Source organism: Lissotriton vulgaris, unplaced genomic scaffold, assembly GCF_964263255.1.
Source record: "Lissotriton vulgaris unplaced genomic scaffold, aLisVul1.2 SCAFFOLD_271, whole genome shotgun sequence".
NCBI lineage: Eukaryota > Metazoa > Chordata > Amphibia > Caudata > Salamandridae > Lissotriton > Lissotriton vulgaris.
The window spans coordinates 166,352-1,319,784 of NW_028242776.1; the positions used below are offsets into that span (position 1 = coordinate 166,352).

At 44.7% G+C, this 1,153,433-nt stretch overlaps 4 protein-coding genes and 1 pseudogene across 6 annotated transcripts; 3 read left to right on the forward strand and 2 right to left on the reverse strand.

Annotated features, from left to right (window-relative positions):
* Positions 1–136,559: 136,559 nt before the first annotated feature.
* LOC147668844 (ras-related protein Rab-22A-like) lies at positions 136,560–292,895 on the reverse strand. The gene is made up of 7 exons (XM_086948399.1): positions 292,760–292,895; positions 246,927–247,006; positions 190,868–190,949; positions 159,075–159,146; positions 158,869–158,975; positions 158,340–158,449; positions 136,560–137,139 (listed from the first exon to the last, which is right to left on the reverse strand). The coding sequence occupies exons 1-7, from the start codon at positions 292,823–292,825 to the stop codon at positions 137,045–137,047; spliced, it is 612 nt and encodes a 203-aa protein (XP_086804525.1). The 5' UTR covers positions 292,826–292,895; the 3' UTR covers positions 136,560–137,044.
* An 805-nt stretch (positions 292,896–293,700) lies between these two features.
* Positions 293,701–659,536, forward strand: LOC147668845 (serine/threonine-protein phosphatase 4 regulatory subunit 1-like). 2 transcript variants are annotated; one of them, XM_086948404.1, is made up of 20 exons: positions 293,733–293,760; positions 297,418–297,462; positions 353,749–354,125; positions 374,081–374,213; positions 431,284–431,390; positions 450,330–450,472; positions 480,386–480,532; positions 506,273–506,380; positions 516,447–516,512; positions 588,161–588,319; positions 600,062–600,228; positions 601,390–601,844; positions 602,674–602,879; positions 606,607–606,696; positions 624,760–624,945; positions 625,580–625,842; positions 631,265–631,385; positions 643,926–644,060; positions 656,316–656,457; positions 657,272–659,536. In XM_086948404.1, exons 3-20 carry the CDS (start codon positions 353,984–353,986, stop codon positions 657,415–657,417), a joined length of 2,916 nt encoding a protein of 971 aa, XP_086804530.1. In that variant the 5' UTR covers positions 293,733–293,760; positions 297,418–297,462; positions 353,749–353,983; the 3' UTR covers positions 657,418–659,536. The 2 variants fall into 2 exon arrangements, with proteins under 2 accessions (XP_086804532.1, XP_086804530.1); XM_086948406.1 differs by lacking the exon at positions 353,749–354,125 and having other exon boundaries at positions 293,701–293,760.
* LOC147668846 (nuclear factor 1-like) lies at positions 395,617–400,668 on the reverse strand (annotated as a pseudogene).
* A 66,293-nt stretch (positions 659,537–725,829) lies between the features above and the next one.
* Positions 725,830–765,122, forward strand: LOC147668847 (ankyrin repeat domain-containing protein 60-like). The gene is made up of 4 exons (XM_086948403.1): positions 725,830–726,088; positions 735,666–735,796; positions 758,211–758,376; positions 764,656–765,122. The coding sequence occupies exons 1-4, from the start codon at positions 725,830–725,832 to the stop codon at positions 765,120–765,122; spliced, it is 1,023 nt and encodes a 340-aa protein (XP_086804529.1).
* A 259,948-nt stretch (positions 765,123–1,025,070) lies between these two features.
* On the forward strand, positions 1,025,071–1,133,646 carry LOC147668848 (ciliary microtubule inner protein 1-like). Of its 2 annotated transcripts, XM_086948401.1 has the most exons (5): positions 1,025,071–1,025,262; positions 1,057,524–1,057,605; positions 1,063,730–1,063,831; positions 1,066,945–1,066,988; positions 1,132,960–1,133,517. In XM_086948401.1, exons 1-5 carry the CDS (start codon positions 1,025,186–1,025,188, stop codon positions 1,133,000–1,133,002), a joined length of 348 nt encoding a protein of 115 aa, XP_086804527.1. In that variant the 5' UTR covers positions 1,025,071–1,025,185; the 3' UTR covers positions 1,133,003–1,133,517. The 2 variants fall into 2 exon arrangements, with proteins under 2 accessions (XP_086804527.1, XP_086804526.1); XM_086948400.1 differs by lacking the exon at positions 1,066,945–1,066,988 and having other exon boundaries at positions 1,025,126–1,025,262; positions 1,132,960–1,133,646.
* The last annotated feature ends 19,787 nt before the right edge of the window (positions 1,133,647–1,153,433 follow it).

Genomic DNA, 1,153,433 nt, shown 5'->3' on the forward strand with positions numbered 1-1,153,433 from the left:
AAGGAGACCATGTCTCCCTCCTCCTGAGGCCAATAATGGTCCCTGAGACCCCATCCCCCGGGGCATTGCCTCTTTTTTCTTCATATTTTATGAGTATGGTGGGGGGCAGCGTGGCCCCCCTTCCCTTGGCCACTTCTGGTCCGAAAACCCCATCCCAACGGGCCTGGCCAGCCTGGATTTTTTGGGGGTAGGTGGACTCGTGGTTCCCGTCCTCAGGCCAATTATGGCCCCGGGGACCCCATCCCCCGGGGCCGGCCTTCCTTCTTGTTTTTCAAATAAATAAAATAAAGGGAGAGGGGCGGAGTGGCCCTCCTCCAGGGCGACTTCTAGCCCCGGAGACCCCTTCCCCCATGGCCGGCCCTCAAGCTGGGGACCTTGGGGGACGCCCCAATGTCCCCACGGTCCTAGCCGGCTCCCAACCTTCTGCGGGAGCCAGCATTGCTTTCGGGCAAGGTGTTAGGTTTGAAATCCCCATTCCCACAATGCACTTGTTTCATGCTATATTAGGTTAACAGTGCGTGGCTAAATAGACGACATTTGCATTCACGTTATGCAACCCACTGAGTTATCCCCGTAATGTGTAGGCTTCAGTTAGCAAGTGTGACTCCATTTTGCATTTCGTAACCCGCCATTAGGCTGCTTAGACTCTACCCGAATTATGGCTCACTGTCATGTTGCTTGCCTAAGCAGAACACTGTATTTCATTATTATTTTCTTTCTAGTCCAAGGCTGTTTTCTCGACTGGCTAATGAATAGGCCATTCTGCCCTTGCATGCCTATCTGAATGTGTAGCTTCTGCTCCCACGTTAGGAGATGCTAAGACCCAGTACCATGGCCTTGAGGCAGTGATAACATGTACCCATCTGGCAGGTGTTAACTCATCCTACTGTGCCTCTTTGTTCATGTTCGTCCCAGGCCAGTATTTTTCCATTGTGGGCGTGGTTGGGGGGCTTCATGAGAGGAATGATTATCCACTGTAGACTGTTGTAGGCCAGTCCCTCGGCAGACATCTTAGGATTTGGATCTGATGAATTCCTCTGCCGAGTATTGCTAATAATCTAACTTCTTGTATTCTCTACTGTCTGAATGACTCTTCATTCTTGGGAAGGCATAGCAGGTGGTTGTAAGTAACCCGCGTGGCCCCTAAGGCCTATGTCCTTCAGTAGACACCCAAACAGGGATCCCGCAAGGTGATTCACAGGGTCGGGGTACCCCACACGACCGAGCTTGGTTCTCACAGCTGCCCTGCCTGGCTGATTGGGCGTTTCCTCATCTTGTGGTCACCGGCTGGGGTCCTGAGAAGGTGAAACCATGGAGTTGACCGTTTTGTCTGAAGAGTCGGCAGTGGAGAATAGTTTGACTCGACCTGAGTGCACCAGGTGAGTGATTTGATTTTTGGGCAAATGGCACCATTCTTGGACGGCACAAGCCTGCGGGATGTGTCTTAATACAGTCTCTTGACTGTCTTTTCTTGAACGGCACAAGCTGATGGGCTGTGTCTTGGTCTATCCTGGTTTGAACTTGGTGGGTTTGCGGACCCTTTTCAAAAGACACAGAGTGTTGGCAAACACTCTGCCAGACCAACTGGTAATTTGATTTATTTTTCTCATAAAAGGTCTGGGGCTAGAGCCTGTTTTCTCGAACTTGGTACAGTCTCCGGACTGCAGTGAGCGGTTTGCCGACCTTTTTTTTTTGTTCTTGAACAATTGTTCTCTTGTTTATTTTCTTTCTTTATTTTCATTGGTGTTATATTTGTCCGTTGGGGACAGCGTATGTGTCTTATATTAAGATGCCTTGTTTAAGTAAGTTCGGATGTTTTGGATGTCGATATTCTACTGATGCTGGATTGCAAGAGAGTCAGCCTGCGCCTCAGGTGGGTTCTCCAAATTTTGACGTGTACGTCGATCACGGTATTGGCCCTATTATGTTTAGCACGTTGTGGCATAACTATACGAGGGATAATGCTGCGTTACAGTGGCCACTTACAGTCTCGTTTGATTAACAGAAATTGAATTTCGCAAAAAAGAGCAGGCTGTCGATGTTTGATTCTCTAAGAGTATGGCAGAAAGAAGCAAAGCAGCACCGTATGAGAGCAGACAAAAAGGCCCAAAGGAGACAGACACAAACTGTAAAACAGAAAGCAGTGGCCTATGAGAGGGAAAGGGTAGAGAAAGGTTTGGTATGTGCAGATAGAAAGTTCCGATTATAGACTGATACATTTTATGTTACTAGAGAGGAAGGTGATGATTTTTTTGAAGAGCTATTGGATTCTCGTCCTCCTCCTCCTTATGACCCTGAACGGATATAACTAACAATCCCGCCATCTAAATCTTCATCCCCTAGTGCCGCTATCTCTAGTGTTTCCGTTTCTGGCACTATTGCTTCAGCCCTGGCCCCACTTGTTTCCCCTCTGCCCGTACCAGTCACTGGGACCGGAGCCGTAAACTCCCCTGTCCTGTCTATCAGTCTCGGTTCGACTGCTATGCCCCTTTTCACCCCCCCAACCCTGTCTCCCTATATGACGGTACCTGTCTCTACCTCTGCGCTTTCCCCTTTCGGATATGACCCCCCCAAGTAAAGTGCACTACTACCCGTGAGGGTCTCAAGGCGCTAAGGGGTGGTGGAATTCTGCTACTGTTCGAAGAGCCAGGTCTTGAGGAGTCTTCTGAAGGTCAGTACTAGTCTCGGGTCTGCCGGAGGTGGAGGGGGAGGGTGTTCCATGTCTTGGCGGCGAGGTGCGAGAATGATCTGCCGCCGGCTGTCACTCCTCGGATGCGGGGGACAGTGGCGAGGGAGTGGTCACGGAGTGGAGCTAGTGGGCGGGGGTGTAGAAGCTGAGTAGCTTGTTGAGGTATGCTGGTCCGGTGTTGTGGAGTGCCTTGTGTGCGTGGGTGAGGAGCTTGAAGGTTATCCTTTTGTTGACTGGGAGCCAGTGCAGGTCTCTCAAGTGGGGTGTGAGGTGGCTGCGGTGAGGGATGTTGAGGATGAGGCGTGCAGAGGCGTTCTGGATGCGATGGAGCCGTTTCAGGAGTTTGGCCGAGATCCTGCGTAGAGGGCGTTTCTGTAGTCCAGTCTGCTGCTGACGGGAGCCTGGGTGACCGTCCTTCTTGTTTCGGTGGGGATCCACTTGTAGATCCTGCGGAGCATGAGGAGGGTGTTGAAGCAGGAGTAAGAGACGGCATTGACTTGTTTTATCATGGAGAGGGTGGAGTCGAGGATGACCCCCTAGGTTGCGTGCGTGGTCTGTGAGCATTGGAGCTGTTCCTAGTGCGGTCGGCCACCAAGAGTCGTCCCAGGCAGAGGGGGTGGATCCAAGGACGAGTACCTCCATCTTGTCCAAGTTCAGTTTCAGTCAGCTGTTTCTCATCCAGTCGAGGGACGGCTTCATTCCCTCATGGAGGTTGGTTTTGGCCGTGTGGGGGTCTTTGGTGAGGGAGAGGTTCAGCTGGGTGTCATCAGCGCAGGAGATGATATTGAGGTCCTGCAGTCGGGCGGTGCCATGTAGATGTTGAACAGCGTTGGGCTGAGGGATGAGCCCTGGGGTATGCCGCAGATGATCTCGGGGGCTTCGAAGCGGAAGGGGGCGAGGCGGACGCTCTGTGTTCTGCCAGCGAGGAAGGGGTGGTCCAGTCCAGGGCCTTCTTTTGCCTCCCGCAGTTTGTTCGTAGTGTGCGGTGGCAGACCGTGTCGAAGGTGGCTGACAGGTTCAGGAGGATGAGGGTCGCGGTTTCTCCGTTGTCTAGCAGGGTCCTGATGTCGGCAATGGCGGCCATGAGGGCAGTTTAGCTGCTGTGGTTGCTGCGGAACCCAGACTGGGACGGGTCCAGGATGCTGTTCTCCTCGGCGAATCTGGTCAGTTATTTGTTGACGGCCTTCTTGATGACCTTCGCCAGGAACGGGAGCAGGGAGATGGGTCCGAAGTTCTTGAGGTCCTTGGGGCCCGCCTTGGGTTTCTTGAGTAAGGCGTTGATCTCGGCGTGCTTCCAGCTTTCCGGGAAGGTAGCGGTCTCAAAGGACATGTTGATGGATTTCCAGGGATGAGGTGCGATGGTGGTGCTGGCTTTTTTGAAGATGTGGTGTGGGCATGGGTCTGATGGGGATCCGGAGTAGGCGGAATTCCTGATCATGAGGGAGTCCTCGTCGTTGATGCTCGTTTTTAGGAACAGTGGATCTATACTTCCTGGAAGAGGAGTGAGGTCCTATCCCTAAAGAGTCTACTGCCAGACCCCCGGAAAAATCCCACTGCATATTATAAGTAACTGACGGAGGCGGCCTCCTCCACCGTAATGATGATAGCTGATATAGAGTTGTTTTTCGGTCTGCTGGTACTGGTGTTCATATGGAGGCAGGTACATACACAGGATCATGCATTGGAGTTGGGTGGCACATGGGATGAAATAAAGGCATGAGAAATGGAGCGTAAGCCCGGTGATAAGCCGAAAGCAGAGCTACTAGGTTAACCGGGGTGTATTATCACTAACCATGGGCGTAGTTCGCGTAGAAGCGCTATGCATAGCTATGCAAAGTGCACTTCGCATACGCGAACTACGTAGTGCACTGTGCAAAATGCTGTTCGCACTGATTGCACAGTGCCGAATGCTTTTCCGCACTGTGCAATCAGTGAAAACCGCATCTTGCACAGTACAAGCGGTCATTTTCTGCCACTCGAGTAGATTTTTACTCTAGCAGCAGCTTTCTCAACGCGGACTGGTAGCTTCTCATCGCGAGCGGTCGCGAGCATACGTGACCACTCGCAATGAGAAACCTGACCTCTCCGCTTTTTGAATCTCGCTGGGAGGTTTATTTTCCACGCTTGCGATCGCCAACTTGATGTTGCTGATCGCGAACGAGGGGAAAGTCTCGCCGGGCTGTTATTTTGCTCGCTGGCGGTGGCCAACTTGAGGTTGAGGACTGCAAACAAGCAAAAAATGCCAGCTACGCTACGCGTTTTTGCACTGTGCTACGTGCAATCCGAATAGCGCGTAGTTGCGCAACTTACGCAAACTACGCGAGCTTAGCGTATTTACTACACCCAGGCCTAATTATCACTTACAGGCCCTCCCTCATCCCGCCAAAATGAGTGGATTGGGATAAATTGACTGCGTGTCGCCAGAAGAAGGATGAAAGTGTGTTGGATTTCTTTACTAGATTGAAAGGGGTGTTTCTGGATTTTAGTGGTCAGGACTTGTCACAGGAGGGTGGTGTTCGGTTGTTTGTTAACAGACTCATCACTAATCTGCTTCCCGAGATTGCAGCAAGGTTGCAGGCTTCGGAAAGTACTTGGACGACATCATCCCCGTCCATGACTTTGAGTATAGCACAGTACTACGAGCATAGAAAAAATGAGGACAGAGAGAAGATGGAGAAAAAGTCAAAGGATTTGAAGATGAGGGTGTTGATGCAGCAGGTTGCGAGGAGAAGAGGCAGAGGTTCTGGTTTGGCTCAGCGGTTACCCTGGTCCAATAGGGGTGGTGCTTCAAGTGTACCCCTTGGGCTTAACCAATGTGTGTATTGTAAGAAGGAGGGACATTGGCAGAATGAGTGTCCGGAGTTGTTGCAGAGAGGGGAGGCTCCAAGAGGTCAAGGGTTTAGAGGATGTGGAAGAGGAGGAGGAGGCTGAGGAGGGATGCAGTCAGAGGAGGCATCGTACAATAGGCAGAGCAGGAACTATTTTGATGACCCCCGAAGCCAACAGTGCTTCCACGATGACTATGACATGGACGAGGTGACTGGGTTGCCTTATAGCTAGGACAGCCAGGGACAGGGCGAGGGACCAGTTCCGGTCCCTATAGGTCAGCGCAGATCTTACGTCGCTGCTGATTTACAGGCACCACAGAAAAATTTCTAGTTGACACAGGGGCTATGAATAGCTCTGTTTCCCATTCACTGGTCCGGCGGTAGCTCTGTCTGGCCAAAACAATGTTTCGGTTGGTTTCTCAGGTGTGCTGGTTGTTAGCCTAATTTCTAAACCCCTTGCTTTGACTATTGGCCCCTTCATGGTTGATTCACCATTTTATTGATGTCCAATTGTGGGGGAAAATTGTTGGGGTCTGATTTGCTAAAAAGGTTACATGCAACCATATTTTGTTCTCCTGATGGTGTACAAATGACTATTGGACCGCAGGTGGCCTGGCCAAAACAATACTTTGCAAAAGATGCCCCCCTCCCTACAGAGTTCAAAGACGTGCCGCTCACATTGTGGGCTACAGGGGACATGGATGTGGGGTTGCTTCAAATCCCACCGGTCTCTATTCAGATAAAGGGCAATGCCAAATTGCCACGCATTTCCCAGTACAAGATCTCGCAGGCAGGAGAAAAAGCCTTATTACAAATAATTTAGGATTTGATTAAGTCTAGTGTGGTTGAAGAGACAAAGGCAAATTTGTGTAATAGCCCTATTCTTCCTATTCTTAAAAAGACACCCTTGGACTCTTCTGATACCCACCCTGACGTTTACTGTTTTGTGATAGACCTCAGAGAGGTCAATAAAATAGTGATTCCCCAGTACCCTGTGGTCCCAGACATTACCAAGATCCTGACAATGATTCCCCCATCCGCCAGATTCTTTTCTGTGATTGCCCTAAAAAATGCTTTCTTCAGCATACCGATCCACACAGATAGCTGCTAGCTGTTCGGTTTTGCAATAGCTGGTCGGAGCTTTAGATTTTGCCATGCTCCACAAGGATATACAGAAAGTCCTAGTATTTATAGCCAAGCTTTGAAGGCTCAATTGGACTCCTTGGAGCTTTCCCCCCCGTAATGTGCTGTTGCAGTAAGGTGACAAACTCCTTGTGGCTTCAGGCACTGAAGATGGTTGCAGAGCAGCCACAGTTAAATTATTATTGCATTTGGCCCATCATGGACACAAGGTGTTGCTTTCTAAATTTCAATATTGTCGACAGGAGGTAACCTACTTAGGTCACCTACTGTCGAAGGAGGGTCACAGACTAATGCCTGAACACATAGCTGCTATTACTAACATGCCTGTTCCTAAGACCCAACGCGAGGTACACGCGTTTATTGGGATAGCTTCGTATTGTCGGCATTGGATCCCTAACTACTCCTTACTAACAAAACCCCTTCTTTACCTGACCACCAAAGATGTGCATGAACCCCTGCCTTAGATACCTGCATTCCAGCAAGCTTTTGAGCAATTAAAGCTTGCGCTTTGCTCTGCTCCTGTGCTTGGTACTCCTGATTACCAGACGCCTTTTGTTCTCTATGTGCATGAGGCGGACGGTTGCGCGCTTTTTGTTCTAACACAGGGTTTCTGTGATAAGCAGAGACCCTGCACCTACTTCTCTGCCATGCTTTATAATCTCGCCAGAGCTCTCCCGAGCTGCGGCAGTTTCTATCAGGCAATTGACAGCGTTCGTCCTTGATACTGACCTCACGGTAATGGTACCTCATGCTGTGGTTACGCTTGTGAACAAGACAAAGACACAGCACCTTACTAGTGCACGTCTTAATGGATATGAGCTGACTTTGTTTGCTCCACATATTACTATCAAACGATGTGCCACTCTGAACCCAGCCACGTTACTACCCCTCCCTTCGGAAGAAAAGGACAATGATGTCCATGATTGTTTATTTCGGACTGAGGTACAAACAAAAGGATGGGTAGAACTGACTGATGTTCCCTTATCTGACTCCCCAAGGGGAAATATATGTCGATGGCTCTTGTTTCAAGCTACCAGATGGCACCACCACTGCAGCCTATGCAATTACAACATTACACACTGTAGTTGAGGCATCCCATATCCCATACCAATCGGCCCAAGCTGCAGAATTGGTTGCTCTCCTCAGCGTTTGTGAGTTGAGTGAGGGACTAGCTGTTAATATCTACATCGACAGCCAGACCTTTGGGGTGGCCCACAATTTTGGGTGCCTCTGGGTGGAGAGAGGGTTCTTAACTTTGCACGGACTGCGAATACAGAACGCCCATTGATACACAGATTGCTGTCCACATTGACACTTCCTGATAAGTTGGCAATAGTAAAATGTAGCGCTCATAAAGCCTTCACAGATGATGCTGGGAGGGGGAATGCTTTTGCGGACCAGACAGCCAAGGAGACAGCTCGATCGAAGATGAAAAAGATGTTTGTGGCAGGTCCCGCTAAGTGGGTCCCAGACAATAGAATGTTCGAGGACACATAGGAAAATGTCAGGGAAAATCCGGCTGAGGCAACTCTAGATGAATTGGCAATGTGGGAGGAGAGAACAGGTTGTTTCGACGAGGATGGGTGTTGGACTGATTTGTCAGGAAAACGGCGATGGTTACTGCCTAATGCCTACGTACTGTCTGTTGTCTGTTCTGGCTGTAACACCTGACTAGAAGGAAAGGTTACCTGTGCTTTAAGAACAATAGACACACACTGTATGCAAGAGTAAAAACGATCTCTATCATAAGAACAACACATGCACACTAGTTCACTAAGAACTGGGGTATCTTTATTACAATAACAATAGAATACACATACACAGATCTGCGGGGTCTCTATAACTAACAGGAACTTTAACACACCGCTGAAAGAAAAGGATTAGACATACAATATAACAGGGACAATGTTATCTGCGGGGTCTCTGTGACTAACAGGAACTTTTAACACACCACTGAAAGAAAAGGATTAGACATACAATAGCCTAGGGAATAAAGACAAGATTAAGGTGTAAGTGTAAAGCGGACTAGTTTAGACTACCTCACCTATTAGAAGGAAGATTTCTCTCTGTCTCTGGTGGGATCAGGGCTCTCTGTCTCTCCCTCCGTCACCACAGCTCCACGCCTCTGGCTCAACTGCTTCAGCTGACAGCCTCAACTCCTCCATCTGCTTTAATGCTCTCTTCAGCTTCAGCAATCATCTGCCTTCTTTCTTCATTCCAGAAAACCAATAGAGCTGCACTGCACTCTGCAGCTCCAGCAGACATCCTACTCTCCACTCTTCAAGAACCAAACTGACCACTCCTCCTCTCCTGCAATTCGCTAATATAGAATCCTCTCCCCTCATGGAAATTTCCAACAGAGGGCTGCCTCCCACCGAATTCCTGTGCTAGCTCCAGGGCCCTCCACGCAACCGCAGTGCGCATCTGCATGTTACGTCTGAACCCAAGAGACAAACACATTCCTCGGATAAGAACCAGTCCTGGCTGGTTTTCCCCTAGCACACAACAGGCTTAACTATAAACATTACCTTTCCCCTTCAAGCATCTCAGCTCTGCAGGGATAGAAAGCAAAATGGAGTCTCTCTAGTTCTGGGCCTTGTAGGCCTGACAAGGATGAAATAACCCTTAGCTCTGTCAGAGTATCTACACAACCACAGGATCCACCCTCTACTATAGGCAAAATAATGAAAGAACACATAACTATGCTACAGCCAATAGGCAATAGATGGATTAGAGTCAAGAATAAGGGATCTATCATCATATAAAGCAGCTATCCTCTTCTAGGTCTCGAAAAAAGTGCTTAAAAGGGCCAACACAAGGTAAGAATACAGATCCTAGATGTGAGCAAGCTTAAAGTCTTTATCACTCCGAAATAGAGCCAAAAAGCCTGTCAAGACATTCCACCCTAGACTTTATCTTGCGAACATCTATAAACAACAACAAACTAATAAACAAACATCAACACAATCTATCAACAAAACCAAAAACCAAAAGAACTCTCTAAAGTAAATGACAACTTAAGGAAATTCCACCTGAAACTTGATGTAGGAAATACAAATCTAACAACCAACTGAAAACAAATCAAAGCAACCTTGACCTGAATGCTGAAACATAACTAAGATTGATCTGATAACAACAGAAACCAACCAAAGCACTCTCGAACTAAATGTGCCTCAACTTCTAATGATAACTGATGAAATCTATTGATATAGGCAGTGCTTAATTTGTAAAATATGAAGTGCAGGTGCTCAAATGTTTGTCAGATGCCACACCCACTTTTCTCCGGCTCCACCCACTACCTCAACTGGCTCCTCCCACGTACTCTTTCAGATGCCTTTTTTTCTGTTGTTTATGTTGGTGCCATTGTGTGTTGTGTTTGCAACTCTGACACTATCTTTTTTCAGCCTGTGTTGTGCGTGGTTGGCCTGCGACCAGCCTTCAAAGTGGAAACTCAGTTTCTGTGCAAGGCAAACAGTGCTAGGCACATGCCTCACTCATCACAGCAAATCATGAGGCAAGGACGAGAACAGGACATGCTTGTTAGACTGTGGCTCTATCAGCTTATGTAATTGATACTCTGGGTGTGAAAGTGCATTGTGTGCACTGCAGACTGCAGAGGCCTGCTGCCAGCCCTCTGTGTGCACATATAGTGCCAGGCTCAAGCCTAACCAGTGATCACTCCACAGTGCTGCTCATATTGATCTTATCCTCCCCCAGTGGTGCTTCATATTGAGTAGGTACCAAAGTGCTGATCCATATTGGTCACAGCCACAGAGCGTTGCTCTGTTAAACCAGAGACCTCAAGCCAGCGAGAATGATGCAATTTTAGCTGTCCTATCGAGACAGCCTCTTTTTAGGCATAGTGGCCATTTTTGGAAACCGAGCAATGATAGGTGTCAGAATTGCGGACAAGACATAGCCAGGGGGCTGCATTGTAATGTACATGCCCCACCGTCATCAATCATCCTAACCAACGTGTTCACAAGTGTATGTTGGCCAGGCCTCAGCAGCAACGGCGCTGTGGTGTGCCGGCCGGGCTATGTCACTCGGTAAGGTGTAGGTGGCTTCAGCAGCCCATGTGTGACTTCACTTAGGCGCAGCAGCACAAGAGCCGCTGTGTAAGGGAAGTGAGTCACACGTGGTCGCAATGTCGTCATCTAGTGCGCAGAGAGGAGCTCGGGATTGATTGTGGCACTGCTTTGTGTGGTGGTCTGATCAAGGTCGGGCCAGTCTATTTGAGCATTTTAATCTGCCATCCGACTCCGGACCTCTTTATGATGAAAGTATATACATGGCACCTGCATGCATCATGTATGCTATACAAATGCTACACTGTCACAAACATACTGTTGAGACAGGATGTGAGTGGAAAATTAGCTTCAGCGTGAGAGATGATTATGCATCTGACAATCACGCAGTTCTTGAAAAACGCATATTAATGCTTACATTTCATGAAATTGTTTATCCCTTTTGAAAACGTAGGAGACGTAATGCTGCCCTGGTATATATATCTTTTTGTAAACACTGCCATTCCCTACACAAGAAAACCTGCCCAAAACACCAGGGGGGAAGGGGGTCAAGGGGGTTGACAGGGGGCGGGGGTGTGTGGGAGAGAATGTGCGTATGTGAAAAAGAATGTGCGACAAAGTGTGCGTGTATGTGAGAATGAGGGCATGGGAGAGTGAGGGTGTGTGACAGTGAGTGTGCGTGAGTGTGTGTGCGAGAGTGTATGTGAGAGAGAAATGTCGTCTAAATAATACACTTGCAGGCCATCCCTCTTCAACATAATATAGCCTTTGCATCAACTGAAGAGTAATTATCGAATCAGTAGAGAAGGCGAGGGGGGGTGCAGCAACCAGGTAATATGTGGGGGATGGCACAATTTTACCCCGAGCAGTTTAAAAGTGACAGAACCGTCAAGCTTCTCAAATTAACCATACAAATGTAAACCATTTTGCTAACTGAATCAATTCGCTTGGATTCCCTGTCAGATGGCATGGGACATTGAGCAAAGCATTCAAATTTAACTTGCTGGCCGCCGCGCACTGGCAACATGGACTGAGTGCACAGGCAAGAGGTGCCGTTTGTGAGTTCCTGTGCACAGACAACGCAGCTCCTGCTATGGCCTGTGCGTGTTTTTTTCTGTTTTTTGGGGGGGGGCGGAGGGGGGGGAGGTAGGTGGGTGGGGGGAAGACCAGGAAGGAGATTAGCAAATAACTTGGTAGTGGCAGCTGAAAGTAAATGTTGGCCTAAGGGCTAGGTCGTCAAGCCTAGGGGTTGGTAATTGGAAACGCTGCTGGTAAAGGCAACAGCTGGATGTTTAAGAAGTAAAGACATAGGTGCAGAAAAGGGAGAGCTGAACGTGAAGGGAGACAGGGAAAGGGGCGGCTAAGAGTTGATATCCAGTGGAGGTGTTCAGTTTTATAGGGGCCTAGGGCTTCACTCCCGATGCCAACTCAACCTGATCTTTTCATTTCAAGTGACGGAGCCTGTCTGAGGCAGTGCGGGTATTCTGGGGTGTGCTGGCAAAGCAGTGAATGCGCGCGCATTGCTGCTTGCTGCGCAGCCCCAACCCCCACTGCCCCTGCCCTGAACCGAAACGGAATCCATTCCCAGGGCCAGAACTACTGATCCATCCATCCATCCAGGCAGCCCGGGTCGGCCCGCAACAATAGCCTAAAGCCACTGCACTACTGGCTAACATGATCATGATCAAAGTAAACGGGGGATCAAATCCTCATCATCATGATCAGAGTGACCAATGACATCAACATAAGCTATAACGATCAAAAGTAAACTAATCACGGTGCCTGCGGCCTGCAGTGCCAGGCCCTGCCTTACCTGCGCAGCTTTAATTATATTTTAAATCATGATTTGGCCGCCGGCCTACGCCGCCTACCCCAGGCCATCATGACCAGACTAATCAACATAAATCAACATAAAGATTAAAACAACAGTATTCACGGCGGGGCCGCCTGCGGCCTGCCAGCCCCTGCCCTGCCTGCAGCTTGACCTGCGCAACTTTATTTATTTTTAAATCCTGATTTGGCCGCCGGCCTACGCCACATACCCCAGGCCTGGCCATCATGACCGTCACCACCAGACCAGACCAATCAACATAATAAATAATGAATAAAAAAATAGGAATTACCGTCACGCTGCCAGGCCCTGCCCTGCCTCACCTGCGCAGCTTTATTTATATGCCGCCGGCCTACCCAGGCCATGTCTCGCTCGTCCTCACCTGGTGAGCAGTAATGCAGCAGTGGTCTGTCTAGCCAACCTCAACGTCGTCGGTCTTACCAGGTCCCGACTCCCGCTACTTTGAATGGCGGGCGGCGGCGTTGAAGTACTTCACCAACCACCAGATACTGCTCGGTGAGGTGCAGCCGTGCGGGTATGCTGGGGCGGGTGTGCTGTGGCAAAATTAAAGCAGGCTTCAGCAGCGAATGCGCGCGCATTCAAAATCTGCACATGCTTGTCTGCTTCTGCCGCGCACAGCTCCAACCCCCGCAGAAGAGAAGACCAGCCCAGGCAAAGGCGCCCTGCCCAACTCAGTGTCCCGCCTACTGGGGGCCGGTGATCTGCAGCCGGAAGTTGAAGAAGTGTAAGAGAGTGAGGACGGAGAAAATACATTGAGAATCTGTCAGTCAGTCACAAGACGTCGTCAATGTGGACACACAGTAAGTGTTTTGTTGTCAACACGACTCGGTAACTTAAGCTAATGACAGCAGCAGCACTTACATACTACAGCAGCACAGCACTCGCTCTCTGTGCCAGTGCCACCATTCATTATCAATTACTGACGGTGCACTTAATGAGCGTGACTGACTGTAGACCCGGCCCTGATAATTAGGTGCCGGTGCTAAGCACCGGCAAGCTCCGGCTCAAATTAAGCACTGGATATAGGGACATGTTTGTAGAATGAAAACAGCAAGGGGCCTAAATGGGGCCTACGTACTTCGGTCAACTTAAGAACTAAATGTGCTTCAACTTCTAATGGTAACTCATGAAATCTATTGGTGAAGGGCCATGTGTGTGGAATAAAAATAACAATGGGCCTAAATGAGGCCTACCTACTTTGGTCAACTTAAGAAAGAATTTGGTGAAATCTGACAAATAAACATGACAAAGGGTCCTCAAGGTCTGGGCAAACATTACTAATAAATGTAGGACATAACCTGACTAAAAGACACACCTCCCAGGACAACTTAAAGTGTAGGGTAACCACCCCTGGAACTAATCCCACCGTTCTAATTAAGAGTTGATGAATCAAAGTGAAAGTGTAATAACAGGAAAAAAAGAATAACCCCATTCCTACAAAATAGCTGGTGTACCACTATGCATATCAAGCAACAAGTCAAAGAAAATTATCTAAGTGTGGTGCATATCTAAAAGATAAATTTGAACCATGCCAAAGGCAATAGGTAAGGGACACAATATCACAAAACAGTTAGCACCTAGTTCCTCACTGTATCACACTGTGGCACACATGTGTGCACCATCATTTTTTTTTTATCCTTCCATTGGCAAGACTGTTTTGCAGAAAACAGGAAAACTATGGAATAGGTAAAAGATAAACAAGTGTATCAATAATGAAATGGCATAGCATACTAAAGGCAAAATATATCACTGCATAAACATCAAAACCATGAACAGGACTGTGAAACTCTTTTGTAAGTGGGGCATGTATATGGTAACTGCAAAAGTGGCATAATGTCCATCTGAAATAAAAACACGGGAAAAATGCAAGGCTCAATAATGCAGCCAAGTAATTACTTTTCCGCATTTCATCATTAGGGATCATAGCACATGACTCGTGCAAAATTGTAAATTAGGGTTCAAAAATATATATAACTTTTGGCAAGGCAGTCAATTGTGGAAAGACAGTCTGTTGATTCATCAGTGTGGGTCACCACCCTTCATCTTCATCTGTATCCGGTGCCAAGGAAGCACTTCCTCCGATCTGGTCATTAGTCACCAGCTTCCGCCGTTCATCTGCCACCAATCCGGTCTGGTCTGGTTCCATCTTCCAAAAACAACAAACTAACATAAAAAATGAAAACAATAAAGTAAAATAACAAAGGGAGTGGGAGGGGGGTGGGCCGACGCACACACCAAACACCACAACCCAACAACCTGAAACGAAAAAACAAGTATCATTAATCTAGCAAAAATAAATTTTCCATTTAAAAAGCACCCCAAGTGCTTTTTATTGTCGAAAGAAACCTCCTGATTTATAAAAGCAATTATTCTAAATTCAAGGAATGATTTAAATCATATTCTTTTAAATTTGTTTGGGCAAAATCTAATTTAGTCATACACAGCCAGAAGGGCTGGGGCCTAGCTACTCCTAACTCATCTGAGAAACAGCCCCTCCCTTCAGAAAGATATTCGCGCTCAGAGTACTGAATCCGATCCAATCAAAATAAGCAGAAGCCAGGCTACAGTGCGATGTAATTTTGAATCACTGCCAAATGCTGATCTCATTGCAGGAGCAAGGCTACTGCCAACCATTCTATCGAAGCATCTCTAATCTCTAGTCAGGGAAGCTCACTTAGGCCTACTGTATTTATCTAACTCCAAGGGCAAAGCGTCTGCCATTTATTCTGCATGTGCAAGGATCCCTTATCTGAAGTCCATGAAGCTGTCTGCGCCGACAGCAAGGAAGAGCGACTTGACCCCCCCTTACATAAACATTTCTCCGCGGAAAGAAATTGGAATATAGCCAAGAATAACAAGCTGGCTCTCTCTGCTCTCAGAAGTTACCCATTTTCCACCCTTTCAAAAAGTCAGAGCGTGAACAGATGCAGGGCTCATATCAGTCAAGGTCAAAATAGATGCCTTGAAACTGAAAACATTACAGCTTTTCCCAGGCCAGAAGCACTGAATATTATTTTCTAACTAAGTGAAGCAGATTGAAACGTGGTAAAAAGCAAATTAATACAGACATATTTTTTATAACTAAGTGACATGCTAGCATTTTAAAATAAATCTATCATAAAAACAGCTACTGGCTGAAAGGGAAACATATTAGAACAACATTGCATGCAAACACATTTCATTCTTCTTTTTGAAAATAACATGAGAAATTAGAAAGGGGCAACATGTAATTTTGCATTGCATAACCAAGAATTCATAATGTAGTGTGCAAGCATTTCTACACTACCTATTAAAAAGGGCCAGATTCAACATCATTTATTCTCAAATAGCCAGTTTTTCAAACTGAGTGGGTTAACTTTCACACGCTATTCTAAGGGGCAGCTTGCATTGGAAAAAAAAAATAATACTCATGTATATTTTCTAGAACACATTTTTTATAAAAGGCACACAGTTGCATTTCACTAATTAAAAGCACATTCTATGATGGGTCTGTTTTTATATTTTCGTTCTTCACAACCGCGAAAGCATCAATTAAAACACTGGTTCGTGTGCCATCCACAGCTGAAAACCCTTATCTCAATCCGACTGGTTGATTTATAACTTTCCGACCTCTGAGTCAGACACATTAAATCATGTGTTCCAAGGCAAACCCACACAAATTCGTGGACGCATTTCAAATAGAATGTTAAATGAACACAGCTTTTCTCTCTACGCAAGATTTTACCATTCTGTCAGCAAGCTGACAAAGCACATAGGCAGAACCCAGCAACCAATGAAAGTCAAATCAAACCACCATTCATCTAAACACTCACTGACTTTTAGTGTCAGCTCACATAACCATGCATGTTAAACAGCATGTTAAAATAAATACTGCCGTCTCAATTCAAGAAATTAACCCTTTGGCAGCTCAAACACAATCATTCCCCAATGTCCGCAGTACATGGGAAATTCAAGAACTTATCACTCCACGTTTTCAAATAACACGCGCGGACATCTACAAAAACAATTTCTCCAAGCAGTTGAAAGAGATCCAGGTCTCTCCTGCCTAACGCAACAATAACATGCTCTGTACAAGCCATATCCACATGGCGCTATTCACAAGCCATATTTACAAGAAAGTCAACAAGTCAAAAAAATGACACGCTCATCACAAGGAATATATTCAAGGCGCAATTCACAAGGAACACAGCAAGTGAAAATGAGAACATGCTCCTCACAAGCCACATTTACATGGCGCTATTTACAAGCCATATTTACAAGAAAGTCAAAAAGTCCAAAAAATGACACGCTCATCACAAGGAATATATTCAAGACGCAATTCACAAAGAACACAGCAAGTGAAAACGAGAACATGCTCCTCACAAGCCACATTTACATGGCGCTATTTACAAGCCATATTTACAAGAGTGTCAACAAGTGACAATAATGACATGCTCTTCACAAGGCATATATACAAGGCGCAATTTACAAGAAACACAGCAAGGCAAAATGAGAACATGCACTTCACAAGCCACATTTACATGGCGCTATTTACAAGGAACTCCACAAGTCATATTACATTGAACACATTTCACATTGCACAACAGAAGCAAACGCAGCAAGCAATTTAACGGACAATTTAAAAGCATTTTTTCACACACATTTGTACAATTGGACCATCACAAAGATGTAATTGGCTCCCTCATGTAATGTCACCCTTCAAGCCTGACAGTTCAAACACCAAGATGAAAAGCATTTCTTCCACCCTGCCTAAGTCAAATGCCATGATGTACTGCAATCTCCTTACACTCCAATTGTTCAAGCCCATAGGCCAATTTTCGTGCCAAGTGCAAACCATCAAGATAAAAACCAATACAGCGCACACAGGCTTCGTAAACGGTTCGTTGACGCCAGATGTAACGACCGGGTTCTCAGACCAGATGGGATCAGCTCCTTGGAGCACCTCCAACCCAGCCGGAACGTAACCACCTCCCTCCTCAGGACCTATCTATCCAGGCACCTGGGTACCTACCTGAGGATGGGGAACTCACAATATACAAGCTCATATCATCAGAAACACCACTAAATCTATAGGGATTACTAGGAATACTCACTGATTACTAAGGACTTCCATGCCCTACACCACACTCATACCTCATAGTCTCGCGACCACATGGGTCCAGACTAATCTACCCTGGGGCAGTTCTGATTATTTACCATTACACACTGATCACCCTTAGTGCTCACTCAACACGCAATCCGGCGTGCCATACACACTGATCACCCTCAGTGCTCACTCAACACGCAATCCGGCATGCCATACACACTGATCACCCTCAGTGCTCACTCAACACGCAATCCGCGTGTCATACACACTGATCACCCTCAGTGCTCACTCAACACGCAATCCGTCGTGCCATACACACTGATCACCCTCAGTGCTCACTCAACATGCAATCCGGCGTGCCATACACACTGATCACCCTCAGTGCTCACTCAACACGCAATCCGGCGTGCCATACACACTGATCACCCTCAGTGCTCACTCAACACGCAATCCGGCTTGCCATACACACTGATTACCCTCAGTGCTCACTCAAGCCGCAATCTTGCGGGTATACACACTGACCACCCTCAGTGCTCACTCAACACGCAATCCGGCGTGCCATACACACTGATTACCCTCAGTGCTCACTCAAGCCGCAATCTTGCGGGTATACATACTGACCACAATCAGTGCTCTCACTAACGCCGCTACACAACGACGACCACTTTCCTATGAATACCTTCAACTCTCTCTCTATGTTGGGAAGTCTCTCTCACTATTCACTAAGGGTTCGCTACTACAATAATATTATGGGATGGCCGAATCACTTAGTGTCAATAATTCCCTAGCTCAAGGGCTCCTCTCTCTCCCTAATTATTCAGTGGCTACTTACCGGATCAGGGGCAGCATCTGTTCTGGCTGTAACACCTGACTAGAAGGAAAGGTTACCTGTGCTTTAAGAACAATAGACACACACTGTATGCAAGAGTAAAAACGCTCTCTATCATAAGAACAACACATGCACACTAGTTCACTAAGAACTGGGGTATCTTTATTACAATAACAATAGAATACACATACACAGATCTGCGGGGTCTCTATAACTAACAGGAACTTTAACACACCGCTGAAAGAAAAGGATTAGACATACAATATAACAGGGACAATGTTATCTGCGGGGTCTCTGTGACTAACAGGAACTTTTAACACACCACTGAAAGAAAAGGATTAGACATACAATAGCCTAGGGAATAAAGACAAGATTAAGGTGTAAGTGTAAAGCGGACTAGTTTAGACTACCTCACCTATTAGAAGGAAGATTTCTCTCTGTCTCTGGTGGGATCAGGGCTCTCTGTCTCTCCCTCCGTCACCACAGCTCCACGCCTCTGGCTCAACTGCTTCAGCTGACAGCCTCAACTCCTCCATCTGCTTTAATGCTCTCTTCAGCTTCAGCAATCATCTGCCTTCTTTCTTCATTCCAGAAAACCAATAGAACTGCACTGCACTCTGCAGCTCCAGCAGACATCCTACTCTCCACTCTTCAAGAACCAAACTGACCACTCCTTCTCTCCTGCAATTCGCTAATATAGAATCCTCTCCCCTCATGGAAATTTCCAACAGAGGGCTGCCTCCCACCGAAATCCTGTGCTAGCTCCAGGGCCCTCCACGCAACCGCAGTGCGCATCTGCATGTTACGTCTGAACCCAGGAGACAAACACATTCCTCGGATAAGAACCAGTCCTGACTGGTTTTCCCCTAGCACACAACAGGCTTAAGTATAAACATTACCTTTCCCCTTCAAGCATCTCAGCTCTGCAGGGATAGAAAGCAAAATGGAGTCTCTCTAGTTCTGGGCCTTGTAGGCCTGACAAGGATGAAATAACCCTTAGCTCTGTCAGAGTACCTACACAACCACAGGATCCACCCTCTACTATAGGCAAAATAATGAAAGAACACATAACTATGCTAAAGCCAATAGGCAATAGATGGATTAGAGTCAAGAATAAGGGATCTATCATCATATAAAGCAGCTATCCTCTTCTAGGTCTGGAAAAAAGTGCTTAAAAGGGCCAACACAAGGTAAGAATACAGATCCTAGATGTGAGCAAGCTTAAAGTCTTTATCACTCCGAAATAGAGCCAAAAAGCCTGTCAAGACAGGGAGACATAGAGGTGGGGGACAGTAGATGCAACACCACTTCTATGTTGAGAATGCCCAAAAGTCTGCCCCTGATCCCACCACCTAAAGTTTATTTTGTTTGTGGTGATTGTGGTTATGTATGGCTCCCTGAAGGATGGTCTGGAAGGTGCTACCTTTCCTACCTCCTTCCCCCAGTCTATATATCCCCTACCAACTACCACAAGACTCACTGCCTACAGCGCAGAAGTGCCCTGGCTGCCTGGTTCAAGAGATATTGATCAGACAGATACCTCTCTACAGCAATTCACTGACATAATGATGGGAATTCTGCCATTCTAGGGTCCCATGTTCAATAGTCATATTATTCGGCGCTTGGCCAAAGTAGTTAGTCATTAATGCTACTGCTGGTATACTAACCAATATTACATTCGAGCTTCAGGCTACAAGGCTCGTTGCTCTTCAAAATCGGATGGTTTTAGACGTCATTCTGGCTGATAGGGGTGGAGCCTGCTGCATCATCTGCAGTAGTTGTTGTGCATACATCCCTGATAGCGCCCCTACTGTACACTCTGCAATACAGAAATTACACAGACTTGCTTCAGAAATCCACCAGAATAATGGTTCATGGTCCCTCTCGGGCTGGCTCTGGGGTCCATTGACATCTTGGGGTTGGAAGATACTAATGATTCTAATAGCTATCGCAGGTGTTATCTTTACATGTTGTTTGTGTATTAATTGCCTTCCAGCATGTTGCACTTATTGTGTGCACAAGCTGAACCCTACTCTTAGGCTCCCAAAGCGTGATAATTAAGTCTCTACTATGATGATGCAGGGTATCCAGGACCTCATGCTCATAGATGAAGGAATTTTTGAATATTAGTTGAAACCTCATAATAAGTGTGTTGCCTTCTTTCCTATCGTTATATGATTGCTACATGGGTACCTATGTATTTGCTTTCCCCTTAGAATTGTAAAGACCCTACCGGATAGCCAAATAAAGCTTCCCTTGGCCACTTCTGGCCCGGGAAACCCCATCCCCAGGGGCCTGGCCAGCCTGGATCTTTTGGGAGTAGGGGGCTGCGTGACCCCCCTCCTAAGGTTAATTATGGCCCGGGGACCCCCATCCCCCGGGGCCGGCCTTCCTTCTTTTTTTCAAATAAATAAAATAAAGGGAGGGGGGCCGAGTGGCCCTCCTCCAGGGTCATTTCTGGCCCCGGGGGCCCCATCCCCCAAGGCCGACCCTCAAGCTGGGGACCATGGGGGGAGCCCAATGCTCTCACTGTCCCAGCCGGCTCCCCACCTCTTGCAGGAGCTAGCATTGCTTGCAGGCAAGGTGTTAGGTTTGAAATCCCCATTCCCACAAGCACTTGTTTCATGCTAAATTAGGTTAGCAGTGCGTGGCTAAATAGATGACATTTGCATTCACGTTATGCAATCCACTGAGTTATCCCCATAATGTATAGGCTTCAGTTAGCAAGTGGGACTCAATTTTTCACTTCGTAACCTCTTTTAGACTGCTTAGACTGTGCCAGAGTTAGGCCTCACTGTTGCCTGCCTCAGAAGAACACTGTATTTCATTATTATTTTCTCTCTAGTCCAAGGCTGTTTTCTTGACTTGCTGATGAATAGGCCATTCTGCCCTTGCATGCCTATCTAAATGTGTAGCTTCTGCTCCCACGTTAGGAGATGCTGAGGCCCAGTACCGTGGCCTTGAGGCCGAGGCTGTGATAATGTGTACCCATCTGGCAGGTGTTACCCAATCCTACTGTGCCTCTTTGTTCATGTTTGGCCCAGGCCAGTATTTTTCCATTGTGGGCGTGGTTGGGGGACTTCAGGAGAGGAATGATTATCCACTGTAGACTATTGGGGGGCCAGTCCCTCTGCAGACATCTTAGGGGGCTGGTCATGCTGGACTCCTCTGCAGAGTATTGCTAATAAACTAACTGCTTGTATTCTCTACTGTCTGACCGACTCTTCATTCTTGTGAAGGCATAGCAGGTGGTTGTAAGTAATCCACATCTTTCAAAGGCGAGCTGCTAACATGCAGCTCCCCTTTCCCAAAAGCAATTCTGCTTTGCTTCTCGGAAGTGAGAGCAGATTTCCTGCTCTCGCTTCCAAGAAGCAAAGCAGTGTTTGCTATCACAGGGCGGGAGCGGGGCTCCCGCCCTGCCCTAGCAAACGGCAATGTCAAGACAGACAATGGGCCAGGAGGCTAGGATTATTGTCGGATTCCTTCCAGCTGCCAGGGAGCTCGCTCAAAGTGTGTCCACCATCTTGCACATTTGGCCTCGCCCCTGTCAAGCTTTTCATTTTGATTATAAATAGAATGAAGTCTCTTGACAAAACGTGTTTTGCTTGAGGAGACAAAGCCAGAAAAAAAGATTAGTGAATAGAAGTAACTTTTGTATAGTTTTTAGTGGGGAATGTATGCATACTTTTAGTACAGAGTCTTTTTTTAATGAAGAAAGCTATCTCCAAGATAATAGATTAGTTCATGCTATTGATTACAGAGGACGATGTTGTGAAATGATATAAATGGCACTTCTATAGCGAAAGAGGTGATGGTACCTACAAATGTAGAACAAGTTATAGGAGAATAGGTACAAGGAAGGCAGAGTCAGGCACCTGTATACAAATGGAAGTGTAAACGTGTTTGTAGTATTTGACAGCAATCCATTCTTTCATTAACACCTTGGCTGCTTAAGATATTCCCCTGCTGTGCTGGACCATAATAGAAATGGGTGTGGTCATGACGAGCTCAGCATGTCATGAGCACACGAGCACTGTGCCTCATCAGGAGCTGAGCTCGTCATGAGCACCAAATGGGTTAAGGGAATTCCTACGTATCTTTCCAAAGCAAAGTTTAAAACCCATAATAAGTACTTTACAAGGATTGGATCCTTGCAAGATTAGAAAGCAATCAAATTTGCAAGGACACTCACTAGCTTGTTTATCAAAGAAGGTGTGCCAAAGCACCTTTCATCATTTCAGTATGTTAGCTGTACATCACTCCACAAAACTTTAGTTAGAAGGGTGTACTGTGTAAAAATGCCTGCTTTATGTTGAGGAGAAATAAATAGATCACTTTTGCATGGTACTGTGGCAGACATAGATGTGATGATGTGCAGTTTTGTTTCTTTGTTCCTGAGCAGGATTCTCGGAAAAGTAAAGAGTTGTTAAGAGGAGTGGTTGCAGAACAGGACACAGATATTAGTTAACATTTAACAAAGTGTGGTCTCAAAAACCAGAGTATGTTTGTATATGTTGTCAATGCACTCAATAGAAGATTCAAACCCAGAGTAATGATTTGTATTTAAAAACTGAAAAAGTAAATAATGATAACTGGCAAAAGTTAGCTGTGTATTTATTTGTAGAGGAATGCTTTGACTTGTTCATAGGGCAAGTTATATGTAAGTAGTGCTACAATAAATTAGAAGATAATAAAATAAACACCTCAAAGGTATTAGATACCCATTTTAAGAGAATATAATGCCTGCTAATGCAGAAAAACTATGAGGGGCCAATTTTATTTTTAAATATCAACATTTAGGATTCTTTGCAGCATTGAAAAAAGGCTGTTATGGACTGCTCTGCAGCAGTCAGTACAACTCTAATATCCATGCAGTGTATGATCCCATCCGGGAAACCTGTGGAGCCAAATATTGAAGTGGAGATTGGACCTCTGAAGGGACTCCCTGCCCCGGTGTAGTTGCGTTGCTATTAAAGTTGAGCGTTGTTCAGGCTTGCGTTGCCTTCTTGCTGCTTTTACACTATTGCTATGCTTTGTGTTAAGATGGTAAAGCATGGACGTAGTCCCACAAGAATATTTTTTATATTTACCCCTTTACAACGTCTTGTGACATATTGTGCATTGTGCAAATCTGCTCACTATGAACTCCTCTTAAAGAATGCTCAAGCTAGATAAATGGGCATGTCCTTCTTATTTTTTTATTTGAAAACTGTGTTTTCCAATGATATTCCTTTATTTCTCAGTGACATAATTTTCTGTTTTGTTTTGGATTTTTTTTTGTGCTTTTGTAAAGTTTTTTTCAAATGTGTTCTTGTCTATGGTAACAAACATGGCAACTGGGACAAGAGGAATTTGAAAAATGTGCACTCAGAAATGTGTAAAAAATTTAAAAGGAGAGAAAAAAATTAGCATGCATGATTTGTTTTGCAGCGTTATGAATCGCTGTAACACAATGCTCACCAGCACTTATACCAATTCTACCGTCCATGCAATACATGGCCATTCTTGAAAACTCTGGAGCCATATCTGTTATAGTAGAGTGCACCTCTGAAGGAACTTTCTGGCCAGGTATTGCTGCTTCTGTCACTAATGTAGATGGTCCACCAGCTTCCCTCTTGTAGATCGGCAGTTGAAGACATTTTCTATGATAGGTTTTAAGATAGACGTCATCTCACATGAATATTTTTTGTTCATCCCTCTAGAGAGGACCTTGTCATACATTGTGCATTGCACTAGTTTTGCAGCAGTTTTTGATGCCCCATGAGTTTGGATAACAATGGATAGTTTGATGTTTGTTTGGTAGTTATGTTGTATTCGTAAGTTCAGATGTTGAAAGTTATTTTTTGAAACTGCTGTTTTTTAGAAATTTGATGTTAAATAAGTTTAAACCGATGTGTTACTAAACAGCTAAACTCAAACTTTGTGTAAAATATGTCTATATATCTGTTTTGCACTTTAACATATGTGTGCGAGATGTCATTTGAGATGTTATCAGTGATGTCGCTGACCATGTCATAAGTGATGTAATATGTGAGGTCATAAGCAGTGCATTGCGGATGCGCAAGTTATAGTAAGCTCAGCTATCTGTAACTGCTGAATTTCATTGGATTTGTACGAGTGAAACTTGAGCCTAACTATAACGTCTCTGTAACCTTTGTTTTTTTCAGTGAATTTAAATAAACATACATATACACACACACACATATATATAAATACACACACACACACATAAATATATATATATATATATATATATATATATATATATATATATATATATATATATGCAGCAAAAACTCGAACCGACAACTCCAGCAATCCACCCTCAAAAAGGACTCCACCAGAGAAGGAAACGAGAGCCGACCCAAGCTTAAGGTGAATATTTTATTCGTTTTTTTTTTTCGCCACCAGCATAACGTTTCGGCCTACCCAGAGGCCTTGGTCACATGACGCTAAGTAAGGAGCAGTTTATTTTTAAAGTGCAAGTGCGCGTCACCATGTTACATGATTGGTAGTTGTAAACCAGCTTAACTAGACATGGAAAAAATACTGGGTAAATGTTATACAACGCAATAATTTATACAACATTGAATACCTTAATCCATGATAAGACTTTGACATAATAATACATGTTTTCTTACAGATTGCATAGCGGCATGATATAGCAAAATGCAATGCTAATTATAAACATAAGTAAAAAGATGCTCGATAATATTGTGTCATTATTAAAAAACACCCTCATTTTATCAAAAGTCTATTGAAATTGATTGATTCTTTAAGCTCAAATCCGATAAACGAGGCTTTAGGATGATAAGACCCAAGTGGGTAAAATCAATATCCTGTGAGGAATTTGTATCCCCAGAATTTCCAAAGGCAGGTTGCCAGTAAAGTGCAATGTGCAAATTTTTGGAATAAAACCAGAACAGTAGGGTTTCTTTGCAGATATAACCCAAGTGGGTAAAATCAACATCATAGAAAACATCCACGAACCTCCCTGGATAAACTACCAATAAAGTGCAATCATATAGTGTAACATTTGTGAACAAGAAAAAGTTCTGTAACCTGTGCAAACAAAACATACAAAAGAACCAATTCTTTTCTTTTCAACAAACACTATTAAAATCCAAAGTGACATGTTTGCTGAGCCCACTGAACTATACATAGGATCAACAAGAGAGCATGTACCTTTCCCTTACTCCCCACACCAGGATAGTTATAAACACATCAATTACCCCGATGAGATGGAAAGTGGCGGAACCACTGGTCTAAGCCAGAGAGAAATATAATCAAAGCAGCATTAAATGGGAGACTACAAACACGTATAGAAGTCCACACTTGTGTTAAGGCCTGAGGGGAACTTACAGTCCAGGTCAATTATGTACCTGGTCTTAAGATCGCCTAACGGTTCCCTCCCCTGCGAAGGGGTGGAACCGCGTCGATTACGAAGTATCTCACCAACTGGCTTTGATTATCATGATGATCCTTGAAGTGACGTGCAACTGGGTACGTGGAGTCACTGGTGTTAATGGACCTTATGTGCTGGAGTATCCGCTTGTGAACCTGCAGCTTAGTGCTTCCCAAATAGCGCAGGCCACAAGGACACTCCAGCACATAAACCGCGAACTATGTCTTGCATGTGAGCTGTTTTTGGATCACCCGGGGGACATTAGAAAAAGGTGTACTGTATTCTGTTCTACTCACCCCGTGTTTGCAAGCCTTGCACATAGAACATTTTCTGAAACCTTTGCTGGCTTGAAGCCAAGAGGTATTAATTAATACTTCCGGGCTAGATTTTACCAACGCATCACTTAATGAGCGTGCCTTTCTACATGAGATTTCAGGTCTAGATGGCATGAGGTTGCCAATCACCGGATCATTGCAGACCAAGTTCCAATTTTTTGTGACAATTTTACGGAGAGCTTGGTACTGGCGATTATATTTCAGAACAAGTCTGACCGGTTGTTTGGCACTTTCAGGTTCTGCTGGTTGGGATTGTTTATGCAGCAGAACCTCGTTTCTCAGAATAGCATTAGCCTTCCGAATTGCTGTATCTATGACAGTCCCAGTGTAGCATCTAGCTAAAAACCGTGCTTTGCTGTCCTCCTGTTCTATATATATATACACACCCACCCGACATTGTTGGTTTGAATCCATGCAGGACCAAGGCCCAACTCCTCCGAAACTTTCCATAAATAAACTAGTAAAAAAGAAGCACTTTTTTGGGAAAATGTTGTAGAGATTTGTCAAACGATGCCAACGTTATTAGCAACATTAAAAAGGCATTTCTTATAGAAACGCTGACCTAACTAACTACACAGTGGCGACTGCCCCTGATTGGACAGATATATGTATAGATATATGTATGTATGTATATATTCACTGAAAAAACCATAGGTTTCACACCGGTTATAGTTAGGAATTAGCATTTAAAAAACCTATTAAATTCACTGAAAAAACCATAGGTTTCACACCAGTTATAGTTAGCTGGAAATTTTACTGATATAAAACCAATGAAATTCCCACGTTATAGTTAGTCGGACTCACTATAACTTGCGTGTGTAATGCCCTGCTGATGACATTACATATTACATCACTCATGACATGGTCAGTGACATCACTTATGACACCATCCAGTGAATGTGTGTCTTTCTAAAAAATAAATATGTTTTATATATGTATATGTAAAGGTCGAGGGAAGAATAAATGTTTAAATTATTGTCTTAATGAATGTTTTTTTCAAAAAGAAATGATTGGATAACTGGCTTATTAAGTGTACCTTAGTGAATACATATATTAGCGAGTAATGTTTAAATATTTAAATATATGTATCAGTGTTTCACTTTGTGAATAACTGGCTGCATGGGTTGATGAGTACCTACATGTGTAGGTATTTGGGTTCTTAGATGTTTTTTTAGTATCAGTATGAGTGTTTGTATGGTTTTATGGGGGTATTACTAATCACATAGATGCATGAATGACTAACTCTCTCTTTGTATGTGTTTAGAAGACACCATATGTGCAGGACTGTATGGGTGGTTGAGTGTGTATAGTTTTATATGCAAATAAATGGATGTTCAATAGTTTATTTGCATGTGTGAGTATGTGTGTGAGTAACTTTTGGATGATTGTCGATGTGTAACAGGATGTATAGGTGTATCACTACATATGATGAGTGAGTATATGTATGAGTGACTATATAGAACTGTTGGTGAATGAGAGAATGTGTATATAGATGGTGGAATTACTGAATTGGTTGTTGTAACTGGTATGGGTATCTCCATTTTTTTGAAAATGTTAATTTCTATTTTCCAATATGTGTTTTAAGGGTTACATTACACTTAAAGGAGGTTTGTCATCAGTGATGTCATAAGTGATGTCACTGACCATGTCATGAGTGATGTAATATGTAATGACATCAGCAGGGCATTACACGCGCAAGTTATAGTGAGTCCGACTAACTATAACGTGGGAATTTCATTGGTTTTATATCAGTAAAATTTCCAGCTAACTATAACTGGTGTGAAACCTATGGTTTTTTCAGTGAATTTAATAGGTTTTTTAAATGCTAATTCCTAACTATAACCGGTGTGAAACCTATGGTTTTTTCAGTGAATTTCATAGGTTTTTTAAATGCTAATTCCTAACTATAACTGGTGTGAAACCTATGGTTTTTTCAGTGAATTTCATAGGTTTTTTTAATGCTAATTCCTAACTATAAGTTTCACTTTATAAATAAGACTGTTAGCACTCTAGTTGTTCTTTTTAACACTCTGGTACATTCTGTCATTGGGCTACAGTTGGGCTACATCTAGTTGAAATTTGGGCTACATTTACAATTTTTGGTCTCTGGTGGCCATCTTTGGGCTACATTGGGCTACTTTGGGCTACATTTGGGCTACATTTTGGCTCTAACATATATTAAGCCCAATGTAGCACAATACATATTTTTCTAAAGTTAATTTTTTTACAAACCACTTCAGAATAGGGCTACCTGTCCCTACAATCATCCCTTTTTTTTTTTTTTAATTTTTTGGGGGAGCGCTCCCGGAGCGCGCCCCGGAGAGCCCCCCGAAAAGCGTATTTCTGAAAAGCGTCCCGTGAGCGCCAATATCGCAAACGAAAACATGATCGTGACGTATCGCGTAGCCGCGACCGCGTGATACGCACGGCGTAAGCGCACCCGGAAGTACTCGAGCGAATACGATCGCACAACGTAAACTTCCGACGCGCTTACGCTGCGCGCCCCCGGGCGCGCCCCGGGCGCGTAGCGTAAGCGCGTCGGGTCATGTGAGCAGAAAATAACACTTTTCATTGGTTCATAACAGTTTTAGTTTCATAATGATGAAGCCCCTGGTCTTGTGACCTGAAAATAACACTTCTCATTGGTTCAGGACAGTTTTTTTTTCTAAATGATGAAAGACCCCACCTTTTTTCCTTATTCTGACTTTGTCCTTTGACTGAGGAAGACCTGTTTGTTGCTCTCTCTACTTTTTTGCTCCAAATAATGGCTTCAGTAGTAGCATCAGCTGGTGCATCTGCCCCACCACCACCACCACAACCACCAAGAGGACCAGCTCCAAATTATATTGGTGGTCAAGAACAGGAGGAGGAGGAAGAGGAAGAGGAGGAGGGGAGAAGAAGATGGCTGCCAGAAGAAAATACCCCATACAAACCCAAACCACACATTGTATGGGAGTTTTTTTCAATCCCAGAGGGGAAAAAAAAGGTGAATGCGCCCAAGGTGACTTGCCTCATCTGCAATGATGAACTTTCACGGGGCAACCCAAACAAAAAATATTCTTTTGGTAACTATACCATGATTCGGCACATGACCAGAAAGCACCCAATCAACTACTCTCGTGCAGAGTTCAGGGAACTGGCCAGTAACCTCCCCCAGTCATCAAGGACCCCCTCCCAAAGAAACCAACCAACTTCATCAGAACCAGAAACATCCGAGGTGATGCCTTGCATTCAGCCGAGATTTGCTGATTTTAAAATCACTTGTTCTGCATGTGGCAAGCTTATCGCCTATGGCGAAAAAAGCGTTAAGCTCATCGTCCTTGCAGGTGATAATCACAAGTGCCCCAAAAAGAAGTAATTTTTTGGGTTTTTTGTTTTTTTGCTCCAGTTGAGCCAGTTTCAATTCCCTTTTTTTGTTTCTCCCCCTAAAAAAATACCAAAAAAAATATAAAACTGTTTTGAAAAGCCAAAAAAAGTTCAAAAAGTTCAAAAAACACAAAAAAAATATAAAACAACAAAAAGAAGAAAAAAAAAAGTTCTTTTTAGAACTACCTCCAATTTCTAAATCAAAACTTCATTTTTTAAAAACTCTGTCACCTTTTTTCATCATAGTACGCTCCCAGGGCCGCTACCTGGTGCGCGCACCGGGCGCTTCCCCCGCGCAAAACGAACAAAAAAACATATTTTAAATGCCCCGCGGGGCCCTTTTATAGCCCCCACATCAAACCTAGGGGGTCAAAGGGGTCTATCCCTGACGCGTTATGGTCAGTTCCCCCTTTGTTTTAGCCACCTCTTATGTCTCGATTTTACCGAGACACAAGATGGCGGCCGCTCTGGACTGTTTCGAATGTTTACAGACACCCGAGAGCCAATCAGCTTTCCATGCGCACCTCGCGTCACGCGCCCGGAGCGCTCCCTGGTGCGCGCACCGGTGCGCTGCTATAGATATATATATTTTTTTTAACCTAAATTACTCAAAATCCACTGCAGCACATATCTTGAGACATAGCAAAGGCACATCGGGCTACCAATCCCTACAATTTTGCCAAATTTGGTGGAAATCCATTCAGCCGTTCGGGTTAAAAGTGAAATCGACCGCCCTATGGAAATTAACATGGGGAAAACGCGTTTTGGGACCCCCCTTTTATCTCGGCCCCCGCTTGACGTATCCCCCCCAAACTTTCAAGGAAGGACCGGAGCTCGACGAGGCCATTTTCAGGAAATTTTCAGGCAGATTCGTCAACCGGTGCCAAAGTTATTCCAAATAGAATTTTGAGATTTAACATTGAAAAAAATCCTAACTATAACTACCTACTGGCGACCGCCAGTAGGTAATATATATATATATATATATATATATATATATATATATATATATATATATATATATATATTACCTACTGGCGGTCGCCAGTAGGTATATATAGTTAGGATTTTTTCCCTATGGCATTTTTGAAAATTCTATGTCTAATAACTTTGGCGTTTGTGGACGGAATCGGCTGAAATTTTCAGGAAAATGGCACATTTTGTTTCTGAGCAGCTCCTGGAAATTTGGGGGGGGGTCGTCAAGGGGGGGCCGAGAAAAAAGGGGGGTCCCAAAACGCGTTTTTCCCATGTTAATTTCCATAGGGCGGTTGGACTCACTTTTAGCCCGAACGGCTGAATGGATTTTCACGAAACTTGGCAAAATTGTAGGGACTGTTAGCCCGATGTGCCTTTGCTAGGTCTCAATATATGTGCTCCAGTAGTTTTTGAGAAATTAACGTTCAAAACAAGATATATATCTGTAACAGCGCTCCGGGCAGCGATCCGGTCCGCTTACTTTTCGCGAAACGGAACTTTGCGCGCAGAAAGCTGATTGGCTCTCCGGTGTCTGTCAACATTCTAAACAGTCTGGAGCGGCCGCCATCTTATCTCTCGGTAGGATCGAGAGAGAAGAAGAGGTGAAAAACGAAGGGGGAATTTAATGAAAGGGGGCAAGGTATACCCCTCTTGACCCCCTAGGATTGTTGTTGGGGTTATTAAAGGGTCCCGTGGGGAAAATAAAAAAAAAATGATTTTTCACGGTAGAAGCGCTTCACGGGCCGCGAACTGGGCCGCAAACTGGTAGCGAAACGGGAATTCGCCATTTTGTGCTTCGTTTTAATTGTTTAGAGACAAAAATTATCGCCGCACATTGGCCACAATGCATGAATATCGCTGAAAAGTCAGCGATATTCATGCATTATCCAGCAAATGCTCTTAGCCATGTTATCCACCTTCCATTGGATAACAGAAAGCTGATTGGCTCTCCGGTGTCTGTCAACATTCTAAACAGTCCGGAGCGGCCGCCATCTTATCTCTCGGTAGGATCGAGAGAGAAGAAGAGGTGAAAAACGAAGGGGGAATTTATTGAAAGGGGGCAAGGTATACCCCTCTTGACCCCCTAGGAATGTTGTTGGGGTTATTAAAGGGTCCCGTGGGGAAAATAAAAAATAAATGATTTTTCACGGTAGAAGCGCTTCACGGGCCGCAAACTGGGCCGCAAACTGGTAGCGAAACGGGAATTCGCCATTTTGTGCTTCGTTTTAATTGTTTAGAGACAAAAATTATCGCCGCACATCGGCCACAATGCATGAATATCGCTGAAAAGTCAGCGATATTCATGCATTATCCAGCAAATGCTCTTAGCCATGTTATCCACCTTCCATTGGATAACATGGCTAAAAACTGCTCTGTGCGTGAGCTTTTTTTTTTTTTTTGCTACGTGACGTTTGTTAACGTTCGATTCGATGGAAATCAGGAAGTGTTGACCACCATTTTGTCACTGCGAGTAAATATTTTGTTATAAATGAATCCTTATTGATAAACATTGTCTGCGCCATCTTGCGTTTTTGTCCAATGCCACAATTTTGTCGTGCACGGCAGCCATTTTAGATGCCTTGACCAGGGCCACTCTCTGCACGCCGCCGATCCTCAGCATGGCTCCCCACCCTCGCAAGCATCTCCCCCACGCACTGGTCACCCCCGCTCTCTCTCTCATGCATGGGCCATATACTTCCCCCCATCTGCGCTGCTCTTCTCTGAGAATCACACCCTGTGCCCGCCCGACACCTCCCTTTCACCCTATTCACTACCGCACCCTCTGACACTCCTCTTCCTCTGTGTCCGATTGTCCAGGCCGGACCTAGGCTATCACCTAGCCCTGCGGATGTAGTTTATGGCCCCATCTGTAGAGTATCCAGACATGCCAACCCTCCCGATTCAGGCGTGAGACTACTGATTTCAGTGCTAGTCTTTCGCTTCCCGATTCCTGCAAGGAAAAACCCGGGGGCATATTACCAACAACTAGCGATAATTTTTGTCTCTAACTTGTTTAGAGACAAAAATTATCGCCGCACATCGGCGAATTTTATCGCACATAAACCTTGCTATTAGCAAGGTTTATCGCAAATGCGATAAAAAACGGCCGCAATGCATGAATATCGTTGAAAAGTCCGCGATATTCATGCATTATCCAGCAAATGCTCTTAGCCATGTTATCCACTTCCCATTGGATAACATGGCTAAAACTGCTCAGGGCAGGTGTTAGGTTTTGGAGATATTCGCGCTTAGCGCGAATATCTCCAAAAGTTGGTAATAGGAGATAGCGATGGTTAGGGACTGTTTCCAGTCGCTAAAATCTTGGCACGCCCACTTTGCATGTCATTAGTGATAAATATCACTGATATGCAAAGCGGGGCCCAAGATGGTCGCTATCTCCTTTTAGCTGTCACTAACTGGTGTTAGCAACAGCTTGGTAATAGGGAGATAATTTTATCTCTTTTTTTTTTGGCTTTTAAAGCCAAAAAAGCGGAAATAAACCCCCTTGATAATATGCCCCATGATTTCTCGGGGGTTTCAGCTGACAGGGCTTGGTATTGTGTTACGTGCTAATTCTTCCAGGAAACGTCAGAGGGTCGATGCAGGGGTTCTAGAAGGGGTGATAAACCATTTAAGCCTCATGAACAAGCGCATGGTCTTTTAAAGATTTGTGAAGTACTCGGGGCGGCGGTGTGTGTGTGCCCTCTTTCAGGAGCGGGCGGGGGGGCACTGCCAGCAACTTGCCAGGCCAGGCAGTGTTCAACACGTGCATCACCCTTTCTCTGCCTGCTATTGCGCTCCATGCTTCGGAAAGGTAAGAAAAAGAACGTGCATTTGAGTTTGAAATGTCCGATCTTGTAGCAGTACACTTGCAAAGCCCACACATGACAATAACCCGATTCAAGGCCCCATTCACCCGATTTTTTAAACATATATAGCACTCCAACAAAGTTAGATTTTAAAACTTTATTAACTTTTAAATATAATGAACGCAACAAAAACTGTAAATATATTTAACCATTTTTTTAAATTAACCAGAACTGTAACGATAACAACAACAACAACAATAATATAACTTTTATGCCTAAATTACGCAAACATTTAGCTAATCTGCTAAAGGGGGGAGTCGCCATTTCTTTACAATAATCAATAATGAAAAATCCACATCAATAGGGTTGTCCGTTTTCTCGATGCAGCACTATAGTGCAACATACACAGCACCTGGGGTGTCAAGAGTGAACAGGTCTTTCTTTGTTCCTTAAGATGTTATCTGTGTCAACCTCTTCCGAGAATGCTGATGCGTTAGGATTTCCTTGTGTTTCTTAATAGCATTGGTGTCTGTACACTTCTTTGTCAATTCTGTCAAGATGATAACTGCTTCATAAACAGACGATATCTTTGTTTAGTCATTAGTGTTAAGTGTGTCTGAAACTACAGTGCCCTTCTGTTTTTTTTTCTTCAGGCTCTACAGACTTTTGTGTGTTGTTCTTTTGAGCGACAATTATTCCAGAGGTTTCAGGTTTACTTGTTTTGTCCTGCAGTGAGTTAACAGCTTTAGAGAGTTCATGTTTATTTGCTATGTCCTGCTGTTCGTCAACTGCTTCAGAGACGTCAGCCTCATTTGTTATGTTTCAGTAGATCCTGGACCTGCCCGGCCGCGCCCAAAATGGCGCCGGTGTAAATGGGACTCGTAACTGCTTGTTGTGTACTGGTTGCCCAACCTTGATATCACGAGATACATATGCAGTTTTGAAGCACATGGCGGAGGCTTGTCTGCTGTAGTGGGGCGCCCCTTTATCGTTTCAGTCGCCATTCCGCCCGCTTTTGCTACACTGTGCCTTTTCCGCCATTCAGCTGTTTAGCGCCCGCTCTTACGGCTACAGCGTCTCGCTCACCATGTAGTTGAGTTGCTCCCACTCTTGCGGTGCAGCGATAGGCGGCTTCCACAGGACTCTTAAAATGGCGGCCGGCTCTTCGGATTTGGGCCTGGTCCAGTAAAATGGCCCTGGGACACCTTGGAACTCGGACGCTTGTCTGCCAGGGCTTGGGTTCCATTCTCGAAAGCGTCCCCTCAGCCTTGAAGATTGTACAAAAGTCTTGGGGGCCGTCGTCTCCCGCAGGCTTCCGGTGGGGAGCGGCTGCCATGATTGCTTGCGGAATGGCCACGACGGAGCTACGAGATGGTGGTGCTCTCATGGTGACGCCAGCTTCAGTCTGAAACATCCAGAAACAAGGTGGGGCTTTCATCGTTTGGGAAAATTTTTTTTTTAATCCAATGAAAAGTGTTATTTTTAGGTCACATGACCTAGTCTTACATAATTAGGAAAAGAAAAGTAAAATGAACCAATGAAAAGTTTTATTAACAAGTCACATGACCTGTTATGCTTACGTTACGCGCTGCGCGGCGCGCTCTGGATCGTTTCCGGGAAGCTGCGCCTTGCGCACCGGAGCACTTCCGGACGCGCTAACGCGTCGCGTCATATGACGCATTACGCGACAATGCAGGTCCAGAATATAGTCAAAATGTCTCCACCAACCAGCGGTCGGAATACAACCGCTTTCAGCAGTCCAAAAAGTTTGGTTAAATCTTAAGAGCGGGAGCAACTCAACTACATGGTGAGCGAGACGTTGTAGTCGCAAGAGCGGGCGGTAAACAGCTGAATGGCGGAAGAGGCACAGAGTACCAAAAGCGGGCGGAATGGCAACTAAAACGGTAAAGGGGCGCCCCACGACAGCGTGTCTTCAGGTCAAACGGATTGTGGGACAAGGTCCAGAATGGAAGATTCTTCAAAAGGGAAAAAATTCCGCCGGACCCCGGGAGCCGGCCGCCTATGCCGGGGGCGATCTCAGGCCTCACCAGGGCAACACGACTTGGGGAGGGGGCAGGAGCCAAGCGCCCCCTCTCAGTCCGCGCCATCTCACCGCCCCTCGGGGGCCTCCGTCAAGCGGTTTAGGGAGGCACCGTATCACATTGTTTTCCAATGCAGTCAGGTCCACAAATGGACCCCACTTACTTTGAATAGTGAAGCTGCAGCAGGTGCAAATAAGGTTTAAACAGTGTTACAAGAGCTGCTTAGAACTCTGAAGTATGGCACTCAACAACCAGGACTTATGCCATTTGTGTAAGGCAGTGACATGGAAGCAACTCAGGGACAAAAAGCATGAACGAACATTCACGTATGAAAATCTTATTTGGGGAAGGGGTAGAATCCAAACGCCCCCTGCCAGTTCGCGCCACTACACCGTATGTGGAAAATCTGAAGCCATCGTTCTACAAACTCTCAACGCTTGCTATCAGTGCATGAGTTTCATGCTCGATCGATTGAGCTAGCCGGATCGGGCAATAAAAAGTATAAAATAGTTATGTAAATAGTTATTTAATAAAATGTTTTACTCTGTTTCTTTGCTGGTGTGTTGTGTATATTTATAATATTTGCATAGGGTTTGTCGTTATTTTGGGCGGTGTGGGTGGCGGAGTCGAGCTGTCTTGCAGCCCTCATGGTGTGGAGCTCAGTTCATTTCACTATTTTCGTATTTCTCATGAAGGGTTGTTCCTAATGTTTGTATTTTACCGAGGTCAAAAAAAGATCGAATTAGTGGTCTACTGATTTTGCTCGATTACTTTTATTTTTTTACACGATTTTTCACTATCTGCAAAGACTAAACAGAGTATTGCGACTTTGTGCTTGTTTGTAAATAGAGAATGATCCAAAGAGAACCAATTGTAAAACAGTAAATGCTTGGATAATAATCAATCAAACGGAGAGACAAGCAGGTACGACGGATTACAACAGGGGTAAAGGTCTGCGTTAACTACCGTTCACTATCTGCAAAGAGAGAGTACTACTAAGAGAAAAGAGGGGAGTGGGGGGGGGGGCAGCGTTCAAAGCACATCAGCGTGCATAAACATGAAAACGTTTTTACCTATCACGTACTTGACATTTGACAGCTTTTGATATTTGCTATAAAAAACAATTGAAATTCACAGAAAAAAACATAGGTTATAGTCCATATATAGTTAGGAATTTGCATTTACAAAACCTTGAAAATTCAATGAAAAAACCATTGGTTTTAGGCCATATATAGTTAGGGATTTGCATTTAGAAAACCTTATTTTACTCGCATAAAACCATTGAAATTCCGTATATAGTTATAAGCGCTAACTATATATCGCGCACCCGCAATCCACTGCTGATGATGTCACATATTACATCATTCATGACATGGTTAGTGACATCACTGATGACATCACTGATGACATCTCAAATGACATCACTGATGACATCACTGATAACATCTCATTTGACATGACTGATCACATCACTGATGATATCATTCATGTGATAATACCATGAACCTCTTCAGACTCTAATATAACCTTAGATACAATCAGTGTAAACAGACAGTCACAGACTGTCACTCATCCATGGAGTTACTCACACACCTAGTCAGTTATGCCAAAAATCAATCACACCTCCATTTTCTCAACTATACAGTTATACACACCTTACTTATTCAAACATATACTAACACATATTTACTTTACTCTCTTATACAATCTCTGATACATGTTCACAATGATCCATACAGCCACTCACACATTCACTGGCTCTTATGCACAGTTATTTATAGATGTCAACTCTCACATGTACTGTGTTTTACATATGTACTTAATTTGACATGTAGCACTGAGATATCCATTCACTCACTAATACACTCATGCACAGTCAACCGCCCATACAGCTGTTTCCACATGCACTTTTGAATCTATACATATAGTGAATCAACTACTCACACATCTATGTACAGAGTCACACACCTCCCAGCCACCCATACACACACACTCAGTTTCCCATACAAATACTTGGACAACAAATCAATAACTCATACAGTTACTCATATAGCTACTGATCAACATATGCAGCAGTTTGTAGAACAACAGATATAATGATGCACAAATTAAAACAGTTTAGTCACTAACCCATGCACTCAGTGAGACACATTTAATCACTCACTCAATCAGTCAGTCATGCACCTAGTAAATCCTTCATCCAGACACTTATATATCCACTCATTCTTCAATATGTAAAACATATTTTAACTTTACAGAAACATACAGTCACTGGATGTTGTAATCAGTGATGTCATCAGTGATGTCATTTGAGATGTCATCAGTGATGTCATCAGTGATGTCACTAACCATGTCATGAATGATGTAATATGTGACATCATCAGCAGTGGATTGCGGGTGCGCGATATATAGTTAGCGCTTATAACTATATATGGAATTTCAATGGTTTTATGCGAGTAAAATAAGGTTTTCTAAATGCAAATCCCTAACTATATATGGCCTAAAACCAATGGTTTTTTCATTGAATTTTCAAGGTTTTGTAAATGCAAATTCCTAACTATATATGGACTATAACCTATGGTTTTTTCTGTGAATATATATATATATATACCCATAGGATATATACATACACACAAACAACAAGGCGCCAGTTTGAATCCATACAGGAATCAAATCAGCTTTGACCAATTTAAAGACTGATAAACATCAGAGATTTTGATCCAACAGTAGCAACTGCTAAACTAACTGGAAGATAGGACTCTGTAGTCTAGGCACCTTTTATTCTTAACTTAATTTGATAATAAATACAAATTCTCTTCTTCACACTATACCAAAACAAAAAGTACAATAATTGTTTCCATCTATTTTGTGGTGTATTTGAACATGATGTTTGTGAGCCACCAACAGATTGACCACATCAAAAACTAATCAAAACAACTTCTCCTAGGACAGAAAACAACAGAGCGCTGCTCATCAAAGATACCACCTTCCCCCCACCAATTCCGAATCTCGTAACTAAACAGAAATCCACTACAGTGTATAGTAACCTGGTTATCCCTGTCCTGCTGGATCCAATCATCACAAAACGCATCAGGTCCCCAACGTAGCTGCCAATCCACACCAATTGTCCTACCTTACAGATACACATTTGTGACCAGCGTCCAACCCATTCTCAGTTGGGCCCACCTACTCCATAAAGATGTGCTTTTCGAGGCCTCCATTGACCACCTTCACGCAGTAGTTATATAGGCTTTGAATGAGAGCCTGAAGCAAAACAGCCAGGGGGGTATGTTACCTTTAATTCACACGCACTAAATCTGGAATCATTATATTGCAGGAGTTACGTTGTGCGTTTGGCGTCATGGCACCTTACCCCTTAAGGCCGTCACAAGTAGCTGGACGACCTCTGCTAATAAGTCTTGCCTAAGGACGCTGTTGATGTCTTTAGTGACAGGATCATTACAGAATTAAAAATACTCAATAAGAGGGTACTTGAGAAGAAAAAACAATGTGATTTTAACAATGTGCAATATACTAAACTTGTTAAAAAAATCCAGGGTAACAACCAGGTGGTAGTGAAGAGTGCGGACAAGGGGGGTAACACGGTGCTGTGGGCCAAAAATGATTATGTGTCTGAGGCAGCCCGCCAATTAGGTGACCCCCTTTGTTACTCTAAAACGTCCAAATTTGTGATGCTTAATAGCCACGAGAAAACCAGAAAAGACATAAATAGCTGGTATCGACGTGGCTTACTCACTAAAGATGAAACAAAATTTCTCAATGTTTCACATCCCATCACACCTTTGTTTTATCTTTTACCCAAGATTCACAAGTGCACTGTCCCAGTCCCTGGTCGCCCTATTATTTCAGCTCAAGGCGGTATGAATGAAAATATATCGAAATATGTGGATCTTTCTTACAGCCCCATATCATTTCTCTCCCTTCTTTTGTTAGACACCACTGATTTTTTGGTTAAGATTAGTAACATCACGTGGGGTTCTGATTTGAATTTGAATTTAAAATATTTATATAGCGCAACGTACACCAACCGGTTTCTTGGCGCTTAAGAGACATGGGAAGCAAAGGCAGAGGGACAAAGAAATAAAAGTGAAGGTTACTGTGGGAAAGCTTGACCAAACAGAAAGGTTTTCAGGCCCTTACGAAAGAGGGAATAATGTTTGATCGATCGCAGATGGTCGGGGAGGGAGTTCCAAAAGGTGGGTGCCAGAAATGAGAAGTTGGAACCTCCCCATTTTTTCCTCTTAAAGCGAGGTACCTGCAATAGGGATTGGGAAGAGGATCGGAGCTGTCTGGTGGAGACATACTCCTTTATCAAAGAGGAGATAAAAGCAGGGGCTGAACCCTGGCGTGCCTGAAAAACCATGCAACCGTTTTTGAAAAGTGAACATTGCCGAACAGGCAGCCAGTGTAGTGCCTTCAAAAGTGGTGTGGAGTGATGGGAGCGAGGAAGGCCATACACCAACCGAGCTGCCTGATTTTGCACAAGCTGGAGTTTTCGTAGGCTATAGGCCGGGATGCCGTTGTACAGGGCATTGGCATAGTCCAGCCGGGAGATCACAAGGGCAGACATAATCAATTTGAGTGCCAAAGGGGAAAAGAAACGGGAGACAGTGCGGATAGTACGGAGAATAAGAAAGCAGGAAGAAACAACGGAGCTGATTTGTGAGTGAAGGGTGAGTTGATTGTTCATTTTAATACCTAGAGTCTTAACTGTGGGAGAAGGTGTGGGAGGGGTACCAAGAAAAGAGGGCCAGAAGGAAGAGTTCCAGGGACTGGAAGAGCCACCAGTGAGGACCAGCTCGGTTTTGTCTGGGTTCAACTTCAGATGGTTGTGGCTCATCCAGTCCCTGATGAAAATCATAATAGTTTGAAAATTAGAGATAGCGTGAGGAGAGGAGGAAAGATTGAAGACGAGCTGGAGGTCATCTGCATAGTTATATACAGTGACCTCCAGCTGCTGGAGTGAAAAAATAAGAGGGTAGATGTAAAGATTGAACAAGAGAGGAGAGAGAGAGGAACCCTGGGGGACACCACAAGTGATCTTGAGTGGAGGTGCCGTGAACTCCCCCAGCCGGACCGCCTGGGTGCGGTCCCTCAGGAAGGACGAGAGCCAGACCAAGGCTGAGCCCCCGATTCCCGCCGCTCTGATACGTGAAAGCAAGATGGAGTGGTCCACCGTATCAAAAGCGGCGGAGAGATCGAGGAGCACCAGGGCCTGATGTTTGTTTTGGTCCAAGCCCTCCCTGAGATTATCCAGGACCGACACCACCACAGACTCGGTGGAGTGTCTAGGCCGAAAACCCGCTTGACAAGATGCCAAGCCCCCGGTTGCTTCCACATGGGCGCTGAGTGCCAAAGTGACGTGGCGCTCAAGCACCTTGCCCAGATAGGGCAGCAAGGAAATAGGCCGGTAGTTTTATGTTTCCTGGTGATGGATATTGAGGCACTTTACACCAGCATCAATCATTCACAGGGTCTGGAAGCGGTGCAATATTTCTTGGATTCCCGAGAGGCTACTATGAGAGATCACAACCTCATGTTACTTGATATGATCCGTATCTGCCTCTTTAACAACTATTTCCAATTTGACAAGGATTTTTACCATCAGGAACGCGGGGTGGCCATGGGTTCATGCTTCTCCCCCAGCTACTCATGTCTCCATGTGGGCTGGTGGGAGAGGCATGTTCTAGGGGTCACTCACGCTCATTGGCTTCCTCACCTTGTTCATTATTGGAGATTCATCGACGATATTTTTATCGTCTGGAAGGGATCACAAGAACAAGCAGCTGTATTTGTTAATGAGATCAATGTGAACAATAGGAACCTAAAGTTCACAGCTAATATTACATCTGATTCTGCTGAATTTCTGGATGTCCTGGTTTACATTGAGCATAACACTATTCAGACCAAACTACACAGGAAAAGTACTGCGGGCAATTCCATCTTGCATGCCCGCAGTACCCATCCCCCACATACCATAAACAGCATTCCTTTGGGAGAATTTATACGTATCAAACGCATTTGCAGTAACCCGGATACCACCCAACAGTGCCTATTGGAGTCTAGGGATAGATTCCTTCGACCTGGTTATAATCGAGCCGTATTAGATCGGGCGTTAACAAAGGCATCAGCACGTCCTCGTGAGGCACTTTTAACTCCAAAAATTAAAAACATCTCTGATTTGGTTAATTCGGGTCCTGCTAGATTTATCACTACTTACTGCTCCCAGACCCCTAAACTCAGTAAGATCATCAGGTCTGAGTGGCCGATAGTACTAACGGATGTGATTTTGGGTCCTTTTCTGCCGAAATCACCGGCTATCACTTTCAGGAGGGCTCCTTCAATGAAGGATTCTTTAGACAGAACCCAGCCTGAACTTTTGCCTAAAACCACCTGGCTTAATAAACCCGGTTTCTACAGATGTACTTCGTGCCGTGCCTGCACTTTTGCGGTCAACGCCACGCATTATACATCTGCTTTCAATGAGAGAGCTATTCCGATAAAGGAACATCTGACATGTCGCAGTGATTATGTAGTTTACCAGCTTACCTGCACATGTTCTCTCTCTTACATAAGCAGTACCAAGTTGCAAGCGAACCAACGAATTCTGCAACACATCCGAGCCATAGTCAACTCAGACATGGATTACCCTGTGGCTCTCCATTTTAAAGCTGTCCACGACAAAAAATTGAAAGATCTCAAATATACATTGTTGTGTTCTGTGGCTAACCCAGGCAGGGGTGGTGATCGTGAGAAACTCTTACGACAAAAAGAAGCATTTTTTATTTTATTGCTAGATACCAGATCTCCCAATGGATTGAATGCTTTTGATGAATGACACCATTTTTTGTGACCTATGTTTCTTTCTTTAACCATCAGCAATGAAGTTCTGTTCCCTTTTTGATTATGACATATGCAGGTATATACACTAGTGCCATTTGTGATATGAATTTTTCTTAGATGACCATCAATTACTGTTTTATGGTACAAATAGTAGTGCTTTTTCACCTATTTCTTTCCAGGTCTCCATTTGAGCTTCTTTACCGCTAGTTATTTTTTATGTATTTTACATTCAAATATATGGTTTGTTGTAGCATTTGCACTTTAGCTTTCAAGCAGTCTTGAGACAGTGATTTTTGAATCAGGCCTATGAATTCGAACCTATAGAACTTCCTCTTCTTGCACTTGCAATCGATTTTTACTTTTGTAATATGTTCTCTCTTATGAAATTTTGAGAGATTATATAGATGGAAAAGTCATCTTGGAGTTTTTCTATTATGAATAATGTGGTGGTTTTGATATTCTTTCCACTATGTCAAATTTCTTTTGAATCTGTTTGTCTACATAATTTTGACATTTGGCCTTTTTTAATCGTATTTGAGCACTATGCTTTGATTTCTTTCTCTGTGAACTCAAATTATTTACAACCAAGTAATTATAGTCGATTGATTGCTCAGTTAATGCTTGTCTGCTTTATTGTAAACCCTTGCGTTCTGTTTCTTTAGGCGCTTGGGCTTTTAATGACCATTTAATGCACGCCTACTCCTGACGCGTCATGTGACCAAGCTCCGTTCGCGGAGCGAAACGCGTCATTGAGGGCACTTGCTCTTGCACTTTTGCTTTAATAAATTTGCACTGCTGGCACCTTACTTGGAGTGATGGCTTGTTGATCTAACAAGAGTTATTTTTGTGGAGTGGAGGTCTGCGCCCATTGCTGCCGCGTCGTCAAGCGGTTGGGATCTTGCTTCTTCATATATATATATATATATATATATATATATATATATATATATACCCATAGGATATATACATACACACAAACAACAAGGCGCCAGTTTGAATCCATACAGGAATCAAATCAGCTTTGACCAATTTAAAGACTGATAAACATCAGAGATTTTGATCCAACAGTAGCAACTGCTAAACTAACTGGAAGATAGGACTCTGTAGTCTAGGCACCTTTTATTCTTAACTTAAATTGATAATAAATACAAATTCTCTTCTTCACACTATACCAAAACAAAAAGTACAATAATTGTTTCCATCTATTTTGTGGTGTATTTCAACATGATGTTTGTGAGCCACCAACAGATTGACCACATCAAAAACTAATCAAAACAACTTCTCCTAGGACAGAAAACAACAGAGCGCTGCTCATCAAAGATACCACCTTCCCCCCACCAATTCCGAATCTCGTAACTAAACAGAAATCCACTACAGTGTGTAATAACCTGGTTATCCCTGTCCTGCTGGATCCAATCATCACAAAGCGCATCAGGTCCCCAACGTAGCTGCCAATCCACACCAATTGTCCTACCTTACAGATACACATTTGTGACCAGCGTCCAACCCATTCTCAGTTGGGCCCACCTACTCCATAAAGATGTGCTTTTCGAGGCCTCCATTGACCACCTTCACGCACTAGTTATATAGGCTTTGAATGAGAGCCTGAAGCAAAACAGCCAGGGGGGTATGTTACCTTTAATTCACACGCACTAAATCTGGAATCATTATATTGCAGGAGTTACGTTGTGAGTTTGGCGTCATGGCACCTTACCCCTTACCCCTTAAGGCTGTCACAAGTAGCTGGACGACCTCTGCTAATAAGTCTTGCCCGGGCTGCCGCTGTGACTTAGAAGATGAGCTTCATGTTGTCTTCTTTTGTCCAGCATATATCAAACCAAGAAAATATTGGCTGCTACCACTGAGCAGAAATTTGGGTTTTAAACAGTGCCTATATGCATTTAGCATTCTTAAAACAAGTACACTGAGCCCTTCTAGCTATGTGGTGTAAGCGGCACAAACTAATTGATATTGTCTGATAGCCTTACTGTTGAGAAATGAGTGCACTGAATGTGTTATATTTAAAAAAAACAACTGTATTGTAGAATGGGTATTTGTAATGATTTCCAGGCAGGTTCCGCAGGAGCGTCAGGAATCCGATGATTATTCCACAGCCTTCCCCTACGGCCTTCCGACTCTATCAGACACTAGAGTATCGAGAGGCTCGTCAGGGGAAAACAGGGAGACAAAACAAGGAAAGGCGGGGAAGAACAAAAGAAGACTTGACTGTAATCTTCAGGGACGATTGACACCTTGTTATGCTGAATGAAGGAGAATCGTCGAGCACCATTGTTTTGTCTGAGGTTCCGGATGGATGTACAGGATGGAGAGGTTTTTGTCTGGAGCTACAATGAGTCTGGAGCACCAGGCTGTCCCATATAAACGGTGTTCAAAGGTACTCTTGACAGGAGATAAATACAACACCAGCACTAGGCGATGAATATCGTGATTCTAGATGTGTCTGTTCTGTCTTGCACCTCCAGTTGTATCCACGCAAGTATCCCCAAGCACAATGGAAAGTTGATCCGGAATATGGTGGAATGAGGGGCCAGCAGTGACACAGTCAAGCCAAGGAATAAGAGGAGGGCAAGGTGTACCAATAACCTAAATACCTAAATAAGGGAACCCTTGGGCCACCCGGCCGAATGACGGGGAAATAAATCCGGCCACCACGCGGAGTAGCCAATCTCTGGGCCTTGAAGGGGTAAAGGAATGGAGCCCGGCCGGACGGTGGAGAACAAGCCCGGCCGTCAGGCCGAGCAACAAACAGGAATGGGGGTAGAACAAACAAGTGCCCGGCCGGACGGCGGAGACCAAGCCCGGCCGTCGGGCGGAGCACCAAACAGGAATGGGAGCAGAGCACACAAATGCCCGGCCGGACGGCGGAGCACAAGCCCGGCCGTCGGGCGGAGCACCCAATGGGAATGGAAGCTGAGCAAAACAAGTACCCAACTGGGGTGAACTTATGTGAATAGTAGGCCACAGGATGACACTCGCCCGTTGTTGTATCCACTTGAGACAGTACTTCTCCCACCGCCACCTGCGAAGCATCCACCTCCACCACAAAGGGACAGGAAGGATCAGGATGTCGCAGCACAGGGGCACAAGTGAAGGCCTTCTTCAGAAGACGGAAAGAAGTCTCTGCCTCAGGGGACCACACAAAAGAAACACCTTTCTTCAACAAGGCTGTGATAGGCGCCACAAGAGTAGAAAAGTTATGAATAAAACGTCTGTAGAAATTAGCCAGACCCAAGAAACTCTGAATGTCTTTCACCGTGCGCGGAGCTGGCCATGCCAAAACTGCGTCTACTTTAGTGGAATCCATACAGAGACCCCAAGGAGAAATGACATACCCCAAAAAAGGAACTTCCTGTGTGTGGAAAGTGCATTTTTCTAACTTGCAGTACAAGCGATTGTCAAGTAATCGTTCAAGCACATTGCGTACATGCTGCACATATTCCTCCATAGATGGAGAAAAAATCAAAAGGTCATCTATGTAGGCAATGACATATATCTCCAGCATATCCTTCAACACTTCATTAATGAAAAACTGAAATGCTGCAGGAGCATTGCAAAGCCCAAAGGGCATCACGAGATATTCAAAGAGACCGAATTTAGTACAAAAAGCGGTCTTCCATTCGTCTCCCTCCTTGACCCTCACTAGATGGTATGCCCCACGTAAATCTAACTTGGTGAAGAATTGGGCATTGCGGATTCGGTCAAGGAGAGAGGCGATCAAGGGTAGAGGATATCTATTTTTTATCCTGACATCGTTCAGCTTCCTGTAATCAATACAGCAACGAAGACCCCCTTCTCTCTTGGGGATGAAAAAGAGAGATGACGAGGCTGGGGAACGGGAAGGTCTAATGAAGCCCTTCTCAAGCATGTTGTCTAGATATACTCGTAAATACTCGTTTTCTTTTTCTGTGAGGGCGTACACCCTACTACATGGAATTCTGGCCCCTGTTACTAGGTCAATTCTACAGTCATAAACCCTATGAGGAGGGAGACTGTTGGCTTCTCGGACATCAAAAACTGCCTGCAAATCGCGATAGCAAGGTGGTAGTTCTAGATCACCCTCATTATTAGCCCGTTTGGCAGATGACTTGTCCACTGAGGCCCCTATCGCTTGTGTCCCTTTGTCATGGGGAAAGGTTATCATTGATGTCTCCCAGTTGATATTAGGATTTTGGGATCTTAACCAAGGAATACCTAGGAGCACTGGGAACTGTGGGGAACTGATAAGATCGAACCTTATTTCTTCCTGATGTTCTGATTCAATACTCATTTGTAGGATGGATGGATGGTGTGTTACCGGACCTGATACAAGTGAGCTGCCATCTATAGTGGTAACATGACTGGCTATCTCTTTCTTAGTATAGGGTATCATGTTCTCTTTGGCCCACTTCTCGTCCATATAATTCCCGGAGGCACCGGAATCCACCATAACTAACACATGTAATCCAAGGTCACCATGGGACAAAAAGGCTGACACATAGAGATGATTTGTAGGAGAACATTTGAAATCAGAGGAAGAGACTGTTAATCCATAACTACCCAGAATCCTTGTCTCACAGGATTCCAGGCTTCCTAGTCTCCCGAATACTTAGGGTTTGCGGGTTTTACTGGACAATCTCTCAAAAAGTGACCTGCTTTCCCACAATATAAACAGAGTCTGAGACTTCTTCTTCTCTGCCTTTCCTCTGGTGTAAGGGGTCCTCGAACTATGCCTATCTGCATGGGCTCACTCTCTTCACTGGGTTTTTCTGCTACACTCTTCTTCTCTCGTAGAGGCAAGTATCTGGCTTCATGTTTACCCCTCTCTTTCTTTCTTTCCTGGATGCGATGATCTATCTTAACCACTAGGTCAATCAAATTAGTACAGGACGTAGGTAAATCCACTATTTGGGAAAGGGCATCCTTTAAATCGTCTCTTAAGCCTTTATAAAACATGGTGCTGCGTTTTTCTTCAGGCCAGTTGGATTCTACTACTAACCTATGAAAGGAGGTAATGTAGGCTACAAGGTCTTGGTTACCTTGTTTCAGACTCCATAATTCCGTATCTGACGAATGAGTGTAGACATGTCTGTCAAATAATTTACGGAATTCCCTCCTGAAAGCTGCGTAACTATGTAATAGAGGATCATCCCTGTCTACCAATGGTATGGCCCAATCTGCAGCCGCCCCACTGAGATAAGAAATCACAAAGGCTACCTTTGCTTGCTCGGATGGAAAACAGCTAGCTTTACAGGTAAAATGAAGCTGACACTGACTAAGAAACGCGGCACATCGTGCTGCATCTCCTGCATATCTTTCAGGGGGTGCTAGCGGTATGGTAGGAGGTGTGGTAACCTGAACTACGGAAGAACCTCCCCCCGTGGCCCCAGCTGTTTGTTGTCTTTGTAGCGTGTCCACTCTAGTGATCAAAGCCTGAGTCTCAACCTGTAAGTTCCCTAACATATTAGCTACATCAGATAGGGAAACGGCATCCAGATCCATGACGCTCGGGCAGAACACACCACGTGGGCTTTACGTTCTGTAATGATTTCCAGGCAGGTTCCGCAGGAGCGTCAGGAATCCGATGATTATTCCACAGCCTTCCCCTATGGCCTTCCGACTCTATCAGACACTAGAGTATCGAGAGGCTCGTCAGGGGAAAACAGGGAGACAAAACAAGGAAAGGCGGGGAAGAACAAAAGAAGACTTGACTGTAATCTTCAGGGACGATTGACACCTTGTTATGCTGAATGAAGGAGAATCGTCGAGCACCATTGTTTTGTCTGAGGTTCCGGATGGATGTACAGGATGGAGAGGTTTTTGTCTGGAGCTACAATGAGTCTGGAGCACCAGGTTGTCCCACATAAACGGTGTTCAAAGGTACTCTTGACAGGAGATAAATACAACACCAGCACTAGGCGATGAATTTTTTTTTTTTTTTTTTTTTTTTGAAAATCTGTTTATTAGCATAGTAGGTAAAGCAGTCACAGATACTTCCAGTCCCGGAGGGATACAGAGTAATACATACATAAGGTTGCTTAGAACATATAATTGCATAGTTGTCTCAATTTTTCATTTTGTTGGTGACAGTAACCGTCACAGTTTATGCAAACCCCTGTCAAAAACTATCCCTCCCCCCACCCTCAACAAACCCATCCGACACTCACACAAAAACATATAATTGATCAATCATTAGACTGGGGCACTCAGAGAATCACAACATATGGCTCTATCCGATTGTACACATAGGTGGAACTAGACCAATACAGAGAATATAAATTGGGGGACCCCCCTCACCTCTTCGTAGCGCACCACGGTTAGTGACAGTGCATGTCAGTCCGGCCAAGGACACATTTATCGTGCAATCGAAGAGGCACTTGTACCCTCGTCTTCCCCGTCTCCCCCAGTTTCAAACATACCTAATATGGTATACCAGTCCAGTGAAATTGGCTTTTTCCTCAGACCCCTGTATTCCTCCCTCTGTAGTGCAACTACCTCTGCCTTACCCCATCGCACCACTTCCGCCCTCCACAACTCCGGGTCAGGAGGTCTGGCTGACTTCCACCTCATCGTGATGGCACGTTTCGCCAGCAACAGGGCCAGGTCCGCGAAACGTGTCGCCACGGTTCTAGTGCGCTGTGAGGGCCCCAACCCCAGTAACGTGCATTCCAGTGTTGGAGATCGGGTCAAAGCACCCGCTTCCTGGAGCGATGCATGGACCGTGGTCCAGTAGTATCTTAGTTTGGGGCATTGCCAAAGCATGTGTATTAGTGTTGCGTCCTCGGTGTCACATCGGGGGCAATTACTGTTCGCATCAGGAAACATCATGTGTATGCGGCGTGGGGTCAGGTAGGCTCTGTGTAGAAGCATCGACTGAATGAACTTGAACTTGGGGTTCCTAGCTACTTTTTTTGGAAACTGAAGGATACGTTCCCACTCCTTATCCCTCAGGGGCCTACCAATGTCCACTTCCCATGCTGCCCGGAGTGGCGACAGATCGAAAGCCCTCCCCTTCTTAATACTAGCAGTGAGCCACCTTGTAAGGTGGGCACCCGTGCCCATAAGGTAGTGCATGGTGATGAGAGGATTCGTAGCTGGTTCCATGCCCCTAGGGGACCACTTATGTGTGATATAGTGGCGAAGGCCAGAGTGTAGCAGGAAGGTGCCTCCAGGGACTCCGTGGGTAGTTCTAAAATCTGCAAAGGACAGTAGGTGCTCTTCCGCGAACAGGTCACCCACGTGTGACACTCCGGCGTCATGCCATTGCTCCAGCGATTCCGCCGACAGAGTCCCCGTGGCCAGTGGGATACCCAAGAGCGGGATCGTGGGGGCATAGGACGACCCAGGGGATGTGTACTTTAACGCCTTCCGCCAGTAAATTATCGCCAGTTTGAGGAGAGGCGGGACATCCCTAGGTATAATCGAGTTGGGCAAAAGTAACGTGTGTATTCTCCCCAATGCATGATCCCTATCCGTCATGTTAATCTCCTGAAGATTGCGACCCGCTACCCAGAAGGCCAGCCATTGCAGTTGACACGCATAGTTGTAGGCCCTAAAATCAGGCAAACCCATGCCACCGGCTTCAGAGGGGAGCTGCAGCTTGGACAGACTTACACGCCTGCGGCCGTGCCCCCACACAAGTTCGGTGAGTAGAGTGTCTAGGGTCTTAAAGGTTGCTGCCGGGATCAGGTGTGGCAAGTTAGTGAAGTGGTAGAGAAGGCGGGGGAGCATCACCATCTTGGATATCGCCACTCTGCCGGGTATAGAGAGTGGCAGTGTGAGCCAAAATTGTATCTGCGACTTCAGTGCTCTAATGGCCCTCCCAAGGTTACCGTAGATCATCTGATCTGCTTCCCTGTAAATCTGCATCCCCAGATATCTGAAGGTGGTTTCAGCTATCTGGAACTCGTGGGGGGCGAAGGGCAGTGGAGCAGTCAGACCAGTGGCTGCGAATGTGAAGCCATATGATTTGGACTCGCTTATGGTCAGGCCTGAGATCGACCTAAAGACCTCAAATACCTGGGCAACAGGGCTCAAGTCGCTCCTCAAGTCCCGGAAATATAAGATAATATCATCTGCATATGCGGACACTATATGTGCCGTCCCATGCCGCAGAATGCCAAACCGGGGGGCCATGTGGCGGAGCCTACAGAGCATCGGCTCAAGGGCAAGGACAAATAGGAGGGGGGAAAGTGGGCAGCCCTGTCTGGTGCCCCGTGCACCAGACAGGGCTGCCCACTGATATATGACCTGAGGTGCGCACTCTAGCAGTGGGAGCTGTATACAGCAATCTGACCCAAGCGAGGAATTCGGGGGGTATCCCAAATTTCGACAGTGTGTCGAACATGTAATCCCATCGAAGGGAGTCAAATGCTTGTTTCAAGTCCAGGGAGATGCAGCCTTCAGAGCTCGTGTCCTCCCGGTCACCGAGCATGAGCTGGGCTAGTCGCCTGAGGTTCATGGCTGTATTGCGGCCCGGGACAAAACCACATTGGTCCGAGTGGACTAGCTGAGGTACATATTGCACGAGCCTAGATGCCAGCACCTTGCTCAATATCTTGGAGTCAGTATTGAGAAGGGACAGGGGTCTATAGTCAGCCATCTGTAGCCCTTCTTTATTTGGCTTTAAAAGGGACGTGATTAATGCCTGCATAGACGACTGCGGTAGGGTGGCTGTCCGCAGTGCTTCCAAGTAAATAGCGTGTAACCGTGGGGCCAGTAGGTCTATGTATGTTGCATAAAAGTCGGCCGGTAGGCCGTCTGTCCCAGGGGTCTTGCCCTTAGGAAGGGCGCGTATTGCCTGTCTGATTTCAGCTATGGTAATGGTGCGCTTAAGGTCTTTGATCTGCCCGTCTGTAAGTCGAGGCAGGGCTAAGTCCCTCGTAAAGGCCTCGAATGCGACCTCAGGAAGGGGCTGTGGGGGACTGTACAGCGTTGTGTAGTATTCCCTGAACGCAGTGTTGATCCCGACCTGGGTGGTGACTGGATTTCCTGCTTGGTCCAAGATTCTCAGAATGGGGTGGCTCACTGGGGAGTCCCGTAATAGGCGGGCTAGGAGGGGGCCAGCTCTATCCGCTTGTGCATGCTGCCTGTTCGTATATTCCCTATAGTCTAGGAGCCTCAGGTCTTCCAGTAGCTCTGCGTGTCGAATGTGAGCCTCCTGTAGTGGTGTGAAGGGTGCATGTGTGCCGGCAGCCTCATTCTCTAGGGAAGCTAGGGAGCCCTCCACCTCCTTCAGTTGATTAATTATCTCCCTTTTCCTGCCCATTCCAGCGGCCATGGCTGCCCCCCTAAGACAGACCTTAAATGCGTCCCACTCCACTTGACGGGTGCTGGCCGTGTTCATGTTTGTGGAGAAATATGTTCCTATAGCGTCGGACAGGGAGGCCCTGAACACTGAGTCTTCAAGGAGATCTGGGGACAGTCTCCAAGTAGGGATGGGGGCCAGCCGCCTGCCCCACTGCCATGTGAGTTCTACAGAGCTATGATCGGACAGAGTTTTCCCCATGTGTTGGGCCTTAACAATTGTATCTGCTACGGAGCGGGAACAGAAAATGTGGTCAATTCTAGTATGAAGCTGGTGTGGTGGGGAGAAAAAGGTATATTCCCTCTCCTGTGAGTGTGTACTGCGCCATGCATCAGTCAGGTCCCAGCCCTCAGCCCATCGATTAAGAGCATCCGCTTGTTTCCTACTCTCAGTCGCCTGTAAAGGGGGATGTGACCTATCCAGCGTAACATCAAGCACAGCATTAAAATCACCCCCGATAAACCATCGATGATCAGCCCATCCCGTCAGCACCCCGTTCACCGTCAACAAGAACTCCGATTGATTAGAGTTCGGCGAGTAAACACACCCAAATACAACAGCATCCCCGTCCAACAGCCCCCGTACAAATACATATCGGCCCTCTTTATCGATTCTATGCCCTAACATCTGAAAGGGGACAGAGCCACGGAACCAGATCGCCGCCCCCCTTGAAAACGCAGAATAGGAGGTAGCAAATAATTGTCCCCTCCATTTTTTGCGCAGCTTCACAGCTTCAGAGGCGTTCAAATGTGTCTCTTGCAGGCATGCAATCTGGGTTCCCCTGCGGTTAAGCTGGGCCAAAATTCTATGGCGTTTCTGGACTGCTCCCATGCCACGCACGTTCCAGGTGCACAGTTGGTAATTATTAAGCGGCCCCATATCCAACCATGTGGTGCGACTCAGTGAAACTCCCTGGGCCCCATGTCAGGTTTGTGTTTAGATAAGGTGAGTGTGTCGTGGAAACAAATAACCCCTTAACAAAAAGGTCCCCAAGCCAACGTGCCCGGGATCCAAACTGTGGTGCCCAACGTGGGCACAAGTCATTGGAGTCCGTGTGCATACCGGGGGGTGACAGGCCTCTGTCGACTGTCATTGAACGGTCTGCATAGGCTCGTTAGTCCTCAACAAAGTGGGTTACCCATGCAACCCACCACTTGCGAAAGGAGGGGGAGGGGGGGGGGGAGGTTCAAGTATACATTACCACCTGGAGGGGATCATATTTTCAGCAAATCAGAACTCCTCTGCCATTTGGGCTGTAATTTTCGGGAACAACGGCAAGCTGTCCATTGAGCCAGACACCTCTGTATGGGTGTCAGTGGTGGCGGAGTGCCTGTCGTTAAGTGCTTGGGCGTCGTGTGCTGCTAGTGCCTCCTCCGTGAGCTGCTGCCGGTGAGATGACGATGGGTGGCTCGCCACCCGAGCATCAGGAGGATGCGTCTTCACAGGGGGTCCATGGGAAGAGTGGAGTCCAGGGCCGGGAGAGTTGTGCCGTCTGTCCGGTGTGTCTCCGCGCTCGTTGCGGCCGTCCCCACGGTGCTCCCCGAATGGGTCCTGTGAGGTCGGCGGTGTCAAAGTGACCTCCATCCATTCCTCCGCCTCCTCTGGTGAGTCGAAGAAGTGGGATTTGTTGTCGTGCAGGATTTTGAGCGGAGCAGGGAACAGCAGCGCATACTTCATATTTCTGTCCCTTAACTTGCGTTTGACACCCATGAAGGTGGATCTGGCGCGCTGTACAGTGGGCGTGAAACCGGGATAGACTGAAATGTTTTTATCTTCAAATCGTATCGGTGCTTTCTCCCTGGCCGCACGCAACACAGTGTCCCGGTCTCTGAAATGAAGGAGGCGCGCGATCAGGGGACGAGGGGGCGCTCCTGGTTTAGGGGGCCGAGGAGGCATCCGATGTGCCCTCTCCACGCTGTACAGTGCAGTGAGATCTTCTTGGCCCACTAGTTTCCGTAGCCAGTCCTCCACGAATTGGGTGGGGTTCCTCCCCTCACTTCTCTCCGGAATGCCTAAGATGCGGACGTTGTTGCGGCGCGCACGTCCCTCTGCCTCATCCACCCTATCCCAGAGATGTTTAAGCTGTTTCTCCACTCCCTCCAGCCTCGTGGAATGCTCCGTCTGCTGTGGCACTAGGTCATTCAGTGCTATCTTCTGCTCCGCCACTCGTTCCGCCAATTTGTTATGGTCCGCCCTTAGTAGTGATAGGCCAGTCGCCATGTTGTCAATACGCGATTCCAGGGCTTCACGAGTCGCTCGTATCTCATTAAGGATAAGATCCAACTTTGCGTCCTGGGACCTTTTCCCAGTCGGCGGGATGATGTCCATGTTGGAGGAGGCCAGAGGGTCCTCGGAGCCCGTGGACTGCAGGTCCGTCGCAGCGCCCTGTCCATGAGTCTTGCCCCTTTGCTTGCCCATGGCTCTTGTTAGCAGGGTGGCGCCGGAAAGGGCACAGCAGATCGCCGCCGCCCTCTCCCGTATCTACTCCGGGCGCCGGGCTGCGTCCGCCGCAGGATCAGGGAGTGGTGGTCAAGGGTGGGAGCAGCACAGGCCCAGGGCTGGTAGGGAGCGCGAAGAATCCCTGTCCTTGACGTCAGTGCCAGTATAGGCGGCTTTCCCAGGGAGGCCCCGTGTGCAGAATCGACTGTAGCTTCCCGTAGTACTGATGAAGGAAGTATGGTGGCCTGCTGCCAGTGTCCAGTGAATCGGCCTTACGCAGGTGCACACTAGAAGTCTGGGCCAGTGCGTGGTGGTAGGCCCGCAGAGCGCGTGTCTCACTCACTTGCCGCTGTCCTGGGCCGGTCGCCCCGATAGCCAGGGCCTGCAGTCCACCGCCCCCTGCTCACCGCCTGGTTCACCGCCCTCCGCAGGGCGTCGCACCGCGTGGAATCCTAGTCGCGGTTCCGCCAATCGACCAGTGTGTGGGCCAGAGAAGCTCTTCCCGTCCGGGTCCCAGTGACAAGATGGCGCCAAAAAACTGCTGATGAGGCCTGCAGTGCCCGGGGGGGTCCGGAGCAAGCGGCGCTTGTGTCAGATGTCCGGCGCTGTCCGCCCCACAGTCCTGGGCGGCGCAGCAGGGAACGGGCGTCTTGCCCACCGCGTGGATCAAGCCGGTCAGCCAGGTGAAGAAAGCCTCCGCCCGATCCGCAGGTCACCCAGCAGGGCGGCCGTGCAGGGCTCCGCAGCGGAGGCGGGGGCCGTAGGGTCGCCGTATGATCAGGACACCCCTCTACAGGCGAGGTCAGCCGCTGGTGTCCGCCTCAGTGGTCCGGCGCGGAGTCCCGATCGGACCGCGCCAGAGGCTATGGGGAGACCGGGGAGAATGCCCACTCGAGCCCGGGGCTTCACCCTGTGCAGTAGGCCGCGGCCGAAGCAGCCGCGCCGAGCGTCAGCAGAGCGGGCGGACTGGAGAAGCACCGCTCCGCTTCCAGAATGACACCCCCGGGGACCTCCGGTGCAAGTTTCAGGTGGGTCGCAGTGGGGGGAAAGCAGGATATTCAGCTCATATGGAGGATTACGGACGGAGCTCTCGGGCTACACGTCCACCATCTTCGGCTTCAGGCCACGCCCCCGCACTAGGCGATGAATATCGTGATTCTAGATGTGTCTGTTCTGTCTTGCACCTCCAGTTGTATCCACGCAAATATCCCCAAGCACAATGGAAAGTTGATCCGGAATATGGTGGAATGAGGGGCCAGCAGTGACACACTCAAGCCAAGGAATAAGAGGAGGGCAAGGTGTACCAATAACCTAAATACCTAAATAAGGGAACCCTTGGGCCACCCGGCCGAATGACGGGGAAATAAACCCGGCCGCCAGGCGGAGTAGCCAATCTCTGGGCCTTGAAGGGGTAAAGGAAGGGAGCCCGGCCGGACAGCGGAGAACAAGCCCGGCCGTCGGGCGGAGCAACAAACGGGAATGGGGGTAGAACAAACAAGCGCCCGGCCGGACGGCGGACACCAAGCCCGGCCGTCGGGCGGAGCACCAAACAGGAATGGGAGCAGAGCACAAGAATGCCCGGCCGGACGGCGGAGAACAAGCCCGGCCGTCGGGCGGAGCACCCAATGGGAATGGAAGCTGAGCAAAACAAGTACCCGGCCGGACGGCGGAGATCAAGCCCGGCCGTCGGGCGGAGTACCGAGAAAGGAAGAATAGAGTAAGCGGGCTTCAGTAAAGAAAGTAAACGAAAGCCACGGCGACTCTATGAAAACACGAAGGGCTGCAATACTTCGGCAGAACTCCACAAGAAGAGAACTGAAACAGGAAGTCAGGCACAGGAAACAGGACTGAACAGGAACACGGAGCTTGACGCAAGAACGTAAAGCGTCGCTCCCAGTGCTCATGACTGATTTATAGGGGCTTGTTTGTTAAAGGGGCAGTACGTGTATTCTGTAGGTCGCGATTCTCGGGGCATGACAGTATTTTTGCCCGTATAAGAACATTATTATGTGTATAGAAATTAATTTTAATGTTACATGCACTTGCTTTTAACCATCCCTTTTTTCACATACCTTTCCTGACCCTTCCCGACTATCTGTATTTTACATTGTACTCTTTTATGGCCAAATTGGCCAAAATAAAGAATTTTTGAATTTAATTGTTGTGAGTTTTTAAATGGGAAGGAGTTTTCAGAATTACACCACATGTAAATTTATTTTACAGGACTCAACCCTGACTTTAAGTATGTATTCTCACATACTTATCAATATGTACTAACATGCATTTATGACGGTAAGGTTATGCCATTTAAGAAAGCAATAGTAATTTTAACTATTTACATTTAAGTAATTGAGCAAAAAATATTAAATAATGACATTTAAATTAAGTAATTAAAAAATTGCATTAAACTATGGGTTATGGTTTTAATTTTTTTATTATTTATATGGGGTAGTAATAGGATTTTAGGGTTTAGACGGGTATTATATGGGGCAGTAAGGAGTTTTAGGGCTCAGGAATGGGAATTGTATTGGGATACAAAGGGGTTTTAAGCTAAGGGGATGGTCGTTTAATTTTACTACAGAAATGTATAATAAAGTGATACATTTAAATGAAATAATTACTTTGAATATATATAGATGTATATGGGTTGAAGTAATACATATGTATCTGCAAAGTAAAAGCACTTTCAATGTAATAACATGCGTTATAAAGCTAATCCCGATGTGATGACCTGCAAAGTGACAAATGACATTCCAGTCAGGGAATTCACATTGACAGTGGCTCTACCTGCAAAAGCCAAGACTCCAGCTGGTCCACGAACACGACAGTGGTGTAGCTAGAGCTTCTGGTGCCCGGGGCTATCCCCCAGATTGCCGCCCATGCCAGGTGGCTGGGAGGGGGGGGTGCGGGGGAAAAAGGACGGCGAGCAGGGGGGTGGGTTGGCAGTGTTTAAGTTATTGCGCCAGTCTCTATTCCACTGCAGCAAAGGTCAGAGCGGAGGTGCAGCATACCCAACACTAACCTCGCATTCCAATGCAGGGTGTCAGAGAGATTTACATAACATACAAATTGTCAATAAATCACACAAGTGTGTAAATCAGTGTACAAGATGAGTTGCATGAGTCAGTGAGGGTTAAAAGGTGTAGCAGTCACATATCCTACATAGCTCACTGTGAAATATTAAAAGGCTTAGTACTTAAGAACTGCAAGTAACAAAAGGATCTGTGTTCAAATTAGTAACCCACTTACCTAGCTACATAAAAAAACAACACAATTCTGCCATCTGCATATTACTTGGTGTGCTTTGCAGGCACAAAACCTTCTATACTACTTTGAGTCAGATCTGGGACTACACAAATAGAAATCTCTCCAAGAAATATTTTAACCTCCAGGTTTATCTCACCAATCATTATTCTCTGATATTTACTGGGCACCTCTGCAGCAGATGTCTTAACCCTATAAAAATATTATAAAACACAGACTTTGTAACCAATTAATCATAAAATATCTACTAACATGCTTCTCCTTGTTGCCAATGTCTTTGTGGCAGGGTTTTAAAAAAATTGTAAAATTATTTGAGACGCAGATTTTGCATTGGGATTGCCCCACTTGTGTTTTTTAGCACAAACCCAAAGCAAAATCGAATTTGTTAAATCTCATAATTTGCTTAAATGCACTCAGGATATACCTATTAAAAACAAATGTGTGAGATCATAATATCTGATGTTACTACTTGTGCTGTCAGTTACTGTGATGCCATGTGTGATGTCATGCATTGTGACATTACTGACAGTGATGGCACACACCATGATGTCACTTGCATACTGACTAACTAGTTTAGTCCCCACCCATGTGCTGGAAAAGCAAGAAAGTCCACAGCTTCAAGGCATTCCATTTTAGGAAGGAATAATTGTACCCAAAAACATAACCTGCTTTGCCAATTTTTTCCCAAAATGACCCCCCATTACTTTCAAGAGTAAATAAAAAAAATACAATGTACCTATTTTTGCCCACAGTGCAGGCAGTTTCATGCTCTCTCATCCACATGCCTTCCAAAGGCCTGCACTCCTGGTAAAATAACTGTATAACTTCCAGTATTGCTGAAGTAACAGAGGTCAGTGACTATACAGTCAAAACTGCGAGAACTGCTCTCTTCTAACCTCAGAGGAGGGCTCCTTTGTTAAAGGTTGTTTTGCCTAAAGGCTACCAAGATGGGTGTTGAGAGGAAGCAATAGGAGCTCTAGCAATAATTTAGACGTGGGGTGGTGGTGGGCTTGAAGGTTCCACTGCGTGCTTTATGAATGACGCAGTGCGCTATAGGAAGGAGAAAAGGGTGTGTTTGGGTGCCACAAATGTCGCAGGTCACCCATGCAGGTGGTTGATAATGGTTTGAGTGAAGAAGAAAAACACATGAGAGATCATGTCATCTGTAACAGAGGTAAGGAAATCTATTACTGAAGGAGAGTGGCGAGGCTTGAATTCAAGAAGATTACGATTTAGAAATTAGTTAGGGGTGTGGGGAGGTTGAGAATAGCAGATGCTATGATGGTGTTTAAAGGCGCCTGTTTATGATGGCTACAAAGTCAGCGATGCCCTGTAAAGTAACAGGGAACAAGTGGAGTACCTTAATTTCATATCAACAGGGGGGAACAATTGCGGACAATTTTTAACGGGGTCCAATGTGCATGTCCTAAGAAATAGGGATCAACAACAGTTGTACAGAGTTCCCCAAATTGAGCCAACTAGGTGACTACATCTAACCTCTCTCTCGTGGAGTGTGACAGAAAAAAGTGAATGTGGTGAACCCTTATCGGAATTTAAGGATACCTCACACAAGTCAACAGGTCACCCATGCAGGTGGTGACAGGATCCAATGTCACCAGGAATTCTGCTTCCTTATGGCTAATCCACTCATTTGACTCAGCTTCAATGATAAGACCCATGATGGTTGTGGTTAGCCGTTTAGTGGGGTCCTCCATGAGTGGTCTGTAATGTGTGGTGTTAGACAGTTGACGTCTGCATTCACGGTCGTAGTCCTCGTAATTTTGTATAACCGTGGCTCCCCCCTCATCTGCCTGCTTGATGACAATGGAGTCATCTCTGCCCAGAGAGATGGATGCTTGTCTTTCCACAGCTGTCAAATTATGGAAAGGTTTGATGGTTGGTTTATTTCGCAGGCTCATTAGAACCGCTCGCTCGAAGGTTAAAACTTCCGGTGGCACCATCCCGTCAGTGGGGGTGAAGGTGGATGGTTTTTTCAAACCCGTGTCTTGACTGGGAAGTAAAGGTTGATTCTCGAAGAACGCCCGAAGGCGTACTTTCCTAAAGAATTGTTTGAGCTCAATCATTTCTTGGAAGTTATCAGGGGTTGGGGTAGGGACAAACCCAAGGCCCTTTTCCAAAACACTCTTCTCCGTAGGTGAAAGCATTCTGTTTGATAGATTAACGATCAGACTCGTCTCCCTCTGGATGCTGAGCTCCTGGTCTCCATCGCTGTCGGTACTGGCGGTTGGTCCTGCCATTGGACTCCTTTCTGCCCTCCTCGCTTTCGCCCTCTTCCTCTGCCCCAACCTCTGCCTTGAAAAGGTGGCGGATTAAGGGGGTAGAATTGCGGGGGGCCTTGTGGATAGAAAGGGTATTGCCATGGTGGTGGCATATGGGGTGGGCCGTGGAATGCTGGGCCTTGATGGTAGCCTTGTTGCCATGTACGTGGAGGTCGTGGGTTCCTGGAGGGATAGCCTCCGCTGGAGTCGCTACTTGTCGATCCACGTCTGTTATCACTGCCTGAGTTCTCATCAGACGAATAAGTATTCCTTTTCCCTTTGAAATCATCTTTCAGGTAGGGGTATACTTTTTCTTTCGCAAATTTGGCAATGTCTTTCTCAAGTTTTGTTGTCTTTTGTTTCAATAAGAATTCATGGTGGTCAGCCATTTCTTGGTTGATCTCGGATAACTTGGTGGTAAAAGCTGTCTTGTTATTCTTCGATATTGCATTCTTCATGGTGGCCTCTAGGGCTGAGATTTTTTCTAGCAACGCGTCAGAGAGGCGCTTCGCTGTCTGTGTGATCAAAAATAGTAGATCCTTGGTGCATTTCCAGGAGACCTGGCACCAGTCCACTTTGAAACGTTTATCGTCCAGAAAGAGTCTGGGGATTATGTTGACAATTAAGCCCTGTGGTGCTATGTTCCTTCTCAAGTATTCCGTCATCATGATCCCGTGGATCGTAATTCTTATAAGTTCTTTCTTCATCTCCGTCAGAGTTGTCCATTCATCGGAAGATGCACCAGATGTGGAGGCCGGAGGGTTATTAAGTATTGATGGCGTTGTTCTTAATGCCTCGGCTATGGTGTCCTCACCGAAGCTTAGACCCGGAACATCCTCCATGTTGGCAAATAATGAGGATGTGGTGCCAGGGACTATGCCAGCCAGAGCAGAGCGTAATGGATGGTACTTTTTCCGCAGTAAATACTGCCTCGGAGTGGACCAACAAGGTGAAAATTCTTCACCACTGGTAACCTAAAAAGAGGGGTTCCCGTGCAGGATGCACGCTAGGAATCATATCAACAGGGGGGAACAATTGCGGACAATTTTTAACGGGGTCCAATGTACATGTCCTAAGAAATACTGATCAACAACAGTTGTACAGAGTTCCCCAAATTGAGCCAACTAGGTGACTACATCTAACCTCTCTCTCGTGGAGTGTGACAGAAAAAAGTGAATGTGGTGAACCCTTATCGGAATTTAAGGATACCTCACACAAGTCAACGGTTGGACAACTTTTGTCATCCCACCCGATGATCGTCCAGTGTCATCATTGGTTTCCTGCTCCTACGACAAGCTGGCGGTGCAATGCCCGTCGGGCAGCACAGAGTGCTGCACTTTGGCGGAGTTCTTTTATTCCTTTGCCAAAGGGTGCATGAGTGTGAGGGGCCTAAAAGTGCAATAGTGAGCGTGAGTGAAGTTTTTAAAAAAAAGTCAGTAGAGTCCATTATGCACAGCTTTAATAGCATGGTTCACTGCTTTATTAAAAGAAAAATAGAGGGGTATTAAGGCGTGACGGGTAAGGTAATCAAGCCTTATTCAACCCTCAGTTAAAGTGCGGTCGACATGTTTCTTGCCTCTAAGGCAATTCATCAGGACCAAAAGTGCTCATATAATTGCTACCGATGCCTCAGTGATTGGAGGAATCGAGTATACGACCTGGATTGTGTCGTCAGATCAACCCTTCATTTGAGGCCCTCCCTGGGACTAGGAAAGGAGACATAAGAAGGGTACAGTCAATAATATGTCTGTTGTCTTAAGAACATTATTGCACGTAAAAAATGACATGCTGGTGATGCACTCCGTGAGGAGGGAGTACACAGATCCCATCAAGGGACGACACTCGTGTGAGAGAGGGTGTGAGGCTAAAGTAAGAACGAGGTAAGACCGCGTCCTGCTAGTGACATCTGTGCTCTGCAATTGGCATGCATAATGGCCTTTGCATTATTTACATCTCATACCATGCTGAATGTCATCTATGAGTCATGCAGGCGTTGGTGAGTGTGCGCATTCACACACATAGAACAATTGGAAAATGAAAAAGGAAAAAGAAACCATTGTAACACTCTAACTGCTTAAGGTGGACAAGTCGTGGCTAGCACCAATGTGATAAGAGTCCTTAACAAAAGTAATCTAATACACCGGGGATATAGTAAACAGCGGAGATCTTACCCGCAGTCCCCGGTTGGAGATCCCACCGACTGACCTCGTGGGGCCAGAACTATAAGTAATTCACCTGAAACAAGTAAGATCACCGCATGTCAGGGGATTATTTAGCGGCGAGGCTTACCGTTTGGCGTGGTGCCGCTTGAGGTACAACCACAGCGATCGTGAAGAACGCATGTGGAGAACCTCGCGTGGGATCAGAGCACCTTACCTTGTTAGTTACTGGCATCAGGCATCTAGTCACCTACCCCACCCACGTCGGTATGTTCGAAGGACAGCCGGTCAACCGTGGAGCGTACCCGCCGCATAAGAAGGCGAGTAGCGCGGGCGCCATGGTAGGCGTGTGCGAGACGCGTTGCTAGGCAACGTGATGCGGGTGTGGAAAGCGAGGATTACCCAGCCTGGCTGTGATGGTGGGTGTGGGCGCCATCTTGGAACAGGGGGAGTTGTTTATTCGATGGCAGTACTGTGTACTAGGACAAGGACAATCAGGTCCGAGTGCGGCTTATCTGGCTAACATTGTCCAAGGCACCGCATCATTCAGGCCGAGTTCGTCAGTGTGCAGACGATGTACCCATCTTTGCTCCAATCTAAAGAGCGCTTGTTGGCTTATTGTGGGTTGACACTCTAGAACAGTCCATCGCATGTTCTCTGTGGAATGGTTGTGTTCTCTGCAATTGTCCGCAATTGTTCCCCCCTGTTGATATGATTCCTAGCGTGCATCCTGCACGGGAACCCCTCCTTTTAGGTTACCAGTGGTGAAGAATTTTCACCTTGTTGGTCCACTCCGAGGCAGTATTTACTGCGGAAAAAGTACCATCCATTACGCTCTGCTCTGGCTGGCATAGTCCCTGGCACCACATCCTCATTATTTGCCAACATGGAGGATGTTCCGGGTCTAAGCTTCGGTGAGGACACCATAGCCGAGGCATTAAGAACAACGCCATCAATACTTAATAACCCTCCGGCCTCCACATCTGGTGCATCTTCCGATGAATGGACAACTCTGACGGAGATGAAGAAAGAACTTATAAGAATTACGATCCACGGGATCATGATGACGGAATACTTGAGAAGTAACATAGCACCACAGGGCTTAATTGTCAACATAATCCCCAGACTCTTTCTGGACGATAAACGTTTCAAAGTGGACTGGTGCCAGGTCTCCTGGAAATGCACCAAGGATCTACTATTTTTGATCACACAGACAGCGAAGCGCCTCTCTGACGCGTTGCTAGAAAAAATCTCAGCCCTAGAGGCCACCATGAAGAATGCAATATCGAAGAATAACAAGACAGCTTTTACCACCAAGTTATCCGAGATCAACCAAGAAATGGCTGACCACCATGAATTCTTATTGAAACAAAAGACAACAAAACTTGAGAAAGACATTGCCAAATTTGCGAAAGAAAAAGTATACCCCTACCTGAAAGATGATTTCAAAGGGAAAAGGAATACTTATTCGTCTGATGAGAACTCAGGCAGTGATAACAGACGTGGATCGACAAGTAGCGACTCCAGCGGAGGCTATCCCTCCAGGAACCCACGACCTCCACGTACATGGCAACAAGGCTACCATCAAGGCCCAGCATTCCACGGCCCACCCCACATGCCACCGCCATGGCAATACCCTTTCTATCCACAAGGCCCCCCGCAATTCTACCCCCTTAATCCGCCACCTTTTCAAGGCAGAGGTTGGGGCAGAGGAAGAGGGCGAAAGGGAGGAGGGCAGAAAGGAGTCCAATGGCAGGACCAACCGCCAGTACCGACAGCGATGGAGACCAGGAGCTCAGCATCCAGAGGGAGACGAGTCTGATCGTTAATCTATCAAACAGAATGCTTTCACCTACGGAGAAGAGTGTTTTGGAAAAGGGCCTTGGGTTTGTCCCTACCCCAACCCCTGATAACTTCCAAGAAATGATTGAGCTCAAACAATTCTTTAGGAAAGTACGCCTTCGGGCGTTCTTCGAGAATCAACCTGAACTTCCCAGTCAAGACACAGGCTTGAAAAAACCATCCACCTTCACCCCCACTGACGGGATGGTGCCACCGGAAGTTTTAACCTTCGAGCGAGCGGTTCTAATGAGCCTGCGAAATAAACCAACCATCAAACCTTTCCATAATTTGACAGCTGTGGAAAGACAAGCATCCATCTCTCTGGGCAGAGATGACTCCATTGTCATCAAGCAGGCAGATAAGGGGGGAGCCACGGTTATACAAAATTACGAGGACTACGACCGTGAATGCAGACGTCAACTGTCTAACACCACACATTACAGACCACTCATGGAGGACCCCACTAAACGGCTAACCACAACCATCATGGGTCTTATCATTGAAGCTGAGTCAAATGAGTGGATTAGCCATAAGGAAGCAGAATTCCTGGTGACATTGGATCCTGTCACACCTTACTTTTATACCCTCCCCAAAATACATAAGGGTACCACTCCAGTCCCGGGGAGACCCATTGTCTCAGGCATCGGATCCGTTTTAGAGCCTTTGTCCCAATTCTGTGACGCCTTCTTTCAACCTTTGGTGAAACAAATTCCATCCTATCTACAAGACACCAGAGACGTCCTTCGTCTGATTGATGACATCGACGGAAGAGAGGACATCGACCTTCTTCTAACCTTAGACGTCGAGGCTTTGTACACTAATATTCCACAACAAGCCACATTAGAAGCTGTGGACTCACTGATGCGACAGGAAGTATGGATGTCCCCCACACCAATAGCCTTTATCATGGAGCTAGCCCACATTGCCCTGACTGAGAATTTTTTTAGATACGAAGCCCAACTGTACCATCAGGTCAGCGGAACCTCGATGGGTTCGACATTTGCACCAAGCCTGGCATGTATCTATATGGCCTCGTTTGACAAGAACCACATCTACCCTCCTGAACATAACCCCTTTCGAGAGAATCTTACTCTCTGGCGTCGATATATCGATGATATTTAGATTTTCTGGAAGGGTGACCGACTCATTTGTCAGGCCTTTTGTACTTGGATTAACCAGCAGGACCCATTCTTAAAATTCACGGGCACAATTTCAGAAACATCGATACCCTTCTTAGATCTAACCATCCGATTAGATCCTACAACGATCAGTACTACCCTCTTTAAAAAGGAGACGGACAGAAACAATTTACTCCTTTATAACAGCCACCACACGAGAGCCTTGAGCGATAACTTGCCCTTCGGGCAATTCCTCCGCCTGCGGAGAAACTGCAGCTCTGTCCAAGACTATAAACAAGAAGCCAGTATCCTACAACACAAGCTCCAGGATAGGGGATACCCTACACGACTTTTGAAGACATCATTCAAAAGAGCACTGAATAACAACAGGGAGTCATTGCTTGAAGTCCACCCCAAAGAGCAAGATGACACAATCACATGTGTTACATCCTACACCAAGTATTCAACGTTTATAAAAAAGACTGTGAACTCACACTGGGGGATCCTCAATACAGCGGGCATGGACTTACCGTGCCCACGCTTCGCATTCAAGAGAACAGCGAACCTTAAAGACACTCTGATTCACACCCGCCCCAAGAAATCAAGTACCCACCCAGTCAAGACCCTATGGGACCTTCCACCTGTCACTGGACACTACCGGTGTGGTTCATGTGTAGTGTGCCCCCAAACCATCCAATGTAAAACCATTGAATTACCGAGGGACTTCACTTGGACCATGAACAAACACACCAACTGCAATAGCCCAAGGTGTATCTATGTTCTCATTTGCCCATGCAAGATGCTCTATATTGGGATGACGATGCGCCCAGTTAAACAGCGCATCATGGAGCACAATAGTAACATTCGGTGCCTAAAGACACACACAAGACTCTACGACCATTGCAGAGAACACAACCATTCCACAGAGAACATGCGATGGACTGTTCTAGAGTGTCAACCCACAATAAGCCAACAAGCGCTCTTTAGATTGGAGCAAAGATGGGTACATCGTCTGCACACTGACGAACTCAGCCTGAATGATGCGGTGCCTTGGACAATGTTAGCCAGATAAGCCGCACTCGGACCTGATTGTCCTTGTCCTAGTACACAGTACTGCCATCGAATAAACAACTCCCCCTGTTCCAAGATGGCGCCCACACCCACCATCACAGCCAGGCTGGGTAATCCTCGCTTTCCACACCCGCATCACGTTGCCTAGCAACGCGTCTCGCAAACGCCTACCATGGCGCCCGCGCTACTCGCCTTCTTATGCGGCGGGTACGCTCCACGGTTGACCGGCTGTCCTTCGAACATACCGACGTGGGTGGGGTAGGTGACTAGATGCCTGATGCCAGTAACTAACAAGGTAAGGTGCTCTGATCCCACGCGAGGTTCTCCACATGCGTTCTTCACGATCGCTGTGGTTGTACCTCAAGCGGCACCACGCCAAACGGTAAGCCTCGCCGCTAAATAATCCCCTGACATGCGGTGATCTTACTTGTTTCAGGTGAATCACTTATAGTTCTGGCCCCACGAGGTCAGTCGGTGGGATCTCCAACCGGGGACTGCGGGTAAGATCTACGCTGTTTACTATATCCCCGGTGTATTAGATTACTTTTGTTAAGGACTCTTATCACATTGGTGCTAGCCACGACTTGTCCACCTTAAGCAGTTAGAGTGTTACAATGGTTTCTTTTTCCTTTTTCATTTTCCAATTGTTCTATGTGTGTGAATGCGCACACTCACCAACGCCTGCATGACTCATAGATGACATTCAGCATGGTATGAGATGTAAATAATGCAAAGACCATTATGCATGCCAATTGCAGAGCACTGATGTCACTAGCAGGACGCGGTCTTACCTCGTTCTTACTTTAGCCTCACACCCTCTCTCACACGAGTGTCGTCCCTTGATGGGATCTGTGTACTCCCTCCTCACGGAGTGCATCACCAGCATGTCATTTTTTACGTGCAATAATGTTCTTAAGACAACAGGCATATTATTGACTGTACCCTTCTTATGTCTCCTTTCCTAGTCCCAGGGAGGGCCTCAAATGAAGGGTTGATCTGACGACACAATCCAGGTCGTATACTCGATTCCTCCAATCACTGAGGCATCGGTAGCAATTATATGAGCACTTTTGGTCCTGATGAATTGCCTTAGAGGCAAGAAACATGTCGACCGCACTTTAACTGAGGGTTGAATAAGGCTTGATTACCTTACCCGTCACGCCTTAATACCCCTCTATTTTTCTTTTAATAAAGCAGTGAGCCATGCTATTAAAGCTGTGCATAATGGACTCTACTGACTTTTTTTTAAAAACTTCACTCACGCTCACTATTGCACTTTTAGGCCCCTCACGCTCACGCACCCTTTGGCAAAGGAATAAAAGAACTCCGCCAAAGTGCAGCACTCTGTGCTGCCCGACGGGCATTGCACCGCCAGCTTGTCGTAGGAGCAGGAAACCAATGATGACACTGGACGATCATCGGGTGGGATGACAAAAGTCGTCCAACCGTTGACTTGTGTGAGGTATCCTTAAATTCCGATAAGGGTTGACCACATTCACTTTTTTCTGTCACACTCCACGAGAGAGAGGTTAGATGTAGTCACCTAGTTGGCTCAATTTGGGGAACTCTGTACAACTGTTGTTGATCCCTGAGTACCTTAATTTGCCAAGGCCCTACCAGGGTTGCAGCAATGTCTTCCTGGGGGCCCGGCAGGACTTGTAAAAAAATACCTGATCTGTCTGGAGTTAGTCAAGTGCCAGCCACTGACAGTGCATGGAGGCATGCATGAGTGCATTGAAAGGAGCCTGCCCTGACAATAAACGAGAATTATTTATTCATATCCTAACAGTTACCGGCCGGCGGCTGCCTATTTAAATGAGGACTTAGAAATTAAAAGGGGAGAATTCCTTGCTCTACGCACTTTTTGCTGCAATTTAAAGCAGAACGCCTGCGCACAGTTTTGCCAACCCCCAAGGCTGCTGCAAGCAGTGCGCCTCGACTCTCCAGGAGACTCCAGGCCCCACCTGAAACGTGCGTGCAGCAGCATTCGCAAGCATTTGCGCTTGCACTTCATACACATGCGCAGTGCAGCTGCTATTGCGCTGACCCCAAAATAGACCGCCTGGGGCGCAGCCACGCACCCCCCCCCGCCCCCCCCCCCCCCCCCTAGCAACGCCCCTGGACACGAACACCCCTAAAACATCCAATTTTGGAAAGAGCAGCCACCATAAATTCACTCCTGAAATGATATGGGGTTGTCTGGTGGGCTGTGCTGCCATGCTGGGGACTCTGTGTCCCATAATACTGCTGTTTCTGAGGAGGAGGGGCCCGTGACCAGTTTCCCAGGGCTGCACACTGAATAGCACCTGCCACCTACTGCGGCGTGGGTTGGTGGGTGGCAGGGGCGCAAATAGGTCTTAATTTGGGGGGGGGGGCTAACATGGCAAACGAAGGGGCGTGGCTAATGTTAATCAATGGGGCGGGGCTAAAATGGCAGATAATCAGGATCGATTAATGCTCAGGTCAAGCGGAGAAAACATGTGATGAATTCTGCATTTGAAACTGGGCAACAATTAGAGCACACATTTTTGTTAATTTGATGCATTTATATGCTATTGTCTTATGAAAAAGGAACAGAATGTACTGAATTAAAAGGCCAATTTAATATATTTTACTACAAAGCACTTTAGGAACACAATATAACCAATTTTCACAATGCCATTTCAAGGCGACAACCCTTCTTTGCCAGTTCGTCAACAATTGCTTCTATAGGAGGACAATGTGCTCGTGAAATGTTTATCATTGCAAGTCCAGAGAGTCGTTCTTGCCTCATTGTTGACCGAAGATAGGTTTTCAGTCTGCGAAGACAACTGAAGCACCTTTCTGGGGATGCGGTTGTCACTGGCAAAGTGGCAAATAATTTAAGCAGGCAGTATATGTTGGGATAGAAATCAATGTGAGCATGAGTTAAGGTATCCATTATATTCCCCGGCCTTTCTTCAATAGGTACCTTCAGCCATGTCATTACCCATATGTCATATTAATTTTTGAGATCCTCCCTTGTACCAGGTAAATCGTCCTCATATATGTCATTTCCTTGAAACCCTACAACTGTTCAACCCATACCAAGCCTAAAATTGCCCCCCTGGCACCCCAAAGCCCATCCCCACCCTGAACACTGAAATTAACCCATACCTACACTGAACCCTAAAATTACCCCCAACACCCTAAAAGTCATTGCCACCCTGAACTCTGAAATTGCACCCCTGGCACCCCAAAACCCATGCCCTCCCTGACCCTAAAATTACCCCTGGCACCCCAAAACCCATTACCACTCTGACCCCCAAAATTTCCTCCTGTACCCTAAAATTACACCCTTGCCCCCCAAAACCCATACCCACACTGAACTCTAAAATTACCCCTGGCACCCCAAAACCCATACCAACGCTGAACCCTACTATTATCCCTGGCACCCCAAAACGCATTCCCACCCGAACCCTAAAATTACCCCCTCTCACCCCAAAACCCATTACCACCCTGAACCCTGAAATCATCCCCCTAGAACCCCAAAACCCCATACCCGCGCTGATCCCTAAAATACCACCCTTGCCCCCCAAAACCCAACCCACCATAAACCCTAAAATTACCTCTGGCACCCCAAAACCCATACCCGCACTGATCCCTAAAATTACACCCCTGGCACCCCAAAACCCATGCCCTCCCTGACCCTAAAATTACCCCTGGCACCCCAAAACCCATTACCACTCTGACCCCCAAAATTTCCTCCTGTACCCTAAAATTACACCCTTGCCCCCAAAACCCATACCCACCCTGAACCCTAAAATTTCCCCTGGCACCCCAAAACCCATACCCACGCTCAACCCTAATATTACCCCTGGCACCCCAAAACCCATACCCACCCTGAACCCTAAAATTACCCCTGGCTCCCCAAAACCCATACCCACCCTGAAGCCTAAAATTACCCCTGGCACCCCAAAACCCACACCCACCCTGAACCCCTAAATTACCCTCCTGGCCCCCGAAACCCATACCCGTCCTGAACCCTAAAATTATCCCCTGGCACACCAAAACCCATTACTACCCTGAACCCTAAAATTACCCCTGGCACCCTAAAACCCATACCCACTCAGAACCCTAAAATTACCCCCTGGCACCCCAATCCGTAACCAACCCTGAACCCTAAAATTACTCCCTGGCACCCTAAAACCCACACCCACCCTGAACCCTAAAGTTACCCACTAGCACCCCAGAAAATGAACACTACAAACTAACACTACACTTGCATATTCGGAGGGGACTCTCCTCTTTGACGTTTCCATGTATGTAAGTCAAAAACAACTTCATTTAGAGTAACCTAGATATGCAGGCAGTAGGTAATGCTGTGCTGAAAAATGCATTAAAGTTACTGAAACTTACATTAAAAAACGTCTGCCTGCTCTTCTGATACTATTCAGTTGAGTTGGGCTGATCAGCAGCACTGCGTCCTGGCATCCAGCCCCTCTCTAAGATCTCACAGTGTAGATAGGGGTGGGTCAACTGTTTCCTGGTTTCTCCTTGCCAGGGCCTTCTCTGCTTCTGCGTCGTTGGTGCCCTTGGATACAAAAAGAGAAAGATTCATGGCCCTGTTCACCATTTATCTGGTGAGCAGCGCCCTGGATGTGAATTCCCTACAAGTGCACAGACAGCAGGGGGAAAGGGATGGCAAGTGCAGGTGAAGCTTTTCCTTTGTAAATTAATTCCTGCTGGCGTCATAGCCCAGGGTTTGCTGTCTTGCACTTGAATGGAATACACATCCATACAAGTGCACAGACAGCAAACCCTGGGCTATGACGCCAGCAGAAATTCCTTTACAAAGGAAAAGCATCACCTGCACTGGCCATCCCTTTTTCCCTCGTGTGCATCTTCCCACTCCCACCCCATGCTGAACACATCAAGTGCTTAGGTGAAATCCCTGCCTTCAGGCAAGGATATCACCTCGGGGCCAGTAAAGGAAAACAAGAGGTGGGGGCAGGGGGTTCACTGAAACTGTTCAGAGGCTGGCTGGCTCGGGCTGCTGGGCCTCTCAGAAAGCATCATAAAAATGACTTTCTCGGCTCCAATGCGCAGCCTTCTTTCATCATTTCAGTGCGTGTCAAATTAGCCCGGGCTGGAGAAGACGACGGGGGAGGGGGGGGCTGAAGCCCGGTGAGCCCAATGGGTGTTGCGCGCCTGGCGGGTGGACTGTGCTGCCATGCAGGGTAGGGATTGTTTGAGGGGCTGTCTAATCAATCTTGTTCTCTTGGAGTAGGGGGCTTACTTAGTAGTAATCTTCACAGGCCAAACTCTTAGTTAGTGGACATTATTTGGACAAGCCTGAGGCTGGACATGGGCAATAGCAAGCTCTCTGCTAGTGTTCCTAAGGCCCTACTAACACGGTTACTACTATAGACACCTTTCTGCAACATGCTGTGTCAGGGCAAGTCCTAGGATTTGAGGGGCCACGGGCAGGAGAGGAACATGCGAGGCCCCTCTAATTTGCATAAGATGTAATGTCATAGGAAGTAACATCATAGGACGTGTCAACTGACCATTCATTTTCAGGCACTGTTAAAGCAGCTTTGCAAGAAGCTACTTCTCTAATGTGGATATCACTGAGATGGCTACAAATAAAAATAATAGCCCTTGTAAAATAAGTGCAAATATTTTAAAGCTCTATTATGTGGAAATACAACACATCAAACTGGGTTGAAAAGCTAGTCCTATATCTCTCCAAAACTGATGTTTCCAGATTAGTGCATGAATAAAATTGTAAGACATATTGTCTCAGAGATATACAGTGGGTATTCAGGTGACTCCCCGGTACTCCAGTTGTACCAGTGAAGTTCAAGGTTAAGGCATTTGGTTTTAACAGGCATGGGCATCAACAGAAAGGTTTACATGCTGGTTTGGGTGAGTGACCTGCAAATGCGCCAGTAAACAACAGAAAACACTGATTTCAGAAAATAAGAGGATGAGATGGCACAGATGACATACACAGGCAGGTGGCTAATATATTGGCAGGCAGAAGCTGAACCAAAAGCTGGACCAGTCCCACAAATTGAATGCCCAAAACCTGCAACTACTCTCATTTTTAAGAGACTAAAAGACCTGAACTAACTTAAAGATATGAAGATGAGATGGCTGAAAGGGACAAGAATGTTTGGAAAGGGAAAAAACTGCCAAAAGCAACTTGGGGCCAGATGTAGGTGTCAAAATACCGGTCGGAATCGGCCAAAAATACCGATTTTCGCCCGTTTCCGACCGGTATTTTGACATTTTCTATGTAGGGGCACTGAAAACATACAGATTCGGTAATTTTACCGATTCGGTATAATTACCGAATCTGTATTTTCCTATGTAGGTAGCACTTCTAACAGTGCTACAGGGCCTTTAGAATTCGTTATTTACCATGTAATACAATTACATGGTAAATAACGAATTCTTGGGTACATGCACATCTGTGCATTTACACCTGTGCCATGTGGCACACAGACATGCCCTAAGGGCATGTATGCGTGCCACATGGCGCACAAGCCAGTTACAGGGGTGCCACAGGGTTTCAAAGTGACACCCTGTCCCCCTTTGCAATTCAGTATTTTTACCGATTCGGTGAATACCGAATCGGTATTTGCTATTGAATCCTATGGGCTTCAAGGCCCATCGGATTCAACAGCAAATACCGATTCGGTATTTACCAAATCTGTAAATACCGAATCTTACCGATTCGGTAAAAAATACCGAATTATGACCCACATCAGATTTACCGATTCTATTCGGTATTTTAGAATCGGTAAATCTAAATTACCTACATCTAGCCCAAAGAGAGCCAGACACTAAACAGACAAGTAATAAATTAAAGCAACAAAATAAGAGGGTTTTATTATAGCAGACTCAGTGCAGTTTTCCCTTACAATGAAAAGAAATCTAGCAATGTGGAATAGGTTGGGGAGGTGGTGTTTGAATTTCAAAATAAAGCTCCCATAATACCAGAGATTTGCAGTTTTAAACATTTTGAGTCACATTTTAAGTCACATGTCCTTAATATCTGAGAAGACACAAATTGAGATGGGTCCAGACACATGTCGCTCGGCTCAAATGTAGCCTAACAAGTAACAACCAAATTGCACCTACCCGCAGGTAAATCCAATGGATCTTGGCTAAAGATATAATTACATAACCAAACACTTTTGAAAACAATGGTGTATCCATGCACACATAAATCCAAAAGTGAGGTTTAGGTTTCATTTGTCTTTTTTTCAATCATATTAGACATGCCCCTGCGCCAACACATGTTTCATCTATTGCTGTTCCAATCATAGCAGACTTCATCAGGGCTTTAGATCTAAAACAAAGGCATATTCTATTCAGGAGGAGTATCTCTATAGGTTGCTTTATCCGTCACCTGGGCCAGCTGACCCCAGAATTTCACCCAAGAGTGCGGTGTCCACCATTTGGGACTGTATGTAGGTGCAGATTGAACAGGGGTTGAGCTCATTTTAGTATATGTTCCTGAAAGTGGACAACCCGAGATACCCCTGCCTATACACATTGCCCAAAATTCACAAAAAGGCCACCTTCCCACGAGACAGACCTATTGTGTCGGGCATTGGTGGGCCTACCGAATGACTATCCCAATTTGTAGACAATTTCTTACAGCCGCTAGTCCAAAATTTGCCTTCCTGCATCAAAGACACCAAACATGTCCTGAATCTCCTGAGTGATGTCACATGGGAGGAGGGGATGATTACGGTTACAATGAATGTGGTATTGTTATATACAAATATATTGACAGAATTTGGGATGAAGGCGGTCACACATTTTCTGAATAAGAGACCAGCAGAACCATTGTCACACATGGAGATGCTACTTCAGATGACACCACGGATACTGGACAACACCACCATCCTCTTTGAAGGGAAGAGGTTTCATCAGGTCAGCGGGGTGGCAATGGACTCCAGATTCACTCTCTACTATGCCAACATCTTCATGGGGTGGTTTGAGGAGGAGTGTGTATGAGGCAGCGCTGGTTCTCGGTAGACTGAACATATACACTATTGGGAAAGATTTATAGACTATACCCTTATGAAATGGAATGGATCGGTAGAACAACTAAGAATCTTTTAGGAACACCTGAATAACAACCCCTACAACATGTCCTTTACTATGAACTTTGACTATCGTATGATTCAATTCCTTGATATTAAACTCTATATCAATGAGTCCAAAAGATTGAGCAGAAACGTATCAATTGGCACCTACACACAATCCCAAATGGTGGACACCGCACTCTTGGGTGAAACTCTGGGGTCATCTGACCCAGGTGACGGATAAAGCAAACTATAGCGAAATTCCTCCTGGACATAATCTGCCTTTGTTTTAAATATAAAGCCCTAACTAAGTCTGCTGTGATTGGAACAGCAACAGACAAAACCCATGTTGGCGAAGAGGTGTGTCTGATATGATTGAATAAAATACAACTGAAACCACAACCTCACCTTTGGATTTCTGTGTGCTTGGAAACACCATTGTTTGCATATTTTGGACCCTTTCCAACTGAGAAGGAATGGATGGCTTCTTCTCCTCCTGAAGCACCAGACGATACATTGATTACGAATGTACAATATTATAGACTTCCCATTAGACTAGTGTGGAAGAGTGCACCTGTTAAACCTAGCCATTGCCTACTTTATTTTCTAACCAAACACTTTTGGTTCTGTCAATCGCCAATACAAGATTTGCCTTCCTAAAACTACTGGCCATCCACTCTCGTAGGCTTGACTGGCTAATCACTCCATGCGCGATGATGTACTCTATGGAATGAGGCACTCTCTCCTCAGTCAGCTCCCCTCTTCAGCCCCCTTTTCCTGAACACAGCCCCTTCCTCTAAACTCCAAAGCACGGCTAATTCAAACTGTACTGCTAAAAGCAGCAATTTCCTCAGGTCTCACTGTCACGCCTTGAAGTTTGGGATAAGTTGTTGTGGGAAAAGACACAAATCATCTTGTTCTTGCCAAGGCCTGCCCATTGTCATTCGGCACTTGACAGTGATCAGGCTATCTTTGGGAGCATGACCAGACAGACCCTGTGCAGCAGCCTGGTAAATGTATTTTAATACAGGGACAGGATAACTAATGTGTACCATATATAGCTCTAGTTTCTTGGACAGTTGGTGTCAAATGATGCACTGAAAAAACACACTGGGGCAGATAACCAATAGTCCTTTAAACTACTTTTATAAGATATTTGGGTTTCTTCGCCTTTCCCTTTCCTCAGAGTTTTTTGTTAAAATACACCAAATGGTGTAGACAATGCACATTTCTTTAGTTATTCTTCTATTGAAAGAGATGAATGAAAATTTCACACCAAGGGGGTATCCTGGTGTTAAGGTTTTTCCAAGGGAAAGGTAGAGACTATACTGATCTATGGAAAGACCAATTTTAAGTATTTTTCCAGAAGATTTAAGATGCACCATAGCTCAAGACTGAGACAATTCCAGTCCTGTGCAGCTAGAAAGAAGAAGGATCTACCTACAATATGTTCCCTCTCAATTAAAGCATGGCACAGGTGCATGGCTGTTGCAGAGCATAGGATTCTGGGATAAACTAAAGGAATAATATAATGCTGAAGAAGGAGCGGGCCCTTTTATGCGCTCCCCAATGGCAAATGGATAGATCATTTGGTAGCTGGAATCAGCAGAAAGATGAATAGAAGTGCTACAGCATCTAGGGCAGCCTCAGATTCAAATCCTATCACTGTTCTTACAGCTGCTGATACTGTAGCCCCTTTAAAGGCTATTAAAGTCTCACGTCCCCACGATGCCCAGCGCTGGTTCACTGACCAGCTGAAACTAGACAAATTGGCTCTTCGGCAGGCCGAACGGCGCTGGCGCCACAAATATGACCCAGCACTCAAGACTGAATTTACAAGCTTACTTAGCAAATACAAATCCTCCATTCTAGAGGCTAAGACTTCCTACTTCTCTGGTAAAATCCTGGCGTCGGCTTCAAAGGCCAAAGACATCTTTTCAATAGTCAACGAGCTCTCCCTTCCCGATCGTGTCACCCTCCCACCTGTTCCCACTCAGGCTTTGTGTGATGAGCTCAATGCTTTCTTTCAAGATAAGATCTCCACCATCAAATACAATATCTCTCCACCTTCCCCTTCCAAATCACTTCCCCTCCCCCCGGAAAACTTTCAGAAATTTCTATCTTTCCCTCCCATTTCCATCACCGAATTCAACAGTCTCCTTCACAAAGTTAGCTCCGGGTCCCCGAAGGATTGCTGCCCCCCACATATTTTCAAAGAAATCTTTATGCACTGCCCTGACCCCGCTCTAGCCCTTCTCAACTCCTCTTTAACATCAGGCGTCGTCCCAGAAGCTTTCAAGCAAGCGGTAGTGTTACCCATCCTGAAAAAGCCCAGTGCAGACCCCCTAGTGCTAAGCAACTATAGACCTATTTCCCTTCTCCCTTTCTTGGGAAAGATCTTAGAGACCTACGTCACTAAATGTTTGAGCACTTTTATTGAGTCTTCCTTCTTCCTTGATCCCCAGCGGGTGGGCTTTCGCCCCCTGCATTCTACGGAGATGGTGATTGCAGCTGTGATGGACACACTTCGAACTGGAGCCGACAACAATATCCCCCAAGCCCTTGTACTGTTAGACCTGTCGGCAGCTTTTGACACGGTCGATCACACTATCTTGATCGACCGTGTCAGAAACGCCGGCATTCGGGGCACTGCCCTTGACTGGGTTCGATCCTTCTTGCAGGACCGCTCCCAGGCAGTCCACCTTTCCACCTTTTCTGCTTCTTCTCTCCCCCTCACTTGTGGTGTTCCCCAGGGATCTGCTCTTTCTCCCCTCCTTTTCAATCTTTATATGCAACCACTCATGGCTTCTCTTCGCCATTCCTCTGCCACAATATACAATTATGCCGATGATTTACAACTGATTTTTCCTCTGGACACTACACCTTCCTCTCGCCTCAACTTCCAAACAACCATGTTACTCATCTCGGACTGGATGGCTCACAGCCAGCTCAAGCTGAATCCGTCTAAAACGGAACTTGTCCTGGTGGGCGGTCCGCCCAATCCTTGGGATGACAACTATTGGCCCCCCTCTTTGGGTCTCCCCCCCTGCCCGGTCAGCTCTGTGAAAAGCCTAGGAGTGATCATCTCGGAGGATCTCTCCATGAAACCTCAGATCTCAGCAGTAACATCATCCTGCTTTTTCCAGCTACGCAGGATTCGCAAGATCTGTAGATTTCTAACCAGAGAGGCACTCATTCTAGTAATACTGGCTCTGGTCATCTCCAGAGTTGACTTTCCCAACATCCTGTATGTGGGGATTCCTGTCTATCAGCTTCATAAACTTCAGCTGATCCAGAACCAGGCAGCACGCCTGGTGTACCACCAACCCAAACACCAGCATGTCTCCCCACTCCTGAGGAGCCTTCATTGGCTCCCAGTGGCTAAACGATGTTCCTTTAAGCTAGGCTGCACCCTATTCAAATCTTTGCATAACCAGGCCCCTGAGTTCATTTCCTCCAAACTTAAGCGTTATTCTCCAACCCGCAACTTACGGTCCTCTGCCAATAATCTTCTTTGCATTCCATCATTCCGCCGTAAAAAACATGGAGGATTATGCTTTTCTTTCCTAGGCCCCTCCTACTGGAACTCCCTCCCTTCTTCCTTTCGCCATTTTACCTCATATGAGCTGTTCCGCAAAACCCTAAAAACACACCTTTTCAAGGCGGCTTTTGAGTAACTCTCCTGCCCTGGCTAGCTATGTTTGTTATGAGCGCCAAGAAACCGTCTCGGTGTACGTGCGCGGTATAAATTTTTTAACATTTAACATTTAACATTTGTTCTTAATGATCTGAAGGGTACCAAATGCAAAAGGTGGGAGGTTCAACGCTGTGCACACTTGGATAATTTGGTTGTGAGAAGATAATTGACTGTACAACAGTCTTTCAGAAGTAACAGGGGTGGAAATTCAGCATTTTGTGTTGCATATGGATGTAGTAGAAGTAGATACTGTTTGTCCAGACAAGAAGACAAGATGTTGGAAAATTATTCCAAGATGTCTTTGTTGATGGAACCATTGTGGTTGATTGGCCCAGCTCCACAGGCTACCAAAGAGAAGTGTATATGGTACCAAGCCTCTCAAAGATGCGGATGCCTGATGTTTCACCATGAGGTTTTAATGAATTTGTCTTTATCCAGAAAGCAACTGATTGCATGCAAGTCGAAAACATTTTCTTGGTTAGAGACCAGATTGTCATTGAATGAAATGATAATTTGGGTATCAATATGCATAGAACATCAGCAAAAAAACAAAGGATCCAAAGACTAAGGCTAACTGGGTAAGATGATAAATTAAAAATCAGAGGCCGAAGGAATTGTACCAGTCAGAGGTTTAATAAATCACCGAAATGGCATGGGAGACCTCTCAGAAAAGATAGAGTTAAAGCCACGCCAGGGGAATACCTTGAATTCTAGGTTGTTCCGTTGATTCAAAAGCACTGGATTGGAAACTGACAAATATCACACTAAGGTAACACTCCGGTCAACCGCGGTCTGGGCATTTGAGGTGCTTTAGATTTAATTTGCTTTTTAGATCTGTTAGCTTTCCTGTTATGAATATTTGATGTACACAACTCATTATGTGCCCCTGTGATGATCTGTCTGAACAGTCAGACATTCACATTCTATTTTTTTGTAGATTTTACACAAATCCCAGAAAAAGATGGATTGTCCCTTTACTAAAGATTATGGATTATAACCAGTGTCGCCCTGCTTTTTTAGAATTACAACGGCTTGATAATATTTTAACAGTTGCATTGTCTGTATATTTTAAAACTGTTTTAATTTCCGGAAATCGATTATTTGAATGAATTACAACTAGAACAAGCAATAATTTTTAAATTTTAACTGTAATTGTATTGTCTTTTCTTTTACTGTACTTTAATGGTTGTTTTTCTTTTAATAACCAAATAAAGTTTAAAACTGAGTGGAGAGAGGTAGCCTGAGCAGGACTCAGAGGGCCATCTCTAGTTGCCATTTTCTGAGCGGTTAGCGCTCTAGTGTTTTCCTGCCTCCCAGTTTTATAAATTTACCACGTTCGCGGACGTGCAGCGGAGCAGCAGGCACCATTGAATAGCCGAATATTTTTTTTAAACACTTTCTATTTTAAATGTTTATTCAGTTTTTAATTCCTGCCATACAGTTTACTGACCGATCGGGGCTGTATGTAATATTATTGGGAGACACTTGATTATAGGAAGGCAACTCTTTGGTCCACTGTGGACTGGACATTTGACCGATTGAATGGAGAGATTTAAGCTGGGCAGGACTTAGAGGGCTATCTCTGGTCACCATTTTCTGAGCGGTTAGCGCTTTAGTGTTTTCCTGCCCCCGGGTTATAAATTTACCGCGAACGCGGAGCAGCAGGCACCATTGAATTGCTGAATATTTCTTTTTTAACGCTTTCTATTTTAAATGTTCATTCCGTTTATAATTCCTGCCAAACTGTTTACTGACTGATCGGGTCTGTACGTAATATTATTGGGAGACACTTGATTATAGGACGGCAACTCTCCGGTCCACCGTGGTCTGGGCATTTGACCTATTGAGTGGAGAGAGGTAGCCTAAGCAGGACTCAGAGAACCATCTCTGGTCGCCATTTTCTGAGCAGTTAGTGCTCTAATGTCTTCCTGCCTCCCGGGTTATAAATGTTCTCCGTTCGCGGACGCGCACAGGCACCACTGAATTGCAGAATATTTCTTTTAAACGCTTTCTATTTTAAATGTTTATTACGTTTTTAATTCCTGCCAAACTGTATACTTACTGATTGGGGCTGTATGTAATATTATTGGGAGACACTTGATTATAGGAAGGCAACTCTCCGGTCCACCGCGGTCTGGGCATTTGGCCAATTGAGTGGAGAGAGGTAGCCTGAGCAGGACTCAGAGGGCCATCTCCGGTCGCCCTTTTCTGAGCGTTTTCCTGCCTCCCGGGTTATAAATTTACTGCGTTCGCGGAAGCCCGTCCACGCCTGGACGCTGCCAGCTGACAAAAAACTATACTCGTCTTTACCCAGGTTCCTCAAATGCCTCCGTTAACCTATTCTAAAGCCGTAATAGTGGAATTAGGGGATAATCATTAGATCTTGTGGGTTCGATACGATCTCCTATGTGCACAACAATCAAATGATAGTCCCCATATAGACGGATCCTGCTCAGACCAGAGAGGGTTGTGGAGTTGCTGTAGTTGGTGTTCTTGAGGTGGAAGTTCAGGTCTCCGAGGAGGATGTAGTCTGTGGAGGCGAGGGCGTGCGTGCTGATGAGGTCGGCGATGGAGTTGCTTATACAAAGGCTCCTCTGAGGGTGGTGTGATCGACGTGGATTTGGAAGTGTAGGTGTTCGGCCATGCTGAGGGAGTCTTCTGTGTTGGTCGAAATTCTGATGGTGTTCCTGTGGACAATGGCGATTTCTCCTGCCGGTTTGTTGTTTCGGTCCCTGCGGGTGATCTTGTAGCCGTCCGTGATGGCTATGGCTATGTCGGGCGCTGAGGAGGCGTTCATCCAGGTCTCTCTCAGGAAGGCCAGGACCGGGGAGGAAGAATCGAGAAGGTCCCAGAGTTTGACAGCGTGCTTGTGGACGGAGCAGGTATTAAGTAGTATGCATCTGAGATTGTGGTGGCCTGCTTTGGTCGGATGGGCAGGACGTGCAGGTATGCGCTGGCTGGTGTAGCTGCAGTTTTGGCATGTGAAGGGTCCGTGGGTGAGCTTTGGGGTGGCCTGGAAGCAGGTGGAGGTTTGGCCAGCGTTGAGTGCGTGGAGGGTGTTGGCGTCGTATCGGCGTCGGGTGTTGTGGCGCTCACGGGGGCGTGTCTGGCTCTGGGCGTGGTCCAGGCACGGACGGGCACAGACAGGCTTGCCTTAGGCACGCCTTCAGTGCGCCAGCTGCGCGACCGTGCAGCAGTCTCCATTAAGTAGGGGCGAGGGAGAGAGGAGCAGCTGGGAGGTGCGAGCGGCATGGACGGGAAGCCGAGGGCAAAATGAACGAAAGGGGGTCACATAGAGGAGTCAATCAGGGGTAATATCAAATACAATCAAGACAAAAACAATGTCACAATAACAAAAGAAAATGTGAGGGAGGAAAAAACAGTACTGGCAACAGGCACAAGCAAGATGCAGACTCGAACCCAGCCTGGGAGGACCGCAGGCAGAGGACAGTACGGCAGAGCTGTGGGGGAAGAGCTTATCTCTGGCCGAGGGTCAGGGGTCTAGCTCACGCTCCCCGCAGCGGTCTCCATTAAGTAGGGGCAGGGGGAGGGAGAAGCAGCTGGGAGGCGGGAGAGGTGTGGGTGGGAAGCAGAGGGCAAAATGAACGAAAGGGGCACACAGAGAGAAGTCAAGCAGGGGTAAAATCAAATACAATCAAGACAAAGACAATGTCACAATAACAACAGAAATGCGGGGGAGGAAAACCCACTACCGGCAATAGGCACCAGCAAGGTGCAGACCAGAACCCTGCCTTAGAGGACGCATGCAAATGACTGCACGGCGGAGCTGCGGGTGAAGAGCTGATCTCTGGCCGAGGGTCACATGGATGAGAAAGAATTTCCTACAGCTCCAAGCCAATAAAACTAAGATTCTGCTGTTTGGGAAAGCAGAGGAGTTATGGACCCCCGACTGGTGACCTTTAGAACTTGGGGAAGCCCCTACACCAAAAAAGTGGGCGAGGAATCTGGGCATCGCAATTGATGACAGACTCTCCATGGAGGAGCATGTAAATACCATCTTGGGCACCTGCTTTGGTACGATGCGTATGCGGAGGATAATCTTCCCTTATATTCCCCTTTCTGCCAGAAAAACTCTTATACAGGCGCTTCTAGTCAGTAGATTAGACTATGGTAATTCGCTACTGGTAGGGATTAGGGAAGATTTACTATGAAGGTTGCAAGTTATCCAAAATACAGCAGCGCTTTTAGCCCTCAACAAACCAGCCCAAACTCCTTCCTTACCCCTTTTGCATCAATTGCACTGGCTCCCTATTAGAAAAAGAGCATTCTTTGAGCTCTTGTGTCAAGTGTTTAAATCACTTCATGGGATGGGTCCTGCCTATCTAAGGAAGAAATTAGAACCATACATTCCCGTGCGCCAACTGAGATCGAGCAGTCGAAATCTGCTCTGCACTCGGAGAATCAGGAAAGCCAAAATGGGCGGTCGTGCTTTCTCTCATCTAGCCCCCGGACGTTCAAGATACTGCTTAAAACCTGGCTGTTTCAATGAGCATTTCTTAATATGTTGTCTGCTACTTAGGTGCAGAGAGATCCACCTGGGGATGATTTGCTGCACATTCCAAATAATAATAATAATCAAATAATAATAATAATAATAATAGTGCAACCTTTTCAGATGTATAAAACAAGTAATGGCGAGTAGCTAGAGGGGTTATATAACTTGAGTGTATCTTGGAGGGTCAGTATTACTCCCCTCGGGTGTTTAGAATGGATGTGGGGTCACCCCATTTACCCTCCCCCAACTCAATATTATCATCTTCACTAATCTTTTAAAGACACAATTGTTCACTCTTCCTTCATTTCATGTAAATTACATGAAAGTAAAAAACACCAAGCGCTTATACATAACTGGAGTTACTACTTATGTTTAACTGTTTGTTACTTTTGAATGCTTGCTTGAACAAAAAACCAATAAAACAAAATTGTTAAAAAAAGAAAAATAACCTCTTTCTCTATTCTCTGCTCTTCTCCCTTTCCCTTCATAGGAAGTGAGCAGCGCCCATCGTGATGTGAGGTCACTGTGTTTTTTTGTTGTGAGCCCTGCAGGATGCTCTCTGCCTTAAATTCATGCTGGGACAGGGCTCACTTCACAATTCAGGCCAGTTCAAGCATGCCGTTATCGGGGGGGGCTTGCGCCCGGTGGAGATGGCGGCGTCTTCGTGACTCTCCCAGGTCGACAGGAGTGAGAGGATTCACTGTGACGCTTCATGTAGATGCACAGACCTCAAATTGAAGAATGAGGTGTGCGAACATCGTGGGACCATAAATGGACACTCTTTCAGCCTCCTTCGTTCCTCTGTGCATCTTTATTTCACGCGTGAGTAGTGGCGCGGCTTGAGGAGCGTTGCGCCCTCCATCTTGCGAAGCCGCTGACGGAGCTTGCTCTAATGCGGCTTTCTCGTTAACGTGCCTGCTGCCTCCTCGTGAAATGTTATAAGCCGCATTTGAAGTCTTCAACTTTCATTTTTCAGCCCTATCCAGGACAGTGAAAGCCACATTCCTCTTGCACGCTATATCTTGGCCCGCTAAGCTTCTGCCTGATTTTTTGCTGATATGTATTTTACCGCTGACGGAGCCCATCTCCTATGTGGTAATTTTTTCATTATTACCTTTGTGCCTCTCAGTGAATTTTACTAATCTGGAGCCCATTTATAACTGCACTTGCCGTGACATTTCCTAGACGGTGGACCCAGTGACTGCAATGATATTATATTTTGTGGCGCAGCTGCTTGTAATGTGGTGCTTGTGGTGTCAGTGATACTGTTTGTCTCATGGGTGACCTGAACAATTTCTAAAGTTACTAAAGACATTATGTACCACAATACTTTCAAGGCTTGGAAAATTTCAATCTTCAAACCACGGCTTCATACACCTGTGAGGAGATTGTGTCCGCCATTTTACCTTCTTGTTCTCCTTCTATAATGACAGAGCTTTTTCCTCCTAAGGCGTTTTTTGTTCTTTTCCAGACACAATAATACAATATTTATTTGAAGTTATTGAACCTAATGTCTTTTGTGCTATATGTTTAATCTCATACTCAGCATATGTAATTTTTATGTTATTTTCTCCATGAATTTGTCACATCGCAATGTTTGCACTTGTGTGTAAATGATATTCTACTTGTTCTTTGTGGTCAGTTGGCGTTGAGGCTTAAAGGGAACCTATTTATCTAAGTGTTGAATGCTTTTTATTCAGGCAGTGCATGCTTCACTTTTATGTATACAACACCTATATTTGCTTCTGGAAGTGTTCTTTTTTAGTACGCTTGGTACACTTCATTGTATGCTATTGTGCTCTCCTTACTCCAGATATATATTTCAGTTTTATGCAACATTTGACGCCTGCTACTGTTGATTCTTTTTCTTTTCAGGTCTTTACTTCTGTCTCTATATGGGAAGACAGTTAAAAGGTTTGCCTAAGCCTGTACTTCGTAAGTTTTCACTTCAAACTAGCTCTCACTGTCAGTGCCTAGCTATGGAGGATTCAGCCAGCAATTAATCTAAAAACTCAGCGACATTAGCGACTGACGTGTCCTCTAACACAGCGAAGACATCCACTAAGAGGTTGAAGAAAGATCCTCCCTCTCCTCCGAAACAAACTTCCTCGGTCACAACGGACTTACTGTTAGAGGAGATTCGAGCCCTGTGTCCATTTATTGAAGATACCAATTCTGCGCTTCAGGTTCTCACTGACAAGTGGTCTAATATGGAGGAGCGTGTCACCACTTTGGAACAAAATGTTGATTCCTTGTGCTCTTCCACATCTAAAGTGGAATCCTTATCTTCTCAAGTATTACTGCTGCATAAGCAACTGGAAAATTTGGAAAACAGGAATAGAAGGAATAACCTCCGTATTTATGGACTACCTGAAGAAACGGAAGGCTCAGACTCAATTACTCCTTAAACTTCCAGAAAGCACTATTCTGAATGTTCAAATAGCTCACCGGTTAGGTTCAAGGCCACATATGTCATCCTCATCTTCAGTTAGGAAACCAAGAGGGGTGATCATATATTTTCTGGAATATACGGATTTGTTGAAGGTCTTGTCTGCAGCTAGAGCACTAAATAGAATTACTTGGTCTGGTAATTCCTTTTTTTTTTTTACTCAAGACTATGCTAAACCAACTGTAGATCGTCGTAGGGAATTCCTGTCACTAAGACCTCAATTACATTCGATAGGAGCACGTTATGGCCTGTTCCATCCCTGCCTTTTTAAGGTGACCATAAATAACAAGACCAATACCTATGAAGACCCGCTACAACTAAAAAGTTGCCTTTACTCATATCAGGCTGAACCGATGGAAACTGGTTCTTCATCACATTCCAAGTAGACGTTTTACATTTTATTCAGTGTTCTATTCTTTTTCTCAAGCTTCCATTATAGTCATGTTTTAATCATAGCTTATTATGATTCTAACTGCATAGTAATATATGCTCCTATTGTCTTTGATGTCTGTTTGATATTTTTTTCCTTTCCCTCCACAGATCGTTCCAGCGTTTTTCGTTTTCTCCCTATGTTCTCACAGCCCGCTGGTTGTATGTTCTCCTCTCCGCCCTCCCTCATGGGTCTCGAGCACATCATTATTCACTGTGGCCTTCCATCCCTCCACCCTCTGTATGTTTTGGATTCGTTATAAGTCTTTTGTCTTCATAATTCTCTTTTTTTCTGTACTATATTCTTTTTTACACTTCCTTCTCTCCTTTCTTCTTTGTTTTTGTATTTACTTATCATAGCATTTTTTCTTGCTATTCATTATGTTTCTACTTTTCATTTGATGTTTTTAAATGTTACTCTTTCTCTTTCCCTTTTTTTCCTAATCACTTCCAACAACTACTTTTAAATACTATTGGTTCATTGTTCAATATGGTTCTACTTGTTTGAAATTTTGCTTTCTTTCGTATACATCATATTGTTAGTTTTAATATATGCCTTTAAAAATTGTTTAGTGGAATGTCAGGGGTTTACACTCACCTATTAAGAGACAGAGTTTTAACTCATTTGGCTAAAGTGGGTACAGATATTGCATGTATACAAGAGACTCATTTATCAGCTGAAGAATCAGTAAAGTTGAAGCGAAGTTGGGTAAACAAAGTTTTCTTTTCCCCAGGCGATGGTAAGCGTAATGGTGTCCTCATTCTCTTTCGTAAATCCCTTCGGATTAAGATACTATCTCATTGTTCTGATCCAGCAGGTAGATGGATATTTGTGAAATTTCTGGTAGATAATTTCCCACTCTCTGAACATGTATGCACCTACAGCAGGTGACCCCTCCTTTTGGAAATCTTTAGCATCACAAATAACACAATGTTACGACGATAACTTTATTCTTGCAGGTGATTGTAACCAAGTTTTTGACCTCTTTATTGATCGTAATTCTTCATCCTCTTTCATTTCCCACAAATCTCACAAATTATTCACACAAACAATAAAACAACATACACCTATAGACGCTTGGTGACTTTGCAACCCCACAGTGAGAGAATACTCCTTTTACTCCCCGATGCATCACACCCAATCAAGATTAGATTATTTTTTCTTGTCTCACAACATTGCTCAGTCACTTGTGTTGACAGACATTGGCTCCATTTTAATATCCGACCACACACCTGTTACTATACACCTTGATGTCTTATGCAAACCTAAACTAACTCGCAAATGGCACATTTTTTAAAAGATGATGGCCTCATGGGGGGCCCCCGTTGCAGTTAGAATGTCACTGGGCCCTGGGCAACTGCCCACACGCCCCATGCCTTACACCGGCCCTGGGCCGTGTGCCTCATCAATAAGAAGTTTGAGTTGGCCGCTCGCCTATGATCTTTTCTTCCCTCATCCTCCTTGCTTCCTGACCTACCTGGTGCATCTTTACCTGCCCTCTAAGACTTGGGTCACAGGTCTAAGATAACCTCACATTCGTTGGGTAGAGGCAGGTGGAAGGCACTACACCAGTAACTTCTGTTTCGGAAGCTTACCTGTTCGCCAGCCCTGTGACCCCGGCAACCCGGTGGAACCTGCTGCCCTAGAAGAACTGAAAAAGGGCTCTAGAAGGGTAGGAAAGAGGAAGAGATTGGAGGTCAGCGGTAAATCCAAGCACCCAGGGGTTTATATTGATAAGTTATCTAGGGATGATAGCTCCATTTTTACAGAGAAGGCTAATATGGAAGCTTTAATGGACACTAAATTGGAGCCCATATGTTAGCGTCTAGCAGCAATTGAAGCAGAACTCTCCGAACGAAACCAGTTGTTGAAACCAGTTGGCACAACCAGTGGGAGCTCCTACTTCCATCCCCTAAAACACTTGTCCACCCACTTTTGCTACAATTCAGCCTCCACAGAAAGCAGTAGAGTTAAAGGATGTTATGCGGTGAGGGTCCGAGTTATTGCTCTCCCTGCCAGGTCTTGTACTTGCCAGTTAAAGGGATAAGCCAACTCCCACAACATCGACAGGGTTAGGTAACCACAGTGGGGGCTGTACTCAGAATCAAGACCCAATGCAAGATCAAGGGTGTGAATTCATGTCCTGTACTCGTGAGCTGAGTTCCGCCCTGCCTAAAACGGTGATTCTTAACCTAACCCCTGAAGCTACGCCATACGTTGTAGTACTGGTTAACATGCTTCCACTTCTGGCAGATACTTCCGAAAATTTCTATTAATTGAGGAACAAAGTGATGTCTTGGCTTGGCTGAAATACAACTTTGAGGGACCGTGTTGGAGGCTACATCAATATGGTACTTTGGGTAAGCTGGCTAGGTAAAGCCGAGAAATCCCTTGAAGGGGATTGTGTAACTATAAATTTTAATATGCCACATGTGGCAGGAAAGATTCTAGCATCTATCAGGCGTCCCCCTCCCAGTGGCCCACAAACTTCCATCACAACCCTCCCCATGGGTTTCTTTTATAGAGCACCAAACAACACCTTAAAGCTCAATCATTGGCAAGTCCCGAAATGTCAAGTCCCGGCCCGGGCTAGCCAGTAAGTGGCTCCATCTGAGGTGGATCTCTCAAACAGATTTGCCTCTTTGGCCTCTCTGGATGCTTGTGATTGACTGGCTGGGGATGTTCAATCGGTGGGAGCTGTGATAGATTCTTCAGTTCAATGCCTCAATGCCCCATCAGATTTTAACAACAAGGTGTGCATAATTATCAGCTGGAACACTGCCGGTCTCACAGGCAAGTTCAATGACCCAAAGTGGCTGACCTTTATCAGTGGGTTTGCAGTGATCTGTCTTCAGGAGACTTGGGTAATTGCAAACTTATTTTCTAGAGGGCTACAAGAATGTTTTTGCTCACTGCAACTGAATCACAGGTGGGCAGATCGAAGGGGGGTAATTTGTGTTTGTTTGGCAATCAAAAGGAGGTTTAATGCGTTATCTGCAGAGGCTTTCAACTTGTAGGCTTTATTATGATCTACTACTGGACCAAGCAAGTTGTTGCTGCTGAACTTTTATAATGCTAAATCTTCCTCTGAAGAGGGTTGTAATGTTAACATTTTGGGTTAGTTTCTAAGAAACCGGAAAGGTCCTAAAATGTTTATGGTAAATATAAAGGTTGCAGGAGATTTTAATGTTCATTTGTGTGGGGACCCAAGGGTACACGAGGATCTTTCCTCAGGCTGTTTCCTTTTGCTAGGTATTCAATTGGAACATTGTCAAACAGGTACAGGTTTAAATGCCTTGTTAAATGAGTATGCGAGTCCTATATAGATTTTATTTTTGTTTCAGCTTCTTTTTTGCATTCCATCTCTGAGATTGGGATTCAGTGATCATAACCCAGTGTGTGTCTCAATCTGTTGGTCTCTGCTGGTTCAAGACCCAAGGGTAGATGTTAAAGGGGTCACTAAAGCTATAAACAAGTGCAAGATGCTCAAGTGGCCTAGGGTTATTCCTGGTAACTTCATAAGAGTCTTTGTATTCTTGCTGTGACAAGGAGTTTGATATTTGTAGGTCTAACCCTTGTGATATTCTGGAGGCCTTTGCAGAGATTTCCAATGCAGTATCTAGTCTAATGGAACTACCCGTGTCTTGGAAGTGTAATACGTCGCTTACAAGGTTCGATACAGGATCCTCCCAAGCATTAAGGTACCTTAAGACAGCCTTGAGTGTTAAGCCCAGGGATTCTGTTTTAGTTAAGACGTGTCGCTAACTGTATTAATGGGAGTTGGTTAAGGGTAAAAACGACCTAAGGGTGGAAGGAGGCTTGGATAGATTTGATCAAAGCAAGAACCCTGAAATGTAGTTCTACATTTTGGGGTATAACTAACAGTACCTTACTTGCACCGGAAGCAGCTGCATCCCTGTAAATGTATTGCGACTTATATAGAGCACATATCACCCGAAGGCATCAAGGCGCTTGCCTGGGGAACCCGTCCTGGCTTTTTCCCTGTGAGATAACCCCTACTGGGCATCCCCAAGGTGAAAGCCAGGCATCCCGCAGCGGGTGGGCTGCCGTAGTGGAGATTAGGCAAGCTATTGCCCAGAGTTGCAGTGTGGGACCCCATGATTAGAATAGGCACCGAGGCGAGAATTATCGAGTCCGTGGACATTTTTGGGCTCAGGACCCTGCCGCGTCAGGAATTGAACCCTGGTCCCGGGTCTGACCTCTGCATCAGGGTCTGCCGCTCTCATCAGTGAGCCACACTCCTCCCTGGAAACACATATCATCGAAGACTGTTGGGTGGTCTACATTGAGGAATCCTACAACTCGTTCCTTCCGAATATTGTGGGGGAGAGGGTGAGGTGGTAGGTTATTTATACTGGATGTACATTTTTATCAGTATGTTTGGATTTTAGCCCATGTACAATTTATGGTGTTGTACTTTAATTCTTTTTTTCCTCAAAAACTGAATAAAGCTTAGTTTGATTAAATATTATCAGCGATTCCAGGTTTGAATGTCCTCACACCCTCTACACTTATCTGCCAAAATTGTAATGTTACACACTTCTTTCACTCCTGGGCCAGCCTTCCTCCTGTCTCAGTAACAGCCCCTTACAATCTCTAGTCCCCTTTGAGCTTTGGCTGCAATTTGTGAGCTATCTTTGTCTACTTCCCCTCTCTACCAAACCAAATTTCCTCTACTAGTTGCACTATCATTGGAGAAATATCTCTTTCTTTCCTTCCACAGATTAGCTTCTTATTTGTCCTTACCTTTCTCTCCCAGGTTATTGCTAAACCATTTCCTAGGTATTTTTTCTCCACTTGTGTATTTCTTACTTTTGTCTTTTTTTACTTCCTCTCAGCTTTCTCCACTGTCTTTCTTGGCAGCTTCCCTTTACCTTTTTTCCCAGTTCATCTGCACCAACATCAAATATATTCTTGGATCCACATACCATTATCTGTAGTCACTTCTGACAGGTTAAGAACCTAAACTTCAGGTCTGCATTCACACCTTCTCCCTACATCTCCCACCCTTTGTGCACCAGTTTTTTCCCCATCTCTTTTCTTAAAATATTTTAATGCCTCTCCTTCTGTACCGTCGACTACCAGCATTCTTTTACTTTATGTTGAATAAAATATCTCTTAGGGATGGAATACCTGAATTAATCTCAGCAACTGATAATTACTCGGGGCTACGTCCCAGAGCATACTTATTTTCCACACCATGCCACCTCAGTTTGGACCCAGCCATATGCAAATCAGTTTTGGATTACAAAATATTTAAATTGGTCTTCCTCACAGTTGCTGAGATTATCTCAAACATTCCATCCATCATTTTCTTTGAATACTTTAGTGTGTCACCTTAAGTGGGATGGATTCTCATGTGTGCACATTGTCACTGGCATCAAGCTAATCCTGGGTTGCTTGTGTTCTGGTTCATGGAGGTCTTGGACCGGCAGCTCATTCTGGACTGTTCACATTGGAGCAGGGTCAAGACTTATTTGCATATGGCTGTGTCCAAATTAGGTGGCGTGGTGTGCAATATAAACATAGGTTGGAATGCAGCTTGAGTAATTACCAGTGGCCAAGAGAAATTCAAGCATTCAATTCATCACATTTTTGTGTAATCAATCATTTAAAGAATGAGACATAGTGCCAGGGCTGCACATGTATTTCAGCACAATTATGAAAAAAGCCACAATACTGATTCCAGACTGGTAAGAAATATGCTGCATTGATAGAGCTTTGGAGCTCCCTATAGTTTACATTTGTAAAAACACATCTAGAGGCAGTTAACAATAACTGGCATAAACTACTGCCTTAACAGTTCAGTTTGGATTTTAATGTGCGTCCCATATTATTAGGTCTTACATAGGAAGTGCATGCACTGTCTCTTCGAGACATGCTGTATTTTCGAGACATGCTGTATCTAGGATATAGGACAAAACACATAACTTTTTCATTGGTTCCTCTTGCTGTCCTTTAGAAATGCTGGATTTTCATTGGTGAAGACACAAAGGTACGAGTCTGGTGGTCCATCTCCCGTAGCCAGATTACAACTCAGGCAGTCAGACCGCCAGTGGACCACTGATGGCGCCAGGGAACTGCCTTTCCCTGCAGGTGGTGTGGCAGTCCAAAGGCCGCAGTATGCTTGGGGGGCCGCCATGGTCCCACCAAGCATATTATGAGTTTCCTCTCCACCAAGGTATTCATGGCGGTTCTACCATGGCAGAGAGGACACAAAGGGGGCCCTACAGAGCCCCCTTTAGCCTCACACCCTGTGTATGCACACAAGAGGGCATAACATGTGCCTCCCTGTGTGCATGCACACCAGTTCCTGCATGGACGGACTTTGGAGTCCATGCAGTGATGGAAATGTTTATGGCGCTCTCATTGCGGAGCCTGTTTTTAAAGGTACCGCCATGGGAATGCCTAATAAAAAAGCCCGTCACATAAGTTTAACTTGTAATCTGGCAAGCCGCACCATCAAACTCCTAATCGAGCCTGAAGTAGTCCTTCCTTTTGGAATTTTGTTTCCTCCCATGAGGACTGCCCCTCTTACATGTGTTCCTACTGTTCAAGTTATTTATACTTTGAGAAAACTTTTTTTGTTGGCTGGCTCCTTGTTCGTTAAGTGTTCTGTTTAATTGTGCAATTAAACTTTGGTAGCTTAATTTACTTGCGATCCCTTAATCTCCCTGTGCTACCCCCTAACCCCTCCCACAACACTGCTCGCAGGCCCCCAGCACCTCTCCAAGGACACTGCTGTTTTGCTAGTTTACTTGTTTGGTATTTTAGGCATAATTTGAAGTGCATTGCCCCAGTTTATTCTCCCTTTGCAGTCTACCCCCACCCCACAGCATGACACTGCTTGCCCACTCCTGAGAATATTTCATTAAATTCTTATGTTATTGTACATTAGAAGCTTTTATTTATATAGCACACCTATCCATGCGCTCGGGGAAAATTAAACAATCAGCCCATTATCACTTGATGTTAAGCCAACACCAGACTCGAACACGGAGCCCCAGTTTCCCAGTCGGCAGCTCTCACTGCTGTGCCATATCCTTTCCCTAGCCATGTTGCAGGGGGCAGTACCTTTGTGGCCAAAAGAGGCCCCAAAGGGCCCCTAGTGACCGCCCATGGTACTGCACTCTCAACACTGCTTATTTTTACTCGTGGCAGCGCAGCTCTAGAATACTGCGACAAAGGCGGACAACAAAAACCTAGCTTTCCTTGCTCTGGCAAGCTGTGCACTCTTCAGGGCTGCACAGGGAGATGTGGAACCAAAGCCGCATATTATTTTGCTCATAGGAAGACTACAGACAAACTGGTTGAGCCCATGCATCTGCTTGTAAGAAGTTGCAACTGAAAATTGCAGCTGTAACCGGTAAAGTACTGCCCGTCTCTGTTCCAGGTTTCAAAAGACTGTCCGCAGCCCAGTCCATTAAGGTTCGTATTTCCATTTAATTTTTCACAAAATGGTCTGACTGGGAATACGCCGCTTGGGTCTGCTTGGCGTGGCCGTCGGGACCAGGTGGCACCTGTCATAGCATCGTGAGCAGCTCTGGAAGGAGCCTTGATGGCGGCTGCGCCATGGGCGCTTGAGCATTGAGCTGCTGCAGCGCAAGGCAAAATGGTGGCCGCCGTTTTCGGGCCACGGAGCCGCTGATGCACAGGCAATTTACCGGAGCCGAAGGGAAGGACTTGAGGCGTTCACGCTCACACCGGGACCTCTATAGGAGCAGGGTGCAGGAGGTTTCGCATCACTCTGGAGCAGCTGCAACCCGTGACCGGAGGAGTTTGGGGAGGGGCTTTGCTGCGCGCATATGACCCCGGGATGGTGCCGTCTGTGCAACTGGTGCGGAGGGGACGCCCTGCTTTGGCGTAATGGGAGCATGAGCTTTTGTTTCATAATCCTCACACAAGTAAGGCTGCTTACAAGTCTTGAAAATACAGGCTGATGACTGCTAATTATGGCCAGCAAGAGAGATCCCCCAAGAGTTTTCGAACACGGGAGGGGGTCGGTGGGGGGAAAGAGTGATTGATGTGCAGAATGGAGCGCCAAGTGAGCCCAGAAGCCTGATGGGGGAGACTACGGGAGGATAAGTAGTCAAGAAACTGAAGACTAGACTGTAAAGTGTATGATGGCTGAATGTAACGCTAAGGTCAATAGTCTCCTGCCTGACCCCAAGATGGCTGCCATAGTGGTCCCCTCCACGTTGTTTTACTTCCCTGGGACAATAATTGACATGGACCAGACCTTGAACCTATCCCCTAACCTGCTTACACATCAGGACTTTGAACCTGCGGAACTTACCCCAGACTGTGGAGACCAAGCTATTTGGCTGATGCCCGGTGGAGCTACCAGATAGCTGAAAGAGGAGATTGGTTGTGAACTCTGCCCCACCCCCGGCAACCCCCACCCCCGCCGTCACCTACCCAGACGGATTTTGGGCAGATTTTCCCCTTGTCTCTACGTCTCCTACCCCTTAACCCTATCCCCTGATCCTTCCGTGCTCTATTCACCTTGTCCCCTATGTCATTTAAATGCTTTTCTTGATACTTATCTAACTCTTAACTGATGTAAATTGCAACATTATTGTTCCCCATGTAAAGCGCTCTGATTCCTTCGGGTCTATCCAGCGCTATACAAAATTCATTAATTAAATATGTTCCCATTTAGTACTCCATCTCTCTTTGTCTAGTTCCCTAGCTCCTATCCCCTCTCCCCTGAATCTCTCCCCTTGCCTAGTCCTCTGTCCTTTGTGCCCTTTGACTAAGCACTCCTTCTCCCCTTGGTGGGGGAAAGACCCAATACTTATACTCTGGAGTCTCAGCGAACCCGCTGAGGGAGTCCACTGCGCAAAGGGAGCCACTCACACTTGAGGTATGGTCTGGCACCCTTGCCAAAGCACTCCCTATCCCCCTTTTGGGGAAGGATCCTGTATGTAGGCCTTGGAGTCTCAGAGACCCCTCACAGAGAGTCCACTGCGTAAAGGGATCCTCTCACAACAGAGATAGGGAAGTGATAGCACTTCCCCTGGGATTACAGCTTGCTGGACTTTGGACGTTGCTTTGACTCGTCTACCGGTTTGTGTCCCCGTCACCCTTCTCCTCCTCTTCCCATTCTGTGTCCATCACCCTCCCCTCCTCTTTCCCACCTTCATTATCGGTCTATTTCCCCTGCTCCTACCCCCCGAATCTCTCCCCTCGCCTGCTTTTCCCCTTAACTATTTGTGCTTATTGTTTATCTCTACCTATATTGCCATGCTCTAAGAACTGTGCAACCATTGTAATGATGTAACCTGTAACTTTGATCTGATACTCATGTAAAGCGCTCCGATACCTCCGGGTCTAGCCAGCGCTATATAAAACCTTTAAAATAAAAAAAATACATATTTTTGGCTTGCCTTCAAATAAATATTCTTTTTTTACCTGAAAATGACAAACATGCATTTTAATTCTAGCTCGTGATTATTATGGCAAGGGGGGTGGTTAGTGCGTTTATTCTATTTTTTGTGTTTTTACCATGTAGTCTGCAACACGAATGAGCTTCACTATCATATATTCTTTGGCTTCACCTGTAAATACCTGATAAGCATAGAGCCTACTTAAAAAAATTGCAGAACTCCTCACGGCTCACTATCCCAAGACGCTGTCCACATTCTAACTTGAGCCAAAAAAGTTCAGATTACCCTCCAGCTTTTACTAACACTGGTAAAACTTTCACTCGCTTTTTTTACTACTATGAGAGACTATTGAATTAGTCTTACTGACCTCAAGTACACAGAATCGTTATCAGTTCTTATTCACCTACAGTAACTATACTGAAATCTAGCATTATTTATGTAACTTTTTAAACTGCCAATGCAAGCATTTTAAAACTCATAAAATATTTTATTTTTCATTCTTACCATTTAGAAACTCCTGGTTACTGTTGCACTCTTTATTAATAATCGCAATATTAACTAACAAAATAATACAAATAGCAATAGCGCTATGCAAACCTGATCACTCCACTGCAAATATAATAACGAAAGTAAAAAAAGTCATTTTCAACGCCAAGAGCTCTAACTTTCACAAACGCGAGACTGATTGCACTGCAAATGCTTGTCTTTTGTATGTTCCTTTGATTTAATATGTCCCTAGTATGTCAGGATTTCAAAAGGCCCGATAGAACTACCAAAATATTCACCTTGGTAATTTGCCCTCGGTGATGAGTGTTTTTTTTACTATAACAAAGCAATGGTGATTTGAGAAGTCCTACCCGTGCCTCTGACTCGCCAACTCAATCACGACTGGGCCACTAAAAACTGGTGTAAAAAGGGGGAGGATGAATAGGAGGGTGGGTGTTTAGTTCTTCATGCACCGGGCTGTCGCACGATTGTGGCTTAATCATACACCGAATTGTAATTAAAATGGATGGCTGATAGATGTTGAAGTGTACAGAAGACATACTGCACGTGATGACAAATTGTTGGGTTTTCTTTTCTTTTATTGTTATCTTAAAAACCTTTCGCGCATTATTGAACATGATATTGAGGGCTAGAGGGGTATACCTTATATATATATGAGACAGATTAGTTATGATCCAATTACTGTACTGAGGACAATTAATGTTACACATCCATGTAACTGTTGGGACTACATTTAACAAATGTTAAAACACGCACTACCATACTGTACTTCCGATCTATTATTGCACAGAACCAAGATGAATCCTATTTGCAATATTGTACATGTCACTAATGCCTTCATGTCAATAAAGATTTTCAAAAAAAAAAAACTGGTGTAAAATATGCAACTGCCAACTTGCAATTGCATGGAGTTTACAACTTAGCAGGTGCACTAATTTTCCAGTCATTACACGAAGGAATGGTGCATGTTATACCCAATTAGAGGATGTAAAAACAGCACCTTTGTGCTGTTTGCTCCATCCCCTTTGCACAAGATTTCACATGTCACAAATCTCAGGGCACGAAATAAGATTTTAGCACTAGCATCATTTCATTTTGGTAACAAATAGCAATGGGTGTTCAAAACAAGGTTTCCAACCAAATAATAGGCCATAATTCCGTTAAGGGATATGGGGGAATTCAGGGTAAAGAAACTGCATTTTCCACAACATGGTGCTATAACCAATGAGCCAGACCAAAGAGTGCCAAAGAAAAAGTGAAAGAGAAAAAAAGAACGAGAAAAATGAACAGGTTGAGAGAAAGATTTCTTAAATATTTTGGCCCTTATTCAAAGATCAAAAGGGTACTTTTGGTAATTTGACAATGCTTATAATTGCGTTACCACGCTCAGTAATTGCGATATTGCAACAGGGGGGGGATAGCATGTGCCAATTAGCCTCGGCTGGTTTCACACCTGTAAGGCTGTTTCTAATGGGTAGCTCTTGCATGTGCAGAGAGGAAACATTAACACCCAAGTGAACTTTCTTTGTACAAATAATTTGTTACAGATCACCCACCAGAGATCAGTCTGGAATGGAGAGTGGACAAGCAAGTCAGGGGCGGATCTTGAAGTGGGGGAGCTTCCAGTTCTCTGCTGAGTTTCAGTGTGATCCTGGGCATCTTTCTTGGTAGATCTATGTTATGTTTAATCAGTCACCACCTGGAGTAGTGTACTCTAAAAGACAGCACTTCTGTATGAGGCCTTAGTTTTACAATTGTGTCAGCTGCGAAATATCTCAGCTATCTAAACTCTGAGAGCTTGAGTCTCAAACTGCTCTTCGTAGTATGTTTGGTAGTACTACAAAGCATACTACAACTTATGTTTTGCCTATACCTATATGTGCTGAGTTTTCTGTCCAGTCTGTGGAGTCTCCTTACTTGTAAGTGTAGATTTTAGTAGTAGATGTGGGAGGAACAGAGGGGAGTGTGTGGGAAAAGGTGCAGACATACTATAAAAGGGGATGGGATTAGGGAGGAGTAAGAGGTATTTAGGGTGGGGTTCAGGAACAGACGTCACGCACCCACAAAAGAATAAGCAAAGTCCATTACACTGGGAGTGGGGACAGGCAACTCGGAGCTTGTGAACTCTTAAAGTAGTACACTTGCTACAAAGTGTAAACTTACTCAAATGCGCAACTTAGCTTTGTGAATCAGGCACTGAACCTGTAACTAACAAAGTATAGGGTAGATTTTGCATACCTGTTTGAGGACCCTTTTGTACTAGTAGAAGAAAAGAATGCGATCAGTGTGCTACGCCTTCTGGGTGCTGCCCGACACGTGATGTCCGAGTGGAAAGAATGACCAAGTCGTAGCAACTTGGACAAGGCGTGCACAACTAACAAAAATATACAGACAATTTAACAAGATGTCGTGTTTCAAAGTACAACTTATGAATCACATACACTGTGACCATGGATTCACATATTTTTTATATGTTAAGGCTCATCATCAGAAGAAAAATATTCAGACAATTATAGGGCCGTATTATCTACATAAACCAAAATTAGAACAATCAAGTGCTTAATTTGTGCGGGTGCTTTCAGGTGCTGAGCACCGGCACCTATTTATCAGGGCCGGGTCTATTGATTTTTACTTCCATGCATAGCCAGCACTGTGCACAGGCCATTAAAACCCCCCAGCCTCAGAGCGAGGCTTGTGCAGCTGCAAGTTCAGATTTGGTGCATGCTCCTAGTGTGTTTGCTTTGGCGGGCGCCAGTGCCTGGTCTTCAGGGTGGGGAAAGGGCGGGTGTGTTGTATAAACTGCACGCACCATGAACTGGAAGCATCATTTCATCTGTATCAGCCAGCGTTCTGCGCTTTCCAGTGCAGCTGAAGCTGCAAGGTTAGGTGAGTTGTGTGTGCGTTATTTTACACACAACTGTTATCCTACAGGTAACAGGGTGACAGAATAGTGCTTGGCTGTGGGACACCATCGATAAATTACTGCACAACGGCACCTGCAGCAAACTGCCCAGTAACCGCCTGCCTCAGTAGCCCAGACAAGGCCTTGCAGCATAACAAAATACGGGAAAGAGCTGAGGGTGGTCCGAAAGGGAAAACGTTTCTTTTTGCCAGTCAGTTTATTAGTACCTAGATTATAAGCTATTGATGGCATTTCAATAAGCATTAGAGTGAAACCTGGTTTCACTGAGATTAGTTTGATACAAAGAAAGCTCTATTGTGAATAAATCATAATAGGCGGGAAGTTTACGAACCGTACACTGCATGTTACTGAGTGATTAATAAAGCATTCTGTTGAGAGGGGCAGCGTAATGAGGCGTGCGCAGGCAAAGGATTTGCTGTCGTTGGCAGGGTGCATGTGGCTTCCAGAGTTTCAACGACACAGAATGCACAGGCTTGTGGGGAAAGTGTTTGTATACTCATACTCGCTCCTACCTGTCCCAGTACTGTCTCGTCCCTATCACACCCGTCCTCTCCCCCCTTCTGCAATAGGCACTGTTGCAGACACAAGCGCCTTGAAGAACACCTAACAGCCCTGCCACTGTAACTGTGCCCCATTGCTACCTCTGACCGTGCTCCTCTCTCCACAGTGCCTTTCTCACCTATATCTCAGTGCGTCTCTGTTTACAGTCCCCTTCCACACAATACCCCGCCCGGCAACAGCTTTTCGTTGTTCACCTTTCCCTTCCACTCGACTCACACGCTGCCCACTATCCGCTCTTCTTCCCTTGCCTTTCTCCTCTTTTCATTCTCATCACGTTCCACTCAAATCTTGCAATCCCAATCTCTGCTTCCCACATCTCTTCACGTTCTTTGTCTACTGTGTGTATATATATATATATATATATATATATATATATATATATATATATATACATATACATATACACATATATACACCTTCAGACCTCTCTTCCTTCCTCATTCTCCCATTTAATTTTTCCTTCTTGCACATATGTTGATATCCACTCCAGGAATCACTGTTCTATCTCCGGGTCATAAATTTAAATCTTGGTGTGGCCACTCAGTCATTCACCTTTAGATAAAATTAGTGCAATTGAGCTGGATAACATTTTTAATTTGGTGTCAAGGCTCCCTCTGGTGAATATGTGCTTTACCAACATACAAGGTGTGGTTCTCCCTCTATCCCTTCATCTCTTCCTTTCACATTATTTTCTTATTTCCTCCTTCTTTCATCCATTACTTATTTGTTCCTTACTCCAGTGCTCCTCTTCCTGCCTGCATTTATATAAGCACATTTTCTTTCATTTGAAAAGCTGCATCAAGTCTTCAAATGACTATTTTTTTAAATGGACACACATTCTATGATTTGAGTTTCACTTTTAAGTTGTTGTCATAGGTTTTCCATATGTTATATTATGTTATATTCGTTTGTATAGAGCACTAATCATCCAGGAGGGTATCCAGGGGGCTGGGCAGGTTTGTAGGTGTGAGGTGTCTGAGGTGCTTTCGCGAAGAGCCAGGCATTCAGCTTCTTGTGGAACTCCAGTAGTGACGAGGTGGCTCTGATGTGTTGAGACATGTGGATGGAGCCAATAATGGAAGTGGATTGAGCCACTGGAGGAAGTGGGCGGAGCTGGTAGGTGGGTGTGGCTCTTTGAAAACTTTGCACCTACACTTCATATTTTACCAATTAAGCCCACATTAAAAAAAATATCCCCAATGCATTTAGAGACGTGAAGTTCCTTCTTCAGGGGAAAATGATGTATGCTCAGAAGTTTTCACTCTGATCTGAGTGAGTAAGAAAGTATATCTGTGGTGGAAATCTTTTGTGACTGAAGGCAGCGTTAGAGGTAAAATGTTCAATCTAGACTCTGTATTGGCATGTGTATATTTAAGTCTCCACAGACTATAATCGGTTGTGTCCAAGTGGATAATTCTGTATTCATAGTGTTAAACAATTCGGCGTCATCCAGATTGGGACCATAGATGCAACATAAGGTAAATTTACAGCTTCCGATTTTTAGCTCAGCCAGTCCCCATCTGCCCCATTTATCAGAGAGTGTTTTTAAACATTTCCCTACTCCTTTTCGCATACAAATGGCTACACCTCTTTTGATACCCATTTGCTTAGATGTAATCAAAACTTCCAATCCCAAGTTATTCAAAAGAAAACGTTTGTCCCATGAAATGTGGGTTTCCTGTATACAAAGCAAATCAATATTCAACACTTGGAGCATTGTTCGAAACATAGCAATCTTCTTTAAATCATTAAGACCATTGATATTAATAGTACATATTTTCACCTTTTTATACATATCAAAAGTGATAGAAAAAAATCATCGACCATCATCACAAGTATTTGCTCTTCAATGTTATCATTTAAATGCCTTATAATCATCCCTGCGTTGAACACCTCTGCCTTACACCCCCACCACCAACCCTTGCCCTTGCCCTTGCCCACCCCCACCCTTATTCCCAAAACCCCTCCCCCCACCCTCCCCACCATATGAGGCACAGGAACTTTCAGTTCCTGGAGCGTATGGATGCCGTGTCCCTAGCCCATGGCGTCCCTACTAAAGATAAAGAAAGGAGAAGAAAAAAAAAAAAAAGAAGGGAAGAAGAAGAGTGAGCGAGAGAGAAAGTTCAAAAAGTTCAAGAAAGCAAAAAAGAGAGTGTAGAAATAGAGAAACATAATGGTCCTGCAATCAAATAATTATTAAACGGTATAGTTAATACGCTCAAATTCTAAATTCTAAATTTATCATACTATACATTAAAGTTCCTCTTTTTTATTCAAAGAGAATCCAAGTACTCCTTAGCTTTAATAATAGAAATGAAGTATTTTGTTTGGCCCTTGTATATAGTCTTTAATTTTGCGGGACCCTGAAGAAATACTGCTACTTGCTTCTTCTGAAAATCAGGAATTAGTTGCTTCAGTTGCCATCGTTGAGCCACAGTAGCTTGACAGTAGTCTGGTCTCACAAAAAACTGACAACCTAGGCCATCCGCTTTCTTATCTGGCCTAGCGTTTAGAAATATCACTTCGCGAGCAAGGAAATTGTTGAATGACACCAAGATGGCCCTAGGATAATTTTCCTGTCCTTGTCGTGGTTTCCTTGTTGTAAATGGGAATCTGTGTGCTCGTTGTACTTCCCGAGCCCAATCCCAATCAGTAAATTCAGGAAAAGCATCGTTTAGTAAATTAATGATAAATTTCCTCGGGTCCCCTCCTTCTTTATTTTCAGGGATCCCCAAAAAACGCAAGTTGGTTCTACGGGCCTGGTTTTCCAAACTAGCTAGTTTGTCAGATAGATCGTCCTTTTGTATTTTAAAATCTCCCACTTCTTGTCTTTGGGCCATACATTCTTCTTCTAGTACGGATATCCTGGCCTCAGCTTCAGTGACCCTATCAGCAGTCTCTGAACATAATTTGATTGCACGTCTTACTGCGTTTTTGACCTTGGCGCATGTCATTTGCGTTCGTTGATTCTCGGCATTGCTCTCTGCTCTATGGCACATCATAGTATCAAATATTGTTTTCAATGTAATCTCGTCGTTGTTCTCTTGCTGTATACTAGGACCATGTATAACGCTATGACTGGACCCCGGGATATCATTGGCAACAGAAGCAGTGGATGTTAGATTTGAAGACAAGGGATTCGTATTATTTGGAGAATTAGAAGCAACCTCTTGGCTCATTGTACGAGAAGATCTCTTCTTTCTCCGCTTCTTTTTTATAATGGTTGCTGCATTAGTATTATCAGGACTCATACTAATCTCACCCTCAGAGGATAGGCTCTCACCACTAAAGTCTGCCCAGTCTTTATTCGCCTCGTCGGATGAGAGTTCAGATAATGAATAAAAGTTTTCAGGGAGCTCTTGATTATGTTGCTGTACAATGGTTTCTTTTACATTTCGTAATTCGCTTGGCGCTTCATCTGATAGTAATACCAGCGATGGAAGAGAACACGCTCTATTGGTGATAGCTCCACCCAGAGCTGGAACTGCAAATCCCATAATACCCCTCCTTGAAGAGTCGGTCGGTATCAAAATGGGTGTCAAAGTAGAGGGATTATTAGAGTTATGCTGATTATCACCGCTTACAGATGGTTGATTAGCGGATTGTGCTGCGGTTATATCAGTTATATCAGTACTTTGATTTTCATTGTCAGTTATTTTCTTTTTTGCAGCATGCTTTTCAAATAAATCTGGTAAAGTTTGTAGTGCAGAGCTTTTTGTACCAAGTGTTTCATTAGATTTAACAGCAGCCCCCTTATTGAAGTTCTTACCCTGTTTGGTGATGGTTTTGGTTGCCTCTGCCATCTCGATCTCCTCGTTCTCTTGCTCCACGTTATTCAGTTCAGACCCAGGGCCAGTTTTTCTGTTGCTACGTGTGGCGATAGAAAGTGGAAGTGGCGTCCTCTTTTTCTTCCGTGAGCCACCTCTGCCGGGAAAAACACTGCTCTGTGCCCAGCACAGGCAAAGTGTAGCACGCCACAGCGGAGACCGCCGATTGATCTGAAAGAAATTTAGCAACATTCGTAAGCTCCGCCTGATGCAAGGATAGTTTGTAGCAATTTATTGCTGTGTGCTGAAATAACACGATATAGTTATTTTCTTCCCCGTTTTTTTTTTTTTCATACGTTTATGTCACCGTGACTCCGTGGCTTCTTCTGACCTGCACGAGTCAAACTCCGGTAAGATCAAAATCAATTGTTGGATGTTTTTTCGCTGTTGCTGGAATCTGCTCGGAAGTGGTCGACGCCTTTCTGCCTCTCTTCCAGCGCGGAGCTTCGGATCCAGCCCTCCGGTCAGAGAATGAAAAAAAAGCCGCCTTTCAGGTTCCGCGGTGCTCCGTTTTCCGTCTCTCTGAGCAGTCCAGCCCAGCTCAGCTCGAGCGGCGTCCACAGCGGCGTCCACAGCAGCGATAATGGCAGCAACTGATCAGTGCTATTCCACGGTCACCGTCACCAGGTGAAATGAGCCCGTTTACGAGAGCCCCATAGCCGGCTTTCACACGTTTAAGCTCGCAGAATAGCTAGATTTCTCCTTCTCTGACGATAGAACGATAGGACGCCAGGAGCGAGGGAGCAAGCTGCTTACACAGCCTTCCCCACGGCAGCCATCTTGCCTCCATGAGGAATATTAGATCAGAGAAGAGATATACGGGTCGGAAGGTTAAAACTTATAAAGCACGTAGAGACCTGGTACTTAGTAATGGGTTAACTGATGTCTGGAATAAATTTCATTATAATGACCCCGGATATACTTTTTTTTCTACTCCTTATCATAAATTTGTTCGTTTAGACTATTTTTTTGTATCCTCAATTTTTTTGGAGAAAATTCGTATTGAGATATTACCACAAGTCATCTCAGATCATAATCCCATAATCGCTGAGATGCAATTTTCTACTGATTGCCAAAACTCCACTAGATCCTGGTCATTTCAAAGAAATTTATTATTAGATGAAGAATATCTTCAATTTATGGTTAATATTATTAAAGATTACTTTCTAATAAATAACGATACTGCCTCTCCACAAGTAGTTTGGGACTCTTTTAAATCCATTGTACGGGGCGAGACAATCAGCTTTGCAAATTATAAGAGGAAAAAAAACCAAACAGATTTTAGGGACAGGTTAAACAAGATTAGGCAGGTCGAGTTGGATTTATCTACCGCATGCAAAAATAATGCTAACATAGAGGATGTACAAACACGATTAACCATTGAACGCTCAGGTCTTCGAACACATATTGCTGAAGAAGTAGCCGCAAAATTTAAACAATACAAAACGGAACGGTACGAATTTAGCGAACGTACAGGAAAAATTTTAGCACAGCGCTTACGACAAAAATCGTCTTATAACGAAATACAATGTGTTAAAGATACAAATGGAGTCCTCCACGAAAGTAGGGAAGGCATATTAGAGGCCTTTCAGGGTTTCTATAAGATGCTATATAACGATTTTAACAATGAAGTTGACAAGACTCTTAATCCCACAGATTATTTTCAAACCATTAACCAACTTTCTTTGAGTACAGATGATATAGATTTATTTGCTAGGTCAATAAGCTGGGAAGAGATTGAAAGGGCTATCACGAGCCTCGCAGCTGGTAAAGCCATGGGGCCCGACCAGATTCCTCTTGAATTTTATCGGACATTCAGATTCTTGCTGAAACCAGAGTTGCTTAAAATCTTTAATATAGCATTTCAAGACAAAGCTCCTGATTCCTGGTCTACGGCTACTATAGTCGTTTTTGTCAAAAAGAACAAGGATCCAAAGGAATTAGGCTCGTATCGGCCCATTTCCCTGATTACAGCTGACAGTAAGATTTATTCTAAAATTCTTGCAAATAGGCTAAACGATGTTATGCCGGGTTTGGTTTCCAATATTCAACACGGGTTTATTAAACACAGGGACACCACAGATCACGTTAAACGTGTTATTGCACTGTTGGATTGGGCTCAGGCAAAGGAATCCCCAGTCGGAGTTATTCTACTTGATGCTGAAAAAGCGTTCGATAGAGTCGATTGGGGGTTCCTTTGGTCTGTGCTAAAATGGAAGGGTTTTCCACTACAATTTATTCAAGCTGTACAGTCACCTTATTCAAATGCAAAGGGTGTAATAAGATTAGGTGCGGATATTTCTAGTCCATTTTCAATCACCAGGGGGACCAGGCAAGGGTGCCCCTGCTCCCCACTTTTATTTGCACTTTATTTAGAACCTTATCTGAATAGATTAACTACAGAACCTGGTATTCCACCTGTCCGACTCCATGAGATTGACCACAAAGTCCTAGCTTACGCAGACGATGTGGCCATTGTAACCTCTGATTCTTCTTCCGCCTTACCTAAAATAATAGAAATTGCTAGTGATTTTGGAAGATTTTCTGGATACAAATTAAACATCTCAAAAACCCAAATTGTACATTCTAAAACTGGTACACCTACCGATATCCCAATAAACGATACTGCTACATACCTTGGTGTAACTATATCATCCAAAGTAGATGACATTGTTGGACTAAATCTGGATCCTTTACTTATATCCACTAACAGAACCTTAGAAAGGATAAATAATCTACATCTATCTTTATTTGGACGGACCAATGTTATTAAGATGTTGATTTTTCCAAAATTTCTTTATTTTTTTCGAACCATTCCCCTATTTTTCTCTATGTTTCTTTTTAATAAAATAGATAGGATGTTGTCCAGATTTCTTTGGGGGTACCGCCGCTCAAGAAGATCTTTAAAATGGTGTATCTTACCGCAAGGGCGTGGTGGGTTGGGAGTTCCGAACTTTAGAATGTACTACTGGGCCATAACTCTTAAAACAATTAAGGTTTTATTATTTCATGATCATGTCAATGAAACCTTCTTGTCACCATCCATTTTTGAAATGCTTATGGGAGCTCATGTGCGCCAATGTTTATTGATATTTTTGGAGCCGAGCTACTACAAAAAAACAAAATTTAAGGTTCTTCTTTCTGCTTTTTTGGTTTGGAGACAAATTAATAAAGCTTTACGGATAATCCCAAAATTCAACTTTTATACACCCATCTGTTGTAATATCTCGTTATCTGGTACCCTTCAAGATATCCCCACGAATCGATTCCGCCTAGGACAGATTCATTCAATTGGACAATTGTATCAAAATGGGGCTCTAATGTCTTTTTCCGAACTTCAAGATATATTTGGTCTCTCCAGAAACGAATTTTTCAAATATCTACAAATTCGTAGCTTTCTGGAAAAAAAAAATCTCTTATATAGCGACGAAATGGAGACCAATGTTGTTATGGAGAGCGGTAGGAGGGATAGCCGCATTGGCACAATTTATCAGCTAATGGTCAACAGGCTGCATGATGATCTCGACCAACAAGCCCAGAAATGGGAAAGGAAACTGTGTATAGAAGGGATAGATCTGGTAAGGGCGTTTGAGATCAGCAATAAAACATTAATTAACAGTTCTCTTAAAAGTCAACATTATATGGCATCTTTAGATCTTTACTATACACCGGCAAAACTGGCCAAATGGAAAGCTACGAAAGGTATTAATTGTAGTCGATGTGGTACTTTAGCAGCAGACTTATGTCATATGTTTTTTAGCTGTTCTAAACTATCTGTATATATAGATAGGATAGAAAAGTTTTTGACTAATTTGCTTAATACTAATATTAAGTTATGTCCATCTGTGATTATTTTTGGCTTATATGTTCCTCCCGAGAGTTTATCTGTTGATCAAGAACATTTTCTGTTTATCGGAATGTCTATCTACCGTTTTTGTATCACCTCAAGATGGCTAGATGTTGATCCACCATCATTTGAGCAATGGTTGGGAAAGTTGTTAAACGTATATAGAATGGATAAAGCAGTGTACAAATTGAAAGGACACAGAAAGAAGATATTTGCTAGGAAATTATGGTCTCCTATTGATAATTGGATTTAATTTTTTAACGACCACATCTGTAAAAAGAGATATCTCATGTTTTCTATATCCCACCGGTTTATTTTCTCTTCTTTTTCATCTAATTCTTACCTGGCTTTGTTAATAATGTATTAGCAATTATGCGAATGATTGTCATTGTGTAAAATGTTTTTTTTTTTTTCATCCTTGTATTTTGTATGCCTCTGCCATTGAAAATAAAAAAAAAAAATTAAAAAATACTCTGTATTGCAACCAACGGTTATATCTATCAAGTCTGTGCTTTGTACGAACTCAACGGCGACATATGTATAACAGAGCGATCCCACAAACTAAATTTTGCTTAAATTCCCAATTGCAGCTCCTATCCCCCCCCCCACTTGTAATCTGTCAGAATGCATGTTGAGTCGGCTACAAAATAATGTTGTGCTGAGAAGCCCAATGCCTAACATGATTCTGGCATAGAGAACACGATCTTTTTTTAATATGTAGAAAAATATTCTGTTCTCTGACCACCTCCAGGGGTATAACATCTATTGGTGCAGCAGGTGCAGTGGCACCAGGACCCATTGACCTGCAGGGCTCGCTGAACCCTGATTATTGCTGTATTTCACGGTTCAAACAGTTGCCGTGTGGCCATTTCCTTCACTTACACTAGGGTTCATGACACGCTGGCTAGTGGCTACGACCCTGACCATTTCTCTTCGGAGCATAATATATTCTCCTTGATGCCAGTGCTAGTCAGTCTCCCTTTATTTTGCAGCAGAAAATACAAAAAGTGATAGCCAGAAAAAAATGGTTTTCAATGTGCTCAACTGTTCCTTAGCTGCTATGATCTGCCTCCTAGTCCAACCTCTTTTTCAGTGGTCATACATCAGGTCATTATCAACTAGAAGAGGGATGTGGCACGCTTCTGTTCAAAACCAGGAAAGGACTTGAAATCCAAACAAGATTTTCTTGATTTTTACCATCTTTGCAGTGCAGGCTAACAGGACTTGGGGGCCAAACTCACTCACTGCTCCAGAACAGACAGTGTGGGCTTACCTCCATTCATCTACTAAGTTAACCCTTCTCCATGGGTTTATACACACTCCTGAAATGAGCAGGCCAGGACCTCTACCTGACCCTGGCAGAGTTTCACAAAATGGAGAAAAAAAATAGTTTGTTCCTTTTCTTTTTGCAGAACAGCTGCAGTCTTCCTTTGTGTACACAGAACACAGCAAGCTTCAGCATACAGCAAGATGTAAACTGGGGCAGCCTCCCCAAAGACTGAGGCCCGTGCTCAGCGTGGCCTGCTATGCCCCTCGTTGGATGTACATAGCAAAATGCTGGCATTGTTACATTGAAGGTAGTTCTTGGACAACAATGGCACAAAGTTGGGGGGAGGCGCCGATCATGACAAAATGTAGGCCGTTCTACTAGAATTTAGTATTCAGTCTAGGTTAGACGGCACATGCGCTGACTCAAAGAGATGGTGTATTCAATATGTGGGCCCATTTGCTGGCTCATTGTTGCTCTCATATTCATCCAAACATTTGTCCATGGCATGCATGAATCATGCCTCTTCCTGTGTTTAGCTTTCCTAGAGAGCCTGGACCAATTACTACTATCCATCCACTGCTCCCATTTAAGGAACTACTTTTTTCTTTATGAGCACTTCACACGGTCGCGCATGTTTTCAGTCACTCCGAGCTCAGTTTCTGTAAACAGACCTGTACATCTTGTTCTTATCTCGTCACATTTGCCATGCATTAAAAGAGCAAGATCAAATGTCAGATGATGTTTTCAGAGGGCGCCGGTTTACTTATCTTTCACTGACTTCAAAGTGAGAGGATTTTTTTAAATTTACGCCCAGTGTTGCTTGCCCGTCCAACCCCCATACCGATTCGCTGCTAGACCCTTTAGTCATACAGATTCTCCAACACCATTGGGTTTCATTTGACTGCGTTTTCTATCTGTCTGCTCCCCATGCAATGAGCAGGGGCAGGCTGTGGAAAAGTACCCGCTCCCTGTACATAGGAGCTCTGAGCACTTGTTCATCGGTGCAGAGAGGTCACTGCATTATGTCTGCAGCGCATGCTAATGTGTCCAGGTAGCTATTTAGGTCTATTGGGTACAACACACAATTGCTTTGTTAGCAATGACTAGACACACCACTTAAAACTACATTACAGAAGTGCTGCGGTCAAGCCTGCAATAGGTTGTTCCGGTTTCCTTGACATGCCTTTTGCAAATTCAGTCTCCTCCCTCTGCAGCCTTTCATTGGGGATGGAGTCTGTGATCTGTACATGCTCCAGTCCCATAAACACACGAGTATACAAAGAGTGACTGCCATTTTCGCTTGGATGGAGACGGACAGACACCCCCAAAACGGTAGCTGAGTGTTTACTACTTGAAATGTTCTGCAGACTGGCCATAGTGGGCTCCGGGCATTTTCCCAGGAGGCTCGAGGGTGGGGGCTGGATTTGCAGCTATGGGCATTTTTTTGGTACTGTTGGCCAGTTTTCCAACAGTGCTGTAATATCGGCCTCTCGAAAAAATAGCAGCAGTTCTTCACACTTGCACCACCTTCAACCCGGTCCCCGATGAGGGTTGGGTAGGGGAGGGGCTACAAAATTACCAGGGCTGCTTTGGGTTCCCAGTCTGGCCCTGCCAAAGATCTCTTGGTGCCTGCTGCCCTGCTCTAAGCAGATAATGCTTGGTGAAAACTATAACCAGCCTCAATGCCGCTCTAACTATCCATGTCCAATATCTAATCAGTCTTTGTGCTGTGCAGGTTCCACATACTGTACACTTCCGCCTTCAGAATTCAGCTACGTCATAGTGCTTTTCCCAAGGACTTTCAGCCATGCTGCTTTACAACATGGCTAAAAGACATTGACAATGCTAATAACCCTCACATTGGCAAGACCGATTGTCTATACCAATGCTGGTTGGTGTAGGGGTCACCAAAGGTATACTGATGCCATCAATTGTGCAAGTGTAGTACTGGCATACTGTACATAATGTTTTTGGCATATTAATTCACCCATGAGATATGGGGCAGAACCCACAACAAAATGCCAACAATGGCACAATAGAGTTAATTTTGACACATGGATGCACTCATAGCAAATTTTGGAGAAAAAATGGTATAACACTTGAGGAAGCTTCATTGGCTTGGCATACCTTGGAAGGACTTGAATATTTAATGATTGTCATTTAGGAGCCCACAGCTTCTTCGCAAAATTATGTGAAAACTATGCTTTAAAATGCACTAACCTAGTTTTTTACAAAATTTCCTTAGGGGAAAACTCTTAACTCAAACCCTGCCCCCGAATCTTCCTAGAAGAAGTTGGACTCACTCGCTGGAATTCGGGGTTACTTTCACTTTCCCATCGTTTTTTAAAGCTCACCAGCTGCCGCCGAGTTATGGTATCCAATGGAAGCGATGAATTGTTTTTGATAAACTCAGTTATGTGAACACTGCAACGTTAAGCCTTTCCAGATTTGTACATTCAATTTCCTCAGGTGACCTGCAGACTGTCCACACTCAAAACAGACGAAAAAAACATAGTGACCAACACAGAAAACAAAATGCTTTATTAATACAATGCTTACAATTGGCATTTTACAGTACGTCAGACATTTAGTGATTAACCATAAACTAGGCCATACATTATGGACGGTGCTTAAGACTTATAAATCAGTTTTAAATATGCCAAACCAACGTTTATTTTTGGAGGCAATTTGGGTACTACACAATCAATAGAACAAAGAAATAGTCTTACTAATGACTAATCATACATTTTGATTTCATAATGTTAGCATGTACAACACAAACTAAATGGACAATAAAAAGAATACAATGACTCGGGACCAGCCCAAGTTGAAGATCGTTCAAATCTACTAACACATTCATAGAAGCTTGGGGCAGCATCAGTACAAAATTATAAATCGCTAAAAACAGAACAAGATTTCATGCAGTAAAGCAAGGGTGCTACAATTTGTGCATTTATAGCCTCACCCTGTTCGCTATAAGAGTATGAGCTAGATGTTTGGCAACTGAAGATTTGGAAAGGCACCATATATGTAATTCTTGCACCAAAACAAAAGTTGGCTAAAGATTCAAGAACTAAGCTAGAGCAGTTCATGCGGTAAGCTAGATTTGCTGGTAGAACGAGTATTTGGGTACACATGGACCTTGCAGAAAAATTAATTAGATCACAGCATAGGGTTTGATGCCATTTGCCTACTGACTACACATTGATTAAATATAACCAGCAAAATTATATATAACATACATTTTGACTGTGTTAGGAGCATTATCCAATAGGTTGGGAACAAATGCTGCAAAAGCGAGGAAAAAAAAAAGTCTGGTTAAGGAGGAAACAAAAATGTGCTATCTTTGAATGGAGTACTGGCTTAGTTGAAAGTGTGAAGAGGAAATCATATGGAAAACCGAGGCAATGCTGACCAGATTTTACTTCGCACTTTTTTAAAAGTAAACTGAAAATTACTTTCTCCCTTCAAATAAGCTTACACCATGAAGCAAAACAAAATCTCTTGCTATCTGTTAATATTTGTACTTAAAGACTATGTAGTATAGCAGCAAGGAACATAGAAACAAATAAGGAATAAGCACGTTGAAATAGTGTTGAGAGGAACAACTCGGATGACAGACTTCTACAACTGAGGAAAACCCAATGAGTTTGGACAAGTGTGCTTCAAAGAGTTTGCCACTGCATTCATGTGAATGCTCCATCTCTGTAGATGGAGAATCCTAAGGTGCCTGAATGTAGCTTTCCATGGGACAGGCCAGTGCTGACCAGTCTTGCTCCTTTATTTGATACAGAGGTATTATAACTAGGCCGCCTTGTAAACTTACCAGAAATGCATTAATATCAGCAATCTGTTCAGGACCACTCTGTCATTCTGAGCTCCGGGACAATCATATCCTCTGCTGTATCATTAAGTGCTTTTCTAAACTACGTATCAAGACGATGTCCATTCATTTTACTTTGTCTTGGCATCACGTTAATACTGCTTGCCCAAAGACTTGAACAAGGCGCATATTTAAAAAAACATGTTTTAATAAATGCAAACAGTGCAGAGAATATATCCTGTGCTCACATAAAAATGTGTTATGCAGATGCTGGTTAGTGACAGATTTTTACATAAAAGAAATAATTATTAACATATTTCTTTGAGTTGTGTTTAGACACACACACACGTAGATACTTCACCCAATTCTGTGAAATATGAGAAAATAGATCTAAAACCCAGCGGATACTCAGAGCACCAGAACTCGGACAGAATCACAAACCTTGCCCAGACAGGGACCTCTATAAGTTATCTTATTACAATTATGAAAGCCTTTGTGATCTTCCACGTAACAGCAAACATAATTACAGGCACCACATCTGCTGGTTGTTGGCTAGTCAACGTAGCCAATCACTCTGGATTCCTACTAAAGATATTCACGTATAAATAACAATTCCTGATCTAAGAGATGCAAGATTCCACAAGGCAATTAGGTAAACACCCCTAAGGCATTCCAATGACCATTATTAAGCTTAATAACAAAACTGTGGCCTTTACAAAGACAGTGATTACCATTTCCTCCACACTGCGTCCAATCTTCACAAAAAATACCTATAAGCATCCCTCACTGTAATCTTGGGGAATATGGCAATTTGAATCAAGACGCTCACACTTGCTGTATATTTCATCATCCACATCTGCTAGCTGCTGTTCAGGACTAGCAAAATTCCCAATAAGAGGAGGAAATAGCTTCAGAAAACTACTTGACTTTACAATACACCATTCCCCTAAACAAAATAAGCCCCCCCATGCCAGTAAGGGTTTGAATCTGAAGAAACACAGCACTCCCTTAAATAAATCCCTTTGATATTTGAGACTACAGGTTGTTAGTGTACCAATAATGAAGAGTTTCATCTACTAAATACATACTCAAATATACAAAGCTGAACTAAGACAACATGGTTCGATTTGTTTTCTTTCTCCATAAAAAAAAATGAAACCTATTGGAATTTCAGAAAAACATCCCCCTGGATTATAAGTGAACTGTGTGTTCGCTTGTTGCAAGGTTTGATATCTAACAAAGTAATTGCTCTCCCTCCCCATCGCTAACCAATCTGCAGATGTTACACTAACACCTGTTTTATCGTCACTGCAAGCTCTTAGTTTATGTTCTCAGCTACTCAAGTACCACTTCTGAAGCAGACTCTCAACCACCAGCAGAAAGAAACCGCATCATTGCGCGCCCTATGATATTCAGCTTTCAAACCATGTCAATCTGCGGGTCAAAGCAATATGCAAAAGTATGAGAATGGATGCAAGGTCACCCACTGACAGGCTAAAAATACACTCCTGTTTTAAAAAAAACAAACAAAAAAACCCAAGCTTTTGCAATGCAATAGGTCTCATATTACTTAAAGTTTGAGCTTTTGGAGTTGCTAATATTCATGCAACACCAAGAGCTCCAACTTTCAGTAATGCGAAAGCTATTGCATTGCAAAGCAATTGTGGCACTCGCACTTTATCTTTAAACATCTTAAGCTAAAGCGCAGGTGCTGAGATTGCTTCAAAAGTAAAGAAATAGAAAAAAACTGCACATTTTATTTCTTTAGTTTGAAAGCAATTGCAGCACCCGTGCTTTAGCTTAAGATGTTTAAAGCTAAAGTGCAGGTGCCACCATTATAACAAAAGGAAATAAAAAGGAAAAAAAATGCAACAGAGTTTGGCAATGCAAATAACAAAAGAAAGGCCCAGCCACCATTATTTCAGCCGAGACGTGCCCCACTGGGTACATAAGAAAAAATAAGCATTTGGAGAGCGTGTCCACCCTGTAACAGAAGGCAGGAGAAAGCAATTTAAGAAAATAGTACTCCGAATCTGTAACACATGGAACAAGGGGTGTACTCATGGGAGGTTACCGGAAGAGAAAAGGTAGTACTAAGGTGGGCCTACTAGAGTATTACATGCTCTTGTAAAATATTAAACTATTCATCCTACCACAAATGTTGCATTTCAAATGGTGAAGGAAAAAAAAGGCGAGATCGGGAACGCTTCTGGGTGACAGGTGTGGTTGACGGGACGGGAAAACTACAGACAGCTAATATGGACATAGCGGAGGCCTTTGCCGTGCACTTTGAGGCAGTTTACAAACCAGTCAGCACAAGGACGGAGAACGAGTGAGGAATTCCTCCGAGACTTTTCCCTTCCAGCGCTCTTTGATGAGTCACACAATGCATTGGAGGCGGCTCTCACGACGGAGGAGCTGGGAGTAGCACTAAGCGACCTCAAATCTGTGAAGGCAGCTGGTCCCAATGGCCTTCCTACAAAAATCAGGCCTCTGTAATGCTTCCCTCGCTACTGGATATGCTGACAGAGGCCTGTGTGATGGGACAACTCCCGCCTGACCAGTGTGAAGCCAGAATAGTGGTAGTGCATAAGGCAGGCAAACCGCCTGATCAGTGTGCCTCATACCGTCCTATCTCCCAGATCAACATGGAGGCGAAAGTGCTTGCTAAGACACTGGCAAACAGATTGATACCTGTTCTCTCAGAGATTATACACCTGGACCAATCAGGATTCATGCCCCATAGAATCACTCGTCACAATCCGTGCAGACTCTATGGAGTGCTCGACCTCACAAGTAATCCAGAGGCCCAACAGACAGCAGTGATGTCAATGGACGCTGCAATGGCGCTTGACAGTATAGAGTGGCCTTACCAATATATGGTCCTACGCAAACTGGGCTTTGGTCCGAATTTCAGTAGATGGGACCGGCTATTGTATGTGTGTCCTCGGGCTCAGGTAAGAGTCAACAGGGTTCTCTCCAGGTCCTTTCGGCTAGGAAGCGGCAAATGGCAGGGCTGCCCTCTATCCCCACTGCTCTTTGCCCTGGCTCTGGAACCACTGGGTGCCAAGGGATCCAGAGATCTGGGGCATAGGAGCACCGGGAGGTGGGGGGAGGGGGGGGGGGGGGGACGAGAGCATATCGCTCTATGCCGACGATATTCTTGTATACTTAGCTAGGCCTTACAACTCCATGGCACGGGTACTCCATATCTTTGAGCTTTTTGGCAGCTACTCAGGCTACAAAATTAATTGGGCAAAATCGGTCATGTCCCCACTCTGGCCCTCTAGCAACGGAAGGGTTTAAATAGTTGGGCTTATACATCGTCTGAGACCATGCGGTATTCATGTAAAAAACCCTAGACCCCCAGATGGAGCGCCTAAGTTGGTATGTGAGTCACCCGCATTCCCTCCCGTTGTCATTAATGGGCAGAGCAGCCCTATTCAAAATTATGCCCTGCCTAGCCTCCTTTATGTCCTACAGAATACCCCGTATCGAGCCCCCCCCCCCAACCATTTAGTAAAAAATATTCTACGAAGTCAGGCAGCTGCTATGGCCAGGTGGCTCACCTAGGATAGCGCTACCCAAACTGCAGCGCACGGTATACGATGGAGGTTTGGCGATTCCAGACCTCGGGCTGTATTACTGGCCCTCACAGCTCATGGTCATAAATGACTGGGTATATGCCGACCCGGACGAACCAGCATATCGGGTGGACAGAGCCAGCACGCCGGGGGTCATTATGCCTCGCTCCTCTACTCAGGAAGGAGGCAGCTGCAGTGTCCTTCCCACACAAGAGTATGGTGGAATGCTGGAGGGAGGCAAATAAGTTGCTGGGGTGGGCCGAAAAATTGACTAGCCAGACTCCATTGTGGGAAGGCGATCACCTGAAGGAGGTGGCGGCTCTCCCGGGCTTCAGAAAGTGGAAACTTATTGGGATCGACCGCCTGGCGGATGTGTGGTGGGGAGAAACGCCACTGTCCTTAGAGACACTGCAGCAGGAATACACCTTGCACCAAACGCAAAAATACCACTACCTCAGTCTCATACACACTGTCCAGCGTCATATCCAGGGCGGTTCCTCCCTGCCGGACTACTCCCCTCTGGAGGATAGATTACTCCTTGACTCTATCACCAAAAAGCCTACCTCTGCAGTCTACCGTAAGCTAATAAACAGTGTGCCAGATCCCCTCGTGACCCTGAGAGCTGCCTGGAAAGATGTCCTAGGGAATTTGGACGACACGGATTGGCAGAAGGCAATACAGAGTCCTAGGGAGATTGCAGTGTGGTCTCACTTTAGACTAGTGCAATCTAAAATACTGCATTGTACATACTACTCACGCACACATCTATACACCTGGGGCAAACACAGTCTGCGCTGTGTGTCAGGGGGTGCCAGCAGGAAGGTACTTTCTTCCATATCCTTTGGGAGTGTTCTGAGATAGTCAGATACTTGGAGGGGGTGATGGAGGTGTTGTCCAAAGTTTACGGGGTACATGTCCAGATGGATTCTAAATGGCTACTCCTTATGATCAAAGGCAACTCAGATTGGCCCAGCCATACAGGAATTAGGCTTGCCTTGGCATCCGGGGTCGATAAACACAGAACATTGCAAGACGGTGGGGAGCCCCCTCTCCGCCTTCTCTGAGAGACTGGAAGCGTGAGCTCGATTGGAGCAAATGGGCTGAGTAAACTGTATACAAAGGCAGAGGGTGCGCCAAAAAGTGGGAGAAAATATGGTCACAATGGTGTAAATACAGAGGAGGTTGTATTCTAGCGGAGCAGCACCCTATCTAGTACAACTACAAGAAGGTATGACCCTGAATTGTTTAATAAAGCCACCTTGCAGATGGTCCGAAGCATTTGTTGTATATTTGTTCTGCTGTAATGTATCTTATTGGTGAGCATTTATTCATCTGGGAGCCCTGAGTGTTCCCACTGTAACGTTACTGGTGTGCAAATTAAGGAAACTGTGTACTACAAAAGGTCAATTAAGCAAAAGTTAATAAAAGGATTTAAAAAACAAAACATCATTTAGTTGTAATTATTTTCTGCTCTTTAAAGCCTACATCTGTTTGAAATGTGATAATGAAGTCTACGACTTAATGCCAAGAACACAACCAATAATCTTCAATGTTACAGTCAAAGTCTTCACTGTCCTAGTACTGGCTTTCACACCCAAGCACAAAAACATCTGGATAGGTGGGCCTTTTTATGCTCAGGGTATAGGAAGGGCACAGGTATATTTTACAGTGGGGGCAAAGTAACCACCCATAGCACTGGCAGGAGAGTAAAATACAATTTTAAAAAAGAAATCATGGATTAGGTTAGACAATTCCATCTCTTGGATGAGGCTGCATGTCAATCTGCAGACTAAGAGGAGAGATCTGGACTGGAAGCAATGAAGATTATAAAAGGGTAATCGGAGCATACATCTCTATGAACCCATAATTATGGTCAATCACTTAGATCAATCTAACAGAACCTTAATTTAAAGTTGGAATGGCATTAGATCTCCATGATTTAATTCCTAAATATATACTTTCGTCTCAAAAGAACTTAGAGCTGCAATAGGCCAATTCACGTGCAATTATCCAGATTCAGAAAATATTCACAGAGCTACTTCGATACTGCTGGTATGCTCCGACTTTATGTAACTCATGGTATGTGTATTGAATCCCCCCCCCCCCCCCCCCCCCCCCAACACTCATCTGTACTCATTTACCAGCAGGAAAAACTATTGGCTTATTCCATATTGCAGTCTCCTTAGACATAAAACTTGAATTAAAAAAAAATATCAGAAAAAGAAAAAATTCTTCCTAGATATGTGAGCACACAGGAATACACCGCTTTGAAAACTCTTCAAAATACTCGTGGTATTCTGATAAAAGAATCCGATAAGGAGGCAACATTGTACTTTGCACCCAGACGATTACATCAGAAGCAACTAAACTGACCAATAGTGATTGCTATAAAAAGAAAACCCTACAAAATACTAGTTAAACTTAAGACAGGATGAATGGTATAATATGAATTTACTAACTGTGGAAGAACGGAACTACCTACATATTGAACATCCAAAGAAGGCTACACTGTATTTACTACCTAAAATACACAAAAAGGACTTTGTACCTCCTGGCAGACCCAATATAGTGGGCATTAATTCTGTCTGCTCCCGAGTGAGGGAATATATTGACCATCATATACAACCAATCATGAGAAACGTTCCCTCCTACATTCAAGTTTCAAAGGACATGCTACAAAAATTAGATCATATTCCATGAGAAGTTGACTATAATTTGTTAACCATAGATGTTATTAGCCTTTTTATCTCAATCAGGCATTTAGATGGTATGAATGGGGTACCGCAGGAGCTTGCTACTAAACTAATTCATTTTTTTTGATCCAATCAAACCATTTTAGAAATGCCTACCGTAACATTAACAAACCAGGGGTGGATCCTCCACTTACAGAACATTACAAGTTGCATCACCTCAACCATAAAAGCTTGTCTTCTTTGGATTGGAACAAATGAAAATGAACTTCAGGGGAAGCAACAAAGAACTTGCCATGAGGAGAAGAGAAAAATAAATAATATTAAGACTGGGCATCACAAATACGGATTAAATAAGGATGCAGAAATGCATTATTGGTTGTATTCATTCACGATCTATTGATTTGATCGGGGCTCTAACATTACTTACCCTGTAAGCATCTATCCATAACCTGTATTGCTACAGAGTCACATGCTATGCATAGGTCTACTGTTGGGCCTGGACTCTGCAAGTGGTTTTTCCACGAGGAAGTTTTATGACCGGGGTGATCTCTCCTCCCACTTTAAGAATAGCGCATGTTGAACGCTTTGTTCCTTAGAAAGTTTGTTTTACCCTTGCCACGAATGAAATGAGGATATAGTCTGCTCAGTAAGCATTCGCTTCTAGACATGCAGAGTCTGTAGATATTTTGTCACTCTAATATCCGCCGGAGAGGCGGGAAGGCGCATGCAAATCTGCACCACTTCACACAACGAATAAATGCTTACAGGGTAAATGACATGATCCCTTTGTAGATTGTGTCGGCTGCAGGTACACATGCTATGCATAGACAGTAAAGCATTACCCCTCTACTCTTTTGCTTTAGGCATGAAATGGTGCGATTATTTGAAATAATGTTTGAAGGACTGTTTGTCCACATAGAGCTTGTTGTTTTGATTGAACATCCACACAATAATGCTTTGTGAAAGTGTGTGGGTTTATACATTGTTGACGCTTTGCAAATATAATTCAGAGGGATATTTCCTAAAAAGGCCATGGCTGCTCCTTTATTCCATGTTGAATGAGCTCTTGGCACAGTTGCTAGTGTACTTTTTGATGTTGCATAACATACTTGGATGAATTTAACAATCCATCTTCCTATATCAGTTTTGGATATGGGGTTTCCTTTGGCTGGATTTGAAAAAGAAACAAAGAGCGGTTTTGTTTTTCTGAATGTGTTAGAAAGTCCTACATAGTACATAAGTGCCCTTTTAACATCGAGTGCATGTAAAGTACGTTCTGCGATAGTTTGTGGTTTAGGAAAGAAAACCGGTAACTCCAACGTTTGATATAAATGGAAAGGAGAATTTAACTTGGCAAAAAATTTCAGGTTAGTGCGTAAATGCACTTTGTCTGAGAACACTTGGAAGTAAGGTTCTTAAATGTGAGTGCATGCATGTCGCTGACACTTCGTAAGGATGTTATCGTTACGAGGAAAGCTATTTTGCATGCTAAGTATTGTTGTCGCCAACTATGTAGTTGCTCAAATAGTAGCTTGATAAGTTGTGCTAAGACAATGTTTATTTATTTATTTATTTATAACAACATTTGTAGAGCGCGAACGAAGGCCCTAGGGCATCTCAGCGCTAATAACTGCAATGTTTAACCCACAAGGGGTGCTGAAGTAAAGAGTAAGAAGATCATAGGTTAAAAAGCCAGGTTTTAAGATTTTTTCGGAAAGACCAGAGGGAGGTGCTGGCCTTGATTGAGAGAGGGAGTGTGTTCCACAGCTTCGGTGCAGCTACAAGAAATCGTCTGTCACCCCAATGGATCGTTTTGGTTCGGGGGACCACCAGATCAAAGGAGCTGGAGGAACGCAGTGTTCTGGAAGGGCAGTAGGGGGTTAAGTTCTGAGTGAAGAACACTGGTCCGGCATTATGTAAGGCCTTGTATATCAAACACAATGACTTGAACTTGATCCTCTTCTTCACTGGAAGCCAGTGAAGTTGTCTTATGATGGGAGACACCGGTTGGTATTTAGAGGTTCGCCCTAGTAGCCTAGCGGCCGCGTTCTGGATGGCCTGCATTTTCGATAGCACTCTCTCCTGGGCACCTAGGAACAGAGCGTTGCAGTAATCTAGGGTGGAGAGAACCAGGGCGCTCACCAAAGTTTTGGCGGCATTTTCGGGCAAAAAGGGCAGAATTTTCTTAATAAGCCGTAGCTTGTAAAAGGCGGAGGAGGAAATCTGGTTGGCATGTGGAAGGAAGTTCAGACGGTTGTCGAACAGAACACCCAGGTTCCTCACCTTGTTGACCGGGTCTGGGGGCTGGCCCATGGGTGAGGGCCACCATAAGGGGGACCACTCCGGGGAAAGATTGGCAAAAATAACGACTTCTGATTTATCAGAGTTTAATTTCAGGCAATTGTGGGCCATCCAGCTCCCAATTGCCTGCATACCCTGATTGAACATGTTGGCTTTTTGAAGCCAGTCATTCTTGACAGAGAGGACCAATTGGGTGTCATCTGCGTAGGATGTAAGGCTCATCCCGTGTGCTCTGATGACACGGGATGATGCTTAGATTCTACGCTGTTATTGGAGAGGTACGTGGTGGAATGATCATTTTTAATCCTTCCATTAAGGCTGCATTTACAGGAATGTGGAAAAGTGACTGGTGTTTCCTGTATTGTAAATATGCTGCAATAGCTGCATTGGGGTATATGCTAACTGTGACTTTTACTTAAGTCTAACAGGTAACATATCAATTGTTGTTTTGTTATGGAAGATGGGTTAATGTGCTTTACAGAGAGTAATGCCCAAAACGCTTTACTTAGCTGCAAGCAAGCCGCTGTGGCAGGTCTTATTTCTTCTTTGAGAATAGTCATACATTCGTTAATGATACATAGATTGCGGTATCCAAAATCTATGACCTCAGGAGCCAGATTGCAAGACTGAGCTGTTGATTTGGCATGGCTCACCCTGCCCTTGCTGTGTGTGAGAGAAGATTTGGATAATTGGATAGCTACTTGTGAGGTTGTAGGGAGAGCTTCAATGGTGTTGTGTACCATGGTTAATGAGCCCCGGTGGGAGCGATCAGAATTAAAGTCTGTCAGCGTTTCCGGACCACAGAAGTGGGAGAAGAGGAAAGGCATTCGCAAATATCCCTGACCAGTTTATCCATAAAGCATTGCCCTTGGATTGTGGGTGTGGCTGTCTGGATGCAAAGGTTTGGCTTTTTGGGTTTTCTTTTGTTGCAAACAAGTCTATTGTGGGGTTCCCCATAGTTGGAAGTATGATTGTAATAATGTGCTGTGTATTTCTCACTCATGAATCTGCTGATGTGTTCTGCTGAGGAGGTCCACAATTATTTTGTCCTCCTCTGGTATGTATTGTGCTAGGAGGTGAATGATGTATCTGTTCACCCATTTCCAGTGCTTGAAATGGAAAAATAGAAGTGCATACCTGTTTTTTTCTGAGAAGTGCCGGTACTCTACCTCTAAAAATAAAAAAGGGCTGGTTCCGTACCGGCCCATTTAAAGCACTGCCCATTTACATATCTTTTGGGTCAATTGGGAAAATGATATGGAATGGGTTACCCCATTTCTGAATGTAATACACTGCAGTCATATTGTCTGTACGTAGCATGGTTTTCCGTGCATTTCTTTTGAGGAACGCTTTGAGAGCCATTAAAATGGCCAGTAGTTCTAACATGTTGATGTGTAGAACCTGTTGTTCTGCTGTCCTGAGTTCCAGAACCAAAATGCCCTTCTTATGAGCTCCCCATCCCAGAAGTGATGCATCAGTTGGGATTGTTATCTGCGGGATTCGATCCTTGAAGGCTCTCCCTGCTAATATGTTTGGAGTGTTCCACCACAATTAAATCTGATGAAACTTGGGTGAAACCAACACTACCCCTTCCATGTTCCCTCCCACTTGTGACCATTGAGATGCGAAACACTCCCAGATGGGTTGCATGTGTAGGCGAGCATGTGGCAGAAAAAGATCCAGTTGGTTCTGGAGATCGAAACCCTTTGGGGATTGGGGTGAGCTGTCCCAGATCAGGTTGAATTGGAGATGGTTGGAGATGTGATTTTGTCACATTGATTGAGCAACCCAATTGATTTAATAGATTTGTCTTGTTGGTGTCTGATAGACGTTGGTTCTTGTTTGGTCTCTTGATCAACAAATCAATGAATATTTTCTCTTCTTAGTTTTTCTGATACTGCTGCTAGGCATTTTATGAATACCCTTGGGGCTGTTAGTCCAAAGGGTAGTACTTTGAATTGTTAATGACGTCCACTTACCACAAACTTCTGGAATGTTCTGTGTGCTGGATGGATTGGAATGTGGAAGAGTCCTTCAGTCCTAGTGCAGTCATAAAGTCGCCTGTTGTAGTGGTATGACATTTTGTAAAGTGACCATGTGAAAATGTTCTGATAGTATGTAGAGATTGAATGGCCGCAAATCCAGAACGGGTCTTAGGTGTGCATCTTTCTTTGGTATTGGAAAATAAACGGAGTACACATCTTTGTTTTGATATTTGGGTGGGACTATTTTGATGGCCCCTTTTTGTAGTAATGCCTTCGCTTCCTCTTTGAGCAGGTGTAGATGCTGAGGATTTAAGACCTGCTTTTTTTGGTGGAATATTTGGTGGTTGTTGAAGTAGTTCTAGGCAATATCCTTGTTTGACAATTTCTAAGACCCATTGGTCTGATGTAATCTTTGCCACAACGGATGGAATTGTTGTTTTAACATTCCAACAGTGATGACTCAAACCTTTTGGCAATTAATGTGTCCTATTTAATGATTCTTTTACTTTATTTGAATATAATGCTGGATCACTGTACTGTAAGCACTTGCACTTTTATGGTTGTAAATGACTGAATAAAGTTTATAATCTGAATTGTTGTAGCTTTCCCCCCGACTGGTGTTTTGTGGCTTCTCCCTCGGTCTTCATTTTTTTTGTAGCCTCCATTATAGCAACTGTGTCTCTGCTGGAGGTATTATTGTTGTTGATGCTGATATTTATGATTTTCTGTGGTAGAAGCCTTTGCAGTTTCTCTATCTTGGTACCTCCAAAAGGGGGGTATTGTTTTTGTGTTGTGATTTGTAAGGCACCCATTGATTTGGCAGTATCAGTGCCCTTTTTTATTTTTTCAAGCGGAGCGTCTAGAGGTGGTCCGAAGAGGTGTTCCTCGATTCGAAAGTGACATTTAAAAATAAGTTTCCGCACTTAGGATTTGAATCCAGAAATGCATAGCCATGAATGTCTTTTGAGCATGATAGATGTGTTTATGCCCCTAGCAGCGGTGTCTGTTCCATATAAGGCACATCTGATTGTAGCGTTTGAAAGGAGTTTACCCTTGTTAGCTAGATCTTCTCTCTGCTTTTTATATTCTTCTGGAAGGTGTTGCACGAGCTCCTGTATTTCATTCTAGGTTGCTCTGTTGTAACATGAGAGCAGGCCCACAGAATGGACAATTCCCAATGATTAGCATGCCTGGTGGCAACCCTTTTTGGAATGACTCAATTTTTTTACTCTCCTTAGCCGGAGGAGGTGCATCTCCAGTGCATTTTGTATCTGCCCTTTTTTCTAGCAGCGATGACTACAAGGGAATTTGCTGGGGGATGCCCACAAATGTAGACTGTTCCCAATATGTGGTGTTAAGACCCTTGATTTGACTGAGTCTTTGAACACCTCCTTGGAAACACTAAGAATGGATCCAATCATAGGCAAGTATTGGACTGTACGCTCTGCACGTGGAAGTATTTCCACAAGAGTCACTTTACTCCTTTGTAGAATGCACTGGGAGCTTATGATACTCTGCAGCTCTCTGTATGATATTATAATAAGATGAAGTGTCATCGGGGGAGGAGGTTTTGTAGGCAAAGGTGGTTCAATATCTCAATCTGGCAGGACCATGTCATAGCCTTCCTAGGGGTCAGGTGTGTGATCAGCATTTTGTGTGAGCTGGGAATCAGTGTCTTGTATTTCTTTCTACTCTTCTTTTTGTGGAGAGGGGGAGTGATCTTGAGGTGTGGCAGGTGAACTAAAATTATAGAGCTTGTGGCCTTGTTCTTGTGGTACAATTTTTGGTGGAGGCTAAGGAAATTGGTCCTCCTCTGCCTATTTGTTTGCAGCCTCCTTGCGTTTCTCCTGCATAAAATTCTGTAGTCCCTCAAATACTACCCCCTGGTCTTGAGTGGGTTTGGCAGTTTGGGTTTTTCTTTCTTTGGTGCCAGTGCTGTCTCTTTAGAAACAGTCTGTGGTTTTGAAACCCCAGAACCATGGATTTTCTTCAGTTTAGAAGAGTGCCTGTGATGTTATTTCAATTAGATAAGTTGTATGTTTTGGAGTGGGAAGACTTGGCTCTACACCGTGGGCACCATCAGAATAGTTCTCTCTTTGTCTCAATCACCCAGAGATGCTCAATTTTCGACGGTCAATTGTTTGGATGCCAGGAATTCTTTCCAAGTGTGTAGTTGCTCTCCAGATCCTCCTTGTTTTCCCCATAGGCTGTCGAATTCTGCAGAGCTTGGATGCAGTCTGTCCGACCCCAATGGCATAAAAAAACTTTAAGGAACAATGCGCTCAACATGCGCAATGCCTTCGGCGGGAGGCATGAAGTGGATCGTTAAATAACCTTGAGTAAAAACTTGCAGAGTCCAGGCCCATTACTAGATGCAGGAGTATGCATAGCATGTTTATCTGCAGCCAACACATGTTATGAATATGAATGTACCTAGATAGTATTTCCTTCCTGTGATTTTTTTTATCTACCTTAGTAGTGAGGTTGATAACAGTTACTTTATCAGTGTCGTAATCGTCCTATAGTAAACCGTCTACAATTTCAGAACTTCTCTTTGCTAAGAGTAAAGGTTTCATGTTCATAATATCATGATTATTCGCAGACTGTCCTTGAGCAATTTCACTTGTTTTTCAGTAGACTCGCATTATATTGAACATTGACCCTTTATCAACGCTTCTTTCACATCATCAAGTATTTATTGCATCTCCGTACAATGTGGCTTTAGGATCCTATTTTATAGTACCCATTCCAAGATGGCTAAAGCTTTATTTTCAAGAGTAAAGGCTCTACTTTCCGGGATCCTTCCGTCAGTGTTAACGTTTAACCTACAATAGGACAATTCCCAGCATACCTTTTAAACCAGTCACCTAAAAACTCTCCACAGACTACCTCAGGGACTGATGCAGGATACTTCTGCCTTGCAGTACCTGGCTTTATACGCCATTAACACTTTAGAAGCGGGAAGGTAAGTGATGTGTGGTGACTCTCCTTTCTCGATCTGTTCGTTCTTGCAACATTTTCCTCATTACTGTGCAAACATTTGGCTTTCGACCCCTACTTGTATGTTTTGCCTTCAGTACAAGCTTTCTAGTTCGTAGGCCATATTTTCCTTCCTCCTGATTGTTTCCACTACTGATTCTCTTCGTATCACTTGAAATGTTTCCATCTCCTCCTATGATAAGACCGGGCCAGTTTAGATTGTGGTTTTAGCTACTTTTGTGCATGGGAACAATTGTCTAATATATGCCCACCATTCTTACATTTGTAGACTACAAATTGAAGACCCTCTATATTACAGTCATTTGAGAGGCATATTTTGGAAATTTCAGAGCATAACTTTCTTCAATTATCTTTCCTTAGAATCCTCGCTTCTCTGGTGACACTGGTGTATTTCTTCAAACTAATACACGGTTTTGTTTTGTTTCCTCACCACTACTTGAATTAAAATGACAATCATACTATGCAGATCTTGGCATGTAGACTGGTATACATGCACAACCTAGACTGGAAATGTCCGAAACGTTTTCTTATTCTTGAACAATGCCCAGGTGGCACACTGTTCTTCCGTGTACTCCGGTGACCGGCACAATTACATACTTCATATGTGTTGGAGTCAGCATACTTAGCTCCACAAAGTGGGCACCATCAGAATAATTCTCTCTTGGTCTCAATCACCCAGAGAGGGACAATTTCCGACTGTTGACTGTGTGGATGCTGGGTGGTCTATCTCTGGCTCTTCATTGTATTTACCATTGGCCGTGTGTTGTGGCGTAGATTTCTGCAGAGCTTCGACGCAGTCTGTCAGAGCCTGATGGCAGAAAAAAAACTTTTTAAGGAATAAAGCGTTCGACATGCGCAATGCCTCCATGGGGAGGAGAGACGGTGCATGATGCCGATCGTTAAACTTCCTCGAGGAAAAACGTGCAGAGTCCAGCCCGATTAATAGATAGCAGGAGTATGCATAGCATTTTTATATATAGCCAACACGTGCTACGAATAAGAGTGTACCTTAATAGTAGTTCCTTCCTGTAATTTTTTTAATAGTTTATAATAGTTCCACTATCAGTGTCATAATAGTCCTACTCTACAGAACACCTTTCTAAGATTATCAAGAGGTTATCAAGGATGTAAAGTTAAATTTAGCACTCATCTGCACATCAGTTAATATGAATATTATGACTGGATTACCATTGGTTTTAAATTAGGTTTAATTAAAACAAACTGATGTTTATCTTTTTGTGTCTATTTCTTGTGTACGTTTGTTTTTCTTGTTCTTAGATTGTATGTTAATTGTTCATCTGATAGAACCTGATATACATTAGGTTTGAAATATTGGAAGTATTCATGTTTTATTTTTACATGTTAAGGTTTTTCATGTTCTGGAATATAAAATCCGCATTGAAAAAGCCCCAGGTGCGCCTGACATAAGGAGAGAAACCCATGTTGGCTATAAATTATATGTAACACAGTGCATTACATTTGATGATTATACAAATAATAAAATGCCATCAAACATGATGACTTATGGACTTCAATATTCTTCTCCTACTTTGGAACTTTAAATACTATAACACAAGGGTACAACCTACTTTCAACTACTAAATCTCAACCACAAGTGACCCTTATTATACTTCAGGTTATGGAAGGGGACATCCATCTTTTAAAGGGGGAGCAGGGTGACCACCCATAGCACCTGGAGGAGAGTAAAATCATTTAAAAAAAATCATGGATTCGATAACGAAATTCTAATTCTTGGATGAGGCTGCAAGTCAATCTGCAGACTAAGAAACTGGGACAGGGAGCAATGAAGAATATAAAAGGGTAATCGGAGTCTAAATCTCTATGAACACCTAATTTGGTCAATCACTTAGATCAAACTAATAGAACATTAATTTAAATTTGCAATGGAGTTATATGTCCATGATTTAATTCCTAGATCTAGGAATCACTATGCTTTCAAGCTTAAATCTCAAGAAGGTTTTAGAACAGCAGTAGGCCAATTCATGTGCAACAATCAAGAAATCACATTCCCACAACTACTCTGATACTGCAAACACAAAGCTGGCATGCTTGGACATTATAAGCACTTCCAGAAAACAGTTATAAAAACTGAAAGAGTACCATTGTGACTAAAAAGCAACTGCTGTAAACAGATTTCGTTAATACAAGTCTCCAAGCAAAGTTCAAATAATGGGAAATTCTATTTACAATTTGATCACTACGATTTGAAATTTCTATATCAGTAATTAATACTTAAGGCATAACCGTTTTAAATACAGCACATAAGGTACATTGATGGCAACCTAGATAAAGTTCTTAATATAACGAATAACCAGCCTCTAACATTGAAAATATTTCAATCCAGGCAGATGAACTTAATAAAAACAATTATATTGTAGAAACAATTTCTTAAATTGCTGGCGGCAGAAGGAGAACATTCGAAAGTTTGTATACAGTCACCACTAAATGTGGAAGCACAGAAATGTAAAGCATACAATAGGAATTAATACCAAATGGAAATCCGATTTGATGTTTTAATATTTGCGGTTTCAAATGTCACAGCATATGCATATAGTAAGACACATTACCAAGCGGATAACAAATCATCTGTCCTGCAGAGCAAATGTGACTAAAACTAAGATGTCTTATCTTATCAACAGGGACTACTTAGTATACATAAAATAAAACAAAATGCAACCATACAGTGAAAGGCATTTTTACTACTTCTATTGTTACTTATATATTAGGATACGTTAGTAAACCATAGGCAAAATATATTTCTAAAGATTCTTAATAATATGTTCTTTTATGGCAGTGCATAGGTCCTCCTTTCACATTATGCCATTCATAGACAAAGTAGTCTTTGATGGCAGAAGATGCGCCACTCATGTAGTCTTGTAACTTTAGGGAATTTAAGCAGTGTTCTTGTCGGTACTGCATTAGCCATTTTCTTTTTAAACCCATGATCTCTGAGGCCCAATAAAAGCACAATACAGCAGGCAATCACAGATCAGATTATAGACCGCATGATTGCAATGCTTCCTGTAATTGACAGAGTTTAGAATGTAATTACATATAAAATGTAAGTTATTTATCACTTCGCTGACAGACTTTCCACTTCTCAGAGCTTGATCAAACGCTAGCAGTAGCAAGTTGTCTTGGCTTCTGTGGTACCTCAAGAATGATCATTGCAGTGTAGCACAATTATTCACTTGTTGGGGATGGATAACAAGTTCAGAGGCATCCATTATGTGATGGAAGAAAAACTAGTATTTAAGGTTGATTTTTTCCAAATCCACTTTAATGAAACAATAATTCACTTCGATATACAACTCTTCTACAGAATACAGGGTTTTAAGTAGATTTAAAATAACCAAAAAACAAAGCTGCAAGCGGGGAGCCCTGCAGTACCCTAAATAGTCAAATGCTTTGAGCGATGCAGGAAGCCCTGCAGTACCCTAAATAGTTAAATGCTTTGAGCGATAAATACTTAAATGCCAACCTGGGACTTTCAGCAGTAGAAAATTAAACAATTCATTACATTTATTGAAGGCTTCTGCTATACCCTGAGCAAGATTCCATGGTCCACAATATGAAATGAAACCAGTATTACATTCACAACTGATGTTCTTCTTTTGACTATTGTGACGTTCTTTATAGACCCACTGGCTAAAACACTGACAGGGTTAACAGGTCACAGGTATATAAGCAATTGCTTAATTGCAGTTATAATTTTTCTAGGATTTAGCCAAACAAGGAAAAATTCGTAATGCACATTACCAATCTAAGATGGGATCCAAGACCGTTTATGGCAGTAAAGGAATACAAGTTTGTCTTTCGTAAGACATTCTCTTAAAAAAATACAAATGTATTAATTTGTGGGAGTCCAAAAATCTTGTGAATGGTGTGTAGGATAGTGTGGCCCATGCGTTAGAAAATCATTTTTGCTACTAAAGTTGCAAGTATCCTATGATGGATGTAACAGTGACCAAATGTCCTACTTTTTTGATGTGAAAACATGTTTGGGGCAGTTTCACAATTAACTTGCTTGGCTTTCTCACATTTACACAACACAAAGGAGCCCTGGCACAAACAATACATCTTTTCTTATATGAATGCTAAAAATAGGTGTGGCATTTTTTTTCGTTCAAATGTATACATCTGTGTTATGGGCAAAGAGATCTTCAGTGAAGTGAAAATATTTGTTGACCTAACCACCATAAAACTGGTAAATGTAAAATTCAGCGTCATGCTCTGTCATGGGGAGCCTGGACCTTCTCTATCACAGACAATGGCGGACTAGGAGAAAAATAAGTAGCTGAAGGACATAGAACATTTAACACAGACCTAACTTTTAATTTACCTTCTTGGAGCAGTAAACTTAAAAAATAATTCTGCAATAGCACTTAGAATAAGGACACCACAAAAAACTAAACTTGTTGCCTAATATTATGTTCAGATGGAACGTGGATAAAACACATTTGTTTTCTCTCACAGTCTTGCCAGGATTTCACTTAAAAATTTAACCCTCTTCCAAACAATCATGGACCTACACAGGAGCAGGTAAAACAAATCCTGTTCTACAAAGTATTTTGAGACCATAGCTTAACCCCTTCGCAGCTGGGCAAATTCTCATGCTGTGCTAGGGGGCGGGGGCGCGCACAGCGCCCCTGTGCTCATGACGAGGTCAGCTCGTCATGAGCCACGGTGGTAGTGTGCTCATGACTAGCTGAGCTCGTCATGACCACACCCATTTCTTTAGAAAGTTCGCACAGCAGGGGAATTAGCCCAGCGTGCGAGCGTTCTAAAAGGTCATGACGAGCTCAGCTCGTCACGAGCACCGTGGCTCATGACGAGCTGAGCTTGTCCTGAGATTCGAAGGGGTTAACAAAATAAAATCAAGCAACAGTCCCTAGTTTTATACAAAAAAAATAAATGTAAGTTCTCATGAACAGACACCAAATGGACTTAAGCGTAATAATGAACCGCTCCTTGTTGATGGGCATATGCTTCAAATCCACAGACTATCAAACTTTAAAAAAGGGATTAATTTTAATGCGGACAAGTTAACCTATCTAGGAATCTCTGGCCTTCTAGACAGACTTCGGTTAACTAACCAATCAGGTAAAATGTTTACATCCCCTTTATTGAACTAAAAGCATTTCACTCTACAGCCTACAACGTATTCTTTGATGTAAAAAGGACACTGATGCAAAACATTATTAAAACCAAGCGACATGATACTGAGGCATATTATGTGAAATAAAGATTCAGAGAAGTGGTATTTTAAGTGGTGGTGGTGTCAATCCCAAGTTACCTGTGTCGTGTCCCAACCACAAACAAATCCAGGACTCAAGTGCATATATTTTGTGCAATATTTTGAGAAATGGCCACGAGCAGAAGTCATTTTATAAAATTATTATATAAGCTTATCTGAGATTCCAAGAAAAAGGTCTACTTAGGAATTAAAACAGTTACATTTTGTTTTTTGTTTTCATATAAATCCCTATAACATTCAATCTGAAAAGAGACAAAATTACAGGGGTGTGTAGCAATTAGTATCAGGGAGCAAGGGCGTAGCGCAAGCCTGATGACGTGTGGCGCGTAAGGGGTCACCAGGGGGCATCACGACTAAAAGACACTACATGTCCCAGAATCCCTATGGCGGCCGAACCGAACGTCGAATCCGGCATTGCGGCCCGATACGCTGCTACAAAGCCCCTCCCTTCCTCGGGGCTTAACAATCCTTCATGTTTGTTTGCAGCCTTTGACCCGAGCGCGGATGGTATTCCCTGAGGGATTTTACTCACCCGGTCCGGTTTTGACGGACTACGCAGGATTCAAGACCCGTTATTTTGTGCAAGAAACAGAGCGGTTCAAAGCCCTCTTCCGCTCTTATCCGGACATCAACAGCCTTCACAGAGAAAGCTCCACGAGGCGAGAAAACTCTTGTGGACCACGAATACTCCAGGCGCCTGGCTACTCTCGAGCAAGGAAAATTCCTTCTGTGCTAGCTAGGAAGGAGCGCAGGAGCACTCTTTCAGGTATCCTGTTTTGCTTTTCCTCGACTTGCTTTGTTGTTCTTCTTCAACTAACTCATCCTCTGGAGAGCCCCGCTGCTGTGAGGCAACAGCAGTTGGGATTTTAGTTAGGCAGTGATTTAATGCCTGCAGGATTTTTAGGTGCATGACATTCCTGAAACCAAAGGAGAGTTCAAAAGGCTAACAAACCCAAATAGGCAGGCTCTAGCCTGGTTCTTTATCCTGCGCATACTGCTTGATCATCCTGTGAGTAAAAGACAAAGTATTTTCCCTAATGAATGCTTAGAATGTCAGGGTCAGCGTTTTACTTAACACTTTGTACTCTCCTTTTTGTTTCTTCTACATAGTTCATTGCCCGGGGGTTCCTTTTGTGCTGTGCTGAATACTGAGAAGCAGGACTAGGAGACACCCTGTTGGGTAGCAGTGTTTTCTTGTTTTCTCCACTTGCCTTTTCCCCGGAGGCTCTCTCACAGAGTAGTGTTTTAGCACTCTGGGTGGGTTTGCATCTCAGATAATAGGAGGGATATTCTGCGCCTCATCGTTCCCGCTGGTGTTCTTCTTAAGTTAGTGGCAAATTAAGTATCTAGTGCTACTAGCGTCACGAGAGGGTGTTGGAGGCAGATTCCCGAGGGTAATCCAGTACAGTACAAAATACAACTGTTCCAAAGCACTAGTTTTGCAGTATCCAGTGACAGTAGTCACTGTTGTTGCTGTGTGTACTGCAAACGGAGGCAGTCTTTCAGCACTTAAAACAAATAAGGTCTTTTACAATAGAGGCCAAACTGAAGATTACAAAAAGCACAGCCCTAGATAGAAAGTGTGAGAACCTACATGTAGTGAGCGTGTTTCAATTCTGCTCAGGAAGTTCATAGGGTTACAATAAGGCTTTGTCAACGAGAGATGGCAATATATTATTCCCTCACCTGACACAAAATGGCCAGGTATATTCTTTAGGGACCTTTGAAGAGACTCAAATCAGTCACAAACTGATGTCAGGCACACATAATAAGCCACATGAGGATAAGAATTTGAATCTACCAACTCACAAATCCACGCCAGTCAATTGTATTAGAGAATATCAAAAATGGTGTTCCTCAGAAATATTTAGAACACTTTCCTTTAGCAAACATACCCCTATATGTTTTCTTTACTCAGGTCACAGTTTGAGATCTAAAAAGTAATCTCTTTAAGACAATGTTTTAGATAAACAAAATATCCTGCACAAGAGTTCTGAGACAGAATTTCTTCTTTGCATGCATACTATAACAGGGACATACCGTCTCAAAATACAGCTAGATGGGATCAAGTTCCAACTGGTTAAAGAAAAAAAAAACCTTTGCTTAGTGTCGAGGTTGCACAACATTAGAGTGGGTTTAAAGATTTCTCTTTTTCCAATCGATGAAACATTCTTTCTGTAGCAATGTGGGTAGTGCATAATTGAATCCCAAACATTCCATTTATGTTATCAGAATCAATCAAATTTTGCTGGATCCCTCTTTAATAGCTGGAGAACCTACATTTACAACAAAATCATTCGAATTGAATTGCAAACCTGAGCTGTAGAGTAAGTCCTGTAATATCATACAAACTACAACCAGAAATGCATCTAAATGTGTATTTTTGTTTTCTTCCATTACAGAATGCTTATATCATGAACACTACAGCTAGGAACACCAAGTCAATGGAATGTTAAAAATACTATAACTGGTTTTGCTGCACTAGTCTGAGCACAATTTAATCACCATCTCAAACGTGAAATGGTTCAGTGCTGAGTGTGGTTTGATGGCACTGCTTGGTTGAAGGGCAGTATCACCCTCAAAATAACTAATAATAGTATTGGTAACGCCCATAGGTCTTACCTTTGAAAGAGGTAAGTTTCCCGTTTGGCTTTCCCAGAATTTAATGTAGCATGGATAATGGCAGCCGCAGCATTATGACCTACGTGTGCCAGCACACGTATGCGCTGGCTATTTTTATTTTTGTATTTACAGTTTTAAGATCGCAGATACAAATCCTCGAGCAGTAAATTTTAAAGAAGTACACTAAAGCAAATAAGAGAGTAAGGAGAGACTCGGAAGCAAATTGCAGCTTCCAGGTAAGCAGACAAAGTGAAAATATATAATAAAAAAACAGGATTGGGGGTGGGGTAGCCAGTGAATAACCAGAAAGCAGGGGAGGAGACAGAAGCAAGTCAAGGCAGGATGCAAGAGTGGAGCTAGAGTGGTGGGGGTGAATGAACTATAATGAATGAATGAATGAATGAATGAATGGGTATTTATAATGCGCAGACTTAGCCCAAGGGCATCAAGGCGCAGACTAAAACATAAAATATGACTAGACAATTACAGATACAGAAAACAAGTAGCAGAATAAGATTCAGTAATAGGCCTGGGAGAAGAGCCAAGTCTTCAAGAGCTTACGAAAAATGATCAGAGAAGATTGGTTGGACAGCTCAGGGGGGAGGTTGTTCCACAATTTAGGTGCCAGAGTGGAAAAAGCTCATCCTCCCCATTTCGCTTTTTTGAATCTGGGGACCGCCAGTAGATTTCTTGAAGATGATCTGAGGGTTTTCTTGGGAGAGTAAGGGCTGACTAGAGCCTTTATGCCATCGGAGCAAGAGCCGAACACGGCTCTGTGCGCCAGACATATAATTTTTAAGGAAATCCTGTGATGAGTGGGCAGCCAGTGGAGGTCCTTTCTGGCCTGGGTAGCAGACGATAGCTTTGGGAGGTTTAGGACCATCCTAGCAGCAGAATTTTGGATCATCTGAAGCCGATGGAGGGCTTTCTTGTTTATGCCCCCATACAGTGCGTTGCAGTAATCGAGAAAAGATACCAGGGCAACGGTTGACTGCTTGCGCGCGTCAGGTGACAGATAAGGGGGGATCTTTTTAAGCATGCGGATGGTGTTACAGCAGGTGGATACAGTTCTGTTTACCTGGAGTTCGAAGGAGAGGGCCGAGTCAAAGAGAACACCAAGGCTCCTGGCCGAATTGGTGCGTTGGGGACAATCTCCTAGAGAGGGAGGCCACCAGTCCCTGGACCCGATGTCGGGGTTCCCTCCGAAGACTAGGACCTCAGTCTTCTCACCGTTAAGCTTCAGGTAGTTACGCACCATCCACTTAGAGGCCGCTTCCATACAAGTTCAAAATTTGAAGGCGGCCTCAGTGGTCGGTGAGGTGGAGGAGATAATAATTTGGGTATCGTCAGCATAAGATAGTATTTGATACCCAAAGGATCTTATTACCTCAGCAAGCTAATGCTATTGAAAGACAAAAAGCAACAGAAAGTGTTGAGAAAAAAACTGAGCGGAGTGAGGAAGGAATGGATGAGCTGGGGGAGCAAAATGGAGACCGTGTGGGTCAGGCATATGAGGGAGAAGCAACAAACAGGGGAGAGAGCAACAGAAGAAAAATATAACAACCATGCATTCTTTCTCAATTATTTATAAGACTTAAGCAAAAAATTCTTAAAGTAGGTCCCTTCATTCGTAAAGAGCCAGATATGTCTTCTGGATGGATCAAGATTGGGCCTCAGCTGCTATGCATCTTAGTTTAATCCAAACTAAATAAGCACCTATATTACAAAATTAGGCAAATATGCAGAGTGTTAAGGGTTGTTACCACTCAAGCACATGCTCGGACTTTTAGAAGGAATACTACAATACTACAGAAAAAGAGCATTTTATATATTTATGGCTGGGAATGGCTTGCAGGAAAAAAAAACCCTGTCTTTTATATTTTAGGGCTTAACAATATAGCAACAAATGTAGTTATGTAAAAAGCCATTCCGCTGTGGCAAGGGACTTTTTCCCTTTCTGTATGAGTCAACAAAATGACAAAGTTAAAATTCACTACTTAAGCACACCGTGTTAACTGCACTTTACAAATAAGCTTTTACGATACCTCTGCAATTCCCGCAGACTGATTAAGTAAACTTCGCCATTTCACACATTTCACAAGGTCTTAACGTGCTACCTTACATTAGTAGATGTAACCACAAAGAACATTTCTCCAAATTACAATAGTCATCTCAAAATTGGTTCTCACCACCAAAACATTCAGAAAGCTGCATGCAATCTATTCATAAAATGTTACACTAAAGAAAAGAAAATAGTTTGTCATAAAAAAATAATAGCCTTAACTTAGACCAATCAAAGGACAGCTTGGGAGAAACAAAGTTTGATAGGACAGCGGATTTTAACTTAAGTATATCTGTAAACCCACCTTCATCCGCGAGGGTATCCTGGCGCTGAACAGGTGTGCGTGTGATCATGCGCCTACTACCAGCCAAGGTCTCCAATCAGTAGCTTGTGAGCTACTGTAGCTCTCCAGCTACCTCTGAGTAGCTCCCCTGTGTGCAGCCTAGCTTATTAAATTGGAAAGCTTTTGCTCGGTTTAATTATTAGACATAAAAAAAAAAAATCATACAACTCTAATAAAGTTAGTAGCTCTCAATGAGTTTCATTGAACATAAGTAACTCTTATTATAGAAAAGGTTGGAGATACCCTAGTCAATGGTAAATAGTTCATTGAAAAGCCAGGTCTTCAGCTTCTTGTGGAATTCAAGAAGAAATAATGCAACTCTGATGTGGAGTGGGAGGTTGTTCCACACTCTAGAAGCAATGTAAGAGAACGCTCATCCTTCGATCTGGTTCTGTGTATGCATGGGATGTGGGAGTAGGAATCCTGTCGAGCAGAAGTGTCTAGATGGTTGGTGGAAGGAGATGCAAAGATCCAGGTAGGTGGGATCACAGTTGGGTAGGAGGGAGAGAGTGGGGAGGTGAAGAGTGTGTGTATGTGTCGTTTAAACTGACCGCATCTGTTTATCAGGAGCCAGTGTAGTTCCAAGAGGTGCGGTGTGAGGTGAATTTTGTGTTGGAGGATGAGTTTGGCAGAATGTTCGATACTTTGCTGTTCAGCGTTCCAAATACAACTTCAATACGATTTCCATCAGATTAGTTTACAGAGAATACATCACAGGAGGAAGGACTTTGTGCCAGCCACAAAACTATTACAGCTTTAAAAAAACTATTATGTCTTATTTATGCAAGTGCTGCGGCAAATCAATTGGGTACAGTCTCTCGTCTTGCATACTATTTCAAGATGAGTAGCTGTATGAAAATTAAATATAACTTGTTGAAAAAATTACACAGCAAAGTGCATGTTTGCACACCTTTGAAAAGAAACAAGCACTGAAGTTTAAATCGGTCTTAAAAGTTTCATTATTTTTCCACTGTCACAGAGAGTGAGACAGAGACAGAGAGACAGAGAGACAGAGAGACAGAGAGACAGAGAGACAGAGAGAGAGTGTGTGTGTGGGTGTAAAAAAAAAAGTGATGCTACCTTTGCTTTTAAAGAGAGAAGAAAAATATTGTTGTTTGCTTTGGTGCTCTGAAAGGAAGATTCCATAATTCTCTGCACCCTCTAAAGTAATGTTTACTGTCACTTCCAAAATCTGACACTTTTCCAGTACCCCTGGTGTGGAAATGATAGTTTGCTCTAAAATATGTATAAAATAGGAGTACTGTATCTACTAAGCTCTATAATGAAACACCCAATAGAAAAAAAGAGTAAGCAATCAAACTCTTCAAATAAAGCTAACTTCACGTGGCTGTGAAGAACGCTAACTATAGTAGATGTCAACAGTTTGTTTGTGGATAGATTCGCTTGTAGAAGAGGGTTTATGTTGAGCAATGAGTAGAAAATTACAAATCCGTGTCCTACAGCTGAATACGGGATTTAGCTAGGATACGTTTTGTGAGGGATACAAATGTGCACAAAGTTTGTACCTCTCTCACTGTGATCTGACAAATAAAGGCATTTAAGGCATTCTCATGATGCACTCCTGTACACATTTCACAGCAAACACAACCTTGAAGGATAAATCTGAAGCGGAGTATGTCTACATCATATTATTTTAAAACATTTGTTACAAATATAAGGCTCATAACATTAAAAGGCATCCCACATAAACTTGATGTCTAAAGTACGTCAATCGTCGAATATCTCAAAAGTGCTTGATTTCCCTTTTACAGCTCTATAAAACATTCATCTTTCTTATAAAAACTAGTTAATGTATTTTCTAAAATTGTCCGAAGGATTCTAGGAGCTCAATTAGTAACTCCCTGCAAAGTGAATTGCTGAAAATTGCTTCCCTTTAAAAGGCAAATGTCTCTTGATTTGTGAAGGCAAAAATATCTAAGCCCAGGCAAAAGCGAAGGTAGAAGATGGATCTGGAAACCAAACACCAGTTTGTTTTAGTATGCTCGCAGTTATTTGCTTCATGGTCATTCACTAAAAGGAAAGGATGGATTGGGTGTCGTAATCCAAACCCGAAACTTCCAGACCACCTACTTCACAAAAAGTCTCAATGTTTCAGTATTGGTCAACAGCAGCTACGTCTGGTTTCAGATGTCTGCTTTCGAAGTTTAAAGCCTTTACCACCAGCGACGTTGGCATCAGTTGATGGAAGTCTTCGACCTATGAAAGAAATAAAAAAAAACTGTACAAAAGAACTATCAACAGAAAAAAAGCATAACTAAATGGTTTCACAAAAAATATTAGTTTGATAATAGGCATGCCAAAAAGTGACTAACATAAAATGTTTAAATATGCCATCAGAGAGAAAGCAATATGAACTACTACTGTACACAAATAAATTCCAGCACTAGAGGAAATTGCCATAAAGCTTACAGACTAAAAGAAAAAAAAATTATATAAAACTAAACTGATCTCTGTTCTGAATTCTGAAACATGAGCATTTACCAATGAATTTTACGAAAGAACAAGGTTGTATTTGAGCAAGTGTTTGGTGTTAATCTACAAATTTGGTGAAAATAACTTCAATAAGTTAAAGGTGACTTGAAACACTCACATTTTTTCAGGTAATTGATTGAATTTTTTTTATCCACTCAAAATTAAGTGAGAATGTCATTACAGCAACAAAAAATGTAATTTCAGTGTTATGTCATGCAGATTTTTAGAGCGCACTATCACCTGTGAGGGTAACCTGGCGCTGAGCAGGGATACGCCTAGCAAACCCAGGGCCTAGTGGAACTGCTTGAAAAGCCAGGTTTTCAGCTGCTTGCAGAATTCAAGAAGTGAGGAGAAGGCCCTTATGTGTAGTGGCAGGTTATCCCACATGTTAGGAGCAATTCAGGAGAAGGTTTGACCATCGGATTTAGGTTTACCGTATGCATAGAATGTGTGCAAGTAGCCTGGATGAGGTGTCTGAATTGTGCTAGTTTGAGTATGGTGAGCCAGTGGATCTCCTTCAGGAGTAGTGTGATGTGGAGTGCAGCTTGAGAGTTTGACAGTGATATTGGCAGCCAAGTTCTAAATGGTCTGAAGCCTTGAGGAGAGTTCTTTGTTAATCCTGGGTTAGAGGGTTTCCCGTAGTCCAGCTGTTTGCGTCCAAGGTGTGTGTAATGGTTTTCCGGGTCCTTATTGAGAGCCATTTGAAATCTCCCTCAGCATCTTCTGGGAATGAAAGCATGACGTGGTGACGGTCATGTTGAGTTTGCTGTCGATGACGAGCCTGATGATCTTGGTGTGTGGACAAAGCGTGTGTGTTGGTGCAAGCTCTGTTGGCCACAAACTGAATCCCACGGTAAAGATTTCTTCCCAAAATCACAATATTGGTCTTGCCTGTGTTCATCTTCAGTCCGTTGGTCTTCATGAGTGGGTGATTTCAGTCATTTAGATATTGAACTTGATCCAGGCACTGGGTGTCTTGTCTGTGAGGAAGAGAATGAGTTGGTGTAGCCAGCATAGGAGAGGACTTTGATGCTGTGAGAGTGTATGATACTGGCAAGTAGATTCATGTATGAGTTGGTGAGGGTCAGGCACAGTGAGGATCCTTGTGGAACTTTACAGGTTATGTCGAAAGGGTCCGAGGTATACAGTACCAGGCTAACTGACTGGGTCTGTTCAGTCAGGAAGGAGTAGATCCACTGGAGTGTATGTCCTTGGAATCCGATCCCATGTTGGATCGGTGTGGGGTGGAAGACTGCCAAATGCTGCAGAGAGGCCCAAGAAGATGAGGGATGTGTCTTTTCTGTCCAGAGACATACAAATGTCATCTGTGGCAGTGATGAAGGCAGTTTCCGTGCTGTGGTTGTGTTGGAACCAGACTGAGTGGCGTCAAAGAGTTTGTAAGTGTGGAGGTATTCGACGAGGAGTCTGCTGATTTTCTCTCAGACCTTGGCAGAGAATGGGAGAAGGAAGAAAGGTTTGTAGTTGGCTTGCACAGAAGGGTAAGAGGCGGGTTTCTTAAGCAATGGGAGGACAGTTGTGTGTTCCTAACCATCTGGAAAGGTCATGGAAGAGGTGAATGCATTGAGAATGGGTGTGAGTATGGGTCTCATGGGCTGCTGTAATATGGTGTAGGCGTTGCGGGGGCAGGAGTCTTATGGGATGGAATTCAAGGTGGCGCTGGTTGAAGATGGGCCCTGGGGTTTACTCTGTTCTTTGGATAAGACCGGAGGCATTTAACAAAGTCTGTCGGGTCCATTTGTGGGTAGAAGTTGCAGTAAATGACCGTAATTTTGCTGAAGAATTTAGCGAGATTGTGTTAGAGGTCCTGTAAGTGGGTGATCAAGCTCTAGATGGCTTCTGATGAGGTGAAAGCCTTCACAATGGCGAAGATTCCTTTGCTTCTGTTGGTGTTGGCATCACTGTGGTCTATCAGAGCAGCTCTTATCATTTGGTGGTAGCATCTCCCAGCAGGTTTGAACGTGGTCCTGTCTGTATTGTGCTGGCTCGTTCTTCCATTTAAACTCCAGTTGTGTTTCATCTTTCTGGAGTAACACAGTGTACCAAATGGTCAGGGGTCTAGATCTTGCTTTGCTGTGTTTGAGGGCCAGGGAATTGGTGCAGGGGGTGATCCACTAGTTGACATTCTTAATGGCTTTGGAAGGCTGTTGCTGTGTTCGGACTGGTCGTTGCTGAGAGCGGTGTTTCACTTCTTGCCAAGGATGCGGTTCCATTTTTGGCGGGTTGGTCTGGCGTGAGCCAGAGTTGCTAAACTTGATATGGGTGTGGTCCAGGAGAATTGTGTGGACTTGTCAAATTGATGCTGTTGAAGGTGATGAAAATGGGGTCAAGGAGGTGTTCGGCAACATGGGTAGGTCCCTCTACACATTGGGTGAGGCCCAAGCTTCCAAGGTCTTTGATGAGCTTTTGAGTTTGGGTCAGCGCAGTCTTCCAGATGGAAGTAGTTCAGGTCTTCAAGTAGGATTTAACTGCTAGTAACGAGGGTGAGTTGTGTGATGAAGTCCACGATGGAGTCAGTGAAGTTGGTGGATAGTCATGGTGGTCTGTAGAGGAGGGCTGCTTCGGGTGAAGTTGGCTGTGACATTGAGCTTGAACATGTGCTCCGTGTTGGAGGATGACATGTCCATGGAGGTAGTGCAGCTGTTTGTTTTCTTGTGGATGTTGGCGATTCCGCCTCCTGGCTTGTGAAATTACCCTTGCCAGGCGATCTAGTAGCCGAGGGAGATAGCTGTGACGAAGTCTGAATTGAAAAACAATTGCAGACCTAGTATAATGAATTGCTAGGCTGAACAACCATTTGTGTTGAATCACTTATTTTTTATGCAAAATTATGAAACAAGTAGTAAGGCATCTAAGGGCACACTACCACATTTACAAAGGTTCACAAATACATTGAATAAACCACAAACAATACATATACTGAAATAATATACATATAAACAATTGTGATGAGAAAAGTAAGTATGGACAACTGTACAATGCCTCAACAAGTTCTATCATTGAGGTACCAATCCTAAATATAACGTGAACAAGTGGACTGGCAAGTTGGAAAACTAGCCTACTTGTTACAACCACCACAGAATACACAGTGAATTTATCACATGGTGCGCAGCATAGGAAACCACATAAACTATACGACAGTGTAGAAATGTGTAAGTTCTATTCCTATTACGCCCTAGTAGTTTGGTATCTTGGTGGAACTGGACGCCGACGCGTTTCGAACCCAAACAAACATTTAGCGGGTTCTCCTCAGGACATGGATTGTCCATGTGATAAATTCACTGTGTATTCTGTGGTGGTTGTAACAAGTAGGCTAGTTTTCCAACTTGCCAGTCCACTTGTTCACGTTATATTTAGGATTGGTACCTCAATGATAGAACTTGTTGAGGCATTGTACAGTTGTCCATACTTACTTTTCTCATCACAATTGTTTATATGTATATTATTTCAGTATATGTATTGTTTGTGGTTTATTCAATGTATTTGTGAACCTTTGTAAATGTGGTAGTGCGCCCTTAGATGCCTTACTACTTGTTTCATAATTTTGCATAAAAAATAAGTGATTCAACACAAATGGTTGTTCAGCCTAGCAATTCATTATACTAGGTCTGCAATTGTTTTTCAATTCAGTACACTGTCCGGCTCCTTTGTTTGTTTATTATATAAGAGTGGTCCAGGCCGGGCAGGGACACGACCCAAGCCTTTACCTTTTTTCCATTATCAATCCTGAAGGCAGAGTGCTTGGAATTATGTGAGATGGTGCTCTGGCATGAGCTGAGCCCGTTTGCAGCTTGCGGAACCAAGTCCTAATAGCTGTTCCATGATAACGCGTACCATATACTCTTAAGTGCATTATAATCCTCGCGGTTATTTGCCAACTTTGGTATCGCTTTATCAAAACATGTCGAGTAAGGTGTCATACGAATTGGAATACTAACCCCTCGCCAATTCTGGCGACGGGGTTAGCATTCCACCCTTCTAGAGGGACACGACATGTATGTAACTGTGAACCCCGGTTAAAGCTAACTCGAGCCTCAGCATCACAAAATGGATGCTGCCACCACAGACACAAGTCTGACCTCCTGCTGCTGGGAGTCCTTCCAGCGAGGAGAGCTTGGACAAAGGGTTTCCTGTCAGGTGCGGTGCTAGCACTATCCCAGACAGGGTTTTGTGTATCCCAGGTAGGCAGGGCTGAGAGGAAGGTGACTGCAAGTGGCACCCCGGTGCTCACTGTGCATATGCCGGCTTGAACCAGTTCCGGGGGCACACCAGCCCCTGAGCTGGGGAAAGTCCGGACAAGGGAGAGGGGTGTAACCACCCCCCTCCTGGTCCCACCCATGGGCAGGACCTAGTTGCGTGCCAGCCCCTTTTCTTTAGAATAAAAGGTAGGAGCGGGCCTCCTTCCCAAATTAGATAATTCTGAATCTGGACTACTTTCCACGAAAGGAACTCTTGATACGTTCTGAAGACTCTCCCTTGTGGCTAAGGAGTAGCCACCCTGCACCCGCAGGCACCATCTAGGCATCGCGGTTTGCTGTAAGTCCATCCTCCGGATCAAGACTGCCCAGCTCGACGAGACCCGGATTCCCTGGCATCTATGACCTCTACCTGCATCATCAGCCCAGCTGAGATTCGTGGGTGTGACGAGACCTGAAGGGACCGGCCATCTTTAAGCGTAATGCAGTTTTGACCAGCACAACCGCCGAGGGATCCTTGAGTGAGTGCTTTGGGGTTTGAGAAGCCCTAACCCTGAGCAGCCCCAGCACCGAAGTCCAGCCCCCCAGCATCCACGAGATCTGCGTGGGTCCCTTCTGCTCTTTGCTGCTCACCGCGTTGTCCGGTCACTTGCCTGCTGGCTTGTGGCCCTCTTGACGACGTACCACGACGATTGCATCGCTGGTCTGGTTGCTCCAGACTGGCCCTTGCTCCCCTCCGACAGAGGAGCCCCCCGGACCCTCCTGGTACACTCCAGACGCCATCTTGACTCGACCGCGTGGGCTTGACTTTGCCAAGGTTTGTTGCCCCAATCCTGGGTCCAGCATCGCCGACAGCAGATACCTTCGTGGGACAGCTCGCACCTCCAACCTGGTCACCGACAACGCCTCCTAGCCCGTGTGACTGCAGAGTCCAGCGTCGCCCACTCACCTGGTCGAGGTGACTTCATCCGGTGCCATCCTGGTGCCCACCTAATCACTGGCTAGTGATTAGGAACTGAGTCCCCTCTGCTTTCAGGTCGTCCGCATCATCGATCCAGGCTTGGATCACTCCGAACATCTTCACTGGTCGCCTGCCAGCAACTTCTTTCAGTCTCCATAGACTACAACGAGGATTCCCGACGTCTTTTGAACCCTATGCAGCCGCAGCCCCTGGGCTAGGTAACCTGAGCATTTCGGTGCTCCAACGTAGGTTCACTATCTAAGTGTCCAGATCCTTTTTCGTTTTCAGTCTATCTAGTCGGATTCGTCCGATAACCGTAACTTTACGAATACTAGCATCCATAGACTTTGTCCCGCATCCCGCGTGAGAGTGCACACTCTGCACCCGATCTCCCTAGGCCTCCTGCTCCTAACCTGAGGGTTCAGTAGTGTAGTCCTAGCGATCCTGAAGCCTCTGGATCTTGTTACTTACCTGCTAGTATTTCCCATTCCACTTTTAGTGTATATGGTTTTTCGTGCCCCTCGGGCATTTGTGTAAATTGTGCGACTTAAAGTATTTTCATAAGAGTTTTGTTGTGTGCTTAGCTCCCTGACTCATAAAGAGATCAGGGTAGACTTGTTATGAATAAATATCCTTTTATTTTCGTAACAACTTGTGTGGTGTCCTTTCACTTGGTGTTCAAGAGGTATATGTGATGGTATAACAGCTGGCTTAACACGCCCTCTAGAGTTTAGCCTAAAGACTGCTTTTGTCCACGCTACTAGGATAGCTGGTCTATAAGGTTGACTTACAACCAATCATCAATAAGGGTCGTTTGGTATGATACACAGTGATCACTAGAATAGTGAGCACTATATATCAGGCCAACTTCTCACAGAGTGCAGTACTGCCAGCCCTCGAGGCATGTGGGCACTGGGGTGTGATGTCTCCATCGAAAACATAGGTCCTGAAAAAATATTGGGAAGAGGGAAGAAACGAGCAGCAAAAGGCAAAACAACGGCAGAAAAACTATCAGAAAAGGCAAGACCAGGTGAGAAATGAACAGAGGATGCACAAGCAGAGGGCAGCAGCTAGACAGGCAGCAGATGGTAGCGGTCTGCAAGCTGGAGAGGAGAACTGTCGCAGCGGAAGGCGGCACGAGGACCAACAGACGCTACAGCTGTGCTTGGCAAGCCCTCAAGCTCCTCGAATTACAGAACCGCAATATATGGACTTTCCCACTATTTGTCAACACTTTAAACTAGGGAACAAATTCTGGCGATTTCCACCCAGTCATCTTCGCTTGGTATCGATACTGATGTTGCTGCTCCACACCTCACTACCCACCCTAGCCCTACCCAATTCTCTAAAAATTATCTCTTCTTGTTGCTCAAAGACAACTCTGGCATTCCGACTCCTGACCAGAGTCTCCTCTACTGGAATATTGCTCGACTAGGGGATAAACCAGCGGATAAAACCTGAATTACATTAACCACTAGCCAACAGAATATCTACCTGCAGGAAACGTGGTCTCGCACTAACACATACTAATGGATTTTATTCAGTGCTCACCCCCGCAGCAGCGTCGTCTTCTGGGCATCATAGTGATGGCCTTCTAACACTATTCAGCGTCACAGTGGGGGTAAACATACTGTAAACCTACGTAGATTTGTCTCTTTTTAAAATCATTTGTCTGTCCATAGCAAGGGCTCCCTTAGTAGTACTTGTTAAATTCTATCACAATAACTTGTAATATTGTGCAAATCAGAGTCATTTGCTTGTGCTTTAGACACACTGCCATTGGGTTTGAAATAGGATTTTGTCAAACTGTGGGGAGGAGATTTTAATATAAGATTGTGTCCCATTGCGGAGGATTATGTATGTGGTGGGGATGACTAGGATTTCTGTGATCTCTCACAATCGGTCCATAATTCTTGTGGTGATAAACGGAATAGGCTGCTGGAGATTCATGATCTTATTCCAAGCATAGACTTGGCCCTCTAAGAGCTTTTCAGCCAAATATCGTTTACGGGAAGAGACATGGTCTTTGATCGATTTCATCGCACTTTCCAAAACTTGGGCGAGAAAGATGTGTTAGTCCAAGATTCAGAAAATTGAGTTATCATAATCCTTTGCCCTAAAGCCTTAGCCTAGGTCAGTCCGCAGCAACACATAAAACGAAAGGTCAGATTGAAAATACAAAAAATAGGGGTATGCAGTGGAAATGGCAGGATGTGGAACCTAATGCTTTTCTTGGACAGCTTCTAGAAATTCAGAAGGAGCAGTTTGCGATTTGCCCTAATTATATTAATCCAATCCAGAGAAAGTACTGGGGGCTTTTGCTGAAATTTGTGACCAGGTATCCAATCACCTAATAGCACCTAAGTGTCAACATGCCCCTAAACTGAACAACTGGTTTGACAAATCCTGCTCACAAGCCCACAGCAGCCTTATTAAAGCAGTTAAAACTACCCAGAGGGACTTGGGTAAATTCGAAGCTGCAGAAAGCTTTACAGAAGCAATCATGAAGAGAAAATAGGTGATTAGAAGGGATGCCTGGGAGCAGCTGAACACTGCTTGAGCTAGGAATGATGCATCACTATTTTGGAAAGTAGCTAATGCACTTTTTTTGCAAATAGTTCTACTACTAGCACTGGTGTTAATATCCCAGAGTATACATGGGTTAGCGATTTTACTAAGCTGTAGGACATCCAGAAACAGGTCTGCTATGCAGTGAGAGTAGTGCCAGAGGATATAGCTAGCCTGGACAGTGCAGAGCAACTAACATATACTGTCAAGGATGCCATTATGGCTGTGAACAGATGCCCGTGCAACAAAATACCTGGGCCTGACCATGTCCCTGAAACCTTTTAAATGATAATTTGGCTTTTTGGGCCCCTGTCCAAACTAACACGCTCTCTAGAGCCAGTTGCTCTGGTCCCCACCAAATCTTGGTCTAGGGCAATTGTCCCAATTTTCAAAAAGGGGTATAGGAGTGATCCCCACTGCTATCGGCCCATATCCTTAATAGATTCCACGGCCAAGGTCCTGGTCAGGGTAGTGCAGGACCATCTTGAAAACTGGGCAAAAGAATAACATTTTAACACCAGTTCAGTATGGATTTAAAGTCAGGCCCAGGGACAGTTGACCAATGCATGAACCTCCATTTAGTTATGAGCAAATATGTGCTTGCCAAGGAAAGTTGCCTCTACTTGGCGTTTATGGACCTCAGTGCATCATTCGGACAATGTAATCAGGTCGAAGCTGTGGAATATGTTAATAAATTAGAGCGCCAACCAAAAAAATGATCTACCTACTCGCCCAGTTGCACGCAGATGTACAGTGAAGTATCAGATTTGGGCCAAGAGGGGAATATACCACTTATATAAAGATCAAAAAAGGGATTAGGCAGGGTTGCATGTTGGCACCTTTCCTCTTCAGCTTCTATAGAAAGGATCTTGATGAAACTCATAGCTGCTGCAACTGATTCGCCAAAGGTAGAGAATCCCCCGCTACCAGTGCTTATGTAAGTAGACCATTGCACTCCTATGGCTAGGATGGGTTGGGGTCTCCAGAAACTGCTAAACACTTTTGAGTTCTTTATGTCGGACTTGGGACTCCTTACAAATACAACATAGTCATTTGCCATGGTCTGCAGCCACCCCCTGAGCAGGTGAACTAATTTTTTTTATATCAATGGCATCGCACTTAGGTGCATGCCCACTTTCACCTCCTTGGGAATCCAGTTTCACAGCAGAATCCCCTGGAATCACTTGAGGATCATGAGTAACTAAATTTGAACTAGTCAAAGCAAGCCTCCCTAGTCAAATTCGCTGCTAAATTAGGGTCCATGCCTCTGGATGCGGGTATGACACTTTATAAACCCGACCTGTACAGACTGCCTCCTACGGTGCAGGGGTTTGGGGTATACCGACCACTCCAGATTACAAACCACGAAAATAGATTCCTACATACACTACTGTCACTTTCTAACAGTGTTTCTACCCTTAATTGCACATGAAGAACTAGGTCTGCAATATCTGGGGGACCTATACCTGTAATACAAAACGACAAAATGACATAGCAACTCAACTGTATTAACTTATCACAGTTGAGTTAAGATGTCATACTGGCTGCTGCCGAGCCAGAGGATGGTTTTGAAGGCAGATCAGTGAGCAGAATTACAACTGGTTAACGAAATGAAAGTGAGTAATAGCTTTTCAGCTGTTTTGAACAGTTTGCCTTAAGTTAACGGTCATTGGCAGAAAAAAGCCTTTTTATGGTAGTATGTTTCGATTTTGCATAGAGATAGTTACATTACACAAAAGCAGGAATTTTTCTACATTTTAGCAGATTACGGACTATAGCTATTTTTGAAAGTGAATTACATTCAATTGCAAATCGGTCTTTGCAACACATTACAATCCAGTTAATGTTTTCTCATTACAGATTACTCATATAGTTTACATATTTGCAATCACAGTCATATAAAGACGCAAGAAACAATGGATTTATTTTTGTTGTATACTGTTCATGACTTCACATATGATGTAACTGATGGCATCACAAATCACAATGGTGACTACTTATCACCTCAACATTGGCATTATGGATGACATCACTATGTATAAAAAACATCGTTCTTTGGTTATATGTTATTTAGAGAGTCAGGCATATCCATTATTGAACTATTAAGCTTTTTTTAAGTAAATGAGTGATTTTTTTAAACAGATATTTTCCATTAATCTTGCATAAAGGGAGCGTGCACCTTGGGTTGGTAGCAGAGCCATTGCCCAATCCCTCAATCAGTGACGAAACCAAGCCTCAGTGCATAAGGCTAGACCCTTACGTCCATGGTGCTCAGTGTGCATGGTCTTTCCCATCTGTAACAGCACAGTGAGTTTTTGGTAAATTGTTAGGGCTTAACAAATATTTTTTCTTCAAAAATTTTTTGGCTCTACCCAGGAATTTCCTGGTCCAATTTTTTGGGATGTGTAAAACCTCTAATTCACCTCTATTATATTACTATGCAAATTTTTTTCCAGGTTACATGCGTTGTTGTTTGGCAGCTAGTAATGGCTGCCCCTGGTGCAAAAATACATGCCAAAAAAAGAAAAAAAAACAGCACAATTGCTGCCAGCCAGTCGTATTTTTACTGACATCCTTTTATATCAACACTCCAACCAGTACATTTTCGCAATGCATATCCTTACCCCCCAAACAAAATACAGCGTAGATTTATGTCAAATAAGCATCATCACACCTTTTAATAAAACCATAGTTTCATGCCAAATCTGGTGCAAAGCTGTAGTGGAGAGCATGGCTTTGTGTGGTAATAAATATATAAATGACCCCCCCCCCCCTTCATTCTCCCTTATTCAGACATATTAACACATACTTGCTAAACAAACTTTGGTATTTATGCAGGTTAATTTTGAAGTTTCTAAGGAAATCGAAATGTCTGTCATATTTGTTGCAGATTCGATAAATGTTCCAAACGTCATAAGGGAGTGTTGTAAAACAGGTGTTCAATCAAATAAATAATGTGACTTACCTATGCCATTTTTGTCTATGCTAGACTCTGAAAAGGCAGATGGGACATTTACCAAATTTTGTGAGGGGGGGGCGGGGGGGGGGGAGGGGGGGGAATAAGCGTAATTTCTTTCATTAAGTGCCTTTTCTTGGTTTGTGAAAAATCTATTAAGCAGTTTTGGAGATATATAATGAGAGGGCCTGGTACACATGAGAAAGAATGCATTTGTCAGTGATACTACTAAACACGGACTAGAGGAAAGAATAACTGTGTGCATACACAACATTGCAAAGGCAGACTGGTATCTCACACGGTACCCCTTCAAGCATCTGGGGATCATCTTACCTGTAATGTTCAGGATCGGACGGCGCAGCCATTTAATTGGAAAGCAGGAATGCACCACCGAAGCCCACTGGAGGGTGAAAATTAGTCCATAAATTGATTGTGAAGCACAACAGCCACTGGAGGCTAAAAAGCGGGTACCGTACCACAAGTCCCAGCGTGCACCTCTATAAAATTGACATACCGGAGGTCCATATAAATTGGTGCTGTGACGTGGGGAACTATGGAAACCAAAAATGGTGTGCTAAGAGGGGTGGGGTCGCACACTACTCACACCGGCGGAAGTTGCCCCTGAGGACTCTGGTCATTGTAGTAGAGTGTTCGCGATGCATCATCTTTCGATCTTGCTATCTTCGCTGTCTTCGCCATCCCTGGACACGTGTTTCGGGTTATCAACCCTCGTCAGCAGGGATAGGCAGTGTTCTGGGGTCGCCGATGGCTGCCAATATCTGCCAGGTATAGTACCACTCCGGCGCGTAGGTGCGGGATCCCAGGCTCGTCAGCCCGCTGCTCAAGGGAGCTTTAGGTTACAAAGAGGGGTAGGGTTGCACACTACTCACACACCGGTGGAAGTTGCCCCTGAGGACTCTGGTCATTGTAGTAGAGTGTTCGCGATGCATCATCTTTCGATCTTGCTATCTTCGCTGTCTTCGCCATCCCTGGACACGTGTTTCGGGTTATCAACCCTCGTCAGCAGGGATAGGCAGTGTTCTGGGGTCGCCGATGGCTGCCAATATCTGCCAGGTATAGTACCACTCCGGCGCGTAGGTGCGGGATCCCAGGCTCGTCAGCCCGCTGCTCAAGGGAGCTTTAAGTTACAAAGAGGGGTGGGGTCGCACACTACTCACACACCGGCGGAAGTTGCCCCTGAGGACTCTGGTCATTGTAGTAGAGTGTTCGCGATGCATCATCTTTCGATCTTGCTATCTTCGCCATCCCTGGACACGTGTTTCGGGTTATCAACCCTCGTCAGCAGGGATAGGCAGTGTGCTGACAATATGCCTCTGAGGAAGGAGCGCGATGGCTCCAAAATGCATTAGGCAGCAAATGATGGACGTGACCTGTCGGAGTTGCACTCCTGTTTTGAAAAATAAAGGGTTTGAAATTCTACAGCTGGTGGAGTGTGTTTCTCAATGCAGGGATATATATATATATATATATATATATATATATATATATATATTCCCACATGTATTTGAAATTAATATATACACATAGTATATTCACAAACACACATACATCTTTATTGATTTATTTCGGAAGTTGGTATAGCACAGCTCACCCCGGGTGGGGCATCTGGGCGCTGCTCCTGAGAAGGATAGACATTCTAAAACAACTAAGGCTTGAACCTGTTCTTTAGGGCAGTGAGATCCGGGCAGGAACGGCAATGAAAAGGGCGTTTATTTCCGTGATTTGGGGCTGCATAATCTATGCTGGCTCTGTGTGTGTGTTGCTCCGTGTGTGGCTCTGTGTGTGTATGTGGCGCTGTGCGTGTGTGGCGCTGTGTGTATGTGGCGCTGTGCGTATGTGGCACTGTGCGTGTGTGGCACTGTGTGTGTGTGGCACTGTGTGTGTGTGGCTCTGTGTGTGTGTGGCTCTGTGTGTGGCACTGTGTGTGTGTGGCTGTGTGTGTGTGTGTGTGTGTGGCTCTGTGTGTGTGTGTCTCTGTGTGTGTGTGTCTCTGTGTGTGTGTCTCTGTGTGTGTGTCTCTGTGTGTGTGTGTGTGTCTCTGTGTGTGTGTGGCTGTGTGTGTGTGGCTGTGTGTGTGTGGCTCTGTGTGTGTGTGGCTCTGTGTGTGTGTGGCTCTGTGTGTGTGGCTCTGTGTGTGTGTGTGGCTCTGTGTGTGTGTGGTTCTGTGTGTATGTGTGGCTCTGTGTGTGTGTGGCTCTGTGTGTGTGTGTGGCTCTGTGTGTGGCTCTGTGTGTGTGTGTGGCTCTGTGTGTGTGTGTGTGGCTCTGTGTGTGTGTGTGGCTCTGTGTGTGTGTGTGGCTCTGTGTGTGTGTGTGGCTCTGTGTGTGTGTGTGGCTCTGTGTGTTTGTGGGGCTCTGTGTGTTTGTGGGGCTCTGTGTGTGTGTGAAAATGCAATAGGTCTCGCATTTGCAAGAGATTAAGCTATTGGCATTGTAAATGACAATGCCATTTATTTATCTGTTTTCAAAACCAACACATACATAAAAATGTTGTCATTTACAATGCCAATAGCTCTAACATTTGCAAAGGCGAGACCATTGTATTGTAAATACTAGTTTGGAAATGCAGTGGTGAATTAAAATTTACCATTCTGCAGTGTAACAAGTTAAGAGTTGTGGACCATCATAATTCCTGTAAGATTGATTATACATTGCTGCAAAAGGCTGAAGTACCAGAACTCCACCACATCAAGTGCCAATTTGCATGGTTGAACTGTCCAGAATTCTGTTTCCTCACTTGACAGTGCCTCTATATGAGAAGGTCTGGCCTAAAGGGAGCCTCCTGTAAGGGCTGACGGACATCCTACGGAAGCTGGGGTCCAAGGCTGTATTGCCCATGTTGGTGCTACCAAAAAAAAGGGTTAGTTGTGTTTGCCCGAGTTTCCTTACCATACAGGAAAGCAGTGGGAGAGGTGAAAATGTATAGGCAAATATCCCTGATCAGTTCTTCCACAGTGCACAGCCCATGGACTGTGGGAGGTTTGTGGTGAAGCTTGGGCATTTTGCATTTTCTGAGGTGGCGAACAGGTCTAACTGTGAGGTACTCCAGAATAGGAACTATTTATGAAGGGCCTGGGATAGCATTCCCACTCATGGACTAGATGCGTTGAGCAGGTTTGCAAAGTCCTTGTCTGCACCAGGCAGATTCTCAGTAATGAGGTAAATATTGGAGTGCCCAATTCCAAATAACCTTGGCTAACAGAGCTGAAAGGGAGTGTGCGCCACCCTGTTGCTGTAGGTATTACATGGTGGTCTTGTTGGGTATTTTAATGAGGACTACTCTGGTGTCCTTGAGGTAGAGCGCCAGACTGATAATACCCTGTTGAAGGAGAGGGATGATGTCCTGCGGAGTTGTCTGTCAAAATATTCCAATAAGATGTAGAGGCTGAGGAGCCACAGGTTGAAGATGGGTCTGAGACAGCCATGCTTCCAGGGGATGAGAAAGTAGTGAGTAGAGGCTGTGCCCTTGGTGTTGCTGGGTCACCTTCGCTATAGCGTACTTCTGTAGGAAGGAATTAACTTCTTTCTGAAGGAGGAAGAGGTGTTCTCTGCGGCGATATATGTATTGTATAGTTGGATTTAATAGCAGTGTTGGACTACGGCTAGGACCCGCTTGTTGGTTGCTTGGGCTAGGGCGTCTTTGCCTCAACCAAAAGCAGCTCTACTAAAAATTAACAAATCAGGCTATGCTCCCTTCATTTTGTTTACTTTTTAGTCTCTTGCCACACCTGTGCATCTGCAAGCTTCAGTACCCTTGTGCCACACCTATCTACATGCTGCATATTTTTCTTCCACTAACACCCCATCTGCCTGTGATATATTGTCATCTCCATCCCCTCCAATTCTAACAGCATTATCTCCCAGTCTTGCGCTATGTGATACTTTCTTTGTCCCCTCTCCTCCTCCCGTCTCAACACTATACCCTCCGTTCTGGCCCACTTCACCATCTTGGACTGCCACGTCAATATCCTGGGTGCTCTGGGTGACTTCCACCGCATCGTTATAGCCCTAGTTGCCAATAACAGGGCCAGGTCTAGGAACTTCAGTTTAGCTTTCTGTTTCCTAGATCATTTACAGGACCCTACCAGCCAATATAGAGCATCTACTGGCACCGGCAATGAGGTCACTGTACGTAGCGTCTGGCAAAGTTCTCCCCAGTAACTACGTAGCTGCGGACATGCCCACACCATATGAATAAAGCCAGCTTTGTCCGCTTTGCAGAGAGGACAACAGTGGGGAGAGTCGGGGAACATTCCATGCAATCTCTGTGGGGTAAGGTACGCCCTATGGAGCACCATGACCTGGATAAATTTAAATTTTGCGTTCCTCAACACTCTCTTGGGATGTTCAAGTACCAGCTGCCAAGCTTTATCCGATAGTACCTCTCCCGTGTCCTGTACCCATGAGTCTCTGAGTGTGGTGAGAGGAATCGCTGCGTGTTCCCTAATCCCTGCGTATAGCCACCGCACTAAGTGACCACCCATTCCCATATAATAAAGCATGTGAACCAGTTCGTGTTTCGTAGGTTTAAGTCGCTGAGGAGCCCATTTGTTTTTAATGTAGTGGAACACCAGAGTGTGTAATAGATACAGTCTCTGTGGAGCCCCCGTAACCTGCAGGAATGTGTCATGATCCAGTAGGGTATCATCCCCAAAGAAGGCGCCCACTTCCACCCCCACCTCTGCCCAAGGTCGCAATCTGCGCTGTGTAAGCCTGCCCTGGGGTGTTGGAATACCTAACAGGGGGACGTTCTCCGCAAAGGGTATTGTGTCGGATGTATACGCCAATGCCTTCTTCCAACAGATCAGAGCCGTATTTAAAAGAGGGTGGCAACACTGGGGGATCCTACTCCCGGGCAACAAGGAGTGCAATTCACCTCGTACTAGTCGGTCTGCTGTAAAGTCGATTTCATGCATCACTAAGATTAGTTGATCCTGAACTTTTCAGAAGACACAAATAAACTGGCAAAAAATATGTATACCTCTAGTCATGCTAACCCCAATCAATGTAACATTTATTGAATTTAATAAAATTCAATTAAAATCTCAACCTCCTAAATAAAGTAAGACCAGCAAAATGAATTCTAATTTCAGGTAACATTTATGCAGAGAAGCATACACTTAACCTAAAATGGAGGAGACTTTCGATGTTAAGGATTTTGAATTTATTTGTAGACACTTTTAGACATGCAGGATGATCTGCGAAAAATGAATGAGAAACTGCTGCCTACTTGTGAAGAATATATCGAACCAAAACAAAGTATCACCAACAGGGCAATAAAAGAGCAATCATCCACGGATACCTTTACCATACGGCAAAAAACATGTGCCAGCAATAGCATAGACAATATGCATTAAGAACACAACCTCAAGATCTTGTTTTTCTAAAGTCCACAAAATAGTTATGACTCTTAGAACGATACAGAATTCATGTCTCGATTTGTAGTGGAAAAAAAAGTTAAAGCGTCTGCATTAGCAAACTAGACCGTGATGATTTTTGGACATGTTTTCATTACAGTGGTTGTACTGGACACCATCTTTAATTAGAAGGAAGGACACTGTGTTGCTTTAAAAGGAGATATAGGTGAAAAGAGTCAAACCCATACATTCTTGGTTTAAAATATCACCATTGTATTACAGAAAGTCTACACACTGTTTAAGATTGGACACTGGTGGGTAAGGTGATCAGAAAAGCAGCGTGGGATTCCAGAAAGGTGGCAATGTGGAAGATCGGACATTGCAGTTGGAACTGAAGGTTTACATTATCTTCTTGCTTTCCCTAAATTATGCCAGACGTTTGACAAATAACCTCTGAAGTTGCCGTGCATTGCAGAGAGTAGATGTGAATCCTTCTTGTGCCTGGGATCAACCCTTCCCTGCAGGATGATGAAAATTCTATCCTACCTTTGAGTCAACCCTGCCCTTCCTTACGCTCTCTAAAAGAGCAAAGCAATCTCCCATTAGCGAACACCAACGCTAATTCCCTGGACCTTAAAACAATTTTTTTTTTTTTTTTAAACTACTTAAAATAAAAGAATTTTACAAATCAATTTGTTACCTGATCCTGCCCAGATCCTCATAAAATATATTAAAATAAAAGAGATGGGGGAATGAGGTGGATTGGAGGAGTTGGTAGAGAAAGTAATGGGAAGTGGGCAGGGTTGCAAGCAACAATGATGTAGAGGAACTGGGAGGCGAGGAGATGCACACCAGCATGAAAGTATCCCGGAGAGCGAGGGAGGAAGAGTTTAGCAGGGGAGGCCGTGCACACAAGAGAGCTGGCAATGCGAGGGAGACAGTAAACTGGACCATGGAGGTGGATATTTGGGGGCAGAAGTGAAGTAAATGAGGCAGAGATCTAGGAAACACATGCACTTTCATGGAGTACTTAATACATTTTTTTTTTAAATAGTAGTCCTCTATAAGTAAGCAGGAGAATCACAGAAGCCAGCCAATCAAACATGCTGTGCTGCAGTGGTGGGGTAAACACAGTTGCACCAGCTGGGACAAGTAAAGCCATTAAAGTGAGTTGCAATAAAGCCAAGCAATGGGTGGATGAGAGCCGCTGTGGGTTCTTGGTAGGCCCACAATAAGTCTTTTGCAACCAGACAGCTTGTGATGTCTGGGATTCTATAACTAAATATTAATTTCACTGCAGAGGCAAGATTGTATTTTTATCTGATACAAGAATCTTGCACACTTGCACCTCTTGAACAGCGATTCATTGAGCTGCAGAAGGCGCCAAATCATTTTGCGATTCCGTTTGCTATCCTTGCATGCAGCCATTAGTTAATTAACAAGTGAAATGGCACAAACTGTAAAGTTATGCAACTACGCATGAAACAGGATTCCGCTGAAGGCATCCTTAGCCAAAGCAACACTTAAGCTTTTATGTGCAAATTAAAAAACTGGCGGTGCAGCTCTATTAATATTCACAAAAAACGCAACTGTTTGAATCGTTCATTCTACATAAATACTAGCGCTGGTGAAAAAAACAAAATGCGGAAATACAAGTTAGTCAGGTAGGCTTTTAGAAGCTAAAGTAGCAAAGCTTGCAAAACAGGTTTAGTAAGTTTAACCCTTTCAATCTTGGCGTTAATGTACAACAACAAAATCACAGCATAAACACTGTCCTGGATGTTTCTTGCTCTATTTGTTGCCATTATACGCAATTTCTTTTGCCACCTTAGTTGTAGGATGAAAATAAATTAAGTATCTGAAAATATAAAATGAATTAGGAAGATGTGCTTTAGGTAATTATTTTTTGTGTGTAAATTTGAGGTATGAAAAATAACGTAGGCTGGGTGTTTTATGGAGCCTTAACCTAGTTTAATATGCCATTTCACCGACCCTAGGCATGCACAAATGCCAATACAAAATCACTATTCTTATAATTCAAGTAAGCACTAAGCATTTAAAGGTAATCGCTGGGAGGGGACATGTAGGCGTGTGCCAAGAAGTGCTAAGACTTGCCCATTCCTTTCCATTTCTGACCCTCACTTATCTGGGTGGAACAAGGAAAACATCTGCTATACTCTGCAGCTTTATTAGTCACATTCGTATTGGCTACAGTTCGCTTCAGTCTGAAGGGCCAATGGCCAAATGGAGGAAAAGCAGACTACAGGAAGTGTTAGGGATCTTAACAATTGGGGCTAAAGGTAGGCGATAAACCGAGACACATCATGCCTCAAACTAATTTCCCAATCCAATGATATACAATGGATTTTGTTGAAAGACTAGGACAGACCATTTTAAATACAACCCCCAACCGATCCACTTTCCTATAGCAATAATATAACCCATTTCATATCCAAGTGCTACATCTAGGGTTTTAAAAAATGTTTAAAGGCACAATTTGAACAAACCCGGAAATACGCTTCCTCCTTTGGACACTAGCTTTTAAGGTTTAGAAATGGGTTTCCTTAGATATTGCATTTTGTGGTCACTTCAAGGCACTACAGCATATAGAAATAAAGCAAAGACGCAGTTTGGACAACTATAGTAAACAATGAATTATGCATTTTAGGCTGAGTAATGATCTAAATATTTACAAACTCATGTACTGAAGTGAAACTATTCCCGCCAGGCCTTGGAATGACAGGTTCATTAGGAAGCTTCACTTGCTCAGATGGTGCACACCTTTAGATGAGGGTAGCTTAAGTATGTAGGTCCCCTGTTGAGTACAAAATATGGTCGCCTGCCAGCTTGCGAGTCCTACTTCAAACCTTTTCTTGATTGCCACCTCCTTTAGGAGTTCTCTAATGCATGCCATCAAGAACACTCCGCCACAAACCACATTGTGACAACCTTCTCAAAATGTTTGAGTAAAGATCTGAAAACCCGGATGGAGGTTACGCCCATAAAACTTTAAACCATCTGGAGTTGTTCAGAATGAAAGATTGAGAAATGAAGACCATAGATGTCGGAGAAAAGGATTGCACAGTTGCTTAGCAGTACTTAAACCATCCAACACTATTTAGATCTCTTTTTTCCTCTCAAAAAAAATTTACTCTACTGTATAATCATTTAACTTATCCAAAATATCACTTTCAAGTTTTACATTTCTTTTATTCATGTAAAATACATCAGTTTGTCCACAAATAATTGTAGGCTTCGGTTGCCCTTAGTTGTGTTGTCACAGGTTCAAAACTGCCTCGGTACTGAGACTACTTTGGGCAGCATCTCCAGCACCCCCCAAAAAAGTGTTGCTCTCTACTGAAGAAGGACAATTATCCTGAAACACGTGTCTAGAGATACACAGCACTGGCTGCACCAAGAAGGGTGAAAAACTAAAGCCAGACACCGAAGAAAGTGTTATCATGCACTGCATTTATTATGATGCATTGGGGCAAACTGAGTGCTGGAGTATGAGGGAGTGTGCGCCCACCCACTCCTATCTGAAAAGGCTCCTTTGAGCTAACGAGCTCTAGTTGATGCACCTGTGCCTAGCGAGTGGTAGTGAGACCTGAAGACTTTGGGCAGCTTCTCCAGTACCCCCCAAAAAAGTGTTGCTCTCTACTGAAGAAGAGCAATTATCCTGAAACACGTGTCTGGAGATACACAGCACTGGCTGCACCAAGAAGGTGAAAAACTAAAGCCTGACACCAAAGAAAGTGTTATCATGCACTGCATTTATTATGATGCATCAGGGCAAACGGAAGGCTGGGGTATGAGGGAGTGTGCACCCACCCCCTCCTATTCAAAATGGCCACACGTTGGCTCTATCAAAAATCTTAAGTAAATACACTAACGCCACTTGGCTGATCCATAACCAGCATCACTGTTGTATATGTGTTAAATTGCAGAGATTTGAAAGCCAAGATACATTTGGGAAAAAACTGAAAAGATGGCTGCCTAATTCAGAACGTAACATTCATTTTCTGTAGAAGTACCTCTGTTTACATCAAGTGAAACATAAGGCATGTTATTGCAAGCATCCGGTCTTATTCAGCTGTGATTATTGGAAGATGCACAGTCTGTCCGTCACCCTAAAAACCTCAACATAAATTTGAAGCAGATAAGGTCCCCAAAATACTCACACAAAGTAAACATGAAACTACCAATGCAGAAGGATCAGAGGGGCCAAGTATTATCTAGCTAGCTACTAGCCATTGTGGAACACGGTTTTGAATATGCTCTTCTTATGATGGGCTTCTTGAAAGTATCATATCACATTGTAATATCAAATAACACTGACGCCATGCAAAAATATGTAAAATAACAGTGTCAATGATGAAACAAGACAAACAAATTTAGCACAAAATGAATCAAAAACTGAACTTGGGTAACATCAGCTTTAAATTAAACGAGAACGAGAGAAAGGTAAAAGCACGTAGACGCCTATTCAAGGTGGCTGAAGACTGAAATACTATTTGGTCATTCAATCAATTCTGATGCAGAAAGTACATAAACTGATAAACACTGAAAAAAAGCTACGATAAATATCACAGAATTCAAATATTACATGAAAACAATGTAAAAGGCGAAAGCACAAGTCATAGAGTAATATCATTGGCAACTATCATACCTGAAAAGGGAGGCACAGTAGACCCTATGCTACAGAAAATAAAAATAAAAATCACAGAGGACAGAAATGATTAACCAGAGCAAACCAAGACACTCAGAATCCCACCACTTGACAGCACAGCGCCTTCCCTACATGGTTTAATGTCAGAAAGAAACAACATGGAAAATACTAGTACTTACTAATTTCTATGAATAGTTCATTTACGTTTATGGCATTTTTGGCACTCGTCTCCACAAACACTGCGTGTATAGAATCTGCGTAGTCTTTAGCATCTCTTTCCAAGACCTCTCTAAAAGACAAAAGTTTTCAATTATTGCAAAACACTTTTTGCCTCTTAAAATTTCATATAATTTATTCCACAACCTCTGTTGTCATTTGATAAGAGGTTTGCTCTTAATCGATTTCCCGGTCAGTAATCTCTTTGCTGCCACTTGTAAATAGGCGCACAGTGTAATGTTGGCTTGAGCTCCTGCAGAAATCAGTGTGGGGAGCAGACTCAAATGCCTAGGGCCACATTATGAGATTATGATACATATTTCACTGCCCATTTATTTCTATCTAGGCATGGCCTTTGGATGTTTCAGTCTTTTTACCACCCCATCAGAGGCTAATTATTTTTCACAATGCTGCTTTAACACAAGAATCAAAATAAGAGATATGAAAGCACAATTATACGAAACGGGATCTTAGAACAAAGGCTGTTTTTACCTGACGTCATTCAGATCGCACTTATTTCCAGCAATGGCTACCACAATGTTGGGGGGACCGTGCTGGCGCAGTTCCTTCACCCAATTCTTTAAAGTCACAAATGTTTCCTGTGAATGAGAAGAGAGGCAGGCACGCAGTTAATTTCCGGTCAAGCAAAATCAAAGTCATTTTTGGTTAACAAAGCTTAAATAAAGCACATATCTTACTTCTTTTGTGATGTCATATACAATGATCGCTGCTGCAGAGCCCCTGTAGTACATTGGTGCTAGTGCTCGGAACTGGAGAAGAAAGAAAGACAATGTGAAGAAAAGTTCATAAGGTTTCTGTTTTTAACCTCAACGTCTTTGTGGTAGTGGAAACTTTACAGATGACCCACACACTTTGCTCCATACTTTTGAAAATTGTAGTCTGAATGTAGTAAGAGCCCGAAAAGCTTGACGTCTTAACAGTAAAAGAATAACATATAAGCTTCTGCATTAAATTCCACAAATTGAGAACTAAACAGAAGTTAGCTCGACTTCACCATCAGCAACAGCAAAATGCTTCTGCAGAGTACAATCAGGTTGATACAGAGCAAATATCTAACCGAATCCATTTTTCAAGCATACAACCCAACCCAACTTTAAATAAACATTCCACTCAACAAAATATTTTACTAAAGCATGTGTGCACAGAAAGAACTCTAAACAGAAGCCATAAATCAGCTTAGCGCCAACACTTGACAAATTAAAATAACTTAAAGAGCCACTGGGCACATATATATGGTCAAAGGGAAATCTTGTGTTGGAGACGAGCAAGTCTCGTATCAGGGGTGGGTCGCGGGGACTAGCTATCAGAAGTGGGGCTAGTCAGTCTCACCATTTTGTAATACCAATACTTCAGCAATGAGGAACAACAAAGTCAACTATATCTTTAGAAAAACATGCAGAGTAAGTATCACACACAAATCCAGATAACGAACAGTAAGTAGGAGGCAGAGCTACTTAAGTGGATAGATACAGAGTTGTCACTCTTTCTTTAGCCTCTAACAAAATAAGCTATTTTGTTGAAAACTCCGACTGAAAATACCCATAAGAACTGAATTAAAATGGATCCTGAAAGTGCAAAGGACTGACTTGAAAGGTAGAACAGACTGCAACATGGCTCCAGCAGGTAGCCTGTAGACTCTGAGCCGAAATTATTGATGAACTAGAGAACAGACCGAAGAGACGCCCCTAAGAAAACTTCAACGAGAAGAAACATAACACATTCAGATTGATAACTACGTTAAGACTGAAGGTGGTGATGATCTTGGGGTGAATAACCTGGATCAGCCATGATGATCTATGCCATAAGCTGCTCTGAGACCACGTATAAACACGGATTCAACACCAAGACTAGCAATGCTATGGAATCAGATAAATGTCGTAGAAAACTAAAACAGGTTTCCAAATAGCGTAGAAAATCATTGCCTGGAGCTGGGACCATAAACCACTGTGCACTGCTATTATGACGGTTTTGCTTACTTTTATCCAGACTGGAGTGAAGTATCCTGGCTAATCCGGTTTTCTTGCGCAGGGCACTAAAGAAGTTGAAATGTAAATAAAATGGGCTTTTGGACATACCCGCTTGACCCAGGCTTAAGTTTAGTCAGTTATTGTGTGGTAAGGCCGGCTGCTGTAGTCTTGAGAAGTTACAGTAGCCGTTCCACTTATGCTAGGAACGGACCTGACTGGACAGGGAATACGTGGCATTAGTAGCTATGTTACACTTCTAGACCATCTGGTCACAACTGAGAGGAAGGGCATGAGACAGGTGGGTGAAAAGGACAGCCTTCTCGAGCAGTCCTATTGATATTTGAAAGCAGGAGGTAGATTCAACCTTTTTTGAAGAGGGGGTTCCTTTTGGCTTTTGATTTCGTAACAACCATCCCAACAGAAGGGTTGATAAGTTTAACATTTTCACAGGCCTACACATTTAAATACTATTCGAGGTAGGATTTGTAAGGGATGTAGGGGTGCCGCCTGGAGAGCCCGATTTTTACCAGGTGCAGAGAATGGGCAATACTAAACGTGGCAGTTAAAGGCAGCAAGGTTTCCTGTACAAAGGACCAATGTTATCGTACATCTCCGTGACCTTTTTCACACTTAACCACTTTTCTTCGGCCTCACATCACCTTTACAAGGGCAGAAACACTAAGATGCTCAAGGGGCTTTTCTTCTTCAAGGTGACTTCAAGTTGACCAGGCAAGAGAAACCAGTACCTCTACAATGTGTAACAGGCTAATCTGAAAGGTGAAAATACACAGGAAGGGGTGTATACCACATAATACCAGCAAGCTTTCATTCAGTTTCAGTAATGCATAGTTCGTCTTGCCTGCTGCATGTTTAGCACAGGAAAACGTTCTTAAGTAATCGGCCAGTATGAAAATTAGAACATTTGGCAGACCACCACCGACATCTGGACAACTCGGATTTATGAGCACTGCGTTTCTTTTGGGCCAAGGCACAAGTTTTACTTGCTGACATTGCACTATTCCGGTTTCTTGGCTGTCAATATTTAAATATTTTCCAGCCAGAGGCTGAGCAGTTAATAGACGTCGTCTCCTCAGCTTATCGAGAAAGCATATGTGGCCAGAAACTATTTCAGTATTTCTGCAGTCATCCTGGCCAAGGGGTTTAGGATTCCTTGCAGTAGCGATGCACTGATCAGCTCGGAATCCTTTTGCAGGATTAGTCTTCAATGTAGAGTGGAGACCGCAACAGCACACTAATGAAAAATGTCCTAGCCACCGTAACGAAAGTTTTAATTCTATCAAGCCTCGGAGACGAGAATTATACTTCCACTTACTTCGTTTTTAATGAAAAACAGCCATTTAAACAACTTCATAGAAACTACATTTCCAATGTATCCCTAGGAACTTAGTTACTAGCAAAAACAGACCAGTCTGTCAAGGCAGTTCAGCCTCATCCAATCATAGGACCGCTCCTCCTATTAACTCCTTGTCTGCGAGCCCCGAGTCTTTTGACGCGCAAATCATGCCACAGCTCTATTCTCACTGGTCCTACTTCCCTGAATCTGAATCTGTAAAATAGGAACCAGTTACCACAGAGTATCCATGGGCCGAAACCATAATAAAAAGGCCACTTTATTACCACAAGTATCAGCGTATATCAATTGTATAATTTAACTATATTAAACAACATACCAATAAACCAAAAAAAGTTAGAAAGGAAATGCCAATACCAACTAGTCATGGAGTGGGTGAATTGTGAGAAGGCTCCATGGGTGCGATAATCCTTGCCTCCGAGTCCTTAATAGAATTGAAACTTTCTGTTACAGTAGCTAGGACATTTTTCATTCCAGGTCAGGACCCAGAGGCGAGGATTATGCTAGTTTAAAGCTTGCCCACAACAAGTGGAGCCATATCCAACACTGGCTCAAAATAGAACAATTTGAAGGTAGAATCAGAGACCAATCAGCCGCATTCATAGTGCGTTTGAGACCACTGCCCCTCACACTGAGTGCGTGCCAAAAATCCACAGGCCCACCCACTTCCTGCATGACCCACCAAACCCAGCGGGCTATGGTCATGGAAGACACCACCCTTTGGGGCTTCCGGAGTGAAATTAGAAGTTGCCTCTCCCCCAGAAGTCGAAATGCTGTGGACATGTCCTCATGAACTTTGAGGCATTGAACCACACAAACTTACGGGAATCCGAAAGGACGGCCAATCAATGACCCGGTATTGGACTTCGTCCTTCTGCTAACTGTAAATGAGACTCCCATAGGAGAAAATACTAATCAAGTAATGTCCAGGGCCCATACAGTCTAGACAAGCCTACAGGAGATCAAGCATAAAAGCATGGCTAGCTTCACCAACAGGGCTTTGCAGAGCAAGTACATGTTCGGTTGCCAGGAACGGAAAAGGTTAAGCACCTTGTTGACATCTCAGAGAGCTAAATATCTTGTTCTGGGGGGAGTGAGAACTGAATCCCCCAGAGCAAGTGGAGAACAAAGGGGTGCTCCCCACCGGGGCTCTATCCAGATTGGCGCGCCCCGCAGAAATAGCGGAAAATATTAATCAAGTGGTATGCCAACCCCTCCTTCGCAAAATTTGCATAAACATTCAAAACGTGGACTAGCTTGGTGCCCCCGGGATCATAACCCCGTTACACACACCAACATCACCATTGTGTCCAAGCAGAACAATATAGTTTGTTGGTGATGGCGACCAGGCCTTTGACAAGAATTAATCAGCCTTGCTGGAAAGGCTTGCTGGCACCAACCAGACGCCTGAACTCCTCCATGCCATCAGATGCAAGGAGCCTTCCAGAACCAATTGATGGGGGAGGAGATCTGGACTGAGTGGAAGGATCGGAAACAGGGCGAGTTGGACTGGAGAATCCTAAGAAAGTTCCAGTAGAACTGGAAACCCCACTTGAGACTTCCAGATCGGGGTGATCAGCACCACCTCCGCTTGCTGACGCCTGACTTGGGCTTGACCCTGGTGATCATGGCGCTTGGGGCAGCTGATGACCAAGACAAGACACAAACAGGTCCACTGAAAACGGACTGCACCAGGCCTGAAGCGTGGCAAAGACCTCTGGGTTCAGCTGCCAAAGGCTGGCATCTCACAAATGGCGCGATTGCCAGTCCGCCACCAGATTATCATGTCCAGGAAGGTACTCCGAATGACTGAGACCTAGTTCTCCAGACAAAACTGCCAAAAAATGGTTTCTATATCCGAGGGCGCCTTTGAACAGGTGCCTCCCAGATGGTTGATATACCGCACTGCAGAGATTTTGTCCATCTTGAGGAGCACGCACAATTGGATATTGTTCATTGTCCAACATCAGCCTACTAACAACCTGGCCAAGAGCTCCAAACAGTTGATATGTAAAGTCTGCTCTTGCGGAGACCACACACCGCCCATCGAGAAATATCCACATCAAGCGCCCCAGCCTAACCTGCTGGTGTCGGACTCCATAACGAGGTCGGCAGTGGAGCCAAAGAGCGCCCTTCCATTCCAGGCTTCCATGTGAGAGAGCCACCTGTACAGTCTGCAGGACCCATGCATTCGACGTGATAGACCGCCAGACATGGATAAAATTTGCCAGCCGGCCCCTTACCTTTATGAGGGAAGAAGGGTGGACACTCATCGGAATTGGTGGACTGGTCATATCCTTGGACTCCACGGACCCGTAAACGCCAGCCTCAGGTGGAAATTAGCAAACTGGGTCTGGTCCTTGTATTGTCCTCTCTGGGAGCCTTGCCCCCTTGCGTGGGGTGGGGGTATTGAGAGGTGGCCTGTCCGGCTGAACTGCCCCTGCCTCGACCAACCCCCTGAAAACCCAATATAGAAATACTTTTTTTTAATGGAGGACTGGGCCTTATCCAACGATGTTATAGTTTACAAATTTGCCCAATTCCTTGATAAAGGGCTCCCTAAGGAGTAGCCCCCTGGGCTATGGCTCCTGCCTCTCAATCCGCTAATTCCCCCAACTTGGAATCCATATTTATGAGCAAGGAACGGCGATAATCAGTGGACAGAGCGCAGCTGGCATTAGCAATCAATAGAATGGTACATTGCACCCATACGGAAAAAAATTCTGGGGAAATCTAGGCACCCCAAGGACTTGGCGTCCTATGCCATGTCGACGATCTTGGTGAACGGGTCAAGAACGTCCAGGAGTTTATCCTGACACTCGCACAATTATCTATTGATCCCCTTTTTTGGATCTTTCATAGATTTAGCCAAAAAAGTGGCCATCTTACGGTTCAACTCCGGCGTCAGAGCGACCTTCCCTTCCAAAGACGGGCGCGGGCACTCAGCCTTGGGCTTCCTTGCCTAGAGAGGCTGTGATCCTGGCCACCACATATTTCACCACCTTTGAAGAGGAGGCCCACTCCGAAGAGCGAGTGTGCGCAATTTCATCCAGATCTAGCATGTCCGAATCATCATCCCCTTCTATGGGGTCAGAGCCCGCCCCTGGGGCCGGAGGAGCGCAGCGCCATGGCCTGGAAGCAGCTTTGTCCTCATCATCACCAGGGTGAGGAGCGGGGTGGAAGCATCTGGGTCAGTAGAACCCCAGGGAGGAATGGTGGGCTGGTTCTGGGCCAAGAAATCATCCTGCAGGCTATCGAAAGCGTCGGAATTCACCCCGCCTCCCGGGGGCTTTAATTGGAAACAGGGTTTGAGTCTTGAGGGGTGGTGGAGGGGAGAACTCGCTAACTTGGCATACCCGCGCTCTATTTGCTGGGACAGGAGTTGTTCCATAGGTGCCATAGCCACCTCTACAGCCCTGTATATGGAGGCATCAACTGCCAGGTAGTATTCATCATCCCATGGGAGGGAAGCCAGAGGGTACCCCTCCCCAAACATATCATCATGAGACTCAATGGCAGAACCCACTGGAGAACAGCGAGACCAGAAGGAAGCAACCCTGCATTTAACCCACAAAGCAGCAAGGACACAGGCTAGGACTGAGAGGTGGGTACAGCAGACTGGGAGCACTGCACTATTGTAATGGGCTGGGTGTCAGCCACCAATTTGAGTGGGCACAGCCTCACAATCAGTTTGGGTCTTTGCCCAGGTACACCTCCCCCTCCCGGGTGCCAATAACATAAGCTGGGGTTAATCCCTGCCTGGGAGCGTGTCCCTCGAGAGCCCCTGAGACCAAATAAATCGTACGGACCCTGTATGGCGAATCACAATGCAGGCACACTGTAGACCAGGTCGTTGAGCAGGCATATCGGACTTTATGCAGGCTATCGCCTGTACAGGCCCAGAGTCACGGGGCGTCAACTCTCCGTGAGGACAAGGCTGGTGGACCAGCTCAGTTATGCGGCGCGTGATTCCAGTCCCAATATTACAGGAAACAAATTGCGTGCCACAACCAAACGAAAACGATGGATTTAGGCCCAGATCTCTGTACTGGGGTAAATGTATAACATTGTTCTGCATTCTGTCCATCAATTGTTCTTTTTGCATTTGGCACCCCTAGTGTGATGGATATGCTAAGACGTGGGTCCCATGCTCTCCATGTCACTGAAGTGAAGCTATCCTGGCTGATGAGGGGTGAAACCTCGAAACCGGACCTAGGATGCTTGTTTCCAGTCCAGAGAGGACCTGGACTGGCAGTTCGGGCTGGACTGTTCCCATTGGGGGCGGGGTCAAGACTGATTTGCATATTGTATTGTAATTGCATGTATAAAGTGCTTACTACCCCTAAAGAGGCGTCAAAGCGCTTTTTCGGTGAGTAGCTCGGTACCATGGGACCCATAGAGGATTAAAGTTGAATTAGTATAGTGAAACATGCAAGTACATTTCAAGTGGTGGATAGGTTAGTCAGTTATTTTGATTTGGAATGATAGAAGAAGGATAGAGGAGGACAAAGATTTGTATTATATAGCGCTTGCTGACACACGCTATTCAGGAAGCCTACAAAGGATTAATAGTGAATTAATATGGTGAAATATGAAGTAATTTTAGTGGTGGATATTAGTCAGTTACTTGGAGTGAGAAGGATAGCGGAGGGATATAAGGGGAAGAAAGATTTGCATTCATATACACAGGTTACCCCTGATGGGTGTTGAATCGCTTTTCTGGTGAGTAGCACGCCACTCTGGAACCCATAAAGGATTACTGTTGAAAATTAGTATAGCAAAAAAAATATATAAAGTAATTTGAGTAGTAGATATGTTATTTAGTTATTTGGGTAGTATATTAGTATATTTTAATATGGAATTTGAGAAGTGAACATGTTAGTCTGTTAATTTCGATTGAAAAGGATAGTGGTGGGATAAAAGAGTTAGATAATTTTTTTTAGGTCTTCGCAATAGGAGGAGGCTTTTGGATGAGTAAAAAGGAGTTTTGGAGGGGAGGACTCAGAGGAAAGCGTTTAGAAAGGTTTGTTTTAGGGGATTGGTAGAGTAAAAGAGGTGTCAGATGATACAAGGAGTGGTAGAGTAGGAGAGAGTCTAGAAAAGGGTTATTTTGGCAATCATAGTAGTGGTATGGGGTTTGGGACAAATGAGAGAGTGGATGTAGAGGATATATTGATAGATGTATAGGGTGAGAGATAGAGTAGTGCATTGGAAGGAGTAGGAGAAGAAGTTTGAGATGAGTCAGAAGGTTGGGCTAGAAGATATATTGAGCGAAGTATAGGCTGAGAAACAGGGTAGTGCATTGGAAATGCTAAATTAGAATAAGTAATAAATATGTAGATCCATAGTATATGTGTTGCAAGAGTTACAAAGTGTGGTGGTGTGCAGTGTGTGTGTTGTGCGTTAGTGTTATTATGGTAGAAGGGAGAGGAGGGTGTTTGTTGGACAACTGATGGAAGGATGATTATACGTTTGTTAGTGATAAAAGGTGGTCTGTTAGATGTAATTACAGCAGGGAGAGTGTCTGAATGGGATGTAGTTATGTATGGTGTTGATTGGTGTGGTGTTAGTGATGAGTGTGGGGGGGGGAGGCAGGGGGGCTGGTTTCACTGGCATGTGAACACAAAATGGTGGCTGGGAGTGCACTGTTTTAACATACAGGTCTTAGCACAGAGCAAAGGGTCGCAAAAGTCCATCAATTGCTCTTTTTGCAACAACAACAGAGCCTAATGCGGATCTGTGCTACGCCCCCTAGCAGAGGGTAGATCCCGCCACAGTGTGAGCCGCACTGAGATCACCATAAATTTCAGCCACAAAAAAGAGCGCAAAGCACCCTGCGGCCGGTAGGACAGAGGGAGCTCCTCCGCCTTAGCGGAGGAGTGTCACCTCACTGCTTTTTCAGCAGTGTTAGGAAAAATAAATTGATAACTCAATGTTATCATTTGTTGTTGTTGTTGCTGCGGGCGGGGCTGCTCTTCTGACAGAGCAGGGGAGGGGAAGAATGGTTTTCACTCCTTAAGTTCACATGAATATTTGGCCGGCCATCACAGGCCGGCCAAACATCCATGTGCACTTAGCATGTTCTACACCCAGGCTGCATTACAGCCTGGGTGGAGAACATGCCCAGGCCCCCGGTCGAGCACCGAACCACGCGTTCCAACAAATCACAACGCGCATTGCAGCATAGAGATTGGCTCAGGGGAGCCTGGGTGCTTCCTGTTCTGTCCGGAGGGAGGAGTGGAGACACACAACAAGGAGGACGCAGTGAGGAGGTCGAAGTTTAATTAAAAAAATTATTTACCCCCCTTCCCACCCCTGACTCGCCACCCCTGATCCCCCACAGCCGCCACTGCTGTAGTGCACACACACGTTAAACAGTAAACTATTTCCAGTGTACACATACAACATAAGCCTCACTTGGACAGACCTTGAACAGCGACAAAAAAGGAACTTCGCTTTATCAGTGAAGTTAGAGGCTAAGGACAGACAAGGAGTTACATAGGAGGAGCGGTCTTATGATTGGATGTGGCTGAACGGTCTACAAGGACTTGCCTGTTTTTGCTGTTAACCTAATTCCTGGTGATTCATGGCAATTGTAGTTTTTCTGAAGTTGTTTCAATGGAAGCTGGGTCCTGACATAGAATCACCATCCACCCTAGTTTGCAGTAGGTTGTCAATCAATCAATCAACTGAGGAAAAAGGTATAATCTAGGGGTGCATCAGAACACCATGGGATGTATAGTAGGAAACATATGGGTAACTAATCTCACAGCTTAAAGAGGACATGCCAGACATAAGAATACGGATCTTAGAAAAAGACACACATGGCCTGACAAAACCAACTAATTTTGCTTTTTCCATGCCTTGAGGTGTTGAATCTGGCACTACCAATGCTAGATGCTTTCATAATATGGCAGCATTGGGAAAGCCAATAGCTTCAACCTTAGAACAGAGGAAACCATTTCCATTAATTGAGAATATTAAAAAAATCAAGCATTTGCAATGCATTAGGAATTACGCAAGACCTATTGCATTGCAAACGGCAGCCCTCACGGACAATGGCAGAGAGGTTGGGGGTAGTCTCAAGCAAGTGAGGTTTGGAGAGCACAGAATGCACACAAGCACACTCTTCAGCATGAAAGCAGAGGGAGTAGCAGCATATGTACTTCTTTGGAATGCTCAATAAAACAAGCATTGGAAATGCAATAGGGCGCGCATTAGGAAAGTTTGAGCTATTGGTCTTATAAATGAAATTTTTATTATTTATGTGTTATTTTTTAAAATAGCTAAATTAATAGCTTTGTCATTTACAATGCCAATAGTTATAACTTTCGCAAACGTGACACCTACAGCATTTGTAATGCAACATGTTTTATATTTACGGGACTTAGATGTATTGATATTACAAATAACAATGGCTTTTAATTTTTTTAAATAATTAATACTTAAATAATGTATGTAATTTGTAATGGCAATAGCTTAAACTTTTGTAAATAACTTTTGGGAAGATTATGTTAAGTGTTTTTTATTGTGACGAAAATCCAACAGAAGTGAAATATTAACATCTTTTTGTGATTTGTAATAAAGCTTGAAAACAGCTTGAAACATTGAAAGAACATATTTGAACCGGTGATGCTGTGGTGGCGCCGAGTGACGCTGGGGTGGCGCCGAGTGACGCTGGGGTGGCGCCGAGTGACGCTGGGGTGGCGCCGAGTGACGCTGGGGTGGCGCCGAGTGACGCTGGGGTGGCGCCGAGTGACGCTGGGGTGGCGCCGAGTGACGCTGGGGTGGCGCCGAGTGACGCTGGGGTGGCGCCGAGTGACGCTGGGGTGGCGCCGAGTGACGCTGGGGTGGCGCCGAGTGGCGCTGGGGTGGCGCCGAGTGGCGCTGGGGTGGCGCCGAGTGACGCTGGGGTGGCGCCGAGTGACGCTGGGGTGGCGCCGAGTGACGCTGGGGTGGCGCCGAGTGGCGCTGGGGTGGCGCCGAGTGGCGCTGGGGTGGCGCCGAGTGGCGCTGGGGTGGCGCCGAGTGGCGCTGGGGTGGCGCCGAGTGGCGCTGGGGTGGTGCCGAGTGGCGCTAAGGTGGTGCTAAGGTGGTGCCGAGTGGTGCTAAGGTGGTGCCGGGTGGTGCTGGGGTGGTGCTGGGGTGGTGCTGGGGTGGTGCCGAGTGGTGCTGGGGTGGTGCCGAGTGGTGCTGGGGTGGTGCCGAGTGGTGCTGGGGTGGTGCCGAGTGGTGCTGGGGTGGTGCCGAGTGGTGCTGGGGTGGTGCCGAGTGGTGCTGGGGTGGTGCCGAGTGGTGCTGGGGTGGTGCCGAGTGGTGCTGGGGTGGTGCCGAGTGGTGCTAAGGTGGTGCTGGGGTGGTGCCGAGTGGTGCTGGGGTGGTGCCGAGTGGTGCTGGGGTGGTGCCGAGTGGTGCTGGGGTGGTGCCGAGTGGTGCTGGGGTGGTGCCGAGTGGTGCCGGGGTGGTGCCGAGTGGTGCTGGGGTGGTGCCGAGTGGTGCTGGGGTGGTGCCGAGTGGTGCTGGGGTGGTGCCGAGTGGTGCTGGGGTGGTGCCGAGTGGTGCTGGGGTGGTGCCGAGTGGTGCTGGGGTGGTGCCGGGGTGGTGCCGAGTGGTGCCGGGGTGGTGCCGAGTGGTGCCGGGGTGGTGCTAAGGTGGTGCTGGGGTGGTGCTGGGGTGGTGCCGAGTGGTGCTGGGGTGGTGCCGAGTGGTGCTGGGGTGGTGCCGGAGTGGTGCCAGAGTGGTGCCGGGGTGGTGCCAGAGTGGTGCCGGGGTGGTGCCGAGTGGTGCCGGGGTGGTGCCGAGTGGTGCCGGGGTGGTGCCGGGGTGGTGCCGAGTGGTGCCGGGGTGGTGCCGAGTGGTGCCGGGGTGGTGCCGGGGTGGTGCCGAGTGGTGCCGGGGTGGTGCCGAGTGGTGCCGGGGTGGTGCCAAGGTGGTGCCAAGGTGCCGGGGTGGTGGCGAGTGGTGCCGGGGTGGTGGCGAGTGGTGCTGGGGTGGTGGCGAGTGGTGCTGGGGTGGTGGCGAGTGGTGCTGGGGTGGTGGCGAGTGGTGCTGGGGTGGTGGCGAGTGGTGCTGGGGTGGTGGCGAGTGGTGCTGGGGTGGTGGCGAGTGGTGCTGGGGTGGTGGCGAGTGGTGCTGGGGTGGTGGCGAGTGGTGCTGGGGTGGTGCCGAGTGGTGCTGGGGTGGTGCCGAGTGGTGCCGAGTGGTGCTGTGGTGGTGCTGAGTGATGCTGTAGTGGTGCCGAGTGGTGCTGTGGTGGTGCTGTGGTGGTGCTGAGTGGTGGTGTGGTGGTGCTGAATGGTGCTGAGTGATGCTGTGGTGGTGCTGTGGTGGTGCTGTGGTGGTGCTGAGTGATGCTGTGGTGGTGCTGAGTGATGCTGTCGTGGTGCTGAGTGGGAGATGGGGAGAGGTAAAAAAAGGAGGAGAGAGAGGGTAAAGAGATGGAGAGAGGAGAGAGAGGGGGAGGGGGGAGAGAGGAGAGAGAGAGAGGGGGAGAGAGCGGGGGAGAGAGAGACTGAGACGGGGAGAGAGGTGAGGGAAGAGAGGGAAAGGGAGAGAGGGAAGTGAAGGAAAGGGAGAGAAGGAAATGGAGAGAGGGAAAAGGAGAGAGGGGAAGAGAGGGAGGGGAAGAAGAGCCAGAGCTCGGGGTATGGTGGGTTGAGTCTGCACGGGCACACCATGTCGAGCAGCTGCAGCCCTGGCAGGGCTCTGAGGCAGCGTCTTCTGCCCTGGAGAGACGGCCGGGTGAAATAAGAAATAGAACAAGACGGACATGCGGACTGTCAGAACTCCCGTCAGCCTTTGATGTAAAACACAATAAGAGGCATTCGCTGTCCTCATCTGCTTGGAGCTCTGGAATAAGACAAGAGGGTGGGTGCGAGCAGTTCACGGTCTGCTGCTAACATTGCCAAGCACAGGCACAATGAAAGGAAAACAAGGAATGCGAATGCACGTGTGAAAATGCGCTGAAACTAAAAAAATAAATGTTACTAAATTCTACTAAATCAAGACTCTTGGGCGCGAACTGGCGAAGCCCTTGTGAGTAGACTTGGACATTTCAAACTCTCTATTCATGTTAACGTTTGGATATTTTCGATGAGAGCATAAAAAGGAGACACGGCCTGGCGGCCGTGAAACTGAAAGTACGGCCGGCACTGGGAGGAGAAATGCAGAGCGCACGCTGAGAAGCTTGTGGGAGGGAGGCTGGGCTGCCTTTGATGTAGTAATGCGAGGTAGGCAGGCAGACGGCTGGTGGCATTGTGCACGCGCTTTATAGGGCTTGCGCCTGCGCAATGACCTAAAAAGCACATGCACTGCATGGAATCGCCAGTGGTTAAACTCTGGATAAGCCACTATAGAGCTTCGCCAGCTATGCGCAAGCGCATCAGCAGGCGAGCCCTAAAAACTGAAATGGGGAAAGCATACACTATCAAATGAAAAGCAAGGCTAAATGAGCTATGCACTAGGAGCGGGACATACACACATTTTGAAGAAAAGTCATCATAAAGAGAGCAAGGAACTGATAGACAAGAAAGGAATCAATCTCTGCGGGTCTGCACCAGCTACGGGCCGTCTCAAAGGCAACTATGTAGTACCATATGCAGTGTAGTCTAGTGGTTCCTAACCTGTGGGTCCGTGATACCTACTAAGGGGGTCCACGGCTGCTTAGAAAATTAAATAATATTAACAGACTGCTAAAGTGTCCATAAATAGAGAAGTAAAATGTAAAATTGAAAAGTATAAAATGTTCCATAAACATGAAGACATTTGAAAGTGGAGGCTAAAAATAAAGTTGGTATTCTGGGATGATTCGTGGGAACAATGCAAGAGTATTGAACTTTTGACTGTAGTCTGTTGCAAGACCACAAATTTAAAAAAAAAACGAACAAAAAACTGCAGAAAACAGAAGCCCGAAGCTGTCCATATGTTCTAGCAATTCCGAGAGCAACATGTTTGATGTTCAATCAACTAACAACAACAATACAAAATACTGTTTTGAGTTTGTTTCTTTATTCCCATCTTTATGGTGCAGGAGGGTATAATAGTAGCCCAATTTCTATGGTTCATGGCAGTGAGACACTAGCATGTCACTACAATTTACAAAAATCAAGAAAGACTAGCTAGGTTTTTTACAGGTAAGACTCAATGGAGTACGTATGTCAAGGAAAACCAGTAGGTTTTTAGAAAGCCCTCACCCACCAACCTAGTTGGTGGCATGCTTCATCATCGGGCCCACCACAGTGGCACCTAACGTGCCCCGGGTGTGCTTCGACGCCAGATTACTGCGGAGCTGGTATAATTACTGAGTGTGCATCCGGGCGCCGCAGAAGGACGACAGGTCCAAGGAGGAACCAGATCGACAGTTTCGGTCTTTTTCTCTGCCAGGCGACCCAAGGAGGCTTTGAACAGCAAAATACTGTCAAAGCGAGAGGGAATCCCCTTCTCACCCATATAGCACCTTAGTGCGTGCCACACATAAAAACAAAAACACTCACTGTAAATTATTTTTATAACCCCACACATACTCACTTGGTCCTGAGGAAAGCCTGTTTTAAATTAAGAAAGGCCAGGCTGAAACATGTAGACCACACAGGACACTGGAGGTCATAATCCATACTCCACCGTGTCCGTCTGCCTTTTAATGTGCCAACAGATACCCAGTTTATTAAAATAGTTTTTACCCTCGGGTGCTGGGATTTTTGTATGGCTTTTTAATCTTCACCTTCACACTCACCACACTGCACACTCAGTAATTATACCAGCTCCGCAGTAATCTGGCGTTGAAGCACACCCGGGGCACGTTAGGTGCCACTGTGGTGGGCCCGATGATGAAGCATGCCACCAACTAGGTTGGTGGGTGAGGGCTTTCTAAAAACCTACTGGTTTTCCTTGACATACGTACTCCATTGAGTCTTACCTGTAAAAAATCTAGCTAGTCTTTCTTGATTTTTGATATATAAAAGCGGGGATTCAGACTAGCTTACCTAGTCCTCCCTCTCTCCTTTGATTCAGTGGTGGTGACTACAATTTACAAGGCAGAAGGAAATAAGTCTGTAGCAGATCTGTGCTATTAATATGTGCATGTCAAGGGGAGGGACCAATATTAATGATAATGTTTTGTAGAGCTGCGTCTTAGTTTCAGCACCTGTAAGAAACTGGGCAACGTAAGTAACTAAAGGAAATTACAATTAAAGTAATAAAATGGCCAGCCCTTGACAGCGCTATGGAATAGGAAAACTTTGCAGATTCCAGTTTGCGCCTCAACTCAATGCCCAGTAATATTCATGGTGCATGTCACACTGCGTATGCAGTTCAGGTATGTGAATGTACATATACCAAATGTACATATAGATGCAGGGACTATTTGGAGAAACGTGGGCCTACATGTTTTTGAAGTCATTTTACTGTTTTTTGGGAAATTGTAGCTTGAACCTGTTGAAAGGAGAAAGCCTCACCCTGAGCAGAAAAATCATCAACAGCCTTCCCTGCACCTCTAAATCGTTGAAATGCAGGCCGTACAACAGCTTCTGGAGATACTGGCGGACAACACTGCTAGTAAAGAAATGTCTCATCGAATTAATGTCTGGCCTTCGTTTTCAAAAATCAATTAATTATCTCAAGCCATTAATTTCTCATGGGGTCATCTGAGTGCAAGGCAACGCTCATTTCCTCCGCTATAGAGCCAGTAAGGAGATCAGTTTTCTTGTGATGCCATCAACGGCCTCGGATACCTAAATCTCACAATGGAAAAGTGGTATGCTGTAGGGATGAATTCATATTAGAAACATTCATGCCATAATGAAATAAATGTTACCAGGGTCATGACAATCAACCATGTATTTCTTTACCATACATTGCATGAGCCTATCTATGTATATATGTACATTCCATTATGTTTTAGAAATCTCTGGTACAGAGGTAAAAACAAAAAAACTTAAATTACACAAGACATGAACAGAACTAAAATATTCCAAGTTCCCACAAATGACGGGACAGCTCATTTTCCATTTGTTCCCCCTTGCTTCCTTACGATTAAATACAAAATAAAAAGATGGTTGCAAACTCAGTCCAACTTCCAATCGCCAAATCAAAGGAGTCCTGGGATACCAGTCCCTTTACTTTCTTATGACTGTGCAAATTATATATCAATATATCCTGTTAGACTCCTCCAACTATAGTTTTATCAGTAAAACTGTATTTCTGTGCAAATGTAATGGTCAATTTAATTGAAAATGATTGTCTGCATTTCTATTAAAAGGTCATACACAACTATATATTTTCACAGTGTTTGTTTATGTCTGGCAGCAGAATAGATGGGAGGAGGGCAGTCATTAGCTTTAGACTTAAGATTGCAGCACAGGACTACAATACTAGACATGGAGTTTTAGCTCTGGCTTGACGGTGCAACTGTCGCTTCACCTTATGTGATTAACAAAAAAGAGCTTTCAGAGTCCTACCCACACACTGGTTTCACAAGCACAGGATTTGTTTGAGATGAAATGGTATGCTTCCACCAAAAAGGTTGCCTGTATTCCCCTTTCTGGCTTGTGGCAAAGTTTAAGCTCGCTACAGCAGAAAGGAGTTGGTTATGAGGATAAGTTAATATTCATGGTTATAGGCCACGATCGGTTTATAATGACATTTTATGATAAAGGCACAAGGCCTGGCATATTTACCGCGAAAAGCATATGTTACAAGCGATAGGCATTTAAGTGTGTATATTAAAGCCTACAGATGTATTTTGTTACACAGAGTCTCACAGATTACAGTAGTATGCAATGGTTTTGGTCACCCAGTGTGACAAACTGTGACTATAGGTTTGCTGTGTGAGAATCCTTGTTAGGCCGATTTAGGAGAGGTAGTATTTATCATAGCCAACTGTAATTTTGTAAACATATGCCTTAAGGCTGCCTAATGTTAAAGCTTATGCTCAAAACTGTATGTCTGAGGTGTTTACGGTGGCCAGCTATATGCCAGTTTGGTTCACTGGAAAGGTTATGTCTGATACTATAGTTCTGGTCAGCTTCTTAGGAAATATTATGACAAAGGCAGTTGGCCTAGCTTATGTGTGAAAAGCATTTGTAAAAGCCAGCTGGGACGGAAACGTCCTGTGCATGGTGACGGATGGGCACGCCTGCCCTTAGTGCCCCATCTGTAGAAACATCTCGATCCAGGGTATTGATTTTTGGTCATGGGTGAGTACGGATCATGCATGCGTGCTATTACCAAGGACCGTCTCACAGACTGCAGTCTTTTAGACCGAGAGTGGTGCACAAGGCATTTCCTTTGTAGAGGTAAAGGACTGCTGACCATATCTAGTGTTAAGTAGGAAGAGTGTGGTGGTGGCAGCATACCGTTTTTGTAACAGTGGTCAGTAGAGTGACCAGTCCTTAACTAGATCATTCAAAGAGGCCTATCGGCCTACTCATGTAAGGTTCTGCTGCTGTACACTTAACTCACCCTTGGCCTATATCAGGTTAGAATGTAGCGCTTGGCAGCAAGTATGAGGTTGTGCGCGGATTCTATAGTGTACGTGTGCTTGTGTGGGGTACAGTACATGGAGGCCTGTGGGATCCATATTGGAAGCCCAGGGCCTGGAAAGACACGTGGATATGGGGGAGCCAGAGTTGTGTAATGTTTGCATTCCTGAAAGCTGGGTGGAACAGACACAAACGCACACACCAGAGGAAGGGACAGCCAGGCTCTCTTGTGCGCTTCAAAAGGGCCCTTTGTTAGTGTGCCCAGCCCCTCTGACAAGTTGCCTTTCCAGAATCAGAGAGATGTTGGGTTTGATGTGGGAGACACTGCAGAGCCAGGTAATCATAAGAAGCAGGGCTGGGGACCAAAGTCACCTTTTAATAGGTAAATATCAGAGAGGCAGACATCCTGGTGTGATTCTATAATCACTTCCATGGCCAGTGTGGTCTGGCTATCAAGCTTGGACTTGCTGCTGCGACAGACCTTTTACTGGACAAAAGGACATGACAGAGGAATAGGCACTTCAAGATGTGAAACAACACTCTGTATGAACATTAAAGACTGACACACTAAAACACATCAGTGTCTGGGAACAGATTGCGAAAAAAAGTGACCTCGAGCCTCCCAAAATTGTCAAACTACAGCTGTACATCAGCAGGAAGAACCTCAGCACAACTTCTCCCTATTGTGACTAAGAGTGTAGAGCAAGGTCTCACCACTAGAATCCTGAAGCAACTCAAGACCTGCTACTTGAATCAGATGACTTACTGCACAACTGGAGGAGTGCCAGACTTCTGATCGCCGCTGGGCTGTTGACAGGCCTTACATACTGCAACACCAGGGAAAGTGGTTAAGACTGATCACAGAGTAGCTGGGGGACCTTGCGCTGACTGAATCATATAGCACTAAGAAATTGTCTTTTCAAAAGCTACTGCGGAACTTCAAAGCCTAATGTTCACTAGAGGTGCCTAGCCCGAATGTTGCCTCACATTAACAGGGCCTAAACAAAGCCCTTTACACAGGGAAATGGGACTCAGGATTTTTCCAGACCACGCTGGAGTGCAGGTCTTTCATTTACTGGGGTTGCGGAGTGTATTTTGAGTTTTGTGCCTGTGTAAACCTTTCATCTACCTCCCACCTGAGAATACTTGGACTGGCGGACCAGCACTACCTTTCAGTCAATGGCTGAATGGGTATTATTTGTCCCAGTTATTCAGAACCCATAACAGATCAGGCACTGTGATATATGGAGTCAACTCCACGGTTGGGCCCAGTAGCTTCTGCTTGCAATGTGGTCCTCTGAAAAAGGCTACGATACAAGCAGTAAGTCTTTAACAGTTGGTATCACATTGTGTTAAAGGACAGAAAAAGGTGTTTTTTGAAATGCAATCTCACAGATAACCATTACAGGCAAAGGTTTTGGCGCTGGCTTCCCACTCTGTACACTCTGAGTGCGTTTCACTGTGATGTTTGTACCAAACTCCGACCAAATCTTGGAGCAGAAATGGACTATGAGGATTCTAGTTAGGCCCTACTGAGCGGGATTATATAGTGTTTTGCCCACTGTAATTTTGTACATATTTGTAATTTTAAATGTAAGCCTAATGGCTGCTATCTGATGCGTACTTCACTAGTTCTACGTAGTGTAAAGCCATTGTTGAGGGCTTAAGGCCTTATTGGTTCAATCTGAAAACTAATGTCAGATTATGGCCGGTATGATCAGTGTATGATGAAAAGTTATGACAAATCAAGTTGAGCTTACTTATTGTGAAAAGCATGTATTAAAGGCTATAGGCTTTTAAGGATGGACTGTAGTAGCTCAGTATTAAATGCTCCAGATAGCTTGTTCTATGAAATGTCAGATTACACACGTAGGGAATGATTTTGGTGTTGTTTACTACCTTTGACACACCCTAGGGGGAAAATATTCTAGAATCACTTCTTTGCAGTCTGCCATGATCTTGTAATAAAAAAACTATCATTAAATAAATACATCCATATATCAATATATATCTAGATGGATACACAAAGTGCCTTTGAATTCGCTCTTTTCTGACATTGATCGGCCCGAGTGTCATTTACATATGCTTTAAAACAAGACAGTATGTGGTAGTGGTTCAGTCCACATCAGTCATTGCCTCTCTTGATCTGTGAATAACTGCAGTTTCTGTTCACATGTTTACATTCTTCTGAAAATTCGTGCAGAGTGCTTCAGTGTCAGGGCTGATTGGCCAGTCCTTCAATTTTTAATTTTCTACTCTTCTAGCTCCCCTTTTGTTGCAGGGATTCTGTGTAGGCACAGAACTATACTTGGGACCATAGAAACTTAGTAAGCAGGGACCACCTTAGTAGCCATGAGCCCGGGACCGACTAGCTACAGTGTCTCAATTGCCCTCCTACTTACTCACAGAGGAACGCGTGATTAGACAGCCCAGAAGACAACACTCCTGATTTTTTCAGGAATCGCAGTTACAGGACATAACCTTTCACTCTCACACTCTTACTAGTCCACAATAAGATCGGATAGACATGAGGAAAATTTAAAATGTTTATTAACTATCATGCTCTAGTATGCAGTATACGTGCCACAATAATTAAGAAATGCCTAACACAAATACGGTCAGCATAGTAAGTAGTCCATACATCATAAATGGAGTTGTCATTATGTAAGACTGGGTATCATAACCCCCTCCCCTTCTACGGAAGCAAAATTATTATAGATCAGAAGATCTTTGGGTATTGGCTGCAGACCCCGTACCTTAGCATGCACAGATGAAAGTTGTACATCTCAAGTGCTGTCACAAGCTCTTCCCTGGAAAGATCCCTATCCAAGCATGTTGTTGCTTATCTGTGCATACCTATATGACAAAAGTATGTGTTCCCAAACAAAAGCTGCATTTGGGTGTTTTGACTAGGTGAAAGGGCCTGAAAAGAACAAAACAACAAGGGGCATTGTTGTTTGACCTGGTCTACTGTGTTCAGACTAAATCCCAGGAAAGAAGAGACTGTGAAAACAATAGCAGGTTCTGTGTGAAAGTACAGTGTGGCACAAAGCAAAATAAGTTTGTATATTACTGTGCGCAGAGCCGAGGGCGGTCAGCAACATGCTCATGCAAACATACGGAAAACTACATTGGCCCTGCATGAGACATATGAAACCCTCCCCTTGGTCAGGATGGTAGCACCAAAATGAAGACAGAAATCAAGTGATAAGAAGAACCAAATCATACAAAAAAATTGAGTAGTCCATGTCTCGTATAGGGACTATGGCCAAAATGGGAGAAAAGATTTTTTGTGAAAAAATGTATCCAATTTCAACGTGTCGCCGGGGCCAAAGATGTAGGATGCCAAGTGAAAAGACAATTATTCCAAAAAGAAATCTGAACCAGCCAAATTAGAACTGCCAGCCATCCAGTTGAGCAGGTCAAAGGAACAAACATGCTCATCTAATCCAGTTGTCGACAAGACCATCAAAGGACAACCTGTGCTGCTCTCGATGAAACTGAAGACGCTGCCCAGTTGCACAAGGATCACCTTCGGCCTCTGGCCATATTGCAGGGTTGTACACAAGCCTCATAACCAAGGAACAGTCCTGATTATGGGCACGAGGGGAACCATCAATAGTTCGAGAAAACTCACCATCCAGAGCGTCTAAGGGTACCACTCCAAAAAGCTGTAGCATTCGCTCATGTTACAGGTGCAGTGATGTAAACACAAAAAGAGCGGGACAGGAAGCTTAAATAGGAAAAAATAGAAGAAATACTTGAGGCCCAGTGCCCTTGCTCCCAAAAGTAATAATTCAACACACAAAGGGGGCATCAGTTCCTCTATGAGAGTGTACCATAGTCTAGTGCTCTCTATCGTATAAATGAAAGGAAAGAGTGTGCTGGGTAATTTAGTTGTTTGCTCTGTAAGGAAACCATAAGGAAGGGCGGGGAATGTAGGGTGGATTGATTCTCCTTGGTGACTTAGTGCCCTCAGAAGACCGTACGAGCGCCCTGAGTCATCATTGGGCGTTGTTCCTCGTGTGGGTGGCGCTGCAGTCCCTCACGGGCCCCTCAAGGGGGCTCTTTAGCGGAGTTCTTTTGATGGAGATGCCGCAGTTGTGCATGTGGGTCAGAGGGCCTGGTGTTAGAGATATATATGAAGTGAGTGCAAATTTAAAATGCCCAGACAGTACCTGTCAATTAATTTATTCAAGGGTCTGGCTAGACAGTTAAAAAGAGGTGATCCTGGAATGTCCCTATATTAACCAAACAATAGGGGGGCGTCTGTGATACTAGACGATTATCTCAGGGTAAAAGTGTAGGTGTGAAAAAAAGAGTATAATTAATAGGTCAAACAAAATTGCCCTCTGCCCTATACGAAGGCAAGAAATGCACATGCACGCCTATTGACGTCATCAAATCACAGTATGCCTTAGAGGCGAAAACCAAACCCTGGTCTGAATGGAATGCGCCTCAGGCATAAGTTCTAACAAAGACATTCAAATCTTTTATAACAGTGCGAGCGTCAGCCGAGCACTGTGGTCACACCCAGAGGAACCTAGTGCAAAAATCCACTGCAACCAAAATATATTTGAAAGCATAATTGGATACAAGAGGACCGCAATGATCAATATAAATGCAGCCAAACGGCTGATTGTGTCTGAAGTGGTCACAACACAGTAGAACTATTTAATTTGCTCTCAAACATTGCAACAAAGAACATATCAGCGAGCCTGTTGGTATAAACCATGCAACCAATAGCGTTGCTGTAAAACAGAAATGGTGGCAGTCAGTTCTGCATATGCAGAAGCAATCCCTTCATGAGTGGCCACTATCCAAGATGGTCTACTGTCAAAGTTGGGAATCAGACGTCACCAACCCAAGGAATGGACACAAAAGGAACTTTGTCAGTAGTTAACTGATCAGTAGAACAAAAAAGAAACCCCTGAGGAAAGAAAGTAGCATCACCAGTTGGGGCAATGGCCGCTAAAATGTCATCATCAATTTTGGTCATAGAACGTGTAACTATGGCTACTTTAACTGTGGCTATTGCAGATTTGGCTGCTTCATCAGTCATCGAATTCCCAACGTTGTGTGCTCCTGCACGCTGATGGCCCAATGTATGTACAACATGTGTAATGGTAGGTGTCCTTTCAAAGCAGCCACTTGAACCCAAAGCTTTTTATGCTTTATCGTGCTATCTTTCAAATCCTGAAAATCATTTTGTTTAAAAAAAAAAAAAACGAATGGACATTGAAGGACCGTACACAATAAAAAGAACCACACAACAAGGGTGGGTAATTTAGGTACAGAATGATAGACAGCTCAAAGCAGGGCCCTCAACTCGGACAGCTGGGCTGTGCTGTCCACAAGTGACTGGGTATGAACCAAGATAAGAGAAAAACTCAATCCTTCATAGTACCTACGACAATAGCGCAAGCAGCAGAATAAATATGCTTGGAACCAATGGCCGGTTGAGCCGAACCATCAGTGTAAAAGATACATTGGTACTGATCAAGATGAAGAATAGAAGAAGGAAGAGGGTGAACATGTTGTGGAAGAGGTGTGGCTCCGGACCACAGGGTTAACGACGGTTCAATCCCCAGCACCAGGTTAGCCCAGCACCATGTGACTCTGGGCAATAGCTTGCTTAATCTTCCAGAGGGCCCCCAGCGCCGAGACACCACTTCGGAGGTAGCTGTGCGCTTTACAAATACTGGTATTTCATTTCCTTTCTTCATACTGAAGAAACTCTTGCGTTTGCAAAGAAGGGTCAAAAACAAAGCGGATGTCAACGGACGTTAAAGATGTAGCCCACTGAATCCAACGAGGTAGTGGAGCTTTAGAATTAGGAACACTAGCTTTTGTGACCGCCTCTAAGGAAGGCACAGACGAAACAATAATGCATTTACCTTGAGCAAGAGGGCGTTCTTTAAGAACAGTCATCTGCAGAACAGTCAAACATTATTCAGTAGAAGAGAAACACATATTCGCAAGGAGTATACAGGTGCAATCTATAAGCAATCGGACAATGTCACCCTCATTTAATGTCACATAAGTGAAGCCGATCGCACCAGACAAAATCTGGATAACCAAATTGGTAGTATACAGCCTAGTTTGCAAGTATTGCGTAGCAAGAAAATCAGACTGTAAAGCGGGCAACACCGCAGTGTGATCCGGAAGCCATGAGGAAGCAGAAAAGGATGGGTGTAGAAAAGTATAAAGAGGTTTGACACGCTGAGCACAGTCAGGAATATAATTCCTGCTGAAATTTTGAAAACCGAGCAGAGACTGAAAGATTTTAATGGTAGAAGGAGGTTACAATTGTGCACACTTCTTAAAAAGAAAAAAAAAAAAAGAAAATGGGGTGCGAAACCCCTACCCTCATTTGTCAATGCATAACCAAGAAAATGAACTGCTAGAAACTCAATATGCGACTTCGCAAAATTGAACTTGTGTCCAAGAGCAGCAAATTGCATGATGGTTCGATCCACTCTCACTAGATGTAGATTTAACCTCTTCCATGCTCATAACGAGCCCAGCTCGTCATGAGTCACAGTAGAGCTGTGCTCATGACGAGCTGGGCTCGTCATAACTGCTGCGGTCCGCCCACGCGCGATTGATTCCCTGCCTGTGCAGGCAAATTAATCAGTGGGCGGAGTAGTGACGAGCCCAGCTCGGCATGAGCACAGCTCTACTGTGACTCATGACGAGCTGGGCTCATCACGAGCACCGCGGTCCCCCCCCTCCCCGTGGGGGACTTACCCACGCAGCGAAGGGGTTAATTAATCATGTGTTGGGTATATGTCATCGACATGAGAGGAAGCGCCAGGATCAATATCATGCAAAAGAGACAATATGTGCTGCAAAGATCTCGGGGCTATTCTTATAGCCCAGGCTTAGGACACTGAACGTGGACATGTCCCGGCTCTCAGGAGCTAGGTTATGACTGAAAATCCACTGGAAATATCTATTGTTTTGAATTTTTTACAAACTATTATTTATCAAAGTTGTAGTATGCGTGTTTTGCACTGCAAAAGTAAGTGTATGGCTATTCAAATGCCTATAATCCAAAACTATTAGTTAAGAACCATCAGGTTTCAAAACCGGAAACAGAGGATTATTCATGGGAGACACTAGGTTCAATTACACTCTGATATTTGAATTAAGAATCTCTTTTGTGGACGCTTTAGCACCACGTCTGATTGGATATTGAGGCTGCGGCTGAGGAGTAGAACGTATGGGAACAAAATGTAGAGGAGAATCCCTATACCAACCAGCCTGGTTGCGGTATAAGGTAGGGGCCACAGCAAGAGCCCATTCAGAAGCACAAGCATGCTTAGTCTCATCAGGGACGAATCGCAATAAGGAAGGTATAATCACATCCTCGCCTCGAAGACAGACAAAACCAAACGAGTGAGGCCAGTCGACCTCCGCCAGTAAAGAATCATAAGAAGAAAGTCAAGTTGTCTACAAAAATAGTATCAATGGTGTGTTTAATGTCACCTTCAATCTGAATGTCTATCAGGTGGATCTACATGGGTGTCCTTGGTTTCAACAGTTACAAAGGTGTCAGTTGCTTTCGCCTCCAAGAACTGGCAGAGTGTCTGGCGCTCCATGGTAACTTCCGCCACGCTGTCGAGATCAACTGCCCACCTCCAGGCCAAGAGGAAGGTTCTCACCATCAGCATCTGGGGCATATTTCGCTGTTAATGTTGCAACTTTCTTCTTTTGAAAAAAGGCTCTATATGGAGGAGGTTCCTCCCTCTTGACTTTCACGTCAAAAGAGTGCTGTGGGTCCCACTTGAGTTGCGTGGACTGGCCCCGCCTGCGATCCTGCCGCCCTCCTCTGTCGTACTGTTTCTCGACAGAACCCTTATCCACCAGGGAAAGCCCTCACGATTCAGGAGGTTGTTTGCCCATGACCGAATTAATAACAGGGCTAATGACATGACCCCCACCGTGTGCAGCCTGCACAGGAGGCACATCCCCATGTGGAGCCGCCAGAAAAGCATGGGCAACAAATTGGATCAGGCATCTATATAGGAGAATAACCTGACCATAAAACAAAAGTACTTCCGCCAAATTGGAGTTGAGATAATTAGGATATGGAGAAAAACCAGACAAAACTGGCCAAGTGGTCCTTTAATACTAAAGGGGCCCAATAAAACGGTTTCAATAGGATGGGGTAGGGCGCCACTAAACCACATCTGCTGCTCCCAGGCCGTAAGAGTAACTTCAACAACTGCTCAAGGGGAATAAGCTGCCGGAACTGCAGCAGCAGTGTAATGATGAAAAGCATTATCTTTGCATTCACAGAGGAGAACGCAAACCAGGAGTAAAACACTTTAAAAAACAGTACGCAGGATCGGCCTGGACCACAAAACCTACCAGAGACCCTTCATTGGGGACGCCATGCAGCAACAAATGCTGAGTACCAACAATGCTGCAATGCCCCGGAATAGCAACCAGTGGAGCCATTAATCAGAACAAAGGTATTTAAACAGTAGCACTAAAATGGGTCAAAAAACCATTGAAAATTCAAGCTTGAAAAACCTACAGCAATAGTTAGTCCTACGAACTGAGGAGGCAAAGCCTTCCCACCCTGGACGTCTACGGAAAACGGTGCGGGGGATTGTGGACAAGCACAAGCCCTACTCAGGGGTCCCATGAATTAGAACCAGACCAAACGATGGAGGCGCCATGTTGCAGAGATTCTGCGTAGGCACAGAACTGTGCTTGGGACCACAGAACCTTAGTGGACAGGGACTGAGTCATCCTACCCTTAGTAACCATGAGCCAGGGACTGACTAGCTATAGTGTCTCACTTGCGCTCCTACTCACTCACAGAGACACAAGTGGTTAGACACCCTAGGACACAACACGCCCAATTCTCTCAGAAATCGCGGTTACAGGACACACTCTTTCGCTCTCCCACTCGTACTAGTCCACAATAAGATCTGACAGAGACACAAGGAATGTTTAATTTTTTTTATTTTCAACTGTTGTACTCTAGTATGCAGTAAACGTGCCACAAGAAGTAAAAAAATGGCCAACACAAATACGGTCAGCTTAGGAAGTAATCCATAAATTATGAAAGGAGCTGTCATTATATAGGATGTGGTATCCTAACCGCCCCCCCCCCTTCTCCCCCCGCCCCCCCCCCAAACAAAGTGATTATATAACAGAAGATCTCTGGGTGTTGTCTGCAAAACCCGCAACTTAGAATGCACCAATAAAAGTTCTAAATCTCAGATGCTGTCAAAATATCTTCCCTGGAAAGATCCCTCTCCAAGTGTGTTGTTGCCCATCTATGCATACCTATATGACAAATGTATGTGTTCCCAAACGGGTGCATTAGCTTGTTTAGTCTAGATGCTAGGGCCTGACCAGAACAAAAGTTCTAAATCTCAGATGCTGTCAAAATATCTTCCCTGGAAAGATCCCTCTCCAAGTGTGTTGTTGCCCATCTATGCATACCTATATGACAAATGTATGTGTTCCCAAACAGGTGCATTAGCTTGTTTAGTCTAGATGCTAGGGCCTGACCAGAACAAAATTACAATGGGGCATGGTTGTTTGACCTTGGTTATGGTTTTCAGACTAAATCCCAGGAAAGTACAGAAGGTGAAACAGCAGGTTCCTTGAGAAAGTACAGAGTGGCACAAAGCAAAATGTGTTTCTATAGTAACATGGGTAAAGCAGAGAGCATGTGCTCATGCTAACATAGGGAAAACGACAATGGGCTTGCACAGGACATTTGACACTTTCATTTCCTTGCTTTTACTCTTTTTATTTTTATGTTTAAGAGGTTAGTACGGCTCTCCAGGAAGTCCTACCTGTTCTCTTGTTTGCTTCTCAAATAATCTGCAGTATGCCACATCCCACAAAGCCATTTCCTCTGAAGCAGGAGACCCTTAAGGAATTCTGTTGTCCATCGTGTTTCATTGTTTTACCATCCAAGATGGCCAACAAATTGGTTCTAAATGTGATTGAAATGTAATACAACTGCAAAATATTCACAATACCTTAGTAAGATTACCAATTGCTGCCATATTTAGTTTTGTCTGCAAGTGTAGCTGCCTATAACTATGAAAGAATCACACATCGCTGACTTGGGTGCACCTCTGGGGCCGGGCTGAAGATGTAAACTAATGAACTCCAGCGCTGCATCAGGTTGCACAAAAAAAGTGCAACCTTTCACGATGATCTATTTACAAACCGGCTGGGAACATGGAGTACTTGACTGAGAATGCCCGCAGGAGTTTCTTAGTTTCCAGGAAAGATCTCCTTACCTCCTGCAGAGTCAGTAGAAACCTATGGAGGGCACCGACATACTGGAGATCTGGTAAAGCCCTGTTGAGTCAGCTATGGAAGATTCTCCAGCATTGGCTACAATAGGTTCACTTGCTAGTGCTTTTCAAACCTGGCTATTCTGCTTCTATGGCATACAGGTGGAGGTAGGACTCTCTACCTCCTTGCATTAATGAGAGAACAGGTTGGCTAAAGAGATGGATCAATTGACAGTACAGTGATGAAAACAGAGCCTAGGCAGAAGCTAATAAAGTCATTAGTAAACCAAAGCCAGTCTGTAGGCATGTCTATTCAAGTCCAACACTGCATAAATTGTATTAGAATTTCAGAAATGCTGTATATTCATTCGCTACAAGACAGACTAACTATTATCGTTTTAGACAATGGTGAGAGACCAAGAAAAACTGTTGGTCTTTCATTTAATATTTAATTGAGATAAAGAAAATATTCCACTCACGTACACAAACACCATTTTCATAAACGGAACTGAAACAATGTACAAGATATTCACAATGGTGAGTGAACATATTACAACATTTCATACCAAGCAAACCAATTCATAAAGTGATTTGCTACCATAGCAGCTTTTTGTTAATATATAAATGTACGTTTTGTAAGTCACTCTTGCTGTAAACTTGAAAGTTTGAGGCAGGCATTGAGCGCTTGACGTGGTTCTCCGACCACTAGAGGACGTTCCTAATCCCACCTGGGAACGGAGCAGTGCGTATCTCAGTGACTGGCCAATTCGCATTCAAACCAGCTTTGGTTGCAGAGCGCAAACCTCAGAGTCTGTTATCTTTGCCCGCTGGCCCGAGTGTGACGCCCGTCATGAGGGTCCGCATTTATATCCCGGACTCTGGATCAGATTGAATGTACACCATGCAAGGGGACAGGTAACAAACAACATAGTGAGAAGACACTAATCCTGGTGCCTACCCTGCTATGAGAATGGGTGTACAGTATAAGGTGAATGCTCACTATGGGTTACTGATAATGTAGGAACTTTCTGGTAACCTCAGCATAATTGCCCTAACAATGCAGTCCAATCTGCCAGATGCTCCAGTCTGAAGCGGAAAACGACTATGTCTTTCCTGCCTGGGACTGAGGAAATCTAGGAGGCAGTGGACGCCTCCATTTATAAATTGGTCTCTTCTGTGATGACGCTGCTTGAGTGCAAAGTGATGCGACTGAAGCAGTCCTGGCAACCCCGCTTTGCTAGGCAACTCTTCCGGAGGGCTTACCATCCCCCTCTCAAAAAGAATTACACTCAAAGTCAACTAAGGCCTCCAAGAAGAGAAAACACACAGATGGAGACCTCGACGCATGTAAGGAGCTCAAAAAGCCGTTCTTGGAGAAAAAGGTTGCTAACCACCCTCAAGCCTACACCTAACCAGAGAGACTTTTACTGAGGGGTCCCCCACTCTTGACACCTTCCAAACGTGTACCGCAGATTCCACTGATGATACTTTCATGGGGAATTCGGCTGATGAGTGGGATAATAGTAACATTTTTGGTTGGACATAGATTCTTAGCTTTGGAATGCATGGTACCACCACAACTAAAGAAAATATTCTTAGGTTTAAAAATGGTTTGATGGCAACCTTAGAATCACTGTGTACTTCGTCTCCTTTTGGCACAACAGAACATACTGTTGCTTTAGCGAAATATGGAACTATTCAATACTTTTGGCAGTGCATATGCCTAATTTGAACATGGGCAAAAGAATTCTACAACAATTTATTGTGTCGCTAATCAGTTTTCTCCAATAGCATCAGAAAAGACAGTGGTATCACCACACCAGTAGCTTTGTATACTTTGGCAGATCCATAACATGCGAAACAAGCATTCACAAAGCCAATAGATCTGGCCTGTAACTGCAGAAGTCTGGGGGATCCTTTATTAGCGCTGACAAACCAAATGTTGTCAGTGGGTGGGAATGAGAAAGAGGGAGTTGTGGCATACTAGCCAGTATTGTAAGGGTTAGACAACAGAGGCTTAAGAGAGGCCGGTAATAGCAGAGGGGCTAGAAGAGAGAAACCAGGTTAAGAAGAGAAGGATGCAAACTGATGACAGAAGAGGAGATCAAGAGCTCACAACTGAGGTCTGAAGAGCAGTGAGTCCTAAGGGGCCAGGGACTGTGCAGAAGTGAACAGGTGGGTAAAGGAGGGAATGAAGGAGTACACCACAGTGTGCAAGAGCAAGACCAATGACATTCAATGAGAAAGAGGCACAATAGCGGTGTACAAAAGGAGATTAATGAGACTTCAGGCACAACAGAAATATGGCAGAGACCTCAGAGTACGAGAGAGTGTCAGAAACTTTGTGTGAAGAAAGACAAAGACAGGCAACAGAGGGTTACAAGGAATATATGGGGGTTAAAAGTGTGAGTGGTTTAGTGGTGCAGAAGTGAAGATTAAAGTCCTAAGGGCATGACAAAAAGAGTTGGGCAGAGACGGAGTTAAATAGTTAAAACAAGAGAGTCATTGAGGGCAGGGAGAGACAGCCCAGATGATATGAGTGAGAAGCCTGGGAATGGAGGAGCGAGACTTCAAGTGCAATAATTATAAGAAAAAAGTAATCAATAGACATTCAGACAAGAGAAACAGGCAACATGGGCATGAGAGACATTTTTCAAAATATGTTTGCAATATGTGCACGTTTGTGGTTAAAGGAACAACGATTTCGCATTCTTACACTATGTAGCACCACACGAAAAAGAAGTTAATTTGCGTTTAAGCTGGTTTTGCTTTAGAACAATTCAGTCAATGTGAACTGATAGCCCATGCCTTTTATCAGGGACTAAGAAGAGAGTGCTTGGAAACGAAGAGAGCAGTTGGTAACTACGTGGCCTTATGCCCAGAAAATAATTAAATAAAACTTAATTGGCAGGCAAGGTGGAAAAATGATTGGCAAAGCCAAAACATAGTAAACATAACAAGAGAAAAGAAATATTGGCTCACAAGTCCTGGCACAGAAGTGTACTACTTTGCATGTGTATATTATTGCAATAATGTCACTCATAGTGAGCAGAGCCAGTGCCCTCCTACTGTATGCAGTGGAGGGTGGATACAAAATATGAATGACGTCTGAATCGACCATGAACACCATTCTTCTAAATGAATATATATACACACTTTTGTTTTCTGAAAATGCATAAATAAAAATGCATGAGTTTAATTAAATGGCTAAAGAGGTCTCTTGGCCAGAGGGACAAAGGATGCTCTCCGACACAGGGAGTTCAAATACCATTCCTTTGTGTCTGGCTAACCTTATGCTAATCTACCACATCACTTAAAATTCATTCAACCCTCTAAACTGTTGAAATCTGAATCTTCCCTTACACCTTACATTCTGGTTGCATAAATCACCACTTGCTTACTCAGCCTTCATTAATCCCACTATTGGGGCTGCCTCCCCTATTTACACAGTCATAGTTGAGATTGTGTGATAATCTTTCTCCCTGGTTTCATACAAAGATGCAATCGTCTGACCTGATGACAAATCAAGTAAAGTTCATGATTCAATGTGATCAGTTATTAGGAACGTCCTCCCAATGGACTTGAGCAAATTCAACAAAAAATGAGAATCAATCAATATGGTTGTATTTATGAAAGCGGCTCAAGATTTATAGTTCACAGAGGTAATCCAGAGACTGTTTGCTGAAATATACCGCATAAATCGGTCATAACCAATTTGTGTTTTTTGTGTGAATTACTACTTGTGAAAATTAGAATGATATAGCAGTGGTGGTTATATTTCCTTTCCTTATATTTCCTTTCTCATTTTGAAAAAGCAGTTTAGTACAGTAAAACACGGGACAGGTGTCTGGCTTATTACACTTCAAAAATTAATTACAAATAAGAGTTACTTTTGAGAAGAAAAATAACAGAAAAATTCATGAAGAAGCATCACTGTTGATTCTTATGATCTTTTGACTACTCGTTGCAAATCATAAACCTGTTGGGTACCTGGTGTATATTTGAAGACATGTAAGACCTAGGCATACATTTCGTGTAATTGTCTATTATATTTTGTAAATTAAATAGGATTAATTATTGGGCTACAGAAGATAGGCGAATTTGCAGAGAGGGCTACTGGTCTTTAGAGGAGCACGTTTACAGTTTTTTCAAATTCTGTTCAACTATTTAGTAGCATTACGTGAGAGAAAAGGCATTTAAGAGACCTAGATATCAATTCTTCTCTTAAACCTGAACGTCTTGGGATTCTACAAGATGACACACCAAAATCCGATCAGTTTTTCATTTTCCATATTTTGATTATACTGTACATGTGAGGTTATTTATATCCCAAAGTCCAGTCTTCTTGGACACTATTAAACAATAAAGTGTACTTACCCGTTCCTGTCCCGCAGTATCCCAAATTAGAAATTTATGAAGTTCATTCTGGTACTGCACTGTCTTAGTCATAAATGATGCCCTGAAAAAAGAAGAAAAACAGTTTATTAAGAAAAATTGAAAACTTACAGAAACTGCTTTCACAGACACTGAAAAATAGACAAAGTTAATAGGTTGGCGTTTCCTTTTAACTAACATAGGCGTGTTTCTGGAGTACATGTGTGCTGTGTGCAGTGGGTCAAGTAAGATAGAGAAAAGCTAGAAGTGGCGCGTTAAACTTCATAACTGATTATATATTTGGAAGGAGGCGCGGCAGGCGAAGCATAATAAAGCTGGAGTTGTTTATTTAACTGAGGGGTGTGAAAAGGCACAAGGTGAGCTAATAACTGGGGCTGATAAATAATTGATGACAGCACTGTCTATATTTGCAAGGGTGTCGCTGGAATTAAACAAAACAAATACAACCTAATTTTGGTAAGTAAATAGGTTGCCGAAATATACTTTACAACGAGCCAGGAATGAACAAGTCTTCGAAATCTAATAGTATCAAGACTAGGGAGTTCTTCAAAATACATTGTGTGTTAAGAAAAGAATTGTGTGGACAACATTCTCATGCAAACATGATTTGCTAATATCAGTAAAACAAAGCTTTAGTTTAACGCTGCATTTTATGCCGAATTTCTGATCCTTCCAAGAGCAGCAATTACAGATGGTACTATGACAAAAGTCAAAGATACTCTTGTCGACTGACGTCAGAGAATAAAGAGAGGAGTCTCTGTGATTGAGAGCTGTCTGGGAGTTGATAGAGTTATGTGGTCTCAGAGTTGGGCATTGATGGCTTTCTCCATGACTTTAGCTGTAAACGGTAAGAACAAGATCAGCCTGTAACTGCTAAGGGTCTTGGGGTCTGCTGTTGGTTTCTTTAATAGGGCGTTGACTTTTGCATTTTTTTAACAAGACTGGAAGGTGTTGGTGGTTATGGAGGCGTTGCAGATTGAGGTCAGCACAGGGGAGATGATTGTACTTCCAAGGTTGTATATGAAGTGGGGGCATGAGTCTGAGGGGGCTACCGAGTGGATGGCATTCATCAGGGTAGTGGTTTCTTCATTCGAGAGGGGATTCCAGTTGCTTAGCTGCTCTTTGGTGATGAACGACGAGTCCAACTGTTTGGGGGAGTTAGTCTCCATATGCTGTGGGATGAATGGGATGGGATGATGTTGTTGGCAGCTGCGGGATTAGAGAACTCCTTCACTAGGGCGAAGAGTTCTTTGCCATTGTTGGAGTTGGCTTTGAGTGAGATTTAGGGCCTTGTTCTTTGTGTCTCGTAGTTATTGATGGTAGAGGTTGAGGGCAGCTTTGTACGTAGATCTTGTGGTGGTGTTTTAGTCAAGTCTCCACTTTCTCTCAAGTTGTTTGCAGTGGCTCTTTGGCACTTTTACTCCCTGAAGTCGTTCATTTACCAGCTGGGTTGCTTGTGGTTTTTGAAGATCTTGTTTCTGGTGGTAGTGGTGTGGTTGGCACAGTTTTGAGCATTTATTGAAGAGTTTTGTGTCGACATCGAGGTTCCTGGTGTGGTTGGGTGGGCATTCCTGTCGGGGTCTTGATCCAGTTTTCTTCAGATATTTTGCCCCAGTTTCTTGATAGTGCTTTGGGTATTTCTGGTGGGGTGGTTTGGCGGGCAAGTATCTTGAAATGTATGATATAGTGGTCGGACCATGTGAGCAGGTCAGGTGGGTGGTGATGATCCTGTTGTTGAAGAAGAAAAAAAGGGTAGAAGGTGTGGCCTGGTGTGTGGGTTGGTCCTTGGAAGAGGAGGGTGAGCCCGGGGTTGCTGAGGCTGTCTAGGATGGCCGCTGAGTTAGGGTCTGTGGTATTTTTTGGTGGAAATTGAGGACCCAGAGGAGGAAGTAGCTTACTGATCTGTGGAAAGGGGAAGGATGAAGACTAATGTGGTTTAAAATGTTTCGCTTGTGGAGCTAGGGGGATGGTATGAGAAGGTTCCCTTAAGGGTGTCATTGTGGTCTGTTTGTAGTTTAAAGTGGAGGTGTTCCACGAGGTCAGTGTCAGAGTTCGTGGAGGTGGTGCAGTCAACCGTGTTTTTTTTAAGACTATTGTGAATCCCCCGCCTGGTTTGTAGATTTAGTCCTGGTGTATGATTTTGTAGGTGGGAGAGATGGCTGCGGCAGTGTCGGCGTTGGAGGATGGGTTGAGCCACGTTTTGGTCAGGAAGAGAAGGTCGGTGTATTGCTGTTGAGAAGGTCCCAGATTTTGGTGGAGTGTTTCCAGAGGGATTGGACGTTGAAGAGAATTGCGAACAGTTTTTGTGGTGGGGGTGGGGATGTGAATCGGTTGTTTGGAGATGGTGAGTCACATCTGCTGTGTTGCAGGTAAAATTGTAATGGGTGCAGGAGAAAGGTCGTACCATGTGATGCTGGGGGATGCGAAGTAGCAGAGTGTTTGCAAGTATGTGTTGTTGAGGTCGCGAAGAAGCAGTGGTAGCGTTAGTTTGCTTTTGTGGGATCTGCAGTGTCGAGTTGGTCGTTGGGCCAGGGTTCCTTGAACTGGGCGCAGACAGGCTCGTATTTGGCGCGGTCATGCTGTGGTCTGCATTAAGTAGGTGCTAGGGTGGGCGGGGCTTCTGTTGGAGGGAAGAATTGTGAGTGGGAAAAGCCGGGTTGCAGGGGTGTTACTTGGTCAAAGGGTGGCAATTGGATACGGATGGAATATGCAGGAACTGGAGGCCACTGTCAAGTGGCAGGGTGCTTGGGAAATAGAATTTGAAAAACCTTAGAAAATCACTGAAAAAACAAAAGGTTACAGGGACTTTATAGTTCGGCTCAAGTTTCATTCGTACAAAACCAGAGAAATCCAGCAGTTATAGTTAGGTGAGCTAACTATAACGTGCACCCCCACAATGCACAGCTTATAACCTCAGAAATTACATCACTCATGGCATGGTCAGTGACATCACTCATGACATCTCGTACAGGTCAAAATAAATGTTTTCAAACTAGGCTGGACAAATCTGAGTCAGATGATAAACTCAAATCAACTGTCATTCTATAAGTCCTTGGATAAGAAGGAGGGGGATAGCATCTACCTGGTACATGAAACCAATTTGCAGCACCGATTTGTGCTGACAAGGCTGAGATATTAAAACACTTATCACCTTGTCGCTTTCCCCATTATGAAGTCCTGCCCCTCCGACATACTTTTCTGTCCATTTGACAGACAGAGTAAACGGAGCACCATGCACTTTTTACTGATCTGCAAATTCAACCGGATTCCTAGGCTACTTTATTTGAAACCTATGGTAGTTGCCCAGAATATTAGATCCTATAAAGCAGCAGTGAAATACCTGGTGTCATTGGGCGATCCCTCTTTGTGCTACCATACTGCACTTTTTATACTGAATATGAAAATCAGAAAAGCCTACTGTAATGAATAGCAAACTGTTATTTATGTTTTTTTCTTTTTCAATCAGATTCATATTATTTTAACTGTTGTCTAAATCCAAGGACCATCTGTACAAATGAATTGTAGCAGACGACCAATTGCTTATTTTATTGTGTTAAACTGCATTAAGTAATTTGGAAATTTGTATGAATAAACCGGGGTTTTTATTGTCGTAAATCAAATTTCAAATTTATTTATTATGTTTTGGCTCTCAAAGAGGGCCACATAAACATGTACAATACACAACAGCAAATACACAAAAGATAAAAAAGAAAAAGTTTGGAGGACAAAATTCGATCCGCAATCGATATACATCAGCAAATCAATCATGCAAGGCCGGGCAGACAAAATATCTCCAGTTGTATTAATAAATAGCTAAAAATCCTTTAAAAAAGTTAAAAATGTAGGAACAGAACATTTCGTTCGGAGGGCAATAAAGTGCATGAAGAAAATCCTTAAAAGTGACGATGCTAAGGCGGAGACAAATTACTTTTAGCCAACGATTGCGCAAATTACGTAACATAGGGCAAATCAATAATACATGCATACAGTCCTGGTTGTTCATTTTACATAAATTGCACAAAGCAGAAGTACCATGCCATTTGGAAAACAGTAGATTTAGTGGAATTAAATCATAGCGTAGTAAAAACCAAAATCTACGTATCCCATGCGGTAGATTCCATAGGGCATAGGGTTGTGGCTGCTTCAACCTGTAGGAAGAGATGAGAGGTTCCACATTTCTTTTGTCACCAACTGACTTTTTATCAGAAAGGAAACAAAACTCCCACGAAGCCTCCTTAAGGACATGTTTTAACTGCGTGGGAGAGTAGGAGAATAGAACACTTTCATCAAGATTAAGTATCTTTACAGCCCTTCTAAAGTTGCTTACGAGTTTAGAGAACTCTTTAAAATTGCCCAATAGTTCATTTTTGAGGAGAACTCGCAGGGTGCCATCTCTCGCTCTAGCCAAACTAGCCACCCACCTTATTAGGGCGCATAGCCCCTGAACCCAGGAACTCCTGAGTCCAAAGTCAAGCCTACAAGCGGCTAGTGGGCAAGCATTGTTTAGGGTCGAGAGGGATCTTAAGAGTTTCCCCTCAATCTTGTGGCAAAAGTCCCAGTTTTTCACCTCTATTAATTCAATACCATACAAGATAGTTGCGGGGATTTTTGCTCTAAAAACTTCTAGAAGACTAGCAAAGTGCCTTTTCCCCGTTGCCTGGTATAGGGACTTTAACCCATTGCCATGGGCAAGAGCTTTGCGAGAACAATGCTCTATATGGAGTTTCTCACTCATATTGGCCGAGCATATTTTTCCCAAAAAAGTATAGGAGGTTACGACCTCCAATCTATGCCCCCCAATAGCCCAGCCGTAATTTGTAGAGCGGCACTTCTTCTTACCAGCTATACACATCACTTTACTTTTAGTAATATTAATCTTCATGTAATGATCGCTAGCAAAGGCCTGGAGTGCCTGTAGCCGATTTGCAAGACCGATTGGAGTCAAGTCAAGAATAAGAACATCATCGGCATACATCAGGCAGGATATTGGAGTCCCTCCTATCATCGGGGCAATCCCCACACTGGCAGACACGGCAGCAGGGAAGTCAGCCGTATATAAGGAGAACAAAAGGGGAGCCAATAAGCAGCCTTGTTTAAGGCCATTCCGAGATGGTATTTTAGCCGAAAGCCCCCTTTCGCCCCCCATTAAGACCCTGCACCAAGTCTCGGTATGCAGAACCCGAACCAGTTCCAACAGGGGGATAGGGACACCAAGCGTCGCCAGTTTTCTCCACAGCGTTCCACGATCTACTTTGTCGAAGGCCGTGGAGAAATCAATAAAGGCGGCCTATACCACTCCTCCTCTCACCTGGACATATTTATCAGTGATCACCTGAAGGGCGGTAAGATTATCTAACGTACCATGTTCCCTTCGGAAACCGGTCTGTTCAAACGGCAGGATATTGCCGTCCTCGACCCAATCGGAAAGAGAACTAAGGAGACATTTCGCAAAGACCTTTCCGATGGAGTCGAGGAGTGCAATCATGCGATAATTACTAGGGCTGTCCCTTGTACCCTTCTTAAAGATGGGGACCAAGATACTTCCTCTCCAAGAAGCAGGAACAATCTTGGAGAGATGGCACGCCTTAAACAAGGGGTACAAAATTTTGCTCCAACTTAAGGGATCTTGTTTGAGGACCGTCATAGGGAGCTCATCCGGTCCCATGGCCCCAGAGGGTCGCATATTTTTTATTGCAGTCTCGATTTCTTTCACTGATGGAAGGAATACCAGGTCTTCAGGGGCAGCATATATGGAGTGATCAGTACCTGAAGTCCCATTCCCTGCATAGAGCTCTCGGATATGGGAGGACCATATCTCTTCTGGTATAGGAATGGGGATGGGGCTATGGCGAGTACCACATCCCTTCCCAATTATTGCCCAAAAGTCTTTAATTTTACCATGTACAGCAGATTCCCTCAGTTTAATCCAAACTTCATCCTCCCTTTCCTTTTTAATTTTTTGCTTGAGTCTGCTTCTCTTTCTTTTTAACCTGGCAATTTCTTTCCCACGTTCCAGGACTCTTTCTAAATACTGTTCGCGAACTAGTTTATTTAATTCCCTATTCAAAGTGCGCAATACATTGGGGACTACCTCTCCTTTCCTAGGGGGAACAGTTTTTTTTTGCGTACAATAAAATCTTTCGCATGAATTCTTCAAAATAAACTAATTCGCTGCCATTCCACTCGTTTATTACCATTAGGGTATCGGCCAAAAGGTCCTGCACCCCATTAATGGCGGCAGAGTTCCAGAAGCACCTTCCTGAAGAGACGTGGAAGGTAGCCTCGTTGCCATTAAGCGACCAAGACACCGTATTCAAAGGATTTAAAGACATCGTTAAAAACAATATACTATGATCGCTGAGTGGCGTAGGAATAATCTTAAGGTCATGAATATGGGGAAACAGGCCATAGTCTGCAATAGCATAGTCTAAAATAGATGACCCAAAGGGGGATTTATGAGTATAATTAGCGGGGACGTCAGATGGGAATCTTCCATTTAAAATAATACCATCCCCTGTCTCTAGTTCTTTTAACAAAATCTTCCCTCTTTTATTTGTCACCAGATTCTCAGGAAAAAGCGTCTGGGGAATAAAATGTACCTCTTCCTTAACTTTATTCCTGAAGAGTTTTAGACTAGCATTAGAAATTTTGCAATTCAGATCACCTACAAGCAAGATTACAGGGGAAGATGGGGAGTTTATCTTTTCAATATATCGGAAAACCTGCTGCAGACTGGCATTAAAACACTCCTCAGGGGGTATATACACATTAAAAATTACCATAGGATTTTTTTACCATTATGGAACAGATTTTCTAGTGTTATTGTGTGGAAAAGTCTACTAGGATCAATATAATGGGAGAATCTCCATTGCAATTTGTTTGACAGTAAGCAGGCAATCCCCCCCCTGGCATGCCCTTTTTTAGAGGGCGCAGCTGGTACTTCCAGAACATAAAAATCTTTTGATGGTATTAGCATATCAATGCACCATGTTTCCTGAATGCACAATACATCCGCACCCAGAGAAGATACAAAAGCAAGTTTCTCTGGGCTGCGGTGGAATCCAGCCGCATTCCAGGAAATTATTTTTAATGCGGTGCTAAAGATGGTGAAACAATTTGGGGTTATCCTTTGTTTTTGTTGATAATGCACTATGGAGCCAATTCCATCGGTTATTTTCGTCTATGAGTGAAGAGTTCTCAATTAGTGGAAGTGGCTTCACGTGTGAAACTGAGCGTTTTCCCCTAGAGACCCAGATTTTTAGGTCTCTAAGGGGAGAGGTTACCCCATTTTGCTCACCACCCCCAAGCGCCTGGTTACATAAAAGATTTGACTTGCCTGGGTTGGCAATAGGGAGAATGTCGATACCTAAGCGCTGAAAGTTTTCGGCTTGTTCTAGTATCAAGTTTACTATAATAGGCGAATAAAATTTCACCCGTATACTCAATACCCTACTTCCACCCAACAGAGACACCAATTCTATGTCTCTAGATTGAATATGGTAGAGACTTTCAACCTCACTAAAACGTTTGAGAAGCCAAGCTCTATTTAACAAAAGGTCAGTATCAAATAAAGGAACAAAATCTAACACACGCACATCCACCGGGGCCTTAGTAATGTTTACAGGTCGGGCCGGAGGGCAGTAATTTTCAGACTCTACTGATACCGCGAAGGGGGGGGCCAAAGGGTTAAGGGCCCCACATGGATAAGAAATTGGCACTCCTAATGCGCTCCGTGAAGGAGAGCATAGGAGAGAGCCCCCTGCTTGCGGTATATCTTCCTGGGTAAACAGACTACGATGTTCATTTTCCCCCTTTACAGAGGTTAAGGTAGTTAAGTTCAGATCAATGTCCACCTTTAAGGAAGTAGAAGAGGGCTCCACATTGATTTCATCATTCTCCCTTGACGCTGAAATATTTTGGAAAATAATCCTCCGCTGCTTTTTCTTTCTGTATTTTCGGATTGGTTTCCTCTTGTTACCTTTATTAATTTTTTGTTTACCATTTTTTCCTCTTTCTTCTTTTACCTCTGGTTTGTCGTCCAGGAATTCTTTTCCGCTCTCAGGCACGAAAATAGGAAATAACTCCTGGACCGCTTTAGGGCCAGGCAAAGGTTTATCATCCTCCTCTATCTCCAGAACTGAGTTTTTGATGCAGTTAGGAGCTGCAGTAAGAGGAATATCCTTGTGGGACTCCAGAATAGGAGATTCAGCCTTCCTATCCAGTTCCCCTCTGATGACTCTGGTTTTCCCCTCAGACAAGTAATGCTCAGACTTGGGAGGAGAGGCATTACTCATAGCTGGCGATTTCAGCAGCAAAGTCTTTAAGATTTGAGTGACTGATTCAAGAATACAGTCCGAGCTGCCTACAAACTTCCCCAAAAGCAGTAAGATTGAGGCTAGGAGTTTTTCCAGAGCGATCATGGACTCTGAGATCGGCTTTTCTCGTGCTTCCACCGCGCAACAATTATCCAAGAGATTAAGGTCGGGGCTCCTGGAAACATTTAACAAGTCGGATATTTCATGGCCATTTAACGAGGGGGTGCTACTATACAGCAACATCCCAGAAGGGGTGGCACCTCCTGAAGCTTTAAACTGTTCCAAAGACTCCACTTTAGCTGGGCTTACGTAGCGTCCCCATAGTTCCAGGTCAATAGATAGTGCCGACAAGTCGCCCCCCGGCCTGTCATTCATAGGGGACTGAGGGATCGGTGGTATATGCACTGGATCACTTACGGCCATCACCTTCCCCTCTGTAGATTCCCATAAGGGAGACCCCCCTACCATTGATTGTAGGGTCCCTTGCTGTACCAGAGGCAGTAGGGGGTCTATGGGGGCTGGTGTATGAAGCTCCGGAGCTTTAGTATCTAATCTTTCTGGAGTAGCCAGTTTGGATTTTTTTACACCAGATAGATCCCAAAGTTCAGATAGTTGACATTGGCCTTTCAACGGTGGGTTATTTACTGATTTGTTTCTTGTGCGGGTGGTAGTTAATTTTCGGCCAGGTTTTTCTCCCACTACCCTTCCTGAGCGTAGAGTTTTAGACATTTCCACACTATTTTCCACAGCGATAGACTTAATCAAAAAATAAAAGAGTAAAACTTATAAAAAAACCGGAGTATCAACAGTCCCTACCCGGCCAGGCAAGTATGAGGAACGGTGTAATTATGTCAGTACGCGAATCGTTCACAAATCTATGAAAGTAAACACAAGTTCATTGAAGCAATAACAAAATGTAAATGACCGGGCCCAGCCCAGCCTACCTCGGTCACTGAGGGCCACAGAGGGCCCGCCCTTTGCCCGGGCTTAGCCCGGCGACGCCCGCGCGCGTTCCGCGATGCGCGGACCTTCAGCGCAATTGTAGCCAGGTGAGGGGGGCGTGGCGGGGAGTTGTTCCTGGCCCCGATGGCTTTGTGGGCTTTGTAGTTTACTCTCACTGTCCAGCCGCCGCCAGCCGCCTTCAATCCTCACACGAGTGTTTCCCGCGCAGCGGGAAACGCGAGCAGTTCTTAACCAGCGCTGTCGAGTAGCGCTTTCCAAGTGACGGCGCAGAAAATCAATTCAGAAACGTTTCTCCAGCAGTTTAGATATGCAGGCTTCGCTACAGCATCCAATGTCACAGCAGAGTGAAAGAGGTCTTTTTATTGTCGTACTTTGATTTTAGTATGAGTTTTTATTGATGTACTTTAATGGTTATTTTTATATTCAACGAATGACAGGTAAAAGTATGGCCTAGTTTTTTTCAGGATTTTTATGGGTCTGTTTAATAGTTTGGCATGAGGATTTACATTTTTTAATGATATTAAAACAATGATTGACTAAAACCAGCACAACAAACCCTAATCTAATAACTTGACACACTTTTACCTATCAAATTCAGTAAAGGGGGACAGTTTTATTTTTAGTGACTGGCATGATTTTGTGTGCCACTTCTAATCGTCCCATATTCGAACACTGACTAATTTATAAGGTATTCCACTGTTATCATTTGGAAACCGGAGCTTTGCTTAGTCCATTATGTAAGTCTGCCCAACACTTTCTATTAAAATGTTCACAGCCTGGCACTTCCTTGTCACACTTAACAAGCCACAGATGAAAAACATTCCAGAGGGGTAATGCCTTTCAAATTTGAAATTAGCACCTGCACTCATCCTGTTTTTACTCTGAATCAATTTTTATTTTACAGTTTGTCTAGAGAAGTGCTAGTAGATTGCATTACGATTTGCTAAACAATGCCCCATACACAAAACCCATGCCTCATAATTCCACTACACAAAACACATTTAAACATCTCATAATTCAACTCCACAAAATTACTTTACTCATTATTACATACATACACCCCACAAACATCCACTATGCCACATAGCAACAATCCACATAAACACACTGCACACCATGTCACATGATTCCACTCAACATAACTTACTGCCACAGTTCCACACCACACCATAGTCCCACACCACATAATTCCACAACACAATTCCACTACAAACCACATACATCCAATCCACACCACAGAATTAATCATGCACAGAATTCCATACCACAATTCCACTCCACAACACAATCTCACTCCACAAAACCCAATCCCACTACACATAATTCCAGTACACAATTAATATCCATATAATTCCACTACACACCATGCCACATAATTCCACTGCACAGAACTGCCCTCAACACCACTATTCCACGCCACACACATCCACGACAAGGAATCCCAATCCAAACCACATAATTTCACCCTACACCACATACATCCACTCCACATAGCTAAAAGACATTAACATCGACAAAGCCTATAGTTCTTGGGTTGCCGAGGCCAATTGGATTTGCCAATGCTTGTTTCATCTATTTCCTGCATGCTTGAAAACGGGCAGAAAAACAGATAACATGTCCGCTCTCCACGCGCAGGAGCAGTTTTCCTGCTAGTTTGCTCTCGTTTGGCAGGAGCTATCAAAGCTTGGGCCAAAATAAAGCAAACTGCTTTCTCACGAGGGTGGGCACCTCAGAAGATAGGAAGCTAGCTATGGGGGGCGTGGGGGGTGTCGGTCTCCACGGGCCATTCATGGCTCCAGGAGGGGGGCCGCGTGGCCCACCTCTTTTACTTTGCACATGGCCAGCTCCTGAGATGGGGGGCGGGGGGGTCACCTGAGCCAAACACTGCCCAGGAGGAGGCAGCACAGCCCCCCTCTCACTTTCCTTTAACCATGTCCAAGGGAGGTGAAAGATGGCCCGGGTGGGGGGCTGCATGAACCCTTTCTTTATAGTTTTGTGCCCCCGGAAGGTGGCAGTCCTTGGTCAATTTTAAACGTTAGCGTGGTGTCCACCTCCCCCTTTTATGCTAACATGCCATTGGGAGGTGGCGGACCCAGTCATTTTTAAACCCTTGTGGAGGGGGGCAGCATGTGTCCCCCCCCCCTCCTCTTTTGTGTAATTAGCGCTTGGCCCCACTGGGACCTGGCCCATCCGGGGGTTGAAATACAAACAAGCATGGAAGTCGGAGCTTGTTATTTTATTTAATTTTGCGTGGATTTGAAAATCTTTGCAATTTCGTTGTGAAAAAAAATAAGTTTGTGGCCCTGGTGGGGGAGCCCATCACCAGGCCGAGGGGGTCAGAGTATTCCTACTATGCCCCCTTACTTTATTTTTTTTTTAACGTGTTTGCTTGGGATTTGGCTGAGCCAGAGTGCCAAGATGGCTGCCAACACTTCCTGGTGTTGATTAGAGTGGTAATGGAACGCATTGTAACGTCCCAGTCGGGGTAGAGACTGCGGAGTAAAGGCATATCGTTTTTCTGCCTGCAGGGTAAAGGATGCTTCCCATCCCAGATTTGGTGCATTTAACTCTCCTATAAGGCTTTAGTATATGGTGTCGAAATTGCACCGACGGCATGGAAAGGTAAATCTCACATCTGGACTGCAGCACATTTTGTTCCATCCAGTAGTGTGACAAGGAAAACATAGCTCCAGGCTTACCTTCATAGCCAGACTGTTGCAGTTTATTCCTGCAGTACAATCTGTTAAAATAACCCTTTATTAGGTATAAACCTTCCTTTTAAATATTAGCAAGTCCCCTTTATATACATCTTGTAGCCCTCAAAGTAGGGTTCATCCTATTTAAAAGTGGGACATGTTGAAAATTAATATTACAATGTCCCTACATTGGCAAGGCCCAAAAAGCCAATACGGCAAGCCTAGCTGTCTAATGTAAAAACATAGTGTGCTGATTAAAATGCCTGCACTGGTAAATCTGGAAAAGGACCAGTGAAGCTAGATTTTTAAATAAACCTGAAGGAAAAGTAACTTTTGAAAAGTACCCTTTACCTGCCAGAGGTTTCAGGAGGCTAATTTGAATTAGCTATCCAGCTACCTCAAGCAAGTGCTCAGCCCTGAATGAGGTGTGATTGGGTTGTGGAAAACCTCACAGTAGCACACAGACTGACCTAAATGGCAGTGAAGACTCCTCTGAGCTCAACAGAGTAAGTAGGATGGGGACTGCAACAGGAGGTCTGTTGAAGCACATGTAAAAGTTTTGCAGCTGCTAAAGGAAGTAAACAGGGTGCTAGGATAATTATGCATTGCCGTCTGGTTGCTGATGAACCCAGCTTTGTCCTACAAGACTTGGGTCTTTGGGTTTGTTGTGGGAACAGTGCTCACTTCAAACTGGATTTTATTGTTGGAGACACTGGGATAACCATAGTAAACTCCCGACACACACACTCCAGCTCTCAGAGCCTAAGTTTAGCGTAGTTGAAGACACTGACCATCTTGAGAACGCTCTAACAAATGGAATTTTGAGCTTGTTGGCAGTAAAGCAAAACAGGAACTAGTGCATAAGTAGGTAGGTTATGGTCTAAGAACCTTTACTTCACTGGTTCGAGAAGAACAAGGAGAGCTTTAGGGTGTTCCCACCCACAAGTCAGTGAACCCTACAAAGCTGGACTATCACCAAGCCTTCCTCTGAACATTGATGGGCATGCTAAAGGATACTAAGCAGAGTGAATCTACTTCACTTGGCATCTGTGACCTGTAAAAAGGACCTAAGGAGGTTGGACGCCCATTCCACTTGAAATCCAAGGACAGAAATGTCTTCAATTATTACAAGACTGGTGGCTCCCAGAATATAAATAAGCTGAAGAGGACATTCATGTGAATAATCTTAGCTGTCCTGATGCAGCTGGACATGGACTAGATTTAGATGTGGTCTCTGCCTGCCCCATGAGGTCTTGTTGGCCATAGAAATGTACTGCTGTGATTGTTTGGGTACCAAAAGAAGTTTAAGAACTTTCACAAAACTTTTTTTCAACAGCTTTCAGGGGCCCCACCATGAAAAGCATCCTACTGGCACATCCTGGCACTTGAGGAACATCATTTTTCATTCAATAAAAACTAAACATTTCTTTAATAGATCGGGACTAAGAAACTTTTTCAAGCTTCCCTACTTCCATGCTCTAGCGGGACCAGTTTGGTTGATGTATTTGACCTGTGCTCCATTGCGGTTGGCCGCCATTCTCATCTAGGTCCCTGTTTACCGAGACCATTAACTACCATTGGTACTTTGTGTCTTTTGGTGCCAATTTCACTTTAAAAAGTTTAAACATTCTTATCACAGGTTCCCCTTTTTGGATTCTCTTTGCCACTTTACTGTCATTTTGTTTATCAAAAATTGTACTTTGTTTTTCAAATTAAGTTTGAGATTTTTATTGCCTGCAAGCTCGGGGCCATAGTTACCAGAGACAGAGTAATAATAATCAACCATTAAATGCCTATGACTTTAACATACGCTTTTCATAATACATTCTCCAGGCCTACTGCCTTTATTGTAACTTTTCATAACAATCAGGACTATAACCTTTATCACTAGCTTTTCACCATAACCAACTAGGACCTACTACATTGGGCATAAGCTTTCTTACAAGACCAAGGTCAGGTATACTGTAATAAAACTACAAATGAAATCAACGTTACAGTTGTCAAAACAATATAAATTCTATTCTAAAAGAGAATAATCAAAGTTTTCCTTAGAGAACATCCACTATCTTTGCAGTTTGTTCAGGGGGGTCAAAAACACCAAAACTGTTGCCTCTTATGATAATCTGTCAAATTCTATTTTAACAAAATACCTGCCTGCAGGCTCTAGCACAGTGTAATAAAAAAATCCATCCTTAAAACCCTTTTGCATTTAACATGTTTTTCTCAATATGCAAGACAGGTCACCTGGGTTTGTCATAGCAATTCATAATGAACTCATCAAATCTATGGAATCTGGAATTACTTTTCAGAATGAACCAATGAAGTCTATGGCCAGTGCACACAAACTGGCAATCATTAAGAACACAGATATACAACTACAGATATGTATAAAATGACCCTTGGAAAAACAATATAAAACCCCTATTAATAGGGCCTAAAATCATCACAGTGAAAATCTATCCCACTTCGAATGTGTGTGAATGACCAACACCAAAAACCCTAGTTTGCTGCGCTATTCTACGCAGGCTACGTGCAACAAAATACCCAACTTGAGGCAGTAGCCGTGTGAAAACAAGTCACTGTTAGATGCCTTTTGACAAATGCTTTTCACAATAAATAATCCAAGTCTACTGCCTTTGTCCTAACTTTTCATAAAATACATATCGGACGGATAGCATGTGATATAGTTTTTCATAGTGCACCATTCAGATCCATAGCTGTTACTGCTGGCTTGTCCTTAGAACCAAGTCAGGCCTGCTGCATCAAACGTAAGCTTTCCCACAAGGCTACCATCCGGTACACAGTCCTAAAACTACAAAGGTATATAAAATTATAGCTGGCTAAGCAAAATATTGGCTCTTGTTAGAGGGCCTTATAAGGATTCTCACAGAGCAAATCTTTCATATGCACGTTTTGACAACGGTGGGGGTAACAAATACCAACACTTTTGCCTACTACAATATTCTGAGACAGCATGTAACAAAATATTTCTATAATTTCATATGGTGTAATAACAAGCGACCCTTAAATGGATTTAGGTTAACATACGCTTTTTATAAAAAATATGCTAGACCTACTCTGCCTTTATCATTACGTTTTGTAATAGAGGAGGCCTAGAGTCATGAGAAAGCCCAAACAAATTATATGCAAACGCTCTTAAGTGGAAGCACACAGCTTCAGTACAATCAAATCATGTACTCCGAGGAACCCAACATGTGAGGGGAGCCTAAACTACTCTCCTAGTGGTACTCAAAGCTTTTTGAGTTCATCACATAAGAGGACAGCTACGCCGTCAAGCCAAACCTAAAAACATATACTGTGCGCCTTGCTGGGGTCACATACAAGTCTAAACTCCTTTGGTGGGCCAATTGAGACAGAGCGAGGGAACCCAATTTTATGAATATTGTGTGTTTTTTATTCTGGGTATTCCGGATTGAGGATTAGTGAAAGGCCAAATGAGTGTGATTAATAAAATGCACCTTTAATTTATTTTATTTGATGCAATGTGCTAATCAAGCTTAGAGTAATATTCTTGCAGTATTTACTTTAAACACGGATTCTATGTCACGACCGGAGGCTTCGGATTATGCTTGGGCAGCGATCACAGCGGACGCTTGGGTATTGCAAACGATATGCGGGTTTCACATAGAGTTTTACGATTGCCCCTACCAATCCAGGCCCCCGCGGCCTATCGTTTTCTCAGAAGTAGATGCACAACTGATCGACGGAGAGGTCGCGGAACTGCTTCGCAAAGGGGCCATCTGTCGATCTGTTCGGCATCCCGCAGGTTTCCTCAGCAATATTTTTCTAGTGGAAAAAGCGGACGGAGGCAGACGACCGGTAATCAACCTCAAATAATTCAATGGATGGTTGGTCTACCGGCACTTCAAGATTGAGGGAATCCATCTCCTTCGGTTCGGGACTGTTGCGTGTTTATCTAGGTTCCTGATCTATACTGTGACCTTATGCCCCTATTCGGCTATAAATCCATTTATTCCCTATATTGGCATAACCGTTCAAGTGCGATTTTCAGAAAAGTCATCTCTGGCCTCACACGAACAGAGCCACATTCCAGCATAGTTCTCTGCCACTTCCTTTGCAACCAATTAGTGCAATGACAGAGCAGAAGTCACTATCTGATATTCCTAGATTAACACTCCGAGTTCTTCAACAAGATAAAAACTCAGCAAACCTGGAAATCCCCGCTTGCTGTGTTTTGATTAGTAATAGAACTCTAATGAGCAACTGATAGCTATCACTTCCTAGTGACATCTTTAATTGACGTCTTATGTCCAGCAAACTTGCGTCAAACCCGGCACCTGTCAGGTATAAATATTACCAACGTTGCCTTAAGCAATGTGAGCTGAAAGCTGTCGTGCTGTTGTAAGCTGCCGTGCACCCTGTTGTGCATCCCATTGCTGCTGCAGGCAGTACGCTGCTGCTGTTGTCCCTTGGTGGTGAAGCTACTGATACCATTATCGCTGCTAAAGCGCGAACGATGGTGCAGTACGCTTAGGAGCTGAACAGCCGTCCCTCTGCGAAAGAAGCCCAGCAGATTCCAGCTGCCGCGGACGCTGTCCCCCGCCTCCTCCTCCCGACGCGCTGAAGAAGAGCAGCTGCCTTTCTCCTGCAGAGAAATCCAGCTCCAGCGTTTCTGGTCTGCCCTCGCGGGTGACTGGGATATTGAGTGCCCCCTGAAGGAAATACCAGACTTCCATCATTCTATTCAGAGGTATGGTGTTGACTAAACCCTTAGATGAGAATTCTTGAAGCAAACCTTGGCAAAACCAACTTAACTTGAAGCTACTTACTTACTCCCCTTCCACGTGTTAGGCTTAGGTCAGGCACACTGGGGTAGGCGTAGTTAGAAGCACCAGTTGAGTATTTTAGCCTAATGTATATATGACTGTATATATGTTTTATTACTTTTAAACCATTGTATGGCTAAGAAACCATATCAATGCTTTTACAGTTCTATTTCGCAATCCTTATCTTACTGTACGTACTTTTTTAACAAGTCTTGCAATTGTGGCAATACATTTCTCTTGTACGAGAAGAAAGACTGTTCAATAAATGTTAACCCTTTATTGACAAACGCCCGTCTCTCTATTCTCTACATCTTGTGAAAGTAAACTGCACTGGACTGACTGAGTGAAATACATGTCTATTGTTTCACACGACCCTAGAGATTGACTCTTGATCTGAGGAGCAAAGTTGTCATGTTGCACGGTTGTTGGAAAGCTGAATCCCTTCTTATCTGTGCCAGGGAAGCTGATCACTTCCCATGCAGAGAAGAAAGTTTCCAGTGACCTCTGAGCTAGTTGGTAACACACCCAATTAAGTTTAGCATAGTCAGTGGAGGCCTGGAATATACGCAGTTCCACGTCGATACTACTGTTTATGTTATTCCAATGCGCAGGGCCTAGTGGGAAACTAGGAACTACACTACATGGCGCCCAAACGTTTGGTAAGGCGATAAACTAACGCAAGACGGTAGAGTAACTCAGTTGTGCATATTTCACACAGACCGCTTTCTCCCGTAAATACTCCAATAGACGTCTGGAGTGGGTTCAAGGTTAAAATCCGCCCGACCTTAGTAGGAAGAGATTCCTATGTAAAGCTCTGGTTTATTCAACGTTGAAGGATACAGTGTTCCAAAATATTGTGCACCTAATCTTTGTCTCCTTGGAGACCTACTCTGCAAACCTTGCATTTTAACAATGCCAGGAGAAAATAACGGAACCACTGGGGCCGCAGTAAATGCAACTCAGCAGGATTCCGACGATATGGTACCGGGTGCAGTAATCATCCCGGCACATTTAAGAAGATCTATAACATTAAAACTTATAGAAAACGGACTGACACCTCAAGGTGGTACAGTAATTTTTGTGATAGAGGCTCACGAGTATCGGCAGACAGAGGTATTCTATTCATGGATAAACTTTCCCGCGGTAAACTCTATAACAAAAGAGTTTCACTATTACAAAATAGAGAAACCTCCGGAAGAGTACGCTCCTTTCGAGGAGATTGAAATTCCACTTAAATTTCAAGAGCACTTGCTCTAGTTTAATGGCGCCCTAAAACATAATGATCACATTACGAGGCTCGGTCCACTAGGTAGACCAGGAGCAACGTGGCCGGTTCTAGCCAGCTACACACCACATCCTGACATTGTAAAAATGTCTAAGGAAGAGCTGTTAGTACAGCTAAAAACATTAATAAAAATACATAGGCAATTAGTCCAATATGTAATGCGGACTGCAACAGTCCAACCAGCTGTTAATACACCACAACTGACCCCTCATCAGGGGAACTCAAATAAAATTACACCACAGAACATACAGTCATGTCTTGGTAAAACACTCGTAAAACGGGAACAAATTCCTTTCTGGTTAGCACAGAAAATCACTCAAATAGAGGCAGTATTTCCTGATACTACCCCTATTGAGAAACACAGAATCTTGACCATCTGCCTTCCTATGGGAATCGCACCACACGTGGAGGACTGTGACACTTGGGGTACAGTCTTTGCTTCCATTTACACAAAAACACACGGTGTTCCGTCTATGGCGGTAATACCAGAGGTGCTAAAACAGATTCAAAATGAATTCGGTCCAGAGCCCGCTTTAAATCTAGGTATGAAATTACTGAAAGACTTCAAGCAGGTCTCGGCTATATTATTAGCCAACATTAAAGGAGAAGCAGCATCTGTGGCGATCCGCCAGAAGTTGAAGGAAACAGATATAAAAGATCCTGTTGAGCTTGCAAAAATCATAGAAAAATGCTATGAAGAATTAGGTAGAGACAGCTTGGGTGGGAAACCAGTAAAGCCCCAACTGCTCGAAAATCCTGAAAAATTATTTATTAAAAATAATTCAAATACTCCTAAAAAGAGCTGGGATGGAAATAAACAATCCACTCCCAAGGAAAAAGTTTTCCAGTCCAGAGGAAGGTCTCCTCGACGGAGGGAAAAAACTCCGACTCGAGAACGCCAGTCTCCCCAGAGGGAGCCCTCTGAAAAAAGATATAACCTCAGAAATAGGGATAATCTAAAAAAACCTGATAGATATCAAAGTATTGATACACGACCCTCTCGATCTTTTCCACAGAATTCGGAAAGAAGAGGACGGTCAGACCCAGGAGAGCACACCAAGTCCAAAGACAAGGAACCTGCTCAAAATAAGAAATCTCAATTTCAGAAAAAGAAGGTAGCCAGTATTAGAGTAATCAACCATGCCGAGAATACTGAGGACACAGTTGAAAAACGGGGAGTGGGCATTGACAATGTTGGACAGTGCAGCAGAAATCAGTATAGCGCGCAAGATCTTGATGAGTCATCTGGAGACAGTGGACACGAATGAATACATTCAGGTTGAAACTGCCGACGCCAGACTGAGCGAGCCTCATAAAATATACGAAATAACATTGCGTATAGAGGGTGATAAGACGAGGAAAATTAAGGGTCTATTTTGGGATAAACTCTCAAAAGGCTATGATATTCTGTTAGCTGAAAAAGATTGGCCCCCAGAGTTTGTCAGGGAGTGCCCTCGTGGCGAAGAAGTGATTATGCCTGCCTTCTCGAATCACATTCCGATTCACAAAAAATATACATATGCAAGGAAATGGGCAGTAGCCCAGGCACCTGCATTGTATAAAAATCATGTAGGATGGGATGAGGACTCTCCTCCCCACAAAATACAATTAAAAAGTGAACCAACTGCCCAACGGCAGTATCCCATAAAGCAAGAAGCTAAAAAACAAGTCAGGGAGATCTTAGATCAACTTGAATACCAGGGGGTGATTGAAACATGCACCTCTCAAATGAACAATCCTTTGTTTCCTGTCTCCAAGCCAGACAATTCATATCGTCTAGTTTTGGACTACAGACACCTTAATACATGTTGCAAAACTTTTGCAGTACAAAACTCGCATAGTGCAGCCCTAATGAATAACATAGTTAGGAAAAAATATAAAACGACATTAGACATTTCTAATGGTTTCTTTTGTCAAAACATTGCACCAGAAAGCAGATATTTGACCGCTTTCTCTGCATTTGGGTCACAGAAAAAATTCTGTCGACTCCCACAGGGGTTCAAGAACAGCCCAGGACTATTCTCAGCTAGGGTAACAGAGTTACTACAAATATATGATGATGAGGCATTATCTTACGTAGATGATATTTATCTCACAGACGACGACTTGGATACTCACTTGAAAAGAGTGAACACCATTATACTTGGGTTCGCAGCAGAGGGTTACAAATTCAACTTTAAAAAGTCCCGAATTGCCCATCTGACAGTACTATTTTTAGGGTACGAATTATCAAGTGAAGGGAAAAGCCTAGCGGACAACTTCTTAGAGAAGTGCGCTGTACTCCAAGCTCCAAAAACGCTGAAGAATTTACAATCCATACTAGGTTTTCTGAATTTCGGGATAACTTACATTCTAAATTACGCAGAGAGGGTTAAACCTCTCTACGAATTAATTAAACCTGATTTTAAACAAATCAATTGGACTCAAAAACACACAGAAATTTTGAGATCACTGCAAACAGACATGTTAGCAAAAACAAAATTAGATACACGTGACAACACGATTGATCTTGTAATCCGAGTCATCCCAGGAAAATGCGGATTCACATACCTAACCTCTAATGAGGGAGAAAAGGTACCAATTTCAATTAAATCTCACTTGTACACACAAGCAGAAAAAGCATTCAGTCCCACAGAAAGAACTGTGAAAGCAGTGCAAATCGCATTAGCAAATGAAAGAGAACTAGCACACGGTAAACGGATTAATACCCTTACAGCGGAATCCGCCTTCGAAGCGCTATTCAGCCCAGTAAACCTGCCTACAGTGTCACTAGATCCGAAATGGATACAGTGTATAGATTCTCTAGGAGCGGAAGACGTGAAATACTATTTCGCCCCGCAATTCAAAGAACTGAATGATTTAGAATATGAAGAAGAATATCCTCTGCCAATCGAAATTCTGCCTCTCCCACAATACGCCTGTATAATCTACACAGATAGTTTTGTACAGCATTTCAATGTAGAGAGCAAATCCTACAATGCAGCATGTGCGATCATTAAAGGTCGTTGGCTGTGCAGTAAATTCAGACCGAAAGTAACAAAAACTGAATCTGTAAGAAATTGTTCGGTTCAGAGAACTGAAATCAGATCTTTAAAGATGGCGCTCGAAAATGCAGAACGTGAATTCCCGACACTTATTGTGTGCGATTCTCATTTTTGCGTCAACTCTTACAACAATAAACTGCAGAGCTGGATTGAAAACGACTACAAAGATGACACAGGTGCCACAATAAAGCATAAATTGCTCTGGAAACAGGTAGCTCTTTTACACAAAGAACTACAAAAGACTCACGTGATTCACGCACAGAGTCTTCGACGTGATGGCGTTCACGTTGCAGGGAATTCATTGGCTAATACAGCCACAGCGGAAGCAACTAACCCGGCTTCCGTAGCCACAAAAAAGCGTACAGATAAATACATAGACGGGGAAACCATGCTGGCAGTAAAAACGACCGTAAAAGGCGACTGTGCAGCACTGCCCGTAAACTATCCACTCAATTAGGCATACATTATCGATGCAAACTCCGTTCCTTTTGCTCGAATCCCTGGAGTGGGGGACAGAGTAATTCCAAACAGGAGCAGGAGGGGCTTCCTCTTACTGGAAGCACACATGGGGTTGGGTCTGAGACACCAAACAATTAAGGTTTCTCTGAAAGAATTACAATCAGAGTACTGGTGGCCAGGAATGAGCATAGATACTCAATGTTTTGCTCAAAATTGTGAAAACTGCAACAGAGATCGCAGTAATGAACAGGCCAGTGTAGTTTCAGGATCCCTGCTAGACAGCATAAGGCGGTCTATCTGCGCAATCAAAGAAGAGAAGCGCGTCCCAGTGTACACCATTAAGACGAAAAGCACTTAAAAAATGAGGCCTCCAGCGCTCGGCTGACGCTAGAACGGTTATAAAAGATTTGCGAGTCTTTATCGGCACATACGCAATTACCACGTTCCGTTCTGATCAGGGTCCTGCTTTTAGCTCTCGAGCTTATAGGGAGGCCATGGCCAGCATGGGAATTGGGTTGCGTTATTCTTGTCCGTCACACCCCGAAGGGAACAGTGTGGTAGAAAGAAAAAACCGTGACATAAAGCAATCTATAACAGCGAAGGTATTAGGTTCAGGTGCCGGGTGGGTCAAACATTTAATAAGTGTCCAGACTAGTCTTAATAACATGCCAAGAAATTCTCTAAAAGGTTTCAGCCCCTACGAACTATTGTTCGGAATTAGAATGCGTATTCAGGACCTCGATAGTCAGATGTCAGTGGTACAAGAAGAAACAACGCACTTTGATGTAAAGGATCGTTTGGCTGTTTTACAGGAACTGAATGAAACAAGAAAATCCTTAAGCAACATAAAGTTAAAGCAACAGCCAACTACCACTGACGAGGCACCACCAGCAACAGCCCCAGCAAGGCCTGTCTGGATTCCAAAGATTGGGGATCTAGTCAGAGAAAAGATCGCGGTTAAGAAGGAATTTGGGCCTTCTTACAGAAAAGCAGTACCTGTCTTAGCAGTCACCGGAACAAGATCAGTTGTGCTACCGCCCCTTGCTGGTAAAAAGGAGAACAGAGTCGTGTCCATCGACCTGGTAAAACCACAAGCATGTGGCCTATAATCAACAGTAGGCCCAGTGGACTCCCAAGAAACAACAGAATACCCAAACTTGCAACAATCCAAGAGGTTCAAACTGAAAGACTAATCACATTCGATCAGCCTGCAGTGCACAATGAAGGACTATGCAATAATGCCATGGAACTCGTGCCTCTTGAAACACAGATTGAAACAGTTTGTCAAGAAACAACACCAGTCTACAATGATGTGGCATCAGAAAGTGCTACCGAGAGACAGATTGAAAGAACAATCACATCAATTGACAGAACTGCCTCTGGTTATTTCATCAACTTCGACAACTTCTCTGAAGATCAAAACGACCCCGAAGTGATGCCAGAAACAAAAAAGACTTTTAAAGAAAAAGCAACGGAACTCTTTCATCAACTAAAGGAAATCTACCTTATTTCCCCTTGGCTAGAGTTCTGGTTCGGTCTAGGTGTATTTTTCCTCCAGCTTTGGCTCATCATGGTACTGTGTTTGGGAAAATTCATTGAAGGAAAATATATTACAATGGACACAGCAAGTCAGAACATCAACCTAGTCCTGAATCCACACAGATCATCCCACGTGAAGAAAAGAGAACTGTCAACAGTAAATGTCACGGCAATTCCAATACCTGGTGGGGTAGTATGGGAGAAAACAGACTATGAGATCTATGGTCCGGTCGAAATCCTGAAGTATCCTCATCAACTAAAGGTTTCCTTAAGTGACTTTGTGACACCTAGTACATTCTCTGATGATTGAGACTTTAACAGTATTAATGACATGATGTCTGATTTAGTAATGTCAGCTAGATTCACAGATCATGATTATTTACAAGGTTCATCTAGTTATGAGCAGTTATTCTGTTACACCCACTATGGGGATCATTACTTGCATAAATCTGCACAGCCTAGAAATGTTTTTATGTATAATCAATGGGAACATTGTTCTACACCACCTAAAAGCAGTTCTAAAGCATTTTTTGAGAAATTCAAATACTTCTCAGGGTTGAACACCAGTGATGCAGAAACGTTTTATTACAAACTGTTAGATAAAACAGGAATGAAAACAATGCTGACAAATTCTAAATTGATATATTCAGAAGCATTTTATGACAAAATGATGACATTTGGTTTTGATTATTGGAAAAATAATATTGAAACGAAAACAATTTGGGGTACAAAAGATTGGCAGGTGCAAGGCATTGAAGCACTATTTAGAACCTGCATAATACCAGAACAAATGTTATTTTTAAATGACACAATACACCAAACATCTTGTCTTGGCCTAGCTAAGAACAAAGACTTTAAAACACCGTCTATACCAAAGCCAATACCTGAAAATGCAACCGCAGATATTGAGTTAGACGTGTCACAAATTTTACATTTTAACAGATCACATCCTGATTGGAAAAAGTGGTTAATCTGGCCTACAGACACAAACAGCTGTCAAAATAGATTCCTGAATAAAACACAGGGGTTAAAAATGACCAGATTAGACTCGAGATATTCCCAGAGACAACATCCAGGGATAATAACAACATACAGTGTAGGGAAACTCTGCCTTGAATGGCTAACATCATCCACACTGGCTGAAATTAAGCAACACTTGTCTTTACTAAAAGATGGTGCTGATTTGCGCGATTTCATTCTTGGACCACGCAAACTGCGTTACAAGCGTTTCATAGCGACCAGTATCCATGCTGCTTACAACGAGGCTTGGAAAGTCAAACAAATTGAAATTGCTGAGAAAATACGAGAAATTGATCGTATTAATTTGGAGAAATCACTTTCTGTAGTAGACAATGGGTTAATGACTCTGTCTTCCAGAATATATTCGTTGGACAATATTGTATCCTCTGCCTTTGATGTGATAGACAGAGACTTGCTAATGTTACAACATGGCCAGTCTCAATTACGCTCTATTATAGAACTAGGCTGGACGCTGCAAAATCTTCGTTCAGGCTATGTGCCTTGGCGTTTAATCAACACAACGTCATTATTTTCCATTTTTAACCTTACTGATAAACAGATCAGTTTGGCACAGAAAGGAGCAGACTATACAATCCTGAGCATCGGAAAACTCGAGAGATTACCATTGACAATGTCAGAGAGTCCTGTCATTGAATGGATAATACACGGGATTATCACAATTCCGATAACAACTTTCCGATTTAAAAAGTGCCTTGAGTACATACCTGCTGGCCAGTATGAACAATTGGGTAAAGGATATGTAAAATCTGAATGGAAATTACCATACACTCATTCTTGCTATAGTGACAGCAACAAAAATGTATTTCTTAGTGGTGATAACTGTAAACATTCACTAAGCGGTATACTTGTGTCAGGGTATTAATTTACACGGAGCATGTGATGGAAATTCAAACAACCTTTCATGCCACCAGCTAGTCACACCTGCAACTCAGATAGAGCCCTTCTTTATGCAACTTTCAAACGGGAGTTACATTCTTAGAACTGATCACAGATGTTGTGGCCTTGTGCCAGGGAAAAGTTATCTAGTAAGAGTAACATCCATGGTCAAATGCTGTATGCAAGCATTGTTTCCGAGCGGGCCTGCAGACACAGTGACTCCCATCTGGCCTCGTCTGAATCTCTATTCTATACGAATTGATACTTTAAGCAAAATGAAATCTGTACTTTTACAGACAACAGTGCCTATAACGTCATCAAAAGAGACGTATGATCTTCTAGTTGCAAGGACAGCTACTGAAGTTCATGACCTTTTATCAACAAATTGCCCCGTGCATTTCGTAGAAATGTTGAGCCAACTCCTTAACATGTCTAGTGCAACAAGCATCCCAGGCATATTTAAGACAGTCTTTACGGGACTTCTAACACCCTTCCAGGCAATTTTGGGAATCGTTCCTAATTTTGTACACTCTGTTTTTGGCGGCATACCATTATTTTTGGGACTTGTAGCAGGGATTTTATTTTTGACCCTCCTGCTTCGTTATGGCAAGCCTCGGCTCAGACATAGCTCCCATGGGAATGGAAGAGACAATCCTAGCAATGCGCTACCGGGAAAGGATAACTAACGTCCTTGGATTGGCCAGGCTGAGAGATCTAAACATGACCTGGTTCCTTTCATTCAGACCTATATGGCAGAACTGTATCTTACCGGTACTAAGATGTATGCTTTGCGGCGATGAATGCGTGTTGGACATCTGTCTTTCACTTCCATCAGCAGTACCAATGGACGTCGATACTTTGCTCAGTCCAATAACGGCTCATGCATTGTGTTGTCCCCAGCGGCTACCAATCCTGATGCGGCATTCGTTGACACCTGTACTACGACTAGGTGGTAAGAGTGGTGCGAGTGACAAAAGCAACATCACCCAGGTACGACCTTCTGTGAGCATTGCTGCTCCCAACTATGATGACAGCAATCATTCTCACACCTGCCAAGTTACAGCGCTATCTAATTTGGTTGAACTGTCACCTGATTTTGTAGACCAATTCTTTGAGAGCCTGTCTGATACGATGTTCTCACCCATACAGAAACAATAACTTTGGAGAAGCTTTCCGACACACAGCGTTCCCATGAACTCTGAATTCGGCCTTCAGTTTTGATCAACAAAAACTGCAAAAAGCTTTGGAACTCTATTTCCCCGTTCAAGCATTAATTCTTTTGAATTGGACATTTTTTTTAATATTCACCTTTTTCTGGCACGAACAATTCTTTGCTTAACGCAAAAACTATTCTTAGAGAACAGAAGCTTCAAACTTCTATTTCTAAACACATCTAGAGACATAACAACATTACATCAGCCTCTAGCACATGTTATTACAATGCATTTTTATGTGATGATTTATCTCGCCCTTCTTCTGTCAGAGATACTTCATGTGTAATTCTTTTTGCATAATCGTTCATTGATTTCATATGCAATAATTTTTGAATGATTTTTATGCTTCAAAAAACATACAGTACCTAAATTTCACGTATTACAATATACGCCTATTTCAAATGCATTTATGTATTTTGGGGTGGGCAATGTTACACATGCATCTAATTGCTCTAGTTTTAGTAATTTGATGGACACGAAAACGTGGAGTGGGTGTTGCGTGTTTATCTAGGTTCCTGATCGATACTGTGACCTTATGCCCCTATTCGGCTATAAATCCATTTATTCCCTATATTGGCATAACCGTTCAAGTGCGATTTTCAGAAAAGTCATCTCTGGCCTCACACGAACAGAGCCACATTCCAGCATAGTTCTCTGCCACTTCCTTTGCAACCAATTAGTGCAATGACAGAGCAGAAGTCACTATCTGATATTCCTAGATTAACACTCAGAGTTCTTCAACAAGATAAAAACTCAGCAAACCTGGAAATCCCCGCTTGCTGTGTTTTGATTAGTAATGGAACTCTAATGAGCAACTGATAGCTATCACTTCCTAGTGACATCTTTAATTGACGTCTTATGTCCAGCAAACTTGCGTCAAACCCGGCACCTGTCAGGTATAAATATTACCAACGTTGCCTTAAGCAATGTGAGCTGAAAGCTGTCGTGCTGTTGTAAGCTGCTGTGCACCCTGTTGTGCATCCCATTGCTGCTGCAGGCAGTACGCTGCTGCTGTTGTCCCTTGGTGGTGAAGCTACTGATACCATTATCGCTGCTAAAGCGCGAACGATGGTGCAGTACGCTTAGGAGCTGAACAGCCGTCCCTCTGCGAAAGAAGCCCAGCAGATTCCAGCTGCCGCGGACGCTGTCCCCCGCCTCCTCCTCCCGACGCGCTGAAGAAGAGCAGCTGCCTTTCTCCTGCAGAGAAATCCAGCTCCAGCGTTTCTGGTCTGCCCTCGCGGGTGACTGGGATATTGAGTGCCCCCTGAAGGAAATACCAGACTTCCATCATTCTATTCAGAGGTATGGTGTTGACTAAACCCTTAGATGAGAATTCTTGAAGCAAACCTTGGCAAAACCAACTTAACTTATTATTATATTATTATTATTTTGTGACTTGTAAAGCGCCTGGTGACCCGAAGGCATCCCCGCGCTATGAGGTTGTGAGATCCAGGAGAGGGGGGACCAGGGGACTATTTGGGGAAGAGGAAGGTTTTAAGTTTTTTGCGGAAAAGGGCGTGACAGGGTTCAAGGCACAGATTGCGAGGAAGTGCGTTCCATTTTGAAGATGCATTGACCGAGAAGCGGCGGCCACCGGTGCGTGACTTCTTAAATTTTGGGACTATGGCCAGATGTTCACTGTCAGATCGAAGATTTCTGGTGGCTTTGTAAGGAATGACCATGTCTTTAAGGGCGGCAGGGCCAGCCCCGTTGATGAGCTTGTGCGTGGTGCACAGGGCCTTGAACTCCACTCGCTGGCGCACCGGAAGCCAGTGCAGAGCTTTGAGGGCTGGTTTGGTAGAGGCTCTGGGAGGGAGATTCAGAATAAGCCTTGCCGCAGCGTTTTGTGCACGTTGGAGCTTGGTCAAGGTAAATTCAGGAGCGCCGAAGTAGGCGGCGTTACCATAGTCCAGCCGGGACAGTATAAGCCCTTGGACCAGCAGTTTCCTGGATAGGGGGGGGGGGGGAGGAGAGGGAGAACCTTGCGAATTGATCGCAGAAGGCCAAAACAAGTACCAGCGGTCTTGGCTGCCTGGGTCTTCATGGAGAGGTCCTGCTCCAGCCAGAAACCTAGTGTTTTAATTTCTGTCTTCGGAGGGGGGATATCACCGAAGGCGTTCGGCCACACTGATGGGGGAATGGAGGACCATTTATTACCCAGAAGCATGATTTCTGTCTTTGTACCGTTCAGTTTCAGGGCAGATTCGCACATCCAGGTGTGAATATCTTGCAGACAGTGCAAAAGTTTTTCTGGGTGGTTGTCCAAGTGAGAAAGGGAAACGACGAGTTGGGTGTCGTCAGCATAGTTTACTATTTTTATCCCATATGGGGTCACAACATCTTCCAAGGGGGCCATGTAAACATTAAACAGGGTGGGACTAAGCGAGGACCCCTGGGGCACTCCACATGTTAGAGGGAGGGGGTCTGAGCGAGAGTTGCTGTCCAACACCTGAAATGAACGACCGGAAAGGAAGGATTCGATCCATGCATATGCCGTTCCCACAATTCCTGCCCTGGCCAGGCGATGGAGGAGGACACGATGATCCACCGTATCAAAGGCAGCACTGAGATCCAGGAGGATCACTGCCACTGATCCTCCCGAATCCAGGATGCATCTTGCCTCCTCGATGACGCAGAGGAGGGCGGTGTCTGTGCCCTGGCCCGGCCGGAATCCTGTTTGGGACTGACGCAGGATATTGTTAGCCTCAAGGAATTGGGAGAGTTGCACATTGACTAATTTCTCAGCCATCTTGCTGATACAGGGGAGGAGCGATATGGGTCTGTAGTTTGCCATGTCACCCGGGTCCAGTTGGGGCTTTTTCAGCAGGGCCTTGACGACAGCGCTCTTCCAGGTGGGAGGTACTGTGCCATGGGAAAGAGAGGTGTTAATGAGATCCCTGATGGTGGGGGCTATGCTGGTAGACACAGTTTTTAAGAATCTGGCGGGGGCCGGGTCCAGGGGGGATCCGCTTTTCATTTTTACCAGCGTGGCGGTGACCTCAACGAGGGAGGCTGCTCTGAAGGAGGTCAACCGCGGGCTGTTAGTGCAGGCGACTGTATTAGCAGGATTGAGCGGGCTGACAGATGGGAGGGAATCCAATATCCGCAGGATTTTGGACTCGAAGTAGGTGGCTAGGTCTTTGCTTCTATCCGGGGGGGGGGGGGGGGGAAGAGCAGCGGAGGCTGAGGGGATGTTGAGTAGTTCCTTTACTATTAGGTAGGATTCCTTAGCAGAGTTAGACGCATTTTTTATTCTATTATCATAGAATGTAGCCTTGGCTAGTTTAATGGCCGATTTGTAGCGTCTTACCGCGCTGTTGTAGAGTAACTTAAAGCTACTTACTTACTCCCCTTCCACGTGTTAGGCTTAGGTCAGGCACACTGGGGAAGGTGTAGTTAGAAGCACCAGTTGAGTATTTTAGCCTAATGTATATATGACTGTATATATGTTTTATTACTTTTAAACCATTGTATGGCTAAGAAACCAGATCAATGCTTTTACAGTTCTATTTCGCAATCCTTATCTTACTGTACGTACTTTTTTAACAAGTCTTGCAATTGTGGCAACACATTTCTCTTGTACGAGAAGAAAGACTGTTCAATAAATGTTAACCCTTTATTGACAAACGCCCGTCTCTCTATTCTCTACATCTCGTGAAAGTAAACTGCACTAGACTGACTGAGTGAAATACATGTCTATTGTTTCACACGACCCTAGAGATTGACTCTTGATCTGAGGAGCAAAGTTGTCATGTTGCACGGTTGTTGGAAAGCTGAATCCCTTCTTATCTGTGCCAGGGAAGCTGATCACTTCCCATGCAGAGAAAAAAGTTTCCAGTGACCTCTGAGCTAGTTGGTAACACACCCAATTAAGTTTAGCATAGTCAGTGGAGGCCTGGAATATATGCAGTTCCACGTCGATACTACTGTTTATGTTATTCCAATGCGCAGGGCCTAGTGGGAAACTAGGAACTACACTACAGGACGTTCTCCTCACGAACGATTGGATGGTGCGCCTAGACCTCAAAGATGCGTACCTGGTAGTGGCCATCCATGCCCCTCACCGTCGTTTCCTCCAATTCATCTGGAAGGATCAGGTCTTCGAGTTTACGGTCCTTCCGTTCGGTCTTTCCTGCCCCTTGGTGCTTCACCAAGCTGCTCCATCCGGCAGAGGAATTCCTTTGGAGCCAGGGTATACTGATTATTGTATACCCGGACGACATTCTCTTGATGGCCCAGTGCCCGAAGCAGCTGGGCCTTCAGCTTCAGCAGACAGTTTCCCTTCTTCAGGGCCTAGGTTTTGTCATCAACAAGGACAAGTCGGTCCTGTCTCCCTCTCAGAAAGTAGTTTTTCTGGGTTTCGTAGTAGATTCATTGCAAGCCTTTTTGAGCCTTCCATCCCGGAAGATGGCCAGGATCAGACACATTTTACGTCAGACAGTGGCCAAGTCACATACTTCCCTCCGCCAGATTGCCAGGGTGGTGGGACTTCTATCCTCGTCCATCCAGGCAATCTTCCCGGGGCCCCTCCATTACCAGACTCTCCAGCGTCTCAAAGCGCATCACCTCAGGAGGGGTATGACTTACGATCAGCTAGTTCCCCTGTCCGCAGAGGTGAAGGACGAGATGTCTTGGTGGCTAACGCACATGGAGGCCTGGAACGAACGAGCAATCTTTGCGTCCGTCCCGGATCTGGTGATCGAATCCGACGCCAGCAGGTCAGGTTGGGGCGCCCGCTGCGGAGAGTTTTCCACAGGCAGCGCCTGGTCCTCAGAGGAGCAAGCTTTGCACATCAACTGTTTGGAGTTACTGGCGGGGTCTTCCGCAGTGCGCTGCTGGACCAGAGATTCAGTACACTCATGCGTTCTTCTTCGGATGGACAATATCTCGGCGGTTCAATACGTCAACCACCTGGGCGGTCCACAATCCAGAGCTCTGGCGGATTTGGCGAAAGAGTTTTGGGATTGCTGCCTCAATCACCATGTTTCCGTGACGGCGGAGTACCTACCGGGCCGGGCCAACCAGATAGCGGATTGGCACTCGAGGCATTTGCGGGATTCCAGCCAGTGGAAGCTGGATGTCTAGGTGTTCCGCTGGTTGAGCAGCCTCTGGGGTCAGTTTTCAGTGGACCCGTTTGCATCCCGCTTGGATCATCAGCTCCCTCGGTTCTTCAGCTGGAGGCCGGACCCTCTAGCGGAGGCCACGGTCTAACACACAAGTAGTAGGGAAAAACCTTACCCCAAAAGCGTGTTCGTCCAAAATACCTTCAACCAAGGTAATACAAATAGCAGTAATAAACTGCCCTCTACTGTGCTAGTATACCCCAGAAAGTAAACAGCCCCATTACTGCTGCCCCCAAACCTCCCATTATTCTTGATTCCAAACCTCCTCTATCCCATCCAGCGAATATTAAAATACGTCGGAATATTAATTTGCCCCTTGATGCCCATCCCTACGTAACTGTCCTAACAGGAGTCCCGGAGCTTCCCCCCTCATCATTAGAATCGTACTGGGCTCTTAAAAACAAAGTCTGCCACTGGCTAGATAGAAACTACCCACTCCCGCCCAACATTCGTAGTAATCTACTTATGCTGGAGAGAGCACCTTGGGTGGATGAGAATCCAAAAAATCTCCAGGGTGACTGTATTGTTGTGACATTTGAGGACCCGCGTACGGTGGAGTATATCTGTGCTAGATCCCCATGTGACAACTCCTCCATTCTAGCTAAATCCCTCTCTTATTTCTATATGCTTGCAGACCATCGCAGTAATAGGTGGAGTTGGTTAAGGGCTCCATACTATATAAGAAGGGGGTTGAGAGAAGAGCCTTTTCAGGACTACAATGTAAATCATAGAGATGGGGGCGAAGATAGAGGGTGGAGCACAGTACAAAGGAGAGTACGTAGTCCCCCTTTTGGGTTTAATCAGTTTCAGGGGGGAATGGTTTGGCCATCAGCATAACCCCCCTCCATTACCCTGTTTTAATCGTTTCAGTGCCCTGGAAGCAGTCGATTGACATTCGATTTATGTTTCGGAACAAAAAGGTTCTGAAGGAGGAGGCAGGGTCAACGCAGGCTATATCCACACTGGGAGAAAAGATTTAAGTGTCGGTGGATAATGTGGCCACTAGAATGATTGAATTGGACTGTACCCCATCGCCTACAACTATTATAACAACTGCAGCTCTTTCTTCAATTAACATAATTTCTTGGAATATAGCAGGATTAAGGAAAATCCGGACTGGAATGACTTTATTGATCTCTTCCATATTTGTTTGTTTCAGGAAACTTGGTGCTTGTCCCCACAATATAAAAACGGGTACTCCACATATTTTGTCCCAGCAGTTTCTATAGGAAAAGGCCGCCCCTCAGGTGGTCTGCTTATCTGGGTAAAGGTGAACCTGAATTGTACTGTTACCACACATAATACACAGTCCAATGACATCTTGCATATTTCTTTGAAAAGCCCATATGGGGCATTGTCCATTTGTTCTGTGTTTATGCAAGAGGGGTGCAGGGTGGTTTAACATCACAAACGATTGAGCTGTTAGATGTAAAATTGTCTGAGCTTCCACCTAGGTCTAAAATCTTGCTGGGGGGGTGATTTTAATTGTACATTTGAACCCCTAGATGAGGAGGACGTTTTGGGTCTGAATTCCGACGACTGGAGACAGGCCATACCACCTCTAGCGTTGGCCCCTATTAAGAAGTGGACTGCCAGAGCAATTCAGTTGAATGCATTAGCTTTGGAGCCTAATTTACGGGCATTAAATGGCCGGACTACTTCTGATCGTGAAGGGGCAATGACCTATAATAGGATAAGCTGCCCATCGCAAATTGATTACATCTTTTTAGATGTTTATTCTTGGGCTAGTTTAAAAGATATGGTAGTCAGGCAGTCCTCAGATAGTGACCATAACCCATTGTGTATGGAAATTAATTGGGCACACAGGTTTAGTAACAACGGGGGTCCAGAGATGGTCACGAAGGATGTTCTCCCCTCCAATTGTAACAGGAAATTGAGATGGGATGTGGTAAAATGTGAAGAGGAGAAAATTAACAATATTAGGGATTTAGTTAAAGCAGAAACCTCTAGCCTTGCAGCGGTGGATTGGGGAGAGGTTTCTTCTGTGGGGCATAAATTATTGGGTCAGTATAAAATATTCACAGATAAAATAGGAGAATATTTCCTTAAAAATACCCAAAGGAACTCCGCGGTGGCCAATAGACCGCCGAAGGCGAACCCGTGGTATACAGCCGAATGTAGAGCCAAGAGAAAAGCCATTGGATTAGCGATTAAACTAAAGGATCTGACGGCAGTAAAACTAGCTAGAAAGGAGTATCGTGGTTCAATTGTCTTAGCAAAGAAAAGCTGGGAGGAAGAGCATTGGCAGCAGCTTAAAATTGCTGCCAGTGGAAAGAACTCTACCATTTTCTGGAAATTGATTAACGCGCTAGACCGGAGGGGTGGTAATCCTATTTTAAATCATATTACTGAACAGCAATGGCACGCTCATTTTTTAAAATTGTATTGTGACATTGCCGATCAAACTCCCCTGCTTCCACCAGAAGAGTGTAGCAATAGCAACCCCGGTTTGGAGTTGACTGGTAATGAAATGATATTCTCCCAGCAAGAAGTTAAGGCCGCTATTTTAAACATACTTCCAAGCAAAGCGGCCGGCCCAGATGGTCTGCCCGGTGATCTTCTATTACATGATCCCTTAATCTGGGCAGAGTATATAGCAAGTTTAATGACTCTTATCCAGTTAGGCCATCCCGTCCCAGAATCATGGAAAGGGGCGGAGGTGATTACGATTTTTAAGAAAGGCAACAGAGAGGACCCTGCCAACTACAGACCAATTAGTTTAATCAATACTATTCAAAAGGTAGTTGGCAGGGTCATTATAAATCGAGTTGAGACATGGCTAATGGATAATGATATTCTTACCCATTTTCAGGCTGGTTTTAGGCGGAATGTTGGTGCAATGGATCAAGTCTTCCGGTTTTGTGCGGTCTATTGGAAGTCCGTATCCCAGCGCATTTTTAGTCAATTTTGGAAACTTTCTAATACGAGATACTATTTATGACTTGGCTAGACCCACGGCTAAAAGAGAATACAAGGGTTTCAAGTTTTTTTGCAAGACCGGATTTTGCGCATGCAACTGTAGAACGACGATGGCGAATGCAACAACTTTTCGCCCCCTTTGAAAAGCTGGGAGCGACGGTCTCTCTGCAAAATCCGGCACGTCTAAAAGTAATCTACAAAGGCTCAACGAGGAGCTTCATAAGTGAAATCAAGGCAGAGGCCTACCTTAAGGAGGTTGCAGAGAGAGCAAAAGAAAGTAATGGCAAATAAATGGAGGAGGAAATCTAGTACGGACTGGATATGATACGATTATTTGGTAATACCTGCAAACTTCCTAACAAAATGATATGAACGCTATATTGACCGAATACGATTTGAATATTTGGCAATGAACATTAATAGTATAAACAAAATGATAGTGCTGACTAATTATTACTATCTGTTATATGGTTGACATTTTTCTAGGGTGTAAAAATATCAGGCCAGGGGCAAGCTTAGGCGTACGGACCACACAGCCATCAACAACTGGGTGAGTCAAAACCCAGGTTGCCTCAAAGGGTGGTAGGGGGGGGGGGTAAGGGGGGGGGGCAGAGAGGGGGGGGGAAGGGGCAGAAAGCTGAGAAATATGGTGATTGCATTTGCAGATGCGGTTTTAAGAATATAAATTGGGATATTAATGGTAAGGTTGCTAAGGTCTTGTTGGATTTTTTCTTTAGCAGATTTGGTTCAAAATATAATTACACCATAATATGGCGAGGATAAAACTGTGTTCCTGGAATGTGGCAGGGCTCAATGATAAGAGAAAAAGGGATCAAATGTGGGGGCTAATAAGGATAAATGCATTAGATATAATATGTCTCCAGGAGACCAACATTCCATGGGCAGAACGGGAAGTACTGAAGGTCCCGGGGTTTAATCTACTGGTATGTACTAGTCAAACAACAAGGACAAGGGGGGGGTCGCCATATTAGCGAGATCTTTTTTGGGGGAGGCTACGCGTAAATTGTCTGATCCTCTAGGCAGGTGGGCGATCGCGGAGCTCAAGAGCGGAATCACAATATGCTCCATCTACGCTCCTAATCAAGATGATCCCTCAATCTTTAATGATCTGGAGATAGAACTTGCATCCTGGCCTCAGGAATTGATTTTTTGTGGGGATTTTAATATTTCTTTGCCCAGAGCTAGTGCAGTACAGCAACAAGTGCGATTTAAATATGTTGGTCGCAAGCCGAAAGTATATAGTGCTGTCTCCCAATTAAAAGAAAGTTTAGGTCTGGTTGACCTATGGGACTTAAAGCAGGGTCAAGACCCAGGGTATACATATTTTTCGCACCCACATAATAAATATGTTCGCATTGACTATATTTTGATGTCAAGTAATCGGGTCAGTCCGGCACAAATCCGTAAATTACCAAAAACTATTTCAGACCATAATCCCCTATCGCTTACTCTTTACATAAACAACACGTCTAGACCCCGCTCAAGTTGGTCCTTTGACAAAAAACTGCTTGTAAATAATGAATATGTAGAATATATGGAAAAAATTGGGCGCAGGGGTTTATCGATTACAATCGATACAGCACATCTAGAAATACGGTCTGGGACTACTTTAAGGCCGCAATCCGTGGGGAGACAATCAGCTATGTGGCCAGACAGAGGAAAGAGGAGGCAAGGCTTAATGAATTACAGCTACAAAAACTAGCTCAACTAGAAGAGAAACACACTAGGCTAATTGCACAAGAAAGGGACGGTGGCTCAGTTTTAAGAGATATGGCGATACTAAAAGCGGAGATAAATAGTAAACTTACCCAAAGGACGGCTGAGTTATACCAGTCCCACCGAAATAAGATCTATGAAATGGGAGATAGGGTGGGTAAGCAGCTGGCACTTCGAACTCGCCAAAGTCAATCTTAACTCAATTACGCGGATCGAGTCAGAAGGCCAAGAATATACAACACCTGAAGCTATTCTAGAAGCTTTTCAAAATTACTACGGGAAATTGTATAAGAATGAGGATTCTGTAAACACCAACGAAATTAAAGAAACATTATCCAAATGGGCAACCGAGCACGAAGAAGGACTAGGAATGGATAATGTTACTATGCTGGATCTAGAAAGAGACATAACCCAAACAGAAGTGGAAATTGCTCTTGCAGAGCTAGCTTCGGGAAAAGCCGCAGGGCTCGATAAAATACCACTTGAGTTTTATAAAATTCTGGGCAATATTGTAACACCTCTACTTCTCGATTTATTTATTGGGATTCAAGTTCGTGGCATTCCTCCTAGGTCTTGGCAGGAAACCAACATTGTAATTTTCCCAAAGAAAGATAAGCCCCCTCAGCTGCCCTCCTCGTATCGACCTATCTCCCTCATAAATTCTGACTCAAAACTTTATTCTAAAATTTTGGATTATCGGCTCAGGGGATCATCGAACGTCTGGTCTCCTCGTGGAAACATGGCTTCATTCCGGGCAAGGGTACTACGGATCATACCAGACGTGCTATCGCACTGTTTGATGCCGCAAATGCTACGGGGGCCCAGATGTCGATGGTCCTCTTGGATGCCGAGAAGGCCTTTGACAGGGTTTCATGGGCATTCTTGTGGGCAATACTAGAACAAATTAACGTTGGACCGTGTTTTATGAAATCTATCAAAGCAATGTATTTCTCACCAAAGGTTAGGGTATTGGTAATGGGCCAGGAACCTGTTTTTTTTTACATATTTCGGGGGACTAGGCAGGGATGCCCATGCTCTCTGATCCTTTTCGCCCTCTACATAAATCCTCTCATTTTAAAATTGCTAAAGGCTGAGGCAATTAAACCAGTTACATTGGGCCCCTTCCATACAAAAATATTAGCATACGCCGATGATGTGGCAGTAATAACATCACAACCCACTGAGGCTATAACAGAAATAGAACAGATTACTCAAGCCTTCGGCCAGCTATCGGGATATTCCTTAAACAGGGATAAAACGATGGTCATCTGTACCAATAATGTCTACTTTATCGATCCTAGAATGGTAGAATCCGCTGTATATCTGGGAGTTCGAATATCTGCCAAAATAGACGAGATTGTTAAAATTAATTATGAACCGTTGCTTCAAAAAGTAAAGAAAGATCTTAAAAGGATTGACGGACTACAACTTTCAATCATCGGAAGAGGTAACTTCCTCAAAATGAATATTCTGCCCCGGGTCCTATACCTGTTCCGTGCGATTCCTCTACTAGTGGATGATAAAATTTTAAAGGGCTTGGAATCCCATATGAGTAAATTTGTGTGGGGATACGGGAAGATAAGGAGATCTACCCGGAAGCTCTCTCTACCCATTACCAGAGGCGGACTGGCAATTCCTGATCTGGGATTTTACTTATGGGCTGCTCTTCTTCAGCAGATGATGTCACTATTTCATGTTAAAACGCTGGAAAATGAGGTAGGGGCTTACATACCTTCAATATTTGAGTTGTCCATTGGAGACAGGGCTAATGGTTTGTTATTAAAGCAGGTTGAACCTTCATACTTTAAGAAAGTAAAGTTTAAGGTTATATCAAGCGCCTGGGTAACGTGGAGGAGAATTACGAGGCATATGAAAATTCCTAAATACAATAGATATATCTCACTATGGCATTCATCAATATTACCATCACAAATATATGACGCTATTTCTAGACGCTGGGAAACATTAGGAGTATTAACAATAGGAGATTTTTTACTTCCCACTTATAGCCATAGATTTCAACAACTTCAATCCAAATTCGCCATCCCAAATAATAGTGTATTTAAATTTATACAAATTAATACAATTTTAAATCTAAAAGTTGCTGATATCTCTCTGGATAATATCCCTCTAATTGACTGTATGTCTAGACCCACAACTAGGATTGGTACTATTTATGACATTTTAATTGAAAACCAGCAAGATGATTTAGAATCCACTGAAGTGGGTTGGTCGAGGAAATTAAATAACCCTAATGTGGATATGATATGTCTTTGATCCTATCGACACAGTTGTTTATGTCTTCTAATTTGAAAGCTCAACTCTATAAAACTATTTATGACTTATATTTCACTCCTGCCAAACTTTACTCTTGGGGAAAAGGTCTACTTCAGAGTGACCAAGGTGTGGTAAAACTACGGCAAATTTATTACATATGCTTTATGAATGTGAAAAACTATTATTACTGAGAACAATGATTGCAGGGTTCTGGCAGGAAGTGTTCGGGCATCCAGTAGCCGAATCTCCCACCCTTTATATTTTGGGTTACGATAACACTCTGAGTCATACTAAGGCGGAAGAAGTATCTCTCTTCCTGGGTACAGCAGTGTATAGAATAATAACAGTCTGGTGGAAGGATGCCGATCCCCCTAACTTTCAGATTTGGCTTTCCCGGCTGTTAGGTATGTACAACCAAGAGAAGGCGATTTTTGCCTGCAAAGGAACTAAGGCGAGAGCACGTGGTATTGAGATCTGGAAACCAATTGATAATTGGAAAAACAACAATAGAGATTATGTATAAATGAATGCAATCAGGATAAAATTGGTATAGTTATTTTTTTGATACTATTCCGCCTATTATAACTATGGCTATCAGGTCCTTTTTTTTTATTGCACTTGTCGATCTTCCTCATTCTACTATGTCCTTAGTATTCCTGCATCACTTTAACTAATTTATCTGCTCATTTTTGACTGTTATATTTACTGAATTTTTTGTTTTCTCTTTGTCTGTATCTGCAATTGTGAATTACCAAATAAAAAAAATAATTAAAAAAAAAAAAAAAAAAAAGGAAGTCTGTATCAATTATTAAGGGCTGTTTGTATCTGGCTTTCATTGACCTGAAAACCGAGTTCGATGTTATCCCTCGTGCCAAGCTATGGGAGATTTTACAAGCCATGGGGTTTCCTAGTCCCTTGCTGCAATTGGTTACCAAATTGCAGGAGGACAACTATGCAAGGATTCAATGGGGGCGACAGGGTCAAATGACAGAGAGGGTACCAGTCAGCAGGGGGGTATGGCAGGGATGTGTGATGGCGCCGACATTGTTCTCCCTCTTTATAAATGGGGTGGTGGACCATTTGAGGGAGGAACCGGCAGATGGCCCCGTCCTTGCCGGGGAGAAAACCCAGACACTTCTCTTTGCGGACGACACCCTCCTGATGTCCAAGACCCCTAAGGGTCTCCAAAAATTGCATGACCACTTTTCCCTCTTTTGTAATGATCGTGGGTTAACGGTCAACACTTTGAAGACAAAGCTAATGGTCCTAACTCCAAACAGAAAGGTTAGGAAGGTTCATCTTACCTTGTGTCGATCCCCTTTAGAGGTGGTGAACGAATTTGATTATCTTGGGGTGAGGCTGTCCAACAATATGAGCTGGGATTCCCATATCTTAACAAGCATTTGCAATGCAATAGGTCTCGCATTTGTGAGAGTTAGAGCTTTGGCGTTGTAAATGCCAATGTCTTTTACCTATGTATTTTCGTTTGAAGTGGAGCAGATGTATGTGGTGTGGAGTGGAATTATGTGGGTTAGATTGGAATGAAGTGGTGTGAAGTCTATTTGTGTAGTGGAATTATGTGGTATGGTGAATAGATAGCAGTGAGAGCTGCACATACTAGATAGAAAGGAAGATAGTGAGGGATAAGTAGTTTGTGCATGAAGTGGTAAACTGTATATAGAGGAGCAGAAAGAGTATGGAAGAGAGAAATAAGGGGAGAGCAGGCCACAGATGCATTTGAGGGAGCAGCTGTGTATGAAGAATACACCCAACAAGAGGAGGAGAGCATGTGTTTGAGGGTCGGAAACTATGAAAAGGCACGGTAAAGAAAATGTGCTCGAAGACATGAAGTCAACCATATGCGAGAGGCGGGAAGAGGGAGTGAGTATGAGAAGGAGGGATGAGTGGGAGTGATACCTAGAGGTATGAGGTGAGAGGTGGACCAGTGCACCGCATGAAGAGGTACGGCAAGGTAGCATGTGTGAACAGGCAGTATAGAGGGGAGAGAGGGAGTGTGAGGGAGGGGAGGGTGCAGTGGGATTGCGAGATGAGAGGGGGCAGTGGGATTGCGAGATGAGAGGGGAAGTTGTAGTGTGAGGGGGAAGATGAGAGGGGCAGTGGTTGTGCGGGGGAGAGAATGCATGGGTTTGCGGCAGTGCGAGAGAAAGATGGGTAGTATTGGAATGGTTTGTTAAATTGTGTGGCATTGAATTGTGTGGTGTGGAGTTGTGTAGTGGAAATATGCGGCACGGTGTGCTTTGGAATTATGTGGATAGTGATTAAATGGTGTACTGGAATTATGTGGAGTTTGTGTTTTATGGAGTTTATTTTGGTATTGGTGTTGTGCAGTGGCATGTTGTGGAGTTGCATTATGTGGTATGCTGTTACATTTTGTGGCATGATGTGGAAATCTGTGGTGTGGATAGGGGGTACGTGGTGTGTTACATGTTGCTTTGCAGGTCACAACAGACAATGCCTGAGGTGGCAACAATCAGGTAACACTGAGTTTAGAGAAATATAAATGTAAATTTACTTTGACCTTATACAGAGACATTAGGAACATTAAAAAATGTCTGCAGGGAACCCCTAACCAACGAGGCAGGTCATTCAACTGCCCCGGGAGGCAGAAACAATGGAAAGGTACAGCAGTGCATCAAATGAAATGAGAAACCAACACTTGGAGGAGCAGAGGAAACCGTTCGGAATCAGCAAAGACCAGTACTAGAGTGACATATTTAAGGACTTCAGATATTTACAGTAGTATAATACAGCACAATTGGATCCAGTACTAGGAGCATCAGTGCGCTCAATGAGCATCTGGATTATAGTGAGAGTAAAGAATAATGAACACATTGTGACAGCACTGGCCATGATATACACAAGCAAAACAGCACAGCATACTCATCTAAAGACTATCATATCTAAGCACTGCAGAGCAAAGAGAACAATATGCACCAGAAAGGAAGACTAATGATCATGGTGCATAATTAAATCATAAGTTGGCACGACTAAAGATTAACAGTCTAGTTTGGTTAGATAGTGTCAAGCTCAGATAGGTGTATCCAGTAGAATCACGGGAGAGGAGCTGCATGACAGCCAATAACATCTGGTGAGAGGAATGTTCCTCTGGCCCGAATGCAAGCCCCTTACTGTTATTTTAAAGAATTATTTAACAAGTAATCAACATACCTGTGTCCTCAAGCCAGACTTAAGAAGGCCAACAGTCTCATTTATCTCAAGACTAACATTCAAGCTTAAACTGAAAACCTTATTTATATCAACCGATATTAATCAACTATTAAACCAGGAATTGTACATATAAAGCCACAAGGATGCAATAAGGCTCTAAAGGGTGCCTGGCACAACCCCCCACCCGCCCCAGACCACATCAACCAATTCCTGACGTGGCAGGTTACTGCCCAGTATAAGTATCCCCTGTGTGGTTTTAAAACGGTTGATGTTCAGGGGCATGGAAAGTGAATTTAAGAACAGATGGGGACTAGGCAAGGTCGGAGGTCAAACATGCCATCTTAAATTCTTTCGGAGGTGGGGGGCAAGGAATTAATGGCAGGAAGTATTGGCCTGTGCTGCAGCATCAGACTTCCGGGAGATGTGCACGTGTGCTGAGGGGATAGGATGTTCCAGAGAGTGCTCATGGGGCCTTCCTCAACAGAAACAATGCTCACTGAAACCCTTCGCGAGGCATAATGTGGAGTGGAGCGATGGAGAAAAATAAACCTAGGCCCAAACGTCTTCCAAAGCATTTATTCGTTTTAATGATGTGAATCCAGACATTGACTTCCCAGGGACACTATCACTGAGAAGAAGTCCAAAGAAGTCCAAAACTAGACAATGCAGCGAAAGGAAGAAAAATGCTAATTTGGGAAGGGGCTGCAGAAGAGCACTGCCTTCCTTCCCAGTAAGCTCCTCTTTAGACGGTGACGGTGCTGGCGGGTTGGTAACTGTACACACGTAAACACTGGTATAATGCCATAATACTTCACAAGTAAATACAGTTACAAGTTAATTGCTGCAGAATGGGGACTAATGGAGGGTCCGTTTTTTAACCAGCAGAATTCTGCACAGTATTTTATTTTTCGTGGGGTTTAATGGTAGTAGGAAAGTGTAACTGATGTCATGGGGTGAGTCGGAGGTCTGGCAGGACTAGATAAGGAATTAGAGAGCTGGTTGGTGGGTAAGCATTACATTCTCCCCCTGTGCTGATATGAGGTGGGGCAGGGCTGCATTGAATAAAAACACATAAACCAACACTAACACGCATTGAGGACAAATGACGGTGACGGGTGGGGGAGCTATATGAAAGTGGGCTCATGTAGAAAATAAGAAAGGCATGCAGGTCCTCCCCCTTACCCCCGAGCCCTCGGAAGCCCCCTCCATGCCTTGGAAGTGGGAGTGTGAGGGGCTACAATGCCTCATGCTTTCTGGTAAAGTAGATTTAAAAGTAAAGAAACAGCGCAACTTGGGGTAGGTAGGGGTAATAAAACAAAGCGCAGCGGAGGAAACAAAGGTCCGAGTCCCAGCTTGGGCTCCACATCCTGTGAATCCGTGAAAATCATTCCATCTCCCTGTGCCTATCAATAGCACTACCATGTTTAAAATGGACTGGTGTTTAAGTAATATACCCCTGAACAATACCTTGGACAACATGCTGGCTTTATATAAGGAGGTACTCTGCGCAGTGAAACCACCCGCCACTGTGACCTGTTACCCCAGCCCTCCCAGAGGAGAATCCACGGTTACACGTAATAAAATAAACGAACGCGGTGGCCCTGAAGCCGGTGCTGCACTCTGGGGGAGAGAAACCGCGAAAGTGAAAATGCACCATGCTTGCGCCAGCCTCCAGGGACAGGAGATGTGCATGGGGGTAGAAACTCCAGGGCGATCTGGATCCGTGGAGCTGAGGGGGGCGGGGGAGGGAAACTGAAAGCCAGCAGTGAATCCCGCCGCGGCCGCACCGGAAGTCAGGCAAGGTCGCCTTGTGACGGGGGCGTGGCCGCGTTCGGACCGGAAGAGGAGGCAGGAGGCGTAAATCCGTCTTGCGGCCCGGGGCTCCTGTGAGCGGTGGAGAGCCCCGGGGCCGCCAGCAGGAGGTTGCGGAAGTGTTGCGGGGCTCCCTTGACCAAGTGGGAGCCCCGGGAAAGGAGCGTGCTGCGAGTGGAGACCCCCGAGATTAGCCCGGTAAGTTCCAAAGAGCTGGGGGGGGCCTCAGTGCTCTCGTGTGTGTATGTATGCGGGGGGTGTCTCTGCATGTATGTATGTGCGTGCGTGGGCGCTCGTGTGTGTGTGTGTGTATGCATTGTGCCTGCGTGGGTGTATGTGTGTGTGCGCGCATGCCTGAGTGTGGCTGTGTGTGATTGAGAGTGAATGGCAGGCAGGGGATGTGCACGGTGTCGTGCGCGCCCTCGAGGAGGAATCTGAGACAGCGAGCGTTGGCGATCGCTGTCTCAAATTCCCCCAGACACGCCAGCAAAAGATGTCTTCGCAGACAAAGCATGCTTCGCATGCTTTTTAGGTCTGCTCGACCTAAAAATGGTACTAAATCTTAAAAGGGTGTCCGGTGCAATACTAAAGAACCAGCGCCTCTCTATTAGTAGACCGGTCGCCCCTGCCTTGGTAGTCTATGAAGGGAAGGCTTTAGTCTCTGCAGTTTATGGCTACGAATTATGGGGTGCTGAAAATACTAAGGCACTGGTAACTGCGGAAAATAAGTTCAGAGATTTAGTCTCACTCCCAGCTTCTACCCCTTTGTTACCCTTATTTTTTGATATGGGAAAAAAATTTGATCTCGGAAAAAGTTCAACTAAGGCCGCTGCTATTCTGGGTGCGCCTTAGAAGAACTGAGGAACTAGCCGGGTATGCCCGAGTGCTGGACGAGTTAATAACCCTAAATGTTTCTCACCAAATAAAGTGGCTTAACAACCTTAAGAAATTAGTAATATCAATAGGCCTGGGGGAGTCCTGGGCGTCACAAGTCCCTCCTGCAAAGCAAATTGTAAAGAAATTATATTGGGACTGGGTTGAGGCCAAGATTAATAACTCAAATTTGGGGACTTTAACGACGAACTTTCTTATACATAAACCTTCAATGAAGTTGGAACCATTTTTGGATTTTATCCAAGTAGCTAGAGATAGAACCTGGTTCTTGAAATTAAGGTATGGCACCCTGCCCCTTAAAAAATGTATGGAAAGGTGGAAGACCAAGGGGGGGATTGAACGAAAATGCCCAGGTTGCCAATGTCCAGAGGAAACCCTTGGCCATTTTTTATTTGCCTGTTCAGCATACAAATCCGTTAGGGCTAAATGGTTGAAACCTGTATGCAGCGAGTTGGGTGTAAAAGATCATAGGTCAGCCCTCCGTATCATCTCAACTAATACTGTTTCTATGCATATCATCTGTGGGGTGGCAAAATATGTGGAGGGTGCTTGGATAATACGCTCTAGATTGTTGGGTAACGCATAAATACTTTTTAATAAGCAAACATTGTTTTAATCATTGTTTTTTCCTTGCTGTTCTTAAATTGCTATTTGCTGTTCTGGATGTAACTGTAGTACTTTGGATGGATTGTTTTTATATATTTGTATGTTTGTACTTTTATGATAAATATCTATCGAATAAAGTATTACAACAGCAACCCATCCAAGCTGCCACTGCAGTAGGCAAGCGTAGAAGTTAAAGCAAGCAGTCACAGAGCGAGTAGAGTGTCATCAATGTAACTCATGGAGAACAGTCTGAATGTGCTTAGCTGGTGGGGCCACAGAGAATAAACATGGTAAGGCTGAATGCATAGCTGAGCAGTCCACAAGTAGATTTAACCACTGAAGAGCAAAGAAGGAGGCAGCAGAACCTCCTGGCTCAGACCAGATAGAAAAGAAAACCTATTACGAGGCTGGACTACCCCAGGGCCACCCCATGCATCCTCACAATCAAAGCTGCAGGGGACAGTGTCAAAGACATGAGAAAGGTCAAAGGGTATGAAGAGCTGCCTTACCTCCCTGATCATGAATCCTGCAGAGCTACTGTTGTACTGCGATCAATGACATTTTGGTGCTGTGAGTAGGATCAAAGTTTGCTTGTGCAGGCTCTCGAAGAGAACTGGACACAATGGAAGAGGAAAGAAGGACATTTACTTCTTTCTTGGAGATGAAAAGCAGTAGTTAAATGGGTCAGTAATTACTCCGAACAATGGCACCTGAGGAAGGTTTTGTCAAGAGGGGATACAAAAGACTTTTTACAATTCAGTTGATACTATGCATGCATTCATCATGTACAGGAAGAATCAATAAGAAGCTCAGTCCGAAGAGCGAGCACAGTAGCAATTTGGAAAGAATTCCAGCATAACATGCACCGTGCTGTGATCCGGATATATCCGCTTTAATCAGTTGGATAGTTTGCTTTAAGTACAGTAAAGAGAAACCATGTAGCAGTCTCACCGATGACACTGATAAATTAGTACTGAGAGAAAGGGAGCGTGGCCGTGACTGGCGTCAAGATGGCCACCATCTAGTGAGGCTTCGGTGGTAGCAGCCTTTAATCTCGCTAAATTCTCATCATCGCCTCTTGCTCAGAAAAACTGCTCGGATACTGCAGCTGAGATCCTGACCTACTGAAGGGACCAGCTTTGAGCAATATTGGTGCCTGCTAACCGCTACTCCTGCCATCGGCTAGCTGTGCAGCCTTAGAGGCCCAGTCGGTGACAGGTGCCGCTGGCGAGCTGGAGGCCGAGGTCACTCAACCACCCTGGGATTGCGTAGTGCACCCAACACTCACTCTCTGTGGTCGGTGCTCAGAGTCCCCATGCTGCATGCTGAACCTCCAGGCCGCACCAGACCAGACGGCGTGGGAGCCAGCTCCGATTGCCCTTTGCTGGAGATTCCGTTCAGCCCCTGTGACCCTGACCGGCTCTGCAGCTGCTGTTGGGGTGTCCTGTTGCGGCCAAGGGAGCCCGCTGCTTTTGCTGGCTGCTGAGGCGGCGGCCTTGCTCTTCGGCGGGTATGAACACTGTTGCCACATGAGTGTATGCGGACTCTGCTACGTGAGGCGGTGGGGGCCCTGCTGCGGCCACCGGTTGTTGCAGTAGGTGCTCCTTCACTCAGTGAGGCCCAGTCTTCTAGTGCCACACCCCGGCTGACTCACAGGTAGAGACCGCCAGAGCATTGTCCCGGGTGCTCTTCTTGGGCATACAGTATATCCAAACCTCCTGTACATTTCTGAGCAGTGCCTATGGTGGATGGGGACTCCCCTCGGACTCCTTGCAACCCGCTGTTTCATTGGGCTACCTACTAAACTCACCGTCACAAGGTCATGCTGGTGCATTGTTTGTGGATAAAATGAATTGGGACTGTGCCTAATCTTACGCCCTGCTGGTCTGGCCCCTTACACATCTGCACTTTTAACGGAGGGTCACATCTCATATTTTTCCTAGACTCTGCCTCAACATCCGCTTTGTGGTCTTTCATTCAGAGAATCTCCCTACTGCATCTGTTAGACACTCTGTCAACCCTTTAGAGGTCTACCTGGCATTCCGGACTCCAGTCCTTCCCATTGGTACTGTCACTGTCCCACCTACCCTGCCAGTGCAACTTCTCTCAATGTCCAGTCTAATATAGAGCTATTGCTACAACAGTACAACGCGGTCACCAGTGTGGTTCACCCTTCTGCCATAATGGGCCGCACTAATCCCAAACAGTGCAGAGTAACCTTTGAAAAGATCAAACCTACCAGGGGCCATGGCTCTCATTCCAACACAGGTGAAGTTGAGGACTGTGACCCAGATGCAGTTACCTTCAACGATATGTCCGCATTTATGGTTGAACTCAAAGCGGGTTTTCACACAATGGATCTGCATTTCGACATGCTTGAAGACCGCATAGACAGAATGGGATAATAGTTGGATTGTCAGGGAACTAGAATTGATGGCGCAGAGGAGAGGATGTCTGGGTTGGAGGACGGCACGCCACCACACAGAAAAGACTGAACAAGATGGAACTGCTCACTTTTACTCTTGAAGGACATTCCTAGTGGGTGCCAGACACGCCATTGTATGTACCTGGTCTTCAGTTTTCAGAAATGACAAGCGGTGGGAGGCATGCCATGAGCGCAGTGGATCCTGACACCCAAATGCTGCAGGCATTCACTTGGAAACGGAGGCGTTTCTGGTATTGGTTTATGTTTACAGGGCTAAAACAAACTTTGGGAAGGGTATTCTGTAAAAGAACTCAAAAAGATTCTTCCAGGGGACAAAAAGTTTGGTCTATGATGTGCTAGAGGGCCGCAGTGATGCCAGCGGGGTCTCGGTCGGGTGAGGTGGTATTGGTGGGTGTAGGAAAAGCAAAAAATATACATCCATTGGCTGAATTGATAATGTGAAACCAGAAAACCTTAGCTTATCCCGGATTCCCCACTTTACCAAACAGTGTGATCCTAGACATCAAAATACATGACGTTAGGTTGTTCACTGTGTAAAACCTACTCCTATGTAATTCATGTAAAATAGGAACCCAGGCCATCCAAGAAGTGCACATAACAACTGACTTGGCTCTTTAGTTCACTATTGGTGTTGTTCTCGGGGTAGGGTGAAGAATTAATGTTTCAAAACTCATGTTTGAAATTTATCACTTTTAACTTAATACTTCTCAATGCACTGATATAATCAGTTATAGTACGGTGAAAAGGTTCTGCATGTTAATTAAATCCACTTTTTAAAGAAACACATTTTTTTTTACACCTTTGGTGCAAGATGTCTTTAAACATGAAGTTGTTTAAGCATTGAACTCCCTAGTTACTTCCTTTCTTTAACACTAATTAACCTTGGAATAAGTGATTGCCTATTTAGCATCTTTTTATTGTTGGTGCTAGCCTTCTTTTTTAAAGAGTGTAGTGGAGGAGATAAGCCTTGTTTCGGGAGGGAGTGAGTTCCAAATCCTAGGCGCCATTCCTGAGAAGGAGCGCTTGTATGTTTTTTCCTTCCGGAATCTTCGAGGTTTCAGCAGAAGATTGTTTGTGCCTCTCGTGTTTCTGATTCCCCCAGAGATTGTCAATTTCTGAGCAAGGTAGCCGGGTGAGCTTAGGTGTACCGCCTTGTGTGTCATGCAGGCGATTTTCAGATGTATTCTGGCTTCAAAAGGCAGCCAATTCAGGGACTTCAAGTCAGGGGTAATATGGGAGTGCTTTTTTGATCCAGTGATGAGTCTCGCTGCAGCATTTAGAGACGCTTTTAGTAATGCGGTTGTAGTTAGTGGGAGTCGGCAGAGGGCGGTGCTGCCGTATTCAATTCGTGGGATGACTAGTGCTTGTACTGCAGTTTGGAAGTCTTTGGCTGGGAGGTAGGGTTTAAGTTTCCTCAGAGTATTGATCTGGAAGTTCGCTCCCTTTGTTGCCTTGCTGATATGTTGCTGCATGTTGAGATTGGTGTCGAGTGTTATGCCTAAAGATTTTGCTGAGTCCACGATGGTGGGTTGGACATTGAGTGCGGTTAGGAGTTTAAGCCAATGTTGAGTGGTGGATATCTTCGCTGGAGGTGAGATCAGAAGGAACTCTGTTTTCAGGGCATTGAGTTGGAGGTGATTGTCGGCAAGCCAGGATTGGGTGCATCTGATCGTTGAGTTCAGGAGCAGTATGTCATTGGGTGATTGTAATTTGAGGTAAAGTTGGGTGTCATCGGCGTACATGTGAAAGTGTACATTGGATGCTTGTAGCAAGGTGGTGAGAGGTTCCATGACTAGGTTGAACAAAGTTGGGGATAGAGAGGATCCTTGGAGGACGCCTAGCGGTACAGGTATTGGCGAGGACATCAGGTTGCTGCTCTTGAATTTCTGCGACCTGTTGTGAAGAAAGGAAGTGAACCATTTGAGGACAGTTCCAGATAAGCCCATTCTTGTGTTTAGTAGTTCTAATAGATTCTCATGTTTAACGGTGTCGAATGCTGAGGAGAGATCAAGAAGTATGAGGAGGCAGGTGTCGTTTTGGTCTAGCATTTGAAGTGCGTCGTCAATTATGTGAGTCATAGCAGTTTCTGTGCTGTGTCCTGCTCGGAAGCCTGACTGGTGAGGGTTGAGGAGATCGAATTGCTCAATGTGTTTAGTCAATTGTAGTTGTGCGCATTTTTCCAGCAGTTTGGCGAGAGTGGGGATATTGGTGATGGGACGGTAATTGTTGAGATCAGAGGGGTCGGCTTTTGGTTTCTTTAGTAGAGGTGTGACCTGACCAACTTTGAGGGAGTCAGGTATGCTTCCTTGTTGGAGAGAGCTGTTGATGATTTTAGTCCAGAGAGGGAGAAGCAAAGGGGTAAAGTCTTTTACTGCGAAGGCAGGGAGGGGGTCCGTGAGGTGATTGGATGGTTTCAGGGTGCTGAGTAATTTGCCAATTTCTTCTTCCGAGTATGTGCCAAAGGTTGACCATGTAGAATTGTTTTTTGGTTCAGCGGGTGCTGGGCATTTGGGTTTGGAGTAGAGGCTTGCGTCAATGAGGAGATCGCTTTTTATTTTGTCAGTTTTTTGGATAAAGAAAGCAGCAAAGTCTTCACAGGAGGGTGCCGCACGCACTGTGTTGAGTGGTTGTGGTAGCTCCTTGGATTGCGATTTGATTAGCTCAAACAGTTTTCTCGGGCGGTTTTTTGCTTGGTCAAGTTGGAGGCTGAAGAAGTCCGATTTTGAGCGTTTTATTTTCCTGAAGTAGGCGTTTCTCTTTTTCTTCAAATCTTTTAGGTGCATTGCGGAGGGGGCTGATCTCCAGGTCCGTTCTGCCATTCGCATGTCTCTTCTATCTTCGTTGAGACTCCCGTCGTACCATGGTTTGGAGATTTTAGTAGAGACTCTTTAGCTGCATAGGTGCAGCCTCATTAATTATAGAGGTCATAGTGTTGAGATAGTGGTCTGTCAGAGTTTGGACGTCCGAGGCGCCTGCAGGTGGGAGTAGGAGATTGCAACTGTTAGGGGGCAGAGAGCCTGGGTTGAGCTTTTTCGAGTCTCTTTTCCAGACTTTGGGCTTGGAGAGTTGCGCCGGGTTAACTTTGACTTTTTCGTTGATAAAGAATGTGATAATATGATGATCTGACCAGTCACAGGGTTGGATGGATTCGAGTTGGATAGAGTCCTCTTTGGAGATGATCAGGTCGATGGTAGAGCCTTTCTCGTGGGTCGGGCTGTTGCATATTTGGGTGAGGTTAAGGGCATCGAGGACATTTTTAAGACTATTTACCACCACGTCGTTGCGGTCATTCCAGTGGAGGTTGAAGTCACCAAGGTATATTTGGGTGAGCTGGCGTCCGGAATTGGTTGAGATCATATCCATGATTTGTTGGGAAAAGGTGAGGTTGTCCCTGGGTGGGTGGTAAATGCTGTGACGAGAGCATATCGGTTTGCCCTCACTAATAATGTCGAGGCAGATGTATTCCCAGGATGTTGGGGATGGTAGGGATGTGGAATTGACTTTCTGAACAGAGAGGTTGTTCCTGTATATGCATGCGATTCCACCACCTATTTGGCCTGTTCTGTCTAGCCTGATAATGTGGTAGTTGGGAGGAACCAGAATGTCCATTATGGGTGTCGAAGATTCAGTTAGCCACGTTTCAGTCAGGATGATTAGGTCAAGGTCCCGGGATAAGAGGAGCTCAGCAATGGCTGCTGAGTGTTTCGTGGCCGATCTGCAGTTGAGAAGAGTGCATTTGAGACGGGGTGTGTAGAGAGTGTTAGATGGTTCTAGCGAGAGAGGGACTTTTCTAAGGTTATTGGGGATGGAGAGTCTGCTGTTTAGTGTGGGTGGTCTAAGGGGATTTGGGTGTATCGTGGGAATGTTACGGTGTGGGGTGCTTGTGTGAGTTTGGGGGGCTGGGTCATAGGAGCGGAGAAGGGGGAGTGTGTCGAGGTCAGAAGAATAGTTGTGGGTGCGGCGAGGGCGGTTGTTGCGATTAAGAGCTGGGATTGATGTCAGCTTGGGGGATAGCTGAGTGCGAGAGTTAGTCGGAGGGGTGGGGGACAAGTTTGGCAGGGAGGTGTAGAAGTGTGAGGGGTTGCAGGGGCGATGCGGGGGACGAGGGCAGTTGCTGCGCCTATGAGCAGGGATTGACGCCTGGTGTGGGGCGTGATGAGGGTGGGGGTCCGCCGGCGGAGTAGGAGACAAGTTGGGAGGGGGGTGGAGGTGGGTGGGCGGTGTATGGGGCGTGTGGAGAGTAGTTCTTTGATGGCGTGAATGTCTTCTTTGATCTGAGTGAGGGTGGCCGTGATGTATTCCATCGTAGGGTAGGTGGTGGGGGTGGGAGTGGCAGTCAGGGGTGAATGGCTGGCCAGGGAATTCGTGTGCAGGTGGGAGGGAGGGCTGGTGTTCGAGCAGGTCTGCGTTGGTGTGCGGGATGGGGTTAGGGAGGCGAGAGGTTTTGGACGGGAGGGGTGTGGATGAGGTAGGGAGGAAGTTGGTGTTATGGGTGGGGGCATTGGTGGTAGGCGGGGGGGACAAGGTGTAGGCTGGGAGACTGGTGGCCGTGGTGGGGGTGTAAGGAGGGTAATGGGGGCTGAGAGTAGGGGGGGGAAGTGGGATTGGAGATGGTCCTGTTGGGGGGAGTTAAATTAGGAGAGGGGGTACGTTCTGCGAGGTTGGTTAGAGGGTAATGAGGACTGAGAATGGGGGGGATAAAGGGGGGGAATTGTCGGAATGCGTGTTATTCTGGTGCTGGACTAAGTTAGGTGTGTTATGGGTGGGAACTGTGCTGTCAGCGGCGAGCGGGGTGTTAATGCCCGCTGTAGGTGTGATAGGAGTGTTGAGGGTATGTGTGGAGGTCCGCAAGTTGGTAGAAGGGGCGGGGGTAAGAGCGGTGTATGAGGGGGAGCGATCTGTGTCTGTGATGGAGTGCTGAATTGGGATAGTGGGGTTGTGGTTAGGGGATGGGAGGTCAGGGGTGGTCGGTGTGTCCCTGATTGAAGAGTATGTAGCTGTGAGGTCATGGTTGGTGGGACTGGGGGAGATATGAGTGTTTGTGTTTGTCCGTGAATTGGAGAGGTGTTCTTTGAAGGTGGGGAACATGTTGTCTAGCAGTTCCAGGTTCCTGTCTGTGGATTGTGATAGGACAATCCCGTTATTGTAAATAGTGATGGTGGCTCTGCCTGGAAAGACTTGGGATGGTGTGATGGAGAGAGTTAGGCTGTGAGCGGATTTTCTAGTGGAGGAGACGGTGAGTAGGGTGAAGAACGCTTTTCTCCATTGAGCTCTGCGTATGGTGTGGAAGATGATATCGGTGTTCAGGGATCCATTGACCGGTGAGAAGTAGGTGTCAGCAAAGGGCGTTTCCGAGTGTGACCTAAGGAAGTTGTGTTTAAAACGTTTGTCAGCTTTTCTGGTGAGTGATGGTGGGTAGTTGATTTTGTATGTGTGTTTGCCGATGGGGTCCATGTTGCGTTGCAGGATTAGGTGGGTATGGGAGGATGCAGTAGTGCACTATAGTGGTACCAATGTGCAGAAAAACATGTGTGCAGAAAAACAGGTGCATACAGTAGGATACACAGTAATAAGTTATAAATTACAAAGTGACACTAGTAATCAACCAGCATATCCAGGATGTAGGAGCGAGCAGTAGGGCAAATACATACGGTAAATTGTGAGGTACAAGGTGTAAGAATAGGCATAATACTGATAATATATAAGGGTAGGGTACAATGGTAGAGTGCACTAATGTACTATAGTTGATAATATTGCTAGAATATAGAGGAAGGATCCAGATACAACAATTTACATGAGTCAAAACTCAAAAATCGAAGGTGACATTGGTTGTCAACCCAAATAGTGTGAGGTAGCAATCTGTGCATTTACAAATGTTCAAAATACAAGTAAAAGTGGCACTAGTGAGGAATCCTAATGTACGAGGTAATAATCTGTGCTTACAGGTGTTCAAAATACCGATATAGGTATAGTACTACAATGGTATGCAAACACTCTGTCATATTTAAGGTAGTAATCTGTGCAGTACAAATGTTTAAAATAAAGCTAGAGTGTACTAATGCAATGATGGCAAACACTCTTTCATATATGAGGTAGCAGTCTGTGTAGTACAAAAATTCAGAATAGGCTAGGAGAGCAATACTGCAATAATACAATAATAGGTAGACATTCTTTCATATATGAGGTAGTAATCGGACCTAAACAGATGATAAAACTATAAGTAAGAGTATAATAATACAGGCATAGGTCAGCATTCTGTTTTACTAGTCTAAAATACTATAATCCAATAAAAACTAGAAACTAGACTAAAATGGCCGCCAAATAGTTCAGATCAAGCCAGTAGTCCTCTGTTTGTTGCTATGCAGGCTGGGAGAAAGAGAGAATAGTCCTCTGTTTGCTGCTATTGCTCTGAGCACAGGGGAAGAGATTCCACTTTCTGTTTAAGCAAACAGAGCTCAAGGATAGCTGGGAGGCATCTTATCTCTATGTGGGGGAGTTGAGCTGAAGGGCCACGTGGACGACAGAGGTATGGGGGGGATTTATTGTTACAGTTTTATGGCCCCAGCCATTTTGTACAAAGGAGTTAGATTTTTCAAAAGAGTTAGATTTTTCAAAAGAGAGCCGGCGGGTGGGAGAAGTAAATACCTGAGTTTCTGTGTTTCAGTAAATATTGCCCGTAGAGTTTTACAGAAGCACTACATTAATCCATGATTGGCTTCCTTCCTCTTCGTAGATGTAAGTGGCTGAATATACTTGATCTCACGTCAGAGCTCAGCCTGTATTATAGTGAAAAGCATCCCATCCATTTGCCAGGAATCTACCGATTTGTCAATGTCAATGGGGGCAGGCTTCGGTGTTCTGTCGCCCCTACAGCTCCTCGCTCGCTATTTTTGAAGTTGAGCTGTGTTTAGCTCACTCGGGTCCGCTTCGAGAGCTTGTGACCCCCGCCGTGTTAGCCAGCAACCGGCGTCCAGCGTCCCTCCCGGCTCTCCAGACCGCTCGTATTTCTCTGCTGCGGTGTGTGGGGGAGAGGGGGGGGGGGGGTTGCGTCGTCATGTCCCGGTGCTGCCTATGCTGCCGTCGGGACCAAAGGGAATGAAAGGGGTCCGGTGCTCCTCCTGCTTTGGTCCTGGTGCCCGCTGCCCCGCTCTGATTCCTCTGCTGTGGCGGTAGGTGCAAAGGGGTGGGGGGAGGGGGGGCCTCCGTTGTCGTCTTGCTCCCGCTGATCTCGCTGATCTCGGTGATCCTCCTGCCGATCCCGGTGCTGCGACCAGCGTCCTCTGCTGCAGTCGGGCGGGTGTTCCGTTGTTGTTGCCTCAGCCTCAGCCCTCTTCGGTCCCGGGGTGTCCGCTGAGATGCGACCCCCTGGCTCCCGATCTCAGCGTCTGCCTTCTATTCGGGGGTGGGGGGGGGGGGGACGGTCCGGTGTGCGTTCTGTTCTGTCCCCGGTGCTGGCTGTGGAGGATATCGGGTGTCGATTACCTCCGACCCGAGCCTCACTCCGCCTAACGCTGTCCCTTGGGTTCCTCTGCTGTGGTGCGGGCCGTTTCCAACGTTGTTCCGCGTCTCAGGCTTTCACAGCACTCCGTTCCTGCAGGGACTTCTCTGTTGTGACGCTGGCGGGTCACAGCGGTGTCCAGAACATTACTCCTGTTCCTGGGGAGGTCGATGGCTGCTGCTAACAGGGATATACCCGGTTAAGGGATCCCAAGCACGGGGAGCTCCTTCACGTACATGGATTTTTAGGTGTGGCTTAACAGTGCATTCATAAGCCAGAACCATTGGCATTGCTAATGCTCGTTGAAAAAAGTCACTCAATCATAAGGCACTTAAAGGAATACAAAATTTGGACTGGTACAATTGCATAGCTTTTGTTCATACTTAATTCATTTGATTTTTCTTTATTAAGTGATCCATGATTGATACACAATGAAAACTCACTGTGAGCCACTGCTCGGCCATTGGTTTTGTGGATCCCAGAATACTGAACAAACAGCAAGCACTATATTTCTCTGGAGACTGTAAGAGTCTGGCAGGCATAACTGTACATTACTTTCATACATGAATTTCAGTAAAAAAAAAAAAAAAGAAAAAAAAAAAGAAAAAACCCCCCGACAAAATAGTTCTTGCCCTTTCTCTTTCTGACCCACGTATGTTCACTATTTCCTATTATAACAATTAGTTTCTTTAGTGAAACACTTAACAATCTAAGCAAATAACTTGGTTAACTCAGAATTGCTGAACTTTTTTGGTTCACCTCTGGGTTTTCACACCCGATCGCCCCAAAAAAGTGCAAATAGGCATGAATCGAAAAACATTTCATATTGGCCACTCCCTTAAAAATTGTAAAAACTATTGGCCTTTGAATGGACCAGAGCAAAGAATAGCATCACAAAACTCAGGATCTCACCATATGGCAAAAGAAGGGCTCACTACCATACTAATAGGAAAAACACATTATTTAAGGGGTTATTGCAATTTACAATACCGTGTAAGAACAATCAGAACATTTTCTCTTGATGACAATGACCTCAAAAATAACCATCCACAGTTGAATAATACACCTCTACTTCTAGAGCAAAAAACGAAGCCAGTGCCTAACATAATAACGTACTATAAACTGGATGTAGGCATAGTGGACAGCGTTTAAGAAGAAAATGCAGTTTTACAGAATGCCACAGACCTAGCAATAGCTAAAGCAAGGTAACATAAGTAACGCTGAAATTTGTTTAGTAGCCATCAGGCGTCTCAAATTGACAGTTTGTGCTACTTCTTACCCGATTGTTGGATTGATGTTAGGGTCAAAGCTGTCTTCCACAAAACGCCACACTATGCTTGATTTACCTACTCCTGTGTCCTGAAAAGATACAAAAAGGAGTGTCAGTCGAAGTTAATGTGGAACAAGCAAATAATTAAATATAATTTACTGCATTTAAATTCTCAGACAACAATGTCAAAGTGTTAGGACATGAAACAAATTGGCCATTTTGAGGTTATGAAGATGGCGCAAGAAAATACTTTCATGTTCAACCAGCGTAGGATATATAGACAGCTTCTTAAAAGCACATCTCTTCGTCCAACTTCCTTTGAAGAATCAACAATGATAGTTCAACTATCAACCTATCGCATCTTAATGTCCATAAAATCTGACTTGCCATTAGACCCAGCTCTACCGGATTCCCTACGAATAGCTGGTAACATTATTCTACCTATTCTAATTAACATTCTAAATAGGTTCCTGGTACACAGTAGTGTTCCCTCAGCATGGAAGCAAGCTAAAGTTTAAACTCTGCTTAAGAAACCACATGCAGACCGCCTGATGGTCGCTATCTTTAGACCAATTTCATTGCTCCCAATCACAACTAAAATCTTAGAAAAGCATGTTAATACACATCTCTCTAACTTGATAGAAAATCATTCTATCCTTCATCCTACCTAAACAGGATTCAGATCAGGACGCAGCACTTTGACCGCATTGTTGGTAGCCACTGAAGAGCTCCAGGCCATCCTAGACCGGGATGGCTCAGCGGCTGTGATCATGCTGGATTACAGTGCCGCCTTTGACCCAGTTTCCCATTGCATCCTGGTCCGGAGACTGGACTCTGTCCTTAGGTGGATTCAAGGCATTTATGAACAAAAGAAGTTTCCAGGTTCGTGATGAGCCATTTCTTTCACCTAGATAACCCATTGGATGCAGAGTCCCACAGGGCTCCTTGCTAGGCCCAACATGCTTTAATGTAGATGTCGCCCCGCTGGCAAGAATCCATTATCATGCATACCCACTGCAAGGAATTCTTTTCAAAGAACCACAAGGACCGTTTCTTCAACTCTAGGTCTTGTTCTATCACAGGTATGCTCCAGTTCTTTTCTCCCGCTGTAGAGCCACCCTCATCACTTGCCTATATTCTTACCATCTTTTCTCCCTGCAGTTGAGGTCCGGCTTCGACCGACTCAGCTACTGCGCCCAGCACGATTTAATCAACAAGGACCACCGTGTCCCGAAGCTGTTCCTTCCTTTCTCCCCTGCAGGTATTTACTCTTTCTGCAACTACCCACTCCCCCTCACCCTTGTCCCCCAACTCACATGTAGCCGTTCTTACAGCACTTTCCTTTCCTCCCATAGAGAGCCTAATTGGACCCTTCTTAGTTCATTTTCCCATCTGGTTGGAATCATAACTACCACAACAGGTAGTTTTCCTCTCCTCTGTCACAGTCCTGTTTTAATTTGAATCTCTTCTATTCTGGGCCTCATTGTAATTTTCTTTCACTTTATACAGCACTATTGATTTAAGTAACCTGGTCCTGATGATGACCTGGAATCAAACAGGTCCAAACGCCGTCGACCACTCAGCGTAACTTCTGGCATTACTGTGGTCAACCTAAGCAACTTAAACAAAAGATCTGCTTTATAAATATTCTTCATTGTATTGTTGACTACCTATTCTATAATCCTTTGCGCCGTTCACACTGTTATTCACTCCATTTGTGTCACTGTGCCATTCACTGTCAAGAGCACGTAAAGTACACACTCACGTTTTGGTTACTTATGCATACATTGTATTGTAGTGCTGATATAATTACTTACAAATAAGAATTTACTTTCTTCCTACAAACTTCTTGTGGTCTCCCTGTCTTCCCCTTTCTGGCTGATTAATGCTCTTTGAATCTGCCCTCTAAAATGATTACCAGTTGAGACAATGTTTCATTCCCTCTCACACAAAGCACCTCTCTGCCCTATACCACTAACACATCCACACGTAACCAACATAACACAAAGCCACACTATACATAACTTTAATCCCTCCAAACACACTCACTATTCATAAAAAGAACACAAGCTCTACCCCTTATTTGCTCCCTTTCCGTCACCAATAAGCCTATACTCAACCAACCATCACATCATCCACCAACACCCTACTACCTAAAACACACAACCAAACAATCCTTATACTCCACCGCACACATTACCCTTTCCAATTAGCAAATCTAACACACTCTTCCCTCTTGTCCATCCCTTCTCACACACCACATACACTCTTTTCCAACACATTACCTCCCCCTTTACTATTCAACTTCCACTCACCAAGAGTACTTTATATCCAAATCCTTCTCAGAAAACCACTACATCAATATCCCCTCTCACTACTCCACAAAAACAAAACATAGCACAGACCAGCACATCAAAATCTCACAGTTTCATAATAAATTTTGTAACAAATTAGAAGCATACACCCACCCTCTTGATTGCACAAATAATACGCATCGTAAACCGCCTTTACTCCTAAATTATTTATCTTCACCAACACCTACCACAAATACACCAAGACAACAAATCTTTCACCTGCCTCTTATCCATTGCAGTGCATGTCCTCTAAACATGACCAACATGTTCCCCCCCACTACCCTTAACCTATACACCTTCCACCCTAAACAGATGCAAAACAAAATAAACAACATGCCACTCTTCAAAGCCTCGCACTTTCATGGCTATTGTACAACAAGGCAAACCCAAAAAAAAAAAAAAAAAAAAAAAAAAAGCTCCCAAAGTCACTCTCACCCAACATCTCCACCACCTACACACGCAGACCTAACAAAGTACCTTCTAACTGCTGGAGGAAAAAAAATAGTGTTTTTGGTTCATTAAAACCATTACAAAAGTACCAGTTAAAAAAGATTTCATACGTATTAAGACAGGAGAAATGCAATTCTAACAAGCATTGAAAATGCAATAGGTCTCGCCTTTTATTAAGTTAAAGCCATTTGCTTTTCTAATGGTATTGTATAGCAAAGCAAATGGCTTTAACTTAATTAAAGGAGAGACCTATTGAATTTTTAGGTTTCGCCTGGCGTCCGCTGCGCTGCAGCGTTCGCGCAGGCGAAATCTTTTGAGAAGCAGTACGGGGGCTTTGTCCCGCCTGCTCTTCCATTGGCTAGCTCCATAAATGGAGGCTAGCCATTGGAAGAGAGATCTGTCCGTCATTGCCGGAGCAGATTCTTGGGCGTTCCGGTGATTTTTCCGCTCTCCGCCCCTTTGTGACGTCATTCCGGCGGTGGGCCGTGTCTGCTTTGTTTCATTCCGCCGAAGATGGCGGCCGAGCAGTAGCTTACTTGCGAAGCTCAGTCTTGAAACTTTCGAGTTCGTATATGTAATGTACCTTTTGCTACCTCGTGTATTTTGTTTGCTCACAATTGTCACTTTTGCCTCATGTAACTTAACGTCTGCTTTTGCAATTTGTTCACTCGGTAATCACAGTGACTAGTGATTTCTGAGGCAGTGTTCACTGCGGCTCTTTAAACTGAATGAGTGGACGGAAGGGGTGAAACTGTGGCCCTTTGCCATGTTGGCTGTGTGGGGAAGTGGTGTTTGCGTGACCCTAAAAATGTGCGTACTGGAGTTCTTAATTCCTCCTCTGCCAGCGCCCGCCATAGTCAGCTGTCTCTTGGGCATAAAAACATTCTCAACTAACGGCGCTAGGCACAGCGACTCAGAGCAGCCCTTTGGGGAGGCGGAGCCATCCGCTGACGTCAGAGGCCAGGGGGGTTGGAGGGTTTAGCACTTGAGCAGATTTCATCCGCTCTGTGGAGATCCTGTTATTATATGTGTAAATTCATACACAACATGTCTGTGTGCCGACGATGCGCGTTGCTAAGAAACAGAGATAAATCCCTGACATCGTACTGCGCACAGGAATGCACTGTGTCAGAAACCTTGCAGATCTATGTAAAAAGATTTTTATCAACACCTACATTTGTTTTGTTCCACGCTAACACCCCAAAAAAAGTTCAAAACGACATCTTGCTGTCTTACCGGTACTTCAATATCACTTACTATAGACGCCACGTGAAATCAAATGCACAGCATTTTTTGGTTGTTTTGTTATTTTTTTGTTGCTGTTATATATAGCGCGAACTCGGCCGAAGGCCGCTTTCCATGAGCACCACATTACACAACACATACTCATGTTTTTTTATAGGCTCGTGGAGATTACGTAATTAGCCAAGAATCACGGGATGTTGAGCAGACGCCCGGAATCCAAGATCCAACCGTTCCTCTATAGTGTTCCCCTGTATTATTACTTCTCTCTACATTCAAGTTTTTAAATCGGTTTACATTGGCGCCTGAGAAACAGCATTCTAATAATGCGGGAATTATTAATTCTGCTGTGAAGAAGCTTGCACTGCTACGTTCTTCACTGGCGCCTGTGCCAAGTGTAGTAATTCTTGTAAATCGTATAAGCAAAACAGTTGGATTTGTAAATGCTTGTCCCCGTTTGACAGCAAGTTATGAACTTTTACCTTACAAACACCTTCGCAAATACATATAAAAGGGAAAACATTCGTTTTCGGAACTTTCGTGCACAATAAACGACAAATAGCGCCCTCTAGCATCAATTCCTATTGTTGCCCTTAACTCACAATATGAAATCCACGTTCTTTTTCCTAGAGCTATAACGCTTCGATATTGACATTAACCCCTGTACTTCAAAGATATGTATATACTGATGCTTCTTACTAATTCCTGTTCCCCCAAAACGATTTTAATCAGCCATTTAGATGAAAGGCATTGTAAATGAAATGTGACAATGTGTGTGTTGACCAATAGCACCTTTTATAGACAAAGCTGCTCCACTGTAGCATTACTGAAATAAACACTTATGGACTGAAATTTGCGTGTGATTTAGCAGTCCAGTTCACTAGTTAAAAATTTTGCGAACCTAATAACTCTGTCTACCATCTCAGTTCAAACACTTTGATCTACTAGTGGTCACTTTCCACTGCCCCTGTAATATTTGGGCCAAACTGTCCGTGTGCCCGTTCCCATAGGACTTTAAAAAAAAATTATTTGTGTAGTAATTTGGTTCCCTAAGGCTGCTTCCTTAAGTCGCCTCGTGAAAGCTCCAAACCTGGTGGCTTAGGAAAGGCATCGAAGCAGTGGGTGGCCAGGATACCTCCATGGCCTGGCTCCCGCTTCTTTTAGGTAATCTTGATAGATTTACCTGAAATCAGGTCGGAAATCTTTCAGACTGACCTCAGCACGTGGACAATGAGCGAGCAGACCAGGGTGTGAGGCCGGTGGGAGAGCTCACCTGGCAGAGAAAGTAGAGATGCATTAGACAAGGTGAATGGGTTGATTAATCCCTGCCCCCGGCGTCCTTCGGGTGGAACGGTATGCCTGCTGGCCCTGTCGGGCTGGGTGCTGGTCTGCTCCACGCTGCCCACTGACTACTAGAAGGTGTCGAGCATCGACGGCACGGTCATCACCACGGCCACCTTCTGGTCCAACTTGTGGAAGACCTGCATCACCGACTCCACCGGCATCTCAAACTGCAAGGACTTCCCGTCCATGCTGGCCCTGGAGGGTGCGTCCCGACAGGGGGGGGGGGGGGGGGGGGGGGGGGCTGTGTGTGTGTCTGTGTATGTATATGTGGCTCTGTGTATGGCTCTGTGTATGTGTGTGTGTGGCTCTGTGTGTGTGTGTGGCTCTGTAGGTATGTATGTGTGTGGGGGTCTGTGTGTTTGTGTGTGGGGGTCTGTGTGTTTGTGTGTGGCATTTGCGATAGATTAAGCTATTGGCATTGTAAATGACCGTGCCATTTATTTATCTGTTTTCAAAACCAACACATACATAAAAATGTTGTCATTTACAATGCCAACAGCTCTAACTTTTTCAAAGGCGAAACCGTTGTAAATGCTTATTAATGCTGGTTTCACCAGGAGTTGCCTGATGTGGCAAAGAATAGCAAGTAGTTTCAATCACTTAGTTCCTCAAGGTCCAGGACATATAATTTAATTTGACACTGAGGTGCTGTTACTCGACACACCAGAAAAGGAAAAACATTAGATAGACAGCATTCAAATTCAGGCATGCAGGGGTCTCTAATTTGCGTTCTCACTACAAAGCAGTCATCTGACTAATAATAGATCTCACATGGATAACAAAATGGTCAATATTCAGTATTAAGAATATATTGATTGTGAACATTCTGTAATGAGAAAAAACCAAAGAACCTGGAGAACAAGAAACCGCAACAAACCAGATTTATGGTACCCCAAAACAATTCAGGTCATTTTTAGGCCTAGCGTTGCAGTGCGCAGCACTGCTCACGCAGCGCAAGACCTCTTGTATGGGCTTCAGAAAGCTAACCACACGCTTGTGCGTGTGGTTTTGCTTTCGCAGGCTGGCAATGGCTGTAGCGTGTTTAAAAAAAAAAAAAAAAAAAAAAAAGTACGCAATTCGGCAAAGGCGGGTGCATGTCCCGCCTCAGCTCCGCCCATTCCCGTCGGTGTCTAGCACGCGCAGCAGAGACAACAGGCTCCATCGCCCCTCTGTAGTGCGCGCGCACCACTAAGGCGGACAAGGTTATTCAAAGCTTCCATCTCACGGCTACCTCATGAAACACGATGAAAGCGTCAAGCGCCTAACTAGCTCAGCTATTAGTGTATGTGTCATACAGCACATCCTTGTAGTGGGTGACATGTGAGAGATGGTAGCGCTGTGCACCAGTAGCATTTAAGAAGGAAATCAAGATTCTAGACATTATTTTGTACCGGTTTGTGCGACACTTTTTTCACTGCACACGCATGTTTGAATACTTGTTTTTTATGCCTTTCCTGTGACGCGAAATTTCTATCGTTACTGCTTCCTTTCATCCATCCCTTCTTTAAATCGCTAAGACTGCTGCACCTGCCCCTTCTTGCCAACAGGGTGGTACCAAATGGCTGCAGCATCAATGACTACAAAACGAATTGTCTAAAGGGTGGACTGAAGACCACCTGCTCTTAAGTTACCGTTTAACAATCGCCTTCCTTACCTGCTCGGCGTAAATTTGCACAGTGAGGTGCTCAGTTTCTTTGAGGTATAAATGTGTCTTAAATATGAGAAAATAGATGTCGGTTTAGAAAGCAGTGTTGTTGCTGCGCCATGAAATGCAGTAATTCTGTCATGACTATCCCGCAACTGCAAAGGCAGAAAAACACAACGAAACACCTTTCCTACGAGTTATTCCTCATTTACACCTTTGCAGTAAAATCACGGTTCATGATCCCGTTAATGCAGTCTCCAGAGTTGTGTTATTGCGGAAAATAGCATGACGTGCTCTAAATGAAGGTATGTGATGTGATGTTCAGCAAGGGCCTTATTACAACTGACTTATTACATTGCAAACCCTACACAAACAAACTCCTGCGCAGGAGCAGCAGTAGAAGTGCTGTGAAGTTTATTGCACCTGCAATTATCAGTTTAGTACCAATTCTCTTTGTTAAACTTTGGCCAGTTAAACCTTTCGAAATATAATTAGAAGAAAAGACTGGTGTTGCCTGGACATGAGAGGGGTGGTGCATAATGAACCTAAATACACATTACTCCACAAATAGTTAGAATAGGCGTTAATTATCACATCCACATTTACTTAAGTTCCCTTTTGTGCTCTAATTTGAACTGTTAAGAAACAGGCTGTTTACCGACTGATATGATGTACTACATAAACAATCTGACCTTTAATTTTGTTCAATTTTCTGCCTTTCAGGGGCACACAAAGGGTGCCCTCCTCTGTTTAACTGTTGCTGTCTCGCCTGAAGGTCTCTACAGCTACGTCAGCAAACATGTTTGCAATTTCTTTAGAAGGTGGTGAACTACTGAATGTATATGGGCACGTTTTATTTAATGAGGTTATTGTAGATCCTGTTACCCATATCCCACTGTCCCCTACGAAGTGAGAGATGGGAGTAGTGGCACAAGCCCTGGTGCGGAACAGGAATGGGCTTATCAGGCCTACGTGTGGTTGTGTTGTGTGCAGTGCAGTGAACCCCAAGTGCAGTATACACCGAACACTAAGACCATAGTACCTCTGCCTACTGCTATTTTTTTTATTTTTGCGGTTTTACATAGCACAAATTCGGCTCAAGGGCACTGGAGCACTTCACACGAGCATGAGTTACATTACACAAGGCGAGATTCTTTTTTAGGCACAGGGGCAGAAGTGATTTGCCCAAAATCACAGGATGTGGAGGCGACACCAGGACTCGGACTCTTTTTCCAAAGTCGGCTGTTCTGGCTATAACAGCACACGCTCTAAAGTACCAAGCATTTGCAATGCAATAGGTCTTGCATTATTAAAGTTTGAGCTATTGGTGTTGCATTATTATTAGCAATGCCAATAGCTCAAACTTTAATAATGCGAGACCTATTGCATTGCAAATGCTGGTTTTGTTAATTAGAGCTTTACATTTTATGGCAGTTGCCTAGCACAGAGCAACAAATAAACACGTCTTCCAATAGTAAATGGGTTTCTGGTCTAAAAAAATTAAAAAGACAGGTCCTTAATGTGAGAAGTTGGCCTGATATGTGATGTCCACTATTCTAGTGGGCACCCTGTATCAGTCCAAACAACCCTTATGGTGATGGTTGTAAAGTCAACCTTATAGACCAGCTATCTTAGTGGTAGCATGGACAGAGCAGTCTTAGGCTAATACTTCAGAGAGCACGTGAAGCCAATTGTTTTACCAATAATAACTCCTTGAATACCAAATGAAAGGACACCACACAAGGTATATATAAAATATATATGTATTTAATACTAACACAACCCCACTGCACTCTTTATGAGGTCAGAGTTCGAGATACAGCACAATTGACTCAATAAGCATACTATAAGTTGCACAATTGACTCAATAAGCATACTATAAGTTGCACAAATAAAATTCTGCCCTAGGGGCCTCACGAACCATATACTAAGTAAGTGGTATAAGAACCACTTCAGAACAGGTGAATAGGCATAGGGCCTAGGGAATCGCTGAAACTACACTGAACAACCACAGGTTAGGAAGTAGGAGTCTCACAGGATGTGTGCGCAGTGCCTAAACACACGCAGCTTCTCATAGACTTTCAATGGGAACATAAAGTTAACAAAGTAGTTGATTTTGGACTCTTCCGGGTGGACTACGGGAAAACCCAGTTAAAGTAGGACACTTGGATAGTTATTACCCACGGGAGCACCGGAGTACTCTAGTTACCTCACCCAGGGAAGCCGGGTGCATAGGTGTTCTTTCGTGTCGGGTTTCGTAGTCAAATCCTATGGAGAACTGCACAAAGAAGCTGCAGGCGATCAGGAAGAAGATGTCCGGTTGGATCCAAGTGTGGATCGAAGCAGTGAAGAACCTGAAAGCAGAGGTGACAAAGTCTGGGTCACTAGCCAGTGACCAGGAAGGAACCAGTAAGGACCAGGCGATGTTGAGCTGCAAACAGGTGAAGAAGTGAAGCTTGTCTCTGTAGCCACATGGACCAGGAGGCGTCGATGACTATCAGGAGCTGGATACGAACTGTCCCACGGAGGATCTCGCTTTTGGCGGTGTCGGCTTCCGGATTGGAGTGAACAAGCCTTGGCAAAGGCAACCCACGCAGGAATGGAAGATCGGCTTCTGTTCAGACCAGCAAGGTCTGGGCAGCTTCCCCTTTACAGGAAAGCAGGAGCAAGGCCGGAGCAACCAGGCAAGCAGTGTTTCGTAAAGATGTCTTCAGGAGGGCCACTAGCCAGCGGGCTAGCAACCACGAAGACGTGTCAAGAGGAAATGCAAGAGCAGGCCCCACGCGGCACTCGTGGAGTGTGGAGGGCTGAGCTTCGGTGCACTTACCACTCGGGGAATGGGCTTCTCAATCCCCAATGCACAACTTCAATGACGCCTCAGAAGCTGCACAGTTTAGCAAAGAGCGAAATGGCCAGTTGTCCGGTCCCACGTCTCTCGTGTCCGCCACGGGTCTCAGCTTTGCTGGAGGTGTGGGTCGGGTCCGAGAAGTCCAGTCCTGCGAAGCAGAGTCGTCGGGATCTTTCAGGAGCGTCGAAAAAGCAAACCGGCAATTCACTAGTTGGTGCCTGTTTGCACAGGGTGGTCACTCCTTGACCACAAGGGAGTTTCTTCAGTCTTCTAGTTGGAGTAGAATGTTGAAGGTCCAGAGTTTCGGTTCAGGATAATCTAAAGTCTCTAGACTCAGCTCCTAGCTTTATACAGATTAAAGGAGCTGGATTACCTGCTAGGTCCCTCCTATGGGTGGAACCTGGGAAGGGGGTGGTTACACCCCTTTCCCTTTGCCCAGTTTCGCGCCATAGCTGGGGCTGGAGTGCCCCAGCAACTGGTTTGAACCGGGCTATGCATGGAGCACCTTGTGTGCCCCAGGCAGTGTCTCATTTCATTCAACCCACCCTGCCCCAATACACGATAGCCTGTCTGGGGAGGTGCTAGCACCTCCTAAGGAAAGAAATCTATTGTCCAGGCCTCCCTTGCTGGAAGGGCTCCCAGCTGCAGGAGGTCAGACTTGTGTCTGTGGCAGCAAAATCCATTTTGTGATGCTGAGACTGTTTAACTTTAACCGGGTAAAGCTACAACCACATGTCTTCTCCCTCTAGAAGGGTGGAATGCTACCCCCATCGCCAGAAATGGCGAGGGGGTAGTATTCCAAAGCGAATTACACCTTACACGACATGTTTTGATAAAGCCAAACCAAAGTTAGCATTAACCGCGAGGATTATAATGCAAGAGTATATGGTATGGCTATATCATAGAACAGCTAAAAGGACATGGTTCCGAAAGCTGCAGACAGGCTCAGCTCATGCTAGAGCGCCATCTCAAATAAAACCAAGCACTCTGCCTTCAGGATTGTCAAGGCCTGCCATAGGAGTGACTTATAGGTATATATGGGTCTATATGTAATGGTAGGTATAGGGATACTATACCTAAGCAAGGGGTGATTACATGACCTTGCCCCAGCTGAGTGATCAGCCAGTTGTGTCAATGTGGATGGCCAGCCAGGGGTGGCATAATACATGCTGCAGCCCCTGGATGCACCTATGCCCTGGGTACCTATGGTACACTATACAGGGCCTCACAAAGGTGACCCAATATCCAATTGGAGATGTACCTAAAGTACATGGAGTCCACTTTACAGTGAGAGCAGATCTCCTGGGGTCCTGATTAGCAGGATCCAAGGCCAACTAAGTCGAAAACCAGCTAAACACTAGGCAAAAAGTTGGGGTAACCATATAGTCAGATATCCACCTTCCTACACTCAACAACTGGTCATTTAATACAGGTATTCATTTGATGAATCAAAGAGAAGTCAGGTGTTCTGAATGTGGTTACTATTTAAGCGGAATCAAATGTCTAATATTCTATTTGTTTGTTTCAAATTTGCAAGCCAAATAAGCACAAACTAAGGATTTCAACCAAATATCATAAACTGAGTGCGGGAGATGTTAAAGAAAGTAGATTTCCAATTTTTGCAAGATTTTCTTTCAACACAGTCTGATTTCATTTTGTACAAATACTAAATTACTACAAAAAAGCCATATCAATTCGCAATTGAAGGGGTACCCTGCCGCCTGAATGAAACCCTCCAACCACAAGTCATAAAAGTTACATCTAAAAACTCAGTTATAAATGCCTTTCCCTCGATGTCTTTGCATTTTTGGAAATCAATAAATGTGTACCTAGGGAGGGTTGAACAGGTTGATGGGACTGGAAAGCAGAGTACAAAGAGATTTATATTTTAGTACCCTATGACAACTGGTTCCTATCTTGTTCATAAAAAGAGAAAACAAAAGGCTCGCACCTCCTTTACAATTTAAATATTTTACGTTTGCTCTTCCAAAGATCACCCATTTAGCCATCATAGTTCCCAAACAATCTGCAAAGGCTTGTGATGCACAAACCGGGAACCAAAGAATTCAGTGTTATGAAATGTTAAAATGTACCCCACCATAGTCCTCCCAGGAGTGTTCCGGAATGCCAAGTAGCCCACTGAAACACACGGTCTCCGCAACTTTCTTCAATTCAAGCTCAATTCACTTCCATTCTTGCCAAGCTATTGCACAGATTTGAGCACCAAAATGAAACTCTGAACTTGACATTTTACATGAACCTCATCAAGGGATTATGCGCTTTCAATGTTCCTCTGTTCCAGTCATCTGCTTTTATATTATTAACTACTGAATTAGGACAGCTGTCTACGGTTTCTTTCGGCCGGATCTCCACACTAACACGACTTTTAACATTATTCCCTGATGAGAAGAGACTTCAGATGTCGATCAGCCACGCAACACAGAGAGCATGGACTCTGAAAGTAGAGGCAATGTTATCGCTTACACCAATTTCGCAAACAAAGCATTCAGTATCTCAGCAACAATCAGATTTCCTAAACATTACATTTTCTGTAAGGAAGACTGGTCTTCTGAACCAATTTCAAGCAAACACTTTAGTCATCTTTGCATCTACAGTAGATTAAGGACAATGTGTAAGCTTGACATTGTACATAATTGCAAGCCTCATGCAGTTACTTTCACTTTCTCTCCCCTCTCTGTCGGCTCCACGGCCCGTCAACGCCCACCGAAGTGCTCCTTTCCGCAATCATAGCACACCAGCACAATTGCGCCTCTAAGACCGGCTCCCCGGCCCGACCAAGCCCCGTCTCTCGCCAAGAGGAAACGTGGGTACTGTAAATGGGCGCCCAGAAAGCACCGGAACTAAACGTGGACACTGTGCATTCATCGGCACAACCACTTACTCCCCCGCTCAGTCGTGCACCCCCTCATGTAAGAGCTCAGCCACCCCCTGCAAAAACGCAAACAAACGGGAGAATCCCCCACTCACCCGGTCTGCGGGGGGAACTCCTACTCAACAGCAGCTAGCTGCGGCGCGCTTCCGGAGCACTCCAGCTCCTCTGCCAGCACGATGATGGGCTCTCCCCTTAGTTATGGGAGCCCTGCACTGCTATCTGACGCTCTTCACCCCGGGACGTCAGCTCCCGCACTTCCACGCGTCGCCACTGGGCGCGAGCCGCAGGTACCGCGCATGCGCGAGCCCTCCCAGGTCTCCCGCCTCCAAGCCCAGATGTATCTAGTTTAACCCCCTATTTCCAGCTTGTTTCCAATAGCTATCACAAACGCTTTTTTTTCCTGGCACTGATTGCTATGACGAAGCTGCTTCATGGTCGGTCAAACTGATAAAAGGTTTACACAGTCTCCCTTGGCTATGTCTAGTGCTCCATCCATGTGGGAAATGGATGTGGAGTGAATGCGGAGTTGCATACAGAGAGCAGAGTGTATGTTGGGCCTGTATGTGTGAGCTTGTTTCAATACATATAGGAATTCATCTAGGATGACTGACAAAATGGACAATTTAAGTGATCATGCTTAGGTTCTTTGTTGCTTAGGAGAAGGCAATCAACCTCCTCAGGCCGTCTGTGTTCCCAGGGCTCTGTTTGAACTTGTACCCTTGCTCCTCTTGTTAGACCTGAGCGCCGCCTTCGACACGGTGTCTCATGACATTTTGTTGCGGAGGCTGGAGGAAGTGGGACTTGAGGGGAAAGCTCTTCAATGGTTCCGCTCTTTCCTCTCGGACCGGTTTTTTAAAGTAGCCATTCCACCTGGTCAGTCCTCTTTCCATCCTCTGGGACTAGGAGTACCTCAGGGCTCGGCGTTGAGCCCCACTTTGTTCAACTTGTATGTGAAACCGCTGGCTGCTGTCGTCAGACAAAGTGGCCTAACCATGACATCGTACGCCGACGACACGCAGCTGGCGGTGACACTCAGTGGGGACCCTGAGGTGACTGCCCCCAGGTTTCGCGCAGGGCTGTTAGCCGTGGCAAATTGGATGCGTATTAACTGTTTACAGTTAAACGCCAAGAAAACCGAAGTCCTGATCTTAGGAAAGCAAGCGGAATTGTGGGGAGATCAATGGTGGCCTCCTGAATTGGGGGTGACTCCCATCCCAGCGGCCGAAGTGAAGAACTTGGGGGTCTGGCTGGATTCCAACCTCTCTTTTACCAGCCATACAAAAAAGATCGCAGCTACCGGTTATGGTATTCTGCGAGGACTGAGACCAGTCCTCAAATTCTTCGATCCCCCTACTCGGCAACTGGTGGTCCAAGCCTCTATTCTCTCTCGGCTGGACTACGGGAGTGCTCTGCTGCTTGGTGTTAATCAGGCCGAGGCCACCAGACTGCAGAGGGTGCAGAATGCCGCTGCGCGGGCCATTGTGGGCCTCCCGAGACGGTGCTCTGTATCTGCAGTTCTGATCTCCCTTCACTGGCTGCCGGTCAGACAGAGAATCCAATTCAAGGCACTCTGTCTGACATTCAAGATCCTGAAATTCTCGTCACCTCCTGCCCTGACGGGTCTTGTTTCCCCGTATGTCCCTAGGCGGTCTCTCAGGTCGGAATCTCTTCATCTAGCAAGCACGCCTAGATTCAGACTGAGTAGGATGGGAGGTCGTTCATTTCGAGTTATGGCGGCTGGACTATGGAACTCCCTTCCTGTTCATATCCGTGCCCTTAACAGCCTGACTCTCTTCAGACGTGCGATCAAAACCCATTTGTTCACCTCTGTTGACTGATCTCCTCTCTTCTCAGCGGCGATTTGTTGTGTTGTGGTACTTGATCAGGCGCCAGGACGCCCCTTCGCTGGGGCAGCTGTGCGCTGAATAAAAGTTATTAACATAACATAACATAACATAACATACCCCCGGGTGTGTGTATTCCCAGAGGCACCGGCTCCTTCACACAAAAAATATTATTGGAGAGGATGTGTATTGTCTGCAGCCTTCGGGGACCCCACCGGCCCCCCCAGAGGGATTCACACCTGCGTGCCTGGATCAGCCGGGGGTCCCCCCCTGGCCCTCCTCCCCGCATAAGAGGCCTATGGGCGGCAGGCAGCCCCAGACCACCGCACACCATCCAAGGAAGGCGACCCCTGCACACGAGCACCGGAATAAGGCAGGAAGAGGGCGTGGAATGAGCAGCATGGCGGCAGACGTGGGGGCAGGCGGTGCGCCCCGGGCAGATGTACTCTGGCTGCGGGAGCAGCAGCGCCCCCGGCGGGCTCCAAAGGAGCCTCCCGCATAGCTTCACTGCAGGTAGGGTTACCCGTCTGCTGGAAGTCCCAGCCTCCCGCCCAGGGACTTGGCTATCGATGGTGCATCGGGTAAAGTGGCACCGGGGCTCAGAGCAGAGAGACGCCCACTGCACCCCGAGCATTGGGAATTTTACTAACAAACAAGCTTGTTTCTTTACGAGGTCACCTGGCTCATTTCAAGCTGGATTAAATGAAAATAAGAAGCAGCAAAAATAGGAAAGGAATCAACATCATCCGATGGGCCTGAGGTTTTATGGTTTGCTACAGCTAGTTTTTAGGTCTCGCACCTGGCGATGCAGCGCGAAGCGCTGTCGCCAGCGAGACCTATTGTCGTCGACTAGGCTTTCAAGGGCTCTCAAGGGAGACAGGAGATGGGCACGCGCAGGCTGCAGGCCGGACTGGATATGTGGACGTGCGCGTGAACACGCGCCAGCATCCACTGTGAGCTGTTGCCGTTTATTAGCTTTGTAGCTTTCAGTTTCATTGTTAATCATGTCCAGCTGGCACTTGATATCTGCAAGATTTACGGCCTGTACTTTCTAGGAAGTGGCGCCTCGCTGGCGCCATGGCTTTAGTAAGAAGCACACAAGAAATGGAAGTGTGCTTTAACAGCGTGCGTTTCAAATCTGCCTTTACTTGCTTTTTTTTTGCCAACATTCGTAGGTCCTAAATCAATATTTAGCAGTGCTTGCTCTTTCTCATGCCCTGCACAGACCAACGTTCCCTCCTTTTCAAAAGAAATAAACGCTCGTGTAAATTGGGAAAGACTCTTTGTACAAGGATTTCTCTGTTGTAACGTTCTCGGACGTCTTCATGGGCTGCGTTCTTGTGTTAGGAAAAACGGAACAAAAAGAACAACCTACAAATGAATACACACTTCAGCAGATTCTCTTGTGGATCTGCAGAGCATACCCACGGGCCATGGAAGGTATATGCTCAAGGGTCGAGTTGAAGGTCACGTGGAGATGTTAATTGGCGATCGAGGCGCTGCATTTCTATCACTGCCTCTTCCAGGCGGGCGCCTCAGTGGTATGTTAGAGTGTGAGTGCGAGATGTGTCGCCTCGTGCTGCCCCGGCTGTGGATGGATATCCACAGTTCCAGTATTCACACCAACCTTATCCAAAGGGGGCTGGGGGCAGGCACACCCATAGTAAGGATTGGAGGCAAAGCGCACAATCAAGGTCAAGAAGTAAATTTCCAAAGCAAAATCCCTGCTCGCATTAAGGCTTATTTCTCCCATAAATATGGTCAGCATGCAAATCAAAAGGAAATGCCTGCGCTGCATCGAGAATAAAACTTCAAACCCAGTCCTTCATTTTTAAATAAGACAGTCTGCACCTGCATGGTCCTTACAAAAAAAACTAGGTGTAGATGCCCCGATATTTCATGTAGTGTAGCTCAGCAATCAACGGTGCTGGGCTGCGTTTCTTGAAAGGAAGAGTGCAAACAGCGCTATCTTCTAAGATATGGCATGGTTTCTCTCTTCCCCTTCGCTAGTGCTCTTCCAGCCTCCGTTTTCAAAAGAAATAAAACGCGCATTATTAACTACTATCAGTGTTTGCGTCACCGCGGCAAACACCGCACGGCCAACACCGCACTGCCCCTAATCTACTTCTAATAAACATATACAGTGTTACAATGCACTTTTATAAGTATTACATTAATTAGTTCCTCAGCATTGTCTGTTGGCGTACATGTATGGTGTCAACAGCAAAACACCATTAACAAAATGTGCAACATACGTAGGGTGTTATGGCTTCAGTAAGCAAGGCCTGCACGGAGTACAACTTCCAAGGTGAGAAACCATCTTGCCACTTGCAGTACTTTTAATAGTCTTCCGTAGTACTATTGGCCTATTTGCGGTGAATTAGCTAATAAAAAGCTGTTATTTTATGCTTTTCATCATCTACTGTGAGCCAGTCTGTATGTCCAGGGAGGGGGGGGGGGGGGGGGGGGGGGGGGGGAGAAGTGTGCACGCTTACAGCTGGCGCACTTTATTTTACTACCTTCAGTAGCCATCATAATCACGATTAACACCATATTGCTACAGATTCCCCTGGCCGCACTCTTACAAATTATGAAAGGCAAATAAACTAAGCCTTAACATGGAAACTAAAATGCTTTATCAGCGCCCTGTACAAAGATCGCCTCATACATGTTGCACACAAACAGCACACTCCTATCTCACACTTTTACACAAACTACTCACACATTGCATAAATAGCATAACTAGCAGTTTTTAAAAAGGCCCTTAGTCAGCATATTTGTGCAAATTGTTGCATGCCAAATCTTTGCAAACAGCATACTAATCACCTTGACACTATGTGCCCACGTAGCACCCTCATAAAGTTGACATCCATTGCAATACATATAAGGCACAATTACACTTTACAAATGAAGCCTGCTTGCAGAACTTCTTAGCTAAACACAAAAAACAGCTAATATTATGCTCAGGACGTCTTTATTTTTCAATCAAAAACAAACTAACAAGGTGTTGACCAGCAGAAAAGTATCCTGCAGCAGTATAAAACATCACGTTCTTGCCAGTTTAAAGACATACACAGAAGAAAACTTGGGCCACGCCACTAGAACCACAGGGCCGATAATAAACCATTCATAATTGTTTAAAAGACATCGGGAGAGAAGAATATTTTTTGAACCCCATGGATATTTCAGAAATCTCACGAAAAGATTTGAAGAAGGAGTGTCTAGCCCTTTTGGATTCCCATAGGACTGCGGCAGAGGTCTTAAAACCTTCTGTACAGCAGCATCAATTGGTTTTAGCAACTTTTAAGATTCAGCCCTACTCAATCTATGTAACTAATAATTATGAGCGCTTTCTACTTTCACGCTTTAGATTTAACATTTTCCACAGATTGGTTAGTTTCCCTATGATTAATAATAGGACGCACGATCTACCTCTTTGCCATTGCGATAATATCTCACTCCAGAGTACCATCCATGTATTCCTATTTTGTAAACTGTATGATGAAATGAGGAAAAATGTTTTATTGCCTTTTTTAAGAGAATTAGGACTTCGTCATTGCCGTGCGGCGATGATTAGTATCCAAGCCCTAGACAATCATGTATCTGTAGCAACAGCAATTTTGTATTTAAAAAATGTGATGATCATTAGGAAACGTATGGTCATATATTCTGCACTTTATAATTGTAATAGTTTCTCCCCCTTGTATTTGTTTTCTATGAATCCAATGAATTCCTGTATTTTTATATACTGTATCCTCTTTTTTTAACATTGTAACTATGAAATTTTATCTGTACTTTTATGATTGCACCGAAACAAATCTAATAAAGATATTTTGAATTGAATTGAACCATTCATAGTGGCAAATTACACGTCCAGATCTAAACACAAACACAATGCAATGCTTAATAGCAGCCAAATCACACATTTAGAACAAACATACAGCCAGCACCAAACTATACTATACTATACTAGCTCATGAAGTAGCACAAAAATTGTGTACATAGCTAAGGCAAAACCACAAGACACAATAAACAATCTACATCATAGCAAGCACATAGCAGTGCAAAATGTTACGCTACCATACAATTTCAATGTTTGAAGCAGTGCAATATCAAGTGTTTATTAGTACCAAACTAAGTTTCACACTAAAGCCGGGTCAGTACCAAGGTCAGAAAAAAAACACTACAGACATACTCAGTAAAAAAGCACAATAAACAATATAAAGCAGCAAAGGCCCACACTAGCGGATTAAACTTTTAATAACAAAATTACAAGCTAGGGTTGCAAACGCACAAGTAAACATATGTTAGCATGTAGTGCATAATAGGTCATCTTTAATGTAAGAGATGTGCAGCTGCACAAATGGGGCATTATACTGCTGTAATCTGTTATTATATTTCTGCTATATAAAGTGCTTTTTAAGCACTTTACAATATGTTTAATTTTGTGTGTGATATTTCAGCATTAATTAATAGTAAACATTCATAGTTTTTACATGCTTTTCGACTTTTTAAACAATTTTAATGTGGCATTTTTAAGCTTAACAAACCTATTATTTTTTCTCTTCATGCTTATAGTATAGCACATTGTATTAAGCATGTTTTTAAACATAATACATATATCAAGTTTTTTGTAACATTTGCGTGGCTTTTTAAAAAAACGCATACTGTTTAAAGCCCAAAACTCAACTTTGCCCTCTTTATTTACATTGACAAATAACATATGGCCAAAGCACTTGAAAGCGCGATCGTAAAGCTAACAAGCACACATTGATCAGCGTACTGGATAGCAGGTTTCATCTACCAACAGGGCGCTTGCAGGGCCGTTACCCTCTAAAGTGGCAGCCTTCCGACTGAACAGCTCTCCGGTGTTCGACGAAGAAGTGGAAAAAGTGTATAGCGGGAGGCCCAGCCCAGTCCAGCCCAGACGAGCAGAGGAAGCCTGCAGTGACCCAAGTGGGCGGATACATATCCGCCTGTGCATGCGCGAGACAGACCCAGAGCCTCCCGCATCCCTCCCAGGATCGGCTCTCCGCGAGGAACGGCTGGGTTGTGTCCCCGAAAGCAGCTTTCATGGTATGCTGGGACAGGGAGCACTTACTTTACCAGTTCCCGTTTTATTTAAGAAACGACTACCAAGGTGACCGGTACATTCCTGTCGTGTAAGCTATGAGTCGACACCTGAGAAGGCGCTCCGTTCAGCACATGGACGTATGTTGCCACGCAAAAGTTATTTCTAGTAATATGGTCAGAAGCTTAGCTTTTCTTTTTTTTTTTTAAAGTGCCAAAGTTTACAATGGCCTCACCCGCGTGCGCAATATTTGTTTGTTTACCCTTGGAACTGATGCAGTCTCCTGGTTTTAATTCTCCCATTGAAACCAACCCGTCCAACCAGATCTCCGACGGGGAAATTAAGAGGAGTCGCTTACTCTTCTCAAGAAATATATATCACTGGAATGTCAGAGAAAGCAATTAGCCTCTCAGAATTGGAGCGGCAATAAAACTGCACATTTAATATGGAATTTTGTATTTAATACGGAATATTGAAGCACGCGCTTGTTAGGGAGTTTTCTGGTTGCTGATGCGCGCGGGATGGGGTAGTAACTTTGAGCACGTGGAAAAAATAATCCATGAATGTTGTAGGACACATGTCAGACGTTCGTGATAATGAAAGGGAAACCCCATTCAGACGCAGAAAACAACTTTGAAATGTTCACAACTTTGGGGCACATTTACAACCCCATGCGCCTCTTTTGCATAATTTTTAACGTGGGAAAAGTGGCGTAAAGGTGGCGCAAGGGGCTTGTAAATAAGCCCCGTGTTTTATTTTCATCATGGCTTATGGGTTCCTTGGGATACGCTAAATAACACGAACACACTGAACGATCTGTATGCCATGCACACCCTGAAAAAAAGAGTTGTAGACAGGGACGTCAGTAACACACGCCACAGGTACTTCTGCCATCGACCTTACAAGGATGAAAGGCATCCTCATCAATCAATCAATCAATCAATCATAGGCATTTGTAGAGCGCACTACTTACCCGGAGGGTCTCAAGGCGCTAGGGGGGGGGGGGGGGGTGCTGCTACTGCTCGAACAGCCAGGTCTTGAGCTTCCTCCTGAAGGCGAGGTGGTCTTGGGTCAGGCGCAGGTCGGGAGGGAGTTCCAGGTCTTGGCGGCCAGGTAGGAGAAGGACCTTCCTCCTGTCGTCGCTCTTCGGATGCGGGGGACGGCGGCGAGGGAGTGACTGGCTGATCGGAGGTGTCGTTTGGGAGCGTAGTAGTTGATGCGGTTGTTGAGGTAGCTCGGGCCTTGGTCGTGAAGGGCTTTGTGAGCGTGGGTGAGGAGACGGAAGGTGATTCTCTTGTTGACCGGGAGCCAGTGCAGGTCTTTCAGGTGTTCGGAGATGTGGCTGTGTCGTGGGACGTCGAGGATGAGTCTGGCTGAGGCGTTCGTTCTGGATCCGTTGGAGTCTCTTCTGGAGCTTGGCGGTGGTTCCGGCGTAGAGGGCGTTGCCGTAGTCCAGTCGGCTGGTGACGAGGGCCTGGGTGACCGTCTTCCTGGTCTCGGTGGGGATCCACCGGAAGATCTTCCGTAGCATGCGCAGGATGTTGAAGCACGACGAGGATACGGCGTTGACTTGCCTGGTCATGGAGAGGGAGGAGTCCAGGATGAAGCCCAGGTTGCGTGCGTGGTCTGTCGGTTTGGGTGCGGTGCCCAGGGCGGGGGGCCACCAGGAGTCGTCCCAGGCGGAGGGCGAGGAGCCCAGGATGAGGACTTCCGTCTTGTCCGAGTTCAGCTTCAGGCGGCTGGTCGACATCCACTCGGCTACCTCTTTCATTCCTTCGTGAAGGTTGGCTCTGGCGGCGGCGGGGTCGTTGGTCAGGGAGAGGATCAGCTGGGTGTCGTCGGCGTAGGAGATGATGTTAAGGTTGTGTTAGCGTGCGATGGTCGCGAGGGGGCTCATGTAGATGTTGAAGAGGGTTGGGCTCAGCGAGGAACCTTGGGGTACGCCGCAGATGAGTTCGGTGGCCTCTGACTTGTACGGTGGTAGGCGGACTCTCTGAGTCCTTCCGCTGAGGAAGGAGACGATCCATTCCAGTGCCTTCTCCTGGATTCCGACGTTGCTGAGGCGCTGCACTAGGGTGCGGTGGCAGACGGTGTCGAAGGCCGCGGAGAGGTCTAGGAGGATGAGGGCCGCTGTTTCTCCGTTGTCCATCAGGGCTCGAATGTCATCGGTGGCAGCGATGAGGGCGGTCTCTGTGCTGTGGTTGGCCCGGAAGCCCGACTGCGAGGGGTCGAGGGATCCATTCGTCTCGAGGAAGGTGGTCAGCTGCTTGTTGACGGTCTTCTCGATGACTTTGGCCGGAAACGGGAGCAGCGAGATGGGACGGTAATTCTTGAGTTCGGTGGGGTCCGCTGTTGGTTTCTTGAGTAGAGCGCCGAGTTCGGCATGCTTCCAGCTCTCTGGGAAGGTGGCGGTGGTGAAGGAGGTGTTGATGATGTCCCGTAGGTGGGGTGCGATGACATCGTCGGCTTTGTTGAAGATGTGGTGAGGGCAAGGGTCGGTCGGAGATCCGGAGTGGATGGAGTTCATCATGCGGACAGTGTCTTCGGTGCTGATGTGGGTCCAGGCGCGGAGGGTGGTGGTGGGGGGCGTTGGTTCGGTCGTGTCGTTCGTGGCGTTCGTCGGTTGGGTGCTGAAGCTGTCGTGTATGTCCGCGATCTTGTTGTGGAAGTAGGAGGCGAGGGAGTTGCAGAGTTCTTGCGAAGGGGTGATGTCGTTGTTTCCGGCGTTGGGGTTGGAGAGCTCTTTCACGATGTTGAAGAGTTCCTTGCTGTTGTGTGCGTTGTTGTCCAGCCGGTCCTTGAAGGCAGTTTTCTTGGTGGCGCGGAGCAGCTGGTGGTGTTTCCGGGTGGCAAGCTTGAGGGTGGTCATGTTGTCCGGTGTTGGTTCTCTTCTCCAGGCTTTCTCGAGGACTCGGCAGTTCTTCTTGGAGCTCTTGAGTTCGTCGGTGAACCATGGGGCCTTCTTGCTGCCGGGTCTGCTGGACGGGGTCCTCAGTGGGGCGAGTTCGTCCGCGCAGTTTCTGATCCACTTCGCGAGGTTGTCGGCGGCCTGGCTGGGGTTCGCTGAGCTGGCGGGAGGGTGCTGGCTCAGGGAAGCGGCGAGCTGGTCGGCTGTGATCTTGTTCCAGCTTCTACGGGCAACCTGTTGCTGGTGGGTCGTCGTTCTTCTGAAGGTGAAGTGGACGCAGCTGTGGTCCGTCCAGTGAAGTCCAGTGGCGTGGGTGAAGGCGATGTCTTTGCTGGATGAGAAGACGGCGTCGAGTGTGTGACCGGCGAGGTGGGTGGGGGTGGTCACCATCTGCTTGAGGCCGAGGTTGTCGAGCAGGGTGGAGGTGTTGTGATCGTTGTTGTTCTCCAGGTGAAAGTTGAGGTCCCCCAGGAGGATGTAGTCAGCGGAGGGGAGGGCATGCAGGCTGACGAAGTCGGCGATGTCCTCGCTGAAGTGTGTGCGTGGTCCCGGGGGACGGTAGATCAGGGTGCCTCTGAGGGTGGTTCTCGGGTCGGTGTGGATCTGGAAGTGTAGGTGTTCGGCGGTGGTCAGGATGCCGTCGGTGTTGGTCGTGATGCGGATGGTGTCCCTGTGGATGATGGCGATGCCTCCTCCCGTTTGGTTGGCGGTGCGGTCCCTCCGGGTGATCTTGTATCCCTCTGGGATGGCCATGGCGATGTCGGGAGCGGAGGAGGCGTTCATCCAGGTTTCGGTGAGGAAGGCAACGTCAGGAGCTGTGGTGTCGATGAGGTTCCAGAGTTCGATGGCGTGTCTGTGGACGGAGCGGGTGTTGAGCAGGATGCACTTGAGGTGGTTGCTGCTGGTGTTCGTCTTGGCGGGTGCTGGTGCGTGGCAGGTCCGGATGCAGGTGAACTTGCAGGAGTTGCAGCCGAAGGGTCCGTGGGTGCGTCTCGGGGTGGCTCGGTAGCATCCCGGGAAGCGGCCGTCGTTGAGTGCGTTGAGGGTGGCGGCGTCGTACGTCCGGCGGGCGGGATGGGATCTGCGGGGGCCAGGGGTCCTGGCGCTGGGCGCGGTCCGGTCGCGGACGGGCGCAGACGGGCTTACCTTTGGCGCGCCTTCGGCGCACAATCGGCGCGCCCGCTGCGCGTGACCGCTGCGCGTTGGCCACTCTGCCATAAGAGGAGAGTGGAGGGGGCGGAGCGAGGGAGGGGCAGCTGGGAGGCGGGAGCGGGGCGGCGAATGGGAAGGCTCCAGGTGGAGGGGGGCGGGGCCGCAGGGGAACAGCGGCGGGGAGCGGGGAGGTGACGGGGGCACAGCGGGAAGAAAGAAACGGCGGTAAACAGCGGGAAAACGGCGGACTGGGCAAGGGACAGGCAGGCAGAAAGAAAGGCTGGGCAAAGCGGGGAAAGGCAGCCCTAACACAGGGGGGACAGACGATAGAGCAGCGGCAGGAGCAGAATGGTCACGCAGGCAGCAGGAGCGGCGCTGCGCTCCAGAAGCGGAGACCACGCCTCGTGGTCAGGGGCACAGCTGCGAGCAGCGGCGGGAACGGGCCAGCAGGGGCACACCCACGGGGAGTGTGCGCAGTGCGTGGAGGAGTGACCGGCCAAGGGCACAGAGGTCCCCGACTCAAATCTGGACGGCCCTTCACACCATGCCCTAACCCACTGGCAATCTCACCGGTCTAGGCCCCACAGTCTCAGCAGAGGGCAGGGTAATGGGGCTGCAATCTCGCAAGCAGCCTAGCATATCCCAAAATATGAGGGTGTGACATGGTCTCTTTGAACACCAGGAAAGCCCCTCGGTTGATTCACAGTGATCAAACTGCACTTGTCAGCAGCGCAACTCAAAACGTATAAAAAGAACTTGTGAAGGTTAAAACCAACATGGAACACATTTACACAGGATGAGCTTGAGGGACAGACCCGCCACAAACTAATCACTACTCTTTTTATGCAGAAGGTGTGCAGTTTTCGGATTATAGTATAGCACTTATGGTGCAATTCATATTTTTTGTAATCTCGACTGCTGGAGGGAGGAATTAATAAGTGAACGTGCTAAGAGGAAAATAATGAATTAATCGAGGGTCCACCATATTAGTAGAACGGGAGGACATGAGCCAGCCGCTTGACATTAGGCTGGTGATTCGAAACATCGTACCCACTCCCTCTCCCCAAAGGACTTCGAACAAAGAAGGCATATCTTGCCTACCTATGGCTTTCATTAGTGGGATAAAATGTCAATGTGAAAATCTGCGCTAGCTCAGTGGGCTAAGGCGCCTGATGCAGATATGCCTCCGGGCACCTATCAGGTCAGGGGTTTTTAATTCAGTCTTTTTCAACCCCCCATCTCTCTAGTCGGTAAAAGTAACACCTGATGTTGAAGGGCTACAAATCCAAGCACTACGTACACATGAGTATACTTTGTAATCATTTTAATACGATGTTGCAACCTTGAAATGAAGAAATACTTTTCTTACTTCCTATATTGTTTAAATACTTCATAGTGTCACATTTCATGCTCCATGACAAATACAAAGTTCATGCTTATTTTTGCGTTTCTTTTTCCAGTAGAGATTAACACGTGACTGCTTTTCTATAGTCTTGTTTTAGCACTGCCGCCTTCATTGTAGCGTTAATATAGCGCGTCAAGCACGCTAGCGGGGACATAAAGCGCTTTTGCCAATGTCATCATAGTTCTTACTGTATGGAAATATGCAAATGCCATTGCATGATATTCTGAAAGAAAAAACGCAAAAGTGTAACGCACAAGGCAAAACATCAAAAAAGTTGGCCTAGTTTGCCTCTCACATTAGAGCTGTGGGTTGTATTGATCCACCCGTACTCACGACAGAAAAAAAAACGTACTGCTAGTTGCAATCATAACATCAAACAAGCGTTTTCAATGCAATAGGTCTCGCATTTGCGAGAGTTTGAGTTGTTGGCATTGTAAATGAGAATGCCTTTTATTTTGGTTTTTAAAACATAAATAAAAGGCATTGCCATTTACAATGCAAATAGCTTAAACTCGCAAATGCGAGACCTATTGCATTGCAAATGCTTGTTACTAAAGTTTAATTTAGCAAGCGTCTCCCACAGGATTCTAATCTGGTTTGTTACCGCTGGCCTCTAAAGGCCATGTGACCATAGAACTAGAGGCAGGCTGTATGGGAAATACGTTTTTTCCTTAAATAGAAATCCCAATGTTTGGCTATGTAACCGGAAACTAGAATTTTAATGTCACTGTTTCAATGGATGAAAAGGGAATTTTTGAGAGACGAACAAGGGCATACCGACTTTCTCTCTAAGGCTAGTAATGCAGGTTAAATAATAGAGGAACCAATGGTTCCTAAGCCGAATGGATCAAGCATTGGGCATTCATTGATTAAAAGAACTTTGACTGAATTCCTCTTACTAAAGATATTTAACTAGAAGTGACACAGTAGGAAAGAAGAAATTTGGGCCATAATGCATACAGCCTACAGTCAGGCACATGAATGTGTACAGCTTTCCAACCAGAGTTTCAAGCATGCAGGTTACACTTCACATCGCAAATTGGTACGGAATGAATTTGGGGAGAACAAATGTCAATTGCTGTAACTGTAGGAAATTATCCCTACATTTTTTTGGGGAGGGATCTGAATGCCAGTGGCCTCTGTGCCACTTTAGGCACTCCTTAAATAGAGAAAAGGCATTTTCTCTATTTAAATTGTATTAAGGTCCAGCCTTCCCCATTACCTAAGGACCTAACTCCTTCATACTAAAAACTTTAGGCACTCCTGGCAGTACCAGTGTATTTTACCATATATGAAATCTGACTCAGATGTAGATCACAGTGGAGACGGTTTTTTAAAAATTGAGGGTTTTGAAAAGAGAAATCATGCACAATTAGACCTCAATAACAAGTTACTTGTCGTCCGTAACAATAGCTTCTTTGCACCCTGTAGTTTTTCTGCAGCGTCACTTCTTGAAATATACCTAGCTGCAAAGCAGGGACTCCATAATGTGGTCTTACGGTGTCAGGGGTCACAGACACACCCTGCAGAAACGAAAGACTGAACGTGTGTTTCTTTAGGAAAAGAATTTTAAAAGAGTCACTTGCAAACATTGGTCTAGCTCGCGGTTGTTTGGAAATCTCCACCGGCATCAGTTACCGGCTCCAAGTGTGTGATTGTTATATTTTGAAGGCAATCCCGGGAACGTTGACACGGGACCTTCTGAATGAAGAAAATCCATAAGGAATTTAGAACACGTTAAGTGGGAAGGGAGCAGTGAAATCCTGAGACGAAGGTTTCACATGCCGTATTATAAATAAAGGTGCCTCACTTATCCTGTACTAAAATGAAGAACTAAAAGACCTTTAAAAAAGTCCCACCAGAGAAATTGGCAGCAAATATAATTGTCCTGATGAAGACACCATGACGTGTCGAAACGCGTTGACTGACAGACTACAGCCACAGCGATAGTAGATAGGACAAACATTATTGTCCTTTCAGTGTTTTTAATCTATATGTTTTATCTATAAAGAATATCTGTTTTATTGCATCAATTCATCATGTATACAAAATCTAACTGTAAAAATTAATCCTTTTTTAATTAAAACAAATCGTTTTTGATATCAATTTCATGGTTTGTGTTATAGTTTATGCTCTTTTTGGTAACAGGAATTTGTTTGAACATAGCTAGTGTTTTGTTTATAAGATAGCCTGGGTTGATACCTTCACATTGTCACAGACACACCCACCACACCTTACGGTGCCACCTGCACATGACAAAGGGTACATACATGTGGTGCTGCATTATCCCAGATACATCCTGCCTCTGTCAGGTGAGCAACATTATCTGGGGACAGGAACAGCATTCAATAATAAAACCTGTGCAAAGGAACTACAATATACCAATAGCACTAATTTTAGCAAAGGAAAGTACATTCTTGTAATGGACTTTTTTCATTTGCAGATCCCTCATCCAATGAAAAAGTACTCTAACAATTTCGAGAAGCAATGCTAGGACATTTCGGGACATAAAACTCACCTATCTCCAAAAATCATCTTCCCCAGCCAATTCTTAATAAAATGCTGTAGGGTTACCACTACGTAAGTTAAATTAAAGGAAGTTATAAAGAAAAGCTAAGGGCAGTGTCAATAGAGGCAATGGCATCAAACCTCAAAAGATATGAAATTAACAATTTAAGGCATTAAGTGTAGATGTAAGCCTTCTTATAAATTGGTTCCTCTACATTTAATGCAAATTCTGTGATAGATGAACAAATTGGAAAATTACCTGAATAGAAGTGCTATCATGAACATCAGGTTACTCAAACAAAATCTAGATTAAGCAGCCAGTGACACCAGGCAGCCGGAGACGGAAGTCCAGACTAACAATACAACTTACATCTGCAAAACTATGTGACGTGGACAGTTAAAATGAGGTTGTGGACTCCTGTTCTGCAACAGATAATAAGGTATCTATCTATGGATGCATGTACCTGAAAAGAGACAATTCCATGTAAGTAAAAAAATAATGTTTCAGAGCAACTAGCCAAAGAACGGCCTTGACAAGAAAACAAAACAAACAAGCACTGGCAAAGCTAACAGGTATGGTATGTGTTCGGAGTTGAGAAACATTCTAAAGACTGCTGCAGGGCAAAAACAAAATAGTTGCCTACTGCTTACAATATATCAATGGGATTAATAATGGGATTAATAATGTAACGTGATGATTTAGAATACATTTGGGATGTAAAACATTGCGTAAAACACTACAATGCAAGTACTTCACAGGCAGCGCAGGGCACATTAAACAACAGATTGCATGAGGTGACGGAGGCAAGCTCACTCCTGTGAGCAGAGCTAAAGCCCACACAGCCCCATCAAGAAGTCCTATAAAGCACAGGTGACTTGACTGTGTCCCTCGGCTTACTGTGAACAATACTTCATGGCATGCACAATCTGTTAGACGCCTACACAGACACATTGTGAACACTAAACCTGCACTGCAAGGTAGGCTTAGAGACGGTTGCTCAGACAGCAGTTAAAAAGTAAACCTAGGACAGCAAATAAAACAAACTAAGTTAATATGATTTGTCCTTTGGCGGTAATGAAAATAAAGAGCAGCAGCAGAGCCCTTCCAGCCCTATGGTTTATCTTTGGCTTATTTACTTGCACGGGTTTGTGACGGTTTACTCGAACTCTGAACTGTCGGATCTATGACCTCGGCCGGCACACATTTATGCAGAGAATATGACAAGGCTTGAACTTTACACAGTGTGCACTGCACACCGCAGAAAAGCTCTGTTGAACAGGAGAGAGAAGGGGACGATTACAACACTCAGTGAATGGGGGTTGGTAGTGAAACCAGCGAGCAACAGCCCTAAAGAATAAAGTGTCTGAAACTTTATAGTGGCTCCGCTTGCAATAAGTAAATTTCATTACAAGACTGCTGACTTTCTAGAGAAGGATGCGACAGCTGTGCGCACGAAGGAGTTGTTTTGCAGTAGTAAATCAGCTTTAATTTGTGGAGGATACACTTGGTTTGCCAACGTTAATGTAGTTTTTAATATGTCTTAATGTGGCAGTTACGCTTGACGTTCCCGGGATTGAGAACTGAATCAGGGATGAAGTATAACACTTTAAGGCAGGAACCAGTGCAAAAATAACTACGTTCTGGGTGCCTTCGCAACAGTTGTTAGTCTTTTAGTGGGCTACTTCATTGTAGGAGACTTTCAGTGTAGACAAAATGGAACAAGCATTTACAATGCAATGGTTTTGCCTTTGTTAAAGTTAGAGCTATTGGCATTGCTCTTGACATTATTTTTATTTATGTTTTTTTTTTTTTTTAACAGCGCCTTGAGACCCGTAAGGTTGAGTAGTTCGCACTTTACAAATACAGATTTATTTATTTATATCACGTGTCTTTCTGTGGCATCGGCAGAATATTCTGGGCACTTCTACCGGACCTCACACCGAACTGCATAACACTCCACAAGGCACACGTCCATGTCTCTTCCCATAACCCCCAGGTAGGATGAGCCTTTACTGCTCACACACTACACCCCTTAATAAGAACAAGGGACTTCGACTTAGTGTAAAATATTGTTTTATGATCTAGGATTTACTTTTTATTCATGTGTTGTGTAACACTGGCTCGCTGAAAGCCTCTGGCTGACGCATTCCCAAAAAATCCTGACATATGAAAGTTAACTATGCAAAATAAATCGCCTCCAACAAGTGCATGAATACCCGTGTGTGTGTGTGCCAAACTACACAACAAGTATTGATTCAATTTGGGCAGCCTGTGTGCGCGATGGAACGCCGAGCATACTACTTTCAAGCCTGGTTTGGTGCGACAAATCCAGTCAATTATACGTGCCAGACAAAATTGTAATGACATTCTAGCTGTCATTGCATGACACTGAAATGTGTACTCGTATCACGTGGCTTTGCTAATCCATCAGTAAAGTGCTGTGTGTTGTTACAGACGCACGCTCAGGAACTGCAAACCATGCATCCTGTTGCCAGAGGTGAGTTTATGACGTGTGCACTTCAGTGACGTTACGGCTCTTGCATGTTTGCATATCTTAGTTAGGTTCACTGTCATTGAGCGGAGTGCATGGCCAGTGGGAGTGCCCAGTGCATACTCAGCGTTCCGAGCCTGTTTTATACATGTAAAGCGTTGCTGCACTTCCGCGCGGATTAGATTACAGTATATTTGTAGCCTGAGTGACCACCACGCGGTCCGTCATGTTGTACATAGTCTATAAAAAAAAATAAAGGATACTTATAGATCGCCGAGACCCTGAACTGATAAACAAACACAACTTGAGACTAATGCAAAAAAACCCTGGAAAACAATTAACAGTGGCATTAACAGTAATAGAAACAAGTATATACGGGCACACGGACAGTGGGAGGGGGGGCGGGAACGGACAGCGGGAGGGGGGGGGGTGGTCGGGAACGGGATAAAAACAAAAAGGAAACAGAAAAAAGACATTAAGAGCGAAAACGTCAAAATATGTAAACATACAAAGTGAAAACACATTTATAAAGAAAATGCTCCTTACCTGATCGCTTCGTGGGAACTCAAATCTTGCAGCCAACTCCAACAACAAACACTTGTAGAAAAAAGAAAACAGGCCGACTCGAAAAAAAAATAATAACACACACCCACCGCCGCGATGACGATCAGAAGTGGGTGGAGAGGGAAAAAATTGCGGGAACGCCCACGAATCTGGTCCGGCCTTGACGGACAGATCCGGCTTCCAATGGCTAGCCTCCATTTATGGAGCTAGCCAATGGGAGCCGGGGGCGGGTCATCGATCCCACATGATACTCATAAGGTTTTGTTGCGCATGCGCACTACGTGCTCATTTTGCAGGCAAAACCTAAAACGTAGTTTGTACTGGATTGTTATTTTTGTAGTGGGTATGACACTTAAGAGATTCACTGATCATTGGATACAAAAAAGGAGGATCAGCTTAAGGTAGCCGGTCAAGGGGCACCTAAATCTCCCTTTCTCCCTCATAGCGCAACTGGGTGGTAGCTGCCCAATAAAAAAGCAAGTTATATGGCTGAAGAGATTGCTTTCATGGAACCTCTACGCCAAAACAACTTACACTGCCCTGGTGATTGAGTGGAAGTGTGAGAGAGCCTGGCGAGCAACAGAGGACCTGGTTTGTAAATATGGAACAAAACCTCCGGCCAGCATAGATCACTGCCAGGGAGTTCAAGCAGAAAATAAATAGAGACAGAGAAAGTGCAGACTTGTTTGACAGCCCAGGAGGAAAATGCAACCTGAGGTAGCATGGCAAGGAAGGGTGTGGGCAACCTTTTCTGCACATACACACAGAGGTAGTTGTGTGTACGGGTGCAGTGCGGGGAGGTTTAAGAGGTGGCAAGCACGCAGCGGACGGTTTTCATTTCCTGGATCCACTTTACTGCTGATGGTGCACAGCAACTCTTTTCGGTTTGACTTAAAAATAGTCTGTCCTGCAGATTCAGGGAGTTGCCGGTGATGGGGTGATGTTGCCCTTACCCGTTCTTGGTGTCTGCAGTTTATGGCGGCAGCGCTGCTCTCCTGCTCCTCCCGGTGCAGCTCCAGCAGCGCTTCCACGTCCAGCTGCTCAACGTGGCATCCAAGGCCCAAGCCCTGCAGCACAGACGCTGGGGACCAAAGACAGCGATGAAGGACTAACCTTAGCAAACATCATAGCCATAATCATCTAAAGGTTGTTACCTATGTGGTATGCATGTTATGCTTATAACATACATACCACACAGTATGTCCGCGGTTTTGTCGGTAATATAACGGCCAGGTTGTACCCGCTATATTACAGACAAGACCGGTATTTTGATGGTACGGTAAACTAAAAAAAAAATTAAAAAAAAAAAAATTTGCAATGTAATCAGTCCGATTGCATTGCAAATGCTTAAATTAAAAAAAAATTAATTAAAAAAAAAAAAAAAAAAAAAAGAAGGAGTGTGGCGCCGCTTCAAAGACACCACGCTCTGGTTCTTTATATATTTCTTAAGCGCAGAGTCCTTAAAGCAGGCACTGCGCTCAGTGCTAAAGTTAAGAAACATAGAAATAATCTTAGTGCGGTGTCCGTGAAGCGGCGTCGCGCTCAGTTTCAAAGTTAACCAGCTGGAATGACAAAAAAAGTCCTCACCCTATAATTAAAGAGGATGGGAACACGCCGCCAGTAAATTATCCAATCCCGGTGGGCGGGGCCAAAAGGAGACAAGGCGTCAACAAGGAGGGACTAAGACGCCTCCTTTTCAATCAGAAGCCAGCGTTTTGCATGCACAAAGACGCCAGCGAATGAGGAAGATGGGTGGGGCTTCAACTCCACCTCCGAGAGCTTTGGAATCTGTATTGATTCCAAGAAGCTCTCGTATAACGAGAGCAGTGCATGTGTGCTGCTTTCGCCAGCCGAGTCTGAAAAACTTAAAAGTCTTCTTCTGAAGAGGTTCAATGGTCGGAGCACATTGTTTTCTGTTGCGTGGGTTAAAACTTCATTATGTGTTTTTTGCATTTACACGGGGCGTTGCTCTTGCTTGCTTGGTTTCTATTAGTGACAGGAATTTCACTAGCTTTCCAATTATCTGCGGGTCCTTGGAGTCAAAACATGCAATCACAGCCTGTCTCCAGGTTCGAATTCCTCGTTCGTTGAAATGTGCTTTGAGTAATCCTACCCTTCCTCCTTTAGTTTTTTACAGGAGCAGATTTGATGTTCCATGTCTTCAGTGCCGTTCCCACATAGTCTGCATGTGTTTCGACATTTTCCCCACTGCCAGGGTGGTAGGTGCGGAATGGCTGGCAGGATACCTAGCCTGTATTTTAGGAATTTTCTTTGGTCTTACTGGAGTACCCCATATTGAAGTATACCTGTGACCCAAGTAATTTGTAGCCGCTCAGAATCATCCAGGCGTGGCTCCTGCGGGCAAAGACAGCTTTGGCGTCGACAAGGGAGATTGTTACTTCTTGCTTACAGAGCGAATGAGAAGTTGGAGTTTCCCATTGATCGACTAACCCAGTAGTAGCAAGTGAGTCCTCCAAGTACTTCCTGGCGAGTTGGATATGTTGCAAAGTTCTTGCCAGAGCTGATGGTTTAGTGTATTCCGGGGAGAGTTCTTATTTTGTGATAGCACATTATATAGAAACCTTGCCTCGTCAAGAGTTGTTTGATTAAGCAGAACTCCAATCGAATCGGTGAGGGTGAGGCATAGTTTGGCAGGTTAAGCATAACTGTATAGTCCCTGGCCATGGTGTTGTCCAGCAGTTTTGCGTCCCTACCCCTCAGAGCCTCACTGCCATAGGTGATGGAGGATAGGATTTTAGCTTGGACTACCATGAGGAGAGGTGAAAGGATAGGTCCTGTGAGCTTTGTTTTTAACTGCCTTAGTGTTGTTGCTTTTGCCATCCCCTTCCTTCTGATGACCTCGAGTAGGTTGGCGAATGGACTGCCTTAGTCGATGGTTACCTTTAAGTATTTGTAGGCAGGTGTATTCGCAATTGTTTTTTTTTTGCTGGAGGAGGTATACAATATAGTAAAACAACACTATTGCTATCCTCATGCAGTTAATAAACTAGTAATGACACCTGCTATAAGTTAAAAATAAATACTGCTCACTCGTCTAAACAACCACCACCAAAACACAATCTCTAAACTGCTTACTAATAAATGCTGAATCACTCTATAAAAACAAGTACCATACCTACAACCTGCACCCGGACACAACCGGACTTACGCTTCATAACTGAATCATGGTTGGGAGTTGACATGTCCCCAGAGTGGTATGTATCCATTCCTCCAGGCAAGCAAACCCTCATACATAATCATATAGGCAACAGAAGAGGTGGACTAGCTGTTCTATTCAAGCAAACAATAAATCTTACCAAAGCTGAAGACATTTCCATACAAGGTTGTGAGAACCTCATCACCAGTTGAAATACTTTACCAACTTACTCCTGCAACTTCCTCCTCCTTCACAGACTGCCACCTAGCAATGCAACATGCCCAGACATGTTTCTAGACACTGTTCCAAACCTTATAACACTGCACTCCAACCTATGCATTCTTGGTGACCTTTTTGTTTGACAGAACCAATACCCCCATCCAAAAACTATCATCACTGGCCTAGTCACACTGAACCAATATCATACACAAACAACACTGGACACCTCTTGGATGTAATTTTTGCAAATCAAGAACTATTTAACTTTTACTCACTTACTCCAGTCATACAGTCATGCTACCATTGGGTAGCTTTCCAACATAAAACAAAAAAAAAACACAACACACCTAAGATCACCTTACATGCATCCACCTAACAATTGTGTAACAAACTCAATGTTTAATACTTAGGAACACAACTAACATCCAACAATGATCTGCACATAAATTCTGTTAAAAACTGAGTGGCTACAGGAAGCTTTTGATATCCCAATACCACTAAGAACAACGTAACAGGAAAACGAAAACAAGCACCTTTTAGAAATAGAGACATAAAAAAAGAGTAAGCTAATTAGAAAGCTGCAACAGACTTGTCTCAAAGCGAACCGCAATAAAGACAAATTTCACCAATGCAAACTTAACAGAATATACAAGTCAACAATCAAAAATGCGGGGGAAAAAAAAAGTACTATTCGTTTAGAATTGAAAATGCTAAATGTGCAAATAAAGAACTTTCTAAAATTCTCACAGAATTTCCTAAACCTAAATGCACAGAAGGAACTCACCCGATTACTCAAGATTTCACTGCACTGACAAACTGGCAAATCATTTACACAATCGAAGCAGACACATTGGACTCCTATTTAAAACAAATCAATATCCAAAAGTTAATTTATGGATCTGGTCAAAGCAACCAAGTCAGCTGGCCACCCTTCTACCCCTATCCCACCACAAATCTGGAAGAACCTTCTTTCAACTGCTTCTGCTGACACACCAGTAAGAAGAATTATCAGTTATTCTTTAACCACTGGAATCTTTCCAGAAAACCTAAAGAAGGCATACAGGCCCATTATTAAAGAAAACTCTCCTTGATCTGCAGACCCCGACAACTACAGGCCAAATACAAATGGATCTTTCCTGGGCAAACTGGTAGTCTAAAGTATCGAGTTATCTTCAATGAACTTTAACATCTGAGCGAATGTTGCTCTGTCTATCAAACAGGATTGCGCCCAGGAACAGGCACAGAATCTGCCCTCATTGCCATCTCGGATGACCTTAAGAACACAGTTGCTCGCAACAGGGTTGCTGCAAATCTCTTGGACCCATCAGTTGCCTTCGACACAGTCGACCATGACACTCCAATAAAAAAGGCTTTACGAAGCCGGCATAAAGGGGACTGTTCTCGACTGGATCATATCCTATCTTCGAAACAGAACACATGTCATCCATTTTCCCTCTTTCTTATCCAAACTGTACTTCTGAAAAGCAAGGGATCCCTTAAGGCGCTATTATCTCACCCAAGATTTACAACATCTACATGAAGTCATTAAGGAGTCCTGCCCTGCTGAAGGGCACAGATGTCTAATTGTTTTCCCACCAACGCCTGTAACCTCCTTTGCCTATCTATGAAAGTGACGTGGGTAGGGGCTTTTTCAGGATTCAACAGTTCAGCATGTAAGCATTGTGTAAGGGTTTGTGTAAGCGTTATGTAAAAATGCCATAAGAGGGTTATGTAAAGTGTGATGTAACCATGACAAAGGGGTTTTTAGTGAATTCCTATAGTACCCAAAATGTATAAAGGGCAGATCTGAAACTGTTCTAGTTCGTTCTCTCTCAGGCACTTGTAGTATCTGTATGACGGAGCCATCTCAGGAGATATAATAAACTTGTGTTTTGTTCCACTCTAGCGTCGATCCTCATTTAGTGAACCCGTAGACAAATGGTGTCCCTGCACTAGTGAGACAGATAAGATATCTCACTTCTACAGAACCATCTCATAATGAATGTTTCCAAAAACTGAAATACTCATGTATGCAGTGTTTGTGATAGAAGAACAATGTCGTCTGCATATTGGAGGCTGGTGATTGGCGTATTATCTAGTTTTGTGGGGTCCATTTGAACATGTTGGAGATCTTTCTCAAGGTCGGCAGTGTAGTTATTAGATAGGCAAAGGGCCAACACGCACCCCGGTTTTAATCCAGCCTTGGTTGGAACCTACATGACCTAATTGCATTGAGCTTGACCTATAAATTGTTCCAAATTGCGTGATCCTAGGAAAATATTTTATTTCATTGAGTCGCCATTTTCTTCTTTATTAAATATGAGAGCACCTTCAAATTTGTAAGTTCAGCATGTCTGCTGTACAAAAACTTTATGTTTGATTAAATAGACTAAACTTTCGCACCATGGGTAACAAAAATCTAGCCCAAATAAAAGGTACTTTTGACCACTCATTTGCCTCATCAACATCAGGGCAGGAATGTTTCTACGTTCATGTTTAAAAAACTCACTTTTAATATATACATACATACATACATACATATATATATATATATATATATATATAGGACTAAAGCATGGTGTGCTAGTGTGCAGTCATTTGCAGACAGCACATTTCAATTGAAATGGCAACAAACTTTCCAACAGACATGCAGTTTTACTGATTAAAACTATATAGCCTATAAAAAAATGGGGAATTTAGGTTTCAGCCAATATTTATCAATTGCGCTTCACCAAGTAAACTGTTTAACTGTGCACTTAAAGAACTTGAACGTTAGTAAAGTGTTCCGAATCCTTTTGACACTAATAAAATATTTGTTTCCATCACACATCAGAATTTTATTTTTTAAGTGCTTTCCCAACTACTGACACATTTTGAAATATTTGTACAGTTCATAGAAAAGTTATTCAAGTGCTTTTTAAGAACAAAACGGTTATCCTATAGCCTTTCATTGCAGACAGCAAGATTGCCATACAGTTCACTTTCTTTTGCTTTCTCAGTCTGCAAAGTTGGTGAATTTTGCAAGCACGAGCTCCAGCATAAAATAAGGAGCAATGTGTAAAACATAATCTGACTTCTGTCTTTGAACGCACAGCACATGTAACAAGATTAAAAACAAGCATTTGCAATGCAATAGGTCTCGAATTAGGAAAGTTTCAGCTATTGGTATTGTAAATGACAAATTTTTTATTGATCTGTTGGTTTTTAATATAGCGAATTTAATAGCTTTGTCATTTACAATGCCAATAGTTTTAACTTTTGCAAATGTGACACCTATAGCATTTGTAATGCAATGTGTTGTATTTACGTGACTTAGATGTATTGATATTACAAATAGCAATAGCTTTAAAAAAAGAAAAATAAGAATACTTAAATAAAAGTTACTGTAATTTATAATGACAATAGCTTAAACTTTTGTAAACAACTTTTGTGAAGATTCTGTTCATTGTATTTTATTGTGACGAAAATCCAGAAATAGAAGTGAAATATTAACATCTTTGTGACATTTGTAATAAAACTTGAAACATTGAGAGAACATATTTGAACCAGTTGTTGTTGAATTGTTGCACAGATTGATGCTGTGGTGGCGCTGAGTGATGTTTTGGTGGCGACAAGTGATGCGGTGGCGTTCAGTGATGATGTGGTAGCGCATAGTGATGTTGTGGTGCCCCTGAGTGACATTGTGGTGGTGCTATGTGATACTGTGGTGATGCGATAGAGTGATAAGAGGGGGGGGGGCGATAGATAGATAGACAGACAGACAGAAAGAGTGTATTTATGTTGCATTGAGTAGAGTGCAAGTATGAGGTGTGTCATTATATTGCACCGAGTGGTATTATATGGAGTGTATTTACGTTGCATTGTGAAGAGTAATTATGTGGCATGTAATTATGTGGCACTGAGTGGTATTTGGAGTGTATGTTGCATTGAGTACAGTGTAATTATTTGGCGTGTAATTATGTGGCACTGAGTGGTATTTGGAGTGTCTGTTGCATTGAGTACAGTGTAATTATTTGGCGTGTAATTATGTGGCACTGAGTGGTATTTGGAGTGTCTGTTGCATTGAGTGCAGTGTAATTATGTGACACTGAGTGGTATTTGGAGTGTATGTTACACTGAGTGCAGTGTAATTATTTGGCGGGTAATTATGAGGCACTGAGTGGTATTTGGAGTGTGTTGCATTGAGTGCAGTGTAATTATGTGGCGTGTAAATATGTGACACAGTGGTATTTGGAGTGTATGTTGCATTGAGTGCAGTGTAATTATGTGGAGTGTAATTATGTGGCACTGAGTGGTATTTGGAGTGTATGTTACACTGAGTGCAGTGTAATTATTTAGCGGGTAATTATGAGGCACTGAGTGGTATTTGGAGTGTCTGTTGATTTGAGTGCAGTATAATTATGTGACACAGTGGTATTTGGAGTGTATGTTACATTGAGTGCAGTGTAATTATGTGGCGTGTAAATGTGACACAGTGGTATTTGGAGTGTATGTTACATTGAGTGCAGTGTAATTATGTGGCGTGTAAATATGTGACACAGTGGTATTTGGAGTGTATGTTGCATTGAGTGCAGTGTAATTATGTGGCGTGTAATTATGTCGCAGTGAGTGGTATTTGGAGTGTATGTTGAATGGAATGCAGTGTAATTATGTGGCGTGTAATTATGTGGCTCTGATTGGTATTTGGAGTGTATGTTGCATTGAGTGCAGTGCAATTATGTAGCATGTAATTATGTGGCACTGAGTGGTATTGTGTGGAGTGTATGTTGCATTGAGTGCAGTGTAATTATGTGGAGTGTAATTATGTGGCACTGAGTGGTATTTGGAGTGTATGTTGCATTGAGTGCAGTGTAAATATATGGCGTGTAATTATGTGGCACTGAGTGGTATTTGGAGTGTATGTTGCATTGAGTGCAGTGTAATTATGTGGGGTTGTGTGTGGGTGTTGTGTGTGGGGGGTGGGTGGGATGTGTGTATGGGGTGTGTGTGGTGTGTGTGGGTCATTCTCTCAAGAAAAAACAGAAGTGAATGTGTGAACATTATTCGAAACAACAGTAAACACTGCGAAAAATACAAGCATGAAAAATGTGGAATCTATTAAGTTGCATAAAAAGAACGAGATAGCTACATTCCCTAAATGTGTAGTACTCATGGCTGCTAGCAGATGAGATCTGTTGAAGGATGGTTTGCCTCCTGTTACTTGCCCTTATGATGAGCAGGCGTGGAGAGCAACATGCAGCAGAGCAACAGGCCAGAGGTTGGGGAGAAGAATTTTTGAAAAATCTAAAGAAAGCCAAGGATGAAGAAGCACTGCGCAGGAGGAAGGAGCAACAGAGAGCAGGTCTGGGCGAGTGGAATAAAATGCAGCAATGAAGAAGAGAGAGCAAATGGGGTGAGGGGAGCAGCATGGAGCACTCAAGGCAAGGGTTGCAGGACTTTAGTGGAAAGAAAGCTGCACACAAGCCCTCGTGTTTAGCGAACATGAAAAACTCCCTACACACGAAACATTAAAGCACCTTTCTTTAAAACTGTATTTATTTGTTTTCTATCATTTTGTAATATATTTATTTAATGGCAGCATCTTCTTTACGGAGCGGTCTAAACAGCAGCCCGGGCTGCACTGCCCCATGGAACTTTAGGAAAGCTGAACGTCACTATGAGGGTAGACAGCCCATGCTGTAAACGGTCAGCAATGGAAAACAAGCTGCCTTTGAATAAGGACAGGCAGCGCTGGGAGGGGGGCTGATTCACGAGCAGATGGGCCCGTTTATGACCTGTGGAGCTCGTGAAGTGGCTGGTGGGAAATGTCTTGCTTCGTGGGAGGGGTAGGGGGAGTGGGGCGCGTTTGAAGTGGCTGGTAGTTTGAAGTCTGATGCCGAGGCACAGACAAATGGTGTGCGATGGGCGGGGGGGGGGGGAGTGTGGGGGGGTTGTGGGTCATTCTCTCAAGAAACAAGAACTGAAATATGGGGCTGTTCAATCGCCTTTTTAGAAAGTTATGAGCTGTACGTGGCACTATACAAACATGCAAATACTGGCAGCTCCTCGGCAAGCGCCTCATTGTACTTCTAATGGCAAGAGTTACCAGTGTCAGGAGTGTTAATGCAGGCCCTTGGGATGGGGGGCAGGACAGGCAGATCTCTGTGGCACGGGGCGGCAGTTCTGCGGGGTGGCAATGAGAGAGGCGTGATGGGGTATGGGCTGAGCCTCTCTGGATGAAGGACTTCCAGGGGAGACCTTAAAAAGAGACCGCCAGGAGCAAAGGTAAAGAAACCGGGGAGACACGGAGACAACAGAAGAGTGCAGGGCGGGGAAGGGGAGAGCGGTGAGAGGAGGGGAGACCGGATAACTCGAAAGAAAGAGGATAGGACAGAGGTAAGGGACAAAGGAGAATGGAAATGGCGGGAATAGATAAACGGTAGAAAGAAAACAGTGAGACAGAAAGTAGAGTGAAAAGAGTGAGGCAGGGTAAAGTAGGAGTAATGGTGGAATCGAGAGAGAAAGAGAAAGATGCCAAGGCAGGGGGAAGGGGGAGATAAAGATGTGAAACAGTGGGAGAGGGAGAGGAGACAAATGGAAGAGAAACTGCAGCAGAAAAGACTGGAAAAAAGATAAAGGTGGAGCTATGAAGGCCGTGGCACACCGGGAGGGAAATAAGTTCATGTATACAATAAAAAAGCGAGTGAGCAAAGGGGCGAGTGAAACAAGGAAGAGAAGAATGTGAGAGGTGAGGTACAAAGGGACAGCGGAAAACAAGCTCTGGGCATTGCTGTGGCGGGCGGGGGAGCGGCAGCCATTGAAGTCTGATGCCGAGGTACAGACAAGTGGTTGTTTACGCAGGGGGGGGGGGAGCAGCAGCCTTTGAAGTCTGATGCGAGGCACAGACAAATGGTGGTGTGATGTGGCTGGCGATGCCGTGCAGGCGCATAGCTCACATGAACTGTACGCGATCCGCAAGTTTGGTAGAGTTTAAGTTTTTGAACTGCCTACTATAATCTCGCCTATCTATCCCTGCGGGATAGATTAGTTGAGACCTAATGAGTATTTATTGTTCTTCCACTTTCTTAATTTTAAGAACATCTGTTCTTTGTCAGCGCGAGTCTTGTGCCAGACCAGGCAAGTAGTCCCTAAAAAACAGCTTGCCCTGGTAACATCTGACTTGCAATAGCGAGTGGACGAGAAGATTTCTTGAGGCCGGATATATCTACCATGCTCACCGATTCAAGAAAATCCTTTGAGTCTTGTTTACCGCTGAAGCACTGCTTAAGACAACTGTGAGGATCTGGGTGGGTTATACGACATGGCCTGGTAGCAATATCATTGAATGCACTAGCAAAACCTTTATTGAGTCAAGTCAGGCTTGTTTGAACAACCTTCAGCTCAACCCTGAGAAGCTATGGCTTTCGAGCAGCAAGGCCTGAAAACAATAACTTAGTTACATAGCCTCCTGAAACTGAACTCAGACAAGACGGAAGTCCTCATCCTAGGATCATTGCCGTCCGCCTGGGACGACTCCTGGTGGTCCCCTGCCCTGGGCACCATTCCCAAACCAACGGACCATGCACGTAATCTGGGCTTCATCCTGGACTCCTCCCTCTCGATGACCAGACAAGTCAACGCCGTCTCATCATCGTGCTTCAACACCCTGCGCATGCTCCGCAAGATCTTCCGATGGATCCCCACTGAAACCAGGAAGACGGTCACACAAGCACTCGTCACCAGCCGGCTGGACTACGGAAACACCCTCTACGCCGGTACCACAGCTAAACTTCAGAAAAGACTCCAGCGCATCCAGAACGCCTCCGCATGACTCGTCCTGGACATCCCCCGACACAGCCACATCTCCGGCCACCTGAGAGACCTGCACTGGCTCCCCGTCAGCAAGAGAATCACGTTCAGGCTCCTCACCCACGCACACAAGGCCCTTCACGACCTGGGCCCCAAGTACCTCAACAGCCGCCTGACCTTCTACGCGCCCACCCGCCAGCTACAATCGACCAGCCACGCCCTCGCCACCGTACCACGCATCCGCAAGGCCACCGCCGGGGGAAGATCCTTCTCCTTCCTGGCAGCCAAGACATGGAACTCCCTCCCCATCCACCTCCGACTGACCCAGGATCACCTCTCCTTCAGGAAGCTCCCCAAGACCTGGCTCTTCGAGCAGTAGCGGACCCCTCCCCCCCAGCGCCTTGAGACCCTTCCGGGAGAGTAGAGCGATATACAAATTACCATGATTGATTGATTGAGTTTAAAGCATTTAACAGTACCAAACAATGAAATACGAAAACCCACAAAATGAAAGAAACAACAATTTTATAAAAATGTAGTGTATTTGTTATTAATTTTTCGAGTGCAAGCAGAGCCAAATCGACCAGAGTGTTCCGGAGATAAAATCTTTGAAACATCCAATCACTTAATTTTGTCTACAAGTAATCACTGGTTCAACAAGAAGTTTGTAAACGTTTCAAAAGTTTGTAAATGTTTGTTCACCTACTCTAGCCGATTTTGGGTGACTTGACCCCTTCGATGCTCATGACGAGCTCAGCTCGTCATGCAGTACACTGGTCGTGAGCTCGTCATGAACAATGGGATCCTGCATTCCTTAGCACACAGCGGGATAATGCACCCATGCATGTGGTTAATTAGACAGGATGAAGGTCTGAGGGCTAATGGGGTAGATTTGGGCAGTTACCAGGCCACTAGACCGTATTCTAGTCCAGTTCCAGCCTTTACAGCATGATCGCCATAGATTGTAATGGAGTGGTTCTCATGCTGGGGATGCAGAATGAAAAGATACTCAAAGATGCTCCTGTAGCAGTGCAGTTGACAGGGGTGCATTTGTGGTGGGATCTGGGTCGACTAGTGATGTGGGTCCACAGAGTTAGTGCCCCATTAAGTCCTCTTTCAATGGGTATAAGGGCAGCAGCAGCTGTGCTTCTGTTCTCCAGACATAGTGGTTGGAAAAATCCTTTAGTGGAGGCTAGTGTCCGCTTGGGAGAACAAATCAGACTGACACCACTTCCGGGTTCGACTGACTTGGGTGCAACTTTTGCCCATTGAGTATTGGTTTCTTGAGGCATCCGGCAGCAGCTAATAGCAAATCTTATCCTGTGGCTGACAGCTTGTTAGTATGAGGCCACTAGACCAGCTGGGTCATAGAGTGGCAAGTTTCTATAAGTTGCTTTACTTTACTAGTGACATTAAATTCGACCTGGGCATCAGGTCGGGCCTAATGCTACGATAAATGTGACACCTTAGAGTACTGAGTTAAGTAGTCCCATTCAGAGGTTAGTCCGGCTGGGCCAGCCTGTAACCCTGTATTAGCCAATGGGGCTCCTAACTTTTTTCCACAGCAAAATTACAATTTGAGGGGTTTTGCAGGACGAACACACATATATACATGACCCACTTACTAATATACAACTCCCTGCCTTAGGGCTCTCTTGGCCTTCCTTAGGGGAGACTTACATATATGGATTGCAATAAATGGTAATGACAAAGTTGAACTGGCAGTGTGACTAAAGGCACTTCCAGTCTGCAGTGGCAGGCTGGGAACCATTTTGTACTATGTCACATACATGGTGGCACAATCCGTGCTGCAGCCCTGGGTGGTCACACTGCCTTACATGTCATTGGTACTCTAGGTATCATACTAGGGAATTATAAGTGAGTCAGTACTTGCCAATTGGGGACAGCCAATTCGACATAAACTTTGTAATGGGTAAGAACACTGGCAAGGAGGTCTGGTCAACAGGCCTCAGTCCATTCTCAGAGTCGAAAAGCCAGCAGCTAGTAGTCCAAATGGGGGTAAAAAGTGGGTAGAAACCTGCAAAAAGCCTCTTTCTTTCCAACTACTCAGTCAATATTCGGCCATGGTGCATGGAGCGTAACAATCTGCAAGAACAGCACTTCAAAGATGGAAAGTGGAGATATGCGTTATATGACATCTTATACATTCCGATCTTTTTAGTTCCGTTTTAATAATGCATTCTGGAAGGCTGCAGTTTTGTTTTAACACTGCACATATACATTTCCATATACCAACGTTATTAGCTATAAAGCCAGAACTGACTGACGTCCACCATGATATGGTGCCACTTTGCAGCAACAGCTCCTCGGTCATGTAGCACAGGCCTGGACAGGCCCTGCCAGGCACCTGATGTTTCAAAGGGTGGGACCGGTTTTGATGCTGGGAGAGAGTATTTATGTTGGCCACCAGCAAGCCTCTACACTCTATTATGCCTGGGTAGACACTCTCACGAGAAGCCAAGTCACAGGGAGTGGAGTAATCTGACAGTCAACTTGTACATTTAAAAAAAAAACTCGGCTGCATATTGTCAAGTAAGTATTAAAACTCCCTTTTGGCTTACAAAAATGTCACAAGTGGACTGCATTTGAAAATAACACATGGTCTTCAGCACCTGTTGCAGAGCCTTTTGTGTACGCAGAAAGTTATGTGGTATCATAGCAGTAAGATGATTATTGGGGTCAATTTATCTACTGGAGAGATCTATTTTGTCACCGTTTAGACTCTTCATAAATCAGCACAGTGGATTAATGAGCCTGCTGTAAGCTATAACGTACACCAGGCAGAGACAGGAACAGATTTTTCTAAGTTGATGGTGTAGTGGGATATTGCTTCTGTTGCAAAAATCCTGGGGTGTTACGTGTACAATCCTTGAAATATAGCTTATTAAATTACGAACTGCCTTCAAGAAACTACATGCTTTGCGGTTTGCAAAGCTTAAATTTAGAAACCTGCTGTTTTTTGGCAGCCTTTCTTAATAAGAGGTCCTTCCGTTAGCAATAAAGATTTACTAGTAAGTGCTACATAAATGGTTATTAGTGTACCTGCTCATACAGACTGCTGAATCTGAAAGTCATGCGTGTATATCGCTTGCATTCAAAGCTTAAAAAAATAAAAACTGAACCAAAATCATAGCTTGGGCACTTTTAAAGTGTCAACCAAATCAACTTTGTTTTCTGGCATCAAGGTATTGGATTCCACCTAGTACCGAGCCAGGAGGGGTCTGGCACAAAACGAGTGCTACTACCTTTTTTAAGTGAGGCAGATTATGTGCCCCAGCTTGAACTGATAATAAGAGTATTCTCTCTCACCCTGTTGGTTAATAAGCTGTTTTATAAAGTGCATAATGTTCACCATTTTCTACGTGCAGCGGGAGCGTGGTCTAATAAAATTTGCCTATGTAGATTTTGGTTCGCAGTCTAGTCCTGGTGTTGCACTAGTTAGATAAGCACCACACTACCTCACACATCAATGAATTAATCAAGTTAAGGAAAGTGTCACTAACTTCACACAAACTACGAAAAAGTCATCCGTAAATAAGAGTTATTGAAAACGGCCCACATAAGAAATCTGAAATCTTGGCAACCCTAAATCCCCTCCACCGTAAAAGCGCTCACAACACCCTCGTTCGGAGACTTCGACTAACATCTTAAATGTTCATCCAAAAAATACAAATTTCCTTCAGGAAATTAAGATCATTCCTCAATTCTAGAGTATTTTAAGAGACACTTTAATTTGAGCAACAAAAAACTACGCCCACTCCCCTCGGAGTTTGGCAATCCAGTAAACTGCTAAAATGCTAATGCATCACATATAACTAGGCGATAAGACCACCGCCCTGTTCTACTGAACACCTCAAGTTCCTTCTTAAAGGTACTAAGAATACTGCCCTCCTGCACAAATGACCACATCTGTCCTTGTACCCTTGCTGTCACTCACCCCCAGCAAGCAGACCTTCAGCTCGCGCAGGGCCATGGTGGGCGGTGGCTCCCCTTCTGTTCCCATCTGTTTGCCTTTTAGTCCAACTCCACACGCATCCCGACGTCTTCCGCCATCATGGAAGAAGGATGCACACACTACGTCACATGACGTGACCCCTCCCCTTCTTTTGTCATTCCGAAAGCAGTGTAGATCCTGTCATGTGACCATAATCTGCTGTCACTGTCTAGAGATCACTCTGGCTAATTAAGGGCTCAAGAACGGAGGATAGTGGTTTAATACGCGGCCATGGCCTTGATTTAGGAATAGGGAAAGAAGAGATTTGCATCAGTTCCAACACTTCTCTTCGAATGCCCCGCCCATGTTTGAGCAAATCAAAGCAGGTTTCTGAAACAGACTTGAAATACTGAAAAATACACATTGTAGGAAAAAAATCAAGAAACCGGCCGCAGTAGTATGCTTTTTGTGGAGTGTTAACCAGCGCTTACAATAAGATCATTTGCTGAGATTTTTTCAATTTCTAAAATCCCTTTTTTTATACAGTCATACATGTTTCTATTTCAAATAACATTCAAATTATTTACTGTGGATACGTCATAATTCTTTTGGAAAACAGCCTAGTAACTTAGTTGCCTCGTTGCCTCAAAAGACTTGCTTATATGGACTACATTTTTCGTAGCTTTTCTATGTCTATTGGGGACTGAGGCACAATTGCTTCCAGAATGGAAAGCACTCAGTACTGTCACGGTCGCCACGCAACGATAACACCCGCCTTCTTAGAACGGTGCGCTGCGGACTGTAAGCACTGGGACCTCTGCTGATCGGTTGCCTGGCGGTATTGCTTGGCGGCCATCTTTCAGAACTGATGTTGTTCCAATTCAAATCAATGGGTAGCCAGTCTAGACTCCGAGCCTTCTCTATGGTTGTTGCCCTTCCCTTCTCCCCTTTCAGGAAGTGAGAGGGCAGGGAGGCTCCGCCCCATGTCACTTCCAAGATGGCTGGTGAGTTGGGCTTTGCCCCTCTCCCTGTTTAGGGCAGGGAAGGAGGGGCATGTGAGGGAGGGGAAACCTTCTGCAGAATTGTGTTTATGTATTTAATATATGATTTGAGTGTTGCTCACGCCGTGTTTGGTTGCTGCCTGCTATTATTTCATCCTGGGTGCTTGTACATCAACATAGCGGCCTTTATGGGAGCTCTCTGACTCTTCATAAGCTGTCTGCTCCTTGAAGCCGTTTTGCTTTTTCACGGTCTCTTTGCTCTTCATTGTATCTTCTGGCCTTTCGGAACTTTTCTGTTGTCCTGAAGGCTTTCCCATGTGCACCGTTTTTGCCTCCCTTCAATAACCCGAACACCAGTGTCCTTATGTGTCCACACAGCCCCACTCGACTTCCACCATATGCCGCAATATCTAGCTTGGAATGTATAGTTTCCGCTTTCAGTATGTGTTGCATCCGTAGGACACTTATGATGCACTTTTGCTTCCTTTATGGCCAGTTAACCCTTGTAATATTGTCGTCATTCCCCTGCATAGAACGCTGCTTACACCCGTTGTCGTTTTCAGCATTGCAGTCTTGGGATCTGCAATTTGCCATTTAAAATTGTATTGCATTTCGGTTTTAATTTCGAAACTCCTTACCTGTATCGGATTTTTTAGAGCACCTTCAAAAGAACACAACGTTGGTTTATCTGTGTGTCCCGTTAATTGCTCTAACGTATGTTGTGTAATTTATTAGAGTCTGAACGGTTTTCAATGATTACAGTTGTTAGTAAGGCAATTCTTGTTACAGAAGCAGACCTAAATGACATCTATTTAAATGTATGCTATTCCTTCCTGTAGTTTTAAGCACTGTCTAGTCAAATGCCACGATGAAGTGCATTATGAACAATTCTCACTTGTGATGTTACGTTGCAGTGCCTTAGATTTTGTCTAACAACGTGGTTAATATAATATATATATATATATATATATATATATATATATATATATATATATATATATATATATCGCTAATTGGTATGAGTTTTATATGGATTGCATTTTGGCTTGCACTACTACATTCTGTGTCTTGTTATCAACACTATCTGGACGAAGTTTGTAGGAATTAACTTACATCTAGCATGTTATTTTTGGTTACAATATTGGGATATTATTTTACTTGTTTTGTAATTTTTTTAACTTACATTATTTGTTTCCACCCCAAATACCATATATTTTAATTTGTCCTTGTATGTATTTCATAATTTAAGTTCTTATACGAAAACTCATTATTTGTATCCAGTTTGGAGGCTGCCATTTTATTCTGGAAAGTGAGTGTGTATAAATATAAACAATATGGTTGTGCGGTTACCAGCACCCAGAAAATATATATTTTTGTAAATATCCGTATTCAATTTTAATTAGTTGGTGTTGAGGAAACAAAAAAAAGGCATCCCTTAGTTTGGAAAGCCTGGACAGTTCAGAAATTCAACACTAAGACAAGTTGACCAGAGATTTGTTAAAGGTTTCTGAAGGACGCTGTATTATATTGAGTAAAAATACAAATAAAGGGGCACAGCAACATAAATTGAAAGACAGAAATTAAAAGAAAATGCAATAAAGTACAATATAAATTGTGATTAAGACGCAAGTTGAACCAGGTGATGAGGCTATGAAGCAGTTTAAATTAAGAGGTCATAGCTACAGTTAGAGTAAGGCATAGTGTATGGGTTATGGTTGGGGTAAAAGTTGACAAATGGGAAACAATTGATTGTTAATCTTTGGGTTTAATTATAATAAGGGATGATGTTACTGCTACACTCCAAATAACTGTTAGTGGTAGGACGGAAGTTTTGATCTTCGGGAAGAACACATCTTTGTGAGAATACTTTGTGCCCCCCCCCCCCTCCCCAAGGGACAATACCTGTTGGCCCCCCAGCTGGCACCCACACCAAAAGCCCATGCCTGCAACTTCGGCATCACTCTTGACGGACAACTCGTATCAAAAAGCCAAATCTACGTAGTTTTCTCCTCCTGCTTCCACACCCTCCTCCTGTTCCGAAAAATCGATCCCTGTCAACACCAGAAAGGCAGTCGTCACCAGCTGGCTAGACTATGGAAGCACGCTCTACATCAGCATTGACGCCCAACTCCTCAAGAGACTCCAGACCATACAGAACGCGGCAGCCAGACTCATCCTCAATTTCCCCATATGGACCAGCATCACCCCACCTCAGGAACCTCCATTGTCTCCCTGTCCAGAAGAGAAGCCAGTTCAAGATACTGACAAGCCTATAAGGCCCTACATGACCTAGGACCAGCATACATCAACCACAGCTTGACATTTCACCAACTCGCCAGATACCTGCACTCTGCTGCCTTGGCATACAGCCACCCCTGCATTCACTGAAGCTGCAGCAAAGATCATACCCTTTCCTACCTCTCCTCCAAGGCCTGGAACGACCTACCCCTCCACCTACGAACTTAAGCCTCCCTGGTAGAATTCAGAAGGGAACTCAAGACCTGAGTTTTCGACTGAGACCTGCTAAAAGAAACCTCAGCGCCCGGACACCCTCAGGGAAGCAGAGCAGTGCTTTATAAATGATTGATTGGGTTAAAGGTTAGGATTAGGAATGAGGTAAAAATTTTAGTTTGGGGTTAGAGTTGCTGAAATTGTGCATGATTCTGTAAGAAGGATGTGCAGGGAATAGAGGCACTAGAGGTAGCTCTGGGCTGTCTGCCCCCTAAAACTGCAGAGGCAACATGGTGTAAGAGTGGGGGGAGGTTAGGGTTAAGGAAAGAGTAAAATAGATTAAGTTAAGGGCTAATGTATGTCTAGGTGTAGTTTACAGGTGAATTCAAAAGATTCAAACCTTTACTTTATTACGTTTACATTTATTACGTTTACATTTTTTCATTGCCCATAGATGGGTTAGCCACGACTTTCTTGCCACTATTTAAAATCTACTTATATGTTTTAATTTTCTAAAACGTATAATTAAGTAATTAGGCTACCAAATCACCTAAGAATTTGATGACTTTTTACAAGGTTGTGAAATATTACAGTGTCTGAACTTTAAATACTGGACAAGCTGTACACCCTTATTTACAATACAGGGTGCATTATTTAGGTTATTATGATACTGCATGCTCCACTTCACTCAAACATTTTTCCTATTTTATCTTTTAATTCGTAGCTGTTTATTTTATTTGCATTTGGGCAGTTTTTTTCTCACTTGTGTTTATTAGAAATGTTTTTTATTTTGTATACCTCTCAACTGTATCAGTATATTCTGCTCTTCTCACTCACACAAAGCTCTCATAGCCCATGTGCTATATGGACCCAAATGCACTTTAAGTTGGTGTTTTTTAATTAACGCAGTTCCTTTTTTGACTATCTGCCATTGGTCTGCATTTCTGTTTTTAACTCCCCCCCCCCCCCCCCCTTTTACACCAAGATATGTGTATGACTCCCTTTTTCTGCTTACTTTGTAGTTACTGCTGAATTTACACTTACATTTAGGGGACATTAGATTTTATTTATATGTTTCTGTTGTTTGACTCATAAGCGGTGGACCGAAGGCCGCTCTACACTCAAGCTGAACACTGTCTATTATTTTATTTTATTTCTCCGGACCCATGGTTCATAATTGTTTTTTTTTTTTTTGTTTGTTTCCTTCAGGGATCCCTCTGTATTTTGTGGATCTGCAGGATGATCTAGATGACTGTAAGTATAGTTTTCTCCAACTAAGTCCTGATTTCACCAAGAATCTGTCATAAAATGCCCTCCCAATTTGCTGCTTTCCTTGTTAATGCTGCTGTAATATCTGAAAAGAGCGCTGTCAAACGTCCTTTTCAAATGAACCCTAAATTTCAGGTGTCTTCTCCAACTCCCAGATAATTTATTTTCTGTATTTTTTGTAAATCTTATTTTATGACGGAGTAGATTTTGTAAGAACATAAAATATGCATCAATAGCAAGTTTAATTCTCGCCCACCACCCCTTTTTCCGGGTTTCTCAATGAGTTACATTGCCCAAACATTAGCATTCAAAAACCTAGTAAGACAATTATGTGCAACATCACACTCTCTCTCAAATCATTCAGTGATAGGTGTACAGAAACTTAAGTTGCTGAATTATGCAAACAGTTGTCAGGCACTCAAATAGATGGCTCATGATATATATGTTCCATTTTGGACATATACTTCAATAGGGGTGAATTGTTTTAGTGTGATTGAGATCATGAGTTAATTTTGCAAAGTATAGCAGTTACTAAAGTTTTCTGAACCTCTATGCAATGTTAGTTGGTACTTTTTCTTCTGTATAGCTATCTGGTTGCTGGCCGCTCCGATCATATGCCACAGCAGTCATTTTTCATTACCGTTGGATAGGTAGAGGCTTTAGTTTTCTAGTTCTATTTTTTAAAATGCATTGCAAATCATCTTTTGGTCTTTGAGACTCTGGTTTCAGATAATTGATCTCTGTTAAAACTGGGGGTCCCTAGTTGGCAGAGGCAGGTACCACTTTCCAAATAGGGACCCTTGCTTCTAGTCAGGGTAAGGAGGAAACACTCTTTAGATAACCTCTGCTAACCCCCTTGGTAGCTTGGCACAAGCAGTCAGGCTGATCCAAATGCAATGTGTAAAGTATTTGTACCAACACTCACAGTAACACAGCGAAAACACCACAAACTGACTCCACAACAGTTTAGAAAAATAAAGGTATTTAATCTAAACTACACAAGACCAAAACGACAAAAATCCAACATACACAGTTCAAGAATATGGTTGCGAAAGAGTTCTTAAAGTTGCGATAAAAGAATCCACAGTTGCGTGAAAAGTTCACTGTTGCGTCACGTTTAGCCAATAGTACCTTTAAATGCGATAAAGTTCCAAAACAAAAGCTGGTGCGGTGGAAAACAAGCGATATGTTGCTCCTGAGACCCTGGTGAGGCATTAGCGACAGTCCTGCTGCAGCAGCGGGCGTGTTGCGACGAATCCGGTCTGTATGGGGAGGAAGGCGATGACTTGTATGGATTCCGGTGAGTAGGTTCCGTAGACCCTGGTGAGGCATTAGCGACAAATCGGGTCTGTATGAGGAGAGAAGGCGATGACTTGTTTGGATTCCGGTGCGTAGGTTCCATAGACCCTGGTGAGGCATTACCGACAGCCCTGCTGCAGCAGCGGGCGTGTTGCAACGAATCCGGTCTGTATGGGGAGGAAGGCGATGACTTGTATGGATTCCGGTGCGTAGGTTCCGTAGGAAGTTTGTTCTCGCAACGGCACGATGTGATGATCTGTAGGGGCTGCGACGATCTCCTGGGAGATGATGCGCGATCCAGCGGCAATCTTCGTCTCGCAGCTCCTCGATGCGATGGCTCTACGACGATGTTCGCAGCGACGTGATGCGGTCCGCAGGCAAGCGGTGCGGCGATCTTACCCAGCGATGACTGGCTCTGTGATGATGCTCGCAGCAATGGTAATCTTCTCGCAAACGAAGGATGTGACGTCTCCGGCAACAGGCGCTGCGAAGATCTCGGCCTTCGTAGTGGCGGGAATTTCCTCGCACTGTCGGGGATGCGCTCCGCAAGCGAGTGATGCAATAACTTTTCTGTAGCAAAGTCTCTCAAATCTTGGTTTCCAGCTTCCCAAGACAAGTACCACTTCCAGAGGCACCACACCTGACCCAAGCACTCTAGGAAGGACAGAGCTCTCTCAGCAGAGCTCAGGGAAGCTTGGGATGAAGTCCTTTTGTTCCTGGGACTTCAAAACAGGGAGCCAGCTCACAACAGGCCCTTGGAGATTCCTTCAATTAAGGAGACAAAGCAACAACAAAGTCCTTCCCCTCTCCTAGGCAGCAAAGCAACTGCAGGTCAGTCCAGCTTCACACAGCAGGGCAGTCCTTCTTCTTCAGTCTTCCAGCTTTCTTCTTGGCAGAGGTTCCTTCTTGTTTCCAGGATCTAATTTTCTGTAGTCTGGGGTCCTGTACTTATACCCCTAAAAGCCTTTGTTCCCTTTGTGCATGAGTTCTCTGAGCCTGGTCTGAACCAGTTCTGGGCGTTCCTTGAGCACTTTGTTTTCCTGGCCTCTCCTTTCCATTCAGAGAGAGGGGCAGGGTCGTCAGCCGCCCAGCAGGAGGTGGAGCAAACATTGTGGAGGGAAAGCACAGCCCTGGAGCATTTTGTTGACCTGATTCCTTCTCTCCTTTCACAGTGCAGGGCAGAGACATCAGACGCACCACAGGGGGTGGAGCAAGCACTGTGGGGGGCAGGCACAGTCCTATTCAGGTCCCAGGTGCTATCCCCTCCCACCACTCAAGATGCAGATGCAGTCATTCAGCCTAGGGCGGACTCATCCAGCCTCCTGGGGGCTCTCCAGCCCCGGTCACTCTCAAACCAGACAGTCCATTCACAAACAGGCCAAGGAACACAGAAAGGTCAGACAAGAGAACAGCCACTTTCTAAAAGTGCTGTTCTCAAACAGGGTTTAAAAATAACCTTTCCTAAAAGATGTGTTATTAAATTCTGAGTTCAGGGATACTAGACTTTTATGTCCTATCTTGCTCCTATGGGAAGATAAGCTGGTAGCCACTGTAGCCAGCATTCCCCATGATAGCCCATGAGGCAAGATAGCCTTACAATAGTGAAAAACGAAAACGGCTGTAATTCACTACCAGAGCATGTCACCTGCACTAGTACATGCTCTACCTTTCACATACACTGCACCCTGCCAAAGGGGGTACCTTGGGCCTTCCATAGGGGTGACCAATGTGTACAGAAAGGGAAGGGTTAGGCCTGGTCAGTGGGGACACTGACCTGGAGGACATAGCAGTTCACAGACTGCACACATGCACTGCGGTGGCAGGCCTGAGACACCATTTTAGGGCTACTTATGTGGGTGGCACAATCAGTGCTGCAGGCCCACTAGTAGCATTTGAATCACCAGCCCTGGCACACTCAGTGCACTTTACTAGGGACTTCTTGGTAATACAAATATGCCAATCATGGATAACCAATCACAATAACAATTTACACAGAGAGCATATGCACTTTAGCACTGATCAGCAGTGGTAAAGAGCCCAGAGTCCTATTGCCAACCGCCACGGGTCAGGAAAAACAAGGGAGGAAGAAGCAAAAAGTTTGGGGATAAACCAGCAAAAAGGGCCATTTCCAACAATCTCGATTTTTTTGGCCATGGTGTGTTTTACTGCAGAAACAATGCCTTGAAGTTGGGAGGAAAGCAGAGCTTTAAAGATCAAAAAAATGTTAGTAGACCTGCAAGTCTCATAACTTGAAAAATCTACTCGATCTAACTGTTATATACTTGATCTATGTCTCTGAAAGCTAATCAAATGTGACAAGATACAAGATTTAAAGGCAACCTTTATTGCTCATTCACTTTGTGAGCAATAAAGATGCCTTTAAATCTAGTTATTTGTCACATTTGCTCCGCTTTCAGAGACGGAGGTCAAAAGTCGGTTTGTCTTCCTACTTGCCAGAAAGGGCGAGTAGGCCCTAAAAATAGCTCTTCCTGATTAAATCTGGCTCCTCACAGCAAGTGGGCAAATGGATTTTTCGAGCCCTGAAAAGTGACGGACTGATTCGACCTATAGAAATACTGACTGTATATAATCAGTTTTCAAATTGTAAAGTAGAATTTGCTCCGTGTCTCTGTACCCGCTAACTCTGTCGCAGACTATTATGGGAATCCAGGTAAGAGCTTTGGAAAGCTAACATCAAGCTTAATATAATAATGCTGTACTTAGTGAATTGTAGACCATAAGAATTGTAAAAGCATTACTGATTGGAATAGGTTGCTTCTGGACTCTGGGTGTTTTTCGGATCTGCATCAGAGTCTTCACATATAGCTTGAACATTCAGAATAGATTTGATGAAAAACTGTTGAGAAGAGAGGGTTTGGACTGCAGAAGGATACCATAAGACGATCTTAGACATAGCATCAGTGAATTGCTCCACTGGACTCTGCTTGGATTGAATAGCTCAAATGGTTTATATAGCTGAGCTAAATTTGCCATGCATTTGGTTCGGTCTCCAAATGTGCAACTGTATGAAGGAATCACAAAATTCTGTTAATCTGCTAACATTAAATGAGAGAGACACATCTACCGCATGTGATTAAGTTGGAACTCTGTGCACCAATATGGAATTTTCAATTGCAAACTCGGTGTTTGAGAACTTTTTGAAATCCAAATCCTTCCCTGAAAATACAAAGAAAACAAACATTGGCATAGCTAATAGGTCTCACCTTTGGACAATATACGTGTTTCCAGCACGTGTCTATCTCGGTAATGTTTTTTTATACTGTGGATATTTAAATAGCTCCCATTCATCTGGCCTTGCAGCACTCAATGGCTCTCCAAATTTGTTTTACGGTAAATGTTAGTGCTACAGCACACACTGTTCCGTAATTTTCCATGCTGCTATTTTTCTTTAATGTTTGTCTGCATAAGGAGGATGTGTTATACTGGATTCAAGTTCGTCCAGAGCAGGCCAACACAAATAGGGTGCTGCAAATTGGGTAACGATTTCTTGGGCGTCATTTTATTTAAGCTAGTGTTTACATCAAACAATGCATCCTAAGTGCTTCATATTAACTTCAGACAAATCATTTACCTGGGTATTAGGGTGTTTTGCAGCTTAAACGCTGTCAGTCTGTTGATTTTCTAAACTACCAAACTCAGCAGTATAAAATAGACACGTGTTAAAAAAAGTGAATAATGAAAAAGGGGCTTCATTTTAATGCACTGAAATAAAGCAATAGAAAAAAGCTCTTTCGAAATGTCTTGCTGAATTTTGGACCCGACTGTATAGAACATCTCTTTTTGGTGAACCATTTGAGATTATCTTCGATCTTAATTGGGTTTCATTGAGTAGGGTTTTTAGTAATTTAACCCGCTTGCATCAGTAACATGTCTTGTAGCTAGCAGAAGTCTAAAGGTATGCAAAGCGTGGTGCTGTACTTTACACTTTGAACAGCAGCCCAAACAAGCTCTTGCAAATGCAGCCTCCTATGCAACACTACAATGTGCAGGACAAGTGAGAAGAAGGGCCAATGGGCCTGCTTTAGCGACCACCAAGAAGTTTTGGAAATTCCCTGTTCGGTGGAGGTAAAAAAAAATAAAAATAGGCATGTGCGTGCCAAGGAGAGCACGAAAAAGCAAAGCAATACAATCATAAATATTGTAAAGATTAATTTGCCACACAGAGCAATATATGTGTTTAATAGAATGGAGACCTTTTTAGATTAAAACTAATTGGAATTAGCGGTGTACGTTTACCGGAAACAAGGCATGAGAAACAGCATCATGCAAAACAAATAACACGCCATCCCTTCCCCCGCTTTGCACCCGCCACCAAGCAGTAAAAAGCAAACAGTGCGCCCACACGCACGCTTCTACCACTGTAGACACAGAACAGGCACATGTTCCTACTATAACCAGAGTAGGTACACTGTAGTAGTACTGCAGCCAGGGTGTGTGAGCACATAAAAATACAATAAAGGCATTTGTACTGCAGTTAGTGTGCACACACAGCACAACAGGACACCCAACACAGGATTGCACCCAGTTTATGCAGACACAGTATTGTATAGTAACCACAGTAAACGCATACTGGAACTGTCTCTAGTGGCCTCACTGTCCTGCTAAATCACCAAACTATGCACAAGCTGGACCCGAAGATATTTGAGCGCTTTACACTAGCACCACTTACATTACACAAGGACATATTAATTTCTTGGCAGGCACAGGGAGATTAAGAAACAGCAAAAACTCATGCAGTTGTCTGCAGCATTGCCCCCAAAGGTTCTTTGGATTAGTGCGCTCTGAAAGACCCTCATGCCCGACCGAAGCAGATCCCCAGGTCCGACCGAAGCAGATGGAAGTTAACAAAAGGAAGCAGGGGAGGAAAGTGCACCACACGGGAGCAAACTTCTCCCATACAGTGCAGAAAAGCAGAGACTGAGGGCCTTGAGCAGTTACATAACCGATACGAGAGATGCCCTTAAGGGAAAATCTAGGGCTGAACAGAGAACTTTCACAGCGTCTGCTCTTCCTCCTCTCCCTATGCACTTTAACTGAAAAGAATGCAACACCGCCCCAAGGAATCTTCACACAGTTTCGAGTGACCCGCTAAAGATGCAGTGCTAGTCATGTTGTTGATTTTCTCGGAAGCCCCACAGATTTGTAGCCCTATTTCATTCTGTGGTGATTTTGTTTCTTCAGATTGACACCAGCTGGAAATGTTATGATGCAGCATGGCTAGAGTTGTGCCATTTGCATTTGCAGTCCTATCACCTGTTCAGCATTTTTTTTTACATGACTAAGCCCATTGGCAGGTTTTGTAATCCTGGTTTTTAAAAGAACGATAAAACGAGTGTGTGAGTTATTGAAACTGCCGAATCAACTTTACTGGAATAGCTGCTATCACAAATGAGCGGCGCTGAGGCGAGAGCGGAAAAGGAAGTGGGTGATGGTTTTTGCAAAGCTAATAAACACAACCATCCTAAAACCGTAGCCGATGCAAAAAAAAAAAAAGTACACCCAAATTAACATAAATGGCCAGAAGTGAACTGATACATGTAACAGGGCCATCTTCCAGAGCAGGAATAAAACAGCCAAAAGGTGGAACAAATGTAAACTATTCACCAATGAAATCAAAGGAATTTCGTAAGGCAGAGAAAGGAACCAATGAAATGCAATGGGCGTGCTGAAAGCCCATAGAGAAGATACAGCATGTCTCGAGAGGCAGCGCATGCTCTGCCTAGGCTTGACCTAACAATAAAGTGTGGGCATAATATAACACATTTCTTTAGCCCCTGTCTCTGCCAAAACATGGCAAATAAGTGTCTGGAATATTAACATTTAACATATTTGCCATTTTCGAGTATATTGTTGAAAATGTATTCAAATCAAATTTTATTAGCGTGTCTTGAGGTTTGCAAACCTACTTAGATGGTGTTCAGTGTCTGTTTCTGCTACATGTTGTTTGATCTCAGTTTTGTCAGGTTTGAGACCTGCTAACCAAATTCAACTGTGTAATACATTCAAGCCAGATTCAAGCCTGTCCCTTGTACTACAGTGGCATTTTCAAGACCCTGGAAAGGGATGGAATGTATTTAACTCCAAATTGCTAGTCAAGTTTGTGACTAAATAAGGAAAGCAGTAAAAAGTTACAGTCTGGTGCATGCATGTTAGTCAAGTGCTATTGTCAGGGATCACAGCATGAGAGGGTCACTGCGTGGAGCAAGACTGGAATATCTCCACAAGTATTTTAAGACTGTGCACTGAGGAATGGGGGCCCCATTGCTCTTTCAATCACTTGTGGGACATCAGTGTGTATAAAGAACAAAGGAAACCAGGGGTGTGGAATTTAATAAAATATTTCCTTGTCCATGGGACACGTTGCTTCTTAACTTACTTGTCCTGTAGCAAAATCCACGTGTTCCTTTGGTGCCATGCATTGTGGTGACAAATTATGGCGGCAATCTCGTTTTATAAGAGCTCTGATCAGGGGTGTGGAATTTAATAAAATATCTACTTGTGCAAGTTGCTTCATAAATCCACCTGTCCTGTAACTAAATCTACTTGTCCCTTTTGTGCCATGTAATGTGGCGACAAATTATGGGAGCAATCTAATTATAGAAGAGCTCTGAAATAGCCTCTTTGATTACGCCAGGGCTACTTCCATAGTAGGGTTCGAATACTAGCAATACCCTTATGTTGCCACGTTTCCGCATGTCTGCATACTGGGGCTGAAGATAATGGAAAGCAACTGTGTTGGAATGCCCTTTTGAGTCTATGCAAACCTACTAACTTGCATGTTTTAAGAGTTTTCACCAACTCTTCTCTAATCTTTACCCATACTGAGAAAGGTTGGATATTTACTCTGGACAATGGCAGACATAAACCTTCTTCCAGGGTTGGGAACAAAAGTGACTGGAGGGAAAGTAAACTTGCAAACACTCAGATTTTCGCATGAGCAAATCTACACCTGCAGATTTGCTCATGCTAAAATGCAGTTCACAAATATTTTCTAGGTGTACTATTTCTTATGTAAAGTCTTGTGGATTCGCGAAAGTCCTATATCTGCACTTAATCCAAGGACATGGGTGCACTTTATTTAATAATTGGGCCACTAATTAGGTCTGGGGTTAACCATGACCTTTGGTGTTTATTAAAATGTTGTCTCTCTCTCGACTAGCTTTACTGTGAGTGACAGCATTCAGTTCTTTCACAAGGAGCATATCGACACACAGTCGTTTTGTTCAGTGCCAGGAACTACTGTGCAATGTGTGTTTTTTGAGGCCAAAACAATTTTTGCTTTTGTCAATATTTGTTATAATGGTGAGGACATGCAGCTCCAACACCAATAAAGTTTTGCAAAATCCATGCCAAAACAAGTCACGCATTAAAGCTAAAAGGCTTATCAACAAGTTCAGACCTATTGGCTTTACCAATGCATGTTTATTATTATGTTTCCCATAATCTTAATAAAACTGGTTACACTGATTTTCCATTATGAATATTTTTGGGAAATACTAGCGTACATCAACACATTTTACTAAATGATGCTGTAAAGAAACGGTACCTACATTTTTCCAGTAGTTTAGCGAAATGTTTTTGCATTTCTTTTTAGAACATTTTATTTTGAAAGCAAAGAATCATCAATCTTGCTTTCAAGTTCATGCAAATATTTTCATCTAATCAGAGAGCATTCTGGGAGCATTATACATAGCCTCATATTGCTAAACATTGAAAACGTGTGTATACTTTTTTATACTCTTAACCACTGTCAGTAGTACGGTCTGAGCTTACACCATTTACTTAGAGTGCTCACCCTGTTAATAAAGCCTTTGCATTAATGAACCATAAATACAAGTTTGAACAGCATTAACACATGGACACAAATACTACCTTAACTGCAGACAATGCCTTTCCCTGATACATAATGTGGTACTGTAAACTGGCAGCCAAAGGGTTTGTACTGTAAGGGGTTGGGCCTACTTGTCCCAAGGACAAAATACACATGAAAACTTGGTGCCCTTGACCCCAAACAATATGTCTCGGGCGTCGGGCTATAGGTATTCCACATCCCTGTCTGATAATAGCCTCTCCAAGGCTATTAGGTGAGGGCTCAAGGTTTGAATGCTAGCAATTCCCTTACTTTGCCACCTTTCTGCAGATCTGCATACTGGGACTGAAGGTAGCGGTAAGCAATAGTCCCAGGTTTGGAATGCCCTTGTGAGTCTATGCAAATCTACTAACGTGCGTGTTTTAGGAGTTTTCTCCAGCTTTTCCCCAATTTTTTTTTCATATGTTGAGAAAGGTCGGAAATTTACTACTGGACAAGGGCAGAAGTGTAACTTCTTCCAGGGTTGGGAACAAATGGTTGGAGGGAATATCAACTTGTTAATGCTCAACAGATTTTTGCATGAGCAAATCTACACATGCATATTTGCTCGTGCTAAAATGAGTTCACCAATATTTTCTAGGAGTATGATTTCCAGGCCTTATGTAAATTCTGGTGAATTAATGAAAGTCATAAATCTGCTCTAATGCAAGGGCATATACCATGGATGCACCTATGTGACTTTCTTTAAGAATTGGCCATCTAATTAGATTGGGTGTTAAGAAAAACCTTCTATTTTAATTGACAGTGTATATCTTTGTCTATCAGCTGGCTTCAGTGTGACCGTATTCTGCTCTTTCACAAGGAGCGTATTGGCACAGAAAGATTTGTTTAGTGCCAGAAACTGTCACATTTTCTGCTTTTTGAAAACAAAACATATTTTTTGTTTTTGCCTATTGTTGTTATAATAGCCAGGACCCAGCAGCTTCCACAACAATTAAGTTTTACATAAACTGTCAAAACAAAATGTACATTGACAAAACCAAATGGCTGACCACCAATGTCAGACCTATTGGCTTTGCCAATGCTTGTTTATTTTCATGTTTCCCATAATCTGTTGAAAACCGGTTACACCGATTTTTCCATTGTGAATATTTATTGGAATACTAGCATATATCAACACATTTTAATAAGTTATGTTTGAAAGAAGTGCTAACTAAAATTTTAGCAAAAGTTTTTTCTCCTGATTGCATTTGTTTGTGTATATTTCATTTTGAATGCAAAGAATCGTCAGTCTTGCTTTCAAACTTCTGCAAATATTTGCATCTAATCAGAGCATTCTGGGAGCATTATACGTAGCCTCATATTGTTAAACTTTGCAAATGAGTGCACATTTTTATCCTGAAGCTACTGTCAGTAGTACAGTTCAAGCGAACTACATTTCCTTAGAGTGCTCACCCTAACAATAAATGCTTTGCATCAATGAACCATGAATACAAGCTTAAACAGCATTAACACATGGACACAAACATTTCTTTAAAAGCAGACAATGCCCTTCCTAGATCCATAATGTGTTACTGTAAATCTGCAGCTGAAGGGTTTGTGCTGCAGGGGATTGGGCCTACTTGTCCCAAGGACAAAATAAACACACAAACCTGTTGTCCTTGATTCCAAAGAATATGTCCTGGGCACCGGCTATAGGAATTCCACAACCCTGGAAACCCTGAAAGATCATTTCAAAATACATTTTACTGTAGAATGCTTTATTGTAATTTGTCCAGCAATTTATACCCCAGTGGAAGGCCTTCAACAATTAGGTTGGGCCTTAATCGTGGCTACATCGTTACTTATACGATTGGTGGACTATAGGTTTGTAATATGTCTGGTGCAGAGCTAATGCATGAGGGTTTTGGCGGAACAATTTTTGGAAGAAAATGAAGGAGTTGGGCTTGTGCAGCCAATGCCTGTGGATCCTCCTGTGTGAATTGTTGGATTGCTGATTTGGGTGAAGCAAGTGGGTTAGAGACTTCACCCTCTGCTTCTGGCCTTTTTTCTCCTCCTGGTCTGGCCATGAAAGGCAGCTCTTCTTTGAAAGACATGTTGGAAAGGGTGGCTGTAGTTTTAGATTTTTCTTCCTTCGGTGGCAAAGTGTACTTACCCCCTCATTGGAGTTCTTCACCCTGGCCCATCAGTTGTTGAGCCGGTATTGCCCTTCTGTGAGGCACTGCATGATGTTTTGTTCTGGGCCAGGTCTAAGCCAGATACTGGTTCTCCTGTGGACTGTTTTATTGCCCACAAGTACCACCCTGCCCCCACAGACCCAGATTGTCTCCTTCGTCACCCAACACACCACAGTTCTGTGGTGTAGGTCTCTGCGGCTTCTCATGATTTGGATGGTCTGCCTCTTACACCGCTGGGCACAAGTTCCAGAAGACAGGACTCTTGTGCAAAGCATATTTTCTCTTGCCCTTGTGCTGCTCTATGTTCCATTAACACATCTTGCGTCCTCGGACCTTCTTCTCATGCCTTATGGGATTAGTTGTAATGACTGTTACTATTGCTCCCAGATACTAATTAGAACGGTCTTGCCCATTTCAATTTGGATGGGCAGCCGGCTGCTAAATTAATTATTCGATATGTGATGGACACAACCGATTCAGTTGGACGTGCCATGGCTGCTTTTGTGGTTTTGTGCTGGCGGGCTTGGCTTCGTACCAAGAAGTTTTCAGAGGCAACCCAATCCACATTAGTTGACATGCTTTTTGATGGCCTCTATTTATTTGGCCCCCATGCTGACACTGCTTTGTTCATTTTCGATACAGTAGGGGTACTGCTGACAATTAGTTCTGTTTCCCTTCTCTCAACATTCATTATTATTCTACAGCAGAGTTGGTCATGTTCAGCTTGTTATTCTGTTTTTGTGTCACTGACTCACATCTGTGTTGTGTTATATTTGTTGGAGGGCCCCTCTGTGGGTTTGCTCTGTGTAGCATGTTGCCGGGTGTGGCACTTGCAGTTGGCCTATTGCCATTCTTTTTACTAATTTGCTATCTCTTATGGGATCCTATGGTTTGTTTTTCTTCTGGGGAAGGTTGTGTACAGTTTGTCTGATGCCACTACCTGTGCACTTTTGGTGTTTCCTGATTCTCTCAGGGAGCACCCTTTATGTTAAATAATTTTCCACTAGCGCAGTGGATCATTTAGTAGGATCTCTACTCAGCAATTCACGTTGAGGGCCTGACCAATGTTTACTGTGAGGGCATCTTTTTCTCGTGTCCCCGTTTTCTTTCCGCGACGTTTCCAGCCTTTCTTCAGCAGTTTACGTAGTGTTATTTCCACTATTCTATTTTTCATCCTGCTGATTTTCTTTATTGTTGGTGTATTCCACATTCTTCATCTGTGTGGTTATGCATGAGGTTCTCGGATTCTTGGTCTTACTATTGGTTTCTAACCAATGGATCCGTATATGGTGTTCTTTTCATAGATGGTTATGTATGTTTATGCTATACTGTTTTGCATAGCCTGGTCTTCAGGCTTCTGTTGTTATCATAGTAGTCACTTTTAGATTTCTTTCTTCATTAGATGATTTTCTCATCTTTTTACTGCAGTTACGTCAATTCTTAGACATACTGTGTTTGGCATATCACGCAAGGCACTCTGTCCTGGCACTTGTTTTTCCTTTCACTCCAGGCTTACAAGTGTTACCTTCCTCGTTCCTTCAATTTTGTTGAATCCTGCTTTGTGTGGATCTGTTGTTCCTCCTTTGTTTATTTCATTTGCCTCTCCTTCCGATTGGCTTTCATTGTTGGTTCACGAGTTTAGACCTTATGCTTTATGTACCCTAATTTCTCTTCGGGACTATGTTTTTTTTTTTACTTGTTGGATAGCCTTCATTGCTTTGACAGTCTTGATCCTCCAATAATTGGCTTTTACTTACCGTGGCCTGTTTTAAGGTCCAGTTCAGCTTTGTATTCTTTATAGAAAGGCTCCCTTTCTTGTTGCTTTCTGCAGTATGTGTCTTTTCAGTCCCTTTTCAGGCTTCTAATCGGCTAGCATAACTTCATTATGCTTCCCTGGTTTTTCTTTTGTCTAGGGGTATGATTTCCCCTGTTATCTTTTTCTCTATTTATCTGTACTATGTTGCTAATTGCTCAGCCTCATACTACTTATGTTAATGAACGTCAGCGTTATGATGCTTTTTTCTTTTGTTGCTTTATTTTATATATTACTGTATTATCTACGGATGTTTATACATGCATATTTGTGTAGACACACATGTACAAAATGTATATATTTCTTTTTGGTAACATGGCCTCCGTGTCACCCTTTTGAGCTATGTCTAGATGCATTGTTTTTTTCTCCAATTGCTGTGGGTATGAGGACCTTTGCTCTGTAACTGTTTCTTTGGCCTTGTTTTTATGGGCTTCGGCTATTCATGGTTCCAGTTCCCACCTTGGGTCTGTGTAATATGGGATCATATTGATTTGGTGTGTTTTGACACCATTTTTTCCATTGCCATGGGTTCAGCCTATCCGTGCATTTCCATGTCTGTTTTTACTGTTAATATCTGTGGTTCTTCCACGGTTCTTATGGTGGGATGTATTTTTATTCTCTCCTAATTTCTCATTCTGCTGGTTCTTTCTGTCTTTCATTGGACCAGTTAGTTCTATATTCAGATGTTTTGTTAAGGGCAGTTAGCAGAGCCACCTCCAAGGATGGTGCTGCTTTGGTACCTAATTCTAAGGTAAGGAATCTGCGGGTAGATGTCTTTCAGATGGGCAAGTTACTTAGCTTTGGTAATGCCTTATCTGGTAGTGACACAGTCTAGCCGCAGATTCCTTACTGACCCACTCATCCTCTCTGTTCTGCGAACTGTTTTCTTCTTACCTACAACATCCATTTTTAGGTCGAGGATCGTCTCACTGCGTAGCAGTTGGCGGAGCCCGAGATATAATGTTTCTTAGAGGGGGCTTGGAACCCGCCCCTCTTCTCCATTGGCTGGCCTTTGGAGGAGAGGGGCGTCACTCGGTTAAAGCCCCGTCTTTTTCGGATTTGGGGGCGTGTTTTTTAGGTTCTTTCTATCTGTGATGTCATCCGTCACTCAAACCTAAAAACACGCCCCCGAATGCGAAAATGACCGTGCTTTCTCCGAGGCATTTCTGCTTTGCCTCGGAGAAACATGGTGGTGGTTTCCGGAGCTGCTCGGCTCCTCTGGCGTTTCCCACCCCGCCCCTTCCTTCTGCCCGCAGCCCTCCTCCGTCCCGCTCTCGCCCCCCCCTTCCCTCCGCCCGCAGCTCTCCTCCGTCCCGCTCTCGCCCACCCTTCCCTCCGCCCGCAGCTCTCCTTCGTCCCGCTCTCGCCCCCCTTCCCTCCGCCCGCAGCTCTCCTTCGTCTCACCTCGCCCCCCTTCCCTCTGCCCGCAGCTATCCTTCGTCCCGCTCTCGCCCCCCTTCCCTCTGCCCGCAGCTCTCCTTCGTCTCTCCTCACCCCCCCTTCCCTCTGCCCGCAGCCCTCCTCCGTCCCTCTCTCGTTTAGGACTTGTTCCTCATATATCCAGGCAAACAACAGTATATTTAGAAAATGTCCTGATTTTCAGTGAGGCTCAGCAGAACCGAGAGTAAGGCAGGCTTTCATTTTTACCAGAGTACAAGTACTTCACAGACTTTATCAGAAAGCATTTTAGTTAAGAAAGATAACACAATGTATACGAGTTTCTGTTGGTTGTCCCCAGTGACATATGGTTTGTGTCTTTTTATGTTTGTCAGAACTGTCAATTCAACCATTCCGCCTCTCGGTCATTCAAAATTGTAGTCCTACTTCTATCGTTGTGGAATCTCTCGGTTTTTTGGTTTTTAAAGTCTGGTCCTCCTCCGTGCTTTAAGTAGGCGTGTGCTGTCAGGTGTAGTGGACCACACTTTTACTTTAACGGCGGGCTCCACTTTTCAGCTGTTGGTGCAATATTTCAAAAGGCAATATACACTGTTGAGGATTTTTCTTGCATTGCCCTTGTCACTGCAGGCCCTACGAGGCTCGTGGATCCCAGCTCTCTTGCCTCTACTCCGCTCGCTGTAGGCCCTACGGGGCTTGTGGACTCCAGCTCTCTCACCCATGCGCCTTTAGCTGTAGGCCCTACTAGGTTCGTGAACCCCTGCTCTCTCGCCCCCTACTCCTGTCATTGTAGGCCCCTCTCACAGGGATACGTCCCACTGCTGCAGAACCGCAGACTCTGCTTGGGGTGTGACGCAGAGCTGGGTGACTTCTAGAGTAAGTGCTTGATCCAGGGGGAAGGCCACTAGAAACTCCAAATATTATACTGTACCTGTGGTTGAGGAAATCCTGTCTGTAGAATCCCCTACAGACTGAGCACTTCCTACAGAAATTGGCGGATTTTAGGTTAACGCCCAACATTAACTCTGGACCTTACTACAAGTTAGAAGTTGGGTGGAGGGGCCGCCTGCCCGGGAGATAAAAGATCAGTGCACCGGGCTGCGGCGTGAAGTAGACTGGGCAGTCGCCTTGCAGGGGGCACCGTGCGAAAAGGGAATGACCCGGTGAGTCGCCCTGGCCCATGTTTGGGGGATAGTGAGAGATCGGACTGCCCTAGAAGACTAGCTGACGGTTGCCTAACTTCAAGAGGGCGCCCGGTGAACTGAGTTACGGGCCCCGTGTTGCGTGCAATAGACAGCCTGAGACCGGCGTCTGCAGCTCACATGCCGTGCGGGCGGTGTATGTCATAGGGTGTGACCTTCAGTATCCGGGGGGGGGGGGGTTCGTGGGAGTGCAAGTCAGAGAGGGAGGGCTCATATATGTCACAGGGTGGGGTGAACTCTTCAGGACCCTTCTGGGAGTGTGTGTGGTGCCTTATGTCATAGGGTGGAGTGACATCTGCTGTATGCAACTGGTATCTTCAGTGCCATTTGCACTAATGGGGAGGGGCTTAAGTGAGGGTCACTATATAAATGCAGAGAGTGAACCTGTAGGTATGTGGGTTTTGGTGGTCTTAGTAAAATATCTTTGACATGGGTAGACTTATCTGAATGTGATAAGTGGCTTGGGTGGTACCTGTTACAAACTTGCTGGGCCCCTAAGGCGGTTCATCACGGTAGGAGCAAACCCTTAGGATATTTGCATTCTTCAGGTTGTCTGTCTAAAGTACTATTGATAAGGGTAGACACAACTGAAGTTCCTGTTCAGTTATATGACTGATATTCCCTGGTGCAGCATGGCTGTACTTTGCAGGTGAAGTGTGACTGAGAGGAGGATAAAAGCCTGTGGTAGGGTGTATTCTTGGTGTGTTGTGTGTAAATAGTCACTAGGATTGGCAGAGCTGACTTCCCTGCGTGGTATGTGTCACACGTCCTCTGATGATACCTGGTATTCCTGGGCAGACCAAACCTCCTCAGAGTCGGTCTGTTAGACTTTTGGGTAATTTGCGGTTTGACAGACGCAGACTTATTCTGTTTGAGGTCAGGTCATTACTTGCAGAGCTCTGCCTTTATTCAATTGCATCTGCTGAGGTAGAGAGGTGACAGCTCCCTGTGTTAACCGTGTGGGTTTCGGGTGGCTGTCAATAGAGAGAGTGTGCCTAGTGACTGCACATAGAGGTTGTGATGACCACACATCGAGTGGGTTTGTGGGGCATTTGTTTGTAGTCTGACTGAGCTCAAGTAAATACGTGTTGAGTATCTGGTAGGGCTCAGGTTCTTTTTTAGGTTTCGCCTATTATCATTCGCTTGCGAATGTAATAGGCGAAAATTCAAGGGCTTGATCGACTCGTCAAACCACCGCGGTTTCTTCACAGTGCATGTGAGTCACGTGACCACAAAAGCAGGTCATGTGACCACACAAGCACGTGCATCTCCCTAATCCGCCTGCATTCCCGCCCCCCCACCAGGCTCTCCCGCCCCCATCCGGCTTCCCTCCGCGCATCTGCCTGCCACACTTAAAATGGCGATTGGTAGCTGTCAACAAGGGGGATGTTTGCCACCTCGGGACACAGTCGGCATCAGAGACTGCTGTGGCTTTGCTCTCAGTGCCTTTAATGTCACTAAAACACCTCGGTGAAAACAGCCACCCTGCTGGGTCTGCTGTGCGTTTCTTTTCTTCCAGCTCGCACACGGCTGCGGCTTCGCTCTCAGTGCCTTTTTATGTCACTGAAACACCTCGGTGAAAACAGCCACCCTGCTGGGTCTTCCGTGCGTTTCTTTTCTTCAAGCTCGCACACAGCGCAATACGCCTGCATTCCCGCCACCCCCCGCACCCCCCCCACCACCAGGCTCTCCCGCCCCCACCCGGCTTCCCTCCGCGCATCTGCCTGCCACATTACAACATGACTTACACCTAACCAATGTGAATCCAAACCACATAGAATATTAAGAGATCGCGGTCCTTCTGCTCCGCAAATACCCTACAACTGTATAGTAGGCTTTGATTTCATACGCACTTTAAGGTTGTACAAACCATGGCAATTTACTGCACTCTACATAATACAATAATCCAGCATGCTCATGACTACTGTAACAGCCTCAATTTGGGTCTCAGAGTACACCTGCCCTGTGACAGCATAGTTCAACTTTGCAGCCAATTAACTCTGCATCACCTGCCATACCAACAACCAGCGTCCCACCAAAAGCAAATGACAGACTGGCTATCTGCCAGTTATAAGGTGAAGCAGTACTTTAAATGGGCAGGTACGGAGTACCTTCGCCTCTCAGCACTGCTGCAGTACATTTAGTTAAAGGAACTGCACTTCTCAGGAGTGAATAGGTACTCTGAACAGTGAGTACCAGCACTTCTGTATTTACATTTAAAATAATGAAGATTAAAAATATTACTTTACGGACAAATGGCAATTCAGAGCCTACCTGAAAGTAATCTGTAGACAAATAGTGAAATATTGTATTTATGAGATACAAATGTAGACAAAAAGTGAAATATTTTAGTTATGATATACAAAACTATTACACAGTCGTGCAAATGCCTTCCACCAACCTGATATTCAAAGGCATCAATTCCCAAGGCATTTTGAAGCGGAATAAATATGTAATGTGCATAACTATCTGGACATACGAGCAAGCCTTAAAGTAAGAACCCCCCGCCCTGTTATGAAGACCTACGGGAGATATTTAAACATGCAAAAAATATGGTTTTATGCTGTTCACAAGATTGAAAGTTTTGTTTGCCAATGCTGGTATTTTAAGATACATTTTTCAGAATAATGAACTTTGCACTACTGCCCCTTTAATGTTCGAGACTCACAGCAGGAGCGAGAGAGTACAGTGTTCAACCAGCAATCAGCTGTAACAACGACTAGACACGTTATGTGTGGAGGAGCCGAGAGGCTCTTGACACAAGTTTCTAAGGAGATGGACTGATAGAACTGTGTGTAGAGTAGAATAAAGGACGGATTGATGTGTAAGCAAGGCTCAAGAATATGGAATAGGCTTTGTAAATTATTTGCATGAGGCAAAGAAGTTAGTGCCCTGAAAACAAGCACTGGCGTTGCCATTTTATATTTACATATCGTTATTGGCATTGTCAATAACAATATATAAATATAAAATGTCATTTACAAAACCAATAGCTCCAACTTTCCAAATGCGAAACCTATTGGCAACGCCAGTGCTTGTTTAAATTTACTGCCTTGCATTTTTTATGTTTCACACTTTGCTGTGCTATAATAGACTTGTCATGAATCTCAAGTTGTGACGTCATGTAGATCATCTGAACCTTTTTTCTTTGCATTATGGAGTTGTAGTTCTTTTTTCATACTTTGAAAAGCTTTTCTGCAAGTACTAGAGTGCAATGAAGCAAACGACTGTAAAAACTCCTCACACGAACAGCTGTTTTGTAAGCCAACATCGCTTTATATGCTGACGTTTTCAAAGTTAAACTTCTAATAAGATGCGCAAAGCAAGTCATGGAATGCAAAATGGTGCTCCAAATAGATGCCAGGAGTTAGTTATGGTGTCAGGCGCAATTGTGTGCTTGCTCTCCTGCCCCCTCGCTGTGCTGGCTCCCCTGCCCCCTCGCTGTGCTGGCTCACCTGCCCCCTCGCTGTGCTGGCTCCCCTGCCCCCTCGCTGTGCTTGCTCCCCTGCCCCCTCGCTGTGCTTGCTCCCCTGCCCCCTCGCTGTGCTTGCTCCCCTGCCCCCTCGCTGTGCTTGCTCCCCTGCCCCCTCGCTGTGCTTGCTCCCCTGCCCGTGCTTGCTCTCCTGCCCCCTGGCTGTGCTTGCTCTCCTGCCCCCTGGCTGTGCTTGCTCTCCTGCCCCCTGGCTGTGCTTGCTCTCCTGCCCCCTGGCTGTGCTTGCTCTCCTGCCCCCTGGCTGGCTGTGCTTGCTCTCCTGCCCCCTGGCTGGCTGTGCTTGCTCTCCTGCCTCCTCGTTGGCTGTGCTTGCTCTCCTGCCTCCTCGTTGGCTGTGCTTGCTCTCCTACCTCTTCGATGTGCTTGCTACCCTACCCCTTCGCTGTGCTTGCTCTCCTGCCCCTGCCCCCTGTGTGTGGGTGCTAATGCAATTGGTCTCGCATATGCAAACGATTAAGCTATTGGCAATGTAAATGACAATGCCATTTATGTATGATTTAGAAATAAATAAATAATAATGTCATGAGCAATGCCAATAGCTCTACCTTTAATACTGCCGTGACCATTGCATTGTAAATGCTTGTTTGAAATAATTTTCTAGTAAATTACTACATGTGGTGGTTGATTAATTATATAGTATGTTACCGCTTGTAGTGGTTAATACTAATTTAAGGAATCTGCAGCTAGACTATGTCTCTACCAGATAAGGCATTAACTTTCTCCAGAGAACATTTGCTAGCAGTGGTTGTAGTGAGGTATTTAGATGATTGATTTGCACTTTTTGTAAAGTAATGGGCGTGAACAAGCATCTTCGGTTTCAGTCTTGTGCTCAAGAGTGCAAACATGCATGCAAGAAAGTTGTGGACAATTAGAAATCGTATTCTACAGGATTTTACAAATATGGGGGTGGATGAATCGACAAAATATTAACAATTGTGAGAAAAAACAGAACCAATATAAACTAGATGTACAAATGTCTGGGCCAGTGATTCTTGAGGAGCTAGCATTTCCAGTGAATGAATTAAAATGTTAGTCTATGTCAGTAACAACTTTACAGAGGTTTTGGAAAAAGATGAAAGATAGAGGGCTTTGGTATGATACATAATCAATGTAGATTCATTGTTCATAGTGCTAATGAATGCTAAAGAGCTTCCACTTGGGATCTGATTGTAGGAATTGTCAGAAAAGAGGACATACGCAAAGCTTTATAATGTTATGCTGTGACTCATCATAGATCTTCAGAAGTTTCAAATGATAACTTCAGGGTTCTGAGTAATCTAATAGTGGCTTTAGCCCTTTATCACCTTCAATACCTACTGCAACATGTCGCCTATATGTAAAGTCTTGATTAGGATACTCTTCTGTAGCTGGCTTGCTAAAACCACAGATTCCATCTTCCCCTCCAGCCCTTGCCCCTTACGTGTCACCCTGTTTCACTCACCTTGTTCACTCTGCTCCCCTCTATGCTTTTACCCGACCCTAAAAGCCTTGTTCCTTCCATCACTGCCAGCAACTAGTGTGCTAAGGTCCCCTCGTCCCCTCTGTATGGTAGTATTGTGAGATCCAATATTTCACCACTATACCATACCAAATCATAACCCCTTTTAAGGCCTCCATGCGCAATCTCTCTTCTCTTTTAACCAACTCATGCCCTTCCCGTGCCCTGTAACTCTATTTGCCCCATGATAGCCCCCACATCTATGTTCTACAAGTCAGAAGGGCAGCCATCTGGAGAATGATGTTGTTTATACAGTGGATTTGACCGTAGGAAACATGTGCCACATTGAACATAAGTGGGCTTAATATTGAGGGTATTGGTGGATTCTATATATCGATGTACATGTATTCTGAAATCCTTTTGAGTGTATTTAAAGACCAGACGTGTTCTCCAGGAACTCAATGAAAATTCAGGGTGTTATGGAGGATCGTGTATCAATTAGTTGTTTTTTAAATGGGCCGGAGATTAAGTTTAAAAGAAGGCTCGCCAAGGGGTAGCTGTAAGCAGCAGAAAAGGGAGACTTTAATTTGATATTGAATGCATCAAGTTGAATAACAGATTGTGCTTTTGCCAGTTGCTCAGAGTGGGCAGCCACAGTAAGTCACAAATTGCAATATAGTAGATTAATGAGTAAAATTGTACTGGCAATTGATTGCTAAGGTGTTATGAAAAATGATTCGATTCTAGAATAACCCGTGATTAAGTTCATCGTTTCATGGCTCTATACTAACAGATACTTGATGTTCAATTAGCTCTCAACAAATCAGATAATATATACATTTCACTTTGTCGTCATTTATTAAGCAAAAAAACTTAAACATTCAGAAAGCCTTGTGTTAAAAAGTGCACCAGTACTGCTTCTGTAAAGTTAAGAAGGTAATTGGAATACTGTGCTGTAAAACAAGTTTATAACGTTATTTAATCATCGAGAAGTGCTTCCACTGCGTTAAAAGTCAAATGCTTTGACCGTTTGGGATGGAGCTTTCAGGTTTGTTGTAACATATGTATAGGTCAAAAGATATATGTGATGATTGATGCGTAGTCCATCATTCCACAATGAGAGATTATTGCAAATGTAAAATGTTAAAGACTTTTACTAATTTATAATCCCTTACTATATGATTCTTCTAGAGATTGTAAAAGACCCTTAAAATTTATCCAGGAATATACAGGCCTCTCTCAGTACAGTTAATTGGTAGAGATCATGATTTTGCCACCTGGAAAAGACTGAACAAGCATGGTTTTCATGGAAGTCTAGACAGAAGAAAAAATCTTCTCTCCAAGAAGAGCACTCCTGCTTGTTTTCATAACAGCACCTAAATAAACCGTAAGACGTTTAGAATCATTTGTTGGAAGTCTTTTTGGGGCCTGAAGTATTTAAGGATTTCTTTGAGAAAGTGCATTCCGACTGAAGGACCCCATTTCCTACAAGTTAATTTGCTAAAACAATACATGTAGCACAGGTAATCGGAGTGAAAACTTTGACTTCCTGGTGTTGTGTTTAATTTATATTCTTGACATAAGGACAGTGTCTTTTCTTATGGGAAGTGTTTTTAGGAGAGTCCAGTTAAAGTACATGACTTGGTACAGGTATAGTTTGTCATCACAAGTGATGTTTAACATTCTCTGAACCTAAGACTCTGAATGGTACAATTGGAATGCAAGTGATATTGGAGGACAGACACAGAAGGAGCAAGAGAAATCTTTGTAAGGTAGGGTTAGTATGGCAATAGTTCAGGCCCGGTAATTGTCGGATGTCTGTGCTCGTGAGTTTGGAACGTTCTCTTTTTGGAAGATTCTGAATAGATTCTGTGTCCTTGGCCTCCTGTGAGCTGTGTGTATGTATATGTAGCTTTGTATAGATGTATCTATACTTCAGTAGAGCTCATACGTTCTGTGCATTCTATCATCACTTTCAGTCACCACAAGGACACGCTTCAGTGGAATGCCCAGCGTCTTTTAGAAAAAAAGAATTGCTAAAATTTTGTGGACCACAATGTCTGTCTTGCAAGAACAGCATTATATTTGTGATCACTTGTGGTCCACAAACTGGCAAATATTATGGATTGTTTATCAAAGCAATACGCATTTTTGCTGTGCCTTTGCAAATGGTTTGTAAACTGAAATGTAAGAAAATGCTTGTGAGTGTTATTTTACGTTGATATAGAAAAATATGATATTGGAATTGACAGTTTTGGTTCTCATCGGTGCATAAAACAAGGGGGCTAAATTATGACAAAAAGAACTGACTGCTTGGGGTGCGTTAGAATGGAGGTTGTAGTAATAATAGCTACTCAATTTTTTTTTAAGATCTCAAATTGCAAAATACACAGGGATATAAGGACAGATAACATATTAAGTTTCGCTAACATAATACCCATTGAGCATATCGAGCATTTGATAAGATTCTCTAGTAAATGTAGCCTGATTTACGTTGCCTTGTTTTATTTTTTTAAAGTTAGCTCAACCACCATCGGGCCAAAAAACATCCTTTTTCTGTACAGTGCATATAACATCATTTAGAACAAGTTAAAATCAATATGAGAAATCCCATTAATTATCATAAATTACATTAAACTCAAATACCTTTCTGTGTAATAAAAGTAATCGTAAGTGAAATATTTGACAAACCAATAGTTGTCCTCAATGATTGACTCCTTCACCCTACATGGAGTTGTAAGTGTTTCATACTTGATAAACCTGTGAGTTTCTATCCTCAAAGTATCCATTCCCATAGTGTTGAGTTTCAAGATCCTCCTGCTATTTTTAGTTTGCAAATTAGCCTGGGGTGTCCTATTTGAAAGATGGCCATTGAGCTCAAATCTCATTATGACCCACTAAAAGTCAATGCAAGCCACAAAGAATTTGGATGATTCAGTGAAATGTTCCAGCTAGCCAATAAAATGCAGCATGAAGCAACATATTGAGAGGAGCCAATTGGCATATGGGTAGTCAACCCAGTACCCTATTTCTTGGACTCAGTGTAGCACTATGCCCCAACCACTGTCCAGAAGTTGGCTGTAGTAAATGGGTGGTGAATATTTCTCAAAATTAAGACTTTTAAGGTGGCTGATTTCACAGTGGCTTAAATGTTCGAATGCCAAATCCAGAACAAGATGTGAAGACTTGTCCTAAATAGTCAAAGTAGTCATTTGACCATCACAATAACTCTCTAGACTGTCTGAATTCAGTTTTAAGCAGTACTGGATTATCGACCTACAACTTTCTCAGGACAGTGACTTTGAGCCCTTATGGCTGGAATTGGTAACACACTCCGCAAAAAAATGGTATGTCCTGAGGCACTGTTGAATACTTCCTAAGGTTCTCCGGACAGGTTAATTCGAGAAATCTCGGACCTCCACTAATTTTCATTCTTCCTCACTCCTGTTCTCAAACTGCATAGTTTTACAATACAGGGAATTAAAAAACATTTAAGATATTACCATCAACTCCATCCAGTTTCTTTCGCGATTAGGACAACGGTATAGTTGGTTGTTTCAAAAATTGCAGAGAGGTCATGAAGCTATCAAACTGGCTCCTCTACTATTTAATGTGGTCTGGACGTCAGTCTGCAGCACAAATGCTAGACTGCTAAGACTTAGCAAAGCTTTTGCTAATGACAGTCTTTATTATCTATAAGCCACTTACATTTCTAGTTCATGGCACTGGTGCAGTAGGGGAGGAATTTGGGGATATTAGATGGATCTACGCTGCCATGTTCACATTGGCTGTATTGTGGAATGGAATAACCTATGCCATTTTTCAAGCTATTTGTGCCAGGATCCCTCCAGCAGGAAGGGATTCATCTGTGCTAAAATGGAAAAGGAAGTTATTTTTACTATCCCTGTGGGTTAGTTTTCACAAACAAATGACGTATGAGCATATAGTTTGTTTGCCAGGAACAGTGTCTGGCCCCAATATGTCAATTTCATTATGAAGTTCAGAGTTTTTTTTTATGAGATGTCCATGTTGAAGATAACGTTTTGGATTTCTTAGTAGAGAGCTGGTGTCAATGCTTTAAGACGTTTGTAGGGTGTAGCCTACCAGACACTGCAGCCGTGTGGTTTGCTGAAGACATCTTGGGGACATTCTGAAATGTTTCCCGGAATGCATTCCGCACATTGCTTACCATTGGCTTTGTTGTTTGTAACTTCAGATATTCTTGCTTTCTTTTTTCTGGCTTTCATAGCCTGTTTATGGTCTACTTCCAACAGTGCTTGCTTTCTATAAACATGCCTTTATATCTTGTACTTATGTTGTCACATTTGCTGTGCATTTAATAGACAGAGATCAAATGTCAGACTGTCTTCCAAGAGAGCTTGGTGTTTATTTTCTTACCCTGGCTTCAATGTCACTGGGTGTATGTGACAATCTTACTAGATTAATGGAGGTGGCAAAGGAACCGTTTTTTTTCTAGCACGTAACATTTTAATGTCTGTAAATGAACTGTGCAAATATTTCAGAATATGTCAATTAGGAAAGCACATATGTAGCACTTTGTTTTGTTGTAAATCTGAAGTGTGGAGGAAACAAATATTTTAAGACTATTAAAAAAGATCAGTACACCAGGTGATACCATTTCCATACCTTCATTTGTGTGGTGTATAGTTTTCACAGTAAAACTGAATGTGCAAATGTAATGGTCATTTCAATTGTAAACGTGTTGTCTGTAATGGCAGTGCACAACCACACAATGCATACTCCACTTCGCTCCACGGTACTCTGCGCCACTGCACTCTTCTCTGTACCACTTCACTGTATGCCACTGCACTCTACGCCACTCAATTCTATGCTACTCTAATCCACTCTGCGCCACTGCTTTTTGAAAAAAACACAGAACAGTGGCAAGGCTTTCCTCCTTACAGTGAAACTATAGTAATCCCAAATTAAGTCAAAACAAACAGTATAGGGTGCTCCAAAGGACAAGGACAACCACTCTGGTCACTACAATAAGGACCAGAAGCCCGATCCTATACACAACAAGCATTTACAATTCAATGGTCTTGGCATTGTTAAAGTTAGAGCTATTGGCATTGCTCATGACATTATTTTTATTTATGTTTTTGTTTTTAAAACTTAAATAAATGGCATTGTCCTTTACAAGGCCAATAGCTTAATCGCTCGCAAATGCGAGACCTATTGCATTTGCACCCACACAGAGCCACACACAAAGCCACCCACACACACATACAGAGCCACCCACACAGTCATTAACACAGAGCCACCCACACACACACAGAGCCACCTACACAGAGCCACACACACACAGAGCCACACACACACAGAGCCACACGCACAGAGACCCACACACAGAGAGCCACACACACACCTCTCTGCCCAGTAACGCCCTAGGGCACGGAGGCACAAAAACCGGATCACAAGCAGGGCACAGAGGCACAAAAACCGGATCACAAGCACAACCAACGAGGGGGGGGGGGGCAGGACAGCAAGCACAAGCAACGAGGGGGCAAGACAGCAAGCACAAGCAGCGCGGGGGCAGAGGAGCAAGCACGAGCGACGAGGGGGCAGGACAGCAAGCACAAGCAACGGGGGCGGGCAGGGAAGCAAGCACAAGCAACGAGGGGGCAGGACAGCAAGCGCACGCAACAGTGGGGGGCAGGGGAGCAAGCACAAGAGAACGGAGGACAGCAAGCACGAGCAACGAGGGGGGCAGGACAGCAAGCACAAGCAGCGAGGGGGCAAGACAGCAAGCACAAGCAACGGGGGGCAGGGGAGCAAGCACGAGCAACGGGGGGCAGGACAGCAAGCATGAGCATCGAGGTGGGGGCAGGACACCAAGCACAAGCAACGAGGGGGCAAGACAGCAAGCGCAAGCAACGAGGTGCCCGGGGAGCAAGCACAAGCAAAGAGGGGTCAAGACAGCAAGCACAATCAACGGGGGGGCAGGGGAGCAAGCACGAGCAACGGGGGGGGGGCAGGGGAGGAAGCACGAGCAACGAGGGGGCAGGACAGCAAGCGCAAGCAATGAGGGTGCAGAACAGCAAGCACAAGTAACGGGGGGCAGGGGAGCAAGCACAAGCAATGGAGGACAGCAAGCACGAGCAACGAGGGGGGACAGGACAGCAAGCACAAGTAACGAGGGGGGCAGGACAGCAAGCACAAGCAACGAGGGCACAAGACAGCAAGCACAAGCAACGGGGGGCAGAGGAGCAAGCACAAGCAACGAGGGGCAGGACAGCAAGCACAAGCAACGGGGGCAGGGGAGCACAAGCAACGAGGGGGCAAGACAGCAAGCACAAGCAACGGGGGGCAGGGAAGCAAGGAGGGGGCAGGACAGCAAGCACAAGAAACGGGGGGCAGGGGAGCAAGCACAAGAAACGGGGGGGCAGGGGAGCAAGCACATGAAACGGAGGACCGCAAGTACCAGCAATGAGGTGGGGGGCAGGACAGCAAGCACAAGCAACCAGGGCAGGGGAGCAAGTACAAGCAACGGAGGACAGCAAGCACGAGCAACGAGGGGGGGCAGGACAGCAAGCACAAGCAACAGGGGCAGGGTAGCAAGCACAAGCAACGGGGGGCAGGACAGCAAGCACAAGCAACGGGGGGGGGAGGACAGCAAGCACAAGCAACGACGGCTGGTAGGACAACAAGCACAAGCAACGAGGGGTGGCAGGACAGCAAGCACAAGCAACGAGAGGGGCAGGACAGCAAGCACAAGCAACGAGGGGGGGCAGGACAGCAAGCACGAGCAACAGGGGGGGCAGGACAGCAAGCGCAAGCAACGAGGGGGGCTGGACCGCAAACACAAGCAACGAGGGGGGGCTGGACCGCAAACACAAGCAACGAGGGGGGGCTGGACCGCAAGCACAAGTAACGAGGGGGGGCTGGACCGCAAGCACAAGTAACGAGGGGGGGTGGGGCAGCAAGCACGAGCAACAAGGGGGCAGGACAGCAAGCACAAGCAACGAGGGGGCAGGACTGCAAGCACTCACCGGAGGACTCGACAGCTTCTCGACTTCTTCCATAGGCGGTCGGGCAGAAATGGCGTCACAAAAGCGGCACCATTTTCGCATTCAGGGGCGTGGTTTTTGCTGTTGAGTGACGGATGACGTCACAGCGAGAGAGAACGCAAAAAACACGCCCCCGAATCGGAAAAAGACTGGGCTTGAACAGAGTGACGCCCCTCTCCTCCAATGGCTGGCCTCTGTTTAGGAAGCCAGCCAATGGAGAAGAGGGGCAGGTTCAAGCCCCACTCTAGAAAACATTAATTCTCTGTTCGAGAAAGCGCAAACGCAGCCTACGGTCCTCGACCTAAAAAGGGGGATAATGTCCTGAGCACCACTCTTCATGTAACTCAAAGAAGTCCAGTCTTCTTTCTCTTCACACGTAGATTTTATTCTTGCAGTATAATATCTTCAGCTTCAATACATGTGACTCTCTTCTGATACTTTCTAGCCAACACGTGTTTCGTCAGTTTAGAGATGCCTTGGGCATCTCTGACTTCTTCAGGGCTCAATTTAAATATCCATTAAAAACGTTGTATAGCAAGTGTGCCACGTTCCAGGAAGGCAATAAGTAACTTCATAACACGGATCAAACGTCTAGTTTCTTGAGTTCCTCATCTGGAACTAATGTTTTAACAGAGAGTGTAGTCTGTTGCCTCGAAGAAATCTCGTTCTCCTCACCTACGCGACACGGCGTTGTGGACATGCGTAGGCATCACTAAACTGACGAAACACAAGTTGGCTAGAAAGCCACTGCTTTTTGCATCACTCTGCTCTATGCTACTGCACTACAATCTGCACCACTCCAGCCTATTCAGCACCACTCCAACCCACTCCTCTGCACCACTACACTCTACTTTACTGCGCTCTACCATGCACCACTCTAAACCACTGCACTCTGCGCCAATGAACTAAGTGCCAGTGCACCCTACGTCACTATATGCCATTCTACTGCACTGTACCCTATTTTACTGCACTCTACACCAAAGCACTCTACACCACTCTAGTCTGCACCACTCTATGCCACTGCACCTTCTTCTACTCTGTGCCACTGCACTCTATGCCACTCTACTGTCTACCATTATAAGCCCCTCCACTCTGTGGCCCTCCACTCTATGGTACTCCATTCTACATCACTGACACGCTATGGCAGTTTACACCACTCTCCAACCCTCCACTCGACCATACGTTACTCCTTTCCCCTAATTTCCACAACACTTCACTCTGACACTCTAGGCACTCTGACACTCTAGGCACTCTGACACTCTAGGCACTCTGACACTCTAGGCACTCTGACACTCTAGGCACTCTAGGCACTCTGACACTCTAGGCACTCTGACACTCTAGGCACTCTGACACTCTAGGCACTCTGACACTCTATGCACTCTGACACTCTATGCACTCAATACCACTCTACTCATTTCCATCTATGCCTTTTTACTTTACTCTACGACACTCCACTCTTGACATTCGCTCTACGACACTCTACTCTACAACCAACACTGTACTCCACTGTATGCCACTCCCTTCTATGACATTCCACTCTACGCCCGTCACTCTACTCCAGGGGTCTCCAAACCGGTCCTGGAGGGCCGGATCCATGCCAGATTTTTTAAATTAATACATGTATCTCAATGGGGATATCCAAAATCTGGCATGGATCCGGCCCTCCAGGACTGGTTTGGAGACCCCTGCTCTACTCTATTGAGTAGTCTTTCACATACTCTAAACTGATTTTGTGAATTGGCTGGCCCAAAACATCTATTACTTTTTTTTACCATAAGTGCAAAGTCCTTCCAATTTGTACTATTTGTATATGAATATTTTTTGACTACTCCCATTTTACTCTGATTTTAGATGTTTGAGCTAAATCACAGAGGCGTGCTAAGAGTATATAGAGTACTTGAGGATTACTAGTTTACATTCTCTAAAATGCCTTTGTGAGTATGTGTTCTAGATGTTATGCACTTGCTAGTCCGCATATTATTTGTGTTGCGTTTAAAATAGTTGCAACTTACCTAATTCAAATGCTATTACATAACAGGAAAATCATTGAATGATTTCTTTCTAAAATATCCCAAAATATTACTACTGATTTCAAAGCCAGAGATATTTCTGTAGCAGCAGCATAACGTATGTTTCCCAAAGATCCCATCTCACTTAAATGATAATTGGCCTCAGTCAATCTTCCATGAAGTTGATTTTCTTCAAGTCAAGTTGCTTATTCTCAGGTCGTAATTTTTTTTTTTTATACTTCAGATTTTATTGATTTTCTGTATTACCAAATGGGCCGAGCCCGGCAAGCATTGTACATGTGAATGACATATTGTAAAGACTTTAGGTACTGAAAAGCTTTCACCCTAGAGGTCTGCGGAACATCAGACCAAAAACAGCCCCACCCGCCCCGAACCACGCACAATACATACCATAAAAAAAAGATATAAACACAGCAAATGAGTTTACGTCCACCTCTGTATATTTCTATCACATTAAACTAGCCGTTCAAGAGGGTCTCGGTTTACTGGCTGCGTTAGGAGAGAATTCGATGCCTCGATATTTGGCCCACCTGGCCCAGATCTTCCCTTGCTTCTGTGGACAACCCCTTGCCTGAAACACTTCAATTTCAGCAGACATGCATCTATCCAAGGCCTTTTTCCAATTCGCAATACAAGGGGTCGGGGGGGGGGTGGGAGGTTGCCTTCCAGTGTTGTGCAATGTCTCACTTAGCCGGTGTGAGGACCAGGAACAAAAGGTGTCTTTTATATCTGTTCCCCTCAATGTCCTCTGTGTTGTGTAGGAGTGTCAATCTAGGGTCTGCTGGAATATCCCATGCCCAAATCCCGCCCCATGCAGGACAAAACTCATGTCGGAAACTTTGATTTACCATCCCGGTACAGGCATGAAGGAATACAATTATCAGTAGTGGTTTGCGAAGCAGCAAGTTAATTGCATTATATTTAGAGTTTTGTGCCATCTGCTGGGGTGAAAATATAGTTGGAACTTGTTGTTTTAAACATAACTGCAGACTTTCAAGTAAGGTTGGTCTGTAAATTGTTGTACGAATGGATCTGCCCAGAACACCGCTTGTACTGGTTTTTGGGAAATGTGACTGTTACAATGGATATATTCAATGATCTGCAAATATTAGAGCCGTGGACTTGAAATAGTTTTATAACCAGATTGCCAATTCTATACAAGGACATTTATAGACTGTTCTCTCACTTCAGATACCAAATAAGGTAGTTGCGCTGGTCCTGAGTAAGCTATGGTCCTTTATATAGAATGATAAACCTCCCAGAGTGGCCAAAGCAGATTTGCACTGTTCTTCGTGGGATGATCGTTTGGGGGCCTCGAATGTAACCTGTTATATCATAGCTGCCCAGATTGTCCTGGCACTGGATTAGATCTCTGCTCCCACTAAACCCTGGGTCTGACTAGTCGAGTCCTACTTAAACATTTGCTGTGGTTGCCGGGCCACAGCCTCCCTTCTGCTGGCACTCTGTTGTCCTCCACCTTGTCCACTGCACCACTGGAGACCCGCTGCCCATACGCGTCAGTTCAAGCTGTACCAATCCCCGCACACCCCGGTTCTTGCTAATCCAGATTTCCCCCTAGGCGTGTTGGATGGAAAGTTCCACAAGTGGGATGGGGCGTGGAGTGAGTCAACTCCACTCTTCAAGATCTTTATGCTGGCGGGGTACCCCAGACTAGAGATCAGTGTGTGACTGACTTTTCTTTACACCATACCGATTTGTATGGAGTGATACAGTTGAGTCATTGGGTTCACCAGACCACCACCCTTCAGGGAGGTACAAGAGGATATTCTGAGTGGAGGGGACAAAAGAAAAGCGATTTCACATTTATACAATCCGCTAGAGCGCTCTCTAGATGGAACCAAAGTAGGCTATATTATACAGTGGGCTTCTGACCTGGGCTTTGAGACTGTGGAGGGGTGGGGGGGAGCAATATGGCAGATGGCGGTTAAGTCCTCCGTGTGCATCCAATGCAGGGAGAGTGCTTACAAATAGCTCCTGCGCTGGTAACTTCTTCTCAGCCAGACTGTCATGATGGGTTGTGGGCAGGGATGCAAGTCTCAAGGCGCACATTTTCACATGTGGTAGGAATGTCATGTAGTCATGGAGTTTAGAAACATATGTTCTGTCAAATCTCCAAAATCCTACAGATTAAACTCACTCCTCATCCCCTCCAGGCACTCTTAAAGGCCCCAGACGAGAAGAGACTTGCCCATTTTACCCCTGTTCAAGTAAAGTGATCACACATGGTTTAGTGGCTGCACGGTTGGTGATTCCCTTTTGTTGTAAGGGCCTGGAAATCCCTACTATGCAATTGTGGTAGGCAAAGTTCTGGGCTATATACTCTTTGAAGAGCCTGGCGGCAACTGTGAGAGATGAAGTTGCTTTTTGACAGAATATGGATCTTCTTTCTGACCTTTGTGAAGGTTAGCTCTTCAGATCAGATGCCTGTGTGCCCCAGGGTTTGATAGCCATTGTAGATCTTGTGCACCTAGATGAGTGGAGCTGGTGTGAATCTGGGGAGGGTATGGATGTTTTGAGGTCACGTTGACATCTCTGGAGAATGTTTGTCGGGGTTCCTATCCCCCCCCCCCCCCCTCCCTTTTCTGGGAGGCAGTTTACCCAGGGATCACCACGCATATCCATTGCAGTTGTGTTTTTATGGCTTTTCTTTTATCCTTTGATGCTCACTCCTGGTGGAAACACATATTGTTTATGTAATGCGTTTATTTACTTTGATGATACCGGCAATTTTCGATGGCACAGAGTCTACTTTTGGAAGCAAATGTGTAAAACGTGGGTGTAAAGTGGTGAGGAATAGGTTAGTAAAACTAGGAGTTGTGGCTTCCATGTGGGTGCTTGGCAGCACACAGCCAGGTCGTAAGACTGAGACCAGCAGTAGAACCCAGAAGGGGGATGGGGTGGCATGCTACATGTAAGGGTACCAGATAACTCCAATCCAACAAACAGGCAATGCTCCTGTCGACTGCTTTTCTGGATGTTGAACTCAAACACGAGTGGAACACTGTGTCCTTGGTGACAAAAACTTACTTTTACAGATAAAAGTATTATCAAACACTGCATAACAACTGTATGATGCAGGATAGAAGCAGGAAATCTACATTTCTAAAAGGTATTTTTTTATTTTACATTTTATTTAAACTCAAATGTGTTTCTCTCCAAATGACACATTTTATTCAGTTAATATTTTGTTGGTTGCTGTCTAGTGCAGAATCGTAATTCAGACGTCACCCAGATATATTAACTGTTTAACTGGGTTTGGATCTTACTGATTGAGAGGGTTCACCTGGAAATGAGGTGGTGTCTAAGAGAAAGATTTATCACAACAATTCTCGTTGTCATTGGAGTCAAAACTATCTTTCTGAAGTAGTTGAAAACAATCTTTATTATCACCAGATGTGGGCCACATTCTCCCACCAGAGAACCACTTCTCTCATCAAATAGTTTGGAGGAGTTACTTTAGAATAATGTACTTAAAATTCCACTTTCCATGACAAACCAACAAAGGAATATTACAAATTCATGTGTGAATTCCTTAATTGACTATATGTCTTCTCCACAGTTAACCCACTTTCTAGAACTAAGAGACGCCCTGGCAGATAACTAAAACCAAAACGGAGTACTTCCTGAAAAAATAACACTGAGTTCACACTGGAACCCCAAAACTAAGAAGTCTTCGCTCCAAACAACTACCCAAGTTTTTGTCATTCAAGCCCCTTTCTGTCACAAATGTCAGCTTATCAAAGTCAATACCACTGCTGTATCACTAGCAAATATATGCTCCCCACAAATGTTCAAGAAAACCCTCCTCACCACCACTCTTGCTATCACAGCTAGATCCATCACTAACAAATCACTGGCAAGCTTCCTAGTGATGTTAAGACTTTTCATATCAATGTCCTCCTAAAGAAACAATGTCTCTATGGAGCAAAACAATTGAGCTACTGACCAATCTCCAACCAATCATGAGCAAATTCACGGCCAATGATGATCAAACTCATTGAACGATCATTCTTCAAATAAATATCCGTGAATTTAGAAGAAAACGGTCTTTTTCCTGATCTCACAGGACATCTGTATAATATTGAGAATGTTAGATGATACAAGACCACACTGAGCCTTGGAGGGGCCCATATCAATTGAGAACGCACCCAGCAGCAAAATGTGTCTGCTGAGTGATATAGTTACAGAACAGAACCTTTACTGGAGGTCACAGATCTAACTGAAGATTAAAATCCACACACAATACTGGTGCTGAACCGAAACACTAACATTGCTCACTAAAGAAACATTCCTACTCTCAGATGATAAAGAGAGACAAAAACACCTGCCAGTTAATGCATTGAGCACAATAATAACCCCCATTAGGCTGTTATGCCTCGAGCAGCTCCTAAATTGGTACATTGAGGTGGTTTGAGGCATGGGCATATGTAAGCCAAGAGCAACAACTAGAACCTGGCAGCCATGTGAAAGACAAACAGCTCCCAATAAGCAGAATTTGCATCAGCTCCTGGTGCTGGATGTCATAATATATGGACTACCTGGCTGACCCTGAGGCAGAACCTGAAAATGAGGCAACACCTGTAATCTCAGAACCCCATAACTCTGTGCACACATTTTTAAAGCTTTTGTGAATGAATCTTAAATGACTGGTCCACCAGAATCTAGTCTAGTTCCTCCAAAATGCTGCTTATATTACTTCCATCAGAAGATGCTCCTACAGACATGCAGGCATACCTTAAGTGCGAATATAAGGAGCATAGTATTAGCTGAACTGATTGCAATCATTGAAATGTGTTTGCCTATTAAATACATCACAAACACAATTAGGGCACAACATAATTGTATACACACACAATCCTATATTACACACATATACGTCCATGGCCTATTAGCCCGTTTCCTCACACAGCGCTACCTTCTACCAAGCGCCATACAGCCAATCATTAAATGCACTGGGCTCAATATTCAAACCCATGAGGAGATAAACATAGCACATTGTTAATGACACAAGGGAAATGGATAGAAAAGCTCATAAAACAGGTATGTGCGCACTGAGATAAGGCTATGCATTTGACAGTTAGTGGTGTAGTGAAATTGCCCAAGGCATAACCTTCTGCACGTCCCCTTCCTGCACAAGACATGCTTGCTTAATACCCCTTTTTAAAAAATGTAGATGCAAGCTTTTGGAAGGTAATAACATGCAGCAAATAGCAACGGTTTAAGAAATGTAAGGATGCACTCAATCCTCACCTTATTTCAATACCTCAACCAAATGCCATAGTTTTTAAAAAAATATTTTTTTATTGAAAACAAGGCATCAAAATCAGTGCATAGTACTGAGACGGAGCAGCCCCACAAAACAGTACATCACATCGAGAATATTGGGGAAGCGGGGGGGGGGGGAATTAAAGAAGCAAAATATTTATACTTATAAGGGTTACGGGGATAACGGAGTATCAAAAACAACATCCACAGGTGGTACACATAGGTCCCCTCTATATCGATTCCACGGTCCCCAAACAGCCCATTTACGGGGTCGACCCCTCGCCAGGTATACAGTCTTTTCTCGGAACATGCATCAATCCATAATTTCTTTCCACCCATCCAACTTAGGCGGCCTCTCGGATCCCCAATGCAGAGCGATGTTCCGTTTAGCAATCATTGCTTCTAAAGTAGCCCACCTGGTTTGTGTCGTATTGAGATCCGTGGGCTCCCAGATATTAAGGAGACATCTCCTAGCCTCTGGCAACACAGCTATCCCCAATACTTCCTGCATGGCCTCATGTACCTTACCCCAGTAGTCCACCATAAACGGACATTCCCAAAGGATATGAAGAAACGTGCCCAGTTGACCACACCCTCTCCTACACAAACCTTTCTCAGATAAACCCATCCGAATCAAACGTGGGCCTGTGACATACACTCTGTGTAATATTTTCAACTGGACTAGTCTCAATCTAGCTGAAATTGCAACCTCCTTTGGAGAGGATACGGCCGACTGCCAATCCTCATCATCCAATTCAAGACCATCACGCTTCCATTTATCCCTTAGATCCACAAGGTGGTCTTCTCTATTATTAATCAGTTTTTTATAAATCAGGGAAATAGTACTCTCTGGCAAGTGCCCGTGTAAAATTCTATCCTCTAGCGGCGAAGCCTCGGGTATCGCCTCCTCCACCAGCAGTGCCGACTGTAGTGCGTGGCTAACTTGCGCGTAACGGAAATATTCCGTCTTGCTTAACTCAAATTCCGTCTGCAATTCAGCAAAAGTCTTAATCCTTCCTTTTACCCAGATATCACCAATAGTAGCAATCCCTATCAGGTCCCACCTATCAAACCCCTTCGTATTCTAAAGCTTGCCCAGCTTATCCGATCCAAACAGTGGGGTAGCTAGAGTAAGTCGGTAACTCCATCCTAACGAACTAGTCGCGTTGTGCCATATCCGCACCGCCACCTTAGTAGGCCCTGTCAAACTCTTTCCTGCAGCCCTGATATACAAAGCTTGGTTATAATTGCCACCTGGGAGTAGCCACTTATCCATTGCATATCCTGGGTCTGTTGCTGGCCCGTAAGTACCCAAATTTATTTCACCCAACTGTGAGGCCCAATAATACCTCTTAATATCAGGGAGGGCTATACCTCCATCGTACCATGGAAGAGTTCATTTGGTCAACGCAATACAGGGCCTACCGTCCCATAATAATTCACGTTGCACCCCCTCCACCTCTCGAAAATAACTAGCCGGCACAATATCCATCTTATTCTGAAGGGCGTAGAGAAAACTGGGCAAGGACATAATCTTGAAAAGAGCTGCCCGTCCCAATAGGGAGAGCGGGAGTTTTTTCCAACCGGCTGCATCGCTCCTTAACCTAATCAAAGGGAGAAGGAGATTCCTCTCATATCTGATTGTGGGGTCCAAAGAAATAAAGACCCCTAAATATTTAAATCCGTCCTTGGAGATCTGAATTGGACAATTTCACGGGGGAACAGGGGCATCTCCGCTCAAAACAAACAAGTGGGATTTCTGCCAATTTATAATAAGCCCTGAATTCCTACCATAGGACGCCAAAACATCACGAACGACTATGAGGGATTTCCTAGGTGAGGTGAAATAAAACAGAATGTCACCTGCATATAAAGAGATCCGATCTTCCAATTGCGGGGACCAGCGAATACCCCGTATCTAGGGTTCCCAATGAATCCAAGCCGCCAGGGGCTCGAGAGCCAGCTCGAACAGGAGGGGAGAAAGCGGACATCCCTGCCTAGTGCCCCGCCCAAGACAAAATGGCGCCGAGATAGGATTGTTCACTACAACCTGGGCAAGGGGTTCCGTGTACAACAAACGCACCCAACTGATGAATTCAGGACCAAATCCGAACTTTGCCAAGACTGCTCACAAATACAGCCATTCAACTGTATCAAAGGCCATTGTTGCGTCTAACGACGTTATTATGGTCGGTTCTTTCAGGGTATGCGCTCTGGCCAAAACTTCATGTAACCGGCATAGATTTAAAGCTGTATTTCTATGTGGGATAAAGCCCGATTGATCAGGGTGTATCAACTCACTAATCACCTTGATAAGCCTATTGAACAACAATTTGGCCAGGATCTTAGGCTCCGAGTTCAATAACGAAATAGGCCTATAGGAAGCGCAGTTGGATTTAGGCTTTCCGTCCTTGTGTATAACCACAACCAAGGCCACTCTTTGATCATATGGCAATACTCCACACTCTCTAGCCTCCACAAGCATACCTTTAAGATAGGGGGCAACCTTATCAGGCCTGAGCTTATACAACTCAAATCGGGAGTCCATTTGGGTCCAATGCCTTACCAGAATTCAGAGAATGCACTGCCAGGGCTACTTCATCTGCAGTGAGCGCACTGTCCATAAAATCGCGGTCTTCCTTAGTAAGGCAGGGAGTTGAATATCCCTCAACAACAAACGAGAATCCTACTCAGGCCGCTCCGACACCGAAGTGTACACCGTTTGAAAATAATCCGCAAAACCATCAACTATCCCCTGAGGGTCCGTTATTCGAACTCCCTCTGCCGTCTCAATCTCGGGGGCAACTCGGTCTGCTCTATCCTTCTTATCCAACCAAGCAATCAGTTTCCTGGCTTTATCTCCTACATCGTATAACCTACCCTGCTGTTCCCTGCTCAAGGCTCTGGCACTATCAGTGACCAGGGCTCTATATTAAAACTGCTTTAGATTTAGGACATGCAGCCTAGCACGGGTCACTTCCTGTTTCAAATCAGCCTCGACGCTAGCGATCTCCGACTCCACCCGTACAACTTCTTCATTCCTATCTTTTTTAGCACCTGTGATAAAGCCTCCCAAAGGGAGATCGACGATACCGAACCCTCATTTTCCTGGAAATAATGCTCTAACGTCTTCAACAGGTTCTTACGAATTTTAGGACTACGCAAATACCAGGTTAACTGGGGCCACTCTGCCTCCTGATCCAGAGGCTATCTTGAATCTGAGCCAGAGAGGCGAATGATCCGAAATGCCCCTAGCCAGGTGCGTCACCTCCATAACATTCGACGCCTGGGCCGCTGGCATTAAAAAATAATCAATACGAGAGACACTGCCATAGGCACCCGAATGTAAGGTGTATTAATTAATTAATTAATTGTGGGTTTATATAGCGCTAGGATAGACTCCCGGAGGAGTATCTCCGCGATTCGACCGCTGCGAAACCCTTCCTGGCTTCCCTGAGAGATGGTCCCTTAATGGGTATCTCCAGGGTGAGACCAGGCATCCCCGGCGGTCTGGTGGGGCCGTTAGTGAAGATGAGGCAAGCTAATGCCCAGAGTTGCCGAGTGTGATCGCTGATCAGAGTGGGCACCGAGGCGAGAGAATTATCGAGTCCGCTGACCCTGGTCCAGAAACCTGCCGCGTCGGGAATCGAACCCTGGTCCCGGGCCGTCCTCTGCTCTCGGGTCTGCCGCCTCTAACCAGTGAGCCACACTACTTCACACTATTGACGTTGATCCGGATGAAACAATCTCCAGCCGTAGACCAAACCCAAGGCATACATAAAATCAGGAAGTCATCTTAGCGCCCACCCCATATCTCTAGGCGGATGCCTGTCCATGACGCCGGATACGACAGCATTGAAATCACCTCCCTCGATCAACAATCCCCTCGGGAGGTTCAGAAGAACCTTCCCTAAGTCAGTGAAAGTAGTTGCCTGCATACCTGGGGGGGGACATAAATCGATGCTAAGGAAAGAGTGTAACCCTTTCATCGTCCAGAAACTTCTATGTACCTTACCCTATCATCCTCTACAACAGCGTCTATTACCATCAGGAGAGACTTCTTGAGAAGGATCCCAACTCCCCTGGACCCCGAAGGGAATCCCGCATGCGCAATCATACAATATCCCATTCTATGCATCGCTTTACAAGAATTCCCTACCAAATGCGTCTCTTGCAATAGGACCACATCAGGAGCGTGACGTTTGAGAAATTGTAAAACCACACTACGTTTGATTTTGTCCCCCAACCCATTTACATTCCAAGACAACACCCTCAACCCCCTACCCCCATCATAAAACATGAAAAGGGCTCGACCCCCTCCGATTCCTGCACCACGAACATGCTACTATTCAACTCGAAGTCTTGAAATACAATGCCTTGAAAAATCAGAAGCATGAATGCGACAAAACACCCCCAACCGTTTCTTCACCCCACTCCCCACCCTGCACCCCTGCTCACGACTATTGCGGATCCCCAACTTGCAGTGTGCCTGTCGCCCCATAAACTAACTAAAAACTACCAAAAAGTAAATCTGAAGAGGAGAAAGACCCACCAGTTTCCCGTATGACCCCTCTATAGTCTTGTGCCTACAGAACCAACATCTGTGATAAGCATGGTAACGGAAATCTTACGTCAATAGTTCGTTCCCCGACTAACCCCGGTCCCTCTAGCAACCATAACCTTCCTCATTCTTGTTCTTGTGAACCCTCATCTTCCCCACTACTTTGTCTCCGGGGTTCATCTTGAGGGGAGAGACTGTCCAACCAGTCCGAGGCAATTTCTGGAGTATCAAAAAAGTAGACCCTGTCGTCATGTTCAATCCTCAGTTTGGCAGGGTACATCATGGCGTACTTGAGACCCATAAAGCTCTGTCTTTGCTTCTGTACCGCCTGCGTAAAATCCGGAAAGAAGCAGATGGAAGAGTTTTAATATTTTAGGGGGCCTCCAGATCTGGGAGCCGGCAGGATGGCGTCTCTGTCCCTAAAATTAAATATTCTCTCTATTAACGGCCGAGGTGGAGCTCCAATTCGCGGCCTTCCTCCGGGAACCCTGTGTGCTCTTTCCACAGTGAAGAAATGTCCCAGGCCTTTGGGCTTAAGATGGTTGGTTATAATGTCCTCCACAAAAAGATCAGCGGTCTCTCCTTCTGCTTTCTCCGGTACTCCAATAATGCGTACATTATTTCTTCGGGCCCTCCCTTCGAATTCGTCTAGTTTGCGGCTTACAAGTTCACCAGAGGTCCTAAGAGTCTGGACTTCCAATTGTAACTGCGCCACATTATCTGTAAGGCTAGCCGTTTTGACATCCAAGGACTTCACTTTTTCACTCGTTTTCGTGAGATCCGCTTGAATTAAGTTAACTTCAATAGAGACCATGTCCATTTTGTGATCCAAGGACTCCATCTTCTGACCAAGGGAGGCCTTCACCCCCTCAATGGCGGCCATCACATCCTGTAGCTTAGGCTCGGTTGTCATGATCGAGGCCTCGACTGCTCCTTCTTGCGATTTCCCCGATCCAGCAGGCGAACCTTTAGGTTGCGTATACCGGTCCAGTTTATTAGTTTGGGTGTATCTTGCTCTCCTAGCAGCCTTCGATTGCGGTTTTTCCACCTCCGGCTTGGTCGCCATTTTAGAATCGTCCAACGAGCAAGATACGCAATCCCCGTCCCGAGGTGGACCAGCTATACAGGCAGGGTTCTTCACTCTTGTCCTTCAAGGGTGTTCTGCCCACTGTCGCCAGGCTCGGTGGCCAAAAACGCAGAAAAACCCAAGTTTATACCGCACGAGTTTCAGCACACTCATGAGCACGATCCCAAGACAAAGGGATATAACTCTGCGATCCGGGCCCTCAAGTGAACACCAGTTCTTCTTTAGTTCACCAATTGTTTGCCATTCGATCAGGGTTTATCTGCATCTGATATGTTTCATAGCGGAGGCACTGGGGGCTCGCTTGTCAACTTAGGAAACAAAGCTCAATTGCAAGGCTGGACCGGCGACTTCCGGTCCCTGGCTCCGTTGTTGATTCACTACGGCCTGGATCCAGTGCCAACTCAAGTCCCCGGGCATTAAATCCAAACAGGCCGTAAACTTCTCGGCTCTCTAGCTTCGGTTCCCGGCGGTCGTTCGGGATGCTACTTTCAGTGCCCACTTCTATGTCGGTTCCGCAACAATAATCCACCTTCAGGCATCAGGATAAGTGACAGGATGTAACCGGGGGGGCAACAGGGGTCTCGGGAGCCCTAAGCTCAAGCGGCCTTCTTGGACGCGTGCGAAGCTCCTCCCAAATGCCATAGTTAACGGCTATTTTTCTAACTTTGACTACTCTTAAAGTTAATGTAAGTTTTAACCTTTTCTGACAAAAATCACTCTGCAAAATAGAACCATCACATCCAAACTGTATAAACAGTGGCAAAAGGTTTCCTGTCAAGCACTTCAGATGGCTGGCAAGGAGTCAGAGCACTGTGACATCACTTCCTTGATATTATTTAGGAAACAACACAGACGGCGTGATCCGGTCAACAGTGTTCAACATATCCTTATATTGTGACATTTGTATTTCCCCCCAATATAAGCACTACAGAAGAGGCTAATAGAAAACTTAGAACATCAATGTATATTTCTCAGCTTACATTTCTTGTGTTAAATTAAGTCACTGTAACTACCTTTGTGTCCACGGCTTCCCTCCTATTTCTTTTCACTTTGTAAGCTTATCATGCAGCATGGTGAGCTCATTGCAGGTTTTTAATCTTCTCCTCAACCTATCTGCACCATTCTCTAAAAAAACTGTGCTAAATGAATTTCTCTTTGGTCCAGGTGGGAATACTTCCCATACCCTCACTATAGAATTCTTCTCATTCCCTCATGGTAGATTAGTGTGACTGATTCAAATTTGGTTGAGAGTGTAAGAATGGGTTCATTGTCAGATTTGGTTACATTTGATTGGGTGGATAAGAGTGGGAAAAAAGCCCTGTACAAGTTCTCGTCACTTAGCCATGGGATGATGGTGATGGGTTTAGAACATTATACCTAGTGTCCTTCCAGTAGATCACACATTGCAAGGGACTACGATTTCTTAGGTGAAGAGATATGTTTTGAGTTATTTAAAATGCAAACGTCAGCACAGTGTGGACATAGACAAAGTTTGATTAGTGGTTAACCCTACCAATTATTCAGGGTGTCTCTCTAGTGACTTTTCTTAAGTTGTTCTTTAAAGTTGTGTTTCTAGGTGCAGCGTGCTTTACATATATTGTATCAATATGCAAAGATTATTCAGTTTTTTTGCCATTCAATCTGTTTTGCTGACTGTAAATACTAGCATCGGCAAAGTAAATAGAGCTAATGTTGACAGCCTTTTGGTCTTGTAAGTGCTTGTTGTTTCATGGTGTTTCCAAAAACTGTACTGTTGGAAAGCTCCAAGGTCCTCTACAAGCTGAAAAAAAACATGCCTGAAAGCAAAACATGTTTTGGGCCAAAAAAGCATACATTGCCATAATATTCTCTGGCCCAGAACTACTTAGTATATGGATTTGCTCCTTGTGAAAGGGCAGAATTTTGTCACTTAAAGTAAAGTTAGCCAATGGCTGAAGTAGGCTGGTCCACTGCCCAATGCTTTATACTGTAGTGGGCAGACAAAAAATGTGAATGACAATAATAGACCAATGGCAGAAGAGGCCAGGCCAAAAACATATAAGTATTATTTTAGCAAAATCAGAAAGGCTTGGCTTGGGCCAGACTTAAAAAGTGATCAGTTTACCTTCAAGATCAGCAATGACTACAGCTTTTACCCCTTGATGGGCTAAGCAGTGACTGGTCCTGCACTGCCAGTATTTCTCTGAATCAATCACTCTTGGCTACGCTATACCTTGCATTCTCTCTTGATTAGTTATTCATACTTTCAACACCAATGCATCTTTAAACAAATGTTGGAGAGATTAATTTTGGGCTCCTTGTCTGGCGATACCTTTGGTCCTTCTATTTTGTAAATGTTTTGGTGGAAGGAGTTTGACTTCTCTGGCAGTCATGCCCTTGAATTATATTTTTCATTCTGAAGGTGACACAGGAACTTACCTAGCCTGCAAGCTTTGAAATGTCAGCTTAGCTTAAGTGTACAATTGAGCAGTAAAAACCACGGAAGGTAGCCCGAACTAGTTGCAAGCAAAGCAGGGAGCAAAGTTTCACCATGGATGAAACCACAACAGGGACCACAACAAGGAGACCAATATGACCATAGCAGCAACAGTTTCTAGCACAGCAGGGACCATAGCAGCAACAAAGCTACCACAACAGCAGCAACTTCAGCAGCAACTACAGTTGTAACCTCAGCAGGGTCTTGAGCAACAGCCATTTTTCTGCCACTGCTGGAGCAAAAACTGCCTTCACTGTAATTCACAACAGGAGTGACCAGAATTCGGACCAAAGCAGAGAACACAACTACCTTCATGGCGGGCTCAACAATCACAAAAGCAGTTGCTGAATTAAACATGCTGAACTTTTAAGCCATGTCCCCTCTGATCAGGAAAACAATCTACCCCAGACCGATTGAGAACTCATTGTATTTCAGCTTGCATAGTGTGGCACAGTTTGGGTTTACCATTGTACTTAAGGCATGTCACTGGACAAAACCAGTATTGGCTAAGATAATACGCTTTGTTTTACCGTGCTTACTCTTGTAATCGGGTAGGTTTAGTATACAAGGGAACCCAAAATAATGGCCAAGGACCATGGGTTAAGCTACTAATTTTATATCTTGTAATCAGTCTTCCAGAAAAGCTAAAAATGATGGAGAGGTTTCTACACTAAAGAATTGCCAGTATTTAAGATTAGCACATACATTTCTATATATCATGCTTTTCCTAAGTGAGTCCCCCTAAGTATTACAGTACTCAATCTTGCTGTGCCATAGGTGCTCAAGCTATTTATTGAACTTGATGGCTTTGCAGAGTCTGTTGCAGCATGGCCCTAGTCTGAAACAGTAATAGGGAAACCTCATTTTAACTGCGAGAATATAAATGAAAATTGTATTTATACAACGCTTACTACTCATGACTAAGAGTTGAAGCGCTTTTCTGTAAGTAACACTCTATTCCGTAACCAAAGGTTAGTGGGCAATAGGTAGTAGATTAGTAATATGAGATTCTGTTTACTTGTAGGATTAGTTGTGTTAAATGTGTGCTCTTGAGATCTCATATAATTACTCTATTGCTTTGATTATGAATAGAGTAACTGAAAGAAATTAGTGAAGGAAAGATATCGAATGGTATTGTGAACATGTGCACCAGTTAGTTGGATCAGCAGGTAGTCAGAGAGTGGTTTGGAAAGCATTTATGGGAGTTAATTGTAGTCTGAATGGTTTGGGATGAGTTAGTGGAGAAAAAGGAAGATGTGAAAGGTATTTTTCTTTTATATGTACATGTGTATTCACAAGGTTAAAATGCATGCATATATAATCCTAGCAAAAGGCAAACATGAAATAAACCCAAAGCTTTTGAGCGAGATGGGAAATAGTTTAATTTTCTAATTCATTAAATATTATTGACATTTTTGAGCAAATTACACATCCTACATTACTCAGTGAATGGTAGCTTATTCAAGCCTTGTGTCTATATCTAGGGCCACAGTGCTTGAAACACAGAAAACTAAGTTGCAAATTTAAAATGCCACTTTTATAACCTATCACTGCATTTGACTCCCTAAAGCAACAAGTAGATATCATCTTTTATTACAGCTCCTCTTGAAGAAACATAATGTGTTCTTGTGATTGTATGGGTAACAAGCATTTGCAATGCAATAGGTCTCGCATTACTGAAGGTTTGAGCTATTGGCGTTGCTAATGCAATGCCAATAGCTAAAACATTCAGTAAAGAGATACCCAATGGACCCTCTATGTATACATGTGTGAATATATTAGAGGTTTATAAAGCAGCCAAGAGATCTCTTAGCCAAACGAGCATTTATTTAATTAAAAAACAAAACTCCCCATGTTAATCCAGGCCGGTACCTTTAAGTTATCCCGAGAGATAAAGAAAACAACATTGTCTATCATGGAGCACCTGCTGGTTATTGATAAACATTGTTTCAAAGGATCCAAACTAAATTGTGTGCTGAAGAGTTCGAGGAGCGCTCTTTCCACCCCCGTAAATATTACCCAAATATAGGCATCTTTTAGCCTTACACACAACTCTCAAAATTTAACAAAATATAACCCACAAGAACCAGGGCAGCCAGTCTGATACCAGTAACATTCAACTTTAAAAAATGCACGATGGAAACACTCCATGGGATTCTTGCAGCTGCTGGAAATGGTGAGAGATTTACTGTTAGAAAACCGTGTCGGAAGCTGATTATGTACACCTTGGTTAATGTGTTTTACTCTTATCGAAATGGTCAATGTCAAGAATGTTCTAGTGTATTACAAATTGCAATAAGAAGTACTGCCATATTACTTGCCAAAGGTGGGGATTTTACCGCATAAGTGCGTCTTCTGTGTCTACGGCATAATCTGCCAAGGAAAGAAGGACGCTGGTTTTGAAGTTAGGCGCACAGCCACATATTCAATGTGTCTGTGTTTGTGTACAGCGTGGCTAAAGCATTTAACCAGGTCTGCTGTCAGTGTTTAGGTGCGCGCATATCTACAAATGATGCAAGTTTTTTTTCTTCTTTTTAGATACCTATCCTTGTTGGATCGTTAACCAAAAAGAAAAAAAAAACAGCAAAGTGTTTTTTTTTTTTTAGAGGCAAGTGTGGTACTGGAAGCTGCACGGAGGAAAGGGTGCAAGAGGAACAAGAGGGAGAGCGCGAGGGGAAGCTAAAGCTAAACAGGAGAGAGCAGGCGGGGGAAGCAATGGGGAGAAGAACACATGCAATTTCATTTCATTTCAGAAGTATATGAAAGATGCAGCTTAAAAATACTTCTTAATGCTACTCTAGTATCAACTTTTCAAAGATGGAAGACCCTCTCGGCCCTCTCAGTAATTAAACTCCTGACCTTACCAAAAATAAAGTAAAAAAAAAAACCTTCTGACCTGCAGGTCACCACAAGTATGAGCCATCATACTCAACATACTACTTTGAATATGTCAAGAATTCAAATATATCTACTTACGAAAACTGGCGTTGCTCAACGGCACAGACAGTCATCACAACTAATCATACTTATGTGCACAGTCTGCTCTTTTTGGAAGCACCTACTCGTGCTAAAGGCGCGCCCCTGCTCGCTCCTGCAAGGTGGATGCCGCCACAAGCACGATTATGTGCTTCCAAAAAGAGCAGAGCGATAGTGAAAGGTCCTCCTAGGTAGCGAATGCGCGCTGCGTAGGCGAGACCTAAAAAAAGACTTTCAGTGTTATTGGGTTAAGAGTTCACATTTCTGAAAGGTCATTAACTCAAACAGATATCCTGCAACTTTATCACCTGCTGATGTAATGCCATGTTTGGTGTTGGCATTGCCACAAAGTCCCAAAGGTTTGCATGACTTAATGTCCTAAAGGCAGTCTTTTTGAGTCCACATATCGACGTTTGCAGATTTGCGAATCACACATAGTCTTGTGATCAGGGAATATTATCTAATTGTGTGGCCATTGAAAAATAAATATGTACCTTTATAAGCAAGCAGAGAAAATTAAGTACATTCTACAAATAGCTGCCCTCACAAAGTGCTAACAATTACCACTACAGGGCTATTATGGCAATGAACAGCGGCAAATGTATAATGTTGGATCATTTGCAAACTTTGATGAGATTACCTGGCAGACAAAGATGGATTGAATTACAGTAGTTATATTGAGCAAACAAATGTAGAATATGTTTTAAAGTACTAAACTGGAAAAAACATGACTTAACCACTGAATTGTTCTGGGTGACCAGCAGTGGTAACCGAGTATTAGGCTTTTTACCCAGGTTCCTTACACAATTGGACAAAAGAGTCTTAGGGCTCAGTGATGCTGACCAGTAGCAAAAGTCCAAAAGGGGGTGAGTTTGCTGGACAAAGAATTTCACTTTTGTGCTCATTGAGGCTCAAACAATTATTGCTTTTCTAGCATTCCACTTTTGTTAGACAGTTGCATAATCACTTTGCAGCAGTAGTTACATCACCAGTAATTTGTTGTGTAACTTGTGTCTTCCTCCTAAAGAATCGGTTTAAAGCCACAAGAATGTATTTGGTAGAAAGGGTCATATATGAATTAAGCAAACAGGTGACAAAATGGATACCTTCCATAGCATGTATAGGTCAAAAACTGATGTTAGTGCATCAAAACGTCTTATTACTGTGGTTGTTTTTATGGTCTGTCTTAATAGAGCAGCTGTTGCCAGACAATTATCTGAACATTACTAGAGAGGGGCTTTGGCTCCACACACATGTTGTGGTCCAGGAGTCCTTATTTTGATTAGGCAGAACTAAGTACTTGCCCTCCACGCAGCTAGGACCATCTTGTTTATTTATCCAGCTGCTTGAACTTTCTGGGGGCACACACATGACATTGGAATGCTGATAAAGTGGCTTAGATAATAAGATATGTTTTTCCTTCTTTAGCAGGACCACACATAAGAGGAGGGCAGTCTTTAACTTACATTTTTTATGTTGTTCTGGCTTCACAGTGCAACTGTTCAACCTACACCAATACAACCTTCAGCTTGTGCTCCTGTACCGTGTACAGTAGTATACTACAGTACCTTACTCCCACACAAATACATATTAATTCCCATGCTTTTTACTTGTATCGTCATACAACATTCTTGTAAAGCCAGACCTATATGCATTGCCAATTGTGGTTTTAATTATATTTGTAGATCTCCTCCCCAAGAGATAAAAAAAGTGATATTTGAGGAGCGTAAAGGTGTTGGCAAAATCACTTACTGATATCAGCAGCTTCTATTGCTAATCATACCAAATACTTTAAGAGAAAATAGCTGAGTACCTACTAATCTAGTTGCCTTTGTCTCATTATGGTACTCTGCGGGTGAGTCACCCTAGACAGACAGACCTGTGTTACATATTGGTATGATGTTCTTCACAAATTCCTTTGCCCATATTCTAGACTTTCTTTTCCTACTATGTCTTTTCTTCTGGTTGACTCTGTCTCAATTAACCTTCAGTCCACCCAGCAGCCTCTCCTGATTCTGTTCCTGATTAAAGTGGGGCACCGGAAGTTAGTTAGGGAGGAGTAATGATCTTAGATGTGAAGGCTCTGATGTGTAATAAAGCAGTTTGCCTGCAAGTACCTGTGCCGTCACCGATGCATCTGTTTCCCTCACCAAAGTCCTTTCTCCTTGAAACTGTACATAGCCACTCAGGCTTTTTACCCTGCCAATGTAAGAAAGTCATGATCTTTTTGTAGCCTATGTGCAGCACCGGACACGCGCTTGCCCAAATCAACTAATGCGTACCTTCCAAAATTCAAACTGCAAGAAATTGGTGTGTGGAGACAGGCTTGGGAAGCTGGCCACCTTGTTTCCCTTTATAATTTCATCACCATTGGTGCAAAGGTCTCCAGCCAAGGCTGGTAAAATCCCTAAACCACTTACAAAATATCCCTGCATGCAGTATTGTTAGTTTATTCACATTTTGCCTCACTCCTGTCTCCAGTAACATTTGAGGGTGAAACAGGAGAGATGGAAAAGAGGGAGCAGCAGAAGGCATATGATGGGACAAGGTGTGGCCATAAAAGGGTCTTGTGTATGGCGTTGTCTTCTCCAATTGCAGTTATTTCACATGGCTGAACAGTTTTTGGTAGTGTTGATGCTACCATATCAGTTGATTTAAGACCAAGCGCTTATGCAGGATCGGGGACCTACAGAATATATGAACCAATGTGCTCCAACAGATCACACAATTGACCTCAAATCAGCATAGTCCATTAAATAAGCCTCAAGTCAAAAAGGCTCAATTCCAGTAGAGTTTAGAAACGATGAAGGTTTATTAAATTATTAAAGTGCAATACAGAAGGCCATAATCATAAAGTTAGTCAAAATATATGTTCAGTCAATATAGGGATTTAGAATACGGCTCAATCAAATACAGAAGAGAGAATGATATAAAGTCCTATCTCAGTAAAAATGTTTAAATCTTAAGCAAGCGTGGGCCCTCTCTCTAAAGTCAGGGCAAACCAGTTTTTGCTCATTTCCCAATTGGTGCCCTTTTATAACAAAATACACAGTGAAAATCGTATTGTCGGTGTAAGGTGATAGACTCATTGCACAAATTGACAAATCACTATACTAAATGCAATACAGCATCATCTAACACCATCCCAATATCATCCCCTAAATAAATATTAATCTAATCCTTGTGGCCTAATAAAATATGTGGTGTCAGTACAAATCTAGTTACACTCAAACAATGGCAGTCCCATATTATGAATTGGCCTGCAGTAGTACATGCAGGAATAGCCTTGAATTGACTTCTTCCGGAGTTCTTTGAGAACAGCATGTCAAATATGAGTATTTTATAGTGCACATTTTGCTATGTGTGATGGGGGAAAAAATTAAAATGCTCATCATGGCTGCATTATAATGCAATATGGCTTTTAGGCCAAGTTTGATCCTAGTTTGGTCGAGCACAGGAAAATACAGTTTTGCAATGTGCAGAACTTTTAATTTTAGTGCCACAATTTTCATATTTTTAATTAGGCACACAATTTTAGTAAATCTGAATCGTCTCTCAGTAGCCAGCCTTAATTGCGATACTGGCTCATTGGGTGGCAGATGGAAAGTAATGGGGAGATGGGAGGCGGAAAGGGCATGAGAAAATAGGTGAGGGAATGTAAATGTAAATGTATTGGCATTTATATAGCGCACTACTTACCCGTAGGGTCCCAAGGCGCTTCGACCACTGCGAAACCCTTCCTGGCTTCCCTGAGAGATGGTCCCTTAATGGGTATCTCCAGGGTGAGACCAGGCATCCCCGGCGGTCTGGTGGGGCCGTTAGTGAAGATGAGGCAAGCTAATGCCCAGAGTTGCCGAGTGTGATCGCTGATCAGAGTGGGCACCGAGGCGAGAGAATTATCGAGTCCGCTGACCCTGGTCCAGAAACCTGCCGCGCCGGGAATCGAACCCTGGTCTCGGGCCGTCCTCTGCTCTCGGGTCTGCCGCCTCTAACCAGTGAGCCACACTACTTCAGGGAACAGGTTTCAACATTGAGTTTAGAGGTTGAAGTAATATTTATCAAACAAAACAGTAAAACATCCTGACACAATGTTTGCAGAGACTCCGGGGTGCAGCATTAACTCCTCTCCACAGTACTTAGTCAGACATCTCATGCAGCGTTTTCCTAATCTATACTATTGAAAATGTCAGAAGAATGGAGAAAGTCTCAGATTAGTTTACCTAACCCCATGTTCTCCATCCATTGAGCATTAGTGTTTGCATTTGTGCAGGATCAAGCTTCATGCACCACTGCCTTTGATCAGGGGTCACCTAATATCCCTATTTCGTTGATGCATACCTTTGCTACTTCGTTGTCTGTTGCCACTGTAACAGTCTAACCTCTACATCTATGAGGTAAAGACTGGCAAAGGATTGAAAAATGACCACAAGATCAATGCCTCTCTTTGTAATGCGCCAGAGCTACTGGTTGGCATACGTGGTCATGGCAATCTGTAGCTTAGGGGAGAGGGTGGCTAAGGCATCCCACCAAGAGGTAAACTAACTCAAACCATAAGATTCTCTTGAACCATCAGACTTTATCTCTGCCTTGCATACCCTCATAGCCACAGTCTTCTATCCTCCAGTAACGGAGGACTTGGTTCACCAATAGCTTGAGGTAGCTGTGGGCACATAGAAACACAGCGGATGGCTGTCATGAGGCACTGTACCTTGAGTCACCCCCTGACCACAGCTTGCAGTCTGGGCAAGTGAAGAGCCATATTATGCGGTAGGCATTCCGCCCATCTTCAGGAATACTGCACTGTCCATTTTTGTGATGCTGGCCATGAAGAATTACTGATTGTTGCTTTTTTTGTCCATTTTTATCAGAAACCCCTTTTCAAGAGTGTCTTCCAGGCATGTCTAGAATTCGATTCACCTTAAAGAAGGACACTTAGTAACTTCAAGAGACCCACCACCAACACTGATACTTTGAGGAAATATATGTGGACTGTGGCAAAACTGAAGGGCAGTACTGCAGACTGGCATGTGCTGACTAACCACAATATCTCAGACCAGCAACTTTTTTGATAAATAGGAATATTCACTTGTGCATCAGGTGAATGTACAATGATCTGGAAATCACCATGAGAAATTTCAGAATAAACTCCTGTCTGGTTGCCATTTTGAAGGGCTCGTGTCCCACAAAATAGTTTCCCTCTCAAGCCCAGAACTGGTCTGAATTTACCAGAAACCGTTAAAAGAGGATGGAGTATATGCCCAGACTCTCTTGATGCTGTTACTCAATAACTACCTCTCTCTTGGTCACGAATCCTTATAGACTTGTTGCATGAACTGTCGGACACCTGAATTCAGTGAAAGAAAGAAACAAAGTTTGGCTGGTTTTGAGTAAACGGAATGAAACTTTTGTGCACGAAATTGAGCATCAGTGTGACTGAAATGCTTCTTGTTAATTTTGATGGAACTTCCAGAGATGGTCTCTTTTCAGTCTTGATTGAGGAATGTGAGATTAGCAGTGATACCTTGGGGAATGGCTTGAGTGGGGGGACTAAGTCGGGCTGTTCTTTGGTAGTGCACATAGCCACTGGACAAGCCACTAAAATGTGCTCTCCAGCCTCTTTGTCTGGAAAGGACAGATCTTGGGCATGCTGTACCAGCACAACGAGGTGGTAACAGCATCTTACAATCTAATATTACCAACAAATGTTGCCTAACAGCTATAGTCCAAGAAGTGGGATTTTAATTATCTCGGACTTTTATTATGCATCTAATTTCTTCAGCCTTTTAAGAGACTCCTTCTGAATACAATTGAGACAGCTCAAGTTATTTTTCGACAAACATACATCATCAGAATCCAGCACAAGTCTATCGTCCGTGTTATGTATTGTTGCATATGCCACCTATCTTTACCATTCTACATTATTTAGAACATATCCCGAAAGTCCTTCAGTAGTCTTTGGGTAGCATTTACATGCCTTTACTTAAAGTGAAGAACCTCCTCAGAGAGCCCTCCACTTTCTATCTACTGAATTCTGTGGAAGATGACCCAGTTATGCTGGCCAACAGGGATCACCTATGAAAATGTGCTTTTGTTGGAGGCAAGATTAAAAATCATTAAAGGAACATAAGCCTAGTTTTCTGTCTTGTTATAAAATCCAGTTTTGTTAATATTCTTCCATTGCTTTTTGGGGACATTTAGATTAGCACCAAGCAGAGGAGGTTTACCTGATTCATCTGGTGAATAAGAGTTTAGGTATCCTGTTACAACTAGCCTTTATTTTGAGATCCTTAAATCTCCAAGTCACCTTTTTGTGTAGACTGTCAGCCGTCAGCTGATCATTATATTGTATTAAGGAGACAACACCACCATTAAGCACTGCTTTAAAGAATCCCAAGACAGTTCAGCTGCTTGTAAATCTAGCATTCACTGGCAACTTTATTTTGGCAGTTTATGCCACCCAATTTGGAAACTAGTAAATCTCATTGCTGGACATCATCCGTGTAGTGTTACAAAAGATTGTAAGTGTTGGGTGCTTTTGCAGTAGATTTTTGTGTGCCCATGGTAGTAAGAATGGAGGTAGGCCTTCTGAGGGGAAGCAGCTTTCCTGCTCAATGGACCCAAGTTCTTCAGAAGCATGAACATGCTGCTCGGTTAGAATGGAGGTGGAAATTGAGCTAACTCTCGTCTACTGAGGCTAGGTGGGTGACCTAAGGGGAATGGCTATTAAAGTGGCATCTATAAAAACCGAGCATGGGTATTCTTAATATTCAGTCTGGTTGTTTTCTGTCTTTGAATTCAGACCACAAAGAACCATTGTATGCTTTGCTCGAGTTAGGGAATGCTGGTAATTGGTGAGGAGTTTAAAAGAAAGCAGGTTTTAGATATTTTGTACAAAGAGGTGTTAAAGATGTGGACAAATTGATTTGTTGGGAATATCTTTTTCCAATAAAAACATAGGGTTATCTGTTTCTGGATCACCTTTCTGCTATAAGGACATGTAACCCTAAAAATATAAGCACAACTAGGGAACAAATTAAAGAAGACTTTGAATTTTTCTTTTCTTCCTTCATTATTTTCACCGTTATTGGTTGTGTTTGGTTTAAAAAAACGTGTAACCATCCAGACTCTCTGTGGGGGAATGTGTTAATTGTAATTTTGCTCACACATTCCAAATTGAAGCAGTCTGAGAGTCTTTGTCTACCTTTGTATACAGCGTTTGCTTTAAACTCTAATCCCTAATAGCAGTTTAGTCCTCACAAGAGTTTTATAACCTCATCAGGCCTTTTAGTAGATACCATAATTTTCTGTCTCTGACCTCACACATGGTTTGAAAGTTCGGTTTGTTATCGTGCCAAGTAGAAAGCATCACTAGTGTCGGTTTGGCAAGTGTAGAAGAAAAGCATTCATTTTATTCGACTATATATGCAGTTTGTCTAAAATGTTTCCTAATTTGGAGTGTTCATTAACATTTACCTCTGTAAGGGTAAAAATATATTTTTAAATTAATATTCATTGGAGCAAGAAATTGAATGACTATGCTCTCCAAGTTATAGGTTAACATTTGTCAGGAATCTAAACCCTTATAGTAATTTTGTAACAGATTGTTGCCTATTGCATTCTTACTATTTGCACAATAGGGTCAAGCGGAGCACAATCCTGAGCAAATGTAAAACAAGTAATATGTGATCACAAAAAGTTGAGCCAAATAATTAAATAGGGTCCAATTGAAAATATCAGTGCGACTTCTTTTCCAGATAAGGTACAAAATCAATTATAGTCCATGTATGTTCATTTCTCCATTTATTCACAAGGCTTCATAAAAAAGAATTCACAAGAGCAGCCAACACGTGTTTCGTCGGTACATCCAATCCGTACCATGACTTTTTCAAGGCTGAATGAAAAGATAAGAGTGTGGTGAATCGTAGCCTCACTCTTTAATATAAGTATAAAAGGTCTGGTCTTGGCCCCGATGCATGGACGGTCCCCAGTAGGTACGCAACATCGGCGGTAGTCTAAAGGTGTGCAATTTGTTGTGAAGCGGTAGATAGCTGTAAGCTCGGTATGTATCTTCAAGTCCGCATGATAACGCTTATGTCGCGGAATAGTACGTATTGGATGTACCGACGAAACACCTGTTGGCTGCTCTTGTTTATTCTTTTTCATGATGCCTTGTGAATAAATGGAGAAATGAACATACATGGACTATAATTGATTTTGTACCTTATCTGGAAAAGAAGTCTCGCTGATATTTTCAATTGGACCCTATTTAATTGTTTGTCTCAACTTTTTGTGATCGCATATTACTTGTTTTACATTTGCTTAGGATTGTGCTCCCCTAGTCCCTATTGTGCACGTCTTGACATACCGAACCTTTGGATTGGTAATAGTCACTCTTGGTAGTGGGTGACAGTGGTCTGTGTAGCACTCCGCCTTAACTAAAGGTGTTAGAGCATATTAAAAGCCCATTTGAGTCCTTTTAATGAAATTGATAATTGATAGCGCGGTTCCTTTCCCATTTAGGGAAACATCACTACCAAATTTTGCTTTACTGCATTCTTACTATTATCAGTTCTTGCCAAGTATTTATCCAAAATCTTTAATGAAAAATAGAAACAACTTTTCTTAGTTTTAAAACTTGTTCCTGTATAATCAATTTTGTCCATCAAAATAAAATTGGAGTGGCACTTATTGGGTTTACTTCACTTCACACTTGCCAAATCCTTTCCTCGTAAAGTTTAGGATTTGTAAGGCCTGTTCATTTAAGTACTCTTTAGTTTGCATTTCTCCTGTAGCTGTCTTGTAAATGCTGTTGTATTGCTTGATAGGGTGGTTCTCTATAGCCTCTCCTCCTTTTCCTCTTTTACATTTTACCTCTGCCTACCCGTCTCGTCTCTTTTGAAACAATCACATTTCCCTGCACTTGCTTGCTCGCACTTTGTATACATATAAACTCCCACCTAAGAACTGTCCACGGTCCTTCCCTACACCGTCCTCGTTTTGGGGCTGCCATACCTTCCAGGCTCTGCACGTTTCTTCTTTAGGCAGAGTTGGTTGTGCATTGGTAAATATTGTCCCTGCTTTCAGCCAGATGACGGTGCCAACCCACCCTTACAGCTAGTTTCTTATAAATAGTTAACATCTTTTAAAAAACTGAAATAATGTGAGTGTGCAGCTGAACTCTGTTTCATCTCCTCTTAGCTACATCATTGTTCATTTTTGCTTTTGTTCTAGATTGTCTTTCAGCGTATATGCTGTACAAGGACTGATATTGATTTCTTTTGTTATGTGATAATGAATTGGTGAGTTTGTTTTCCTTGAGTTTGAAAGCTTTTGGCATTGACTCGAAATGCTGACAACTAAAAGTTTCCGAACTTGACAGTAAGTCTCATCACAGGTGCTTACCATACACCATTTATTGGTTAAACCAGCAATCCACAATACATTTTCCTTTTTGGGAAAACTGCGGACCGGAGAAGCAGCAAGATGATTGGACTCGATTTTTCCCCTATGTCGAAAGGGTATTTACACAAAGCAGTTTCTAACCCTTATTTGTGAGTGATTGATACAATATCAACAGTTGGTTGTGCTTTCTGAATGTCTCCATCCATCTCTGTATTTAATAAAATTGTTCTAAGGAATGCTTCCTGTAATATGGCCTTAAATTGTCATGAAGTTTCTACTTTGCTTTTCTTAACATATTGTTCATTCAGTAGGTTTGATACAGTGAGGACCATGTTGCAAAGCTTTTCTTCTAAGAGTTAAAAATAATAGGTACTCTGAAAACTGAATATTAATATGCAGATAAGGAGAAATGAGATGTAGAGCCCCCATCTTCACAGGGGTGTTTTGCCTTTATTTGAGCCATGAGTGACTGGTTAGTGTTTTCCTAGTTTATTCCTATAAGTGCTATTTCATAAATTGTGTAACCTAATTTGTATGTCAGTCATAGGTCTTGTTTTTACATTACATCCTCGCTTCATTTTGGGAAGTAAGGGGGAGTGAATGAAATAACTGCAGGCATCCATAATGGTGGCTGATCAAAACTGGTGTGCAGTTGCTCTGCTAAAAGGTACTTTAAAAATATTTCTGTGTAGGGTCATCTGCATTTCTTTTGCCAAGGTTTTGCTTTTTTGGCGAACTAAACACTATATTAGTGTTTTTCTTTTCTTTTTCTAGGTAGTTCCGCTGCTTTAAGAGAGGGGAGTTCTGATCGTGCAGAAGGTTTCCCATTGTGACACTTTTGCGACAGTTCATTCGTAATCTTTAGTGAATAGATTGCAGCAGGGGGTTCCCTCTACTCTTTCTAAATCACTGGATATATATTTTGATCTATACGCATTCACTTGCAACACCAGAATTACAACATGAAAGCTGGGCATCTTGCCCTGCGTTGGTCACCCTAATACCTTCAATGGCTTCAAAGGACTTGCCTACTTCAACTATATCCACTGCTGCCCTAATGACGTTCACAACTTTCTCAAGTACACCTGTCACCCTGGATATGATCTATACTAAAATTAACAAAATGGATGGGAGAATGTCTCGAATGGAAGGTAAGTTGGACAAACTAGGTTATCCAGAGTTCTGTTTCGACACTCGCAACAAAGAAAGCAAATATTGAGTATGAGATTAATTTAGTTATCCAAATAGCCAATTCGAACTGGAATAAACAACTTTAGTAATCTTTAGTATATTTTTGATTGACCATTGCTCAAGTTCGCAAAGTAACGTGCAGAGTCTGTACAAATAAAATTCTTATTTTCTTGTAAGGGGGTATACTATTTTCAGAAGACACATCCTGAAATATCTACAAGGCAACACAAAATAAAGCAAATTGTTAAAAAGAGGTGCCATTTGCCCCGCAGTTTGCTTCTCACAAGATGGTTTATTTGAGCACATATGTAGAACTAGGAGTGTAATTTCCTAATAATACTAGAGTATGAGGTATAGCATATGGGTTACATCACTGATAACATGAATTAAACCAGACCAAAGTCATCTAGTTGGTCTGTTGCTAGGTGGAAGGACATAGTTATTTTGAAAATGTGTTTTGTGGTGTTAATTAAATGAACCGGCAAATATTTGACATTCGTCCTCAAAAGTTTCAAAGTCTGTGTTTATATTGATTTTAGTGAAGAGCAGCAGCAAACGTAGAAATAGATATTCTTCAATGCCAAGATAAGTGTTCCATTTTAAAAACCTTTGTAGTGGACGAAAAATGGCTTCCTGATTCCAACCAATCCTATAAGCTAAGAGGCCTAGTGGCCTAGCATTAAGTTGCATGATGCTTGCATGCATGAGGAAAAAATGTTGTGCATTGTGTTTACCGAATTATATTTTGTGAACTGGGTCTTAAGAAGAGAAATAGATTTGAAGGTAAAAACACTTATGTTGGGGGTATTAACAGCATGGATTATTGATGAGAGAACCGACAGTTTATGTGAAATACTTGACTCTCAGAATGTTTCATATAATACAGAAATGAATACATGTATGATATGTAATATTTGCTGTTTTTACATTTGTAAAAGATATTTCCGTCACCTACTGCACTTGATCAAAATAAGTTTTGCCACTCATTTACTGCCATTTCAGTCAAGGCCATTTGAGAAACTTTTGCAGCTGTTGGATTTCCATACATTGCTCTTCAACAGATAGGAAAACCTCTAATGATTTTTTGGGATGTTCATAGATCAGGAACCCTGTAATTGTCTCGCCTCGAAAACTCTGTTTTGCAAAGACCACAAATTGCTTTTTAGTCACTGTATTTAAAAGAGCATTGTTAAAATATCTCTAGTTGATTACCTTGTTCGTAACCAGAATCATAAATGAACATGTTTTGTCTGACCAATACACCCTATAATGTGTGAAACTAGTTTGTTTCTTAACATCTTGAAACTGAGTATTGGGAAATTTATAAGTTAAAATATTGTGTATATAGTTAAACGTAGTTCAAAATGTGTTTGTTCTCTTACTGCGCACAAGAGGAACTAGAATAAAGTTTTATGTTGTGCTTTGAAGTTTCTCCAGATGTCCAGATGAATGAGGATTTGAGCTAAGTTTATGATTAATGCAGGAAAGCACTTAACATGTATGCATACAAATGATATATCCGCTGTAATGAGTGGAGCTGGGTGTGAGCGATCTGGGATAAATAGTTTATCCATAGACCGTAAAGACAAAAAGGTAACCAAGCTAGTATAGATAAAAAAATCTAATTGAATAATAGAGATGTTTACAGAGTATATAAAAGATACACACAGGCTTTCATTTAACACTCATGCCAGATCCCACATTTGACTGTAAGTCTTAGGATCTTGTCAAGGCACTAATCATGTAGCATAGTGAAATCTGCCTATTAAAGAAGTCCACTAGTGCAATATTGCAACCAGATCGCCAATGGAATGGAAACCTGATAGGAAGAGCTGAAATAGATGACCGAGAAGCAGGAATGATCGTGAGCTAAATATCATGAACAAAAGTAGAAAACTAGAACAGGCAAATAAAAATATAAGAATACGCTTTGTATTGTGTGTGAACCCTAGGTAAGGCAAGGGGAAAGCCATCCCAGGTTAAGAATAGCAGGACATGCTGCCAGCACTGCATAGGCATTAAAGAGGACTGACTGTCACTAGAGCACAAACAATGTCTTGTAGTTGAGATTTGTGACAGGAAAAAGGATGCAAACAAGGAGTTTGAGATTAGAATAACTGCAAGTAGTACAGACCGTATCAGAGACCTACAGGTTTCCGGAACCAGGTAAAAGCTGGAAACTGGATTTGGGAAGCAGCCTGGCAAGGAGGAGTTGCAGAGAAAGATGGCTGGCTGAGGAATGCTGTCAATGGGAAGCATGTTATATCCACGTTTATTATCAAGTTCAAACATACAAAAAAGATCTAGACAATATCCTGGATGAGTTCATGCTGAGAACAGGAAAAACGACAACATTTCTCTAAACAGACTTACGGATGCAAATATGACACCTGTCATAAAATTATGCATATTAAGGGTATGCCACCACCCCTCCAGTGACAGTCTGAGAGCTTAGAAGTGCCACTATACACCTTGGACAGAAGAATTATTATATGGATGATGCAACGCCTCACCCACTGCGAACGTTCCACCCATTATTGACAGACAATTTCCAGATAGAACCCAACAATTAAAATACTACTTCACATACCCATCCCCCTCTGTAACAGATAACAATGTGGTCGAGCCCAAAAGTCTTTTGGTCTATTTGTATCTGGAATTGTAGCACCGTAGATCTCTAATTGTTCATTACAATAGACCAGGTACGATAATCATTTTGTAGAGTGGGCTGACTCTTCCTTCACACATATGCCACTTATTTTTTTTTGCCGTTGGGCGTGCCGCTACATGTTAATTGTGCTAGAACAGGTAATGGCGCCAAAACCATATCAGCCATGGCAGAGATGCTCAGACATTTTGCTCCAGAATATATTAACTAACGGACAACTCCATGCCAGGTGGACAAAGTCGGGTGCATTTCATCTTGTACAACAAGGGTCGGGCGGTAATATATATTTAAACGACTTAGGGTGGTCTTTAGTGACCGTGGTGTCTGAAAAGTACGAGGAGCAGTCTGCCATTCGTCTGTAAGGACCTGATTTGGTTTGAGCAATATATCTACTCCTTGTCTGAGATGGAACATCCCAGATCTATCCCCATTGTGATTTAGCACTGGACCGGGTGACCGGAGTTTCTGATTGGATAGCGGTATACAGTTCCGGGACCAGGCATATATTTGATGAGAGAGAAATGAGCAGTGGTAATGCCTTTCTGGGAAGAGGTTTCTGAAGGAAGGAAGGAAGGATAGTATGTTAAACATATTGTGTACAGTTGGTAATAATAGAATGTGAAATAGAATCTGTGTGTTGGGTAACGTGAATATTGTAGGACTTGGCCCCCAGGAAAGACATCGCTGCTTGTGTTTTGTCCCCATTTCGACAGCCTCTAGTGGGAAACATTTAAAGCAAATTACTTAACAGAAATAGCGAATACCTAATGATTAGCATAGCTGCTGAGATCAGCTCGAATATACATATTTCAATGAGTAGTCAATAGGTAATGAAGTCTCATTGACTACTCTTAGAGTAGGTTTTTGTTGGTGTGCATATCAGTTGGAGTCAAAGAGGCTCTGTCCTCCAACAGCCAAAAGTAGAAGGCACAAGGTGCAGGCTCACACTGGCTTGCAGTGGAATTTGAAACCACAGTAACGTTGGCTGGTAGTAATAATTTAGAGATGGGAGCATGGAATGGAGCCACTTGTGGAGCATGAAGGAGAGAATGCAGTGCAATACTTGAAGTAATATGGTCCAAAATAGTATATGCAAAGGATTTTTGTAGTCACAGAAGTTACCCAGACAATGCAAGCTGGTGGTGGAATGATAGACTCCAACAGTGGCCTTCTCTAGATCAAAATGGCATGTTCCTGCATTCAGTTACAATTGCTAGTATGTCCTAATCGCTAATATCTGTGTAATTATTTGTCTGTTTATCAGGATCTAAATTCACTAGAGTTTAAATAAGCTACACTCTGTTTAAAACAGAAGGCAAAATAATAAGTTAAAGATGGGACGACTGATTATGTGTTATTGAAGAGCTTTTCGGCCTTGTTCTTAATGTTCAGAGAAAGTACAGAGTGTATGTGATCCAGTCTGAAAAGACAGAAAAAAATATCCAGCTGGACCATTTGTTTGGCCTGCATCTCTATCCTTCAGGTAGCATCAGCAGTTATCAAACATTTGGCTTCTTTAACACTATTAAACTTAAATTCATCACACACACAAAGCAAATGCCAAAAACACAAATATTAAAGTGAAAATATTCTCCTGAGGCCATCAGTGACTGACAGCCAGCAAAGAAAGTCTCAACACACGTATCCTTGATTCAGAATCTTTGTGCTCTAGGAAAGCAGTAAGCATCCTCAGCCGCCACGCAAGGACACTTTTCTCTCGCACATAATACTTCCCAAATCTTCTTAGGATAATTTCAGTCCCACATTTGAATTTAAAAAAGAATACCTATTTATTTGTTCAATAATACCTTCCCAATCGTCTTTGCTGTCAGTTTTCCTAGAGACTTTAATTCAAATGCTCACTGTTACTAAATAAATCTTTTTACGTTGATAACAAACATTGAGACAGACCTGTAAAATGCTAGTACATTTCAGTTGAAATGCCTGCTTACTCAAATTAAATCAAATCCTGTTTTTTGTTGGGAAAAGGAAGCCTTGAATCTTTCGACTGCTATAATCTGAGGCACGTATCCTAACACTTTTATGAGCAAATTATTGAAAAGGGAGTCACTACCCAAATGACAACTGATGTTTCAAAGGGCAGACTCAAAGGAGCGGATCACTCATGCTTCTGATCTTAATTTATCACATTGAGGGCAAATCTGTATGTAGCTGATTTACCCTCCATGGTATGGACAGTGAAAATGCATTCTTTGCTGGACCATTGAGCACGGTTTATGGTACCTTTAAAACCTGGAACTATGAGCCACTCCACCAAGATGGCTTATAGCTTTTGGGTCTGGAAGGGTGCTTTTTGCTATGGATATTAGATCAGTCTTTGAATAGTGAACCTTCCAGATTGCCTGCTGTCCTCTAATGTTAAACCCCCCAGGTCTCTATGCTGTTTTCCATACCATTTTACCTCAAATGTAACCTCTGACATCATTGCTTACCAGATATATTAGTGTACATTGCTAGGCAGATGGCACCTGGCTGTATTTGAAGGTTTGATTTCTGTAAACCAAATCACTAGTAGACCCTGTTGAAGTCCAATTGTCTTACATATAGTTTACAATATACCTGCTCAAAACAAAAATCTGAGGCTCTCCGCATTGGTTTTAGATGGCTGCAGAGTTAGGGCTGCTGTGAGAAGCAGTTTCCTCTGTTTTCTATGGTTATAAAAAGGTGGTCAATGGACTTCTCCTATATACCATTCCCTTGTGTCTAATTTTAGTGATGAGATCTTGCGCAATATGTGCCATGGAGCTCCTGCAACTCTGCTGACTGGCTGAAGGGCTGAAATCTGTAGCTGGAGAATTTATATGTCCGTGGTGGCTGTACTAGAAGCACCCGACAGATCATACGTCAGCTGGCTCCAGGCTTAGACGATTGCTGAAAAAGGAAAGAATGAAACAAACCAGGTGAAAGCAGAGGCTTAACTGGGGCCGTCAGTGAGCCCCTTTTGCACTTTGGTTGGTGGCGGAGCAATGACGTTCAGGATGTCTTTATATGTGGTTGGGCATGAGTTGCTGGTGCTATGACCTGAACAAGACTTCACAGTTGGCGTGCTAATGGCTAATAGGCACTTGACTGGGATATCAGTAAAATATTCACCCTCAAGTATGTTGCTTCTAACTAGTCTGGGCTTGAGTAAGCATAGAGAAACCACCTGAAATGCCGTGGAGATCAGTGCTGTACAAGACTGATTAGCCTCTGAAACTGCTTGATATTCCTGATGGACCTAACATTGGTGAAGTATGGGATGGATGTAAGTCTAAACATTGTCTTGATGAGATGTGGCCTCTGTGTAAGAGTTTTCCAATCCTGCCCCTCATTACTACTTCCCCTGCCCCACATTTGTGGAAGCAGCTAGTGTTGGACAATTAGCTAATTTTCGAGGGGAAGTAAAAAGATTTTTTTTTTAAACCAGGTTTTGTTAAAATAACAAGGATACAAACACATCGTTTGCCTTTAATGAATAAATAAGTTGGGTGTTTGAGAACATTTGTATACATTTAAGTCTTTTCGTTTCCAAAAATATTTGAAATTGACCAAAATATCTTTAACTTGAATTAACAACTAACCAAGTGCAAAACTGTCATGAGTATACATTAAACTATTGTAAGTTTTCCTCTTACAGTTGTATTCTGTGCAGAGTATTGGTATTCATCAGGGATTCAGATCTGTTCTTGTAGTACTAGTTGCCCAAATAGTTTAAAATGCTATTTGCCAAATACACTTCAATATAGGGTTAATCTGTTTATCCCTGACAAAAGCTTAAAACGAGTCTTATTTCTCATTCTAACTCAATATACGTAGATTACTTAGTAAGAGCTGGCCTTGCAAAGTCCTTTCTGTTTCCACACAGTTTGTTTGTGCATGCTGCAGCCTGTGCTTTCTGGAGCTGGGCCACCACGTGAGCCTTGAATAAGCCTCTACTTTGTCTAAATCACTACAGCTTGGTCAACTCTGGTATCTCAACTACAAATTTCATGGCTGTGGGATCCCTTTCTTAACATCTGACAACAGAATGGACCATAGCATCTTGTTAACCAAAGGGAAAGCTCATTTACACCAGCATTCTATTGTCTCCCCTTTCTTGAAAAGATCTTTTGATAGCCATTAGCCAACTTTCCCTTAAAGCATGCAAGACACATCTCTTCATTACCTACCTACTGAACTAGGCATGTTATGTTCACTATCATATGTCCACCAGCTTTTGTCTGTTGACTGGTAGCTCTCTCCCTACCGTTAATTGTTATGCTTCTCTCCTTGTTTGGTGTGAAGCGATCCATTGATCCTTCCATGTGCGTCCTGAGCCATTTGCAATATAAATGCAATTACAATTTGACTTTTCATATTGACTTAATTATTGATGAATAATTCTGTTCCTTTCCAACACCCAGGCAACTGTAACCCCTTAAAGTTGTATTTAAATGACTAATTCTTCATATTGCACTTGATGTCACAGTTTTTACCATACCTAAGTGCTGGATGTAACGGAGGTTACTATTTCTAAGTTTAATGGTTCTCAGTTTATTAACTTGCAAAAAAAGAAAAGTTGGCCTTGATTAGCTTAAAACTTGTGTCACACCAGATGTTGGGACTGGAGGCCTTTGAACTTTGCTCTGTTCCATCTATATATCTGTTTCTGTAAACACAATGAGAGTAGTGGTTGAGGTTTTCGTGATCACGAAGTGGTGGTTGAGTGGAAATTTATCAAGTTTGTATTAACTTGATTTGTACACCACATCCTCCCAAATCCAGACGTGACCAACATTGTGATGGGAAGACGGGACCTTTTGCCATTTTGACTGGAAGACAGGACTTTTTGCCACTTTAAATAACTGTACATGTAATTAAACCAAATGGGAATCTTTTAAATACACCGTCGTTCCCCTGGAAATTTAGCATTTCCAGTCCTAGTAAACTTATATCTTTGGTCACCTAGTTCTAAGTGCAGGTGTTGAAATACCTCATTATTGCTCTTTAGAAATTAGAGTTGTCTCTTACTAGCTATAATTGCATTTTATTGTTTCTTCTGATATCGTAGTTGGAGGTGCTAGCTGAGCGTCCTCCCATTACCTAGTTGTTTAGAAGTACTCCATGAGGCTGTGTGAAAGAAACCTTTCTTGTCTTATTTTATTGATTGTATAATGAAATGAAGCCCTTTTCTCCCGAACTAAGATCTGATGTATCAAAGGGATTTAACCATTCTGTGCCTATAGTAAATGTGTGGGCCTACGTTTTCTAAATCCCTTTGAGACAACTCTCATTAAATGGAGTGACACTAGTAATGCAGATGTTATACACTGTGGCCTATAAAGCTTTGGAAAATGTTAGCATTTGAGTTTGGCATTTCGATGGGGAACTGTATTGTTATATCCTAACCGCGCTTTTCTAAATGTAAATGTCCTTGTAGTTTAAAAGTACGCAAGTTACAATGAGCGTTTTAGTCCACATTACAATGTTTCATTTGGCTCTGCGTAGTTTCATTGCCCATTATATTTTTGCACATTGCCGTTGCTCGATCCAACATGAACACTTGTCTTGCACATCGACAACAAGTCTTAGTGCCATTGATTTTTGACTTGTCTTGGACCAACCGCGTCTATTCTTTATAATTTAATTTTGGGTGCTATAATATTTTATATTTCTGCTTCATTAGACGCAGCATCTTGCTCATGTTAATGTGTGTGGCCTTTTTAATTTTGTTATGGTAAAGCCTACTGTTGTGATAAGTATGGGGTCTTAGACTCTGACCGAGGGTTAAGGCTCTGTTATTTTTAGTGGCAAGTTTAGTTACTATTCCATTTACCAACTAATAGTGAACTTGGGCAAATCTGCAGCTGCATGCACCTTCAAGACCCAAAATAAACCCTGGATAGCCAAATAGCCAGCACCTTTAGCCACATGTTGCTGCAACGCCAACACTGATCAATGGCAGGGATCCAGGAGAAGCGGTAGCTTCCCTTCTCATCCTCTTTTTCTACACATGTCCCCCATGCCCTCCTGAGCCTAGCAGCACTGGTTGGCAATCTTATCATATCAAATTAAATGCGCAGGGTCACAGGTATGGCCCTTTAAGTTCCTTTCTGTATTTATTTCTTTACTTTTTCACATAAATAGAGAATTGTGCCCCGCGTTACATTGGAAGTTAAAGAATTGAATAGAAAAACAGGACCACATACAGGGTGCCAACTTGTCTGCCTCCTCATAACACTACAGACCTTAGGCCCCCATCTTGCCTTTGTTCTCATATTGCTATCGGTCGTTTGGCCAAGGTCAACTTGAATTCATTTACTGAATTTCTGGGACATTTTTTTCATGCATTGAGCTGCTCTTCCCACTGAAACATGCGTCCCTTTCTAATGTACCACTAAAAATAACAGTGTCTAATTCCCATGTTCTCCTTTCATTCAGAAAATGGGATTTATTCATCTTTCTGCTCCTCGCTTGGGTGAATTTGGTAGCCAATATTTGGACAGTTTTGCCACCTTATAGGCTTAAACAGATATGGAATATAGATCCAAGCTGAATACTCTGGATGAAGCTTCTCAAGTTATGTGTTGTCTGTTTGGTAACCTATCTTCCATTTTCATTCTTTAAACCTCCCTTATTCCAAGAAAAGTATTGTCTGCAACTCCGCCATGCATTGTCACTACTAAGCAGGGGGTGGGGAGCACATTGATGACCTGCTGGCACCAGTCTCCCTGTTCACTATGGTCTCTACTGTTCTCAATGGTATTTTTACTCAATGTCATTTAAGTGTTTGCCACCAAATGTTAGAGCGCCAAGTACTGGACATGCATTGCATGCTTATTGGCATTCTTAAGCAGAGAGCAGTCCTTTAGTTTGGGATGCTTGGGAGGCATCTTTTAGTTTCTTAGGTTCATTACCACACTGCAGGTGCATCCTCTGGGGTTGTCAACCCAGCTTCCTCTCGGGTACTTAAACAGTGAGCGTGTGAAACACCGTTTAGCCTTTTGATTCTTTATTATCACTTAGATCTCTCAGCTGTTTATTTGTATTGTTACCCAATACTAGCCTACTACTTTGCTTCTACTTTCTGATGCTAGTGTCCCATACAATTGTAACTTGGTATAAAACAATGCTACGGATGGTTCAGCTGTCAACATTGCAAGTGCAGTCTATTTTGCCCTGGTTCATACTCCGAGTTACCACAGGAATCCAAGTCCATTGAATTGGTGTTGTGGAAAGTCAGTTACATGGGCTGATTGAAAACACTATTCTAACTTCAGAATGGTGATAAATAGTATCCCATTAGCTTAGCTTAGTTACAGAAATGAATTTGGTTGGAAAAACGCTTTCAAACTTACCTTGTAATAAAAAGAAAACATGCTGTCATCTGTACGTAGTGTGCATATGTTTGCGAAGAAAAGTAAGAAAAAAACAAAACCATGAATTTAAAGCAGAGATTGGCCCTCAAGTCTGGGCTCTGAAGTGAACTACTTTCTAAAAGGATGTGTGTAACCAAAATGCTTTTTCTTATTGTGAAGAGAACCCAAAGGCAGTAGACAGCTGACCCATTTGCCCCATGCGGTCTGCTGTGGTGGGTGGATGTGAAATGTGAATGACACTTGAAGAAACCAGTGGATTAAGAAAGATGGCTGACTTAAAGCCCCTATACATATATATATATATATTTTTATACATGAGGCTGGCGAGATAGATAAAGCTCTAGCCAGACCTAAAAATAAAATGCAAATTCAGCACAGTGATATTTGTTGGGTGTGTGTATGCCTATAAAGGGGTGGCAGCTCATGAAGGGAAAGGGCCAATTTTGGCACTTTGTTACAAAAAGACATAACGGCTCCCATCAGATAAGCATTTGGACTCCAAACTGGCCGAGCCAGTAGGTAACACCTATGTAGGAGCTATTGGCTTTGCCAATCTGTTTTAGTCGTGTTGTACACCAGCGTGGCTGCTGTTCAGCATGGCTAAAAGTTCGTGGTGTGAAAGAGAGTGGAGTGTTATAAATTGGAGTAAAGAGGAGTATTCTAGAGTGTTGTGGAGTAGAGTAGAGTCGAGTGAAGTGGAGATCATGGAGTGTCATTGAGTGTAGAGGTGTGGAGTCTTGTGTAAGAAGTAGAGTGCCATAGAGTGGAAGGGCGTAGAGTAGAGAGTTGTGGAGTGGCATAGTGTCATGGAGTAGTGTAGAGCAGAGTGGAGTGGCGTTGATTGTGTTGTCTAGAGCAAAGTAGATTGGTGTGGAGTGGCATAGAGTGGAGTGGCGTAGATAGAATGGCATAGAGTGGAGTGGTGCAGTGGAGTAGTTTCGGAGAATACAGTGGATGATAGTGACGTAGAGGGAGTTGCGTAGCGCGTCAGAGTGTTGTAGTGTGGCATAGAGTGGAGAAGAGTTTAATGGTGTAGAGCATCAGAGTGCAGTATTGTTAAGTGAACTATAGTGAAGTGGCCTAATGTACAGTGGTGCAGAGTAGATTGGCATAGAATGCATTGGCTTTGAGTAAAGTGGTGTGGAGTCAGTTGGCTTAGAGTGCAGTAGAGTAGAGTGGTGTAGAGTAGATTATTTCAGAGCAGAGTGAAGTGGCATAGGGTGGAGTTATGCAGGGTAGACTGCAGAGGTGTAGAGTAAACTGGCATAGAGTAGAGTGGTGTTGAGTTCAGTGGCATGGACACCAGTGGGCTGTGGTGCAGAATAGATTAGAGTGGCTTTGAGTGGAATTATGCATAGTAGAGTGGCATAGTGTAGTGGCATAAAGTGCAGTAGAGGGGCTTAGAGTAGACTGAAATGGCATGGAGTGCAGTGGAGTAGTGGCATAGAGTAAAGTAGCATTTTCAGTGGCGTAGAGTACAGTGGCGTTTTCAGTGGCATAGAGTACAGTGGTGTAGAGTATAGTGGCGCACAGTGGTGTAGTGTGGCATAGAATACATTTCCGTTGAGTTCAGTGGCATAGAGTGATGTAGAGTAGAGTGGCGTAGAGTGCAGTAACATAGTAGAGTGGGGGTAAAATGCACTCGCATAGAATAGAGTGGTGTAGATTGGGGTAAAGTACACTGGAATAGAGTGGAGTGGGATAAAGTGAAGTGCATAGAATAGAGTAGTGTAGGATAGAGCGAGGTAGAGTAAAGTGGCATAGACTGCAGTGTCACACAGTGCAGTAGTTTAGAGTGCCGTAGAGTGCAATGGTGTAGAGTGCAGTGGTATATAGTAAAGTGGTGTGGAGTGTAGTGGTGTAGAGTAGATTGGTATAGAGTGAAGTGGTGTAGAGTCGTGGATTTTATGAAAGTGGTATAGAGTGCATTGGCGTAGAGTAATGTGGCATAAAATGCAGTGGGGTGGAGTGACGCAGGGTAGATAGTAGTGGAGTGGTGTAGAGTGGAATGGCGCACAGTGAAATAGTGACAGAGTAGATTGTTTTAGAGTGGAGTTAAGTGGCGTAGAGTGGAGCATCGTAAAGTGCATTGACGTAGAGTCGAGTGGCATAGAGTGCAGTGGTGCATGGGAGAGTGCACTTGTATAGAGTAGAGTGGTGCAGAGTAGAATATAGAGGGGTAGAGTGAAGTGGCATAGAGTGCAGTAAGGACCCTGTACTATATGCCACTTCACTCAAGGGAGTGTAGTGGCGCACAGTAGATTAGAGTGGCGTAGAGTGTAGTAGAGTATAGTGCATTGGAATAGAGTGCAGTATAGTGGCGTAGAGTAGAGTGGTGTGCAGTGAGTGCAATGTTGCAGTATGATGTCCTAGAGTGCAGTGGTATAGAGTGTTGCAGAGTAAAGTGGCATAAAGTGCAGTGGTGCAGAGAAGATTGCAGTAGGCTGCAGTGGCGTAGAGTATTGGTGTTGAGTAAATTGGTGTATAGTGCATTGGCGTAGAGTCAGCGGAATAGAGTTGAGTGGAAGAGTGCAGTGGCATAGAGTGGAGTGGCGCAGAGTGGCTTAGGCAATTGTTTCAGAGTAGAGTGAAGTGGCATACAGTAGAGTGTTGTTGAGTGCATTGGTGTACAGTCAAGTGGGGCAAAGTACAGTGGTGCATGGGAGATGCACTGGCAAAGAGAAGAGTGGTGCAGAGTAGAGAGGCGTAAAGTGAAGTGGCACAGAGTGCAGTGGCGCACAGTAGATTAATGTGCCGTAGTGTGGATTGGCATAGAGTGTAGTGGTGTAGAGTATGGTGGCAGAGTGCAGTAGAGTGGCATAGAATGGTGCAGAGTAAAGTGGAGTGGCGCAGAGTGGAGGAGAGTAAAGTGACGTAGAATGCAATGGTGTAGAGTGCAGTGGCATAGTGTTGCAAAGCAGAGTATAGTGACGTGCAGTGGTACATAGTAGACTGGCATAGAGTGTATTGGTTTTGAGTGCAGCAGCATAGAGTGCAACAACATAGAATGCAGTGGGGTAGATTACAGTGGCGTAGAGTGGAATAGCACAGAGTGGCGTAGAGAAGATTGTTTCAGAGTAGAGTGGCATACAGTGGTGCAGATTAGATTGGTTTAGAGTGGATTGGCATAGAGTGCAGTAGCGAAGCATGCAGTACTGCATAGTAAAGCGGTATAGGACAGTGCATTGGCATAGAGTAGAGTGGTGCAGAATAGAGGTGTCTAGTTAAGTGGCATAGTGTGAAGTGGAGTGGTATAGTGTTGAGTAGTCAAAGTAGAGTGCAGTTGTGTGAGTGGGGTGTAAAGTGAAGTGTGCATGGTGTGGTAGTGTACTGCCATTACACACAACACATCTTAAGTTGAAATGACCATTATATTTGTATAGACATACAGTTTCACAAAAAATATTATGCAGTGTGGAAATGCCATCACCTACTGTATTGAGTTGTTTTGGTTGTATTAAAATGTTTTTCCATCATACTTTAGAATTTCAAAACAATGTGCTACATTTGTGTTTTCCATATTCTCAAATAGTTGCACAGTTCATTTATAGACATTTAAATGTTGTTTTGTGCTAGAAAACAAAATAACATCCTACACCCGAGTAGGCAGTTAGAAAGAATAACGGCCTACAGCCTTTGTCTCACGTGGGTATCCAGCAGGATTGTCAAATAAAATCTCTCACTTTGAAGTCGGAGGAAATAAAAGTAAACACCAGCTCCCTGGAAAACAGATGCTGACATTTGAGCTCGGTCTTTGAAGAGACAGCAAATGTGAATAGATAAGAAACAAGCATTTGCAATGCAATAGGTCTTGCATTCACACGATTTTGAGTTATTGGTATTGTAAATGGCAATGCCTTTTATTTACGTGTTGGTTTTTAAAACATAAAAGGCATTGTCATTTACAATGCCAATAGGTTAAACTGTTGTTAATGCGAGACCAATTGCATTGTAAATTTCAGAAGAAATTAAATGTGAACATATTGGAAAAAAACAACGTTCATATGTAAACTGTGTTCCGAATGTTTTGTTTTTGATTTTAGCATTGTCTCGAATAGAAAACGTGGTGCCGTGTATACATATGTACATTGTTAAATTTAAAGGGAAATAATACAACTTGATAATAAGGGGAGCCTACACACATGTTTAGTGTATTAAAAAGCTACATGCTTGTCAGGATTATGTGCAGATGGAGAAGCAGTACATTTGAAGGATGTGATCAGCAAGGACTTGGGCAAGGTGTATATTTTAGAGAAGAACAGCAAACCTTGGATCCCTTTTCCACCTAGCAACAAGGGTAAAATTAACCTGGGTCACTAAAATATTAAACTGGAGACTTGTATAGTACCAATTATATCTACACGACTTAAGCTTAACCCGAGGACAAGTTATACTGGTTTGCACTAGCTCTTTCCCATTTTCATCTTTCACCGACATCTCTGCACTGTCCTCTAGATAAAGTTGATCTGCACGCTTAGCCAACATACGAAAAAAATTAATATAAGATTTGTGGCGTCACTTTAGTAAGTAAAAAATTGATAAACATGGACGAATTAGCTATGATTAAAGAGTTACTAAAGCACAGTTGAACCGCTCACAAAGGCATGTTAATAAATTAAAGCACTACTACAATCTCATTTTCCTATTTTTTGGAAGACGCCACAACTGAATGTTCTTACCTTGGCAGGCTTTTCTGGTAGTGCATTGAGGGGACAATACTTATGCACAGGTATTCCGGGTCTGCCCAGCTGCTGTACCACTTAAACTGCCCAGAGCAGGGGCAGCAGGTGCCACAGGCAGAAAAAGCGATGTACTTCTGTTCAACTGGGCTGCAATCAGTACCTTAGCCATAACTGTGGAAAAGAGTTGCCCAAAAAACACTAGCGATGCAAACGCACAGACCCTTGTATAGCCCAATGGGTGAGAGGCTTTAGCTCTTCAATACTTTGACCCTTCTTCCTCCTTTCAATACTCGGCAACCATGGAAATGGAGAAAGGACCAACTCTTGTTAGGAGATAAACCAGAAATACCCTGCCGTGGGTACCCCTGGGGTGCGATAAGATGCACATTTCTAGCAACTGATCAGAATTGATCCATACTGCCTGGTCTGACCCTCTCATTATGAATCTTTTTCTCTCTCTCATCCTCTCGCTTTAAACACTGAAGAAGGACTCCTATCATCAACGACTATGTTTAGCTTGCTCCATTGCCTTTGCTAATCCAACTGCCATCTTTGACTGCTCATGTTTATCACGGGGATGGATAAATGCAGTTTTCAAAACCCACCTAATCTATGAGGCTCAGTACCAGAGCGTCCTCTTCAATAAAACAGTAAATATATTTTAAAACTCTTCCAAACTGCATTAGATGGTACAGTGAATTGTTTAGCAAAAGCGAAAGCTGCTCGCGCGACAAATTAATTATTCCGACGGACAGACTCGCTGGGGCACGGGCCACTGGTTCATCCCAGACATCGGTGTCTCTGCTGTCCGGACCAGGAGGCCGCCCACCCTGGAGGGCGGGGCTTGCAGCAGCTAAGTGCTAGGCTTAAAGTTACGAAAATAATAATGATAAACAGAGCGCGGTGTCCCTGAAGCGGGCACCGCACTTTGAATTAAAGTTAAAATAGAAATCACCCAGCTCATGCTAGTGGAGAGGAGCCGACTCAAGGGGGGTTGAGTGGGGCAGGCATTGCGGCGCAGCTTCGGAGCTCAGTCCAGAGTCCCAGAGCGACCTAGTGCACAAGTGCATCTATCATGCTTTCATTTTAATGAGAAAAAAAAAGCAAGCCGCGTGCGTGTCCTTGACTTCAGTGCCTACATATCGGCACAAGCCCCAAGCGATTAGTATCAATTATATTTAGTTAAATGCTACACGATAGTTACGCAAAACCCACATGACAGTAACGGTGAAAAAACCCCCACATTATTACACAAGCGTAACACAGTGCTAAACGCACAACCCTCATGCCAGTAATAGTAAACAAAAAAGTGCTGAGCCCATAATTATAAAACAGACGTCTCACGTCGCCGTTAAAAGATCCAGTCCGGGTGGGCGGGGCTAAAAGAGGACAGGGCGGTAACCAGGAGGAACTAAAAAGCCTCAGTTACAATCAGACGACACCACTTATCATAACGAATGACGCAATCCAATCCAGTTAACAAGCAGAGCCGAAACACCACTTCTAAAAGTGTATTGATTACAAGAAGCCCTTGCAGAGCGAGTAGCACATGTGCTGCAATCCTAGGCGAGACCTAAAAAGGCCTGTATGCTCAATGCAAGTTTGTAGAAGAATACTGTAAACACGGTTTTCTTAAAGGGGACAAAGTGAACCTTTAGAGCCTAAAGCAAATAAAGGCCGCATATAGAATGCTAGAAAATGTAAGTTACAAACCACAAAGCCAATGATAATCAACAGGCAGAATGCATTCCTATGTCAACTTTCTGAAAGGCCCCAAGTTGTGTTTAAAATATGCAGACAGCTGTGCTGTCTGGTAAGCTATGACCTAAAAAGGATGTTCTTCAGTTGAGGTCACAGTGACTGGGCAGGAATGTCCCCAGTCAGGGTTTTCACACTTAGTAATTGGCCTTCGGTGAAGGTGTTTCTTGCCCCTGTGCTTGACCTGACAGATTGTGAGGTAAGTATTAGACAACCAATGAATTCCGTTCCATATGCTGGCTTAAGTGGTACTCATGATGCATAGCGTTAGAATTTTACTTTCCTTGACAGAATCTTGTTTTTGTATTATGTAAAAGTATTGTATCTGATTAATGTTACATAACCATATACCCCTGTGCTCGAGTTGGTTCTGGGCTGTGGCTTGTTTGCAAAAACTAGATTACCTTCAAAGCATATTAAGTTGGAATGTTCCGTTGGCCCTTATGTTAGTCTTTGAGAGCTACTCCCAAATATTGTGACCATTTAGTTGCCTTAAAAACCTCCTCTCCAACGAAGTACTTGTTTTCTGCATTTCTTTATACTAAATTGTAGCTGTCACCTCTGGAGCCTCTATTCTAACTTTTACTGTTGTTTTTAGAGTACCAATCCAGTGGCCATTTTGTAAATATCTGTGAATAGGGAGTTTTCTATAAAGTAGAGTTACTAATTCATCTTAAAGCTCCTCACCTGCACCATTCATCAATACTGATTCAATTCCAAGTATGCCATGATTAAATTAATCACTCCTTTATAGATTGAATCTGTGAGAGTCTGCTAAAGATAGATGGTGAGAGATTAAGTTCTAATCAAGAGACAAGGTGGAAGGGCAAGTGATGACGAGGGTAAATGAGAGATAAGTATTAGAGAAATAAACCAGCGGGAGGATGTAAGAGTAAAATAGTAGAATGATCTAATAGAGAGAGGAACTGATGAGTATGTCTGTCTGCAAAGTAGGAATAGAAAGCAAAAATCTAACAAATGGAGGAAAAGTAGGCTGGGGTAAGTGAGGAAGATATGGAGAGTGGTAAAAGTAAGCTTGTAGAAAAAGAAAGGTAGAAAGAACTAGGGAACATGACTGAAAACACTGGGTTAAGTGGAAGATGAGGACCAGTAGAAAGCCTACGTCCACATCACACTTCGCTTAGAGAAAACAATCCCTTAAATTCTAAATTCATTGAGGGTTATTTCCTCGATTGCCCATGATGAAAATCAAGCCATGATGTATTCATTTTCGGTGTGGATATATGACATAAAGTATCCCCTACCGCACATTATAAAGGATATTCCTAGTCACCAAGGAGTTATGTGACCATATAGAGTAAAGAGCCTGAAGACCGGTTATAGAATTCTAAGTTGACTTACAATATCCTTCTCATGTATGATGGGGTACTTTATTCCTTAATACATGGTCACACCATCATCTTTCCTACAACCCAATTAAATCCGTGGTACGTGACTCTTTAACAGGAATATATATATATATATAAAAATAGAATCTCTAGTGCAAAATTAAACACAGCAAAAGCTGTTCGATCATTGTTGCAGTAAAATTATAGAAGCAGTTTGATACAGGTTCCTTTTTTATATGTATATGGTGCAGGAGACATATGCTCAAAGATTCGAACTTTTCTTTAATTACCAAAGGAGTGTAAAAATGAAACACGGTGCCATAAATATCTACTTTCTGCTTGTCAGTCTGCAGCTAGAAAAACAGAGCAGAAGAACGAATAGTAAAGATGCTTTAATTACGCTCTGTACCTGGCCTGGCTTTCCCATGTGGCTGCTGGCACTGTGACCTCAGAACTCGACTGTAATAAGTTATTAAAGTCGAATTCTAACTCATTTCTTTATAATCGGGGATTGGGTTCCTCGCAATTCACCTATTATAAAGAAATTGAGATGGTTTTTCATAAAGGTGTTGTAGAATGCCATGTATTATAAAACAATCTGCATTTTGATGTTTTTGCACTTCAAATCTGATGTGAAATAGAACTAATGTTGAACTACAAAAGCTGCCTTTTATGTCTAATTTTGGGTCCTCTATTTTTAGTCTCCTAGACTTTCTTACATGATAAGACATTAGTTTTCATTCAGAACTTCCCATTCATACGAGTGCTCGAAATCAAGTTAAGCAACATCAATACAATAAAATCAAATCTTATTTTAATCATTTCATATCCTAGGATTATAGTATTTAGCGATGTTTCACTCTTCGTAGGTGAAGATTAGAACATAGAAACAACAATAGCTCTTTTATTAGACGTAGACTTGATAGTTAGAGGCAGTAGCTGCTTGTGCTTTGCTTTCTTGTCTTTGTTTGTATTTATGTAAATGGGTTTGTATTTATATAGCGCACTTCTACCCTGAGGTCTCGTAGCGCAGTATTCATACCGCTGTGGAACCCTTCCTGGCTTTCCTGAGAGATGTCCACTCCTGGGCACCCCAAAGTGAAAACAGGCATCCAAGCGCTGCTGGGGCCGTTGTGGAGATTAAGCGAGCTATTGCCCAGAGTCCGAGTGGGACCCATGATTAGACAAGGCACCGAGGCGAGAATGATCTGGTCTGGGGAGATTGAGTCCAAGAGCCACCGAGGCGGGAATTGAACCCTGGTCCCGGGCCAGACCTGTGCATCATGGTCTGCCGCTCTAACCATTGACCCCGCTTCTCCACTTTCTTGGAACTGTATATTGTATGGACATTCCTTGTAATTCTGAGCATGATTTATATAGTTACAATTTCTTCTCCCTCTCTGAGATTCTCTATAGTATTTAGAATTTTAGTTTTTTCCCTGAAGCAAGTCCTTAAAATGGGCTCTTATTTAAATGATTTTCCTCTGGGATCTGACTATGTTCCACACATGAATTTCAGTTACCTGTCTGAGAAGGTTGCTACATAAAAGTGCAGTTTGCAAAATACGTCTAAGTGTTCTGGGTGTTTTCTTCATGTTTTGCATGTTAACTAGCAAGCACCTCGCCACCAAATTGGAAAGAAGATCCATGCTCTAGGACAACTCCTGTCTATCCAACATCTACACAGATGAACAGTTTTGTTATAATTTTAGACAATAGTAGGACGACCTGATTGGATCAGAAATATAACGCTACTCAAATATAATCTGTTTCGATGATCATTATCTAATATAGCTAAATTCTGATAGCTCATATTTAATCGTTCGGTATAATAGATGAAGCTACATGAATTATTGAGGCTCTAAAACTGCAATAAATAACTTGTTTTTGCAAAACCGTCTGATTATCTTCTAATACCCCTAGTTCTAAATATATGATGACAGTTGTCATTGAAATCAACATGTATGCATTACTACATAAATGAAAGTATGTTTTTCTGCGTTTTGGAGCCCACTAGTAATTGTATGATAATAGCAGTGAAATGAACTGGAGCGTGTCGAGTTGCTGAGCAATGTATATATTTTTTTAACTTTCTAGTTGGGTTTGAAGATTATGGGCCGGATTGTGAAAGCATGCGAATCACTGCATTCCTAGACATCCCAGGGCAGGATAACCTGACTCCGCTTGCTCGTCTGGAGAAATACGCCTTCAGCGATAATATATTCAACAGGTAAGTTATAAGGTATTTTAGGAATTTGTGCAGGTACATTTTGGTGTTGGGATTGCATGGGAATTCCATAGAATGATACGAACGTGCTTTGCTGTCAGTTACACCCAGAACGCTTTACAAAAATTCTATGAAATAAATAAGCGAACACATGTTGAGGATGTTTATAATAAAACATACGTTTCACTACTTTATAGGTTTAACTTTATTTGTACTTCAGCACCACGCAGACCACAACAAATGCACAGTTGTTTTTGACAGTGTGCATTAAAGCTATACCTTTGCAGAAATGTATATTACAGAAATCATTGTTTAACACAAAAAAGTGACTGCAGAGATATGCTCTGCAAACAATAGTACGATTTATTCTCCGCAGTGTCACTGCAGAGAAAAGCTTTGAAAAATGCAACGAAAAATAGTACATATGTTTTGCAGCATGGAAATATGTTGGAATATTTTTATTGTTTAGCACATCATGAACGGGACGCCATGTGTTCTTTTGTTTGACTACATAGTGTAGGCAGAAAATTGATCTCAATTTGCAGAAAATAAAGGTGGTCGGACAAAAGGGAAACCGAAAAATGTAAATCTTCTGACGGTTTAAATTTGTAATTTAAAACTTTGCAGGTGGAAAAAACCTTTCCACTCCCCTGGTAGATTTGGGGTGTGGGTAAGCACTAAACAATTGAAGACTGTTGCCAAGGTAGATGCTAAGTACCCTCACATACTGCATGGTGTGCCTCGTCACCTTCTGCAATTGAGTTAGTGCATGGAAGCATTGATATGTTGGAGATATTTAAAGTCTTCCTTCTTCTGTGGCAAGAACCACTATGGTATCTGTTCCTACAATACATCAATGCTATAATTTAGCTGTGCTCCCACTATATTTGAGATACAGTAATATTTTTTTTTTAAACTCTTTTTATTATAGAATAAAACAATACAGAAAGAAATAAGATCTCAGGTGAATGCAATCAAATTCAAATTCAAATTATCTTTATTCAGTACTTAAAAAGATACCATTAAAGAGCATGAGAAAATACATACATACAGTGTTTAAAAACAGTTAAAAGAATATTTTAAGAACATTTTCAGATAAATGAGGGCAGTACATCGTTCATTCAATGGGGGTCTCAGACTGGGTTCGGATCAGAATGTACAGTTATTTCCCTGGTGTTCCTCAGTCTTATGGCAACTTTAATGAAACTTATGGCACATAACAGGGTATATGGGTCTGATGCTTTTTGCAAAAAAAGTAGGGCTGCTTTGGCATGCTTCAGTTTTTGATTTTTCAGAATCCTAACTAAAAACTTCCTTCTTGGCTCAGAGTAGAAAGGGCATAATAAAACAAAGTGAAGGGTATCCTGCGGAGACCTAGTGTCGCAGCCGCAGGTACCCTTCAACTCTACTGTGAGTGTGAAACCGGCAGGAACTGCCAATAGATGGTGAAGTAAATTCAAACGGAACCTAGTCATATAAAATCTTTCCTGCGCATTGTGCATTACCGCTAGGTATGGTTCCATTTTAACATTTGTAGATACCACTGAGTCATGTGCCACCACCAAGGGTTTTTTGTTTTCAGTGAGGGCCCTCCTTGTTGATGCCCATGCACTGAATGAGTTTTTGGCCAGTAATTTATTTTGTGTGGTCATCAGCTCTGGGTCAGAGAACAGGTCTTTACAGCCTTTACATTCCAAGGTGTCCTTTACATATTTGAGCCATGGAATTTGTTCCCCTTTATCCCGGTTCAGGCAATCCATAATAATCTGTCTGCTAAGGCAAGCCTCTGGGTTTGTCCAAATCTTGATCCAGGCCATAATGGGTCGGATCGTGATTTTGTCCTCAATATAGGGCTCGCCCAGTTCCAAGTGAGTTATATGTGCGGGGGTGCACTGAGGAACCTTAAGTAGTTTTTTGAAGAATTTATTTTCCTCAGCTTGTATCTGCTGTACATGGTTGGTTTTGCAGCCCCACACTTCTGCTCCATATGATACCTTAGCACAGGATACTGCTCTGTATAGATTTAATATCTGTTCTGGGGACCACCTACCTAGCCTCCTTCCAAATGCCATTATAGCACCCGTTGAGGCCACCAATTTGGAAGCGTGTTTTTCCGCCAGATTCTTGAATTCCAATTTCTCGTCGAAGAGAACGCCTAGGTAGGAAAATGACTTGACTCTTCCCAGCTTATGTCTGCCTATGCTGTACAAGAAAGTGTTTTTTGGGTTCAAACCTGTGGCCATAACAAAAGACTTTTCCAGATTTGCTGAAAGGTCCAACAAGTTCATAAAATTTACAAATCCATCAATTAGCTTTTGTAATCCGAGTGGGGTGCGGGCTAGCAGCACCGCATCGTCCGCATATAGGAGGACGGGTACCGGACGCTGGCCAATCTTGGGGCAATCCACTTCCAGCTTCATGAGTTCTTTCTCCAGGTTGTTTATATACAAAGAGAATAGGAAAGGCGCTAAAATGCAACCCTGCCGCACACCACTTGTGCAGGGAAATGGGTCAGTCTTCATCCCTTCATTATTGTAGCAAACTGTAGCCGTGGTCTCCCAGTGTAATGCCTTCAGGGTATCTACTAGCTCGTAATCCACCCCCAAAGAGATCATCAGGGCCCATAGTTTCTGTCTGTTAACGCGATCGAAGGCCGCTGAGAGATCCATAAACCCCATATGGATAGTCCCCTTAGCTGCAATAGTGTATTTGGCTGTAAGAAGATAGAGGTTTTAACAATGCAATCAATTACAACACTTCGGTTCATTGGGCACTGTGCAGGATCAATCAATTAATAGAAAAAACATTAGGATCAAGGGGATTCCTGTGCTGCAACATCGGGATCTCCCCTAGGGGCTTCACAAAGGCCTCCACGATACTGGTTCCAAGCCCCCCATACCTTCCCCCACTTCCGGGGGCAGCCTCTGGCAACATAGACCGCCCGTTCTCTCATCATACACCAGTCGAGGTCTTCTACCCATTTATGCACCTGAGGCAGTTGGCGGGCGCCCCACAACTGCGCGCTGTTTCGCTTGGCCACCATGCACGCCAACGTCACCCATTGCTTCTGATAATCATTGAGACCCGTCGGTTCCCATACATTCAAGAGGCATCTACGGACTTCCATACGTACTTCCAACCCCAACACAACTCTCAATTTCTCGTGAATCTTCTCCCAGTAACTTTCTACGACGGTACAGTGCCAAAGAATATGCATCAATGTGCCACTTCTCCACATTCTCTCCTGCATGCTGCGCTAGGCGCTCTGCCCATTCGCACGAGCCGTGGCCCGGTAACATAAACTCTGTGGAGCACTTTAAATTGGATCAGGCGAAGCCTCATCTGAACAGTGACCACCTTGGGGGAGGATAGCGCCTCCGTCCAGTCCTCATCATCCATTTCAAGGCCATCTGCATACCATTGTGACCTGAGCCTAACCAGTGGGTCTTCTGCGTTGTTAATTAATTTGCGATATATCGGGGAGATAGTCTTGTCTGGGATATGACCATCAAGGACCCGGTCCTCCAGAGCGGGCGCCTCAGGGAGTTCCGTTCCCTCAGGGATATGCGCTAACAACGAATGCCTCACCTGCAAATACCGAAAGTATTCATTCTGGTGGAGACTATATTGATTTGCAATTGAGTCAAACGTGTGTATCGAATCTTTCCCCCACACATCCTTAACCGCATCGCTGCGGCGGCTTTTCCCGCTGTGTGCGGCAATTTTTAAAAAGCCGCGTTACATGAAGAGCTCAGCTCGTCATCCGCACACGTCCACCGTGGCAGATGACGAGCTGAGCTCGTCATCAGCAGCGAAGGGGTTAATCTGAGTGATTCCAATGAGGTCCCACTTATCAAACCCTTTGGATTTCCATAGGCTACCCAGTTTTTCAGAATTCAGCAGCGGAGTGGCCAATGTAAGTCTGCCCTCCCAGCCCAGGCTTTTGGTGGTAGTGTGCCACACCCGTACTGAATGTGCCGTTGGACCCGTAAGGGGAAACCTACCCAGTCTAGAATATAACGCTCTATCTATCCTGCCGCCTGGGGCCTGACTTCTATCCATAGCATAGCCTGGATCTCCGGGGACTCCATAAACGACGTGATTCAACGCGGCTAGATGTGAGGCCTAGTAATACCTCTGCAAGTCCGGCAGACCAATACCACCATCAAACCAGGAGCGAGTCAATTTGTTAAAAGCTATACGAGCCCCACCATCCCACAAGAGGCGCAGCTGAAGGGCCTCTATCTCCCTGAAATAAGCCGCCGGTACAGGGTCCATTGCATTCTGCAGACCCGCCAGGATATAGCGGCATGGATTAGCAAATTTAGTGGCACAAAAATTGAAATTTAGCGGCACAAATATGGAAATTTAGCGGCATTTTATTTGGCAGTTTTTCCTACAACAAACACCTATATCTTAGTGGGCACTTTTGTAAAGTGGCGCTCATTCAGGCTGCCTAGATCTGAGACCCTGTCTTCCTCTGCCTTTACTGATCCTAGTCCCGCCCCATTCTCCCAGGATTTTATCCATCCTTCACCCTCCTGGTATCTTAGTCTCATCGGTCTACACCACAGCTGTTCCCATGCACTTGAGACCGCATATTGAGACCCTGCACAGTTGAGCCGTGGACCACTATTTACCCAACCCCCTTTCCTATATCATTGAGCATGTGAAAGTATCTCTGAGTGGGGTCCCTGCCCCCATTGACTTAGTAGATCAGGTTTTAGCTCAGAGACAAGAGCTGTCCTACAATTTCACAAAAAAGACCTTGTAGCTTTTCCCCAGTCTACCCTTTCAATACAGCCATTACGTAGATAGATCCAGTCTACCTTGCATTGTCCCCGTTATTGATATAGAACAACATACAGGACAAACCTTTTCTGCCTCTAATGGGAATAAGGGTATACTGAGCTTCAAACATGGAAAGTATCGCAGGTCGGTTGATTGTCTGCTCTGCTCCAGCTTACAGTACTGCAACTGGCTAGGCCTGGAGGTTGTTTCTAAAGTCTACGTTTAAATTAGTCTATGCTGTGATGAGCTATTGATGTGATATTGTTACCTGACAGTCTAAGCATGTAAGGATTTCTACAGCGCAGAGGTGTTGTACTAGGCGACATTTGTTGTCCTGCGGAGACCCACTGGAATCAGGGTGTGGGTCTAAACATCGATTCTTTTAATAGAGAATTCTCGAAGTAGATTGATTTCATACACAAGGAACCAATATTTAAATTTGACCATGTAAAATTGAAGAATAGGGGACATCTCTTTTGTCCAATGTATATATGTGTATCATCCTATTATTTTTCATATGATGCAGCCATGAGCACTGGGCCGTCTACACTATTTCATATTATAACACTAGCCAAAGGAATATAAAAGCATATCATATTTTTCATTGAAGGGCTGTGTTTGCTTATGTTCTTGAAGAATTATTCATCACGTGTCCAATGATCTGATCATACCTGTATTAATATTGAAGTAAGACCCACTTAACCCTTTGTTCTAGTTCTGCCCCATTCTTCATACATCATCCCTGTTCCCCTCTAATCACAGCCCTGACACACTGCTCTCACCCACCTGACATGGAGCAAGTCAGTGCACTGTCTCTTTGGTAAAGGCACAGGGCAGCTGCTCGATGCTTTGGCTGAGACACCACCCAACAATGGACATCTGGATTTCGCTGGCACTTTTGTAAAAATCGCGGCATTTTTACCAAAGTGCCGATTTCGCGGCAAACCGCGAAATCCTGGAGGGTCTGATTCTGTAACGCATATAAGAATCATGGCAGTGCCATCATCTTAAACAGGGTTGCTCTGCCAAACAAGGACAGCGGGAGAGTCTTCCAGCGCTCCACATCCCCTGGCATCGAGTCAGAGGAGACACCAGATTATTATCATAGCGCCGCTTCGGATCGAGTGAGAAGTAAATTCCCAAGTATTTAAATCCGTCCTTCTCCATACGGATGGGGCAGGTATGCGGAACCTCTGGGGGATCTCCGGCAAGGACATAAAGTACTGATTTGCTCCAATTTATAGCTAGACCGGAGTATCTCCCAAAGATAGTAAGCACATCCAGAAAATATCAGAAGGAGGTCTTAGGTTTAGTAAGATAGAGTAGTACATCATCTGCATATAACGATATTTTATCCTCCCATTCCGGCAACCAGCTCAATGCGCGTATAGTGATTACCCATCGCACCCACGCCGCCAACAGTTCCATTGCCAATGCAAAGAGCAGCGGCGACAGGGGGCACCCCTGCCTGGTACCTCTTCCAAGGAAGAAGTCCCGGGATTTGCAGTTGTTAACAACTACCCTCGCCAGTGGCTTCGTATACAGTCAGCGCACCCAACTCACAAACTGATCACCGAAACCCAGCTTGGTCAAAACCGCAAATAAATATGGCCATTCCACTCTATCGAATGCCATTGTGGCATCCATAGACACCAGGACCGCTTGTTCCCCAAGCCTTGAGGCCCCTCCAAGTACTCCATGCAGCTGACGCAGATTCAACGCTGTGCTGCGCCGCGGCATAAAGCCGGATTGGTCCGGATGGATCAGGGTTGTTATCACCTTCACTAATCTTGTAGCAAGGAGCTTGGCCAGGACCTTCTGCTCTACATTGAGGAGCGATATGGGCCTGTAGGAGGAGCAACACGTCTTAGGCTTAGCTTGCTTATGAATAACTGCTATATTGGCCACCCGCTGATCATATGGGAGCTTTCCTTTCTCTCGACTCTCGAGAAACATGGCGCGGAGATACAGTGCTACTCTGTTGGCATTCAGCTTATACAACTCGATAGGCATTCCGTTCGGGCCAGAGGCCTTTCCGGAGTTAACTTGCCATATAGCCTGGGAGACTTCATCATCTGTAATAGCAGAGTCAGGAAAGCTCCTATCCTCGTCTGAAAGGCATGGCATGACAATATCTTTAATCATTTCTTCATTGTCTTGTTCCGTGAAATCATTCCCGGCCTCATAAACCCCCGATAATACTCTCCAAATTCATCTGCCACCGCCTGTGGGTCTTTAATCAAACCCCACTCCTGACTATCCAATTCCGGGACTAACCTAGACGCTTGCTCCCCCGTTTCCAACCAAGCAATCAGTTTCCCGGCCTTATCGCCATGTTCATATATACGGCTCTGCGTCGCATTATGTTGCGCCACGGCGCTCTCGCTAGCCAAAGTCCTATATTCTTCCTCCCGAAGCCTCGTAGGTGCAGGTCCGCCGCTGTAGGTGATGCAGCGAACTGCCTCTCTAGACGCGAGACCTCTCCCTCCTTGCTGGTAATCCCCACCAGCCCTTCCCTCTTCGGCCTCGAAACAATAGACAACACTCCACCCCTCATGACAGTTTTGTATGCTTCCTAAAGTGATCTGGCAGATTCAACCGATCCCTCATTCTCCAAAAAGTATCTGTCTGCCACCTTAAGAGTTACTTTCCGGACCGTGGGGTCCTTCAATCTCCAAGCCCCAATAGGAGCCACTCTACCTGCTGCCGGAAGTTTAAGCGTGAGACTAATCCATAGCGGGGAGTGGTCTGATATACCTCTCCCCAGGTACCTGACCTCCAGAATCAAAGGCGCCGCTGCCGCTGGAATGATGACATAATCAAGTCGGAACAGGGATCTATGCGCGGCCGAAACATGTGAGTACTGCACGGATCCCGGGTTGCGCGCACGCCAGCTATCAATCAATCCAAGAGCACATAAGAACTCTGGAAGCTATCTCTTTGATTGCGCCATCACCCGGTGCTGGCTGCAGTCCAATTCACCATCTAGCACCAAATTAAAATCTCCACCCAATACTAGCCCTCCCAGGGGAAGCGCAACAAATATGTTGCTCAAGTCTCTGAACGTCTCGGACTGAAGGGCCGGCGGCACATACATGAACAGAAGAGTAAACGTTTGTCCCCCAAGCTGGCCAGTGACACCAGCGTATCTACCCCGCTGATCAATCCAAGTCTTCTGTACAGAGAAGGGAAGGAGTTTTTGATCAGAATACCCACTCCCCTGGAATCTGATGTGAAACCCGCATGTACCACCATTTTGTATCCCCCTTTGTGTAAAGCCATGCATTTGTTACCAATTAGGTGGGTTTCCTGGAGCAACGCTACGTCTGGGGAGTGTCTCCTAATGAGTTGACTAACCATCCCCCTCTTGATCTTATCTCCTAAACCATTCACGTTCCAGCTCAGCACTTTCATCCCAGATCCTCTTTTTTCACGTGCCTTCAAACCCATACGTGAGAGAGCAAAACTGGATAGTCACTTGAGTCAAAAATACGCACATACATACACAACTCAAACCAAAATAAAAACTCAACATCACTAACAAACATACACCCCCCCTCCTGCACCCCTGCATAAGGACAATGCCCAACCCCAACTCGCAGTGTGCCTGTCGCCCAACCCTAACAAATTAACTAAAGATAGTACGAGGGGGAACCCAGCCCTTAGCCCCTTCTCCCCCCCCTCCAAGTAAGACCAACCCGAGTCATAGTCATGTATGTGTTTCCTATAAAACCACACCATCCTGCGGCAGTCATCAATCAGCTAATTCTGACCTCACTGTTCCTCTGCAGCGTCCTCACGCCTTTCCTCTGATCGAGGCCGTGTGGTGCTGTCCAACCAGTCCGATGCCGTCTCTGGATGATCAAAGAACCATGCCTTCCCATCCACCTCCACCCGAAGCTTTGCCGGAAAAAGCAGTGAATAACCTATTCCTTTTTCCCTCAGTCTCCTTTTAACAGGAAGGAAGATCTGTCTTTGCCGTTGTACAGCCTGGGTGAAGTCTGGAAAGAAGGACAAAGTCGTGTTCTCAAAGCGAAGCGGGTCTGCGGAACGTGCCGCTTACAGGATCACATCCCTGTCTCTATAGTTCAGCACTCTAGCTGTCATCGGGCGAGGAGGCGCCCCGGGTCTCGGCAGTCCACCCGGCACTCTGTGGGCCCGCTCAAACGTGAAAAAGTTGCTAAGGCCCTTCAGCTTTAAGTGGTTCAGCACAATGTCCTCTACAAATAAGTCTGGGATATGATCCTCCGATTTCTCCGGTATTCCAAGGATTCGAATATTATTCCTCCTATTACGGCCCTCCTACTCGTCCAACTTCCGACGCGTTTCCTCATGGGCCGCTTGCAAGGCCCGGAACTCCAGCTGCATCTCTGCCATGTCGTCCACCAGGCTGGATGTCTTGATGTCTAGTGATTTAACATTTTCGCTCGTCTTGGCATGGTCAGCTCTCAATAGATTAACCTCCAGTTTCACTGTGTCTAGTTTATTGTCCAATGCGTCTATTTTTCCCACCATAGACGTCTGTACTATATGTTTATGGCGGCCATGACATCAGCCAGCGTGGGTTCCACGACCTCCCCCAGGGAGTCTCCTGCAAGCGGCGGAGATTTCCTCCGTTCCACTGGCGAACCTTTGGCCTGTGCGTAACTGTCCATCTTATTGGTCTGAACATTTTTCAACCCTCTTCCACCCCGCGATGGGGCCTTTTGGTTGTCTGGTTTCAACGTCATTGACTGGATCGTAATGGCCGCCGCTTTTGTGTTTCCAGCGCTGGACTTCACACCTTGGACCGTGTATCACACCTCAGTCGTGCATACAACACGCAGTCCGTGCCGGTGATGCAGCGTCGATCTTCTCCGATGTCACAACTTTCAGATGGGCGAAGAGGAGGTCGACAACCGAGCCGGGGCTTCCGGTGTCGCAGGCCGCTGTTGTTGCATTAACATCCGGCTCAGAGGCATACCATGGCCCCCGGTCTCCGAAAGCGTCAGGCCCGAATCTTCCGATGCCGCTCCGGAGGGGTAGAAATATCCGTTTTCGTCCCAGTTTTCGCCTACTATTATCTTTCCGACTCAACTGTCGAATTTCACTCTCGGGTGGCAGGATCAAGACAGGATAGACTTAAAGGAGGAGCGGGCTCTACGAAGCTCAGGTCTCACGCGGCCATCTTGGTCCCGCGCGTAGCTCCTCCCCCGAGATACAGCACTATTAAGCTACAACCACAGCACTATAAATACAAATCTTCAGCGCTATAACTTTACGTTTAAGGTAGCTTCCTTGAAAGTTTCTCTGTGCATTTCTTCGGAGATCAGCCATTCATATTCTTAAGCCTGCTTTAGTTGATACCAGCAGCCTCTTTTATAAGACAGTCTGTCCCTTAAAACCTAAATTGCTGCTCCTTCAGAAATACTCTCACCTCAGTTCCGCGCATTGGTTTTCTTCTAGTCCTTCCCAGCTATTCCTTACTTTCTACACACCTTGTTAAAGTAACATTTGCCAAATGTAGTTAAATCCGATCTATGCTCATGTAGTTATTAACCTCAAACCCAAATTCTATCAGTCCAAGAACATTACACTTTGTCCTCCCATTAAACACAGTCCATAACGTAACCAATTTCTCTTGCAAAATGTGCACTCATTGACGTTTTAATCTGAAAGAAACGGATAGTTATAGATTCCTTACCTTAGAATTACCCCCAGGCGTCAGACTGGATCTGGATAGTTTTTAGTCAGCAGTACCCCAGCGCATCCAAAGGTGGCATCTGTTGCCTCCGCGTTAGTCGTTGGCGTTGTGGTCGCTAGGATGACGTCACTGCAGCTACTTAGACGCCGCCCTCGCGCGCCTGCTTCATTTCTTTCTTTTTCCACGCCAGCAAGCGTGATCCGGAGAGAGCGCTACCTCCAGTCACTTTTTGACTGACTTTTTTGCGACTTTTGTCGACACCGTTTTTGAGTCTTCGACTCCTGGTGCACGTCAGGGATGCCCGGCTTCGAGGCATGCGGTTCCTGTAACTGGCTGATGTCTGTGACCGATCTGCAACGCGTGTGCGCCTACTGCCTGGAGCGCGATCACGACCCCAAGTCGTGCTCCGACTGCCGAACAATGGTTCCGAAGTCTTTGTGGGAGTGGTCCCAGAAGCTCTATGAGGTGCAGCAGTCAGCTCCGAGTCGCTCAAGGTCCCGGTCGCATGGGAGGTCGAGGGACCGAAAGCGGATTCATCATCACTCTTCCTTTAAGTCTTCGCACTCGGGGTCAGGTAAGTCGCAGCACAAGAAGAAGTCGAAGAAGCATCGTCGCTCTTCAACTTCCACTCATCCGTCGGCTGACGCGACAAATGGTGCGGGAGGTGTCCCTCCCTTGGCTCTGCGTGCAGAGCATTCAGGGTCGACACCGGCATTCCCTCCCTTCCCGGGACTGGCAGTGTCCCCTGCCCAGCTTTGTCAATTTTATGAAGCGATGTATGCCATCTTTGGGCAGCCCGACTCTGCCGGCGCGCCTCAGGGCCCAGCGGACTCTGCTCGGGCCCTAGGCCGTCGAAGCCGGTGTCTTCGGCACCGCAGGGCCACCTTGGATCCAGGTCTGGATCCGAATCGGTGCCGGTCGACCTCGTTACACCTCCACCGGCGTCGATTCCACCTGCACCACGTCCGCAGCTGACACCGGCTGGACCCCCAGCCAGCGTCCACTCCGGCTTCCGCCCCGATGTGGACATGGAGCCGGACCGGCGTTGACCGATGACTGATCTGGTGCCGATGGGTACTTTTGTCCCTGTGTTCCACCCTGGTCAATTTCAGCCTGATTGGCAGCCAGAGGAGGGTGAGGAAGACTGGGAGGGGTCTGGTGACCCTTTAACAGACTAGTTAGATTACGATCCGGACTAGAGAGAGTAACTGGGGGATGCCAGTGGTCTGGATACCTCCCCAGACTTAAGCATGTTGTCTCCTCCTACCGGGGCTACGAAGGAGGGAGCGTCGTACGCAGTGGTGTTGCGTAGGGCGGCCAAGGCTCTCCATCTCGTATTACTTACGACTAACCTTCTGACAAAGGACCTTCAAATGGTAGCCAGCTCTTTGGAGCCCTGCTTTTGTTTAATGAAGCCCTCACGGACATCCTTTTGGGCACTTGGTGCAAGCCCAACACAGGAGCTCCTGTGGACATGATTGCCAGACGCCACTGCACAGCCCCGTCGACCCCACTTTTCTCTCTCAACTCCCATCCCTGAGAGCTTGGTGGTCCAAGCCTCCACTTTCAAAGGCGCATTCTCTACCACTCAACCTGATATGGAATCCAAAAAGATGGACCAACTAGGGAAGAAGATGTTTTCTTCCTCCAGCTTGGGACTGCGGTCGGCAAACACTGCATGTCTGTTGGGACGTTATTCCCACTGTGTGTGGGCTATGGTGGCGCAGGTGGTCCCTCAGTGCCCGTAGGTGGCCTGGGCCATACTCACTTGTGCAGTTGGCGAGGGGAGAGACACAGCGAAGTTTACCATCTGCTGTGGGCTGGATACTGCCGGACGATTTCCACGTCAGTAGTCTTTTTTTTTTTTTTTTTAATTTTTTTTTTATTGAACTTATATTGCGCGCAGCTACCCGCAGTGGGTTTCCCGGCGCCAGGGATAGACTGGAGGAGAAATCAGAAAACAAGTAATTGCAAGAGGGAGACACTAGACCGGAGGAATCTGGAACTAGAACAGGAGGGTCTTCAGTTTTTTGCGGAAAGCCAGAAGACTGGTTTCTGTTTTAAGCGCCAATGGGAGAGCATTCCACATCTTGGGGCCCAGATATGCGAATGAACGGCCTCCCATTTTTGCCAGTCGGATTCTGGGAATCACAAGATTGCCACTGTTGGATGACCTCAAAAGGCGGCCAGGCTGATATGGCTGCGCAAGATTGTGCAAGTAGGCCGGAGCGGAGCCTTGGCGAATTTTGAAGAGGATGCACAAAGTTTTGAAGGCCACTCGATCCGAGATTTTTAACCAATGGAGGTCACGTAGAGCCTGCATTGCGGACATTCTCCTTGGGACATTACGCAGCAGGCGGGCGGCTGAGTTCTGTACAACCTGGAGTTTATTGATTGTAGCTTTATCTGCTCCTAGATAAAGCACATTGCCATAGTCGATATGGGACATCACAAGGGCCTGTACGACAGTTCTACGAGTGGACTCAGGCAGCATCCATATGATCTTTTGCAACCAGCGAAGGGTGTTAAAGCAGATCGCAGCGACCTTAGTTGCCTGCTGCCTCATCGAGAGTTTGTCGTCGATTAGGACACCGAGGTTGCGAGCAACAGGCACGGGGGTAGGCAGAGGACCCATGTCACTGGGCCAATGTCGTGGACCCCAGAGATCTTTTTGTTTGCCTAGTATGATCACCTCGGTCTTGTCTCCGTTGAGCTTTAGCAGATGCATTTGCATCCAAGCTGCAACGCGAGAGAGGCCGATTTTGAGGGCAGAGGTGTCCTGAGCCCTGCTGCTAGACAAAGAGAACACAATCTGCGTGTCGTCTGCGTATGAGTATATAGACAGACCGGCGTCCTCTACGATGGAAGCAAGTGGTCTGATGTAAATATTGAACAACAGAGGGCTCAATATAGACCCTTGGGGGACGCCGTAGGCAGAGGAATGAATCGCAGATTCAGCTTTGTTTGAGAAAACCTGAAAGGTGCGCTCATTAAGAAATGAGGACACCCAGGCGAGCGCAGATCCAGCAACACCGAGGGAACCGAGAGACTCCAATAGGATGGAGTGGGACACGGTATCGAAAGCAGCGCTTAAGTCAAGAAGAATCAGCGCAAAGGTCTCACCGCCATCGATACCGTGTCGGAGTCGCTCAGTTACCCCTAGGAGTGCGGATTCGGTGGAGTAATTAGCGCGAAAGCCTGATTGGGACGGATGGAGATATCCCATGTTTTCAACAAACTCATTAAGCTGGGTGTTAACATGGCGTTCTAGGATTTTAGAACAGGCTGGCAGCAGGGATATAGGCCTGAAGTTGGCAAGATTTGTGATGTCAGCACCAGATTTTTTAAGCAGGGGGACGACCATGGCATGTTTCCAGTCCTGTTCCACTCGAGATTCGGTGAGCGAGACGTTTAATAGCCTCATTAGGAATCTTCGTGGTTCAAGGTCAAGTTGTTTGAGTATCTTCATGGGGACTGGGTCCCTCGGAGATCCAGACCTGATGCTTTTTAAGCAGGATAGGAAGGAAGAGTCATCAAATGGTGTCCAGTTGTAAATAAACTCAGTGGGGGAGGTGGAGGTATTACAATACGGACCGTGTAGAGAGGAATCAGTTGGAGAGGGAAGGGAAGCAAGAGATTGATGGATGCCCTCAACCTTAGATACAAAAAAGTCTGCAATGGCATTACATTGTGTGGCATCTAGAGCCGGCAGTGCGGGGACAGTATCAGCTCCTGTGAGTTTTTTAACTGTGGCAAAAAGAGTTCGGGGACAGTTTTGCACTGAAGTGATTGTGGAAACAGTGTAGGAGGCCTTAGCACGTTTGCAGTTTGCATGATAAAGTTTTAATTCTTCTTTGTAGATCACTTTAGAGGAAGCTGAATAGGACGCCCTCCATTTCCTCTCCAGGGCTTTGCATTTGGAGCGTTGGATTTTCAGCTCCTCTGAATACCAGGCTGCTGGTGGGCGCAAGGATCTATGTTTGCTCCTGGATTGAGGGACAAGAGTCGATACTGCATCTGTCAGCCAATCAGAGATGGAAACATTCAGATTCTGGTCAGTATTGATGGAGGATGGAATAGACTCAGTTAGACGCAGGTTAAAATCGGCTATATTGAGCTTGTCCCAGCGATACGATGATTTAATTTCATCCGCATGGACCCTGGCAGAGTATAAAGCAGGTGGTAGTACAAAGTGAACCGCATAGTGATCAGACCAGACAAGCGGGCGGGCAGAGTGGGTACAGTCAAATGAGAGAGTAGAGATGATTGGATCCAAAAGATGGCCAGCATTATGAGTGGCTCCAGAGTTACAGAGTTTGAGGTTAAAAACCTCAAGGTCAGAAAGAAGGACTTTATTGAGGGGGTTGTTGACATCATCGAAGTGAATGTTTAAATCACCAAGAATGGTGAAGTTATTAGATTTTAGTAGTGTTGCTGATAAGCAATCAATAAGTGAGGGAATCCAAGGTGCGGCATTTCCGGGCGGCCGATAAATTAGCAGACCGGAGAGCGTCATTCGAGGATTAATCGTCAATTTGAACAGTGCAGCCTCACTACCTGGGAGATGTAGAGGTTCCAGTTTACATTGATAGATAGATTTATAAATGATTGCAATTCCACCACCTTTACCTAAGGGTCTGTCCTGATGCAGCACAACATAGTTAGGAGGGACGGCTGCGGCAATGTCCGGACCCGAGCTGGCCTGAATCCAAGTCTCGGTCAGGAACAGAGCGTCAGGTGATTCCTCAGTGATAAAATCGAAGATGTTTAGTTTGTTCCTAGGGAGCGATCTACAATTTAGGCTCCAGAAATGGAGAGGGGACGGGGAGGTGATAGGGCCCTTGGTGGGCTTTCTTTTTCCCCTATAGTGCTTAACGCTCTGCTGTGTCTTGGAGAGCTGCATTTTACCAGTAGTGAAGCCACAACCAGCACAAGTGAAATAATGGCAAGGCAGAATGCACAAGGAACAAGATATGGGGGTACAAGGTCGAAAAGACAGTAATGTCGTGGAAGAGTAGATGTACTTACGACCACCCTGAGTCTGATTGTCGAAGGGCATAATAATGAGGGACAGCCCGTCCTGCAGCCCGTCCTCAGCGCGGACGAGCGCAGACGGGCTGACTCAGGCGTGACTCCGCGCTGAACGAGGCGCTTCCGCAAAGCGCGTCCGCTAGCGCGGAGAGCGACCGTATTCTTAAGTAGTGGAGAGCTAGAGCGCTCTCACTGCTGTCGCCTCCCACCTAAGATGGCCGCCGTAGGGGATGTTATCCCTATAGATCGAGTTTCAGCCCTAAGGTCAGCTGAGACCTTCTACAAGCGGTGTAAAATAAATGCAAGGAGCTGGGGAGGTATGCTGAGTGCTAACAGTGTGGAAATAACAATTTAGACAAGTTTTAAAAGTTTAAAAAATCGGCGATTAAAATGCTATATTAAACGATGGTAATTCCTAGTATCAGCTAAAGTAAGCAGCGCTTCTAAGGGAGCGAGTAGAATACTGTGCAATGCTGGCAAAACGCTTTCTAAATCACAAGCCTGCTTCCTTGGGGCTCCTTAAGTAGTGGAGAGCTAGAGCGCTCTCACTGCTGTCGCCTCCCACCTAAGATGGCCGCCGTAGGGGATGTTATCCCTATAGATAGAGTTTCAGCCCTAAGGTCAGCTGAGACCTTCTACAAGCGGTGTAAAATAAATGCAAGGAGCTGGGGAGGTATGCTGAGTGCTAACAGTGTGGAAATAACAATTTAGACAAGTTTTAAAAGTTTAAAAAATCGGCGATTAAAATGCTATATTAAACAATGGTAATTCCTAGTATCAGCTAAAGTAAGCAGCGCTTCTAAGGGAGCGAGTAGAATACTGTGCAATGCTGGCAAAACGCTTTCTAAATCACAAGCCTGCTTCCTTGGGGCTCCTTAAGTAGTGGAGAGCTAGAGCGCTCTCACTGCTGTCGCCTCCCACCTAAGATGGCCGCCGTAGGGGATGTTATCCCTATAGATCGAGTTTCAGCCCTAAGGTCAGCTGAGACCTTCTACAAGCGGTGTAAAATAAATGCAAGGAGCTGGGGAGGTATGCTGAGTGCTAACAGTGTGGAAATAACAATTTAGACAAGTTTTAAAAGTTTAAAAAAATCGGCGATTAAAATGCTATATTAAACAATGGTAATTCCTAGTATCAGCTAAAGTAAGCAGCGCTTCTAAGGGAGCGAGTAGAATACTGTGCAATGCTGGCAAAACGCTTTTTGCCAGCATTGCACAGTCTTTCGATGCTACGCCTGGTTGCGTTCGACTGTTTTTTCCGGGGATGTCCAATCCACCCTAATGGACATGCCTTTTAATGGACTTTCCTTTTTGGTGACAAGGCAGACAGCGCACTAGAGCACTTTAAGGACTCTTGGGCTATGGCCAGGTCCTTGGGCCTCCACCACCCGCCCTGCGTGGTCTTCCTTTTGTAGCTACGGAAGGGGTGCCTACTACGTCCCGCCTAGAGCCGCAGGCAGGCGTAGGCTGTTCAGTCCCAGCGCGGCCAGGGACGTGAGAACCACCGACATGGTTCTGCGGGCCAACGGGTGGGCCAGTCCACCACAGCCTCCTCTGCAGCAGTCTCCAAGCCCTCCTAGTCTGACCTTCAAGGGCCAACAAACGCCAGTGGGCAGCAGTCTCCGCCATCACCTCCCCCACTGGCGCACCATTACGTCGGACAGGTGGGTTCTGCAGATAGTCCGAAGGGGCTATTCCCTCCCCTTCGAGACTACCCCTCCTTCCATGCCACCTCCCATCGCATTTCGGAAGATCACCAGGCTCTTTTCTCCAACAGGAAGTATCGGCACTCTTGGCCAAGGGTGCCATTGAGGGCGTTCCTGTCCCAGAAGTAGGTTGCTATTCCCACTCCTTTCTGTTACCCAAGAAAGACATCTATCTTGGATCTCAGGAACGTCAACAGCTTCCTCCTGAAGGAGAAGTTCAAAATGTTGACGCTCGCTCAGGTCTTGTCTGCCCTCGACCCTGGAGACAGGATGGTAGCGTTGGAGTTGCAGTACGCTTACTTTCATATCCCCATCCTGCCGGCCCACCGGCGTCACCTGCGGTTCATGGTAGGCCACGCACATTTTCAGTTTACCGTGCTCCCCTTTGGCCTTAACGGTGACGCTCGGGTGTTCACAAAAGTGATGGCGGTGGTCGCAGCCCATCTGCGCGGATTAGGGGTTCCAGTCTTCTCCTATCTTGACGACTGGCTGTTGAAGGCGGGCCGCCCCAGGCTGTCGTCACCCACCTCCAGAATATGGCCGACCTCTTGCATTTGCTGGGGTTCTTCATCATCGTACCGAAGTCACACCTGACCCCCTCTCAGAAGCTCCTCTTCATCGGAGCGGTTCTGGACACTATGCAGTTTCGGGTTTATCCTCCCGAACAGCGAGTGCGGGATATTAGGGCTATGATTCCGATCTTTCAGCCTCTAACCTGGGTTTTGGTTAGAATGACCCAGAGGCTTCTGGGCCTCATGTCCTCCTGCTGGTCGATCATGCCAGCTGGCATATACAGGCTCTGCAGTGGGATTTGAAGTTGCAGTGGGCGCAATGTTGGGGGAATCTTTCCGATTGCAGCCAGATCTTGGATGGCACTGCATGACAATTGAAATGGTGGCTATGAACCAGGATTGGATCAACGGCAGATCCTTCTCCCAACTAGAACACACAGTGGTAACAGATGCATCCCTTCTGGGATGGGATGGCCACATGGTATAGGTGGAGTTCAGAGGCATCTGGTCTCCGGTGGCTCCACATCAACCTTCCGGAGCTTCGGGCGATTTGTCCTGCACTCAAAGCATTCCTTGCCTCTGTCCAGGGAAGAGTAGTGCAGGTGTTAACGGACAACATCACCGCCATGTGGTACTGCAACAAATAAAGCAGGGTGGGGTCAGCAATTCTGTGTGTTGAAATTTCCAAGGCAGCACTCGCTAGGCGATGCTTTTCGTCGCTAGTGGAGTTGCGGTTTTGTGTACGCCATTCTGCCTATACCACTCCTGCCCAGAGTGCTGAAGAAGATCAAGCTCGATCGGGCCCAAGTCATTCTTGTGGCTCCAGATTGGTCAAGAAGACCTGTCCAGCCTCCACCTCCTTGAGTGGAGATTGAGCGGCGGCAGTTTATGTTGTTTGACCTGCCTCCCAAAGTCTGGGATGTAATCTTGGCAGCCAGGCGTCTCTCGGCTAAAACGGTATACGCCTGCAGATAGAATATATTTAAGGCATGGTGCACAGCAAAGGTTGTGGATCCATTTTCCGCCCCTCTTTCTGAGGTTCTATTGTTCTTCCTTTCCTTGGCCCAGCAGGGCTCTACTCTGGGGACTCTTAAGGGCTACCTTTCGTCCATTTCAGCCTTCCTTAGGCTTCCTGATCAGCCTTCTCTTTTCAAGTCCCCTGTTGTAAATCAATTTCTTAAGGGCATTACTCATCTCTTTCCTCCTGTTCCCTTTGTAATGCCTCAGTGGGACTTGAACTTGGTTCTTACCTATTTGATGTGCGCTCTCTTTGAACCGCTCCACAACTGTCCTCCTAGGCTCTTAACCTTGAAAACTGCCTTTTTGGTGGCCAGCACCTCTGCACGCAAGCTCTTTCTTCCAAGTCTCCCTTTCTGGCTATTCATCCGGACAAGGTTGTCCTTAGAACGACCTTAGTTTCTTTCCAAGGTGGTTACTTCTTTTCACATTGGCCAAACCATTACTTTGCCCACCTTCTTTCCACCTCTGCATCCTTCAAAAGAAGAAGAGAAGGTCCTCCGCCTGGATCCAAAACGTGCGCTTTCCTTCTACTTGGACCGCACCAAATAATTCTGGGTGGACGACCAGCTCTTTGTTGGTTACGTGGGTGCGAAGAAATGTTGGGTCGTGCACAAATGGGCCATCTCCAGGGGAGTCGTTCTGTGCATCAAAGCCTGCTATTCTTTGGCAAAGAAGGAGCCTCCAGTAAGGCTGCGTACCCATTCCACTAGGGTGATGGCAGATACTACTGCTTTGGGACAGTAGTGTTTGGTGAACGGGGGCATCGCTGCACACGTTCACCAAACACTACTGCCTGGGCTGTCTAGTCCGGAGAGACGGCTTCTATGGCCGTTCTGTTCTCCAGGACTTTCTGGTGTGAACTTGGTTCGCAGACCCACCGCCAGGGTTGGTATTGTTGGGGTATCTATTCTAAGGTAAGGAATCTATAACTAACTGTTTCTTTCAGATGAATAAGTTACTTACCCTTGGTAACAATATATCTGTAAGAAACATAGGTTATAGATTCCTTACTGCCCCACCCATCCTCCCAGTTCTGCAAACTGATTTCTAGGGTTAAGGACTTCCTTTCAGGGCCCTAGTTTTGTGCACTAGTGGTCAGCGTCTTGCATGGCTCTGCGCTACTGGTGTGGAAAGTTGTGTACAGAACTGACGTCCGCGCGTGAGGATGGCGTCTAAGTAGCTGCCGCAACTTCATCCCGGCGATCACAACGACGACTAACGCGGAGCCAACCAATGCCACCTTGAGACACGCAGGGGTACTGCTGACAAAAAACTTTCCGGAGCCAGTCTAAAGACTGGGGGTGATTCTAAGGTAAGGAATCTATAACTAACCTATGTTTCTTACAGAAAAATTGTTACCGAAGGTAAGTAACTTGTTCATTCGAATAAAAGATGCTTCAAGACCCTGTCTGCCCTTTCTGCTCCAAGCCCATTACATGACTACTGACGTTCATGCTATATAATGTGTACATCATTCAGACATTGCTAACTTAATAACTAATCAAGAGTCCACTTTCGTCAATGAATGGAATTGTGATCAAAACAAAGTCAAATTCATCAAAAGTTGACAATTCCAATTCAAGCAAAAAAAGAAACTTCCCTGTTTCTTTCTCAATGTTAGATACTCTTAAAATCCCACTCTTATCTTTAAGGACAGTATACATCCATGCTATGTCTCACCCCTATAAAGCAGAACAATCGCATTGAGCAACTAGGAAAATACATTTTGTTTAAAAATGTGCTCTCATCTTACTTTCCGTCTTGAATAACACAACGTGTATTTTGTAAAGCGCACATTCACCCGTAGGCAACTTGGCACTGAATAACTAACAGGTGTTTGTTACCCAACTCAGTGGTACTCCTTTTATCGACCTCAGATGGATGAAAGGCTGAGTGGACCCTCCGGTATTTGAACCTGTGACCATGAGGTCTAACACCGGCCTCTGCAGTGGACGCATTAGTCCAATGAGCCACCAGACCCGGCTTAATATTTAACTCCTTGGACGCTCATGACGAGCCACGGCGCTTCGGTGCTCATGACGAGCTGAGCGTCCAAGAAGTTAAATATTAAGCCGGGTCTGTGCGCGCCCCCCTCCCCCCTAGCACAGCGGGGGATTAACCCCCGCAGCGAAGGGGTTAAATGTATACTCAGTTACTCAAGTTCCCTTATTCTCCTACTCCATGAAAATAAACATGATGGATATTTGTTCCAGACGATAACAAACAAATGATTACAGGCTCAATCGTCACCAAATGTCTATTGTAGACTTGCAGGTACACATAAACATAGGTGACCTGGCAACCTTCTACGTTTATTAGGTCTCGCCTGTATGGGCTGCGCACATGCGCAGTCTCGCTGGCGAGATTTTATGATTTAGAGGGGTTTTCAGTAACCTGCTCCATGCCCCCCCCCTCTTTCCCATTGGCCTGCGTCACCGTTTATGCTAAACGGTGGCCAGTCATTGGTAAAGAGCATTCTATGACGTAGACTTTTCTCTTTTTCTGCCGTCCCACTTCGACGGCCTGGCCTGCTTTCCTTCTGAAGTAAAAGGTTTCTTATCTTTATGGGGGCAAACACATGGTCACATAAAGGTAATAAACCTTTTACTTCAGAAGGAAAGCAGGCCAGGCGGTCCAAGTGGGACGGCAGCAAAAGAGAAAACTCTACGTCCTGGCGAGTGCTTGTTTAATAGGCGCATGCTTTTCCTGGTTAACTGGCTGTGCCTCCTCAGTATAGTTATTGCTGGCCATGCTCTCTACGAGGTTGCGCTCCATCTCGAAGATGCTCGGCGAGAGGAAGGCCGTTTGGGGCGTGGTGCTCAAGTTTATTTTCTGATAGCTGTTGCTCTCTTGCACGTTCAGTGGGAGGGTCCTCTGTAGCATAGCAGTGTGATACCTTAGTCGAAGGCAGCGCTTGCTTCTCTGAACAGTGATCAGGATTCTCTTGTGAAAAATGCTGGGGTCTCTGTCTGTGAATATTTTCTTGAGGGTAGCTGGTGTCTGTGTTGAATCCCATAGAGTATAATGCTGTTTACACCCTGTTACTGGACGGACTGATTGTGCTGACAGTCAGTAGCTGGCGCTGAACAGGGCGCTACTGTAGAAGGCTTTACTGGGTCCCACCTGAGCTCACAGCAGATACAGAGGTCAGGTTCACGAACGGACACAGCGATGTGCCGGGTCTGCACACAGAGCGCTGGGCTGCGGCACTGGGGACCGCGTATGAGCCGCTCGCCATCTGTGCTTTCCAGGGCAATACCCTTGAACAGAATGACCATGACCAGGCGCCAGATCTCGTCGTCCTAGCGCTGGCAGTCTATGCAGCGCATCTTGCCACGCTGGTCGGGGTTTCAAGAGGAGGCAGCAGGGCGGCTTACGACCAGTTATGGTCAGCACCAGGTCCTGGCGACTCTGCGGGCTCAAGTCGCGGCTTAGCTTGGCCAGCAGCCGGGCGGCCCATGCCCGCTTGTGTTCAGCGCTCTGGCTAAGAAGCTCTTCCTTGGCATCTCTTCGCGCGACATGCGCCACTTTTGCTGTTTCAGGTAAAGCATTTTACGTGCATACAGGTTGAACCATGTCTAGGCCAGCGCGTGCACGTGTGGCAGCAGGGCCTTGATGCACGCGTGGTATTCATCCATAGACTACGGTGCTGCAAGATCTGACGTTTCTGCCGTATTTTATTTTCTATTGAGACTGAGAGAACCCGGAAGATGACCAATACTTACATGCTGGAACGCGAGCGCACATTTTATTTGCAGCCATTTTAGGCGTGGGTTCGCCCTATTACCTCGTAGTGGAATAAAAAAATGCCAGATTTTTTATTCTCTATGAATTGAGATGGCGCGTGACCACTCCCCAACTTGTGCGACTGTGGGATGTTAGTGAAGTCTAAATCGTCGCACCAGTGTTTGAGATGCGCCATTGACCTGTTCATGCTTTCCTCTGCCCCATTGGTCGAAATTTGTGTGACCTTTCCCTGCCTCGCCCAACCAGCTGCTACTTTATCGCGCTCATTTTCGAACTTGGCACGCATATCATTTTCAAACTTGGCAGGCTCTGCTAGTGCAGTCAAATGGAGGCAGCAAGCACTGTTGCGGTTTTCTTTGTTCTGTGCAAAAGTTGAATAGTGCTTATTAGTGGCAGCTGGTGCATTTTAAAAGTGGTGCCGCAGAAAGTTGTAAGTCACACATAAAGTGTGAGCGAGCTTGACTCAGACATAGGTGGGGGATGTATGGGGTTCTCGCCTCCCAAGAGAATTTGAGAAATAGGAGTAAATGAAGTATTTTCAGTTTATCGTTCAATAAAGGTTGTTAGCATTTTTTTTTAAAAAGGTAATAGACTCACAAACAGACTTGCCAGTCTCCCTTCTCACACATAGACCCGTTACTCACCCTGCACTCATACAGGCACACTGCTCACCCTGCACTCATACAGGCACACTGCTCACCCTGCACTCATACAGGCACACTGCTCACCCTGCACTCATACAGGAACACCGCTCACCCTGCACTTATAAAGCATCCTCAGTCACTCACTCAGCACTCATACAGCCCTGCCAAGAGTCACACATCGTGTTTTTAATAGCGATGGGACTGCTTTTGTCGGATAGAAAAATAAAGACGTGGCATTTAAGCACAGACAATTATCTGCTTTCGGGTTTGTAGTTGATGCTAGATGGAAATTCACATTTTAAGACAAAACACGTTTACAGGGCCAATTATGGCCGAGTGCAGACCTGAAGTGCCCAGATGAAACTCAGTCATCCTAAAATGCTATGTCATAGACCACCTGACATATAGAACTGTGACTGAATATGCAGTGACCAAAGAGAGAAACGTGTGATTGCAAAATGAACACTGAAATATTGACAGAAAAATACAACCACGTTAAATATATATGCAATAAAACATTCCGAATAGAAATATTTGAACGCGATATAAACGTGCATATGGGTTTTCCTATCCTCAGTTATCATTTTGGGAACATTGCACTTCCAGGTCCATAGCCACATTGCTGTCCGCAGAATACCACCTGTCTAACTGTAAACTGCATAACAGCAGGACAAGTGGTACTTTGCACTAAAGTGCTATTTAGCACTTTAGTACTTTTTGAACGTGCATGCTGTTTAGCGCCGTGTGTGCTATGTGACGCAATTTTTGGCACGCAATGTTGTTTGCAATACCAAAACCATTGCTCATGTGTGCCAACATGGGCGCTATACACATAATAATTCCTGCTGTGAGAAAAAGTACTGATTGATCAAGAAATGGTGGCGCAAAACGTGTCTAATTGCCATTTGCACCGAATTCTGCACGGGTTGACAAGTTACAATAAACATTTGCATCTATCTTTTCAAATATTGGTGCATCAGCGCCAATTAAGCAATCTGCAAACTAAGCAATCCGAGAATGTTCGTTCTTCGTTATGCGTTTGGTTAACCAGCCTTTACTATTTATTGTTACCTCGTGCGTTATTTTTATATAGCGCACCTATGTAATATGGCACATATGTAAAATAGCGCCTCAGTAACAATCAGTACCACCCAGGCAGTGCATGTAATTTTGGCCCAGAAAATCAAAGAAAGCGTTTATGCATTGAGACAAAAAAGTCTACGTTTGAGTTCTGTTTGTTTCAGAAGGTATGCGCAAAATGAAAAAGTGCTATAAATTCTTTTTTTGCATATTTATATAGCCCGAACTCGACCCAAAGGTATTGGACCGCTTTACACAAGCACCGTATTTACATTACACATTTAGGCACGGGGAGATTAAGTGATTTGCCCTGAATCACAGGATGTGGACGCGACCCGAGGCTCGTGGCTCGAACCCTGGTTTCCAACACCAAAGTCTGCAGTCTAGCCGACGGACCACATCCTCTCCCCTAAAATATAAATATATAAAATATAGTACAAAAGGTGCACTTGAGCGCTAGAGCGCAGCGAGAGAACTGGAATCGGAAAAAAGAGTACAGGATTGTTCTTGCTGGATAGGACTTGACTTTCAGAGACATAAACATTCCTGGCCATCAGAGGAAATGGTGTTTAGTATTGGGAGCTAACTTGTTAATTCTCTGCAGTTACCGGATCTCACGAGGTTTGTAAAATGGCAGAGTTGCTTTAAATGGTAGACGCGGGCTAGTGTCTTGAGCCTGAACTGGAAACCTGGAGAGCTGTGGTAAAATCGTGGCTTTGCCACTTAGCGGGTACATTGTGTGATTCTGGGCAGATCACTTCATATCCATGTGCTTGAAACAGTAAAAATTGTGTAAACCAGCGGTGCGATTTGGTGTATTCCAAAGAGCCCAGGACGGGCCCCCCTCCCTATCCCCCATCACATCCTAGTTTTAGTAATACGGGTTAACCTGGTCCTGCATATAATTATATAATTTCTCTTCTACATACTGCAAAGCTATACATAAAACACACACACACAAACAAACCTATATATTTAAAATTCATAACAAAGACACATGCCATTTGTCATGGCAGTGTTTTAACTCAATGTTTACGTTTATTAATTGCTTCTAGAGTGAACATCTCAAAAGACCTACCCTGCCTTTCTCTCCTAAACTCTTTTTCAATAAGTAATCAGAGGTTTAAATAAATCCACTAAAAGATGGGCGATAATAAGCTGCGCATTTTCTATTCAGTGCTGGCTACTGGGAATTGGTTCTGTGTAAATCGCTGCTTTCTGACTGTAGGGCGTTGCTATAGAAAACGCACCGCCTCCACCTCCTGGAAGGCAGAAATGGGTCTAGTGAACCCTCTTAATGTGACAACGAGGATGTGGCCTAACGGTCAGAGCTACCGACTATATAGCTGGGGAACCAGGTTAGAGCTTGGCGTCGGCTCAACAACCTGATATGCGGGGCAAATCACTTAATCTCCCCATGCCTACCAAAAAAATAACAGGCATTTGCAATGCAATTGGTCTTGCATTTACGCGAGTTTGAGCTATTGACATTACAAATAACAATGCCTTTTATTTTTGTTTTTGTGTTTAAAACATAAATAAAAGGTATTGTCATTTACAATGCCAATAGCTAAAACTCTCGTAAATGAGAGACCTATAGCATTGCAAATACCTGTTCTTTTCTTACTCCAGCAAAAAAAGTAACCCCCAACCCTTAAAAAATGGGAAAAATACACTGAAGAATCTGACTCTACAGTTTTACGGGTATGGGATGAGTGGGATCGTATGACCAGACATGGGTCCTGTGCACACTGTCACTGGAACCAATCTATACTGGACAGATGAGCGCATAACCAGGGCGACACCGGTCCTGGGTTGCTTGAGTTCAGGTTCAGGGAGGACCTGGCTTGGCAGTTCCCATTGGAGCAGGGTCAAGACTGATTTGCATATCGCTGGGTCCAAATTGAGGCAGCATGATGTGCAAAATAACAATGGACTGGGATGCAGCCACGAGTAATTACCAGCGTCTGAGATTTATTCAAGTATTCCAGCGATCACTTTTTGTATGCTTCAGTATATCGCCCAAATTAGGGCTGGTATGCCCAGACCTGAATCCCGTGCACATTGTGTCACTAGAACCAAGCAACACCCAGGACAGAAGCAGGGTCAGGAGCAGGTACAGTCTTCTCCATATGGGCATAAACCAAGATAGAAATGAGCAAATACCAATCGTTTGTACTAGAGAGAAAATAATTTCTTGTTTCTAGAATTAAGACAGAACGTTTAGACAAATATGTGAATACATGTTAAAGGTCAAATTGAAAGTGAGACTGAAGTAGATTTTTTTCAAAATGGGGTATACAAGTGTTAGAAAATGGCTCTCAAGTTGGCAGAAGTTTACACCCTGTACAAATAGAAACCACAATCCTAGTCAGGGCAAGCTATATACACACTTTAAACTGTGCTCACCCTCTGGTAGCTTGGCACAGCAGGGAGTCTTAACTTAAGAGGCAATGTGTAAAGTACTAGAAAATATTTATCGGAGTAAAATAAGACCAAATTGACAAAAATCCAATAAGAAGTTGTTGAGATATGAATTTTTAAGGATTAAACCAAAAATAGTGCTTAGAAGTCACTAGGGTCTAAAGGTTACTTAAGCTTGTGAGGGACAGGTATACAAATCCAAAGTTCTGCCTGACTGCGATTGAGGGCATCCTGGCTACAGGACCCAAACCTGAGGTTCCGCTGAAGAGGAGGAGGATTGTGGCGTTGAAGGGCGATGCATCTGTTTCTGCAGCAATCTGCTGCAGACCCTGCTTCTGAGGCCCAGGACTGGAGGGAGCACCTCTGGTAAGGGTAGGACTCCCAGATGCCAGCAGCACTGGTCGGATTGCAGAAAGTCTTTTGTGACCCTGGGATAGGGAGCAAGCCCTTGGGCTCACTCTGGGTTCAAGTGAGATGGGTCCAGTCATTGTCCTCAGCAGGCAGTGATGAAGGAATTAATGCTTATATAGCGCATGCTGTCACCCTACGGGTATCCTGGAGCTTCAGACTAAAAAGAATTGACCAGAATAGAATAGGTTGGAGCAGAAAATCAGGGAGAAAAGAGGTTAGACCCTAGGAAAGAGGCAGGTTTTAAGATTCTTTCGAAACTCAATCAAAGAATCAAGTTGTTTGAGATTCTGGGGTAGCTCGTTCCATAGACTGGCACCAGCCACATTAAATGCCCTCCCTCCCAACCTAGAGTGTTTGAACCAACCTGGGAATCGTCACTAGGCTGGCACTAGGGGAGGGAAACTGCTTCTTTGGCTGGTACTAAGTAAATTTTTCCTGTAGTGGGACTGGACCCATCTCCTGCACCGCTCTAAATACCAGGCAGAGTGACTTAAAGTGAACCCTTTCCTTAAAAGGCAGCCAATGTAGATCTCTCAGGGCCAGGGTGGTAGATGAGCGCCGCTGCCTATTAAGCACCAGTTTTGCTGCTGCAGACTGAACTCTCTCCAATCCCTGAATGATGTATTGTGGAGCCCCCAAATACAGGGAATTGCAGTAGTCCAGCCTGTTTATCACTGTACTTCTTACCACCAGGGAGCGCGACTCTCTTGGTAGTAGTGGGAGTATCTTACTTAACATGCGCATTAGGGAGAAGCACACGCTGGCAGTCTGATTTGCCTGTGACTCCATCTGAAGATTATCATCAATTAGAAACCCCAGATTGCGTACCTTGCTGACCGGAGTCAGTGGTTCCTCCTCAGAAGTACGTTTAAACTCAAATGGTAGATGTTTAGACATCCTGGCAGAGGAGCAGTACACCACCTCCGTCTTACCACCGTTAAATTGTAGGGAGTTTCTTCTGAGCCAGCTATTGTCCGGGTCATACATTGCTGGAACATGTCCAGAGATACTGCATGTTCTCCTTCTAAGGAGAATGCCAATTGTGTATCGTCCGCATAATTGACTAGGCTGACTCCAAAAGATTTAATAATGGGGAGCAAGAGCTGCAGATATACATTAAAAAGAATAGGACTGATCGCAGAGCCCTGTGGCACCCCATAGACTACCCGGGATTTGCTGGATGAAAACGGTGCCAAGGTTACTACCTGCTATATCCCTGCAAGATAGGACTGAAGCCATTGCCATGCCCGTACTTTCACTCCTATCTTCTTCAGTCTCTCCACTAAGATGGAGTGGCTCACCGTGTCGAATGCGAGAAGCACTAAGACAGTGGCATTCCCGTTGTCCGCTTGCATGCGCAAATTATCCAGCATGGTGGCCAAAGCCTTCTCAGTCTCATGCCCTGCGCGGAACCCAAATTGGTCTCTATCAAGCAAGTGATTATCCTCCAGAAAGCACCATAGTGTCCTACTAACTGCTTTTTCCAAGATTTTAACCAGATATGGCAGGAGAGAGATAGGTCTGAAACTCGCCGGGATTGACTGGTCCAGGCAGGGGTTTTTAATCGATGGAGTCGCCACCGCTTGCTTCCAGCATTCCGGGACAGTTCCTTCTTCTAAGGACTGATTGCAAATCTGCCGTAGCCAGGGAAAGGTTTCTCGTCCAAATGGCTTCCAGATTTTATGGGGGAGGGGGTCAAGGGGGGAGCCCGAGGACACACTGAGCGCCAGACTATTAAAAGCAGCATCAGTGAGGGTCTGAAAATTATCCAAGGTCCTTTGCTGTTGTGGGTCTTCATCCATCATTTGATCCGAGTTATCTTGACCATCGGTATTATTAGGATGAGAGTACCGACAATTTTGACAATCTTGTCTTGAAAGTAAGAGGCAATCTCATCATAGTTTTTGTGATGCTGCCACTTTATTATTCAGAAAGTTGGGGAGGAAAGGTCCTTAACGATCTTAAAGAGTGCTTTTGTTCCATTCGGCGCTTGTGTAATAGATGTAGCTTAGAAGTCCACCTTATACTTAAGGATGAGCTCTTTGTATTTCAGCTGTGCTAGTCTCAAGTCTTCCGTATCTTCCTCAATGTAGCTCTTTCTCCAAGTCCTCTCTGCCTTCTTATGGATCATTTGCACCTGTTTCAGTTCTTCATTATACCAGGGAGCCATGATTTTATTCCTGTTTTTTAGCTTCTTTACTGGAATTGTCTGATCCAAAATATCGGTTATATAGCTAGTATAGATTTTATAACTTTCCTCTACTGTCACAGTGGGTATAAAAAGGTTAGCATCTGGGGCGGACACATGGATTCTAGTTTTACCTAATTATGCCCATTCCTTGCCTCTCCTATACATCCTTGGCGGACTAGTTCAGTCGTCTGGACAGGGCAGCCTAATATTAAAATGAATTAAATGATGGTCAGTCCAATACTGAGGTATTATATTTAGAACCTTAGTTATAGATTGATTGGCGAACAGTAAGTCAAGAATGTGCCCCCCTTGATGGTTGGAATGTTCCACCAACTGTGAAAGATTGAAATGTGCGCATGTGTGCCTCAAATCTCTCAGATGGTTGCTAAAATTCCCGTCCTCCCTAAGATTGAAATCTCCTAGTATAATCATTCTGGAGTGTGCCAGAGTTAGGTTAGTGATAATGTTCAAGAGAGTTTGGTATTGCGTAGTACATCCTGGGGGCCTATAGCACAGCAAGGGCAGCTCAGCAAAGCAGATAAGCAATTCCTTAGAACAGTCTGTCAAAGCAAAGTGGCAATCCTTACAGCAGAGCTGTCTTTACTCCAACAGAGTTCTTCCCAGGTCCAGTAGTGTACCGATTTGTTTGGGTCAGAGCCCCAGTACTTATACCCAAAAGTGCCTTTGATTTAAGAGCCCTCTGAAGTGCACAAAGATCCCTTTCAACCCAGTCCTGTCTGCCAGGCTATCTGTGGGGCGCCACATCAGTGCTTTGTGTCTGGACAGTACACTATCTATTGAAGTGCAAGATTCAGCCCCTCCCATTCCTCCTTGCCCAGAAAGACCCATATAAATGCATATGAGTTCTTAAATGCTGCTGATGAGCCTCACCTTCCAGTGTTTGAGGCTGTCTAGAGGAAATGCACAAAGTGTAGCTGTCACCCTTCCCACACCTGTATTGGAGACACTGAGTAAAGTTTAAAGCAGAGAAATGTCAATTTTCTAAAAGTGGTATTTCTAAAATAGTAATGTCAAATCCAACTTTACCACTAAAGAGGATTTATCATTACCATTCCAAAGATATAAGACATGATTTAGCTACTCCTTTCTAATCAGGAAATATTGCTTAAAAGTGGTTTTAAGAATTCCCAATGCTAGCCTGTGAGAGAAATAAGCCGCACAGTAGTGAAAAACAAATGTAGCTGTTGGTGCGGAGCCGGCATTAAAGTGAAAACTTCGGTATGGAGCGCTTTTACAAAAAGAAGCATTTGTTTAAGTAGTCAAACAAATGTTTTATTTTTTTGTAAAAGCACCCTATGCCGCGCTTTCACTTCAATGTCGGCCACATCCCTTTCTTTAAGACACAGCTCGGCTAAAGAAAGGTGTGGCCACGATTAAAGTAAAAGCGCGGTATGGGGCGCTTTTAAAAATAAAATGCATTTGTTAAGCAGCATAGCTCAAGCAGAAGTGCAGCGCTGTGCAGGGATCCTTTTTAAAGATAAAGTGCAGCATCCATGATCAGTGCTGCGCTGTCCTGAAAAAAGGGTGGGTTAGGGTTGGCCTGTTGTGCCTGCAAAAGCAGCTAGATTAAAGACATTGAAGAAAATGATGCTTATGGACTGTAGCTAAAACTGACTGTGTGACAACAAGTAAAAATGCAGACAAGGCGCTACAAAGGCGGGACTAACAAGCCTACTAACAAATTAGAAGCAACCATTTAGAAAGGAAAGTTGCAGTAGCCAAATGAAAAGATGGGCGGAGCTTCAAGTCCATACCTTAATACAGTATGCCTCTCAGAGCAGATAATGCACTGCCCAGGCTCAACCTCACAACTGAGCAAAAAGTTAGGGGAGGATCACCATTAGGATGACAGGCCTAAAAACAAGTATGAGAAAACTAACCAAGCTAGAAGTATCTCTGAAACATTTAAAAATCACAAACCAAATAAAAAGAATTATCTTTCTCAAAGTTCTATATGGCCACGTGGATAGGGAAATCAAGGAGGTCAATTATTTGTTCATTGTTGTGAAGGCAACCAAAAACAGCAAACAAATTAAAATATTTAGCTGCAAAAAACAGGATCTCTTCACTTTTAAAATTGTAATTAAAATTGCAATCTATAAAATTTGTTGAAAAAGGTATCTGAATGAAATATCTAGCTGCAAATTGCTTACTTCAGAATCCACACCCAGGCTTGAGACTGAACCCATACATTTTTCCGTCAGACATCTGCGCATTGGAAGAAGTCGTTGTGCGACTTTATATGGATGACATCAACGGAGTCTATATAAGTCGCCAATTCCTTCTTTTCATCTCAGCAGTTTATTGAAATAGTGTTTTTTTTTCTTTAAATGTCTTCGGGGTTTAAGCTCTGTGGATCTTTTGGCAGACAAATGTCAGCTACGGATATCCATGCCATCTGTATGTGGTTCTTGTAGGAGAGTAGGGTCTGCTATCCTATGGTCACCACAAATTTTTGCTTTTTGCTTCACTGGTCTATGACTTAATGTGGCTGTGGGCCTGCTAATCAGACCCACAGCCTGCTGTTCTCTCTCTAAATTACAGCCAATGCACCCTAGGTGCATTACGAATTGGAACTGGTTCACCTTATTGGCCCCTGTAACAGTGTACCCTAGGTACCCAGGGCATAGGTGATTCCAAGGCCTATCAGGGGCTGCAGCATGTATTCTGGCACCCCTGGCCTTTCCTCCATATTTGACACAACTGGCTGATCACTCAGCTGGGGTAAGTTGGTGTAATCACCTCTTACTTAGATATAGTATCCCTATATCTAACCTTAAATTGGACACATATGTTCCTATCAGCCACTCCTATGGAAGGCCTCTTCAATCCTGGAGGCAGAGTGCTTGGAAATATGTGAGATGGTGCTCTAGCATGAGCTGAGCCTGACTGCAGCTGTCGGGAACCACTCCCTAAGCTGTTCCGGGATACTGCCATACCATATACTCTTAAGTGCATTATAATCCTCGCGGTTATATGCTAACTTTGGTTTGGCTTTATCAAAACATGTCGAGTAAGGTGTCATACGATTTGGAATACTATCCCCTCGACAGTTCTGTCGACGGGGATAGCATTCCACCCTTCTAGAGGGACACGACATGTGTGTAGCCTTAACCCTGTTAAAGTTAACCAGAGCCTCAGCATCACAAAATGGATGCTGCCACCACAGACACAAGTCTGACCTCCTGATGCTGGGAGTCCTTCCAGCGAGTGAGGCTTGGACAAAGGGTTTCCTGCCTTGGGAGGTGCGAGCACCACCCCAGACAGGATTTTGTGTATTGGGTAGGACAAGGCTGAATAGATTGAGACATGCCCGGGGCACACAAGGTGTCCCCGTGCATAAGCCAGTCCAAACCGGTCCTGGGACTTTCCACACCCAGGCCTGGCGAGGAGCTGGACGCCCCCCTTCCTGGTCCCACCCAGAGGAGGGACCTAGCAGGTGATCCACCCCTCAGATTGGGAATAAGAGTGGGAGCAGTGCCAGAGCACCTTAGATCATCCTGAATCAACTTTAAACGAAGAAGACGACTGGACTTCGACATTCTGCTGCACAGAAGACTGAAAAGAATCTCCCTTGTGGCCTAGGAGTGGCCACCCTGTGAACACGGGCACCAACCAGCGAATCGATGTCTGCTTTGCCGCCGCCTCCCGCCGGAGCCAGAGCCCAGAGCCTGACAAGACCCAGACTCCCAGACTTCTCACAGCCCGATCCACAGTCCCTGCAAAGAAGGGACCCGTGGAGGCACCGAGAGACATGGGACCGGACATCTTGGAAGACACCCGAAGAGCTGACTGCGCAGCATCAGAGGCACCCTCGACGTTGAGCTTTGGGGACTGAGAACCCCCACCACCGAGCAGCCCTTGCACCGAAGATCAGCCCCCCAGCATCTCCACGATCTGCGTGGGGCCCTTTTGCATTGTGCCACTCGACGCCTTCCCGGCCACTAGCCACGTGGTCAGCGGCCATCTTGGCGACGAAACCGAAGAACTACACTGCGGGTCTGGTTGCTCCAGACTTGCCCTAGCTCCTGTATAAAGGAGCACCCGCTCTGACCTTGCTGGTCCGAGTAACAAGCCTTTTTCGACTCCTGCGTGGCTTGCATTATCCAAGGCCTGTTTGCTTCAATCAAGTTGCCGACACCGCCAACAGCGAGAAGCCTGCGTGGGACAGCTCGTGGCCGACTCCTGGACGTCCTCGACCCCCGGTGTCCACGTGGCTGCAGAGAGAAGCTACACCTCAACGCCTGTTTGCACCCGACCTCGCCTGGTTCCAATCTGGTTCCACGGTAGTCACTGACTAGTGACTTTGAACATTGTCCCCTCTGCTTTCAGATCTTCAGATCCACCCTTGGATCCACCGGAACTCTTCACATCGAGCCGCCTGCAGCATCTTCAGCTCCAAGCACCATCGACCAGCGTGAGGAAACCTGACTCTACGTCGACCCTGTGCACCCGCTTCCTGTGGGTGAGGTAAATCAGCAACGCCGGTGTTCCTACACTGGTACTCACCTCTAGGGCCTGTGGCTCAAGTTTCAGCTTTCTAGGTCACTCGGAAGGTTCCGAACTAACTAACTTTCTAACTTTTACGCACCATAGACTTTGCATTGGTGAGTGCGTGCACTTTAAATACTGCACCCGAGTCCCGCGGGCCTTTCCCAACTTAGTCCCTGCTAGTCCCGAACAGCTCCAGCGATTCCCAAGGCCCTAGGCCTGTTTCCCTATCGATTGGTATCTCTTATACCACTTTCTTATTATATGGTTTAGGTGGCCCCTAGGGCTCATCCATATTGTGCAACTTTTGTATATTTTAAACTGTGTTTTGTTTAACGCTTGTGCTTCTGTGCTCATAAAGAGTTCAGGGGATATTTGTAGTTAATAAATATATATATTTTCAATATATATCTGTGTGGTGTCCTTTCATGTGGTATTCAAGGGGGTTGTGTATGGTAATACAGCTGGCTTCACATGCCTTTCAGAGTTTAGCCTAAGACTGCTTTGTCTACGTTACCATTAGGATAACTGGTCTATAAGGTTGACTTACAACCGATCACCATAAGGGTTGTTTGGACTGATACAAGGTGGTTCCAGAATTGGAAACATCATATATCAGGCCAACTTCTCACAGTTCTTCGGAGAACTTCACAATTCAGAGGAGTGTGGTTCCCTCTGTCTTCAGCCTAAGGCGTTGAGGGAGCGTCATTTGAAAATCCTAGTGGCGGCACCACATCGTCGTCAGTCCCTCTCAAGTCCAGAGATGTCTCGAGGAGCCATTCGCCATTGCACAGCCCATTGGGGTTTCCAACTTCAGCGCCTGAGTCTGTTCAACCATTGATGTTAGTGTCGTTGGTCAATGTCAAGCCCATTACTCTTTGACGTAGCAAAAGCGTCGGTTATTGCACTGTTAGAGCCGTCTACTTTAGACAACTCTTCCTACAGGAATGAGTAGTTTTCAAGGTGAAGGGGAAAATATAAGGAATCAAAACACTTTGCACAACACTGTCCTTCCTCCTGTAGAAGGAAATTGGTTGACAGAACTGGGTGAGGCTGGTGGAATTGAATTCTCTCCAGTTTTGGACTTAATTTCTCCACCTGGTAGTGCTACAGAGTTGAGTTCCTCTTGTGCAAGAGTGTTAAGGAGAGAAACTGTAGTCTTGTATTGTCAGCTTCTCTTGTTATGAGCCCCTATGTACCCCAATATAGGCCTAGGTACCTACATTTGTCCTACCCTCTTCTACATAACTACTCTGGCGCGGACCTTTTGCTTGTTATATGCCGAATAAATGTTGTGTTTTCTTCGAAAAATAGCCTAATTTATTATGCATGATGAAGAGAACTCCATCCTAGACGCTTCCCTGTCTGGATTCCGCAGCAACCACAGCACCGAGACTGCCCTCCTCGGCGCCACTGACGACATCCGTATGCTACTAAACCACGGTCACACCGTGGCCCTCATCATTCTAGACCTCATCAGCCTTCGACACCGTCTTTCATCGCACACTCTCAGCCAGACTTCACGACACGGGGATATAAGGAACTGCACCATGGTGAAATCCTTCCTCACCATGAGAACCAGCGGATCAGACTCCCTCTGTTCCTCTCCAAACCCACAGAGATCAACTGCGGAGTACGCCAAGGATCATCACTCAGCCCACACTCTTCAACATCTACATAGCCCCACTCGCCGCCATTGCCAGACAGCACAGGCTCAGCATTGTATGCTACGCCAACGACACCAAGCTCATCCCCTCACTCAAGAAAACCCTGAAGACACCAGACTCCGCTTCCAGGAAGGAAGGAAGAACGTGGCAGTCTGGATGAAAGACAGCGGTTTGAAGCTGAACTCAGAGAAGACCGAGGTCCTCATCCTCGGACCGTGCACCCCGCCTGGGACAACACCTGGTGGCCCCCCGCCCTCGGGAACCCACCCACCCTTACGGACCATGCTCAGAACCTTTGCATCATCCCGGACTCCTCCCTTTTCATGAACAGCCTGATCAACACCCTGGCCTCCACTAGCTTCAACTGCCTGCGCATCCACCGCAAGACCTTCAAATGGACCACCCCCCCCCCCCCCCCCCCTCGACAGCAGAAGGACTGTCACCCACGCACTCATAACCAGCAGACTGGACTATGGCAACACCCTCTACGCCGGAACCAACACAATGCTTCTACACACACTCCAAACCATCCAGAACGCCGCAGCCTGACCCGTCCTCGGGACACCGCGTCACAAACACATGACCCGACACCTACGAGGCCTCCACTGGCTCCCCGTCAAGAAGAGGGTCGCTTTCAAGCTCCTCACCGACGCCTACAAATCCCTTTACAGCAGCGGACCCAAATAACTCAACAAGAGAGTATCTTTCCACGTACCAAAGATGAACCTCCGCTCCACCGAGCTCGCCCTAGAGGAGGTCATCCCCAGAAGCAGAACGGGCGGGAGAGCCTTCGCCTACATCACAGCCAAGACCTGGAACGAGCTCTCTGTGAACATCAGATGCTCCCCTACCCTGCATGCTTTCAGAAAGGACCTCAAGACCTGGCTTAAAGACTGATCTGGACAGCGACTACATGTACCATTAAAAGTGGTGTGGATATCACACATTCTGCGGGGAGAGCTATGGCTCTAAAAGTTGTGCTGTGTGGACTTGCATAGGCTGCATCAATCTGGATTTTTGAGGCAGTCCAGAATAGCCTAAAAGATATGCATTTGATGGTGTACACTTAATTGGTGTACATGCAGATTCCGCTGTGCAGTGGTGTAGAGCATGTCGTTGTGTCAAAGACACCTAGACATATCTTTAATTGTTTAAATTCTTTCAGGAATTTGAAAGAAGGATTGTTATGATTGTATAAGTGGCAAATTCCTTTTGATGGCACACAGTGTGGTGCGCAATCCAGGTGTTAATGGTTAAATACTTCTGGTTATGTTATTTACATGTATCATCATCACCCTTATTTCCAACATGTTAAGATGAGAAAGGGTATTATGTGGGTAGTTATTCTAATTGTCTCTTTTCGATTGGAGTCCTATTCTTTAAAGTTATTACCTACTATCCTTTGATATATGTTCATCATTTCTGTTCACTGTTAGATGTGGAAGTGATGACTTTCTACTTTAGGTCTGTTGATGAGTCTCATGTGTGTATTGCTTTTCTGATCCTTAAGGGGTTGTTGCCTGATACACCTGTCATATATTTTTTTCTTTTCTTTGAAATATATATATATATATATATAATTCGCTCTGCTTGTGAAGTAAAGATCATCATTGGGGAGCTTAGAGTTGCCACTATGTCAAGTGTTAATTGATCTGTCTTAAGATATAATAAATTCATATAATTCAGTATCCCTAATACAGATATTTTGGTAATTGAAACGCCCATGACGTCTGTGTCTATGGCCTGCCTATTGTCGGAGAGGTTATTTAATTCATCCTCTTATTTCTTTTGTTAATGTATGACAGTGTCTGCTACATTTGTATGTATATGTTACATAGGATTATTGTAACAGTTGGTGGGGACCAGGAAGTTAACATTTTGTGAACATTAGGACACTTAATGTTTTTGCTGTTAATGTTTTGTCCTATAACCATTACAGTTTGGTGGCTGATCTACACATTCATGTAGACATTTGTTGGTTTATAAATGTTTGATTTGTTATTGTTTTGTTTTTCTGTGATTATGTCAGGCTGTTTTAGAGCTCCAGGAAGACATAGCTTACTGGCCGATTCTATTTGATGCTTTGCTTTATTACTCAGGATTTTTCTTCTGTTCTGGAGGAAATTTCCCTCTAAGAGTGTACCTTTTCTTCTCTATGAAGATATTCATGGATGTTTGTACCTGAGGAGAATAGGTGATTGCCTCATAACTTCTATTTTTATAGTAGACTTTGATGACTATATTAAAGGATCTTTCTTCTAAGTGACAACTATTTTTCATCATTCCTCTAACTCTAATTGTTTGTAGTTTGGATTCACACTTTGCGGAGTGTTGACTCTAGATGGGATATACAAGATCAGTTATATTCTTTTTATTCTATAACCCTTTACTTTTTTCGGTTTAGATTTGGGAGACTTTGGATATTTTGTAGATGGGTCCCTATTCATATAGTAGGGTCAAGTACTAACCTTGATTTTTTTTTTTTATAGGCTATAAAGGTTTCTTTTTCTTACTGACTATCCTATCCTATTCAACTTTATTATACAATTGTTTGGTGGTGGTATCTTTGGGAATTCGTATTACGCTGACATTTTGGATGGCTGCTGCTTTCCTACTTGATATAATGCCCACTACGGTTTCCATACTTTAAAGTATGTATTGTGTGACTTCTTTATTTTATATCTACGAGCTATACATTTTCTCTTGTTAATACATAGGCAGTTGTTTATTTTACTCTAATGTCCGAATTCTGGGGACATCCTAGGGGAATTAGTATTATCTCTAGGTGATTTTCCTCGGGATAGGACTGGTTCCATGCCAATATTTGCTATTGTTGTCTGCAACTCTTTTTAATAGAGCATTCGCTATGCTTTCTCACGGGTGATGGACTTTCTCTGTGGTTACAGAACATGTCTGGCTAGCATATAACTCTATATGGCAAAGAGGTATTGCTCAGTGACATGACCTACTGATCTGTGTTTCACAAGTTTCAATCAAGCGTTCGAGTCTAGATACGTGAGCAAATAGCTTTTTGTTTATAGGGTCATTTGGCAAAATATTGTCCTACTGTCACGGGTAAAGTTGTCCTCATGCTTTCAATGTCTTTATGACTTTTCTTACTGTGGTCCTTTCGATAGCGGATATGTTGGGAACATGCCTCGGTTTGGATCCCTTTAAGGGTTTAAATAGTTTTCTATTCATATTGTTAGTTGGCTTCTACTACAGTTTGTATTGCATTCATGGATAATTTTATTTCCATGCTTTTTAATTTCTTACGACTTATCTGTGGTTCCTTCCACAGGTATTCAATATGTAGAGTATGTTACTCCAGTATTGGAACTTTCATAGATTCACATGTTTGAATCATTCCCTGTCGTCGAGATGGGAGCCCCAGGTAAATAAAAATAGCAATGCAAAGCTATCATAAACTAGAAACTAGGCCTAGGCCCATTAGTTTTATGACACATCCACCTCTTTTTGTAAAAGAGACCAAATAAAACCCACTACCAATCGGAACAGCCTCACCCTTTAGAACATTCCTGAGAGAACCTCAGCCTTCACATTTTCTACTGCACGTTTTGCTAGGGAGTCTCCACTGAGCTCTGCTCAGTTTTTTCCTTATTTTCTACCCTTGAGATATTTTCAGCTAATTGTCTTCAGATTACTCTTCAACCTGTTTTTTTAGGTCTCGCCTGTCGATGCGCATGCGCATCGAGCAAGCGAGACTATGGCGGCTTATCCACTCTTTATCCACTGCAAGGAATCGTGGCGATTCCTTGCAGTGCCCGTGACTTTTAAGCTCAATGCGCATGCGCATTGAGCTTAAAAGCGCGTGCACGTCCGTCTTGTTTTACCCGCTCCGCCCCCTCCCCTTCCCGCCGTGTCGCATTTCTCCTCCCCTCTCCCCTCTCTTCCCTCCGTCTTGTTTGTTTATTTTACCCGCTCCGCCCCCTCCCCTTCCCGCCGTGTCGCATTTCTCCTCCCCCCTCCCCTCTCTTCCCTCCGTCTTGTTTGTTTATTTTACCCGCTCCGCCCCCTCCCCTGCCCGCCGTGTCGCCGTGTCTCCGATCCTTTCGCTTGAGGAGAAAATAACGGTAATTTACAAGCCAGTGTAATGACGCCACACATATAAACCAACAATTTCGCAAGAAAACGTCCAGCTCAGACTCCTGCAATCATAGAATAGACAACTAAATAGCACGGATCACAGACTCATTGAGGAAGTGGCCAGACCATCCTCAACTTAGTCACCAAACTGCAAACCCTACTCTCCTCCTCCTACTCTCCTCCCCCCTCCCCTTATCTGGCCTTCCCTCCGTCTGTTCCCTCTCCCCGCTCCGCCCCCTCCCCTGCCCTACCCCCCAGCAATTTGGCCTTCCACTGCGGCGTCAGGAATGGCAGGCGTTGTTTCGTCTTCCTGTGCCACTCGTGCTGCTATACCGGCCCATCGTCTGTCTCCGTCCTCGCCCCGTCGCTGTATCGCTCGTTACCCACGCTGCGTGGGGAGAAGGGGCAGGAGTTGCTTTTCGGAAACTCCCAGATCTCGCTACTTTTCTGTGGTCTTCATTTCCGCTTGGGTTGGGAACCTACCTTGCTGGCATACACCTCTTGGGGCACGGATTTCTTTCACCCATACTCTGGGAACGGCCTGCCAGTAGTACTGCTCACCCCCTTCAGCAGGCATTTTCCTCCACAGCACACGCAGAGGTGCTGGCGCCGCTCCCGTCAGCCGCGGGCGGCATGCTTTGACTTTCTGCTCTGACCCCCACTGCAGCAAATTCTTTCAGTTCACTGCTGTGCTTGAAAAAAACCTTATCATCACCGGAATGCACATAATAAAAGAGGGGCACCTTTTATTATAAGTGTGCACATAGACTTTTTTGTGCTAAGTGCAAATTGCAACTTTTCAATAAATATTTTACTCTGAGTGATAGAAGGGGCTCTGTTAGTAAAAAGCTGTTACGTACTTTAGGATGCAAATTAATCACTTGTTGAGTAACATTTTAAACCCCTCACCCTCCCTCACCCTCACCCACACTCACCCTCACTCACCTTCAACACCTCACCCTCACTCACCCTCACTCACCCTCAATGCCTCACCCTCACTCACCCTCAACACCTCACCCTCACCCTCTCTCACCCTCACCCTCTCTCACCCTCTACCCTCACTCACCCTCAATACCTCACCCCCACTCACCCTCACTCACCCTCACCCTCACTCACCCTCACTCACCCTCACCCTCACTCACCCTCACTCACCCTCACTCACCCTCACCCTCACCCTCACCCTCACTCACCCTCACTCACACTCACCCTCACTCACCCTCACTCTCACTCACCCTCAACCCCTCACCCTCACTCACCCTCAACCCCTCACTCACCCTCACCCACCCTCACCCTCACTCACCCTCACCCACCCTCACCCTCACTCACCCTCAACCCCTCACCCTCACACAGTGCAATAGGTCTCGGAGCATTTGAATTAGAGCTTTTAGAAATGTTTATGGCTTTTTTTTTTTAATTCTTTAGCATTGGCTACAGGAAACAAAAATGCTAAAGATTTACAAAAAAACCCATAAACAATTCTAAAAGCACTAACTCTAATGCTGCGAGACCTATTGCATTTCCAATGCTTGTTCTCAACTTCCTGATGGCAGACAAGCAGAAAAAGGGCCCTTTTAGAGCTTGTGCCTCCAGCTCTAAGAAAAGGCTTTATGTGGACTACCCTCACTATGACTGTATTTACTGTCTGTATCCTGACCACAATGCCAAGGATTGTAATGTATCTTTTCCACCAAGAACTTGAGGGATCATGAGGGATGTCTCCTGACCTGGCTCCAGAATTTGAAGTCAAGGAGAGAGCTGGTTTCTAATGACCGCGATGAGGCCTCACCTGTTTCGTATTCTAGAACATCTGTAAAAAGGGGAAGACCTGAACCCCTTTCTTCACAAGAACGTCCTCCACAAAGCCTCCAAAAAGACCTTCCATGGGTCTGTCAGGCTTAATCCTATTAAATCTCTTCACCGAGGTGAAAAAGAGAGGAAAGGACTTATGTCAGGAGATGCTGGAGTAAAGAAGGCAAGCTCTGTCCCTCCTTCGTCTCTTCCTGAAGGAAGGAAGTCTTTCAGAAAACCTTCTTCTGTTCCTCTTGAGGGAAAGCATCATAAGAAATTGCCATCGTCGATTACACTGTCGACGAAGAAACCAGCGTCTACATCGTCAACGCGGAGTGACAAAGATCAGTCTCCTCAGCTTCCTGCAGTTCCAACGACGGGATCGTCGCCGAGAACTTTGACGGTGTCGACACAGACGGTTCCAACTCCATCGACGACGGAGGCCACAATGGCAGTGACGACGAAGCTATCGATGTTGACACTGATGACGTTGACTAAGGCGACAACTGCGACAAGAACAACTATGACGGCAGAGTCGACGACCGTATCGACGACAGCGCTGTTGTGGCAATATCTTCATCGTCGACGACACCGTTGATGGAAGTAAAAAAAGAGGAGATTGTCTGTATGTCGTCCTTGTTGATTTCTGACTTGCAATTTATGCTGTCACACTACAAACTAAGATTTCCAAAACCCTCTTCCGCTCAGAAACAGGGCTCAGTTCCCACTGGACCAACCTCCCCGGGTGCCACCACCGCCACCGCTGCAAATAATGGAGGATCCTCCAACTACTACTCACTTTATCCAACAACATACCTTGGATGATGACCAAAGGGGACAAGGATCTCCCAGACCAGCAAAGGGAGTGGGATGATTATATTATCTCTTCATCCCCTTAACTGGTTCCTGTGGATTCTCCGCCTGGAGACATAGGTGGTTTCCACAATCTTCTCGACAGGGTGGCCAAGAGGTTTGATCTGCCTATGCCTTCTGAGCAGACAGTGTTTCTTATATGACTTTAAGGAACCCTATAAGAAAACGGTAAGAACCATTCCCATTGTAAATCATGTATGGGAAGAGGGCCTTAAGGTCATTAAGACCCCAGCCACGGTGGTCCTGGTGCTTCATTAATTAATTTAATTTTAATTTAAAATATTTATAAAGCGCGACTGTCACCTGGCAGGTATCCTGGCGCTGGTAGCTACTCTTGTGGTTTATTGACGGGGGTGAGATGAGGCTGGCCAATTTTTATAGGGGTGGGGGAAAGAGCCATGTTTTGATACGTTTCCTGAATGGGAGGAGATGAGGGATATGGCGAATGTCGACAGGTAGACTGTTCCTCGATTAAATAAGAAATCTAAAGCCCCAGAGGATAGCCCGGCTTGCCTAGTGAGTCAGCCGAAACAGGATGCCGTCCTATTACAAGCAGCGCAGCGGAAGTCGAAAAATCTGGCAGCTCCTCTAACTACACCTCCGGACAAAGAATGCAGGCGCCTAGACAATGCGGGCAAGAGATTCTCCTCTATGTCAAACCTACTGGTCAAAGCAGCTAATGCTTTAGCTATTCTGGGTCTCTACGACCGCCAGATGCGGTGTGATCTATCTCCTTACCTCGACCAACCACCTGAAGACAGTAAACCGAGGCAAAGAAGATCCTCCTGGAGGGGGAGAGGGTCTCCTCTGAGGTAATTGATTTTGCAATGGGTATTGCTACAACTGCTTTTCTTTCCCTGGCGGGAGCAGCGGTCCTACATTGCCAGGGTTGGCTTCGAGCGATCTCGTTTAGACCAGAGGTCCAGAAGAAAATATTAGACCTTCCATTCAGTGGAGAAGCGCTCTTCGAAAAACATGTGGATGACGCTCTCCAAGACATAACGAGCATTTGCAATGCAACAGGTCTCGCATTTGAAAGAGTTTGAGCTATTGGCATTGTAAATGACAAAATGTGTTTTACCCACGCGTTTTGGTCAGGAGTGTAGAGGATGTATGTGGTATGGAGTGGAATTATGTGAGTTGGATTTAGAATTGTTAGTTGTTGAATTGTGCTGGGTGAAACTGAATGGTGTTAGTGTTTTTGTTTGGTTATTAAAATGGATGTGAATGGATCACAACAATACTGCAGGGCAAGACTGATATGATCATATAAGGTCACTAAAAAAAGCAGTCGGGGACAAAGGAAGTGGGTATGATGGAAACAAGTTAATTTTGAGCAGAAATAGGATAAAATACCTACTGCAATAAACCTATTTCTATAAACATGACAAAATTGTGCTGAACGGATGACACTGTGATAACGTATTCCCCAGGAATCTTATCATATTGTGCAAATCACGTAGTCAAAGTGGGCTTTTACAATCTACAGTATTTCTTCTTTGGGGAAGTGTTAATATTTTACAATAGAACCGTCATGCCTCTTTGATGACATCAGCGCATAAGGCAATGTACTGAAACACTGTTCCTATAGGCAGAGACCCCACTTTGAATAAGTACAGCTCACTGCAAAGTAGAGTATGTTCGTGACCACTTCTGCACACTCTAGGTTTTGAGGACATTTGCAGTGTATTATAAAAGTTGTTCTTTATTTTTTTTACAGCACTCATACAAAGAGTAGAAAAATAAAATGGATTTGCCCAAGTGATGGTCTATTTACCTTATGGGGAGATAATAGCAGGGAGGAGTTCAGTGATGGCATACATTTACCCCCTGTAGGCCACGGGTGGAAGCCTGTATCACAGCTGGTTGCACTCAAGCGCGTGAGTAGATCTGCTCGGGAGCTGTCTCATAACTTACTTTGCAGTCTAGAGCCTGGGAGTTGTTAGACGGGTATAACGCGCAGTCCAGCCCCCTCTTCAGGATTGTACTGTGAGACATGCACCTGAGCACAGGGAATCTGCTTGCACATCACTCCAAGCTGCAAACTGCTCAATGCGGTCTCTGTGTCTAAAGGGACCAATTAGACACACTGGTCTGATCGCAGCAGGGTAAGTCGCCACCTGAGGATCTATGTGGCGTTGTTGGGTCATCACTGTATTTATTTACACGACTTCAGGCACTAAAACCATACAGTATGCTGCAGCAAAAGGTTGAGCTCAGCTGAAAGCCGTGGTGCCAATAAGTACTACACACACACACAGTTCTGTTGATTTGTAATTTATTCAACAGGACGCACAGTGCATTTCTGACAGCTGGCAGCACACCAGACAAGTTCACTTGAGCGTGCGCTCCCTGCTTATATACAGCTCCTTGATGAGCGCGCCTCCCACAGGGTAATAAGGGAGCTATACATGGATGACAAATGAAATATTTGGTGATGGTACACTAATTTGTGGTATTTGGGAGGGCTGGGGAAGAAGCGGAGGAATGGGCAATGCTGTTTACATACATAGCAGCCAGTTTCAGGACTTCAAGACTACGGAAAGTATCTTGTGTGGTGGCGTCCTTAATTCGGATTGTGATTGAGCTGAAATCCATTTTTGTGGCAACGGATATTCGTCGCGTGCCACTATTTGCCTATTTTTGCTTTTTGGCATGTAGTCTTTGTCATACTGATGGTTTCATGTCTAATTGGGAAAATATAAGTCCCAGAAAGCACAATGGTGCTGGTTAAAAAAGTCAAGATCCCTTAAAAAATCACTGCGGTCCCCAGGAGGAAGGCTTTGAAACACCTTCTGCACTTGGAGAATTTGGATGTGGAGAAGAGCAGTATAATGAAATAGGCGGCCATGTGGGTGCTGGAAGTAGTCGCAGTGTCGCGCATTCGGAGAAATCACTTTTCACCACTTCGCTGAAATGTGAGGAAGTGTGCCTCAGTGGAGAGGCATGTGTGAATATGGCATGCACCCATGGTTTTCAAATACCGCTGTCAGCGGAAGCTGCGGCTCAAGAATCCAAAATGTGCCTTCAGAAGTGTGAGCTGTGCACGCAATCAAGATTATTATCTGTGATAGTATAATATTTGAAATATTTGAAGTACCCTTACACAACAGACTGTGCTGTCTCCCTGTGTTTCAGCACAAAGGAACCAACCGGATCTGGCTTGAGGCTACTCCCCAGGAGGCTGCGTTTTACAAGCTCATTGGCTTAAAATTCTTTTTTCTTATTGGCTGATTTAACGCTCACAGTTATTGGTTATTAATTACAAATTGGTCATTTCATGACAGTGCCAGAGACTGCTGACTTCACAATCCAGACATTTTCAAAGCAACAGGAAATATTGTGCTCTTCAAATAAATACTCCTAGAGCAAGTAAACAAAGTCAACTTTTGGTTTGAGCCAACGCCCGACTCATTTTACCTTAGTAATACAACCATGCTTATGGCATGCTGAAATGGCAAGACCACATTAGATAGCAAGTGCGCCTGAACCATTAAAGAGTGTTGTGCTTTTAAACACGGAAACAAAGTCTGTAAGGAAAATCCCTCTGCACCACTGATGTGAATGCCTGCTTTGGCCCCGAGGGCACCAGAGAATGCACAAAGAGCACGGTAGCCCGCAAGTAGGTCCCTGCTTGTGCCCTGGGGGAAAGATGGAGTGCACGCTCGATCGGAGCGTGAAACTGACCCAGAAGTGCTGGGTCTGAGCAGCAGCTGAGCCATTCAGTAATTGGGCAGGGCTGGAGAGCAAAATGAGTAGTTTAGAAGCATTTATCAAGTGGAACTTTGAGATCTTCATGGCATTAGGGAGGAAGAATGCTATATGTAATGTAGGAAACTTGGGCACTGAAGCTGAAAACAGACAAACAGGAAAAGAGCAGGAAACCAAGGAAAATATAGTCCCTCATAGAATAGACAAAGAACTGTAGTGTAATGTGATAGTACTTAGTCCCTGCTGCAGGGGAGGAACGGAAGAGAGAAAGGAGGGACAAAGAGGCAGGACTGGCCACTGGCAAGCAAGGATTTTTGAAGGACACTGAAACAAACAAATCAAGCGATGGGGGATGATTTTAACCCAACATCTGAAATTACAAAAAGTCTCGAATACTCAACCTAAAATAGGACACAGACACAGCGGAGTCGTTTGGGACGCTTCAATACCGCAAAGTTCCTTTTCGAGGCGCAAGGGCTAGAAGGCTTCCTTCATACAGAGGAGGGTACCAATAATATAGTTACTCCTCTTATACACCTGCCAAGCAGTCTTACCATCTGCAGTACAATCAGCAGCAAGGTCAGTCAACAACATATTCAAAATCAGCACCCATAGGCAGAGCAGGACGGCGGGGAAAGAATTCCTCAAGACGTTAATAGAGGCTTGCAGGCTCTGACTACTGTTCCTTTCCCTCATCAAACACCTGTAGGTGGCAGGATTTCTCTCTACTTCCAAAATTGGCAACAAATAACCTTGGATCGTTGGGTGCTCAACATAGTTCAGTTTGGACATACGTTAGAGTTCGTTCATCCTCCTCCAAACACTCCTCCTCGCACCCACTTAAAAAAACATCTCCATCGCCTAGAAGTCCAACAAATGTTGCAGAAAGGGGCAATAGAACCTGTCCCTTTATCCCAAAGAGGAAAGGGATTCAACTCTTGGTTCTTTCTGATTTGAAGATCTGAGGGAGCTCAATACCTATCTCATCAGGTAGTCGTTCTGAATGATCTCCTTACAGGACATACTTCAACATCTAGACCTAGAGGACGCATACTTTCATGTTCACATTCATCCATCGCACAGGAAGTTACTTCTCTTTAACCAAGAGCTATTTTCAATTCACAGTCCTCCCTTTCAGCCTCAGATCGGTACCAAGAGTCTTTACAACAATTCTGGCTCCTGTAGCGGCTTTCCTTGGAAGACAACAGCACCAGGTGTTCCCCTACCTAGACGACTGGTTGCTAAAAGCCCCCTCCAAAACTTCAGCCAGGAATTCGGTGACAGCTTGTACAAAACTGTTTGAGTCTAGGGCACATATCTGCACTAAACTCAGTTGACAATACCCATCCTGACCTGGGTAGGGTGCCTTGTGCACCTTCTAATTCTAATTGTCTGGGCACATGGCCCTTACTAAACACAGCCTCCTTTAAATGTCTTTTAGGCAGCGTCCATTTGGGATCGCCCAGGGACCCTCGTCCTATCTCTGCGCTCAAGCAGCTTGAGCCGCCATTTCTGCTTGTTATTATGGACCTTTTAAATACCTCCTTACAGGAAGCCATAGTTCCACCAGAGTGGAAACATGCCATGGGGCTCCCCCTTCCGAAAAAGGCTAACGCGGACCCCGATTTACCCTCTAACTATTGGCATATTTCTTTGTTGCCGGCTTTCTCAAAAATTTAAAGAAACAGATCTATGCACATCTCTCTAATTTTGTTGAAACATAAAAGTTCCTTCACCCATCTCAATAGGGCTTTAGAGATGGTTTCTCAATGGAAACAACTCTACTTGGGGTAACGGAAAGACTGCGTTGTCACCTGGATGCTGGAGGACAGTGGCCCTTATTTTGCTGGACTAAAGCGCAGCATTTGACACAGTGTCTCACACGTGTTAGCAAATTATTAGGATCATTGGGCATGTGTGCCTCAGCTCTAAATTTGCTCATTTCATTTCTTGCAAATCGTACTTTCCAAGTTTTTTTTCCCAACAGCCAGCTCCGATACCCATCTTTCACCTTATAGGGTACCTCAGATCTCCATCCTTAGCCCTTTACTATTCAATCTATACGTTAGACCTTTTGCTGATGTTGCAGAAGATGCAGGGCTGTCCCTGTTCTCTTACGTGGACGACTCCCTTATTATTTTCTCTCTTTCTATGGAGAGTGTGGCTGGGTCTTCCCCCCCCTCCAGCTGGGCTTGGGTAAAATTGCATCATGGATGCAGGTAAATTATCTTAAGCTCAACGGAGAGAAAACCGAAGTCTTGATACTTGGTAAAAACAGGGATCTCTGGGTCCCACAACATTGGCCCAGTAAGATGGGAGCACTTCCTCTACCCTCTTGTCAAGTCTGTAATTCGGGTGTCATCATTGATGACTCGTTAACTATGCATCTTCAAGCTGTCAAGGTGGTCGCTACATGCTTTACCATCCTGAAGTGGCTAAAAAAGATCATATGGATGCTGCCTGAGCCCACCCAGAGAATAGTAGTCCAGGCGCTAATCACCTCAAGACTGAACTACAGCATTGTTCTTTACCTAGGATCCAACAATGCGGTGACTCGCAGGCTGCAGATGGTTCAGACCTCTGCTGCAAGATTACTTTGCCGGGTTCCTAGAGCCACCTCTGTCTCCAGTTACCTGCGGGACCTGCTCTGGCTCAGGGTGTAGAACCAAATTAAGTTCAAAGCCCTGAGCTACATGTTCAAAATCAAATTAGGTGTTGCCCCTCAGTATCTGCAGTCTCTGGTCTTCCCCGATGCCTTCGCTCATCCAGTCAAGGGAAATTCTCTGTGCCCAGAGTCCGACTATCTCGGATGGGGGGTAGATCATTTGCATACCTTGGTCCCTCACCCTGAAATTCCCTTCCCACAGCTATTTGGAACGAAACGGTATATGCCCAATTTCTCAAATCATTGAAGACTTGGCTTTTTAACAAATAATCATTTAAGCTGTTATACAATCTTTGATCTGCTCCAGCGCTGGTAAACCCTTTTTGGGTAGCTTTTGCGCCTGATAAATGTAACTAATAATAATAATGATAGCAACAACAGGGAAAAGACAAACTTGTGTCCGACCAAGAACGCCTTTTGTCTGGGAGCCGTATTGGACACATCCCTGAATAGGGCTTTTCTTTCACTTGAAGGCAAGCCAAACTTATGTCAATGGCCCGGCTACTTCTAAAAAGGTCACTTTCAGTTTGCCTCAACAAGTCCCTTCTGGGATCCATTTTGTCCTGCATTCCTCCGATACCCCACTGCAGGCTTCGAATGCGTCCTCTCCAAGAGCAACTGCAATTAGTGGCGTCAGGTGCAGGGATCTTTCGAGTACATAATCCTGATCATTACGCTAATGAGAGAAGCCGCTTCATGGTGGATTAACAAGAAAAACATTTCCCAGGGTCTCTCCTCCTTGGTCACCCCAGCCTTTCAGATAATTACCACAGATTCATCCCCGGAGGGTTGAGGAGCGATCTTACAGGACCTCCAGATAAGTGGTTGATGGCAACAGCATCATATATCTGCTAGAACGCAGAACAATTCCCCTAGCCCTAACGGCTTTTCTCCCAAGAATAAAACATTCATTGGTTCTGATAAGAACAGACAATACCACGGCCATGTATTATGTCAACAAACATGGCGGCACAAGATCCCGTCTGTTGTCTGTGGAAGCTCAAAGTATCTGCGAATGGGCAATCCTACATAGGGTTTCACTGAAAGCGGAGCATCTTCCAGGAAATCTCAACGAGAAGGCAGATACACTAAGTAAACTAAAGTCAGTCTGCCACGAGTGGGAGCTGGATCAGATCACGCTAGACTACATATTCTGTCTATGTGGCAGACCGTCCGAGATCTGTTTGCGATACCGGAAAACAGGAAACGCTGGTACTTCGCAAGCTGGCATCACCATCCGGAATCCTGGGGGAGTGCGTTTTCGATGGCATGGTCAGGCACCTTTGTCTACGCTTTTCTCCCCATTGCACTACTCCTGAGGCTTCTCAGGAAGTTAAAGGCGCCCCCTTGCAAAATGATCCTCATAGCACCGTTCTGGCCTCGCCAGTACTGGTACACAGAGCTTCTGCTTCTGTCGTTGGAGCAACCAATTCCCTTAGATCCTATTCCATCATTGCTGACGATTTCCCGGGGCCACGTACTGCATCCGGATCTCAAATCTCTGCAATTATCAGCATGGCTCCTGAGCACAGAGAGTTTCTGGACCTGAAACTGTCTGCAGAATGTAGACATCCTTTCCCAAGCTCATGCTCAAAGGACACAAGAGACATACCAGATGAAGTGGAAGAGGATTGGTCACTGGTGCCAAGAATCAGGAGTTCATCCTTTCTGCTCTTCGGCTCATGAAATCTTTCCTTACATCCTTTCTTTGGCAAAAGCTGGCTTGGCTCAAGCATCTATTAAGTTTCACCTTGCGGCCATATCTCGTTTCACAAGAACATCTTCAGGCCCTTCTCTTTGGTCAGCGAGAATAATTAAACCATTTTTGAAGGGGCTTTTTTTAGTCTTCCCTCTGGTTAAGATCCCTCCACCACTGTGGCACCTTAACATGGTCTTGGCTCAGATCATGAAACATCCCTTCAAGGTTATCCATAAGGTAGACTTAAAATTCCTGTTGTGGAAGGTGGCTCTTCTTCAGGCTCTAACATCGGCTATAGGGTTAGCGAATTGCAGGCACTCACTATCCAGGACCCTTGTCTTTAGTTCAAGAATGACACTCTAGTACTCCGTACTAGCCCTAAGTTCATCCCGAAGGTGCCCTTGGATTTTCACTTAAATGAACCTGTGGTTCTTAAGACTTTTTTCCTTCAACCTACAACTCAGGCTGAGGGATCACTTCATTCACTAGACATTCAGCGTTGCTTAAAATTCGATCTCCAAAGAACTAAACACTTTAGGAAGTCACCTCAGCTCTTTGTGGCTTACAGTGCTCCTCGTGTTTTCTCTATTCTAAACAAGGAATTGCATGCTGGATTTCCAGCTCTATCCAGCATTGTCATAAATTAGCTGGCAAACCCCTACAGGGAAAAGTCTGTGCTCACTCCACGAATGCAGCCTCTTCCTCTACAGCCCTCTTTGCTGGGTTACCTATCCGGGACATCTGCAGAGCAGCCACCTGGAAGAGCAACCATACCTTTACCAGACATTATTACTTGGATTCTTCGAGACGTAGTGATATGGTAGTAAGCCAAGCAGTCCTGAGGGACCCATTTCAATAGTGGTGAGCTTTCTGTTTCATCCCTCCTTCCTTTTTTCTTTCCTAACTCCTCGTACATTCTTTGGTAATTGTTGTTTTTCTTTTTTCATGTTATAATATTTGCAAATAACCTTTGCACATTCTCAAGAAACCCATGATGGTATCCTATTTCTTGGAAGTTACTGCATAGTTATGTAAAAGTTTAAATGCTTTTTTGATACTTTTCAGTCTAGATTGAGAAAACAATTTAGTAGTTTCCACTCCTGTCCTTATGCACTATTTCTAAAGGGATCGGGGCAAAAAATGTGCTCATAACTGCTAGCTACTCTGTTTCAAGCATTTGAATCTATGAAAGTTCCAATAATGGAGTAAGAAAATAAGTTACTTACTTGTAACTTTAGTTCTCTAGTATTGGAAGCTTTCATAGATTAACATGCGACTCACCCTCCTCCCCTGAGAAAGCTCGACTTTCTTTTGACCTTTATGGTTATCATATAGCACTACTGCTGCAAAAATCTGAAGGCTGAGGTTCTCTCATTAAGGTTCTAAAGGGTGAGGCTGTTCAGATTGGTTGTGTGTTTTATTTGGTCTCTTACAAAAAGAGGTGGATAGGTTATAAAACTAATGGGCCTAGGCCTAGTTTCTAGTTTGATACCTTTGCAGTGCTATTTTCATTTACCGGGGACTCCCATCTCGACGACGGGGAATGATTCAAGCATGTGCATTGCTCACCTACATTACTATGAATGTCCAGTCTTTTTCTCTTGTTCTGGACCAGTTTTGTTCTAGTTAGAGACTTTGTATTGCTCTGTTTCCAGACCCTCCTCTGGGGATGGTATGCTTTGGTATTTGATTCTAAAGTGAGGAATCTGCAGCTAGATGTCTCTATCAGATGAACAAGTTACTTACCTTCGGTAACACATTCTTTAGTAGGGACAGGATTTAGCCTCCGATTCCTTAACAACCCTGCCCTCCTCCCTGCTTTGCGAGCGGAGTCCTCTTTTGTCTCAGTAAATAGTTCCTAAACTCCATATATTGTGCCCATTTCAGAAATACATACCTATATACCTATTTTTCACTCATTCTATTTTGCAACATAAATTGCCCCTACCTAGTACACAATAAATAAAAACATTGTAAGGTGCAGCTCAGTTATTGGCTCTGGGTACCTCGATTTTTTGGAAAGCCTACAGATCCTATACATCTCCACAACCAGAAGGGTCTATTGGACGCAATGGTATATTGCTTTTGTAAATAGGCCATTGTGACAAAAAGATACAAATGAAAACGTTGTTACAAATGAACGTTAATCCTACTCCTTTTCAATATTTTTAGTTCGAGCCAGTGTGGGCTGCGCACATGCGCCGTCTCGCTGGTGAGATTTTATGATTTTAGGTAGCTTTCAGTAATGGGCTTTAAGCCCCGCCCCTCTTTTCCATTGGCTGGCATCACCTTTTATGCTAAACGGTGGCCAGCCATTGGAAAGGGCACTTTGTGACGAATAGTTTTCTCTTTTTCTGCTGTCCCACTTGGACGGCCTCGTCTGACTTCCTTCAGCCGTGAAAGGTTTGTTATCTTTATGGGGCCAAACACTTGGCCCCATAAAGATAACAAACCTTTTACTACAGAAGGAAAGCAGGCCGCACGGCAGAAAAAGAGAAAACAATATATGTCATGGCGAGCGCTTTTCTCCATCTCGCGCACTTTGCCGCAACACTGTTGGTATTTACAGTGACGTGTGAAGATGCTGAAGGCCATGACCTGTGAAATCAAATGAAAGGTATCGCGCTGGTGCAAGAATCAATAAGCCAGTAGAAAATGTCTTCACAACAGCTGTCCTCTTTATTAACGGATCCGGGTGTTTGCAAAGGCTTGAGAGCTGTTTGCGTTTGTTGAATCCGGTATGAAGTGGCTGTCAGTTCATCAGAGCTTGTGTCTTAAAGAGTCTTCTGTTTTAGGTGGGAGTGCGAGGACGCCGGGGGCTTCCTGCTGCTAGAGCTGGGACACGGGGGGCTACACGCATGTCTGCGACCTGGACCACAAGCTGCCGCCTGGGGCTCTTCCTGCTGCTACTCTGGGACTGGCACATAGGGACAGGAGCTGGGCTGCTGCTACGTCCACCGCTACTGCGAAGTGCAGGACACCCTGACCTCTGCGGGACACCTGCAGCCCCAGGCTGCCGCCCCCACCTCCGGGTGCATAGAGTGCGCACCCCTGTACCACTGACCCCAGCCAGAACCTATGTGGTGCCCCCAGTGTTGACACAGCCAGACATTCACTGTGTATCACCCTCAGAGTACCACTGCATCATACATTCACTGCATCAGCCTTGGATTACCCCTGCATGGCTCATCTGAACTTAGCGGTGCCAGCGGCCCCTATGTCTGCATCGGCTGGCACAGAGGAGAGTGCCCAAGTTGATATTTGGAGGCACCAGACGCCCCTCTCTCCTGCTGCTCCTTTTATGGGATCACCCGGGGTCTCAGCCCAGAGAGACGGTCCATGTTTGAATGATTTATAGGGCCTGGGTGAGGGTGGGAAGGGGTTGTGCCTATCCCCCTCCAATCTGCACACTTCATCCTGGCCCTCTTCTTTGCATCTTAGTGTGTGTGCGATAACATGTGTGCGCTCGTTCGTGTGTGTGTGTGTGTGTGTGTGTGTGTGTGTGTGTGTGTGCGTGGGCCTGTCAGATTTGTCTGGATCTGTATTTATGTGCACATGTGTGGGTCTATGTGTGTGTGTTTGATGGCGTGTGTCTGGATCTGTGAGTGTGTCTGCGTCTGTGTGTCTGGATCTGTGAGTGTGTGTATGTGCGTGTGTGATTGTATGTGCGTGCCGTGTGGATCAGTGAGTTGGATGGTGTGTCTGGATCTATGAGTCTGTGTGCCTGTGAGTCTGTGTTCATGTCTGCCTGCGTAGGTGTCGATACTCCTGCTTCTCCTTTTATGGGGTCACCCGGGGTCTCAGCCCAGAGAGTCGGTCCATGTTTGAATGATTTATAGGGACTGGGTGAGGGTGGGAAGGGGTTGTGCCTATCCCCCTCCAATCTACACACTTCATCCTGTCTCTCCTCTCTGCATCTTAGTGTGTGCGTGATTACATGTTTGCGCGCGTTTGTGTGTCTGGATCTGTATTTGTTTGCGCATGTGTGGGTCTATGTGTGTTTGTTTGATGGTGTGTGTCTGGATCTGTGAGTGCGTCTGTGTGTCTGTGTGTCTGGATCTGTGAGTCTGTGAGTATGTGCGTGTGTGATTGTGTATGCGTGCCGTGTGGATCAGTGAGTTGGATGGTGTGTCTGAATCTATGAGTCTGTGAGTCTGTGTGTATTTGTGCCTGCGTACGCATCTATGCTTGTGTTTGCCCATGGTTAAGTGTGTAAGTCTTTGAGTACGAGTCTGTATGTGTACGTTTGTGTTTCTATGTTTTGACTTGTGCTTAAGTACTTATTTCATATTCAGTGACCAGCGCCAGGAGGCGCTGTCCAGCATCATCCAAGACATCTTGAGACCTCACTGGAAGTGATGCAACAACCCTATATAAAGGTCACAGGTTCCAGTCACTTTAGTTCCCTTTCTATGCATGCCTCAACCAACGCGGGGATCCGTAACCTCTACCTATTTTTTTCTTTTAAAAAGACTATCAGATTAATTTAGAAAACCTTTTATATGCGATTTCAAAGACTGATTCTCAAAATGTACATCTGTCACAGGCACAATGTATTTTCAGAATGTAAAGCAGTCACTGTGCACAGTGACTTCATTGCAAACTGAGAATTATATATAAGAACTCATGTCTCCTTTTAAATCAACAGGCTTCTATAGCTGTTATGCACCTACGCAAAGCCACCACAACTGGCACCCCTGCCTACTTGACTAACTAGTTTGCCATCTTTAGTTGCCTTGGCACACTCGCACAAGGGCACAATCTGAATGGAGTTGTAGAAATGCAAAAAAAAAAACCATGCCTGCAAGCCTTCTCTATCCATGTACCTAGAATCTGGAACAATATCCCCATATCCATTAGGACTGCCCAACCCTGCTCCATTTTAAACAAGCATTTACAATGCAATAGGTCTCGCATTTGCGAGTGTTTAACCTATTGGCATTGTAATTGACAATGCCTTTTATTTACGTTTTAAAAACCAACACATAAAAGGCATTGCCATTTACAATGCAAATGGCTCAAACTCGAACAACTGCGAGACCTATTGCATTGAAATGCTTGTTTTATTTTAACAGTTAGTTTCTTTGGGAAATCTATAAGGGATCTGCACAAATGACCCCTTGTTTACTTTTCAGAAATCTATAGCTCTCCGAAATCAAACATGGGTTTCACAGCAGTTTCAACCACAAAGTGGAAATAGGTTGAAAGCACATAAATTAGGAACAATGGATTACCCCTTTGAAAAATGCCAAACTTTGGTAATAACAATAGTTTTTTTTTTAATTCTTCGCTGCATGTTTCTGAAAGCTAGGAACATGGCACAGCATACATTTCTTTTAAGCCATTTTTGGGAAAACCCATCACTTTTTTTCTCAAAGCCCTGTTTTCCTATTTTGCCTCAAAAAAACAAAATGTAGCTATATTTTGGCTATTTTCGTAGTCCCTTCCAGGGGAATCCACAAAACCCAGGTACATTTAGAATCCCCAGGATGTTGGGGGAGGACTCAAATTTGGCATGGATACACTCTGTAAAAAAAAAGTTAAGGAGGCCTAAGTGTGAACAACCCGGATAGCCAGAATAGCAAGAGGACAGAAGCCACAGTCCCCAATTTGTGCCCTGGAGGTGTGATATATATTACAAAGACGAAGAGGTGGTGGGGTCCTGCATTTATATGCCTCCCCAGTCCCAGAACTTGGGGAAATACTGGGAACTGGCTAAAGAGGTGCTTAGTGCTCGTTTTCTGCTTAGTCCTAGGGCTGTAGCAGTTTTGACCACCCAAGATGTTTGCACAGCATCTCTGCCATTTTCTGTACCTCACCTTTAGTTAGTGCAGTGAAGAGAAATATGCATTTTTTTTCTCTTTGCCGGTAATTTTTGGGAACTGGCTGTGCTGGAAATGAATTGCGTAATTGCCGAGTGGACAAGAAAAAGTATCACATTCAAATATATTCCATTTTTAATTTAAATTTTAGTTTCTGGAACAGTTCACAAACAAACATTACCAAATATCCTCACATTTTAACTCCTTTTTTATCAACAAACTGCTGCAAGGATTTTAAACCAACTATTTCCAAATCTAAGTTTGTCAACATCCTCTATTATGGTGCAAGCTTAGGAATTTCAGTCCACATGGAAATTTTGTGTCTTCCTTCTCTTTCACTTCTGCAACCCTTCTATTGCTCTTCCTTCTGCTATTGCTTTCCCCTTTTGATCAATTTACAAAAAATCTTAACTGCATCTTTGATTATATTGGAAAGTTTTTTGCATGTGCATCAAAGAATTCCAAAGTTTATTAGTGATTTACATACTTTACATAGTTTGGTAGAACATGTCTGTTGCAAGTATAAATCAGACTTTACTCATCTCATAAATGTTTGAAAGGTCAGAAAAAAAGAATTCACTTGAATTTTTCGAGGCTGCATTAATATTTACTGTAAAAGTGCATCACTTTCTATTTATAGAAGTATGTCTGTAACCACGGTGGCATTAAAGTAGCCTTCACCACATGATATCCATAGCAACAGAAAAGGCTAAGTCGACCCGATGCTCCATTTCTTTTGGAGCTTGAACTACACAAAACATTACAAGTCTTCAGTTTATTTAAAATCTATCAAGGACCTTGAGCCTTCCATACAGTCTTATGGTTTATGGTGGGCAACTTTTCAAACCTTGAAATGGAAAGTATTTGAATTTCTTTGTCAATTGATTTGCGTTGCTATTTTCTGTTGTAGCACTGTGCCGCTTCACAGTATTTCTTTGCAGTGTGTTACCAGTAGTGGCATGCATGTTCATGTTCACCTTTTCTTTGCAGACAGATCATTGCCCGGGGTCTGCTGGACGTACTCCGAGATTTCAGCAGCAATGAGGAAGATTTCCAAACGGTGATGGAGATCGTGGTCAGGCTCTCCGAAGATACAGGTCTGGTGTTTAGTTTGTTCTCTGCGTGATTGTTAATATTTCACTGTGGCTACTACTTCAGAAGTAACATTTTTAAACTGCCTAATGTTATGTGTTCACAAGAATCAACTGTGTTTGTGCATGTTGGTACTGGTATAATTATGTGTCCCTTTAGTCACCCTTTTCTGACATTCGAATTATACTCCTGTTAACTCTTACCTATTTAGACCTTCTAGACATGAAGACATGCATTTTGTTTCATTAAATCTCACAGATCACCGTGGATGGTAAAATGTTTGGTATTGGCTGACCCCCCTGACAAACACAATGGATATGAAATATTCTCTGCAATACTCCTTTTTAAGCCCCCTTAGGGGAGGTTGCATATTGTATTGCCATCTATAATTCTGATACATGTCCAATTTTCTGACACTACACCTAATGGTGGCCTTGCAGAAAAGCTTATGCTTTGTACAGTATGTCTCTAAGCTGGTGATGGTGCTAAGACCGTGATAAAGGTTATGACCATGATTGTTCATTGTGAAATGTTATGCCATAGGTCTGGTCTGTTCATCATAAAAGGTTATGACCCGGCAGTAGACCTGACCTTTTTTTATTGTGAAAGCATATGTTAAAGTGAATATGCCTTTAATGGTGGTTTGGTTTCTACACTCTTTTAAAGTCTGTAGCCGAGAATGTGGTCACATGGAAACTCAAGGATTACTGATGTAAGCAAGGGGTTTGGTGCCTCCCAGATAAATCCTTGGGTTGGTAGCTTGTCACTGTTATAATCCTTGCTAGGCCCACTTAGGTGGGGTTTGTATATTGTTTTTGGCAACTAGCTTTGTTAATATTTGTAATTTTATGATTGTATGCCAGACGATTGCCTTGTGGTAATGCTTTACACTTAATATAATGGACCTGATTTGTTATGTTGGCACGGTAATGGTAAATGCTATAGGTATGATTGCTTTTCTTTGGAGGGGGGGGGGGTGTAATCTGAGAAGCCATAGCTCTGATCTGTTAAATCTGAAAAATTACAACAAAGGCTATAGACCCAACTTTATTGTGATAAGCATATGTCAAAGCTATTGGACTATAGAGGGTTGATTTTTATTTACACTATTGTGTAGACTGTAAAAAGGTATTTTCTTATGTGGATTTACATAGATCACTGTAGTAGGCAAGAGGGTTGGTGTTAGTTATCTCAATGACAAATGGGTGTATGGAAGATTTGTATTATGATAACCCTTGGTTTTGATTGTATACCTCTAGATACATTTGTTTAGTTGCTCGTTGGAAAGCATATGCTCAATACAGTAAGCATTAGATGGTATTGTGACAAGCCATTGTTAATGCCTAGAGGCCTGATTGGGTCATTGCAAAACATTCTCTCAAATGGCAAAGGTTGAATATGTTATAGCAAATGCACTAGGTTTGACTTATTGTGAAAAACATATGCTATTGCCAAAAGGCCTTCAAGAATGAATTGTTTTTATGATGTTCTAAATCCTGTGGACACGTATTTTGTTACTTTCAGTCGCACCATTTACCATAGTGGGTAAGATTCTGACAAACCCTGGGGGCAGAACATTTAATCTTACAATACTTGTTAGGAACCCATAATAAGGGTTGTATATATTGTTTGTCAACAGTGACTTTGTGCATATTTATAATTTGACTGCATGCCTGCATGGAGCCTTGTGTAAAAGCTTGTTCTTCTGTTGCTTTACTTGATAGTCCTTCTTAGACCCTCTTAGCAGGGACTGACCGGTATAATGGGAAACATATGCATACACAAGATAGCCTTTAGGTCAGCCCTAGTCTTCAATTGGTCTGTTAGTATAATTTGCAATCTGTTTCTGCCTACAAGAGCAAACCACATAGGGTAGTAGGTCAGCCCCCTTCAGCCACTTAATCGACTGCCCTGTGAGTCACGGTATTTTGCCTGATCTTTTGTGAACATTTATCTGAAAACAATGGTGCATCAGTACCAGGGTCTGCGGCGTACCCTAGGACTCATCCCTCAGCCCGACATTGTTAAACATCACCATGGCACCGCTCGCCCACGTCACCCGACTGCACGACCTCAACATCATCTCCTACGTCGACGACACCCACCTGATCCTCTCCCTCACCAAGGCCCCCCCACCGCCAAAACCAACCTCCACGAAGGAATGAAAGCTGTTGCCGAGTGGATGAAGAACAGCCGACTGGAGCTAAACTTGGACAAGACGGAAGTCTTCATCCTCTGCTCCACCCCCTCGGCCTGGGACGACTCCTGGTGGCCGACCGCACTGGGAACAGCTCCAACACCCACCGACCACGCACGCAACCTAGGGGTCATCCTAGACTATACTCTCTCCATGACAAAGCAGGTCAACGCAGTCTCGTCGTCCTGCTTCAACACTCTCCGCGTGCTCCGAGATCTACAGGTGGATCCCCACCGAAACCAGAAGAACGGTCACCCACGCCCTCGTCCGCAGCAGGTTGGACTACGGAAACGCCCTCTAGGCAGGAGCCTCGGCCAAACTCCTGAAACGCATACAAAACGCCTCTGCACCCCTGATCCTCGACATCCCTCATCGCAGCCACATCACACCCCACCTGAAAGACCTGCACTGGCTCTCCATCAACAAGAGGATCACCTTCAAGCTCCTCACCCACGCACACAAGGCATTCCACAACACCGGACCAGCATACCTCAACAGACCACTCCGCTTCTACACTCCAATCCGCCAGCTCCACTCCGCCGACCTCACGCTCGCCACAGTCCCCTGCATCCGAAGAGCGACCTCTGGTGGCAGATCGTTCTCCCACCTCGCTGCCAAGACACATCCCCCTATGGCAGACCCAGGACCTGCTTACCTTCAGAAGACACCTCAAGACCTGGCTATTCAAGCAGTAGCACTATCCTGCCCCCTACCCACACCCCGCGCCTTGAAACTCTCATGGGTAAGTAGTGCGCATTAAAAAACAATTTGATTGATCGATTGATGGTGATTCTGTAAATATTGTAAAGCTGTTTTGGCGTAGATCTGTTTTTGAATTTGTCAAAATTGTTACCCTTTGACAAATCTACAGAATTAAAAAAACGATATTCAGCCTTAGAATTTCTTTGCCAATTTTAATTTAGTTTTATTCAAGAATAGATAATAATTTGAGGTTCTTAAAAGAGGATGTGTTTTTAACATAAGTTTTGCATCAATATTTAGTGAGGAGCACAACATAAAGTGATTGACAGAATTATATTTAGCTAAAGTTGATTAAGGGCCCATTTAATAATGAGGATAACTGAGCATAGGATGAATGCTTCGGAGTATTGTGCACCAAACAATTACTTTAGGCTAAGTCTTCAAGACAGAAGGCTTGTCAGGATATTATACATCAAAGTATGCTGTTGTGAACCTGCAAGACCTTAAACTTTGACTCGAGGTTTGAACTCTGGGCATCGCAGTTAAAAGATGCACATTGTTGACAGCTTCGCTGATATTAGCTGGAGGAAAGGCACTGTTATTAGTCGGACACACTTTACATCTTAAGAGACGCAACATGATAGCTACAGAACTTCTATGCCTAGAGAAGTGTAACCATGCTAGAAGGTCTATTGAGGCAAGAGAACAACAATGTATTAATTACATCTATCTAGAGATGGACTATCACAAGACCTAACAGTTGGAGTGTACCTGCTGGACTTGTCTATTTGTTTACTCCTGGGTCACAGAGCTTTCCTTTCTATCATTACATTTGAAGTGGAATTCTGATGCTGAATGAACAGTGGAGTAACTCTTACTATGTGGTTCTTTTTGATCAGCAATGTGTAAAGCTCGGTACTGACAGAGCTACAGATGGTACTAACCTGTCTCTAGTACACTAGATTTTTAACCAACATTTGCTTAATGGCAGAGCATTAGGATTCCACTAAAACATAGAAATACTGACATGAATTGCTTTACAAAAGCTTTTACTGATTATTCATTTTCTAAAGGCAAACTGTGTGACCAAGTTCAAATGTTAATTGAATTCTTCTTAATCTTTTCTTCAAGGGCAGCCCCTAAAAGTAGCCCATGGTTATTTTAAAATATTTATTTCAGGTGTTAACACCTTAGCTGCGTGTAAATATCCCTCCCCAGTGCTGCGCTGTCCATTGGAAGTAGTGCTGAATGGACGTCAAATGGACGTGCGCAGCACTGGGGAGGTAGCGCTGCTGACGACCGTTGGCCGTCAGCAGCACTTAAGAGGTTAACTCCATACCGGTCTAGTGGAATTTGCTCAGACTGTTCTACCAAACACCTGAGCTATTGAATGGATTGCCTTTAGTATTGTGCACCCTAGTCCTCTAATGCACCCTTTAGCTACTTAACTAAATAAGTAACTTTGCTGGATCTGAAGGAGTTATGTAATTGCACCCAGAAATCTTCATAGCGAAAGTCATCAACTGATTCCAACCAACATTTAGAAATAAACATACTAATCCACTACAGATAGTCAAGTTTCTCATCAACAAGAGGAATAAAGAACTCATTGATAAATATCCCAAAACAAGGCCTATTACCGGACAGATGGATGCCCATTAGTTATATTTTCAACCTTTCAACATCAAAGTAGTAGATCTTAGATTGTGTAGCCCAGACTCCCCATGTGCTAGGGCTGTCTTTTAACATGAATGTATTAATTTCCAAGACAAAGTGTCTTGGCAGGATGAAATGGGGCCCATTGAACCTTATTCCTCTCCTTTTCAGTAACAACAATTTAAGATGAATTCCAAACGCCGACCAAGGTTAGCAAAACCACTCATCTTTACAATCATATTGTCATTAAAAATTAACTTGTATTTTGAGGTCAAGCAAAATTTGGCTGGGGTTAAACTTGCTTATTTAGTTAACCACTTTTGGGATTCTGTTCCCAATCATTGGAACTTAATCTACCAAGATCTAGGGATAGGAGGGTTATGATGGTTTTCAATTGGAGCTTCTCCAATGGCTTGACAAGTGGACAGGCAGGACAAAAGGAGTCAATATTGCTATGAAACTTTAGAACCTGTGACTTCTGATGGAGAACTCGTACCACCGATTTCTCACCTTGGTCTGTCCCGAAGTGGAAGACCGGAACCAGAGACTGTTGCAGCAGTGCTACACTGTGTCGGTTGGTGGCATCATGCTGCTTCTTTCTGACTGTAATGCCTCATGTTTAAGCGCCAACCCTGGGTCCTGACATCAGTTCCTATCTTTCTACACCTTCTGATTTGGATCCAGAGCAGCACCCTAGACTTTGCTGGACCGCTGATGACTCCAAAATGTTTCCACTGTGTGCTAGTAACCAATGTCCATACTATGCCGTGCAGCTACTGCAGAAAGCTGATTTTGGTCACTGACCCCCACAAGGCATGCCTTTGGTTCCTCGGCTCTGGACAGAACTCCTGTCCAAAGTTCTGTGATAAATGCTCCACGATGCACCCAAAGGCGATTCAAGATGGGTGGTGAAGTTGTATGCTTGCGTCTTCGTGCAGATCCTGCTCCCACTCCAAATTGTGGTCATAGTCATGGCCATTCCCATGTCCTCTCCACTTCCCACTCAAATCCTCCGGTAATGCCAAGTATAAATGCAAGCATAAGAAAGCAAATGGAGACTCAATCTCATCCTGACACACCAAACCCACAGAGAAGGCTTGAAGGTGTTGAGATGTAATTCTCACTCCATCAAGGTCATTGGCATGTAACCAGTTTCACAGTTTCTCCCAACACGCCCTGAGTTCCCTGGGATGTTGTCGAACCCACTGCAGAAGAGGGTCTTCAAGGGGACTTTGCTGCAAATTTTCAGTGCACCTCAATGGTGTTTCAGGTCCCATGGAACTGCGGACGCCTCCAGTCTGGTTACCACTTGTGGCCCCTCCCTTCCAAAATCTGTCCCCCTTGGAACCTAATCATGGGCTCTCACCTCTCTGGTAAACACTTGATCTTTGGCCCCTAGAACCAGACCTGTTCCTGATGCCGATGGATGATCGTTGCCGATGCCCATGTTGAACCCCAGACTGACATCTGCTAGAACTTGACCAGTTGCCATGCATCTGAATTCTAACTCTGTTTCTCTACTGCATCACAACTATCTGCAGAAGGTACATTATCTTTTTGACTTGGACTCTGATACTATCCCACGGTAGGGTTCACCACAGGATAATGATGATGATGGTTGTAGTGATGATGGTGAGTGTGATGGCTTGATACCTCCCCTGAGAATAGCCCTTGACTCAGACATGGGTCACCGACAGAAGAAAGTGTATAAATTACAATGGTAGTTCGATGGGCATGCAAGGTACTAGAATTGTAGCTGCCCTACATTGACACTATTATGTTCTGACAGTAATTCTACAGCCTGGGCCAGGAATGTTGGGGCACTTACTTGCATTTAATGATAACCTTCAATTATCTTGATAACTACCTGGTGTCAACCATATTCTATCCTGCCTTTTAGCTGGCAGATGGCCAGATGCTGTAGGCTGGTCCCCTGAAAAACAGATTTTCTCACAAGCACCCTACTGTGGAGAGTCTTATGGTACAGCCCTCGACCCAGTAATGTGAAACGTAACCTATTTCCTACCAGTCCTGTGGATAGGCAAACCAAAAGAACTGATTCAGAGGAAAATACATATTTGCTAAAGGCAACCTGGCACTGCAATCCATAAACATAGTCTATCTCTTGGTATGAGACACACATGGCTTTGTGACATAGACAGTGAAATCTTTCCAGCAATCCTGAGGTTCTTAGTGTCTCCCTGGTCCAGAAGATCCGTGATGAAAAGGATGCAGCTAATTAGGTTATCTGTGCCTGTTTGGATACTATGGACTGTACTGGCAGGTCAGTCTGTACAAGTGTTGTCCTTCATAGACATTCCTAGACGAAGTTCACTGGATTCTCCGTTGATGTAGAGGCTTCCCTAATGGACATGCCCTTTTATGGATTAGACCTCTTCAGAGAGAAGCCAGATTCCACTTGTGAAGCCTTAAACAGCAGAGCTTCAGCATGTTCATGGGACTGCTGAATCTGCCAAACTTCACCAGTTATAAAAATGTATGTGCTATTGCCGTGGTGTGGCATATAGACAGAGATAGCCTTCCCTGGCAATGATACAGCAGACAGCCTACTTCTTTTACAGCTATGGACATGTACTTGGCAGACAGTGTGCAGACAAGCAGGGGCATCAATCCTCTAACTTCTCTTCCTCTGCTACCATGGCCTCAAAACCTCTTTAGTTTGCCCTCAGCGGTGCATACACAACTAGTAGTAGGCTGGATCCTGCACTTCCTTCCAGGTTGCCAATTCATCACATTCAATAGATGTTTTTTGAAAATTGTTTAAAAAAGCTATGCTCTACTTTTTGTCTCCGTGCTGTTCAATATACTTCCTGCCCCAGAATGAGTTTCTGAGGAGCACCTAGCCATCCTACTAAAGGTGTGGGAGGATGGCTTTTTGCAGGTTCACCTTCTCTTTTTGATTACTTTAGGTACGATGACTGTACACTGGGGTGCTGACATCCAGTGTATGTGCTCTGATCTCTAGAAGCTTATACTTGTGGGTATAAATTGGCTAATTCCCTGATTGGCAAGGTTAACTTACATGTAAAGCCGCTAGAAAAAGCTATTCTGAGTACCCTAGGGCCTGAAGGTTAAGCTGCCTTTAGTGGACTTCACCACTATGTGTGCCACCAATAAAATAGCAAATAAAGGTTTGGTGCTAGGCCTGTTATGCAACCTAGTTGGCAAGCAAAAAGATATCCAAATTGTTAATCCTACTTGGATAGTTTAACTGACCTAGAAGTCCCTAGTATAAGGTACTTAGGGTACCCAGGCCTGCAGGTTGAAGTGTCACTTGTGAAAGGTAGTGGTGCTTTTAAGTGTGCACCACTGCAGTGGCAAATAAAAACATGCCAGTTAAAATACTCTCAATTTCGACTGGTCAACATGCCCAACATTCCATATTTATTGCCTATAAGTCATCCCTAAGGTCTACCCTAAGTGCTCAGAGGGTAGGGTGCATGGCTCTAAGTAGCAGCGCATGTATAAACTGTTTTACATGCACCACTTGTGGAAAATCTCCAAAGTCAATTTTCCCTATTGGAAAGCTGAATGCCCCATTGGATAACTTTTATTAATTTCAATAAAGTGTAAGTTCCCAATGGAACCAACTTGAAGGTTGTTAAAGTGTCATATTAATAATTACATTAAGCCCAACTTAGTGCCAAAGTCTGATTTAACAAAATTATTTTAGAAACAAAGCTTTACTTTTCAAAGCTGACTAAAAGGCCACTGATACCCTTTTCTGATTGGCTCAGCAGCTTACAACTACCATTAATGCCTTGTGAATTAGGTGTCAAGTGTTCTCAGGAACTAAGGACAAAAGGAGTCATTTGCTGGGAGGAGTGTTCCTCTCCTGTAGCATGATGGCTGGGAAGAGCCTCAGTGGGCTAATTACACTTCAAATGCAAGTTGCTCCTCCAAGAACATATGAGACTGTGCCAGCCAGCCTGGGTGCTCTTTAATTTAGATTAGGGTGGGTAAAGGAGTTCTACACGTGCAAAGAAGGGTCTGGCCATGTTTAGTGGGCAGAATAGTGCATTCTGGGATAAGTAGATGCCATACTTCCCCGGGAGTAGTCCTACAGTAGGTCAGATGTCCCAAAGAAGTTGTAGCTCTATTGGCTAGGGAGTCCTCCCTCCCACCAACTTGTTCAAAGGGTAAACTTAGCAACCCTGCCAAGAGAACTCTGATCACTTCTGGACCTGTGTAATACAGAAGGATGAGTGTGCCTGCTTGACCCCTGGACTGCACCAAGGAGGACTGCACTTTCTGCAGCAAGGATTTCACCAAGGAAGGCTGTGCTTGCTGTTTGACCTGTGAGAAGCAACCACAAGAGCTGGATCTGCTCCCACTTGTAATTAGGACAAATGAGTGGTCTCTTAGGACTAGTTGTCTAGTATCCTACACTGCTACAGGGTCACAAAAAGTTACAAAAAGTAACCTGCAACATAAGGTAGAGGAATATCCAGTTGACCAGTGTAGTAAATAAGTGCAGGAACACAGGTTCAAGTTGCAGGATTTATTCCAAAGAAGATACAGCTTGACATCCACAAGGGAGAAACTGGGTAACACAACCAGTCTTCTCATCAACAGCTTCCAACGAACCACCCTATGACCTAACATAGTGACCTAACATCATTCTATAAGCACTACATTCTATAATCTAGAATACTACAACCAGTTCCAACTGGTTTTGCCTTAGATCCTGGTGGAGAATCCTGTGATACTGTGTCCTGACTGCTGAGTGGTGTCCCTGAAGTCCAGGGGTCCTTATAAAATAGTCAGTGTGGACTCTTGCTGCCTAACCTTAGTAGTTGGTACTATGAACATTTTCCAAGAATTTTTGCTGGGAGAACAAAGGTGACCAGGACCAACCTGGAAGCCAGTCTGCAGAAGGTCGGCCGCCAATCTGATTCGACTTGCTAGTTTGCCCTTCTGGGAGTAGCTTGACTTCAGAATAAAATCTAAGTACCCTCATGGAAGATTTCAGTGGGACCAGTGCCAAGGAGCTAGCCACATATGTCAAGCTCTTATTCAGATTCCGCAGGCAGGCCTCACCATCAACAAGACAAATCCTCCAAGAAAAAGACTAAGTCCAAAGGTAAAGATTTAATTGGGATGAACCTTATCCCAGTATCTAACCCACGCTCCATCATGTCAGCCATAACTTTTGACTTTGACCCGGCCTGGCGCAATGAGATAACCGCAGTAGGCAATTTGTGCATTTTGGCACTTTGTGCATTTTGGCACTGGATTCAAGTTTAAAAACTACAATCTTCTAAAAATCAGATCTCCGATTCCCTACAATAGATTTCTGTCACTCTGTTGTCATTTTGAAGGTTATAATGTATACTATCTTTATAAATTAGAGTGGAATTGTTATTATGCTGTTTCTTACTTTTTAATAGTTTTGGTGTTACATGCTTTACTCTGGTTGGCTCCTAAGTTAAACCTGACTGCTCTGTGCCAGAGTTTATTTTATTGAGGCCTAAGTAGACCCTATAGTTAACTGGGGCATTAATACTTGATGAGTACTCTCAACTCCATCAGCTAATAATCCAGTTTCCTACAGGAGGGCACACCTGTTAATTTCTAAAGGTTCCATAAGGAGGGTGCCTAACTCTAGGAAGGGTAGTGGTTGCTATTCCCACTAATTCCCCATCTTAAAAAAAACAGGACAGCTGTCTCTAGCCTGTCCTGGACATCTGACCTCTGAATGCCTTCCTGTGTAAGGCCAAATTCAGATTGCTTCCATTGGCTCAGTTTTGTCATGCTGTGGACCCAGGGGAGTGGATAGTGTCCTAGGACTTTCCATATGTGTATTTTCATATACCCATCTTGCAGGCACTATCTTGGATTCAAGATAGGTGTTTGTATACACCATTCAGGACACAGGAACTAAGTAAAGCTTCTTTATTAAGTTGCACGGAGAGAAAGGCCACACGTCCTGCTCACTGAAGGGTTCAGGCCATAACTGACAACAACCCTGTTATGACATACAACATTCAACCTCGTGCTAGAACAAGGTAAGTACTGCCTTAACAATCCAAAGTAATCAAAAGTGAACACAAAAGTGGGCCAAGAGCTTTGTCCCCTCTGGTCTCACCAGCACCTCTAGCGCGTTCACAAAAGTAATAGCGGTGGTTGACCATCTTCGGAGGTTTGGAGTTCCTGTGTTCCTGTTCCTCAATAACTGGCTGCAGAAAGGCAAACCCACCTGAACCATTTGTGGACCACCGTTAGACAGTGGCAAAACCATTGGGGGTTTACCATAAGCAAGCTGAAGTCACACCTGATTCCATCACAAAGGCTCTCATTCATCATGTAGATTCTGGAATCTGTGGAGTTCAGGGCCTTTTCTCTGCAGCAACAAGTACAGGCCATGCAATCTTAAGATTCAGATGCTTCAGGTTCACTCTGGGATCCTAGTGAGGCTGGCTCTGAGGTATCTTCATTCCTTAGCCTTCTTCCTTGTCAACTAAACCATGTGGCACATAAGAGCCCTGCTGTGGAACTTAAAATCCTATGGAATCCAGCATCAAGGCCACCTTTCCGAAACTGTCCAGGGCTCGAAAGAGATGGCCCAACTTGCATTGGTGGCTAGCTGGTCCCAGTGGTGACGGACGCATCACTGATGCGTTTTAGGAGGTCATCTGTGGAAGGCCTCTGGTCTTCATTGGAGGTATGGCTCCACATCAGCCGTCTGGAGGTGCAAGCCAGTTGTTTAATCCTAAAGCCATTTCTGCTGTCCATTAACGGTAGGCTGCTGCAGGTTCTGCCATCCTATACTGCAAAATTCAGTACAGTGTAGGGTCCTGGGGTAGGGCTTTGCATCTGTAGAGGTGGCTAGATCACCTAGACATCGTCCTTACCGCCATCCACCTGCTGGGTTCCTAAATGCCAGAGTGAGCAAACTGAGTAGGTGTCGTCTGGAAGATTCTGAGTGGCATCTACTTTCTGAGGTGGCGCAGAGTGTCTTTAATCAGCATTTCTCATACAGTGCAATACAAGTGATCAACAGCCTGGTGAGGTACAGTAGAATACAGAGTGGTAACACACTGGCTAGATCTTTCCGCAGCCATTGAGAATGTGCAGTGTTAACACTTTTGCTTTTTGCAGGTTTTCGAAGAGCACTCATTAGGACACGCATTCTGGCTGGTATGGGACAAGAGACTATTGTACGCCTTCCCACAGCTATCTCTTCTACCTTGAGTACTGAAGAAGAACTGGACCGTCTGGATACAAGTTGTTCTTGTAGCTCCGAATGGGGTTTGGAGAGTGTGGTGCCCAGAACTCCTGAGCATCTGTACTCCAAACAGATTGCCGCTTCAGGAGGACCTCCTTTCTGAGCAGCGGTGCAGGGTCCTACACCCAAATATCTGATGTTTACTCTGTAATGTGTAGAGAAGCGCCCACAGTAGAATGGTGTATTCCCTAGGACACTGGCCCTTTACAAGCAAAGAAGTTAGATGTCGTTCTTTTGTGTTAAGTGCTTAGCCTAGCGAAGGTTTGCAGTAGGCACTGTAAAAAGTAAGTTGTCACCATTTTGGTACCTCTGTGTTTGCCGGACCAACCACCCTGTTTTAAACCACTTGCTCTAATGAGTTTTATTAAAGGTTTGACAGATGTTTCCTCCTAAACCATTTGCGATTCCAAAGTGGGACCTTTACTTGGTCAACATTCCTGATGTGTAAACGCCCTTAGTGCCTAACTTAGCAGCTCTCTACATCCCTTAACTTAATTACTTTCTTTCTCACTTAAATTATGTCTACCTGTGCGAGTGAACTGCAGACACTTTAATTTAATCTTTGCTACATCATTCTTTTTTCTAACAAGATGCTGAGGACTCAGGTGGTCTTCTTGCCGAAAGCCATGCCTCCTTTCCACTTTGGACAATTAATCAGCCTGCCAGTTTTCTTTTCTTCCTCTCACTCCTCTAAAGAGGATGGGAGGCTCAATCCGTTGGCCCATAGAAAAGCTCTATATTTTTATATATTCATAACAAAGAGCAAATAAATTGCACGCTGTGACAGAGGACCCTGTCAAGATTGACAGTCCTCTGCATTACGAACTTCTTCACACTGGGCAAGAATAGCCTCATAGGGTCAGAAATCTCATTCCACCAGGGACAAGAACACTACCACTCATTGGCACAGGGGTTGCCTATCTTTGAAACCTTCCAGGCTGCGACGTGAGCTTTGCTGCATACATTCCCAAATCACTACAGCCTGGACAGTCCGGTCCAACAGGTAGGACGCTTAGCTTGGTCAATTCCGCAAAACCTTTTGGTCTGAGTCCACTACACAGACCCTCCACCTTTGAGAGCTACGCTTTAGAATTCCAAGATGAAGACTCTGCTGTTGGAAGTATCCATCAGAAAAACAAGTTACCTGCTTTTTGTAATGCTCATTTTGGTGGATACTGGAACTAAAGATTCCTCTGCGTATTCCTACCTCCCCTTTCTGTGGCGTGACCTCATTCTAAGATCTGAAAAGGTCCAAAGTTAGTTCTCAGCACACTGTTACCAACAATTGTTCATGCTCTACCTCTGAGGGCGCGGAAAAGGTTTAAACACAAGAAAGCAAGAAAGGGAAAACGCAAGAAACTGACACCAGGGTGCAAGGGTGTCTCTTGTATTCAGCTCCTCCCCGTCACTTCTTAGACGGGAGAGCACTGCTTAAAAAAAACAAAAAAACCTCCAGCTCCAATCTGGCACCTGTGGGATATTCTAAGGTAAGGAAATTACAGTATCCATCAGAATTAACAATGGTAAGTACCCTGGTCAGCTGGAAAAATCTGTGCCTGTGAGGAAAAAATGTCAAATCGGTCGTGTTCGAATGGGCACCAGCACATCTCAAAGTGAATAAAATCGAGCCTAAGCCCCCTCAAATGATGCAGCGGATGTGTGGCTTTAGTTCTCTGGGGTCCACGTATTTACCAGGTGTTAGTGTCAAACGGAAATCTTTTTGCAGTTAAGATTAGAGAGAATATTAGCACTTTGTATAAATGACAAACCCGGATTCGTAACTAGGTTTAATGAAATTGTTGAAATGTTTTTCTGGCACCCCAGCTATTTTTATCTTATATTTGTTGGCTGTTGCAAGGTCACGAAACTTGCAGTTTAAACTTGAGAAAACAGTTGAAGTCACAGGGGGATCCAAACCAAAGGCTCCAATACTACCATTGGGTTAGACACCACCTGGAAAACATTCCAAAGGGTTTGCAAAACAAACTTTACTGTCTAGGTCGATAAGAAATATGGTTTTTGAGATGACTCCATACTACCCAACGATCAATATATACCTCGATCAGTGTGATGTGCCTAATGCCAGCACAGATCAGCCACTGATTTCTAGGCTGCACAGGTTAGTGACATCACCACAATTTTCAAGTGTAATGTTTGTTCCTAAATAGCTTGAAAAATGCAAATTGATCATGACCAAAATATTAGAAATAGTACTAGTACCCTCTTCGTGCCTCTCTAGTTTCAATCTGATTACTGCAATTGCACACAAATAAAAAAATATCAAAATGCTGTTGTTGAATTCACCCCTATACAGTTTAGCAGTTACGGAAGATAGAATTAAAAGTAGGAGAAAATGGTTTTTCCATATGTAATCTTGTTTCTGGACTATTTGATAAGATCATGTGGCTAACTAATGTGCATTGATCTTTTTTCCCTAAGGTTTTGAAGGATTGTCCTCTATGTGTGTGTCATTCTGTGTTTGCTGTGCTACAATTCACCCTTTGTGTTTTGTTGAAATAGAAATACTCTAGTGGAATGCACCTTGGTGGGTTTGTGTGTAACAGACCATACATTTTTCTTACAATAGATTTCTTTCTCTCCCTTGGTCCACACACACCCATATCTATCCCTGATTATATATTAAAGGTGTCTCTCCTTGTTGGATACGATGCAGCCAAATGTCAACTATCTTAAATATGGATGTCTGTTTACTCAGTTAAGGAAAATAAAACTTTACAGGTTAGCTAAATGCCCAGTGTGGTTGGACAAGTGATCCCTTATTGTACTATGAAAAAAACTCAGGACGTGCTTTAATTAGTATGTTGGAATGCTGTCTCGGTCTTTCTCCTATGTACAGTTATTGGGACATTATGGTTGAATCCCAATTACATGCCTCTTTCAGAAAAATGCTCCCAAACTCACAAATAGTTAATCCACTCAAGGCTCGTCATAACAAATGTTGGTCAGTTGGTGGTATGCCATTTGGTACAATGAAAACTGAATATTATAGTGGTAGGCCACACAGAATATTTTTGTATTATTTATTTTGGAGATTTTACCCCAGAATACATAGCATTAGCTGGTAGTAGGTGTTTTAGATTTTGGAGATACATTTTTGCCTGAAATTTAAGATGGTTGCTCAGTTTTTGAAAACAATGCTACAGCATTTCTCCGAGGCACATTTGCCAATCCACACTTTTCACCTATTCGAGGCCTGCCGTTTTTATTTGCTGTTTTTGTGTTTTTTTTTAACATTGATACTTGGTTTCTTCGAGTTGGGAAACATGTAAATGTCTTAGCCTCTGCAACCCCCTGGTTCCCAGTACTTTTATGGCTTCCTAATTTCTGCATTTCCTAGAGAGGAATTGCGAAAATACAGACCTCTTTCTTAGGTCAGTCTCGACTTTAATTTTCGCCAGTGTCAACATTTCAATAATTCCATTTATTCTGAGATCATTTTTCACAAGTGCAGCTTAAAAAGTAGCTTCAGATGGATGGATACATGTGCTTGGAGATTCCTCATCTGTTGAATAACCCATGCTGAAACTTGTGATTGCTCTCCCACATTGGTGGGTGGAGCAGGGTCCATCACGACGGGTGAGGTCATGGTGACATCGCTGAAACCATATTGCACCCACTCAGGTTCTCTGTCTCCAGTTCCTGTTTTTTCCACACCCTTTGATGCAGATCCAGAGCTGCGCACAGAAGTTTCTCTTCAGAATTTTTCTATTGCAAAACTTTTAGTGCCCCAAAAAGTCCGGATTTAAGCTCTGACACACCTGCGACAAACTGATATCCATCACCAACCTGCATGATGTTTGTCTGCTGTGCCCGAGTTCTAGGAATGATTTTCGTTCCTGTGACCAGTGCTGCACCATGCTTCCTAAGACCATTAAAGAGAGTGTGGCCAAGCAGTACATGACCTGAACCCTGGACAACAGTTGGCCCTAACTGTAGTCGTGGTCTAGATCAAATCTTCATCTTCAGAGCATAGTTTGTGGAGATCACCCAACCTCTGGATCCTCCTCCACTTTTGTGGGTCTGCCAACACGATTCCGCCAGCAATGCTGGTGTTGAGCTATCCTGAGTTCCTGCCTGGTACGGATCCCACACTCTTCCTTCACAGTCACATTTAGAAGTGCTTACCCCCTCTTAAGTGCCTTTTGGACCCCTGGGACTCTGTGGGGCCCAGGTTGCTTTCCCATGGGGGGTTCTCCCAAAGTGCAGACCATCACCGCTGTTCCATAAGAATTGTGCTAGTCCAGCACCATCTCCACAGCTGTCAGCAGCTCCTCAGCAGGAGGCACTGACCAGGACATTTAAGTTTCATAATTCAAGAAGAGAGGCCCTTAGAATGATCGGTGGAAGAGCAATACAGGATTAGAAGAGGTGTGCAGCAAAGAATGCACAAGCTTTTTGTCTCTGATTCTGATTCACTGGAGATGCCATAAGGACAATCCCAGGTACAGATTATAGTGGTGACCAGTTATTCCCACTTCATTCTCTGGAGCCTGCTGACTTCTGGCACTGAAAAATTCAACCCATCTGGACGCCTCCCTGGATATTTACTTAGTTCTGTGGACAGGCCAGGCTGGACCTGTGCAGGAAGGCATACAAATGTTTTTAAAAAGGCAGCGGTGCTCCTTGAACTACCCCTGCCATCAGTGGAGCTGAATTTGAATACTTTGGAAGTTCCTGAGTTCACAACTTCATAAGCAGAGCCACTTTTGCCATTCAACAACACTTTATGGTGCGTATTAGAGAAACATGGGACAAACCAGCAACCATCCCTGCAGTGAAAAAATCTGTGGCCCAAAGATACAGGCCAGCCCCGGGAGATATGCTGTTCCCATTGGCCCACATATCTGCAGAAAATCTTGTTGTTCCAGTGTCTTTGTGTGTGTTGCAAAATCCCAGGACATTTCCATCGCATCCACCAGACAGGGAGCCTGAGAATCTAGAGTATCTTGGGTACAAAAATTCCTTATCAGGTAGAAGCTTGGCAATTCATTACCTACTTGCTGTATGCCTTGTTTGACGTTGCTTACCTTATTGGACATGGTAGTACTCAACCTCTGCAGCAGCATCCCAAATACCACTTCAGCGAATCGGTCCGTGGTGGTTAAGATGAATCTCAACACATCATAAGAGCAGAACTGGACACTGCGCATTCGGTAGTTAGGGCCATGGACTTGTTTAGTTCTCTGTGTGTGCGTGCTTGATTTACATTGGCATGCTTTTCGGCGGATGTACAGGCCACATTTATCAATCTATATTACGACTTTGAATTGTCCTGGTATGTCTCTTCAGAGACAAAGCACATGTAGCCCTGGAGCATTTAAGGCAGGGAGAGCCGCAGTCTTCCTCTGAGTCTCAAGTTGTTGCAAGAGGGAGATTGTGTTTCCCAAAGGACGGCTGATTTCCTGCTTTCTGAAAGCCTGGAAGTCATTACATTGGACTAATGGTTATTTAAATTGTAAAAAGGGTATATGCCCACCCTTTTCACCAGACCCCTTGAATCATCCCTCCTCAACGGTTTGTTAAGTTTGAAGAACATCTTCTGCAGCACATCTTTTAGGTAGGTAGTTTCAAATTTTCAGTGCGGATCTGGGCTCCTTTTCCTGTTTCTTCCTTATTAGCACAGGAATGTGTCATGTGTTCTCCTGGCCCCTTACCAGACCCAAGCCAAGCCGCCATTACCAGGAACAAGAAAGATAAAGGACTAAGATGCCCCTGCAGATTTAAGTCCGGTTTGTGCCTAATTTCCTCCGATCTTTTTTTTGGCCTTACAGTTTAGAAAAGGAGTGTTTGTTGTTAGTACTATCTCAGTGCAGAAGTATTGGTGGTGACTCTGTCCAGTCTAATATACTGAGTGATGATAAATGGCTTGGCTGTTATTAGTCAACTAATTTGTATACTTCTCTGGCCACTGTTTCTTCTTGTCAGCAGCATGTGCCTAATGTATTATCCCTTTTTATAAGCTACCCTACGTACTATATGACACTCTTTATTTGTTCTGTTATTATATATTGTTTTCTTCTCGTAAAATCAATAAAGAAATGTGAACATAAAAATTCCTTAGATAGGAACATATGAGCTTGAAGTGGTATCATCCTTGCCAGAGGGCACGACTTTTAACTTAAAAGAATAAAAGTAAAACTGACAATAAATGGGCAACTTTGGATTTGTTTTTGCGGATGTTGATCAAAAATGTTTAGTTATTTTCAACATTGCACAGAATTTAAATAGAAAATAGTTAACAAAAAAGCCAGAAAAGAGTAGCCTAATCCAGGTCTGCTGAGATTTAACCAGAATTTGATACACATGTCTGTGTGGAATGATGCTTGGAAAGCATCTTTGAAAGGTCAGGAGTCTTACCCTAATGAGCCCCACTCGTATCTTGCCGCTTAATTTTTTGCTTGACAAATGTAAGTTAATTTCTTTAACCTTTATATTTCTGCTATGCGGCAAAAATTAATCAAAAAAGATCTCTGAGCTGACCTCTGCCTCAGTACAGCGTTGATGCTCACTACCCGGAGCCATTAAATAGGCACAGATGCTCTTTAGGTAGTGACGAGCCTGTGGCACTCTTAAAGTGAACCTCTCTGTACACATTAGAATATATCAGAAGGCTCTGCTAGGTTTGTTTGCTTTGGTGGCGATGGCCCACATAAAGTAATCATTTTCCATCATGGCATTTCGACCGCTACCAAATTAATATAAACTTGTCCTTCTACATGAAAAAAAGTATGGGCCCCATACACCCTGGCAGGGCACAGCAGAAGTTCACTTGCTCCCAGTGGCCACAACAAGTCTTTAGTTGACTGCAATCTATATATCTGGTCTGACTCAACCTCAGTATAGATTGGAGCATCATTCAAATGATGGTACCTCTATGCACATGGCTGGCACTGACAGTGAGGCCTAAGTGGGGAATGCACTGTGCTGGTAGGGGAGTGCTGGAAACCCGTGCTTATCTGCCCGCTTTGCCCTCCAGAAGAGGAGGGAATAATTAAATGATAAGTCTGCGTTTGAAGAGCTTCCCCCGCCATCCACATTAAAAATGAATAAGTCAAAGTTATTTGCAATTCATTGAAAATCGAACTTTAAACTGTAACATTTTTCTTTGTTCCTCCACAGAGGCTTCAGTGCGGACAGAGTTGATGGAACAAATTCCACCTATTGGCATTTTTTTGCAAGAGAGCCGACCAAACTTTCCCATGGCGTTCTCCGAATACCTCATGCCTATTGTTCTGAGATACCTCACAGACCCCAACAATCAGGTAGGAAGACATTCACCCACAAATATTAAATTCAACAGACCCTACCTAAAAACAATTTGATTTGGATGAGGAGCTGTAAGCAAAACTGTAAAGGAAAATGAGCTCGTTTGTGAAAAGTTAATGACTAAAGCTGAACTGATTTCAACCCTCCGAGCAAGGGCATTATTACCATGGAAGCAGTTCCAAGTTTGTGTACGAGGCACTATATTTGTTAGCCAAAAGTACCATTTCACTTTGCAGATTGACCACGTGCTGCTGGTACTGTAGGGCGGTACTTAGGAGGACGTATTATACAATTGTTTTCTAATGCTTTTGTTACAGTTTTGAAAAATATAGGTTTGAGGCATATGAGCTGCAGATTACACACTGTGCATAAATCATCACGTAGTGTTGGGCCCGGATGTTTGCAGTTTATTTTTGTCCTGAAAAGTTCTTTCAAGCCACGAGATAGGTGACTCCTCCTTTGGACCACATTACGCATGGGCATCAACTCCATCCTCAGATTATTTTTTTCTGCCATCGTGCTCAGATGTGTTTCCTGCGCTCCGGTTTGGCACTGAATTTCCTTCGGCGTGCAATCCTCACCCAGTTCAACGGTATTGTTTCGATCGCAGTCCCCATCGACGCAACTCTTCACAACTTCGAAGTCTTCGATTCCGGTCGTCAACGAAGGCCTTGATGCCTACCTAGGCCTTACTCTCTGGCTCATGGAAAGGACGCCATTCAAGAAGTGTCCTCAATGTGGGTCGAAGTTTCCCCACACCGATCTACATAAGGTTTGCAACCTTTGCCTCTCCCCGGAGCACGAGGCCAAAGACTGTTCCACTTGTGCCTCCTTCTGCTCCAAGAAGACTATTCGGGATCGACTAGCTCGAAGAACCATGACGTGCTTGTCAGCTTCGATCCCGGACGACATCTTTGAAGAGGGCGTTGACATGCAAGAACAGCAGTGGGCCGAAGAAAGAACCAGCTCCTTTGATGCCGAAGACTTGGACGTTGAGGACATCACTCCAGCTCAACGGGTCAGAAGTACACACGTCGGCCCAACCCTTCCTAGACACCCTCCAAAAAGGCTTCGGTCACACCCACACCTTCGGGCCCAGGTGCACACAGAGAGACGGCTTCCCATGCCCCGCCTTCGGGCCCGGCAAAGAAGCCTTCTAAGCCTTCAGGTGGCTCAGGTTCGAGTCAGCCTGTTCCCGGTGTCGATCCCATACCGACACCGAAAAAGAAGCCATCTTCCTCATTCACGCCGACAGCTTCAACACCCAAGCACTCTGCGCCGAAGACTGGCACTGGCTCATCGACGTCAAAACCGCACTCGTAAAAAACTGCCTAAAGGGTCCCGACTCCCATGCTTCGGAGCCGAAAACCCCCCGGAACCGAGAACTTCGACACCGAAGGATTTACCCTCCACAAAAGAGCCTTTTGCACCAGATCCTACTTAAAAGACTCTTGTAAAGGATCCTAAGACTGGCCAACATACTCTTAGCTCCAAGAAGAGACCACTAGAGGCGCCAGCACCTCCTCCTCTTCCAAAGAAGAGACATTGTAACCTCTCCATTAACGGTCCCTTCTCCACCACCTCCCCATACTCTTCCTCCTCCTCCACCACATCATTCTCTTACACCATCCCCTAATCCAGATGATTATGTAGATACTGACTCTGATGACACAGGTTGGGGGGGGCACATGACCCAGTAGGGACCAATAGTCCCCCTCAATCACCTAATCGATGGGATGATTATACCACCCCTGATGTGCCTTACGTCCCTCAAGATGATGTATATCCCTCCAGGCCTTCCCCCCCAGAGGACACTATAGGTTTTAACCTGCTAGTCCATAGGGCTGCCCAATACCATGGGGTCGACTTGACCACAGACACTGTGGAGGAAGATTTCTTATTGGACACTTTTGACACTTCACAAAGGTCTACTTCCATTTTGCCAATGCTTAAGTGGGTCATTATGCATTCAACAGAGGTATTTAAAGAACCTGTCAGGGCTCGAGTCCTCAACCCCTGCATTGAGAAAAAATACAAAGCTGCCCCTACAGATCCAGTTTACATTAGAGGCCCAGCACCGCTAGATTCCTTGGAATTTTCTAACGCACGTAAACGTGCCAATTCACAAACATCAGGTGAGGTCTCACCACCAGATAAGGAATCTAAACTCCTTGACACTTCCTGCAAGCGGACAGCGTCACAGGCAGCTAACATATGGCTCATTGCCAATACTCAAGCGCTATTGGCAAGATATGATAGGGCACATTATGATGACCTGGAATCCATAATGCAGCATCTACCAGATAAATACAAAAATAGGGCCAATGAACTCCTACAGGAAGGTAAAAATATCACCAACACTTCCATTCGTTGTTCCCTAGATGCTGCAGATACTGCCTCAAGGGCAATTAACACCAGTGTACTCTTGCATAGGCATGCGTGGCTATGTATTTCCGGTTTCAAACCTGAAGTATAAAATTCCATCCTCAATCAGCCATTTGATGAGAAACACCTATTTGGCCCTAATGTCGATGTATCTTTAGAAAAAATGAAAAAAGACACCGACACAGCTAAATCTATGGAAGCCTTGCAGTTGCAAGCTCCCAGACGTTATTTTCATCGCTCATCATACAGAGGCAACACAAGAGGCTACTGCTCCGATAGCCCCTCCACTTCCTATAAGACCCCTAGCCAATTCACATTCACTAAGGGCTACCATAGAGGGGGATATAGGGGTAACAACAGCGAAGGCAGAGGCAAAATCAACAACTACCACCCTGCCTCCACCCCGACCCAATGACTTTCCTCCACTTCCTCCCCACCATTCCATTCCTGTGGGGGGGGGGCAAGAGTACAAAAATTCCTTCCGGCCTGGACCAACATCACATCAGACAGGTGGGTGCGACAAATTATTCAATCAATGTACTGTCTAGAACTAACATCATTCCCCCCCCCCCCCCCCCCCCCCCCCCCCAACATACCGCTCAAACAGCGACCAATGTCACAAGAGCATCTATCACTGCTAAAGCAAGAAGTAATATCTCTACTGGAAAAAGGTGCAATAGAACCTGTTCCTCTGCACCAACAAAACAAGGGCGTCTACTCCCTATACATTCTTATCCCAAAGAAGGACGGCTCTATAAGGCCTATTGTAGACCTCAGACCTCTAAACATATACATACAGTCAGACCATTTTCACATGGTCACACTCCAACAAGTCCTTCCTCTTCTGTTACAAAACGACTTCCTTGCTACTCTAGATCTCAAGGACGCATACTTCCACATTCCCATTCACATAGCTCACAAGAAGTATCTCAGATTTGTAATAAACGGACAGCACTACCAATTCAAAGTACTCCCACTCGGAGTCACAATAGCACCAAGAGTATTCACCAAGTGCCTAGCAGTAGTGGCAGCACATTTACGAAGACAGCACATCCACGTCTTCCCATATCTGGATGACTGGCTCATAAAAGCCAGCTCCTACAACCAGTGTGTAGAACACACTCATGCCACTATCCAACTGCTTCACAACTTAGGGTTCACTATAAACCATACCAAGTCCCATCTGCAACCATCCAAAGTACAACAATACCTCTGTGCCACAATAAACACCTCAACAGTGCTAGCTTATCCCAATCCGGTAAGGATACCCAGCATGCAAGCTATTCTCACAAAGTTTGAGCCACCACACTCCCTTCCAGCACGAGTGTTCATGCAGCTCATAGGGCTGATGGCCTCTTGCATTTTCATAGTGCCCCATGCAACACTTCAAATGCGTCCTCTCCAAGAGTGCTTAGCACGCCAATGGAACCAGGCTCAAGGTCAATTAACAGACCTAGTGTTACTAGCCATATTCCTAGCATTAAAAGCTTCCCAAAAGCAAGTAACAAACAAAGCTGTGTTAGTCCGTACAGACAACATGACAGCCATGTATTACATACAGAAACAGGGCGGAACACACTCCCTGCAACTCTCTCAGCTAGCACAAAACATATGGCGGTGGGCTATACCTCAAAACATATTCCTCTTAGCCCAACATGTTCCAGGAGTACAAAACACCATAGCAGATCTGTTAAGTCGTCAGACACAACAGATCCACGAGTGGGAACTTTATCCCCAAATTCTTCAACCATTCTTTCAGATGTGGGGACAACCTCATATAGACCTCTTTGCCAGCCACGAAAACGCCAAATGCCCAAGCTTCACTGCCAGATATCCACACCCACTGTCCAAAGGCAATGCGATATGGATGAACTGGTCAGGGAAATTTGCATATGCTTTTCTGCCTCTACCACTTATGCCACTAGTAGTACGCAAACTACAGCAGCATTCTTTAACCCTTATCCTAGTTGCTCCAACGTGGGCCAGACAGACATGGTACACTACACTGCTACAACGGTCTGTAGTGCCGCACCAAAAGCTATACCTAGCTCCATGCCTTTTAACCCAGAACCGTGGAGAGATCAGACACTCTGACCCATCTCAACTCAACCTTGCGATCTGGCTCCTGAAATCCTAGAATTCTGATATCTTAACCTTCCTCCTGACTGTATGAACGTCATAAAAGAGGCTAGATGTCCAACCGCTAGAGCATGCTATGCAGCCAAGTGAAAACACTTTGTAATATATTGTCACAACAATAAAAATCATCTAGACGGATCTATTCAAAACATCATAGCATACTTATTACATCTTCAAAAAATTCGACTCCCTGGGACACTGCCCAGAAACCCACACAAATTCCACTGCAAGATCCATTTCCTCCAGTCAGCCCACAACTTATTTACAAATAATGTGTGCCGTTCCACATCAAATTGTCCTTTTCAAAGAATGACATACCATAGAAGAACAAGCATTGGCAAAGTCAATAGTTCTCGCCAGCATATGAGCTCTTGGTTTTGTCAATGTTTTGTTTAGCCATGCTGTACAGCAAAGCGACTACTGAGCATCATGACTGAAAGTAAAGGAAAAAAGTGTGATGACTGCATCATAGTGCTTTTTTTCCCCTTCACTTTTGACCATGCTGTGCAGCTGTAAAACATGGTCAGAACACATTAATGCACTAATTGCCCTTGCCAATGCTTATTAAGGACAGTCTTGAGCGTTCCTGATCACATTTAATCCCAGCTCACTGAGCAACACTGTGCCATGATGCCTTGTCTACGTCTTCATAAAATACGGAATGTAGAGCGAATAATCTTAATCTCTACAGGGAGTAACTGGATGCTTCTGTCAAAGTGCTCTTTTCAGCAGTGTTATTAAATACTGGAAAAATAGCCCAGCGAGCTGAATGTACAAGGTTCGAATCGTGGCACGGTGGACTGAACCCTTCATCCTTCAAAGCCTGATAAAAAGAGACTCAATGTTATGACTGAGTAAAAATAACCGGTCACTAAAAATACTCCATTAAAGCACTTTGGCAGAAGTACGGTATAACAAATGATGACCATACTGAACCCCTCATTCAATATCACCACAATAAGACTAAATGAAGCAAAGGAAGCCATTGGGTTGCCGCAGTTGTCTGACAATGATCATATACCGTAACCCTGCAGCCGACAACGGCAGTCAGGACTCAAAGCCATGACAAATTATTCTTCTATACAAAAACATTTGGTGAGGCAAACAAAAAAAAGGGAAGTACAGCTGCTGAATGGTCACGTACCTTAGCCCCACAGCCGATTCTGGCACTCGGGACTCAAAGCCAAAATAAATTACACTTGGATATGAAAATGTATGGAGGGGCAGAAAAAAAAAGCAAGAAATAGTACCTGAATCACCTCGGGAGTAGTGGACGGGCACTGATTAAATCAATTTGTGTTTGGTCCCTGCTCCACAGCAAGTGCCGGAAGTGCTATTTCGGCTGCACTGGCGAATTAAGACGGCTGCAAAAAAGAGTGACGCAGAAGCTGACAAATGGCAAACAATTGGCGGGCCTCATGCCCTTTTTGTAAACAGTAGTCTGGCAAGAGAGACCCATACGCTAGCGCAAGCTCTCACAGGCTCAACCCTAAAAAGGATGAACCTTGAGGACAGCGAGTCTGCCAAGCATAGTGAGTATTGTGTGCGTGGAAGCGAGTTTTTTGCTGCCCATCAATATTCTCATCCCTTCAGTAATCTGCTTCAGATGTGAATAATTCCATCCAGACTCTATTTCAGTCTCTGAAATGTAGTTAGGCAAAATACATTCTTTTTTTTAACGTGATTTGTATTTTCCCCAAAATTAAAAAATAGAGAAAGGCATAGTGATGGGGAGAGAGAAATAAAACATGAAGTGATAATGGGTGGCTAGTGATATTTTATAGTCTCAATGGGATATGTAACAGACTACTTTGAAGGCTATTTGTGTCCTCCTCAGTCTCCTTTATAATGTGTCAACCTGCTCCAGTCATGCAAATCTTCTGACAGCTTGTCATCTATCCGAACAGCTCTTATTTGAATTTCTTTCAAAAGCCACTCATTGCTGTGTTTCTCACATGTATCAAGCAACAATTCTGGTCCTTGTATTTAATGAATAGCAATGCAACTTTTGGCAAGGAGAGAGTAATGATCCTGCCTCTCCGTCTCCCCTACTTTTGTCTCTGGTGCAGCTCCAGCAAAGAAACATGTTTAGTCATATTTGTAATCATGTTACCAACGGCACCTGTGAGATGTGCCACCACTGCATTCTAAAAAAACCTTACTACCTAACCGTTTCAAATCCTCTGCATAACATCAATATCTCCTTTTTGACATGCAGAGAAGTTTGTGTTGTGACAGATACATTTTAATAGGCATTTCTGTAGTGCAATATGCCCAATGTAAACAAATAATTTAACTGGGATACCTAGCATTGCTCTTAGCCTCCTTTAAGGTACCTCGTTATTTTGTTCGACTAGACATCTTTAATATGGTGGCCCACGTTCCTTTTCCATTTAGCTCTTATGTCCTAATTCTAGCATTACACAACGACCGATATAAAGCAGACATTGGTGTTCTGCCATTGATCTCAACATGTTCTACCCATTTGCTTAGTTCTAGTGGTGTTCCAAGAAATCCCCCCAGCCAGGTCTCATGGGCAACTCATGCCAACCTGGCATAAAGAAGTTTTACATGCAATCAAGGAGGGCTAGCTAATGTTTAAGAGCTGTGTGGTTTGTCTGGGAAAGAAAAACTTTTTTTTTAAAGCCCTCACCCACCAACCTAGTTGGTGGCATGTTTCATCATCAGGCCTCACCCAGTGGTACCGAGCGTGCACCGGTGTGCTACGATGCCTGTTTACAGCGGAGCAGGTTTTTGAGGAGTGAGTGTGCTGTGATTGTGTGAGAGTGTGCGTTAAAAACTGTCCTCGGGTCCCTTTACCCACGGGGCTATTTAATAAGTGGGCCTTAGGCAGTAATGAAAACAAGGCGGATGTATCTGGAGTTAGTAATGGTCTCCAACATCCATTGCGGTCGACATGTTTCAGTCAGGCCTTGAAACTACACTGGCTTTCTTCAGGACTTATATGCATAAAGTGAATGGTCAACAAATAAAATAAGGAAGACCAATTATGTGCTGCACTCGTTAAGGTGCATTATAGGTAGAGGGTTAATGCTCTCCCGAGGTCTACTTTTGTGATTGACAAAGTGAACCTCGTATTAACCTACTTGGTTGCTTCGGATCTCCGTTGACGGAGATCCAAAGTAGATTATTAAGAGGGTCCGGACCAGTGACAAAAACTAATTGCCAGACCCCGTTGCCGGATGCTCATGAGGTTCACTTTGTCAACCTTTGTCCCTTTCACTTGCCCATAGGGAAAGTATGGGCAAGTGAAAGGGAGGCAGAGCATAGTCTTCTCGATGGTTGGTGGAAGTTCAGGTGGTTAATGTAGGTGGGTCCTTGGTTGTGTAGATCCTTGTGTGCGTAGATCAGCAGCTTGAATTTGCATCTCTTCTGTACAGGGAGCCAGTGGAGTTTCCTGAGGTGGGTGTGATGTGAGATCCTCTGCGAAGGCGAGGATGAGTCTTACTGTGGCTTTCTGTGTGTTCTGGAGTCTCTGTAGGTGGTGTGCAGAGATTCCTACATAGAGGGCATTGCTGGTGATGAGGGCTTGTCACAGTCCGTCTTGTGGGTCGAGGTAGCCACTTAAAGGTCTTAAGTAGTATGCGCAGTGAGGAAGCAGTTTGAGGAGACGGCGTTGATCTGTGATTTCATGGTGAGCTTGTCAATTATCGTTCCGAGGCTCTAGGTCCGCAAAATTTGCCTCCCAAAAGGACTCTAACCGTGGACAGGTAAAGAAAATATGGTGCCACCCGCCCTGACAATTTGCTTGACATCTAAAACACTTATTTTCGACCTCCGGATATCTTTTCCCCTAAGGCCTACGGAGTCAAATAGGCAAGCCAGCGACAAAAAAAAGCCATCCTTTTAAAATTGTCCACGCGCAGGGATTTGCTTCCTAGGTGGCATAGGGTCTCCCAGTCCTTACATGAAACAACGCATTGTGTCTCATGGCCTATTTTACCCAGATGACTTTCTATCAATCATGTATGTCCCTGACGGTGTAGCAATCTATACCAGTTCCCTATACCATTGATTTTGGCCCCATAAAGGGCTACTATCAATTTGTTTGGAGACTCACAAAGGCCGTTAATATGTTTTAAAAAGTGAACAACTTGCAAATATTCAAAAAAGATGGGTCTCCTAGGGTTGTTAGCCCTTGTCATCACCTCTTGCCAAGCAACCACCTTATTTTGAATAACAAAATGGCTTAGCTTCTGTAGCCCACAATTTTCCCAATTTGTTAGATGGCTTATCTTTAATGGGAGGCCTAGGCTGGTACACTCCCTCAAACTCAGATGTTGCACACCTGAGGAGCCAGTCTTTTTAATAAAGGACTGAAGTCTAAAAGAATATTCCCATAAGGTCTTGTATCTAGTTTTTTTGGGAAGTTTGGAGGTTTTTAAAAAAACTTGAGTTTGAGAACCAATTTCTTGTAACATTTTATCAAAGAAGAAGCTATGTCGAATGCATTCGGATCCTATCAATCCGCCACTATATTTAAAAAGGCAGCCTCATAATATGTTTTTAAATTGGGTAGAACTAGGCCCCCCTGGGCAATGGATAATTGTGCTACTGACCGCTTGACCCTCGATACTTTTTCCCCCCAGACAATACCTCTAAGCATCGTTTCCATTTCTTTAAAAAAGGACACATTTATTTTTATTGGGACATTACTAAATAAAAATATAAGCAGCGGTAATATTGACATTTTGATTCGTGAAACCCTGCCCACTAGTGAAAGAGGTAGTAAAAGCCACTGATCTAAGAGTCTCTTGATTTTATTTTTCATTCTTGTATAATTCAGATAATGTAGCTGATGGTACTGGCTAGTTACAAATATCCCAAGATATCTAACTGGATCTTGATTAGCGGCTTGGACCCTGAAACAAGATGGAAGAAGATTTAGATCGGTGTTGAGGGCAATGACCTCCGTTTTATAAGGATTTATTTTGTAGCCCCCAGTTTGTTCAAAATCTCTGAATTCCCTTTGTACACTTTCCATATTTTCTTTATTGGGCATCAGATATAAAATAATTTCGTCCGTGAAAAGTTTCAGCTTAGCCATTTTGGGAATAGGGCATAGGATATCAGCATTATTTCTTATTTTAATTACTAATGGTTCTATTTAAAAAAAGGGATAAAGCAGCAGCGAAAGTGGACAGCCCTGTCTAGTCCCCCGGTTTATTTTTATCGATCCTGTTAGTTTTGTGTTGATTAACACCTGGGCCGAGGCTCCCTGATAAATATTGCGTAACATATCGATAACCTGAGCTGGGAAACCGAATTGACCGAGGGTTGTCCAATTAACCAGGTCAAATGCTTTTTCAGCATCAACCATAATACATGCCGGGGTTGAATTGGTGTTAAAATAGTCCAAGGCCTGTATTAAAAGCTCAGTTTTAGCTGCCATAGAGCTTCCCTATATAAAACCTGTCTGATCATTATGAATTACCTCCTGGGCAGCAAATAAAAAACGTTCGCCCATACTGTCATTAAAATCTTGTAGTCCGAATTCAAACAACTGATGGGCCTATAGGAGTTTACAACCTCAGGATTTTTATCTTTTTTAACAAATAACACAATTATCGCTTCTTTAAAGGTTGCGGGAACCAAACCTCCTTGTTTAATATAATTAGTTTTTTTAAAGGTGTCCGCAATTCATTTGAAAAGGTTTTATAAAATTCGATAGGGAAGCTATCCTGACCACATGCTTTTGCCCCAGCTGTTACTTTAATTGAAGTCAATATTTCTGCAGAATTTATATCAGATCCTAATTGACTGATCCGGTTGTCTGAAAGTTTAAGGATATCTATATTAGAAAAATAATCCTGGATCAGTTCTTCCCCCAATAAATACCCAGTGGAATAAATATGGTGAAAATGTTCTAAAAAAATCTGTGGAATCTTATCACCATTGACCTCTTCCTGGCCGGTCTGGGGGTCCCGTACTTTTGATATTATTGCCGACTCCCGTCTTTTTCTTGTTGTGTTTGCCAAAAGTTTCCCTACTAGCTGGCTATCTTCATACACCTTTTGCTGCTACATTTTTGAACTACAAATTTCCTCTGATACAAAAAAGTCTCTCCGAGCTGCTCTCACCTGTTCAACTTGATTGGGATACGGCTGGAGCTGAAGGGCATATTCTTTGCAGTTTGTAGCTTGGCTATTTTAAGCCTCCTACCATTTGCCTGGGCAGTCATATAGGCGATGATCTGGCCACAAGCTGCCACTTTGAACCCACCCCACACAGTTAAAGGCTCTGTAGTGTTTTCGTTAATCTTGAAATATTCGGAGATCCATTCTCTAAAGCCCTCTACCCAATCCTGATCTTGGAGCAGAGTACGGTCCAGCTGCCACCTGAACCGCTCTCTGTTTTCCCCACCAAATACAATTTCAAGCTCAACTTTAGCGTGGTCTGGGAAGGGATTACACCCGCTATCTATCTCAGAGACCTGAAGAGATCTTGATATGAGAAAAAAATCAATTTGGGATGCAGTTCTAAAACGATGCGAATAGCAAGTAAAATTTGTTTTATCTGGATTACTATTTCACCAGATCTACTAATTCGTATTCTAGTTTAAGGGCTTCCATAATTCTTTTGGTGTTCGGTTTCAGTAGTTTCTTATTTTTATTTAAAGTGTCTTTTTTCAAATCCTGTATGAAATTAAAATCCCCTCCTACAATAAGCTGCCCCGGGGCTCACCTCAAAAGCTCATTAATTTTGACCAGACTGGAAGTATCATCCGAGACCGGACCATAGTAATTTACAAAATTCATGATTCCCCCCTGTAACCTAGCCATTACCCATAGCCATCTCCCCTGTGGATCTCTCTGAACTTGAAGGAAATCCCAAGATAATTTTCTGGAAAAATAAATGGCAACTCCTCTCGGGGCCAAACCCGCTGATGCAAAAAATACATGAGAAAAAAACCTGGGTAGAAATAATTTAGGAGAATTTGATTGTAGATGTGTCTCCAGAAAGAGCACCACTTGGGGATTAAAATATATCAACCTTTTTATAAGGGCGCCGTATTTTTGTTTGTTTAGAATTCCATTAGCGTTGACTGATAAGATCTTACATTTGTTAGTTCCCATCAAGGTTTCTAATCGCAAAATAGCCTTGAACTTCAAATTGTGTAATATCTGTACCTTTTGCTCTTACTCCTTTTACTGCTGTTGACCCAGTCCACCCTGCCCTCCCAACTACCCCCATGACCCCTCCCCACCAACCAAGCTAACCACATTTCACCCCTCCCCTTTAACCTGGGTGTCATGTAATTTTGCATATTTTAAAGGTGTGCAGCCCAAATTATAATCAAACAACCAATTAACAAACATTGCTGCCCTCCCGAAGCAAGGCAAGGAAACTCACCCTCCTAACCCCCCAATTTATACCAAGGACACAGACCATGACCAATATGGTACATCTGGCAAAATCCTTTCTAAGCCTTTGAGCCCTGTGAGATCTCCTTTAATAATTCCTGGGCTTCATCCAAATCCGAGAACATAAAGAATTTGCCCTTCACTAATACTCTTAATTTGGACTGCTGGGCGATAGAAGCTTGCACCCCATTGGCTTTAAACAGATGGAGGATCTTTACGAATATTTTTCTCCAACTTGCTACCACAGCAGTCATATCTGAGAAAATACGACATTTTACAGTCTCGTTCACAGCAAACTGTCTTTGTTGGATTGCTTTAGTCAGTATTCTCTCTTTTACATGATAGTCAGCAAAATTTAACAGTATTGTTCGAGGCATCGTAGAGTTAAGAAACAGGCGGGCAGGAACACGATGAGCCCTTGTGATGGTAAGATCGCCCTCAAACACTGGGATGACTTTTTATTTAATAATTGAGTTGACCCACTGCAAGGTTTGGGAGCCCTCAATACCTTCTGTTATTCCAACTATCCGGAGGTTGGATCTCCGAGAATGATTTTCTAATTCCTCCAATTTGTTCTCAAGGAGATTCTTGCTTTTGGCTGCTGCTTTAGCTTCTCCCATTATGATCGTCATCCGATCCTCCAGAACAGAGATCCTAGCTTCAACCTCCTGGAGTCTAATTGGCTGGCTTGACATAGTCTCTTCGATTTTTCGCTGATGAAGAGAGGAAATTTCAGCTTTCTGTTATCTCTTCAGCTCACAGACTTCCTCAAAGATTAAATTCAGCATATCTTTGATGCTCACCTGAAATTAATCAGTTGACTCCATATTTGGTCTGGGGAAACTATGCGGAGAGTACACGGTAGGAGAGAAATGCCTTGCCAAAGTCCCCTCAGAAGACATCGGGCTAGTCAGGGTAACCTGTGCCTGTGGCGAGGCCCAGAGCTGTTGTGGAATCTTTGCAAGGACTTGGGGAGTCAACCATATACCGGGGTCACCGGAGATGGTAACTGTCTGACCAGATGCTTTTGATGTACCTATCCCCCACCTGTCTCTCGGACTGCATGGTTGACATAATTAAGGAGGCCGGCTCATCTTGACTAGAAGTTAGTCCCACAAATGTCTTCATGATTTTAGGAGGATTGACTCTTAGGTTACCTTGCGACCCTTCCTGACTCCTAGAGACCACGTCTGCTACTGGAGCCGGAGCTGATGATATTATGGCAGCTGAAGTCTCCTTTATGAGATTCGATGCTGGGCTGGATCTTAAAGAGGGTGATGGCAGCGTTGCCTTTTTCAAAAATAGTGCAAATTGTTTGGTCGCTTTTGCCTTTTCAGGATCTTCAGACCCCGCATTCTCCTGCGGGGGTGTTTCTGGCATAGCTGTAACAGCGTTCCTATCTGCCACGTCCGCCGTGCCCACCTGTTCCGAAGAAGTGACGAAAGATAATTCCTCCTCCTCTGAACTTTCAGGTGTGGAGTCGAGACCGGGCAGATTGGGGGCTTTCTCAATACTAGCCAATCGAACTACCTCCTTTGCTTCCTTAGCAAGGGCTCAGCGGGTTTTAACTTTAAGGCGAGCATTAAGCAATTTTTCCATTCTGTACCTCCTTTCCACTCCCAAAAATAGGTTTACTGGCACTTATGACTTTTATGCCTCTTTTTATTAATCTGTTCTCTCTTAAGATAAAGTATGGAGTTGGTATACACAGAGAAGAGATTCAGAAAGGCACCTTGTGAGGTCAGAAAAAGCAAAATAAGGGGGAAAAAACTGTCCGAACTCAGGCGTTGATGCAGGAACTGTCAGGGGCCGGTGCAGACTGCTCAAATTGGCATCAGCAAATAAAGGGGAGTAGAATGTAACCATATCACCAAATCAGTTCTGTGGCAATCGCACTCCTTCCTTGCTATGGAAAGTACTTCAGCGCCAGTTTTTTACATCAACCAGCTGCAGGATGGGGATGAGCACCACATCAGTTCTGTGCCACTGTGCTTCTGTCTGCCAAAGAATTTCTTTTCAAATACTAGCATAGACAACACTTCAGCTCCAGTTTTTTTCGTCGACCAAGGGCAGAATGGGGCAGGCAAACACAGCTCAATCCGTAACTCAACCCGCCAGCAGCCTGCTCCCCCTCACCTGCTACGGGACTCTGTCCGAGCCTGTCAGAACCCAGGCGTTGAGGCAGGAGCTCTCAGTGGACGGCACACACTTCTCGCATTGGTGTCAACGATCTTCCTCCTCCAAGCAAGACTGCAACAAGATGCCCGGGAGCCCTCAAACAATCCGGTGGAAAAGAGAGTGAAGCGCCATCAAAGCACCGCCAAAGCGGAGGAGCCGGGGATTGTGCTGCGGCGCTTCAAAGGTAAAGCCACAATCGCTGTTACCCCCCATAGCCGCGCTCACTCAGCAGGATACCGGTAACGCCGGCTTGCTGCACGCCGAGCGCAGTCCACCATTGCTGAGGGTCGGAGCAGGAATCACCTGGCTACTCGGAGGCGTTGAACTCCGTAGCCATCACCGAAGATAGTCAAAGATTAGTACTTGTTTATATATAAATATTTTAGACATACCCAGCCCCCCAAAGCCTTATTGGGGGGGGGGGGGGGGGCTTTGGCATCAGAGGGACACCAGTTTGGGCCAAACATCTGTGGTTTATCCCACAGGATTCCCACAAAAATAACATAAAAAAGGAATTGGTGGCCGCCATTCTTTATATTAAATATATGGTTTGGGCATTAGTAGGGCCCCTGGGACTGGACATATTAAGGGGAGTGGGACGCGCAGCCTCCTCTCCAAGCCTTGGTATGCCCTGGACACCGCAAAACAACAGTTTTGCACATCAGGTTCTCTGATGCACCTCGACAGCCTATGGCCCACGCACGACTGGACCCTTTAAATTTAAAACAGCTCTGAACTGAATATAAGCTGCTAATGGATCTCACTCCGATCTGTTTCAGCCGAATTGCCTTTCAAAATAACCTTTGAGATCGATCAGCGCGGCTAACACACCCGACATCTTGGTTGTCAGAACAGGGAAGAAGAGGAAGCCTCAGTACCCCAAGAAGAATGCTTCTCCATCCACAAATCCGATTATGAGGCTTAACAAGATCCAGAGCTTTGACCTTCGTGTACACACGGTTTACGACAACGGATGGTGTTGTATAAGGGTCTTGCAGTAGAAAGAAGCATTCTGTGACAAGGTGGATAGCTGCTACCTGTCACTTTGTCTACAAAATTGAAGTCCAGTAAGGTGATCTCCGACCTCGAGCCCTGACGAAATTGCCACAACAAAGAAACAGGCAATGAAACCTGTTGGCCCATCCTAAATTGGTCTGCAACATGCAGTTGTTTTTTAACCTTGAGTAAGCTCACGATTTTCGAATAAAATTGGCATTTGGTATATGTGAGTCTTAACTCAATTTTAATTAGAGATATTCTTTTTTTCACAGGTGAGATAGCTACCATTGATGAGAAAGTGGGCACAACCGGTGAGAACCGACCAGTAAGCTCCTTTGGTGTAGCGCACGTGAGGGGCTGTCTCACCTACACACATTTTTTTTGCTGTTCATACACCTGTATAGTTGGGGGTATACTTGGAGTGAAGTGACTGACGAACCAATGTTTTTTTGATAAATATAAACATTTATTGTGGGCTATAAGGATTGAGTAAAATTGAGACATTTCTAAATCAATAAGTTGGTATAGGAAGTTGAACACCCACTCTCAATCCTATATACAAAAGTGGATTAAGCCCCTGATAATCAGGTATTTTGGTGTTTTTTGGTTACTTGTGAGTGGAGGGCGACCTGATTAATTTTCCCACTCAAGCTCCTTATTGTGATTGACTAAACTACTCCTCTCAATAACACACTGATGCCACTGTGGGATTTATTGAACCATGTACTTGGAGGGCACCTCAGAGGTGCCCCCTGAAAACCTACCAACCCTGGTGTTGTCACAGACTGGCTGTAAGAAACCTGCCACCACCAGACATGTTTCTGGACTCTGGGTCAAGAGACTCTGCTCTCTGGGACCAGAAACCATGAACATTCTGGACGGAGGTGTCACACCTCCTCCCCTCCAGGATGGGCACAGTGCTCGAGAGGAAGCTTCAGAGGACGGCCGCCTTTGTAATGCGACCCCCAGCCCCTGCTGCACAATCTTATTGCAGGCAGAACGATGTTGGGGAAGAGAGCTGACCACTTCGGAACTATAGAATTGGGTTAGAGTCCCAGTGTCTGCTTATCATCCTGGGATTCTGGGCAAATTATGTAATCTCTACATACATTTAAAAAAATCAGACCTTGTGTAATGTGGGGCTTTTGTAAAGGGCTCCAGTAGTTCACTTTACATTAAACTGGCCAGCGACGACTTCTGTGCATTAAATTAAAGATTTCATAATGTACTGTAGTGCATTTCTCACTGAGTAACAACTTCTGTATTTGTTTTTCATTTAGACTGCATGTTGTTTAATATGTAGCTATCAGACAGTGAAAAGCCAAAATACATACAAAATATTTAGTTTTTTTTAGCCACACCTTTGACCCCCGGCTCTCATGTTCACTGACCCCGCCTTCTCTGCATGCAGCATCAGTTCCATAATTTTTTCTTTTAATGCACTTTGACCACTGTAGCGCCTATAGTTTTACAGAAATGCCTATGATTTTACCCATCACCTTAATATCTGAGACATCAAGTTGTGCAGCTCTGGGCGAAACCCTAATTGGCTTCAAAAGCTCCTCCTTTATTACACAAATCTTGATAGCAGCTAAAACAGCTGAGCTCGACTTACACACATCTAACTGAGGCGACAACAAAAACACTCCTTGTATTACTAATGCATTGTTGTGGGTAGCCTCTGCACGCAAAGCCTTTTCTTTCCAAACCACAAAGAGGGAATGAATTTTGTTAATGGTTGGTGCAAGGTGTAGTTAGGTCCGGAAATTAAATGGAAATGATTTTATTTCCTGAAAATCAAGAGGCTAGCTGTATGGTGTCACAGACTACAAAATCATTGGCAAGAGCATTCATATTGGCTCTAAAAATACAGACTTGCACAGTATCTGCTGTGTAACGGACAGCAAATTGTTTTCGTTAGTGTAAACTCACTTATCGATGTTTTGCTGCAGAGGACCTGCTCAGGATTATTTATTTGTATACAATACACGTTACACCGCTCTGAAGAAAATCTGTCTTCCGCTTTGCGTGTAGCTAGATAGTTGTAAGTGGTCTAGTTATCAATCGTACATTTGTTTGATGGTTCGAGGCATGTGGGCTGCTGAATTCATATCTGTGCATAGATCGCCGCCTAGTGTTGGGTCCGGATGATTGCACATTGTTGTCCTGGAAGAGTCTTCGAAGTATCACGAGATAGGTGGCTCCTCCCCTGGACTACAGTGCGCATGGGCATCGACTCCATCCTCAGATTGTTTTTTTCCGCCATTGGGTTAGGATGTCTTTGAATTCCCTCTTGTCGGAATCGATAGAAAACTTTCTTGAGACCAAAAGGTCTTTAGTCTAATACGTCGGTATAGTCTTGCGTTCGGTCTTAGTTCTTCCAGCTCGGTTCCAAGACGGATTCTCTACACCCGCGTGCTCTCTGCGCAGAAGGCCCAGTCGACGCTCCAGACCTAACGACCGTCCATCATGGACCGAAGTCCATTCAAGAGATGTCCTGTCTGCAACTCGAAGTATCCCCACATCGACGTCCACCCGGTGTGCAACAAGTTTCTGTCGCCGGACCACGATGAAGCCAAGTGTATGGCTTGTTCACGCTTCAGGTCCAAGAAGATGCTTAAGATTCGACGAGCTGCGCGCCAGGAGGCCCAGCATGCTGTACCGGCGCCTGTGGACATCTTCGATGCGGGGGATGTCGAGGACGAATCTATCCAGGACATTACTGAGTCGAACCCCCGCGTCTGACGTCGACTACGATGCGAAAGCAGAGATGTTCGAGGCCGAAGACGTCGTCGACGAGGTAGGAGACGACGGGGCCCTTGGGGCCATGGAGGATAGCTCGGACGAGGAGCTTCCTCAAACTGACTCTGGGGCCGTGCCAATTCATAAGGCTCAGGTCGAGGGATCGCCTTCGGGCCTTACCCAAGATCTTACCATGGGTTCTACGGCCCCGCCTTTGGGCTCGGCCACGGACATTGCTGTTGAGCCTCACCCTGGCAAAACGAAACCGAAAGTGAAACCTACGGTCTCGACTCCAGACACTGTGCAGGTGCTGTCCTCGAAACCGAAAGTGCGCATCGCTTTGGTCGGCTCCAAGGCCTCGGAGCCCTCGGCGCCGAAGAAGCCGAAGGTTGCTGTCGAGCCGAAGGCTCAAGTCAAAGGCGTCGAGACGAAGTCTGCCGCGCCGAAGACTAAAGTGAAGGTGGTCGAGCCGAGCGCGTCGGCGCCGAAGACGGTAGACACCGGCAAAGGCCTCGGCGGCCCAAAGAAGGCTATCTGCGACCCGAAGAAAGCTCTCGGTGACCCGAAGAAACGGCTGGATGACCCGAAGGTTCTCGCGACTCCGCGTCAGCAGGATAAGGCCAAGGGCAGCACACCCCGAGAGCCGACTCCAGGTGAGGCCTCGAGGGATCCCATTGAACCGGCGCGCCCATCCACCGCGTTCATCAAGAAGGTGACGGACTCCCTGCAGCGCATCAGGGACGGGACCGCGTCGGTCGGTCCGAAGGATCCTCCGCCTACGAAACCGGTGGAGAAACCGCATAAGGCGTCCACGCCCATCCATTTTACGTTGCCGCCGAAGACGGCGCCGAAAACTTTCGCTCCTAAGGCGGTCGCCAGCGTGCCCGAGAAGGTCTCCTCGGCGCCGAAGTCGTCAGCGGTGGTCCCCGGCCCACAACCTCGACGACCTTCAGTGGACGAGCATCAGGAACACTTCATCGATGCCGAAACGGGCAGGCTTTCCCTCCACAAGCGGAAAATCGCCCCGGAACGCCCAATGGAGTCCTACAAGATCCCTCTCAAGAAAAAGAAGGACTCTGCTTTCACTCCCGTCTTGGTGGAACCACTTTCCCCACGGACTCATAATGTTTCGCCCACTTACTCTGATGAGGATGAGTACAGTTATCCTGTCTATACAGACCCTGAGGATACCAACGAACCCTGGGCCGCTGGTACTGACCCAGGTGATCCTCAATCAGGACAAGACCCTCAACTATTTTCTGCAAAAACGTCCCCTACAGAAGACTCTGCAGCTTTCAATGCCCTCATTGAGCGGGCAGCTAACAATCACAACGTCCAGCTCCATGCTGACCCTGTGGATGTGAATTGAATTGAAACTGCACTTGTATAGCGCTATCTACCCGGACTTCCTTTTTGATACCTTCTCAGTCTCAGAAAGAACTGTTAAGAATCTGCCTATGCTGAAAGGTGTTTTAAAACATGCTGGCGAGATCTTTAAAGAACCTACCAGGGCGAGGGTGATGGATTGAGAAGAAATACAAGTCCGCGCCTACTGATCCTACCTACATCAAAGGACAGTTGCCTCTGGACTCCCTTGTCGTCTCGAATGCCCGGAAGAGGGCTAATTCTCAGACTACGGGTGATGCTCCTCCCATAGTCAAAGAATCCAAGGTCTTTGAGGCATCGGGAAGAGAGTAGCAGCACAGGCAGCCAACATCTGGCGCATTACCAATACACAAGAGCTTCTGGCGAGGTATGACAGGGCACACTACGACACAATGGAGACCCTGTTGCAGCACCTGCCTGATGAATACAAGGAGGCGGCTGAGATGCTGATTCAGGAAGGGAAGCTGATCTCTAACGCTTCAATTAAGTGCGCTCTGGACGCAGCTGATACCGCTGCCAGGGCTATAAACACTAGTGTTATGCTACGGCCACATGCCTGGCTGAGGATCTCTGGATTTAAGCCGGAAATCAAAACCACCATCCTTAATCAAACAGTCAACCCAGATCACCTGTTTGGCCCGGAGGTTGACACCACCCTAGAAAAAATTAATAAAAAGGACACGGAAACTGCGAAATCCATGGGTGCCTTACAGTCCCAGCACTTTCGGGGTGGGTCTTTTCGTCGCTCAAGCTCTAGAGGCGTTTCCAGAGGCCAGCTCTCCCAGTACACGCAGTACTACAAGGGCAACACTCAGTCCACATACACCAACAAGACTCGAGGTGGATATCGTGGTAACCGCGCCAAGGGCAGAGGTCGTGGAAACAACAGCTCCAGATCCTCTGCCACCAACAAACAGTGACGCCTTGTCACTGCCCCCCGACCACACAACACCGGTCGGGGGGAGACTCCAGCAGTTCCTGCCAGTCTGGAAGTCCATCACCACAGACAGGTGGGTCAGGAAACTTGTACAATACGGTTATTGTCTGGAGTTAACGTCCACTCCACCCAACATGCCCCCAAGACACCGTCCTATGTCGGCCGAGCATTTGCACTTATTGCAGCAGGAGATCACCGTTATGCTGCAAAAAGGAGCGATAGAGCTCGTGCCTATGCAAGAAAGAAGCACAGGGGTCTACTCCCTGTACTTCTTAATACCAAAAAAGGACGGGTCCCTCAGGCCCATCCTGGACCTCAGGCCACTCAACCATTACATCCTGTCGGAGCACTTCCATATGCTGACCCTGCAGCAAGTGCTCCCGTTGCTCAGTCAGGGATATTTTCTCGCAACTTTAGACCTAAAGGATGCGTACTTTCACATTCCACTGCACCCTTCACACAGGAAGTACCTCCGGTTCACCATACAAAACCAGCACTACCAGTTCAAGGTTTTGCCTTTCAGTGTCACCACGGCACCCAGGGTGTTCACAAAGTGCCTGGCGACAGTGGCGACGCACTTCAGGAGACGGAACATCCACGTCTACCCTTATCTGGACGACTGGCTCATCCAGGCAAAGTCAGCTCAGCAGTGTGCCGCCCACATGTCCCACACCATTCACCTCCTGCGCGATCTGGGATTCTCACTGAATTACCCAAAATCCCACCTCCAGCCCGCCCACATACGGCAGTATCTGGGTGCGACCATAAACACTCTGGCAGCCACAGCACAGCAAATTCAGTGAGGGTCAGCAGCATTCAATCGCTGATACAGAAGTTCAGACCTCAACACTCGCTTCCAGCAAGAGTGGTCATGCAGTTGATAGGCATGATGGCCTCCTGAATCTCCATAGTCCCGCACGCGAGACTACATATGCGCCCGCTTCAGGAGTGCTTAGCACGTCAGTGGACTCAGGCTCACGGGCAGTTGAAAGACCTAGTGTTGGTGAGCGGTCGGACATACAACTCTCTGCATTGGTGGAATCCACGAAACCTTTGCAAGGGACGACCGTTCCAAGAGCCTGTGCCACAGATCATCCTGACGACGGACACTTCTCTCCAAGGATGGGGAGCTCATGTACTCCATTACACGGTGCAGGGACTATGGACGCAACAGCAACGGAAGATGCACATCAATGTTCTCGAACTGATGGCGATCTTCATGGCACTCAAAGCCTTCAAAGTACATCTGTGCAACAAGGTCGTGTTGATCCGGACGGACAACATGACGGCCATGTACTACATTCAAAAGCAGGGAGGAACACACTCTCCGCAGCTGTCTCATCTGGCTCAGAGCATGTGGAAGTGGGCCATTCAGAGGAACATCTTCCTCATGGCGGAACACCTCCCGGGCAAGGACAATCAGATGGCGGACCTGCTCAGCAGGCACAGCCACCAAATGCACGAGTGGGAGATACATCCATCAGTACTCCAACCGTACTTCCAAAGGTGGGGTCATCCAGAGATAGACCTGTTCGCCACAAGGGAGAACGCAAAATGCCAAAGCTTCGCCGCCAGGTTCCCACACCCACACCCACAGTCGCAGGGCAATGCAATATGGATGAACTGGTCAGGCAAATTTGCGTACGCTTTTCCCCCAGCACCTCTGATACCGCTGGTGGGACGCAAGCTCAGGCAGCATGCAAGCTCAGGCAGCACTCGATGACTCTCATCCTGGTTGCTCCAACGTGGGCTCGCCAACCATGGTACACCCCGTTTCTAGAACTGTCAGTGGTACCGCATCAGAGGCTACGCCTCACACCCAGCCTTCTGACGCAGAGCCATGGCGACATTCAGCATCCAGATCCGCAACAGCTCAACCTGGCGATCTGGCTCCTGAAGTCTTAGAGTTTGGCTACCTACACTTGCCTTCTGACTATATGGACATCATCCGGGAGGCAAGGAAGCCCACCACAAGAGCATGCTATGCGGCAAAATGGAAGCGGTTTGTCATTTATTGTGCAGACCACAACATTAACCCGCTAGATGCATCTATTCAAAATATAATTTGTTACCTCTTCCATCTGTACAAATGTAATCTGGCCTATGCTTCCATTCGCATACATCTATTCCGCAATGGCCGCTTATCTCCAGAACAGGCAGCACCTCTCACTTTTCAGAGTGCCTGCCATTAAGGCCTTTCTAGAAGGACTCAAACGAGTTATTCCTCCGCGGACTCCACCAGCTCCGGAGTGGAACCTCAATGTGGTCCTCACCCGGCTGATGGGTCCTCCCTTTGAACCACTGCATTCCTGCGAGATTCAATTCTTGACGTGGTAAGTGGCTTTCTTTATAGCGATTACATCGCTGCGGCGAGTTAGTGAACTACAAGCACTAACTATCCAAGAGCCATTTATTCAAATTCATTCTAACAGGGTGGTGCTTTGCACTAACCTTAAATTCCTTCCTAAGGTTGTGTCTCAATTCCATATTAACCAAACTATTGAATTTCCTGTTTTCTTCCAAAATCCTGAGTCCTTGGCGGAGAGAATGCTCCACACACTTGACGTCAAGAGGGCCCTGATGTATTACATCGATAGGACCAAGGATTTTAGGAAAACTAAACAACTCTTTGTTGCCTTTGCGGCACACCACAAAGGTAACCTCATTTCCAAGGCTGGTATAGCTAGGTGGATCGTTAAATGTATTCAGATCTGCCATCTGAAAGCCAAGCGTACTCTCACCATTCCACCAAGGGCCCACTCCACCAGAAAGTTGGGGGCCTCCATGGCATTCCTTGGAAATATTCCTTTGGAAGACATATGTAGAGCAGCTACATGGTCTACCACACACACCTTTACAAAGCATTATTGTGTTGATGTGCACTCCAAACAGCAGGCAGCTGTAGGGCAGGCTGTTCTAAAAACACTTTTCCAAATTGCTGCAGCTGGCACGGGCGGCCACCGTTAATGGGGGGACTGCTATGTATTCTATGCACAGATATGAATTCAGCAGCCCACATGCCTCGAACCGAATATGCTACTTACCAGTATGCATCTGTTCTTGGCATGTAGGGCTGCTGACATTCATATCGCCCGCCCTCCTCCCCGGCGCCTGTAGCAGCTGCAGAATTCACATATACTTCTAGCATGGTCATCATTCACTTAGTTTCACTCCATCTTGGCCACAATGGCTAAAAACAATTTGAGGATGGAGTCGATGCCCATGCGCACTGTAGTCCAGGGGAGGAGCCACCTATCTCGTGATACTTCGAAGACTCTTCCAGGACAACAATGTGCAATCATCCGGACCCAACACTAGGCGGCGATCAATGCACAGATATGAATGTCAGCAGCCCTACATGCCAAGAACAGATGCATACTGGTAAGTAGCATATTCGTTTTCCACTCTCCAACTCTTTACAAGCGGCGCTCTGCTGTTTAGTCCTGATCACATGACCAGAGACATGTCCATGTTTTCTCATCTTTACAGGGAGTGTGCAAGGATGTGGGCCCAATGTCTCTGGACTTTTTTAAAGTTATATGGTGCAGACTTGGCCTTGAAGTACGGGTGCGCTTTACATGAGCAACAGTTACATTACTAAGCCATATGGTGCAAACTCAGCCCCGAGGTACAGGTGTGCTTTGCATGAGCAACAGTTACATTACTAAGTTATATGGTGCAAACTCTGCCCGGAGGTACAGGTGCGCTTTCCGCGGACTAAACTTTAGCAAATACTATACATACTATACCAAACTGAGGTAAAGTGTGCACAGAGTCCAATGGAACCCCAAAGGTAGACCGAGGTAAAAGTAGATAGCACCTATCTATTTCTGGTAGTCTGGGCCAGCAGTAAGGCTTATCAGAGGGTAGTGTTAAGCATTTGTTGTACACACTCAATCAGCAAATGATGTCATACACTCAAGACTGAACTCTAACTAATTTTATTTGTATAAAAATATTAAGTTATTTTATTTCTAGATCCAGGCCAAGCCTGGCACAGGTGAGTGAAATAAATGGTTTGCAAAATCGTATGCAGTGTTTACAATTGAATGCAGGTTCAAATGCAGTTTGATTGAAATACAGGTAAGTCAAGGATTCAAAATTACTGTACAGATTACTTTTCAGTTACTTTTTCTACTCAGTGTGATATGCCTAGATAACTCACTGGAACATTTCTTAGAGAAAAGGTAAGTAAAATCAGTTTTGCACAGTTGTAGTTTTTCAGGTTTCTATACAAATCAACTCCACACAGAACATTTTTCAGAGAAAAACAGTCAATGTATTCCGATGGAGAGAAATGAAGCTATCGGTTACCGGGTAAGTACTCGGTCTTGAGTTTCTGGGGTTAGAACAAGGGTGCCTACAGGGTCAAGGATGCACTCTTGTTACACAGTCAGCGGCAATAGGGCGGCTGGGTGCAGAGTGCTGAGGCCCAATGTTATCCAATGGGTGAAAGGGGGCCTCCGGTTGGTGACTGCTTACAAATAGGCCACAAGGCTGTGGGAGCAAAGCTCCTGGGGATTAGCTCAGGGCAAAGGGGGATCCGAGTTAGCACCCAAAGTACACCCGCAGCGGTACAGGGGCGGCCGGGTGCAGGGTGCTGTTTTGCCATTGGGTGCCCTGTTAATTTCAATGGGGATTCTCTGGTTTCACAGACTGCAGGCTCGAGGACAAAGATCTTCTGGAGGTGACCACCGGTTGGAGAGGTAAGTTGGGATGCTGGGACACTGTCGGTTGGGTCACCCAAGGCCGTGGGGCTTCGGGTGCAGGGGTGTCTTTAGGTGTTGGGTTTCTCTTACCAGCTCCTGTCGCGATCGGGGTGAGTCTCCAAAAAGAGGCTGCAGGCTTCGCTGTGAGAATCAAGGCAGGGCAGATATCACCAAATCTCTGGTCAGGATCGGCGGGGAGACCTCTCCGTGTTGTTGGGCCACTCTAACTCGGACAGTGGGCGACGGGTGCAGAATGGTGCAGACTCGCGGATTTGGCCGGAGCCAGAGTCTGTGGGTAAACAAATCCAGTGTTCACAGGAGCAAAGTCTCCTCTGCGGAAGGCAGGGCAGGTCCTCGGGGTTCTTGAGGTTGCTGGCTGCAGGACACACCCGAGTTTCGCTTCTGCAGGTTTGAGGAGGGGACTAGCTGTTAGGGCTGAGGCCAAGTCAGTGAGTGTCCTCCTTTTACTTCTGCACAGCTGTACGGTCCAAGATGAAAAGTCTTGGTCGTTTCTTGTCTGAGGAGGCCAGGTTTGGGGTGGCCCCTAAATAATAAATTTAGGGGCGTTACAGGTAGGTAAATGGTGGAACAATGGGTCCCTTCCTTGGGCAGGGGGCCATGTGCCTCACTCTGGTTGGATGGGTCCCCCCCATCTGCAAGATGGCGGGGACTGAGAGTTGTGCTTCACCTCACCTCCCCCACCTGAGGGGTGGGGTTGGCAAAGGTGGGCACACCTCCCTTCCTCACTTGGTTTTCCCGCTGGTGCTCTGGCTTAAAGTGGGGGTCAGAACCTGTGGGGGCCAGTGGCTGCAAGCAGCAAAGGGCCTAGGGAAGCTCAAAAAGGCGGCAAGCCTTTAATGCTTCCCGTTTGTGGACCCTGCCCATCCTGTGGGAGGAGGCTTGGCACCTCGTCCCAGAATGTGCATCGTTTCAGACCCCCTGAGCAGCAGGCTCTCGACCCAGGGGTCCAGAAACATGTCTGGTGGTGGCAGCTGGTGATCAGTCACTCAGCCTGGACACTAGTGTTAGGGCGTTTTTTACAGGGGACCTCTCTAAGATGCCCTCTGTATGCATTTTTCATTAAAGCCCACACTGGCCTCAGTGTGGGTTTAATGTGCTGAGAAATTTGATTCTAAACTTCCCAGGTTTCAGTAAAGCCATTATGGTACTGTGGAGTTCGTAATGACAAACTCCCAGCACCATATATTCTTAATAGCATTATTGCACTTACAATGTCTAAGAATTAACTTAGACACTGTAGGGGTACAGTGCTCATGCACCTGTACCCTCACCATTGATATAGTGCACCCAGCTAGAGAAGTGGCTGATCTATGCTAGGGCAGTGGGTTGTAGGCATGGCACACAGGGATGTGTGCCATGTCGACTCTTCACTTTGTTCTGCACCAAAACACGCAGTCTGCAAAGGCAGTGTGTGAGTGTAAAGGTACAGGGCCTCTAAGTGTGATACAATAAGTTCTGCAGCCCTTAGAGGCCTTCCTTGACCACAGTGCCCATGGTACCTGTGGTACTATTTACAAGGGACTGACCTGTGGCCAAAGAGTGCCAATTGGTTTTTGTTTGCAATGCAGTTTAGGGAAAGAGCATAGGCCCTGGGTACCTGGCTGGCAGGAACCCAGGGCAAACTCACTCAAAGCACATCAGCAGTTCAGCAAAAATCAGGGGCAACCATGCAAAAAGAGGGAACTTTCTTACATTAAGGTCACACTAATGTTTTTAGGCATTGGGGAGACTAAGTGATCTACCCTAAATTGCAGGCTGTTGATAATAGCTGAGACTTGAACCTGCATGCCCAGTTCCATAGTCAACAGCACCAGCTGTTCCTCCACACCCTTTCTGGGATAATAGGCAACAGTAATCTGCTACCCACTTCTGCCTTTTGTCGCATGCCTGTCACGCCTCTTGCCACTGGATTGGTTATTTCGAACAGTGGTCAAAATACATTTAAACAAGCCCTTTTGAAAGCAACAAATTAGAGACATGCTGATATGAAAAACTTTAATTAAACAATGTACGTTTATTAGCACTAAGTCGAGCAGGGGCAGGAGGGATGAACGCTTCCTGGGGACAAAAAAGTAAACCATTAAAACACACGGACATCGGGACGGGTGAACGGGTAGAGGAAGAAAAGCCGACATTTGAGATACAGGGGCGAAAACAAACTAAACCAAGCAATGCAAAAAAACAAAACACCACATGCCCAGAAAAGGGAGAGGTGGAGGGACGAGGGAGGTGGTGAATACGACAGTGGGTGGGGGCAGGAGCATAGCCTACATGTCAATGGGTGGCGCACGGAGATAGGAGCAGATCGTAAATATGCATAAAGGGAGCAAGAGTTGCTGCGAGCAAGCAAGAAACTGCGCTGGAGTGTTAAATGCAAAAAAATTAGCTCGCCGGACAAACTATAAATAAATGCGAGAGAAAGAGCACATGCAATCGAAGTGAAAACACACTCGAAGGCGGGACAAAGAGCAGCGCTTAACCAATTAAAAAAAAAGCAATTCAGAAAGGCACACAAAGCAACTAATAGCGGTGGGTGTGGACTAAGTCCACAGAGAAATTACAGCATGCCTCTGAGAGCAACGCATGCGCGCTGCCTCTAGGCTCGACCTAAAAAGTACATTGCCACTAGCCCGTTACACATTCCTGTTTCGACCTCTCCAACTCTACCAACACCACCCCCATCCTCCACTCCGCCACCTGCTTCACAAGACAAATGTGAAGAAGGCGCTTTGTGTAGGTCACAGTTCACTGCTTGAACTTAATTCAGTTTACTAGCATGGACATAACATTAGTATTGCTTACTTTAACTCCGTTGTCACCCACCTGTGGCAAAACAATATAATAATGGGGTCGATGCCCATGCGCAGTATCACCAAAAGGAGTTGTCACACATCCTCGTGACTCGTAGGAAAACAAATTGCAGTCATCGAGCTCAGCATTAGCTGGCGGACTTACGCAATGCATGTGAATCTGAAGCGCTACATGCCAAGAACAGATGCTTACAGGATAAGTAACATCCATATCTATCTATCTATCTATCTATCTATCTATCTATCTATCTATCTATCTATCTATCTATCTATCTATCTATCTATCTATCTATCTATCTATCTATCTATCTATCTATCTATCTATCTATCTATCTATCTATCTATCTATCTATCTATCTATCTATCTATCTATCTATCTATCTATCTATCTATCTATCTCTTTTAGTTTTGTAGCAGGGATTGAAAGGTACATGTAAAGTTAAAGGGGAGTTGTAATCAAAGAGTCTTAGATAAATGTGATTGTATGTAAAGATAGTTTAATGTACAAGTTTTGCCACAAGACTAGCGTATGCTTGATGTTGAATGATTGCACAGAATGGGCATATATGATCATCTCATTGCCTTTTAGGCCAAACTAAATATACTTGGAGTACCTCCTTTTTCGGCCTTTTCCAGTAAAGGATCTGCACCTTTAAATTAAAACAAACGAAAATACCCTTGAGAAAACAGTTTGTCTTTTTTGCAGCTTTCTCGGTCTGAGTCAAGCAATACATGCAGATTCCAACATTGTGCATGACAATAAAACTGATAAACATTATTGAGCATTGTTTCTTTACTTATTTTCCAATGTCCTTCATGATATGTGAAGAGCTGTATTTAATTGACTTAGTGCCACATGTATATCCGTTATATGGCCCCAGAATCCCTAGTGCATATGTTTTGATACAAAATATATTAATACTGTGGATCCAAAAGCATACCACACAGCAGCAGCATTACTGAAATCAGTAGTAGTTTAACTTTATGGAACCCAGTGTATGCTATTTGTGTAAAAGTAGAAGACATCATCTGTTCCATTAGTTAAGAAAATCGGAAAATGTTATTTGGGAACACTGAAAGACTGTATGATCCTACGAAATCTAATATTGTTACTTTGTCAAAATGTATGTCATGGTAAATAAAGTAGCTTAAGATTTGGAAGTTGTGGTGTAACCAGGACTTCCAACTAGACAAAATTAAACAGTGTCCCAGACAATAGAGACGCTATGACGGGCTTACGTAGAGACACCTATTCCTAAACATAGGCATCATTGCTTTTGGCAACAAGGAAAGACAGCAGAAAGGTAGAGAACCCTGCCTTAATAACTATCAGTTTTTTTAAAGCACATTGGCAGCTTTTTTATGATTCCTGCAAGTGACCTCCTAATACTATATTTAGTGATGAACTTTGTTTGGATTTAGAAATCCTATTATTCTCTGCTACATTAAAAAAATTGACCTAAAACCCACTTGCCTAGTTACAGTTTGACCTTTTTGAGAGTAATATGTGCGTGCTACACGAAAGTTTCTCAAGCCTGTAGAACTTGCAAACTACTACTACACACAGGATCATATGCCACTTGTGTTAAAAAAGGAACGTTGGTGCATAAACCATTTATGTATTTTGTGGGTACTAGCAATATGGGAAAAGCCTGATCCACCTGGCATGGTGCTATCACTAGTTTGTTGGTGACAAGGTCTCCATACATAGAGTATTGCTAACTAAAGGTGCTGCGACTGAGGTTGCATGAATGATTAAGGGGTAGATGGATGGCTATACTAATCACAAATGGATTTGTCATTTTGGCACCAACTGTTGTAAAACAAGACATTGTTATATCATGTTTGCCTCCCAGGACCCCAGTCATATGTGATTGAAAGAAAACACTTAGATTTTGCTAGGAAATTAAGGTTCTCCTAGTGAATTGACAAATGTTACAGAGCGGTTTCTTTTTAACATATTGTGCTGCACTGAGTGGAAAGTTAAAACAATTGGGCACAAAACAGCCTTAGGGATATGTGAAATCCTAAAGGATATGCTGCACATCAAGCTAAATCTTTTAAACAAAGTGCTAAATTTATAAATATTTGTACAATGTTATGTATTATACATATGTTTTATACAGGTTTAGTATAACCGGATCTATACAACACTGTTTCTGATTTAAACTGTTGTAAAATACAATAAAAAATAGATTCTATGTTTTCATAATTTTAGGTTCGAAAATCAAGCCAAGAAGCCTTGTTAATGTTACTTGACCAAGATTTAGTCGACCAAACTGACATTGAAAACAAGGTGTGCCCTATTTTGCTGGATCTTTCGTCTCCAGAGAGTGATGACGAATACAAAGTGGAAGCTGTGAATGTAAGTTCCGGTGAAGGTCCCATGCTTAATTTTTGAATGGCTGTTTTTGTCTGCTCCAAGATGTAGAAGTTAATTATGAAAAGAAGTGTTGTCCACACATGGAATAATAAAAATTTGAGTATATTTTCAAATTCATGAACATGCGGTTGTAGCTCATTTGGTGTTAGCTTTACAGTTAAATTGGTTTGTTTTACCAGTCTTATTAACAGTACACATTTGCCCATTGCTATGCAGCCAATTTAGTTCTGTGCTATTAAGATTCTCTTATTAAACCTGTTGAGGCAGGCCACAAATTGCCTACCTGAAAAACTACACCAGACCCACTGATAAGGGCAGTGGTGTCGCATGCAGAATGTTTTTATGATGCTTAGAACATTTATTTTATTTATGTGATTTGTGGGAATCCAACGTAAAGCAAAAATACAGATTTGTGTTGGCGAACATTAGGAACTTTGCCAGTTTACCATCATCTGTGATATGTGGTAGCCCATTCAATAGGGGTGTGTTGGTATGTGAATGCATAACAGTGCTGAATTCTATATATACATTTTATTTTTCTTTCAAAATGTTTTCTCACTCTTTTTGCCGACTATTATGAATGTATATGCTTCAAACATGTCCCACCTTTTACCCAGCTTATTCTGTATATTTCTTTTTCCTCAAAAGATGGTATGACCATCTTCACAGTCTTTGCCATCGGAGTTCATAAATATTAAAATATGTCCATTGCAGATCCTATAAAATGTTATGCCGAGAAATAAGTATGATTCCTAAGAAATGTTGCTGGCTGTTAGAAATAGGGTCTCAAGTTGGCAAGGGTTTGCACCTTTGTCCAAATTAGGACCCTTCTTCCTATTCATGATAAGGGAGTTAGACTCCTAAAATAACCCCTGCTCACCCCCTTGGTAGCTTGGCATGAGCAGTCAGGCTTATCTTAGAGGCAGTGTGTAAAGCATTTGCAAATAACCAACAGTAATACATTGTAAGCACTACAAAAGGACACCACACCAGTTTAGAAAAATGTCCAATATTTTTATATACTTAAGACGAGGCCAAAAACGATAAAAATCCACTATACAGTACTTAGAAATCTTCAGTTATCACTATATGCTTGAAAAACAGTTCCTTGATGTCGATAGCTCTGTCAGGGGCTATCACGGCAGCGTTGTGAACGTATAAATCCAAACAGTTCTGACTGACTGCAGCGTTGCAGATCAGTTACGGTGTCGGGAAGACCTGCAAAACAGTACCTTTAGAGATGCAGGGTGACTGCGACCTCTCGTTGAGCTTCTGAAAGCATGTCGTCCGCATGCGTCTGTTCCGGAGATTGGTGCAGGAGTCGCCGGACTTTCGAAGTCACACATGTTGCAGATCGAACTCTTCTCTATTGAAATCAGGAGCGCTGGCGTCGGCAGGCGTTGGGTGCGGCGCCAGCAGAGGCTCAGTGGGGGCGTCGTATAGCGTGTTCGGGGAGACCAGGGTCGCAGTGCAAGGTGAATGCGGTGCTTGTCGCAGTGCTGGCAGTTTGCGGTGCAGGCAGCAGCGTCGTTGCTGAAGCGCTGTTGTCGGCTGATGAACTGGAGTCAATGGCGCCGGCGTCGGTAGGCCATGGCCGCACGGCAGGATGAGGGCCGTGTGTTGTGTAACTTTACGAGCGGTGCCCTCCAACCACAGTGCAAGCAGCGGCGTAGATTTCGGCATGGAGCAGCGTAGTTGGGGATAGCAAGGGATCGTCGTGAAGCGAGGTGGTGCGGGGTGCGGTGCCCTCAGGTCGCGGTGAAGGCAGCGGCTCGGTGACTGCATCAGCAGGCGGTGACGCCAGGACACGGAGTCTGCAGCGTCGTCTAAGTCGTCGGGTTGCTTTTTCTTCTGTTGCAGCACAAAACACACAGTTCCCAGTGCTGAGGGCAGAAGAGCTTGAAGTCTTTGCTGTTCCTGTGACTTCTTGAACAGGGGGGCAAGCTCTACCTCAAGCCCTTGGAGAAACTCACAAAAGTAGATTGCAGAAAGCTCTGTCCAGTCCTTTCACTGCCCAAGACGGAATCAGCCACTGCAGGCCAACACAGCAAAGCACACAACAATGTGGTAGTTCCTCCTCACAGTTTCTCCAGTTCTTCTTCTGGGCAGTCTTCTTGGTCCAAAAGAGTTCTAAGGTTCAGGGGTCTGGGCCCCAATATTTATATCCCAAAATCCTTTGATCTCTTAGGCAGAGAGTGTCTGTGCCCAGCCAAAACCAGTTCTGCCTTCTCTGGTGTGGCTTCCTGGGAGGAGGTGGAGACTGCATTGTCAGAGGCAGACCAGGATTATTCATGTGCAACGAAATCTCCTCCCCCTACTCTAAGTGCAGCCCAGGTCTATTCAGCCATTTCCTGACCCACCTAGAACATCCCGAGCCACTCCTGCTCCTCAACCCCTGTCATCCAAAACCCAGATAGTCAATCCACAAACCCAGCAGAGGCACACTGGATGATTAGGCAAGAAATTACCTACTTTCTAAAAGTGGTATTTTAAAACACAGAATGTAAAAATCACCTTCACTAAAAGATGCATCTTTAAATTCTAAGTTCAAGCATTCTAAACGTCATCCTAATACATAGTTCTCATGGCCAGTTTTTTTATAAGATGTTCTAAACATACTCCCCATTCTGTCCTATGGGGAACAGGTAGCCTTGCAATAGTGAAAAAGGAAATTGGCATTAATTCTCCATCAGGACATGCCACACACACCAGGGCATGTCCTACCTTTCACATACGCTGCATCCTGCCCACAGGGGTGCCTTGGGCCTACCTTAGGGATGACTGACATGTAAGAAAAGAGAAGGTTAGGGCCTATAATCATTGTACCAGCACGGCAGGAGGACTGGGGATTCTTGTCCTACTATAGAGAATCTCTGTTGATGAAGTGTCTGATAAACCCTCCAAAAATCACCATTATCGCAAATAATCCTTTCTTACCCATCCAAGTCTATTACAGATTTTCTCTTGGTTTGCTTCACCGTACGGACCAACCAAACCCACTTATCTAACCTGAAAGATATTGAGCAGCATTTCCAACCAGCCTCAAATTGACATTTTACTCTCAATTGATGGACAATAATCTAGAAACAAGTGTCAAGAGATATACAGCACTGGCTATACCAACATAAGGTAAATGCTTCAATACTAGTGAATAAGCTGAAGTGACTTTAACTACACACTTCATGTACTATAATGCATCGGTGACCATGGCGGCTGGTGACAAGTGTTGGGGTAAGCAACTCCATTCTTTTGATCCTCTGACAGGCATTTTGAGAAACCAGCAGTGCCTTTTGGGTCAATGCCAAAGCTCTCAATCATAGCTTGTTTTAAACAATGGTTAAAACAGACCAAGACTGAGAGCTCAGGAGTTGAGGCTGAAGGCAGTGTGGAGTTTTAATATGTTCTGAAGCTTCACAGAATCAACAGTGCAATAAAGCTGAAATAATGAATTTGGATGCTGTCGCTGTCAAAAGAACTTACTGCCAAATATTGGTTGGCGGATTGCGGATCTCCATCTACTTTAATTGATCTTCCTGACTGGAAAAATGTTAGCAGTGTGAAATTAAGGAAATCTGCTATGAGACCCCTAGGGTATGGTGGGAAACCGATTGATGTACTCTTTAAAGGCAAATCCGCACTGGTTGTTGTGTACATAGCAAAATATGGCTCATCATTGTTGGAATTGTTCGAACAATGAAAATTTATAAATCATCTTAGACCCTAGCATTTCTGAGCATGTTTTTCTTTAATGGGAATATTCAGGGCTATGTGTGATTTAGCTTTGAGTGGTAGCTGAAATATCCTTAAGTTTTTTTCTGAGAATCTTGGAAAGAATTAAACACAAAATTCAACTTAAATCGGGAGTAGATCCCATAGTCCAGAAAGTGATAAGGGTACCCCTTGCAGTCAGAGCAGAATTGCGAAAAAACTGGACAACCAACAACATAATGACATCATAGAGAGCTCAGAATGGTTATCGCCTACTGTTTTAGCACAGAAACATAATGGGAGTTTAAGAACGTGTGTGGATCGCATGACTCATATTAAGATATGGGATATCATGATCTCCATGGGAATTGACACTGAGATTATCAATTTTACCAGGCAGCTTTATGTACGGGCCACAGCAAGTGCTAGGTTTGGCAGAGCTGGGGAATGCACTAATCCATTTGGCATTAAGCTTTGAGTGAGACAAGGATGTGTGCTTGCCCCATTCTTGTTCACCCTGTAAACTAATAAGGTGGAGAATGCCCTAGGAAATTGTACTAAGGATGATCCATATATCGAAGGGGCCCAGATTCCTATTCTCCTCTATGCAGACGATGCAGTGATCATGGCACGTACTACTAGAGCACTGCAAAGCCTCATAGAAGAATTAGCTAGGTTCATGTTCTCCCTGGACTTGCGTGTAAAGCAGTTAAAATAGTTTGTATTAATCGCATACTCACCATCAAAAAAGTGTCCATCTTTTTATATTGCCCAGTGCAGGGTAGAGGTGGTTGATTCTTTTCCCTATCTTGGGGTCTTAATCAATGAGAATTCTTGGAACTATATGGTGAGAAATCGATCCCTGAATCTGGAGAGAGACGCTGCTGCCATCTTTACCTTTGCAAAGAAAGTGGGGAAAAAAAACGATCCCTCACAAGCCAAAACCACGTATGGGGTGGCTGTGTTTGGTAGAGAAAAAATTGTTTATCTACAAGGTATTGAAGATACCGTTGCTAAAAGGCTACTTTCCTTGCCTCAAAGTTGTTCTAATTTTATATCTGATAATGAGTTGAGTCTATCTAATATTAGTGACACAACTAAACTGGCCCCCGTTACCGTGGCTTTCTATTTGGAAGAGGGAGAGCCTGACTCTCAATCATGCAATATAAAGGGATTGCCTCAAACTGGATCGTGCCAAGGCAATACCATGTCTGAGATCCACATTGGCAAGCATTGGCTTGCGTTAACTGTTTCACTCCCCACTAGCTTGTGCTACCTTCCCTAAAACTAAACTGAAGCGCATCTCCTAGAGAACACAGCTGCCATCAGATGGGAGGCAAACAAAAATAAATCCACTGTAGCTCTGTATTATAGGGCACCTATAATAAGATGTGATGCTAATTCTTATCTTACACAAGTTAAAAATGTACATCATCATTTTATATTGGTTGGATGTCACCTACATTTTATTCCACTAATGGTGGACTTTCCACCTAAAATTCACATGCTCTAAATATTTTTCAGGTTACCCATGCAATGGGGTTTCAGAACAATCAGCTCATCTACTGTTTTTTGTTCATTTTATTCACAACATGGAAAAGCTATATTGATTCCATTTCTGCGCTCAACTAATTTCAGACAGTATAAACAATGGATCCATCTCCAACAGCTTGATAGCCCTGCTGTCTATTTGGTATAGGCAATATATTTATGGGCTATTGTTAAATGCAGGAGAGCACTCTAGTGACTAGAAAGGATAAGTTACTGTTGCACATGTTTGCTGCTATTGTATAAAGGGCGCTGGGATAGACTTGGGGTGGGGGGTATTGCATTGCCTTGCCCTCGAACGTAGAGAGTGTTCTGTGTTTTCAGGATGATGTGTTGGTCTTTGTCAGTGACCGAGCTAGCCATTACAAGAGGTTAACGTTAGTCCTGAACCTTCTAGAACCAAAAGGAGTCACTCTTAAAGTATAACAAAGTAAGTTTGGTATATCTGAAGTACATTTTTCTGGCCTTAAATTGTCAGAACAAAAGTAAAGTTTTGTTAAAGCCATGGTTGAAGCATCTGTTACTCAAGGGAATGATCAGTTGTGATCATTCATGGGACTGATGGAATTCTATTAGTTTAATTCCTAATTGTGCAGAAAGAATTTACGCAATGTGTCTGTTATTGAAAAAGAGGAAACATTTGTAAAGAATGATCTGTCTGAACATAAGTTTGAGAATGTTAAAAGAGAAATAGCCAATACTATACCCCTCAAACCGCTTGATCCCAGTATTGTCATCACAGATGTCAATCAGTATGGTTTGGGAGCAGTATTGTTGCAAAGTAAAAATGGTACAGAGGAAGTGGTAGCATTTGCCATTCTTAGTCTTAAGGGTGCGGCGGCCTCATACTCTGTTGTAGAACGTGAAGCCTTGGCTTGCTGGTGGGGTGTAAACCATTTTGAATTTGTGTGGCACAGAGGTTGTAGTAATAGTTGATCACAAACCCTTGATTGACATTTTTACCACCAATGGGCGCTGGTAAGGGGACTCCCAGAATAGCCAGGTGGTAATGTAGAATGCAAGAGTTCTGCTGCAAGTTTGTGTATATTCCTGGAATGAAAAATATGATAGCAAATTGTTTGTTGAGATTACCAGTGAATTCAAACGATGAGGATTAGAGAATGAGCATGATGGAGGAAGAAGACATAGTTGTTAGTGTGTTAACATACATCATTAACAATGCCATTTCAGAAGTCAGAATAGTTAGTTGCTTTGAGTCAAGATACCACATTGATAGAAGTAATGAAATATGTCAGTGAAGGTTGGCCTAGAGGGAAACCGAATGATAATCTTGTTGATGGTGTTAGGAAAATTGAATTTGAGATATCAGTGGTGGGTGGATTGCTTCACAGTTCTGATCTTTTGATGGTACCTATTTCCTTAAGGAAAATGTGAGAGTTGTTTTGGTGGACGGATGTGGACCAGCGTATAGAGCAATATGGCTGAGATACCCGCCACCCCCTCTCAACACAATCCCCAAGGATGGGAAACCGGAAACGGTTCTGAACTTTTGGAAGGCGGGAGGGAGTGACCCTCCCGGCCGTATTTATTAAAATATGAAACAAAATCAAAACATTAAAATAACAGTTTCATATTATGTACAATTTCATTTCCACATTACGATGTTTGGCTTACCTTAACAGATCTCTAATACAAAGGTTCTCCTAGCCGAACTAACATCCTACAAAACATTTGACTTGAAATTGTACATCCTAACGTTAAGGGCCAACGGCAAGGTCGTAACCGGTGTCAGATCCCTAAACCAGAAATGCCACCCTCACTTGTGAGGGGACCAACCGCACAGAGGCGTACCTCAAGTGCATCTACCAATTTCCCTTGAACTTGACGGGGGCCCCAATGAACTCGACGCCATTTAACGGTCGTCCGAGGACTCGTGTGAGGTGTCTAAAAGGTAGCGTAAACCCCCTCCCGAACCCCACACAACTTACCCATCTGCCGTCGCAGATGTCCTGGCCCCGGGAAATTCCACAGGAGGGCCCGTAGCCCCTCCTATCCAGGAAGGGGCCTTGACCACCTTTCCTTTCCTTCCGGCGGCCTATCCTTAGACGGGACCGCCTCCCCGTTGAGGGGCCAATGGCCACCTCCCCCGAGCGCTCCCATCCGTAATGGGTGACGCCCCCCCCATAGGGATCTTCCAATTACTGCTCACCGATCATGACCTTACCGCCCGACAATAAATACGACAAATCTACCTAAATTACTAAATTAGAAAAACAACTATAACTTATTACAAGCATGATTACTGATCAACACTAGTGCACAATACTTTATTTGCAAAACATACTGAAAGTGACCATCTTTATTGCATATTCAAAATTATCACGACAATCATCACAACCTGCAAGAAATAGAATTACCCCATCAAAAACTTTATTCAAAACAACTAGCTGTCCTCAGGGGCTGGTGGGTGGGTTCAAAATTGGCTCTTCGTTCCGTCTCGAGCTCACGTGCAGCGGGGAGGTGCAGCTTCAGAGCACAGGAACAAGAGGATGCTTTCTTGGCTTGTTGCTCCTTTTATCCGTCTTCAGGGCGGGCGTAAACCCGCCCCCGCCTGCCTCCGAGGGCGTGGCCGGTCGCGTCAGTGTCTAGGACAACCCACTCCAGGGCGGGAAAAGGCGCGCCCCGGCTACGCCGCTTCGGGCATACCAGCCGAGACTCGCCTCCCGCCCAAGATGGCTTCCCGGGGGGATCGTGGTACTCCACCATACGTTCGGGGGGACCGAATGGTCGCCCCTTTCCATATGGCTGAGATACCCGCCACCCCCTCTCAACACAATCCCCAAGGATGGGAAACCGGAAACGGTTCTGAACTTTTGGAAGGCGGGAGGGAGTGACCCTCCCGGCCGTATTTATTAAAATATGAAACAAAATCAAAACATTAAAATAACAGTTTCATATTATGTACAATTTCATTTCCACATTACGATGTTTGGCTAACCTTAACAGATCTCTAATACAAAGGTTCTCCTAGCCGAACTAACATCCTACAAAACATTTGACTTGAAATTGTACATCCTAACGTTAAGGGCCAACGGCAAGGTCGTAACCGGTGTCAGATCCCTAAACCAGAAATACCACCCTCACTTGTGAGGGGACCAACCGCACAGAGGCGTACCTCAAGTGCATCTACCAATTTCCCTTGAACTTGACGGGGGCCCCAATGAACTCGACGCCATTTAACGGTCGTCCGAGGACTCGTGTGAGGTGTCTAAAAGGTAGCGTAAACCCCCTCCCGAACCCCACACAACTTACCCATCTGCCGTCGCAGATGTCCTGGCCCCGGGAAATTCCACAGGAGGGCCCGTAGCCCCTCCTATCCAGGAAGGGGCCTTGACCACCTTTCCTTTCCTTCCGGCGGCCTTGACCACCTTTCCTTTCCTTCCGGCGGCCTATCCTTAGACGGGACCGCCTCCCCGTTGAGGGGCCAATGGCCACCTCTCCCGAGCGCTCCCATCCGTAATGGGTGACGCCCCCCCCATAGGGATCTTCCAATTACTGCTCACCGATCATGACCTTACCGCCACAGGCCGGATAGTTGACCGGCTATCCGGACCCCCCACAACCACTCCTGCCTAAAGGTCATGTTATAAACTCTTTAACCAAGCTATGAGGTCTCCTATGAGTAACTCATTCCCCACCCGGGACAAATGAACACCATCCCCCAAATACATACTGTCCCCTTTGATACAACCATGCGAAACAGAATGCAGTGTACTTGAACGAAACAATCTACTCACTTTGTTATTTATTTTCCTTACTGAATGATTCAGAGCAGAAACCGAAATAGCCCCCCGCCACACTTTTCGTGGGATCATATGGGACCACGCAATTGTGCACCCTGGAACTCTTCTTGCCAACCAACTTACTGTGGAAAGCATTGCCTCAAGAAGAAGTCGTCTACCAGTGGCCACCAAATCGTTACCCCCAAGATGGACTATTATTATAGACGGCGGTGACCTTGTCCGCCCTAACAAACCCTCGAAAAAGGATTGAAACTGGTCAATACAGAGCCCGCCCTTTCCGTAGAAGGACACACTGTACCCGTATTCCCCAGCCACGTGAATCATGTCACCTGCTTTGAATACGTCCGCGGCACGCCTCACGTATGAGTGGCCCACGACCCACACCTCCTTTTTCACAGCCGGTGATGTCTGACCGCTGGTCCCCAGGTGTCGGGTCGACTGCACAGTCCGCCCCGCCTCGTAGGCTTGCGCAACTGAAAACCAAACAAAAACAAGAAGCGTGAGTACATCATTACAGCTTCACAACATGTGCAACCGCACATACCTTTTATAACAATTCGAGGACCAACGCCCCACACGTTTTACTTCTTCTACATTCAGACCCATGGCTGTAGCCTCTGTAGCAGCCCCTATCCGAAAGGAATGGGTCCCAAACTCGCCGGGGTTCAAGCCCGCGGCCGAAATCGACATCGCAAGCACCCGCTGGAACTGAAACCTCGTCAGTGGGGTGGCGTCAGCGTGTCTCAACAAGGTCCCCCCCATGATGCCACCCTCTGCGCTAAATATTTCTCTACGCAAACAACAGGGCACATGGAAGACCCGGGATTCCTCTGTATGATTATGCAGTCCCCAATCGCACCCTGATCGGTTTTGGACCTGACAAACGAGACAGTCATCGTCTCCCCCTTGACCTGAATGTGTTCTCGGCACAGTCCCCCCATCGTATCCTGCTTGTTCCTCGCCACTAGTTCGCTTACCCGCATAGCTCCATGGAATGCCAGCGCAAAAGCGGCTCGGAATAACACTGTTTCATACTGGGATGAACACGTTGCAGGGAGTACGGATAATAACAGGGCCAACCTATCCAGACCTATCGGGTGCCTCTCATCTGCTCTGCGACCCTCAAGGCGTTGCCACCCACGTAGCGCTTTCTGTACCACGAAAGACGCTGTCGGGTCCTGGATCCCATGAGCCTTTGCCATAAAGGAAATGGCAGCCCGATGCCTCTGGGCCGTAGCTACTGATTTGCCTGCCTGATGTAAAGACAGCAAAAATTTTACGACAAGCTCTTCCTGGCCCCATAACTCCCCCCTAGCAGAACCCAAAAAGGACCAATAGGAACGGAACGCCCCTTCATATGCTTTCCTCGTCCTGGGTGCTAAACTCTCTCCCATGAGGTTTTGTAGTTCGGGGCACCGAGAGACCAGAGAGCTTCGGGAAAGGGTGCCGCCACCGAGTCCGCTGTGGGCAGAAAACCCCAAAAGGCCTGCATACGGAAACGAGAAAGCGCATCAGCCGCTTGGTTCAGTACCCCCGGGACATGTCTTGCCCTAAAGAGCACATTCAACTGCATGCACAATAACACAATTTCTTTAAGCAGTCTCAGCATCCATTTGCAACGTGCTGCCTGACTATTGATACACTCAACCACGGTCATGTTGTCAGACCAAAACACCACAGAGTGATCTGGAACCCCTCAGGCCAAGTTTTCAGGGCCACCAAAATAGGGAAAAGTTCGAGAAAAGCAATGTTACTCGTCAGTCCACACTCGTGCCACCATGACGGCCATTTTTGAGCCGACCATTGTGTGCCGAATATGGCGCCAAAACCTATACTCCCCGCCGAATCTGTCCAAAGCCCCAGCTCCTCAGAGGAAACCGCCGGTTTGTTCCAGACAATTCGACCATTAAAATCCGCCAGAAATGCCAACCAAATGCGCATGTCCTGGCGAACCTCTGCCGAGAGCCTCGTGCGGTGATGACCCTCCTTCAGGCCGACCATGGCTTGTGCAATCGAGCGGGAAAAGGGGCGGGCCATCGGCATTACTCTCAGGGCAAAATTCAACTGGCCCACCACTTGTTGTCATTGGTGCAGTTTTACCTTAGTCTCACTAATACATGTTTCAAGGGATGCCCTGAATTTCAACACCTTTTCTCTTGGTAATCGAAAACAACCTTCTACCGAGTCGAGCTCGATCCCCAGAAACTCGAGGGAAGTCGAGGGACCCACGGTCTTACCTGGCGCCAATGGCACACAAAATTGGTTCATTAAGACACAAAATTCATTTAAAGCCTGTCCACATTCTGGATCCCCGGCTGCCCCCAGGAACAGTAAGTCATCGAGATAATGCATAACATGTTGAAAACCCGTCTTCTTTGTGAAGACCCATTGCAGAAAACAACTGAACTTTTCAAAATAGGCACAAGATATAGAACATCCCATTGGCATACATCTGTCCATGTAATAGCGACCCTGAAACTTGAAACCAAGGAGACGCTGATCGTCTGGGTGTACCGGGAGCAACCGGAACGCTGACTCGATGTCTGATTTTGCCATCAGCGCCCCGGGCCCCAGGCGATTCAACATGGCGACGGCCTCATCGAAAGATGCGTACCGCACCGAACACACTTCCGGGTCTATCGCATCATTCACGGAAAGACCACGTGGGGCTGACAAGTTATGTATCAGCCGAAACTCACCCGGGTCCTTCTTGGGGACCACCCCTAGAGGGGAACAAACAAAGTTAGCAACTGGTGGCAAATCAAATGGACCGGCGGCACGACCTCGAGTCACCTCCTTCCCAATCTTTACCTGTACCACAGCCGTATGCTGCAAGACCGATAGTTGATTCTTACAGTTTGCTACACCCTGAAAATTCCCCACTGGGATGCGGAAACCATATGAAAACCCTTTTCGCAACACCCCAGCGGAATCATGATCCGGGTATTCGCTGAGCCAAGGAATCATTGCCATGGTATCAATCGGAGTAGGTAAAGGCGCCCCTCGGACTATTTCAGACCTGTTTGGCGCTTCCCTTACCACCGTTATCACCCGTTTTGGCTCTGCACATGGACTCAGGATGGGATGGCTGCCCACACCCCCCACATTCATGTCTGAACTTGCATGACCCCTGGGGCCTCGTACATTTACCTCTGTTAAAATTCCAACAAATCCCCCTTTTACCTGCATTGCCACTCGGCTTCGAGTGGTACTCGTTACCTGCACCCGTCCGAAAGGGTGTCCCGGAGTATTGGCGGGAAGATTCACCCCCGTTACTCCCCGACAATGGCACTTTTAACATTCCTGTACTCTCCATTTTTTGCCATGACACGGAGTCGTAACAATCCCAAGTCAGAACTGGGTCGTGTTCCTTAGCTTTTCTAAAAATATTGTCATAGCAGAACCACTGATTGCCCCCATACGCTACGGAATACTCCATGATACGTGATTGATAAATAGGCAACTCGGTCAGCAACTCGGGCCTGCGCTCGCCCATGATGGATGTAAAAATGCCCCACGCTCTGCCCCAAGTACCAATGTTTTCGTCAAACTTAAAGGCGGCCATTTTTGCGCGCCAAACACTCGGATGCATGAGCTCCTTTTGGCTCTAAACATGCTCCATCTCGTAATGGTCGGTAAGCAAAGAAAAAATATTAACATACTTATTTGCCCAAATCTTTTCCTTAATTTCCAGTGGAACATGCTGAGCCACCTTCTCCCTTCGTGAAGGTACGGACCCCTCCCCCGCGATCGGCAATGGCCGCTTACCTGAACCAGAAGCTGCATTTGCCGCCGAACCTGGGCCTGTTGCATTTTCCGCCGCCGGAACCGGCGGGGTAACAGAAGATGGTGCCTTCACAGCCTCCCTAGATTCCCGCAGTTGTCTCATCACTGCCCGGGCGTCGTCAGCCGTGGTGCCCTCGCTATCTTTTCCCAACCACGCTGCCAATTGTGCCGCTAACTCGGGAGGCATATCATCCCCGGTCACGGGGGTGACCACCACGGGGATCGGATTCCCCTCTTTCGGCACCGGGGTTGGCTCCTCAAGTGGGGTATCGGGAACCGGGGTTTCCCCCCCAAGCGCCCCCCTTCTGGACCTCTTGCCTCTCCCACCGGGGACTACTCCCGGCAAAGGCCGTTTCGGTCCTCCCTCCCCGTTCTTAGCCGCCATCTGCTTCTTCAAATCGGCTACCTCCTTCATGAGCATGCGGAGCATCTGATCGGTACCGACCCGCTTTCCGACTTTCTTGGGCATTCTCAGACGGGATATCTGTAAGACAAAAGAAAAGATTACAACGCTCAAAATTGGCTCTTCGTTCCGTCTCGAGCTCACGTGCAGCGGGGAGGTGCAGCTTCAGAGCACAGGAACAAGAGGATGCTTTCTTGGCTTGTTGCTCCTTTTATCCGTCTTCAGGGCGGGCGTAAACCCGCCCCCGCCTGCCTCTGAGGGCGTGGCCGGTCGCGTCAGTGTCTAGGACAACCCACTCCAGGGCGGGAAAAGGCGCGCCCCGGCTACGCCGCTTCGGGCATACCAGCCGAGACTCGCCTCCCGCCCAAGATGGCTTCCCGGGGGGATCGTGGTACTCCACCATACGTTCGGGGGGACCGAATGGTCGCCCCTTTCCATATATGCTGGAATGAAAATCATGTTTTGCATAGGATATAACAGAGGTTACAATATCCAGTCCTATGATTGCTGTTCCTGAGAATGCATTTTCTAAATTGGATATTGACATAATTGGTCCTTTGGTGGTAAGCAATGGGCATGTTAAGTATGTCATTGTGGTAGTTTATTATTCTGGGTGGTTGGAAATGGCTTTTTGAATAAAAATGACCTCTTATGTGGTGGAGGATGTTTTGAGAAAGTTCTTCTGAGAGGGGATTCCGTGGAGATTGTCATAGATAATTCCCCTCAGTTTACTGCTTAGGAGTTTCAGATTGTTCTATTTAATTTGGGTATTAAGCACATTACTACTTCATTATAGCATTCAAGTAGCAGTGAATTAAAGAAAACATAGTTATCAATAGTGAATGGTTTAGATTGAACTGAGAGCAGAGCACTTAATGTTAAGGAAGAACATTATGTGAGGGTGAAAGTTCCATTCAGGAGAGTAAAAACAAATCTTCCCGATTTTCAATATCTAACGAGGTGGTTTGTGTAAATAAATATTCAGTAATATTGGTTGATTTGAAAGTGTTGGAACAAGGATCAAGTATCTATTGTTTGAATACAACATAATCCTGTAGGTTTTGAGCCGAAACCTATGGTAGTTTCTGAGGTTACTTTGAATGAAATTGTGCATGAATACAAGTCTTTCATTAAAGTTACAGGATTATATTTTGAATTGAATAGCAATTTTTAAGACTAAACTTGATGTTTGTATATACATGTAGAATCGTTTTTTTCTTTTTTGCAGAGCGATTATTTAGTTATCAGTGATTATTTATAGGCAGTCATTCTTTACATATTGTACGGGGGAGATGTGTTGGGTTCTATTGCTCTGTGTTCCTTATTTAGAATTAGAATGTGGTAGATGTTTGAAATGTATATTCCAGCATTGTAGGGCAGTTGAAGGTTCCTGCCTGTGCTGCCGATCATGTAATGAGATGCTGAATAAACCTTACCTGGTGGAGGCTAACCTCCACTCCCAGGGAGCTTCTTTTTACCTTTACATGGACAGTTGGTTAGCAAAGGAAAATACAGCTCAGCAATTTGGTCTTGTACACAGAAAACATTTTCTTGACTTCACCAATAAGGGTTTACCATCAAGGTCCTGAAATCCCACCTGCCACACTCCCCCAGATCCAACAATTATTTTAGTTTAACATGCAGTACCTAAGTAGCTCAAGCCTTCCTAACTGGAAAGGAAAGCAGCTTTTCGGAGACTGGTATCACTTTTCTAGACTCAACAATCTCTCACATTGAGAATAGGGATGACGTTGCGTAGAGTTAGTCCTTAATTTACACTTCAAATATGCCCTTTGCGAGTTTGGTGACTTGGTAAGTGCAAGCATCTGAGGATTGGGAGAATCCATTCTAGTTTGGTTGTCGCCTCTGCTAAAGCACTGGCTGATATGGTAGACATACACAATTTCACAATAGCGGCTTGCTATTTCCAGTCTCCGTCACACTCACCACAAACTTTCCCTTCAAGGTTGGGAGGCCCATATGTAACATTTCAGAGACTAGGAGAAATTAGCATAACAAGACAAATCCACTACATTGTACATACTAAGTAGCTCAAGCCTTCCTAACTGGAAAGGAAAGCAGCTTTTCGGAGACTGGTATCACTTTTCTAGACTCCACAATCTCTCACATTGAGAATAGGGATGACGTTGCGTAGAGTTAGTCCTTAATTTACACTTCAAATATGCCCTTTGCGAGTTTGGTGACTTGGTAAGTGCAAGCATCTGAGGATTGGGAGAATCCATTCTAGTTTGGTTGTCGCCTCTGCTAAAGCACTGGCTGATATGGTAGACATACACAATTTCACAATAGCGGCTTGCTATTTCCAGTCTCCGTCACACTCACCACAAACTTTCCCTTCAAGGTTGGGAGGCCCATATGTAACATTTCAGAGACTAGGAGAAATTAGCATAACAAGACAAATCCACTACATCAGGGGTACTCATAGTACGGCCCGCGGGCCAGTGGCGGCCCGGCAAGCCTTTCCTGGCGGCCCGCGGACCCCCGAGACATCATAACTGTGTTTCCCGAGTTTTTTTTTTAAGTGTCTGCAGAAGCGCGAGAGACTCTGCTGCTCTGTGGGAGCTGACGGCCGGGCGATCCTAGTAATGGCCAGAGTAAAGCTGCAGGGGCCTAAGGAGAGGTGAAATACAAAGGCATCATTAACATGCAAATGGTCTTTTAATGACCTGTGAAGTGCTCGCGGCTGTGTGTGTGTGCCCCGGCTGGCGCACAGGCAGGGTGAGGTGACAGAGGGAGTGGGAGGGAGGGGGACGGAGAGGGAGAGAGAGAGTGAGAGTGAGTGAGTGAGTGAGGGGGAAGGAGGGAAGGAGTGGGAGGGAGTGAGTGAGAGGGAGTGAGGGAGTGAGTGAGAGGGAGTGAGTGACTGAGAGGGAGTGAGTGACAGAGGGAGTGAGAAAGAATGAGTAAATGAGTGGGAGTGAGTGAGTGGGAGTGAGAGGGAGAGTGTGAGAGGGAGAGAGAGAGGGGTTGAGAGGGAGGGAGTGAGTGAGGGAGAGAGTGGGAGGGAGTACGTGAGAGGGAGTGAGTGGGAGAGTGAGAGGGAGTGAGAGAGAGTGAATGAGTGAGTGAGAGGGAGTGAGTGAGAGGGAGGGATGGAGTGAGTGAGTGAGAGGGATGGAGTGAGTGAGAGGGATGGAGTGAGTGAGAGGGATGGAGTGAGTGAGAGGGATGGAGTGAGTGAGAGGGATGGAGTGAGTGGAGGGATGGAGTGGGAGGGATGGAGTGAGTGGGAGGGATGGATGGAGTGAGTGGGAGGGATGGAGTGAGTGGGAGTGAGTGAGTGAGTGAGTGGGGAGTGAGTGAGTGAATGAGAGAGAGAGTGAGTGAATGAGAGAGAGTGAGTGAGAGAGAGGGAGGGAGTGAGAGGGATGGAGTGAGTGAGAGGGATGGAGTGAGTGAGAGGGATGGAGTGAGTGAGAGGGATGGAGTGAGTGAGAGGATGGAGTGAGTGAGTGAGAGGGAGTGAGTGAGTGAGTGAGTGAGAGGGTGAGAGGGAGGGAGTGAGTGGGAGTGAGTGAGTGGAGTGAGTGAGTGGGAGTGAGTGAGTGGGAGTGAGTGAGTGAGTGGGAGTAGTGAGTGAGTGAGTGAGTGAGTGAGTGAGTGAGTGAGTGAGTGAGTGAGTGAGTGAGTGAGTGAGTGAGTGAGTGAGCGAGAGTGAGAGGGAGGGAGTGAATGGGAGGGAGTGAATGGGAGGGAGTGAGAGGGAGGGAGTGAGAGGGAGGGAGAGGGAGGGAGTGGGAGGGAGGGAGTGAGTGGGAGGGAGGGAGTGAGTGGGAGGGATGGAGTGAGTGGGAGTGAGTGAGTGGGAGTGAGTGAGTGAGCGAGAGTGAGGGAGTGAGCGAGAGTGAGGGAGTGAGTGAGAGTGAGGGAGTGAGAGGGAGGGAGTGAGAGTGAATGAGTGGGAGAGGGAGGGAGAGGGAGGGAGTGAGTGAGACGGAGAGGGAGTGAATGAGAGGGAGTGAGTGAATGGGAGGGAGTGAGTGAATGGGAGGGAGTGAGAGGGAGGGAGAGAGAGGGAGAGAGTGAGAGTGAATGAGTGGGAGAGGGAGGGAGTGAGTGAGACGGAGAGGGAGTGAATGAGAGGGAGTGAGTGAGTGAGTGAGAGGGAGTGAGAGGGAGGGAGAGGGAGTGAGTGAGACAGAAGGAGTGAGAGGGGGAGTGAGTGAGAGGGGGAGTGAGTGAGAGGGGGAGGGAGTGAGTGAGGGAGGGGGAGGGAGGAAGGGAGTGGGAGGGAGGGAGAGGGAGGGAGAGAGAGAGAGAGAGAGAGAGAGAGAGAGAGAGGGAGTGAGTGAGTGAGTGAGAGGGAGGGAGTGAGTGAGAGGGAGTGAGTGAGAGGGATGGAGTGAGTGAGAGGGATGGAGTGAGTGAGAGGGATGGAGTGAGTGAGAGGGATGGAGTGAGTGAGTGAGAGGGATGGAGTGAGTGAGTGAGAGGGATGGAGTGAGTGAGAGGGATGGAGTGAGTGAGAGGGAGTGAGTGGGAGGGATGGAGTGAGTGAGTGAGTGGGAGTGAGTGAGTGAGTGGGAGTGAGTGAGTGAGTGGGAGTGAGTGAGTGAGAGGGGGTGAGTGAGTGAGAGGGGGTGAGTGAGAGTGAGCTAGAGTGAGAGTGAGCTAGAGTGAGAGGGAGGGAGTGAGAGGGAGGGAGTGAGAGGGAGGGAGTGAGCGAGTGAGAGAGAGGGAGAGAGTGAGAGTGAATGAGTGGGAGAGAGAGGGAGAGGGAGTGAGTGAGACGGAGAGGGAGTGAATGAGAGGGAGTGAGGGAGTGAGTGAGAGGGAGTGAGAGGGAGGGAGTGAGTGAGTGAGAGGGAGGGAGTGGGAGGGAGGGAGGGAGAGAGAGAGGGAGTGAGTGAGAGGGAGAGAGTGAATGAGAGGGAGTGAGTGAGTGAGAGGGAGAGGGAGGGAGTGAGAGGGAGGGAAAGGGAAGTAGACGGAGAGGGATGGAAAGGGAGGGGGACGGAGAGGGAGTGAGAGGGAGGGAAAGGGAGGGGGACGGAGAGGGAGTGAGAGGGAGGGAGTGAGCGAGTGAGAGAGAGGGAGAGAGTGAGAGTGAATGAGTGGGAGAGGGAGGGAGAGGGAGTGAGTGAGACGGAGAGGGAGTGAGACGGACAGGGAGGGAGAGGGAGTGAGAGTGAGATGGAGACAGAGAGGGAGGGAGTGAGAGGGAGGGAAAGGGAAGGAGACGGAGAGGGAGGGAAAGGGAGGGAAAGGGGGTGAGACAGAGTGAGTGAGAGGGAGGGAAAGGGAGGGGGACGGAGAGGGAGTGAGAGAGAGGGAGTGAAACAGTCGGAGTGAGACAGAGGAAGACAGGAGAGAGGGAGGGTGAGAGGGAGAGAGAGCTAGAGAGAGGGAGGGAGACCGAGAGAGATGTGTGTATGCCGGGACGGCTCAGTGGACGAAGGCGTCCGCTGCAGGGACCTATGATCAACCTCATGGCCAGTTTTATGTTGTTGCTCTAGCCCCTCCCCCTCCCCCACTGACCCTGCCCCCCCACCTCCCCCACTGACCCTGCCCCCCCACCGATGCGGCCCTCGGACACAAACCAAACTGTAAATTTGGCCCCTGAGAGAAAGTTTGTGAGTACCCATGCACTACATCAATGTGTTGGGATTACAATCCGTGTTTTTGTCCTTGACTACCATTTAAACTGCACTTACATGGCAAGAATGTTATGCTGTTCACAAACATTGTGACTATATTCAGAAGCAGGGAGGTCCTCACTCGTTTCACGAGGTGCAGACATATGTGGCACTGGCTCTTCAATTCCATACCCACCTTCTCAATGAACTCCTGCCTAGAATAGACTATGAATTTGCAGACTTGCTTAGTAGGAACAGTAAGAGAACAAACTCAAAACCACATATACTCTTTCACTAATTCTCACACTCCCTCTTTCTCTCTCTCGTGCTCCTTCTCTCTACCACTCCTTCACTCTCACCCACACTACCTTATGCGCTCTCATTCCCAAAATTCCCAACTTTTTCTTTCACAGCTGGGGCACATATACAGTTGATTAACTAATCAGGGATATTTATTTTCACTTTTTTGCCTCTACCACTTGTCCTTGGAGTTGCTAAAAAGCAATGACTAGCACGCTTGACAATGATTTTAGTTGCACCAACAATGGTGGAGAGGTCCTGGTGCACTTAGTTGCTAGATATGCCATACAACTTCACTGCAAGCTCAAGGCATGCTTAAATAGGTTAACAACGAACATGCAAATTTAATTCTCCAATTCGTAATAATGAACCTGACATTCACCTCCTAAGTTGTTGATTGTGAATATCTTAACCTTCCTTCAGAATGTGTACTTACTCTTAAAAGAAGACAACACCCACAACACAAACTGTCCATACAGCAAATTGGAAACACTTTCTTCTTTACTTGGAAACACTGTCTTCTTTACTGTAAATGTTCCTCTGTAGATCCACTCACTGCAACTTTATTGAGTATTGTCCGTTATCTATATTCTCTTAAGGAGGCAGTCCTATCCTACACGTCTATTCAGTTAGGTAATGCTTGGTATATCCCAGTCATTAAAGCATTCATCCAATCTAGAGCATCCTGTGGGCCTACATGGGATTTCAACATTTGCTTAACCAGACTTATGGATACACCTTTTGAACCACTGAATTTCAGTTCACCACATGCGTGGAAAGAGAAAGTTGTATTCTTGGTATCAGTTGTTTCTTTGGGTACTCCAGGTGCTCTTCATGAAATTCCTTTTGTTCAGGACCATAAAGACAAAGTGGTCTTGCATACACATCTGCGACTCCCCCCAAAGATCATCTAACTTTTAACGTCAGTCAAGCTATTCAACCTCCAACCTTTTTGAAAAATCCTCCAAACAGATCACAAAGATCTCTGCATTCACTGGAAATCGAAGTGAGTACTAATGTAATAACCCAGAGCGGGCTTTAGGCACAGCGGTTGTTTGTCTTATTTGAACCAGCACACCTTTCTAAAGCGGGCATTGTCAGATAACTGTACTGTGCATTCATGTTTTCTATGCAAGCACAGACAGACAACTTTGGCATATTCAACATGCAAAAAATATGCTTAGTTATCCTTCGCAACCTCCCACTGATATTTTTAAGGTGGCAACATAGTCATCTGTTCATACTTTAACCCAACATTACTGTTTGCAGCTTGTCTGATTGTAGATTCATATGAGCCATTGACCTCCCCTGTGTGTGGAAAGTAGGTGGTAGCTAGTTGGTTCTAAAAATAATTTTGTACTTTAATTCACAGGCACAAACAGACACAACTGTATTCAATGAGGAACGAAATACTATGTGTGCAGATGTATTGTGGGTTTAAGTATGTGATCACTGGTCATTCTTAAAGAGATGTTGTCTGAGCACTAAGCTGTTCAACATGTATGTGGTCCCCCCTTGCAAAGATTGTGAGAGAATTTGGTTTTGTTCCCATTTCTTATGCGGATTATACCCAACTTCTCTTATGCTTTGATTAAAGTTCCCTAACCATAAAATCTCGTTTTATGGAGGGCAATTGGCATGAAAGGTATTTCGTCATGGATGACGGATAACTACCTCCAGCTAAATGCTGAAAAGACTGAGATTATGCTCTTTGGTAATGCCAATATACTCCGGTCCACTGATTGGTGGCCGGTGTTTTTGGGCACAGCCCCTATCCCTAAGAGGAGTGTAAAAAACGTAGGTGTGTATTTAGGTCAGACCCTGTCTATGAAGGACCAAGTTGTGGGTACCTCTGGGACCTGCTTCCGTATGATGCGTTGTTTGCATAGAGTATTCCCCCTCTTTCCATTAGCTATATGTAAAACCATGGTTCAGGCACTGGTCCGCAGTAGTCTGGACTATTGTAACGCTCTTTTGTTCGCAGCTAATGAGTCATTACTAAAGAAACTACTGTAATACAGAATATGGCGGTGCGGCTTGTCTCAAATATACCCCCTAGAACGGCCTTCCTCCCACTCCTGCAACAACTTAATTGGCTGCCCATTCGTCAGAGAATTAAGTTCAAAGTTTTCTGCACAGTACATAAAGCCTTAAATGGCAAAGGACCAAGTTACTTAGCTGAGAAGCTTGTCCCCTAGCAGTCAGGCAGGGTCCTAAACTCTGGAGAGAAATGTCTCCTTACCATTCCTCACTTCAAGAAATCCCGTATAGGAGGTAAAGCCTTTTCATAAATAGCCCCTCTGTTATGGAATCAACTGCCTCTCACTCTTTGAAGATGTATTTATCTTTTGATTTCTAGGAAAATCCTTAATACTGAACTTTTTGCTGATTAACTCTGCTGGATCTGTACTTGTACTGCTCTAGAATGGAGATAATCCTTCGGGTGATTCGGGCGCTTTATAATTTATTAAATTAAACCCAAACTTGACCTAAAGTCAATAACAAGTTCAAGCATTGTTTTTTTTACATAACCCTTGACCGTGTATAAGAAATTGGTCTCCTCTAAAGGTCAAATATAGTACTTTAGGAATTGGTTGGGCCTTTTATTTTAATTTTTGAAGTGATTTGTAGACTTAAGTCTGCATCGTTCAGGTAAAGTAGACAAGTGAGCAGAATGCATGTTTTTCGTTGTCCTGAGCCATTGCATTATTTAGGAAGTCTCCAGCCTTTCAGAAGAGTTTGCCAAGTTTTTCATGCCAAAATGTTTTTCTTCTGCTTTATTAGAATGGTAAAGGACCATTCAGTGTTAGCGACAGCAGGTACTGCTTCACAGATATTAGATTACATTTGCAGAGTTGATCCCGGGAAACCGATCAAACCTTTGTAAATACTAGCGTCCTGACTCTTATTGCACAGCAGCTTTGCTAGCCGGTCTGTTATCTTATCCTTCTGAAAGCTTCTGAATTCTTTTTTTTAACTTTATTCCTAGTTCTATGGTCTCTTGGCCTTCCCATTACTCTTTGCTAGGGGGTGTGCTTACAAGTCTAAGAATTATAAATATTATAGCAAACCACTTGGAGATGGAATTGTTACATGCAACCTCATTCTTCCGTCTGCTCTTTCTCTCTCTCCTTCCCAAATTGTTTGTCATCTGCCTGAAAGCATCTGAAGAGAGATTTCTATTACCTTAAATAATTTTGTAGCCCTCCTTTCTTTGGAAAAACACCATACGAGCTCCATCCACTACTGCTACCTCATCAATAGTCACACAGAGCACCTGTGTATCTGTTTTAGAAAAAATAAACGTCTTTCTGAAGGCTGGGGGATTCACCTTGATCTTTGCTCTGTTTTTAGGTCTCGCGCCTAGCAGTGCTCGTGCAGCACAAGACATTTTGTGGGTGAGAAACAGGGAATCTGAGCTGACCTAGGAATTTCAGCTACCCCATTGGCCTTAGTGGGCGTCTTTTAATGAAAGACTGCACGCTATTGGCCAAAGGTGTGTGTATTGCTCCGCCCACGGCCTATTGGTATCTATTACACACTTGGTGCCCCGATTATACCAAAGGTAAAGAAATAGATTATTTTTCCTATTTCTTTACTTTTGGTGTAATCTCAGCACCCGCGCTTTACTTTTAATGTTATAAGTAAAGCGAGGGTGCCGCGATTATACCAAAGGTAAAGAAATAGAAAAAACACCTATTTCTTACTTTTGGTATAATCGCGGCACTGGCGTAAAGCGCGGGTGCCGCGATTACACAGGAGTGTATACCTCTCACCGTCCAGGATCTCACTTAGACGCATGTAGATATGCATGTTTCATCCGCTATGAATTGTGCACAACAAAAGCAAACAAGCATTTGCAATGCAATAGGTCTCACATTACTGAAAGTTTGAGCTATTGGCGTTGCATTATTGTTTGCAACAGCAATAGCTTAAACTTTTAGTAATTTGAGGCTTATTGCATTGCAAATGCTTGTTTGATGATGCAGTTTGTTCATAGTCTCCCTTCCTGGTGTTTTTCAGATTGAGAACTGCATCAACATAATAAAGCACAAATTAACAGTGTAGAGACACTCAAAATGGGGAGATACGTAAGTGAATGGAAATGCAGATGCCGATACCAAAATGCTCTAGATAGCCAGACAGCCTAAGAATTGAAAGCATGGAATTGGAACATGAAACAGGCTAGTTTATGTGATAACATAGAAGAAAGGAAAAAGATGATGTTGCGGTGTTCTCCTTTTTTTAAAAAAAAAGTGATGGAAGCTCTAGGATAATAGAATTTGTAAAACAAAAACATAATTACAAAAGAAAGTTTGGTTAGTTTATTTAGGTGCTTTCGGCGCAAGTGTCTTTCACAGAATAAATCTTAAATACACCCTCCTATGTTAAAAAAAAATAATAAAGAGGTGTTAGACCTGGCATCCTTGCGGGTTCCCCCCTAATTTTGTTCCTTCAACACTCCTGTTGCTGATTTAGTTTTAACTCGCTTTAGGATTCTATGCACTTTTCCACTGCTACCCAAATCTAAAGGCCTTACACTCTCCCCTTAAAACATGGTAGAGTTGGCTTATACTCAATTGGCATATTTAATTTACTTGTATGCTCCTAGGGAAGTGGCACTGCTACTAGTGGGCCAACCGCAACTATTGTGCCAACCACTTGCGTAGCATTTTAAGCATGTCCAAGGCCTGCCATTGCAGCCTCTATTTACAGGTTTAAACTATCATTTAGACCTAGCAAAGTAAACCTTTTGCCAGACCTAAACCTTCCTTTTTGATACATATAAGTCACCCCTAGGGTAGGCCCTGGACAGCCAGAGGGTAGAGAAGTGTATGTAATAAGTAGGGCACGCACGTTTTAGTTTGACATGTCCTAGTAGTAAAAAACTCTTAAATCAGTTTTTCATTACTGCATGACCTACCTGTTCCATAGGATAGCATTGTAGTTACCTTATTACATTTATTAAACTGTAATTTCCAAATGGGAGTAGGTATGTCATTCACGTTGGGTGTCTTTTAAATTTTAATGAAAAATCCTAACTTAAGGTGAAGTCAGATTGTAAATTGCAATTTTTTAAATTCTACTTTTAGAAACTTGGCAAACACAAGGAAATGATGGACGGAGCGCTGAAACATTTCAGACATTCACCCCCAGTCACAGATCTGGGTTGAATCCATCATCATTCTTTAGCTCACTATGCCACCTCAGTTCAGACCCCGCTATATGCAAATCCGTCTTGACCCTGTGCCTCATGGGAACAGTCCAGCCCGAACTGCCATGCCAGGTCTTTCCTGAACCCGAAACAAGCATCCTGGGACCTGTTTCTGGGTAACACCCTTCATCCTGGGCCTTAATGACATATATGACAGGACTTCGATCTAACCGTAAATCTATGCAGTAGTAAACTTCAAAACCAAAAACTCTGTGTTTGAATATGATGGACAAAGTACTCTGAGCCGGAGGAAGCGCTGTGGATACTGCTGGAAGTCTTTGGCTGCTCGGTCTTATCAAATACCGATTGGGGTACTTTCTCCATCATATTCAATCACAGAGGATGTGCTTTTGAAGTTTACTACTGCATAGATTTACGGTTAGATCGAAGTCCTGTCATATGTGTCATTGAGGCCCAGGACCCTTTTTATCCATCAGTGAACTTACAACCATAGTGACCAGATATATCTATTTGGAGGCTCTGACTTCAACTCTATTTGATCATCGGTCACTCGCTCTGCGGCGCCACTTTGTCCAAGCCAACATCTATTATCTTCGCTTGGAACTTCGAAATACTTATATAAGCCCTGAAGAAGTCCCCTTTGTATGGTACAAAACGCGTCGGCTGTATAGCTGTATGGTGCTTCATTTCCCTTGAATTAAAATAAAGAAATGAAAATGAGGAGCCACACTATCCGTGATTTATTGAAACTTGTGAACTAAATGTTTAAAAATTGTGGTGCACCTGTGCTGTTGTAATTTATCTACCAGGTTAATTTAGGGTTGGCTTATGCCTCGTGTTGACAAGAATTATAGTTTCTGCTTGACCAACCTTGACACCTCAGTCATCCAACAACCCAATTTCTTACAAGAGGTAAAAGGTAAAATATGAGTGTGCTAATGTCAGTAACCTGTAGTACTAATATGACATGGATGTTATTGGGTTTGTGAGGTGCCTTAATATAATTACATTTGTTGAATACTGTTGAATTGGGTCATTGGTCTAGGGTTGATCCTCTTTGGAAACGATTGCACCAACTGTGATGATATTAATGGTTGGTGGTCAGCAGTGGTAAACCGGCTTATTCAGCTTTGAGGCAGAACTAAATGCCCAAATGACTTTGCTAGACTGTTTATCATATAGATTTATTTAATGTTGTGATCTAAAATCTGTAAATTATTCCCGGCATGATGATGCAAAATATTAATGTGAATCTCTGAATTATGTCGCTCACTAATTCTAGTTACAGGTTAAGTAACTTTTTTAACTTTAACTTTCCTTTAAAAAGTCTAAGCAACATTTAAACAGACCAAAAAATAACATTAAAAAACTGTTGAAAAAACATAGATAAAACGCATAATCCTTGTGCGTAATCTTCTGTTTTATTTTGTTTTGTGTTAGATTATTTGTAAAATGACTTCCATGATGAGCCGAGATACTGTGGAACAGATGCTCCTGCCTCGTTTCTGTGATCTGTGCAGTGATGGGAAATTATTCCAAGTCCGCAAGGTTGGTATGAATTGTTTCTCTGATTATTTAAAATGATGCTAAAAATTCACAACATTTGCATGGATTCAGTTTTTTTACTATATATATATATATATATATATATATATATATATATATATATATATATATATATATATATATATATATATATATATATATATATATATATATATATATATATAATATTGTATTTAAGATATGTGGGTATCACCACATTGCCAGTGCATAGCAGAGTCTAGCAAAAAATGGAAGCAATCACAAATGGGGGTCATAGATACCATATGGGCCGCCTCTGTTAAGTAGTTCATCAGAAAGACCCTGAACAAATGAACTATTTTGTGATGGATGCGGTACCCACAAGTAAAAGCACTGAGGGAATTGGAAATTAAATATATCATTGGTCTGGATTGCAGAATACCCAGTGGGTTAAATTATGATGAGGAACTATAATCTTGTCTATAGATTAATGATTAGAATAGGATAATGTATACAGTGTGTCCAGTTAGGGAAAGAGAAGGGATACAAAAATAAGAATAAAAGAGAAAAAAAAATGAAAGGATTTTTTTTTTCTTCCTTATCGTTGGTTCATTTACTCTCTGGTTTTAGAACATGAGCTGAAACCTGATCAGTTTACCAATGAAGACCATACAAAGGCACTTGCCGAAGATTTTGGAGGGGAAAGTAAAATGCTTATTTGATATAGACATTAAGAAAGTAGCAATACTATAATAAAACAAGCATTTGCAATGCAATCGATCTCCCACTTTTGAAAGTTAGAGCTATTGGCGTTGAAAATGACAGGCTCTATATACCATGTCCACCATTTCGCGAAGTCTTATAAGTACACTCCGAGACATTAACTCCCATGTAGAAAAAAATAAACATCAGAAAAACATTTATTCAACATCATCTTGTTTTTCTGCTGCGCTAGTTGCTCATAGAGTGTTAGATGAATGGCCGTTTTCACCTAAACTGTGATTTTTGCGTTCAGCGACCTTATGGCTGGTATGTTAGTTGATTCCAGGTTTGTTGCTCATTGCTGCATTTTTTAGAGTTATTCTCCAGTCATACCTTAAAGAATAAAGCTGTTGCTAAAAGCTACAAATACACTAGATAGTGTACCGTTTTGTTATCTATGCTGACTGAACTTACCTATTTCAACAGTTTAAACAAGCCATGGTATTTAAATAGTGTTGCAGATGGCTTGTGGAGATAAGGATACCACAAGGGGACAGTTACCTGATTGGCTGCTGTACTGGGTGTGCAGCATTCGCCGAAGTGTACTAACCGTCGAGTATTGTTTTCACTTAGTAGGGAAGCAGTGTGGTGTGCCGGGTAAGGGTGCGAAAGACTGTTATGAGCTCTCGCTGTGTTGTGGCACCAAAGTCTGGCTCGGAGCACAGCATTCTGAAAGATTATGCAGACGTAAAACGAAGCTGTGTGGTGCACTGGGTGAGGGGATTGGAAGAGTGCTCCGAGCTCTCACTATGCTGTGCCAGAAGTGTAGTGCAAAAGGGAAAGCATGCGTGAAGACACAAAAGCGAAGGTGGGAGTGGGGTTGGAGGCATGCAAAGGAAAATTTAAAATAAATACTGTCATTTGTAACAGGTGAACGGTAGTAACAGCTGAGCGACAGAAGATAAAGCGCTGCGCTCGTGAATTTGGCGCCGCTCTGAGGGTTAAAGTATAGTTAGTCTTTTAATAAAATGGAGGCAGGTGAGTTGTCGTGCAGAACATACTGTTTGGCCGCCACAAGAAAAGATACACCTTGTGAAATGTAAGCAGGAACAACATGGTAACCTTAACATGTTTACACTTATTATTTATAAATGACATGAGCTTGAAGGGAGGGGACCGGAGAGTGCCAACGTCTGAGTGTTTCTTTTCACTTCGCTGGGAGCAGTGTGGTGCGCCGGGCGAGGGGGGGGGGAACTGCTCTGAGCTCGCAACGTGCTGTGCCACCGAAGTCTGGCCTGAGCATGGCATGCTGAAAGATTAGACGTCCGTAAAGCTTGCGCCGTACAGTTTGAGTCTCTGCGTCATGATAAAAACGAAAAAAATGCCACTTCAATAACAAGCTGATTATAGTTGGGCAAGCAGTGCGGTGCAGAACAAAAGAAAGGTGCCACCATACTAAAAGATAAAGCGCGCTGTCAGTGTAAAACAAGTAAAATAAAAAACCTTGTCCACTGTGCGACGGGGGAGATGCAGCATGCCGAGGAGCAGCTTCAGTTTGACAGCTGAGAACAGTCCTTGGAAGCAGAGACGGATGTTGTCGATGACTGAGGTTGTAAGGAAGGAGGCGATACTCGGCGGCGCCCATTGCTCGTCCACGGATCCCAATTTATTGTGCAGCCACAACCCAGTGTCGCTCTCCCTCATAGACGCCATCTTGGAACAAGCTCTCGCGCATTCCTGACGCTTATATTGTATTATCTCTGTACTGATAAACATAGTGCCTACACGGAGTAATGAAGGACAGAGTGTCACGCCGCCAATAAAAGAGCCAGTCCTGGTGGGCGGGGCTTAAAGTGGACAGCGGCAACAAGAAGGGATTAAAAAGCCTCCTTCATAATAGAAGGGCTGCGTTTAGCAGCAGCTATGACGCCAGCCAATGGAAAGAAGGGGCGGGGCTTCAAGTCCCTTTCGGAAACCGTATTGATTTCAAGAGGCTCTCGCATGGCGAGAGCACCGCATGCGTGCTGCTAATGCCAGGCGAGACCTAAAAATAAAAAATTTGGAAATTAGATTATCGGTAACAGGCACTTGCAATTGAGTATTAAGGTGAATTAACTATATTTTTGCATACAATAATGAATTGCTAATTTACTAAAAATATGAACTGTATCTAAGAAGAGTAAATAGTGGATGAATGATTTAAAATATTACAATGAATTTAAAAATCGCACTTTATTTAAGAAGCAGAAAAAATGTAATGTGATCAAAGTCTTGCTTCTCTGTTCATAGATTCCTGTATGTAAATGGAACGGTATGCTGCGTACATGTCATGTGATCAAGGCCGTCTATGCGGCTAAAACACGTTATGAAGGAAGGCAAATAAAATCTGAAAAAAGAAAAACACATTTATGTCTGCTCAGTTGTGGCTTGGAGATTGTCGAAGCAAACTAAGGAGTGACATATATTTATATTTTATATATATATATATCGATATATAGATATACACCTTCTTACCTTACATATTGTGCACTTTAAGGTAAAAATGAAAGGAACGGCTTACTCTGACATATCCGCTTATGTTCAGGTCTGACCTATTATTGATGTAGGTTGAAAGTGCATGTATAGCTCACTAATCAGTGAATCCACTGAGGTTTCAATGAACCTGATGTGTATGTGGTAAGTTAACAGACATATCAGTAGTTAAGCCTGTGTTTTATGGGTGCTGAACTTGATGCGATTGAGAGGTAAAGGGAACTTAGTAAGACACTTCAGTTGAGTTGGAATGGTAGCATGCCATTCTCACTGCACTTGTAGTTAAGTGAGATCTGTGGAGTTCGGGAATTAAGTAAAATCTAAAGGTCTTTTACCCTTCATCTGATAGAGCTGATGATCATCACATATTTCATTTTCACTAGGATTGTCATTAAATCTGTTTTTCAGCAGATTTAATTTCCATTATCTAGAAAAGGCATCTTTCTACCATTGACAATACCTTTTAAATGATAGTCTGCTGGTGACTTTTATGTTTCTGTGAAAGAGAAGAACTCACCAATGCAGGATTTAACAGGAGAGACCAAGAGTGGTGATGAGGTATGCTGCGTTGATTAGAGCACATTCTAACACAAATATATGTAGTTTATATTTTTAATATGTATATTATGTGTGTCACAAGAGATGTGTGTATAATGCCAGTGAAAACACGTGTGCCACAAATGTTGTTTAGGGACGATGTAGTAATAAACATACATTACAACTGCCCAAACAAGCTCCAAGTCATGACTTGTTTATGTGACTTCTCCCTTAGTTCACATTGCACGTTGGCATCAGCTCCACATTCTATTTTTTTTCTGTCATCTAGTTTGGACATGTTCTGTAACAACTCAGAGATCAACTTGTTCAATGTGGATTTTTTAGGCCTAAGTATTCTACGCCTTGAGACCAACTGGAGAAAAATCATTGCGTGCGTTTCTCCCACTGCTACACCACTTCTCTTCGACTGACTGCTTTGCGTTGATGCCCAGGTAGCTGACACAGCCCTGTTCTACGACTCAGTCCAGTCCTCTTAGATATCTGCGAAGCTCAACTCGGAGAATGCAGTCTCTAGGGGATGATGGAATGCACACCTTTTCATTTTTGTTCATGGTACAATGCTGAATATCCATGGGCGAACTAGCAAGGTGCGTGCAACCTACCCCTCTTCTTTGACTAGAAGAAGTCGTCCTGGGAGTTCTGCCTCAGTTTAAAAAGACTAGGCTACCGAAGGGAAAGGCGATGGGCATGCTTGAAAAAACAGCAGCACTTCTAGTCTGCAGATAACTCTGGCTTAGAGCCTCACTTAGCCAAACTATCTAGATCATCAAGGCCAAGGTGCTCACGCCCACGGATCCAAAAAAGTTCAAAGCTTCTCCAAATAACCCGCCTTCAGATAGAAGCCAGGTCCTCCCTGGTGCTCTAATTGTTTATACAGCAAGGAAGTGGGCATTTGCCTAGGCAACTTGAGATCCCTCCCAAGATAAGAAGAATAAGCTTCTCAGTGTTGTAGGCAAAGCGTGGTTGGTGTACCCACCCATTGGCGAGTCTGCAGTTGAGACATGATAGATAGCAATGGTAGGAGATGGAGTCTCTATTGCAGAACCCTCTTTTAAAGCTACCGAAAAAGAGATGAGGAGCTAGTAACGGAACGAAAGATAATTTCCAGCGCGGTTCCATTGCACACTGGGCACCGTAGATATACTTATCCTAGTGTAAATACGAGCATCTTGTTCCATCACCCCAAATGGCTTTGTGTCTTCTGTTTTGTACCTGAGGTCCAGCAACACCTCCTTAACATCTATTTTGATGGGGAACATCTTGTTGGTCCCCCAAATAGAAGAGATGTTTGGGAAAATGTAGGTGGCCATTAAGATTGCGAATCCATGAATGCCTTAGAGTCTGCCACACCAAGTGGCACTCTTCAATGACTGCAATCCACTAGCGGGAGAAATGCTACAGCCTGCGGCCAGGCGCAATCCTACTAGTGCTAAAATATGAAAACAGTCCAATAGCTTCCTGATTCCCAGGAAGGCAGAGAATACAGGGGCAACAACTGTAAGGACAGTGGTAGATGTAACTCTGCTAAAGAAGCATCTGCTCCCAAACACGGACTCTCCCACGTTTCTCTCTCCTCAGCAAATGCACAACACCTGTCAGGGGATTAAGAGATCAGATTGTTGGGTACTAGCATTTTATCAGCGGAGGTGCTGCCCTGAATAAAAACTAGGAAGGATACTTTCTATGTTTCACACCGTTACTGGCTCCACTGTATATTCATATACATCATCAAAGGGAAATCCAACATTCATTTCAATATACTTACCACTGCTTAATGTAAAAATGTCTAATTTATTCAATAAAATCAGTCATTCATCAGTCTATAACTATTCTCGGAATTAAAAATATACTGTATCCAGTATTGCCTTCATATAATACAATAGTGTATCAATTCTAAAAGTTTTTTTAAAAAACATTGTTCATATTTTATGCAACATTCCATCAGTATAAAATATCTCCCTAATACAGTAATGTAATATTTTATAAGAACAAATTTCTCTGATCTACACAATCAAAGAGCAGACGAATACCATAATATAAAAAGGAAAACAAATCTCATCACATGTTGTCAACTCAGCATGTCTGTGATATTGAATTGGTTCACCCCACCTTCTTCAGGAAAAAGTATTATAAGATATCATTTTATCTAAAAAGATAGAGAACAATATTCAAACACACAGTGATAAAAGGCAAGTTTACTTAAATCTGGCTCAGTGTGTAACTGTTATAATTCCTACTCGTCTTCCGTGCATTTACAACTATTCAAATTTACCCTCTTACAGGAATTGCATTTTTCCCCACTCGCATATTCACGTATCACATATTCATGAATCACCTCTAGCAGTTGAACATTCCTCAAAGTCATTCCTCGTTATTTAACAAAAAGGCTCTGAATTACTACTTTATAGCTCCCTCATGAGCCATTGTTCTTATTTTCTTTTTTATATATCTATTGTTGTTATTTGGGATCTAGGAGCTAATTAGTAACTTCCTATTATCAATGTTTCACATATATGTGATGTTTTCTTAACATACTGTAAAAAAATGTACACATATCTTTTCCCCTTCACTGACACATGTAGTGCGGATCTCACTTGTTTTATCTGCAAAAAAAGGGATAACTGTTCTAACTTAAAACTCACTGTAATAGTAACTCCACACAATGAATGGTGGGTTGCCACGTCAGACTTACTTTAGATATGTAAAACTGATCTTGTCATATTCCAAAGTGTAATTATTGAGTAATTGTACCAATGGTCTAAGCCGGAGTGTCACTTTCTGTCCGTTTCCTGTCCTCTTATCGTTGGGACAATATTCTACACAGGAATAAGATATATATATATGGTGTCACATGTTTGTTTATTTAAACCAATGATATGCACACAACTTGACTCGTGAGCAAGGGAAGTCTCCCGAAACTCGTTGAGTTACTTTTTTGTTTCCGGTCACGGAATAAAATCCTTTTTGATGCAACTCGAGTTCATGCTCTTTCATACTGCCTTGGATGCAAGGAATAAAGTATGGATTCTTGAATTGATATATATATAGCTTTGTTTTCTTATAGAAAGTTATATATCTCTCACTTATTTTAATCGATTACCTTAACTTCCTTATTGACTTACCTCCGTTTGTCACGGGTAGGATACATAGAAGGCAATCTCCCCTATGCTGCCCGTGTTGTTCCTATTGACAGGCATCCTCATTTCAATTTCTAATTATTTTCTTTGTGGTAATCTATGGGACTCCTAATTTGCGTCCTCCCTCTTGTTCCATTAAGTAGGTAGTAATTTGCGAGACATTGCCTGCCACTTAGCCTCTGTCTTTGAAATCCCATCAAATGCAGCTAGATAAACGGAACATTTCAAAGCCTTTTTATCGCTTATTTTCCTTCTGATTTTCAGCAAGTTTATTTTGAGGGTGCTGTAGCACACCAGCTTCCATTGCTCCCGTTGAGGCTCAGGCTCAACACAAATTTCCTCTGTAAGCTAAAATGATATAGCACATCTGTTTTTAATCCATTAATCCACTTAACCTTTTTTTCCCTCCACAACAATTGCCATGACTGACCTTATATGACTGCTCAAAGAGATAACCAGATGTGGTGCTAATCCGTCCACAGTGTCATCATTTATAGGCTAATCAAAAAATTTATTTTCACTGGAAAGTGCAGCGGATCCAGTACTACTGCGTCGACCACCACTGTGTAATATAATATAGTGATATGTGTGTGTGTATATATATATATATATATATTCACTGAAAAAACCATAGGTTTCACACCAGTTATAGTTAGGTTGAAATGTTACTCGCATAAAACCATTGAAATTCCCACGTTATAGTTAGTTGGACTCACTATAACTTGCGCGTGCAATGCACTGCTGATGACGTCACATATTACATCACTCATGACATGGTCAGTGACATCACTGATGACAACATCCTTGTGACAAAGTGGCAGACCTCCTATCAGCATAAAATAACCTTTGACACACACATTCAAAAATAGAAACTAACATTTTCTTAAAAAAGGAGAAACCAATACCAATTACAACAACGTATTAGGTAATTCCAACATCTATATACACATCCACTCATTCAGCAACAGTTCTATATAGTCACTCATGCATATACTTACTCATCATATGTACTCATACACCTATACATCCGGTTACACACTAATACTCATCCATATAGTTACTCACACACAAATTCACACATGCAAATAAACTATCAAAAAACCATTTACTTGATTATACTGCTATATACACACCACTACACATACTTCTACAGAAACGGAAACATATTTACTCTCTTAAACAATCAATTATACAAACACATACTCACTAACCCACCCATACACACAATCATCCACCCATACAGTCTTGCACACATGCTGTCTTCAAAATACATACAAATAGTGAGTCACTCATTCATGCATCTGTGCTCTAAGTAATCTCCCCCACCGAACTATACAGACCCTGATACTGATACTCAAAAAAACAACTAATAACCCATATACACACTCATGTAGCTACTCACCAACCCATGCAGCCACTTATACACAAAGTGAGACACAGATACAGATATTTAAATATTTAAACATTACTCGCTAATATATGTATTCACTAAGATACATTTAATAAGTCAGTTAACCAATCAATTTTACACAAATAAAATCCATTTAGACATTTATTTACCCATTTATTCTTCCATCAACCTTTAAATATACATATATAAAAAATATTTATTTTTCAGAAAGATACACATTCACTGGATGATGTCATCAGTGATGTCATTTGAGATGTGATCAGTGATGTCATTTGAGATGCCATCAGTGGTGTCATGAGTGATGTCACTGACCATGTCATGAGTGATGTAATATGTGACGTCATCAGCAATGCATTGCACGTGCAAGTTATAGTGAGTCCAACTAACTATAACGTGGGAATTTCAATGGTTTTATGCGAGCAAAATTTCCACCTAACTATAACTGGTGTGAAACCTATGGTTTTTTCAGTGAATTTAATAGGTTTTTTAAATGCTAATTCCTAACTATAACTGGTGTGAAACCTATGGTTTTTTCAGTGAATATATATATATGTATGTATATATATATATGTATGTATATATATATATGTATATATATATATATATATATATATATATATATATATATATATATATATATATATAATTTCTATGGCAAAATGAAACCCCTCATTTTGTTCCTTTTCAAATTAAATGTATTAAGTGTTACCACTTTATTCCAATCAAGATGACTTCAGGTGTGCCATACTTTTGTCATAAGTAAGACTGTTAGCGTTCTAGTTGTTCTTTAGAACACTCTGGGACATTCTGTCATTGGGCTATAGTTGGGCTACATCTGGCTGATATTTGGGCTACATTTGGGCTCTTTTGTCTCTGGTGGCCATCTTGGAGACTGCATATCAGAATTTTTTAAATGAAATATAAGAGGATTTGAGAAGTCACTCAAAATGTGCCCTAATTTTTCTTTCTTCAGCACTAATCATAATTTCTATGGCAAAATGAACCCCCTCATTTTGTTCCTTTGCAAATTAAATGTTTTAAGTGTTAACACTTTATTCCAATCAAGATGACTTCAGGTGTGCCATACTTTTGTCATAAGTAAGACTGTTAGCGCTCTAGTTGTTCTTTAGAACACTCTGGGACATTCTGTCATTGGGCTGTAGTTGGGCTACATCTGGCTGATATTTGGGCTACATTTGTTTTTTTTGTCTCTGGTGGCCATCTTTGGGCTACATTGGGCTACATTTGGGCTCTAACATATATATAGCCCAATGTAGCCCAATATATATTTTTTCAAAGTAAATTTTCGTAAAAACCACTGGAGCACATATCTTGAGACATAGCAAAGGCACATCGGGCTACCAGTCCCTACAATTTTGCCAAGTTTGGAGGAAATCCATTCAGCCGTTCGCGCTAAAAGTGAGGTTGACCGCCCTATGGAAATTAACATGGGGAAAACACGTTTTGGGACCCCCCTTTTATCTCGGCCCCCGCTTGACGAATCCCCCCGAAACTTTCAGGGAAGGACTAGAGCTCCGCGAGGCAAATTTGAGGAAATTTTCAGGCAGACTCGTCAACTGGTGCCAAAGTTATTCACAATAGAATTTTGAGATTTTGCATTGAAAAAAATCCTAACTAGAACTACCTACTGGCGACCGCCAGTAGGTAATATATATATATATATATATTAAACAGTAAAGACAAAGTCATGTTTTTGGAGTAATTGTGCTACCTTTATGCTACTCTTCAGGTTTGTGCTGCTAACTTTGGAGATGTCTGTAATGCAGTTGGACAAGAAGCCACCGAAAAGTACTTGGTATGTAAAAAATAAATAAAGTGCACAATAAACTAATTAAGATTGTTATTTTGTTTGTAATGTGTGAAATTGTACTGAAGCATGATGGGAATGGGAGAAAGTGATTAACATCTTACACGTCACCTGCAAACAAGATTTCTGTTGATGTTCAATAACTTTATAGGTGGGTAACAAAAATAATTGATCAGTGTCCTTTATTGTTTTAAAATGTATTTAAGTATTAGAGGATATTATCCTGAATCAAGTGGTACAAGGCTCAAAGGTTTGAAACTACTCTTTATCCTGCCAACACACTAGCATTTTCACTTACTGTACATTGTAGCAGACTAGGCACTCAGACACCCAGCCTCGTGCTTTTGATAATGTCAGCAAGAAGTCCTTCCTCAACCACAAAGTAGCCCTACCCCAGCCACATGCAACCATAGCAATAGCTCTCAGACGTTTGTGCTTTACAGATGCAGGTCCAGAACTCTTTTTCGCTATCAAATACATTTCTCATTACTTTCAACCAAAATGAGTTCAAATATCACCTTGAATGATCCTGAGGTTAAAGCACTATTGATAGTGTCACAAGACGATGACTTCAATCAGAGCTGCATTTCATCTGCATGTGGTGTCAGGGGTCCAAACATGGCCCCTAAGCCTCAGCTTCTTTACATCCATGATCTCTCTATCTGGAACCTTGTGGCAGTCCCTTTTACCTTCTTTAGGTAAGGCTTCTGAAAAGGACGGATCTCTCAAGTGATCCTGGTTGAAAACATGGGGGCCCTATTCCCTTCCACATTGGCCCAAAACCGTGTTTCATCTTCTTGAGACAATCACTGTGCCAGTACCTGCACCGTACTCCAAGCTGCCTATTGGTGCGATTTAGTCCTTGAAGTCCAACAAATATTATGCAAGTGCAAGAGCAGAACTTCATGCCTTCTTTGAGGTCAGTCCTCTGGTGGATCCCCTTTGAGGTGCAAATATTGCTTGTCTACAGGGGATCTTCTTGCCTCACTGATCTTTAGACATTTCCAGTAGAGATTACAGGTGCTTGGGGGAAAATGATTTGGAGGCTGATAACTTCGTCCTGCCTTATCACTCTGATGTTGGCACTTTCCTCAGTATGGTTCTTCAGCTATGTAGGAAGCTGGCTCTGTATATGGTGTACCACTAGGTGGTTACACCGTGCACAGAGTCTAAAGATTCCCCCAGAAGTGTACATGGCTCACTGCAATCTCAAAGTGCTCTATTTGTGGTAGTGTGGACAAGCAGCCTCAGGCCTAAGACAGAGGAGTGTAAGACGTTTGTTGTGCACACAATAACCGATGAATGAGTCACGACTCAAAAAGGAGATCTACTCTAATTTTATAAAAATAACCTATGTTTGAGTTTTATTTTAAGACCAACATCTTCGCAAAAAGGTAAGTAAGTTTTTCAGGAAAAATACTTTATTCTTTCAAAATTCGACAGTGCAATTTTCAGACTGTTCAATGTTAACCTAAGGAGGAAAACGACAATGCGGTTTCACGGATGAGTACCCAACTTACACTTCCAGTCTTTGTGGTTTACGGTAATCAGAGGGCAAGGTTCAGGTAAGTACAAAGTCCACACCACCAGCAGCACACGGGTGGCCTGATGCAGAGGTCAAATTCGGAGATGGGCCAGAAGCGTTTCAGTGGAGCTAGGGGTGATTGAAGCCACGCTGCTTGCAGGTAACTAAATCGTTTGCAGGGGCCAAGTATTGAGGGTGAGTGCAAGCACAATGGGGGGCCACAAGGCAGCACCAACCATACACCACCGGTGGCACGGTTAACCGGGTGCAGGGTACAAATCAGCAGCGGGCACCCAATGCAAGGCAAATGGAAATCTCGATCAGACAAAGAGGCTGCAGGCTCGGACCAGGAGGCTGGACGAAGGTGACCAGCAGCTGGGCAGGTAAGTAGAGGTTCTGGTGGACTTCTAAGTACCGTCAGCTGGCTTCCCAAAGTCAGGTGGCTGAGGATGCAGGGATGCCTTTAGGTGTCTGATTTTCTTTGTTGGTCACGGTCAGGTAGACCCTTCATGATAAGGCTGCAGGAGTCTTCGTGGGGCCAAGGAGAGGTCAGCCACCGATGTTGTTGAGGTCAGGATCACTGGGTAGACTTCACTGGCCAGGTGAGCCACTCAAACTCATGCTGTGTGTGTCTGGTGCAGAGTGGGCAGGAGTTGCGGTTCCAGCTGGATCTGGAGTCCTTGTAGTTGAATTCTTCTGAACAGGGCCGCTGTCCTCAGGAGATCTGATCTTTGTTGAAGGCAGTCTTCCTTAGGTTTGTGGAAGTTGCTGGCAACAGGATAAGCGTTGTCTTCTTTAAAGCTGGAGACAGGCCAGTAGGGCTGGGGTCAAGTCAGTAGACGTCTTCAGGCTTTGCTGCTCAGTGTTTTCTTCGTCCTTCGTAGGTTTCAGGAATATGAGGATCAAGTTTCAGGGGTGCCCCTAAATACTGAATTTAGGGGCATTAGAGGCACTCCCAGGTAGTATCCTTTGGGCTACTTACCTTTAGGGTGACTACACCCTTTGTATGTCCCCTCCCTTTGGGGAGGGGGCATCCTGTAACATTTTTGGCCAAAATCCTTCCATCAAACATGAAGGAATGTTTATGGAGAGGGGTCACTTCAGGTGTTGACACCTTAGGGGGGGGTCCTGGCTGAGAGGGTAGACACCTCTCCTGAATACTTATTTTCCCACTGACCTTGTTGCCAAAAGCTGGGCTTGGTCAAGGATGGAGGGCATCTCCACTAGTTGGGGGGCCCTGGCTAGCATTTCAATGGTCAGGAAGTCTTTGAGGCTCACCGTCTTGAATACTGTTACTCCTTGGTGTGCAGTACCTCCACCCTAAGCAGGCTTTGTATCTGAAAGAAACACGTTAGTATTAGATTCCTTACCTTAGAATATCCCCAGGCGTCAGTCTGGATCCGGAAACTTTTGCGTAGCAGTACCCCTGCGCGTCGGTAGGCGTCGTCTGCAGGCGTCCCCTGCGGCTCCGCGTCCGTCGTTGGCGTCGTGCGCCGTGATGACGTCGCTGGAGTATATAGACGCCGCCTCCGCGCGCTGACGTCAGTTCTTCTTTTTTCCGCGCCAGTTAGCGCAGATCCGAAGAGCAGTACTCCGGTCTTTTGACCTAGTTTGTTAACTTTCTGTAAATCTCTTTTTGGTGCCTGGTAGGATGCCCGGTTTCAAGAATTGTGACGGTTGTGACCGCACGATGTCGGTCACGGACCATCACCGACTCTGCCTCCGGTGCCTGGGCCCCGACCACGACGTGGACGCCTGCGTCGATTGCCGGGCTCTGACTAATAAGGCTAGACTGGAGCGGTCCCGCAAGCTACTCGAGCTCCGGGTGTCGCCCCGCGTCGAGAGCGGTCCCGGTCCGGCCGGAGGTCCAGGGAGCGTTCGAGGGAGCGGTCGCGGAGCCGCGCCGGACGCTCCGGAAGTCGCCACCATTCGTCGGGCTCTTCAGGTAAGAAACACAAGAAGTCGGGGCGTCGTCATCGTACCCCCGACTCACCCCGACGCTCGCACGACGCGGCCGGGGGTTCGGGTGACCCCAACCCCCCGGCTCCGCGAGAGTCGCCGGCACGGCCTGCTCCATACCCTCCGGTCCCTGGGCAAGGTGCGACGCCTGAGGAGATTGAGGCGTTCCTCATGGCCATGAGGGCGCTCACTTCTCCGACGGGCCTTCTGGCGCCTTCGGGCCCAGTGAACCAGTCTGGGGGCCCTGGCGGCTCGGGTGTCCCTGACTCGACGCCATCGGGTGCTCCGGCCCCGGTGCCGCCGACGGCTCCGACCCCGGCGTGGCAAGGGCCTTCGGGGTCGACGCCGGGTGGTCTGCCGGCCGCTCCGGCGCCGATTCCATCGGGGTTGCCCCCGACGTCGCCCCCGCGCGGCGCCGGTACTCCTGTGCCGGCGCCGGCTCCGGGCGTCGTCGTCCCCATACCCTCCCCGACTCCGGACGCGGAGTCGAACCGACGTCGCTCGACGCCGGGCTCGACGCCGATGGGGCCTGTGAACCCCGAGGAGCCGGTCTACATCGTTGACTCCGAATATGGAGATGATGAAGAGTACGGGGAAGGTTGGGAGGGGTCTGAGGACCCTCTGTCACGTGAGTGTCAGTATGACGTGGACTGGACAGGTGATTTGGGGGATGCCAGTGGTCTGGACGACTCTCCTAACCCTGGCTTTGTCTCTCCTCCTTCCGTGGCATCGGAGGAGGGAGCTGCGTATTCAGTGGTGCTGATGAGGGCTGCCAAGGCCTTACACCTTGAGCTCCCCGTCGCGGCCGTGAGGCCTAACATCCTCACTGAGGTCTTCAAACCGCAGTCATGCCCACAGGAGCCACTGCTGCCGTTTAACGAAGCCTTGTCAGACGTTCTGTTGGGCACGTGGTCCAGGCCCTCTTCAGGTTCGCCTGTTGATCGGAACGTGGCCAGACGCCACCGTCCGTGTCCGGACGACCCCAAGTTCCTGTCCACCCATCCCACCCCTGAGAGTCTGGTGATCCAGGCCTCGACTTCCCAGACCGCATTCCCGTCGGCCCCGCCCGACCGGGAATCTAAGAGGTATGACCAGTATGGTAAGAAGGTCTTCTCGTCCCTGAGTCTGGGACTGCGGTCTTGCAACACCGCATGCCTCTTGGGCCGTTACACCCACTCTGTGTGGGACACGGTCGCGGAACTGCTGCCAGAATGCCCCATGGAGGTGCGGGCAAAGCTCGGCAAGGCTGTGGCTGAGGGCCGAGATGCAGCTAAATATTCCATACGGTGTGGTCTTGATACGACCGACTCGCTGGGCAGAGCTATGTCAACGACGGTGGCGATTCGTCGCCACGCCTGGCTGAGATCCGCAAACTTTTCGGCAGATGTCCAAAATGCCTTGATGGACATGCCGTTTGATGGCTGTCGCCTCTTTAGTGACAAGGCGGACCACGCGCTGGAACGCTTCAAGGACTCCAGGGTAACGGCCAAGTCCTTGGGTCTCTCGACCCAGCGCCAGCAAACGGGTTCGTTTCGTTCCTTTCGTGGCCAAGGAAGGGGCGTCCCCACACGTGCTGCCAGCCACGCGCCGCAACAATCCTTCGAACGCGGTGGCGGACGTGGAAACCGCCGTAGAGGCGGTCGGGGTCAACGGCGGGGTCAGGCCACCCCCCCGCAGCATCTGCCTCCAAATCCTCCTAGTCCGTGCTTTCAGGCCCATGTGACGCCAGTGGGTGGCAGGGTTCGCCATCAATATGCCCGCTGGCGCACAGTCACATCGGACACGTCGGTGCTGCAACTCGTCCGAAGGGGCTACTCCCTCCCCTTCGAGACCACTCCTCCAGCCATGCCACCGCAGAACCACCGTGTGTCGGGGGACCACTTGACACTTCTGCAGGAGGAAGTTACGGCCCTCTTGGCCAAGGGGGCCATCGAGCGCATTCCTGGGCCAGAAGTAGGGCGTGGTTGCTATTCCCACTACTTTCTGGTGCCCAAGAAGGACAAAGGGGGCCTACGTCCTATCTTGGATCTTCGGAACGTCAACGGCTTCCTCCGGAAGGAGAAGTTCAAGATGTTGACATTGGCTCAGGTCTTGGCTGCTCTCGACCCGCAAGACTGGATGGTAGCGTTGGACTTGCAGGATGCGTATTTTCACATCCCCGTCCTGCCGGCCCACCGGCGTTACCTGCGGTTCACGGTAGGCCAGGAGCACTTTCAGTTTATCGTGCTCCCCTTCGGCCTTACCAGCGCCCCACGGGTGTTCACAAAGGTGATGGCGGTGGTCGCAGCCCATCTGCGCAGGTTAGGGGTTTCAGTCTTCCCCTACCTAGACGACTGGTTGTTGAAGGCGGGCTCGCCCCAGACAGTCGTCCACCACCTTCAGATGACGGCAGACCTCTTGCACGACCTGGGGTTCTCCATCAATGTGCCGAAATCACACCTGTGTCCCTCTCAAAAGCTCCTTTTCATCGGAGCGGTTCTGGACTCGGCGCAGTTTCGGGTTTATCCGCCGGAACGGCGGGTCCGGGATATACAGGCTTTGATTCCCATCTTTCAGCCGCTATCCCGGGTTTCGGTCAGGTTGACGCTGCGGCTGCTGGGGCTGATGGCTTCCTGCATCCTTCTGGTGCATCACGCCCGGTGGCGGATGCGGGCTCTGCAGTGGGACCTGAAGTTTCAGTGGGCCCAGCATCAGGGCAACTTGTCCGACCACGTCTTGATCTCGGAGGGCACTGCGAGACAACTGCAGTGGTGGCTTACGGACCGCGATTAGGTCAGAGGCAGATCCCTCTCCCTTCCCCAACCGGAGCACGTTGTCGTGACGGATGCGTCCCTCCAGGGCTGGGGAGGCCACTTGGGAGAGGCGGAGATCAGAGGCATCTGGTCTCCGGCAGAGTCCCGGCTCCATATCAACCTGTTGGAGCTGCGGGCGATTCGTCTAGCACTGAAGGCATTCCTCCCCTTTGTCAACGGGAGTGTAGTGCAGGTGTTCACAGACAACACCACCGCCATGTGGTACTGCAACAAACAGGGCGGGGTGGGGTCGTGGACCCTTTGCCAGGAGGCTCTGCGCCTCTGGCAGTGGCTGGAACGTCAGGGCTTGACTTTGACGGTTCAACACCTGGCAGGTTCTCTGAACGCCAGGGCGGACGAACTCAGCCGTCGGTGCTCGATGGATCACGAATGGCGTCTGAACTCGGACGTGGCGCAAGGCCTCTTTCTGCAATGGGGAGAGCCTTGGTTAGATCTATTCGCCACAGAAGAGAACGCGCAATGTCATCAGTTCTGCGCGTTGGAGTTTCCAAGACTGCACTCACACGGCGACGCCTTTCGGCGCGAGTGGAGTTGCGGTCTGTTATACGCCTTTCCGCCTATACCACTTCTGCCCAGAGTGCTGAAGAAGATCAGGCGCGACCGGGCCCAAGTTATCCTTGTGGCTCCGGACTGGGCTCGAAGGTACTGGTATCCCGAGCTACTCCGCATGTCAGTCGGTCCCCCGATCCGCCTGCCCCTTCAGGAGGACCTTCTGTCGCAGCAGCAGGGGACGGTCCTCCACCCGAACCTGTCCAGTCTCCACCTCCATGCTTGGAGATTGAGCGGCGGCAGTTGAGGCCATTTGACTTGCCTCCTGAAGTCTGTGATGTAATTCTGGCAGCCAGGCGTCCCCCCACAAAGTCGGTATACGCCTGTCGGTGGAACAGATTTGTGGCATGGTGCACAGCAAAGGCTGTGGACCCTCTTTCTGCCCCTCTTTCCGAGGTTCTTCTTTTTCTTCTCTCTCTTGCCCAGCAGGGCTCTGCTCTGGGCACTATCAAGGGCTACCTTTCGGCCCTTTCAGCCTTTCTAAGGCTTCCTGATCAGCCTTCTTTGTTCAAGTCCCCAATTGTAAAGAGATTCTTGAAGGGCATCACACACATGTATCCACCTGTTCCGTTTGTGATGCCTCAGTGGGACTTGAACCTGGTTCTAACCTTTTTGATGTGTGCTCCCTTTGAGCCCCTTCATTCTTGTCCTCTCCGTCTCCTGACTTTAAAGACGACTTTCCTGGTTGCCATCACCTCTGCCAGGAGGGTGAGTGAGCTCCAGGCTCTTTCTGTCAAACCTCCTTTCATGTCCATTCATCCAGACATGGTGGTTCTGAGAACTAGACCTCCTTTCCTGCCCAAAGTAGTTTCTGCTTTTCACATCGGGCAGTCCATCACCCTCCCTTCCTTCTTCCCGCCTCCGCATCTTTCAAAGGATGAAGAGCGGCTCCATCGTCTGGACCCAAAACGTGCGCTTTCATTTTATATGGATCGCACACGCCAGTTCCGGGTGGATGACCAACTGTTTGTTGGCTACGTGGGTGCGAAGAAGGGACGGGCGGTACATAAACGGACCATCTCTCGGTGGGCCGTTCTGTGCATCAAAGCGTGCTACTCTTTGGCTCGGAAGGAGCCTCCTGTTGGGCTGAGGGCCCATTCCACTCGGGCCACGGCGGCTACTACTGCCCTGGGCCGGGGAGTCCCCTTGCAGGACATTTGCCAGGCGGCTACGTGGGCCTCGCTGCACACCTTTGCGAGGCACTACTGCCTGGACAGTCAAGTCCGGAGGGATGGCTTCTTTGGCCGTTCTGTCCTCCAGGACTTTCTGGTGTAGGAATGTATTGGTTCGCAGACCCGCCACCGGGGTTGGTATTGCTGGGGTATCTATTCTAAGGTAAGGAATCTAATACTAACGTGTTTCTTTCAGATGAACAAGTTACTTACCTTCGGTAACGATATATCTGTAAGAAACATTAGTTAGTATTAGATTCCTTACCGAACCCACCCATCCTCCCCGTTCTGCGAACTGATACCTAGGGTTAATGACATCCCTTTCAGGGCCCTAGTTTCAAATGGCACCAGTGTTGGTTCTCACACGGCTCTGCGTGTTCTGGCGCGGAAAAGCTGTGTACAAAGAACTGACGTCAGCGCGCGGAGGCGGCGTCTATATACTCCAGCGACGTCATCACGGCGCACGACGCCAACGACTGACGCGGAGCCGGATGGGACGCCTGCAGACGACGCCTACCGACGCTCAGGGGTACTGCTACGCAAAAGTTTCCGGATCCAGACTGACGCCTGGGGATATTCTAAGGTAAGGAATCTAATACTAACTAATGTTTCTTACAGATATATTGTTACCGAAGGTAAGTAACTTGTTCTTCTGACCCACGAGAGCACAAGGGCTCTCACCTCAGGGGTCAGAAACATGTCTGTAAGTGGCAGGCTGGTACAGACCAGTCAACTGCGCACCTGAGATTTGGTCGTTTTTCAGATGGTATCTCTAAGATGCCCTCTGAGTGCATTTCGTAATGAATCCAGCCCATACTTCTGTGTGGGTTTATTATGCTGAGCTGTTTGATACCAAACTTCTTACCATTCAGTAAAGCCATCATGGAGCTGTTGAGTTCGTAATAACAAACTCACAGCCCACATACTCAATATGACTCCACTGCACTTACAGTGTATAAGAATAGTCTTAGACACTGTAAGGGCATATTGCTCATGCAGTTATGTCCTCACCTGTGGACCTTAAGACTGTGAGGACACTAGCGGGCGACTTACCTATGCCACAGGCAGTATTTGTGGTCATGTGTAGAGACGTAGGTTTTGTCTGCACCAAAACACACAGTCTGCAATGGCAGTGTATGTGTTTGGTGAGGGGGCTCTGTGGGTGGCATAATGCATGCTGCAGCCCTTAGAGACCCTTTCTGGTCTCAAGGCCGTTGGTACCACTGGTCCCTCTTACATGGGACAACATGTGGGCCAAAAGTGTGCAAATTGTGGAAACAGAGGTACAGTTTTGGGAAAGAACACAGGCACTGGGTACCTCATTAGCAGCGAACCAGTTCACATTGTCATGGTGCATCAGATATCAGGCAAAAAGTGGGGGGTAACTATGCAAAAAGGGGCATCTCCCTACAGCTACTCCCTCCCCTTCTTGACTACCCCTCCACCCATGTCACCCACTTGCGACAGGCTGATGGAGGACTATCTATCCTTAATCTTCCAGGAAGTGGAGGCTCTCTTGGCCAAGGGGGCCATAGAGAGGTTGCTGACATCAGAAGTAGGTCGTAGTTGCTATTCCCGCTACTTTCTGGTACCCAAAATGGACGGAGGCCTTCGTCCTATCCTAGACCTGTTCCCTCTCAATTTCTTAATCAAAAAAGAGAAATTCAAAATTCTCACGCTCGCTCAAGTCCTGTCTGCCCTGGAACTGGTAGACTGGATGGTAGCTTTTAACTTGCATGGCGCTTATTTTCACATCTCAAGCCTGCCTTCCCACAGACGTTAACTGCGGTTCAGTGTGGGTCACGAGCACTTTCAGTTCGCCATGCTACCTTTTGGCCTTACTAGCACCCCTCGGGTGTTCACCAAAGTGAATGCGGGGCTTGTAGCTCATCTGTGAACATCGAGGTGACAAGCTTCCCCAAGGCTTATCCCAGGCACTCTTCTCCCACCTCCAGACTACAGTGGACCTCTTGAACTCACTCGGGTTTGCTATCCATGTGCTGAAGTCACAATGACTCCTTCTCAGACTCTCCTTTTCATCTGAGCCGTTCTGGACACGGTGCAGTTTCGGGCTTATCTCCCGAATGGCGAATACAGGATATTCAGGCCATATTATCGATGTTTCAGCCTATTTTATAGGTTTTGGCGAGACCAATTCTGAGGCTGCTGGGCCTCGTGTTCGCCTGCATCCTGCTTGTGACACATGCTGGCATATGTGAGCTCTGCAGTGGAACCTGAAGTTCCAGTAGATGCAGCATCCGGGGAATCACTCTGACGTGGTCCGGATCTCAGAACAAACTGCAAAAGATCTGTAGTGGTGGCTAACAAACCGCGATTGGGCCACCGGCAGATCCTTCTCCCTTCCCCAACCAGATCTGACAGTAGTGACAGAAGAGTCACTCCTGGGATAGGGCGGCCATCTGGGAGAGGTGGAGATCAGAGGTCTCCAGGCAGAATCCGGACTCCACTTCAATTTACTGAAGCTCCAAGCGATCCGGCTGGCATTGAATGCATTTCTTCCCTCTATAAAGTGAATGCTAGTGCAGGTGTTCACAGACAACACCACTGCCATGTGGTACTGCAACAAACAGGGTGGGGTGGCGTTGTGGACCCTTTGTCAAGAGGACGTCTCTGGACATGGCTGAAACAGTGGTTCTACACCTGACTGGATTTCTGAAAGCTAGTGCGAGCAAACTCTGTCGAAGATACCTAGCTGATCACAAGTGGTGTCTCCATCAGGAATTGGTGCAAGGCCTCTTTCAAGAATGGGGAGAGCCTTTGGTTTGATCTGTCTGCAACTGCAGAGAGCATGCAATGTCTGCAGTTTCACATCCTGGAGTTTTCACAACGACTCGCTCAGACGCTTTCCCTCTAGGTTTGCACTCATGCCTCCTGTATGCATTTCCGCCCCTACCATTCCTGCGAGTTGTCGTGTCCAAGTCATCCTGTGGCTCCAGACTGGGCTCGGAGAGTTTTGTATCCCGAGCTGTTGAGCATGACCATCAGTCCTCTGATCAGGCTGCCCCTTTGATAGGATCTTTTAACGCAGCAGCAGGGGAGGGTTCTCCACCTGAAACAGTCATTGCTCTGCCTTCATGCGTGAAGATTGAGCAGTGACAGTTGATAGCTTTTGACATTCAACCCGAAGTCTGCAATGTTCTCTTGGTATACTATATTTAAGTAAGGGGTGATTACGCCACCTTACCCAGGCTGTACGTACGGACCTGTGGTGTCAGTTTGGAAGGCTAACCAGGGGTGTCACAATACATGCTGCAGCCCCTGGTAGGCCAGGGTGCACCTATGCTCTGGGTACCTAAGGTATACTATACAGGGGCTCACAAGGGTGACCCAGTAACCAATCTGGTAGGGACCTAAAGTACATGGTATCAATTTAGAGCGAGAACAGCTAGGCTGTGGGTCTGATTAGCAGGACCACAGCCATACTAAAGTCGAAAAACCAGTGAATCACAGCAAAAAGTGGGGTTAACTATAGGAAGCAGACCCTACTCTCCTACACCAGCGATCTAAAAAATTGTCAGATCTCCCTAATCCCCTACTTGGCCCAAGTACTTGAGAAAACCATTAATCAGCCGCTCACCATATTTCTGGAACAAAACGACTTACTGGACACCTCACAACCAGCACCCTGAGTCCCTTCCTGGGCATCTGACGGGCAGCAACGTGGGCCTCTCTTCACACGTTCACCAAAAACCACTGCCTGGACAATCAGGTCCGTCGGGACCAGCACTTTGCGCGTTTGGTCTTGCAGGAATTTTTGGTGTGACATTGTTTTGAAGACCCGCTTCCAGAGAGGTATTACTAAGGTGTATATTCTAATGTAAGGCATCTGCGGTTAGAAGTCTCCACCGGATGAACAAGTTACGTTCCTTAAGTAACTCCTTATCTGGTAGAGACTCTGTCTGGCTGCAGAATCTTTACCGTTCAACCCATCCTCCCCACTCTGTGAACGGATTTGTAGGGGCAGTGTTTTCCCCTTACAGGGCCCTTGTTTTACTCACTGGTGGTCAGTGTTCTTCCTGGCTCCGTGATCCTGGCGTGGAAAGTTGTGAAAATAAACTGACAGCATGCTGGTCTGGCACCTCTATGGCCCTGCGTATGTCACTTCCATCGTAGACAACGCCTTGTGGAGCTGAAGGACGCCACCTACTGGCATGCAGGGGTACTGCTCAAGAAAAATTTCCAGATCCAGCCTGGGGATAATTGTAATTATCAGATAAGAAGTCACCAAAGGTAAGTAACTCGTTCTTCAAGAAAGTAGACATTTTTATTTCTATTACTTTTTTACTATCTTGACCTTTTTAAAAAAAATAATTTTTTACACGATTTGTAGGGCAGTATGACACATGGAAAAATAAGCCTAAAGATTTTCAAACCAAAGACGAGTGAAAGGCGGGGAAATGATGACCAAGATGGATCAGCCAGAAAAGAAAATTCCCCTTGTGTGTAGTCCATCTCTTTCATCTTCTCAAGCCAGTAAGTGAGCAAGAAAAGAGCCATGGGACCCTATCTTACACATCAATGGTCCAACAAGGTTTAAGCACAATCACCCCTTGTCACACTGTGTTGATGACCAAGTGAGCTTCATCGTGAGCGGCTTATTTTGAACCACTGGTTGCTTTCAAGCTCTTGCTTTATATTGAGACATTGACAAACGTTCAGACATTTTTTGACGACCTTCTCTACAGCCTGAATCCCCTAAACAGCAACAGAAATTGAGAAAGCTTCAAGAACAAAACAAGGCATGGACTGAGACTACCAAACCTCCTCCTGTTTATCCCAGCCTCAAAACCATGTTGGCCCAGCATTTATCCACAGGCAACTTTAGAGTCCTTGACACCTAAATGACCAAGGCCAAATTAAAAATTCAGGTCCAATCAAAATAGAGTACAGTCCAGGTAGCTCTCCGGATCTTGTAATTGACTCAGCACTCACGCTAGCAGGACACCACCACCTTGGAAGGTTCCAAGCCACCCTTCAAACTTAATTGATAATTTATGTATATCTGGAATCCGTTCCAGCGGAAATCTTTCGGGTGGAAGACATAATTTTGCAGCGTGAATCTTTATAGATTCACTATGCTGTGCATTATTCCGCTGTCTAGTGGTTGGGTCCGGAATCGTGGTCTTTTCTTTCTTCTTTTTGCTTTTTTTTCGTAGCCAAGGTGGGCGTCGACGTCCCACCTTTTGGTGTACTTCCTGTGACGTCGGCACGCTTCCTGAGGAAGCTCCCACCTTTGGACACCATCTTCAGTTTCTTTTTTCCGCCGTTGGGTCTGGATCGTCACCGAGAGACTCCAGAAATTTTGGAGGAAAGAAGAGGAAAAAGTCTAATTTTACACAGAAAAGATTGGAGAAGATACAGAGGAACAAGATCACCAAGCTGGGACGATGAAGGAGGAGGAGAACTTCAAGATATTCGACGTCCAATGGAGAATGTGCACACAGGGGGCCCCCTGAGTGCAGGAATGGAGAAAATACCTTTTAAATTCTGCCGTAACAGCCACCACAAATACGCGCAGAAGAATCCGCACCTGGTCTGCAACCTCTGCTTGCCGGTCGACCACGAGAGCAAGGATTGCAACGCCTGCTCCGCCTTCACCCCAAAGACACTCGGTTTTAGAGAGAGACAGAGGAGAGCCAACTACACCATGCAAGGCAAAGGTCAACCTGCATCGCTTCGGGACCTGGGCCTCTTCAGCGACTAAGAGGACCACATCGCCGAGGGACCAGATGACAAAACGGTCGTAGAGACCGATAAGAAGACATTTAAAGAGGTAAGAGAGACGTCAACCCCTAAACCTCCGACAGACTCTCGAAAACCCGAGTCAGACTCTTTGAAAACAGAGTCATAAGTCCTCGAAAGGAGCACTGGCGCCGAAAATCTCGACGGCCGCAGCTGCATCCAAGGACAAACAGCCCAGCGGATCCTTGAAAAAGGACTCCCAGGCGGCGAAGACCGGCGAAAAGCCTAGGTCGTCGAAGCACGTCCCCGAAAAGGATTGCTCGACTTCGAAAGAGAAGAACCCAAAGGTCGCTTCGACGTCGACGACTAAGTCGAAGAGATCGGCCGAAATGCATGACGCTGAACATGCCGCCGAGATGGAGAGGAAAAAGAGAAGGCTCGAGACAGAAACGGAGAACACCCTGCAAAGGAAGAGAGAGTTCGACGAGAAAATGAAAAGGTTCACAATTCCGTCTAAACCGCCGCCGATTGTCGAAATAGAAGAGGAAGAGGAGTTTGACGCCGAAGGGCCGCCGAAAACTCCCGAGCCCCAGGAACACCTAGAGGAAGAGGGGCCTATACTAAGAGGAAGAAGGCGAGGATGACCAGCGAACGAGTTTCGGCTCGGCATCCTCGATGGCACAGGACCTGGAATGGCAGGACCTCGACTCCGAAAACCCGTAAGAGCCCATGGAGACTTATCCTTCGAGGCTTTTGCCGCCAGATGACATTGGGGCCTATAACATGGTCATCAAGAACGCTGCAGCGGCTTATGGAGTCAAACTGGAAGAGGAAAAACCAAAGCCATGCTTCCTCTTGGAGACCCTGCTCCCCACTCAGACAAAGAGTCAGTTCCTCCCCATGCTTCCGACTGTCATGAACCAAGGGAGGGAGGCGTTCAAAGACCCAGCGACCTGCAGGTCTGTCACACCTAGGACGGAGAAAAAATACAAGCACTCCTCTGAGGATCCTCCCTGCATCCAGGGATCCGTCACGGCAGACTCCATTATTGCAGCAACAGCCAGGAAGAGGACAAATGTCCCAACAACATCAGGCCCACCACCGGACAAAGAAAGTAAGAGGATGGACCTAACTGGGAGAAAAATAGAGAGAAATGCAGCGGTTCACTGGCGCATGGCGAACTCCAATGCCCTACTGAACAGACACCTGGACCAGCATTGGGACGAGATCGGACAACTGCTCAAGCACCTCCCAGATGAATACCAGCAAAGAGCATCACACCTGGCGGAGGAGGGAAAAAATATAGCAAATACTTGCCTGAATACAGCCTTGGATGGGGCTAACACATCCAGCAGACTTATGATGATAGGAATCACAGAGAGAAGGCAGGCCTGACTCAGGATCTCCAGGCTTCAAGCCAGAAGTGCAGAACAACATTCTGAGCGCTCCTTTCAATGGAGAGACACTGTTCGGGGCACTGGTGGATGAAAATCTCACCAGCTTAAGAAAGAAAAAGAAACTGCAAGGTCCATGGGGGCCTTACAATTTAGAGGGATGAGAGGGGGTACCCCAACACGGAGACCAAACGGAAGGGGAGGAATCCAGCTGGGAACGTCACACAAGACATTCCAGCAGGCCCACCAGGGCAACAATCAATCACAGCAGGGACAGCAAAAACAAACCTGGCAGTACCAGCCTCGGGCCAGTTCTTTCCCGGGAGGGCGAATGGACGAGGGCAAATGAGAAGAGGGGGCCAGCAACCGACCTCAAAGTGACCCCTTCATGCAAAGCATGCCCACCCACACACTCCCTCCGAGGGTGGAACACCACAAGGTCAACAAGAGCGGGTTATAGGGACCAAACATCAATGAACATGTAATACCAGTTGGAGGCAGGCTAAGACACTTCTTCCAGGAGTGGAAAAAGATAACTACAGACAAATGGATACTCAACATCATACATTTAGGACACTGCATAGAATTGGAAAAGAAACCACCAAACAGAAAACCAAAAAGGAAGGCACATTCAGGAAAAGAACTAGCGCTACTCCTAGAGGAATCACAAGAACTCCTCCGAAAGGAGGCCATCAAACCTGTTCCATTCAGAGAAAGGAACAAGGGAGTGTACTCAAACTATTTCCTAGTACCAAAAGTGGACGAAACGCTAAGACCCATCCTGGGTCTAAGGTTCCTAAACAAATACATAACGACACAAAAATTAAAAAATGACATCCCTACAAGAGGTAATTCCTCAGATAAGGGACGGAGACTTCATGTCCACCATAGACCTCAAAGATGCCTACCTGCACATTCCCATGAACAGGCAGCACAAACATCTACTAAGATTTACCATCAACAAAGAACACTACCAGTTCACAGCCCTAGCCTTCGGACTAAAGTCCGCACCAAGGGTCTTCACAAAATGTCTCGCGGCCGTGGCAGCGTACCTGCGCAGGGAAGGGATTCATGTATACCCTTACCTCGACGACTGGCTAATAAAAGCAAGTTCACACAGGACATGCAAGGAACACACACAGCGAGTCACAGAAACACTGACAGACCTGGGATTCTCCATACACTGGGGGAAACCCTCAATGGAACCAGAGCAAGTGAAGACCTTCCTGGGTGCACAGATCAACACCATACAGCGCAAGGTGTTCCCCAGCGACAAGAGAACACTGGACTAGCTCTGACAGTGAGGACAGCGAGCAAGATCATGGGGATGATGGCGTCCTGCATACACCTGGTGCCCAATATACGCCTCTACATGAGACCATTCCGGGAATGGCTGCAACAATAATATTTACAAGCTACAGGAAGTTTGGAAGATCTAGTGGTTGTAATGCACGCAGTGCAGGAGAAGATTACGTGGTGGAACAGGGAGAACATAATAAAAGGGAATCCTTTAACACCACCAACCCAAACGGTGACCATCACCACAGACGCATCCCAGATGGGATGGGGAGCACACATGAACAAGCACAAGGTGGGGGGTCTTTGGACTCCAGCAGATGCTGTCAGACAAATCAACTACCTGGAACTGAAGACAGTGTTCCTCGCCCTGAAGGCATTCCAGAAACAACTGCACAACCAGAGAGTGTTGATACAAACAGACAACACTAAAACAATGTTTGACATCAACAAACTGGGAGGAACACAATAAGTCGCTCTATCCAACCTAGCGCAGGAAATATGGAGATGGGCCAAACCACTCAAAATAGACCAGCTAGCCATACACCAACCAGGGAAGGACAATGTGGTAGCAGACTGGCTCAGCAGACAGACTTCAGCATCCCACAAGTGGGAGCTCAATGCACAGGAAACGCAAAGGCTATTCAGGAGGTGGGGAACACTGATGATAGACCTATTTGCAACACACCAGAATGCAAAATGCCGATACTACGCAACCAGGCAACCAGGGGAACGATCCCAGGGGAATGCCCTATGAATAAGCTGGTCGAAAACACTTGCCTATGCTTTTCCGCCGATACCACTGATACACAGGGTACTCAACAAGTGCAGAACCAGCAACATGACACTGATCCTGGTGGCACTACAGTGGGCAAGGCAGACCTGATACTCTCACATAATGGAAATGGCACAGGGACCACCCCACAAGTTCGGGAAAAGTAAAGACTTACTCTTCATGCAAAACGGAGAAGTACTACACCCAGAGCCAGAGAGCCTCAGCCTAGCTGCATGGCTCCTGAAGACATAGAGTTTGCACACCTAAGGCTACCGGAGAGCACCCTTGGGTGCTACGAGAGGCAAGGAGACCTATCACACGAAGGTGCTATGTGGCAAAATAGAAGAGGTTCACACAATGGTGCAGCAAGAAAAAAGTACACAAGAAGATAAGGGAATCAACGGTGCTAAGATATCAGAGGCACCTGCTGAGAGCAAAACTAAGTTCATCCTCGCTAAGAGTACACTTAGCAGCGATAGTAGCCTACACAAGAGGAGAGACAGGAAAGAGCTTCTTTACATCACAAGTAGTAAAGAGATTCCTGGAAGGTGCAAAAAGGATCGTACCACCTAAGAGGATGCCGCCACCGGCATGGAACCTTAATGTAGTCCTAACAGAGCTTATGAAAGCGCCCTTTGAACCCATCCATAAGGCCTCCCTACAAATTCTAACTATGAAGACAGCCTTTCTGGTGGCAATCACCTCGCTGCTCAGGGTAAGGTAACTGCAAGCGCTAACACTGCAAGAACCCTACATTCAAATACACAATGACAGGGTGGTAATGAGAACTGACCCACACTTTATGCCGAAGGTGGTGTCTAGGTTCCACACGAACCAGACAGTACAAATACCAAGCTTCTTTCAGAAATCGTCCACGAGCGCAGAGAGGGCACTGCACACTCTAGACGCTAGAAGAGCAGTAATGCATTACATGGAAAGAACTAAAGAGCACAGGAAAACAAAGCAGTTCTTTGTGTCCTTCGCAAGCAGTTTCCTGGGTAGACCAGTAACAAAGGGCACCATTGCGCGATGGATCGCACAAACTATACAATTCTGCCACAAAGAGGCAGGCCAAGAACTAGCAGAGAGGGCACGAGCCCACTCTACCAGGACGAAGGGAGCAACAATAACCTTCCTGGCTAACACACCCATTCAAGACATATGCCTGGCGGCAACAAGGGCTTCAGTGCACACATTCACTAAGCACTACTGTGTGGATATACAAATGAACAAGGAAGCACAAGTAGGACAGAAGGTGCTTCAACATATATTCAACAACCAACGCTCATCTTCCACCCAGCCGCCACAAACATAACAAACCGCTACAAAGTCTATGCGCAGCATAGTGAATCAAGAAAGATTCACGCTGCAAAACTAATAGTTTCTTACCTGTCGGTGTAGTTTTGCAGGTTGAAGATCTTTCTGGATTCACTAGCATACCCACCTACCTCCGCCAGAAAGATGAGGCAGGAGAAGAAGGTGAAAATACAAGGACAATATACAAACAGACGCCTTAAAAGACAAAGCGGAAAAACCATTTACTTGGAGGAAGAACTAGAAAACATTGCCAAAGGATTCACAAACGGCGGAAAAAAGAATCCGAAGATGGTGCCTAAAGGTGGGAGCTTCTGCAGGAAGCGTGCTGACGTCACAGGAAGTACACCAAAAGGTGGGACGTCAATGCCAACCTGGGCTACGAAAAAAAAAAAGAAAAGACTACGATTCCGGACCCAACCACTAGAACGCGTAATAATACACAGCATAGTGAATCCAGAAAGATCTTCAAGCTGCATAACTACACCGACAGGTAAGTGTTATGATAAATAAACCATGTAGATCTGGTAATATTTCCAAGTGGATTTATTCTTCAAAGGAAGACCTGAACATCTTCATGCCAGACACAGCTGGACCAACTGCTCACTGATGCCACAGGCATGACATCATCTTAGAACCATCTTAGGCATCATAAGAAAGCAACATTCTAAGGAGTGAAAGATGTGAGTAATGATAAAGTGATGAACCACATAACATATAAATATAACACATCCCCCCCTTTATCAACACAACGAATATAAAAAAAATAAGTATTAAATAAAGTTTGAAACATAAGGCATCATAAGAAAGCAACATTCTAATGAGTGAAAGATGTGAGTAATGATAAAGTGATGAACCACATAACATATAAATATAACAGTAAGAAACTATTAGTTACCTTCCACAGATTTTCCAGTATAGCTTAAAGAAAGGTAAACATTAAAGTTATATGGCCTCCAGTCACACCCAATCGTTAATTAATTTTTCTAAACTAACTCTCCAGCATGATCCTTAAAACATTTGTGTCTCTAATTATCAGGACCCATGCTGGAACCTTTCTCTCACTCGAATCTGCCAAATCCTAGAAGCCTCTTCAGTAAAAACTCCACATGACAAGGATCCCCAATACCTGATCATCCGGCAGATTCTATCATAGTGTTCTGTCCTTCATCTTTTATCTCATAATATATTAGATGAGCAACACAAGATGATGCTACTGAGAGCCTCACCCCAGAGTCCTTTTCAAGAGATATTTACAGGGTTAGCCACCTCTGTAATCAATTGGGTGCCCTCATTTGTTTAACTTCCCTAAAACTTTGACAGCGGAGAAGAGTTGTCATTCCTGTGTTGGTCAAAAAATCCTAGAAGTTATTTCTGCAGTTGATTTAACCAAAGTTGATCTGAATTAACGTATAAAACTTAAACCATTGAATGAAGCAGAAAGGGAAGTACTTCTTGAATTCTCTCAAATGAAGGTTGGCAAAACAGACACTTGCAGCTTGCAGGAAATCTTCACCTACAAGAAGTCCATCTTCCAAATATCAACAATGTTAGGGCAGAATGCTCTTAAATGTCTTAGTGTGGGTGTAAACAGATGACTGCATTGATAACAACATGAGTGAGAGAGGTGCTGCTAACTGAGCCTTTCACCAAAGAGGAAATGTTCAATTCTGAGACTTTGCATTCTTATTTTCTGAAGAGAGCATGAAAGTAATCATCTGGTTAAATATTTGTCTCCTACTTTTCTATTTCTGTTGGCACTTCCCTCTTTTCTCCTATTCTGGAGACCATTATCAATCTGAAATGCTCCAAAACAGAAATGATAATCATCTACCCAGACTGACTTCACTAGCAAAGATTTTTTGGCCTGCTTCACAAAATGAGAAAGCCATGCAGACATTTACAAGTGACAGGCAAGATCTCACTAGAGCATTCACTGCCAGGTTACTGAATACATGCAAAACGCTGTCTTTACTTCCTCCAAACTGCATGACTTTTATGAAAGAAGCAAAATATCTGTGAACAAGCTCTTCCTGGGCCATATAGTTTAATTCATTGTATACATGTGCCTGAAGGAGGAGCGGAGTTCGATCTGTGGACATGCCAAGAATGCATTACTTCCTGCCTCAGTATTTTGGCAAAATCAGGCTTCTAATAATCCTGAATTCCGGTCAGTTGGGCAGTCCCTAAAACATACTACAAAAGCCCTTCTCTGTTATAATTTTGTACCATCCCTATGATGATGATGATGATGATGATTTGAAACAGTTTAATAAAGGACTTCTTGTTGAGAGAGGACTTTTCATCCTTCTGCAGTTAGCTCTCAGACCTCCGTTTGAATCAATGAATAAATCAACTCTCCAAAAACCATTATATCTGTCATGGCGGGAGAGTGAAATGCAGGCCTTGTTCTCTCACAGACCTTACAAGCATATTCTTTAGTAGTGAGAAAGTGTTCAGCAGTGGCACCATGGACCCTACTGGATTCATAGAGAATCGCACCTTGCATCCCTACTTGGATATTAAAAGACATCCATAATCAAGATGTTATGGTATTTGGATCTGTATAGCACTACTTTTCCCCCCAGGGTATTCAGGTGCTGGAGCAGATGTGTAGGTCGTCTGCCGGGTGTTATTTGAAGAGCCGGGTCTTCATCTTCTTGCGGAATTCTAAAAGCGACGAGGCCCTTGTGTGTAGAGAGGGTTTGTTCCACGTTTTGCCTCCTGTAGGATGCTGGCACTTTATATAGTATGTAGTCGAAAGAAGAGGTGGGGACCAGGAGCTAGTTAGTGGTCCAGTGCCCGTGCTCCTAAATAACCATAGAGTCAACACAAATGGGGGGCACTGTTCCAAAGGGAGAGATGCAGAGAGCAAGGAAAAGGTGTTAGGTCGCGGACTCAGTGTGAGGCAGCGGCGCCTTAGACCTGAGGGCCCGCTGTTGTGTTAGTCCAACATTTGACTAATGACTGCATGTATACCTAGCAGCACTAAGTGGAAACCTTGTTTTTAATCTTTGTGTTACTGTTTTCATTGTTTGCGCCGTACCTTTGGTATTCTTAACTGCTCCACACCCTTCTTGCCTCTAGTTCACTGCCTTAGACCCCGGTCCGTCACGGCTCGTGCCGTTTGTACAGAGGGTCGGTCCGGGCAATATTCCACTTCCGGTTGCACCACCGGAAGTAGCAACTAGAGTACTAGCTTATTTTCGTCCTTATTCTTAATCTGGAGCCGGGCGCGGACGCTCGCAGCGGCGCGCCAAAGGCAAGCCCGTCTGCTCCCATCTGCGCCTGAACACCACCAGTCGCCAGGACCCTTGTACTTTTTTCCCAGGTAACTTGTTTTCTACCCTCAATTTCTCCTGATATTTTTAATTACATGTCCAGTCTCAGGTACTCCAGCAAAGAACTAAAAGAAATAAATACTCTTCAAATCAAACTCTCCGATGCCCTAGCAGCTGAAATTGGCAGGTTTCCTGACCTCTTCTGCCCGGCCCTCCCTTTTGACCAGATCGCGACTCCTGTACCTCTATGTCCTAATTTGTCCAGCAGTAAGGCCTCTAAGGAACCTCCCCGCCATTTGTTTTAATGCGTGTTCCATTTCTAAACATGCATTAGAAATATGGAGCCTTCTTGATTCAGAAGCTCCAGACATCTGCTTTGTGTCTGAGATTTGGCTACACGAGAACGCGACCTCCGATGTACATATTGCCTTTCCTCCTGAGTATAAAATATTACGACTTGATAGGAACGACTCCAGAGGGGGCGGACTACTAATTGCAGCCGCCCACAACGTAAACGTTGTTAGGGTGAAAAACCTTGTTTTCAACCGTACGGAAATTATTGTGTTCAAGATTAAGGGACCCTCAAATAGCGTCTGGAAGGGAGCTTTACTCTACCGACCTCCTGGCACTAAGGGAGAGTTTGCTAACAATCTGCTAGAGATCATTGCCCCTCATGTTCTGACAAATTCCTTCTGATTGGCGATTTTAATTACCATGCAGAAGTACAGCTGAATATGGATACTGAAAAGCTAATCTCCAATATGAACACCCTCGGCTTTGTTCAGAAGGTTATAGGCCCTACACATCAGGCCATACCCTCGACCTCCTTTTTTCAAATTCTCCTGATATCATGGCTGATCCCCCCCCCCCTCCTAAATGCCACTGCTCTGGACTTATCACTACCTATTGAAATTTACCATTCCTACCTTCGCAACTGAAATAGCTTCTGAAAAGGAATCTATACTACGCAGGTCCTTGTAAAAAATTACGCTATCCTCGTTTTCTAAACATTTTCACCCTGATTAGAATACCCCTATCATGAGTGCCAGTACAGCAGCACGTCACTTTGACAAAGCCATTGAGATAACACTGCATAAAATCGCCCCCTGGTGTAATGTCAAATGTAAGATTAGAAATGCCCCATGAACAACTAAAAATCACCAAATCCCTAACCAGACCCGCGGAGAAAAAATGGCGGAATAGCAAAGACCAGGACGACTGTAAAGCATATAAAGCACTGCATACTGGCTATATGCGTGACATAAGGTTGTCAAAGTGAGCATTTCTTACGGAGCGGATAAATAAAGCGGAAAATTCCTCTGAAGAACTGTATCAAATTTTAAGAGAGTTTACTACCTCTAGCAACCCGTCATTTAACACCCAACTCCCAAGAATGGACTGACGCTCTTTCAGTATTCTTTGAGGAACAAATAAATGCTATTCACGTCTCATTCCCCCCCCCCAGCAAACTATAACGCAGCCTGAAGCGCTGGCATATCTGCCATGCGAACCACCTCATATCCTTAGTGAATGTGAAAAATTCGACACTGATACGACCATGTCAGTTGGGCTGAAAATAAAGTCTGGGTCCCCTACCGACCAGGTCACACCTAAACTATTCCCCATACTTGCCCCGGCCTTGGTGGAATGTTTGACCGGTCTCCTCAATAAATCTCTCCTGGAGGCAGACTTCCCCACAACATGGAAGGCAGCTAGAATCAGGCCAATACTGAAGAAACCCTCGGCTGACCCTAACATCCTCTTAAACTATCGGCAGGTCTCATTGCTCCCATATTTCGGGAAAATATTTGAATTTTTTGTTAACTAACAGCTTGTGAGCCATCTGGAAAAAAAAGGGCTCTTAGACCCCTCCCAATCGGGTTTCCGGGCATCTCACAGCATGGAGACAGCGCAGGTTGAGGTCGCGGACAATATCAGGTTGGCCTTAGATAAACACCAATCAACCATTCTTGTCCTGCTTGATCTGTCCGCGGCATTTGACACCATCTCCCATCGCATCCTAATCCAACGGCTGTGGGAGATTGGTGTCAGAGGAAATGCTCTAAAATGGTTCACCAACTACCTATCTGATCGTACAACAGCTGTCCAAATTGACAAAAATATAGCAAGTGAAAGGCCTGTTCAGATGGGTGTTCCGCAGGGCTCCATTTTAAGCCCTACGCTTTTTAATGTCTATATGACCCCTCTAGCCAGAGTGATCAGAGCTTTCGGCTTCGATGTTCTGTCCTACGCCGATGATACCCAGATTCTTATTACTCTGGGCCCTGATCCAAACGAGACAAGACAGCGTTTCAAAAATTGCATGACGTAGGTTGAGAAATGGATCTGCAGCACAACGGCAGCAAATCAGAAATCATGCTCTTTGGTAAAGCTGCAGAACACTGGGCTCAGGACTGGTGGCCAACCAATCTGAGCAACTGTCCAACCCCCAAGGAATCACTGTGGAAATTGGGATTTCACTTGGACAATAAATTGTCCATGAAGAACCAAACAAATCATATCGTAGGCACCTGTTTGGACTTATGCGCAGCCTTAGAAAGGTTTTCAAGTGGATCTCCGCCGAGGCCCGGAAACCTCTAGTTCAGGGTTTAATCATAAATAGAATGGACTACGGGAATGCGCTTTTACTAGCCATGAATGAGCATCTCCTGAATAGACTACAGGTTCTTCAAAACACCGCTGCGCGGCTGGTTTTAAACTTACCTCAAAGGTCCCCATCGGCCCCATGCCTGAATAGCCTTCATTGGCTCCCTGTAAAAAAAACTAATCCTGTTCAAAACGTTATGCCTAGTCCACAAACACATGCACGGAAAGGGTCCAAAATATTGGTCTCAAAAGCGAACATGGTATGTGCCCGAAGAGAACTCCAATCTAGCGCCGAGTCTCTGCTCACTCCCCTTAGAATACAAACCTCCAGAAATGGCGGTCGTTCCTTCTCTTTTCTCGCCCCCGCTTCTTGGAACAAAATGCCCCTCAACCTTCGCGTCATCTCTGAACAGAAGCTGAAGACATGGCTTTTTGCAAACTAAGCCTCTCCACACTCTCGTCAGAGCCGTCTGCAAGCGACTCTTTGGATGTGATATGTGCGCGTTACAAATGTTTTTGACTTGACTTGAGGAGTGAGGGGAAGTGCTGAGCAAAGACAATTCTTTCATCTTGTTGCCCTCACACACCCCGAAGGATGTCATGCTTCATCATTGGGCGGTTGCTCCTCGTCGGGCCGGCGGTGCAATGCCCTACGGGTCCCCCGAAGGGTCACTTTAGCAGAGATCTTTTAGACAACTGCTGTTGGGTGCATGTGGAAACTCACTTTTCTTTCTTTGGTTCCGTCAAGATGTAGGAGAACAGCTTCACTGCTCCACAGGCAGAAGTTATGGCACTCCTCCCAGGCTTTTAGAGGCACAGTATCTTGCAGGGTGAGTCAACTGTGGTGCATTTGTCGATAACAGCGAACATGCCGGCAGGGTTGGCACCAAGTCAGTTGCATCTTCTGCAGTTCTTTCTTTTGACGGCTCTTTGGTGTTTCTTTCTTTTAGGTCAGCAGGATCTGATTTCCTGGTGCCAGGAGCTCCCCTAAATACTGAATTTAGCGGTGTTAGGCGATTGTTGGGTAGTAGCCAATGAGCTACTTATCCCTGGGATCTCTACAACCCCCCTATATGACCACTTCCTGTGGGAAGTGGACATACCTCTGTCCCAGAGTCTCTAGGTTTGCCATCACAAAGATGCCAGTCTTAGGATTTTGGTCTTTACTTCAGGTAGCCTACCTTAGGGGTGGAACTAGCCTGAAGTCGAACATGCCTCTCTGACTACTATTTTACTCACCTGTTAAAGTCCCAAATGGGCCCTGGACATGGGGAGTGGCTGCCTCTCCTGTGAGGGATGCCAGATTCGCATACCAAAGGCATTGGGCTTTTTGAAGATCCCTTCCCTTGGAATACTAATTTGTAGGTCATTGCCCGAGCCGGCTTTTTTCCTGACCATCTGAGAGCAAAGGCCCTTATCCCTGAGGTCAGAAACTCATCTATAGTGGCAGACTTGCGAACACCGTTCAGCCAGCACACTTGTAGTTGGTAGGTTTTAAGGGGGCACCTCTAAGGTGCGCTCTGTGTGCATGTATTAATAAATCCATCACTGGAATTGGTGTGGTATTATTCATACAAGATGTTTGATACCAAATATCTTTGGTTTCAGTGAAGCCATCATGTAGCTGGTGTGAGAAAGTGGCTCCATATGTACTGGACTAGAATGCAGTACAGTGTGTATAGAGTCCACCAACCCCAGAGGTATAACCGAGTTTAAAGTCAGAACTGACCTTACTCTCCAAAGTGGTAGCTTGGTCGAGCATTTAGGCAGTACCAGAGGACAGTGTAAAGCATTTGTTGTACACACTCAGTCAGCAAAAGGTTTCACACACTCAAGAACTGAACTCCAGGCCAATTGTTGTTATATCATCAGATATAGTTGTTTTATTTTTAGAACCAACAGTTATAAAAATATACTTTTCAAGTTATGAGTACTCTCATGTAAATACTTTGCAAAGGAGCAATAAAGTTGGTGCACACAATAATTACAGGATATACAGTGAGCAACACAGTTCAGAAAAACACACTCTAGCATTCAGCTCAATGGGTTTTTCACAGATAAGGACAGTTGATTACTTTATGGATTACTTTGGTAGTTCCAGGACCAGACCTTAGGTTCAGTCCTGGGATCTAAGCTGAAACCAGATTAGCAAAAATGTTTTAGTTACTGTGATGAATTTCCAGGAATATGAAGCGGTTTAAAAGTTCACACTTAAAAACATTTCAATGTAAATCTCACAATGTTATTCAATGGGAAGAAATTTAAGTTGCAGGTAAAGTACGACCGCGTTACTTTTGTAGCCCAGCACTGGTCTCCTAGGGCCAGCACTGGGGGCTTAACTCAAAACAGGTAGGTAATTGCGTTTCAGTATTTCGTACAAATTTTAGGTCGTGCTGGAAAAGCATGCGAAGCATGCGTCCAAGCTCGACAACTAATGTTGCCGACTTCTGGGAATGTGAGACACGAGTCGGCCACGCGCTTTTTGTGTCTCAGATTTGTCCTTGTGAGCGCGCTTTTGCTGCTGGCTGCTTGCTGTGTGGGTGCGCTTTCGCTTTCGGTTAATGCGCTCAATTAGAAATGAAATGCTTACACTTGAGTCACCCAAGGGGGGAAGTTTGCAAGATGCTTTTTAGGTCTCGCCTGTCGATGCGCATGCGCATCGAGCTTGCGAGACTATGGGGGCTTAAACAGTCTTTAACCAACTTGCAAGGAATCGTGGCGATTCCTTGCAGTGCCCGTGAAATTCAAGCTCAATGTGCATGCGCATTGAGCTTAAAAGCGCGTGCACATGCCCCCAGCCGCCTGCCTTGCATGTATTTTCCCTCAGGCGCACTCCTCCCACACCCCCGCTCCGCCCCCTCCCCTCCCCTGCCTGCCGTGTCGCACCTCTCCCCGCTCCGCCCCCTCCCCTGCCCGCCGTGTCGCATTTCTCCTCCCCCTCCCCTTCTCTACCTTCCCTCCGTCTTGTCTCTTTTGGCTCCCCTCCTCCTCCTACTCTCCTCCCCACTCTCTCTCTCACAGCCTCCCCCAGCTCCGCCCCCTCACTTCTTGGTTGCACGGCCGCTAGGCAGTGCCTCCCCTACTCTCCTCCCCCCCCCCCCTCCTCCTCCTACTCTCCTCCCCCCTCCTCCTCCTACTCTCCTCCCCACTCTCTCTCTCCCAGCACAACCTTCTTTACTTTTGTCTTCCTGTGAAAACGCACGTCTGTGTCTGTCTGATTTTTTCTCAATAACTAGGGAGATAAACCTGCGTTAAATGAACAATTTGCTGAGTTCCACGTTTTGGGGTGTGCAGGATGTTAGCTAGTATTTTTTAACACACCGGTGTGCACTGTGGAGAGGCTTCCGTGACGATATAGGTCATGGGCGCTCATGTGGTTAAAGATGGCGATAGGCAGTGTGAGTGAGCAAAGAGCTGCTTCTGTGCGTGTTTTCAGCCGGCAGTAAGCATCTTTGTGAGACTGCTCTGCAGTTGTTGCTTTCTCAATCGGCATTGTGTTTCCCTTAATGGCCATTTGATTTCAAATTTTGCTGCTTGCAAATGATGCGTGTGAGAGACCCCTCTGGGGGCCTCTTATGTTCGTCATAACTTCCTAGTGGGACCGCCGTTGTCGGCCAAGACTTTTGGCAGGGCTGTTAAAGCGAAGACAGCGGAAAACGAGCCATTCTGATTACGTGCAGCACGGCCTCCAACTCAGCACGATCACAAGCAAAACCTCTCCCTGCTCCTGTCCAGTGCTAAGGACGTGCCTTTTATGGGCTATGAGACTATATCTTGGACGGGCTTTGTGCTTTGACCTTCTCTTGTATTCGTCACTCTCTTGTAACCAACCCTCTATCATTCAAATAGGTTAGTATTTCCCACCACTTTCTTCCAAACATCCTCTAGGAGGCAGGATACAAACGGTTAATGTTGTCTGCATAGATTTTAATACGTGAGGAAAGTCTAACACGGCGCCCGATTATTGCCCTTCATATGTTCCCCGACTTTTTTTCTACATTTCCTCATTTTGTCAGTTCGCAGTTTTCCCTGCAAAATGACATTATTATTTCTCAGTGCAAGTTGGCACTGAAAGTGGTTGAACTCCTTTCTCGCAATTTTATTTCAACACCACTTGCCTCGCGAATTTGATGGATGTTGGAGATCTTTATTTTCTCACGACATTTTAAAAGGGAAGCAAAAGTCCTGATTTTAATTTGAAAACACAAATGTAAAAAACTCTGCGAACTCCAGGTAGCAATTATGCATTCGCAAGTATTACGAAAAGTTTCCTAGAGAGACATTTTGGTTTTGCACATCCCTTATTCAATGCATGACTACTGCAATCAAGTCTAAAGCCAGTTTCTGAGCTGTCATTGAAATTGAAATAGTCAATTGTTCCAGAAACTAAAGCATGTCGTTGAGTGTGTAACATCCATGTCATTCAATACAACAGCCATGCTCTAGATCAGAAGCTTTTCATCCAAACACCTCCCTTGATCTAAACCAATACAATGAGCTAACAGATCACTAACTTATAGGTGGAGTGTGAAAAATAAAATATCAAGGAAGCAAACCTGTATTACGCCTTGAAAATGGAGCAACACCCTTCTACACATAATGCTTGCACCTTCATTTCTATAATTCAAAAAAATCTGAATACATCTTTCTTGAACATTTTCAAAAAATATTTCATCCATTATCCATGATTAAAAGAGCACCAATTTGCCACCTCGGAATCCACTTAGATTACATTTACCTTTCTTCTGCTATCATCTGTATTATGCACAAAGTCATATCACCTCTTCCCCAAGTTCTACATACGTTCATTTTTAGGCCTCGCGTACCGACAGCTCATTTATGCTCATGTATCCCGCTTTCACCACATCCACAACCACCACCACAACATCCACCACCACTTTCACCACATCCACCACATCCACCACATCACCACCACATCCACCACCTCCACCACCACCACATCCACCCCCACATCCACCCCCACATCCACCATCACCACCACCATCACCACCACCATCACCACCACCACCACATCCACCACCACATCCACCACCACATCCACCACCACCACCATATCCCCCAGATCCACCACCATCACATCTATATGTGTGTGGCTCTGTGTGTGTTTAGGTGCAAATGCAATGTTCTTGGATTTTCGTCACAATAAAATACACTGAACATAATCTTCACAAAAGTTATTTACAAACGTTTAAGCTATTGCCATTATAAATTACAATAACTTTTATTTAAGTATTAATTATTTACAAAATTAAAAGCCATTGTTATTTGTAATATCAATACATCTAAGTCACGTAAATACAACACACATTGCATTACAAATGCTATAGGTGTCACATTTGCAAAAGTTAAAACTATTGACATTGTAACTGACAAAGCTATTAATTTTGCTACTTTCAAAACCAACACATAAATAAAAAAGTGTCATTTACAATATCAATAGCTCAAACTTTCCTAATGCGAGACCTATTGCATTTCCAATGCTTGTTTAGTTATTTACAGCAAGTGTAGTGATCTTAATTTGTCTTTAAGCAGCCAGGTCTTGTAAAAGGCTTTCTCATTATCATTACGTGAAAAGGCTTTCCCATTATTATTACACCCGCACACACACAGACACACGTGCACACACGCACACACAATCTCGCTTGCACACGCACACATATCTCCTCCCGCGCCCCCCCCCCACTCACTGGGCTCATTCGGCATGTCCCTCTCTCCCTCTGCAGCAGGCGGGGCTCTCCACGAGCACGGGAGCCCCGCTAGCTCACAGGCAAATCTTCCGGCTGGCTTGACAAACAGGAGCGCAGGGGTAGGCTCCAGTCTGCTTCCTGTTTGTGGCCCCGCCCCCGTCCCAACACAGGTTGCCTGGCTTCCTGTCTGCCATGGAAAACATTTGGATGCTATTCGACATAAAAGAGCAGAGAGTGATATTGTACTGAACACTTAGTTTATGTGCACTAGAGCGGTGATGATGAATATGTCACACCTCAGGGGCAGGTGAGGCTCATTGCAAATGTTAGGCTTTGTGTGGACTGACAACAATGAAGGACAGGTGGCTCCGTGCCAGATATGCATGTGACATAATCCATTCTACCAAGCATTTAAATATCAGTATACGTATTGTGTGTGGGATCGTGTACAACGGGCCTCTGCAGAGTATTGGAAGATATTGGGACTGAATGAAGTACCTTGCCGTTTTTTTCCGGTACACATTTTCAATGTGAGCTGACCTTCCCTCCACCAAACTCTAAGTCCACAACTTAAAAGCGAGCGCTGCATTAAAACCATCAAGTAATATTTTTGCTAGTGTGTGTCTGCAGCTGGATGAAATGCTGAGTTGGAGGTACTTTGTTTCTCTTATGCAAATAAAACCACCCTACCCACTATGCATCCGAAATTACTGGTTTGTAGCCAGGGGTTATTGTTAAACTCGTGCTGGGACAAAGCCATTCGCCGGCCATGCATTTTCAGTTTCAGGTTTCTATAACTGTATGCGAAGATCACTTTTCTAGGTGAAAGAGTGTAAATGATTTCCATCTAACTGTGCTATTTATAGCCTTAGCATAGGAGAAAAAAAATGCTGACATAGCCTTACACTGTTCACGGAAATGTGGTACCAAAGGAGAGCCTGCTGTTTGCAAATGAGTATTGTAATACTAATACATGTAAGTCACGTAAATACAACACATATTGCATTACAAATGCTATAGGTGTCACATTTGCAAAAGTTATAACTATTGGTATTGTAAATGACGAAACTATTAATTTCGCTATTTTCAAAAACAAAACCTAAATAAAAAAAGTGTAAATTACAATACCAATAGCTCAAACCTTTCTAATGCGAGACCTATTGCATTGCAAATGCTTGTTAAAGAATATTTGCAGTTTTCAAAAGTAGACAGAAGAAATTTCATAAAAAAGCAGACTATGGGTTCCTATGGAGAAAATACAGATGACTAGTAAACCCGCTAGGGATTACTTTTGCGGTTCATTACTGGGCTGAAAGGTACAGTACTGGCTTCTCCCCTGATCACAGAGGGGTACTTTAGAATTCGAACTTTGGCGGCTGGGTGCTTTTGAGCTGTTGGGCGCTCAATTTTATCCAATGAGGATCTTGAAGAGGGAAAAAAGGCTGCAGGCTCGGGGACGGAGATTCTCCCGGGGCGACCAGCACTTCAAGAGGTAAGTTGGGATCTTGGAGCACAGCTAGGTACCCCAAAGGGAGGCACAGGGGACTGTAGGGCGCCAGGTGCAGGGGTGTTTTTGGGTGTCGGAAAAGCTTACCCTCGGCTGGTCGCAGCAGGGGTGGCCCCTGGTTCTGTCTACAGGCGTCATCTGGTTCGCCGAGGAGGGTCTTTGGGCACTGGACTTCGGGTCCCAGTCGCCGGGGGGACGTCCTCGTGGTCTTGGTTTGGGTTGGCCCGGCCCGGGCTCGGCTGGTGCAGAGTGGGCTGGTCCAGAGCTTCCTGGTGGGCACCAGGTGGGTTGTTGCAGCAGAGCCTCTGCTGATGGGAGTCCCAATCTTCAAGAGGGTCAAGGCAGGCAGGTCCATCTGGGGGTCCTAAGGGTGCTGTCTGCGGGGGTTGCCGGGTTTAGGCAGGAGCAGGTTCCAGGATCAACAGGCTGGTAGGGCTGGGGCCAAGTCAGTTGTTGTTGTCCTGTTGTTAGCAGCTGCACCGCGGGTCTTCTTCTTCTAGGGATATAGGGATATGAGGAAGGAAGGTTCAGAGAACCCTAAATACTGAATTTAGGGGCGTTACAGGTAGGGCAAGGGTCCCTGCCCTGGGGTGGGTACACCCCCTAGCCTGCTCCTCTCCTGTGGGAGGGGGGCAGGAACCTAGCTGTGATAGGGCAGGGCTCCCCATCTTCAAGATGGCCGGAGCCCGGGGTCGTGCTTCACCTCGTCTCCCCCACCTGAGGGGTGGGGTTGGCACAGGCTGGCAACCCCCCTTCCTGACATAGTTTTTCCCGCCAATCTTCCCGCCAGAGTGGGGGGCAGGACTGGTGGGGGCTGGTTGCTGGGTACACCAAATGATCTGGAGAAGCTCACAGAGGCGGCATGCCTTTGAAGCTTCCCCCTGCCCATCCTGGGGAGGAGACCTAGCACCTCTCCCAGGATGTGCATTGTTGCAGGCCCAGGAGAGCGGGGGCTCTTCTACCCAGGGGTCCAGCAACATGTCTGTTGTGTGGCAGCCACTCAGCCAGACGTGGATTGTAGGTTAGGGTTTCAGAGGGCATCTCTAAGATGCCCTCTTGTGCACTTTACATTAAATCCTACACTGGCATCAGTGCAGGTTTAATGTGCTGAGAAGTTTGATACCAAACTTGGCAGTCTTCACTGTGGCCATTATGGTGCTGTGGAGTTCGTAATGACAACCTCCCAGCACTATATACTCTTAATGGCATCACTGCACTTACAGTGCCCAGGACTGGCCCTGGGTACTGTAGGGGCACAGGGCTCATGCACCTGTGCCCTCACCTCTGGCATAGGGCACCCAGCTAGAGGGGTGGCTGAAGTATGCCAGGGCAGTGGGTTCTGGGAGCATGGCACACAGGGTTGTGTGCCATGTCGACTCTTGTTATAGTTCTGTACTTAGGCACTCAGCCTGCAAAGGCAGTGTGTGGATGCCAGGGTACAGGGCCCCTAAGGATGGCACAGTAAGTGCTGCAGCCCTCAGGGGTCTTCCCTGGTCACCATGCCCTGGGTACCTAGGGTGCCATTTACCAGGGGCTGACAGGTGGCCATAGATGCCAATTGGGTCTTTTGTTTCACCATAGATTTAGGGAAGAAACACAGGCCCTGGGTACCTGGTTGGCAGGAACCCAGGACACACTCAGTCACAGCACATCAGCAGTTCAGAAAAAAGTGGGGGCATACCAATGCAAGAAAGATGGCACTTTATCACAGCTGGGAACTCATTTTTACCAGTGTCCAGCACATGTACTTAAAAAGACCTCCCTGGTCAATTGTACTGGGAGCCATTGAGCTGGCTAGCACATGCAGTATAGTGCACCCCGTCAGGCTGAAAGGCATGCTGTAGGGATGACTAACCTATATTGTATGCAGTGTCTGTGGGCATATTTACAACAAGGGGTGGTGAGGGACAGAGTCTCTGAATTAAGCAGAAAGCTCTCACCCAGTCAAGAGATCAGGGCTAGATCCAACACCGTTTTTTAGCTCACTGCACCATCCCAGTTTCAGAACCTGGCTGTATGCAAATTAGTCTGTTCCTGTCCCAGTGCATGATGGGAACAGGGCAAACCAAACTACAGAAGCCAATTCTTACACTGGGAAGGAAACAAGCTCCCGGGGACCGGTTTCTGGCATTACAGCCGTCTTCGGCCCGGTTTGCTTGAATCCTGATGGTGCAATGAGCAAGGGTCTCACATCTGAGAATACCCTTCCACGCTTAGGGTGGACAAAAATATTTACAACAAGGGGTGGTGAGGGACAGAGTCTCTGAATTAAGCAGAAAGCTCTCACCCAGTCAAGAGATCAGGGCTAGATCCAACACCGTTTTTTTTTAGCTCACTGCACCATCCCAGTTTCAGAACCTGGCTGTATGCAAATTAGTCTGTCCCACTCAATTCAGACACTCTGTCCATCACCACCCCCTTTTGTAAATCGATTTTGGCACTATAGGTGTGGCAGGGTATACTCAGACATGAGTCCCTTTCTCACTGCTCCATCAGGATTCAAGCAAGCCGGGCCGAAGAGGCTGAAATGCCAGAAACCGGTCCCCGGTAGCTTGTCTCCTTTCTGGTAAAGAATTGGCTTGGTAGTTTAGTCTGCCCTGTTCCCATGATGCACTGGGCCAGGGACAGACTGATTTGCATATAGCCAGATTCTGAGCTGGGATGGGGCAGTGAGATAAATAACGGTGATGGATCAAGCCCTGATCTTTGGACTGGGTAAGAGTGGTCTGCTCAATTCAGACACTCTGTTCATCACCACCCCCTTTTGTAAATCGATTTTGGCCACTATAGGTGTGGCAGGGTATACTCAGACATGAGTCCCTTTCTCACTGCTCCATCAGGATTCAAGCAAGCCGGGCCGAAGAGGCTGAAATGCCAGAAACCGGTCCCCGGTAGCTTGTCTCCTTTCTGGTAAAGAATTGGCTTGGTAGTTTAGTCTGCCCTGTTCCCATGATGCACTGGGCCAGGGACAGACTGATTTGCATATAGCCAGATTCTGAGCTGGGATGGGGCAGTGAGATAAATAACGGTGATGGATCAAGCCCTGATCTTTGGACTGGGTAAGAGTGGTCTGCTCAATTCAGACACTCTGTTCATCACCACCCCCTTTTGTAAATCGATTTTGGCCACTATAGGTGTGGCAGGGTATACTCAGACATGAGTCCCTTTCTCACTGCTCCATCAGGATTCAAGCAAGCCGGGCCGAAGAGGCTGAAATGCCAGAAACCGGTCCCCGGTAGCTTGTCTCCTTTCTGGTAAAGAATTGGCTTGGTAGTTTAGTCTGCCCTGTTCCCATGATGCACTGGGCCAGGGACAGACTGATTTGCATATAGCCAGATTCTGAGCTGGGATGGGGCAGTGAGATAAATAACGGTGATGGATCAAGCCCTGATCTTTGGACTGGGTAAGAGTGGTCTGCTCAATTCAGACACTCTGTTCATCACCACCCCCTTTTGTAAATCGATTTTGGCCACTATAGGTGTGGCAGGGTATACTCAGACATGAGTCCCTTTCTCACTGCTCCATCAGGATTCAAGCAAGCCGGGCCGAAGAGGCTGAAATGCCAGAAACCGGTCCCCGGTAGCTTGTCTCCTTTCTGGTAAAGAATTGGCTTGGTAGTTTAGTCTGCCCTGTTCCCATGATGCACTGGGCCAGGGACAGACTGATTTGCATATAGCCAGATTCTGAGCTGGGATGGGGCAGTGAGATAAATAACGGTGATGGATCAAGCCCTGATCTTTGGACTGGGTAAGAGTGGTCTGCTCAATTCAGACACTCTGTTCATCACCACCCCCTTTTGTAAATCGTGTCTGTGGGCATGGCACACAGGTTTGGGTGCCATCTTGTATTTTCACTTTTGCCTGCACCAGGACATGCAGCCTGCCATGGCAGTTTGTATGTGTTTGTTGAGGGGTACCTTAAGGTGACATAATGCATGTTGCAGGCCTCTTTGATACCCATGCCCTAAGTACCTGTGGTACCATCTACTGGGAACTTACAGTGGTGCTAAAGGTTTTGCCAATTGGAGGACCAATTTTACAGATTTGGGAAAGAGAGCTGGCACTAGGGACCTAGTTAGCATGAACACAGTGCATTTCCGTCACAATTGAATTAAATACCAGGCACAAGGGGGAGCTGACAATGCATTGGCATAGCCAATAGGTCTCGCCTTTGGGACCTTATACGTGTTTAGCCATGCAGCAGTTGATTTTGTTGCACCAATGATATTGTGCTGCATAACTAAATACTTATAACGGCCCAAAAGCGAGACCTATTGGCTATGCCAATGCTTGTTTTCCAGTGCTCTGCACCAGCATTTAATTGTCTTCACCACACTTATGACACTCTGCCACATGGTGGCGCTGCTCATCTAATTTAGAGATGAGCACAATAATGGTTGTTTATGAATGCAATATACATTACAAAATACTAATATCTGCCCCCCCACCCCATCCATTACATTTGCGGACCTGGAATAATTTGAACTTTCGCATTTGCAGGCAAGAGAGATGGTTAGTAGTTGTTTTGGTATCGTCACTGGCAGCGATGACGGGTCAATGGGTGGTGTAACCTGCAGTGGCCTCCTGGTCACTTTTTATTTTACAAATTAAGCACTGTGTGTAACATGGCTTAAAACTAGTTGGCAGCCTCTTAGTGTTTTTTCCCCGTTTACTTCAAGCCAGACTGGTTTGGTAACTTATGGTACACTTTCATAAACAGGGTAAAGGTATGCCCTCACATAAAAATTTTATGCAAGATACTGGTGAAGGGCATTTTGCGTAATGCACAGAAATGTAGATAATTTTGGCAAAACTCGTGTATTTTTCAGAAAACAAATTGCAGCTTTGACCACCCTCTCATCGACTATTTTATCTGAAGATTTACTGTTTTCAAAACCTCTCTAGAAAACGACTTCAAATTGCCTTTATAAAATGCATTCATTAGTAAGTAAAGCTACACACCTCTCCCAAAACAAGCCATGGTGTCTATTCACCACAGTGCCAGAACTAATCACCAAAGATAAGCCAATGTGTTAGGAAAAAGGACTTCGAACCATTCCTTCTTGGTCATTACCAGTCAATAGCCCATGTTCATTTGCAAATGCTTAAAATGCAATAGCGACAGAAGCACGAACACCAATGTACAAAGCACAAATTAATAGCCATGTATATGTGCCAGCCACATGATGGACTCACACTCTTCCTGACATCACCTGCCACATTAACTCAAGATTTGAAAAGATTTTCCTGACGCGGTGAAGATATTTTTCATAGCCACAAATATGGAAAGATACCTGGCTTTGCGGCCCACCAGTGAGCAATCAATCTTTTCCAATGGATTTCCCCAGCTGCTGTTCTACAAAAGGTGGTCATAACTGAGCACAAAATAGACATTACATATTTATATAAGAAGATTGATTTTTAATTTAAAAATGTGTTGACATTACAACAGCAGCAAGGGAAAATCTGTGTGTGCTAATGTTCATTAAGTACCTCAATATCTGCGATCCGTTAGCTCCAGCAGGAAATATCATACGATTTCCTTGTTGAATGTGTAATTATATTCCAGGTTAGGTGCTAAGTTTCACATCCAATCAGCCCATGAGTTAGTCTCCATCACCCAATGGGAAACACTGAATTGAGGTAAAAAAAAAAAACACCAGGTGTAATACTGCTACCATGGATAAACAGTATTTTCAAAGACAATTTTTGCACCCAGTAAAAGTGCACCTCTGAGAATTAAGCTTTCAGAGTCCAATAATATTTCAACCAAATGTTCATCTAACTGGTGCCTTGAATAGGCCAATGATTTATTGAGAAAATCAGAAATTGCCTGGGGTTATTTATTTTATATTATATGCTAAATCACCCATGAACCAATATCTTTTATTTTTTTTGTAAAGCCTCAGTAAAATTCTACACTCACTGTTTAATAGCAAAGTACTTGCTCTCCGAGTTAATAAATTAAAAATGACATGGGCAAATAAAAACCTTTAAAATTCTGAAAAAATAGCAGGAGAGTTTAAAAAAAAAAAATGTGCCTACTTCCTGTAGCAAGCATGTGGCCCCAGTAGGGAACCAACTGCAGTGGCGGTGTTCCGAGGCGTCAGTCCAGCTCTCTCAGCCCGCTGGACCGTGACATAGCTTCCAACAGAACGGAGTCCTGGCTTCCACCCGCTGGAAACCAACCAGTGTGGAATAAGACGCGGTGCGCTGTCCCTCCTCCCAGAGGGATAGAAAGGCTGATGACAAAGCCAAGGCGGCAGCTATAAATAAAAATGAAACACAATTATCTTCGACTGCGAGCTCAACAGAAGCGGTCAAAAAGGGGAGACGGATGCATGAGTATGTTACAAGTAGAATCTAGAAGGGGAGAAACAAATTTGTGATATTAAATATTGCTGTCCTGCCGCGGCGCACACAAATGGCTCTAAGGGGATAATTAAAGGGGGAAGCTGAATAGAGGGAGAAGCGATGACCATTACAGACAGGCCGCAGTTTAAAAAAGTGTAATGAAGTCTGGCAGTGATGGATGTCACGTCAGTGCCTGGTTCACAATAGGAGGCATATGTATTAATGAAGCATTTGTTTCCAGGTGGCGAACAAGGCTCATTGCACGCAGGGATGGGCTCGCTTAAGGCCCAGACGGGGGCCGTGGAGCGTGTCGTGGTCTGGAATCATTGCGTGTGTTCGTGGACATAAAAAAGCAATTTAGCACGAGAAAAAATAAGAGCTGAGGCGAGAAAGTGTTGACATTGGTCCAAGGACAAGGACAAGGGAAAGGCCTCCATCCAGGAAAGCGCTGACATTTTACTGGTACAAGGAAGTATTTACCAGCTGTTTTAAACTGATGACAATGAGCACAACCCCCCTCAAAAAAATCTTGTAAACATCATCTCAGACATAGGTTTTGAAAACGACATAAAGGTGAAAATTAATGCTTGAGTAATACTTTCTACACAAATGCAAAGCACAAAGTGACTTATATAGGGTTGTGTCGGTAAAACAATCCCAGAAGAAGGAAAACAAGCGTGCGCTGCCACGCTAATTGCAAACAGATGGCCCCTGCTCGCTCCCGCAAGGCTGATGCCAGCACAACCACGAATGCTTGAAAAGGGCATACCAATTCCAAAAGGTAATCTCCTAGAGCAGCGCATGCGCGCTGCCTAGGTGAGACCGAAAAAGAGGCACTTTCTTACATTTTAATGTTGGAGTAGGCTAGGGCTGTTCTTCTTTTGCATCTGCAAGGGGTGTGTGGAGCAGAGAGTGAGGCAGAGCAATAAAAGTCTGGTGGAATACTGCAGCAGTGGCAAGATGGCTTCTGAGTGAGATTCACAGTAACTTACCCCCGCTCCGCTCCTCACCAGGCTGGATTACCGACAACGGATGAACCACTATCCGGCGGTAGGCAGAATTATGGAGGGATGAAGTAGACCGGGCTAATCACAAACAAAACGCAAAGAACGCAAGGTAATCGAGGCTACACCGAGAAATGCGAAGTTTGACAAATGTTTCCTGGACACAGTGGTTTCACAGACCCAACGGAGCCCAGAGGCGTCGATGCGTGACTGCCTGCTCCACGCTCTGGGACTCTCTCGCTCTGCCTCTGCTGTCAGCCACTGGAGGAAGGATCTGCTCTGGCTGCTGGCTGGGGTTGCGTAGCAACAGGGAAACCGAGAGAGACATCAGAGACCATCGTACAGAAGCCATGGCAGCGCGAGGAGGTCGCAGTCGGACGCGCTTAAACACGCTCTGTACTTCCCGCAAAGAGAGCGACCCTAAGACTGAGATGGAAGCTACGAAGGCAGACACTCGCGCCGGTAAGGGGGCCAAGCAGGAGAAAGTTAAAGACAAAACAGAGGCTCCCAAAAGTTCTAAAACTACAGAATTGAAAGGTATGCTGCTGGGTGGCCCTGGAGAGAAAAAACGGGTCGCAATAAATAGCATGCTCCCCTTATTGATGGCAATAAAGAGCTGGGGGCACTGGGGGTGCTACAAAAGGACAGAAATATGGCTAGTCAGGAAGCAATAATCACAGAAAATTCCCAGAGCTCCCCCCTAGCTATTTCATCAGAACATGTGGAGGAGGAGAGACCATCCTGGGGGTCGTGCGATGAGAACACAAAGCTAGGTTCACCTGAGGAACCTTGTAGAGACCCCCAAAGAAAGGAGAATACTGAAAGGGGATATCCGGGAAAAGGGTAGTACCCCTACAGCAATCGGAAAGGCCGAGGAAGGGGGAACTGTGCCTGAGCAGTCACAACAAATAGCTAATGATGAAGGGGCTATCCCGAAAAAGAGCTATGAGGCGGGATATCTTTTCCCAGACTCCATGGAAAAATTGTATTCCCTGAATGAAGAGTCATCTGAGTCAGAGACTGGACTCTCCAGCAGTAGTGAAAGGGTGGAATGTGAGGATACTTCCACGAGCAACTACAGCCAGCAAGAGGAAAAGAGAATCCAGAAAAGAACAAAATGGGGGTCGGAAGGGAAGAGGAACAGACATAAGAAAAACCTAGACGAAGGAGAACTTCGATGGGATTATTCAGCAACTCGACTGCTATTCCCCAATAGCCCGAAAGGAGTAGGAAAGAGGGCAAAACAACATCAATTTAGCCATGAGGCGCAGAAAACCCATGATGAAACTGCAGAACCTTCTCTGTCAATGATCTTTCAGTCCCTGAGGTCTTTTCAGGATGAGATTAAAATTGAAAATCGACAAGCACGGCTTGCATCAAAGAAACTGCAGTGCACTATGCGCAAAGTTGGGAAAACATGCACAGAGATTGCAGATAGGCTGGGCATGGTGGAAAAACGCACAGAGGATTTAGAAAACACGGTGGATACATTGAAGGAACAGGCATCCTCACAAGGCAGTATGCTAAAAGATGTAATGTGGAAGCTGGGGAAAGCAGAAAACCACCATTGTAGAAATAACCTGAGACTGCTGGGAATTCCTGCAAACATCGAAGGGAAGGATATCTGGGAATTCACAATAAACCTACTGGAAAACTCTCCACCAGAACTGGCACTCGGGGACTGGGACAAGGAAATTCAGCGGGTGCATAGATTTCCCCTGTCAATTCTCAAGCGCCCTGCGAACACACAAGGGTATCCATGCGTGATTTTAATATACTTTAGGAACTTTTTACTCCGGCAGACCGTTTATGATCTGGTTAGACCCAACATGAATGGAAAGGGGGAAAACTTTTCTTATTTCGCCAAATCAGACTTTAAACATGCCACCTTGGAAAGGAGATGGAGGCTCAGGCAGCTCCTAACCCATGTCTAAAAAGCCGGCGCATCAGCCTTTTTACAAAATCCGGATAAACTAAAAATCATTTATCAAGGACAGAATTATTATTTCACATCCGAAATACAAGCCCAAAAACTGTTATACAAGATCATAACGGGGGAAAAGAAATCTATCGAGACTGAATGAGCCAATCAGCCCACGTTAAAAGTAACAGTAGACAGGGAGTGGGATAGTAAATATATGCTCCTCTGGCCTTTCAGGGGGGCTGACCAAGATACTGTGAAGGGGCAAAAACATCTCCTGGGTTCCCTTTTTCTTTTTGAGTGGTACTGGAAGTGAAATGTAGATGTGTAGCAAAATGCGATTTCTTTTTCCATGCACACTAGGATGGGCTTTTCCTCTTTATCTTCTGCTTTGTTTTCTTCTTTTTTATATATATATATTAGATTGAGCACAAGGTAAGGCAGCAGGGAGAGGAGGGAGTGCGGGCGTGGGCAACCCAGACGCTATCACACAGGCTCAGGATTGAGCCTGATTGCCCTAAGAAGGGTGGGGGAGGGAGGTGGTAGGGGGGAGGCTGCCAGCAGGGTGGTAGGGGGTGGGAAAATGGGACCACAGGCACTCAACAGGTATAAGACATGCAATCAGGATAGATAAATCATGGCGCATCTAACAGATCAAAGGTCGAGGGCGGTATGAATGGTATGAAGGGATGGTATGATCGAGGGAGGGTCTGATCGAGGGAGGGGGAGATATAACCCTAAATGGCTAAACTAAAAATGTGTCTATCAATATTTGTGGCCTTAATGACCCAAAAAAAGGCAGAGTGGCGGTGGGATTAAGAGCAACAGGGGCTAATATCATATGTCTCCAAGAGACAGATATGGAGGAATCGCAACATCTTCTTAAAACCCAAGGGTATAGACTTATTATAGCCACAACGCAGAAGACGAAGACAAGGGGGGTGGCCATCCTGGCAATGGGAGGGGGAATACAATTTGTTTGATCAGCAGCCGATAAATATGGTCGATGGGTAATCTCGGAATGCCAGTATAATAACGGAAAAAAACTAACTATATGTTCTATATATAGTAAAGTCACCGATGATCCGGATGTATTGGAATTTATCACTAATGAACTGGTTCACTGGCCACTCCCATTGATTGTATGTGGCGACTTTAATTTGAACTTGTCGTATGATTGGTCTTGAGAGTCTGGATTTGTATATAAAGGGAGAAAACCTAAGGTATATCGTGCCCTTAAACTAAGAATTGTGCATCACACACAGTCTGAGTGACTGCTGGCAGGCAAAGCACCCTAAAGATCCATGTTATACTTTCTTCTCCAACCCACATGCCAAACTCGCTAGATTAGACTATGTATTTGTAACTAGTGCTATGATCTCAAGCTGCATAAAAGATAGATTACCACAGAATCACAAGCCTCTAATTATGAGTATTGACAGTGGAAGAATGAATGACGACCAGAATATTTGGACCTTCGAGAGGGCCCTGCTCCTAAATAAAGAGTACTGTCAACATATAAACAAATGTATACCTGAATTCTTAGAGGGTAACCTGGGTATCACCTCAATCGAGATAGTTTGGGACACTCTTAAGGCAGGAATAAGAGGAGAAACTTTACGGTTTTCGTTAAAATCTAACAAAGCGGCTAAACTAAAAATGGGGATATTGCAAAAAAAGCTGTCTGTAGCGGAGGAGGGATTGATAAGCGCGGTACAAGAAGGCCATGATCTCAAAGGGGCAGTAAGAGTAGTGGCAGTTGCTAAAAACATCATCATCAATATCTTCACAGAAAAGGCGATGTGCAAGGCTACAATGAATAGGGAGGATACGTACGAGTTGAGTGAACAAGTGGGGCATCAATTGCCGGTATGCACTAGGCAACAAAATACGGCTAATATGATTAAGGACATTAAAGATCCAAAATACGGCCTTAGAAATTACCCTAAAGAGATAAGAGCCGCATTTCAAAGTTACTACCAAGAACTATATGAAGAAACCAGTGTACAACAAGATGAGATTGGGGAATATCTAGATCAGACTCTAACCTTAAAGCTGCCACAGGAGGATCAAGACAGCTTGGATGAAACACCACAGTGGGAAGAAATATTACTGTCAAATAGTTTAGCCAAAGGGAAGGCAGCTGGGCTGGATGGAATACCAGCAGAGTTCTATGCTAAAATCTATAAACTACTAAAGGGGATTTTAAGTGACCTATTCATACATGTCTTTCAGGGAGGGCATCCTCCAGGATCGTGGGCTCGAGATAAAATTGTAGTTTTTTTAAAGAAAAATAAAGATGCCGCAGAACTTGGATCCTATCGTCCTATCACCCTAATAAATTGTGATTCAAAAAAATATGCAAAGTTGCTAGCCAACCGACTAGCGTCATTCACTCACAAAGTTGTATCAGGCTGCCAGCATGGGTTCATCCCGGGGAGATCTACCACCGACCACGTACAGAGAGTGATTACACTTTTTGACATTACCGAGATGGCAGGAGACCCTATGGCACTCATATTATTAGATGCGGAGAAAGCCTTTGACATGGTGTCCTGGCAATATCTATGGACAGCAATGTCAAAGAGTGGTATACTCAGAGCTATTCGAATGTTATACACAGGTCCTGAAGCAGTAATAATGGCGAATGGGGCAGTATTAGGGAAAATAGACGTAACCAGAGGGACAAGACAGGGATGCCCATGCTCCCCTCTACTATTTGCAATTTATATCGACCATTTTATCCGCAGACTTCAAAATAATCAGTCAATCCCACCAATAAAGTCCCAAAACGGCAACACAAAGACCTTCGATTACGCGGATGATATCGCGCTGGTCACAAGCAACCCAGGCGCAGCAATAAAAGTGATGGAAGAGGAGGCAAAAAACTTTGGGACAGTATCCTGGTATAAGTTGAACCAGGATAAAACCCAGATAGTTCTCAATAACAAACTTACGAGCAGGGATCATCGGGTAGTAGAGAGTGCCACCTATCTGGGTGTTAACATAACCGCCAATTTGGATAACCTAGGTGAAGGTTAATCTGGACTCGCTAAAACAACAAACTGAAAAAGATCTCAACAGACTAAACAACCTACATTTAACTAGTGGAGGTAGATGCCATGTGATAAAAATGCTTTTTTCCTCAAAAGGTTTATATTTTTTTAGGACAATTTTGTTTAGAGTTGACGCCACAACTGTTCAAAGTTATAGTTAACATGTTCTCTCGATTTATTTGGGATATAAAAGACTTCGTAGGGCGCTTAGATACCTCTCTCCCGAAAAATAGGCGTCCTCGCCCTGCCTAATCTTAAAGTGTATTGGTGGGCTACGATCTTGAAATACTGCAATGTGTTATTGACTCAAAATCGGTATAATAGGTCAAATAGGGATATACCAACACCACAAGAACTTATCCTGGGCAATGAAGCTTGTGGGTATCTATGGCAACATACATATAACTGCTACTTTAAAAGAGTATGCTTCAAAATCTTGACAGGCATACATATAGCCTGGAATAATGTGCGCAAACTCCTGGGAATTGGGAGGTTTTCTTACTACACCACTCTATCCAAAAATAATAATCTCCCGGAGATATTCAATGATGCATGTATGAATAAATGGCTCAATGAAGGGATCCCTTAATTTGGCTGTTTCTATTCGTCAACGGTGCTTAAATCATTTGAAGATCTAAGAAATGAGTATATGCTAGATCATAGACACTTATTTACATTCCTCCAAGTCAGATATTTTTTAACAAAGAAAGGGGGCGAGCGATCTAAATTTCAGAGAATTCAGACCATTGAAATAATAAATAAAAATAAAGCAGTAAAGATTGGCGAAATCTATGATAGCTTGGTCACCATACTCCCTGATGATATGAATAAATTTGTCGTAAAATTGCAGGACAAACTAGGGGCGACAGTAGAGTCATGTCTGAGATTTTATGAACTATCTCAATCTGCATTAATGTCTGCTAGATTACAAGCCCATTATTATAAAACGTTTGTTCAACTATATTACACACCAAATAGGATAGCCCAATGGGGATCTGGTAAAGGTACAGCGGTGTGCTTTGTACGAGGTCGACATTATACATATATTTGCAACATGTGATGCATTACAAGAACTGATCAGGGACATCTCTGGCTTTTTATCCAAAATGTTTAATGTAAGAATTGAAATCACAAAAGGAGAAATAATGTTAGTAGGTATAGATGGAGATATTCAACTAAATAATATGCAAGGGTTGATATTTATATCTATGGCAGTACTTAGAATATGTCTGGCCTCTGCATGGCTGGATCCAAACCCACCTGTATTCCAACAATGGCAGGCACAATTGCTGGCTTCATACAGTCTTGAGGTTGTTATTTATAGACGGAAAGGAAGGGGCGGAGCAAAAGGAAAAAGGGGCTGAAAATCTGGGATCCCCTGTGGCAGTGGATGCAAAGCCTAGAGTCTCGAGACTAGTGCCCAATTGTACAATTATAAAATGTAATAGGAAAGGCTTTGACTATACAATGGCAAAATGTCTTGTGTAAAGCTAACCTTATATGTGCTATAACATACATATTTGATTTTTTTCAAAATATAATGTAATGCTCGTGATATTATAAATATACCTGATCTTATGTAAATATTGAGAAATACAATACGGGGGGGGGGGGGGGGGTTAGAGCGGGGAGGGAAAGTATGTATGTGAAAAATGCACCTATAAATATTATTTTAAAATAAAAAGTCTGGTGGGATAGTGGAGGTGGCAGTTGACCAATGTTGTGTAGTGCCTTTTATGCTTGGATGAGGATTTTAAATTGGCATCACTTTTGTTTCGGCAGCCAGGAGAGTTTGCCGTGATGATGTGTGCCGTAGGAGATCCAGGATGAGTCTAACGGTGGCGTTCTAAATAATCTGAATTCGGTGGAGGAGGTGATTGGGAATGCAGTCATAGAGTGCTTTGCCGTAGTATAATCTACTGGCTTGTGTGATGCTGTGCCTGTTGCTCTTTGGGTATCTATTTGAAGATATTTCTCAGGATACGTAGTATGTGGATGCAGGAGAAGCTGACTGGATTCACCAGTGCGCCAAATTGAGTTTATCACCCAAGATGATTTCCAGGTTTCGTGTGTGGTTAGTGAGTGATGGTGTTGGACCAAGCTCTGATGAAGGTGTAGTCCCAGAGGGCATTCTTGTTCCCGAAGATCAGCACTACTGTCTTGGCCAAGTTGTTTCAAAGTCCATCTATTCTGCTCTGCTAGTCTGATCTGGTTGTGGGGGGGAGTAGTCTGACATTGAAAGCATGAGCTGGGTGTTATCGACTTAGAAGATGATGGAGATGCCGTGAGATCTGAAGATGTTTAAGATTGGTATCTAAATGTTGAACCGGGTGGTCCAGTAGGGTGTGAATCTCATCTGTGGAGGCAGTGATTGCTGTCTCTGTACAGTGGTTGTTTTGCAAGCCGGATTGGGTGTGGTGGAGAAGTTTATGTAGTTAAAGGTGATTGGTGAGTTGTTAGATTGTCTTATCTGTTCCCTTCACTGCGTATGACAGAAGGAGATGGGGTGAAAGTTGCTCAGTTCACTGGGGTCTGCCAGTGTTTTTTAGGAGGGCTGTGACTGCAGCATGCTTTTAGTCTTCAGGGAAGGTTGCAGACTCGATGGAGGAGTTGATGATGCGAGTGAGGAGGTCTTCCTTCGTTGTAGATATGATGTAGACATAGGTCTGTGGAGGCCCCTGAATGAACAGTTTTCATGATGGAGGTGGTTTCTTCTTCGTTAACTGTTTTCCTGTTGATTAGGTGCCTGTCCAAGTGTTAGTTGGGCAGCTTGCTGATGATATCTTCAGGGGTTGGTTGTTTTTCAAAGTTATTGTAGATCTTATCTGAAAGAAACACGTAGTGAAAGATTCCTTACCTAAGACTATCCCCAGGCGTCAGACTGGATCTGGAAAGTTTTTCGTCAGCAGTACCCCTGCGCATCGGTAGGCGTCGTCGTGCGGCTCCGCATGCATTGTCGATGCCAAGATGACGTTTGTGGTGCTACTCAGACGCACCCACGCGCGCTGACTTCAGTTTTCTTTTTCCGCGCCAGCAAGCGCAGATCCTGGAAGAGCAAGTACCCCTAGTCATATTTTGGCTGAGCTTTTCGAGGCCTTTTACCTCATCTTTTCGAGCCGATTGACTCCTAGTGTCGTAGGGATGCCTGGTTTCAAGAACTGCGGGGACTGTCATCGCATGATGTCGTGACGGACCCCCACCGTGTGTGTGTCTGTTGCCTGGGGCGCGACCACGAACCCAAGTCGTGCCTCCACTGCTGGGCCATGGCGTTGAAGACTTTGCGGGAGTGGTCCCGAAAGTTGCTGGAAGTCCAGCAGTCGGCTCTGCGCCGCTCGAGGTCCCGGTCCCGTGGGAAGTCGAGGGACCGGTCGCGGAGTCGTCGTCATTCTTCTGGATCTAAGTCTTCGCAATCGGGGTCAGGTAAATCGAAGCATTCCACAAAGAAGTCAAAGAAGCATCGTCCCTCTTTGACTTCCCGTCGTGCGACATGGCTGAGGGTGCGGGCGGTGCCACTCCCACGGCTCCGGTGGAGCCTGCGACGTCGCCGCCATTCTACCCCCCCCTTTTCGGGTGTGGCGGCGACGCCTGCTCAGGTGCAAGAGTTTTCTGCTGCCATGGCCCGACTCTTTGGGCTGTCTGGCCCCGCCGGTGCACCTGCGGGCCTGACACGGGGTTCTGCTTTCCCATCACCGATGGTTCCGGCCCGACCCCGCAGGTCCCCCTGGGATCGGTTCCCAATAGATGCCGGTTGACCTAGTGACATCTCCTCCTCCGGCACCGATCTCCCCGGCACCGCTTCAGACATCGCCCTCTCCTCGGGACGACGTCGTCCCTGGGTACAGCCCGACCCGGACACAGTGCTGGATCGGCGTCGCCCGATGCAGATACCGACCCTAATGGGTCCTTTTTTGCCCTATGTCCCTCCTCCTTATTTTGAGCCTGTTCCACAAACTTCGGACTGGGAGGGTCTGAGGACCCTCTAGTACAGGACTGTGCTTATGATCCCGACGGGGCAGAGGATTTGGGGGATGCCAGTGGTCTTGACACCTCTCCTGGCATGCTGTCTCCTCCTACCATGGCTGCGGAGGAGGAAGCCAGTTACGCAGTGGTGTTGCGTAGGGCAGCCAAGGCTCTCCACCTCGAACACCCTATGGTGGCCGTCAGGACTAACCTCCTGACAGAAGTGCTCCAGCGGGTGGCAACCTCTTCGAAGCCCTTGCTGCCTTTTAATGAAGCACTATCTGACATTCTTTTGGGCACCTGGTCCAGGCCCAACACAGGGGCTCCTGTGGACAGGAAAGTGGGCAGATGCCATCGCCCGGCTCCGTGCGACCCCCTCTTCCTTACCCAACGCCCCACCCCTGAGAGCTTGGTTGTCCAAGCCTCTGCATCCCAGAGTGCATTCCCTACTGCACCTCCGGATAGGGAATCCAAGAGGCTGGATCTGCTTGGCAAGAAGCTGTTTTCCTCTGCCAGCTTAGGGCTGCATTCGGTAAACACTGCATGTCTCCTGGGCCGTCATACCCACTCTCTGTGGGACACGGTTGCGCAGATGCTGCCCAACTGTTCAGAAGAGACCCAGGCAGTTCTTTCCACAGGCGGCTGCGGCCGGGAGAGACACAGCGAAGTTCACCATACGATGTGGGCTGGACACCGCCGACTCACTGGGCAGATCAATTTCCACGACAGTAGCGCTTCGGCACCACGCCTGGTTGAGGACAACTGGCTTATCAGGGAATGTCCAGAACACTCTGATGGACATGCCCTTTGATGGCATTCGCCATTTTGGCAGTATAGCAGACAGTGCGTTGGAGCTCTTCAAGGACTCCCGGGCTTCAGCCAAATCCTTGGGCCTGTCGGCCGTTCAGCCTCTTTCGCCTTCTGCTTTTTGCTCCTTTCGTGGCTACACAAGGGGCGCCTGACAGCGTTTGCAGAGCCACAGGCCACAGCAGCAACAACTTCAGCTAGGCTGCGGACATGGGAACCATCAAGGCGGTTCAGGGGGCCAGCAGGCGGGTCAGTCCACCTCCACCCCCGCAGCATCCACTGCCAAACTTTCCTAGTCCGATCTTTCAGGCCCATCAAACGCCAGTGGGTGGACGAATACGCCATCATCTCCATCACTGGTGCAGAATCACTTCGGGCAAGTGGGTGCTGCAAATTGTCCGAAGGGGCTACTCCCTCCCCTTCGAGACAACCCCTCCAGCCATGCCACCTCAGTACCACTGCATGTCGAGGGATCACTTGGCATTTCTCCAGCAGGAAGTTGCGGCCCTCTTGGGGGCCATCGAGCACGTTCTGACATCCGAAGTAGGTCGTGGTTGTTGACAAGGGCCTGCGTTCCATAATAGACCTTCGGAACGACAATCGCTTCCTCTGGAAGGAGATGTTCGGTAGTAGGGGATCTGTGTGTAGTCATAATCTAGTGAATAGTCCCGCCCATGTGTGTGGACCCCGGAGCAATCGAAATAGTCTCTAAAGTTGTCTTCTTCTACAGTCCTGCATAGACACTTAAGAGAAAATCAAAGACAAATAATGCAGCCTAAAACTACACTGGCCAGTACTTCATCTTTAAGTGACAAAAATAGCCTAATAATATTAAATTTAACACATTTTGTAAAGTTTCACAACTAGAGAAACTCCCTTTCACAAAAATCCTTTGTCATGATAGAGAGGAAGGGTTGGACAGACAAGCCCCATAGGCTGCCATTATGTGTCTCGAAAAGGGATACAGTGCCTTTAAGGAACTCTCCATAGACCCTCGGTATCCCAGGATGCACAACCAAAGGCCTTTTACTTTCAGTTCTTTTTTCCGGCTCCTGCTAGCATGACCCTGGAGCATTTAGCTCTACTTTTTTGGATATATCTTCAATTTTTGAAACTTTTCCAGTGTTTTGAGTGTTTCACTCGACGTCTGGGGTCTTCCTCTTCCAGTTGCTGTGTTTTTGACCAGTTTTGCCACCTCTATATTGTGGAAATGCCAGCTTTATTCGGCAAGTGCCCTGAGTTTGGTAGGAAGAAGGCTAAATCTGACACCCACAGAGTGTGTATACTCTGTCTCCCTTCTCGCAATGTCCGACTCCTGTGATATTTTTCACTCTTTCTCCAGGAGGACCCTGCGTGACAGGGAGAAGCTTCGTCTGCAAGGCCTGGAGCAGAGGAGACATCAAGAAACAGGTGGGGCTTCTGGGCAGGGAGGGACTCTATCTTCATCCTCTGCCTGTGCATCGGCCTCTGGGTGGCTCCCCAGTCAAGAAAAGGCCCAGAAAAGGCACCGGTCCCGGTCGACATCGATGGCGTTGAGAGGTATGACTACCATCTGCTCCCCGTCGACCCAGGCCTCTAGGTCGAAGTGACTTGGCCGTTTGGCGTCGAGGGGTAGGACGTCAAGACCTCGGATGAGGTCGACGTCGGAGTTCACCGGCGTCGACACATCATCAACGTCGTGATGATTCCCTGAGAGGCAGGCGCTCGCCGTCAAGGCGACACCGCCGTCGACGGGAAGATCGACGTCGAGGAGAGAAAGATTGCAAGCGAGGACACTCGACGTCGGGGAGTTAGTCGACGTCAGGAAGGTCGACGTCGAAAAGAAAGACGTCAAAGAGGTTGACGTAGAGGATAGAAAAATCGACGTCGAGGGGTGAACAGTCGAAGTCGAGGCCCAGAACAGTGTCTAGTGCCTCTGTGGTGAGCGTCTCATCGTCGCCAGCGAGTCCCCGGTCGCGGCGGCGCTGGTGTCCTCACTCAGAGAGGTCGGCCTCCAGAGTGTCCTCTTTGAGCCCTGATCGCAAGAAGAGACAAGTCCTTGGGTCACCGGAATCTGATTACTCCCGGACCACCTCACCCTCAAGGACGCCTACTCCTCCGCCGCCTCTTCCGCAGCTGCCTCCTCCTCTTCATCCTCCTCCACTTCCACCACTGCCTCAGCCTCCTCTACCGAGCCCTGTGGTACCGGCGCTACCTGTTCCGCTTCCGCAGCCCCCGGGGCCAGTGGTTCCTGCAAGGCCCAGAAAGCCAAGGTCAAGATCCAGAGCAAGGCATCGCTCTCGCAGTGAACGTCTATCTTCGACAAGGTCACGCCATCGTTGGCGTAGGGACAGGTCTCGGTCCAGGTATATGGACTCATCTAGCAACAGGAGGTATTCTCCCACTTTGTCGGACTCTCCTCCAACAAGAGTGTCCCCAGTGGACGACATTGTGACTTTCCAAGATGTGCTGCTGAGGGGGGCAGCAAAGTTGGGGATCACATTGACTGTGCCCACCCCCACCACTTCCGTGATCTTTGAAACACTGCAGCGCAGGCACCTCTCTCGCCCTTTGCTGCCAGGACTGTAAGAACCGTCCATGGAGCTGTTTCTGACGCCGGCCTCGGTGAAGTCGGCGCCATCGAGACTTCAAAAGAAGTACAGTCCCCCGGATTCTGATCCAGCATTCTTGAGAGCAGATCCTGTACCGGATTCTGGCATTGTGACAGCAGCCAAGAAACAGCATTCTACTGCCCCGTCGTCTACGGTTCCTCCGGACAAGGAGAGCAGGCGCATGGATTCGGCAGGAAGGAAATCTGTAGTACGGCTGCCACTTAAATGAAGGCAGCTAGTGCATCCGCACTTTTGGTCAGATATGATCGCTCGTTGTGGGAGTCCCTGCAACAATTCATCGAGCTCCTCCCGAGAGACAGGAGAGAAGACTTCCAGGAGATTCTCATGATCTCAAATCAGGTCATCAGTTCAGCGGCGGATGCCTCTCTCCTGGCCGCGCATGGGTACTGCCATGGCATTAACTTGAGGCGACATTCCTGGTTGCGCCTTACCTCTCTTAAACCCAAGGGGCAACAGCGGATCGCTAATTTGCCCTTTTCAGGATACACCCTCTTTGGGGCTCATGCAGACGAGGAGATGGCCCGCATGAAGGTGGAAGTGGAAACGCTGAAGGCTGTAGTTTTGGAGAAACTGAAGGAGCAGCGGAAGTCATACCGTCCCTTCCAGAGGCGTCACTCTTCCCAGAGGTATCAACGGGGGCAAGGTCACCAGGCTGGCCAACAGCAGCAGCAACAACAGCAATACCAGCGACAAAACTTCTGGAAACGTCAGAGGGGCAGAGGCAGACAGCAGTCCTCTTCGGCGAATAAGGGCCTGGCCAGGTTTAAGCCCTGAGGAGTTACTTCCCCCTCGTCCGTTAACCGCTCCGGTGGGGGAAGCAAACAGAATTACTTGGCAGAGTGGAAAAAAATTACTCCGGACAAGTGAGTGCTGAATATTGTTTGCAAGGGATACAGTCTTCGGTTTGTCAGCCCTCCTCCAGCTATTCCACCGGTTCCTTCCCACTACCAGCTGCGATAACTCTAGGCGGAGGCCTATACCCTGTTAAGAAAAAGGGTGATAGAAGACGTCCCTCTGTCTCAAAGGGGAAAGGGTCTATACTCACGGTTCTTTCTGGTTCGCAAAAAGGACAAGAACGAGTTCAAGCCCATTCTGGATTTGCGACAAGCAAACTGATTCTTTGGAAGAATTTCGCATGCTGTCCTTGCACCAGATTATCCTCAGCTGCAACGAGGAGACTGGCTTTGCGCAGTAGATCTTCAGGATGCGTACTTCCATGTGCCCCTTGCACGGAAAATCCAAAGTTCCTGCGATTCTTCGTCGGCACCAATCACTATCAATACACTGTGCTACCGTTTGGACAGAAGTCTGCACCCAGGACTTTCTCAAAATGCATGGCAGTGGTGGCAGCGCACCTGAGAAAGAACAAGGTGTTTGTCTACCCGTACCTGGCCGACTGGTTGATCAAAGCCTCCACCTTTCAGGAAGCACAATTGCATTTCAACAGCACGGCCGTTCTGTTGAATCAGCTGGGTTTGCACATCAACATGTCCAAGTCTGTTCCGACTCCGGTTCAGTACCTGGGAGCCTCCATCAACACTATCCGAGCAAGCGTGTCTCCTGTCGGTTCAGTCAACGACAGTAAGGACGGTGTCTTTTCTTCTGGGGTCGATGGCCTCTTGCATCTTCCTCACGCCACATGCATGCCTCCACATAAGATCGCTGCAGGAATGTTTGGAGGATCAATGGGACCAGAAACGAGGGAGCTGGGACGACAGGATCCAACTGTCTCTACACACTCAACAGTCTCTGAGATGGTGGTGTTCGGCAGAGAATCTCCTAAAGGGGGTCCCCTTCCAAAAGGACATTCCCACACAGACTATTGGGACGTATGCGTCTCTCCACGGCTGGGGAGCGCATTCAGACCATCTTCAGATCCAGGGTACGTGGTCCCAGGCGGAATCCACGTACCACATCAACTTTCTTAAACTCAGAGCTGTTCATTTGGCGCTGAAAGCCTGTCATCCGTCCTTCCATACTGACTCCTTGCTTGTAGAGACGGACAATACGACTACAATGTATTACCTCAACAAGCAGGGGGCTCGAGATCGCACACACTGTCCCAAGAAGCGCAGGCGATCTGGCACTGGCTGTTAGCCAGAGGAATGACGATAACGGCGACCCATCTACCAGGTGTGCAGAATTCTCAAGCGGACGCCCTCAGCAGGCTTGTTCAAGAGAACCACGAGTGGGTCTTAAACGACGAGGTGCTAGGAAACATGTTCGAAAGATGGGGCACTCCAGACATGGATCTGTTTGCCACCGCTGAAAACAGCAAATGCTGAGACTTCGCCTCCAGGTTTTACCAACCGGGGACCCTGGGGACTGCGCTATGCATCAGCTGGTCGAACTGCTTTCTGTTTGCTTTTTCACCCATGCCTCTGATTCCGGCAGTGCTCATCAAGCTGTCACAGTCCAGAGCGCGAATCATTCTCATTGCTCCGGAGTGGCCTCGACAGTGGTGGTTCACAGACCTGCTCCACCGGTCTCTCCAACCTCACCTGTGGCTTCCATGTCGGCCGAACCTTCTAACGAAGTTCGGGAGGCAGATGGTGCACCCCAACCTCTCATCGTTGAGTTTGGCCGCTTGGCTCCTGAGATAGTACAGTATGGACACTTGAATTTCCCTGACAACTGCATGGAGATACTCAAGGAAGCTAAGAGACCTTCCACCAGGACTTCCTATGCCTATATGTGGAAGAGGTTCTGCATCTGGTGCACGCCCAAGAATGCTGATCCTACTTCTTGCAAGGAAGATGTCATCCTTCCATATCTCTTGCATTGGCTCAATCTGGCCGTAAATTCCGTTCTATTAAGGTTCACCTAGCAGCATTAACTGCGTATAGGAAAGGCCCTTCACAAACATCCTTCTTCCTGATTCCTGTAATTAAAGATTTTTTGGAAGGTTTGAAGAAAGTGTTTCCTCCTGTCAGGCGTCCATCGCCTTCATGGGAACGGAATGTGGTGCTGCCTCGGTTGATAAAGGAACCTTTTGAACCCATTCATGAGGCTTCCCTGCAGCATCTTTCCTGGAAGGCGGCCTTCCTTGTGGCTATAACATCAGCCCGCAGGCCTTGTGTTGCAACGAGCCTTATACAGTGTTTCATGCTTCTAAGGTTGTCATGAGGACTCACCGTAAGTTCCTACCTAAAGTGATTTCTGATTTTCATGTCAATCAGACGATAACTTTGCCTACAATCTTTCAACACCCTTCCTCTCCTGCGGAGAGGTCTCTTCGTTCCCTGGATGTAAGAAGAATGTTGAAGTTCTACTTAGATAAGACTAAGGATATTCGTAGGTCAGACCAATTGTTTGGTAACGATGGTTCAGTCAGGACTGGTCTTGACTCTTCTAAACAGTCCATCTCTAGATGGATAGTGTCCTGTATCCAGTTGTGTTACCAGAAGGCTAACAAGACCTTAGGGGGTAAGCCTAAGGCCCATTCCACCGGGGGCAAAGCAGCTATAATGGCTTTGCTACGCAATGTTCCCAATGCAGATATCTGCAGGGCTGACACCTGGGAGTCGGTTCATACCTTTGCCAAACACTACTGCCTGGACTCTGATGCCAGAGCAGATGTTCAGGTTGGGGAGGCTTCATTGAGAAATCATTTTGCACAGTAATAGTTTATCTGTTTCCTCCACCGCTGGTTTGGTTTGTTGGGATGGGCTTGCCATTCTATTCACTAGATTACGACTATACACAGATCCCCTACTACAGAAGGAGTAGTTTCTTACCTGTAACTCCAGTTCTGTAGTAGTGGTATCTCTGTTCTAGTCATAAGCGCCCGCCCTCCTCCCCGGTGGATGAAAGGTTAATGTACTGAATGCTACAGGCCTAGCTTTATACACCTTCAAAAAGAACTGAAAGTTAAAGGCCTTTGGCTGTGCAACCTGGGATACAGAGGGTCTCTGGAGAGTTCCTTAAAGGTACTGTATCCCTTTTCCAGACACATAATGGCAGCCTAAGGGGCTTGTCTGTCCAACCCTTCCTCTCCATCATGACAAAGGATTTTTGTGAAGGGGAGTTTTTCTAGGTTTGAAACTTTACAAAGTGTGTAAAATTTAATATTATTTGGCTATTTTTGTCACTTCAAGATGAAGTACTGGCCAGTGTAGCCTTGTAGTTTTAGGCTGCATTATTTGTCTTTGATTTTCTCTTAAGTGTCTATGCAGGACTGCAGAAGAAGACAACTTAAGAGACTATTTCGATTGCTCCGGGGTCCACGCACATGGGCGGGACTATTCACTAGATTATGACTAACAGAGATACCCCTACTACAGAACTGGAGTTACAGGTAAGAAACTACTCCTTCAAGATGCTCACACTTGCTCGGGTCTTGTCTGCTCTAGACCCGTAAGACTGGATGGTAGCGTTGGACATGCAGTACGCCTTTTGTCACATTCCTGCCCTGCCAGCCCAACGGCGCTACCTGCGATTCACGGTAGGCCACGAGTACTTCAGCTCACTGTGCTCCCATTTGGCCTCACCAGCGCCCCTCGGGTGTTCACGAAGGTGATGGCGGTGGTCGCAGCTCATCTGCGCAGATCGGGGATTTGTCTTCCTCTATCTCGACAACTGTTTGTTGAAGGCGAGTTCGCCCCAGGCAGTTGTCTCCCACCTCCAGACTATGGCTGACCTCCTGCACTCGCTGGGGTTTTCCATCAACGTGCCGAAGTCGCACCTGATTCCCTCGCGGAAGCTCCTTTTTATCGGAGCGGTTCTGGACTTGGCGCAGTTTCGAGTTTATCCTCCCGAACAGCGAGTCCGGGATATTCAGGCTATGATTCCGATCTTTCAGCCTCTATCCCTGGTTTCGGTCAGGCTGACCCTTCGACTACTGGGCCTGATGGCCTCTGGCATCCAGCTGGAGATCATGCCCGATGGCATATCCGGGCTCTGCAGTGGGACCTGAAGTTCCAGTGGGCACAGCATCGGGGCAACCTGTCCGATCACATTAAAATCTCCGAGGGCACTGCACGACAATTGCAGTGGGGCTCACGAATCGTGTTTGGGTCAATGGCAGATCCCTTTCTCTTCCCCAACCGGAACATACAGTTGTGACGGACGTGTCCCTTCTGGGATGCGGCGGCCACATGGGAGAGGCGGAGATCAGAGGACTCTTGTCTTTGGCGGCATCCAGGCTCCATATCCCCTTCTGGAGCTTCGGGCAATCCGACTTGCACTGAAAGGATTCCTTCTCTCTGTCATGGGGAGAGTAGTGCAGGTGTTCACGGACAACACCACCGACAATGTGGTACTGCAACAAACTGGGCGGGTGGGGTCATGGACCCTCTGTCAAGAGGCTCTGCACCTCTGGACTTGGCTGGAACATCAAGGCATGTCCCTGGTGGTTCAACACCTGGCAGGTTCTCTGAATGCCAGGGCAGACGAACTCAGCCGCCGGTGCATGATATATCACGAATGGTGTCTGAACTCGGATGTGGCGCAAGGTCTTTTTCAGCAGTGGGGAGATCTATTCGCCACCGAAGAGAACGCACAATGTCATCAGTTCTGCGCGTTGGAATTTCCAAGGCGGCACTCGCTCGGCGCCGCTTTTCGCCGTGAGTGGAGTTGCGGTCTGTTGTACGCATTTCCGCCTATACCGCTTCTGTCCAGATCAGGCGCAACTGGGTCCAAGTCATCCTTGTGGCTCCGGACTGGGCTTGAAGAGTATGGTATCCTGAGCTACTTCATATGAGCATCGATCCCTTGATCCGTCTGCCTCTGCGGGAGGATCTTCTGTCGCATCAGCAGGGGACGGTCCTCCTGAACTTGTCCAGCCTCCACCTCCTTGCGTGGAGGTTGAGTGGCGGCAGTTGACGTCTTTCGACCTGCCCCCTGAAGTCTGTAATGTTATCTTGGCAGCCAGGCGTCCCTCCACTAAGACAGTATACGCCTGCAGGTGGAATACGTTTGTGGCATGGTGCACAGCAAAGGCTGTGGATCCCCTTTCTGCCCCTCTTTCAGAGGTCCTTCTTTTTCTTCTATCTTTGGCCCAGCTCTGGGCACTATCAAGGGCTATCTCTTGGCCATTTCCGCCTTCTTAAGGCTCCCAGATCAGCCTTACCTTTTCAAATCCCCTGTTGTAAATAGATTCTTGAAAGGCATCACAAACATGTTTCCTCCTGTCCCTTTCGTGATGCCTCAGTGGGACTTGAATCTAGTTCTTACATATCTGATGTGTGCTCCCTTTGAGCCACTTCACAATTGTCCTCTTCGTCTTCTCACTCTAAAGACTGCTTTCCTGGTTGCCATCTCTTCTGCTAGAATAGTGAGTGAGCTCCAGGCTCTTAATTCCAAGCCTCCTTTTCTCTCTGTCCATCTGGACTCGTCCTTTTCTGCCAAAGGTTGCCACTGCCTTTCACATCGGGCAAACCATCACTTTGCCCACCTTCTTTCTGCATCCCTCAAGAGGAGGAGAGGCTACACCGTCTGGGCCCAAAACGTGTGCTCTCATTCTACCTGAATCGCAAACAACAGTTCCGGGTGGATGACCAGCTCTTTGTTGGCTACGTGGGCGCCAAGAAAGGTCGGGCTGTGCACAAGCGGACCATCTCTCTGTAGATCATTCTGTGCATAAAGGCTTGTTACTCCTTGGCTAAAAAGGAGCCTCAGGTGGGGTTGCGCGCCCACTCTACCAGGGCGACGGCATCCACTACTGCTCTGGGACGAGGAGTTCCCTTGCATGGTATCTGTCAGGCTGCTGGGTGGGCCTTGTTGCACACGTTTAGAAATGGGGGTGGTGATGGACAGAGTATCTGAATTAAGCAGATCACTCCTACCCAGTCAACAGATCAGGGCTTGATCCATCACCGTTTTTTAGCTCACTGCACCATCCCAGCTCAGAACCTGGCTACATGCAAATTAGTATGTCCCTGGCCCAGTGCATCATGGGAACAGGGCAGACCAAACTACCAAGCCAATTCTTTTACTGGAAAGGAAACAAGCCTCCGGGGACCGGTTTCTGGCATTACAGCCGTCTTCGGCCCGGCTTGCTTGAATCCTGATGGTGCAGTGAGCAAGGGACTCACATCTGAGCATACCCTTCCACGCTTATGGTGGACAAAACGATTCAGAAAAGGGGGTGGTGATGGACAGAGTATCTGAATTAAGCAGAACACTCCTACCCAGTCAACAGATCAGGGCTTGATCCATCACCGTTCTTTAGCTCACTGCACCATCCCAGCTCAGAACCTGGCTACATGCAAATATGTCTGTCCCTGGCCCAGTGCATCATGGGAACAGGGCAGACCAAACTACCAAGCCAATTCTTTTACTGGAAAGGAAACAAGCTTCCGGGGACCGGTTTCTGGCCTTACAGCCGTCTTCGGCCCGGCTTGCTTGAATCCTGATGGTGCAGTGAGCAAGGGACTCACATCTGAGCATACCCTTCCACGCTTATGGTGGACAAAACGATTCAGAAAAGGGGGTGGTGATGGACAGAGTATCTGAATTAAGCAGAACACTCCTACCCAGTCAACAGATCAGGGCTTGATCCATCACCGTTTTTTAGCTCACTGCACCATCCCAGCTACTGCCTGGACAGCCAAGTGCGGAGAGATGGCTTCTTTGGCCGTTCTGTTCTCCAGGACTTCCCGGTATGATCTTGGTTCGCAGACCCACCACTGGGGTTGTTATTGCTGGGGTATCTATTCTAAGGTAAGGAATCTATCACTAGGTGTTTCTTTCAGATTCACAAGTTACTTACCTTCGTTAACGATACATCTGTAAGAAACATTAGTAGTGATAGATTTCTTACTGCCTCACCCGTCCTCCCCGTTCTGCGAACTGATTTCTAGGGTTAAGGTCATCCCTTTCAGGGCCCTAGTTTCATGGCACCAGTGGTCAGTTTCTTGCATGGCTCTGCGTTCCTGGCGCGGAAAGTCGTGTACAGAGCGTCTAAGTAGCTCCAGTGACGACATCCCGGTGCCAACGACGCACGTGGAGCTGCTCGACGACGCCTACAGACGCGCAGGGGTACTGCTGACGAAAACCTTTCCGGATCCAGTCTGACGCCCGGTGATATTCTAAGGTAAAGAATTTATCACTACTAATGTTTCTTACAGATATATTGTTACCGAAGGTAAGTAGGTTGTGCTTTAGTTTTGCTGTTAAAGTTTTGAGAGGTTGTTGTAGAGTTCCTCAGAGCGGGTGATGGAATGGACTGAGGCTTGGGGATGGTGAATTCCTTATGTTAGCAAACATCTGTTTGTCGTTGTTGAACCTGGCTTCTATTCGGTCCGTGAAGGTTCTTCTGTTGGTCTTGCTTAGGAGGAGATGGTAGTGCCTGAGGGAAGCCTTGTAGATTGATCTGGCGTCGTGGCTGACTCTCCATTTCCTTTCCAGCTGTTTGCAATATATTTTTCAGACCCATAATTCAGCACAGTTGGAGATCCACTGGTTGAATCTGGTAATCTCCTCAGCTAGGTTCTTTGTGCTGTTGGGTTGTTAAGTTTCGTGTGTGCAGCGCAAGTCAGCTTTAGTTAGTGTGTTCCAGTTCTGCCTGGGTTGGTTGATATTGATTGGAGCTCATGCTATTGCTGGAGCAAATATTGGGTTTAAAGTGTTTCCTGCATTTGTGTGGGGTCCGTGATGAGCTGGGAAAGTCCCATGTTACGAAGACTTATAAGGGAGTCAGTGGAGCAGTTGTCAGAGGGGTTTTCCTCATAGAATTTAAAATCGCAGAGGAGTAGGACCTCCTTGGAGTTGATGGCGAGGACGGCGAAAAAGTCTGAGATGTGTTTGCTGAAGTTGCTTTGTGGACTGGGTGGTCTGTAAGCCAGGATGCCCTTTAGGGAGGCTCTGTTGTTAGTTTGTAGGTTGAAGTGCTTCTGCTCCCGGAATCGGGTCTCCAGGTCTGTGGTAGTTGTGGTTTGTATCTGATGGCAAGTCCCCTGTTGAGGCCATGAAACCACCCTGCAGCTGCTGCAGGTGTCCTTGGAGAGGGGAGGAGTACAGGGGTTGGGGGCAGAGCCATGGAAAAGCAGGATGAAATATTAGACGCAGGAGAGCAGGTAAGGAGTTGGAGGAGGAAAAAGAGTGGGGGGTTGAGGGGCTGTGGGAGGGAAGATAAACAAAAGTAGGAGAAAAAGTATGAAAAAGGCATTGAAGACAGAAGTATGAGAAAAAGAGACCCAAAAGTAATGGAAAGGAATGAGAATAAAAGACACAAAGTAAGGAAAAAGTGAGGTGATGTATAATCCTCACACTGGTACAGCTGCCCCTCTTGTACTAATGATAGGTAAACATTTGTGGCCAGAACCCTCCCCGCCTGAAGGATTATAGAGATTTCACACATTTTCAACAAAAACTACTGAGGCATTCAATTTCAACAAATTCTCGGAGACCTAATGTAAAAACAGAAAAAAGTGTCTGTGGTGTTTACTTGCTTCATTGTTTAAAAATTCTGTGTGCCTATTGGCTCTGTACACAGAACATCATAACAACAAGCCTGTGTGTGTGCTGTTAATGTAGCCATAGTGATCTGCTCCGACTAATGCTTGTGCCTGCACCGTGCACAGATGAGTGTGGCCCATATGTTTAGCAGCATGCGAAACAAGTCACTTGTCTGTCCTGCTACGGAAAGTGTTTTGGGCACACCAAGGATGGCAGACATATCTTTTTATGTTTCTTATTTTATTTATTTATTTATTTATTTAACTGTGTATCTCATCTGCGACTCACCGGGATAAGCTGCGTAGATGAAAACATACCCCCCCAATTTTATGTGGTCATCTGTGCACCAAATTGTGGGGCGATGGTGTGCGGATAATGAACACTGTTTTTAATCTTGTTTCCATCAACATGCAGAAATGGAATCCATAGAAATGTAAAGCGTTGGCAAAGTTGCACACTTAAAACAATCTGGATCTGCTCTTATAAACTTTTAAATATGCCACATTTATCTGTGAGTATGTTAGTAAAAATATTACTCTGGCATGCTTATCGAAAGTTGTGAGTTCAATGATTGTTCTTTTCTGTACTTCACAGGCAAGAGTTCCATATGCAGAGTATCTCCTAAACTGACAGTGAGGATTGTGGTACTACCAATGACTAAATCAACATTTGCTTGTTTTTTTTGTTTTATTGTCATGTAGGCCTTCTTTCTCAAAACATCGTGCCCAACTCAGAAATGTATTTTCGGCCATAAACCTACTTTTATTGCTGAAAATAACTCCATTTATGCGTGCCAGAAGTTTGGTAAAGGATTCCTGGCAGACGCAAGTGAATTTACCATTACAGGTTTCTCAGCCATAAGTGTGCAGAAATCCACATTAATAAATCCCACGCAAGTGGTGGAAAGGGAATATTACAAGGCATGGTTTGCCTTGTAAGTTTGTGAATACCCACTAATGTATGCTTCTGGGTATCCAGCAACTGAAATCTGACACTTTTACATACTGGAAATGGGTGGAAAGTTCATCCAATCAGGGATGGACGAACTCTCCTTCCAGTATCACCCCCAGATTTCCTGGGAGCTTAGAGGAAGGGCTTTTTTTCGTTAGAAACAATTTTGTTCCGTATAGAGAGAAAAAAATGTCAATTTGCACAGGGGGCTGCACAGCCACTGCGCTTAAATGTTTGCTATGCAGATCTGATATGGTGGGAGGAATAAGAGCCGGGAGTATATCTTGAAACCTGTAATGGTTACATCTTTCCAGGCATAGTGCTGGGAATGTCTGTGAGATCCCAAACAGTACTAAATATGCACCGTTACGTAGGTGTATTTCCAAGGGTGCAGATTTGCTACTTTTTATATGGTGCAGGACTACATGCTACCCGAGAGAACTCCTTATGGGAAGGCCTATGCACTCTCTATTAGTAGTGTGGTAGCTACAGCTCTTTTCATGAGGAATGGATCAGCACTTAAGTTTGACGAACTATATATACCCTGAACTATCATTGCAACTTTTTCATGAGTAGTGATTCCAGGCTAAGATTTCAAGTAGGTCGAGCTTGCGTAATTATTTTGGTTAGCTACCTGTTTTACGCCTGTTCTCCTTGATTACTCTCAGCTGACATTGATCAATAAGTTTGATGTGCACCTCTGTGTTCTCTTCCAGGGGATCCTCCTCAATAGTCATAAGCACTGAATATTCCCACCCATGTGCGGAGAACCTGGAAATAATATACAATTATCTATGGAAATCACATATATCTAGCTCCACATATATGTATGTACATATATAATTTTTTCTCACACCAATGCAGCCCCAAAACTGAGGCTGATCAATGTTATTATCCATACATAGACTGTATTTGCAAGCATATAAAAAACATATTAGGTGAAATAGCATTTGAACTCTGTGTTTTAATGAGCAAAACACTAATATATCATGAAAATTGCCAATAAATAGGTATTGTTAGCCCACAGGCTGCATTGTAAAGCAATAGCATAGAAAATAAAAGCATTTTCACAAAAACTGGCCCCGTGCCTTTAAGGCAGCCATGACCCCTGGCTTCCCATCATGCCTCAGGGGTGACAGTTAGGTCAGTTGTTCTCTCTGGCTCCTTCAGTCAGGACTCTGGTTTTACAGCTCCTACCTTTTTGACTTTCTGTCAAAAATATCTTGAAATTCTTCAACTTTTTCACTTTCACTCTGACGTCTTCTGACTTTAGAGTGCTGGTGCTGCCTTTTTTGTTTTTCAAAAAAGGTTTATTTTTGTCAAAATGCCTTCACTTTTCGATCCTTGGACCCCCCCCCCCCCCGTGGCAAAAAGGCCAGGACTGGCACACACCCTGTGTGTATCCTTTGTCTCCCTGAGACACATAATGCAGACAGCTGTCAACATTGTAAGAACGTATCAAGGAGAACCCTCAAGGACAGGGAGAGAATCCGAATTTATGGCCTCTCTGAAAGAGGTAGGTCTCCCAAAAGGCAGCAGAAGAGGAGAACGCGGTCGACGCGAGAGAAGTCCCGACCTGTTCTCTGTCGGGATCGGCGTCTAAGCTGGTTGCGACAATGAAGACATCTTCGAAGACAGCTCATCATACTTCGACGGTGAAGACTTCGATGTTGATAACTCAGGTTGACGTCAACCAGGTGGCGTTCAACGTTGAGAGGCAGGCCTCCGTCGTCGCCAGGTGGGCATACGACGTTGAGGCAGATCACTCAGTCGTCCCACCAGCGATCGACGTTGAGGCACAGGCGATCGATGTCGAGATACACTTTGTCGACGCCTCATCACCGGAGTTTGGCGTCGAATCAAGTTTCTCCGTCTGCGTCCCAACGGCGTTCGATGTCGAGCCACAGATCTCCACCAAGGATGGTTCATAAGTCCCCGGCGTCAAGATACCAGCCGTCACCTTCAGTGTCGAGACCGGCGTTGGGCCCAACGTCGACACAGAAGACCCCTGTAAGAATGACGTCGAGTTTGTGAACTCCGTTACCGGGTCACCTGCCAGCGTCGAAGCAGAGATCTCCAAAGTCGATGCCGAGAAAGGAAGCGGCATTAGCGTCAGAGAGGCGTTCCAAGTCAAGGGGACGTTCTCCTGTACGCTCGAGCCCACCTTAAAAAAAGAAGAGATTTTCTTCAGGGCAACCTCCGCCAAGACACCAGACATCACAGTCGTTCCAGATCTCGCTCTAGATGTCCTTCAGGAGAGGTCTTTCCCCCAGTGAGCCTATCGTCATCTCCCTCAGGCTCTCATATCTCTCACCGTGAATCAGCATCTAAGACCTCGGATGTTGTAATCTATTCTTCTGACAGTGCATCAGAACATTCACCTGCCAGATCACTACACGAAGAGGTGAATCCATCTCCTCCGGCCCGTTCCCCTGAGAGGAGAGAAAGGCAGAAGGCGCCTTCCATCAGGCTGTCACCTAGGTGGTACAGGCCATTACACCACTGGGCCCCCGACAAAGACACAGCAGCTCGGTTAAAGCAGCAGGTGGATCGGGATTGACCTCCGTCCAGACCCAGAGAGCGAACGTGCACCCCGGTGCGCTCAAGCAGGTGGAGATAGAGGTCAAGGAGAAGGGAGCACAGATCTCCTACTTCTTCCTCATTGTCTACTCGCTCACATAGAGACTATTCTCCTACACTAACCGACAGCCCACCGTCGAGAATCTCTCCAGTGGAGGACATCTTCACTTTCCAAGACATCTTAGGCAGAGGGGCGCTTAATCTGGGGATTCACATGACAGCGCGCCTTACCAAGTCTTCAGTGATTTTCAAAATGCTGCATCATAAGACAGCGGCCAAACCTCTGCTTTCCTTGGTTCCAGGGATCATAGAACCAGTCATGGACTTATTCCTCACGCCTGTGACCATGAAATCAGTACCGGCGAGGATTTTCAAAAAATATCGGTCGCCAAAGGAGGATCCACTTTTCCTGAGAGCTGACTCTCCCTCGGATTCAGTGATTATCTCAGCGGCAAGAAAGACACATGCCGTGGCATCTTCCTCCACTGTACCTCCAGACAAGTAGAGCAAGTCGCATGACTCCTGGGGACAAAGAGTATGCGGCACCTCAGCCTCCTTGCTGAAGGTTTCCAATGCGGAGGCGCTATTGGGTCGCTATGATAGATCCCTGTGGGATTCCCTACAGCACTTCATTGAAAAACTCCCTCAGAAAGATCGCAGGGATTTTGAAGAGATCCTTACGGAGGGCAGCCAGGTCTCTAACCAGATTATTAGCGCTGCAGCAGACTGAGCTACCCTGTCGGCGCATGGATATGCTCATATGGTATTCGCAAGGATATCTTCTTTGTTGCATCTTACCTCCCTAAAGCCAGAAGCTCAGACACGAATCATGAACCTGCCTTTCTCTGGATCATCTTTATTCGGTTCACACACCAATGAGGAAATGCAGCGTATGAAGACGGAATTGGGCACTCTAAAAGCTGTGGGGCTTGAAAAGAAAAAAGAATTCTGTAAAATTTTCCGCCCCTACAATAAGCGATCCTCCCAACAGAGGGTTCAAACCCCTCAGTGGCAAAAGGGTCAAAGACCAACAGGGGCAGCAAAAATCCCAGTACAGAGGCAGGCGCTCCTCAAGAGGTGGAGGAAATCAGCGCCAAGGCAACAATTCCAACAAAGCGAAATCCAAACAATGAGTCCTTCCTTCCCCCAGCGCTGTTGACCACACCAGTGGGGGGAAGCATCGCGAATCATATGGAAGAGTGGCGTGACATTACAAAAATCGCTGGGAGTTAGCTACGCTTCAGAATGGTTACTTTCTTTGGTTTCAACATCAACCTCCCTCTATCCCTCTACTGCCAACATCGAGTCATCAGTTAAAACTCCTACAAAAAGAGGTACCCACCTTTCTCACAAAATCAGCTATCGAGAGGGTACCAAGATCTCAAAGAGGAAAGGAGTTTATTCAAGATACTTTCTGGTCAAGAAAAAAGGCCAGAAAGCGGAGTACAGACCCATTCTGGACTTGCGGACACTCAATCTTTACGTCAAAAAAGAAAAGTTTTGCATGTTGGCGCTTCATCAAATGTATGTGTTCGCTGGACCTACAAGATGCATACTTTCATGTACCAATAGCTTACAGTCACAGGAAATTCCTCCGTTTCCGGGTGGGGACCTCTCTTTACCAGTTCAAAGTCCTCCCATTCGGTTTGAAGTCAGCTTCCCGAGTGTTCACAAAGTGCATCGCAGTGGTAGCAGCCGCTCTACGCCACAGGGGTGTCTTCGTGTACCCATATCTGGACGACTGGCTGTTAAAGGGTCCTTCCCCAGACAGTGTAAGGAACCACTTTCTGAGCTGCATCGATCTATGCCATCGGTTGCGTCTGCATGTGAATTCCAACAAGTCAACTTCACAGCCGATGCAGTAAATACATTTCTTAGGAGCTCTGCTAGACTCCGAGGCAGGAAAAGTGTTTCCTTCGGAGGAGAGACTGTCTTCCATCACTCAAAAATGCCATCTGGTTCTACGAAACAGGGATCTGACGGTGTGAAGGATTGCCTCCCTGCTAGGGTCGATGTCATCCTGCATTTTTTTGGTCCCCAATGCCACACTACGGATGCGTCCTCTTCAGCAGGATCTGGAGGACAAGTGGGACCAGCAGGCAGCTTGCTGGGACGACAAGATAACTTTGTCAAATAAAGCGTGAGCGTCCATACCTTGGTGGATGAAAAGGCGAAATATGCAAGTCAGCATTCCGTTCCATCAACCTCCACCTGCCCATACGCTGATAACAGATGCCCCTCTACAAGGCTTGGGGGGGCACACATGGGTCATCTCCAGACGCAAGGACTGTGGTCTCCCAAAGAGCGCTCCTACCACATCAACATGTTGGAGCTGAGGCTAGTCCATCTAGCCCTCAAAGCTTTCCTGCCCTCGATTCAAACATCATTAGTGTTAGTACAAACAGACAACACCACCGCTATGTGTACTACCTGAACAAGCAGGGAGGAACACGCTCATGCACCCTCTCCCTGGAAGCGCAAAATCTGTGGCATTGGCTCCTGGCTCGAAATCTGTCAGTCACAGCAGTCCATCTCCCAGGAGAACAGAACGTGAGAGCGGACACTCTAAGCCGGCATTTCGAAGACAAAGAGGACTGGGTTCTCAACAACAAGATAGTCGAAAGCATCTTCCAGTCATGGGGTCGTCCCACAATAGATCTCTTCGCAGACGACGAAAACACCAAATGCCGTGACTTCGCCTCAAGATTCTACCGACCAGGATCGAAAGGGAATGCCCTTTTGATAGACTTGTCAGGGGAATTTGTGTACACCTTTCCACCCCTTCCGCTGATCCCGAAGGTGGTGAGCAAGCTAGCTCACTCGTACATAAGGATTATTCTCATTGCCCCCGATTGGCCGAGACAGTGGTGGTACACGAACCTTCTACATCTGTCAGAGTGACCTCACAGGAGGCTGCCGTGCAGGCCGGACCTGCTATCCAAGATGAACGGGAGGATTCATCATCCTAACCTTCTGTCACTGAACTTGGCAGCATAGCTCCTGAGGTCATACAATACGGCCACCTAGGACTGCCACAGGACTGCATGTCCATTTTGAAAGAAGCGAGACAGCCTTCCACAAGGCATTCCTATGCATGCAAGTTGAAGCGTTTCTACATGTGGTGTATGCAGAACAATTGTCATCCTATCAAGGGTTAGGAAGAGGTCATTCTCCCATACCTATTATATCTGGACAGTGGCGGCTCCTCCATGGGGGCGTTTGGGCGCTGCCCCCCTGCTTTCTCGCCGTGCGAGAAGGCAGAAACAAATGGTAGTTATTGCCTTAATATAACTACCATTTGTTTCTGCCTTCTCGCACGGCGAGAAAGCCGTGAGTGAGTGACTGACTGGGCAGCCTGAGGCCGCCCAAACAGACAGTATAACACAACAGTGGGAAAGCCACTCCCCTCTGCCCTCGAGTAACACCACCCACTCACTCTCCCTGTTCTCTCTGTATGCTGCAGCAGCAGCATACAGAGAAAATTATGTAGCCTGGGGCAGCCGGCCGCACCAATCAAGAACGAGGCGGTGGAGGGGAGGGAGGCTGCCTGCCACGCCGCCTTCCTGATGACGTGCAGGACTTAAACCAGGACGGCGGGACAGAGTCTCCGACCGATTGTAAGTTTACTTTTATTTTATATATATTTTGTTTGTTTCCAAACACCTTCCGCCTCCCCCCTCATCCCCTCAGGTCGTCTTTTATAAGTAGCCGGGAAGAGGGGTCACGGGTCAGTCTATTCATGATTCACTGCTGCCGCGTTCGATCTGCAGGTCACCAGTTTGAATCACAGTAAAGACCGACCAACTCATCCTTGCCTCCTTATAGTAACACACACCTTTTATTTATAATAATTCTCAGCAATGGGAAAAGTTCAGGATAAAGTGCCTCTGATGATGGAACTTTTCTTTCGAAACGATTTGGATTACTAGTGTACTTGTTAATGTCGACGTCTACTGATAACAAATTACACGATAAACACGAAGGAAACTGTAAAATGGAAATTATGAATAAAAATGATTCAAATCAGAAAACTAAAAGAATGATTTAAAATGTTTACAGTTTAAAAAGATCACCACGATATGTTCACTTCTTAAGGGGAAAGGTCACCCGAGATGTAGCATATGGTGTGATTATTTCAAGTGATGCGGAAGTACAAAGGGAGCACTGATAAGGTATTTTGAAATTGAATTAGAGACGAGGAGCAACAGGATAGGTTGTCATAGTGAGTTGCATTAAATTGGGTAATACTAGTAACATCTGTTATTTGCAGTGCTGGCCATAAAAGAAGCGCGGTGTAGTGGAAATGCCGCCTGTGAATCCTCTTAATGGCTACACGCAGAGATAAGCAGGAACATAGACACACCCCCTTTTTGGGCCCCGGGGGCATCATAACAAACGGAGAATCTGGAGATATGGCCTCGTGGATAAGTTGTCGCCTTTGGGGGGTTGTACGCTATGGTCTGTGTGTTTTGTAGAGTGTTACTTTCCAGTTATTTTTGGGTTTGGACGGAGGCTTTTTCATGTATACTCCCCAGGGTATGGTCACACAGAGGTTAACAGGTTAACGTTTATCTCAGAGTCTCCTTGTTGTCCAAACATATCAGTTTTCTTGCAAAGAATGAATGCCTGCCAATGTCTCTGTTGTAGTCTGTCCAGCTTTTAATTTTTCAGAGACTGGATACTTGCATATCCGAGCTGAGAGGTAGTTTGAGATGATAAATAAAAAATTAACAAATATCGTAGCCATAGTTCAGCTCTAAAAATAACGAGTTCAAGAGTGACTGACGGAATGCATGGAGCAGTGTTTAACTACTGTTTTAACAAGTGGCCTGTGCCCTGTCGGGTGATGTCAACTATAGTATGTATATCTACACTTTCACAATTGCTTTATAAACCGTTTTGCATTGCTTTGTCAAATGGTCTTTAAAATGCACCATTCACACTCTTTTTTTCTCTGGATAATCTCCCCACCCTCTTATGATGTTCACGCACGCTTCGCTCACTCGCAACGCGTCTCATCCGCAACTTTTACGCCCTACCAATTTCAAATGTCACCAGCCGCCACTGTATCTGGATAAAGCAGGGTTGAAATTTAATTCCATTAAGGTGCACTTAGCAGCTATAACACTTATAGCCGGTCACCTTCCCAACCTTCTTATTTCCAGGTACAGGCTGTGAAAGATTTTCTACTGGGCTTGAAGAAGGTCTACCCTCCGTTACGCTCTCCGTCGCCCCCCTGGAGTTGAACCTGGTGCTATCGAAATTGATGAGTCCTCCTTTCGAACCCATTCATAAAGCACCCTTGCAGCAGATTTCGTGGAAGGCTGTTTTTTTGGTAGCAATCACGTCAGCCCGCAGGGTGAGCGAAATTCAAGCTCTCTGTTCCAAAGAGCCTTATACGGTGTTCCATCTAAATAGGGTGGTGTTGAAGACACATCCCTCTTTTCTGCCTAAGGTGGTCTCAGATTTCCATGTAAACCAGACCGTCTCTCTATCCACTTTTTTCCCAATCCCTCCACTCCGGCTGAGAGGGCCTTACATTCTTTGGACCTGAAAAGAGTTTTAAAATTCTATCTTGATAGGTCCAAATCTATACGCAAGTCTGATCAACTGTCAACTATGGATCGGTCAGATCAGGTTATGCAGCTTTGAAACATTCAATCTCAAGGTGGATAGTTTTGTGTATCAAACCTGCCTACCAATTGGCGCAGAAGACCCTGGGGTTTTCTCCCAAAGCACATTCCACCAGAGGGAAAGCGGCTACTACAGCTTTTCTTCATAATTTGCCCATGTCTGAGATTTGTAAGGCGGCGACCTGGAGGTCCGTCCATACATTTTCCAGACACTACTGTCTAGATTCAGACACTAAAGCAGATACCCAGGAAGGCCAGGCCTCCTTGCGGAATCTGTTTAACGGCTGATTGTCAGCTGTTACCACCTTTGGTTGGGTCATGCGTTTCTCATTTACCTGCAGGCGGTTGATGGGCTTGCTATTCTATTCAGTGCTTATGACTATTGATGAGGATCCCCTGGAAGAGAAGGATAAGTTACTTACTTCTAATCCTAGTTCTCTTCCAGGGGTATCCTCATCAAAGTCATAAGCAACCCACCCGCCTTCCCAGGTAAATGAGACATTGTCAAAGTGTTTATAGTTTATTGTTGAGCCCTGACTTTCAGGGTTAGGCAAAGAACAACTGACCTAAATGTTACCCCTGAGGCATGATGGGAAGACAGGGGTAATGGCTGCCTTAAAGGCACGGTGCCATTTTTTGTTGTAAAGGCTTTCATTTTCTATGCTATTGCTTTACAATGCTGCCTGTGGGCTCACATGATATGAATGTTTTGCTCATTAAAACCGAGGTCAAGTGCTATTTGACCTAATGTTTTTTATATGCTTGCAAATACAGTCTATGTATTGGTAATTACGTTGTTTAGCCTCAGTTTTGGGGCTGCATTGGTGTGAGAAAAAATGATATATGTGCATACATATATGTGGAGCTAGATATATGTGATATCCAGATATAATTTTATATTGTTTCCGGGGTCCCCGCACATGGGCGGGAATATTCAGTGCTTATGACTTTGATGAGGATACCCCTGGAAGAGAACTAGGATTACAGGTAAGTAACTTATCCTTTCTGAAGAACCTAAACAGCATAGGTATCTTTTTGAGATTCTCGTTCATTCTTCTTTCTTCCAAATAAAGCAGGAGAATGATTTCCACATTACTGATTAACATCTTCTTTTTCTGATCATCCACACTGTGTAAACTTCCTCAAACTGACAGTGCCCCATCTTCTCAGGCAATGAAGCAATTTTATGCGGGTGATGCCTTTGTTCCTTTCTTTTCTGCTTTGTTTATCTTTTTATAAAATAATTAAGGAAGGGCTTTCGGGTGTTCCTTCTGTTTATTATTACACTTTGCTATGTCATTCAGTTTAATTCTCAATTCCCAAAATGTCCATTAAATGTTGCCCAGAAGATAAGAAAAATAAAAATGAAAATTTTGGAAAGAGAAATTTGTCTTACTGCATACATCCTGTGTCAATGAATTCAAATAAATAACTGTGATGTAGAATTGGGATTACAGGTCATTAAATTATCCATGTGCCCTTTTATCCAGTTTGAAGGAAAATCAGAGTGTAGTATTTTGATCTCCGTAGTACTATACTAGTAATAGTATACTTTTATATGTTATGTATCACGGTTTTCTCTTTCTAAGCACTGTAAAGAAACTGCATGTCTTTCTATTACCCTGTGTACTTCTTGAAGTTTTAGAGCACCCTTTCTCACTTCTGTTTCCGAACATCTAACACGAAATAAAAGTATTAGCCTTGCTCTAATCTGATTTTTTTTAAATAAGTGTTTTTTGTGTGTTTTATTGTAACAGATCCCCAAGTTTTTGGAGCTGTGTTCTGATAGCGTATGGGGAATGCGCAAAGCTTGTGCAGAATGCTTCATGGCTGTGTCCTACACCACCTCCAGTGAAATTCGAAGGACCAAGCTCTCCCCTCTCTTCATTAATCTCATCAGTGACCCGTGTAGATGGGTATGTGTATCTCTTGCATTAAACTGAGAAACTGTTGCCATCATTGGTACCTTACGTCACATAAAGAGGAAAAGATAAAAGTAAATAGGACTTCTTTTTTTGGTCTCTACCAGTTGAAAGGAACTGCACTCTTAACTTCGAAGGCATTTTACTATGCCTCTGGGAAGAAGGGAAACTCGAACACCTTGTTTTAAAATATCTTCCTCAGGTACGCAGATATTAGTTATTATCAATAGATTGTATGGCATAACAACGAATGCCTTTACCTCCCATACTTTTACCAGGCATGGTAAGTGTATTTAAGGCAAGTAAAACTTGTATATTCACTGAAAAAAGCCAAAGGTTACAGGGACGTTACAGTTCGGCTCAGACTTCAAATGCACAAAACCATTGAAATTCAGCAGTTATAGTTACCTGAGCTAATTAGAACTTATGCCCCGCAATGCACTGCTTATGACCTCACTTATTACATTACTAATGATGTGGTCAGTGACATCACTGTTGACATTGACCAGTGGTTGTAAGTGTTTTCTTAAAGTTTGAGTGTTAAACATATTTACTAAGTGTGAGTAGTTGGCCTGATATGCAGTGTTCACTATTCTAGTGATCACTATGTATCAGTCCAAACAACCCTTATTGATGATTGGTTGTAAGTCAACCTTATAGACCAGCTATCCTATTAGCATGGACAAGAGCAGTCTTTAGGCTAAACTCTATAGGGCGTGTTAAGCCAGCTGTCATACCATCACATTTACCCCTTGAACACCAAGTGAAAGGACACCACACAAGTTGATATGAAAATAAACAGATATTTATTTATAACACAACAACCCTGGACTCTTTATGAGGACAGGGCGCTAAGCACAATACAAAACTCTTAAAGAAATACTGAAAGTCGCACAATTTACACAAATGCCCGAGTGGCACGAAAAACCATATACTATGGAAGTGGAATGCGAAATTACTAGCAGGTAAGTACTACTCTCAGAGGCTTTAGAACCGCTGGGCCTACAATGCTGAACCCTTAGATTAGAAGCAGGAGGCCTAGGGACGTTGTGTGCAGAGTGGAAACTCTCACGCGTAATGCGGGACAAAGTCTATGGATAATAGTAAATGCAAAGTTAGTGTTCTCGGGCGAACCCGACTAGGTAGGTCAAAAACGAAAGTGGATCTAGACACTTAGAGAGTTGTTCTACGCTGGAACACCGAGGTACTCGGTTTACCTAGCCCAGGGGCTGCGGCTGCATAGGGTTCAAGTGTCGTCGGGAATCCTCGTTTACTAACCAGGAGCCTGAAGTGGAAGTTGCTGGCAGGCGACCAGTGAAGATGTTCCGGGCTGATCCAAGGACTGGATCAGTGAAGAGAGTACCTGTAAGCAGAGGTGACCAAGTTCTGAACCACTAGCCAGTGGTTAGGTGGGCACCAAGATGGCACCGGACGAGGTCACTCAGCCAGGCGAAGAGGTGACACTGGATTCTGCTGCTGCACGGACCAGGGGCGCTGGTGTCTACCAGGCTGGAGGTCTGCGAGCTGTCCCACGTTGGATGTCTGCTGCTGGCGATGCTGGATCCGGTGAAGGAGGCAACAAGCCTTGGCTACGGCAAGCCCGCGTGGCGACACAAAATGGCGTCTTGAGTGGACCAGGAGGGTCCGAGGAAGGTCCCCTTCAGGAGGAGACTGGGGCCAGTCTAGAGGAGCTAGACCAGCGGTGAAACAAACATAGGACGTCGTCTGGAGGGTCACTAGCCAACGGGCAAGTGACCGGACAACGTGGCAAGCGACACAGAAGCAAAAGGGCCCCACGCAGATCTGGTGGATGCTGGGGGGCTGGTCTTCGGTGCTCGTGCTGCTTGGGGTTGGGGCTTCTCTTACCCCAGTGCACCCACTCGAGGGTCCCTCGGTGGTCGTGCTGGGTCAGTGTCGTGCTGGTTCCGTTGATAGCCGGGTCCTCTGGTCTCGTCGCACCTATGATTCTCAGCTGTGCTGTAGAGGCAGGTTGAGGTCAGAGAGGGCAGGGAGTCCGGGTCTCGTCGTGCTGGTCAGTCTGGTTTCGGAGGAAGGACGTCTTAGCAAACCGCAAGATACTTAGTTGGTGCCTGCTGCTGCAGGGTGACTACTCCTTAGTCACAAGGGAGAAATCTTGATAAGAAGTCTTGAGTTCCTTTCGTAGAAAGTAGTTTCAGGATTCAAAGATGATCTAAATTTGGAAGGGTCCCCGCTCCTACCTTTGTTCTAAAGAAAGGGGCTGGTACTCGACTAGGTCCTGCCCATGGGTGGGACCAGGAAGGGGGGTGGTTACACCCCTCTCCCCTGTCCGGACTTTCCCCAGCTCAGGGGCTGGTGTGCCCCTGGAACTGGTTCAAGCCGGCCTATGCACAGTGAGCACCGGGGTGCCACTTGCAGTCACCTTCCTATTCAGCCCTGCCTACCTAGGATACACAAAACCCTGTCTGGGATGGTGCTAGCACCGCCCCTGACAGGAAACCCTTTGTCCAAGCTCTCCTCGCTGGAAGGACTCCCAGCAGCAGGAGGTCTGACTTGTGTCTGTGGTGGCAGCATCCATTTTGTGATGCTGAGGCTTGAGTTAACTTTAACCGGGGTTCACAGTTACACACATTTCGTGTCCCTCTAGAAGGGTGGAATGTTAACCCCGTCGCCAGAATTGGCGAGGGGTTAGTATTCCAATTCGTATGACACCTTACACGACATGTTTTGATAAAGCGATACCAGAGTTGGCAAATAACCGCGAGGATTATAATGCACTTAAGAGTATATGGTACGCGTTATCATGGAACAGCTATTGGGACTCGGTCCCCCAAGCTGCAAACGGGCTCAGCTCATGCCAGAGCACCATCTCACATGATTCCAAGCACTCTGCCTTCAGGATTGTTAAGGCCTGCCATAGGAGTGACTGATAGGAATCCATGTGTCCATTTTAGGGTTAGATATAGGTATACTATATCTAAAGCAAAGGGTGATTACACCACCTTGCCCCAGCTGTCGTGCAGCCAGTTGTGTCAAATTTAGATGGCCAGCCATGGGTGGCATAATACATGCTGCAGCCCCTGGTAGGCCCTGGGTACACCTATGCCCTGAGTGACAGGGTCTGATAAGGTGGCCCAGTACCAATTGGTAAATGCACCTAAGGTACACGGAATCCATTTTACAGAGAGAGCAGTAGGCCTGGGGCCCTGAATAGCAGGGTCCCAGGTCGACTAAGTCGGAAAACCAGCAAAACACCAGGCCAAAAGTTGGGGGCAACCATAGTCAGGTATCCACCTCCCTACACTAAGGTACTACAAAAGTTAAATTAGTATACTTTGTGTACTGCCAAGTGATACTATTGCTAACTTGTATAATGTGAGTGGCTATGTGACTGTGTGTATCTGTGTGTGATTATCTGTATGGGAGAGTGAGTGGCTGTTTGAGTGAGTGTTCGCTTAATCGAGTGGGCGTGTGAGTCACTCTATTGTAGAGTGTCTGTTTGAGTGAATGTATGGGTAAGTAAATGGACGTGTGAGTGCTTGTATGAATGTGTATGTAAGTAGTGGCTTCTGCCACCCAGTAGCATGGGTCGGCTGGGGCTGGTGGGGATAGAAAATATATTTTATATCCCCACCACCCTGCTACCTGACCGCTGCCTTGCACTCTTCTATTCCTGCTTGAAGCAGTAAGCACTCCCAGGCTCCCCTAAGCCGCTCACAACACTATAACACTGCAATGCTACGTTTGATTAGTCTGAGTGCCCACCACTCCTCCCCTTGCTGGCTGTGATGATAGCCAAGCCCTTCCCTGTAAACCTGCGCGACAGCGGAAAAATAAAACAATGATAAGTGTTGTTATAATTTTATTTGTCCTTTTTCAACTGTGCAAAATGCAGTGGGGCAGTTCTCCTCCGCCTTAGAAGAGGAGCCTCAACTGAATGTAAGTGTTTATGTGGGTGTGTGAGTGGTGATATGGGTGTGAGTGGCTATTTTGAGAGGCTGTATGGGTGAATGAGTGGGGATGTGAGTGGCTGTATGAGTGTTTGAGTAACTGCATAAGTGAGTAGCTGTGGGAGTGACTGTATGGGCAAGGGGCTGTGTGAGTAGGTATATTGTTGAGTTGTGTGTGATTGTATATGTGTGTGTGTGAGTGGGTGGGTGTATGTGTGAGTGGTTGTGTGAGTAGGTGTAAACGTGGGTGGGTGTGTGTGGTCATGTGGATGATGTCATCAGTGATATTTATTAACCTAAAAACCAAAGTTACCACTCACAGCCCCACTCATTCATCCAAAGAGCCATTCACACACCCACTCATTCACCCATACTCCTATTCATACAGCCACTCACTCACCCATACATCCTCTCAATAGAGCCACTCACTCGGCTATACCACCACTCTCACACCCACACAACCACTTACATATCCATTTACACATCCATACAAGCACTGACACGTCTTCACTCATCAATAGACACTCACTCTCCAATGCAGCCTCTCACACACCTACTTTGTTAACCAAACATCCACTCAAACAGCCACGCCTTCATCCATTCAGCCACTTACACAGCTACAAACCCAGCCATACAGCCACTCACCAGTGCAACCACTCAGACAGCCACTAACTTACCCATACAGCTGCTCACACCCCCACTTATTCACCCATACAGATACTCTCACCCCCACTTATTCACCCATACAGATACTTACACACCTACTTATTCCCCCATACAGCCACTCACACACCCACTTATTCCCCCATACAGCCACACACACACACACCCACTTATTCCCCCATACAGCCACTCACACACCCTCGTATTCCCCCATACAGCCACTCACACACCCACTCACACACAATACACAAAGCCACTCACATAATATATGTTAGAAATAGTATCACTCATTAGGAGTACACAAAGTATACTAATTTAACTTTTGTAGTACCTTAGTAAATATGTTTAACACTCATAAACATTAGGAAAACATTCACAATCACTTGATGTCAGCAGTGAAGTAATTTGAGATGTCATCCGCAATGTCACTCACCAGGACGAGTGATGTAAAATGTGAGGTCATATGCTGTACATTGCGGGGGCTTTGGTTAGCTCAGGCAACTATAACTGCTGAATTTCTATGGTTGTGTGCATGTGAAATCTGAGCCCAACTATAATGTCCCTGTAACCTTTGTTTTTTTCAGTGAAGGTCTGCAGTTTCTCGATGTTATTTCCTAACTATATACGGACTGTAGTGGGAGTGTAAGTCTCTGAGTCTGTAAGTTGGTCTGAGACTTTCTGAGTGGATCTGTCAGTGGGTGTGAGACTGCTGAGTGGGTGTGCCTGAGTGGGTCAGTGAGTGGGTGTATGAATGTTTGAGTGTATATTTCCTTTAAAAACAATTGGGCACAATTCTCAAATCCGCCTTGTTGGTACATATTGGGGGTGGGGGTTTGCTGAGCATCGCAGCAGATTTGCGAATTCTTTCACATGGAAAAATAAAATGTTCTGGGGTGTATTCTGGCCTTTCAGGGATCCCCCAAAGACCACTAGATTTCACACATGGGGCCAGGGTACCTACACCCTAACACCCTTCTACTACATTGCATCTGAATTTTTGCTGCTGGGGACCATTGCTCAATATCTAAAATGCCAGCTGCAACTTTCTACACAGGTTTCGGTCAGCCAATCACAGCTTTGCTGTGGGACTTAGATTTACAAAGAATTTGTGCCTCTAGATATACCAATGTGTGTTCCCTTTAATATCTCAAAAACTACTGAACAGATTTTCACCAAATCATTTAAATCATGCTTACTGTACAATAATCTGGCTTTCTGCCAAATTTGGTGTAATTCCATTCAGTGGTTAAGGCTGTAGTCGTGTCTAAAATCTCTGAGAATTACCAATAGAGAAACACTTTTTTTACAGCCCCTTTTTCTCTGCCCATGTTTAATGAATCACCCCAAAACTTTCCTTGCTCAGCTAAACAAAGTGTGGTACTTTTTTGGGAAAATATTGAGAAGATTCGTCAAACTGCACCAAAGTTGTATGCAAGTCGAAAAATACTGTGAGCTGTAGATCACATGCTTTGCATAGCCCGCCATCTAGTGTTGGGTCTGGATGTTTGCATTTTGCTTTTGTTCAAAGAATTTTTTTCCAGTCACGAGGTAGGTGACTCCTCCTTTCGGTGATTGTGCGCATGGGCATCGGCTCCATTGTCAGACTGTTTTTTCCACCATCGGGTTCGGATGTGAATTGCTGCGCTCTGGTTCGGCACCGTTTCTTGGGTTCCCTTTGACGCACAATCCACTCCCCTCAGCGGTATTGTTCTGTTCCTTGATCTCTTTTCCCATTCTCTGCTTATCATTTCAACTCAAAGAACTTCGATTGGTAAACTCTTAGAGAGCCGTTGAGCCTACCCGCGTCGGGCTCGCTAGCAGTCGATGGAGCAGACTCCATTTAAGCTCTGTCCCGGGTGTCGTGCCAAGTTTCCGCGCACCGACCTGCACGAAGTGTGCAACCTCTGTTTATCCCCTGAACACGACAAGAAAGATTGCAACTCGTGCTATTGTTTTGATAGAAGAAGATGCTTCGTGACTGCCGGGCTCAATGTCACGAGATTCAACACCAAGGCGGCTCTGTACCGGACATCTATGGCGAAGATTCCGACCGAGAAGAAACACAAGCTTAAGGAGCGAGGGAAGAACACATCTCCGTGTACGAGGCCGACTCTGACATGGAAGAGGAGGATCCAGTTACACCGGGTCAGTGTATCACAAGTACAGAAACCCCCTTGCCCCCACAACACAAGACAAAAAAGGCACCAGTACTTCCTATACCTGCGGGCCAGAGAGAACTTCCGGCTGAGGACCAAGTCGGCCCCATGCCGGTGCCAAACTGATCCTCGGTGTCAAAATCCAAGCATGTCCTGGTCCGTGTTCCATGTTTGTCGAAGACTAAATCTTCGGTACTGAAGAGTTCGAAGCCGACGCTTTGGACACCGAAAAATAAAGATAAAAAGACTGCGCAAAAAGAGCCTCGGTCCGATGACCCACCTTCGGTTCCGAAACAGAAAGAACTGGTTAATAACCCAGATACTGGACATGTTCTTTCCAAGCTGCCTGAAAAAAGGCAACTGGGCCAGCAGGATGAGCACCACATGCCACATAAGAAAAGAAATGTGGGTACTAACCCTTCACCTTATGTTCCCCTCCTTCACCTACTAATCCTCAATTACTTATCACACCCACTAATTCATCACCACCACCACTATCACCTGATCCACATGATGAAGGGGATGAGGATAGGCCACAAGATGTTGACCCATGGGAGGATTATGACACTGAGTGGAGAAGTGTGGCTCACCGGTTAGAGGAGGCAGACCCGGACGCAGAGGTCAGACCAGGGTTCAATTCCCGACGCAGCAGGGTCTTGAGCTCAAAATGTCCACGGACTCGATAATTCTCGCCTCGGTGCCTACTTGATTCATGGGTTCACACTCTGAAACTCTGGGCAATAGCTTGCTTAATCTCCACTACGGCCCCACCGCGATGGGATGCCTGGCTTTCACCTTGGGGATGCCCAGTAGGGGTTATCTCGCAGGGAAAAGCCAGGACAGGTTCCCAAAGCAAGCGCCTTGAGACCTTACGGTGAAAGGCGCTATAGAAGAATGTATGATTTACGATTTACCCACACACAGATACTGACCCTGACTTATACCTGTCCATGCCATCACCAACTAATGACAATATAGGCTACATTGAGCGTCTTAACAGGGCTGCTCATTACCATGGGGTGGAACTACAAAAAGAGGCTTCAGAGCAGGACTTGTTGTTTGAGACCCTAATTCCTCTTTTAAAAAAAGTAGACATACACTGCCAATGCTTAAGGGAATTGTTAAACCTGCAGATGAGGTTTTCAAAGATCCTGTAAGGGCAAGAATCCTCAAGCTCAGGGTTGAAAAGAAAAATAAACCAGCACCTACGTACCCTGTCTACATCAAGGGTCAGCTGGCCTTCGACTCTCTTGTGGTTTTTAATGCTTGTAAGAGAACTAACTCTCAGACCACAGGTGAGTCCCCTCCTCCTGATAAGGAGTCCAAGTTAATTGATGCCTGGGGCAAAAGGGTAGCCTCACAATCAATGAATCACTGGCACATTGCCAATGCTCAGGCTTTGCTAGCCAGATATAATAGGGCTCATTACGATGACTTAGAAAAACGTATGCAATTTATACCTGATGAGCATAAATCTAAGGCAAATTATCTTTTCCTGGAGGGCAATTTTATCACCAATTCCTCCATCATGTGCGCCCTAGACGCAGCAGACACAGCAGCGCGTGCAGTAAACACCAGCGTACTGCTACTCAGACATGCATGGGTGAGAATTTCAGGGTTCAAACCTGAGGTACATGCCTCCATTCTCAACCAGCTATTTGACAAGGAACACCTCTTTGGTCCAGCAGTTGACACCTCGCTGGAAAAGATGAAGGAAGACACTGAGGTCGCAAAGTCCACAAGGGCTTTTCAGTTAACTGTGAATAGGAGTTTCTTTTGGCGCTCTTTTTATAGGGGTGTCTCCAAAAATATTTCCACAGAAAATCCCCCCTCTTACAAGGGCAACAACAATCGCCCTCATCAAGAGGCTAATTCAGAAGAGGTTTTAAAGAAAAGAATTGTAAGGGAAGAGGCTAACTCCACATGCACTTACTACGCAAACAAGCAGTGACTTCCTTCCGCTACCCCCTATCATTCCACTTCTGTCGGGTGACATCTCTCCCATTTTCTCCATGTTTGGAACACTATCACCTCAGTCAAATGGGTCTTACAAATTATCCAATATGGTTAGTGCCTGGAACTTGCAGACACTCCCCCAAACATTCCTCCAAAATAATCATGCAATGTCACAGGAACATCTTACCCTTCTAAAGCAAGAAGTTCTCTCTCTGTTAGAGAAAGGAGCTATAGAACCAGTACTTGATTTCCGAAAGATGAAACAACTGTTTCTTGCTTTTGCGCAACCACATAAAGGCAATCCTATATCAAAATTGGGCATTGCAAGGTGAATAATCAAGTACATTCAGACATGCTATGCAAAGGCAAAATGAACACTGACAATTTCCCCTAGAGCACATTCCACACGCAAACTAGGGGCTTCTATGGCATTCTTAGGGAATATACCCATAGAGGACATCTGCAAAGCTGCAACATGGACTACACCTCATACATTCACAAAACACTATTGTGTAGATGTGTGTAGATGTGTTAGCAAGACAGCAAGCTAGTGTCGGTCACGCAGTTTTACGGACATTATTTCAGACGACTGCATCAGCTACAGGTTCGCCACCGCTTTGGGAGATAACTGCTGTATAGTCTATGCAAAGCATGTGATCTACAGCTCACATGCCTCAAACGGAAAATGCTACTTACCCAGTATGCATCTGTTAGCATCTGTTGGCATGTAGAGCTGTAGATTCCCATGTGCCCACCCGCCTCCCCGGGTACATTTACCTGTTGCAGTAATATCTTACTTAGATACATATATACATGGACATCTCTTACTTACCCTCTGCGGCAAACAATCTAACAATGGAGCTGATGCCCATGCGCAATATCACCAAAAGGAGTCACCTACTTTGTGACTGGAAAAGACTTCTTCGAACAAAAACAAAGTGCAAACATCCGGACCCAACACTAGATGGCGGTCTATGCAAAGCATGTGAATCTACAGCTGTACATGCGAAGAACAGATGCATACTGGGTAAGTAGTATGAGAGAGAGAGAGAGAGAGAGAGAGAAAGGAGTTATAGTGAATTAAAGGTTTTGCGTAAATTGTAACTTTAAGGTAAAACTATAACTTTAGATTTTCGAATGTTTGTACTTTGGTTTGTATATAAAGAATAAACAAGGTTTTCCTAACTATGACTAGGTGTTAATCTTTTTTTTTTCCATTGAATTTTGATGGCTTTTAATGAAAGTCTTTTAAATCGTAAAGTATACTATCGTCCACTTGAGTCTCATTAAGTGGAGTGTTGTAGAGTACTGGACAGTATTGTAGCAGGTAGTGTTGAAGCGTGGAGTGGCATAGACTGAAATATCATGGAGTGGCTTAGAGGCTTAAAGTGCTTCTACAGGCATATATCCTTGCATTGGTGCAGACATACGACTTTCAGGAATTTTCAAGATTTTACAATAGTAGACTTGGGAACCGTATTCCTAGCATATTTTTGTGAATTTTTGTCTTCACATAAGCAATCAAACAATTTTTTGAATTAAGATATGACATAAGCAGAAATACATGCGTATATGCTCATGTCAAATATGCTCTGTGTTTGCAAATTCACTGTCCCTACACTATAGAAAAATATTTAATTCTGTCCTTGTAAAGAGTAAATTGCCCCCTTTCTAAGTATGGGAAGATATTGGATAGGAGTTGGTGAATAACCTTTACCATGTACATTTGTGGATGTGCACAGACTCTCATGGCGTTACAACCTTGCAACTGCTGCTTCCAAACTACTTCCATTCCTTGAAAGTAGATTTGCAGAAGAAGGCTACATCAGTGCCTTGTTAGAAACCAAACCTTATTTGGATATTTTCTGTCTCATTAACTGGTAATAATGCAATTGATGCCATCATTTGTTCCTTCACTGTCTTACCCCACGAAGGACAAACAGGACACTTAGATTCCTGAAGCATTTCGTCCCTTGGATGATTGATTTTTTTTATGAACGTAACACGCCTGCTGTAGACTAATTTCAAACTACAGTTGTTTGTGACACACTTTTATGGAGAAGCTATTTGATTCCATAAAGTTAAAGGTCAAAATAATATTGTATCGAAAGTAAGGTCTTTTGTGTAATTGTAAAAACATGCCCTTATCTGGTAACGTATAACTTTGCATTTTCTGTTCACATTTCTTTACTTAATAGTTCCACAGATTGTGCATGCCTAGTTCTGAATGCACAATTTTCCATAATTGTTCTCCCTCACATTGATAACATGTTTTGAGTTCCTCTTACTTTTTCCTTTTTATTTTGTCCTGAGTCCATTGAATTAACTGAAAATATTGATTTGTGTATTTAACAGATGTAACTAGCTTCATACAAAGTTGAAATGTGATCTCATTGCATTTATTCTTAGTATCACTTATAATTCCGTTATCTTTCAGTATTTACCTCTATTTTCTTAATTAAAAAACAGTTTATGATCAGAACTTAAGTATTATGAAAGACTAACTAGTCCTGTTTTTTTTCTTAATAGGACTTTTTTACTGACTCTTTTCGAATGTTAAAATAAGTTGCTTTGAGTCAGTAGTGTATGTAATCTCCATCAACTAGTAGGCAACGTCCAAACGGTAGGAATATTAAAAAGGTGTCATATTCTGCAGGAAAGTTCAAATTGAACGAACAGCCCAAAAAAGGCGAAGGCTTGGATGGATAGGGGTAGCCAGCAGAGAGGTGTTGTCTGTCAGAATAAGAAAACCATAGCGTGGAAAATTCATAAGCCGTCATTAAAATGTGATGAATACCCCCAGTCCTCAACATCTTTGTTTATCAGCGTTTGAGTGACGTGAATCGTCGATAATCCTTTCTACTCAATGTATTCACGTAATGTCATGGCATAGCATCAACTGGTTCTGGTAACACATACAGGAATGGCTTGATTTTCTGACTTAAAGCCCCAGAACTGCTTGTTGTCTTGATAGCTTTGTATTGCTCAGTGTAAAGACCATTGTATTTTAATTTTCCTTTTTATTGCCACAGGTTCGTCAGGCTGCCTTCCAATCCTTGGGTCCATTTATTTCTACCTTTGCAAACCCATCCAGTGCTGGCCTTTATATCAAGGAGGACGGTACACTCAGCATACGCCCATCTTCAGAAGATCTATTGACTACTTCCAACTGTAGTGAAAATAGTGTTGATTCGAGCAGGTAAAAATCTATAGGGAATGGAAATGTCAGAGAACCTGCTCTATCTGATAAAGCGTATTCCACTGTGTATATATAGCAAGCTATTAAGAACAGATGTATTGTTAAAATAACAGCACCTTGTTTTGGTAAAATAGCTCAGGATCCCGGTCTTCGGTCTGTGAATTTGCATGTAACAATCTTGGCAGAGCAGACTCATGTGGGTGATGAAACAAGAGATAGCCAGTTGGGTAATAACACTTATTAGGACCATATGTGAAGCATTTAGAGCCGGATTGCTAATAAGGACTCAACATTCACAGACTAGGACTGTCATGATATGCTGGCTTAGGGAGCATTCTGTACTTACCACCACTTCCCTCTCTTGTGTGCTGATGTGCTTTGCATCCCCATCTCTTTATTCTTTTTATCTCTCCCCCAAAGTTGAAAGGTGGATCTGTTGTCCAAAACTCAAATAGAACTGCTCTTGTTACGTGTGGTGCAGATCCCATGGTTTGACTTAAGGAAGATCTTTTGCACTTTAAAGGTTCTCCTGGTCATCTCCACCTCTCACCTCGCTCAAGTGCAGAACAAAGCCCAGTAGCCATAGAAAAACTAAAAGGAGTGGTTTGGTTATTCTTCTCTACTTCTGTGGTACTGAACTGCTTTCCTTTACCTTTTGACAATGGATCCACTATTCCCTTCCAGTGAGACACAAGTACAATGTCTGAATCACTTCATCATTCCACTTGTAGATTGCTTATAATTGTGCTTTTTTTTTTAGTTGCAGGCATGTTTTCACAGTTGTTCTTCTGCTTGCTAGACACTTGAGTCCATAGTATGGTACTGTTAGATAACATTAGTTTTTTGTTTCCAACTTGGTAATTTGAATCAGTTTTTCTACATGACGCATTTCTAAACGGTTATAAGAGGTTACAGTTGCTCTATAAGCTGCCATTTTTGTGCATTGTCCTCTACATATTGACCATTATCGTCCATGTTTTAATGGACTTTCTTTAAAACACTGGAAGCAATATCAAATTAAAACACATTATGTGTAGTTTAGACCTCATTAGTTCCAGCTAGCATAATAAATGTGCCCTGAATTCTTTGAGGGTTTTAGATCTGCTTTGTTTGTATGTATATGCTATTGTAGTCTAGTCTCTGCTTATTCTGTACTTGCAGTGCAGAGGAGGTTGTCAAATCCCAGGCCCACCAAGCAGCTGAGGAGCCACCAACTGAGAAAAATGGCCCACAGTCTTCGGAGTCAACGAACGTGGACATAAAAGTGGACAGAGTGACCGCCTCTGATGGCGGGAGCACTGATGGATTGCCTTGTAGTGAGCATACATCAGCACCGGAAATCAGGGGGACTGGCGAGTGCCCTGGGCCTGGAATGAACACCTCAGATTCCATTTCTAATCATTGCAAGGATGTGTTTAACTCTTTCCTTTACTGGCGCTCCCCTTTACCGGATATTAGCCAGGATTTGAAGTTGCTTCAGACAGATGGTGAAAAGGACGAAGAAGAGCAAGACAACACACAGTCCGCATCCCTCTGCAATGCATACGCAGCCAGCAGTGAGATTAAAAAAGTCCTGGAAAGTTTAAAAGAGCACATGGATGACCCAGATGTTCAAGGTAATACAGTGAGTAATGAAATAGGGGCAGGTAGAGGGCACACTGAACCAGCCTAGAAAATTAATGATAAGGCGGCACCACTCTCCATTAAGGGGTACCATAGGTGAACAATTTCACCACAGAGAATCCTGCTTTGGAGACAAGAGGGTCAGTGACAAGAAGAGGAAATCTTAAGTCACTAGCTATAAGGAGAATACATTATAAAAGTACAGTGTAGCAGAGGTTAACCCATCCAATAATAGAAATTGAGTGCAACATAAAGGAGTAGATGGAGACACATTATGCTTGTCAGTAAGAGATGGGTTTGCCTAACTGATAATAAATGTGGGTGCCATGTTTTAAGACTATACTGCAATGAACACATTCCTATCAGTATAAAGGGCTCTAAGAATGTATTTGCTAGTTCATTATAGAAGAACATAAAAAGCAACTAGAATGTTTAAGCTCTGCCTGTTTGGTATGATGAATTGGCATGCCAGCATATAGTTCTAATTTGTAACCCTGAAGGCATATGTTTGGCTTAAAACACTATACGTTCTACATAATAAACATAGATGGCTTTTTTCATTTGTTTTGTTGCTCCAATTGGGGCAAATGGGATTAAATGCCACAGTGTCTGTGATTGAGTAATTGTGTATGAAGCCATTAATGTTTTTTGGATGGAGTCCGAACCCTTAACTTTACATGAAGTCACGTCTAGTGGCTTACTTTCCTCTCCATAATACTGTTTGTACCTTTGAAAGTCTTTCAAAATAGGACTGAACTACTGATATATGAAATCGTTTTAAAAAGATGACTCTTTTTTTTTTTTACCCTACGTATGTTACAGCTCAGGTCCAGGTACTGACTGCAGCATTGCGGGCTGCTCAACTAGATTCAGTGAATGACAATGAAACAAGAAGCACTGAGAAGACTATGAAGGCTCTGCCGCAGGAAGCACCCTCTTTTAAAGATGAAAACAAAAACATTCCTGCCTCTCCTGAGTCTCCTGAGAAAGCCTCTGAGGTCTCAAAGGCCTGCTCATTTCAGAGCATTGTGAGTATTTCAAGCCAGTGACTTGCACCATGTTTCACTTCAAAACCAGACATCTACCATATGATGTGCCAAAGCGGCATATTCCCCCATACAGCGCATTATTATTCACTGCCAAGCCATTGGTTTTAACATGTGATATGATGCAAATTTCTCAGAAAGGTAAACTTTTTAGACCTGAGAGCTCAACAATCAATTTAAATGTTGGGTAGGCCATATGTATTTTGTCTTATCCAAGTGTCTCTACTAGAGATAAGGATTTCACGATCTGCAATTTCAGGGCTGTAACTAGACAAGTGTATAGCTAAGCATTAACAGTGTAATTCAGATCAGTTGCGTCTTGTGAACAACATTGTGTCCATAGCTATAAGTCGTACCACATTAGGAGAAGAAGGATATATGTTGGCATATGTGTCACTTTTTGAAGGGTAGTGTACTTATATGCCACTTAAGCTCTTATTCAGTTGATGCATGAGGATATATACCGGTGCTGCTTTGTGAATTATAGTAGCCCTGTGGGTTTGTGTAACATTTGGGGCAGTATCTCCATTAATTCTCCATTCAAAGCTTCATTTGGTCTTTTTACACATAAACATCGTGTTATTACTTGTTTTATACTCAAAATATACTAAAATTTCTTTCTCTACAAACCTTGTTAAACCATTACTTTGCACAACCTGCATTGGCATAGCAAAAGGGTGTCGCGCTTAGGACCGTATAAGTATTTAGTTATGCACACACATATCCTTGGTGCAACAACATCAACTGTTGCATGGCTAAACCCTCATAAGGTCCCAAAGGCGAGACCTATTGGCTATGCTAATGCTTGTTTTAGGTTTTGAGCGCTGCTTTTTTGTTCCCTCTGGAAACAGCTGAACCAATTTACATGGGTACGGCTATGAATTATTTGTGCTAAACATGGCAGTGTAAAGCCGTTGAGCTGTTTTATTGCTGTGAGTGTAGTTTGTGTGCTTCTCAGGGGGTAGACCCTGTCTACATTCACAGCATCCCTTATGGTGAGGTATGCGGTAGTATGGGTGCAAAACACCCCCTGAAAGGTAATGTAATTGTGTAATTATAAGATGTACATTCTCCACTAGATATACCGAATGTTGTATGTCTCAGAACAGCCTCAGAATCTACAGCTCTCTATTGCTTCCTAGCTACGTTTGCCCTTTAGAAATAGTGATACATACATAAAACACCTCCAGAAGGATTTAATCAGAAATTCAACTATAATATTTATTTCCCTTTTTAATATTAATATTTAGCCTTCTGGGTTCCAATCACAGTACTAACTTTGTAATGGTTTCTGGATTTTTGCAATGTTGTAGAATTTACATTCTAGGCGACAGCCTCTGCTTTTGCGAAAGGAGAATAAAGTTAGCAGCCCACAGCTCCCCCTAATCACAAGGAAATCTGATTTGTCTTCTGTAGACCAAATAAATCCACCTCTGAAACTTACTTGATTCGAAGATCACCTTAAATATTAACTCTTCTTAATATTTCGACTTTAAGCAGGAACTACTGAAAGTTAAACTTTTTACGATTTGTAAGAAAACGTTTAAGAAGCTTGGAGATCTGACGTGAGTAAAACAGCGTAGTTGGTTACTGCACCTGCTGCATAGAACTTTGAAAAACCTTAGGATCACATAATCAAATTTCAGCAGGGTATCTTTTTAAGGTTGATATATTTTTTTTTCAAAGTAGCATGTATCTGGGGAAGAACATATTCTTTAAGCGCCATGACACTTCGGCGAGATAGCCGATTATCCATGTTACAACACTTTCATTTTTATCACCAGTTCAAGTATTAACTATATTGATCTCGTTACTCTAATACGTTTGATTGAGAAAGAAAATGAGCCTTGCGATATTTGGAAGGAACGGAAATGCTCAGAGAGAAGAATGTTCACATTTGTTCTTGTTGTGGTGGGAGGTGAAAACAAAAGCAGTACTGTGAGGGTTGTGGAAGAAAAGGCCTAGACAAACTAGAACAGACTGCACCCACCTTTCCAAGGTTACTGACAAATATTTGGGAAATATTCGGACATGTCTTACTCCATCATGAACAGGACAGGATAAAATGTACATTCTGTAGAAGGAAATCTGCCAAGAAACTGATGCCCCTAAGAAACTTGCTGGGCTGGGACAGAGAACGTTTGACTTTCTTAAGAATTTGGCAACATATTTCCATGTAAGAGTACTAAAAAGGCACAACAGCTCATTGTTGTTAATATCGTATTTGCCAGTTCCAGCATTTTAAATGCTTACCAGTTCCTGGCTGCCTCCGCTACAAGTGAGCGACCTCTGCTGCACACTGCGCCACCTAGGAGATGGTAACATGACACCTAATTAACAAATAGTAATCAGCACGATGAAAGGCGCACAGACAGGGGAGCAAGAGTAAAGCGCGTGCGGCCATGCTAATTGAAAACAGATGGCCCCTGCGCGCGCTGCTCGCTCCCGCAAGGTGGTTGCCACCACAAGCCCTCATGCTTGAAAAGAGTAGATCGATTTCTAAAGGTCATCTCCTAGAGCAGCTCATGGGCTGCTCTAAGGCTCGACCTAAAAAGCAGTGTGCTTACATCATTGTCTATACCGTATTCTGATTGCTGTTTTGCCTTGAAAAGTGCACACTGTGTGAAGTAGTATATTCTTATTCTGCTTTTGGTGCATTTGCTTGTCTTGTGCTTTGTAGTGTCTCACTGATGTATGCTAGCTACTGTCTTTGAAGCCGAGCCTCAAAATGTGGCACTGGTGCCAGACCCTTTTTTGGAAAAAATGGGGCCCCTGCCTCATAGGATGAACCCTGGCAAGGTAAAGTATTTTTTTGAAAAAGGGAAAGTGCACACCGGGTTAAGTGTACTGGTAATTTGAGAGTAACATAGACATGCATTTTATAAAAACTCATTCTTCACTCATAGAATTATGATTGATGTTATTTATTTTTTGCATATATTTGATATTTATTCTTGGATTATTTTTAGTTTCTGTTTTTTAACTTTTTTTTCCTATTTTGCTTTTGTACATATATATATTTTTACTATTTTTGTTACCAAACACATTGTTACATACAAAACATTAAACGATTTTCTCATAAATAACTGTTTTTAAAAACCACATCATCACTATTTGAAACTTAATGTAAACGCAGAATTAATTCCTTCCCATTAATTCCTGGTGCCAGACCCTCCAACAGGAGTTATAATTGGAGGCAGTTAACTGGATCACATACTGCAGTTTTTTTGTGGGTGTAGAAATGCATGAGCACCAGTAAAGAGGAGATTCACTCTATTTTCATGAAGGCTGAAATTGATGCTGCCAAAGAACGTTGGAACATAAACCTTACTTTATATTTAGAATTCTCCCAATGAACTGCTGCAACTATGCATGGATATTCAGGTCACCTGACAGGAGATGATCTGTGAGTAAATTGACTACTTCGTTCCATCTTCTGGTGTTCGAATTGAGGCAAAGATTATTTCCGTCATTGCAGATTATTGGCTGTACCCAAAAATCGCACACTGTCTTTAGGGAGCCAAGCCTTGGCCTAAATTCTCCCAACATACTTAAACCTGCCCTTTAATGTTACTTGTACCGGTTTTAATCTGGCTGCACTAGAGATGTCAAAAAGTATCTATCTGCTGCTGCACCTTTATGGAGGTTGACAAAATATTTTCCCAAGTGTTGTGCATTGTTTTAGATGTTTTTTGTTTTTGTTTTACAGGACTCCCAAGAGGAAATGATTACAGCAAATGAATCAATGCTAGAAGACAGCACAGACTTGTTATTTGAAGATGAGAAATCTAAACTACAGGTACAACTACATATTACTTTGATCACACAAGTTAATCTCTAAGGGAGACGAATGCTTCCAATTACAACATCAGAAAAGTTTAGTCTCAAAACTCCAAAACCTCTTAATAAATGAGTTTGCCAAAGACATTTTGAGTGCACTCCATACCCTGTCCAGCAGTTGGACCTACCAGTATCCTTTTCCTTAGTCAAACGTGAAGCTGTTCCTCAGATAATTGAGAATGCGTCTTTCTTTGATCATTCAAGCTATAGTGTACTCTTCTGTAATATGGCAGGTTTGTGTAACAAAATAGTTAACCTAGGCTGGTTCACTTTTGTTTCTAAGCTTTACATCTTATGTGCACAGGAGACCTGGCAGTCGACCCTTTCCATGTAAGTGGATTCAGAACTTTCCTCCAACCAGCGCTGTTAGAGCTAAAGGCGGCTGGTTTATTTGTTTCCAACATTATGCCACTTTCCGAAATAATTGTCTGGTCTACATCAAATTTTAACCAGATAATATTGTTGGAACGTTTGCAAAAATGTAATGGTGTTCTTAATTATTACATCATCCCTGACTCTGGGGAAGTTTTGACTGTATAAAATGTTGTCTCTACGGCAGAGAGCGTCAAAGGAATACATAATAGTATGGGGTGGTGATTTTAATATTCATCCTTGCCCCCACCCTCTGAAAGGGTATGCGGTATGATGGACATTTGATGTGCCGATCAAACACGTTATGCACTCAGAATATGGCAACAAGGTAAACAAGATGATATATGAACATGGCCTCGCTTAAGCTAAAGACATATGTTGTGGCTCCCTTCGAATTGCAATTTCAGTGTTAGGGGCACCCACGTGGCAATTGATTATATTCTTTCATCTCTTACCGCACAGCGCTTTCTCACCAATTTTACTACGCATTGGAACGCCCTTAGTGATCATTCTCCTCGGAGTGTGCATTTTAACTTTATTTCTTGGTTGAAACATGCACCCATGGATAAAGTATGTGCATGGAACATCGAAGTAGCTTCTAGCAGTGGTCTTTCCTTACACTGGTCGAAGGTCAACTCGACTGACTTTTTAAGTAAACTGTTTGCCAAGTTTAGGTATGGCTTTGATAACTACTTGGATGAGACAGCCAACCCTACAATTGTTTTGTGTGCATTCATAAACATCTCTACAGGGATTAAAGATCTCTTTCGAGATGAGAACCCTCCAAGTAAACCTCCGAAGCAAGGGTGGTTTGATTCACATTGTTCCAAGGTGCATCCAAATCTTAAAGCCGCCGTTCATTAAACTCCTAGGTGGATGTATGACGTTACAACGCATACTTTTACAAAGCATACCATTACAACGCATTTTTTACAACGCAACATCCATTACAACGCATTCCATTACAACGCATGCCATTACAACGAATTTTAAAAAACTACCTTTACAACGCATTCCATTACAACTCATTCCATTACAACGCATACTACCTTTACAACGCATACCATTACAACGCAGACCATTACATTGCATGTATGGTAAGTATTGGATAGTGTAGGGGTAAAAATTACTATTCTAACTCGAGGGGGTGCAACAGTAGGGTAAGTGTTGGATAGTGTAAGGGTAAAAATTACTATTCTAACTCCAGAGGGTGCAACATTAGGGTAAGTGTTGGGTAGTGTAGGGGTAAACATTACTATTCTAACTCCAGGGGGTGCAACAGTAGGGTAAGTGTTGGATAGTGTAGGGGTAAAAATTACTATTCTAACTCCAGGGGGTGCAACAGTAGGGTAAGCGTTGGATAGTGTAAGGGTACTTGGCGTTGTAATGACATGCGTTGTAATGACATGCGTTGTAGTGACATGCGTTGTAGTGACATGCGTTGTAGTGACATGCGTTGTAGTGACATGTGTTGTAGTGTCATGCGTTGTAGTGTCATGCGTTGTAATGGATGCATTGTAACGGCATGCTTTGTAATGGATGTTGCGTTGTAAAAGTTTTCTTGTAATGGTAGTGCATTGTAAAGGTTGTTTCCCCTCCTAGGTGTACCAGTGAGGTGCAGATGGGTAGGAAGGAATATAGACTAGCCTTAAAGCAAAGGAAGCATGCCTTAAATGCAGAGTCCTGGGAGGCCCTTATTGCGGCTAGTTCAGCCAGTGATTTCCCACCCTTCTGGCTCGTGAATTTGGCCTTCTTGAAAGACGAGCAGGTCCCATGATTGGAAGTAACTATCACCGAAGCAGAGTGGGTGGCACACTTCTCTAAAATTTACCTCAATCCTATTCTGCAGCTGCCGCAGCAGGTGGCCTCCCTATGAACTCTCAGGGTGGAACCATCAACTATCCGGAGGTTCTCCCTTGATGAAGTTAACAGGGCTCTCATGCACAGTAAAGGCGGTAAGGCTCCCGGCTCACATGAAATTCTGGTTTACCTGTATAAAGAGAACGTTTGATCATGGGGGCCTATTTGAACCATTGTGCTTAGAGCATGCTGTAGTCTGGTGCCTTTGAATACCTAGCTGGATTCTTTAATTCTCCCTATTTACAAAAAGGTGATCGTGATAATCCTTCATGCTACTGACCGATCCCCATACTTGACTCCCTGGTTAAGGTCATCAGCAGGATTATACTGGACAGGTTGGAGGAGTGGGATGAAAACAGAGATGCTGTCAGACACTCAATATGGTTTCCGCAGGGGCATAGTGATGATTGAGCAGTGTTTTAAATTTGAGTTTGTTATTGGGAAAGAAAGGACATCTGTTCCTGGCATTTCGGTTTGACTGCGTCATCCACTCTAAATTGCTGTCTATTTTAGAGGACCTAGGCGTAGATCCCACTATAATTGTGTTCTTACAGGACCTGTACATAGGCAGCGGAGCTAGAGTGTCTTAGGGACTAAAGAGTGAATGCAAGTTGTCGTTTACTGAGGAGAGGGGTGAGACATGGATGTCCACTTGCCCCCTTCTTGTTTACCCTATACATCAACAATCTTGGTAATGTGTTGGTTGAGGGATGCAGGCAACTCCCCCACCTCGAACAGCATCCACTTCCATCCTTCCTCTACACTGTCGATGCCATCCTTATGGCCCGTAACCTCATGGGCCTTAAGCGCTTACTGATCTCTTTTACAGGACCTGGAATTAATAACCAATTTGACTAAAACCTTTGTAATGAAGTGCGAAAAAGGCAATGTGGAATATGGAGATCTATTTGTTAATAGCACAAAACGGAGTTTTACCCCTTCATTTAACTATCTGACGGTTATGCTTTCAAAGAGTAGGTCATGGAAGGATGCAATTAATGCAAGGAAGCTAACTTATTTTTTTTTACATCAAATGCTGCATTGTGTAATTTTGCACACAAGCTTGGTAATAAATCGATTCATTAAATGTTAGCTATATACAAGTGTGTTTCCACACCATTGTATGGGGTGGATCTTTGGGGATTTTGGAATACTGTTAATTTAAAACTGTGGATAATTCTTTTTTTTTTAGAACCCTATCAGCAGTTCCCCAGAGTTGTCTGTCCCAAGTTTGCCACTCAGAATTGGGGATGCCGTTTTTAGTTGATTTCGCTCACACACGTTGCATTCTGTTGTGACTTAAAGTGTGGACCAGTGCGGACACCAAAGGTGATCATGAATTGCCTCAAATCGACTGCATCTTTGCAAATTCCTTGGCTAAAAAATGTGAAACAAATTTGCTATGATTTGAGGCACGTGGAATTTTTTGAGTGCCCGGAAACATTGTACTCTGTGTCAGAAAAAGATTTATACAAAACGTGTTTCACTGTGTGAGGAAGCTAGGCTCACATATGAATTTACTTAACCAAGTGTTCTTAAGAACAAATTGTCACTGGTCACCTTTTCCTTGCAACCGTACCCAAGGTATGCTTTTAACACCGAAAACAATTTGGTCTTCACCCGGTTTAGATACTTTTAACCTATTAGTTACCTTCCGAAATCGGAATGATTGGTTAAAAATCTTTCGAAATACGCATGTGACAACACTTCATCTCAAAGCACCTTACGTACTTTTGTTAGGACTTAAGGAAATGCTATTTTTTACAGATTTTCTGCAACCTTGATTTTAACAATGTCGTTCTACTCTCTTGTACTTGTAAACCTTAGTCTCTGTCAATTTGTTATTCTGTTGCAAGTTACTTATGTACAGTTTTACAGTCTTGAAAAAAATTGATTTTATGCAATGATTTCAAGATGGCAATTTTTACTGTTGACTATTTTCTATGTGTACTTTTATGATTTCTGATGAATTCTAATAAAGTAGATTTTTTTTTTTTAGTGCACGGTTTTGAAAATATCTTACAATAAAGAACGTTACCTGTAAAAAAATAAGATGGTTACATTATCAAAAGGTGATTTGTAGCATAACATCAATTCTAAGCAAAGTAAAAAATTCATTAAAGTTATTCAGTGACCCACAGAGTATGGAAATCATTTCTTTTTATGAAATCTACTGGGTTTTTTCCCACATCAATTTGTGAATATTTCTAGCACCACTGTCTTCCATTGAGTCTCATTCTGTCATGAATTTTGTTCAGCGCAACGAAAAGGAGCTCCTACTTTGAGGTGTAGGAAACGTGCTCTTTATATAGTGGACCAAAACGAGGTACACTCTATAATGAGTCCAACCAAACCCTGATTGTTTTTCAGAGGCACAAATGACATCCCAAATGCTCTCTTTTGTAGTAGAGAGGGCCATCAGATTGAGGGTTCAAAACCAGGGCAGCTGGGCCACTCTGCGGTGCTGATGTCCCTCAAGGGCTCCTTTGTTTTGGATTCCTGACTGGACTCTCACAGACTCTGCTTGCTGCAAGGGTTACGATACCTCGAGTATTGGTACTGTGTGGCTCCAGTTGGTCCTGGTACCTATCACTCGGTGAGGGGGGGGGCAGATCTGACCTTCAGAAGCACAGGGCCCTCTTCCTGGGAGGCTGCTGATTCGGGCTGGCCAGGGAGTGGCAGCACAGTAAACTGGACTTTGCGTTTCGGGGCCTGTGGACTGCAGGGGAGTAGCTCCTCTACTCCAAGGGGGATTGCTTGGCGATTTGAGAAAGCTGGCAGTCTCCTGGGGTTTTTTTGAAGCTGGTCAGATGCAGAACGAGTTGCTGGGATTGGGCTTTGTCAAGAATTAGTGCAGCAGGCAGGGTGTTGTGCCAAAAGTCCATATATCTTCCGTACTCACTTTTTCTTACAGCTCTTGATATCCTTCTCTGCCGTCGAATCGGAGTTCCTGGTGTACTCAATTTAGTAGCATTACATGGAGTAACAGGTAGTTGCCAATGGACTACTTGCCTTTAGGGTGCCTACACCCTCTATATGACCGCTTCCTATGGGAAGTGGGCATAACCCTGACCCAGAAAGCCTAATTCTGCCAAAACTTAGAATGGTGAAATTTTAAACATCATGTCCACTTAAGCTAGCCCACCTTAGGAGTAGTTCTATCGTTAGAGGGGGCATACCTCTTGACAGCGAATTTCCCTGCCTGTCCTGTTACCAAATTGGGCATGGGGTGGCATTTCCCCTGTCTGGGGAAGCCTTGGGTCACATATCTGAGGCAACAGAGGCCTTTGAAGCCTCCTGCCTTGATATGCTGATCACTTTGCCATCCTGCTTAAAGGAAAGGACAACACCTCTGGCAAGAGCAGGAATTGTTCCTCTCTCCAAGAGTGTGGGATCTCACCTGTAGGGGATCAGAAACCGTCTGTTGCAGCAGGGTGATCTACACCAGTCAGCAAGCACACTAGTAGTTGGTAGGTTTCAGGGGGCACCTCTAAGGTGCCCTATGGGTGGATGTATTAACAAATGCATCACTGGAATCAGTGTGGTTTATCAATACGAGATGCTTGATACCAAATTTCTCTACTTTCAGTGAGCCATCATGTAGCTGGGGAACTCATCTCTGGACCCTGGCAGCTCTGGCCTCTCTGGCTACACTAGATGCGGTAACAGGTCTTAAGCGACTCCAGTTTCCCTTCCTTGGCTTATGTTGTCCTCATTTTGTTGTACCCTATGTCCCCAGTTGAGTTCAGACTGCACAGTATTTGATCCGTTTATATGTCACCCGCTGTTGAGACTCATCAGCTATGATATGCCTTGTCTAGGGGTATTGACCCATGACTTTATATAATTGCCTTGAACTACTCGCCTGTTATTCTTTTTCTTTTGCTATTAAGCACTGCACATTATGATGTTGGCCATCACCTTTCTATTTTCTTAAGTTTCTGCTATATGAGCACTGCTCTGATCGTATCTTTTGAAAGTTGGAAACATTTTAATAAAAAGATTTAAACAAAAATGTAGCTGGGGAACTTGTAAACACCAGTGTCCAGCATATGCTCTTAAAATGGATTCCTTGTTATCTTGTAACCAATAACCAATCAGACTTGGATATCATAGGGGCATATCTGCTCATTTAGATATATCCACACATGCAGTGTAGGGCACCCTGCCTTAGGGATGTAAGGCATGCTCTAGGGGTGACTTACCTGTACTGCATGCAGTGTCGCAGGTATGGCACACAGGAGGTGTGCCATGTCTTTTCTTTTCTCTGGACCAAGGCACGCAGCCTGCTATGGCAGTTTGCATGTTTGAGCTCAGGGCTCCTTTAGGGTGGCACAATACATGCCACTGCCCTTAGGTATCTACGTTAGACTCCTACCCTAGGTACCAGGGGCACTATTCACTAGGGAATAACAAGGGGTGCTAAAGGTATTGACGATTGGGGGAACAAAATATGCAGTTTTAGGGAAACATCTGGCACCTGGGACCTGGATAGCAGGAATCCAGTGCACTTCTGTCAAAATTTACACCAGGCAAAAAGTGGAGGTGACCATGTCTACACGCATTGGCATAGCCAATAGGTCTTGCTTTTGGGACCTTATAAGTATTTAGGTATGCAGCACAATATCCTTGGTGCAACAACATCAACTGTTGCATGGCTAAACACTTATAAGGTCACAAAGGAGAACATATTGTATATGCCAATGCTTGTTTATTTTTTTGTCTTTGAGTGACTTGTGATATCTCTGGTCTGCCATGATTGTGGGCCGTCCAGTGCTTTCTTGTGGAGCAATGAGCAGAGGTGGAAGCCCTTGGGCAGTGTGGTTTGCGCCGGCCCAGTCAAGGAGGTGAGTAGTAGGGAATCAGGATGAGAGGAATCAGTCCAGACATCAATCTGGAGTCACAACCTTACCATAACTATCCCCCCCGGTAACAGCGTGATCCTAGTAGTGGCCTTGTATGGGAGAAACCCTTCTCACACCGTGCAGAGTGCTAGCTTGCCAGGATGATTGAAAGATGCAGTAATAGGCACTGTACACAGAACGCTGAAAGTTGAGCACTGTTTGTCAAGATTATGACGCCAGCTGAAAGATTCAGGTCTCAGTTGTAGATGTTAGGGTGTAAACAGTACTGCAGTGTTAAAGCTAAATAATAATTGTGTCCATATATTCCTGAAGAACCAGGTCAGTAGCCAGGCATTCAAATATGTTCAAATACTCATGCAGAGACGGGTCAGAAGGCAGTTGGAACCACTGGCTTAGAGAGCAAAGCAGGAGGAGAGGCCAGATGGTGCCAGGTAGGGATCCCAAACTCAGACTTGGTCTCATTCAATGAGTTATGGCAGCCCTCACAGTTTATAATTTGTTAGTATGGCAAGCTGACACCATTTCGATGCAGGATCAATAGATAGCGATATTAGAGAGGACAGCCATCCAGGTTGGGGTTGGAGCGTTACTGGCGGTAATGGTGATGGTAGGGGCAGCGCTAAGATACCGGTGGAGACTGAGAAGCAGGGGCTGCGAAGGGCACTCCCTGGATCACGCTGCAGACGCAGATCAGCGTGCACGTTCTTTAGGCATGGGGGAGAAGGAGATTCGGACCGGGTAGGCACAATATCATCAGTGGTCAACCTAGGGCTGTGGCGTCATTTAGAATGCCTGCTGTAGGCCTTGTGGGAGATTTGGTGTTATCCGCAAACAGTTGCATCCGATCACCCGTGAAGCAGACACCGTCACCTTAGTGGTTGCACCGGGAGGCGTGTCTGGAAACAGACCTCGCAGGGTGACCGCGATTATAGCTTTATAGCAAAAGTAAAGAAATAGATGTTTTTTTCTATTTCTTTACTTTTGCTATAATCGCGGCACCCGCGCTTTCCTTTTACCGTTAAAAGTAAAGCACGGGTGTCACGATTAGCCTGAAGCGGGCGAGGAGGGAGTGGGAGAAGGGAGGGGTAGGGGAGGGATTCAAGCGTGCGTTGAAAGAAGCCAAATGGCAGCTGTGCACATCGCGCGCTCGTGCGCGTAATAGCAAGCTGGTGGCCGGCAAAGTAGCACTTTTAAAAGCAGCTACTAAATGTCTCGCCAAACAGCGCATGCGCTGGCTCAGGCTAGACCTAATAAGGGGCACTTTAGTACACAACTCCTCCCCAAATGAAAAATAAGGAGACTAACCTTTCCCAAGAGAGTCTTCAGCGTCTAAATGGAAAAACCTGGAAAGACCATTTGCCATGGTCAGTCCCAGGTCTGTGCTCCACTCAAGTCCATACCCTGTTGAGAGCTGGACTACCTCAGCAATTTGTCTTTTCACCTTTCATCTGCATTAGCCATCTGAGAGGCCTGTGATCATTTTGGACAAGGAAGTGAGTGCGAAACAGGTATGGCCTCAACCTCTTAAGGGACCAAACCACAGCAATGGTCAAACCTCAAACACTTTTCTCTGTTTAGTAACCTCCTGCTAATGAAAGCAACAGGCTGGCTACGGTCATCATCATTGATCTGGGAAAGGATAGCTCGAATCCATGTTCAGAGGCATCTGTCTGCACTATGAACTGCTTCGAATAATCTGGAGCTTTAAAAAAAGGGTGATGAGCACATTGCTTCTTTCAGGGTATCAAGGCCTTTTGACAGCTCACAGTCCAGTTTATCATCTTTGGCAACTTCTTGGAGGTAGGTTCTGTGAGGGGTGCCACAATGGTACCATGCCCTTTCACAAACTGACCATAGTACCCAGTACAGCCATGGAATGCTCTGACTTGGGTTTGGGATTGTTGAAGCTTCCCTGTCCAGAATTATATGGATCTTGGGCTGTAAAGGTTGAACTTGGTCTCCACCTACAAGGTGTCCCAAGTATACAGCTGTGCCCTGCTCTATCAGGCATTTGCTTGCCTTGATAGTAAGGCCTGCAGCGAGCAAAGCTTTCAGGACCTACCCAAGGTGGATCAGGTGATCCTATTAAGTGGAACTATAGACAGCAATATTGTTGAGATACGCTGCACTAAAAGTTTCTAATCCAGCAATGACTCAATTCACCAGCCTCTGGAAGGTGGCAGGGGCATTCTTGAACCCAAAGGGCATAACAGTGAACTTACAGTGCCCATCTGGGGTGGGGAACTCAGATTTCTCTTTTGCTCCTTGGGTCAGACCAATCTGCCAGTACACTGATGTCGCATCAAAGGTACTGAGATATTTGGCTGCCTCCAACCTGTCCATTAGCTCATTAGCTCTAGGAATTGAGTGTGCACCTGTGTTGGTTACTGCATTGAAACCTACATAAAACCTCAGTCCTGCTTTTCCATCTGTTAGTTCCTGCATTGAAACCTACATAAAACCTCAGCTCTGTTTTTCTATCCTTCGAATGAGGCTTGGGGTCTATCACAACTGGGCTTGCTTTGGAGCTCTCAGGGTGTTCAATGATTCCCAAATCCAGCATCTTGCTGACTTCAGCGCTGATGCTCTCCTTAACTTGATCAGACTGTCTATATATTTTGTTTTTGACAGAGGTATTGTCTCCAGTGTCCACATCATGGGTACACCAGGTAATCTGACCAGTGTTTCGGGAGAAGATCTCAGCCTACTGCTCCAGGACTTGCCTGCAGTCAGCGGGCAGAGAGGGTGTGTAAGAAGCTGGCTCTGTATTTACTATACTAGTAAGGTATAGTGTGCACAGAGTCCAGTGGATCCCCAGAGGTATGGCAGAGGCTTAAGTAGATAATACCTTACTCACTTTTGTGGTAGTGTGGTTGAGCAGCCAGTCTTATCAGAGGGTAGTGTTAAGCATTTGTTGAATGCACTCAGGCAAGAAATTATGCCACACACACTCAAAGACTGAATCACGACCAATTGTTTGAATAAAAAGTTGTTACTTTATGTTCATTACTAGAACCAAGATTTACTCAGTAGCAGGTAAGTGATACTTTAAATACTATACTTTTCAAGATACAATGTGTAAAGGTTTTGTAGTAGCATACAAATTGCTGTGCAGTCAAGAAAATGGGTTGTAAGCTCTTCAGAAAACTTCTAACTACTTTTTAGTTACTTTCCAGTTACTTATCTACATCTGAAAGAGACACGTTATTGATAGATTCCTTACCTTAGAATATCCCCAGGCGTCAGACTGGATCGGGAAAGTTTTGCTTAGCAGTACCCATGCGTGTCAGTAGGTGGTGTCCTGCGGCTCCGCGTCAGTCCCTGGCATCGTGAACGCCGGGATGACGCCACGAAGAGTACTTAGGCGCCACCCATGCGTGCTGACGTTCGTTCTTTCTTTTTCCGCGCCAGCAAGCGCAGATCTTGATTGAGCACGTACCTTAGTCACTTTTCTACTACGATTTTGAGACTTTTGTCTCCCCCTTTTTTCTCCAGGTGCACGTAGGGATGCCCAGCTTTAAGTCTTGTGGGGCCTGTCTCCGTAGTATGTCGGTGGAGGACACCCACGATGTTTGCCTCTACTGCCTGGAGACCGACCACGACCGTCGAGCCATGGACCCCAAGGCCTTGCAGGAGCAGCGTAGGAAATTGCTGGAGGTCCAGCATTAGTTACGCCGCCGCTCCAGGTCTAGCGACCGTTCCCGGGACCACTCACTTGACCGAAGCCATCGCTCCTCGGGCTCCAAGTCTTCGCCTTTGAATTCCGGTAGGCGACACCATAAAAAGAAGTCAAAGAAGCGCGTTCGCTCTCCAACGTTCCCCCGTCGCTCCTCGGAGGGGGACGGGCTCCGCCACTGCAGCTCCTCTGGAGCCTGGGAGTCCCGCGGCCTACCTGCCATACCCCGGTCCGTCGGCGACTCCCGAACAGGTGCAAGAGTTTCTTACTGCCATGGACTGCCGTTTTAGGCCCTGGGCTCCAGCCGGCGTGCCTTCGGGCCCCGCGGTCCCGTGTCCAGATCCTGCTGGCCCGGCGGCTCCGCCACCGGCGCCACAGGATCCTGTGCCGCTGGCTCCAGCCTCGGCGCCACGAGGTGCAGCGCTGTCGGCTCCGGTCCCATCCTCGGCTCCACCCCCAGCGCCTCACTGGGTGCCGTTTATCCCACCTCTGCCCAGGTTCCACAACCATTTTGTTCCGGCCTGGGATCCACATTGGGAAGCGGGACCTGTCTGGCGCCTTTCGGCCCTTCTCTGGCTCCGCCGCCGCGACTGGCTCCCCCTACGCCAGAGGCAGACGACTACTGGTATGGGTCCGAGGACCCTCTTGCCTGCCAATGTGAGTCCGAGCAAGATTGGATGAACGACCTGGAAGACGCAAGCGAACTCGGTGTTTCTTCTGACCCGGGATTTGCCTCTCCTCCGCCTACTATGGAGTTGGGTGCTTCCTACTCCTACACCATGGTGCTCCGCCAAGCTGCGGAGGCTCTTAATCTCGACCTCCCTAGAGTGGCCCTCAAAACAAACCTCCTTACAGAGGTGCTTCAGATGGTGTCTACATCGTCGGAGCCACTGCTTCCTTTCAATGAGGCCCTTACCTGGTCATTCAGGCCTCGACGTCGCAGAGTGCCTTTCCCACAGCTCCGCCGGATAAGGACTCTAAAAGCCTGGAACAATTTGGTAAGAGTTTATTCTCCTCTGCCAGCTTAGGGCTGCGGTCAGTTTACACCGCCTGCTTGTTGGGCTGTTACTCCCACGCAGTGTGGGATTCCGTTGCTCAGGTCTTGCCTCAGTGTTCTGAGGAGGTCCAGGCTGTCCTTTCCCTGTGATTACTGAAGTTAAGGATGCGGCTAAATTTGCCATCATGTGTGGTTTGGACACAGCTGATTCGTTGGGCAGGGCAATTTCCACGACTGTGGTGTTGCGGCGCCACGCCTGGATGCGTTTGACTGGATTCTCGCCCGATGTCCAGAGCTCGCTCATGGACATGCCCTTTGATGGCTACCGCCTCTTTGGAGATAAGGCAGACAGTGCACTGGAGCACTTTAAGGACTCACGAGCTTCGGCCAAGTCCTTGGGTCTTTCTACGAAAAACCCTGCCACTCCTGGGTTTCGTTCCTTTCGTGGCCAGGGCAGAGGCACCCAGGCAGGCTCCTCCAGCAAGCCTGTACAGAACCAGCCTCAGCGCGGCCGCAGCGTGGCTTCTGCATGAGTGGGTCTGGGAACCAGCTTACGGGTCAGTCCACCTCTACCCCCGCTGTTTCCACCTCCAAGCCTTCCTAATCCGAGCTTAAGGGAGCATCCCACGCCGGTAGGTGGCAGTGTCCACCACCAGCTCCACCACTGGTGCGAAATTACACACAAGTTCCCTCCGGTGCCGTTTATCATGCCTCAGTGGGACTTGGACCTTGTCTTGACGTTTCTGATGTGCGCTTCCTTTGAGGCCCTTCATAACAATCCTTTACGTCTTCTCATTCTTAAGACCGCTTTCCTGGTAGCTGTCACCTCTGCCAGAAGAGTGAGTGAGCTCCAAGCTCTTTCTTCTAAACCTCCTTTCCTTTCTATTCATCTGGACAAGGTGGTTTTGAGGATCCATCCTTCTTTCTTGCCAAAGGTTGTCAGGCCCTTCCACATCGGGCAGACCATCACTTTGCCCACCTTCTTTCCGCATCCTTCCACAGAGGAAGAGAGGCTCCACTGTCTGGACCCAAAACGTGCGCTCGCATTCTATCAGCAGCGTACACAGCAGTTCCGGGTGGATGATCAGTTCTTTGTTGGCTACGTGGGTGCCAAAAAAGGTCAGGCGGTGCACAAACGGACCATCTCCCGGTGGGTCGTTCTGTGCATTAAAGCATATTACTCCTTAGCCAAGAAGGAACCTCCTGTGGGACTGCGTGTCCATTCGACCAGGGCTACTGCAGCCACTACTGCCTTGGGACGTGGCGTTCACTTGCAGGACATTTGTCAGACAGCTACGTGGGCCTCGCTGCACACGTTTACCAAGCACTACTGCCTTGACAGTCCGGTCCGGAGAGACTGCTTCTTTGGCGGTTCTGTGCTCCGTGACCTTCTGGTGCAATCTTGTTTGCAGACCTACCACCGGGGTTGGTATTGCTGGGGTATCCATTCTAAGGTAACATGTCTCTTTCAGATGCACAAGTTACCACTTGTTACTTGTTACTACTTGTGTGACGATATATCTGTAAGAGACATTATTTAGTGATAGATTCCTTACCGCCCCACCCATCCTCCCCGTTCTGCAAACTGGTTACTAGGGTTAAGGTCATCCCTTTTAGGGCCCTAGTTTTATGCACCAATGGTCAGTATCTTGCATGGCTCTGCTTTCCTGGCTCGGAAAGTTGTGTACAGAACTGACGTCAGCGCTCATGGGTGGTGCTTAAGTACTCTCCGCGACGACATCTCGGCGCACACAACGCCAGCGACGGACACGGAGCCGCAGGACGCCACCTACTGACGCGCAGGGATACTGCTAAGCAAAACTTTCCGGATTCAGTCTGACGCCTGGGGATATTCTAAGGTAAGGAATCTATTACGAACTAATATCTCTTACGGATATATCGTTTCACAAATAGTAACTTGTGCTTTTGCACAAAACAAACTAATTATACAGTTTGGGCACTGTAGTACATTAGCAAGCGGGTTAACTCTTTTGAAGACACTAAGTTACTTTTGTTGCAGTACAAAACAGGTTGAACACTTAAAACATTTTTCAGAGACAAACCACCATACAATCCTTTGGAGAACAACAAATTGTTAGGTTTTCAGGTAAGTAAACGGTTTTGGTAACTGAGTTTTGGGGGGTAGAACCAAGGTTCAGTTAATTACTTGAGGTGCACCACCAGTGGCTCTGGGGTGTGCGGTTGCAGAGTTCAAGGGTTCCGATGTTGGGCAATGGGGCACCTCGATTGGTGGCTGCTCATGGACTGGCCTTGTGGTTTATAGAGGAAAGCTCCTGGGGTTAAGGTAAGGGTAAAGGGGTTCATAGGTCTAGAGATATCGAAAGTTATGGAGGGATGACCAAAAAGAACCGTTAGTGAAGTTGCCATTTGGAGAGAACGAGGTACGCAAAGAAGTTATGGAATCTTGTATTAGATTTTAAAATGCTTTTATAAACTAAACAAATTGTGCTGTGTGTGATTTTCTTGGACAGCAGAAGGCTTTGTGCTGATGTTTTTCTCCAGTTTAGAGAACAAACATGCTTTGCACTTGCAGCTCATTAAGCAACAGAAGGGTTAGTTGTGTTAAGTTCTCTGCTCCTGCTCAGATAAGATCTAAGACATGAGCCCGCCCAGAGACTTCTCACAAATAAGGGGAATGGTACCACCATTTTAAAAACACCCTGAGGCCAGTTTACAAATACCAAGCGTTTGAAAATAAGAGCAGCTGCAATGGTGGGGCACCCGGTGATGTATCTGCCTCCTTCGGCCTCATACAATATCTAAAATAGTGAGGGGTCTCCGGCCATCCTGACTTGTGCCATACACCAGACAAACTCCCTTTTCAATGTCCATCTTCCCCTTTCTGAAGGTCAAGCCTTCTCCTGAGCCACCTCTGCAAAGTTTTGAATTAACAATTTCGCTCAGCCACGGTATGCTGCGGTGGAACTTTTATTAAATTGTGCCATAATACAATGAAGGTATTATTGCCAACTGGACCACTGTCATTAGTGATTCCCACAGGTCAGTCAAGTTTTGATTTGATTTTGTTTTAGGTAATATGTATTATCACTTTGAATTCTGGGAGTCGTAGTATTGTGTTTATTATACGAATTAATGTAAAAGGCGCATCATGCCAAGTGTGGTTGAATAAAATGGCAAGCCCGGCTTACGGTGTCTTACACGGGAGGGGTGGGGTTCGGCACCTTCTTGTGCCGACCTACTGCAGACTTTTCATATTAAATCCACCTTCTGGAACATTACAACAAATGATTAAAAAGATACAATTATTTAAATTAACGGATTCAAGTTTTCAATTAAGAAGCAAGGCCGGAGTGAGAGGCGGTTTATGGCAGGCTGCATACCATCAGTTCAGGGACACCTGAGCAGGCCTGAGTGATGCCAGGACAGGTCATGGGGGTAACCTTGCAGTCAGCAGGTACACCCTAGTTGGCGCATTAATGCACCAGATTACATACAGTCTATGCCACCAGGCTTGGCTTTCTTCCTTCAGCCCTTTGCAGTGTGACAGCTCAGCCTGCTTGATCTCATAGATTCAAACACTACAAATAGCAGAATGCACTGCATTGTTAAATATAAACCCGGGGCTGGAGTATTGCGCCCTTCAAGACATGAAGTCACCCAGGTACAGTACAGAGGATGCTCATGCAGTCATATGGCATCTTAATAAAGGCAGACAGTACCTGAACATTAGGAGGGATTCCAGTGGGATGGGCGGGCAAATTCTAGCAGGCAGCAAGGATTTCCTGTTAGGCATACCAGAGCAGGCAGCAGAGATAATGGAGCAAGCACCAGGAATTATAGTCCAACACAACGTATACGAGCATGTAAGGAGAGTAACAGAGGAGGCAAATTAATAGCAGGGCACACAGAGGGGTTAGCACTGCAGGGAGCTATGACAGGAGGACAGAGTACCAGGGAGGGCAATAGAGATGCCAAACCTTTCAGGAGAAACACCCCAGCAGGCACAAAGGGTTGCAGGACACGAATAACCAAACAAGCATACCCTTTCAGGCAGACTACTGTATACCAGAGCAGTCAGCAACATTTCCAGAATAGGCCTTAAATATACATGAAAAGTCGGTGATGTTTAAAAGAGCAGGTAACCGAAGAATTTCGAGCGGGTAGAAGAGATAGCGGTGAAGGCCGTAAGGCACCAGTTTAGGCAGCCAATCAGAACAGAGTAGGCAGGAGTAGAATCCCGAGCAGGCATGGGTCATGCACTACCAGCTAGCAAAGATAATACTTTAGCAGGCAGCAAGTAAACCTGAGCACGCACATCGAAACATTGAAGGGATACCTATGCGGACAGTACGAGATACCTAAGTAGGCTGCGGACATACCATGTCCACTCAGATAATAGGAGATACCCAAGTTGGTGACACAGCAACACCCAAGTAGGCACAGTGGATATCAGAGCAAGCAAGAGTAAAGGCCAGAGAAAAGAGCATAGACATCAGGGGAAAAAGCTTGAACAGCCAATACCGTGGTGGTCGATAAGGCAGCTGGGGATACTCGATGAGGCAATTATAGAGGCACAGCTGCTAACAGTACAGCAGGTGCAATGGCACCAGAGCCCATTGGTGTAAATGTTGCTCTGGGCCCCAATTATGACGGTCTTTCAGCAGCAAGCTGTACGTGAGGGAATTTCTCTTGCCTGCATGAGGAACCATGGTACATTTGCTATGCCACTGGGTACTCTGGTCCCTTACAATACCCAGCAGCTGAGGGAGAGTCCAGCATGTTTATAGACAATACCATATCAATTTAAGAGGGCAACAGAGCATGCAAAGGCGAGCAGACCGAGAGAGGGGAAAAAGAGGAAACTAAGAGGGATATATAGAAGGCAGAACAAAATCTAAAGAGCCGGTGGAGGGCCTGGTAGGCATGAGGCAAAGGAGGAGTTACCAACTAGGAACAAGTGCCTGCATCACACATGAGTCTGAGGGGACTGCAAGACGAGCCAAAAGAAAGCAATGAAAAGGCATGATCATTCCAGACTCATTTGTGTGGTTACGGTTACCCTATGTGATGTGGGAACTATCATGAAGCACGAAACATAGATTAAAATCATGCTTGCAGCACGTTTGCTTGTTGATTTTCCATGGATCACAGGACTAAAAAAACAGACAGTAAAGAACAAGTGATTGTAAATATAGCTCATTGTTGTTTCCGTGAAGCAGCCAGCGGAAGTAGCTGGGAAAGTGAGGTTTTGGCAGGACGAGGCCGATGCCTAAGTGGGAGGAGCGGCCATGTCGTGCTCGTTGGATTGGCAATCCAAATGAACAATGAGTGAAATTGCCTGGGAGAGAGCGAAGCACACAAAGGAGGGACAATTACAACCAATGCACAAATAGAAAGGTAGCATTTCCAATCGGCACATCAAAGAACCAATGGCAATTGATGGACGTGGTTAAAGTCCATATTGTAGATAGCGCATGTCTTGCAGACTGCGCTTGTGTGCTGCCTAGGCTCGACCTAAGAATGGCTTCCCTGTTCGCTTGTAATATCCACGAATCGACGTTGATATCATGGACCCATAACTGTTCGTGCAGATATGTCCACACATGTAGTATAGTGCACTCTGCCTTAGGGCTGTAAGAAGAACTGCGGTAGGGGGTGGCTTACATGTACTGCTTGCAGCGCCTGTAGGCATGGCACACAGGAGATATGCCACTTCCTGTCTTTAATTTCTCTGCACCAAGGCACGCAGCCTGCAGTGGCAGTTTGCATTTTGGTCTGAGGGGGTCCCATAGGGTGGCACAATGCAATCTGCAGCCGCTATGGACCCTGTTTAGCCTCCTTGCCTGAGGTACCAGGGGTACCATTTAGTAGGGACTTACAAGGGGTGATACATTTATTGCCATTTGGGAAAACAATTGTACTGTCTTAGGGAAAAGATCTGGCATTGGGGGCCTGCATAGCAGGAACCTAGTGCACTTCTGTCAAAATTGCATCAGATACCAGGCAAAAAGTGGGGGTGGCCATGTCAAAAAAGGGGCCCTTACCTACGTGAGGGAAAGTCCAAAGAAGCGGGTGGTCTACACAGCTCGAGACGTTAGGTGGTTTTAACATTTTCTACGAATATGTTTCTCTAAGTCTTGCCTCTGAGCTGGAGGTGAAGATTCTTTACAAACAAATGATGACACTGTTGTGAAAACGCTGCATAGGTTGGTGTTAACTGGTGTTGCTGCTCTTGTTTGCACTCAGATTTGCCAATTTTGTTTCTTCTAGGATGTCATACCTCAGCCTCTTCTGGACCAATATTTGTCTATGACTGACCCAGCTCGTGCCCAGACAGTAGACACTGAAATAGCAAAGCACTGTGCATACAGTCTGCCTGGAGTGGCGTTAACACTAGGAAGACAGAACTGGCATTGTTTGAAGGATACCTATGAAACGCTGGCATCTGATGTACAGGTTTGGCCTTGATTTTCACTGATTAGAGTGGTATAAACACATTTCAGCTGATTCTGATAATAAGTACTAAAGCCTACCATAAATGTGTTAAATCTGCTATATTATAGTTAAGGCCTTTTCCAACTGCAATTACTTAACTGTGAAATACATGCCTGTAAGAGACATTTAAAGTAGTGTTGACAAAGACCGGTATAGTTCAGTAATATAATTATAACTGACGGGAAAAACTTTCTTTAGAGGACAAGTAGACATTGTGCCATGATTGATGAGCTAAGCTTTAATCAACAGTTCATGAAAAAAATCTTGCCCAGATATACAAAGTGAAAGCTGCAAACCTGATTTTCTCCTCCTGTTTCTCAAAGCATGTTCATGTGGTTGTTAGAAATACTTTCTTTACCATAACCACATTGCTTGGTTAGTATACAATGAGTTAAGTAGCACAGGAAATGTTTGAGATGTGTTCACTGGGCATATTAGATGCTTCAGTTTTATGTACCACATTCCTAAATTTCGGTCTAAATATCCTTGTGTAAATATTATGAGAAAATATTGCATTTCAGAAAATTTAGTGAGTTTTATTGCATGTCCAGTACCGCTCTCTTACTTTGAATTTGTATTTTTTCATTGCCAACAGTGGAAGGTCCGACGGACACTCGCTTTCTCCATTCATGAACTGGCTGTCATTCTTGGAGACCAACTCACTGCTGCAGATCTTGTGCCGATCTTCAATGGATTCTTGAAGGATCTAGATGAAGTTCGAATAGGCGTTCTCAAACATCTCTATGACTTTCTTAAATTGCTTCATGCAGACAAAAGAAGGGAGTATCTGTACCAACTGCAGGAGTTTATGGTGACAGACAACAGCAGGAACTGGAGGTTCCGGTATGAATTGGCAGAGTAAGTACTCCCATTATCGTTTTTCCTTAGGCACTAGTTGGAAATATTTAGTGTACTTGGTTGACCCATGATTTCCTTTATGAAAGTACTATTCTTTTAATGCTTTTTAACATTGAAGTTCATAGAAGGTTGCATGTTTAACATTTTGTGAACCTATTGTCGTGGTTAACTTAATTCCTTCAAGTAAACACCTTATCACAGAGAATTGTCCTTGTGTTATATTAAACTTTTTAATGCCACTACCTGATTGGAGTGACTTTCTTAGCCACCTTAAAGGAAAGGAACGCAGGTCCTAATGAGTTTTTGCTATCATATGTTTTCTGCTGTGTTTACAATTTGAAATGGATATTTTAGTTACAAACAGAACCTACATCCTGCCCCTTTGTTATGCCCACTCTATTCTATTCTCTGTTGTCACTTGCATAAACCACACCGCTCCAGTGTCTTATAGCTTGTACATAAACCAAACTAGAATTAGTATGGGATTTTGTTATAGTTCGTAATGCCCGTTTGGAAAACAAAATACGATTTTCAATCATGCTGTTAGGTTGTAAAGGGGATTGTGGCCTAATCCGTATGATCTACTTTTATATGTATCAGAAAAGCCTTGGGGACTGGTTGTGTCATGAAAATTCCATACAGTTCAGAGTTCAACCATAAAGTTCTTTCATGATTGGATCTAAATCCCTCAAAGGAGAAAGGTGATTAAAAATGCAAAGCAGGCTGTTATTGAGCATCATTTCCATCAAAGCAAGACCGTTCAAGATAAGATGCCCTTAGAATGCACTATAAACCATTTAATTAACTGCCAGGCCGATAAGGTTTATATACCACATATGTTTCACATTTACTTACTTTGCCTACTACCCCTACTGGGGTATAGGCCATCAACCAGGACTATTTAACCATTTCTGTCCTGGGCTTTTCTTTCACTCTGACTTGAAGCCTCTGCGCGAGGTGGTTTTGGCTATCCTCTTTTCCTTTTTCCTTGAGGGTTCCGGGTTAGAGCTTGCCAGGTGGTGTTTGAAGTGGGCTTGCGAGGGTGTGACCTACCCAGCCACAGCATCTTTTCATGATTTCTTCATGAGCAGGGAGTTGGAAAGCTTGCTTCCGTAGGCCGTTATTGCTGATGGTGTTTGACGAGCAGATTTGGAAGATTTTCTTCAGACTGATGTTGATGAAGGTCTGAACTTAGTTGCTGGTGGATACTGTTGTCTTCCAAGTTTCTGCTCCGTACAGAAGGACCAATTTTACATTGGTGTTTAGAAGCCTGGCTTGGTTTGCAACATTATGTCCTTAGAGCTCCAGATCGTCGTTAGCCGAATGAAGGCAGCCATTGCTTAGCCAATTCTTGCTATGACGTCCGCGTCTGTGCTGCCCTGCTTGTCCATGACATTGCCCATGGAGGTGAGGGTCTCCGCCTCTTCCAGTGCATCATTTGTAAGAGTGACCACAGTTGTGCTGGCTTTGTTAATCTTCAAGATCTTGGTTTTTCCCCAGTGCATGTAATGCTGATGTGGCTGCCACATTCTCATTCTTCTTTTGCATCTGCAAATGGGTATGAGAGAGTAGGGGCAGGCCATCAGTTGGATGTCCTCATGATCCAGTATATGGCCATTAGGAAGAGAAAAGGCAGAAGCAAACAACCCTTGCGGACTCTAGTACTTACTTTGAAAAATTCAGTGAGTTGTCCTCCATGGTCTATCTTGCAGGTCTTTCCCTCATAAGAATTCTTTATCATTCTAAATAGTTGATCTGGCACACCATAGGGGAGGTGGAGGTTCTAAAGGGTCTCTCTGTCCACACTGTTGAATTCCTTCTCATAGTGAATTAAATTGACGCAGAGTGTGGGAGGGCGGGGCGATGTTCCATTTCTTTGCTTGCTCAATGATGATGCTCAGTTTTGCAATCTGGCCTGTGCAGGATCTATCTTTGCAGAAGCCAGCTTTCTGGTCTTGCAACTGAACTTGTTCCTTCTGTTCAGGTGACTTTTGAAAACACTTTGCCTGGGGTTTATAGAAGAGTTAGACCTCTGGAATTTGCGCAGTTACCCAGGCTACCTTTCTTCTGGATCTTGATGAGATATCCCTCCCTTCAGTCTGATGGTACCTTTTCCTCTTCCCAGATCCTTCCGCACACGAGGGAGAGCATATCTACTGATGTTTCAATATCTGTCTTCAGTGCATCTTTAACAGGTCTTACTGACTTGCTGTATGTGCTGGAGAGTTTCCTTGTTGTGTGGTAGAGTTCTTTCAAGTTTCCATAACGTGCTGCTTCCTGGCTTTCTGTGGCAAGACCATCAATGAACCTTAGCGTGTCTGCTCTTAAGGTTCTCTTTGCTTCCTTGATGTTTCTACTGAGTGTCGTCGTCCTCTAGTTCTTGCATGACTTGGAAATTGTTACTGGAGGTGACAGAGTATTCACTCCGTCTCTGTGAGTTTTTGAGGAGAGTGGTGTTTTATAGCTGGCATTGGTTTGTCAGTATAATCCATGCTTTCTTCAAATTTAGCTCTAGCCTTGCCACGACAAGGTGATGGTCTGACGGCACGTCCACTCCTTTTATCACTCATGTTTGGCAGGGACCTCGAACTTCTTGCCAATGCAGGCATGGTCGATCTGACTCTGTTGAATGGTCTGGTGACACCCACATGTTTTTTGTATTCTGTTGTCTGAGCATACACTGCCGCCTATCACCATACTCCTCCTGGCAAAGAGATTATTCAAGTCTTTCACCATTCTCGCTCATATCGCCAAGGGCACTACTTTTTTATTGATATTACAGTGGGAGTCCCACCATGATGACGGGTAAAATTCCAGCATGTAAATCTATGGAAGATATTAATACTGGAGAACCACAGTGTACAGTTAAGTAACTTATTATATGTGAAGATAGATATAATATAATTGTTTATATTCACTTTAACAGTAGCAATGGTTGTTTGGAAATCAGCCTTAAACAGTCTTTCGGTTGATTGCTTCTAATCCAATTGTCCAGTAGTCTTGAGCTAATATGGTGAATCTCTTTTTTGTCAACTGAATGTGATGGAACAAAATTTGTGGCCACGTCTCCTGGCATGCCAGTTTGGGGCTACGTTATTCCCAACCCGTACAAGGATTTTTGTGGTTTGCAGAATCAGAAAGTAGGAGTTAGGTGTTTGTGTCATTTCACTTGGATTCCAACTAATCAAAAGTAAGTACTAGTCTGCATAGCGTCTAAAAGGAAATCTGGAGGAGACAATTGTGTGAGTGTCCAAATATTTCTCATCACTGTGTGAATATTTCTCCTCACTGTGTGTCCAGTATGCATATGCTGAGAACACCATGGGAACACATATGTGGGTTTTCTATATTGAAGCCACTAGGTTCCTTTTCTATTAAAGCTAAAACTGCCATTTTCTATTTGTTCTCCTAGCCAGACAGTCCATGAAAGGGAAGACTGTCTTTTATAAAGTGTGCAGCATTTAAAAACAATGTATGGTTTTGAAATGTCGGGAATCCAAGTAGCAGGCAATGGTGTGAAAGGTCCACAGATATAATATGACTTAATTAAAAGAAATGTAAATAAATAATATGTTGCAAAACTAAAAGGTTGAATCAGTGGTTAAAAACTGCTGGGAAAAATCCAACATTCCTTGGGAAAGAAATGGGCCTCTCTGGGAACTGTCTCCTTCAGTTCTTGAAACAGGTCCACATGTACAATCTAAAACCTTTAAACATGGCACCTAGTAGCGCTCCAGGGGAAGAGTAGGATTCAAATCTTTACAGGAGCACACATACATCCTTCACACTTCCTTTTCCAAGCTGTTGTGGGTTCTAGTGGGCTGTAAATAGGTTCTGAAAAGGACAAGCCTTCCTTAAACCACTCTTCACTGTCCATAAATTACCCCCTCCTACACTGTCCCAGAAATATGATGCATTTCTTTGTCTGAGCAATTGCCTTACAGCAGAAGATACATCTTTGCAAGTCTTTAGAAAAATGTCAGTCTTTTAGAGATACTTTAATTCTATTTGTTTTTGTTTGTTTGTTTCAGCCTTAAACATTAAACATTCACAACTTAGATTTTATGTACGTAAACAGGCTTTATAAATTAATTTCCTTGCTTTAGATGACAAAACCAGCTGCAGTAAGGCTGTCTGCATTGAGTTTGACACAAACGCCATGAGACATTTTGATTGTGGGGGAAATTACTCCACAGACATAAAAATGTGTTAGTGGACTTGGTGGTCGGTACTATTACAGCTAGCTTAAAATTTGTCGGCCACCTGTTTGTGAAACCCCGTAACCCCCCGCCCATTTTGACCAGGTGTTGACACTATCAGGTCTGCCTCATTTTATTAGGGGCTGTGCTGAAATTCAGATGGGTGCACCATTTTAAAAGCATGTCTAACCGGTGTCTTTTAAATAGGTGTCCTGTGTCAGCCCATAGCAGAGATCAAATTTTCAAGAGGGCCAAAAAGACAAACGCCTAGAAGAACATCATAGCAAGATGGATTAAAAAAAATGTATATCATTTACTTGTTGATTTCTGTCCCCAGATGACAGATGGCCAAAGTAGCGTTTTATGCAATTTCTTTCTAACACTGCCTGATGCACTGCACCCATTAACCCCTTCGACACTCATGACGAGCTCAGCTCGTCATGAGTTACGCCTGTCGTACGCTCATGACGAGCTGAGCTAGTCATGTAACGCGGGTTTTTTAAACCTCCGCGCACAGCGGGAAAACGGCCCGCGCGCATGAGGTTAAGACTTTGGGGCAGTCCACACATTAGTTGGCAAATGCTATTTGGTTGGCTTGCCATTGTATTCTCACTGTTGGTGAATTTAAGGGAATCAGGTGCATGGCTCTCTTCCCATTCTTCACTAATGTGTGGGACCGTAACAAGCTTTGACACATTTCCTAAAGTATAATGAAAAAATAAAATGAATGCACTACATCTTTTGGGCCAGTCAATAAAATCTAAGGAGGTTCGCCACTCACCATTACATTATTTGGGTGTGCAGAGTTGCAAGATATATAGAGGGGTCCTCATGTTCCTTTGGTTCTAGGTTTGATATCAGTTGTCCATCGGTAACTAAAATCATGGTTATACCAAACTTTACTGATAAACGTCATTATTATATCAATGTCTGTTGTGGCCAGACGTCAACACAAACCTAATATTAAAGATAGCATTTCCATTGTTAGTGTTCCATTATTCAGCTTTGTTTTGTTTAACACAATAAAGTGACCAATTGTAAAAAAATAAACTACTTCACATTTTACTACTTTAGCATGCAAAAAGATATTGATTGGGTTGTACTAATAAAAAGCTCAAGTCAGCAGGTAAATGCATTTGTATGACCTTGTGAGAAAATGTATAAAAACATTTGGTTTAGGGATGCAAAGACATGGAATCCTGACTTTCACTTGTTTCTTTCAGGCAGCTGATCCTCATCTTGGAGCTTTATAACCCCAATGATGTGTATGACTACTTGCGCCACATCGCGTTAACACTTTGTTCAGATAAAGTGTCTGAAGTCCGGTGGATTTCTTTCAAACTGGTAGGAAATCAAACTTACAACTATTGATATTTGTCTTTTGGAACAAATTTAACTTCTGTCTTCTCATTAAGGATATTGAGGACATAAAAAAGTTTTTAGCATAAGAATTCACAACTTGTTTTTAAAGTCTTGAATTATCGTTAATTATGTACCAGAACTGAGTCTATTTGAAAGAGCAGCACTGATTAACTGATCAAAGAAGAACACCTATTTTGCCTCGATTCTAAGAAGGATTCTTCTATGGATGAAGTTTCTTTTTGTAACCTGTTAAGAGTGCCACCGAATCCCTACGCCAAGTTATTGCCAATTCTCAGCGAGCAATAGCAAGGCCAATATGTCTGGCTTTAATGTGCCAATACATGTACCCCGGGGAATCGGGCACCCATCCATACGTTCGGGGTGACCGAGAGGTCTCCCCTTTCCATACGCCAAGTTTTTGCCAATTCTCAGCGAGCAATAGCAAGGCCAATATGTCTTGCTTTAATGTGCCAATACATGTAAACAAAGGCATGCACAAATGTTTTTCCCATTAAAGCCTGCTCTACTGGCCGTTGCTGGAAACTAGTGGCAAAAAGGATTGCTTTCACTATATAGTGCATACAGGAAACAAGGAATTGAATGTGACAAAACAGTTTGATTATTGAGTACTGTTCAGATGTAAAATGGTCCCTCCTGTATTGAAATGTAACCACGTCTTTGATAGGGCAAAATGATGTACCAAATAGTGAGTACCATGAGGGGAGGGTGTAACACATCTCAAGAGTGTAGCCATGGGCCCACTCTGTGTATTTCAAACAATAGTTAATAATTGATCGTGCAGACCTCTGCGCCATCAATCCAGACCTAAAGAAAGTATCCATGGGACAACCTTTACAATTTGAGTTGTAGCAGACAACACACACATTAAAATGTGTAATACTGCCTCCATCTCAAGTAGTCATGTTTGCGCTCAAACAATCAAATCCCCACAACATTGCCATGTATTGCTTTTCTCAAATAATAGTTGGGGAAAGACAACAATTGTGACTGACCTTCAATCGCCAGTGTTGCATTATGGAAAATGTAACAAACGACTGAATGTTTCACTGGCTGTCAACAACTACTTCTTCTCTTTTCTTTAATCTGATCTCAATGGCTTGGTACATGGTTTAAGCAAATGGGGATCAGGCCTGCCCTGAAAAACATTTTAATACCAGACCTGTGTGGCACCAAACAAGAACATTCAAACATCTTGAATAGGGGTTGGAAGGTATTTTGTCCCCAATTTATATTCTGCAAAGGAGACCAAAATATTTATTAAACGGTATAATTTTTCCAAAGTCTTAACAAATACATATTTTTTACATACAATTCTCTGGAAATTCACAGAGGTTACCAATACTTCAGTCCTGGCACAATTCCTTCTCTTCATAAATTGTTTATGTAGCTATAACAATTTGTGTACCGTTCCTTCAGGAGTGCTTACAGGAATGAATGGGCTGAGGACATTCCTGCCCCGAAAATAGGTATTTCCCCGACTACCCTTTAAAGGGTTTCAGGGTACTTGGAAAATGCAGTTGCAAAATTTCTGTATGTTCAACTGTGCACATTTGAGATTTTCTACGGTAAACATGGCTGTGTACAATGGGTTGAATATCTCAATACTTTAATTTTCTGACCTTGGAGCACATGAGCCGCCCTTTTCCCCAGTAAGTGATGTCAAGTTTGGTAAGACATTTCCAGGAAGCGCCTCGGTATCCTCCTTTTGCCCCTTAAAGCTAGTGCAGTACACTGTGCTACCACCTGTCGGGAAATAAATTATTTTATTTTCTCCCGACTGTACAGCGACCTATATTTTTTGTCTTTTTATTGTGTTCATACAAATTATTTAAATTTGACAGAGTAGCCTTTGTTAGTTGATTATATGAAACAAAGCAGGTTTCCCTTGAGAGTTATTGAAAGTATTTCTACTGTAATACTCAAAGGTGATTTCAAGTAATCCTGTATGTGTTTTCACACATTAACCCTCCAGATGCACAGAATTGGAAATCATTCAAGCTTAGAAAACATCTTTTAAAACAACACAAATGGGTGTTGAATGGCAATGTGTAACGAGACCTTTTTTTAAAATGGGACACTCTACAATGAACCTGTTCACCGCAAGAGAAAGTGCAAAAACCTCATGCCTTCGAATCCAGGTTCCCAGTATACAAGAAAAATGCCTTTTTAAAAAATAGATGAGGACATGCATCTCCACCTTTATTCCGATTCCTGCTGCTTCCTAAGTCATTGTCAAGACAGTGCAGTTCGAAATAACAATTAATACTCATTGTTCCCTGTCACTTCAGCAAAAGATAAAGCACAAGCCAGATTTTCTCTTCGGGATGTCAACAAAAAAATGTAGTCGCATCCTGCACTTCGTGAACTTTGCCACCAGGCGTCTGACAATTTACAATATGGCTGTCTGAGTCCCCGAATGACTGACAATGAACATCCTGGAAGAAGCAAACCGAGCATCCACTTGCTTATCTTATGCTTTCAAATGGAAGAGATTCTGCACATATCTCAATTTCAAACACTGTGGAGAATAAGGGATTTTAGTGCTCAAAACACAATACACAAATATTTAAACAAAAAAGCAAACTTATGCGGTTCTTTAAAGAGTAGGGATGTCATCCCTGCATCCCTTAAATCAGTGGTTCCCAAACTTTTTCAAATTACCTATTGGCTGTTGTTCGCGGCTCCCCATTTTGTTACTCTTTTTTTGCAGGTGGGGGGATGTAAGCCTGGCCTTGGGAGGACTTCCATTTTTCTCCCTGAAAATAAATGGGATGAAGGTATTCTATCATATTTCTTCCCTCTTGCCTGCAGCCCCCACAGGGGCAGCATTGTGCACATTTATAGATGCAGATGGTAGAGGCCCTTCGCTCCAGCCTTTGCTGGCCACTGTGCGCCAGTGGTTCTCCTACAGCATCTCATAGATGGTGTATTTACTTTTGGCCTCCTCTCTGTATGTCTGCAGTGTGCACATCGCGCACACATGGAGTAGTGGTCGTCCTGGATGTGCTCTCACTTCTCCACTGAAGCTCACTCAGTATGCAATTTTACATCCCGGTGTGAAGGGATTCACCTTGTACCTGCTGCCCCGTCCCCCCTCAAGCCCCATCACTTTGTCCATGAAAGGAGTTGGTCATCTTGGAATTTGTGACCCGTGTAACCTCTATCCCTCTCAAGTGCCAGTAGCACTTACTCAGTGCCGCAGCAGAAGCGGGATTACCTTGAGCCCGCTGTCACTCTCCCCTCTACTATTATTCCATCACAATTTTCTTTTAACAGCTTTTATGATTTTAGCTTGTTTTATGTTGATTAAGTGATCATGTTTTAATTTAACTGACCCATCTTTACTGTCTCACTATCAGTTCAAATTTCATCTATATATATATTAAATGGATAAAGCAACGCACCTGTTATGCACTCAAAACTCAAAAATCCATACAATCAGAGACATACACAATGAAACCCCAATCATCCATGTCCGCCTGCGTTACATAACATGTAGTACAAAAAATGTCAGACCTATTTTCTTCTTAGAATATGTTAGTTATTAATTGCAGATCCACAGCATGGTCTTGAGTCTGAGTAGGGCAATGCAATAGTGTTCAATTAAAAAAAAAAAAGCATAAAGGGAACAGCATTTGAAGATACGTCAACTGTCAGTAACTGGGAGCAAGTTCAGTGCACAGTGTTGCTCTAGGACAATCTGAAAGACCCCAATTGCGCATGCACTTGTTTAACATTAAAATTCTACACCTAATAGCCACTGGGGAAAGAATTAATTTTAAATTCGAGAATCAAACATTTTGATGGCTACAAGGAGTCAGTTTCAAGGTGTGGCTACCAATAATGGACAGCTTACAAACAGTTTATATGCTGAGTTGAAGCAGTCCACTGATGCCAGAAACTCAAAGTTCGAGGCATATGAGCTGTAGATCATGTGCTTTAGCTTAGATCGCCGTCTAGTGTTGGGTCTGGATGTTTGCACTTTGTTTTTCTTCGAAGAAGTCTTTCCAGTCACGAGTTAGGTGACTGTGCGCATGGGCATGGACTTTATCCTTCGATTTTGTTTTCCGCCATCGAGTTTGGATGTGTATTGCTGCACTCCGGTTCGGTATCATTTTCGAACTCTTCGACATGCAATCCTCTACACATTGTCATCGATTGCGGTTCCCCATTCGACGCGCCTCATTTCAACTGAGACAACCTTTGATCGAGAAACTCTAGGCGGGCCGTTGGGCCTACACGTGCCGACCGCGCTAGCAGTCAATGGAACGGACTCCATTTAAACTATGTCCAGGGTGTTGTGCTAAGTTTCCATGCACCAATTTGCACAAGGTCAGTAACCTCTGCTTATCCCCGGAACACAATGAAAAGTACTGTGACAGGTGTCTATCGTTCCGATCGAAGAAGACAATTCTTGATCATCGGGCTCCACGTCACGAGATGCAGCATCACAGCGAGGCCGTACCAGACGTTTCTAGCGAACATCTCGATGTCCAACATCCAGTTGTAGGAGCCGAAGAAGAACAGGTCTCTGTGTTTTCTTAAGCAGACTCCGACATGGAAGAACAGCACATCACTCCTGGTCAATGTACCATGAGTACTGATTCCCCTATGCCCAGTCAACATAAAACAAAGGCTCCGGTACCCCCTTCGCCTTCGGGCTCAGGTCGTCCCCGACTGAGAGTTTCAGATGCCCCACCCTCCAGCCCGGTTAAAAAACGTAAAGAAAAGCCTTCCGCTCGGCCTCGAGCCGCTCCATTCTGGAGCCGAACCAACGCCTTCGGCACGGAAATATAGGTCGAAGCATCTACCTGTCACCACACAACCGGGGCCGGAGACTACACTTGCGGCACCGAAGACTTTGGAGCCGAAAGTCTCCACACCTAAAGGTTCGGAGCCGAAATCCTCCACAACTACAGGTTCAGAGCTGAAATCATCCACACCTAAAGGCTCGAAACCGAAACCTACCAGGCACAAAGACTCGCAGCCCAAATCTCAACACCAAAAGGGCCGGAGCTGAATCCTTCGGCACCGAAAAAGGCACATAAAGAAAAGGACACTCCAGCCAAAGAGCCTCGTCTGATGAACCACCTTTGGATCCAAAACAGAAAAAAATTGTCATTAACCCTCAAACAGGTCACATTCATGCCACTCTTCCCAAAAAACAGAAGATTGATCTCTGAGCACTCTGCTATACCTCTTACGAAAAAGGACACGGGTACTAACCCTTCTCCCCCTTACATTCCACCTCCCTCTCCTCCTCCTCCTAATCTGATTATCTCACCATCAAATTCACCACCACCTCCACTTTCCCCTACCACACAGGATGGCAATTATTGGGATGGGAATGGAGATACGGACGAAGAGCAGGATATACCACAAGATCAGATTATACTACAAGACACTGATCCTTGGAAAAATTATAATAAGGAACCGGATACAGACAATGACCCTGACCTCTATCCCTCTAGACCCTCCCCATATTACAATATTGGATACGTTCAGCTCATTAACAGAGCTTCTCAATATCACGGGATGGAGCTCCATAAAGAGCCTTTGGAAGAGGATCTTCTCTTTGAGACACTCACTTATTCCCAAAGGTCTACTCACACTTTACCAATGCTAAAAGGCATCTTAAAACACACAGATGAGGAATTTAAAGATCTGGTTAGGGCAGGAATACTCACACCCAGAATAGACAAGAAATATAAACCCGCTTCTACCGATCCTGCTTACATCAAAGGTCAGTTGCCTTTGGACTCTCTTGTAGTCTCTAACTCTCGCAAGAGAGCTAACTCTCAAACCACAGGTGAGGCCCCTCCTCCTGACAAGGAGTCCAACCTCATTGATGCCTCAGGCTGCAAATTATGGCGTGTTGCAAACGCTCTCGCTCTGTAGGCACGCTATGATAGGGCTCATTACGCTGAGTTAGAAAACTCATGCAACACCTACATGATCAGTACAGAGCAAAGGCTAATGACCTGATGCGGGAAGGCAAACTCATTGCTAATTCTTCCATTAAATGTGCACTAGATGCAGCAGACATAGCAGCTCCTGCAGTAAATACTAGTGTGCTACTGCCCAGAAACGCTTGGCTTAGTATTTCAGGATTTAAACAGGAGGTAAAAATCCTCCATACTTAACCAGCCCTTTGATAAAGAACATCTTTTCGGGCCAGATATCAATACCTTGCTGGAAAAAATTAAGGACACAGAGGTCGCAAAGTCTATGGGGGCATTACAGTTACCTACTAATAGGGGTTCCTTCCGCCGCTTCTTTTACAGTGGTGGTTCAAAGACTGTGTCCACCGAAAATCCCTCCTCCTCTTACAATGGTAAGAACCAATCCCCCTACTCCAGAGGTTATTTTCGAGGAGGTTATAGAGGAAACAATAATAAGGGAAGAAACAGAGGTAACTCCACATGCACTTCCCCTGCCAACAAACAGTGAATTCTTTCCACTACCCACCGATCATTCCACTCCTGTCGGGGGATGTCTCTCGCAATTCCTACCTGTCTGGAACTTAATCACCTCAGACAAGTGGGTACTACAAATTATCCAGTATGGTTATTGCCTGGAGCTTACCAGCACTTCCCCAACTATTCTTGAAAGAACACCTACAATGTCACCAGAACATCTCACCCTCTTAAAACAAGAAGTTCTTCCTCTCTTGGAAAAATAGGCGATAGAACCAGTCCATTACATCATCAACGGACCGGTGTATACTCCCTGTATTTCTTAATTCCCAAAAAGGACAGCTCTCTCAGGCCTGTACTAGACCTCAGACAGCTAAACCTCTATATTCAGTCAGACCACTTCCACATGGTCACACTTCAACAGGTACTCCCACTGCTTCAGCAAGGCGTCTTTCTATCCATTCTGGACTTAAAGCCCGCATATTTCCATATCCCCATTCACCCGGCTCACAGAAAATATCCCAGGTTCGTGGTGGACGGACAACATTACCAATTCAAAGTTCTCCTATTCGGGATAACTACCACACCCAGAGTCTTCACCAAGTGTCTGGCAGTAGTCGCAGCTCATTTAAGAAGACAACACATTCATGTCTTCCCTTACCTAGACAACTGGCTAATAAAAGCCTTGTCATGACACAGTTGCCTACACCACACTCCGAAAACAGTTCAACTACTTCACGACTTACGATTCAATGTAAACCTCACAGTGTCTCACCTCCAGCCGTTCCGCACACAAGTGTATCTGGGAGCCACCAATAGATACTTGCAAAGCTCTAGCATAAGCCAACCCAGTCAGGATATGCAACATGCAAAATCTAATATCACAATTTCAGCCTCAACGTTCGTTACAAGCCTGAGTGTTTATGCAGTTGATCGGAATGATTGCTTCTTGCATTCTAATCGTTCCTTATGCAAGACTTAAAATATGTCCCCTACAGGAATGCTTAGCACTGCAGTGGAACCAGGCTCAAGGTCAGCTGACAGATCTAGTGTTGGTGGACAGCCGCACCCATCCTCTCTGCAGTGGTGGAACATACAAAACCTTTCCAAGGGGCGGCCATTCGTCGACTCGGTTCCACAAATAGTGCTAACAGCAGACGCATCGCTCACTGGTTGGGGAGCGCATCTTCAAAAACATACCATTCAGGGCATGTGGAGTGCACAACAAAAACAAACCCACATAAACCACCTATGACTACTAGCAATGTTTCTAGCATTGAAAGCCTTTCAACTTCATCTAATAGGCAAAGCTGTCTTAGTTCGTACAGACAACACGACAGCAATGTACTTCATACAAAAACAGGGGGGGGGCACACTCTTTACAGCTTTCACAATTAGTTCAAAGCATCTGGAGATGGGCCATACCTCAAAAAATATATCTCATTGCAGAACACTTACTTCCCAGGAGTAAACAACCAGATTGCAGATCTGCTCAGTCATCAGTGACAGCAGATCCACGAATGGGAACTACATCCTCAAGTCCTTCACCCATTCTTCTAAATGTGTTGTGACCCAGAAATAGATCTGTTCGCCACACACCTCAACACAAAAGGTCCAAGCTTTGTGTCCAGGGACCCACAACCATTGTCCACAGGCCATACACTATGGATGAATTGGTCAGGAAGATTTGCTTACGCTTTTCCACCTCTCCCACTAATTTTGTTAGTGGTTCAGAAACTCAAACACTCCCTGACACTAATCCTAGTTGTTTCCACATGGGCCCAACAACATGGTTCACAACCGTGTTGGAACTATCAGTAGTTCCCCGCCAAAAACTATACCTTTCCCCAGGTCTCTCACTCAGAACCATGGAGAGATAAGACATCCAGATCCCAGTCATCTCAACCTTGCGATCTGGCACCTGAAATCATATAGTTTGGCTATCTTAATCTTCAGCGAGACTGCATGAATGTCATCAAAGAGGCTAGGCGCCCTACCACAAGAGCCTGCTATGCAGCAAAGTGGAAGCGATTTGTAGTTTACTGTAACAACAATCAAATTAATCCATTAGATGCTTCTATACAAAACATCATTTGTTATATGTTACACCAACCGCGTTCTAATTCAGCCTACACATCTATACGCTTACATCTTGCCGCAATAGATGCTTAACTGCAAAACAGACAGCACTTGTCTCTAAGGATGGAGTCGATGTACATGCGCACTGTCACAGAAAGGAGGAGCCACCTACCTCGTGACTCGAAAGACTTCTTAGGGGGGAAAAAAGTGCAAACATCCGGACCCAACACCAGATGGCGATCTATGCTAAACCGTATGATTCTACAGCTCTATATGCCAAGAACAGATGCATAATGGGTAAGTAGCATTTCCCTTCTTGCTGTTAGAAAACATTTTTTTTGTATTCCAACTCTCATATCTCATGGTATAATTTTTCCAATAATATTGGGTAGAGAATTCTAGCCTTAATGGTAGAGTGTCATCACCAATCAGAATAATAGTTTCACTATTTAACTTCGACATAGTAACTAAGTTATCTTCATTGTATAGTTAATTAAAACCATTACAATTATAAATTCAAGATAAATAGTAATAAGATTAGTCACACATTATCACCGTTATAACATTTAAATATAAGATGTTAAAAGGGACAATGTAGGAAACTGGCTTTTTGTTTCATTAGCCCCCCTCTCCCTGCCTGGTATTTGATGCAACTTTGACTGGAGTTCAATGTGTTCCTGCTAACCAGATCCCCAGTGTCCGTATTCCTTCCCCAAAGCAAGATAAGTGGTCGCTTGATCCCCAAGTGACCAGGCCTTAAGCACCCACTGTAAGTCCCTAGTAAGTGCTACCTAGGGTACTTAGGGCATAGGTACTAAAGAGGGTCCCTAGAACTGCAGCATATTGTTTCACTCTAAGGAACACAACACCAAACTCATACATACTGCCACTGTAGGTTTCATGAGGAGGTGCTCCAAAAAGTTAAAACACGACATCGCACACATTTGTGTGAATTTATCCCCCAACACTGCATGCAATATTGGTAAGTCACCCCTACAGCAGGCCTTACAGCCCTAAGGCAGGTTGGACTGCATTACATGTGAGGACATATCTGCATGAACAGATATGGCCTCTGTTGGCCAATTCATTTAGACAGTACAGGTTAACAGGGAAGTCATCTTAAAGTATGTTCTGGGCACTGGTCAAAATAAGTTTCCCACCTACAGAATGGCTTCACTGAAACCTATGGTGTTTGTTATCAAACATCTTGTATTATTAAATGCACACTGATTCCAGTGTTGGATTAATTATTACATGCACCCAGAGTGTACCTTATAGGTTCCCCCTGAAACTTACCAGCCCTCTAGTATTCTGGCTGACTGGTACAGTCCAGTCTGCCACCACAGAAGAATTTCTGACCCCCAGGAGTAAGAGCTCTCGCTCTCAGGAGGTCGTGAACAATGCCTGCTCTAGAGAGGTGTTATCACCTCCTCCTCCCCCAGAAAGGCTGGTAAACCAGAATATCAAGGTAGGAAGCTTCAAAGGCCTCTGCCGCCTTTGGTAAGCGAACCCAGGCTTCCCCAGACCAGGAAAATGCCACCACCTGTTCTGGGCCCATCTGGCAGCAGGACAGTTGGAGTAATTTGCTGTGCAAGGGGTGTGTTACATTGCCAGGCTGGACACACCTCTAGGGTGATCAGTTGGCAGTGAACATGAAATTAGGAATTACACCATCTTGTATGTGGTGGACTTAGGAATTCTGGGACCGGATGATGCCCATTCCCCAATGGGAGTGGTCCTCTAGGTGGTGGTGTATCCCGGAAGTAAATAGCCCATTGGCTACTAATCCTCACTTCCCTTAACACCCCATAATTGATATTTTGGGGACCCCATGATACCAGGGCATCAGATTTTGACAGACAAAAAGAAGTGAGCAAAGAAGAAGATTGCTGACCCGAGAACCAAGGAGCACGACTGACTTGGCGCGAACCTTACCAGCCTGCCCACTGCACCTGACCCCCGTGGAGCAACTGACTCATCCTGCCACTGTTCAGACTTCAAGAACCCAGGAGGGCTGCCAGTGCTTCGCCAATCAGCAAAGAAACTTCCTTGGATTAGACGAGCTACTCCTGGCAGCCGCAGGCACCAAAGAAACAACGCTGGGTAAACAGACTTGCCGCCTACGGGAACTACTGACACAGCAGCTGCCCAGGAAGAGGTAGCAGTACTCCTCTAGGTCAGGTCCATCCTTCCTCCAAGTGTAGGGACACCAGGAATGACCGGAGCCGCACAGTACCAATACCTGGGGTACTGGACCCCTTGCTGCAGCCAAGGCTTGTTGCATCCAGTCCGGACACCAATGCCGAGGAAGACCGACTTGCACATTGAGGCACTTCAGGGGCAGTGAGACCCACATGAAGGTGGCCCAGCTGTCCTGTTTGCCCCTCAGCAACAGAAACAAATACAAAGAGGAAGCCTGTAACCACTGCCACCTGACACCTCAAAGCCCCTCTGCACCCTTGTCCCAGAGCCTGAGTCCAAAGGAGGTGACATTGCCAACTGGGTCCCCAGACCCACAAGAGCCCAGACCATCCTTGAGTCTAGCCAGGCTGAACAAAGCAAAACCAAAGGGGATGATTGCCGGAGTGTTGAACATTGGAAGCAATCACCCCCAGTCAACTGATCTGGGTTTAATCCATCATCATTCTTTAGCTCACTCCGCCACCCCACTTCAGACATGGCCATATGCAAATCAGTCTGACCCTGTGCCTCATGGGAACAGTCCAGCCCGAACTGCCAAGTCATGTCTTCCCTGGACCCGAAACAAGCATCCTGGGACCGGTTTCTAGCTAATCATCCGTCATCAGCCAGGCTAGCTTGAATCCAGTGGCAAAGTGAGCAAGTCCATCATCCCCTTTGGTTTTGCTTTGTTCGCCCTAAGTTGGCAGATATGCCCAGACGTGGGTCCCGTGCTCACTACGCCAATGGAGTCAAGATATCCTGGCTGATGACGGCTGATAGCCAGAAACCGGTCCTAGGATGCTTGATTCCGGTCCAGGGAAGACATGGTTTGGCAGTTCGGTCTGGACTGTTCCCATGTGGCACATGGTCAAGACTGATTTGCATATGACAATGTCTGAACTGGGGTGGCGTGGTGAGCAAAATAACGATGGATTCAACACAGATCTGTGACTGGGGGTGAATGTTTTGCCAATGTGCAACATTACGTCCATCATCTTGTGTGTTTTGCTGTTCACCCTATGTGCGAAGGGTATGCCCAGACGTGGGTCCCGTGCTCACTACGCCACTGGAGTCAAGCTATCCTGGCTAATGACGGCTGATAGCCAGAAACTGGTCCTAGGATGCTTGATTTCGGTCCAGAGAAGACATGGCTTGGCAGTTAGAGCTGGACTGTTCCCATGAGGCACAGGGTCAAGACTGATTTGCATATGGCCATGTCTGAACTGGGGCGGCGCATGGTGAAAAATAACGATGGATTAAACCCAGATCTGTGACTGGGGTGAATGTTTTGCCAATGTGCAACATTCCGTCCATCATCTTGTTTGTTTTACCCTATTAATTGCCAGTCTGAAATGGCTAGTGAGATTTTTCATTAGCTTATGCCGGTAGCAGCTTGCGGTTACTGCTGCAGCCTGAAAAACTCAACCTCCCTTAAAATTATTTGCACACCTGCTGTGATGTGTCAAAAGGAGTGGTAACAATACCGGTGTCTGAGGAAATGCGGGTGACCGTTTTGTTGCCGATATCTAGAGTATTTGGTCACTTGTATCCATCCTGCCTTCCTGGAGCACCTTGCCCTAAAGGGATGTATGGAGCTGGCTGTGAATTCCTTTGGTACCTGCCCAGGGGGGGGGAAACATCCAAATTAAATATTTGATTTAGGACTTTCTTCAGTAGAGGTGGTAGTTGATGCTGAGCCTTCACTTGTGGTTGTGCTTATTGTCAATATGTGCTCAAAATGCGTGTTTTGTTGTTGTTGTTGTTTTTTTTTATTATTATTGGAAAATTACTTCACTTTACATGCATGTTATTACCATTCTCGCAGGTTGTAGAAATACTTCAGAAATTCTATGCAAACAATGAAAATGAACTTGGGATTAATTTCATCAACGAACTTATTGTGAGATTTCGACACTGTTCTAAGTGGGTTGGAAGACAAGCTTTTGCCTTCATTTGTCAGGTCAGTATTTAAATGCATGCTCCTTTTTTAAAAGACCAGAGCAACCGATGTGGACTATATCCTGTTTCTATTATATAATATTTTTAATTCCCAGTTTGTTGATTGTTTTTCTAAGACTATTTACCATCATGCTCTCTTCCCCTTACAGTGGTGCCCTAAATCAGATTTCCAGGACCTTGCCAAATGTCATTTTGTATACAATGTTTTAATTAAGATTTCCTAAAAACACATATTAGACATACAGCAGAGATAATGTTGCTCACAATAGCGCAGCAGTCGTAATCCTTGGGCCCTTCGAATTGGTTTTGGCGTGAGTCGGGGTTTCATGTTCAGCCAGAAAACGTTTTATCATGCCTCTTTACATTTCTTGTATGTTCCCCCATTAGCGTGTTGCTTGTTCTGTGGCATCATCCCTAAGTAGGTCTGACTTGTTCCCTAATGGTCCACGTCCTTGATCTCCCCACGCCGCAGGTTTGTCTTCCTCCAGCCTTCAGTCACAGTGCCTGAAACAATTTGTTGCACTGTGGGTCTGCAGCATTCTGGAGTATGTTGTCTTCATATAGGAAGTCTTGGTATTCCATTCCTACACTCAATGAAATACCCGCCCTCTCTGGGTGTGACCTAATGCAGCACTTACGTTTTGTTCCAGAGGTTTGCCTAAAACTACATTGCATTTAATGTGGACTTGCTGAACAGTTGTATAGTGGTCTTTGTTTCCAGGTAGTGGATAGGAGAGAGTAGACACCACTTGTTTGCACCCCTCCCTCCTCCAGTGTAAACCTTGCAGATAACTGGTCATTGATGCTCATCCCTTCAACTGAGTCTCTATAGAAATTCAAGGTCAAAATTCATGCTCTTAAGAAGCCGTGAATTAAAGCAACTCTCTTCTGAACAAACCCTTTCTCAGCATCTGACACAGGTATCAATAAGAAGCCTTTGATGTTTTACATCTGAAAGAGACACGTTAGTGATAGATTCCTTACCTTAGAATATCCCCAGGCGTCAGACTGGATCCAGGAATTTTTGCGTAGCAATACCCCTGCGCGCTGGTAGGCGTCGTCTGCGGCTCCGCGTCCGTCGTCGGCGTCGTGAGCGCCGGGATGACGTCGTCGGAGTATATAGACGGCGCCCATGCGCGCTGACGTCAGTTCTTCTTTTTTCCGCGCCAGCTAGCGCAGATCCGGAAGAAGCTCTACCCCCAGTCACTTTTTGACTGAAAACTTTTTTTATCTTTTTGATCCTCTATTTAGTCGATTCTCGACTATCGGTGCCAGGGATGCCCGGGTTCAAGCCTTGCTCGAAGTGCGGCCGACTCATGTCGGTCACGGACCCCCATCGCCGGTGCCTGAAGTGCTTAGGCCTCGACCACGACGATCGAACCTGCTCCGACTGCCGGGCCCTGACGTCGAAGGCTAGGCGGGAGCGGTCCCGCAAGCGTCTCGAGCTGAGGCAGTCGGCCCCGCGCCGCTCCAGGTCCCGGTCCCGGTCCCACGGGAGGTCGAGGGACAGGTCGCGAGGTCGGAGTCATCGACGTTCCGGGAGTGGACACCGATCGTCTGGTTCCAAGTCCTCAGGTAAGAGGCATGAGAGGTCGGAGCGACACCATCGATCCTCCGACCCGCCCCGTCGCTCGCACGATGCGACCGGGGACTCGGGCGACACCGCCCACGCGGCTCCGCGGGAGTCGCAAGCGTCGCCGCCTGCCCCACACCTTCGGGTCCCTGGGCACGGCGCGTCGCAGGAGGAGGTCGAGAGGTACCTCATGGCCATGAGGGCCCTCCCTCCTCAGTCGGTTCCCGTGGCGCCTTCGGGCCGATCGGCTCCGTCTGGAGGTCCTTCCGGGTCGGGCGCTTCGGCCCCGACGACGTCGGGTACTTCGGGCCCGGCGCCGCTGGCGACTTCGGTCCCGGCGCCGCACGACCTCGCTGGATCCGGCTCCGGATCCGGGACCTCGCCGGTCGACCCTACGACCTCGCCGGCGCCGTCCCTTCAGGTGTCGTCCCCAGCAGCCGATGTGGTTGCCGCCCCCAATGTTTCCTACGGTCCTCCTCAGGAGTCGGAGGGGCGCCGATTCCGTCGGCCTTCGGAGAGTTCTATCTCCACGAGGAGGCCCTGGCTGTTACTCCTGGTCTCCAGGAGCCGGGTGACGAGGAGCAATGGGAGGGGTCCGAGGACCCTCTGGCACGTGATTGCCAGTCACATCAGGACTGGACATATGAGCTTGGGGAGGCCAGTGGTATTGACACCTCGCCAGACACTGGATTTACGTCGCCCCCGACTGTGGCTTCGGAGGCGGGTTCTGCTTACAGTGTAGTGTTGACGAAGGCAGCTAAGGCCTTAAACCTTCAGCTCCCCGTCGCGGCCGTGAGGACTAATCTCCTCACTGAGGTCCTCAAACAGCAGTCCGGCTCCGCGGAGCCCCTCCTGCCGTTCAACGAGGCCTTGTGTGACGTTCTTCTGGGCACTTGGTCCAAGCCCGCCACAGGCCCCCCTGTGGACAGGAACGTGGCCAGACGCTACCGCCCGGCACCGGGTGACCCTTGCTTTTTGTCCACCCACCCCACCCCCGAGAGTCTGGTCATCCAGGCCTCCAACTCCCAGACCGCATTCCCGTCGGCCCCGCCCGACAGGGAATCCAAGAGATATGAGCAGTTCGGGAAGAAGGTCTTCTCGTCTGTGAGCCTAGGGCTACGGTCAGTGAACACCAACTGTCTCTTGGGCCGCTACACCCACACTCTGTGGGACACGGTTGCGGAGGTGCTGCCACAATGCCCTGAGGAGGTCAGGGCTAAACTCAGCCAAACCCTTGCGGACGGCCGAGATGCGGCACGTTTTTCTATCCGGTGTGGGCTGGATACCACGGACTCACTGGGCAGGGCGATGGCAACGACGGTGGCGGTTCGACGCCACGCCTGGTTGAGGTCCGCCAACTTCTCGGCCGATGTCCAGGCCACCCTCCTGGACATGCCGTTTGATGGCCGTCGCCTCTTCGGCGACAAGGCAGACCATGCGCTGGAACGTTTCAAGGACTCCAGGGCCACGGCCAAGTCCTTGGGTCTTACGGCCCCACGCCAGCAATCGGGTGCCTTTCGCTCCTTTCGTGGCCACGGAAGGGGCGCCCCACCACGGACCGCCAGCCACACGCCGCAAAATGTCCAGCAGCGCGGTGGCGGACGTGGGAACCGCCGCGGCGGTGGTCGGGGTCAGCGGCGAGGCCAGTCCACACCTCCCTCAGCAGCCCCCGCCTCAAAACCTTCCTAGTCCGAGTTTTCAGGCCCATGTGACGCCCGTGGGAGGCAGGGTTCGCCATCACCTCTCCCACTGGCATACAGTCACTTCGGACAGGTGGGTGCTGCAAATTGTCCGAAGTGGTTTCTCCCTCCCCTTCGAGTCTTCCCCTCCATCCATGCCACCTCAATACCACCGTGTGTCGGGGGATCACTTGCAACTTCTGCAAGAGGAAGTTTCGGCCCTCTTTGCCAAGGGGGCCATCGAGCGCGTTCCTGGGCCAGAAGTAGGACGTGGCTGTTACTCCCACTACTTTCTGGTACCCAAGAAGGGCAAAGGGGGCCTACGCCCTATCTTGGATCTGCGGAACGTCAACGGCTTCCTCCGGACGGAGAAGTTCAAGATGCTCACTTTGGCTCAGGTCCTGGCTGCCCTGGACCCAGGAGACTGGATGGTAGCGTTGGACTTGCAGGACGCCTATTTCCACATCCCCGTCCTGCCGGCCCACCGGCGTTACCTACGGTTCATGGTAGGCCACGAGCACTTTCAGTTTACCGTGCTCCCCTTCGGCCTTGCCAGCGCCCCACGGGTGTTCACGAAGGTGATGGCGGTGGTCGCAGCCCATCTGCGCAGGCAGGGGGTATCAGTCTTCCCCTACCTCGACGACTGGTTGTTGAAGGCGGGCTCGCCCCAGACAGTCGTCAGCCACCTCCAGACTACGGCCGACCTCCTGCACTTGCTGGGGTTCTCCATCAATGTGCCGAAGTCACACCTGTGTCCCTCTCAAAAGCTCCTCTTCATCGGAGCGGTTCTCGACTCGGCGCAGTTTCGGGTTTACCCACCGGAACAGCGGGTTCGGGATATTCAGGCTCTGATTCCTGTCTTCAGGCCGTTATCCCGGGTCTCGGTCAGGTTGACGCTGCGGCTTCTGGGGCTGATGGCCTCCTGCATCCTTCTGGTGCGTCACGCCAGGTGGCGGATGCGGGCTCTGCAGTGGGACCTGAAGTTTCAGTGGGCCCAGCATCAGGGCAACCTGTCCGATCATGTCCTGATCTCAGAGGGCACTGCGAAGCAACTGCAGTGGTGGCTCACGGACCACGACTGGGCCAGTGGCAGACCCCTCTCCCTATCCCAGCCGGAGCACGTAGTTGTGACGGACGCGTCCCTCCAGGGCTGGGGAGGCCACATGGGAGAGGCGGAGATCAGAGGCCTCTGGTCTCCGGCGGAGTCCCGGCTCCACATCAACCTTCTGGAGCTGAGGGCGATTCGTCTTGCACTGAAGGCATTCCTCCCCTCTGTCAGGGGGAGCGTGGTGCAAGTGTTCACCGACAACACCACCGCCATGTGGTACTGCAACAAACAGGGCGGTGTGGGGTCGTGGACCCTTTGCCAGGAGGCTCTGCGCCTCTGGCAGTGGCTGGAACATCGGGGCGTGACCCTGGTGGTTCAACACCTGGCAGGCTCTCTGAATGCCAGGGCGGACGAACTCAGCCGCCGGTGCATGATGGATCACGAATGGCGTCTGAACTCGGACGTGGCGCAAGGTCTCTTTCGACAGTGGGGAGAGCCTTGGTTAGATCTATTCGCCACAGAAGAGAACGCGCAATGTCAGCAGTTTTGCGCGTTGGAATTTCCAAGGCGGCACTCGCTCGGAGACGCTTTTCGTCGCGAGTGGAGCTGCGGTCTGTTGTACGCCTTTCCGCCTATACCACTTCTGCCCAGAGTGCTGAAGAAGATCAGGCGCGACCGGGCCCAGGTCGTCCTTGTGGCTCCGGACTGGGCACGAAGATACTGGTATCCCGAGCTACTCAGCATGTCAGTCGATCCCCCGATTCGTCTGCCTCTTCGGGAGGACCTTCTGTCGCAGCAGCAGGGGACGGTCCTGCACCCGAACCTGTCCAGTCTCCACCTACAAGCTTGGAGATTGAGCGGCGGCAGTTGAGGCCATTTGACTTGCCTCCCGAAGTCTATGATATCATTCTGGCAGCCAGGCGTCCCTCCACAAAGTGGGTATACGCCTGCCGGTGGAACAGATTTGTGGCATGGTGCACAGCAAAGGCTGTGGATCCTCTCTCTGCACCCCTTTCGGAAGTGCTGCTCTTTCTTCTTTCCCTTGCCCAGCAGGGCTCTGCTCTGGGCACTCTTAAAGGGTACCTTTCTGCTCTATCAGCCTTCTTGAGGCTACCAGATCAGCCTTCTTTGTTCAAGTCCCCTATTGTGAGTAGATTTCTGAAGGGCATCACGCACATGTTCCCTCCTGTTCCCTTCGTGATGCCCCAGTGGGACTTGAATCTTGTTCTCACCTATCTGATGTGTGCTCCCTTTGAGCCACTTCATAACTGCCCTCTTCGTCTCCTTACTCTAAAGACGGCCTTCCTGGTTGCCATCACCTCTGCCAGGAGAGTGAGTGAGCTCCAGGCTCTTTCTTCTTCTCCACCTTTCCTGTCTGTACATCCTGATAAGGTGGTGTTGCGTACACGACCTTCCTTTCTGCCCAAGGTTGTCACGGCCTTCCACATCGGGCAGTCCATCACTTTGCCCACCTTCTTTCCGCCTCCGCTTCCCTCGAAAGAGGAGGAGAGGCTCCACCGTCTGGATCCAAAACGTGCGCTCTCCTACTACCTGGACCGCACTCGCCAATTCCGGGTGGATGACCAACTCTTCGTTGGTTACGTGGGCGCGAAGAAGGGGAAGGCTGTACACAAGAGGACCATCTCTAGGTGGATCATCTTGTGCATCCAAGCATGCTACTCCATGGCGAGGAAGGAGCCCCCGGCTGGATTGCGGGCTCACTCCACTCGGGCCACGGCAACGACAACTGCCCTGGGCCGCGGTGTCCCCCTGCAGGACATCTGTCAGGCAGCCACGTGGGCCTCGCTGCACACGTTCGCAAGACACTACTGCCTGGACAGTCAAGTCCGGAGGGATGGCTTCTTTGGCCGTTCCGTCCTCCAGGACTTTCTGGTGTGATATTGGTTCGCAGACCCACCACCGGGGTTGGTATTGCTGGGGTATCTATTCTAAGGTAAGGAATCTATCACTAACGTGTCTCTTTCAGATGCACAAGTTACTACTTGTGTAACGATATATCTGTAAGAGACATTAGTTAGTGATAGATTCCTTACCGCCCTCCCATCCTCCCCGTTCTGCGAACCGATATTTAGGGTTAAGGTCATCCCCTTTCAGGGCCCTAGTTTTATGGCACCAGTGTTAGTTCTATCATGGCTCTGCGTATCTGGCGCGGAAAAGCTGTGTTATCAGAACTGACGTCAGCGCGCATGGGCGCCGTCTATATACTCCGACGTCATCCCGGCGCTCACGACGCCGACGACGGACGCGGAGCCGCAGACGACGCCTACCAGCGCGCAGGGGTATTGCTACGCAAAAATTTCCGGATCCAGTCTGACGCCTGGGGATATTCTAAGGTAAGGAATCTATCACTAACTAATGTCTCTTACAGATATATCGTTACACAAGTAGTAACTTGTGCATCTAGCTGAGGTAGTTATTGAAACTTCACAACCCAATTAACATTTCCACCGCTCAAATTAATTTCACATTTCCCTATTCGAAGTCCCCACTAATCCTGTTTGGGTTCCAAACTAGCGTGCTACCTGCCGAAAAGGGCTTTGTCACTTCATTGGGGGTAGCAAGCTCTATATCAATGCAAACCCTTCCCTCTTCTATATTTTTTCAATCCAAATAACAAACTTGCATGTCCACCACTCAAATTAATTTCATATCGCCCTATAGTAATTCACCAATAATCCTTTTTGGGTTCAGGCATAGTGTGCTACTCACTAAAAACGCGATTTGATGCCTCGTTGGGGGTAGTAGCACTATATAAATGTAATCGCAATTACAAGTAGACTAGCATACATCCAGTTCATCAGGGTTGGACCGAATGACTTTTAACATCAGCTGTTTTTTTAGCTACGAGCCTCATTCAGCATTTTTGTGTCTGTATTAGGAGAGAAATACCTTTACATTATGCCCATTCAGTTTTTTTTTTCCGTAAATCAGTCAGGAGTTTTACTTTTTTGCTTAGATCCGAGGTGTTTCAAGAAAAGCCTCTTAAAGGACTGTGCCAGAAACCCATTGGGACCTGGTGTTATATCTTGTTGCATTCGATGTGTGCACTCTGACTTCAAGCATAATCTCTTACCACTATCTTTTCTCTAACTCCAGTGAATGAACAATGCACCTTAAAATACTGTATGAACTTGAACATCAATGTTCCTTGTTTCCAGTACCACAAGCCTCAAAGCCTGCTATAATATTCAGTGAAAGTATTGACTATAGTTGTACTCTCCAAAATGTGTCTGTCCTTGAGCATTTTTAATAACCGCTACCCAGCACGTCACATCATCTCTTCTGCTCACCACAGAGTGATCTTCCATGCCTTGTTCCCCATGCCATCCAGGCAATATTGAGTGCCCCAATGTTTGGCCCATGTTGTTACTGTTTTTAGCTGGTAATATTCTTCCTTCATTCATCCCATCATCCGAAGTATCCTGTTCTTAGCATCTTCCACATATTCCTTTTCCTGAGACAGTAGTACATGCTCTGTCTGACTCCCCCCACGCCCTATCATTTCATTCTTGTTTGCCTATGGAAATCCGTGGTGCATAGCCCCCCTAAGGAGTCACTCTTTTGTCAAGTATTCTCCCATATGCAAATGTTTCATCATCTCTGGATGCCTTGAATTTAATTCATTCCGTCTCCACATTCCAATTCTTCTTCCTGTCGCCCCATCCATGTTCATGACCAGTGGGTGTTCGTCAGAAATACCTCACTCAATAAACTCGATCTCCATAATGTGTTCTTCGTTGGAACCGATGTAATGATGTGGTTTGTCCTGGACAGGGCTTGCGCCCTGGTGAAGTGTACTGTCTGTCATTGCATTTTAGATAAGGCAAATATTTTTTTAATTTTTTATTATCTTTTTATTGAATATAATAAACGAACAAACAGTTGGCAAATCACAAGTCATTGAGATATGGCATGATTGAGTACAATGTTTCACATGGGACATAGAGCAAATACAGTAAACCATGTCTATGATGGATCAAATACTTAGGGAGACAGGGTTTCATTGTCAATGGGGGCAGTTGATGTGACACAGTTATCTCCTCTATAAGAGTTCCACTTAGCCCAAACTCAGAACCATTTTTTAGGGCACCCTCTTGCAACATAGACCGTTTTCTCACAGGCAGTAGGGGGTGCCAGTCCTCCCCATAGTTGAGCGATTTCTCTTTTGGGAACCTCAGCCCCCAATGTGACCCACAACTTATCCGCCCCTCCCAAATCAGTGGGTTTCCACACATTAAGGAGACATTGTTTGGCCTCAGGGTGGACAGATTTGTGCAGAACCTCACTCATGATCACATGTATCCCCCCTCCAATGCCTTTGAATTTTCTCACACTCCCATAGAAGGTGCATTAAAGTGGCTACCTGGCCACACCCCCGCCTGCAGCTTGAGTTTTTGCCCCGCCCCATGTGGACCATCTGTGGGCCAGTGATGTAGATCTTGTGAAGAATCTTTAATTGTACAGAGACGTGCCGAGATCGCCACCGCCCCCTCCACTCCTCGTCATCCAGCAGGAGACCTTCTGCCTCCCATGACTCCTGCAGCTTGACCAGGGGATCCGGCATGTTGTTTACAAGTTTTCTGTATGTTCGTGAGATTGCCCTCTGTGGGAACAGTCCATCCAATAATCTGTCCTCTAGGGGGGAGTCGTCAGGGAGGGTAGAGTCACCATTAATTTCGGTAGTTAGCGCGTGACGGATTTGTAATTAAGAAAACTCAGAATCTTCTAGCTCCGTTTGCTGTTGCAACCGGCTAAAACTGAGCATTTTACCTTTAACCCAGAGGTCGCCCACCCGGGAAATACCTATGAGGTCCCAGTTATCAAATCCCTTGGAGCCATGTAGACTACCAAGTAGCTCCGAGTCCCACAGGGGTGTTGCAAGGGTAAGTCTGATTACAACCTAAGCTCTTGTTGACTGCATGCCACACTTGGACTGAATGGGAGGTAGGCCCAGTAAGGAGGAACTACCTGGGATTGGCATTGAGGGCTCTATTATACGTCCCGCCCGGCAGGAGCCATCTATCCATGGCATAGCCTGGGTCACCCGGAGTCCAGTACGCACCCTGGTTGATGGCATCGAAGTGGGCTGTCCAATAGTATTTCTTTATGTCCGGTAGGCTGATGCCGCCGTCATACCAGTTGAGGGGGGTCGTTTGGGAAGCGCTATTCTCAGTCTTTCGTCCCACAGCAGTTGCCACTGTAAGCCTTCGATCTGTTTAAAATATTTCGCTGGAACCGGGACAGGATAGTTTTGCAAGGCATAGAGGAAGCGGGGCAGGGACATAGTCTTAAAAAGCGCGGCTCAGCCAAGCAGCGAAAGAAGGAGCGCCTTCCAGTGTGCAACGTCGCGTCTCAGGCTCTGCAGGGGCGGGATCAGGTTTCTCTCATATAGGAGCCCTGGGTCTGCGGTGACAAAGATCCCCAAATATCGGAATCCGTCCGAAACAACCTGTATCGAACACTCCCTGGGGAGAGACGGATTCACACCAGAGAAGGTGTACAGGAGCGATTTATTCCAGTTGATAGAGTAGCCCGAGAATATACCGAAGGATGTGAAGATGTCCAAGAAACATCTGAGGGACTTTGCAGGGGAGGTCAAATAGAGGAGGATGTTGTCTGCGTGAGATACGGACCTCCCACTCTGCCGACCACCGCATACCACGTATGGCCAGGTTGCCCCGTATCCAGGCTGCCAGGGGCTCCAAAGACAGGGCAAAAAGTCTGGTGACCCTACCGAGCTCAAATGGCTCGGATCGTTTGTTGTTAACCACCACCTGTGCGAGGGGTGCAGAGTAGAGGAGCCGAACCCAAGATCTAAATTGCGGGCCAAATCCCAACTTGAGAAGTACTGCAAATAGGTAGGGCCATTCGAGAGTGTTGAATGCCATGGAGGCATCTAAAGACAGGATTACCGCATTTTCTTGAATCATTTCGGCCCGCTCCATCGCTCCGTGGACTCTTCGTAAGTTCAGAGCAGTATTACGGTGGGGCATGAAGCCAGATTGCTCTGGGTGTAACAGGGAACTAATCACTTGTGTCAGCCGGATGGCTAGGAGTTTAGCGAGTATTTTTGGTTCGGCATTAATAAAGGAGATGGGTCTATAGGAGGCACACCTGTCTTTTGGCTTACCTTCCTTAGGGATGACCACTATGGACGCCAACCTCTGGTCGGGTGGCAGTTCCCTCGCCCTTCTACAGTCCTCGAACATGGCCTTCAGGTGTGGAGCCAGGTTGTCTGGACGCAGTTTGTAGAGCTCAATGGGCAATCCATTGGGCCCCATCGCCTTCCCAGTTTTAAGGGCCCTGATCACTTGTGCGATCTGGATAAGGCAAATCTTAGTGCCTCTGCATATCATTTCTACTCGATGAGTCCCACATCTTTCTGATCTGCACGATCGGTCCCCCTTTTCGCTTCATAATGCATTCAGGCCTCACTCCCACATATCACCACCCCCTCAACCAGTTAACCCATGAGCTCCTCTACCAGCCTTCCAGCTCTTGCAAGAACATCCTGAATAGTTGGTGGGCAAACGCACTTTGAATTGTCAATATCTGCCCCTGCTCCACACATGAATCCTAATTTAGCACTCCAGTGGGCTTGCGCATGTTTGGTGTGCTCTAAATGGCACATTTTTCCAGGCGAATATCGCCTCTAACCCCTTTCGAAGAATACACCATGAATTAACTGCGCATAGTATGTTCTGTGTGCACCTGGGTTTCGTTTAACATTAAAGGTCTCTCGTGCCTACCCTCTGACTGTGTGAGCCACTGTTGCTCTTTCACTTTGGTACCTAAATCCATTGGGGTTACATGTCATAATTATTATGGCATTAGACTTCACTTGTCCATGATCAATCCACTTTCTTTCAATAGTTGTTCGTGTCTATAGAGACCATGTGAACTAAATTCTTACCTTTTACTCTTATCAGTTTATTTTTTGCTCATTATCTTCCCCCTCATCTGGAAACAGTAAGTCACAGATGCATGTTTGCCATCATGTTGTCTCTCCTATTTCCCTCATCCTTTTTTTAGAGCTCTGCGAACTCCCATTGTGTTTTGACACTTGCAAAGCTTGTAAAGAACACCCCTTGAAGCCAATGAATTGGTGGACTTTTTGATAAAAATCTGCACCTCGGTTTTGATAATTTCATGGTATAAGGTTGTGCTGTCTTGGCAAGGTGGAGGTAATGACAGCGTGTCTCTTTTGGGCTCAGGTGATTGCGGAGGACAGGTAGCTACAGACTCCATGTACTCAACTGATTGAAGTGACTACAGTGTCAATTCAAGCACAGATTGGTTATAGATGGCTGTGGAGAATTTACTACATGTGTAAATCCTAAATCCACTCCTTAAAGCACCCAAGCCTTTTCACTTAATTGCTGTGGATTGGTTGATTCATTTCCATGCTCTTTACTCCTTGGTTTATACTCTGTTGCATGTGTCCTTTGGTAATTCTGTATTGTTATTGTCACCTACTGTCAGTTCTCCAAACATGCCATTGGTTCCATTCTAGGTTTATCCTGCTTGCAGATTGTCTCACTACTACTTTTGAGCTAATACCTTTGTGGAAAACAACTTTTAAATTGCTGTAGTAAGTGTAGTTGGGTGATTTCTTACTGGGTGTCCACACTAACACATCATTTTAACTCTTCAAACCCTCCAGAACGCTGGATCCAACAAGCTATCAAAAATAATGCCCATTTGAAATCTACTTCTTCTGTACATGTTGCCATCACTGAACTTTATGAAAATCTGCATTATAAATAAAAGCATGTAGATGTATATTGTTTAGGACTGTCGTGGAAGACGGTTTGCAGTATATATTTCCCGTCTGTGTATATATATATATATATATATATATATATATATATATATATATATATATATATATATATATATATATATTTTTGTAATTATTATTTTTTTTTTTTGCAGGCTGTGGTGGAAGAAGAATGTATTCCTGCAGAACAGTTTGTAATACACTTGCTGCCAAGTCTTTTAAGTCTTACGTCGGATCCTGTGCCCAATGTCAGAGTACTGTTAGCAAAAGCTTTGAAGCGAAGCCTGTTAGAAAAAGGTAAATGTGTTTTCCTTACTTCCTCCTCCTCCTCCGCCAGACTGCATGGTCAACACTAATTGTTCAAGTTAGGTTTTTATGTATTTGTGTATATAATTGTAAAACAGACACAACTGATCTGCTGTCTACATATGTACTGGTTTTATGTTGTGTGTGTCTCTGGGAGCCTGCTTTTTGAACGCTATTCTGAATGATAGATTTATGTAAACAGGACAATTTAATGAAACAATGGTGAATGGTCTCGGAAATTTGGAGTCTCTTTCTGATGTCTGCAGTGTAGTTTCATAAATTGGGCAGGTTGCAGAATCTTTTGAAGTTATTTGAGTGAACAAAGTGTTAGTAGTTGGATAACAACCTGTGTATTTTGGACCACATAGTAACTTCAAGCACAGAGTAGATTAGAGATGGGGCGATGAGAAATTCACTTCTGTCTGTGATGGCAAAAATGGATTTCACTAGAACGGCAATTGATGAGGTGTGAATCCAAATAAGATCCTAGAAACGGTGTAGGTAAGACGTATTTATTAATATTATTAACCGGTATTCCCAAAAAGCCAGACTAAACTATCTCAAGTTTCTCAGAACGCCCCCACATCAACATTCTAACCTGTACTCCCTTGGATTCTAGAAATTCCATGGGGCAGGGAACTATGATACAAAGGTGGGGGGTAACTGGGAATATACCAATTACCATAATTACTGGTAAATGCTAAATGCAGATGTCATAAAATGTGTGTGTGTGCGATATATATATATATATATATATATATATCAGGAATTGCAACAGTAATGTCATATATTTGTTTTTCTTCAGCTTACTTCACAAGCATCGGCAATCCTCATCTGGAAGCGGTGGAAGGGGCTGTTTTAACCCTGCAGTCAGACAGAGACCAAGATGTTCGTTTTTTTGCAACCGCAGAACCAAAACAAAACAATACAGACACTAACTTCCTCCCATGAAAACCAAATGGACCTATCATAAACTTTCTACGCGCCGGCCCTCCATCAGCTAACATATTCCATGGACTGTGAACTTAACTGCTGCAGCCTGTATACTCCATTTCTATAATACCATACTTTCAAGCTGGATCTGAAGAATCATTTATATATCGGGTCAGAGGGGGACCTCCTTAGTGAAAATTACATCATACGCATTTGATAATTTTATAATATGGCTTTTTTAAATCAGTTTGTTAGAAAATAAACTGTACAAAGGGGTTAGTTATGGGTGATGTGGCAGTTGAAAGCGATGGGAGTCTGTGTTCTGAATTGCTCATGTTTGTTTTTATCCTCTGGGTGGGGCGGGTCTAGGCTTCTGCTGGTACATGTGTCCATTCACACTCCCTCTCTTGTCTGAATAACTTGTTCCTCTTCTAAGCAGAATTATTTCCTACTTACTATGGACCTCGTTGAACTCTGACCTTTCTGAGCATGATTAGGTGATTTAATTGGCGGACTTGGTGGACTTCAGCCATTAACCACTTACAAACATATTTCTACTTTGGCTTTGTCACTATTTTATCAGCAGACTGTCACTCCAACTGCACCTATTGTAAGTTCCTCTAAAATTTACAGTACCTGTTGATGACATGACAAAACTGAGACAACTGCCCTATCTGCTTCTCCCACTATGTAAAGTTTAAACGTCTCTGGCAAGGTTTTCACCGTGGAATTTCTCTTGTTGATAGGAACAGGGTTTAAGAAATCTTCAATGTGTTTCAAGTAGAGCAGTAGGGAAGCATATGTCTTGTTCAGGTGTAAGACGTATGACCGCAGTGGTTTGGTAGATCGAAAGGTGTTCTTTTAATTTAAGATCCAGCCCCACACACGCCTATAGGTCCCGCCACACTGTAAAATGCACTTTACTGCATTCCTCGTATATTTATTCTAAAGGAATGAGCATGACACTGAGCTACGAACACCACATCCCCCCCCTCATCCCAAGTCCTTGCACTTTTACCATACAAATTATTCCTCATGAGAAGTTGCACTTTTTTCGTCTCCCACCCCCATGCCACTTGAGTGTCATAATCTCACAACTGGTAGTGTACATCCCAAGTCCTACTTTTAATTTGCTGTGTCTTCCCTTTGTACAAGTTCAGTTTTATATTATTTCAGCAATAATAGATCACCCGTTCAATCATTACTATTCTTGTTGCAGCAATTGGTCTTTTTTCATGCCACGGACCTCTAAATGAATAAAAGGAAAGAGCAGCAGCTGTAGCAGAGTTTAGGCTAATGTTTTGCGGGTAGAATTGGTTGATTCAGAAGTCCACATATGGTAGTCTGCCCATGAATTTCTAAGCCTCTTTCCTTCTTCTCTTTGGAAGAGATGCTTGTGTATTGATAGTATGTGGAGAGAGGTACACCACAATATAGTTGTTGAATAAGGCAACTTATGATCAGATGAATTAAGAGTATATAGTAAGAGCTGTGAGTATTTCACTAGGAGGCATATTGTGCCATATGCATAACGCCACTGAAGAAAAGGGCAAAATGTGTCAAATCCAGACTAATTTCAAAAGTATTTAAAGCCCAGAAAACGAACATTTCAAAGTCTATGGTTCCCAAAATTTCTGAGCAATTCCTCCTGTTTCAAAGTGTAGCAACCATTCTTATCACAAAGATCTAGTACTGTATATACTTAAAAAGGAAAAAATAAGATCAGTAAAAATCTGGTTGACTTACAGTAATTTATGTTGATAAATATTTTTTTAATACCTGTGGATGACCGCTATAAAGCAGTTTATTATAGACCCGAAGTGGCTTATTAGCTATAAGGTTAGTAAGCTCACTTCTCCTGGATGCACTTATACTCCATTTTTATTTTTTTATGGTTTTCTCGTTTTTTGAATTGTTATTGTTTTTAACAGTAAAACAAATGTACATATGTGAATATGCTCTGGAACTTTGCAAACAAAAAATGTTTTTTTCACAATGTCTAAAACCTATATCACTGCAAGAGAATCTTACAACGCCAGGTAGTTAACACAGCAGCACTAACATTGACTGTGATGGGGTTTATATTAATTTACTCTCAATATGTATGTGATGGTTTAAAAAAAAAGATAAATGTTAACTTTTCCTGTTGTGGTTATTTTGCATGGTCTGATGAAAAAAAGATTTTGTTGCACGTGCTGCTTTGTTTGCGGCATGCATTAATGTGGATCTAAGAGAGTACAAGTTGATTTCAGTTCTTCATCACTTTTTAATGGTATATGCCTGCTTCGTGTTGTTCAGTACCTCTGTCCTTTAAATGTCCTATTGCAACATTAGTAGGAAATCCCCATTTTTGTTCACCTGCTCTGTCTACTATCAACATTCCAAGTTCACAAAACACAGAGTAAGGATACAATATTGGATGAAGAAAATGACAACGTAGAAAGTGTTGCATTATTTTGTCATGTAGCCCTCTGGTTTGCCCAATGGTCACTGTAGATGAGCCAGATAGAAATTGTAGTTAAAGAAATGTGTGCATCATCGCAGCACAAGTTAAAATAACAGTATATTTTAACATTATTGCTTTAGAATAGCTTTGAACTTAAATCCTGTTAAATAGAATTGGCACAATTTACTGTAAATTGTACAGCAGCAGGGAAGAAAAGTGATTGCTTTCCGTTTTTCCTGTGAACTTTTTTTATTTATACATAATGTACTCGCATTGGTTTTTGAGACATCCATTGAAGTACTTTCCAATCCCCTTATGCTATGTTAAGCAGCCAAAGAAATTAATCTGAACATTAGTTGGAGTCATTATGATTTGTATTGTTGGCAGAGCGTTGAATTTGAAATATAGTATGTAGTTGGCCTATGCAAGAGACCCATGCACCGAGCAGCTGTTTTGGTGGACGAGAGATGTTACACTTTTGTGATCGTCTTTTTACTATAATGTATTCTTGAATTTCGTTTTGTGCGCTAATAACCAAAATTCAGCTCAGGATATGTTAACCAAAAAAAGTAAAGTCTTAGTAAATTGTATTTATTCACTAGGCTTCCCAGATGAGTACTGTAGGAATTTTCAGTGAGGGCTTTTTCTGGAGAAGTGTGTGTTCCAGATAAGATTTTTCAGACCAGCACATTGACACCGAATGGGAATTCTTCCGAACTATGGCATGGTGATAACTTCATTCCTGGGATCCTAAAATTAGCCATTTTTATTTCAACCTGAGTTTCCATTTTTCATTACAAAAAACATTTTTCATTTTCAGGTTGTTAGAGAAAGATGTACCAATGACTAGGGACGGAAACTCGCCTACATTTATAACCCTAAAATAATTATTTACTGTCAGGCACAGAATCTCAACTCCAACTGAATGAGCTTAATGGAGTACAGAGAAGTCTCCTGATCACACCATCCTTATGTAATATGGTAAACACAATAGTGATCAGTGCACTATAATCTCTATATAGCGCTGCCTGTTGATTCTTTATTAGGATGTTGTACGATTGAAGGTGCTCACTAATTCCTGTACCATCATGCCAGGGTCTCCATTCTCTTAAGATCATATCTGATGACGTTGAACAGTTAGCCTCTTTTGAATAGTGCTTCACCAACACCCATTAAGTGGCACCGAAAAGGTATCGAGAAGTTAGGCAAAATTAAAGCAACTGTATTCCTCTACCACATTCCTGTGGCAATTCCTTGTAAAGTTTAAGAACCTGGGGCACCTGGAGAGAAGACATTTTGGGTTGAGGACTAAATTCATAGGATTCCTTACCAGGAGCTTTTGGGCACCCCTTGTTCTAGCCTCTTTTGTTAGGTATTAAGGTCTACAAAATTCAGACCTTACACAGGGACTGATGAGTTAGGATATTCTAACATGATGGTACAGGAATTAATGAACACCTTAATATGCCGCTACAGAAACAACACACTATACTATATAGTGACCATAGTTAAACTGATCACTATTTATGCATAGCATGAATCTAACAAACACCATGAGATCTTAGCCTAACTGTAACTGTTTGTGTGTATATATATATATATATGTATATATATATATATTTCATTCAATCTTTATTACGATCATTTAAGATCACAAAAGACAATTAACAGTAGAAAAGCACTCACCCCCACCATTAAAAAGGTAAAAAATCTAATTATAATATAAGGGTATATACAATAATATACAATCATTCCAGAATTCCAAACATTAAAAATGTCAAATGATTTGCTAACAAACCTTAAAATTCATATTAGTTTAAAAAGACATGAAACAAGTCTACAATACAATTTACATTTCTAGACGACAAAAAGAACCTTAGAATGCACAATCATAGGTAGACACAAATAACCAGGTACAGGGTTTGTCAAATGTACACCAGTTTTATACAAAAGGTTTATTTGAAGATATTAAAGGAAAACTCCAACTTTTGTTGGAATAATAACCAAATTCCGGCAGGATACCATCCTGCCCATTTCTACATCTTTTTTTTTTTTTTTTTGAAAACCTTTATTTATCAAATGCACATTACACAGCGTCTGCCTACAACCCTTTTGGGCCGGCCGCTATGACAATCAGTCAAAAAGTATAGCACATTATACTGCGGAGAAGGCCGCTTCGTGTTTCATTATGGTGCAGTGCATAAAGCAATGATTGGAGGATACCGAAGGTTCAATTTTATGATTTTGTCGAAGTTAAACAAACAGAAGAACAAACACATGGTAGAGCAATAGCAAGTTCACAGGAGGGGAGGAAAAACAGGAAACAATATACAAGAATGGAAGCAAGTCAACTATGGGAGGGGAACGATGAAGGGAGTGTAGAATGGAAGATAATGAAAGGAACGTAAACTATGAGGAGGAGGGAATGGCCTCGGCATAATCAAGTGGTGGGGTACAAATGTCACCCCGGTATGCATTTCATTGCGCCCAGATTCTATTCCACTTCCTAGGACGACCCAGAGCCTCATACACAGTCTTCTCCCGAAACATGCACCAATCCATGTTATCTTTCCAGGCACTGAGTCTATGCGGTCTGTTGGAGCCCCAAAGCTGTGCTATGTCCCTTTTGGCTACCATGTTGCCCAGGGTGATCCAGAAGGTCTGAGCAGCCGTACAGTCCGTAGGCTCCCACACATTAAGCAGGCAGCGCCTTGCCTCGGGAAGGAGGGGGACCCCAGTAACACGCCTCATCACATCATGGACCCTAGACCAGAAAGCAGAGATAACCGGGCATTCCAACAAAATATGAAGAAAGGTACCATCCATACCACAGCCACGTCTACATAATTCATCTGTCGCAAGCCCCATTCGTACCAGACGCATACCAGTCACATAGACGCGATGGAGGATCTTTAGTTGCACAAAACGGAGCCGAGCTGGAATAGCCACCTCCTTAGGGGAAGAAATAGCCATTTGCCAGTCTTCGTCATCCAGTTCGAGCCCATCCGCCACCCAGGAGGCACAAAGCTTCTCCAGCAGGTCAGCCCTGTTGTTAATAAGTTTTTTTATAAATTAAGGAGATCGTACTGTCTGGGACATGGCCATCAAGAATACGATCCTCCAGCGGAGACGACTGGGGGATGTCAGTCCCGGGGGGAAAGGCGGAGGATAGGGCATGCCTCACCTGAAGATATCGAAAATACTACTTATCATCCAATTGATATTCTACCTTTAGGGCCTCAAAGGATTTCACTGTTCCTCTGGCCCAGAGATCCTCCACCTTGCTAATCCCAATCGTATCCCATCTATCAAACCCTTTCGTCCGCCACAGGTTACCCAGCCGTTCAGAATCATACAGCGGGGTCATACGCGTCAATCTGCCGCCCCAACCTGTAGCCTCATTCGCATCCTTCCAGGCATGCACAGCACATTTCGTAGGACCAGTCAAGAGACGGAGTGGTGACTTCAAGTATAAAGCTCTATTGAAGTTGCCGCCTGGCAACAGGAATTTATCCAGGGCGAAAGCGGGAGCGGGTTCCGGGGAATAAGTCACATGGTTAATTGCACTTAAGTGTGAGGCCCAGTAATATCGTCTGATGTCGGGCAGAGCAATACCGCCATCATACCAGGGGAGCGTAAGTTTTGATAAGGCGATACGGGCACGTCTGTCCCAAATCAATTGCCTCTGTAGGCCTTCAATCTCACGGAAATAGCGAGCGGGGACCGGATCGAAAAAGTTCTGCAAGGCATATAGGAACCTGGGGAGCGACATCATTTTAAAAAGTGCCGCTCGTCCCAATGGAGACAAGGGCAATTCACGCCACCGCCGCACATCCTGTTTGAGGCGACGAAGGGGAGCGTAAAGATTACGATCGTATCGCACCGAGGAGTCCATGGAAATAAAAATCCCCAAATATTTAAAACCATCTTCTACCACCTGGATAGGAAACCTGCAAGGCAGCGGAGGCAATACCCCCGCTATAACATAGACACATGACTTGGTCCAGTTGATAACAAGCCCGGAGTTCTTACCAAAGGAAGTGAGAACGTCAAAGAGCACGTTTAAAGACTTCTGGGGTGAGGTGAAATAGAGAAGGATATCGTCCGCGTAAAGCGAGACGCGATCCTCCAGATCCGGTGCCCACCGGATCCCTTTAATCGAGGGCTCCCATCGAAGCCACGCTGCAAGGGGTTCTAGTGCCAATGTAAAAAGAAGTGGGGAGAGCGGGCACCCCTGACGGGTGCCACGTCCCTATGGAAACGAATCAGAGCCTCTGCCGTTCACCACGACTTGGGCTAACGGTTGTTCGTATAGGAACCGCACCCATGTAATGAAACTAGGGCCGAAGCCGAACTTGGAAAGGGCCGCCCACAAATATGGCCACTCTATGGTGTTGAAGGCCATTGTAGCGTCCAGGGAGGCCACCACTGCAGGCTCAGTGAGAGTTCCAGCTCTCGCGAGAACGCTGTGGAGTCTGCGAAGATTAAGAGCTGTGTTTCGATGAGGTATGAAACCGGACTGATCCGGATGGATCAAGTCACAAATTACAGACAATAGACGATTAGCCAGGACTATGGCCAGAATTTTGGGCTCGGCATTGAGCAATGAGATGGGGCGATAAGAGGTGCAACGGTCACGAGGCTTGCCTTCCTTGTAAATGACCACTATGGTAGCCAAGCGCTGTTCAGACGGAAAGACGCCCGCCTCAAATGCATCCAGAAACATTGTCCGCAAGTGGGCAGCCATTTTGTCCGGTCGAAGTTTATAGAGCTCGATAGGCAAACCATTGGGTCCCATCGCTTTACCCGATCGCAAGGACCTAATGGCAAGAGCGATCTCATCCATTGTAAGAGGAGCCTTTAGGGCCAATCTATCCTCCTCTGAGACACAGGGTAGTGCAATGTCACGCAATAGTAAACGGGAGTCGGCCTCATCACGGTCACTCACTGAGCTGTAAACTGTTCGGAAATGATCCACGAAACATTCAACAATCTCACCGGGATCAGTCACACATTCACCAGTCTCACGGGTGATAACGGGCACCACGCGGTTTATCCTTTCAGCCTTGTCCAGCCACGCCAGGAGTTTGCTAGCCTTGTCACCCACATCATACAAACGGCCCAGCTGATTCACACGCATCACCTTAGCAGCATCAGTCACACAGGCTCTATAATCTGCCTGCTTCAGTTCTAAGGAGTGTAGAAGTGCAGGCGTATCATCTCCACCCAACTCACTTTCGAGCGTAGTTATTTCGGTCTCAAGGGCCAACACAGCCTCCCTCCTAGCCTTTCTGTCAGCTGCAATAAGGGACAGTGCGGAACCCCGTATAACAGTTTTGAAGGCCTCCCATAGAACCGTAGGGGAAGCAACCGAACCCACATTCTCATCAAAGTAAGTCGATCGCTTTAATCAAATCCGATCGGAGCCGAGGGTTCCTAAAGTGCCAGGGCGGGACAGGGGGAACTCTGCTTCCGGAAAGACCTCCCACCGAAACCTCGAGTAACAAGGGGGAATGGTCAGAAATACCCCTGGGGAGATGTCGGACTTCACGCACCAAGGATAAGTTAGCAGTCAGCATAAAAAAATAATCAATCCTTGAGAGGCTGCCATGGGCACAAGTGTATTGAGTTTGTGAGGGGTGCAGCGACCGCCAAACATCTACCAACCCGAAGGTTTCCGTCAAGCCAGTCAGCCACATCTGTGACAATGGCAGAACTCTAGGGGGCAGCCGATCACACTCGCCCGACATCACCGAATTGAAATCCCCACCCATGATCAGGAGTCCATCTGGAAGCCCCAGGAGAGTCCTACCAAGGTCAGCATAAGTGGTAGCCTGCAGTCCCGGGGGAACATAAACAGCAACAATTGCAATCAGCTTCCCCTCCCATCTCCCCGAGACAGCAGCATAGCGACCCCGATCATCAAGGGTGACATCGTCAATTTCAAGGGCTAAAGAGGATTTCACCATTATACCAACCCCTCGGGAGCCGGATGTAAAACCAGCGTGAGCGACCAGTCTGTAACCTCGGCGGTCAAGAGCTTTACAGGCATTACCAATCAAATGAATTTCTTGGAGTAAAACAACATCAGGGGAATGACGTCTTATAAATTGCAACACAATACCACGTTTGATCCTATCCCCCAAGCCATTAACGTTCCAGGATAGAACCTTCACGTCACCCCCCCCCCCCCCCATCCCAGAAAAAGTCCCAGCCCACCCCCTCCCGGAACCTCAGATCAAGGATGCATACAAGCAATACAGTACCATGTGAAAAGAGAAACATAGAACACAAAACATAACCAAGTCCCCACCTCCCAACCCCCAACCAAGAACCCGTTACAACACCCCCCACCCTGCACCCCTGCTGACTAAGAAGCCACCCCAAACTGCAGTGTGCCTGTCGCCCCATCTGAATCTACACAAAGAACCCCTGAGGAGGAAGGGAGAAACTACCCCAACCCGCCCCACCCCGGGCATAAAGGTGAAGACACATGATATAAGTTACTCTGCGAAAGTTACGATCCAAAATCAGACCTCAGGACCCAAAGTCATTCCTGCGCCGTTGCGCCTTCGTCCGCGCCTCCGGGGCCCCCGCTCTCGGCATCGTCCTTTGGCAACGAGTCCAACCAGTCACTGGCACTGTCCGGTTGATCAAAGAAGTAAGCACGTTCCCTGTATTCGATACGTAGACGAGCGGGGAACAGCATCTCATATTTAAGTCCCAAATCTCTCAGGCGACGTTTCACTCCCAGGAATCTGGATCGTTGCCGCTGTACTTGAGGAGTAAAGTCAGGGTAGATAGAGACAGAGCTGTTGTCGAACTTCAGTGGACCGTGTTTGCGAGCGGCCTGAAGAATGGCGTCCCTGTCCCGAAAGTGAAACAGCCTAGCAATAATAGGCCTCGGGGGTCCCCCCGGCTTAACCTCTCCACCTGGGAAGCGATATGCAAGCTCGACCGCAAAAAACTTACTGAGGCCTGCGGGAGCAAGTTTAGCAACAATTAATTCCTCGACCAGTAAATCGATCGAGGCGGCACCACTGTCCTCCGGCACCCCGACCAGGCGGATGTTGTTTCGTCGGGCCCTGTTGTCTTACTCCTTCATACGTCTAGTTAGCAGGTCCTGCGACGACCGCAGATTCCCAGTCTCTGACTGCGCTTCCGCCATATCCGTCACCAAACTGGTAGCTTTTAAGTCCAATGCCTTGACCCTCTCATTAGTCTTAGCTAAATCGGCTCGAATAAGGGTAACATCGACCGCCACCGTGTCTATCTTGGACACGATGGCCTCATATTGCTGACCCATATCAGCCTTGAGTCCTGCAATGGCGGCCAGTAGGTCTTGAAGTGACACCTCAGATGAGGCCGTCATGTCCGTCTTTGGGTCCTCCAAACTGCGGCTGGTAGCGCTGGGGGATCCTCTCGGCTGAGTATAGCGATCGATCACATTAGACTGGACCTATCCCCCACGAGTGGTGACTTTCCTGCGCTTCTCCAGCTCTGGTTTCGTCGACATGTTGGATTCAGCACCCCGCTGGGTCCTCCCGGGTGCGATAGAATGGCAGCGACCTTCCGTACCTCAAAAGTCTAGCTTCACAAAAATCACAGACCACTGAGCCGGCGCTGCGATGGAGACGTGTAGCTGGTTAAACCACCAAAACGAGGAGTGTAGATTAGGTCATAGGCAGTCAGTTCGAGGATGGACAAGAAACCGAAAGTGACACACCATCGGTGGAGCAGATGCCAGGCAGCCGTTGTTGTTGCTGCATTACTGCTCGGCCATCCAAAGCAGCAGAGTCCCCGGTCCCGTCCGGGGCTAGGCCAGAAAGCTCAGGACAACGTAAATATGGTTCCCGAAGTCCGATCTCGGCCCCAAAAAGCACAGCAGCATCAGCAAGAGCAGCACTTCAAAAGCCAGTCAAAGTGACCAGGATATTAGAAGGATAGATCAATAAGGGCGGCGCGGGTCTCGGGAGCCCTCTGCTCACGCGACCATCTTGGATGCCCGCGTAGCTCCTCCACCATTTCTACATCTTTTAATTTCCTTTACAAACATTAGGTTGGATAGGCTTAGATGGACTTAACAACCTATGTCCTTTTTCTTTCCTGAATTGTCCACATCTAACTCAGGAATTTGGCAACCGCTATTACACATGTACATTAGTGTCGGTTACCAGTATCCTCATTGCAATAGCACTGCTCCCAACGCCCATATTCTTACATAATGGCTGCAACCAGTTTTTCCGTGGAGCCTGGTATGCCGGGCAAACAAATAAAACATGCGAGTAAGTTTCCTCATATTCCAAAGACAACTTACACTTACTATCATTTTCACTATGCCATTTGCATGTAAATGCATTTACAGGTAACGAGCCTACCCGAAATTGAAAATTGGTTTGGTGATAACATCCCAATAATGCTCATATTGTGGGCTGGGCTTGAATGCCAAAAATTTACCCGTCAGTGATGTTGACTCTGAGGTAATTATACAATTCTTCACCACCATGGACCAATAGAGCCTTTTCATCTCTTTTTTGGGGGTAAATTGTTGGCTCTCTGGCTCATCCCATAAGTGTCTCAATCCCATACTAACCAGTGTTGGTTTTAGGGCTTGCGCCTGTGTTACAGTGCGCAGCACTGCTCGCACAGCGAGAGCCCTTTTGTATGGGGTTTTGAAAGCTGACCAAAGCTCATGCATGTGATCAGCTTTCGCCGTTAGGCATTCGCATTCGCGTGTTTTTTTTAACAAAAAAAAGCACGCGATTGGACAAAGTTGGGTGCATGTCACGCCTTTGTAACGCCCCTTCCCGACGGTCCCCAGCACGCGCAGCAGCGCGTGTTCGCCTCGCTGCCGCGCTACCTCCCCTCGCTCCTTTGTGGTGCGCGTGCACCACTAGTTTTCTATGTGACGGCTGGCACTAAGTACTTATTGTGCTGCTGTGAAGGCATCGAAATCCGTTTGCTTAATTTTTACGTGCAGAATTTCATATGCACATAATATTTTATATAATTTTGCATTTGAAAGCTATAGCGGCAAAAGTTTGGTTAGTTTGTGGGATGCAAAAATAGTTTACTTACTTACTTACTTTCCAGGCGCAATATTTTCGTTGTTTAGGCCGCCGTGCTGTTTATGTATGCAGTTCAATTTTTCAGGCCTCTTGCTTGCCTACTTTTGTCCTGACCACTACCTTTCTTTAGCTGGTGACATCAAATCTCACTCCAGCCAGTATCTGCAACATGGAACCTTCTCGGCTCTTTGTTTCATGGGGTGTAAGGGGCAGTAGCAGCAGCTCAATTGCTCTTATTACCTTAATAGAGGAAATGATATTTAAGTCAGTTTCGTGTCAGAAGTAGTATTGTCGGGTTCAGTTACCGAAGCTTCGTGTACTAGTGATATCGGGTTATGTTTTGGAGTCTGGAATCCCGGGGTTTCATTCTGCACTTTATGGTGACATGTTAAGCCTCTTTGTGTGAAATACACCTCCCGGTGTGACTTGCGTCATATATGCCGGTTAATTCTTAGATGCTGGCTGCATTTAGTGGGACAGAAACAGTGTTTAGTCTGTTTTCTGTGAGATTGCACTCTCCTGCCTGCTTTGGGGGGGGGGGGGGGGGGGGGGGTGTAAGATGGCTCAGTGAGATGAGTGGGCGCTGCTTGCTGGACGCAGATCCATGTCTGCAAGAGATCCAGATCTGGCCGGTGAACCCTGTCAATCAAATACACCTAGTTTTCTTGGGTAAAGACTTGCCAATTGCTGAACTTAGTTCATATCTCTTATCCTGTGTGAAGAACATTAGGGTGGTGTTCCTAATTTTGGCTCTCTTCCCTGGATGATGCAGACCTGTTGCGTTTTAGACACATTTCAGTATAGCTCTGGGTGATTGCCAGGTGACCTTGCTTTATTAAATAAACCAATAAATGGCCTGAGAAGTTTGGGCGTTGTAGTCACCAATTCTATAATTCTGTCATGGGTTTGCATTGGTCCCCGATGTGGCAAAGCGGGGTACACCATTTGCGGTGCTGACTGGTGTAGCTCGACAGATTTAGCACAGTGGTAGTTGCTGACCTGGGCTGGGATGCAGACAGTCACAGGGGAGCCCCCAAACAGCGTTTGGGCTGGTGGGTGCTGTGGGCAGTGGGAGGGCGAGGGCATCTATCTGGGCAGGACTCTGATGTGCCCCATCAGATACTATCTCCGAGTTCTCTGCCTGGCAGCCTGTGTTTTAGATGGCAGAACCCCTCTGTTCGAGGCATATGAGCTGCAGATTACACACTGTGCATAGATGGCCACCTAGAGTTGGGCCCGGATGTTTGCAGTTTGTTTTGTTGTAGGAAAGTCTTTGGAAGTCACGGGATAGGTGACTCCTCCTTTGTATGATACTGCGCATGGGCATCGGCTCCATCCCCAGATTGTTTTTTTCCACCACAGGGCTCGGATGTGTTTCCAGCGCTCTGCGTTGGAACCGATTTCCTCCGGCGCGCAATCCTCACCAACTTACAGAAAATCAGTTTTGAACGCTTTCCCAGTCGGCGCTATTCTTCAACACCGAAGATTTCGATTCCGATCATCGTCGACGGCCTTCAGGCCTAACTAGTCCTCGACTTCAGCTCATGGAAAGGACGCCATTTAAAAAGTGTCCTCAATGTGGGTCGAAGTTTCCCCACACCGACCTTCATGAAGTGTGTAACCTTTGCCTCTCCTCGGAGCACAAGGCCAGAGATTGTTCCGCTTGTGCCTCTTTCCGCTCCAAAAAGACTATCCGGGACCAAAGAGCTAGGAGAACAATGGCTCGATCTTCAGCTCCGATTCCGGACGACATCTTTGAGGAAGGCGTTGACGTCCCAGAACACGACGTCGTCAGCAACTCCGACCCAGACCCTTCCTCAACACATCCAAAGAAGGCCCCAGTCACACCCTCGCCAGCGGGTGCACACCGTCACTCTGCTTCTACTGCCCCACCTTCGGGCCCGGCTAAGAAACTAACTAAGCCTTCAGGCGACTCTGGCTCCAGTCAGCCTTCCCACGGTGCCGGCACATACCTACCGACACCGAAAAAGCCAACATCACGGCCCCGTCGACATCCAAACCACCGGCGCCAAAGCCTACCGCTACTCCTTTGGCACGAAACACAGGTCGGAACCAAGCAAACCCGCTTCGGATTCAAAAAGACCACCGGATCCAAAAAATATACCGGAGCCGAAAAAATCTTCGGAGCCGAAAAAGACTCCTGCTTCTCCGGTTAAGGACATTGCCAAAAAAACAAAAGAAACGGCTTTAGTGCCGAAACCTCCCTCCACACCAAAAGATTGGCCTCCTGCAGAGGACTTATTTCATCCAGACCTTGCACAAAAGACTCTAGCTAAAGACCCAATCACTGGGCAGCTAACTTTAGCTTCAAAAAAGCGACCACTGGATACACCAGCGCCAGCTCCTCAATCAAAGAAAAAGGACATTGCCACCTCGCCTTTAAGACTTTCTTCCCCTCCTCCTCCACATATACCATCACCACCTGCTCCCCTACCACAACATTCCCCTGCATCATACCAGACGATGACAATAGAGATGATAGCTCTGATGATATAGGGGCTAACATAGATGATCCATCTATTCCTCTAGGCTCACCTGACCCGTGGGATGATTATAACACCCCAGACGTCCCAAATGTCCCTCAAGATGACATATAGTGTCGAGAAGTGTGGCTCAATGGTTAGAGCGGCAGACCCTGATGCAGAGGTCTAGCCCGGGACCAGGGTTCAATTCCCCGCCTCTGTGGGTCTTGGGCTCAAAATTCCAGGGACCTGATAATTCTCGCCTCGTGCCTATTCCAATCATGGAGTCCCACTCTGCAACTCTGGCCAATAGCTTGCTTAATCTCCACAACGGCCCCCACAATGCTAAGGATGCCTGGCCTCCACCTTGGGGGTGCCCAGGAGTGGACGCCTCACAGGGAAACCCACAATGGGTTCCACAGCAGTATTCGTACAAACGCTTTGAGACCCTTGCGGGTGAGTAGTGCGCTATACAAGTATCAATTTACATTTTAATTTACATTTACATATACCCCTCAAGGCCTTCCCCCACCAGAAGACACTATGGGTTTTAATCAGTTGATACACAGAGCCGCGCAATATCATGGAGTAGATATGCATACAGACCCTGTAGATGAAGACTTTCTAATAGATACCTTTGATAATGCACAAAGGTCCTCATCCATTTTATCAATGCTTAAAGGAGTGATTAAGCATGCTCCTGAAGTCTGTAAAGACCCAGTCAGAACTTGGGTCATTAACCCTCGAATAGAGAAAAAGTATAAAGCTGCCCCTATAGACCCAGCATATATTAAAGGTCCAGTACCACTAGACTCCCTTGTAGTTTCCAACGCATGCAAGAGAGCAAACTCACAAACATCAGGTGAAGCTGCCCCACCAGATAGAGTCTAAGCTACTTGACGCATCAGGGAAAAGAACTGCGTCTCAAGCAGCAAACATGTGGCGTATTGCCAATACACAAGCATTATTGGCCAGATATGACAGGGCACATTATGACGAATTAGAATCACTAATGCGACACCTCCCTAATAAATACAAAGATAGAGCAAATTAGCTTATTCGAGAAGGGAAAAATATTACAAACACCTCTATTCGTTGTGCACTTGACGCAGCGGACACCGCCTCCAGGGCAGTTAACACCAGTGTTTTATTACGTAGACATGCCTGGCTACGCATATCAGGGTTCAAACCTGAAGTCCAAAGTGCGATACTTAATCAACACTTCGATGAGCAACACTTATTCGGACCCAATGTAGATGTATCTTTTGAAAAAATGAAAAAGGATACAGATACAGCCAAATTTATGGGAGCTCTGCAGTCGGAGGCTCCCAGACATTCATTTCGCCGCTCATCTTATCGAGGCGCCACCAGGGGAATACTCCTCAGACACACCTACCTCATACAAAGCCCCTACACAATCCACATATAGTAAGGGCTACCAAAGGGGAGGTTACAGGGGTAACAAAGGCAGAGGAAAAAACAATCAATCAATCAGGAAGGTGAAGCGACCCTTGACCTTCCTGGTGGGTCGCTCCCACTCCGCTGCAGCGCCACCTGTACTTGTGCTTTCATGCCTGCTGACTCGCTCCTGGTGCCCGCATCCGACCTCCTTCGTCGCCGCTGCTGCTGCTTTTCTCCCGCTGCTGTGTGCCCGTTCCCTACCCGTTTTCTGCTTCTGGTTCCTGTGTGCCTGTGCCCCTACCCTTTTTCACTTCTGTACCCAGTGTGTGCCTGTGCCCCTGCCCGCTTTTCCAGTTTTTATTGCCTTTCCTTTTCTTCAGCTTCTTCACCGAGTTTGTCTTCTCCACCGCTGCCCCCGGCTGCCCCCCCCCCCGTGCCCATTCGCTGCCCGGTCAACCCGCCTCCCAGCTGATCCTCCCTCCCCACCTCCCTATATATGGCAGGCGCGCCTAAGGCAAGCCTGTCTACGTCCGTCCGCGCCTAGACCACGCCCAGCGCCAGTACCCCTGGCTTCCCCACCATCCGTGTCACCCGCCTCCGCTACGACGCCAGCACCCTCACCGCTCTCAACCACGGACTGACCTTCGACTGCTACAAGCGCACCCATGGCCCCTTCACCTGCCAGAACTGCAACTTCTCCTGAAACAGCCACGCCTAGGCACACACTACCTCAGCAACAGAACCCAACCGGCTGCGTTGCATCCTGCTCAACACCCGCTCCGCACGCAAGCACGCCGTCGAGCTCTGGGACCTGCTCACCACCACTTCACCAGACGTCGCCTTCCTGACTGAGACCTGGATGAACAAAGCCTCCGCCCCAGACATTGCAGTGGCCATCCCCGACGGATACAAGATCTCGCGCAGAGACCGCACAAATGGAGTCGGAGGAGGCATCGCCATAATCCACAAGAACACCATCAAGGTCTTCACAAACACCGACAACACCCTCACCGCCACCGAGCACATGCACTTCAAGATCCACACTGACCCCAAGACCACCCTCAGAGGCACCCTCATCTACAGACCACCCGGCCCACGTCCCCAATTTTGCAACTCCATCGCCGACTTCATCAGCACGCACGCCCTGACCTTCACCAACTACATCCTGCTCGGCGACCTGAACTACCATCTAGAGAACAACAATGACAGCAACTCTTCCACCCTGGTCGACAACCTCGACACCCTCGGAATGAAACCGATCGTCACTACCCCGACCCACATCGCCGACCACACGCTGGATGCCATCTTCACCGCCAGCCCCCATGTCACCGAGCTCACCTGGACTGACTACCACTGCATCCACTTCACCTTACAGAAACCCGTTACCCACCACCGAACTCTACAGATCCCCCGCCGACGCTGGGGCAAAGTCACCAAGGAACGACTAGAAACACACCTCTCACTCAACCCTCCGACCAGCCCCACCGACCCCGAGGAGGGGCCCTCTCCCTCAGACGATGGATGGAGGACTGCGCCAACACCGTAGCACCCATGAAACAAACCACCGACAGAGACACCAGCCAGAGAGCCAGCTGGTTCGCCCCGGAGCTCCTAGCCTCCAAGCGCACCTGCCGAAAACTCGAGAACATCTGGCTCAACGATAGAACACCCGCCAACCACACAGCCCACAAAGACGCCATCCACAACCATCACCCCCTCATCAGGACCACCAAAAAATCCTCATTCAAAGACCGCCTCGACAACAACGCACACAACAGCAAAGAGCTATTCAACATCGTGAAAGAACTCTCCACTCCCAGCTCCTGCACCAACGACATCTGCCTTCACAAGCCCTGTGCGACACCCTCGCGCCTTCTTCCACCGCAAGATCACCGACATCCACAACACCTTCAACCCCCGGACGCACCCCACGGACCCCGCCACGACGAACACCTCGAGCTCCACCAACCACGATCCCCTGACCTCTTGAACCAACGTGAGCACTGAAGACGTAACTAAGACCATGAGCACCCTCCACTCAGCCTCCCCGTCTGACCCGCTCCCCCACCACATCGCCGACAACGTCCTCGCACCCCACCTGCGCAACATCATCAACCTCTCCTTCGAGACCGCCACCTTCCCGAAGAGCTGGAAAGCAGAGCTCAACGCCCTCCTGAAGATACCCAAGGCCGACCCGAGTGACCTAAAGAACTTCCGGCCCATCTCCCTGCTTCCGTTCCTGGTGAAAGTCATAGAAAAGATAGTCAACACCCAGCTCACCTGCTACCTGGAAGACAACAGCATCCTGGACCCCTCCCAGTCAGGCTTCCGCAGCAACCACAGCACAGAGACCACGGCCACCGATGCCATTAGAATCCTACTCGACAACAGCGAGAGAGTGGCCCTCATCCTCCTGGACCTCTCTGCCGCCTTCAACACCGTCTGCCACCACACACTACGCACACGCCTCTATGACGCAGGAATCCGAGACAAGGCCTACGACTACGGCGACTACGGAAACGCCCTCTATGCCGGAGCCCCGTCCAAGCTCATCAACGGACTCCAAAGAATCCAGAACGCCTCCGCACGCCTGATCCTCAACGTCCCACGCCGAGACCACATCACCCCACACCTAAGAGACCTGCTCTGGCTCCCCGTCGACAAAAGAATCACATTCAAACTCGTGATCCACGCACACAAGGCACTCCACAATAACCGGCCCTGCCTACCTCAATGACAGACTCTCCTTCTACGTACCAAATAGGAAACTCCGCTCTGCCGACCTGTCCCTGGCCACTGTCCCGCGCATTCACAGAACCACTTCCGGGGGCAGATCCCTCTCCCACGGCACCGCCAATTCCTGGAACGCCCTCCTTCTCCGTCAGACCACAGATCTCCCGGCCTTCAGAAGACTGCTCAAGACCTGGGTCTTCGACCACTAGCTGCAACCCCCCCCTCCCCCGGGGCCTTGAGACCGTAGCGGGTAAGTAGTGCACTGTACAAATTCTTGATTGATTGATTGATCATAGACCTCAGACCTCTAAACATTTACATACAGTCGGATCATTTTCATATGGTCACACTCCAACAAATCCTTCAACTCCTGTTACAAAACGACTTCCTTGTTACTCTAGATCTCAAGGACACCTACTTCCACATTCCTATTTACACAGCGCACAGAAAATATCTCAGATTTGTGCTAGACGGGCAGCACTACCAGTTCAAGTGCTCCCATTCTGAATCACAACAGCGCCAAGGGTGTTTACCAAATGCCTAGCAGTAGTAGCAGCACACTTAAGAAGACAACATATTCACGTCCTCCCATACCTAGACGATTGGCTCATAAAAGCCAGCTCATACAGCCAGTATGTACAACACACTCACGCTACTATTCAACTGCTTCACGACTTGGGATTCACAGTAAATCACACCAAGTCACATCTGCAACCTTCAGACATACAACAATATCTCGGCGCTACAATAAACACCCAACTAACACTAGCCCATCCCTCTCCAAACAGGATAACAAGTGTACAAACTCTCCTAACAAAATTCAAACTGCAACACTCGCTTCCTGCTAGAGTGTTCATGCAGCTCATAGGAATTATGGCATCTTGCATATTTATAGTACCTCACGCAAGACTGCAAATGCGTCAACTTCAAGAGTGCCTAGCACGCCAATGGAACCAGGCTCGTGGTCAATTAACAGACCTAGTGTTGGTAGACTGTCGGACTCCTTGCTCGAGCACCAAAAATCTTTCAAAGGGCCGACCGTTCCTAGAGCCAGATCCTCAGATAATCCTTTAACAAACAAAAGGAGCTCAAGGGGGAAAAAGGAAGAGGAGGCCGCCCCCCACTCAATCAGTATTCAACAAAAATTGCCTCCTCCACCAAACACCAATTCATCATATGACCAATGGCAGGGTTACACAATCAGTCTTGCTCCCGCCCCAGATGCGTTTGCTTAACACTGGTCTGTGGGTAGTGGTGTCTATATTAACAGATCTACTAAGGTCTAATCTAGCTCCCAATAGTGAACAATGTGTGAGCAAAGATCGAGCGCCTCACGGTAGTAACACCCGAGGGGGTTCCTGGCATGCAATTGCCAGTTTACCCACTTCTCATCATCGGTCGCGCTCTCTTAGTAGTGAATAAAGAACAGAGAAAAACACAAAGATAATAATAAAGGTGAAAACCCAACTCATATAGGTGCCGTGTAAGTAAACAACCTATCTATCCACTCATCTAAGTTGAAAATAACAAAGTGGGTGTGTGCACCTAAACCCCCTGTGATAGCCAAAAGGCGAAAAGGCCACCACTACTAAAATGTGGAACAACTTGCTGGCTATAGTTACTTTATGCTGCTGCTGCAAGTGGTCCAGAATTAAAAATGGTTCATATTATACCATGTTTGTAAGATGCCGACATGTTTCATTGCTATAACTTCAGCAAATTCGTCAGGGCAAACTCGGGGTTTTGATATCAATTTTAGCTTTTCTCAGTTCACTCGACCTGTAGTAAAAATTAAAAAAATACACACACAACAGCAGAAAAGAGCTGTTGATCACCAGTATACAACTGTCTGAATTCCAACCGATACAAACACAACAGCGCCCACGAGTGAGCTGTGTATAATATTACCTGATGGCTGCCCGCTACTGCATACCAGCAACCATTCGAGGCTTTGAACACCGTGTCAAATGATCACGTGCTCACTGGTGGCGCAATTTAAATTATTGCCCCTACAAGATAAAAACATATTGGCAATGAGGGTGCTGATCATGTTATTTGTGCACTCGCCCTGCCTTATATCAAAAGCGCCCCGCCTGACACACCTGAGTGGTGTGCCATTGACCACAGTGCATTGCCTTGCCATTCGGACATGAAACCGATAAAACCGTAAGACGCGCTGTTCAAAATGCCGTTTAGCAAGTGGAGACGGAATGAAACCGTCATATCGGGATAAGGCAAAATTGTATCCCCATGCAGCACAAATTCTATAATGTACATCGGTGATCCCCGGTCCCGCTGGTAGCCTAAGTACATTAACAAGGCCCACTAACAGAAAACCACCCCGCAATGCACCTTACCGCTACCGAGAGTGCTCGGTCAGAAACGCTCCTCAAGGAGATCTCCGCCGGCGTCTATACTTAAACATTCGGACGGGTGTTTGACAAACGCGGCGACGCGGAGCGTACTGCGTCAACCCGCGTTGGGTGGCCATTTTGAAACGGGATGAAAATTGTGCATAAAGTTTTGATTGAGATTTAGTTCAACCTCACACATTCGAGGGAGAAGTAATCCAATGTGAGTGAGGGGAGACCAATCTCAAAGGTACTAATCAAATATCCCCACCCGTGATATGCCTAAGATGTAATAAACATATCCATTAAATTGCAGGGACATTATCAAGTGAAGGCTGACAACATGGATATTTTAAACGAGGATTTTTTAGGCACAAGGACTGCCCATTTTAACAGTGCACGCTCAGAAAAAATGCTCAGAAAAAAATGCACCCCATTTAGGGAGGGTTTTGTTTTTATGTGCAAGAGTTGTGTCTACTCGCTCTCATCATAAAGGGCCCAAGGGTCCCTTCAAGATGTTGAAGACTCACCACTCAAAATGAAAGCAAGTAGGACATCGACGATGGCTGTCCCATTCTGGATGTCACATGGACCAAAGTGAGAGATGGAGAAAGGGGGGGGGGGCACAAATAGGAAGAACACGTGATGGTATTACTGGATCGTCCAAATCCTAAGTAGACACCCAATGAATGGATACCTCAGCATCTGCTCACTTTGTTCCATTCAATACTATCGTTCAACCCATCACAATCTGCTTTTATCAGAAAATATCCATTTGGCTTCGTTCCGGGCCAAATTGGCTTCAATGTTATGCGTTTGACCGACAACTTTTTCTAAATGCGTCCACTTCAAGAGTGCCTAGCACGCCAATGGAACCAGGCTTGTGGTTAATTAACAGACCTAGTGTTGGTAGACAGTCGGACTCATCGCTCTCTGCAATGGTGGAGCACCAAAAACCTTTCAAAGGGCCGACCGTTCCTAAAGCCAATTCCTCAGATAATCCTGACAGCGGGTGCATCGCTCTCCGGCTGGGGAGCTCACCTACTGCATCACACCATGCAAGGCAGGTGGACACCGCAACAAAAGTTACTCCACATCAACCACTTGGAGTTACCAGCTGTTTTCCTAGCCCTAAAAGCATTCCAAAAACAAGTATCAGGCGAAGCTGCCTTAGTCCGCACAGACAATATGACAGCCATGTACTACATAAACAAACAAGGGGGAACACACACTCTGCAGCTCTCTGTTAGCACAGCAGATATGGAGATGGGCTATACCACTAAAAATGTTCCTTTTAGCCCAACACGTTCCGGAAGTACAAAACACCATGGCAGACCTGCTAAGTCGACAGCAGATCCACGAGTGGGAACTTCATCCACAAGTTCTTCAACCGTTCTTTCAAATGTGGGGACAACCTCATATAGACCTCTTCGCAACCCACGAAAACGCAAAATGCCCAAACTTCACAGCCAGATATCCTAACCCCCTGTCCAAAGGCAATGCGATATGTATGAACTGGTCCAGAAAATGTGCGTACCCTTTTCCTCCTCTCCCACTACTTCTGTTCGTGATACGCAAGCTACAGCAGCATTCCCTAACACTCATTCTAGTAGCTCCAACTTGGGCCAGACAACCGTGGTACACCACACTGCTGAAACTATCTGTGGTAACACACCAAAAACTAAGCCTATCTCCACGTCTCTTGACACAGAACCATGGAGAGATCAGACACCTGGACCCAGCTCAGCTCAACCTAGCGATCTGACTCCTGAAGTCATAGATTTTGTTACCTCAACCTTCCTCCAGAATGCATGAACGTGATTAAAGAATCCTGACGTCGCACTACGAGAGCATGTTATGCTGCTAAGTGGAAACGATTTGTAATATACTGTCAAAACAACCACATAAATCCTTTAGATGTGTCTATTCAACACATCATATGATACCGATTACACCTTCAAAAGTGTAATTTAACTTACACGTCTATCAGACTACACCTTGCTGCCATTGCAGTATATTTACAAAATAGACAACATCTATCTCTGTTTAGAGTACCTGCTATCAAAGCTTTCATGGAAGGACTCAAAAGAATAATCCCTCCCAGAACACCACCTTCACCAGTGTGGAACTTAAACATTATTCTTACACGGTTAATGGGACCTCCCTTTGAACCGTTAGATAAATGTGAATTACAATTCCTAACTTGGAAAGTAGCTTTCTTAGTAGCTATTACTTCTCTCAGAAGAGTCAGTGAACTACAAGCATTTACCAGTCAAGAACCCTTTTTGCAAATGCATCATAACAAAGTGGTTCTACGCACTAATCCTAAATTACTTCCAAAAGTCATTTAATCTAAATCAATCTGTTGAACTGCCCATTTTTTTAGTGCAGCCACAAACAGTCACAGAAAGAGCTCTACACACCTTGGACGTCAAAAGAGCATTACTGTACTCCATCGAAAGGACACAAACTTTTCTTAAAACTGAACAACTTTTTGTGTCTTTTTCACCACCACATAAAGGCAACCCCAATTCAAAATCGGGGATAGCTAGATGGATTGTCAAATGCATACAAATATGTTACCAGAAAGCCAAACGTACCTTAACAATTCCTCCAAAAGCCCATTCTACAAGGAAAATAGGGGCTTCAATGGCATTCTTAGGGAACAGTCCCCTAGATGATATATGCAAAGCAGCTACATGGTCTACACCGCACACATTCACAAAACATTATTGTGTAGATGTGCAAACTAAACAACAAGCCACTGTGGGCCAGGCTGTACTAAAAATTCTGTTTCAAACGACTGCAACGGATACTGGTGGTCACTGCTATGTGTGGGTACTGCTGTACAATCTATGCATAGTGTGTAATCTGCAGCTCATATGCCTCGAACGGAAAATGCTACTTCCCAGTATGCATCTGTTCTTGGCATGTAGAGCTGCAGAGTTACACATGCTCACCCGGCTACCTGTATCTGTCCCAGTATTATCCTACCTGTAATGGGGTTAGTATATCCTTATCAGCAATCCAATCTCGTATCCTGTTTAGTACCATTCTACCCATAATTTTTTGAATAGCATCTATGAGACTGATTGGTCTGTAATTACCTGGGCACAAGCGAACACCTTTTTCGAATATTGGCAGAACCCTTCCACGTATCTGGAATAACTGCACCGCTAGCTATTGCATTCACTAGCAAGAGTATATACTCTTTCCAGATAACCCTATCATTCTGATACAAATCGTCCGGGACCCCGCCAGGACCAGGAGCTCGACTATTAGCAACTGACCCCAGCGCTATTTATACTTCCCCCCCCTATGTCAAAATTCAATACTATGTCAGAAGACGGAGTAGTGTGGATATCATCAATATCACCCCCTGCCTCCAAAGCAAATTGCGTTGCAAAATGGGAAACCCACATATCCGGGGCTACATGGTTGTGGGGCGCAGGAGCTTGCCACCCTCTCCCCCACTTTACCTGCTGCCAAAAAAACGGAGTTCCTTTCTTTGCTGGCTTGATTTAATACAGATTTATATTTTTGTCTGGTGAGCTTGACTGCAGTATGATCATTGTGCAATCCTTATTATACCAATTAGCGACTTTACACTTCCGCTTACCTGAACTACTAACTGGTTTTAAAAAGGTGCTACTTTTACGAAACAGATACTCGTGCAGCTTCGTAATTCTATTATTTAACTCAGATTGTGTTGCAATGGCTCGTAGCTCTCCCAACGTTTTAGAGACTGCAGCCCTTATATCTATAAGTGTTTGTTTGCTGGTCACTACTTTGTCCCATTTTACCCTCCTCATACTGCTACAAAGCTGAACCTCACTAGTTGAATGTGGCAATGGTGGAATTGGCAGAAAGACTTGGACCTGTAGTTTTCATCTTTAATGAAAGAGGATTATAGTCACTTCCGACTCTTTCCAAAACCTCCATGTCACAAAATATGGACCCATGTTCCAAGTTAATGAGTATGTAATCAATCCGACTTGAACTTACACCATTATTATAGGTGTTGACTCCCTGCTTATCAGAGGGTGAACAACCATTTACTGCCCTAAGCCCCCCCCTCCAAACACAATGTCATAAGTTGGTGAGCTGCCTCAGACCATCGCTTGATGGGGGTAGCTCTAAAATGGGGACACTCCATAACACATCTTCAGTCAATTTGGAGTCCTCATTACCAAGGGGTTCAAAGGTGGTATTAAAATCCCCTGCAATAACTAATTTGGGGACACCAATCAATCCGCCCAGGAAGTCCTTTAGGTTATCAACTGTGCTAGATTGTCTTCCTCCATTGAAACCCCTTGCGTAAACATTTACGATGATTATCGGAGTATTAGGGTTAGCCTGTATGCGTATGGCCATAATATCTATACTTTCAATAGGGGTTATACACATGGTAAAGCCCAAATTCTGCTTTACCCAAATAGTTAGCCCCCCTGCAGGCCTGCCCTTCCGCCCTTGAATTGCCGGTTTGTAAAAATTAAGATATCCCAATCGATATGGAGTTTTGTACACTGAGTCTCCTAAAATAAGCAGATGTCATAATGCTCTATGAGTTCCTGACAATCCTGGGACTCTAATTTAAACTGCACTCCCGCAACATTCCAGGGGATGTAAAATACAAGTACGGGATTAAGTTGATTCGACAGATCTAGACTGCTAGTGTGGTTACTTAGTGGATCATTCTTACACCCCTTAACTAGATGTGGGGTTTGATAGCTAGCTGGCCCTTTATTATTTGGCAAATTTGATTGCTCTTCAGGTGTTGGGCAATCGCGGGAATCCAAACCACTGAGGAGGATACATTTATTCTCTATGTTTACTCCCATACCACCAGGGTTACCTAGGACACCATATTTTGGTCCCTTCCCCCTCGTAGGCGCACCAATACCATCAATTCCACTACACCAAATAATAGGTGACTTAAAAAAGAACGCATAGGGCAGTGCTCTAATTTGGGTACCATCGCGTGAATCCCAACACAGTTGGTCTACAAGAAATCATGGCGTTATTCAGTTGTTTAAATTTAAAACCACACAATGTCCCTCCAATGTTTTTTGGGCTTTTTCTAGCCATTCCACTCTTCTAACCATTATAACTTGATTACCAAGTGAGTGCCCCCCGAATCCCTCTTGATGGGTCAGCCAGTGCAAAGATTTATTCATTAGTTAAGCAGTAGACTCAGTCTGGTCCTCTCTCGAGGGTGGGACCTTTTCCAGGATCAATACAAGTGGGGATGATGCCTCTGGTAGGTGGAGGGATTGGCGCATAGTGTGGGATTGCCATGAATCCACACCGTGCTGCAATGCGCCAGCCTCCTTTTCAACCACCTTCAATGGTAGTCCGGTATTAGTAACCCGACCTGCTATGTTGGCTAAAAAATGTGATCCGGGTTTGGTTTGGAATTGATATTAGTGTTTATATTTCCACCCATGTTCCCATTTATTGCCAATGTATCCGAGTTATCCACACATTTATTAGAGCCCTCTGTGGTGGGTATCCCTAACAAGGGCACTCTAATTGCAGATGGTTCTGAGCCCTCAGAAACTACTGCTGGATTATGGTCTAGACATTTACAGTGGCATGTCCCTAGCCTTTCTATTTGCAACAGTTTCTCCTCGGTTAACAATAGTTTACTTAATAATGGATTCAATAGAACGGTAACCAGTCTCCAGTCTTTTCCACTGATCAGAGTTGCAGTCGAAGTCTGGTGGGATATAAGTACTACCGTTGGGCTTAATTTGTAATATTGTCCCTTGTTAGTTTTATAAAACCATTATTTTGTTATTCTTTGACTTAGTGATTTCCTGCTTCGATTTGGGCTTATGTTTTTGTAGAGTGCCCCCGACTCCGTTCAGTGGGTGGTTCGTTGTTAATTGCGTTTAGCGGCATTAGCGAACCACCTCTCAATGATTTCTTTGATCTAGGGGAAACCTCACTTTCAGGATCACATGGCACTGGCAACTTGGGGGTGCAGGGATTACAGAGGGTTCCAAGGATGTGGCCAATAGCAAATGTAATAATAATAATAATCCACATATGTAAAGCGCGAACAATTACCCGTAAGGGTCTCAAGGCGCTGGGGGAAGTCGGGAAGATTAAGCAAGCTATTGCCCAGAGTAACGTGGTGCTGGGCTAATCTGCGGCCGGCGCCTGGGTGTATGGGTGCATGCAGGAGTGACTGGGTTTCCCCTACCTCGACGACTGGTTGTTGAAGTCGTTGTCAGCCATTTCCATACTACGGCTGACCTGCACCTGCTGGGGTTCTCCATCAATGTGCCGAAGTCGCACCTGTGTCCCTCTCAGAAGCTCCTCTTCATCGGAGCGGTTCTAGACTCGGCGCAGTTTCCGGCTTATCGGGTTCGGGATATTCAGGCTCTGAATCTGATCTTTCAGCTGTTATCCAGAGTCTCGGTCAGGTTGACGCTGCGGCTTCTGGGGCTGATTGTCTCCTGCATCCTTCTGGTGCATCAAGCCAGATGGCGGATGCGGGCTCTGCAGTGGGACCTGAAGTTGTAGTGGGCCCAGCATCAGGGCAACTTGTCCGACCATGTCTTGATCTCTGCAAGACAGTTGCAGTGGTGGCTCGCGGACCGCGATTGGGTCAGCGGCAGATCCCTCTCCCTACCCCAACCGGAGCACTTAGTTGTGATGGTCGCGTCCCTCCAGGGCTGGGGTGGCAACATGGGAGAGGCAGAGATCAGAGGCCTCTGGTTTCTGGCGGAGTCCCGGCTCCACATCAACCTTCTGGAGCTGCGGGCGATCCGGCTTGCACTGAAGGCATTCCTCCCCCCCTGTCCGGGGGAGTGTAGTGCAAGTGTTCATGGACAACACCACCGCCATGTGGTACTCCAACAAACAGGGCGGGGTGGGGTCATGGACCCTCTGCCAGGAGGCTCTGCGCCTCTGGCAGTGGCTGGAACATCAGGGCGTGACCCTGATGGTTCAACACCTCTCAGGTTCCCTGAACGCCAGGGTGGACAAACTCAGCCGTCGGTGCCTGATGGATCACGAATGGCGTCTGAACTCTGACCTGGCGCAAGGTCTCTATCAGCAATGGGGAGAGCCTTGGTTAAATCTATTCTCCACAGAAGAGAATGCGCAATGTCATCAGTTCTGCATGTTGGAATTTCCAAGGCGGCACTCGCTTGGAGACGTTTTTCGTCGCGAGTGGAGTTGCCGTCTTTTGTACGCCTATCCGCCTATACCACTTCTGCCAGAGTGCTGAAGAAGATCAGGCGTGACCGGGCCCAGGTCATTCTTGTGGCTCCGGGCGGGGCACGAAGATACTGGTATCCCGAGCTACTCAGCATGTCAGTCGATCCCCCGATTTGTCTGCCTCTTCAGGAGGACCCGTCGTAGCAGTAGGGGACGTTCCTCCCCCCGAACCTGTCCAGCCTCCACCTCCATGCGTGGAGATTGAGCGGCGACAGTTGAGGCCTCCTGAAGTCTGTGATGTTATTCTGGCGGCCAGGCGGCCCTCCACAAAATCGGTATACGCCTACAGGTGGAACAAATTTGTGGCATCGTACACAGCAAAGGTTGTGGATACACTCTCTGTCCCCCTTTCTGAGATTCTTCTCCTCTTTCTTCTGTCTCTTGCCCAGCAGGGCTCTGCTCTGGGCACTATCAAGGGCTACCTTTCTGCCATTTCCGCCTTCTTAAGACTACCTGATCAGCCCTCTTTGTTCAAGTCCCCGGTTCTAAATAGGTTCTTGAAGGGCATCACTCATATGTTTCCTCCTGTTCCTTTCGTGATGCCTCAGTGGGACTTGAACCTTGTTTTGACTTATCTGATGTGCTCTCCCTTCGAGCCACTTCATAACTGTCCTCTTAATCTTCTCACCCTTAAGAATACCTTCCTGGTTGCCATCACCTTTGCCAGGAGAGTGAGTGAACTCCAGGCCCTTTCTTCACAACCTCCTTTCCTTTCTGTCCATCCGGACAAAGTTGTGTTGCGGACGCGACCCTCTTTCCTGCCCAAGGTAGTCCCAGCCTTCCACATCGGGCAGTCCATCACTATGCCCACCTTCTTTCCGCCTCCCTCGAAAGAGGAAGAGAGGCTCCACCGTCTAGACCCAAAATGTGCCCTCTCTTGCTATCTGGATCGCACACGCCAGTTCCGGGTGGATGACAAACTCTTTGTTGGTTACGTGGGTGCTAAGAAGGGACGGGCAGTGCACAAACGGACCATTTCTCGATAGGTCGTCTTGTGCATCAAGGCTTGTTATTCACTGGCTTCACTGGCTAGAAAGGAGCCTCCTGTGGGCCTACGTGCCCATTCCACTCGGGCCACGGCGCTACTACAGTCCTGGGTCGGGGAGTCCCCTTGCAGGACATCTGTCAGGCAGCTACGTGGGTCTCGCTGCACACGTTCGCTAGACACTACTGCCTAGACAGCCAAGTCCGGAGAGATGGCTTTTTCGGCCGTTTGTTCTCCAGGACTTTCTGGTGTGATCATTGGTTTCCAGACCCACCACCAGGGTTGGTATTGCTGGGGTATCTATTCTAAGGTAAGGAATCGAATACTAACCTGTTTCTTTCAGATGCACAAGTTACTTACCTTCGGTAACGATATATCAGTAAGAAACCGTAGTTAGTATTAGATACCTTACCGCCCCACCCATCCTCCCCGTTCTGCGAACCGATATCTAGGGTTAAGGTCATCCCAAAGCTGTGTATAAGAACTGACGTCAGCGCGCGACGGCGGCGTCTAAGTACTCCGGTGATGTCATCCTGGCACCAACGATGCCGACGACTGATGAGGAGCCGCTGACGACGCCTACCAATGCGCAGGGGTACTGCTACGCAAAAAAATTCCGGATCCAGACTGACGCCTGGGGATATTCTAAGGTAAGGAATCTAATACTAACTACTGTTTCTTACAGATATATCGTTACCGAAGGTAAGTAACTTGAGCGTTAGTCCTGGGTGCCCCCAGGGCACCCAGTTTGCAGTGGGACCGAGAGGGGAAGCTCAAGGCTCCCACGGTCCCTGCTGGCTCCCCTAGTTCTGCGGGCATAGGCATTTGCTTTCAGACAAAGGGAGCTTCAAAACATGCAGGGCGGGGGGGGGGGGGGGAGCCAGGGACATAGCAGGAGCCGGCCCTAGTGGGTGGCGTTCCGCATGGCCATTATTGGAGATATATATATATACTGATATCCTGCGTTCACCCTCTTTTACATTACACACTGTTTGTCGAGGGCGCAGGAAGACCGAGCAGGTCAGAAAGACAGCAGGATCTGTATTTCCTTTGTCAAAAGATGTTCTTCTTTTTAAAGTAGTTTAAAATTTCAGCACAGTGCGAGTGCAACATGTGTGTGTATATGTATATATATACAACTAACTAAATGTCCCACAATGCACAGAATAATCACAATCACTTAAATACAGAAAGTGAAGTAGGACAATTGTTTATGCCGCCGTGAGAAGGAACCAACAGGTTCGAAACGCGTAGGCTTGTACTTGTGCACTTAATAAGTTTAAAACTTCCAACTAACGGAGTGCTGGAATAATTCTTTTGTGCAAAATATATATATATATATATATTTGTGTATATATAAACATTTTTTTTTTTTAAATTCAGCAGTGCCATCTGTGCATCCACTAAGCTAACCATCTTGTACTACCTGAGGAAGGCGGAGCTGAAATGTTGTAGTATATATATTATATAGCTCCAAGAAAGAAGTGACTCAAACAGATGTTCAGTCCATCTCGATGCAGTGATTTTAAATTGTACATCCTGACATTTTCTCTGGAGTCCAGTAGTTCTTCCTTTAAGACCTGTTCCACGGGGAAAATCTTCAAATCTGATTGTAAATGATCCACATGGTTTAAATTATTGGCTACAGGCTGGTCAAGTTTTATTAATTATTGCGGATTTGTGGTTCCTGAATCATGTACGGAGTACATTCACTGTTTGGCCTACATATCGTTTTTTTATTTATTTAAACAAGTGCATTTTTTTCTGTCCAAAACTATTTATTTAATTTGTGAATCTATAGAAAAAACTAACGGGAAGCCAGAGCACCTCCATTATGGATCTAGGTTATTTTTTTTCTACATTGAGTGAAGCTTACTTCTGACCACAGGTTCCTTATCTTGTAAAAAATCTCCAGGTGATAGACTGGATTTCACATTTTTTAAAGCAGTTCTCCTGTGCGCCTTTAGGTGGCATATATGGCTCCAGGCTGACTTTATTCTGCTCAGAAAGTGACTAGCAGAGCTGCATATGAGTACCACCCTGATGTCAGTTTTTCTTTCTGCGCCTTCAGATGCCGACCTGAAGCTTCTCCCTGGTCTTTTTGATTCAAATGAATCCTGGGAGTGCTAGGGCATTGTCATCCCCTAAAACCACAAGGACCCACTTGCATCAACACCGATGCTATTAATGCGGGATAAATATATACAGCTTATCATGCTATCTGAGTCCGAACAGGGCCGTCTGTTAATAGACCTGTTGTTAGTTGCCACTGCTCTGCACCTAGTGACCTGCTTTCATAACATAACATCCAACTCTGGAAAATCTGGTGATACAGGCGCCCACCAGCAGGGGCAAACCCAATACCTTCCCTACTACTCTTCCTGATTATGAGTCAAAAATGATAGAGACGTTTGACAAGCAAATTCCCCCCACACCCCCATGAGCCTTGCTCTGAGATCTGTATATGGCAGCTGTCTCTTTGGCCTTTACTCCCATGCCCGTTGAAATCTGATGGCTCAAGTTTTACCAGGTGTTCCTGAAAACCTTCCGGCTACTCATATTCAGGACAGCTGTGATGCAGCACAATTCGTGATCAGGACATAAAAGGACTGATTGAGACGTGCAGTGGTGCAAGTGTGGCCCCCTGGTGCCCCTCCTAAGTGAAGGCTATGGGCTTCTCCAAGGACTTCCAGGCATCCTAAATCGATATGTTCTTGCCTTTTTGGTGAAAAATTGGCCTTCACCTTGGAAGGTTGCAGGAAGGGCAGAGCCACCCTGCTGGCTTCTTAGCCCTTTTATCACAGAGGCAGTGGCTCTGAGACAAGGACAGCAGAGACGTGTGGCTCAGTCCCCTATCATTCCACTGACAACACCCGCAAAACCACTTTAGTGTGTCCTTGCTCTCAACCAGCCACCCTGTCCGAGGCAGGATCTCATATATTCTAAAAAGGGTGGCAAGCCACCATGACAGTGTGGGTCCTCCATATTGTCCACTGGTGCTAGGTCCTTCCATTCTTTTCTACCCCACCATATCTTCCACTGCTTTCAGGGCAGCTGACAGAGTTCCATCTCGGTCTAAAGGTAGGAGGTGCGGTCCCTATTGACCAATGGGGCCAAGTAGAGGGTTAATGCCTTGTAAGTAGGATTTTGGTGCTCAATCCACTACTTCTCTGTGCCAATGAGCAGCAGAAACCTTTGTCCTATTTTAGATTTTTGCCCTCTCAATGCCTTCCTGTGGAAGGACAAATTCAAGATGCTCACACTGTCCTAGGTCTTGGTTGCCCTAGAACCAGGAGACCGGATGGTGGCGATGGACCTGCAAGATGATTATTTTCACATTCCTGTCCTGTAGGCCCACAGGTGCTACCTGAGGCTCACAGTAAGCTGGAGTGCTGTTAGTTTGCAGTGCGCCCCTTTGGCCTCACCAGTACCCCTTGGGTGTTCAGATTATTGATGACTGACTTAACAGTACAACTTTGGTGGTTGTGGATACCAGTCTTCCCCTAGCTCGAAAACTGGCTGCTTAAGCAGACCTTACCCAGGCAGCCATCGACCATCTTCAAATGCTGGCAAGCCTCCTCAAATCTTTGGCGTTCACAATCAAAGGGCCGAAGTCTCACTTGAATCCTTCGCAGACTTATCCTTTCATCTAAGCCAGATATGGTATAGTATTGTGCCCTTCCCCCAGAACAGAGCCCAGGTCATTTATGCTATCAATTGATGTTTCAGCCTCTCTCCTGGATCTCAGTGCGGATGAATCTGAGACTGCTGGTATTGTTGGCTTCCTGAATCCTGCTGGTGATGCATGCCAGATGGCTCATTTGGCTGTACAGTGGAACCTCAAATCCTAGTAGGCACAACATCAGGGAAATCTATTGGACTGTATTGAGATAATGGTAGAAACTGCAAAAGATTTGCAGTGATGGCTACCAGACCACAATTGGGTCAGTGTCAGGTCCCTCTTCTTAACCCACCTATAATGCGCCTTCAGATGCCGACCCGAAGCTTCTCCCTGGTCTTTTTGATTCAAATGAATCCTGTGCGTGCTAGGGCATTGTCATCCCCTAAAACCACAGATGCATCACTGCTGGGTTGGGGAGGCATGCAGATTAAACGCTTCTGTTCTCAGACAGAAACTTGACTCCACATCAGTTTGTTAGAGTTGAGGACTATTGTCTTGTCATTTTAGGCCTGTATGCCCAACTTGAAAGTAAGGCTGGTTCAGGTGCTCACAGACAACACAGATGTGAAGTGCTGAAGATCAGGATGTCCTGGCCCAAGTCATCCTTAGTGGCACCAGATATTGGGCAAGGAGAGGGTGGCACCCCCGAACTCCTTTGCATGAGCAACTTTCCTCCGATAAAGCCTTTCCGGGAGGCTCTCATTTCGCAGCAGAAGGGCAGGGTCTTGTATCCAACTCTACACACTTGGTCTCAATGCTTGGAGACTGAGCTGCAACAGTTACCTCCTTCGCTGTGCACCCTGAGGTCATTGATTTCTTCTTGGTTGCAAGATCTTCCTCCACTAAATCAGTATATGCCAGCCATTGGAGTGAATTTATGTATTGTTGGAGCAACTGAAAAATGGACCCTTTACAGGTGAAGTTGCCTTAAGTTTTATTGTTTTGTCCCGAGCCCAGGAAGTACTTGCTATGGGCTACCTTTTGGTACTTTCTGCCTTTTTGTGCTTGTCAGATCAGCCGTAATTATTCAAACAACCCATTGAGATGAGGTTTTGAAAGGTTTACATTTGTTTCCACCAAAAGCCTTTGCTATACCCCAGTGGTACCTGAACTTAGGCCTCACTGTCTTAAAGTGTACCCCTTTTGAGCACTTGCTCAGTTGCTCCTTGAGACGTCTGACATTAAAAGACAGTTTTCTTATTGCCATAACATCTGCTAGACATGTTAGTTGACTTTATATTGCCTTCTTTGCAGATAAATTGGCTCTGAGGACCCCGACTTAAATTCTACCAAGATTAGCCTCTACTTTTCATGTCAATCAGACTATCACCCCTCTGCTTTTTTTGGTCCTCTTTATCCCCCTAAGGAGAAAGAGACTCCATCGCCTGGATCCTGAAAGAGCACTGGGTTTCTACATTGTACAGGCCTAGGAACTTCAAGTGGACGGTAAGCTCTTCATAGGGTTTCCAGAGCAAAGAAAGGCCATGCAGTGTAAAAACGGAGCATCTTCAAATGAATTATTCTCTGAACACAAATCTACTATTTACTGGCAAACAAAGCAGCCCACAGAAGGCTTGCAGGCTCACTCTGCCAGGGCCAATGCAGCTGCCACCGCCTTAACATATGGAGTACCTGGTCTGGGCTTCTCTCAGGCAGCTATGTGGGCTTCTGTGTGCATATTCCCTGAGCACTACTTTGTGGACCTTCATGCACATGTTCACAAAGCACTACTGCCTCAAAAGCCTGTCTGTCAAGAGGGGCATTTTACCCATTCAGTCCTGCAGGACTTTTAGGTCATCTAGTTCACAGACCTACCACCTTGGGGAGGTACTGCTGTGGTACCTAGTCACAAGGTAAAGAATCTGTGGTATACATCAGAAGAAGTTACTTACCGTTGATAAATATATTTCTGTTTGATACTCTGTCTAACTGCAGGTTCCTCCCCCCTCCTGTCCTGTGAACTGGACTCTTTTCCATCTAAAAAGATGCCAATCTGCAGATCTGCACACTGGTCATACTAAGTTGTAGATGGTATATGTGTCTGGGTGCACGGACAGCCTAGAACGCAACTGACGGTACTCATGAGTAGCCCTTATCTGTCACCAAACGGTGCACAGGAGAACTGCTTTAAAGGTTCTGATATCCAGCCTGATACCTGGGGGTTGCTCGCAAGGTTAGAAATCTGTAGTTAGATTAAGGATCCCCCAGAAAGATTGTTAATGAAGGCAAGTAACTTGTTCTGGGTAGAGAGCACAGTCCTCATGTAATGTTCCAATAGAGTAGAACCTGAGAGCTTCTTTCATATTTTACACAACTCCAAACACTCGATGTGACCGGATTCTCCATGATGGCCGCCTGAAAAGGCTTGCGACTGAGCGCGCTACACTCGATATACCCTGGTCCGTGAAGGGGACAGCTATTACGGATCTTCACAGATCGAACATTTTTCAGGCTCTGCATCTGAAATAATTACTTAAGCAAGTGCGTACTGATCTGGGCTAATATCGGTCGAAATACCCCCCCCCCCCCCCCCCCCCTTTCCGGACTTTGTGGATTACTTACTTTCCCCTGAAGAAGCCCGCCTGGGTGAAACGCGTGGCTGCTATGTTTCAAATATTGAATAAAAGAATCTACAACACCACCAATGTGGAATTACTATTTCTGTCATAGCAGTCATCCTTCTGCTGTGGGATTTAAACCCTATGAATATTTGCCTGTATAGCAATGCCTCTCTCATCCTGTGTGCAAGTGTTGTATTTGAAATAATTTTTGGGTGGCTGGTTTCAGGTAGTGGGCATTGACTATCAGCAAACCATATACACAGTATTTTCGAATTCATTGATTTTTACCTAGAAATAAACACTGGTAGTTGATGCAGCAAGACTTACCCTGCCACCTTGTCTGTATGTAGTAGAAAGATACATTTTAGGTAAACGCTTCTTTCTATATCCTATATGTCAGAATGGGCTTATTCAAGTACTGATCTCAATTTGTTTGCTTGGTATTGGGTGAATAGTGGCTCTCCAGATGCATATACCTCCTGAAACGGATCATGGTATTTTGACTAGTAGGGACTGTTTAAAAATGAGCCACATGAGACTTTGGGGAGGGACATTAAGGATGTTCTCAGGTCAGCATTTCAGTGCCTCTTAGCCTTCTCTCAACCATTCCTTTCTGAGGCTAGTCATAGGACTAGAAGGTTCTCTCTTGTTACATGGAATGAAACGCCTGCTCCTCCTGCCCTCGCAAGTGCTGCCCACACCTTTTAGCATTGTATCTGTTGTTCCTTCTGCCTTCATCATCTCACCTATTCAGCTGTCTGTTTCAGTGCTTTGAGATATCTTTTCTGTGACACTGGCTGACAAAGAGCAGAATGATTGTTGTTGTCCACAAAGCGCGTGTCTCTTCAATCAAGAAGGAGCTGTTTCATCTCAGGAGAATGTGAGCAGCCACCCTCTTTTTAAGCAGATGGTCTTTCAAAATGCCACAGTGCCCGCAAGGGCTATTCGTCCAATCAGTGGGGGGTTGAGGCCTTTAACTCTCGATGTCCTGCGTTTCCAGGCTACTATGGATTCTGAACACCTGGGCCAAGTACCTCTTCTGCACTTTACTTTCAGTGGTAGACGTGGTCTGATATATATATATATATATATATATATATATATATATATATATATATACACACACACACACTTACACTTACACTTAAATAGCTCATTACATGAAATAGTCGTCTTATGCTGTGGTAAAATACTTCTTGTGCAGGTCAAAACGTCTTTTTCTTTTCAGTGGTTATTTAAAATGCCTGTTTTAGATCCTAGCGCGCAAGAGTGTGTGTTAGTGTTCTAAGCGTGTTGGTTGGCAGTAGATTTGACCGAAAATAGAAAATGTCATTAATGTGCACTTAATGGGTAAAAGATAAAAAAAAACACTAGGGTGATGCATTCTGGAATGATAGCTCATGTGGGGAACAGGTTCCACAGAATCGTGGCACCATTTCAGATTCCGGTCAATAAGACTTCCACGTGCTTTAATATTTCAATTCTTGTTTTCTAGTATGTATTCATTTATCCAATTCGATTAGCATATGTGTTATTCCCCTGTTTAAGGTTGTTTTAATCCATTTTGAAACTAACTAGGGGTTTCTTTTTTCCTTTTTTGGTTGTTAAAAGGGGTGCTACCAGCACTTTTATAAAAACTGTCTTTCTTTCAAGCTTTCTGAGTATATTGTTTTCTTTTCCTTTATATATTCCATAGCAAGCAAAGCAAATAACTTTATTTCGGTTCATTGAGCCATAAAAGTACAGACGCAATATTAAAACATATTAAGATACAACCTAAGCTGTTTGATTTAAAATCGGAACACATCAAGCGAATAAAATTAATTTACAAGTAAAACACAGGTAAAAATTCGCAGTCAGTAAAAATGTTGGGGGGAGATGTGCCTTCAAAGATATGTAGAATTCTAAATCAATCTTAAAACGTGCCAGAATTCTTATACAATATAAGTCATAACCATATGTTAATTACCTTCTGGCCACCTCTAGTATTTAAAAGGCTGTACAGTCAGGGAAGACAGAGAGCCGCAAGAGTATCAGGGGATTGGTTGCTGTCTCAAACTTTTGCCTTATCCTGCTCCACACAATTAGCAAATAACGTGATACAGAAAAAAACAGGCTTTGCCTCACGTCTGATTTTCAAATACGAAAGGCTTCTTCAAATTTTCTGATTCCTAAGTTCCGACAGACAGGAACATACCATTTTCTCCTTCCATTCAGGTAGGCTGGACAAAACAAAACATGCTCTTCTGTTTCCTTATTATACCCACAAGAGGGGCAAGCAGACCTGGCTGGCTCATGAATCTTATTCCATTTAGCAGGAAGCGGAAGTGTACCATAACGAAATTGAAGATACAACTTCCTGGCTGTTGGAGGTTCAATCTCACCGAGGAGCTGTTCTAGCTTAAATTCGTTCTTCATCAAAAGAAAAGAATCTGTCAGGGTGCCTAGTGAAGGATGAGCCTGCAACTGTGTCAGTTTGTTCTGCCCATGATTTCTCTATAAAAATAATTTGTTAGTAGTGGCAGCTACCGGCAGAACATCCCACAGGTTCCCCCATCCCAAATTACCCAGTCTCTCTCTTACATGCTTGATTCACAGTATGCTCTCAGACCCAGGGATGTCTAAGACTTCTTTTGACCCGTCTCGATAGTAGGTGATTTGATCTAATTTAAGCCTGCACTTTTTGATGGTGCCGTGAATTTAGTGGCTCTGTGAGGGTCAGTCCAAGGTACTCAAAGGTATGCACACGTTCCAAGGGGGACCCTTTGAATTTAGGATTTTACCTCGTAGAGTGACCGGTATTTAGAACCATGTTATTTTGGTTTTGCTGCGCTTATGTCCAAACCCCTTTGACTGTAAAAGTTATCAAAACAGGTTAAGATTTTTTGAAGGCCCATTGGTGATTTAGACAGTAGCAATGTGTCGTCGGCAAACATTAAGTCAGGAACCCTAATGCCTGTGGGATGTGGGGCATCACCATCAGAATCATTCAGATGTTTAATAAGGTCATTAACATAGAAAGTAAACAGGGTAGGGACAAGAACACAAAACTATCTTACCTCTCAGTTTACAGGAAATGACACTGTCAGCTCACCCAGTTAGCCACATTGGACCTGGGCATAGTTATTCTCATGGAGCTTCATTGGAATGGTTAAGAGCCTAGTGGGTACTCACTTTCTGCCAGAACCTGCCTGAGTGTAGACCTAGGTACCAGGTCAAATGCAGACTGCAAATCAACAAATACCACATACAGCCGGCCTCCTCCCAGAACCACTGTTTTACAGAATATAAATTGGAGTTGAATGACCTGGTCCACACTCCTGTAATGAACTTTAAATCTGCCGGTCATCCATTCTTGTAACCTTTCTAGTATTATTCAATTGAACAGCTTCTGCGAGGTGTCAATTAGGCTGATCAGCCTATAGCTGGACAGCTGCGAGGGTGGTGACCTTTCCTATATATTGATATAAACTGGGCCCCTGCCCAGATTGGGGGAATCGGTGCACCTAACAATATGGCGATAAAAAAATAAAGTGAAATATGGACTCCAAACATCATTCTCCCTTAGGTACAAGTCACAAGTGATCTTATCCAGCCCGGGGGCTTTTTTTTGGGATGATCTTACTAATTGCTGATCTTACTTCCATTATCACAATAAGTGAGATTCCCACAAGGAAGGCGGGGTACCGATATCCCTTCCATTTACAGAGTAAAGGTTGGAAAGGTGATCAGCCCAGTCTACTGCAGGAACAATTAGTCTCAATCGGACTATAGCCCTCTCGGCTCCCTGTTGATACCAAATTCCAAAATGTACTCTGGTCGCCCTTTCTAGCTGCATCCAGTAGGACTTCCCATCTTCCCAAGCACTTTTGGTAACTTTAATAATCTGCTTATAGGCCTCCCTTTTTGCCTCACCCCTGTCTTGCTGTTTAATTGCAGATAGGAGGGCAGACCTTGCTTTCTTGCAGACTTAATTGTATCAGGATTGGGGACTTTGCCACCGTATGACCCTTTTTGTTTCCACAAGTAATTTATTAGTCCCTTATACATATTGTTATTAATGGTGCTAATTTTCCCCAAGGTTTCCCCCTGGTCTATTACCCAGACCAATGGAAGAAGTCCCTAAATGTTTTTACTACTAATTTACACACTTTCCCGACCGATTCCTGGGAATGCACTATGGTGGACCACTTTACTCTACGCTTGTTGGAGGCTGCACACACTCTTCAACCAAAGGTTTCATTATCACTGAATCTCTTGCAACAGTCAGGTAGATTAATATCCAGTACTAGGTCGTTTGGTTGGCGCTATACTGCCTGGGTAAAACTATCATATCAGGGACTAAAGACCAGGCCCTTATATCTACCAATATATAATCGATGAGACTGGTGCAAGAGGGACGCTTGAATGTATGTTTCCCTTCCTTATCGGAGGTTGTTCTGTCGTTCCCATTTCGCAAGCCCTGATTCAATGATAAAGTGTTAATTTGAATTGCCTGGGAAGAGCATTTTTTAGTTGGGGGGGGGGGGGGGAATAGCCAGTTTAGGAATGCACCGTTCACTGTCTTCATCCTATGTAAGTACCTCTTTATTAACATCCAGGAGTTCATATTGGCAATTAAGGGAGTCCCCACCCACAAATGTCAACACTTCCACAGGAACAGTTGCCATATGGGAGTTAGGTAGCTCTTTAATGGGGGAGTCCCAATTTTTGCCACCTGGTCTTGGGTACACATTATAAATGTAGGCTGTTGTGCGCGGTAAGGCCAAAGAGAGACATAGTATGTCTGGCGAGGGTATCCATATTTCCTGTAGCCTACAAATTAGTACTGTACTTACCCAGATAGTAAGGCCCCCTGATGGCCTACCCTTGCCTTGCGATATTGCTTCTTTACTAAAAGTTAACATAGCCTGCACGGTACACCAGCTTGGTAGACCATATTTCTTGAAAAAGGCAAAGCGCATGTATGTCAACAAACTGGACCCAGTCTGGGCACCTGAGTTCTGAAGGTAGGCCTGCTATGTTCCAGGATAGTAACATACACTGTGGAATTAGCACCCATCAACAAAGTACTTCTTGATAATTACAAATAATGTCCTTTGAAGCAATAAAAAACATCCGTATCAAATGATACGTCTTCGCCACTTTGAATCCACGCTGTTCTTCGAGCAGGTCACCATGCCATTTCCGAGTCATTCCTGAATACTTATAGGATATGACAGATCTCTTACAAGTTTCTCGTGCATACTAAGAATTCGCCAGCCCATATCACTTACCATAAAGACAGGTGTTTGAGCCCTGAAGAAGTCTCAGTAAATGAGACGAAACGCGTTGGCTAGAAAAGAGAAAAAGAAAATCCATTGTGAATTGGATCATTTGTCTACCGTGAAAACAAAATAAAGGATTGAAAATATACGTTTGCCAAGCTCGGTCCTGTTCATTTGATACGGATGTTTTTTATTGCTTCAAAGGACATTATTTGTAATTATCAAGAAGTACTTTGTTGATGGGTGCTGATTACACAGTGTATGTTGTTTTGTTTAGGACTTTTGTCCTTGAAAGGAACTTATAGGGTTGTGTTCCTAGGTTTCTCAAGCACCATCACATTACTCAGGAGTCACTGACTACGACCGGTGCAGGCACTTTGCTCCAACCCTTCTTTTGCTAGTTTGTTCCAGGATAGTAGTTTAAATGAGGGAACTAACTGTCTGTTTACTGACTCATCACAGTTAGCTAAGCTGAGAGGTGCCTCCCGACCATCAAGTGAGTTGGGTAAAGCATGGATAGCAGTACCAGCCTGAATAGTAGGAACCCTTATCTTGCCATTGTGTTCTGAATTTGTTAAGTTGGGTATCTGGTCAGGTGTCAGAGTTTCACTATAAATGGTCTGGATAGTCTATGTGATATCTTAGGATCTAGAGATAATGTTCCATGTGCTTGCAGTTCCCTGGTGACCCTCCTGGCTCTGCCCCCAAAGTTACATTGATCTCTGTAGTAACATGTGTGGGTGATACCCTCTTGTTACACCAATGTATACACCCTGAAGGTGTAGAATTTGTGAGCAACTTCTGGGCCCTGATACCAGTGCCCACAATACCCATGTGCTTAGTTAGCCCCCCCATACCGTGTTTTAGCAGAATAGTCTATTTTGGGAGGACCCCTTCTAATATTATGTCAGTCACCCCCTCCAAAACATCAAAACGATTGCAGGTGGGTATTCTAAACCCACCCAGGCCACTGGATTGTTAAAGGTGGTGGCCCTCATTGGTCCTGGGTGTGTTCCTAGCCTGTGCCTGCTACGAGCAGGCCCTGATGAATAGCGTGCATTGTAAAAATGCCCAGGCGGCACTTGGTCAATGTTGGTCTCGCCGTCCAGTTTACCGGTGTGGCCACAAAGAAGTCTCTGCACTACCAGAGGCGACCTGGAGTTGATAACAATGCAATCCTCTGCTCGGTCCACCAGTTCAGGACCCAACCACCCAACTCTGCGGGTGAAAAGATGTTGTTGGCAAGAGGGTAGGAGAAGTTCTTATGCAGTGCCAGCCAGTTATTAGTAAGCTCTTCCTGACCCTCCCTCTGACACATAAGCAGCTGGGGAATAGCAACCAGGCTTGCACTTAATAATACACACATTTCCAGTATCGTTCTAATTGAGGGTAAGACTGTATGTTATGCTATGTTATTGAGATTTTTATAGCGCAAAACAGCTGTCCCAGCGAAGGGGCGTCCCGGCGCTTTAGCTGGCATCAGAAAATATCAAAACACAACTAAACAAGCACAGAGAAAAACAGAAAACTATAGTATGTAACGAGTTCCCTATTTTGTGGTTCAGACATCATGGAACTTCATCTTAAACTTTAGACTTATATTAGTGTATATTTTTCTAGTATCAAGTATGAGAGCCAATTTACAAAATACTGTTTTCTCCTGAAATTTGCCCCTTTCAGAGCTCAAAAGGAGAATTCACACATTTCACATCTATCTCCTAAGTTGTTGTGATTTACTCACCAATATATATGCATGCCAATTTCCTTTGCGGCTAAAATGATTTCTTGGCAAATAATTTAGAAACAAAATCTGCTGTATCCTGCATTTCTTCCTTACTGCTGGATTTAAAGCGAAAGATTATAATCGGAAGGCTTGATTAAAAATATTTACCAAGGCCTATCTTGGTTTTGTTATTTCAACATTACCATTGGACTGTTTTGTCTAATAGCAAAGATTTGCTAATTGACACTGTTAATTTCTTTCCATCTCTTCAAGATGCCTTTCTCCACATTCTGTACATTCCTTTAAAGTTGTATGTGCTTGTGCTAGTTGTATTTTCTTACACCTGTTTAAAATCACCTGTTGATTTTTGTTTTCAGCTCTCTTTAGCAGTGTTTTAGGCGAAAACATCAAACCTGATTAGCATGCTGGTCGTACACAACTCTGATTGAAAGCCTTTCAAATAGACATCAAGTACCCATCAAAAGCTCAATGCCATCAAGACAGAACTCCTGTTTACTAAGAACTACAATATACCTCTAGTCCAAACTCAGCTCAATGACATGAACTTTGACATTTTATTTTTAAATCACAACTTTCGCCCTGTGGCACATCACTTGGATCCACCCTGGACACAAATTTCCCCTTCAAGGGATCCAGGGCAATTACTTCAGGAATGCTATTCAAGCCCTTATACTCTTGCATTAAAATGGGGTGAAAGGTCATGGAGCATGGCCTCCAATACTCTACACTGACCCTCAAGGGGATCCTACATGTGGCAGATTGTCACATTCATGGTCAGAAGAAATGTCATCACATAGCCCCATCCTGATGGAACTCCACTGGCTCTCCTTGCCAACCTGCACCATCTTCAAAACCTTTTGCATTGTCTAAAAATCAGCACGGACGCACCTCCACCGATCTGCATGACAAGCCCGCCATCTCCAGTGGCTTTCCACTTACAGTGAAAACACCATCAAACAGGAAGCAAGGATATATGAGGCTACTTCCAAGGCCAAATAGAGCCTAATTTGACATTTTAGGTGCATGAAAAAGAAATATTTTATAAAGCTCACTGTCTATCAGAAACAGCCAGATTTGTTGAAGCCACTGAAAACCTTGAAGAAATTAAGATGATTCAGTGCTCTATTTGTGTCCATATAGCATTTTGGAGCGACATCCAACCAGCAACAAGATGGCAATGTGTCTACGGTATGCACCCAAACTGATCCTGTGATCTCAAGGCCCAGGAGCATGCGTAAGTGAGAATATTGATTAAAGATCATCGATTAAGTAATAAAATATGACTCTAAGGTGCGAGAATCAAATAACGGCAAAGCGGTCATCAAAAGTAGAGTGATGGCTTGATCACTCCATGTACTCAGAAGACTAGTGACCATAGTGGAGAAGTGTGCTCACGGTGTAGAGCAGGCAGACCCTGAAGCAGAGGTCAGACCCGGGACCAGGGTTCAATTCCCGATGCGGCAGGGTCTTGAGCTCAAATGTCCACGGACTTGATCATTCTCGCTTTGGTGCCTGCTCTAATCATGGGTTCTCACTCTGCAACTCTGGGCATTAAGCTTGCTTAATCTCCACAACGGCCCCCCGCGGCGGGATGCCTGGCTTTCACCTTGGGGATGCCCTGTAGGGGCTATCTCACAGGGAAAAGCCAGGACGGGTTCCCAAGGCAAGCGCCGAGATACCCTTCGGGTGATCGAGCGCTATATAAGAACATACATACATATTATATTTAGTGCCCTGGTGGCACAATGGGTGTTTCCACCCACTTCCAGAATCTCTGGGGCACTTTGGTATTATAGAAGGTGGTGAAGATACATGTGTTGCCATTCTGTGATCAGGCCTGCAATGATGCACATGTTTTGCAGGTGCAGTTACAAAGTGGAATTCCCTTATTTACATGGGGCTCAAGCAAACGACACAACAGTTTGCCTCTATGCCCACCCCATATAACTCAAGCAGCTCAAAGGCAAAGGAAATGGAGGCACACTGATTGTGTTCTACATGGACATTGTGAAGAGTAAATGTTACAATACAAGAGTCATTCTCAAGGGCAAACTTTGAAAAGGGGTCCAGTGGGCACCCCTGATGTATCTCACTGCAGGTGGGTGCCGTCACTCATGGCACCCATCTGCAAGGGGATCATTGCTCCTCTTTAAATTTAAGACTGTTTTACCATCATCACAGCGGAAGGCGCACCAGTAGTATCAAATAGCTGGTCCACCTTTCACTTATGCATTACTCAAGGACAAGCGGAAGTCTGTGGTTGTGTTGGGGACAGTACATTTACCTTAATAGGGTATGCTGCTGTAGTCTGGAATCTTTGCACCCATTTAAATGCATACCACTGTGCAAACAGGGACAGTGAATGCTATATTTAATGCTTGATTCCAGTCCAGGGAGTACCTGACCTTGCAGTTCGAGCTGGACTTTTCCCGTTGGGTGCAGGGTCATGACCGATTTGCATATGGCTGGGTCCAAACTGGAATGGCAGTGTAAGCAAAAAAAACAACCTGAGTCACCCCGAGTGGGAAGGGTATTCCCAGAAGTGGGTCCCGTGCTCTCCATGCCACTTGAGTCAAGCTGTCCTGGCTGAGGAGGGGTGAAACCCTGAAACCTGTCCTAGGATGCTTGTTTCCAGTCCAGCGAGGACCTGGCCTTGCAGTTTGGGATAGACTGTTCCCATTGGGTGCAGGGTCAGGACTGATTTGCATATGGCTGGGTCCAAACTGGAATGGCATGGAGAGAAAAAACTATGGATTTTCCCAGCTCTCTGTACTGGGGTGAATGTATGACATTGTTCTGCATTCTGTCTATCAATTGTTCTTTTAGCATTTGCCACCCGAGTGGGACGGGTATGCTGAGACGTGGGTCTCGTGCTCTCCATGCCACTGGAGTCAAGCTATCCTGGCTGATGAGGGGTAAAACCCTGAAACCGGTCCTAGGATGCTTGTTTTCAGTCCAGGGAGGACATGGCCTTGCAGTTCAGGCTGGACTGTTCCCATTGGGAGCAAGGTCAAGACTGATTTGCATATGACTGGGTTCAAACTGGAATGGCATGCTGAGCAAAAAAAACGATGGATTTAGACCCAGATCTCTGTACTGGGCTGAATGTATGTCCCTATTCTGCATTCTGTCCAATTGTTCTTTTTGCATTTTTGCATTTGTCACCCTGTGCTGTAGAAGTCAAGCTATCCTGGCTGATGAGAGGTGAAACCACAAAACCGGTCCTAGGATGCTTGTTTCCAGTCCAGGGAGGACCTGGCCTTGCAGTTCGGGCTGGACTGTTCCCATTGTGTGCAGGGTCAAGACCGATTTGCATATGGCTGGGTCCAAACTGGAATGGCAGTGTGAGCAAAAAAAACACCCTGAGTCACCCCGAGTGGGACGGGTATGCCCAGAAGTGGGTCCAGTGCTCTCCATGCCACTTGAGTCAAGCTATCATGGCTGAGGAGGGGTGAAACCCCGAAACCTGTCCTAGGATGCTTGTTTCCAGTCCAGGGAGGACCTGGCCTTGCAGTTTGGGATAGACTGTTCCCGTTGGGTGCAGGGTCAAGACTGATTTGCATATGGCTGGGTCCAAACTAAAATGGCATGGAGAGCAAAACAAAACGATGAATTTAGGCCCAGAGCTCTGTACTGGGGTGAATGTATGATATTGTTCTACCTTCTGTCCATCAATTGTTCTTTCTGCAGCTATATTTAATGCATGCACGGGTACACAGTCATTGTGTTTTTTTAATTAGTCTATTATGAAAGTTGTAATGTATGGTTGTTTTAGTTGGACTCGCACATCTGATGGAAATGCCTTTAAGGAAGCACTAGCTCCTGAAGATTTGGAGCTACATTATAAGTAGCCAGGAGACCAAGATAACTTGGACTGGAATCACTAATTCTGGATGGTTATTTCTCCACCGCATCTCGGCCAGAATGGGGAATAACACGCAGGTAATGAGTTTTCTGTGGTCATTCTAGTATATTTTCCCCCATTCTGTTGTGTGCAGAAATACAGAGGCCATATTACCTGAGTGCAACTGGCATTTGCACCAGCTTTGCACACCCCCGGGGGCACTTTGGTATTACAGAACAGGCCACAGACTCTTGTGCGTCCCCTTTTGTAATACAGATAGCGATGGTGCACATAAAGCGCCTGCGCTGTCATCAGAGGGCGTTCCCTTATTTGCATGGGCATGTGGCCCCATTGCAAATGAGGGAATCCCTATGCACCTGTGCCCCCTGATAGCAGCCATCTGGAGGAGGGAAAGGACAGGTGAAGTTTGTGCTCTAGAAACAATCAATCTATAAATAAGTATGCCAGTCCCAAAAAAAAGAAGGTCTTCGCTAGATTTATTGCACATGTTTGACCTAGTGAACCATGTCCGAATATGGTGGGATTAGCAAGCACCCCGATTCAGACAAATATTTATCATGCGTCCGGGTCCACATAGATTATGGGGGCCCAAATAGACAAATCCCAATTCGAAATGAGCACAAACATGTTTGAATGGAAATGTTTATATACGGCACAAAAGATTCGGAATGGGATGCAAATTTGCTCCTTCGAATGCTAACGTCATGATGGGATGTAGGAAGTAAAATATACATGGAGTCTGCCTGCTGATGACTTCATGTAACGTAATTACTTGACTAAGATTCATTGACGATATTTTTTATAATTGGGAAAGGTGGAATGAAATTAAATTGTGTTACCAATCTTAACTGTCATGATAACATCAGATTGACGTCACTAAAAATGAAACTATATTTTCGCATATCTTGGTAACGTGTAATGAAGAGAAACTAACCACCTTTATTCATAGAAAACAAACTGCATTAAATGTTGTGCTCCATGCAGAATCATGTCATAAGAGTTCGTTAATGTAAAGTATTCCATATATTTGTGAGCAGAAGACATTTCTAGCGCACACAAAGGTTTTGCGTAGGAAGGAAAAAATTTGAAAAAATACTTTTTGAAATGAGGATATAAACCTAAGATACTACAAAATATCTTTTCAAGGCATCTAAATAAAATAGATGTGTCCTGATATTTGCTCAAATTGAAGAAAGTGATTTAAACATACTTTGGCATCTATTAAAGCAAGAGGCCAGGCATTTACCTATTTCTTCTCATTACATTTAGTAAGTTGCCTAACACTGGAGATATTTTAACTAAATTACATTTTTCCTGTCATAAAAAGCCATAAATCCTTAGTACGAGGTGGCTGCTAGCGCTGTATGTAAATGATGAAATTATAGTCATTTAAATTTCCACTAGATGGAGCCAGAGAACCATTGTCGTTACTGAAAAGCAGAAAAAGGTGTCACATGTTTCGCCACAGCAACAGTTTGATTCAATTAGCGTTAATTTATACATGGAAGTGCGGATAGACCTCTAAAGATTTAAATTTTAGATGACGAATTTGAATTTCGCAACTGCTGGTTACTTTAAATTTAAGTTCATTGAGCGCCTGTAATTACAAATGGCCGAAAGCTCTCGACTGATTAAATATATTAGAAGCGGCGAAGTCCGGTGTCCCTGTAAAACCCTGATGAAGAGTGTGTTTCGCGACCTTTTGCTTTGGGGAAATGTAATAATCTTTATTGCAACTAGAATGTACACGTACACAGGGTGCTCTGTCCTCAAGACAGCGCGTTCACAAACCGGAAAACAATCCTCCCCAGATGTGCAGAAAATGTGCACTACGAAAATGAACTGAAAATAAACACATTTTGTCGTGTTCTGTGTTTATACGTATGAGGCCTCTAGTGGCCCTTGGCAGACTCCTTACAATTATTACATAAACCGGTGGGTGTGATTGGGTGTTGTTTAAAAAGTCTGTAGAGCAGTACGTTGAGTGAACAGTTACATGCGGAAGAATAAAGACACGCAAGCTAGAGCGCCGTTTGTGGCGTGGTCTCTGGTCTGTGTAGTGACCCGCTGGTCACTGGTCTAGTGTTCCGATGCACCAGCCACTCCCAGAGGGATGGCTTACGCCCCATCCCACACCACACCCATCCAACACAGGCGTCACAATACATGTGACCCTACCAATAAAAGGGATCTGAAAGAAACAGGTTAGTATTAGATTCCTTACCTTAGAATATCCCCAGGCGTCAGACTGGATCCGGAAACTTTTGCGTAGCAGTACCCTTGCGCGTCGGTAGGCGTCGTCTGCGGCTCCGCGTCCGTCGTCGGCGTCGTCGGCGTCGTTGGCGCCGTGATTACGTCGTCGGAGTACTTAGACGCCGCCCTCGCGCGCTGACGTCAGTTCTTCTTTTCTCTGTGCCAGCAAGCGCTGAACCGGAAAAAGTAGTACCCGTAGTCAATTTTGACTAACTTTTTTGATCCTTTTTCGAAGTCTATCGACTCCGACGGTGCCGGTAGGGATGCTCGGGTTCAAACCCTGCGTTGACTGCGTTGACTGATGTCGGTTACCGACCCCCCATCGCCGGTGCCTTCACTGTCTGGGCCCCGACCACGACGACAAGTCCTGCTCTGACAGCCGGGCCCTGACGTCCAAAGCTAGACTGGAGCGGTCCCGCAAGCGACTCGACTCCGGCAGTCAGCCCTGCGCCGCTCGAGGTCCCAGTCCGCAAGGAGGTCGAGGGACCGGTAGCGGGGCCGGAGTCACCACAGTTCCGGGAGTCTTCTTCAGCCTTCGGGCTTGAAGTCCTCAGGTAAGAGGCACAAGAAGTCGAAGAGGCAACATCGCTCTTCTGACTCCCCCCGACGCTCGCGTGACACGGCCGGGGATTCGGGCGACACCCCCCCCCCGTGGCTCCGCTGGAGCCGCAGGCGTTGCGACCTGTTCCACACCCGCCGGTCCCTGGGCAGAACGCGATGCCGGAGGAGATCGTGGCCTTCCTCGTGACCATGAGGTCGCTCGCTCCTCCGTCGAGTTCCGCAATGCCTTCGGGCCCAGCGGCACCGACTGGGTCCCCACGCGGGCCGGGTGCTTCGGCCCCCAGCGCCGTCGGGTGCTTCGGCCCCGGCGCCGTCAACGACTTCGGTCCCGACGCTGCAGGGCCCCTCCGGATCCAGCTCGTTGCCGGTCGACCTTACGACCTCGCCGGCGCCGGCCCCCAGGGTGTCGCCTCCGGTGCCGTCCCAGGACGACTCCGACCCCGGTCCTGCCCTCGATTCGGGTCCGGTGTCGGAGCCGTATTCAACGCCGCTTGGAGATTTCTATTTCTACGACCTGGCCCCATCTTTTGAACCTGAGTACCAGATGATGGGTGACGAGGGGATTGGGAGGGGTCCGAGGACACTCTGGCACACGAGTTGCCAGTCTTCACAGGACTGGGCAGGTGAGCTTGGGGATGCCAGTGGTCTGGACACTTCGCCCAACACTGGTTTTGTCTCCCCTCCTACCGTGGCTACGGAGGAGGGGGCTGCCTATAGTGTGGTGCTGAAGCGGGCTGCCAAGGCCTTGGGCCTTGAGCTCCCTGTCGCAACTGTGAGGACTAACCTCCTCACTGAGGTCCTTAAACCGCAGGCAAGCTCGGCTGAGCCTCTGCTGCCGTTTAATGAGGCCTTGTCGGACGTTCTTCTGGGCACTTAGTCCAAGCCCGCTACAGGCCCACCTGTAGATAGGAACGTGGCCAGGCGCCACCGCCCGGCTCCGGGCGACCCTTGCTTCCTGTCCACCCACCCCACCCCCGAGAGCCTGGTCATCCAGGCCTCTAACTCCCAGACCGCATTCCCGACGGCTCCCCCCGACCGGGAATCCAAGAGGTACAAGCATTACGGAGAAAAAGGTATTCTCCTCCCTAAGTTTGGGGTTGCGATCAGTCAACATGCGTGCCTCTTGGGCCATTACACCCACTCTCTGTGGGACATGGTCAGGAACGTGCTGCCACAAAGTCCGTAGGGGGTCCGGACTAAACTCGCCCAAGCCCTTGCGGAGGGTCGAGATGCAGCACGGTATTCCATCCGGTGTGGGCTGGATACCACGGACTCACTGGGCAGAGCAATGGCAATGATGGTGGCGATTCGTCGCCACACCTGGTTGAGGTCTGCCAACTTTTCGGCAGATGTCCAAAATACTCTTATTGACACCCCGTTTGATGGCCGTCGCCTCTTTGGCGACAAGGCAGACCATGCGCTTGAGCCCTTTAATGACTCCAGGGCTATGGCCAAGTCCTTGGGCCTCTCGGCCCGCGCCAGCAAACGGTTGCCTTTTGCTCCTTTCGTGGCCAAAGAAGGGGCGCTCCCAAACGTCCAGCCAGCCACGGGCCGCAGACTAACATCCAGCGCGGTTGCGGACATGGAAACCGCCGTTGCGGCGGCCGGGGACAACGGCAAGGCCAGTCCACACCTGCCCCTGCAGCATCCGCCTCGAAATCCTCCTAGCCTGAGCTTTCAGGCCCATGGGATGCCAGTGGGGGGCAGGGTTCGCCATCACCACCTCCACTGGTGTACTGTCACATCAGACAAGTGGGTGCTGCAAATCGTCCGAAGGGGCTACTCCCTCCTCTTCGAGGCGACCCCTCCATCCATGCCACCGCAGTACCACCGCGTGTCGGGGGTTCACTTGACACTTCTGCAAGAGGACGTTACGGCCCTCTTGGCCAAGGGGGCCATCGAGCACGTTCCTGGGCCAGAAGTAGGGTGGGGTTGTTACTCCCACTACTTTCTGGTACCCAAGAAGGGCAAAGGGGGCCTACGCCCTAGCTTGGACCTGCGGAACGTCAACGGCTTCCTCCGGAAGGAGAAGTTCAAGACGTTGACTTTGGCTCAGGTCTTAGCTGCCCTGGACCCAGGAGACTGGATGGTAGCGTTGTGCAGGATGCTTATTTCCACATCCCTGCCCTGCCGGCCCACCTGCATTACCTGCGGTTCACGGTAGGCCACGAGCACTTACAGTTTACTGTGCTCACCTTCGGCCTTACCAGCGCCCCACGGGTGTTCACGAAAGTGATGGCAGTGGTCGCAGCTCATCTGCGCAGGTTAGGGATTTCAGTCTTCCCCTACCTTGACGACTGGTTGTTTAAGGCGGGCTCGCCCCAGACAGTCGTCAGCAACCTCCAGACTATGGCCGACCTCCTGCACCTGCTGGAGTTCTCCATCAATGTGCCGAAGTCACACCTGTGTCCCTCTCAGAAGCTTCTCTTCGGTTGTAGACTCAGCGCAGTTTTGGGTTTATCCTTCCGAACAGCGGGTTCGGGATATTCAGGCTCTGATTCCGATCTTTCAGCCGTTATCGCGAATCTCGGTCAGGTTGACGCTGCGGCTTATGGGGCTGCATCCTTCTGGTGCATCACGCCAAGTGGAGGATGCGGGCTCTGCAATGGGACCTGAAGTTTCAGTGGGCCCAGCATCAGGGCAACACTTCCGACCATGTCTTGATCTCGGAGGGCACTGCAAGACAGTTGCAGTGGTGGCTCATGGACCGCAATTGGGTCAGCGGCAGATCCCTCTCCCTACCCCAACCGGAGCACGTAGTTGTGACGGATGCGTCCCTCCAGGGCTGGGGGGCCCACATGGGAGAGGCGGAGATCAGAGGCCTCTGGTCTCCGGCGGAGTCCCGGCTCCACATCAACTTTCTGGAGCTGCGGGCGATCTGGCTTGCACTGAAGGCATTCCTCCCCCCTGTCCAGGGGAGTGTAGTGCAGGTGTTCATGGACAACACCACTGCCATGTGGTACTCCAACAAACAGGGCGAGGTGGGGTCGTGGACCCTATGCCAGGAGGCTCTGCGCCTCTGGCAGTGGCTGGAACATCAGGGCGTGACTCTGGTGGTTCAACACCTGGCAGGTTCCCTGAACGCCAGGGCGGACAAACTCAGCCGTCGGTGCATGATGGATCACAAATGGCATCTGAACTCCGACGTTGCGCAAGGCCTCTTTCAGCAGTGGGGAGAGTCTTGGTTGGATCTATTCACCACAGAAGAGAACGCGCAATGTCATCAGTTCTGCGCATTGCAATTCCCAAGGGGGCACTAGCTTGGAGACGCTTTTCGTTGTGAGTGGAGCTGCGGTCTGTTGTACGCCTTTCCGCCTATACCACTTCTGCCCAGAGTGTTGAAGAAGATCAGGCGCGACCAGGCCCAAGTCATCCTTGTGGCTCCGGACTGGGCACAAAGATACTGGTATCCCGAGCTACTCAGCATGTCAGTCGATCCCCCGATTCGTCTGCCTCTTCAGGAGGACCTTCTGTCGCAGCAGCAGGGGACGGTCCTCCACATGAACCTGTCCAGTCTCCACCTCCATGCTTGGAGATTGAGCGGCGACAGTTGAGGCCATTTGACTTGCCTCCGGAAGTTCGTAATGTGATTCTGGCAGCCAGGTGTCTGTCCACAAAGTCGGTATACGCCTGCAGGTGGAACAGATTTGTGGCATGGTGCACAGCAAAGGCTGTGGATCCACTCTCTGCCCCCCTTTCTGATGCTCTCCTCTTCCTTCATTTCTTGCCCAGCAGGGCTTTGCTCTGGGCACTATCAAGGGCTACCGTTATGCCCTTTCCGCCTTCTTAAGGCTACCTGATCAGCATTCTTTTTTCAAGTCCCCGATTGTTAATAGGTTCTTGAAGAGCATCACTCATATGTTCCCCCCCTGTTCCTTTTGTGATGCCCCAGTGGAACTTGAACCTGGTTCTGACTTACCTGATGTGCGCTCCTTTTTATCCGCTTCATAACTGTCCTCTCCGTCTTCTTACGATTAAGACTGCTTTCCTGGTTGTCATCACCTCTGCCAGGAGAGTGAGTGAGCTCCAGGCTGTTTCCTCCAAGCCTCCTTTCCTTTCTGTCCATCCGGACAAGGTTATGTTGCGGACAAGACCCTCTTTCCTGCCCAAGGTAGTCACGGCCTTCCACATCGGGCAGTCCATCACCTTGCCCACCTTCTTTCTGCCTCCGCATCCCTCTAAAGAGGAAGAGAGGCTCCACCGTCTGGTCCCCAAAACGTGCGCTCTCATACTATCTTGATCACACACAGGCCAGTTCCGGGCGGATGACCAGCTCTTTGTTGGTTACGTGGGCGCTAAGAAGGAATGGGCGGGGCACAAATGGACCATCTCTCGGTGGGTCGTGTTGTGCATCAAGGCATGCTACTCTATGGCTAAAAAGGAGCCTCCTGTTGGGCTGAGGGCCCATTCCACGGCGGCTACTACTGCCCTGGGCCAGGGAGTCCCCTTGCAGGACATCTGTCAGGCAGGTACATGGGCCTCGCTGCACACGTTCGCAAGACACTACTGCCTGGACAGCCAAGTCCGGAGGGATGGCTTCTTTGGCCGTTCCGTCCTCCAGGACTTTCTGGTGTGATTATTGGTTCGCAGACCCATCACCGTGGTTGGTATTGCTGGGGTATCTATTCTAAGGTAAGGAATCTAATACTAACCTGTTTCTTTCAGATGCACAAGTTACTTACCTTCGGTAACAATATATCTGTAAGAAACAATAGTTAGTCGTAAATTCCTTACCGCCCCACCCATCCTCCCCGTTCTGCGAACGGATATCTAGGGTTAAGGTCATCCCCTTTCAGGGCCCTAGTTTCATGGCACCAGTGTTTGTTTTTATCATGGCTCTGCGTTTCTGGCGCGGAAAAGCTGTGTATAAGAACTGACGTCAGCGTGCGAGGGCGGCGTATAAGTACTCCGACAATGTCATCACAGCGCCAACGACGGACGTGGAGCCGCAGACAACGCCTACCGACGCGCAAGGGTACTGCTACGCAAACGTTTCCGGATCCAGTCTGACGCCTGGGGATATTCTAAGGTAAGGAAACAGATACGAACTACTGTTTCTTACAGATATATCGTTACCGATGGAAAGTAACTTGTGTGCTGGGCACATACATTGACGACGAGCAGGCTGAGCCTGCTTGTGCAGCTGCCCTGTCTGGTGGTTGAAGGGGGAGAGTGCTGCCCATGTCGAGGGCACACCCTGCTTGATGGTGTGGGAAGCGCCCGACAGCCAGCGGGGCAAGGAAAAGCTTGTGAGGTGAAAGAAGTGCTACAGAAGGGTGGTGTGTCATTTCCAGCACACGGACCCTGAAGATAGAGAAGAGCAGGAACCCACCCCTCACCGAAGTGCCTGCACAGTCGTTGGCATGAGGTGAGCCTGCAAGATTGCATAGGAGTAGGCCGGGAACTGTGACGAGCCCGCCTGGGGAGAAACAACTCTCCCAGAAACCCACAGTGAGGCGGGCCTCCACCGGGCACCTGGAATGGACAGGGGGGAGAATCAAGGCTGATGGTGCCCTCAAGTTAAGGGCCTGCCAACCCTCCTGCCAGAGGCGTTGCCCTGTTCCTGGAGTGTGGCCTGCCAGTCCGTTGTGCACACCTAATGGTACCCCTACACAGTGACGAGAAGTGGTAGTCGGTGTGAGGTGTAGGAGACAAACTCTAAAGCATGGTGCTTAGCACTCCACCATCAGTGGGACCCAGCCTGCGTCAGCCCTGTCTGTATGCCCCACCGCTGCAAACATGCAGAGTGCTGCGGCGCCAGTGACGTTACAGCAACCTGGGAAAAGAGTGCGAAGCAACTGTCCCTCTCACCGCATGGCCATGCGTGTGCCGGTCGTACTCACCCGGTCCAGGTGAGGGACCGACTGCTGAGGAACGGGTGTGCCTTCCGCATGTCCAGAAAGAAAAGTCACTCACATTGCAGCAGAAGGAGGGAGAGACCTTGCTGGAGGTATCCAGTTGCGTTGGGTCGGTGTGGAACCATCGGAGACGGGCTCCCACCCTCGGAGGAAGGGAGCGCGGTCAGCGAGGTGAGCCTGTTGTTGCAACAGAAACAAATGGGCATCACCGGCACGGTGTGGGGCCCCCGTGTGGCCCAAGAAGGTGTTGAGAGGTGCCATAACCACGCCAGTCGGCGGGAGGAGCACATCCCATAGCGCAGAAAAGAGTAAATAAATAAATAATGAAATTTGAGGATGAAGTGGCCCGCAGTCTCAAGAGAAGCGCAAGGGCTCCGAAAATTAAAATAGTTACCCGCAGGTGGTTGCTTGGCGGTACTGAGGAAGAAACAAACGTTACCTCACGCATGGAGGAGAAAGCTGCCGCACCACAGGAACAGTGAGGCCCGCGAGTGAAGATAGTAGTGTCCCCGGCAGCCTCTAGGGGAAGAGTCTCGTGGCAGTGTGATAAGGGGACAGCCAGGCAATTTGACCTAAGAAGTTGTGTGAATTCCCAGAAAGAGTCACGGGCTGGTGGACCGATAGAAAGCGAAATGAGTGTTGACCTGAGCAAAGATGCCCCAGGCTAGCAAAAGCTTTCAGGAGGAAGAAATGGCATGCCCAGTGGTGAAAGGATGCCACAGCAAGTGGAAGAAGAAAGAAAGCAAGGAGAGAAGTGGATCCGAGAAACAGACGGTACAGGCTGGAGCCCGAGAGTGAGCACCCTGCAAAAAAGAGGGCCCAGGTAGTCACACAGCGTGACTCATCCTGTGAAGCCGGCCCGAGTGGAGGCTGCAAAGTGAGAGCCACGTCGGTGTGACATTGAGATGCCTCAAGAGCGCAGTCAGGAGGAGATGACCTGCAAGAGGTCGGCAAAGAGGACCTGCCAAAGATCAGCAAAGAGGACCTGCCAGAGGTCTGAGGAGAGGACCTGCCAGAGGTCTGAAGGGAGGACGTGCCAGAGGTCTGAAGGGATGACCTGCCAGAGGTCAGCGGAGAAACAGCGACATGAGAAGAGGTCTGACAAGAGGACCGAGGAGAGGTCCGTGAGGATGATCAAGAGGTCTGACAAGATTCGACCAGAAGTCAAGATAGGAAAGTACGAGAAGGAGTGGAAGGGAGAAGGTTGTGACGACAGGCCTGGTCACTGAGAGAAGAGAATGTATTGTCCTAGGGGTAGGACAGGACCAGGGAGACCCATGTGAAGTGCACGTCACACGGCGAGGCCTGGTCAGAGAAGTGCAAGACTGGAGGGGACTAGACCACGTCGCAAAGCATAAGAGCTAGAAGGAGAAAATTGTGTGGCATGATGCCACGGCAAAGAAACTTCAAGAAGAAAAGAGATAAAGACTGGAGTGTGCGGTCAGAAAACTCGCAAACCAGAAGGCAAAGGTGACCGAGTGCAAGAACATCTGGCATGGAGCACAGTACCTGGAGAACATCGGTGGCACTTGTAGAAACTAGCTATCTATGAGTCTTCAGAACAACTGGTGACTGCAGAGGCTAGCAGGCTAGACCATTGGTGACATCCACCTTTGGGGTCGCACGGAAGACTGGACGGTGAGGCTGCTTTGACATCCAGAAGAAGAGGATCCGACGACTTCACACCAGACCGTGGTGACCCAGGGGCAAAGGCCTCAGGGACACCCGTGAGAGCGGGTCCTACCACGAGAGATGAGTCTACAGCTGCTCTATCGCAGGTCCGAGGAAGATGAAGATCTTGTGCTGAGTTGGCAGGAGTAAACTACTACCCTTCAGGTGGAGCTAGGGACTTGAAGGTGAGACACGTAGCGCTTCTTCCATACACCAAGAGGGCGGCGTTGGAGTGACACGGTGAAGTACACCCAGTCCAGTGGAAACCTGGTGAAGAGGGCCTCCGGGACATCCTGGGAGAGGGGAACACCTGCGAGAGAGGCATCCTGGTGAGAGGGATGTTTTGCAACTACTCCACCATTCCAAAGAGAGAAGCAATGCTGCCTGTGTGGAGATGCTACAACAAACAGGACTGATTGTGGTGAAAACGTGACAGCTATCAGATTCACCATCACTCCACCTGCTCCGTCACAAAAAGAGTTATGCCTAGAAATACATTAGTAAAAAACACAGTTGATGGACAGAATGTAGAACAATGTCATACATCCACCCCAGTACAAGGATCTGGGCCTAAATCCATAGTTTTTTTGCACTCCACACCACCCTGGGTTAGACACTGGCTATATGCAAATCAGCTCTGACCCTGTGCCTCCTGGGAACAGTCCAGTCCGAACTACCAAGCCATGTCTTTCCCAGACCGGAATCAAGCATCCAAGGACCGGTTTCTGGCTATCAGCCTTCATCAGCCTGGATAGCTTGACTCCAGTTGTGTGGAGTCAAGCTATCCAGGCTGAATGAAGGCTGATAGCCAGAAACCGGTCCTTGGATGCTTGATTCCGGTCTGGGAAAGACATGGCTTGGTAGTTCGGACTGGACTGTTCCCATGAGGCACAGGGTCAGAGCTGATTTGCATTTAGGCAGTGTCTAACCCAGGGTGGTGTGGAGTGCAAAAAAACGATAGATTTAGGCCCAGATCCTTGTACTGGAGTGAATGTATGACATTGTTCTACATTCTGTCCATCAACTGTGTTTTTTGCAATTTTCACCCCGAGTGAGCTGGGTATGCTCAGACGTGAGCCCCAGGCTCTCCACACCACTGGAGTCAAGCTATCCAGGCTGAATGAAGGCTGATAGCCAGAAACCGGTCCTTGGATGCTTGATTCCGGTCTGGGAAAGACATGGCTTGGTAGTTCGGACTGGACTGTTCCCATGAGGCACAGGGTCAGAGCTGATTTGCATATAGCCAGTGTCTAACCCAGGGTGGTGTGGAGTGCAAAAAAACGATGGATTTAGGCCCAGATCCTTGTACTGGGGTGAATGTATGACATTGTTCTACATTCTGTCCATCAACTGTGTTTTTTGCAATTTTCACCCGAGTGTGCTGGGTATGCTCAGACGTGAGCCCCAGTCTCTCCACACCACTGGAGTCAAGCTATCCAGGCTGAATGAAGGCTGATAGCCTGAAACCGGTCCTTGGATGCTTGATTCCGGTCTGGGAAAGACATGGCTTGGTAGTTCGGACTGGACTGTTCCCATGAGGCACAGGGTCAGAGCTGATTTGCATATAGCCAGTGTCTAACCCAGGGTGGTGTGGAGTGCAAAAAAACGATGGATTTAGGCCCAGATCCTTGTACTGGGGTGAATGTATGACATTGTTCTACATTCTGTCCATCAACTGTGTGTTTTGCAATTTTCACCCCGAGTGAGCTGGGTATGCTCAGACGTGAGCCCCAGGCTCTCCACACCACTGGAGTCAAGCTATCCAGGCTGAATGAAGGCTGATAGCCAGAAACCGGTCCTTGGATGCTTGATTCCGGTCTGGGAAAGACATGGCTTGGTAGTTCGGACTGGACTGTTCCCATGAGGCACAGGGTCAGAGCTGATTTGCATATAGCCAGTGTCTAACCCAGGGTGGTGTGGAGTGCAAAAAAACGATGGATTTAGGCCCAGATCTTTGTACTGGGGTGAATGTATGACATTGTTCTACATTCTGTCCATCAACTGTGTTTTTTGCAATTAGAAATACATTGGTGTCAACTTCTATGCCGGGAGTCGAAAGAGGACCGGACCCACAGGGCACCATTGTATTGTGCCATATAGAACTGGGGGTCCTGGCTGCTGTTGTGCTATTGTCTTGCTTTGCAGGCAGCTAAATGGACTCAGCAGACGTTTCTGTTATTTTGTTTCATTCACTCCCACAGGTTGGACTTTATTGATTCCAGTTTGAATAAAGTTCGGGAGGAATGTAGTGACCTGCTGGTCACTGGTCTAGTGTTCCGATGCACTAGCCACTCCCAGAGGGATGGCTTACACCACACCCCACCCCACCCACCCCACACCCATTCAACCCAGGCATCACAGTACATGTGACCCTGCCAATAAAAGGGGCCGGGTGCACGTGCCTTGGGCCAGTTCTACTAAGTAAGTTTGTATGTTTGTGTCATCATTGTAGCTGCATGAGGGCCTAGGGACCTGCACTACAACAGTCTGTTACCTGCTCCTGGGATATGGGGGACGCTACAGCTGGCGACGAGATAGGGGATATGTGCCCCCAAAGAGGCAAGACTGCTCTCCCTGAGAGTTTTCAGTGGTCCAGTAAACTCCTCGTGTGTACCACGTGTGGGTCAAAAAGCAGTCTACGGTTGGCGTATATGGAGTCAAGACGTATTTCTAGCTATTGAGAGGTCCTCGAAGAGGGTGAAGGACCTACAGAGGAGCACAGTTAGTAAGCCTGCCCAAAATCTACTTGCAAGGGCAAAAGAATAGATGCTGTGCCATAGCATAACACAGAGCAGACACGGATACAAAGCAGAAGTGCTAAAGACAGTGACAACCAGGTATAAAGAAGCGCTAAAGGCAGTGACCGCCAGGTACAGGTACAAGAAAACACTAGCGGCAGAGAAGACCAGGTGCAAAGAAACGCTAAAGGTAGCATCAGCCAGGCACAATGCCTAAAGTCAAGAGCGGTGAGGAGCACATGCAGCACCAGTGAACAGGGTGATGTTTGCGGAGGAGCCACCCAGCCAAAGGATGCTGAGGATCAATTGCTGTCTGAACAGCATGTACTCTTGACGTCAGTAGAAAACAGCACAAATTACAGTGCTGCTGTGTTTCTGAAACCATCGCCTCCTTTCTATGCCATGAAAAAAAAGAATATTGGCACCAGATGGAATGTCTGGATTAAAACGTTTGATTACTTCATAGATGCAATAAAAGAAACAGATGACAAAAAGATCATCATATACTTAAAGAACCTTGCAGGTGATGAGGTAAAAGAAGTGATAAATAAGATATCATAAGTTGATGAAGTATCAAGAATACGTTGGAGGCCAAGTTCAATTCAATGCCTAATGTCGACTATGAAAGGTACACTTTCAACCAAGCAAGCCAGCAACCTGGTGAGACGATGTGTCTTAGAGTTATTAATGGTTGCCTCTCCGATACTTTCCGGCAACGCATGCTAAAAGAAACGCTCTGTTTAGAGAAAGTGATCATGGCTGCAAGACCGGAGGAACGTGCTAATCGACAAGCTGATGATATTGAAGCTGGAACAAACCAAAATGAATCCTCTTGAGCATGAAAAGTAAGCAGAAACACAAGGCAGATGCCCACCGAGTGATGTCTTTGAAGAAAAATAAATTGTGTTTCCTCTGTGGATTCTCCGTTCCACATAAACGCAAATGTCCTGCCATCGGACAAATATGCAAAGGCTGTGGAAAGGAAAACCCTTTCATAACAGTTTGCAAAGTAAAAGAGAAACTAAGTGCATCATGAAAAGAGGAGCATATGGATGCCAGAAAGTAACAGAAGTACTCTAGCCATTTTCACAAGTCCAAACGGCAACATTGAGTAAGGCAAGTGGAAACAAAACAAAGTTGATTGTTTTCAAATTCATCTTACAATGGTTCGGTGATGGTTCTCAATTGTTTGAATATAAAACACCAGAAAAGTACAACTCTCTGGCCACAGCCAAATGGCATTGTTGAACGATTTGAGTGAAAATGGTGGTTCAGCGTGCTGTGCCGGAAGGCACTGACCTTAAGTCTGCTTTATGCCCAGCACTTCATGCCTACTGTTCCACTCCTCATTCCACAACCGGAGAAAGTCCTGCCACCTTGCTGTTTAGGAGAGCTCTTGGAATAAAGATACCAGAATGGAACATGAGCCGGTCAATAGACCCTGACGAGATTCATGTCACTGACACCTCTTGCAAATGCAAAATGAAGGTTTACGCTGACAAGCTCTGACATGCTTTAGACACCATTTTAAGAAAGGAGACTGAGTCCTTGTCAAGCAAAAGCAGACACACAAGACAGGCACTCTGTTTGATGCTGAATCGCAAAGAGTTGTGGTGAGCAAGGGACATATGGTAACTACCCAACGACCAGGAAAATCCATAACCAGAGGCTTGTCACACTTTATGCCTTTGCCTCGATGTTCGTCAGCTCCAGACCTCCTGAGTGAGGGAAGTCCACCTGAGTACCCAAGTCAAGCATCCAACTCTTCTCCAGAGATGGCGGATGAAGGCACCCCTCCGCTATCTTGTACAACTAGATCTGGACTGGTGCGAGGTTCTTGACGACTCACCCAGGAGTTTTGGTGTAAATATGTATATATATTTGTTCTTTTTATTTAACAAAGGGGGAGATGTTGTTGATGTTTATATGTATGAGACCTTTAGTAGCCCTTGGCAGATTCTGTACAAGTATTATGAAATCTGGTGGGTGTGACTGGGTGTGGTTAATAAAGTTTGTGACGCAGTGCGTTCAGTTAACAGTTGCAGCCTGAGGAATAAAGACGTGCAAATCGCTGCACTGCATGTGGCATGAAGGTTACCTGCTCCCAGGCTGGGGAGGATACAACACTGTTGACTCCACCTTTTGATGTATATACATTGAAATTCGTCTGGCCAGTACCAGATTTGGTGCCATCCCTTCTGTGCAAGACGAGCTATCCTGGCTAAAGAGGGGTGAAACCCAGAAACCGGTCCTAGTATGCTTGTTTCCAGTCCAGGGAGGACCTGGCTTGGCAGTTCGGGCTGGACTGTTTCCATGAGGCACAGGGTCAGACTGATTTGCATATGGCTGGGTTCAAACTGGAATGGCATGGTGAGCAAAAAAACGATGGATTTAGGCCCAGATCTCTTTACTGGGGTGAATGTATGACATTGTTCTGCATTCTGTCCATCAACTGTTGTTTTTCCACCGGAACTCTTACAGTTGTGCACAGAAAAGTGAGGACATTCCTAATATATCAGTGGTGATTTCAAGTCTGAAGTGTTATTAAACGCTGCCTACTCAACTTCCAAAATCTGCAATATCATCCTTCATCTTGCATTAATGTAAGTTCAAGAGGAGGCAGGAGTGTGATATTGCAGTAAGAAGGTAACTCTACTAACTCTTGCAGGGGGTGAGTGAACTTTCAGACCGTGGCACGTTTACACTTTGTCCGCTGTCAAACTGTATCTCATTGGTGCACATGTGCAGACACAGCATGTCACTCTTTTGTGGGTTGCATGTAGTAATGGTGCTGTGTGTGTTGTGCACCTCTCATTTTGGCAAAGTGGGCAGGAGTGCGCTGGAGTGGAAGGTGTGCATCATTTATGTTTTATTCTTTGTCTATGTTTGTTAGGTATCGTTGTCGTCTTGGTTCATTTTTCACATTTCCCACCCTGTGCCCCTGAGCAGCGGTGTGACTTAGTCAGTGAGATTTAGGTGGTGTGAATTTCAAATTTCCCAACAGAAATAGCAATGACCTAGATGGCCAAGGTGTGGGATGGACTGTTGAAGGGCAATCGTGATTTTCATTAGGTGGACCTCAGGGGCTCAATCAGAGTTTGGTAGACAGATACTCTGTTACAACGGTGATGGAGTATCATCTCCCCCAAACTCATGGCAGTCTGCCCGATTTTGAATTTGGCGGACTACAAGTTTTATGCCGGTGGAGCGAAATTTAGTGTGAAACTTCCGTTGGTACCTCATCAGAGTAGGTGCCATTGAAAGTAAGCCATCCAACTGTCCAACCTAATGGAGGTATAAGGCCAGATAGCTTTTTAAATTTGTTTTACTGACCAACACCAGGTCTCTACCCCAAAAGGGAACCCACAGACCTCTATTACTTTACTTCACTTATACATAAGGTGCATGTACTGTACTGGGTACATAGATAAACACATCAAATATACACTTGGATGTTAGCACTAGGCACCTTTTGCATAAATGGTTACTATGCTGTACCTTAGAAACAATCTAGAATGGGTTTAAGTAACAAAATAAGGAATAAGTCTGACTGCGCAATGGCAATATCTTCTCAGCCAGTGTCAAATAACTCTTTTTTTTAATGAGTAAAACACCCTTTAATGTAAAATAGTGTGGGAAGATCATTAAATGAGACTTTTTGTAAAGAAAGGTTCCGTGCCACTTCCCCTTGTGTAGTGTACAGACCCTACACCAAGCTTAGGATAATCCTAGCAATGTTTTAAAGGGTTGCCCTAGGCCTGGCACACAGCAGGCTCAAGTTCTTCATGTTTAAATGATGTGTACACTTGGACTCGCTTGTTTATGCTGTCTGTCCCAGACATGGAGCAGTGTATGTAATGTTTCTTTCTACATATTAAATGCTCAGATTGCTGCTTGTCTCACAAAGCATCCCACAACACTGCATGAAAAATTGACTTAGACTTCCTTCCGCTTGATTCCTTTCCTTTTTCAGAGTGACCTCATTTGTAGCTGCATGCCTTCTATTTCGGAGTACAACCTCCTCTTGGTCTGACGTAGTGTCTCTTATTTTAATTCTGAAATTCACTGACACTTCATTTTATAGGTCGCAACCTCTCTTCTTTAAAACCCTGTCCCTGTACCCTAACATTATCTAACCTCCGCCAGCCTATTTATCTTCCCAGTCATTCACCTGACATATAGCTCCCACCAATGATCCCACCTAAGTGGTATTATTTTAATCTATGACAAGATAACTGGTGGAAATGCATGTAATTTTAAGTGCACATGACCAATCAAAATAATTAACAATAACCACTGGATTAACCACTAACCTTGGACATCAGCAATCAGTCTAGCACACACATTCTAGTGTCCACCATTATCGAAAAAAGCAGACAATGGTAAGTGCCATCATGACATAAGGAACTAAACTGCAACCCTGCTTGAAATCTTCCTGAACAGTACATTTATAAATTAGAAGATCGGAAATAATCAACAGATAGTTCACTAAGAACCAGGAGTCACTGCTAATCCTCACTGCAAATGTATTTTCGAATGCCTATAACAGTGATCATAGTTTAGTATACAATTATTAACTAATTGTTTGATCTCATAGGAAGGAGCATTGTCCAAAGGACACCAAACCCAAAGAGAAATCCGTGTAAGAATTAATTTGAGGAATCTTCAAAATCTAAGCTTCTGTAACACAAAGGAGGAGCTCCTACACGTCTTTCATGTGTGTTTATAACACTAGGAACTGCACCAGGCATGAAGGCATCCAAAAAGACCCACCAAATTACTTTTGGTATCTTTTTATGTTGGGGCATTGAAACCCTTCATGGTCGCAATACCTATGCAACTTCAGAACACAGGTGAAAAAACACACGTCTAACAACTTCAGAATAAACAGCAATGAACAGAATGTAGGCTGACTAAAACAAACCAGAATACAGGTTATAAAACTAATTGGCTCTCTTCAGAAGAACCAAAGAGGACCTGAGCAGCAGAAATAGAGAAACAATATAAGGATTTACGGCATGCCCAAAGATGTGGAAAAAACCCCAAGACTGAGTTTCTGAGAATTTTCCTCCAAACTTTTATCAGTGGAGAATGGAACTCAAATTGATCATGCAGAGGATCCACAGCCTGGGCTGCATACTAGCAGTTTACCTACAGCAAAACCCACATATCTGTCACAGGAGAGCTATTACATTTGTTGTAGCCATTCCTGCACCAGCAATGCAGTCCATCCAGACCCATGTATTGTACTGTCTTCCTCCCCCATGCAAGTTTCAGAAATAAGATAATAATGCTCTATCCAAATTATTACTGGCAGGCAAACGCCTGCAAAAGAAATCATACATAGTTACACTAAGGCCAAGGAAACCGGAGATGTGACATTTTCTAATTCAAACATATTACAAAGCCTTCTAGCTTGATGAAGCTGCAGGCTAGTTTGCTGAATCCAAGGGCTCCTAAAGACCACAATAGATCACTCTTGATACAGCCCAAATAAACCTTCTCCCACCTTGTAGGAAGCTGGCTCTGTATCAGTAGCGGTCGGTGGTGGTAATGCTGACGGACGGTGACGTGGGGCGGGGGAGGGGCATGGTGGGGGGTGGTAAACTACGGAATGCGGCCAAATACACGTAAGTAAACATATAAATAAATAAAGCGAATTTCGTTGAGAGCAATGCATCGAATTTGGCGATGCAGTGCACGCAACTAAATTCGTTTTATTTATTTACATGTTTGCTTACCTGTATTTGGCTGTATTCCATAGTTTACTAACCCTGCCCCACGTCACCGCCCGGCAGCACTCCCACCACTGACTGCTACTGCTCCTGTATATACTATGCCAAAGTAAGGTATAGTGTGCACAGAGTCCAGTGGATCCCCAAAGGCTTACAGAGGTTAAAGTAAATAATACCTTACACTCCATGTGTGGTAGTGTGGCCTGCAGTAAGGCTTTATCAGAGGGTTATGTTAAGCATTCATCATGCACACTCAGGCAAGAAATGATTTCACACACTTTCGCTCAGTTTCTAACAGCTGGGCAGGTACGTTTGAGGGCTCAGGGACGTAGGTGCACCCCAGGTACTCTTATTCAGGGTGCCGGTATGGCTGTGGCCAAGTCATTTCTTTTTTGCAGTCTCCTCTGCTAGGTGTCTTCTTCCATCCTTCTTCGTAGGTTGCGGGAATCTGCATTCTTGGTTCAGGGCTGCCTCCGAAATACTGTATTTAGGGGGGCATTTTAGGGGTCTTGAGGTCAGTAGCCAATGGGCTGCTGACCTTTGGGGGACTACACCCTCTGTTTGCTCACACCACGTGGAGGAGTGGGCCCAATCCATAATTCTGATTGGAAAGTGCTTGCCATCTGCAAAATGGTGGGCACTGAAGAGTGGGCTTTACCTTGTCTCCCCCACCTGAGGGGTGGGATTGACAGAGGTGGGCACACCTTCTGGGCTGTTCTAAATGTTCCTGCCTGTCTTCCCACCAAAAAGGGGGTGAGACAGGAAGTGGGCCTCCTCCTAATAGCAGGAGAGGCTGGGGGTCTTGTTACAAAGGCAGCAAGGCCTTTGAAGCTCCCCTGCCACAGATGGCTCTTCATGACCTGAGGGAGGTGTGCACGCCTCCGCCCCCAAAAGGCTTTGTTTCTGGACCCAGGGAGTGAAGGCTGCCACCCCAGTTGTCCAGAAATATGTCTTGTGGTGGCAGGCTGGTGTTTACCAGTCAGGGAGCCCACCAGAGGCTGGTCGTTTTTCAGGGGGCGTCTCTAAGATGCCCTCTGAGTGTATTGTATTAATAAATCCAACACTGGCATCAGTGTGGGTTTATTATGCTGAGATGTTTGTTGCCAAAATTCCCAGAATTCAGTAAAGCCATTAGGGTGCTATGGAGTTCGTAATGACAAACTCCCAGACCATATACTCAATCATGGCTTTACTGCACTTACAATGTCTAAGAATGGACTTAGACACCATAGGGATACAGTGTTCAGGTAACTGTACCCTGACCAGTGGTATAGTGCACCCAGCTAGAGGAGTGTCTTACCTATACCATAGGCAGTGGGTTGCAGGCTTGGCACACATGTATGTGTGCCATGTCGACTCTTCATTTTCTCTGCACCAAAACACGCAGTCTTCAAAGGCAGTGTGTGTGTTAAGGTACAGGACCTCTAAGGGTGGCACAATATGTGCTGCAGCCCTTAGAGTACTTCCCTGGTCACCAGTGCCCTTGGTACCCTTGATACCTTTTATAAGGGACTTACATGTGGCCAGAGAGGTACCAGAGTACAATTTGGGAAAGAACACAGGCCCTGGGAACCTGATTGGTAGGGACCCCGGGCACATCAAGTCAAATTGCATCAGCCATCTGGCAAAAAGTGTGTGTGTTAGGGGGTTACTGCAACAGGAACCCAGCTTCCTACACACCAACACTATACCGATAGTGGAAGAGGTGTGGCGCTGCGGCCAGGGCGACTGACGCTGGATGCTGGGGGATCATGGTTCGATCCCCAGCAACGGTGGCAGGGGTCTGCCCAGCACCATGTGACTCTGGGCAATAGCTTGCTTAATCTTCCCGACAGCCCCCAGCGCCGGGAAACCTACTACGGGTAGCTGTGCGCTTTACAAATACAGGATTATTATTATTATTATTATTATACTCTCACACTGGACTATTTAAGAGACTAGCACTGACTTTGTGCCCCAAACAAAGAAAGTCTTTATGGATTGAGGAAGAAAACAGTCGTTCAACACCTCAAGTAAGAAATATGAGTCAATCAAGATTTTAAATAAATAGAGCCAACATGGTTCTAGAATTTCAAGTTGCCAAACCAACGCCTTTTTATGCAAAGAGGGTTTCAGGCCCTTTGCCTTGCTCATCTGACCTATTTCGGTCATGGATCTGATGTATCCCTATGTTTCTCTCCACCCTCTGTGATCTGTGGTCTAACCTATGCTTGTTTTTCCACACTTTAAGCAAGTGTGTCTCCGCTGCTTCCCTTTCCATGACAATGTAGTTGTGGAACTGTCGGCCGGTTGCCCCTCTGCTCATTGCTAACCACAGATCTTTATTGCAAGGCCCTTAAAGCCACTCTGATGGTCTTTTAAGGGATCCATGAAGCAACTGTTCTCTATGCAGTATAACTAAGCCCCAAGGTTTCTTCAGATGAAAGTTGTGCTGACAATTGCAAAAAAGTTTTAAAAAGAAAGAACTAAAATTCTAGAAAGCTCTGGAGTGCGCATAATTTCTGCGGTTAGCACTTGTCCCTTATATGGGATACAGTTCAGAGTTGCACAAAATCTAAAACCAAAACCGAGTCTCAAAAACGTAATTGTCATTGCCAGGGCCGGATTGGAAACCAATCTCAGCCCTTGCAAAAATGCTCAAACCAGCCTCAGACTGCAGGTGGCACAAATAAATATAGCCATGGGGGCTGGTTGAGTCATGATAACCCAAACTGATCATAAAGCAGCCACTAAGCCTGCAGCCTACATGGAAAATGTCAGACAGTCTGATTGGCCAGTCTGGCCTTATTTATTGCAAACAGAACCCAGCGGCTCTCACCAAGATTGCACGAAGCAGTTGTTTACAATCGCCATTTTGTGAACACCTGGCTCTTGAACTGGTCCTACTTGCAGAACTCGCACCTACTCAGCGCCTGGATACTCTAACGGGGGACAAGTTTACTTTGTAAATAAAAGTGGGCCCAAAGTCAGGCACCTCTGCATTCATAAGATTCAGAGTTTGCAGGGAAACATGAGGGACATCCTTTGTGACCAATCGAACCCATCCATCTATCCAGCCATTCATTCATACACGTTATTTATTAGGCAATCAGTCACTCTGTCGTCCATGCTCTTACTGATTTAGCCATCCAACTGCTGACTAATTCGCATATTCACTCACAAAACCGCACAGCAGATACGCCCTTCTTTCACGTATATAATAGCCATGCCTATTGGTTTTGTCGATGTGTTTCTAAATGTACCCGCTACTCTTAATTATTTATTCGGATTTTTTTGTTTTCCCTCAAACATTAAACTCTTGCCTGGTTCCATTATTTCCTTTGGCGCCTCAGAGTATGAGGCACATTGTAAAGGCAATTTTAACGCAATGACTCGAAAACAATGAAACCACGCATACACAACACTGACTGTGCCCACCCGTCTGAGGAAGCGCTTCGGGGGCCCTGCAACAGTGAATGCCCTATGAAAGCTATGATACAACATAAATACGGAACTCTCAAAAAAGTATCGTGTAAACGCATTCGGCGTCTGACTGGTAGATGTAAAAAGTGAGCACGGTTTCATATTATATGTACGTTATTTTGAACATGCCAGCCGCTGAGAAGCAACGCAATATGTCCCCCGCTGGAATGAGTTTGTTTTTCCCTATTTTAGGGAGGTGTTTGAGATGTTAATGCCTTCCTCTGTGTGGGTGGGGAGGAGGACTTATGGCCCCGTCACCTAGCGACGCGTCTGTCCCGCTCCAAAAGACACCGGACCAGGCGAGTGCGCCGCGGCGCCCAGAGCTCTGCACCGGCCATGGCGCGCCCCATCGGCCTCGTCGCCTCCTCCCCGAGCCGGCCTCTGGCCACGGGCTACCGGCTCCAGGGGCTCCCCAAGCTGGCCTCCTCCCGCGGCGGGCGGCAGTACACCGTCACCGTGCGCCTGGAAGCCAGCGGAGAGCTGTTCTCTGTCCCCGGGTGCAGCCCCCTGACCCGGCTCCGGGAGCTGAAGGAGCGGCTGGAGACCGTGGCCGGGGTCCCGGCCGAGCTGCAGAGGCTCAGCTACCTGGACGAAGGTGGGATTTGGGTGTGTGTGTGTGCTGTAGCAATTTTCAGACACCGGGGCACGTTCTGTTATGAGGTAATTTGCATATTGTCAGCCCCCCCCCACTTCTTTTATAGTACTTGTGCCCTGTTTCCACTGGGCCCAGAGCTCTCGGGTTGTTCGGTGCCCGGGGACAGTAGCATATCAGGCCTACCTTCATTCTTTGCGTTCTGGTGCTGTACAAGCCACGCCCCTTTATAGATGTAGGCATACCTGTCCTAAAGTGCAAAAGAAAAGGGATTGGGTGCGCTGGGCTGTTCTCACCGAACACGGTTCCAGCGCCTCTTCAGGTTTAGTAAGCGCTATATAGGTACTCCACCACACCATACTATGCCATACTTGGGGGCTACAGATCTCCGCGAGTGCTCTCCACAGTGTGACCATGTGCACATCATGATTATTCGCAAAGTTACACTGTACCCTGGCACCTGCATACAATACAGGCTTTTGCATAAATACTGCATAGTTCGTAAAGTACAACTAATATTCGCAGAACTTCAGACTTAGGGGCCAGATGTATGAACAAGTTTAGCATGCGCCAACAGGTTAGCGTTAACCCGTTTGTGCATGCTAAAATTGTGATGACCATATACCAACACAATTTTAAGAGTCACAAATAAATTGCGACTCACAAAAAAGTGTTTAAAGACTCGCTGAGCCCAACAAGCCACCATCCCTGGGGGGGCCTGTAATTCCCAATGGGATCGCAAATTCGACCCCATTGAGAATCGCAAACAGTGTTAAACACGCTGTTGTACATTTGATTTTGCGCCTAGCAATTTGAGACAAATCGCGAGGCGCAAAATCAAAATGGTCGTACATCTGGCCCTTGGCCCTCTGTAATTTGCCTGTGTTGTAAACTGTGCGCGCATCCAGCGAGACCTAAGTTATTCTGCCCACAAAATCACTTTGAGGAGCTGGTCATTCCCAGGCCTAAGCTATTCCGGACACCATCGATTTGTGCAAAAAAATGAAAAAAATACTCTCTAGGTCCCAGGTCTTCCTTCCTGCGCAGTAAACATGCTGCACAGTAAGTAATTCTAGTTTTACTAGCTTTATACCTTGCATAGGAGGCAACACTCAGAGATTGACATGTTCTAAACACAAACACATTCTGCTCACCAGCACTCCAACATCCTACAGAAACGAATGGCGCAGCCACGGAGTGGAATGTTGCGCTTGGTACTCTCAGAGGCCTATTTGCCGTTCATTATTTATAGGCTTGTAGTCATTCTTTACAACCTATATTGAGGTTTCCATTTATTGGCATTGAAAGCTTTTGTAGTAGGAGGTGGCGGTTCCAGTAGAGAAAGACAACACCTTCTGGTGGGGAGACCACCTCACCCCGGGTCATTACGACACTGACTCCAGTCCCGAATTACGCCTCATTGTTTTCAGGTGTGTCATTCTAAGTATTCAGTGGAATCAAAAGAGGACTACAACACCCACAATGCCTAAGGCAATCACATAAAAGTTCAGGACAGGAAACTGTGTCGTAATACCTGGAAGGTGGTGGTCGCCATAGTGCAGGGAGCAAGAAACATGGGGGCATATTTACAAGCCCCTAACGCCATCAGAGCCTCACTTTTTTGGACGCTCTAGTGCAGTTGCGCCATTTGCCATATTTACAAGGTGGTGCTAACCCACTTGACTTGGCTTAACGCCACCTTGTAAATATGCCCCTTTCTGCCCCAGTCCACTGCAGCAAAGGGGCGGGCAATGGGTGTTGATGTGGGCGGACCATCGCAAAACCCATTGCTTTTTTAGGCTGCCCCATATTTACAAGGCTGGAGCAGGGCCAACACCTAAGGCCAGGTAATACATCGTCTTAGAATGGTGATAACGAGGAGAAATCATGAATTTCTCCTTGTTTTTTGCTCTTTCCATGTATGCTGCATTCTGCAACACACATAGAAAGAGCGAATCACCATTACCGATTGTTTATGTGCAGGAAGGTGTCCCTTCCTGCACATAAACAATCACCCCTGCAACGCAGGCACCCTTGCAACAAGGCAGCAGAGTGCCTGCACTGGTGTTGGGCAGCTTCTTTAGTGCCAAAGCTAGGGCAACGCAGGGGTGCGCTTTATTTTTGTAAATATGGCGCATCTCTGCATTTTAAAAATGTTGGACTGTGGCATTGAAAAATTTGGTGTTACACCGTGCCTCGGCATTTTCTTGTAAATATCCCCCTTGCTCTTTTGTCTGTTGCACTGAGCTACAGATACTTGCTCTAAGCTTCAAGACCTCTCATGGCATAAGAGTGCAACTTGCTCCCAGCGCATGCTGTCATAATGTTATGGAAAGACTGCCCGCGGTGTGCTTTGTATTTAAAGCAATAAGGGCTGTTCATAGCCTCATTAAATTGTTCAATTGTAACAAGTACATTTAAATTCCACTAATATGAAATGGAGTGAAGATTATTGGGCACCGCATTGGCCTATTTCCTTTAAGAGAGCAGCACGCCCGGCGACACTGGCCAAGTGGTCCGCGCCGTGGTTTAATGCCACTCTGTCTCAGGCCAGAAAAGACTGTAAACATATGGAGGAGGGACTTCAGTACAGAAAACAAAGAAAAGTATAACAAATCTATAAGAAATTATCATAGAAAGATACAGGAGGAAAAGAAATTATTTTTTGCCCATAAAATTGAATCCACTGGGAACAAAAGTAGAGAACTTTTCAGCATAGTGAAAAGTTTCTCGACACCCAAGGCTGGAGCCAACCACCCCACCTTCACTGGGGATCGGATTAACCGGTTTGCCAATTTCTTCTATACAAAAATAACTGAGATCCAATCCTCGTTTGGCCTGCAGGACAGACTTGAAAATAAGGACTCCCTCATATAAAATAGTTTTACTGTTTGAGCATCTTTATTGGATTCACAGAATCATCAAGAAAAAGTAAAACAAAACATTACTTTTTTAAAACGAAGAAGAAGAAGAAGAAGAAGAAAATATATATCAGAACAAACAGATTTCTTCTTCCAGCTTAAAAACAGTATCTAAAAACGTACTTGTTTTTAGCAGTAGAGGGAAACATTTTAAAGTGCACAGCGCCTAGCAAGGAATACCTAAAGTGCAATGTTATAATTTGGCAACACAAGATAAATGTTAGCATTAAAAAGAACCAGGAATCTTATCTCATTTACAACAATTAAGCCCAATTTTTACAATAGTTTTAACAAATCTGGAAATGCCTCCCTTTCCTGCTTTCCCTCAGCCCCTCTGGAAGCTTCCTTATTAATAATGAAGGGGCTGAAGTCTGACTCTCCGTCAGATCCTTGCCCTGCTACATTTCTGGCTGCGATGGCAGAGATACAGAATCCTACAGTCAATAGTATCCTGTATCTGTCCCTGTGTACTGGTCAAGTCCCGGAGAAGTGGAATTGTGCAAAAGTAATTCTGTAGTGTAGTTCCTATTTTCCCAATAGGCTCTGCGTATTGGAATAACATAAACAATAGATTAGACGTAGGACTGAGGTCGACTAGGTCTCTATTGAATATGTTAGACTTAATTTAGGTTTGCCAGCTAGCTCAGAGGTCACTAGAAACTTTCTCGAATGAACAGGGAGGAGTGAACTTCCCTGATTAGACAAGAAGGGATTCAGCTTCTGACAACTGCTTAAACATGACAACTTTGCTCCCCCAGAATAAGGAGTATATCTCCAGAGTCGTGTCAAAACAATAGATAGCTATTTCACTCACTCAATTGTGCATACTTAGTTTCACCAGAGTGCAGAGAAATAGAGAGACGGGCGTTTTCAATAAAAGGTGTTATTTATTGAGCAGTCTTCTTTCTCATGCAAGAGAAATGAATTGCCACAATTGCAATACTTGTTATAAAGTAAAGTGCGTACAGTAAAAGGAGTATTATGAAATAATACTGTAAAAGCATTGATATGGTTTCTGAGCCCTATGATACTTAAAATGTATAAAATATATACAGTTACATACAATGATAAAAGTTTGACTAAACGTACTCAACTGGTGCTTCTAAATACGCCTACCCCGGTGTACCTAACCTAAGCCTAGTACGTGGGAAGGAGTAAATGGGCTGCAGTTTAAGTTAAGTTAGTTTTAGCCAAGAATCTGACTCGAGAATTCTCTAAGGGTTTAATCAGCTCCGTACCTTGGTATTAGAATGAAGGAGGTCTTGTATCTCGTTCTCAGGACTCGATCTCCCAGTAACCCGCAAGGGTGACTTGAAACACTGGAGCTGGATTTTCTCGGCAAGAGAAAAAGACAGCGTCTTTCTCAGTGCGTCAAATGGGAGGGACGGCTTCCTTCGGCACTCGCATCAGCTGGGCTTCGGATAAGTAGATAGCCGCTCTGCTCCACACCACCGTATGTTGCTTAAGGCAAACGCTGGTATATTTATACCTGGAAGGTGCCGTGTTTGACGTAAGGTTGGACATAAGACGTCAATAAAAGATGTCACTAAGAACTGGCCGTTCTTTTAGTGCTCGCAGGAGTTCTAGGACAAATCAAAACAAAAGCATGGGGAATTCCCAGGTAGCTGGAGGTTTGGTTTGTTGAAAGAACTCGTTGGGGTCTCTAGGAGTCTAAGGAAGTAGCCTTGCTGTATTTGGTTTGCATTGGCTATTACTAAATATGGATTTGATTCTTATGCCTTTATAAGGGTATGATTTGTTATAACCACATAAGGGCATAAATCGGGAATATTTAATTAGGGTCCTAGATATGATCACAGCAATTCCACTGCTGAAGAAACCCTCAGCAGACCAAACGATACTTTCCAACTACAGACTTATCTCCCTCCTCCTGTTTTTCACTAAAACATTGGAAAAATATGCACATTCGGTTGTCTCCAACTTTGTTGAAACAAATACTCTTCTTCATCCCAGTCAATCAGGCTTCAGTTCCAACGTTAGCACGGAGACGGCCTTACTTGAGGTCTCTGAGACCATCAGAGAGACGCTTGATAAGGGAGGAAAAACGGTCTTGATCCTTTTGGACCTCTCAGCTGCTTTCGACACGGTGTTGAAATGGTTTGATTCCTTCTTGAAGGACAGAACACAAGAGGTCTGGTCTCCCCCCTTCACAGCCAGGATTCCTCCTTTGAATGTGGGGGTGCCTCAGGGCTCTATCTTGAGCCCGGTATTATTCAATCTTTATATGTCCCCCCTAGCTAAGTTAGCAGAGGCAGGCGGGGCGAAGATTATATCCTATGCGGATGCCACACAGCTGTTGTTCACTTGTAGGAAGGCGGAAGACTTTAACGGACAGAGGATTAGAAGCTGTCTGACAGAAGTGTTCTCCTGGTTTCAACTTCACCAACTTAAATGTAATCTGGAGAAGCCAGAAATTCTTTGTTTTGGCTCCCTTCCTCTGGATCTTTGGAAACAGTGGTGGCCTGATGAAATGTCGCCACCCCAGACGGCAGTCAACACAGTGAGAAATCTGGGAATACTGGGAATAAGAATGGATAACAGGCTATCCATGAAAATGTAAGTTCAGTCAGTAATCGGCACATGCTTCGGACTTTTGAAAATGATCAGGAAATTCCTCTGCCTGCTACCAATGATGCATAGGAAGTTAGTGGTGCAGGCTCTCATTACCTCCAGATTGGACTATGTTAATGACCTATATTTTTGTCTACCGGAGTGTTTATTGAACATGCTGCAGATTGTTCAAAATTCAGCGGCCAGAGCAGTCCTGAAGCTAGGGGCCAGAGAACGGATGTCTCCCTATCTGAAGAAATTACACTGGCTCCAGTTCCAACGTTAGCACGGAGACGGCCTTACTTGAGGTCTCTGAGACCATCAGAGAGACGCTTGATAAGGGAGGAAAAACGGTCTTGATCCTTTTGGACCTCTCAGCTGCTTTCGACACGGTGTTGAAATGGTTTGATTCCTTCTTGAAGGACAGAACACAAGAGGTCTGGTCTCCCCCCTTCACAGCCAGGATTCCTCCTTTGAATGTGGGGGTGCCTCAGGGCTCTATCTTGAGCCCGGTATTATTCAATCTTTATATGTCCCCCCTAACTAAGTTAGCAGAGGCAGGCGGGGCGAAGATTATATCCTATGCGGATGCCACACAGCTGTTGTTCACTTGTAGGAAGGCGGAACACTTTAACGGACAGAGGATTAGAAGCTGTCTGACAGAAGTGTTCTCCTGGTTTCAACTTCACCAACTTAAATGTAATCTGGAGAAGCCAGAAATTCTTTGTTTTGGCTCCCTTCCTCTGGATCTTTGGAAACAGTGGTGGCCTGATGAAATGTCGCCACCCCAGACGGCAGTCAACACAGTGAGAAATCTGGGAATACTGGGAATAAGAATGGATAACAGGCTATCCATGAAAATGTAAGTTCAGTCAGTAATCGGCACATGCTTCGGACTTTTGAAAATGATCAGGAAATTCCTCTGCCTGCTACCAATGATGCATAGGAAGTTAGTGGTGCAGGCTCTCATTACCTCCAGATTGGACTATGTTAATGACCTATATTTTTGTCTACCGGAGTGTTTATTGAACATGCTGCAGATTGTTCAAAATTCAGCGGCCAGAGCAGTCCTGAAGCTAGGGGCCAGAGAACGGATGTCTCCCTATCTGAAGAAATTACACTGGCTCCTGATTCGGTCCAGAATTCTTTTCAAAGCCCTGACGCTTGCCTTCAAAGCTCTCCATGGGCAGGGGGCACATTACATCAGGAAAATAATTTCCTTTTACACCCCCGTAGATCGTTAAGATCAGCTCACCAATATTTGATCATGGCACCGAATTTATATAGAGCCCGGTGTGGAGGTCGGTCCTTCCATGTTCAAGTGGCTCGCGTTTGGAATAGACTGCCACTATTGCTGAGACAGACCACAACCCTTCTGGAATTTAGGAAGCAGTTAAAAACCTGGATGTTTCAGCAATCACTTTAAATTATTGGTCCCTTTCGGTATCCGTAGCTTTTGCTCTCACGTCCCTTCTGTCATAGATCCGGGACACTCTCTTAAGTAACTGTGCGCTCTATAAATCTTGGATTAACATAACATAACATAACATAACATAACATAACATAACATAACATAAGGAGGGTTGGAACTATAATCCCCTTATTTGAGCAATGGCATCAAAAATTTGCTAGGTTTTACAATTTAACAAGAAACTGGTACATTCCTTTCACTTCCAGACTGACGAGAAGAGGAAAATTTGGAATCCCCATTCCTGGTGAAGTGTGAAGGAATGTGCTGGAATCTTCTCATAGATTTCTTGCCACTAAGTTGAGGAGACAAACATCTAGAAGAAGAGAATGTAGACTTCGACCATGTATGCTTTTTCACAGTGTCTAACTCCGAACAGTTGGATCCTGAGCTCTTTGAAACCTCTAAACATTTTTTTCATCATCGCGGGCACAAAATGCACGCCTCGTCTCTTGTCCTAGTATAGTCGGGTACTGGGATTGTGTTAGAATTGCAGGATATTCTTGGAGGGTGTTCTTTTTGCTTAGATCTTTCCTTGGAGTAGTCTCCTATCCTATTCTAGGGAAGGCTGAGGCACCTGCTGGTGACAAGCAGAACCTAGTCTTGCAGATGCAGTTCTTCTTCTGAAAGAAAAGGTGTGTCTTCCTATCTTGGACTTTGCTAGCAAGTTCCTCCAGTGGGACAAACCATTGCAGAGCAGGTGTCCTGCCCCTCTTAAGCAAAGTTATGAGAAAATGGTTTTGTTTGCCTTGCAAACGTGGCTTATAAATTTCTCTTCCCTCTCCAAATTCTTGAGAGACTACTGCAATCTGCTTCCCAGTTCCTCAACCATGGATGTCTCCTTGCAGCTACAATACTTCTGGCTGGACTCATCTGACATGACAGAGGCTTGCACTTCATTTTTTCTCTGAAGGCCAGAATAATCTACTCACCAGAAAGTTGACAAATAAGGACTGTGAAGTGTAGGAAACGCAAACCCCTCTCCATAGGCAAGATTCCTGTATGTGGGGATTTTCTTTTGATCTCTCTCCAAAATCTTATTCATTGGACCTTGAGTCATGGCATCTTTCATAGCAGCTGAGGTCAAATTAAAAAGCAGGCAGTCTGTTAGCAAAATCTAAAGATGATTTGTGTATATCCTTCATTTGCCACATCCTTGATATTAAGCATAGGACTGCTATCATCCTACCACCAACCGGGCTCTCTGTGTTTTCACTTAACTCGGTCACAGCGCAGACATCAATCGGGTGGGGAGATACTGTACCCGTGCCGGCTCCTTGATATTCCTTGTTTCTAGGTTCAGTAAGTGTGTATCAGGAGAAGAAAACAGGATCTAAAAGTTCTGTTCATTTTTTGTAGTTTGAAGTCCTTGCCCCTTCTCTTGCCCTTTACTGGCAAATGTGAGACCACTGAGGGTGAAGGGCAGTGTGATGCTGTGTGTGATGGGCGACATGACTTCAACTGAGGATTGCATTTTGACGAATCAATGTTTACGGGTGGTAAAAGATCATATTCATGGAAATTTCAGGCTGTCTTCATCTCTTACTGTATTGTGATCCTAATCTTAGTTAAAAAACAATCTAGGGTCGGTCTCAAGTGCTGGTGGATTTTTACAAGACTTAAGGTGGACACAGCAAAATGTGACTAATGACTGTATGATTCTCAAACTGTCGGTTGTTATGCTTCCCTTGATGTCCGCTCATATGTGTGTTGATGAGTTTACATATGTATATTTATATATATGTATATTTTTTCATGTTTGATTTCTGATTCACAAGAGAATTAATTGTTTCTTGTTTGAGAATTAAATTTGGATCAATCCCTTCGGTACCCTTTCTTGCTATTTTCTCATCCTAGGATGTCTCCTGCTCAGGTACGGGAGGGTTAAGTGGGCAGAACCCCTGACCATTTGTTCGCTAGTAATGACTGTATGATGTCCTCCAAAGGGAAAAAAGAAATTCTTATTTAAGTTTAATACTGGTTCTAATAGCACATTAGTGCTGAACCAGATTAAACCAGCCCTGGCATTATGTGCTAGACTATTCCTATATGAGCAGGACCAGGGCAGATTTGCACATTGTTGGATCCTGTCTGAGATTACATGGCGGACAAAAAACGTGGAACTAAATATCAGTGGCTGAGATTAATTAAAACTTTCCACATATCACTTTTTTGTTTTCGTCTTCTGCAATTTCCTAAGTTCCATTGAATGGGCTCATACATGAGAAATGTAATCACTGTGCCTTAGAACCCAAACTACACTTTATGGACAAGGCCTAATTAGGCTGAGACCAGTCTGGGGTAACTTGTGTTCCCACTCAGATGTGACCTGACCTGGCATTTTGGGCTGGACTGCTTCAATTCGACCAGGATGAAAGCTGATTTACTTAAGACTGGTTGCTCTAGGAGGTTGAATGATGAGCACAAAATGATGGACTGGAGTGCATTCTGAGTAAATAATAGTTACTGAGATCAGTTCAAATAATCCACCCTTCACGTTTTTGTTTTCATCAATGCCTTATCTTTAAAATAATTTTTTTAATGCAACTGTAGATGGAATTCTGAAAGGTTGCTCTGTATTCTGTGTAAGGTCTGAACACGCCTGCCCTCTCTTCCCTAGGAGATATGCCAAATGAATCCACGTTTAAGTTCAATGATATTGTTCCTGGTGGGACTATCACCCTGCGCCTTTGGTCTCAGGATGGATGGAAGGATCTGGTCCAAGCTGCTGCAGAAGGGGACATCATAAAGGTGATTATTACTCATTTAAATGTGGCATTAACAAAGTGAAGATATGGTGAAGGGTGCATGAATGCTGAATGGCTATATTTGGAGGGCACACTCTACCTTTGAAGAGGTCTCTTGGTGCCAGTATTGTGAAGGGTGAATGACACTAATCCGTGAAGTGTTACATCACATCTTTATCCTATACTCGTGCCTATGCAACAACGCTTCTGTATTTGTATATTCCTCATGGCTGTTCCATCCTCCTCTCACATCACAAGAAAGTCTTCATCTTTACCTGTTTGGACAAACATACACCTCCTTGTCCTACCTATCCTATCATTGTTGACCATCACATATTGTTCTCTTTTGATGTTCCGCCCTCATGGTTTAACGTTCTAATGTTCAAAGCTCCATCCTGACTATGCCCATTCTGACAACCTCATATGCACTTGGCCATGAGCTGCTGATGCTTTTCTTTTCTTTCTTGCTTGTCACATAGTTATGGACTTTCTAAGCCTCTTACAGCAATTACCGCCACTGTCTATCCGTAGGTCAGGGCATTTTTTTTCACCCCTCAGTAAGCGGAGTGGATTGCTGTGCAAATCCATTGAATTTTGACGATCCGCTTCTGCCTGCCACAGATGACATCACGACCAGCCCAAGTTGTTAGCAGTTCAGGTTGTTCTCTGTACACGTGGTTACGTTGTGGTTGTATGGTATTACAACGCAGGCTTTTACCACGCTTGCCATTACACCGCTGTTTTTACAACGCAAGTCGTTACAACGACTTGCGCTGTAAGCGCTGGATAGTGGAATAGTTTAATTTTCTATTCCAACTCCAGCCCACGTTACAGTAGGGAAGGTGTTGGAATAGAGAATTAAACTATTCCCTATCCAACAGCGCCCTCCAGCGCAAGTCGTTGTAACGACTTGCGTTGTAATAGCAGCGTTGTAATAGTAGCGCGTGGTAATACCCGCATTGTAAAGGCTGTTCTCCCCTTGTACCATGTTTTACTACATAAGAAAAGCCATACAAACAGCAAAAAATGCCAGAATCCACTCATTCTCCGGTCAGCCTATGGAGCAAAATTGGGTAGTTTTTACAGGACAATATGGGTCCACATGCATACTGAGTAAAGGGGTGAATTTCTCCCTTTATGCCATTCGTAACATTTTTCTGCTCATCCCTGGTTAACCTCCTGATGTACTTTCAGTTTCGGATCTTGCAATCCTTTGAATAAGTGCCATGCTCACACTGACTTTTAACAGTAATTGCTCTCTCTATATTATTTATTTACTTCATATATTAATGTTCTATTATGATGTATTTAACCACTATTTAATATATTAGCTTTAAAGTGTTGTATAATCACAGGTGTTTCATATTGCAGACAAAATTTATTTTTTGACTCATCCGCTAATCTCATCTATCAATTAATCAGAACACATCTAACAAATGTTACACACTTACTTAGGTCATTATATGTCCTGGTTTTCTGTACATTTTCAAATCTTTATGGACTATTGGCCTTCGTATAGTCGTAAATGCTCTCTGTGAATTTATTTATGAATAATAATAATAATAATAAAGGGGTTTGTAGAGCGCATGGTGACGCCTCCCGGCGTATCCCCGCGCTGAGGAATAGAATAGAATAGAATAGAATAGAATGTCACCCTTGAAATGATGACAGTCAAACATATTTTACTATTGTGGCGCAATACATTGCACAGAGCTCCCAACCCTGGACAGGTGAAATTTGAGCTAGAGAAGACAATAAATAGAGCAGTTTGTACTCCATACCTGTCACACTCTCGAGTATTCCCAAAAGGAACTTTGTACCTACTCCCCTGCCTCTTACCCCACTGGACTGGTACCCTGTGTAGTGTCTGGCCCAATAATTCACGCAGACACGGTGTAGTGATTCAGGACCTTCTTTATTTCTCGTCCTCACTCTTCCAAGGCTAACGGCTAACTGCCGCCCTTGGTCCCCAGCTCCTCCCTTTCCGCCCGCCCTCGTCCCTTGCTCGGGCCGGTCCTAGTGCCTGACCAGTTTGGTCACTGGGCACTGTTTCAATGACATCATTACACCCTGCATGTGCCAAGGAGGCACCATACCTCTTTGAAAGTCCCACTCTCTTGGCACAAGCAAGACTTTAGTTCAGACACATGTACTTATTGTTACTGACATGAAGCAAGAAAAGGTATGTGATCTCTCTGCACAACTCTGGGGTGGTCCTGCCAAAGAAATTCATGGTCTGAAGATTCTAGGTGCTGCTACTTTCATCATTTGTTTTGTGTATCACCACTATGGTGTCAGTTAGATTGTTCTGAGTTTCTTATGACTCTAAGCATGCAGCAGTAAAACAAAACAATGAGGAGAAATCGTGAAATACAGACAGTTGCAGTCATCGGTGGCTCGCGTGAGGCATCGCCGTTGACCAGTGTGATTGCTTTCGGCTTTTCTACTTATTAACGTTTTACGTAGTAATTTTGAATGGGGCTTGAGTGGGTGTGATGTTGTAGATAGAGTGCTGGGTCTTCATACAAAAGTCTGGAACCATTCGGGTATGAGCGAAGTTTTTTATTTCGTGTTAAGCCTGAGGTGCTTTTGCGGCTCCATCTGTCATCAACCCTAGGCTTTACAAAGTGTTGGAACACGAGGTTTCACTATCACTTACTCATCAATCATAAACCCAGCGTACAGATCAATTGATCTTTGATATCGACCAAGATGTAGGGATCTAAAGTCAACATAAAGCGTTATCAATTATCATTTCTATTAGTTCAGTCAATTGAGAGAGCTAGTGTGAGTTAAAGGGTTTTATTTTCAAATCTTTTATTTATTCGTTCTTTTATTACAGTATTATTTTCCAAGCCTAATCATTAAAAGATAATATAATAAATCAACTGATATTTGGTAATAAAGTAAATCAATAAGGCATCGAAACAATAATGATCAAACAAGCTTGTTCCATAAAGACACCTCACTTTTCAAAATAAATCAAACTAAATGCGAGAAGGATAAAAGGTCAGTTCAGATACCCATGAAGGGTCTTGATGAGAGAATCAAGCATTTTGCCTAATTAGCTGGAAAGGATTCTCAGCTCAATTAACGGCAGACCAAGAGATAAGCTAAGAGGTCTCATAAAATGATCCCTAAGTGTCTTCTCTTAGGAAGTCTGGGATAAGGGACACACCTGCTGCTTTAACTAGACTTCGAACACACACTGCTATAAATGCACATATTCTATGTTGCTACATTAATATTCTTTCTTCTTCGTGTTGACCAATATGATTTCAGCACACTCCTAGGAATAGGTTTGCTCTCTATCTTGTCAACAGAGTAGAATCATGTTTTAGCCATGTGTCCTTGAATGTTGTGGCACATCCTTTCTTGTTATCCAAAAGCGTTTTCCCTGAATCATCCTCCCTGTTGTCTGCATCTTTTGCGGTGAGGACCTCCCAATTAGCCATTTAATACAAACAAGATTCTATCCACTAGCTAATAAAGAGTAGCTTCTGAAATTGCAACATCTGTAGCAAAGAGAAGAAAAACATCTTGCACAATGGTTGTTTAAATGTGGAAAAAAACAAGCTTTTCAGTACTTAATATGTCTTGTTATTCATTCATGGGGAAGTGTAGCCCTTGAGGTCCACAGTAATAGTTTCAAAACAGAGATAGAGAGAACCCCTCACAAGGATGCTGGCGTTCTTCAATGCAAGCTGGCCGAAAGGAGTCAATGGAAGCTGCTCACTGATGTGCGATGTACTATTTATTTCAAAAGAAAGGAACAACAAAAATCAGATGACTTAAGCATCTAGCATTGCACCCAATATTCGACTGGGTTCATCGGAAGCTGCTTATTAAAATCCGATTTACAGAATGCATTTAAAGAGGGAGCTTATTTTGGGATGATTTAGACACCTTTTTTTTCAACTGGATTTTGTGATAAATAGCCTTCCGGAAGTTATTTCACCAACTAGAATTTCAATTTTTCTATGACTGCGTAACCTGCCACAATTTCTGGTGCTTCCTATATATTTTAAGTCCTGATGATGACCCTGCTTTGAATAACTTATGCCCAGGGGTCGAAGCATTGATGACACAACATACGTGGACTGTGTTTTTAAGAATTTTATGGTGGCTATCAATACAAACCTGATGAGTATTGACTTCAAACACTGTATTATCCCTATCAGCAACATGTATATATGTTTGTACCTAGCATGTATGTACTATTGTTCACTCGCACTGTGCTGTCACTTTCTAGGAGCACCATATTTTTTTGGGATATAAGTAATGCATAATACTCACTATAAAATTGATGTATGTATTCATGTCTGAGAAGGTACATGAGAATAAACGCACTAAACTCATAATTGAAAACCTACCCCTGTGAGGGGTTCTATCTAGCTCTGTTTTGATACAATTACCTTGGAAGTCAAGGGCTACACTTCCCCCATGGGGACCACCTTTTACATATTTACTGTCCAGCCCAGGTCCCTTGGTTATTGGGTTGCACCTTGTTGTTCAAGAGAATTGTTATTCATTTATGGCATCCTCAGTTATGTCAAGTTAAGAACTCATGCTTTATTTCTATGTTACAAGCCTATAGTTTTTAAGTATGGCTGCCAACTACAAATTTTGCATTTAACACATTTGTTTTTTAAACTTAAGCTCTGCACATTATACTTTTAATAAAGCATTTTTGCAAATATCTAATTTTGCTGCAGCATCAGCACACAGACCAACATTCCATGCATCATCACATTCTCACAGCATTCACACTTAACATCCTACAGCAAGGACGCTCAGCCCATGCATACATAGACACATCACGTCACTACAGCATCCCCTTTCTTTACACACAGGATAAACCAGGCAACCCACATCGCTACATATGACTGAATTTTACTGAGTATGAGTGACTGTGGCTGAAAGCATGGAATTGGGTGTGAGTAAATTATATTGCCAGCACTCAGTAAGGAGGGGCTAAATTAATCTAGGTGGATTTGTTGTGAAATGGGTCTGCTTTGATCCTCCACAGAGGGAAAATGGGTGTCTAAATGAGTTCCCCTTTCAAGGTCAAGGGTAGGTATGCGTCTGATCAATTTATGCATGGCACAAGTACGTAAGTAAAACACTTGATCATATTGTAGAAACAAGCAAGAACTGAGCTCTGAAATCCAAAAAACATGAAGCACAGTTTAAATGAGGTAAAACAATCGTCATGGATCCAAAACCAATCCGAACTAAAAGCAGTGACCCTCAGAGCAAAGGTTTGCCTTGAATGATTTAAAAAAATATATTTTATCATGTTAACACAGGGAAAAACTTTACTTGTCTTGGTCCTGTCATATAAGCCAAATTTAGAAACATACAGATTTGCTCAAGTTTGTAATCGGAGAATGGCAGCAGGTAGGAAGAGAAAGCAAACAGAACCCGACTGACATGCCTCTAGACTGAAACAAAAAAACAGTAAAAAAACTCTTAGGGACTCCTTCTTCAGCAGCTTCTCAAAAAACTGTTACCAGTATTCTACATCGCCCTTTAACCTCTTACCATTCAGAATCCGAATTATGTGCTCTCTCAACTCAAATCTGCATCTCAAATATAGGACTAGCAGTTGTGAGCCATGTATCGCAATACATCAATATATCCACCACCCGCCACCCAGTATCATTCAACAACCTTACATGTCCAGATCATATGTAGGAAACTTTCTTAGTAGATGCAAAAATAGTATCCTATGTGGTCAGTGTCAAAGTGGCCTTACTTTGTCCTCTCACTTGGACCTAACCTTCGATATCGCAGAGGTATGGTCTGTGCAGAGGGCCCTATCGACAGTTGAAACCCTGATAGTGCCCCCCAGGTTTCCCAGTGTGACAAAGTCAGGAAGCCGGATAGAAAAAGAATGAACCTTCGAAAGATCTAATCATCTTCTTCAGCCTCGAATATTTAGCAGTGTGCCCCCACAAAGGACCACGATTCCCATCTCCTTCAAGAAACAGGCACAGACTTGTTCTTCTGAGACCTTATCTAGCACCTTGAAACACGGCACATTGATCGGAAGGCAAATCAGCTGTTTTGTTGGGTTCTTGTGCATTCGATGTGCATGAAGGAAAGGGAAACTCAGCTGTTCCAGAGTTATACTGACTGATCTTTCCTCTCTGACTCTGTCCAAAAGCACATACATGTCACTGCCTGGAACACATCTTGTGCTTCTTCCAACACCTACATCAGAGGAGCTTCTGCCTACAACAGGGTGACCTCTTCTGTAGGTCAAAGGAAACCTTTCTCAAGGGGGCACTATTGAAACCCAGAAAGGCTAGTAAGGTCAGGATGTGGTTGGCTGTAGCCAGGCTCCTTGATATAAGCAGACAAACAGGTTATGTTGACATACCCCTTGTGCTTCCTTCTCCCAATATCCGGCACCAGAGGATGCTGTTACCTACTTGTAATTAAACAACAGGGGGTGGTGATGGACAGAGTTTCTGAATTAAGCAGAATACTCTCACCCAGTCAAGAGATCAGGGCTTAATCCAACACCGTTTTTTAGCTCACTGCACCATCCCAGCTCAGAACCTGGCTATATGCAAATTAGTCTGTCCCTGGCCCAGTGTATCATGGGAACAGGGCAAACCAAACTACCAAGTCAATTTTTTCACTAGGAAGGAAACAAGCTACCGGGGACCAGTTTCTGGCATTTCAGCCGTCTTCGGCCCGGCTTGCTTGAATCTACCTACTTGTGTCACCGTCCTCAGGCAAGGAGGCAATCCAAACCGGCTTGTTTTCTGAGCCAGTAGTGATAACAAATTAAGCCCCATCCGGAGTCCAATCATAAATAGGGTTAGTGGGCAAAAACCCAGCATTCAGGATGCAGGCGACGCACATAGGTGGCTAGAGACTTCTAAAGATTCTTAAGATTTCCCCCCACAGTTAATAACCCCCAAAACCAATGCTTCCTACCATAAGCTCAGGCACAGAGATGTGTGGGAATCCATCTCAGATGCAGTCCCCCTCTACTTAACAAATGTGCCTTCTGCTTTCTCACTTATTTGGCAGTCAGTTTAGTTGAAGGAGGTAGCTATTGAATAAGGACACAGACATCATAGAATAAGGATCAAAGCAACACTTAGGTGGAGAAATCATTGACATATTAATCGGGACTTCATCAAGAAATCTGCAATAAGCTGAGTGATGGTCGTCCCACCGGCTCACAAACAGCTGGACTGAGAGCTTTCCAAATGCAATTTCCTAAAATGCAGCTAAAGATTATTGTCACCACCTACTGTGAACTATGACATAGAGGAAATGCTGGACCAGCTATGGCCCTCTAGTCTAGGTCCCCCTCCACCTCCGAAGGATAATATTAAGAGTCTAGGAGTATGGCTGGACAAATCACTTACCCTCAACACCCAGGCAACAAAAACCTCCGCAATCTGCTTTGGGATCCTCCGGATGCTGAGAAAAATCCTGCCACTCCTGGCCTTTGAAGCCAAGCAAGTTCTCATTCAGGGTCTGATCCAATCCCGTCTCGACTTCAACAACGCCCTTTACATGGGGGCCCCCGAATACGTGCTGCAAAAACTCCAGCGGACTCAGAACTGCGCAGCACATACGCTACTCCAGATTCCGCGCAGAGAATCGGTGGAATCGGGGTTCAGAGCCCTCCACTGGCTCCCTGTTAAGGAAAGAATAAAATTCAAAGCCATGGGCATATCCCACCAAGCCTTTTACAGATCCGGCCCCGAGATCAATAATTCACTCCTCACCCCCTACTGCCCTGGTAAACCACTCCGATCTACGAACGCATTTCTCGCTGCAGTTCCCCGGGTCAAAAGGTCCAGAGCAGGAGGAAGGTCCTTCACGCTCAACGCTGCTAAGCTATGGAACTCCCTTCCCATCCACCTCTGATCCAACCCCAACCTCTCATCTTTCCGTAAAGGGCTAAAAACACTCCTCTTCAGAAACTAACCCCATCCCCTGATCCCTACTTCCTCAGAGAACTTCTCCTCACTATTAGCGCTTGGACGCCCTAGGGCAGCAGCCGCGCCCTATAAAACCCCTTTTCATTTCATTTAAGTTAATTTCATTTCTGGTGTCTGCAACAAGCCATACTTGCGGGCACCCAGATTGCAGAATCAAAGCAGCTAGCTTTGACCTCTGCTCGGTGGGTGGTCAATAGAGAGATTTAAATAGGAGATGTCTCTGTTCAAGATGTTCACCATAAACAGCATACCGAGAACCCCTCAACCACGTCTGGATCACAGGCTGACAAAAGAGTAGTGAGTTTAAGCTCAAAAACAGGGAACAGCAAGTACTAAGAGGATTTCTGGCAATGTGAGGACAAGTCTGTATCAAGACAAGGTCCTATAGGTCTACACTGCCAACTTGCTGTTTGCCATTAACTTGTTTTCAGTTGGTGTACCCACATTGAGTAAGTGAATAAGTGATCAGAAGACCCTAATATTCTCGGTCTAGTTCACAGGAACAGGCATCAAAACATATATGAGCACATACATAGGCGTAAAGCTTCAGAGACTCTGATGCTTTTATCACAAATACAGATGAAGCAAATTTCAACCTGGCAAGATTTTAGAGGGTCAGATTAGCTTCTGACCAACTTACTTTGATTAAAAACCGCATCAGATATGGCAGATGCCTCCTGCCTGTGTCACTCTGTGGGTGGGTGAAGAAGTTCAAACTGTAAGGTGAGTTTTAGAGACAATCTTTTCTCTTGGTTGATCGCCTCATGGTGTTGCAGATGTAGGCTGCTGGGTAGACTCTTTAACATATAGCACACCAGGTGTGCTTTGGAGGAGTTCACCTTGAGATAGATGCTCCACCAGCAAAAGGAAGGCGTTTTGCGTAGAGAATTACTGTGGAAGGCTCAGAGCGACCTTCCCCACTTGTTAAGGACTTCGATATGCCATCAAAATCTGACAAGAAGGACTTCCCTATGGTACATGACATGTCACAGAACTGAGGCCCTGACATAACAAGAGTATTGTGCTCTGGCGGGAGTACCGATTCATGCTCAATGGAGAAGCCACCGAGTGCTCCTAAGACTTTCTAGAAGGGATACTATTATAGACAAATCTTTCCAGTCTTGAACATGGCACAAATCAGTGGCTGGGAGTACCTGATTGCTATGGTAAATGCTCACCTTAGCCAGGCACCTCGGTTGAAGAAGGCAAAGCAAAGGCTCTGTCAACACAGTTTTTTTTAATCATTATCTATAAACCTACCCATCATAGGTTGTGAATGCGAATATGTATTGCTGGACATGCTGGACATAACTATATTTTGTTTTGGGAATAGTAGGGGTCAGATAATGACTCCTCCCATACTACTGCCTGTGATTAAGGACAATGTCTACTGCATAAGTGTTGACTTCTCAGATTGTATTATTTAACAGGAGCTATTGCTCAGCTTCTGCTCTGTGGCCATATATGGATGCAGGATGTGGGAGATGGACATGCACACTCAGTAATACACACACACTCAGTAATACACACACACTCAGTAATACACACACACTCAGACATCCAGGAGAGGGAAGATGGTACACGCATGCCCAATACTAATCATATGAAGCACCCTACAAACCTAGACTAGATTCATTCGGGGGAGACCCGTATTGGGGCCGTACTCCCCTCATGTATCCAACACATGGACCCACTTTTATTACTTTCAAAGGAAACTAGTGTGCACTTTATGACCGTCTCCACAGCATTTACCAGGGAGAGCTAGTAGGCTGGCTATCAGCTTTGGGTGTAGGTCGAAAGGTCTGCACCACACTATCATAGATGGGTTACCACCAACCATTAGCCAACTCATGGTTTGCTTATGCATATGATAGTCACTAACGATAAAAGGAGTATCTGTTTCAGCGGGTCTCTACATTTCAACAGAGTCTAGAGCTTTGTTGGGTATCAGTACAGAAATCATGTAGAGCAGCTCTCAAGCAACCTGTGACACAAGTCCTCTGCATCGAAAAACAACGTAAGCAACCAGAATTATAAAATGAGGAGCCGGGCGGCACATGACTATTTCACCAGTCACTTTCCACCTTGTGACCTCTTTAGGGTCTTTAACATGTTGCTTTCCCTAAAGTGGTTGTTTCTGACTGTGGAGCCAACTGCATATCTATGTACATGAATGCAATGTGTGACAAGCGTGGAGTTTGTTAAAGGTTCTCCTCCTTGCAGTAGACTAAAACTAATGGTCTTGTAGAGTACTTTATTATAATAGGCAGTCTAGAAGCCTCACGAAGGAGACATTGGGGTATTCTCCTATCCAGCCTGTCTGCAGGGTTCCCACCTAGGATGCTCTAGAGAATGGCGCATAAGGGAACCTGAAGTCACCTACTGCAGTTGTGTTTGACTGTGTTTAGAATTCAGATAAGGATAGCCTATATCCTGAATAAATCCAAGGGCAACCTCCCAGCACGCAAGAAATGTATAAAGAGTTTGTGTAACCAAACAACCCCTCTTGTACTTATCACAAAGCCCATCAAATTCACATATTGGAACCCTTCTGTTTGAAATTGTTAACCTACAGTCTAAAATTTGTTCAAAGAACTTTAGACTATAGCAGTACCTCTTTTTAAAAATGGTGTATCTGTGATGAAAGACTGTGAAGCAATCAATCATATTACATCACTTGGGTAGCCAGGATCCTGAAACAGTCCTTTGCAACAGCATTTGGAGTCAACTCAATTCATAATGGACTGTTAGCCAATCGCCTGCATTGAATGTACCCTTTTTGATATAGAGGACAAAAGAAAAAAAATTGAGAAAATGGGAAAATGTAGAAGGGAAAATACTTGGGTATCGCTTTAGGGCTTTTTATACTGTAAAGCCAGTAGTGGCTCCTCCACTAAGGTGGAGGAGCGTCACCCCACTACTATTAAAGCATGTAGATAAAGGCAGTACCTGATAAAGGAAAAATAAAATGATAATAACTCTAAGTTAATACCATTTTATTTTGTTCTTGTTGCAGCAGCTTTGTGGGCGGGGCGGGCTGCTCTGCTGACAGAGCAGGGGAGGGCTTGTTTGCCCTCCCATAATGCGCATGAATGTTTGGCCGGCCATCTAGGGCCATGCAAACAGTCATGCGTACTTTGCATGTTCTCCACGCAGGCTGCATTACAGCCTGCGTGGAGAACATGCCCAGGCCCCCAGTCCCCATCTGAGCACCGAGCCACAGCGTTCAGACCAATTACAATGCTGCATGGCAGCATTGTGATTGCCTCAGGGCAGCCTGGGTGCTGCTCTGTGTTCCTGTTCTGGACACAACAGTGGAGAAAGCGGCAAGACACTGTGAGAAGGTAAGGTTTTTCTTTTCTTCTTTACTCCCAACACCGCCCGCTTGCCCTCCCATCCCTGATCTGTACGAGCCGCCACTGTGTAATGCTTGGTCATTTACTAAGGAATTTACAGCTCCCCAAGCAGGTGTCTAGAACTGCCTAGTTGTAGATATAAAATTTGGAAAGGCAGATTATTTTGAATATTCTTGTGCCAGAAAGTATAGATTTGTATGGGGTACCAGAGGCCTCAGCTCTCTCTGCCTGTCTCTGTTACTCTCCACCCCTCTCTCTCTCGCTCTCCCTCTCTCTCTCTCTCTCTCTCTCTCTCTCTCTCTATTTCTCTCTCTCTATTTCTCTTTCTCTCTCTCTCTCTCTCTCTCTCTCTCTCTCTCTCTCTCTCTCTCTCTCTCTCTCTCTCTCTCTGCATTTCTCTTTCTCTTTCACTCTCTCTCTATTTCTCTTTCTCTCTCTCTATTTCTCTTTCTCTCTTTCTCTATTTCTCTTTCTCTCTCTCTCTATATATATATTTCTCTTTCACTCCCTCTCTCTATTTCTCTTTCACTCTCTCTCTCTGTATTTCTCTTTCACTCTCTCTCTCTGTATTTCTCTTTTACCGGACAGAAAGGAAGAATGGTAATGGGGGCCTGGCGAAGTCCCCTATTGGCCCCATTCCAGGCTTTGGGAATCCAATGGGATTCTCTCTTAAAACCCTCTCTTCTTGCTGACCAAGATGGGTGGGAATAATCCGCAGAATATTTTGGCAAGAGTGAGGGTAAGCATTGGAGCTACTGTTGAAGAGATGTAGCTGGCCTCCACTCTCTGAAAGCTCCTTATTGTATTACATTCTCACTTTCATTCCAATGGGACTACATTTTTTTCACAAAAGGAACCCCAACTGTGGGACTTCCTCTGTTATCACATTGTTTTCCATTTCCTCCTTATCTTTCCCTGTACCCCTGTTTCTTTCTTTTAGATTTACTTTTGCGCCAGCCTTCTCCTGTATGTCCGCAAGCGCAGAGATACCCCTTCGGGGGTGATTCAGGCGCTATACAAAACCCATAAATAAATGAATAAAGTAAAATAGTTTTGATTTCGTCTGTCTTGCACACGGCTTCTAGGTTGCTTTGAGGAGTGAGCTTCGTGTGACTCAGAAGATTTATAGAGTATTCAGTTTAGCTGCCTTGCATGGGTCACATTGGCTGTGCACTCTAAAGGACCATTTACCACGTCTGTTAATCGATCCGTGATCAAAGGGGAATTGGGCCTTGGAACGAAAATGGCAGGAATGGAATTTGGTAGAACCTACCTGATAATGTTATTCTTTAGTATGGTTTTGGAGCCCTAAGAAAGGTAAATCTTCTATAAGCTGCTTGGGGGCTAATAGGCATGTGTTGGAGTTACTTCAACTTTGGGAGTTTACCTCTGCAAGGGTCACTCTGCCTCATGGCTGCAGCTAGTTTGGGGCATTTGTTGACTTATGCTGTTTGTGTAGTTATGGTGCTTGGTGGGATGAAATTCCTCTATATGGCTTTATAAAGCTGCGCTGTCCTGCCCATGTCCCTTTTACTGAACTGTCCGGTATATTTTTTTAGGTCTCGCGACCTATCAATGCGCGCAAGCGCATTGAGCGGAGCGAGAATTCAAGTGCTCAAAATACTCGTGAAACCAAGGGTTTAGTTCGTGCGGTTTTCTTCGAGTTCACGTGGCCACAGGCACGCGCTTTTGGGCCATAAACTTGCATTTCTCCTCCCCCTCCCCAGCCAGCTTACCCCAGGCGGTAGCAGCACTCCTCCCACACCTTTGAAGTGAAGCTTAGCTTCACTTCAAAGGCCCCTGCTGCTTCACACCGTGTCGCATTTCTCCTCCCCCCTCCCCTTCTCTGCCTTCCCTCCGTCTTGTTTTTTTTGCTGTTTGCATTTAACCGGCTCTACATGCCGAGCTGTGCCCGCAATCTTTTACCCAGAGTAGATGCTATGCAGGAATGTCAGTAGAGTGGTTATTCTAATCAAAGCACATAGTTACCTTTTGTAGAACCTTCAGTACCGTCTCACTGTTTTTGTGCTCACTGTACTCTGATATAGCAGAAATTCGCTGTGTTGACCAGAACATTCAAAAGAATAAATATGGATTTTAACTTCTTAGCTGCATAAGTGAGTTTGTTTCAAGCGCTATGCAAAACTTCAAAATCAAACCTTTTACATGTAGTGTGTGTCAAGTGCTCTCTTTTACACAGTGTCACTTGGATGTTCCCCATTCCAAAGACTCATGGTTTTCATGTTAACTTTTATTTTTAATGTGCAGAAAAATGTGTAGCTGCACCTAGCATATACATCGGATTACCGTATTCCACAGTGGAGGTGTAGCTGCACCTAGTTTTATCAGTAATATATATTTTGGGTGCTGTACAACTGTGTCAATAACTGTATATAAGAGTGTCCATATTGGCTACTAAATGAAACTAATTCTTCTTGAGTCTGCGAAGTAACATGTCGTTATAAGCAAACTAGGAATTGGTTGGCAGTTGTGCAAGGGCACTTCCAGACTTTTGGGGTTGTATAGTGTAGCCAACATTGGGTGCTGTGTTTGTGCGGCGACCTTGCAGAATATTTGGCTGACTTTAGAAAGGAGATCTGTGCCGCAAATAGCTAGGCATAAGACAGGACAGTCTTTAAAAGGGGCATGGTACAACTTTTACTCCGCAGAGACGCGCCAAATCTTTTAACATGCCCGGAACTGCTTTGTAATGTTTTACAGATTTTTGTTTTCCTTACCTCCTGGCCTGCCTGCCCTGCACCATCTTTGTGGCGACAAACAGATGTACTGTTTGCATGTTTAAGCCACATAGATCCGTGAACTTATTTCTACTTCACGTTCTGAGCGAGGTTTTGAATCTTTTATTCAGTGAGTCACTATGATTAATCACTGTCACTGCATTATGAGGCGAATTTTGACCACCAGAAAATAGTTAAGCAGATCCCAGTTTAACAGTCACTTAAAATATTTAGCCACTTAGAGATAATTTGTGACTTATATATTTGTTAGCTTCTAAAAAAGACGGGCGTTTTTTGTAAATCTAGAAGAAACGCACTTCGAATTGCCGATTATCTGTTTTACTGTCTAGGTCCCTGATTGCAGTGTAAAGTGGTAAGGTTCTGTCTAATTGTATATCCGAATCGTTGTTATTTAAATGTATGGTTAAGAAATTCCCAGTTCCGGTAGAAAAGATGCCGTCCACAAGACTGGCTCATATATTATCTGCCCAGCTGCAAACATTTCACAAAAGACTGAGCCATAACCGGTCCCCAGTGAAGCTGGAATAAGGTCTGTGCAGAGGGCATCTGATATTACATTGGGACCAAAGAAAATTGCCCTCGCTGCGAATTTGTATTGTAATTGAAATAATAAATCATTTGCATCGTTAATATTTAGCATGTATAATTTTAAGGGCTATTCTTGTTTTTTTAAAACAGTGTATGAATTACATTTTTAGTCCATGTTTTATGGCCAATTACCCTAATAAACAACACTACTATTAAAATATTGCTCATGGAGGCAGTGCTTCATTCACTTTTGTAACTGGCTCGTCAGAATCTTGGTGGTTAGTGAGTGAGTCGAGGTAATAATGTGCTTGAAGCTGGCTTGCAGTGTTCAACACTAACTGGAACATTCACTCTAATCTGGGGTGGTCAGGGCTAGTAATTTTAACTCTGAGAGTAGGCTTATTTTAACTCCATGTTAGGCATGGATCAGGCAAAAGAGGGTACACCCCTGTTGCCTTTTTAGGTCTCGCGACCTATCAATGCGCGCATGCGCATTGAGTGGAGCGAGAATTCAAGTGCTCAAAATGCTTGTCAAACCAAGGGCTTTTTGGTGCGGTTTTCTTTGAGTTCACGTGAATCACGTGACCAAACAAGCACGCGCATCAGCCTCCCTCCCTCCTAATTGCATTTTTTCACGGCCGCACAGCACATCAAAGGGCTTCTCCCAGCGTGTGCTGTGCGGCTTCTCCTCCCCTAATTATTCATGGCTGGCCGTACGCCTCTCGCGTGCATATGGCTCGTGTTGTTTCAGCACAGCATGCACCTCTCCCCGTCGGCTCCAGAACATCTTGGAAGCTCCCGGGGACTCTGCACGGCGTCAGCAGTCTCGGATTCGGATCACCGTTCTTTGATTGTCTGAATGGAGAGAATCTAAGTTAGACAGGGATAAAGCCATGATCAAACACTGCTACGGATATATTAGTCAGATGTCAACTTAGAGTAACATTGTTTTTGCTTACATGGGATCAGCAGCAGTAAACAGAAACAGCATGAATAACACTGTCACGACATAAAGAAGCTAACATGGCTGGCAGCCACCTCTGAAGATATAGTACCACAAAACATGTGTGTAGCAATCTCTGAGCTCATTTTACTTGGAAAACTGAACTACATTGAGCTAGAGAGAGACAGAAGCAACTGCAGCAATTGTCAACTCCCTCTGCACTAGTCCCTCAATGGAATACCTGGCTTATAACACTCTCTAAGGTACAATCCTGCTTCTTCCCAGGCAGATCCCCTCTGAGAGAACCCCGTCCTATGTACTCCCATTCACGCACAGCGCTTAGCGCTTCGGTAATCCTAAAGTGCTTCCCAGAGATTTGGAAACATTCTTTTTCTAAAATTGCAACAATGAACCCCTCTCCCTCGCCAATCTAGCTGTTTTACTAAACCTTTGACGTAATTGGTATCACTGAAGTCTTAAGATTGTATTCAGCAGCACCCGTTTAAATGCTCCCAATCAGGTTTCCACACAAACGTGTCATTTAGGCCACAGAATTAGGGCCCACATCAAAGAGCCTTTCCTGCCAGCAGTTGTGTTTTATTCCTGCCTTGAGCGTGAGATACTCCTGAACTTCCAACCCTGATTCACAAAGCATTTTGTACAAGTCGTTGTGTCATACTCCAGACTTATTTGTATCCTAGGGCAAAACATGCTCACTCGTGGACAGTTGCCAAGATTTCTTTGTCCTTTAAGTGAGTCTTATTCCTGGACATTTATGAGAAAGTCCCATGGTACGCTACATTATGCTATATTTAGTTATGTTATTTTCGTTTTCATTGTGGTGTGTAATGTTATTTTGTGGTGTGGCCTATTATAGAATGTCTGTTATGTTGTGTTGTGCTGTGGCAGTTTATGTTATGTTACAATTATTGACATCTTATTTACGGTATGTTATGTTGTGCTATTTTATAATTTGTTATGCTATGTTACAGTCATTTATGTTATGATATATTAATTAGCTTTGTCTAGCACCAGACACAGCGCTGATGTCATTTCAGTGCAGAAAGGCGCCAGACAAAAGGAAAGTGCAGATACCCGTCGTTGTAGCAAATAAATGGAGAACATAAAGATATGCATAACCCTAGTGCATTTTCAATTCCAGACCAATGTTTGCTCCTGGGCTCCCTCACAGACATTCTGACAGGACGCAGCTCTACAGTGCTGCATCGCACCGTCATGGTGACCGGGGGAAAGGTCAAGGGGCAGAATAGGCGCTTTGTCTGCGCCCTGGCAGAGGGCTCGTCGTCTGGCGCGCGGCCCCGCCACCCCCAGAGACCCCTGATTGGCATGCTAATGCAGGCTAACAACAAGCATTCCCATAGCCAATAGGACTCGCATTAGGAAACTGTAAGCTATTGGCTTTGTAAATAATAATGCTATTAATTTATATATTTTCAGTGCCAACACATATTAAAAAAATAATTGTCATTTACAATACCAATAGCCCACACTTTCCTCATGCGAGACCTATTGGCAGCGCCAGTGCTTGTCCTTTAAGAGCTCAACATTCATACAAGCTCACTGGAGGCACTACCATTTTGCTGACTGAGACATTGAGGGATATGTTTCCTAAGAAGTGACGGAGCGCAGTGTTAGCCTTCCTGGCTTAACGCCACACTCCACCATTTCTAAAACGCAGGGCTGCACCATATTTACAACAATATGGTGCAACCCCGCATTTCCCCTGCACTGGTGCTAAATGTAGCAGCATACCACCAACGCAGGCACCCTTGCACCATAGTGCAAGGGCGTTTGCATTGAGGGGAAGATTGTTTATGTGCAGGAAGGTCCCCCTTCCTGCACATAAACAATCTTTAAATGGCGTTTTGCAACTTCTATGTGTGCTGCTTAATACAGCATACATAGAAATTGCAACATTTTTTTTTTTAATGACTGTTTATGTGCAGGGAGGGACATCTTCCTGCACATAAACAATCTATGGTGTTTTGCTGTTTCTATGTGTGCTGCACAACGCAGCCCACATGGAAACAGCAAAAACGAGGAGAAATTAACAATTTTTCCAGGTTAAGACCAGGTTTTCCCTAGTCTTAATTTTGGCGCTGCCTGTTATTTACGCCACCCTTGTAAATAGGGTGCTTTGTTTACAAGGCAATGTTAAGCCACAATAAGTGGCTCAACATTGTATAAGGCGAAGCCCCTATCCCCACTACAACGTCCTGAAAAGTGACATTGTGGTGGCAATAGGGGCTTGTAAATATGCCCCTAGAGCTGGACTGTGATGTTGGGGGCATCAAGAATGCCTCCCTACTTTGCGCTGATTACTGGTCCCTCTACCCAGGTCATGTGCCACTGAGAGTGGTGAAATACAAGATTTTGGTTAGGGCCTAAAGTTGTTTTAGCTGTGCTTCTGTGGGGGAGAGAGATTGCCTCCCGAAAGTTCTGTTTAGTCCCTCATAACTGGGTCCTTTAAATTCATGATGTTTGGCACTGCCGCCCTGCACACTTCAGTGTGCATGTCTGGAGGGTTTCACATGTGTGCCTAAGAAGGTAATGTGTAGACATCATTGGACTCATTGCATGCCGGCAACACCCGACGTGGCCTAGTTCACGCTGGCCCGCCAGTGCCCGTTTTCAGCAATTATAACTGCAAGTATACATATTCTGCAATCCTCACTGAAGCCACTTGTCTCTTTTTGGTGGTGGGTGGTTGGTTTTGCCAAATTGCTTCATGTAGCCACAGGTTCCCTGTCAGAGTAAATAAGTACTACCCCCTGGATTAGTGCATTGTTTACCATGTAACTCTTTCCACTGATAAGGTTCTCTGACATCACCAAAAGGGAACAGGAGAATTGATCCTGAAGTGAGACTTCTGCAAAGGCATGACCTTCTACACACACTCTGCCTAAGTCCGGATTAAGGTGGAGTGACGTTCCGAGGAGGAAGTGACCCCCCCACATCAGACTGCAAAAGTCCAGCGGCCAGAAAGGACTTGCGTTTGACAGCCCCAGTTGAATGAGACTACCCAGGAGACACAAGGCATTCCATCAGCTGCTTAGTAAGCAAGCTGACGCATGGGTCTAGGAGAAGCTACGTTGCCTTCAATCACCAATAAGAATAACCAAGCTTCATTCTTGACCTATCCCTCCCTCTCAGATCATTCCTTGAGACATCCCAATTTGGAATCCTTGCCCGGGGTCCCAGGTCCATCAGCTGGAGAAAGTTGCTCTGATTCCAGAACATTTGGAATTACCCAACAGATCAAACAGTTGTGGCATTAAGGTGGTTTAATCCCATTAATAATAATAATAAAAAGACAAACATTTGTGTGGAGGGTCAAGGGGAATATTCTACGACCTGTCTGCTCATTCCCCTGCTGTCAAGATACAAAACACACAACAGAGCAGACCAGGTCTAGAAGTGGTGTGTAACTACCCGTGACTGTGGAAAAATTGGGGTGCATGTGTGAGCAAATGTTAGTAAAAACAAAAACTATTGAAAACAAAACAAATTTTGTTGAAAACAAAACAAAACAAAAGCTAGAGCAATTCCCATCAGCCCACCCATATGGTGGAGTTTACGTCATGTGGGAATTGCGAGTCATACCATCCCAAATCCGACCATATAGTGTCGGTGCGGGAAAGGATGTCAGTAATCTAGCCATGATGTACATCCTAAAGTGATGTTAATAGAAAAGTGCAGTGCTCAAGTGATAGTGATAATTACAATTGACTACCCAGACTCTGAAGAACGTTTTGACAGAAGTCCATGTGTCAAGAGTTAAAAACACGCCAAGTAGTAAGACTACCCTATGGCGCTGTGCAGGACGGTCGACATGTTTCAGCCTAAGGGGCATTTGCCCCGGCTTTCTTCAGGACCTTAGACATAGAATGGCTACTGCAACTACATGAGATGTGTTAAGTGAAGAATACAAATGAATGTACTAAGAAAAAGTTACATATCTACCAGGAACTTAAATACTTAAGTGTCCACTGGAGGGAGAGAATGATGTCTTCTTCCTATCAAAAAACAAGAAACAGAAAAACAAGTCTTCACCCACACAAAGCTGGGTGAGTATCACTGTGAGGAAATGCCTCTGGGTGATCAAGCTATTATGCTTTTTATAATGCCGAATGCAAATTATTCTTGCAGGTGTGGCTAGACGGTCTCTGTGTACGCATGCGGGTGTATGTGTGTAATCTTGTTTTGTCTGACAAAATGTTTTTCTGTTTCTTGTTTTTTGATAGGAAGAAGACATAATTCTCTCCCTCCAGTGGACACTTAAGTATTTAAGTTCCTGGTAGATATGTAACTTTTTCCTAGTACATTCATTGGTATTCTTCACTTAACACATCACATGTAGTTACATTAGCCATTCTATGTCTAAGGTCCTGAAGAAAGCTGGGGCAAATGCCCCTTAGGCTGAAACATGTCGACCGTCCTGCACAGCGCCATAGGGTAGTCTTACTACTTGGCGTGTTTTTAACTCTTGACACATGGACTTCTGTCTAAAACGTTCTTCAGAGTCTGGGTAGTCAATTTTAATTATCACTATCACTTGAGCACTGCACTTTTCTATTAACATCACTTTAGGATGTACATCATGGCTAGATTACTGACATCCATTCCCGCACCGACACTATATGGTCGGATTTGGGATGGTATGACTAGCAATTCCCACATGACGTAAACTCCACCATATGGGTGGGCTGATGGGAATTGCTCTAGCTTTTGTTTTGTTTTCAACAAAATTTGTTTTGTTTTCAATAGTTTTTGTTTTTACTAACATTTGCTCACACATGCACCCCATTTTTTCCACAGTCACTGGTATAGTTACACACCACTTCTAGACCTGGTCTGCTCTGTTGTGTGTTTTGGTTTAATCCCATTCCCATGCCAGCAGCCAACTGCCACTGCACTTTCCAGTGCCCTTCGTAAGCGCATCCAACCCTCTGTGGGTGCCATGATACAGGCTCCTCCACCTCCTTGACAACATGTTTGGGACACCTTGAGAGATGAGACATCCTAGTCTGTCACTGTCCACAACCCATAGTCAAGGGCTGCTAGCACTCTAGTGTCTGTGACTTATGTTGTGTTGACCGAATATTGTGTCAAAAATATCGAGGAACAAAATATCAAGAAGTTAAATCCAAATAGCTAAGAATAGATTTACTTTTCTTAACTCCACATCTACATTCCCCTACATATATATGTCATCACAGTACATGTATGTGGAGTTAAGTATAGTAAAACTATGTTGGTCCTTGATTTTCTTGGCACAATATTTTGTCCACACAATATTTATTTCAATATTTTTGCCACCACCCCTTCCAGGCGGTAGCGGTGACTGGTCAATATGGCTCCTCTCCCATTCTTATCCAAGGAAGCTCTGTAAGACATGTGTTTTAGTTATCTTTGAGAAGGATGGGGACTTAGGGGCAGATTTATGAAGGGCTTGCGCCACGTTTACGCCGCCGTTGCGTGACGCAACGGAGCGGAAACGTGGCGCATCCCTGCGCCCTATTTACAACGTGACGCATCTAGGAGATGCGTCACGTTGTACAGCACTGCACCATGAGGAGGCGTTCCTGCGCAGGGGGGGGCGTTCCTACGCAGGAACGCCTCCTGAAAGTGGCTGAGTGAAATCTATGAGATTTCACTCAGTCACTTTCAGGGCAATACTGCGTCAAAACCCTGCGCCTGCTTGAAGCAGGCGTAAGGCTTGAGGCAGCATTGAAAGAATAGGCCCCCCCAGAGCATTGCTGGAGCTGCGTCGCGCTTGCGACGCAACTCCAGCAATGCGTCACTTTTACGGCACAGATGCGTGACGCATCTGTGCGGTTTTTGCCCCATGGTGCGCCGCATCATAAATGCGGCGCACCATGGGTGGCGTAGCTGTGGCGCACTGTGGCGCATGTTAACTGGCGCATCCCTCGGGATGCGCTGGTTAACATAAATCTGCCCCAGAGTATAATTAATAAAAGGTTTGTGGACTTTGGATTTGTCAAATTTTGAAATGTAAGTTCTAATAGATGGTCTCTTCTTCCTGAAGATCATTCTATTAAAAGGGCACTGCAGCAGTGGTAAGTAAACACATAAAAATGACTACACTCTCAAATGATGGATGTTAAAATGTATTCATATCATAAATTCAACAATATTTTCTCACTAAATTAACTGCTTTATATATAGAGGGAGGAGAGCGTTTGGTGGAAAGAGTAAGTGTTCAGCAACCTAACAGGGAACAGTTGAATTAGGATCTAGTATTGGTAAGCAACTAGATTTTTGATTAAGATTTGGGAACATATTTAGCCCTTTATTTACTCTTCTGACCCATCACAAAATAGATAAGAAACACAAGACAGGGAATAGTTCACAAACCTCATTGGTGGGATTAAAATTGACAACACCTGAACTCCATGCCCAGTTGTGGGTGTGCAGTGTTAGATTCAATGCCTCCTCAATAGTTCATATGATGCCCCCAGTAAACACAGTGTGATGTCGGTAGCCCGTAGGCTGCAGTTTCATCCTTCAAGATGAGCACATGTTCTGGCAATGTAAATTGAACACCTTTTGCTGGAGCTGCATCCCTAAAGGGAACATTTGAAGATGCTTCATTGTGAGTGGAATTTATGGGATATCTTTCTAAAGAGTCAGAAAACTGACTCTGTAGGTAGGTATTCCATACATATGCCCCATTTCTTCCATATAATATAAACTGAAACTAGACTTAATAGCAACACAAATCAAAACTGTAAAATAAATGTGTTATATTATTGTCATAGGAGACCTCAACACACTTCAAACCCATAGCTTAATTTAAATTTTTTATATTTTCCAGCTGCAACGTTTGGGGGTTACTAAAGATTCCAAATACAATACCCCAAACTCAGAACGTTTGACACCAAATCAGAGGTTAGCCTGGATTGCACGAAGAGCCTTCGTGGCTTTGTATGTTTCGGCTCATCGAGGTCATCTGCAACTCGTGAAATTTCATCTAGAAAATGGTAAGATGGACTAATCCTTCGGAAGTATTTCTACCTCCAGGCTGGCTCTTTTATTAAATCATGTTTACCAATTTCTTGAATTTTAACAGTGATTTTATGGAAGCTTTTATACAGCATTTAAATAATAGTACAAAGATGTATGGAGTTAACAAAACAATTAAAACGTAGACTGGTTCATGAAGAAGAGCTAGAGTAAGTAATATTGCTCAGCAGGAGTAGATGTACACTTGTTATAAAAACAAACAATCCTTTATTCTTAATTTGAAGTGAAAACAATAGAACAATAGTTTTAAGAGAAATGTTGTTTAATCACATCCTCTTCAAGGCAATGTTTCACAAAAATCATCTTGCAATATATACAATGTGCCCAGAAGGAAAAAAGGGGGATTCATTCCGGCTAGAACTACGCCACCCGCGACTAAGGCACGGGCTACGCTAGTGAGTAATGAGTATGAATGTGTGGTTCCCTTTCTGAGAAATCCAGAATTTAAAGCATTAAGGAGAAAAAGACCCAAAGCATAATTGGAAAAGGGACTAACAGGCACATCCATCAAAGCCTTTAGCGATCGCAAACGGTGCGATTCGCAAAAATCGGCTGATTGCGATCGCAAAATTAGCTTTTGCGATGCATCAAGGTTCAAGGCCCTCGCAATTTGAGAATTCACAATTAATTGCGAGTTCTCAAATTGCGAATTCATTTAAGGAATCCCATTTTGCGGTTCCTTAAATGCAATGCATGAAAGTAGAAAAATCTGCGATTTCGCTATTTTGGGGGAGCGAATTACCATGAAGTTGAACTTCATGGTAATTTAGAAAAACTTTGAAAAATGCACTTTAGTGCATTTTTTAAAATTTCATGTTGCACACACGCGCAACATATGTGCATGGATCAATTTCAGGGGTGCAACAGGGTGTCCTTTTGACACCCTGGCACCCTTGAAATTGCATTCTCAATTTGCGATTCTCTAATTGAGATTCGCAAATTGTGAATGTATTCCCATTCATTCCTATGGGCCTCTAGGAATGTTTAGAAATCGCTATTTTTTAAGCGATTTCTACATGCATAGGGTTTTGGGATTCCTTAATTGCGATTCCTTAAAAATCACAATTAAGGAATTGCAAAAGCCAAAAATGATGCATGCGCCTGTAAACATTTTTAGAAGATTCTGAGAAACAGAATGGAGGGGTAGAAACAAAGAAACAGTATATGGAGTAATGATAGAAGAAAGTGAAGAGGCAGTATTTGGCCATAAATCCACTTGAACAGAAAAGGAAAGTCAAAAACAATTATTTGTAAGGGAATCCTCTTGTCCATACTTCACTTGAGCAAACACTGAGCCACAGCTCCTATTAAGACTTCAATATCAATTCTGAATGTATTTATTTAGGTGTGTGACTGAGCACAGCTTTTTCTTTAATATTGTTTAATGTATGTGTTTAACAGCCTACTGTTCCATATTCACACATTGATACTCAGGTGTATCTCAAGGCTACAAGCAAGAGTGAGACAACAGATCAAATATATCTTTGACAACATGCTGTCAAAAGGGGGAAGTCTTAATGACATCGAAACTGAAACCTTGATTTGTGATATAATTGTATTACTCTAAAAGCCTGTCAGGAAACGTTAATGGTAAGCCACCGCCAACAAAATATCCCCTTTTAGCTCCCAAATGAGTTTTTTGTTTCGGTTACTGCAAAAACTCAGAACAGAATTACACCAAGCCTGCCATGAAAGTAGAACTTTACTCTGAAAATGTTCTTTATGTTGTTGTGTGTAATGCCATTCAGGAGTTTCTGAAGAAATAATTATTACAAAAAATGCCTTAAAGGCTTTGGAGAGGTAATTACAGTGGCAACAGACAGATGACCACAATGAGAAGTACAGGTTCTACTTTTTTTCTTCTAGTTCCTCCACCTGCTTTTTAGTCTCACTATAGTTTCTATACATAAATAACCTATAGCAGCGAATTTTGGGTAAATATATCCTAAAACTGAACTCAATGAGTATTGATTGCAGGGCCTGTCCTTCAGATCATGCCATGTACCTACTTGCACATATCCTCTCTGGTGCCAATCCTTGCCTTTTATGGCTTAAGACCTTGTTTCTGTTGGGGAAAAACCAGAGTGGGAGTACACTGCCTTGACATCTTAGCACCGAGTTCACTCAGCTGAACTTTAAACAATGGACCAACCATGGGGATAGCAAAATATTGTTTAATGGAAGTGTTACCATGCACTGCATTTACCAGAATGCAACTGAGTGAACTCGGTGCTGCAAAGTCAAGGCAGTGTGCTCCCACCCTGTTTTTGTTTGATAAGGCTCCCTTGAGCTGGTTGAGCTGACAAGCTCTGAGTGATGCCCCTGCGCTCAAGGTGTGGTACTGAGACCTGAAAAGACTTGCGCAGCATTTCCAGAACCTCTAGCTGTATGTGTTACTATCTACTGATGAAGGACAACTATCCTGAAACACAGGCTAATGTATAGAGCTAGTCAGCACTGGCTGCACCAACCATGTTATGTTATGTTATGTTATGTTAAATTTGATTTATAAAGCGCGCGTACGCCCGTAGGCTTCATGGCGCTGTAGGAAGTTTTCCAGAAACACAACACAACAACAGAAGGACAGCCTGAAACATCTAAGGATAGGCTTCTCTAAAGACCTAGAAGCCTATCCTTAGATGTTTCAGGCTGTCCTTCTGTTGTTGTGTTGTGTTTCTGGAAAACTTCCTACAGCGCCATGAAGCCTACGGGCGTACGCGCGCTTTATAAATCAAATTTAACATAACATAACATAACATAACATGGTTGGTGCAGCCAGTGCTGACTAGCTCTATACATTAGCCTGTGTTTCAGGATAGTTGTCCTTCATCAGTAGATAGTAACACATACAGCTAGAGGTTCTGGAAATGCTGCGCAAGTCTTTTCAGGTCTCAGTACCACACCTTGAGCGCAGGGGCATCACTCAGAGCTTGTCAGCTCAACCAGCTCAAGGGAGCCTTATCAAACAAAAACAGGGTGGGAGCACACTGCCTTGACTTTGCAGCACCGAGTTCACTCAGTTGCATTCTGGTAAATGCAGTGCATGGTAACACTTCCATTAAACAATATTTTGCTATCCCCATGGTTGGTCCATTGTTTAAAGTTCAGCTGAGTGAACTCGGTGCTAAGATGTCAAGGCAGTGTACTCCCACTCTGGTTTTTCCCCAACAGAAACAAGGTCTTAAGCCATAAAAGGCAAGGATTGGCACCAGAGAGGATATGTGCAAGTAGGTACATGGCATGATCTGAAGGACAGGCCCTGCAATCAATACTCATTGAGTTCAGTTTTACCATGGTGCAAACAAAAGATTGTTTAATGTCCGTGTTATCATGCACTGCATTTACCAGAATGCACCTGAGTGAACTAGGGGCTGGGATGTGAAGGTAGTGTTCTCCCACCCTGTTTTTTTACCCTATTTCTGTTGGCCAACCATGTATTATATTACACTCCCAACAGATAGATTTCCGCAAGAATAAATTAAAGAATAGCGGGGTTTGGAAGCAGGCTTGGCCTTCGGTCATGCCCTGCACTAACCTATGCCCGACCTATGGGTAACCAACTGCTTTTGGGCATGGCCTGTGACTGTGTACAGCAAGGGTTTCCCCACATGGCCAGCCCTTATTCTTTGGATTAAACCTGGCCAGAGCCTAGTCCGACTTTTTTGTTGTATTGTTCTGTTTTACTCATGTGGTTGTAATGGTAATGCAAGCATGCCTGCATTGCGGGGATGATTATTTTTGTGCAGGAAGGGAAACCTTCCTGCACAAAAACAATCACAAGAGGCTTTTCCCTCTTTCAGAATGCAGCACACATACAAAAAGGAAAAACAAGGAGAAATGAAGATATTTCTCCTTGCTGTGCCTCTCTTATGCCTCCCCTGTGGAGGCGTACGTTTTTGGTGATGCCTCAGAGTTATGTTTTATTTAACCCTGGGCGGGCACCTTCGCTACGCCCACAAAGTGGGCGTAGTGTTGCCTACTTCGCCCTTTGCAAAGTAGGCGAAGCAGGCAACACTACGCTCACTCCTTGGGCGTAGCGAAGTTGCCCGCCACCCGCCTCCCTCCCGCCCTCCCGAACATACCTAATTTTTAAGTAATGGGCACATAAAAATAAATAAAGACACTTACCTTGTCCGCAGCGTCCCGGGGCTCCCTCTGCTCGTTCACGACGCCGTCTGCAAACCAATGCGCATGCACGGGCGGCCGCGCATGCGCATTTCTCGTGAGAAATGCGCATGCGCGACCGCCCGTGCATGCGCATTGGTTAGCAGACGGCGGCGTGAATGAGCAGAGGGAGCCCCTGGACGCCGCGGACAAGGTAAGTGTCTTTTAATTATTTTTATGTGCCCATTTCTTAAAAATTAGGTATGTTCGGAAGGGGGGCATGCGGCGCGTAGTGGGGCTACGCGAAGTGCCCAGGTGGTCGTAGTTTCTCGCCCACTTTGCGTAGCTTCGCGTAGCTCCACTACGCTCACTATGCCCAGGGTTAGTTTTATTGTAAATCTGGGGCAGTTTAAAAAAAAAATGGATATAGCTGGGAACACCACTGCAGCGCCCATTACACACCCTTTTAAAGCAGAAAACTGTGTTAAAGGAAACAATATTTACAAGGCAGTATTAAGCAAAAAAAAGTGGCTTCGTGCTGCCTGGTAAATATGGAGCAGGCTCCTGCGCCACCGGAGCATCACAAAAAGTCATGCACCAGCGGCGCAAGGGGCTTATAAATAAGACAAAGTGAATTTAGCAGACCAGTGTAGGTTTATTGAGTTGGTATGGGTATCCTCTCCCTAATTAATAGTCCAGTTTCTGACAGTGAGATATTAACTGGGAGAGACGAATACCTGCTATCCTGAGTTTCAACTTGGAAATTAGGTAGAAAATGGAGAATTAGTACGTAACAAACTGAATTCCAGATTTTTTCTTTTTTTTCTGGGTCTTTTCTCTCAACTAATGTTGGGCAGGTTTGATCTGCCTGATCTATCATGGAAAAACTACCAATAAGTAATTATTATCACTGCACACTTCTGATACCTGTGCAAACTCCTGTTTGTACATGGATGGAATTTAGTCTTGAACATATAATCAGGGCATTGCCTTATGAGTGTGCTAGAACTTAGGGCCAGATGTAGGTAGGCAAATACCGGTCGGTAACGGCCGAAATTCGGTAATTTCGTCCGTTACCCACCGGTATTTGGAAAATGAGATGTAGGTGGGCATTTTACTGATTCGGTCAGTTACCGAATCGGTATTTTAAGGAATCGGTAAATTACCGATTCCTTAAAATACCGAATCGGTAAATTACCGATTTTGCTATGTAGGGAGCACTCAAATGAGTGCTTTTCCCCTTTTAGGATTCGTTATTTACCACCAACTACAAGTTGGTGGTAAATAATGAAAACCTTGGAAAAAGCATTTTTTTTTCTTTTCCAACAGTGCCATGTTGCAGACATACATGCCCTTAGGGCATGTATATCTGCAACATGTGCACCCATACACAATTGAGGGGTGCAACAGGGTGTCAAATTGGCATTCATTCCTATGGGCATCCAGGCCCATAGGAATGAATGGCAATTACCGAATCGGTATTTACCGATTCGGTAATTACCGAAACCTACCGATTCGGTAATTGTTTTGGTAAAATTACCTACATCCCATTTGCCTGTTCTTAAATACCGAACCGTTATGATTCGGTATTTAAGAATCGGTAATCTGGGATTACCTACATCGGGCCCTTAATGAGGTGTTTTTCCTGTGCCCAGTAAGTACTGATACCTCCAAGATGCTTTCTTTATCAGGAGTGGCAAAGACCTTGTATTCTGAGTTGATAGTCAGATGATTGGGAATCACATGTAAAAAGAGTAGCTTGCTGAACCCCTTTTTCTCATGTACAGTTTCCCTTCATGTTGTTCCACGTACAGTTTTGCAGGTTAAATCTGACCACGTTTACCAGGGGAACATTGCATGTGTGCGGCAATTACCCCATCACTTTTAACTTTGATCCCTGCACAAACTCCTGTTCGCCTAGGTATTAAAATGTAGCCTTGCGCTGATCCTCATGTCCCATACCACTTGGATGATAAGCCTTTCCCTGCATAATCATGGTAGCTGTCATGAATCTGCCACCCTTTTTAATGAAGGTCTTTTTGCCAAAGACGCGTGCTTGATAAAATCCACTGATTACATTGACCCTCTCTGTGGTTGCAACGCTCATGTAATTGTGTATTATCATTTTGCAGGTGCAGATGTTTGTGCAAAGACACAGCTTGGCACAAGCGCTCTCCATGTTGCTGCTTCCATGGGGAAATCAGACTGCCTGGAGGAGCTTCTTGCCCATGGTGCACAGATCAGCGATGTGGATGGAAAGGGGCGGACGGCTCTGGAGCTGGCCCACATCTGGGGCCACAAGACGAGTGAACGCAGGTTGTTTCTTTTCAAGTGGCGGCAAAGAGCTGCGGGCGTCAAAGTGAAGATGCACCTTGATGAATCTGAGCTTTTTGCACATCAGAAGTTTGACTCCAAGCTGAAGACATGGCGGTCCGGCACACACGCCAAGCGCTATATGGCCAATCTTCTTAAAAAGGGAGAATTTCAGGGCTCGAGTTTTAGTGCTTCCAAAAACCAGTGTAGCAAATCTTATCCTTCTGAAGCATTCAAGAACCAACCTAATCTGAACACCAAATCCGACCAGGTAATGGTGCCCTGAAGGTATTTCTTTGAGTCAGACTTATGAAGTACCCCTCTGTAGCAGGTTTAAGCAATGGTGCTGTAGCTTAAGATAATACTCTAGCATTGCTGTATCACAAATGTCTGCACTTTGAATACATTTTGGAAATTTCTGCTGTCAATTGAATCCTTCAAAAAGCTGATGACCACGGGGAAAACCTCAAAACTACAGAGATTCATAAAGTTGTCTGGAATCAAATTATTACAAGCTGTAAGGTGGACATTGCACTGTATACAATAATAATAATAACTGTGGGTCTAAAGAAACTCAGAGCTCTGTGTTCAGAATGTGTCTAGTCCACTACACGATATGCTTGGACCCATCACTACGTGATATGGATAGCCATCAGTTACCCTCTCTGGACATTGCACTGTAACATCCCAACTTGAATACGCTTACTTACCCCAACACCGACTTTCTCAAGGATCCTCCTTGTTAAGCCACTCGACAATGAATTGCTGATAATTATGTAAAGAAAGCCACTCGCAGGATGCATTCACCTCTTCAGTGGAGCAATTCCAAAGGCCTTGGCTTGAGACTTTGTCAATACAGGTTCAAGAAGACTTTATTCTATGTTAGATAAAATCACAAAAGAGCAAGATCACAGATGAAAACATTAAAACAGACATGTTGCTTTTATGCGTATTCCACGCAGTTGGAAAAGGTTGTTAATCCACGTACCGAAGGGGAACATGGTGATCGCTAAGGCCAAAAAAACTTAAGAGGGGTCAGCAGTGCGGAACATCCGACGCTGTCACTCAGACAGACTTTTTGACCGATAATGCACCAGTGATGGCACAAGGGTTTTTGGTGGTCCAGCCTCCGAGGTCCTCAAAGACGGACACTACTATATCTCCACCGACCCTGGTCTGAAGGAGTTGCCTGTCTTTGATTACTTCGAAAAACTCAAGGTTCTGACTTGGTCTGAGCTCTCTCCTATCCTTATTCATTTGGGAGCTCTTGAAACCCAGCTTATGTCTATCCTGGCTCAGTAGCCTCTGCCCCTGCTAAACTCCCCAAAAGCTACCCTGCACAACCCTATTGCCCCATCCCGGCAATTGAATTTGATGGTGATAGGGGTTCCTTGTAACGCTCACCCTGTTCCCCTACCATCCGCTATCACTGAACCACCAGCTCCCGCTCCTATGGTGGGGGATGCAGTAGAAACCGTAGCTAACCATGACCTGCTTCCCCATCGTACCGTTATAAATCTTCCTCCAGCTGTATGTCCCTATGTGGTGGTTTGACTTCCGATACATAGTGAAAAGTCATATGGGGAGCTTCAGAATAAAGTATGGGATCGGTTAGCACGGAACAGGGATTTCCCCCTCACCCTTGGTGTTGAAATCCTGTTTAAACAAAGGATTGGTTGGATAGGTCCTGGCCCCATTACCCCTCCGGGGGACTGTGTTATTGTTAATTTTAAATCCCTGTCCCTAGCATAGGTGATATTGGGCAGGAACCTGAGTCTATCTACCCCCAGTAGGTTCCATAGTCCCTGTTCCCCTTGGGTATTTCTACAAACCAGACGCTTGGAGTGTACTGTCTAAAAAATCACAGTGTCCGGCAGTACAGGGGCGATACTTTTATGGAGTTGAGACCAGCATCTATACTACAGGGTCATTCTGATATCCCCCATCCCCGTCAAGAATTGTTTTAATATATCAGTTGGGAACTGTTTCGACATTCTATGCGTAGTGGATTGACTGCCCCTATCACCCTCTAGAAGTCTGACAACTGAAGTGTTTAGGGGAGCTGTCTCTATACATAAGGGGCTTGATGCAAGGGAATTAAAGCTGGGCTGTTGTCTTCACATGTAAGCGGGAACGTGCCAGGCCTTTGTAAATCATGTCTTGGCTCTGTTCTGTGCAGTATTCATGTCTAGTCTAATACTATTGGCTGTTTGGTTTAGGTTTCCATCTCCGTTCAAGTGCTTGCATTGAACTGTATGCAGGACTACTTTACAATGATATTCCTTTCTGTCTGGTCCCGTGGACCCCCTCTCTTGTGTTTTGCTCTAATGTGCTGATGCTGCATGCTTTAGTGCATTAAACCCTGACCTTTTGGCTTTGCCAATGCTTGCCTGAATGTGATGCCAGTCAAAAAACTAGGCTTCTACAAATGTGGATGGGGAAATCTTAGGAATGAGCAGCCCAGATCACCACCCTGTGTGACATGCTTGCTTTTGTGTAACTTACACCCGAATGACATAAGATCTTGGGCATTAGCTGCATTAATCTCAGAGCATGTTCGCCACACCACACTGGCTGTGCCAAACTGCAGTGGCGTTGCTAGAGCTTTTGCCGCCAGGGGCGATCGCTTAGTTTGCCGCCCAGTGCAGGTAAGACGCAGAGAGGAGGGAAAGGCTGGGTCCTGTCTCTGACCGGCTTGGACCACTCTTATGAACCAAACAAAAGAAAGTGCCGGACAGTATGAATGAATACAAACAAATGCACACCTAGTATAATTAATTGCTAGGCGGACAAACCATTTGTGATTGATCACTTGTATTTTATGAAAAAGTTTTTTGAAACGTTTTTTGGCATCAAGGGATGCACACCACATTCACAGAAGTACACAAGTGTATTGAAACCAAAAACCATACATAAAATTACAATGTACACATATAACAATTGTGATTACGAAAAACAACTGTGCTATGCCTCAAAATATAACGTTGTGCTGAGGCACCAATCCTGAATGAAAAATGAACAAGTGGACAGAAAAATGAAATACTAGCCTACTTGTTTCCACCACCACTAGATACGTATTAATTTTGACATATGGTGCAACAGAATAGGAACACACAAAACTAAGCGGAAGTGTAGAATTTGTGCGAATTATATTCCTATTGTGCCCTGGTGTTTGCAGTATCTGGGTGGAGCAGGACGCCGACGCGTTTCGAACCCATTGAGTAAGTTGAGGGTTCTCCTCAGGACAAGGATTGGGGGGTCGTTGTTGCTGTGAATTTAAAAAGATTGGTATCAATAGGATGTTGACTACCACCTCACTAAAACTAAAACACTGTACATAAACATATGAGTACCTTGTACTTGAAATGTCAGGATACTCCCTGTGGGTATTCCCTGTGGGTAAGATGGTATAAACCCTAATTAGTCACATTGACATATATGACATATGGGCCTCCAAATGATCAAGGAAAGGTGGACACGTACCTTGATGTATACAACCCTAAGAAGTGTATGGGGTGCCGATATGCATAAGAGCAAAGATTACGAGGATTATGCCTGGGGAGATAAACAATACTATGTGTCAGTAGCCGGACTCCGGGCGCCCTGATTTAGTTTCGCACATGTAGCTATCACTGCCACAAAGGTAAAAGAAACTCCTACCTTGTTGGGTAGACATTCGTGACTATGCACGAACTCGAGCGGCAGCCGCCGCTGCAGTTCAGAAACTGTGGGGACAAAGGGAAGCGGTGATCAGTAAAGGGCCGGGAAGGCGTTCGCTGGCTCTCTATTAGAAACACCGAATGGGTTCGAAACGCGTCGGCGTCCTGCTCCACCCAGATACTGCAAACACCAGGGCACAATAGGAATATAATTCGCACAAATTCTACACTTCCGCTTAGTTTTGTGTGTTCCTATTCTGTTGCACCATATGTCAAAATTAATACGTATCTAGTGGTGGTGGAAACAAGTAGGCTAGTATTTCATTTTTCTGTCCACTTGTTCATTTTTCATTCAGGATTGGTGCCTCAGCACAACGTTATATTTTGAGGCATAGCACAGTTGTTTTTCGTAATCACAATTGTTATATGTGTACATTGTAATTTTATGTATTGTTTTTGGTTTCAATGCACTTGTGTACTTCTGTGAATGTGGTGTGCATCCCTTGATGCCAAAAAACGTTTCAAAAAACTTTTTCATAAAATACAAGTGATCAATCACAAATGGTTTGTCCGCCTAGCAATTAATTATACTAGGTGTGCATTTGTTTGTATTCATTCATACTGTCCGGCACTTTCTTTTGTTTGGTTCAGTGCAGGTAAGAGCAGGGGTTGCTGGAGACGGACCATGATAGTGGGTGGGAGTGGTGCCTGTGACAGACTTCGACATGCCGGTGGGGGGTGGTAGTGACAGACGAGGGAGAATTTAAAAAAAAGAAAACTTACCTTGTGCTCCCCAGTGCCCCTAAACAGTGACGCCCAGGCGAGCTGCCTCCCCCTGCAACTGCCCCGCCTAGCTACTTCACTGCCAAACTGTGAGAAGATGCATGCATATTTGATTGTAGTACCTCTTTCAGAGATATCTATCATCTTTGGTTCTAAAAGTCATGTTAAAAGTCACACTACCTATTGATTAGGGCATTGCAGCAAAGTTTAAAAAAAATTGGTGAAGTTGCTTATTTTCTTTCCCATGCTGATCTTGACTAGGGCCAAAATCCTGTGGATGCGTGAACTGGGATCGTAAATCTGGGGCAAATTGTATGGACACATTGTGACATAGAAAGCATGTAATATTGGAGCATTTCCCCATTCTCCAGAGTTGCATCTTTGCTAGGGTGACCAGACGTCCCAGTTTTCCCAGGACGGTCCCCGTTTTTGGAGCAGTGTCCCCGTGTCCCAACACTTTTCTTCAAGTGACTCAAATATCCCTGTTTTCAAACAGTGTCCTGGTTAAACACAGAAATGTCCCTGTTTTTCATTGTTCCGGTTCAGCATGTGCTCGCATGCTCTCTTTGCACTGTGTACGGCGTGTGTCGTCAGCCAGCCTTAGCGACCCTTAAGACCCTAAGGCAGTAATACTTGGAGAGAAGTGTTTTTCTTACATTGGTCCATGACTGCCCTTAGGCAATTTAGCATTCCACAGTTTACCTCCCATGCTTTTCTGTCAAGTTCAACTAAGCAACATTAGTGAGCTGTACTTTACGTGGTGCTGACGAGCAGCTATAGAAACTAGCATTGATAAAGCTAGTAAATCTGGCGTCTGCTAGCCTTTGATGTTTTATTAATTTTTGGCAAATATATGCTATAGTCCTTAAAAGTGAAAATGTAATAAAAAGTACTAATGCTGCTGCGTAAAGGAGAGGGGTGCCAATAAAAGACCTCGGATTTGTTGTCTGTAATGCGGTCTGTGGAGGGAGCTGTCATTGTAGTCCTACTTCTATGTCTATGACATGTCCTATATTCACATGCTTAAATTAGTCCCACAATGATTTACGATAACAGAAAGCGTCATTACTATGCCTGAAAGGCTGTAAACGCGGCTGTATTTATTATCCCATTAACCTAATTGAAAAACATCCAAACCTCAGCCAATGAAGTGAATGTGCTCTGAGCTCCGCCCCCTCAAGAGGCAGCCACAGTTCAGATTTCCACTGGATGTCATGTGTGAAAGGGATCCACTGAGAGCTTTACTCTAACATTGAGATAAGTGGCTACTTCTGTTTTCCTCTTCATTAGCGTGGTCTATGACTACCACCCACCCCCGGCTTCCTCTCCACCTGAGGAGGATTGTTTAAGAGTGCTTTGATCAAGGGAAACAATTCTTCAGTGTCGCTGATTCATCTGAAAAGCTCCAGTCTGGGCCCTTTAGCACTAGACATCAGAAAGTGCAGTTACCCACGTTTCGGCACTTTCTAGATGCCTGTCAACATCTTCAATGTTGTTATGGAGGCGTTTTCTGTGCTGTCTTGAGTAAAAACGAATTCCAGCAGGAAGAAAAGAGGTGGAGAGAATGATTTTAAAGATCTATACATAGACCAGTTTTGTAGGCAGTTATTTCCCACCTCAGATTATTTTCATATTTACAGTGAAGTCAAGGCTTTGAAGCGTCCCAAGCATCTTACATCTGTTTTTAAAGGTCTGATTTCACCTTCATGTCTGCATCCTAAAGTGTCGCCTGGTGAGACACTCGAATGATAAATATTCATCAGTAAAACTGTGAAGAGGGCTGTTTATCGTAGGAAATGTTAATGCCAGCAATGAACCAGGAATAACTCCCACACCGAGCTCCAGAGAACAGCTTTTGAACCTTCAAGGGATGCTCATAATGAAATAGGTATACTTTATATTGCAAAACTATTGCAGGATGTTTGGCTGCATTTTAAATGCTGTAGACGGCGTTTGTCGCTGTCTACCTCCCTCATCCTGGTATCAGCAACGGCCTCCAGTCTGCTTGGATCTACATAACTTTATTTTTCTTCTGTTCTTCAGTTATAAGCAAATATCATTTTTGTGACGCAATGGTGGCGTAAACCATCAAATATTATCTTTTTTTTAAAATAAAATATTTTTATTGAGAAGCTGCATGACCGACAATACACCCAATACTCATACAATACATTTGCAAGTTACATTTAGCACCGTACTTAGGAGCGAGGCCGGAATAACATACATCTTAAACAGTGTTTTCCCCGTCCCTTCATCTCCGTATTTCCAGTTCCACCACAGGTGATACACATATCTCCCCCTATATGAATTCCACCGGGACCATTTCCTATCCCACTGCTTCGGGCACCCCCTAGCTATAAACACTTCTTTCTGAGCTACCATACACCTGTCAAGCTCTTTCTGCTAGATCGCCACTGCCGGCGGTGCCACTCCGCCCCAGCCCCTCGCTATTTCCCTCTTAATTAGCGTGAAGCCCAGCGTCACGAACTGCTGCTCGTCTCAGTAAGGTCTGTATCTTCCCATATATTAAGCAAGCCCAAGTGAGACGTCAGGGTGAACGCTTTCCCTAGTGCAGATTGCATATGAGCCGTGGTTCTGTCCCATAGTCTCCGCACCAGCGGGCAGTCCCACACCACATGATAAAAGGTGGCGACTGTTGGCAACCCTTCAGACACAAGTCATCTGGTCGAGAGCCAATTTTTTTCTAGCTTTATCCCCGTCAGATACGAGCGATGTAGGATACGAAGCTGGATTAGTCAAAATCTGAGTGTAATGGCAGCCTCTCTAGATGACATCAGCGCCTGTCTCCAATCCTCCTCATCAATTGGCCCAAGGTCCCCTTCCCAGCGCTCCTTAAGCTTCCCGAAGGAATCAGGCATGTTATTACTGAGTTTTCTATAGGTCCGGGAGATCGCTTTGGATTGCAACTGCCCGACCAGCAGGCGATCTTCAAGAGGGGACGATTCAGCTATGTCCTCACAGCTGGGGAATGCTGCCTGCAAAGCATGACGGACTTGTAGATATCGAAAGACCTCACCCGGAGCCAATCGGTAGGTCTTTTGCAATTCCTCAAATCTGAGAATCTTACCAGGTCTTAGACTGTTGAAATATCAATCACATCCATCAAATAATATCTTTGAGGCTTTGCGTGGCTTAGAATGGCCTCATAGATATGGAGTAAGGAAAGGCTGCGCAAATCGCTTACTCAAGGGAGGTGTTCCATTGGCATTTCGGTGGGTGTTCCCACGCATCTCCCATGGTTCTTCACGCATTCCCAGATTTACCGGGACTTGTAAACCTGGGAATGCGTCAAAATCTTACACCTCCCAAGGTGAGGCGTAACGAGGAGAAATATCTTTATTTCTCCTCGTTTTTCCTCTTTCTATGTGTGCTGCATTTTGCAGCACACATAGAGAAAGGAAAACACATCTATGGATTGTGTTTGTGCAGGAAGGTGACCCTTCCTGCACAAAAATAATCCTGCCGACAATACAGGCACCCACGCACCATGGAGAAAGAACATCGCTGTTTTGGATAAATACGGTGCATTCCTGCCCTTTCCCTGTGGTGCAGGGCAGCGCAGCAAGGGAACTTCCTGCACTGCGCTGCACTGCGCCACCAATCCCATATATATGCCCCTAGGTTTACTTATGAGTTATGATGTAACATTTTAATTGGTTTAACCCCTTGTGTGCTGCCGTCGGCCGTTGGCCGACGGGAGCACTACCTTGATAGTGCTGCCATAGGCCAACGGCCGACGCGGCCCCGTCAATTTTGCGGAAGTGCCGCAATGCCGTAAAATCGCGGCCGCGGCAAAGGGGTTAATGATTTTAAATGCCTTCAAATACATATTTTCTTTGTCTAAAGGAATCATAATGCAAGATCAAAAATGGACCTGGGAACTCCGAGTGTGTAGAGTTTCTGACTGCAAATGCCTGTGTGGCTGATGTCATCACTCTATCTGTAAAGCTAACTATAAAATGTTATTATATTGTATTGTTTTCTCAGCATCCAAGCTGTATTTGAACAGTATTTCATAGAGAAACGTTTAATCAACAACCCGTCTAAAATCTCTCTGTTTGTGAGCAATAACTCTGAATAAACTGCTGTCTTCTACTAAATCATGCTGCTGATTTATGCAGAACTGGAATACTACGTCTATTAACATATTTACAACATAAAACAGTGCCTCTAATACATATACTCATGCACATTTGCATTTATTTTGGTTTAAATATTAAAACGCTTGTGGGAGTACATTTGTTAACATCTCAAGATTGTTTCTGCCAGGAAGTTCATTGTATGATCCCCAAGGCTACAATAACCCCTTTGCTGCGTCGAACGTTCAGCACCCAGTGGCAAGGTAGTGCTCACGACGACCGTTGGCCGACGGCAGCGCTTAAGGGGTTAACAATCCTTGTTACACAAAAACTGCAAAGCTCCTTTACAGGTTATGTGTATGGACATGTAAACATTTCTCCCTGTTACTTATGGGGTTTACTTGTTATGCGCTAATGAAGGCTGTGCGTCTGGAATGGGGTGCCAGTGCGCCCCATCTTTCTTCAGTGGTTTACTTGTTAACCTCATATGTCAAAAATATGTTTCAATGATGAATAATCCTGCTTAACCAATTTTATCTCTTAGATTGACTGGCAATCAATATTTTGATGTGATACTTTGTAAAAATATGGCGGATATTCCTTCCATCATATTACAAGTGCCTTATACTATAATCCTTTTGTAATATGCAGGCTGGGGCATCCTTTACGTTTGTGATGGAGTATCCTATCTGCCAAACCCTAAATAAGGCCCCTAACCTTTTTCAGACTCTTGTAATGACAGTCTTTCCAAAGTATCCATTGTGTAATTCAGTTTAAGTAAATCTTCCATCTATCCAACGGTCTTGTGGCCTCTTAGTCTTTTGTAATTACATTCAGATCCTAAGTCAGTTTCTTTGCTTTAGTCAATAAAGCAATGTGTTTCTGCAGCTTAGGATAATTAGAGTGTTAATTTAAATGAGTCTTTGGAGGGACTCATATTTTGTTACTAGTTCTCCTTCTCGTAAGTCAAAGCACACAAAGGGATTCACATATTGATCCAACATAGTCACCTCTCTACAGGATTCATCCTCTCATTCATTCTGTCGTACCTGCTTGCATTGTAGTCCACTTTAGATGAAAGGGCTTACACCTTACATCAATGCTATTTAATATATGTCATCATTTATTCAGTGATAAAAGGTTCCACCTCTCACCTCACCCGTAGGGGTTCACAATACCTACTCAGGGGGGTCAGCGGCTGTTTACAAAATTAAATAATATTAGTATATTAATAAAGATGATATACATTAGAAAGCAAAATGTAAAATTTTAAAACACTCTGTAAATGTGAATGAATTTGAAACTGTAGGCTAAAAATGTAGTTAGTATCCTTACCTTGATTTGTGGGACTAGAACAACTACAGCAAACATTTGTGTGGAGAGTTGATGGCTTCAATTAAAGCACTGGTATCCACCATAAGAAACAGAGCTTTGGGAGGAAATAAAACAAGCACTGGCAAAGCCAATAGGTCTCGCCATTGAGACCTATTGATTTTGTTAATGGATTTTAGCCTTGCTGTATAGCATCTCTGATGCTGTCCAACATGAATAAAGAATTTTTTTTTTTAAAACATGAACAGTTGTGTTTTTTCAGAAAGCCTAAAGAAAAGAAATATGCTGCAGATGGACTCGGAAGCAAAACAGTGGATGTGGGCGCAACAGCTCTTGACTTGTGCAGCATTTGTATATTTTGATGAAATAACCAGCAAGGGTACAAATAGTAAATAGAATCCAAATGGTTTCAGCAGAAAAGGCCATAGCCCATTCGTCTGGCCGAAAAAGTCCTTTGCGGATATTGATCCACTATTGTGGAGGAGGATGTCCGGCATCCAAATTTCCTCCAGGAACTTCAAAATTCCAGTGAGGAATCATTTAGAAATAAAGCGCTGCACATTTCTGACAGTGGTAATCTGGTGGAAAAAAGGCTCTAGGGCATATACCCGGAAATAAACTGCTTCTAAATGTTGCCATGGGATCCAGTTTAAAAGGGACAAATTATAGTGAATGTAAAAGCCGATAGGTGAAAATGTGAAGAAAGGGAACAGTTTCAGAAAGTTTACATATCTGAAAAAAACCAAAAAGTGATTTTTTTTCTCATGGTTATTTTTTTGTGGTTTCTTTTTTTCATTTTTCACGGTATTCGGATTTTACAGTGAGATACTTGCTTCACTGTTGTTTGGAACTTTAACACTTGAACAGCAGGTAAAATGGCCATGCACGTTAAACCTTTTTTGGGAAGCATGTTGTGTGTGATCTGTATTTCAAGAATTTTAATCTTGTCTGGACCAACTCACACTGTCATTCTTCGAGGTTAATAATATATTGTGCATACTAATACTGCTTAATATTTATAGTGTTATATAAAAGTAGTTTGTTTATTAGAGGCGCCTTTTATATAACTTAAGCATGGTTGAGCCAGCGATTCTCTACGAGGAGTAACATTTTTTGAGTTTGGCCTCTGGCTTTTATAACACCCCTGCCCTTCGGATGACATTATACACAGAACCAGTAATTGTATTATACTGTAAAGCAGTATGGCAGCACAGCGACCATTTGCTTCGGGAAACAATCCGAACCATACAATATATGTAATGTAAAATATACTCTCGCTTTTCCTTATTACCTCATGAGAGCCCAGCTTGCATTTCAGTATATTTCACCGAGAGAAAACATTTTTAAAATCATATACTGGGCATGCCCAGGAAACATTAACTAGAAAATTTGAATGTTCACTGTAAATTAGCAAAACTTAAACGTGATATGCTAGCAGAATATTAAAGTGGTTTAGTGCTGCATCTAAAAGTATTAATCAGGATCTTGTTCATGGCAAGTAACACCCTATCAGAAAGAATCAAGTCGCACCTGTTTAACCCAAACTTGACCTGAAAGTATTGGAGCTCTTTAAATGAGCACCAGTTACATTACACAACAAGATAGTAACGATCCTCAAGAAGAGATAGCTTATCGGCAACAGCTTTTTAACACACCTGACCGAGCGTCGCATTGCGGGTTAACTGCGAATAACAAAAACAAGCAGATAGTAACCTGACCCACGAGGAATGCAGCTACCACCCTGCGTGCCGCTGCTCGCTCCTGCAGGCAAGACGCCGTGGGAGTGAACATTGGAAAAGAGGTGAGACGTGCACCCGCCTTTAGCCATTTGCGTGCTTTCATTGTTGAAAGACACATGCAAAAGCCAACACAATGCGTGTGGGGAGTCAGACCCACACAGTGCAGTTACAAGAAGCCTTGCAGAGCAGCGTATGAGCGCTGCGCTAGGCTCGACCTAACAAGGAATATGCTACAGTCCACCATATTGCTTTGCATTTTAGAGCTAAACCACATGTTGAAAAGCCCAAAGCTTCCTATTTAAATTAAAGTTTTGATTTGTTAATATTTTTTGTTGGTGACTAAAATAACACTTCATAATTTATTTATTTCAATGTTTCATTGCTTCTATACTTTTGTATATATTTTTGAGGTTCAAATTAAAGAAACCGCTTCACTTGGGGTCACCCAGAGGCGGCTTCTCTGCTATTCCGATGCAGCATCGCCCCCCTCTGCCAGCAGTCGAAACAAATAAAAATAAAATGATAATAAACCCTTGTTTATTATTGTTTAATTTTTTCTCTCAGAGCTGAGGCTGGGGGGGGGGGGACCAGGGTGATGGCCAGCTATAGGGGCAGTGTTGGGACTGCTATTCAGTGCGCATGACAGTCTGGCCGGCTGTCTCAGACCAGCCAAACTGTCATGCGCACTGAAGCTCTCTCCAACCCCAGCTGTGTTGCTGCAGGCTCCCAGTCTAACTAGAAGTGCAACTCATCAGCGCTAAGGCCAATCCTGATGCTGCTTTCACAGCAGCATGGAAGTAGTGTCAGGATTGACCGCAGTGCACTCTAGGACCCTGTGGCTGCCGAAGAGAGGGGAGCGATGCGGCAGGTAAGTGGTTTTTTTTTTGGTCTCATCAATCTGTCCCCCATGTCCCCCCCCCCCTTTATCCCGCCACTCTGTAAACACATAGGCCGCTACTGGGGTCACTGGCTTCCAATAGTGATTCCGTGGCATCCACAGTAGTCAAATGGATAAGATCTTCTGCTCTAGAACATTACTGCCATGAGCTCACACACACACACACACACACCCACGCACACACACATACACACACACACAAACACATTCACATTCACACTCACACACACAGACATTAAGCAGATATCTCCCCAGCATAGACAACCTAACTGTAGTGTCACTCAGGCACTACATTTTGAAACTTGGTAACAGCATCTATTGACAAACCATGATAGTACAAAACTTAATCTTTAAGTAATTTATTGGTGGTCATTGGTTCAGTGTAGTAGTCTTTCTTTGGGAAAATGGTTGTTGGCAGAGATATTTGCAGGCTTTAGATTGCATGCAGTCTCAATGAGGATCACTTTGGAGACTGACAGGCTTTCCTTGCCTTCTAATTTCTTTGAGGAGATTTAATTCCCAGCTGGTGTGGATGCTATATGAGGTGTAACCAGCAATATTGTTGATTATGTAATGGTTGATGTCATGCCTAAGATCTTGAGCCCCACATGGGCGGCAATATGGTTGAATGTGCTGCCACTGTAGTTTCTAACTGTAATTTGCAGTGTGTTTCTTAATTACGAAACTTATACACAACCATTATATCCTTTAACCAAAGAATTTTTTATAGTGAATTTTTGGGTTTTGTAATAATGTACTTGAATTAATTTACATATTTTGCATGCACCCCTGCCCACTGTAATGCAATGTTGCATTATATAGTTGTATGCAGCATGACATTGATCCTGATCTGAATCCCAGTGTTAGAGAAAGGTTGGGAAAAGCTAACTGAGTGCTGTAATCAGCAGGTAGAGTCAGGGGAGCAGCTTGATGAGTGAGATTGGGGGTAGGGGGGCTGACCTTCAGATTTTCCGACAATTTGGCAGGCATATAATGCTTAAATATATTATATGACAAGTAGGGTGCATTAGAGGAACTAAGAGTCAGTGGGAAGGGAGAGGAATGCAGATTGGTAGGAGTACTATGAGAGACAACACAATATTTGCAAAATAACCAATATCTTGTTAGGACTTTCAAAAAAGAGAGTGTGTGTTTGTTTGTGTGTGTGTAAAAAGTCCTGGTGAAATACGGCAGACATATCACCATAACCGACTGAAGGCACCCTTAACCAACTACTTATTGAAAAATACATTTATTAGGGGTGTGTGGCACCACAAACACCCTCCTTGACACTGTGCCCCTTGTTAGAATGTGGGAGAAATGCCAGGGTTTGAGAAGCTTCCTGAATTGACATGAAAAGCCTGATTTGTAGATGAATCGAGAGACTATTCGAACGTTTGGCAGTGAGATAAGGGAATTCACGACTTCCAAGCCTAGCATGACTGTGATCTGTTGGAACACTGCCTCGCCACTGGAAATCCAGTGAAGTTATAGCTATGTAGGACAGAGTGTATGTGATCATACCTTCACGATTGAAGCAACTGCAAAGAAGTTCTTGCAGGAGACAGTGAAAGTGGTACGAAATGTGTATTTTGTGTGTGGGAAGAATGCCTATGTGTGATTACCATTGAACTGGTATGGTACATGTTATGTGGCTGTGGTGTTTCCCAAGATATATCAAATGCTGAGGATTCCATTGTTGGAGATTGGGAACTGGCACAGATCCATATTAAGTAGACACTTACCTTACCTGTGTCTTCTCCTTTACTGCACTTTTCTGCACTGGCAAACTCGGAGAGCTGGTGACAGTCTGAGGGACCTCCACACAAGCCGCTTGTCATCCTTGACTAAATGTAGCTGTAATGGTTCGGCAACATTCAGCAGAAGTGACAGTGGTAATAATTGGTAAAAAAAAACATATGTACCGGGGCTCTCATCAGCAGGGCCGGACTGGGAACCGAAACCGGCCCTGGCAAAGTGCTTGGCCGGCCCCCCCTCGGGGGAGGGGGGCCAGCCGCGCTCTTTGCCAGGGCCGGTTTTCGGCCGATTTTGTTACAGGGCCGTTTTCGCAGCTATGCTGCAAAAACGGCCCTGTAACAAAAACGGCCCCCAGGGGCCCCAAACCGGCCCCCACCCGTGCGGCCCACCGGGGGATTTCCCGGTGCCCGCAACGGCCAGTCCGGGCCTGCTCATCAGGAGGCAGCTTGCAGCCCATTTCTCCTGCTAGCGCCGCCTAAAACAGAACTAACTACTAACCATGAAAGTGGGTAGAGGATGTGGCGTAATGGTCAGAACTGCAGTCTTCGGAGCTGGTGAACCAGGTTTGAGTCTCAATATCCACTGATTCTGGACAAATCACGTAATCTCCCCTTAATTAATTTGTCCTTAACTAGTGTTCAAGAAAAACGCCGGTGTTGATGATTAAGTGCCAGTGCAGAGCACTGGAAACCACCGGCTCAAATTAAGCATCGAGAGATGATGTGTTGAAGATTCACAGCGTGTTGTCTATATGACATTGGTGCCAAGCAGAATTGGCCTGAACAAGATTTACTGGTGAAATGGAGGGTCTGGAGATTTACATTTATTTGTGTGACAGTTATTAAGCAGAGACGCATGCACATTCCTAATGTGCATAAATGTAAGCCACACAGTGGCAGGCCCTTTTTCAGTGCAACGCATGTTTGTATTGCGTTCCATGAATCAAGGTTGTGTGTTTCTTTGTCCAAGCGTGCGCAATTTGTTCACACAATATACTTAGGGGTAGATTTTTAAACATTTCATGATGTGACGCTAACCAGCATGAAATGTTCTTTGGGCGTAATTTACTTTCCAGCACAAAACTTGTTTTGCGCTGGAAAGTACCCTGAAAGTAGCGCAAAGCAGTGTGAAGCACTCCTTTGCGTTACTTAGCACCAAGGGGGCGTTACATGGGTGGTACATGGGCGTTCCATACAACCAACCATGCCTTTTGATGCAAAACCCTATCTCCAAACAACTGTAGTCAGGGTTTAGTGCCAAAAGTTAACACCACTTCAAAGGAGGCGCTAACATGAGAAATGCTTTTATTTCTCCTTTCTTTTCCGACTTTGCATGCGTGCTGCACACATACAAGTGTGAAAAGCTTTTAAACTTGTCTAGGCATGGTATCTTGCACAGGAAGGGCATCCTTCCTGTACAAAAGCTATGTTAGACTCAGGCACACACTCTAGGGCTATGACTCGAAGGAGTGTGCTTGGCGCACGGCAGCTGAAATTAGCGCCGGCGCTAGGGAAAGGGGAAGATAGAGACCTATCTCTGTGGATAAATTGCTCTCCTGCTCCCTCCCTGTGATGCAACACAGCGCAGCCCTTTAGTGGTGGGGCTGTGTTGCGCGCATTTTTAGAACATCTGTCCCTTAGCATGCACTCACCAGTATGACTACATGGAAACAAAAGTGTGAATTTTGATGTAAAAATAATGTGGGTCTGCTGTGCGAATCTTACCATTCTGTGCTCATTTACAATATCCAAATGCTGCACTGTACAGCTGAGCCTGCTGTTGTTTCAGTGGGCCATTTATACCTAAATCGTGCCTCACTGTTTCTGCAAATTTGATCAGATTTTTTGATAATCCCTCATGCTGTACCAAGTGCTTGCTCAGAGTACCATCTTTGCTTATTCCTTCAGGAAAATAAATCCAGCATTGGATAACTATTGCTATATGGTTTAAGAGTATTTACCTAGGTGCTAGGTTTATTTCAGTGTCGCACATAATCTAAATATTGCATCTCCTGCCTTGGCCTGTGTCTCTGGTACACTGGAGGACATTTTCACCACGGAAAAGATCACGAAAACATAGTGCCACTTCCCTTATTCTTAGCTGTTCCTGGGGAACCTTCTCTTCCTTTGGCAAAATGGAAACATGTTTTTACGAACTATGCTCCAGTCTGTGGGTCAAACTGAAGAGCAGAAAGGAAGTTATCTCTATTGTCTGGTTTCTGGAGTTAAGGATGTTTTGTCTGGAAGCCTAAGGCTGTTGCAGCTTTCCAAACCTACTACTGCCAATGTTTGTGAATTCTAAAAAGTAGTATATTTGGACCCATTCAAGAACCATTTCTTCTGGTACAGATTTGCTACTTGTTTGTTAAAACGGCCATTAAAGGGCATTTTTTGAAAGAAGTAGTGGAACGCAGCAGCAGAAAAACAAGAACATTTGTTGTGTTGTGTCACCTGCAGAGAGCAGCACTGCCCCATATCTTCACATGGCACAACTCTGCTCTTCCTATAAGCTAGCTGATGTACTTTGGGCTGCCTAGTGCCAACACATGCACGGTTGTGCGAGAGTGCAAGGATATCTGCCTTATAATCAGGATTGTTTTTGTGCAGGAGGGGGTAGTATCCTTGGAGGCTATCTCCTCTTTGCTTGTGTCCGGCATATTGCGGCGCTACTTTTACTTACAAAGTCATTTGACATTTGTGTGGCTTTGTAAATACCAAAAAGAATTTGACATCGGGTTGCGTCAAAATAATTATGCAACTGCAACTCAAAATCTTTGTAAATCTGGACCTAAATATATGTAAGTTCCCAAACAATTTAAAAACTCATAGTGAAATCAGGATGACAAGAATAAGCTGACAGAGACATAGTGGACTAACGCAGGGCTCTCAGATCCACCCACCAAGCCATTTATTTATTTGGGGGTTGTCACACCCTAAACACCCCCTGAAGCTACGTACCTGCCGGTGCACATACAGATGTTTAATTGCCCATTTGGTAAAAGGTCCATAACTCTGTAACCAACAGGACTGAAAAGAATTACTAGAAAAAGTACTAAATGAAAAGAAACTGGACAGTTCCGTAATCAGGAAATTATAAAATGCAAGAACAGGCCGAGGTGCTAAAGGTTGTTGTACAGAAGGTGCGCTAGGGTGCAACAGGCGTTTAAGGTCGCTTCTTGCATGCCAGAGGCACCTTGTAATATAGAAAGGGATGGACAGGCATCTGTAAATATGGATCTCACCAATGCACATCATGTGCGACTCGATCCTACAGGGGTTCCTTTACTTACATGGGGGCTTGGCATCATGCAAATGAGGGAAAACTTTGCCTTTGGGCCAAGCAATCAATCAATTAGGATTTATAAAGCGTGGCAAATCACCCTTGAGGGTCTCAAGGCACTGGAGTGGCTAGCTGGTTCGTGATGCTCTGTTCATTTGAACACTCAGGTCTTGAGTCCTTTCCTGAATTTCCGGAATAATGCAGTGTTCATAAGGTGCAGGGGACGGTCGTTCCTGGCTTTGGCCACTAGGTAAGAGAAGGAAGGTCTCCGCTGTTGGCTTGGCGGATCTGGGAGGTGTCTGGTGGGTTGGTGGAGGGTCATTCGTTTGTTGATGTATGCTTGTTATTTGTTGCTCTGGGCTGTGTATGAGTGAGTCAGCATCTTGAACTAGAATCTCTTCTGGATCGGGAGCCAGTGAATCTTCCTGAGGTGCAGTGTGATATAGTCCATCTGGGAAGGTCAAGGATGAGTCTTGCTGCTGAGTTTTTCTATTGTCGTAGTTTCTTGAGTAGGTGTGCAGTGATTTTCTACCAAGAGAGTGTTCCCGTACTCCAGCCTGCAGGTGATGAGGGCCTGAGTTACAGGCCTTCTGGTATTGATTGGGAGCCACCTGAATATCTTATGGATCTTATGGACCATGTATACAGTGTGGAAACAGGTGGGCAAGACTTCATTTACCTGTTTCTGCATAGATGACTTGCTGTCAAAGATAATGCCGAAGTTGTAGGCTTGCTCTGTCAGGGCGGGCTAAGGGCTGAGTTCAGCAGTCCGCCAAGTGTCGTTCCTTGGCAAAGTGCTATTTCCAAAGATGAGGAGTTCCATCTTGCCCAGGTTAAGACGTGGTGGGGACATGGGTCCCTGGGTGCTCCAGAGTGTACGGAGTTCATGTAAATTGTGACTTGAGTTGTGAGAGGGCCCCAATGGGCGAGCAGGTGTTTGTATTTTGTATTTGTGGGTGTGAGTAGGCTGATGCTGTCGGCGGCAGGGGGTTGGAGTTTGAAGTTCTCGTAAATGGCTGAGATCTTGTCATGGAAGAAGTCGACCAGGGTCTCACACAGTTCTTGAGAGGGGGTGATGGTGTTTCTGGTGGCTGAGGGGTTTGAGAACTCCTTCAAGATGGCAAAGAGCTCCTTGCTGTGGTTTGTGCTGGCTTCTATGTGGTCTGTTCCTTGTTTCTCTAAGTAGGTGGTGCTGCAGGTTGAGTGCTGTTTTGAAGGTGGTATGGTCTCCTAGCTTTTTGCTAGTACCCCACTTCCTTTCTAGTTGCCGGCTGTTGCGTTTGGAGGATTTCAGCTCCACAGTGAATCCGCTGGCTCCTCTGGCTGGTACTTTGGGTTTAGCTGGCGAATGTGTCAATGCATTCCGTGAAGAAGTTCTTCGCTTCCTGTTCTGGGTCGGATGATGTGTCTGGGAAGTGGGGGTTGAGAGCTTTGTTCAACCGCTCTTCTGATATCTTTTCCATTTTCTTTGTGTGGATCCTGAAATGGTGAAGTGTACGCTGTAGCAATTGGTCTAGGTAAGCTAAGCGACATGGTTGTGCATGTAAAAATGGGGTTGATTGTGTGTCCTGCAATGTAGGTGGGGTCGGTGACATGTTGTTGGAGGTCAGTGTTGCTCATGCTTGCCAGGAGGTCGATTGTGTTGGTGTCACCGGGGTTGTCGATGTGGAAGTTAAGATCTCCCAGAAAAATGTAGTGCTTGGAGTCGATGGCGATCGGGGTGATGAGGTCAAGGATGGGGTTGCAGAAGGTGGGGCGTGGTCCTGGTGGTATGTATGTGAGGGTGCTTTTTCCGTCTGTTTAAAGTTGGAGATTGAGATTCCCCATCATCGGGCTTGGGTAGTCTGAGGAGGTTGTGCAGCAGATTGTGTCCTTGTAGATAATGGCAATTCCACCTCCGTGTTTGTTGATTCGGTCGGTTGTCATCTTGTAGCCTTCGAGTGTGATGATGGTGATGTCTAATGTGGAGGCAGGGTGCAGCCATGTTTCTGTGAGGAAGAAGACATCTTGGGTGAAAGAAGAGATCATATCCCAGATCTCCATGGCTAGTTTGCAGACAGATTGTGTGTTGAGTAGAAAACACTGGAGTTGTACTGTGGGGGTATTGATCACCTTGGAGGGCGCAGTTGTGTATGTGGTGTCTGCGGCATTGTTGATTGCTTCAGGGTTGCAGGTCAAGCAGCAGTGCTGGCAGGAGAATGGCCCTCAAGTGGTGCATGGAGATGTGTGGCAGCAGTTGATGTTGTCGATGCATCCATGGTCTAGCACTCGGAGGCCTGTGGCAGTGTTGCTGCGCATGGTGGAAGAACCAGGGTTCCTGGTGCTGGGCGTTGTCCAGGCATGGACTAGCATAGACAAGCTTGCCTATGGCACACCTTTGACATTGCCAAGCTGCAGCCTCCATTAAGTAGGTCCTGGGAGGAGGTAAGGGCGTTGGGAGGCAGTTGGAGGGGAAAATTAAAGGAGAAAACAGTGAAAAATGAGGGAAAAGCAAGGAAAATGCACACAGAAAATGGGGGAAAAGGAAGGAGAAAGCAGTGAAAAATTAGGGAAAAGCAAAGAGAAAGTAGTGGAAAATTAAGGAAAGGCAAGGGGAAAGCACTCAGAAAATGGGGAAAAGGAAAGAGAAAGCAGTGAAAAACAAGAAAAAAGCAAGGAGAAAGCACACAAAAAATGGGGCAGATGCATGAGGAAGACAGGAGCAAGAGCGATGTAGCAGCACATGGCCTCGCCCACACCATATTACGGATATTGGTGCAGAGGCAAAGAATCTGTCAGGAGGCACACCAAATTTTGTTCCAATTAGAGGTGGTGCACTATTAGTGCTCTGCCCAAAGGCACCCATGGGGAGTGAGGAACAGGTATAAGAGGGACCACTCCGGCATCCCTCTGTAGGCAATGGTAGTAATGCACTGTATTTTCCGGTAGGAGAATGCCTTTCTCCTCTTGAAAGAGAGACCAATCTGCCTGCAGTGAATGACAGAGCTGCGGTTTCAAACCATAGCCCAATCTTTCATGAATACACTCTCCCCGGTGCAGGGGTAAATGGTCAGACATTGCACGTGCACTGAGGGCAGCACATTTATTTTCACTATGGACTCCCAGGGCTGTGCCTGGCACACATACTGAAGGGTGCATCATGGTGCAAACAGAAACAGTGTTCGCGGCATGTAATTCCGGCAGGTTTATTTTACTATGCTCTAAGGATCTGGAACCCGATTCTAATCCAGATCCATGAGACTCCATCCTTTCTTTCAAAGTGGTTAATTTGTTAAAAAAAAGAATAAGTGCAGGAGATCCTACAGGGGTTGCCCAATCCTAAAGCTTTCTCCACCAAACACTTCCTTTTTCTTTAAAGCACTCTTGTAAGTTCTGTTCTGTTCCTCCTTTCTCTGTTTGATATTGTTTCCCTGTCTTTCCCTTACTCCTTCTAAATGCCATTTCCTCCCTCTCTCTTTCTCTAGGTCAAAGTCTATAGATGAAAAATAGGTCCAAGTTCCCCCTAAATGTGTATAGGTGCCGACCATCTGCAACAACTGGCACAAACAAATCATTGTTGTTCGCTCCAGCCATGAGCTCTATATTTTCTCGTCAGGCAGCACATCATCACAGTGTAACCACAAAGTTGCAGTATCTTCCTTTAAGTGATACCACCTTTCCCTTTCCCTTTATTTTGGAGCCTCGCTCCACCAGCCATCCTTTTTTTAATGCAAACCATCGCCCTTGCTGTGTATATTGGCTCCTCTCTTTTATCCGTTTCATTGACTATCTTACCCTTATTTCTAGGTCTTGTCTGAGACAGCGCATGCACTGTTGCTTATGAGATATTTTGCTGACTTAAAGACAGCTTAGAGTCTGCCAATTGCTTACAATTGGTTGGCATCTTCTTCCTCACTCATTTGCTTGCTCCTCTGTGGTAAGCATGTGCTGGCTTGACTTTGTCTTCTTGTGTTGGTCCCTCCCCGGGAGCATGACCTAAGTACTGTTTCCATGTCCCATATCCTTCCATTGCTCTCCCATTCAGAGCTACTTTCTCTCTTCTTGTGGAAGCACTCCATAATGAGCATATATGTTTGCTCCTGCTGTCCATTGGATTGCTTGACCCTACCACCCTCCTCCCACTGTCCCTCATGTTGCTTGTTCCATCCCGCCCTCCGTTGTGTTGCATGCCCGCTCCCACCCTCCTTCTGCTGTCTGTGGTGTTGCTTGCAGCTCCCACCCTTCTCTGTCTAGGCCCCAACGTGGGTTGCCCCTCCTGCTGCCTGTCATCTATCTTGGTGCCTTATCCCACCCTCCCTCATGTTCCTAGCCCCCTCCCATACTCCTTCTGCTGTTGATTGCTTCTCTTTCCATCCTCCCACCTTCTGTGTTGGCTCAAACTTGCCCTCCATAACAAAACTGCACACTGCTGTACAACATGGTTAAAAAAACATGACAAAGCTAATAGATTTCACAAAGGCGAGACCTATTGGCTTTGCCAATGCTTGTTGTACATGGTTCTGTTTCTTTGTAGCTAGGTTTGCACTATTTAAGTCACATACATCCCACTTGTAGCCATCTCTCAGATGTGCATAGAGTTGCAAATGTCGATGGAATAAGGAAGGAAGGTTTGATTTTGCATAAAATATGTGTCTGGATCACAAACTGTATGATGTGTCAGAGCACCCGACACAATTACAGTGTTTTGTTGTGGAAGTAGGTTGAAAAACGAGAGTGTTAGTAAAATTAATGCATAAAATATAAACAATGAAACAGTCTTGCTTAGGCTTTAGGAAAAAAAAGTCTTCTAGGGTGAGATAAACTGATATGCAGGTGTGAGTATAACCGATGAGATTGATTTACAACATATTACTGGTACATGTATACAAATATTTAGTGCTATATTTGGAGCTGGCAGCTGGCTGTTTTTCTAGAATTCATTTGCTCAGTCATAGTTAAAATATGGGGTTATAGGATAAATCTGACCCCCAGTACAGGAGAACTATAGGGATTATAAAGGGGGAGATACTTTGTCCATATTACCATGCTACAATATCTTACCTATTACACGCATGTTCTGACACCAGAATGCATCAGTAATATGAAAATGTTGTCACTTTTAATAACTTATTACAAGTGACTTCTAAAGTCTCAGCCAGTGGTGACTGGTGAGCTTTGAAAGTGGTGGGGTGTAATATTGGCCAGGAGTTTAGCCCATGTTTTTTCAAAATGTGCCTCACTCATACTCCTTTTCACAATTACTCTCTTTTCCCTCACGCTAACTCACATTCTCTCACTGACATATTCTCACTCGTACTTGCTCTCCCTCACTGTGACTCACACACAAGCTTACTCATTCTCATTGGTTCTCATTCTCACTTTACTAGCAAACTTACACTCACAAACTTTGGGCTCTGGTACAACTGCACTTGCTGCACCATTGATAGCTACACCCCTGGCCCACTTGCTCCCAACCTCCAATCAATCCCTCAGTCTAACACAATCCCACTCCCCCACTCCCTCTCTCATACTCACTCACACTTATTCATGCACACTCAAACCTAGATTCTCACATTCACTCTCATTGACACTCAAACATGATCACACACTCAGCTTTACTCAATCCCATTCACTCTCAATCACTCACAAACACATGCACAAAGGAAATATATTTTTTGTACTTTCCTTGCTTATTGAACTGGCAACTCGAAGACACTCTAAGAAGGAGTCCGCCCTAAAGTTTAAGTTGGTTTACACTCCAATACAAGCGCCTTTACAAATAATCAGTTAGGGGTGATATACCTCTGGCGCTGCTTAGGACTTTGATGTAAGAGTGTACACAGTGATATAGTCTTAAATTTGTTTAGGGTATATATATGTTTTGTATATGTTTTGTAGATATTGTATAGGTGATGTATATATTTTGTATATTGTATTCTATATAGAGATGAATGCAAACTAGGGTGTTTCATTGTTGTATAGTTTTTTTGTTGGTATTTCTTTTGTGCCCCACCTTGTCTATTGATACGTATGTATGTTATTGTGATTTGTGAACATAATTTTTTCTAAAAATCATTTTGAAACATCAGGGTTATTAGTTTATCCCCGTATGAAAATAAATATTGAATCGATCCCTCTCTACTTCTTCTTGTTTATACACATCTCTTGATGTCTTTTGCTCATGTATAGGAGGGTAATTTGGGCATAACCCCTGTTTTTTCCTGGCAACTCGAACCAGCAGCAGAACAGGAATCTGGTGCTGGGCATTGGACAGAAAGCCATGATTCCAAACAAGGAGTCAGATGAAGCAGCAAGGGCAGGTTTGAAAAGGGGAGATTCTCCCAAACCCTCCCCCAGCTTCCTGATAGAACTGGAAGCACAGCCACATATGAAGCTGGAAGCCTGCTAGAACCCTGGTCCTTCTGAGAGCCTGGAGACGAGGCAAAGAGAGCTAACAAGCACGCCAGCACTGCTGATGAAAACATGAAACTCAATTCAATTAAAAAAATACTTTATTTTGGACAGTCAAGTCTATCAAAGTGGCTAAAATTACAAATAACCTTAGCGTGGGAAATATGGACAACTGCTAAATTGAAAAATGTGTAGGAGCCCCACAGGAGGCAGGAGGGCTGCGGTCCTCAAGCACATGATAAGGAGCCACCCATGGTCCCAGCCGAACAAGCATGTGAGGCAGACGAGAGGCTTCCCATGCCACCCATTCCTCTTCTGCGACTTTCAAATCTGAGCTATTTCAGCCAGTAGAGTGTACTCTGTATGTAGGGGGTTCCCCAGAAATTGGAGTGTTTTCAGTTCCGTCCAAACTATAAATGAGGCCCTGTTTGTTTGATTGTCTCAAGTAGTCTACAGTGCATGGCTTGTTGAACACAACATGAGACAGATGACTCAGGGTTCCTGTGCTGACCCAAAATTTGAGTGACCACCTCCCTCCAAGTCATTACAGACACTTTTTCTAGTCCAGGACTTTTGTGTGATACTGTAAAGCATTCTGGGTGCTATAGTCTTGTTTTGTTTCCATTTCACTAATTAAACTAACACACCTCTGATTAATGATTTGTAGGTGAAAAGGTCAGGACTGGAGAGTTCCCTTAATGACCCAGAGTGGGGTTGTCACCCTGTCAAACACTCCTCTGTCCTTTTGAACTGACATGGGTGTTACCAACGTATTAGTAAAATATGTGAGATCATAACCACATACATTTAGGAAAAAGAAACAAATCGAATGTTTTGAGAAAAGTTTCAAGAAAAGGCTTTAAGGAATCAGGAGAATACAGTATTTGGAAGCAGACAAAACCTTATATAGACAAGTTCTCCGAAAGTACCATAATAATATCAAAACAGTCCGGTCTGATTTCTATACTTTGAAAATCACTGAAGCCGGTAATAGGCCGAAAGAAATTTTAAATATTGTATCAGGCTTTATGGATGCCAAAGCACGTGCTCCCCCAGTAGTACTTAACCCTGGGGATGTATGTCAGTGCAACGCGATCATTTGGATCGCGGTACTTTACGTCGTGGATTTTACAACGCAAGTCGTTACATCGACTTCCGTTGGAGGGCGCGGATTGAGGAATATTATAATTTTATATTCCAACACCAATCCACGTAACAGTAGGGAAGGTGTTGGAATATAAAATTACAATATTCCTTAACCAACAGCGCCATCCAGCGTAGGTCATAGTAACTACTTGCGTTCTAATGGCAGCGTGGTAAAGGTCGTGCGGTGTAAACACTGCGTTGTAAACAACGTTTACCACCCAATGTTAGGCCAGTAGCTAAGTGACTTTTTTGAAGAAAAAATTATCAAAATACAAACAAACTTTCAGATGCCTTCGTTTTCTCTTTGCCTAATACCTCTGTACCTCCTGTATCCAACTCAAGCAAATATGTTATGTCTTTTATATCACCGAGTCAGGAAGAATTGAAAACTCCCTTTTTGTCCTATAAATGGAGCTCTCCATTAGACCCTGAACCCCCTCAAATTTTGAGGGAAATTGCAAATGTCATTTTGTCCCGTGTATGCAACGGTGGTCAATGGCTCTCTTTGGACAGGGGCGGCTCCACTGATATGGAAAAGAGCTGGTGTTAACCCCCTTCTGAAGAAGCCCATTGCTGACAGCAAGAATTTGTCTAATTTTAGACCTATCTCCTCCCTGCAGTTGTCAAAATTTTGGAGACTGTGGTTAACAAGCAGTTGTCCGATTTTGTAGAATCGAACCACCTCCTCCATTCTTCTCAATCTGGTTTTCGCACAGGGCACAGTAGCGAAACGGCCCTGCTTGAAATGACTCAGAGACTCTACAATTGTCTTTGGATAAAGGCCAAAATGCTGCCCTTGTTCTATTAGATTTGTCAGCAGCCTTTGATACTGTCTCTCATGACATTCTTTTGCAAAGCCTGTCAAATATTGGAATCGGGGGACAGGCCTTAAAGTAGCAGCTGGAGAACAATCAATTTGGACAAAACTACATTTCTTTGAGGCTAAAACCCTGAAGTGTGGGGTAACCCCAAGGTTCTACATTGAGTTCTGCAATATCTGATTTTTACATTTCTCTGCTTGCAGCTCTGGTAGAATCATTCAACTTTACTATCATCTCCTATGCTGATGATACACAGTTGGGGCCTCATTTATGAGGTTTTGCCGTAGGGAAGTGCAGCAGGCAAAGGAAAAGGGAAGGAATGCGCCATATCTATAAGATACAGCGCATTCCTGTCCTTTTCCCCTGCACCGGCGCACAATGGGCTGCCTGCGCCAGCGCAAGCACCTTTGCACAATGGTGCAAGTGTGCCGGCCTTGCGGGGATGATTATTTTTGTACAGGAAGAGAAACCTTTCTGTACAAAAATAATCACGGTTGCGCCTCCCTTACGCTTCCCCTGGGGAGGCGTAAGCTTTTGCCACTGCCTTAGATTTACGATTTCTCGTAAATCTGGGGCAGTTTCAAAAGGCCATGTATGTTTCTGGGAACGCCCCCGATAAATATCACGCAGGCTTCTGCGCCGCGGAACGTCACAAAAAGTGACGTTCCGATGGCGCAAGGGGCCTGATAAATGAGGCCCTTCGTATTTTTCTCCAAGGGTGACACGGACATCAGCAAGAAGACGTTTTTTGACTGTATGAGAGTAGTCTTACAATGCAACCCAGACAACACTGAAATCCTTCTTTTAGGGTCTAATTCTAATTCGGGCTGGCCTGGCTCCTGGCCTAGTGACGGACCAACTACCCCTCTGCCAACACAAGTAGCTAGAAATCTAGGGGTATTCTCTGACAGAGAATTGTCTTTCAAAACCCAGATCAATTCAGTTGCCAGAAACTGTATATGCATTTTAAGGGCACTTAGAAAAGTCTTACCCCTTCTTCCTTGGGAGGCTCGTAAAACTGTAGTCCGAGCCACGATTTTTTTAAAATGGACTACGTGAATGCCTTATGCCTAGGTCTGCTTACCTGATTTGCCACTTGCAAAGTTGCAAGTAATCCAAAATACAGCAGTTCGTCTGATTTTTAACCTTCAAAAGAGTACCCGCACTTCACCTTTTCTCAACAAACTGCATTGGCTACCCTGTTAGCAAAAAGATTTCTTTCAAAAGCACAAACAGGCACATGCATCATTGTTGGCTTTTGTGATTTCTTAATTGCGATTTTTAAGGAATCGCAATTAAGAATGGCAAAAGCCTATGCATGAAGAAATCGCTGAAAAATGTGCGATTTCTTAAAATTTCTTAATCGCGACTCGCAAATTGCGAATCGCAATTAAGGAATACCTCCCCATTCAATCCTACGGGCCTAGAGGCCCATAGCAATGAATGGGAAGACTAAAGCTCATACATCAGGCCTTTTATAAAGCTATCCCCATTACCTGAACAAAAGAATTAAGGAGTACCAGCCAAACAGGAGTCTGCGGTCTAGTAAAGCACATTTGAAACTGCCCCCTCCTAGACCTGGTGGTGCTTCTTTCCTAGAACGCCCGGCCAAAATATGGAATCTCCTTCCGGTGCAGCCCATGAGCATTTCGCAAATCTTTGAAAACGTCTCTCTTTAGCCAGTAAACTCCATCTATTCCTACATGTTTTCATGTTGCAGCGCCGGGACACTCTTCTGAGTAGCTGTTACGATCTAAGTGTAACTTCATTCATTCACACATCAATATATATCCTTAAAATAATAATCCTCTGAGGATGGATACATATTTGTGTGGGGGCCCCTGGCAGGGATTTGGTGGCCTCTGGCTCTATACAACTTCCAAACACCACAACCCCCCCTCTTCACTGGCCTCTGCGCTCCGCCCCACCCAGACCCCCTCTTCCGGGGCCCCCTACCTACTGCTCCCTGCCCAGGGCCACCATGAACCTAGAGCCGCCCCTGCTTTATTCCTCTCCAGCTCCTCATGCCTACAAAAATGTTCCTGTAAAATGTTTGCAGTGTCGCATTTTTCAGAAACATGATTTTTGTTAAAGAAATGTTATTGTTTGAGAGTACCATCAGAGGGCGCTCTGGGATTATATTTCCAACCAGAGCTGACGTCTCGCCAGCCAGTCGTTACGGCAAATTCGCTGTCATGCAGAGTAAACCCAAAGTTCATGTTTGAAGCGTTTAATAGAAGTTGGTAACATCTAATTCATCAAACGTACCCCTGAAATGTAAACTCGCTCACAGTGAACAATGCAATAAATTGCAATATTGCCTAGAGGTGTTCACCCCTTTCTTTTCTTTACACGTGGTGATCCTCTTTCTTTTCTTTATGTGTTGGGTTCACCCCTTCCTTTTCTTTACACGCGGTGTTCACCGCTTCCTTTTCTGTACACGTTCATTTTCACTCTTTATTACATTTACCAGACCTGCATATTTTTCTTTCAATTATGTGGGCCATAACTTCTTTTTCTGATTCCGTTTGATAGGGTTAGCTACAACATTTTTTTCTTCTCGAAGGGGAATGTGTTAATGCAATTATCGGTATGTGTTAACACAATTAGCAATGTTAAGACACTATAATTCGCTCTCATGTCTTGCTGGGATGTGTGAAGACTCGGACGACAGGTGAGCCGCACCGCGTCCGTTTAGTCGGCGAATTCTTCAGCCCTCTAGACATGTATGGATTTCTTATTGCACATTTTTTCAGTTTCATTTTTTAAATGCGTTGATAGTTTTTTGCTCTATCACATCTGCAAGGGGGATACTCTTTCTGTACATTAACTACTTGTTATTTAACATCAGATTATCTGGTGCCACACAAGCCTCATATTGTTAGCTTGTCCATGTTTATTACACAATATAGGCTATGTGTAGAGCACGTGTTCACCCCTAAAGAATCTCTAAGTGCTATTGACATATAACAGATGTTTATTGTAACCCATCTCAAAGCATGGGACTCATTTTATCGACTCCGCAGTGGCATACCTTCCTACAAATCAATGGCTCGTGTAATATATGTCTCCTTTTTTTCAGTGCACACCTCATAGACATTTGATTCTCTGCTCAAGGGTTTTGAACCATATTGCTACACTGTTTCCAGTTTGTCTAACAGCACAAACCTTTCCATATGGGAACCAATATTACATTCCAGTTGTTCTCCCAGAGGCTTCGGGGCACGGGGAAGGGAGATGGCCTGATTAGTGTGTAAAAGGCTGCTTTAATCAAAAGTCCTCAAACTTTTTTTTTATTTCAGTAATTTTTATTGAAAATTATATTTACATGGTGCAGAGGATAAACATGGGAGATAGCTGAAAAAACACAGACAAAAGAAAACAGGGAAAAGGCGCGGGGGGGGGGGGGGGGTAGCTAAGTGTTGGCTCGCGGCTATTTGTCCATTATTCACAGTCACTCATGTTCCTTCCGGCTTTCCCCCATTCCCCCCTTTGGACTGTCTGATTGTCTTTTCGCACCACTGGTGGCGTGGAGAGAGAGAGATATAGAGATATAGAGAGTATAGAGGGTAGAGAAGCACAGGGTGTTTCAGGATAGGCGGTCTGTGTAGAGCTGCGGTGTCTGGGTTCCCTAGCGTTCAGGGTGGCTTGTGTGAGGACAGGTAGTTGTCCAGCGAGAGCCACATTTCGCTTTTCTTTCGTGAGTTCGGTAAGCTGTTGGTCGTTATGGTGTCAGCTCCCCGCAGGAATATGACCCAATTGAACCAGGCTTTAAAGGTGGCTTTCGCTGTGTCTTTCCAACCTGGAATAATGCCTGCACAGCTAAATAAACTAGATTGGCTGATTCCCCATTCGACCTTGTGTATTCCCCCACCCCTTGACCTTTTGGTTGTTAAGTTATCTCATGTGTTCCATTTTGTTGTTGTACTTATATTTACGACACTTTGTACAGCACTCTGATATCCTTATGGGTCATGTTCGCGATTTATACAACTTTTCGAATAAATAAATAAAAATAAATAAATAAATACTATCGCCATTACCAACTCCCCCACTGGTAAGCCTCCCAGTTCTCCCTTTTATGTCACTTTACAAAGACCCATCCCATTCCCTTTCGTCTCTGTCCCTACCCTTTCACACAGATCTTCGTCCTCTACATATTTTCTGAGCATCGCAGCTCAGCACTGGGTCCCACCTCTTCCTCCCCTAGTGCTCGTCAGCCCAGGTGCCCAACCCTTCCATCACATCCTGCCTGCCCATAACCATGTCACCCCTCTCACATTTAATCTATTGTCAGCTTTAAACCTACTCCCACCAGCGGCAACACAAGTTCCACAGAGTCTAACCAAAGCTGTCTAACCTTTGCAACCAGCGGCAACACAAGTTTTACAGACTCTAACCAAAGCTGTCTAACATTTGCAACCAGCGACAACAAACGTTCTACAGACTCTAACCAAAGCTGTCTAAAACTTTGCAAACAACGCAGCACCTCCAAGCCACCCTTACAAGGGAAGGAGGGCTGGTGGAAATGCAGTCTTGTGCTGTGACCTCAGCGATGTGGGTCCGCCGCAGCGTAGGTATTGCTCAGGGCATGTTGTGCGCCACCTACAAGTGCTAGGACTGGGCCTGACACGACCCTTGGCCTCCTCCGCTCTCCGTCCCTCCTTCTCCTCACCTGGACACAGACACTGAGGCTCAATCCACCGAATCTGTGACTCAGCCAGCAGGAGCCTCAGCCAGGCTGGATTTCACACTCCTGGGTACAGCAGATGCACCGAGTTCACTGCAGAAACTCCTGATGCAGGTGTTGTGACTGGACCCTCTCAGGCATGAAGTTGCAGCGCTACCCCCACATAGGTTTGGCGCTGCTCAGGGGCATCACCCTCTACAGTGTCCGGGCAGGAGCATCACCTCCTGCCTATGATGTAGAGAGGCGTGTCTCACCATCATCAATATACTCCCTGCACCCTGGTGTAGTGGTGGCATGTGTTATGTAATGCAGACCTCCCCACGTCGGCGCACAGGAGTGCCTCCAGCGATCACAGCTCCAAGGGCTGCCAGGCGGTCTTCTCACACAGGTCAGCAATGTGTCCCCATACAACAACTCACACAGCCATTCACTCACCCATACAACTACTCACACATCCACTCACACACCCACACAACCACTTACATACCCACTCACACATCCATACAATTCACACAAGCACTCACATATCCGCTCACAAAACTGTTATTATTTTGTAATAAATAATAAATAAATCAAAACAACAATAGATCAGAACCACACAACCTTTCTTGACATATATGCAAGTAATCTTAAATGTCCATGTTATTCCAGTTGAACCAATTAATGCTAAAGAAGTCAACTGTCCCAAAAGATGATTTATAATTTCTTTTATTTTCAATCAAAAGCCTTCAGCCAACGTGTTTCGTCCTAATCTACTAGAACTTCTTCAGGGCTGAAATTTATAGAAAAAAGAACACATAAAAACCTCACATATAACAGGGCTTACAAAGTAAACAATATATCATATATTAAGTGTACAAGTGTAGGAATTATGGTTATATGTGGACATTTGTCTTTTAATGAAGTTAATGTGTATATGTGGATATATCATGTAACTTTTAAATGTTGTAATTAGATGTTGTATGTATTGTAAGTATTGTAATATGTGAGGTTTTTATGTGTTCTTTTTTCTCTAAATTTCAGCCCTGAAGAAGTCCTAGTGGATTAGGACGAAACGCGTTGGCTGAAGGCTTTTGATTGAAAATAAATGAAATTATAAATCATCTGCTTGGACAATTGACTTCTCTCGCATTAATTGGTCAACTGGAATAACAAGGATATTTAAGAATGTTTGCATATATGTTAAGAAAGGTGGTGTGGTTCTGATCTATTTTTGTTTTGACTGTTTCCTGTTTTAAGGTAGCGCCCTTGGGCAGGGGGTGCTTTCGTAACATGCACACAGATTCATATAATTGTTGTAAACACATTGGTATAACTTTCTAAACGGTTGCTGCGTTAGTGTTCTATACCCAACTGTCCACTTTTGTGTAAATAATAAATAAATGTCAACATTTTTTTAGGTGGGATTTAAAAAATAAAAAAAATAAAAAATGTTTTTTATCTATTTAATATACTTACACTAATTAAACATGTAACTATTAATATTTGAACATTTAGTTCAAAATGTAAGTTATAGTGTTGTGGTATTTTTATTTTGTTCTACAATTAAAATTAATATATGAAATGAATGTGGATTAACATTTAACAATAACATATTTAAACTTTTTTTTCACTTTGAGAAACTCTCATAATTTCACTAACTTTCACCACATGGAGAGCTCCACTCTGGTTTCAGAAGTCCCTGATAAGTGAACGGAACAGAAAATACAGTCATACAGCTACTACTAATTGTACACTATCTCAGTTTCAATGGGTGGAGACATTTAAGTCTTTAGTTGATGAACAGCCAAAAGTAGTAAAGGCTACGGGGCATATTTATCAATCAGTTCCGTTGCCCTTGCGCTACGCAAGGGTGACATAACGACTAAGTTAGATTTATCAAGCCAGGCAGTGGCACAGTGCGTGTCCCTGCATGGCTTGATAAATCTAGAGTAACACAAAGCAGCGGAAACCACTGCGTTGCGTTTCTCTGCCCCAGGGAGGCGTTCCATGGGTGGAGCTAGGTTGGTCCCAAGCATTCACATATGAATTTTGACACATTCAGAGATTTACATTAGTGGGCGAACTGGGAGTGCGTCAAAATGCTACGCCTCCCCAGGTGAGACGTAATGGACATTCAGCAGCACACATAGTAAAAGGAAAATGCCTCAAAGGATTGTTTTTGTGCAGGAAGGTGCCCCTTTCTGCACAAAAACAATCCTGGCTGCAAACGCAGGCACCATTGCTCCAGAGCAAGGATAGATCAAGAATGGCTAGTATAAGGTAAACCAGAGCGCATTCCTACTATTTCATCGGTGCAGCGTAGCAAGGTGGCCTGCTGTACTGTGTGAAAAAATTATAAATATGCCCCTTCATTTATATATATTCATATACTCATGTGTCAATATTCCTTTGTGACTAGCCCACCTCCCCCCAAAATTGATCAAGGGTCACTAAAGAGCAAGAATGTGGCATAAATCGCGAGTATGAAGGTGACTGGGGAAAGTTTGGTTCAACCCCTTCCATGCGGCCGCGATTCTGCGCCTGTGCGGCAGAATCGCGAGTGGACAGGTTTATGACGGCCCCCAGCCGTCATCAGCACACGAGCACCGTAGTGCATGACGGCTGGGGGCCGTCATCAGCATGCAAGGGGTTAAGGAGAGGTTTGGTGATGACAGAGAGAGCTTCTGAGGCAGGATAACAGTAAGGAGGAATAGAAAGTCCCAGGAGAAATTTACTTCTGAACAACTTTTAGGGAGTGTGGTGGGAGCTGCTAGGATAGATATTTGTAGAAAAGAAGACAGACAGACATGTAGTAGAGGAGCAGCTACAATGTAAGAAAGTGAACAGACAGGTCATAATAAATAAGCTGTGACATCAGGAAATGGGTTCTCATAAGCATGGAAGGTCACAGGGACAAACAAGACTACATGCATTAAGGCCAACAGCATGAGTGACCTAGTTGAGAGTTGTGCAGTATTTCCGGGTACTGCATATACTGCAATTAAGAGTTTGGTAGCAAACACTGCATTGTGCGATAAGCACTAACATCTGCATAATCTTTCCTATTATCAGGGCAAACTCATAACTATGAGTTATTAATCAGACCCGAAATTCTGATAAATTCTGAGGGGCTTATTTACAATGAGCCTGCGCAGCCAATGCATGAAAGTTTTGGATGCATTGTTGGCGCCATCAATGCTCCATATTTACAAGGTGATGTATCTTTGAGGATGCGTCACTTTTTGTCGGCCTGCGCTTTTTCCTCCTTCGGAATTGCCGTTTTGCTTTACTTTTAATATATGCAATGCAGGCGTTCTGTCCGAAAATCCCCTGTAAAACTGACACAGTGGAGTTCATGACATTTTTTCTATAATGACGCATTGTCGGGAAGAGGGCTGCTGAGCTTGAGATGCAACAAATTCCCAAAGTCTCAAAAACCAAGGCGCAGGAATGACACATTGGCTGTTTCAGAGGAATTGACCAGCTGAAGTGACTTGAAACTGCAATCAAGTCACATCCCCTCAAGAGGTAAGTGCACACATAAGGTAGTAAGCACAGTGAATTATAAATTACATTCCATTGATGCCTTATGTCACACAAATGTGGGCATGGTGAGTATACATAAGTACACTACGCCCACTTGTATGCGTGGCATACAGGGCCAATGTAATAGAGTACAAGGTGAGTTTTTCACCTTTTCACACTCTATTACATTTGTCCTATACAGTAGGCTACTTGTGTCAGTATTAACTGACTTATCGCCCCTGTTTTTTGATGGATTGCTGTAGTTGAGTCAGTTTTATGACCAACTACAGCAATGCACCACTTTTGGGCCGGATGCATTGCGGCAGCTTTCCCATGTAAACATCAGAATTTCGGACGCATTAATGAATCCTTGCGCCATGGAGCACCTTATTGTAAATACAGCGCATCCATGACGTCATAAGGATTTCTGATGCAGGTGCAAGTGATTTTGATACATTGTTGCAATCCTGCAAAAATGTGTCATTTCCTATAAATGAGGCACAGAGTGAGCAGATTTGCAATTCATGGGGTGCGGTTATATTGGCCCAAACACAGGGACTTTAACCCGTTAACCGCGGCGGTAATTCCGCCGCGGTGCGGGCGTTGGCCGACGGCAGCACTGGGGAGGTAGTGCTGCCGTCGGCCAATGGCAGCAAGGAAAGGGTTAAAACTAGTGAGGCAATGAAGAATGTAAAGGAGTCAGGGCAGGACACTTACTAGGGCTCCACATTTTTAAAGTCTATAGATAAAAACCTTCCCTACATTGGAATTGTGGCCACTAAGCAGCCTACAGTTGTTCACAAAGAATCGAAAAAATATGAGCGAGTGAATTTGGGGACTTATTGAAGTTGCTACACAGGGACATCAGGACCCATATTAATTAAAGGGCACACATTCCCTGTTTGCACCAGGGTGCACCTTTAAACAGATATGATGGCGGAAACATGGAAAGTGTGGCCTATTGTGATGCATGTGTTGTGCTGCCCTCAAGACAGCCGCAAACTTGTGCTGCTCTCAAGGCAGCGCGTTCAAGTGAAATACTGTTTAAAAGCCGCTCCCTGTTTCACAGTGCAGGCCTTAATCCACCTCCACTTTGAAGAGGGATTCGAGATGTATTTGTAGGAGGGTTCAATGAGTGTCTGCACCTGCTTGCAGGGGGACACTGGGTGATCCATTGGACCTACCCTTGCACACCTCAAGAGGGCTGCCCTCAGGGGCGCACTGTCATTCCACCTTTTTGTGCTGTACTTTAAGTGTGCCTCCTAAGCGCATGTTTGCCTCTGCACCCATGTTGGTAATACGGTGAAGGTACAGAATCAAGGTGATTCCCTTATTTGCATGGGGGCTTGCTAACACCCTCTCATGATAGCACTGGCTCCGTATGTACACCAGCCCTTTCAGTATTTCAGAAGGGGACCCACACGTGTCTGCAACCCCTTCTGTAATACCAAAGTGCCCCGAGGGTTCACAAAGAGGGCGCATATGCCTGGTGTGGCCCTGGGGTGCTTTCTGTAATACTGTAAGAAGGGATCTGGCTGGGAGCCCAAAAGTGCCCATAACTATTGACACATGGATGGCATAATTTAGTGTTCATGACAGCATACCTACTAGAAAATGGCCTGAATGTAGGGTAGAATTGTTTAATTATCTTGACTTGATATGGAAGGCCAAATTAGTTTCAGGTTTTTGGATTGGCTTCATTATGTTGAACAGAGCTGAGAAACAAAGGGGCTAGAGCTTAATAAGTCTTGGGCAGATAAGTTGTGGTTGCAAAGTAATAACACTTACTAGCCCTGTCTCATCCATGCACATTCCAGTTGCCTACCACTGCCTTACACCCTTTCCATGCATTCCCCCACCCTGAGGGACGAATGTGAGTTTAACCAAAAATGAAAGCATAGGAACATGTTGGAACTTTAGCGATTGGCGATAATTCCATTCCCCAGTTAACTTTACCAGGGCTGGGCTGAGCAACCAAAAATCACAAACCAGCTCTGCTATCTTCATTCCTCACACAACCTCCTTCCATCGATATATTTGCCTTCTCTCCTTAGCTCCTCTCACTCTTCTCACTCAAATAGCTTTCTCTCTCTGTCCGCTTTCACTCTACCTTCCCTCACCCTCCCTTCCTTTCTCTGTCTTGTAGCCAGTTAATCTTGATGAGCTGTGGCAAGTGACAGAGGCACCTCCAGAGATTAAAGCCCATCAGAGAAGTGCCCCGTAGAATGAACAATCACTGGCAAAGCCAATAGGTCTCTCCTATTAAGAGCCATTGGCTTTGCCAGTATGATTTAGGAATGTTGTACACCAGAGTGGCTGCTGTTCAGCATGGCTAAAAGGTAGTGGTGTAAAAAAGAGTGGTTTGGAGTGGAATATCATAAAGTGGAGTAGAGTAGAGTGGTATGGAGTGGCGTACAGTACAGTTGAGAAGTGTGGAGAGGCTTGGAGTGGATTGTCACAGATTAGGGTTTAGTGTTGTGGAGTGTCATGGAGGCAGAAAAGTGTAGTAGAATGGATGGGTATAGAGTTGATTGGAGTAGAGTGGAGTACAGTGTCAGAGATGAGTAAAGTGTTGTAGAGTGGAGTGGCATAGAGTGTCGTGGTGTGGAGTGGAGTGGCATAGAGAGTGTTGCATAGAGTGGAGTAGAGTGTTGTAGAGCAGTGTTTCCCAAACTGTGGTGCGGGCACCCCCAGGGTGCCGTGACACATTCCCAGGGGGTCCGCAAGCAACAGTTTTAAAAGCACTTCAATAATAATCTGTAGTTTTCGGGCAATCCAGTGGTTAATGTACCTGATGGAGAGAGATGCATGTTTTGTTCAGTAGCAGGTTTGACTCATCTAAGGTAGCACAACGGGTTAATATGCCTGCTGCAAAGAATGTGTACCATGTATTTAAAAAAATAAAAACAGCAGTTTATATGCATATCCCAGTGGGTTACTGCTTTTGTCACAATGTTTCTTTTGTTATTTTGCGGTTTATGAGTTACAAACATAACCTAGCAACTGAAGCTATGACCTGCCATCAAACAGCTGCATGCAAACTGCATGGTACAAGTTAGCATGCTATCTTTTTTTCCAAGTCTTTCATAATCTTCATTTTGCCAAAAAGGTTTGTTTGAGTAGAATTACAGTTATAATTAAACTCAAATCTAACCCCTATGTTACATTCTGTGTCAAGATTTTGTGCTTCTCCAGGCCAATCACTCTTAAAAAATGCTCACCAGTATGGATGACATGTGAATCCTACATCTTGAAGTCCCATTTGCTTTATATAACATAAAATTTTCTATACACCGATTTACACACGTACGATTCATTGTCTCAGTATGTGTGGGATGTAAAGTGCTCTGACACCCTACACTTGTATGAGAGATGCTATAAAACAAATTAAATACATGTGACAGAGGGGCTATTGAGAGAAGAGAGGCACTGTTGGAGAGTGATAGTGAGGGATTCACAAAAGAACCCTAAAAAGATTGTTGTATTGGTGCATAGTAAGGTCGTCATTTACTATGCTTTAAAAGCAAATTCAATTCAACATATAATGACAAATGTGTTGCAGAATGCACCATTTCCCACAAATTTCCTTGGTGGGAGAGCCCCCCAAAGTTTGCTTTGCAGTGGCCAGGCTCACTCACTGCACTTAGTACTGGGACTGGTCTGACAACATTTGCCAGGGCGGCTTTGGGTTTCCAGTCTGGCCCTGGCAGGAGCCTCATACTGCGAAATAGAACCAAAAACTAAAAAGTTAGTTGCCGAAATGCAGCACTAACCATCCCATCAAAAGATTTCGATTTTGCTAATTCTTTCTATATAAAATATTAAAATCTTTAGTGATTCGAGTATTTGTTTGGTGTGCACAAGTGTGTGTTTACTTTTTTCAAACTACTTTATTAATGTTTGAAATTTAAACCGTACAAATTGTTTGGGGGTCCTTGGCTTCCAATAGTGACTCAATAGGGGTCCTTAGGAGTCAAAAGTTTGGGAACCACTGTTGTAGAGTATAGTGGCGTATAGCAGAGTAGATTGTCATAGAGTGGAGTGGCGTGGAGTGTTGTAGAGTTGAGTGGCATTGAGGGGCGAGGCATAGAGTGTCATAGAGTGGAAAGGCATCGAGTGTCAGAGTGGAGTGGCATACAGTGGAGTGGAGTAGACTGAAGTAGTGTGCCATAGATTAGAGTAAAGTAGCATGGAGTGGTATAGAGGGAGTTGCGTGGAGCATCATAGAGTGGAGTAGTGTTGTAGAATGGCATAGAGAGGAGTAGAGTGCTGTACAGTGCAATGGCATAGGGTGGAGTGGAGTGTCAGAGGAGCCGAGCTTAATGGGATAGAGCATCCTAGAGTGGAGCATTGTGGAGTGGAGTGTTGCAGAGTAGTATAGTAGATTGGAGTAGGGTGACCTATAGTGAAGTGACATAAAGTACAGTGGTGCAGAGTAGATAAACGTAGAGTACAATGGCATAGGGTGGAGTGGAGTTTCAGAGGAGCCAAGCTTAATGGAATAGAGCATCCTAGAGTGGAGCATTGTGGAGTGGAGTGTTGCAGAGTAGTATAGTAGATTGGAGTAGGGTGACCTATAGTGAAGTGACATAAAGTACAGTGGTGCAGAGTAGATGAACCTAGAGTGCAACGGCATAGGGTGGAGTGGAGTGTCAGAGGAGCCGAGCTTAATGGGATAGAGCATCCTAGAGTGGAGCATTGTGGAGTGGAGTGTTGCAGAGTAGTATAGTAGATTGGAGTAGGGTGACCTATAGTGAAGTGGCATAAAGTACAGTGGTGCAGAGTAGAAGAACGTAGAGTGCAATGGCATAGCGTGCATTAATTTTGAGTAAAGTGGTATAGAGTGCATTGGTTTAGAGTGCAGTGACGTAGAGAGCAGTGGCATAGAGCAGATCAGTTCAGAGTAGATTGAAGTGGCGTAGAGCACAATGGCATAGAGTTGAGTGGCGCAGAGTGAAGTAGGGTGGCATAGAGTAGAGTAGAGCAGGGTACAATTGAATAGTGCTAGGCAGAGTGCAGAGGCGTAGAGTAGAGTTGTGTAGAGTAGAGTAGAGCGGCATAGAGTGCAATGGCATAGAGTGGAGTGATGCAAAGTGTAGTGGCGTAGAGTGCAGTAGGTTAGAGTGCAGTAGAGTGGAGTGGAATGATGCAGGGGTGTAGAGTGCAGGGGCATAGAGAGGTGAAGAGTAGATTAGTGCAGAGAGCAGTGACATAGAGCAGTGACATAGAGTACAGTGGTGCACAGTAGAATGGAGTGGAGTAGAGCGCAGTGATGTAAAGTGCAATGGTGTTGAGTGTCATACTGTGCAGTGGCATAGAGTAGAAAGTTGTAGAGTATAGTGGTGTAAAATGCAGTAGTGCAAAGTAGTTGGCGCAGGTGCAGCGGTGTAGGGTGCAGTGGTTTTGAGTAAAGGAGTGTAAAGTGCACTGGCATAGAATGAAGTGCTTTAAAGTATAGTGGCATAGCATAGACTGCAGAGGTGTTGAGTGGCACAGCCTGTAGTGCAGTGACATAGAATGGAGTAGAGTGGCATAGATTGTTTCAGAGTAGAGTGGAGTGGTGCAGGGTAGAGTATAGTAGCATGGGGTAGAATACAGTGCCATAGAGTAGTGGCGTAGAGGGCAGTGGCGTAGAGTGGTGTAGAGTAAATAGCGCAGCGTTAATTGCAGTGGCATAGAGTGGAGTGCCACAGAGTGGTGTAGAGTGCAGTGGCATAGAGTGCAGTAGCGTAGAACGTTTCACAGTAGAGTGGAGTGGTGCAGGGCAGAGTGGAGTGGTGCAGGGTAGAGTGGAGTGGTGCAGGGTAGAGTGGAGTGGTATAGAGTAGTGGCGTAGAGTGCATTGCCGTAGAATGCAGTGTTGCAGAGTGGAGTGCCATAGAGTGGAATGGCGCAAAGTAGAGTGGCGTAAAGTGCAGTGGCATAGAGTGCAGGGGCTTAGATTATATTGTTTCTGAGTAGAGTAAAGTGACACAGAGTGGGGTTGTGCACAGCTGAGTGAAGTGGTGCACGAAAGAGTGGAGTGGTATGGAATAGTGGCATAACCTGCATTTGCGCAGAGTGCAGGGTTGCAAAGTGGAATGGCGCGGAGTGGATTGGTGCAGAGTGGAGTGGCCTATACTGGAGTGGAGTAGAGTGAGGTGGCGAAGAGTGCAGTGGTGCATAGTGGAGTGCACTGGCATAGACTACAGAGGGTTAAATAAAAAAAATAAAAAATCCAAATGTTTGTTGAAGTTATGTGTGCAGCCAGGTACCATTTCCTGATCATAGGTGTTAATAAACATTTAAAATGCCAACTATTTAACTTTAATTTAGTTTTCATTCAGTTGCCGTGTAGAAGCGTTGCAAGATTTTTCTGTAGTTCAGAATTCTTTTTGTTTATAGAGAGGTTTTGTTTCCGAAGGTGTTGACCGCATGATACCATTGATGGAATCTAGACAAGTCGTAAGAGTGGCTTATGCGAGTCTTTACTAGTTGGCAAGTGAAGATTGGGTTTCCCCTAAACCACGAGTGATCCATCGGTTGAATTACCACCATGTGGTTTAATGAATACACCATTAGTAGAGATATGCAATTTCTTCAGTCTAGATGATTTTCAATATTGATACTTTTTTGTCCACTATATGCCATTTATGATATGCGACATGCGACTTACAACAATACAAAGGGAATACCCAGCACATACTAGACATTTGGATGGCTTATTGATTGATTGATATTAATCTTTATTCAATTACACATGATAATCAGAAAAGATAAAAACACACATTAAAAAGAAACATATAAACCATTAAAAATAACTTTATTAAACACTGACCAGATCGATTTGACCAGTTAAAAAATCATGAACATTTAAAAACCTCATTCGCCCAGACAGTTTGAGGCCGTTGGCCGCTCGAGCCAGCAGCACGTCATTGTCGGCATAAAGAAAAGACGGGACCCTACTAGTCTTACAGCCTGATTCATCATTCTCCCGTTTTGCGAGCCCCTAATAGCGATTCATAACGAATCGCTATTAAGGACTTGCAAAACGGGATTCATGTAGGAATTGCAATAATTATTGCGATTCCTACATATTCCTTATTTGCGATTAGCAATTAGCTAATCGCAAATAAGGATGCGATTTCAAGGGTGCAGGGGTGTCCAAAGGACACCCTGTAGCGCCCCTGAAATGTAATCTACATTGGTGTTGCGCACACACATGTCCAAAGGACATGTGTGTGTGTAACATGCAACTTAGAAAAATGCATTTAAATGCATTTTTCTAAGTTTTTGCTATTTACCGAGAGGTCTGACCTCTCGGTAAATAGCGGCCCAAAATTGCCATTTCGCAATTTTAAAATGCTTCATGAATTGCATTTAAGGAATCTCAAATAGAGATTCCTTAAATTCAATTCTTCGCAAATGTGCGAATTCTTAAATAGCGAAATTTGCATTTGGGATGATGAATCCCAAATGCAAAAATTGCACTCGCAAAAGGCAAGATTCTGAGAATCTTGCCTTTTGCGAGTGCAATTTAGCTTGATGAATCAGGCGGTTAATTCTCTGTAGATCTTCTCCAATTTCACTCAAGCAAATGTTCAGGTTGTTAATATATAATAAGAATACCAGTGGGGCCAGCACGCATCCCTGCTTGACCCCACGCGGTAGGCTAAAGGATTCAAATGTTTCCCCCTCTGTGCCATTTGTAACACGTGCATTTATGTCCATATGCAGAGCTCTAAGGAAGTTAATAAAGTCAGCAGACAGACCCATCTCTCCAAGGATGTCCCAGAGCTTGGACATGTTCACCCTGTCGAAAGCGCTGCTGAGATCCATAAATGCAAGGAAGATGGATCCCTGCTTCGCCACGACGTACTTCCCAGTAATGAGATTTAGGTTCAGAAACTGTTCAACAGTGCCCATCCCTTCCCTGAAACCATATTGGACCGGGCAGATGATGTATTATTCATGAGCCCAGTCTTCAACGCGCTGGAGGACAATACACCCTACCACTTTTACTACTGAATGTAGCAGGGAAATTGGTTTATAACAAGCCGGGTCCTGCCGGTTCCTCTTCTTAAAAATGGGCACTATAGTAGCAGATTTCCAAATCGGCGGGAGACCTAGTTGGGATACAGCCTTAAGAACGTTAACCAGGACTGTAGCCAAGAGATGTGGTTCGTCCTTGCGAAGGTCCACGGGTATACCATTAGGTCTCGGGGCTTTGTTGGAAGGGTAACCCATGACTGCCTTATATACCTCATCAACTCAAACCTAATCTCCAAGGGGTACATATTATCCCCATCACCCTGGGAAGGAGCAAGGTATTTATCCAGCGCATACACCTTTTGATAATGTGTAACCCATGAAGCTGAAGGAATTGAGGAGCCTATGTCATCTTGAGCGGCCACATTAGTTTGCCTTCCGTTGACCACAGCCCAGAAACCCCTGGAGTCTGTAGCGGAGCCAAGAAGCTTCTTTGAGCTCCGCCTTCCTCGGCCCCAGGGCTATTTTATACGCCATCCTGGCCTCCTTAATCTTATGTTTATTATGGGGCACAGTGTTTAGGACCTCCCGCTAATAATTTCCAGCGGACCTACATGTTTTGTTAAACCAGCCCGGCTTGGCGCACCTGAGTTTACTTGCCAAATCTCTTATGGTAGTAAAAATAGATTTTTTTTAGCTGGTCATAGGCTGCCACCACTAGGGGGGTGATGTTTCCAAAGCTAACAGGGGCTCCAAGATGATGGCAATAACCTGTGTCACCACATGTTTATTCACTTTGGCCATTGGGAGATTACGCCACTTTACCCTCAAACCCTTGTCCTTGGTGGTTAGGCCAAAGAGGCCAGGGTTACAGCTGGGCCAACGTTAACATTTAAAACTATTTCTATGGGGTTATGGCCACTGAAGGTGGTTTCATTAACCACTCTGGGGCCAAACCAGACTATTGAGAGAATGTGAAATAACAATATAGTCTTTAATGGTCCCCTTTCCCCAGCCCACAAAAGTGGGCAGTTCCCTGGACAGAGCAGAACCCCCAGGCATCGAGTTTCTTAACCCAGCCCAACCGAGAACCTCTGACAGCTTCCGGCCCCTTTGATCCGAATTGGGGTAACTTATCTCAAGGTCTTTTAGCACAAATGGATTTCCTTCGGGCATATGTGGCCCAGCTTAGCGCTAAAGGCCCTGCTTATAATTATGCTAAAGGATTTAAGATGAGCATATGATATAAACTCAAGACGCGATACTACTTCAAAAAGCACCTTGAGCTGGCACCCAAGATCCCCAATCGAGTTATAAAAATTCACAAGGAAAAAATTAAGTGCATACACCCAGGGGATCTGCATGCAACTATGTTTGGCGGGGATTGGGTAAACTCTCAGATCAGCAGGAAATTTTATTACGGTGATTAAGCCCCCGCATGGCCATCTGCCAAGGGAATGAGTTGCTAGCACACTAAAGCTTGTATAGCCACCTCGACCAAGCGGGTCAAGAGCCCAAGTCTCCTGTAACATAATGATATCAAATTCAGAAGTAAAATTGAGACTATTAGGATTGCTTCGAATTTTTAATGGGCATCCTGAAGCGCCTGATGGTGTTGGCTCTAAAAGTAGTAAATTAGGGAGACCCATCTCTTAGCTTGGACAGTTGATCCCGGGAGAAGCTGGAACCTGTAGTCAATAATTTTCATCCATAGTGCTTATAGGGTCAAATCTGTTACTCACGGGGATCGCCGTTTGTTTAGAGGAGAGGGATGGAAGCCTAAGGGAGCGGTGGACCAAACTATCCGTGGGAAGGGGGTGGTCCTGCAAACATCAATAGAAGAAACCCAACAGGAGGATGTTAATGCAGGCTTCCCTAATGGTTGATAATACAGAACTGTGGAGTAAGCGCTTAGCCAAGCCAGGCGACCGGCAGTTGATTACAAGACAATCTCCCTATAAGGACTTATGCATTGGTCCCACCCACTCTGCCCTCCTGACAGACAAAATATCTTCATAATCAGTATAGTTAAAGTCAACATTATTGGCCAGCCAATACCAAACTTTGTTTTTCAGTTGGCTAAAATTTTAAGTCAGTATCGTTTTGGCTTGGGACCCCAGCCAAGACGGCAGTGTAAGGACAACAGTTCGGCGGCAGATTGAGAAGTGGGAGTTGTACTCCTGACTTAACAAGCCTGCCCACCAGCTCTGCATGAACTAATTGGCCTACATGAGTCTCTTGATGTCTGTTTTCTAACCCTGGGCGTAGTGTGCGGAGTGGGGCTACGCGGAGCTACGCGAAGTGGGCACAAAACTACGCCCACCCGCGCACTCCGCGTAGCCCCACTACGCGCTGCCCGCCTCCCTCCCGCCCTCCCTAAATACTGCAATAAATGTCTAGAAAGCTTTTAAAAACACTTACCTTGTCCGCCGCGTCCCCGGGGCTCCCTCTCGCCGTCCCTGGATTCGCGCCGTCATTTCGAATACTAATGCGCATGTGCGGGCGCCCGCGCATGCGCATTAGTATTCGAAATGGCGGCGCGAATCCAGGGACGGCGAGAGGGAGCCCCGGGGACGCGGCGGACAAGGTAAGTGTTTTTAAAAGCTTTCTAGCCTTTATTGAAGTATTTAGGGAGGGCGGGAGGGAGGCGGGTGGCGGCCGGCTACGCACCGTCTGCGGAGCGTGCGTAGTGCCGCCTGGCTACGCCCGCTACGCAAAATGCGTAGGAGACGGCACTACGCACACTCCGTGCACGGAGCGTAGCTGGCCGCCCACCCCTACTGTTTTCCTGACCAGGTAAGGCTCGCGAATCAGCCCCTGCACCCCTCCCAACCGAGGAGCAAACTGAGATCATACCATCCTTAAGTGGATCAAGCCCAGCAGCTAGCTTTGATAAGGCTGACTCTAGTACGGATATTCTTTCAAGTAGAGGGGCAATACTCATTTGGATCGTATCTTTGAGGTTGCCAAGCAAATCTGTCCAGTCTAAGGCAGCAAGATTCAGGGGATTTGAGCTATTAGATCCGGGCTGAGAAGCAGGATGGCTGGTAGACATGTTCAAAGGTCCCTTGGGCCCCCTCAGCTTCGGTGGTTGCTTGGTTTGCCTCTTCCTTTTAGGCTGGGATGAGCTTAGGCTATTAGTTCGAATTTACGAAATGGTGTTGTGATTGGGTAGAGCCGCAGAGAATGGATGACGAGGACTTTTGTGAGGCTGGGGTACTGCACAATCCTGTGGGGCAGGCTGCGAGGGCTGCATTACCGGTCCCTCTGTTGTAAATATTTAATTTACTATCATAATTTCTATGCAGGTAAGTACTAATTCAATAATAACTCAATCGGAAAGAAGGAGGCAGAGTCCGTGGTGTTAGAGTTTCTTAGGGGTTTTATTCCTTAAAAAGGAATGGTCATGACTTGGCTATCATGTTCCCGCAACCACACAGGGTTCAGGAAGGGATAGAAGAGTGCGCACCACATTTTATTGACAGTACATAGCTTATATACTTAATTCATTGTCATAGAGAAACGTATGGTAGGCGTAACAGCTGAGAGAAGACAAGATAACAGCATCCACGTGTTAGCAATACGTAATCAGAAGGCGTGAACTAGGCGTGAATTAGAGAGGTGTGTGCTAGAAACGTCACCAGGTAGGTGTCACAGAAGGGGTGGCACTAACAGAAATGTTGCAATGTCAGCAGAAATCGGAAACCTGGATGCGCGCGCAGCTGCATGACGTGTGGTTGACGTGAAACGGGAGGGTGCAGGAAACTTGACATTTACACGGACGCAAAGAGACAGAATCCTGGCATGTCAGATCGACTTGTACTTCTATCATATCTGATATCTGATGTTTGGGAACCATACTATCTGGAGGGAAAGGTCTCTGGGGCAGAAGCTATTCTATACTGACTGTGAGTGCGTGTATAAGCGTCTGAGTGTCTGCATGAGAAGCGTGGGGGCATGGGTCTTCCATGGGAGCATGGTAACAGAGGCTATGAATTACTTGCACGGAGACAGGTTGGCCCTTTGCTCTGCAGATGAGGGAGATGTTTACTGAAGCTAGTAGGCAGGAATGTATTTTCGAGGAGCGGAACAGATAACTCGAAGGTTATAGTCAGTCTTGGCAGGCAGCAGGCTGGGCTGAGCACGGTGGGCCGCGCTGGAAGTAAGTCAGAGTTCACGGGTACAGAGGCAGCCTGGGCTGAAGTTTTCAGAGTCAGAAGCCAGAAAAATGGCTCGATGGCAGAAATTCAGGGCCTACTTTGCCAGAGCTGAAAAACGTGTAAGGTACACTACAAAAAGACGTTGGCATAGCATACTTAGGAACGGACTATTCAACCCATTCAGGGTGGGTCTGAAAGAGGACATGTTAACGTTGGACGCAAATGTATTTGCGTCTTCGTAGCTGGCACAGGAGGGAAGTTACATGCACTTTAAGCTGGTACATGGAGTCGGTGGGGTACACGCTAGGGAACACAATCTTGACCATAAAATTTATATTTCCTCATTCCCTCCTTGTTCCCTACGGACCCTTCATGATATATCGATCCTCATGAATCGATCAGTTTGTTCTTGTAACATCATTTGTTCTTCTTTCTTTCTTTCACGTTTTGAGAGGAAACTGGAATGTTCAATGCACGATGTGGCACATAGTCCACAAATCGCTGGCCCACACTGTAGGCACAGGCAGCAACTGAATACTAGGACTAGGCCAATGCCTAGGAAGGATAGGATCTTCCATCCCCAAGCAGTTAACGTTGTCCAGAACCAACCGGACCAAGTCCAGGTGCCTGGATTCTGATGTATCAGATTTGCAATTTTATGAAGACGTGTAATAGCTTGATATACAGATGGTGCGTTTTGTGGGATGAAAATGCAGCAACTTGACCCGATGACCTTACAGGCTCCACCTCTGTCTGCCAAGATGACGTCAATAACAAGACGATTCTGAAGAACAACAACCCGCATGGCGGACTGCTCTTCTGTTAAGTTACCTAAAGCGGAGGCAGTTTCATTCACTACTGCTTCAAGGGTTCTAGTTAATCTGCGTATTAGTTTACTATTTTGGACGGGACCCAAAAAGAAAAAGAATCCTTTATTAAAATCGGTGTATTGTTCCCATGCTGTTTCTGTATAGTCGACAAGTGAGATATCTCTTCTGAGTCTACTCTTTGCTAGATTTGTATTTCTGTGATAATCAGGAGGAGCTAGAAAAACAGGTGGCAGAAGGAATGCAATGTAACAGGTACCATCCCAATCTGGAGGTAAGCGTATGTATGCGGTATGACCACAAACAAAATAGGAATGACGGGTAGCTCTAAAAGAAGACTTGCCTTGATCACTGAATTCGACCACAATAGTACATTTACTATGGCCTAAGTGTACTGAACCTTTCTTGCTGACACATAATTCACCAGTGACTGGTAGTACTGACATAGCGGGCAGAACTGGAGCAGGTTCGGATTCAACAGTAAGGATCATAAGGTTAATTGTGTAATTACCTAATCCATAAACTTCGTTTTCTAGATCAGTTCCTATTCTAATGGGGAGTCCCTTCTTGTCAGGATAACAGGCATTAAGCAGAACTAAGTTCAAGTTTCCCCAAACCCAGCTCCCTTTGAAAACAGCAATATCAGGATCTACGGAATTTATTATTCTAAACCAGGCACCACAGGAACCGTTGTGAGTGAACGGGTACGGAAAGAGGGGCAGAGCTCCCTTGTATTTCTGGTAGGGAGGGAGTCGGCCACATATCCAGCAGTTTGTAGCATTGTTAGTCTGATGGGAGTGATGTAACATACTAATGAATGTGTTGTTGCGCAGCGCAAGTCTGTAAGAAAGTTCATGTGGAGGTAGTTTACTAAAAGAATGTTCAGCAGAAACATTATAAGCAGATTGTTCACGCTTGAAAATAGGATAATAGATGGGGAGCAGTATACTCGCAATAATTATCAGAACACTTAGAAAAAACATAATTAATAATGTCACCATACAGTGACTACGTAGTGATTTACAATATGTACGTTTCTTTAATTGTCTTTCTCTCTCTCTATCTCGATCTAGGGGATACATGTCAGAAACTATTTAACCGATTCACCTAGGGGAGGACTTAAACAATTAAACTGTCTGACTTGCTAGATCGGAGCTTAAGTCTGTACTCCTCTTGGGGAGTTTTCTCTCGTTCGGAAGTTTTAAAGTCACTAGTTTTGATACAGTCTTTGGTGGGGGTGGACGAGCCTGGATCTGGTTTCAGTTCATTATATTTTTTGATATGGCTCGTGTGGACCCACCCCTTTCTGCCTTCCAGTTTCACTGCGGTCCTCGTTGTAAGAAGGACGATCTTTGGCTCCTTCCAGCGGGGCTCCAGCGGACTCTTCCTGTCGAAGTTCCGTACTAAAACTGTGTCACCAGGACGGACATCATGCGGCTTTACATCAGTGTTGTCGGGGAAAGCTGCGGCAACCTGTGAACGACATGATTGGAGTGCAGACATCAAGGAGGCAAGGTAATCCGTCAACATATTACAATCAACATCAGTGATCTTCTTCGGAATGGGCGTCCCCCACATATTCGGTGGTCTACCAAAGACCACTTCGTACGGGGATAGTCCTGATCTCGAGTGGGCAACCATCCTCATGTAGAATAGTGCCACGGGCAGGGCGACTATCCAGTCGACCCCTTTCTCTTTACATATTTTTGCAAGGCGTGTCTTTAATGTCTGGTTATGCCTTTCTACAAGGCCTGCGGCTTCAGGATGTCGGACACAATGGAATCTCCACTGGTATCCTAGCAATAGGGAAACCTGCTTCATTAATTCAGATGAGAATGGCTGACCGTTATCTGAGTACACGACACGAGGCAAGCCGTACCGTGGGAAAAATTCACGAACCAACTGCTTGGCAGTGGTCGGGGCAGTATAATCTGGGACTGGGTATGCTTCGGTCCAACGGGACAGTGCACAAACAACTACGAGGACATATTTAAAACCTCGACAACGGTCCATCTGGATATAATCCATCTGGAGGACTTCAAAAGGGTGATCGGGAGGATGAAATCCACCTTGCTCTACAGGGACACTTTTACCTGGATTGAACTGACAACAGATCATGCAAGTACGCACTTTCTGTTTTGCTGCTGCTCGTAAGTGTTTATTGCTCCAAAGATTTTGTAAACTGTCTAACATCGCTTTCTCTCCTAGATGTGCTGGACTATGTGCTGTATTAATCATGACTTGAACCATAGAGTCAGGGAGAAACCATGTAGATTTTCCCTTCGTCATCCAACCTTGATCTGTCTGGATCCCTCCTAGTTCAATCCATTTCTTTATTTCATCTGGGGTAGCATGTGCCTGAATATCGATTACATCTAGTGTGGGATCCCTGACTGTCATGCAATTTATCGGTCCTATTGTCTTTGTCACATCCGTTGTCTGAGTGTGAGTCAGTGCTGTATGTTTTGCTGTCTGGTCTGCCAGGTCGTTACCCTGGGAAACAGAATCTGTAACTTTAGTATGTGCTTTACACTTCATGACGGATATGCCTGAAGGCAGATGTATTGCTTCTAACAGTGCTTGAATGAGGGGACCATGTTGGATCTTGGCACCATGAGAGGTCAGAAAACCTCGTTCTTTCCATAACATGCCGAAGTCGTGTACAACTCCGAACGCATAACGGGAATCAGTGTATATGTTAACATTTCTGTTTTTGGCTAGAATACAGGCTCGGGTCAGAGCAATAAGCTCTGCCGCTTGAGCAGACAGTGTGTCAATACGATGCGTTTCTTTAACTTTGGTTTCAGTGGTTACTGCATAGGCGGCCACTAATTCTCCTGTACTTGTTCTCATACATGAACCATCCACATAAAGTGTCAGGTCTGGATTTGTCAGTGGAACATCTGTTAAGTCTCGTCGAGGCTTTGTAACTGCATTAATGATCTCTATGCAATCATGCGGAGCTGGATCTGTCATAATTGTAGGCAACAGTGTTGCAGGGTTCAGAATACTGCAGCGTCTGATTTCTATGTGAGGCTGGAATAGCGTTAATTCGTAACCTGTCAGTCGTGCTATAGTCAAGTGTTGAGTCTGGGTTCTGTTTAAAAGAACCTCTACAGAATGTGGAACTTGTACTGTTAACTGATGTCCTAGGACAATTGAATCACTCTGTCTGATTGCTAACGCTGTTGCTGCTACAGACTTTAAGCACGCAGGGAGTGCCTGGGCTACTGAATCCAATGTACTTGAAAAATAAGCGCAAGGCTTATATGAACCTGCTTGATCTTGGGTGAGGACAGACAATGCTGTACCATCACGTTCTGTAACAAAAAGTGTAAACGGCTTGCTGTAACATGGTGTTGCTAAAACTGGTGCTTGACATAATGCTTTCTTTAGTTCCTCAAAGGCTTGTGTATGTTCTTGAGTCCAAGGGAGGACAATCGAAGTCGCTGCCTCCTGTGTTGTTAACTGGATGAGTGGTTTAGCTAGAAATGCATATTGAGGAATCCATTGTCTGCAGTACGAGGTGAGGCCTATGAAGGCCCGCACTTCCTTTTGTGTCTGGGGTCGTGGCATATTTACAATTAACTGAATGCGATCGGGAGTGAGCTGTCTCCCCACTTTGGACAGCAAGTGACCCAAGTACACAACTTGCTGAACACAGAATTGCAGCTTCGAAGGAGACACCTTGTGTCCCTTGTCGGCCAGAAAATGTAAAACTGTCAGTGATGCTTGTTCACATTCGGGCTCACTTCGTGCGGTGATCAGCAGATCATCGACGTATTGCAGTAAAGCGGTGTTAACTGGCATTTGAATACAATCTAGTTGTCTTTTCAGTGCTTGACTATAGATGCTGGGGCTTTCTGTGAATCCTTGAGGTGCGCGGGAAAATTTGAAACTTCGTCCATTTAAACTGAATCCGAAGAGATATTGGCTCTCTGGATCAATCGGTACACTAAAGAAGGCGTTCTTGAGGTCAATTACAGTAAAGAACGTCGCTTCTGAATCAATAGCAGTCAATAGAGAAGAGATATCGGGGACCACAGGGTACTGTGGGACAATACATTTATTCAGCTCTCTCAGATCAATCACCAGCCGATATACTGGTGGTGCATTGGGATCAGTACGTTTAAGAATTGGAATGATGGGTGAATTACAGATATTGGAGTCGGTCTCTACGACCACTCCTTGGGCAATGAGCTCTTCAATGATTTTCAGTAAAGCCACTACAGCATCGGGTGGTAACTTGTATTGTCTGATTCGTGGTAGAACAACTCCTGTCTTGAGTGTAACACGGTATGGTGTGATATGCATACAACCTACATCAGTTGGGCCTGTTGCCCACAAGTGATCTGGTACATTTTTCAATCTGACATCGAATTCTCGCAAAACATAATGACCCTTGAAATCCCGCAGAAAGAGTCTAACTCCCTCCGGGGAACAGCAAATTATGGCTCCTAGAGCCTTCAATGTTTTAATTCCTAACAGATTTTCTGGACATGATTTCGTAAGTAACAAGTCTGTAATACGTGATAATGGACCCACAGCCAGGGGAACTGGTTCTGATACTTCATTTATAATGGGCTGACCTGAAAAACCAAGGGAAACATTCTGTGAGCCTGAGAGGGGTGCCCCTGGGACTTCGTCATGACTGATTGTGGTACGGCTTGCCCCTGTGTCAATTAAAAACTTTCTATCTTTTCCCCATACTTGACTGTGTACATAAGGACCTTCTTGATCTACAGGAATTTCAATAAGAGGCAAGCCAAATTCCCTCTCTAGGCTGTATCATGTGTATCGCTGGTAATCGGGGTAAGCAGATTGGGCATACTGGTACATTTGTTGGGAAACTTGCTGAGTCGCGGCAAGAGGCTGTGGCTGAGATACCTGTGCAGTATGGGATGAAGCATGCATAGGCTGTGTGTTCTGTGAGGTCTGTACATTCTGTGGAGTCTGCTGCTGGACCTGATCTTGTCTTGGTGGATGCGGTCTCTCTTTTGTTTTACCTGTTGCTATATTGTGTTTCAGAACTGGGCATTCATGTACGTAGTGACCTGGTTGCTTGCAATAATTGCAGGTCCCTTTAACGGGAGCTGCCGAATGATTTGTCTGGTTCGTACCCTTTCTGTTTCCGTCGGTATGTACCGACTGGGCTACTAACATTTTCATTTTCGTGTCTTTCATACGTTTCTGTTCCTGATCCTGTTCCTCTCTAATTCTATTCTGATGGTATTGTAACATTTGTAACATCTGTGATGGCGTATTTGCTTGCCATGTACTCTCGACTTTGTATACACGGTTTTTAACTGCTAACAGGGAATTCTCGACTAGCTTTGATACAAAAAGATGCGGGTACGATTCGCTACTTGGTTTAAGACCACTATTAATAATAAAACATTTCTCGAATCTTGAATAAAAGTCACTAGTATCTTCGTCGGGTTTCTGTTTACATGCTGAGATGGCATCCCAGTCTTCTTTTCTAGTTGCTAGTAATCTTGGCAGAACCTGTACTATTAAACCTGGTAATGCTTTGGTTTTGTCCCCGAGGCCTACCCCGGGGACACGCTTGTTCTCTTCGTCTTCTATTTCTGCCCATACAATCTTTTTGTCTCCCACCTCCCATTCCTTTTCCTTGAGTTTCTCGTATATGCCCGTAGGCAGCAGTACCTTTAACATTTTCATGATATCTTCATATGTGTAATCCCCCATCAGTAACATGTCTTTAAGCTCTCTGTGGAAACCTGCAGGGTCTTTATCATGGCTCGGTACTAGTTTCTTCATTTCTAACAGTTCTAACTTAGTCAGTGGCGTGTGTACATACACGCGTTTCAAGACATGATCCTCACCCATAACTGGGTGTACTTCTCGTAAGGGGTTCTGACTTTCAATGCCACTCAGGCATTCCATATGATACATTTTTCTTTCTGGGGGTGGAGCGGGAACATATTCGGAGCTTACAAAAGTGTCATATCTATGTCGTTGTTCTAGAATTATCTGTATTAACTTGGTACTTAGACCTCTCCATCTATCCATGAGTAGTGCTTCTAGAGTTTCGTGTAAGGGACCTGGATCTGAATGTTTATTTCTGTATTTCGTGAGGAGGTGCTGCATCATGTATACACCTGCTAATTTCTGCTCGTCTGGGGAGAGATTCAGAAATGTCTGTGCTACGGTGTCATCATTATACATATCCGGATTTTCAGCCCATAATATGGCTGACCGGGCTAATTCCTGTTCATCCATTGAATTTAGTATGTGGTACCCCACTCGGTCTCGGAGTCTTTTATCAGTCTCCTGGAACTGGTGTTCAGAAGAATTCGGGTTGGTTAAAGCAGAGAGAAAAACTTTCTTGCTTTCCGGACGGGTACCTTTCCTAAGGTAAGTTCCCTTACCTACATACGCTATAGTATCTGTAGTCTTTTCTGATTCTTCGAGTTCTTCCTCCTCCTCGGAGGAGGCCCTTTCATTCTCTTTTTCGTGCATTTCTATCACTGCTTTTCTTATTTTCTTGTACATACTGGCTATGCAAGCCCCCTTATCATGTTTTCCTTCAGATATATTTTGACCCCACTTGTTTAGTGCATCTAACTCGCTCTGATCTGTCCCAGGCCTGTCTCGTTCTCTTACTAGGCAATTTATGAAAAAACGTAGTATCTGTGCTTGAATGTCAACTTTCTGATGCTCCATGGCATCCTTAACACTGTCAGGGTCTTTACCAGTCTGAATGAACTGATATATTCTATCTAGGCGCTCCTTCATCCCTGCAAATAACAGCAGGAAATCAGTAGCAGATCTTAACCGTAGTGAGGCCATCATCATTCTGTCGTTCTTGCCGGGTACTGGATCATATCTGCAAACTGAAAGTTTTTCTTTGAGTATGTCAAGACGGGGTGACTTGAACGTGAGAGGACTCTGCATATCCCTAAGGTTTACTCTGTGTGTCAATGGTGGGGTGTGAAGACCCCCCGTCGCACCTCCTGAAGCGGAAGCTTGGGCATTATCTCTCTGCGGAGTCTGTATCTGAACTTGAATTTGTCCTTTGGTAGCGTCAGGTAGACGTGGTTTCGGTAGATCTATTTTAACTGCGGGAAGTGGTGGAGGTGGAGGAATCTGTTGTGGTACTGGCGGAATATGATCTTGGGGCGGGTTACCACCCCCATCCCTGTCGTTAGGCAGGGCGCGGACAGGCAGATTGGTGTAAGCGGGTGCTACATCCTCTAGATAGGAATTCAAGAATATGTCTTTAGTGGTCCTATGATTTACTTTAGTTGGTACCAATGGTGGCGGTAGATTTTTCGGTATTTCTGAAATGGCCTCAGGCGAACCCTCGGCCGCGAGATACATACCGTTTACGAGGTTATTTCGTGCACGGTCTACTTGCTCTGTTTTTACTCGGATCCCTTCAGTAACTAATTCGTTTTCTTGGGCTTTATCTGATTCTCTAAGTCTGTCTTCTCTACGTAGTGCCTTTTCAGCACGCTTATGTGATTCCTTACGCCAAAACTCTATGGCGTCCTTCTGAGATTGTCTGGCTTTCTTTTTCCATAGTGCTTCCTCTACCTTCATGATGCACTCAGCATCCCATGTTCCAGTAACTGGCCATCTGTGTCTCTCGTCTAGATGTTTTGTATAATCGGCCCATAAATCTAGATACAATATGGCATCTAAGCCATGCTTGTGATACATGAAGTTTCCTGGAGTGTCCCTAGGGGGAATAGGAATTTCTTCCTCGAGTATCCCTTTCCTAGTTCCTATCTGCTTTAACTTGTTGAAGAACGACATCTTGTTTCTACTTAGTACTGAAAGCTCAATTTTACCTACTTAATACTGAATACAGCTATTCATACAAGAACGCACAATAATGCACATTAAAAACAGTCACACTCATACCACGACATTAATCACATGAAAAAACATTTGAAACATATATCACTACCCCTTTATACTGAAGTACTGCTAAACAGCACAGATACACTGTCTAAAAAACAGTGCAGACCTTGAAGTAACGGAAGTACTGCTAAACAGCACAGATACACTGTCTAAAAACAGTGCAGACCGGACTTGTGTACCCAAACCCGTCTTGATACGACCCAGCAATGGTACTCACCGGGAAGCACGGAAATCGGAAGGCCTCGGAAAACTCGACTGGACTGGACTCGGCTCAACTTCGGAAAACTTCGGAAAACTTCGGAAAAATGGTGGGCCTCTTGACACCTCGGACCTTGCTTCTTTCGGCTAGGCTCTGGTCGGGATCCTCCGCACTCCTCACCGCCTCGTCTGGGTACTGATCGCAGTCTTCGTCACCTCCGTGGGCCAGAGGGAGATGCAGGAAATCCTGCCGGTACGCGTAGTTTCCGTCTAGCTGATGGCAGGGTACAGAGCTTGCAATGCACCAACCGGCGCGTGAGGAGGGGGAGGGGTCCCTATTCGGGCGCCAAAATGTTGTAAATATTTAATTTACTATCATAATTTCTATGCAGGTAAGTACTAATTCAATAATAACTCAATCGGAAAGAAGGCGGCAGAGTCCGTGGTGTTAGAGTTTCTTAGGGGTTTTATTCCTTAAAAAGGAATGGTCATGACTTGGCTATCATGTTCCCGCAACCACACAGGGTTCAGGAAGGGATAGAAGAGTGCGCACCACATTTTATTGACAGTACATAGCTTATATACTTAATTCATTGTCATAGAGAAACGTATGGTAGGCGTAACAGCTGAGAGAAGACAAGATAACAGCATCCACGTGTTAGCAATACGTAATCAGAAGGCGTGAACTAGGCGTGAATTAGAGAGGTGTGTGCTAGAAACGTCACCAGGTAGGTGTCACAGAAGGGGTGGCACTAACAGAAATGTTGCAATGTCAGCAGAAATCGGAAACCTGGATGCGCGCGCAGCTGCATGACGTGTGGTTGACGTGAAACGGGAGGGTGCAGGAAACTTGACATTTACACTGACGGAAAGAGACAGAAGTCTGGCATGTCAGATCGACTTGTACTTCTATCATATCTGATATCTGATGTTTGGGAACCATACTATCTGGAGGGAAAGGTCTCTGGGGCAGAAGCTATTCTATACTGACTGTGAGTGCGTGTATAAGCGTCTGAGTGTCTGCATGAGAAGCGTGGGGGCATGGGTCTTCCATGGGAGCATGGTAACAGAGGCTATGAATTACTTGCACGGAGACAGGTTGGCCCTTTGCTCTGCAGATGAGGGAGATGTTTACTGAAGCTAGTAGGCAGGAATGTATTTTCGAGGAGCGGAACAGATAACTCGAAGGTTATAGTCAGTCTTGGCAGGCAGCAGGCTGGGCTGAGCACGGTGGGCCGCGCTGGAAGTAAGTCAGAGTTCACGGGTACAGAGGCAGCCTGGGCTGAAGTTTTCAGAGTCAGAAGCCAGAAAAATGGCTAGATGGCAGAAATTCAGGGCCTACTTTGCCAGAGCTGAAAAACGTGTAAGGTACACTACAAAAAGACGTTGGCATAGCATACTTAGGAACGGACTATTCAACCCATTCAGGGTGGGTCTGAAAGAGGACATGTTAACGTTGGACGCAAATGTATTTGCGTCTTCGTAGCTGGCACAGGAGGGAAGTTACATGCACTTTAAGCTGGTACATGGAGTCGGTGGGGTACACGCTAGGGAACACAATCTTGACCATAAAATTTATATTTCCTCACCTCAAAAAAAAGAACTAGGCCCTCCCCCGCCTCCAGCAATAGCCTGCGCTTGGCCAAGTCAATTTCCGTAGTAATGACCCCTCCCGCTCTTCCCAAAAAAGAGGCAAGGTAGTGCTGTTAGATAGTTTAGTACTAGGCTCATGAGGGCCCGGGACTTTGCGCTTTCCCATTACGACCCTGTAATACTCTATTTATTAGAAGTCGACTGCCATGAGATATAACTATATTCAGGAATCGAGTTCAGGTTCAACTTGCCGAAAGAGCCAGCGCAGGATTGAGACGAGTAAGAACAATGAGTGGAAAACTCACCCTGACGGCCCAAGCTTCAGTTTTCGTCTCGCAACTCCACGAGGGGTGGCCCAGCCTCCTCCGGGCAAGGATGGGCCTGCCCTTGGCCCAGGCTATGCCCGGCGCGGCCCACGCAGCAGGAGCTCTGTGTTGATTTAAGCACCTCCGGGCTAGAATAGCACTTGCCGGCACGGTCCTGGCGCGTTGAATGCTGGTGGCAGTAGTCCCCCCATCTGTAGATTGCAGGCAATAGAGGGCCGAAAGCAGCAGGGGCTCCCGCGCAGCGGGAACTCTGTGTTGATTTAAGCACCTCCGGGTGCAAAAAGCATTTGCCGGCGCCTTCCTGGCGCATTGACTGCTGGAGGCAGTAGGACCCCTGTCCGGAGATTGTAGGCAGGGCAGAAAGCAGCAGAAGGGGCTCCCACGCAGCAGGAGCTCCGCGTCGATATAAGCGCCTCCGGGCATGAAAAGCACTTGCCGGCCCCTTCCTGGCGAGTGCTGGGGGCAGTAGCCCCCGTCGTAGATTGCAGGCAGGGCAGGGCAGAAAGCAACAGAAAGGGCTCCCATGCAGTGGGAGCTCTGTGCTGATTTAAGCACCTCCGGGCACAAAAATTATTGCCGGCGCCTACCTGGCGCATTTATTTAATTATTTATTTATATTGCGATTTGTAAAGCGCCTGGTGACCCGTAGGCATCCCCGCGCTGTATATCTATGGAGACCAAAAAAGGGGGAGAGGTGAGGAACTATTTGGGGAAAAGGAAGGTTTTTAATTTTTTTCGAAAGAGGGCGTGACAGGGTTCCAGACGCAAGCTACGTGGAAGTGAGTTCCATCCTGCGGAGGCTTTAACCGCGAAACGTCGACCACCGGTGCGAGCCTTCCTGAACTTAGGAACAATGGCCAGATGTTCGCTATCAGAGCGAAGGAGTCTGGGGGCTTTGTAGGGGATGACCATGTCTTTCAAGGTGGCTGGACCAACACCGTTGATGAGTTTGTGGGTGGTGCACAAGGCCTTAAACTCTACTCTCTGGCGAACAGGAAGCCAGTGCAGAGCCTTAAGAGCAGGCCTGGCTGAGGCTCTGGGTGGAAGGTTCATAATGAGCCTCGCCGCCGCATTTTGGGTGCGTTGGAGTTTTGCCAAGGTGAACTCAGGTGTGCCGAGGTAGACGGCATTGCTGTAATCAAGCCGGGCTAAGATGAGCCCCTGAACCAATAGTTTCCTGGATAGGGGGGGGAGGAGTGGGAGGATCTTGCGAATAGATCGCATGAGGCCAAAACATGTTCCAGCTGTTTTGGCTGCCTGAGTCTTCATGGTGAGGTCAGGTTCAAGCCATACTCCTAATGTTTTAATTTCTTTTTTTGGTGTTGGGATTTCACCAAAAACGTCGGGCCAGACTGATGATGGGATGGAAGTCCATTTATTGCCCATGAGCATGATTTCGGTTTTTGCACCATTGAGCTTCAGGGAAGATTCGCACATCCAGGTATGAATATCCTGGAGACAGTTCAGCAGGCTGTCTGGGTGGTTATCCAGATGGGATAGAGAGACGACGAGTTGAGTGTCGTCTGCGTAATTTACTATTTTTATCCCGTAAGGGGTCACGACATCTTCAAGGGGGGCCATGTAAACATTAAACAGGGTGGGACTAAGCGATGACCCCTGGGGAACACCACTAGTGAGTGGTAGTGGGTCCGAACGTGAGTTGCCGTCCCACACCTGGAAAGAACGGCCGGATAAGAAGGAGTCAATCCATGCGAGTGCAGTTCCCGCAATTCCTGCCCTGGCCAGGCGATGTAAAAGGACACGGTGGTCCACCGTATCAAAGGCAGCACTGAGGTCCAGGAGGATCACTGCCACTGATCCTCCTGAGTCTAGGATGCACCTTGCCTCCTCGATGACGGAGAGGAGAGCGGTGTCCGTGCCATGGCCGGGCCGGAATCCGGTTTGGGACCGACGTAGAAGTTTGTTCGCCTCGAGGAATTGGGATAATTGCACATTCACTAATTTCTCAGCCATCTTGCTGATACATGAAGTAGTGTGGCTCACTGGTTAGAGGCGGCAGACCTGAGAGCAGAGGACGGCCCGGGACCAGGGTTCGATTCCCGACGCGGCAGGTTTCTGGACCAGGGTCAGCGGACTCGATAATTCTCTCGCCTCGGTGCCCACTCTGATCAGCGATCACACTCGGCAACTCTGGGCACTAGCTTGCCTCATCTTCACTAACGGCCCCACCAGACCGCCGGGGATGCCTGGTCTCACCCTGGAGATACCCATTAAGGGACCATCTCTCAGGGAAGCCAGGAAGGGTTTCGCAGCGGTCGAAGCGCGGAGGTACCCCTTCGGGAGTGATTCCAGCGCTATATAAGCACATAATTAATTAATTAATTAATTAATGGAAGAAGCGAGATGGGTCTGTAGTTGGCCATGTCATCAGGGTTCAATTGGGGCTTTTTCAGCAGAGCCTTGACTACAGCATTCTTCCAGTTAGGAGGCACCGTGCCTTGGGAGAGAGAGATATTGATGAGTTCCATGATAGTGGGGACTATGCTGGGGGACACGGTTTTTAAGAATCTAACCGGGGCCGGGTCGAGGGGGGATCCGCTTTTCATTTTGGCCAGAGTGGAAATTACATCGGTAAGGGAAACTGCTCTAAAAGTGGACAGCCGTGGGTGGGGGCTGTTAGTGCATGCCTCTATATCCGTGTAATTATGTGGACTGGTGGTTAGGAGGGAGGCCAGTATCCGTGAGATTTTGGAGTCGAAATAGGTGGCCAGGTCCTTACTTCTATCCGGAGGAGGGGAGTGAGATGAGGGTGGCACTGGGATATTAAGTAGTTCTTTGACTATAAGGTACGATTCTTTTGACGAATTGGTGGCATTTTTTATTCTATTGTCATAGAAAACGGCTTTAGCTAGCTTTAGGGAAGATTTGTAACGTCTTACCGAGCTGTGGTACACGTCCTTACTACTATGGAGCCAGTCCTTTCTCCACAGTCTCTCAGCCTTTTTGCACTCTTTGCGGAGAGATCTGAGTTCAGTATTGTACCATGGGGCATAGCCCCTTATCCCATTTTTGTTCTCGCGCTTTTTTATGGGAATAATACTATCGAGGGAAGAGGAGATCCAATCTCTAAACTGGATATCAGCAGTGGAAGGATCATCCGTGAGACTGGGGGTAGTGGAGTCCAGGGCTTTGGACCAGTCCTCCGCCGAGAGTCTGGCCCACGTTCTGTCCCTGGTGTAAGTAGTAGGCTTTTGGGGTTTCCTGAATGCCCCTGGTAGGTGGGTCGTGACCAGAAAATGGTCCGTCCACGGGAGTGGTAGGGAATTTATGAATTGAAGAGAAGGAATGTTAGAAAACACAGGATCAAGCAGGTGCCCTTTAATATGCGTGGCTCCAGTATTAGCAAGGAGGAGGCCATGGGCCGCCAGGTCGCCGATTAGGTCGGATGCCCCTGTGTCTAGCGGGTCATCGAAGTGTATGTTAAGGTCTCCTGTTATTAAGAAGTTGGATGTCAGATGGGCCAAGGATGAGACGGATTCCAGAAGGGCAGCTGCAAAGGGGCCAAAATGCCCGGGGGGACGATACACCAGGAGGCCTGACAGGGAGCTAGTCGGGGATAGCTGGATCGTGAAGAGGCAGCTTTCTGAATCCTGGCTTTGAATCTCGCTGGTTCGGCAGGAGAAGTGGTCCCGGTAGATAATGGCTAGTCCACCTCCTCTACCTAGGGGGCAGGGTTGGGACATAATAAGGAAGCCCGGGGGTAAAGCCAAAACTATGTCCGAGTTAGAATGCCCAGTGATCCACGTTTCGGTAAGGAAAAGTAGGTCTAGGTCATGATCTACAATAAGATGATTAATGAGCAGGGCGTGCTTGGGTAGCGATCTGCAATTAAGTGTCGATATTTTAAGACCTGGGGGTGGGACAGAATGTTTGGGAAGGTGTAGCTTTTCTGGTTTACAGCTATTACAGCTAGTAAAAGGACCATTGGGAGCGTGCATTACGTGACATGTGCTGTTTTTAGTGGGTCTGAGACTAAGGAGGTCTCGACGAGAGTAGCTTACCCTTGTGGCGGTAGGGTCCGGCATGGAATCTGGCCCTAGGCCCGGTCGTGCGCGGACGGGCGCAGACGGGCTTGCCTTAGGCGCTCCCGCTGCGCTCGTCCGCTGCGCTGGTATGGCCGGCACATTTGAGGGGGAGGGGGATGGGCGTGGCCTCGAAGTGGGCGTGTCTACCCTTCGAGCCGCGATGGCGGGTGGAGGGGAGTTTCCCTGTCTCAGCGAACAATCGGCTGTGTCAGGGGGATTTCAGGAGGGCTGCTAGGCGCCAGTAGCGAGCGCTTTAAGTGCAAGTGAGTGAGTTCTTAAAAACAGTGAGAATAATAAGCTTTTTTTAAAAACAACAGAGATACAGACAGTCCTCCGGCTTCCGCCTCAGAGGTCAACGAGATTGTAGCAGCGCTAGTGATCAGCGGTTAAATACTACAGCGAGTGGGCGTGGCCTCGAAGTGGGCGTGTCTACCCTTCGAGCCGCGATGGCGGGAGGAGGGGAGTTTCCCTGTCTCAGCGAACAATCGGCTGTGTCAGGGGGATTTCAGGAGGGCTGCTAGGCGCCAGTAGCGAGCGCTTTAAGTGCAAGTGAGTGAGTTCTTAAAAACAGTGAGAATAATAAGCTTTTTTTAAAAACAACAGAGATACAGACAGTCCTCCGGCTTCCGCCTCAGAGGTCAACAAGATTGTAGCAGCGCTAGTGATCAGCGGTTAAATACTACAGCGAGTGGGCGTGGCCTCGAAGTGGGCGTGTCTACCCTTCGAGCCGCGATGGCGGGTGGAGGGGAGTTTCCCTGTCTCAGCGAACAATCGGCTGTGTCAGGGGGATTTCAGGAGGGCTGCTAGGCGCCAGTAGCGAGCGCTTTAAGTGCAAGTGAGTGAGTTCTTAAAAACAGTGAGAATAATAAGCTTTTTTTAAAAACAACAGAGATACAGACAGTCCTCCGGCTTCCGCCTCAGAGGTCAACGAGATTGTAGCAGCGCTAGTGATCAGCGGTTAAATACTACAGCGAGTGGGCGTGGCCTCGAAGTGGGCGTGTCTACCCTTCGAGCCGCGATGGCGGGTGGAGGGGAGTTTCCCTGTCTCAGCGAACAATCGGCTGTGTCAGGGGGATTTCAGGAGGGCTGCTAGGCGCCAGTAGCGAGCGCTTTAAGTGCAAGTGAGTGAGTTCTTAAAAACAGTGAGAATAATAAGCTTTTTTTAAAAACAACAGAGATACAGACAGTCCTCCGGCTTCCGCCTCAGAGGTCAACGAGATTGTAGCAGCGCTAGTGATCAGCGGTTAAATACTACAGCGAGTGGGCGTGGCCTCGAAGTGGGCGTGTCTACCCTTCGAGCCGCGATGGCGGGTGGAGGGGAGTTTCCCTGTCTCAGCGAACAATCGGCTGTGTCAGGGGGATTTCAGGAGGGCTGCTAGGCGCCAGTAGCGAGCGCTTTAAGTGCAAGTGAGTGAGTTCTTAAAAACAGTGAGAATAATAAGCTTTTTTTAAAAACAACAGAGATACAGACAGTCCTCCGGCTTCCGCCTCAGAGGTCAACGAGACTACTAGAGGTATTGACTGCTGGGGGCAGTAGTCTCCCCGTCCTCAGATTGCAGGCAGGGCAGGGCAGAAAACAGCAGAAGGAGCTCTTTATAAGCCCCTTCTGACACTTTTGCGCTGCTTTTACATAACTTTTTGTGACGCAGCAACGGCGTAAATAATGCGCCATGTTGCGCCATATTTACAAAGGGTTGCATCTTGGCAGATGCATCACTTTGTAGACCCCTGTGTCACATCATACCTGCCTCAGGCATAATATATGCAGGGTTGGCGTTCCCCCGCAAGAAAGCCTCGTAGAAGTTTTGCAGTGAAATCAATCAGATTTCACTGCACCATTTCTAGGATGCCACTGTGTAAAACCCTATGCCTGTCACATAGCAGGTGTAAGGGTGACGCAGGTCAATATGTATAGGCCTCCCCCATGCATTGCTGGAGTTGAGTCATGCTTAAGAAACAACCCGAGCGATGTATGAGTTTTGCCCCAACAGATACGTCAGGATTTCTGATGCATCTGTCAATCCTTGCGACATGGAGCGCCGTACAGTAAATACGGCACATCCATTGTGTTGCACGGAGGGCGCAGTGAAAAGTGTTGCACCGCTGTTTTACCGTAGCGTTGCAAGAATTTTCATAAATGAGGCCCTATATCTTTTTGATTTAGGATTCTTGTATTATTCATTTGTATTCACAAGTATGAGGCAGTACAACCGCTTGATGTGGGCTGATGGCCAGTTTTTCCATAATCCAGCCATGACATGCTATATAGCAACAGTTCTGTAGGCATGTAATGTTTCATGAGAAAATGTGTTTTGTATACTTTATCCCATCCTGACAATGTTTGCTTTCTATCGACCTCTTGTTTGTATAAGCGATGACTAAAATGATTTGTTTCACAATTCGTTTAGAAATCCATCCCTCGATGAAGTGCCCGAAAGGCACTGGGATGGATCTACCTGATTTTGATGGAATTGATTTACTATACCTGAAATGAAAGCTAAATTATGAACAATAATGAACGTACGAAATTCATTGGAGATTCATGATGTTTATTGGGAAGACACAACAGTTGTTATTCAGAATTTGATGACTTCAAGAGAAACTCCAATGATAACTAGTATGTGACTTCACTACTAGTTTATCTTATGGATGAATATCCTTTTGCGGAGGGACAGTAGTGTAGTGAGGATACGCTGCTCCCGACAAGAAATGGTGCAGTTTTTCATAGAGTAGTGTGGAGCAGAGTAGAGAGGCTTAGAGAGAAGTGGAGTAGAGTGCAGTGTCACAGAGTGCAGTGGTGCACAGTTTATTATAGTGGCTTAGCCTGTAGTAGTATAGAGAGCATTGCCTTAGAGTTCAGTAGAGCGTCATAGCGGGGTGCAAAGTAGTGTGCAGTGGCATAGAGTTAAGTTGCACAGACTAAAGTGGCATAGGGTAGAGCAGCATAACGTTCAGTGGCAGAGACTGGACAGCTGCAGAATAGGGTGTCATAGAGTGCAGTGGTAAAGAGTAGAGTGGCAAAGAGTGCATTGGTGTAGAGGGCAGTGGCATAGAGTTGGGCATAATGGCATATAGTGCAGTGGTGCAGAGTAGATTGGCATAGAGTGCAGTGGCATAGATTGTATTCTTTTTGAGTAAAGTGGTGCGAAGAGCATTGGTGTAGAGTGCAATGGTGTAGAGTGCAGTGGTGTAGAATAGAGTGGCATTGTGTGGAGTGGCATAGAGTGGAGTGGTGCAGAGTGGGGATAGAGTGGTGTAGACTGCAGTTTCATAGAGTAGATTGTTTCAGAGTAGAGTGAAGTTGTGTAGGGTGCAGTGGTATAGAGTAGAGTGGCATAGAGTGCAGTGGTGCAGAGTAGATTAGAGTGGCTTAGAGTAGATTGGCATAGAATTTAGTGGTGGAGAGAGCAGTGTCGCAGAGTAGAATTATGTAAAATGCCATAGAGTGGAGTGATGCAGAGTAGAGTGGAGTGGAGCAGTGTAGAGTGCAGCGGCATAGAGTGGAGTGATGCAGAGTAGAGTGACATAGAGTGCACTGGCATAGTGTAGAGAGGTGCAGAATAGAGTGCAGTAGCGTAGTCTGCAGTAGAGTGGCAAAGAGTTGAGTGGTGCAGAGTAGAGTGCAGTGGCATAGAATGCAGTGGTATAAAGGACAGTCATGAAGAGTAGAGCGTTAGTATGCAGTGGAATAGTGCAGTGGTGTAGAGTGCAGTGGCCTAGAGAGTAGTGCTGTGGAGTGCTGTGTCATAGAGAAAAGTGGTGCAGAGACCAGTGCCATAAAGTGCAGTGGCGGAACGTGCACTGTCGCAGACTGCAGTCGCATAGAGTGCAGTGGTGTAAAGTACACTGGTGTATAGTGGTACAGAGTAGAGTCGTGCAGAGAGTGCAGTGGTGCAGAGTGCAGTGACATAGAGCGCAATGGTGTAAAGTGATGTAGTGTGCAGTGCCTTAGAGTGCAGTGGCATACAGTAGAATGTTGTAGAGTATAGTGGCGTAAAGTGAAGTGGTGCAAAGTAGTTGGCTAGGTGCAGCAGCAAAGGGTGCACTGGTTTTGAGTAACGTGGTGTAACATGAATTGACATAGAGTGCAGTGGTTTAGAGTAGAATGGCGTAGCATAGAGTGCAGTGGCAAAGCGAGGCACAGTGTAGAGTGCAGTGGCATAGAGTGGAGTGGCTCAGAGTGGAGTGGAGTAGCATAGAGTGCTGTGGCATAGAGTGCAGTGGCGTAGAGTAGATTGTTTCAGTGTAAATTGAAGTGGCATAAAGTGGAATGGTGCAGGTTAGAGTGTAGTGGTATAGAGTAGTGGAAAAAAGTGCATTGGTGTAGAGTGCAGTGGTGCATAGAAGAGTAGTGTAGAGTGGAGTGGTTCAGAGTTGAGTGGCCTAGACAGGAGTGGTGTAGAGTTCAGTTGCAAATAGTGCAGTGGTGCATAGTAGAGTTGGGTAGAGTGCACAGGCATAGAGTACAGTGGTGCAGACTAGAGTAGAGAGGCATAGAGTCCAGTGTCAGAGTGCCATGGTGCACAGTAGATTAGAGTGGCAGGAGTGCATTGACGTAGCATGCAGAAGAATGGTATAGGGTGGTGCAGAGTAGAGTGCAGTGGAATCGAGTAAAGTGGTGCATAGTAGAGAGGCATATACTAGAGTGGCATATACTAGAGTGGCATAGAGTTCAGTGGCATAGATTTCAGTGACAGAGTTCGGTGCAGAGAGTGCAGTGCTGCAGAGTAGAGTGTCATAGAGTGCAGTGGTATAGGGTAGAGCGGTATAGAGTGCATTGATGTAGAGTGCAGTGGCATAGAGTGATGCAGAGTAAAGTGACATAGAGTGCAATGGTATAGAGTTCAGTGGCGTAGACTGCAGCATTATAGAAAAGAGTAGCGTAGAGTGGAGTGGCATAGAGTGAAGTCGTGCAGAGTGGTATAGAGTGGTGTAGACTGCATTAGCATAGAGTAGATTGTTTCAGAGAGAGGGAATGGCGTATAGTGCAGTGGTATAGAGTAGAGTGTCGAAGAGTGTAGTTGTGCAGAGTAGATTAGAGTGGATTGGAGTAGAGCGCTGTGGCGTAGAATGGATCGATGCAGACTTCAGTGGCATAGAATTTGTGGCACAGAGTTCAGAGGCATAGAGTAGAATTGCATAAAGTAGAGTGGCAGAGAATACAGTGTTCCAGAGTATACTGTCTTGGAGTGCTGTGGTGTATAGTAGAGTGGCGTGCATTGGTGTAGAGTGCAGTGAAGCAGAGGAGATTGGCGTAGAGACCAGTGGCATAGAGTACAGTAATGCAGAGTAGAATAGCGTGGCGTAGAGTACAATGGCGTGGAGTGCAGTGGTGTAGAGTGCAGTGGTGCAGAGTAGACTGGCATAGAGTGCATTGGTTTTGAGAAAAGTGGTGTAGAGGGCAATGGCATAGAATGCAGTGGTGTAGAGTGGTACAGAGTAGAGTGGAGTGGTGCTGAGTACAGTGGCACCGGTTGCAGTGGCTTAGAGTAGATTATTTCAGAATAGAGTGCAGTGGGGAAGAGTAGATTAGAGTGGTGTAAAGGGGATTAGCATAGAGTGCACATGCATTCAGTGGAGTGGTACAGAGTAGAGTGGATTGGCTGACAGTGTAGTGTTGCAGAGTAAGGTGGCATAGAGATGAATGGTGTGGAGTGGTGTAGAGTGCAGTGGTGCATAGTAGAGTAGTGTTGGGTAAAGTGTATTGGCATAGAGGAGAGTGGAGTGGTGTAGAGTAGAGAGGCATAGAGTGGAGTGGTGGAGATAAGAGTACAATGATAAAATGTCGAGTGGAGTGGTGCAGAGTGGAGTGCATTGACATGGTGTTGTACAGAGTAGAATGGAGAGGGGTAACGTGGAGTTTGCACGGTATGCAGTGTACTGCCATTACTTACAACACTTATTCAATTGAAATGACCATTACATATGCACTCACATACAGTTTTACTGATAAAATTATGCAGCACACAAACGATAATGTGTGGAAATGTCATCACTCAATGTATTGATTTGATCGTCAGCACAGTTCATTTACAGGCATTTAAATTCTGTTGTGTGCCAGAGAAAGAAATTACATCGTTCAGCCTTCCTCAAGCAAACTCTCCTTAACCAGCATGATTGTCACATAAATCCTCTCACTTTATAGTCAGAGAAATTCAAATAAACACCAAGCTCCCTGGAAGACACAGCCTGACATTTGACCTCCATCTTTGAATGCACATCAAATGTGACAAGATAAGAACAAGATTTAAAGGCCTGTTTACAGAAAGTTAGTTTGTGGAAAAATACAGTAAAGAAGGTTTGGGCAATGGGAGGGACAACCTCAAACTGGACAGCCTATAGCAAATAAAGCCAGCAAATAGAAAGCCAGAAAATGTGGGTTACAAACCACAAAGCCAATGGTAAGCAACAGACAGGATGCATTCCCATGTTCACTTTCTGAATGTCCGCAAGGTGTCTTTAGCAAACCAGACAGCTGCGTTGTGCGGTAGGCTGCGACCTAAAAACCTGTCCAACCCTGAAGTCTAGGCACAAATGTACAACGAGCAAGGAAAAGTACTCCCTGGTTCAGCTTTTCGGGAGACTGTGGCAGGAACTGGATTTAAGAGTAGAGGTAATAAAAAAAGGTGGGAGAGTGTGGAAGAAACTCCATTAGGATAGTGGTCATGAAACTGCCTGATTAGAAGGACCCTGAATTACACACTTAAAACGAGCAATGGTATCAGATTGCATTGCGCATCTTACCACCTCCTTTAAAACGGTGAAATATGCTGCTTTAATAACCAGCAACAAAGGAACTACAGTACTTTCAGTTATCATAATCACTGCTGTCTGTCCTTGTATGATCTCGCATCCTCCTGTCCGTGAGTGAAACACACGTTTGCTTTATGTAGATGGAATTATAGCAAAGGTGCCGTCAGGCACGCTTTCTTTTTTTTTTTTGCACTCCACTGTTTAGCAGTTTATGTACCTAATGTTCTGCTTGAATAACACTCGGGATAATGGTATATAGTGGAATCGCAAGAGAAAATGTGAAACCCTTTCCAGCGGTAATGCTCTCAGAATTGTTCTTCTCCTTCATTTGGTTCGAACTGATGCGTCTAACATGGTTGTGAGATTTCCAGTTGGCCTTGGTGTGCTTTTCAGGTCTCGCCTAGCTATCGCGTAAGTGATACTATGCGAGATATTTAGTAAGGGGCATTTGAAAGTGCTCCCAAAGGCTGCAGGCGGATCGGGTACAGTGCATGTGTGCCGGGCACGCGCTCCATTTGTCAGCCTATGTGATCACTTTCATGGCCGCTTTGATGTTCTCAGTGAGACGCGCAGTCACTGAGAACATCAAAGCGGCCGCGAAAGTGATCACACACACCCTGTACTGCTTCCTTCCCAAGTGTTGCTTCCCATTACTCATTTACAAAAAAAGCAGCCGCTTTGATATTCTAATTCTCACGTGCAACAGCCACAAATCCAAACTATTGGCCGAACACCTCTACCCCATCACTGCTTAGGTGTCCACTACCCTCAGGAAGAATCACTGCCACGTTATTTCCCCCTCACCTCTACCTCATCTCCCCTGCAAACCCTCCTGTGCTTCACGTGTCCCACCTACCTCTTACCTCAGTGCTTCCTTGCCTTCCCGTTGCAGCCCGCTCTGGCGCATCTCTGTCTTTCTCTCACCTCTAATTACATTTCCCTCCCTTTCCAAAATCGCTCTGCCTCGTTTTCCTTGGTCTGTCATCCCTTCTTGTTCGTGTTTCCATTTCCACATGACAGCGCCTCTCTCATCCCTCCCCTCTATCTCGTGTGTCGATGTATCCTCCCTCTCCACGGCTCTGCACCTCCGCGGTCTCCTTCCCGGCTGCTCTCCCCTGCTCTCCACACATTTCCCTCTGATGCTCACACGGGCCCTCGCCTCCATCACTTCCCAGAGTGGCTGGCAGGGCAGAGAATCCACTCTGTAAACGATGCACAGCTGTTTTATTCCCGGAACCAACCCCTCGCTTGAAAATAGATGTTCCTGTCAGTCAAAAAGAGGGGTCAACCTCTGCCATTTACAGCAAACATCTGTAGCACAGAGTGGACCGGTAACAGAACAGTGCAGAGCGTGGACCGAACACACAATGCGCCTAGAGGCGTTTTGGTACCCACCATCTGCGCTATATACCCACACATTATTGTATCCATCTAACTTGTCAACTGAAAATATTTCTGGAATATATTTGCTTCTTATAATGACAGATGCATACGTGATTTGGCTGGAGAGGTCTCGCCTTTCTCTCTCTCTCTTCAGCATTACTTCATTCATCCATTCAAATAAGTGACATCTGTTATTAGAGTGTCATGTGACTCGTTGTTTGTCTTGTCAGACTCTCCTCGTGTGACTGCCGCTTGATGAGTCTCTCCAGGCAGCGAAAGTACCACTCCTCGCCCTACCTTAAGACTCTTCCATGCTGCTGGCGGGCCTGTGTGTTCCTCTGCACCTCTCACTGCTGACGCAATCCTTGCTGCACCACGCTTCACTGCTTGCACTGTACAATGTGCTAAGGAGGTGCTCCCCCCCCGCACACCCATGTGCCCCACTTCAATTCTGGCACCTTCCAACTGTCCTTAGTTTTCAGCAAACTGCACTTTGAATTCTGGGCCTTGTAGTTTTCTCACAGAGGGTATATGCTTACAACTTCCTGTAGAGAGGATTCTGCTGTTTTCGGGAACGTTCATCAGTAACCCTAACCACCTGTAGGCACGACACATTATATGCACAGAGTGGAATGGAGGCACAGCAGAGATTTCCTGATTTGCCGAGGATCACGCGGATTGGACAAGTGTAGAAGCTGAGACCTATGTCTGCAATAGACTGAGCTGACAACTCGATTTCTCTTTTCAACCTGGGCCTCCCCGCAACCAGGGGCATCCTTGAGAAAGAAAGCAGGAGAGACAAGGACCTTTCTTTTAGAGCGGTTCCCCTCTTAAACAAGTATTGGCATAGCCAATAGGTCTCGTATGTACGCAAGTTTGAGCTATTGTCATTGTAAATGACAATGGATTTTAGTTTTGTTTTCGTATTTATGTTTTAATAATGAAAACAAAAATAAAAGGCATTGTTATTTGCAATGTCAAAAGCTCAAACTCGCTTAAATGCGAGACCTATTGCATTGCAAATGCTTGTATTTCACTGGCTGGCATTGTACCAACTTCTTCTTTAGAGCGAGGAAAACCAGTTCAATTTGCAGGGAATTGAGGAACACCACTTACCTGAAATTTTCAAGTTAGTATCGACTTAATAAAATTAGTCCCTCCCTTACTGTCCCTCCTTCTTCAAGTACCAACAAATATGGGGGCTCTGTCACAAAGGTTATTATACAAATATATATAGTTGCTCAAACACCAGGCAGCCTGCTTACCCATTGAATGTGAGGCATCACGTGCAGTGCCTGCCATGCACTAGGGCCTTATTTGGGACAGGGTGTCAAGAAGAGTAGGGTGAAGGCTTAGACGTGGCAAAAAGCAGGCTATTGTTTACAAAACAGTCCATTGAGCCAGAAATGGGCATGCAACCGGCGGACACAAGAGAGAAGACAGCCGGCCTATACCAGAGTAAATCATGTATGGGGCAGGGTCAGGCCCCCGAGATGGCCCACACCAGTGCCACCAGGAAGGGGTTTCACCAGCAATGGTGCAGCCCTCACTGGGGGGGGGAGCATGCAGCCCAGGAGCCAGTCTGCAGAAACAGTGGCGAAGCAAGGTCAGGTGGTACCCGGTGCGGAAAATTTCCTGTCACCCCCGGCTTCACCAAATGGCAAAAAAATTTGTTTAAAAAACATATTTTTGCCATTTTGTCACCCCCTCAGTGATGACACCAGGTGTAGCCTGCACCCACCCTACAACCTTCCTAGGCCCCTGTGCAAAAAGAGCGTTGGAGGGGATAAAGAGGACAGCTCATCCCTTCCCAACCACACCCAACTGGTAGTTCGGGGGGTCAAGACGGGAGCCCTCCTCACTCACCCACTTCACGGGAGCCCTCGCCGTGGTGTGGATAGGGGACCATCCTATGCTCCCCGCAGGTGTTGCATTTTCTCTCTATGGCCCGGCGCGGCCTCCGCTGAAGTTGCAACTCACTTTGGCCTCCAGATCAAGCGACCACCTAGCAGGGAGGACCAGCCTACTTTTCGAACGGTGCTCTCCTGTCCATGTGTGGCCACAAGGAGAACAAATCAGCGACCCACTCCTCTTCGGGAGCGATTGGGGTTCGTGTGGGAGAGGTTGGTGCCCCACTACTGCCTGAATTGCGGACAATAAGAGTGGCAGCCCAGAAGAGCGCAGTAATAAGCTGGTGCTGCCATCTTCCTCATCCTGTCCACTCCCCGTTCCAACATGATTTATTCTTCCGAACATGAATGTATGCAGGCTGACGAATATTGTAGAGCACCTCAGTGGCAGCTGTTGTAGCTACCAAGGGGCATGTCTGATCACTTTCATGTCCTGCTGCTGTCTGTCCTTCCTTCCCCTCCCGAACATCCAGATCACTTTTAGTTCAGCATGCATTCCAGAAATGACATAACTACTGCTACAATAGTGGTGAACTTAACATATATATCTCTAATAAGGTGTGTGGATAAGATACAAAAATGAGACAAGTAATGTGCAAGCATTTGACTATTCTCTCTTGACCAATGAGGTTAAAGATGATGATTTTCTTTAATTTGGGGATGGGCACTTCAGCATGCACAGTCCTGCAAAAATGGCAAAACAATATAATAACAAGTTGCTCAATGGTCACAGTTAAAATAAAATAAAAAATGTGCCACTGCAGTGCCAGGCCCAGGTGTGACATATCAACAATTTCAATAATCAACCTGTCTTTTGGAGCTGTAAGTTTTGTACCTGAGCGACCACCCTAGTCAATAACTGTTTCAAATTAAAGAGGAGATTTGGCTGTCCCGCATGTCCGCTAGTGAGGCTAGGGCAGGCGCGGTGCGTCCATTGGGACGTAGGGGCGTAGCCCCACTAAGCCCCATGGACCCACCGCGTCGTCACTAAAATACAAATGCAAATATTAAAATAATCGCGCTACCCGCCGGCCGGGAATCCGGGAGACACCCGACTTTTCCGGAGTGCGCAGGGGGGGAGAGGTGGGGGGGAGGCTGGGCCTGCTGCAGCTGCGCAAGTGGATTTTTGGGAAGAAACTAGCCCGTGCATGCGCAGATTGTTTCCACTGTGCAGTTCCCCTTAGAGAGAGGACCAGGGGGCGGGCCGCAGCCCCCGGGGTTGCACAGGGCGACTGGGGGAGCAGTCATGGTGCCCCCCCAGCCAATCCCGGCGCTGCATACAGCGCCAGGATGAGACCTGCATGACGAGAACCATGCCTAGCCTAGCCCAGCTCGGCCGATCCTGCTTGCAAAAAGGAGACCCTATGGAGAAGCTGTGGTGAAGCAGTGCCTGCAGTCTACAGTCTACAGACGACCTATAGCCTATAGACTATAGACTATAACTATAACTCAAAGACTCTGAAAGTCTCAGCTGAAAACTTGATCCGTCGTCCATCGATCTGCGATCTGCTGCCTGCCTACTACTACACGCAACCTGCACCTGTAACCTGCGTCTGTAACCTGCGATCTGTGATCAACTAGGAGGAGAGGTGAGGCGTGGTGGGGGCGAGTTGCTCAGCGAGCACTAAGGGGTTTCAGTCTTATCTCTTTTCTTTTCTCTGCTTATTGCTTATTGCTGCTGTTTGTAATACCACGAAAAACTACCACCCGCCACCCGCCACTCGCCACTCTCCTCTACCCTCCTCCGTCCTTCTTCACTGCCACATCACTGTCACAGCCGTCGCCGCGGTAACTGCTAATCCTGCGGCAAGATTCACACAGACTCACGTGTCTCCGGCATGTCATCACTGTGACAGTGGAGCTACAATAGTGGAGCTGCGCAATGGTGTGATGGAATGAAGCTGACGCCTGTCGCCTGACGCTAGCTCGTGGAGTGCGGGTGCGGCAAAAGAACTCTAAGATCTGTAGAAAGCAATTAAGGAGAGCCCAGAGGATCGGCCACCCAATGCGACTGGCTTCAGGTTCGAACTCTCCCTCATGGATGGGTGGATGCATGAATGAATGATGTATGGATGCAGGATGGGTGGGTGGGTGGATGGATGGATAGGTGGATGCATGAATGAATGATGTATGGATGCAGGATGGGTGGGTGGATGGATGGGTGGATGCATGAATGATGTATGGATGGATGCATGGATGCATGCATGATGGGTGGATGCATGATGGATGGATGGGTGGATGCATGAATGAATGATGTATGGATGCAGGATGGGTGGGTGGATGGATGGGTGGATGCATGAATGAATAATGTATGGATGCAGGATGGGTGGGTGGATGGATGGGTGGATGCATGAATGATGTATGGGTGGAAGCATGAATGATTTATGGATGGATGCAAGGTGGTTCGGGCTCGCTCGCTGCGCTCGCTCGCTGCGGTGCAATATGCAAATTAGTTTACGCCTCACCACTTTCAAATGTCACCAGCCGCCCCTGGGCTAGGGATGACATAGATTTCCGGATGGTAATTAATTATCCTTATTTCCGAGATCCCAGGGCACTTGACATTGAAGTTCTAATCTCCGCCCAGGACTTGGTTGATCACTTTGAATTGATTTACAATAGTACACTTAGGCCCAGATTTACTAAATGATCACACAGTAGCCGCAAATACTTCACTGAGCTGCATACAAAGGACAGAGCGCCATATGGACAGAGCGCCATATTGACAGAAATATGTCACTGTCCGCCCCTATCCCTAAAGCTGGTGCAGAAATGTGATGCTGCGTGGCACGCACACACCTTTGCACCATAGTGCAAGGATGCCTGGTGAGTCTAGCATTAGGTTTTTTACTGGAAGGATGTCTTTCCAGTACAAAATACTACGGTATGACTAACTTTAATACTTTCCCCACCTTGTATGTGTGCTGTACAGTGCAGCACACATCAAAGTCGGAAAAGAAAGGAGAAATAAAAGCATTTCTTCGTGATAGTGCCTGGTTGAAGTAGGTGCTATTTTTGACGCAAAACCCCACTTTTTTAAGTAAATAGGATTGTGTGTCAGAAACCTTGTGTGGTTGCATGGGATCACCCATGCACCACTCATGGAACGCCCCCTTGGCACTAAGTAATGCAAAGTGCTGCTTTGAGCTTCTTTCAAGTGATTTTCCAGTGCAAAACAAGTAAATTGGTAAAAAAAAGTTTTTTGCCTTAATTTGAATCACTTTTGTGACTTGAACACAGTGCTATATATCTTAGTAAATATACCCCTTAGTGTCAGGGTGGACAGAGAGGAGTGCAATGATGAGGTACACTTTCTATCTACCATGTATTCAGATTTCCCTCTCCCATGAATTAGAATTACATGAGGTTACTTCGGCTATTATGAGGAGTTGGAGTAGAAAAGCTACATTTCCAGATGGAATCCCTATTGACCTCTCTAAAGACAACTTAGAGTTGTGGGGTCCCTTCTCAACCAATGTTCTAAGAGCAGTGATCTTTTCTGGGAGGCTGGACAACTAGGGCTGTATTATGAAAAGTGCCTCTGGGGTGCAACAGGCATGTACGGCCACTTTGCCTGCACCCCGCTATCACCAGAGGGTGTTCCCTCGTTTCGGTGGCCGCATGCAAATGAGGGAATCCTTTTGCTTCTGCACCCGCGACATATAATAAACGCGGAGCAGAAGCAAAGAAGATGTCAAGAGGCACACTGACAGTGCACCACCTAAAAGCTGGCGCACAGTCAATGTGCCTCCTGATAGCAGCTCTCTGGACAGGTAGCACAAGTTTGTCTAACCCTACACCTTGTCTCAAATTTACCATGGCTGATCCATATTATATTGATGTGCCAAGGTCCTGGCATATCTGAACTTTACAAGGAACCAGAAAAACTGACTGAGATCTGCGAAGGAGATCTTAAGGAACTCTCTTTGAAAATGTGTGGAGTCCACATTTAATAAGGAGTGTCATAAAACCACCAAACAACAGTTTGTTTTAATCAATAACCACGTTCAACCTTACTTGGAATGGGATTCCAACGTAAGCCAGAGAGTAGTGCTGACACAATTCAGGTACAACATGATTGACTATTGTGTGGCTTTTCTAAAGCAGAATGATTGGACTAATGTTCTACCTAGCTGTCCATGTGGTAGGTATTCTACCCAATGTTCACTGCACCTTATGTTTATTTGCAAGTTCTATGTTGAGAGCCCGATATATCAAGCCACCGCTTAAAAAATTTTCATTTTAGACAATGCAGTCAATGTTGACTTTTCTGCAATACTTACACTCCCCAAAGGTCTACCTAGCAGTGTAACTGTTATTTGGCAGCTAATGTGCATAAGTAAATGGATTAGAGATGTCTAAATGCACTTTCCTTGCTGTGTCTCCTTATTTTAGTTCGTAAGATATACTTAGTTAATGATTGGTGTTTTCCCGTGTAATTTATTATTAATGATAATAAATTCTCGAATCTGTACAGAAGTAATATATACTTTTATGGTTTTAATCATACCGAATAAGGTTTTACTCACTGACTGAGCTGTTTTAAATCAACCTAACTTCCACAAACCACAAGCTAGGTTGAGAATTTAGGGCACCATTTGCTAGTGCTTGTGACAAGGTCAACTCGTCATGGGTGTTACCTGCCCTGTGCTTATGACGAGTTGACCTTGTCACATAACATGGGATTTTAAAAATTGCAGCGCAGCACGGGAAAATGCTGTAGCAATGATGCGGATAAGACCTAATGATGCAAATGCATGTACACCACAACATGTAGGGAAGAGTGCATACACCCCTGTTTCTGACAAAAAACGCCAGAATGCAAAGCAAGGATTCGATTTGATAGCAGTGCATTAGGGAAGTATTTACCCTTTTCTTTTCGGATTTCAAGTGATCCATCCAGTTTTTGTTTTAGCTTGTGATTTTGCTGTGCTACCGGTTTTTGGGTGAAAATTCTACTTTGGTTCAGAAAAGCTGAGGGTTTATCTAGTTTTCTCACGTGGAGCCCTTTGGAATGATGGTGTTTACCTGCCTATTTTGACAACAATTTTTTGCCAAATGCCTTAAATTGTTGTTGAAGGAAAGTTCCTCAATATGTTTAGTGTCTTTATCAGTATCTCCTGAAGCATATGATTGGTAGCTTTAGAGGAGATTTATTTACATACTTAAAAAAAATCGTTTTTACAAATTTTCTCCATATAGTGGTAGGCAACAGTGTGCCTGGTCCTAAGTCCACTCTCTTAGTTGCAGTTTCCCTAGAGCTCAGTTGTAATGCAATCCCAGCCCCTTCAGTGATAGGTCAGTTCTTGTGACATGCTTAAATTGCCACATCATTAGAACTGCCAGCTGTCCTGGGCACTGCAGGGCAGTGACACACCTGCACAAAACCCCTGTACATATGACCAAGAAGGTAAACAGACAAAATATCGACTACAATATATCGAATGGACATAATATCGAGTACAAAATATAGGCTGGACAGAATATCGAATGGACAAAATATAGACATCAAAAATATCGTTTTGAAGGTAAGTAATGTAATATCGAATTTAAAAATTATAGATAGTCAAAATATCGAAGTACATAATATAGGTAAATAAAAATATCGAAATTTTAATAATATCGAATTATTTATAGTGTATTTTATGTGTTAAAAGTGTTTATTTATGTTACAATGTAATTTAATTAATGAATTTAATGTTATTTAAATTTTGCGTAATTTAAATCTGGAACGGGTTGTGGGTGTATAGGGGAATAGGGTGGGAAGTAATTTAGTTATAATTAATTAAATATGTAAATTTATTTATTGGTATTTGTTTATAATTAATTGTTAAATTATTTTTATTTGGTAATTAATTAAATTTTAATTGCCAATTAATTTTATTTAATTGATTAATTGATAATTAGGTTAATTTAAGTAATTTAATTTCTGTAGTGGGTTGTGTGTTCATAGGGGAATAGGGTGGGAAGTAATTTAATGATAACTAATTACATATGTTAATTTTTTGTGTGTATTTATTAGATTTTAATTGTTAAGTAACTGTTTAATTACTAATTAAATAATTGTTAATTAGTAATTAATTAGTATTAATAGATAACTAATTGTAATGATTAAATTAAATTAGTATTTGTAATTAACTAATTATTATATTATATTAAAGTGGTAATTACTTTTAATTAATTTTTTTATAGATATTAATATATACATATTTTTTATTAATATACGAAGTATCTACTTTCCCTACTGTTGCACTCACTGGAGTGGGAATAGTAATTTTTACCCCTACGCTATCCAATGCTTTCCCTACTGTTGCACTCACTGGAGTGGGAATAGCAATTTTTACCCCTACGCTATCCAACGCTTTCCCTACTGTTGCACTCTCTGGAGTGGGAATAGTAATGTTTACCCCTACGCTATCCAACGCTTTCCCTACTGTTGCACTCTCTGGAGTGGGAATAGTAATTTTTACCCCTACGCTATCCAACGCTTTCCCTACTGATGCACTCTCTGGAGTGGGAATAGTAAGTTTTACCCCTACGCTATCCAACGCTTTCCCTACTGTTGCACTCTCTGGAGTGGGAATAGTAATTTTTACCCCTACGCTATCCAACGCTTTCCCTACTGTTGCACTCTCTGGAGTGTGAATAGTAATTTTTACCCCTACGCTATCCAACGCTTTCCCTACTGTTGCACTCTCTGGAGTGGGAATAGTAAGTTTTACCCCTACGCTATCCAACGCTTTCCCTACTGTTGCACTCTCTGGAATGGGAATAGTAAGTTTTACCCCTACGCTATCCAACCCTTTCCCTACTGTTACACTCTCTGGAGTGGGAATAGTAATTTTTACCCCTACGCTATCCAACGCTTTCCCTACTGTTGCACTCTCTGGAGTGGGAATAGTAAGTTTTACCCCTACGCTATCCAATGCTTTCCCTACTGTTGCACTCTTAGGAGTGGGAATAGTAAGTTTTACCCCTACGCTATCCAACCCTTTCCCTACTGTTGCACTCTCTGGAGTGGGAATAGTAATGTTTACCCCTACGCTATCCAACGCTTTCCCTACTGTTGCACTCTCTGGAGTGGGAATATTAATTTTTACCCCTATGCTATCCAACGCTTTCCCTACTGTTGCACTCTCTGGAGTAGGAATAGTAAGTTTTACCCCTACGCTATCCAACCCTTTCCCTACTGTTACACTCTCTGGAGTGGGAATAGTAATTTTTACCCCTACGCTATCCAACGCTTTCCCTACTGTTGCACTCTCTGGAGTGTGAATAGTAATTTTTACCCCTACGCTATCCAACGCTTTCCCTACTGTTGCACTCTCTGGAGTGGGAATAGTAAGTTTTACCCCTACGCTATCCAACGCTTTCCCTACTGTTGCACTCTCTGGAGTGGGAATAGTACGTTTTACCCCTACGCTATCCAACCCTTTCCCTACTGTTACACTCTCTGGAGTGGGAATAGTAATTTTTACCCCTACGCTATCCAACGCTTTCCCTACTGTTGCACTCTCTGGAGTGGGAATAGTAAGTTTTACCCCTACGCTATCCAATGCTTTCCCTACTGTTGCACTCTTAGGAGTGGGAATAGTAAGTTTTACCCCTACGCTATCCAACCCTTTCCCTACTGTTGCACTCTCTGGAGTGGGAATAGTAATGTTTACCCCTACGCTATCCAACGCTTTCCCTACTGTTGCACTCTCTGGAGTGGGAATATTAATTTTTACCCCTATGCTATCCAAATCTTTCCCTACTGTTGCACTCTCTGGAGTAGGAATAGTAAGTTTTACCCCTACGCTATCCAACCCTTTCCCTACTGTTACACTCTCTGGAGTGGGAATAGTAATTTTTACCCCTACGCTATCCAACGCTTTCCCTACTGTTGCACTCTCTGGAGTGTGAATAGTAATTTTTACCCCTACGCTATCCAACGCTTTCCCTACTGTTGCACTCTCTGGAGTGGGAATAGTAAGTTTTACCCCTACGCTATCCAACACTTTCCCTACTGTTGCACTCTCTGGAGTGGGAATAGTAAGTTTTACCCCTACGCTATCCAACCCTTTCCCTACTGTTACACTCTCTGGAGTGGGAATAGTAATTTTTACCCCTACGCTATCCAACGCTTTCCCTACTGTTGCACTCTCTGGAGTGGGAATAGTAAGTTTTACCCCTACGCTATCCAACGCTTTCCCTACTGTTGCACTCTTAGGAGTGGGAATAGTAAGTTTTACCCCTATGCTATCCAACCCTTTCCCTACTGTTGCACTCTCTGGAGTGGGAATAGTAATTTTACCCCTACGCTATCCAACGCTTTCCCTACTGTTGCACTCTCTGGAGTGGGAATAGTAATTTTTACCCCTACGCCATCCAACACTTTCCCTACTGATGCACTCTCTGAAGTGGGAATAGTAAGTTTTACCCCTACGCTATCCAACGCTTTCCCTACTGTTGCACTCTCTGGAGTGGGAATAGTAATTTTTACCCCTACGCTATCCAACGCTTTCCCTACTGTTGCACTCTCTGGAGTGGGAATAGTAAGTTTTACCCCTACGCTATCCAACGCTTTCCCTACTGTTGCACTCTCTGGAGTGGGAATAGTAATTTTTACCCCTACGCTATCCAACGCTTTCCCTACTGTTGCACTCTCTGGAGTGTGAATAGTAATTTTTACCCCTACGCTATCCAACGCTTTCCCTACTGCTGCACTCTCTGGAGTGGGAATAGTAAGTTTTACCCCTATGCTATCCAACGCTTTCCCTACTGCTGCACTCTCTGGAGTAGGAATAGTAAGTTTTACCCCTACGCTATCCAACCCTTTCCCTACTGTTACACTCTCTGGAGTGGGAATAGTAATTTTTACCCCTACGCTATCCAACGCTTTCCCTACTGTTGCACTCTCTGGAGTGGGAATAGTAAGTTTTACCCCAACGCTATCCAACGCTTTCCCTACTGTTGCACTCTTTGGAGTGGGAATAGTAAGTTTTACCCCTACGCTATCCAACCCTTTCCCTACTGTTGCACTCTCTGGAGTGTGAATAGTAATTTTTACCCATACGCTATCCAACGCTTTCCCTACTGTTGCACTCTCTGGAGTGGGAATAGTAATTTTTAACTCTACGCTATCCAACGCCTTATCTATGGTTGCACTCTCTGGAGTGGGAATAGTAATTTTAAACTTCCGCTATCCTACGGTAATAATATTGGATATTTTTTATTTATATTATGTTACTATATATATATGTTTTAACAAATATGATTGTAAAACATTTTTTTATAACTTTAATTATTTAATTATTATAAGGTAATTTAAGTATTTTTAAGTATATTTTAGTAAATAATTGTTATTATTAATTTAATTAAACATTGTTTTTAATAAAGTCGATATTTTTACAAACTATATTTTTGTAAACAATATTTTTTACTCGATATTTTTGTACTTACCTATTTGTAGATACAAAGTCGATATTCTGTCTGTCGATATTTTGTCGCCGATATTTTTGGTAGTCGATATTATGTCCCTCGATATTATGTCAGTGATCCGACCAAGACATAATTAAAGCAAATTAAGGAAATGGGGAGAATGTTATTAAGAAGAGCAAAATCGAGGAATTGAGAACAAAAGATAAAAATAGAGCAAAAATCGAGGAATTCAGGACAACGCTTGCAAAATGGAGATGTTGGGAGCAATATCCCCAGAAATGTAGGAGTTTGGGAACAACATTGCAAAATCAGATACATTAGTGAGTCTGATCGCCAACGCGAATGGGTTCAATATTAAATAGCGCAAACACTGCTTATGAATTCAGAAGTACTATATTTGTAACATATTGATTGGAAATGTATGTAATGTTAAATGCATCAAAATCACATCAACAGTTGGCCCAGCAATAATTGCAAAGTGCCCTTAAAATACAAAAGTAGGGAAATGTAAACTTCAATGCGAGAGGCTAAAACATAATCTTAGATTTCCAGGAACCCACAATTGTGCTTAAAACACCTACTGGAAAGAACATATTTGTTTCTAGTGATCTTTGAAATGTAGAGTGAAAATGTATATTTTGCAGAGCCGGTTTCCTCTAGAGATTACTGGAATACTTTCTATTTTCTAAGTGTATGTTGGTGGATGCCTCTTATTGACCGATTCTGTGCGTTTTCAATACTTGACTGGAGTCATTATTAATTATAGATGGGGAATAGGTTCATATCCTTGTGAGCGTTTTAAACATTACAAGCCTTCAAGAACCTTTAGATCTTCTTAATTTGCTAGCCATCCCTGTTTTCAGAAGCAAAACAAAGGGCGGTGCATCTCTCTCTGTACATGGGTCCAAACTCTGGTATCACTCAGATTTACCTACACTGAAACTTCTCAAAACTTGGCTTTTCTCTCCATCCAATGATTCCTGCAGGTGTCTCACCGACTAACTTCAAGGTTTAATTTTACTTCCTTCGGGTTGTAATACTAAATTCTTCTTTGTTAGCGGATGGTTTGCAATGTTTGTTGCTGAGCTAGCCCCAGGATGCTCAGTCTTGAGTGAAAGTGCTCTTTATAAATACCTCATGTCACATCATACCATATCATACCATAACATACCATATCATATATCGTATTATGTATTGTATCGTATCATATCGGTCATATCATATATTTTATATTATATATGTCATATATAGATAGTGGCCTAGTCCCCGAGCATTTTACAGATGATCCAAATGTGCATTCTTTGAAACGTTTCCCGTTTTCTTTCACAGATTACCCCTGACGAAGGGACCCTGTGTGCCGAAATGCATTGGGTTTTGCTGTTTTGTTTTGTTTAAACAAAGTTTGGTTCATTGAAATTGTTGGAAAAGTTCACAGTATCTATGTCAAACATTCATATATAAACATATGATGTTCTGTTGTGTACTGTGAAAAGTTGAATAGTATACAGTTTCATTAAAAAATTTGTTTTCAAACAATATAATACATACTTTATTGTAGTGCATGTTAGAGTTCTAGTCGCCGCTCAGGGACTAGGCCATTATCTAGGGTTCACACATAGGCTTAAGCAGGCATAGTTTCTAACATAGCACACATACCGATTCACTAGCAGTTTAGCTTTCACAAAAAGTGTGCGCTATTTACCAACAATATATATATATGTCATATATGCCATACATGTCATATATCTCATATCTTATATTATATATCTCACATCTCACAACTTACTGGGTCAGGCGGAGGTGGGTCGGGAGGGAGTTCCAAGTCTTGGCGGCAAGGTAGGAGAAGGACCTTCCCCCTGTGGTGGCTCTTCTGATGCGGGGGACGGCGGCGAGGGCGTGGCCGGTCGATCGAAGCTGGCGTTTAGGAGCGTAGAAGTTGAGGCGGCTGTTGAGGTATCCTGGGCCTTGGTTGTGTAGGGCTTTGTGTGCGTTGGTGAGGAGACGGAAGGTGATTCTCTTGTTGACCGGGAGCCAGTGCAGGTCTCTCAGGTGTCCGGCGATGTGGTTGCGACGAGGGATGTCCAGGATGAGTCATGCTGAGGCGTTCTGGATCCGCTGGAGCCTCTTCTGGAGTTTGGCGGTGGTTCCGGCGTAGAGGGAGTTGCCGTAGTCCAGGCGGCTGGTGACGAGGGCCTGGGTGACCGTCTTCCTGGTCTCGGTGGGGATCCACCGGAAGATCTTTCGTAGCATGCGCAGGATGTTGAAGCACGTCGAGGAGACGGCGTTGACTTGTCTGGTCATGGAGAGGGAGGAGTCCAGGATGACACCCAGGTTGCGTGCGTGGTCTGTCGGTTTGGGTGCGCTGCCTAAGGTGGGGGGCCACCAGAAGTCGTCCCAGGCGGAGGGTGAAGATCCCAGAATGAGGACTTCCGTCTTGTCCGAGTTCAGTTTCAGGCGGCTGTTCTTCATCCATTCGGCTACCTCTTTCATCCCCTCGTGTAGGTTGGCTCTGGCGGTGGCGGGGTCGTTGGTGAGGGAGAGGATCAGCTGGGGCCGATTATGATTGCGGATAATCCGCATCCTCCGGGCCGGCGGAAGCCACCGCCGGCCCGGAGGATGCGGATTATCTGGATTATCTGGAAAAAGACTCCCGCCAGATTAGGATGGCTGGGGGATCTTTTTTCCGTCCGCCGCTTTTCCGCCGCGGTCGCCTTCCGACCGCCGCCGAAAAGCTCTAACATGGCTGGCGGATATTAGGATAGCAGCGGTCCTGTGCCTTTCCACGGCGGCATTTCCGCCGTGGAAAGGCATACGGTCTTTTGTTTGGGGGCCCGTTGCGGGCCCCCAGGGGTGAAGGGGGGGTGGGGGGGGGTGCATATGGAGGGTACCTATGGTACCCCCCTGCCTTTGCGTGCACGAAGCGGCAGGCACCACGCGGTGCCTGCCGCTTCGTGCATGCAAAGGTAAACATGCATTTTTTAACCTTGCGGCGGGTGCTGCTTGAAGCAGCATCTGCCGCAATGTTAAAGGTGGAGGATGTGACCGCCAGGGTGGCGGTCACATCCTAATTTGCATGGAGGGACCGCCGCTGCCCATGCGGATGGTCCCTCTTCCTCGGGGGTGGCGGACGGACGCAGGTCCGTCTGCCATCCTAATGACCCCCTTAGTTTGCAGTTGGCAGACTCATCTGGAATGTATATATTGGTTTCCACAACCCTTTGTGAGACCCTTAGGTTCTTTGGTTGCAGAGAGGCAGTCCCACTGCCGTCACAAAGGGGGAGGGGCAATTAAGTCTCAGGGCTAGTGATCCTTCAACAACATTTCTTTATAGATTTGTCATTGTAAGGAAGTCTGCTGTCTTCATTACATGGATAAGCCCTTACATGACCCAATTCGCAATGTTGTCTCTTTCCCTGGAGTGCTTTTTTTTCTTTAATGCAAAAACGCAGGTGCTTATGGGGCTCGGTAAGAAAACGCAGTACGCATGGAGAGAACTCAGCTTTAAGTTGTGGTCCTAGCCGTGGAAGTCTCCATCCCAGGTGATGCTATTAAAGAGGTCGGAGGTTACAATACAGGAACTCAGGGGCATATTATCAAAGGGTTTATCTCTTTAAAAGCCAAGAAAGCGGAGATAAAATTATCTCCCTATTACCTAGCTGTCGCTAACACCAGTTAGCGACAGCTAGTAGGAGATAGCGACCATCTTGGGCCCCACTTTGCATGTCAGTGATATTTATCACTAATGACATGCAAATTGGGCGTGCCAAGATGTTAGTGACTGGAAACAGTCGCTAACATCGCTATCTCCTATTACCAACTTTTGGAGATATTCGCGCTAAGCGCGAATATCTCCAAAAGCTAGCAGTCCCTAGGGTATACACCTGTTACAACGCAACTTTTACAACTACCTACTGTTACAACGCAACTTTTACAACGCATACCATTACAACGCATTGCGCTGGGGGGCGCTCTAGGATAGGGAATAAGTATAATTTACTATCCAACACCTTCCCTAGTGTCCACGGGGACTGGAGTTAGAATAGTAAATTATACTTACCACTATCCAGCACCTCAAAGCGCTATGCGTTGTAATGGTATGCGTTGTAATGGTCGCGTTGTAACAGTAGGTAGTCGTAATGGTATGCGTTGTAACATGGTACATCCGTCCCTAGCCATGTTATCCAATGGGAGGTGGATAACATGGCTAAGAGCATTAGCTCGCTAATGCATGAATATCGCTGACTTTTCAGCGATATTCATGCATTGCGGCCGATTTTTATCGCATTCGCGATAAACCTTGGTAATACCAAGGTTTATCTGCGATAAAAATCGCCGCAGCTCGGCGATAATTTTTTCACGCTAACCAAGCAATAGCGATAATTATCGCTATTTCTTGGTAATATGCCCCTAAATACTCTGAAATACACTCTCTGAGGTCTTTGGTTTCTCTCTCAGAAACCTTCATATTAAATTTCTGGAGACTTAGAAAATTGAAATTCTAGTACCTGATCTGTTGTTTGTCGAAGTTACAAACGAAGATATTAAAATCTGTTATACTTGATGGTAATTTCAGATATAAGGCTAAAACCTAACTCTAATTAACAGGAAGTCGGAAAGTGAAACAATTTGTGTTAATTACATTTCACACAACTTTGTGATTTAAAAAAGTGAACATATACAAGCATTGGCAATGCTAAGAGTTCTTACCTATGCCAATCTATAGGCTTTGTCGTAGTTTTATAACCATGATGCACGGCAAGCAGGACTGCTGTGCAACATGACTGAAAGTAAAGGGAAAAAAGAGCTATGACAAAGCCAGTTTACCTATTGGCTTTGCCAACAGTTGTTAAAATCATTCTGCTCATTTCAGTTGACAGGGAGTAATGTTTCTCAAGAAGATCAATAACACTCTGGTAAAAAAAAAACACACAGACAGTTCCTGCCATTTTCAAAGCCCGGATACACTCATCATCATAGCAGAGGATGGCCAAATTGTTGATCATCTTTTCCAGGTACTGGTACTTCAATAGTAGTCCATCTTAATAAACAGCATTGATTGGGCGAGCAAATCAGACCAGCTCTTGTGCTTTTACCAGGAGGCAGAGAGCGGAATGTGGCCAGCAAGGAGTTCTAGGCTCTGTTCGACACCTCAGCAGCAAGAAGTCCGGTCTCAGAATGCGAACACAAAGTAACGCACAAATAGGCTTCAACCAACAATGGTGATGAAACACACTTCCAACCGAGTAGGATGGAGAGAAGGAAGAAAGGAACTGAATCCGAGCGAGAGCAGCAAAGGACACTAAATAAACTAATGAATCAGTACTTGGTCCATGCTCCATCGAAGGAACAAACACTCGAAGAGAGAAAGTGAAACCGTATGCTGTGTTTATCAATGAGAAGCAAAGAAATGAGAGTGATGAGGAAGTCAACTGATAGTAACTACCAGGTAGGTTAAAAGCCCCTTTTTGGAGAATGTTTTTTTAAGAAACAAAAGATTGTTGCATGTGACAGTGCATGTGTGCCGACTCAGGAGAGACCTAAAACACTGTAGAGCTTTATCACAGCACAGGAAAACTCTGCCTCATAACACCATAAAAAATCTTGTGCTAACACTGCTTTTTAAAATGCCAAAATTAAAGCCACATTTGGAGTGATTACGCAATTACAGGTTGCAGTAAAACCATTACCAAACTGTGTCATCACCACAGAAATGTTAAATGAAGGCTCCCAATGAGGTAGATTTAGATTCACCAGTACAAAGCTGTTTTGAGGAGCCCACTTGCATACTAGTTAAGCTCCAACATCTCAAGCCTGACAGTAGAACATTACATAATATGTGCTGTACTGCCACCTCCTAATGATATGCAGAATGAAGGCTAAACATGAAGGAAGAGGCTTGATCCACCAACTGCATTTCTCGATATCTTGCAGGCAGACCTAAAAATACCATCCCAAGACTATTGGACAAATGGACATGAGACTAGTATGAACACAGTTCTTGGTGGTCAGGATTGAGTCATTGTTCAAGTGGTAAATACAGATGAAGTCTTTCATTCCGAGTGGCCCTTTTGTTAGAGTGGACGAGCCAACAAATAAACAGGGAGAACTGAGTTGGAGCTGAAGAGCCTGTAGCTGAGCCGTGTAAATATTCGGCAACAAACATTATGTTAGAATATGATAAAGTGTCTTCCTAATGCAAAAGAGAATTTCTTTAACATTAATAAGTGGAAGTTTTTCACCTTAGTGCATCAGACTGTATCTCTGCACTAAGAAGTATTTATTGAAAAAGAGAGAGTTTTTAAAGATATACTGAGAAACCACCCTGCCCCTGACGATGCCATTCTTGGAGAAAAAAGAGTGTCAAGTGCACCCTATATGTGGCCTTAATTTTTATTCTAGATGGAGCAACAATGTAGGTTATTAACCTTCAGGTGTTTTTTTACAGTGTACATTCTTTTTTTATTTTTTTTAAAATTTTTATTTGCATCAAGGGGAACAAAAAGAGAAAACCATAATAAGCAAGATTTGTCTACAAAGGTTTCAGCAAGAACAGTAAATTAACATTTACAGTAAAAAGATGCATAAATCATAGGCAATGTAGAGGTCATACAGAAAAAAAGAGAGAAGAAAAGTATACTATTATTGAGACATGATTAACCCCCAGATTCTGTCAATTTTTCATTTAGCCTGCAAGCCCCTTGTAACAGCAAGGGCAAGCTCCATATTATATGTTTCCTTAACCAGGCTCCACCATTCCATAACCGTTGGTGGATTTTTTTTAATCCAAGCCCTAGCAATAACGAGCCTTGCACAAGTAACTAAAATATTCAACAAATCACAAAATACACTAGTACCCCCGCATATACCCACCAGCACATCCATTGATGAGAATGTAATAGGATGAGCAAGTCTATCAGAAACCACCTTAGTTATTCCATCCCATAATTCACTAAGATGGGGGAACGAAAAAAACATGTGAACAATATCAGCACCACTTAGATCGCATTTTGGGCATTTCGTACGCTCGCTGAAATTATTATTTGTTGCCCATTTAAGAATTCTCTCGGGGGTATGATACAGTTGGCATACAGTTTTAAACAGCTGTAATTTTAGACTAGAAGATTGAACTGATACATTTAGGCTTTTGAGAGATAAAGTAATTAAATCAGATGGTACATTCATTGCCAGTTTTCTATTCCATTTCTCGGTCAATTTTGTAATGTCGTTAGTATTAAAGCCAGAAAAGATCTTATATCCAATACTAATCATGGCTTTGTCTGCTTCTCTATAAATGCAATCCCAGACCTCAGAATCTAATATCGTAGTAAGCTCTAATTTCCTCACTAGATAATCTTTGATCTGATAGCATTTAAACCGAGCCAGTTCCGGTAAATTGTAGCACATCTTCAGTTGTTCATATGCCATGAATCCCTTGTGATCATATAAATCACCCAAAATTTTAATACCGGAATCTAAAAGTAAACGGCAAGCCGAGTCATGAAAGCCCGGATTACCCCACAAAGGTGTTTTATAATATAAAAGAGAAACATTACACTTAACCATGATGGAGCGCCAGATATAAACTGTATCTCGTACCGTCTTAAATTTAACCCTTTTAAAGTAATTAGGGTCGTTTAGCCTGTAAAGGAACATATTAACATCCTGTCCAAGTAGAAATCTATGGAAATACAAGCATTTATCGGAGACCATTAGGCTATGAAAACGAGTCAAAAAAGCCGACCAATAATAAAGTTTAAAATCTGGGAGGGCCAGTCCGCCTTGATTGAAAGGAGGTTTAAGTGAGGAGACAGCCCGCCGGGCTTTTTTATATCCCCATATAAAGCTACTAATAGTTCCCTCTAATCTGAGAAAGTAAGAATTGTTTACCCGTAAGTGAATTGCTCGAAATAAGTATAAGTATGTGGGTAATATTTTCATCTTGACTAGGTTTATTCGACCAATAATACTAAGCAGCAATTTATGCCATTTCTTAAATTGCATAGCAGTCTCTTTTAGTGATGATTCATAGTTTAATGCCACAATTAAATCAATATCCGAGCAGATTTTAACCCCCAAATAAATTGCTACACAGCAGATTCCTAAAACAGGGGCTGGCGATTGATGATTCATAATAATTTGAGTTTTAGTGGTGTTGAGTCGATAGCCAGAGACTGAGCCATATATACCCGCTTCTATTATAATACCCTTCAGGGCTTGAGGCACATCAGAAGAGAAAACTGCAACGTCATCCGCATACACAGTAATATCAAGTTTATTTGAACCATTAAGAAAAGGACATATTAAAGCCTGACGTTGAAGTGCAACTAAGAAAGGTTCCATACCTAAAGCAAAAAGCAGGGGTGATAAAGGACACCCCTGCCTTGTCCCTCTCCTAATTGGAAACATAGAAGAGCATTTTCCCATATAAGATACTTTGCCCATAGGGTTATCGTAAAGCGATTGAATCCATCTCAAGAGTTGGCCTTTAACGCCAAATGCCTGTAGTACCGCCCATAAAAAGCCCCACCCCACTCGGTCAAATGCCTTTTCTGCATCTAATAAAATCATACCGAGTGGGGTGGACTGGGTCCGAGCAGCATCAAAAGCGGAAATAGCCATATTAATATGTGCTGTAGTATCTCGCTTTGGGATAAATCCATGTTGCTGGGAAGAAACGAGCTGAGACATTACTGGCGCCAGCCTAGTAGCCAATATTTTTGCAAAAATGTTGGCATCGCTATTAATGAGCGAAATTGGTCTATACGAACCTCTCTCTTGAGGTATTTTGCCCTTTTTTAGAAAAAAAATAATTTGGGTTATGTTCCAGGATTTTGGTGCTTGTTGCCCATTGCCTATAGCGCGGATCACATCAATTAGTAATGGAATCAGTTCCTATGAACAGCATTTAAATAATTCCAAAGGAATAGAATCCTCACCTACAGCTTTGCCCGTTGCTAAGGAATTGATAGCACCCCTAATTTCTGTCGCTGTAATATCTACCGCTAGCTGTGCAGATTGTTCAAGCTCTAAAGTTTTGACCTTGTTTAACTCTATATAATTTTTAATATTATCATCTGAAACTACAGTTTCAGGTGTATAAAGATTTTGATAAAATGATGCAAACTGTTGCAAAATTGATTTAGAATCACAGAATAGTTGGTTGTTATCCCCTTTAATTTCTTTAAAAATATTCCGAGATCGATCTTCAGCGACTTTATAGGCCAAAAGTTTACCAATCTTATCACCATTTTCATATTGATCAAGTTGATATTTCTTTAATTTACTAATACTCTTAGCCCTAAGAAGATCTTTTAATGCAGCTTTAAGTTCAATTAATTTGAAGCTTAATACATCCAAGTTCGTTACCCCACTTGATAGAGGTTCTGATATTTGATGTTCAATATCGAGTATTTCTCCAAGCCTTTTCTCATTTTGACATCAACGTTCTTTATTTTGTTGCCATATATACTGTTGTGTAAATCCGCGGATGCTAGCTTTGCAAGCGTCCCAAACTATCAAAGATTGAGTAGAATGTATATTTATGTCAATAAATTCCTTGATGTGTTCTTTAAGTTGTTTCACAAACCCAAGATCGGTAAACAAGTATCTTGGAAATGAGAAAAGACGAGGAGAAGACTCTACAGTTGTAACCTCAAAAGTTAAGGAGATCGGGTTGTAGTCCGAGGTTACCCTTGGACATATAGCCATAGAGCTAGTTCCAAGAATAAGATCTGAAACCCAAACCATATCTATGCGTGAGCATAGTTTATGTGCTGCAGAATAATATGTGTAGCCGGCCAAATTAGGGTATAGACATCTCCAGGCATCTTTAAGGAGATGAATTGCTGACAAATCCAAAATTGCAGCCCTAGTTTTCCTCATTCTCTGGAAGGAATTATTCCTAGTGGTGTCTAAATTATAGTTCATAATACAATTAAAATCACCCAGCACAATATATTCCCCATCCCATACAAGCAATTCCATATTAATCTGGTCAAAAATTGTTGGCTCATCTTGATTTGACGCATAGACCCCACATATTATATATTTTCGACCTTCCAATTTTATCTGTGCAATTGCCCATCTGCCCGCCTTATCAGTTAATGTCTTAAGTATTTCAACTTTTAGATATTTATGCTTTAGGATCGCCACCCCCCGAATTGAAGCATTAAATTCAGTACAAACCATAATGTCGTATCCTAGTTGTTTAAGCGGGTTTTTATCTTTATAAGCTATATGAGTTTCAGTAATGACCACAATTTGAGTGTTATACATCTTAAGCTCCTCATATACAAGGCTCCTCTTAGTTCTGTTATTTAAGCCCGCCACATTCCATACTAAACATTTTATTTGGTGCATTTAATGAAATATATTTCCCTTTCTGTATGGCCTCTATAATAAATCAAATCAGCTTTATGATTCCTCCCATTTTTATAAATTTTTCGTCCCCTGATGCATTTTTTACCCCAGAACATATCTCCCTCTTCCCCACCCCACACGCTATCCCCCCCCTACCCGATAGCTACCTACAGGTCCCCCCTTTAGACCGGCTGCCGCTATACTGGCAGCCAACAAGCGGAGTTCGCCGCTTATAGGATCCGGGCATTCAGAATTATAAAAAAAAAGGACAAAAAGGTAAGACCGTGCTGAACAATTGTCAATATCTTATGTTACATATTGCCACCCAAGCCAAGAATCAATCTAGAGAGAGGTAGAAGAAAATAGCAATAAATCCATGAGTAAAAATCTCAGAACCCAGGAAATTGAAGTGTAAAAACAAAGCATTAGTCAGTGTCTGCTTCATTTTTCCAGTCTCCAAGTAGCCATGGCAGATTCCACCTCATTCTCTTCCAAGAAAAAATAAGAACGACCATTTTTAATTACTTTCAGCTTAGCTGGTTCTTGTAAGAAAGCTTGACCACCCAGTTCCTTAATCGGGTCAATAAATTGTTTCAATTTCCAACGTCGTTCCAAAGAGAGTTTACTCAAATCAGATCTATCAAAAAATGTAACTAAATCAGTGATAGCTGGAGTATTTGGCCGTGCTTTTATTGAAATAGCTTGGCGGAGCAGATAGTTACCTATACATATCTGGATTGGGCGGGGATATTTACCACCCTTATTTCTTTGAAATAAGGGTAGCCGATGGGCACGTTGTATCTGCGAGTCCCAATCCCAATTTGATAAGTCAGGAAAAGCTTTTTGAAACAATTGAACAATGAATGCCCTAGGGTCAGCTCCTTCGGCTCCCTCCGCAATGCCAAAAACGCGTAGATTCTGTCTACGTTGTCTATTTTCTAAGTCTTATTAACCTTCAGGTGTTTTTTTACAGCGTACATTCTAAGTTCACTATATATGAAGATGCTTCCATATGTGATGATGAACAACGGTGAAATAAAGTTTTTGCCCAAGGTCACACAATTTGATAAAGCATTTAGCCAGGATTCATCCCAGGTTCTCCAGTTTCACACTGTGCATTTTAGCAATTAGATGGTCATTTCTTTCTCACATCAATGGTGTTAGTTGGAATCGGAGATTAGAGGATGAGTTATGAGCAGAATCTTCTTTGATTGGCAGTTTTACATACCTGAAACTTTGCCCAAGGGCATAAAAGCACTTGGCAAAAAGCACAGGCTATGTTACACCTTTTGTTGATTTGGTGGGATTCACAGGACTCTGGCAGAGGCCAGGATTCTTACCTGGTTCCCCATGTTGCCTAGCTGGCAGCTTTAGCCTCTAGGGCACATTGCCTACCGTGAAGGCTTGGCTTGTTTTGGGCTCGGGGTGCCAAGAAACCTCGAGCTGAGCCACAATCAACTATCTGCCTCGAGCTTCCACCTGCTCGCTCTCCTCTACCTTTTATGCACCATGATGCACTTGTAGCTCGTGCAAGTTTGTACAATTTCCCCATCATACAATTTCCTCTTATAAACAGCAATCTCTTTGCATATAGAGCTCACTGCCCCAGTCTGTGCCATTGTGCACATTTAACTTGGTGCACCAGGCACAGACTTAGACAATGCGCCCTAATACAGGGAATGCACTGTTTATAGTGCGCATGCCAACTCGCGCCACCACTTGAAAGAGTGCATTAGTGAAAGACAGACCAGCTGTTTGAAGCAGTGGTTCGCCTTTCACAGTGCAGGCAGTAACCCAGTCTGAGTTGTAAAGGGGGCAGACATTCACCTGTAGGCGGGTGCAGTGAATGACTGGAACATATTTCCCCAAACAAGGGGTGCCCTAAGGTGGCAAACTGTGCATCTGCTGTATGTAGTGCATGTTCAGTGCGCCTCCTGGTGGTTTCTTTGTGTCTGCACCCGCATCTATAATATGGCATGAATGCAAAGGCAACACATTCCCTTATTTGCACAGGGCTACATCCCTATGCAAATGAGGGCATGCCCCATGCGGATCGTACCAATCCACATATAAAGGCAGAGCACACTGTATTGAAAAAGGTTGCTGTGCCAGCCTTCACAGTCCCTTATCTAATACCAAAGTGCCACAGTTGCAAAAAGTGGATGCACACACCCGTTGCCTCCCCGGGGCACTTTTTAAAATACGACTCCTGAATGTAGTTGTAGTGTAACGCTGCTGTATATTCTGTAAGCATGAAATGAGCAAACATGCTTTCAGATTGCCAATTTCACAGTGTGCACAAAAAAAAGGAAAATGCATAACTCTGTGCCTCAGCCCAACATTTTTAGCTGCAGGTCTCTACGAACATCTTCTATTTTCTATGAACCAAACTGCCTCTTGGCTTCAATCATTGTGGCTACACAAAGAGAGAGTGACCATAGGATCTGAAGGCTGCCAGCTGTATTTTGCAATTTGGGATTTAGGGGCAGATGTATGAAGATTGGGAACAGCAATTTCCTATTGTGATTTCCTGTGAACCACAATTAGGAAATCACCATTCCTAATGTGTAAAACTCTTTTGAGTTTTATTAGCAATTTCTAATGAGGTAGGTCACAGTTTGCAACCCACTAGGATTCACTGCTATCACAGGGATAGTGGCCTGCTGGGATCAGCAGACCACCATGTCTGTGATTGCTTTTAAATAAAGAAATATTTTGTATTAAATGCATCCTGTTTTCCTTACAGGAAAAACAGAAGTGTTTAGAAAGAAAATGAAAGTTTTCGTTTCATTTTTTTAAGATTAGGCAGTGGTCTGTTGGACAACCACCTGCTCTTAAAACAACATTTCTACATTCTTTCCCATTTGTTAATGGGTTACCACCACTTTTTTAATGGTGGTAAAGTATCAGTTTTGCGACCGGAATTCAGTCGCAAAACAGTAATACATACCATACCGCTATTCGGAAGGGACAGACAAAACACACCCCTTCCAAACACCAAATGCAAATTGGGATTCGGTAACAAGTTACCAAACTGCATTTTGCATTTTGTACATCAGAAAAAGCATTTTTCCATTCGCAAACACCTGATTCTGCGACTCCGAACTTTGTACATAGGGCCCTTAGTTATTGACTGCATGTCGGCAAGACAGAGAATCTTTAAATTAACAAGTAACCTGTATGATTTTTAAACACTACTGTTTATTGATTGGCTGAGCCTCTACTAGTCCACAGGCTACATACATCAGACGTTAATATAAACCATCTGTTTGCACAGCATATATACATATTTAAATGACTTTGAAGTGGATGTGCAGTAATTTTCTGAAGTAGGAGAATTTGCTGATCACACAAAAATGAGGCAGAATGAAGTAAGCATCGAGCCGCAGAGCAAAGACATTCAAAGTAAATCGAAAGCATTAGATTTATGAGTTAAGAAGCAGCACGCCAATTCCAAACAGGAGAGATGCAGTGTAATGAGGCTAGGAGCCCTCACTAATCACAGCGGCAACAGGCCGATCGCATCCCTGTGACACGTGGAAATGACATCCAGTTGGGACCGGGAGGAGGGGGCTAGAAGATCTGCACGGCAGTAAGAAGAAGCAGCAACATGATAAGCAAAAGGTTAGTTATTCACTAATTAGGCAAATTAAAATTGCAGGCTAATAACCAGTGGAGGACTGATGCAATTTTTGGTGCACACTTTAGTTTGGGCTAGTGATGGCATTCCAAGTATAACAACATTTGCCCATATTTTTAGTGTACGGCTGATAAAACCTATGAGGAATCTTACAGGCAAATAAAATAAAATTCTGATTGTGCATTAGGGAATCCAGTTGTGGTCGCCAACGGGAATTGTAAAATACAATTAGCCCTGTAGGTGTTATAAGTGCCTATGTCATTCTACATTTATAAGTAATGTTTTTTCCATATACCTTTACATGGAAACATGAAATTATGCATATGATTAACCAGCCAAAGGCAGAGAAGATATCTTGAGACAGAAGGACTCTCTGGAATCCTTATTGTTTGTGATTATCCGGGACTCAGGGCTTTGTAAAAAGAATAGTTTTTTTTTCACTTGATGACCCTTTCATTTGAAAAAGAAAGTTGAAGCAATTGTATTTTTGTTAACTTCTGTTTCTAAAAACAGGATTTCATGGAGAAAAACAACATTTTAAAGAGCGCATGAAATAAGATCATGGTGTGGTGGGTTCTTGGACAGAAGGCTTTTTTGAACCTAGAGAGTGACTGATGCTTTAGTCAAATTGCACATTTTCTACATTGAAGTAGAGCATAGGAGACTCAACCACCTCCCCATACCATCCTGTCGAACAATGTCTTGAAAGGAAAGGGGCTATACTTTTTCAGTTAGTGGGGATTATTCATTTTTCAGTTTTGACTCATTTATCCCAAAGTTGCTGAATCCCTCATTTGAATGATCTTAATGTAGGCTGTTGTGTTCGATCATTCTTTAAGCATCATCATGCTCCCCAATGATACAGAAAGTCCACTGGTGTGATATACTTTATATATAAAGCCCCTTACCTATTTTCACCAAGCGGAATACCTGGCAGTGGATTCATTTATTTTATTCCACAATGGCAGCGTCGGGATTTCTCTGCTTCTGTCATTTGGAGGTAAATAGTATCATTTAATTTAAACCCATTTTTCGCTTTCCCACTTTCTTCACGTTCACCACCATGGCTGTCTTTACTATGTCCATGTGTAATAAAATCCATATTAAATACTGTCATTACTTTATTTGTTATGATAAGCCTGGGAATGTATATATGTTTGTTTGTAATGTAGAGTAATATAGTGTATTCCGGAAGGTTTTCAGTTTTTCTTTTGCTATTACCTCTAACTTCTAACTAACTTACTAACTTAAGACAAAATCCTAAACTTACTACCATTTTGGTATTCACACGAAGGAACTTACTCATTTTGATATTCACAGAAGGCACTTACTCATTTCGGTATTCACAGAAGTTAGGAGTCCTAACTTTAGGACTCCTAAATGCCTTCTGTGAATACCGAAAGTCTTAAAATTAGGATTTCTTTCAGTTTAGTAGTAGTAAAGTTAGGACTCCTAACTTTAGGACTCCTAAATGCCTTCTGTGAATACCAAAATGGTAGTAAGTTTAGGATTTTGTCTTAAGTTAGTTCTGTGAATCGGGCCCGATATATTTTGTTAACCAATTTGAGTGTTGTACCATGTTTCTAGTCCGGTCCAATTTTTTTCTCATTTCTATTTATTTCTGTTCGCAAATCTATTTTTTCAGGTTTTAGGAGGTACGTTTTTCTAGATTTTTTAGGGAGTCTGACTTTGGGTGTAATGATATTATCATTAAATTCAAACAGAGGTGGATATCTGCCCATCCACCTTACGTGTCCCAGGCCATGACCTCTACCAACATGGGGAGGACTGGACTGTCCAGCATGGAGGTATTTAATGCTGTGAAGGGAGTTACTGCTATAGTAGTTCCTTTTATAGTCCTGCTTGTTTTTTTTAAAAAAAACCTTTATTGTACCTTTACTTAAGTACACAGCCATTTGCCTACAACCCAAAGGGGCGGCCGCTAATATTTGAGCATTGGATGCCGTGCGTGAGGATAAGTCCATACTTTGATCACGTTGCTGAAAAGTAAAAAGGCTCATCATACGGCAAAGTAAAAGGTACAGAACTGACTTTATGTTGCTAATCAGTAATGGTTTTAGTTTTCTGTTTTTTTAATGAAAATAACAAAAAATAACAATGAGGCAATCACATTGCGGTCATCCATAAGTAATTAGTGCTGTATAGCTGTATTGAAAGTCTACCCGGCAGTATGTGCTACTATTTATAGTCATGGATTCAAACCCAGGTTGACGGGCAGTAACGCCCATGTGCCTATGTGTTACTGTATAGCAGTCCCAACCCTGTCTACCATATTGCCAACTCCTCGGGACCCGGGCCCCGTCCCACTCACAATATCCTCTCCCCTCTGCAACCCTCTCTTGACACCTCAGCCTACCTCCCCCTCTTCATCAGACTCCAACAGGTCATCCTCTGGCAGAGGATCACAAATTTCACCTCGGTACACATTCCATGGGGTCCATATCTTGTTCCACTTCCCCGGACATGCACGACTCAAGTATACCGCCCTCTCTGTCACCATTATCTTATCCATATTCATGCACCACTGCGACTTCGTTGGTAATTCTGCCGCCCCCAGCGCTGTGCGATATCTCTCTTGGCCACTATCATGCCTAACGTAACCCAAAGTTGGCCACATCTGGACAGGTCATTCGGTCCCCACACATTTAAGAGACATTGCCGCGGTTCTGGAAGTAGAGAGGTCTCCAGAGTCTGTGACACAGTGCGCATTATTTGTCTCCAATAGTCTTGGATACGTGGGCAGTCCCAGATTGTATGGAAGAAGGACCCATCCTCCCCACAGCCACGGAGACAGTAAGGATGTTGTATTCTGTGGATGTGATGTAATAGTGTCCTTGTGTAGTACACTCTGTGTAGGACCTTAAGCTGTACAAGTCGCAGCCTGGCTGAGATGCCTACCTCTTTTGGGGATGCTAGTGCCTCATTCCATTCGTGTTCGTCCAGGGCGTCCACTTCCCCTTCCCATCTTTCTTTCAATGAGGTCAGCGGGTCAGGTAAATTATTAAGGAGCTTGCGGTATGTCAATGATGTCGCTCGTTCAATCATGAAGTCAGTTAGAAGACGATCCTCCAGCGGGGATGATTCTGATATATCCGCCCCGGAGGGGATGGCCGTGCGCAAAGCATGGCGTATCTGGACATAGCGGTATGATTCTTGTGGTCCCAGTTCGAACAATTCCCTCAGGCGGTTAAATGTAATAACCTCTCCCCTTTCCCACAGGTCACCCACCGTGGATATCCCAATGGTGTCCCAGTGAGAGAAGCCCTTGCTGTATCTCAAATTTCCCAAGGCACGGGTATCCCAGAGCGGGGTGAGTTTGGTAATTTTCCCCTTCCAGCCCAGCGCCGCTAGTGTCGTATGCCACAGCGCTGCGGTAAGTCTAGTAGGTCCCGTTAATTTTCGCACTCGACGCTGGTCATAGAGTGGGGCCAGCACAGTGTTGGTACCCAGTTGTGCCCTATCTGCTTGGAAAGCTGGGTCAGTCTGTGGAGCATGTATCCACTGGTTAATGGGCTTAAGGTGAGCTGCCCAGTAATACAGGGTAAGATTCGGCAACGCGATTCCACCATCATACCAACCCGTGTAATTTTGCTTGTGCAATACGCGTCGGGTGATTGCTCCACAGCAGACCAGAAACCACTGCTGCCACCTTTTTGAAGTACCCTGGCGCCACTGGAAAAGGCGTGTTCTCTAGTATGTATAGGAAGTGGGGTAAGGACATCATTTTGTATAGCGCTGCTTTTCCCAGCATTGTCAAGGGCAACCCCGCCCAGAACATGACGTCTTGTTTAAGCCGTTCCAAAGGTGGTGCCAGATTCAGTTGTATAAATTCCGTTGGGTCCATTGTAACATGGATCCCCAAATATTTAAAAGAGGAGCCAGCTAGCCTTAAGGGGCAGTCGGGGCCCAGCACCGGGACTGGGCCTATCAGAACATACATTTCTGATTTGTTCCAGTTGATCGTGTAACCTGAAATTTTACCATGATCATCACACAGGTTCAAGAGCACCGGTACACCATGCTCGGGGTCTGTTAAGTACACCAGCATGTCGTCCGCGTAAAGGGACAGCCGGTCTTCCCAGCCTTCCTTCCATTGTATCCCTTTAAGTAAGGGCGTTTGCCTTATCAAATTCGCTAAAGGCTCTAGAGAGAGCGCAAAAAGCAAAGGCGAGAGGGGGCAGCCCTGGCGGGTGCCTCTCCCCAATGGGAACGTTCAGGAAATGTGGCCATTTGCTACCACATGTGCCATTGGTTTCGTGTACAGCAGTCTGATCCATGATATAAATTTCGAGCCGAAGCCCAGACAGACCAGAACCTCGAACAGGTAGCTCCATTCCACTAGATCAAATGCCATTTTCGCGTCTAGGGCCAGTATTACTGCTTGATCGTGGATCAAGTCCGCTCTCGCCAGTACCCCATGTACCCTGCGAAGGTTCAGTGCCGTGTTCCTATGGGGCATAAACCCAGATTGATCCGGATGTATGAGATCAGGTAGATGTGTCATCAACCGGTTGGCTAGGAGCTTGGCCAAAATTTTACCTTCCGCATTCAGCAGTGAGATAGGGCGGTACGAGGAGCTATCCTTCTGCGGTTTCCCGGGTTTGGGAATCGCTACTATAGTGGCCGTTCTCTGATCGAGCGGAAGTTCACCCTTTTCTAGGCATTCCTCATACATGGCGAGTAAATATGCACTTAGCTCCTCTGACTGAGACTGATACCATTCTACTGGAATGCCATTTGGTCCAAGAGCCTTGCCAGGTTTCAGCGCTCCTATAGCCAACTGTATTTCATCTCTAGTTATGGCCGCATCTAAGTCGGCTGCTGCTTCCGGCTGCAATATTGGGGTTTCTATCCTACCTAGCGCCTCCTGTGCCATGTCCGTAGACACTACCCGTTCTGGGGTACAAACGTCCTTAAAATGTGCCGCCAATGCTTCCACTATCCGTTCAGGGCTTGTCTGAATTCCGCTGCTGCTATCTCTCACTTGTTGGATCCCTCTAGAACTACCCCCCTCTTATCGAGCCAGGCCAGCATCTTTCCCGCCTTATCCCCCACATCGTATATCCTGTTCTGTGTATCAGTTATGTGCCCCTTCACCATCTGCCGAACATGTTCCGTGTATAGTTGTTGGTGGAGTGTGAGTGTATGCGCCGTGTCTATTGTTGGGTTTGCCTCGTGCAAAGTTGTCATGTCGCGCAGTGTCGATTCGAGCTTAGACTGTTCGGCTGCTTGCTCCTTTTTGTGGGCCGTGATGGATCTTATTGCCTGCCCCCTCAATACCGTTTTGTAGGCCTCCCATAGCACCTCTGAAGAGGTCACTGTGGCCACGTTTTCTTCGAAATATTGTGTTGTAGCCTTCTGGAGGGTTTTCCTGATTTTCGGGATTTTAAGGTATGATGCCTGAATGGGATATATACGGCTGCGAGACTTTTCTTGAGTGGAAAGTGTTAGGGTGATCGGGGAGTGATCTGATATGCCTCTAGGGTGGATGTCTGCGGTATCGACGTGTTGTAAGCCGTCACCCAGAGCTAAAAAGTAATCAATTCGTGAAAGGCTTTTGTGGACCGTGGAATGAAATGTGTATTGCCTATCCTGGGGGCGGACGTGCCGCCAGATGTCTACCAGACCCATTGCTGTTAGGAAACGTTGAAACCGGGAGGGTCCCCCGGTCAGGCCCGTTGCTGGGAATTTGTCAAGTTGTGTGTCTATTGTAGCATTAAAGTCCCCTCCCAAGATTACATCGCCTTCGGGGAGGGACAACAAAAAGTCACTGAGTGCCGGAAGCATTATTGAGTGAAGGGATGGCGGGACATATACCGATACCACAGTTAGGGGGTGACCTTCCCATTGTCCCTGCAGGGCTACGAAGCAACCCTGCCCGTCAGTTTTCGTGCTAAGTGGGATAAATTGTGAGGATTTTTTAATCAAGATGCCAGTGCCCCGGGGCCCGAGGTGAATTCCGAGTGGGCCACCATCTTGTACCCCCTCCGGTCTAAGGCCTTAGAAGCCCCCCCCATCAAGTGTGTTTCTTGTAACAGCGCTAGGTGGGGTTTTTGTCTCTTCAGCGCGTTCAGTACCAGGCCACGTTTCACCTTATCTCCAAGTCCCCTTACATTCCACGACAGTATTCGAAGGGGGGAGCCACGTGTCCGTGACTCGGTGTCCCCCGCATTACGTAGCAGACCATCCACCATTTCCGTTCATGCAGACACACACAAATGATTCTAGGAGGAGTATCTGGACCCTTAGGTTGACCCTTCCAGCTATATTATGTACATAAAAAGCACCAGTGTTTGACCGACATAGTGAATTTCCAACCAACAACCCCCCCTCTCCCACCCCCTCCCTGCCTCCCTGCTTAACGGACCTTCAACTGCCCGCCTCCCCAACTGAGCAGAGCGCTTACCCCATCCCAAAAACAGAGTACTTGCACGTTGGGGGAGAGTGTCTCCCTGAGCAGGCGGCCTCCCTGCTCCCTTCAGGTCACCCAGGCCAGCGTCCATCCACGACTTTTGTGAAATTTTAGTCAATCAAGGAGTCAGCGTCCAATTTGTTCACAGGTTGTCTACATTATTTCCCCCTGGCAGCCTCAGATAGTTCGTGTGTCGGCGACTTGCTCGCGCCTCTTCTGTCTGACGTTTGCGAGCCAGTCCGGCTGTCGTCTCGATGTCCGTGGTTCGTTCTGCCGGACCTACGCGGGGGACCCACATTGCGCCAGCCATCAAGCCAATCTCTGGCCGCCTCGGGAGAGTCAAAAAACCAGACCTTCTTATCGGCGACCACCCTTAGCCGGGCCGGGAATAACATGGAGTAGGGTAATTCTTGCTCACGCAACGTCTTTTTTACTTCTAAGAATGTCCTCCTCCGTCGTGATACCTCCGCCATGTAATCGGGGAAAAAGGATATTCTTGAACTTTGAATTTGAATGGCTGGCGCCACTCTGGCCGCCTGAAGGATGGTGTCGCGATCTCGAAAGTTAAAAAGTCTCGCCAAGATCGGTCGCGGCGAGGCCCCTGGTTTCGGTTTTCCTCCTGGTACTCTGTGGGCCCGTTCCACAGTGAAGAAGTTTGAGAGACCCTTGGGGGCTAGCTGGTTCTTGATCAGGTCTTCCACGTATAGATCTATAGCACCCGTGGTTTCAGATTCCGGGACCCCCAAAATACGGACGTTGTTCCGCCGGGAGCGTCCTTCATGAGCATCCAGCTTTTCCTTGAGCAACTTGTTATCGGCTTGCAGTTTCTCCATTTCCACCTGCAGATCTGAGACATCCTCCACCAGGGATTTAGCTACCACCTCCACCTGCTTCACCCTTTCGCTCATTTTCTGGAGGTCCGCCCGAATAAGGGTTCTTTCCGTTGCAGTCGCCCCCACCGTCGCCTACACCTGGGCCAAGGCGTTCAGTACATCCTCCAGCGTGGCTTTCTTCGTACCGTCTCCTTCCGTGCCTTTGTCCAGAGACTTGCGTAGTTCCGTCTGGGGGAGAGACTGTTTCTCATAGGCAAATTTATCGAGCTTAGCTTGGGTGGAACTATTTCTGGACCCTTGGCCCACCATGTTCACACACCAAGAGTCCAAGCACTGTTGCACGCAGCCTGTGGTGATGTTCTACCAAGGGGTTGTTCGCGGCGAGTGGTCGACGGGGCCGCCCGAGTTTCAGCGGTGCCTCGTCCACACAATAGCTGGGCTTTTCTGGGCCGGATCCTCACAGTCGGGTGTACACCCCTTCTTTAATTGCGTTGGCATACTTAGGATCCGTTGTCGAGCTTGCGGAGACCTCGGCACAGGCCGCCCGGCAGTCGAGAAAGTTCGTGCCCACAGTGGCGGATGTAATATAAAATGGCGGCGTCTACGCACTTGTTTTCCAGCTTCGGTTTCCGTTAGCGTCGCCGTTACCCGCAGCAATGTCTTATCGTTGGAGCGATAAGTTTAGCCCTTGGACGATCTGCGGGGGCTTCGGACTCTCACCGCCGTTTTCGCTCGGTTCGTTCTCACTACGGGCACTTCCGGTTGTCAGCACCGCCAAGGCCCCACTTCCGCCCGGGCAGCGTCCAAACCAGCCGCCGCTGCTGTGCTCGTGTCACCAGGCCGCGTATGGATGTCGTCTTTTCCACCAGTTCCCGGGGCACCGCTGCTCCAAAACTTCTCTGGTAAGTGCCGTTCGGTCACCGGACCCGAGGCACCTCGTCTGGGTTCGTTGTTGAGCGGATAGGCATGCAGATTGATGCGGGAAGCCGCCTTACTCCGGGAGCCTCTCTAGTTTGCTGCCGCCATCATCGGCTGCTAGCCACGCCCCCCTAGTCCTGCTTGTTTGCTGAGTTAGTGCTATGTTTAAAGTGTCTGCTCTGCAAACTTTTTTGTTTCAAGTGAACTAACTCTCACTTTGGTCTGATTTCTGGTGAGTTTTATCACTGTGAATGTATGTGGAGGGAGTCATTTTTGCATTTTCCCTGTCCAGGTCTGCTGTACATTTACAGACTGAACCTTAGAAGTGAAAATCAGTGAGGGTCACCCTGCCTTGAATAGGACGGATCAACCATTACTGTGACCTGAATGCCCCTTGGCAGACTGTCACCATATCAGAGGTATATACTAGTAGTTTCAGCGGAGGTTCTGCCTGTGTAAATCTGGTGCTTCCCTGCCTCTAAATAGGGTGGGGTAGCCATGAGTTTGGTGGGACTGGATCACCTCTGATTTACCATGATGCTCAAACTCTACATAAGGACCAAAGTATTTTTGTCTTGTATGTTAAGTTGATTTGAACAATAACGATATGAACACAGTCGTGCGTTGTTGTTGCAGAAATTATTTGATCCTGTTGATTATGGTTTTGAAGAATGGATATAAAAACAAAACAAATAACATGTCATCAGATAATTTTATTTATCAGTTTGTTGATACTGCTCATTGAAAAAAATAGGAACATCCTGGTGACATTTGTATAACTGAAGACAAGAGATGTATTTTCACAATGAATTACCTTTTTCTGGCGGACCTAAAGTAAATATCTCCATAGTGCTGCTTCTCCTCCTTTGTTGTAGATTGATTGTCAGTGGTACCAATTTTAGAAATCCTTTCTTTTCTCACACCTTTTGGGGATGTAATAAAGAGGTAATTCAGATACATAAAGCCTTCTTACTTGGTTATATTCTTGGGGGCATAGAACATCTTTTTGTATTCTTCGAAATCAATTAGAAATAATCCACTAATCTTGATAATGTAACATAATTTATGCATGCTTTAAACACGTTTTTGTCACTGTTAATAAAGCCACATCTAAATATAGTCATTGTTATTTACATATATTCAAGGCATAAGACAAACCCATAGGGAACTGATCACGTTTTACTTCGAAGCCTTTAAACAACAAGGAGTGTACCGAGTACCATTTTTTGATAGCTTTTCAATGATGTTACACTTTATTAAGGTACAATTTACCATATCTCTTAGGATAATGTATACATTCTGTAAGTCCTTTTTCGAAGAGCATGTTCAGTTATAGTTAAATACAAGCATTAACACAAGAGTTAACTATTCTCTAAACCTGTTGTTTTTTAAATGGTCTTTGCTCCTTGTTTCAGCTTCCCCCTATCTTGTTTACATACAGGAGCTATCAATCCTTGACTCAATCAATAGAGGTAAAAGGACAAATTAGTTGCTCTTTTTTAGTATCTCTTCATTAAAATCATGACAGTTGTCAATATTAATTAGACAGATTTTTTTCGACAGTGATAGTTTACATAAAATCTGGTTCACCAGGCTCTTTCACAAACCATCTAGCTACATATTGATTTTAGTCTTATTATTCTTGATTGTGTTAATTTGCCAAATCTGTATGTCTAGTAACCTGTTTCTGTACTCAACTTCTTTAGACTGCCTTGTGTTTTCTTTTTAAATCCCAATAAGAGGAGTAAGCTCTAACCACTTTCCCTGTTTTGGTCCGTCTGATCTGCGCACGCGTCAAATTCGCCCTCACCGTGGTGGAATGTGCGCCGCGGCGAAGAGGCTAAACTGAAGTTTCCAAAGCTTTCTTGTTTCTGTTACCAAGCAATTCAAACATTAGTTAAATTTTGACTTGTGTTACCTATAAAAGGTATTTTTGTCCCCCAAAGAGTGTGTCCTACTATGATTATAGTACTTTGTGCATTTTTAAATGAATCATAGCAAACATTAATAGGTTGCCATGCTTGCTAACTCATTAATTAGAACTTTCATGTGACTTAAAATGTGACTCATTGGTGACTAACTTCACCTGTTAATTTGTAGTGTTCTAGCTTGTTATCATTTTCTATTGGTAGTATGAACAGTATATTGAAAGTGACTAATTTTAGGATTAATGCTGCTATTGCAGTAAGAGCTGTTACTAAATATGAGATTGCTGAGACAGTAATTCTATGCATGAAAGTGGTTTTACTTTTATAAGACATTCTAATGCCAACTTGTCCTATAAGGCATAAAGGTATTTGCAAATATTTTGAACATGATTTCTTCCTTTCTTTAAAACTTAAACTTTATCGGCGTTCAGAGATGTATAAATCGCCACAGGGAGCAATGGCTACAAAACAAACATTTTTACACTAAAAGTTAGTTTCACTCATTTACAGAGGAGACCTATATTCAACATTCAAGACAGGAGATGTGCATGGCCTCTGCAAACTTGACTGGGTCCTTCATGAAAAGCCCCTTCTATGAAAACCAATGTACAGTACACCCAATAGCAAATGCTAGTGACATCACATCACCTTCTTCCCCGTGCCCACTAGCAGGTTGGAGGGTATCACGGCGCCTTCGGTGGCGAATTCCAGAGTTTTTTTGCAGTAGGAAAAAAAGACAAGCATTGGCAAAGCCAAAAGACTAGCAACACAACTCTGAGCCATTGGCTTTACAGATATCGCCAGCCAATTATGTGAGAATCACTTAGAGAGGGCCTTTGTGTCTGCTCACATCTTGGGACCCAACAGTACATGTTTTGACTGGACAGAAGTTGTGTGCTTCCACAAAGAAAAGTGTTTGTCCTCCACAGAGCTCTAATCGTTTCTTCCCCTCATTTTAATTGCCTTGCAAGGGTGAAAAGCTGCATTTGTCCTTCCAAGGTCCGAGCTTTGACATGTATGCTGCACGCTAAACTCAGCAGCAGGCGCCTGGTTTAGTGAACTATCTCAGTGCCATGATTAGGTAGGTTAGAGCATTTGAATGGAAAATGTAACCGGGACCAGCATTTCCCTGTCAGAAGTTCCTCATTACAAGTGTGACTGGTTGAGAGCAATGCAGAGAACTTTTTCAGTGTACTCGTGTACTTTGCAGACACTGTGTGCCCGCCATGCAGACTTTTGCACTAGAATAGTAAACTGTGCGTGAATAGTGAATTTAGAGTGGAGTAGGAGAGCTGGTGAAGTAAAGGTGTCAAGCTGGTGCAAAGGAGAATTGTTTCGCACACATTGTTTTCTCTCCTCTCTGCAGACTGACCTTTGTGACATTGTAGGCCAATAAAAACCTTCGTTGATTTATTAATCACAAGGGTTGTGAATCAGGCTGGAGAGGTGACAAGCAGCAGCATAGGGGTAGCAATTGCAACTGCTGCGGACGGCTAATAGACGCTAGCCACTGTTTAAAGCAGGTGGTTTAAAAGTAGTATTTCGGTGTGTTTTTTTTGTACATGCACATTTGTTGAGCATCTCAAAATTAAAGGCAGTACACTAATTATATTAAAATAACTTATGGAGTTTTTCTAAATATTGGTGATAATTACTAGTAACTCGGCAGTGGAGAAGACAGTGAGACAGTACTAGAGGACGTCTCTTTACTGTCAGTGTGCTTAGTGACGTGCATTTTCAGAGTAGCACTGAGGCCTTGAGGAGCAGAGGTGATGAAGGAGGTGGGTTTTGAGGGATTTTTAGAAAGAGAAAAGGCACATTTCACATTTTCATTACATTCGTGAAAATTATGAAATTCGATTTGCATTACACAGAATTTCACGACTGGAGAATGCTGCAATTTTTTCCGCTGAAAACTGGTTCAAATAGATCCCTGACAGTACCTCGTGTGATTTCTGAATGCGAGGTGCCATCGTGTTCGAATTTCACATGAAGTTCTGTAAAGTGGATTTAGCAAAATGTCACTTAATTTCAAGTTATTCTCCCAATATTTAATGCAAAATACCAAGAAGCGTGGAGGCAGCACCAGGGATGCAGTCACAGAAGAGCCAAATGTAAACTTTGTCAATATTCTTTTATCTTCTTCTTCTTTAAGAAATAGGACAACACGTTTCGTTCCTGTTATAGGAACTTCGTCAGGGCTGCAAACAACGCAAAACAACGTATAAATAAACATATATATAAAATATTTACAGGACCAACAATATATATATAAAAACAGAATACAGAACTAAATGGCACTAACATGAGATGAAAAATTATATACACAAATATACACATTCCCTATAAATAAAGACAATATTTCACAAATACATACATATAGTACACAAAGACCCACATTGATAATTAACGTGTTTAGATTCAAAGTATAACTTCAGTTACTACTACTATCTTCTAAGACACAAAGAGAAAGATTGAGACAAGGGAAGAAGGAGAAAAGCAAGAACATAAAAGAAGGGATAAAATCTCCAAAAATAGCCAATTCAATCGAAAGACAATTGGACACAGATAGCTCTTCACCGGATAATACAATGAGTGGACCACATAGGATTCCAAGCGGTAGGTAGGCAATCGGATCAGATGGTGCCTAATCAAGTCCAATTCTAATCAAAACAACAAAAGAATATATAAAAAACTAATTTTGCTATAGAATCCATATACGATTCGTCCTCTATGTTTAATAGGAGCATTCTTAATTCCAGGAATAAAGATAATGATTACGGGACCAAAGTTGTTCTGAGGTCATACTGACAAATAATTAAACACAATCAGGATGCCCCCCAAAAATTTTTGGACCTATTATGAGTCTAATATTCACAAATCCTCACCAGAACGGTATTTTAGCAAAGTTGCAGGCCATGTATTATACAGCCTGTAGATGGAAGTTTCCGGTTTACTCAAATTCAAGTCAGTAAATGAGTACAGAATGTGACCCACATCACAAATAATCTAGGGAAAATGCAAAGACACACCATATTTGTCATGGAGTTCATCTTATTGAGTATATATCATACAAAGTATGCTAGTACGTGATTCACCCATACCAATTTTTCATATAGTCAGCAGAGAACAAATGTTCAATGGCAGCGGTATGTCACCTTGATATGTGTATAAAACCAATCCGTTCAAAACTCCAGACCCAAATTTGTCCAGAGATTGAAGCAATGACATGGATGTATATCCTAAAGAAAGAAATAAAAAAATAACAATGAAAAAACAACAATGAAAAAAACACCCAGATATGAGTAACATCTCACAGACCAAGATAACTTTAAACGAACATCACGGTCTTTCTGGTTCATGGCAATATTTACCAGACAATACAAAGTGTTTCTGGTTGTCCATATCAGTTCAAAGCGAAATTGGTTCTGCAATCCTCTCAAACACCTAAAAAAATATATATAATAAAGTATAACCTAAAAAGTCTATATTGGTGATATGTAGCATGGTCTATTAAATAAAGTGTGACGACAGTTGAGAAGCATATGTACATTCTCCATGTTACCACACCCACACAAAAAAAAAATATATATATATAATGTAGTGAGCGACTTACAATAATCATTCGTATAGAAAAAAAGTGGCTTTCATTATCTTGTTTACTACAGTTGGAAGTTGTTTTTTTTTTGTGATTTTACCTCAAGGAATATATGTATTGCAGGCACGAGCTAACTCATTCTTCTCTCAAGCCCTTCTGTTACAAGTGGCAGGATCTGGGAGAATGGAACAGACTCCGATGCTAGTCCACCACTCTACACAAAGTAAGAGCTATTAGGGAAGGAATTATGCCAGCGAGGGAACAGAAAGGTCAAAAGCTGCTACTCAAAACTTGGCTGTTCGGGAGAGTATAGAAAGCTATGTTTGAACAGCAGGCATTGCTTAAATAGGAGCTACGCCCATCATGTTTGTGTCACTGGCTTCTAACACGGTCGGTTCCACCCATGCACGTCACTGTAACAACAACGAGTCGTGATGTGGAAGTAGTGTCGCAGTCCAGAGTCTGCAGTTCAGGAAAATGCTCATGACATTTCTTTTCTGCCCTGCCTGATCCTTTCAGGTCGAGACCTGTGTAGGCTGCGCTTGTTACTTTTACTTTCTACTTTCTTAAATTCATAGCCTTTCCTCACAGCCCGGCTAAAGCGCAGAGATACCCCTTCGGGGGTCGATTCTAGCACTATATAAACAAATACAAATACACCAGCTTCCTGACGTGCCCTGGAAGCTCCATTCGGAACCACAACAGGCCTGACAGCAATCACCCTGCATGCAACGTTGAGATGGCCCTGGATTTGTTTTATGAATTGCATCTCGCACTTGTTCCAGTCTAGTGTCTGTGTCGACATACCCATAGAGTCTGTAATTTGTTAGCAGGCAGACGCGACTCAATCTCCACAGAGTCAAGCTTTCTGCTAAAAAATTTCAAGAATATGGTGTGGCCTTCCGTCGTTTCCTCTGTCAAGGATATACCCAACAGTTTGGGCACTTGCTTGAAAGTCACCCACAACCAAGCACACTTTCTACTCAGTTCCTTCACTCTCACCATCAAGAAGTCATCAAGATAGTGGAGCACATGCTCTGCCCCGCTACTTCCGTCTGTCCCACACATGCGCTCAATTTCTCAAATGCAGCGCATGTTACGGCACGGCCCATAGGCACTGCAGTGTCTATGTAAATGCCACCCTCAAATTGTATCCCTAATGAAGGTGTATCAAGCAGGTGAATCTTAGTATTGAAAATGAGGATTTGATTTTGGCATTCACCATTTCCGCTCCAGATTTGCATTCCTGTACCATCTTCATCACTTTATCTATGCTTGTGTATGGCATTGAGCGTTTACTTTGGTCAATGTTGTCATTATTCGAGAACCCTTCGGGCCATGATAGGTGATGAATCATTCTGTATCCTCTTTGTGTCTTTTTAGGTTCCAGCCCTATGAGGGAACAAATTAAAACTCCATCGGAGGAGTATGAAATGGACCCGTCAGCCTACCTTCCTCCTCTTTCTTATTCAGTGTATGCCCTCCCTCTACATGATCTGCGGTTGTCTGCCCATCTTGTTCTTCTCAATCCTGTATAAAGAATCCTAAAGTCTACCCTAAAGCTTCTCTCAAAGTCTCCTACATCTCTCTGATATGGGTACAACCGTAATAACTGTTGCACCATATCCAGCTTAACTGATGTAACTGCCTTTTCCAGTCACTCCCGCCATGTTCTCCCCCATATTTGCCTCCACGATGCAACACTGGGTGCCTGCCGTTACATTTTTGACAGTCATTATCAAACGTGCACTGGTAGCGTTGACATGCTCCATTGTTGTAATTACTATCAATGCGAATAACTCCTGTCTTCCCAGCCATCTCCACCTCTCCCCCAGGTTGGTACGCCCTGAAAATGTTGCATGGGGCGTGGCAATAGGCCAGGTGGGTGTCATCAGCTGCACCTACAACTTATTGTCTAAGTCATCCCACACCCTTGCAGTATTCACTCTCCTTCATGACCAAACTTGCTCATCATATCTCCCCCAAGCAAGCCCCCAAAGCTGATGCTTATTGTCCTTATCCATGTATTTCCATAATCCTATGCTTTCTTCTCCCATATAGTACTCTCATAACTGGTGAACGCTGAGGTACACAATTCAATGTTCGAGGGGGCCCACAGTCACTTTGCTAATTCTTTTTCTTCCACCTCAGATCTTTATTTTCACCTGGTTCCTCTGTGTAGCAATGGCATATCTACTCAGTCTTCAATATCTTTTTTTCTGTATTTGGGAACATATATCTTGCCCAATCCATTTTCAACTCCCTAATAAGGTATCATCTTCCCCCTTCTCCATCATCTACTTTCTTTTTTTCTCCTTTATTTGTTTCCACTTCGCTCCAGTCCGCTGTCGTACTTTTGCCCCAATGTCCCCATAACTGTTGTCTCCCTATCCTTATCACCTCCTACACCTTTGTTCCCCGTACCAATTTTACTGTACTTCTCCTGTTTTATTTTCCCCATGACCCTTTGTCATCCCTTGCGTGCTGCTTCCTTGCCCATCAAAAACTTCTTCCAGGACTCAAACAATGTTCTCTTCCATTCGGAGCATCTTTCTTGTTCTTTGCTCTCACTCCACCTCCCCTTCTTTTGCTGTCTCTTTAATACACCTACCAGGCTCCCTTCCCCTTCCCACCATTCATCCTCATGCTCCATCTCCCTTCAGCTTTTTGTTCCACATCTGGCAATACCCTCTGTGGCTCCTTTCGTCCACTCTCTTGCATTCCATCTGCACCGGCCCAAGGCTGCTGGCGCTTTTCCCCGCCCACTCCTGCCACCACAGGCTGTCCATGCTGCCCCAACTATAACTCCGCCTTCCCTCTTTTCTACTTTCTCATTTTTTTCACTTTTCTCCTCCTCCCAGCTCCTCCTGTCCTGGTTCTGCCTCTGTAAGGCTGATATAAGTTCAACTCTGCTCCTCCTACCTACTTCACTCTCTTCCGTCGTCCCACCATCATCTTCCCTTCCCATCCTTTCTTTGTTCCTCGCCTCTCCGACTCTCCTTCGCCCTGTCGCTTGATGCCCACACCACTACCACCGCGGACAGTATTCCCCTGCGTTCTCCTTTGGCACTCCTGGTGATCGGCTCTGCCTTGTCAAACACCATACACTCCATCCACAGTTCCTCTGCTTGTTGATTGACGAGTTGCAGGGAGATATCAGTCCCCTTTCCAAACTCATCTGTTCTTGGTCGCTCCATTCCCTGTGCCATCTGTTTTCGACTCTTGCATGGTCACATGGGAAACTCTGCCCCTGGTTTTTGTTATTGTTGACTCTCATGACCTACACTGACCTTCTGAGTCTGGGATATGCCTGGGTACACCCTTGGACCTGCCCGTTGACTTCTCACATCGTCCATTGGGCCCACATACTCCTATACTCTGCTTCCTATTGTGATCAGGGCGCAGTGTCCCTCATCTGATCCCTGATGCTCTGTGATTACCCCAGGCCCGCCTCCCTCTGTGGCCATCTGACCCTGCTTGCAAGTCTGCCCCATATGGGTCCACTTTAGGTACTGCAGTTGAGGTAATTGTTGGGCATTCCAGAGGTACCCCTTGTCCTGTCTCTTGCTGCTCTTTTGGAGTGCCTAATCCCCCACACCTGAGGGGGTAGAGTTCTTGTTTCACTTGATGAGCATGTCGCTCTCCTGCCCCCCCCACCCAGATCTGGCCTGTTTCATTGACCCCTCTATCTTTCTTTGTAATGTGGATGTCGGGATTGAAAGCAGCACAAGAACCCACAAGCGCCACTAACCTGACTCCGATGGCCAGCAGAGACGATAGACGTTAGTCCTCCCAACTCCGCACTGCACAAACCCCAACAATGGAATATACCCACTATTCAAGTATGTACAGAAAGGGGCCGGGAGGTGGTTTGGCATCGGGGGATCTGGTACTTCTGGTATCGTCTGGTCGATATACCCACGAGGTTACCGGTACTGGGACACTGCAGACGGAGGAGAGGACAGAGAGCAAGAAATTAATACCACAACTGTAACTGTCTGAACTCTTGTCCCCCCCCTTTGATTCTAAACTCACCAGTTTCTCAACCCCATGTATCCGAGAATGAATCCATGAATACACCCTGCACTCTTGTGGAGATTTTGCCAGAAGTACGGAGAAGTTAGCTTCACTTCTCGACCTAAAACACACTACAGATGTCTAGGGTAGATATAAGAGGGATAATTGTACTCGGCGTTAAAAGACACGCTTTGTGAGACCCACAATACTCCTTGTGGAAAGGTGTAGCCCAAGTAGCAGTTAGTATCAGTAAACACAGAGAGAATTGGAACCCCCGTTACATAAACTATAATGGAAGATGCTTCTGCACCGAACTAAACAAATATCAATAACCAACAAGACAATATGGTAGGAGGCGAGCCCGCACTCCTCAGGTATACTTGCACGGCAGGATACGGCTTGCAACAATGATTCCACTGGGATTCTGACCACGCTGGCTCTTCGTCGGCGCTGTTGCACAAACGTTAACTGACCACGCTGGCTTTTCGTCGGCGTCGTTGCTCATCAGATAACTGACCACACAGGCTTTTCATCGGCGAAGATAAAGGTAACTCAACTCCGAGAGAACAAACAATACTCCTAACGAGAGAATACGGAACAAGATTGACAAGCCCCGTTATGTTCCGGAGGTGGAGTTTAAATAAGGTCCTCCCATTGATTCAACCCCCAGCGCCGGATGGCCTTCTGGGACTTGTAGTATTTCCGTAAGGGGCATTCAGTACGGAATCTTTTGCATTTGGCTGTGTCGATGGTAGCGATCGCTACAGTGGACCACCTTTTTTCATGGCCTATTGCACTGTGGAAGGGGGCACAGTGTCTATCTGCCGTGCTTACAAAAGGGGAGGTGTGCTTGGTCCCTAGAGAACCCCACATCTGAGGGGTATATCCGGCGGGCTAATACTGCCACCGACACCCATGCGGAGGAAACTCTGCGAGGCATGCCTGGTTTATATGTGCCCCCCCCCCCCCCCGGCTGTCTAAGGAAGAAGTCTTCCCTTTGCCCTCAAGTCACGAGGGCGACCTTGATGTGTACATCTTCGCCAAAAACTTCAGAGTACCTACTCTGATCTGTTCAAGAGCTGTGATGAGGCAAGTGCGGTAGGCAAGCACTTGCCACATCATTATTCTGCACCTCCTTCCTCCCACATCTACCCATGAAGAGAGGACCAAACTCGGAATTGGTAGCTTAAAACAAATTGCAACGTTGCTGGGTTTGGGCATGACAACATTGTCCGCCCACATCATTGAGGTTTTTTTCTTATATGTTTTAGGATGCTGCTTTAAAGGAAACGTGGTTACAATTAGTGCCAGAGATCTGTAGGGTGGTAAACGTCATTTGCAAAATACAAATGGGCAAACTGAACAAAATTAACAACAGAATTAAAAAAAAATGTTTTTGTAGCAACATGTAAGAGGAATCAAAGAGCAGAAACACAGCTAGAGCGGCCTCTGAGTCCTTACACAGTGTCAATATCCTTTCATCTTTGCAGCTAACACTACTTCTGCTCTCAAGTCCTCAGTGCTCCTTCAGGGCAACAGTTGTTATTGCTTTGAGTTCCCACCATGGCAGAGCATTTCATTCCAAATGGACCCTGGAGGAGATCTGAACAGATTTCAAACAGATGAAAACACATCAAAAGCTGTTCAGAGACATCAGAAATTCTAATTTGTGTACACTTGCGATGACGTGTTATCAGGAGCCTCTATTTTACATGTCATTTGATTTAAGTGACTGAGCTAGAAAGCTGCAAATACCCTTTCCCTCTGACTGTAATAGAATGCATTAGACCATCAATGAAACGCACAAAAAATAAATACTTTGGCCCTGATTACAGTATGGAATTCTGCTCTGCCTGGTTCTGAGGGAACTAGTGTTACAGCACCCGCTTTTCCTGAGAGATGGAACACAGGACGGATATGACCAGGTAGTAATTTCTCCAGTCGTGGCCAGCAAAGGTAAGAGTGGTGCGGCAGGAGTAGTGGGGTGGCGGGCTGGGAAGTCGACATATGACGGGATAAGTTAAATTACATTTTCTTTTAAACACTTACCTTGCGCTCGCCGCATCGCTGTGGCGAGTAAGTGGATTTAATTAAAAAATTTTTTTTTAACTTATCCTGTCGTATGTCAACATCTCCCCACCCCTACCCCGGCACGCCCCCGCCCACCACACCACTCTTACCTGTGCCAGCTGCCACTGAATTTTTCCCAGAAAATGTGGATTTGACTTTGGTCTCTTTCCTTTGCCCTGAACTTAGCTTCACCTTCCCAGCCTACTCTCCACACCATCTGCGTCCAACCCCACGAAACACAGATTCCTGCATACATTTATCACCTGTTCAAAGCCGGTAGTAGATGTATATGTTAAATCCCATGAAATTGGTTCAAGGTTCTTTATTTTCTGCAGTTACTTAAAACCATTGCAATATTATCACATAAAATACTCAGTACAAATATATATATAAAGAAATGTTTGGCAATGTGTGTATGATTTCCACCTTTTCCACTTCCTTATTGTTATTTTTAAAAATTATGAGAGGAAATCCTCAAATTAAAAACCAAATGAGACCCATTGGTTGATAAGACTTTACAGATATAAAAACCAGATTGATTTAAACATGTTATTAGTCCTTATAAAACTTAATGCTGTAGTTGCAGTCTCGTATTCCTTTGTGCCAGCGATGTAGTTCTTATTTCGGTCGCTGCGTTTGATTTGTTCAGGTATGCTCCACTCGTTGCAAGGATTTTCCCTTACATCCTGGCAGTTTGTCCTTGTATGATCTAGATTGGGACATGTTCCTGTCAATGGTGTACTGCAATGCCAGTGCCTGATTCAGTTTTTATTGCTTTTAACATTTTTTCATCAGCTAGCATGAGGAATTTTACCAATCTGCAGTTTAGTTGTGTATTTTCCGGGAATTCCACGTGTTTTTACAACCGATAAATCTGATCCCACACGGTTGTTCCCCATTCCACATGGTTTAACTCCTCGTAAGTGCACGGTAATGGTGCGTTGTTACCACACAGTAATGATAATTTAGCATGCGGAGTTTGCATTCCACCTGTATCCTTCAACGGGTATTCAGGGCAGGTGCGCAACACCCATTGAACTCACCGGGCTTCAGCCCACCCCCATCGTGTGTGGCAGCCCGGGATGAGACAGATCCCGGGCACACACAGAGCCGCATCCGAACGTTTCACAGGTCGTTACAAGACCATTTGAATGTTAATTAGGCCTTGCAGTTGTTTCACCCCTTCTAAGAGCCCCTGCAGCCCCACACTGCCTACTGATTAAAGGTTCAGCCCCCCCCACCGAAATTTGGCTCTAGTTGTGCCTCTGATTCAGGGTCTATGAATTTTATGAAAAAGCAGACTTAAATTCTTCATATCTACACCAAACAAGCTAGCTCTCCCAACCTCAACTGCAGTTAGAAGCTGCATATGAAAGCCAGAGAACTATGAAACTGACTAAGGGAGACAAATGCTAAAAGAAAGCACACGTACATTGTAATCTGGCTTTAAACCTCCTTGTGAGAGTTCACATAAGTAGAGCCGCTTTAATGCATGGGTTAAGTGGACGGTGGCCTAGGGTCATAGTCTTTCAGGGGGGCCCTGATAGAGCCAGCTCTGTTCTGCAGACAGGCCTGCCATGATGACCTTGAATGATTCTTAAACACAGATGGTTTTAAAAACGGTTCCCCTTTCATTTATTTTTAATGTGGGTAATATGCGGGAGTCTGTTACAGACATTTTTCAGGGAAATGCTGTGTTTATGTTTTTCAACACCATGCAACACCCATAAAAAGTTTCTTGAGATCGAAACAGGATTTCACAAATTGGAAGCAGGAGAGGGTCACAGAGATTACATACAGTAATATTAGTGAGCTGCTGCTGTGTTACAGTATTAAAAACACACATCACTGTCCCTGAATATTAAATAGAAGCAAATTTGGAAATTGGACCAGTGTGCCTGTCAGAGTGAAAGAGACCTGACCACAGGGGCCTGAGGGAGTTTTAATTAGATCACAAATGGTCCGCACAGAACCCCCAAAAATACGCTTGGGCCCCCAAATCCTTAAAATACCCCTGCACATAAGAAAAAAGTTGCTAGAGACAAAGCATGAACACATTCATCTGTGCAGCACATGCCAGCTCTGATTAGGGACATCCATCTTACAATAAATGTGGCTTTATAAGCAGAGGCAGCAGCCAGTACCTCTATATTTGGAGATTGACTATAAAAGTTAGGAACTGCCAGGTTGTAGCAATCATTGCCATAGCCCTACAACGATTCAGAAAAGGGGGTGGTGATGAACAGAGTGTCTGAATTAAGCAGACCACTCTTACCCAGTCCAAAGATCAGGGCTTGATCCATCACTGTTATTTATCTCACTGCACCATCCCAGCTCAGAAGCTGGCTATATGCAAATCAGTCTGTCCCTGGCCCAGTGCATCATGGGAACAGGGCAGACTAAACTACCAAGCCAATTCTTCACCAGAAAGGAGACAAGCTACCGGGGACCGGTTTCTGGCATTTCAGCCGTCTTCGGCCCGGCTTGCTTGAATCCTGATGGTGCAATGAGAAAGGGACTCATGTCTGAGTATACCCTGCCACACCTATAGTGGCCAAAAACGATTCAGAAAAGGGGGTGGTGATGAACAGAGTGTCTGAATTAAGCAGACCACTCTTACCCAGTCCAAAGATCAGGTCTTGATCCATCACCATTATTTATCTCACTGCACCATCCCAGCTCAGAACCTGGCTATATGCAAATCAGTCTGACCCTGGCCCAGTGCATCATGGGAACAGGGCAGACTAAACTACCAAGCCAATTCTTCGCCAGAAAGGAGACAAGCTACCGGGGACCGGTTTCTGGCATTTCAGCCGTCTTCGGCCCGGCTTGCTTGAATCCTGATGGTGCAGTGAGAAAGGGACTCATGTCTGAGTATACCCTGCCACACCTATAGTTGCCAAAAACGATTCAGAAAAGGGGGTGGTGATGAACAGAGTGTCTGAATCAAGCAGACCACTCTTGCCCAGTCCAAAGATCAGGGCTTGATCCATCACCGTTATTTATCTCACTGCACCATCCCAGCTCAGAACCTGGCTATATGCAAATCAGTCTGTCCCTGGCCCAGTGCATCATGGGAACAGGGCAGACTAAACTACCAAGCCAATTCTTCACCAGAAAGGAGACAAGCTACCGGGGACCGGTTTCTGGCATTTCAGCCGTCTTCGGCCCGGCTTGCTTGAATAGCCCTACAACAGCAAGCTTCAGCTGTTAGACAGATTTGTGGTCATTATTGAGAGGTGTGACAGTGTTATAATAATATCGCATGGGTAGCACCATAAAAGGGTAAATGCTGCAGTGCGGGGAAAACATTTGAACATTTCTATGTAGTCCCCACCTTAATGGTGGTTGTCTCTATCAAGCAGCAACCATATGCTACCTTAGTGTGACGGTCAGCGCACCAGCAACAGCCGCTGGCGCGCGCTGCGCATTCACTGCCCTTGCGCTTGAACGCGTCCATAAATAAAGATGGGCGGAGCTCAGGGCCCGACTGGCCGTAGCAGGCACCGGGCAATCCCCCGGTGTGCCGCACGGGTGGTGGCCGGTGTTGGCCCCCCCTTGGGGCCGTTTTTGTTATAGGGCTGCTTTTGCAGCATAGCTGCAAAATCGGCCCTGCAACAAAATCAGCAAAAACCGGCCCTGTCAATGAGCTCGGCGGCACCCACAACCCCCCGGGAAGGGCTGGGCACTTTGCCAGGGCCGGCTTTGGTTACCAGTCCGGCCCTGGCAGAGCTGAACGCCAGTCCGCTCCAAAGCATAAACTTGAGTGTGAGCCTCGTTATTGCGGGGCGTGCCGCGAAGTCCCTTCGCACATCACACAGCGGGAGGGCGCCACACACCCCCATCTGAAACGTTAAATTTAGCACTCAAGTTCCAGAAATGTTGGGCCTGATTTGAAGGACTTCATCACTAGAACATGTGTACATATCTGATGGTAGAAAATCCACAAGATGTGTTGAATGTTCCTCGGTCCTAAATGATACCTAAGCACACAGCACATGTGACATGGTAATCCTCATGCATCCTCTAATGCCTGGTTCTCGAAAGTTGGTCCTGGAGGGCCGGATCCATGCCAGATTTTTAAGATAGCTACATTTATCTAAGTGTGGATCTGCTAAAAATCTGGCATGGATTCAGCTCTCTAGGACCGACTTTGGAGAACCCTGCTCTAATGTTAATTACAGCCACATTGGGATTATAAATGATGCAAGAACACTGCGGGATTACGACAGCAAAAAGCTTTTCACCTGAGCATTCCACCTGCTCAAAGCAGGTGAATGTCTGGGTATTGGTGGGAAATCTCAGATTCCAGAATATTATTCCCCATTCCAGATGTCAAACCTCAGAATCGCATGGTAAACATGAGATAATACAGCACTAGGGGGCATGTTTACAACAAAAGTGGCAGAGCGGGGGTTAGCTCCAAAATAGCTAACGCTGTTCTCCATCCCTTTGGAAATGCTGGGAAGCACTGTATTTACTATAATATGGTTCACCCCTGCGTTTCTACCTGCGTTGGCGCTAAATTCAGCAGCCTAGCGCCAACGCAGGCACCCTTGCAAGGGTGCCTTCGTTGAGGGAATGATTGCTTATGTACAGGAAGGTGTCCCTTCCTGCACATAAACAATCCAAAATTGTGATTTGAAACTCCTGTGTGAGCTGCATTGTGCAGCTCACACAAAAGTTGCAAATCATCATGTTTTGAATGATTGTTTACGTGCAGGAAGGGAGACCTTCCTGCACATGAACAATCATTCATGGCATTCTTCTGTTTCTATGTGTGTTGCAGAACCTAGGCAAAATTTGACATTTCTCGTCGTTTTGCCATGTTTAATACCCTGGTCTTAATGTTGGCGATGTCCCATATTTACACCACCCTTGTAAATATGGAGCAGTGTCAAAATCAATGGGTGTTGCGGCAGAACGCCCACCGCAATACTCATTGCCCACCCTAAGCATAGCGTGAAAGGCTGCCTTATTTACAAGGCGGCCCTAAGCCACTTTACGTGGCTTATCGCCACCTTGTAAATTAGGTCAAAGCTCCTATCGCCAGAGGAACATCTTTAAAAGTGATGTTTCTGTGGCAATAGGGGCTTGTAAATATGTACCTAGGTTGGTTAGACTGGTTGTGGAGTTACCCTTTCACATTGGAAGGCCACTTGTAATGAGGGTCCAAAAACTTGGGGGGGTTGTGCAATACAAATGGTGTGATCACTTACAATGTCGTAGCTTTGTGGTATTCACACACATTTGCAATGCTTTACCACCATGTAAAGGATTTATAAACCTTTGCGGATTATGCAGCGGTAAGCGGTGCTGCAATTTCTTAAAGTACTCATGAACGCAGATATTTTTTTTAAGTTCAAGTTTATTAAACCAAGTACAAAAGGGTAGTACATCAGAAATGCATCATACAAGATAAATATAAACAAGTATATAAAAATAAAAACGCAGATATTTTTAAACAGCTTGAAGAGAAGGCAAATGTACATGTGAGAAAAAAAAACACTTTCCATGTGAGGAAACAAAGACAGATATGTAAAATTACACACTTGCAACAACCCTACGGATGTGCTCATTGGCAAGCACGGCCGGTAGTAGGTGTAACTGCAGGGCGGTGATGTAGGGAAGGGGAGGGGCAGGGTGGGGGGTTGTAATGTACGGATTACGGACTATAACAGGTAAGTAAACTTATAAATAAATAAAACGAATTTCGTTGTGTGCACTGCATCACCAAATGCGATGCAATGCACACAACGAAATTCGTTTTATTTATTTATATGTTTACTTACCTGTTATAGTCCGTAATCCATACATTACAACCCCCCACCCTGCCCCTCCCCCTCCCTACGTCACCGCCCCGCAGTTACACCTACTACCGGCCCTGGCTGCTCATTGGGTGGAGGACCTGCAGGCGCGGGTTTGGAAAACAGGCCGTATGCCAGCTTTATAGAAATCATAAATTTCCCTGATGTGCACTCCAGATCTTTGTGAATCAGTACAATGCATAAAGCTCTTCTTTGCCTAGACATAAGTCAACGCATGAGAGACTCATTATTTTCTGTCATTAGGCTCCTTTGGCATTACTATGAAAATGCTGATTTGACCACATCTGGCATTTTGAAGCTCAAATGGATGGCAATTTTTACAACAAAATCTGTCTCTTCTGGTTTTCTCCATAGACATTTCATCACTGAAAAAGCAGGAGGGACATATCTGCAGGAAATTCTCACCCTTAATTAAAAATGTGCAAATCCATAAGCAAACACAAAGTTCCGTGATTATTTCTCTTTCCAAAGGCCAAAACTTGTAATGGTGCAGGAATTTCCTAACCAGTCAGTTTAGCCCTGGCATCCTAAGGTCACCTGTACTATTGTCATGACAAATTGAAACCCAACCAAACTCCTGTGCGGAAATTATCAGCGTTATAGCGTGATAAAGCTATTATTGATAAAGTATTAACACATAACACTATGTCTGTGCATGAACCTTGTGCTGGAATGGGGTTATTGTTACTAACCTACTAAGGGGCATATTAGCAAGCGGCAGCGATAATTATCGCTGGCCGCTCTTAGCGAGAACTAATTTATCGCTGGCAGTTATTGCTATGCTATTGCTGTATCTACAATGCATAGTGCAATGGCGATAATTTTCCAGCGATAGCGGTGTTTTCCATGGAACATCTCTGGTTTTCCTGCGATGTTCCATGTAAAACGGCGATAATATTGCTGATATGACCCTGTGGTCGTATCCACCCCCATTGTTCGGTATAGGTAAGTCAGCATTTTAGCAGACGTTAAAAACTAACGTCTTCTAAAATGCGCGTGACTCCTTGTTAATATCGCAATGTACATCTAGCGATATTTTACAAGGTAGTCCATCAGGAGTACGCCCAGTGATGCCCAATTTGCATCTAATTAGAGATGCAAAGCGAAGCATCGGGAAAACGGGTGCTAAAATGCGCTAATGCATGTTAGCACCACCTTGTAAATAGGGCGATGAAAATATCACTGCTTTAGTGGCAAAAAGTGCTGCTAAAGCGGCGATACTGCCCTTGTTAATATGCCCCTAAGGTGTGGAAATAAAATATGAATGGTATCTGAATAAATGATGACTTAGATATTGATGCTCTTTGTGTGCTCAATCTAAAGTTTAGTGCCTTCTTCCGCAGCATCCCCCCCCCCCCCTCTCTCTGGGCTTTGAAAGTTTGCTTGATCTTCTGATTGCCTTCCAAAGTCATTGGAGTCGTGGTGTCTTGTCAATTTTTTTAAGCATAGAGCACTCTAGGAATATTTTCAGGGCAAGCACTGAAAATATCTCACAATACGAAAGAGCATTCTGTCATTTTGGAATATATTTCAAGGAATAATGGAACACAGGTATCCGTGGAAGTAAAAAAAAGCTGGTACAGAAATAGGTGACTTCAGGTTATAACCTGAGTTTGAACCAGATGGTGTCATTCAGGTGTCTCCATCAGTGAAAGTGATACTGACACACTGTAAGATATCTGATTTACTCACATCGAAGGCAAGGTCACTGCAATTTGATCTGAGCGAATAGAATACCTGAGAGTCATCAATCCATAATCAGAGGAGATGATTCATCTTCTATCTAAGCTCTTCCTCTTCGACACCTGGATCAGAGAGATTTAGGAACTGAATAGTATGTTTCTGGACCCATGGCATAAGAGCACTACACAAGTCAGCAGCCAACACCTGCAGTTTTCAGTCTGCCTGGATGCTTACATCAGAGTCAAGAAGCAGCACATCTGCTGGCTCTCCTTTACTGGGGGTGTAAAAGAATTAGAATTAAATACCTCTTTGGGGCATACCTGGTTTCCAGCAATTACCATGTGTGTATGTCTCATAGTCTTATTGCCTTGGTTTCAATTGTTACTAACACTTAACTAGAGTGAGGTCTATTTAGATTAGGATTGTGTTCTGGACAAACCCAACCAGTGAAAGGGTTTGAATCTAATAGGGGGCAATACTCTGTGTTTATTTCTGTTGTTCGTATTATTTCCTCTTGCATTATTTATTGTTTTCATTATTTATGTTATAATATTAGTTCATCAATTGATGTTACAAATAGTACCTAAAATTCTGTACAATCTTCAGCTGGAGAACACTCGTTGAGTATCCCCAAAAACAAATAATTGTTTTTCCTCAGTCATTTGATCCAAAAAGTTAAGGCAGTTTCAAGTATGAGCAGGTAGATTCCCTTTACAATTACCACAAGCTCCATTACAACGCAAGTCATTACAACGACTTGCTTTAGGGAACGCGGTGTTGGATTTTAAGTCCAACACCTTACCTACTGATACACCGACTAGAGTTGGAATAGTAATTTAAACTATTCAAAATTACAGCGCTTCCCTAAAGCAAGTCATTGTAATGACTTGCATTGTAATGGAACTCGTGGTAATGATACAGTCATGGTATTGACTGCGTTGTTAAGCCACACATGGTTTTGGCATGCGTGGTAACAGACGCTATTCTTGCACCACGCATAACAAACAGCCAATGCATTTAGTTGCCTTTGGTGTGTCTGCTACCTCCCCATGGGTAACGGCAACTCCAACAAAAGTGTCCAATGTTTCTAACACATTTTTAAAAGCTCTATACACAACTTATGGTATTTTGTGATAAAAGGCTAACTGAACATTTAGTTATGGTATCAGTTTTGTGATTTATAGTGTCTTCCCTCCTTAGTGTTTAGGTGTCGGTATAGCATTATTTGAACATTCATCGCTACACCTTCTTGTCAAAAACCTATTCTTGAGGTGTCCTATGTTATCCTTAAACCTTTTGTCATTACTATTTTGTCTTGTGTGTACCCTTGCCCTATATGGGACGCCGATAACTACAAGATCTGGAATGGCACCAGTCGCATGCAAAACACTACTGCACGCTGTTGGTTTTATGTAAATTTTACTGTGCGTTTTGCCTTTACCTATATGAAATCCTAGATCTAAAAAGTTCATTTTACTACTCTGATGGTTCCTAGTATGTAAATAACACATTTGTTGTTATCAAAAATGTATTAAACTCCTTTGTATGTGAGTTGTTTACAGTCCAGCAGACATTCCTCAGGATAATAGGAATGAAAAGCATGTTTTACATTTTTTTTTATCTATGATGCAATAAAGAATAAAGGAGTTGTTAAAATCAAATCTACCTAGCCCTCCTTCAAACTATATTAATGCTGTAGATCAAGTGACTGTGAGAATTATTTTTTTTGTGTGGTTACTCAACAAGTTTTATCCAGCTCAAGATTGTATATTTTGTGCTGCACTCATTGAAGAAATTCTTGTTGCAGCTGGGTTCTGTTGATACTGCACCAATTCTTACATGCAGAAATGACACAGGAGCATGGTTTTGTTGAGGACTGCTGCTTTTACCGAATTGTTCAATACTTAGAATTCCAATTAGACACGGATAGTAAACCTTTATCATACCATTAATGGTGTGTGAACCTGTTACCGGAGTGAATGTGTCTTAGGTTCACCATGTAAAAGCCTGTAAGTCCTTGACAGGTATAAGATGTTTTGTTCAAATGTATGAATCTCTATATGAGCGGAAGTATGACAAAGATTCAACTTCGGATTTTCTTTTCTCGTTAGGGTAGTTGTTGCGTGCCATTAGGCCTGACCGCCACTCTTGTGGGCAGATGTATGACGTTACAAAGCAGGCTATTACAACGCAGTTTTTACATCGCATACCTTTACAACGCATAGCGCTTAGAGGTGCTGGATAGTGAAAAGTTTAATTTTCTATACCAACTCCAGTCCCCGTGGACACTAGGGAAGGTGTTGGATAGAAAATTAAACGTATTCCCTATCCTAGAGCGCCCCCCAGCGCAATGCGTTGTAATGGTTTGCGTTGTAATGACCGCGTTGTAATGGTAGTGCGTTGTAAAAGTTTCGTTGTAAAGGCTGTTTACCTTGTGGGCTAATGAATCTAACACTGGTGTGTTGTTCCCCTTTCTGGGCATTGGAGTCAAAGGTCACAGCACCCCTTCAGCACTTGACTCTCAAGGTAGCGATGCAAGAGAAGTCCAAGTCCCCCTCAGGGAGATGATGTTGGCTGGAAACTTAGAACTAAGTAACACACATAATCCCACTCAATAAACAATTTCCCATCAATTGCTTTTTCCTATTTGAAATAAAAAGTATTTAACTGTACATAAATGCGAGTTTTACACACAGAATCACAAAAATATATACAATATACAGTTGGGAGAATCGTATAGTAAAGACCGATCACAGTGACGGTGGGGACAGTATTTTCCCTCCTAAAGAAGGCCTTGCAGATAACCAATGAAAAGCTAAGTCTACAAGCTGTAGCAGGTCAGCTCCCAATCTATAATGATGGCCTTCTGCTTTCGTCAATATACCTGACATGTTCAAACATAAGCCTAGCGGCTTTGCCAAAACAGTCTTTCAATGAATGATCAAATTGTCTATGGCGCACTCTCATAAAGAAAACAAACATTTCTCCAAAAAGTAATATTTCAAGGTGTCAGACCACCTTTGGGGTGGCCTTGGGACAAGGAAGGGCTACTGGGTCACTACCATGGTGATTAGATTTGTTTATCTCTGGCGTACTGTAATCCTTTCTAATATAGCTCTGTATATTGGGTCAAGCATGCCCTAACAGCATTTGACTCTTGGGGTAGGAAAAGAAAGCCCTGTGTGTACCAACAGAAGTTTCTAGGCAACGTATATTTCACCCCAAAAACATAATTCAATAATAATTAAAAAGCCAACAACAAAAACACAGACACATAACCTGGATGAAAGTTACTGCAAACAGCATGTACTAAGTTCAAGGTACATGAAAAAATCTAAGTAGATATCAATGACGGCTGCTCCAATATGTGCAGAGGTGTGACATAAGTGCTCGTGCAGAGTGACTTGTGACTTGTGAAAAAGGAAGTGACTAAGAATAAAAATATGGAGAAATGAAAATGCAGCGCGTAAGACGCCTGCATCTGTCTGCCAGTCCAAATATGATCCACTTCACCAGGGGCAACTAAGAGAAGTCCTTTGAGGTCCCGGGGGGAAGGGGAAATTAAGCTTGGGTCCAGACACTGAAAGAGCATCGACGTTTCGACCCTATGGATTGCGTATCTGATCAAACCCATCAAGGAGGGTCTTCTTCAGGATGTGGTGGGGTGGGGTGAGACAGAGCAAAGTGTATGGTAAGGTAGAAATAGAATAAAACTGGTTCTGGCATGTGTTAAAACAAGGAGAGAGTACTGGACTCATGCAACAGCTCACCTTAATTCAAATGAAACAGTACCTTCCGGTGGAGAATTTACAGAAGTGGGACGGACGGCAAGCCTGCTCATCTTGACAATATCTGTATATGGAATAATGTGTTTCAGTAAATCAATTATTAAATATCAGCGAGTCAGCCCAAAAATATATGGCGAGAGTAAGGAAAACAACTCACATTTGTCCACCCTGGTCCGGTCGCACGCTAATGATGTCAACCCTTTCAGGGAGATAGGGCTGGTAAAGAATACTAAAGGGGACAAGATCAATATGTAAATATTTAAAACTAACCTGCAGTCAGCAGGTTAAATTATATGGCAGTTTAATGTGTCCAGCAAATTAAGGCAGTAAACACTTACCCAACAAGTTTAAAGGAGCCCCTCCTACTTAAGGTTCCAATGGGCTTCAATGATTACAAAAGGGCAATGTAATATCTTGTCCAATTTACCAAACGGAATTCCATAACTTTAGTTGTAAAAGGACCTTTGGGTGCAGGCAGGGTAACTCACCTAAAGCGCTCCTTTTCCACCAGTGCAAATGAACGACAGCGATGTGGGCTTCGGCAATCATGGATAATAATAATATCTTTATTGCATGATTAATTAAAATCTTTGCAATTCGGCAGTAAAAACAAGAAAAAGCAAAGTACATGAATAAAAATAAAAATAAAAACATTTCGAAAAGTTAAAAAGTGAGAGAAAAACCCTGCGGGAAGTACAGTACTATACGTTAGGAAAAAAGGACTTTCACGATCGATTGTGACTTTGATTATCAAAGGAAAATAGTCTTGAGAGGAGAAGCCATTCACAGTACGACAAATTTAATTACTAACTGCTGAGTTTAGGGCCGTGTTGACTAATTTCATAAAGCGCACTAGCCTGCATGCTAGCTGGATGTTTTCTCCCTTAAAGCTCATCAACAGAGCTTGTATACGTGTTCGCACACGTCTCTGATTCCAAGGCTGTGTTAGTAAGCTCTTTCGGATACTATCTAGAGCTTTGCAACTACACAGCAGATGCAAAACGTCGTCCTTAGCATTGTCACAAAGCCTACACTTGGGGTTGCAGTCCAGGCGCTTCCAGGGGGCAAGATGTGGCTGAGATGGTATTACCCCCATCCTCAACCGCAAAAAGTCTTCCTTCGCCTTCCTTGAAAAGCCGGTGCTAAGGTATGGCTGTGGTGAGGCGCTGGTGTAGCCTTGAATCACAAACCACCCATGAGACCTCTTGGTTAGTGCTGTTTTGTCCTCCTCCAAGGAAATTATTTTCACACATTTATTGACCAGACGCTTAAAGCACTTGTCTGTGCAACTCGAGTCCCAAAGATCTCTTAGCGCAAGGGAGTTTATGGCTGCTTGGAGGTAAACCATTGCAGGGGAGTCCTTGTTTGTTTCCAATTCTTTCCAAAGATGGGCATTCAGAGAGTCTGCTTCCGCATTCTTTACTTTGTGCCAGCATTTTGCATATGCACCTTTACGTGCGATTTGCTGCTTTTGTAGGCCAAACTCAAGCCTTAGCTGTGCTGGCGAAGCGCAAATAATATTCGCAATGTTTTACTGACCACGTTATCTAAGATGGTCTCATCCTTCCCTCTCATACATTCACTGCCATATGTAATTGACGGCAGCAATTTCGCACGAAATATGTCAAGTAAGGGGATTAAATTTGGGCCCGCTATTTTATTTTTGATGTTTTTTAATGTTATGGCCAATGAGATCCCTCTGTTCCTTATTGATGTTAGTTGTTGCTTGAAGGATCCTTTTGAATCAAAATGTATGCCCAGATATTTGTATTCTTGAACTGTTTCCATTTTTTTGTCTTGGAGAGACCATTGGAAAACATGCCTTTTTGATTTTTGATTTAGTACCATCACCTTCGATTTATCATTGTTTACGCTTAACCCATTCTTTTCGGCAAATTTGCTCGTGGTGTTAATGAGGTGTTGCAGGCCGACTGGTGTTTGACTGATTAATAGCAGGTCGTCTGCATATAGTAGGTTGGACAGCGTAAAACCCCCTAACTTTGGGGCATGGTGGTTACAGTTATCCAGATCTTTGGAGAGGTCGGACATAAAAAGGTTGAACAGGGTCGGTGCGAGAACGCACCCCTGTTTCAACCCTTTTGTAGTTGGTATTTTTTTCGACAGACAGTTGCCGGCCCCCAGTTTTACTTGGATCCAAGTATCTGTATGTAGTAACATCAGATGTTTCAGCAACTTGGGGTCGATTCCCCACCGTGAAAGTTTTGCCCACAATTTTCCTCTGTCAACGCTGTCAAATGCAGCGGAAAAATCGATGTAACACACATATAGTTGTTTTTTGTGTTTGATTATAGCATCTGTCATCAGGGAAAGGGCTAAAATGGTTGTCGTGGTCCCCAAATTTTTTTGAAAACCGGTTTGATTAATGGGGATTAATTTTTTGCGTGATGCCCATGCAGTTAATTCTTCTAAGAGAAGCCCCGAAAAATAATTGGCGTCTATATCTATAAGGGCTATGAGCCTGTAGTTCTTCGCCTCGTTCTTGTTGCCCTTTTTGTAAATTGGGGCAATTATTGAGCCCCTCCAAGAGGATGGGAGTTGTTCGGCCCTCCAGATTTCCACAAAAAGCGGGAGCAATTGGCCGGCCCAATAAGTCGGAACTTGCTTGTAGAGGATGGGTGGAATTCCATTTGGGCCTGGAGCTCCCTCCTTCCGGCCTTTCGCAATTCGGCCCTTCAGCTGGACTGTTGAACCTGGGTAGTTGGACTCCTCAGCTAAGGGTTTTGAAACCGTCTGTATCGCTTGACGAAATTCAGGACTGTGTAGATTTCTACCTGGACCATCATCGTTAAAGTGTCTAAATAGAAAATTTGCCCAGGTGTCCTCAGTAATGTGAGAGTTCACACCGTGAGCATTCAGATTCTCTATTTTATTGATGGTTTTCCAGAATCTTGCACTGTTGTTGTTTTTTGAATCATAGAGCAGTTTCGCCCAAATTTGTTCATTGGACTCCTGCTTGATTCGCCACAGGATTTTGTTCTTTTGACACTTTAATACTCTCAGTTTGGTAATTAGGTCGTTATCACTTCCGGCTTTCCGCAGCTCACGCAGTGTTCGATTTATGGCCGTTTTTATTGCCCCTAAATCGAGAGATAAAAGAGTCTGGGGATGTTTTTTTGAAACGCTGATGGGCCGGACGGATGTTTTTTGGGCTATCTGTACATCAATTTCTTGAGGCAATTTGGACTTGGAATTCGAGAGGGCAAAAGATTTCAAGAAGGACTCCCAGGCAACGATGTTATCAGCATTCTGGTCTGCAGCGCTTTCCCAGCACTTCTTCGCATCTTCCGCTAGTCGCTCCGGGTCATTGATGTTGCACTTGATTCGTTTACATTTTATAGTTGTCGATAGCTTAGGGCAGAGGTCTTCAAACTTTTCCAGGTTGAGCCCCCCCAGCTGAATTCCCCCAGATGTTGGGCCCCCCCACCACCCGACAGAAACCTCGGGAATCCGGCACACCACATGATCGACTGCCACGCGCACACCACGGGCCATATCCGGCAAACAATGCTCAACACAACAAGAGTGCCTAGCAAACTGCAGGCCTGTGAGTGGGTGTGACAAAACGCCTTCAACCACTTGCAAACCCATCTACCTTCCATCCCTCCATCCATCCATCATCTCACCTCTTCATCCCTCCATCCACCTCCTCACCCATACATCCATCATCCATCCATCCCTTCACCCAATCTATCCCCTCACCAATCCATCCACTCTTCCACCCATCCATCCACCCACTCATCCATCCAACCATTCACCCAAGCTATCCTCCCACTCATCCATCCACTCCTCCACTCATCCATCCACTCTTCCACCCATCCATCCACTCTTCCACCCATCCATCCACTCCTCCACCCATCCATCCACTCCTCCACCCACCCATCCATCCATCCACTCACCCACCCTCTCACCCATCCAGCCATCTCCCCACCCACTCATCCATCCACCCATCCATCCCGCTCTCCACCCCCCCACTCATGCATGCACTCTCTGACCCATCCATCTCCATGCTCCTCTCCTCACCCATCCATCCATGCACACACCTGCCCATCCACTCTGCCAATCATTCATCCATGTCATCACTCATCCATCCATCCATCCATCCTCCCCCTCTCTCTCCATTCCCCCTTCACCCAGCCACCCATCCCTCCATCCACCCACTCATCCATCCACTCATCCACTCATGAATCCATCCATTGACCACTCATCCACCCCTTCACTCCTCCATCCATCCCCCCGTCCATCCACCCTCCTCAATCACCCATCCATCCATCCCCACATCCACCCCTTCACTCATCCATCCATTCATTCATCCCTTCACCCATCAATACATCAATACATCCATCACCTCTCTCATCCATCCACCGACCGACTCGTCCACCATCCACCCCCCCATCGATCCATCCACCATTTCACTGATCCATCCACCCCTCCACCCATCCATCTACCCTTCCAACCATACACACATCATCCACTCCCATCCATCCCCTCACTCATCCATCCACCCACCACCCATACATCCACCACTCCACCCTCACACCTTTTATGATTAAAATTCGAATCTGCAGACCAACATCCCTGAACACCGGGTGCCCACACAAAGATCCTCATGAGTTGAGGACCGCAGACCAGAGCCCACTGTCCCGATTCATGGCCCAAACCCGGATTGCAAACCCTCCCTCCCCAAAATAACTGAAGGACTCCCGCCCCCCCAACTCCCCCTCACTCCCACCCCCCTTGAAAGGCTGGGGCCCTGGACCTGAGCCCCCCCTGCCTGTGCCTCAAAACCTCTGCGAAACCTTCTCTCCCTTCTGGGAAGAGCTAACTCTCCCAGGAGGGGGTTAATTCACAGAGCTGACAGCTTCAGCTGCAGTGGGAGGCAAGGGGTCTCCTCTGCTAAAACTGAAAGCGTGTCTGTTTGTTTGCTTTCGTTTTTAGCAGAGGAGACCCCTGCCTCGCACGCTGTCGACTCCGTGAATTGGCCCCCTCCTGGGAGAATCACCCAGACAAAGAAACAGGCTCAAAGGGAAGATCGAAGTGGAGCCCGCGCCCCCCCTGGGATGGCGCCACGCCCCCCCAGGGGGGCGCGCCCCACAGATTGAAGAACCCTGGCTTAGGGCCATTGGTGGGAAATGTCAAAGCTGTTCCTTGAGCCCATAGTGTCAGTTCTTGCGGGAGATGGTCGCTACAGTCGAATGTGCCAATTCTGAAGGCTTGTACTAATGTGAACATTGAGAAAGATAGAAAGGTGTAGTCGATCGCCGAGCTGGCCACGGTGTTGTGGAAAGTTGCCGCCTGGGGTATGTCCCCCAGGGACCGGCCATTTATCGAAATCAGGCCCAGATTTAATAAATCTTCCATTAACCTTTTTGATAGGTTTGTCGAAGTGCCCCATGGACATGCTTCCAGTGGGGGAATCCCCCTGACAAGCAGGTGATCTTCCATTGGCAGATTCTCGCCAGATGACTTTGAAAGGAACAAGTTGAAGTCTCCTGAGACAATAAGGTTCGAGTTTTCCGCTTCTGTTATTAATTTAGTCAATTCTGTTACTAGGTGTTTAGCCCCGCTTTTTTTGGCTTTTGGGTGCAAATAAGTGTTAACCAGGATTAATTCCTGCCTGATGGTTCCCGATGTTGATATTTCCAGCTGGACTGCGATAATCCCGTTCGCGATCCCCGAAGTATTTTTGTTAAGGAGTTCTTTTGCGTGATTTATTGTTTGGATCGAGGTGTATATGATTAAGCCGCCTTTCTCGTGACCAAATTTTGAGGTTCTCCTTGCTGGGAGGTAGAATGTTTTATAACCCTGAAGATGGAATGGTTCTGCTAACCAGGTTTCCTGCAACAAAATTAAGTCATATTGCTGAAAATATGATAGTAGGTCTTTGTTAAGAGTCTTTGCTCCTAGTCCATTATGCAATCATGGATAAGGAATCGCCAACTTTGACGTGAACGCGCATACTGGTAATCGGAGAGCCTGCATACTCCCAAGCTGGCCGCCAATGAAGTGTGTGGTCCAGTGTCTCTGGTACGTGATTGTGGGGCCTTGATTGTATATCCAGAGACAAGTGGAGACGGTGCCTCAAGAATCCTTAGCTCACATGGGAGTATTTAAAATAAGTCAAAAACCCGTTGAAAGTACTATACTCGTGGCTTCTAGTTCATTGACATAAATATTAAGATGAAACATCGTAGAATGTTATTACAGGGTCAGTGCCTTACAAAATAATGTTGAGGATCCATAAAAGGGGGAAATATACTGGCCAACCTACATAGTCATACAGTGGCATATAGAGCCATGTAATTCTAAAAGTCCGTACCTCTACATTTATTCCTCAGCAAAGGAGAAACTGAAATGCTAATATGTGAATTCTTTACAAGTGCCATCAACCTGACACAACTCTAACTTGGCTTAGGAGTCCTACATTTTTACAAGTAGGTGGCATGTCAAAGGCAGTATCACAAGTGCAATTTATGTATCACAATAAAAACATCTCTGAAAAAGGCATGATGAGGCGTGCCAGGCTATGGGGATACACTCATATTTTAACATTATATAATTAAAAGAGATATACCGTTAGATCACTATGCGATAGATTGGCAATCTGTTCATTAGCACCCATAGTACTTAAACTAGCATCAGCACGCACTGACATCAAAGACAGGAAGTAAATACATCATGCTAGTGGGAGCGTAGGGAGCACGGGACCCACGTCTGGGCATACCCTTCCCACATAGATTAAACAGCAAAACACACAAGATGATGGACGGAATGTTGCATTCTGTCCTTCCACTGTTGTTTTTGCATTTGCCATCCCGAGTGGGACGGGTATGCTCAGACGTGAGTCCCGTGCTCGCCACACCACTGTAGTCAAGCTATCCTGGCTGATGACGGCTGAAAGCCAGAAACCGGTCCTAGGATGCTTGATTCCGGTCCAGGGAAGACATGGCTTGGCAGTTCGGGCTGGACTGTTCCCATGAGGCACAGGGTCAAGGCTGATTTGCATATAGCCATGTCTGAACTGGGGTGGTGTGGAGTGCAAAAAACTAGGGATTTAAGCCCAGATCTCTGTACTGGGGTGAATGTGTGACATTGTTCTGCATTCTGTCCATCAACTGTTGTTTTTGCATTTGTCACCCCGAGTGGGACGGGCATGCTCAGACGTGAGTCCCGTGCTCTCCACACCACTGGAGTCAAGCTATCCTTGCTGATGACAGCTGATAGCCAGAAACCGGTCCTTGGATGCTTGATTTCGGTCCAGGAAAGACATGGCTTGGCAGTTCCGGCTGGACTGTTCCCATGAGGCACAGGGTCGAGGCTGATTTGCATATAGCCATGTCTGAACTGGGGTGGTGTGGAGTGCAAAAAAAGATGGATTTAGGCCTAGATCTCTGTACTGGGGTGAATGTATGACATTGTTCTGCATTCTGTCCATCAACTGTTGTTTTTACGTTTGTCACCCCGCGTGGGACGGGTATGCTCAGACGTGGGTCCCGTGCTCTCCACACCACTGGAGTCAAGCTATCTTGGCTGATGACGGCTGATAGCCAGAAACCCGTCCTAGGATGCTTGATTCCGGTCCAGGGAAGACATGTCTTGGCAGTTAGGGCTGGACTGTTCCCATGAGGCACAGGGTCAAGGCTGATTTGCATATAGCCATGTCTGAACTGGGGTGGTATGGAGTGCAAAAAAACGATGGATTTAGGCCCAGATCTCTGTACTGGGGTGAATGTTTGACATTGTTCTGCATTCTGTCCATCAACTGTTGTTTTTGCACTTTCTAAAAGTGGCATTTTCAGAGCTGCAATTTAAAATATGACTTCGCCATAAGGTAGGATTTCAAACTGTGATTCCAAAGACACCAAACATGAACTTGTCATCTAGTCCTATTTGGAAATGACACATAAAATTTATTAAGGCAACTCCAATGTTGTCGTATGGGAGAGTGAGAGATAAGCCTTGCACTATGGAAAAGCGAATGTAATAGTTTTTCACTGCCAATAGATGTAAACCTCAATAGTAATTGTCCTACTTTTTAAATACAAGGCACCCTGCCCTCTGGGCTGTCTAGGGCCTACCCTAAGGGTAACATAAATGTAGTAAAAAGGAATGTTTGGGCCTGGCAAAAGGTTTATTTTGCTATGTCGAATTGGCAGTTTAAAACTGCACACACAGGATCTGCCATGGTGGGCCTGAGCAGCCGGGTCCCGTGCAGGTAAGAGCAGTGGAGCCGGGTGGGGAAGGATTTCGATGGACGATGACGAGGAAAAATTAAATAATTAATTAATTTCCCCTTGTCATCATCCGTCAAAATCCACCCCCACCCCCACAGGGTCCCACCGCTCTTACCTGCATGGGCAGTGGATGGGCCTGAAACATATTTAAAGGGCTATATAAGTGGGTGATGCAATCAGTGCTGCAGTCCCACTAGTAGCATTTAATTTACAGGCCCCATGAACATGTTGTGCCACTTTACTAGGGACTTATAAGTAAATTCAATTTGCCAATTGGGTGTAAGCCAATTCTACCATGTTTAGAGGAGAGAGCACAGGCACTTAAGCACTGGTAAGCAGTGGTAAAGTGCACAGAGTCCTATGGCCAGCAAGAACAAGAGCAGCACAAAAAAGGAGGAGGAAGGCAAAAAGTTGGGGGAAAGACCACCCTAAGGCTGACAGGTCTAACCACCTCCTTTCTTGGTAAAGAGGTATCTGAAACTTGGAACAAAGTGGGGTGAGATGGATCACACTTTTAATTCATTTTCCAGACAGGGGATGTGCTTCTACTTTCTAAGTTCCTGGAGCCGGTTTGAAGTGGTTCTCTTTGAAATACCGTTTTCTGGATTTAGTGGAAGACACAACCTTTGTGAAAAGTGATAGCCCTCATAGTAGGCAGTGATCATGCTGGAACAAATAGGAGTATCCAAACACGGGCCCATTGAAGTGTGAAGTTTCTTAATCTATCAGACTTACTGATGTAGCAATCAGGGCCAGACAAAGGAGCAGGCCCTTTCTAGAAACTCCCTCATCTTTACCAATAGAATCTACTAACTCACCCAATCCTCCTTACCAGCCACCAAAACACAGTGCTCAGGAAAGACTAATCAGAAATCCCTTGCTAATAGGCCTTTATAGAATCTAGCACCCTTTCTCAATCCTCGCTCACCTTATTACCAGTGCCTCCACTTGCCAACCACAGAAATGCAGTAGATGCATTGCCACTCTTTGAGGAAGCTGTATCACAGGGGCAATTCAGAATAGTTCCCATTAGACCCAGCAATTGTCCTCTCACCATACACTAAGGGCCCGAGTTGGAACTTGGCGGGAGGGATACTCCACCACAGGCCATAAGCCTCATTACCATACATGTGCTACTTGTCCACCACGCATACACACACTTGACACGCACATTGATTGTCAGCACAACAGTCTGTCTGTTACATCCCAGAGGACCTTTACGCGATTTGGGCTGATAGGCACCACTCACTCTGAAACACAAAACAGTTGTGCTTGGACTATAAAGCACCAAAAATCTGTATTTTGTCACCACCACTGTGTGTCAGCAGCAAAGGACAATGGTCAGTAGACCCAGGTCATTACAGAAGGTAAAGATGGTGCACCCCTCAAGGTCACAGACCAGGTTCTCTGCCTTGGCTTAACCACAGATTGGTATAGGCCTCAGAGCTCACACTGGATTAGCATGTTAGCGGGGCCTCAATCAAGTCAGGAGGATCTCACTTTCACAAGCAGTCGGGTCACTAATGGGAACGGATGAACATCAGTATATCATGTAGATGACATTCACATTCCAACACAAGGAAAACATGCATTTCTCTTTTTACATCAGGTTACTAAGCAACTTCCCAGGAGCGAACACTCACTAAGCGTTCACACAAGTAATGACCAGGGAGCTCTTGAAACAGACCACACCTTGCTCTTGGGTCATTAAGTCTATCTTTTCCATGCATGGGGCGCACTTGTTGGGGAATCGATGATTATCCAGGTACCTTCCTTTCACAAGGCATGTCAGGAGGCATGGCTTACCACTTATGCCTTGATTGGCGAGGGAGTTCGATACTGCCAATAGTTAAATTGTTTTCGATCAACCGTCAGCATTTCTCAAATTTTCAATTAGCATCTTGCCAGAAGTCGTTTATGTCTATTCATATGTTCTACTTGCATGTAATTCACCAGGCCATGAATTATAAAGAGGGACTTGTTTAGAAGTTGGTTAGAACTGAAAATCCTTTAATTTCTGGTGGAAACTCTAAATATGGAGTAGAATCCACCCCCTAAATGTTCTCTACGGCAGGGATAATTAGTTGGAGGAAATTCGGAAGGTGGATTAAATGAAGAAATTCTTCAAAAAACTAAAAGATTTTCAATTACCTGCAAAGTTTAAATGAGGCCGAAATCATGATCGAAGAATGGGGAGTTGCATGCAAATGGGGTTCTACATAAAGGCACCAGGTTGTAGTGTTTATAGTGCCTCATCTTTCACGTTGCCTGGCCCTTGTTCCAAACCCCTGTGAACCAAGGTGGAGGCTACTGGACAATGGGAAAAGGGCACCATCTGATCTGCTCGGCAGTTTTACGTGTCTGCTTTCTACAACACCATATTTTTATATATATATATATATATATATATATATATATATATATATATATATATATATCCCATTCAATCTGGCCCAAGTTCGGAGGCTCCCGGGTGCTCTGGGGCGGTGCACGCGAGGCGCAGCAGGACCCGCTGCGATTATAAAAATTCAGCTTTTTCCGTAGGGAAGTTTTTTCCTCATGCACTCCCGTGTGAAGGATTCAAAAACCACACCGGGTTTTAAGTCAAATTGCAATTTCTTTATTGCAGCATCCAGCAAAACCTAACGCGTTTCGGTCTCTACGGAGACCTTGCTCACAGGTTAGTGTGTTTTGACAACAGTTTGCTTTTAAATAAAGAAAGGAAGAAAGGAAAAACCATTTGGGTTACATAACTTCCTGTAAGTCATACAGGCATTCTGGGACATGTAGTTTGTTGATTAACAAATAGCGCAAAACGTTGATTCCTATATCTTTTTGCATAATACATACTATCAAAATTAATGATTCTTAATTATTTTTTGTGCATTTAAATTCATGCATTGCATAACGAAGCCTCCACGAAATCATATTAGAGCCCTCCAGTGGGCAAACCCGTTTCACACCCAGTTCATTCGTCAATAGTTATGCTAGTGAAAGAGTTCACAAGTTTTAGATTTAAATCATACTTTTTAAACGTGTCTTATTAAACAACTTAATAAAGCCCTCCAGTGGGCGAAACCATTATAAATAATGAATCGTTCATCAACGTTTCACTGTGCAATATAGTTGCATGTTCCAACATGTCCAAAATGAAGAAGAATTATGTGAGAATAATTGTGTGAATTAACAAAGAGTAAGCATCAGTCATTATCTGATAGACGTGTAAGTACAACTTTACAGGTGGCAGTGTAGTTCTTCATCCTGATTGTGCCCGAACGGGCTCAAGGTCCGAAAATTCATAATGTGTTTAGACTCTTTTTGCCTCATCACCAGTTCACGATCTCCACCTCTTCGATTCGGTCCAACACTTTCGATTCCATAGAAAACTAAGGATTTCCAATCACCTTTATGTTCCTTCTCCATGTGTCTAGCCATGGCATTGCTGCGATCAGAATTAATTGTCTCACGGACATGCTCTAAAATCCGAAGTTTAAGTTCTTTTTTGGTGCTTCCAATGTATTTTTGGGAGCATGGGCACTCAAGGGCATACACAACAAACTGAGTTTTACAATTAATTAATTGTTCAATTTTCCATGTTTTTTTGTTGGCCATCTGTATCTCCTTGGTTGTCTTCGCAATGCAGCAAACTTTGCATCCTGAACATTTGTAGAATCCTTTCGGTCTACGCCAGGCTTCTGGTTTTTTTTGTTCCTGAAAATGACTGTGAATCAATTTGTCCTTCAGATTTTTTGCCCTTCGATAGGTCACATTGGGGTGATCTCCTACAATTTGAGATACTGTCGGGTCCATGTGGAGAATGTGCCAGTTTTTTTAAAGAATCTTTGTGATGGCTTGGTTGGCCGTTGAGTGAGTGGTGATAAAGCGTATTTTCTCTGATTCAACCTCTGTTGATTTTTGTTTATCCATCAATAAATGAGTTCTCTTGATCATTGTAGATCGATTGGAGGCAATTTGTATCCAAGCTGGGTTATACTTTCTTTTTAAAAATCTGTTCTTAGCTAGGTCTTTATGTTTTTGCCAGTCGTTTTCGTTCGAACAAATTCTTTTGATTCGGAGAAATTCTCCATACGGGATGTTTTGTAAAAGGCTAGGTTGATGAAAACTCTGAGCATGTAAAACCGCATTTGTCGCGGTACTTTTGCGGTGTAGTGTGGTGTGCAATACATTGTCTTTAACGAAAATCTCCGTATCCAGAAACACAACCCTGGAGTCACTGATTGTGTAGGTAAAGTTTAAACCAAAATTAGAGTTGTTCAGAATATTGAAATACGTTTCAAATTCCTCATTTGTTCCTTCCCAAATTAGCAACAAATTGTCTATGTATCTTAACCATGCTATGGTTTTTTGGACCGCTTGGTCGTTTTCCGATCTCCATGCCCATGTCTTTTCCCATTGCCCCATTGTCAGGCAGGCATACGACGGACTGAAAGAAAAACCCATCGCGGTGCCTTTTGCTTGCCGATAGATTTCATTTCCAAATAAGAAGATATTTTGCTCCAGGCACATCGAGATCATCTCCAGCAACATGTTATTATGATCAGTCAGTTGTATACTTCTGTCCTTAAGGAAAGCTTTACATGCTTCCATGCCAATTTTGTTTTGAATATTGGAATATAAGGATATTACATCCATTGTGATCAATTTGTACATGGGTTGCCATGGAGTATCCTGTAATCTTCTTAGCATATCGCCCGTGTCTTTTATGTAAGATGTTAAGCCCTTTACATAAGGCAATAAAAATACATCGATGTAATTGGCAATGGGCTCTAATAATGCCCCTTTGGCAGAAATTATTGGTCTTCCTGGCGGTCTAGTGGCATGTTTATGAATCTTAGGCAGAAAGTAGATTGTTGCCATTTTGGGGTGTTTGGTTTGAAGATATTTGTGTTCATCAATATCCAATAGTTTTTGTGAGAACCACAGATCCAATTTTGTATCCAAATCTTCTTTCAGTTTGGGTAAAGGGTTGGTTTTTAGTTTTTCATAATATTCCTTGTTTTGTAGTTGTGAGTGGGCTTCCCGCATATATGCCTCCTTATCCAGAACAACAACATTGCCACCCTTATCAGCAATTTTAATTTCGATAGTATCATCCTTTTGCAGTGAGTTAAGAGCCTGGCGTTCTTGTCTAGATAGATTGTCTTTAGTAAATGGTATGTTTAGTTGGTAAAGATCTTTTACAACACATTCCTGAAAGAAATCAATTTTGTTCCCAGGAGGGAGTTGTGGGTAAAATCTGGACTTTGGTTGCATGTTGGAGATCCCAGCTTCTAACTGTACACAATATGTTTGTACTTGTCCACCTCCATCTTGGGGCGTTTGGCTTAATTCCATCAGATTTACAAAATGTTCAGCATCCTCAATGGGAGTCTGAAGGGTCGGTTGCGTAATTTTTCTCCTGTAATTAGCCATGTCCGGTTTGTCGATGAATAGTTTGGCAAGTTTAATCTTTCTTATAAACTTGTAAAGGTCTATTCGAGTTTCAGCTAAATTTATGCCACTGGTGGGGCAGAAATTCATGCCCCGTTTGAGAACCTGTAGTTCCACTTCACTTAGTTGTTTCGATGATAAATTGATAACTTGTAATTCTTGATCATTGGATGTGTCATATTGATTTGTGTCGGTATTAGCCATATTTTGATTTATTTCCAGAATTTCATCATCTTGGCTCATGCATTCCATTTTTTCCTCATGTTGCGTGTCATGGTTCCTACGCGGTCTGGGCCAGAAGCTTGTGCTGTATTTTCGCTTGCCTCTCCTTGTTTGTTTTGGGGTGTGCTTCCCCGTCCTCTTCCCCTCCCTCTTCCTCTTGGGTTTGTGTACCTGGGGGGACCCATTGTTTTTTCCCAAGTCTTTTGGTTGAAAGCCAGTTTCAGATCGCCTAAAAAAGAATTCCTTGCTCTGGCTTCTCTTTGTTCTTCTTCCCCCCCACTGAGGCTTGGTTCTGTTGAAACAATGGAAGAGACTGAGGACATACTTCCAAATTCGTTGTTTCTGAATCTTTCGTATTTTTTGGCATACGTGAAAATGCGTCCGTCCTCATAGTCTTCTTTATCTCTTTGGAACTTTGTTTGTTTCCGAATTCTGACACTTTCCTCATGTTTTTCAATGAATTTTTCCAGGTCCTCTTTGAATTTTTTCATTTCAGGATTTAGGTCAATTGTGGCTAGTTCTTTTTCCATTTCTTTTAGTTGTTTTGTGATTTTTTCCAAAGCTATTTCTACATGTTTCACAAGAATCTCCATTAGTCCTAATGAAGATTTCAAAATAAATTCACCCCACTCCGTTAGTAATTCATTGCTTGTGTCTTGGTGGCTTGGCATAAGATTGATACGTAATCCACGCGGTATGCGTTTCACATCCAGGTATTTTTTAAGGGCTGCAACCTCCCACCACTTATTAATTTCTTTTTTTGACAATTTTTCCCATGCACGTAGTTTATTCCTCACATCAGATTTACGTGCGCCGGCTCCGTTGCTGGTTGTAGCTATATCATCCTCAAAGCAAGTTTGTATCAGAGTGGTTCTTGATGCCTCTCTTTTATCCATGGTTTGCTGGTATAACAGAATTCAAGCTGATTTAGACAGTAATTTATGACAATTGCAAGTTTGCACACGGCTCCTTCAGTCACTGTGAAACTCAGGCAAGTTTCATTTGCACTGTGATTTTGCAAGGATCTGGTTCCCCGAGTATTTTGTCACTCGTGTGGCTTGAGAACAGTGAAATTGACTGATTGGGAGACCAACCGACAGTTCTGTATTAGTGCGAAGCAATGTTAAATGGCATTACAGGCGGAACACGCCCAGGTTGCTTACCGGCTGCAGGGTACTCCGGACAGACTCGCTCCCCTCCGGAACCGCCGTCTCCCGTTTCCAGCCTGCGCCAGCAGTTTTCCTCTCGTGTTACTTCGCCACGCTTGTCTCTCCGGTTTTCAGTGTCGGCGTTCACCCGAGCCTTCTTGTAAACTCCATTCAATCTGGCCCAAGTTCGGAGGCTCCCGGGTGCTCTGGGGCGGTGCACGCGAGGCGCAGCAGGACCCGCTGCGATTATAAAAATTCAGCTTTTCCCGTAGGGAAGTTTTTTCCTCATGCACTCCCGTGTGAAGGATTCAAAAACCACACCGGGTTTTAAGTCAAATTGCAATTTCTTTATTGCAGCATCCAGCAAAACCTAACGCGTTTCGGTCTCTACGGAGACCTTGCTCACAGGTTAGTGTGTTTTGACAACAGTTTGCTTTTAAATAAAGAAAGGAAGAAAGGAAAAACCATTTGTTTAATAAGACACGTTTAAAAAGTATGATTTAAATCTAAAACTTGTGAACTCTTTCACTAGCATAACTATTGACGAATGAACTGGGTGTGAAACGGGTTTGCCCACTGGAGGGCTCTAATATGATTTCGTGGAGGCTTCGTTATGCAATGCATGAATTTAAATGTACAAAAAATAATTAAGAATCATTAATTTTGATAGTATGTATTATGCAAAAAGATATAGGAATCAACGTTTTGCGCTATTTGTTAATCAACAAACTACATGTCCCAGAATGCCTGTATGACTTACAGAAAGTGATGTAACCCAAATGGTTTTTCCTTTCTTCCTTTCTTTATTTAAAAGCAAACTGTTGTCAAAACACACTAACCTGTGAGCAAGGTCTCCGTAGAGACCGAAACGCGTTAGGTTTTGCTGGATGCTGCAATAAAGAAATTGCAATTTGACTTAAAACCCGGTGTGGTTTTTGAATCCTTCACACGGGAGTGCATGAGGAAAAAACTTCCCTACGGGAAAAGCTGAATTTTTATAATCGCAGCGGGTCCTGCTGCGCCTCGCGTGCACCGCCCCAGAGCACCCGGGAGCCTCCGAACTTGGGCCAGATTGAATGGAGTTTACAAGAAGGCTCGGGTGAACGCCGACACTGAAAACCGGAGAGACAAGCGTGGCGAAGTAACACGAGAGGAAAACTGCTGGCGCAGGCTGGAAACGGGAGACGGCGGTTCCGGAGAGGAGCGAGTCTGTCCGGAGTACCCTGCAGCCGGTAAGCAACCTGGGCGTGTTCCGCCTGTAATGCCATTTAACATTGCTTCGCACTAATACAGAACTGTCGGTTGGTCTCCCAATCAGTCAATTTCACTGTTCTCAAGCCACACGAGTGACAAAATACTCGGGGAACCAGATCCTTGCAAAATCACAGTGCAAATGAAACTTGCCTGAGTTTCACAGTGACTGAAGGAGCCGTGTGCAAACTTGCAATTGTCATAAATTACTGTCTAAATCAGCTTGAATTCTGTTATACCAGCAAACCATGGATAAAAGAATGGCATCACGAACCACTCTGATACAAACTTGCTTTGAGGATGATATAGCTACAACCAGCAACGGAGCCGGCGCACGTAAATCTGATGTGAGGAATAAACTACGTGCATGGGAAAAATTGTCAAAAAAAGAAATTAATAAGTGGTGGGAGGTTGCAGCCCTTAAAAAATACCTGGATGTGAAACGCATACCGCGTGGATTACGTATCAATCTTATGCCAAGCCACCAAGACACAAGCAATGAATTACTAACGGAGTGGGGTGAATTTATTTTGAAATCTTCATTAGGACTAATGGAGATTCTTGTGAAACATGTAGAAATAGCTTTGGAAAAAATCACAAAACAACTAAAAGAAATGGAAAAAGAACTAGCCACAATTGACCTAAATCCTGAAATGAAAAAATTCAAAGAGGACCTGGAAAAATTCATTGAAAAACATGAGGAAAGTGTCAGAATTCGGAAACAAACAAAGTTCCAAAGAGATAAAGAAGACTATGAGGACGGACGCATTTTCACGTATGCCAAAAAATACGAAAGATTCAGAAACAACGAATTTGGAAGTATGTCCTCAGTCTCTTCCATTGTTTCAACAGAACCAAGCCTCAGTGGGGGGGAAGAAGAACAAAGAGAAGCCAGAGCAAGGAATTCTTTTTTAGGCGATCTGAAACTGGCTTTCAACCAAAAGACTTGGGAAAAAACAATGGGTCCCCCCCAGGTACACAAACCCAAGAGGAAGAGGGAGGGGAAGAGGACGGGGAAGCACAACCCAAAACTAACAAGGAGAGGCAAGCGAAAATACGGCACAAGCTTCTGGCCCAGACCGCGTAGGAACCATGACACGCAACATGAGGAAAAAATGGAATGCATGAGCCAAGATGATGAAATTCTGGAAATAAATCAAAATATGGCTAATACCGACACAAATCAATATGACACATCCAATGATCAAGAATTACAAGTTATCAATTTATCATCGAAACAACTAAGTGAAGTGGAACTACAGGTTCTCAAACGGGGCATGAATTTCTGCCCCACCAGTGGCATAAATTTAGCTGAAACTCGAATAGACCTTTACAAGTTTATAAGAAAGATTAAACTTGCCAAACTATTCATCGACAAACCGGACATGGCTAATTACAGGAGAAAAATTACGCAACCGACCCTTCAGACTCCCATTGAGGATGCTGAACATTTTGTAAATCTGATGGAATTAAGCCAAACGCCCCAAGATGGAGGTGGACAAGTACAAACATATTGTGTACAGTTAGGAGCTGGGATCTCCAACATGAAACCAAAGTCCAGATTTTACCCACAACTCCCTCCTGGGAACAAAATTGATTTCTTTCAGGAATGTGTTGTAAAAGATCTTTACCAACTAAACATACCATTTACTAAAGACAATCTATCTAGACAAGAACGCCAGGCTCTTAACTCACTGCAAAAGGATGATACTATCGAAATTAAAATTGCTGATAAGGGTGGCAATGTTGTTGTTCTGGATAAGGAGGCATATATGCGGGAAGCCCACTCACAACTACAAAACAAGGAATATTATGAAAAACTAAAAACCAACCCTTTACCCAAACTGAAAGAAGATTTGGATACAAAATTGGATCTGTGGTTCTCACAAAAACTATTGGATATTGATGAACACAAATATCTTCAAACCAAACACCCCAAAATGGCAACAATCTACTTTCTGCCTAAGATTCATAAACATGCCACTAGACCGCCAGGAAGACCAATAATTTCTGCCAAAGGGGCATTATTAGAGCCCATTGCCAATTACATCGATGTATTTTTATTGCCTTATGTAAAGGGCTTAACATCTTACATAAAAGACACAGGCGATATGCTAAGAAGATTACAGGATACTCCATGGCAACCCACGTACAAATTGATCACAATGGATGTAATATCCTTATATTCCAATATTCAAAACAAAATTGGCATGGAAGCATGTAAAGCTTTCCTTAAGGACAGAAGTATACAACTGACTGATCATAATAACATGTTGCTGGAGATGATCTCGATGTGCCTGGAGCAAAATATCTTCTTATTTGGAAATGAAATCTATCGGCAAGCAAAAGGCACCGCGATGGGTTTTTCTTTCAGTCCGTCGTATGCCTGCCTGACAATGGGGCAATGGGAAAAGACATGGGCATGGAGATCGGAAAACGACCAAGCGGTCCAAAAAACCATAGCATGGTTAAGATACATAGACGATTTGTTGCTAATTTGGGAAGGAACAAATGAGGAATTTGAAACGTATTTCAATATTCTGAACAACTCTAATTTTGGTTTAAACTTTACCTACACAATCAGTGACTCCAGGGTTGTGTTTCTGGATACGGAGATTTTCGTTAAAGACAATGTATTGCACACCACACTACACCGCAAAAGTACCGCGACAAATGCGGTTTTACATGCTCAGAGTTTTCATCAACCTAGCCTTTTACAAAACAACCCGTATGGCGAATTTCTCCGAATCAAAAGAATTTGTTCGAACGAAAACGACTGGCAAAAACATAAAGACCTAGCTAAGAACAGATTTTTAAAAAGAAAGTATAACCCAGCTTGGATACAAATTGCCTCCAATCGATCTACAATGATCAAGAGAACTGATTTATTGATGGATAAACAAAAATCAACAGAGGTTGAATCAGAGAAAATACGCTTTATCACCACTCACTCAACGGCCAACCAAGCCATCACAAAGATTCTTAAAAAAAACTGGCACATTCTCCACATGGACCCGACAGTATCTCAAATTGTAGGAGATCACCCCAATGTGACCTATCGAAGGGCAAAAAATCTGAAGGACAAATTGATTCACAGTCATTTTCAGGAACAAAAAAAACCAGAAGCCTGGCGTAGACCGAAAGGATTCTACAAATGTTCAGGATGCAAAGTTTGCTGCATTGCGAAGACAACCAAGGAGATACAGATGGCCAACAAAAAAACATGGAAAATTGAACAATTAATTAATTGTAAAACTCAGTTTGTTGTGTATGCCCTTGAGTACCCATGCTCCCAAAAATACATTGGAAGCACCAAAAAAGAACTTAAACTTCGGATTTTAGAGCATGTCCGTGCGACAATTAATTCTGATCGCAGCAATGCCATGGCTAGACACATGGAGAAGGAACATAAAGGTGATTGGAAATCCTTAATTTTCTATGGAATCGAAAGTGTTGGACCGAATCGAAGAGGTGGAGATCGTGAACTGGTGATGAGGCAAAAAGAGTCTAAACACATTATGAATTTTCGGACCTTGAGCCCGTTCGGGCACAATCAGGATGAAGAACTACACTGCCACCTGTAAAGTTGTACTTACACGTCTATCAGATAATGACTGATGCTTACTCTTTGTTAATTCACACAATTATTCTCACATAATTCTTCTTCATTTTGGACATGTTGGAACATGCAACTATATTGCACAGTGAAACGTTGATGAACGATTCATTATTTATAATGGTTTCGCCCACTGGAGGGCTTTATTAAGTTGTTTAATAAGACACGTTTAAAAAGTATGATTTAAATCTAAAACTTGTGAACTCTTTCACTAGCATAACTATTGACGAATGAACTGGGTGTGAAACGGGTTTGCCTACTGGAGGGCTCTAATATGATTTCGTGGAGGCTTCGTTATGCAATGCATGAATTTAAATGCACAAAAAATAATTAAGAATCATTAATTTTGATAGTATGTATTATGCAAAAAGATATAGGAATCAACGTTTTGCGCTATTTGTTAATCAACAAACTACATGTCCCAGAATGCCTGTATGACTTACAGGAAGTGATGTAACCCAAATGGTTTTTCCTTTCTTCCTTTCTTTATTTAAAAGCAAACTGTTGTCAAAACACACTAACCTGTGAGCAAGGTCTCCGTAGAGACCGAAACGCGTTAGGTTTTGCTGGATGCTGCAATAAAGAAATTGCAATTTGACTTAAAACCCGGTGTGGTTTTTGAATCCTTCACACGGGAGTGCATGAGGAAAAAACTTCCCTACGGGAAAAGCTGAATTTTTATATATATATATATATATATATATATATATATATATATTTTTTTTTTTTTCAGAACAAAAGAGGCGGCACAATCAGGATGTCGTTTTTCAGCCTTATTTATTTCAAGACTTCACCCCACCAACGCGTTTCGGCCTTACTCGGCCTTGCTCACGGTTGGTTAGTCCCTCTACTGTGTTTGTATTTATACTAGCCCATAGTTAGCCATTTATGAGGCATTATGGGATCTGTAGTTTTGTTACATTTCAGTGAAAAAAATAAATTAAAAGAAAGACTTTGCATGCTTTTAAATCAAAGCACTATGGTAACAGTTATGTAATGTCCTTAATACTGGGTATAGTACCCTTGTCTTTCACTAATGTTTGGTGTTGATTGTTTGTTGTTGAGGGTATAGTACCCAATTTATTTTTGAGGTTTTTATTCCAGATGAATATGCAGATCCTCTCCAAAGTTCATCCCCTTCGGGTGTTTAGTTCTGAGTCTGATTATCATGCGCGACTCCATTTGTCGCAGTCTTCGAACCACATCACCACCTCTCTCCATTTTATCCAGTACCTTTGCCCCGAAGAAATGCATTTGTCGCCAATCTCCGTTCTGGCATGCGCTCATGTGTTTTGCAGTGGCATATTGCATGTTGGAGTTTTTTACCGCTCGGATATGTTCCAAAATTCTTTTTTTCAACATGCAGGTTGTGCACCCCATGTACTTCATTCCACACTTACACTCAATTATATATACCACGTTTTTTGAGGTACATGAGATTTGTTGTTCTATTCTCATTAGCTTGCCATCTGGTTCCTCGATCACTTTCATGCTTTTGCCAATCTTGCAAGCTTTGCATGAGTTGCAAGGTTGGAATCCTTTCCGTTGCATTTCCAGCCAGTTCTGTTTTGGTTTCTCTTGGAAGTGGCTTTTGACCAGTAAGTCTTTGAGTGAAGTGTTTTTTTTGTATGTTATTAGTGGAGCGTTGCCGATGGTGGTGCCAATGTCAGGATCCTTTGTCAATAGATGCCAATATTTTTTCATTATGCGGGCAATGTTTGAACTTTCTTTGCTGTAGGTCATTATTAGTCTTGGTGGTGTGTTGGTTTCACTTTTTTTAGGTTGTTCCATCTGTGTTTGAGTACGTGTTTTCAGGTTTATTTTTCTTTTGCAGTTGGTTAGCACTCTTTCTTCATAGCCTCTCGCTCTGAATCTGCATTTGCTCTCTTCAATGACTTTCTCTGCATCTTCTGGTACTGAGCAATTTCTCTTTAATCTCGTGAATTCACCATACGGTATACTACGCAGAAGGGGTGTTGGATGAAAACTTGTACCATGAAGCACACTGTTTGTAGCTGTCTTTTTTCGAAATAGAGTGGATTCCAGTTTTTCTTTATGCCCATATATTTTCGTGTCCAAGAAATCTATTTCCTGTGTGCTCGTGTTACATGTGAATTGTAGCCCGACTTCGTTCTTGTTCAGTTTGTTAAAGTAAATTTGGAATTGCTCGTCCGTGCCATGCCAGATAATGAACAGGTCGTCAATGTAACGAACCCATAACATTATACGTTCCAGATCTTGTTGGTTTTCTTCATTCCATGCAATCATTTTTTCCCACCACCCATGGTGATGTTAGCGTAGTTCGGTGATAGAGAAATGCCCATAGCGGTGCCACAGGTTTGTTTAAACAGTTGTTTGTTGAAAAGAAAGACATTGTTTTTTAAGCATAGATCAATCATTTTCATTAGCATTTTCGAGTGGTCTAGGTATATGATGTTGCGTTTTTTGAGATAGTACTCACAGGCCTGCATTCCGATTTCATGGCGGATTGAAGTGTAGAGTGAGACTACATCAATTGTTACTAACAGAAATTCAGGGTTCCAGGTCACATTCATCAGAGTTCTTAAAAAGTCACTGGTGTCTTTAATGTATGATGTATGCATAGCCCCCATTGCCCAAAGTCTTCCATCATACATTAAAGACACCGGTGACTTTTTAAGAACTCTGATGAATGTGACCTGGAACCCTGAATTTCTGTTAGTAACAATTGATGTAGTCTCACTCTACACTTCAATCCGCCATGAAATCGGAATGCAGGCCTGTGAGTACTATCTCAAACAACGCAACATCATATACCTAGACCACTCGAAAATGCTAATGAAAATGATTGATCTATGCTTAAAAAACAATGTCTTTCTTTTCAACAAACAACTGTTTAAACAAACCTGTGGCACCGCTATGGGCATTTCTCTATCACCGAACTACGCTAACATCACCAGGGGTGGTGGGAAAAAATGATTGCATGGAATGAAGAAAACCAACAAGATCTGGAACGTATAATGTTATGGGTTCGTTACATTGACGACCTGTTCATTATCTGGCATGGCACGGACGAGCAATTCCAAATTTACTTTAACAAACTGAACAAGAACGAAGTCGGGCTACAATTCACATGTAACACGAGCACACAGGAAATAGATTTCTTGGACACGAAAATATATGTGCATAAAGAAAAACTGGAATCCACTCTATTTCGAAAAAAGACAGCTACAAACAGTGTGCTTCATGGTACAAGTTTTCATCCAACACCCCTTCTGCGTAGTATACCGTATGGTGAATTCAGGAGATTAAAGAGAAATTGCTCAGTACCAGAAGATGCAGAGAAAGTCATTGAAGAGAGCAAATGCAGATTCAGAGCGAGAGGCTATGAAGAAAGAGTGCTAACCAACTGCAAAAGAAAAATAAACCTGAAAACACGTACTCAAACACTGATGGAACAACCTAAAAAAAGTGAAATCAACACACCACCAAGACTAATAATGACCTACAGCAAAGAAAGTTCAAACATTGCCCGCATAATGAAAAAATATTGGCATCTATTGACAAAGGATCCTGACATTGGCACCACCATCGGCAACGCTCCACTAATAACATACAAAAAAAACACTTCACTCAAAGACTTACTGGTCAAAAGCCACTTCCAAGAGAAACCAAAACAGAACTGGCTGGAAATGCAACGGAAAGGATTCCAACCTTGCAACTCATGCAAAGCTTGCAAGATTGGCAAAAGCATGAAAGTGATCGAGGAACCAGATGGCAAGCTAATGAGAATAGAACAACAAATCTCATGTACCTCAAAAAACGTGGTATATATAATTGAGTGTAAGTGTGGAATGAAGTACGTGGGGTGCACATCCTGCATGTTGAAAAAAAGAATTTTGGAACATATCCGAGCGGTAAAAAACTCCAACATGCAATATGCCACTGCAAAACACATGAGCGCATGCCAGAACGGAGATTGGCGACAAATGCATTTCTTCGGGGCAAAGGTACTGGATAAAATGGAGAGAGGTGGTGATGTGGTTCGAAGACTGCGACAAATGGAGTTGCGCATGATAATCAGACTCAGAACTAAACACCCGAAGGGGATGAACTTTGGAGAGGATCTGCATATTCATCTGGAATAAAAACCTCAAAAACAAATTGGGTACTGTACCCTCAACAACAAACAATCAACAACAAACATTAGTGAAAGACAAGGGTACTATACCCAGTATTAAGGACATTACATAACTGTTACCATAGTGCTTTGATTTAAAAGCATGCAAAGTCTTTCTTTTAATTTATTTTTTTCACTGAAATGTAACAAAACTACAGATCCCATAATGCCTCATAAATGGCTAACTATGGGCTAGTATAAATACAAACACAGTAGAGGGACTAACCAACCGTGAGCAAGGCCGAGTAAGGCCGAAACGCGTTGGTGGGGTGAAGTCTTGAAATAAATAAGGCTGAAAAACGACATCCTGATTGTGCCGCCTCTTTTGTTCTGAAAAATTGCCTGGGTCAGGATCCGACCCCTAGGCAGAGCACACACTGCTGAGCGCGTCCGTATGGCTAATGGATCACTTTGAATGTATATATATATATATATATATATATATATATATATATATATATATATATATATATATATATATATATATATATTTCTTAAATAGGGTGATTATTGTGGCAAAAGCTTGCCATTTTATGCAAATCAGACTCGGTTGTGCTCCAAAAGGAACAATCCAGCCCGAAATGCCAGGCCTGGTGCTCTCAGAACGAGAACAGTCGTCGCCAGAGGCGAAGATTAATGTAAGAATTCTACACTTAAACTTTTTTGTTTTTCTAAGCTATTCGTACTCTTAGCATATAACTTTCTACCCAACTGTATCAGCTTGAGGTGCGACAGGCAATTTTCCCCTTCAGAAAAAACTCTGATGACGTCTGCCTATTTTTGCACTTCTCGAACTATTAGCAGCGTTGTATGTATCCAGGAGGTGACACTGTACCTCAAGAAAAAAATGAGTTATTTTAAAATAATCACATAAATAGACCCTAAGGAGTGTGTCATGGATAAGGCAGGTAGGAGCTCTCGACTTCACCGCTTCTCGCTCTCACGAAGCGCATAATGTGCGGAGCTCATATCAGCCTCGTTATGACACCCTGTCACTTCCTATTGTTCTGTGCCTCTTCCTGTTCCCGCCATTTGCTTCAGCACACAGCGCGTTTCTGGTCACTGCCCGCGCGCTGCTGAAATCTCACGGCGCGCGGTCGCGCGTTCTGGGCCCGGCTTCTTGTAACACACTTAACTAATATACCCGGCAGTAATTTGTTGTCTTCTTACTCGGAGGCACACTTAATGTCTCAAGTCATTAATCTGATAACCCGTCATCGTGACTGGGAGCTGAAAAGTCGATTCAGCTCTCGGGGAAGGAATTCTAATTTTCTGCCTGTCAGAAACTGACATTTTACATATTTTACTTTTTTACCGCTCCCCCACCCCCCACAACTTAGGTGCTAAATTTAATCATGGCTGATTTAAGTGGCGGTAGGGGGGTATATTTCCCTACTGGCCCACCTTGCACTTTTGACTGAAATCCATGATATGAGCCAAGAGCCCACATTTTTGCAATCTGGTCAAGTGTTGTTACGCCTGGGATTGGGAAATAGGAAGATAGGAATGGAAAAGCACTTTTTATTTCATAGTCAGATTTTTTTTTTAACTATCAAACATTTTAGGCTGGGAGGGAATGCGGAAAACAAAATTGGTAAACATATATTCGAAAAGTAAAATAGTAAGTGAAGAAACAAATTATGTTGATGTGGCCAAGTGACATTTCACATTTGTCATTAAGATGTAGCACTTCAGCGCCTGTCACAAGAAGGCAAGCTTTTGTAGACACGTTATTAAAACACAAACGAAATGCCAACAGATATCAAAAGTAGCGGCGTGTGGAGACTGACCTGTGTCTTTACAAATAGATATTATGTTTGCAGAAAAGGGCAATATCAGCAGGCTGGTTTCAAGCGATTTGTGCGGCTGATGTCCTGGGGTAACCTGCTCTTTATTGACAGCCTCTGGTTGCCCATGCAGGCGCCAGTCCTTGGATGGCCGGCAGGTGGAGTAAGAGAGCGAAATCAAAATGAATCCATTTAAAACACATTGGAGGCCAGGAGAGAGAGCACGTTATCAAACACTTTATTGCATGTTTCGTTGCCTAAAGTCAGGAATTGCCAAAGCCTATCGTTTTGGCGAGCTGAGGTAGAAATTTCTTTTTTTTCTGCCTCAACAACGATGTTTGGAACACATTCAATAAGTTGCTGAATAAGAGAAAAGGGGCGCTGCAAACTGGAAGAAAGTAGTAAAGGGGGAACTATGAATGACTGATTGAGAAGTGAATTAGGGAGAGTTTGGGAGACATGTGAGGAAGAGAGATAGTCTGGTAAAGAGAAATGAGACCGACAGATTGAATGGCGAGAAAGAGAGGAGAGGGAGTTTGGAATAAAAGAGAAAGGAGAGGTAGGGGGAGAAGTGAAGTGAAGTAGAAAGGAATAGGTAAGGAAGGTAGGTGAGGCGAGTAAGCAAGACAATGATGTGAGGTAAGGAAAAGTAAGACGAAGACGTAGGATTGGGGAGGTAGACAAGGATGTAAGGTAAACAGAGGTGAGGTTCAGGTAGGGAATTGCACAGACATGTAGGTAGGGAAAGATAGGAAAAAAGTTAGGTAGAGAGATATAGGGGTGGTAAGAAGGGTGGTTAGGGAGGGAGACATGTGAGTCACAGAGAGATGAGTCAGACTGAGGGGTTCAGGTACAAATGAAGACATGTAGGGTCACATGTACGTAGCTTTGAATTTGCGATTTCCTAATAGCAAATTTTTGCGATTCGTGAGCAGGAATTCGCAACTAACTAGGTAGTGTGGTTAACACTGCTTACAATTCCCAATGGGTCGCAAATGACCCACCTCATTAATATTCATGAGGTAGGTCGCAATTTGCTATCCATTGTGAATTGTTAAAAAACACAGGGATAGTGGCCTGCTGTGGACAGCAAACCACAATGTCTACGTTTGCTTTTAAATAAAGCAACATTTTTTATTTAAATACGGCCCTTCTTTCTTCAATGAAAACGGGATGCGTTTCAAGAAGAAAAACTAAACATTTCAGTTTCATTCTTTAGGAGTAAGCAGTGGTTTTCTCTTAAAAAACTTTTTTGCATGCATTCGAAAAGGGGTCCTGTTTGCAAATGCGCTAGCACCAAATTGAAATTGCAGTTAAAAAGAAAATGTTTTGCATCCGCATGTCGGTTGAAAAACATTCATACACTCCACTGCAAGTCTTTATTAGGAAGGCGGAGCCCTTAACACACACCTTCATAACAACGACTCGCTAACCCATTTTGCGATTCGGTAAAAGATTACAGAATCACAAAAGAGGGTTTCGTACATTGGAAACTGCTTTTTTCAGTCAGAAATGGCCGATTCTGTGAATGGAACCGTTTGTGACGGACATGTGGCCCGTAGAGAGGTGAGGTTGAGACGCTGTTGGAGGCAAGGTCGTCAGAGGTAAAGATGATAGAAAGTGAAGTAGGGAGAAAGAGGTGAAGTAGAGAGTGAGGAGATAAAAAAGATACTGGCATGGTCAGACAATGATAGAAAATAAGCCTGGGCACCAACATGATAGTGGCCCTCACTAGTGAATCAGATAGCTGAAAAAGTGTCCAACATTTTGAAAACTTTTCCTGGAGAAAATATTTTATTTTACAAAGGGGAGATATGACCCTAGACCTACACCAATGAAGAACTGCGAGTCTCTTAAGGATATATTAATGGGTCTGATACTAATTTTCCTGGTGCAAACGTTATTTTCAGAAACTGAGTCAGTATTTGGTCCTTATTTTTATCATCAGTCCTACTAATTGTTTGATTGCTTTTACTACCAGAATTGATTCCAATGCCTTCTTTTAATTTTGATTTTTTAACATTGTATGATTTATTGGATAAGGGATAACGCATATTTGACCAATTGGTGTAACGTTTTGCATGGATAAAAAAATAAGTAAAGTGTTTTATAAATGTTGTTTGTGATAGTAATGCAAAATTTATCACACATGGTAATTATAAAAGCTTTGAGCCAAAGTAAAATAACAAAAAGGTCCCATGTGAAAACGTGATATACATTGTTGAATAAGGAAGTGCTAAATCTATGGTCGATTAAGGCCTCTTTTTCTGTGATATACCATTGTTGCCTCAGTATAGGCATAAGGCAGACACAAGGGGGGTGTTAGAAACGGGATCTCTGGTTGGCTGAGGCTTGCACCAAAACCAGGCAGAGACCACCACTCTAGTTAGGGCAAGGGAGTTACACTCCAAAGATAACCCCTGCTCGCCCCCTTGGTAGCATGGCACGAGCAGTCAGGCTTATCTCGGAGGTAATGTGTAAAGCATTTGCGCACACACACATCAGCAACAACATCCCAGACCCCCACAAAAGGAACTCCACACAAGGTTATATCAAAAATAGCCTTTGTATTCTCAAAACACATTAGAATAGTAAACACATAGGGGCCGATTCCGATTCGGGAAAAACCGCTCCGAATAGCCGTTCGGAGCGTTTTTCCCGAACGAATCCTACCCTGCAACGTCCCCCGTACATACGGCGAAGTACGATTCGTACCAGGAGCCATACTCCATACGAGTCGTACAGAGACCGTACGACTCTAATCTCAGGACGATTCTCACTCGGAACCCGCTGTACGCGACATCTGTACGGTTCACGGCTGCTTTTTACGAACCAGCAAGTACGATACGTGTCGGATACGCACCGTACGACCCTTTTTCTACGGGAGCTGAAAACAGCCGTAAAAGCAGAGTTCTCGCCGAAACAGGTACAGAACGGCCCCCCGGGTACGGTGAGTACCCCCCATGATCGCAGGGGTACGCACCGTCCCCTGCGATCATGGGGCGTACGAGCCGTACCCCATGTACGATGGGTGTACGAGCCGTACCCCATGTACGATGGGTGTACGAGCCGTACCAAATGTACGATGGGTGTACGAGCCGTACCCCATGTACGATGGGTGTATGAGCCGTACCCCATGTACGATGGGTGTACGAGCCTACCCCATGTACGATGGGTGTACGAGCCGTACCCCATGTACGATGGGTGTACGAGCCGTACCCCATGTACGATGGTGTACGAGCCGTACCCCATGTACAATGGGTGTATGAGCCGTACCCCATATACGATGGGTGTACGAGTCGTACCCCATGTACGATGGGTGTACCCATCGTACATGGGGTACGGCTCTCTCTAACACAAACCAAAATAGGTAAAACCACCTAATAATCTTCAACCATATGTAGAGGTATCAAAACAGGGTGTGTAAAACATACTATACACAATACATTTCCTAGCACCAATAGCATTATCACATAAATCACATTAGGGCCTGGCACCCTATAACAGTAACCATCCCCCTGGCCAACTGGCCATCTCAAATAGGGGGCTCAAGTGCCCTATGTCCACAGAGTCAGGGCTTCTGCCTAGGCAGCGAAAGTCAAGGGTGCACTACTGCGCATAACCTAAACGTTGCGGCTGGCACTAAGTGCTGCCTGGCACCTCTGTGCCACTTCTGTCCCTCTCAGGGACTCTCACTCGAATTGCGTCTAAAAGGTGCAGCGGCCCACTACTTGCTGGGCAGCTGTAAAAGGAAAACTGCGGCATGGGCTCTCACTGGCCCTTGAACAAATGTGCCACACGTTGGAACCCTCTAGGCTCTAGAACAAATACTGCAGGCGTTGGAGCAACACGGGGCTCAGTAAATAGATAATGTACCCCTGGGAGCCATCTGGATCTGCGAACCACTGGGGTCTCGTTGGAGCCACGGAGGTTCTGGCAAGAATCTGCCCCATGGAGCACACTGGCTCTTAAAATCACTTTGCGCCACTAGGGAGAAAGAACTTGCCCCCAAAATGCTTTGGAGCGCACTGACGCTTAAAAGAAATAGAACATGCCCACTGGTGGAGCCACTCGGGGCTCTTGAAGTAAATGTGAGGCATTTTGGAGCCGCCCGCTGCAAATACGGGGCCGCTCCTAGCACAGCAGGACACTGTGCCTCAATCAGGCACCGCAACACACACCCGGAGCCCCCCCCAGCCCTTCTACCCTCACCGGGCTGTTCGCTGGGGATCGGTCTCCTTTCTGTGGTGGGGCTCCTTTGCTGGTGCCGGGAATCTGCGGGGCTCTCTCCTCACTAGGAGAGCCCCGCACACCGAAAGAGACACTTGCGGCGCGGGGCTTCCCTTCGCTCCTGGGAGCCCCGTGCTGCTGTTGCCGCTCGCAGCCACCTTCGTTCTTCAACTGGGCCCCCTCGTGGGAGCCCCGGCACTCGAGGAGGCGGGGTGGGCTCCCGACCTCCTCTCTTAAAACTCAACTTCCGGCCGCACTCAGGACTTCCGTCCGGCGGCCCCGCCCACGGTCAGGCGGGCCGCGGATCACGGCAATTCCATTGGTGGCGGCATTCGCGGAGTGGGCACTCGTTTTACGTGGAAATACACTCACAGCCAAAGTCACAGGATGGGCACCTGCGCACGATTAAATAAACACGGCAAGACGCAGGGTGGGCACCTGCGCACCAAAGAGAAATAAGCAGGGTGGGCACCCACAGTGTGCTCATGGAGAAGGGAGGGATCCCCTGGCAGGGGAAATCCCCTCTCAGTAGCGGCGTGCCCTCCAGCGCTGCCGGAGGGGGCAAAGCACTCCCAGGGTGCCCAAAGCAGCACAAGAAGTCCTGGACTCAAGATGGAGTCCTCCAGGCATCCAGAGGTAGGGCAGGGCCCAGGGAGGCAATCTTTCCCCTGGGCCCCAGCAGCAGCCCGCCCCTGGTAGATTCAAGTAGGAACAAGAACATTTTAAATGGGGTCACAACCCCTTTTTATACAGCTAAATCCTTTGTCACCCAGCACAGGTTTAGGGCAAACCAGATGCAACTGCTTTGAGAGCACTTGATCACTTTGTTTTGCTCAGCTCCTCTTCTCCCATTCACAGGATGGGTCAGGAACATCAGACGCACCACATGGGGTGGAGCCAACATTGTGGAGGGAAGACCCAGCCCTATTCAGGTCCCAGGTGCAACTCCTCCCTCCTATCTACATGCAGATCTCCCCATTCACCACCGGGAAGACCCATCCTGACTCCTGGATCCAAGCACACTAGCCACCTCCTGTCAATCACAAGTCAGACAGTCAATTCACATTTACTGCACACAGAAATGCCGACTTCTAAAAGTGGCACTTCTACACTAGTCACATTAAATCTGCGCACACCGCAGCGCAGTGTTTAATCTCACGAGTTTGCGCACACCAAACTCGACCCTGCACTTTCCACACATCAGGAACTACCATGGGCACACATATTCCCTGTGCATTCCTATGAGAGGGCAGGCCAATCTCACCACACGCACTCAGAGAGCGCACACACTTTACACTGGGCCACAGTGCTAAAGTGAGCTGAGGCCAGAAATCAACCAACATCATGTCATATTAAAAGGCAAAAAGTTCAGGGGTGAACCTGCCAAAAGGGCCACGTCCAACAGGGGGCATAAGGGAGATATAAGAGAGACACTTGTCCTACCAGTTCTCTAGTAATTGTAGCAATACGTCTCACTGCAATCACAGTCACAGGCAAACTATACATAAGTTTTTTAAAAAATCACAATTATATTGGAATTTTGAAAATATGGGACGCATAATGATATCTAAAATAAATGTTTCCCTGATGCTCACCTTGTGCCAAGCTCTGATATTTTCACTGATAAACTGGGAGCGTGTTATTCCAAACTGCCACGCTCAAAACTTGGCAGGGTTTAAAATAAATGATTTAGATAAGAAAATCATGTTCGTAGTATGTGCAATAGAAACTTAAATGCTTTAGTGTGGTCTGTAATACTGTGGATAGCTACAGATTTTCATAGCTGGTATAAAACAGGTGGTACTTTAGAAAAGGGGGCATGGAGTAATTGGTACAACCCTCTGTTGGCTGAGGGTATTGCTATTGCTCGAAGAAACAGAACGTACTTCTCACCCTTATTTGCAGATCATTGTGGTGTCTTTGAAAAAAGCAAGGCACTCGAAATGTACATTCTAGCCCTGGTCCACATAACCTTTACCATTACAGCAGGATTGGTGTAGAAATAAACTTGAGCACAGAAGTAGAAGTTGAAGAACCACAGAATTCAGAGATTTAATGCGTTCTTACTGTTGTCTAAATAGTTCCTCTAGCGAAGTTTGTTAACTATGCATTTCATTAAAAACACAGTCAGCTACTAAACTGCATCCACAAATGCTTTGTTAAAGCAACTTTACATGCTAAAAAGCATATAACCAATTCACAAAAGTGAACTTTGAAAATGAAAAATATTAGGCAATGAGAGAGGTGATGATTTTGGGTTCCCTCCTAACCTAGGGGGAGGACCAAGCAGATGCCTTGAACACAAAGAGCATATCATGCTGAACGATTCAGTGGTGGTCCCATCCTCTTAGGGGTATACAGTCAAAATATCGAGTCAAAAATATAGAATTGCAGTAATATCGAATAAAAAATATAGAATGAACAAAATATTGAATGGACAGAATATAGTCAAGAAAAATATTGAAAAGAATTGCAGTAATATCAAATTCAAAATATAGAATGGACAAAATATTGAATGGACAGAATATATTCAACAATAATATCGAATTCGAGGTGAGTAAGTTAATATCGATTTTTTAATAATATCGCATTTTTCAAAGTGTTTTTTTATGTTAGTATATGTGTGAAATGTGTATATTTATATTATAATTTATTTTAAGCAATACATTTTATGGTATTTAATTTTTGCGTAATATAATTCTGTAGCGGGTTGTGGGTTTATAGGGGAATAGGGTGGGAAGTAATTTAATTATAATTAATTAAATATTTTTATTTATTTATTGGTATTTATTTTGAATTAATTGTTAATTCATTTTTAATTGGTAATTAATTAAAATATAATTGGTGATTAATTTTTATTAATTGATTGATTGATAATTATGTTAATTCTATTAATTTATTTTCTGTAGCTGGTTGTGGGTTTATAGGGGAATAGGGTGGGAAGTAATTTAATTATAATTAATTAAATATTTTTATTTATTTATTGGTATTTATTTTGAATTAATTGTTAATTCATTTTTAATTGGTAATTAATTAAAATATAATTGGTGATTAATTTTTATTAATTGATTGATTGATAATTATGTTAATTCTATTAATTTTATTTTCTGTAGCTGGTTGTGGGTTTATAGGGGAATAGGGTGGGAAGTAGGTGGGAAGTAATTTAATTCTAATTAATTAAATGTTTTTATTTATTGGTATTTATCTTGAATTATTTGTTAATTAATTTTTAATTGATAATAAATTTAATTATAATTGGTAATTAATTTTTATTAATAGATCAATTGATAATTATGTTAATTTTATTAATTTATTTTCTGTTGCGGGTTGTGGGTTTATAGGGGAATAGGGTGGGAAGTAATTTAATTGTAATTAATTAAATTTTCTAATGTATTTATTGGTATTTATTTTGTATTCATTTTTTATTATTTTTAATTGTTAATTAATTAATTGTTAATTGATAATTAATTTGTATTAATAGGTAATTATTTTTAATCATTATTTTTATTTCTATTTTTAATTGATTAAATATATTTTATTATATTAAATTGGTATTTACTTTTGATTAATTTGTAATTGGTATTAATATTTAATTTATTTTTATTCATATATGAAGTATTTACTTTTCCTACTGTTGCACTCACTGGAGTGCGAATAGTAATTTTTACTCTGACGCTATCCAACGCTTTCCCTACTTTTGCACTCACTGGAGTGGGAATAGTAATTGTTACCCCTACGCTATCCAACGCTTTCCCTACTGTTGCACTCTCTGGAGTGGGAATAGTAATTTTTACCCTCCCGCTATCCAACGCTTTCTCTACTGTTGCACTCACTGGAGTGGAAAATGTAATTTTTACTCCTACGCTATCCAACGCTTTCCCTACTGTTGCACTCTCTGGAGTGGGAATATTATTTTTTACCCTCCCGCTATCCAGCGCTTTCCCTACTGTTGCACTCACTGGAGTGGGAATAGTAATTTTTACCCCTATGCCATACAACGCTTTCCCTACTGTTGCACTCACTGGAGTGGGAATAGTAATTTTTACCCCTACGCTATCCAACGCTTTCTCTACGGTTGCACTCACTGGAGTGGGAATAGTAATTTTTACCCTTATGCTATCCAACACTTTCCCTACTGTTGCACTCACTGGAGTGGGAATAGTAATTTTTACGCCTACGCTATCCAACTCTTTCCCTACTGTTGCATTCTCTGGAGTGGGAATAGTAATTTTTACCCTCCCGCTATCCAACGCTTTCCCTACTGTTGCACTCACTGGAGTGGGAATAGTAATTTTTACCCCTACACTATCCAACGCTTTCCCTACTGTTGTACTCCTTGGAGTGGGAATAGTAATTCTTAACCCTCCCCCTATCTAACTCTTTCCCTACTGTTGCACTCACTGGAGTGGGAATAGTAATTTTTACTCTTTCTCTATCCAACGCTTTCCCTACAGTTGCACTCTCTGGAGTGGGAATAGTAATTTTTACCCTCTTGCTATCCAACGCTTTCCCTACTGTTGCACTCACTGGAATGGGAATAGTACATTTTACCCTCCCGCTATCCTACGGTAAAAATATTGTATATTTTTTATTAATATTATGTTCATATATATATATATGTATTAAAAAATTAAATTGTATGTTTTTTTAACTTACATTAATTATTTATTAAGTATGTTTAAGTTATTTATATTTATTATTTCATTAATTTTTAATTACTTTAAAGACATTAATAAAAATTGATATTTTGACTAACTATATTTTTTACAACGATATTTTTGATTCGATATTTTTGTACTTACCTGTTTGGAGATAGGGATTCGATATTTTTGCATTCCATATTTTTTCATCGATATTTTGGTAAGTCTATATTTGTGTCATCGATATTATGTCAGTGATCCCTCTTAGGACCAGCCTGAGCACAGTTATGGGCAAAAATACAATCCCAACCAAAGGCCCTGCAAAGCATTATGGGATGAGATTAGCAGTGGGCAGTGAATATTATCGTATCCAATATCAAAATAATTCTACAAAGAGCTGCAGTTCAACTAGTCGTTACTAGGTGTCCCTTACAAGTCAAATGCTAAAGCATTGAAATTATGACATCAATCTGCAGTTCAATTAGTCATTGCTAGGTGTCCCTCAAGTCAAATGCTTTTGCATTTGACTCGTGAGGGACACCTAGTAACGACTAGGGGAACTGCAGCTCTTTGAAGAATGGTTTTGCTATTAGATACTATAATATTCACTGCCCCCTGCTAATCTCGTCCCATAATGCTTTGCAGGGTCTTTGGTTGGGATTATATTTCATAACACAAGTTTCATATCATTTAATTTCCAGCACCATGTAGATTAACATCAGGTGTCAGACACCATGTTTACTACATGACAAATATTTGCTATGACCGCAGTTTGATGTGCTCTGTAAGGCATAATGATAATAATAATTATTATAATACGTTACTACTAGTATTGGTAATAATAATCCTCATCATCATCATCATCACCACCACCACCACCACCACCATCATCATCATCACCATCATCACCACCACCACCACCCCCATCATTATTATTGTTGTTGCTGATACTGTTGTTGTTGTTGTTATTATTATTAATAATTATTCCAGTGAAAATAAATGCGGGTGGATAAAGCACTTTATTTGAAGCAAATGTGTTAATAAACCAGTTTGTAGATTTACTACAACAGTAAAAAGATCAACCTGTATGTCTTTTTAGTAGTCGAGCTGCATCTTCTGGTCTTCTATCACTGCTCACACTATCATCCAATGCAATGAGACTGAGGGGCTGATTTAGAGTTTGACCGATGGGTTACTCCATCACAAACATGTCAGATAACCCTTCTGCAGTATTGCAAGCACAGTATGTCCTATGGCACATGTCATACGGCAGACAGGATATCAATCACGTTTGTGAAGGAGTATCCTATCTGCTGAACTCTAAATCAGCGATACAAAAGGTCAGGCCTATTTGCATATGGCCATGTCTGAACTGGGGTGGCAGAGTGGGCTACAGAACAGTGATGGATTAAACCCAGATCTGATGACTGGGTGTGAGTGTTTGATTGGTTCAGATGCTCCGTCCATCAACACCCCGTTTTGCACCGCTTTGTTCGCCATAAGTTGGCAGGTATATGCTCAGACGTGAGTCCCTTGCTCACTTTGCCACTGGATTCAAGCAAGCCGGGCTGAAGACGGCTGAAATGCCAGAATCTGGTCCTCGGAAGCTTGTTTCCGGTCCAGGGAAGGCAAGGCTTGGCAGTTCAGGCTGGACTGTTCCCATGAGGCACAGGGTCAAACTGATTTGCATATGGCCATGTCTGAACTGGGGTGGGAGAGTGGGCTAAAGAACGGTGATGGATTAAACCCAGATCTGTTGAATGGGTGTGAGTGTTTGATTGGTTCAGATGCTCCGTCCATCACCACCCCCTTTTGTACCGCTTTGAACTCTAAATCAGGCCCTGAGATCTGTGCCTGATTAAATTAAATACCAGTGTCTATAACTAATGCATAGGAAATTAAGGCATGGTAAAAACATATGCAGATGTGCAGAGAGTAATCAATTATTACCATTGTTTAGATAGAGGAGGGACAACATGACCCCGTCAGGGCTTCAGCTCTTGTGACTTGTGGTTCATCCCCATATTGATCAAAGATAACAAACTTCATATTACACTCTGCACATTATAGTTAGAAAGGGATATCTTATTTTGGGTAACATAAGGATGAGTCCACCCAGTGGGGCCAGTTAATCATGACATATTGTCTTAAGATGTGAATATTCAGCTCCTGGAGGAGGTGGGCAGGGCATGTGCCTGTTGGCTCTGTTCTGGGATGTCATTTCAGATTCACGAGGTGCGGTATGACAAGAGTCTCTGCCTGGTCTTCTTGCAGTTCTTTATCTCAAGGCTGGTGATATTGCTGATAGTCAAGGTACTCATTCCACCAGGCACACTGACCATGTGGACTGTGTTGTATATAATGAAGCAATTCCCCAATGTGATGCTCACTGGCAGTGGGAGGCAGTAAAACTCTTTAAAGGTGCATGTGATAATCTTGATTTTCTGGATCCTTTGGATCAGTTGGGCTGTGGTGTGGAGGTCAACATTCAACCAATGTTGGCTTGTGGTGTGTGAAAACGGTGAGGCATAATATTTACCCTGAGTTAGTGAAGTGATCAAGCCCGGCTTCCACAAAGTTTTAGGCGGAGGGGGTTGTCCCTCAAGAAAACTTTGAAAAAAATGGGGTTAAATAGTACATTTTAAAGTCTACATTCACATAAATTTGCTCACAAGTCTTTGATGTACCAGGCCAACAAACCCCAATTGTCCCCAGACGCCAACCCAATTTTTGTCAAAATGTGTAGTGATTATCCCCTGTATGTCAATAATTACCTTATTTATGCCGTTGTTTTGTCATATGTGTCCCCACCTATGTCATTGGTGTCACCTTAAGTCAATAACTATAAATGACCATTATGTCAAAAATTATCTCTAGTATATCAGGGCCAAAGTTAGTTATAGTGTTCTTCCTCTCCTCCCCTGTTATGCCATAATTGTTCTCCCTAATGCCAAGAATTGACCCCAGTGTGCCAGCAGCAGAATTTTGCCATGAGGGTCCAATGAATCTAGCGTGCAAGAGAAAGCATTGTGCCAACGGTGTCCCTTATGTTGAGAATTACCTTTAGAATGCCAGTGACAGCATTTTGCCTTGTGACACCATATGGCAAAAATGAACTTAAATGTCCAGGCACCAGAATCTTGCTAAAGGTGCCCCTTATGTCAAGAAGTATATCCACTTTGCCAATGCCACCATTCTACAATGGTTGTCCCATATGCCACAAATTACCTCTAGTGTGCCTTATCCAGCTTTTTGCCACAACTAACCCCTACTGCCAAGAACTGCCTCTAGTATACTATTGGCAGTAAATTTCCAATGGGTACCCCAATGCCCCAAAAAATACCTCTGGTATGCCAGGGCCAATGGCACACACTCACTAGTGTAACAAACACTCTTTAGGCCTGATTCACAAAGGTAAAATGACACTTTTGTGTAAGGTTATCTTTTTATGTGTGGATTCTCCGCCACTAGGGCGGAGACTCCGAGGTCGTAAGGATACTAGTCATAACTTGCTTTGTGGATTGTAGAAAATAGTAAACTTACCCATAAGTGTAAGTTTACCTTTGTGAATTAGTCCCTCTTTGTCCATCTCTGAGACACACAGACAGTCACACTCACTTATTCCCTCATACTTTCACACCCATTTCTCTCATTCATTCTCATTCACTTACACACTCACTTGCAGTCACTGTTACTCTCACTATTACATTCTCATTCTCTCTAATTCTTACTCCAACTTATCATTCACTCTGACTCACTCGTTCTCACACATAGTTAAGCTCACGGTCACCCCTCACTTTTCTTACTCCCCATCTCACTCACTCACTTTCATTCACAGTCACACACAAATGCTCACTCATACCCAAACCCCCACTTGCACATACACATTTTTTACTCAACCTTCATGTGCCTGTGCTGGTCGGCCACTTCAGCTCCTCAGCAGTTGGTACATGAACCCTCAGGCAGGCAAACACATCCCGCCTCCATCAGCCGCTGAAGAAAGAAACTGAAAGCTGAAGTCTACATGGTGAACACAGATTTCAGTGCGCAGGCTACAGCTTTCAGTCTCTTGCTTTTACCTCACTCTGTTCCAACTTGTCACAGTATGTGCTGGGGTCAGTTAGGCTCCCGACATAACCTACTCTGTGACGAGATGGGAAAGAGTGGGGCAAAAGGATGATTGATGAATAGCCGTGTGCACTGCAGTGCTTAAGCCTACGTCATACACCACTATCTGTATACGGGAGTTGTATGACACAACCACGCATGCCTAAACCACGCATGCCTTAGCCACACAGAGCCTGAGTCACAAAAGTAATCTGAGACAAAATCCTAACTTTACGACTTTCGATATTCACAAAAGGCATTTAGGAGTAGTAAAGTTAAGATTTTGTCTTAAGTTTGTCTTAAGTTTTGGTCTTAAGACAAAATCCTAACTTAAGTTAACTAAAGATAAACAAGTTAAGATTTTGTCTTAAGTTTTGGTCTTAAAACAAAATAAGGATTTTGTTTTAAGACCAAAACTTAAGACAAAATCTTAATTTAAGTTTAACTTTAGTTTACCCTAAGTTAGGATTTTGTCTTAAGACCAAGACTTAAGACAAACTCAAGACAAAATCCTAACTTTACTACTCCTAAATGCCTTTTGTGAATACCGAAAGTCGTAAAGTTAGGATTTTGTCCCAGATTACTTTTGAGAATTGGGCCCACAGTGTTTACAACTACTGCATCTTTACCATGCATGCCTTTACCACACATCCCTTTACAATGAATTTCAATGTAAAGGCATACTTGGTAAATGTATATGCGTGGTAAAGATTCCACCCCAGCTCTCCTACCCTGAGCCCAAAAATCCGGCATGCCTGCGTTCTAATTTACGTGCCTCAGCCCTATTAACTACCTCGACCTCCTACCATGAGCCCTAAAACCTGGCCCACAGCCTAAAAAAACCAACCCGGACCGCAGTCCCCCCTGCCCTGAGCCCTGAATAATTTGCCCTACCCATTAAAAACTGCCCCTCCCACCCTACCCTGAGCCCTAAAACTCAGCCCCAGCCCTAAAACCTACCCCACCCCCAAACATGGGCCCTAAAACTGGTCGACAACCCTTAAACCTACCCACCTCACCATCCCCAGCCCGAGCCTCAGCACAATTTACCACTCTGAGTCCTGGTCCCTTCTTCAGCAATCCTTCCGGTACCTCTTCCCGCCCGCTCAGACAGCTAGAACGGCAAATGCCTTAACCACGCATATGTGTGGTTAAGGCAAGCATTGTTGAGCTTGCGGAGAAATGGCATGCGTGCTAAAGTCTGCGTTGTAAAGGTCGTTTTCCATATAGTCGAAGCTCTGGGTTAATCGCGGCAATAAGGAGGACTCGTTGTTACGGCGAATAAGCTAAGAATACTCGTCGGCTACATAAAGACAGATACCGCGGAACCAAAGACTTACAGCGTAGGACCGCAGGACACTGTTAAAAGCACGAAGCTGGCGAGAGTGAAGTCTTCGAGCTTTGTCTCGTAAGCACCTGATAACATTGTCCCAGCAAGCGAGACCAACGCTACACAGCTTAGGCTCGCAGGGAGGACACCACTGATGGAAAACGGCATTAAGGATATCAACAGATCTATCCAAAGCAAGTAACAGATTACAATATAATATCAGAAATTAGATTCATGAGAAACATTCGTTTTCCCTCAATGATTGAGACCCCCGACGAAGGGGCTTTTTAGCCCCAAAATGCATTGGGTTTATGTATTGAATATGATTTAATTATGTTATTATTTTGCTAACATTTATTTTTTTGTAATCATGTTGTGAAAAATATGCAAAGGTTGATCTTGATTGTGAAATGAACTGAATATCAATGGTTAAAATATAACTGAAACGTTAAAAAGGAGTAATTGTTTATTGCAAGTAGTGCGCTTTTGAGTCCTGGGAGCCATTAGGGGCCAGGCCCTATACAACTGGTCCCTCCTTCAGCAATCCTTCCGGTACCTCTTCCCGCCCGCTCAGACAGCTAGAACGGCAAATGCCTTAACCACGCATATGTGTGGTTAAGGCAAGCATTGTTGAGCTTGCGGAGAAGTGGCATGCGTGCTAAAGTCTGCGTTGTAAAGGTCGTTTTCCATATAGTCGACGCTCTAGCGTGCCACAAATGAGGTGGCATCTATGAGGACTTCACAAGCTCTGGACATTGTCAGAGCTGGCTAAGATGTTTATATGCACCTGTACCAGCCATTACTGTTTTAAGCTGCTGTTCGTCTCTAGCTCACAGCATAGTTGTCATTTTTTGTTAAATCCAAAGCCACTAGTATAAATCAGCAGAGATGACAATATATTGTGGCCAGAAAAGGCAAATTATGTAGTATAAGAAAACATAGTCTGTAGCAGTATCATTTTGTAATTTTAGCATCTAATAATATTGTTTGGGCAAAGGTCCACCTCATTAGTATGAGTTTAACACCAGAACACAGCAATTAGAAACTGAAAGTGACTAGTTAACCTTTGTAGCGATCAGCCTATGTGCGATGTGGCACTTTTTCTTCAGTAACTTTTGATCCGTTTGAGCTACATTTATATTTTTTGTCACATCCACAAATTATGCAGTAGATGGTGGTTTATGTGGCAAACGCATAATTATGCAGAAAACCCTGCAGTCGCAGAATAGCATAATTCCTGTGGCCCTGATTGTATCGATAGTAATTAACATAATATTGTTAACTATTGGTATAATAAACAAGCATTTGCAATGCAATAGGTCTCGCATTAGGAAAGTGTGAGCTATTGGTATTGTAAATGACACATTTTTTTAATATGTGTTGACTTTTAAAATATATAAATTAATAGCATCATTATTCACAAAGCCAATAGCTTACACTTTCCTAATGCGAGTCCTATTGGCTATGGTAATGCTTGTTGGTAGCAAGCAAGGACAGTGCTGTTGTGGTGCTGACTGATGATGTGGTTGGGATGAGTGATGTGGTGGTGTATTAGTGATGTGGTGGTGTATTAGAGTGATGTGGTGGTCTCCCAGAGTGATCTGGTGGTGTCCCAGAGTGATGTGGTGGTGTCCCGAGTGATGTGGTGGTGTACCGAGTGATTTGGTGGTGTCCCCGAGTGATGTGGTGGTGTCCCCAAGTGATATGGTGGTGTCCACGAGTGATGTGGTGGTGTGCCCGAGTAATTTGGTGGTGTCCCCGAGTGACGTGGTGGTGTCCCCGAGTGATGTGGTGGTGTTCCCGAGTGACCTGGTGGTGTCCCCGAGTGATATGGTGGTGTTCCCAGAGTGATGTGGTGGTGTCCCCAGAGTGATGTGGTGGTGTCCCTGAGTGATGTGGTGGTGTGCCCAAGTGATTTGGTGGTGTCCCAGAGTGATGTGGTGGTGTCCCCGAGTGATGTGGTGGTGCCCCTGAGTGATGTGGTGGTGTTCCAGAGTGATATGGTGGTGTTCCCAGAGTGATGTGGTGGTGTCCCCGAGTGATGTGGTGGTGTCCCCGAGTGATGTGGTGGTGTCGCCAAGTGATGTTGTGGTGTCCCCAAGTGATATGGTGGTGTCCCCGAGTGATGTGGGGGTGTCCCCGAGTGATGTGGTGGTGTCCCCGAGTGTTATGGTGGTGTCCCTGAGTGATGTGGTGGTGTGCCCGAGTAATTTGGTGGTGTCCCAGAGTGACGTGGTGGTGTCCCTGAGTGATGTGGTGGGGTTCCCATGGTGGTGTCCCCGATTGATGTGGTGGTGTCCCCGAGTGATGTGGTGGTGTGCCCGAGTATTTTGGTGGTGTCCCGGAGTGACGTGGTGGTGTTCCCAGAGTGATGTGGTGGTGTCCCCAGAGTGATGTGGTGGTGTCCCTGAGTGATGTGGTGGTGTCCCCGAGTGATGTGGTGGTGTCCCAGAGTGATTTGGTGGTGTCCCTGAGTGACGTGGTGGTGTCCCCGAGTGATGTGGTGGTGCCCCTGAGTGATGTGGTGGTGTCCCTGAGTGATGTGGTGGTGTTGGAGGGTGGAGTTGGAGGTGGAGGGTGGAATTGGAGGGTGGAGGGTGGAGTTGGAGGGTGGAGTTGGAGGGTGGACGGTCGAGTTGGAGGGAGGAGTTGGAGGGTGGAGTTGGATGGTGGAGTTGGAGGGTGTAGTTGGAGGGTGTAGTTGGAGGGTGGAGGTGGAGGGTGGAGTTGGAGTTGGAGGGTGGAGTTGGAGTTGGAGAGTGGAGTTGGAGGGTGGAGTTGGAGTTGGAGTTGGAGGGTGGAGTTGGAGTTGGAGGGTGGAGTTGCAGGGTGGAGTTGGAGGGTGGAGTTGGAGTTGGTGGGTGGAGAAGGAGGGTGGAGTTGGAGGGTAGGGTTGGAGTTGGAGGGTGGAGTTGGAGTTGGAGGGTGGAGTTGGAGTTGGAGGTTGAAGTTGGAGGGTGGAGTTGGAGTTGGAGGGTGGAGTTGGAGGGTGGAGTTGGAGGATGGAGTTGGAGGGTGGAGTTGGAGGGTGGAGTTGGAGGGTGGAGTTGGAGGGTGGAGTTGGAGTTGGAGGATGGAGTTGGAGTTGGAGGGTAGAGTTGGAGGGTGGAGTTGGATGGTGGAGTTGGTGGTTTTACTTTAAAGTGTCTTATGTATACAAGCTTTCTGAAAAACAAGCTACAAAAAAGGCAGGATATCGGCGAGATTTGTGTAAGTAAATGGAGAGGGAGGGAGAGAGTTGGAAGAGAGAGTGAAAGAGGCAGAATTGTGGAGAGGAAAAGAAAGAGCGAAGGGAGAGCATGCAAAAGGAGACTGGGTCAAGAAACGGATAGGAAAGAGGGAGTGTTAAGCGAGAGCAGAAAAGAGTGAGACATAGAGACAAGAGGAAAGAAGAAGAAAGGAGGGCATCGAAAAGGAAACAAATGTGGAGGAAATGGCTGGAAAAGAAGATGATAAGAGGGAGGAGCGAAAATTAAGGAAAAGAGATAGAGACCAAGGGAAACAAAAGGGAAGCAACGGAGTTTGTCAAAGAAAAAAGTGGAAAAGTGAGGTGTTAAAAGCCTGTTAATGAGGGGAAAGAGACGGATGTAAGCGCAAGTGTTACATCGAGTTTTTTACATATAATTTAAGCTCCTACACTGTTGTAGAAGCAGCCGAGGGCAAGAGAATGCCCGCTGGTAAAAAAAAAAGCCTGTTGATGAGGGGAAAGAGAAGGATGTAAGCGCGAGCCTTTGAAGTCTGATGTGAGGAAAATGATGGTTTGTGACGTGGCTGTTGTGGTGGGGGAGCGGGAGGCATTCCTTTGAAGTCTGATGCCCCTTGGCGAGCAAATGGCAAGAGCGCGCACGTCGCACATGCACTGTCCAGAATCCGCATTTAAAACCCCCTTGGTAAGCTTTCCTGGAGCAGCTCTCTATATCTCTCGCATAGCGATTGCTTACGCATTATGCTAGGCGAGACCTAAAAAGGGCAGAAAACAAGGAGGGCCGAACCCCGATAAGAGTGGGTTGCCACAGCATTCAACCGGAAACTGAAATTCGGGTAAGCTGTCAGCAGGACACTGCCTCCCTCAAGGTAGGACAGAACAAAACCCTGGATGGCTAGTGTGAAGTCTGGTAAGCAGAGCTCAACTTTTTGGAGGATGGTCAATAGGTGTCAGTTAATCTTTCTCTTCTTGGCAATGCTTTCTGGAGCTAAAGTTGGTGTTCCAATAAAAGCTTAGTTACTCAGCAATGGTAGCAACAATTTGTAATACCACACAGATAATAGGCCCACACTGAGATGTATGTATGTATGTATGTTCTTATATAGCGCTCGACTACCCGGAGGCATCTCGGCGCTTGCCTTGGGAACCCGTCCTGGCTTTTCCCTGTGAGATAGCCCCTAACAGGCATCCCCAAGGTGAAAGCCAGGCATCCCGCCGGGGGGGGCCGTTGTGGAGATTAAGCAAGCTTAATGCCCAGAGTTGCAGAGTGTGAACCCATGATTAGGTCAGGCACCGAAGCGAGAATTATCGAGTCCGTGGACATTTGAGCTCAAGACCCTGCCGCGTCAGGAATTGAACCCTGGTCCCGGGTCTGACCTCTGCTTCAGGGTCTGCCTGCTCTAACCAGTGAGTCACACTTCTCCACTAAGATGAGATGGCCAGGAAGTGCTACAAAATCAAAAATACCTAAACAATAGAACAATTGTAACTTGTTATTCATAAATTTTTCAGCCAACAGCCTTACAGCATTGTATTTATTACCCTATTAAGTAGATCTCACGTCTGTGATATACATAGGAAGAAAAGGCTAACTATGCCATGCCAGTATTAACAAGCATTGGCAAAGCCAACAGGTCATGTCTATGTGCGAGCTCTTCGATAGGGGTGGGCAACGAGAGGGTGGGTATTAGGAGGAAACAAGGCAGTAAAATAAAAGTGCTATGAAGCCGGCAGCGCTGGCTGCACCGTAGTGCTTTTACTTTTCTTATTGCGGTTCGGTGGGAGGAATGGAATAAGCAAGCGAGACAATGAAGGGGTGAGAAGGGATTAAGCAACACAGTCAGCTGGGGTGGAAGGGCAATAAGCAAAATGGATTAGGGATAGGATGGGAATAAGCAACAAGGTCGGGCCTTGGGATGGGAATAAGCAAAACAGATGGGGATGGGAGTGGAAGGAGCAACACGGACTGGGGGGTTGGAGGGAAAGAATCAAAGCAGGCAAGAAATGCAGGAGAAGAAGAAAAACTATGAATAAAAAATAGTACCTGAATCACAGTGCCAGCAGCAGAAGGACCCTAATCCAAATGAAGCAATCAGTACTTGGTCCGTGCTCCAGCAGAAAGAAAAGAAAGTGAAGCTGGCTTGCACCGCTCCATTAAAAGTCAGCAAATCAGAGTGACAAAAAGCCCACAAATGTTAAGAAATGGGCGGACTCCAAGCCACTTGTTGAACACAATATCTCTCAAAGGAACAGCACATGTGCTAGCGTATGCGCTGAAGGAGGCAAGACCTAAAAACGTGATAGTCAAGTTTACCCAAAATTCCCGATGACCAAGTATTCTCGTTAGCATGAAGTCAGACTAATGTTTCACTCGCATCTAAATGGTATTTTGGTTATTATAGAAGGAGGCAGAAAGGCTAAAATCTATTTCAATATTCCTGTCCTCAGAGGATGAATTGTCCTAAATTAGACAAGGAGAAACAACCAAACATATAGCCCTTGATTATAAATTGGTTAGGGTACCTTTAACCCAGGATTAGGCTTTTACCATGTGTACGAAATACTTCCTATTATAATTTTTCAACAAAAAAAGGAGACTTGCAGAATCGTTTTTTGCTCACTGAACATGTTTTGGCATTTTTTCTGTATGTTTTTGTGACATTTCACCCTGGGTTAACCAAGCAAATGAGGAATGTGTGAGTGTGAAGGAAACATTACATCGCCCAGAATGCTTAGGGGCGATGTCCTTTCACTCTTTTCTCTTTTCTACACTTAAACTCCTCCTAACTCACAGTCCGGTACTTGTCACCTGACATCAGGAGTAAGCTGTGATCTTGCAGCTCTAAGTCGCCTTGGATTGTTTCACAGTCACCCCCATTTGGAACTAGGTTTCCTGCTTCATTTGAACATCGCGCATTGGGCGCGCCTCCTGACATCGTACTGGGCCCTCCTCGATCGTGCATTGAACGCGCTGGGATCTGAGGTGGGCGTGGCCACAACATACTGATTTTAGCAAACAAACAATCCCACAGATTGTCAGCCTCAAGGTAAGGCGCATTGTGCGCAGCCTGATCGCGTATTCTACACGCACTGGATACTGTTAGTAGAGCAGAGGCTCTACCGAATCTCGGAACGAAAAGGATTCATTATTAACATTAATTTTGGATTTTTCTACTTGCTACAAACTTGCCAGTAGCGCTGTTTTTTGTTTGTTCACAAGAATCCAGTACATTTACCAATTTACTCGTTTTCACCTGTATGAGGTAAATACAGTAGTGAAGCCAGTGACTTCCTCTTGCTGATCCCTGGGGTATATTTTGAATATCTGAGATATTCCCACACAACATTGCTTGTGCTTTTCTACATTGCCTAATACAGTGTTATCATGAAAAATACGTTCATTATTTCTGGAGGAACTTATGGTGACTAGACTTATAGATTCCTGAACGTCTTGCTAACTACAGGAATTGTGCTTCTTTTCTTTTATGCTTTATTTTTCTCGTTTTTAATGTTTTCTATGGAACTCATGCGGCTATGTAATCTGTAAGTTACTTACACACATAGTGCATTGATCAAATGATTAGAAGTCTTGAATGTATGTATTATTCCTTGTTTCTCCCTCTGCAGGGTCCACCACCAGAGATCAGGGAGGTTTATACTTTGTACATATATCCGAACATACCTACCAGATTATTTTGAACGGCTGCAACTTTATTGTTTCATTTGTCCCTTTTTTTTCCCCTTTACCTGGTGGTGATACTCTCTGTAGAGTTTGCTACATACTCACAGGGTGTGCCATTGCATGGGGATAGGGTAATTAGCTACGTTCATCGCTCCCGCTGTACCCGGCTGAACAGGTTAGTGAAACCTGCATGGAATCTCAACAGTTTTCCCCTGTTACATTTTGCCAGGTTTGACCTGTTGGAAATTACCAGGGGGAAACTGTGACAATGTGATAATTATCACACTACTTGTAATTCGGATACCTGTGCAAACACGTTGTCACAGGGATCAGATTTTAGCTCTTAAGAGTAATGATGGTTGTATTGGAATATTGGAGCAGGAGTTCTATACCACACATAGGGGTCGATTGCTATTCGGTAAAAACCGCTTCGAATAGACATACGAATCGTACCCTACAACGTCCCCCGTACGTTTGACGAAGTACGATTCGTACCAGGAGCTGGACTCCGTACGAATCGTACAGAGACCGTACAAATCAAATCCCTGTACGAATCTCCCTCGGAATCAGCTGTACGCGACAACTGTATGGTTCGCGGCTGCTTTTTCCGACTTGGCAAGTACGATTCGTGTCGGGTACGTTTCGGGTATGCACCGTACGACCCTTTTTCTATGGGAGCTGAAAACAGCAGTAAAAGCAGAGTTCGCCCCGAAACAGGTACGGAACGCCCCCCCCCCCGGGTACGCTGCTTAATCAATCAATCAATCAATCATGGCATTTGTATAGCGCGCTACTCACCCGGGTCTCAAGGCGCTGGGGGAGAGGGGTTACTTCACTGCTCGAACAGCCAGGTCTTGAGCTGCTTCCTGAGGGAGAGGTGGTCCCGGGTCAGCCGAAGGTGGATGGGGAGGGAGTTCCAAATCTTTGCTGCAAGGTAGGAGAAGGATCTTCCTCCGGCGGTGGCTCAGTGGATGCGTGGTACGGAGGCGAGGGCGTGGCTGGTTGATCGTAGCTGGCGGGTGGGCGTGTAGAAGGTCAGGCGATCGTTGAGGTACTTTGGGCCCAGGTCGTGGAGAGCCTTGTGTGCGTGGGTGAGGAGCCTGAACGTGATTCTCTTGCTGATGGGGAGCCAGTGCAGGTCTCTCAGGTGGCCGGAGATGTGGCTGTGTCGTGGGATGTCCAGGATGAGTCGTGCAGAGGCGTTCTGGATGCGTTGGAGTCTTTTTTGAAGTTTGGCTGTGGTTCCGGCGTAGAGGGTGTTCCAGTAGTCCAGACGGCTGGTGGCTAGAGCCTGGGTGATGGTCTTCCTGGTTTCGGTGGGGATCCAACGGAAGATCTTGCGGAGCATGCGCAGGGTGTTGAAGCATGATGAGGAGACGGCGTTGACTTGTCTGGTCATCGAGAGGGAGGAGTCCAGGATGAAGCTGAGGTTGCGCGCATGGTCCGTTGGTTTGGGAGTGGTGCCCAGGGCAGGGGGCCACCAGGAGTCGTCCCAGACGAAGGGCGATGATCCCAGGATGAGGACTTCCGTCTTGTCTGAGTTCAGTTTCAGGCAGCTGTTCTTCATCCACTCGGTGACGTCTTTCATCCCCTCGTGTAGACTAGCTCTTGCGGTGGCGGGGTCGTTGGTGAGGGAGAGGATCAGCTGGGTATCGTTGGCGTAGGAGATGATGTTGAGGTTGTGTTGGCGTGCGATGGCCGCGAGGGGGCTCATGTAGACATTGAAGAGGGTTGGGCTGAGTGATGATCCTTGTGGTACTCCACAGATGACTTTGGTGACTTCGGATCTGAACGGGGGGAGGAGGACTCTCTGGGTTCTTCAGGCGAGAAACGAGATGATCCACTCCAGTGCCTTCTCTTGGATTCCGATGTTGCTGAGGTGCTGAACTAGCGTGCGGTGGCAGACAGTGTCTAACGCTGCGGAGAGGTCCAGAAGGATGAGGGCCGCTGTTTCCCCATTGTCGAGCATGATCATGATCGCAGGGGTACGGTGCGTACCACTGTGATCACGGGGTGTACGCACCGTACCCCGTGTTCGCTGGGTGTACGTTGTGCACACCCTGCAATCACGGGGTATGGTGCGTACACCCCAAGATCGCAGGGGTACGCACCGTACCCCTGCTATCATGGGGTGTACGCACCGTACAGTGAGTAGGTGATTGTGTGCTTTTCCGTATGAATCGCCCTTACCTGACGTGGACCGTACGAATCGCGTCCTCATACCCTGGTCCTGATCGTACTTGTCGGGTCATACGGCATGTGTACGAGTCATACGGTTCACTGTTTCAGCCTTGCAATACGTACGGATTGCGACGATTTGGACAGATTGACGGAATACGGATAGTACTATGCGAATTGGACGGGCGGGTACGAATCGTACGGCGATGGCTCCGGATGAAAATCGTACGGACGTTTTTTTTCCAGGATCGGAATTGGCCCCATAATTGGCTGTCAGCTATGCCTGTTGTCTTCAGTGGCTCTCTCAATATTCCAAAGGTCTACGGTCCTCATTACAAGTTAATTGGATTAGGGTGCAGTATTGAACATGTGTGGTAAATTCCATTACTCTAGGGTGAGGTATTTACAATGTGTGGTATGTACCTTTTGATCTGAGTTTTCAACAGGAAAATGAAACATACCATGCAGAAACTGTATTTAACACATAGGGGCTCATTAGGATGGCGGGCGGCCTTTGCCCGCCCGCCACCCTATCGGGAAGCGGGACCGCCCACCTTAAGGGCGGGGGTCCCGAAATGTGCATTAGGATGCGCCCACCTCAGTGGCGGGTGAAATCCTCATTTTAACAGTGTGGCGGGCGGTGCTCACTGCACCGCCCGCCACAATCTTAAAATGAAATGCCCGCATTTGCATACACGAAGCGGCAGGCATCCCGCGGTGCCTGCTGGTTGGTGTATGCAAATGCGGGGGGTACCACAGGTACCCCCCTTTGCAACACACAACTCGGACTTCACCAGGGGGGCCCGCAGGGGACCCCCAAGCATATACCGCCTGCCTTTCCGTGGCGGCATTGCCGCCATGGAAAGGCTTGCCACAATGCCCATTGTAATATGGCTGGCGGTGTCTAACAGACACCGCCACCATATTAAACATTTTCCGCCACGGCCGCAAGGCGACCGGGGCGGAAAACAGGCGGGTGGTGTTTTTCACCGCCGCGGTCCCCCCGCCATCCTAATATGGCGGGGGGAATTGGGCAATGGATGCCGGGCGGATTGCCTCCGCCAGGCCGGCGGTGGCTACCGCCAGCCTGGCGGAGGCAATCCGCCCAACATCCTAATGACCCCCATAGCATTCATCATGTTTTGCCTTATCATGGGCGTATCTCTGATAAATTTCAGCAGGTATTACCTGTCCCAATTTATCCAGGGAAACTTAGGATTTGATAGCACAACTGGTAATTGGGATCAGAATTTCACATAGGGATCAGAATCTTGCTTTGAAACTCTTAATGAGGGCTAAATGAACATAGATAAAAATAATACAAGAAAGCATTTTATTATGGCCCTAATTGTGAGTAGATTGGAGGGAAAGTGCAGTTTATCTCACCTCATACAATCCGCCTTCACAAGGTGCAGAATTGATCAGGTCTGATAAATTGCACCTTTTCCGAGTGTTTTGAGGATAACATGTGGAAATTGGTGCCTATTGCACCAAAACCCAACTGTCATGGTAAATACTTACATTCTGGCAGGTTTCGCCTGCTGAGATTTAACGAAGGGAGAGGACGCTACTGCAACCCGGGTGCGGAAAATTCCAAAACAGACAATAAAATCTTTGACACGCTCGGGGCAGATTTTCCAAAAAGTCATGCAACCCAGTGAGGCACCCAAAGAGGCGTGACGGGGAGGGAGCAGGAGAGCGCCATATCTTCAGAGATATGGCTCTCTCCTAACTTCTCCCTAGTGTTGGTGCTGATTTCAGCTGCTGAGCGCCACGCACACACCTTAGCACTATGGTGTGTCCTTAAGTCAAGCATAGGTTTTGTACAGGAAGGATACCCTTTCTGTACAAATACCCTGCTTAGACAAATTTTAAAGCTTTTCCCACTTTGTATGTGTGTTGCACTTTGCAATGTCAGAAAACATTTCTGCTGTCAGCGTCTCCTTTGCTGTGGTGTTAACTTTTGGCGCGAAACCCTGTCTACAATTGTTTGCAGAGAGGGTTTTCCATCAAAAGGCATGGGTGGCTGCAAGGGAACGTCCATGTACCACCAATGTAACGCCCCCTTGGCTCCAAGTAATGTAAACAGTGCTTTGCACTACTGTCAGGGTACTTTCCAGCACAAGTAAATACCCGAAAAGAACATTTCGTGCTGACGCTAACCCAGCACAAAATGTTTGAAAATCTACCACTCAGAATGAGGCCCAGGGGGATTCCGGTGTCAACTGGTGTCCCCCTGGGATTGTTCGCGCAATTGGAACAATCCACGCGCAAGGGATTGTGGGCAGGTTGGGCTCGCGGGCGGGGGCAATCAGCGCGGCGTGTGTCAGGCTGAGGAGAGCGGGCGCTGTGAGGGCTCGCGCGTCGCTTTGTTTTCGTGTCCCACCCTCCCTTCCCTCTGGTAATTATGAGTCAATTTGTTGTATATTACTTTGTTTTGTCACTATAGGACAGGTGACAGTGCCATTGTGTGTTTTTGTTCTTTTTAGGGCGCTTTTTTGGGGGATGGGATGGTCAGGAGTGGGCTCATCCTTCCCTATGGGTTGGGGGGGGACGAGAAAATGGAAGGAGGAAATAAACCAGGGCATTGTTCTGTTCATTGGGGAAATTGCTGATGCAAGGTTTGTGGGGAAGTTTTAAATGTTGGTATTTAAAGGTTATGCATAAAGAACGTTTTAATGTACAATGTTGTATGGCTATACTGTTTACCTGTCTTAAATAAAGTGACCTTTTATGCTAAGAAAACTTTCATGGTGTGGATTGTTCTTGTTGCGCGATCAGGGTGTTAGTGTATGATTTTTTAGCGCATATGGAAAAGGAAGGGCGCGCCAAAGGGTAGTGACAAGAAGATTGTTCCAGACGTGAACTTCAGGTACAATTTTTAATTTGGCAAAACTTTAGAATGTTGTGTCTGACGCGGGTGAAGGACACACTCTCCTCGGCTGGCCAACATCTCCCCGGTGATGAGTGAAAGCATTAGGTGGCGGGAGGGAGTGCTTTCAGACGATGAGGAGCGCACAGACCCTGTCAGGGTCAGGTTAGTCCGGAGCTCGCACGTCACCACGCGCGGCTGGGAGCAGGCTGGCCTCCTTTATTCTCTGGGCAGGGGGAGGGTAAGCAGGAAACAGAGAAATGGACGGAGGATGGAAAGAGGGTCACTAAAGTGCTGCCTGCTGCTGTCTCTGGCGCGTGGCGGCTCTCCACTTAGAGGATAACCTCCCCACCTTTTCCATAATAACGAGATGGAAAGAACACACTGATTACTGCAGAAGGCTGACCTCGGCACGCGGACCTTCAGTACACAAAGCGACAGCACTTCTGCCTTTCTGAGAGAACTCTGCGTCTCATCTAAATTGGGAGCTAAGGGAATCCGCCGATGTGCTCAACAGGCTGGAAATTTCAGTTGTCTTTATTATCTCACGAAGCGTCAGACGGAGTTAGGCCTGGGTCTCTTGTGACCCTGTACCACCAATATCACTCAGCATTTCAAAACAGGCTGTAATCATAGTGAAAATTCGACCGCCTTCTCCCAAGCCCAGCTTCAGTAGCTTTCCAATGCCCATCTTTCAGAAGTGGTAGAAGTGCGTTAAAAACAAGCATTTGCAATGCAATAGGTCTTGCTTTTGTCAGAGTTAGAGCAATCGGCATTGTAAATGGTAATGTCTTTTATCTGCCTGTTTTGGTTTGGAGTGTAGTGGATGTATGAGCATAGGCACAGCTGCAGCACTGCCTAGAGGACGTAGAATGAGGAATTATCACTGGGACCAGAGAAGCAGCTAGCAGCATTGCCTGGAGGACTTAGAAAGAGGAATTACCACTGGGAACAGAGGCACACCTGCAGCACTGTCTAGAAGACTTAGAACGAGGAAGTGCCATTGGGACCAGAGAAGCAGCTGCAGCACCTTCTAGAAGCCTTGGAATGAGGAATTAACACTGAGACCACAGAAGCAGCTGAAACACTGTCTAGAGGACTAAGAATGAGGAATTACCACTGGGAAAAGAGACGCAGCTGCAGCATCGCCTACAGGACTAATCATGAGGAATTACTGACAGGACCACAGTAGCAGCTAGCAGCATTGTCTAGAGGACTTAGAATGAGGAATTGCCACTGGAATTACCACTGAGAACAGAGACGCAGCTGCAACACTGCCTAGATGACAGCATTATAATCATGGACTAGAGTAGTTCTATAGTTGTAAGAATAATTTTTTTTATAAATTTGTATACCAACATTTCTAAATATTTACTATTGCATATTCATTTGACCTTTTTACTGCGTGATGCAAAACTTATTGGTAGTAATGCAGACCTGTTAAAAAGAGATTTTAGCTCTGGAAAGGCTAGATGTACTATTCTCTACAATATATGTATGTTTTTTCCTTCGGAGCACATAGACATGTTTTTAAGTAAAAAAAAATATGAATTCACGAAGGGTTCTAACTCATGCCAACTGTTTCTCTCGTGATATAAGAGAAAACAAAAAACAGTGAAGGCTCCCGCGTCTTTCATTGTCCACGCATGCCATTAATAATGAAAGTGCTGATGGCATTTTTTAAAATTTATTATGTTCATACAGCGTTTTCATACAAATCCCTTAGCAACTTGTTGGAGGAAAACAACACCTTCAAAAGCTGACAGTTAATGCAAAATCTATTGTGGAAAGGGGAATACAAGGAATTGAAGAGCAGTGCGAAATGAGAGAAAGGAGCACATTAAGGTGGTGAGGCAGCCTTGTTACTCATGTGTAATAGAGGAAGGAGCACATCCACCCAGCCTGGAAAACTGCCATGAATTGTGCTGCTCCTGTGTTTACTAATCTGGAAGAGCCTGCTCCAGGCTTCTATGGCAGCCTCACGATGGAACTTCAGCTAGCCAGACATAGTCCTATTTTTATTGGACCTCTGAAAATGACATAGCGTAAAGATAACCAGTATGGTATTTGCAGACTGCGATGCCGAGTTTCAAGCATGAATGGCCTGAGATGAGAAACTCTGGACCTCATTGGTGAGCTCTGATACCGTGCCGAGATATCGCAAAATTTCAGTCCCAATAACCAGTGGTGATCAGCTGTGGGGAACATCATGCTGGTCTGGCGACTTTGTTGTTGGGTTCCCCGGTGCTCAGGGTAGCATGGATCCGGTATAGTGACACACAAGCTGGTGGTGCAGAGACTGGTTGCGGTGATGCCTATGGTTGTAATCCTGCGGGTTAATGGTACCGCAAGCTTTGTCCACTGATGTGAAGACTGGGGTTGCGGGTCGTCAGGTGACCCGCAGCGGCACTGGTATGCAGGTGACGATGGTGTCTCACTGCATGGAAAGGTCCTGACCATGCAGGGCACTCAGGCAGAAGGGCTGCGAGACCATAAACCACTGTGGACTGCAGGGGTGGTGTGGTCTGTCACATGCAGTGGTGTGATGTGGCCAGTCACGGCTCCGCACCAGGGTCGATGTTGCTTATTACTGCTCTGGGTAGTGTGACCGGCGTGGCCGGTAATGGTTCCGTGAGGGTGGTGGAGGTGGCAGGGGAAAGATGCCTGGTGCTCTAAAAGGTTTGGAGTTAGTGGAGATCACAAGTCAAACAGGGTCCGTCAGTGACCAGGTCGATGCCTGACCAGGTTCAGGGTTAAAGCAATGGCCAAACCTGGCTGATTGGTGTTGCAGTGGCCGAAATGTAGAGTGTTGTTTCTGGGGTCTGCACCTTTATGGAGATATCGCATTGCAGCAGCCGTTTTACTGTTGAAGGTCTCTGCTCATTGCAGGCACAAGGGGGGGTAGTCAGATTTCTGCCCCAGCTGGCAGGGTTGATGGTTGCAGCTGGACCATCTAGCGCTGAGCGATGCCCATGCAAGGGCGCTGCAACAATTACCAACAAGTAGTCCCCAAAACAACACAATAAACACCTACACCGTAATGAAACTGTCTTTGGCCGGTGCTCCTGAGCGAAAAATGGAAGTGATGAATCAGGAGCACTAACCAATGAGCAGCCAGCAAAGAAGATCCACTCAGGAGTGAACCAATGGCCAGTAGCAAGCAAGATTACACTCTGTATAGGGATTACAGCAGGTCTTGCATACAGCGCATGCGCACTGCCTAGGCTCAACCTAATTTTGGGAACTGTGATGCTGTGCACAAAGGGGGCGCAGTGAGTAAGTATGGGGGTGGGGTCAAAGGTGTGGCAACAAAACCTAAATATTCAGTAACTTTTATCTGTCTTTCACCTTCAGGTAAGCACATGTAAAATAAGGCATAACTTAAATGAAAAAGAAATGCAAGTTTAGTTAAACAGTGGGGAATGGAACATCGTACATTATGAAACCTCTATTAGTTAATGCACTGCAGAGCTCTGTATCTGTAACCAGAGAGTCACAGAATTGAATCCTGATTGGACACTGATAGCTGAGACGCTGATACCCTTGCAGTTGGAGGAACTGAACCCGTGCAGCCTGCCCTCTCCTCCTTGCTGGGGGACACCGCCGCTTCCGCGCAACACCTCGCAGCACCCGCTTCGCGGGTGCCGCTTCGCGGCAATCGGTGAGGGGCAGAAGCTGCCTTTGTGCTAAAACAAAGACCGGAGGAGCCTGTGAGGCGGAGCACGAGCAGGGACTCTCTAGACCAGGAGTCCCTGCGCTGACCAGGTGTTGTTGTTGGACGTGCCCCCTGGGAGACACGCCCCACGCTCGACCAATCTTAAGGCGGGAGCACCCGGAGCTCAGTGGGACACTGATAGCTGAGACGCTGATACCCTTGCAGTTGGAGGAACTGAACCCGTGCAGCCTGCCCTCTCCTCCTTGCTGGGGGACACCGCCGCTTCCGCGCAACACCTCGCAGCACCAGCTTCGCGGGTGCCGCTTTGCGGCAAGCGGTGAGGGGCAGAAGCTGCCTTTGTGCTAAAACGAAGACCGGAGGAGCCTGTGAGGCGGAGCACGAGCAGGGACTCTCTAGACCAGGAGTCCCTGCGCTGACCAGGTGTTGTTGTTGGACGCGCCCCCTGGGAGACACGCCCCACGCTCGACCAATCTTAAGGCGGGAGCACCCGTAGCTCAGTGGGACACTGATAGCTGAGACGCTGATACCCTTGCAGTTGGAGGAACTGAACCCGTGCAGCCTGCCCTCTCCTCCTTGCTGGGGGACACCGCCGCTTCCGCGCAACACCTCGCAGCACCCGCTTCGCGGCAAGCGGTGAGGGGCAGAAGCTGCCTTTGTGCTAAAACGAAGACCGGAGGAGCCTGTGAGGCGGAGCACGAGCAGGGACTCTCTAGACCAGGAGTCCCTGCGCTGACCAGGTGTTGTTGTTGGACGCGCCCCCTGGGAGACACGCCCCACGCTCGCAACGCCGCCTATATAACGCTTAGCCCTACGCTCAGCGGGACGCGAGCGGGACGCCGGGCTAAGCCGGGCAAAGGGCGGGCCCTCTACGGCCAGAAGAGGCTGTGCTGGGCCACCCCCCCAAAGTCACCTAAGGCATCGCGCTAACAAGGTACCTGTATGTGCAACATATTACTTGGCTAACTCAAGCTATTCACACTGCATTCTCATTTGACATATTATGAGGAAACCAGCTAAAAAGCCAAAGATGCCCACACTAAGATCAAGTACAAAACCGAAAACGGATCCACCACAACCATTACCAACACTAACTGCCATCGATAAGATGCTGAAACAAACAATAGGGGCTGTATCTAATGCTATTGCAAACACGGAGAGAAGGATGTCTCTACCACCTGTGACTATTGTTCAAGACACACAGGAAGCACCCATCAACCTATCTGTAGTCACCTTAGACCCCGTAGAAGACCTTGACACTAGTTTGGCTATCACTTCCTCTTCTTTTGTTGATCTCCTGTGCGCCCAGGCTCCCACCATAAATGGGAGGGAACGTACGGACTCACACAAAAAAAAGAGGAAATCAAACACCATGGAAAACAAATGGCCCAGGGAAGGTTTGAAATGTGGAGGAAAAAAAGGCCAAAGTAAAACCATAAATCATAACCTGGTGACACCTATAAATCCGCCCACACCGAAAATACCCTGCTGGATCACCAACATGGTGGCTGATCTAAAAACGGACCTAGAATATACCATCACCGCGCTGATTAAACCCCTTATGGCTAAAATTGATAGGCTAACATCGCTGTTAAACAACAAGGGTGTTGGTCCATAAGGTCAATCAGCACAAGACGGTGCCTCAACAACAGCAAAACAGGATGGGGGCCCAATCAAAAAACTAACAAAAGATAAGGCTATCCCAACAACGGAACTGCCATCAAATAACCCCCCTAGAGCATCACAAATGAATACAAAAAATGCACAAAATGACATCACATCACCAAATACTGGCAAGACCAATAGACAAACAACTTCCCAAATAAACAAACTATGTCAAGGAACTGCTCAAACAACACATGGGAATACTGACCAAACTCCAAAAGTCAATCCTAAGACAAACCCGCCTCCACCAGTAAAGGACACAGAAAATAAAACATCAACCCGTTTTAGGACAATTAATCTCCCTCCTGAAGCCTTGCCCTTTGTAGTCGTGTTGACAGGAGTCCCACCCTTAAGAGAGGGTAAAAGGGAAACACAAGTGGAGTTAAAAAACAAATGTGTACAGTGGTTACAAATAAACAGACCACTACCCCCCAATATTCATGGAGAAATTCTCTCAGTAAGAAGGGGGGAGTGGATTGGCAGAGGAACAAAAACAATAGCAGGGGATATAATAACAGTGAACTTCAGAGACATTGCAGCAGTAAACTTTATTTGCAATGCACCCCCTAGCAGCGCCCACTCACAAATTCACCCTGTACATTTATCTTACTTTTACCCCTATGCACCCCAAAGACCTGTGCAGAGAAATAGATTCCCGACAAATAGGATCTATCAGATGGAACCCCAATATAGACCGACCCAGTGGCAAATGCCATTTCATGCGTCCCCAAATTATGATCCCTTTTTAATGCAGCACGCACATTGGAACAGGTTTTGTGCACTTGAAGAGATTGATTGACATGTATGTGGACATCCCCTTTTTATACCTATAAGGCCAAGGGAGGAAGGACTGTTGATAACAGGAATGGGAATGGGGATCGTGTATAGTAAAGGACCCATAGACAGCAAGGGAGGTGGTAAAAAGACTCCAAAAACTGATAGGGGAAGATGTAACTTGACAGAACTTCCAGATCATAGGATAACCACTGAACAAAGTAGATTAGCTACTAATATCAGCCCACAATCCCGTATTAATACGCCAACCCCAGAAGCAGACCAGGCAGTGTACCCATTAAGAGGACTAACAGAACAACCCAGGGTGGATACTTACGAAAACCTACAAATTGTATCCTGGAACATTGCAGGACTAGCGGCCAAATTTGAATCTCAAGAATGGCATAACTATATAAATAAATTTCAAATCATATGCCTGCAAGAAACATGGGTGGTTGAACCAAATGATTATAGCCTAGAGGGATACAAATGCTTTTTTGTCCCGGCCAAAAATGTATCATCAGGGAGAGCCAGTGGGGGACTAGTAATATATGTTAACTTACACATCCAGGGAGTATGGTCAAATCTTAACTGGGACTCACACAACTTACAAGTAGTAAGGTTTTGTTTTAAAAGACTAAACCTTTTTCTACTTAACTGGTACAATGCTGTTGGTACGATGGCAAAGGGAGCAGCTGTCAATGAACTGGACTCATGTTTAGAAAAATTGATTTCCTTAAATAAGACACCAAACCCCCCAAGTTTAATACTTTTGGGGGATTTTAACTGTCACCTTTATGACAAATTAAAACCATTTAATAAAGATTGGTCAAGAGGCACCATAGTGAAAGGGCCGCATTTTGCTCATGTAACAGAGGGATGGGACCTTGAGAGATTAACGAAAAGGCATAATTTGGTCCATACTTTGGATCTTGCCGAGCTGGGCGAAAATGGAGACCTCAACCCAACATTCAGGGGCAGAGGTTGCCAGTCTTATATTGATTATATCTTAGTCTCGCCCCTACTAAAAAGAAACATTAGTAAAATTGCTATAGACGCAAGCATCTTTAGCGACCATAACCCTGTGACACTTACTATAAAAGGGTTTTATTTTAAAATAGCCCAAAGAGAACTGACGTGACAGAAAAGCCAGTGGACCAAGGAAGGAGAATCAAGTGGGCCAGGACTGATGGGGACAGATTCTATAAAAAATTGATAACAGAGGGTCTAAATGCAATAAATATATGCCTCGATCCCAGGGTGGAAGGAGCTTTAGTGGTCAGGGCATTTGAAGAAATCGCATGCCACGTAAATAATCTTCTGAAGACCTCTAAAACTGGCAAAGTGCCCTCTACCCCTCGCTGGTTCGATTCCCTTTGTACTAAGGCACACAAAAAACTGAAACTTAGCCTTCATGCTAAGCCAAGGGACAAGTTTATAATAGCACAGAATAGATCTGAATATAAAAAAGCTTTGAACACTCGCAAAAAGAGCCTACAAATTCAAGCTTGGGAGGACTTAAGGGACGCTGCAGAAAGGCGAGACATTTCAGGCTTCTGGAAGGTCATCAATACCCCATGCTTCCATTCCAGGACCGAGGAGCACCAAAAATAATGAATACTATTTTACCAGAACAATGGCAGAATCACTTCCAGAGCCTTTACAACCACACAGGACATTCAACTCAGGGCGATGAACCAAGGCTAACACAGCCCTTAAAATTGGATTTTTCCCTGAAAGAAGTTGAAATGGGAATAGCAGGGCTTAGTAAAAATAAAGCACCCGGCCCGGATGGAATACCACCTGATATCTTCCTGAGTAAAATCGATCTGTGGGCCCCGCTGCTAACGAGGGTTTTGAACGAGGCAGTGGTGGCAGGATTGCCTCGTTCTTGGTCAACAGCAACCATAGTTCCGATTTACAAAAAGGGTAACCGTGACGACCCTCAATTGCTATTGCCCCATTTCTCTCATTGACGTGACAGCGAAAGTACTGGGGCGAGTCATCTTACATCGTCTGCAAGAATGGGCAGTGGAGCATCAGGTCTTCTCAAACATCCAATATGGCTTCAGGGAGGGCAGATCCACCACTGATCAATGTTTGAATTTATATCTTCTGGCAGCAAAATACACCATCGCTGGTAGGGGGTCCATCTTTATGGGGTTTATGGACCATTCCGCTGCTTTTGACCGTGTAAACAGAAGAAAACTCTGGTCATTACTGATAAAATTAGGAGTGGATCAACCCCTTGTGGATACCCTACAATCTCTACACTGGAATACATCTGCAAGTGTGAGGTACAACCAAGAGGGAAATAAGACCGACCCCTTTGCTTGCACCAGTGGAGTGAGGCAGGGTTGCATCTTAGCGCCCTTCCTATTCTCCATATATATTAACTCCCTGGAAAAAGAACTTCTCAAACTAAAGGTGGATTCGCCCCAAATTGGTCACCGTGCAGTGTCGGTACTACTTTATGCCGACGACGCGGTACTGTTAGCCAGAACTCCCCTAGGTTTACAAAAGCTGATTGACGGTTTTGTAGATTTTATGGATAAACTGGATTTATCGACAAACCTGGAAAAATCCTATATCATGTCAACAGGACCAAAGAAAAAGAGGAACTTCACATATCATATTGGATCACATAAGATTGACCAGGTTAAGACTTTTTCATATTTGGGTGTACTGTTTGACAACTATCTCAATTTCAAACCATTGGTGGAGAAACACGCAATGAAACTGGCGGTGTCAGCAGGAGCCATTATGGGGTATGGCCAAAGACTGGGAAGGTGGTCCCCAGAGCAAATATTAAATTTGTACAGATCAATTTGCTGTGCGAAGGTTACTCATGGTGCGGAAGTATGGGGTTTTATAGACAACAAAGTACAGCAAATACAGGTAGAAGAAAACAAATTCCTGAGAAGAATCTTGAAAGTGCCCCAGAGCGTCCCGGCCTACATTATCCATGAGGAAGTCGGAGAGCCATTTATAGAAGATCGGATTAAAGTCAAACCTCTCCTGGCTTGGGTCAAAATATGGACTAACCCGGAGGCGGTTTTAACAAGATAAATTATAATTGATTGCCTCAAACGTGATAAAGGACACAACATCCCATGGCTGAAGTATGTTAAGGACTCGCTAGAAGAGATTGACTGCACAAACTTCTTCACATCCCCAGAATCCCTAACTGTTGAGAGCAAAACAATGGTAAAAAAACTTTTCCCAGAATGGTTACGGACGATTAGGGCAGAGAGTGAAGACACAAGCCCACTGTTTTATCTTATTGTCAACTCACAGTGAAGCAAGGAATGGAACCATATCTGAGGGTCATGCATAATGCTCAGGATCGTTATTACATGACTCGCTTCAGACTTAATATGCTCCATCACTTATTTGCGGTTCCTTCCGGGTTCACTCTCACAGTGGAGGCGAAGGGTACCTGCGGCTGCGGCAACAGGTCTCCGCAGGATACCCTTCACTTTGTTTTATTGTGTCTTTTTTATTCAGTCCCAAGACGCAAGTTCCTAGTGGGGATTCTGAAAGAATCAAAGTTAAGACAAGCAAAACTGGCCTTGAAGTTCCTCTAGGAAGCCGAAGATGCTTATACACTATTCTGTACTATAAACTTTATCCGGGTAGCATTGCGGCTAAGGGACACCAGAGAAATTTGACTTTAACATTGCCTGACCCCTTAAAAATGAATTCCTTTCCCCACTTGTCTAATGAAATATGGTTTTAGCCAAACTTAATTTTTATCTCTTTTTAACAGAAATCCTTTTTTATAACATTTGTGTGTATATTGTATATGTGCTTTTATGGTGTCTTTTTAAGTACCGAATAAAGATTATAAATTGATTGAATTGAAATTGAAATTGAATCCTGGTTGGTGCAGTGGACAATACTGACAAGTGTATCGTTAGTGCTATGAGTACCCAGTCTGCGACAGAAAACACTGTGAGTCTGTTAGTCATTAATTGAAACTAGCATTACACACCGTATAAGATAGGGTGCTATAAAATGTACACAAAGGTTTAGAATAAAGTGCTTCCAAAGTTTGGATTTTGGTAATACCCAGAGTGTATGTAGTGCAAATCTTTTTATAATTATTCATTAAAAGAACTAACTTCACTGCTCAGCTGGCAACTACTTTCAGTCCCACTCAAAAGAATAAATCTGTGTGATCTAGATGCTTCAAGTGATTCCATCAATTAAAGCCAATGCTGGCTTCCAGGCGCCCTTTACATTTGCAGATAGACCAGTTGCGCACATTTAAATTTCTTTCAGGCAAGCAGGCACCCTAGTAGGAAGGCTTGTTTAGCTGTCCCTCCCTCCCTCAGTTTCACAGCACAGGAGACTCCCTCCTTACACTTCAGCTGAAGCCTTTAAACTCTCGGTATTAACTGTCCCAGGATGGTTCTCTTTTCACAAAAAGTATGGGAACGGTGTTATTTTAAATGAGAAAATATTGGGCATGTTGTGCCCCTCAGTTCCTGCCCACTTTGACCACTGCGCATCAACTATATTTACTAGACACCAAGGTATACTTATTAGGTTTTTTTATTTTTATATTTTGCATTCTGAAGACAAGCGTATTTCTAAGCACTCCGAGTTTTAGTACAGAAATTTTCTAAGGCAATGAAGAAAAAGTGAAATTAACAAGATTCCACAATTTTATCTTGAAACAGCTGGTATTAGAAGGCCGGATTTAAAGTTTAGAGGTTGTGGGACATCCACCAAAAATTGGTGGACACGTATCTGCTAAACTCTAAAAGAACCTCCGGGCTCCCCTGGATCCGCATCCAATGCTACTACCATCCGATAACATAGTGTAATAGGACAATCAAACACTAGCATAATACACATCTCTACTGCATGCCCTCTTTTCCTTTACCCCAGAGACAAAATACAAAATTCAATTTTTTGTCCACCAAATAGGTTTGTCAACAAATTTATTCCAAAACTATTAGCCAGAAGAGGTGAGGAAAATCTATAGGAAAGTTCAGCTCCACTGGATCTAGGAGTGCGTAGACAACTATACATTTTTGACCCGTGAACAAGCAAGATTCAGGGAAGGCTTGGGAACTGTAAAACAGGCATTTAGGCTGCACTTTATGTAATCAAAGTATTCCAAACTTAAGAATGTAGCTTTATTCCTAACGTTCATCGACTTCACGTCAGGCTTAATATTTCTGATCATTCAAAACTCTCGTCATGCCGAAGGTGGCAAGGAAAGCCAGAATGGTTGGTGATAGCCCTAGAGCATTTGCATGATCATGTCAAAGCGATGGTCCTATATGCACAGAGAAATTTGGACTCACTTCTGGGGTCAGGCCAGTGAGTGTACTGGCACCTTTGTTTTTCATAGTACACCAGAACGAGTAGGGAGCAATAAAATATATTTATATTGCGTGATGACACATGCTGTATGTGCTAATACTGCCCTCACTCGCACAGATGTGTGACATGCTTCATCATTGGGCTGTTTACAAAACACCCCGGCGTGGGCACGCACGGGGTGGAGCAATAGGGAGGGGGAAGACAATACAAGACAAAAAGAAACTAAGTAATTTTACAGTGACTGGGAACGACGGTAGTGAAAGTGCAGTGTATTTGAGTTAAAACTAGCTCGGAAGTGTCACTGTGCCTAAGACTTTATTCCTGGACCAGGATTAAGAACGTGAAGGATGGGGGTGATTGACATGTCACACATTTGTGTGAGTGAGGGCAGTATTAGCACAAACAGCATGTGCCATCATGCAATATAAATATATTTTATTACTCCCTACTCCTTCTGGTGTACTAAGTATTGACAGAGGGTTTGGGGCAGGTGAGTCCGTACCCTCACCCCTTCTTTTGTGTTTACTACCTTTGCATTTCAGCCTATTTAGTGACAATGTTGTTAGATGCTTCAACTGCCTGGGCCTGGATATGCCCTTATTTGGTGATGCAAAGATCTCCTTACTTTTATATGTTGATAATGCTGGTCTTTAACAGGACTGCCAATGCACCGCCTGCTTAGGGGATTTCTTCCTTCTGTGATGGCAGGACCTGGTGATTAGTATCAGCAAAACAAAATCCATGGTCATGAATGACATAAGATCCCTGAGAGATCTCGGATTGGGCCTGGGGAGCACCATTGGTTGCATTGCGGCTTCACTTTTGGCCTAAACTGCATATTGATTGCACTGCGACAAGTCATGCTGTGGATCAAATTATGGGTTAACCCTTATACGAGCATCCGCAGAACAACCCTTGATGCCATAACTGATCTTGAATAAATTGATTAGCAGTATTTAATGAATTCATATTTCCACTGGGGTTGTAGCATACAATGTGTCAGTATTCAGACGAGATGACACACCCATGCGGTCTGGAGGTGCTGGTGGACTGGTCGATGGAAGCTGAAAAAGGAACACCAGCCTGTTAAGTGTTAGTGACTCTAACACACACACTTCCTAGGTTGGGGTCATTTACGAATCATAATCCATAGTGCTCTATTTAGTCATCTTTGAAATTCAGCCCTGCTCCTGGCAATGTGTTACCTGGTTGTAGTGGTCTTTCGATTTTTCATCAAATAGCATCTTTTTTGGCGTCCCTTCACCATGTCTTGTTTTTTTTCATTTTAAGATCTCCTAGTCCTACCAAAATGTCTGTCTTTTATTGCTGGTCTTGCTGTTTCCTGTCCCATTTCTCCTAGAGTCTTACCTGTGTATGTTCAGCAGTGTCAAGGGGCCTGGACTGGATTCCAGGTGAGATCCTGGCTCATCATGGTACCAATCGCTTCTAAAATCAGTAAGCCTATTTTCAACTGTTATTTGTTCTTGCAGTCTGGCTGGTATATTATATTTATTGTATTCCCTATATCTTCCAGCAGTTCAAATGTACTATCTAACATAACATCTAGATGGAGGCATGCCATACCTGGCAACAGATGGAAACTCAGAGAGTGGGCCCCAGACTGGATAATTTCTCTCTCCCTTCCTTTCTTGTTTCTCCCTTGGTTTATGTGTGTGGTGATCCTTCAGATCTTAGTTACCAGCTCAGATATCATGGGACAGCAGGGGATTTCAGTGACTTTGCAGTACCTAAACCTCATACATGGTCATTTTTAGAGAAAGAATTCCAAAACAATTATGTTGTCCAAGTTTCGACCCTGATTAAATTACTAAAGGAAGATCTTCATCAAGACTAGCATCATAGATAATTGTGAGGCACCTTGTGGAAAAGGATAAGTGACCAAAAATCAATACTCTGTAAGAAAACCCTTGTAAAAAAATGATATATACCTGTAATGAGGTCAAACAGTCTTACCTAGCTAGGAAGTAAAAAAAAAAGATGAAAATAAAAATTTGAGAAGAAATATTTGAAGGATGTAAATAATGTGTGAACCTGATGAGCTTAACAATGCTACTTGCATATGTACATCTGCACTCACCAAAGCTAATATTATCCTGTGCCCTATATTGAGTGGTCATTAATCAGTGAGACTATAAATGTAAAGTTTCTATTGGACTTCATCACAAAACGAGATTAACTAAATGATAGCTGGATAAAACTGTCTGTAAATTACTGAATGAGTCACTGTGGAAATGGATGCCCCTTCCCTGATAGTTTTGTAATCAAAAAGTATGATTCTTTAAAGTAGTTTTGTAGTGTAGTTCCTATATTCCCAATAGGCTCTGCGCATTGGAAGAACATAAACAGCAGTGTACACGTAGGACTGAGGTCACTAGGTCTCTACTGACTGTTAGACTTAATTACTTTTGCCAGCTAGCTCAGAGGTCACTAGAAGCGTTCTCGAAAGTTCAGGAAAGAGTTAACCGTCCTGATTTAGACAAGAAGGGATTCGTTTCTGACAACCGCATAAACATGACAACTTTGTTCCCTCAGAATAAAGAGTGTATCTCTAGAGTTGTGTGAAAACAATAGACAGCTATTTCACTCAGTCAATCGTGCATGCTTAGTTTCACCAGAGTGCAGAGAAATAGGCGTTTTCAATAAAAAGGTGTTATTTTATTGAGCAGTCTTCTTTATCATGCAAGAGAAATGAATTGCCATAATTGCAATACTTATCATAAAGTAAAGTGAGTACAGTAAAAGTAGTATTATGAAATAATACTGTAAAAGCATTGATATGGTTTCTTAGCCATATGATACTTTAAAATATATAAAATATATACATACATAAAAACATTGACTAAACAAACTCAACTGGCGCTTCTAAGATACGCCTACCCCAGTGTAGCTGACCTAAGCCTAATACATGGGAAGGAGCAAGTAAGTAGCAGTTTTAAGTTAAAGTTAGGTTTTTGCCAAGGATAGGAATCAAGAATTCTCTCTAAGGTTTTAATCAGCTCCGTACCTTGGTTATAGAATGAAGGAGGTCTTGTATCTCGCTTCTCAGGACTCGATCTCCCAGCAACCCTCGAGGGTAGCTTGGGAACACCGGAGCTGGATTTCTCTAGCGCGTCAAAAAGGGAGGGGCGGCTTCCTTCGGCTCTGGCAACAGCTGGGCTCTTGGACAAGTAGAACGTCGCTCTGCTCCCCACCACCGTGTGTTTGCTTAAGGCAACGTTGGTATATTTATACCTGAAAGGTGTCGGGTTTGACGTAAGGTTGGACATAAGACGTCATTGAAAACTAACAGTTCTTGCTGGACTCTAAGAGTTCTTGTGCAAATCAAAACAAAAGCAGGAGGGGGATTCCCGGGCTGCTGGAGGCTTGGTTTGTTTAAAGAACGTGTTGTGCTTTCTAAGAGTCTATGGGAGTAGCCTTGCCGTGCTTTGGACTGCATGGGCTATTACTAAATATGGATCTGATTCTTATGCCTTTATAAGGGTACTATTTATTAAAACCACATAAGGGAATGAATCGGGAATATCGAATTAGGGTCCTGGGTAGAAATACAACACCCACTCCACGGATTAATGTCCATCATTACTAAAAAATAAGCAATAGTAAACATACGATGCATCTGTGTTTCCCAACCCACCCCAAAATACATAATTGCATTTGAAATGGTGTACGGCTTGTACACGAAAATGAGTATTGGCACTGTACGTTTTCAAGCAAGGTTATCATTCTGTTAAGTTCATATATATCAGCTGAATGAATTGCGAAAATTATAAATGAAATTACACATGAAATGGCTCTGTACACAGAAGAGAAGGTCGAGACCATTTCATCACAAACTTATACGATATTGTACTTGTGCTAGAGGCTGAGGTAAAATATTGTCTCTAATGTTTCTAAAAATAGAAGCTCTGTTCTCTAAGAATAGTTCTACTTTAAGCAAAGTATCATGTGCCGGGAAAAATGGAAAAATATTTTGATTTGAAAGGAAAAATAATTTCGTTTTCAGAGGAAAAAAGTTCCAAATGTTTTCAATTGCTTTGTTTAAAAGAACTGAAGGCCAAATTCAGAGTTCAGGGAACGCTGCGTGCTTGTTGTTCTAAAAAGTTATTCCCCTTGTTCAGGGGAGAACATAATATCAGACAGACTCGCAAAAAATTGGTGTACCATATCAGGTGAAAGTTCGACCAAGTTGGAAAATACTGAAATTGTGCAGTTCTCTGCGTGATTGCTATCATCGATGTTTGGGTCAGCAATGCTCACAGAAGTTTGTACCTGTTTTGGTGCTGCTTTCCTCTCGTACTTCACTGCCACCTTCTCGTAGTGGTGAAGTCTCAACGAATGCCGTCATCAGAATAGGTAGCCGCTGGGGACAACACGTTGCATGAGTCGTTACCGGACCTAGCAAAGTATCGATATCCATTGGTACTGCTGATGGTAGTGTAAGACAGACGTCCAACACATATTCTTCTCCACATAGCAGACATCGAAGCACAGGTAAGATGCAATCCTGCCAGATTGGTCTGAATGAAAGAAACCAAGTTGTACTCAGATCTCTTAGCCGGGCCAATCTGAGGACCTTAGTGATACGGTCTCGGTATCGTATTGCTAGGATCGTTTCTTTCATCATTGCTGGAGTCTTGTCTGTGGATTGGCTTGCCATATTGGAGCAGAAGGAGCAAAAATAAAATCCTGCTCCGAGTCCCAAAATTAAAGGTAGGCCGCCAAAGACAGAATGGACAAAATTCAGGAAGATGCCCAGAACTGTTTCAAATGGTGTTAACAGTCCCGAAAAAATTGTCTTAAATACATGTGTAATGCCACTGGTATCAGACCTGTTTAAAATTTGGCTTAACATTTCTGCGAAATGCACGGGGCAATTTGTCGATAAAAGGGTATGTATCTCTGCAGCTGTCCTTGCAGCTTGCAGGTCATATGTTTCTTTGGATGATGTCAAAGGCACAGTTGTCTGTAAAAGAATAGACTTCATTCTGCTTAAAGTATCAATTCGAATAGAAGAGATATTCACATAAGGCCATATTGCCGCCTCCATGTCTGGATTGCTGTTTGGATACAATACTTGCATACAGCAAACGACCCTGGAAGCAACAGTTACGAGATTACATTCTCCTGGCACCAATCCACAACAGCTGTGGTCAGTTATTATAACGTAGCTACCGTTGGAGAGTTGTCTGAGAATGGTTCTATCTGTGTTGCAGGAGTGCCTTGCAGGTGACATGAAAGGTTATTAGAAGACCCTTCGCAGGCTCCATGCAGGTTAATACCTTGACACAGAAGTGTACCGCTTAGTGATTTTTTACAATTATTACCACTAAGGAATACCTCCTTTTTTCCTTCACTATAACATTTGTGTGTGTAAAGTAAATCCCAGGTTGATTTGATGTAGCCTTTACCCAACCTTTCATACTGGCCTGCTGGTACATATTCTTGGCAATATTTAAACTGGAAAGTTGTTATCGGAATTGTAATTGTTCCGTGTATTATCCATTCAATGACAGGTCTCTCTGACATTGTCAATGGTAATCTCTCAAGTTTTTCAATGCTCAGAATCGTATAATCTGCTCCTTTTTGTGCCAATCTGATTTGTTTATCAGTAAGGTTAAAGATAGAAAATAATGACGTTATGATAATTAGACGCCATGGCACGTAGCCTGAACGTAGGTTTTGCAACGTCCAGCCAAGCTGTACAATAGAACGCTATTGAGACTGACCATGTTGTAACATTAGCAAGTCCTGCTCTATTATATCAAAGGCAGCTGATACAATGCTGTCCAATGAATAAATTCTGGAAGACAGAGTCGTTAACCCATTGTCCACAACAGAAAGGGATTTCTCCAAATGTATATGATCAATTTCTCTTATTTTTTCTGCTGTTTCAATTTGCATTACTTTCCAAGCTTCATTGTATGCAGCATATTTACCGGCCGCTATGAAACGTTTTTGACGCTGTTTGCGAGGTCCCATTATGAAATCTCGCAACTCAGCACCTTCTTTAAGTAAAGTCAAGTGTTGCTTAATTTCAGCCAGTGTGGATTTCTGTAGCCACTCAAGGCATAATTTCCCTACACTGTATGTTGTAACTATCCCTGGATGTTGTCTCTGGGAATATCTTGGGTCTGGCCTGGTCATTTTGTTCAGGAATCTGTCTTGACAGTTGTTTATGTCTGTGGGCCAGATCTACCATTTTTTCCAATCAGGATTTGTTCTGTTTTGGTGAAAAATATGGGATATGTCTATTTCCACACCAGTAATGCTATTACTATCAGGTATTGGCTTCGGAATAGACGATTTGTTTGAGTATTTTATCTTAACTAAACCAAGACAAGTAGTTTGTTGAATGGTATCATTCAGGAATATTATTTGTTCTGGGATCATGCAGGCTCTAAATAATGATTCTAGACCTTGTACCTGCCAGTCTTTTGTTCCCCAGATGGTTTTTGTTTCAATGTTGTTTTTCCAAAATTCAAAAAATGTTGTCATTTTGTCATAACATTTTTCAGAATAAATCAATTTAGTATTTGTCAGCATGTTTTTCATTCCTGTCCTATTTAACATTTTAAAATAAAACGTTTCTGGATCACTGTTGTTAAACCCTGAGAAGTATGGAAATTTCTCAAAAAATGTTTTCGAACTTCCTTTGGGTGGTGTTGGACAATGTTCCCATTGATTATAAGTAAAAACATTTCTAGGTTGTGCAGATTTATGCAAATAGTGAGGACCATAGTGATTGTAACAGTATAATTCTTCATAATTTGATGAACCCTGTAAATAATCATGTTCTGTATATGTGGCTGACATTACTAAATCTGACATCATATTATTAATATTTTCAAAACCCCAATCATCCGAAAAGGAACTAGGTTTCACAAAATCACTTAAGGAAATCTTGAACTGGTGTGGATACTTCAAGAGCTCAATCGGGCCATATATATCATAGTCAGTTTTGTCCCATGCAATACCCCCAGGTATTGGATTGGCTGTGATGCTCACTGGTGATAGTTATCTTTTCTCGATGTGACAGGATCTGTGAGACTTTAGGACCAAGTTGATGTTCTGACTTGCTGTGTCCATTGTACTATATTTTCCATCAATGAATCTACCCAAACATAAAACCATGATGAGCCAAAGCAGGAGGAAAAGTACACCTAACACAGTCCAAAATTCAATCCATGGTGAGATCAAATATGGCTCTTTCAGTTGGTGAAACAGCTCCTGTCATTTTCTCTTTGAAAGTTTTTGTTGCTGGCTTGTCTCCATGTTCACTTGGATCATCGGAAAAATCATCAAAGTTCATAAAATAGCCAGATGCTGTTCTGTCAATTGATGGGATTGCTTCCGGATTTCCATTGATCTTTGCATTTTCTTTTGTTACGTTTGTACATTCTGAAGCTACATCGTTGTAGATTGGTGTACCTTCACGAATTGTTGCAATTTGGGTTTCAATAGGCACAAGTTCAATGGCTTTGTTGCATAGTCCTTTTTTATTTACTATTGGTTTATCGAATGTGATTAGTCTCTCAGTTTAAACCTCAAAACCCAAAAATACTTTTCAAATTCCAGGAAGTTGCAACAGTGGTGAAAGAGTGTGATAAAGTAAAGGTACCATTTTCAATTGAAAATCCATGAAGATGCAGCAGGAAAGAAATGAAAATCTTTTGCACAGAAATCCAATCATTTGAATTTTTTAAAAATAAATTAAACAAGCAATAACAAAATGTAATGTTTTAATTATTTGCAGAATCTCTCAGAACCAACCAAATAAAAGCAAAGAAAACTGAACACCAAGAACACAGCTTCCAAAAAAAAGAAAAAAAAGACACGACTTAAAAGGTAAATCAGATCAGAATACAACCAAAATAAAGCAAACAAATAACAGTACTTGATTATTGTTACTCAAAGACATTATAGCATTTGTGTAAGTGAGGGATAGAGTAAAATAGAAATTAGCATTCTAAGTCCAAGAAGGTGCAAGAGTATTGAAAATGTGTGATAGTTTAAGAAGCAAAATTTACTAATCTAACTCTAAAAAGGTGAATCACTCTAGATAATAAAGTATAGTGAAGAACCAAAATATACTATTCAAATTCCAGGAAGATGGAACATTAGGGAAAGTGTGGCACAGTTTAGTTGCAAACCTTTACTATTCTAAATCCAAGATGGTGCAGCAGTAGGGAAAGTGTTGAAAAGAGGAGGGGCAAGATTAACTTTTCTAACTCTAGAATTAAGCAGCAGTCGTGAAAAGGTTGGTTAATGTAAAGGTACTTTTTTCAAATATAAATCATGGAATATACATCAGTTGCTAAATTAAAAGCTTAGGCACAGTAATACAGTCATTTAACATATTGTAAAAATCATTTTAAAAAGCAATAACAAATTCTTATCATTTCTTTGTTTACAGAATATCAAAGACCCAATCAAATAAAAGCCAAGCAAACTCTACATCTCCAACACATTTCCCAGAAAAAGAAAAAAAGACAAGGCTAAAAAGGTAAATCAGATCAGAATGCAACACTGTTATACCAAAACAAAAAATGTACTATTCTAAGTCCAGGAAGGTGCATCAGTAGAGAAAGTGTGAGATAGTGTAGGGGCCTGATTTACTAATCGAACTTCAGGAAGGTGCAGCAGTATGGAAAGAGTGGGATAGTGTAGGAGCAAGAGGTATTATTCTTACACCAGGAAGGTGAAGTAGTAGGGAAAGCGTGGAATAGTGTATTGGCCAGATTAATTTTTCTAACTCCTGGAAGGTGCAGCAGTATAGGAAGTGTGGGATAGTGTAGTGGCTAGATTTACTATTCTAAATCCAGGAAGGTGCAGTTGTAGGGAAAGTGTGAGATAGTGTAGAAGCAGGATTTAGTATTCTAACTCCAGGAAGGTACACCAGTAGGGAAAGTGTGGGATAGTGTAGGGGCTAGATTTACTATTCTAACTCCAGGAAGGTGCAGTTGTAGGGAAAGTGTGGGATAGTGTAGGGGCAAGATTTACAATTCTAACTCCAGGAAGGTGCAACAGTTGGAAAAATATGTGAGAGTGTAGGGGCCAGATTTACTATTCTAACTCGAGGAAGGTGCACCAGCAGGAAAAGTGTGGGATAGTGCAGGGGCTAGATTTAACCCCTTCCATGCTGATGATGAACCCCAGCCGTCATGCACTACGGTGCTCGTGTGCTGATGACGGCTGGGGTTCGTCACGGCCCGCCCCTGTTCATGCTGTTTGCAGCACACCAGGGGAATCGCGGCCGCATCGAAGGGGTTAATATTCTAACTCCAGGAAGGTGCAGTTGTAGGGAAAGTGTGGGATAGTGTAGGGGCAAGATTTACTATTCAAACTCCAGGAAGGTGCAGCTGTAGGGAAAGTGTGGGATGTGTAGGGGCAAGATTTACTGTTCAAACTCCTGGAAGGTGCAGCTGTAGGGAAAGTGTGGGCTAGTGTAGGGCAAGATTTACTATTCAAACTCCAGGAAGGTGCAGCTGTAGGGAAAGTGTGGGATAGTGTAGGGGACAGATTTACTATTCTAACTCCAAGAAGGTGCAGCAGTAGGGAAAGTGTGGGATAGTGTAGGGGCTAGATTTACTATTCTAACTCCAGGAAGGTGCAACAGTTTTGAAAATATGTGAGAGTGTAGGGGCAAGATTTACTATTCAAACTCCAAGAAGGTGCACCAGTAGGAAAAGTGTGGGATAGTTTTGGGGCAAGATTTACTATTCTAACTCCAGGAAGGTAAAGCAATAGGGAAAGTGTGAGTTAGATTGCTGACAAACTTAACATAAGTAAATGCACATACTAAAACATTTTTTTTCACAGATAATGTCCACTCAGGAAACTGCTTCGTACATAAAATCCAATAGGGGAAACCGTTTATTAAAACATGCAGGATATATATATATATATATTGTAAAGAAAGGATAAGTGAACCTCGTAGACATTGGAGGTGTGTGCAATACTACTCATCCCATTGCAGCGGCAGAGCGGTTACCCATGATGATATCATTATTAAAACAACAGAACATAACCACTCTGCCTCTGCAAGGGAGATTAAAGTAAGGGAAACCTTAAAAGAAATGAAAGAAATTGCATGCACCTCCAATGACACTACTGGATCTAAATTACGAGAGGTTGCACAGCATGTTCCTAGTCATGTTGTTAGTAGTATGCCTATTATTCCCAATTTGAGAAGAATTATACAAAGACAAAAGCAGGCAATTAATACTCAAAGTTCAACTCCTCATACTTTTTCTGACATTCAAATTCCTAATGAACTCACTATTTCATTTTCTAATGAACCTTTCCTCCTGCACGACAAACAAAACCCTGATAAATGTATTCTTATCTTTAGTACACCCCGCAACCTTGTTAAGTTAGAAAATAGTGAAATTTGGATGATGGATGGGACGTTTAAAAGTACACCCCATCCATTCACCCAAATTTACACTATTCACGCAAAGATTAACCACAATGTAATTCCCTTAGTATATAGTTTGCTACCTGATAAGCAATCTGCAACCTACACTGAGCTTTTATCAGTGATTAAAAGCAAAACATCCAATAAAAGTCCTAGGAAGATAATTGTTGATTTTGAATTGGCTATGATCAATGTGATCACTAAAACGTACACGGATAACCAAATTCAGGGATGTTTTTTCCATTTTTCCCAGGTATTCTGGCGTAAACTACAAAAAACATCCCTGGTTGCAGAGTACTCAACTGATAGCAAACTACAGTTTGAATTAAAAAAACGTACAGCTCTTTGTTTTGTCCCTCCTGAAAGTGTAGACGAGTACTACACAGCTATTACAGAATCAGATTTTTTCAATGTAAATGAAGATAAATTGGCACCCTTACTAAATTATTTTGAGGACACATGGATTGGACATCTAAGCAGATCGGGTCGCAGGAGGAAGCCACGTTTTCATGTGGAGTGGTGGAATTGCTATACGAGCTGCTTAGAAGGAGAAGGCAAAACAAACAATGCCATAGAGGGATGGCATAACTCCTTCAACCATACAATTGGCAAACCGCACCCTAATGTCTACTCATTTTTGGAAACTTTGAAGATGGAGCAAAGTTTTCAAGAAATGAGAATCTCTCAAACATTAACTGGTAGTCTAAACCCACTAATTTCCCAAAAATTTAAGGAAATGTCTGAGAGACTATTGGCTATTATACAATAGTTTTCGTTGTGTGGCTTTAGACTACCTTGATAATGTTGCTAACATACTACATTTCTAACTTTAATCTACACCTTACTTTCCTGCTTTTACCTAAATTAAATAAAAGATTCAATTCAATTGACATTCACATTTTTCTAATTTACTTTTTAAAATTTAAAGTCGGGTCAGCTTACCTTTAGTTGTCTTCTTTTTTTTTTTCTTCTTCTTGTTTCTCCAATAGTAATCCATTTGGAGGCAAAATCCAATCACCCAAACAAAAAAAGTAAAAATCCAAGAAATCCATATTTTTACGAAGTCAATCTTAAAAATAATCAAAGGTCCAGATGCATCCATTTTAAAATCCAAAATGCACGAAATCCACATTCTTTAAAACTCCATCCTGAAACTAATCCAAAGTCAACGAAATCCATGTTCTATTCAAATCCATTTGGTATGGTTTCCAAATTCCATATACATTCAGAAAGTGATCCATACTCCACGAAATCCTTTTTTTTCCCCAAGTCCATCTTGAAAGGTTTCTAAGGTCAATGTACATCCTAATAATAATCCAAAATCCACGAAATCCATGTTGTTTCCAAGTCCATTTGATAAGGTTTTCAAAAACCATGTACATGGTTTAAGCCATCCAAACTCCACAAAATCCATATTTTTCACAAGTCCATCTTGAAAGGTTTCTATCGTCCATATACATCCTGATAGTAATCCAAATTCCACAAAATCCATGTTCTTTCCAAGTCCATCTTGAAAGGTTTCTATTATAGATATGCATCCTGATAGTAATCCAAGTTCCACGAAATCCATGTTCTTTCCAAGTCCATTTTGTAAGGTTTTCAAAGTTCAAATACATGCTGAAAGTCATCCATAGTCCAAGAATTCCATGTTCTACCAAAGTCTATCTGGAAAGGTTTCTAAAGTCCATGTGCATCCTAATAGTAAATCATAGACCACGAAAAACAATAATTTTCCGCACTCCATCCCGAAAACAATTCAATGGTCACAAAATACATGTTGTTTACAATTCCTTTTGGTAAGGTATCCCAAGTCCATATACATCCTGAAAGTCATCCAAATTCCAAAAAATACATTTTCTTTCAAAATTCCATCTTTTAATTTTGCTATTGTCCAAGTGCATCCTGATAGTAATCCAAAATCCTAGAAATCCATGTTCTTCTAAACTCCATCCAGTTGTAAAAAACAAAATAGACGAAATCCTTTTGTTTTAAATATCCATTTGAAAAGCTATCCAAAATGAATATACATCCTAGAAGTCATCCAAAAGCCAAGAAATCAATTTTTTCACAAAATCCTACTTGAAAGAGTTAAAATGTCCATGAGCATCGTGATAGTAATCCAAAATCCAAGAAATCTATAATCAGTTTAAATCATTCTTGAAAGTTTTTAAAATTCCAGATGCGTCCTAAAAGTAAAACAACGTGCACAATATCCAAAAACATTCTAACTCTATCTTAAAAATAATACTATTTTCTAGAAAACTAATTTTTTACTATGTCCTCCTTGCACTATGCGAAACATCCTTGCACTATTTCATAACTTTCCGAATGCCAATATGTTCAAGATTCTAAAACGCAATACGAAACACAATTCCAGTATATAAAGTTTATACAAATAACAATACCAAATTAATCAAAAATCCACGAAACCAGCTATGTGTCAAACTTGATCTTTAGTTTTTCACATTACATGTATTCTGTGCACTTTCAGATTTGTATTAGCAATGCATTTCACATTATAACTTATTATAAGCAATAAAAAGTCTTACTTTCTAATGTAACATTTTCAAAAATATTTTTTTAACAAAAATCATCTATATTTTACATTACCCTATTTTTTCAGTGACCCGACAAAGGCATACTATAGTAACATGATCGGCATGCTGAAATAACATTGTATACATTACATTTACATATGCAACCTCTCCTTATCCTTTCTTTACAATATATATATATTCTAATTAACATTGTTATGTTTAAAAATAAAGTTTAAAGAGTTTCCTACCTGAGCGCAGATCAGCTTCCTCCTGCTTCCTCCTTTGACGCTCTTCAAAATGGTCGCTTGCATACACGTTTACGCGTCAACGTCATCTGGAGCTACAAAGATGAAAAAAGGACTATTTATAGTTTTTTATTAAACTTATTATTAAAATTATTTAATAATGATTTTTTACATTTAAAATTTTGAAACAAATAATATATAAATGAATAAAATTTTATTTATATATACATGATTTTTTTAATAAAAAAAAAAGAAAAATATCGAGACTCTGGGGGTTATTAGGATTGCGGATTTTCCGCATCCTCTGGGCCGGCGGAAGCCACCGCCAGCCCGGAGGATGCGGAAAAACCGCAGCGGACCCACCAAAAACCCACCACCACATTAGGATGGCTGGTGGGTCCTGGTTTCCGTCCGCAGCTTTTCCGCCATGGCTGGCTTACAACCACGGTGGAAAAGCTCTAATATGGCGACGGTGTCTGTCAGACACCGTCTCCCATATTAGGATGGCCTGTTTCAGATGCTTTTACACGGTGGGTTTTCCGCCGTGGAAAAGCATGTGTAACTTCACTGCGGGGGCCCGTTGCGGGCCCCCTAGTCGAAGGGGGGGTGGGGGGTGCACATGGGGGGTACCTATGGTACCCCCCTGCATTTGTATGCGGAATGCGGCAGGCACCGCGTGGTGCCTGCCTCTTTCTGCATACAAATGCAACACCTGTATTTTTAACATTGCCGTGGGTGCAGCTTGAAGCCGCACCCGTCGCAATGTTAAAAATAGAGGATGTGACCCCCAGGGTGGCGGTCACATCCTAATTGCACAGGAGGGAACTCCGCATGCCATGAGGAAGTTTCCTCCTGCTCTGGGGTCGCGGACGCACGCCAGTCCGTCCGCGATCCTAATGAGGCCCTCTGTTTTTAATAATGTAATTATTCTAAATGTGAATCTTTTTTATATGTAATAACATAGAAAATTATGATAAATACTACTTACCTCTATACTTATGCCATTTCCATCCAAAACTTCTCAATAGTACCTTTTTATCAGCTTGCAAAATAGTTCCGCGGGACTCATACCATCAACTATGGAAATAAATAAATGACAAAACTCTCCATTGAAAACAATAAAAAAGCGTGGGAAAATGTCATTCATTAATGTTTAAACATATATTTATAACATTTATTAAATTCTCAACAATATACAAGTGTATTATGACATTTATACATATTTTTCAAAGTTTTAATTTATCAGTATAAATTTTTGATCTAAATTTAAAAAATAAATTTCACTAATCTATAATTAAATAAATTTTAATTAATATTATAAATGTTTCATTTCTTAAAAGATATTTTAAAATATTTTTAAAAGATATTAATTATTAAAAACATGACATTTCTAAATAAAATATAATTTTATATATATTAAATTATGATTTATGTAAATTTTTTCATTATTAAAATGTAATAAAATAGTAATTATTATTAATTCTAAGATTTTTCAATGCTTCATTTAAATTAATAATCTTGACCAATTTAAATATAAATAATACAAAACTACTACAGAATTAATTAAATTTCATCATATAAAAATAATACTAGAGTACTATTTTAAAAATCCCTTTAAAATTTTTAATAACTTCAGTATTTTTATTTTAATACTTACTTACAATAAATAAATGTAAAAAAATGTACTCATTACTCTTAATTAAATTATTACTTGATTATTAATTTAAATACATATTTTTAAATGTACTCATTACACATAATTTAATTATTACTAAAGTATTTATTTAAAAGAAACCTTTTTAAATGTACTCATTACTCATAATTAAATTATTACTTGAGTAATAATTTTAAATACATATTATTATTATAATTTATAAATATTAAACTATTAGTATTAATTTCAAAGACATATTTTTAAATTCACTCATTAATCATAATTTAAATATTACTTAAGTATTAATTTTAAATAAATAGTATTATTATAAATTATAAATGTTATAATATTAGTAATAATTTCAAATACATATTTTAAAATTTACTCATTACTCTTAATTAATTATTACTTGAGTATTAATTTCAAATAAATTTTTAAAATGTACTCATTACTCATAATTAAATTATTACTTGAGTATTAATTTCAAATAAATATTTTAAAGAATTAAATTTAATAAAAACAAAACTTACCTGAAAACATACATACATACGTTGTAAAAACTTGCTTTGCAATGACATCTGCGTTGTAATGGCATGCGTTGTTAAGTCATGCGTTGTAAAAGCACTTGCGTTGTAAAAGTTGCATTGTAATGGTAGTGCGTTGTAAAAGTTGCGTTGTAAAGGATGTTTCCCCTATGCTGTAGGACAGACAAGACATATTTTCTGTAAAAAAAAAAAAATTGTAAATTGATACTTGTATAGCACACTACTCACCCGCAAGGGTCTCAAGGCGCTTGTACGAATACCGCTGTGGAACCCATCCTGGCTTTCCCTGTGAGGCGTCCACTCCTGGGCACCCCCAAGGTGGAGGCCAGGCATCCTTAGCGTTGTGGGGGCCATTGTGGAGATTAAGCAAGCTATTGCCCAGAGTTGCAGAGTGGGACTCCATGATTGGAATAGGCACCGAGGCGAGAATTATCAGGTCCGTGGAATTTTGAGCCCAAGACCCGCCGAGGTGGGGAATTGAACCCTGGTCCCGGGCTAGACTTCTGCATCAGGGTCTGCGGCTCTAACCATTGAGCCACAGTTCTCCATGTACGTATGCACAATATGTTTGGGCGGCTTGGTGGCAAACTAGGTTCTCGTTTTATGGGTAGGTTCGTTATGCTGAAATATGCTGCCAAAGGAGGTAGTTATGCAGCTTATGTTTTATGTTTTACGCTTCACGTCTGAAGCTACATTATGTTTCAATATTCTTTGCTTCTATTTTATTTTTATGCTGTGTTTTAATACTTGTATTTAGACTACTGTGCATTTTCAGTTTTGGTGTATTTTAAAATTGTACTGGTCGAAACAATAAACTGTAAACTTTTTTTTTTTTAAATTGAAATTGATACATAACCGAATCGTATACATCAATGACAGTCTTTAACAAGTAACTTCCTCTGGACTAGAAACTGGGTGGAGATAAACAGTATACCAACTGCAATGCTGTTGAAAAATATATGACTAATTGCAACATTTAGAACTAAAGACACAAACTAACTCTGCGCACCTCAAAGACTCGTACTACTCATCTGCAAAGTGCCTCAACTCCTCGTCAGGAATATAGCTGTTTACATTGCATGCATTTACAATGCATCCAATTACAACGCAGTTGTTACAACAACCGCGTTGTTACATCGCAGTACCATTACAACGCAAGTAGTTACAACAACTTGCTGTAAGTGGCTCGCTGAACTGAGGAATAGTATAATTTACTATTCCAACTCCAGTGTTAGCAACAGTAGGGAAGGTGATGGAATAGTAAATTATACTGTCCCTTAGTTTAGAGCGCCCCTACAGCAAGTTGTTGTAATAACTTGTGTTGTAATGATACTGCAATGTAACGACGCAGTCGTTGTAATGACCACGTTGTAATCACACATGTTTTAATGCATGCAATGTTTCCCCCTCGTCATGGGTTGTAAGCACTACATAAATCTAAAATACAACACAATACAATAGAAATAAATATAAAAGACATCAAATGGATTCTACCTAAAGTGCACAGAAATGTGGGCTGCTATTTTCTATAATTCCAAAAGATGTTTTAAAGCTAACAGATGTTTTTAATTTGCTAGTGATATCCAGAGCATGACCTTTTAAGAACATTTTGAACAGATCTGTAATTGTGAAGGTTCATGATGGGATTTGTACCATGTCAGCACAGCTGAAAGAACTGGGAGCCCACTGTAACTTGCAGAGGAAAATCCAGGATAATGACCTCTCCTCCAGTGAGTGATCCCGGCATCCTGTGGTCTCTTGAAAAACTCTAAGCAACTCACATTGCACTTTAAAGTTGTTGACTGCCATGTTTGACTTGTGCTTCATGAATGTTTTAAGCTCTCTCATGTTTTATTTACTGCCTGTCTTTTGTATGGTTTTAACTAATTCATTAACTAGTGAAACAAGAAGCAGCAGACCTATTCAAATGCCTCACCACTCCCTGGCAGACGCAGGTGTCTTCCTTCGAATTGAAATGGCTGTATCTGCCCAAAGTGCATACGCCTGGACATTTTCTTACATCTGGGTTTAAAATGAATGACAAATAAGGTTGCTGTCATCTCTAACAGAAAATTGATTATAGAAATAAAGTCATCTCTACTTCCAATTAATCTATCTGGGTCCTGTGTCAGACTGGGTTTAGTACGCAATGTGAAGGAGTCGGAGAGGAAAAGTATAAAAGTTGGGTCTACCCTGTTTCCTGAGGTTTTCTGAAAGATTTATTTCAGGTGAAAAAGAAGGTCAAGGGCCACCATCATGTCTTAAATTGAAGCGAGTTGCACTTGTAGCTGGCATGTCTTCTTTTGGATGTCTTTCTCCAGAGCAATTGAATGGCCTGCTTAAATCTGAAGGATGTGTAGCTGCCCCCCTACAATGTTTGCTCTTCACAGGGATTTCCTCTATTTCCTATAAGGCAAGCAGTTTTCGGAGTTGTGGCCCTTCCGTTCGGGCTGTCTTCAGCACTGTAGTTCTTCCCCAAACTGCTGAAGCCCAGATTGGAGTTTCCTCTGGTCCATGGGAATGCCCCTTATTGTCTACTTGGATGTCATTTTCTAATGGACCAATGCTCACTTTGTCTAAAACAATACTGATCAAAAGTAATGCATCCCCTACCAGTCCTGGGATTCGTAATCAATCGAGAGAAATCAGCATTTAGTCAGTTGCAGATCATACCTTTCCAGGGATATGTGGTGGACTTGTTTTCAGTAATGCTCAGGTTGCCGCATAAGAAGATGATGAGCATCAGGAAGGTGCTAAGGACGACCCATCGGAGGAATCACATCTCGATGAGACAGCTGTCTGGTGGAGTGTCTATCATAAATTCAGAAATATTTACAGAATGCTGCATTAAATGGCCATAAGAGTCCCAAAGACTGTCATTTGAGAAAAAAGCTAACCTACTCAGAAAAAATCAGTTCAGCGACGAAGTCAGGTTGAAGATCCAATGGTGCCTGGATCATATTGTGGGTTTGAAATGACAGAGCTATCTTTTTTGCCACTCCAACCATAGTTATAAGTTAGGATGCCAGGTGCATCGGTTCTTGATTTTGGGATATCTAAACAGGAGGACAGTGAGCAATTACTCAATCTCTACACCAACTGCCTGCAGCTACTATTGAGGTAGTCTGTGATAAAGAGTATGAATGAGGACATGGGCACTTGCTGCATGCTGCTAAAGATGGACTTTGCTTATGTGGTACTTAATATCAAATGACTAGGAGGCAAGAGTGCCAATGCAGAAGTGGAATGTGCAAAGATATTTTCTGTAATTTCTCCCTGGACAAACGGATCTCAGAAGTGGTAAAGTTCCTTCTGGGTCAGTAGAACCTTGCAACAGTGGAACTCCAGGCGCATCCAAGACTCCAGTGCATAAAGCTTGGATCTGGACGTATGTGGTATCCTGTTGTCCAGGGGAGACCAGCAAGGTGGATCCTTTTGCCTCCAATCTTAATCTTCAATGACACAGATACTTCAGTTGCACACAAAAACTGACTGAGGAAGCAGTGGACTCATTCTGTCAGAATTGGGGGATGAAATGCAAATACCTCTTTGTACCCTTTATCATTATCATGCGTGTAACAGCCCGTGCAAGGAGACAGATCCTAAACGTGTTACTTGTGGCACTGCTCTCTAGGTCTGAAGTATAGTTTCCACTTCTTCCGAACTTTCATGGGATTTTTGCATCTTTCTTTCTTGGATTCCAAACATCATGACAGACTGATGTGATTACACCAACTCATTTTGGAGGGATCCTTTTATCTGATGGTGTGTGGGATTGCATGAGGCACTAGAATGTCCCTGTATTTTTGCACCAGGCTTCGGTCTTCATCGAGCGAGTATGAGCACACAGCACAATCATGGAATATGGCATGGATTGGAGACCATTGGCCAGGTACAATCTAGATTCCTTGGGGGTAGATCTTCTCCATACATTGAATTTCCTGTCTGAATTAGTAGATTGGGCATATGGAACACAGTTCTGCAGATCTGCCATATCTGCTGGCCATTGTGCCTGAGGGTGAGCACCCGAGATCTGTAGACTACTAGAGGGATTCAATTGGCTTGAACACCTGCACCTTATGGATGTCAGCCTGGTGCTAACATTCTTCCTGGCTTGGCCAGAGAACAAATCCTTGTCAATGTAAGAGCTATCATCACAGCTGGAAATTGTCCTTTTGCTGGTGTCCTGCAAAAGAATGTCAGTTGTGCAAGCACTGGAATTATCTGAGAGGATGTTAATTTATGAGCTTACTGTTGACGCTGTTAGATGAACCAAGTCAAATACTTGATCAGTATCATTGCTGGTTTTGCCTGGATATTCTAAACTGTGTCAGTGTACAGCCCAAAGGCATAAGAGGAAATGACAAGCAAGTTTTGCTCACTGATCGTTCATCAGAGTCTCACATCCGTAAGGCAGCTAACGAATCAGTGGCGTAACGAAAAGTGAGGGGGCCTTCCTGCACAGTACTTAGGGGGGACCCCTCTGGGCTCAATCAGGAGCTCTCCCGGCCAGAGTTCAGTGCCGAGGAGGCCCCTTGGAGCTAGGGGCTCCCCCGCACTGCGTGGGCTGTGGGGGCCTGTGTAACGCCCCTGTAACTAATGCTAACTTAACAATGTCTGCAGTTAATCCCATGACCTCACTATAGGTGCTCCACTCACCGGGAATGTGTTGGGCTTTCTTCTAGGTCCAGGCACAAGGCAATGTAACTACGCTGATGACCTCCAACTAATTTTCAATATCTCTTCTTCTCCTTCTTCTGTTTCAAATTTCCAATCAGTTATGATTTTCATCAGCGACTGGATGAATTCCAACCACCTTAAGCTCAATCCCGACAAGAGTGAGTTTGTACTTATTGGTGGTGTCTCCAGTCCCTGGTCCCCCATATTCTGGCCCCTTTCTCTTGGTCCCCCTCCCTCTCCTTCAGCCTCTGTTAAAAGCCTTGGCATTAGAGTCAGCAGCCATCTCTCCATGCACAACCAAGTCAGTGCGGTAGTCTCAACATGCTTTCTTAACTTACGTATTATACGTAAAATTTCCCTTTTTTTCCACAGAGGCACTTAAACTAATCTTGCTAGCCATGGTTATATGAAGTCTGGATTACGGAAATGCTCTGTACGTTGGGATTCCGGCGTACGAGCTCCGCCGTCTCCAGCTTATACAAACCCAGGCTGCAAGGTTGGTTTATAAACTTCCCAAACACCACCACATCACCCTGCTCCTAAAAACTTTACATTGGCTACCGCTTACTGAACGTTCCTTTTTTAAAGCTTTTTCAAGCTTTTGCTGAGTAGGCAACCCTCCACTCACTTCCGTCCTCAGCGCCAAGAAACTGCTTGGTCTACGAGCGCTTTATAAATCTTTTAACTTTAACTTCAAGGCAGTCTCTAAGCTCCTCAGCAGAAAGTGAATTCTTCAGATGGTGTCACCTCAGATTTGAGAAACTTGCTCTCAGGCAAGCACCAGCCCTAGTTATACAGCAGCCCTCACAGCAATCCCTTCATTGGTCAAGATAAACCTGGGACTTATACCGTTTACATTTTAATTTGAATGTCAGTTTTAATGAGAAAGTAATATTATAACACTGATCTATTTCTTTCTAATGGAATTAGATTTCCTGCCCTCTTTCCTGGGGTGTTACCCAATCAATTTTTGCAAAAAATTGACTCTTTCTCTCTTCTGAAGATGTTTCTGTGGTTGAAACAAAGTTAACATAGGAAAGGATGATTCAAAACATAGCCATTTTTCCATCACTAAAATGGCACATTAATTTTTCTTTAACAAAGTAGTGGAGGGGAATACATCCAACTATCGAAGGGGAATTATTCTGCTGAGATGGCCCAGAGCAAGGCTGCAGATCACGAAGGAAGTTTCTGAAATTTTGTGAACTTGGTTGGGGCCTGTTTTCCACATTTGTTCTTCTTCTAAAGTCGTAAAGTATCTCCTCTTTGACTGGCTTCCCTGTGGATAAAGAGGCTTTAGCTCATGCTCCTTGATTCCCCTAGACATGAAGGTTGGCAGAAAGGACATAATCACAAGCGACTGGACATGGTGTTCTCAGTAACAAAGACTGGGTTGTCTGTTAGAGTCCTTCAAGTCATCACAAATCCCTTTATAAAAAGAAGGGCGCTTCTTTTTGTCTCAGGCCACCCACCTCTGCACTAATCTGATAAAACTAGAGATATACGTCATTAGGTCCTTGGACCCTTGCTTTCAATACAGAAGTTCTGTATCAATAGATTGGATGGAGTATCCATCAAACAAGCTACGTAGTTCGTCTTTGAAAGATGCGTAGTCATATAGTAAAGGATCATCATGTTCTACTAGCGGAATTGACCAGGTGACAGCTGTTCCACCTAGATCTGATAGAACAAAAGCTACCTTGGCTTGTTTATTAGGTAAATACAATGCCTGCCACATAAAGTGCAATTGACACTGGTTGATTAAAGTAGTGAATTTAGATGGGTTTCCCATAGATCTCTCCGGTGGAGCTAAAGGAATAGCAGAATGAGTGGTTACATGGAATACTGGCTGACCTGTTCCAGAAGGGGAAGGATTAGCAGAAAACAAATTCCCTGATTTGCTGGTATTGATTCCTGCTGTCGAGGCTTTGCTGTAAGGCATCTACTCTAAGTGTCAGGGCTTAAGTTTTTTTTTTGTAAATTCCCTATCATATAGGCCACATTAGCCAATGTTATCTGACTATTCTCCTTCTCGCTCGGGTGGAAAGTAAACATGGGGTTCGCCTTCTTTGATCCTCACCTTCGGCATTTTCCACAGGGGCGAAATGGAAGCCAGTAGCAAGTTCCCAACTTCCTCCAATCACCAGAGGCCTAACAAGGTCGAAGTCTAAAATGGTGAAACCGGGAAGAGGGGAAAAAAAGGGACCCACGTCCAAAATATTCAGGGTTGAATAGGAATCTACAGGATCAAAGAATGCCTGCAATGCAATAAGACAAGAGGTATGTGTATAACTACATAGAACTAGTACATAGCAACAATCCCAATGCAATGTTTTTATTTCTTTGACATAACTAACTGTACATTTCCCCGTTTCTGTTAAAGTTACAGGTATCAGAGGCAGAGAAGCAATTTTCTTCCTTTGCAGGGAGATATTAACTCAACAGAATAGCCTCGAACTATAATAATGCCAATTGAAAAAAACTAAAAACATATTTCCAACAGAATGGAGTGGACCAGCGTAATAAGGAAAACAAGAAAAATATACTAAAATATGCAGGGCTGATATAACACAATAATTAGTTCCTTAACTTCAGGATTTCTTTTGTTATAATTATTCTTACTTTCTTTTTGCAGCTTGCAGCAGTGCACAAAAGGAAACGGAATCTTCAAACACTGTGGCGACACATCAGATAAGTATAACCTAAGATATGAGATGGCCTCATGTGAGATGGAGTTGGAACTGCTGGTTCTTTAATTTAAAGGCACCTTTATTGCTGTAACATAGAGGCTTCAGGAGCCAAGGGGAGATAAATACAGGGTTTATTTTGTGAAGTACAAGATAATAAATAAGGAGCCCACGCTCACCCTCTCCTCATGCATCAGACGCCTAATGAAGACTGACCAACCGAAGCGGGACAGTATTGCGGAACATAAAGCAGTAACCTCAAAGGAAACATAGCAACCAGAATGCATATACTTTTGAGCTCACTCCACAAAGCAGGAGCTCGCTCATAACAAGTTACAATACTGCAATGTCTTATGGTACAACACCTTTCCCTTTTTGAAAAAACAAAGCTAAAGAATTAGTATGGAAAAAAAATATGAAATACAAATATCTAAAATAAGCATAACAGCACAAGATTTACATCTCTACACATATTTTTTTAAGACATTGTGGGCCAGATGTACGACTATTTGATTTTGCACCTCTCAATTTGCGATTCGTAAATTACGATGCGCAAAATCAAATGTACAACTGTGTGTTTAACACTGTTTGCGATTCCCAATGGGGTCGCAAATTGCGAGGCTCATTAATATTAATGAGCCTCTCGCACTTTGCGAGCCCATTGGGAATGACAGGCCCTCCCAGGGATGGTGGCCTAGTGGGCTCAGCAGATCACCATGTCTGAGACTGCTTATAAATAAGGCAGTTTTTTTTAATGCAGCGCGTTTTTCTTAAAGGAAAACCGGATGCATTTAACAAAAAAAAAATGAAACGTTTTAGTTTCATTTTTTAAGGGCAGGGAGTGGTCCCTGGGACACTGAGGCACACAGACATCATTATGTACTAGCAGGGCGTGGCTGGGCACCAGCCAAGATGGGTGCACACTGCACACTAAGTAAGCTCTGTGAGGCTGAATACTTAATTCCCGACATTCGGTACAATCTCCACTCCTGTCTGCAGTAGAAAGTGCACCAGAGCATGCTGAGGTGACTGGCGGCCCGGTGACGGTCCTTACTGACTCCCACTCTGCCCGGGGAGACCCTGTTCATCTGCCCAAGCAAGCTAGGGAAACCACCTCGAGTCGGAGGCTATGACTCGCCGGGCCCTGCATGAACTGAGTCGCTCCCTTGGAAAATCTCTAGTTCATAAAGTGAAGCTCATGAACCCGGTGTCCACCTCCTTGTCCCCGGACTCCCCCAGGCTGGGCTAATGCGTCCTTCCCTGAAGCAGATTTGAAGAACTGCATGGGCCTGCGGTCGACGCGCATTGGTTGCTTCCTGTGAGGCAGCCTATAGGGCAGAGCTGGGAAGGGAGAGTTTTGTGCCAGAACCCCTTATTACAGAGAAGCATTTAACCTGCTGCTGAGGCGCCCTGGCCCCCTGACAATTATGGACACTGGGGAAGGCCCGGAACAGGAGTCGGCAGAAGAGGACCTGAGCTGCCCTGAGTGAGCTGCCTCATTGGTGCTAGGGGAGATGCAGCAGTAGAGCGGCATATTGTTGAGCAGCTGAGGCTGGGCGGTGAAAGAACAGATGGTGATCCTCTGCCCTCCTGAATATTATTGGACTGCTGCACAGAGACGGTATGATACCAGGTGCCCTGGGGCTGTGAAGACAGCATTTTGTCCTGTGACTAGCTTCTTGTTCTTCCTAGCCCCGCATCGCTTCTTCTTTGGAAATCGGCTGCAAGCAGAATCTCTGTGCTCGGGACTTGAGGACACGGAGGGGGCAACCTGGCACTAGGAAGCACCCTGTGTTGATCTAAGTGGGGGGAGGGGGGGGGGCTTAGTGGAGTGAGTGTTCTGAGTGAGGTGTATCTCGCATGGACCTGATGTCGCTGTAGACCCTACGTAACGTGAACAAACACTGAGTTGGGGTGCATGAAGGCTTGAATTGTACTGAATGGAGGGGGTCACAGTAGCCTCTAGTTACAAAGAACTATACAATGGCTTCTTCAACTGCTGGGGGCTTTGCTAGGAGGGACAAGGGCTGCTTGTGTTGTGGTCAACTAGTGCATTGTAGTGAAAATCTGGGCCAGCTGGGCTCATGGTGGATTCATACTGGGAGCCTGGGTGCCCCCAAACAATGTTTAACAGAAAGGGGCAGGGCAAACCCAGGCCCAGCGACCTGTGCTGAGTGTCCTTGAGAGGAGCTGCTAGTGTTTGAGAGACTAGAGAGCCACGAGAGGAACTAGCCAGAAATCGATCATACTATATGGTGCTGTTCAGGACCAGGAGACAGAGTCAAACGAAGGGACTGGCACGCTCCTCAAGGGGGAATAGACGATTGTGTTCCTCAGGGCCATGGTGAGGCCTAAGGGACCGGCGCACAGACAAACCAACAAAATGGGTATGTATGCCATATCCAAGCCGACCACTGTGGCAGCCGGGCAGAGATCGGAATGATTGGAGACAACAGAGCCCTCTTTCAGTGCCATCATGGCTGCCACATGAGATATCAAGAGCACCATTGAACCAAAGTTAGATGCAGTGACTGTTGATGTTCATCTCCTCGGGGATGACTTCAAAAAGATTTCAGAAAATGTCACTGCAGCCAAATCACACATTAACTTGCCGCAGTCTACGTCCCAAAAACTAGAAGGGCAAGTGCAATATCTCAGGAGGCAGCACGCCGTCATGGCAGCAAAACCTGATGATCAAGAAGGCAGAACTTTCAGAAATAGTATCAGGGTGGTCGGGGTCCCCGACGGAGCCGAGGTGTCCAGCATAGACCTACTCCTTAAAGATCTTATAGGCAATACCTTATGCCCCAAATGCCTCTCAAACTTATTTTTATCAAGCTTGCACACAGGGCACTAATCCTATCGCCAAAACTGGGAGCCCCCCATGAATATTTATAGCCAGGACCTCCAACTACTGTGACATGGATACTATCTTGCAGGCAGCCCGCTCACATGGTGACCTGACTTATGAGAATGCTACAGTACACTTCTTCCTGAACTTTACCTTGCAGGTACAGCACTAATGCTGTAGTTTTGAGGAAGAAAAAAGTTGCTGAGAACCAAAGAGCTCAAGTATATGATGCTCTACCCAGCAAGGCTATGGGTTGTGGCAGAAGCAAAATCATGGTATTTTACCACTCCAGAGGAGGCGTGAAATTGGTTTGATGGCTGGAGTGGTCCTGGTCATCTCTCACAATGAGAAGCAAAGAAGGGGCACCCGATTGGACAGCTGGGAGACAAGCAAATTAATCGCAAAAAGGAGCCGACCCAAGATGGGGCAAAGAGAGACAGCTGAGAACTAGACTCGCTGGCCTTGAAGCTGCGATGCACTGCTCAATTGAGATGGATGACATGACGGACAGCCAGGATGAGGTTGGATGTTGATTGTAGAACTTACCATCTGGTAATTTAGGATTGAACATGCCTACCCAGGTGTGGGACACAATGACTCCTGAGTGAAAGGGAGGAGGGATTGATAATGTTGTTTTATTTGAAGTAGACATGAAAATGTAAGATATGCCAAAACGGTGCAGTAACATGTTGTGAGAAGTTGGCCTAATATGCAGTGCTCACTATTCTAGTGATCACTATGTATCAATCCAAACAACCCTTATTGATGATTGGTTGTAAGTCAACCTGATAGACCAGCTATCCTAGTAGCATGGACAAGAGCAGTCTTTAGGCTAAACTCTAGAGGGCGTGTTAAGCCAGCTGTTATACCATCACATATATCCCTTGAACACCAAGTGAAAGGACACCACACAAGTTGTTATGAAAATAAAAGTATATTTATTTAGAACACAACATCCCTGGACTCTTTATGAGGACAGGGCGCTAAGCACAATACAAAGCTCTTATGAAAATACTGAAAGTCGCACAATTTACACAAATGCCCGAGGGGCACGAAAAACCATATACTCTAAAAGTGGAATGCGAAATTACTAGCTGGTAAGTACTACTCTAATAGGCTTTAGGATCGCTAGGACTGGACTACTGAACCTTCAGATTACGAGCAGGAGGCCTAGGGAGATCGGGTGCAGAGTGTGCACTCTCACGCGGGATGCGGGACAAAGTCTATGGATGCTAGATTTCGTAAAGTTAGTGTTATCGGACGAATCCGACTAGGTAGAGCTGAAACGAAAAAGGATCTGGACCCTTGGATAGTTAAGCTATGCTGGAGCACCGAAATGCTGAGATTACCTAGCCCAGGGGCTGCGGCTGCATAGGTCTGAAAAGACGTTGGGAATCCTCGTTGCAGTCTATGGAGCCTGAAAGAAGAAGTTGCTGGCAGGCGACCAATGATGAAGTTCGATGGGATCCAAGCCTGGATCGATGATGGAGGATACCTGTAAGCAGAGGGGACCAAGTTCTGAATCACTAGCCAGTGATTAGATGGGAACCATAATGGCACCGGACAAAGTCACCTCGACCAGGTGAGTGGGTGACGCTGGGCTCTGCAGTCTCTCGGACCAGGAGGCGTTGTCGGCGACCAGGATGGAGGTGCGAGCTGTCCCACGAAGGTATCTGCAGTCAACGTCGCTGGACCCAGGATTGGGGCAACAAGTCTTGGCAAATGCAAGCCCACGCGGTAAACTCAAGATGGCGTCTGGAGTGGACCAGGAGGGTCCGGGGTGCTCCTCTGTTGGAGGGGAGCAAGGGCCAGTCTGGAGCAACCAGACCAGCATTGGAAATGTCGTTGTTCGTCGTCAGGAGGGCCACAAGCCAGCAGGCAAGTAGCCAGACAACGCGGTGAGCAGCAAAGAGCAGAAGGGCCCCACGCAGATCTTGTGGATGCTGGGGGGCTGGACTTCGGTGCTGGAGCTGCTCAGGGTTAGGGCTTCTCAAACCCCAAAGCACTCACTCGAGGATCCCTCGGCGGTCGTGCTGGGCAAGCGTCGTGCAGTCTTGAAGATGGCTGGTCCCTCGAGGTCTCGTCACACCCACGAATCTCAGCTGGGCTGATGATGCAGGTAGAGGTCAGAGGTGCCAGGGAAGCCGGTTCTCGTCGAGCTGGGCAGTCTTGATCCAGAGGAGGGACTTACAGCAAACCGCGATGCGCTTGGATGGTGCCTGCTGTGCAGGGTGGCTACTCCTTAGCCACAAGGGAGAGTCTTCTGAAAGGTTCAAGAGTTCTTTCGTGGAAAGTCATCAAGATTCGGAATTATCTAATTTGGAAGGGTCCCCGCTCCCACCTTTATACTAAGGAAAGGGGCTGGCACGCGACTAGGTCCTGCCCATGGGTGGGACCAGGAAGGATGGTGGTTACACCCCTCTCCCATGCCGGACTTTCCCCAGCTCAGGGGCTGGTGTGCCCCTGGAACTGGTTCTAGCCGGCCTATGCATAGTGAGCACCGGGGTGCCACTTGCAGTCACCTTCCTCTAAAGCCCTGCCTACCCAGGATACACAAAACCCTGTCTGGGATGGTGCTAGCACCGCCCCTGACAGGAAACCCTTTGTCCAAGCTCTCCTCGCTGGAAGGACTCCCAGCAGCAGGAGGTCAGACTTGTGTCTGTGGTGGCAGCATCCATTTTGTGATGCTGAGGCTCGAGTTAACTTTAACCGGGGTTCACAGTTACACACATGTCGTGTCCCTCTAGAAGGGTGGAATGCTAACCCCGTTGCCAGAATTGGCGAGGGTTTAGTATTCCAATTCGTATGACACCTTACTCGACATGTTTTGATAAAGCGATACCAGAGTTGGCATATAACCGCGAGGATTATAATGCACTTAAGAGTATATGGTATGCGTTATCATGGAACAGCTATTAGGACTTGGTTCCGCAAGCTGCAAACGGGCTCAGCTCATGCCAGAGCACCATCTCACACGATTCCAAGCACTCTGCCTTCAGGATTGTTAAGGCCTGCCATAGGAGTGACTGATAGGAATCTATGTGTCCATTTTAGGGTTAGATATAGGTGTACTATATCTAAAGCAAGGGGTGATTACACCACCTTGCCCCAGCTGTCGTGCAGCCAGTTGTGTCAGATTTAGATGGCCAGCCAGGGGGGGCATAATACATGCTGCAGCCCCTGGTAGGCCCTGGGTACACCTATGCCCTGAGTTACAGGGTCTGATAAGGTGGCCCAGTACCAATTGGTAAATGCACCTAAGGTACACGTGTCAATTTAGTGAGAGAACAGCTAGGCTGTGGGTCTGATTAGCAGGCCCACAGCCAGGGAAGTCGTAAACCAGTGAAGCAAAAAGCAAAAATCTGGGGTGATCATAAGATTGCAGATCCTACTCTCCTACACATGTCAACACGACAAAGCGGTGCTGGTCAACCCTAGGTAGTTGCATCATACTGTTAGGGCGACAAGCGCTCTCCATGTTGGGGTGGTGGTCAGTTTTGAGCCTACTGTGCAGGGTAACAGACAGGGGGGAGTCATACTATTGCGGAAGTGGAACGTACAATTTTCAGTTATACCTTTTGATTTCTTTTTTCTTAAGCTCAGTGGGCATAGGCATACATGGGCGGGGACCAGGAAATGCTTGGAAGGAGTAATATTGACAATCAACCACTACACACAGGAGCAGCCCTATACACACCAACATGTTCAATGGTAACTCGCTCTCAGCTAGACCTGAAGGTCCTTATGTGGAATGTTAATGGCTTTGGCAACAAAATAAAATGCACTGTAGTGCTACAATATGTCTGTTGTCATGCTGCAGACTTAGTTCTCGACCCACCTGAAAGGTAACCACTTTACGTCCATGGATCACTTTGGGTACACACTGCTGGCACATGCAGGCTTAACCACCAGCTCCAGGGGCAAGGGCATACTACTAAAAACCTCTGTGCCCTATAGTCCTTGTCACACATGGACTGACCTTTTAGGGTGACTTGAGCCACAAATGGTACATGGAGGAACACACACTCAATATTTGCTCGGTATATATACGGCCTCGACCCCATGTGGAAACTAGTCCCGTACACGGTGCTCTATTACTGGGGCTGCCCTCTTGGACCCTTCTACTAGGAGGGAACTTTAATGCGACAATAGACCCCTCGATAGATAGAGAATCCAAATCCCTTACTGGCATTAAACCTTGTCAAATAAGGGCTTTTGTAGACATCATGGGATTGGTGTACCTGTGGCGTGAGCACAACCCGAGTTTACAGCAGTTCGCCTACTTCTCTGCAGTGCACGCCAGTCACTCCCAACTGGATCACGTTTTCACCCAGCACCTGTATGCCAGCCGATTTTGCAACGCGGGCCTCAAGGCACAAGGCCTATTGGGCCACTTCCCAGTGGAGGTGCTCCTGTATGGCCGTACCAGTGACACAACACTGCCTCCCAGGATTGATCCCTGGTATTTAAAAGATTAACCTTTCGGGACCAAATATGAGAATGAGTAGACCAACACTGTCAGAACATTAAGGTAACAGTCCAGTCGGCCTGTGTCTTATGGGAAGCTTTCACAGCTGTGCTATGTGGTATATATTTAAACGATGATTGGAAGGAAAAAGAAAGACCAGATGATAAAATGCAAGGCATTGGAGCGATAGATCACTGCTCTGGAAACTCATCTACTGGAGGGGGATGTCTGACGCTCAGCTACAACATCGGCTTCACCAAAAACAACTGAGGGAATTGGCAGAGACCAAGGCACGCGCATATGCCCTAGCAACACAGCACAGACTATATGATATTGGCGATAAAATTAGTAAATTTATTGACTGGCTAGACAGGAGAGATAGGGGAGGAACTGGGTCTTTGAGACACAAGACGCAGAGGGAACGCACCATACAGGGGCAGCAATAGCAGGAGTGTTTGCGCCAACTTTCTGAAAGACCTCCCCCTTACCAACTCTCTCAGACGAGGATAGAAAAGCGTTAGAGCAAGACTTAAAAGTATAAATTGAAAAGGCAATTCGAGACCTACAATGAGGAGAGTCAGCAAGGCCTAATAGCCTACCAGTGGAACTGTATAAATGCATGGCAAACAAAGTAGTAGGGCACACCACATGCAAGACATGTTCAGGTGATGGAGCAAGGATTCGCACGTTAAGCGACTTGCTTGTACTCCTGAACCTCAAATAACGTTAATAAAATAACCAACATGTTCGTTTTACTAATTTTGCACATTTCTCGTTGTACGGGGCGACCAAGTGAATCTTGCTTATGTGTTTATTAACCTTAATACGCTTGCATAATAAAATGGCCGCTGCTGCGCGGGAATTTAGACTGCGCATGCGTCAGTCATAACCATGTGACGTGACTTATTCAATGTCTTGGTGGGAAAACAGTTGCACATGCGCAATGAAACTAAGATGGCTGCTCTGTGTTCTCACATGCTCAAAGCTTGCATTGCGGCTTTCGCAAAGCTGTCCGTTCTGCATAATCAATTATGCTATAGTTATTATAAAATAATGGGTGAAGTATAGAAATTCATGGTATACAGTGAAATCATTTTTTCTATGTTTTAAAACAGTTTCTTTTCCATTTCATGTACACTTCGAAAAGCTTGGCCCAATTGTAACGCTGTGCTCCATTTTGAATGAAACTGCGTCTGCGCGAGATCCGCGAGTCTCCAGAGCAGATGACCTTTGAATAGCTGCCAAGGAGCTGATTGACTGAGAAGATGCTCCTGGGAACCTCACCTCACGAACTCTAAATAAAATACAATGTATTTGTAAATAGAACATTTATTGTTATACAAAAGAATATGTCATGAGAACCTGGAATTTTAGGGGCGGGTACAGAAATTGAATATTAAGCCTGAGAAAGTATAGAAATGAGATGGTGTGATGACCTAATCTCCTCCTTTATCCAATCAAAATTGGGGATCCTTACACTTGCAACATTGGGGGGTGGTACACTGACCCGAAAAATAGTATAACTAGCGTAGGTTTAGCTAGAGAATTTGTCCGACTTGTCCGAATAGCTGACCTGTCACTGACCCAACGCACTCTATAGGTGACTGAAGCAGAGAGCTGCGAAGCACTCTGTTGGGAGGCTCGAGAAACCCATTTGGGGTTGATTGAGAAGTGAAAGTGCTGCGAAGCACTTTGCTGGGAGGTTCGAGAACCCAATCGGGGTTATTGGCAGATTCCTTGCAGAGAGGGAGTAGAGCAGGCGTTGCATCCGAAGCTGCAGGTGTTGGTCGTACCCTTTGGTGAACCCAGTCCTGATCCAAATTCTGGGGTTATCCTGTCCTGACTGTCTATGAGCTGTACCTGCTCGCCTACTGGCACCTAAGTGAGTGTGTTGGAGTAGGTGCGATCTTGTAAGTCTTTCCACCTCTACTTGCATGCCGGGCCTTCATAGTTTAAAGATAGGGGAAGAGGGAGGGTGCAGGCACTGTCAATTTCGTTTTAGCACACTGACAGTTGATACCCGGGGCAGTTCCACCTTGTCCTGTGGCCTGCTTAACGTGAGATCGTTGCGATGCCACAAGCACGACATATACGATCTTCTTGTGGATAGACAATTAGACTTGCTCTTCCTCACGGAAACGTGGTTGGATGCTCACTCGGACCCCGACATCATTCAGGCTTTGCCAGAAGAATATCTGATGGTGAGACTGGACAGACCCGAGGGCAGAGGGGGGGGCATAGCGATTGCTTGTGAACAACAGTTCGCTTGTCTATTGGAGTTAGTCCCTTTGGCGGGTAGCGAGGCTGGGGTTTTTACCATAAAAATTAATGGAGGTACCACAGTGAAGGGCTATCTAATCTACCGTCCCCCGGGACCACTGGCAAGGTTTAAAGGGAACCTACTAGAGTATGTCACGGAGACAGCACTACGGAGAGACAAGTTTCTGTTACTCGGAGACTTTAACATGCACTTAGAGGATCTGTCAGACACAGGAGCGATGGAGTTTTGTCAAGAACTTCAGGCCTTACAGCTCGAGTTAAAGGGTCAGCTTCCAACACATCAGCATGGCCACTTGCTCGACCCGGTCTTTGCGAATTGGGAGGATGTCACAGTGGCGCCCCCCGAGCCCTTCCCCTGGACAGACCATTTCATGGTGCCATTTGAAATTCATATCCCTAAACACAAGGTGTCAGACCCCCCGCCCCTCAACTACCCCAGGCGTAAATGGGCCAGGTTCTCCTTGCCAGAGTTCAATGAGGCTCTTATCGCAGGGGGCCCTCCTGGAGGCGATGACGCGGATATGGCAAATAAGTTGCTTAACGACCGTATCACGGCTGCACTGGATCGTACGGCCCCTTTAGGCCGACCGAAGGAGGGCGGCCGTAAACAGAGAACGGCACCGTGGTTCAATGAGAAACTACGAGGCGCCAAGAGGGACTGTAAGCGGGCAGAAAGGCAGTGGAGAGCAGCCTATGACAGCCTGGCGAGAGAGAGATATCTCGTCCTTACCGAGCATATCATAACCTGATTAGGACAGCGAAAACTGCTTATTATGCAGACAGGATCATGGGTGCTGATAACTCAGCTAAAGAACTGTTTAGTGTCTATAAATCCCTGACTGTCCCCAAGTCCTCAGTAGGATTGGAGGTCTGTTCAGTTGCCGCCTGTAATCGTATTGCTGACTACTTTGGTGACAAAGTGTCTAAAATTTATTCAGCTTTCCCTACCCAACCCAAGGTAGGGAGAGAGTTTGAAGCATCTGCTAGAGAGGCAGGTGGACAAAATCTGCTGCTTAATTTCACCACCCCCCAGCAGACGACCTGATTAAAATATGTAGATCTGTGAAATCAGGCTCTACACGGGACCCACCATCACCCAAGCGGCTGGGGGACAGCCTGACAACGCTAGAACCTTACATTAGGCATCTGATGGATGTCTCCTTTAGGTCCAGCACCATGCCAGAGGAATGGAAACAAGCCGTGGTGCTTCCCCTCCGCAAGAAGCCGAATATCAGCTTCGAGAAACTGGACAACTTGCGTCCCATCTCCCTTCTACCCTACTTCTCCAAAGTGGTGGAGAAGGTGGCTAATATGCAGTTAATGCATTATGTAGAAGACACTAACCGGCTACACCCCACCCAGTTTGGATTTCGGCCCCGACATTCGACGGAGCCAGCGCTCCTCATGGCTTCCGAAACCATTAGGAAGGGTGCCGATGAGGGCCAGACTATGGCCCTGATCCTTTTGGATCTTAGCGCTGCGTTCGACACTGTAGCACATTCCATCTTGCTACAGTGTCTGAACAAAGGGGGAGTAGGAGGGGCAGCGCTGAAATGGATCCAATCATTTCTTTCTGGCCGAGGTTTCCAAGTCAGGCAGGGCGACTGCTACTCCGAGCGAGTTGCCTTGGACCAGGGGGTGCCGCAGGGCTCATCCCTGAGTCCAACCCTTTTTAATTTGTATGTTGCCCCGGTTGCTACCATAGTGGAGAGTCACGGCCTGAGCATGGTGTCGTACGCCGACGACACGCAGCTGGTCATCTCCCTCTCGCGAGCACCAAGTCTCGCGGCGGACATCTTCAGAGCATGCATGCAAGATCTTGCTGCCTGGATGTCTGCCAATTGCCTTAAACTCAACGGAGGCAAGACTGAGGTGCTGGTGGTGGGGGGAGACCAAGCGGCTTGGACGTCGGCGTGGTGGCCTCCTTGCCTGGGACTAGCACCAATTCCCTGCCAGGAGACGAGGAATTTGGGTGTTTGGTTCGACTCTAAGCTGACTTTTGGACCCCAGGTGAACCGGGTAGTTGGTGCCTGTTTCGGGATTCTTAAGAGCCTTAGGAAGGTCTTGGAGCTTCTGCCAATCAAAGCCCGTCAAACTCTAGTGCATGCACTAGTTACGTCCAAGATGGACTACGGCAACCTACTCTACCTGGGGACTCTTGAGAAGAACCTGAGCCGCCTGCAGGTCCTGCAGAACGCTGCGGCGCGGCTGGTTCTCAAATTACCCAGAAGAGCATCATCTAAAGCTGCGCTCCAGGTCCTGCACTGGCTTCCGGTGAGAAGCAGGGTGGAATTCAAAGCACTATGCACATGCCACCGGATTGTTAATGGCAGGGCTCCTCTCCCTCTGCAGGGCCTGCTAACACCATACGAGCCCCCCCGTGATCTCAGATCTTCTGGCTCGGGGCGCCTATCCATTCCTAAGGTATCTAAAGTACGGATGGGCGGCAGATCCTTTAGGTATCTGGCGGCCTCAAGCTGGAACAAACTTCCTGTGGCACTGCGCCTGGAACCTTCAGAGCGCACCTTTAGAGCCAAGTTAAAAACCTTCCTATTTGCCCTGTAGTTGGGTCCCTGTCCCGGTACTCTCCTGGTAGCACTCGCTTTTCAGCGCGGGGACACGCCGTGGTGCGTCACCAAGCGCTTTATAAGACCCCCTATTATTATTATTATTATAAGTCCTTGAGGGTTTCTTCCCGTCCTTTCCAACTGACCCGTGGCCAGGGTTGGTCTTCACTCTATCCTAGGTAAATATAAAGTCTGTGTGGGTGATTGCTTATCTATATTTGGATTTCTAATTCTCGAATATTGCAAAGCGTAATTGCATATGTTCCCTTTCTCTCCCCTGTCCCTTTATGAATGAGATTTTCATGCATTACTTGTCTATTAGCATGTTCCACTTTTCAACCTACCCTTAGGCAATATAAATCGTTTCTATTTAGTATATGTTCCTTTTCTAACCCTCCCTATTTGGAGATAAACTGAATCTATAGAATGTTCCAATTCTTACCCTCCCTATAGTTTATGCTAAACTCTAAATCTCGGAACACTATAAGTTTTCTCCTTTAACTGTCATTTGGATAATTGAAGGTCTTTTGGATTTTAGTATGTTCCCTTTCTTTACCCTCCCTTACAGTTTACGTTCTTAAATGCTTAGCATACTCTATCTCTTGCATAGTTATACGTTGCTTATGATTTTGATTATAGATAGCTTAATTTGCTTCAACTTGATGCTCATGACATATGATGATGATGATTAGATAAAGTTTTGAACCTACCCAGAGTCTGTGGTTATTTCATTTTACAAATGTTATAAATGTTCTTGACTATCTGATTTATAACTCAACTCCCTGATCCTAGGTGTTTAGGTTCCTAGCATCTACATTGCTAGGTTATAAATATAGGAATCAGAAGTGTAGAAATCTCAAGTTATGCTGATAGTAGAGTGTGAGTTACCCAAGTAATGTTAAGGTGTATGAAAATTATGGGCCCAGGTGAGTATTAGTAAAAATTTCATAGCTGGGTGACCTGCGTGCTCTATCACAGGGTGGCCAGGGAGGAGGGTTACCCTCCGGAAGACCAGAGAACTGCTACCATAGCAGTTATCCCCAATAAAGGTAAGCTCCCTATAGCCTGCAGCTCCTACAGGCCTATTTTGCTGTTAAATCTGGAGGCAAAAGTCTTGCCCAAGGACCTGGCTAACAGATTGCGGCCATATATCACCACAGTGATACAGTCAGGCTATAGGCCACACGGGTTAACCGGTTAAACCTGAGGCAGCTCTATGGAGTTCTACATTTGGCCAGAACTCCAAGAGGTGAACAAGCTATACTGCTCGCATTGGCTGCTCGGATGCCATTCAACAGCATTGATTGGAGCTACTTATTTGCTGCCCTTGCTAAGCTGGGATTTGGGCCTCTATTTCTTAAATGGATTCAGCTTCAATATCAAGACGCACTGGCATAGGTACAGGTGAACAATACGCTGTCTTGATCGTTTGCTCTGCATAAGGGCACAAGGCAGGGCTGCCCACTGTCCCCAGTTATATTTGCGCTTGCACCCAAGACTCTGGGGGGGGGGGGGAGACTGGGAAGAGTGGATCTCCCTATACCCTGATGATATCCTGTAATATGCCACATAGTCCCACTTCACATTGGGCAGGATCCTACACCACTTCCAGCTTTTTGGAGAATACTAGAATACTCATCAAATTAACTCGGTCAAATCCCTAATTTATTTCCCTAATGGGTGGTATCCCTAAATTATCTTTAAGATGTATAGCCCCAATAGTGCAAGATGACTTTAGATACTTGGGCATCTACATCACATTAGATGTAGAAGAATTTCTGAAGAGAAACCCATAGCTGGACTGCCTCTAGGGTGACATCGCTCATTGGGGAGCGCTGCCAGTCTCAATGATGGGCAGAGCAGTTCTCTTTAAGATGATGACCCTCCCGTGACTGCTCTATGTTCTTCAAAACACCCCATATAAAATTCCCCCTAACTTTTTCAAGAAAGCTAGAGGTAATTGGGGCAGTTCAAGAAATGCATGCACTCAGTAGGCTTCAAGAAGGGGTGTATAAGGGGGATTGGCGATCCCGGCTATACACAAGTACTATTGGGCAGCACAAATGATCCGTCATAAATGTTGGTGTTCGCAGATAGGACTGAGCCAGCATACTGTGTAGATAGGAGGTCATGAGGACCCGGGCTGTTCATCACTGCTTTATCGCAGAGAACGTGAAGGTGCTCTGTCATTGCACACCCAGCCAGTGGTGAGGGGATGGTGAGAGCCACTGGGTTCCAGGGGTGGGACGACAAATTAACGGACAAGACTCCATTGTGGGACAGTGACCTTCTGTGAGAAGTTGGGGGCCTGCAGGGTTTCTCCAAATTGGAGCTGATAGGCATTGAACACCTAGGGAATGTGTGGAGAGGGCAATCATTAGTTACTATTGAGGGTCTACAGAAGGAATATGAGATTGCTGAGTCAGAACGCTTTAAATAGTTACAATTGAGTCACGCTCTGTGATGCCACATACTAAAGGGGGGGACAGTTGCCAGTCGGCTCCTTTGGATGATCGGCTCCTCTTGAACCCCATGATAGACAAGGCAGTATAAATGAGCTACAAGAAACTAATGAACAATTCCCCTGACCCTCTGCATAAGGTGCGGGAAGTCTGAGAGGGTGGCTTTGGACTCATAGAGGAAGAGGACTGGGCTAAAGTGAAACAGAGCCCCAGACAAATGGCCATACAAGCCCGGTTCTGTCTAATCCAATTGCAAATACTCAATAGAAGCGGACACTTCTGCACCGCCTTGAGAGGTATGACACTGCCATATGTGCCAGGGTTTGTGGTACGGTAGGTTCCTTTTTTCCACATACTCTGGGAATGTCCAGAAATTCAACACTACTGGAAGGGTGTGGAACAAATTATGAATAGAGTCACTGGACTAAATGTGCCACTTGTGACAAGGCAGCACCTTCTGTGTATAACTAGCGAAGAGGAGTGGCCTAAATATCAAATGATATGGCTTGCACTGACCTCTGGGATTGCTAAGAGAAATATAGCACAGGCCTGGGGGATGAGTTTGTCACAATGAATTGTAGATTAGGAAAGCCAAAGGGCTGAGCATGTGGTATATCAGTGTCCGGGCTGGCCGAAGAAATGGGAGAAAGTCTGGGACAACTGGCACAGATGCAGGGAATAGTGGGCGACATCTACGAAAGGGTGAATGATACTTTGAGAGCTAGACCAGGTTACTGACGGGATTATGTCCTAATGTATTGATTACTACTGTATACACAATTCACTTCTCAATACATCCTAGTGGTCAAGCTGAATATATTGTAATTTCTTCTTGTATGATGCCTAATCTGCAAATAATAAACCAATTATGCTTAATGTACACTGAGCAAATGTTCAATAAAACTGTTTAAAAATTCAGTACTAGCACCCCTTTAACAACTGATAGATCCTCGGAAATCTGTCCAAAGATCTCAAAGAGGCTTCAACATTTCTTTCCTTGGACCAACTTTCTTTCTTTAATTTGAAAACAAACTGTAAAGTAGCATCCTGTTTGGAAGCTTCTAACCACCGTTAGTGTGATCACTCCGTTGTTCTGCCGTATATCCTTCACAAAAGTAATCGCATTCTCATCATCTTGAAGTGTGTTAGATTATTCACCTATGATGGGTAACCTAGAGTGTTGTAAATAAAACAGCGATAGTATTAAGCATTCACTGAAGACATGCTATCGTGTCTTTGTTCTAGTTTTCCCGCTCATACTTAAAGCACGGCCAGACTCCATTTTGTTTTCTGACGTCCATCTTGTGTGCCATACATTGCCATGTGCTCGCCACGAGGCGAGTCCTACCTCACTGATTGTCACCCCTGGAGTTTGCCCAGCAACAGGCTATAAATAGTTCCTTGTGCGTCTAGCGCATGCTCAGTAGGAGTCACATCTGTCTCTGATTAGCGTAGATTGGAATGTGCATTTCGGCGGGTCTCAAGTACCGTTAACTCCACCCATGTATCGATCATGTTCAAGAAATGTCCATATATGGTCGTAAATCATGTTTTGAGCTGTAACCGCCTACTTATGAGCCCCTTCTTTGTGTATAAAAGGGGACCACATGTCTGAGTTCTTTGGGCTACCTTGTACAATACTGTAGAGTGTTGTGTGGGCAGTAGTACCACCTTTAAAGGTTTATTAAACTATGTCTTTGTATTTCCAGTTTCCGTGCCAATTTCTTTGTGTAGTCTGAGGACTCCGTGCACAGAAGGGCGAACCCCTTTGCATTCGCAAGCCTTGCTGAGGCCTGTACTCATCAATTGGCGCCTGTCATGTGGGGCTCATCGACGACTCGGATGCTCGAAGGATTGGTCGTGACGAAGGATTGGAACCTTGCCGGGGACGTGATCACTGCCAGCGGCGTCTTTAGTCCTGGCATCCCGAGGTATTCTTCCTTCCCTTCCGATCTGACCATCTGGGTGGCGCCGGTCATCGACTGAGACCTCTTCTGTCGGTTTGCCGCATAGTGGCCGTTTGGGCAAATTTGGAACTTGGCAGTTGGAATCTGGACGCTCTTGATTGGTAAGAATCGTTGTAAGGTACTTGCTGCGAGCCTTTGGTAGTCTTGATTGGCAAGGCAGTTTTAGGATACGCTTGCCGCGACTAATTTGTTTGTTTGTTTGAGGTGACTAGTCATATTGTTTGGTTTGAATTTGTACATATATGCGTTGCAACACATATAGGCAGGCAATGTGGGGACATTTCTCCTGAACTTTGGATTTGAGCGGCGCAACGTTTTAAGTGCCATTTTAATTATAATATTGCATAGTTTGCACTATTTTAGACATGCCTGTTTTTAGAGCACTCCGTAAGTGGTGCTGCTGTTTTGAAAATGATCGGTTGATACTTGAAGAATCACAGCCGGCTCCCCCGGAAGGGACGCCGAATAGGGATATGTATGTCAAGTTTGGTCTTTCCCCCATAATGTACAGCACGTTATGGAGGAAATATACAAAAAAGGATCCTGAGTTATGATGGCCTATGTATGGATCATTTGATTTGCGGAAAATTTAGTATGTGGAGCAGTGTATGTGTAAGCGGCGAGTGAGGTAAGACATGTTTGAGTGTATACCTATGTGGGTGAAAGAGGTGCGAGAGCGTGAGAAGCGTGAGCAGGCACTGATTGAGAAGGAGCAACCTAAGAGTGAGCGTGAGAGAGCGCATGAGTCGAAAAAGCGCGAAGCAAAGGAATTAGAAGAGAAACAGGAGAAAGAACGTCGGTTGCAAATATCTGGCCAGTATCCTGTTCGACAGCCTCTTTATCCTGTCCTTAATAAATCTGATGATGATTTTTCGTTATTAGATCGATCTCCGACTCCGTACGCTAGCCCGTCTGCCCCGAGAGGAGGAGATCAGGATTCTGGACCGCCCGGGCAGAAAGTGGATACGCGGTTTATGTTGTCGGCCGATCATATGGCTGATCTCCGTAAGATTGCTTATCGGGTCAACAAGGATACTGTCTCCCTTGCAGAGTTATTGAGAGAGCTTGAAGTATGGGAAGATAGGGAGAAACTATACTTTACTGAATTTGTTTCTAATGAAGTAATGACAACTTTTCGGAAATATTCCGATGTTTTTGAGCCAGATGATGTGATAGCTGATTCTAAAGAATTGCGTAAAGGTCTTCTTCTTCCTTCTCAGGTGCCTGATGTGATTCGACGGATATTTGCGTTGCGGGATGAGATGTTTCGGCTACGGGATGAAGCGCGGAAAAGGAAAGCCGGCGAGGAGAGAGCAAATCCGAATGGCGACGGGAAGCAGTCATCCATCTTTTATTCAGATAAGATCAATGCAGTGCATGTTAAACCTATGCGGGAGGCAGCGCCTTTGTACGTTCCTCCTAAAGGAGCGGGTACTAGTTCGGATAGAGGGTCTCCTGATGCTCAAGGGTATTTCATCTATAACTGGGTTTATACTCTTCGGAATAGAGCAGATGTTATGGCATTAAAAGCTGCATTACCTGATCCACAAAAGAATCCCGCCGCCTTTTATGAGGAAGTGGAGGGGGCTCTAAATTCCTGTACTATGACCTTGGCCGATATTGATGTATTCTTTGGGCTTATATTACCCCCAGGTATGTGGAGATCTATACGAAAGGTAGACGATCTTATGACATTCAAGGTTAGATGGGCGGATCTTGAGGATGAGGATAGAGAAAGGAAACCTGCACAGAAACCGCCCCAGTCGATTTTAGATCTTCCTGCTGCTATTTTGACTAAATTAAAAACGCTTATTCCCCCTAAAAAGATTGATTGGACTATGTTAGCGTCATGTAAACAGAAAGTAGATGAATCAGTTTCAGATTTCTTTACGCGATTTGAGGAAACTTTCCATGATTTCAGCGGCCAGTCGCTTACGGACGACACGGGTCGATATCTTTTTGGTGATAAATATGTTTCGAATTTATTGCTGGGAGTAGCAGCTCGATTGAAAGCAAGCGAAAGCTCTTGGACAACTTCGTCGCCAGCATCCCTCCTGACGATGGCTCAGTATTATGTGCGTCAGGAATTAGAAGCGAAGGGTAGTGAGGAAAAGAAATCTAAAGATTTGAAAACGAAGGTTATGTTAGCGCAAGTGTATGGGCCGTCTCGTAGAGGTAATGAAAGGGGCGGTCGGAATTTCCCTGGTTCTTCTTCGGGCCATACTGATTTGGCCCGGGATCAATGTGCATATTGTAGGCAGAGAGGCCATTGGGCGAATGAGTGTCCATTGTTGCGCGCACAGCGGCAAGAGCGTGGGCAGGGATTCATGAGGGGTAGAGGAGGTTCTTCAGGCCCTAGGGGCAACACGAATGGTCAAGCTAGGTTTGACTCTAGTATGCGACCGCAAGATGGGTCCAATGTCTTTGATCGACGAAATCAATACCAAATGTCTGAATATGTACCTCCTGAACAGCACGATTCACAGTATGCATAGGATTGCGTATGATGGGGTAAGGAATCAGTCGAAGTGCCAGTAGATCAGAGGGGTCCTTATGTTACAGCACATGTTTTGGGTTCTACTGATAGGTTCCTGGTTGATACAGGAGCTACTCGTAGCGCTTTGTCTAAAAAATTGGTTCCGAGGGCTCCCCTGTCTGGCTTAACAATTACGTCTATAGGGTTCAATGGAACGCCTTCTCTTAGCCCACTGTCACAACCTCTTGCACTCCATGTAGATTAGTTTGTTGCACCATGTCCATTTTTGCTCCATGTCCATTTTTGCTCTCCCCGAACACGCCTGATAACATTGTGGGCCTGGATATGCTCAAGCATTTTTGGGCAACGATACGATGCTCCCCTGAAGGAGTACGTGTTATCTTGAATGACAACTATCCGACAATGGAGAGGGTGTGTACGATAGAAGAAGTTGCTGCATTGGCCTCTTTACCTCATTCTTTGTGGGCTACTTCGGATACTGATGTGGGACAGATGATCATCCCCCCGGTACACATTAGTGTAAAGGAGGGAGCGGTGTTGCCGCGCCTGCCTCAGTATCGAATTTCACAGGAGGGGGAGGAGGCAATTTTCAATTAACATCTTTATTCTGCACTTAAAAAGACACCATAAAAGTACATAAACAATACATACATTTTTTTTATATATATAAAAACGAGTTTAAAAATGAGTTCTAAAAAATAAGCTAAAATTCATTTCATTTACAAAGAAGAAGGGGAAATTTCCATACTTAGATCTCTGTTTAAGGAGCATTACAGTCGGTTATTTCTCTGGTGTTCCTTAACCGCATTGCCACCCTGATAAAACTTACTGTACAAAGCAACGTATGAGCATCTGAGGCTTCCTGGAGAAACCTCAGGACCATTTTTGCTTGACTAAGTTTAGTTTCTTTCAGGATCCCTACTAAGAACTTACGTCTGGGAACAGAGTAAAAGGGACATAGCAGAACAAAGTGAAGGGTATCCTGCGGAGACCTAGCGTCGCAGCCGCAGGTACCCTTCGCCTCCATTGTTAGAGTGAATCCAGAGGGGACGGCAAGTAAATGATGAAGCATATTTAGTCTAAACCGGGTCATATAGAATCGGTCCTGGGCGTTATGCATCACAGTGAGGTATGGTTCCATTCCTTGTTTCTTTGTCAATAAGCAGTAGGATAAAACAGTAGGCTTACACCTTTCCACCTCGGCCCTAGTCGTAAGTGTCCATTCTGTAAAAAGTTTTTTCACCATTGTTTTATTCTGGCCGTTTAAAGATTCTGGTGCAGTGAAAAAGTTTTTGCAGCCGATTGCCTCAAGAGAATCATTTACATACTTCAGCCATGGAATATAGCCCCCTCTGTCACGTTTCAAACAGTCTTTTAGGATTTGTCTTGTGAGTTCCGCTTCTGGATTAATCCAGATTTTAATCCAGGCGAGAAGGGGTCTAATTTTGATACGATCTTCAATGTAGGGCTCCCCTACTTCCTCATGGATGATATAGGCCAGGGTACTCTGCGGCAATTTCAAGATTCTTTTAAAGAACTTGTTTTCTTCCCCCTGAATCTGCTGCAATTGTTTATCTATAAAACCCCATACTTCTGCTCCGTAGGTGACCTTGGCACAACATACCGATCTATACAGGTTTAGTATTTGCTCTGGAGACCATCTGCCAAGTCTTCTCCTGTAGCCCATGATGGCCCCCGATGACGCCACCAGTTTTTTGCGTGTTTGTCCGTCAAGGGTTTAAAGTTTAACTGTTCGTCGAACAGTACACCAAGGCACGAGAAAGTCTTAACCTGTCCAATCTTGTGTGACCCAATTTTATAGGTAAACTTCCCTTTTTCTTTGACTCCTGCTGACATGACATAAGATTTTTCCAGATTTGCCGATAGGTCAAGTTTAGCCATGAAATCGACAAAGCCATCGATCAGCTTCTGAAGCCCCAGGGGTGTTCTGGCTAACAACACCGCGTCATCCACGTAGAGTAATACGGGCACCGCTCAGTGTCCTATTTGGGGTGAGTCCACACGCAATTTGAGTAGTTCTTTGTCCAGGATATTAATGTATATAGAGAACAGAAAAGGCGCCAAGATGCAACCCTGCCTCACTCCACTCGTACATAAAAAGGGCTCAGTCCTGCCTCCCTCTTGGATGTATCGAACTGTTGCGGCAGTGTTCCAGTGTAGGGCTTTTAGGAGGTCTACCAGTGTTTGTTCCACTCCTAAGTTTAACAATAGGGTCCAATGTTTTTCTCTATTTACACGGTCAAAGGCCGCAGAGAGGTCCATGAACCCCATGTATATAGCCCCCTTGCCAGCGATGGTATATTTGGCTGTCAGGAGGTAGAGATTCAAGCATTGATCGGTGGTAGATCTGCCCTCCCTGAACCCATATTGTATGTCTGTCAGGACCTGGTTCTCCTCCGCCCATTCCTGCAAACGATTTAGAATAACACGGCCCAGTACCTTGGCCGTCACGTCTATGAGGGATATAGGACGGTAACATTGTGGGTCATCACGATTCCCTTTTTTGTAAATCGGGACTATGGTTGCCGTTGACCAGGAACGAGGTAGCCCTGCCACCACTGCCTCGTTCAGAACCCTTGTGAGCAGTGGAGCCCACAGATCTATATTGCTCAGGTAGAGGTCAGGGGATATACCATCAGGGCCGGGTACTTTGTTCTTGCTCAGTCCTGCTATTGCCAGTTCCACTTCTGCCAGGGAAAAGTCCAATCGTGTAGTTGGATTTAACCTTGATCCTTCACCCTGGGTTAGTTGTCCTGTATGGTTATAGAGGCTCTGGAAATGGGTCTGCCATTGTTCTGGTAAAATGGTATTTATTATTTTGGGTACTCCTGGGTCCTGGAAACATGGTGTATTAATGACTTTCCAGAATCCCGAAATATCTCCCCTTTCTGCCGCCTCCCTTAAGTCCTCCCACGCTTGTATTTGTAAGCTCTTTTTACGGGATTTCAGGGCTCTTTTGTATTCTAATCTGTACTGTGCAATTTTAAGGTTATCCCTAGGTCGAGACTTGAGGCTGAGTTTAAGGTTTTTGTGCGCCTTAGTACAGTCTAGGTCAAACCAACGCGAGGTAAGAGCTACTTTACTGCCTTTGGAGGTCTTTAGTAGATTATGTACATGTCGTGCAATTTCTTCAAATGCACTGACCACCGTTGCTCCCCCCATGCTGGGATCAAGGCATGTATTTATAGCGTTTTGCCCTTCTGTTATTAATCTTCTGTAGAATTTATCTCCATCTATCTTGGCCCACTTGATCCTCCTCCCCTGGTCCACTGCCTTTTCTATAATATCTGTTCTGTGTGAAGGTTTTTTAAAGTTAAAGCCTTTTAGTGCTAAAATCAGAGGGTTGTGATCGCTAAAAATACTTGTGTCAATAGCCATGCTGCTGATACTTCTTTTTATGAAAGGTGAAACCAAAATGAAGTCAATGTACGAATGGCAGCCTCTGCCTTTGAATGTTGGGTTAGGGTCTCCATTTCTGCCTAGCTCTATCAGGTCCATAGTATGGACCAGGTTGTGCCTTTTTGTTAGCTTCTCTAGATCCCATCCCTCTATAGTGTGTACAAAATGTGGGCCTTTTGATACGGTGCATCTCGACCAATCCTTATTCAATGGTCTTAGATTCTCGCAAAGGTGGCAATTAAAATCCCCCATAAGTATTATACTAGGGGGGTTTGGTGTCTTATTTAATAAATCCTGCTTGTCTAGACGGGAATCCAGTTCTTTTGTAACGGTCCCCTTTCCCATCGTGCCTACAGCATTGTACCAATTTAGTAAAAGGAGGTTGAGCCTTTTAAAACGATACCCTACCGCTTGTATGTTTCGTGAATCCCAGTTATAATTAAACCAGGTCCCTTGAATAAGGAGGTCTACATACATTATTGATCCCCCAATCGCTCTCTCCGATGGTGATTTTGTGGCCGGGACAGAAAAGCATTTATACCCCTCTATGCTATACAGATTTGGGTCAACCGCCCATGTCTCTTGCAGGCATATGGTTTGGAAGTTGTTTATGTACTTCCGCCATTCCTGGGATTCATATTTGGCTGCCAGTCCTGCAATATTCCAAGATATGATTCGGAGGCTATCCTGGTTATCCCCCAAGGGAAACCCTTTTGGTTCCCTTAGTGAATGCGCTTCCTTGACTTCCCCTATTGTTATTATATTGGTGCGGGGTTCAAATATAATTTCATTGTTCCGCCTAATTCGAACGGGGGTTATCTTTTGGTCTAATTGCTCTGGCGTTTTTATTCCCCCTTTTTTTGTTTTCAGATTCCTTATACTAGCCCCCTACCACCGCTATGTCCTAGGGTACTTGGTGTACGAATTCCTATCCCAGTAATCCCTTCCTCCTCTAATCTCTTCATGGGATGTAAAATACTGGTTTCCTCCAATACAAGTCAGTCCACCTCTTCCAGGGCACTGAACCTGTTCCAGTGCGCATGCTGAGATAGAAAAGGGTCATAGGCTGGGATGCCTTGGCAAGGCATTTGCCATTGGAGAAATCTATGTTGTGGTTCTAGCTGCTGAACCCTACTCATGGGTGTTCTATTTGCCTGCATTGGTCTTTGGGGTATATTTGGGTAAAAATATGATAAATGTAAAGGGTGGATTTGTGTGTGAGATCTACTGGGGGGTGCATTGCATATATAATTCACTGCAGCAATGTCTCTGAAATTAATTGTTATTATGTCCCCTGCTATTGTTTTTATTCCTCTCCCAATCCACTCTCCTCTTCTTACTGTAAGTATTTCGCCACAGATATTTGGAGGTAGGGGTCTATTTACCTGTAGCCATTGCACACATTTATTTTTTTGTTCAAAGTGTGTTTCCCTTTTTCCCTCTTTCAGGGGTGGAACTCCTGTCAATACAACCACAAAGGGCAAGGCTTCAGGTGGGAGGTTGATTGTCTGGAATAGAGTCAATCTTATTTTTTCAGGTACATTTTTTACTAGAGGGGCGTTTGTGATGGTCCTTTCTTTTAGGGTTTGGCCTGTTTTGTCATTTGAGTCTTGGAGGGTTCCTTTGCCTTGTTTTATTTGGACCTGTGGGGTGGCACTAGAGGTACAGGAGTTAGGGGGTATAGGGGCTTTTTCTAATATTGGGGTGTTCATTTGCCTGACTTTCTTTGGTCTGTTTGCAGTAAGTTCATTAACTGGTACTGCCTTATCTTTTGGTGTCTTGATAACCATACCCCCTTCTTGTCCCGCTTTGGATAATGTGCCGTCATGTCCCAATTGCCTAGTGAGGCCCACCCCCCCTTTTGTTTATTAGGGATGTTAATCTGTAAATTTTTGACATAAGGGGCTTAATCAGGGCAGTGATCGTATCTTCTAGGTCTGCCTTACGGTCGGCTACCATGTTTGCCACCCAGCAGGGTATTCCTGGTGTAGAGGTAGTTATAGGTGCCACTAAATTGTGATTTATTGTATTGTTTTGTCCCTTTTTTTTCCCTGTGCTTGACCTTCTCTAGATCTTTTTGCCTCAGTATTACTTGAAATCGCCTTAAATTGGTCTGGGTATTCACTGTATCCCTATTGCTCTCAGTAGGGGCCTGAGCACACGGGAGCTCGGCGAAGGAGGAAGTAACACCAAGGCTTGTGTCTGGGTCGTCTGTAGCATCTAAAGTGACTACTGAGAGATCAGTTGCTACTTCTTGTGTATCTTGGATGATTGTCGTCGGTGGTAGGGACATCCTCCTTTCTGTATTTGCTATTGCAGTGGCTACAACCCCTATTGTCTGCTGTAGCATTTTGTCAATCGCTGTGAGTGTAGGTACTGATTGTGGGGTGTCTACCTTCTGTTTGGTTCTGGATCTTAAGGTGGGCATCCTGGAGCTTTTAGTTACCTTCCTCCTGCTTAGACACCAGTCAGTCACAACGTGGGAAGCTCGGGTAGCCGTTTACTTGTCAGGTTGTATAAATACCTTGTGGGATGCAGGAAGGAAAAGTTAGGGGGGTGGCCCAGCCCGACCTCTTCTGGCCTCTTCTGGCCGTAGAGGGCCCGCCTTTTGCCCGGGCTTCGCCCGGTGCTTTCGCACAGCGAGCGACTAGCGCAGTTATATTGAGTTTCAAAGGCGTCCAGGGAGCGGGGCTAGCAGGGGGCGCAGACCAGCTGACAGAGGTCAGGCAGGGACTGCTGGGAAAGCGAGTCCCTGCAGCGCAACACCCCTGTGATGTTAGAGCCTCTCACCCCAGGCACACTCAAGGTCCCCAAGCAGTGTTTCTAGGCGGCGATCACAAGCCGTGCAGCGGCACCCGCGAAGCGGGTGCGGCCAGTGGTAGCTGCAGAGGCGAAGACAGATGACGGCGTCCCAGGTAGGGTCTCCTCAGCAAATTAAAAAGTTCCCGCTTGCACCCGGGAAAGGAGATTTGATTTGTACTTTGTGCCGTCCAGGGGGCGGGGCTAGCAGGGGGCGCAGACCAGCTGACAGAGGTCAGGCAGAGACTCCTGGGAAAGCGAGTCCCTGCAGCGCAACACCCCTGTGATGTTAGAGCCTCTCACCCCAGGCACACTCAAGGTCCCCAAGCAGTGTTTCTAGGCGGCGATTCACAAGCCGCGCAGCGGCACCCGCGAAGCGGGTGCGGCCAGTGGTAGCTGCAGAGGCGAACACAGATGACGGCGTCCCAGGTAGGGTCTCCTCAGCAAATTCAAAAGGGGGAGGAGGCGCTCATACAGATAGTGCAGGATCTGATTAAGGTAGGGGCTGTTGAAGAAGTTCCATACAATGTGTGTAACAGTCCTATATTACCGATTTTGAAGAAGGACACTGACACTAGGGTTTATCGATTTATCATCGATTTGAGGGAGGTCAATAAGATAGTGATACCTCAATACCCAGTGGTTTCTGATATTACGACACTTCTTACTCTGGTCTCGCCAACTGCAACGACGTTCTCAGTTATAGACTTGAAGAACGCTTTCTTTTCGATCCCTATTCATCCTGACAGCCGATATCTTTTCGGATTCACTTTGAATAATAGATCGTACAGATTTTGTAGAGTTTCTCAAGGCTATACTGAGAGTCCCAGCATTTATAGTCAAGCGTTGAAACGACAATTGGATTCTTTCATTCTATCTGAAGGTGTGGCGCTTATACAATATGTCGATGATATCTTGTTGGCAGCCGACACCCCCGAACAATATGAGGAGTGTACATTGTCTTTGCTTACCTTCTTGGCATCGCACAACCACAAAGTATCGAAAAAGAAATTGCAATATTGTAGACCAAAGGTAACCTACTTAGGTCACCTTTTGTCTAAGGAGGGGCGTGCACTAACACCAGATCGCATTCAAGCCATTTTAGATACACCAGCACCCTCCACGCAGAAAGATGTTCGAGCTTTTCTGGGTCTCACCTCCTTTTGTAGACAGTGGATATTAGGGTTTTCGTACATAGTTAAACCACTGTTAGCCCTTTTGACAAAGGATACTCCAGTTCCCCTTCCATAGACAGATGAATGTGAGAATGCTTTTCAACAATTACGTCAGGCCCTTTGTTCAGCACCAGTGTTAGGCACCCCTGATTACACAAAGCCCTTTACATTGTATGTACATGAGAGAGATGGATGCGCAATATCAGTGTTAGTGCAGATGCACAGTGACAAACAGCGCCCTTGTGCATACTTTTCGGCGATGCTTGATCCTGTTGCTAGAGCATTGCCTGGTTGTCTTTGCTCAGTTGCAGCAACAGCTGTGTCAATACGCCAGAGTGAAGGGATTATGTTATCTCATAAGTTGTTGGTGTTGGCCCCCCATGCTGTCGATGCTCTTTTGAATCAAACAAAGACGCAGCATCTAACGAGTGCTTGTCTGACAGGGTACGAGCTAACACTGTTGGCTCCTCATATTACATTGAAGGGATGTGCAACACTGAATCCAGCCACGTTGTTGCCCTTTCCAGTGACTCGGCCCGAGGCGCAAGAGACACATGACTGTGTCTTTGTGACTGAGGAACAGACAAAGGGTCGTATTGACTTGCAAGATACGCCCTTTACAGATGTGGATGGAGAGCTGTGGGTGGATGGGTCTTGTTTGAAGTTACCAGATGGAACTACCTCAGCAGCATATGCAATTACTACGCTACACACAATAGTGGAGACAGCACGCATACCGCAGAAATCGGCACAAGTAGCAGAACTGATAGCGTTGACACGAGCTTGTGAGCTTAGTGCAGGGTTATGCGTGAATGTCTATACGGATAGCCGCTATGCTTTTGGAGTAGCGCACGATTTCGGCCTGCTCTGGAAGGAAAGGGGCTTTCTGACATCACATGGAGCACAGATAATGTATGGAGAATTAGTACATAATCTCTTGACTGCATTGACCTATCCTAAGAAGATAGCTATAGTGAAATGTAGCACACATAAGAAAGTGACAGATAAAGTGGGACAAGGAAACGCTTTTGTAGATCGAGTAGCACGTGAAACTGCGATGCAGCCTGGCTCCACTCCAATGTATGTTGTGAAGTCACAAGCTGAGCGGTGGCAAGATGCTAGGGAAAAGGTATTAGAGATACAAAAGACTGCTACTGATAAAGAACGAGAACAATAGTCAAAATATGGAGAAATGAATGATGAAGGCTGCTGGAGGAATAAGCAGATGGATAGGTGGAAGTTGCCCACAGCCTTCGCACATGTTGGAGCTTCGGCAATTGTGAAATTGCTTACGCAAGTTTGGGAGCATCCAGAAATTGCTAGCACGGCTAAAAGAGTAGTACAGACCTGCATGATTTGTCTTAAATACAATCCAGGAAAAGGGACAAGAACTCCAGCAGGAGGATTTGCAACACCCACTGCACCTTTTGAAATATTGCAAATGGATTATATTCAGCTAGAACGCTGCAATAATCTGAAGTATATCCTGGTTGTGGTTTGTGCATTCAGCAAATGGATTGAAGCATACCCTACGAAGGACAATACTGCAATGACTACTGCTAAGGTGCTGTTGAAGGAATTTTTCCCTCGCTACGGTGTTTGTAGATTGTTGTGGAGTGACAACGGGCCCCATTTTGTGGCGGACGTTATTAAGTATGTCCTGAAAGGATTAGGCATCACGCAAAAGTTTAATGCAGTGTTCCACCTGCAATCAGCAGGTTTGGTGGAAAAGTACAATGGCACGTTGAAGCTAAAAATAGCGAAAATACAGGCTTCTACTTCTCTGACTTGGCCAGATGCTTTGCCTTTGGCATTATTTTCTATCAGATCAGTACCGCATTCTCGGACGGGCCTAACACCCTATGAGATCGTTTTCGGGCGTCCCATGAACATATGGGGGGTGCCCAAACCGAGCTCAGTGTATGATGTACCTTGTGTTTTAAGGAATGACTATTTGGCACAATTAACTGATAGCTTGGTTTCCATTCATCAACAGGTTCGAGAAGCACTCCCGGACCGGTCCACAGGAAGTCATAATCTCCGGCCTGGTGATTTCGTCCTCGTGAAGTCCTTTGAGAGGTCGAGCAGTCTGGAGCCGAGGTGGTGTGGTCCAGAGCAGGTTCTTCTCGCCACAAGAACAGCTGTCCGAGTCACCAACCGGAAGAATTGGATACATTCCATCCATTGCCGGAAGGTGCAACCTGACCTGGTGGAGCCTGCTGTATTGACCGACCATCGAGATATCCTGACTGCGGAAAGAGGCCGTGCTGTGGTACCTGACGAATTTGAGGAGTTCTTCCCGGACCCGACAATTCCTGGATCAAGAAGATATAATCTGCGACCAAGGAAAGAATCTGCAATTGTGTGAGAAGTTGTCAGAACGGTCCCTTGGTCAGTGAAACGGAGAGCCGATGAGGCAAGGGGGGGGGAATCAGCCCTGCATTAGTGTAGTGACACCCGTCTTGGCCCGCTGGTGAAGAAAACAACAGCTACCTAGGGGTAAGAGTTCTGACAACACTTTAGTTTCAGGAAGATACTGTGTGTACATTTGTTCGAATGGATAAGAAGAAGATGTTTGGTTCTGTAGGTTTCATTTTCGTTGTAGCAGCTATTGCTACAGTCATGTGGTTTGTAGAAGATAAAGCTCCTGCCCATGAGCTATATGTTGTTTCCACTCCAGTCACAGATGAGCACTTTTTCTATACACTTCCATATCTGGAGTTGAAACATCGACAGTCGTATTTGAATAACACTTTCATCCAAATGTTGCATCATACCCACGTTGCTACAAATGGCACGGACTGTTGGATATGTGATATGATGCCGGCGCACCAAAAGAAAGGGGGAACACCATTTATACCTCTCCCTTTCTCTCATAATGGCTCTTGTAGAGCATGGTACACTTTGCTTTTTGCTACAAGAAAACCCACAGTGGGTAGACTGCTTTTCAGACTGAATAAAGAATGCCATCAAGACAAGGAAGGCTATCCACAAGCCAACGGAACTATATGGGAGTGGGAAGAATATCGACCGGACAATGAATCGACGCCTTATATCTTTACGAACACTAGAGACACTGTTGGACAAGAGAAGTTTGTGATTTCAGTGGCCCAAGCACAAGCAGATTTATGTGTACAGAGTGTAGGCCATATTCCTGTAGGTGTTAGTGATTGTATTGTTGTATTGAATATTGATGGCCTTAATAATAGCACTTTCCTTGCCTCTCATAATACTTATTTTGTATGTGGAAACAAAGGCTATTATTGATTACCAGCTGGATGGTCCGGAGTATGTTATGTATCGTTTTTATTGCCACCTGTATTCTTGGCACCTGCATCATATCATAAAGATTTGAAATTATTGAACAATGTGACTGTAAATAGATATAAACGAACTTTGTCTGTAGATGACGTTGACCAAACAGATACTAGTCTGCAGCAGTATATAGATTTTAACTTAGGATTATTTTTCTTTGTGGGAGCTGCTCTGAATAGTAGAAAGATACGACGATTGACGAGAGTAGTTAAAGCTGTTACTAATCAAACTGCTGCAGCCCTTGGAAATCTTACTGAAGAGCTGCAAATTACTAGGATTGTTGCACTATAGAACCGAATGGTTCTGGATGTAATGTTATCGGAAGCAGTTGTTGTGTCTTTATCCCTGATCATACTCCTTCTGTGTACAAAGCCATTAACAAATTACATAAAATTGCAGCTGATATACATGTTGAAAATGATCTTGGACCTTCTCTGGGTGGTTCTGGACCTTGATTTCTACATGGGGTTGGAAAGTTCTCACTGGACTTTGTATAATTGTTGCCATATTATTCATGTGTTGTGTATGTATTCAATGTAGTCCAATGATATGTTCTTTATGTGTTTCATTTTGTGTGCCTAATAAACGATCTGTCGCAGAGGCTACCCATCAGAAAACTATAACTAGAGAGATAGCTGACATGATGAGCATCGATATAAACGATGAGTATTTAGATTATCCAAGGAAACCGAATGTCTTCAACAAATGCTGAAAGGGTCGCCTGTTGTAAATAAAACAACGATAGTATTAAGCATTCACTGAAGACATGCTATTGTGTCTTTGTTCTAGTTTTCCCTCTCATACTTAAAATACGGCCAGACTCCATTTTGTTTTCTGACGTCCATCTTGTGTGCCATACATTGCCATGTGCTCACCACGAGGCGAGTCCTACCTCACTGATTGTCACCCCTGGAGTTTGCCCAGCAACAGGCTATAAATAGTTCCTTGTGCGTCTAGCGCATGCTCAGTAGGAGTCACATCTGTCTCTGATTAGCGTAGATTGGAATGTGCATTTCGGCGGGTCTCAAGAACCGTTAACTCCACCCATGTATCGATCATGTTCAAGAAAAGTCCATATATGGTCGTAAATCATGTTTTGAGCTGTCACCGCCTACTTATGAGCCCCTTCTTTGTGTATAAAAGGGGACCACAGTTCTTTGTGCTACCTTGTACAATACTGTAGAGTGTTGTGTGGGCTGTAGTAACACCTTTAAAGGTTTATTAAACTATGTCGTTGTATTTCCAGTTTCCGTGCCAATTTCTTTGTGTAGTCTGAGGACTCCGTGCACAGAAGGGCGAACCCCTTTGCATTCGCAAGCCTTGCTGAGGCCTGTACTCATCAAAAGAGATGGTCTGCTCCTATGTTGTTCCCACCAAGTATGTATTTCACCATAAAATAAGTCCTTGCAGCTTTGATAACAATCTAACTAATCATGATTATGCTTCCCCTGAACCATTGCCACTCTACTGGTGGAACAATGGTTTATGGTTTGTGAATCGATCAAAATGGGAACCTCAGAGGAAAGTCTTTACCCTTTCCACCTCCCAATAGCGTGTCAATGCCACTCGCTCAATGGTGCTATAATTGGTTTCCGCAGAATTGAGAGAGCGAGAGGCATAGACAATGGTGTTTTCTTTGTGCTAACAGAACGGTGAAAAATCAGCCCTCAATTCAACTTGACTGGCATCAACAGGTATGATACACTTTCTGCCTGCTACAAATAGAGTTAAAGCTGGGGCTGAAAAAAAGAGATTCTCCACTTTTTGAAAAACTTTTCTGGCACCGTTTCACTTTCAAGAAAGTAGCTCCAGATTCGAAGAAGGTCCTGGATGTCAAGACAGTTGTTGCTCCCAAGAAAGCACCAGAGGTCAGAAGTTTTCTAAGAATGTTAAGATACTGTGGACACTTTGTCTCAAACTTGGCCACTCTTACCAAGCCACAGAGGGACCTCCTAAAAACTGACACCCCATTGGCATGGACTAGTGACCAGCAAGAAGCAATACAAAACACCCAGGAAGCAATAGGACTTACAACCTGGCATGTCATTGAGGCACAATGATCGCAACCTGCCTACTGACCGCTCTGATGCCAGTACCACTACAGGATTGGGTGCAGTAATTTTGACGTTGTGAAAGACAGAATAATTGGTGACCCTGGTGGCCTATGCCACCAGGGTCCAGTGTGAACAAGGATACTCCCACACAGACAAAGAAGTAATCACGATCTTATGGGGCGACAATACTTCCATATATATACCTGTATGGCAACAAATTCCATATTGGAACTGATCTCAAACCACTGATTCCTCTGTTTAATGGGACAGGGGTTAAACCACCACCCCAGATCAAGAAGTAGCTCCTACAAATCCAGTAGTACTTGCTTGAATTGATGTATTGGCCCAGTCAAGTAAACTCTGCAGACTACCTGTTCGGACACCTGAAGATGTTCACAAGTGAAGAAGCAAACCAAGCTGAGCAGATCGAGTAGTATCCCTGATTAGTTATAGATGAATCAAGGCCTAGCTGGATAACGACCGCAGAGATAGTGGTTGCCTCTCAAGCACAAGAGTGCTTAGAACTAGTCCGACAAGCAATAGTCCTTAACGATTGAAGTTCACTTGTAACTACCATCTCATGCTTGGATGCCTTATAGTCATGCGAGGCTTCCAGCGCTTCACCAAGTGTGAGATGAATTGCCCTTGCTTATAATGGGCTGCTTCTGAGGTGAAAGAGATTAGTTATACGTAAACCTTTGGTTCCTGATGTTCTTGATCTGGCTCATAAAGGACATGAAGGTATTGTGAAAATCAAAATGAGAATTCGTCAAAAAGTGTGTTTTCCTGAAATTTACCCTCAAGTAGAATGAACTGTGGTTTCCTGCCTGTCATGACAAGTGGCTGGGCTGGCTGACTCTCCAGAGCTGATCAATTAGACGAGTCACCTAATGGCCCCTGGTTCTGTTTATCATGAACTTTTCCAGTTTTCCCGATGGGCAGCATCTGGTTGCTGTCGATGAGTTGAACAAATTTACGGAGTTGGAATTCCTGCAACTCACCCAGGCTGCAGCTGTGAAACCAAAAATCTATAAAATGTGTACAACACATGCGCTTCCCCATGAAACCCACAATAATACCAGACCTCTGGTTCAAGTCACTAGTTCAGTCGATATCTCATATCAACAGCAGGTGCCCTCAAGCTACCAGGGAGAATAAAGCACTTATGCGCATGCTAAGCAAATTGATTTGCATATCAGAATTCGAGAAAGATAACTTTGAGTAGGATCTGTACAAATTCCTGAAGGAATACTGTAAATGCTTTAAATGGAAATATAGAAGTGCTGGTACTCACTGTCCGAAGTACCTGTTTGCTTCCGAAAAGTGCTGGTGCTCTCCCAATAAATGTATCGTAACCATGCTGAGACGTACATATACACTCCCTTTTAAATGAAAGAAGCACAGGTACTCAGTACTGGACAGTACCCGCCCATTGAAAGCACCGAATACTGTACTATGCTACACACTCTCAAAAGGTGTGCGCCTGTTTACCTGCTGTTTGGAAGGCAGCCCCTTTATGCCCTGCAGATTGGCCCTATATGTACCCCAGATGCTTTTGATGCAAATGGTGATACAGTGAGAAGAAACAAAAGTTGTAAGTCTTTTTAATCTGCAAATGTCGACATGGTTTGGTGCTATGATGTTTGTTCCTGAGACATGTGCTTGTTTCTTTGTTTTAAAGTTTTATGGGCATCTCGTGGGCACAGACTAACACATTTGCTGATGCGCAATGAGGAGACCGTCACACTTCTCGGCCTGTGGGATGTCGGCAAAGGGTATAAATAAAGTTGGATCTGGGCCAAAAGGCAGTTGAGTGCAGCCCATGTGCAAACTAATTTGTGTCCACATGTCTTAATGGGGGACCGCACCGCACATGTTGTTTATATAACACAACGAGGGTTACCGTAACAAGTATTTTAAACTCCAAGCTGGTACAAAAATTAGTAAAAACATCTAAAGCCAGTATTTTCCTTATCAGTACATAATTAAAACAGTATACATAAGAAAGCAATTTCAAAAAAGTTTCAGAGTTGCCTTGATGATCCCTGGCTCATAATTAAAGTAAGTTAAGACAAAAAGGCCATGCTAAAAATTAATACAGTTGATTTTCTGTGAAGTTCTTTCGAGGCATCATCATACATGCCAGCCCTGCTGATTTAGGTGAGAGACTCTCAATTTCAAGGCCAGTGTCCCGCCTCCCGATTTCTGCATTTAAAAACCTTGGGGCATATGTATCATCCGTTTTTTTCATCGCAGACGCTGCGATTCGCAAAAAAGCAGCTTTTGCGACTAAAAATTCGGAAAATGCAATGTATGATTGAAATCGCATCGCAAAATTAAGGAATCGCAAAATTTGCGATTCCTTAAATGCTATGTATGAAGAACCCAAGTTGTGCGATTACTCATTAAGAAATCGCAAATTACCACCAACTTGAAGTTGGTGGTAATTTGCAATTTCTTTCACAAATGCACTTTTTGCCACTTGTGAAGGTGCCATGTGGCGCACATACATTTCCTTAGGGCATGTATGTGCCCCATATGCGCACACATGTAAATTTCAGGGGTGCATCAGGGTGTCCTTTTGACTCCCTTGAAATTATTCTCAATTTGCGATTCTCAAATTGCGAATCGCAAATTGAGAATAACTTCCCATTCGGAGGCCCATAGAAATTAATGGGAAAGTATTCCTTAATTACGATTCGCAAATTGCTAATCGCAATTAAGGAATATTAAGAAATCGCTAACAGATTGCAATTTTTTACATACATCTCTTTTTGCAATTCTCAAATAGCGTTTTCAAAAAAATCGCTATTTGAGAATCGCAAATGAGGGTGTTGATACATATGGCCCCAGATTCCTTGGCGGGCTTCAGCTTTCAGGGACTGGCCTTATGGCTCTTGGAGTATGCACTGTCAGTAACCTGCTCCTGCAGTTCAGTGCACAACATTTTTGCCACAATTTCTCTGCCTACCAGCGTCTAGTGATTTTATTCTGGGCGAGACGGCGGCAAGAGGTGCTGCAGTGGAGGACAATCTCTTTTAATTGAAAAAAGCCACAATAGGAAAGGAAACGGTGCATAATAATTCGCGTACTACACGCTCCGCAACGGAGCCCCACAACGGGCGGAAGTGAATGATTTTTACTTCGCACAAGTTGGAAAATAAGATCCTAATGTAAAATAGAAGCAAGATTGGACATAAAGCCGTGTTTGGCTGTTGGACCCCCTTCGTGAGAGGTCGGGTTGTCCTCATTTCCCTACAAGTAATAAAACAGCGCGCAAACCCCCACCCTCTTTACCTGAGCCTGAAGAAACTGAGAGAGGCCAGAGTTTTTTCCAAAAGACCCCAGACAATTGACAAAGCCCTGATGAAAGTCCAGGAACTGGTTTCCTTGGACTAGAAACGCGTCGGCACATCTGAAGGAGCGAATTTGTCACACTCAGCGTTACAACTGGCTGTGGCCAGTGTTAAGTCATTGTCTAAAACGAAAGTCTCACTCTTTCTCCTTTCACTTTGTCTCACTTTTCTTTGTCTATGAATACAGATTAGGTCTGTTGAATAATAATTTGTTATAATTTCCTGTTTTGTTTCTGTTTTGTAATGTATATTATATGTAGAATGCATGAGAACTGTAATGTTTTTGAAATGTATATAATGTTAGTCCTGTAAATAGTAGTGTACAGGTCTAAGTGAAACTTATTGAATGTTTTTGTTTCTTTTCTGTATCAACTTTTGTACAAAAAATATTAAAAAATTGAAGCTGATGGGTATAAAATAAATACCAGGTCAAACATAAATATTGGTGTTTGTCCTATTGGTTTGAATAAGTGTTAAAAGAAAAGGTTGGGGCAGGCATTTTGTGTTTGCTAAATATTTCATAGGGTCCAGCCTACCCCACCCCTTACATGGCCCTAACTCCTTAGTTTTTCAAACAATCTCTCTGCCTGTCATAGCGCTTTCTCTGTGCTCCTGAAAGATAAGGGAAAAAACGTATATTTGCATTTCTGATCCTGCAACAGCACAAGGCAATAGACCCGGTTCAGGCCTCAATAGACTTCAATGAGAGAAATGTGGCTGTCTGCGGCCGACGCAGGGGGCCCCCATAGGAGGGCGGCGGCCTTAGTGCCACATGAATGCACAGGGCAATCGTCCAGTTTTGTAGGGACCCCCTATGGGCCCAGGCGTGTCCCACGTCATTTCTGGCGTGCTGGTGGGCGGGGAGTCAGGTATAGGTACCTCTCTCGCCCACCGGCGTGCTGGCCATATGCACGCCGTTTGGTCTTGCGTCGTGCTCATTTCTTCACTACCCCACCTTCGGTGGCCGGTCTCGTCGGCGTTGGTGCGGTCTCCCCTGTCCCCTGCTGCATTGTCAAAGCCAAGGGTACTGGTGTGGTGTAGGTGTAATGTGGTTTGTAGGATATATCCGGAGGCAATGACAGAAGCCGCGAAATACCAGCCGGCAGCACATTAAACTTAGCACACTAGGTCAGCGTACTTGGCAGACATGCCCATAATGCATTACCACGCATCCAGGAGGACAAAAACTGAGTTAACCCAGGCCTTGTGTAAGACAACCGTTGCCCATGTAGAGTGCTCCAACACCTGCCGGGTGTGCCTATCATTCAGTTCTGATGTCTTAGGGAGCGTCACCAGGGCTGGTAAGCAAATGCACTGGCTGGGAGGAAGCCAAGCAGGATTGGGGTGGGTTGGTGCCTCCCTGGGGTTCCAAGTTCGAGTTGCAGCAGGATTGCCCAACATCCTGTGATTCTGGGCAAATTACTCAATCTCTTCGTGCATGACAAATGCTGTGTCAGTCTGTATTGCAACTGGTGCTCAAGTGAAGCTCTTTGATAGCTTGTGCAGCTTGCACGCTATGGAGTAGTACTTCGATTACGTTGTAATGTGGTGGGGGTTTTGAGACTGTGTTTTATGTCAAAGAAACGCAGGATAGAGCTTGCTCAGTCCCATAAGTTCAGAACGTAAGCATTGTCAAGATCCTTGCGAGTTAGCCAGGATGTTGCTCGTTTGCCTTTCGCAATTACCAACCAGTGGCAGGATCAGTGGTCCTAGCTGGCTGTAGATCCAATGTTACGGGATGAGTCAATGGACAGGAACAATAGCAGAAGTGGGAGGACTAGGCGGCACGCACACCTACCTCAGAATTCAACAGATAATTTTAATTCAATGCCAAGGGAGCACCTGGTTTCTGGCCAAAACAGTAGCACAGTGTGTGGCTTTAATAAGTACTTTTAAGTGTGCAGGAGGGCACTGGATAATGGTAAAAGACAGTACCGGAACCGATACATGATCAATTAATAGAACAATTGTAGGTAACATAGCAATACTTTTAAGCAGTATTGCTTAATTGAATTTGGTAGTCAGTCTCTGTTAATTTGACACACAGATAGCCTTGAACACGGAAGGGTACGGGGTGGTGCTGTTGGTGCTGGGCGCTTTGAGCAGTTTGTTTCGGTGGATGCAGTTGGTAGCTTGTTAGGCGCGATCGGTTCTATTTACAGCACTGGTGATACTACAAAGGTATCCTATTGCTTGTAGGAAGCTAACCTTTTGAGGCATTCTCGTTTACCTAAGGAGTAATGCGTAAATATTCACCCCATGGCACCACAGGAATCAGACCTCCAGTGCGGAGGCATTCAAGGCGGATATATGTGCAGACGGGTTCCCAGGTGCATGATTTGGTGGATGCACTAGTGACAGGGTGGAGGTTTAAGTAGTTCGAGTTGGCAAGTTAATTTAAGCAGGCACTCAATGCAATGCGTGGGCACTGCCAAGCTGCGGCCTGTGCACAGGCATAGTTTGGCCCAGAGGACTCAGAGCAAGTACACTCCATTCTGAGTGATGGATATGCAGGCTAAGTAGCATTAGTAGCGCCCAGCGAAAATGTGTTTCACCTTGTCAGAAGGCAGACAGGTTTTTGAGTGTTAAGTGGGACCTTCCAGGACAGGAAAGAATAATTTAACTATGCTATCTTGCCAGTGCAGATACTGATTATTCGACACGATTGAGCACGTCACTTTAATGCTATGTTAGCTTCAGCTCTGTAGGTATGTCCTCCAAACCCCCAGCAGGCACTCCGTGCATGCTTGGGGCATGGTGCTCGATCAGTTAGATAAAAGTTCTTGGCCACCCAAACGTTACCAGTTTGCCCCATAGAGCTGGGTGCAACAGATTGTACCCTCCCTTAGCAGTAGAGAGCCATGCTGTCGCTAGGGTCTCGGTTAATGCCATGCATGTGTGCTGAGTACAAAAGTAGCTAGGTTTCACTCAGTGAGGCAAAGGGCTCCTCGCTGGACCCTCCAGAAGGGGGGCTGCATTTGGAACATTCCAGTGAATCTTGGATCTGACATTGATGTCATTTGGACCACTCACATGGCTAATATTTGCAACCTGGCGAGTGGGGACAGAACTGTACAGTAATTAGCTGCACGTTTGGGGGGATAATTCACCGCATCCAAGCTACATTTGGGCAACCCAACCACACAAAAGTTGCTGTATATTCAATCGGGGTCTCTTAGCAGCATACTTGGTTCCATGTGATTTTCTTACACTGGCCACTCAAATTGATCGTAGGTGACCAACTTAATCAGACGGACAAGTCCAAAATGCGAAATTTTTCAAATTTCATTACAAGACAGGAGGCTACATTATACATTAATCCTTTAATGCAACTCACAAGCAGCCACTTACATCATAGAAAGAAGAATTAGAATGCAGTGACAGCGTGACAACAATATAAGCCATGAGCAACAACAGAGCTGCCTCTTTTAAATGCGGCTCGCAAGCATATAAGTTGTCTTTCCTTACTCTTCCTACTATGCTTTTTGCCATTATTCTAAGCCTAAGATATTGATTGTCGTTTAACTGTATTGATTATTTATTGTGTTACTACAATGATTATTAACTCCGTTTTTCATCGTGACCTTTTGTCTGCAGTCTCAATCTGATCCCTTTCCCCAAACCCTCCTCACCCTCCTTCGACTTCCAATTTATGGTTGTCGTTTCCCGCCCACCGCCTTCCCTTCCTCACCAATGTGATCTAGTGTGGGCCTCCTCTTGTTCTCTGGCGCTCCGTCCTTTCGAAGCGCCCCCTCCTTCTTCTCATTGTTTGCACCTTCTTCTCATTATCAGCGCCTCTTTCCTCTGCTTTATCGAGGAATATCCGCGGATCACTCCTCCTTTGGGATTTAATCTAGTAATTATTATTTAGCCTTTAGGACGCACTCGCTCTTCCTCGCGAGCGCTTCTCTCCTCGGGTATTAAGGAATGGACCTCGGCAGCGGCAGCGTTACACCCCCTGCCTCTCCTGGTCCATTGCTCTAATCCTCCCGCAGCGGCTGGCTCGAGCGCGTCAGTTGCATCGCGCTTGCCAGCTGCTGCCGGAGAGTCGATCAGCTGTTCCTTCGTCTGTACTTTTATCCGCATTTGTAGCCCTTTAACCCTTTCTGCCCCCCAAATCAATTTCCTTTATTTTAAGCCGGATTTATAATCAGATTTTATAAGGAGTTTCCTCCTCCTTCTTTAATTAATTTCTTACATACTATTTATTAATATAAACAATAATTTAATTAAGTTGGTCTTAATTTTTCAATTAAATTTATAAAAAATACATAAAAATCAAAATAAAAAAAGAGAGCATTTTAAGATCATATTAATAGGCTAATATTTTAACCTATTCTAGTTATACTTACCTGCCATGCCTGATATGGAGTCAGACGACGCTATTGCTAGCTCCCCTAACCACATCAATGACTCCTTCAAAATATTCTTACAAAGGGAGATGAGGTCCTGCATGATGGACACGCTGAAGGAGGTCATGCCATCTAAGAGACCCTTCCTACAAGATGACGACACTCCTTGTGAACCTGAAGCTGTTTGCTCGAAAACCACTACAAAAGTGAAACATTGTGAAGGCACTATTAGAGGTCGTGGTACCTCACTTGACCTGGGATGTCCTAGAACCTCCCGTTCGTTGGGAGGCCCCCGTGCCTCAAAAGATACAGATGTCCCTCGCGACACGATTAGGATGGGTGTCCCTAGCGGCACGAACCGGGTGGGTGTCCCTAGCGACACAATTGTTAATAGTGCATGTGATAATGCAGGTTCCGATTCGGACAAAGACGAAGTCTTCAAAGATCCTTATGATGAGTTTGTCCTTGACCTGGATGACCAGAATCTGAATGACTTGGATTTTAATATCCATTCCGAGGCTGACTCTTCTCCCTCTTCTAAAGACGCAATTTTTTACCCTTTGGGTTGCGAAATGTTTTCCCCAAATAACATCTCCCACCCTAATAGTACTAAATGGTTTCCCCACGATCATGTCGCCAAATTTATTACCAGATCACTAAGAAATTCTCTTAAGAGAGAGACACGAAATACCCTAAGATTCGAATGCCCGAGGCCCTGCATCCAAGACAAGGTCTGCCAGACCCCCAATCTCGATTCTGACCTCATAAATGTTTTTGTTCAAACTGGGTAAGGACCCCAGGAAAGGCCTTGAGAGGGCTCTTAAAAGCTGCCAGGATCGTCTTCTTGATGTTCTCAGCCCCCTCACTAAGTTTCTTGATCTGGCCGAGGAATCTTATATCTCCAATTCACCCCTCGACACTAACCTAATTAAAGGCTGGAGCCAGAGAGCAATCATCTTGCTAGGCAATGCTAATTCAGGCCTCAATATTGAAAGGAGGAAGACCATCCTCAATAAAATTAAATCTAAACTGGGTGACCTTGCCGAAAAGGAGCCTTCAAACAAACCCAAGGGACTCCTCTTCTGTGAGGATATGATTAAGACTATCGGGAAGTACGTTTCCACTTTCACTGCCCTAGACAAGGCCCAAAATAATATGAGGCGTGTCTTCAGTACTAACTTTTTTGGACAGTCCGGAAGAAGGGGCAGTTCTTCTGGCCACGCAAACTACTGCCCCGTTTCATCCAATAGAGGCAGAGGTGCTGCGGGCAGAGGTTTCTACCCCTCCAACCGACAATTCTACCGCCAGAGAGGAAGAGGTTCTCGCAGCAGAGTTTTCTCATCCTGAGGAACTCCCAACAGCAACCCTCCAAGTAAGTCCAAGAGATCCTTAACTCAAGACCCGTGGGTTCTCGAGACCGTTCAAGGGTTCAGAATAGATTTTGTGGATATTCCATGTCAAACACATACACCCAATCCTTTGGTTCTTCCTATAGAACATCTAGAAATTGTCAAAGAGGAAATTTCTTCTATGCTCCAAAAAGGCACTATTATCGAGGATCCTTGGTCTTAAAAGAGATTTGTAAGCACCCTCTCCTTAATCCAAAAGAAGGAGAAAGGGTGGAGACCGGTTATAAACTTACGAGAGGTAAACAAGTACCTAGTGTACAGACACTTCAAAATGGAGGGCATCCACCTCCTCAGAGACCTTCTTCTTCAGGGAGATTGGCTGGTCAAGCTGGATCTAAAAGACGCCTATTTTACAATCCCTATGGCAGAAGAACATCAACCCTTCCTTCAATTTATATGTGACAATCACCTCTTTCAGTTTCAAGCCTCCCATTTGGGCTTTCATCCGCTCCTTGGTGTTTATGAGGACAATCGGCTCTCTCCTGAGAGCGAAAGGAATCCGCCTCATTATCTATCTGGACGATACTCTCATCATGTCCAAGACTCACTCTCAACTCTTGAAAGATCTCAGGATTGCCATGAATCTCATAGAGGTTCTTGGCTTTATTATAAACAGAGAAAAATCCATTCTTACCCCTTCCAAATCTCTAGAGTTCCTACGTTTCACCATAGACACCTCAAAGCAAGAAGATCGCCAAGATTCGGAAAGAGATCAGGTTTGCTCTAAAACAGGAGCCCCTCACTCTTCAAGAATTGGCCAGACTTCTGGGCTTACTCTCTTCTTCAATTCAGGCCATCTTTCCTGGACCTCTCAACTATCGTGCTCTCCAGAGAGTGAAAGCCAATGCCCTTAGATCCGGTCTGTGGTACGGGGACCTTGTAACCTTGGATCAACAAGCAAGGTCGGAACTCTCTTGGTGGCTGGACAATTTGGATGCATGGAATGGAAGAGCTATCTTCGGGTCGACTCCAGACTTTGTCTTGGAGTCAGGCGCCAACCTTCATGGTTGGGGAGCACGCCTCCTCGACCAAGACACAGGTGGTGTCTGGTCTCAGGCCGAGTCCTCCCAGCATATAAACTTTTTAGAGCTGGCTGCTGGTCTTTATGCCCTAATGAGTTTCAAACACTCTCTTCAGGGCAGATCCGTTGTTCTGAAGATGGACAACATCTCTGCAGTCTCTTATATCAACCGCCTTGGAGGGACGAGGTCAGCAGACCTCTCAGATTTGGCCAGGAGACTTTGGATGTTCTGTTTAGAACACAAAATTTCCCTGAAGGCAGAATATCTCCCCGGAAAATCGAATTTTTCCGCAGATTCGTCATCAGCTCTCACTCTCCTCGGAGAGTCCTGGGCACCAGGGACTCGCTACAGATACAATAACATTTGGCGAAAATGGTTTTGTTGATGCATGGAGAGGAACTTGGATCCCGTGGAGACTCTTATCGTCAATATAGTTAATTTTCTTGTTGAACTATTCGACAATGGCCTCTCCTATACATCCATTAATTGTTACAGATCAGCTATCTCCGCTGGACATTCTCTCGTCAACGGTAAGACGGTAGGTAAGAATGTTATTATTTGTAGAGTTTTAAAGAGTATTAGACTAAGAAGACCTCCTAGGCCTAAATACCAATCTTTGTGGGACGTTAAGCTGGCATTGACCTTTCGAAATTTCAAGCACACTCTCTCAGAGGTGCTATGGCTAGCAAGTCCTTTTGGTCTGGTGGTAAGTTAGATGTTATCCTTTAGGCTGCTGATTGGTCCAATGCCTCCACTTTTGCTCGTCATTATTGTAAACCTATTGAACACAGGTCCGACGTTGTTCTTCAAGGCTACCAACATGCATAATGTAGCCTCCTGTCTTGTAATGAAATTGCGATTCTCCTATTAACATGACCAGAGAATTGTTGCACTAAACTCTGTGTTGTTCAATGTATGAAAGAATACGATGTGAGAATGAACTCTCTCCGCCCTTTGAATGTATCTCAATTGCTCATCTCTTTTGTTAAACCCCACAAAGGTATTTCTTCTTCCTCTATTGCCAGAAGGGTTAAGACAGTTATGAAGCTTGCTGGAATCAATCTGAATATTTTTAAACCACATTCTATTAGAGGTGCAATGGCCAGTAAGTCTTTCTGGTCAGGTGGTAAGTTAGATGATATTCTAAAAGCTGCTGAATGGTCTAATTCTAAAACCTTTGGTCATCATTATTGCAAACCTGTATCTCACATGTCTGATGTTGTTTTACATGGCTACCAACATGCATAATGGTAGCCTCCGGTCTTGTAATGAAATTGCGATTCTCCTATTAACATGACCAGAGAATCTGGATTTCATTAAAGACACGGAGGCTAAGATTATCCCTCCCACCCTTTACCTGGGTGGTTGATTATATGATATAATACGGTACAGGTTGATTTTTATGATATGATATGCTTATTTGTATATTTTATTTACAAGCTTACATTCTTTTCCTTTTCAGGTCTGCTTACATTCTTTCCTTTTCAGGACTGTTTTTTAGCTAAGTGTTTATTATTCAAATCCTTAAATATTTTTATTTGGATTTATTAACAACCTTTCTTTGTTTTGCAGATAACCTTTCTTGACTTTGTCTTCTTGATTCCTCATCTGTTGGATCAATCGTGGATGGTTTATTCTTCCGTCATCCTTTTCTTCAAGTTTGATGTTTCATTGGAGTTGTTTGGACTTTTTTTTTCTCACTGTCACCACATTTAAAAGATGCTGATTGCCTAGTGATTCATGCTATTGTTGGTTCATATGTATTCTAAGTTGGAACTTTTGCTTTGTGACATATGCGGCTATGCTTGGACTGCATTAAAAGTTGTATGCATAATGTTAGCCTCCGTGTCTTTAATGAAATCCACATTCTCTAATCATGTTAATAGGAGAATCGCAATGCATGCTGACAGCACGCCCCTTACCAAGTTTAAGGTTGAACAGGTAATGAAGGTATGCTTAACTATGTCAGGCAACGTTTTTGCAGTCACACTTTCAGAATTGGGCTGCAACTACAGCCTTCAGGGAGGGCATGTCAGTGGAGCGCATTATGCAGGTGGGACGATGGGAATACCACTGTTTTAAAAGGTACGTCCATCCGTAAGCCACCCAGGGGAGGGGCGGGAGGACAAGTTAACTGATTCATGTACGGGGAACTTTAAATGCACCCGGGGGCAAACTTGGGATGCATCAGATGTTTGGTGGTGTGCAGTGTTATTGTGTAAATTAATGTGCAATTTCTGGAGTAGTGTTGATGATCGTTTGCAGAGCTTCTATAAATGTGTGTAGCAACCTTGCATTTCTTTATTTTGCCAGGAGCAAAAGTCTGGGTGATTGGCCATTCGCCCATCTAAGAGTGGCACATTGGGTGGAAAGCAGGAAATGGAGGCATGGGTTTTCCGCCACTGAGATAGTTTGGTTGGGTTTCCCAGGCATGCGCTGGAACAGCTTGCTGAAGAAGCTGCTGCACAGGCTGGGGGGGTGTCCCCCCTCCCAACATCCTGGTCATACACCTGGGAGGCAATGAGTTACTTGGAATGGGTAGGAGGACACTATTGCAAGAAATGAAATCCTCCATGTGCAAGTTAAGCAACCTATTGGGGACATGTGAGTTATGGTGATTGGAGATAACCCCACGTTTAAAGTGGAGTCGGGCCCAGTCAGGGGATGCTGTGAAAACCTCACGCAGGAGTCAACAGTGCCATGCGCAAATTCACTGCACAGAGGAGGTTTGGCTTTATTAGACACGGCCTGCTGCATGCCAAGCCCACACAGTGTTGTGAAGAGGAGGGGTTCACCTTTCTAGAGTGGGCATGGACTTGTTTTTGTTGTACCTGGGCGAGGCCCTGGAGCCAGCAGGATGTAGGTAAGAATGCCTGCCTTGGTGGGGGTCTCTGGTTGTGTTGGTGGCCACACTCAGAGCTGTGTCGGAGTTACAGGCGGATCCAGAGGCTGAGAGGTACATAGGGGTACCCTCTTCAGGAGCACAACAAGGGTGCAAAGGCCAGATATCCCCAAGTGGTCCTCGCGTAGGACCCTGGAGGAACAACGGTGCCCCGCTAGTCCTACGGACGGTTGTAACCTGAGCAACCGGGGGCTGGGCCAGATATTCCCAGGTGGTCCTCGCGTAGGACAACTTATACAATCTACCACCCCCACAATCATTCTTAAAAGGAAAAGGGGAACCGGAAATAAAATGGGAAGAATGGAGGGAGTTCTTCAATAATTACATAACAACTTTTGACAAACCAGAAGAAGCCTTACCACCTGAGGAAAAGAAAAAGATACTGTTACACTGTTTAGGGGCAGGTGGCCTGAGAGTGTATAACAACATTGCAAAAAAGACACGTGGCGTAAATGAAGGAGATGTGTTCAATAATGCCATGAAAGATTTGGACAATTATTACAAGCCTACAGTGTGTGTAGCAGTTAATAGATATAAATTGTATAGGCGTAAACAGGGGAAGGAAGAAGGTATAGAAGACTACGTTTCCGCCTTAAAAAATTTGGCACTGACATGCAAATTCGAGAACATGCATGATGACATGATAAGAGACCAAATAGTAATGTGTGCGGCTAATCCCGACATACATTATGGGCTAAAGGAGAGAAACAACTCAAGGAAGTAATTGAAATAGTAAGGAAGAAAGAATTAACGGTTCGTTGTGCTAAAGCAGTCATAAAAGAGGACGAGAACAGAAAGGAAGATACAGGAATAGTAGCTAAAATAAGCGGAAGTAGGAAGAACCACTTAATAAGGAAAAATGTAAAGGAGGAAGATAATGATACAAAAAGTGAAACTAGAAAATACAAAGATCTGAAATGTTTCAGATGTGGAAGTAAAGGACACTTGGCAGATAATTGGGAATGCCCAGCAAGGAACAGTAAATGTACCCAATGTGGATTGGTAGGTCATTCTCAGGTGTGCTACAGGAAAGTTAAAGGGAAAATGAAGTATGTGGAAGTGAGCGAGGAAGAAGAATCAGAATCGTCGGACGAGTCAGAATACAACCTCTGTGTGCTCGTCATAACAGAAGGAGATAGCAATGACAAGGAAGAGGAGCATGTAAAAAAACCTGAGTGTGTCATCACAATGGGTGGAGTGGACTTAGACATGATCGCTGATTCTGGGTCAGATTGCACAATTGTAAACGAGAATGTGTGGAAAAGTAAATTGGCAAGAAAACTAGGAGAAGAGTTAAAGGAAGCTAACTTAACCCTCAAAACATACACAGGTGAAATCATTGAACTGGTTGGATGTAGAGAGATGGAATTGAGTTTCCTAGGGAGAAGTACCTGGAGTAACGTATACATCTCGAAAAAAGGGATTTCGGTACTGGGATGGAGTGAGCAAAGTAAATTAGGAATAACACTAAATCCCTACAATTCTCAACAAGTGGATTGGGAAGTTCAAAACGGAGAAAAACAACATAACCCTTCTGTGTTGTTGAGCGAGAGGACTTCACAGGCCGAGGACAATGATGGATGGAAAAAATCTGCAAGTAGAGATGGAAGAACAGGTGTAGCAACTGTGGGAAACGACAAAATAAAACTGGGTATTTACAAGGAAAAAATAGATGAAAAACACGAAAGTAAAGAAGGCGAGATCAGGAAAGGTGAAGGAGTAAAAGTGGAGGAGAGTGAACTGGTTGAAAAGGGACAATGCATACCAACACAACTCAAGGGGAAAGAAGAGGACTTGTGTCTGGAGGAGCTAGAGTACAACAGCGAGATGGATTACTATGACTGGCTATATCTTGGGGAGTCAGAAAATGAGAGTGAAGAGACACTAGAACACCTACAGCGCCCACACCATAAGATTATTGGTGAGATGAGCGGAATGCACAATAGGTCCAGGAGAGGATACGCGTACAGCAGTAAAGAGGACTCTGCCGACTCTTTCTGTACAATTCAATCGTCTATATGGAAGAAAGGAAAGGGCCTAGAGGAAGTTTTTACGGATGAAATGGATCTTAGGGACAGTGGCATCACCGTTGGCCCTAGTACTGTGTGCAATCCTAAGGAAGAGGACTATCTAGCGAGAGACACAGACCAACGTGAAGAAGGATGTGCGAGGAAGAGGAGTCTCGTGCACCGCAACATGAAGGACTGTTATGAATGGCTGGACTATGAGGAATCTGAGAACGAGAGGAAAGGGACACTAGAACACCTATAGCGTCCACACCCTGAAGTGGATTGGGTAGTGAAAGGGATGCAAATTGAGTCTATGGAGAAGCACGAGTTCAGGGGATCTGAGAACCCGTCTTGCCCTGTCGACAAGGAAAACACCAGTGAATTAGTAATAGAGAACTATGAGTGGGCCGATGTGGGACTGTACACAAATGACTACAACGAGGAAGAAACAAGTCGCACGGTTGACATGAGCGTCTGGTGGTCAGGTTCATAAAGTACATGGACTTCGTGTTTTACTTCAGTTCGTGTTTTCTTCTTCTTAGGGAAGGAGATGTGTTACGTTGACAGTTTTCTCTAACAGTTTTCCTATTGCGCATTGTCCCCTGTGTACCCCCGTCCCTGCCGCGCGACTTACCTTATTTGCATATGTTGCGTCAGATGGCTTGTCCTATGACAGTTGAGCCTTTTTGAGAGCGGCGTTGAGAGTTGGTCTGTCCATGTTGAGGGCTGGTGACCGGAGCGCTGCCTAATGTACCGGTGTGTCATAATACTACAAATAAAGCACATTTGAGTTCACTCGCCTGGAGCATTACTTAACATATTTCTCTCTAGAAATGGAAGCTACCCAGTTTTCTTCTTAGAATTCTGGGACACGTAGTTTTAGTCCTAGCCCCCCCCCCCCATTAGACCTTTATTTTATAGTAAGTTCCATCCCAATTCCAGCAAATGATAACAGCACTGTAGGTATAGTCTTGGCCTCAAAAACGTGTTTTCTTCTCTGTTCTGTAAATTTCTGTTTTGCTGGAAATTAATCCCATTCCAAGATGGCTCCAACATTGGCTAGAAAGTCTTTATAAAAAGCAGATTTCCATAACATAGAACTTTCTTTTTAAAATGTATTCTATTTGTTACTGCTCCGATTTAAAAAAAAAAACTAAAAACCTTTGAATACTTATTATAAGTGAAACGGAAATTCTTCGACCGGTCGCTTACAAACGAACCCGCGCGGTCTAGTCATTAATGGCTTGGCTGTGGAGCATTCAAATTTGCTTTCCCCGTGAGCGACAGTGCGTCACTACGTGCCGACGCTTGTTTCCTCGGTAACGAAAACAATTTCTAACTCGCGCGAGTCGCGTTTTGAGACCTTGGGCAGAAAGTGCTGAAACCCCCGGGAGACCAGACGAGAATGACAACACCCAGAGCTGCCCCACCTGGACCCAATAGTAGCAAGCATTGTAACTTCGTGGCGCAGGACCAAATTTGGTATTTCGAGCTCTAAAAAAATATATATTTTTTTTATCTTTCAAAATATTATAGACCATACTTTATATTAGAAATTTTCCGGGCAATAGTGTTGAACATTATTTTTAAATGTGGTTTACATTTGAAATATGCACATGTAGATTAAAGTAATTTACTAATAATGTCGCTTGTCAACCACAAAAAAACAGCGTTTAATTAAGACAGCCAGTGTTTTAAACTTTTTATGCTAAATGATCGCAAGGCAAAAGATTTTAAATGTCACTGAGTTGTTAAATGTTGTTTTTATTTGCTAAATATCTAAACTTTGTAATAAGAATCGATTAAAGAATGTATTACATATTTGTAAAATATTAACCACGCCTCTATTTTAATTGCGGTCCCCCAAGTTTGTATTTTTTTTCGCAAAATTTTAAGTTTGTTCCGCATGATGAAAGTGTTATTTCTAAACTACATATTTCTTAATTATATTCTTTCAAAATCTGCCTTATGGGAGGACGAACCTGTTGGCAAGTTTGTACTTCATGTTTAAAATTCACAGACACAAATGAATTCATAATGTACAGTTTTAAAAATACAAACACACACAGGCTGCCCGGTTCAGTTTAATTGCTGCTGCACGGCCATCTGTATCGCCAGCAGACAGTTATTTTGACAAATGTTACTGTTAGTGATAATTATATTAACAATAATGCTTCCAATGGGTATCACACATGTATTAATCGTTGAATGCTATACTTTTGATTTCATGTGTTAAAAAAAATAAAGTTAACTTCTCTAGCTGCATCCTGGAGTGCCTTATTCAAGATCTCCCACATAGGATATACAACACCCAACACCCAACAACCTTCAAACCACATTTCCGAAATGATGCCAGGTGACTGGTGAAAACTGGATCACCTCTTGGCAGCATTAGGTGTATGGAGTGCTATACAAATGCCTCAATACGTTACATAACCTTTGTGATCACACCGCACATAAGAATCTGGTGGACCCTGCTGCTGCATCTCATCATTGTCCATTGTCCCCTCTTCTGCATTTCTCAGACGGACCTCAAAAACACTTTTGCTTGAGAGAAAACCTCAAGATTGACGGGCCGACAGCTGCTCATTACACCATTGGTTGTGCACCTCCAGCCAAGCAACATGTCGCCATTTTATTTTCACTATTGTCATCTTGAGTTTACTAATTTACCTTTCATCTATTGTTTGGATGTTCAGTCCTCTGTCTGTTTTAATTTGTGTGGCAACATGGTCTGTACTGACTGCTAAACTCACATAATCTGTTCGCCCGACTGCAACTAAATACCCTTATTTTATCCTATGCTATTTTGAACCCTGCTTTGACCTTCATCTGCTTATATATATTTCTTGTGTGTGTTTATATATAGTGTATATATGCACATGTGCCTTGTAAGTCATTGTCCCTCCCCACTATTAGCAATAGTAATAAATAGCATATTACTCTCTGCGCTTGCGCATCCATGGCTTAACGAAAACACACCAAACCATTAAAAGGCATGGCACTGCAGTTCTTTGTTATCCCTGTGCGTACTGGCATGACATCTACTTTAACCATACTAATCCCTTTTCTATATTTCATGTCTGACTATGTATCGTGCTGGTTTTTTTCTGCTTGATCTTCTGTACATTACTCTTGCACTCTCTTGATGATAGATCCTGCTAGATTCTCTACAGCCCCTCCCTCCCCACAAAAATGAAGAGACACAGGAGGCAAAGGTGCAAATTGCTAAAAAGAAGCAGGAGACATTTTGAAATCATACCACTCTTGCACTTTCAGTTTTTTTTCATTCTAAAGCTTTGTTTGGAACAAATCAGGACAGACAGATACAATATATCAACTAATTAAAGGAGGAAAAGAAAATTAAAGAACCACACAACCTTAAATGAATGATTATCAAAACATTACTTAAAACTAGGGAGTATGGCAAGATATAGGCAAAGATCAGTAGTTACGGTTTCTTGGTGTATATACTACATTGTGGCGCTTGCGGTCAAATCTTGCTTGTTTTATCTTAAACCATGTTCTCTCTCTGTTTACTCCTGTCCAGAAGGTCACAGTTCTCAATGCATGTATTTAATCATGCTTACATTACACCAATGCCATCTACTTGGGCTCGCCTGTACAGCCTATTAGAAAACTTTGAAGCCAGTTTAGCCTGTGGTGGCTATTGCAGTTCTCATATCTCTCCGATTTTGGCCCAACTTTGCTTCTTTCTGGTGAAAGAAAGACTCCTGTTTAACCACATTTATTTGATCCATAGGGCAGACTGCTCAACTAGTAGTTCACCCATATGTTCCGTTTAACTCAGTATCGCTCTTCTCACAATTTGTGGTCAGCTTTCACTGCAGTCTGCAGGTCCCTAAGTTACTCAGCAAGACAATTGGTGGGCACTTCTTTTCTGCCATGGCTGCCCAGAGTTGGAACTTGCTTCCAGATTCTCTTAGAGATGAACTAGATGTTTTTCAAATTCAAGAAACGTCCTAAGGCCTGGCTATTTCCTCAATCGAAAGGTGGTCGATTTATTTAATGGATTATGAGGTTTTTTATGACCTGTTTCAGCGCCAGGATACCCCAGTGTGGGGGAACATTTGCACTTTATAATAAAAAATATAAACAGTGTACTTTTTCCATATCCATATGGTAATCTAACATGACTTTGTAGAATCAGGACAGAACGTGGTAATTCGTTTACCACATACATGGCTAAAAGTATGTATAAATAGCATGTATAAAGAACTTACAAGCTGTGAAGATCTGTCTGTAGCTGGACAAGCCATCTGTATTGATGTGATCACAACTGTGATAAAGAGAAATGTACAAAAACACACATATCCATCACCATTGCTTGACCATCCAGTGGGGCAAATCTAGTCATATGACGGGAATGTTCGATACTGTATCTGATCCTGTATTATGTAACTGCTCATGAGAGACTGGAATACAAGAAAAAGCCTGGAACTAAGCCCTTTACAGAGCAGGTGTAATCTGTTTCCACCCCCATTAGTGTCCTCCTTTAAATCTTTAAGTTACAGGATGCCACTGGGCTTCCCACTTAGCCCTGCTCTATTTGTTATGTATCTCACTCCCTTTGCTGCACTCCTCCAGAATGAGCTGAAGTCCTTTAACTATGCTTGAGGAAGAGGGAAGCAATCATTTTTGCACTCTTATTCCGTGGTCGCCATAATGGTGGCCCTCTAAGCTAGGAATCCATCACACTTGGCATGTAATCATGGAATCCTCTTTGACAGTAAGCATTCTTTTCAGCCTAACATCAACATGTTTTTCTTCTGCTTAAAGTTTTGGGAGAGTCTCCCATTCCTGCCTTCCATTTTCAGGAAAACTATTGTCCGAACAATCATTTTGTCAAGCTGGTATTACTGCAATTTCTTGCTCTTGAGGCTCTCTATTTATACTTTGGCTAAAGTCGCGGTTATGTACAATATTGCGTCTTATCTCATTTGGGTCTTAGAAGTCGGACTCATATTTCTTACCTTGTGGTGTCTCTTCATTAACGCGGGCGTTCTATTAGGTGGGCGGGGCTCCGTCGGCCAACGCACTAGCGAGGTAGTGCTCCCGTCTACCAATGGCCAACGGGAGCACGCAAGGGGTTAACAGTCAGTTGTCAAAGGTCCTTTTTATAAGAGCAACTTCTTGGGTCAGTTTACTGTCTATCATACAGCCTAAGTAATTTATCAGACACAGACTTCATATGAATTCATCTTCCTCTATATTCATTACTAAAAACAGTCCATACGGGAGAACATTCAATTTCATACCTGTCTGCAAAGACCTAGGATATGATTCCCCTTCTCTGTGATTGTCCAAGAACACTTTTTATTTTGAACAAATTCTAAAAACTCTATTTTCTTGTCTCATCTAGATTCTGTTACGTGTCACACTACATAAGCCTCTGATGCCAGTACACCTTGTTTCTTTCATGAGCTTTACTAATACACAACATCATCATCATCATCATCATCATCATCATCTTGAAATCAGTTTTCAAATCATCAAAGCTAATTCAGAATGTCATAACATCACCCATTACTCGATGAGAAAATAGGTTCAAGTCCACTTGGGTTTATGTGCTTTGAAGGAAGCCCACTATTTGATATGCGCAGACATATCATGCCATTTTCTGCAATATCAAATGTTTACATTTGTTAATTTAAAAAAAAATAATGTCTTTTATTTAAAATCATGAAATATGTCAGTGTGGCTGCATAGGATTTGGGAGTATTAATATAACTATCCTGAATTATGGAGAACTATCCAAAATGCTGAGAGAGCATGCCAAGGGGAGGTTGTTGATAACCACTACTGCTTTCATACCTTTGGTTCCCTTTCTCCCCCAAAAGACCATGACTTAAGTTGTTTCCTAAAATCAAGGATGTCTTTTGAGGTTCTCAAAAGATCAGGCTCAGGATTCCACACTTTCAAAAATAAGACAGAAGATAACAAAATCTTCCTGTGTAATTTGGAGTTGACAGATTATCTGTAAAAGCTGACCAGATTCATGGCACCTTTACATGTCGCATTACCACCTTCAGGCTGGTTGACTACAGTTAAGACTAGAACTCTCCATAAATCCTCATTCTGGCGTTTTAGACAGTTCTTGGTACATCCTTTCCCTACATTAAATGCTTAGCAGTTGTACACAGCCTCAACACTATGCTCTGAATTGATCCAACTCTTCCAGATTCTGGCCATTCACTTTATTCGGGCTCCTGTATTGCTGCGCTTTCCCCTTTCTCTTTTATGCTTGCTCCTCAGTCCTGATGTTCAAAACTGTATGAAATCTCACGTCTTCCTTTTTTGATGCCGACTGAAATGGCTAAATCTCTGCCAATATTTTTTGCTACTCAATCTGCTCTTTGAAACTGGAGGTAACTAAACATACCGTCAGTGAAAAATTAGTGCTCCATGTCAAAATGTACCATAATCCACACAATTGTATATACTAAAGTCCTCATTTTCGACTGTGGTGTGGGCACACTGGTAAACCTGGTCAGCAGGGGCAGAGCCTTTGCTCACCGGGTTGAGGACTTTTGCCAAATTTAGAGATTCCATCCTACTTGTCTTTACAGCAACTGTCACTGGTTGGCTAAAGTGTTTGCCAAGTCGGCATCATGTCCTAATCAAGAGTTTGCTTAGAGGACATGAGAGGGCCCTATAACACATGGATGTAGAGTGGAAGAAACAGAGGAATAAAGTACAAATCAAACACAGAAAGCTGCATACTCCTTACTTTAACATTGGTGTGACCCCGAACGGCTACAAATATTACTTTGGAGCCAACATATTCAATAACCAATCAGATCAAATGAATTCATATACAACAACGTTTATTGTATAATACATGATTTGTTATTTTGCATTTCAAGTAATGCATATATTCATAGTCACGTATCCATGTTTAATTTCCAACAGACATATAATACAAATATAACTAAAATAGACAATCACAGATCTCATTATGAAGTGCCAACCACACCCCACAAACACTAATATCAATTTAACCACACAATCCTGGCTCAGTACTACAACAACATCCATACTCTCAATACATTCGCATATTCATACAAATAAAACATCACATTAAGGAACCTAAGACCCAACTCAGTAAGCAATGCTCGAATCACTATCCTAAACCAAGCACAAACATGCAATGGACTCCTTATCGATTTTAATTCAATCAAAATGTTTTTTCTATTAGTTTCATGGATCCATGGTAATTTTCCTGCTTAATTATACAAATTAAATGGATCTCAAAATAACGATAAATCGCTTTAGGTATCTTCCTTCATTATCTTGTAACTAATTTCAAGCAATTTTTGCTCTTCAGGTTCACCATCAATTAGCGCTGACACGCGTTTCAGTGAGAGCCAAGATGTGGGGAACCACCTTTTTCAGGGCGGAAATAGTAAAATGACGCAAAGCAATAGTGGTAAAGAAATTACAGTATAAAGTAACAAAATGCTTCTACAGAAGGGGCACAAATATTCAAAGACCAAGCCCCCCCATGAGAGAATATCATGTACTCCATACATGTAAGCAGTGCCAAATATGGCCCAAAAATGTAAAAAAGGCCCTCAAAGGTGCCGGATTAGCCACATGTTTGCAGACCGTACCTTGATCTCCAGGAAAACGGAGATGAGTAACTTTATATGATACACAAAGAGGTCTCGCTGCCTCAACCACTGTAAGGCAATGACTCGGAGAACACCGCGATAAATGCTCGACTCGCGTCACGTAACAACGCCGTAACGGGTGGGGGGCGAGGAAACATAAACAGAGAATGACATCCTAAGACTCGGCCTCAGTCTCAAACACAATGCAAGTTGGGGCAATAAGAAAACATAGAATGGACAATAGACTCTTACAATAGGTTTTTTACAAAAACGTGTCCTGTTGGGAAGACAGCTAAGCTGGATTTAAACCCTAACACTTATAATGGAAGTGATCTATATTGTAACCAAAGGCCCATAAAAAACAGATGAACTACAACATTCAATAAGCAAGAAATGCCATTCACACTATTGGAACCCGTAAAAATAGAGTATAGAAAGAATGACTACAGAGGGCTGATATTTCAAAAGTGGGATGTGCTGGAGGCACCTTCTCCCAGGTCATGAGACATCTCAGGGATGGGTAGTGATAGGCGTACAAGAGAAACATCCGACCCAATCACTGCAAAGGCGGTTACTGAATGGCATTCTCCCACAGGATCATCTTATTCAAGCTCCTTGTGTGCGTATTCAATTTAAAAATCCAGTACACTTCTCTCTTTTTGCATAACACATTCTCATCCTTTCGTTTTCTGGATTTAATCTTCTAAAAAATGATCCATGTCAGATCCTCTCTGTATGACCAAATTGAATCCAGTGTTGGACTAAAGGAGCCACGTTCTTGCAGTTACGAATGGCAGATTTGTGCTCACTGTAACACACTCTAAACTCTTGACCTGTCTCTCCTATGTATCCCAGACCACATGTGCATAAAATTAGGTATATCACATTGGAAGATCTACAATTTGTCATTTTATTCAAGTTGATTCTTTTTTGTCCAACAGTAATGTTGTCAGCAACAATCATTCCTTCACATGCATGAGTGATTCATAGCATGACCCACATGTGTGATTCCTTTTAATAGGATTCTCTCCTTTAATATAATATTTCTGAATGAAGTAATGTTCACTGTGCATTATAGATTTGCCTAAGATATTTCTCAAGTTGCGGTTCTCTCTGAATACGAAAGTTGGTTTAGATAACATCACTGCGGTACTGAGGTATTGATGTTGAGTAGGTGTCATTGGGAGTTGTCTCTCTGTCTCTCTGTCTCTCTGTCTCTCTGTCTCTCTGTCTCTATCTCCATCACCAGGGCTCTGTTCTGTCTGGCGGGTATTATACGCGGGTGCAAATTACCCTCTTTCTTTTACTAGTTTGTGCACTCAGTCCATTTTGCTGTCCTTGCATGTTATTTTCTCACCACAATGGACACATTCTGCCACTGACAGTGACCACAGGATGTGCTAGACTGAATGTGCACCCATGCTTGTCCTGCGATCTCAGCAGGCAGCAGTGGAGGCGGCCACTCTTGAGTGTGTCCAGGTATACAGAGCTCTGTCATCATCACAGGTCTCGGGCTTGCGACAACACCGCTTCGGGTCTTTGCGTTAAATGTTGCTTGGGCTGTTAGGCCATTGGTCACAAGGCCACCTGAATACAGTCTTCTGAGGGTGGCAGTAACCTGCTACAGCACAATTCACTGATGTAGCAGTATAGATTACCAGGGTACAGTTTGTGGTCACAGCAGCATGGAACCACTTGCCTGGAAAGGCTGCACTCACTTTCCTTAGAGCAAGCAGATTGCTTCCTTAAGTTCTCCTGTGTGGAAGGATCCTCAAACGTCTGGTGCCAAGCTGCTTCTGGTTCCCACTGGACAACCACACCTCCTGCTGGGCTGGCAGGCTCCTTTCCTCTGTTAGCAGACAGTTTGGCTTCTAGGCAATTCAGGACAGGGTAACAGCTTTTTCTTTCTGGGTTAGATTCTAGGTGATGTCCTCTCACATCTGGGAAGCTGTTGTTGGGTAAGCCCCAGCTCTCGTTGCACTGCAATCCTTTGAGTACTCTTAGGACCACTTCCTTCCTTGGTCAAAGAGAACATGGAACTTTAATAACAAGTGTGTTAGAGCACCCACTTTTATACAATGAAAGACAATGGGATGTGGATTCTCTGTCTGTATTTTCTGGTTCACTCATGCGCACAATGCATGTACCACGCAAGCCACATACATGCACATGCATAATATGTACTCTATATGTTAGTGCTACGATCTGGGATAACACAAACAGGACGAATGTTGCTTGAGCGGACCTGTAGTCCTCCCCTTTGATGACACAGTTTGAAAAGGTTTGGTCTCAACTACTCATTTACAAAACACAGTATGCTGCCACCACTGCTTTGCATCCTAAACCCATCAAGGGGATGGTAGTCTAACGTCAGGGAAATAATTGCACGTTTGGTGTGACCCGAAAGGTCCAGAACATGTGCAGGACCTCAGTTTTGTGAAGGGACAGGTAATGCCTTTGCGCACACACACACTGGATTAGCATAATGCTGAGGCCAGTATCAAAAACCAGCATACCATCAACTTGCAGTCGGGCACTGAGTGCATGGGACCACAACTGTACACCATGTAGGGAACATTTCTGTCCCAACAGATGCCATTCCCAGATCAGACTACCCAGAACCTTATTCCACTGTTGGAGAAATTCATTTGTTGAATCAGCAAATCCACCAGGAAAGGCTATCTGTTCTCTATCTGGCTTCGTGATCCACTGTGTGCTTGTAGTGAGATAGACCATCTTCAGAATGTGGGACTTCCACTCTTCATTGCACCCTTCACATGAGTGGTTTGTGATCTGTCTGGACCACAAAATTAATACCTAGCAGATTTGACCAGATCTTTCTCGGCGCCCACACTATTTGCAAGGTGCTTTCTTTTCAGGGGCCTCCAGGTCCTGCTACCTTATTAGTAACAACTAATAAAGGCCAACAGATGCTTCCTCCCTTTGTCATCGAATTGAGATAGCACCACTCCAACTCCCTTGTCTGAAGCATCTGAGTGTACCACGAAGGGGGGAGGGGGTGTTTGAGTGCAGGTACATTGCACAGTGCTCTCTTCAGTTAAAAGATTTCCCAAACGCCCAACTCCTAATCACAATTTTGGGCTGCTTCTCGTATGTGAAAGAGACCACAGGGGTCCCATAGTTAGCTACACAGTAACATTAGTAACGGGTCAATCCTAATAAGGCTCTCAAATGTGCCTGGGTTGTGGGCACCTCCCACTCCAATATTGGTTGAAGCTTTGCATCTAACTGGCAAATCTTCCTGTTACCGACCGAGAGCCAAGGTAGACTACAGTGAACTGCCCCACCTGGCATTTGCTTGCTTTGATGATCTCTTTCATGCTCTGTATACTGACAGATGTCTGTTTAGGGTGCCTCAGGTGTTCTTCCCATCAATTGCTGAACACTGCTGTGCCATCCAGGTATGCAACGGAAACCTCTTCTAGCTCCGATAGAACATGGTTCACCAGGCACCGGAAAGCGCAGATGGAGCATTTTTTAACCCAAAAGGCATTACCTACAAGTACAATAACCCCTCTTGTATAAAGAATGCGGTATCTTCTGGCAGTGGGTGCTAAAACAATCTTTCAGAAGTTGCTGGTCAGATCAGAAATGTTCAAGTATTTTGCAGTGCCGAGCCAGTCCACAACCACATCAGATCTGGGGATTGAACGAGCACCTCTCATAGTGACTCTGTTGAGTACTCTGCAGACCACATAAAAGCGCAAGTCTGTGTTACCTTGTTTGGGCGCCAACATTACCCAAGGACTACGAGATCACTGTCGCTCTCAAATCAAACATCTTGGCCATCTCTGCGCTAATACATTCCTGGACTCTCAGTCTTGCTCTCGGCAGGCAAACTGTCTCCTGTGTTATTCTCATGAATACTGACAGGTGTTAACCATGGAGCCAGTAAGAACAGGTGGAAAAATTATCCCAACATCTTCCTACATCAATTTCTGCTGCTCAGGCATCAGCTCGGGGGTAAGTTGTATCCCTTCAAAAGATTCCACAGATCAATCCCTCCTGCCACTATGAGGTAGGTGAGTAAGAGGCTCACTGTCATCCTCTACTTCCTCTGCCATATCTGTGATGTTTCATGGGTAATTTCTTCAGAGGTAACACTTCGGCAGGTTTACATGAAACTCTGTTCTTGGTTCCTGTGTGGCACCTATGCTCACCAAGTAATTCAGCTGAGATTCTTTCTGCACTACCTTGTATGGACCGCACCATTCATCCTCTAAAGCTCCTAGTATCCAGTCAGAATATATTTCTGGTCATACCATTCTTTCATCAGCTCCTGGCTAGCCTGTTGGGGTTTCTTTGTCTGACCCCTGTATTGCACCATCAACTTCCTGAAACCAATCACCTAGTCTCTCACATCTTTCTAAGGTGATCCAGACGTTCCTTCCCAGCCTTCTGTGATCAAGGTGAGTGGGCTACGCTCTCACTGCCCAAACAGAAGTTTAGAGGGACTGACATCGATTCCCTTCTGTGGAGTCTCCCATTAGGTGAATAAGAGACATGTTATGAAAAAATCTAATTTCCTCCTGAGGTTCTTTGTTAGAGTTTCCATAATGCTAATACAGGTCTTGTTAGAGCCCCTCCACTAACCCATTGATTTGTAGATGGTCAGCAATTCTCCATTGTATGTCACACCAGCTTGCTGCCACATCTTTCTCTCATGTAAAATATTAAATTGGTTCCCCGGTCTACAGTCACAATCCTGGGAAATCGAACCAGATAAAATATCCCTGGAACAGCCTCAGTTGCCACCTATAAAGTAGTGCTCCTTAGGGGTACCGCCAATGGATACTGGGTGGTCTGATAAAACACAACTAAGATATACCTGCTATCTGACAGTGAGTTAGGTTTGGAATGGACCAACAATGTCTATTCCCACCCATTCAAATTAAACACCTACAACTGGCAATGGCACTAACATTGCCTTGGTCTTACCTCCTGACTGTTCACTCAGTTTGCCAGTGAGACAGATTCTGCAAAACCTCTCTGTGTCTCTGCACATACCTGGTTAGTAAAACAGAGAGTGAAGCCTGTCCTGGGTCTTTCCAATGCCCAGTTGCCCTGCTAAGGACACTTTGTGGAGAGTAGCAACAGTACATTTGTGTGCTCTAGTCTCTTGCTAGCACCTGCATTTGGGTGCTTACTGTACAACAACACATCTTCCCAGCTAACATAATGCCTTTCAACCATTTCTTTGCTGACCTGCACCTGAGATTCCTTCTGAAGTCCCAGAGGCATAGGCAGTCAACTTGTACCACTTGGAATTCCTTCTGGGCAGATCTTCCAGCTGGAAATAACCCAATGCAGCTCTAGCAGTGACCCAGACTCCAGCACTTGTCCTCTTCGGGTATTGAATTCTCCTCTCCATCAGTAGCAAGGGTAGTGGATGCTACGGCCACTGCCTTCGCGAAGTCTGCCGGCTTGCTACCTTGTTCTAGTCTCTGCACATCAAGTATGTGGTTCCAATGGTTCCATTCTCCTCCAGAGGCTGACATGCAGCCTGTGCTCTGGTCAGCACTGCTGATGGGGTCTAAGCCATGTAGGCTTATGGTCCAAGTATTAAACCAGAGGAATCAAATTATTGTCCAAGACAAATCCAGCTCCTTGCTTCTCTCTCACCCCTGCATCAACAATGGCTGACTTGGCATTGATTTCTGCCTCAGCTGGGCAATCAGTATTCCATGTCCTCTCCTCTGGCTACTAAGCCTGTGCCATTGTAAACAGTGAGGACCTCCTTGGGTTTCAGGTGCTTTCTCTCAATGATAGTTCTACAAGCTCCTGTATCTTTTAGGGCAGGAACTTTCCTACCATTGACACTAGCTTTTAACGCAAACCCTATTGTGTTTAGGTGTATGTGCCGCACGACATTTGGGTCTGCCACCCAAACGTTATCCAAGCTAAGGTGGGTGTAGCGGGCCCTCTCAGGTCCTCTCATGAACAGTCAACACACTCGCTATCGTGGAAGTAGCAGGCCTTTCACTTGACTGTCTCTCTTGTAATGTCCCTACTTGAGACACCTAAAAACAAATGATCACTCTGGGCTTGGAAGAACCTTCTTCTTCTCCCTTCTCCTTGTGCTATTTCTGACTTGGAACCCAATTTCCTATTTTACTTTTGCCACCCATTGGTACCTTGATTAGTGTCCTGCTTTTATCCTGAGCTTTGCAACCTCTCCATTGAGAGTTCCTGAATCCCTCTTCCCTTGAGCTTCAGCTCCTTGTTTACCCTGTTATCTAACCACTTGACAGCCCACACTGCACGTTTCTCTGCATCCCTTTCTACCAGATCTGAACTGTATTCCTTCAGTGGGGGATACTAGTCCTCTAGTCTCTCTGTCACCATTAACTAGTTAAGGGCATGAAAATCATTGACTTCTATCACTCTTCCTCACTCATTCCAATCACTTAACGCACCATGAATCACAGCCACCATATCTTCGATTACTGTTCTTAAACCTTTGCAGATGCTGAGCTGACTTTGATGCAAAATGTCTAATTAGATCCTTCATCTGCGCATCATTTATTTGCTTAGTTGCAAGCATTCCTCCAAAGAATGCCATACCTTCTGTCGACAAGTGCTTCATGATAAGAGAAATGTTTATCACGTATAAAACAAGGACCCCCTGAGCAATAGATATGTTAACTCTTAGGTCAGGGAAACAAACATTTGAGGTTGTTACTTTTCAAATATAAGAGACATTTTTATGTCATGGGCAAAGTGGGCTCTGGCCCAGGGCCCTAGCCTTTGAGGGGGCAAACCTGATAGAGCCAGCTCTGTTCTGCAGAGAGTCTTGCCCTGAGGACCTTGAATAATTCTTAAACAGATTATTTTCAATACCGTTTTCCTTTAATTTATTTTAACGTGGGTGAAGTATTACAGACGTTTTGCAGAGACATGTTTGTTTTTCCACACCATGCACCATCCATAAAAACGTTTCTTTTATATCAAACTAGGACCTGGGGAGCAGGTACAGTCCACCAGGGCTCCTCACAGTTTAATGTCAGCAGGTCCAGTACACTTCTGATCTTCTGCAGGTCCAGAACTTGTTCTGAAGATGGTTCCATGGGCTGCCACATTTATGCCTGACACCAGTAAGTGTCATAGGGTGACTCCTGGCTCTTCCCTAATCAATAGGGTGATTTAAACACTCCTAGAGCCAGAGCTTTTTGCTTGAGCTTCACTGGGTACCCCGTCGGTTAGTCCTAAAGCTGCAGTATCAGCATAGTAAAAGTAGAAATAAGACTCCGGGAAAATGTTATTCAATGTGATGCTTTATTGACAATGTTGATGGTTAACAGTGCAAAGTTTCACAGTATACTGAACCATATTGAATGTTGGTATTATCCGCATTGACTTCAGTGGTGTTGCAATGCTGGGATATTAAATGTATTGAATATTGACACTGGCCCAATTGATTTCACTTGTGTTTTATTGATGAAGTCTTACATATAAATGCGTTGACTTATGTGGTGACACACTGACAAAGAAGGTAGATCTGCCGTAGAATTAATGCAAAAACTACAGTTGATGGACAGAATGCAGAACAATGTCATACATTCACCCCAGTACAGAGATCTGGGCCTAAATCCATCGTTTTTTTGCACTCCACACCACCCCAGTTCAGACATGGCCATATGCAAATTAGTCTGACCCTGTGCCTCATGGGAACAGTCCAGCCCAAACTGCCAAGCCATGCCTTCCCTGGACCGGAAACAAGCTTCCGAGGACCGGTTTCTGGCATTCCAGCCGTCTTCAGCCCGGCTTGCTTGAATCCAGTGGTGTGGAGTGCATGGGACTCACGTCTGAGCATACCCATCCCACTCGGGGTGACAAATGCAAAAACTACAGTTGATGGACAGAATGCAGAACAATGTCATACATTCACCCCAGTACAAAGGTCTGGGCCTAAATCCATCGTTTTTTTGCACTCCACACCACCCCAGTTCAGTCATGGCCATATGCAAATCAGTCTGACCCTGTGCCTCATGTGAACAGTCCAGCCCGAACTGCCAAGCCATGCCTTCCCTAGACCGGAAACAATTTTCAGAGGACCGGTTTCTAGCATTCCAGCCGTCTTCAGCCCGGCTTGCTTGAATCCAGTGGTGTGGAGTGCATGGGACTCACGTCTGAGCATACCCATCCCACTCGGGGTGACAAATGCAAAAACTACAGTTGATAGACAGAATGCAGAACAATGTCATACATTCACCCCAGTACAGAGATCTGGGCCTAAATCCATCGTTTTTTTGCACTCCACACCACCCCAGTTCAGACATGGCCATATGCAAATTAGTCTGACCCTGTGCCTCATGGGAACAGTCCAGCCCGAACTGCCAAGCCATGCCTTCCCTGGACCGAAAACAAGCTTCCGAGGATCGGTTTCTGGCATTCCAGCCGTCTTCAGCCCGCCTTGCTTGAATCCAGTGGTGTGGAGTGCATGGGACTCACGTTTGAGCATACCCATCCCACTCGGGGTGACAAATGCAAAAACTACAGTTGATGGACAGAATGCAGAACAATGTCATACATTCACTCCAGTACAGAGATCTGGGCCTAAATCCATCGTTTTTTTGCACTCCACACCACCCCAGTTCAGACATGGCCATAGGCAAATTAGTCTGACCCTGTGCCTCATGGGAACAGTCATGCCCGAACTGCCAAGCCATGCCTTCCCTGGACCGGAAACAATTTTCCGAGGACCGGTTTCTGGCATTCCAGCCGTCTTCACCCCGGCTTGCTTGAATCCAGTGGTGTGGATGGCATGGGACTCACGTCTGAGCATACCCATCCCACTCGGGGTGACAAATGCAAAAACTACAGTTGATGGACAAAATGCAGAACAATGTCATACATTCACCCCAGTACAGAGATCTGGGCCTAAATCCATCGTTTTTTTTGCAGTCCACACCACCCCAGTTCAGACATGGCCATATGCAAATCAGTCTGACCCTGTGCCTCATGGGAACAGTCCAGCCCGAACTGCCAAGCCATGCCTTCCCTGGACCGGAAACAAGCTTCCGAGGACCGGTTTCTGGCATTCCAGCCGTCTTCAGCCCGGCTTGTTTGCTTGCTTGAATCCAGTGGTGTGGAGTGCATGGGACTCACGTCTGAGCATACCCATCCCACTCTGGGTGACAAATGCAAAAACTACAGTTGATGGACAGAATGCAGAACAATGTCATACATTCACCCCAGTACAGAGATCTGGGCCTAAATCCATTGTTTATTAATGGCACCCACCTTATAATCTAATATTGCTTCTCATATAGGTGGGGGTAATGTGCTTATAAGGTTCAGGACCCACAAAGTTGTAACATGATATGAGGGTGTCACCATAGGTATTTCCATCTACCTGATTGTATATATTTGTAATTTGTGTGTAGTATTTAGTTGTTTGTGTGTAATAAAAGTACTTTTCCTTTTCATAAAAAAGATGCATTGACTGAACAATGATTTATTGACTGTTGTTGGTACATACCAGCAAGCTAAGTTTACTAGCCCACACCACCTTTCCTGAGTAGGCCTTGGAATCCTGTGCTTCGCTGCTCTGAGAGAAGCAAGTGCTTCAGTAGTGTATTTGGTTACCAGTCAAAAGCCAGTTGTGGACTCATTACTTCTGAAGGACTCGCTTCATTCGCAACTCAAACCCAATTTCTTACAGTGTCTTAACATAGTTTAGAGTTACGCTAACAATATCAAGAAAATGATTCTCAAGATTTGGTGTATTTTAAACATAGGAAACATGGCACTTGACAGATCCATGTTTTAGTTCAAACGCAGGAAGATCTCAAAGACTTACTAGTACACTTTAGACCCAAGGGATGCAACCCTACTTATTCACACCGCTACAATTGGCATTTACCCAGGGTCACAGGCCATTTTCCTTCCAGCTCTTGTGATGTCTGTAAATTTAGTTAGCATGCCAAGCAACTAGACTTGGGACTTTCAATCCCATGTGGACTGAGAAAACTCACAAACTGCAACAGTGAGGGTGTTCAAAATATATATAATTGGATACTACAGTAACTTCAAGCGTAGACGAGCCACAATGTTATCAACTAATAGTTTTTTTGAAAAACTATATCATTGAGACAATACTCATTGTACAATAACTGAACTCCCTTTTTTATCTTCTCCCATATTAGATAAGTCCCTGTTCATTCCTGCAAAAGAACAACACTGAGTGTTTGAGTTGGGGATACACATATTGGGACTCAACAATGAGATTTCTTGGACCTTCCTTGATCCCCAAGATGTGTCCACCAATTCCCGAGGTCACTTAAAAACGAGTACTTTGATACTTCCATGATGAGCTTCATGGATGTAATCCCTAGCACTGAATGATCATGCACTGTACAGTGCCTGTGCCACGATCATATACACACTGTACCCTCGATAGCTGGAGTAATTTAAATGTATTCTCCCCTCCCCCCTTCTGTTTCGAAGCGGCTGCCTAACGTACAATCGGCCTTTTGTGTAATTAATTATTATTTATCGTTTGTTTTCTTTCAACCACTATTTATTTTCCTGTCTGTAGATAGTAATATAATTTCCAACTGGGTGCAATATGATATACTTGCCATTTACGTTAAGTAATGATTTCCAGAACATAACCGTTGGTTGTTGGCACACATCACCAGCAGCACGCCAACTCTACATTTCCTAGCGAGCATTGCGAGGACACATCCTGCCCATTCCAGATATGCGCTGACACCAGCACAGTTTTCCATTTCTGGATTAGTTGTTGAAAAATGTGAACCACCATCTGTACCATATTTCCTCACCCATCATGGACAGCATGGCAGGCTCACATTTTGGGAAGATGTGGTAAGGTGCTACATATAGCGCGTGGCCTGCTCCTTCCTGGTATTAAGGAGAGGAGCTTTTCTTCCTACGTAACCATGCATCATCATACCTCAGCACTGTGATATACACTACTTTGGATATATGATCTTCATTGAACATTATTGTATGAATTGGGAGTTTGTTTTGTAATATTCAACAATATTAAGCTTGAGACATTGCTTTTATTGTTTGTTGTTAAACATTTAGATATTCCCATTCTGGTTCTGGATGGAGAGTTGAGGCAATACCAGGGTAAGCCTGAGTTCGACTTAGTAAAATACATCTGTGCAGTGTGAATTCACAAGTTAACGTGCGTTGTACCTTGATCACTAATATTTTTTAATGTACTGTGTAAATAACTGGCATATCCTTTATAGTTGTAGAAGAATCCTGCTGAACCTCACCAGAACAAATTTATGTGGCGTTGTATTGAAAACATCCATTATTATTTATTTACAAACAAGTTAGCAGAGTGGAAATAGTCCTTACAAATATGATTGCACCTCCCCTCCATGACACAATTCAGTAACAAGCAGAAACAGTCTTCTGAGTGCTCTGCAGAGCACCTCCTTCCTTGGCCAGAGAAAACTTGAAGTTGTAACATCAAGTGAGTTAGTGGCTCCCATTTTGTATAGTGAAAGCAGACATGAGATGTGGATTCTATATCTGCTGTAGGAAAGTAGCCCTTTTTAACATGTTAACTGATGTGATTTCGACTGGAAGTCCCCTGGGTTCCTGCTAACTAGGTCCCCAGTGCAAGAGCTCTTTCCCAAAACTGTACAATTGTTTTCACCCAATTGGCCAGAGGTACTAAAGAGGGTACCTAAGGACAGCAGCATGAATTTTACCACCCTAAGGGACCCCTCATCAAGTACATGCAAGGCTGCCATTGCAGGCTGCATGCCTGGGTGCAGACAAAAGTGAAAACTCGACATGTCACATCCCTGTGTGCCATGTCCCCTAACACAGCAAACACAAGGAGATGATGGACGGAGTGCTAAAACTTTTCAGACACTCTCCCCCAGTCACAGATCTGGGTTGAATCCATCATCATTCTTTAGCTCACTTCGCCATCTCAGTTCAGACCCAGCTATATGCAAATCAGTCTTGACCCTGTGCCCAATGGGAACAGTCCAGCCCGAACTGCCAAGCCATGTCCCCTAACTCTGCACATAATTTTTGTAAGTCACCCTTACAGCAGGCCTGGCAGTCCTAAGGCAAGGTGCTGAATATTACATGTGAGGGCATACCTTTATGGGCAAATATTCCCCTCTGCTGGTCAGCCCTATTACTGTCAGTGCAAGTGACCAAGGAAGCCATTTTAAAACGTGCTGGACAATGGTGAAAACGATTTCCCCGGCTTCCATATGGCTTCACTGAAGATAGGGATGTTTGGTATCAAACATCTCGTATTGATAAACCCACACTGATTCCAGTGATGGATTTAGCAATATGTGCACCCAGAGTGCATCTTAGAGGTGCCTCCTGAAAACCTACCAGCCTCTGGTGTGCTCCCTGACTGGTTTCTGCCGGCCTGACACCTGAGACACTGCTCTGACTTCCTAGGGTGAGAGCCTTTTGCTCTCAGGAGACCCAGATCTAAAGCCTGTCTGGAAAGAAGGTGTCCCACACCCTCCCACAGGATGACCTGCTGATTAGCCTTCCTAGGCCGGCAAGCTTCAAAGAGCTGCCGCCTTTGAAATGTGGATCTGACTCTCCTCACAGGAGAGGAAGCTGACCCCCTTTTTGCCCAGAGCCCCCGGACAGGGGGGAAAATTAGCTTGTCGGGTAGGTGTGCCCACCCCTAGGCTAATACAACCCTAAGGTGAGCTAAACTGAGGTGGACAAGACTTTCGGAAGTAGCCATGTTTGGGATGGCATACTTGGATAACTTGGGAGATGGTTATGCGCACTCCCCACAGGAATTGGTCATATAGAGAGTGTAGTGATCCAAAGGGTCGGTACCTATTGGCTTCTACCCTACTCTCCCCTAATGCTCCTAAGGTCAGTATTTAGAGCGGTCCCTGGCACGAGAGAAGCAGATCCTAATGACCTACAAAGAAGAAAGATACTGAAGTGCTGTGAAAGCAGAAGACTGAAGAGATCAAATGACTTGGCCACAGCCCTGCCGGCCTGTCTGCTGTTCCTCATCAAAACTGCGCCAAAGACATCGTGTCCTGCAGCCGTTGTGCCTCCAAAACCTTGGTGGACTGCCTGTCTTCAATAAAGAACCAAGACCTCCAGTGGAATAGCGGAATTGTTCCATGCATCACGCAGAAACTCCAAAGAAAGGACTCTAAGGACTCCAGAACATACAGAACCCAATGCCTGAAGCCACCAGTGCAGCCATTGCTCCAAGCCCGAGTTGAAGTGGGCCAAATGAGACAATCATTTGAGGCAAGAATTAAAGTGGGGTATTAAGCTGCTGTGTCAGTTGAAGTAAAAATGGGAAAAGACTATGGGCCATATGTAGGTGAGTCAATACCGGTCGGTAACAGTGAAATTCGGTAAATTTCACCGTTACCGACAGGTATTTAGGGATTAGAGATATAGGAGGCAGGTTTCAAGGATTCGGTAATTTACCGAATTGGTAATTTAAGGAATCAGTAAATTTCCCAATTCTTAAAATACCGATTCGTTATATTACCGAATCCTTAATTCCTATGTAGGAGGCACTCAAGTGATTGCATTTTAGCATTCAGGATTCGTTATTTACCACCAACTATAAGTTGGTGGTAAATACCGAATACCTTAGTAAAAGCAATTTTCAGCTTTTTTTTCAGTGCCATGTAGGCCATGTAGGGCATGTATGTGTGCCACATGTGCACACATGCTCGACTAAGTGTCAATGTGACACCCTGCCACCCTTGAATATGTTCCCCCTATTATCGATTCGGTATTTACCGAATCGGTTATAGTGAATGGCTTCCCATTCATTCCTATGGGCCTCCAGGCCCATAGGGATGAATGGGAATTACCGAATCAGTAAATACCAAATCGGTAATACCGAATATTACCGATTAGGTAAAATTTACTGAATATTTACCTACATACTATTTACCGATTTTCAAATACCTAATTGGTAAAATTCAGTATTTAAAAATCGGTAAATAGTGATTATCTACATATGGCCCTATGTTAGAAAAATACTTTTGGACAAAGGGGAGTAGGTTAATATGGAGGAAGGGAAACTAAAACAGTTTAGAAAATTCTACATAGCTCTATACTCAGCAGAGCCCCACTGAACTGAGGACCAGGAAGCATCACTATCTGAAGAACAGGCTTCTGATGCAATTCACTTCTTCAATCCATCAAAAACCCGGCAGCGTGATGTCTTCACAAGAGTTTCTTTTATAAATCTAATGCCCCTCAAAGATGACACGCTACTGAATCATATTGCAGCTTTATTAAGACTTCTGTCCTCTATGTGCAAGGCTGAGGTGACAATGATTTGAAAGCCGGGTAAAGAACCCCTATTTTAATCTCAAACAAGTCAACTGCCTTGCTTAACACTGATGTAAAACCCAAACCATGCCACTTAAATTATGCAGAACACAAGTAGGGATCTCTGCTTATTTTTCAGTCTTTATGTGGAAAGCTACTCTTATGTATAGTGCACATGTACTAAACCTCCGACACGCCACACTGAGCTAGAAAAGTGACAAAGCCTTTTGCCATTTTTTAGCAACTTTTTTAAGACATGGATCCGATTAGCAAGTGCTAACCATGCCCATCTAAATAAATGACTAAGGCATTTAGCCATTCCAGACCCATTATCACAACATTGGATGGTAAAATAACATCCAAGTCTACGTGGAATGAGTAAAAGTGTTTAAAGACTATGCTGAAAATGGCAAGCGGGTTTGCCACTTTCCCAGTTTTGCTTGATTAGCTTTGAGCTTATCCAATGCTTAAACATTCTGTTAGAAAAACAGAGGTTTGAGGTGAACAGATTTATTGTACCTTGGTGTTGTATGTGCACTCCCAATAAAAGAACAATGCTCCTAATGAAGGAGCAGCTTTCCCTACAGACTTGGTACTACCACCGTCCCCTACTTGTGTATTGCACTGAGGTAAAAATATACACAAAATATTGGGCTGTGGGTTGGAACAGGAGTTTCCAGGGCTAATGCACCCACTTATTTTGGCTGAAAAGGCTAAAAGGAAAAAGATCCGATAGATCCCTATTTTATTAGAAACGTAGAAGACCTTTTCACCAAGTGGATGGGTTCTTTTTTTAACGAGGGCTGATGACTTTTCTATTGACTGTCCGCTTCCATAAGATGGTCATAGCTAATTACGCCAACCCTATGGCCAGGATAAAATGAAATAGACCCACTTCGGGTATGGTTACATTGGAGAGAGTGACCAGTTAGGCAAACCCTCTATCTCTGATTCTGTTTTTTTTGGACATCCAACTATTTGCATGTCGTATTTGCTAGGCCCAGGACATGCTTGAGTTAATCTTTGAACCTGATTAACATAACATGTCCCTTTTAGTAAACCATAAACTATTAATGTTGTGTGATTTGTCAAGTTCACTACTCGCGTTGTTTGAACAACTTCAAATATGACAACGTTTAGTTGTTTAGTAGATTATATGGGAAGTCTGAAATTCAGAAACTTACCTTCCTGCAAATTTAGGGAACGCCCTAAAGGTATAATTTCTGTACCAGTGGTCCACAAGCCACATCCAATATCTGAAATTAATGGTGACCTATTCAATAAAAAAGCAAACTTTCCACTGCTGTTGACGGAAATCTATTTGGACTTTAGAAAGTGGTCCCCACTTTGTCTCCTGGATGAGTAGGATCTACTCAGTAAAGATTATTTTTTACTGAGGGTATTATACCTTTTACAAGACCTTTCAGTGAAACTCAAGCGAACCTTTGTATAATACCTTCAACATGATGTTTCCCACTTTATTTAGAAAGGCACTCGCCCTAGAATACATTTCAGACTTTTCCAGTGGAATGGGTTTAAAAATGGTTGTCCATCTCAGACTTTCTGCTTCACTTACAGGCAGCACAATTGAAAATGTGAATTGTATGGTTCCGTTCTTAGACGGTTAATCTAAAGCCCCATATGGAAAGAACCCTAATGCGGAAGACCTTTTAGGGTGTACCTTGGCTGCCAAAGACTTTAAAACCAAGTTATACTTATCTTAGTACCACAATGCAAACTACACTGCTACTTAGCGATGTAATTGCCATAAAATGTAAAAATGTGTTATTCCCTTTGATATACATTTCAATCAGGACTCACACTAGCTTTTGGATGTGGTGTTTTTAACGGTTGGTGGGAAGAAAGTTGTAGGGTAATTATAAACATCTTCACTAATGGTTAGATAAACTCTTTTGCGCATTACAAGACAGACTTTGACATTGACAAATAGACCACCTTCATTACGCCCAGATTCAACACTAGGCGATACAACCCCAGTTGTGAGAAGCAGCCACTAGAGACAGAGGTTTCTTACAACTCTTCTGACTATTGGGAGAATCCTATCTAAATTATATAATCTTGTTTTAGAATCAAGATACTCTTGCTTCTGTGCTTTTAAACATAGGTGGAAGAAATGTCTGGATAGAGTGATAACTGACAAACAGTTGGGAACACTATGGAAAGTGTAGTGAATAGAAAATTCCATTACAAAGTAATTTACAATTTATGCTGCACCTCTGATAGGCTGCATCATACCTTTTTGAGGGACTTGCATACCTGCTGGAGGTGTTTAGGTAAAAAAAAGTGATGAAGTACTCATATGGTGGCAGTGCCCGGTGATTGTGCTCTTTCATAGAGAAGTGCTAGGGGTCTTCAAAATGTGTTGGTCTAGTCTATATTGGATGCCCCCGGGATAGTGCTCCGATGAATGAGACAAACTAGGGTTTCTAACATTATCTGGGCATGCATCACTATGTCACATACGGATCTGGTACAAACTAGTTGATGAAAAACTCATTAACAATGATAGTAGAGAACATTTACATATAATTTACATTGAAAGCCTCTGTTTGTCTACATATCGGGGATATTGCTTACGCGGATGACACCCACATTTTTTTACCTTCAGCAAAGGGGTGCCCATTGATCAGGATGCTATTAAACCCTGTCTCTCAGCAGTCTTCCAATGGATGACCCACACCCATTTGAAGTGTAACACTGAGAAGACGGAGGTGCTCGACAGTGGCATCTCCTCCACTAAGGTGGAGGAGCATCGCCCCACTGCTCTCGGATCAGTGTAAAAGGAAAAATAAAATTATAATAACAGAAGCTATTAGCATTTTATTTTTAGTATCTTGCAGCCAGGTTAGGGTGGGGCGGGGCTGGGGCTGGGCTCCCAATCACAAAACTGCTGTCATGGTGACAGTAGTGTCGTGATTGGCTTAGGGAAGCCTGGGTGCTGCCTGGGTTCCAGAAAAGAGAACGGATGAAGAAGAGAGGCTGTGAAGGTAAGTCTCTTTTTTTTCTTTTTCTAGCCCCCCCCCCCCACCCACACACACACACAACTTTGCTCTTAATTTGTACGTCCACTGGCCTGTGAGGGTTCCTCCACCAGATCCCCAAGCGGATTCTGTAAAAAAAAAAAAAATTGGGTATTGAATTTGATTATAAAATGTCATCAACAACCAAATTATCTCGGTGGCAGGCTTGTGCTTTGACATCTTAAGCATTAAAAAATCCATGCACTTTCTCTCTTTTCCAACTAATGCTACAGTGTTACTTGCCCTGGTTATGTCCAGATTGGATTATGCCAACGCATTAACTGCAGGCTTGCCAAGGTATCATCTGAGCAGACTCCAGACTGCTCAGAACCCGGCAGCTCAGCTGGTTATGGGTCCTTGGTCTCCCGAGACGAGAACACATTTCTAAGCATTTGATCAATCTGCAGTAGCTCCCCCTTGTAAAACAGTTTTTTTAGACTACTTTTTTAATGCACAAAGCTCTCCATCAGTCAGGAGCCTACTACAGCTCGAGGAGAATGTTACGTTCATCCAATAATCTGACCACAATTCCAAAAGATTGTTTGGCTAAAGCTGGCGGAGGTTCTTTCTCTTTTCTGAGCCCATTCGGTTGGAACAATCTCCCTCTAGACTTGCGCCAAACAAAGTCTGAATTTGCATTTAAGAGAAAGCTCAAGACTTGACTCTTCTCATAGTAACTGTCTTCTTCTGTTTTCTTACATAGACCGAATAGCATGGGGACAATCTTCGAGTAGCTAAGCCCTCTATAAATTCAATCACTATTACTAACCGGCTCTAGCTCTGACACCCGGTCTGCGAATGTTAGGTTGATTCGCAGAATCTGCTTATAACCCACCACACGTGGCATATTATTTTGTTGCAGAGTCCTGCCTGAATAACGTTAATGGTCCTTGGTTGGATAATGGTTAGTTGGGTGACTTGTATCTGCTCTTTAACTAGCAATATGTGAATAGAAGGAAGGAGAGATTAGGTTGGGCTAGGTGCATTGGTGGGTCTGGTTAATGTGTTCTCAATTTTACATGAAGGGTTGATTTAGTGAGTTTCTGTGTTTGTCATGTGCGTTTTGTATTGGTCATGCACCCCCTGCTGCTCACATTTTTCAAAAGTTATTAAAAATAAAAAGTAGATGCTTGCAGAGTGCATCACTGACAGAAAAAACAATGGGAATGGATCATCTGCAGCGCAACGATGTGGGTGAAGTGGTCCTAGCACTGGTGACTAGCAAGCTTGCTTCATCTGACATCTGCCTTCCCTCTAGCAAATCCTAGCGTGAAACCCACATAATTGTATGCCCTTAGGGATATAGGCCCTTAGGCATCCCAATAGGCACCAGCTGTGTCCGGAAACTGCACACCTCTGTCCGGGCCTAGATACATTCACTTTAACACCCACACTGGCAGCCCATGGTCAGGGTGAAAGCCACAGCAGCCTTGTTCCCTGGGATCAGAGAATGCCAGGACCCGTCTCTTCGCAACCCACAATGGCTTATGTCTTGAACCCTGGTGTCCTTGTCCTCTCCGAAGCCCAAAGTCTTTAGGAAAGTGAGTGACGGGCGCTTCCCTACCTCTTCACTTATAAACTCTTTCTGCATCTCTTGGCACTGCAGATGAATGTATTTAGTAATCAGCGGCAGCAGCAAGGCCTCCCTGTGCCTACATATGAATGTATTGATCAGGTAGCAGCCAGGCCATTGTGCAGCCTACACTGCAGCCTGTTGGAGCAACCACCAGCTCTAGACGGGTTCTGCATTGTAGCGCAGCCTACCCTTAACCAGGATCAAAGGCCTAGTGTCTAGCTCTGTCCATTCTTTATTGCCAAGGCACCATACCCCTAGATGGATCTGGATCCTAAGGCAGCCTACCCCTACACAGATTCGGCTTCGTAAGGCGGCCTAGCTCCAGACATGTTCTGCTTCCTAGGGCATCCTGTGACTAGACAGAATCAGAATCCAGTAGAAGTATTTGTCTAGAGAGGTTCGGCAAACTAGGGCAATCTAAGACAAGTGACAGTTACCTAATAATGACTCTAGCACATTTGGGGCCCTCAAGACCATTAAGTGCAGGAGGTCCAGAGATTGGTGATTATTGTCCTGTGCAAATTCTCTAACAATGTGGGAAAAGCCACATGCTCTTCAGAAATGAGACCCTGGATAACTAGCAAGAGATATGGGACTGGGAAACACATTAAGCGGGGATAAGGAGATTACCAGGAAAACACTGTGATGTACAAATCACAACTATAGAGTAAGTTGACTGCTTAGACCTATGTAGACAATAACTTGAAACCCATACTCTAGGATCACACAGATCACCAACCCAGTAACAGGACCTTAGAATCAATTTAAACTCTGAGTAATACATCTCCTGTGGACACCATGCCACCATTTGCACAAACTAATACCTAGTAAAATAGTTGTACCCTTCAACCACGTACAGCGGCGGGGTCTACAGATCCGCCAGCAGATGAACTAATTGCCATGGCTCATGCAGGTTAGGCTTGGGTCATATAAACTCTACCCATACTGAAATGCACCTCTGTAAATACACTAAGCACACAGACACCTCCAAAACAAACAGATGTGTTTGAATGGCAGGCTGCTGTCACCCCCTTGGGAATACAGCAAAGCCGCAGGAGAAACCCAAGATTCAACACAACCCATCTCCACAAAAGGCTTCTAGTGATTGTGGCAGTCTCACAACTGCAGACTCTTATGAATATAAGTAAAAAGCACTAGGAAGCCAAGTAGTTTGCTGATGTATGCCATAAAAACAATATAATAAACAGTGTCTGGAGACTGGGTTTCAGATACTGCTGTTGTCACATTAAGCTAATGAAGTCTCTAAGAATACAGAGGTGGTACTGCCACTCCTTTTAGCCCATTATCTTGCTTTATTAGCGCATCTTTGCCTCAATGCATTTATACTATGTGAATCCAACATTTCCCTTCAGACGCTCCATCAGCATGCTTCTTAAATAGTTGGCGAGGCATGTGTTTTGCTTCAGATGCACATCTCGCTGTAGTTGCTTCAAGTTAAATTTCACATTAGGTTAAAGCTGAACCTTTTGAAAACAAGCTCTTTGGTGCATTAGTCATCATAATTTGTTGGCCCAACCCACCTCTCATACCAATACTGGTCAAGTCCATGGATCCTTAGGGCAGTTCCTGCTCAACCGTCCTCTGTGTATTCATCGGACAGTCAGTGGATAGGCTTGCACAAAGACTTCACCAAACATTGGTATCACCTTCCGTTGCAGATCATGTGAGGCGGGAAAACTCCATTGATCAAGCAAGCGTTATAGGTCTCAATACTTGCTTTTGCCTTTCATTGACTTTTGGTTTTCTGCTGTTTTTAATGGTTCTCCCTGGCATACTTCACCGTTTAATGGTTTCATCTCTGGCTCACTACTCTTTTAGTCTTTTACTTGGTGTTATGTTATTATGCTGCAGTTTTCTTGTCTTTTCCAATAAAAGCGCCGGGACACTCTTTCTGAGTAGCCGTGCGCTATAAAAATGATCCAATAACATAACATAACATAACATCTTATTGATGGGTATTCCAATGCCTTTTTGTTGGGGTGGTGAGTGCAGTATATTCAACATAATTGATGCCTGATGGTACCTGCCATTTTTGTCTGTCATGAATGGATGGTACCAAGTGGTTACAGCTTGTCAGTTGGCTGGTGCGATTTGACAGCATAAATTGCCAAGCAGGTGGTGCCGCAACTCTTAATTAAATTATAGTACGACATCAGTCAATGTCCGCATGACGTTATGGTACTTCTGCAAAACCTCGCCGCCATCTCAGACACATGCTTTCCTAGAAATGTTATACAGCATATTACAGATTTGCCAATATAGTAATTGCATTCAACGCCTTTTGATTTTTTTCAACGATGACGCACACGATTTTATTCGCTAGATATGAGGGTTTCTGTACATTGCCGAAGATACGCCAGACAGGCATTTCGTGCCATTGTTCTAGTGTGCGGGTAATTAGTGTTGACATCTCTCTAGGGCGTGCAGATGAACAAAAGAGCATGTTTTACAGACACCAGCATGGCACGGGCAGCCACAACAAGCGTAGCGGTGAGCAGCTGTGCGCACAATCGGGGCCCTGACAAGCCACACAATTAACACATTCCTCGCGTCACTCAAAGGTGAATAAAATGAAAATATTGCAGCGATCTAACACACATACTCTTCTAATGGCCACGGGAGATGCGAATGGAAATATGTTGAGTGCCGTTAACACCTGCACCACTGCGCTCAGGGTGGAAAAATTCCAGAGCAAATTATGTTGGAACGAGCTGCAATCAGCGTTTCGAGCGGTCCTGTGACCTATTTGTCCTCCGAGGGCTTCAAACGGGGAGATTGGGAACGAATTAAAAAGGGCTGTACCAATTTGAGCCGCCATGTGTTTCAGAAACCTCAGATGGTGCATTCACAATATAAAACAAGCATTTGCAATGCAATAGGTCTCGCATTATTTAAGTTTGAGCTATTAGCATTGTAAATGGCAATTGTTTTTTGCTTTATGCTATAGTTTTTTTTTTTACATAAAAAGCTTCATATAAAATATGTTTTATTAAAGTTATTTATGCAGTATCTAAATTTTGTTTGCATAAAACAGTATAATAATATCTTAGTAAAAAAGTCAAATATTTTAATGGAAATTCACCAAATGTTCATTTATGTGTTGGTTTTGAAAATAGCTAAATTAATAGCTTTGTCATTTACAATGCCAATAGTTATAACTTTCGCAAATGTGACACCTATAGCATTTGTAATGCAACATTTGTATTTACGTGACTTAGATGTATTGATATTACAAATAACAATGGCTTTTAATTTTTTTTAATACTTAATAAAAGTGATTGTAATTTATAATGGCAATAGCTTAAACTTTTGTAAATAACTTTTGTGAAGATTATGTTCAGTGTATTTTATTGTAACAAAATCCAAGAACAGAAGTGAAATATTAACATCTTTTTGTGACATTTGTAATAAAGCTTGAAACATTGAGAGAACATATTTGTGCTGTGGTGGTGCTGAGTGATGCTGTGGTGGTGCTGAGTGATGCTGTGGTGGTGCTGAATGGGGCTGTGGTGATGCTGAGTGATGCAGTGGTGGTGCTGAGTGGTGCTATGGTGGTGCTGTGGTGGTGCTGAGTGATGCTGTGGTGGTGCTGAGTGGTGCTGTGGTGGTTCTGAGTGATGCTGTGGTGGTTCTGACTGATAATGTGGTGGTGCTGAGTGACTGTACTCACTGTCACTCTGCACTCACTGTCAGTCTGCACTCACTGTCACTCTGCACGCACTCTGCACTCACTGTCACTCTGCACTCACTGTCACTCTGCACTCACTGTCACTCTGCACTCACTGTCACTCTGCATGCACTCTGCACTCACTGTCACTCTGCACTCACTCTGCACTCACTGTCACTCTGCACTCACTGCCACTCTGCACTCACTGCCACTCTGCACTCACTCTGCACTCACTGTCACTCTGCACTCACTGTCACTCTGCACGCACTCTGCACTCACTGTCACTCTGCACTCACTGTCACTCTGCACTCACTCTGCACTCACTGTCACTCTGCACTCACTGTCACTCTGCACTCACTGTCACTCTGCACTCACTGTCACTCTGCACGCACTCTGCACTCACTGTCACTCTGCACTCACTGTCACTCTGCACTCACTGTCACTCTGCACTCACTCACTCTGCACTCACTGTCACTCTGCACTCACTGTCACTCCGCACTCACTGTCACTTCGCACTCACTGTCACTTCGCACTCACTGTCACTCTGCACTCACTGTCACTCCGCACTCACTGTCACTCTGCACGCACTCTGCACTTACTGTCACTCTGCACGCACTCTGCACTCACTGTCACTCTGCACGCACTCTGTACGCACTGTCACTCTGCACGCACTGTCATTCTGCACGCACTCTGCACTCACTGTCACTCCGCACTCACTGTCACTCTGCACTCACTGTCACTCTGCACTCACTCTGCACTCACTGTCACTCTGCACGCACTCTGCACTCACTGTCACTCTGCACTCACTGTCACTCCGCACTCACTGTCACTCCGCACTCACTGTCACTCTGCACGCACTCTGCACTTACTGTCACTCTGCACGCACTCTGCACTCACTGTCACTCTGCACGCACTCTGCACGCACTGTCATTCTGCACGCACTCGTCACTCTGCACTCACTGTCACTGCACTCACTCTGCACTCACTGTCACTCTGCACTCACTCTGACTCTGCACGCACTCTGCACTCACTGTTTCTGCACGCACTCTGCACTCACTGTCACTCTGCACTCACTGTCACTCTGCACTCACTCTGCACTCACTCTGCACTCACTGTCACTCTGCACTCACTGTCACTCTGCACTCACTGCCACTCTGCACTCACTGCCACTCTGCACTCACTGCCACTCTGCACTCACTCTGCACTCACTGTCACTCTGCACTCACTGTCACTCTGCACTCACTGTTTACAAAAGCATTAAAAGTCGATTTAGTTAGTTGTGTGCCTTGTGCAAGAAAGCTTAACTGTGCACTCACCCAGTATGCTTTCAAACGCTCATCAACATCAAGGTTGTCACTGTATGTGACCTTTTTCCAACAAAATACCAAGCCTCATAGGTTAAAAACACATTTATCCCACATCAACTACGTGCAAAGGAAAAGTAATGTATGTTGTACGTCTCTTAACAGCAGCTAAGTGGCCCCATTTCAAGTATGACGCCTTAAGCAAGTGCAGGCTGTTGTTAAGTCAATAATAAGTAGCATTCGGGGATTTGTCTTAACTTTGGACGTTTGTAAAACTCCTGAAAAGTGCTGGTGGTTAAACGACTAGGAGTGAAACTCTGCCTGTGATAAATAGGCAGGATGTTGTCTTTGTCTGACATTTATGTGGGAAAATCTGGTGTTGTATGGAAGCTTGCACTGAAAGAGCTTTGGCTATGTTTTGTAGCGGATAAAGCAGTCACAAATCAAAGACCATGTGCTTAGCGTGTATGTAAAACTCTGAGAAAATGACAGGTGTAAAAAAAGAACAAACGGAAAAGCGTTTTCAATCTGTTATATTAACTCATAAGTGACGGTCAAAGTGTTCCGGTAATAATATTGTTGTTGTTCCAAATTGAGAAGTGGGCCATGAATGACGAGGTATTTTACTACAATCATTCTTATCTAATAAATATTTTAGCGCCTCGCCAGGCATAATTAGCACTATATGTAGTAAATACTCACAGCCCGGTCGGGGTTCTCGAAGCGGTGCGGTGGTCGGTCTCGAACTTTGTGAGACTCAGACTGCTGCTGTTCTTAATCAGCTGGATTGTCTGATCGCTGCCTGTAAATCGCTCTTCACTGCAGCGAATCCACTAAAGAGAGGCCATGGCGGTGGTGCTCGTAACTAGTATATTTTTCTGTACAGCGCGGGGACTGGCTGAAAAAGATTCCCAGGGCCGTCATTAGCGCTTTCGCGCGCTACCAGATTGACGGCCCTGGGATCCACATACACTGTAGGCCGAGCCCTGCACCACCACTAAGGTAGGTGGTGCAGTATTTGCAAGCATGTGCGCTTGCACTTTCCAACACGTGTGCAGTGCCAGCTGCTCAGTTATAGCCGGACGTCGGGGGTGACGGGTGACCGGCTTGTACATCACTGTCCCTTTCAGTCCCGACTGACTCCCTACCAAAATCCTGCGCAGCCGCCGCCCGCAACTTAGTGCCGCCTGGGGCGGACCGCCCCCCTCGCCCCCCCTAGCTACGCCAGTGGCTGGAGGGGACGCGCGCATTTTTTATGCAGCGTTTTGCGCCGGCCTGCGACCAGGAAGTCAGGCAGGCCGGGCGGGACAACCGGAAGTAGGAGGGCGGGAGCCTACCCCGCCTCCCACGGAAGAGCCGCGATTGTTTGGCGCACCGGAGCAGGCAGGAGCCTACCCTGCGCCCCGGTGCCGAAGAAGGGAAGAAGAGTCTTGCTGCCGGTGGGAGCCGCTGCACTGAGGATGCCGGTGAGTGGGGCTTCGCCTTGTTGGGGGGGGGGCATCTGTGTGCGCGCGCGCGCGGCGGCGGACTGTGTATGTGTGTGAGCGTGCATGTGTGTGTGTATGTGTATGTGTCCTGGAGTCTGTGTGTATGCGTGTGTGTGACGGGGGGGGGGTTGCCTGTCTGGGTGCCTGCGTGTCTGTGTAAGTGTAAATGCGTGTGCGTGTGTGTGGAGCCGAGAGGAGAGGGGCTGGTGTGTGTGGAGGGGTCTCTGTGTATGCGTGTAGGTGACGGGGGTGTGCGTGTGTATGTGCGCATGCGTGAGTGCTGTGTATGCGTGTGGCTGTGATGTGCGCATGCGTGAATGTTGACGCGCGTGCACGCAGCTCAATCCAGCCAGGATAAGCTCGTCACAGTTTCTTGTCCCTCATTCCCCCGTGTCAGGCAGCTTTAAGTCTCCAGCCTGGACGCATCCTTCGGATGCGATGTCCAGGCGAGACCTAAAAAAGGGCCCGTTGCCGACTGTACACACATGTTGAAAGAGAAAGACACGCTTTAACAGAAAGAAAATTGTAGCCGTGATGCAGACAGCCAAGAAGCACCGTTTCACTGAAAATAATACTGCTCTGTGTAAAAATACCTATTTCTTCCTTCGCACTGTAACATAAAAATGTATTTTTTTTTTTTAAATCCCCAATTCCTGAAAAAAAAGTAATTTGAAATTAACCTTTGTTTTGTTAACACCAGGAAGGATCATGTGGTAATAGAGTTGGAAGCTGCAAGGAAATGGCCCGACAGCTGGGGATTTCTCAGCAACTCTTACCAAGAGGTAAAAATCAATAAGTTATCTTTGGATGGAGAAAATGAATTATGCCTTTTAAAAGTACTGAAAATTGTGTATTCGTTTCAGACCTGAGGATGCTGTGTTGGACTTGACTACATTTATTGTGTTGAATTGGTTCTGTCATTGGGTAGGAGTGTGTGTTTTGTATTAGACTAGTAGGCTTCTCTGAAAATGACCTAAATCCCATCCGCCCTCCTCTGCGCTCCCCAACCTCATTTTTAGGTGGCAGCCTGCCAGACAGTGCTGCTGTCTGGTTGTGAAAGACTTATTAGGGACATATCAGTAGCTGACCTGGAAAGCAACTCTGCTCATTGCTTTCTATTGACTTTTTGTTTTGTAACTCTTATTGTTTTGTCTTCTATTCAATGGTTTTATTTGTTTTAGACTGTCCATCTAGTCTTTGCCCCTCCCGTGGGGCATACCTTATTTACTGATTGGCTTCTTTTATCTTTCCACAAGTGCCTGCTTTTCTTTTTCTAACAGCACTCCACGAGAATGCATGAGCCCCCCATTTTCCCACCTCTCCCAGCACATTTGTTTTCATAATGTTAAAAAATTGTCATTTTCCACAACTTTGTCCTTCAAGCTTCTCATATGTATGCTCTCCGTTGTATGTAGCTTTACCCTTTGAGCCACTCTACCATGCGCTTTGAGTCCATGTTGCACTCTCTCCTGTTCGTTCGCTTCTGCCCCCTACAGATTGCTTGGTCTACATTTGCTTCTCTCCCTACACCCTCCATGTTGGTTCTCCCCTCCCGTGTCCACTGTGTTACTTCCCCCGCTGTCTGTGTAGCTCCCACCACCATCCGTGTTGCTTTGTCCCCTCCTGTGTCCACCATGTTACTTCCCCTGCTCTCTGTGCAGCTCCCCCACCCTTCGTGTTGCTTCACCCTGCTGTCCTGTTGCTTCCCTGCCCTCTGTAATTCCGCACTCCGTGCTGCTTCCTCCACCTGCGCTCTTTCCCTAACCTGTGTTCCCCTCCCTACTCGCTTGTGTTCACTGATCCAACTTGGATCACTTATTTTCTAGCTCTCTTCTTCGAGTGCTGCTTTCCCCAAACACTGCACTTCCCACCAATGCTCCCTATTTCCAATCCCTGTCCCTAAGCTTTTCCATTGCTTTCCACCATCCCTCTCTGGATTTTTTTTCTTAGTTCACTTTCAATTTAGCTGTTGACTGGTCATGGCCATGCATACTACAATTTTGTCACTTAGCATTAGCAATCACTTCTTCATTATCAATACAGTAACACATAATGACGATGATGATGAAGTGATTGATAAAAAGATTGAAACTGGAAACAAGCATTCTGGAACCGGTTTCTGGGTTTAACCCGCTCATCAGCCAGGATAGCTTGACTCCAGTGGAATGGAGAGCACAGGACCCACGTCAGGTATACCCTTCCCAATTGAGGTGATAAATGCAACACAAACAATTGATGGACAGAATGCAGAACAATGTCATGCATTCACCCCTGTACAGAGATCTGGGCCTAAATCCATCTTTTTTTTGCTCACCATGCCATTCCAGTTTGGACCCAACCATATGCAAATCAGTCTTGACTCTGCGCCCAACGGGAACAGTCCAGCCTGAACTGCCAGGCCAGGTCCTCCCTGGACTGGAAACAAGCATCCTAGGACCGGTTTCGGGGTTTCACCCCTCATCAGCTAGGATAGCTTGACTCCAGTGGCATTCAGAGCACGGGACCCCACGTCTGGGCATACTTGTCCCACTCGGTGACAAATGCAAAAAGACCAATTGATGGACAGAATGCAGAGCAATGTCATACATTCACCCCAGTACAGAGACATTCACCCCAGTACAGAGATCAGGGCCTAAATCCATCGTTTTTTTGCTTACCATGCCATTCCAGTTTGGACCCAACCATATGCAAATCAGTCTTGACCCTGCACCCAATGGGAACAGTCCAGCCCGAACTGCCATGCCAGGTCCTCCCTTGACTGGAAACAAGCATCCTAGGACCATTTTCGAGGTTTCACTCCTCATCAGGCAGGGAAGACATGGCTTGGCTGTTCCCAAGAGGCACAGGGTCAAGACTGATTTGCATATAGCTGTGTCTGAACCGGGGTGGCGAAGTGAGCTAAAGAATGATGGTGGATTCAACCCAGATTTGTGACTGCGGGTGAGTGTATGAAAAGTTTCAGCGCTCCGTCCATTATCTCCTTGTGTTTGCGATCATTTAGAGTGTAGCAATAAGACCCCGTTTTAACAGAAGAAAAGAAACAAACTATGTAAATTAGAATACATCATTCTGGTGTAAACAAGCAACACTGGGCCAATTGCAATGCTTAATGACTCTGATTCAAACACAGATAACCGTAAAAAAGGAAAGACTTAGAAAGAAATCAAACATGTTGACATATTTCTTATTTTTGGGAGTCTTTGCCCTCTAATAGAATAATTGCATCACAGCGCGATAGTGAACAGCAAATAAATGACATTGGATAGTAAGTAATTGTGAGGCCAACATGTCCAATTGAATAGAAAGGTCCTTCTCCATAGTTTCATTTTTTACCATTCTGAGATGACCAACACATTAGTTCTGAAACAGCCATGATGGAACTTTAAACAACAAAACACCATGTACAATACCACTGCTGCCATGTTTAACCGTATTAGTTATGGCAAGCATACGCCTGCAATGTTTAGGTCCCAGCATATTTTTTTGTTTTTCTACTTTTAATTTATCTTGCATACGTTGTTGAGCTTGTGCGTTTATTGTGGTTGTGTAAGTGGATGCAAGAATGAGTCAGTGGGGGGATGAATGGGCACATGAGTTCTAAGATGAATGACAGAGTGTATGTATGAATGCCTATTATATGCCTTAAGCCATCTTTGAGGAGGCACTTTCATTTAAAAGACAGACCTGTTGGAATTGCCAGTGCTTGTTGATGTATGTGAGCTCTTCCATTTGTTGACTTTCCGGTTTAGTTGTAGCTTCAGTAGCATAGCATGAGATAGGTGAATGCTCCAGTGTCTTTACTGGGCTCTCAAAAGCCTTCTTTTGTGTATAGGGTGGTAGGAAACCACTGACCATACATCATATGATCAATCAATTAAGAGGATAAAGAGGAGAGTGCATTCCTCTGTAACCAAAGGCTTGTTGTTGGAGATCAGAATGCATTCACCAGGGCCTAGCAGCATGCATACAATCGCCTGCGACTTTGTTAGCATTCACAAGATGTTTATCTGCAGGAGGTGTAAGCTTGATTGCACCTTCTGCCCAGGTATGTAGCTGTTGCTTGTAAAATGGGCTTGACAGAGCATGCATGTATCCAGGGCCTGAAGTCTGATCTTGGAGTGTGCCTACAAGCTCAGGCTTGCTGGGATGTATTGCCTGCTAGCTCAACCTGAGAACCAATGCTAACTAGTAACTGAATCCTGCAAGATAGGTAGGAGAGCATGCATCCAGAGTAGGCCTGTGGTGCATCCTCAGTCAGTTCCACTTTACGTCATACAGCAGATGGGCGTACCTGGTCCTGTTCCCAAACTGAGGATCCTCTGTGCATTATTCTGGTGCCCCTTCCCTCAATTTATATATCATAAGTGAGCGAGGAATTCTAGCAAGACTTGCCCATGTGGATCTTTATAGGCATTATTGAAGATTTATTTTGTTTAGCAAAGTTCATCAAATTAGGCAAATAGCCTTCTTTGCAGGTGTTGCCAGTACAGCTATACTGTTAATCTGAGCCAGGGTTGGTATGAACATTACCTGGGCCTGAACTGCCACAAAGGAATGCAGAGTAAGTCCCGTAACTGTACTTTTTGTTTTTGATACTTGAGCACAGTCCTTTGTGCAACCTTTTGGCTGTGGCAGGACGCCTGTCGGGGAAGCAGCCTTTTTTGGCCAAAATTCCATTTTATGGTTGTGGCGAGGGCAATGCAAAACACTTGTCTGCAGCTTGTCAGTGGCACCACTCTCCATCTATTCCCCGAGACCTTGTAGATGCGGTTCCATTTGGTCTTAACTAGGCAGACCATAGGCAGTGCCTGCACCTCACTGTCCCTGGCATGCAGTGTTGATGCACCAGGGCAGTAGCACACTCCTTGCATCTAACCTGGTGTTCTAGGTGGCTTCATGTCAAAAAGTGTGACACAAACTATGACATGCTGTCCCAAAAACGCTTCAATTCTGCCTTGAGAATGTAATATTTGAGATGTATTCGACCTAGCACATTGCTCTACCCAATTGTTTTCCCTCTGTGGTTGGATGAAGCTCTTCAAAGTTTTTGTGCTGAATTTTACTTTGTGTGTGAAACTATCAGCCCGATTCATCATCCGCATGTTTTGCGAGTCTGTAATAGCGAATAATAAGGAATCGCTATTACAGACTCGCAAAACGGGATTCATGTAGGAATCGCAAAATAAATTGCGATTCCTACACATTCCTTATTTGCGATTAGCAAATTGCTAATCGCAAATAAGGAATAACTCCCCATTCATTCCTATGGGCCAAAGGCCTATAGGAATGAATGGGGAGTTATTCCTTATTTGCGATTAGCAATTTGCTAATCGCAAATAAGGATGCCATTTCAAGGGTGCTAGGGGTGTCCACAGGTCACCCTGTAGCACCCCTGAAATGTAAATTAGACTCATGTTGCGCACACACATGTCCAAAGGACATGTGTGTGTGTAACATACAACTGAGAAAAATGCACAAAAGTAAATTTTTCTCAGTTTTCGCTATTTACCACGAGGTCTGACTTCGCGGTAAATAGCGGGGAAAAATGGCGGGGAAAAATGGCGAATTCGCAAATTTTTTTTGGGTCATGAATAGCATTTAAGGAATCTCAAATTGAGATTCCTTAAATGCGATCGCAATTTGAGAAATCGCAATTTTTTGCGATTTCTCAAATTGCGAGTACATGATGAATGTCAAATTCCATTTTTGCGGGTGCAAACGGACGAAATCTGCGTTTCGCACCGTTTGCTTCATGAATCTAGCTTTATAAATGCTAACTGTTATAAGGTAGAATGCGCTTGGCAACATGGTAGAAAGCTTTTGTGTATCAGGGTCCGGTCACTAGTATCGTAGCATGCCTCTAATCAGATAATGGAGACTTTGAATAGAATAGGGGAGCCCATGAGAGTTTTGGTTGGAATAAACTGTGAATTAAAATGAGAAGATCCAGGTTATTTTCATTCATGTTGTTACCTAGCTTAACATGGTGCACCAAAGCGAATGCACTGGTGAGCTACTGGCAGTTAATGGACAATTGGTAAAGTCTACCAAAGGAGTTTCTATGAGAAGTTGTTCCATTGTGGTAAGGTTTGTTTTTTTATTTTTTATTTGGCCAGAGTAATTGTGGACTTTCGGGAATGCAGCAGGACAGGGTCAGCTCATCCTTCTGTAGTCCCAGATCTTTCTTTGTGTCTTTCTTTGGAAAAGTAAAGGCCAGCAGACACCATGGAAATATAGCTTGTTCATCAATGGCAAATGTATTTACCTTTGGGTGGCTGAAGATTGTGAATAATTGTGGTTAGTGGATGCTGGGTAAATTGGAGGCCCCATGTGAAAAAAATACTTAAAGCACACTGCAACAAACGTTCTTCCCCATATTCACAGAAATATTCTGAGAAGGGCCTTCAAGTGAAGATGGGATGGAAATCCATGCACTTCTTTGTCTTCTTCTTTGCTTAAAATTTACTCAGAACGTCTGTTGTACTATGATTTCATGCACATTTGTCAAATCGTTCCCTAATTTATAAATTTTTTAAAACGTATGTATCTAATTTTTAATTGCTGTGTGTATACAGTGCTCGTGGTTCCAGAAAAACCACTTTAGATTCATCACTGACTTCATCTTCGTCAAATCGTCATCCAGAAGGGGACAGTCTAGTGTAAAATTCTTTCTGTAATGATTCTGACTCAAATATCGACCTATGTTGCGACAAATTGCCTGGCAGATGAGTGATTTGAACTGAGATCGAAGTAATTCCTGCTCATTCATCAGCCTATTTTTAATCTTACCATGTGCAATGCAACCATGATACATTTTGCCTTTAATTAAATCCACAAAATATATCTAAAAAAATAAATAAAGTCTTGAAATTTATATGTAATGCTTGAATTCCTGCTTGTTTTTAGTTGTCTAATGATGCAGGCGAACGCAAGAAGGAATCAATCCGGCTAAATCTTCCAGAACATTTGCAAGTTCGATCCACGTCTCCACCGGAAAAGTATATTAAGGTTTGAAAGCAGACTATGTCTTATCAATCTTAGCTCTGCATGTAAAGAAGTGTCCTCAAGTTTAACGATAACTGACCTGATGTTGCATACACTTTATCAGGAAAGCAATCACATTTTAAATGAAAAGATTGTGTGGTTTGCAGACAATCAAAGAATGTCTAAGATGGTACCCGCTCATATCTGTCTCCAAGCTGGTTTGGTTTCAGACAAGGACGAGGAACTTGGTCAGCCATTCATCAAGTGTGGCATCACCCATTATGGACAGTTAGAGAGGGACATTGTGGCTCTTCTCAACGTTTTTGTTGTATTTCATATTGTGAATCATCCTGTACTCGTAAATCGGCTCTAAACTGTGATCCACGCTCAAGATTCCATGTTACAGTGGTTTAGAAGGTTCCTCTTTGGTAGCTGGTCCCTAGTAATAAGGGAACATCCGGTTAGGTGCAATCCCCTAGAAGTCGCCACTGTTGGTAGTCATGAAAATATCTTGCATGGTCAACTATTGATCTCAACTTTCGTAGGTTCAGAAAATCCAGAGTCCTCGTAGATTCAGATATGTTGTTCAAACCACGTGTATGCATTGTGGTTAAGACTTTATATATTCAGTGTAGCAATTCTTCACTTCCATCCAGAAACAATAGAAAAGTATTGGTTGTGGCTTTCGTGAACTCCTTCTACATCTATTAAAATAGGCTTCATGCTAGATTACCTTCCAAGCATCTAATTAACGTACCTTTGAGTTGCAGAGTATACCGGGATGCATATCATAGAAAAAAGCTAGAGGTCATCGCTAAGTTTGATCTGTTCCCCAATGAGAAAGAAGGTACTATTCCTCTGGAATCTCTCATCCGATACATTAACACACCCTATCTGTCCCACTCTGGGGAATAGGAGTAAATCCTGGTTCTTAGATTACCTCAGTTCAAGTCACAGCACTTCCAGGTGGCCAAAGCGCTGTGGTTGTCATTTTAATGTGTCACGACTGACTCACTCTTTTGCAAGTCAACTGTCCCAAAATCCATTCCTTTGCCTTTTAGGCAGAAGGTAATAGGCACTATGAGCAAATGACGATTGAGGGCACATTGCAGTGTTGTACTACAAATTACCCTTCATAGTGCTAAGTTGTCTACATTGAGCACAAATATTTTTTACAAAGCAAATATGGTGAGTTAAAAACATTTAGACTTTTAGGTTAATCATTTTGCTGTTAAGGCTCTTACAAAGTCATTCTATTCCAAACCTCTCAACAAAAACCCCCCCAAAAAAACAATCACAGTTTGAGGAGGGTGCAGAACCTTGGAGTGGCGGGGAAGAGTACATAAGAGGCACTTGGCTCCCCACCAAAGTACCCCCCCCCCCCCCCCCCCCCCCCAAGAAAAAGCTTGGTGAGGCTGGTGATGTTCTGGGGTGTTTTCCCAGGCTGTTCAAATCCTCGAAATATTGGCTAGAAATGCACTGTTTGCATGGTTTCTAGCTTTGTTTTCCCTGCCACTATTTGATATCGGCTCCTCACCGGGTGACCATGTGCAGGAAGCTGATATTGTGTTACACCTGTTGGTGCTGTTCAAGTTTGCAGGGCTGCTAATCTGAAGGGCTATGTGCCCTGCTGTCTGCTATCAAGGCACCGAAAGAGCTCTCAGGATCCATTCCTTCCTCACCTGTCGTTCAACAGCAATCCAAATGTGAGACATCCATAGAGCTCGGAAAACTGGGCATCAATTCTGACAATAATGCACCAATATACCGTGAGACAGCTACAGAACTCTGAGTGGATCGCCATTCTGTCAATTATCAGAGGAGTATGACATCTATAGCGCTCTCACAATACACTTTTAACTTGCGTCTTGCGGAAGACGTAAACTATGAAAACATCCACAGTGCACCTTTGTCCTTGTCTTTTTTTTTAGTCAGTGGCATATACAGAGTTACAATATGCAGTTCTCTCACCACCGGGAAAATCACATAGTGGCCAGTGCTTAATTTGAGCCGGTGGTTTCCGGCGGTTGGCACCAGCACTCAAATGTCAACTCCGGTGTTGGTGACAGTCTGCCACAAGGTGGTGCTGTCTATATACATTAAAAATAACTACCACCAGCTGCCCATGCCATTCGCATAGCCTTGGCGGACTGAAATAGTCCTGATTGTCACACCTTAAGGAGTTTGATGGTTAGTAGTTGGGTTGTTACTATTATTGGCAGCAAAGCAGAGGCAATGTGTAGTGCAAGCCGCTGTGGCCTCCTGACGAGAGCCCTGTTATATATATATATATATATATATATATATATATATATATATATATATATATATAATTATATATCACCTCGGATCCCCTGGGCTCACGTAGCCACCACAGAAGTCACGGCATCACAGCAGCTTAGTTAAGTTTCAAGTTTCTTTATTTCACAAACACCACGTGCATTAAGCAGCAGGACGGCCTACGCGTTTCGACTATACTTAGTCTTCAACTGGACCATAGAGTCCCTTGTGTCTAGACAATTTATGTTGTGCTCTGTATTGAGTACCCTTGTTAGTTTCCATACCCTTTAAAAACAACTAGACTACCAATTCTGAGTGATAGATCACGGCATATTACGGTCGCCATTTTTTTACACCTTTAGTCTATTCACCTCATTATATTCAGTAAAGTACTGAAATGAAAGTAAATTTACAAAGGTGTAATATATATAATGTGAAGTACTTAATTAAAGTTCTGCTTTCCATTCACATAGACATTTTACATGGACCAAGGTGTAATTCTAATACAATTTCAAAGTGCTTTTTAGGAGTTCTTTTTCCAAGAGTTCTTATTTAGAGTTCTTTTTGAGGAGTTCATATCACAGAGATAAGTGGTTCTCTCAGGAAAAAGTGTTTGTAAAGTACAATTGTTGCAAAAGTTACTACAGGACTGCAAGAGTTCATTCTAGGTTAAACCTATTAAAATTACAATGATCGATCGATCCCATATGTGCAAAAGAACAAAAAGGGCTTCCTATTGATATTTAGTTATCTTCTCTCTTTCTTATTTTCTCCTGTTTGTTATATTGTCTTTTTTCATTCAAAGTTTGTGTTCTAAAGTAGATTTGTCTTCCCTTAACGATGTTTGTCCTTTTCAGTATGGAGGAGTCTATTCCTGCACAAAGGTGGTCGATTCCATAAGGTACATTTTATCTGATGTTTCCTTTATCTTGCCAGTCCTATGTTTTAACTGAGTGAATCAGTTCGTTCCCTCAAATTTAGTTAATTTCTCCTTTGAATATCTGTATTTACTAGGGCTTACAGTTTTGTTTACAATCTATGAGTTCATATCCACACAGTGCTCATTGAGAGATTGGATTATAAGGATTTGTCATTGATCACATTTATTTGACTACTTTTCCAGATGGACATAAAGCTCAGCGTCCAAGTTGTGTCCATATGGGTATTCCGTGCCCATGCCGAGAATCATTCTGCTCTCCATCTTCCTTAACTTTTAGGTGCGGTCTCTTCCTCTTTCAGACATTTTGGCGATTTTTAAACCTGAGTAAGTTAGTTTGCTACAGTCTGCTTGATGTTGTTCATTAAAATGTTTCGCCATAGGATAATTCGGGTCATTGTTTTTGATCGCACGCAGGTGTTGTAAGATTCGCAGTTTCAGTTTGTTAATTATGCTCCCGATATAGTCTCTTCCACACGGGCATTTGAGTCTGTAAATTACAAATTTTGAATCACATGTAATGTGATCTGTGATTTTTTCAATTTTGCCACTTTGGAGTGTGTATTCTTTGATGTTCTGTCCATGCTCACAGGCTTTGCATTTTACACACTTCCAAAACCCTGGTGTGTTCAGCCAAGATGTTTTCTCCTTCGGCTTAATCTCAAAGTGACTTTTGGTCAGAATATCTCCTAAGGACGCTGTTTTCCTATAGGTGATGCTCGGATAGGGTGTTAAGTGTCCCCTAAGAGTTTCATCCAACAGGAGAATTTCCCAGTTTTTCTTTATCACACTTTTGAGGTTCTGACTCTGATTGTTAAAGTCCATAATGAGACGTGTTTTATTCCCTGACTCCTCCAATTCTCTTTTCTCCAGTTTTTTGTGACCTTCAGTTGTTTGTACTTGTTCTTTCAGAGATATCAAGAGATCCGCTCTATCCTTAGATGCATGCGAGTTTTTGCTGTCATCAGGACTTCCAATGGGTATCCTCTGGAAAGAAAACGACCAAACATTCTTTCTATTTCTATATTCAAATCTTTTTCTTCAGAACAGTTCCTCTTGGCCCTTAGCATTTCTCCATAGGGTATACTCCATTTTAAATGTGAAGGATGGCCGCTGTTAGCATGGAGAATGCTATTGCAGGATGTAGGTTTGCGGTACATTTTAGTGCATAGTTTGTTGTTGCATATCTCCACTTCTACATCCAAGTAGATCACACTGATGTCGCTGATGGTTGAGGTGAAATGTAGATTGTACCGATTATTTTCTAAGGAATCTATGAAGGTCTGTAGCTCTGTCTGATTTCCGTCCCATACTAGAAAGAGATCGTCGATATATCGATACCAACTTTTTATTTTCTGATGTTTTTTATTCTCTTCTAGTAGAACCTCTTTTTCCCAGACGGCCATCAGTAGATTTGCATATGTGGGGGCAAAAGATGTTCCCATTGCCGTCCCCTGTTGTTGTAAATAGAGATTGCCTTGGAACAGAAAGATATTGTGTGTCAGGCAGAAGGTCAACATCTCGATCAACATGGCAGAATGTTCCAGGAAGTTTATTGATCTTTCTTTCAAAAAAGAATTAACAGCATCTACACCATCCTGATGTCGTATGGATGTGTAGAGCGAGGAAACGTCGATGGTTGCCATGAGAAAACCCTTCTCCCATTGCATGTTTTTCAGTTTATTTACAAAGTCCATGGTATCACGTAGATAGGAGGGCAATTTCATTATGTAGTTCATCAGAAAGATGTCTATGAATCTTGAGGTTGATTCTAAGAGAGATCCAATTGAGCTAACAATGAGTCTTCCGGGTGGTTTATTTATCGACTTGTGCACTTTAGGCAGAAAATAAATTATTGCTGTGATGGGATTCTCTGTTTTTAGGTACATAACTTCTTCAAAGTCGATCAGTTCTCTTTCTCTCCATGCTAGCAGGAGGTTATGATATTCTTCCATCCATTTATCAATAGGGTTCTCTTCTATCAGTTGATAATGTTCTCTGACTCCTAGCTGACGATTTGCTTCCTCCACATAATCCGATGTGTTTTGGATTACAACGTTGCCCCCTTTGTCAGAGGCTTTGATGATTATAGTCGAGTCATTTTTTAGTTCTGACATGGCTTTATATTCATTCGGAGTCAGGTTCCAGTTCTTTTTTTTGTGGGTTATGTTCTTGGTTTGAGTTGAATTATTGGCTGATCTTGATGCCATTCTTGTGATTTCCTCCACCATGATCTCTTGAAACAGGTCAATTTTGTTGCCTGCTGGTAATTGTGGGCAGTATCTGGACTGTTTTTTAAGTCCACTCTCTCCTCCTCTATTTGTTGACACCCCAATTGTTTTACAGAATTCCATGTCCGATACTGTGGAGTCTTGTGTGTATTCTATATTGGGGGACACATCTGTGTCTAGGGAGGTTAAGGTTTTTAATGCTGGAAGGTCTTTTTGCAAGATTGGTGACAAATCAATTGTTTCTTTTTGCTGATTCCCAGGTGCGGATTTCTTCTCCAGGAAGTATATATATCTTTTTTTTACAGATGAGGCACTGATAGTGGAAAAATGTACCACCATCCTGTCATGCAGTATGCTTAAATCTCAGTGCTTAGCCGAATATAGAGCGCTCACAATGCATCTTTGTCATGGTTTTCAGTATACACTGATGTCCCTGTACGTGCTGAGATAAAGGCTGACCACACAAAATGCACCCCTATCTGAATGTTTATCCAGGAGCACCTCCTCCATTAGTACAGAGGAGTGTTGCCCCACTGCCTAAAATGCCCCCCCGGGGATGAAAAATAAAAAGGTAATAAAGTTAATCTATTACCATTTTATTTTCCACCCTCCCTTCCTGAACCTAGTGTCAGGACAGGGCGGGGTAATTGCTGCTGAGTGGCAACAGGGACATGTGCCCTTTATTTTAAAGTGTGCATGTCTTTTTGACCGGCTGTCTTGCGACGGCCAGCCTAACATGGGCATTTTAAAATTCTCTAATCCAGCGTTGGGGAAAGCTCAGACCTCCAGTGCTCTTGAGAGCGCTGAGGGAGACCACTCCCTCCAATCCTGACACTTCTCTGACGCTGGTTACCAGCAGGAGAGCAGTGCCTTAATTGCGTAACGGAGTTTACTGGAGCCCGAGAAGACCAGAGCGAGGAGGACGTCGGAGGTTGTGCAGTAAGCAAGGTAATTGCTTTTTACTTTACGAACACCACTCGCCTTGAAAAAATGCATGCACCACCACAACATATGCCCAACCCCCCCCCACTCTGCCTACATGCCAGCTGCTACTGTGTTTATCCAGATCTTTCTCAGTGCGTAGCTATCCCAGCACTGAGCATTCATGAAACAGTAACAAGGCCTTCCTCTCCTGATTTACACTGTGCACATGTGTACACAAAGCTCTCAGATTGCACCTCTGTACTCAACCACAGCCATATCACATTAATTGGCCGATTACGATGTTGGTCAGAAAGCCTCCAACCTTAGGTCGTAGGCTTTCCAACCAAGATTGTTGGTTTCGCTTCCGACCGCCTAATAATAATTTAGGTGGTCAGAAGTGAAACTGGCCAGTCGTTTCGGCTGGATTCCAACGGGCTCAAGGAATCAGTCAGCCATCCGAAAACCGGCCCGTAATCCATATGGACAGCGTTTTCGCCATCCGGGTTACTATGTACGGTTGCCAACAGGCTTTCCATGCTGGACTTTCCGACACGGAAAGCCTGTCTGATAGCGTGTTTGGGGGGGCCCTAGCAGGGCCCCCTAGCAGGGTCCCCTTCTATTTGTGGGCTCTGTTTGGGGGCCAAGGGGACACCTATGGCTTGTTGATCCTGGCACAGTGTGGCAGGCACCCTGATGTGCCTGTCACGCGGTGCAGGGATGAACACAAACTCCTGTTTTCTCATGAGAGCGTGTGCTACGACTGGTTTACAGTCGTGACACATGCTACCATAGATAGGGAAATGTGAGTATGCGAACACATCATAGTTAAGCGGTCGGGACTGCCGACCGGAGTTAATAAGCCCCTTAGTGAGAACAGCCGCTACTAAGTTATGACACAATCTCTGCCATAGTTGGGGGATGATGGGTAAGTTGAATAGTTGGAGAGCTGGCGAGCAGTATTTTACCACCTTAGACAGTGTGAGTGAAGTTTGTTAGTGGAACTTTAAAGAAATGTGCTCTTTTGGTTAGAAAAGTAGCAGCAATTTAACACATCTCTAAAATGAACACCAGAACACAACACAATAACATTTTAAAAGCAGCATAGCAAACAATTCATAACCTGGAAAAAAAGAGTCAAAATAGAAGCAACACAACAACCACAGTACCACACAGCAACATCACATTACAATATAGCAGCACAAAAAATAACCCCCTCACAAAATGCCACACAACAAATATACACAAACCTTCATGCCGCACATTACAACAGCTAAGAAACAGCTTTCATACCACAGTAGTAAAAGATGTTTGTAGAAAGCACTTCCTTAAATTACCACCAAGGGCTGTAATAGTGGTAGTCAAAAAACTTTTTGGGACGCACTACACTGCTAAATTAAGACTTAACATTTAAAATCCAGTTCAGTGTAAATTTGGTATCTTGTTCCTCTAAATGTACATGCAGTTTCTGTAGACGTCTTTAACCCCTTCCATGCTGCTGACGGAACGGTTCCGTCATGCACTACGGGTGAGCTGTGCGGATGACGGAACCGTTCCGTCATGACTCCGCCCGCGCAAGGCGGAGTCAGCATGGGCGGGAAATTCCGCCCGCACGGAAGGGGTTAAGGAGCACTACTGTAAAAACTGAACGGAATTAGACCAAATTTGGCAGGAAGCTAGTTCTTGGTCCGCAGATTGTGCTTTTTGTGATTTTGTGCTTTTTGTGATTTGGTGTAACCTGTTCAGATATTTTTAATAACTCAAGGTTTAAAAGTATTTGTGTATCTGGATGGTTTGGTTTGTGGGACTCTCACAAGAGTCCCTCAAACCGAATTTTAAAACATCAAGCACTCTGGTTGGCCCAAGGAGCTGTTTTTCCCTTTGGCCATCTTGCTCCCATGGAGCACTCTGAGTGGCTGCCAGCAACATGTGAAAAATACTGATGGCAGCCATTACAGGACTCGGCGACTTAGTCTTCTGTGCTGAAATTATTATAAAAAAAATTATAATAATATTAGGGGGCAAGGTAGGGATAACCTTTCCCCATAGGACACATGCGGGGGGATTCAGAGGGAACCCCCCTCTGTCCAAAATTGAAAATAAAAAAGCCTGTGATATTGCTGCAATCCTGCGGGATCGAAAAAAACCTCCCAACAAAATAGCGGCTCCTCGCTGTGCTACATTTGGCCCCCGAAGACCCCATCCCTGGGGCCCTATTTAAATAATATGGCGAGGAGGATGCCTGGCCCCCTCTATGAGCCGCATGCGTCCACAGGGACCTTATCCCCAGGACAGGCTCACTTGCTGTGTTCCAGGGAGCACACTCCCGAACACAGCCGTTTCCCTGACTGCACCAGCACGGGCAATGAGACTTCTGTTTGGTTGTGCCTGGCCGGAGCATTTTTAAAACTCCTGCCAAATGGAAGCAAACCCATAGTCTGCTTCCAGCAGGTGGAGCTTTAGAAATGCTCCTTTCTGCTGGGAGCAGACTGAAGATCTGTGCGGGCAGGGAAACTAATCAAGATATTGCTCCTTACCAGAGAGAGCAGCAGAAATAGCTGGACCAATTGGCTAGACCAATGCAGGCTCCCACAGCTTGTGGGGAGCAGGCTGGGGCTGCAAGGGACCGAGGGCTCCCCTGCGGCCGCCAACGTTGTATATGATGGGTGCCCTGCATGGGCACCAGGGCTCCAACCTATATTAAACTCAGGCCCCGGGAGATGGGGGTCCCCCTCCCCTTTAAAAAAAATATATAGTCCACAGTTCTATCTTTTAATTTCTGCTGAGTATGCAAAGGTACCAACTAACCTACAAGCTCCGTCCCTTTGGCCCTGCTCCTTCCAGTTAGTAGTATGCAACGGTTTTCCTGCCATTTTCAAGGCTGATGCACAGCGTGCTTTCTTTTCAATTGCACGTTGAAAAACGATCTGAAATCCTTGATGGAGGTGAATGCATCGTCTTTGATTTATTGGAGTGCAATGTCTTCTGTAGTGTTTGTCCAAGACGAGTGGGTTCTTCCTTGTCGTCTCCTGGTCTGAGAGCAGAGTCAGTGGTATTCCCTTATAATTACGGCTGAGTATGCAAAGTAACCTAATCAGCAACAAACTCTGTCCCTTCGGCCCCACATTAGTAGTAAGCAACGATGCTGGTTTTGGGAAGGGTTTTCTGCTGGCCAGGCTCTGTTGCTACCCTCCTGCTCTGCATGGCCAAAGGTTGTGCGCAGTGCGGGGTTGGCTGCCTGTGGGAAGGGATCTGGCTCAAGTCAGGCCCTGCGGACAACTACAGTCTGCACACGGCTGAAGACTATGTGTGGCAGGGGGTGGAGGCTTTACGTATGGTAATAAAATATTACTTTACATTGAAAAAACACTAGAAATGGACTGTAAAAACATAGGTTAAAGTAATGTTCTAGTTAGGTGTGATAGAAAGATCTGTTTTTGTCTAAAACAAAAACAATCTGCCACAACAAGTACCCCACAGGCTTCTAGACAAAGTCTAAAAGCTCAAAGAAATGGGGAAAATGAAAAAGACCTTTCAATTATTACCCACTAGATTGTGGGAAAGGAAGCAATTCCTTTTGTTCATATATCATCACCTGGTTCACCCTGACTCCTAAAGGTCAGAGTGGGCTCGACCATGTTTCAGGAAGCACTTAGAAAGAAATGGCCAGGGAGTATAAAGATTAAAAATCCTCCTGCAGATCCCGGTATTCCTTTATTAGTGAAGCCGCAGGGGATATTAAAATACAAAAAACTATGTGGCTCACAAAGAGTATTATGGTCCTATGACCCTGGTGCCAACATGTTTCAGTCTGAAAATTGGCCTAAAAAGGTCCCGGACTTTCTTCAGGCCCAGAATGTCCTCCCTGGTAATTATCACAAGAGGTTGATACCTATCGCTATATATGTAAGGGCATATAGCTGCTCCTTAATGTGACACTCCAGAAAAAAAGATCACTTATTTTATTCCTCAATAGGTGTGCATAACTCCATCTGTGAGAAAGAAAAAAGGGGAAAAAAGTACAACCATCAAAATAATTCTTGCGTTTCAAAATTCCCATCTGTGATGTGCTCTTAACACCCATGCTTGTCAAACAGGGAGGGTGTGTAGGAGCCATCATACGTTGTAGCCATTTGTACGTGATTTTGAATCAGAATCCTAACAGAGCCAACTGCTCTGTAAACTATTTAGTGAAGTGGCGATATGACTTGCATTCTGCCATTAATCCAAGATAAGTGAAGGCATATTCTGTCGAATTTCGCCCCCACACCACACCCTTCTCACTCAGACCACACACTACATCTCATATACGTCATCAGTAATTCAAATCACATTGACCATTTGTATAGCGCCCCCTTACCCCAATTCGGGAGAGGGTCTACTTCTCAGGGGACCGCAGCACTGCGAGGTAGCCCTTTAGTCAAACTCTGGTCAGTTTGGTCTGGCGAAGAGAGTGATATTTAAAGAAAAAAAATAATAGAGCCTCTTGTGCTGTTAGAGACTCTTATTCGGAGAAAGAGCTACATCATACCTGCAAAGTGCGTGTTCAGCCGTCCATACTGTCCCATACTTACAACATCAAGGGTCACTGCATCACATGGTGTATAGTCGCCTCACGAGAGACCAGTAAACTACAGGTCCATGAAGATTTCTGGGGATTTGTAGTTTATGTGTCCGTGGTTTTAAAGTTTGTGCTCAGTAAAGTTGAATAAAGTTGAAAAAGAAAGTGTCTCACCTAGTGTGCTCATGTTGCATAAAGTTATTAACACTTTTGTCTCGTCTAATTCTTTACTCGTGGGATTGGGGGCATAACGTTTTTAACACTTTTGTCTCACCTAATTCCTTACTCTGGGGACAGACACCCAACTTTGGTTATGGGGTACACACTATTAGAGACACCATATGCAAAACAATGCTGAGAAACTTCATATGTTTTAAGATCGACGTCCCAAAATGGACGGTCTAGCGTTTCTAAAGGCTACAGAGGATGTGTGTTACCTCTACATGTAAATAATCTCTATACCATTTACATATGTACTCTAAATTCCCAACGGATGCTTCATTCAGTAAGCGCTGCTACCTTCGGCAAGATACCAGGCACCTTGATTTTGCTGCTCTTCCAAGCCCTATTCTAGGCTCACGATGACACCGTGTGACCGGACAGCGTCCTACCATACATTGGTGAGATTCTTTCCACACCGGTTTCCATACCTCCCTAGACAAACTACCATTGTGTAATTCCTTTCTGCAGCTTACACTATGGTTCTTTTCTGAACCAAGGCCCCGGACCATACAACCCTACACAGCCAACTGGACGCCCATCACGACCTTACGATTAACCCTCTCTGTGGCTTTCATCTGGTAATTTAATTAGTTTGCATCTTGCCATTATCTCTGGGTACAGCTTCCCAAATTGCTATACCACAACTTCCCATGCATTTTCTTTATTGCTTAGCCCCGATGATGATCCCATAACCGTTGTTGGGGATCGAAACGTCGTCGACAATTACATCTTAACTCTAAACTGCAATTTAAGAATTATGTGGAGTATAAGATGCCTGTGTTATTGTGACTACTGTTAATTTGTATATTCACTAAGATTCACTTTTAAGTCACTTGCCTGTGATAAGGAAATCGGCTGATTTCCAAATACCCTGTCACTTCCTGCTCACTTATTGTTTGTGTACTGTCTTGAGTGTGTGTTAATAAATTCTAAATACCGTCCATCTGGATATAAAGAGACCCGATCTTGATTCAAGTATTGTGGCCATCTATATTGATTTTCTTTGAAAGGGACCACTGTCTCCTGTTTATGGTTAAAACAAAAACGAAATATAGAAATTTACAGAAAAAAGCAAAGTTTAAAGTAACGTTATACTTAGGTGAATATGTCAGTGACAACATTAACGTTTTGAACTATAACAAAGCACAGAAATTCACCAGTTATAGTTAGGAGAGCTAACTAGAACTTGTGCGCCCGTCATGCACTGCTAATGGCCTCAAATATTACATCACTCATGGCATGTTCTATGACATGGTTTATGACATAACTATCATAAATAACTGATAACATCATCCAATGAGTGTGGTAGATTGTTTTATAGTTTGCATAGTGGCGAGTAGCTATCGTGTAACATCATCCAAACTCCTTTTTTACACATTACTTTATAAACTAGTTTGGCATCAGAATATTATCAAGCATCAATAATGCCATCACAGATGTAGCAAGCATGTGTTATGTACAGCAATGACCCTATATCATACCCTTCACAGATAGCCTAGTTCACAATAACAATCAACCACAAATATAAGGGTATTGCACACAGTGTTCAATATGTATACAACTGTTCAAAGAAAGCCAAGATACTCAAGATACCCAACGTGTCACAAAATTAATGCCCTTCTACGACCAGTTTTTATTTGTATCAACCCCCCCACAGTCACCGAACCTACGTTGAGAAAGTAAGTTGATGCGAGTAGAAAAGTGGGAACTGTGAGCAGCATTTACTCTATGGAGAGTGTTTACGCTCTACCACACTGTTTGCAGACAGTGAAACTCTCATGAGAAAAACACCACATAGTATTAACTATCTACTAAGAACAGTGTACATTTTATGCAACACTTGTCTAAAAAGATACTATTTGTTTAAATAACCACGGTCTGAAGGTGCTAGATATTATACTACCTACCTCATACTGTGGTGAAAACTTGACAGATATTTCTGAAGCAAAAAGAAGCACATGTACAATAACATTAACATTATGCAGAACTAGTCATGCTGTGAGGATTCTGTCTAATAACTCAAGGCTGCTTACAATACTTGGCATGTAATCTTTTGTGGAACATGCTGAACACAAGTCTTCAACTGTCACCTACACACTGAGGTACTCTTCGGTGGAAATATTTAAAATGTTTTCAATACCTCTACACAACTATTATGCATTAGGAGCCCATGCGTTTGTATATACTTACAGCCATTAGCTAAACACAGGCTGTACAAAATTAGGTAGAAAATTAATATGGTATCTACTTGCGACTATGTAAACTATAAAACAAACAAACACTCCTTTGACGATGTCATCAGTGATATCAATTATGTCATTTGAGATGTCCGTGATGTCATAAATGATGTCATAGAACATGTTATAAGTGATGTAATATGCAAGTTCATGAGCAGTGCATGGCTTGTGTGCAAGTTATAGTAAGCTCTGCTAGCTATAACTGGTGAGATTCTGTGTTTTTCTATGTTTTTTTTGTTCAAAATGTTAAGGTACTCACTGACCAATTCACCTAACTTTAAAGTTAACCTTTATTTTTCCATCTACACAACCCTCAGTGAACCTCTATCTATGCGTTTCCAGTGAAAAGAATAATGTCATGTGTATGTTTTTTTGTGTTGTTTTAATTGATCACTTCACACTTGATCGATTCTGCATGATCTGTTTCTTGAATGCTGTTCTGAGGGTTAATATATTCATAATATGTTGCAGAATCCCTTGGGAAACAGGGTGCCATTTGGAACTAACCTTGCTTAGATTTACAACTGTTATAATTTTTCATCCATCTTCTGCTCTTTGAGCATGATAGGGTTAATTGCATTACCGTAGCCTCTGGATATTGTGTGCTGCTCGGACAGTTCACTATGGCTCTGAGATGTGGTCGCTGGCTGCTACTGTTTCAGGCTTGGCCTTCCTTCAAGATAAACTGGTCCTGTAGTCTTGCTTTAGAAATCTGAACAAAGTGTCCTTCATTCCTGTTGAACTTCTAAAGCAATTAACATGCTCTCAAAATCTTTTGGAGTCCTTTGCAAAATGATTAAACTGTCTCGTCTGCCATCTGGAGTAAGAGAGGCAGTGCAAGCGTGTGCGGTCCTACAGGAAGAATGCTGAGCCAAAGTAGCAGATGAACATACAGTACAAGTGCTGCTTTTACAGTATCTTTTTTCCCACAGGCTGTGCCGTTTCCTAGTTCTGTGATCCATGCTGTCTGTGTTGTCTCTTGAGTATCCTAATCCCCAGATTGTGTCATGTAAGGGATATTTGTATTCTGTGGATTTTTGTCCTGTGCCCAGATGTATATCTTCTGTGACCAGACGTTGCTTCGGCTGCCAATGGTGAGAGAACAAAGAATATTTAATTTCATTTTCAATAAAGGGTCACGTTAGTAAAGCGCTTTATATGTGCAAAGGAAAGGTGCTGCGAAAAGCGGATTGGTGACAAAGCTAAAACTGATCATGGGTGGGAGAACAGAACAATGGCCCATATGTACAAATGCATTTTGCATTTTGCATTTCCCAATGGGGCGAATCGCAATTTGGGGCTGTTAGGAAATGCAAAATGCCATATTGGAATGTATGAAAGGCATTTACTGTGGTGCAAAATTTGATTTCTACCTAGTAGAAATAAAATTTTGGTAATCGCAAAATAGGAAATCGCAAATAGCGATTTCCAAAATGCGAATCGCAAACTGCATGTACAACGTATTTCCTAATTACGACTAGTCACAAAATCACCATTTAGGAAATGCAATTACCATTGAATCGGATCAGGTGGTAACCAGGTGCAAACTATTAAAAGGCACCCAAAATGCATCAGACTCTTTGACAATGGTGGCTTTGTATGTACTGGCAAGGAGGATGAGGATTTTGGCTGGGAGGCAGAGAAGGAGGAGGAGACGGGAGAGGATATTTAGGGTGAGGGTCACCCTGTTTGGACAGATAGAGGTGGAGGTTCATGAGAGGTCCTGACTGAGTTGTCAGGCAATACTTGATTAAATTGCTGAGTTACATCCTCAGCTCAGGCCCCAACACTCAAAACAATGCAATTCCACCACTTGTGCAGGTATTGTGTTGCCTACCCCTCTTAGCCTCTGGCAGTTACCAGGGGGTCATAGCAGTGGCAGGGGGTGTTACAAAGTGCCATGTTCAGGTTCTTTTGCAGGCTTCTGGACATCATGGTGAGCGGAGTCAACCAATATATATCAGTCCCCAATATCCCCCAATTATTGCAACAAACCAAGTTGATGTTCTACAGGGTAGCACAGTTCCCCAATGTCATTGGATATGTTGATGTCACACATATTGCCATATGTTCCCCTTTCAGCAAAGGCATACATATACATGCACAGGTAAAGCTCACACTCACTCTATGTGCAGGTAGTGTGTGATACCTCCTGTATCATAACAGACCTTGAGGCTCGTGTTGAGAAATGTGCCACTTGTGTTGAGGAAGCTGCCGCACGAGTAGAGAATACTCAAGCGGCAGAAAGAAGCAGAGCCCTCTAGCATGATGCATAGTGCTGCTCGCAGTGATTTTACAGTGCTGGACAAACTCCCAGCTCTAAAAATCAGTGCGCGCAGCACCACTTTTCACACTCCACCACTTGGAAATGACTGCGCAGTAAAGGATGTTTCCCAGTGTCGGCCATAGAAAAGTGGCGCACCAAGAGTGGTCCTCTGGAGGGAGGAAAGGGAGCCCCTTGTTGCGCCCCCTTGCAGATTGGTTCATTGACTCACCTGCTGGCAGATCTCTGTTCCCCCTTGAAGGTTTAGGCTGCCTGCACTGTGAAAATCAAACCTGTTATTTCAATTAGTCGGTCCACCTTTAACTAATGCCCTGCCCTGAGGACAACAAGAGTTTACTGCCACCCTGGGTGCCATGCATTATAAGTAATAGGTTGCACTGTCTGCGCCTGTGCCCCTTGTAGAAGGTGTGCCAGACATAAACTGTTACAGCCTATCTCCTGCTAAGGGTTCAATCTCAACAGGTCAGTTAGGCCTTCTTAAGAGCTAGGAGCCCTTCATCCTTTTGTGTCTTTGTGTCTGCCTTTTGTGTCCCTGTGGCAGAAAGAGGAAACTAATCACTTGACCCTTGAAAAACAGATATCAACCCTGGGTGCTATCAGGAGTATTGATCCTTCAGCCTTCTTTCCCCAGCAGTCAGTAAGAATCTTTCCTTCCGGATGTTTATTCCAGGTCCAGTAATGCTCTGAATTGTTGGTGATGAGATACTAGTCTTACCATGTGCATTAGCCAGTGACAGGAATATTGCCTTTACCATATCCTGGCAGATGTCCAGCCAAAACCCAACCTTCTTGTTTAATATTTCCTTCTCAGCTTGCTACAAACCTGCAACCATAATGGCTACAGACTTCTTCCATTCGCAGGAGCCTTGACTTTCCTTAAAGCCATTCCCAAATGGAAGTGAGATAACTTCAACCAACCGAGTACTAAATGTGTTTTTTTCTTTCCATTTGGAAGCAGAGTCCCGGTTGGCTCTGTGCTTGAATGGTGTTAGTTCTTGAGATCGCATGTGGGATTTCCACTTCAACAGGAATAGCTGTTATATCGGCCTTTTATGATCCGTCTGTTGCTGCCTTCCTCCCTGAGGACTAATCCCTGCTAAATAGTCACAGTTGACACCAAATCAGCATTCCTGATCTCGGAGGCAAGCCATTGTCCTCCAGGAGGCCAGTCATAAACCAATCAGTGTGAGATATGCAGCAAATGTTTAGGGCATGCTATGGAACAAAGTGGGTCTTTACCATTTTGCAATCAGGCAGTACAAAGTATAGTTTTTTTTTAAATTGTTTTTTCTCAAAACCCTGCTTAAACCACGTATTCAGAGTTTTATTTATTTATTTATATTTATTGCATTGACAAATTACATACTGCAGCATGCACAATACGCCCACTCTGCAACATAACAGGATAACATGTAGGAACCATAAGCAGTCAGCAGAACATGCAGTGCAGTGTAGTGTGTTCCCTTCACAATTGGAAACGATTTACACTTCCAGGTCTTCCAGAACGATACAACACGAATATACTAGTTACCCATAAGCAGTTATGACATGTCCGGGTGCTCCATCAGATAGGTAGTCAATGGTGATCAAAAGTCCTTCGGTCTGGATGAAACCTGTGGCTCCTCAGCATATACATCTATATGGGGCACATGCATCAACCTATTTAGGAAGTGCAAACGGTGCGAATCTGTAAATTCGGCCGTTTGCGCTTCCTAAATACGTTTTTGGGATGCATGAAACATTTTTTCAAAAATCGTTTTTTTTTGCATTTCCTAAAAATGAAAATGCATTTAAGGAATCGCATTTGTGCGATTCCTTAAATGCAATGCATCATTTTTTTAAAAAAATGCGATTTTTGAAATAGGAAGTGCAAATTAACACGAGGTTGACCCTCGTGTTAATTTGCGAAATTGTTTCAAAAAGCACAAAAATGCATTTTGAAAAGTGTCATGTTACAGACACACATGTCCTTAGGACATGTGTGTGTGAAACATGCACTTTAAAATACATTTCAGGGGTGCCGGGGGTCCTTTGGACCCCCCTCTGCACCCTTGCAATGCATCAACAAATTGCGATTTCCTAAAAAAAGAAATGCAAAACGGCATTGATTCCTATGGGCCTCTAGGCCCATAGGAATCAATGTAATGCCATTCCTTAATTGCGATTCGCAATTAAGGAATCGCAAATTCCGAAATTTAAGAAATCCTAAAAAAAATTAGGATTTCTTGATGCATAGGATTTTGCAATTCCTAAATAGCGATTCCTTAATTTTCGCTATTTAGGAAATGCAAAATCCTAGATTGATGCATGTGGCCCTTTGTTCTTTACAATACACAAGGTTCCTGATCCATTGTACAAGAGTTGTGACAGTTCTACCACCCCAATACATTGCAACAGCACATTTTGCAAACAAAGTAAAAATAGCGACTATACGTCTGTTACATGGCTTCATCTCTGTCAGCCCCAGCAGACAGAGCTCCAGCGTGCACTCAACCGGTTCCAGCATCATGTCAGTTAAGACCTGCACGACACAGTGCCAGAAGTTGTGTATAGCAGCCCATCCCCAGGCCAGTTGCATAAAGTTAGCTCCATCCTCCCGCATTTTACACATCTAGCGTCCTCTCGTAATCCGAATCGCCTCAGTTGTGCTGGGTGTGATACAGCTGATGCAAGTATTTAAAATGTATGATTCGGAGGCTGCAGTTGGCAGTTAAGCGCCCAGTCAGAGCACAACATACCTCCCCTTCTTCCCTGGCCATAGTGACAACCAGCTCAGCATTCCACTTATTAAGAGATGTGGATTTAGACATGAAATGTTCCTTCTGGGAGGCACAGTATGGTCTAGTAATCAGCCTCTTGCTCTCCCCCACTGTTAATACCACTTGTAACGCTTTAAGCATCTGTGGCTCCTTAAGAAACCCGGGATAAAGTGCTCTCACAGCCAAGCACGGTCTAGTGTATATAAACCCATGCATTGACGTATATGCTTGCACAGCCAGAAAGTCATCCAGGGTCAGGAACAGCCCATCAATATACATCTACCCATGCCTAGTGACTACACCATTTTGCAAGACGCTCATTGCCCCACGTTCCTGCCCAGCGGAGATACCCGGGTGCGCAGCAATTGGCATGGCTGGCGCATACAAATACTCCCTCCCTGCTCGAGCACCCAGACCTTTCCACGCCCTGACAGTGCTCTTGACCGTGTTGATCTCTTTCCTGGTACCACCATTGCTGTTATGTAGGACCATAGCGGTTAGCGGGATAGGAAAGGCAGTGTCCTCCTCCACAGCTAAGTGTGGCAGATAGCGCTGGGGGAAATGCTAGTAATGTCCGAATTGCGCCTGTGCACACAGATGGTACAGACGCAGATCAGGCGCCTCAAACCCTCCCCATTCAAACGGCAGCGTTAGAGTGCCCCAGCTACAACTTGGCTGCTTACCAGCCCAAACCAGGTTAAACAAACAGGACTGGAAAGTTTTAAATAGTGCCATATTCAGGGCTAACGGGATGTTTACAAACAAGTAGAGGAGTTTGGGAAGAATTGTCATCTTTGCCATACTGCTCCATCTGCCAAGGACAATGGAAGACGTATCCATCAGGCAACTTGTTCGGTAATTTTGGTTATAACGCGCCCATAATTCGTACTGATCACGTATCAGGGTCTCTGTACACCCAGACCCCCAGATATTTAACTGGCTTCATGGACCAGGCAAGCGGGCACTCCAGGACAGTTTCTTGAGTGCATTCAGTTAGTGGAAAGACTGGTGACTTTGCTCAATTTATTCCCAACCCTTATTGTCACTCAAATAGGATGTACTCGCGTAGTATGGATTCCATATGTGTGGCCGACGCCCGGATATATAGAAACAACTCATCCACATACAGTGAGATGGCAAGGGGACGCCGCCGAAAACCCAGAGCGGCATTACCATGTCCCTTTCTGATTTTACACGCCAGCGCCTGGAGGGGGCAAACCGGTCTGGTACCCCTACATACTGTGATTGGACATGATACCCACCCATTAACATGTATCGTGGCAACCGGGCCAGTGTACAATAGGCGCACCCGCTTCAGGAAAAATGGCGGTATTCCCATTCTTTGCAAGACCACAAACATATACCCCCATTTAATCGAGTCAAAAGCTTTCAACGCATCCAGTAGCATCACTACGGCCGGGAGCTCGGGATCTAACTGATGCAGCACTTCGAAAATGGTACATAGATTATGTACGGTTGATCACTTGGGCACTAATCCCGTTTGGTCCGGGAGGATCAGGTTGGGGACCAGGGACTGAAGCCTATTAGCAATAATTTTCGCCAATATTTTGGTGTCAATATTTATTAGGGACAATGGCCTATGCGACTCGCACCTGTTAGCTTCTTTGTCCTGCTTCAATAATATTACAATAATCTCTTCCCTTTGGGTGGGAGGCAGAACACCAGTTTTGCATGCTTCAGCAAATACCTCCAGCAGCCTAGGAGCCAGAGCCTCGGTATATGTTTTATAAAACTCGCTAGGCTGACCATCTAACCCAGACGCTTTGCTGGATGGCAGTGCCATTATAGCTTCTCTGATGTCCTCTACCGTAAAAGGCTGTGTCAAATATTCCTGTTGATCATGGGACAACTACCCCAGTGTTATATCATCCAGATAGCCTGATATCTTCCTATTGCTCGCGGACGGCCTATTCCCATATAGATCTGAGAAAAAGTCAAGAAACGCCTTGCTAATCTCTGGAGTGGTGTAGTGAGAAGTGGAATCACTATCTAACATCTCTACGATATGCTCCTGACCCTTTTGGACGAGCCAAATTATGCGCCAGAGAATGACTGGGCCTGCCTCCCTCCCCATAGGTGCACGCCTTACACGTCCTGGACCTATGCGGTATTTCTTGTTCCGCAACCTGATTATGTTCTGATACCAAATCTCTAATTTGAGCTAACCATGTTGACAAGAACCTCTGTTAATACCCAGGCTCCAGCCCACTTATCTCCTCTACTAGGCCCTGCAGCCTATTCTGAAGTGCTTTCAATACACCTGCCTGCACCCCAATGCATTCTCCCCTAATGGTAACCTTAAAAACCTCCCAAAGTGTGCCTGCCCCGTCAACCGAACCTTCATTTTCAACAAAAAAATGTAGTAATAGCGTCCCTAATCATGGCCCGGAACACAGAGTTTAGTAGGGACGACAACTACAGCCGCCACTGAAATGGTGGCCTGGCAAGAGCAGGCATGGCCAGCTCGAGGAGGACAGGAGCATGGTCGGACAGCATTTTAGCCAGGTAATTGACTGCCACTGTCCACGGGCACACCTCCTTGGAGACCAAGTAGTAATCCAACATGGACCACACTCTGTGCACCACGGACACAAATGGCTCCTCTCTCCCAGCATGGTTTCGGCACTGTCAGATATCCATGAGACCCTCAGCCTCCATCAGCTCAGCGAGCACAAGTACGGCCTGTTTCCCCTGCCGTATCGTGTCAGCTGACCGATCTAACTGAGTATCCAGATACACATTAAGGTCCCTGCCCCATTTCACTACAGAGAGGGAGAAGGATACAGTACGCCTCCAGACATCGTTGTATAGGAAAGGGTCGCCTATATAAGACTCATATGTTTTGACAAATAGCACAGTCGTGCTTCCCAGTTTGCCTTGCACCAGGAGCACCTATGCCTGCTCATCCGCTTCCGTCTTAAGCAGAGTAAACGGTGTACCCCTCTTGACCAACACTAATGCTCCTCTAGAATACGAATAATACCTTGCTGCAACTCGCACCGCAACTCAGCAAGCCCCCACGTTTTGTTTCCGAGTGCTTGGTAAGATGTGTCTCCTGCAGAAACGCCACCTCGATATCATGCCTATTGAGAACACATTACGGATCTTTCTGGGGTTGTTGAGACGCTGTACATTCCATGTTATTAACTTAACAGTACCACCCAGACGTTCATTCTTTAATCAAAACTTGCAAGACACCACATTGACCTCCCAGAGAGGCCAATCATGTTTGAAAATCTACTGCATTTATATTGTACTGCACTGCAACAAATCGACCCCCCCCCATACCCCGCCTACTTCAGCACCCCCAACTTGCTAAAGACAACCCAAGGAAGAATGAAGAAATCCCCCCCCCCCCAAATAAACATCTCCCTGAAAAAGAAGTGGGACTCACCCATTGAGAATAGCTAGAGAACAGTCAACCTCCTACTGGGCAGGGAGTTGGCCGAACATGTCCATTGTATCAACATGACAGTCTAACTAGAGTCCAGTGCCCATGAGGCATCACAAATCCATTACCCCTGCAGTATTCATGCAGCCATCTGATTGTACGCCCCAGGAGTTGGAACACCATGATAAGATACTTCTTGTGTTATTGACCCCCTCCAGCTGGCATCCCCCACAATCCCTGACCTCCGGAACGTTTAGATGGCAGCTACAAAACCATAACAACCTAGCAGTGCTATGCTGTCACAGACAATTACTCACTGCTCCTCTTCATCAGGCTCGCTGGCAGTGTCACAGCGCCATTTTTTCAGGGATTTAGCATGCCACATTGCAGCCTTAGGGTTATTGTAGATCTTGGCAGACCCATCCAACCCTATTCTCAGGCGGGCCGGGTAAAGCATAGCATACGGAATGTTTTCTGCCATCAGCAGCTTCCTAATTGGCACAAATTCCCTCCTCGCTGCTTGGACAGCTACAGTGAAGTCTGGGTAGAAGGCTAACTTGTTTCCCTGATAGTTAATAGAACCTTTTTCTCGTGCCAGGCAGAGGACCGAGTCCTGGTCTCTATAGTTTAGCCACCACACGATGAGCGGGTGTGGCAGGGACCCAGGAACGATGATGAGCTCGGGCAACTGTTGGAGGTTATGGGATTTGTATGTACCAACGGTAGAAAGGAAGCAGACAGGCCTGCAAAGCGTACCTTTAAGGTAGGGCAACAATTGTGCCCCATAGATTATGTATTCATACAGGCCTGGCATTTCCATCTTATCAAACAGTTCGAAATTTTGGGGGCGGAGGGTAGTGATCACTATCCACTGCAGGTTGAACTTCAGGTAAATGGCCCCCCGCAAAGACAAAAAGTGCTATCAGTAAATGTAGAATACCCCAAGCAGTTAACAACACGAATCACCGAGGAATATATACAGAAACTAAGTGCATATCAGCTAACTGTGAATTTGGGTCACCTTGTACCAGAAGAAAGTATAGCCTGGTACGAGTGTGTAATAAGGCAATTGGTGGAATGCCTCCCGATTAAGTTAAAGTGTAATAACCAAAAACCAGTAAATAATGCGACATTACACCCTAATAATAACAAACACTGGTTTGATGCCGAATGCCGGAAACTGAAGGCCGGTATTAGGAAACAAGAAAGACGCCACAGAGGTAACTATAGTGAGGAAGTGGTATCAGATCTCAAAAAAATGAAGCTAAAATATAAGTCAGTTATTAGAGATAAAAAAAGGTGTTTTAAGGACAAATGTTGGGATAATTTACTCGTGGCAATTGAAGACAAAAATGTGAAAGGCTTTTGGAGGTTAATACAGGACTGTATGGGAAAAGCACAGGGGACCATGCAGTGCTCAGTGCCAGAAGACAAGTGGCTGACCTATCTAGAGGAAATTTACGGGAAATGGCCAATGAGGGAGGGAATAATGGTAAATGCCTGGCCAGGAATAAGTGAAGAATTAAAAACCCACTTTCTACCAGATCGAATTAGAACCATAATATCTAGACTAAACCTAACACGGGCAGCCGGCCCTGACAACCTGCCAGCTGTCATAATAAAAACAAACATAGAATGGTGGGCAGAGTTCCTTTCAAATATGTTTTTATGGATCCTAAATACAGGTGAATTCCCTGCAAATTGGAAAGGGGCTATTGTTAGGCCAATCCATAAAAAAGGTGATGTAAACACCCCCAAAAATTACCGCTTAATAAACCTTTTGGATATAGGTGAAAAGGTCTTTGCCAAGGTAATCCTAGGGATTCTAAAGGAGTGGGTGGAAGACAAACAGATAATACCCCCAGAGCAGGGGGGGTTCAAAGAAGGCCACTCAACGATTGACCATTGTTTTGCTCTGTGGTCCATCGCACGGAAGTCAATTGATCAGAGGAGTAATCTATTCTGCTGTTTCGTTGACTTCCGTGCATCCTTTGATCTTGTGGACAGGGAACAGCTGTGGTCAACACTAACAGGGTATGAACTACAGGATGACCTGCTGGCCCTTGTCCAAGCATTACATACAGAAAATTGGGCACAGATAATATTGGACACGGATGGAGGACTGACCGGGAGAATCCCTATTGGGAACGGCTTAAGACAGAGGTGCGTCCTAGCCCCCCTGCTGTTCGCCCTGTTTTTAGCTGACCTACCCCAAGTATTAAGAGATGTCAGAGGGGCGAACCCGAAGTTGGGAGGAAGGCACATATCGTGCCTCCTTTATGCCGATGATCTAGTAATTATGGATCAAACGGAGATAGGCCTCCAGAGAAAACTCAATAGGTTTAAAGATTACTGTACGAGTAAAAAATTAGTGGTAAATATGGATAAGACCAAAATTGTATGTTTTGGGAGAAGGAAAGTGAAGTTCTCGTGGTATCTTGGCACAACCTTGCTTGAGAGGGTGACCAACTATAGATATTTGGGAATGTGGTTCTCAGGTAACTTGAAATGGCATACACACCTGCAAGCATTAAAAATAAGGGCACTGGCGTCGGTCAAAGGCCTAAAAAGCTTTAATAACACCTATGGTGAAAGGTCAGATAGACCGGTCTTAAAAGCCTATCAAGCAATGGTCCCCCCACAATTTCTGCATGGAGCCGAGGTTATTTATCTCAGTGGCAAGACCTCCTGGGATAGTGAAGAGGGAAATATATTAAAAAGCTTATTCGCTCTGCCAAAATCCTCTATGGTGCAGGCAGCACGACTGGAGCTGGGAATAACCTCCTGGGCTATTACAGCTTGTATGAGCCTTGTACTTTTCTGGCAGCGGTTGGGAGTAGGGGAAATCGCTAAAATCTCCCAATGGGCTAAGGAGGAAATTACCAATAGTGAGCTCCCCTGGGCAAAAGATGTGAGAGCCTCAATATGCAAGGCTTATGGGGTGTTAGATTTGAAGGTACGTTTGCCGCAAGACCCCATAATATTTGGGAAAAAAGAATTAAAGACTCAAGGGGTCAATATGTCCCGTAGTTATGATCGGGAATACCTTGCTCAAAAGACCTCGGTAGCACACATGAAAGTGGCTTCGGAGAGCAGTCAACACTTCCCTTACGTGGATCGGTTACCCAGCCATAGTCTGAGGCGAGAAGTCCTGAAAATGCGAATTGGCATAAACCCAGGCTATGCAAATAACGGGGTTCGAAACCTAATGATAGGAAGTAATGGGAAATGCACTTGCACTTTAGGAACCACCTGTGATATGTTACATATTTTATTAGATTGTACGAGATTTTTAGACTTTCGAAAGGAGTTTTTATGTCCGATTTTTAAAAAATATAAGATTACGCACAGAATGCAAGCTGCCACTCTTTTGGTGGAAATGGAGAATTTAGATATAGCCTGTGCGTTGGGGAAATATATGAATAAAGTTAGGCTGTTCCTCAAATGCGCAGAAGAACATGTATAGTGTAGCCCTTATCTTTGAATAAAGGTAGAGATACTAAGGGACAATAGTAGTAAAAATTGCATTCTGAAGAAGGTATATATAGGAAAATTTTAGCGATTTTAACAAATAAATGTTATAATACTCCGTTTTAAAAGGAACAAGAGAAGTTAATTTTCATGTATCTTGAGGTGTAATTGTGGTTTTAATATTATCCTGTTATGCTGCTGCTCTTTTTCTTGTTGAATATTGCCATGTTTTGCTGCTGTCCTTTCTCTTATCACGGAATGTGGAATGTACTTTTAAGGTTTTAACAAATCAAATAAAGTTTTGTTTGACTGACTGACTGACTGACCCAGGAACCGGATGAGCCGCCAGCGAGTTGTGCCCTCGTTCCACAATCTACGAAAAAGTGGCTGGTCAACGAATGTTGACACAGACTTAGTTGCGCACAACCTAGGTATATATTTGTCGATCAAACACTGTTTGTTTTCTTTCACAAATCCAATTTATTCATATTCCTTTCTCAATTAGTATCAACATTACAATGTTATTTTACTGTTCACATTGTTCATTGTATTTCTCAACAGTTCATGATTCAATATATAAACAAAAAGCAAACAATCAATACAAAGTTGGTTAGGCTGGTGTTCGCCCAATGCATTTCGGGACATTAAGAAAGTCCCTTCGTCAGGGGCACAACTGTAAAATAAACATAATATACAGGCACATCAGTTAATTTTATAACGTTTCAATGTATGAGAAAATATCGTAGATTATCGTTACCATGCAACAAACAAAAACAGAACCTTCACCATCATCACCCGTGTAGTGTTTGTGTAACAAAACAACGTCAAGCCTTTACTCACACCAGTAATTGAAAGCCTCTCTCTCAATGGGTTCCTGATTGACTCACGTCAGTCAACTACTAAAAACCGTTTTCTGCAAAAAATTTCAAAAAGTTCCTTAAACTCAACACATTCTTTGATTTGATCTTAATACCCCATAGCGTAAGCCACGTTGTTTCATACCTATTGTCCTTCTCCCGCGTGTAAACTATAGTCGATTTCCGCTCCAGATCTCGTTTCACGCTCCTTAACTCGGGGTAATCTCAACCTATCAAGTGTACCAAATGCGCAATCACTATTTCGTAACCTCGATCTGCCTAAAAACAGTCAAGACATTCATATATGCATACCTAGTTCCACGTCAGGAAGTTGTTATAACAATACTTTTCCGGCGTCCACTCAACTCGCAATGGTCACCAGACCTGTGGATTAATTAAAAAAGCCGTCACTCTACTGCTCACGAGTTATCTAACACAAAAGAGCGAGCATTTAACTCTAAGCTCTCACCTTGTAGGAGTCTGTCTATCTCCAATCGCCACACTTATCCGCTCTCCACTCCTCGATACACACAATCCTACGGCTTTCGAGAATCAAATCGGACGCTTCCAACTTAAGCGGTCCTATCGGCGTATCCTATTGGCTAAACACCCGTCACATCTGCCAATCCCGCGAGTTCATGCTGTTCCCTGACGAAAAAGAAATATTTTACAGTCAGCATTTCCTATAGGTTAAGCACCCGTCGCAACTGCCAATTATGCTAACTCTTCTTCTTCCCTGCCGAAGACGGCTTTCGGTCAACAAACGTATCATCATCCTGCTTTTTTTATAAACAATGTCTCCATGCTTTATTGTCACGGACAACAAGGGTGAATGAAACCCATTTCAAACCATGAGAAAACAAAACAAAAATACCATGAGGAAAATAAACTTAACCGCTGAAAAAATGAAAAAGACAGTGAAGGGAAAAAAGAGAAAGAAAAGTGATGAGTGACACAAGTGTCAAAAACAAACCTCAACATTTTTTCATATAATTAAAACATGTGTAAACACAGCGGAATACAGTACAAACTCCACTAGAAAATTATGTCTAAAGATAGCTACTTAGTTCAATACGGTCATTCAGACCCCCTGGGGTCAGAGTCCCAAGCATTTTTATCCAAAATGTCTCTCTCTGTAACAATTTTTTATTCAAGTCTGTACCTTCCCTACATTGTACAACCTCAATGATTTGGAATCTCAACTGTGCTATTGTGTGTTTTTTTTCTTGCCAATGCATTGATAAGGGAGATGTCAATGATTTATTGCGTATCCTACTTTTATGTTCAGAAATGCGAATTTTAAGTTTACGCTCAGTCTTTCCTATATATAGTAACCCACAGGGGCACTTAATCGAATAAATGACCTGATTCGTGTTACAGTCACCATCATATTTTAATTTCACTGAAGTGAGCAATCTACAGGCACACAGTGGATCAATAGGACATCAGCTGAAACAACTAGAATTCACAGCCAGACGCGAGTTAAACCAACGACTACATGCGTCCACGTTGATTCAGTACCATAAGGTCAAACGGATCCCGAGGGGACTCAGATTATCCATTAAACCGATGTTATATTGCCGACAAAATAATGCCCAATTTATGGAAAAATGGTACCAGATCCTCAATAAATGTTCGCTGGATTTAATCCTTCTCATCATAGAGGAACTAGCCAAAACAATTGATGAATTAAAAGCAGAGATTTCCAGTATTCAAGCAGACCTCTCTGAGAGAATGTCAGAAGATGATTTAGGAAGATTCTTGAATGATCTGAATATCAAATTGGAAGAATATGGAAAGGAGCTGCAAGAAACAAAATTGAGGAAATTCAAACGAGATACTATAAACTATAAGCTGAATGAAGCATATACATGGGCGGAAGTATATGCACAAAGACGCTTTACACGACGTCCAACTACCTCATCTGAAGAAAGTTTGGCTACGGATAAGGATGTGGATCCATCCAGGGCATCCATAAAAACAACATCTGTATTGGGAAATATTCAAAGTCAAGATAAAGCAACTACTTCAGGAGCACAGGTATCTTTTTTGTTGGAAACTCCGGAAACAGATCGCCCTCCAGACCAGGAAACTAAAAAAAAAACAAGGAGAGGAAAAAGAAAAAGAGAAGGAGAAAACCAAAAAAGGATTACGGAGTCAGGGGAAACCGTCATAATCAACATTTCCAAGTACTCATTATCAAAACAAGAAGAGATGATTCTAAATAAAGGCATTATGTTTGTTCCCACACATACTGGTTCTCAGTTTGAGGATGAGATATCTTTCTATAAATTCATGAGAAATCTAAGACTAAGGAATTTTTTTGACAACATTGTTCAAAAGGAGGATACTCCAGAAATGAAGAAAGAAATATTTCGACCGAAAAGCACTTTTGAGGCACCTACCTCTCACAAAACATTGGACTTATTCGAGTCGCTTGTCAGCAAAGATCTAAAAAAATTGAATTACAAAAGGAACAATAAACAACCAAATAATTTGAATAGAAAAGAAAAAAGTATACTCTTACAACTGGGCAGAAAAACAGAGTTAACTTTTCAGAAGGCTGACAAAGGTGGAGCTTTAGTGCTGATGGATTCAGACTTTTACAACAGGAAAGTACAAGAACATGTAGACAATACTAACACTTACCTATTGTTGGAACAAGATCCCACACTTGAAATACAGAAGATACTTCAAGCACTAATAGACAAGGCTGAAGAAGCGGATTGGATCACAGAAAAGATGGCAACATTTTTGATGGTAAAAAATCCAAAAAGACCCAACCTCTATATGTTACCAAAGGTTCATAAATCATTGGAAAATCCACCATTTCGGCCAATTGTGTCAGGCTGCAAATCTTTGCTGACAAGCGACTCGAATAAGTCCAATGTTTTGTGAGAGGTAGGTGCCTCAAAAGTGCTTTTCGGTCGAAATATTTCTTTCTTCATTTCTGGAGTATCCTCCTTTTGAACAATGTTGTCAAAAAAATTCCTTAGTCTTAGATTTCTCATGAATTTATAGAAAGATATCTCATCCTCAAACTGAGAACCAGTATGTGTGGGAACAAACGTAATGCCTTTATTTAGAATCATCTCTTCTTGTTTTGATAATGAGTACTTGGAAATGTTGATTATGACGGTTTCCCCTGACTCCGTAATCCTTTTTTGGTTTTCTCCTTCTCTTTTTCTTTTTCCTCTCCTTGTTTTTTTGTAGTTTCCTGGTCTGGAGGGCGATCTGTTTCCGGAGTTTCCAACAAAAAAGATACCTGTGCTCCTGAAGTAGTTGCTTTATCTTGACTTTGAATATTTCCCAATACAGATGTTGTTTTTATGGATGCCCTGGATGGATCCACATCCTTATCCGTAGCCAAACTTTCTTCAGATGAGGTAGTTGGACGTCGTGTAAAGCGTCTTTGTGCATATACTTCCGCCCATGTATATGCTTCATTCAGCTTATAGTTTATAGTATCTCGTTTGAATTTCCTCAATTTTGTTTCTTGCAGCTCCTTTCCATATTCTTCCAATTTGATATTCAGATCATTCAAGAATCTTCCTAAATCATCTTCTGACATTCTCTCAGAGAGGTCTGCTTGAATACTGGAAATCTCTGCTTTTAATTCATCAATTGTTTTGGCTAGTTCCTCTATGATGAGAAGGATTAAATCCAGCGAACATTTATTGAGGATCTGGTACCATTTTTCCATAAATTGGGCATTATTTTGTCGGCAATATAACATCGGTTTAATGGATAATCTGAGTCCCCTCGGGATCCGTTTGACCTTATGGTACTGAATCAACGTGGACGCATGTAGTCGTTGGTTTAACTCGCGTCTGGCTGTGAATTCTAGTTGTTTCAGCTGATGTCCTATTGATCCACTGTGTGCCTGTAGATTGCTCACTTCAGTGAAATTAAAATATGATGGTGACTGTAACACGAATCAGGTCATTTATTCGATTAAGTGCCCCTGTGGGTTACTATATATAGGAAAGACTGAGCGTAAACTTAAAATTCGCATTTCTGAACATAAAAGTAGGATACGCAATAAATCATTGACATCTCCCTTATCAATGCATTGGCAAGAAAAACAACACACAATAGCACAGTTGAGATTCCAAATCATTGAGGTTGTACAATGTAGGGTAGGTACAGACTTGAATAAAAAATTGTTACAGAGAGAGACATTTTGGATAAAAATGCTTGGGACTCTGACCCCAGGGGGTCTGAATGACCGTATTGAACTAAGTAGCTATCTTTAGACATAATTTTCTAGTGGAGTTTGTACTGTATTCCGCTGTGTTTACACATGTTTTAATTATATGAAAAAATGTCGAGGTTTGTTTTTTACACTTGTGTCACTCATCACTTTTCTTTCTCTTTTTCCCTTCACTGTCTTTTTCATTTTTTCAGCGGTTAAGTTTATTTTCCTCATGGTATTTTTGTTTTGTTTTCTCATGGTTTGAAATGGGTTTCATTCACCCTTGTTGTCCGTGACAATAAAGCATGGAGACATTGTTTATAAAAAAAAGCAGGATGATGATACGTTTGTTGACCGAAAGCCGTCTTCGGCAGGGAAGATGAAGAGTTAGCATGATTGGCAGTTGCGACGGGTGCTTAACCTATAGGAAATGCTGGCTGTAAAATATTTTGTTTTCGTCAGGGAACAGCATGAACTCGCGGGATTGGTAGATGTGACGGGTGTTTAGCCAATAGGATACGCCGAAAGAACTGCTTAAGTTGGAAGCGTCCGATTTGATTCTCGAAAGCCATAGGATTGTGTGTATCGAGGAGTGGAGAGCGGATAAGTGTGGCGATTGGAGATAGACAGACTCCTACAAGGTGAGAGCTTAGAGTTAAATGCTCGCTCTTTTGTGTTAGATAACTCGTGAGCAGTAGAGTGACAGCTTTTTTAATTAATCCACAGGTCTGGTGACCATTGCGAGTTGAGTGGACGCCGGAAAAGTATTGTTATAACAACTTCCTGACGTGGAACTAGGTATGCATATATGAATGTCTTGACTGTTTTTAGGCAGATCGAGTTTACGAAATAGTGATTGCGCATTTGTTACACTTGATAGGTTGAGATTACCCCGAGTTAAAGAGCGTGAAACGAGATCTGGAGCGGAAATCGACTATAGTTTACACGCGGGAGAAGGACAATAGGTATGAAACAACGTGGCTTACGCTATGGGGTATTAAGATCAAATCAAAGAATGTGTTGAGTTTAAGGAACTTTTGAAATTTCTTGCAGAAAACGGTTTTTAGTAGTTGACTGACGTGAGTCAATCAGGAACCCATTGAGAGAGAGGCTTTCAATCATTTGGTGTGAGTAAAGGCTTGACGTTGTTTTGTTACACAAACACTACACGGGTGATGATGGTGAAGGTTCTGTTCTTGTTTGTTGCATGGTAACGATAATCTACGATTTTTTCTCATACATTGAAACGTTATAAAATTAACTGATGTGCCTGTATATTATGTTTATTTTACAGTTGTGCCCCTGACGAAGGGACTTTCTTAATGTCCCAAAATTCATTGGGCGAACACCAGCCTAACCAACTTTGTATTGATTGTTTGCTTTTTGTCTATATATTGAATCATGAACTGTTGAGAAATACAATGAACAATGTGAACAGTAAAATAACATTGTAATGTTGATGTTGATACTAATTGAGAAAGGAATATGAATAAATTGGATTTGTGAAAGCAAACAAACTGTGTTTGATCGACAAATATATACCTAGGTTGGGCGCAACTAAGTCTGTGTCAACGTTCGTTGACAAGCCACTTTTTCGTAGTTTAGAAGACAGAGTATTGGGTATACTCTATTAGCTGCAGCACACAGATCAAAATAACTAGAAGTAATTTGCTTAACAAAGAGTACATAGGTGTGCTCAGAACACATTTATTAGCTCGTTCCACAATCAACATAATGGACAGATTTTTAGGCCCAAAGATTTCGTTAAGTATCACCTTGACATAAATCTCCAACTTCCCATTGTTGATCGACTCTGCCAAGCCAGTTATTCTCAGATTGTTCCACCTCGATCTGGCCTCCAAATCCTCATTCTTCACTGGGATGACCGCCAAGACTTTTTCCATGTTCAGGACTTTATTGGACACACTTTGAAGGTCATCCTCAGCCATGGAGACATGCTTCTCAACCTCCCCTAGCCTGGTGACCTGTTTGTCCAGCTTCACAGACATATGGTCCATGAGCAGTAATAGTGTGTCAATCTTGCCATCTATAGACTGCAGACTGTGCTGCATTGCTAGTAACGTTGTCTCCAGTGTAGGGATGGCTTCAGTCAAGGCATCTACTTATGAGTCCGAGTTCTGCCCTAGTTGCGACCTCTCAGGTTTACACATTTCAAATGTTAGGCGGGATTGAGTCTTATCTGTTTTGCCCAAGGTGGTCAGTGCCCTTGTTACACCAGCTATGCCCACTCAGAGCCACAAGGGAGGCAAATAATTACACCACAAGAAGGGCGTCACGGACCGGTGCTGTATTAAGTGAGTCCAGGAATCACCCAATGCACTAGATCTGGGCCTTGGCAATGCGATATGGCAGCCGCAAGTAACCACAGCCGCAGGTGTCAACAGCGCAACTTCTCAGCCAGGGCACATCACATCCAGGGCAGCTGACCCAGGCGCATGAAGGCTGCGTATGTCAGTGCCTCTGCAAGCTCAAACACCCACACAAGGACTCCTAGGCCGCAGCTGCAACCCCCCCAATCAGAGGCCAGGTTCCCGGCACGAGTCAGTACATGCGGCCGCTGGGCAGTCAATCACATGAGGCTAGGGTACCTGACCCTCCATATGTCCTGGGATGGGCCACTTCAACAGGCCCGCTGTGTCCTGCTCTCACAGGCCGAGGTGATCAATAATCTTTATTGCCCACTGCGCCTCAACCCATGGAAGCAGCGTGAGCAGACAAGGGAAGCACACTCCTTAGTGCCGCTACTTTCTGGGAGGCTTAACCTGCCGTAACAGGCCTCACCTCTGCATCCTGTCACCACCGCTTTTGCATCCTTGCCGTAGCACCCGGTCAGCAGGGCGCCCACCGCTCCTCTCTCGGTACCCCATAGCTCCGCAGGCCCCCCAGCACCACAGCAAGCATTGGCGTCTCACCCGCAAGGCGGGAGCAATACAGCCCAGGCAGGCCTCCAGATATCAGTCAGACTCTGCTTCCCGTAGGCCCCCACAACTCGCACACTTACTGTTGGCTCAAGCACCAGGGCTCCGCAGCACATCCAAGCCCCACACGGTCCCGACCACGGCCACAAATCCCACAGCAGCAGTCAGGGAAGTGCGCGATCTGCAGCCACGCGCGGCAGCCGCCATGCCGTCTCCGCCACCGCGCTACACTGCACCAGACCAAATTCTCCTTACTGCTTCAGTCTTCTGGCATCAAGCTGCTCCAGTCGTCGCATGGACACATTAGCAATGCCATGCCACAGTGTATGGTGCTGGCTGCCACATTATCAGGCAGGATGATGGGCGGATTGAAGGTTCGTCCGGCAGACTGCACTAAGGCGCAGCCATCTTGCCACGCGCCCCTTAGCTCCCCCTTATTTAGCTTTTTTTGTCAAGTGACAACTACATTTGAATGCAAGTTCTATTATTTTCGGTGGTGAAGTTACACAAATAAGATGTTTTTAATAACTAGGGCTACTCCTAGAAAATGTGACTTTAACTATACAGTGACTTTTTGCACCTTTTCTCTACGGAGCCACAATTTTCCTTAATATCTAGCACGTTTCACTTGCATACTTTGTGCACCCAGCTCTATTAAAGGCACACTTAGAGGGTGGTGTAAAAGAAAATGTTTTCCTACCTAGTAAATCACTTTTCCTTGCCACATGTTCATAGACTGTTTTTGGAAACTACAGGCCATTTACCGCACAGTGGTGCTGTCCGGAGACATATACCATGATCATATGTGTGGGTGGTGTAAATGCACACTGCTGCCCTTGCATGCAGCCTTTCCTTGCCAGTGGCGTATTTTCTGCTCCAGTAGCCATGATCTTATTGGAAAGTTCACTAAACCGATTGGGTTTAGGCAATTTTTTAAAAGTACAGTTTTAAGGCCAGAGTACAAACACTGGGGAACTGAATGGCAGCGTAAAAGTACACAAAGTCATAAAACCAACAAAAATAAACTTCATGAAAGCAAAAAATCAGGGGAGACTATGTAGTAAATAGAGAGGTCCTACAATAAGTAGTAGCTGATAGAAACTTTTTTTTTTAATTCAGGAAGATTTTCTTAGCTTTAATTGGTACATTTATTAATGAGCACATTTTCTCACCTGCCTATATCTATAACTTACTATTTAAACTTACCATGCTGGTAGTTTGGTCTTCACTGTTTTGGAAGGATATTTTGCAGCGCGATATTTTGTACTCCATATTCTGTTACTGTGCCATACATCAGCAATAGTTTTGTGGGCACCAAGTTTGACTAAGCTGGGAGAGGTGGATTTTTGTTGTTGTTTTTTTAAGTACATCAGCTTCAGGAATACTTGCATATTAAAAGGCTGGGTAACCCTTGTTCCATGGAATATGGGTATTATTATAAGAATACTTAACTAATACGGACTAAGTGCCAGTGCAAGTGAACTTGACTATTCTAGTGGGACATTTTTTTGGGATTTCCTCCCCTCCACCCGAATAATATTTTCATTATGGGTTAAGGGCTGGTACCCCATAGTCTTTGATACAGCGGTTGAAATGTAGAATAATCAAATTTTTGAATGACTAATATGACCTCCACTGAGTCCAAAACACGTGAAGGAGTTGTAGAACAGCCAAACTATTTTTTCAACGTTATAACAGTGGTTTATAAACTTTTGTACTTTTACATATTGCTTTCCTTGTGCACCACACCAGCACCGAATGTCTTGTAGCACCCTTGTAGTATTTATTTAGCTCAGAACACAATTTATTGATGTATGCTTAGATTTGACAGTGTTATGATTCATTTTATTATGTGCATTGATGCACTGCAGCGATAGAAATGATTCATTTCTTATCATTCTTATTATTCAGACAGGAGTCTCCCCTGCACTATAAGTTATAAGGATTCTTTTCTACCTAAAAGCAAATCCTTTGTAATTATTATTTCACAGATATTTGGAATTCCTGCAGCTTCGGAAAATTGGCCGATATCCTTCTTCCTCGGCAGGCTGTTCGGGCCCATTTCTGGCACACATGGCAAGTGCATGTTCTTCCTCTCATGCGGCATGTGCCCAGGGCTGTGAGGAGCAAAATCACATTGAACAGCCTTGAGTATTTCAAGGACTGTGGGGAATGGGTCACTTTATGTGGGTAGGGATGTGGTGGGACCAGGGGCGTGGCTTGGTTAGTGAGACATGGGGTGAGGCAGTGTTGTAGCAAGGTGGGGTTGGGTGTGTGTGGTCTGCCCCAGGTGGCCAGAGTTTTGGGGGCGGCAGTCAGCAGAGTCCCCGCCTTAGCTGCATCAGTCCTAGCTACACCACTGGGCTTAAGGGCAAAGGGAAAGGAGTGTGAATTGGGAGAGGTACTTAAAACACAATACGTTGTAAAATACCCACATTTTAAGACCTTCAAAACAGGAGCGCGTGCTTGCGTTTTTGTCTGAATGAGTATTTAAAAATCCTAGGTGAAATCCGACAGACACCTTATCTTACCCGACTGAAAGCTCCTGTACCCAACTATTTTACTGAATAATACATTTATCAGGCAGGAGATGTAACACCCCAACAACTCGCACCCACCCGCCAAGCTACACCCCTAGGTGGCACACAAGTCCCTGACCAAGGTGGACCCTATGATGTGAGATATTAGATGGGCTTTGCTTTCCTCACCCACCCTTTTTCACCCCCGTCCTTGGTAGCCTACCTTCAGTTCACAAGCGGTGTAATGCAGCTTCATACCGTGTTATGCCGTATTATACCGCAGCGAAGCGCAGTATGCTGCAGTGATGCGAGGAGTACTATGTGCTGGATGGTAAACTGCATCTTGTACTTCCCAGAAGGCAAACCCGGTACCCTTTAACTTTACTAGGCCGTACTGGTGCTGGTGATAAACCATTGAGTGGCACATGCCAGCCAGAACAGGATGCACGCACATGTTAAAATCCCAGGGCCCAAAGATTATCGGCGAAACTATCCATTTAGACTGTACTTGCCTTGAAGTTGGAAATCTTTGCTAAATTAAAAGATAAATCTGTTTTTTTCAGATAATTTGCCCACGCAAACCCCTCACTTGGGCTTAATTTAAATTGTGATTCACCTATGTCTAAGTCTTTACTGAAGTTATTCTTAAAGAAGTCAGAAAGCACGATTAGTACAGTAAGAGATACAGCTTTAAGTCAACCTAAAGCCCGCAATGAGGTGATCTGTGTGAGTGCGATGGGGAGTAGACCCCAGCCCTATCTTTCATGGAATGTCCCACATGGAAATAGAAGGGCAATACTACTTTCAAGAATCAGCCTGTTGCCCTTGAGAGAAGTAACGGGCATTTGGGAAAAAACTCCTAGAAAGGAGAAAATTTTTGGATTGTGCTGTTCCCAAATACAGGATCTTAATCATGTGCTATTTGTGTGTCCAGAACTTCTAAGGGCAAGGCAAATGTTTTTGAGACCCTCATTTATCAAATTTAATCATCGTTCTGCTCAGGAGGCCCGATCTTTCGTGTTGTCCCCTCCAAATGAAAGGGCTTGCCATAGAATATTTCCATTTGGTAAAACATTCCTGGCCATTTATTACAACTTTTTTTTTAAAGAGTTTAGTTGGTATGTGCAATGTTTGCTGGTTGGCCATTGTAGAATTTTGTATTCGTTATAAAGTATGTTTCTTTTATTGTATTGGTGTATTTTTGTGGACCTCCGTAGGAGTTCCGAAGCAAATAAACTAATTGAATTGAATTGACTGTACTTATTCATCCCTAAGTCCTAGTCTCAGGCATTTTACTGCCCCAGCATAGGAAGCAGGGGTCCAGTTACTGTATGCTGTGGCAACCAATGCCCAGTGGTGGCGTCCTAAGAATGTCTACTATTCCACTGCTGTACACGCAACCTTTTGCAGTCTCCCCAAATGAACAAATTAAATTCCATGAGATTGGTTGAGAAAACGTTCATATGTGTCATTTAAAGCTTTGTATCTTTGTGACGATCTCGGACCTTTGTGTTGCTGCAAAACAGTGTCACAATGGGCCATAAAACAAGCTAAGGAATCCCCCACACCCTGGCCCCCGGCCCTATCGCTTGGTTTAGTAGTAAAAAAAACACAGTTGTAACTGGAGAACTTTGAGCACTGCACCCCTTACTCCTCAGACAGACGCCACTGCACCTGCGGTACTATAAATAGCCACACCCATGGTTACTGCCCTTTTCTCATCTGCGTGGATGAGTTGTCTCATTGGTTTTGAAGTTTTAAAAGTAAAGTTTATTAAATACTCCCAGGTACCTTGCGCAAAAATTTGAGCTATCTTGTGGTGTAAGAGTCTCGAGAAGCGCCAATACTTTCCTTTTGAAAACACACATCCTTAGCAAAAAGAGAACTTGTTTACAGAGCCCTCTCCGTCGCTGCCCCAAAGATATGGAACTCTCTGCCACCGGAAGTACGCAGAATCTCCTCAACAACGGCGTTAAAATTGGAAGCCAAAAGATTCCTTATGATTAAATTCTTACCCTAATTGGGCTAGGCTCATCTGCTCAAAGACATTGTTTCCTACTTCGATTGTTCCATAATTTGTTACTGTGACCCCCTCTTCTTTGGCTGCTTATACCCGTTTATTGTATTACCCTCCATGGTGCAGTTGTCCTGGAATCTGCGATCAATCCTGTTTTTTTTTTTTTTACTCCTACTTGATGCCGATTTTGCATTCATGTCCTTCCTTCCATCCTAATGTAAAGTGCTCTGATATCCTTCGGGATCTTGTTTGCGCTATATAAAACTTTATAAATAAGTACGACAAATGGGAGATAACAGATGGCAGGTTCACAATATAGTATGATAACAATATATTAAAAACATTTGAACAATAATAAGATAGGACAGGAATTTTTTTTCAATTATATGTAGAAAACAGGATATGAAGCGGAGGGAAAAAGAAAATAGAATTGTGTCATTGGTTTTACCCACCTACATCTGTCTCACACGGTGGTAGCTTATTCAGCTTTTCTGAATGAATTCTTTATTTAACAAAGATTCTTGTGCAGTTAATTCTGCCACGTTTGTCACTGGAAGGGAGGGCAAAGCTATGTGATGTGTTTCAGCTTTATTCTGTTTGGGTGGCCTTTATGCCATAATAATCATCTTTTAAAATGAATAAATGGCACTGTAACCCCACAGCTTCTAACCTTGGCTAAAGAAGAAAGAAAATCAAAAGGAACTTAAACACTTCATTTTTTGCTGTCTGTCTCACTCCCCAGCAGATCCCCAGATGTTAAATTCAGCAGTGCGTGTTTTTTTACGCGCCTTGATCATTTAGGCAAAGTAAACACAGCAGTGAATTGCGCAGCCGATTCTCATTTAATTGCTGATTAAGTGGGAGCTCCCATTTGCTGCGTCATCTTTCTTCTAGTATGATCGTTGGATGCGCGCCTTTTCTCTCCACCGTATAAATCATCTTTATAACTAATATTTGCAGTAAATTACTGTAACCCCTTGCTGATACAATTTGTGCTGCCACAATCCTCAAACGTACCCCCTAATCACAGACCCAGCCTTAATGCTTTTTCCACAGAGCAAAATTAATTTTTCACAGCCATGCAGCAATTAAAGCTCTCTCAATTTAGCAAGAAAATGGAAGTATTTAGCAACTCTCACCCTGTGGCCAGTTGGCCACCTAGGGAGGAAATTCATTGTGCGTGTTGGTCCGCCTTGACTGTGCTATAGTCCCTCATTTGAAGATATTCCACAGGCCTCACATTCTCTACCCACCCGTGATTACCACTGAGGGTGTTATCGTTTGAACAGCATTGCGAGGGGTACCCTTTTCCCTTTAAAAATAGAAAAAACTGCATTAAACAGCGAGCATCACATCACAAAATGTTTTTGACTGGAGCTAAGGGACTAAATTAAGGGAGTGCATTCTCCAAACACCTTTTACCACCATATTATGAAAACAAGATTCTGGAGTAATGTGTGACCACATGGGCGTAGGAGACACTAAATTTCTGGGGGGGACAGGGACAACCTTGTGGACTTCCCAGTGACCCTATACAAATCGCCCATTGTGCGAGACCGTACACGCGTTAAACGTATACAATCGCATAGTTATGAAGAGAAATATTGAGAAAGGCAGGCAAGTAGTCACAGTCTGCAAGTATGCTTTATTTTTATTCACATTCACAATAAAGACCAAATGGGAAAAAATATGTATATGATTCTTGCATCTTCATGCACCAAGAAAACAAAGGCGGGACAAAAAAAGGAATTATAAACTAAACGCTCTTAGCGATATTGCTACATCTCAAAATGCATTTGGACAAATTAGAAATAGTTTTTCTTGCTGCAGGAATCTGTTTTAAAATTATGAACTTTATTTTGAAAAGCCAAATAATTTCTTTCGCCGTTCATTGCAGAAGACAAATTCTTTTGCTATTCTATGCAGGTCAACTGAGTCCATCATCTCTTTATGTATGTTGCATTATTTAAAAAAAAAAACGCTTTTCTTCTGGGGAAACATTTTTTGAGTGCAACTTGCTTCAAACAAATAATAGAAAACCGCCTATTGGATAACTTGTGTTATTCTCCAATGAAGCGGCCTTGGGGTTCCGGTGATATTTACACCCCTCCACCTGGCCTCGACGCAACTGTAATGTTGTAACCTATGGGATTGGAGGGAGGGGGGGAGAGGTTATGCTTGTGCATGTCAGTGTGTGGATAGAGTCTATTAATCTCTTAAATCAATAGACCAAAATATATGTAAATGGCACCAGAAACTATGAATCGAATTTTATTGCACAACATCCAGCGCCTGGTGTTCAGTATAGCGACTTTAGAAGGATGAAATGCTGAATCGGCAGTGATTTGCACATCAGCACATATATAACTTAGATGGCAGCAGTAAGTCTTTTGTCGTTTATTTTAAGCCCATAATACATGAGTGCACGCCCAGTTAAACAGCACTGAGATTGTGACATTATGAGACCATCTAAGCCGACACAGCTCCTCCTTTCAGCAGCGCACTGCTTGCATTGCATCATTGTGTTATGTTGTGTAATGTCATTGCTGGACAGCTCACTGGAGCCCCCCACACACCCGCAAAGACCCCATTTCCACCTCTCCCCCCACCCGCCTGCGCCCGTAATGCCGGCCGTGACTGCATATTTTTCTAAACTGCATCCCAAGGTCTGATTTAACAAGGCTAAAGATATCCTGAACTCTGAAGGTATTGTCTGCACTGAATATTTTGAAAGCAGGAATACTTAAACGGGCTCGGAGTGATTATTGTGAAAATAATGGTGCTGCTGAACCGGAGGAGAGAGTTGAAGCGGCCGCTGCACGTCTACAATATTTCACCAACCCAGGCACGTGACCACAAAGCCTGCACCAGCCTCAGTGCCCCAATGAGAGGTGGCACGCGGACGGTACTGCAATGTCTGGAATTACCTTCCTTTATTATGGTTGTCATTATTTCTAGTGATAACTGGTAATTCCCCAATCCCCACCCTTCCCTGCTACCCCTCATTCCACCCACCCCCATCCCTTCCTAAACATGTTTTGGAGAGGTGCTTGTAATGTGTGCAATAAATTATTGGCCAGGGATGATTACGGGACATTTTACGATTATCACAACTTTGTGTTAACTAATTAAAGGGCTGTCATGGCTGCCCTGAAATTTGGCAGATGGCACAGGTTTTCGTGAGGCCTATTTGGATCTGGATCTGGATCTGATGCAAACAGAGCACTTGCCCCTTTTCTGCTGTTAGCAAAATGATTGAAAGGATATTTACAATCATTGACTCTCCGTGAAATCCAAGGTCACAGCTTTGGACCCGAGGAGTCCGAGGACGAGGTCAACCAGAGCACTGGCTCCAGGCAGCTGAGGTGAGAACTAACTACTTCCCGGAGCCTCAGGGGTGCAAAAGGGCAGGGGCAGGAGGGCGAGTGGCCTCTGACGTCACCTTATGCTGTGACTATCGGATCATTGGCGCCAGGTCAAGTACAGGGCCATTAGGTCTCGCAGCACCTCTCGCACTTTTTTCCGCGCGCCAATGGCCTGCCAATCTCCCTCTCAGGAGGTAGATGGGAAATTTGTTTGACCCCTCATCCCCCCGACCCTTGTCCCCTGTGTCCCCCCCACTCCAAAATCTGGGGGGGATATGTCCCCCGCATCCCCCACAGTTCCTACGCCCATGTGTGACCAGAACTATTATCTATGGGTGGACGGAGTTGGCGGAGTGGCATTACGTGGAATTCTGCGGAGTTGCCTTAAAACTCAGTAGAATTCCGCTGAGTTCTGCTAAGCCCTATGGCAGCAGCAGAGTCACACCTGCCTCCAACTTACTTCTCGGCCGTCTAGGTGCAGGGTGCTCCCCGTGCCACCCCTCGAGCCGCCATGGGGGTGATCCGCAGTTTTTCTCTTCAACTGCAACTAATGAAACCTTGTAGGACTCACAAAGACTGCACATGCGTGTGCATGGTAACCCGATCGTCACTCTCCATGTGCGCGCATGCGCAATCCCCTGCATGGAAGGGGTTTTCTAGTACTTTTCTTAGTTACGGAGGAGAAGGAAGTGAAACACTGTGGATCACCTCCCCCACACACGCGTGTTTGGATGCGGCTCACAGCACTGTGAGCACATCCCTGTGCGCATGCCAGATCCAGCAGCGGAAGGAGCCGCTCACTGTGGGGAGAGTAAGGAGAGGGGGTTCCAGCACTATATTTCATTACAAGACTATTACTTCGGAGCTCTTTTCCAACACACCCAGTGGTTTTACAGGGCAGGGTCATAGTAGCCATATTCCAAGCACAGACGTGCACGTTATCCTCTGACACACAAAATAAAATCACTAATTGTGAATTATTACGCGCCAGAGTTTGTGCACCTATTGTTTGATGGACCGCTATGGCTCAGTGTTCACACTGCTTGCTTAGTCTCCTACTCACTCTCGCGCCAGTAATGAGGGACCAGCTCGACACTATGAACGAAGCGCTGTGTTCTGGTGAGCACAGAATACAAAGGCTTGGTTGGCTGCAGCAGTTCATTAAGTATGATGCTTGATATGTCTCCCAGCCCAAGAAAAGCACGCGGGTAGCGCACTTATTACTGCGCAATTCCTGACACCCCGGGGGAATCCAGCTTCTCGAGCCCATATGAACAGCAGAGAAGCGGTCTGCCAGGAGACCTCACAGCGGACCTCTGCATCTCAAGAGCAGCTGCTGCAGAGAGGAAACTAGGGGTAGGTGGGGGGAGCTACTCCGCTACACGACAGAATTGGAGTTTTTTGCCAAATAAGCGCAGAATTGGCAAAACTCCACAAACTACGTTGGCAGAGCAGAGTTCGCCACCCACCCTTACTATTATGTTCATTTGTTGGGTGGCATTGTTGTTGTGGTAGTGATGTGTTCTTTTTAGGTCGAGCATTCGAGACCTCTTGTATATACTTAAGTATATACTTATATGTGTATGTAGTTTATGAGCTCTAGAGATCAGCCCTGGGACTGGTCTGCTTCAGCTTAGGGACTTTTCTTCTGTTCAACTGCCTATATATAACTGTCTTGATCGAAAACGTCCAGTAGAGGTCAGTAGAATATCAGAATTGCTTTCTGCTTGTTCAACTGCCTCTATGCAACTGTCTTGATAGAAAACGACCAGAAGAGGTCCGCAAAATACCAGAATTGCTTTCTGCTCAAGGTCTTTTTTTCTTCTTCATTTTTCTGGCAACTACCTCTATTTAACTTTCTTGATAGAAAACAACCAGCAGAGGTCAGTAAAAAAACAGAATCCCTTTAGCGTTCTCTATATTCCAGTCCATAGAAATTGTCTTCTACGAGCACACGTAGACAACAATACTTTTTTAAAATCTTGTATTTTCAGTGATATGACTTTGTGATTTTATATTGAAATCAGAGCTTTGGACTATTCCATTTCCCATTGAAAGGCAATATTTCTCTCCATGTGTTCACACCAGTTTTGTGCTTAATTTCACTCCATGTTAAAGAACAGTAGACGTTTCAGCACCCAGGTTAATGTACTTCATAGCTAAATACATATAAGGTCCCAAAGGCGAGACCGATTGCATTGCAAAGGCTTGTTTTTTGTGCTGCTGTATTTTTTCGTACTGCACCATTGCAATGTAATTGATCTGTGTTGTGCTGTGGTGTTATGTTATGTTCAGTTTTGACTGTTTTGTTGTGATATTCCAGGTTACGGTCACACTTTTATCAATTTGCACCAGCCCAGCTGTTAGGGATTAGTTTAACTTTATCAGAAAGTTTATTATTATTATTATTATCCACCGCTAGTGGAGAATGTTGGTAGTTCTTGCTTGCAAACATTCTTGTTTCTACAGTTAAAGTGAAGTTCTACATCTGACTCCCTGAAATTGCAGAGCCTTCGGCCTTCAACTGTCGGCTGTTGTTTCTCACTCATTTCTGCCTAGTGCTCTCTCTTTTTTTTTGTTTAAGAAATTTTTATTAAGCATTGAAAAGTAATACAAAAAGCATGTCATGAAAAATTAGAAGAAAAAAAATTACATATGAATGAAAGGATAAATGACCTCAATCCAGAGGAATTTATATATGCAAAAGAAGGGTAGAAAGAAATAGAGAAAGGAAAGAGGGAAAGAGAGAGAAAGAAAGAGGAAGGCAGAAGAGAAGGAAAGAGTAGAGGAGAGAAAGAGGAGAAAGGGTAGGTAACCAGAGGGATCATGAGGGATGAGGAGCACGCGGTAAGGGAGAAGGATTAGAGGAAAGATAGGAAGTGAAGGGAAGCCATAGCAGATCGGATTTAATTTTCAGAGGAACAGAGGTGGAGGAAGCAATAGAAATTCTGTGTTCATCACAAATATAATTCCACCATATGTGGACCGAAAGTTGGGAATTGTCTTTCCAACACGATAAAATAACTTTAAATGCAAGAGCAATAAATAGGTCTAACAATTTAGCAGAAGAGGGTGTAACAATATTAACATCTTCAGATAAAGAACCTAAAAATATGCATAAAAAAGATAATGGGGAGGAAAGAGATAACATTTTCATACATATAGTCCAAACATCAGTCCAAAAGGAGAAAACAGGGGGACATTCGTATAGTTGGTGTTGCAAGGTGCCTGTAACTTTGGAACAAGACCAACATAGAGGAGAAGAGGTTGAATTTATGAATAGTAACCGGGGTAATAACAACTCTATGATATAAAAAAAGTAAGGATTGAGTAATGTGTGCAGCAACGGAGACTTTGAAAATCTTGGACCATAAACGATCCCACATTGAAATATCAAGGGAGACATCCAGAACCGTCTCCCAAGCAGTCTCTACTTTAGATTTAGAGCGAACAGAAGAGTTGGACAGTAAAAGTGAATATACAAGAGCAGCCTTAGGGAGTTGAGTAGAAAAAAGAGGATAAAGTGGAGTGACAGGAGTGAAGGAGGAAAAAGAGTCGGAGGAAAAAGGTAGAGAGGATAAGTGAGATTGAATAGCAGATATTATAATAGAATATTCAGATAGAAATGAAGAAGGTAAATTAAACATGTTTTGCAATACTGGAAAGGAAATAAGAGAGGAATCAAGGAAAAATTGATGTACAAACATTATATCCTTTTCTTTCCAGTGTTTAAAATAGAACGATTTACCCTTGTATCTAAGAAATTTGTTATACCAAACTACAGAGGACAAAAAACATTGCAGAGGGGAGAGAGTAGAGGAAAAAACATCATGCAACAGAGATTGGGAATACTTCAAAATGGGGTATTTGGATATAAAGGTACAATTTGACATAAAAGTAATATGTTGAAAGGAGAAATCTTTTAAAAGAGAGCGTTCCAGAAGAACCCACTTAGGGACAGGAGTATCCACGAAGTTGTAAGCCAAGGAGAAGGATTGTTTAATCAAAAAGGCAGAATGGTATGAGCCAAAATCAGGAAACCGAACACCACCTTCATTTTTAGGTCGGATCAACTTATGTAAACCAATACCGGGATGTTTATTATTCCACAAAAATTTTGTACATACAGAATTAATACGAGAAAAATAGGATTTGGGAATTTTGAAAGGAAGCATGGAAACAGTGTACAAAACATGTGGGGTAATCATCATTTTGATAGTGTCCAGTCTACCCCACCAGGATAAAAATAAGGGGGACCAAATTTGCAGAAGGGATTGAATTTTACTAGTCAATGAATCAAAGGTTAATTTAAGGGTATCTTTCAGAGAGGAAGAGAACCATATACCAAGGTACTTAATTTTAGATGGACACCATGCAAAATCAGTATCAGTAAACATGTATTGGAAGCACAGTGAGTTAAGGGGTAGAACTTCCGTTTTGGATAAATTAAGCTTATAACCTGATATGGAGGAATACAACTGAACTTCATGTAAAAAGGGTGAAAGGGAGGATTCGGGATTAGACATGTAAATGAGGACATCATCAGCATACGCTGATAATTTAACTTCGACAGAGGAAAATTTTATACCAGTTATATCAGGGTTGGAACGAATGCGCTGTAGAAAGGGCTCAAGACACAAAATAAATAATAAAGGGGAAAGGGGACAACCTTGTCTCGTGCCTCTGGACAAAGAAAAGAATCTGGAAAATTGGTTGTTAACAAAAATACTGGCACGGGGGATGAATAAAGGAGCTTAACCAAGGATATAAAATTTGGGCCAAAACCAAACCAATGAAGAGTACGGAACATATATTGCCAATTAATACGGTCGAAAGCTTTTTCAGCATCCAAAGAAAGGGCTGCCAACGGGGTTTTAACATTTTTACTATGAGCCAGGACATTGGAAAAGAGACGAGCATTATCAGCAGCGAGTCTACCCTTAAAAAAACCCACCTGGTCTGTGTTGATTAAGCGAGGGATAATGGAGTCAAGGTGAGAGGCAAGAATTTTAGCAAAAATTTTACAATCATAATTAATTAAAGATATGGGGCGGTAATTTTTACATTGGGAATGGTCCTTATCAGGTTTGGGGATAATTACAATGAGAGCATCCAAAAAGGGCCCAGAGGCTTTAGCCTCCGAGATAAAAGAATTAAATAATTGAAGGAGTTTAGGGGCAAAAAAGGAATGGAAGGAGGAATACAATTCAACAGGCAGACCATCGGGGCCAGGGGCTTTTGATTTTTTGAGAGAGTGAATGGCCGTTGTAATTTCCTGGAGAGTAATGTCACGTTCCAAGTAGGAAAAATCAACGGGGAGGGAAGGAGGTGAAGGAAGGCCTTCAAAAAATGTTGTTAAGTTTGCATCAGAGGGGTGTGTATCATCTGTATATAGGGTTTGGTAATAGTTGTGAAATACTTCAGCAATGTCTGCATCGGAGTGAACCAGTTTATTGAGAGAATCATTAAAAATTGGGCCGACAGCTTTGCGTTCAGACTTGATTCTTAAATAATTGGCCAACATTTTCCCTGCTTTGTTCTGGCCACCATGAAATTTAGATTTTATTTTAGGAGGGTGTGGCAGGCTTCATTAGTGATAATTTTATTAAGTGCTGTTTTGGCAAGAATCAAGTGCTGAAGGGTAGAAGAGGATTTGGAGGTGAAATATATGTGTTCGAGATTTTTAATCTGTTTAAGCTGGTCCTCATACTTTTGCTTATTGAGCTTCTTTTTTGTGGAAACATAGGAAATCGTAAAAGCACGGAAAGAAGCTTTAAAAGCATCCCAGGTGTTAGGGATGGAGGTATCAGCGGGGTTATTAAAGGAAAAGTATTCAGTAAAAAATTCAGTACATTTTTTCATGAAAATGGCATCCGATAAAAGAAAAGAATTACATTTCCAGCGACTAAATTTAGAGGGGCTGAGGGAAAGATCAAGGGTAGTATATACAGGAGCATGGTCGGAGATAAAAATAGAGCCAATAACAGATTTTTGAATGGAGGGAAGGAGAGACTTACTAATCATAATATAATCAATTCTTGAACGAGTATGATGAACATTCGAAAAAAAAGTATATTCTAATAAATCAGGATTACATACTTTCCACGAATCATACAAAGGACGTGAGGCAATGGCAGATTGAAAACTCTTATGAGATTTGTCAGGTTGAAATTTACTCGAAGACAGCCGGTCTGAAAAGGGGTCTAACCATTGGTTAAAATCACCAGCTACTATAAAATCAGGGCAATCTATGGATGCAATGAGCAGTTTGATATCTTTCCAAAATTGGGGATCTGGGCAAACAGGGCCATATATGTTTAATAAGACCATCGTCTTGTTGTGTATAACAACTTTTGCCATTGCCCAACGACCTTCAGCATCATTTTGAGAGGAAATAATTTGAACATTTAAAGCTTTATGAAACAATATAGCAACCCCTCCTTTTTTTTGAACAGCAGGAGAAAACACAACCTGACCCACCCAATGTCTTTTGAACTTAAGCGATTCAACATCAGAGCAATGCGTTTCCTGAAGGAAAACAACCTGTGAATGAAATTTGGTTAAGTGTGACAATACCTTCTGACGCTTGACAGGGTGACCAAGACCTCGAACATTCCAAGAGACAAAATTACACATGATGGGAGGAGGAGAGGATGGGCGACAAATGGATGCGACACAAGGCAAGGAGATCACTACAGAAGGGGAGACAAAAAATAACAGTCAAACAGTGGATTCGTCGGACGCTCATGTTAAGAAAGCCAACAAGAATCAAAAAATGAGGTATCAATAATCGGACAAATAGAGAAAACAGCAGAGACCACTTAGGGAGAAGAAAGCAGAGAGAAAGAGAGAAAAGAGAAAGAGAAGAAAGATACGTAAATACAGAAAGAAAAAGAGGGAATAGATCAAGAAAAGAGATGTTGAACAAAAATACATACTGGTAGAACAAGAAAAGAGATACTAGAAGGAGGAAAGAAAAGAGATAGAAGGACGAGAAAAAAGTGGACAGATCAAGGCAAGAATGCCAGATCTGAGAAGAAAGAAAACACCAAGACATCTGGAGCGAGGAGACGCCGAAGGAGAAGCAAACCCCTAAGAGCGTCAGGAGAGAAATAGAGAGAAGCTAGGGACGGCACGAAAGAATGAAGGAGAACATGTTGAGGCAAGGAACAGTAGAACACTACAACAGAGAGCTGGCAAAAAAGGAGAAAACAAAAGATGCCTATAGGGGGCATCAGGTGTTAACATCCATTGTAGGAGTAGAAGCAAATTGCAAATATTCGTGCAACTTCTGAGGATCATCAAAGGTGCGAGTACGACCATTATGAGTAATTTTACAGAGGCAAGGGTGTAGAATTCCATATTGAATGTTTAACTGTCTCATCTGAGGACGGAGATTCAAGAATTCCTTGCGTCGAGCATTGGTAGCATTTGACAGGTCTTGAGAGATATAGATGTTGTGACCCGACCACACAAGGCAACGTTTGAGCCTGGCAGCTTTTAGAACAGTCATTAATTCAGTGAACTCGAGGAAAAGAAGGATGATACCCCGAGGTTTTGAGGAATTAGATGTAGTACGACCAAGACGATGAGCACGCTGGATATTTAGTGGATGAGCATTAGGTTGAAGGTCTAGCAGTTCATGCAGGAGGCGACGAATGAAAGACACCATGTCAGACCCCTCAAGATTCTCCGGAACTCCGTAAATACGTAGGTTGTTTCTACGATTGCGATTTTCAAGGTCCTCAGTGTGTAGCTTGAGTTGTTGAATTTCCTTTTCCAGGAGGGGTATCTTAGTAGAGACATCTTGAATATCACTGACTCGCTGTTCCAGATTCAAGACCTTGCCTTCCATAACAACCCACCTCTCTTCAATCTGCTTGAGTTTCTCATTGGTAGCAGACATAAAGGGTTGTAGACCCCGAACCTCCTCTAAGATGGAGTCCAGAATAGGATTCTTGGAGGTGCGAATCGGAGAGGGGGGATCATTCTTAAGACGCTTGGGTGTGGTTCCTGTGTTCGACGACTTTAAATTGCCCGTTACGTGCGTCATTGTTCCAAGATAGGGGCACACCAAGAACTCAGAAGAAAATGAGTAAAAAGGATTTTTATTGTGAAGAGGTAGTCCAAAAAAGTCACCAAGCGTGAAGAAAAACTTCAAAAATGAAGGGTAAAATGACTCAGATACCCTACTTCAGAACCTCAAGGTTAACCTCATACAAGTGTAATGAGAGAATATAATGCAGTCAGACTCCGCAAACTGACAGGGTGAAGAAATCCACAAGAAATGCTGAAAACATAGTAACCGTAAAGCGCTCATGAAAGAACTGAGGAGCAGGAACTAATCATGAAGAACCACATTGCGGCGGTTGAAAGAAATATGCACTCAATACTCCCTTGCAACACAGTTTGGGAAATGGCGGTCGTCACTCATGCAGGTGGAAAAATCCATATTTAGAAAAAATTAGTCATATAGGGAGGAGCCATAAGCTAGAGTACGCCATACCTTCTGCAGGGTTGCCAGTAGGTGAAACATGAAGCAATGCCAGATCTGGGCGCAACTTGAGGCAACGGTAATTTTTTGAGGAGAGACGCGTTCGCGGCAGCTCAAAATGGCGGCCGCCCGCGTCCTGACATCAGCGTAGGAGACAGTGCTCGCAGGACCGCAGAAACAACGTTTGGAGCCTCAACCTTGGAAGCAAACGTCGCCGTAGAGGTTCCGCCGCATGGACACACGAAATGCCAGCCTCAAATACAGAGAAAGCCGTCCAAAATCACTTCGGGAGTTTGCAGCTCTCCAGAGCTCACGGGAAAGCCGGCATCCCGCTTCGGCGCGTAAGCCACGCCCCCCTAGTGCTCTCTCTTGACCAGTGGTGATGGGGCAAGATTGTTGGGTAAGGTGACTAGATCTTGAGAACCAAAAATCGGGACACTTTGCAAAAATAGAAGACGGACTGCAATTTTACATCAACAGAGTGGCGCAGAATGACGGCTTTCATCAACTTCGGAAAACAGAAGAGGCACTAAGAAAATAAGTAAAATTTAATTTCTAAAATCAGCATCATACCTGTTATTTAAATTGATTATTTATAACAGCTACTAACTAGCACAGCTTTAGAACACCTAAAAAAGTGCCCCGCTTGCTTTAGCGCCCCCTCCCCCTGTGCTTTAATGTCCCACCCCGACCCCTCCTCCTGCTTTCTGTACTTGATTGTGCCACACCCTCCCTTCTCCGTGTGTTGTTTCCTCCAGCTCTGTTTTCTCACATAATGCACAGCATCGCTTTGCTGCTGTGTAACCTATCTTTAGTAAATAAAAAAAATGTAAAGCTATGAAGTGGTAAACAATGACGTGTTACAGCATTGTTTTAATCTGTTAATTACATTGATTATTTATAACAGCTGCTAACTAGCACAGCTTTAGAACACCTAAAAAAGTGCCTCTCACTGTTTTCAGTCGCTCCCCTTTAAAAACTGGGGCATGAGCCATAATTGCCAAAATCTGTTGTCAGCTGGTGAAAAGCCGGGACTGTCCAGGCCAATCCGGGATGCCTGGTCACCCTGTTATTAGGTGTCGGGTGCCCTCTAGCCCACGGATATACAAGACCAGTCACGTGAAAGGAATTGCACTGCTTTACCGAGTTTCATCTGAGATTTGAACTGAGTTGAGCAAGAACCGATGCGCATTTACTAGCCCCTTGCGTCGCCGGTGAATCACTTTTTCTGATGCACTGGCGGCGCTGTGTGGTGCTCCAAATTTACAATTCCACGTAAAGCCACCCTGCCTGGCTTTTCATGGCCTTGTAAATATGGCCCCTTTTCACGCAGCACTTTGCATGAAAGGGGCGTGCCATGGATGTTGCTGTGGGTGTTCCCATGCAACACACATGGATTCTTTTGTATTCCTAGATTTAAAACATTTAGCAAACCTGGGAATGAGTCGGAATCCTACATCTTCCCAGGAGAGGCGTAAGGAGGGGCAACAAGGAGAAATCATTATATTTCTCCTAGTTCTTTTCCTCTTTCTTTGCATGCTGCATTCTGCAGCACACATAGAAAGAGGAAAAACCCTGACCTGATTGTTTATATGCAGGAAGGTGTCCCTTCCTGCACAAAAACAATCTCCTCTAAAACACAAACACCCCTGCATGGTGCAAGGGTGCCTGCCTTGGCGCATGGCAGCCAATTGTGCACCAGCTCAGGGGGAGCACAGAGATGCAACATATTCAGGGCACAAGTCCTAAAAAATGAAGTGAGGGACTAACCTAATTAATCAGAATGCAAGTGGCATCACGGCACGTGAGGCGTGTGACATCACAACGCGTGACATCACAGGAAGTGGCATCACAAGAAGTGACGTCAGATCTTAAGCCCTCACATATATGTTTAGCAGGTCTATCAAGAGTACATTTGAGCACATTTCGGGTATACTTGCAAACCCTCCTGATTTAGGCAGAAGATTCACACTTTTCCAAGCTTCACATAAACCAATGTTGCTTTTGTCAGCATAAAGCTTCCTCTACCCATAGTGTTTTTTTTGATCAGATATATTTTATTGAGTTCCACAGTGCAACAAAATACAGCGGGAGAAGACAAAAAATGCAATCATCATTGGCAAGGCAATAAAATAAATGCTGCGGGCGTAGGCAAGTGTCGCTAAAGTCCAGCCGGCTGTGAAACTGAGCAGGCATTTAAAATCATGCGGCAAAAACAAGCCCATCTCCAAGTGCAAGAACTCTTTTCTACCCCCCCCCCCCAAAACTGAACCCCCCCTCCGCCCCCAAGCCAACTCCCCCCCCCAACGAAGCCCTCCCCCACCCCCCCACCCCCTCGGTGTGTTACTAGTAAGCAGAACGGGGATCGAGCGAGAGCTGGATTAGACTTTATGTTCTGCCCTGGTCGTCTCCCCTCGGAATTCCTCCGCCAGTCTCAGGACCCTCAGGTATTTCGGGCATGTGAGCTCCGTGAATTCTTGAGACAGTAAAGACAGAAGCGGTTGCCATGTCTCGCGGAAGGCGTCTGAGGTCTGTGTGAGCGAGGCCTGGATTCTCTCCATCCCCAGGATATACCATAGCCTTTGCAGCCACCCCGTGTGTGTGGGTTTCCTCTGCGTGCCCCATAGTGACAGAATGTGGTGGGTCGCCGCCCCCATGGCCAGCCCCATCTGCCGCCCCCGCAAAGACTTAAGAGGGAACATGAGTGCATTGGGGAGCCCGAGAATCGTGTATGCCGGGAAGCGCGGGATGTCAGTGTTAAAGTAAGTGTTGATGTCTTTCAGCACCACCTCCCAGTACTCCTTAACAGCCTCGCAGTCCCATAGTATGTGAAGCATGGTCCCGGTGTGTCCGCACCCCCTCCAGCAAGTGGGATCTCTGCTTGGGTTACCCTGGTGAAGGCGTTCGGGGGTCAGGTGCCAGTAGCATGCAATTTTCACCGCAGCCTCCCTGCTAGCTGTTTTTCGCGCAGTGTGGTGTGCTCTGTGAAATATGTCCCGCCATTCTCTATCAGACAGCGAGCGTCCCAATTCCCGCTCCCACCGTTTCTGGCCTGCAGAGCGTTCCTCAGGGGGGGGTGGAGAGAGCAAGAGGTACAGTTCGGTAATGGACCCAGAGTCTGATTTTTTAGTCACGAGCCATTTCTCGTATGGAGTCATTGGGCGGCCCACCAGCGGGGCAACCTCAGGGTGAGTCAGCCAGTGGCGGAATTGGAAATACTGGTAGCGGTGGGGCTTAACGAGGGCGTAGCCCGCCACCACCTCGTCCCATGGGAGGAAGCCATCCGTGTCAAACAAGTGGCCCGCCGAACGGCACTCCGACACTCGCCACTGGGGAAACGAGCCCGGCGGGAGCCCCGGGGGGAAGGCTGGGTTGTCCAACAGGGGTGTCATTGGTGATGGAAAAGTCGTGAGGCCCTTCGGGACAGCAGTGGCGTTCCAGACCTGTAGTAGGGTCCTAGTGATAGGGGATTTTCTCAAGTATGCCGGCCTGTCCTGGCGCGCCAGGAAAGGGACCCTCCACAGCGGCATGCCCGCCATGGCCCTGTCCTGGAATAACCAGTGTTTTTCGGAGGTGGGCCTGGACCACTCCAGCAGATACCGGAGTTGCGCAGCTTGGAAATAGCGGCGCAAGTCCGGGATTCCCAGGCCCCCCTCGGCTGTAACCCGCAATGCCAGGTCGCGACGAAGTCGGGGTCGCTTGCCCGCCCACACATAGTTGTTCAGGGCATCTTGGAGCTTCTTGATCATCCCCAGCGGGGGGGTGACCGGGAGAGTCTGGAAGAGGTAGAGGATCTTAGGGAGAAGAGTCATTTTAACGGCCGCTATGCGTCCCAGCCAGGACAGTGGTTTTTGCCTCCAGCGAGCGATATCCCCTTGCACCCGGGAAAGCAGTGTAGTGTAGTTAAGTTCGATCGTCTGAGCAGTAGCGGGAGTCAAATCTATCCCTAGATACGGTACCATGGTGCTGACTTCTAGACCCCCTATGCGAAGCGCGCGACTGTGAGCCGGCTTGGTGTTGCGCCCTAGTGGGAGGACCACTGATTTCTGAACATTCATTTTAAAACCCGACACCGCGGCAAAGGCCTCCATTTCAGACAGGAAGGCGGGCAGGGAGACCTTGGGATTGTCCACCGCGACCAATATGTCGTCAGTGTACAGGCTGATCGTTTGCTCCGCGCCCCCGAACCGGACACCTGTGATTGCCCCATTATCTCGGATCCGTTGAGCGAAGGGCTCGACGTATAGGGCGAATAAGAGAGGCGAGAGCGGACAGCCCTGTCGTGTGCCGCGTCGGATATCAAACGGTTTTGAGCTGAGCCCGTTCACTTTTATGGTCGCTCTGGGCGTCGCATAGCAGCCTCCTATCCAAGAGCGGAACCGGGGGCCGACCCCAAATTTCGCCAGAGTGTGATCGAGAAATCGCCAGTCCACTCTGTCGAACGCTTTCTCGGCGTCCACTGAGAGCAGTGCGGCGTCCGAGGCGTTGTAGTGGGCCTTGTCGATGACATGCAATATGCGTTTGGTGTTGTCTGCGCATTGGCGGGAGGGGACAAAGCCTGCCTGGTCGGGCTCAATAATGCCCGGGAGGCAAGGGCCGAGGCGTGAAGCCAAGATGCTCGTGAAAAGTTTCAGGTCGACATTGAGCAGGGATATCGGCCTATAGGCCGCGCATCTCTTGGGATCCTTCCCCGGCTTTGGCAGGACTACGACGTCTGCCTCCAACATCTCTGCCGGGATCGACCCCGGCCCCCCGAAGGAGTTAAAAAGCTTTGTGAGAACCGGCGCGAGGAGGTGGCAAAAGGTTTTATAAAAACCCGCGGAAAAACCGTCTGGGCCCGGAGCCTTCAGGGGTTTAAGTCTGGCAATGGCCGACACCACCTCCTCCAGCCGGATTGGGCTATCCAGGGCGCTGGCGTTAGACTCATTGAGGGAAGTGACTTCCACGGTCTCGAGGTAGGCCTGCCCGGCCTCGCCCTCGATGGCCGGGTCCGCGGCGTAAAGCTGGGCATAAAAGGCGCGGAAAGCTTCGGCTATGCTAGCATCGTCCCGGAACTCCTCGCCACCGTCCCCCTGAATGACCGGGACCCTGGAGCGGACCGTTTTGGCTTTAAGGGAGCTGGCCAGGAGGCGACCTGTTTTATCGCCCCCCACGTAGTACGTGTGGCGGAGGCGAAGCGCTGCATATTCCGCCCTGTCGAGGTCCAGGCCCGCAAGCTGGGCCCTAGCCGTTTTAAGCTGGCGCCAGATGCGGGGGGCTCCCGTGCGGCTGTGGGCCCTTTCCAGTGTCGTTACCTGCTCTTCCAGCTCTTGCCGGCGGTCCCTGCGCTCTTTGTTGTCTGCGGCCGCTATCGCTATGATGTCCCCCCTGACTACCGCCTTGAGTGCCCCCCACAGAGTCGCCTGGGTTACCTCCCCAGTGTCGTTAACCCCCAAATAATCAGTGATGGTCTGTGAAAGTCTCTGGACCGTCCCCTGCCTGGACAGTAAGTTCTCCCGAAGCCTCCAACGTCCTTTGCGTGGGGGTGTGTGAGGAACGCTCAGCTGAACGACCACTGCGTCGTGGTCCGACAGTGCTGCCGGGGTAGTGTCAATGTCTGTAAGCGTGGGAAGGAGGTCGGCAGAGCACAGGAAGTGGTCTATTCTGGCGTAGGTGTGGTGGACCGCGGAGTAGAAAGTGTACCCTGGGGCAGTGTGATGAAATTCCCGCCAAGCATCTATTAACCCCCTATCTGTGAGCCACTGCTTTCCCGCTGCTGAAAGTGCCCCTGAGTCCCCAAACCTCTTGCCCGATCTGTCTTTCTCATTGTCCATGACCAGGTTCAGGTCCCCCCCGATCAAGACATGCCTCAGGTCGCCAGACAGCGCCTCCGACAGGGCCCCCCGCAGGAAGGCCTCCTGGCGGGCGTTAGGCGCGTAGAGCGATCCCAGAGTGAAAGAAAGTGTGCCAATGTGGATAGTGTAAGCAAGGAGTCTGCCCTTGATCTCGGCCACCTTACCGCCCACCTGCCCCTTAAAATGTCTAGATACCAGGAGAGCCACCCCCGCCTTCTTCTCGGGAGTCGCCGAGAAAAACTGCTGCGGGAAGGCCCTAGCTTTCATGCGGTGCCAGTCCTTAGCCAGCAGGTGCGTCTCTTGCAGTAAGCAGAGTTCGGCCCCGGAATGTTCTAGAAAGGAAAGCACTGCCCTGCGTTTGATCGGGTTGTTAAGCCCCTTCACATTAAGAGATAAGACACGGACCCCTTCAACTGCCATGGGAGATTGTGGAAAGGAAGCGCCGCGGGGCCAGCCCCCACCCGCCCACCCCGTATCCTGCAGTATTTAGCACATCCCGAACACACCAAGTACCCCCCCCCAACCCCGAACATGTCCCCCCCAAACCCAAAACCCAACCCAACAATCCCCAACAAGAACACATTGTCCGGAGCCTATGCGGCAATCGTCCAGGCCCCTGGCGAAGTCTCTGAAAATGGGAAAACGTGGCAACGGCGGACCTGGAGCCCCCCGTCCCGCCCCCCATACATCGTGCTATGCAATAGTCTACCTTCTCCTACTCCTCAAGGCACAGCCGCGGTGTCCGTGGAGACTTTCTGAATCGCCGCAGCATGTTCCATCTCGACCTCCGAGGGGTCCGGCTTGAATCCTCTCCTGGGGGAACGGCGGTTCCGCACTGTTTGCCAGCCGTCCGCCAGGGAGCGGGAAGATCGCGCTTGGGAGGGTCCGGGGCCCTCGTCGTCGTCCTGGTTCTCCTCCTCTGCAGCGAGGCCCAGCACTGCACAAGTGTCCCGTAGGGACCGAAGCTGGTGAAGTGTGCCGTTCCACTTAAAAATCAATCTAAAGGGATGGCCCCACGAGTACGGGATACCTTTATCTCGGAGAAAGGTAGTCTCCACCTTGAATGTCCGCCTCTTCTGGAGAGTGATCGCCGACAGGTCTTGGAAAAGCTCGATGGCGTGGTCCCTGAAGTGGAGAGGTTGCTTTTGGCGGGCAGCCTTCAGGATGCGCTCCTTGAGGGGGTAGTCCGGGAGGAAGGCCAGGATGTCGGGCGGGGGGGCCGGCGCCTTGCGTGCCACGCCGACCCGGTGGGCCCTGTCGATGCGAATGTCGAGGTCGTCTCCCTCTCCCAGGACCTCCCGGAATAAGTCCCGTAGGTAGGCGGCAACATCGCTCCCCTCTGCCTTGAGCGGCACGTTCCTCACCCTGATATTGTTGCGCCTGGACCGGTTTTCCAGGTCCTCGGCATGAGCCTGGAGCTGAGTCTGTTTGTCGTGGAGCCGGAGTATTTCTTGCTGCAAATGTTCCACCTCCGCGCTCCTGGCCTGGTCGGATGCCTCAACGGCCGCCACCCGCTCACCAATGTCGTCAACATCGCGGCGGAGTTCCCTGAATTCCCCCGCCATATCTTGCCGGAGGGTCTGAAAGTCCGCTTTAAGGGAGGAGAACAGGTCCTCCATGAAGGCCTTGGTGGCAGGAGTGTCACCCTCCTCGCGCTCCTTGCCTTTGGGTGAGGGGGCCGTCGTCGGCTTGTCCGGGCTCTTGTCTCCCTTGTCTCCCTTGGAGGCCCCTTTCGCCAGCATGTCGGGGATAGTTTGGCCCCTCCGGCGGCCGTTATTGGACATCTCGGGGGAGCCCGGTCCGCGCAGTACCCCAGACCGCGTGGGAGATGGCCGCCCAGCGGCCGGTGATTGGCGTCTTCGGGCTCTGGCTCTGGTCTCCGGCTGGTGGGAGCGCGGGGGTCGTCTCGTCTCGGGGGCTCGTAGTACCTCACCCCCCAGTAGGGAGAGGGGGGAGGGCCCAAGCCGGGGCCTCACGTAGATCCTCTGGCCGCCGCGGCGCGCACCTCCGCTGGGCCGTCCGCGGGGTCCTCCCAGGGCCGCCGGCGGGGCCGCTGCTGGCGCCGCTGACTCCACGAGCGGGTCACTGCTCCTGGCGCCGCTCCTGCGGTCCGGCCTCCCCGATCTCAGGCGCCGCCCCGCGGGCCCGTCCCCGCGGCTCCGCACTCGGCTGCGCCGTCCAACCTGGCGCCAAAGGGCCCGGGGCCGCCGCACGACGGGTGGGTCCGCCCGGGGCTTACGGGGCCGGATCAACGGACAGCTGGCCTCTTGTCTGGTTCAGCGAGCTTGGGGCACCCTGTACCCCAAAATTGGGCGAGACGCCGCGGCGTGGCTATGCAACGGGGGGATCGGGACGAGGAGCTCCACGAAAACGCGTCCTCTCAGGCCGCCATCTTAGCCACGCCCCCCTACCCATAGTGTTTTAAAAGAAACAATAGTGATATTTAATTTAATACAACGCTTCCTTAGGGGTAGTTAGCACTATGTAAATGCTATTTATTTTGTGCAAATACTGGGAAAGATCAACGCATCTGACGTTCTTACAGTGCACGCATATCTCCTAAACAGAGCCTGAACAAAGTGAAAAACTGCCTCTCTTAAGTATGTGTGAAGTGCTAACAGGGTGTGAGCCTTTGTTTCCCCTTGCTGCATTTGCTTCTAGGTGTGAGGCTCCTGAATGCTGCCAGCCAGGAGACTCGAACAAAAGGAGGCCTAATGACCCCTCAGATTCTGCCTTTGTTATGTACCCAACAGGAGTCAGAAATAGGAGAGCCCCGTCCCGCCCGCACGTTGTTGCCAATCGAAAGCACATAACGTGCAGGCGCTGCTGAAAGTGTCCCGGTGTTTGGAAATTACACCGGGACGAATTCAGCATCTTTTGCAGAGGGACCTAACTTCTTGGCAGGGTGGACTGCGTCCACCCTGTGAAAAAAGTGGGTGGACGCTAGCCACCCTTGCGTACCCGCAACCCGTGCCCTGGACATATTGTTGTAAATATGACGCATAACTGTGCTTTGAAAGTGACACAGCACGGTACATCCAAATGGTTTGCAGTTCTGCGCTGAGTCACTTTCTTGTAAATATGCCCCAATATGTTTATTTTAAAGACCCAGCTTGACATTTATAAACTGCTGTTCACTTTTATTTTGTACTACTTGTGCAGTAATTCTAAGATGATCAACTGTGCGATGTTAATTATTAAATTGGGACTTTCATCTTGTCTTTATCTAGGGGATTTCGGTCATTGGAAATAGGCGTTTGCAGATTTTTTGATTGGTGGCCTCTTCGTATTCTGTGAACTTTAGTTTTGTTTACATAGTTGGTGGGTTGTTCCTTTCAGACTATGCTGTGTCGAATTGATATTTCTGCAAGGCAGCACCTTTTTATTGGCAACAATAATTATGGCCTTTTGACTTTTTCCTAATTACGTGCTCCTTCCTGGTCGACATTAGAATAATTTGCCCTGCCTCATTTATCAAATTTACACAACTGTAGGAACAAAAACTTTTAAATATCTGACTTTTGCTCTTTTCAAATGTTGAGCTAAAACTTCATTGAGGAGCTGGCATATTTTTTCTGATCATTTATTGGCCAGTTGAATGTTTGTAGATGATTATAAGTCTTTCTAGAAGAACGTTTGATTTGGCACAGCTAGAAAACCATTCCAGTTATGGTTGGAATTGCTGACAGGTTCAAACTAGTTGAACCGCTTCTAGCTCCCTGTTCCTCAGTTGTATAACTGTAGTAGGATATTGCCTGGGGATTCAGTTGGCACACTGTCAACCTTGTGCCTTCATTTTTCTCACTATTGACCATTCGTGAACTCTTAATGCTTATGACCTTTTATGAAGGATGCTGAAAAAAAAAGCACCACGACGCGATTGATGTTGGCCACATCATTGCACTTTTTTTCACGACTAAGCCAATAGATCCTGCATAGGAGAAACCTTTTGGCTTCGCCAATGCTCGTTTATCTCTGCTTTCTCTCTATGTGACTATTTTACTATCTTACTACTCATCCTATTTCTCTTGCTTTATGCCAAAGTCTGATGTGGAAAAATACAAAATTAGAACCGGTGCTCACCACCAGCACAAATTAAGCAGTGGATGCACTATTGTACACATTTACTGTTTCAACCATTTCTATTTCTTCAAACTTGCTCCGATCCCTGAACTTCAGCAGATCAGGCTTTCATTTGCCTGTGAAATACATGCGCTAACTATGATGGAGGGCTTTTGGGCTTTTGGGCTTATGCTGCCGCTGGCTCGTTCGCTCGCTCGCTCGCTCACTCACTCACTCACTCACTCACTCACTCACTCACTCGCTCTGCATCACCAATTAGCTGGTGCTTTCTCAGTTGAACACTTCTCACTTTGCAATTTTGTCCAGTATGGCTGTTTGGAAAAGCTGTTCTAAACCAGCACCTCCGCTTATCTTGCAGACAAGCAGTCTCACCATCTCTGGCCGCTCTTGACACCCCAGCATCCAGGACACCACCAGACTGTAGACCAAAAAGTGTAAAAAAGAAAAAACAAGGAAGTAGGTCTTTTCCATCTATGCACACATAATCTGGAGCAACATTCCCACATCCATAAGAACTGCCCCAAGGCTGCTCCAATGTAGAAAATAGTTGAAGAAACACCTCTTTAAAGAACACTACATCACAATACAATAACAATCCAATAGCCCGCTGCCCCTCCTATAACTCATCTACGCTATTTTCGCCTTTGATCCTGTTCAGAACCTGCCACCTTCTTGGCTAGGTTGGTGCTATGCAAATACCACATACCACTTATTTTGTCTTTTTTTACCAGTTCCGAGAATTATCCATACTAACTCAGTTTAAATTTGAATTCATCTGCTATCATTTCGCCATTTGCACGTCAAGCTATTCTCATTGAACAAAGTTTAAAAAAAAAAAAATCCTTACCTCAGATGACATGTTTTCATCACCTTCGGGTGTATGATTGATTTGTCTGTTGAGCGAAATAGGTATTCCAGTGAGCCTGTTAAGAGTTCTATAACAATGGCGGGATGTCTATCACTTTGTAATGAAGTAGTCGATAAAAGCACATTAGCAAAGGGGTTGTTGCGGGTCTGTTCCAGCAATGCTTTTAGTATGTGGATTTTTAGGGCTGGCCTAAATGCAGCTTTAGCCGTTTCGCTGGCCTCATGCAACAAACTCATATAAAAAAAAGACACACATATCTAGAGGCCTCTTCAGCTGTCTCGTCATCCTCGTGCAATAAAAAAAAGACATAAATACGAAATGCAAACAAAAATGCATACAGAGAGGGGCTTTGCATCTGCAGTCTCCATATATTGGTCTATTTAATTGTCACTCACATTTTGCTTCCACCCATTACACCGTAAAGCATGGGCCTGTAGGTCAGCCACTGTACAGTGAGTGACAGTATTAACCTAATAACACCTGCACCATCCAATTGAAAAGAAGTGCTCTTCAGTGCCATGTGGTGAGCCAATACTTTACTTTGCAAATGCTTTTTTTCTTTCCATTCGTGAAATTGTTTTAAAATTATTTTTTCGTCATCCGTATATCCTTTTTTTGTAAATCTTTGTTATTGAAATTTTCGATAAAATAGTAATAATACATAAACGGTGGTAAATAGGCATGCAGTTTGACACTTGAATGACCATCTCAAGTACATTGCAATAAGTCTCTGGCTGTACAGACTCGTATGTTCCTCTCTAGGTACCTTCCATCTCCCAGTTCCAACTAGGAGTCAATGTTAAGACAACCGCTGGGGAGGATGGAACAGCAGTATTATATGCAGGACATCCAGTGTAAGTGTGCTGACCATAGCTCCAGTTCTGAAATGGACGTTGACATATTCACTATGGCAGTGGGTTCCAGCTGCCTATGCGAAATGCTATTGGAGTACCCTAGGGCACAGCTTCTGTACTGCCGAAAGGGTGGAACCTCTTGTCTATTGACTGGTTATCAGTCCAGGTTATTCTTATTGTCCGACACGTCGCTACTTAGTGGGTCTATCTCAGTAGTGAACAGATTTATCATGTCCCTCCACTGTCCAATGTCATTCAGTGCCGTCTTGTCGGTTCGGAACTCACTCAGACGCCATTCCTCTGCCAGAGCTCACTCAATCATGTCCTGCAACCAGACATCATACATGGGCACTCTCGTCAAGATCCAATGGATAGCAATGTGCCTTTTCCCCACTAATAATCCGAAAGCTGCGCTTCCTTGTGGCATTTTGCACTTTATGGGTTTCCGTCCTAGCCCTGGTATACATTGTTTCGCATCCATTCCCACCTGTATGCGCGTCACCCTGATAAAAGTTGCCTCAGTGTTTGCCCAGTAGTACCTCACCAGTCTGCAGTCTCATAACAGATGGAGGAGTGTTGTTTTGTCATTCCCATATTTAGAGCATTTGGGTGACCACTGGAAGAATATTCTGTGCATTCTCAAGGGGGTCCGATAGGTGCGATTCAAGACATTAAAATGTTGCATACTTGTATCCTTAAACTATGTTCAGTTGCAGTATTTCAAAGCCAGTAGTACAGTTGTTGATGGATACTTGTAGAATAATCCCAGGTGTCAGACTGGATGCCAGAAGTGTCATGAGATGATGTCACTGAAGACATATAGCGTCCATCCCGATGCAATGACACCCGCCCCCTTTTTCCCGCACCTGTAGCACCGATCCGCAACTCGGTCTCTTCCGAAAGTTGTCAGTTTTTCATCAAAGAAAATTGCTTGTTGCAGTGTCATGTCTCCCCTGAAGCGTTCAAGCTATAAGCCCTGTAGGAACTCCGAGGGACAGATGTCCATCACAGACCCACATTCTGTTTGTTTGTGATGCTTGGGCTCGGACTTCTATTCTTGCTTCTGCGACTCTTGCCTCTGCATGCATTCTAAGACCATCAAGGAACATGAGGCCAAACTGTTCATGGCCCGTGCCCTTGAACAAAGGCAAAGTCTTGGAAGGTCTAGGCCGATCTGCTTCCTCGCATTCCTCGGGCACAAAGTAAAAGAAGGAACCACTAAAAAGGAGGCGGAGGTATGACTCCCAGATGACACAGGTCTGCCACAGGATCTTCATCCTATGTGCTGGAGTTGGTCATGGTAAAGTCGACTGATCCTTCTCTAGGTGCCTTCACACCTGCTCCTTAACTGAACCCGACCTTTTAGCAGACTCCACTAGAGGGGACTCCTTCCTTTCCAATGCCTTTGGTACCTTCTACACAGGATCCTTCAATGTTGGCCCCTCTCTGTTCCCTCAAGTATGCCTGCACCAGGGTTTGATCCAGCTGTATCCCTCAACACAATGTTTGCGTTTTTTGCCAGTTCCTTGAACACTTCTGGAGCACCTCTTAGGCAGGGATCACCATTAGGTCTCAATTTTCATGCCTATGGCGTCATACTGCATGGGACCTGAAACAACGCCCCCAGTCTTAACCTTCACACCAGTGCACAACTAGAAAGCCCTGTCACCGAATTTTGTGGCCAGCACCATCATCGAATCAACCGCCGCCGCATTCTCCACCGCCTCTGGAGCCATACTCTGCGCCAGCGCCACCGCCTCCTCCTTTCAAATGATCCAGAAGGGAGGCATAAAGCCTTATTGAAGAGGAAGAGTGCAGATAGAGGATCAGTGAATTATTTGGCTCATACTCCTCTTAACATATATGGTGATGATTATGGTGGTATACAAAACCCCTAAGAAGTGGCAGGTTCATCATCTGCTAGTGAGTTAGACACTTCTCTAGAAATGAACATGAAATTCCCAGCTAGAACTCCAACCCCTGAAGTCATGTCACTTTACTCATCGATCAGGAAGGCTGCATAGGTATTGGATTTCTAGTTACCATCAGTCGAGATTAAGACTATTTTCCTCACAGAAGTGCTCCTAATTATGGCCCCCAACATCTGAGCAATTACTGCCCTTCAAAGACGCCTTGCTGGAGACCATCATGGCAGCATGGAGAGACCCTCTTCAGCTCTAGCTGTTACCGGCTAGTAGCCAGATGCTATTGTCCATCTCCAGTAGGCTCGACTTTTCTATCAGCCACCCTTCTCTAGAGAGCCAGGTAATCAAAGCTATGTGCTCCTCAAGCCAGTTGCATCGGGTCATTATCTACAGTCCTGTCAGACAGACAGTTCAAATGGATGGAGGCACGGGGGAAGAAAATCATCCTTGTAGGAAGTATGGCACTCAAAGCCTTAAATGCCTGCTAGTCCATTAAACCCATACTACATGGAAAAGGGGTCAGTTCATTGCGTCTCATGCACTGGAGGACATGCAGGCAGACCTTCAGCAGGTCATAAAGAATGGTCAACATGCCTCCAGGCATATTATAAAGTTGGGCTTGGATGCTGTTGACTCAGTGGCAAAAGTGGTGGGCACTTCCTTGTCTAATCGCTACTAAGCCTGGCTTAGATCATCAGGATTCTCCAGTGATATACAGGCCAATCTCATGGACCCATATTTTGATGGGGCCCTTCTGTTTAGGGATAAAGTGGATGGTGTCCTAGAGAGGTTTAAAGCAAAAAGGGCGGTGGCCTGCTCACCAGGAGCAACCCCTGAGGGACTACAGGCAGTTCTCTTGCTTTCAAGGTTTTTCTAGGGGTTTTTCCATTTGGTAGCAGCAGCCTTACCAGTCACAAAGCCAATCACCTAAGAACCCATTTGTCCACCATTACAAGGGTAGAGGCAGGGGCAAAGGTCAAGGATATCTCCAACAACCCTCCTTCTTCTCCTGTTTGTCCTCACCTGCCTCCCAGAATGCAGTCTTTGTTCTTTTCCCCAACCACACCTGGAACCTGTTGGAGGGCGAGTGTTCTCCTTTCTGCTTTTCCAGAAGGCCATTAGTTTTGACCAGTGGGTCCTAAAAGAGGTTACACCATTCCCTTCTGTTATGCTCCACCCCTTATCCCATCCCAGTCTTCCTTTACCACTCCAGTTTACCTGGCCATACTGCAACAAAAGATGGCCGCACTCCTGCAGAAAGTAGCAGTGGAATTAGTGCCAGAGCAGGAAAAGGGGTACAAAAGGGGGTGGTGATGGACGGAGCATCTGAATCAATCAAACACTCACACCCAGTCAAAATATCTGGGTTTAATCCATCACCGTTCTTTAGCCCACTCTGCCACCCCAGTTCAGACATGGCTATATGCAAATCAGTCTGACCCTGTGCCTCATGGGAACAGTCCAGCCCGAACTGCCAAGTCATGTCTTCCCTGGACCGAAAACAAGCTTCCGAGGACCGGTTTCTGGCATTCCAGCCGTCTTCAGCCCGGCTTGCTTGAATCCAGTGGCAAAGTGAGCAAGGGACTCACGTCTGAGCATACCCTGCCACACTTATGGCGGCCAAAAGCGGTACAAAAGGGGGTGGTGATGGACGGAGCAGGAAAAGAGTCAAGGATGCTACTTCTGTTATTAATTTGCACCCAAAATGCACGGTGGTCTGAGTCTGATCCTGCACTTCAAGACGTTGAGCTTGTTCCTCAAAAAGGAAACAATCAAGATGCTGGCCCTGGGACAAGTGTTACTTGTGTTGGAAGCTGGAGACAGAATGGTGTATCCCGACCTTCAGGATGCTTATTTCCACATGGAGGTATTTGCACTTTGTTGTGGGTTCTACGTATTACCAGTTTTCAGTACTTCCCTTTGGGTTAACACTGGCCCCGCATGTCTTCACCAAGGTGATGGCAACGGTAGTGTCTCCCTTCAGATGGTCGGGCATCTCAATTTTTCCTTGCCTGAATAACTGGCGAAACAAAGCTCATTTGCCGTAGATGGTTTAATCCCATCTGCAGTTAACAGTATCCTGCTGTTCGACCTGAGCTTTTTGATCAATAAGCCCAATTCTCACTTGAGACCCTCCCATTGTCTCCAGTTAATGCGATTGGGACTGGACAACACCTTTCGCTGAACCTTTTCCCCTTCATAGAGGATTTCAGACATCCAGGCAATAGTACCTTCCTTTTGTAGAGACACAAGAATTTCAGTCTGGAGGATCCAGAGATTCTTAGGTCTGTTAGCTTCCTGCATTATCCAAGGCATGCATGCATGTTGGCACGTGAGGGCCCGGCAGTGCTGCCTCTGCAGGAAGTGACTACTGTATGGGGAAGATCAGTCTCGATTGTGAATTCCCCTGGTACTGCAACGTAAGTCACTTGGTAGGGGGGTGAGATAAGCCTCAGCTACGGGATGGACTTTACTTCCCCTCCAACAGTGAGTATGTTAGTTACAGATCCTCCAATTGTAGGACGTCAAGATAAAAGGCCTCTGGTCCCCTGAAGAACAGCTTCTTCAGATCAGCTTGTTTGACCTGCAGGCAATTCAGCTGGCTCTCAAGACCTTCCTCACCTCCGTCTAAGGTTGGTACATCCAGATCTTGTTGGACAATATGACAGCGATGTGGTACGTCAGTAGGGTTTCACCTACTTTTTTTGTGGGCATTGAACCTGTGGTCTTGGGTGCACCACTGTAGGATCTGGTTAACTGCCAATCACCTAGCAGGTTAATTGTATGTTAGAGTCAACAGCTTGAGCAGGTGTTATCTTGCCGATCACAGGCAGCGTCTTTTCCCAGAGGTAGTCCAGGACACCTTTGCTTGCCCCTTGGGGCATCTCTCAGGTGGACCTGTTTGCCTCCTCGGACAGTGCTCAATGTAAGCAGGTTTGTACTCACCAGTATCTGTTGAGGAGATCATTGGGGGATCTGTTTCTGTTGAACAGGAATTTTCCCCTGCACTACACATTTCCCCTATACCCTTGATTCCTCGGATTCTGAGGACGATACGTCAAGACCAGGCTCAAGTCATTCTCATTGCCACAGATTTGCCTAGGATGGGGTAAGCAGACCTTCTGTGCTTCTGCAGATGTCCCCTGCTCAAACTGCCATTCAGACTGGACCTCCTCTCCCAGGCAGAGAAGATGGTACTGCACCCCAATCTCCAAGGACTCCACCTACATGCCTGGCAATTGAACGGGGGCATCTGAGTTTCTTTCAGCTGCCACAGGAGATGGTTGATGTTATTCTTTTGGTGCATCACCCCTTCTACAAAATGCATTTACATTGGCAGATGGAATAGCTTTGTGTAATGGTGCACGGGTAACAATGTAAACCCTTTACAGGTCAAGTTACTGTAAATCTTACAATTTGCATTTTCCATGCCCAGTGGTGGTGTGCAGTTAGCACTGTCAATGGTTACTTAGCAGCAATATCGAAGTTCCCCTGTCTGTCAGACCAACCATCCCTCTGCAAATCCACCAGTTTGATAAGTTTTCTGAAAGGCTTAAGAAATCTTTATCCTCCAACCCCTTTTGTGGGGCCATGATTTAGTGTTGACTTTCTTCACTTGTACTTCGTTTGAGCCCCTAAAAAGTTGTCCCTTATGGATGTTGACCTACTGAACAGTTTTTCTTGTTGCAATAACATCAGCCAGACGGGTGAGCATGTTGCAAGCTCATAGTTTTGTCCAACCTTTACATCCTTTTACCGTGACAAATTGGTGTTGAGAGCCAGGGCTGCTTTCCTGCATAGGGTGGGGGCTCCTTTCCACCTGGGTCAGTCCATAACCCTTTTGACATTCTGTCTCCTACCCCACCCCATGAAAGAGCATCGGCGATTACATAGATTGGTTCCTAGGCAGGCTGACAACTACTTCATGAAACACACTAAGGACATTTGTCTGGATGACCAGCTCTTTGTAGGAATCTGTGGTGCCAAGAAGGACAAAGCAATGCAGAAAAGGAATCTTTCAAGGTGGATACTCCTCTGCATCAAGTCCTGATATGCCATGTGAAGAAACTCAACACCCGATGGAATCAGGGCCCAATCTACCAGGGCCAAAGCAAGTTCTTGTGCCCTTGCAAGAATTGCTCCAGTTGCCGAGATCTCCCAGACAGTCATGTGGTCTTCTCTGTTCACATTCGCTAGCATTATTGCTTAGATTTTGGGGTGCGTAGGCATGGCTATTTGGCCAGATCCATCTTTCAGGATTTCCTTTTATAGCCCTCCATCAACCCTCCTCTTGGATTGGTATGGCTATTGAATCTGTTCTACATGTGAGGAATCTGCAGGTAGAAGTATCCATCAGAAAAAAAGTTACTTACCTGTGGTAACGATCTTTCTAATGGATAGTTATCTACCTGCAGTTCCTCACCAACCTGCTGCATCTCTGTTTGATGGATAGTTATAGAGAAAGTCTAACGAGATTCCAAATATGCATCTTTTGGACACAGTTTTACTGTATTGATGTCAATCCGTCCTCTCGCCTCAAAGGCTAGGGAAAAATAGATGGAAACTGAAGCTGTTGCTCCAGGGTAGGCACAATATAACTTTGGTGATATCATCTTATGCCACTTCTTGCATCGATGCAGAAGTCAGCGACCCCAACTGGCGACATTGAAGCTTTGAAGTTTCTGGATTGAGTTTGACACCTGAGATGATTCTACAGGTGAGGAATCTGCAAGTAGATAGAGTATCCACCAGAAAGATTCTTACTGCAGGGAAGTAGTTTATCGACCTTTGCGCCAATAAGAATCACATTTTACTGTGATGTGTATAAAAAAGAGTTTCTATATCTGTGCTAGGCACACTACTCCGAGGGAGAATCCACACTGTTCTATTAAAATTACATGCAATGGTTATTTACTTAATTCCTTTTTTTAATCGCCTGCATATGTCCACGATGCCTATGTTGCAAATTATTTTCTTATAATTTTTTGGCATATACATGCAATAGAAATAAACAAAATACCTTAACCATCACACCCGCTTGCAAAAGCCAGATCGATTGGGATTGCTAATGCTTGTTTTAATCTATTAGGTAGGTCGATAGCATTTGGCATACACAGTGTGTTACTGATTGTATGTTTGCAGTCCACCAAATGTGGTTTCTTCTACGGTGTGTTTGTAGTGTGATCAGTGCCCTCTGCTTTTCTAGTCCAATGTTCTTGCCATGTTTTTTTTTTTCAATTAATATCATTTTATCCAAGGATGGACTTGCCCAGTCCGGCGAAAGCTTATTTGCCAGGTAAAACCCCATATTTGGATTCTCTGCTATATAATATTGATCATGCCAGTAATAGCTATTCTCTCATCCCAAGTGGGAAGTAAATCCTAGATTGGTTGATACCGAATCGGGATCACGGCATTTATGCTAACACCTCACTTCAAAGGTTTCCAACCCCCCACTCCTGAAGTTCCCCTGCTAAAACCTGGCAAAATGCGTGAGTGGAGAAAGTGATGAAAATGAGGTATTTCCATGGGAATGAGATGTGCAAGCACGGATTCATGGGATAATTCCCCATTTCACAGGGGAGCACTTTTAAATGCACATTATTTACTCTTTTTTTGAATTACAGCGAAATGCGGCATACTGATGTGGTTTCCCAGGTCATCATGAACGAGGGCCTCAGTAGGGCTGCCCCATAACTTTTTTTGCTTTTAATGAAACTAGCCAGACCTCTTAGAGTTACTAACCTGAACATGTGGCATGTTTTGCTTCAAAGACATCAACGGGAAATGTTGTTAGTAATGTGGTTTTGTGTATTGGAAATCATTTTGTATACTGTGGAAATAATAGATGTTTGTGCAATGCATTCATGTTGTCTTTCGTTTTTAGGTTTCCCCATCGCCTGCCCTCCCCAAGACAACTATGGGTTTAATTGGATGGAGGTCCACTGTCCCAGGGTTAGAGCTGGAACGGTACAATACTTCTCGACATGTGAAAGGCAACTTTTTCAAACAAATGAACTGGCCGGCAGAAGGTTTTGATTGACTTCATCACACTAAATGCTCTACATCTTCACGAGATGTTGTCAACGAGTTCTGCCAAATTTATTTGAAGTAACATAGGGTCCAAATCTCTATGCATGAGTATATTCAACATATTCCCACATGTTGTGCATAAATCAGTTTATCTGTGACAATTCATAGGAACCCTGGATGTTGAGTCTTCTGTACAGTAGCTCAAGGGTTGTCTCCCCTAGATTTACAGACCTGTGTGTAAACTGCAAGTCATGCCTGAAAATGTGTATTTGATTCACAATTTTAGCCCTCTAATGTTCATAAAAACAGCAGTGTTCGGTTGGCCAATAAAACCCGCTGTTATTTTTAGTGATCCTAAACTTGATGCCATTCATCACAAGGGTTATATTTTGTAATAAATTGTGATAGCTACACTTTTTGTGTAAAGTTTTTATTCATTCAGATGTATCAGCATCATACATAAAACCACAGATAATTATCCTGACACAAATCACAATGAAGAAAAAAGAAACCTTCATTTTCTACACAAATCCCTCCTAGCAAAAAAGAAATATACAATGACCTCATAAATATCATACATAATTCAATCTGGCTTTTCTCAGTTTTTCCAGATTTTAAACACTAACAGTGGACCCAAATCTCTTTGTGTACATTATTTTGTGTGTACGGACTCTTTGCGTCTTATTAATCCATTCGGACACTGAGGGTACTTATCTGTTTTCCAATTCTCCAGAATTAATGATCTTGCCACCAACGTGGAGATGAATACCAACTCGCATTGCCTAACTGACACTTCCGTGAGTTGAACCTTAATCCCAAATAGTGTCCCGTACACATCCGGAGAAATAGAGCACTCCAGCCTAATGCTGTTTCAGCAAATATATCCCACCAAAATTCAAATAAGTGGGTAAAAATGAGCATCATATGGAGCCAGTCCCCGTTTGTATTGTTGCATCTAAAACATTTTGACTCTGCCCCGGATATATTTTTTATGAATCTTAGCTGCAGGATAATATAACATCCACTTTGCTTAAATAGGAAATTCTTCTTAAATTAGCAGCTTGCATGGCCTTAAAACTAATTGGGTTTAAAAAAATTCCACTGCGAGATCTCCAATCAGCTGCAGCCGGTGCAGGTAAGTATGGTGGGGCTCGGAGGAAAGTCGACAAAATAGGGTAATAAAATAAATAAATTAAACCACTTACCTTGTGCTCGCTGCATCGCTGAGTCAGCGATGCGGTGAGTGGAAGTTAAGTGGTTTTATTTTTTCATTTTATTTTTCCCATTCCGTCTTCTGTCGACTCCCCAACCCCCCCGTCCCGCTACACCACCCCACTGCATTTACCTTCATCTGCCGCAATTATCTCAGATATACACTCCATTGAAGATTCAATTCGCTGCAGTAAGTCAGCAATCAGCTCCTGGCTTCTCTTGGGGTACAGTAGTCTGCACCAGTTCCTTGTGTTTTGTATTTTAAAAATAAAGTAAGCTTTATTAAGGGAAACTGCTAGAGATCCTTCTCTTATTACAACACCATCACAAAAATGCTTGATTTGGACATAGCTAAAAAAATCCAAGTGCTGATAATTGGGGTCGCTTTCACCGACTGCCATTGTGAAAACTCATTATTGTGAAAAAAATCTTTTAGACTCAAAAACCCCAGCTGACCCCACCTACTGCACGTATGAATGGACACACACAAACCCAGTGGGATGCATTCTGCTAATTTCAGCTGGGGGTTAAACTTGAGGATTTCCCCTTCTTCCCAAATCCTGGTAAAATGCTTTTTGGTGGTGCAGGGGGTCTTAAATCTAGACCTCTTCAGTAGACTTGGGATTTTCAGAAATGGGAAAAGCCAAATTTTCGATGATTTCACCATCTGTTCTAAATACAAATTTGCATTGCTTGAGGCGTTAGAAGCGGACCTTACCAACCAGTCAAAGAATGACACCTGATAACAACATTTTATATTGGGCAAAACCAGCCTTCCTTTCGGAATCTAGCTGTATAGCATGCTTTTTCAGTCTGGGTTTGTTACCCTGCCAAATAAAGTGTCAAATTTCGATATCTAAAAAAACACATTTTTCGATATCTACTAACTCAAAAAAAGACTGGGTAATTTTAATCAAAATATTAGAAAAAACTAATAATGGAAGAATACTTATTTTAACCATGGCAACCCGAGCCATTGTCATAGGAAAGTTTTGCCGTTGACTTAATATCTTATGAATTTTATCAAAAGTAGATTTAAAATTCAGTACAAATCCTCTAATTTTGAATTTGCGAAGATCCCTAAATACCTTATAGGTGAGGTAAGGGAATAATGAGATTGCATTGTAAGAGGTAATACACGTGGAGAGTGATTGAAAAGAAGGGTTTCTGACTTGGCATGAGTTATTTTATAGTCTCCTATCTTTGAGAATTCACCTACTTTTTTAAATGCCTTTGATAAGTTCGTTTTTTCCGCCGTTAAGTAAAGATATTAGGGTCCTGACAATAGCGCAAGCTGAGGGAGGCTGAATCAAAGCCCTTTGAGGTTGTAGAGAATACAGTATGTTCACCATGAATGGTCTTAGCGCCATTGTGTATCAAACCTGAAAATAAATTAATTGCCCACACCCCTTTGATCTTCTCCTTGCAAAACCCGTTCACCTCCTTGGCTCCCACTACGGCTTGCTGTTTCACTGTCCGACCATGAAGGTGCCTCATTTCCAGCCGATTGTTTACTAACACGACATATAATACATTTGTGCTTGGCTCAAATATTACCTATTACTGTTATTACTACTTTTGGCCTATCCCCGTGGCTACTCCTCTAATACCGTCCAAGACATTGCGTAATCTGGGGGTTAGCTTCGATTGCAAGCTAAATCTGGAGTCCCAAGTGAACAAAATCGTTGGGAGCTGTTTCTCTCTAATTAGAATTCTCCGGAAGATCCTTCCATTGTTACCTTCACAGGCGAGAACACTGGTAGTTAGGAGTGTAATCTTGAGCCATCTGGATTATTATAATGCCTTGCTGCTGGAGTCCCCTAAATACCTGATTGAGAAATACAGAGAATCCAGACCATGGCAGCCAAGCTAGCCCTAATGAGACCACGTTCTTCATCTGCCTGTCAGGCCCTCTCTGAACTCCACTGGCTTCCGGTTCTGCAGAGGATATAGTTTAAAGCGCTCTGCATAGTTTTTAAAGCTTTGCATGGCCTTGGGCCTATACTCCTGCAGGATAGATTCGAATGGTACACTCCCTCGCGCAACCTCCGCTCCTCATCAGCCAAGCTGGTAAGAGTCTAGATTTAAAAGAGTTAAATCAGGAGGAAGAGCCTTTAGTGTTGCAGCAGCCCTGGCCTGGAATAAACTCCCAACTGAACCAGGCAGATGGAGAACTTGCTGCAGTTCAGGAAGAAGTTGAAGACATGGCTCTATCCTAGAGCATAAGTTTCTGATCTTCTCACTCGAATCTATCCCTCTTTCCTCCACTACTTCTAGTTCAGCAGAACTCGTGTATCTAAGCGCCAGGATACCCATAGGGTCACAGTGCGCTTTATAAATCCTTATTACAATTGCTGAAACTACCAGGCACCTCTCTGCATCGGGAGAGGTTTGGACAGGTAGTGTCGCCTAGATTTTTTAACCATGCGAATTGAGTGTGGACTATGTTGCATCATGGACGTGATTTGGGAGTAGTCAGGGGTCACAGCTGTGACCTCTAGCTTGCTCCCTGCTACTCCTGGCATTTCCTTTGCGACCCCTGGCATCAGAGGAGGCACAGGTGTTGCCCCTTCTGAGGGGGGTCACAAAGGAAGTACCAGGAATAGCAGTGAGCATGCTAGAGGCCACAGCTGTGATCCCTGACTGTTCAGAAATTACGTCTATGGGGTGCATGTTTTGTTGTCCATTTTAGTGCAAGATCCTGATATGGGGTGATGATGGTGAATGGGGAAACATTATTGGGCTCTGGCAGCTGAGAAGAGTAGAATTTACCCCACTCTCGCCTCCTTCAGTCTTACAGATGTAGGATTTCTTGAAACATTCACAGGGAACTCTCCCTTTACAAATACCTTGGCACCACAAGGGCACTTTTACTGCAGTGCTGTTTTGCGTTATTTATTTAATCAGTGCTTTTTACATCCCCTGCATTAGTGGTTATTCGTCATTTGTAACCGACAGTATTAAAGAAGCCAGCGTGCTGAAGGAAGGTCTTTAAAGGTGTTGTTTTATTCATGCTTCAGAGGACAGGAGCATCGTTGAGAATAGATTTAATTTACCAGAGTACACGTTAAGAACATCGTTCTTTTTTTTGCCTGTCAGCAAGTTGTTGGTCTGGTTTCCAGGAGGTTAAGCGCATCGATTCAAACCGCTGCCTATAAAGGACACCTCGAAGGCTGCATGGTGCAGCAAAAATAAGTTGAATCCGTAGAAAGGATGCAGTCTTGCGGCTAATCTTTTACTCTGGAAGCAGGACTCCCATGTGCTGATTGGTAAAATATCTCAGTGGGGTACGCAGCTGCTGCGCCCCCTACCTAACCAGAAGGTCATAGGCTAGATTTAGCCTTTTTACTAAAATGTAACATTTTTTACAAATAAAATAACACATAGATATCCTACAACATGACAAGCAGTGTCCCCCTAAAAAATGCACAAGGGTAAAATGTGTTTAATTGGGATCCACCTTTATGGGCTCTAGCCATAAGTGCATGATGGGAAGGCAATTAACAGCTATAAAATAGTAAAGCTCTAAGCATACATTCCATAATGTTATTCACCAAAAACACCTGTACCTGTCTGCTTCATCTCCCTAACTTGGAACCTAGAAAGCAGCCAAGCAGCAGTATTTAATGTTAGCATTGTCACTTCTTTTATATAGCCCATCTTACCAAATGTCGTTGTTTCATAGCGCTGTAAATAACAGGTATTACTTTTGCCCAGTTGGTCTTCAGGTTATCACCTTCCGGAGATTCGAAGGCTGAGTTGGTTTTCCCAGGAGTCAAACTCGTGACCTGCATGTCTTAGCAGCCTTTTACTCGTTCAGCCATTTTGCTTCTATTTTAAGATTTCTGTTTTAAAACCTAATCTTGTCAATGAGTAAGTAATTGGTTTGTGGATTGGTGCATATCTAGGAGTGGGTGAAATCCTATATATACCTCAAGTAGTGGATTCTGAATCTTCAGATGTTTGGACTGTCTTCACCTGTGTGACACTATTTGATGACATATTATCACTTTAAACAAATATATTGATGTATGTGATCACCCTTTCGATAGAGACTAGCATCACAATGTAAAATCGACATTACCTTTGCGGCTTAAATAAAAATAAATGAAATTATACTCTTATGCTTTACCTGCTTGCCGTGAATTTTTTCTTTAATTATAGAGTTTAACAACAAACATCTATCTTGGTGTGACCACAAACTTCTGATTTAACTTTGTATGCACAATACACAGAAACGACCTAAGGGGGCGTATGCAGTTCCTACTTGTGTAATTTAGGAGTTGTGAACTTTTCTGCGACTCACAAAAGTGATAATGGATGTAGCAGTGTGGATTTATGATATTACATTTTCTGCTATGACTGCCCAATTCTAAACCTAGCCTGGGAGTGAAAGGTAAGCATTTTCAATAGATGTATCATCAATATCGTGAGTCAAATCAGAAAAATAAGAGTTCTGAGGAAGGGGACAGTCAGTGATCATGAAGGCAATGCTACCGACAAATGAGTAAATCAGTCAGAAAGAGAATGGATTCACAACACCTGACAGAGACGTTTTAAGGCATGGGCAAAGTGGGCCCTGGCCCGGGGGCTCAGCCTTTCAGGGGGCTCCTGATAGATCCAGCTCTGTTCTCCACACAGTCCTGCCCTTATGACCTTGAATGATTCGTAAATATAGATTGTTTCAATTAACGTTTGCCTTTGATTTATTTCTAATATGATTGATTTGTGAAAGTCTATTGCACAGATGTTGCTGAGAAAAGTGGTTTGTTCTTTAGCACCATGCAAGATCGATAAACAAGATCTTTTTAGACCAAAAGTGGACCTTTCATATGAGAAAGGCCGTCAAAATTATTAGAAATAATAATAGTGATCTGCTGCTGTATTACAATATTGAAAACACACAACACAATCTCTTACTAATAATAGATGAGTCTTCGGGGTCCAGGGCAGGGGTATGCAGGTGCTATAACGGGTGCTTGGCAAAAGAGGCTGTGTGCCATGTCGCTATCCACTCCCCCCCCCCCCCCCCCGAGACCCATGGAGCTTAGAATTGTAGCGCCCCCCAATAAACTCGGTTCCACTCTAATACGTCGGAATCTTAGAAACCTTTTAATTTTTACTTTTTTCACACAAGGAACCCTGGTTAGGGTGGTCCTTAGCGCGCCCATACTGCCGGGTTCCTTACATAACACTAATCACTTGCACATTGGTCCTGACGAATGCCTGATTAATTCCATCACATAGGCTGAAACATGTTGACCTGAACGCTACACCTAAGGATAACCTCAGACTTATATTCCTGATCCTTTATCCTTCCACTGTTTTTACTCTGTCCAATTGGCAAAACTAATAAAATATATTTTTTGACCTAATTGCGACATTTTAATCTTTCACATTCACGAACACAGAACCAGCTCCGCAGTAACTCTGGCGTTGCAGCACACTGGGGTGGCATTCGGTCACTCCCGGTGGGGCCCAATGATGAAGCATGTCACCGACTAGTGGTGAGTGAGGGCCTTCTTCAAAAAACCTAATAAGGTTTCATTTATAACTGCCATAGACTGTGTACCAGTTTCACTTGCTGACAAATTAACTTTTCTGTCTTGCAGTCACTCTAGCTGTGACGCTCCTTTGTTGTTTTTGTATAATAATAGATAGAAACAGGTAGAATTTGGACCAGTGTGCCTTTGCAGTATCGGTCATCTGGTCAAAAAGGGTTTGAAAAAGCTGGAATTGGATCACAAAATCAGAGCTGTACTGGAAAGCTCCCCCCAAAATATGTTGAGCCCAGGGCCTCCAACATCCTTAAGATGTCCCTGCTGAGACACGCATCTATTCAACTTTCAGCCAGCCATAACTAACACCCTTTCAGCCCAAGTCCCCGAGATGCCAGTCCCCACCAGCAGAGGCAGCATAAACACAAAAAAACTCAAACAGACTGCTTGCAAAGGTAGGATTGCCACCTAATACCAATGTCAACATGCACTGCAGCACACGGGGCACTCATTGTGAAATCTATTGAGTTAAGCAATCAAGATGGAAACTAAGCAAATTACTAGGCATGCAGGGATAGCAGTCACTCATGTATCACAACTTTTTCTCATTTCGGCCCATAGTTAACCAACTCCGATGAAATGTATAACAACTACATGAATCATTGTGGGTATTTTATCCAACTGGCTGCATTAGCAGCCATTTCTATGAACTGCACCTTTTTTTGGAGTGTTCCTTTTCAACAGCAAAAATTTGACCATTAAAATCTCTTTAGACATGAGCATAATGTAAATATATTGGCGAGTTATGTTTTTTTTTAGTCAAGTCCAACACATTGCCTCAATAATATTGGCTTTGCACAAAATAAATATATCATGAATAAACATATAGAAAGGAAAAACGTCCAATAAGAGGACAACACTGTAGATACGTTTTGCTGCATCTCGACAAATATTTAAATTAAATTAAAAAAAGTATTAAGTGGGTGCAGAAATGTAGTCTTCCACACTCGCTAGTAAGAGAATACGTTTTTTCTATGGCGGATAGGGGACACCTTGTACTTAGCGCATGTGTCCTGGTCCCATCCCTACAGGTAATTTCCAGGGCTTTCATACATAAATAAGAAAAGTACGTACAATTCAATCATAGGTTTCGTACAGGTTGTCACATGTGATTCACACATTCCTAGGAGAAATGCATCTGCTGCACATGCACAGCAGGGGGGTCAGAGGTGCGTTGTGGCTACTTTAACATTTACAAGTTATTTCAGGGCCTTTGTGGATAAGTCAACCGACTACTCAAGGTGAAATGATGTACTCATCTGGCAGATATGCTTCTGATGGCCAGAAAGCACCATCATGTCTTGCATCCACAGCTTTGGGGCTCAAGCAGATTCGTGACAGTTTAGACATTCAGGGGCATATTTACAAGCCCCTATTTTCACCACAACAGCACTTTTTCTGATGTTGTGGTGGCAATGGGGGCTTCGTCTTATTCTCAAGGCTGAATTAAGACACTTAACGTGGCTTATCGCGCCTTGTGACTACGTCCCCTTACACCCTATACTTAACGTGAAAAGGGTGGGCAATGGGTGTTGCAGTGGACCAATTGATTTTGATCATGCCCTATATTTACAAGGGGCAGCGCCAAAATTAAGACCAGGGAAAACCTGGTCTTAAACAGGCACAATGAAGAGAGATGTTTAATTTCTCTTAGTTTTTGCTGTTTCTATGTGTGCTGCGTTGTGCAGCACACAGAAACTGCAAAAGGCCATTGATTGTTTATGTGTAGGAGGGGGACCATTCCTGGTCATAAACTATCAATTTAAAAAATGAAGTTTTGCACCTTCTATATGTGCTGCATTAAGCAGCACACCTACGTTTCAAAATTCAATTTCAGATTGTTTATGTGCAGGAAGGGACATAAACAATCTTACCCTACAACACAGGCACCCTTGCACTATGGTGCAAGAGTGTCTGCGTTGGTGATAGGCAGCTAATATTAGCGCCAGTGCAGGGGGAAACACCGGGCTGCACCATATCCTTGTAAATACGGTGCAGCCCTGTGTTTTTGAAGTGGCGGAGCGCTGCGTTAAGCTAAGGTGGCTAACGCCGTGCTCAGCCACTTCTTCATAAATATACCCCTCGGCTCCAAATGTCAAAATCAATTGGAGGCATCTATTGGGTGTGACCTGCAAACCTCGGATAGCGCAGAAAGTACCTTTCTGTTTGCACAATCTGGTTCAGGCCATTTGGTCTGTAGGCAAACCATGGTAAAAATATTGTCCACAAAAATATTGACTTTACACATTTTCTAATGTAAGATACACAAATATTGTGGTAAAAAATGCTGTTAAAATATCGACATTATAATGCTGAGTATGAATATTTATTTGTAATTAACAATATTATAATTTAAATTAAAGTAGATTTTCGTTTTAAATGAATAGATTTAAAAGCATATACCATGAAAATATAGCAAATAAAGAATGATTTCCTAAATTATTATTTTTTATAAAATAAACAGCTTTATAAAAACATAATTAACTAGAATGTAATTTTAATGTTAAATTATAAATGACAATACATTTATTTTACTCTTTAGAAAACAAGAGACCCCGATATAGCTATAGACTAGCTAAACACAGGGAAGATAATACAATAAGTAAAAGTGTATACCTAGGTGTTTATTCAAAACAAAAACATTTCTATATCTCTCTAGGACCAACTGAAACCCCTCTTCTTACAAATATACACACAATGATAAATCTAGAAACACATTTATTTCAATATTTTATATATAGTTCATAGTCAGATTTAATTTTTAGTTCATAAACATATATCTTTTTGAATTCATTAATTTCATATGAAACATTTGACAAAAATCAGCATATATAACCACAATCCATAAATTTATACGATAGACGTGAAGATGATGGAGGCAGTGCGGCAGATGTAAACTACGCGCATTTCAGCATACGTGCCTTCATTAGGTAGCCGTCTATTGCACTAAAATAAGATATCTGGAGCTGGATACTAGACGTCCACAACGGATCGATTAAAGCTTCATATTCATCCCAGCTGGATGCTGCAATGTGTAAAATACTCGACGTTTAAAAATATCAATATAGTACTGCATGAGTCACAGCTTCAGAAGTAATGTAATGGTATTGCTTTAAAATGGGTTAAGGTTAAGAGAGTCCAAGTGTGGAGGTCATAGCCTATATAGTTCGAGGTTTTGGATTACAGAACAGTCACAGCGTTGCTTTAAAAAATCTAAAAGGGAGGCATGTGAACATGACAGTTAATTTGAGAGATGAAAACCATGTTGGGTTGGGCCGCGCTGGATAAGCCGGAGGTCGTTAGATAGTTTTATGGTGACGAAGCGGCACGACCATCCAGCAGAGGATTTGCTGCCCTGTCTTTCCGCAGTGATATAGCTGCTCTACTTACAAATTTAGTGAACCGGATGTTCAACTTTGTGTATTCTGAGTTCATAGCTGCTATTATGGCCTGGCGACAAGTGCAAGATCCAAGTTTTTTCCACTCCTCCCTCAATACGTTCCTTCTATCATTGAGCAAGGCGGGGCATGTGCAGGCTGTATGCTCCATACTTTCAGAGTGGTAGCCGCACTCCCTGCATTTGATACTAACACAGGGGCACAGCCATTCTGACAAATGCTTTAAAAAAGGCCATTCGCCCAACCTTAGGGCCATACACTTTAGCTTCCAGAAGAGTGAAAATGTGCTTGATAAGTAAGATGACCAAACCCCCGGTTTGAGCTTAGAAATAACGGCCCAGGCGTGTTTCTTTCTAGATAGTTTTGCCCTGTCGGAGTGAAAAGACTGAAGCCGGACGGTTCGCTTGATTCCGATCTTTAATACCTGTTGTGATGGGTTTCCTCAGTATTCCATGACTTCAAGTAACTGTAGGGAATGTGCCAGGCGGTGCCGGTATTTTTGACTGGATGTGCTGGTCTTGGCCTCCAGACTTTTGCTATGACAAATCTTTCATATCTTCACTTTTCTCCTACTAAGCATGTATTGAAGCTACAAACACCGTTTTTTTTCTGGATTAGTCCTTGAAGTGTTGCTTCACACTTAAGAAATGCCTTCCAATTTGTTTTCATAAAATAAAATGTCTTGTTTATCTTTGATTGAAATCTATTTCTTGATGTCAGTATATCTCTGGAATATTTTCTCAGGAAGCAAACCTTTGTCTTTTCAATCAAAATAGCCTTTTGCCCTATGAATACAAACCTTCATATGGGTGTCTCACCCTGCAGCCTCTTGGTTGCTTTTGTGCTTGCCTCAAGACTGCAGTGCTTTGCTTCTCACTTGTTTCCTGGATCTGAGTCTTCTCTAGAAGGTCTTGCTACTCCCAAAAGGTACTTATATTGAGCAGCGCAAGTTATGGCGATTCCCTACCTATATTTGGCTCTATTCATCATGGCCACCAGGATTTCTGTGGTTTCCTGTAGCTTTCAAGGACAACTGGAGATCTTCCATATTGCCAATCACCAAGCCCAAAATAGAAACTTTACACATTCAACACCTTTACCCCTCCTTGTTCATTGTACCACAGATATGCCCAAAAGCTTTAGTCACATACTGCGGATGAGGCTGCCTGACAAGGCACTTTGCAACAAAGCAAAAACCTGACAATTAGATTCACTATGCTAACTTCAATCTAACAAACATTGGGAAAAATGCCTATATTAGGGTGGGGTCAGGCCACTGGAGGTCTTCCACACCGCCAATCACCAAAAACAAGTTTAAACATCCTAAATATATTAACATTTAAAACAGAATAAAATAAATTAATAATAACATGTATATAAAAATAGCACACAATTGTGTTTAATTTTATTATTTAAACACAAATTGCAAAATAACACAGACATTAAAGAAATGTAACATATTCTGTTAAGATAAAAAAGTATTTTTTTTAATGAATTTAAATGTTTTTAATAAAAGTACTTTCCATTCATTCTACAATGTACTCTGCATACCAAAATAAAAGTGAAAAATGTATAGATTAAAATCAAAACAGAAGACCTCAAACATTAATGAAATAGCAAAAATACACTTGAAAAATATTAGCCACAGGCTCCAAAACATCACACTGTCCTTAAAACGTAATCCTTATTATAAATGAAAAGTAATTAAACATTTTGGGCCTCATTATGATTTTGGGCGGAAAGCCGTCCGACAGCTTGTCGGAGGCTTTCCGCCCGACATCAGAGGTTTCCATCCAACCACCGTAACATGATACTGGCGGTCGGAGGGAAACCCATGGAGGAACCTGTCAGAATGGCACTCAGAATTGTAATCCTCAAATGGCAGCGGAGCCAGCCTCGACTTGGCCGTCGAGATTACAATTTCCCTTTCTGACTGCCCTTTCATGGCGGTCCGCCCGCCATGAAAAGGCAGGCATTAAGGCACTTTAGGGTCTCCTAGCAGGGTTTCATTCCCCCCTGGCCATCTGCTATAGGGCCTGGGGGGGCACCAGTGTTTCCCCCCTAACCATCCATTTGCCTGCCACATGGTACCTGCCTCACTGTGAAGGGATGTTTAAACTCTGCATTTTTCCATTGCTGCTTGTGCTGCGTGCGGCAGCACAAGTCGCAATGGAAAAATTACAGTATCCGACACAGCAGTCATATCGTAATCTGGGAAGCGGGACCTCTAACTCCTTGTCGGGCAGTCCCGCTTCCTCTACGATGTCGGTCGGGTCGTTGCGTCCGACTGGCATCGTAATCGGCCCCTTTGTGTCTGTTTCATGAAGATAAATTTAAACTTTGTAGTAAGGTTACTATTTTTTTGGTATTCACCAACTACAATTGAAATTTTACTAATAGTCGTAGGGGTCCACAGTAGGGGCAGAGAACTGTGCACATAAAAAGAAAGGCCTGTCCTAGCTTTTTATGTGCAGATTCTCCACCACAAGTGTGAGGTTTCCACAGTTGTAAAACTACTATTAGTTAAATTAAAATCTTAGTTTGTGAATACCCAAAAAAATTATAAACTTACTACAAAGTATACGTTTACTATTGAGAATCAGGCTCATAGATAAAAACATTAAAGTACAAAATTAGCTTATTTAATACATTCATAAATTATTAGCAATTTAAATATATTTTATTCGAACATTACTCGGTCAATCCCCCAATAAACCCTAGATCCCAAATTTAAAAGTTATCAAATTTAAAAAGTATAAACACTTAAATACCAATTAATCAATTAATATCTGCAGTTTATGTCACACAGAGACCCTCAATCCGGGGTGCGGCGGGGGGGCATCGCAGAGGCATTTTTTCACTCTCCCACTTACCGCTTCTTGGGTGTCAAAGAAGTGGGAGTGGCCATTGTAAATCACCCTTAATTTCTCCAGGATCAGAAGCATATATTTAACGGTAAGGGCCCTGAGTTTTTGATTCATTTCATCAAAGGACCCCCATTCTCTAAGGTAATCCGGAAAAATCATAATGCGGGATGCTTCAAAAATTATTGAACTGGCTTTGTAGGTCGCGCAAAGAATAGCATCTCTGTCATGATAACTGAGAAACCTGCAAACTAGTGTGTATGGGGTTGCTGAGCTAGGGATATATGCACCCTCTCAATTACAAACCACTTTGACAAGGAGTCCTTAATTAGCCTTGATTGGAACCAGTCTCGTAGGAAATATTCAGGGTCTGATGGCTCTGATCCTTCCGGGAAGCCCACAAATCGAGATTGTTGTACTGCAATCTATTATCTGCGACCTTTTTGTTGAGGGTGGTGGTGATAGATAAAAGCTTGACTAGGTTTGCGCTGGAGGAGCTTAAATCATCATCCACAGTTGACATCCCACTTCTGCTTCAGTAGCTTTGTAAGCCACATTCCCAAAATCTTGGCAGATAAGTGTGACATCCACCTTGCCTTCTCCTTTCTTGGTTTAAACCACCTCCCAAAATGCTTGGATGGCCTGCAGTACATCAACAAGGTTTGCAGTCTCTGTTGGGCCCTGCTGTGAGGGGACTGCTCCTTTTGAACATGTGTTAATGCTAGGATGAGTGGTGAATCTATCCATTTTGGTTTGGGCGGGGGCCGTCGACCCTTTGTCCTCCCCCATGGTATGAGGTGTGTTGACCTTTGGTCGGAGTCCTGATGGTGAGATTCGGGTGGTGAGTCAGAGGCAGCTGTTGTCTGGCCTGCTTGCCCCCGCCAGAGGGACAGCAAAAGTAGCTAGGAGTACCTTTGAGGCAGTTCCAAACACGAAGGGTGCCGTTCCCCCAGCATGTGGGTGAGTCAGGCCAGTGAAGCCTGTGATCAGTGGAGGGTTCCTGCTCAGCCCACTTGACATCATCCATCCTCCAATGGTAGTAACAAAGCCAGAAATAATTTCTCTCTCTCCTCCCCAAAAATGCTATCACTGTGCTCTCATGCCGATATATTGGAGGTGTGTCTGGGAAGGAAAGGCAGCGTCAGATGCATGAGACCAGCCTCAGATGACAGGTCAGTGGTAGCACTCATAGAAAGTGTGAGGCTCCCAGCTCCACCACTGTTGATACGAAGTTCAGTCAAAGCTGCAGGGCAAATAACCTCTGCACCCCTTCCAGGCAAGGCCCACGACCGGCTTTGGCTGCCCTAGATTGCCTGCCAGGTTAGGTGAGGTTGGTGATAGGGCAGGAGAAGAGGGAATGGAAGGGGTACATGGGACACATAGTACAGTAAGCCGGCTGCGTTTGCTCCTGGACATAACATTTATTAAACTTAATATTGCATCCTCGTGCTTTCCTATGGAACAGCTAACTTTGCTACCGCAAAAATAACCTTTTCACTGTAAGATAATGTTTAACATTAAGATTTTACAGGTACCACTCTTAAATACCATGCACCCTGCAGTAGTGGCAGTACATATGGTTGACTTATTATTATTTAAAAGGAGGGTTTAGGCCTTTCAAAAGGTGGAATTTTGAAAAGTCTAATTTTTAGTTTACACATGAACAGCCAGGGTACAGGTGACAGGCTTGCAGTCATGTTTGCATTGTCACTGCAGTATTTGGCACAAGGAGTGCTGCAGCCCGCTGGTGACGTTAATCACAGGTCTTGGGTACCCTGTGATTACCATATACTAGGTACTTATAGGAAAGGCAAATGTGCAATCAGGGGTATGCAAATTCTATCATGTTGAAAGGTCGGTCACAATCACTTTACCACTGTTTAGTAGGGGTAAGGTGCACAGGTTTCTATAGCTAGCAAAAAATCATGTTCAACAAAAAGTCTGGGTGACCCTGCCAAAATGGAAATTTGCAAACACAGGCATTCTACTTCAGCAAACATTTAGAGTATATTAATCAATACGTCCATGAACTTCTCTGCTTAGGCAATAAAATGCGGACAATTTGACTGTTCTGTAGTGTCACTTGTCTTTCCAAACCTATTTTTGCCGCTCTGTCATAATTTTCCTGGGTCACTGATCACGCCCAGATGGAACCCTATGCTTTATCTGCACACACCATCTGTGCAGCTCTTAGTTTTCCCATTCTGCCCCCTAAGCTAGACTTCTGCCTCAACTTAGAAAAACCTCTGCCCACAAGGACAGCAACCATTAGAGACCACTGACAGCTGTCAGTGTCAAGAGCCAGCCACCCAGCCACCCACTGCCAGGTGGAGGTTCCAGTCTAGGACTTTAGGGAGGCTGCACCTCTAGCGATGAGGCTGATTAAGACTCTCCCTCCCATTTGCTCTAGGGACCTCCCTGGCCTCTTAGGTTTCTCAGAATGGGGGATTACACTCTCAGTTGATAGACACTCTCCTCCCACTTGTACGTCTGCCACCTCAGAGGTGGTACCCTGAGATTGACCTCTCAGTTCCTGGTAGGTATCAAGAGACTGGACAGGTGCCTAGCAGTCCATGACATTTGGGAGAACACAGCCCCCCTCAAGGGGACACACTCTGTCTGTGTCATGCAGGAGTCTGGTTTAAGTTAGGTTTCTGTCCTCTGTATCTGTGACAACACAGTGATCACATCCGGGTCAGAAGTGGCCTCACCAGGATCAGTCATGGGGTGCTTTTCTCTCGGAGCAGATAACCCCTGAGCTACTGAACCTCCCACTATAAATTGCCTCCACCTTCTACCCTTTACTGTCCATCCGTGCCACTATATTCTCTGCCTGGAGACCGAATACCCAAAAATCTGAGGGTATGGTGTGCTGGTCAAGCCATCCCACAAACTCTTCTCTCATTACCAAGGATGCAGTCAAAATACATGTGGGGAATGACAATGACCCCCCTCTGGGCTACTTTCCATTCACTCCGCTCATCAGCACCCTCCCCCTTTGTACTCATGTAATTTATGGGACACTATGAACATTTATTAACGGAGAAGTAGGAAAAACTTTTTAAATATGTTTTATTATGCACGTGAAGGATCAGATTATATTACCGTGTTATAGGCAAAAACGATGTTTTATTAAATATTTAATAGCGTTAGTAACTGTTGTGGCACTTTACTTAGGTTCGGGGTCGTGTACATGAGCTGCAGATAAGTCAGAGATTTATGTGTGACGGAACAATAATGAATGAGTCCTTGAGGTGATTCATGATTCTAAATGGAAAATGTTGCGACTTTACAGTCTGTTATGGAGTCCTGTCCCATTTGATTGGGGGGGCTCTCATTTTATTTCCTTGGTGCCATGTACTGGGTTCTTATCCATAAATTTAAGGTGCCAATTAGGTGTAGGCCAATTTTACAATGTCAAAGAGAGAAAGCACAGGCACTTTTACTCCCAGTTAGCAGGGGTAAAGTCTTAAAGCCAACAAAAATTGGTTCAGTAAAGGAAGACCAAAATCTGGGGTTACCCTGCAGAAAGGGTCTGATCCAGAAACCATGATAATCATTTACTTTGCTGCTCTTCGCCTAACTCTTACTTGATAAGCTTCAAGCAATACTTTTCTGGGATCAAACACAATAAGGGCTTCCTTCATGAGGACACATCACATCGTGTCCCCCTTCTCAAGGGTCAATAAGGTATCCTTCCCTGTAGTGGGCCTAGACTAGTTTTCCAGTCCACCTCTGGGACTCTATATATGCAAACGGCCACCTCATAGATCTCAAACTACTTGTCAAGGTCATCCCCAACCACAAAGCTGGTTCCCAGGTTTCTGGAATGTGGACCCTTTTACCTCCTCTAGGCAAATTGCTGCCACCATCTTTACTTAATTCAAAGAATTTCCTTGCCTTCAAGACCAGTTCTTTCTGATTCATCTCATGGGCCAGTAGGGATGCCTTCTCTTCTGTCGGATGGCACACTGTACTCAGCTTTGGTGGGGCAGGTGACCTCACTCCTAGGGCCCCCCTTTTTCTTCTGGCTCTGTGACCACTGCAGGAGTATCCTCCTCTCCCACTAGCGCTGGGGCCACTGCAAGGTTATCTTCCTCTTCCTCTTCTTCCTCAAACTCATCCTCACCCTGCTCTTGTTCTTGTGCTGTACACTGCAACATGGGGACCTCCTCCCAGACTTGGAGGTCTGTCTGATAATCCAGCTTCTTGGAGCCCTTGGCTAGATTTAGCCTTCTCTTGTTGCACAACCCTTTCTACTCTGCCATACTAAAGCTCTCAGTTTTGCTGAGATCCACCTCCATTCTTGCAGAAATCACAGGTGCAAAACATGAGGATAGAATTGTTAGGAAAAAGCCAAAATCTTCAATTAAAAATAAGAGGATAATTTAAAAATCAAACATTGATTATAAAAAAGAGTCACTGACTGGTAATGCAAAGCTCAAATCCTGCATCCCACTGCTGAACACCAATGTAAGACGTTTGTTACTAGTTGAGGGGGTAATTACCCACCTCACGTAATAATCACAATCCTTGTCAGGGTGAACCACTAAAGTTACTGAATCAGAGGTCTCCAACCTTTTCTATGATGAGATCTGTTTCTGATCGATGAAAATTGCTTCAAGCTACTAATGACTTTGACAGTTGTTACAGAAGTGGGCAAATAGGTGTCAATCACAGAAGTAGCCACACCTTGCAGAATTACTAGGACTGGTCACCCAGATGTATGTCACTAATTAAAGTGAAGTAAAACTATCATATTCAGAATTTTGACTAACACCAAATAAGGAATGCACATTATATAAGTAAGTATAGTTTTACATCTCTAAACTCCACATCTACGTTTCCAGAAGATATACATCTTGAGACAAATCGCTGTTGAGTTAAAAATACACATACAACTATACTTGCCTTTACATACACCCTCGTGATGTAGTAATATATGTGTTGAAACAATATTTTAGTTGGACAATATTTAAAATTCGACATTGTAATTGAGCACCAATTACCCCAAGGCATAAGATAGGTGTACTAACAGCAATGTCAAGTAAAGTTTTATCATGATAAAATGCCTAAGCATGACTATTGACATCGCAGTCACATCAGTAAGCGCCCACCGGCAAAAAAGAAATACTAAAAGCTAACATCTCCACATCTCTGTATGAACTATCATTCAAAAAGCAGTTGAAATATATTTTAGATTTTCAATCTTCTTGTTTACAAACATCAATATGTCAGTTTCTACATGATATTATTTCAAATATGTACCTCCCATTTTGGTTAAACAGTCTAAAATATGGCTAGAGTAGACCTTATGAATTAAGTATTATCTTAGACTAAGCTTCCGTAAGATACTTCCAGGTTACTGGTGAGCTACCAGTAGCTGCCAAGCTACCTATTGGAGACCACTGCACTAAATAAACCTGAGCTCAACCCATGATAGCTACAGCATAACGCAGACAGGCTTAACTTAGAAGCAATATGTAAAGTATTTATTCAGTGCTGAATCAGTAATACAGTCAAAAGGCAAAACAATAAATATCCCTAAACAAATTAGTGTAAAATGTAATAAACAGAATGACACCAAAATGACAAAAATCCAATACCGGGAACCAGTGAGTTTTAAACGTTTTATTGACAAATAGTGGCAAAAAGCACGTACAAAGGCCCAAGGATAATCAATGGTTGTAGTTGAACAGGATCTAGGCACAACTGGACAATTACTACATTAGCGTGGAGGTCAGATAAGGCACAAACCATCATTGAAGTAAACTTGTAAAGACCCAAGGACCTTGGGGGAGGTACCTAGAAACTACCAGGGTAGTAGGTATAGCCCAAAAGGAGAGTCAGACCAGGTGCAGTTGGCACTGATCAGCTAGTCAGTGGCAGGAAAAGACTTCTTGTAGCTTGTTGTGACCACGTAGCTTTAACAGGAGGTCAGCCTTATGAACCTTGGAGTTCACTTCTTTATCCTGCATACAGGAGGGAGATCAGGTGCAGTCTTCTATGCTCTTGTCAGGTTTCAGAAAGCAGGTTCATTCATTCAAAGGTCCAGGAGTGTTTCTGAAGTGGGTGCCTGTAGCTGCCACATTTATGCCTGGTACAAGCCACTGGTTGGGAATGACTCCTGGAGACGCCCTAACCCATGGGGTAAGGTTCCTGGAGTGAATCCTCCCCACTTTGCACATTTTCAAAATAGCCGAAGTCTTTGACCACATTAAACTTCGGCTCCAAGGGTCGGGGGTGTATGAGGCATTTGATATGGTAACCCGGTGTCCTCTCACATCTAACAATCAAATCCAGTCTTCGGCAGTCACTGAACCCTGACCAAACTCTGAGACAGAAATCGGGTAAAATGCCTCTAGGGTCCACATAGGATTCCCTTGGTGAATCAAATGCTGGGACGGAAAAATCTGACCTCCTGTCTCCAGCTCTGTCCGTGAACAGAGGTAGAGGCTGGAGGTTGGATTTTTCCGTCCCAGCTTTTGAATCAACAAAGGAATCCTATGTGGACCATAAAGACGTTTGGGAAAACCTCTCAATAAAGCCTAATTTAAATAGTGCCTTATAACGTATACAAGAAAGTAAGATTCTCTACACAAGGTCCAAAGAGAGGACCCAGCTTTCCTTAGGATACACTTCTTTCTCTATGATACCTCTTTGAGGATTGTGGTGCTACCTGACTACAGGGACCAGGCTAAAACATTTTCTCTAGTCCTGAAGAAGACCCTTTGTGATGTTTACATGAACACACTTGTTGGATAGGGTCGAAATGTTGACAATAAAACATAGGTGTTCGGTAGCATTACACCCCCATTCTGAAACAAGGAATGATGAAATATATTTGAGGAACTCTCTGTTTCTGGGTATGTTGTCAAGAGACTTGTACTATGTTAAGTGTTAAGACACAGTTTTATGTACAGCACTTATATATTATCCATGTTTATGAACAGTACTGTCTTTTCCTTTTTTTCTGTTATTGGATATCTGTGTCATTCTAAGATATATGAAGAATTAATATATCTTAATAAGTACCTAAACCTAAGTGTGTCAGTATCAAGTTCATTTTATAAATGTTATTCCATGCATTGGAATTTCCAAACTTTCCAGGAAACGATTGATATAAGAAAATAAATCTTTACATTTCCCGACAGAACTAATTGTTCATATATACTAGTAATTCCCCAGGATCTGGGGTTGGGGGTTGTGGGCGGGAGTTTCACTTGGATACCCCATTGATTTTTGATAATATGGAAAACTCCAGCAGAGCTGTCTAGCATGATGTGACATTCATGC

Coding starts and splice junctions, on each gene's coding strand:
- LOC147668848 (XM_086948400.1), top strand. CDS start 1,025,186: ATGACAACACCCAGAGCTGCCCCACCTGGACCCAATAGTAGCAAGCAT. Junction 1,025,263..1,057,523: donor GTGGCGCAGGACCAAATTTG/GTATTTCGAGCT, acceptor TGTTAACACCAG/GAAGGATCATGTGGTAATAG. Junction 1,063,832..1,132,959: donor CACCGGAAAAGTATATTAAG/GTTTGAAAGCAG, acceptor TTTCGTTTTTAG/GTTTCCCCATCGCCTGCCCT.
- LOC147668845 (XM_086948404.1), top strand. CDS start 353,984: ATGGCTTCAAAGGACTTGCCTACTTCAACTATATCCACTGCTGCCCTA. Junction 431,391..450,329: donor CAGGCTCTCCGAAGATACAG/GTCTGGTGTTTA, acceptor GTTCCTCCACAG/AGGCTTCAGTGCGGACAGAG. Junction 601,845..602,673: donor GGATGACCCAGATGTTCAAG/GTAATACAGTGA, acceptor CGTATGTTACAG/CTCAGGTCCAGGTACTGACT.
- LOC147668844 (XM_086948399.1), bottom strand. CDS start 292,825: ATGGGAACAGAAGGGGAGCCACCGCCCACCATGGCCCTGCGCGAGCTG. Junction 247,007..292,759: donor TGAAGGTCTGCTTGCTGGGG/GTGAGTGACAGC, acceptor GTATCTTTTCAG/GACACAGGAGTAGGTAAATC. Junction 158,976..159,074: donor TATATGACATCACAAAAGAA/GTAAGATATGTG, acceptor TCTCATTCACAG/GAAACATTTGTGACTTTAAA.
- LOC147668847 (XM_086948403.1), top strand. CDS start 725,830: ATGGCGCGCCCCATCGGCCTCGTCGCCTCCTCCCCGAGCCGGCCTCTG. Junction 735,797..758,210: donor CAGAAGGGGACATCATAAAG/GTGATTATTACT, acceptor TATATTTTCCAG/CTGCAACGTTTGGGGGTTAC. Junction 758,377..764,655: donor GAAATTTCATCTAGAAAATG/GTAAGATGGACT, acceptor ATCATTTTGCAG/GTGCAGATGTTTGTGCAAAG.